At 46.3% G+C, this 1,152,704-nt stretch overlaps 6 protein-coding genes, 6 long non-coding RNA genes, 2 other non-coding genes and 1 pseudogene across 28 annotated transcripts; 4 read left to right on the top strand and 11 right to left on the bottom strand.

Moving 5' to 3' along the window:
* Window positions 1–3,029: 3,029 nt before the first annotated feature.
* ZC3H7A (zinc finger CCCH-type containing 7A) lies at window positions 3,030–51,874 on the bottom strand. 2 transcript variants are annotated; one of them, XM_033236474.1, is made up of 23 exons: window positions 51,718–51,874; window positions 35,880–35,981; window positions 35,027–35,066; window positions 32,765–32,962; window positions 30,019–30,177; window positions 29,718–29,798; window positions 29,586–29,624; window positions 28,234–28,267; window positions 27,487–27,770; window positions 24,051–24,255; window positions 22,291–22,355; window positions 21,583–21,769; window positions 20,648–20,809; window positions 18,093–18,289; window positions 17,657–17,757; window positions 16,192–16,373; window positions 15,370–15,446; window positions 14,608–14,741; window positions 14,104–14,209; window positions 10,835–10,943; window positions 8,665–8,798; window positions 5,114–5,277; window positions 3,030–3,954 (listed from the first exon to the last, which is right to left on the bottom strand). In XM_033236474.1, the coding sequence occupies exons 2-23, from the start codon at window positions 35,945–35,947 to the stop codon at window positions 3,765–3,767; spliced, it is 2,916 nt and encodes a 971-aa protein (XP_033092365.1). In that variant the 5' UTR covers window positions 35,948–35,981; window positions 51,718–51,874; the 3' UTR covers window positions 3,030–3,764. The 2 variants fall into 2 exon arrangements, with proteins under 2 accessions (XP_033092365.1, XP_033092366.1); XM_033236475.1 differs by having other exon boundaries at window positions 35,010–35,066; window positions 51,718–51,855.
* Window positions 51,875–76,872: 24,998 nt separating this feature from the next.
* LOC117097955 lies at window positions 76,873–85,204 on the bottom strand. The gene is made up of 4 exons (XR_004443111.1): window positions 84,701–85,204; window positions 81,220–81,434; window positions 78,351–78,472; window positions 76,873–77,339 (listed from the first exon to the last, which is right to left on the bottom strand). It is a non-coding gene; the product is annotated as an uncharacterized LOC117097955 (long non-coding RNA).
* A 4,908-nt stretch (window positions 85,205–90,112) lies between these two features.
* Window positions 90,113–91,885, bottom strand: LOC117097951. The gene is made up of 2 exons (XR_004443107.1): window positions 91,255–91,885; window positions 90,113–90,942 (listed from the first exon to the last, which is right to left on the bottom strand). It is a non-coding gene; the product is annotated as an uncharacterized LOC117097951 (long non-coding RNA).
* A 1,924-nt stretch (window positions 91,886–93,809) lies between these two features.
* On the bottom strand, window positions 93,810–108,971 carry RSL1D1 (ribosomal L1 domain containing 1). The gene is made up of 9 exons (XM_033236494.1): window positions 108,800–108,971; window positions 107,580–107,719; window positions 104,312–104,450; window positions 103,346–103,494; window positions 103,154–103,255; window positions 98,397–98,490; window positions 98,152–98,277; window positions 96,192–96,479; window positions 93,810–94,627 (listed from the first exon to the last, which is right to left on the bottom strand). Exons 1-9 carry the CDS (start codon window positions 108,902–108,904, stop codon window positions 94,307–94,309), a joined length of 1,464 nt encoding a protein of 487 aa, XP_033092385.1. The 5' UTR covers window positions 108,905–108,971; the 3' UTR covers window positions 93,810–94,306.
* An 18-nt stretch (window positions 108,972–108,989) lies between these two features.
* On the top strand, window positions 108,990–150,573 carry LOC117097952. Its single transcript, XR_004443108.1, has 4 exons — window positions 108,990–109,129; window positions 148,569–148,685; window positions 149,201–149,270; window positions 150,522–150,573. It is a non-coding gene; the product is annotated as an uncharacterized LOC117097952 (long non-coding RNA).
* On the bottom strand, window positions 120,093–169,499 carry GSPT1 (G1 to S phase transition 1). Of its 7 annotated transcripts, none has more exons than XM_033236491.1 (15): window positions 168,885–169,499; window positions 151,063–151,104; window positions 150,916–150,957; window positions 149,636–149,863; window positions 148,017–148,050; window positions 144,385–144,462; window positions 140,915–141,095; window positions 140,130–140,284; window positions 139,821–139,961; window positions 138,499–138,592; window positions 136,087–136,167; window positions 129,567–129,740; window positions 128,248–128,337; window positions 127,922–128,090; window positions 120,093–124,858 (listed from the first exon to the last, which is right to left on the bottom strand). In XM_033236491.1, exons 3-15 carry the CDS (start codon window positions 150,935–150,937, stop codon window positions 124,806–124,808), a joined length of 1,500 nt encoding a protein of 499 aa, XP_033092382.1. In that variant the 5' UTR covers window positions 150,938–150,957; window positions 151,063–151,104; window positions 168,885–169,499; the 3' UTR covers window positions 120,093–124,805. The 7 variants fall into 7 exon arrangements, with proteins under 7 accessions (XP_033092382.1, XP_033092378.1, XP_033092379.1 ...); XM_033236487.1 differs by lacking the exon at window positions 168,885–169,499 and adding an exon at window positions 168,185–168,859; XM_033236488.1 differs by lacking the exon at window positions 168,885–169,499 and adding an exon at window positions 168,185–168,793 and having other exon boundaries at window positions 149,636–149,860.
* On the bottom strand, window positions 156,242–156,754 carry LOC117097948 (annotated as a pseudogene).
* A 39,713-nt stretch (window positions 169,500–209,212) lies between the features above and the next one.
* Window positions 209,213–230,650, bottom strand: LOC117097953. Its single transcript, XR_004443109.1, has 3 exons — window positions 230,522–230,650; window positions 212,285–212,355; window positions 209,213–209,687 (listed from the first exon to the last, which is right to left on the bottom strand). It is a non-coding gene; the product is annotated as an uncharacterized LOC117097953 (long non-coding RNA).
* Window positions 230,533–233,455, top strand: TNFRSF17 (TNF receptor superfamily member 17). Its single transcript, XM_033236496.1, has 3 exons — window positions 230,533–230,872; window positions 231,597–231,743; window positions 232,967–233,455. The coding sequence occupies exons 1-3, from the start codon at window positions 230,746–230,748 to the stop codon at window positions 233,242–233,244; spliced, it is 552 nt and encodes a 183-aa protein (XP_033092387.1). The 5' UTR covers window positions 230,533–230,745; the 3' UTR covers window positions 233,245–233,455.
* A 9,481-nt stretch (window positions 233,456–242,936) lies between these two features.
* Window positions 242,937–860,327, top strand: SNX29 (sorting nexin 29). Of its 5 annotated transcripts, none has more exons than XM_033236483.1 (22): window positions 242,937–243,035; window positions 267,082–267,143; window positions 270,848–270,900; window positions 296,569–296,693; window positions 299,961–300,050; window positions 315,067–315,247; window positions 319,233–319,303; window positions 321,220–321,468; window positions 324,687–325,062; window positions 334,057–334,175; window positions 338,912–338,981; window positions 343,151–343,233; window positions 399,082–399,145; window positions 402,093–402,221; window positions 474,088–474,170; window positions 553,715–553,821; window positions 638,357–638,473; window positions 679,245–679,300; window positions 683,913–683,994; window positions 767,195–767,335; window positions 812,490–812,629; window positions 858,388–860,327. In XM_033236483.1, exons 1-22 carry the CDS (start codon window positions 243,029–243,031, stop codon window positions 858,515–858,517), a joined length of 2,535 nt encoding a protein of 844 aa, XP_033092374.1. In that variant the 5' UTR covers window positions 242,937–243,028; the 3' UTR covers window positions 858,518–860,327. The 5 variants fall into 5 exon arrangements, with proteins under 5 accessions (XP_033092374.1, XP_033092373.1, XP_033092375.1 ...); XM_033236482.1 differs by having other exon boundaries at window positions 338,912–338,987; XM_033236484.1 differs by lacking the exon at window positions 299,961–300,050 and having other exon boundaries at window positions 338,912–338,987; window positions 858,388–858,517.
* On the top strand, window positions 279,064–287,279 carry LOC117097954. The gene is made up of 2 exons (XR_004443110.1): window positions 279,064–279,322; window positions 286,806–287,279. It is a non-coding gene; the product is annotated as an uncharacterized LOC117097954 (long non-coding RNA).
* On the bottom strand, window positions 570,640–570,766 carry LOC117098204. The gene has a single exon (XR_004443251.1). It is a non-coding gene; the product is annotated as a small nucleolar RNA ACA64 (small nucleolar RNA).
* A 66,105-nt stretch (window positions 860,328–926,432) lies between the features above and the next one.
* LOC117097643 lies at window positions 926,433–927,922 on the bottom strand. Its single transcript, XR_004443013.1, has 2 exons — window positions 927,754–927,922; window positions 926,433–927,026 (listed from the first exon to the last, which is right to left on the bottom strand). It is a non-coding gene; the product is annotated as an uncharacterized LOC117097643 (long non-coding RNA).
* Window positions 927,923–936,520: 8,598 nt separating this feature from the next.
* Window positions 936,521–1,073,898, bottom strand: CPPED1 (calcineurin like phosphoesterase domain containing 1). 4 transcript variants are annotated; one of them, XM_033235723.1, is made up of 4 exons: window positions 1,059,390–1,059,513; window positions 1,052,568–1,052,786; window positions 978,771–979,196; window positions 936,521–939,498 (listed from the first exon to the last, which is right to left on the bottom strand). In XM_033235723.1, the coding sequence occupies exons 2-4, from the start codon at window positions 1,052,719–1,052,721 to the stop codon at window positions 939,269–939,271; spliced, it is 810 nt and encodes a 269-aa protein (XP_033091614.1). In that variant the 5' UTR covers window positions 1,052,722–1,052,786; window positions 1,059,390–1,059,513; the 3' UTR covers window positions 936,521–939,268. The 4 variants fall into 4 exon arrangements, with proteins under 4 accessions (XP_033091614.1, XP_033091616.1, XP_033091613.1 ...); XM_033235722.1 differs by lacking the exon at window positions 1,059,390–1,059,513 and adding an exon at window positions 1,073,588–1,073,898 and having other exon boundaries at window positions 937,250–939,498; XM_033235724.1 differs by lacking the exons at window positions 936,521–939,498; window positions 1,059,390–1,059,513 and adding exons at window positions 948,335–948,441; window positions 1,073,588–1,073,898.
* Window positions 1,073,899–1,117,313: 43,415 nt separating this feature from the next.
* Window positions 1,117,314–1,117,439, bottom strand: LOC117098171. Its single transcript, XR_004443226.1, has one exon. It is a non-coding gene; the product is annotated as a small nucleolar RNA SNORA27 (small nucleolar RNA).
* Window positions 1,117,440–1,152,704: the final 35,265 nt, after the last annotated feature.

The raw sequence follows: 1,152,704 nt of genomic DNA, 5'->3' as shown, positions 1-1,152,704 counted from the left end.
TTGCGCCATTGCACTTCAGCCTGGGTGACGAGCGAAACTCCATCTCAAAAAAAAAAAAGTAATGAAGTACTGATACATGCCACAACACAGGTGAGCCTTGGAGAATTATGCTAAAGAAAGAAGCCAGTCGTAAAAGGCCACATATTATATGATTCCATTTATACGAAATGTCTAGGACAAGAGAATCCCTGGAGACAGAAGGCAGGTTAGCTTGAGAGGCAGGACGAGTGTGTAGATTCTGGGAGTGATGGCTAAGGCGTGTGGGTTTTATTTAGGTAATGAAAGTATTCTAAAATTGATTGTGGTGGTTATAGCACAACATTGTGAATATGCTAAACACCACTGAATCATAATTTTACAAATGGTGGTTTGTCAACTGAATTGTATCTCAGTCATTTTTTAAACATTAAAAAAAAAAAGAGATAACATGCCTAAGTTGACACACTAGTTATTACTTTCCTCTACTAATAAAATGGGATTGGAGTTTGCTTGTTCACTTTTTTCCCCCTTTCTTTTTATCCCCCACTGTGCACCACGTTTTTCTCCAAAGCTGCTGCAGTAAACCCCGCACTTCTAGGATGGGGTGTGATCTCACCAGAGTAATTAACATTGACTTCCTAATGCTGAGACCAAGGCTGTGTGGCAGGCAGGGTTCTTAGCTGCAAACCAGAGCATGAAACTGGCTGAGTTAGCAGAAATGTAATTTACCAAAAAGATGGTTCAGAGCTTAGAGAATTGCTGAGAAGGTGGAAAGCTGAAGCACAGAAAATGTAGGGGGAGTTTGGGAAAAAAAATCTCAACACTCATAGGATCGTCAAAGGTTGTTTTTAGCCTAGATTCCAAAGGGTAAAGCAACTAGCTTTTTAGTCATTAAACAGGCTGGGTGCGGTGACTCACACCTGTAATCCTAGCACTTTGGGAGACTGAGGTGGGGGAATCACTTGAGACCAGGAATTCGAGACCTACCTGGTGAAGCCCCCATCTCTACCACAAATACAAAAATTAGCCAGGCGTGGTGGTGTGTGCCTGTAATCCCGGCTACTTGGGAGACTGAGGTGGGAGGGTCACTTGAGCCTGGTAGGTGAAGGTTGCAGTGAGTTGAGATCGTGACACTGCACTCCAGTCTGGGCTACAGAGTGAGACACTGTCTGATCTCAGTAACCTCCACCTCCCAGGTTCAAGTGATTCTCCTGCCTCAGCCTCCCAAATAACTGGGATTACAGGCACCCGTCCCCACACCTGGCGACTTTTTGTATTTTTAGTAGAGAGGGGTTTCACCATGTTGATTGACCAAGGTATTCTTGAACTCCTGACCTCAAGTGATCCTCCCTTCTCGGCCTCCCAAAATGCTGGGATTACAGGTGTGAGCCATTGTGCCTGGCCCAGAGACAACTTTTTATTATCTATTCCCCCTGGAAAAAGAGGACATAAGGGCCGGGTGCGGTGGCTCAAGCCTGTAATCCCAGCACTTTGGGAGGCCGAGACGGGCGGATCACGAGGTCAGGAGATCGAGACCATCCTGGCTAACACGGTGAAACCCCATCTCTACTAAAAATACAAAAAAACTAGCCGGGCGAGGTGGCGGGCGCCTGTAGTCCCAGCTACTCGGGAGGCTGAGGCAGGAGAATGGCGTGAACCCGGGAGGCGGAGCTTGCAGTGAGCTGAGATCCGGCCACAGCACTCCAGCCTGGGCGGCAGAGCGAGACTCCGTCTCAAAAAAAAGAAAAAACAAAAACAAACAAAAAAAAAAAAAAAAAAAAAAAAAAAAGAGGACATAAGGAGTTTGGGAGAAAGTACACGGAAGGAAAAATGTAACAACCATCAGCAGACTTAGGGAAACTCAGCACAATAACACACCATTTCATTCTACAGAAAACATCACCCTAACACATGATTAGTTTTTAGTTAAGATGCAATCCTGAGGCCGGGCGCGATGGCTCAACGTAGTCCCAGCTACTCGGGACGCAGGAGAATGGCCTGAACCTGGGAGGCAGAGCTTGCAGTGAGCCGATATCGCGCCACTGCCGCTCCAGCCTGGGCAACAGAGCAAGACTCCGTCTGAGAAAAAAAAAAAAAAAAAGCACTCCTGGGCCAGGCCCAGTGGCTCATGCCTGTAATCCCAGCACTTTGGGAGGCCGAGCCGGGTAGATCATGAGGTCAGGAGATTGAGACCATCCTAGCTAACGTGGTGAAACCCTGTCTCTACTAAAAATACAAAAAATTAGCTGGGCGTGGTGGCGGGCACCTGTAGTCCCAGTTACTCAGGAGGCTGAGTCAGGAGAATGGCGTGAACCTGGGAGGCAGAGCTTGCACTGAGCTGAGATTCCGCCACTGCACTCCAGCCTGGGCGACAGAGCGAGACTGTCTAAAAAATAAAAAATAGTAATAAAATAAAATTTGAAAAAAGATGCACTCCTGATGCCTCTTGTTCAGTGACTGGCCTCCACTGCCCCCTGACACATGGGGGGAACCAGAGACTCTCCTAGTATTTTTGAAGAGTCACAGATGGCATCCCATGCCACTCTACTTCTCTTAACTCCTTACAGCCATGCCCTCCTCTCCACTGGTCGGCTCACACAGAAAAAAGACCCTTTTCTCTTTCCCCACATCCCACACGTTCAACGTTCCCATGAGGAAGTGACTTGGCTTAGGGGTTTAAAGGCTTGCTACATCACAGCCCAGTACATCCTGTCTGTAAAGTCTCTGAGCGCTATCAAAGGTGTTATGCCAAACAGCCATCTTGGTGGTATTCCACAGCCCAAGTCTTACCAGCTGACCATTTTTCTCCCTGCTTATGTAGCTCATTTGAATGGAACAGGGGAGCCCCAGGAAGAGCTACCTAGACGAACCGATCAGTGAGAGTCCCGGAGACCAAATTCAGAGGAGAGGAGGGCAAAGTCAAAAGCTGCTTTCATGTCCCAATTTGCATTGTCAGTCACTGCCTAAATGAAAATGTTTTTGAAAAAATCAACTTGATTTTTGTACCCAGTTTCAACAATTCTTTGTGGGAAAGGACCACAGGAAAAAAATGAAAGGCATCTGTATATAAAATCTTTATTACAGGCAGTATTGGTCCATACACTAACACAATACCAACAGTACAAGTTTAATCTTTCAAAATCATCATTTAAACAGCAAAAGACCAAGAAATAAAATTTGAGTCAATTAATTATTTTTCAAAATATTCTCAATGCACATTATCCTTAATTCCCTTATTATAGTGAAACATACAAATACAGAAAAATACCCCATTTAACAAATACTAGTGTTAAATGGTTATTTGGCTTAAAATCTGAGTTAAGAAAATCCTTTTTAGCAACCTACATACAGATAAGTAGCAAACTTGATTATATTAAACAAATTCATTCTGCTAAAACATGTAAAGAATTTCATCCATCATGTATTCTGATCCCAGTACAAGTGTTTATTCTCTTACCGTCATGATTCTTATATGAAGGACCAACTCAAAGAGTTGTCCTAGATATAACCTTATCCTCTTCCCCAACACACTTCATCCAAAAGTCTGTTCAACAGATGGCAACCGGGTAGCAGTCACTTCACCATCTGATGCCAATGGTTCCGTGACAGCGTGGCCAGGCCTGTGAAACAGCCCATTTTCCTACCTACTGTGGGTTGCTGCTCAGGAGGAACGATATACGCCAATAGAAGCAGAAAATCTGCAGCTCCTCTGCTATGTGCCTTAGAACACTTTCAATTTTTCTGGTCAATGCTCTGATTAGGTATCATACATAAAAGCCAGCATATTAGTTTAAATCTTTAAACAAAAAACTATATTTTCCAAAGTCATTATCATTTGGGCCAATTAAGTGATCTTTTCGTGCTTTGTTGAGCTTCATCTTTAGGGCATCTCTTCTTTCTTCCCATTCATGAAGTTCGGCGTTTCCGTGTGCAAATTTACAGCTGTTTCCTTCTGGGCAGGTGCCATTCATATACCTATGAGGACAAGTCAGGTGCTCAGTGTCCACAAAGTTGTTTCTAAAAATTGTGTCATGATTCTTGAAACTGTATACTTCACTAGCTTTATGATTTGCATACAACTTTTAGTTAGGAATCTCAAGCCTAGAAAGGTAATTATTTTATAGCCATGACATCTACAATAGAAAAATCAGTACTTTATTTAAATATACTCTATGAAAAGTGCTGACTAACAGGAGAAAAAAGACTATAGTTATTCCTGATGTAGTAGAAAGAAATCAGAGGTGGCATCAAGGAAAAAAATGTCTTCAATAGTTTTAAGGATCACATGGATCTAAATTAGGGAATTAAATATTAACAGTGATTTAATAAAATGAGCAATTCAGAATTACTTAGGTTTTCACTGAAAAACTTTTTTTTTTTTTTTTTTTTGAGACAGAGTCTCACTCTGTTGCCCAGGCTGGAGTGCAGCGGTGCAACCTCAGCTGACTATAACCTCCGCCTCCTGGGTTCAAGTGATTGTCCTGCCTAAGCCTCCTGAGTAGCTGGGAGTACAGGCACCTGCCACCACGCCCAGTTAATATTTGCAGTTTTAGTAGAGACAGGGTTTCACCATGTTGGCCAAGGTGGTCTCAAACTCCTGGCCTCAAGTGACCCAACCACCTCAGCCTCCCAAAGTGCTGGGATTACAGACATGAGCCACCATGCCCGGCTGTGTTGAAAAACTTTCTAAGAAAACGTAAACAAAGGAGTGATACATACTAACATCTTCCTTTGATCTGAGTTCTAGATTTTAAATATAATGTAAAAGCCATCTCAAATCTAATGAACATTTACTGTGAGCAAAGGTTGGGGCAAAGGGTTTGAGAATCACAGCTGTGAACACAAAGGTCATTTGGGCAAATTGGAATGAACATGCTTCTCTATTCAATTATCCTAAGACATTTCAAATTAGTATTGGAAGACTATTGAATCTTTTCATATAATCTAAGAAGAGTGAAAGGAATGGTTTGATGAGCAATGAAACGCTTTGAGTCAAAACCCAAGAATTCTTCAGGGTCTGTCAGAGCACAGCAACATTAGAACTTTAACACCCAGGTATTCCGTGTCGGCTGACATGTCCATGAAAATTTGAGATAAGCAATTCTGACATGGAAAATTGTAGAAACCTACATACCTATCACAAATACTGAAATAGCCTGTTGGGAAGCGGTGCTGCCAGCAGTACTGGTCGTCCTCGGTGTGGAAAACCTTCTCTTTGTGCTTCTCGGAGGAGATGTGGCCCTGCCACTGCTTCTCACTGTTGCAGTTTTTGCCACACATCCAGCAGTGAAAGTCCACCTAATGTGCAGCAAAGACACATGTCCCATCAGTCACCTGATCTAAGATCCAGACTCAATTCCAGGGAGCCCAGGCTGGTGGGAGAGCCAGGCAAGACTTAAAACTCAGGTTAGACGCCGGGCGCAGTGGCTCAAGCCTGTAATCCCAGCACTTTGGGAGCCGAGACGGGTGGATCACGAGGTCAGGAGATCAAGACCATCCTGGCTAACACGGTGAAACCCCGTCTCTACTAAAAAATACAAAAAACTAGCCGGGCGAAGTGGCGGGCGCCTGTAGTCCCAGCTACTCGGGAGGCTGAGGCAGGAGAATGGCGTGAACCCAGGAGGCGGAGCTTGCAGTGAGCTGAGATCCGGCCACTGCACTCCAGCCTGGGTGACAGAGTGAGACTCCGTCCCTTAAAAAAAAAAAAAAAAAACAACAACTCAGGTTAGAAATAGGGACAAGGAAAGGACCGCAGCATGGGGTAGCAAGCCAGCACTCAGGACGCAGAGAAGGGTGACAAATGCTGCCACCTGTCCAGGAAATCTCCGGTAAAGGGGCAATAGGAGCTGGTGTGCAAACAAGGATGTTTGCTGGGAGAACAAGAGGCAGGTGCAAACAAGGATTCAGGGAAGAATTAACACCATGAGGAAAAGCAGAGAGGATGGGAAAGACCAGGACATGCCAACTCCAAAAGGACGAGCAGCAGCTCCATTCAGTGTACGTGAACTGAGCCTCTGCTATGGCATCAGGAATGTAAAGACACTGCCCCTGTGGGAACAGACCTATGCAAAAGGAACTGTGATGGTGGGATTTAAGTGTTACAACAGATGCAAACTGTAAGTGTTGGACAGTATTTCCCAAATGTCCTGGGCAATAATTATCTGCAACACTGGATAAAACCAGATTTGAACTCATTCAGTGTAGGGTATAAATGAAGACTTTTTATTACTTTATTTTTTTAGAGACATGGTCTCGCTGTCATCCAGGCTACAGTAAGGTGGTGTAATCATAGCTCACTGCAGCCTCGAACTCCTGGGCTCAAGTGATCCTCCCACCTCAGCCTCCTGAGTTGCTAGGATTACAGGTGCAAGCCACCACGCCCAGTTCCAAGACTCTTTATTATGAAACACCCCAGGTAAGCCTTATTTATTTATTTGTTTATTTTTGAGACAGAGTCTCACTCTGTCACCTAGGCTGGAGTGGAGTGATGCGATCTTGGCTCACTGCAACCTCCATCTCCCAAGTTTAAGCGATTCTCCTGCCTCAGCCTCCTAAGTAGCTGGGATTACAGGCACCTGCCACCATGCCCAGCTAATTGTTTGCATTCTTAGTGGAGAAGGGGTTTCGCCAAGTTGGCCAGGCTGGTGTCGAACTCCTAATCTTAGGTGATCCACCCACCTCAGTCTCCCAAAGTGCTGGGATTACAGGCATGAACCACCATGCCCGGCCCCAGATAAGCCTCATGATCCAGCAAGTCGAGGTGACCTGCTCTAGAAACACCAAGGAGCAGCCGGGCACAATGGCTCACGCCTATAATCACAGCACTTTGGGAGGCTGAGGCAGGAGAAGTGCTCGAGCACAGGAGTTTGAGACTAGCGTGGGCAACGCGGCAAAATCCCCATCTCTACAAAAAATACAAAAATTAGCCAGGCGTAGCAGTGAGCACCTGTAGTTCTAGCTACTCAGGAGGCTGAGATTGGACGATCACTTGAGCCCAGGAGGCAGTGGCTGCAGTGAGCCATAACTGTGCCACTGTACTCCAGGCTAGATGACAGAGTGAAACCCTGTCTCAAAAAAAAGGAAGAAAAAATACACATATATAATAAACACCAAGGAGCACTTAAGTAAAGGTAGCAAGGAAATCAATGTGACAAAGGTAGACATTCACAGGGCATGTCACAAGCAGAGAGACGCTGTGCAAGGCCAGGCCGCACACAAGCCCTGTAATAGGCAGTGAAACTGGATCCGACTGAATAAATAGAGAGACTGAGGTGCCAAAAAACAATAAGGGCAGTAACACATATGCTTATGTAAACTTTTAAAACCACATCAAGCAGAACTATAGATTATTTAAGAAAAAATGCAGCCGGGCATGGTGGCTCACACCTGTAATCCCAGCACTTTGGGAGGCTGAGGCGGATGGATCACCTGAGGTCAGGAGTTCAAGACCAGCCTGACCAACATGGTGAAACTCCGTCTCTACTAAAAATACAAAAATTAGCCGTGCTTGGTGGCCGGCGCCTGTAGTCCCAGCTACACGGGAGGCTGAGGCAGGAGAATTGCTTGAACCTGGGAGGCGGAGGTTGCAGTGAGCCAAGATCGTGCCACTGCATTCCAGCCTGGGTGACAGCGAGACTCCATCTCAAAAAAAGAAAAAAAAAAAAAAAAAAGAATAAATGTGTCATCCATAGGTAAACATGGCCTGGAAAAATACACACTGGATCGTTCCTCTGGGAAAGGTAACATATGGGGTTCTAACTTTATCTGTAGCATTTTTATTTTACAGTAGTAATTACAACAAATTGTTAACATCAGTTAACTTGTGATGGTGGGCTCAAGATATTTGTTATATTATCCTGTTCACTTTTTTGAAAATTTTAAAGGAAAACCAAAATAGTTAACAGACCACTGGTAACTTAATGTCCCCAAGAACCATAGAGGGAGAGGCCAGACTGCAGGCGGTAAGCGGGGAATGTAAGGTCCAGCGGGGTAGACAGCCCACATCGCTGAGCCACCTGCAGGGGCCTCCCACTAGGGAAGAGTCACAGACTCCTCATACTTCACTAATCTATCAGAAGAACCCCACTCGGAGACATAAATAATCTGCCTAGGGTGCCAGGCAAGTAAGGAGAGAAACCAGGACTTGGACTTACAATTCTCTGGCTCCAAAGTCAGAAGCATTGAAGAAAGGATTTTTTCACATGAGGAGACTTTAGCTAGTGGCAGGAAACCACTAGAGAGAGAAGATGAAGACACAGGACAGAGAAGGGCAGGCAGTGAGTGATGGAGCCGGGTTTTGGAGAAGATGGGAAAGAAAAGAAAGGCCGGGCATGGTGGCTCACACCTGTAATCCCAGCACTTTGGGAGGCTAAGGCAGGCAGATCACCAGGTCAGGAGATCGAGACCATCCTGGTCAACATGGTGAAACCCATCTCTACTAAAAATACAAAAATTAGCTGGGCATGGTGGTATGAGCGTGTAATCCCAGCTACTTGGGAGGCTGAGGCAGTAGAATCGCTTCAACCAGGGAAGCAGAGTTTGCAGTGAGCCAAAATCACACCACTGCATTCCAGCCTGGCGACAGAGCAAGACTCTGTCTCAAAACAAAAAAAAAAAAAAAAAAAAAGGAAAAGAAAGGCTCCATCAATGGCTCGGCAAAGGGGGGAAATGACCCATGGTACTCACTGTAACTTCAGCATAATCTGTTGGCATGTGAATTTGTTTTCCATTTTCCTTGTTTGACTGACTGGCTACATCTTCACTTTTTTCATTTTTTTGACTCTTTAGCCATAGTTCATAAAATTGCTCCATATCTTGTACTAAAGAAAAATGAATTACTTTCAGCAGCAGCAACTAGACACCATTTAAATACACACAACTGTGCGCACGTTTTGTATCAGTCAGCATACATTTCAAAAGAAACTCGAGGCCGGGCGCGGTGGCTCAAGCCTGTAATCCCAGCACTTTGGGAGGCCGAGACGGGTGGATCACGAGGTCAGGAGATCGAGACCATCCTGGCTAACACGGTGAAACCCCGTCTCTACTAAAAATACAAAAACTAGCTGGGCGAGGTGGCGGGCGCCTGTAGTCCCAGCTACTCGGGAGGCTGAGCAGGAGAATGGCGTAAACCCGGGAGGCGGAGCTTGCAGTGAGCTGAGATCCGGCCACTGCACTCCAGTCCGGGAGACAGAGCGAGACTCCGCCTCAAAAAAAAAAAAAGAAACTCGAGGGGGCTGAAGGAGACTATTATATTAGACATGGAGAGATCACCCAGTTCAAGCAGCAGGTAAACTCTCATGCATAAGAACTACTTTCAGGACTCTTAGATGGCAAATATTAGTTCTCAAGATTAATTAACCCCTCCTTGCATTTGCACGACACTTTGGGGATGTTTAAAACTCAGAAACCATTATAAACGGCATTGTCACAAAAGCCTCACCACTGCCTGTCGCCCTGCATTCCACACTCAGTGTCAGAGCTAGAACCACACAAGGCTACTTACGTGGCTTGGGGGACTTGGAGCTGATACACTCCTCACTGCTTACTGAGAAAGATGAGAAACATACTACTACTGGACCAAGATTCTGACCCTGATGGGAGTCCATCAGTCAAGCCACAGTCCCAGAGGGTGGACATGCTGGGCTGTAACTGACAAGACAACCATGACCAAGTCCTGGACAGCGGCTGCCAGATGCTTCCTATGGTAAGAACAGGTGTATTCTGCATTATTGCCAAGTGCTAAAGCTGAGGCTTCTCAACTTCCATGCGGTTGACATTCTGGCTAGAGAATTCTTTGCTGGGGGCATGCCCTGTGTGTTACAGGATGGTGAGCAGCATCCCTGGCCTCTACCCACTAGATGCCTGAGCAACTTCTGCCAGTCATGACAATGAAAATGTCTCCAGACATTGCCACATGTCCCCAAGGAAGGGGAGTGGCAAAATTTGTTCCCAGTTGAGAACCACTGTGCTAAAAATTCTGGTGATGAGGATCTGGTCAAAACTTGGCTTTGTTGTCTGCCTAATGGTTTCTAACAATGTATCATCAGGCAAAGATTAGAGATAAACTAAAAATTCTTCTTCCTTAAGACCAGTGGTGGCAGGGGTCACTGCAAAAGCCTGGTATGCAAGGGCATCTTCAGTGAGGCCAGACTGCAGGGCCTCACTCCCAGCAAGATAGCTAGAGGGAATCCCCTCCACATACCACTGACAATCTATGTGGTTGAAACATGGTAGGCGAAAGTCAAATCTGGTTGCTTCTTATAATCTGGAGACTGCAGTCAGTATACCCTTCATCAGTTTACTTAAGATTAAAGAATAATGACCCTTGTAGTAAAACATTTTATGGTCAAAAGTGAAAGGCTGTCTGCGGCTCCTCTCAAGGGCTCCCACAATAAACTTGGAATTTGACCAAAATAGACATTCTTCCCTTGGACCTCTGATTCTGAGCCTGTTTGATTACTAATGCCTCCCTGAAGAAACCCCCAATTCTAACCTGGTTAATTCAGAGGGCAAACGATTTCCAATATGAGCAGATAATCTGATTGAAACAGTCAAGGGAGTACTGAACTTCCCCAGGCCATTTTTTAGGAATACATCTATTACATGTAAGGATGCAGACCTATATATTTATATCCAAATATGACCTAACCAAACACAGATCAGATGCCAGATCCTACCCCACTGAGGCTGTGCCCACATTTTACAGGCATCGCCACCAACAGAGCTACTGAAGAAACGGGGCAACCGTTTAGAATGCAAACTGCTTTCTGTGTTCACAGGAAGCTGGCATATTTATAGAGAGGAAAGGAAATTTCAGGCAAGCTAGCTCAAGGACACAGCTCAAAGATTAACTTACTCCCATTCTCCTTCATGTAAGTCCAAACTTCTCTTTCCTCAGGACTGTGAGCAAAGGAACAGTTTCCAACATATTGACATTTTTTCCCAGAAGCAATATGGTTGCACAGCTGTATAAAAAAACAGGAATATGATTAAGACAAAGTACACATAGTAAAACTGCCTAATTTTTACATTTTAGCAAAAGAAGCATTATTATCCATGCTAATACTTAGTAATCAAGTTCTAAAGATTAATTTGATTCTATTCAAATTAACTATATGCCCTAAATATATGAGATGATATTAAGGTTTCTATCTCAAAATTTTTCAAAAGAAAATGTCCAAAACAGAGTAAAGCATAGAACATTTTCTTAAAAGAAAATGTCTACAAACTCACTCACTCAGAATATTTAATCTCCACAATGAGCACCCCTGGCCCTCTCAGTCTGACAGCTCCTGTTTCCCCTGCCCAATACTAATGATTCCTCCACATCAAGCACTTGAAAGCAGGAAAGAAACTGCAGGCTACTCCAAAGGGTACTGAACAGTGCCAAAACATTTGAGAAATTTAACTTACTTATAACCAGCACTGGACGCTAACCTTGGCCATAATTCACGACATATGCATTATCAGAAGACAGTTATCACACTAGCCATACCATGGAGTTACAGAGCTTTCAAATAATACCTTTTCAGGTTATTTGTATTTTTATTTAATAAAGTAAATACAGTGATACTGGTAGGAAAATAGAGTGATCATGATGAGCAGAACGCAGACTTCCCTAAGAATAATGAACCAGGAACCAAGAAAACCTACCATCACTGAGAGCGCATTCTTGAATACCATCAACCTACTTGTCAGTATGAGGTATAAATCTTAGTACAACTAATTATTAGCTTATCTTAGTTTGTGCTTCAACAGGAGCTGGCCCTGTATTATTTAGCTTACGTGACATTAAATGCTTAGCATCTGTCACATTTTTCAGAGTTTTGGCTAAAACTTGGTCACCCCCCTTAACACTACACATTTCCTCCCTTGGACCAATGTCAGTGACCCCACCCTTAAAATCTTCTGCATAGGCCGGGCGCGGTGGCTCAAGCCTGTAATCCCAGCACTTTGGGAGGCCGAGATGAGCGGATCACGAGGTCAGGAGATCGAGACCATCCTGGCTAACACGGTGAAACCCCGTCTCTACTAAAAAATACAAAAAACTAGCCGGGCGAGGTGGCGGGCGCCTGTAGTCCCAGCTACTCGGGAGGCTGAGGCAGCAGAATGGCGTGAACCCGGGAGGCGGAGCTTGCAGTGAGCTGAGATCCGGCCACTGCACTCTAGCCCAGGCGACAGAGCGAGACTCCGTCTCAAAAAAAAAAAAAAAAAAAAAATCTTCTGCATAAAGTCAGTACTGGATAAAATAGTCATATACTTTCCCCCATCAAACCCCAGTAAGTACTTAGTTATATTACTAGGGAAACATTTACCATAGTCTTTCAAAGCTCAATGATAAGGAGCAGGAAGAAGAACAGGCAAAGGAGAAGGCTGGGCACCATGCCAGGTGTTTACATAACACCATTGCACATAATTATTCCCAATTACACATGAGCAAACTGAGGCTGAATAACTTGACTGGGGCCCTTCTGGCAGACTTTGAAGCCCGTTGTCTTTAAGCCTCACCACACTATCTACACACATACACACACACAGTATAATTTCTTCTATAAGAAAAAAGGTCCCAGGTCGGGCACGGTGACTCACGCCTGTAATCCCAACACTTTGGGAGGCTGAGGCAGCTGGGTCACTTGAGGTCAGGAGTTCGAGAACAGCCTGGCCAACATGATGAAGCCTCATCTCTGCTAAAAAAAAATACAAAAATTAGCTAAGCGTGGTGGCACACGCCTGTAATCCCAGCTACTTGGGAGGCTGAAGCAGGAGAATGGCTTGAACCCAGGAGGCGGAGGTTGTGGTGAGTGGAGATCGCACCATTGCACTCCAGCCTGGGTGACAGAGCAAGAAAAAATGCAACCGAAAAAAAAAAAAAAAGAAAAAAGGTCCCTTAGCAATACCTAGTATGGCAGGGGGAGAAAAAGAGGAAATAAGCTACTGTAGTGTTGCACAGTACTACACCATGTTCAAGATTAAAGAATAACCAATACTCTAAGCTGCTGCCTCAGGAACCAGGGTTGTTCTCAGTTGTACTCATTTTAACAAAGTACTTGATATACATATTATCTCCATCATCCTTTAAACCACAAGAAATCAGGGTTCCAAATAAACCTCTTTCCCCCTCCTACATAACCCATTGATAAAATCTGAGTCTAAAACCACTCTGGATAAAACACAAACCCACCAACCCCTCAAAAAGACTGGCTGTGTTACTTGTGTAAGTTTTACAAAACTGCAAGGTACTGTAGGTGGTGAAAAATGCATCTACCTCTTCTTCAACTCTTTCTTGCAGTTCAGAGAGAGGCCTCATTTACAAGAGGACTCTACAGTCCATCTGCCCTGCTTCTATGGGCAAAAGGTTCCCTCTGTATTTCCTCCATCCGGGTAGAGAGCTTACTACCTGTGGATGCTCCAAGTGTCCCTGTTTGCTAATGCACATGTGAAGTGCCTCTAGATGCTCTCCAGACCCTCTCTCTCGTGAAGAACAAAGTCTAGGACAACTCAAGTGGTTTGCTCGGACAATCATCTTCAAGATCAGGTAAGGTGCTACAGCGTACCAAGATGAAATACGTGAATGAAATACTATCCTAACTTTAAATTAGTCTAGTATTTTCTAGTTTTTGAAGAACATGTTCCTCTAACATTGAACATTTTCCTTTGGGTTACTTTTAGAAAGTCCTATAAAGTGAGGTGTCTTGTAGCTACGTATCTCTTGCTGCAGTGAAAGAGACAAGGCATGATAAAAACAGCCTCATCAACAGCATTCATAAGACTGAAAACCTTGGGTCTGGTATCAAACCAAAGAAATCACAATTAAATAAGATTTGCTCTCATTCCCTCCCCAAAGTAATTCATCCAAAAAATAAGTTACACTGTCCCCGTAACTCTTCCTCAGATCCACTATTTACTTTTTCCAAGTAACTAATAAAATTCCAATCAATATGAAAACTGCTATGGAACCATACATATACTAAAGAGGAAGGAAAACCAAAGAGGAACCATTTAAATAGCATTATTACTGATGAATACTATTTAAAGGGCTTGAGTTTCAATCTGAATTACTACTATTTTCTAATGATTTGAAATGCCTAATTAAAAAAAAAAGTGGCTTAAAAATTACGTATGTACATCAAACTGTAAAGGCATTTGTTTCTTTGTGGGGAGAGGACGGATGTTCATCCACTTCTTACGTTCAATAGACATCACTCTCATCGCACGCCGGTCTTTGGTCCACCTAAGAAAAATGGAGTTCAGAAAAAAACAAAGACACACAAGCAGAAGACATAACACAAAGGGAGAGGCACAAAGTTTGTACCTGAGGAACCAGAGCATTTTTTTCTCGGTGCTTCTATAAATACCTTATGATTCTATATTTTCACTTCCTATTGTCATTTACAAACATTCCCTATGAACTCTAAACAAAGAATTGATAAAATACAGGAAAAAAACACTACTTTTGAATTCTTATCTACTAGGTCCTAAAAATCTCTTCCCTTGTGTTTGTAATTACCGTAAATTATCTACTTTTCCCTCCTCTCTTCAAAGCCTTAAACTTTTTTCTTATGTGTATGATTTTATACCTATGAAACAGAAAATTACAAAATAGGAATTGTTTCCACACACAATACTTACGAATGCCTTGCTTTTGCACTACAATATTTTCTGTTTTTGTCTGGTTCAATGACTTGACCGTTTCTCAGACACTGGGCGCACACAAACTTTATCTTCATATTAAGAAATCCAGGTATCATTTGATTACCAAGTACCTTAAACAATTAAAAGATTCGTTTTAATTTTTTTTAACAGAAAACCAGTTTTCTCATGACAAAATACTAAATCAACATGCATTTTTTTCACAACAATATACAATTTCCCATTTTTATCTGAGGTGATGACTTGACCATTATATCTGATAACTAAATCTCCAATTCTTCCCCCAAATGTAAGAGAATATCGTAAAAGTAGATTATAAATGCCAAACTTTGATTTATGAAACTCATCTTTAAAATTGATGACTAGAATTGTTGTATTTGGGTCAGGGGTGTTGAGGGGAGAGCAATGGAAAAACGAGAGATGCCAGGTGGAAAGCTAAACTATAATCTACCTCTGCCTTACTCCAAGAATCCATAAAGCCCAGAACTCCAGGTGTTTTGTCAATTAAACTAAATAAGAAAACAGTGTCCTCCACTCTTGGCAGGCATTGTGGGATGCATAATTTTTTTTATGATAATCAACTAAAATGCAAATTGTTTTTTCTCATAAGAATGACTCACCTGAATGAACATTAAGAAAGTAACCGGACTTTAAGTGTTAACTGCATCCACCAACAACCAACATCTATTAGGCAATTCCAGAAAGGACACCAAATGCAGAAAGTACACAAGAGAAAAATACCTGTGCTCCAGGTACATTTGCTTCCAAATTCTGCCAATATCGTTTAGATTCTTGAGCAATAGCATCATGTGAGATACCTGGGGAATGTACAAGCCTTCCTTTAAATTATATCTATAAGAGCAACAGCCCACCAATCTGGGTGCAGTTAGACGTGGAGAACTTTCAGCTTCCAAACTATTCTCATACATCCTAATCCATCAGCAAGGATGAATACCACGTTACTCTTTTTGGAAATGCAATATACACAAATACAGCTCTTTGTGCCTCCTGAGGAATCTTTCCTCCCAACAACTGCATGTATCAACTCGTATCAGTAATTAATGACATGAGAACACACTCAAAATAGGCAACTCTAAAAATCAAAAGTTTAAAGCTCAGGACAAAATCAATAGTGTCGCCACATCTGGTTGATGGAGAAGGGTAGGTCTCCAAATTTCCAAATTCCTTTCATTTTTTTTTTTTTTTTTTTTTGGAGACAGTCTCACTTTATCACCCAGGCTGGGGTGTAGTGGCATGATCTTGGCCTACTGCAACCTCTGCCTCCCAGGTTCAAGCAGTTCTCATGCCTCAGCCTCCCAGGTAGCTGGGATTATAGGCGCCCGCCACCACGCCTGATTAATTTTTGTATTTTTTGTAGAGATGGGGATTTTACAGTACTGGTCAGGCTGGTCTTGAACTCCTGGCCTCAAGTGATCCATCTGCCTCATCCTCCCAAAGTAGTGGGATTACAGTCATGAGCCACCACGCCAGGCCCAAATTACTGTTTTGTTAAACCCTGTCTGCTTTTGAGGAGACATACTTCTCAGTCATACACAAACCTACCTGTTTCATTTTGCATTATCCATACTTTCAGTTCCACAAGACTATGGGCATAAAAGCACTCATCTTCCCTTAAACAGCCATATCGAACCTCATGTCGACATAAATCAAGCTGACACTGACCATGAAAAGAACGTATTTTGGAGTATTTTACTGTTGTCTCTCGCAAAATGTGGACAAGGCACCTAAGATGAAAACAGTGACATTTTAATATTGTTCTGCCACAGATTTTTCAAATATATATATAAGTTCTACACTGACAATACATTTTAAAAAATTTTTTTTTCTTTTCGAGGCAGAGTCTTGCTCTGTCGCCCACGCTGGAGTGCAGTGGCATGGACTACAGGCACCCGCCACCATGCCCGGCTAATTTTTTGTATTTTTAGTAGAGACGGGGTTTCACCGTGTTAGCTAGGATGGTCTCGATCTCCTTACCTTGTGATCGGCCCACCTCGGCCTCCCAAGTGCTGGGATTACAGGCGTAAGCCACCGCACCTGGCCCCACATTTTAAATTTTTATCAGAAAAAAAAAAAAAATCATGGGGGCCGGGCACAGTGGCTCACACCTGTAATCCCAGCACTTTGGGAGGCCAAGGTGGGTGGATCACCTGAGGTCAGGAGTTCGAAACCAGCCTGGCCAACATGTTGAAACCCTGTCCTACTAAAAATACAAAAAATTGGCCAGACATAATGGCTCACTCCTTTAATCCCAGCACTTTGGGAGGCCAAAATGGGTGGATAACTTGAGGTCAGGAGTTCGAGACCAGCCCGGCCGACATGGTAAAACCCTGTCTCTACTAAAAATGCAAAAATTAGCCGGGTGTGGTGGCATGCACCTGTAATCCCAGCTACTGGAGAGGCTGAGGCAGGAGAATCGCTTGAACCCGGGAGGCGGAGGTTGCAGTGACCTGAGATCACGCCACTGCACTCCAGCCTTGGAAACAGAACAAGACTTCATCTCAAAAAAAAAAAATACAAAAACTTAGCCAGGCCTGGTGGTGGGTGTCTATAATCCCAGCTACTTGAGAGGCTGAGGCAAGAGAATCTCTAATCTCTTGAATCTGGGAGGCAGAACTTGCTGTGAGCCAAGATCATGCCACTGCACTTCAGCCTTGGTGACAGAGCAAGACTCTCTCTCAAAAAAAAACAAACAAAAAAACCAAATCACTATATGCAATTGTTGAATTAATTGGGGGGGTGCTTATATTTTAAGCCATAAAATACCTAAATCTATGTCATGAGAAACTATACATCAATAATGCTTTTCTGTTTTACATACTATATTTAGTTAATTATTCACTTCCCAGCCAAATCTACTAAAAGACATTTTAAAATTTCGTCATTGTTCTTCAGAGTAACAACAAATGATGAAAGAGCAATGCCTGGACAGACACTACTACTAGTTTTTATTTAGATCCAGAAAAAGAATCTATTTTGTCATTACAGAAATTAGAAACTATCAACATACTTATTGTCTTCAAACTCATGCTTTGTAACCGGGTGAGAACAAGCAGTAGAATTATCTTTATTTCTTTTACTTATCATTCTAGGCTTATGATCAAAACATTTCTGGAATAGAGAGAGAAAGATTATCAAAAAAAAATACAAAATATAAATTTTGTACCCAGAATATTGTCCTAGTTTCAATGTCATTACAAAAGTAATACTTAATATGAAGGTTTAATATTATTTTTGGTAACAATAGTAGCTATCATTTACTGAATGAATGTTTTATCACATGGCAGGACCAGAGAAATATTTTATTCACACATGAGATATTATTTATCATATAAATAAGTGAATATTTATTCATTTACTGAGTGAATGTTTTATCACATGGCAGGACAATACCACTGGGCTTGCAAATTCAACTTTACAGTGAAAATAAGTTTTGGAGAACGCACCTCACAAAGGAATATAAATTCTCCAAGATGCTCCTGGAGAAGTTTGAACACAGTAAGGTTAATCTTTCCATTGCCGCCAAAGAAAGCCTCACGGCTGAATGCCCCTTTCCGCTCCAGTGTCCACACATCTATCTCCTCTTGGCAATAAGCAAACGTGCAGTGGCCTGAATATCTACATTCCTCCTCAGCAGCAACATCTAGAAAAACAGGGAATGGAAAGACAACGAAAACATGGCAATTGGCCTATACTCCCAGCTACTTGGGAGGCTGAGGTGGGAGGATCCCTTGAGCCCAGGAGTTCAAGGCTGCGGTAAGCAATGATCTTGCCACTGCACTCCAGCCTGGGCAACAGAGCAAGTCCCAATGGCAAAACAAACAAACAAAAAAATGATGTTAATTGTTTCTTTAAAGCCAATGAATATAAGTAACATTTAGGGCATCATTTGAACTTGTATAACAATTCATGGAAAGTCTCAAACAATGATATGCATATTATTATCAGGGAATGGATGATATCAACTCTAAAAAAGAGAAGTACCACAAGCCTTAATTATTTTTATTACAGACTGTGAGAAGAGCCTTGATACTCTCATGGAATACACCTCAGTTAAAAAAAAAAAATCATTTAGGGACATTCTAAGCTCACTCACACAAACTTGTCTGACAATGATGAAAATACCAAGTTCTCTCAAAAGCATCTTAAACACTTTTCAAAGCCTTAGCTCAGTGTTTTCATTCTGTTTAGAGAGAACTTAAGGTTTGAGACAGTCTTCTGTTTAAAACCTGGTCATAGGCCAGGTATAGTGGCTCACACCTGTAATCCCAACATTTTGGGAGGCCGAGGCAGGCAGATCATTTGAGGCCAGGACTTCAAAACGAGCCTAACCAACATGATGAAACCCATCTCTACTAAAAAATACAAAAATTAGTGGGGCTGGGTGGCACACGCCTGTAATTCCAGCTATTCGGTAGCTGAGTCATGAGAAAATTGCTTGAACCTGGGAAGGAGAGGTTGCAGGGAGCCGAGATTGCACCTGTGCACGCCAGCCTGGGAGACAGCGAGACTCTGTCACAAAAAATTAAGAAATAAATAAATAAAATAAAACCTTGGCCAGTACAGTGGCTGACGCCTGTAATCCTAACACTCTGGGAAGCCCAGGTGGGCAGATAACTTGAGGCCAGGAATTTGAAACCAGCCTAGGCAACATAGCGAAACCCTGTCTCTACTAAAAATACAAAAATTAGCCAGGTGTATCGGTGGATGCCTGTAATCCCAGCTTCTCGGGAGGCTCAGGCAGGAGAACTGCTTGAACCCAGAAGGCAAAGGTTGCAGTGAGTCGATATTGCGCCACTGCACTCCAGCCTGGATGACAGAGTGAGACTGTCTCAAAAAAGAAAAAGTTAAAAACAACAGTAAAAAATAATATAAAACATATTAACATCTCAATCCAAGGAACTTGCTATTAGCTCTAAACATTTTTTATAACAGTCAATACCATTATAATAACATAATGGAATAAATTATATATTAATAGATGTTATGGCCGGGCGCGGTGGCTCAAGCCTGTAATCCCAGCACTTTGGGAGGCCGAGACGGGTGGATCACGAGGTCAGCAGATCGAGACCATCCTGGCTAACATGGTGAAACCCCGTCTCTACTAAAAAATACAAAAAACTAGCCGGGCGAGATGGCGGGCGCCTGTAGTCCCAGCTACTTGGGAGGCTGAGGCAGGAGAATGGCGTGAACCGGGAGGCGGAGCTTGCAGTGAGCTGAGATCCGGCCACTGCACTCCAGCCTGGGCGGCAGAGCGAGACTCCGCCTCAAAAAAAAAAAAAAAAAAAAAAAAAATAGATGTTATAATAAATGTAGCAAGCACAGTCCTATACCACATACTGACATTTCAGTCAACTACAGACTGTATATATAATGGTGGTCCCATAAGATTAATACCACGTTTTTTCTGTACCTTTTCTTTTTTTTTTTTTTTTTTTTTTTTTTGAGACGGAGTCTCGCTCTGTCGCCCGGGCTGGAGTGCAGTGGCCGGATCTCAGCTCACTGCAAGCTCCGCCTCCGGGTTTACCGCCATTCTCCTGCCTCAGCCTCCGAGTAGCTGGGACTACAGGCGCCCGCCACCTCGCCCGTCTAGTTTTTTGTATTTTTTAGTAGAGACGGGGTTTCACAGTGTTAGCCAGGATGGTCTCGATCTCCTGACCTCGTGATCCGCCCGTCTCGGCCTCCCAAAGTGCTGGGATTACAGGCTTGAGCCACCGCGCCCGGCCTTTTCTGTACCTTTTCTATGTTTAGATACACAGATACTGTTGCGTTACAGTAGCCTCAGTATTCAGTACAGTAACATGCTGTACAAGTCTGTAGTTTAGGAGCCATTGACTATGTCATGGATAGGCTAGGTGCGTTGTTGGCTACACCGTTGAGGTTTGTGTAAGTAAACCTTACACAAAGACATTTCTCAGAATGTATCCCTGTCATTAAGCTAAGCATGACTGTAGTTCACCACTTATGTAATGTATACTAATTAAGTAATTCCAGTATATACCTTTACATATATAATATGGTCCTTCATAATTTGTTTTTGTTGGTCTTGGACGTATTTTTTTCCATGATTTATCTTCAACATTCTTTATCCTACCGATTAAAATATCTTTCTTACACTTATGATCTATATTAGCATGGTAAGTGAAATCCATTAACTTAGGGCCTGAAAAAGATGTAAAGAGGATTGTTCATACGCACAAAAAATATCATTTCATTTTACAAGTAAATTTACAAGCAGACATAAACAGATGAACATCAATTATTAAATTCCCACAGAAATCCCACTTCCACAACCCTAAAATGTAAGCAGGCTATTAAGGTAGATTTTTGCCTTTTATATTTTATCAGACAACACAATGTTCTATTCAACTCCACTCCTGCCAAAAAAAAATACCCTTACTTAACCTTAGGGAAATAATCTGGAGAGGAATTTTGACGGCTTATAAAAGAACACTGTTAAACTAAGAAAGAAAATGAAGTTGACTCCAGATCAGAATAAACTGTGTTTATGTCACTTGATTTAAGGTAAAGATATGGAACAATCTATCAAAGTATTTAATTTTCATATACACTGTATTATATACTGGTCTTACAATGTTGTTTTCTAGTCCTTGCTCTATTTGAAAATAATCAACTTCTTAAGCATGTACTGAGAACATGAGTTTCATTAAAATTTTAATAAGCTTCCAAAAATAGGTAAATATTCTATTCTACATGATTCTATAAATAAAATCACATCAAGTAAAAGCAGAGATTTATCCTATTACCCTCCAAAGGCACTCAGTCAGTAACTGCTACTTGTTTAGGAAGAATTCAAAATGGGGATTGAAGAACCATGATAACTGACGTTGTCCACATGTATTTACAAATTCCTACCAACTTTCAAGGTTACAAACAAGTAGTTTAATACTCTCTGCGTGTTTGTTTGGTCCTGACCTGATTTTACAAAACAGATCTGGCAAGCTTGTCTCAATTCATGGGTTCCTTCAAGGGGATGCCTTGGAGTCACTGATGAAGATGGTTTGGTAACTACACTTCCAAAAAAGTTTCCGAAGTCATTTCTAGGCTGACTTGAAATTCCCAGGAAATTCTCCGAGGCAAACAAACTACCTGGTCCATTCATCTGCAAGAAAAATAAGAAGAAAAAAAAAAACAGCCAACAAATATTGCATTATCACTGAAGAAAGGAACCGAATGCATCTGAAAAATAAGATAATCTTCATAAACTGAGGTCAGTACTACTCCATCCTTAATGCTCTTCTATCTTAAAAACTGTCTCTTTCTACATTTTTCTCTCTTTTGGTTTCTAGGCACCCCCCACTTTTTTGATCCTCCATATTATAATAAGTTCTACTGCAAAAGTACACACGCTTTACATGCCCTGATCTTATATTTCCTTCATTTGTTTATGCTGTACTAAAGCCCCTTACACTGTCTGCAATACTGATTAATTTGCTATGACAGATCAAGTCTTAAACATAGAGCCATTATTACTAGATGTTCCAGAAGTCTTACTTTAACATAATTTCCTACAGCACACACAAAATTTAAGGGAGACTGTCATGTTCATCCAAATAACTCAGTTACTTAAGTAACTATTTTCAATTCAAGCGATGTATTTACAAAAGAGGAAGTGGCACTTACAAGTAAAAGGGAAGAATTACTGTTGTTAAGCGGTGTTCCCTCTCTAGAAGTTGAGGTGGACAGATCTAAAATAATAAAAAAACTTCAACAGACCTTTTCATTCTGATCATGTAATAAGAACATCAGGGCTTAGTAGCTTACTGGCTATGGCCTCCCACGCTATTCTCCCATCCCAATTTCTAGAAATTTTCTTGCTTAGTGTTGACACCCAAAGAGGGCTCTAGAGTCTTTGCTTTCCTCTAGAAACCAAGGGCATAGTCAAACAAATTTAAATAAAAACTATTTTCAGAGAAATAAGCTAAGGCACGGCCCACGAACTACAACTACTAAAAACACCAAAAAAATTCTTTATATTCAAAAATGGGAACCTTTTGAAAATATGGGGCCGGATGCAATGGCTCACATCTGGCAATCCCAACACTTTAGAAGGCCGAAGTGGGCAGATCACAGGAGGTCAGGAGTTTGAGACCAGCCTGGCCAACATGGTGAAACCCCTTCTCTACTGAAAATACAAAAAAAAATTGCCAGGTGTGATGGCAGGCACCTGTAATCCCAGCTACTCAGGAGGCTGAGGCAGGAGAATCGCTTGAACCCAAGAGGCAGAGGTTGCAGTGAGCCAAGATCTCAGCACTGCACTCCAGCCTGGGCAACAGAGTGAGACTGTCTCAAAAAAAATGAAGCAGGAACTGACCATAACATTAAAAAAAAAAAATCAGTGAAGTTTTCAATTACTTTCTCTTGTTTTTTGGTTTTTTTTTTGAGACAGGGTCGCATTCTGTCACCCATGCTGGAGTGCAGGGGTGTGATCTTGGCTCACTGCAGCCTCAACCTCCTGGGCTCGAGGAATCCTCCCACCTCCACCTCCCGAGTAACTGGGATCACCGGCGCATACCACACCCAGCTAATTCGTATATTTTTTGTAGAGACAGGGTTTCACCATGTTGCCCAGACTGGTCTCAAACTCCTCAGGCTGGTCTCAAACCCCTGAGCTCAAGTGATCCTCCTGCCTCGGCCTCCCAAAGTGCTGGGATTACAGGTGTGAGCCACCGCGTCCGGCCTGCTTTCTTTTTCTTAGTCTAGCACTCAATTATTTTCTCTCTGCCCTTCTGTCTCCCATATATTTTAATTTCTTCCATTGTAAATCTTTAAGTCAATTATGTAAGATTTTTGCCCTTTTAGCCATGTAACAATGCCTTCAAAAAAATATTTTTCTAGTGATTGTTTGAAGTATATATGTTAAACCTAGGATGACAGAAACAGGAGTCAGACCCCAAACTCAGCAATCTCCTGGAAAGTTAAAGAAGCAGCCACGGTTTGCTGAGCTCCACAGATGAAACCTAAAATAGACACATCTAACTGCTATTATTCTAAATACTGATCTTAAATTAGTGTTTCCCTAGATCAGAATTTAATGGCATAGCCTGTCTCTAAGACCCTTTAAGATGTGATACACCTTTATGGGAGAATACACTAATAGTCATTTCACCCCCAAAACAATACACTCCCAGCTTAACAAACTATCCTACAGAAACACCAGTGCCACACACATTTCTCTTCTCATGCCTTTGCTCCTGGGTCTCCAGAATGGCACAGCTAAGTCAAGGTAAATTCAAAACTGAAGGCTTAGTCTTTCTATTTTTAGCTACAATGAAAATAATTCACATGTCTGCTACCTAGAGTCAGTTAAATAATGGCCAAACAAACATTTTCATTTCGAGAAAATTAACTGCAATTGTTTACAATTTACATTTGCTTCTTACCTCGTTTGGATTCACTCATTGAAAATGAATTTAAAGAAGAACAAAAATCTTCTAAGGATGAAGTCAAAGGTGGATAAAATTCTGAGAAGGAGGGTGGAGGAGCATACCTCGCACCAATGGGTAAGGTTCCTAACAGAGATGCCGAAAAGGGCATGCTAGGAGAGACACTGGCAGTCTGAAGGGGTCCTCTGACTAAAGCCGACGGCTGTGGAAGAAAAAAAGATGTGATTAAAATTCATGAAGCTGTCATGGGTTTGGCTGAACTACTTTCAACACCAGCAAATAAAAACATTATTACACTGGGAGATCACGTTTCGGCCAGGCACGGTGGCCTGCAATCCTAACACTTTGGCAGGCCAAGGCAGGCGGATCGCGTGAGCTCAGGAGTTCGAGACCAGCCTGGGCAACACGGTGAAACCCCATCTCTACTGAAATACAAAGTTGGCTGTGCATGGCAGCGTGTGCCTGTAGTCCCAGCTACTTGGGAGGCTGAGGCAGGAGAATTGTTTGAACCCAGGAGGTGGAGCTTGCAGTGAGCCAAGATCGCACAACTGCACTACAGCCTGCACAACAGAGCAAGACTCCATCTCCAAGAAAAACAAAGTTTAAATCAGTATCAAGATTCGTTTAAAACTATTTTAGCTACAGAACTTCTTTTCAAGAACAATTTTTAAAAATAATCAAGGTGGGATGTCTAACTTTTTTTTTTGAGACACAGGCTCACTCTGTCACCCAGGCTGGAGTACAGTGGCACAACCTCAACTCACTGCAACCTCCGCCTTCCCAGTTCAAGTGATTCTCCTGACTGAGCCTCCTGTGAGGCTGGGATTACAGGTGTGTGCCACCACGCCCGGCTAATTTTGGTATTTTTAGTAGAGACGGGGTTTCGCCATGTTGGCCAGGCTGGTCTCGAACTCCTGACCTCAAGTGATTCACCCACCCTAGGACTCCCAAAGTGCTGGGATTACAGGCATGAGCCATTGCACCTGGCCAGATGTCTAACATTTTAATTCAAATGTTACATTCATGTTTCATCTGCAAAACTTCCTATGCTTCCCTACCCTTACCTGACTATAGGGCTCATAAGAATTTGCATCATATGAGGCTAGGCATGATGGCTCACACCTGTAATCCCAGCACTTTGGGAAGCCGAGGTGGGTGGATCACGAGGTCAGGAGTTTAAGACCAACCTGGCCAAGATGGTGAAACCCCATCTCTACTAAAAATACACAAAAAATTAGCCAGGCGTAGTAGCGGGTGCCTGTAATCTCAGCTGCTCGGGACGCTGAGGCAGATAATTGCTTGAACCTGGGAGGTGGAGGTTGCAGTAAGCCAAGATCGCGCCACTGCACTCCAGCCTAAGCGACAGAGTGAGACTCCATCTCAAAAAAAAAAAAAAAAAAAATTGCATCATTCAAGAGGAACTGTGGGATATATGTGGTGCAGCAGGAGGACAGGTGATCCAGAGACGGGAGCTAGAGAAGCCCATGAAGATTGGGACAACCTCTCTGGAAGTGTGAACTTACAACTGGACAAGAACATACAACTCTAACTTCCCCAGGCCCCATCAAAGCTGCAACTCACTGACAGCTTCCACGCACCTTATGTTATGGTATCATATGCTATCTATGTGGTTCTTAAAACAGCTCTCTCAGATACATCCTACTGTGATAACCATCATACAGATGAGGGAAATGATGTACTAATGGTGAAGTAACTTGCCCAGTATCGCAGAGCTGGTAAGAATCAAACCCAGCTCTGTCAGCCTTTTGCACACTGACACCATCTATTTCACCAGCCCTGGAAACCAGCTTGGAATTTCTCCCTCTCATCACTATCATCCTACCACTGCTGCTACTAATTTATTATACTTTATAGAAGGGGTCAGAAAAGTCTCTTTTTTTTTTTTTTTTTTGAGACAGAGTCTTGCTCTGTCACCCACGGTGGAGTGCAGTGGTGCAATCTTGGCTCACTGCAACCTCCGCCTCCCGGGCTCAAGTGATTCTCTTGCCTCAACCACCCAAGTAGCTGGGATTACAGATGTGCACCACCATGCCCAGCTAATTTCTGTAATTTTTGGTAGAGGTAGAGTTTTGCCATGTTGGCCAGGCTGGTCTCAAACTCCTGGTGATCTGCCCACCTCAGCCTCCCAAAGTGCTGTGATTACAGGCGTGCACCACTGCACCCAGCAAAAAAGTCTTTCTATACAGGGATGGATACTAAGTATTTTAGGCTCTGTAGGTCACATGGTCCCTGTTGCAAGGACTCAACTATGCTGTTGCAGTGCAAAAGCAGCCACAGACAGCACATAAAATGAGTAGTCACTGATGTGTTACAGTAAAACTTTACTTATGGACCCTGAAATTAGAATGTCATGTAATTTTATTGATTGACTGAGACAGGGTCTCACTGTGTTGCCCAGGCTAGAGTGCATGGCACAATCAGTGCTCACTGCAGCCTCAACCTCCTGGGCTCAAGTGATCCTCTCCTCTCAGCCTTCCAAGCAGTGGGACCACAGGCACGCACCACCATGCCAGGCTGTTTTTAATTTTTTGTAGAGACGTGGCCTTGCTATGGTTACCCAGGCTAGTTTCAAATAATTTCCACATGCCACAAAATATTATTCTCTTTTTTTGTTCTTCTCTCAACCATTTAAGAATTGTAAAAAATATTCTTAGTTTGCAAGCCACACAAAAACAGGTAATAGGCCAGATTGAGCCTGTGGGCTATAGTTGGCTGAACCCTGCTTTAAAATATGTGGTTGCTAGAGTATTATCTTTAAGAATACGAAGTCCTGAGGCCAGACACGGTGGCTCACACCTGTAATCCCAGCACTTTGGGAGCCTGAGGCAGGTGGATCACGAGGTCAGGATATCAAGACCATTCTGGCTAACATGGTGAAACCCCATCTCTACTAAAAATACAAAAAAATTAGCCGGGCGTGGTGGCGGGTGCCTGTAGTCCCAGCTACTCAGGAAGCTGAGGCAAGAGAATGGTGTGAACCCAGGAGGTGGAGCTTGCAGTGAGGCGAGATCGCACCACTGCACTCCAGCCTGGGCAACAGAGTGAGACTCTGTCTCAAAAAAATAAATAAATAAATAAAAAGAATAAGAAGTCCTTAACCTATATAATTCATTTTTTCTTAAATACTAAGTGCCTATTTTTTATCAGAATGTTTTATTTGCCCTTTCTATAATATGCAATCCCAATATGAATTGGAAAAAAATTGGCTAATTACTAGATAGCATTGTTTCTTTTATTTCAAAATGATCAAATTAACCAGTTCCATTAGACAAGAATAAAAGTAACTTTCAAGGTTAAAACAAATCCCAAATTCAGCCTATATGCAATATTGAAAAAGTCTATTAAGTTATATTACAATTTTAAAAAAGTTAACCCTGTCTTCGGAAGAAACTTGAGTAACACTGAAACTTACCATAACAGTTTCATTAGTTTCAGGTGCAGAATCAAGGAGGTCATCTAGTTCATCTCCAAGGACCATATCTCCATCATCTAGAAAAGCTTCCGGCATAGTGAAGGGCATCTTTCCTCCATTTGCCAGCACTGCAGATGGCAGAGTGCTCTCTTCCACTTGCAGTGGCAGAATAGAAGTTAAGGGCATAACAGGAACTGAGGCCAGCTCACTTCCAACTTCATGAGAAAAACTGGGTGCGGGTAAAGAGACAACAGGAACTGCTTCTTGCCTTGGAGTTAATAAATCTGTAACACAGATGGAAATGTACTCAGTCACTTTCATTGTACTTACATAATAATAGCATTAATCCCCAATAACAGAGATATGAAGATGAAAATATGAAGGCAATTATAAAAATAATAAAACTGACAGTATAATAAAGCAATTCCAAATAGATGCAGTCACTTGTGAAAACTTATCCTTCTTTCACAAAATGCCTGTACCTCTTTTTGGGCACAGCTGTCAGATAGCGGCAAGGCCACCGGGGGTGTCAGTGATTGCTTACTAACATCCAACGCTTATCAGTCACTCACTGGCACACCCAAAGGCATAAAGGGAGTCTTGGAAATCATTCTCACTTTAATATTAATACATTAATATGAATGTAACCACACAGCAATATTACTTGACAACAATACATCACACACAAAGACATCAGGTACAAAGCTAGCACTCTTCAAATTGTTAAGATGATATGTGAAAACACACCTGGCTCAATATCTTCCACAGAATGGTTCAAAGCCTAGAAATTAAACGAAACAATAGGTCATAATATTTTCAGGACTCTAAGGCATAAAACAATTGGTAAAACTCACCCTAAGCCAGGCACAGTGGCTCACGCCTGGAATCCCAGCACCTGGGGAGGCCCACACAGGCAGCTCACGAGGTCAGGAGTTTGAGACCAGCCTGGCCAACATGGTGAAACCCCGTCTCTACTAAAATTACAAAAATTAGCCAGGCGTGGTGGCGGGTGTCTGTAATCCCAACTACTCAGGAGGCTAAGGCAGGAGAACTGCTTGAACCCGGGAGTTAGAGGCTGCAGTGAGCCGAGATAGCGCCACTGCACTCCACCTAGGTGACAGAGCAAGACTCTGTCTCGGAAAAAAAAAAAAGAAAAGAAAAAGAAAAAGAAAAAAACTCACCCAGGTGTCCACAGAAATTCAACTCCCAATTAAGATCCAAGAAATGAATGGAACACACAAACCTGTATACACGTGGTGTTAGGTGAGGTGCTGGTCTAGCAGTGCTGCCACTTATTTCTTGTGGACCAGCATTTCTCAAAGGCTATTCAGCAGAATACCAGGGACTAATTTGGCCACCATTCACTGCCCAACTCACAATAGCCATTAGCATCCTAATAGCCCCATAGAAGACTTACTTTAAAATTAAAAACAAAAGAGAAACAAAAACAAAAACCCACAAAAACCTTTGTTAATTTTATCACAAATGACGCCCAAAACTAGTATTTGGCCCTGAACCACTCTTATCGCACTGAAACCTAACATCTATTAACATCCTATAAAATGCCCCACTGGAGCATTCAGGAAATGCTGGTTACAGCTAAAATATATTACTCGACTTGGAGATGTTCTTTTGTAAAGTGACTGCAAGTGGCCAGAAGAGGTGGCTCACGCCTGTAATCCCAGCATCTTGGGAGGCCAAGGCAGGAGGAATACTTGAGCTCACGAGTTTGAGGCCAGCCTAGGCAACATGGTGAAACCCCATCGCTACAAAAAATACAAAAATTTGCCAGGCATGGTGGTATGTGCCTGTGGTCCCAGCTACTCAGGAGGCTGAGGTGGGAGGATCACTTGAGCCCAAGGAGGTGGATGTTGCAGTGAGCCAAGATCAGGACACTGCACTCCAGCCTAGGCAACAGAGAAAGACTCTGTCTCAAAGAAATAAATAAATAAAGTGACAGGAAGCTATGGCCAATTATGTATTTGAAGAATTAAAAAGGTTCCCAAAATAAACACACGCCAAAAATACTAAAAGCAGAACTGCTCCCATCCTTCCCTTTAAAAAACAAATTATAATTTTGACAGAAAAAATAACTTTACCTTGGTAGCCCCATCCCCAGGAACTGGTTTTAATGAGAGCTGAAATAAAATAAAGACACTAATTTAAAAACAGAACTGACTCCAAGTTATAAAACAAAATGAAAACACCTTATGGAGAGAACTCCAGCTTACCTCAGCTCTGACATATGCTTTTCTTATTTTAAATCCCAATTTCTGAGCTAGTTCTTGAGTTAGTTTTATTACATGCTCATCCTGAAAAAAATAAGTATATATAATTCACAAAGGGTTATATTTCCTAACTGTCAAGAAGAATAGACAAAACAGTGAAGTTTCCCATCAAGACACCTGCTTCATTAGCAATTACACCCAACTGAAGCAGGTTGATGGATGCCTGGAAAATGTAACTCCTTAAATGCCATTTATTATGATGTAAATGGTTATGATGTAAACAAAAAAACTACAAATTTCATACCTGAGGCACTGCTAAGGAGCACTTTGCTACAGCATCGTAAGCCTTTTTATATCTTCCTAAATCACTTAAAGCCTTAGATTTCCGATACAGAGCTTTGCAGTTACTGGCATTAAAACTGAGGACTATATTGCAGTCCTCCAAAACTTTATCATGGAAACCCTGGTGTGTAAGACCAAAGAATAAAGTCAGCAATCAAACAATTCATTTCTTGCACTGAAGACTTCCTGGAATGAAAACAAATTAATACCCCTTCCTATTACCCTCCCTCTAAACTCCAAGTTAGCAGTATTACTTTTCTTTTTTAAATTATTTGATGAAATTTCAAATACACAAAAGTAGAAAGAATATCATGAATACCCATGTACCCACCATTCAGGTCAGACAAATGCTACTATTTGGCCAGAAAGTCCCCAGATCTTCAAGAAATAAAGCTTTCCAGACCTAACTGATGTCCCCAGGTGTCCCTCTTCTATTCTCAACTCTGTAGTGACCATTTTCTGGAGCACATTAAGATGTCAAAGAGAAACGTAACTCCAAACAGCTAACTGATAAGGAATATATTACTAAAAACAAAATAAACAATGAATGCTCTTTAACAAAGAGCTGGGTGACAACATGATATTTGTCCTTTTTTTTTTTTTTTTTTTGAGACGGAGTCTCGCTTTGTCACCCAGGCTGGAGTGCAGTGGCGGGATCTCCGCTCACTGCAAGCTCCGCCTCCCGGGCTCCCACCATTCTCCTGCCTCAGCCTCCCGAGTACCTGGGACTACAGGCACCCACCACCATGCCTGGCTAATTTTTTGTATGTTTAGTAGAGACAGGGTTTCACTGTATTAGCCAGGATGGTCTTTATCTCCTGACCTCGTGATCCACCCACCTCGGCCTCCCAGAGTGCTGGGATTACAGGCGTGAGCCACTGCGCCCGGCTGGATATTTTTCTTAAATTCATGGTTATATTTTACTGAATGTCCACAGTGAAAATTAAAAGCACTTCGGGCTGGGCACAGTGGCTCACGGCTATAGTCTCAGCACTCTGGGAGGCAGAGGTGGGTGGATCACCTGAGGTCAGGAGTTCGACACCGGTCTGGCCAACATGGTGAAACCCCACCTCTACTAAAAATACAAAAATTAGCCAGGCAAGGTGGTGGGCATCTGTAATCCCAGCTACTTGGGAGGCTGAAGCAGGAAAATTACCTGAGCCCAGGAGGTGGAGGATAGAGTAAGCCAAGATTGTGCCACTGTATTCCAGCCTGGGCAACAGAGTGAGACTCCATCTCAAAAATTTTAAAAAGGTGGTTGGGCATGGTGGTTCATGCCTGTAATCCCAACACTTTGGGAGGCTGAGGCGGGCAGATCACCTGAGGTCAGGAGTTCGAGACCAGCCTGACTAACATGGAGAAACCCCGTCTCTACTAAAAATACAAAATTAGCCGGGCGTGGTGGTGCATGCCTGTAATCTCAGCTACTCGGGAGGCTGAGGCAGAAGAATCACTTGAACCCAGGAGGCGGAGGTTACCATGAGCCGAGATTGTGCCATTGCACTACAGCCTGGGCAACAAGAGTGAAACTATGTCTCAAAAAAAAAAAAAAAAGCTTTAAAAGGAAAAAAAAAAAAGGAAAGAAAAAAAAGCACTTCAAAAGCTTTTTAAGCTTAAAAATGTGAAAAGCTAGCGTGAATTCCTTTGAAGACTAATTACTATTTCATGACTAAAAACAAAAAACACTCGTAAGAGTGTTTTTTACAAAGAGTGTTTTAAAAGATCAACTGGATCTTGACTAAGATGTTAACTGTGAACACAGATACCTGAAAGACACACTGACCTGAGAAGACCTGTATCTTCCCAGGATGACTTTTTTATAAGCAGACACACCCTCAAAAGCCATACTCAAATGGGAATCGTCAAGGACCAGTAACTAAGAAACAAATTATCTCTTAAATCCCTAACCTTCTGTCCAAAACTAATTTCTATTTTTTTATTTTACTTTATTTTATTTTTTGAGATGGAGTCTTGCTCTGTCACCCAGGCTAGAGTGCAGTGGTGCAATCTCGGCTCACTGCAACCTCCACCTCATGGGTTCAAGTGATCCTCCTGCCTCAGCCTCCTGAGTAGCTGGGACTACAGGCACGTGTCACTGTGCCCAGCTAATTTTCGTATTTTTAGTAGAGACGGGGTTTCACCATATTGGCCAGGCTGGTCTCGAACTCCTGACCTCATGATCCCCCACCTTGTCCTCCCAAAGTGCTGGGATTACAGGCGTGAGCCACCGCACCCGGCCAATCCAAAGCTAACTTTTAAAAGCCTCAACGTCACTCCAAAAGCAGGTAATACGACTTTCTTAAAAACTTAAGAAACTGACTTTTTATTGGGCCTGGTGCGGTGGCTCATGCCTGTAATCCCACCACTTTGTGAGGCCGAGGCGGGTGGATCACAAGGTCAGGAGTTCAAGACCAGCCTGGCCAAAATGGTGAAACCCTGTCTCTACTAAAAATACAAAAATTAGCTGGGCGTGGTGGCGGGCGCCTATAATCCCAGCTACTCAGGAGGCTGAGGCAGAGAAGTGCTTGAACTCGGGAGGTGGAGGTTGCAGTGAGCCGAGATCACGCCACTGCACTCCAGCCTGGGCGACTGAGCGAGACTCTGGCTCAAAAAAAAAAAAAAAAAGAAATTGACTTTTTATTAATGTACTAAGTCATTGAAAAAACTCTTGTCACTCTAGAAACATCACTTTAAAAATTACAACTCACCATATTAGAATAGCAGGCAATACGATTTATATATAGTTTTTCAATTATTTCTTTGGGGATTAAAATTTCTTCAGATTTTGCATAATCAGCTATATTCAAAGCTTCCGTGTACTGGCTTATCGAGTTGTTCCAATCACGTTCCCGATAAACGTCATTTCCTTCATTAAAAAGATTTCTCACGAGAGCATGCAAATAGACCTAAAAAAGAGAAAGTTACCACTTGAAGCCTTTTATCAAACAAGATACGGTATAAGTAATTTTTAATTTTTAGACCTAAAACTTCCCAGGAAACAATGTGACAGAACAGCAGCACTGCTCTAAGAAATTGTGAGATGCCCGAGTCACCGCTATCTCAGCTAGGTATTGTATCTTGCTTGCTTTTTCAAGGGGAAATTCAATTTCTCACTAGTAAGAAACAGCAAAAGTACCTTATAAATATTTGTTCATATCTCCAATACTGTTCCTACTAGAGAAACGAAGTGGAAGCCCCAGGTCAAAGAGAGTGAATAGCTTAAGGCTTTTGAGCAGTGTTTCCAAACTGCCTTCCAAAAAGGCCATGATGAAAAATGTTTCTAGTGGTTTTCTTTACAAAGCTCCATATTGGTCAGGCTGGTCTCGAACTCCTGACCTCATGATCCACCCACCTGGTTAGTGTGTGTGGGTGTGTACACGTGTGTGGGTGTGTACACGTGTGGGTACACATGCACATGTATGTAAAATCTACCAGTTTCTAGGTGGGAAGTGGTATCATTTTGTGTTTTTATGTTTTTTTTTTTTTCCAATGGTATCCTCTTTGTATCTGCATGTCTTTACCAGTGAAATTGAACTATTCTACATTTTTATGGACCCCTTGTATTTCTTTTTCTGTAAATTGCTCGGGTCATTTACTGATTGGGGGGAGGGGGATGTTAAACTTTTTTCTTATCAAGTAAGTATATATATTCTTTTAGCATGTACAAAAGTTTGTCATTTTCCTTCATTATTTCTATCATGCTTTAGTTTAGTTCTGAGTCTCACTCTGGCACCCAGGCTGGAGTGCAGTGGCACGATCTCAGCTCACTGTAACTTCACTTCCTGGGTTCAAATGATTCTCCTGTCTCAGCCTCCTGAGTAGCTGGGATTACAGGCACCTGCCACCACACTTGGCTAATTTTTCTATCTTTAGTAGAGATGAGGTTTTGCCATGTTGCCCAGGCTAGTCTCAAACTCCTGGCCTCAAGTGATCCGCCCTCTTCAGCCTCCGAAAGTGCTGGGATTACAGGTATGAGCCACCACGCCTGGCCATATTTTCGTATTTTAAAAGCCCTTTTTCAACACAAGATGAGAAAAATATTCAACTTGTTTTGTCTCATTTTATGAATTCCTGTCTAAGCTGATTAAATCATTTAAAAGACTGGACAGATCAACTATTAACAATCAGTGTAACTCATGACATGCCACTTAGCATCTTTAAACCCCAGTTCCACATGTGCAAAATGAAACAACTGTTACAGTTTATTTCTGGCTGTAATACTTTTTTATTCTAAATCTGTTTGTAGAGAGGGAAGGAGTAAGAGAGAAGAAAAGGGGAGGAGGGAGAGAGGCAGCAAGAAAGTGACATTTAGAAGCCTCAAAACCCTCAGAGGATAAAAAACACAGGTGAACCAACAGTAGAGACAAGAGTCTGCAGTCAAAGTCCCAATGAACTGGGCTTTCTCCCTGTTCCTAACTAGTAGATCACTAGTTCTCCCCTCTTGGTATCCAGTCCCCCTTTGCTGCTGTCAGAACATCTCCTAACAGAAAAAGATGTTCCACACACTCTTTCTCAATAAATTCTGTCCCACTTATTTTCAATGACATGAGAAATAATTTTCAAGGGGTCAAAAGATAAATTAATTCAAAACCACACTAATGAGGAAAGAAAATACAGGACAACTGTGCAAGTATGCAAAAAAAAAAAAAAAAAAAAAAAAAATCCTATATAGAAAGGATTGGCAAACTTCTTCTGCAAACGCCCAGATAGTACATGTTTTAGGCTCCATGGGCCATATGGTCTCTGTCAAAACTACCATATGTTGCAAAAACAGCCACAGATAATACATAAACAAATGAGTGTGGCTGTGTTCCAATAAAGCTTTATTTGCAAAAAAAATGAAATAAAATTTAAAAAAGGACAGCAGGCTAGATTGGGCCCACAAGGCCATCATTTACCAACCCCTGCTACAAATTACAGTTCACAAGCCACTTGCAGAGCTTTCAAGCAGACCTTCCCGGAGTCATTACCGCATATTGCTCCTGTGTTCCTGGATATGACAGCGGCGACCTAAGAAGAAGAAACAAATTAACTGTAATTATCAAGCTCCTTATCGGGACTTGTTCAGCCAGAAGTCATCTTAAATCTGTGGTTCCATCAGCGTGCCACTAGTTCAAGGCATATTTTAAAGACTTCCTCCTCCTTTACTACCATTATTCACAGATGACTACAGTTAACGAAAACAAAAAATAAAACAAAAAAAAACCTAAACTATTACTTACTATTTTTTAAGTACAACACTTTACTTTCAAACCTACTTCTATTTTTTAAAACCCTAATTCTTCAAATGCCAAAAAAAAAGGTTAAAAATAGTACAGAACCACTAACAATATTTGATCCAATTTACTGCAGGATAGAGAGAATGTCTCCTTCCCAGGAAGGAACAAAGAGGCCCTTCTGCCTGGACATGTCCATCCAAACCACAGCTGTCTCATCATTGACATGCTTCAAGAAGTCCAATTAAACACTGAGCTTCTGAACAGACACCTCTGATCACAGAAGCCCTCTGTGCCGCCAGATGTTCATTTTCAGTCACTTTCCACTCAGCAGCACTCTTCTTAGAACAAATTCAAATTCCTCAGTCTAACATTTTGGGGGAGACTAACAATTGTAGCCCTAAAAGCCAGCAACAGTAAGACTTGCTTCCGAATGCAACAATGTTCAAATGGACGAGAGAGAAAAATATTGCTAGAATATGGAGTTTCTAACCCAAATTAACTGGACCTATTAAATATGACTAAAGAGTTCTTACCCTCCACAAAACATACATCCACATCAAAGAATTAAGACGCGGCAAGAACACAAGAACTCTGAAGCTCTTACTGTATGAACTGCAGTCCTTCCTTAATGTTCTGCTGCCTTTTTCTTCTCTCCTCGGACACACTGGACATGTTATCCCACACATCCACTTTCTAAATGAGCAATCTGGAAAGAAACAAGGCAAAAAAGCACATAAGGTACCAGGGCCCCTGGACTCCAATCAAAACACCCATAAATCCAGACCTTGTCACACAATCAATCGCCTATGGACACGTCCATTTCTGACTTGACTCCAGGGTCCTGGACAGCAGGGACCCTACGGGAGTCATCTTTGTGGGCCCCCTATGGTCCGGCACACCATAAGCACACCGTTTTCACATTCTTTTTTTGAGACGGAGTCTTACTCCATTGCCCAGGCTGGAGTGTAGTGGCGTGATCTCGGCTCACTGCAACTTCCGCCTCCTGGGTTCAAGCAATTCTCCTGTCTTAGCCTCCTGAGTGGCTGGAACTACAGACGCCTGCCACCACACCTGGCTAATTTTTGTATTTTTAGGAGAGACAGGATTTCACCTTGTTGGTCAAGCTGGTCTCGAACTCCTGACCTCAAGTGATCCACCTACCTCGGCCTCCCAAAGTGTGGGATTATAGGTGTGAACCACGGCGCCTGGCCAGTTTTCACATCCTTTAAGGCTGAATGGCTATACAGACTTCATATACCCCTCCTGAGCAGTCTCCAGGAAAAAGTCATGTCTCCCCTTCCTTTCCTCTTCCCTCCTTTGGCTTCAGGTTTTGTTTTTCCCCTGTCTACACGCACGCATAAGCTGTCCCTAGAACAGTTCCAGCCTTGTTTTGCTTCTGGAAGCTCTCCAGAAATAAAAGGGTTTCACATCCGCTTGCCTCCGAGGGAGTCTGACTTCCTTGTAAGCCAAGTTTAAACCTTATACATATTTTGTCCCACAAACTTCCAAAATGATTATTGTTGATACAACAGATAAAATAATGATATAAATAAAGTTACTTCTATTGGAATGTTCTGGATATTAAAATGTTACCTTCGAGATAACACTTGCAAATGTCAACACATATCATTCTTTTGGGCCCCACCTCCACTAATCAATGTTCACTGAGCAGTTCCCCAAGTTCAAGGAGAGCCACAGAGAAGAGATCTGAGAGAAAACATCATCTCCCGGTGGCCCAAACGAGTTTCTCACCCGTAGCATTCTGGGCTAGCTAAGCACTTGTCTTGTGATTGCAGGATGCTGGCAGTATTTCTGCCTCTACCCACTATGCCTGTAACCCCTCACCCCAACCCCACTCACAACCAAAAATGTCTCCAGATATTGTTGAATGTCAGGGTGGGGAAAGCACAATCGGCCCCAGTTGAGAACCACTGACACCTAAAGTTAAGACAACATCTTACACATAAACCATGTATTCGGACCTAGGTGACAGGAAGGGAAATTCCACTCATGTTTCAAACACATTGCTGAAATTTTTTAGTTTCATTATTGCTTGGCATTTGCAGTTTTATTTTTAAATCTCTCTTTTTTTTTTTTAAGTATAAGGGTGAGATGGGGGTTGGAATGTTCCAAATGCTGGTAACTAGTGCTCATCCCTTTCTTCTTTGAAACACTGTCAGTTCTCAATATTTTTGGCCTATAAAGTTGGTACTTTACTGAAGTGTTTACATGGGAAAGGATATGACATAGAGGACTTGCTTTAAAATACTCCAGCAACAAAAAAAGGCGGGGGGGAGCTGGGTGTGAGGTTGGGAGGAAACAGCAGAACACTGAAAACCATGGGAGAAGTGCAGGGGATTCTTCCGTACTAGTCTCTGGACTTTGTATATGTTTGAAACATTACAAAATAAAAAGTTTAAGAAGTCCATGACGTTAGAGTAAAATGACACTATTTCTGGGATGTGCTTTTAAAACAGTTTAGCCAAAAGGCAGGTAGCTGGGTGGAAATAAAACAAGAATGCCAAAAATACGGATAATGGTTCCAGCTGGATGAGGGGGCATGGAAGCTCATTCCGCCCTTCTATCTACTTGGACATGTCCACCCATGTCCTTACGAGAAGTGTTTTGGTTTTTTTTAATTTATATATTTTTAAAAAATGTATAAATGTTTTTTAAAAATTTATATGTACAAAATAATTTAAGGAAGCACTATTTGTAAATGAAAAAGATTTTTAAAACTAACTCAGGCCACTCATGGTAGCTCACACCTGTAATCCCAGCACTTTGGGAGGCAAACGCAGGAAGATCACTTGAGCCTAGGAGTTCAAGACTAACCTGGGCAACACAGGGAGACCCCATCTCTACAAAAAATTTTAAAAGAGGCCAGGAGCAGTGGCTCACGCCTGTAATCCAGCACTTTGAGAGACCGAGGTGGGTGGATCACCTGAGGTCAGGAGTTCGAGACCAGCCTGACCAATATGGAGAAACCCCATCTCTACTGAAAATACAAAATTAGCCAGGCATGGTGGTGCGTGCCTATAATCCCAGTTATTTGGGAGGCTGAGGCAGGAGAATCATTTGAACCTGGTAGGCGGATGTTGCAGTGAGCCAAGATCGCACCATTGCACTCCACTGGGCAACAAGAGTGACACATCGTCTCAAAACTAAACAAAACAAAACAAAAAAACAAAAAAAAAAGTTGGTGGGGCGTGGTGGTTCATGCCTGTAATCCCAGCACTTTGGGAGACTGAGGCGGGTGGATCACCTGAGGTCAGGAGTTCCAGACCACCCTGATCAACATGCAGAAACCTACTAAAAATACAAAATTAGCCAGGTGTGGTGGTGCATGCCTGTAATCCCAGCTACTCTGGAGGCTGGGCAGGAGAATCGCTTGAACCCGAGAGGTAGAGGTTGCGGTGAGCTGAGATGGTGCCACGGCACTCCAGCCTGGGCAACAAGAGAGAAACTCCGTCTCAAAATAAATAAATAAACAAAAAATATAAAGATTAGCTAGGCATGGTGGCATGCACCTGTAGTCCCAGCTACTCAGGAGGCTGAGGTGGGAGGACTGATGGAGGCTGTGAGGTAGAGGTTGCAGTGAGCTGTAATCATGCCACTGCACTCCAGCCTGGGTGACAGAGTGAGACCCTGTCTCAAAAAAATAAAATAAATAAATAAAAATAAAGTAACCGGGTGTTGTGGTGCATACCTGTAGTCCCAGCTACTCAGAAGATGGAGACAGGAGGATGGCTTGAACCCAGGAGGTCAAGGCTGTAATGAGCTACGATTGGGCCACTGCACTCCTGCCTGGGTGAGAGAGTGAGACCCTGTCTCAAAAGTAGTATTTTTTTAAAAAAACTTACCTAATGTCTATCAAAAACGAAATGCCTGAAGAAATTATAGGAAAAAAAAAAAAAGATGAGTCATGTAAGTGTCCATGATATGACCTGTTTTGTTTTGTTTTGTTGAGACGGAGTCTCACTCTGTCAAGCAGGCTGGAGGGCAATGGCATGATCTCTGCTCACTGCAACCTCCGCTTCCCGGCTTCACGCCATTCTCCTGCCTCAGCCTCCCAAGTAGCAGGGACTACAGGTGCCTGCCACCACGCCCAGCTAATTTTTTGTATTTTTAGTAGAGACGGGTTTCACTGTGTTAGCCAGGATGGTCTTGATCTCCTGACCTCATGATCCGCCCGCCTCGGCCTCCCGAAGTGCTGGCATTACAAGTGTGAGCCACTGCGCCTGGCCATTTTGGTTTTTTTAAGTGGCAGGTAGGTATATATATTGACATATGCTTGTGTAGACATAAAATAGCTCCAGATGAAATCATAGAGACTGTAGCAGTAGTAGAAGACTGAGGGCTGGAACAGGGGTAGGGCGAGGTCTTTTCAATTTATATGTTTAAAACTTTTGTTTTATTTGGAGCCACGTAAATGAATTACCTCTGTACAAAAATTAAACAAATTTTTTAAAGTTTATGTATCCTCTGAGCCCTTCCTTGGAAAGATGACTTAAGGGACCACCGGGCTTTTGTTTGTTTTAGCTAAAACAGGGCAATTTACTTAGAGTTCGAACTGTAGAGCTCAGAGGAACCCAGAGTAGTCTTCAGGGTGGCAGAGCAGTCAGGCCAGAAGGAGGGAACCAAAGAAAAGGATGCCTGAAACCAGGACGATGGCCATACTCTTCAGTGAATGATGTACCTTTCTCTCAGCCTCTGTCTAGCCAAGGTGGGGAACTGGTTTGAGGTTGCCTCAGAAAGTTAATCTGCTGGTTAAGAATGGACTCCTGGGTACTGATATCTGCCAAGTTTATAGCCTCAAAGCTATTTTCCCCAGAAAGTGTTAGAGAACCTCGAACCTCAACCTTATACACAAAAGGCGTGTGGCAAAGAGCTGACACCACAAGTAAGTGATTGAAAGGAAATGGAAAATGGATACAGACGTTTTTAATACACAAAATACACCCCTTTATATGTTTAAAGATCTAGGATCATAGTAACAGGAATACTGAAATATGACAGAGGATTTCATCTTCAGTCGTTTTTTAAGTTTCCCCAAAAACTTTTATTTTGAAAGTTCTCAAACACACAGTAAAGTTAAAAAAAAAAAAAATTACAATACTGTATGCCCAAATGTACAATTAATGTTTTGAGATCACATCTGCCCATCTTTATCCACCTGCTCATCCTTCAGTTTATTCATCAGTCCATCTTACTGTTTTAACAAACTTCAAAGTGACCTGCAGACACCTAAACATCTCAGCACACACTTCATTAACTAGAGATCAGTATTTGTTTACAGTTTTGTTTTTCAAGATAAAACACACAAATCTTAATGTGAATTTTGACAAACTCATGTGACCCAGAGCCCTATCAGGATATAGACCAGCACTTTGGGAGGCCAAGGCAGGAGGATCATTTGAGCTCAGGAGTATGAGACCAGCCTGGGCAAGATGGAGAGACACCATCTCTATAAAAAAAACAAAAAAGAAAATAAGCCAGGTGTGGTGGTATGTGCCTGTAGTCCTAGCTACTCAGGACTTGCTAAGGCAAGAGGACTGATGAAGCCCAGGAGTTGGAGGCTGCAGTGAGCTGCCGACCGCGCCACTACACCTCAACTTGGGCAACAGAAAAAGATCTTGTCTCTTAGAAAAGAAAAGATACAGACCATTAACTGTCACTCTAGGGAAAATTCCCTCATGCGCCTTCGCCAAACTACTACAGTAATTTCTTTTTTCCTCACCATTTATTACTTCTACCTGTAAAATAACCTGCCCCCCACACACACCCCTTTGTGTTTTGGGTTTTTTTTTTTTTTTTTTGAGACAAGCTCTTACTGTCATCCAGGCTGGAGTACAGTGGTGTGATCACAGCTCACTGCAACCTCAAACTTCTGGTCTCAAGCGATCCTCACCCATCAGCCCCTTGAGTAGCTGCGATTACAAGTGTGCCACCATGCTCAGCTAATTTTTTTAATTCCACAGGGATTAAAAGCACAGGGACTAGCCAGTGGGGTGGCTCATGCCTGTAACCCCAGTACTTTAGGAGGCCAAGGCGGGCAGATCACCTGAGGTCAGGAGTTTGAGACTAGGCTGGCCAACATGGTGAAACCCTGTCTCCACTAAAAATACAAAAATTAGCCAGGCGTGGTGGCACATGCCTGTAATCCCAGCTACTCGGAAGGCTGAGGTAGGAGAATCGTTTGAACCCGGCAAGGGGCGGTTGCAGTGAGCTGAAATCATGCCATCGCACTCCAGCCTGGGGGACAAGAACAAGACTTTGTCTCCAAAGAAAAAAAAAAAAAGCACAGGGATTACAGGTGTGAGCCCCCTTGTCCAGCCCCATACTGCTTTTTTTAAATAGAAAAAAAGATGTTTAAAAATATACCATCTTATTTTTGGATCCTGTTAAAATCTAGCCTCAATTTTAAAGAAAGAAAGAACTTTACAAAGTCAAACCAACCGTCTCTTTTCTTACTCAGCCTCAGCAGCACTCCCTCCTCGGGGCCCCTCCCTTCAATTTCCACCTCACAGCCCTGGCTAGGTTTGTCCCTACCTCACAGGCCACTCCGTCTCCTGAAGGCTGAGGCTCCATCTCCACAGACTCTAACCTTGAGAGCCCTGAGGACCCACTCTTGAGATCTCCCGGAGCCATACTCTCCCATACGGGGCCTCCCTCCACCAGATAGATGTCAAATGCCCTCATCGAGGGCCCCATGACAACTCTCACATCCATCCCAAGGCAGACCCTCCCGCCTGTTTGAAAGTTCCACTTGAATTTCTCACAAACAGTCCAAACTGTCCATTTTAACATGACCGTGAAAAGGAATGTCTCCTTCCCACCCAATCACTTAGCCACCCATTTGCCCTCCTGGAGGGCCACCAACCACTGTTACCAGTCTCAGAAAAGTCCTGACAAATATATATATACATATATCTTTTTTTTTTTCTTTTTTTTTTTTTTGAGATGGAGTCTTGCTTTGTCACCCAGGCTGGAGTGTAGTGGCGTGATCTCAGCTCACTACAACCTCCACCTCCTGGGTTCAAGCGATTATCCTGCCTCAGCCTCCTGAGTAACTGGGATTACAGGTGTGCGCCACCACACCCAGCTAATTTTTGTATTTTTAGTAGAGATGGGGTTTCACCATGTTGGTCAAGCAGGTCTCAAACTCCTGACCTCGTGATCTGCCTGCCTTAGCCTCCCAAAGCGCTGGGATTACAGGCGTGAGCCACCGCGCCTGGCCCGACAAAGATATTCTATAGAACGATTCTGTATCTTGATTGTGGGAGTGCTTACATGAATTTACGCATGGGATAAAACTGCATAATACTACACACACGCGCGCGCGCACACACACACACACACACACGAGTGCTGGTTAAACCCCAGTGAGGCCCGTAGTTTCGTTAACAGTATTATATTAATGTCAATTTCCTGGTTGTCTGACAGTGTGCTACAGTTACATGTCACCATTGAAGGAAGCAGGGGTGAAGGGTTCATGGGACTCTATGTACTACTTTTGCAACTTCCTGTGAGTCTATAATTATTTCAAAATAAAAAGTTAAAAGCATTCTGTGTATATGTTGTTTTTTTTTTTGAGACGAACTCCCACTCTGTCACCCAGGCTGGAGGGCAATGACATGCTCTCAACTCACTGCAACCTCTGCTTCCCGGGTTCAAGCAATTCTTCTGCCTCAGCCTCCCAGGTAGCTGGGATTACAGGCGCACACCACCATGCCTGGCTAATTTTTGTTATTTCTGTAGAGACAGGGTTTCACCATGTCAGCCAGGCTGGTCTTGAACTCCTGACCTCAGGTGATAGGCCTGCCTCAGCCTCCCAAAGTGCTGCAATTACAGGCGTGAGCCACCGTTCCCAGCAGTGTATATGTTCTTCTTTATTCAAACTAGAGCTAAAAGCGAGTTCTGTACCCTACTGTCTTCATGGAGTATCTAATCAGTGTGTTTTCAATATGCACTCAGCGTCCCATGATATGGCTGTACCATAATGTTACCAGGCCTCTGGTGATGGACCTTCTGGTTGTTTCCAATCTTTAAAGGTCACCATGTGCACGGGGCATTTCATACATATCTAAGCAACCCTTTAAAGAACTTTTATAGGATAGGCCGGCCTTGGTGGCTCACGCCTGTAATCCCAGCACTTTGGGAGGCCGAGGCAGGCAGATCACTTGAGGTCAGGAGTTCCAGGCCAGCCTGGCCAACATGGTGAAATCCCATCTCTACTAAAAATACAAAAATTAACCAGGTGTGGTGGCACACGCCTGTAATCCCAGCTACTCAAGAGGCTAAGGAAGGAGAATCACTGGAACCTGGGATGTGGAGGCTACAGTAAGCAGAGATCGTGCCACTGCATTCCACCTGAACTTAAGAGCGAGACTCCATCTCAGAAAAAAAAAAAAAAAAAATTTCTAAAGGATAAAGGGCATGTGTATTTATTTTGCCAGCTATTGCCACAATACACTGAGCAACACTCCCACCAACAATGCACAGGATTCCTGGTTCACTGCTTCATTCAGGCATTACCAAATGTGTGAATCCTTGTTAACCAAAAAAGTGAGAAACAGCTTGGCAATGTGATGAGGCTGGTTTGTTTTAATCTCATTATCAAGGCTGAGCATCCTTTCAGATTCAAGAATCATCTGTACTTCCTTGTCTGTTAATTGTTTGCTCATATCCTCTGCTCATTTTTCTTCCAGGCTGAGCTTTACTTATTTATGGAAGCTCTTTATATGTTGAGGAAAATAGTCCTTTCTGATGTTGGTGTTTTTTCCAATTTGATGTCAATCTTTTGACTTTGGTTATTTTTGACAGCAAAAGTTTTTCACTGTTGTTGTTGTTTTCTGAGACAGAGTTTCACTGTTACTGCCCAGGTTGGAGTGCAATGGCACGATCTCGGCTCATTGCAACCTCCACCTCCCAGGTTCAAGCGATTCTTCTGCCTCAGCCTCCCGAGTAGCTGCGATTACAGGCGTGCGCCAAAACGCCCAACTAATGTTGTATGTTTAGTAGAGATGGGGTTTCTCCATGTTGGTCAGGCTGGTCTTGAACTCCTGACCTCAGGTGATCTTCCCACCTCGGCCTCTCAAAGTGTTGGGATTACAGGGGTGAGCCATCGCGCCCAGCCTTTTTTTAAAATTTTTTTTTTTTTAAGTAGCTGAATTTATCAGTATTTCCTTTTATGGCTCCTAGATTCTGACATACTCAGAAATACTTTCCCCACTCTGAGATTATAAAATACTCACTCCTCTCATATTTTCTTCTAGTACATGTTTCATCTTGAAGCATTTTTTAAATCTACCCCACCATTTTACTACAAAGAGTGATGTAGGGGCCAGGCGCGGTGGCTCACGCCTGTAATCCCAACACTTCCGGAGGCCAAGGCAGGTGGATCACCTGAGGTCAAGAGTTCAAGATCAGCCTGGCCAACACAGCGAAACCCCGTCTCTACTAAAAATACAAAAATTAGCTGGGCACGGTGGCAAGCGCCTGTAATCCCAGCTACTCCGGAGGCTGAGGCATGAGAATCCCTTGAACCCAGGAGGTAGAGGGTGCAGTGAGCCAAGATCACGCCATTGCACTCCAGTCTGGGTCACAGAGAGACATTCTGCCGCAAAAATAAATAAATAAAATAAGTAAAAAATAAAAATAAACATCAGCCCAGACTTGGAGCACCTTCTTGTATGTAGTCTCAGCTACTCAGAGGCTGAGGGAGGAAGATCACTTAAGCCCAGGCGTTCAAGGCTCAGCAAGCTATAATCACACCACTGCGCTCCAGCCTGGGTATACTAGAGCAAGACCCTGTCTCTAAAATAAATTTTAAAACACACAAACACACCCTAATTCTTGCACTCTACTTAAGACCCTTCAGCGGTTGCTCGGGACGCTGGATGAAACCTTGCCTCCGTAGGGTGACCTAGCAGACCCCCCTTCCTCAAGCCATGCAGCTCCTCCCTCCCCCAGCTTCACACATGAGGCTCCTGTCACACTGACCTTTTAAGAGCTCCCAGAACAAGTCAGGCACTCCATGCTTCTAAGTCACTGTGTTTGTTGCTCCCTCTGCCCAAAATACACTTCCCAGCTCTCCACAGAGCTGGCTCCTTTTCATCCATGCAAAAGTGGGCTTAAATAACACCGTTAGGGACCTTCCCTTGCCACCCTAAACTGCTGCCTCACCCCAGTCTCACCCTTCTTATTCACTTCAGCAGGTACCTGGTACTTCTTAGCCTTCATTGTAAGAACAACATCTGGGTGCAGCTCAACAAATACTTGAACGAAAGAATGAAGTAAGCGGCCCAGTGTAAAGAGGATGCCTCATACAAAGTTCAGAGACCCGGGAGATAGAAGCTGGTAAAACCGTTCACAAGAAGCAAGCGTGGGCCGGGCGGGACCGGTGGCTCATGCCTGTAATCCCAGCACTCTGGGAGGCCCAGGCGGGCGGATCATGAAGTCAAGAGATCGAGACCATCCTGGCTAACACAGTGAAACCCCGTCTCTACTAAAAATACAAAAAATTAGCCAGGCGTGGTGGCAGGCACCTGTGGTCCCAGCTACTCGGGAGACTGAGGCAGGAGAATGACATGAACCCGGGAGGCGGAGCTTGCAATGAGCCGAGATTGGGCCACTGCACTCCAGCCTGGGCAAGACAGCAAGACTTCGCTTCAAAAAAAAAAAAAAACCAAGTGTGAAGGAGGGTGCCCGGGAGGAAATGACTGCCTGCAAACAGAGCTGGCTATGGTGGGCTCGGCCTCCAACCCTTTGGGGGAACAAACAAGGTGGGAAGTGAATTAATATAGTGGGAACTGGCTGGAGACAGCAATTGAAAAAAACCTGAAACCATAAGCAACTCCTCAAGGTATACAATGACAAGTTTCACTGATCCCCTCTCCTCCTAAATAAAAAAGAATTCCAGGAAAGAAGGCACTTTGTTTTTTGTTTTGTCTTTGAGACAGTGTCTCCCTATGTTGCCCAGGTTGCAGTGCAGTGGCATAATCACAGCTCACTGCAGCCTCGACCTCCAGAGCTCAATCCTCCCAACTCAGCCTCCCAAGTAGCTTGGACTACAAGCACATGCCACTATACCTGAATAATTGTTGTATTTTTTGTAGAGACAGAGTCTCACTGTATTGCCCAGGCTGGTCTCAAACTTCTGGGCTCAAGCAATCCACCCACCTTAGCCTCCCAAAGTATTGGGATTACAGGCGTGACCCATGCCTGGCCCAAGGAGAGACACTTTGAACAGTTCATTTTAAAGCAAGCAACTCAATTAAATAGGAATTTCATTAAATTAACTGAACTCTTACAAACTGGAATATCATCTCTCTGGGATCAGCCGATTTAAAATTTGTTACTCATCTTGAAGTTATGTAAGATCTCAAGGTATCCTGGATCTTCAGAATTCCCTTACTATTTACTCAGTGCCTGGTAGCTTAAACTTATTATCACAAAGTCTAGTACAATGTTGGTAACTAGACAAATATATCCACATCCAGGAGTTTTTGACCTTACATGGTAACTTTAGAAACTAGCTCTCATTAACAGAAGACATCAAGGTAAGGGAAAAGTGACTGCAACATACTGAGACAGAAATAGTAGCTCTTACTGGATGCCAAGCACTGTTCTACATGCTTTATACGTATTAAGTCATTTAATCCTCCTGCTAACCTTAAGTGACAGGTACTATAAAGAAACTGAAATACAGATAAGTGACGCAACTGGCCCAGGATTACAGCTAGGAAGTAGCAGGGCTCGATTTCAAAGGCAGACAGCCTGGCTCCAAGCCTGAGTGCCTATCCACCTGGCTCTTCTGCACATTACGTGCCAATGACGCCTGGAGGGGAGTGAGCACCTGTCTAGGGTGACCCTGGGCTGGGCTCTGAAAGACAAATGGCTCTGATGAACAGGTGGACACTTTAAAGCCATTCAGGAGAAATGAAAGAAACACATGCATGCGTGTACGCACGTGCACACAAAAAGATATGCTCGGCCGGGCGCGGTGGCTCAAGCCTGTAATCCCAGCACTTTGGGAGGCCGAGACGGGCGGATCACGAGGTCAGGATATCAAGGTCATCCTGGCTAACATGGTGAAACCCCGTCTCTACTAAAAAAATACAAAAAATTAGCCGGGCGAGATGGCGGGCGCCTGTAGTCTCAGCTACTCGGGAGGCTGAGGCGAGAGAATGGCGTAAACCCGGGAGGCGGAGCTTGCAGTGAGCTGAGATCCGGCCACTACACTCCAGCCTGGGCGACAGAGCGAGACTCCGTCTCAAAACAAAACAAAACAAAACAAAAAAGATATGCTCAACAGACATCACTTAACGCAACTCAGACAAAGTGACGAAGCAGAGGGCTTTCACAGGAATGCAGCAGGCCAGGAGTCAGGATATCACTCCAGGGAAAATCTTTCAAGGGGATATGCTCCACCCAGAACATAATGTATTTAAACACAAATAATATTAAAACAGCCTTACAAGACGTGCTAACACAGGATCAAAAACTGAATGCAGTGCAGAGGTCACCTAGCACAGCATATGTACTTTTGCCTAAAAAGGTATCACTACATTTCAAGTGAAAAATTACAGGCTGGGTGCAGTGGCTCCTGCCTGTAATCTCAGCACTTTGGGAGGCAGAGGTGGGAGGATCACTTCAGGCCAGGAGTTTGAGACCAGCCTGGGCAACACAGGAGAACCCATCTCTACAAAAAAACTTTTAAAAATTAAATGGGCATGGTGGTGTACACCTGTAGTGCCAGCTACTCGGGAGACTGAGGTAGAAGGATTGCTTGAGGCCAGGAGTTTGAGGTCACAGCAAACTATGACTATGCCACTATACTCCAGCCTGGGTGTCAGAGCAAGATCCTGTCTCAAAAAAAAGGGAGTTGGGGGGAGGAAAAATGATACTTACCAGTCCATATTCAATTCTATCCTCAGACTGAAGCCTCTCTATGTAATATTAATAGCTTTAAAAACAGTAACTACAAAGTAGTTAAAGTATCCTTATTGTCATCCTTGCTTGGCAATAGTATATTAACCGGCTCTTGCAACACTTACAAAAGCACCTGGGGTGCAATGCAAGCCTCAGAAGGCTGCAAACCCAGGTGATAAGACATTAAAGATGTTGAAGCTCCTACTGGATACTTTATGAAACAGTTTCTCCCTTTTACTGAAAAGGAAAACTTCATGAGAGATGGTATGCCAAACAACAGCAGGAAGGTAATGTTACATTTTGGCTGGAAGGTAATGTTACATTTTGGCTGGAGTTCTTCCCCCTGACAGTAACTATTCGCTTTGAAATTGCTGTCAGATTTCAGATTTTGTGAGATACAATGTCTGTCAAGAGGCTCCGCTGGCAAAGAGCCTCCCTCTGCACCCAAGCTCTGCTAAGTGGTGGTTTCCAGGAACTTCTCATCTTATCTATGACCTCTGTATGGAAGAACTCAACAGGAATATTTCATGTAAAATCTTCATGATAAATGATTTGCCTGGGGACACTCATACCACCACGATGTGCCCAAGACCGCCAGCCAAGGAAATCTTCCCAACCAAGTAAGTGCTGACACCTAATCCCAATACACACTCACCTTCTTACCAACTGTGCCAGATTAATGTCCTGCTCCAAATTTGGGCCTTTTCAGAAAACACAAAGCTTCCCACTTTCTATTTGTGAAAAAGTAACCGTGTTGCTTCACATAAACGAAAATCACCTCATTTAATATGTCTTCTGTGTACATGTAAACTAAAGCATGTTATCACTAGCAGTACCTTTTAAACTTCCGGATTAATACTTTAATATTTCCTCCTTAAAAATTATCTAAAATTTCTTCTTGATTTGCCAACACCTCACTTTAATTTTCATAAGGATTCTGGAGAAAAATATTTTCACTAAAAAAAAAAAAAAAAAGCAAAACAAAACACTTCAAGACATTATCTAGAAGACAAAAGTTTGCTCACATCATACTGTCTCTAGAAAGCACTTTCTAAGGTATCTGTGGCAACAGGATACAGACATCTTTTGTTTCTTTCTTCCTTTACTGAAATGCTCAAAACTTTCTAACAGTCACTCTCACCATCCCTAGAATTGAGAATTTCTATAATTGATTCCTTTCCACTTACATTGACAATTTAATCCACCCCAATTGGCAGGTTTTAAAATCAGTCAGAATTAAGAATTGTGGAACAATGTAGCTGACAAATCACCATTCTTATTTGCAAAAACTGACAGAACCTGGGGAATGGGAAAGGAAGAGGGTGTAGGTCTGTGTAAAACCCACAACTAAAATTCACAGTAACATGAAGGCAAGAATTCTCCACTTCATTTGGATGGCAGAAAATCAATGGGCTCTTTGCAGAATAAACACACACACACGCAAAGACACACACACAAATATTGATAATATTCAGCCTCAATAACTCATGATCTCATTATGAGCCAAACCTCATATAACTATTTGTAGCCTCCAGCATACAGCAGATAGGGAACATTTTTCAACAAGGAAAATACTGTCCATTAACCTGAATTATTCTGCAGATTAGGACAAGACCCCATTGTGCAATTCAGTTCAACAGTTTGGCTCAGGATGAGAAGGAAGAGGCAGTGGATTCTTTTGAGAGCCTTAAGGGAAGGAGGCCACACGCCATCAGAGAAGCAGGAAAGATAAGCAGATAGACATGTGTTCTCAGGGCCACCACACTTTCAGATGCCCCAGTTGAGCGCTGTCCAGTCAAAATACTATATAAAATACACAAAATGAGGCATACATGTCATTGTATGTATGTATGTATGTGCAGAGGGAGTCTCGATCTGTTGCCCGGGGAGGAGTGCAATGGTGCAATCTCTGCTCACTGCAACCTCTGTCTCCCGGTTCAAGCGATTCTCCTGCCTGAGCCTCCCCAGTAGATGGGATTACAGGCGACTGCCACCACGCCTGGCTTATTTTTGTATTTTTACTAGAGACGGGTTTCACCATGTTGGCCAGGCTGGTCTCGAATTCCTCACCTCAGGTGCTGCACCCACCTCATCCTCCCAAAGTACTGGGATTACAGACATGAGTCACCCCGCCCGGCCCATACATGTCATTTTAAATATCCAAATAGCCACACTAAAAAAGGGAAAAAGAAAAGCAGTGAGATTAACTTTTGTTTTCTTGTTTTGAGACAGTGTCTCGCTCTATCACCCAGGCTGGAGCGCACTGGCACAATCTCGGCTCACCGAAGCCTCAATCTCCTGGGCTCAAGGGATTCTCCCACCCAAGCCTCCGAGTAGCAGATTCTCCCACCTTAGCCTCCGGAGTAGCTGACTACAGGCGTGCGCCACCACGCCCGGTTAATTTTTTGTATTTTTTGTAGAGACAGGGGCCTCACTAAGTTAACGCAGGCTGGTCTTGAACTCCTTGCAATCAAACGATCCGCCTGCCTCAGCCTCCCAAAGTTTTGGGATGACAAGCATGAGCCACTGCATCCTGCCAAGATTAATTTTAATGATAGATTTTCGTTAATCCAATTTGTCCCAAACATGACCATCTCAACATGCATTTAAGTATAAGAGATTACCAATGACCATCTTTACGTTCTTTCTCATCCTAAGTCTTTAAAATCAGATGTACGTTTCACAGCTGGGACCACAACTCAAACTGGCCCCATTTCGTGGGCTCCATCGTCCCAAGCGGCCGGGGGTCAGTGGCCACCGTACTGGGCATGGCAAGGTCCTTCGTGGTTCAATACCGAACACAGGCAACTCCTTTTCATCCCTAGACAGGTGGGAACAGGAAAATCCCCAACTCCGGGCACATCCACCCAGTCCCCACGCAGGCGCGACCTCGGAGGCCCCGGCCGGGCCTCAGGCAGCCCCACCCCTGCGCTGCCCAGGCCTGACCGGAAGCCCCGCTGATGGGAACTGACAGGTCCCGGTCCCGGTCCTCCCGGGCGGCGCCCCCGCCTCCGCGGACCCCAAGGCCTCTCCCCGCCCGGCCCAGGGCTGCACCCCGCGCGAAAAAATAAAAAAAGAAGAGGGGGTAAAAAAGAGGGATGAGCCCCAATTTAATGCGCCAAGCTCTCCGCCGGCATCCTTCCCGCCCCCAAGCCCAAGACGCTGACTCGGGGTCCCGGCGATCACCAGAGCAGGCAGAAATAACGAAGACAAATGGTTTTTTTTTAGTGAAATCACCAAAACAGACATTTTGCCGAGGAACGGCAGGCAGAAGTGGGTCACGTTATTCTCGGTGGGGGAAGGGGACGGCGCGCCCACCCGTCCCTCCGCGCGCACGGGCCCCGGCCCCGCTCCTCTCAGGGTCCTCTCGGGTCTGCGGGCCCCGGACCCCGCCGCCCCTCCCCCGTCCCGCCCGCCGTCCGTTAACGGCCGCGCGCGAGCACGAGGCGGCGGCGCGCGCGCGGGCGCGCGCTTCCTTCACCCCGGCGGCGCCCCCCTACCCCTACCTGTGGGGACGACGCGCCGGCCGGCGGCGGAAGGCAGGCGGAGGCGGGCGGCAGCAGGCGGGCGGCGGTGGCGGCGGTGGCGGCGAGGCCCGGGTGCGCGCTCGCAGCTCTCCCTCGGTTAGCGGCGGCTGCGGCGGCTTGGCTGCGCCCGCGGCGGCGCCCTCTGGCGGCGGGAGGCCGCACTTGCCGCCCGGGAGACGCCGCCATTGGCTGCGCCGGAGCTACGGGCTGGGGGCGGTGGCGCCACGTCTGACTGGGGGCAGGGACCTGGGCGCGCCGTTCAATCCGGAGCCCCGGCGTCGAAGCGCGGCCCACCGGGGGAGCCAATGGGAAGGCCACGTTGCGCACTGGACGCGCTCGGACTCAAGACGGATTAACCAGCACCTGGGTGTTCTGGGGCCTCGCCCGGGCTGCGGCCTGATCAGAAGCGCGAGGAGGTAGAACAGCGTCCAGCGGGGAGAGGAGCTGGAGTCGGCATCGGGAAGCCGACCCTGGAGCCTGCCTAGCTTGGCGAGTCCTCATCCGGGACGCCGGGCTCTGCGAAGAGGAACGCCGCATCCTCAGAACAACCGTGATTGTCCTCATCCCTACAGATGAGGAACGGAGGCGCGGAGCCCCACGGCAGCCGGGGATCCAAAGACAGCCTCCTTCCAGCTCCATCTGCCGGCTCTTGGAAGGCCTGGATCCCTGTCCTTAGGGCCCAGCGCAAATGCCGCCTCTTCCACATGCGTATTACGGCCAGGTGCCCCGCTACGGCACAGCTTCTTGTAAAACGCTCAGCTCAGCAGTGGGCGAGGCAGGGTCCCTGCCCCATGGGATGGAGGGCGGAAATCTGGGCCGACAAGCGCCCAAATAAGACCATTTTGGACGGTGAAGACCAAAGAAATTCAAGCAGGAGGGTGTGACAGGAGGTTTTGGGAAAGGCTCTGAGGAGGTGACAGCCTTGCAGCCATGGGGAAGTGTGCCCCAGGTAGAGGGGAAATGAAAGCAAAAGCCCTGAAGCTGGAGCTCGGTGTCTGGATAACAGGAAAGGCCTGCATGGCTGATGTGTGCCAGAGGGAAGAAAGATCTGTGACACAGAGGGCCCGCCCTGTGGAATTTGGAGTTTTGTGTGGATGGGGGTCATTGAGTCTGAATTGGGAGTTCCAAGATCTCGTATTTTAGAAAGTTCTCTCCAGCTACTGGGCAGAGATTGGTCTGTAGGAGGGACAAGAGGGGAAGTGGGGACACTAGCTACAGTAGCTCTTCCAGGGGTCTGGGTGAGGTAGATTTACAAACCCGAGTATTAGTTCAGGCTGCCATGACAAAATACCCCAGACCAGGCAGCTTAGACAACAGGAATTTATTTTCTCACAATTTTAGAGGCTACAAGCCTAAAGGCTGGCTTCTGGTGAGGCCTCTCTCCCTGGCTTGCAAACAGCTGCGTTCTCACTGTGTCCTCATGTGACCTTTTCTCTCTGAGCAGGAATCCCTGGTGTGTCTTCCTTTTTCTTACAGGAACAACAGTTTTACTAGATTAGGGCCCCACCCTATGACTTCATTTAACCGCACTGACTGCCTAAAAGGGCCTATTCAAATAGTCATGTTAGGCTAGGCGCGGTGGCTCACGCCTGTAATTGTAGCACTTTGGGAAGCCAAGGCAGATGGATTGCCTGAGCTCAGGAGTTAGAGACCAGCCTGGGCAACACAATGAAACCCCGTCTCTTCTAAAATACAAAAAAATTAGCCAGGCATGGTGGCGTGTACCTGTAATCCCAGCTACTGGGAGGCTGAGCCAGAAGAATCGCTTGAACTTGGGAGTTGGAGGTTGCAGTGAGCTGAGATCGCACCATTGCACTCCAGCCTGGGGAAGAGAGAGATTCTGTCTTAAAAAAAAAAAAAAAAATAGGGACCCTCTGACTTCATTTAACCCTAATGACTGCCTAAAAGTCCCTATTCAAATAGTCATGTTAGTGTTAGAGCTTCAACGTATGGACTGTGGAGTGGGGATGTGGGGAGCGGGGAGCGTTTCAGTCCGTAACACCAGGTAAGTGCTGCAACAAATATTGGAGAGCTGATGGGCTATGGTTTTAGGGAAGCTCCTCTAAGAAAGGGGTAGATTATCCTGGGCGCAGTGGCTCACATCTGTAATCCCAGCACTTTGGGAGGCCGAGGCAGGGAGATCACAAGGTCGGAAGTTCAAGACCAGCCTGGCCAACATGGTGAAACCCTGTCTCTACTAAAAATACAAAAATTAGCCGGGCATGGTGGTAGGTGCCTGTAATCCCAGCTACTGGGGAGGCTGAGGCAGGAGAATCGCTTGAACCTGGGAGGCGGAGGTTGTAGTTAGCCGAGATCACACCACTGTACTCCAGCCTGGGTGACACAGCGAGACTCCATCTCAAAACAGAGTAAGAAAAAGAAAGGGGTGGATTATTCTCGTGACCAGAGGCTGCTCATCATTCAGGCCTCAGCTCCAACAGCCTCTTCTTGGAGAGGCCTTCACTGACAGCCCATCTAAAAGTTGCTCACTAACACAGCCCCCTATCTTCCAAGCAGTCATCATGATCTGAAATGACCTCATCTAGTCCTGTTGCCAGAAGGCTCAGGAGATCTCTGGATACTGATGAGACCCCAGCCCCAGCCAGTTTCCAGGTTCTTGACACCATGGAGAGAAAGAATTCAAGAATGAGTTGAATGACGCAAAGGGCAAGATGGTTTTTTTTGTTTTTTGTTGTTTTTGTTTTTTTGAGACAGGATCTTCGTCACCCAGGCTGGAGTACAGAGGCGCAATCATGGCTCACTGCAGTCTTGATCTCCCAGGCTCAGGTGATCCCCCCACCTCAGCCTCCTGAGTAGCTGGGACTACAGGCATGCACCACCACACTGAATAATTTTTTTTTTTTTTTTTTTTTTTTTTTTGTAGAGAGGGTTTTGCCATGTTGCCCAGGCTGGTCCCAAACTTCTGGGCTCAAGCAGTCTTCCCACCGTGACCTCCCAAAGTGCTGGAATTGCAGATGTAAGACACTGTACCCAGCTGCAAGAAGCTTTATTGTGAAGTGAACATACACGTTTAAGAGAGAAGTGCAGGCATTCCAGTGAGAATGAGTCCTGCACAACGGAGTTTGGCTTTCTAATTTTATGGGTGGTTCTTCTAGTTACAGGATGGAATTATCATTAGGCATTTGGGAAAAGGAGGGGATTTCAGGGACCTCCACCTTAATTACTGCCCCCTTTCTCCCTTATTTGGGTTTGCTGGAAGAAGCATGCACATGTCACCCTGACCAGAGTTTTGGCCGTCTTCTCTCCCTTGGGTTTTCTGTTACCCTGTGGTTTCTTTGCCTAGTTCCTGTTTTAGCTGTTGTTTGGGTTTTTCCATCCTCCTGTGACCACCCAGTGCTGTTCCTGTCTCAGGCATTTGGGTGCATGTTTGTGGTCTGCCTCCGACCCTACAGGAGGGCAGAGACCCTGCTTTTATTTTTTGTTTTTTATTTTTTTGCTTGTTGAGACAGAGTTCTGCTCTTGTTGCCCTGGGTGGAGTGCAATGATGCAATCTTGGCTCACTGCAACCTCCGCCTCCCGGGTTCAAGCGATTCTCCTGCTTCAGCCTCCCAAATAGCTTGGATTACAGGTGTGCGCCACCATGCCTGGCTGATTTTTGTATTTTTAGCATAGAGTTTCTCTGTGTGGTCAGGCTGGTCTTACCTGACCTCAGGTGATCCGCCCGCCTCAGCCTCCCAAAGTATTGGGATTACAGGCATGAGCCACCACGCCTGGCCCAACTGGTTTCTTCTATCCTATATTCTCAGCCTCTCGATAGTAGGTACCACCCCTTAAATACTTCTGGAGCTGGGCGCGGTGGCTCAAGCCTGTAATCCCGCACTTTGGAGGCCGAGACGGGCGGATCACGAGGTCAGGAGATCGAGACCATCCTGGCTAACACGGTGAACCCCCGTCTCTACTAAAAACAACAACAAAAACTAAAAAAACTACTCGGGCGAGGTGGCGGCGCCTGTAGTCCCAGCTACCCGGGAGGCTGAGGCAGGAGAATGGCGTGAACCCGGAGGCGGAGCTTGCAGTGAGCTGAGATCTGGCCACACACTCCAGCCTGGGTGACAGAGCGAGACTCCATCTCAAAAAAAAAAAAAAAAAAACTTCTGGAGTGGGCCCGGTGCGGTGGCTCACTCCTGTAACCCAGCACTTTGGGAAGCCTAAGCAGGCAGATCACAAGGTCAGGAGTTCAAGATCAGCCCGACCAACATGATGAAATCCCATCTCTACTAAAAATACAAAAATTAGTCGGGCGTGCGCACCTGTAATCCTAGCCACTCAGGAGCCTGAGGCAGGAGAATCGCTTGAACCTGGGAGGTGGAGGTTGTAGTTAGCCGAGACCAGGCCATTGCACGCCAGCCTGGGCGACAGAGTGAGACTCTGTCTCAAAAAATAAAATAAAATAAAAATTCTGGAGTGGATGTCTCAAGCAAGCCCGAGGCTAAGATCTGATTAGAAGCTCGAGTAGGCCGGGTGCGGTGGCTCAAGCCTGTAATCCCAGCACTTTGGGAGGCCGAGACGGGCGGATACGAGGTCAGGAGATCGAAACCATCCTGGCTAACATGGTGAAACCCCGTCTCTACTAAAAATACAAAAAAAAAAAAACTAGCTGGGGAGCTGGCGAGGTGGGCGCCTGTAGTCCCAGCTACTCGGAGGCTGAGGCAGGAGAATGGCGTAAACCCGGGAGGCGGAGCTTGCAGTGAGCTGAGATCTGGCCACTGCACTCCAGTCCTGGGACAGAGCGGACTCCGCCTCAAAAAAAAAAAAAAAAAAAAAAAAAGAAGCGCGAGTAGGAGATATCCTAATGCAGTGGTGCATGTAAAGAAAAAAAAAGCCGGCCGGCGCAGTGGCTCATCCTGTAATCCCAGCACTTTGGGAGGCGAGACGGGCAGATCACGAGGTCAGAGATCGAGACCATCCTGGCTAACACGGTGAAACCCCGTCTCTACTAAAAATACAAAAAACTAGCCAGCGAGGTAGCGGGCGCCTGTAGTCCCAGCTACTCGGGAGGCTGAGGCAGGAGAATGGCGTGAACCCGGAGGCAGAGCTTGCAGTGAGCTGAGATCCAGCCACTGCACTCCAGCCTGGGCGACAGAGCGAGACTCCGTCTCAAAAAAAAAAAAAGAAAAGAAAAGAAAAAAGCCTGATGCGGTGGCTCACGCCTGTAATCCCAGCACTTTGGGAGGCCGAGGTGGGCAGATCACTTGAGGCCAGGAGTTCGAGACCTGCCTGGCCAACATGACGGACGCATGTTGTACCAAAAATACAAAAATTAGCCAGGTGTTGTGGCATGTGCGCTCATGCCACTGCACTCCAGCCTGGGCGACAGACTGAGACTCCATCTCAAAAAAAAAAAAAAAAAAAAGCTCTTGTGATTGCATTGGGTCCACCTGGATAACCCAAGATGGTCTCGTCATATCGAGATTGTAATTTAATCAAACAGCAGACTCCCTTTTGCTAGGCAGAAGGTTACTGGTGTTAGCATGTGGACATCTTTGGGGAACCATAAGTCTGCCTATCACAGAGAGCAAAGTAAAGGACATCTGTGTATGGGTGGGCCTTCTTCCTGGGATCCCCATCTCCAGCCCTTGTTGAGCTGATGACACTCCCTATTCCCCCACCCCTGGTAGCACGGGCGCTATTGTGCTAAGGGAAATAGATGGAGTCATTCCTGAGGCTTCCCCTCTAGTGAGAGAAATTTTCAGTTTCTTCATTGGATATTGCACTGACAGGTACACTCTCAAAGGACCTATTATGTGCTCCATGCCTTGTGCAAGGCACCTGAGGGTACAAAGTTGGATAAGACAGGATTCCTGCCCTCAACCAACCTACAGTCAGGTTGAGGAGAAAGGCTCTGTGCATCACTGATTCCAGGGGTGGCCAGGGTAGGCAGAGGACTCTGTGGAGCCACCTAGGAGTGACCTCTTCATTCTCTCCCGAAATGTTTACAGAGCACTTACTCCGTGCCAGATACTATTCTAAATTCATGGGATGTGTCAGTACAGAACAAAGATCACTATCCTCATGAAGTTTACATTCTAGGAGAGAGTGAAACAGACAACAAACAATATAAGTAAATCATAGAGTATGTTAGAGGATGCTAGGTATTATGTTTAAAGAAAAAGTGGGGGTGGGCAGAAGCCGAGCACAGTGGCTCCACCTGTCATCCCAGCACTTTGGGAGACTGAGGCAGAAGTTTGAAACTACTTTGGGTGCCATGAGGAGACGTCTCTACAAACAAAAAAGGCGGGGGGAAGGGGGAGATGTAGAAGCAACAATACTTAAAGACACTGATATAGATGCCAGATTGAGAAGTAGGGTGGTTATCAATGAATGCTATGAAGATACCATAAAGGATATGGTGACAGGCTATTCTGGGCACACTGCTTGTGAGGTAGCCCTGCTCTGCAAGGAGCAGGGTTTTTTTGTTTTGCTTTGCTTTTGGAAAATTTAATTTTGGCCAGGCATGGTGGCTCATACCTATAATCCCAGCACTTTAGGAGGCTGAGGTAGGCAGATCACCTGAGGTCAGGAGTTTGAGACCAGCCTGGCCAACATGGCAAAACCTCATCTCTACTAAAAATACAAAAATTAGCCAGGCATGGTGGCGCACACCTGTAATCCTAGCTACACAGGAGGATGAGGCAGAATCACTTGAACTCGGAAGGTGGAGGTTGCAGTGAGCTGAGGTTGTGCCATTGTACTCCAGCCTGGGCGACAGAGTGAGACTCTATCTCAAATAATAATTTTTTAATTAAGTGAAGGAGATGGTGGGAAAACCAAGTCATACAAAAGGAGTTGCAGAGTCATTCCTGTAGGGGTCCAATAGGAGCCTGCTCAGGGGTCACCGGAACTGGGTAGACTCATGAACACCCTGCCCACTCTAGCTGAGGTAAGAACTGCTTCCCAGCCCTCTCTGTTCTTGCCATGTGGTCTACAAATGCAGCTTTACCAGAAACACCAGGCATATTTCAAGATTAGCTAGAAATTGGGATTTTATTACAACAAATCACCCTATTTTGAAAAGCGAATTAACTAGAGAAAAGAAACACTATATAATACAAATAAGCCATGTCCGTAGGCAGCACTGAGCCCATGGGCCACCCACTTGCAATATCTGTCTTAAAAACCGAGTAAGATATAGATCGATCTGGCTGGGCGCGGTGGCTCACGCCTGTAATCCCAGCACTTTGGGAGGCCGAGACGGGCGGATCACGAGGTCAGGAGATCGAGACTATCCTGGCTAACACGGTGAAACCCCGTCTCCACTAAAAAAATACAAAAAACTAGCCGGGCGAGGTGGCGGGCGCCTGTAGTCCCAGCCGCTTGGGAGGCTGAGGCAGGAGAATGGCGTGAACCCGGGAGGCGGAGCTTGCAGTGAGCCCAGATCATGCCACTGCACTCCAGCATGGGCAACAGAGCAAGACTCTGTCTCAAAAAAAAAAAAAAAGATATAGATAGATCTTAGGACAGCCCTTCTAGATTCATTAATGGGAGTTATGATGTAGTCACCAGATACTGTAGTGAATGCCATAAAAAATACAGATGGGGCTAGGCGGGGTGGCTCACACCTGTAATCCCAGCGCTTTGGAAGGCTGAGGCAGGTGAATCACTTGAGGTCAGAGGTTCGAGACCAGCGTGGGAAACATGGTGAAACGGCATCTCTACCAAAAATACAAAAATTAGCCGGACGTGGTAGTGAGCACCTGTAATACCAACTACTTAGGAGGCTGAGGTGAAAGAATTGTTTGAACCCAGGAGGCAGAGCTTGCAGTGTGCTCACATCTACCCACTGTATTCCAGCCTGGGTGACACAGCAAGACTTTGTCTCAAAAAAATATATATATATATTTTTTATATATATATATTTGTGTATATATAATATATATATTTTTGAGGGGAGGGGGCAAAAAAAATGGAAGACAAAGTTATGACCAGACACCTGGTCTTTTTTTCTTTTTTTCTTCTTTTTTTTTTTTTTTTTGAGACGGAGTCTCGCTTTGTCGCCCAGGCTGGAGTGCAGTGGCCGGATCTCAGCTCACTGCAAGCTCCGCCTCCCGGGTTTACGCCATTCTCCTGCCTCAGCCTCCCGAGTAGCTGGGACTACAGGCGCCTGCCACCTCGCCCGGCTAGTTTTTTGTATTTTTTAGTAGAGACAGTGTTTCACCATGTTAGCCAGGATGGTCTTGATCTCCTGACCTTGTGATCCGCCCGTCTCGGCCTCCCAAAGTGCTGGGATTATAGGCTTGAGCCACCGCGCCCGGCCTTTTTTTTTTTTTTTTTTTTTAAGACAGGGCCTCTCTCTGTTACCCAGGCTGGAGTGCAGTGGCACAACCACAGCTCACTGCAGCCTCAATCTCCTGGGCTCAAGCAATCCTCCCACCTCAGCCTCCCAAGTAGCTGGGACTACAGCCTCGTGCCACAGCCTTTTTAATTAAAAAAAGAAATAAAAAGAAAAGAAAAGAAAAAGAAAGCAAGCAAGGGCTGTTCTTTCCTATGCTTTTGGCTTTTCTGAAGCATATTAGTTTGCAATTTCAGCCTTCTTGCTTGCCTTGAATCCTCCACCCCTCTGCATGTTGTACCCGTTCTCAGCTGTATTAGGAGTCAGTATATAGGATTAGTTCAGGATGCCTTGGTTTTCCTTTCAGCTAGGCACCAAATCAAGTGTCTCAGTAAAATAACCCAACTCCTAGCACTTATCCAAAAAATTGGGAGTTACTTCTCCTTGGCCCATGAGGTCTCTGAATACCAGCTTCTACATCTAAGCAGCAAGAGCAATAGTAGTTCGGCTTTCTGTACAAAGTTATCTGAGATTCTCAGCAGAAGCTGGCGTGCACACATAATAAAAGTATCTGCTTTTTAAAAATATATTCACTGGCCAGGCGTGGTGTCTCACGCCTATAATCCCAGCCATTTAGGAGGCTGAGGTGGGCGGATCACTTGAGGTCAAGTGTTCAAGACCAGTCTGGCCAACATGGTGAAACCCTATCTCTACTAAAAATACAAAAATTAGCTGAGCATGGTGATGGATGTCTGTAGTCCCAGCTACTTGGAGGCTGAGGCAGGAGAATTGCTTGAACCCAGAAGGCGGAGGTTGCAGTGAGCCAAGATTGTGCCACTGCACTCCAGCCTAAGTGACAGAGCAAGACTACATCTCAAAAAAAAAAAAAAGTACATATATATATACACACACAAAACACATATACACACACACACACACACACACACACACAAAGTTCCCCCCGAAGGAAAAAGGTACTTTGTATTGTGATAAATATATTGACTCATTTAAGCTTTCCCAAATAAATACAAGGTGAACTTTAAGATGCTACAAGTTGGGAGCGCAATTGTGGAAGCTTTGGAGTCTGGGAAGCATGGACGCAAGTCCTCCTTACCCATTCTTTCAGAGCCTTGAGTTCATCTTTAAATGTGGATAACGATCCTCCTGGCACAGTGATGATTAAATAACATATATAAACCACCTGGCACAGAGACTGTTCAATAAACAGCAGATCCTTTTTTTTTTTCTTACCTAGAGTTCAGTGGCAAGATCACAGCTCACTGTAACCTCAGCCTCCCGGAGCTCAAGGAGTCCTCCCACCTCAGCCTTCCGAGTAGCTGGGACTACAGGCATGCACACCACCACACCTGCCTAATTTCTGTATTTTTTGGTAGAGACAGGGTTTTACCACGTTGCCCAGGCTGGTCTCGAACTCCTGGGCTTAAGCAATCTGCCTACCTCGGCCTCCTGAAGTGCTGGGATTACAGGTGTGAGCCACCGTGCCCAGCATAGCAGTTATTATACTTTCCATGATGGAGTAATCTTTCCAGCAGTCATCTTTGGGGTGGGAAGGGATACTTGCACATGCACATATCCCATCCCCAGAGATTGTGAAGCATGCTCCCCAGTCCACCCTGGGAGTGACTGCCTTGGAAAAAACTGTTCCTGAGGGGCAGGATGGAGGGTCACAAATCCCTCAAGTGCACTGAGGTGGAAAAATGGTCAAGAGTCTCTGCCTTAAAAATGGAGCTTAGGAGATAAAACCCACCATCTAGGGGCCATTATCACCATGTTACCTACTGAAATGAGCTGACCACAGGACCCACCTCAAATAAGAACAGATAACAAAAATGACCTGTTGGCAAATATTACAGACCTGTACGAGAAAAGAAGTAGCTTCCAATTTCTAGCACTCAAAATATGAAAGAAACATTTAGGAAAACATTTAGAGAAGAAACATTTAATACTCAAAATGTGCTCCATGTTTGCCAAATTGCCCTGGGATACTCTGACCACGTGCATTGAGTATTGTCAGTACTCCTGGAAATCTGTGATAGAATCTTAATGTGTACCATGCAAAGTTTAATATCACATTTCTGTTGAATAATTACGGTGAGGCCAGGTGCAGTGGCTCATGCCTGTAATCCCAACACTTTGGGAGGCTGAGGCGGGCGTATCACCTGAGGTCAATAGTTCGAGACCAGCCTGACCAACATGGTGAAAACCTGTCTCTACTGAAAATACAAATTTAGCCAGGCATGGTGGCACATGCCTGTAATCCCAGCTACTTGGGAGGCTGACACAGGAGAATCACTTGAACCCAGGAGGCAGAGGTCACAGTGAGCCAAGATCACGCCTCTGTACTTCAGCCCGGGCAACAAGAGCAAAACTGTGTCTCAAAAAAAAAAAAAAATTAAATTAAATTAAAAAAAATTAAACATGCTCTTTCAGGATTCCCCAAGATGTGGATTTGGGAAATGAATTATAGAATAGAAAGGAGCAAAAAACACAGATTAAGGGAACCTGATATGCTGGGATACAGGGTCCAGGACCTTTGTCATTCAACATGTAAAAATGTCAGGATGTGCAAGTGAGAAACAACTTAAAACCTTAAAATCAGAAGATCACTCCCCACTGACACCGCAGATTAGAAGATAAGAATCACCTCAAAGGGAGCTGCTGTCGAGCCCCTTTAATTCAAGTAACCAACAATATTATGCAACTGCTTTTTTTCTTTCTTTCTCTCTTTTTTTTTTTGAGGCGGAGTCTTGCTCTGTCGCCCAGGCTGGAGTGCAGCGGCCTGATCTCGGCTCACTACAAGCTCTGCCTCCCAGGTTCACGCCATTCTCCTGCCTCAGCCTCCCGAGTAGCTGGGACTACAGGCACCCACCACCGTGTCCGGCTAATCTTTTGTATTTTTAGTAGAGATGGGGTTTCACTGTGTTAGCCAGGATGGTCTTGATCTCCTGACCTCGTGATCTGCCTTTCTCGGCCTCCCAAAGTGCTGGGATTACAGGAATGAGCCACCGCGCCCGGCCAGCAACTGCTTTCTTTTTTTTAAAACATGTTCAAGGATCATACATTTTACTCAGATTTTTATATCATTCGGCAGGGAGCCAAGGCATATTAGGAAATTCACAGAAACCATAAACATAAAAAAAGCGTAAGTCCTCAGTTCAGTAACCACACAAATATTTCCAAGAACACATCCAAAGCCACTTTCCCTTCTGCAAAGCTGTTATAAAATGTACTTAGCACCAGGCACGGTGGCTCATGCCTGTAATCCCAGCACTTTGGGAGGCTGAGGTGGGTGGATCACGAGGTCAGGAGTTCAAGACCAGCCTGGCCAAGATGGTGAAACCCCGTCTCTACTAAAAATACAAAAATTAGCCAAGTGTGGTATTGTGTGCCTGTAATCCCAGCTACTGAGGAGGCTGAGGCAGGAGAATCGCTTAAACCCGGGAGGTGGAGGTTGCAGTGAGCCGAGATCACGCCACTGCATCCCAGCTTGGGCAACAGAGCAAGACTGTCTCAAAAAAAGATAATAGGCCGGGCGCGGTGGCTCAAGCCTGTAATCCCAGCACTTTGGGAGGCCGAGACGGGTGGATCACGAGGTCAGGAGATCGAGACCATCCTGGCTAACACTGTGAAACCCCGTCTCTACTAAAAAATACAAAAACCTAGCCAGGCGAGATGGCGGGCGCCTGTAGTCCCAGCTACTCGGGAGGCTGAGGCAGGAGAATGGCGTAAACCCAGGAGGCGGAGCTTGCAGTGAGCTGAGATCCGGCCACTGCGCTCCAGCCTGGGCAACAGAGCAAGACTCCGTCTCAAAAAAAAGAAAAAAATAATAATAATAAAATATGCTAATTTATCCACAAAATGTATGACAGTGGTTTGGCACCTTTTTTGCTGGAGGGTGTCAAAATCTAGCAATAAACTTGCTCTAACCAGATTCAAACTAGAATATTATAGATCAAATCTAACCACTAAAATCTTGCCCAAGTCTTAGTGATTCAAATTCCCTTTGGGTGCCAGTTCCCTTTCAGCACTTCATTGGTATTTTCTTTCAAGGATTTATGAGTGTATATGTCAAGAATTTTTTGGCTGGGCGTGGTAGCTCACGCCTGTAATCCCAGCAGTTTGGGAGGCTGAGGCCGGTGGGTCACCTGAGGTCAGGAGTTGGAGACCAGCCCACCCAACATGGTGAAACACTGTCTCTACTAAAAATACAAAAAATTAGCCGAGCATGGTGGCAGGCACCTGTAATCCCAGCTACCAGGGAGGCTGAGGCAGGAGAATCAATCGAACCAAGAAAGCAGAGGTTGCGGTGAGCTGAGATGGTACCACTGTACTCCAGCCTGGGCGACAGAGCAACACTCCGTCTCAAAACAAAGAAAAAATAATTTCTTCGTTGTTTTTTTTTTTTTGAGACGGAGTCTCGCTCTGTCGCCCAGGCTGGAGTGCAGTGGCCGGATCTCAGCTCACTGCAAGCTGCGCCTCCCGGGTTCACGCCATTCTCCTGCCTCAGCCTCCCAAGTAGCTGGGACTACAGGCGCCTGCCACCTCGCCCGGCTAGTTTTTTGTATATTTTAGTAGAGACGGGGTTTCACCGTGTTAGCCAGGATGGTCTCGATCTCCTGACCTCGTGATCCGCCCGTCTCGGCCTCCCAAAGTGCTGGGATTACAGGCTTGAGCCACCGCGCCCGGCCAGAATTTGTTAGTTTTAAGAGACTGTTAAGTAGTGAACCCTAATTTAAAAAGGCTAAGGGGACCGGGTGCGGTGGCTCACGCCTGTAATCCCAGCGTGAGGTCGAGGTGGGCGGATCACAAAGTCAGGAGATCAAGACCATCCTGGCTAACATGGTGAAACTCCATCTCTACTTAAAAAAATACAAAAAATTATCCGGGCGTGGTGGTGGGCGCCTGTAGTCCCAGCTACTCAGGAGGCTGAGGCAGGAGAATGGCGTGAACCTGGGAGGCGGAGCTTGCAGTGAGCAGAGATCACGCCACTGCACTCCAGCCTGGGCAACAGAGTAAGACTCCGTCTCAAAAAAATAAATAAATAAAAAATAAAATAAAAAGGCTAAGGGGAAAAAAGGAAATTTATGAGCTCACAGAACTTAATTGTCCAGGTAAAATTCGTGTCAGTATCATCAGAAACTTAGGCACGCACTCTCCTTCTGTCAGTTCTGCTTTCCATTCTCAGGCAGACCCACCCCTTGGGGCAATGTAACTGCCAGCAGTTCCAGGCTTAGGTGGTATTTTCTCAGCAACTTACACAAAGCCTTGCTCTTACAAACATTTCCATAAAACCTGGACCTGACTCATTGACCAGAACTGTGTCACACTGTCACCAGTGGAGGGTGTCCAGGTTCTTGACGTTTGAACAAAGAATTGGACGAAACGCACAAAGCAATGAAAGAAAAGCACAGATTTATTGAAATGAAAGTAACACTGCACAGAGTAGGGAGCAAGTTAGAGGAAGTGACTCAAGAACGCTGGTTACAGAATTTTCTGAGGTTTAAATACCCTTCAGAGGTTTCCCATTGGTTATTTGGGGTATACCTTATGTAAATGAAGAGGATAAGTGAAGTTACAAAGTTATTTGCTTGGCATACACCCCATGCAAATGAAGAGGATGTTTCCTGCTATAGCTGAAGTGAAGTTACCTCATATCTACTAAAAATACAAAAATTAGGCCGGGCGCGGTGGCTCAAGCCTATAATCCCAGCACTTTGGGAGGCCGAGATGGGCAGATCATGAGGTCAGGAGATCAAGACCATCCTGGCTAACACGGTGAGACCCCGTCTCTACTAAAAAATACAAAAAACTGGCCAGGCGCGGTGGCTCAAGCCTGTAATCCCAGCACTTTGGGAGGCCGAGACGGGCGGATCACAAGGTCAGGAGATCGAGACCATCCTGGCTAACACGGTGAAACCCCGTCTCTACTAAAATATACAAAAAATTAGCCGGGCGTGGTGGCAGGCGCCTGTGGTCCCAGCTACTCGGGAGGCTGAGGCAGGAGAATGGCATGAACCCGGGAGGCAGAGCTTGCAGTGAGCTGAGATCCGGCCACTGTACTCCAGCCTGGGCGACAGAGCGAGACTCTGTCTCAAAAAAAAAAATACAAAAAACTAGCCGGGCGTGGTGGCAGGTGCCTGTAGTCCCAGCTACTCGGGAAGCTGAGGCAGGAGAATGGCGTGAACCCGGGAGGTGGAGCTTGCAGTGAACCCAGATCGCGCCACTGCACTCCAGCCTGGGTGACAGAGCGAGACTCCATCTCAAAAAAAAAAAAAAAAAAAAATTAGCTGATGTGGTAGCGGGCATCTGTAATCCCAGCTACTCAAGAGGCTGAGGCAGGAGAATCGCTTAAACCCAGGAGGCAGAAGTTGCAGTGAGCTGAGATCAGGCCACTGAACTCCATCTAGAAAAAAAAGCAAAAAACAGAAAAAGACAGTTAATTGGGGGTTTTTCCCTTTTATTTCGTTCTAGGAAGTTTGTTTGTTTGTTTATTGAGACAGAGTTTCACTTTGTTGCCCAGGCTATAGTGCAGTGGTAAGCTCTTGGCTCACTGCAGCCTCTGCCTCCCAGATTCAAGCGATTTTCCTGCCTCAGCCTCCCAAGTAGCTGGGATTACAGGTGCTCACCACCACACCAAGCTAATTTTTCTATTTTTAATAGAGATGGAGTTTCACCATGTTGGCCAGGGTGGCCTCGAACTCCTGACCTCAGGTGATCCACCCCCCTCCGCCTCCTAAAGTGCTGGGATTACAGGTGTGACAGCCACCACGCTCAGCCTAGTTGTAGAAAGTTTTTAGGTTCCCTGCCTCCAGACCCCATTCTCCTGCCTCAACATGACCATCCTGAATCAATCATCCAGGCAGGGCAGGTTATACAGTTTTGTTGTAAACAATTATGTTAAGGCTGGGTGTGGTGGCTCACATCTGTAATCCCAGCACTTTGGGAGGCTGGGGTGGGCAGATCACTTGAGGCCAGGAATTCCAGACTAGCCTGGCCAACATGGTGAAACCCCATCTCTACCAAAAATACAAAAATTACCCAGGTGTGGTGGCACGCACCTATAACCTCAGCTACTCAGGAGGCTGAAGTAGGAGAATCGCTTGAACCCAGGACGCAGAGGTTGCACTGAGCTGAGACTGGCCACTGCACTCCAGCCTGGGTAGCAGAGCCAGACTCTGGATCAAAAAAAAAAAAAAAAAAAAGAACAATGCTCCTTGATAGGTGCTGTTCTGCAACACAGAGACTAAGGGGAATTGAAAAATAATCCTCAAAGATTTCCAAGTGTTGGCTACGTGCAGTGGCTCACGCCTGTAATTCCAGCACTTTGGGAGGCCGAGGTGGGCAGATCACCTGAGGTCAGGGGTTCGAGACCAACCTGGCCAACATGGTGAAACCCCGTCTCTACTAAAAATGCAAAAATTAGCCAGGCATGGTGTTTTGCCCCTGTTGTCCCAGCTAGTCAGGAGGCTGAGGTGGGAGAATTGCTTGAACCCAAGAGGCAGAGGCTGCAGTGAGCTGAGATCACACCACTGCATTCAAGCCTGGGTTACAGAGTGAGACCCCATCTCAAAAAAAAAAAAAAAAAAAATTTCTATGTGGCACGAAGGCTTTTGGACAATATGTAAGTCAAAAAGAATGCATGTGACATCTTGTATTTAGTTATGAAAAGCAAGTATTTGTCAAATAACATGTATGTCATGATTAAGATGTCAGGGTAAGGCCAGGAATGGTGGCTCACGCCTGTAATCCCAGCACTTTGGGAGGCCGAGGCGGGCGGAGATCACGAGGTCAGGAGATCAAGACCATCTGCCTAACACAGTGAAACCCCGTCTCTACTCTCTACTAAAAATACAAAAAATAGGCGGGCGTGGTGGCGGGCACCTGTAGTCCCAGCTACTCAGGACACTGAGGCAGGAGAATGGCGTGAACCCGGGAGGCGGAGCTTGCAGTGAGCTGAGATCACGCCACTGCACTCCAGTCTGGGCAACAGAGCAAGACTCCATCTCAAAAAAATAAAGATGTCAGGGTGAAAGACGTGATTAGCTGACGAGAAACTAAAGCAGAAGACAAGTGATTGCTGATAAGATCAGAGAAGAGGCCAGGAAACAATATGCAGAGCCAAGGAACGAAAAATATACAATAAGATGTAATCAGGAGTGTAGGGGGAGCGGGGCGCAGTGGCTCATGTCTGTAATCCCAGCTACACAGGAGGCTGAGGCAAGAATTGCTGAACCCAGGAGGCAGAGGTTGCAGTGAGCTGAGATCGCGCCACTACGCTCCAGCCTGGGCCACAGAGCGAGACTGTCTCAAAAAACAAAAAAGATGTCATCAGCCAGGAAACAAAACTTCCCTCAAAGAAGCTAAAGCTAAGCAAAGTTAAATGTGTTTGCAAACTGGCAGTTACGGTGGTAAATTTTGGATATGCAGTTTTTAAAATCACAGTTTAGAGGGGAAAAAAAGCAGCAGCTCTGAAAAGTATTTGCCTTATGAAGGCATTTAATAAATTCTTTTTTTTTTGAAATGCAGTCTCACTTTATTGCCTAGGCTGAATTGCCAGACCATGGCTCACTGCAACCTCTGCCTCCCGGGTTCAATCAATTCTCCTGCCTCAGCCTCCTGAGTAGCTGGAATTACAGGTGCTGCCACAAGCCTGGCTAATTTTTGCATTTTTAGTAGAGACGGGGTTTCGCCATGTTGGCCAGGCTGGTCTCAAACTCCTGACCTCAGGTCATCCATTCGCCTCAGCCTCCCAAAGTGCTAGGATTACAGGCATCAGCCACCGCACCCAACTGAGCTTTGTTAAGAATCAAATTCTTAACAACAACAAAAAAGTGAAGAATCTGGCCGGTCGTGGCGGCTCACACCTGTAATCCCTGCACTTTGGGAGGCCAAGGCAGATGGATCACCTGAGGTCAGGAGTTCAAGACCAGCCTGGCCATCATGAGAAAATCCCATATCTATTAAAAATATAAAAGCTAGCTGGGTGTGGTGGCCCACACCTGTAATCCCAGCTACTTCGGAGGCTGAGGCAGGAGAATAGCTTGAACCCGCTAGGCAGAGGTTGCAGTGAGCCAAGATCACGCCACTGCACTCCGGCCTGGGTGACAGAATGAGACTCTGCCTCAAAAATATAAAAGAAGAAGAATCTAATTTGGTAGCTTTAGGGTAAGGCCTGTGGTTTTGCACTTCTTACAAACTCTTAGGCCCTGGCAGTGCTGCTGCTCCAGGAACCACACTTTGAGAAGTGGCATTCCTCTCGAGAATGTCTAATTTGCCACCTTTAAACCCTATTCCTGCGGCTGGGCGCAGTGGCTCACGCCTGTAATCCCAGCACTTTGGGAGGCCGAGACTGGCTGGATCACAAGGTCAGGAGATTGAGACCATCCTGGCTAACGCAGTAAAATGACGTCTCTACTAAAAAAAAATACAAAAAAATCAGCCGGGCGAGGTGGCGGGCACCTGTAGTCCCAGCTACTTGAGAGGCTGAGGCAGGAGAATGGCGTGAACCTGGGAGGCGGAGCTTGCAGTGAGCTAAGATTGCACCACTGCACTCCAGCCTGGGCAACAGGGCGAGACTCCATCTCAAAAACAACAACAAAACCCTATTCCTTTTCTTATGGTTTCTGTATTTGCACCTATAAAAGAATAAGATAAACAGGGTGCAGTGGCTCATGCTTGTAATCCCATCTCTTTAGGAGGCCGAGGCGGGTAGACTGCTTGAGGACAGGAGTTCAAGACCAGCCTGACCAACATGGTGAAACTGTCTCTACTGAAAATACAAAAATAGCCGGGTGTGGTGGCGGACACCTGTAATCCCAGCTACTTGGAAGGCTGAGGCAGGAGAATCACTTGAACCCAGGGGGCAGAGGTTGCATCTTGCCACCGCGCTCCAGCATGGGCAACAGAGCAAGACTCTGTCTCAAACAAACAAACAAACAAAAAACGATATTGGGATTTTACAGTGCTTCCAATCAGAAAAACAGCAACAGTTAAATACGGCAGTTTTAAAATAGCCACATCCAGCCAGTCATGGTGCCTCATGCCTGTAATCCCAGCACGTTGGGAAGCCGAGATGGGTGGATCACCTCAAGTCAGGAGTTTGAGACCAGCTTGGCCAACATGATGAAACCCCGTCTCTGCTAAAAATAAAAAAATCAGTCGGGCGTCGTGGCATGTGCCAGTAATTCCAGCTACTGGGGGGCTGAGGCCGGAGGATCACTTGAACCTGGGATAGATGGAGGTTGCAGTGAGCGGAGATCATGCCACTGCACTCCAGCCTGGGCAACACAGTGAGACTGTCTCAAAAAAAAAAAAAAGTCACATCCTTTCTTCATCAAAACAATTCTTTTCTTGGGGGTGGCAGAGGGAGTGGGTGGGTTGTGAGTTTTAGGTTATGATAGACCACTGGTGACACCTTGTGGCTAGTTCTTACCATTACAACCACATTTTGGGTTCCCTTTAAAAGGTAAAATTAGAAAAATCAACATTGGGTATTCTGTTTCATTTACATAATTTCGTGAAACTAAAATGTGTTTAACTTTTCATTTTGAGATGATTATAGATTCACCAGAGGGTCCCAAGAAATGTATAGGGAAGTTCCATAGACTCTTCTCAGCCTCCCCCAGTGTTAACTATCAAATACCAAAACCAAGAAAGTGACATTGCTACAACCTATAGATCTAATGCAGTTTTCACAGTTACACCTGCTCTCCTTTGTGACAAAAGCACTTTGACATATCAAGGAAAACACATCAGGCCAATAAGAATCTCTTTCTTTGGTGGTGAAATAATATTAAATTCAATAACCAACTACAAATTTTACCTTAGTTTTTTTTTTGGTTTTTTTTTTTTTTTTTTTTTTTGAGACGGAGTCTCGCTCTGTCGCCCAGGCTGGAGTGCAGTGGCCGGATCTCAGCTCACTGCAAGCTCCACCTCCTGGGTTCACGCCATTCTCCTGCCTCAGCCTCCCGAGTAGCTGGGACTACAGGCGCCTGCCACATCGCCTGGTTTCACCGTGTTAGCCAGGATGGTCTCGATCTCCTGACCTCGTGATCCACCCGTCTCGGCCTCCCAAAGTGCTGGGATTACAGGCCTGAGCCACCGCGCCTGGCCTTACCTTAGTTTTATGATAAAGTAAAATCTCAGCATTCTACAACTTAGTTTTGTTGAAACATATCTTGTTTTAGGCTGGAGTGGTGCCATCTTGGCTCACTACAGCCTCAACCTCCCAGCTCACAGCTTGAGTGATCCTCCCACCTCAGCATCCCGGGTGGCTGGAACTATAGGCACACAACGCAACATCCAATTTTTTTTTTTTTGAGACAGGGTCTCACTCGACATGTCACCCAGGCTGGAGTCTGGACTACAGTGGCATGATCATGGTTCACTACCGTCTTCGCCTCCCAGGTTCAAGCAGTTCTCTTGCTTCAGCCTCCTAAGTAGCTGGGACTACAGGCACGCCAAACCTAATTTTTTTTTGTATTTTTAGTAGAGACAGGGTTTTGCCATGTTGACCAGACTGGTCTCAAACCCCTGACTTCAGGAGATCCACCGGCCTCGGCCTCCCAAAATGCTGGGATTACAAGCGTGAGCCACCACACCCAGCCCCCAACTAATTTCTTGTACTTCTTTTTTGTAGAGATGGGGTTTTGCCATGTTGGCCAGGCAGGTCTTGAACTCCTGACCTCAAGTGATCCAGCCACCTTGGCCTCCCAAAATGCTGGGATTACTAGTGGGAGAGACCACATGTGGCCTGTAGCTTTTTGTGTGTGTGTGAGACAGAGTTTCACTCTTGTTGCCCAGGATGGAGTACAATAGTGCGATCTTGGCTCCCGGGTTCAAGCAATTCTCCTGCCTCAGCCTCCTGAGTAGCTGGGACTACAGGTGTCTGCCATCAGGCTCAGCCAATTTTTCGTATGTTTAGTAGAAAGAAGGTTTCACCCTATTGGTCAGGCTGGTCTTGAACTCCTGACCTCAGGTCATCCACCTGCCTCAGCCTCCCAAAGTGCTGGGATTACAGGTGTGAGCCACCACGCCCGGCCTACCTTTCTTCTTTTGCTCAGGATTGCTTTGGATATGTGGACTCATATTGGTTCCATATGAATTTCAGGATTTTTTTTCTATCTCTGTGAAAATGTCATTAGTATTTTGATAGGGACTGAAATGAATCTGTAGATCACTTTGGATAGCGTGGTCACTGGGGGAAAAAACACCGATTGTTTTTTCTCTGCTCTAACCACGACAGCAATGAACACAGAAGACTTCTGTGACCAAAGGTGTGGGGATTTCTCCCCACACACCAAGCAATCAATCAGTTCTACATCAGACATCTGCTGGGCGTCCTCCAATTTTTTTTTTTTTTTTTTTTTTTTTTGACATAGTCTCTGTTGCCCAGGCTGGAGTGCAGTGGTGCAATCTTGGCTCACTGCAACTTCCGCCTCCCGGGTTCAAGCGCTTCTCCTACCTCAGCCTCCTAAATAGCTGGGAATACAGGTGCCTGCCACCATGCCTGGGTAATTTTTGTATTTTTAGTAGAGACAGGGTTTCACCATGTTGTCCAGGCTGGTCTTGAACTCCTGACCTCAGGTGATCCACTCTCCTTGGCCTCCCAAAGTTCTGGGATTACAGGCATGCGTGACTGCCCCGGCATTTTTTTTCCTCCTTTTAAACAAGGTCTAGCTCTGTTGCCCAGGCTGGAGTGGAGTAGCACAATCTTAACCTCTGAGGCTCAATCAATCCTTCCACCTCAGCTTTCCAAGTAGCTGGACCACAGGCAAGTGCCATCGTGTCTGGCTTCTTTTTCTGAGACACAGTCTTGCTCTGTCACTTAGGCTGGAGTGCAATGACGCGCTCTAGGCTCACTGCAGCCTCCGCCTCCCAGGTTCAAGCGATTCTCTCGCCTCTGCCTCCCGAGTAGCCGGGAGTACAGGGACACACCGCCATGCTTGGATAATTTCTGTATTTTTAGTAGAGACAGGGTTTCACCATATTGGCCAGGCTGGTCTCAAACTCCTGATCTCAGGTGATCCACCCACCTCGGCCTCCCAAAGTGCTAGATTACAGGTGTGAGCCACTGCACCTGGCCTGTTTTTTGTATTTTTTATAGAGACAGGCTTTTGCCATGTTAACCACGTTAGTCTCCAACTCCTGAACTTAAGCAATCTACCTGCCTTGGCTTCCCAACGTGCTGGGATTACAGGCATGAGGCACCATGCCCAGCCTCAATTCCGACAGTATCTACCTTGATATTGTGTCAGGCCCCACAGACTGAGGGCTCACTCCCACCAAACAGCCCTCTCCCTTCCCACGAGTCACAAATCTGAGCCTCCAGAACTTCTGACTTGTTTCAACCTGGGCTTCCCACAACCCTCTCTTTGGGTTCATGTAATTTGCTAATGCAGCTTACAGAATCCAGGGAAACACATTTACTGGTTTATTATAAAGGATGTTACCAGGCAAGGGATGATGGCTCACGCCTGTAATCCCAGCACTTTGGGAGGCCCAGACGGGCGGATCACGAGGTCAGGAGATCGAGACCATCCTGGCTAACACGGTGAAACCCCGTCTCTACTAAAAAATACAAAAAACTAGCCGGGTGATGTGGCAGGCGCCTGTAGTCCCAGCTACTCAGGAGGCTGAGGCAGGAGAATCCCTTGAACCCAAGAGGCAGAACCTGCAGTAAACTGAGATTTCATCACTGTACTCCAGCCTGGTCTACAGAGTGAGATTCTGTCTCAAAAAAAAAAAAAAAAAAAAGATAAGGATGTTACTGGCTCACACTTTGGGAGGCCAAGGCAACGTGGATCACTTGAGGTCAGGAGTTCAAGACCAGCCTGTCCAACGTGGTGAAAACCCTTCTCTACTAAAAATCAAAAAAGTAGCCGGGCATGGTGGTAGGCACCTGTAATCCCAGCACTTTGGGAGGTTGAGGTGGGCAGATCACTTGAGATCAGGAGTTCGAGACCAACCTGGCTAACATGGAGAAATTCTGTCTCTATTAAAAAATACAAAAATTAGCAAGGCGTAATGACAAAGGAATCCCAGCGACTTGGGAGGTTGAGTCAGGACAATCACTTGAAGATGGGAAGCAGAGGTTGCAGTGAGCCGAGATTGCGCCACTGCACTCCAACCTGGGCAACAGAGACTGTCTCAAAAATAAATAAAAAATAAAAAAGATGTTACCAAGGATACAAATGAAGAGATGCATAGGGTGAGGTGTGGGGAAAGGGGCTCAGAACTTCCCTGCCCTGGCCGGGCGTGCTGGCTCAAGCCTGTAATCCCAGCACTTTGGGAGGCCCAGACGGGCGGATCACGAGGTCAGGAGATCGAGATCATCCTGGCTAACACGGTGAAACCCCGTCTCTACTAAAAAATACAAAAAACTAGCCGGGTGATGTGGCAGGCGCCTGTAGTCCCAGCTACTCGGGAGGCTGAGGCAGGAGAATGGCGTAAACCCGGGAGGCGCAGCTTGCAGTGAGCTGAGATCCGGCCACTGCACTCCAGCCTGGGCGACAAAGCGAGACTCCGTCTCAAAAAAAAAAAAAAAGAGGCCGGGCGCGGTGGCTCAAGCCTGTAATCCCAGCACTTTGGGAGGCCGAGACGGGCGGATCACAAGGTCAGGAGATCGAGACCATCCTGGCTAACACGGTGAAACCCCGTCTCTACTAAAAAAATACAAAAAATTACCCGGGCGAGATGGCGGGCGCCTGTAGTCCCAGCTACTCGGTGGCTGAGGCGAGAGAATGGCGTAAACCCGGGAGGCGGAGCTTGCAGTGAGCTGAGATCCGCCACTGCACTCCAGCCTGGGCGACAGAGCGAGACTCCGTCTCAACAAAAAAAAAAAAAAAAAAAAAAAAGAACTTCCCTGCCCTTCTTGGGTGAGCCATCCTCCAGGAACCTCCCCATGTTCAGCTCTCTGGAAACTCCCTGAACCCTGTCCTCCTAGGCACTGGATAGTTATGAATAACCACACAGAAATGCAAATGGACACAAAGGCCATGATCTAACAGACGAAGTGGAGAAACAGAGCAAGGCCTCCCATTCTTCATGCTCTCTGTGGCCCCTTCTTCCAGGGTACATGGCAGCATCTCCTCTGAAGTGGGGTGTATTTTGACCCACAATCAAAGTAGGTCAGACAACATTCCTTCTTCCAGGGTATGGGTTAAAGCCCATTCTGAAATGGGAGTATCGTCACCTACTGTCAGACAAGGTGTGTCACTGAATTTACTTTTTTTTGGGGGGGGGGGGGGGAGATGGAGTCTCACTCTTGTCGCCAGGCTGGAGTGCACTGGCGTGATCTCAGCTCACTGTAACCTCCTCCTCCTCCTGGGTTCAAGCGATTCTCCTGCCTCAGCCTCCCGAGTAGCTGGGACTACAGGCGCACGCCACCATGCCCAGCTAATTTTTGTGTTTTTAGTAGAAATGGGGTTTCACCATGTTGGCCAGGATGGTCTTGACCTCGTGATCCACCCGCCTCAGCCTCCCAAAGTGCTGGGATTACAGGCATGAGCCACTGTGCCTGGCCACAGAACTTCTTTATAGCCAACTCCAAGAAGAAAGGTGAGAGAAGATTCCTGCCTTGGGGAGAAAAATGGCAGGAGAAAGAAAGGTTGTTTTCCAAGACCTGCTTCAGAAGTCGGCTCACAGCAAGCTCTGCATCCCAGGTTCAAGAATTATTGCACCTCAGCCTCCCGAGTAGCTGAGACTACAGGTGTGTGCCACCACACCTGGCTAGTTTTTGTATTTTCAGTAGAGATGAGGTTTCACCATGTTGCTCAGACTGGTCTTGAATTCTTGACCTCAAGTGATCCACCCATCTCAACCTCCCAAAATGCTGGGATTACAGGTGTGAGCCACCACACCCGGCCAACTTGGATTTTTTTTTTTTTTTTTGGAGACCAAGTCTTACTCTGTCACCCAGCCTGGATTGCAATGGCAAGATCTTGGCTCACTGCAATCCCCACCTCCCGGGTTCAAGTGATTCTGTCTCAGCCTCCCAAGTAGCTGGGATTACAGGCATGCACCACCACACCTGGCTAATTGTTATTTTTTAGTAGAAATGGGGTTTCACTATGTTGGCCAGGCTGGTCTCGAACGCCTGCCCTCAGGTGATCCATCTGCCTCGGCCTCCCAAAGTGCTAGGATTATAGGCGTGAGCCATCGTACCCAGCAATGACTTGGAATTTTTTTGTTGCGTGGGAGGGGAAGACAGTCTCATTTTGTCATCCAAGCTGGAATGCAGTGGTACCATCTTGGCTCACTGCAGCCTCTGCCTCCTGGGCTCAAGCAATTCTTCTGCCTATAGACCACCATGCCCAGGCTAATTTTTTTTTTTTTTTTTTAAGAGACAGGGTTTCACCATGTTGCCCATACTGGTTTCAAACTCCTGGGCTCAAACGATCCACCCACCTTGGCCTCCCACAGTGCTGGGATTACAGGTGAGCAACACCATGCCTGGCCAGATGGCATGAATTTGAGACGCGTCATTATGACCTGAAGGTCCTTCTGCACAGGGAATCTTATGCTTTAGGGAATAAAAACATTATGTAATCAGAAGAGTTTTTTTTGAGACAGAGCCTCACCCTGTTGCCCAGGCTGGAGTACAGTGGCACAATCTCAGCTCACTGCAATCTCCGCCTCCCAGGTTCAAGCAATTCTCTTGCCTCAGCCTCCAGAGCAGCTGGAATTATAGGTGGCTGCCATCGTGCCTGGCTAATTTTTCTATTTAGTAAGATGGGGTTTCACCATGTTGGCCAGGCTAGTCTCGAACTCCTGACCTCATGATCCACCCACCTCGGCCTCCCAAACTGCTGGGATTTCAAGAGTTTTTTAAAAGCCAGATTTTATTTCCATTTAAAAACAATGCTCAGGAGACTTAGCTCCAAAGACGAAGAGGCCAGGGTTCCAGGTACAGCTACAGCGAGGTGCTGGCGATGACTGAGTGAGTCATGGAAGGCGCTGTAGTTCCTTGGAGACTTCCACTTTTTCGTATCACTCCTAGCCTTAGGCTCGTGGTTTTCTGCAAGTTCTCGTCGACTGTAACTGTACACAGGGCTGTCACTCCAGTGAGAACAATGAAAAAAGCACCTATGGCTATCATTGTTAATCCAGTAGAGAAAACCACAGAGTCAGAGGGGTCCTGTAGAACAAGAACGAGTCCCACAATCACAGTCGATAACCCTAAGCAGGTGACAAGCAGACATTCAGAGCAAGACAAGCATCGAAACTCCCGTCTTCCAGATAGACTCCTCCATGGATAAGTTTGGATAGGTTGGTACATGGTGAATTTTTGCTGCACTGGTTAAGGGAAGAAAAAGTCTGTGAAAGCTCAAATATAAAAAGGGTAAATAGAATCCTTTCTTTTTTTTCTGTGAATTGCATCTACTGTGCATTCTTTTTCTGTTTTCCTTTTTTTTTTTTTTAATGGAGTCTCGCTCTGTTGCCAGGCTCCAGTGCAGTGGCGTGATCTTGGCTCACTTCAAGCTCTGCCTCTTGGGTTCAAGTGATTCTCCTGCCTCAGACTCCCTAGTAGCTGGGATTACAGGCGTGTGCCACCACACCCGGCTAATTGTTGTATTTTTAGTAGAGACAGGGTTTCACCATGTTGACCAGAATGGTCTCAATCTCTTGACCTCTTGATCCGCCTGCCTTGGCCTCCCAAAGTGCTGGGATTATAGGCATGACCCACTGTGCCCGGCCCTTTTTTTCTTTTTAAATGAGACAGAGTCTCACTGTGTCGCCCAGGCTGGAGTGCAGTGGTGCCATCTTGGCTCACTGCAACCTCCACCTCCCGGGTTCAAGGGATTCTCCTGCCTCAGCCTCCTGAGTAGCTGGGATTACAGGTGCCCACCGCCGCAGCTGGCTAATTTTTGTATTTGTAGTAGAGACAGGGTTTCAGCATATTGGCCAGGCTAGTCTCAAACTCCTGAATTCAAGTGATATGCCCACCTTGGCCTCCCCAAATGCTGGACGTACAAGCATAAGCCACCACACTGGGCCTACTATGCATTTTCAATCAGAACTCCCTTCACCCTGTCTAATATCCTGAAGGTAATTTAAAGGGCTGGCTTCTAAGAGGTACTCAAATTCCCCTCTGAGGAGGCTCTCAGGACGTCATAGTTCTTCATGGTTTAATATGTATCTTTTGGCTGGGTGCGGTGGCTCACACCTGTAACCCCAAAATTTTTGGATGCCAAGTTGGGAGGGCTGCTTCAGCTCAGAAGTTCAAGACCAGCTTGGGCAACGTAGCTGAGACCCTGCCTCTACTAAAAATTTTAAGAAAATTATCCGGTTCTGGTAGTACATGCCTGTAGTCCCACATACTTGGGAAGCTGAAGCAGGAGAATCACCTAAACCCAGGAGATGGAGGCTACAGTGAGCTATAATTAGGCCACTGTACTCCAGCCTGAGTGACAGGACCAGACCCTGTCTCAAATTTTTAAAAAAAAGGACATAAGAAGATACATCTTTACTATGTGCAAAGAAAACAAAATCTCAACCCCAAAGTCACTATGCCCAGGGGGAAAGTTAAGCTTGGAAACCGAGTCACACAAACAAAACAAAATCTGCCTTTCCTTTTGTTCCTAAACAGATAGCTATAGGATAGAAGGCCAGCCGGGTGCAGTAGCTCATGCCTGTAATCCCAGCACTTTGGGAGGCTGAGGCGGGAGGATCACGAGGTCAGGAGATCGAGACCATCCTGGCTAACAAAGTGAAACCCCGTCTCTACTAAAAATACAAAAAATTAGCCAGGCATGGTGGTGGGCACCTGTAGTCCCAGCGACTTGGGAGGCTGAGGCAGGAGAATGGCGTGAACGTGGGAGGTGGAGCTTGCAGTGAGCCAAGACCATGCCACTGCACTCCAGCCTGGGCGACAGAGCGGGACTCCATCTCAGAAAAAAAAAAAAAAAAAGACTAAAAATGATAGAAGGCCACATGACTCACAAGGGAGACTTTTTTACCTGACAATGTAAACTAGTAGCTTATCTTCATAGGGAGGAGACAAGAGGAGACTATAAATCGCCCCACCCACCCACCCCAAGACCCATGCATATTTGATTTTTATGTTTATCTACAGGTCAAGCACAGATTGCCCGAGTTCGAGAAATACATGATTGTTCTTCCTCTCCTTCCTTTTCACATGCAGCACGTGGATTCAGTGAGCGCTCAAAGCCTCAAAACAATGTGACCCTATCCTTCCCTGTTTTTTCCTTCCACCTTTTCCCTCCTGCCCACTTTTTCCCCTTAAATATTGAAGCCCTCTAAATTCTGTTTGGAAAAAGTGCTGGCTCCAGATCCTCTTGTGGCTTCCGTCTCTCTTTCCTGGGCGTGTCCTCAACGTTGGCCAAAATAAACTTCTACAGGGATTGAGACCTTCTGAAATTTCTGGTTTACATGTGAAATTTCATGAAGCTATCTGAAGACATCCAGAAAGACGACTTCTGAAAATGAATCCTTGCTCTTGGGAGGCCGAGGCAGGTGGATCACTTGAGCCCACGAGTTCAAGACCAGTCTGGGGAATGTGGCAAAACCCTGACTCTACAAAAATAAATAAATAAAATAAAATACAAAAAATGAGCCCCGCATGGTCGCACGTGCCTGTAGTCCCAGATACTCTGGGACCTGAGGCTTCAGTGAGCCTTGACTGTGCCACTGCACTCCAACCTGGGAGATAGCAAGGCCCCATCTCAATTATAAAAAAAGAAGGCTGGGCACAGTGGCTCACGCCTGTAATCCCAGCTCTTTGAGAGGCCAAGGCGAGCGGATCGCGTGAGGTCAGGGGTTCGAGACGAGTCCGGCCAACATGATGAAACCCCATCTCTACTAAAAATACTAAAATTAGCTAGGCATGGTAGTGTGTGCCTGTAATCACAGCTACTTGGGAGGCTGAGGCAGGAGAATCACTTGAACCTGGGAGGCGGAGGTTGCAGTGAGCCAAGATCGCACCATTGCACTCCAGCCTGGGTAACAAGAACAAGACTTCGTCTCAAAAAAAAAGAAGAACATGGCTGGACGCAGTGGCTCATGCCTGTGATCCCAGCACTTTGGAAGGCTGAGGCAGGTGGATCACCTGAGATTGGGAGTTCAAGATCAGCCTGACCAACATTGAGAAACTCCATCTCTACTAAAAATACAACAATTAGCCAGGCGTGCTGGCTGTAATCCCAGCTACCTGGGATGCTGAGGTAGGAGAATTGCTTGAACCCGGGAGGGTGAGCCAAGATTACACCATTGCACTCCAGCCTGGGCAACAAGAGCAAAACTCCATCTCAGAAGAAGAAGAAACTGAAGTACAAGGCCAAGGGTACTTGAAGTAGGCTTAACTTCTTCCTGAAGCACCATTAGTACTTGATGGTAAATTTATGTTTTTATACTTTAGGTACAAGTGATGAAATTCAAGGCCAGGCATAGTGACTCATGCTTGGAACCCCCGCGCTTTGGGAGGCCGAGGCAGGAGAATCACTTGAGGTCAGGAGTTTGAGACCAGCTTAGCCAACATGGTGAAATCCCTTCTCTACCAAAAATACAAAAATTAAGCGAGGTGTGTTGGCTCACGCCCGTCATCTCAGCCCTTTGGGAGGCTGAGGCGGGCAGATCACTTGAGGTCAGGAGTTTGAGACCAGCCTGGCCAACATGGTGAAACTCCATCTCTACTTAAAATATAAAAATTAGCTGGGTGTGGTGGCACACACCTATAATCCCAGCTACTCAGGAGGCTGAGGCAGGAGAATTGCTTGGACCCAGGAAGCAGAGGTTGCAGTGAGTGGAGATCACACTATTGCACTCTAGCCTGGTGACAGAGTGAGACTCTGTCTCAAAAAACAACAACAACAACAAAAACACAAAAATTAGCCAGGTATGGATGGCCCACACCTGTAGTTCCAGCTACTGAGAAGGCTTGAGGCAGGACAGTCTCTTGAACCCGGGAGGCAGAGGTTGCAATGAGCTGAGATTGCACCACTGCACTCCAGCCTGGACAACATGGCAAGACTCTGTCTCAAAAAAAAAAATAATAATAATAATAATCCAGAGGAAGCAAACAAAAACAAGTGACAAGTAATGAAATTCAAGGTCAAAGATTAAGAACATGGACTTGAAGGAGACGGGACAGTCACTCAAAGGAAATGTATTTTTTTTCACCAGCAGGAGGACTCAGTAGGTACAAAGTTTACCAAGGGAGAAGCCTGGGCGGGGACAGTGATTGCCAAAGCTCCCCGCAGCTGTGGTTGCTCTTGCCTTGGGGACAGGAGTTCACTAGAGGTCACTGTTTGTTAGAGAGCATCAATTGTGCATTGCAGAAGTCCATAGCCACCAACCTAACTCAAGTCCTGGTTGGGATTTTCACTGAGAAATAGTTATGTGGCATTTTATCAACACAACAGCATCCCTGCGAAAAAGGTTTGGCTTCTAATTAATTGGATTAATAGCCAGCTTCCAAATCAATTGCTTTTCTTAACACACCAGCAAAAGTCATTTACTGAGTGAAAACCTGAGAACATCTACTATTCAGTGATCTTTCCTGAAGAGATAAGTGGTAAGAGCAACTCTGCCCAACAAAATATGAAGTCTTAGGTTTTTCGAGCAGTAAATGAATACTGAATGAAAGCTAAGCATAAAGATAATGCATTAATGGCTGGGCACGGTGGCTCACGCCTGTAATCCCAGCACTTTGAGAGGCCGAGGTGGGTGGATCACCTGAGGTCAAGAGTTCGAGACCATCCTGGCCAACATAGTAAAACCCCATTTCTACTAAAAATACAAAAAAAGTAGCCGGGCATGTGACGCATGCCTGTAATCCCAGCTACTCGGGAGGCTGAGGCAGGAGAATTGCTTGAACCTGGGAGGCAGAGGTTACAGTGAGCTGAGATCACGCCACTGCATTCCAGCTTGGGCAACAAGAGTAAAACTCCACCTCAAAAAATAAAATAAAATAAAATACTACTACTACATTAATATAAAATCATGGGGACAACTGAAATGGGAAAAAAAATTTGGAGAGGAAAAAATGGTAAACTTGATTTTTTCTTTTTGAGAAGGAGTCTCGGTCTGTCACCAGGATGGGGTGCAGTGCTGTGATCTCAGCACGCTGCAATCTCTACCTCCTGGGTTCAAGTGATTCTCCTGCCTCAACCTCTGGAGTAGCTGGGACTACAGGCATGCGCCACCACATCTGGGTAATTTTTGTATTTTTAGTAGAGACAGGGTTTCACCATGTTGGCCAGGATGATCTCAATCTCTGGATCTTGTGATATGCCCGCCTCCACCTCCCAAAGTGCTGTGATTACAGGCATAAGCCACCGCGCCCAACTGGTTTTTTGTTTTGTTTTTGAGACAGGGTCTTGCTCTGTCCCCCAGGCTGGAGTGCAGTGGCGCAATCTCAGCTCACTGCAACCACTGCCTCCCAGGCTCAAGCGATCCTCCCATCTCGGCCTCCCAAGTAGCTGGGACTACAGTGCCTGCCACTCCTGTCTTATTTTTTTGTATGTTTTTGCAGAGAGGGGGTTTCACCTTGTTGCCCAAGCTGGTGTCAACCTTCTGGGGTCAGGCAATCCTCCTGCCTCGGCCTCCTGAACTGCTGGGATTACAGGTATGAGTCACCACACCTGGTCCAGGTGTTTTCAATTATGTCTTTGCAACTATTATGTATACACTAAACATTTTAGGTGTCAAGTTAAATACTAGGTCGAACAGAGTTCATCACAAAATTTTAGGGTATGTAGGAACACACACACAAAAACACTAATGAAAACAATGACGAATACTAGTGGTTTTGGCCCTTTAGGCTTGAACTCACCTTTAATGGAACCATTTTATTAATTTGCCATTTCATATGATGTTTTAACGCTCAATTGCTGGTAAGTTTTGCAGCTGAATTTTCTGAGCATTTGTGGGTAACTATGCTGTATTCTTTAGTTTACTAACAATTTTGTTTCTGATTCCCTAATGTTTAGCCATCCTTACATTCTTCAGATAAGCTCTCCTAAGCTGTTATTAACCTGTTAAGCAGTACATGGCGTACATTTATCTTAAGACCAGGTGAGGCCGGGCGCGGTGGCTCATGCCTGTAATCCCAGCACTTTGGGAGGCCGAGACGGGCGGATCACGAGGTCAGGAGATGGAGGCTATCCTGGCTAACACGGTGAAACCCCCGTCTCTACTAAAAAAAATACAAAAAAAAAAACTAGCCGGGCGAGGTGGCGGGCGCCTGTAGTCCCAGCTACTCGGGAGGCTGAGGCAGGAGAATGGCGTAAACCCGGGAGGCGGACCTTGCAGTGAGCTGAGATCTGGCCACTGCGCTCCAGCCTGGGCCACAGAGCAAGACTCCGTCTCAAAAAAAAAAAAAAAAAAAAAAAAAAAAAAAAAAAAGTCCAGGTGATAGCAGTTTTTCTGGAGAAGACAACTACTAGGTTTGAGTACTAAAAATGTTACTTTTGCAAAATGAATTGGGAAGCTTTGAATTATAACGGCAACAACTCAAGATTTGTATGCACGATATTATTTTATTTTTGGAGACAGGATCTTGCTCTGTTACCCAGGCTGGAGTGCATTGGCGTGGTCTCGGCTCACTGCAACCTCCACCTCCCATGCTCAAGCAATCCTCCTCCTTCAACCTCCAGAGTGACTGAGACTAAGCCACCTTGCCCAGCTAAATTTTCTATTTTTAGTAGAGACGGGGTGTGACATGTTACCCAGGCTGATCTGAGCTCAAGTGATCCACCTACATCAAGCCTTCCAAAGTGCTAGGACTCCAGGCGTGAGCCAGCGCACCTGGCCCACAGTATTATTAAGTTAAATCTCACTGTCTTTTCTCTTCCAGTTTTTAGGTTTTTGTCTCTTCATCCAGTTTTGGGAACTTATTAGTTCCCATTATCTAGACTTAAGATGTTGATATGAAATGGGCATAATTCCCTTTAATTTTTTTTAGCTTATCTTTCCTGCCTAGGTTATTAAATGGCAAATATTTGTTTTTTTCCCCCTGCTTTGCAGGCATGTATTGATCTGCCACCTTTTTCAACAACCAGTTTAGGGCCAGGCACAGGAGCTTACACCTATAACCCCAGCACTTTGGGAGACTGAGGTGGGAGGATCCCTTGAAGTCAGGAGTTTGAGATTAGCCTGGGCAACATAGTTGAGACCCATCTCTACTAAAAATCTAAAAATTTTTTACAAGCCAAGCACAGTAGCTCACGTCTGTAATGCTAACACTTTGTGAGGCCAAGGCGGGTAGACCACTTGAAGTCAAGAGTTCAAAATCAGGCTGGCCAACATGGTGAAATCCTGTCTCCACTAAAAATACAAAAATTAGCCGAGCGTGATGGCACGCGCCTGTAATCCCAGCTACTCAGGAGGCAGTGAGCTGAGATTGGGCCACTGCACTCCAGCCTGAGCAACAGAGACTCTGTCTCAAAAAAAAAAAAAAAAAAGAAAAGAAAAGAAAAGAAAAAAGAGAAATCCAACAGCCTGACAGAAAAATAGTCAATGGATATGAACAAGAGACTAGATCTCTGAAGAAATATAAACTGTTAACTTAATATAAAAAAGATACGCAGCCCAACAATATTAATATTTAAGACAGCCTTTTAAGTGACTTTCAAACACAGTTAACAAAGAGCAAGCTAAAAGTTTTATAAAAGAAATGATAGCGTCTCTCACCTGGTACGGCAGGCACCTTTTTAGCAAAACAAGGTCAGGAATAGTTTCCCCAAAACAGCCAGACACCCTCCGTCAAGACAAACCGTCTTAGATAAAAAGATGAGCAATGAGCGGCTGTGTTTCTTTTATACGAATTAGGCTCTTGATTGGATAATTGAAATAACACGGATTCTCACAAGCAGAAATCTTCACACATCAGGTTAGATTGTTTTCTTAATTCATCCAATAATGTAATCCCGCAGTTCTATCAACGTTGAAGAAATTCACTTCTCACAAGAAGAGACTGGGGGTAAATCCATATAGCAGTTCGCTTGAACGCCCCCACGTAAAAAATAATAATAATAACAACAACAACGACAAATAAAAGATCTGTTTTACCCTGGTTGGTTTTTAGTTGACCATTTCATTTGGTTCACCTGCTGAGAATTTGGTACCGATGTTACTGGGAGGCAGGACGACTTCTAGCCACTGTATCCTTCATAGCACTGTTTCCCAGCACTAACTGAGCAGAAGAATCACCTGGCCTCTTGGTCAAAACACAGATTCCTAAGTTCCACATGTATACAGTAATTCCAGTTAAGCAGGTCTGCAGTGGGACCGGGAGTGTGCATTTTTCAGAAACACCACCCACCCCGACCAGAGATCTTTAAATATTTTTACCATGCTCTTAATAATAGACATTTCAGAGGGATGAGTTGAAGGAGGGCTGGCATTTGTTCACTACAAAATCATACCATTGCAGCAATCTTGGAAAATATACACCAGAAGGAAACAAACGGAGAAAAATAAGAATAGGAAAAAATACTGTAAAAAAATCAAGATATTAAATATTAACTGAGCTTATGTTTAGGAAGTGGAACTGTGTATTATTATTTACAGGTTTTATTTACAGACTAAAGGGTGCAGAAGGCATTAAAATATTTTGTGATACTAATCCCATTTTGGAGATAAAAAATAAGCACTGGCCAGGCACAGTAGCTCATGTCTATAATCCCAGCACTTCAGCAGGCTGAGGTAGGAGAATTACTAGAAGCCAGGAGTTCAAAGTGGACGACATAATGAGATACTCAATTTTTTTTTTTTTTTTTTTTTTTAGATGGAGTCTCCCTCTGTCGCCCAGGCTGGAGTGCAGTGACACCTTCTCGGCTCACTGCAACCTCCACCTCCTGGGTTCAAGTGATTCTCCTGTCTCAGGCTCCCAAAGTAGCTGGGACTACAAGTGTGCACCACCACACCCAGCTAATTTTTTATTGATTTTTAGTAGACATGAGGTTTCACCATGTTGGCCAGGCTGGTCTCGAACTCCTGACCTTAGGTGATCCACCCACCTTGGCCTCCCAAACTGCTGGAATTATAGGTGTGAGCACCATGCCTGGCCACTGAGATACTCCATCTCATATATATATACTTTTTTTAATTAGCTGGTCATAGTGGTGCCCACTTATAGTCCCAGCTACTCAGGAGGCTGAGGTTGGAGAATCATTTGCGCCTAGGAGGTCAAGGCTGCACTGAGCCATGATCGTGCCACTGCACTCCAGCCTGGGCAAAAAAGTGAGAACCTGTCTTACAGATAAAATCTATAAGTGTTTAAGCGTGGAATTTTTTAAAAATTTATTTTAATTTTATTTAAAAATTGAGGCCAGGTGTGGTGGCTCATGCCTATAATCCCAGCACTTTGGGAGGCTGAGGCAGGTGAATCACGAGGTCAGGAGTTCAAGACCAGACTGGCCAAGATGGTGAAGCCCCATCTCTACTAAAAATACAAAAATTAGCTGGGCGTGGTGTCATGCGCCTATAATCCCAGCTACTCAGGAGGCTGAGGTACGAGAATCACTTGAACCCGAGAGGCAGAGGTTGCAGTGAGCTGAGATCGCGCCATTGCACTCCAGCATGGGTGACAAGAGCAAGACTCCATCTCAAAAAAAAAAAAAGAAAGAAAAAAGAAAATGACCCAGCTGAGTTATATAAACAGGTGACACTAATCTTTATTTATTTTTTCTTTTTTTTTTGAGATGGACTTTTGCTCTTGTCACCCAGGCTGGAGTGCAGTGGCATGATCTCAGCTCACTGCAACCTCCGCCTCCCATGTTCAAGCCATTCTTCTGCCTCAACCTCCCGAGTAGCTGGGACAACAGGCACCCGCCACCACGCCCAGCTAATTTTTGTATTTTTACGGTGTTTCACCATATTGGCCAGACTGGTCTCGAACTCCTGACCTTGTGATCCGCCTGCCTCGGCCTCCCAAAGTGCTGGGATTACAGGTGTGAGCCACCGCACCCAGCCGATACTAATCATTTTAAGTGCTGGACTGCAATGTTATAATCTGGGGTTAAATAGAACCACCTAAATAATTTGCCATTTTTTCTCTCCAGGACCACTATACTGAAATAATCCCCATAATCAAAATTTTATTCATGGTCTTTGATCAGATGCACTAATTTCCTTAGGATCCAAGGATTGGTGAAGGTTTTTCATGGCTCTTAAAGTCCAAATTGGGAATCTTGGTGTTTGAATATCAATACTATCTGTAGGCAAGAAAAACTGACAATTTCAGGGGAAAAAAAATGGAGTGCAGAACTTTCAAATATTTAACTAAATGACAAGCATTCTTTGCTCTTAAACACCCATATGTGGAAAGCAGAGCAAGGGTTGTTTGCCAGGTGTTAGGAATAGGATGACACTTAGCAACTTCTTGGTACCCTCATTTTCATATGTTCAAGGAGACTGTAATACAATGTGATCCTTTCTTTCTTTCTTTTTTTTTTTTTTTTTGAGACGTGGTCTCACTCTGTTGTCCAGGCTGGAGTGCAGTGGCGTGATCTCAGCTCACTGCAACCTCTGCCTTCTGGGTTCAAGGGATTATCCTGCGTCTGCCTCTCTCGACTAGCTGGGATTATGGGTACACACCACTATGCCTGGCTAATTTTTGTATTTTTAGTAGAGATGGGGTTTCACCATATTAGTCAGGCTGATCTCGAACTCCTGACCTCAAGTGATCTGCCCGCCTCGACCTCCCAAAGTGCTGGGAGTACAGGTGTGAGCCACTGTGCCTGGTCGCCCAGTGAGTATTTTAGTTATTTGTAGAGACAAGGGCCTGCTATGTTGTCTAGGCTGTTCTCAAACTTCCGGTCTCAAGCGATCTTCCTGCCTCGATCTTCCGAAGTGTGGGGATTACAGGCGTGAGCCACCATGCCCAGCCCTCTACTAGCTCTTAACGTCTGCTTGAATGGTCCTTGCTCTGCCGGGTACAGTTGGCTACACTTTATTTCATTTCTTTTCTTCTTCTTTTTTTTTTTTTTTGAGACAGAGTCTTGCTGTGTCATCCAGGCTGGAGTTCAGTGGCACGACCTTGGCTCACTGCAACCTCTGCCTCCCCAACTCAAGCGATTCTCTTGCCTCAGTCTCCCGAGTAGCTGGGACTACAGGCGTGTACCACCAGGCCTGGCTAATTCTTGTGTTTTTAGTAGAGATGGGGTTTCGCCATGTTGGCCAGGCTGGTCTTGAACTCCTGACCTCAGGTGAGGTCCCCACCTCTGCCTCCCCAAGTGCTGGGATTACAGGCATCAGCCACCGTGTCCAGACACTTTATTTCATTTCTGTTTCTGAGGTCCATTGCTCTATTCATTAGAAAAGGGGCGGCTTGGAGAGGATTTGCCAACCTTCCCATAATTTCCATCACCATGTCCCCCAAAATGCACAATGTAAGTTTAAAAGTGTAGCAACTGGCCAGGCGTGGTGGCTTACGCCTGTAATCCCAGCACTGTGGGAGGCTGAGGTGGGTGGATTGCCTGATGTCAAGAGTTCTAGACAAGCCTGGCCAACATGGTGAAACCCCGTCTCTACTAAAAATACAAAAATTAGCCGGGCATGGTGCTGTGCACCTGTAATTCCAACTACTCAGGAGGCTGAGGCACAAGAATTGCTTCAACCCAGGAGGCAGAGGTCGCAGTGAGCTGAGATCGCACCATTGTACTCCAGCCTGGGTGACAAGAGCAAGACTCCATCTCAAAAAAAAAAAAAAAAGAAATTAAAAAGAAAAAGAAAAGGACCCAGCAGAGTTACATAAACAGGAGATACTAATCATTTTAAGCGTTGGACTGCAATGTTATAATTATAATCTGGGGTTAAATAGAACCACCTAAATGATTTGCCACTTTTTCTCTCCAGGACCACTATACTGAAATAATCCCCACAACCAAGATTGTATTCATGGTCTTTGATCAGATACACTAATTTCCTCAGGATCCAAGGACTGATGAAGGTTTCTCATGGCTCATAAAGTCCAAATTGGGAATCTTGGTATTTGAATATCAATACTATCTGTAGGCAAGAAAACCGTGACAATATCAGAAAAAAAATGTAGGGAGTGCAGAACTTTCAAATATTTAACTAAATGGCAAGACTTCTTGGCTCTTAAACACCCATATACAGAAAGTAGAGCAATTTCTTGGTACCCTCATTTTAGTATTTCTCAAGTAGACCGAAATACAATGTGATCCTTTCTTTTTTTTTTTTTTTTTTTTTGTCTGTCACCCAGCCTGGAGTGCAGTGGCGCGATCTCAGCTCACTGCAAGCTCCGCCTCCCGGGTTCACGCCATTCTCCTGCCTCAGCCTCCTGAGTAGCTGGGACTACAGGCGCCCGCCACCTCGCCTGGCTAGTTTTTCATATTTTTTAGTAGAGACAGGGTTTCACCGTGTTAGCCAGGATGATTTCGATCTCCTGACCTCGTGATCTGCCCGTCTCGGCCTCCCAAAGTGCTGGGATTACAGGCTTGAGCCACCGCGCCCGGCCTCCTTTTTTTTTTCTTGGAGATGGTGTCTTGCTCTGTTGTCCAGGCTGGAGTGCAGTGGCGTGATCTTGGCTCAATGCAAGCTCCACCTCCCGGGTTCACACCATTCTCCTGCCTCAGCCTCCCGAATAGCTGGGACTACAGGCGCACGCTGCTGCGCCCAGCAAATTTTTTGTAGTTTTAGTAGAGATGGGGTTTCACCATATTAGCCAGGATGGTCTCAGTCTCCTGACCTCATGATTCGCCCGCCTTGGCCTCTCAAAGTGCTGGGATTACAGGCATCAGCCACCGTGCCCAGCCTTTTTTTTGGATGGATCCTCACTCTATCACCCAGGCTGGGGTGTGATCTTGGCTCACTGCAACCTCTGCCTCCTGGGTTCAAGCGATTCTCCTGCCTCAGCCTCTTGAGTAGCTGGGATTACAGATGCCCGCTACCACATCAGCTAATTTTTGTATTTTTAGTAGAGACGAGATTTTGCCATGTTGGCCAGGCTGGTTTCGAACTCCTGACCTCAGGTGATCTGCCCACTTCAGCCTCCCAAAGTGCTGGGATTACAGGCGTGAGCCACGGCGCCCAGCCACAATGTGATGTTTAGCAGTTGGATTGACTTAAATACATTCATGGCATTTAAAATGAAATTTTAATTATTATGATTCCTGAAAAAACAAATGAACTAAAACTCAATTACTTCCTTCAGAACAAAAATGTTACACTAGAATTTCTCCCATCAGATCTCATTTCCTTCATTAAATCTCCCTGGTGAAGAGGATGGATTCCAGAAACCCAGTGCCAACAATGAAATGTCAGCCTCATACTTTGCCCACAAGAGCACACAAGAGCATCATATACCATAGTAGAGATTTATAGGCCTCCTCTTAGCCCCCAGGGAGACTCCTATCAGCTCCTAGCACTATCAGCTGGCTAGGAATGTGTATGCAACACTTCTGAAGCCTTGGAAACCTAGTACAGAACGTACCCATCTTATGATGACTCAACTCTATGATTTTTCAACTTTATGATGGTATAAAAGTGATAATCAGTAGAAACCATACACAATACACACACAACCATTGTTTTTTACTTTTAGTACAGTAGTCATTACATTTGTCAACACTTTATTATAAGATAGGCTTTATGTTAGATGATAATACCAGCATCTTGCTCAGTAAATTGAAGCCAGCTTTTTCAACAGAGAACATTATTAGAATGAAACTAGATGCAAGAACAGGAAGGTAAACACCTGTGTCATATTCAACAAGACTGAACTACGGGGCACGGAATCACATAGTGTTGCAAAATCTTGAACTGGCTAGAGGATAGGATTACAAAAATCACACAGCTATTGCTGGAAAATTATGTCACGCAGAGAACAGACTGGCATGATTATGTATGTGGATTTGTCCTACACAAATCAGATCTTTAAGTGAAACAAGTCTATCTAACCATAGAACCTAGTTTCTATTTTTTTTTTTTTTTTCATTTTTTTGAGACGGAGTCTCGCTCTGTCGCCCAGGCTGGAGTGCAGTGGCCGGATCTCAGCTCACTGCAAGCTCCGCCTCCGGGGTTCACGCCATTCTCCTGCCTCAGCCTCCCGAGTAGCTGGGACTACAGGCGCCCGCCACCTCGCCCGGCTAATTTTTTGTATTTTTAGTAGAGACAGGGTTTCACCGTGGTCTCAATCTCCTGACCTTGTGATCCGCCCGCCTCGGCCTCCCAAAGTGTTGGGATTACAGGCTTGAGCCACCGCGCCCGGCCCATAGAACCTAGTTTCTATGGAAAACAAATCAATTAAGCTAAACTCCCACATTTTAAATGTATATTCATTTATAGAAGCCTGAAAGGACACTGGGGTTACAAATAATTTTGTATTTTAGAGGCTTTCATAATTTAAAAAGTTAACATTACAATTCGTGTTACTAAAATGCAAAAGCAGGTTGGGCATGGCGCCTCATGCCTGTAATCTGAACATTTCGGGAGGCTGAGGCAGGAGGACTTGAGGCCAGGAGTTCAAGGCCAGCCTGGGGAATATAGGGAAAACCCATCTCTATGACATACGTAAAAATTGGCCAGGTATGATGGCATGCCCCTGTAGTCTGAGCTACTTGGGAGGCTGAGGTGGGAGGATGGCCTTGAGCCCAGAAGATTAAGGCTGGAACCGTGATGGCACTAGTGCACTCCAGCCTGGAAACAGTAAGACCATCTCCCCCACTGCCCACACCCAAAAAAGCAAAAGCAGGCTAGAGTCCTCTAACTTGAGGGAGAGCTACAGATCTGTTTTCTTTTTACTCAGTTTTGCTCTGCCACCCAGGCTGGAATGCAGTGGTGTGATCTTGGCTCACTGCAACCTCTACCTCCTGGGTTAAAGTGATTCTCCTGCTTCAGCCTCCCAAGTAGCTGGGATTACAGGGGCCTCCCACCATGCCCGGCTAGTTTTTGTATTTTTAGTAGAGATGGGGTTTCACCATGTTAGCCAGGCTGATTTCAGATCTCCTGGCCTCAAGTGATCTGCCAGCCGTGGCTGGGATGACAGATGTGAGCCACCATGCCCAGAATTTTTTTTTTTTTTTTTTTGACTGGGCCAGGGGAGGGGGCGGCAGGCCAGGGATTGTCTCTGTTGCCCAGGCTGGAGTACAAGATCGTGATCATGGCCCACTGCAGCCTCTACCTCCCAGGTTCAAGCAATCCTCCCACCTCAGCCTCCCAAGTAGCTGGGACCACGGGCATGTGCCAAATACACCCAGCTTATTTTTGCCAGAGATGTGGTTTTGCCATGTTGTCCAGGATGGTCTCAAACTCCTGGGCTCAGGCAATCCACCCAGCCTTCCAAGTGCTGGGATTATGTTAGGAAAAGCTGAGTGTTGGGAGAAGCTGAGGCAGGGCTTGCATGTCTGACACAATGTAAGAGTCTTGGAACATTGCAAGAGTCCGGGATCCAGGGTCTAAAACCCCTTGTGGCCTTTGGAACACCAAGCTCTGTGCTAAAGGGTGGAAGGTTACCCTGATGCACCATAATCTAAGCCCAGGGCATAAAATCCCTCGTGGCTTGGATAGAATCCAGGGTTTGTGGCTCTGGAACGTGTCTAGACTTGCTGGCTCCTTGCTCTCCCAGGATCAATTGTATCTTGAGTTAAAACAACCTGCTCTCCATTATCTCAAGTAGCAGAACAAATGCTAAACCATCACAGCTGTAAATCATGTGCTTAATGCAACGCGCCCTTTCGACCTCCACATTCTCACCACCTGTTTCTTTGTTGGATTACCAATAAATAGCGTGGGCTCCCAGTGCTCAGGGCCTTCGCAGCCTCCACGATGGCGATGGTCCCCGGTCCCACTTCTCTCTCTCAAACTTTTTCTCAATCCTTGGACTCCGCCAGACTTCGTCACCCCCACGACCTGGTGTTGGGTCTGATCACTCCAACAGGGTTACAGATGACATGATCTTTGAAAGCAGTTCAGTCTTTTGCATGCAAGCACATTCCTGCACTGCAGTGAATCTGTAACTTACTACTACAGATGCATACCAATTCACAACCAGTGAAAGGCCAAGTACCTAAAAAGTTTACCGCCTCAGAATATACTTGACAATTGTGGAAACTTCAGCAGTCTACTCTTCCAAGTTTCCTTGGAGTTGTCATACGTAAGCAAGTCCATATGGACTGAGGAATAACGAGGAAGAGGGGAAGGCTTACGGAAGATAAATCACGTTCTTGCCTCCAGGAGGTAGGATTCAATTCAGTGCCTGTATAAATGACTCCATGTTAATTTCCCTTCCCATATGGATGCTAATCCAGTGACTCATAAGCTTAGACCAACAAACTCAGCATGAGAGCCAAGAAACTCATGCTTCTCCTGAATTCCGTAGCTGTATTCTCATACAGCGAGGCCCTCACTGGCCCACTTTGGGGATGACCACAAATGAATGTGATGGGTCACATCATAGACCTCCAGTCAGACCCACGTGATTTGGAAAGCCAACAGTGTCTACTCAGAAGCAAAGCAACGTTATACTTTTTTTTTTTCTGAGACAGAATCTCACACTGTCACCCAAGCTGGAGCACAGTGGGGTGATGGTGGCTCACTGCAGCCTCAACCTCTTGTGCTCCCTTGATCCTTCCACCTCAGCCTGGGAGCACAGGTGCACGCCACCATGCCACACTATTTTTTTTTTTTTTTTAAGAGATGGGGTTTCACCAAGTTGCCCAGGATAGTCCTAAACTCCTGAGCTCAAGCAATCCTCCCACCTTGGCTTCCCGAAGTGCTGAACAACCAAAGAGAAGCACTCTATTTTTCCTCTATTACATTAGCAAACACACAGAAGGACAATTTAAAAATATATTATTATACCCAGGAACATATGTCAGAATTACTTATGGAGGTTTATTATTTTTATTTATTTATTTTTGAGATGGAGTCTCGTTCTGTCATCAGGCTGGAGTGCAGTGGCTCAATCTCGGCTCACTGCAACCTCTGCCTCCCAGGATCAGGCAATTCTCCTGCCTGAGCCTCCCTAGCAGCTGGGATTACAGGCGCTCCCCACCACGCCCAATTAATTTTGGTATTTTTAATAGAGACAGGGTTTCACCATGTTGGCCAGGATGGTCTCAATCTCTTGAACTTATGATCCACCCGCCTCGACCTCCTGAAGTGCTGGGATTACAGGCGTGAGCCACCACGCCTGGACTACTTATGGAGGTTTTAAAAAATCTTGAAGTCCAGGCCTGACGCTTGCAGAAGCTTACAAAGGGGGTCAAGATCTGAGTATTTCTAAAAAGCTCTGGAGGCAGCACTGAAGTTTCCTTCCGGCGAAATCACTGACTAGGTCGACTGGGGTACTTTGGGTTTTTTGGGCCATTTCTTGGGGGTGTGGGAAGCTTTTCTCGCAGATTTGCTAAGAATGGCGAAGAACTTGGCCCCTGGCTTTTTCGGAGTCTGTCTCGCATCTTTTTTCCCCAGTGAAGGATTTGTTTCCTTCACCGCCTCTTCTTTGATCTTTCGCTTCTTCCCTGGGCCTTTCCCTGGGGTCTCTGCAGCTTTTGGGGTCTCAGATGCTGGCAAGGTCTTTCTTTTCTTCCCACGAGGTGTACTGGGATTAGGACTCTTGGTTGGAGACTTCTTTCCTGTGGCATGTTTTTGAATCTAGGGGAAAAAAAAAGAAAGTTTAATACAGAAAAAGCCATGAAACCTGACACTCTAACTCCAGGAGTTACTGTTTTTATTTTTATGTATTATTTTTGAGACAGAGTTTCGCTCTTGCTGCCCATGCTCGAGTGCAATGGCACAATCTCAGCTCACTGCAACCTCCACCGCCCGAGTAGCTGGGATTACAGGCACGTGCCATCACGTCCGGCTCACTTTTTAAATTTTTAGTAGAAACAGGGTTTCACTATGTTGGCCAGGTTGGTCTCGAACGCCTGACCTAAGGTGATCCACCTGCCTTGGCCTCCCAAAGTGCTATGATTACAGGCGTGAGCCACTGTGCCCGGCCAAGTTACTCTTTTTCAGCGCATGGCCAAGGTACTGTTTTTATTAGTTAACCCCCAAAAGGTACACCTCAGTATGACAGAGATAAGCTGTATTTCACTATTAAGAATGAGGGATAGCTGCAGTGGCTCATGTCTGTAATCCCAGCACCATGGGAGGCTGAGGCAGGTGGATCACTTCAGACCAAGAGTTCAAGAGCAGCCTGGTCAACATGGTGAAACCCCATGTCTACAAAAAATACAAAAAGTAGCCGGGCACGGTGGCACATACCTGTGATCCCAGCTACTCAAGAGGTTGAGGCATGAGAATTGCTTGGGCCTGAAAGGTGGAGGCTGCTGTGAGCCGAGATCGTGCCACTGCACTCCAGCCTGGGCAACAAAGTGAGATCTTGTCTCAAAAAAAAAAAAAAAAAAGAATTGTGAAGACCCAGAGGTCTTCCTGGTCCAGTCAGAGGAAAACCACCTTTCCCTACGACTGAGGAGAGGGACTCCTGGAAGCACAGCAGATACACATGGGAGCAAATCCTGAGTCCTCCAACTGTAGCTACACATCCCTGGCACGTGGTGTATTACGGCAGGGGTTCCCAAATTCTCTGTGTAAAAGCCAACTGGTGGCTGGGTGCGGTGGTTCATGCCTGTAATCCCAGCACTTTGGGAGGCTGAGGCGGGCGGATCACTTGAGGCCAGGAGTTTGAGACAAGCCTAGCCAATGTGGCAAAACCCCATCTCTACTAACAACACAAAAATTAGCTGGGCGTGGTGGTGTACGCCTATACTCCCAGCTACTTGGGAGGCTGAGGAAGGAGAATTGCCTGAACCAGGGAGGCAGAGGTTGCAGTGAGCTGAGATCTCACCACTGCACTCCAGCCTGGGTGACAGATTGAGGCTCCATCTTCAAAAAAAACTAAAGCAAAAAAAAAAAAAGCCAACTGGTTGGGGCTAGGTGTGGTGACTCACACTTGTAATCCCAGCACTGTGGCAGGCCGAGGTGGGAAGACTGTTTTGACCCCAGGAGCATAAGACCAGTCTGGGCAATACAGCAAGATTCCATCTCAAAAAAAGAAAAGAAAAGAAAAGAAAAAAAGTACAATAAATCATGATATGATAATCACTTTCCTTGTTCTTTGGGTTCACTCTAGTATTTTTCATCAGCACAGTACCTGCCTGACACAGTAGCCACTGAACCAATCCATTACGAATAGTAAATATTAAAACAATACCTCTACATTTTCATTAGCTGGAGTCGTCTTTCCTATTGGTACCAGCTGTGGAATTTCATCTTCGGATTCATCTGTTGCTTTAACTTGGGCTTTTCCTCTGCCACGTTTTTTCTTCCCGTGCTCTGGGGTCTGTTCCTTCCTCGATTCAGGTTTCTTCACTGTAGTATCACCACTTTCAGGTGCCACATCATCTTTACTAAGAACTGATGCAGACTTCCTAGCCTGCCTCTTCTTTTTCCTCTCCTTTTGTTTTTCAAAATTTCTCTCTCTTCGTTTTCTCCTTGCCTCCTACCAAAAACACCACACAAACATTTTAGCAGGAACAGTTCTGTTGGTTAACAAATGGCATAGATTTACCACTTGCAGTTTTGATTATCCATAAGCCCCTGTATGGACCTTGATCTGTACAGATAACAAACTCCTTAACCAGCACTGGAACCTCAACCGCAGTTTTTGATTCACAGCCAAACATGCATTTTATGCAGTAAATTATATACCGGCATTTCAGAATCTGACTATCTAAAGCACATAGTTAAGAGACTTTTGTGAAACACAGTATGGTTTAGAGAGTGTAAAGAATACTCCTCAGCTGGGCGCGGTGGCTCATGCCTGTAATCACAGCACTCAGGGAGGCTGAGGCAGGAGGATCACTTGAGGTCAGGACTTCGAGATCAGCCTGGCCAACATGGTGAAACCCCATCTCTATTAAAAACACAAAAATTAGCTGGGCATGGTGATGCGTGCCTGTAGTCCCAACTACTCAGGAGGGTGAGGCACAGAGAATCATCTGAACTTGGAAGGCAGGGGTTGTAGTGCGCTGAGATCATGCCACTACACTCCAGCCTGGGCAACAGAGCAAAACTGTCTCAAAAACAAAATTAAAAATTCATTGGACACAATTAACATGGCCAAAGAGAGAAACACTAGATCAGTCTAACAAATAGCAAAAAATTTTCTTTCCTTCCAAAAGCTTCTTTTGCTAGAGTACAAGTAATACTGAAAACCTACAAACCAAGCTCAGGAGGTATCTGTGAGCATAATCTCCCACACCCATGTGCGTGCACATCACGTGAACTGGTGTGTTGAAATCATCCCTAGGCCCAGTCACCATGAATGTAGGTGTACGAGTTTGTACTGTGATCAAACAGCGCCTTTTCTAGGGGTGGCTCTTGCCTGTCACTCTTTTCCCTGAGCTGTCAGGATTAAACTCCAGCCACCTACAACCCTGGATGGGAATAACTGGGTAAATAATTATGTCAATCCCTTTTATTACTGTTTCAAATGTATATATAGCTCACATTTATTTCAATGTTTTAAGCGTTTTGGTCTTTAGACGTATGGTGAAGTTATCAACGACTGGAAATATGTGGTAAGAACTTAACTGAGGCCCCCTCAAAAGCCAGTTAATCCAGGCCAGGCATAGTAGCACGTGCCTGTAATCCCAGCACTTTGGGAGGCCAAGGCAGGCAGGTCGCCTGAGCACAAGAATTCAAGATCAGCCTGAGAAACAGGGAGACCATGTCTGTACAAAAAAAAAAAAAATTTAAAAATTAGCTGGGCGTGGTGGAGCATGCCTGCAGCCCCAGCTACTCGGAAGGCTGACACAGGATTGTCTGAGCCCCGGAGGTCAAGGCTTCAGTAAGCCTTGATTGCATCACTGGGCTCCGGCCTGGGGAACAGAGTGAGACACTGTCTCTCTAAACAAAACCAGCAAGCACTGGATCTAACAAAAGTTAAAAACACTCCCAATTTATCAATAAATACAAGATATTTCTATCTTAACCTGCATTACTGATACTAGTATCAGCTACTTCATGTCAAGTGACAAAAGCACAACCACCAGAAAACCAGAAGCCGACAACTGGAGAGTCAGGCAGGGATGATGCTCTACTTCTCTCTCCTAGGGACTGAGTTTACACCCTTCATTATTCATTCTATAAGTATTTAAAATTCTACTAACTTTTTTCCGCTTATTAAGCATAGATCTTTTGGTGGCTTCATCCCAATTGCTGACAAATGAGGAAAAGATGGGAAGGGCAGCCGATTTATCAGTTTTCACAAACAGGAGTTTCACGCTCTCCCACTTCTGAAACAAAGAAAAGAGTAACATCGTCTACATATAGTTTTCTTTTAAATGAACAATCATCTACATATACTTTGTTTCTTTTAAATGAACAATCAATTGATGCGCCTGCAATACTGTACCTCTGGTAATTTTTCTGAAAGTCCTTTGGTGACAGCAACAATGTTTTCAATGATGTGCTCAATTTGCATTCCAATGTGACCGATACGTATAGCACTGAAATTTAAAAGAGTATTAGACAAGATTTTAAAAAACCTTTTTTCAAAATAAACCAGACAGGTATATGAAAAATATAAATACGTAACTCTCAAGTTTTCTTTCTTTTTTTTCTTTTAAAAAGGTAGAAACATTAAGCCTGGGCAACATGGCAAAATCCTGTCTCTACCACACTAACAAAAATTAACTGGGCATGGTGGTACATGCCTGTAATCCCAGTTACTCAGGATGCTAAGGCAGAAAAATCACCTGAGCGGCCGGGCGCGGTGGCTCAAGCCTGTAATCCCAGCACTTTGGGAGGCCGAGACGGGCGGATCACGAGGTCAGGAGATCAAGACCATCCTGGCTAACACAGTGAAACCCCGTCTCTACTAAAAATACAAAAAACTAGCCGGGCGAGGTGGCGGGCGCCTGTAGTCCCAGCTACGCGGGAGGCTGAGGCAGGAGAATGGCGTGAACCCGGGAGGCGGAGCTTGCAGTGAGCTGAGATCCGGCCACTGCACTCCAGCCCGGGTGACAGAGCAAGACTCCGTCTCAAAAAAAAAAGGAAAATCACCTGAGCCCAGGAGCTCAAGGCTACATTGAGCCCAGATCCGGCAACTACACTCCAGCCTGGGTAACAGAGCAAAACAGTCTGAAAAACAACAACAACAACAAAAACCCATTAAAATCTTTAGGTTCTAAATATATTTTATTTCATTTTTGAGACAGTGTTTTCTTGTTGCCCAGGCTGACGTGCAGTGGCACAATCAACGTACTGTGCTTAACCGGAGTGGCTGGGACTACATGCAGCCCAGTGGATTTTTGTATTTTTTATTTTATTTTATTTTTTTGAGATGGAGTCTCGCTCTGTCGCCCAGGCTGGAGTGCAGTGGCCAGATCTCGGCTCACTGCAAGCTCCGCCTCCGGGGTTCCCGCCATTCTCCTGCCTCAGCCTCCCAAGTACCTGGGACTACAAGCGCCCGCCACCTCGCCCGGCTAGTTTTTTGTATTTTTTAGTAGAGACGGGGTTTCACCGTGTTAGCCAGGATGGTCTCGATCTCCTGACCTCGTGATCCGCCCGTCTCGGCCTCCCAAAGTCCTGGGATTACAGGCTTGAGCCACCGCGCCCGGCCTGGATTTTTGTATTTTTTGTAGAGATGGGTTCTCACTCCTGAGCTCAAGTGATCCACCAGGCTGCTCTTGAACTCCTGGGCTCAAGTGATCCTCCTGCCTTGGCCTCCCAAAGTGCTGGGATTACAGGCATGAGCCACCATGCCTGGCCTAAATGTATTTTAAAGGAAGATTATCATCTTTCATGTACTAGAAATTCCTTCTACCTAAAGTAAAATGTCACATCATGAGGGGGTGATTTTTTTTTTTTGAGATGGAGTCTTGCTCTGTCGCCCAGGCTGAAGTGCAGTGACGTGATCTCGGCCCACTACAACCTTCGCCTCCTGGGTTCAAGCAATCCTCCTGCCTCAGCCTCCCTAGTAGCTGAGATTACAGGCACACATCACCACGCACAGCTAATTTTTTTTCTTTTTTTGAGATGGAGTTTCGCTCTTGTTGCCTAGGCTAGAGTGCAATGGTGTGATCTTGGCTCACCACAACCTCCACCTCCTGAGTTCAAGTGATTCTCCTGCCTTAGCCTCCCGAGTAGCTGGGATTACAGGCATGTGCCACCACGCCCGGCTAATTTTTTGTATTTTTTTTTTTTTTTTTTTTGAGACGGAGTCTCGCTCTGCCACCCAGGCTGGAGTGCAGTGGCCGGATCTCAGCTCACTGCAAGCTCCGCCTCCCGGGTTCCCGCCATTCTCCTGCCTCAGCCTCCCGAGTAGCTGGGGCTACAGGCGCCCGCCACGTCGTCCGGCTAGTTTTTTTTTTTTTTGTATTTTTTAGTAGAGACGGGGTTTCACCGTGTTAGCCAGGATGGTCTCGATCTCCTGACCTCGTGATCCGCCAGTCTCGGCCTCCCAAAGTGCTGGGATTACAGGCTTGAGCCACCGTGCCCGGCCAATATTTTTTTTTTTTTTAAAGTAGAGACGGGGTTTCTCCATGTTGGTCAGGCTGGTCTCAAACTCCTGACCTCAGGTGATCTACCTGCCTTGGCCTCTCAAAGTGTTGGGACTACAGGCTTGAACTACTGCGCACAGCCTAATTTGTATATTTTTAGTAGGGATGGGGTTTCACCGTGTTGGCCAGGCTGGTCTTGAACACCTGACCTCCAGTGATCCACCCACCTCAGTCTCCCAAAGTGCTGGGATTACAGGCGTGAGCCACCATACCCAGCTGAGGGGGTGATTAAAGAGCTGGTAGCACCTGGCTGTGACGCTAAGCAGCATTGGGAGGCAGGGGCAGAGCAGGTTCTACCTTTATCTTAGACAAACCCATGTTGTTGAGTCTGCCTTCAAGCTGTTCTAAGGGGAGCTACCTCCAGGAGCGTCACCTGCTCTCTCTATAGTTCTACTGCTCCACCCAGCTGCCATGTTCAAGAATAAACAGTCGTTGTCCCTGGTGGAACAGTGTCTTTCAGCTACAATCAAGATCACCCCTTCAGGTGAAACAGAGTGCAGGCAGAAGCCCAGTGAGAAGCCTGGAGGGCTCCGCGCTGGGGCCAGAAGGAAGGCTCACTGTCGGCACAGTGTCTGCGGAATGAGGATGAGACAGGCTGTTGCTCCTCTCTCTCTTCAGCCAAAGACTGGGTACTGCCCATTCCCTGTGCTTGTTACCACCTGCCTGGAAGCACACCTGAGCATCCCAGACAGAATGATGGTGAGGGGGTAAGAAGGGAGAGGAACAGAAGTGGAAGAGGAAAATAAATTACTATGCTGGGGAAAGGTAAGAGAGGAAATGAAAGAATGATTTCTTTTTTTCTCAGTTGTCTGCAACTTTCTTTAAGCTGTTGCTTTTGCCTTGGAAGATCCCCAGTGGCAGGAGACTGCTGCTCCTTTACCTGCCTTCCTGGTGCCATCTCCTCCTCCCAGATACTCATGGGGCCCATAAACACGGCCTGACTTCTGGCCAACCAGTTCCATGAGCCACTGCTTTGACATCCGCCTTTAACCAAAGGGACAAGGGTGCAAGCCCCGTGGCTAACTCTTCTCAGCTACTTCATTACACCTGATTTAAGGGCTTCCCAGAGGCACGCAGAAGACAACGCCAGAGACCACCTGTCCTGCCCATCCGCACCCTGCTCTGCTCTACCTGGAGACACTCTGCTGGGGTCAGGCATTCCTGGTGAGCAGAGGCCAGAAATCTGTGTTTTCTGCCGAGTGTGACCACTGGGTATGCATGGAACCTGGGGAATGTCTGGGTGGAAGAGCGGTGGCCTACAGCTCTGTCCTACTGGCAGCTCCACACCGCAGTCAGCAAGGTGGAGGACTTCATAAAATGTATTTTCAATACATTTAAAACCTGCCCTACCCCCAAGCTGGTACACTGCCAAGAATACAAACTTAACCCATTTCTCAGCCTAATAAAAGAGCCTGAGCCACATCCTCTGCTCAGCCAGAGGTCAGAAGCAATCACTGACCTAAAACATCTGTTCCAGTAGATAAGACTAGGTATGGGGGCTCCGCCTAGCTGAGTATCCTGAGTAAGGTTAAACCAATACAACAACACAGACACCAAACAGGCGGATGAACAGGATAAATGCTGAATTCATTTAATAGAAAGTTGAACCAAGAATGAGGTGGATCTTCACTTTAAGGGGTAATATGATGCTTTTAAAGGACAATTTGAGGCCAGGCGTGGTGGCTCACGTCTATAATCTCAACACTTTGGGAGGCCAGGACGGGAGGACCAGTTTTGTCCAGGGGTTTAAGTCCAGATGGGGCAACATAGTGAGACCCTGCCTCTACAAAACATTGAAAAATTAGCCAGGTATGGTGGCTTGTGCCTGTAGTCCCAGCTACTCAAGAGGCTGAGGTGGGAGGATTGCTTGAGCCAAGGAGTTGGAGGTTGCAGTGAACTGTGATTGCACCAGAGTGCAGTAGCACGATAAATAGAGGACAAGCTGAAAGCCCAGAGCTAGTCATGTTCTCCAAGCATTCATCTTACTCTCTTTGCTTTCCTTAGTATCTGGAGCTGCCCTGTTCAACGCAGTGACCATCAGCCACTAGCCACATGTGCCTATTTTAAATTTAAAATTCAGTTCCTGACACAGTAGCCACATTTCAAGTGCTCAATAGCTACATACAAGTAGTGCCTACTGTAGTGCCTACTGTACTAAACATTTTTTTCTTTTTTCATTTAAAGACACTCTTGCTCTGTCATTTAGGCTGGAGGACAGTGACAAGAACATGCCTCACTGCAGTCTTGACCTCGTGGGCTCAAGTGATCTTCCTGCCTCAGCCTCCCGTGTAGCTGGGAGCACATGGATGCAGCACTACACCTGGCTAATGTTCTTGATTTTTCTGTAAGTGGGGAAGGGGGTCTCACTATGTTGCCCAAGCTGGACTTGAACTCCTGGGCTCAAGTGATCCTCCTGCCTCGGCCTCCCAAAGTACTGGGATTACAGGCATAAGCCACTGCACCTGACCTGAGAACTGATCACTTCTGAGGAACAGATTTTAGTTTTAAAAAAGGATCTGGAGCCATTAACAAAATCTTTTCAAAAAGTATATAAAATCATTGTCAAATACAAGATTAAAGGAGGCACACATGAATGCCTTTTACCTACCTGCAAGAACCGCTTTTAGAAATGTTTAAGACCGTTCCACCTACACAGTCATTGATCTCTCTTGATAAATTCTTGGACAGAAGGTTTACAGATACTGGAACTCTATAAAAAACACACGGGCATTCAGAACACAATGCTTACACACCTAGAAACTTCACGCTGCTAAAGTCCCGTCATTACTAAGAAACTTACTTCTTTCTTTGATAGAAATGTCTCCCAATGAGTGAGGGTAAGAGCCGCCTAATTCTGGCATCAGTAATGAAGAAGTCAAAACTGCTCAGAAGGCGGAGCTTGGCTTCATAGGATTTATATTCCTTCTTTAGAGTTTGGAGGGAGATAATCTAGGAAGTATAGAGAAGAATAAAAACAAAAAGTTAGGAATCTAAACAAGAAATACTTAGGCAACAATTTGTATTTGGATTAAAAAATGTCCTAGAGCCATGCCTCTTATACTTTAATGAACACATGAGTGCCTAAAACATGCCAGGCACTATGCTACATGCTGGAGACACTGACACAAATGAGAAAAGGCCCCAGCTAAAGAAACTTAGATACAGGTTGGCAACATATATATATTGTTCTATATATGTCGCTGTATGTGCTCACGCCTGTTAACACCAGCACTTTGGGAGGCCGAGATGGGGGGGATCACCAGAGGTCAGGAGTTCAAGACCAGCCTGGCCAACATATTGAAACCTCGTCTCTACAAAAATATAAAAATTAGCCAGGCATGATGGCGAGTGCCTGTAATTCCAGCTATTCGAGCGGCTGAGGCAGGAGAATAGCTTGAACCCAGGAGGTAGAGGTTGCAGTGAGCCAAGGTCCTGCCATTGCATTCCAGCCTGGGCAACAGAGTGAGACTCCAAACAAACAAACAAAAAAACTTAGATACCTTAGATCCAACGGGTAATAAAGACAAGTACACCAACTACAAAACAGCAAATCAGAGAAAAACAAGATGCTGTGGAAGTACAGAGGAATGACACGAGCCACCTCTTTTATAATTTGCAAGATACAAAAGCTACTGATGTACATGCCACCACAAATTAAATTAAAAAGAGAAAAGCAGAAGAAAAATACTAGGAAATATAGCAATGTATTTGTGACATCATTTTGACTGAATTAAATCCTCCTGAAAATATTAACCAGGCTTCCTACCTGAGAAATGGTTTTAATTCCATGCTTGTTTAAAAGCTTTCTATAAAACTGTTCTGTCTTTTCAGGAGTTGAATTCGGTTCGTCCTTCGTAAATAAACAGATATCTTCTGAATCTGATCGAATGCTATGAGGCAAGGTCCTACAAAATATGTGAAAAGAAACCGAGGAAAGCATTATTACACACATTATGCATGTTTGTATCACATAGAATACACAATAAACTTAGTGTCATTTAAATAACCTTTAGTCATGCTAGTTAAGCAAATATTGCACCAAAAACAACATTTAAAAATACATTTTATGGCCAGTAGTAGTGGCTCAAGCCTGTAATCCCAGCACTTTAGGAGGCCAAGGCGTATGCATCACCTGAGGTCAGGAGTTCGAGACCAGCCGGCCAACATGGTGAAACCAAGTTTCTACTGAAAGTGGAAAAAAATTAGCCAGGGGCGGTGGTGGGCGCCTGTAATCCCAGCAACTTGAGAATATGAGGCAGGAGAATCGCTTGAACCCGGGAGGTGGAGGTTGCAGTGAGCCAAGATGGCACCACTGGACTCCAGCCTCGGTAACAAGAGGCAAATTCCGTCTCAAAAAGCAAAAACCAAAACAAAAAACAAAACTCACTTTCAATGGCAAATAAATCACAGATACACACAGGCCCAAATATCAATTAACACTTGGGATATAGCAAGAATTAAAATATACTCAAAGACATCCAAATTCTTGCATATGTAATTATTATTATATATCTGTTGCAGTATGTGCACACGTACTCTAATGTGCTATAATAACCTAGCTTAATCAGGACAGGCCTGGTTCAGAATTTTACCTTCTCTAAAACTCTTAACTCCATAAACAGAATAACTCTTTCTTCTTTTCTTTTTTTTGAGACAGGGTTTTGCTCAGTCGGCAAGGCCGGAGTGCAGTGGTGTGACCATAGCTCACGACAGCCTCCAGCACAGTTGAGACTCCAGGTGCATACCAGTTGGGTGTAGGCCCAGCTAACTTTTGTATTTTTTGCAGAGACAGGGTTTCGCTGCATAGCCTACACTGGTCTTGAATTTGTGGGCTCACTCAATTCACCTGCCTCACTCTCCCAAATTGCTGAGATTATAGCTCGGCCAACCTTTTTTTTTTTTTTGAGATGGGAGTCTCACTGTTGCCCAGGCTGGAGTCTCTGCAACCTCTGCCTTCTGGGTTCAAATGATTCTTGTGCTTCAGCCTCCCAAGCAGCTGGGATTACAGATGCCCACCATCACGTCTGGCTAATTTTTGTATTTTTAGTAGAGATGGGGTTTCGCCATGTTGGTCAGGCTGATCTCAAACTCCCAGGCCTCAAGTGATCCACCTACCTTACCTCCCGAAGTGCTGGGATTACAGTGATGAGACACTGTGCCCAGCACAACATAACTTTTAAGAAGTGAAACAGGCCGGGCGCGGTGGCTCAAGCCTGTAATCCCAACACTTTGGGAGGCCGAGATGGGCGGATCTCAAGGTCAGGATATCGAGGCCATCCTGGCTAACAAGGTGAAACCCCGTCTCTACTAAAAAATACAAAAAACTAGCTGGGCGAGGTGGCGGGCGCCTGTAGTCCCAGCTACTCGGGAGGCTGAGGCAGGAGAATGGCATGAACCCGGGAGGCGAACCTTGCAGTGAACTGAGATTCGGCCACTGCACCCCAGCTTGGGCGACAGGGTGAGACTCCGTCTCAAAAAGAAAAAAAAAAATTGAAACAGGCCGGGCACGGTGGCTAAAGCTTGCAAGCTCAACACTTTGGGAGACTGAGAGGGAGGACTGCTTGAGCCTGAGTTCGAGATCAGCCTGGAGAACACAGTGAAACCTCATCTCCGTCATCTCTACAAAAAATTTCAAAATTAGCTGGGCATGGTGGCATACACCTATAGTCCCAGCTACTTGGGAGGTTGAGGTGGGAGGATCACTTGAGTCACCTCAGGGAGGTCGACGTTGCAGTGAACACAGATCTCACTACTGCACTCCAGTTAGGCAACAGCACAAAACCCTGTCTCTAAAAAAAAAAAAAAAAAAAAGAGAGAGAGAGATAAAAGAATCGAAACCAAAAACATGGAATAAACCAAGAGGGACTAGCAAACACAATTATGCCACATCTTACAGAAAATAAAATAAGAGGGTTTAACTCATTTCTTATGCTTACAACCTATGTTCTGAAGCATTTTGTATAATCACCATGGATTTTTTCATAGAAAGGATTTCACTGGAGTTTTTAGTAGTCTCTGTACAAAGGAATAAATTGTAGCCCCAAAGAATTTTTGCTTGACATGGAAAGATAACGGTTTCTAATAAAAATTAAAAGAAATAGAAGCTGTTTAACTTATTCCACCTTTATTCTTTCAAACACCAGGTTTTCAATTCAACAGATCTGATTACGTTAGCTGTTCACCAAGCTCTAAGAAAACTGGTGAAATTTTTTTTTTTTTGAGACAGAGTCTTGCTCTGTCATCCAGACTAGAGTGCAGTGGCCAGATCTAAGTTCACTGCAAGCTCTGCTTCCCAGGTTCACGCCATTCTCCTGCCTCAGCCTCCCGGAGTAGCTGGGACTACAGGCGCCCGTCACCATGGCCGGCTAATTTTTGTGTGTCTATGTGTGTGTGTGTGTGTTTTTTTTTTTTTTAGTAGAGACTGGGTTTCACCGTGTTAGCCAGGATGGTCTCGATCTCCTGACCTTATAATCTGCCCGCCTCAGCCTCCCAAAGTGCTAGGATTACAGGCGTGAGCCACTGCGCCTGGCCAAAAACTGGTGAAATTTCTAGAAAATTTTAGCACATCTGAATTCCTACAGTTCTTTTATTTTTATTTTTTTGAGACGAGTCTTGCTCTGTTGCCTAGGCTGGAGTGCAATGGAGAGATGTCCGCTCGCTGTGATCTCCGCCTCCCAGGTTCAAGCAACTCTCCTGCCTCAGCCTCCCCAGTAGCTGAGATTACAGGCACCCACCATCATGTCCAGCTAATTTTTGTATTTTTGGAGAGACGGGGTTTTACCATGTTGGCCAGGCTGGTCTTGAACTCCTGATCTCAGGCGATCCGCCCACCTTGGCCTCCCAAAGTGCTGGGATTAGAGGTGTGAGCCACCACGCCAAACCTCTATGGTTCTTTCAGACATAATTGTTTTACTTCATGTCAGATTTTTATTATAAGTTTGCAAAGTTTCCATTAGAAACTACGATGGAATTGTTCGAGTTACAAAGAATGAACAAGCAGATAAAAACAGCAAAGGTAGAAAATCACAACTTACAATCTGACTCTCAGTTCTTTACTTGGAATTTTCCATAATACCACCATTAAAAATAAATTTTCACTCTCATTCAAAAGCAACCCGTAATTGTTTTTCCTGGACTTGCAATGTGTCAAGAGCGCATCCACTGCCTTTCTAACCTGCAAAGTGAAGATTGACAAATAAGTGAAATGTTCTCACAATAACTTACACAAGTAAGTGAAATGTTCTCAATCTAATTTAGCATTTGTCCCTTCTCACACCTATTTTTCCCTTCCAACTTCAATTACAAGGGGTAACCTCCATAACCGTATCCATGAGGATGTTGCAATTTATATTCAGAAAAATCTAAGAATCCATCAAACACGCCTAAGTATCCACTTCCAGCACTGTCTGCAGGACGCCTCTTCTACTTAAGAGATAGGGCCAGAGGAAAACGTGCCTCTCCTGCCGTCAACGATGAAAGCAGTAATCCCACGAAAAGCGCAAAGCGACATCCATTTAGCATTTACTGAGCACTCTCGTTTTTTTTTTTGAGACAGAGTCTCGCTGTTGTCGCCCGAGCTGGAAGGAAATGGCAGGATCTCGGCTCACTGAAACCCCCGTCTCTCAGGTTCCAGTAATTCTCCTGCCTCAGCCTCCCGAGTAGCTGGGATTACAGGCGCCCGCCACCACCCCCAGCTAGTTTTTGTATTTTTAGTAAAGACGGGGTTTCACCATGTTGGCCAGGCTGGTCTCGAACTCCTGATCTCAGGTGATCTACCCCCTCGGCCTCTCAAAATGCTGGGGTTACAGGCGTGAGCCACCGCGCCCGGTCTACTGAGTACCTTCTCACCACGTGCCAGGCCCCTGGCCAAAGCGCTTTACACGCATTACTTCTCCCGATCCTGGATAGCGGGGAGTGGAAGGACCCATTTTAAATACGGGTAGCAGACCTGCAAAACTAAACGACTCGGTCAACGGCTAACGACAGGGAAGCTAAGCCAGGTCGCCAGGTCGATCTCGTCTAGCTCCACGGTACGCTTGCAACCCAATTCAAGAGCGCCAGGCCGCAGGACCGGGGAAAGCAGGCGCCCACCCAGGTGTTTAAAGGGGGGAGACAGTTGAGGTACACGGCCCGCAAGCGACCGTCCCACAGCCACCGGGAAGTGCGCCGAGCATGCACTCGGGTTCCGGCACCCTGCGCCTCACGAGGTCACCGCCACCCCGCCTCCAAGCCACCCTCCCCAGAAACCACTCACTTGCTCTTTGTCCAGCTGCTTCCGTGCTGTCGGGGTCCCTGGAGTTGAGGCGGAGGTTGCAGTCGCGGCTGAAGAAGACGGCGGCGCGGAGGCCAAGTCCTCCATCTTGGTTTCACCTCGTGAAGACGCGCGTGTGAAACCCCGCGGCTGGCTTCTGCTGCGCACGCGCGAGCGAGCCCCGGACCCGGAAGCAAGGGGGCGGGAACAGTGCCTCTGTGCGTCATTTCCGGGCGAGCGTAGGGTTTCGGACTTACGGGCGGTGAGTGGTGTCAGAGTCCGTTCCTTGAGGAGGCACCTGCTCTTCCGCTCTTCTTCCGCTTTCCATGAGGTGTGACTAGTAGCTTGGGTATCCCCTCAATCTTACACGATAGAAATCAAGAAAGCACCTTGAGGCGGGAGAAGAGTCCCGTCAGGAGGCCCAATGGGGTCCCCCACACTCCACGGTCCCCGCCTCCGGGAAGGCCGCGCGTGGCGTGGGCAGAGAGCGGAATCGTGGCTCTGCTGCCCACCTGCCGTTTGACTTTAGGCGATGCCAACCCCAGGCTGGTGAGGAGTCCATGAAATATAAGGCGCGGGAGCCACCCGGCGCGTCGTTAAGCAGCGTGAGGGACCGAAAGATGAGTCTGAGCCAATCTCTTAGCTTCTGGTCTCGCAGAGAGGCGGGAGGTAAGATCCTATACAAAAAAGCGTGGCTGCCCGTGCGCGTGGCTGGCGCCTGGAATCCTAGCGCTTTGGGAGGCCGAGGCGAGGGATTCCAGGAGTTGGAGAGCAGCCCGTGCAGTATACGAGACCCCATCTCTCCAAAAAATATAAAGATTAGCTGGCGTGGTGGTGCGCGCCAGTAGTACCAGCTACTTGGGAGGTGGAGGATGGAGGATCTTGAGCCCAGGAATTCGAGGCTCAGTGAGTTCTGATCCGCGCCGCTGCACTCCAGCGTAGGCAGTAGAGCGAGACCTTGTCGCTAAACAAAGCAGCAAGTAAGAGCGGAGGCTGGATAACTGACAAATGGAATACCTTAGAACAGGGGAGTCCAATCTTTTGGCTTCCATGGGCCACAGTGGAAGAAGAATTGTCTGGGCCCACATAGAAAATACATTAACACTAATGATAGCTGATAAGCTTAAAAAAATATTTTAAAAATCTCATAATGCTTTAAGAAAGTTTACGAATTTCTGTTGGGCTGTATTCAAAACCTGGCCTCCAGGGCCACACGCGGCCCTTAGGCAGAGCAGGATTGCTTGGTAATGTCTTCCTCCCACTCCACCCACCTCCCCAGAGGTACCCTTACCAGTGTCTCCTGGAACCTTCCAGAGATGTTCTAGGCATGTTTAGGAGATACTTCTCCTTTCTCTTTTTGGATGGGTTTAATTAATTTCTTTTTTCCTTTTTTTTTTTTTTGTAACAGTCTCACTGTCGCCCAGGCTGGAGTGCAGTGATCTCGTCTCACTGCAATCTCCCCATTTTGGATTCAAACAGTTCTCTTGTCTCAGCCTCCCGAGTAGCTGGAACTACAGGCGCGCGCCACCACCACGCCCGGCTACCTTTTTTTTTTTTCCAGACGGAGTTTCACTCTTGTTGCCTAGGCTGGAGTTCAATGGCAGATCTCAGCCCACCGCAACCTCCGCCTCGCGGTTCAAGCTATTCTCCTGCCTCAGCCTCCCCAGTAGCTGAGATTACAGGCGTGCACCATCACGCCGATCACGCCTGGCTAATTTTGTATTTTTAGTAGAGACGGGGTTTGTCCATGTTGGCCAGGCTGGTCTCGAACTCCTGACCTCAGGTGATCCACTCGCCTTGGCCTCCGAAAGTGCTGGGATTGCAGGAGTGAGCCACTGTGCCCAGCCATTTTTTTTTTTTTTTTTTTTTTTTTTTTAAGAAACGGAGACTTGCTCTGTCACTCAGGCTGGAGTGTAGTAGCGTGACTATAGCTTAACTGCAGTTTGGAACTCCTGGGTTCAAGAGATCCTCCAGCTTCAGCTTCCCGAGTAGGTAGGACTAAAGGTTCTGGTCACCATGTCCTGATATCTTTTAAGTTTTTTTGTAGAGGTGAGGACAGGGAGAGGTCTCACCATGTTGCCCAGGCTGGTCTCGAACTCCTGGCTTCAAGGGATCCTCCCACCTCAGCCTTCCAAAGTGCTGGGGTTGCATGCATGAACCACTGAACCTGGCCAAACTTACGTTTTAGAAAAACACATACAGTAGCCTGGTATACCCATTGTTCCGCACTTTGCTTTTTCTTCTTAATGTACCTTGGAGATTGTTCCAAGTCAGTACACAAAGCTCTTCCTCATCTTTTTAAACGGCTCTATGGCGTCCCATCATGCAGCAACACTACAGTTTATTTAGGAACTTATTTAGGCGCCTTCAGGATGGTTTCAGACTTTTTACAACTAGTCATGTAAAGTTTTAAGAGATGGAGGAATGAGAGTAAGAGGCTTTCCCTCAATTGCTTTCAGAAGATGTTCCTTCCATGAAAGGATGTTCTGCTAATCTCTAACAATAGCCTTGTGTTTAATCAACATATAGAAAAAATGTTCTGAAATCATTGGCACCTGCTTCCCTTTGTGTATTCTAGAATCTAGTGTAAGAGTGGTTTCCTTTTAGCACAGTGTAATGAATTGTTACACTGGGCTTTGTGGATCCATGTTTTGTAGTAGTGTTTTGTAGTAGTATTAAGAGTATGGAGACTGTCAGATGTTCTTTCACCTGAACTTAAGTTTGAGAAGCATGTTTGTAGGCCATGGAAACAGTGTGAATGCTGGTGAAAGAGTATGGAAGTGTTTGGAAGCAGTATGTAGCTAGAGCAGGAATGTGCAGAGGGGAGGAATGGGAGATGCAGTTTGGAAAGTAGGTAAAGGAATGCATTCATTATCAACCTGAGGGTTTATACTCACTTTGGAGAAATTGTAAAGATAAAAGGTTTTTGAACTGGCAGTAGAGAAGAAAAGGTAGTGATGATTTATGCGTTAGGTAAGTTAATAATCTGGTTGTGATACTGTGGTTTTAAAGATCTGTCCTATCTACGCATTCTTTGATAACTGTCTTCTCAGCTAATGAGGCTTCGTTTCCCTCTTGAGTGTAGACTGGACTTAGTGGCTTGCTTGTGTCAAACAGAATATGGCAGAAGTGATAATATGTCACTTCTGAGATTAGGTTATAAAAAGACTAGTTTCGGCCGGGCGCGGTGGCTCAAGCCTGTAATCCTAGCACTTTGGGAGGCCGAGACGGGCGGATCACGAGGTCAGGAGATCGAGACCATCCTGACTAACACGGTGAAACCCCGTCTCTACTAAAAACTACAAAAAACTAGCCGGGCGAGGTGGCGGCGCCTGTAGTCCCAGCTACTCGGGAGGCTGAGGCAGGAGAATGGCGTGAACCCGGGAGGCGGAGCTTGCAGTGAGCTGAGATCCGGCCACAGCACTCCAGCCTGGGTGACAGCGCGAGACTCCGTCTCAAAAAAAAAAAAAAAAAAAAAAAAAAAAAAAAAAAGACTAGTTTCATCTTTGATGTTCTTTCTCTCCCTGTTTCCCTCTCTCATTTACTCCCTCCCTCATTACTTGTAAGGCAGCCCTAGAGAAAGGGAAGCCAGCTGCCATGTTGTGAGGACACTTGGGCAGCGACACGAGTGAGCTTGGAAGTGGATCCTCCTTTGGTCCAACCTTGAGATGACTGCAAACTCAAGAGGCCCTGAGCCAGAACCACTCAGCTAGGCTGCTCCCAGATTCCTGACCCATAAAAACTGTGATATCATAAATGTGTGTTCTTTTAAGGCACTAAATTGGGGTAATTTGTTACCATCAGTAGATAACTAGTGCAGATTAGTAGACTTCCTGTCTTCAGACTCATTGACATATTCACCTGTCTTCACTTAAAAGTCGTATCAGGACCTCATCCTCGGCAAGTCCCATCATGAATCATCATCTTCTCAAACCTGCTCCTCTTCTTGTATGTGTGTGTGGTTTTTTTATTTGTTTTTGTTTTGAGATGGAATCTTGCTCTGTCGCTCAGGCTGGAGTGCAGTGGCACAGTCTCAGCTCACTGCAACCTCTCCCTCCCAGGTTCAAGCGATTCTCATGCCTCAACCTCCTGAGTAGCTGAGATTACAGGCATGCGCCATGGTGCCTGGCGAATTTTTGTGTTTTTAGTAGAGATGGGGTTTCTCCATGCTGGCCAGGCTAGTCTCGAGCCCCTGACCTCAAGTGACCCACCCGCCTCGGGCTCCCAAATGCTGGGATTACAAGTGTGAGCCACCGCTCCTGGCCCCTCGTGTGTTTTCTGTGTCCATCATTGGTACCACCAAGCCAAATAGGGGAGTTATTCTTAACTCTTTCCTTCTCATCCCCCAAACATAGTCAATAACAAAGTCTTCTTATTCTTTTTTTTCGAGACGGAATCTTGCGCGGTAGCCCAGGCTGGAGTGCAGTGGCGCAATCTCATCTCACTGCAGCCTCCACCTCCTGGATTCAAGTGATTCTCCTGCCTCAGCCTCCCGAGTAAGTGAGATTACAAGTGTGTGCCACCATGCCCAGCTAAGTTCTGTAGTTTTAGTAATGACGAGATTTCACCATGTTGGCCAGTCTGGTCATGAACTCCTGACCTCAAGTGAATCTCCTGCCTTTGCCTTCCAAAGTGCTGGGATTACAGGCATGAACCACTGCACTGGGCCCTTGTTTATTCTTTTTAAATGTCTCTTGCATGTATCCAGTTCTTTTAGTTCCTGCCACATGGTGGTAGAGGACATTATCATGTATTTGTTTTTTGTTTTTTGCCTAGATTACTTAGATTACACCTCCAGTTTTGCATCTTTTGTTTTTATTTATTTTAGTTCTGGGACAAGGTCTCACTCTGTCACGCAGGCTGGGGTGTAGTGGGGTGATCACAGCTCATTGCAGCCTCAACCTCCTGGACTCAAGTGATCGTCCCACCTCAGACTCTCAAGTAGCTGAAATTACAGGTGTGTGCCACCACGTCTGCCTAATTTTTTAACTTTTTTGTAGAGGTGGGATTCTCCCTATGTTACCCAGGCTGGTCTCGAACTCCTGGACTCAAGTGATCCTCCCACCTAGGCCTCCCAGAGTGTTGGGATTACAGGTGTGAGCCATCACTTCCAGCCCAATTTTGCATCTTACAGTCCATTCTCTACCCTTCAGATGACGTGATCTTATTAAAATTCAAATCTAATCATATCAAACTATGCTGAATCACCTTCATTGGATTATTGTCATTGGAATGAGGTATATTCCTTAATTTGCCTTGTATGTATCACAGTTTGCATCTCTTGTCTGGTGTCCTATGTAGTTTAGTATTTGTCCAAGAAAATAGTGTTCCAGTTTGAAAGGTAAATCATATGGACCGGGCATGGTGACTCATGCCTGTAATCCTAGCACTTTGGGAGGCCAAGGTAGGATTGCTTGAGCTTAGGAATTCAAAGCTGCAGTTAGCTGTGATTGTGCTGCTGTACTCCAGCTTGGGTGACAGAGTGAGACCCTGTCTAAAAAAATAAGTAAGTAAAAATTTTTAAAACGTAAGTCACATGGTCATTCTCAACAGAGTAGGTACTCTTCATCTGGTCCCTTTCTTTTTATCTTCCTAACTTCATACCCTGCCACTCAATCCTTCGATCTTTAAGTCCTAGTTTCAACTCTGCAGTTTCTACTTTTCTTCATACCTTCCAACGTACTATCACTTCTTCCTGGAACACTATCGCCTTGTACCTCCATATCCCATCCCCACATTTATTAACTCATCCTTCTAATTTCTGCTTCAGATTACTTCTGGAGAATTGTAGCTTAGATAATCCTGTCCTCTTACCCCAAGATATTTATGGTTTTCCTACTATAATTGGCTCTCCCCTGTTTGACCATAAGCTCTGAGAGGGTAGGAGAGAGCCAATTAATGGTAGGAAAACTATAAATGGTATCTTCACTATTTATCCTTATTTATTTACTATAAATGACATAAGTAGTATTTCTTTAGAATGAGCAATGCATTAGAATGGCCTGAGACAGGGCTTAAGGAGATGAATATGGGAAACTATTGTGGTTTTTTTTTTTCTTTTTTTTTTTTTTGAGACGGAGTCTCGCTCTGTCACCCAGGCTGGAGTGCAGTGGCCGGATCTCACCTCACTGCAAGCTCCGCCTCCCGGATTTATGACATTCTCCTGACTCGGCCTCCCGAGTAGCTGGGACTACAGGCACCTGCCACCTCGCCCGGCTAGTTTTTTGTATTTTTTTTAGTAGAGACAGGGTTTCACCGTGTTAGCCAGGATGGTCTTGATCTCCTGACCTCGTGATCCGCCCATCTCGGCCTCCCAAAGTGCTGGGATTACAGGCTTGAGCCACCACCGGCCACTATTGTGGTTTTTTAGGTATCAAGATCTGATGGTAGGGTGATAGTGAGGGCAGGGTACCTGCACTGCTTGACCTGAGCTTGGAGATAGAAGGAGAGAAGTTTAGATTAATTCCAAATTCTGAGAGCCTGAAAAACTGGGCAAATGGGTGGTATTAATAGAACTGGGGAAGAAAGGAGGAGCAGCAGATTTAGAGGGAAAACATGAGATTCCTTTTCAATAGAGTCATGTACCACATAGTGATGTTTCTTTCAACAACAGACCCACATACATGGTCACGTAAGATCATAATGGAGCTGAAAAATTCCTGTCGCCTAGTGATGTAATAGCCATAATAATGTCAGAGCATTCCTCACATGTTTGTGGTGATGTTGGTGTAAACAAGCCTACTGTACTGCCCCCAAGTATGGCAAATATAGTTATGTACAGTACAGAATTACTTGATAATAATAAGCAACTATGTTACTGGTTTATGTGTGTACTATACTGTGCCTTTTTTTTTTTATAGATGGGACCTTATTACATTGCCCAGGCTGTTCTTGAACTCCTGAGCTCAAGTGGTCCTCCTGCCTCCTGAAGTGTTGGGCATGAGATTACAGGGATGAGCCACCATGCCCTGCTATACTGTACTTTTTTTTTTTTTTTGAGACGGTCTCACTGTGTCACCCAAGCTGGAGTGCAGTGGCATGATATCAGCTCACTGGAACTTCCACCTCCTGGGTTCAAGCGATTCTCCTGCCTCAGCCTCCCGAGTAGCTGGGATTACAGGCATCCGCCACCGTACCCTGCTAATTTTTGTATTTTTAATAGAGACAAAGTTTCGCCTTGTTGGCCAGGCTGGTCTTGAACTCTTTGCCTCAGGTGATCTGCCTGCCTCGACCTCCCAAAGTGCTAGGATTACTGGCGTGAACCACCACGCCTGGCCTATACTGTACTTTTTATAGTTATTTTAGAGTATATCTCTTCTACTTATTAAAAAAAAAAAAAAGTTAACTGTAGAACAGCCTCAGACAGGTCCTTCAGGAGATATTCCAGAAGAAGGCATTGTTAGTTATCATAGGAGATGACAACTGCATGTGTCAGTGTCCTTGAACACCTTCTAGTGGGACGGGTAAGATGTGGAAGTGGAAGACAGTTGATATTGATGATCCTGACTCTGTGTAGTCATAGACCTAGGTGTGTGTTTGTGTCTTCTTTTTATTTTATTTTAACTTTCTTTCTTTCTTTCTTTCTTTTTTTAAGTAGAGACAAGGTTGCTCTCTGTTGCCCAGGCTGGTCTCAAACTCCTGGGCTCAAGAGATCCTACCACCTCGACCTTCCGAAGTGCTGGGATTACAGGTGTGAGCCACTGTGCCCAGCCTGTTTTTTTATTTTTTTATTTTTCTATTTTTTTTTGAGACAGAGTCTTGCTCTGTGGCTCAGGCTGGAGTGTAATAGCGCGATATTGGCTCACTACAACCTCCACCTTCCAGGTTCAAGCGATTCCCCCGTTTCGGCCTCCTGAGTAGCTGGGACTACAGGAGCATGCCACCACGCCTGGCTAATTTTTTGTACTTTTAGTAGAGACAGGGTTTCACCGTGTTAGCCAGGATGGTCTCAATCTCCTAGCCTTGTGATCCGCCCACCTCCGCCTCCCAAAGCGCTGGGATTACAGGCGTGAGCCACTGTGCCCGGCCTTTCATTTTTAATAAAAACGTTTTAAAAGGGCCAGATACGGTGGCTCATACCTGTAATCCCAGCACTTTGGGAGGCTGAGGTGGGCAGATCACCCAAGGTCAGGAGTTCTGAGACCAACCTGGCCAACATGATGAAACCCTCTCTCTACTAAAATTACAAAACTTAGCCAGGAGTGATGGTGGGTGCCTATAATCCCAGCTACTGAGGAGGCTATGGCAGGAGAATCACTTGAACCCAGGAGGCAGAGGTTGCAGCAAGCCGAGATCGCCCCATCGCACTCCAGCCTGTGTGACAGAGCAAGACTCTGTCTAAAAAACAACAAAAGTTTAAAAACAAAAAAAAGGCCAGGCATGGTGGCTCACGCCTGTAATCCCAGCACTTTGGGAGGCCGAGGTGGGCGGATCATGAGGTCAGGAGATTGAGACCATCCTGGCTAACATGGTGAAACCCTGTCTCTACTAAAAATACAAAAAAAAAAAAAAAAAAAATTAGCTAGGTTTGGTGGCACGCACCTGTAGTCCCAGCTATTTGGGAGGCTAAGGCAGGAGAATCACTTGAACCCGGGAGGTGGAGGTTGCAGTGAACCGAGATCGCACCACTGCACTCCAGCCTGGGCGATAGAACGAGACTCTGTCTCAGTTAAAAAAAAAAAAAAAAAAGGAAAAACAATAAAAAATGTCAAAAATAGAGAAAAGCTTACAGAATAAGTATATAAAGAAAAACATTTTTGAGCAGCTGAACAATGTATGTGTGTTTTAAGCAAAATGTTACTACGAAGGAGTCAAAAACTTCAAAATGTAAAAGTTTATAAAGTATAAAAGTTATAGTAAGCCAAGGTTAATTTATTATTGAAGAAAGAAAAATTTTTTAAAGCCAGGCTCAGTGGTGTGTGCCTGTTGTCTTAACTACTCCGGAGGCTGAAGCAGGAGGATTGCTTGAGCCTGGGAGTTGAAGTTCAGTCTGGACAACATAGTGAGACCCCTGTCTCAGAAAAAAAAAAAAGAAAAATAAATCTAGTCTACCTAAGACTACAGTGTTTGTAAGTCTGCAGTGGTGTACAGTAATATCCTAGGCCTTCTCATTCACTCACTTATTCACCCAGAGCAGCTTCCAGTCTGCAAGCTCCATTCACGATAAGTGCCCTATACAGGTGTGCCATTTTTAATGTTTTATACTGTTTTTTTTTCCTGTATCTTTTAGGTACAGTTGCCTACAGTATTTAGTACAGTAACGTGCTGTACAGGTTTGTAGCCCAGGAGCAATAAGGCTGTATCACATAGCGTTGGTGTGTAGCAAGCTATATCATTTAGGTTGGTGTGAGTACACTGATACTCCCACAACTATAAAGTCACCCAAAGGCGCATTTCTCAGGATGTATCCTCATCATTAAGCAACCCATGACTGTATTTTGAGTTTGAAGTTCCAATGGTACATCTAAATGGATCTGGAATGTGGGAGAGAATATTCCTGAACTAAAAAGAAGGAAATTAGAAGTCATTTTCGTGGAGGTGATGATTAAAGCTTTGTAAATAGGTGAGATTGCAAAAAAAAGTCTAGAGGAAGAATAAAGTTGTAAAGAAACCTTCACTGACAAATGAGGAGGAAACAAAAATAGTTGAAGATGTAAAAGAAAACCAATTTAGGAGGCTGAGGCAGCCAGATTGCTTGAGCTTAGGAGTTCAAGACTGCCCTGGGCAACATAATGAGATCCTGTCTCTACAAAAAATACAAATTTTTTTTTTTTTTTTTTTTTGAGACAGAGTCTGGCTCTGTCGCCCAGGCTGGAGTGCGGTGGCCAGATCTCAGCTCACTGCAAGCTCTGCCTCCCGGGTTCACGCCATTCTCCTGCCTCCGCCTCCCAAGTAGCTGGGACTACAGGCGCCCGCCTCGTCGCCCGGCTAGTTTTTTGTATTCTTTAGTAGAGACGCGGTTTCACCGTATTAGCCAGGATGGTCTCGAACTCCTGACCTTGTGATCCGCCCGTCTCGGCCTCCCAAAGTGCTGGGATTACAGGCTTGAGCCACCGCGCCTGGCCGTTATTTGGTCTTTATTCTAGATTGAGATACACAATCTTTCACTACAGATTTACAGCATCCAAGGTATTGATGGCTATTTTTCGTGTGTTTTTTTTGAGATGGAGTCTTGCTCTTGTTGGCCAGGCTGGAGTGCGTGGTGCGATCTTGGCTCACTGCAACCTTTGCCTCCTGGGTTCAAGCAATTCTCCTGCCTCGGCTTCCCAAGTAGCTGGGATTACAGGCACACGCCTCCACGCCCAGCTAATTTTTGTATTTTTTAGTAGAGATGGGCTTTCACCATGTTTGCCAGGCTGGTCTGGAATTGCAGACCTCTTAAGTGATTCGCCCGCCTCGGCCTCCCAAAGTACTGGGATTACAGGCATGAGCCACTGTGCCTGGCTTGAACCCCTACTTTAATAGCAAGCTTGGTCCCAAGTTTTAAGCTATGACTGGTTTAATGCCAAATACCTAGAGGCTGACTGCCAAAACCTCAAAGTGATTCACCTAAAGATAGTTCAAACAGGAACTTAGTGAGTACACAGGAATGAACTGCTGTCATTCAAGTAGCCACTGTATATATTACCTTTATCATTAATTTCTTCTTGCCCTTGCACATTGAATAAAACGGGCAAGCACTATTTGGTCTCTTGATCTTTATTAAAAATCCTCAATGTAGAGGTTGATAGTTCTGACAATAATTGACGTTTCCCCCCAACTCTGCTATTCACATAAAACCACATACTGTGATCTAGTTATTTATTATTCAGCATCTCTAACTTCCTATAGGGTTATTATTTTTGTTTCCTAAGGTGGTTGTATACATTATACAAAAGACTTGCATACCATATGCAAGCAGATGACGTTTGTGAATCTCTTATGTGACAGAGCTTATTAGATCCATCCAATAAACTTGTTGGTAGATGGTTCCAATAGCTGATAGAAAAATAAAAGGATTGTACAGAAAAGGGCATGGATGGCTTTTGCGTGTTACAACACAGGTAATTACAAACGACAAATCCTTCAAAAGGGAAGATGACAACTTTTATTGTTATTACAAAAGCAAATTTAACTTGTCATTTGAATAATTGCAAGAGCAGACTAAGGGCTTAATCCTCACACAGGCACCAAGTCAGGCACAGTAGGTAGCTACAAATTGTAAGAAAAAAATTTCTTTCCTACCTAGAGTACTCTTCCATGCTTTGGAATTAGGCTAAAAAAAACTCGCAAACCTGATCAGCTCCCTTTAATCCTGTTTTTTTTTTTTTAAAAAAGAGATCTAGGTATTAACCTGCTGTCTATCGAAAACTAGTCACTAAGTCCTGGCCTGAGATACCCACATTTCCTTTAGAACAAACAAAACTAACAGGTGTGCATTTCTGAGAGCCCGATGTGTGAGTCCTTACAATGGAGGCCTTGCAGGAGGCTCAGACCTCAGTTTCACCTAACGCATGTGGAGGAAAATGAATAGTCACCTGAAGAGTGCAAGCGCTCCAGCTCCAGCACACTCTTCCCCAGGCAGCAGGAAAAGGAGGTAGCAAGGACTTGGGCTGACATCTGAAGCACTAAGCTAATGTGCCTGGTAGAGGGGAGTCTCAGGAAGCACAAAATGTCACTCCACCTGTGCTGTCCACAAACCTGAGGTTTCCACATCGTTTTAAAGGGCACAGTGGCAAATGTGACAAGGCAGAAAACAATAACCATTTCAAGGATCACTTAAGGAATCCTGGTGTTTTCTGCCTAATCAGACGTAGTGCCAATCTGCTTTTCCCTTATATTGGAGAACATAAAGGTTTTAATCTCCACTCCCACACCTTCAGGCCCTTGTAATAATCCTTAGTAAACAACTCAGCTAGCATTATTGTTTCAAGGAAGCATAGGATCAGAGGTATGTGAGAAGTGTATTTATTGAAGGGAAGGGAAGACTCAGTAAGTTCTAGGATATTAAAGTCAAGAATATCCTAGAGCCAAAAACCACCAAAAGTTGAACCAACTCTACCTGAACTGAATTCTGACAGTAAACTGGGTCAAATGGAATCCACATTATTACTACTAGAAAATAAAAACACTTCCTATTCCATTTACTATGAAATCTAATCTAACCACAACTGACTGCTATAAATGTAAACCTAGTTAAGTCTTTTGTGCTATGTGATTACACTTAACAAGTTGCTGCCATGGCGAGATCTCTAAAGAAACAAGATCAAGAATGTATAGATGGCATCTGCTAGAATCACTGAAAAAGTTAGCTGGAAGAAATAAAAGCCTATTATTTGGAGACAGGTAATTGTCCCCTAAAACCACTGGTTGTTCTCTCTACCTTACGTATGTCTGTGAGAAGATTAATGGCACAGTTTGTTCTGATAAGGTAGGCCAACAATGAATATAACATTTAAACCATCCTAAAATCAGAGCTATAGTGCTATAACCAGATTTTTCACAAAGGGTTTTAAAGTTGAAAGTTGTCTGATGTTAAGAGCTGTAATAAAACTGCGTATTTTCCCCTTGGCTACCTTAAATCCCTATCCAAAGCAATTAAGCTATCATCCATGAAGTAGCGGTCCATGAGGAAGTCCATGCCAGTAAGGAAAGGTGCTAGAGTGCTGTTATGTATAATAGTCATCAAAGATCACGGAGTAATTACAGTCATTACTAGTGTTCCTGAAGATCGCCAAGGGAGTTTAGCTGATTTTTTTCCAGAGTTCATCTTGGGAAAAGTTTTTCACCATAGGTTCAACTTTTTTCTTGGGTTGCAAAACTGCATCTGGCTGCAAGTCTGACCCAAAATATTCGCAGCACATCAGCTGAGAGGATGCCGGCAACTGCTGAACTACATCACAGTTCAAAGTCCCATATTGTGAGAGCAGTACTTGTAGTTTATGTAACCAGCAAATGTGAGTTACCTCTTGTTACAGTGAACAACCTGCACTGTTAGAGTTTAGGAACTTTTGACATTCAGTTATCACATATTTCAAAGATTTTCAACTCAAAACAAAACAAAAAAAATACATGGGCTTAATTATTCAGTAACACTTTACTATTTGTCACTTAATCTCAAGATAATACACAGTCCAACTCTTTTGGTTTGATTTTACATAGATTTTCACTTACTTTTGCAAATTAAAAACAAGAAATGAGTGCTGTATTTCCCCCTCTCCCACAGTAAGAAACAAGGGTTTAAAATGGCAATTACTTAGATGTTTATTTCAACATTTAAGTTCACTTTATTAATTTAAAAAACTAATTAAATAATCTAGCATGAAAGTTATATAAAGAACATCATTAATGTGAAAAGACGCAAGAAAAAAATTCTAGTAGAGCAACGTTAAAGATAGAGAACAAATGCTTAGGTAATACCCTAAATATGCAGCCAACTACCCTATTTTTGCACTGTCAACCATATAAACACGTTTGCATTTGCAGAAGACAGAATGACAGCACAGGAATTTGTATTGCTCTATAAAGGTCCAACATCTCCACATAATGCCAAGTTCACCTTAGACATTTTACTTCCTTATCCAAATGAATAGCCCATGTAAGCAGGATTTGAAAATGCAACAACTTTAAAAAGATGAGAACAATTTTCAAAGCCCATAGAAGTTGTGTTGCTGGTTAATTTTAGCATTGAAATTTCTTTTGAATAATCTAATCTTGCAAATATGCAAGAATCCAGTGGAATTTCTACAGTTACATTTGTATTTGTATGACCTGTTACTTTTTAGAGGTAGGCCTTTCACAGTTGATACCCAAGTTACTTAAGAGTCTTGGCAACATGCACATAATATTCTAACAGTGCAAATGTTTTAGTAGCAAACATAACTTATTTTTTAAAAATGTGTTCAATTTAGAAAGGGAACTCTTATCTCTGGAAATGATTTCAGTGGCTCTTGAACTTTTAAATATTCATTAAAATTCAAGCAATTGCTAGTATTTGTTTTTATTAACATGGAATTACAAAAAGAACTATTATGTTTTGATTAAAGCTCCTATATTTTCCAGAAAAATAAAAGCCCAGATATTTGCAGACATAATAAAATTTATTTAAATTTCATGCAATTTAATAGCCATAATTATAGTTTTAAGAATCTGTAGAACAATAACTTTGTCCATAAGATGTAGCCTCATTCATGAAATGAATGGGAATTTCACAGTTAAGAAAACACTAGGCCAAGCGCGGCACCTCACGCCTGTAATCCTAGCACTTTTGAGAGGCTGAAGCGAGCGGATCACTTGAGGTCAGGAGTTTGAGAGCAGCCTGGCCCATATGGTGAAACCTCGTCTCTACTAAAACTACAAAAATTAACTGGGCCTGGTGGTGGGCTGCTGTAATCCCAGCTACTCAAGAGGCTGAGGCAGGAAACTGAATCCGGGAGGTGGAGGCTGCAGTGAGCCGAGATCGAGCCACTGCACTCCAGCCTAGGTGACAAAGTAAGCCTCTGTCTCAGAACAAAACACCCAACAGATAAAGTTTTATGTTCTATGACTGGAAATGCAGTCTGTCCAGGCTTTGCTTTTCTGAGGAGCAAAATTACAGGGAAGGGACTTGTCATTAAATATACAATTACAAAGTACCTTATTTAGACAGAAATCACAATCTAAAAGAAGCTCTCTTTGATAAATGGCAACACTCAACATCAAGTGGGCTTCGGAGAAACCTACAAATTGCCTCCATTCCTCATCTATTCTCATGAAAAATTTCCAAGTCATGATAATTATAGCAGAAAGTCATTCAATCTAAAACCACCACAGTTTTTTCATCAAAAACATGGTGAGCAAATTTCAGCTTCACACTTAAGAAAACTCAGTGCATTTCAAATAATTGAGATAAAACTTACACTGTGCTTGATTCTACTTATTGATGATAATTTTAGTCTGTGCAGATTCTGATGATTCGAAATATGTTTGTTTAGTTGCTGGGTTGAGATTTAGCTTTAACCAGCAAGGATCATCCAGCCTTCAAAGTTACTGGTACAAAGAGTAAACTGGGTAACTTGTAGAAGTGGCACTTGCAACTGATACGGTTTTCATACTAGAAGCATGCAGCTCTTATAAATACTAAAAGAGGAATTTTTGCCAGGTCTCAAACATGCTTTATTTGTTGTAAATTCCACTAATTTAACGAGTTAATGGAATTTTCTCTCGGGGCACAATTTCATTACGCTTTACTTACAAAAACTACAGTATGCTGTTCATTTTAAAACAACTTACTGTGTTTAAGAAATCATGTTACAATATAATTGGAAAAAAAATAAATAAATAACTAAAAGACCTAGTAAAGCAGTGTCACATTTGGATAAAGGGATTTAACTGCATGTATGCATTAACAATCAAAAGAAGGGGTCAAACTAATCCTTTCCTTTAATACAAACTTGAACACTGTGAATGCCTCATTTATAGTGGGTGGGGAAAGAGTTTATAAAAGTCCAAGTAATAAAATGTATTCAATTACTTGGGAAAGTTAAAAAGCTAATGCAACAATGTTACATCCAGATAAAAAACATTATTCAAAAGCAATTCAAATACCGAAAAGGATTTCAAATTGAATATTTTATTAACATGGTAGTTGCCTTTGTAACATGTGCACACACACTCGCACACTCAGAATGATCTGCCTGGGGAAAAAATACTAAAGATGCCTAAGGGGAAAATGAAAAATAAAAAAATTCCTGTAGGTTTTCATTATTGTAGGCAATTATGTCCACATCACTTACAAAGCTATTGCCAAATCTGTCCAAGGAAGCAGAGTTTGAAGAGGGGGCTAGGGACGGGAATCTTAGGAAAAATTCAGCAGTGGCATAGCAGAGCTCTCAATATGAGAAAGCTGACATAATGTGGACTTTTGCTGTGAATTTCCTCTTTGCAAAATACGGGGAGAGGTTTATGGGCAGAAAATAAGAGAAGGCGGTGTGAAGTAGGCTTTTGCAGTCAATTTTCCTCACAGTATTGTGCAGGGTCATCAAGAATATGCTTAGTCTTTCTCTGGAACCAGTTTCAGAACTTTTCCAATTGCAATGGTCTTTCCTAGAAATGAAAATTTAAAAAAATCTTTCAGTAGTTAACAGCAAGTCTATATAAGATATTAAAACATTATTTTAAGTCACAAAAATATTTTTTACAATGTAAGTTACTAATTAACTAGCTTTACTGCCAAACCCATGATACTTCTATTTAGGTAGTCTTTTTTTTTTTTTTTTTTTTTTGAGACGGAGTCTCGCTGTGTCACCCAGGCTGGAGTGCAGGGGCGCGATCTCGGCTCACTGCAAGCTCCGCCTCCCGGGTTCCCGCCATTCTCCGCCTCAGCCTCCGAGTAGCTGGGACTACAGGCGCCCGCCACTGCGCCCGGCTAGTTTTTTTTTTTTGTATTTTTAGTAGAGACGGGTTTCACCGTGTTAGCCAGGAGGGTATTTAGGTAGTCTTAATAAGTGGGTCTTATTTGGGGGAGCTGGTAAAGAGATGGTTCCCTGTATCAAAAACCTATCTCCCCTGGCCCCCCACCAAGCACTTCTCCTGCTTCATCCTCCCGAGTAGCTGGGATTACAGGTGCCTGCTACTACACCCAGCTAATTTTTGTATTTTTAGTGGAGACGGGGTTTCACCACATTGGCCTGGGTGGTCTTCAACTCCTGACCTCAGGTGATCCACCGCCTCAGCCTCCCAAAGTGCTGAGATTACAGGCATGAGCCACTGAGTAAAGACAGAGTCTTACTCTGTCCACCCAGGCTGGAGTGCAGTGGCGCGACTTTGGCTGACTGCAACCTCCTCCTTCCAGGTTCAAGCGATTCTCCTGCCTCAGCCTCCCGAGTAGCTGATTATAGGTGCCTGCCACCATGCCCAGCTGATTTTTGTATTTTTAGTAGAGGAAGGGTTTCACTATGTTGGCCAGGCTGGTCTTGAACTCTTGGCCTCAGGTGATCTGCCTGCCTTGGCCTCCCAAAGTGCTGGGATTACAGGCATGAGGCACCACACCGGGCCAAAAACCTCCGGATTAAAAAAAAAGCGGGGGTGGGGGGAATATCTGTATTTGTGGAATATCGACACAATGGAATACTATTCAGCGATAAAAAGGCATAAATAACATGTTACATGGTTGAACTTCAAAATCATACTAAGTAAAATAAACTAGACAAAGGACCACATACTTTATAATTCTATTTATGGAGTGTCTATAAAAGACAAATTGAAAAGTGGTTGCCTAGGGGTGGAGGTGGGAATAAGGGGTGATTATGAACAAGTATAAGATTTCTTTTTAGGTGTTCTCAATGTTCTAACATTAGCATATGGTGATAGTTGTACAATTCTGTAAACATACTAAAATTCATTGAATTATATATTTAAAACAGGTCAATTTCATATTATGAAAATTGTATCTCAATAAAGCTGCTAAAAAAATCCCAAAACCTATCCTCAAGTAACTGAAAAGACACAGCAATCACCACTGACTACAATGCAGTGAACACATCCTTCTGGTAGTACTCCTGTGGACTGAAAGGGATACAAAACCCATTGGGTCTTGTGGAAAACCTAAAAGCCAAGTTATCTTTTTTTTTTGTAACCCAAGTTATCTTTTAGGGAAAAATAATTCTAGGGTTAAGAATGTCTGCTACATTAATTGCTTTTCTTCTGTCTTCCTGATTTTATCAGGTTCTGAGTGGTAAACTATCATTTTGTTATAGTAATAAGATAAACACAATAACCAGTTTTACTATCAACCAGAAGAGTTCTGGGCCTTTAAAGTAAAATAAACATTGTCTTTATACAATTTTGTCCAATGTAAGGTTAAGGAACTGTATTCATCACCAGGGCTTAGCACAGTTCTTGACACTTTGTAGATACAAAGTAGTTTTTGCTAAATGGAATTGGAAGGAACATGTGAAATGACTATTCTGTATTTGAATGGAACTATAAAGTTTTATGTAAAGTCTTCTATAGTCTTAAAATGGTTATCTAAGTTAGGAATATTAACAGCCGGGACGGGCTCAGTGGCTCACGTCTATAATCCCAGCACTTTGGGAGGCCAAGGTGGGCGGATCACGAGGCCAGGAGATCAAGACCATCCAGGCTAACACGGTGAAACCCTGTCTCTACTTAAAATACAAAAAAGTAGCGGGGCGTGGTAGCGGCGCCTGTAGCCACAGCTACTCGGGAGGCGAGGCAGGAGAATGGTGTGAACCTGGGAGGTGGAGCTTGCAGTGAGCCAAGATTGTGCCACTGTACTCCAGCCTGGGTGACAGAGCGAGACTCCATCTCAAAAACAGGAAAGGAAAAAGAGTATTAACAGACCATAAGGAAATGTTTCATAACAATCATTTTGTTTTTATGCCAAAGAAGTTCATGACCCCAAGATGGGAATATTAGTTGTTCTGTGTCACCGAGAGGTAGGCAGAAATGGATGCACACAAAACGTCACAAACATTAGACCTCTGAAAAATTAGGTGTAAAAAAAATCATTCTCTATATCCCTTTTAATCTCTAGACATATTACAAAGGATTACATCATAGAAATGTCTTAGTAGGCCGGGCGCGGTGGCTCAAGCCTGTAATCCCAGCACTTTGGGAGGCCGAGACGGGCGGATCACGAGGTCAGGAGATCGAGACCATCCTGGCTAACATGGTGAAACCCCGTCTCTACTAAAAATACAAAAAACTAGCCGGGCGAGGTGGCGGGCGCCTGTAGTCCCAGCTACTCAGGAGGCTGAGGCAGGAGAATGGCGTGAACCCGGGAGGCGGAGCTTGCAGTGAGCTGAGATCCTGCCACCGCACTCCAGCCTGGGTGACAGAGCAAGACTCCGTCTCAAAAAAAAAAAAGAAATGTCTTAGTAAACAAAATAGCTCTCCAAATCCACTACTCACAAAACATCAAAATTAAGATTCTTTATGTAGAGCATTACTAGATTTGGCATTACTGCTAAAACACGTGGTCAATTCTGTTCAATACATTCAACTCATAAAACATTCATATGAATACAGAATGTGAATCGAAGTTTTCTGTGAACCTGCTGCAATGTGTACTGTACTGAGATGATGAAGATGACCAAAGCTAGGTATCCTGGATATACTACTAGACATCAGTTTAAAAACTCTTACCCTCATCTCTTAAGGTAAAGCGACCCATCTGAGGGAAGTCTTTAAAGGTCTCCAGGCAGATGGTTCCTGCTGTCCTTAAGCGAGCAATGCATACTTGATCTTGTTTCACAAAACGGGGTCGGGTCTTACTTTTTTCTCCTGATTTTTTGTCTACCAAGCAGATTAAGGCCTAACCAAGAAAAAGAGTATGAGAAAATCAGAATAATGCCAAATGAAATAATCTTTAAGAACAGGTATAGAAATAAAAGTGTATCACTGTTGCTGATTAGAAATTATGAAGATAAAATGGTATTAAAACCGAAATAAACCAATTATCTTAAACTCACTGTTATTTCGACTTCCTCAATACAGGTATGAATATGCAGCACCGCATTATAGCCTGGGCAGATGATGGATTTGTGCTCTATAATCACTATCTGTCAAACAAACAAACATACACATTCTTATCTTTATCCTTAGGGTAAAAAAGAATTCAGTGTTCTCAAGTGCCATATAAATCCCAAGAATTAGTGTTACCATCTATCTCAGTAGGACACCAACTTAAAAGTGATTTTTGTGTTAGAGGTGATAGGTTTGTCTTACTAATTTTGTTCACAGGATGGGGTCAGGCTGCTTGACCTCAAAGCATGAATTCCAATATCCTATCTTCTATTAATCTTATTGGTGAGTCCCTGGTCAACTTTCAAAACACAGCAGGCTGGCTGGGCGCAGTGGCTCACGCCTGTAATCTCAGCACTTTGGGAGGCCGAGGCGTGGTGGGCAGGGGGAACACTTGAGGCCAGGAGTTCGAGACCAGCCTGGACAACATGGTGAAACCCCGTCTCTACTAAAAATACAAAACAATCAGCTAGGCCTGGTGGTGGGCGCCTATAATTCCAGCTACTCAGGAGGCTGAGGCAGGACAATCACTTGAATCCCAGAGGTGGAAGTTGCAGTGAGCCGAGATCGTGCCACTGCACCCCAGCCTGGGTGACAGAGCAAAACTCTATCTCCAAACAAAATAAAAGATAGCAGGCCAACTTTCTTCTCTGGGAAGCCTTTCCTCATATTCCCCAAGGAATTAAGCTAATCTTTACCGCTCAGAAGCTACCTAGATGTAAACGTATCCAGCTTTATCCATTTCTCAATATCCAAGGTCCAGTAAAGTAAACAACTTTACATCTGGCATCAAAATCTAACTTGATTAGTTGTCATACCTTAGAACAGAACTTTAAAAAATTCTGTTAAGCACACCAGTCACTTACTCTGTCATTCTCCCAGGGAGGTTAGTTAATAACAGGGAAAGCTGTGTGATCTCTTGTCTGGAAAGCTATGTGCTGTGAATGAGCACATAAACCATGACTTCCACAGTAACTGTGCTCCGGTCAAAGTAAATATAAGATATTCTAAAATGTATCATCAGGAGATCAAACATAAAAAGGACCTTACAAATACTCCTTATCCAGTAAGCACTTGTACCAGCTTGAAGACCTTGTATGAGGTGCCTGTTGTGGTTATGATATATAAGTGGCTTATAATATTTCCATTCCCCTTCTGTACACTAAGATGGGTTAACTGGCATGTCACCAATAATCAGGACAAAAGGCACATTCCAATTTCATTTAGACATTAAAACCCACTATCACAACGACAATAATTTGTTTACCTGGGCATCAAATGTGCGTCCAGAATGACAAAGATTATTAGGATCACAAAGTATAAATCCTGGAAGAATCTCCTCTTCTTCAATTCCTTTCAGTCTGATTTTGAGGTTTTCACCTGGGGCTACAGTATCCGTTTCTACATCATCGGAAAGTATTCCAAGAACTTCCACGTTGTGCTTTAAAATAAAACAAGATTGGAGGTTTTCTGACATAGTCACTGCATTATGGAACATAAAATGATCTGAATGTCTGCTCAATAAAGAGTTGCAAGATTTGACTGTAAACACTTATTGTATCTGTATGACATAAAATCTTAGCCTAGATATGATCGGTGAAAATCATATCCTAGAAGTATAACTGCCAATTAAAGTATTAACTTGTCACCTTTTAAATATCACATTCTAATCATTTCCAAATAGAACACGGTATACACTAGCATTTGCCTTTTTTACTTTTTCAAAATCAAAAACAGTATTTGGATTTCAGTTTCATGGATATAATTTTTATTACTATGGAATTCTATGAAGGATTTAATAAACCTGTCTTCCATTACCTATCAATCTCCAAATATCGGAATTGTGCACTACTTAAAAGTTATTTAACTAAGCTTTAAAAGTCTATCACCTATTTAATGAATACATAATTTCCTTTTAGTGTGATCAAATGCTCTGGAATTAGATAGTGATGATAGCATTGGTTTTTTTTTTTGTTTTTTTTTTGTTTTTTTTTTGAGATGGACTTTTGCTCTTGTTGCCCAGGCTGGAGTGCAGTGGTGTGATCTTGACTCACTGCAACTTCTGCCTCCTGGGTTCAAGCCATTCTCCTGCCTCAGCCTCCCAAGTAGCTGGGATTACAGGCACCCGCCACCACGCCTGGCTAATTTTTTGTATTTTTAGTAGTGACGAGGTTTCACCATGTTGGCCAGGCAGGTCTCAAACTCCTGACCTCAGGTGATCCACCTACCTTTGCCTCCCAAAGTGCGCAGATTACAGGCGTGAGCAACTGTGCCCAGCCTAAACTCTTTTTTTCTAACAAAATAGTCCATAGAGCTGGGTAGTCCACATGCCCTTAGCCCAGCTACTTGGAAGGTTGAGGCATGAGGATTGCCTGAGCCCAGGAGTTTAAGGCTGCAGTGAGCTACGATCCCACCACTGCACTGTAGCCTGAGTGACACAGCGAAACCCTGTCTTAAAAAAAAAAAAAAGTTTTTGGCCGGGTGCGGTGGCTCAAGCCTGTAATCCCAGCACTTTGGGAGGCCGAGACGGGCGGATCACGAGGTCAGGAGATCGAGACCATCCTGGCTAACACGGTGAAACCCCGTCTCTACTAAAAATACAAAAAAACTAGCCGGGCGAGGTGGCAGGCGCCTGTAGTCCCAGCTACTTGGGAGGCTGAGGCAGGAGAATGGCGTAAACCCGGGAGGCGGAGCTTGCAGTGAGCTGAGATCCGGCCACTGCACTCCAGTCCGGGCGACAAAGCGAGACTCCACCTCAAAAAAAAAAAAAAAAAAAAAAAAAAAAAGTTTTTAATGTAAAAATAAAATAGTTATGGAAGCCTCCAGTTCTGATGCCAGTATTGCTCCTCAGTACTTCCAATGCTGGCTGTGGCAGTAAGGTGAAGCAAAAGAACAAGTGATGTGAGAGGAGATACACATGAAATTTACCATCAGTGACATTTACTACATTAACAATGCTATGCATGCAGGCCGGGTGCAGTGGCTCACGCCTCAGCACTTTGGGAGGCTGAGGCAGGTGGATCACATGAAGTCAGGAGTTTGAGACCAGCCTGGCCAACATGGTGAAACCCTGTCTCTACTAAAAATACAAAAGAAAAAAAGCAATTAGCCGGGCATGGTGGCAGGTGCCTGTAATCCCAGCTACTCGGGAGGACTGGGCAGGAGAATCACTTGAACCCAGGACGCAGAGGATGCAGTGAGCCGAGATCGTGTCACTGTACTCCAGCCTGGGCAACAAGAGCGAAACTCCATCTCCAGGGGAAAAAAAGGGGGGGAGAGGGTGCCAGGCGTGGTGGCTCACACCTGTAATCCCAGCCCTTTGGGGGCCGAGGCAGGTGGACCATGATGTCAAGAGTTCAAGGCCAGCCTTGCCAAGATGGTGAAATCCTGTCTCTACTAAAAATACAACAATTAGCTAGGCGCGGTGGCAGGCACCTGTAATCCCAGCTACTTGGGAGGCCGAGGCAGAGAACTGCTTGAACCCTGGAGGTGGAGGTTGCAGTGAGCCGTGATAGCGCCAGTGTACTCCAGCCTGGGACACAGTAGGAGACTCCGTCTCAAAAAAAAAAACAAAAAAAAAAAAAGGAAAGAAAGAAACAAGAGTTTAGAAGTCACTCACCTAAAAAACAATCTGTATTGGCTGGGCGCAGTGGCTCACGCCTGTAATCCCAGCACTTTGGGAGGCCGAGGCAGGTGGATCATGAGGTCATAAGTACAAGACCAGCCTGGCCAACATGGTGAAACCCCATCTCTACTAAAAATACAAAAATGAGCTAGGCATGGTGGCACGTTCCTGTAATCCCAGCTACTCGGGAGGCTGAGGCAGGAGCATTGCTTGAACTGGGACCTGGGAGGTGGAGGTTGCAGTGAGCCGAGACCGCGCCACTACACTCCAGCCTGGGATACAGAGTGAGACTCCGTCTCAAAACAAACAAACAAACAAAAAAACAAAAAAAACACTATCTGTATCTCAGAACAGTTTCATAAAATATTAAAGTAAAAAACCAATTTTTAATTTAACCCATTAATTACTTACTGTGGTAAAATACATGTAACAAAATTTACCATCATAACCATTTTAGGTGTACATTTCAATAGTATTAAATACATTAAAATATTGTAGAACTAATATTCAGAACTCTAAAATCTTGTTATCTTGCAAAACTGAAACTCCCCATTTCCCCAAACCCTGGCAACCACCATCCTACTTTCAGTTGACAAATGTGACTATTCGAGGTACCTCATTTAAGTAGAATCATACGGTATTTGTCTTTTTGTGACTGGTTTATTTCACATAGCATAATGTCCTCAAGGTTCATTCATGTTGTGGCCTATGTCAGAACTTCCTTTTGAAGGCTGTACAATATTCTATTACATACATGTAACAAGCTTGCTTTATCCATTCATCCTTTATGGACACCAGGGCTGCTTCCACCTTCTGGCTAATGTGAATAATGCATCTATGAACATGTTTATACAGATATCTGAGACTCTGCTTTCAACTCTTTTGAGTATATACTCAGAAATGGTATTGCTGGATTATGTGGGAAATCTATGTTTAATTTTTTGAGGAATTGCTATTATTTTTTCACAGCACTTGGCACAATTTTACATAACCAACAGTGCACAAGGGTTCCAAATTCTCCACATCCTTGCCAACACATGTTACTTTGTTTTCCAAAAAAAGTTTTTAACTGAGATGGGATCTTATACATAGTGAGAGACCTGGCCTGGTCTCAAAACTCAAGTGATCCTCCTGCCTCAGCTTCTCCCAAAGTGCAGGGATGACAGGCGTAAGCCACCATGTCCAGCCCTGTGGATGTGATTTCTATTTCCCTAATGGTTAGTGGTGCTAAGCATCTTTTCATGTATGTTTTGGCTGTTTGTACATCTTCTTTGGAAAAATGTCTATTGCAGTCCTTTGCCCATTTTTGAATTGGGTTGTTTAGTTTTTTTGTTGACTTGTAGGAGTTCTTCATATATGCTAGATATTAACCCCATATTTAGATATATGATTGGCAAATGTTTTCTCTCATTCCATAGGTTGCCAACCCCATGAATTTTTTATTGTAAAAGTCTTGCCACTTTTTTATTTATATTTGAGACAGAGTCTCGCACTGTTGCCTGTGCTGGTGTGCAGTGGTGTGATCTTGGCTCGCTGTAACCTCCACCTCCCGGGTTCAAGCGATTCTCCTGTCTCAGCCTCCTGGGTAGCTAGGATTACAGGCACCCGCTGACACACTTGGCTAATTTTTTGTATTTTTAGTAGAGACGGGGTTTCACTATGTTGGCCAAGCTGGTCTCGAACTCCTGACCTCGTGATCCACCCACCTCAGCCTCCCAAAGTGCTGGGATTACATGCGTGGCCCACTGTGCCGGCCGCCTCTATGTCTTTTAAACTATTCTAGCTCTGTTCCACTGAGATTCAGGAGGACTAAACTGAAGTGAGTTTTGTTTTTTTTTTTGAGACGGAGTCTCGCTTTGTCGCCCAGGCTGGAGTGCAGTGGCACCATCTCGGCTCACTGCAAGCTCTGCCTCCTGGGTTCATGCCATTTTCCTGCCTCAGCCTCCGAGTAGCTGGGACTACAGGCACGCACCACCACGCCTGGCTAATTTTTTTGTATTTTTAGTAGAGACGGGGTTTCACCGTGTTAGCCAGGGTGGTCTTGATCTCCTGACCTCGTGATCCGCCCTCCTCGGCCTCCCAAAGTGCTGGGATTACAGGCGTGAGCCACTGCGCCCGGCTGAAGTGAGTTTTTGAGACTTGCTCAACTCTAGGACATTCTATACCTGCCTAGTGATTAGTATCAAGTGACGGCTTCCACAGAGAACAGCCACTTTCTCTATACTAGCTACTAAGGCCCCTCACTTGCAAGTCTGTCTGGGTACTAACTTCACTTATGTTTAGAGAATCATACTTTTTTCTATTCTGGTAAAATATAAATAATAACATTTAACTTTTAAACCATTTAGTTTGCAATTCAGTGCCATCTAGTGTATTTACCATGTTGTACAATCAATACCACTATCTACTTCTAAAACTTCATTGTCCCAAAAAGGAAATCCTATACCCATTAAGCAGTCACTCCCTACTTTCCCTCCTTCAGCCCCTTGCAACCACCAAGCTGCCTTACACCTCCATAGCTTTTTTTTTTTTTTGAGAAAAGGTCTTGCTCTGTTGCCCAGCCTGCAGTGCAGTGGTATGATCAGACATCATAAATCATAGCAGCCTTGACTTCCTGGGCTCAAGCAATCCTCCTGCCTCAACCTCCCAAATAGCTGGGACCACAGGCATGTATCACCACAGGTGGCTAATTTTATTTTTCATAGAGACAGAGTTTCCCTACGTTGCCCAGTGTGATCTCCAATTCCTGGGCTCAAGCTATCTGTCCACCTCAAACTCCCAAAGTGCTAGGTGTTAGCCACCATGCCTGGCTCATCTCCATAATTTTTGTGACAACTCTACAGACAAAATTGAGTAAGGGCTGGTTGTGGTGGCTCATGCCTGTAATCCCAGCACTTTGGGAGGCCCAGGCGGGCAAATCACAAGGTTAGGAGTTCGAGACCAGCCTGGCCAACATGGTGAAACCCTGTCTCTATTAAAACTACAAAAGTTAGCTGGATATGGTGATGCATGCCTATAATCCCAGCTACCCGGGAGGCGGAGGTTGCAGTAAGTAGAGAATGCACCACTGCACTCCAGCCTGGGCGACAGGGCTAGACTCCGTCTCAAAACAACAACAACAACAACTAAGAACTCAACCTGAGAATTATTTTCATTCAGATGTTAGCCTTCAAGTTGCAAAGATAATAGGAAAAAGCAGGCTTTAAAATAGAAACATTTTAGAAGAAACTAGGTATTCTTTTTTTTTTTTTTGAGGCAGAGTCTCGCTCTGTCGCCCGGACTGGAGTGCAGTGGCCGGATCTCAGCTCACTGCAAGCTCCGCCTCCCGGGTTTACGCCATTCTCCTGCCTCAGCCTCCCGAGTAGCTGGGACTACAGGCGCCCGCCGCCTCGCCCGGCTAGTTTTTGTATTTTTAGTAGAGACGGGGTTTCACCGTGTTCGCCAGGATGGTCTCGATCTCCTGACCTCGTGATCCGCCCGTCTCAGCCTCCCAAAGTGCTGGGATTACAGGCTTGAGCCACCGCGCCCGGCGAAACTAGGTATTCTAATCTCCAATGCACAAGGCATCAAAAAGCGAGATAATACAATTTGTAAGGTGCCAATTATGTCTAAATATTACATTTGATAATGGACTCTTTTTCTAATTTACTCTGCCTGGAGTTAGCATGGTAAATAAATTCTCACTGAAATCTAGCAAATCCCCATCTGAAGGTACTGATGACTCAAGTGTGTAGCCCAGCATAAGCAACATCTTTGGAGCTGTTAGAGAAGCCCTGCCTCAGGTTATCTGCAAACATCAGCAATTGAACAGTCAAAAATAACACAAAGGAGGTCAGGTATGGTGGCTCACGCCTGTAATCCTAGCACTTTGGGAGGCCAAGATGGGAGGATTGTTTGAGGCCAGGAGTTAGAGACTAGTCTGGTCAACATAGTGAGACCCCATCTCAATTTTTATTTAAAAAAAAAAAATTAGCCAGGCAGAGTGGCACATGCCTATAGTCCCAGCTACTTGGGAGGCTCAGGTGACAGGATTACTTGAAAGTTTGAGGCTGCAATAAGCTATGACTGCGCCACTGCACTCCTGCCTCAGTGACAGAATAAGACCCTATCTCTTTAAAAAAAAATCATTAAATAGATGGGAAACAGCATAACCGATTCTTACCTTATTTGGCATCATCACAAGCTGCTGGCCTTTACAAATAGATCCTGATTCCAGCTTTCCCAGGACCACAGTGCCCATATCCTGATGAAATGTAAAATAAAATCCAGTTTCCGACTTACTGGTGCTGTATAACAGCTCAATAGCCCAAAGTGAAATTCTATACTGCTTATTCATAAAGGAAAATCATTTGCTTAAGTAGAAGGCTTATCTTAAACTCAGTAACAAATACTCTATAATAATTTGTCATAAGCATTTGTATGATCACATTAATAATGCAGTATGCCTATGATTTAAAAAGAAAATATGGTGCAGGCTGGGTATGGTGGCTCATGCCTATAATCCCAACACTTTGGGAGGCAGAGAGGGGTGGACCACCTGAGGTCAGGAGTTAAGAGACCAGCCTGGCCAATATGGCGAAACCCCATCTCTACTAAAAATACAAAAATTAGCCAGGCATGGTGGAATGCCTGTAATCCCAGCTACTCAGGAGGCTGAAGCAGAAGAATCGCATGAACTTGGGAGGCAGAGGTTGCCATGAGCCAAGACTGAACCACTTGATTCCAGCTTGAGACAGAGCAAGACTCTGTCTCAAAAAACAGGCTGGGCTCGGTGGCTCACAAGGTCAGAAAATCGAGCCCATCCTGGCTAACACGGTGAAACCCCATCTCTACTAAAATACAAAAATTAGCTGGGTGTGATGGTGCATGCCTATAATCCCAGCTACTGGGAAGGCTGAGGCATGAGAATCGCTTGAACCCAGGAGGCAGAGGTTGCAGTGAGCTGAGATCGTGCCACTGCACACCAGCCTGGCGAAAGAGCGAGACCCCATCTAAAAAGAAAAAAAAAGAAAAAAAGGTGCAGAAAACAACAGAGAAATTCATGTTGGAAGATCTGAACTGATTGTACTAATTCAGGTTCTCCTGATCTCTAGGCCTGTTTCATCATATAAAAAATTGGGGCCGGGCGCGGTGGCTCAAGCCTGTCATCCCAGCACTTTGGGAGGCCGAGACGGGCGGATCACGAGGTCAGGAGATCGAGACCATCCTGGCTAACACGGTGAAACCCCGTCTCTACTAAAAATACAAAAACTAGCCGGGCGAGGTGGCGGGCGCCCGTAGTCCCAGCTACTCGGGAGGCTGAGGCAGGAGAATGGCGTAAATCCGGGAGGCGGAGCTTGCAGTGAGCTGAGATCTGGCCACTGCACTCCAGTCCGGGCGACAGAGCGAGACTCCGCCTCAAAAAAAAAAAAAAAAAAAAAAAAAAAATTGGAAAAAACAGTATTTGTTAAAGAAATTTAGAATGGAACTAATTAAAGAATGATGTATTTGAGGAGGGGAAAACACTACATATATTGCTACCGCAAAACTTAAAAAAAATTCAAGTTGGAACTCCAGTTAAAAACAAGGAAGTGTATTTTTTTAAGATGAACATCCAGTGCTGGTGAGGCTGTGGTAAAACGAATACTCATGCTGCCAGTGGTAACAGAAGTTAGCACAGTATTTTTGCGATGCTATTTATCAATATGCATCAACTTTAATGAGAAAATCCTTTGAGCCCAGCCGTTACATCTATGAGTTTATCACTGAGATATGATCCCTGGCTCATCTGGAAACAGCTAAAATAAACTAAACTTGTTGAATAAATTATGGTCTGTCTATACCACTAATATAAAGCCAGTAAGAAAAAGACATCAATGTTATGTTGTTAATAAAGTTTCTGGACCAGGCATGGTGGCTCATGCCTGTAATCCCAGCACTTTGGGAGGCCAAGGCAGGCAGATCACCTGAGCTTAGGAGTTCAAGACCAGCGTGGCCAACATTGTGAAACCCCATCTCTACTAAAAATACAAAAAACAATTAGCCGGATGCAGTGGCACATGTCTGTAGTCCCAGCTACTTAGGAGGCTGAGGCTGGAGAATCTCCTGAACCTGGAAGACAGAGATTGCAGTGAGCTGAGATCACACCGCTGCACTCTAGCCTGGGTGACAGAATGAGACTCCATCTCAAAAAAACAAAAAGAAGGCCAGGTGCAGTAACTCACATCTGTAATCCCCGCACGTTGGGAGGCCAAGGTGAATGGATCACAAGGTCAGGAGATTGAGACTATCCTGGCTAACACGGTGAAACCCTGTCTCTACTAACAATACAAAAAAAATTAGTTAGGCATGGTGGCGGGTACCTGCAGTCCCAGCTACTCAGGAGGCTGAGGCAGGGCAATGGCGTGAACCTGCAAGGCGGAGCTTGCAGTGAGCCCAGATTGCACCACTGCACTCCAGCCTGGAGAATAGAGTGTGAGACTCTTGTCTCAAAAAGAAAAGAAAAGAAAGAAAAAAAGTTTTCATAATTAGAAACAAAATGTACAACAATGATTTCACCTCCCAAGAAACCCAATTTCTTTAACATTTTGGGTACCTTGTACTTATCCACAATTGGCAGCCTGATTGGTCCATCAACTGATCTATTGAAGTTTGGCAAATTATCCAGATATGGAATAAATGGTAATCCACTGAGAACATAACAACAATATCCATTAAAGAAAGTCAACATAAATGTCAAAATGTTAAGTTACATGACTATAACTTTAAACAGGTTATAACAATATTTTCATTCTACTCATGTATTTTTCCCATTCAACCAATTTATTATCCATTTCATCTCATTTATTCCACAGAAAACTAAAAATATTACAAAACTGCTCAGTATAAGGCTTCCTCATAAACTTATTAAAATTTAGAAAAATATTTTATAGCAAATAACCTATATGTAATAAATTGACTATATTACTTAATTTTTGTCGACTTTTCCAGCTATGAAACCAAGATTCCATAAAATAATTTCCCCTTTAAACATACAGTATTGGCTGGGCGCAGTGGCTCATGCCTATAATCCCAGCACTTTGGGAGGCTGAAAAGCAGGTGCATCTCTTGAGCCCAGGAGTCCGAGACCAGCCTGGACAACATGGTGACTCCCCGTCTCTACTAAAAATGCAAAAATCAGCCAGGTGCGGTGGCATGCGCTTATAATCCCTACAACTTGGGAGGCTGAGGTGGGAGGATCTCTTGGGCTGGGAGGTAGAGGCTGCAGTGAGCTGAGATCATGCCACTGCACTCCAGCCTGGGCAACAGAGTGAAAGCCTGTTTCAAAAAAAACCAAACAACAACAACAAAAAAAAACAGAAACACAGAGTCCAAGAATAAACTCATATTTATGGTCATTTGATTTTCAATGAGGGAGCCAATTCAATTCAATGGAAAAAGAATAGTCTTTTCAACAAATTGTGTGTAAACAATTAATATACAAAAACAAAATGAACCTAGACATAGACCTTACATCTTACACAAAAGTTAACTCAAAATAAAATACACACCTAAATGTAAAAAACTTCAAAAATAAAACCTTTTGTGCTTCAAAGGACACCATCGAGAAGTGAAAAAAGGCAACCCATAAAGTGGGAGAAAATACTTGCTATAATCAGATTGCAGCGGATAAGGGACTGGTGGCCAGTATTAAAAAGAACTCTTAGGACTCAGCAACAAAATGACAACCCAGTTTAAAAATGGGCAAAGATCTAAGTATTTTTAAAACCAAGGTTACAGTTAATATTCTCTTAAACTACTTATAAAGATGTATGCTCAATAGCATATGTTAACATGTTACTCAGCGTATGTCTTTATAACTAATTTAACTAGTAACATCCTTTTCCTTTTTAAAAAAAGGAAAAAACAGTTACTTACATGTACCAAGGACAGAAATCCGACTGCTCTTTGAGATTTGCTCCAGTAAGTCCTGAGCAGGGCATAAAGTGAATGTCCTTTTTGGGATTGAAGCCAACTTTTTTCAAAAATGGCACTAGTTTCTCTTTACATTCTTCATATCTACAATTATAATATAACCAAAATAACTCAATTATAATGTAAACCAAGAACTCTAGTTTCCTAAGTAAACAGATTAAGGTTTAGAAAAGCCCTAGAGAAAAAGGCGTACAATAACAAAACCTAAATCCTTAGTCCCACTCACATAAAATACCAGACATCTATGCTCACCTCTCATTGCTCCAATTTACTGTTGGATCATCCATCTTATTAATCAGCACAATTAGGTGTTTTACACCTGCTGTCTTTGCCAACATTGCATGTTCTCTTGTCTGTCCTCCTTTTTCAAACCCAGTTTCAAACTCTCCTTTCCTGGCTGAGATTACCTAATTCCAAGAAAGGAAACCAGTTTACTCCTACACCTTCAGGCATACCCTTATGGCAGTAAAACATCTTTCCTTTCAGTTATATCACAAGTTTTTTTTGCAAGAAAATAGAAGCAAATGAGTTATGACGTACCTGCTTTTGAATGTCACAAATCAAACAATGTCTAAATGCTTCCAATCCCCCACATTCCCAAAATCTAGTATACCTGCATATTTTAAAATTCCAACATTTACTTTCTAGACCTTGTAACTACAAAAAAAAAAAAAAAAAAAAAGTGATCTACTGCCAGTACATTGTGAAAATTGCAAAACGACTGAAGACCATATGAAACAGATGGTTTCCTATTCATCTTTTACCCATGGTGCCTAACGGCGGACTTGGCATTTAATAGAGACTAAGATCTGACATGGTAACAGGTAACAGCAACAGGAGAGAAAAGGTAAAATATATTTTCAGAAGTAAATCAAATTTTGAAGATTTCTTGAAGAGATTAGTATGATGAAAACTGTGACCGTGTACATCATTATATTTCACCGCAACCTGAATTTGAGCTTTTAGAAGATAAATTCAAATTTAAAGACATAAGTGGGGCTACTAACAAATTAGACGCAATGGAAATGTCTTCTTACCAGCACAGCCAGGTCAGCTTGAGAGGCACCACCAATCATATTTGGGACAAAACTCTTGTGGCCAGGGGCATCTAGAATTGTGAAATGCTTCTTTTCGGTTTCAAAATAGGCACGACCCACTTCTACTGTTTTACCCTTGTCTCGTTCTTCCTGATTTGTGTCTAAGGCCCAAGACAAGTACCTGCAATAATTTTTAAAAAAAGAATAATATTCCTAAGAACATCAGAATTTTTAGGATATTCTTCACCATTAAAGATATAATTGACGACATCCAGCTTTATGTCCATCACACAACAACTAAATCATGAACAAGACTGGTGAAATTAAAACTGAGCTGGGCGCGGTGGCTGACACCTGCAATCCTAGCACTTCTGGAGGCCAAGACGGCGGATCACGAGGTCAGGGGTTTGAGACCAGCCTGAGCAACATGGTGACGCCACGTCTCTACTGAAAATACAAAAATTATCCGGGTGTAGAGGCGCCCACCTGTAATCCCACCTACTTAGGAGGCTGAGGCAGAAGAATCGCTTGAACTCAGGAGGCGGAGCTTGCAGTGAGCCAAGATCGTGCCACTGCACTCCAGCCTGGGCAACAGGGAGAGGCTCCATCTCAAATTAAAAGAAAAAAAAGTAAACGAAGAAATTGAAAGAATAGGGCTGGGCGCAGTGGCTCACGCCTGTAATCCCCGCACTTTGGGAGGGTGAGGCTGGCAGATAACCTGAGGTCAGGAGTTTGAGACCAGCCTGCCCAATATGACAAAACCTCATCTCTACTAAAAATACAAAAATTGGACAGAGTAGTGCATACCTATAGTCACAGCTATTTCAGAAGCTGAGGCAGGAGAATCGCTTGAAGCTGGGAAGTAGAGGTTGCAGTGAGCCGAGATTGTGCCACTGCACTTCAGGCTGGGCAACAGAGCGAGACTCTGTCTCAAAAAAAGGGGGAGCTGGGCACAATGGCTCACGCCTATAATCCCAGCACTTTGGGAGGCTGAGGCAGGCGGATCACCTGAGGTCAAGAGATCGAGACCATTCTGGCCAACGTGGTGAGACCCCGTCTCTACTAAAAATACAAAAATTAGCCGGGCATGGTGGCATGTGCCTGTAATCCCAGCTACTCGGGAGGCTGAGGCAGGAGAATCGCTTGAACCCAGGAGGTGGAGACTGCAGTGAGCTGAGATTACACCACTGTACTCCAGCCTGGTGACACAGTGAGACTGTCTCAAAAAAAAAGAAAACTGAAAAAATGTATTATTTTGATTCAAACCCTTGGAGCTTTTATATAAACACAGTCAATTATACAGTCTAGAACATTATTTTATGACAAGCTGACAACATACACATAAAAACAAAGTACAAATGCCAATATCACTGTGTGTTATGTGATAATGAGCTCCTTTATTCATTTTTATACTTACATGGCACAAAATACAACACAAATAATGGGTGTTTTGAGAGTCAAAGGGTTAATACAACTTTTTTGGATGGGCACGGTGACTCACACCTATAATCTCAGCACTCTGAGAGGCAAAGGCAGGTGGATCACGAGGTCAGGAGATCAAGACCATCCTAGCTAACACGGTGAAACCCTGTCTCTAGTAAAAATACAAAAAATTAGCCGGACGTGGTGGCGGGCACCTGTAGTCCGAGCTACTTAGGAGGCTGAGGCAGGAGAATGGTGTGAACCCGGGTGGCAGAGCTTGCAGTGAGCAGAGATGGAGCCACCACACTCCAGCCTGGGCGACAGAGCCCAGGCCATGCCTGGCCCTTTTTTTTTTTTTTGAGACGGAGTCTCACTGTGGCCCAGGCTGGAGTGCAGTGGCACCATCTCGGCTCACTGCATCCTCTGTTTCCCAGGTTTCAGCGATTCTCCTGCCTCAAGCTCCCAAGTAGCTGGGATTACAGGTGCCCACCACCACACCTTTCTAATTTTTGTAGGTTTTTTTTTTTTTTTTTTTGAGATGGAGTTTCGCTCTTGTTGCCCAGGCTGGAGTGCAATGGCCCAATCTCGGTTCACCGCAACCTCCACCTCCCGGGTTCAAGTGATGCTCCTGCCTCAGCTTCCCCAGTAGATGGGATTAGAGGCATGTGCCACCATGCCCCGCTAATTTTGTATTTTTAGTAAAGACAGGGTTTCTCCATGTTGGTCAGGCTGGTCTCGAACTCCTGACCTCAGGTGATCCGCCTGCCTCGGCCTCCCAAAGAGCTGGGATTATAGGCGTGAGCCACTGTGCCCAGCCACTTTTGTAGTTTTAGTAGAGACAAGGTTTCACCATGTTGGCCAGGGTGGTCTCGAACTCCCGACCTCAGATGATCTGCCTGCCTTGCCTCCCAAAGTGCTGAGATTACAGGCATGAGTCACCACACCTGGCCCAATAAAAGTTTTTTTTTTTTTTTTTTTTGACAGGGAGTCTTATTCTGTTGCCCAGGATGGAGTGCAGTGGCACGATCTCGGCTCACTGCAAGCTGCGCCTCCCAGGTTCACACCATTCTCTTGCCTCAGCCTCCTGAGTAGCTAGGACTACAGACGCCTGCCACCTCGCCCAGCTAAATTTTTGTATTTTTAGCAGAGAAGCGGTTTCACCGTGTTAGCCACGATGGTCTCGATCTCCTGACCTCGTGATCCGTCCGCCTCGGTCTCCCAAAGTGCTGGGATGACAGGCATAAACCACTGTCCCAGGCCTAAAACTTTTTAATAAAAAAAAAAATAAATGTCCTCAGATATTTTTGAAAAGTGAAAGCCACTAACGCACCATGTGGGAGCAATGGCTACTTGCTAAAAATTGCTTCAATATTACACTGCCAAGTCAAAATTTATATCAATTCAAACCATCCATAATAGTAAGCATTAATTTAGCTTACCTCATCATCTGTACTTCATAGCATGTCCTCAATTTTTTATAACACTGACTAGCATTTTTCCCGCTTATTATAGAGGAATATAATTTTTTTTTTTTAATGACCACCAAGGTCCCATTGAGATAAGGCTTGCTAACTTTTTAAAAATGAAAGTAGTAAGGTTAGAAAGCAGAAAAAAGTTGACTGTCTCACCATTCAAAGGCAACCACTGTCAATAATTCCACTCCATTTTATTTCCAGCATTTATTTACATAATGGTCCTATCTTAAGCACAGGGATGTGTCCTGCTTCCCCCCAAATGCCACCACAATGCAAGTTCTATTCATGGTTACTATAAATTATGTAAATGTAAGTTTTCAGTGGTTGCAGAATGACCCAATTAAATGGATGGTTTATAATATTTTCAACAAGTCTATCACCAGATGTATGGATTGTTTCCAGATTTCTCTGTGTAAGTTATTAAGTCATTAGGAACTCATCTACTGTGTATTATGAGGAGAGGGGAAATTTCCTTTGTTGTGATACCATTTTGTATTTTAACAGGCTCCAAGAGCACTAAGTGGGCATCGTTCCCTTAAAAGTAATGTATAATGTCATTCAAGTTTACTATACCAAGTCTCTCTGTTTTTCTCTTTAGCTTCTCTTTCATACTTCTCAAGTGTCCTTTTGTCAACCATTCCAGTCAAATACCTGAAAACATTTAAAGAGAAAAAGCAAACCATTATTCACAAATTACTCAGTGGAATTAGGAAAATGTGAAAATCGTCGAGGGGAATTTCAACTCCAGAAAATAGTTATTTTATGTGTGTGTGTCCATCTCAAAAAATATATATAAAAAATATATATTAAAAAAATACATATATATATATATATTTTTTGAGATGGAGTTTCGCTCTTGTCATCCAGCTGGAGTGCAATGGCACAATCTCGGCTCACTGCAACCTCTGTCTCCCAGGTTCAAGTGATTCTCCTGCCTGAGCCTCCCGAGTAGCTGGGATTACAGGCATCCACCACCACGCCCGGCTAATTTTTGTACTTGTAGTAGAGACAGGGTTTCACTACGGTGACCAGGCTGCTCTCAAACTCCTCACCTCAGGTGATCCACCCACCTCGGCCTCCCAAAGTGCTGGGATTACAGGCATGAGTCACTGCGCCTGGCCAGATTTTTTTTTTTTTTTTTTTTTTTGAGACAGGGTCTCGCTGTATCGCCTAGGGTAGAGTGCAGCGGCGTGGTCTCAGCTCACTGCAACCTCCTCCTCCTGGGTCCAAGCGATTCTCCTGCCTCAGTCTCTCAAGCAGCTGGGATTACAGGCATGTACCACCATGCCAGACTAAGTTTTTGTATTTTTAGTAGAGACTGGGTTTCACCATGTTGGTCAGGCTGGTCTCGAACTCCTGACCTCAAGTGATCTGCCCACCTCGGCATCCCAAAGTGCTGGGATTACAGATGTGAGAGCCACCACGCCTGGCTAGAAAATAGTTAAAGGTACCACTGGTGGATGCTAAAATTATGGAAAGTGTAAGTGGAAAAAGGATATTTACAGTCTCAAATTATCAGACAAAGTGGCCTGGTGTGGTAGTTCATGCCTATAATCCCAGCACTTTGGGAGGCCGAAGCAGGCGGATCACAAGGTCAGGAGTACAAGACCAGCCTGACCAACATAGTGAAACCTCCTCTCTACTAAAAATACAAAAAAATTAGCCAGACGTGGTGGTGCATGCCTATAGTCCCAGCCACTTGGGAGACTAAGGTAGGAGAACTGCTTGAACCCTGGAGGCAGAGGTTGCAATGAGCCAAGATCGCACCACTGCACTCCAACCTGGGCGATACAATGAGACTCAGTCCCAAAAAAAAAAACAGAAAAGGGAAAACAATAACCTTATAGTGGACAATCTTGACAGATGACACCTTAATCAAGTAATCATGACTAATTTCACCAGTAATAAAGAAGTTCTGGGCCGGGCGCGGTGGCTCAAGCCTGTAATCCCAGCACTTTGGGAGGCCGAGACGGGCGGATCACGAGGTCAGGAGATCGAGACCATCCTGGCTAATACGGCGAAACCCCGTCTCTACTAAAAAATACAAAAAACTAGCCGGGCGACGAGGCGGGCGCCTGTAGTCCCAGCTACTCGGGAGGCTGAGACAGGAGAATGGCGTGAACCCGGGAGGCGGAGCTTGCAGTGAGCTGAGAGCCGGCCACTGCACTCCAGCCTGGGCGGCAGAGCAAGACTCCGTCTCAAAAAAAAAAAAAAAAAAAAAAAAAGAAGTTCTGATGAATTACTATGGTTATAAGATGTTAACATCAGGACAGGATGAATGACGGGAACTTCCTGTACTGTTTTTGCAATCATTCCGTAAATGTAAAATTATTTCAGAATATAGAAGGTTTTTGTTTGTTTTGTTTTGTTTTTTAAAGTAAATATAAGGTGGGCATGGTGGTGCAGGCGTGTAGTCCCAGCTACTTGAGAAGCTGAGGTAGGAGGATCAGTTGAGCACAGGAGTTTGAAGCTATAGTGTGCTATGATCCCCCCTATAAATAGCCACTACGCTCCAGCCCGGGCAACACAACAAGACCCTGTCTCTTAAAATAAATATAGTTTTATTTTTATTTTTTATAGCAATGAGGGTCTCACTATATTGCCGTGGTTGTTCTTGAAGCCTGGGCTCAAATGATCCTTCCACCTTGGCCTCCCCAAAGTGCTAGGATTACAGGTATGAGCCACCATGCCTAGCCAAGTAAATTTAAAAATAAAATAACAAGTAAATGTAAATGTAGGTACTATAGAAAAGAGAAAAAATTGCAACAATGTTGTCTAGGCAAGTAAGTCTTATTACTTGTCAAAATGAGATAATAATTTTAAAATAGTTCGTTAGTAACGCATACTTCCCTTGACTCAATCCAATTCAAAGCCCTCCTTTCCCTATAGCTTTCATCTGTGTTCTCCACATAGACATCTATAGTGCAGTGCACATAAGCATTTGCATGTAGAAACCCAGTGTGATGCCACCAAAACTTACAGCCCACCAGCAAAAAATATACACTGTCCTGAAACATATTATCACATGGCTGTGACACTTCAACCACAGAGACCTGGTGAAGGATCCCTGTTTAACAGCCTGTCTTAGGGTCTCTGTTGTGGAAATGTTCAGAAGTAACTGGCAAGATTATCAATTACCATTAGCCAGGTGTGGTTAATCACACCTGTATCCCAGAACTTTGGGAGGCAGAGGAGGGCAGAACACTTGACCCCAAGAGGTCAAGACCAGCCTGGGCAATATGGAGAAACACCACCTCTACAAAAAACATAAAAATTAGCCAGGCCTGGGCATGGTCGCATGCACCTGTAATCCCACCTGCTTAGGAGGCTGAAGTGGAAGGACTGCTTGAGCCCAGGAGGTCGAAGCTGCAGTGAGCCAAAATCATGCCACTCACTGCATTCCAGCCTTGGTAACAGAATGAGACCCTATCTCAAAAAAAAAAAAAATTTAACTAGGCAAGATGATGGCAAGCCCTCTAGGTCCTCTGATGACACAGTTTGAAGAAATGGGTCTAATTTACAGGAGCAATTAAAAATTTAGGACTTTTTAGTTATCAAGATTTGTCAATACTAAAATGCATTACTAAAAGCCAGCCACAGTCATTTCATACCTAGGAAATTCCTATCATACGATCAAAAAATTATCTTAGCATTTTAGCTAGTCTACCTGTCTATGAAATCCATATACATTTAAGGAGCTAATGAATGAGGAAAAAACAGTTCTCCCATTCACCAGATTCAAGAGCTGGTTTTCATTATTCCCATGTATGTTATATGCAAAGCAGACTAAGATTTCCCATAATCTAGAGTTTTATGTTCATTTTTTATTTTTAAAAAATGTAAAAAGCTTTCAGAAACACATTTAACAATAGCAATAATCACATTACAAAAACTACTACTTTTTAAAAAAAATTAAAGTAGAGACAGAGTCTCACTGTCTTGCCCAGGCTGGTTTCAAACTCCAGACCTCAAGTCAAGTGATCCTCCCACCTTAGCCTCTCAAAATGCTGGGATTAGAGGTGTGTTCCACCACACCAGTCCAAAAATCACTTCTTAACATCAGTATTACGTCCCAGTAATTTTATTTTTAATTTTTCTTGGGGGGACCCGTTTTATCTCCTTTGTGTGACTGTATGAAGGTTTACAATGCCTAAAATTCATTCAATCAATTTAACTCTGTTATTTAACAAAAGATACAGACTTACATTATTTGTCCTCCAATGGTTGACTTGCCAGCATCTAAAAGTAACATCAACATGCAAACCATAGGTTAAAACCAAAAACCAATGGCTACATATGCAAACAACAGTGCCCTTTAACATACATAATTAAATCTTCCATATGAATTTGTGGCATAAATCCTAGTTCATTACCCTTCTCCTTTTGAAAATGAGGCTCAAGGCTGGGCTCAGTGGCTCACGCCTGTAATTCCAGCACTTTGGGAGGCCGGTGAGGGCAGATCACCTGAGGTCAGGAGTTCAAGACCAGCCTGGCCAACATGGTGAAACCTCATTTCTACTAAAAATACAAAAATTAGCTGGGCATGGTGGCGGCCACCTGTAATCCCAGCTACTTGGGAAGCTGAGGCAGAAGAATCGTGTGAACTTGGGAAACAGAGGTTGCAGTGAGCCGAGATCACACCACTGCACTCCAGCCTGGGCGACAAGAGTGAAACTCCGTCTCAAAAAAAGAAAAAAAAAAAAAAAAAAGAAACACTTAGAAATACTTTACTGATAAAGGAAAGAATTTTTTAACAGATTACTCCGAAGGCACAGCAGCAACTGACTATAAATTCCCCAGGAGGAGTTTCAGAGAGCAAAAGCAGCTGAAGAACTGTGAACTACATTTAGGTGCTTTCACTTACAGCAAGTAAGGTATGTGCTCCTTTACACCTTTTTTTTTTCCTCTGAGACAGAATCTTGCTCCGTTGCCCAGAGTTGGAGTGCAGTGGCGCTATCTCGGTTCACTGCAACCTTCACCTCCTGGGTTCAAGCAATTCTCCTGCCTCAGCCTCCAGAGTAGCTGGGAATACAGGCTCATGTCGCCATACCTGGCTAATTTTTGTATTTTTAGTAGAGACAGGGTTTCACCATGTTGGCCAGGCTGGTCTTGAACTTCTGACCTCATGATCCACCCACCTCGGCCTCCCAAAGTGCTGGGATTACAGGCGCGAGCCACAGTGCTCAGTCGCTCCTTTATACTTTCAAAAGAGTTCCTGCTACTAAAAGAAGGAGTATGGTGTTTCATATTCGGGGGGAAGGCAGAGAGAGCAGAAATGAAAGACACATAATTCTGTATTTTTTTCTCACAATTCTGGGGATAGGTCAGATAATCAGATACTATCCGAATAAATTATATAAATTTGTTCTTGTGTTTTTTGCTAAACCAGCTACCTGGCAAGCATCCATAAGTTCCTCCAAATTATTGATTTCCTGCTTCACACAAAATTAAGATATCTGGTAAGGTCAATCACATTAAAATTAACAAAGTTAACTGAGGTTCATTAAAAAAGGGCACATTTTCTAAGATATTGATATAATCTATGCTGAACCACCATCAATGGTCAATAGACTAATTATATGTTACATACAATATACTGAAGTTTTTCTTCCAGCATCTATGCCATTACAGAATTCTTCATTTGCCTAAACTTCAAGAAAAAAGTATTTGCATTTTTTTGCCAGCCAAAAAAAATCTAGCAAGTTAAAATTCAAGACATTTTCAATTAATTTGCTTCAGTTTCACTAAACATCTCCAAGTAGCTAAAAAGGATGTTCTATGTTTCATGTATCCAGTAACTTTAATTGCTATGACAGCAGCTTACCTACATGCCCAATGAATACTACATTTACATGCTCTTTCTTAGGAGCACCTGGTGGTGCAACCACAGACTTAGGTTTTGGGATCTCCTCTTCCTCCTCCATCATTTCATGGGCACTTTCCTCTGGTGGCCTTCCATCTCCCAAGGAACCAACCCCTGGCTCTGCTTCACTTATTTCTTCTTTGTGCTCCCATGATTCTTCTGGAGACATTTCTGTCTCTCCATTTTCTACTGAAGGAAGACATTTTAACTTAGTATTCTGAAAAAGACTTACAATCTATACTTTAAAATACACAAGCTTTAAAACAACAAATGGAACTTTGCATATGTAGTTCCATTTCCTAATGCCTAGTGACACATAAGCAGGAAAACCTCTTTCGTAACAGAAATGGGTGACAGCTTTCAAGGCAGACTCACTGCTGGTATCAGACCAGAGGGCACTGACTCACAGGCTGAGATTGCTATTTGAGCAAAGCTTCATTTTCATGAGGACAAACAAAATGTAAACAAGAGTCCTAACATTCCCAACAGCCTAGTTATTCCAGTGTTGAGACACCCTGATAGTAAGAAAAAAAGTAAAGTTTAAAATTGTGACACACGAAAAGTATGAAAGGATTTAGGAAATATTTTCTTTTTCCTCTTAAAGTAATAAAACTTTGGCATCAACTTTAATCACCCTGGGAACATGAAACCCTTAAGAATTAAGTTATAAAAAGGAAGAATATTTTTCACCAAAAAAACAGAACATGTGGCCTGGCATGGTGGCTCACACCTGTAATCCCAGCACTTTGGGAGGCCGAGGTGGGCGGGATCACAAGGTCAGGAGTTCGAGACCAGCCTGACCAACATGGTGAAACCCCATCTCTACTAAAAATAAAAAAACTGCCAGGCGTCGTGGCGCGCGCCTGTAATCCCAGCTACTCAGGAAGCTGAGGCAGGAGAATTCATTTGAAGCCGGGAGGTGGAGGTTGCAGTGAGCCAAGATCACACCACTGCACTCCAGCTTGGGCGACAGAGCAAGACTCCATCTCAAAAAAAGAAAACAAAACATGTACAGGTATTTAAATTGACTTTACCATTCCTCCACTCAATTTTATTTGCAATCACTAAGTTTATCAAGACAGTGTTAATGCCTAGTTTGTTCTACTTTCTAAATACTAATAGCAAAGACTCAATGTGTCTTAAATGTAGGCATTACAATAATCGTAACACATTTGCACCTTAAATCTTGAGAGTGAAAGAGTTTCATATTACTGTATTAATATGGTCAGAAATTTTCTTACCAATAGGTTCTGAAAGTTCCATGCTAGCAGCTGAATTTGAACCTAGACAAGAGATTGAAATATATATTTACGAAACAGTATCTAGCTTTATACAGCATAGACAACCTAATGTTTTCGCAAGTAGACTTTCAAAGAGAGCATCATTACCTTCACACAATGACTGTTCCTCTTGAGAGGATTCCACAGGTGCTGTTTAACAGAAATAACTTCTGTTAAAAATTGATACTTATCCATCTATTTCACTTATCTTTTAATATGTAGTAAAAACAGAAGTTCAATAACACGACACAAGCCTCAATCAATAACCCCAGATCAATGGCAGCTAACTCAGGCCTTCAAATTAGAAGTCTCTGCTTAACCTACTTTTCAAAATTCTACTAATTACAGCTAATTTTGAAACATTTTCAGTAGTTTCAATGTATTCATAAAAACATGCTTATTCTTTTGATTTGCTTTATAAACGTTTTCTTCACAGATACTGTCAAACAGCTCAGCACAGATCAGACGTGCTCAACAAATACACATCTACTTCCCATGATTCTTTCTTGGTAACCTAGCCCAAGAAAGCTGTGATTAGCATTCTTTTTTTTTTTTTTTTTTGAGACTGAGTTTCACCCTTGTTGCCCAGGCTAGAGTGCAATGAATGGCATGATCTTGGCTTACCACAGCCTCCACCTCCCTGGTTCAAGCGATTCTCCTACCTCAGTCTCCTGAATAGCTGGGATTACAGGCGCATGCCACCACGCCTGGCTAATTTTGTATTTTTAGTAGAGACGGGGTTTTGCCATGTTGATCAGGCTGGTCTTGAACTACTGACCTCAGGTTATCCGCCCACCTCGGCCTCCCAAAGTGCTGGGATTACAGGTTTGAGCCACCGCGCCCAGCCTGTGATTAGCCCATTTTAATATTCCATACTCATCAAAATCCCTGAATAAATCAGATACCTGTAAGATAAATGACATTTGTATAAAGTCCTGAAATACATATAAGCCATTAAAAACATCTGCAGAAAAGGTGATTCCAGTGATGCCAGTTTTTTCCTACACTAGAACTCTAAGACCAAGCAACAATCCAGTTTCCAGTTGCCACACTGCAAATTTATTTATGACATTACTGGAAGACCAGCCTGGCCAATGTGGCAAAACCCTGTCTCTACTAAAAATACAAAAAAATTAGCCAAGCATGGCGCACACCTGTAATCCCAGCTACTCGGGAGGCCGAGGCAGGAGAATCACTTGATCCCGGGAGATGGAGGTTGCAGTGAGCCAAGATTACGTCACTGTACTCCAGCCTGGGCAACAAGAGTGAAACTCCATCTCAAAAAAAAAAGAAAAATTAATAAAACTGCATGTGTGTGTGTGTGTGTGTGTGTGTGTGTGTGTACTGAGTATCTATTATGGGCCAGACAAGGATAAAAAGTACTCACAAATCCATACTGTGTAGGGCGTGGGTGGTGGTGGTAGCAATTTGCTTTAACTAATTTTTATTGAGCCCTATGTGCCGAATGCTAGCTCATCCCCACCAAAAGCCCTAGGAAACAGATCCGGTAATCACTACCATCTAACATACTGGCACATCAGAATCAACTGCAGGCATTTCCAAGTTATGCAAGTGCCATCTTCCCCTTCCTCAGATAGCCCCTGCTGAAAATCAGTATTCAAGTAAAGTAAGCTCTAGTGGACACAGTTATGATGTACTGTACGTTAAAGCAGGAAAATGACTGGTATGGTGGGCTTCCTCACCACTCTCAAGCGTATCACTAACTGTAACAGCTTTTCAAAACAAAACAGTACTTACACCTGACCACTTAGTTCCTGGCACCAGCTATTAGATTTACAATACAGATGGCTCCTCAACTTACAATGGATTGTAAGTTGCAAATGGGTTGGGTATGGTGGCTCACACCTGTAGTCCCAAACCTCTGGGAGTCCAAGGTGGGAGGATGGCAAGAGTTTGAGACCAGCCTGGGCAACATGGCAAAACCCCATCTGTACCAAAAAAAAAAAAAAAAAAAAAAATCTGTCAGGAGTGGTGGCATGCGCCTACAGTCCCAGCTGCTCGGGCAGCTAAGCCCGGGAGGTCAAGGTTGCAATGAGTAGTGATTGCACCACTGCACTCCAGCCTGGGTGAGACAGTGACACCCTGTCTTTAAAAATAAAACCGATAAGGCCGAGACGGGCGGATCACGAGGTCAGGAGATCGAGACCATCCTGGCTAACACGGTGAAACCCCGTCTCTACTAAAAAATACAAAAAACTAGCTGGGCGAGGTGGCGGGCGCCTGTAGTCCCAGCTGCTCAGGAGGCTGAGGCAGGAGAATGGCATGAACCCGGGGAGGCGGAGCTTGCAGTGAGCTGAGATCCGGCCACTGCACTCCAGTCCGGGCGACAGAGCGAGACACCGCCTCAAAAAAAAAAAAAAAAAAAAAACCGATATATTTCTACCTTGTCTTCATACATCCACAGTAAACCCTTACTTCTTCATTCCTCTCTGGTCTTATTCATGATGCATACAATGTCCAGATTTTACTGGCTACTAATGAGCCTGGGCTTAGACTCTTCCTAGGTTGAACTGTTCATGGCTAGGAAATAGATGATTAGGGTGTAATTTCTCACATCCTGCATGGTTCACAGCTGCTAGTAAAAGAAGTTAGAACCCTCTCAAGGAATGAAATTACAGTTTCAAATTTTCCAACGTTATCTCTATGTTTAGAAACACACCCTTATTAACTATTTAAAAATGGAACAATTTTTGTAAGTGGGAAAGCTTTCAGAGTTTACCACTGAGTGCAACTGCCATGCCCCAAATTAAAAGGAAAAACTAAGTTTGAGACCAGCCTGGGCAACATGGCAAAACCCCATCTCTGCAAAAAAATATATATATATATAAATTAGGCTGGACATGGTGGTTCATGCTTGTAGTCCCAGCTACTCAGGAAGCGGAGGCAAGGGAATTGCTTGAGCCTGGGTAGCAGAGGTCGCAGTGAGGCAAGATTGCACCACTGCACTCTAGCCTGGGTGAAAGAATGAGACCCTGTCTCAAAAAAAAGAGGAAAAATTAGGCTGGGCATGGTGGCTCACACCTGTAATGCCAGCACTTTGGGAGGCCGAGGTGGGCAGATCAACCGATGTCAGGAGTTTGAGACCAGCCTGACCAATATGAGGAAACCCCGACTCTACTAAAAATACAAAAATTTGCCAGGCATGATGTCTCATGCCTGTAATCCCAGCTACTTGGGAGGCTGAGGCAGGAGAATCACTTGAACCCGGAAGGCGGAAGTTGCTGTGAGCTGAGATCGTACCATTGCACTCCAGCCTGGGCAACATGAGCGAAACTCTGTCTTTAAAACAAAAAAAAAAGGCAAAACTAATAGTATAATTTATAATAAAGGAAGATTAATGAATTGGCTGTGATACTTGGTACATTACCACAAATTTTAAAACATGAAGTGAAAAGATTTTACCAGAAGACAGCAGAACACCAGTACTGCCTGTGATACAGATGATAAACTGGATCTTGTTTTTTTTTTTTTAGAGATGGAGTCTCGCTCTGTCGCCCAGGTTGGAGTGCAATATCGTGGTCTCGGCTCACTGCAACCTCCAATTCCCAGGTTCAAGCGATTCTCCAGCTTGAAGTCCCGAGTAGCTGGGACTACAGGCGTGTGCCACCACACCCAGCTAATTTTTGTAGTTTTAGTAGAGATAAGGTTTCACTATGTTGGCCAGGCTGGTCTCAAACTCCTGACCTCATGTGATCTGCCCACCTCAGCCTCCCAAAGTCCTAGGATTACAGTCATGAGCCACCGCACCTGGCCTTAAATTTTTTATAGAGATGGGGTTTCAATAGGTTCCCCAGACTGGTCTCCAACTCCTGAGCTCAAGCAATCCACCCACCTCAGCCTCCCAAAGTGCTAGGATTATAGGTGTGAGCCACCGCGTCCAGCTTCCAAAATACTTGAATAACTCAAAAGAAAACCCATATTCATTGAGCAGTTACTGCCCACACTCTATCCTACCTTCTGGCAGCCACCAGTCAGTCTGTTTTCTGTCTCTGTGGATTTACCTCTTCTGAATATTTCATATCAAGGGAATCATAGAATATGTGGTGTTCGTGTTGTTTCACCATAATCAAATTTTTTTTTTTTTTTTTTGAGGCGGAGTCTCACTCTGACGCCCGGGCTGGAGTGCAGTGGCCGGATCTCAGCTCACTGCAAGCTCCGCCTCCCGGGTTCACGCCATTCTCCTGCCTCAGCCTCCCGAGTAGCTGGGACTACAGGCGCCCGCCACCTCGCCCGGCTAGTTTTTGTATTTTTAGTAGAGACGGGGTTTCACCGTGTTAGGCAGGATGGTCTTGATCTCCTGACCTCGTGATCCGCCCGTCTCGGCCTCCCAAAGTGCTGGGATTACAGGCTTGAGCCACCGCGCCCGGCCCATAATCAAATTTTAACTATCAATTTTAAGATCCAGTTATCAGGCCAGGCATGGTGGCTCATGACTGTAATCCCAGCACTTTGGGAGGCTGAGGCAGGTGGAGCACCTGAGGTCGGGGGTTTGAGACCAGCCTGGCCAACACTGTGAAACTCCGTCTCCACTAAAAATACAAAAATTAGCTGGGGTGGTGACAGGTGCCTATAATCCCAGCTACTCAGGAGGCTGAATCTTGAATCTTGAACCTGGGAGGCGGAGGCTGCAGTGAGCTGAGATTGCACCACTGCACTTCAGCCTGGGCATAACAGTGAGACTCTGTCTCAAAAAAAATAAAAATTAGCTGGGCGTGGTGGCACATATCTGTAGCGCCAGCTACTTGGGATGCTGAGGTGGGAAGATCATTTGAACCCAGGAGGTAGGGGGAGGTTGCAGTGAACCAAGATGGCACCACTGCACTCCAACCTGGACGACGGGATGAGACCCTGTCTCCCCCCCAAAAAAAAGAAAATGCTTTAGAACCAGATAGAAATGCTGGTTGTACAACACGGTGTAAATGTACAAAATGTCACTGAATTGTTCACTTTAAAACGGTTAGTTGGCCGGGCGCGGTGGCTCAAGCCTGTAATCCCAGCACTTTGGGAGGCCGAGACGGGCGGATCACGAGGTCAGGAGATCGAGACCATCCTGGCTAACACGGTGAAACCCCATCTCTACTAAAAAATACAAAAACTAGCCGGGCGAGGTGGCGGGTGCCTGTAGTCCCAGCTACTCCGGAGGCTGAGGCAGGAGAATGGCGTGAACCCAGGAGGCGGAGCTTGCAGTGAGCTGAGATCTGGCCACTGCACTCCAGTCCGGCCGACAGAGCGAGACTCCGCCTCAAAAAAAAAAAAACCGGTTAGTTTTATTTATTTATTTGTTTGTTAATTGTTTATCAAGAGGAACTATTTCTTAGCCCACATATTCATGGGTTCAGGAACACGAATCAGTGACAAACTTCTAAGTAAATCAACCTGAAGAAATTCTTTATATTCCAAGATGACTTTACACTCTGAAAGATACCAGCCTTCCTCATCTCCTCAAAATCTCATCATTTCTGTAGAAATCTGCATATGCCTTCTTTCTTGGTTCAGCCACACCAAACTTATACAAAAGCTGCAACCCCCAGGGATACCATGAATGCTCCAAACATATGAAATTGCAGACGCTTGGCCAGAAGGCCATGCATCTGAGGCTTTGGCAACACTTCGGGAGCCATGGTAGTTATTGTCCTTGATATGTATGCCAACCTCAACACCAACGTCCTTCCTGACTCATTTTATTTTATTTTATTTATTTTGAGACGGAGTCTTGCTCTGTCGCCAGGCTGGAGTGCAGTGGTGCGATCTCGACTCACTGCAACTTTCGCCTCCCGTGTTCAAGTGATACCCCTGCCTCAGCCTCCCGAATAGCTGGGACAATAGGCGCCCGCTACCACACCTGTGTAATTTTTTTATTTTAGTAGAGACAGGGTTTCACCATGTTGGCCAGGATGGTCTCAATCTCCTGACCTTGTGATCTGCCCACCTAGGCCTCCTAAAGTGCTGGGATTACAGGCGTGAGCTACCGCACCCAGACAGTTTTACGTTATGTGGATTTTGCTTCAATTTTTAAAAAGGGTATACAATTATTGTTAAAGCTTTGATCATGGATCAAAGGACTTGAACATGGAGAATCCTACTTGGCCAGCACATCCACACAGCACACGTCAGTCAAGGCCACAGACATCATGGCAGGTAAAAAAAAGCTACGTTTTGATTCAAATAACATGTTTTAAACACAAATGTTTGGCTAATTCTTAAAAAGTGCCTGATGCATGTATTTCATAAATCAGCAATTTAAATTCATACTGCTTTAGACACAAAACTAATCTTTAGGCCGGGTGTAGTGGCTCTTGCCTGTAAAACCAACACTCTGGGAGGCAAGGCAGGAGGATCACTTGAGGCCAGGAGTTTGAGACCAGCCTGGGAAACACAAGGAGACTTCATCCTTACAAAAAATGTAAAAATTAACTGGGTATAGTGGCACAAGCCTATAGTCCCAGGCAGGAGAATCACTTGAACCTGGGAGGTGGAGGCTGCAGTGAGCAGTGATCACACCAGTGCACTCCAGCCTGGGCGACACAGCAAGACCCTGTATCAAACAATAACAACAAAACACAGTCATCCTAAGTAAAACTATAGTTTTGTTAGCTAAATGGGGTGTTAATTAAAGAAAAATACAACTTCAGAGCTGTCACAGAAGTGTCTCACATTGCATAAAAGTGAGAAATATGTGTGACAAAAATATGTCCAAGTTTCTGCAGTGATGGAAATGTTTTACATCTGTGCTATGACATGACAGTCACCAGCGGCATGTGGTTATTAAGCACTGGAAACATGGCTATTACGACTGAGGAACTGAATTTTAAATTTAATTTTAATAAATTTAAATAGCCACATGTGGTTCTCGATTACACTTTGGATACATGGTTCTAGCTCAAGGATTCTCCTTAATTGTAGTACACACTTGCCTACCTAATCCCCCATTTCTATCCCATTCCCTGTCCATCCCCCAGCCTGAAGGGCTAATGATCACTCCTCTCGGACATGATACTTCTTTAAATTAGAGGCACACACGGGGACTGGGTGCAGTGGCTCACACCTGTACCTGTAATCCAGCACTTTGGGAGGCCAAGGCGGGTGGATCACTTCAGGTCAGGAATTTGAGACCAGCCTGGCCAACATGGTGAAACTCCGTCTCTATTAAAAAATGAGCCGGGTCTGGTGGCACACACTTGTAATCCCAGCTACTCAGGAGGCTGTGGTGGGAGAATGGCTTGAACCGGGGAGGCGGAGGTTGCAGTGAGTTGAGATCACTGAGTCACTGCACTCCAGCCTGGGTGACAGAACAAGACTCTGTCTCAAAAATAAATAAATAAATAAATAAATAATAGGTACACATGTATCTTAGCTCTTGTTCCCTAGATTATAGACTTCCAGAATTAACTGTAGGTGGATGGATTTCTGAAACATGGAGACTTTTTCTCTACTTCGGTAATCTCAACAAGTTGGCATGATGTATTGTATAGAATAAATACACAGTCAATTTTTACTGAATTAGTGTGTTTTCCTTTGACTTTCACACTGGTTCCTTCCAATCACATCAGTTCACTTTTTCACTTTTCTTTTTTTTTCTTTTTGAGACAGAGTCTCGCTCTGTCGCCCAGGCTGGAGTGCAGTGGCACAATCTCGGCTCACTGCAACCTCCACCTCCTGGGTTCAAGCATGAGCCACCGCGCCTGGCCTCACTTTCCTTTTCTTACCAGGATCCTTAGCCTCCATCTGTACATTCATTGCATTTCCGTTAGGGTTCAAGAGAGCTGAAAACAATTTTAAATGTGCCAACTTTCTCAGAAGGGGTTAGGGAAGCACTACACTCAGGAGATGTTGGGCCAGGTGTGGTGGTTCTCGCCTATAAGCCCAGCACTTTGGGAGGCCAAGCTAAGAGGACTGCTTGAGGCCAAGAGTTCAAGACCAGCCGGGGCAACACAGTGAGGCTTTGTCGCTACAAAAAAAAAATGTAAAAATTAGCCAAGCGTGGAGGCATATAGTTGTAGTCCCAGCTATTTGGGAGGCTGAGGCAGGAGGATCCCTTAAACCCAGGAGGTTGAGGCCGCAGTGAGCTCTGACTGTGCCACTGAACTCCAGCCTGGGCAACGTGAGACCCTGTCTCAAAAAACAAAATTAAAAAAAGAAAATTTTAAATTAACTATGTGGTTCATATTACATTTCCATTGGATTATACCAGGGTGGTAACGATAAAAAAGCAAGATTCATTTATCTCAGGAAGAAAATTAGGCTGAGATGATAAATCCAGCAGCCAGTAAGTCTTAATGACAGGCAATTATCTGCTAAGATCACATGAGACAATGTTTCTTGAAACTTTTTCACGAAAATCCCTCCAACAGCAAAGAATGACCCCATCTCTGACAAAAATTTGCAAGCTGAGGTATTTTTTTCTCCACAGACAATACTGAAAAATAGTAAAAGCAAACACCAGAAAGAAAAGTCTGTAGAACACATAAAAAATGTGGATGGTATTGCCTTAATTACCTAACACTCTAAAAATAAAAAGGCACAGTGGTACAGACAGTGGTGAACAGAGCTGTTTTAAAGTATTTTACATCAACATTTGCTAAAATGTAAAAAGAAGTAATTTCAAAATATTGCTTTAAATCAGGGCATTGCCTACTTATGACAAATATCATTCTGCTACCACTGAGACAGAACACAGAGAAATGCCACAGTCCAAGCTCACGGGCCCAGTTGCTGGAGAGTCTCGGTCTACTTTAATACAAAATCACAGGGAAAGCACTAGCAGTCACTACTAGAATCAACTTTGAAATGACCTAGATTCTAAGCCTCGCTCCTCTCATGGATGTGACCTAAGTTATTTAGCTTTACTGAGCCCTTATTTCTCATCTGTAAAATGGGTCAACAGTACCTAAACCTCAAGAGAATGTTGTGAAGACTAAATAACTGAGAAGGGGATATTAAGCAGTGGTGGTAACTGCTCAATAAATTTATTACAGCAAGCATTTCAAAGCCCCAAAATAATTTCAAAAACCTTTAAGAATGAAACATTAGGCAAATGCCAAGGCCACTCTCAGAAAACACATGCTGGTTGTAGTAATCAGCTCTAAGCATGCCCTTCCCCACCCCTGTCCCCGCCCCCGCCCACCCCCTCCCCTCCCCGGTTATTAAACAGCATGATGTGGCAGATCGAGCACTAAACTAAACTAGCAGGTGGCAAATCTGCATTCTAGACTCATGGGGTCATTAACTCTGTGAGTGACCTTAGGCATCTACTTAGCATTTCTAAGGCTCCAGTTTCTTTATCTGAAAACTGCTAGGGTCATATCTAGCACTAACATTCTAAGAACCTCTGTATTCAGACACTAAAGGAATACCACATTATCAACTGGTTAGACTTTGCATAGAGTAACTAAAATTCCATTCTGTTTTTCAAACAACCCTGAAAGATAGTCTTACGAGCTACATCCTGACTACTTCAAAAACAATTTGAAGCCAGGCACGGTGGCTCACACATGTAATCCCAGCACTTTGGGAGGCTGAGGCGGGCGGATCACTTGAGGTCAGGAGTTCGAGACTAGCCTGGTCAGCATGGCAAAGCCCTATCTCTACTAAAAATACAAAAATTAGCCAGGCGTGGTGGTGCACATGTGTAATCCCAGCTACTTGGGAGGCTGAGGCAGGAGAATCACTTGAACCAGGCAGGCAGAGGTTGCGGTGAGCCAAGATCGCGCCAGTGCACTCCAGCCTGGGCAACAGAGAGAGATTCATCTCAAAAACAAAAAAAACAAAAAAACAAAACAAAAAAACCATTTAAATAACATTTAAAATACACAAACCAAAACCATTTCAGAGAGCCTCAAAAAAAGTACAAAAATAACAGAAACAGCAGGGTGCGGTGGCTCATGCCTGTAATCGCAGCACTGTGGGAGGCCGAGGTGGGTGGCTCACTTGAGGTCAGTAGTTCAAGACCAGCCTTGCCAACATGGCGAAACCCTGTCTGTACTAAAAATACAAAAATTAGCGGGGCATGGTGGTGTGCACCTGTAATCCCAGCTGCTCGGGAGACTAGGGCAGGAGAATCGCTTGAACCCGGGAGGTGGAGGTTGCCATGAGCCGCTATCACTACACTCCAGCTGGGGCAACAGAGGGAGACTCCGTGTCAGCTGGGGCAACAGAGGGAGACTCCGTGTCAAAAACAAAAAATAACAGAAACATTTTTCTGCTACCAAAATGAACCACCCAAAGGCAATGGACAAGTAGTATGGTAACATACTGGAATTCCACAGAAATATTCAACCAGGAAGTTACCTAGTGACATTCTGCAGAATGAGTTTTTTGTTTTTTTGTTTTTTTCAAGTGAAGTGACATACAATTACCTAATGGGAATGTGGTTTGGAAGCGAGTGTCACCAATGTTAGGTCAGGTGCTCAAGAAAGCCTTAATGTGTTCTTCTCCGTTTGAAAGTAGAATTATGATGGGAAACTGGTTCAACTTGCAGTACTGTAACAACTAGGTTTCCTTAAAACAAAGCCATTTACCAAGGAGCCATATAAATCTACATCCTCAGCTCTACTGAAAACAAGGCAGAAACTTCTTTTTTTTTTTTTTTTGAGACGGAGTCTCGCTCTGTCGCCCACGCTGGAGTGCAGTGGCCGGATCTCAGCTCACTGCAAGCTCCGCCTCCCGGGTTCACGCCATTCTCCCGCCTCAGCCTCCGAGTAGCTGGGACTACAGGCGCCCGCCACCGCGCCCGGCTAGTATTTTGTATTTTTAGTAGAGACGGGGTTTCACCGTGTTAGCCAGGATGGTCTCGATCTCCTGACCTCGTGATCCGCCCGCCTCGGCCTCCCAAAGTGCTGGGATTACAGGCTTGAGCCACCGCGCCCGGCCAAGGCAGAAACTTCCAAGCCTTGAAACAAATCAACAGCTAAATCTGTCAATTTTCTTGATTGTTCCGAGGACCTCAGACCCCTCAACTAGTAGCCAAATTCTTGCCTCCCGAAGATATTTTAAAACTAAGGGTAGAATGATGAAATTCTAAACATGCCCCAATAGATACACTAGCCAGACTCATAGTAACTGAACTCACTGCTGTTTAATGCGAAATAGACAAGTACTGTAAAAAGATAACTAGTGCTCTATCTTCAGCACTCTCGAAAAACTTAAAAATATGAAACTTGGCCAGGCACAGTGGCTCTCACCTGTAATCCCAGCACTTTGAGAGGCTGAGACGGGTGGATCACGTGAGGTCACGAGTTTGAGACCAGCCTGGGTAACGTGGTGAAACCCCACCTCTACTAAAAATACAAAAATTAGCTGGGCGTGGTGGCGAGCGCCTGTAATCTCAGCTACTTGGGAAGCTGAGGCAGAAGAATCACTTGCACCTGGGAGGCGAAGGTTACGGTGAACCGAATTAGGGCCACTGCACTCCAGCCTGTGACAGAGCGAGACTCCATCTCAAAAAACAAAAACAAAATCTTAGCCAGGCGTTGTGGTAGGTGCCTATAGTCCTAACTACTCAAGAGGCTGAGGCAGAAGGATCACTTGAGCCCAGGGATTTGAAGTAACAATGAGCTATGATCATACCACTGTACTCTAGCTTGGGTGGCGAAGTAAGATCTTGTCTCTAAAAAATAATAAGTAAAAAGTTTTTAAAATACACACAACCTTGGTGTTCAGGCTTTGGCTACAACTCTGGCCCAGGAGGCCAGAAAAAAAAATACACACAAGGCATTCAGAAAGAACAGTGAGCAGATAATAAATCTTTAGTTTTATTAGAGTGACAAGACTGCAATGTTTTACACAAGGGATTGCTGTTCTCAGCTTTGAAAACCCTCTCTACACTCTCTGCAGGGCTCACTTACCATGCTGTGACTTCCACTAGAGTACACTGGGCATCTGATCCCTTTATAGATTCCTTCAGGACCACAATTGATTCATCTTGGTGTTATTTCAAGTGCCTAGTACAGCACCTTACATTCAGTGGACTGGTAAATGTGTTAATTAGTTGCCAGTACATATATCTGAGCAAAACCAGAAACACGCATTTCTGGAAAAAAATCCATTCTAATACTGCTAACTCAACCCAGAAGGTTATCAAATCTTTTTCATTCCTTTCTCTTCAACCAGAAAGAAAATACTATCTGAAAACTTTCAGACATTTCTTCCCCAGCAAACCAAAGCAAGCAAATCAAGGCTTCAAGTTTGTCCTCTACATTACCTCCTTAACTTGTCCAAACTGAAATTGCTGTCTTTTCACGCAGTACAACTTCAGAAAAGGTAAAAAATAAAGAACAGAAGAATGCAATAAGATATGTACTAACAGCACTATGTAAAACCTGCTTCAAAGAGGGTTTATTCCAGTCAAAATTTCTAACAGTTTAAACAACTGCTCAACTTGGCACAGCATATCCCTAGATGATGCCTTCGCTTGTTCCCTAAATCCTCACTCTCAAGCCATTCATACATGTAAAACCATGAAACAAGAGGCAAAAAAGTCAGTCATGGCAGGAGAAGTAGAGAAAGACTGTGTAACACTTATTACTGTGATACTCCAGGGATACTGTGGGGCCTCTACCCCCATCTGCTGTCCCACTAAAGCCTAAAAACGCCTTTATATGAACACAGTTCTTGCAGGCACTTCAGTCTCAAAAACAGATTCTCAAATATAGAATTTTAGCTATCATCTACCTCAACAGACAGAATTTAACATAATAATAAAGTGTAAAGGCCTTTCTGGATTAAACAACCATTACTTTGATTTGGGATCCTCTCTACTCTGGTGACCCTGAAGAGGTCACTTCTGAGATGTTCCAGCTTAAAACTGAGAATATTCTAAAAAGCATCTGCCAAGTGGTGATGGTTGCATAACCTTACAAATAAACTAAAAGCCACTGAACTGTACACTTTTCTTTTTGGACAGTGTCTCATTTGGTCACCCAGGCTGAGTGCAGTGATGCCATCCATAGCTCAATGCAACCTCCAACTCCTGGGCTCAAGAGATCCTCCCACCTCAGCCTCCCAAGGAGCTGGGACTACAGGCTTATGCCACCACACCCAGCTTTTTTTTTTTTTTTTTTTTTTTTTTGAGATGGAGTCTCACTGTCACCCAAGCTAGAATGCAGTGGCGTGATCTCAGCTCACTGCAACCTCCGCCTCCCAGGTTCAAGTGAGTCTCCTGCCTCACCCTCCCAAGTAGCTGGGACTATGGGCGTGCATAACCATGCCTGGCTAATTTTTATATTTTTAGTAGAGACAGGTTTTGCCATGTTGGCCAGGCTGGTCTCGAACTCCTGACCTCAGGTGATCCATCCACCTCGGCCTCCCAAAGTGCTGGGATTACAGACATGAGCCACTGCGCCCTGCTGTATTTTATTGTTTGTGGACACAGGGTCTCAGTCTCATTATGTTTTACAGAGACCTCAGGCAACTCTCTCACCTCAGACCCCCAGAGTGTTGGGTTTATAGGTGTGAGCCAATGCGCCCAGCTTGTACAGTTGAAAAGGGTGAATTTTGGCCGGGCGCGGTGGCTCAAGCCTGTAATCCCAGCACTTTGGGAGGCCGAGACAGGCGGATCACGAGGTCAGGAGATCGAGACCATCCTGGCTAACACGGTGAAACCCCGTCTCTACTAAAAATACAAAAAACTAGCCGGGCGAGGTGGCGGCGCCTGTAGTCCCAGCTACTCGGGAGGCTGAGGCAGGAGAATGGCGTGAACCCGGGAGGCGGAGCTTGCAGTGAGCTGAGATCTGGCCACTGCACTCCAGCCTGGGTGACAGAGCGAGACTCCGTCTCAAAAAAAAAAAAAAAAAAAAGGGTGAATTTTACAGTGTGTAAGTTAAATCTCAATCAAAAAAAAAAGCTGGGCACAGTGGCTCACACCTGTAATCCCAGCATTTTCGGAGGCCAAGGTGGGCATATCACCTGAGGTCAGGAGTTCAAGACCAGCCTAGCCAATATGGTGAAATCTCGTCTCTACAAAAACACACACAGAAAAGAAAAATAGGTGGGCATGATGGCAGGTGCCTGTGATCCCAGCTACTTGGGAGGCTGAGGCAGGAGAATCGCTTGAACCTGGGAGGAGGAGGTTGTAGTGAGCCGAGATCGTGCCACTGCACTCCAGCCGGGGCAACAGAGCGAGACTCCGTCTCAAAAAAAAAAAAAAAACAGTCCTCTTCCAATAAATAAGGTATTCAGCAAATACTGAACGCTACAAAACATTATGTTTCTCTTTAAAATTCAAGTTCCACGATACAATCTGCTAAGTTTTGGAGACAATGTCTCCTCTGAGTAAGTACTGAGGGCTGCTGGTTTTATTCCATGCTTATTTCTTAATGGCATTGAGTTTTCAGAGGCATTAAAGGTGGGATGATGCAAAGAACACCACATCATTACTTTAGAAGCTCTGGCTGTTCTAGAAAGTCCAAATAACCCTAAAAATCACTAAAACAGTTTCTTACCTAAGAATAAAAAAAACTAGGTGCAAATTACAACTTAAATACATCCTTTCAGAGAAAATGCTTGTTCTAATACACATTAAACTTCGTCTTCTACATTGTCATTCATTTGGGGACCTCAATTTTTAAGGAGAATCTCCTGGCCAATTTACTTGGCTCTAGAGAACTGCGCTTAAATGAATTACACTTAATTACACTTAAATGGGTTCCACTTAATTATTTCTTAGGAACCTATATTTTTTAGTTTTCAAAGATATCCAAGGTCAACACTGAATCCCAAGGTGTGACTCTCCAGGCTCCTTCAACAGCTTTCCTGACAAGCAGTTTAAAAACGCACCCACCACAAATTTCAGCTCTGGCTTAACTAAAGAACAAAATGTGCTGCTAGCCCTATTGTCCACCTCCTCACTATCAAAAAAACCTTGCAAACTTTTTGGTTCCCCTTTTGTACATTTCAAACCAGGTGTTATTTCCTAATTTTCCCCCTGCTTTTTACAAGCACTGATTGTTATCCGACGCTGGCTTTTTATGGACTGGAACATGCAATCCAACAGTCTCAATACAACTCTGGACCTCAATTTAGAAAATCAGTTCTTTTCCAAATAGACATCCTACATAGGATAATTTTTTAAAAACATTAACTGGCATCTTGGTAGAGGCAGTTGGTAAAGTCAGTAACACCAAAATAGTTTTCTGATTAAAAACAAGAAAGCTGACCATGATGTAGGGATTTTCTTACTGACAGCTACTTCCCTACAGGTTTTCACATCTCCAACTTCGAGCATTGTTAAAGAGAAAAAAATTAGGTGTAACTACAAATTAGCAACTATGAGGAAGAGAGAAAGCCTGCATAAAAAGTAATACCTAGTCACCAACAGGCATCAACAGTGACTATTTTAGACCAAGGATGGTTATCCCCAGATGACTGGCTGGACAGGCTGTAAATGGAATCCTGAGTCTAGTCAGAGTCCTAAGTCTAGTCAGAGTGGTGCTGGTGGCTCCAGAGAAAGGAGGAAGAGCCAAAAAAGAAAATGGCTGGATAAACAAAATCTGCAAAATAAGGTAGGGAATGGGCACTTCTAGGAGCTGAGAAGTGAACTAGGTTAGCAGTCAAAATGGCTTGATATAAGTCACGAATTACAAGCTAAGCTTCCTTATTCAAAAGGAAAACATCGTCTATGGCCATACCACCCTGAACGTGCTCGATCTCCTCAAATCTCCTCAAAAGAAAACATCAACCACCCAAACAAACAAAAGAAATGCCATTGTCAATAAAACCACCAAATCAACCGTGTTGACGTACATACGTCATCAGAGTGTTTCTCCAAACGCTATCCTTTTACCACAAAAGAGCAAACGGTGACAAAAGTTTCCGTAGAAACCAAACTCCTAGAGCACTTTTATAATGTCCACTTATGTAAGAACCACAATACAGAACTTTATTTTTTTATAGGAAAAACATGAATTTATTTCTCATAACACAATACAGAACTTTAAAGAGAGAAATCAACAATATGTTCTCAGTTAAAATGCGCTGGAAGTCATGACCCAGCCCACCAATGTCCTGGCTAAATGATGAAAGGACGTTCAGCCTTTTCCTTCCTTTTTCATTTTCTCTTTAAGGAAGCACTGACAGTTCCTAAAATAAGCACCATTAGGAAGAGAATACTCAAGTTCACTCATTTGACATTCCTACAAAATCAGTACCTGAAAGCATGCTACCTACCACAAAATAAGCACCATTATAAGAAGACTTAAGTTCATTCATTTGATATTCCTACAACGTCAGCACCTGCAAGCAGGCTACCTACCACTTAAGCAACCCCTAAGTACTGGAAGATGTTTAAAAACCAAAGTTAACTCGAAATCACACAATGCATGTCTACTAGCTACAGTCAGAAAGACACGTGACAACTATTAAATTATAACAAATGTTCAAGTGTCTGAAGAAATAGACTGAATTACTGACACACGAACACAGTGAATTATTCCAAGCAACCTGAATAAGGTCAACGATTTTACAGCAATGAAAATTCTCTAAACGTGTCGCTGACAAAGGAGAAAAGTGTAAGCCTCACTTAAAACGACACAAATCAATATAGTCTCCTATCACACATTAAGCGAGGAATCCTAACTTTGCGGCACTTGTAAACTTTAGAAGCCTACACAATGCTAAAGGTAAAACAGATCTTGGTATTGATAGCCAAGTTTCTGCCCGATCACAAGGCTGCAGTGCATCTTGGGATCCCTTCAGGACGGTTCAGGGCCATGGATAATTTAAAACGTAATTACAGTTTCAACAGTAGAAACTGCAGCAGGAGACGCTCTCTCAGCTGGACCTAAGGTGAAAGGAAAACTCGGGCATTTGTCCTCCCTAACTCCTCCGATCTCTAAACGCCCACCCGACTGATTCCTGGTTCCATCTGCGCCTCGTGGGAGTCATCCGCCGCGGCCCCCACTCCGTCCCATACGGTTCACATCTCAAGCGGGTAACTGCGGACTCCAGAGCAGGGCGGGGCGCGGAAGGGCGGCACTCGGGTCCGGGTCTTTGGGCGCACTGCCCGCTGTCCGCTCCCCGCCCGGCCACCGCCGCCGGCCGCCCCTCGCAGGCCGGCTCCCGGGATCGGGGCGCCCCACCTAGGCGGACGGCGCCACGGTCAGCGCCCCACGTGCCGGGCGGGCCCCAGGGCCGCACCCCTACGCCATGTGGGCTCCGGCGCCCTGCCTGGCTTCCTCCCGCGTCCCCGGGGCTGCCCCGCGTCCCGGGCCTTTACCCGCAGGGCCTCCCGCGCCGCTGCCGGCTCCGTGGTTGGTGGCGGCGCCGCCAGCTGGGGGTGGCGGCGCTGCCGGGCCCCGCAGGAAGGACGGCACGAACTCGGCGGCGTGGACGTTGGGCACGAAGGGCTTGGCGTTGACGTTGAGTTGCCGGCTGAAGGCCGCGCTGAGGTTCTCCCGCTGGGCCTCGGCCGCCGCCGCCAGGGAGCCGCCGCCGCCGCCGCCGCCGCCGCCGCCGCCGCACGGGCCTGGCCCGGGGGCTTCCATGTCCGCCTGGTCCCAGCAGTCGGGCGCCGAGTCGCTGCTGCTGCTGCCGCTGCTGCTCCCACCGCCACCGCCGCCGCCGCCGCCGCCGCCACCGCCGCCACTGCCCGGATCCATGATCGGGGGGGCCGTGTGTGTGGTAGACAGAGAGCGGGAAATGGAGGCAGGGGCGCCCGGCCGGGGAGGAGTGGGCCGCGCTGACCAAGGGAAGGCGGCGGGGCAGAAGGGCCGGGAGCTAGCGACAAAGATCCCCGGCGTCGCCGCGGCAGCAGCTCCAGTCCCGACTCCACACTCGCGACGACAACAGAGGCGACGGCGGCGGCTCAACCCTCCTCCTCGTGTCTGCGAGCGGATCTCCTCCCACCTAACCACCTCCGACTGCCTCACCGCCAACCCCACGCCCGGCGCGGATTGACCCCTCGCCACCACCCGTACCTTCGCCTCGGTAGTTCTCTGTTCTGGCTGCCCCCGTTTCCGGCTATTTAGCACGGCGGGAGGCAGAACTACAAGTTCCGGCAGCGCCCGCGCGACCCCGCTGCGGTTTTCCCGGGGGCCGACGGGAGTCGGAGTTCAGGGCCTGGGCGCAACCGGAAGCGGCTCCGGCTCCCGGCAGGCAACGCGAGGAGGCGGAGGTCTTGTGGCCGCTCGGCTGCCCCACCTGTCACCGGGTGGGGGGCAGGGGCAGGCCCTGGTTGGTGCAGCTCTGGGCTGGGCGGAAGACCGAGAGTCTTTTAGCCCATAGGAGGGGTCCACTCTGGCCTGTTGGACACAGGGTGCGGGAAAACGGACAGCATCTGTAACATGGGGAAGAAAAATACACTCAGCTCCCGAAAATTCCTGTACTCTCTTTTCACCACCTTTCCTGCGTTCTCTGCCTCACAGTCTCCCTACCTTGTTCTCTCTCCACCTTCTTTCTCCCTACCCCCAGCCAGATTTTGCCCTACATTTCAAAGCCGGTGCCGATTTCAAAGCTGATTTCATTTTATGTAATCATTTGGTGGAAGAGACAATAAAACTGTGACATGTTCCAGCTTAAAACTGCAGTGTGGCTCATAAATCGCTGGGGCCCAGGCTCTGCCCAGGCAGAAGGGATCGTTAACTGGAAACTTCAATGACTCACTGTTTGTTTGACTAGTCATCTAAAGCCTTAACCCAAATTTTTCCATCCTTTCCTCCTCCCTGCCAAAGGGTTTGCAAATTAAACAGAGGATTGCCATGTTCCCTGGTGTATCCGGCTGTACCTAACTAACAGGGTTATTTGGTGAGTCCAGCTTCCTTATGCACCATTAGGTGAAGTGGTTTCCTCTTGAATGGTCTGATTTGCTCAAGAATTCCCATAGTACTTTTCATTGACTGCATCTTACAATTATAGATTACAATTAGGTAAACCTGGGAAAAGAGCAAAAGCAAAAGAGAAATACTTAGAGTTCGCATTTAGGCTCTTCATGAAGTAGGAAAAATGTTGCTCTGAGTACCTGTTAAGTTTTCCTGTAATTCACCCATGTGGAGCCCAAGACAGAGAAAAATATATTGTTAGTATTTTTCTGAAAGGAGTCTAGACAGGGTGCAACTAATCTGCCTAGAAATTACAGAGTAAAGGAAGTACATACATAGAATAGATGTTTCTGAACAACCTTAGGTTGTTTAAAAAAAAAAAAGCTAACAAAATCTCGATCTAGATCTGTATTTTAATTTTAAACATCTGTATGGTAAAGATAAAGGAGAACTCAGCCTAATGAGATAGGTCACAAACGACGCTGTCAAGTATTTTTCAAAAGAGTCCTAGGCTACAGTAGTTTGAATTTAATTTGAAACTACCAAGCTTTATGGATTGAAAAAACACATACGGCCAGGCGCAGTAGCTTATGCCCATAATCCCAGCACTTTGGGAGGCCGAGGCAGAAGGATCACGTGAGGTGAGGAGTCCGTGACCAGCCTGGCCAACATGGTGAAACCCCCTCTCTACTAAAAATACAAAAGTTAGGCCGGGCGCGGTGGCTCACGCCTGTAATCCTAGCATTTTGGGAGACCGAGGTGGGCAGATCACAAGATCAGGAGATCGAGACCATCCTGGCTAACATGGTGAAACGCTGTCTCTACTAAAAATACAAAAAATTAACTGGGTTTGGTGGCGGGCACCTGTAGTCCCAGCTGCTTGGGAGGCTGAGGCAGGAGAATGGCGTGAACCCGGGAGGCGGAGCTTACAGTGAGCTGAGATCGCGCCACTGCACTCCAGAGTGGGCAACACAGCCAGACTCTGTCTCAAAAAAAAAAAAAGCCGGGCGCGATGGCTCACGCCTGTAATCCCAGCACTTTGGGAGGCCGAGACGGGCGGATCACGAGGTCAGGAGATCGAGACCGTCCTTGCTAACACGGTGAAACCCCGTCTCTACTAAAAATACAAAAAACTAGCCGGGCGAGGTGGCAGGCGCCTGTAGTCCCAGCTACTCGGGAGGCTGAGGCAGGAGAATGGCGGGAACCCGGGAGGCGGAGCTTGCAGTGAGCTGAGATTCGGCCACTGCACTCCAGCCTGGGTGACAGAGCAAGACTCCGTCTCAAAAAAAAAAAAAAAAGTTAGCTGGGCGTGGTGGCACATGCTTATAATCCCAGATACTTGGGAGGCTGAGGTAGGAGAATCGCTTGAACCCAAGAGGCAGAGGTTGCAGTGAGCCGAGATCGCGCCATTGCACTCCAGCCTGGGCAACAAGAGCGAAAGTGTCTCAAACAACAATAACAACAACAACAACAAATACCCCTTGGGCGGATGAGCACTCTGCATGTTTAAAAAAAAAAAAAAAGCCTGGAGATTGGTTTTAAGTTTCTCTTCAAGTTTGTGGTCCATGCTCTCTGAAAACGAGGGGAATTATGGACTTTGGGAACTCAAGGGAAAGGGTGAGAGTGTGGTGAAGAATGAAAGACCACACATTGGGTACAGTGTACACTGCTCTGTGGATGAGTCACCAAAACGCAGACATCACCAGTAAACAACCTATTCACGTAACCAAACACCACCTGTTCACTAAAAACCTCTTTTTTTTTTTTTTTTTGAGGCGGAGTCTCGCTCTGTCGCCCAGGCTGGAGTGCAGTGGCTGGATCTCAGCTCACTGCAAGCTCCGCCTCCCAGGTTTACGCCATTCTCCTGCCTCAGCCTCCCGAGTAGCTGGGACTACAGGCGCCTGCCACCTCGCCCGGCTAGTTTTTTGTATTTTTTAGTAGAGACGGGGTTTCACCGTGTTAGCCAGGATGGTCTTGATCTCCTGACCTCGTGATCCGCCCATCTCGGCCTCCCAAAGTGCTGGGATTACAGGCTTGAGCCACCGCGTCCGGCCACTAAAAACCTCTTGAAATAAAAATAAAATAGGCCGGGCGCGGTGGCTCACGCCTGTAATCCCAGCATTTTGGGAGGCCCAAACAGGAGGATCACTTGAGGTCAGGAGTCCGAGACCAGCCTGGCCAACAGGGTGAAACCCCGTCCCTACTAAAAATACAAAAATTAGCTGGGCATAGTGGCACATGCCTGTAATCCCAGCTGCTCAGGAAGCTGAGGCAGGAAAATCGCCTGAACCTGGGAGGTGGAGGTTGCAGTGAGCCAACATTTTGCCACTACACTCGAGCCTGGGCAACAGATTCTGTCTCAAAAACAAACAAACAAACAAACACGTGATCCACCCGCCTCAGCCTCCCAAAGTGCTGGGATTACCGGTGTGAGCCACCACGCCCCGCCGAGTTTGCCTCTGCTTAATAGGAAGTTTTGGTTATAGCGCATTATTATACCCGAAGACCTAACTGAATCATACTTAACAATGTCCATTTTAAAGTTGGTGTTAAGTGACTGTCAGATTTACAGAGAACTTAACAACTGTTATAAAAATTAGAACTTCATTTATGCGAGACCTGTATTGCTATTGAATAAAAGATGTTCACGTTATATTCACAAGAAAAAATACAAGGTGTTCAAAATGAAATGCCTTCTCTTTCCAGATTTTCACTCCCCATCCACCCACTCCTAAGGAAATGTCAACACAATCAGCTGGCTCAAATAATGAACTACACATCCTTCTCCAAGCATTTTGTCTTTGAATACTGCTCTTCTCTTTGTAGCACCCCTACAGCACTGAATGGTCGCTTTCTCACAGGTTAGTTCTTCACATCTAATTGAATTAGCAGAGTTTCCTTCTGCCTGATTCTTTTTCTAGGGACAAAGGCAGAAACTGCTCAGACTGCTGCTTAGAAAAGCAGTTGATGTCATTAATTTCCTTGTCTCTGAACAGGATAATTATGGTTATTCAGGAAAAAAACCACTCCATTGGTTTTCCAAAGCTTTGACCTGCCAGGCAGAGCTCCAGCAGAAAAGGGAAAAATCCTTCTTGTTAGTTGTGCTAAGACTGAGCAACTTGAGGGCAGGGTCTTACTTTAATCTTCTTTACATTTCCACCGCCTAGTATAATGCCCGGTATATAAAAGGTGCTTGATCAATTTAACTGGATGATACTGTCCTTTCATACTCATTTAAGACTGTTGAGACATAGGGCTAATTTTATTTATTTATTTATTTATTTATAATTTTTCTTGAGACAGAGTCTCGCTCTGTCGCCCAGGCTAGAGTGCAGTGGCGTGATCTCAGCTCACTGCAACCTCTGCCTCCCAGGTTCAAGCGATTCTTCCCCCTCAGCCTCCCGAGTAGCTGGGACTACAGGTGTGCACCACCACACCCAGCTAAGTTTTGTATTTTTAGTAGAGACGGGATTTCACCATGTTCACCAGGATGATCTTGATTTCTTGACCTTGTGATCTGCCCTCCTCGGCCTCCCAAAGTGTTGGATTATAGGCGTGAGACACTGCACCCGGCCTGTATTTTTTTTTTTTTAGTAGAGACAGGGTTTCACCATGTTGGCCAGGCTGTCTCGAACTTCTGACCTCAAGTGATCTGCTTGCCTCAGCCTCCCAAAGTTCTAGGATTACAGACTTGAGCCACTGCACCCAGCTATTGTAATTTAATTTAATTTAAGTTTTTGAAATGGAGTCTTGCTCTGCTGCCCAGGCTGGAGTGCAGTGGGACAGTCTTCACTCACCACAGCCTCTACCTCCCAGGTTCAAGCAATTCTCCTCCCTTAGCCTCCTAAGTAGCTGGGGTTATAGGTGCCCGCCACACACCCCCACACCCCGGGTAATTTTTGTATTTTTAGTAGATATAGGGTATCACCATATTACCCAGGCTGGTCTGAAACTGCTGACCTCAAGAGATCCTCCTGCCTCAGCCTCCCAAAGTGCTGGGATTACAGGCATGAGTCAACGCACCCCATCCCAGGACTAATAATTTAGAAAACTTAGGAAAAATCAGAGTTTTTCCTACTCTCACACACAAGTCACCACTCAACACAGAGTACAGTCCTCTCTGAGTAGAGGAAGGGGATTACTTCCAGGAGCCCTTCAGATAACAAAATCCAATCATACTAAAATCCCACAGTCTACACCGTGTATATGAAAGGTCAGCCCTCCCTACACTTGGGTTCCTGCATCTTGAGAATCCTGTCTTTTTGATCCCTCTTTGATTGAAAAAATAAATCTGTCTGTAAGTGGACCCTCGCAGTTCAGGCTCATGTTTTTCAAGGGCCAGTTGTATTCCACCAGTGTGGGGGAGTTTCTACCCACCACCAACCAGTTCTTCAGCAGACACCAACAGGATAACCAATCATTTCTCTCAATTCTGACATTAACCAGAGTCAGATCAAAAAAAAGGACAGATCACACAGTTTAAGGGATAAGTCCCACAAGACTGCCCCCACTTCCAATGCCAATAACACGTTCCACATTGTGACCTGTGCTTCGGACCAACTGGCTATGAATTGGGGGTTCCCATGACCCCCTCCGTGGGTTCAGGTAATTTGCCAGAATGGCTCATGGAACTCAAGGAAACAGGGTGAACGCAGTGGCTCATGCCTGTAATCCCAGCACTTTAGGAGGCCAAGGCGGATGAATCACCTGAGGTCAAGAGTTTGAGACCAGCCTGGCCAACGGGGTGAAACCCGGTCTCTACTAAAAAAATACAAAACTTAGCCGGATGTGGTGGTGGGTGCCTGTAATCCCAGCTACTCGGGAAGCTGAGGCAGGAGAATCACTTGAACGTGGGAGGCGGAGGTTGTAGTGAGCTGAGAGCTCCACTGCACTCTAGCCTGGGCAACAGAGCAAGACTCCGTCTCAAAAAGAAGAACTCAAGGAAACACTTTACTTACATTTACCTATAAAGGATATTACAAAGGATACAGATGAACAGCCACGTGGAAGAGATGTACAGGATGGGAAAGGGCACAGAGTTCCAATTCTGTCTCCAGGTGTGCCATCCTCCAGGGTCCTCTACGTGTTCAGCAACCCAGAAGCTCTCTGAACCCTGTCCTTCCCGGTATCTGTGGAGGCTTCACTACGTAGCCATGATTGATTGCATCATTGGCCATTGCTGATTAACTCAACCTTTAGCCCCTCTGCCCACCCCAGAGGCTGGGTGTAAGGCTGAAAGTTCCAAGCTTCTAATCATGACTTGGCCTTTCTGGTGACCAGTTGTCTTCTAGGAGCCCATCAAGAGTTACATCATTAGGCAGGGTACAGTGGCTCACATCTATAATCCTAGCACTTGGGGAGGCCGAGGTGGGTAGATCACCTGAGGTCAGGAGTTCGAGACCAGCCTGGCCAACATGATGAAACTCTGTCTCTACTAAAAATACAAAAATTAGACCGAGCACAGTGGCTCACACCTGTAATCTCAGCACTTTGGGAGGCCGAGGCAGGGGGATCACTTGAGGTCAGGAGTTTGAGACCAGCCTGGCCAACATGGTGAAATCCTGTCTCTACTAAAAATACAACAGAATTAGCCAGGCATGGTGATGCACGCCTGTAACCTCAGCTACTCAGGAGGTTGAGGTACGAGAATCACTTGAACCTGGGAGGCGGAGGCTGCAGTAAGTCAAGATCATGGCACTACACTCCAGCCTCGGCGACAGAGAGAGACTCCTTCTCAAAAAAAAAAAAAAAAAAACCCTCTGTGCCAGAAACCAGGGACAAAACCCTTATTTCACAACAGCACTATGACCTTTTGTGGCAGGCTTCTTTCACTTAGCATAATGTTTTCAAGGTTCATCCATGTTGAAGCAGGCATCAGTACTTCATCTCATTTTTTTTTTTTTTTTTGAGGCAGAGTCTCGCTCTGTCGCCCAGACTGCGGTACATTGGTGCGATCTTGGCTCACCATAACCTCTGCTTCCCAGGTTCTGCTTCAGCCTCCTGAGTAGCTGGGACTACAGGCATGCGCCACTATGACCGGCTAATTTTTGTGTTTTTAGTAGAGATGGGGTTCCACTATGTTGGCCAGGCTGGTCTCGAACTCCTGACCTCATGATCCACCGTCCTCGGCCTCCCAAAGTGTTGGGATTACAGGTGTGAGCCACCCCAACCGGCCCCTTCATCCCTTTTAACAGCTGACTAATATTTTATTGTATGGATTTTACCAAAATTTGTTTATCCATTGTTGGGCAAATTGCTTTTGTAACTTAAGTAAGTCAAAAATAAAAGGTTAACAAGTGAGATCACAGTAAAGTGTGTAGTCTAGTTAGTTGTGTTGTCTTAATGTCAATTTCCTGAATTTTCTTTTCTTTTCTTTTTTTTTTTTGAGAGGGAGTCTCGCTCTGTCGCCCAGGCTGGAGTGCAGTGGCCAGATCTCAGCTCACTGCAAGCTCCGCCTCCCGGGTTCCCGCCATTCTCCTGCCTCAGCCTCCCGAGTAGCTGGGACTACAGGCGCCCGCCACCTCGCCCGGCTAGTTTTTTGTATTGTTAATAGAGACGGGGGTTTCACCGTGTTAGCCAGGATGGTCTCGATCTCCTGACCTCGTGATCCGCCCGTCTCGGCCTCCCAAACTGCTGGGATTACAGGCTTGAGCCACCGCGCCCGGCCTTTCCTGAATTTTCATAGTGTACTATAGTTATGGTAGACATTACTGTTGGGAGAAGCTAGATGAAGGGTACTTGGGATCTCGCTACTATTTCGGCAACTTTTCGTGAGTCTGTAACTATTTCAAAGTAAAAAGTTAACCAGGGTGCAACGGCTTGTGCCTGTAGTCCCAGCTGCTCAGGAGGCTGAGGTGGGAGGATCACTTGAGTACAGGAGGCTGAGGCTGAGGCTGCAGCAAGCCCTGTTCATACCATTGTACTCCAGCTTGGACAACAGAGCAAGACCCTGTCTCAAAAAAAAAAAAAAAGATCCCATGTGAAATTATTCAGACTTTCAGACTTCAGCCTGGGTTCCCAAGTCTTTTTTTTTTTTTTTTTTGATGGAGTTTCACTCTTGTTGCCCAGGCTGGCATGCAATGGTGCAATCTTGGCTTACCGCAACCTCCACCTCCCGGGTTCAAGCAATTCTCCTGCCTCAGCCTTCTGAGTAGCTGGGATTACAGGCGTGCACCACCACACCCAGCTAATTTTGTATTTTTAGTAGAGATGGGGTTTCTCCATGTTGGTTAGGTTGGTCTCCAACTCCCAGCCTCAGGTGATCCACCCACCTCGGCCTCCCAAAGTGCTAGGATTACAGGCATGACCCACCATGCCCAGTCCCAAGTCTACCAAAATATTTTTTCTGTCTTCCTTGATTAAAGTTGTTTAAGGCAGGAGTAGAGTTGCAAAAGGGGGAATTTTTCTCAACTTTGAGAATTTAAGGCTGGGTATTGTGGCTCATGCCCGTAATCGCAACACTCTGGGAAACTGAGGCAGGAGGTGTACTTGAGGCCAGGAGTTCAAGACCAGCCTGGGCAATATAGCAAAACCCTGTCCCTACAAAAGGTAAATTAAAAAATAAAAAATATAATTTTATAAATATAGAACAGTATAAAGAATCACACTCACAAACTTATCTGGAATCTCAAGATTGCCTTTTTACTTTTTTTTTGAAACAAGGTCCTGCTCTGTCATGCAGGCTGCAGTGCAGTGGCATGAACTTGGCTCACTGCAACCTCCGCCTCCTGAGCTCAAGCAATCCTCCCACTTCAGCCCCCCGAGTAGCTGGGACTACAGGCACAAGTCACCACACCGGGCTAATTTTTTGGTATTTTTTGTAGAGATGGGATTTTGCCATGTTCACTTATCTCTAACTCCTGGATTCAAGCGATCTGCCCACCCTATAGCCTCCCAAAGTACTGGGATTACAGGCATGAGCCGTTGCGCCCGGCCAATTGCCAATTGCCAATGCCTCAACATCTTGTTTCATGTTTTAATGTGAGAAATAAAACCATTTTTTTCTTTTGAAACAGCATCTCACTCTGTCGCCCAGGCTGGGGTGCAGTAGCACAATCTCAGCTCACTGCAACCTCTACTTCCCGGGTTCAAGTGATTCTCCTGTCTCAGCCTCCTGAGTAGCTGACATTACAGGTGCCCACCACCATGCCCAGCTCATTTTTGTATTTTTAGTAGAGACGGGGTTACACAACGTTGGCCAGGCAGGTCTCGAACTCCTGACCTCAGGTGATCCGCCTGCCTCGGCCTCCCAAAATGCTGGGATTACAGGCGTGACCCACTGCACCTGGTCCAGAAATAAAACAAATTTAATATGCGTGTTTGTTGCCTCCTTGACCACCAGCCTAGTCCAATTCTGCCTCTTCAAAAAAGGCAACCACATGTTGCCTTTTCTCCCCAGAAAGGCTCTTTCTTTTCTCCCCACAAAAAAAAATTACCTTTATTTATTTATTTATTTATTTATTTATTTTTATTTTAATTTTTTTTGTGTGACAGAGTCTCACTCTGTTGCCCAGGCTGGAGTGCAGCGGCACGATCTTGGCTCCTTGCAATCTCCAACTCCCAAGTTCAAGCGATTCTCCTGCCTCAGCCTCCCGAGTAGCTGGGACTACAGGCATCTGCCACCATGCCCAGCTAATTTTTGCATTTTTAGTAGGGGGGGGGGTTTCACCATGTTGGCCAGGCTGGTCTCGAACTCCTGACCTCAAGTGATCCACCCACCTCTGCCTCCCAAAGTGCTGGGATGACAGGCGTGAGCCACCGCACCCAGCCTTTTTTTTTTTTTTGAGACAAATCTTGCCCTGTTGCCTCAGCTGGACTGCAGTACTTGATCACAGCTCACTACAACCCCGACCTCCTGGGCTCAAGTGATCCTCCCACCTCAGGCCCTGGAGTAGCTGGGACCACAGGTTCAAGCCACTTACTTTTTTATTTTTTTTGTAGGGGGTGGGTCTCACTGTGTTGCCCAGGCTGGTCTTAAACACCTGGGCGGAAATGATCCTCCTGCCTCAGCCTCCCAGTGAACCGCCCCAGCCAGCCATACGTTGCCTTTACAGCATGGGCAAGTGGGAACTTATATCCAAGAAGCAGGGAGGGGAGCAGTGAATGGAAACAATTAAGAGGAAACACCGGGGTAAGGGGGATTCTGGCTAAGCCCACATAACAGGATTCTTGCTAAAGGCAGGTCAGGGTGACCAAATATTACCTAGGGGATGGTGGAGGATGAGGAACCTGATCAGATATGGAAGATGATCAGATATCAACGGTGGGGGGTTCTTGCTGAAGTGACTTAGCAGGATTCTTTGCTAAAACTGGATTTGATAAGGAAGTGCACAGATGGGCTTTGCAGAAGATTCAGAAGCCTGACTAAAGTTTGGCCAAACAAAGAATCTTTGTCATGTGTGAGATAAAAAAAAAAAAAAGGTAAGGAAGCCGGGCATGGTGGCTTGCACCTGTAATCCCAGCTACTTGAGAGGCTAAAGCAGGGGGATGGTTTGAGTCCAGGAGTTTGAAACCAGCCTGGGCAACATAGCAAAAGACTGCATCTCTACAAAAATAAATTTAAAAAAAGACAAGGAAAGGCTGGGGGCAGTGGCTCACGCCTGTAATCCTAGTACTTTGGGAGGCTGAGGCGGGTGGATCATGAGGTCAGGAGTTTGAGACCAGACTGGCCAACATGGGGAAACCCTGTCTGTACTAAAGATATAAAAAATTAGCCGGGCATGGTGGCGCGTGCTTATAATGCCAGCTACTCAGGAGGCTGAGACAGGAGAATCACTTGAACCCAGGAGGCGGAGGTTGCAGTGAGCCGAGATTGTGTCATTACAATCCAGCCTGGGTGACAGGGTGAGACTCCGCCTCAAAATAAACAATAAATAAATAAGGAAAGGCTGAATGGATAGTAGATGATGATGATGATGATGATGATGATGATGACGCTATTGTTAAAACGTGGTAATGCCAACTTGATCAAAATGACACTGAGCCCCAGAGCTCTGTTTTAAAGGACAGTCAATTGACCAGTTCATGTGCCAGAACTGGCTTCCTTGTCAGCTCCTGTGGGTTAATTGCCTTTTCAATGAACAACTACACAAACCAGTTGTCCTGGTTTCCCCAGGAATCAGAGACACTTCTGTGAGTCAATCTTTTACGTCACTTTGCAGGCCTCATTTTCTGAGTCCATCCATCTGAAGGAAGAGATCTTAGTCAATAAAATCACGGTGCCTTCTGTCACTAAAACCCAGGAGGCATTAACACTCATTCACACCACCTGGGTTTCCCTGTAAATGGACTTGTTCTCCGCGGGTAGAATGAAGCTACCGGGACCACTCTGAGAGCTGCCAATTTCCTAGGCCAGCATAGTGTGGGTCTCCTCCCTGTACTGGCAGAGCTCGGCCCTTGAAAGGTATCTGAACAGCGGCTGTCCCCAGGTTGAACAGGCTTGTTGATTTACGTTGGAAATAGCTGTCTTGCTGTCATGATTGTCCCAGTACGTCCACTTTGTGCATGTAAAAGACTCATAAGAGCATGGAGGAAGCCTGATCATCAACATGTGACTCAAACTGGAAAAATTCCCTTTGAAAACTGGCACAAGACAGGGATGCCCTCTCTCACCACTCCTATTCAACATAGTGTTGGAAGTTCTGGCTAGGGCAATCAGGCAAGAGAAAGAAATCAAGGGTATCCAGTTAGGAAAAGAAGAAGTCAAATTGTCCCTGTTTGCAGATGACATGATTGTATATTTAGAAAACCCCATTGTCTCAGCCCAAAATCTCCTTAAGCTGATAAGCAACTTCAGCAAAGTCTCAGGATACAAATTAATGTGCAAAAATCACAAGCATTCTTATACACCAGTAACAGACAAGCAGAGAGCCAAATCAGGAATGAACTTCCATTCACAATTGCTTCAAAGAGAATCAATACCTAGGAATCCAGCTTACAAGGGATGTAAAGGACCTCTTCAAGGAGAACTACAAACCACTGCTCAGTGAAATCAAAGAGGACACAAACAAATGGAAGAACATACCATGCTCATGGATAGGAAGAATCAATATCGTGAAAATGGCCATACTGCCCAAGGTGATTTATAGATTCAATGCCATCCCCATCAAGCTACCAATGACTTTCTTCACAGAATTGGAAAAAACTGCTTTAAAGTTCATATGGAACCAAAAAAGAGCCCGCATTGCCAAGACAATCCTAGGTCAAAAGGACAAAGCTGGAGGCGTCACGCTACCTGACTTCAAACTATACTACAAGGCTACAGTAACCAAAACAGCATGGTACTGGTACCACAACAGAGAAATAGACCAGTGGAACAGAACAGAGTCCTCAGAAATAATACCACACATCTACAGCCATCTGATCTTTGACAAACCTGACAAAAACAAGAAATGGGGAAAGGATTCCCTATTTAATAAATGGTGCTGGGAAAATTGGCTAGCCACAAGTAGAAAGCTGAAACTGGATCCTTTCCTTACCCCTTATACGAAAATTAATTCAAGATGGATTAGAGACTTAAATGTTAGACCTAATACCATCAAAACCCTAGAAGAAAATCTAGGTAGTACCATTCAGGACATAGGCATGGGCAAGGACTTCATGTCTAAAACACCAAAAGCAACGGCAGCAAAAGCCAAAATTGACACATGGGATCTCATTAAACTAAAGAGCTTTTGCACAGCAAAAGAAACTACCATCAGAGTGAACAGGCAACCTACAGAATGGGAGAAAATTTTTGCAACCTACTCATCTGACAAGGGCTAATATCCAGAATCTACAAAGAACTCAAACAAATATACAAGAAAAAAACAAACAACCCCATCAAAAAGTGGGGAAAGGATATGAACAGACATTTCTCAAAAGAAGACATCCATACAGCCAACAGACACATGAAAAAATGCTCGTCATCACTCGCCATCAGAGAAATGCAAATCAAAACCACAATGAGATACCATCTCACACCAGTTAGAATGGCAATCATTAAGAAGTCAGGAAACAATAGATGTTGGAGAGGATGTGGAGAAATAGGAACACTTTTACACTGTTGGTGGGATTGTAAACTAGTTCAACCATTATGGAAAACAGTATGGCGATTCCTCAAGGATCTAGAACTAGATGTACCATATGACCCAGCCATCCCACTACTGGGTATATACCAAAGGATTATAAATTACTCTACTACAAAGACACATGCACACGTATGTTTATTGCGGCACTATTCACAATAGCAAAGACTTGGAATCAACCCAAATGTCCATCTGTGACAGACTGGATTAAGAAAATGTGGCACATATACACCATGGAATACTATGCAGCCATCAAAAAGGATGAGTTTGCGTCCTTTGTAGGGACATGGATGCAGCTGGAAACCATCATTCTTAACAAACTATCACAAGAAGAGAAAACCAAACACCGCATGTTCTCACTCATAGGTGGGAAATGAACAATGAGATCACTTGGACTCGGGAAGGGGAACATCACACACTGGGGCCTATCATGGGGAGGGGGGAGGAGGGAGGGATTGCATTGGGGAGTTATACATGATATAAACGTTATGCACATGTACCCTAGAACTTAAAGTATAATAAAAAATAAAAAAAGAAAAAATAAATAAAATAAAAAAAAATAAAAAAGAAAATAAGTAATATAATGTAAAAAACAACAAAAGAAAAAAAAAAAAAAAAACATGTGACTCAGATGAAAAGTTGATTTATTCTGCAGAAACCGGGGTTCATTGTCATTTTCCATTGTCAAGGGAAGAAAACAAAGTTCAGAGAGGTTGAATAACTTGAGATATTGACATATTGCTTGGCATTTTTTTTGTTTTGTTTTGTTTTTGTTCTTTTTTCTTTTTATCTTTTTTTTTTGAGACGGAGTTTCACTCTTGTTGCCCAGCCTGGAGTGCAATGGCACAATCTTGGTTCACTGCAACCTCTGCCTCCTGGACTCAACCGATTCGCCTGCCTCAGCCCCTCAAGTAGCTGGGATTACAGGCATGTGCCACCACACCTGGCTAATTTTATATTTATAGTTTTATTTTATTTGTTTGTTTGTTTTTGAGATGGAGTCTCACTCTGTAGCCCAAGCTGGAGTGCAGTAGCGTGATCTTGGCTCACTGCAACCTCTGCCTCCGGGGCTCAAGTGATTCTCGTGCCTCAGCCTACCGAGTAGCTGGGACTACAGGAGCCTGCCACGATGCCCAGCTAATTTTTTGTATTTTAGTAGAGACAGGGTTTCACCAGGTTGCTGAGGGCAGTCTCGAACTCCTGAGCTCAGAAGATCTGTCTGCCTTGGTCTCCCAAAGTGCTGGGATTACAAACATGAGCCATGACACCACAGCGCTCAGCTTGATTTCATATTTTAGTAGAAACAAGGTTTCACCATATTGATCAGATTGGTCTCGAACTCCTGACCTAAGGTGGTCCACCTGCCTTAGCCTCCCAAAGTGCTGAGATTACAGGCGTGAGTCACTGCGCCCGGCCCCTTGTCATGTTTTACACCTAAGACTTTCCAGGGTCCCTGCACATTGTTACAGACCCCTGATCAGGAAAGGTGCCTTATAGGTGGGGAGAGGAAAACTCCCCTCAACTACAGTCAGTAGTTTCAAGCTGCACAGCTAGCCTATTAAATAATGTATATATTATACAAATATGTAATCACAGCAATTATATGAATAAACACCTATCTTTATAATTAACTTTTAATAATACTTTTTTTTTTTTTAATGAGACAGAGTCTTGCTCTGTTACCCAGGCTGGAGTGCAATGGCACCATCTTGGCTTACTGCAACCTCCGCCTCCTGGGTTCAAGCGATTCTCCTGCCTCAGCCTCCCGAGTAGCTGGGATTACAGGCATGCGCTACCATGCCTGGCTAATTTTGTATTTTTAGTAGAGACGGGAGTTTCACCATGTTGGTCAGGTTTGTCTCGAACTCCCAACCTCAGGTGATCCGCCCACCTCAGCCCCCTAAGGTGCTGGGATTATAGGAGTGAGCCACTGCACCTAGCCTAATTTTTGTATTTTTAGTAGAAACAGGGTTTCAGGCCGGGCACGGTGGCTCAAGCCTGTAATCCCAGCACTTTGGGAGGCCGAGACGGGCGGATCACAAGGTCAGGAGATGGAGACCATCCTGGCTAACATGGTGAAACCCTGTCTCTACTAAAAAATACAAAAAACTAGCCGGGCGAGGTGGCAGGCGCCTGTAGGGAGGCTGAGGCAGGAGAATGGCATAAACCCGGGAGGCAGAGCTTGCAGTGAGCTGAGATCCGGCCACTACACTCCAGCCTGGGCGACAGAGCGAGACTCCGTCTCAGCAAAAAAAAAAAAAAAAAAGAATACCTTCTAAAGTTTTAACGCATAAGTTTTTCTTCTGATCAACTGGATTAAAAATAAACCTCTGATTTCCTGGGAGAGGACCTCGGCTGGCCTCGGATAGCCGGTCCCCTGTGGTCCCCGTCGGCGGGCCGCTCCGCCCCATGTGGGGCTTTCTTTTGCTCCGGGACCAGGTCCTCACGGAGAGCCCTGTGTCCTGGGAAACGGGGTGTGGCCGCCCCCTCGCCTGTCACGCAAGCCATGTTCGTGGGGAACCCGGCTCTAAACCCTTCGTAGACTACCTGCTTCTGGGTCGGAGTTTCGTACCTGGTAGAGCAGCTTTCTCACTGCGATCTATATAAAGTCAGACCTGACACAGGGTTTGTTTTATTTAAAAAAATAAAATGAATGAATGAATAAATAAATAAATAGATAGATAGATAAATATCTGATTTTAAAATCTCACTGATTCAAATCCATATCAACTTTCAAAGAGGATTTGAAGCGTGTTAGAATGAAACTGTAGGGGCAGTAATGTCCAAAATTAAGAAACAAGAGAAAAGTCAGAAACCAACACATAAAAGAGGAGTACGGCGGGCGCGGTGGCTCAAGCCTGTAATCCAGCACTTGGGAGGCCGAGAGGGTGGATCACGAGGTCAGGAGATCGAGACCATCCTGGCTAACACGGTGAAACCCGTCTCTACTAAAAAAAAACAAAAATTAGCCGGGCGAGATGGCGGGCGCCTGTAGTCCAGCTACTCGGGAGGCTGAGGCAGGAGAATGGCGTAAACCGGGAGGCGGAGCTTGCAGTGAGCCGAGATCGCGCCACTGCACTCCAGCCTGGGTGACAGAGCGAGACTCCGTCTCAAAAAAAAAAAAAAAAAAAAAAAAAAAAAAAAAAAAAAAAAAGAGGAGTAGGAGGGGGAAAGGGTTCAAGATTCTTTTTATTTTATTTATTATAATTAATTAATTAATTTATTTATTTATTTGATATGGAGTCTTGCTGTGTTGCCAGGCTGGAGGCAGTGGCCTGATCTCGGCTTTAGGCTCACTGCAACCTCTGCCTCCCCAGCTCAAGCAATTCCCCTGGCTCAGCCTCCCAAGTAGCTGGGGCTACAGGCTTCTGCCACCAGGCCCAGCTAATTTTTTTTTTTTTTTTTTTTTTGAGACGGAGTTTCGCTCTGTCAACCAGGCTGGAGTGCAGTGGCCGGATCTCAGCACTGCAAGCTCCGCCTCCCGGGTTCATGCCATTCTCCTGCCTCAGCCTCCCGAGTAGCTGGGACTACAGGCGCCCGCCACGTCGCCCGGCTAGTTTTTTGTATTTTTAGTAGAGACAGGGTTTCACCATGTTAGCCAGGATGGTCTCAATCTCCTGATCTCGTGATCCGCCCGTCTCGGCCTCCCAAAGTGCTGGGATTACAGGCTTGAGCCACCGCGCCCGGCCTAATTTTTTGTATTTTAGTAGACACGGGGTTTCACCGTGTTGGCCAGGATGGTCTCGATCTCCTGACCTCACGTGATCCGCCTGCCTCGGCCTCCCAAAGTGCTGGGATTACAGACGTGAGCCACCGGGCCTTCTTCTCTTTCTTTTCTTTTCTTTTCTTTTTTTCTCCTAGAATTGAAATTCTCTTTTCTTTTCTTTTTTTAAAGAGACGGGTTCTCACTCTCACTCTGTGGCCCATGCTGAAGTGCAGCGGTGCAACCCTAGCTCACTGTAGCTTCGCACTCCTGGGATCAAGCAATCCTCTCTCCTCAGCCTACTGAGTAGCTGGGATTACAGGTGTGCGCCACCATGCCAGGCCAATTTTTTTTGGTTGTTGTTTCTTTAGAGATGGCAGGGGTCTCACTATGTTGCCCAGGCTGGTCTTGAACTCCTGGCTTCAAGCGATTCTCCTGCCTTGGCCTCTCAAAGTGCTGGGATTACAGGTGTGAGCCACTGCACCTGGCCAAGATCTCTTGATTAAAGACAGCTACAGCAACTGATCATAATATTTAGTTCTAAGTTCCTTAGCACACAGGGAAAAGACAGACATTGGACAATGCACCTCTCTTTGGTAGCAGAGCACACAGCAATTTATTCATTCATTTTACTTCAATTCATTCTGAGTCTACTGAAGGCCAACGAACATTTTCCTGATCCTAAAGCAATTTCCTAGGAATTGATGTTAGCATAATCAACGCAACAGCATTCATGGTGCTGGGGTCCTACATTCACTTCCTGAGTTTTGACTTCCCCAAATGTGACTGGCCCCTTACTGATAGGATTTTTTTTTTTTTTTTTTTTTGAGATAAAGTCTTGCTCTGTTGCCAGACTGGAGTGCAGTGGCGTGATCTCAGCTTACTGCAACGTCTGCCTCCCGGGTTCAAACGATTCTCCTGCTGCAGCCTCCCGAGTAGCTGAGACTACAGAAGCATGCCCCCAAGCCCAGCTAATTTTTGTGTTTTTAGTAGAGACGGAGTTTCACCATGTTGGCCAGGCTGGTCTCAAACTCCTGACCTCGTGATCCACCCTCCTTGGCCTCCCAAAGTGTTGGGATTACAGGCACGAGCCATGGTGCCTGACCCTTGATACTATCTTTATTGAGTACATGACTGGTATTGGAGATCAGGAAAGCAGATTAGACATTCACAGTGTATGTTTCTACAGAAGCCCAATATGCAGTTTTCAAGCCGTATTAAAGACTGTCCCTACCCTCAGTTCATTTCACTATAATTATTCTTGCCTCATGGATCAATTAACAATCATCTATTCTCTTACACCTTCTATAATGGGGTTTGTTTGTTTTCCTGCCTCTAATCATGTATTACGGGATTTGCTTTGAAACTGCCTTTGCAAAGATTAAGAGAGTGAGGGAAGCCTAGCATGGCTGACTCCCTCTTGCTTCTAGTCTCACAGGCTGGGTGTCTTTGCTCATTCCTAGGTGTAGACCAAGCTAACCATGGAGGAAATTTAGCTTATTGTTTAACTTTTTTTTTTTGAGGTGGAGTCTTGCTCTGTCGCCCAGGCTGGAGCGCAGTAGTCGGATCCAGGCTCCCTGAAACCTCCGCCTTATTGCTTAACTTTGAAGGAAGGATGATAATAGCCCCTCCCTAAAATAAACCTCCTCCTTGCTCAGGGACCACCTTTGTAAACTAATGAAAGACCAGGATTTCTGTTGTGGGAAGGGAGCGAATTCTGCTAAAATGTAGGCAAAGTTTCTATAATCCCTTACTGCTCAGGAGTCATATGGCCAGAAGTCACAAGATTTGTGACTTCTCCAATTACTCCTATAGATAACACTGCTATTATAGAACCCACAATTGGTCTTTGAGATATTCTTCAACCTATTGTATCCTGGCAACCAACTCACCCCATCAGACGCATGAATTATAACTCAGTCAGTCCTGTGATCCTCACCAAGGAGCAGATTCAGCACATCGAACCACTTCCCACACCCCTGTGATTTCATCCCCAGTCAATCACCAGCACCCATTTCCTAGCTCACTGCCCACCAAATTACCCATACAATCCCAGTTTCTCCCTTGATCCCAGGAGTTCAGGACCAGCCTGGGCAATATGGCAAAACCCCATCTCTACAAAAAATACAAAAATCAGCTGGGTGTGGTGACGCAGCACCTGTAGTCCCACCTACTCAGGAGGCTGAGGTGGGAGGCTTGCTTGAGCTGGGGATGTGGAAGCTGCAGTGAGCCATGACCATGCCACTGTGCTGCAGCCTGGGTGACAGAGTGAAACCCTGTCTGAAAAAAAAAAAAAAGAAAAGAAAAGAAAATGAAAAAGAAAAAAAGAAAGAACCAAATATAAATGTATCAGCAGGAACAGATCTTACAAATTTAATTTTGGGGGCAGAGGGGAAATTTGTAGAATATGTACAATATGACGCCACTTGTGAAAAACTTTTAAAGACTCAAACTGAAAAAATAATACTCTATGTTGTTATGGGAACATACCAAGCAGGAAAAGTATCTCCTCTGAGTTATCTGGGAGACTGGTTTGAGTAATAGCTCTAGTCCCTTCACTTGGGGAGCCTTGTGTTAATTGACGTCCTTCTTTACTGCAATCTCAATCTCAGTGATTTGGGTTTATCTCTGCAGCTGGCAAGAAGGCCAGGTGAGGTGGCTCACGCCTATAATCCCAGCACCTTGGGAGGTTGAGATGGCAGTACTGTGTGAGTCCAGGAGTTCAAGATCAGCCTGGAAAACATAGCAAGACCCCCATCTCTATTAAAATTTTAAAAGTTAACCAGGTATGGTGGTGTATGCCTGTACCGCTACTCAGGAGGCTGAGGTGGGAGTACTGCTTGAGCCCAGGAAGTGGAGGCTGCAGTGAGTGAGCCATAATTATGCCATGGCACTCTAGCCTGGGCAACAGAGTGAGACCCTGTTAACAACAACAAAAAAAAGTCAGGTTAACATCAAGTGTTGGTAAGGAAGTGAGGAAATAGGGGCATACATGTACCACTGGTAGATGTACGAATTGCTATGACATCTTGGGAAAGCATTTTGCAACCTGTAATATGGACGTGGAGATGTGCCTATCCCACAAGCCAGCAACACAATTTCATTGTCAAGTACATTCCCTTGATTTGAACTTCCAACTTGTGAGTGGCCAAGGGAATGACAGGTGCTGAGAAACGGATCCCCTCAGTGCCCACAGGACCTAAGTAGCTCCAGCCTTTGGGCGTGTGGCCTCTGGCCGTGAGCAGCCTCCTGCTTACAAATACTCTATTCCTGTTCCTCTGTGAGCCGGACATGAAAAGGATCGGGAAATACTGAGCTAGAGAAACTCCCTGGTGAGCACCAAGAGATGGGTTTAAAGCTATTCATTACAGCACTGCTTGAAGTAGCCCAAATTAGAAACACCTAAATGTCTATCAGTAGGAGAAGAAATAACTAAACATGATGGAATACTATTCAGTAATGATCACGAATGAACCAAATCCTGCTGGGTGTGGTGGCTCATGCCTGTAATCCCAGCACTCTGGGAGGCTGAGGCGCTTGGGTTGCTTGAGCCCAGGAGTTCGATACCAGCCTGGGCAACATGGCAAAACCCCATCTCTACAAAAAATACAAAAATCAGCTGGGTGTGGTGACACAGCACCTGCAGTCCCACCTACTCAGGAGGCTGAGGTGGGAGGCTTGCTTGAGCTGGGGATGTGGAGGCTGCACTGAGCCATGACCATGCCACTGCGCTCTAGCCTGGGTGGCAGACTGAAACGCTGTCTCAAAAAAAAAAAAAAAGAAAAAAAAAAAAAAAGAAAATAAAATAAAAAGAAAAGAAAGAAAATGAAAAAGAAAAAAAGAAAGAACCAAATATAAATGTATCAGCAGGAACAGATCTTACAAATTTAATTTTGGGGGCAGAGGGGAAATTTGTAGAATATGTACAATATGACGCCACTTGTGAAAAACTTTTAAAGACTCAAACTGAAAAAAGATACTCTATGTTGTTATGGGAACATACCAAGCAGGAAAAGTATCTCCTCTGAGTTATCTGGGAGACTGGTTTGAGTAATAGCTCTAGTCCCTTCACTTGGGGAGCCTTGTGTTAATTGACGTCCTTCTTTACTGCAATCTCAATCTCAGTGATTTGGGTTTATCTCTGCAGCTGGCAAGAAGGCCAGGTGAGGTGGCTCACGCCTATAATCCCAGCACCTTGGGAGGTTGAGATGGCAGTACTGTGTGAGTCCAGGAGTTCAAGATCAGCCTGGAAAACATAGCAAGACCCCCATCTCTATTAAAATTTTAAAAGTTAACCAGGTATGGTGGTGCATGCCTGTACCGCTACTCAGGAGGCTGAGGTGGGAGTACTGCTTGAGCCCAGGAAGTGGAGGCTGCAGTGAGTGAGCCATAATTATGCCATGGCACTCTAGCCTGGGCAACAGAGTGAGACCCTGTTAACAACAACAAAAAAAAGTCAGGTTAACATCAAGTGTTGGTAAGGAAGTGAGGAAATAGGGGCATACATGTACCACTGGTAGATGTACGAATTGCTATGACATCTTGGAAAGCATTTTGCAACCTGTAATATGGACGTGGAGATGTGCCTATCCCACAAGCCAGCAACACAATTTCATTGTCAAGTACATTCCCTTGATTTGAACTTCCCAACTTGTGAGTGGCCAAGGGAATGACAGGTGCTGAGAAACGGATCCCCTCAGTGCCCACAGGACCTAAGTAGCTCCAGCCTTTGGGCGTGTGGCCTCTGGCCGTGAGCAGCCTCCTGCTTACAAATACTCTATTCCTGTTTCCTCTGTGAGCCGGACATGAAAAGGATCGGGAAATACTGAGCTAGAGAAACTCCCTGGTGAGCACCAAGAGATGGGTTTAAAGCTATTCATTACAGCACTGCTTGAAGTAGCCCAAATTAGAAACACCTAAATGTCTATCAGTAGAGAAGAAATAACTAAACATGATGGAATACTATTCAGTAATGATCACGAATGAACCAAATCCTGCTGGGTGTGGTGGCTCATGCCTGTAATCCCAGCACTCTGGGAGGCTGAGGCGCTTGGGTTGCTTGAGCCCAGGAGTTCGATACCAGCCTGGGCAACATGGCAAAACCCCATCTCTACAAAAAATACAAAAATCAGCTGGGTGTGGTGACACAGCACCTGCAGTCCCACCTACTCAGGAGGCTGAGGTGGGAGGCTTGCTTGAGCTGGGGATGTGGAGGCTGCACTGAGCCATGACCATGCCACTGCGCTCTAGCCTGGGTGGCAGACTGAAACGCTGTCTCAAAAAAAAAAAAAGAAAATAAAATAAAAAGAAAGAAAGAAAGAAAGAAAGAAAGAAAGAAAAGAAAGAAAGAAAGAAAGAAACCAAATCACATGTGTCAGCAGGAACAGAGCTTAAATACTTAATGTTTGGGGCAGAGGGGAAAGTTGTAGAATGTGTACAATATGAGGCCATTTGTGAAATACTTTTTTTTTTTTTTGAGACAGAATCTCACTCTGTCACCCAGGCTAGAATACAGTGGCGTGATCTCGGCTCACTGCAACCTCTGCCTCCTGGGTTCAAGCAGTTCTCCTGCCTCAGCCTCCTGAGTAGCTGGGATTACAGGCACCCGCCACCAAACCCAGCTAATTTTTGTATTTTTAGTAGAGATGGGGTTTCACTACTTTTATCAGGCTGGTCTCGAACTCCTGACCTCGTGATCCGCCTGCCTCAGCCTCCTAAAGTGCTGGGATTACAGGTGTGAGCCACCGCGCCCAGCCTGTGAAAAACTTTTAAAAACTTTTAATGACACACTGAAAAAACAATACTCTATGTTGTTATGGGACATATACAAGCAGGAAAAGTATTACAACAGGCACAGAGAGGCTGCTGGCCAACTTGGAGAAAGTGATTTCTGTAGAAGAGGGAGAAAAAGAAACGGAATAAGGGCATGGTTTTAGCTATACATGTAACATTGTATTTACTTATTTTATCTTTATTTATTTCTTTATTTTTCTTGAGACGGAGTCTCTCACTCTGTTGCCCGGGCTGGAGTGCAGTGGCAGGATCTCCGCTCACCACTGCAACCTCCACCTCCTGGGTTCAATCGATTCCCGTCTTCCTCTCATGCAGAGTAATTTGGCTCCGCGTGAGTTACTCTTTCTCCATTGCAATTTCCCTGTCTGTTGATAAATCTGCTCTGTCTAGGCAGGGGGCAAGGTGAACCCACTGGGCAGTTAAGGTCCCAGAATTTAGTCCACAGGTAAGCGGAGCAGGAGTCACATCAATAGCATCCATTCAGTGGGCTGCTTTTCCGAGTCAGATGCTGTGCCAGGGGTTTTGTTTACACATCTCTTTGCATCCCCCGAAACGACTCTGTGGGGTTGGGATTATCCCCTCAGGAGGTAACTAGGTTCAAGACAGCAAAATAACTGGCTCAGGATCACAGAGCAGCCGCATGACGGAGCTGAAATTCAAACCCAGGCTAGTCTGATTCCAAACCAGGGCCCCTTCCTCCTTAACCACCACAGCTGTGTCACTGAGGTTTCATTCAGTATTCTTTTTTTTTTTTTTTTTTTGAGGTGGGGTCTCACTTTGTCGCCCAGGCTGGAGTGCAATGGGGTGATCTTGGCTCACTGCAACCTCCACTGCCTGGGTTCAAGCAATTCTCATGCCTCAACCTCCCGAGTAGCTGGGATTATAGGCACCCGCCACCACATCCAGCTAATTTTTGTATTTTTAGTAGAGACGGGGTTTCCCTATATTGATCAGGCTGGTTTCAAACTCCTGACCTCAGGTGATCCACCCGCCTCGGCCTCCCAAAGTGCTGGGATTACAGGCATAAGCCATCACACCTGGCCTGTCTTCACATTTTTGCCATTGGCACTTATCATCTGTGCTGTTATTTACTTAATGCTTTTTCTTCAAACTGACACCCTTTTACAAGTGAATAAATGTACTTTATTATTATTATTTTTTTTTTGAGACGGAGTCTCGCTCTGTCGCCCAGGCTGGAGTGCAGTGGCCGGATCTCAGCTCACTGCAAGCTCCGCCTCCTGGGTTTACACCATTCTCCTGCCTCAGCCTCCCGAGTGGCTGGGACTACAGGCGCCTGCTACCTCGCCCGGCTAGTTTTTTGTATTTTTTTTTAGTAGAGACGGGGTTTCACCATGTTAGCCAGGATGGTCTCGATCTCCTGACCTCGCGATCCGCCCGTCTCGGCCTCCCAAACTGCTGGGATTACAGGCTTGAGCCACCGCGCCCGGCCCGTCTCGGCCTCCCAAAGTGCTGGGATTACAGGCTTGAGCCACCGCGCCCGGCCCGAATAAATGTACTTTATTTTTATTTATTTATTTATTTTTTTTTGAGGCGGAGTCTCGCTCTGTCGCCCGGACTGGAGTGCAGTGGCCGGATCTCAGCTCACTGCAAGCTCCGCCTCCTGGGTTTACACCATTCTCCTGCCTCAGCCTCCCGAGTGGCTGGGACTACAGGCGCCTGCTACCTCGCCCGGCTAGTTTTTTGTATTTTTTTTTAGTAGAGACGGGGTTTCACCATGTTAGCCAGGATGGTCTCGATCTCCTGACCTCGCGATCCGCCCGTCTCGGCCTCCCAAAGTGCTGGGATTACAGGCTTGAGCCACCGCGCCCGGCCCGAATAAATGTACTTTATTTTTATTTATTTATTTATTTTTTTTGAGGCGGAGTCTCGCTCTGTCGCCCGGACTGGAGTGCAGTGGCCGGATCTCAGCTCACTGCAAGCTCCGCCTCCCGGGTTTACGCCATTCTCCTGCCTCAGCCTCCCGAGTAGCTGGGACTACAGGCGCCCGCCGCCTAGCCCGGCTAGTTTTTGTATTTTTAGTAGAGACGGGGTTTCACCGTGTTCGCCAGGATGGTCTCGATCTCCTGACCTCGCGATCCGCCCGTCTCGGCCTCCCAAAGTGCTGGGATTACAGGCTTGAGCCACCGCGCCCGGCCATAAATGTACTTTAAAAGGAAACTTTATTTCTACAATAAATGGGAAACAAGTGTCTGTTACAGTGAAAAGAAGGTTATTTTGAAAACATATACAAAAGAAACAAAATATTGTAACATTTGTTCAGATACCATTACTTGCTGAGGCCCTCTCTTTGTTCAAAATGGAGATGAGAAAATCCTGGAGATGTGTTAAAGACGTAATAAGGCTGGGCGCCGTGGCTCATGCCTGTAATCCCAGCACTTTGGGAGGCCGACGCGGGTGGATCACCTGAGGTCAGGAGTTTGAGACTAGCCTGGCCAACGTGGCAAAACTCTGTTTCTACTAAAAATACAAAAATTAGCTGGGCATGGTGGCACACGCCTGTAATCCCAGCTACTTGGAAGGCTGAGGCACGAGAATCGCTTGAACCTGGGAGATGGAGGTTGCAGTGAGCCAAGATCACGCCATGGCACTGCAGCCTGAATAAAAGAGTGAAACTCCGTGTCAAAAAAAAACAAGGAACAAAAAACAAAACAAAACATATACAAAACAAACAAAATACATTTAGGCCAGATACTATTACCTGCTGAAGCCCTCTCTGTTCAAAATGGAGATTAGAAAACCTTGGAGCGGCTGGGCGCAGTGGCTCAAGCCTGTAATCCCAGCACTTTGGGAGGCCGAGACGGGCAGATCCCGAGGTCAGGAGATCAAGACCATCCTGGCTAACATGGTGAAACCCCCATCTCTGCTAAAAAATACAAAAAACTAGCCGGGCGAGGTGGCAGGCGCCTGTAGTCCCAGCTACTCGGGAGGCTGAGGCAGGAGAATGGCGTAAACCTGGGAGGCGGAGCTTGCAGTGAGCTGAGATCTGGCCACTGCACTCCAGTCCGGGCGACAGAGCGAGACTCCGCCTCAAAAAAAAAAAAAAAAAAAGAAATATTATTCAGCCATAAAAAGGAATGATGCTGTTCTACATGCTGCAACACGAATGAACCTGGAAAACAAGGTGCTAAGTGAAATAAGCCAGACACAAAAGGACACATACTGTATGACTCCACTTATATGAGGCACCTAGAATAGGCAAATTCATGGAGTCAGAAAATAGATTAGAGGTTACCGGGGGCTGGAGGAAGAGGGAAATGGGAATTCTTGTTTAATGGATTTGGAGTTTCTGTTTGGGGTGATGAAAAATTTTGGAAATAGTGGTGATGGTTGTACAACACTGTGAATGGGATCAATCCACCAAACTGTACACTTAGAAATGGTTAAAATGGTGCTATATTAGTCTGTTCTCACGCTGCTAGTAAAGACATACCTGAGACTGGGTAATTTATAAAGGAAAGAGGTTTAATGGACTGACAGTTCCACATGGCTGGAGAGGCCTCGCAATCATGGTGGAAGGCAAAGGAGAAGCAAAGGCAGGCAAGAGAACTTATGCGGGGGAACTCCCATTTATAAAACCATCAGATCTCATGACACTTATTCACGACCACAAGAACAGTATGGGAGAAACGGCCCCAGTGATTCAATTATCTTCACCTGGCCCCACCCTTGACACATGGGGGTTATGACAATTCAAGGTGAGATCTTGGGGGGCGGGGACACAGCCAAACCATATCATGTACCTTTTTATTTTATTTTTGAGAAAGAGTTTGGCTCTTGTTGCCCAGGCTAGAGTGCAATGGCCCGATCTCGGCTCACTGCAACCTCCGCCTCCTGGATTCAAGAGATTCTCATGCCTCAGCCTCCCAAGTAGCTGGGATTACAGGGGCCCGCCACTACGCCTGGCTAATTTTTTATATTTTAGTAGAGGCTGGGTTTCATCATATTGGTCAGTCTGGTCTCAAACTCCTGACCTCAAGTGATCCACCCGCCTCGGCCTCCCAAAGTGCTGGGATTACAGGTGTGAGCCCCCTTGCCCAGCTTCTTCTTCTTTTTTTTTCCCACCTCCTGGGTTCAAGCGATTCTCCTGCCTCAGCCTCCCAAATAGCCAAGATTACAGGTGCCCGTCACCATGTCCGGCTAGTTTTTGTACTTTTAGGAGAGACAGGGTTTCACCCTGTTGCCCAGACTGATCTCGAACTCCTGGTCTCAAGTGACCCACCTGCCTTGACCTCCCTAAGTGCTGGGATTACAGGTGTGAGGCACAGAGCCCAGGTCGAGTAGCTAGTACTGTGGGTGAATGTCCTCATACCTAGCTAATTTTTTTTTTTTTTTTTTGAGATGGAATCTCACTCTGTTGCCCAGGCTGGAGTGCAGTGGCACGAACTCGGCTCACTGTAAGCTCCACCCCTCAGGTTCAAGCCATTCTCCCGCCTCAGCCTCCTGAGTAACTGGCACTACAGGCGCCCGCCACCACACCCAGCTAATTTTTTGTATTTTTAGTAGAGACTGGGTTTCACCGTGTAAGCCAGGATGGTCTCTATCTCCTGACCTCGTGATCTGCCCACCTCGGCCTCCCAAAGTGCTGGGATTACAGGTGTGAGCCACCGCACCCGGCCATGCCTAGCAAATTTTAAAATTTTTGTAGAACTGAGGTCTTGATCAGATGGGGGTTGATCTTGAACTCCTGGCCTCAAGCAGTCCTCCAACCTTGGCCTCCCAAAGTATTGGGATTACAGGTGTGAGCCACTGCACTCGGCCATATTTTACATTTTGTAAGTATACGTATTTAACCCCAGTAAAAGGCATAATTGAGGCTGGGCTTGGTGGTTCATGCCTCTGGGAAGTGAAGGTAGCAGTGAGCCAAGATCGCACCATTGCACTCCAGCCTGGGCAACAGAGTGAGACACTGACTCAAAAAAAAAAAAAAAAAGCAGACAGATTGCTTCAGGAAGTTCCATGTGGCGATGCTGCACATCTCTCATCTCTTCTGGGATTTTTCCAAATATGGAAAAAGGAGACCAAGAGAGAAAAATAAAACTGTGGTCAGGCTGGGCGTGGTAGCTCACGCCTGTAATCGCAGCACTTTGGGAGGCCAAGGCAGGTGGATCACGGGGTCAAGAGATTGAGACCATCCTGGCCAACATGGTGAAACCCTGTCTCTACTAAAAATACAAAAATTAGCTAGGCGTGGTGGCACACACCTGTCATCCCAGGTACTCAGGAGGCTGAGGCAGGAGAATCGCTTGAACCCAGGAGGCAGAGGTTGCAGTGAGCCGAGATCGCACCACTGCACTCCAGCCTGACGACAAAGCGAGGATTCATCTCAAAACAAAAACAAAAAACAAAAAGCCATTGTCGCCTAAGACACCAGCAATGAGGCAGGTGGCTCTTCCCTTCCAGCTTCTAAGGCTCAGTGACTCCTCACTGCCCACACACCATTGCACCTGTTGCTTCCCTATGGCGTGTGCTCACACTGCTTCTAACACACAGCACTGAGCAGGGTTTCCGTGTGTCCTTTTTCATGGTGGTGCGCTGACTAACCTGCTTTCTCCCTTGGCTGTAAGTGAGCATCACAGCATCACGTGAGCAGGAATGTCTCCTTTTTTTTGGGTCACCATTGTATCCCTAGCTGTCAACAAATACTGCGTTTCATTAATGAAAAATCAGAAATTCAAAGACAGGTGTCTGGGAGGTGAAAGTGTCACCGGGAAGACTCATGCTCAGTTCCCACTATGTCCCAGATGGCACTTCCTTAAGGATTTATCCCGCTCAGGGCCATTGCCTGCTTTCTGGTTTGCATTAGCTAAGATCAGTTTCTGCTGTTGCAACAAAAACAAAACAAAACAAAAACTTCTGTTATGTCATCTTTCTAAGCCTCAGTTTCCTTGTCTGTAAAATGGGGGTAATGGGCCCATTGCCGTGGCTCCCAGCTGTAATCCCGGAACTTTGGGAGGCTGAGGCAGGGGGATCGCTTGAGCCCAGGAGTTCGAGAGCAGCCCTGGCACAATAGTGAGACCCTGTCTCTACAGGAAAAAAAAAAAAAAGAAGAAGCAGCCAGGTGTGGTGGCCCACATCTGTAGTCCTAGCTACTCAGGAGGCTGAGGCAAGAGGATGGCTTGATCCCCAGAGTCCAAGGCTGTGGTGAGCAGTGCTTGTGCCAGCCTGGGCAACATAGCAAGACTCTGTCTCAATAAAATAGGGGTAGTAATTGTACATATTTTCCATTTATTCACTTTCATGAGGATTACATCAGTAAACTCAGTCAACATTTACCCTTATGATGGCAATGGTCGTGAGGCGGAGGAGGAGGGTAGATGCATATGAGTTTGCTGTGGCTGCTCTAATAAACTTGCATAAACTGAGTGGTTCCAGACAACCCACATTCATTCCCTTACAGCTCTGCAGGTCAGAAGTCCAAAATGGGTTGGCAAGACTGCATTCCTTCTGGAAGCATGGGGCAGAATGTGTTTCCTTGTCCTCTCCAGCTTCTGAAGGTTGCCCAAATTCCTTGGCTCATGGCCCCACATCACTCTGACTTCGGTTCCCATTGTCACATTTACTTCTATGACTCTGAGACTACTTCCCCACTCTTTTCTTTTCTTTTTTTTGAGACAAAGTATCACTCTTGTCCCCCAGGCTGGAGTGCAATGGCTCGATCTCAGCCCACCGCAGCTCCGCCTCCCAGGTTCAAGTGATTCTCTTGCCTCAGCCTCCTGAGTAGCTGGAATTACAGGCACCTGCCACCACGCCCGGCTAATTTTTGTATTTTTAGTAGAGACAGGGTTTCACTATGTTGGCCAGTCTCGAACTCCTGACCTCAGGTGATCTACCTGCTTCTGCCTCCCAAAGTGCTGGGATTGCAGGTGTGAACCACCATGCCCAGCCCTTCCCCACTCTTTTAAGAAGCCATTTGAATGGGCTCATTTCACTGGACACATCTGAATAACCCATGATCTTCTCATCTCAAAATCTCTCTCTTTCTTTTTGAGACAGGGTCTCGCTCTGTCATCCAGGCTGGAATGCAGTGATGCAGTCATAGCTCCCTGCAACCTCCAACTTCTGTGCTCAAGCCATCCGCCTGCCTGTCTCCCAAGCAGCTGGAACTACAGGCACATACCACCATGCCTGGCTAATTTTTAAATTGTTTGTAGATACGGGCTTTCACTATATTGCCCAGGGTGCTCTCAAATTCCTGGCCTCAAGCAATCCTCCTGCCTCAGTCTGTCCAAGTGCTGGGATTATAGGCTTGAGCCATGACACGCGGCCTCAATATCTCTAGCTGAATCTCCAAACTCATCTGCAACATCCCTTTTGCCACATAAGGTTACATATTCACAGGTTCTGGGGATCAGGAAGTGGATATTTTTAGGAGCCATTATTCTGCCTAACATTCCATGTGTCCACAGTTTTGGTTTATAACAATTTATCTGGGAGATAGCCAGAAGAATAAGTTCTATTTCCTGTCTTCAAATGTCATCATTCTGTTGGTAAGACAAAATATTTACACAGTCAACAGAAACACAGGCAGCACGGTCAGGGCTGCTGTGGGAGAGAGAGAGAATAGATTGAGTTGATATAGATGAGGATGAATGTGGGATCCTTTTCTCTCCCCTGGTATCTCCCCTCCACAGACCTACAGCTTACTGCCTTGTAGGCTGGGCCCTGCCCACGGTGAACGCCGCCTCCAGGAACTGTGATGTGGATGTTGTAACCTGGAGGTGTGTAACAGCTTCCCTGCCTCATCGCCACACTGGAAGGAGGGAGCTCTGGGGAAACGTGAGACGGACTCTCCCACCAGATCAGCAGAGGTCTTGGCTTTCTGCTTTTACTGAGGCTCTACTGAGGTAGGAGGTGGGACTCACCTCCAGAGGTGGGGCTCAGACACGGGACTCAGTTGAGGACTAGGCAGCTTTCCATCAGACATGCCCACCAGTGTGCCATGTCAGTTTACCATCGCCATGGCAACACTCCAGGACTTACTGCCCATTTCCTGGCAATGCCCTGAGGACCCAAAAGTTACCACCCCTTGCCTAGAAATTCTGCATAAACGATTACTTAATCGGCATGTTATCAATTAATTAATTAATTATTTGAGATGGAGTCTTGTTCTGTCATCAGGCTGGAGTTCAGTGGCATGAACTCAGCTTGCTGCAACCTCTCTGCCTCCTGGGTTCAAGCGATTCCCCTGCCTCAGCCTCCTGAGTAGCTGGGATTACAGGCGCGCGCCAACACGCCCTCCTAATTTTCTGTATTTTTTAGTAGAGACAGGATTTCACCATGTTGGCCAGGATGGTCTTGATCTACTGATCTCGTGAATCCGCCTGCCTAGGCCTCCCAAAGTGCTGGGATTACAGGCGTGAGCCACTGCGCCCAGCTTTAACCTGCATGTTATGAAAAGTGGGTATATGGCCAGGCGCGGTGGCTCACACCTGTAATCCCAGCACTTTGGGAGACCGAGGTGGGTGGATCACCTGAGGTCAGGAGTTCAAGACCAGCCTGGCCAACATGGTGAAACCCCATCTCTTCTAAAAATACAAAAAATTAGCTGGGCATGGTGGCGCGTGCCTGTAACCCCAGGTACTCAGGAGGCTGAGGCAGGAGAATCGCTTGAACCCGGGAGGTGGAGGTTGCAGTGAGCCGAGATCACACCACTGCACTCCAGCTTGGGCAACAAGAGTGAAACTCTGTCTGAAAAAAAAAAAAAAAAAAGGAAAAAGAAAAAGAAAAAAATGGCTATAGCTGGGCACAGTGGCTCATGCCTGTAATCCCAGCAATTTGGAAGGCTGAGGCAAGCAGATCACCAGCCTGGCCAACCTGATGAAATCCCGTCTCTAACTCCATCTCTACTAAGAATACAAAAATTAGCTGGACATGGTGGTGGATGCCTGTAATCCCAGCTACTCGGGAGGCTGAGGCAGGAGAACTGCCTGAACCCAGGAGGTAGAGGTTACAGTGACCTGAGATCACGCCACTGCACTCCAGGCTGGGAAACAAAAAGTTAACCATATGACCGAGCAATTCCACTCCTAGGTAAATACCCAAGAGCACTAAAAACGCCTGTGCACTCAAAAACTCGTGCACAAATGCCCATAGCAGTATTAATGTCGTTACTGTCATTACTCTGTGTTATAGCCAAAAAGTGCAGACATCCCAAATGTCCCTCAGCTAATGAATAGATAAAGAAAATGTGGTCTACCCATACAATGAAATAGTATTTAGCCATAAAAAGAAATGAAGTGGGCGCGGTGGCTCACACCTGTAATCCTAGCACTTTGGGAGGATTGCTTGAGGTCAGGAGTTCGAGACCAGCCTGGTCAACATGATGAAACCCCGTCTGTACTAAAAAAAGTACAAAAATTAGCTGGGCGTGGTGGCAGGTGCCTGTGTCCCAGCTACTCGGGAGGCTGAGGCAGGAGAATCACTTGAACTCGGGAGGCAGAGGTTGCAGTGAGCTGAGATCATGCCCCTGAACTCCAGCCTGGATGACAGAGCGAGACAGTCTAAAAAAAAAAAAAAAATGGAATGAAGTGCATGCTACAATATACATAGACCCTGAAAACATGCTGAGCAAAAGGAAGACAGACACAAAAGATGACATATTGTATGATTCCATTTATAGGAAATGTACAGAACAGGCAAATCCAGAGACAAAAATGGATTCCTGGTTCCTGGGGGCTGGGAAGTGACTGTAAGGACATGGGGAGTGACTTTTTTTTTTTTTTACACAGACTCTTGCTCTGTTGCCCAGGCTGGAGTGCAGTGGCACAATCTCCGCTCACTGCAAGCTCCGCCTCCTGGGTTCATGCCATTCTCCTGCCCCAGCCTCCTTAGTAGCTGGGACTACAGGTGCCCGCCACCACACCCGGCTAATTTTTTTGTATTTTTTAGTAGAGATGGTGTTTTACCATGTTAGCCAGGATGGTCTTGATCTCGTGACCTCGTGATCCACCTGCCTCGGCCTCCCAAAGTGCTGGGATTACAGGCATGAGCCACCACCCCTGGCCATTTTTTTTTTTTTTTTTTGAGATGGAGTCTTGCTCTTGTTGCCCAGACTAGAGTGCAGTGGCGCGATCTCAGCTCACTGCAACCTCTGCCTCCCAGGTTCAAGCGATTCTCCTGCCTCAGCCTCCTGAGTAGCTGGCACTATAGGCGTGCACCACCATGCCCAGCTAATTTTTCTATTTTTTGTAGATATGGGGTTTCACCAGGTTAGCCAGGCTGGTCTCAAACTCCTGACCTCGTGATCTGCCCACCTCATTCTCCCAAAGTGCTGGGATTACAGGAGTGAGCCACTGCGTTTGGCCTCCTCTCTCCCCCTCCACCTCCCCTCCCCTTCCCTCTCCTCCCCTTCTCTTTCCTCCCCTTCCCTCTCTTTTTTTCTTTCCCTTCTGGCAAGGGCTCACTCTTTCACCCAGACTGCAGTGCAGTGGTGCAACCATAGCTCACTGCAGCCTCCCTCAGACTCCTGGCCTCAACCAATCCTCTTGCCTCAACTTCCCAAGTACCTGGGACTACAGGTATGCATCATCACACCTGGACAATTTTTTTTTTTACTTTTGTAGAGATGCAAGTCTTACTATGTTGCCCAGGCTGGTCTCAAACTCCTGGGCCCTAGTGATCCTCCCACCTCGGACTCTCAAAGTGCTGGGATTACAGGTGTGAGTCACTGCACCTGGCCAATATAGGATTTCTTTGGGGGATGATGAAAATATTCTAAAATTGATTGTGGTGAGATGCTGCAACTCTGGATATACTAAAAACCATGGAATTGTTCACTTTAAAGGGTGAATTGTATAGCATGTGAATCATATCTCAACAAAGCTGTTTTTACAGAAAGGATGAAATATACAAGTAAATTTTGAGGCCGTTATATTTGTCACACAGCTCTCACGCACTAAGTAATCCTAACTGAAACTCACATCATAATGGAAGTCTCACAGAACTCTGCTATTCCCACAGGTCCAGGACAGACCAGTTGGAGGCTGAGGACTCATTCTAGTCATGTCCAGACCCAGAGTCTGTCGCCTGGGGGCTGTGGGCTTGGCAGAGCCTATTTTGATGTGGTGGTATCAAGTCTCTTCTGGATACCTCAATTAGTTGCTTGCAGCCTGTCGTTATTGCTGTTTGTAGTGTGTTTTACTATCTTGTTGAGTGATCTGCAAAGTTCATGCTTTCGCCGAGCAATCTGAACAGTGTGTAATCTGGTTGATTTCCTGTACTTGGTTGCAGTTAGAAACAGTCCTGCCCTCTTCCTACTACAATTTCTCCTGGACTCTAGAAGGCTGGAGGCAAGGGATACGCCTTCCCCTTTCTCCTCCCTGCCTCTTTACTATCCATTCATCTGTTAGACCTTAAACCATGCTTAACACTAACAACGTTCTCTCCAGAGGCCAAATGAAATTTACCACTGATGCAGGGCAGGTGAGCCCCAAAGTGGGGCTTAGCCCATGAGGGTTCTTGGCTTTGCCCAGGAAAGAACTGAAGGGCAAGCTGGAGATAAAATAAAACAGCTTTATTAAAGCAGTGGTGTTACAACTCCTCAGGTGTTACAGCTCTGTGACTGCTCCTGCAGAATTGGGCTACCCTGTAAGCAGAGAGTAGCCACTCGGGCAGTTTTGCAGTCACATTTATACCCACTTTTTTTTTTTTTGACATGGAGTCTCACTCTGCTGCCCAGGCTGGACTACAGTGGCGTGATCTTGGCTCACTGCAACCTCTGCCTCCCAGGTTCACGTGACTCTCCTGCCTCAGTCTCCTGAGTAGCTGGGATTACAGGTGCGTACCACCATATCTGACTAAGTTTTGTATTTTTACTAGAGACGGGGTTTCATCATGTCGGCCAGGCTGGTCTCAAACTCCCAACCTCAGGTGATCCACCTGCCTCAGCCTCCCAAAGTGCTGGGATTACAGGTGTGAGCCACCGCACCCAGCTTGAGCATCTTTTATTTAAAAATTAAAAAAACGCCAGGCACAGCAGCTCATGTGATTTGAAAAAGGCAGTGATTTGTTGGGTGTGGTGGCTCATGTCGGTAATCGTAGCACTTTGGGAGGCTGAGGTGGGTGGATTGCTTGAGGCCAGGATTTGGAGACCAGCCTGGGCAACATAGCAAGACCCTGTCTCTACGAAAAATTTGAAAATTAGCTGAGTGTGGTGCCTGCCGCATGCCTGTAACCCCAGCTTCTTGTGGCGGGGACGGGGTTGAGATGGGAGGATTGCTTGAGCCCAGGAAGTCAAGGCTGCGGTGAGCCATGATGCTGTGATCGGGCCACTGCACTTCAGCCTGGGCAACACAGTGAGACCCTGTCTCAAAAAAAGAAAAAGAGAGAGAAAGGAAGGAAGGAAAAAAGACAGTGATTGTCAAAGGCTTTGGTAAGGGCTCAGTAAATGTCAGCCACAATAGTAATGACATCAACACTTGCTAAGCCTTTTCTGTTTTATTACTGTGCACGTCGGTGACGTCATGCAATGAACTCGGCAACCTTGCAAAACAGGTATCATCATCTCCACTTAAAAGCAAGAAACTGGCCGGGCGCGGTGGCTCAAGCCTGTAATCCCAGCACTTTGGGAGGCCGAGACGGGCGGATCACGAGGTCAGGAGATCGAGACCATCCTGGCTAACACGGTGAAACCCCGTCTCTACTAAAAATACAAAAAAAAACTAGCCGGGCGAGGTGGCGGGCGCCTGTAGTCCCAGCTACTTGGGAGGCTGAGGCAGGAGAATGGCGTAAACCCGGGAGGCGGAGCTTGCAGTGAGCTGAGATCCGGCCACTGCACTCCAGTCCGGGCGACAAAGCGAGACTCCACCTCAAAAAAAAAAAAAAAAAAAAACTGAGGCTTAGCAAGTGAAGTCATGTGACTATAGCTACATAGCTGGTAGGTGGCAAAGCAGATTCCCACCCAGGCTCCTGTGACTCCAGGGTCTCCTCAGATGTTAGCCTCAGTCAAGTTTTTAGCCCAAATCTTCGTCTCCTCTTGCCAGGATTTCTGCTATTCAAATGCAGTCACGGGAATCAGAAAAGAACCCAGATAAATACATCAGCAGCAGCTCATTCAGGCAGAGAAAACATACAGCAGCCCCGAGAATGCAGCTCATCTTGCTTTGGGCTTACTTTTGAGTGAAAGGCTCTTTTAGCCAAGCCCTGGCCAGTCTCCTCATTTAGCCCAGACTCTCAGAGCCTTATGGAACTGGCTGGACAGCAGTGGAAGTAAAGGGCAGCCTTGCTCCCTCTTCTTTAACATCGTTTAGGATTTCTGTGTAGTTCCCCAGAGCGACATTGGGTGTCACCTTTGAGTTACCTGAAGCCATTTTCCCCCAGAGGTTGATGAATGTGTCCTTTTCCCAGTTTCTGGTTGTCTAAGATCTATCTGCTTTGGGGATACAGTATATTCATTGCCAATACTTGTGCCCCTGACTTAACAGGAATATCTCGTTCTCATTTGTCCTGAAAGAAGAGTGTTCTCTGCAACCACATAAGCCTTGAATTTGTTTTTTAATTAATTTTTTTTCCTTTTTTTTTTGAGATGGAGTCTCTCTCTGTCACCCAGGCTGGAGTGCAGTGACATGATCTTGGCTCATTGCAACCTCCACCTCCTGCGTTCAAGCGATTCTCCTGCCTCAACCTACTGAGTAGCTGGGATTACAGGCGCCCGCCACCACCCCTGGCTAATTTTTGTATTTTTAGTAGTAGTGATGGGGTTTCGTCCTGTTGGCCAGGCTTGTCTTGAACTCTTGACCTCAAGTGATCTGCCCACCTCAGCCTCCCAAGGTGCTGAGATTACAGGCGTGAGCCACTGTGCCCGGCCTAATTAATTTTTTTTCTAAGAGATGGGGTATCACTATATTGCCCAGGCTGGTCTCGAACTCTTGGGCTCAAAGCAATCTTCTTGCTGCAGCCTCCAAAAATGCTGAGATTATAGGCCTGAGCCACCATGCCCGCTAAGCCTTGAATTTGAAGATGGCTTCATGCCTGATGACTTTGCAAACGACTTCTCTTCTGTGGAAAGGAGGATGCTAACATAAGGACGAGAGAGAGTTTAGGCAAAGTCCCTACCAACTCAGAGCCCTTTTCTCCCAATGTTCTTTGCACTCTGCCCACACATGGGTTTCCAAGCCTGGCTGTGAGTAACAGGGAACAACTCAGGGGCCAGGACTCTTTCCTACCGCTCCCTCCCTCCTCTCATCCTCCATCCCTTCCTTCTTCCTTCCAGCCCATAAATATTTACCAAGTAGACATTATGTGTCACACACTGGAAACATAACAGAGAACGAAACAAAAGTTCTCTTTCTTTGTAGAATTTACACTGAAACTTCTTATTTCTCTGTATGTTCTCAGCAGCATCTAAGCTGAGAACATACAGAGAAACAAGACATTGGATGGCTTGGCTAACCCTCTTCCTTTCTAGTTTTTCCTATCCATATACTAACATATATACATGATTTTTGCATGTAAAATATGTTTTATTGTTCTTTAAAAGGATTCAGGGTTTGGTTTTAAATCGGACTGCACACCTTTCAAATCAATTTGACATCTCTCTCACTATGTCAAACTGGCTTCAGTTAGCAATACCTCATTAAATCCAAAAGAAAAAAATGCTTTAATTTTAAGGAAGAAAATTCAGTTTTGAGAACATTAACATTAGTCTGTAATTCAAAACAAAGTGAGGGCTAATGTTTCATGGTTCTTTATACATCCTTCTCCTCAACACAGAACCAGGAAAGTGGCAGGCACTGGCACTGATACAGACGGACACTGCACACACACACACCCAGCCCCCAAACAACACAATTCAGAGTATGTCAAAGGGAAAAGGTTTGTTATGGTATTGATCGAAACCCCTGGAGTTGGTCGGGCGTCTCATGCTTGTAATCCCAGCACTTTGGGAGGCCGAGGTGGGCGGATGAGGAGGTCAGAATATCAAGACCATCCTGGCTAATGAGGTCAGGAGGTCAAGACCATCCTGGCTAACAATGTCAGGAGATCAAGACCACCCTGAGTAACAGGGTGAAACCCCATCTCTACTAAAAAATACAAAGAAAAAAATTAGCTGGGGGTGGTGGTGGGCGCCTGTAGTTCCAGGTACTCGGGAGGCTGAGGCAGGAGAATGGCATGAACCCGGGAGGCAGAGTTTGCAGTAAGCCGAGATCAAGCCACTGCACTCTAGCCTGGACGATAGAGCAAGACTCGTCTCAAAAAAAAGAAAAAAAAAAAAAAAGAAAATCGAGAAACCCCTGGAGTCAACAATCTATCTCAGCAGGTATGCCGTTTTGATCTTGAATGTATATGAAAGAATCTATTGTCATGTACATGATATTTACATTTCAAATGGAAATAGGACCCATCTTAACAATATTCGATGACTAACCCCTACACCTGAAACTTAATAGGGTACTATGGCCACCGTTTCTTCCTTCCTTCCTTCCTTCCTTCCTCCTTCCTTCCTTCCTTCCTTTTCTTTCTTTCCTTCTTTCTTTCTCTCTCTCTCTCTCTTTCTTGTCTCTCTCTCTCTCTCTGCCTTCCTTCCTTCTCTTTTTTTTGAGATGGAGTCTCACTCTGTCACCCAGGCTGGAGTACAGCAGTGTAATCTCGGCCTACTGCAACCTGCCCTTCCCGGGTTCAAGTGATTCTCCTGCCTCAGCCTCCCGAGTAGCTGAGACTACAGGCACATGCCACCATGCCTGGCTAACCTTTTGTATTTTTAGTAGGGACGGGTTTCACCGTGTTAGCCAGGACGGTCTCGATCTCCTGACCTCATGATTCACCTGCCTCAGCTTCTCAAAGTGCTAGGATTACAGGCATGAGCCACCGCGCCTGGTGTGAGATGCAAACATTTTTCTTAGTTTATTTTTTGCTTTCATATCATCCTGTTTTATTTACTTATTTATTTCCTTTAATTTTTTTTTTTTTTGAGACGCAGTCGCTTGCTCTGTGGTCTGGGCTGCAATGCAGTGGTGCAATTCTCCTGCCTCAGCCTCCCGAGTAGCTGGGATTACAGGTGCACACTAACATGCCCAGCTAGTTTTGTATTTTTAGTAGAGATGGGGTTTCACCAAGTTGGCCATGCTAGTCTCCAACTCCTGACCTCAAGTGATTTGCCCACCTCGGCCTCCCAAAGTCCTGGGACTACAGGCATGAGCCACCACACCCAGCCTGATATCATCTTTTTTTTTGTAAACAGTGCCTAGCATTCTATTGATCAGGCGTACTATAATTATTATTATTATTATTATTTTTTTGAGACAGAGTCTTGCTCTGTCGCCCAGGCTGGAGTGCAGTAGCTGGATCTCAGCTCGCTGCAAGCTCTGCGTCCTGGGTTTACGCCATGCTCCTGCCTCAGCCTCCTGAGTAGCTGGGACTACAGGGGCCCGCCACCTCGCCCGGCTAGTTTTTTGTATTTTTTAGTAGAGACGGGGTTTCACCGTGTTAGCCAGGATGGTCTCGATCTCCTGACCTCATGATCCACCCGTCTAGGCCTCCCAAAGTGCTGGGATTACAGGCTTGAGCCACCGTGCCCAGCCGTACTATAATTTTTAAGCAGTCTTTTATTAATAGGCATTTTGGTTATTTCCAATTTTTTTGCAATTAAAAACCACCCAGCTCTTTCTAGTAATCTGCTTTGCATCTCTTTCATGAGAAATTCCTAAAAGTGGAATTGCTTTGTTAAAGAATATTAATTTTAGGCCAGGCATGGTGGCTAATGACTGTAATCCCAACACTTTGGAAGACTGAGGTGGGAGGATCACTTGACCAGAAGTTCGAGACCAGCCTGGGCAACATAGCAAGACCCCATCTCTGAAAAAAAAAAAAATTAGCCAGTTGTGGTTACATGCCTATAATCCCAGCTTCTGGGGAGGCTGAGGCAGAAGAATCACTTGAACCCAGGAGTTTAAGGTTACAGTGAGTTATGATTGCACCACTGCACTCCAGCCTGGGTGACAAGGTAAAACTCTGTCCCTAAAAAAAAAAAAAGAAAAAAGAAAAAAAAAGAATATTAACTTTAAAAAGTCTCTTTTAGGTATAATTGAGAAATAAAATTTTTTTTTAAAAAGAAAAAAGACTCGATACATATTGAGTATTGAATATTATATTTAAAATAACTTTTTGCTATTTAAAAACAACAAACTTTTATTGATTAAAAAAAAACCCTCAGATACCCATCACCCATCAAGTCAGGCTGACCTGGTCTACTCTATACACGTAACTACATCTGCCTCTGTTGTATTATTTTGAAGTAATTCATTTCAGCTATAAAGATTTCAGAATTTAGGCTGGGCGCAGTGGCTCACACCTATAATCCCAGCATTGTGGATTGAGGCCAGGAGTCCGAGACCAGCCTGGCCAACATGGTGAAACTCCATCTCTACTAAAAATACAAAAATTAGCCAGCTGTGGCCGCACATGCCTGTAATCCAAGCTACTCTGGAGGCTGAGGCATGAGAATCACTTGAACCTGGGAGGCGGTGTTTGCAGTGAACCAAGATGATACCACTGTACTCTAGCCTAGGTGACCGAGTGAAACTCTGTCTCAAAAAAAAAAAAAGGTTTTGAGATTCAGAAAGACACTATCTTTGGATAAGAAATTTGCCATTCCAGCTGGATGTGGTGGCTCATGCCTGTAATCCCAGCACTTTGGGAGGCTGAGGCAGGTGGATCATGAAGTCAGAAGATCAAGACCATCCTGGCCAACATGGTGAAACCCTGTTTCTACTAAAAATACAAAAAAAAAAAAAAATAGCCAGGTGTGGTGGCACACCCCTGTATTCCCAGCTAGCTACTTGGGAGGCTGGGGCAGGAGAATTGCTTGAACCCAAGAGGCGGAGGTTGCAGCCTGGGTGACAGAGAGAGATTCTGTCTCAAAAAAAAAAAAAAAGAAAGAAAGAAAAAGAAAAAAGAAATTTGCCATTCCTCCCCCCAGTTCTTTCAGATAGTGGCAACGGAAATTTACCCAATTATGCTGCTTGGGAAGGCTTCCACTGGGAGGATGCTTGGCGGGAAACGTTTAATCCCACTCCACATATCCCCTCTGGAACCTGGCTCTCGTTTGAAAACAGGAAAAAACCGATCACCCACTTAGATGACTCAGCCAGCCCCAGGCCTCCTCTGGTCCACTGCAGAGTCCCTGCAGACCCAAATGCTTTGCCTCAGCCATGCTTTTTCACTTATTTTTGATTCATTTCAAAGGCAGGCAGGAAATTGCCACCAGTCATTAATCATGCATGAATCTTTCCTCAGCCCCTCTTCCATGAAGAGGACCCATGTTGATGGGCACCTCCCTCTTGTGTTCTTACCTTGATGGGCTCTGACAGCAGGTGGTAGGTGTCTCTCTCTATTTCACAGCACAGGTCACCAAGACTCAGGGAGGGAAAATGAATTGCTCAAGCCCTGTAAGTGGGAGAACCAAGCCTTGAACCCGGCTCTGTGGGCTCTTAGTGGAAAGCCCACGGGGGGTTCAAGGCCTGGTTCCCACATTGCACTCAAAAATGAACACTCTCTGGGGTCCTGCTCTCAGTAGCCGTCTGGATGAGAAATGATCTCCTGCAGGGTGCTGTGGCTTACACCTGTAATCCTAGTACTTTGGGAGGCTGAGGCGGGCAGATCACCTGAGGTCAGGAGTTTGAGACCAGCCTGGCCAACGTGGTGAGAAACCCTGTCTCTATTAAAAACACAAAAATTAGCCGGACATGGTGGCAGGCACCTGTAGACCCAGCTACTTGGGAGGCTGAGGCAGGAGAATTGCTTGAACCCAGGAGAGGTGGAGGTTGCAGTGAGCTGAGATCGTACCATTGCACTCCAGCCTGGGCAACAGAGTGAGACTCTGTCTGAAGAAAAGAAAAGAGAAGAGAAGAGAAGATTTCCTGCAGAATGCCCAGGAGGGACACTGACTAAGAACCGGATGCTCATGCTGGCATTGTAACCAGGCTTCTCCAGGTCCCCTCCTGAAAACCTCTCTTGCTCTTGGCAGGCTCTCAGTCTCCATGCTCAGCTGGCTTCACCCCAGGGGTACCAGGCACTAGGGGGTGGAGGACAGGTACCCTGCTGGCCAGGCCCCCAGGAGGACTCCACAGCTGGCCCTGCCTCCTCATTTAGGCAGCACCAATTGTTGCCAAGATGGCTATTGTTTTTATTTTTAATTAATTAATTAATTAATTATTATTGCTATTCTTTCGAGATGGAGTCTTGCTCTGTCGCCCAGGCTGGAGTGCAGTGGTTCAAGCGATTCTCCTGCCTCAGCCTCCCGAGTAGCTGGGACAATAGGCGTGTGCCACCGTGCCCGGCTAAGTTTTGTATTTTTAGTGGAGACAGGGTTCCACCGTGTTAGCCAGGATGGTCTCCATGTCCTGACCTCGTGATCCACCTGCCTTGGCCTCCCAAAGGCTGGGACCTCGTGAGCCACCACACTCAGCCAACTTTTGTAGCTTTGTAGAAATGGGGTTTCACTATGTTGGCCAGGCTGGTCTTGACCTCCTGGGCTCATCTGATCCTCCCGCCTTAGCTTCCCAAAGTGCCGGGATTACAGGTGTGAGCCACTGCACCTGGCCCCGTTGCCCTATTCTTGCTGTTGGACCTTGGGCAAGAGCTGTAACTTCTCAGCCTCAGCCTTAGCCTAGTCATCTGTGGAATGGGAGTAATAATAAGAATTGCACCTACAGTTAATAAGAATTAACTGTCTGCAGCTTCTCCTCTGTCTCCATGGCAGTCTCTTCTCACGAAACAGGCAGAATGGGCTTTTTTTTTTTTTTTTTTTTCTAAGATGGAGTCTCAGTCTGTCTCCCAGGCTGGAGTGCAGTGGCGCAATCTCGGCTCACTGAAACCTCCGCCTTCTGGGTTCAAGGGATTCTCCTGCCTCAGCCTCCCGAGTAGCTGGGATTACAGGCGCCCGCCACCACACCCAGCTAATTTTTCTATTTTTAGTAGAGACGGAGTTTCACCGTGTTGACCAGGCTGCTCTCCATCTCCTGACCTCCAGTGATCTGCCCTCCTTGGCCTCCCAAAGTGCTGGGATTACAGGCATGAGCCGCCGTGCCTTGCCTACATTTTTTTGGGTGAATCATTTCTTTCACATCTAGTCCACTGGACCATTTAATCAACTTTAGCTTGTCTTGGGCTCATCACTCTAAATCCTGTCCATTGCTTTCACTGAATTATTATAACGGCTTTTCATCTACCTTTTCTCCTCTTTTTAACACAAATCTGATCTCACTTTTCTACTTTAAACTCTTTAGTTTTTACCTGTTGCCCTACTCTTTTTTTTTTTTTTTTTGAGACGGAGTCTCGCTCTGTCACCCAGGCTGGAGCGCAGTGGCACGGTCATAGGTCACTGCTGTCCAAATTTTTAGGCTCAAGCAATCTGCCTGCCTCGGCCTCCTGAGTGACTGGGACTACAGGTGTGTGCCATCACGCCTGGGTAATTTTTTTTTCTTTCTTTTTTTTATTTTTTTGAGACGGAGTATCGCTCTGTCACCCACGCTGGAGTGCAGTGGCCGGATCTCAGCTCACTGCAAACTCCGCCTCCCGGGTTCCCGCCATTCTCCTGCCTCAGCCTCCGGAGTAGCTGGGACTACAGGCGCCCGCCACTGCGCCCGGCTAGTTTTTTGTATTTTTTAGTAGAGACGGGGTTTCACCGTATTAGCCAGGATGGTCTCGATCTCCTAACCTCGTGATCCGCCCGTCTCGGCCTCCCAAAGTGCTGGGATTACAGGCTTGAGCCACCGCGCCCGGCCACGCCTGGGTAATTTAAAAAATTTTTTTTTAGTAGAGATGAGGTCTCACTACATTGCCCGGCTGGTCTTGAACTCCTGGGCTCATCTGATCCTCCTGCCTCAGCCTCCCAAAGTGACAGGATTACAGGTGTGAACCACTGCGCCTGGCCCCATTGCCCTATTCTTGCTGTTGGACCTTGGGCAAGAGCTGTAAGTTTTCAGCCTCAGCCTTAGCCTACTCATCTGTGGAATGGGAGTAATAATAAGAATTGCACCTACCTTACCGGATTGATGAGAAGATCAGTTCGTTGCAAAACAAGCAGCACAGCACCCAGCATCTCCCAAGAGCCCTGTGAATGCAAGCTTTCATGATTTAGGTCAGCATTTGTTTTGTATTGAAGCTAGACACAAGGCTATACAAAATGAATCCTCTGTGAGGATGGCAATAAGTGTTAGAAAAATCACATGTCCAAAGTGAACTTTTCCAATAACTGTTAAAATAATGAAAAAAGCAGAGTTTGCCTAGCATTTCGGCCTGTTGAAACGTGGAAGAGACATCTATTTTGAAAACTTGAGTTTGCATATCATTAGATTCACAATGAAAACACATTAAGTAAAAGACTTAAAAGTAGGCTCACATTTACATTAAAATCATGTCGTCTGCACCATCGACAGAATCTTAAACATAGAAATAAAGGAATTCATTTTAATCATAGCTCCAAACTGATGCTCTCCATTTCTGAAAACCTCTTAATCAGGAAATTTCAAAAATAATATTTAAAATGCATGGTAACACTTTTCAGAGCAATTGCAAAATTTAATGTGTGCAAATTATTCATATATTCATAATTTTATTATCACATATCAGATTTGGGGAATTGAGTGCAAGGTAAAGGAAATATCTATTAGCTGCTAAAAAAAAAACCCATATGTGAAAAAAATTTGAATTTAAATATTGTAACTGCAATCCTATTGACTCAGAGCTCTCACCAAAGCTCTCACTACTTAATCAGGTTGGCAGCTCTCATCGATTGGAAAGGCTAAATTGGTGGGAACCTTTCTGTTTTGTTTTGTTTTGTTTTGTTTTAAGACAGAGTCTCACACTGTTGCCCAGGCTGGAAGGCAGTGGTGCGATCTTGGCTCACTGCAATCTCCACCTCCCGGGTTCAAGCGATTCTCCTGCCTCAGCCTCCCAAGTAGCTGGGATTACTCGTGCCCTCCATCACACACAGCTAATTTTTTGTATTTCTAGTAGAGAAGTGGTTTCACTGCGTTGGCCAGGCTGGTCTCAAACTCCTGACCTCATGATTCGCCTGCGTCAGGCTCCCAAAGTGGTGGGATTACAGGCTTGAGCCACTGCACCTGGCCCCTTTCTGTTTTAAAGAGCTTTCACAGAGTCAGACTTTCTGTAGAACTGAACCAAACTGTGATGTGGCCAGCTGTTTTTCTGAAACTGCTTTTGTTTGATTTGGTAAATTTTAAAAATAGGTCCAGCAAGGAAGGGAATAAATGACTGAAAACGGAAATACGAACAGGCCTTGACGTTCTAGCCAGCCCAGGAGAGCTCTCAGCAAAGTGAGCATGCTGGTCATTATCATTTACTAAAATTAGAAATTCTCCTAAAAGTTAATAAGAGAAACAGAGAGGCTTTTGGCCAAAGCGCCATAGTCTGGGAGGGTAGAATTGAGGCCTCAGGCAGTGCTGTGGTTTGAATGTGTCCCCCAAAGTTCACGCGTTGGAAACTGAATTCCCGGTACAACAGTGTTGGGAGGTGAGATTTTTAAGAGGTGATTAAGTCATGAAGGCTCTGAGCTCATGAATGGATGAATGCTAGGATCCTTCTAAAAAAATGAGTTCTAGGCCTGGCACGGGGGCTCATGCCTGTAATCCCAGCACTGTGGGAGGCCGAGACAGGCAAATCACTTGAGGTCAGGAGTTTGAGACCAGCCTGGGCAACATGGTAAGATCCTGTCTCTACTAAAAATACAAAAATTAGCCAGGTGCGGTGGCACGTGCCTGTAGTCCCAGCTACTTGGGAGGCTAAGGCACAAGAATTGCTTAAATCTGGGAGGTAGAGGTTGCTGTGAGCTGAGATTGTGCCACTGCACTACAGCCTGGGTAACAAAGCGAGACTCCATCTCAAAAACAAAACAAAACAAACAAAAAATATATGTATACACACAGAAAACCTGTTCCCATAAAGATGTACACGAATGCTCATAGCAGCATTATTCATAATAGCTAGAAAGTGAAAATAACCCAAATACCCATGAACTGATGAATACATGAACAAAATTTGGTATATCCATAGAACAGACTATTATTCGGCCATAGGAAGGACTGAAGTACTGATTCATGCTACAGCATGGATGAACCTTGAAATCATTGTGTGAAGTGAAAGAAGCCGGACACAAAAGACCACCTACTGTATGATACTGTATGATTCCATTTATATGAAATGTCCAGAATAAGCAAATCCACAGAAGAAAGCAGGTTAGTGGTTGTCAGGGGCTGGAGGAGGGGGAATGGAGAGTGACTGCTAGTGGGGACAAGGTTTATGTTGGGGCTAATGGAAATGTTGTGGAATTAGGTAACCATGATTGATGCATGAGTCTATGAATATGCTAAAATTCACCTAATTATGTACTTTATTTATTTCTTTACTATTTTTTATTTTTGAGACAGGGTCTGGCTCTCATTGCCCAGATTTGCTCACTGCTGCCTCAGCCTCCTGGGCTTAAGCGATCCTCCAACTTCAGCCTCCCCTGAGTAGCTGGGACTACAGGTGTGTATCAATGTGCTTGGCTAATTTTTGTATTTTTCTTGGTAGAGACAGGGTTTTGCCATGTTGCCTAGGCTGGTCTCGAACTCCTGGGCTCAAGCGATCTGGCTGCCTCGGACTCCCAAAGTTCTGGGAGGCGTGAACCACCCCACCCAGCCATACACGTTAAGAGAGTGATCTTGCTGGATGTGGTGGCTCATGCCTGTAATCTCAACACTTTGGGAGGCTGAGGCGGGAGGATCCCTTGAGCCCAGGAGTTCAAGACCAGCCTCAGCAACAAAGGGAGACCCCATCTCTACAAAAAAATTGAAATATTAACCAGGTGTGGTGGCGTGCACCATTGCTCCCAGCTACTCAGGAGGTTGAGGTGGGAGTGTTGCTTGAGCCCAGGAGGTAGAGGCGGCACTGAACTATGATTGTGCCACTGCCCTCTAGCCTGGGCAACAGAATGAGACCTGTCTCAAAACCAAAAACAAAACCAAGAGTTATCTTTACGGTATGTGAATGATATCTCAAAGCTGGTATTAAAGTAAAATAAAATGGGCTGGGCATGGTGGCTCATGCCTGTAATCCCAGCACTTTGGGAGGCCTAGGCAAGAGAATCGCTTAAGCCCAGGAGTTCAAGACCAGCCTGGGAAACGTAGTGAGACTCCCGTCTCTGAAAAAAAAAAAAATGTAGCCGAGCATGGTGATGTATACTTGTAGTCTCAGCTACTTGGAAGGCTGAGGAGGGAAGACTGCTTGAGCCCTGGAGGTGGAGGCTGCACTGAGCCATGATCCCACCACTGTACTTTAGGCTGGGTGACAGAGCAAGACCTATCTCAAAAAAAAAAAAAAAAGCCGAGCGTGGTGGTTCATGCCTGTAATCCCAGCACTTTGGGAGGCTGAGGCCAGCAGATCACCTGAGGTCAGGAGTTTGAGACCAGCCTGACCAACACGGACAAACCCCATCCCTACTAAAAATACAAAATTAGCCGGGCGTGGTGGCAGGTTCCTGTAATCCCAGCTACTTGGGAGGCTGAGGCAGGAGAATTACTTGATCCTGGAAGGCGGAGTTTGCGGTGAGTTGAGATCGCGCCGTTGCACTTCAGCCTGGGCAATAAGAGCAAAATTCCATCTCAAAAAAAAAAAAAAAAAAGGAACCTGACCAAGCCTGCATGATCATAAGGGACTTTTCCGGGACCTCAAATCACGGTGATTACTGCCTGTTGGAAAGTTCCCTGTGTTGTGCAGTTGCACTTGTATCTAAATGACAGCCCAAGTCAGGGAAAGAAAGTGTGCATTAGGCCGGGCGTGGTGGCTCACGCAAGCAATCCCAGCACTTTGGGAGGCCTAGGCGGGCAGATCACGAGGTCAGGATTTCGAGACCAGCCTGGCCAATACGGTGAAACCCTGTCTGTACTAAAAATACAAAACTTGGTGGGTGTGGTGGTGGGCGCCTGTGATCTCGGTTACTTGGGAGGCTGAGGTAGGACGGAGTGCAGTGGCACTATCTTGGCTCACTGCAACCTCTGCCTCCCGGGTTCAAGCAATTCTCTGCCTCAGCCTCCTGAGCAGCCGGGATTACAGGCACCTGCCACCATGCCTGGCTAATTTTTTGTGTTTTTAGTAGAGACGGGGTTTCACCATCTTGGTCAGGCTGGTCTTGACTCCTGACTTCGTGATCCACCTGCCTCGGACTCCCAAAGTGCTGGGATTACAGGCATGAGCCACTGCGCCTGGCCTAATTTTTGTATTTTTAGTAGTGATGGGGTTTCACCATATTGGCCAGGCTGGTCTCAAACTCCTGGGCTCAAGTGATCCTTCTATCTGAGCCTCCCCAAGTGCTGGGACTATAGGTGTAAGCCACCGTGCCCAGTCTATTGTAATTATTTTGTTTACTTCTCTGCTTCCAGAGACTTGTACAGTATCTGGCAAATAGATGGCACCTAATAGAAATTTGAAGACTGAATGGATATTCTTTTTCTTTTGAGATGGAGTTTTCCTCTTGCTGCCCAGGCTGGAGTGCAATGGCATGATCTCACTCACTGCAACCTCCACCTCCCGGGTTCAAGTGATTCTCCTACCTCAGCCTCCCAAGTAGCTGGGATTACAGGCGTGTGCCACCACATCCAGCTAATTTTGTATTTTTAGTAGAGACAAAATTTCACCTTGTTGGTCAGGCTGGTCTCTAACTCCTGACCTCAGGTGATCCTCCACCCACCTTGGCTTCCCAAACTGCTGGGATTACAGGTGTGAGCCACTGTGCCTGGCCCTGAATGGATATTCTTATGGAGACTTCTATGTTGTCCCTCTGTACATAGCTCTTGCAAGTCTTCTTCTAGCACAAAGTTCTAAATTCTTTTTTTTTTTTGAGATGGAGTCTCGCTCTGTTGCCTAGGCTGGAGTGCAGTGGCCGGATCTCAGCTCACTGCAAGCTCCGCCTCCCGGGTTCACGCCATTCTCCCGCCTCAGCCTCCTGAGTAGCTGGGACTACAGGCGCCTGCCACCTCGCCTGGCTAGTTTTTTGTATTTTTTAGTAGATATGGGGTTTCACCGTGTTAGCCAGGATGGTCTTATCTCCTGACCTCGTGATCTGCCCGTCTCGGCCTCCCAAAGTGCTGGGATTACAGGCTTGAGCCACCGCGTCCAGCTTTTTTAAAATTTTTTTATTTTTTATTTTTTTTTGAGACGGAGTCTCGCTCTGTCGCCCAGACTGGAGTGCAGTGGCCCGATCTCAGCTCACTGCAAGCTCCGCCTCCTGGGTTTACGCCATTCTCCTGCCTCAGCCTCCCGAGTAGCTGGTACTATAGGCACCAGCCACCTCACCCGGCTAGTTTTTTTTTTTTGTATTTTTTAGTAGAGACGGGGTTTCACCGTATTAGCCAGGATGGTCTTGAACTCCTGACCTCGTGATCCACCCGTCTCGGCATCCCAAAGTGCTGGGATTACAGGCTTGAGCCACCGCGCCCGGCCTTTTTTTTTTTTTTTGAGACAGATTCTTGCTCTATCGCCCAGGGTGGAGTGCAGTGGTACAATCTTGACTCACTACAACCTCTACCTCCTGGGTTCAAGCAATTCTCCTGCCTCAGCCTCCCCAGTAGGCGGGGTTACAGGCGCCTGCCACCACACCAGGCTAACTGTTGTATTTTTAGTAGAGATGGGGTTTTGCCATGTTGGCCAGGCTGGTCTCAAACTCCTGACCTCAGGTGATCCACCTACCTTGCCTTGGCCCCCCAAAGTGCTGGGATTTTAAAGTTCTAAATTCTTATGCTACTGTTGCCTTCTTTCGAGTGCCTCAGAGTGAAACATTGGCAATTATTGCTATGAGTAAATGTGTCTCATGGTAATTGTAAATATTATACCCACATGTTTTGCTTTTGCTTACATTGTTTTGCTTTTCCTGAGACAAGGTCATACTCTGTCATCTAGGCTGGAGTGAAGGGGTGTGATCCCGGCTCACTGCAGCCTTGACCTCCCAGGCTCAAGAAATTCTCCCACCTTTGTCTCCTGAGTAGCTGGGACTCCAGGCATGCGTGACCATGTCTTGCTAATTTTTTATTTTTTGTAGAGACAGGGTCTCGCTATGTTGCCCAGTCTTGTCTCAAACTCCTGGACTCAAACAATCGTGCTGCCTTGGCCTTCCAGTGTTGGGATTACAGGCATAAGCCACCATACCTGGCCAGCATGGCCTTTCTATTTGGTATAAATCATTCCACTTTCTTTCTGTCTAAAGTGCTAGAAAACCAGCTGGGTACAGTGGCTTGCACCTGTAATCCCAGCACTTTGGGAGCCCAAGGTGGGCAGATCACCTGAAGTCAGGAGTTCGAGACCAGCCTAGGCAACATGGCAAAACCTTGTCTCTACGAAAAATACAAAAATTAGTCAGGCATGGTGGTGTGCACCTGCAGTCTCAGGTACCTGGGAGGCCGAGGCAGGAGAATCGCTTGAACCTGGGAGGGGGAGTTTGTAGTGAGCTGAGATCGCACCACTGTACTCCAGCCTGGACAATAGAGAGAGACCCTGTCAAATAAACAAATAAATAAATAAATAAATAGCGCTAGAAAGACAAACCAAACTGATTTAAGCAAAAAAGGAATGTATTGGCTCACATAACTCCAGGCACAGCTTGTTTCTCCCTCTTTACATCTCAGATCCAGCCTTCTGTTTCATGGCTCAATTTTGAGACCAAGTCTGGCCAGTGGGTCATGAAATGGTTGCAGCCACCCTCTCAAATTCAGTAGGAAAGGCAACAAGGGGCTCCTTCTCAAATGTCTCAGCAAAAAGCTTGTTGTGCTTCAGGGACTCTGGTGGAGTTAACAGCTGCACCCATAGACTGGAGGCCAAGGGATGGTAATCGGTTATATTTTAGACTATTATGGGCACCAGCCACTGAAACCAGGCAGGTGATGGGAGAAGGAGGAATGGTGGTTAAAGGCCCCACCAGAATCTCAATGACAGAGAATGCGGCAGGGATGGGTTGTAAACGGGTGCTACTAGAAACAGGGTGCGTGGTTCTCGGGGTAGGGAGAGGGCAGGAGAAAAACAAGCTAGGATGCCTGCTCTAGGGAGTGCTTTGGGCTAATACCCTACAACAGGATATAGACTTACTTAACAAGTCAGGAGATCGAGACCATCCTGGCTAACACAGTGAAACCCCGTCTCTACTAAAAATTAAAAAAAATCAGCCGGGTGTGGTGGCACGTGCCTGTAGTCCCAGCTACTCAGGAGGGCAAGACAGGAGAATGGCATGAACCCAGGAGGTGGAGCTTGCAGTGAGCAGAGATCGTGCCACTGCACTCCAGCTTGGGCGACAGAGCGAGACTTGGTCTCAAAAAAAAAAAAAAACACCAAAAAACAAAACAAAACAAGTCTCTACCAGATGGCTCCCATAGGCAAAACATTTGCTAGGTGATGGAGCAGAGGTTGATACAAACATGAATAACCGTCAATTTCTTTTCTGAAAAGTACCAGCCATCTAATGAAAGGGATGCTCTGTTCTAACTCGGAATATAAGAATGGTAGTGATGGCCGGGTGCGGTGGCTTACGCCTGTAATCCCAGCACTTTGGTTGGCCGAAGTGGGCTGATCACTTGAGGTCAGGAGTTCAAGACCAGTCTGTCCAACATGGCGAAACCTTGTCTTTACTAAAAACACAAAAATTAGCCAGGTGTGGTGGCATGCAACTGTAATCCCAGCTACTCAGGAGGCTGAGACAGGAGAATCGCTTGAACCCAGGAAGCAGAGGTTGCAGTGAGCTGAGATCGCACCACTGCACTCTAGCCTGGACAACAGAGTAAGACTTTGTCTCAAAAAAAAAAAAAAAAAAAAAGGGAAAGAAAAAAATTAGCTGGTGTGGTGGTGTGTGCCCATGGTCCCCTTTGCTCAGGAGGCTGAGGTGGATCACTTGAGTCCAGGAGGTCGAGGCTGCAGTGAGCTATGATCATGCCACTGCACTCCAGCCTGGGTGGCAGAGCAAGACTCTGCCTCAAAAAAAAAAAAAAAAAAAAAAGGAAAAAACAAATTCAACCTATGAATTTTGGGGGGACCCAATTCTGCCCATAGCCCTCATTATTTATATCACTTCCCATCCTCCCTTTCTTCACTTTCCTTTTCTCTCATCATTCCTGCCCTGTTTGCGTCTCCCAGATAAAGCATTAGCGCTTCCATCCTTGCCTAAGGCTCCATTCTCCAGGGAATTTAGGCTAATACAGTGTCATTAGAACACATACACACACACACCACACACACACCCCTCCACCCCTACCCCTGCAGGTTAGCACCAAATCTATGTTCCTTGTCACCACAGAGTTAAGTGAAATAGTTTCTATGCTGTAATTGGACCACAACACTCCCTTTCTCCAAATGCACCAGGGCCTCCCAGTGCACTGGGACTAAAACCCTGACTCCTAATCCTTCAGGGCCCTGCCTGATCGGTGACCTGCTCTCCCCTCTATTCTCACTTCCAACATGCTCCAGCCACACAGGGCCTCTTACAGGTCCTCCAGCTCAACTGAGTCCCTCCTTGCCTCAGGGGTATCACTGTTGCAGTCCCCTTTGCCTAGGGCACTCTTCCCAGCTGGGTCACAGGGCTGCCTTCTCTCTACCTGATGGGTTCCAGACTGAATCTCACCTTCTACATTTGTTTGCTAGGATCCTTGAGTAGAAGCTTCAGAGAGAGCAGGGCCTTGCTGACACAGCCTGTCCTCAGCCTTCCAAAGTGCTGGGGTTACAGGCATGAGCCACTGAGCTTTGCCTATATGTTAAATTAACTTTCTTTGTTTCTTTCTTTCCTTTCTCTTTCTTTCATTCTTTTTCTTTCTTTTCTTTCGTTCTTTCTCTTTCTCTCTCTCCTTTCTCTCCTTTCTTCCTTCCTCCCTTCTTCCCTCCCTCTCTCCTTCCCTCTCTCCTCCCCTCCCTCCCTCCTTCCCTCCCTTCCTCCTTCCTTCCTTCCTTCCTTCCTTCCTTCCTTCCTCCCTCCCTTCTTCCCTCCCTCCCTCCTTCCTTCCTTCCTTCCTTCCCTGTAACAACGGACCACAACTTTGGTGTCAAAAACAAAACAAAACAAAACAAAACAAAACAAAAAACTGGGCACAGTGGCTCATGCCTGTATTCCCAGCATTTTGGGAGGCTGAGGTGGGAGAATTACTTGAGCCCCAGAGTTCAGGATGACCCTGGACAACATAGTGAGACCCCATCTCTTAAAAAAAAAATTAGCCAGTTATGGTGACATGCACCTGTGGTCTCAGCTACTTGGGAGGCTGAGGCAGGGGGATCACTCGATCCCAGGAGTTTGAGTCCAGCCTAGGTAACATAGTGAGCCTTGCCTCTATAAATAAATAAGTAAATACACACCTGTGGTTCCAGCTGCTTAGGGGACTGAGGCAGGAGGATTCCTTGAGCTGCGACTGTGCCATTGCACTCCAGCCTGGGCAACAGAGTGAGACCCCATTTCAAACAAACAAACAAACCTAGAAATTAATTATCTCCCAACTCTGGAAGCCAGAAGTCTGAAATTAAGGTGTCAGTAAGGGCTGGGTGCACTGGCTCACGCCTGTAATCCCAGCACTTTGGGAGGCTGAGGTGGGTGAATCATGAGGTCAGGACATCGAGACCATCCTGGCTAACATGGTGAAACTCCATCTCTACTAAAAATACAAAAAAAATTTAGCCGGGCATGGTGGCGGGCGCCTGTAGTACCAGCTACTCAGGAGGCTGAGGCAGGAGAATGGCGTGAACCCGGGAGGCAGAGCTTGCAGTGAGCCGAGATTGCGCCATTGCACTCCAGCCTGGGCGACAAGGAGAGACTCCGTCCCCCCCAAAAAAAGAAAAAGAAATTAAAGTTCATAGCAGTTTTACTCATAATTTCCAAAACTTGGAAGCAACTAAGATGTTCATTAGTAGGTGAATGGATAACTAAGCTGTGGTACATCTAGATGATGGAATATGACTCAGGGCTAAAAAGAAATAAGCTATCAAAGTGTGAAAAGACATGGAAGAAAGTTAAATGCATATTACTAAATGAAAGCAATCCATCAAAAAAGGTGACATACTGGGCCGGGCGCAGTGGCTCATGCCTGTAATCCCAGCACCTTGGGAGGCTGAGGAGGGCGGATCACGAGCTCAGGAGATTGAGACCATCCTGGCTAACATGGTGAAACCCCGTCTCTACTAAAAAATCAAAAAAAAAAAAAAAAATTAGCTGGGCGTGGTGGCAGACACCTGTAATCCCAGCTACTCGGGAGGCTGAGGCAGGAGAATGGTATGAACCCAGGAGGCGGAGCTTGCAGTGAGCTGAGATCATGCCACTGCACTCAGCCTGGGCAACAGAGAGAGACTCTGCCTCAAAATAAATAAATAAATAAATACAAAGGTGACATACTGTATGATTCCAAAGATATGACATTCTGGAAAAGGCAAAACTATGGAGACAGTAAAAAGATCAGTCATTGCAGGGATTAGGTGGGGAGGGATGAGGAGAAAGGAAGCAGAAGAGTTTCAGGGCAGTAAAACTACTCTGTATGATTCTATGATGATGGACACATGTCACCAAGAGTGAACCCTAATGTAGACTATGGACTTGGATGACAATGATTTGGCAATGTAGGTTTGTTGATTGCAACAAATGTACCGTACTGCTGGGGGATTTTGATCATCAGGGATGCTGTGCTTGTGTACAGACAAGAGGTATACGGGATATCTCTGTACTTTCTTTTAAATTTTACTGTGAATCTAAAACTGCTGTAAAAAAATAATAATAAAGTCAGGCTGAGTGTGGTGGCTCACACCTGTAATCCTAGGACTTTGGGAGGCCTGGACAGGAGGATCTCATGAGCCCAGAAGTTTGAGACCAGTCATGGGCAACATAGTGCGACCTCATCTCTACAAAAAAATTAAAAATTAGGCTGGGCGCGGTGGGTCACCCCTGTAATCCCAGCACTTTAGGAGGCCGAGGTGGGTGGATCACATGAGAGGTCAGGAGTTCAAGACAAGCCCAGCCAACGTGATGAAACCCCGTCTCTACTAAAAATACAAAAAATTAGCTGGGCGTGGTGGTGGGCTCCTATAATCCCAGCTACTCGGGAGGTTGAGGCTGGAGAATCGCTTGAACCAAGGAGGCAGAGGTTGCAGTGAGCCGAGATCGCACCACTGCACTCCAGCCTGAGCAATAAGAGCAAAACTCCGTTCCCAAAAAAAAGGAAAAGAGAAAAATTAAACTTCACCATGAGCCTTCCAGGTGCCAACAGTCAAGGCACCCTGGAAATCAGAGTGAAGCCGCACTGAAAAATTCTAAAAAGCCGACAGCATGTGGCACTTCTGATAGCGTGGAGGGAGAGTAGTTCAGAGGAGCTGATCTTCAAAGGGAATCTTTGTGGAAAACGAGCAGAGAGCCTCGAGAATTGGCCCCATGTCAAATTAGCCTTTTCATGTTGGTAAGCAAATAAGGCTTCTGAGGAATGTGCAAAGATCTAAGTCCGAGGGAGAGGAAGGGGGGAAGAAGGTCTTTGCACTGGACGCTGCCTTTGCAGGACTCGCTGAGGAGGGCTCCTGGGCTCCCTCCTTTTCAGACCCCAGCTCCAAACTGTTTCATCTCCTCCAGCTCCCCTAAGTGCAAGGCTCACCTCCTTCAGGCTGTTTCACGTTGAAGAAGAAACTAACCTGTGTGCATTTTATGGGTACGCCGGAGGGCCAGTATTTCTAACTTGTGGCCTGCTGTTCCTTTGTGTTCTTGTTAGTTTTGTGTTCTTTTCAGGCTTCTTTCATTTTGAACTGCATGCCCTAGAAAGGGTTTGCTCATTCGTATAGAGATATAGTTATCATAAAGAAGTTTTTGCCAGGTGTAGTGGCCATGCCTGTAATCCTAGCACTTTGGGAGGCCAAGGTGGGCAGAATGCCTGAGGTCAGGAGTTCGAGACCAGCCTGGCCAACATGGTGAAACCCTGTCTCTACTAAAAATACAAAAATTAGCCGAGTGTGTTGGCACATGCCTGTAGTTCCAGCTACTCGGGAGGCTGAGGCAGGAGAATTGCTTGAAGCTGGGAGGTGGAGGCTGCAGTGAGCTGAGATTGCGGGACTGCATTTCAGCCTGAGTGACAGAGTGAGACTGTAGCTCAAAAAAAAAAAAGTAAATTTTTAAAAATGAAGTTTTTAGTGCAAGTAAAGAGACAGTATTGTAGAGAAGTTAATGCAACGGCTTTGGACTCTATCAGTCAGGATAGATGAGGTTTTGCTGCAGTAACAAACACCACCCACATCTCAGGGGTTTATTTCTCATTCATGAAACATGTCTGTCTTAGTCTACTTGGGCTACTATAATGAAATACTGGCTGGGCGTGGCAGCTCACATCTGTAATTCCAGCACTTTGAGAGGCTGAGGCAGGAGGATCGCTTGAGCCCAGGATTTTGAGATCAGCCTGGTAGAGGGAGACCCTGTCTCTATCAGGAAAAAAAAAGATGGCTCAAGCCTGTAATCCCAGCACTTTGGGAGGCTGAGGCGGGCAGATCACGAGGTCAGGATATTGAGACCATCCTGGCTAACACAGTGAAACTCTATCTCTACTAAAAATACAAAAACCAGCCGGGCGTGGTGGCAGGCACCTATAGTCCCAGCTACTCGGGAGGCTGAAGCAGGAGAATGGTGTGAACCCGGAAGGCAGAGCTTGCAGTGAGCCGAGATCATGCCACTGCACTCCAGCCGGGCAATAGAACGAGACTCCATCTCACAAAAAAAAAAAAAAAAAAAAAGTCCAGGATGCAGTGGCTCATGTCTGTAATCCCAGCAATTAGCAATTTGGGAGGTGATGGCGGGCAGATCACTTGAGGTCAGGAGTTCAAGAGCAGCCTGGCCAAAGTGATGAAACCCCGTTTCTATTAAAAATACAAAAAGGAGTTGGGCGTGGTGTGCGCCTGTAGTCCCAGCTACTTGGGAAGCTGAGGCAGGAGAAACACTTGAACCTGGGAGGTAGAGGTTGCAGTGAGTCGAGATTGCACCACTGCAGTTTAGGCCTGGGTGATAAAGACTCCGCCTCAAAAAAAAAAAAAAAAAGAAAGAAGAAAGTAAATAAAAACAAAATACCATAGACTGTTGGCTTGAAAAACAGAGATTTCTCACAGTTCTGGAGACTAGGAAGTCCCAAATCAATATGCTGACAAATTTAGTGCTTGGTGAGGGTTCGCTTCCTGTCCTGTAGACAGCCAGCTTCTCGCTGTGTCCTCACATGGACTTGTCTAGTTATGTGCTCATGGAGATCTCTCATCTTTTTTGTTTTTATTTTTATTTTTTTGAGACAGATTCTCACTCTCTCACCCAGGCTAGAGTGCAGCAGTCCAATCACGGCTCACTGCAACCTCCGCCTCCTGGATTCAAGCCATTCTCCTGCCTCAGCCTCCTGAGTAGCCGGGATTACACACACCACTATGCCTGGCTAATTTTTATATTTTTAATAGAGACGGGGTTTCACCATGTTGGTCAGGCTGATCTTGAACTCCTGACCTCGTGATCTGTCCGCCTCCACCTTCCAAAGTGCTGGGATTACAGGCAAGAGCCACTGCACCTGGCCTTTTATTGTGCGTGTCTTTTTTTTTTTTTTTCCAGACATGGAGTCTCGCTCTATTGCCCAGGCTGGAGTGTAGTGGTGTGATCTTGGCTCACTACAACCTCTGCCACCCGGGCTCAAGTGATTCCCCTGCCTCAGCCTCCTGAGTAGCTGGGATTACAGGCATGTGCTATCATACCCAGCTAATTTCTGTATTTTTTTTAGTGGAGACAGGGTTTCACCATGTTGGCCAGGCTGGTCTTGAACTCCTGACCTCAAGTGGTCTGCCTGCCTCAGCCTCCCAAACTGCTGGGATTACAGACCTGAGCCACCATGCCTGGCCCTTAAATCAGTAGACTTTGAACAAAGGACATTGCCCTCCATAATGTGGGTGGGCTTCATCCAATCAGTTGAAGGCCTTAAGAGCAAAGACCAACATTTCCTGAAAAAGAAGGAATTCAGCCTCAAGACTGAAACACAGACATCCTCTCTGAGTTTCCGGCCTGCCTGGTTTGCCCTATGGATTTCAAACTCAGGACTGCAACATCCACTGTTATCTGGATTTTCAGTCTGCTGGCCTGCCCTATGGAGTTTGGACTTGCCAGCTCCTACAATTGCAGGAAGCAATTCCTTAAAGTAAATCTGTCTCTAGCTCTATATCTTCTATTGGTTCTGTTTCTCTGGAGAATTCTACGGATACTTAGACATCCTCCAATTACAGAATCCCCCGCACATCCTGCCAACATCAGTTAAACCATGTTTTTGCAAACTCTCCCCAAATAACCTGACACAAATCCAAAGCCTATGATGAGAACTTTCTAACACTGTCTTTATTGAGTCACTCAGGACTGACTACTTAACTTGTGGGACCTACTACACAATGAAAATGCTGGCTGGGTGCGGTGGCTCACTCCTGTAATTCCAACACTTTGGGAGGCTGTGGCGGGCAGATCACCTGAGCTCTGGAGTTCAAGACCAGCCTGGCCAACATGGTGAAACCTCACCTCTACTAAAAACACAAAATTAAGCTGGGTGTGGTGGTGGGAGCCTGTAATCCCAGCTACTCAGGAAGGCTGAGGTGGGAGACGTGCTTGAACCTGGGAGGTGGAGGTTGCAGTGAGCCCAGATCACACCACTGCAGTCCAGCCTGGATGACACAGCGAGACGCTGTTAAAAACAAACAAACAAACAAAAACATAGGCCAGGCACGGTGGCTCACGCTTATAATCCCAGCACTTTGGGAGGCCAGGTAGGGTGGATGGCTTGAGTCTAGGAGTTTGAGACCAGCCTGGGCAACACAGTGAGATCCCCATCTCTGCAAAAAATAAAGTTCAATAAAAAACCTAGCCAGGCAAGGTGGCATGTGCCTATAGTCCCAGCTACTCAGGGGACTGAAGTGGGATGATGATCACTTGGGCTGGGGAGGTTGAGGCTGCAGTGAGCTTTGATCTCACTAACAGAGTGAGACCCTGTCTCAAAAACAAAGCAAAATAAGAAAGCCTGTAGGTTGAAAATATCAAGGTTAAAGAGGTGGTAACAGTCAGGGTTGGTTTGGGGAGCGGAGCCACCATGGGTGACTGTTATGGGATAAGGGAAGGAATGAGAATTTGCACAATTACTGCAGGATCTGGGGAGGTGAAGATCTGGGAGTGGGACCAGAGGAATCACCAACCAGTGGATCTAGAATCAGGAATGTCTGTTTGCCAAAGTGGGGCTTTGCAGGGGGAGCTCGTGGAGGGGTTTAGGTTGCCCCTGTATGGCTCTTGCCTCTGTGAATGGGCTGCCAAGCATTTGGTGCTGGGGCTCAGGCCATGGCAGAAGAAGCTATTAATTACTTTGAGAGTTTCCAGCACCACTTTGCTTCCTTAGAGCTGTGAGTAACAAGTGAAGCTTGAGGCAGGCGTGAGTACTGGATTCCTCTCTGTTCCTTCCATGTCATGCGAGGGCAAACACAGCACTCTTTTGGTGATGTGATTACATCAGCACCAGTCTCATAAAACATTTTTTAAAAATCCCTGTTTCAAAATCATGCTCCTAGCCAGGCACAGTGGCTCACACATGTAATCCCAGCACTTTGGGAGGCTGAAGTGAGAGAATCGCTTGAGGCCAGGAGTTCAAGACTTGCCTGGGCAACAGAGCAAGATCCGGCCCCCAAAAAAGATTAAAAAGAAAAAAAATTGCTGTGCATGGTGGTGTACTACCGTAGTTCCAGCTACTTGGGAGGCTGAGGCAGAAGGATTGTCTGAGCCTAGGAATTTCAGGCTGCAGTGAGCTGTGATCACACAACTACCCTCCAACCTGGGTGACAGAGGGAGACCCTGTCTCAAAAAAAAAAAAAAAAAATCATATTATTAAAAAAAGTATTCAAACACTACCAAAGATTTTTCAATGAAAAGTGAGTCTTTTTCTTTCTTTTTCTTTTTTTTTGTTTTTTGAGACGGAGTTTCGCTCTGTTGCCCAGGCTGGAGCACAGTGGCCGGATCTCAGCACACTGCAAGCTCCGCCTCCCGGGTTTACGCCATTCTCCTGCCTCAGCCTCCCCAGTAGCTGGGACTACAGGCGCCCGCCACCTCGCCCGGCTAGTTTTTTGTATTTTTTAGTAGAGACGGGGTTTCACCGTGTTAGCCAGGACGGTCTCGATCTCCTGACCTCGTGATCCGCCCATCTCGGCCTCCCAAAGTGCTGGGATTACAGGCTTGAGCCACCGCGCCCGGCCTTAAAATGGTTTTTTTTTTTTTTTTTTTTTTGAGACGGAGTCTGGCTCTGTCGCCCAGGCTGGAGTGCGGTGGCCAGATCTCAGCTCACTGCAAGCTCCGCCTCTCAGGTTCACGCCATTCTCCTGCCTCCGCCTCCCAAGTAGCTGAGACTACAGGCACCCGCCTCGTCGCCCGGCTAGTTTTTTGTATTCTTTAGTAGAGACGGGGTTTCACTGTATTAGCCAGGATGGTCTCGATCTCTGACCTTGTGATCCGCCCGTCTCGGCCTCCCAAAGTGCTGGGATTACAGGCTTGAGCCACCGCGCCGGCCTTAAAATGGTTTTTTATCTGCTCATCTGTATTTGTAAATTTTCAACAATCGAACATAGATTATTGCATTATTATTATAATACCCCAAACCTATCTTCCTTCAGCCTTCTTTCCACCAGCTCTTACCCTAAATGTCTCTTTTTCTGTCAGTGGCATTGTGAGTCTTCCTTAGTGCATCACCTCTGATCTTCCTATAGAGTTTTTTTTTTTTTTTTTTGAGATAGAGTCTTGCTCTGTCACCCAGGCTGGAGCACAGTGGCGTGATGTCAGCTCATTGCAACCTCCGCCTCCTGGGTTCAAGCACGCCTCCTGACTCAGCCACCTGAGTAGCTGGGATTATAGGTGCCTGCCACCATGCGTGGCTAATTTTTGTATTTTTAGTAGAGACGGGGTTTCACCGTGTTAGCCAGGACGGTCTCGATCTCCTGACCTCGTGATCCGCCCATCTCGGCCTCCCAAAGTGCTGGGATTACAGGCTTGAGCCACCGCGCCCGCCTTAAAATGGTTTTTTTTTTTTTTTTTTTTTTTGAGACGGAGTCTGGCTCTGTCGCCCAGGCTGGAGTGCGGTGGCCAGATCTCAGCTCACTGCAAGCTCCGCCTCTCAGGTTCACGCCATTCTCCTGCCTCCGCCTCCCAAGTAGCTGAGACTACAGGCACCCGCCTCGTCGCCCGGCTAGTTTTTTGTATTCTTTAGTAGAGACGGGGTTTCACTGTATTAGCCAGGATGGTCTCGATCTCCTGACCTTGTGATCCGCCCGTCTCGGCCTCCCAAAGTGCTGGGATTACAGGCTTGAGCCACCGGGCCCGGCCTTAAAATGGTTTTTTATCTGCTCATCTGTATTTGTAAATTTTCAACAATCGAACATAGATTATTGCATTATTATTATAATACCCCAAACCTATCTTCCCTTCAGCCTTCTTTCCACCAGCTCTTACCCTAAATGTCTCTTTTTCTGTCAGTGGCATTGTGAGTCTTCCTTAGTGCATCACCTCTGATCTTCCTATAGAGTTTTTTTTTTTTTTTTTTTTGAGATAGAGTCTTGCTCTGTCACCCAGGCTGGAGCACAGTGGCGTGATGTCAGCTCATTGCAACCTCCGCCTCCTGGGTTCAAGCACGCCTCCCTGACTCAGCCACCTGAGTAGCTGGGATTATAGGTGCCTGCCACCATGCGTGGCTAATTTTTGTATTTTTAGTAGAGACGGGGTTTCACCATGTTGGCCAGGCTGTTCTGGAACTCCTGATGTCAAATGATCCACTCACCTCGGCCTCCCAAAGTGGTGGGATTACAAGAGTGAGCCACAGCGCCCAGCCTACACCCGACTAATTTTTAAAATGTTTTTGTAAAGACAGGGTTTCGCCATGTTGCCCAGGCTGGTTTTGAGCTCCTGGGCTCAAGCCATCCTTTTGCCTTCACCTCCCAAAGTCCTGGGATTACAGTTGTGAGCCCCTGCGCCTGGCCTCAATGTTAAGATCTTAAGGGGCACAGCACAGACCTTGTCTTGTCTATCTCCCTGGCGCCTCTCACACAGTACAGCTCATTAACAGATGTTCCAGAAACTGTTACTGAACACGGCTTGATGCCGTGGGCTTGTCTGCATCTTGCAACTGTCACCTGGCTGAGAAATTTCTTCTATAAATAGCAGTTTCTGTTTCAGATGTGATTTGCCCCGATATTTACACCCCGTCTCTTACCCCATCCACGACTCAAACTTAGAAACTTGTATTAGATGTGGTATTCAAATCCTTAGCTGCCGCGAAGAAACAGACGGCCCCGTAAGAATCCACGAAGCAGGCCAAGTTCATAGTTCTCGACATTCTAGCTGCTCTTGCTGCATTTGCTCCGGAATTCTTGTAGAGATATTACTTGTTCTTCCAGGCTGTTCTTTGTGTAGCTCCCTTGTTTTCTTTTTGTGATCATGTTGCAGATGGCTCGGCAGTGCTCCCAAAATGAATATTTTGACAGTTTGTTGCATGACTGCAAACCTTGTCAACTTCGATGTTCTAGTACTCCTCCTCTAACATGTCAGCGTTATTGTAATGCAAGTAAGTAATATTGCTTGAATGATTATTCATTGGTGTGAACTCTTCTGTCTCTGTGGACTGCTTATTCAGAGAATCAACATAATGGGCATGATGGTGAGTTTTCTTGAATCAAAAAGAGAAAGGAAGCAAGGCAATAATTTTAATGTTTACGGAAACAAAGTAATTATTTGGAACTGAACTCGATATGATTCAGCACTATTAGCAACATAGATTTTTTAAAAAAATCAGCTCTTGTAGTTAAGTGATATTTAGAATTTAAAAGTCGATGTTCATTAAGGTGATTGAATGGAAAAAATCCATACTTGATTATTTCGCTATCAAAATAATCCATAATCGATTATTTTAGCAAAATAATCAAGTATGACAGCCGGGTGTGGTGGGATCACACCTGTAATCCCAGCACTTTGGGAGGCTGAGGCGGGTGGATCACCTGAGGACAGGAGTTTGAGACCAGGCTGGCCAACGTGATGAAACCCCGTCTCTACTAAAAATACAAAAATTAGCTGGGCGTGGTGGTGCAGGTCTGTAATCCCAGCTACTCGGGTGGCTGAGGCAGGAGAATCGCTTGAACTCAGGAGGTGGAGATCGCAGTAACCTGAGATCGCGCCACTGCACTCCAGCCTGGGCAACAGAGCAAGACTTCGTCTCAAAATAAATAAATAATAACAATAAAGTATGTGAATATTATGTTATCAGCTCATTATCTGACATTCTTTTCATAAAGGTGTGACCAATTCAGTGAAAGGAATGAATGCGATTCTCTGGACCTGTTTGGGACTGAGCTTGATAATTTCTTTGGCAGTTTTCGTGCTAACGTTTTTGCTAAGGAAGATGAGCTCTGAACCATTAAAGGATGAGTTTAAAAACACAGGTTGGTTTGATGGTGAATCTTTGAAATCTGTTTCCAGGGGATGGCTATTGTGAGTTTCAGTTCCTTTTCTTTTTTGAGCATTGACTATTTCACTTCATTACAGCCCTTTTGAATGTGTTACAGCATAGTCATATTAAATGAGCTCGGTAGAGGTGAGCCATCATCACTCTGATTTTGACACCTTGGCAGATTTTCTACAATGTCAGCCTTCCCCAGGATTCTTCCCTTGTTAATTACTCTATTGAAAGTACTAAGGCTTTCTTGGGAAACATCAGTCTCTTTGTCTGAAGTTAGCACATCGATTAAATGCCACATTATCAGAAACTCCTAGCCAGGTCTGCTACTGTCAGGAAAAGCATATTTGTCAAGACCTAAGGCCATGTTATTATACAAATACGTGTTGTTTGCTTGGGTGAACACTTTACTACTGAAAAATGTTAGAAATGAATAATCACTTGCTCCTGAATTATTCGAGGAACCATCTAAAAAATAATTATCTTTTTTAAGCAATAGAGAACCAGTCCCAGAAAAATGAATGTTCTACTTAAGTCCCTCTTAAGATAAAAATACTTCTGCAGCACCTTTGCTCATGATTGGATTCCCTAGTATGTACAACCACTGCCCTATTTTTGTATGCATTTATGTATATATGTATGTATGTATGTATTTATTTAGAGACGGAGTCTCGCTCTGTGGCCCAGGCTGGAGTGCAGTGGTGTGATCTCAACTCACTACAGCCTCTGCCTCTTGGGTTCAAACAATTCTCCCACCTCAGCCTCCTGAGTAACTGGGACTATAGGCATGTGCCACCACGTCCGACTAATTTTTGTACTTTTTGGTAGAGACAGGGTTTCATCATGTTGGCCAGGATGGTCTCAAGTTCCTGACCACAAGTGATCTGCCCTCCTCGGCTTCCCAAAGTGCTGGGATTACAGATGTGAGCCACCGTGCCCAGCACATACTCTTTCTTTTTTACTGAAAAGATCTGTTTCAAGCTGGGTGTGGTGGCATGGAGCTGTAGTCCCAACTACTCTGGAGGCAAACGTGGGAGGATTGCTTGAGCCCAGGAATTTGAATGTAGCCTGGCAACATAGTAAGACCCCATATCTAAAAAATGAAAAAATCTCTCTCACATTGCTTTGAGTCCCGATGTGTACGGTAAGACTCTCATGACCACACACTCTGTCAAGTTTAGGTTAATGTTTCTGTTTCTGCATAATCAGGATCAGGTCTCCTGGGCATGGCTAACATTGACCTGGAAAAGAGCAGGACTGGTGATGAAATTGTTCTTCCGAGAGGCCTGGAGTACACGGTGGAAGAATGCACCTGTGAAGACTGCATCAAGAACAAACCAAAGGTCGATTCTGACCATTGCTTTCCACTCCCAGCCATGGAGGAAGGCGCAACCATTCTCGTCACCACGAAAACGAATGACTACTACAATAGCCTGCCAGCTGCTTTGAGTGTTACAGAGATAGAGAAATCAATTTCTGCTAGGTAATTAACCATTTCGACTCGTGCAGTGCCACTTTTGTTGGAATAGATGATGTGTCAGATCTCTTTAGGATGACTATATTTTTCAGTTGCTGATATAGCTTTCTGTCTAACCATGGAAACTCTTTATGTTAGATATATTTCTCTAGGTTACTGTTCGGAGCTTCATGGTAGAAACTTCCCTGGTTTCATGATTAAACTCTTTTTTTTTTTCCCGACATCTAAGTTTTTATTAACGTGAGTTTTTAAAAACAAGCATGAATACCAGTGTGGGGGGTGAGGGTGGGAGAGAAAGGTGGGACGGGGCAGAGAATTCTAATCTATTGATAATAAAGCTCCAGTTTTAAGGCTGAGGTGGGCAGATTACCTGAGGTTAGGAATTCGAGACCAGCCTGGCCAACATGGTGAAACCCTGTCTCTATTAAAAATACAAAAATGAGCTGGGCATGGTGGTAGGTGCCTGTAATCCCAGCTACTCGGGAGGCTGAGGCAGGAGAACTGCTTGAACCTGGAAGGTGGAGGTTGCAATGAACTGAGATAGCGCCCCTGCACTTCAGCCTGGGCGACAGAGCGAGACTCTGTCTCAAAACAAAACAAACAAACAAAAAAATCCTCCAGTTTCATCTTCTGCTGGATTTCATAGTGCCCCAAATATATGTGGTCCTTAAAAATTGTATACCACTTATTCAGGAGTCTCGTTCTGAAAGGACTGTTCTTGTTACAGCCCGGACTAGGGCTTCTTAAGGTCCCCAATGGTGTTATCTGTGTAGCATTTAATACAGACCTTCTCCACACTATCCACTCTCCACTGAGGTTGTTGCAAACAACCTCGATCATCCTAGCTGATGCTCATCACCTTGAACATGCTGACATGACAGTCTTCTCACTAGAGTCCTCTAAACGCGTGACTTACTGAAAAAAAAAAAAAAGTACAGCATTCTGTAGATCTCAGTAACAAATTTCTTTCTTTCCTTTCTTTTTTTTTTTTTGAGACAGAGTCCTGCTCTGTTGCCCAGGTTGGAGTGCAGTGGTGTGACCACAGCTCACGACAACCTCCACCTCGCACGTTTAAGCGATTCTCCTGCCTCAGCCTCCCGAGTAGCTGGGATTACAGGCACGTGGCAACATGCCCTGCTGATTTTTGTACTTTTAACAGAGACGGGGTTTCACCATGTTGGTCAGGCTGGTCCTGAACACATAACTTCAGGTGATCCACCTGCCTTGGCCTCCCAAAGTAATGGGATTACCGGCATGAGCCATCGCGCCCAGCCCCAGTAACACGCTTCCATGGCTAGGGCGCTTCTCTCCCATATACATACATACTCATTTCAGGAAAGATCGGATTTTTCTATTTATTTTTAAATTTTATTTATTTATTTTATGAGACAGAGTCTCGCTCTGTCGCTGAGACAGGAGTGCAGCGGTGTGATCTCAGTTCACTGCAACCTCCGCCTGCCGGGTTCAAGCAATTCTCTGCCTCAGCCTCCTGAGTAGCTGGGATTACAGGTGCCCACCACCATGCCTAGCTAATTTTTGTATTTTTAGTAGAGATGGGGTTTCACCATCTTGGTCAGGTTGGTCTTGAACTCCTGATCTCATGATCCACCTGTCTTGGCCTCTCAAATGCTGGGACTACAGGTGTGAGCCACCGTGCCTGGCCTTTTCTCTTTACTGTTAAAGGAAAGCTAACTTATCCTATGGACTTATGCAAACAGGAGAAGCCTAGAATCAACCAGACAAATTCAGTGTGCGGTGCACAGGTAGTTCTTGGCTTTGTGAGCTTCCAGCTTAATGAAAGCATCAGGCATTACTATAATTACACAACTAAATGTGTAATCGCAAACTGTGATAACGGTGCACGAGATACTATTTTCAGCCCAAAACGTGAGTGTGCTATAATAATCATATTTGACCCTTATATAGTCTTATTCATGCGGCTGTAGTTCCAGGTACACAGGAGCCTGAGATGGGAGGGTCACCTGAGCCCCAGAGGTCAAGGCTGCAGTGAGCCAAGGTCATGCCACTGCATTCCAGCCTGGGCATTGGAGTGAGACCCTATCTCAAAAAAAAAAAAAAAAAAAAAAAGAAAACGCTGATTTTCTCTCAAAGTGCTGGGACTATAGGCACGAGCCACCGTGCCTGGCCTTTTCTCTTTATTGTTAAAGGAAAGCTAACTTATCCTGTGGACTTCTGCAAACAGGAGAAGCCTAGAATCAACCAGACAAATTCAGTGTGCAGTGCACAGGTAGTTTTTGGCCTTGTGAGCTTCCAGCTTAATGAAAGCATCAGGCATTACTATAATTATACAACTAAATGTGTACTCTACAGGCTGGGATTACAGGCGCCTGCCACCATGCCAGGCTAATTTTTGTATTTTTAGTATAGATGGGGTTTCACTCTGTTGGCCAGGGTGGTCCTGAACTCTGTTCTAAGTACTTTACCTGCACTAACTCATTTTATTTTATTTTTTTGAGATGGAGTCTCGCTCTGTTGCCCAGGCTGGACTGCGCTGGTGTGATCTCGGCTCACTGCAACCTCCACCTCCTGGGTTCAAGATTCTCCTACCTCAGCCTCCCAAGTAGCTGGGATTACAGGTGCCCGCCACCACACCTGGCCTATACTAACTCATTTGAAGAACACAAAAACTCCTAGGTATGGCCGGGTGTGGTGGCTCATGCCTGTAATCCCAGCACTTTGGGAGGCCGAGACAGGCAGATCACCTGAGGTCAGGAGTTGGAGACCAGCCTGACCAACATGGTGAAAACTTGTCTTGTCCCACATTTCCAGTCTTTATTTATTTTTATTTATTTATTTATTTTTGAGATGAAGTCTCACTCTGTCGCCCAGGCTGGAACGCAGTGGCACTATATGAGCTCACTGCAACCTCTGCTTTCTGGGTTCAAGCAATTCTCCTGTCTCAGCCACCTGAGCAGCTGGGACTACATTCGCATGCCACCATTCCTAGCTAGTTTTTGCATTTTTAGTACAGACGGGGTTTCACCATATTGGTGAGGCTGGTCTTGGACTCCTGACCTCAGGTGATCCACCCACTTTGGCCTCCCAAAGTGCTAGAATTATAGGTGTGGGCCATCGCACCTGGCCTTCTGGTATTTAAAATCAGCATTTTTTTTTTCTCTTTTGAGACAGAGTTTTGCTCTTGTTGCCCAGGCTAGAGTGCAGTGGTGCGATCTTGGCTCACTGCAACCTCCACCTTCCAGTTTCAAATGATTCTCCTGCCTCAGCCTCCCAAGTAGCTGGGATTACAGGCGCCCATCACCATGCGCAGCTAATTTTTGTATTTTTAGTATAGATCGGGTTTCACTCTGTTGGCCAGGGTGGTCTTCAACTTCTGACCTCATGATCCACCTGCCTCGGCCTCCCAAAGTGCTGGGATTACAGGCATGAGCCACCGTGCCTGGCCTAAAGTCAGGGTTTTCTTGTTGGGTTTTTTTTTTTTTGAGATAGGGTCTCACTCCAATGCCCAGGCTGGAGTGCAGTGGCATAATCTTGGCTCACTGCAGCCTCGACGTCTGGGGCTCAGATGATCCTCCTACCTCAGGCTCCTGTGTAGCTGGAACTACAGGCATATACCATCATACTCGGCTAATTTTTTCTATTTTTTTAGTAGAGACGGAGTTTTGCCATGTTGCCAAGGCTGGTCTTGAACCCCTGGGCTCAAGCAATCCTCCCATCTTGGCCTCCCAAAGTGCTGGGATTACACATGAGCCACTATGCCTGGCCTAAAATCAGCATTTTCATCTGCTACATCATTGTGTGCTAGGTCAGTCATGTTAAAGAAAAGGGTTGGCCGGGCGCGGTGGCTCAAGCCTGTAATCCCAGCACTTTGGGAGGCCGAGACGGGTGGATCACGAGGTCAGGAGATCGAGACCATCCTGGCTAACACGGTGAAACCCCGTCTCTACTAAAAAATACAAAAAACTAGCCGGGCGAGGTGGCGGGCGCCTGTAGTCCCAGCTACTTGGGAGGCTGAGGCAGGAGAATGGCATAAACCCGGGAGGAGGAGCTTGCAGTGAGCTGAGATCCGGCCACTGTACTCCAGTCTGGGTGACAGAGCGAGACTCCGTCTCAAAAAAAAAAAAAAAAAAAAAGAAAAGGGTCAAACTCTAAAATATGTGAAGAGATTTATTCTGAACCAAATACGCGTGACCAACGGCCAGGACACAGCCCTGAGGAGATTCTGAGAACACGTGCACTGGGTGGTTGGGCCACAGCTTGGTTTTATATATTTTAGGGAGACAAAAAGCATCAATCAATATGCATAAAATGGGCCGGGCGCGGTGGCTCACGCCTGTAATCCCAGCACTTTGGGAGGCCGAGGCGGGTGGATCACAAGGTCAGGAGATCGAGACCATGGTGAAACCCCGTTTCCACTAAAAATACAAAAAAAAATTAGCCGGGCGCGGTGGCGGGCGCCTGTAGTCCCAGCTACTCAGGAGGCTGAGGCAGGAGAATGGCGTGAACCGGGGAGGCAGAGCTTGCAGTGAGCCGAGATCGCGCCACTGCACTCCAGCCTGGGCGACAGAGCGAGACTCCGCCTCAAAAAAAAAAAAAAATGTATAAAATGTACAATGGTTTGGTCCAGAAAGGCAGGCCAACTAGAAGCAGGTATGGGGGAGTGCGGTGGTGGTGGGGGTAGTTCAAGTCATAGGTAGATTCAAAGATTTTCCTTATTTTTTATTTTTTTAGACAGTGTCTTTCTCTGTTACCCAGACTGGAGTGCAGTGGCGCAATCTTGGCTCACTGCAACCTCTGCTTCCCAGGTTCAAGCAATCCTCCTGCCTCAGCCTCTCACGTAGCTGGGATTACAACTGTGCGGCACCACGCCCAGCTAATTTTTGCACTTTTAGTAGAGATGGGGTTTTGCCATGTTGGCCAGGCTGGTCTCGAACTCCTGACCTCAAGTGATCCACTTGCCTCAGCCTCGCAAAGTGCTGCGATTACAGGCGCGAGCTACCGTGCTCCTGGCCTAGATTCAAAGATTTTCTGATTGGCACCTGGTTGCAAGAGTTAAGTTATTGTTTAAAGATTCAGAATCAGCCAGGCATGGTGGCTCATGCCTGTAATCCTAGCACTTTGGAGGCTGAGGCGGGCGGATCATGAGGCCAGGAGTTCAAGACCAGCATCACCAACACAGTGAAACCCTGTCTCTACTAAAAATACAAAAAATTAGCCAGGCGTGGTGGCAGGCACCTGTAATCCTAACTACTCGGGAGGCTGAGGCAGGAGAACCGCATGAACCCGGGAGACAGAGGTTGCAGTGAGCTGAGATCACGCTATTGCACTCCACAGCCCCACAGTCCAGGTGACAGTGCGACACTGTCTCAAAAACAAAAAAAAGATTCCTGGGTTAAGATAAGGGATTGTAGAGACCATGGTTTTGTCATGCAGATGAAGCCTCCAGGTGTCAGGCTTCAGAAAACAGATTGTAAATGTTTCTTAACAGACTTCAAGAGTCTGTTCTGGGCTGGGCGCCCTGGCTCACACCTGTATTTCCAGCACTTTGGGAGGCCGAGGTGGGCGGATCATCAGGTCAGGAGCTCGAAACCAGCCTGAACAATATGGCGAAGCCCCATCTCTACTGAAAATACAATAATTAGCTGGGGCTTCCTGGCATGTGCCTGTAATCCCAGCTACTTTGGAATCTGAGGCACAAGAATCACTTGAACCCGGGAGATGGAGGTTGCAGTGAGCTGAGATCACACCTCTGCACTCCAGCCTGGGTAACACAGTGAGACTGCATCTTAAAAAAAAAAAGAAAAAAAAAAAAGCTAGGTGTGGTGGCTTACACCTGTAATCCCAGCACTTTGGGAGGCTGAGGTGGGCAGATCACCGGGTTAAGAGCTTGAGCCCATCCTGGCCAACATGGTGAAACCTCATCTCTACTAAAATTAGCTGGGCGCGGTGGCGGGCGACTGTAATCCCAGCTATTCGGGAGGCTGAGGCAGAAGAATCACTTGAACCCAGGAGGTGGAGGATGCAGTGAGCCGAGATCGCACCATTGCATTCCAGCCTGGGCAACAAGAGTGAAACTCAGTCTCAAAGAAAAAAAAAAAGACTCGATTCTATCAGTAATTCTAAAAGGGAGGAGTCTATCATGAGGCATGTCTGGCTCCCATTTCCCATCATGGCCTGAACTAGTTTTTCAGGTTGTCTTTGGAAAGCCCTTGGCCAAGAGGAGGGCTCCATTCAGATGACTGGGGGGCTTAGAATTTTATTTTTGGTTTACAGACATGATTTGCTTAGCTATCCTTCCATAGCTGAGCTTTGGTTCTTTCTACTGTAGGGGCCAAGGGAAAAACTTCCTCTTAGCCCTTTGAAAGTTGCTGAAAAATCAACTCATAAAAGGCAGATTAAGTGGAGAAAAGGTGGACAAGTTTTATTGACCTGTACCCTGGGGGAGAACCATAGAGTGAATATCTCTAGTTCATAAGCTTATAAATTATTTATTTTAGTTTTTGAGACAGAGTTTCGTTGTTGTTGCCCAGGTTGGAGTGCAGTGGTGCTATCTCGGCTCACTGCAACCTCTGCCTCCCAGTTTCAAGCGATTCTCCTGCCTCAGCCTCCCGAGTTAGCTGGGATTACAGGTGCCCACCACCACGCCTGGCTAATTTTTATATTTTTAGCAGAGACGGGGTTTCACCACGTTGGCCTGGCTGGTCTGGAACTCCTGACCTCAGGTGATCCACCTGCCTCCCAAAGTGCTGGGATTACAGGCGTGAGCCACTGCACCCAGCGAAATTATCATGAGGTTACAAAAAGAATGAGGGCTTAGAACCCCAGCAAAACAGGTTATGGGACTGGGGAGAAGAGGAATTCTGTTGAGGGGCAATAAAGGATCACTGGAGATGCAATGGATCCTGGAACGGAGATTATGTTGTAAACAGTTCTCTTTAGAATTTGAATGATTCTGAGCCTGTCTTTACCTTGTGAAAGGATTTGTTCAGGTGTGGTTACATTCTTAGTGTTACAGGGAAGGGGAAAATTGTTATTTTTGGTGGGTCCCAAGTTTTAGGCACATGAAGGAACTTCAACCTGGCTTTGGGAGATTTGCTGTGTACGGGCGAGGCCAGAGAGACTATGGTGCTTCTTCAGTCCAGCATGTTAAAATGCCGTATTTTCGGGTACTGGTTTCTAAGCCCCAATGCCACTTTTTCATTATAGAAAATGCTGCAGACTGGGCTTGGTGACTCATGCCTGCAATCCCAGTACTTTGGGAGGCCGAGGAGGATTGATCACCTGAGGTCAGGAGTTCAAGGCTGGCCAACATGTTGAAACCCCATCTTTACTAAAAACACAAAATACAAAAGTTAGCATGCATGGTGGTGCCACGCCTGTAATCCCAGCTACTTCTGTGGCTGAGGCAGGAGAATCGTTAGAACCCAGGAAGCGGAGGTTGCAGTGAGCCGAGATCGTGTCATTATGGAACAACTGAGACTTATTATGGCTCAATAGAGTAAGTCTCCTTCAGCATTAGAGAAGAAAAGACAGAAAGTAGAGGAGAATATATTACCTACAGAATTGTTTTTTTAAAACATCTCCTTAAATGTATGCTTATGTGTACAGGGTTGTGATGTAAAATACATTTCTTCATTCTGGGTGTGGGCAAAACAAGTTGGGAAAATACTCCTTCAGTCCCTTTTCTCCCATCTGTAAAATGGGACAAAATCCTGAACTTCATAAAAATGTGCCAGGCGCGGTGGTTCACGTCTGTAATCCCAGCACTTTGGGAGGCCGAGGTGGGTGGATCACGAGGTCAGGAGATGGAGACCATTCTGGCTAACATGTTGAAACCCCGTCTCTACTAAAAAAATACAAAAAATTAGCTGGGCAGGGTGGCAGGCGCCTGTAGTTCCAGCTACTTGGGAGGCTGAGGCAGGAGAATCACCTGAAACTGGGAGGCGGAGTTTGCAGTAAGCCGAGATCATGCCACTGTACTCCAGCCAGGGCAACATAGCAAGACTCCTTCTCAAATAAAAAAAAAAAAAAGTGTTGTGAATGTCTAACACACACTTGTGTTCACACTCAATTCATCACCTTTTCCATCTCCACTGTCACCATTGTAGGTAGGCACCATGTCTTGCCTGGACAACTGCAGTAACTCCTTAACCAGCTGCTCTTTCTCCACCCTGCCCCCATTTTAATTCATTCTCATCGCTGGAAGAGCCATATCTTTTTTTCTTTTTTTTGAGAGGGAGTCTCTCTCTGTCACCCAGGCTAGAGTGCGGTGGCAGGATCTCGGCTCATTGCAACCTCTGCCTCCCGGGTTCAAGCAATTCTCCTGTTTCAGCCTCCCCAGTAGCTGGGACTACAGGAATACGCCACCATGCGTAGCTAATTTTTATATTTTTAGTAGAGATGGGATTTCAGTATGTTGGCCAGGCTGGTCTCGAACTTCTGATCTCAGGAGATTCATCCACTTTGGCTTCCCAAAGTGTTGGGATTACAGGCATGAGTCACCGCGTCCGGCCTAGGAGCCATATCTTTTTCTTTTTTGTTTTTCAGTGGGGCGATCTCCACTCACTGCAAGCTCCGCCTCCCGGGTTCACACCATTCTCCTGCCTCAGCCTCCCGAGTAGCTGGGACCACAGGCGCCTGCCACCACGCTCGGCCAATTTTTTGCATTTTCCGTAGAGACGGGGTTTCATCGTGTTAGCCAGGATGGTCTCCATCTCCTGACCTTGTGATCCGCCCGCCTCCGCCTCCCAAAGTGCTGGGATTACAGGCGTGAGACACCACGCCCGGCCGGGGCCATATCTTAAAACCAAATTCAGATCGTGTCACTCCTCTGTTTGAATCCTTTTTTTTTCTTTTTTTTCTAGAGAACGGCGTCTCGCTATGTTGCCCAGGCTGCTCTCGAACTCCTGGCCTCAAGCGATCCGCCCGCCTTGGCCCTCCCAAGTGCTGGGATTACAGATGTGAGCCACAGCGCTCGGTCTCTGCTTGCATTTTTGCAATAGCCTCCCATTCCCCGACCTTCCTAGAGTCACGTAAAAAACCCCAAACTCCTTCCTCTGGCCTGCAAGGCCCTCCCTCTACCTCTTCAATTTCCTCCCTCTCACCACCGTTTTCTCACTTACCCTCTCGAACTCCTGGACTCAGGTGATCCGCCCGCCTCGGCCTCCCAAAGTGTTGGGATTACAGGCGTGAGCCACCGCACCAGGCCTATTTTGTCACTCACCCCCTCGCTCCGGTCAACTCTTCCAGGCAGGGGCCTGGCAATTGCACCTCCTTATGGAACGCTCTCCCTGGGGATCTTCCCAGGCTGGTTTTCTCTCATTACCCAGGTCTGAGCTCAAAAGTCGTCCCCTTAGAGAGGCCCTCCGGGATTGCCCATCTGCCTGTGATCACGCTTTGTCCCGTTACTCTCCTTTTATTTCCTTTCCCGCTCGTACCCCTATCTGGGACGAAGTCGCCCATCACTCGTGGCTTTCTTCTCTGTCGCCCGGACATGAGTGGGAACCTCAGGAGGGCAGGGGAGGCGTCTTGGGGACTTGGGGACAGTGACGCCTCCTCGCGGGGTCTCGGGTCCACCCGGAGTCCCCAGCCCGCGTCGCCTCTGCACTGCTCTTCACACCAGGTCCGGCCACCGGTACCTGCGCCGGTGTTTACGTTCCGGGTCGGCGGGCGGGGCCTTGCCGGCGGTCAGGCTCTGCTTCCGGGGCGGGGCGGCTGGGGCGGGGCTGCTGTCTCCCGGCCTGTCTGGAGCTCGGCGGCCGCAGAGGCGGCAGCGTCGGCGGCGCGGCGCAGGCACCGGCCCGGGGAGCGGCATCATGAGCGGTGAGTGGCGACCCCGCCGCTGTCACCCGCCCCGGCCGCCCCGGCTCCCGCTGCTCCAGCTGCACACTCCGGCCCCTGAGTCCCCGCGCCCCGCTCCCTCGCAGACCCCTGCCCAGTCGCTCGCTTTTCCAGACCCCAGTTCCCCAGGACTCCCGGCTCCTGGCCCCTGCTCACCTGCGGGTCTCTGATCTCCCGTCGCCGGGCACTGCTGGTCTTCTGACTCTTGTCCATCCATAAAAACCAGCTCCTAAACCGCTGTCCCCAGTTGTCCCAGTCCTGCGACCCCCTTGCCTAGTGTCCAGACCCCCAGTTCTGCGACCTCCCAGGTCTCAGTCTCTCCTGACTCCTAGACCCGCTGCGTCCCAGCTCCAGTTCCCGGGCCTCCATCCCCAGCCATCCCCGCTACCCAGGCCCCTGGTCTCCAGTCCCTGCAGTTTCCACACAGGCAGAGTCTTTTTGGACACTTAGTTTGCTGACCCCAGTATCCCCGTGTCCCAGGAGCTCCTGGTCCCCTGAGGAGCTCAATTCTCCAATCCCTTTGTCTTCCCCGTCCCTCTCATCCCTCCCACCCCTGTTCCCAGTGCTTTGCTCTTCCCATCACCAGTTCTTCCCAGTTAGCCACTCAGCTTCCCTCTCGGGTCCTGGCTTTTACATTTCGATGATCCTTGCATATTCCATCCTTTTCCATGTCTTATCCTGGCTCATCATTATCTTTTAAGATCTCTCTTGCCTTGTCCTGCAGCCCTTCCCTTCTTGTCCCGTGCCCAGCCCATCTGGGGACCGTCACTTCGTCCTTGCTCTTCCCAATGCAAACTTCTTCCTCTCACCATCGAGGGGGTGGTATTGGTGGGGATGCTGGAAGTGAGAGGGAGGTGGGTGTGGACAGCTCGTCCTCAATGTTTTCTGAAGTTTAGTCCCTTGACTCTACCCTCCTTTCCTCTGAGGAGTCTTATTGGTGTTTTGGTGCTAAGTCATTCCTGGGTGTTGTATGTGGAGATGGGAGTGACTCAGGGAAGCCTCTCAGCTCTCCCCTGACTGTCTGTCCAGCCACTCTGGCATCTGGATTTATTTAGGAAGCCCCGCCTATCCTCCTAGTGCCTGTTTCCCCCTTACTGTGGAATTGTTTCTGAGGAATCCCTGCATCCAGCCCTCCTGGCCGTTGTCTTCCACGCAGGCATTTCTGGAGGTTGAGCGGGGAGCAAGGCCAAGGGATACCGCTGTCTTCAATTTTTAACTTTTAACGTTATCTCTGTGGATCTTTTTTGTTGTTTGTTTTTTTGTTTAAACAAGTGATGTGCCTTTTGTGTTTGTTATTCAAGGGCAAGATTTGTGAAATGGACAGTCCTAATAATGAGGGGGCTGCTGAGGGGGAGTTTCCTGGGAGATAATCCACCTTTGGTTGCCAAATCAAATGATTTTAAGCCTAAGTATGGTTTCTGATTTGTGAATATTAGTAATATCACAATAAAGACGTTATGAGCTGGCTTCCATCAGGAAGTGAGGTAGGTTGGTGTAAGTGCAGGTCCTGAGGCCAGACTTCCTGGGTTCAAATCTTGGCCCTGCCACATAAAGCTGTGTGATTTAAGAGTAAGTTACTTGACCATTCTGGGAGTCCCAGCAAAATGAGGATATGTAGTAGTACCCGTCTCCTAGACTTGTAATGACTGAATAACATTCATCAGGTAAAGTGACTGGTACTGTGTATATCACGAGGTGCACTGTCAGAATCTCAGAGCTGTCTGCTGTTGTTTCTGTAAGGGCTCATGTGGGATAGGAGTGGTATTGTTTTTGCCTAGTTATGAGAGACATAACTCTCATTTGGGCTGGGACTAGGCACTCTCTGAAAATCTTTTCCTTTTAATATGACCAAGGAGTCTTTGCCACAAGCTCACAGTTCTGGACCCTTTTCATTCTACTTTTAGTGCAAGAGAAAATGAAATTGATAAGCCAATAGAAATTGATCAGTTTATCTTTCAAGGAGAAATAATATGAAAACTCTGGTGGTGAGCTCCTGTAATCCCAGCTACTTTGGAGGCTGAGGCAGGAGAATCGCTTAAACCCGGGTGCCAGAGGTTGCAGTGAACCAAGATCAAGCCACTGTACTCCAGCCTGGGCCATAGAGCAAGACCTTGTCTCAAAAAAAAAAAAAAAAAAGGAAACTCAGCAAATTTTAAAATAAAAAATCATTACGTCTGCTGGACATGATGGCTCACACCTGTAATCTCAGCACTTTGGGAGGCAGATGCAGGCAGGTCACTTGAGGTCAGGAGTTCGAGACCAGCCTGGCCAACATGGTGAAACCTTGTGTCTACTAAAAATACAAAAATTAACAGGGCATAATGGCAGGTGCCTGTAATCCCAGCTACTCGGAAGGCTGAGGGATGAGACTCTCTTGAACCCAGGAGGTGGAGGTTGCAGTGAGCCATGATCATGCCACTGCATTCCAGCCTGCGCAATAGAGTGAGACTCAGTCTCAAAAAAAAAAAAAAAAAATTACATCTAAAGCCAAACAAATTGGAAAAGGAAACCAACAAATGACTTTTTAGGAAAAAGCATTAAGGATGAAAACCTTCGTTTGGAAACATTGTAATTGAGGCAGAAAAAGTGGTCTGTGAAGATGTAAGGGGAAGTCCAGCGGTATATTTTGTTTCTTGAGAATGCAGTTGAAAGTGGGTTTCCCCACTTCTGGGGTTGATAACTGGTACATGATAAAATAAAGTGGCATGGAAATATTTCCTCTTTCTTCTGTCCCTCACTTATAGTATTTTATTTATTTATTTATTTATTTATTTATTTATGTTTTAGAGACGGAGTCACGCTCTGTCACCCAGGCTGGAGTGCAGTGGCACGATCTTAGCTTACTGCAACCTTCGCCTCCTGGTTTCGAGCAATTCTCCTGCCTCAGACTCCCGAGTAGCTGGGACTACAGATATGTACCACCATGCCTGGCTGATTTTTGTATTTTTAGTAGAGATAGAGTTTCGCCATGTTGGCCAGGCTGGGCTCGAACTCCTGGCTTCATGTGATCCACTCTCGAACTCCTGGCTTCCTGTGATCCACCTGCCTCAGACCCGCAAAGTGCTGGGATTACAGGCATGAGCTACCGCGCCCCGGCCTTAACATTTTATAATGTAGTGTATTTTAAAATCTCAGAATCTAAGTAAGGTTTAAACAGTGCACATTGGTTTGTCTTTTAAATCTTTTAGGTCTCTCCTTCACATCCTTTTCATTTTATTTTTATTTTTTAATTTTTTTGGTATTTTCAGAACCATGCAGATATCACCATAGTTAATTTCACAACATTTTAATTACCTCAGAAAGGAACTTTGTACCCACTAGGAGTCATTCATCTTTCCCCCTCCCCTCAGCCCCTGGGAACCACTCATCTGCTTTCTGTCTCTGGATGTGCCCGTTGTGGGTATTTCATATAAATGAAATCATACAATATGTGGCCTCTCATATCTGGCTTTTTTCACTCGGTATAATTTTCCTGAGGTTAAACCATGTTATAGCATATATCTGTACTTCATTTCTTTTTGTGGCCAAATTATATTCCTTTATGTGGATATCATACATTTTGTTTATTCATGCATCAAAAATGGGCATTTGAGTTGTTTCTACTTTTTAGCTGTTTTGAATAATGCTGCTATGAACATTCACACACAAGTTTTTGTGGGGGCAAGTCTCTTCATTTCTCTTGGGCGTGTATGTAAGAGTGGAATTGCAGGGTCATATAGTAACTGTGTTTAACCATTTGAAGAACTGTGTCAGACTGGTTTTCAGAGTGGCTGCACCATTTTAAATTCTCACCCGATGGCCGGGCGCGGTGGCTCAAGCCTGTAATCCCAGCACTTTGGGAGGCCGAGACGGGTGGATCACGAGGTCAGGAGATCGAGACTATCCTGGCTAACACGGTGAAACCCCGTCTCTACTAAAAAATACAAAAAACTAGCCGGGCGTGGTGGCGGGCGCCTGTAGTCCCAGCTACTCGGGAGGCTGAGGCAGGAGAAGGGCGTAAACCCGGGAGGCGGAGCTTGCAGTGAGCTGAAGTGAGCTGAGATCCGGCCACTGCACTCCAGCCTGGGCGGCAGAGCGAGACTCCGTCTCAAAAAAAAAAAAAAAAAAAAAAAAAAATTCTCACCCGCAGCGTATGAGGGTTCTGTTTCTCCACACCTTCCCCAATAGTCTTTTTAATAATAGACAGTCTAGTGGGTGTGAAGTGGTATTTCTTTGTAGTTTTGATTTGCATTTCCTTAGTGACTAGTGATGTTGAGTATCTTATCTTGTGCTTATTGACCAATTGTCTATTCTCCTTGGAGAAATGTCTATTCAGATACTTTGGCCATTTTAACATTAGGCTGTCTTTTTATTGCTCATCTGTAAGAATCCTCTAATTTCTTTTTTTTTTTTTTTGAGACGGAGTGTCGCTCTGTCGCCCAGGCTGGAGTGCAGTGGTGCGATCTCGGCTCACTGCAAGCTCCGCCTCCCGGGTTCACGCCATTCTCCTGCCTCAGCCTCCTGAGTAGCTGGGACTACAGGCGCCCGCCACCACGGCTAATTTTTTGTATTTTTAGTAGAGACGGGGTTTCACCGTGGTCTCGATCTCCTGACCTCGTGATCCACCCACCTCGGCCTCCCAAAGCGCTGGAATTACAGGCGTGAGCCACCGAGAATCCTCTAATTTCTAGATACAAGTCCCGTATCAGGTTTCTTGTTTACAAAATTTTTCTCCCCCTCCATGGTTTGTCTTTTCATTTTCTTTGTCTTTTCTTTCTTTTTTTTTTTTTGATTTGGAGTCTTGCTCTATCACCCAGGCTGGAGTTCTGGAGTGCAGTGCGCAATCTTGGCTCACTGCAACCTCTGCCTCCTGGGTTCAAGTGATTCTCCTGCCTCAGCCTCTGGAGTAGCTGGGTCTGCAGGTGCACTGCCCCACACCCAGCTAATTTTTTTGTAGTTTTAGTAGACATAGGGTTTCGCCATGTTGACTGGGCTGGCCTCGAGTGATCCTCCTACCTTGGCCTCCCAAAGTGCTGGGATTACAGGCATGAGCCACCGCGCCTGGCCAATTTTTGTATTATTAGTATTGATAGGGTTTTACCATGTTGGCTAGCTGGTCTCGAGCTCCTGACCTCAAGTGATCTGCCCACCTCAGTCTCCCAAAGTGCTGGGATTACAAGCCTGAGTCTCTGTGCCTGGGCTCTTTTCACTTTGTTGATGGTGTTTTTTTTTTTTTTTTTTTTTTGAGACGGAGTCTCGCTCTGTCGCCCAGGCTGGAGTGCAGTGGCCGAATCTCAGCTCACTGCAAGCTTCGCCTCCTGGGTTCACGCCATTCTCCTGCCTCAGCCTCCCGAGTAGCTGGGACTACAGGTGCCCGCCACCTCGCCCGGCTAGTTTTTTGTATTTTTTAGTAGAGACGGGGTTTCACCGTGTTAGCCAGGATGGTCTCGATCTCCTGACCTCGTGATCCACCCGTCTCGGCCTCCCAAAGTGCTGGGATTACAGGCTTGAGCCACCGCGCCCGGTCGATGGTGTTTTTTGAAGCAGAGAGTCTTTTTTAAACTACAGGCTGCCCTTTAATCTCTCTCCTTTTTCCCCTTGCAGTTGTTATTGTAGGAAACACAGTTATTTATCCCAGGGATCCTTTGCAGGTCTCTGCTGATTGCATCCTTTTGGTGTGGCATAAAGTGTTTTTCAGTCTCTTGTATGTGCTATAAATTGGTAATTAGAGTCTGCTGTATTTTTGATTTGAAAATGTTTGAGTAGAGTCAGAGGCTAGATGGGTGCAAAGCTGAATACATTAAATACAAATAACCAGGAAGTGGAATGGCCCTAGGTAATATATACACAAGATAAATTGGTATCATGAGGCCAGAAACAACTAAGATGACCATTAATTGGGGAGTAGGTAAACCTAGTGTGCTGTGGTCACCTGATGGAAAGCCTCAGAAATGTTAAAAGGAGTGATACAGATTCATACACTTGACCGTGGCAGTATCTCAATGTTAATGTTCTGTAAGAAAAGCGGGGTGGGTCTGGCGTGATTGCTCATACCTGTAATCTCAGCACTTTGGGAGGCCCAGGTGGGAGGATTGCTTGAGTCCAGAAGTTAGAGACCAATCTGGGTAACATAGCGAGATCTCATCTCAATTTAAAAAACAAAGCAGAATGTAGAATTATACCTAAAATATATACCTTGATCCAAATTAAAACATACGCAAAACAATGTTTATGGATTCTTATATGGATGTAGAACTAAAAAAATTATCAGGAAGGAAGATGCCTGCAGATATGTATGGGTGGTTACTGTAGAATGGTGGCTACAATTTATTTCTTTTTCTTTAGAGAAGCCAGTAGATAGGAATACTTGATTGTCCACCTCTTCAGACTATGTAAGGAATGCTGATTTTCAGATACGTGTTTGCTGTTACTGGGAAAGTAGAACTTGTAGAGCCTGAAAGTCATTATTATACTCAAGTTTTGTCTTTTGTAAGTCTTTATTCTTAAGTTCCTGGATGCTCCTTAACATCAGTGTTTTTTTAAGGAGACACTGAGATTTCCGTTTCAAGGGTGAGGAAAGCCAGGCCCACAGTGATCAAATAATTTGTGTAACAGATGAGCTCGAAGATTCGTCATATATCAGAGTCTTGGGCTTAATGGGTAATTTACTGCTGTTTCTTGCCTGATGTTGATGTATATTTTGGCAGCTTTATATTAAAAAAAATTTTTTTTAAATTAACAAATACTTTTTTGAGACAGATTCTCACTGTGTTGTCCAGGCTGCAGTGCAGTGCCGTGATGTTGGCTTACTGCAACCTCTGCCTCCTGGGCTCCAGTGATTCTTGTGCCTCAGCCTTCTGAGCAGCAGCTGGGATTACGGGTGTGCGCCACCATGCCTGGCTAATTTTTTATATTTTTAGTAGAGATGGGTTTTGCCATGTTGCCCAGGTTGGTCTCAAAATTCTGAGCTCAGGTTATCCACCTGCCTTGGCCTCCCAAAGTGCTAGGATTACAGGCGTGAGCCATGGCACCTGGTCCACTTTTTTTTTTTTTTTTGGTAGAGATGGGGCTTACCACGTTGCCCAGGTTCATCTGGTACTCCCGGCCTTAAGCCACCCTGTCTCAACCTTCCGAAGTGCTGAGATTATAGTTGTAAGCCACTGTGCCCGGCTGCTCTTTCTTAGTTTTCTGGAATGTTGAAGGTCACAGTTTTCTCCTTGGCAGTGACTGGGCCCTCTCTGGCAGTGGCTTGTGCTTAGAATAAGGAATCAGCTGAAATGAATGAATGAATGAATGAAAAAAGAATCTTTGTGGTTTTCATTCAAAGTAGAAAAGTGATGCTATCAACATTCCCCTCCCCCCCCCCAACGTGAAGGCACTGGATTGATCTATGATGGTGGAATGCAAGAAGTACGTGTTCCACCATCAGCAAACAGTTGAGCTCCCCCTGCGATGGACTAGGTCCTAATGATGTTGGTTCTCCTGCTTCCTGGTTGCTTGACTCCAGGTAACTGATTGGAACTCAAATGCTTAGAGCTCTTAAAATATGGAACTAAAATCCAAGATTGTATAGATTTCTCTGAATTGTGGCAATGTGAGCCTAGTTCCAGATAAAGCACCTTCCATCTGCCACTGTCTTGCCTATACATAGGCCATATATTTGCAGTGGGGGTGATATCACCTCCAAGGGGTTGAACACTGGTTCTCAGGAGAGAAAAAAATACTTACTTGGATGTAGAAAGCACAGATAGTCATATAGTACATATGTACATTGTATCTGTGGTGTGACTTTTTCATGGAGAGGATGATTAGCAAAAAAGTGTCTACAAAGTATCCTTGAGGGCAAGAATGAAACAGATTGAGCAGGACACAGTGGCTTACACCTGTAATTCCAGCACTTTGGGAGGCTAAGCTGGGAGGATCACTTGAGCCCAGGAGTTTGAGACCAGCCTGGGCAACATAGCGGGACCCTGTCTGTGTACACACACACACACACACACACACACACACACACACAGTAGCTGGGTGTAGTGGTGCATACCCATGGTCCTAGCCACTCAGGAGGCTGAGGTGGGAGGATCACTTGAGCCTGGGAGGTTGAGGCTACAGTGAGCCGTGAAAGTACCATTGCACTCCAGCCTGGGTGACAGAGCCAGACCCTCAGACCCTGTCTCAAAAAAAAAAAAAAAATTGAGAAATAGTGATACAGGCTGCAGTAATTTTGTTATTATGATACAACTTTGCATCTTGCTTTCTTGCTTTTCACCATTAACATTTTAGGACAAAACTTTACCACATTGCTCCATGGGTTCCCTATTGGTCGCTTTTATGGACTGTACAGTCCGTCATTCATCCACCATTTTGCGTGTAGTACAACTTTTAACTATTGATTTTAGTTGTAGAAACTTAGCCTGTCTTCCTCTCTCCCTCTAGCCTCTCCTCCCTCTCTCCCTCTCTCTTTCTCTTCCTCCCTTTCTTCTTCTCTTTCCTCCCTTTCTTTTTCTTTTGAGACAGGATGTTGCTCTGTTGCCCAGGCTGGAGTGCATTGGTGGTACAATTATAGCTCACAGCAGCCTTGACCTCCTGGGCTCAAGTGATCCTCCCACCTCAGCCTCCTGAGTAGCTAGGACTAAAGGTACAACACCACACCCATCTAACTTTTTAATTTGGTGTAGAGACAGGGTCTCACTATATTGCCCAGGCTGATCTTGAACTCTGGACCTCATGTGATCTTCCTGCTTCAGCCTCCCAAAGTGCCAGGATTATAGGTGTGATCCACTATACCTGGCTTTCCTTCTTTCTTTTTGTTTCAAAGTAATGATGCAGTGACCATTTTGTTTTTCAAGGTAGTTTTCCATTCTTTAGATTATGTCCTTAGGGTGATTTTCCAAAAGTAGCATTGACATCGAAGAGTTTATCACTTTTGATGCCTTTTTTTTTTTGGCACATAATTAAACTCAGTTGAATTGATTTTTCCAAAGCGGTTACACTAGTTTCAAATGCTGCCAGTAAGTATGAGGGCTCTGGTGGAAGCAGAGGTTGGCCAGAAATTCGGGGTTCAACATTCAGCAAACACTGGATGATAATTTGGTGTATCCTCTATCACTTATCAAAAGGTTGTTACCATTGGGGTCTGTTGAAGCAAAAGGAATGAACATACCAGATTTTGTTGGGATCGTGCTGAGTGTGTTAGCCAGGACTCTTTTCAGTGGAATGTGACAGAAGCTCATCAAACCGATTTCAGCAACATGGCAATGTATGGTGTCTTCTAATGGAAAAGTCTAGACATAGGGCTGGCTTTGAGCTTAGCTGGATCCACGTAGTAAAGGACTATCAGGACTATCTTTCTGTCTGGCTGTCAACTCGGCTTTCCTCTCTGTGGGCTTCATCCACAGGCAGCCGCTCCTCCACGGAGGTGAGATAGGCACCAGCAGCTCTTGGACCTCATCCTCCAACCCGGCAACACCCAAGCACAGAGTGGGCTTCTTTCCCAAGTGCTCTAGCCGGAGTCCCGGGGCGGACCCACCAGAGTCGGGCTGGCCATGTGGTCATCCTGCGACCCATCGCTGTGACGTTGGTTAGCCAGGTGTGGACCGTAAGTCTAGTCTGCAGCCTGTGGCTGGGAGTCCATCTGACTAAACTGTCTGGATGGAGAGTGAATTTCAGGGGAAGGACTGCTGTAATTTTGGATGGGTTGGTTAGGAATGTGATGTGGCAAGAGAGGGTTCATGAGGCAGGCGGCTCCTAGGTTTTCTTCCTGAGCAGCTAAAAGGGGTGGGAATCGCCTTATCTTTTGTTTTTTTTGAGTTGGAGTCTCGCTCTGTAACCCAGGCTGGACTGTAATGGCGTGATCTTTGCCCACTGCAACCTCTGTCTTCCACGTTCAAGTGATTCGCCCGCCTCAAGCGCCACCATGCCTGGCTCATTATTGTATTTTTAGTAGAGATGGAGTTTCACCATTTTGGCCAGGCTCGTCTCGAACTCCTGACCTCAGGTGATTCACCGGCCTCGGGCTCCCAGAGTGCTGGGATGACAGGCGTGAGCCACCTCGTCTAACTAGAATTGCCTTTTCCTGAGGTGGGAGAGCCTGTAGGGGAGCAGGTTAGGAGGGGCTGAGCAGTTTGAAGCCTGCAAGGGGAGTGAGGACTCGTTTCCTTGCCCTGACATTTTGGTGTCTGGGAGCCCTTCAGAGACCTGGCACTAGTGTTTCCTCTGCCCACCCAGGCAGTACCGCGCTTCCTCCGAGGAGGGAATCTTGCCCACTCCATCTCATTTTTCTTTGCTTGCATCTGTGTTTCTTGGAATCGCTCTTTCCTCCTACAACTTAAAAAAAAAAAAAAAAGCAAAAACCCAAAATGACATTAAAGACTATTGTGAAAACAAAATATACCTTTAAATATACATTCGTGGCACATTTAATATTTAAATTTGTAGGTATTCCAGTTCTGCCTCTGTTCAGAGCATACACTATATATGTATTTGCATAATTGCATTGTATCTACGTTTGAATGAGCGTTTCTGCTTAGATGATAGCACTTATCCACGTTCCTTCTCTTCAAAATTCTTTGAAAAGGCAGCATAACATTCCACCAAATTGATGTGCCGCAGCTATTTAACCCCTCTCCCATTGCAAAAGACAGTCAGTTCCATTTGTGGTGTTCTCAGTAGGCGTTTCCTGTGAAGGGCCAGATAGTAAATATTTTCTGCTTTGTGGGCCATCTGGTCTCAGCCTCAAGTATTCATCTCTGCTGTCGTAGTATGAAGGCAGCCACATACCATGGGTAAATGAAAGGACGTGGCTATGTTCCAATAAAACTTTATTTAGAGAAAGTCAGCAGCTGGACTTGGCTTGGGGGCTATAGTTGACTGACCCTTATACTAGGACACTACAATAAAAATCTTCGTGCCCTTTGATGCTCAGGAAGTCATTGTGTTATTGTGGAAAAGCTTTGGATGCAGACAAGTTCTGGATTTAACTCCCTATTGAAGAACTTGGGCAGTTTTTTGTTTTCTGTCTTATTTTTTTGAGACAGGGTCTCACTCTGTCACCCAGGCTGCAGTGCAGTGTTACAATCATAGCTCACTGCAGCCTCCACCTCCTGGGCTCACGTGATCCTTCCTCCTCAGCTCCCCAAGAGGCTGGGACTACAGGTGTGTGCCACCATGCCTGGCTAATTTTTTTTTTTTTGAATTTTCATAGAGACGAGGCCTCACTATGTTGCCTAGGCTGGTCTCAAACTCCTGAGCCCAAGCAGCCCTCCTTCCTTGGCGTCCCAAAGTGCTGGAGTTATAAGTGTGAGCCACTGTGCCGGCCCGGGCAGAAATTTGAACTTCTCTGACTCTTACTCTTTTTTTTTTTTTTTTTTTTGAGACGGAGTCTTGCTCTGTCACCCAGGCTGGAGTGCAGCGGCTTGATCACTGCAACCTCTGCCTCCCGGGTTCAAGTAATGCTCCTGCCTCAGCCTCCCCAGTAGCTGGGACTACAGGTGCGTGCCACCATGCCCAACTAATTTTTGTATTATTAGTAGAGACGGAGTTTCACCATGTTGGCCAGGCTGGTCTTGAACTCCTGGCCTTGTGATCCGCTTGCCTCAGCCTCCCAAAGTGCTGGGATTACAGGCGTGAGCCACCACACCTGACTCTGACTCTTACTCTTAATTCCCTTATCAGAAAATGGAAATTAAAGCAAGTAATGAATGTATGGTGCCTTTCTCAGGACCTGGAACATAGAGGACCAGGTGAAATTGTTATTTGTATCTTTTCTTATTTCTCCCATTCCTTTTTAGCTTAATTTCCAAGGTGTCAAAAGGGATTTTGATTTTTTTTATAGCTTTTGATATGCATTGCCACATCACTTTTCAGAACTTACTGCACCCATAAATTGTTACCAGTGGTGTGTACTTGGTTTATCATAGCTTTACTGGCATTGGGGAATTTTACTTTAAATGTTTCTTGGAGGCTGGGTACGGTAGCTCATGCCTGTAATCCCAGCACTTTGGGAGGCCGAGGTGGGTGGATCACCTGAGGTCAGAAGTTTGAGACCAGCCTGAACAACATGGTGAAACCCCATCTCTACTAAAAATACAAAAATTAGGTGGATGTGGTGGTGGGCGCCTGTAATCCCAGCTACGCGGGAGGCTGAGGCAGGAGAATCACTTGAACCCAGGAGGCAGACGTTGCAATGAGCCAATATCACGCCACTGCACTCCAGCCTGGGCAAGAGTGAGACTCCATCTAAAAAAAAAAAAAAAGTTTCTTGGTTAATTTGTAGTTATATAATGGTGCCTTGTGGTAGTTATTAGTAAGCATATAATTTGCATTTCTCCAACCAGGAGGAAAGATATTCTTTCTTTCTTTTTTGACATAGGATCTTGCTCTGTTGCTCAGGCTGGAGTGCAATGATGTGATCAGTGCTCACTGCAGCCTTGACCTATAGGCTCAAGTGATCCTCGAGCCTCAGCCTCCCACATAGCTTGGACTACAGGTGTGTGCCACCACACACAGCTAATTTTTAGAAAAAACTTTGTTCTTTTTTTTGAGACGGAGTCTTGCTTTGTTGCCCAGTGCAGTGGCAGAATCTCAGCTCACTGCAAGCTCCGCCTCCCAGGTTCATGCCATTCTCCTGCCTCAGCATCTCGAGTAGCTGGGAGTACAGGCACCTGCCACCACGCCCAGCTAATTTTTTTTGTATTTTTAGTAGAGACCGGGTTTCACCGTGTTTGCCAGGATGGTCTCGATCTTCTGACCTTGTGATCCGCCCGCCTTGGCCTCCCAAAGTGCTGGGATTACAGGTGTGAGCCACCACGCCTGGCCAGTTAAGGCCAGTAGGGACGGTATTTCACTGTGTTATGCAGGCTGGTCTCAAACTCCTAGGCGCAAGCAATTCTTTTACCTCTACCTCCCAAAATGCCAGGATTACAGGTGTGAGCCACCATGCTTGGCCTCTTGTCTCTTTAAAGTTTTTGCACATTGCCATGTTAGTGTTTTTTTTTTTTTTTTTCCAGAGCAAGAACTGGTGAACTGGGTTGGCCTCCTGTTTTGCAAATAAAGTTTTATTGGAACAAAGCCATATCTATTCATTTACTATTGTCTATGGTTTCTTTCAGGCTACAATGGCAGAACTGAGTAACTGTAACAGAGAGTGTACGGCCTGCAGAGCCTAAAATATAAATATTTACTGTTTTGCTCTTTACAGAAAATGTTTGCCAATCCCTGCTCAAGAGTAATTTTTTTTTTTTTTTTTTTTTGAGATGTAATCTCACTCCGTCGCCCAGGCTGGAGTACAGTGGTGCAATCTTGGCTCACTGCAACCTCCACCCCCTTGGGTTCAAGTGATTCTCCTGCCTCAGCCTCCCAGTAGCTGGGATTACAGGTGAGCACCATCATGCCTGGCTAATTTTTGTATTTTCAGTGGAAACGGGGTTTCACCGTTTTGGCCAGGCTGGTCTTTAACTCCTGACCCCCAGTGATCTGCCTGCCTCGGCCTCCCAAAGTGCTGGGATTACAAGCAGGAGTCATCACGCCCGGCCTGCTCTAGAGTAAACTGATGGTTCCCATTCTTTGCTCATTTATTTTGTCATCGATCTTAGACACCATAAGCCCACATGGATGGCCTGAGCCCATCTGTCTGCATGCAGAGCCTGTCTCTTTCCATTGTGTGGTGGCAGATAGTCTGTCCTTTTGTCCTGGGCCACCTGTGCCACTTCACCCTACAATACTGGGAACCAGCGCCCTGACTTTGGGGAAGAACAATTGTCCATTTCATCTGTGCGTGTGCTAAGGCTAGAGCAGATAAAACCACCACCTCGCTCTGCCCATGACAGGAATGAGGCGGCTGCTGTGTCCTGGCCAGTCCTGGTCCTTTTTATTTAAAGTAGCCACTTGGGGAGCCACAGAAGTGAACTGCACCAGAATCTAGATTCAACAGCTGTTGAGTTCCTTCTGTGATGGAAGAGTTCATGAGACTCCCGTCTATCCTGGAGAGCTCACAATGCATAATCCCTTCCCCAACAGGGATTACACCAGCACTATGGCAGGGCTGCAGGGCCATGGGAGCACTGTGTGGGGAGAGAGCAGTGTGCCCCTTGCGGGACCCTCTGCAGGAAGATTTCTCTGAGAAGGGAACCGTTTGAGTCAGCCGTCGGGAGGTTGTTTTTTCTTTGGTGGCACTTTGATGACGGAGCCCTTTTCTGTGCCAAGATTGAGCCATTCAAGGAGTGAGCCTGGTTTTGTGAAGGTTGGAAGGTACAAGGTTTGGGGTAAAATGTCGGGTCTGTCACCTCTGAGCTGTTCTTTGGGCAAATGATCAATGTCTCCTAGCCTCAGTTCCTTTGTCTGTTTCACTAGGGTGGCCAGCCAGATAGATGTGAGGGTTAAACGTATGTCTCAGTATGGCGGATTGGCGGCAGACCTGGCCCCAAATGTGTTATGTTTGGTTCATGCCGAGTTGGCTGGAACATTGTTCTAACAAGAGTGTAATTAGGGGCCAACTAACTGACACAAAAAATCTGGATTTTCAGCCTCTCTTGAAGAACCAGGAGACGGGGCCATTACTGGTATTGCTGTGAGGTACTGTCTGCCAGTACTGGGTAGCAGCTGTCATCTCGAGAGGGGCATCTGCTCTGCTCTTGTGATCTGTGCCTTGCCAGCCCACCCCACTCATTTCTATGCCCCACCTGACCCCTTGGGCATTTCAGGGGTCCCTCTTGGTCTTGTATGTGCCCCGGGCGTATATTGGGCAGCCCTTTCTGCCCCCCTCCTCTTTTACTTCTGCTTTCTTTCAGTTTCTTTATTTGGAATGGTTGTGGATTTTGGGGGATGGGATGGGAATTAGACAATAGCAACAACATTAAAGTCATCATTGGGCTGGTAGCGCCAGGCATCCTAGATGCCTGCCAGTGTAACTGAGGATGAATTCTGCAGTGACAACAGGTTGATGATGTCCTTGTTCCCTGCAAGACTCTGTATGTGGGGCCTTGGTTAGACGGTGAGGGGAGATGGGAGCATGATTATGATGTGGGCCTGGTCTACAGCCTGCTGGGGAGCTCTCACGTTTAACCATCTAATTGCACGGTGGCTGTAAGGTCTACTAACACAGATACTATAGTTTTAATTTTTAACCTGCCATCCTTCATTATTTCTGCCAGGGCAGTGGGCTGTTAAATCCAGCCCAAGACCTGTTCATTATACATTATCTATGGCTGTTTTTCACCCTGCAGTGGCAGAGTTGGGTAGTGACAGCAACCCTTTGGCGCATAAAGCCTGCAATATTGACTGCGGGACTCTTTCCAGAAAAAGCTTGCTGACCCCCATTCTAGGGTATGCTAAAGGTACAGGTTCAGTGAAAATCAGAAATAAATCACGTGAGGCAGCCCATCACAGATGCACACGCAGGGCTTAGAGAAATGCCGTGTTCATTGCAGTTTTGCAGGGCGCATTGAATGAATCACATAACATCATTGTGTGTATCCTGTAATACTAGTAAGTCATTTATTATGTATTCATCTGCGCTTCCAGATGCTCTAGCCACTGCATAGAAAATTCAGTGTGGGCTGAAGGAAATGAGAGCAAAAGGGCCAGAGCTAGGAACAGCAACTGAGGCAGGGGTGGCTGTCACAGAGGGCCTTTGCTGTGAGACTTGCCATCTCATGAAGGAAGAGCCATGCCAGGTAGGGAGAGATTGGGGTGCAGGAGGGGCCCCTGGAAGCAAGGCATGGTTTTTATTACATTTATTAATGTTATTTTATAAAAGTATAAATATATGTAAGTGTAAATATATGTAAATTAATTTTTTTAAATTTCATTTTATTTTGTTTTGGGATGGAGTCTCACTCTGTTGCAGTGGTGTGATCTCGGCTCACTCTAACCTCCACCTCCCAGGTTCAGGTGATTATCCAGCCTCAGCCTCCTGAGTAGCTGGGCTAACAGGCGCCTGCGACCACGCCTGGGTAATTTTTTGTATTATTATTATTATTATTTTTGAGATGGAGTTTTGCTCTTGTTGCCTAGGCTAGAGTGCAATGGCACAATCTTGGCCCTCTGCAACCTCCGCCTCTTGGATTCAAGTGATTCTCCTGCCTCAGCTTCCCAAGTAGCTGGGATCACAGGTGTCTGTCATCACGCCTGGCTCATTTTTGTATTTTTAGTAGAGATGGGGTTTAACCATGTTGGCCAGGCTGGTCTCGAACTCCTGATCTCAGGTGATCCGCCTGACTAGGCCTCCCAAAATGCTGGGATAACAGGCGTGAGCCACTGCACCTGGCCAATTTTTTTTGTATTTTTAGTAGATACGGGGGTTTCACCATGTTGGCCAGGCTGGTTTCAAACTCTTGGCCCCAAGTCATCCACCTGCCTCTACCTCCCAAAGTGCTGGAATTACAAGCATGAGCCACCTCACCCAGCTGGGAGTAGCTTTTCTGCTGTGTGATTCAATATGGGGACTGGGTTCTCCATGCAGTTGCCTTGTCTAGCCCTTGGGAGAATCCTCCTGTAGTTGTTCGTTAGAATAGGAACATTTTCTCAGCCAACATCTACCAGTTGCAGTCCTTCTCATAAAAATATTGGGCCAAGAGTGGTGGCTTACACCTGTAATCTCAGCACATTGGGAGACTGAGGCAGGAGGATCGTTTGAGGCCAGGAGTTTGAGACCAGCCTGGGCAATGTAGCGAGACCCTCTCTTTACAAAACATACAAAATTAACCCGGTGTGGTGGTGCATGCCTGTAGTCCCAGCTACTTGGGAGGCTGAGGTGGGAGGACTGCTTGAGCCCAGGAGTTGGAGGCCTCAGTGAGCTATGATCATGCCCCTGTACTCCAGCCTGGGTGACAGAACCAGACTCCATTTCGTAATTTTTTTTTTTTTTTTAAATTGAGGTGAAATTCACAAAACAAAGAATTAACTGTTGTTCTAAAGCAAGCAGTTCACTGGTATTTAGTACATTTGCATTGTTGTGCAGTCAGCACTCTGTCTAGTTTCAAAACATTTTCATCACCCAAATAAAACTCCATATCCATTAAGCAGTAGCTCCCCATCCCCCTACCGCCCCAGCCCCTGGCAACCACCTGTCTGCCTTCTGTCTCTATAGATTTCCTGTTCTGGTCCTTCCCAGTTTTGCAAGCGTGGCTAAGGTTCCCAGTTGTTCAGTGAGTCTGCCCTGGCCCCCACCAGCATGTCAGTGTGGTGTGTGGAAGCAGCACTTGCTTGAGAGTTAGGGATAGCAGGGCTCAGCCTCCAATGCAGCACCTGCTTGACCGTGTGCCCTTGGGGCAGAATTCCTTGCACACAGTGGGTACTCAGAGAGCATTGCCCTCTTTTTCTTTTCTCGCTTGTACCTGCTTAATGTGTTACAAGGATCTCAGCAGGGAAATGTCTAGCATGACGTTGCCTCCACTGCGCTACATGGAGAGGCAGCAAAATACCATTATTTAAATATCTGCACGGGCCAGGCATGGTGGCTCACGCCTGTAATCCCAGCACTTTGGAAGGCCCGGGTGGGTGGATCACTTGAGGTCAGGAGTTTGAGACCAGCCTGACCAACATGGCGAAACCCCATCTCTACTAAAAATACAAAAAAAAAAAAGAGCCAGGCGTGGTGGGGGACACCTGTAATCCCAGCTACTCAGGAGGCTGAGGTAGGAGAATTGCTTGAACCTGGGAGATGGAGGCCTCAATGAGAAGAGATGGAGTCACTGTACTCCAGCCTGGGCGAAAAAAGCAAGACTCCATCTCATAAAAAAAAAAATATATATATATATGTGTGTGTGTGTGTGTGTGTATATATGTGTGTGTATATATATGTGTGCATATATGTGTGTATATATATGTCTGTGTATATATGTGTGTGTGAATATATATGTGTGTATATATATATATGTGTGTGTATGTGTGTGTGTGTGTGTATCTGTGTGGCCTTGATTAAGGGGCTTGACCTCTGTGGAATGGGAACCAGTTTACTTGGAGCTCCAGGGTTGCGAAGGTTAAAGAAGGAATATAGCCGGAATGCCTGGTTGCATCCTGCTTGTTTTCCCCTCTCCACATGCCAGGGGTCCTCTTTCACCCTTTCATCTCCCAGGGCAGCAAACACAGAGGCCTAGGTTGAATTGCTTTGCCTGGGCTTTGGAGAGAAGGTAGCTAGTTGAAAGGACTTCTGGGAGCCAGAGGTCTTGATACCTTGGTGTAAGGGTTGCCAACAATGATGATAATGATAGCTAATTTTATTAAATGCTTGGTATATACCAGGCACTATTCTAGGTGCACAATACAATTTCCCTCATTTCATCGTCCGAAGAGGTAGGTTCTCTGGTGAGCCTGAAGCAGGGGAGTTAAGTAACTTGCTCATGATCACATGGCTGGTAGAGTAGGATTCTAACCTGGGCTATCCTGTTCTTAATTTCTGCTCTTTGTCTCCAGGAGGTCACTGTAGCTTGAATGACGACCCCAGGCAGAAGGCTAGAGGTTTGTGGTAAAAATTAATGTAGGACTCAAAGGACTGTAAACATTAAACATTAGATCCTGAGAGTTCTAAACATTGAAGACAAAGGCCGGGTGTGGTGACTCACGCCTGTAATCCCAGCACTTTGGAAGGCCAAGGCAGTCGGATCACCTGAGGTCAGACGTTTGAGACCAGCCTGGCCAACATGGTGAAACCCCGTCTCTACTAAAAATACAAAAATTAGCTGGGCGTGGTAGCAGGCGCCTGTAATCCCAGCTACTTGGGAGGCTGAGGCAGGATAATTGCTTGAATCTGGGAGGCGGAGGTTGCAGTGAGCCGAGATTGTGCCATTGCACTCCAGCCTGGGCGACAGGAGCGAGACTCCACCTACAAACAAACAACAACAACAAGAAAACAGAGACCCAAGTAGGTGATTGACTTTCCCATGCACATGAGGTTTCTGAGTAGAGTTAGGGGGTGTCAGCTGACTGCATTTCTCAGACAGGTTTGTGAACCCCTGGAGGTATTCCCTCGGGTGCCTTTCCATTTTCTGTTTTCATTTTGATGATGATTTCTAAATGAGAAATAAAAAGAAGCCTATTCTTGTTCACCTGGTTGCTGGCTGGGGGCTGCCCCTGGAGCTGAGGAAGCAGGAAGATGGGGTTTGATCGCTCCTATGTGGCGAAGTGTTTGCTGAATTTGGAAGTATTTGCTGAATTTGCAGTGGGCCACTGCTGCAGGTTGTGAAGGAGGTCGAGGGTGAGCAGAGCTTAGCAGCTGGCAGGTCCAGGATCCCATGGACTTGGAAGTGAGTCCCTCCTCGGCCACTTCCCATGGGTCTAGTCCTGTAAAGGTATTTTCCTCTGAGTCGCAGTCCTCTCTACTGAATGGAGCCACTTTTCCTTCTTTGTCAAGGATTTAATAGGTCATTTAATGACTTAGCCTCTGGTTGGGACCCAGTAGGTGGGCACATTCTTCCTGCTTCTCTCTGAGTGGCGGCAACATTTGAAGCTGGCAGATTCTTCTGGGCCCTGGCGGAGGTGCTGTAGTCTCCACTGGATTCAAAGGGAGAAGGTAAAAAGGAGACTGGGAGCATCGAGTGCTCCGCCTGCCTGTCTCTGCAGAGTCTCCATAGACTGTAGAGCTAGGAGAGCATGATCTCATGCAGAAACCAGTGGCCAAACAAGGGAAGTGACTGTCCCTGTCACATGGCTAGCAAGCGGGCCAGGCAGGATGAGAGCTCAGGCCTTGTGACTTCCCGCTCAGTGCGCTCCACTGTTCCTCTCACTTGATAAGTGGTCCTCAGACCACGTGTGCTCCCTGCAGCCTAGTAAACCCCCTTCTCTGTCTCTGTCTCTCTCATTATTTATTTATTTATTTATTTTTGAGACACTCGCACTCTGTTGCCCAGGCTGGAGTGCATTGGCGCAATCTTGGCTCACTGCAACCTCCATCTCCCAGGTTCAGGTGATTCTCCTGCCTCAGCCTTCTGAGTAGCTGGGACTATAGGCACTCGCCACCACGCCTGGCTAATTTTTGTATTTTTTAGTAGAGATGGCATTATTGCCATGTTCCTGAGGCTGGTCTTGAACTCCTGACCTCATGTGATCCGTCCGCCTTGGCCTCCCAAAGTTGCTGGGATTATAGATTTGAGCCATTGCTCCCGGCCGACCCCTTTCTCTTAAGCTCATTCAGGGCTAAGTTGGCCACAGCTTCTCCTTCTGAGGTCAAGATTATCTCACTTGAGAGCTTCTTGCCTGCAGAGAGAGATCACAGCCAGGAAGTGTGAGCCTCTAGGTTGAGACCTGCACAACCTCGGTTAGTTTTTTTTATAAAGAACAGGTTTTTCTTTTCTTCCCCTCATCCCATCATGAAAAGAGGCTTTGCAGAGTAAGGCAGAGGAGGCTGCTGACATCTCATCCAGAAAAAGCAGTAGGGCAAAATACTCTATAAAAAAAAAAAAAAAAAAGACATCGAGGATCATTGTGCATTTCAGGAAGAGTAGGTGCTAAATCTTTGTTATTCAAGTGTGAAGGGAGTCAGCAGTATTAGCTCACCTGGGAGCTTATGAGAAACACAGAGTTGGCCGGGCGCGGTGGCTCATACCTGTCATCCCAGCACTTTGGGAGGCCGAGGTGGGTGGATTACGAGGTCAGGAGTTCAAGACCAGCCTGGCCAACATTGGGAAACCCTGTCTCTACTAAAAATACAAAAATTAGCTTGGCGTGGTGGTGCGTGCCTGTAATCCCAGCTATTCGGGAGGCTGAGGCAGGAGAATTGCTTGAACCTGGGAGGTGGAGGTTGCAGTGAGCCCAGATTGTGCCACTGAACTCTAGCCTGGGCAACGGAGCAAGACTCTGTCTCAGAAAAAAAAAAAAAAAAGAGAAACACAGAATTAGGCCCCATTCGCAATCTCCTGAATCAGAATCTGCCTTTTGGGCTGGGCTCACGCCTATTATCCCAGCTCTTTGGGAGGCAGGAGGATCGCTTGAGCCCAGGAGTTCAAGAGCAGCTTGGGCAACCTTGTGAGACTCCGTCTCTATAAAAAATAAAAATAAATAAATTATCTGTGAGTGATGCCCTATGCCTGTAGTCCCAGCTACTCGGAAGGCTGAGGCAGGAGAGTCGATTGAGCCCAGGAGGTTGAGACTGCAGAGAGCTGTGATTGTGCCACGTACACCAGCCTGGGTGATAAGAGTTCCTGTCTCAGAAAAAACGCCAGCAAACAAATGGCTGCTTTTTAGCAAGATCTCCAGGAGATCTGTGTGGACATCAAAGTTTGAGAAGAACTGCATTACAAAATTATCAGTAGGGAGATGAAAGAGATTTTTGTTTTCTTTGTACATTTTTTCCCGATTTGTTATTCTATTTTTTTCTCTACATAAATTGCTTTTATGATGAGAAAAAAATAGCAAAGGCATTTCCAGTGCAGGGAACCCTGTCAAGTTTCCAGTTGGCATTGCTGAAAGGCAGGTAGAGCTGTCGGGTCTCATACTTGGAAAAAGGAAGAAAGCAAGCCTGACTTTTCTATTCTGGTGTTAGGGAGGGAAGACCAGAATCCAAACCCTGGATTCTGAAACAAAGAGCATTTGATTGATAGAGACAGGTGTCAAGAGGTGTCGGAGGACCTTGGCCAGATGGGTCTATAGCCATCCTGAGCAATGCCTTGAGATGCCTCATGGCTGGTGGGAATGGTGTCCAGGCTATTCTTGATCGAAACCTCTTCCAGAAAAAAACACTAATGGTATTTTTTTGAAGAGTCAGTTGTTTTACTGTGTGTCTGCTGACTGGTTTCATCACTAGGCCTGGAGGTAAGGCGGGGTCCTTGGTATCGTGGTCCTAACACAGGCTTTAGAGGTCTTGAGTCAGGATTACTGTTCCACCAATTAGTATTAAAATTTCAAAAGAGTCTAACCCCATTATCATGGCCCACACGATCCTGTGTGACTGGTCTCTGCCTGCCTGTTTGATCTTTCCTTCCGTTTTTTTTTGCTTTTTGCTCAAACCACAGCAAACTTCCTTCTAGTCCTGGAAGACCAGAGCCAAGCTTGTCCTACCTCCGAGCCTCTCCCCTTGCTGCTTGCTCCGTCTGGAACACTGGCCTGCCCTATCTTTCCATAGCTGCTCCTTCTCTTTATAGAGGGCTCAGCTCACATGTCACCTGTGCAGAGAGGCCCTCAGTGGCTGCCTTGGCTAAAGCAGCCTTCTTGCTTCCTCCCTATCCCATCACTGTCTTTGTTTTTTCTTCCTAGTATGACTCTTAACACTTTTTCATTGATTAGTTTATTTTATACTATTTTTTGTTTTTATTTTTGAGATAGGATCTCACTCTGTCACCCAGGCCAGAGTGTAGTGGCACGATCTCAGCTCACTGCAATCTCTGCCTCCCGGGTTCAAGTGATCCTTCCACCTCTGCCTCACGAACAGCTGAGACCACAGCTGTGTGCCACCATGCCCTGCTAAATTTTTTCTGTTTTTTGGTAGATACAGGGCTTCGTCATGTTGCCCAACCTGGTCTCAAACTCCTGATCTCAAGCAGTCTGCCTGCCTCAACCTCCCAAAGTGTTGGGATTACAGGCGTGAGCCACTGTGCCTGGCCTTCTAGTAGGATTTTTAGCTCCATGAGAAGATGACTCTTTTACACCATTTAACTCCTGTGTCCTCAGCTCTTAAAACATTGCCTCACACACACTAGAAGTTAAATAAATCCTGGGTGGATTAACACACAGTCAATTGACTTCTCCCAGCTTCAGCTTTCCCATCTGTGTTTGGGATCCTGGCTTGTAGGGTGGATGTGAAGATGAAGGGAGATATTGCATGCATAGTGCTCAACTTGGTTCCTGGCATGTAGGATGCGCCCAGCATGTGGTGGTGGTTGTTATCAACCAGCTGGCCCTGGCTTGACCTGGAGGAATCACTGACCATCTCTGAGATAATGGCCTGCTCCTACTTCCCGGTGCAGCCCACGTAGAGTTGCCCAAGACAGAAGCAGCCTGATGGCAATTCAACGCCTGCAGTGTGGAGCATCTGCCCTTATAACCTGTATTCCAGTATCCTTTGAAGTCAGTGTGCTCTGTGACTGCTGCATCATAGTCCATGGCTTTGTATCTTGCTTGGAGTCACTGGGCCTCTTGTGGAGATCAGGCGTGGCCCTGACAGCTGTCCGCCTGGTGTTTTCAAGTGCCCTTTCCCCAGACCTTCTGAAATGGAAGTTCAGTGTATGTCATGTGTGTCAGTTGGGAATGCTTTTGGCTGCAAGTAACAGCCCAGTGTGTCGTGGTGTGGACAAATAGGATTATTTATTTTGTGAGAGTTAGCTTGTTTCTAGTCTTGGCTTACCAACTCAGTGATATCAGGGCTGGTGTCTTTGTGATTCTCTAGGTCTTTCTCTCAGGCTCATGACTTCATGGTGGGAAAATGCTACTCGGGCTCCGCCCAACATGTCTATGATTGAGGCATGAAGGATGGAGGACAGAATGATGCCCTTCATAGCTCTTCTTTCTATCAGAAAGGAATGACTTTCCCAGAACTTTCCCAGTGCACTTCTGCTGTCTTCTCATTGGCCAGACCGCCTAAGTTCAACCTCAGCTGCTGAGAAGAGGAGTAATCAGGTTTTACAGCTTAGATTGCTGAAGGTGGCATGGGAGAAGGATGTTGGAGATGATAGTGAGAACAGCCAGTGAGCAGTTCCCGCTGTACTGGGAAACTTATATTTTATTTCAGGCTGCTGGTTGACAACTGGGGGCAGTTATGATTCCCAGGGGACATTGGCATTACATGGAGACATTTTGGTATAACTCAGGGGTTTGTGTGTGCTAATGCCACGTAGTATGTAGAGGCCAGGGATGCTGCTGAACATCCTACAATGTCAGTAGTGCCAAGGGTTGAGAAACCTTTAGACCATTGTAGACATGTTGTTCAGATTTGGGGAAAATTAGTTTACCTGTTTTCCTTTGATGCAGTAACAGGCAATAGCCAAACTTCATTGTAATGATACAGATTATTGGTACCTAGTCGTGCTATTGATTTTGTTAAAGATCAGTAGTAAAGGACTGGTCTAGTTGGGGACAGCTGTGTCCGAGTGTCAATGAGAACTAATTAAGCCTCATTGCATTTTAGGATCACAGAACAATGACAAAAGACAATTTCTGCTGGAGCGACTGCTGGATGCAGTGAAACAGGTAAGCAGAAAGCACACATTTGCCTTTTTGGTCGAGTAATAGTGTCAGATAATTAATGTAGGCCATTTCTTCCCTATAACATACACAGACTAACTCCCACTTTATACCTGGGAACAGTGAAGCGATCTAATCATTTTCCCCAGGAAATGATAGAGCAGTAAACACGGTCAGAGTTGGGTTGGAGGAAGTCCTGTGTCTTGAATTTTGAAAGCCCTCTAGAGGACCCTCATCCTTCAGTGATGTCCCTTCAAGAAAGGCACTGAGCTGGGTGCGGTGGCTCATGCCTGTAATCCCAGCACTTTGGGAGGTCAAGGTGACCGCATCACTTGAGGTCAGGAGTTCCAAACTAACCTGGCCAACATGGTGAAACGCTGTCTCTACTAAAAATACAAAAATTAGCTGGACGTGGTGGCAGGCACCTGTAATCCCAGCTACTTGGGAGGCTGAGGCAGGAGAATTGCTTGAACCTGGGAGGTCGAGGTTGCAGTGAGCCGAGACTGCCCCACTGCACTCCAGCCTGGGCAACAGAGTGAGACTTTGTCTCAAAAAAAAAAAACAAAAAAAACAGCATTGATGTGGGTTTCAAAGTCTCATTGTCTCTTTTCCAAGCAGTTGTGTTTGAGGGCAGCTCTGAGGGGTGCAGAGGTGGTGGTTTGGAGTTAGGACCCCTGAGCACAAGAAGGCTAGGACAAGGAGGAAGGAGGCCACGCCTGGGGTCCTCTGCTGCTGCCCCCAGCTGTGTGGACACTCCAGATGGCTTTGCTGTGATTGATGTGATGCTGTTTCTGATGCTGTTTCTGATGCTTGACTCTGGCTGGGCTTGGAAACAAGCTTGGATGTGAGACTGGAATCTGCTTGCTGCAAGTACCAGATGCATGCTACTGTTAGCTGTCACTGATCACACCTCCACTGTGTGCCAGGCTCTATGCTAAGCACTTTATATTTAATCCTTCCAACAACACTGTGAGATTATAGTTCCTGCAGTTGGTTTCATTTTACAGCTGAAGAGACTGAAACTCAGAGGGATCCAATAACTTGCTCAAGGCGTCATAGTTAGTAAGTGGCAGAGCTAGGATCCAAATCTGGGAATTCTAGGAGCTCACTTTTTGGAAGGGGCAGTTGACAGTTATAATTATGTGTGTAATTACACTATAGGGAGGTAAGTACTGTAATAGGGGTGTGTGTTAAATTTTTTTTTTTATTTTTTAGAGATAAGGTCTTGCTGTTGCCTAGGCTGGAGCACAGTGGTACCATCATAGTTCATTGTAACCTCAAACTCCTGGGCTCAAGCATTCCTCCCACCTTGGCCTCCTGAGTGGCTGGGACTACAGGTGCATGCCACCACATGTGGCTGGGGTGTATGTTGAGTATTGAAGTGAGCCAGAGAATGCAGTATCTATGTAAGCCTTGAGGCATTGTGTGGTAGGAGGGACATAGGCTTTCTGCTCCGACGTAGCTGGAATTAAAGGCCAGCTTTACTTCTTCAGCTCTGCGTGTACAGGGACAGCTCACGCACCCTCCCTGAGCATCTCTCTGCTTTTCTGTAACTGGGTCACTTAATCTGTGTATGGCTTCTGAGGGAATTGGCTTGTTAAAGTAGGTAAAGGGCCTGGACAGAGCCTGGTCCTCTGTTAACATGGCAACATCTGGAGCCCATGTTATTAGCTTGTTCTTTCTTTGCTGCAGAAATGGAAAATATAATAAGATGAGGAGGCAAGATGAACCACTTTAAAGGTAGCAGTTAGAGAGGAATAAAGTGGACCTTATGCCCAGAGCTTCTGCTGCTTTTTTTTTTTTTTTTTTTTGGATGGAGTCTAGCTCTGTCGCCCGGGCTGGAGTGCAGTGGCGCAATCTCAGCTCACTGCAACTTCTGTCTCCTGGGCTCACGTGATTCTCCTGCCTCAAACTCCTGAGTAGCTGGGACTACAGGTGCGTGCTACCACACCTGGTTAATTTTTGTATTTTTTATTAGAGGTGGGATTTCACCATGTTGGCCAGGCTGATCTTGAACTCCTGATCTCGGGTGATCACCCCACCTTGGCCTCCCTAACTGCTGGGATTACAGACGTGAGCCACTGCGCCTAGCCTGCTGTTGTTATTATTATTATTATTATTGTTACTTTGAGGGTTAAAGTGTTGCATATGACTTTTTTGCATGACTTTCAAAAATAAATTTTATTGATGTTTAATTTATTTATAATAAAATATAGCATTTTAAGTGTACAGTTTCATGTGTTTTGACAAATATATCATTTAAAATTATATATATATATATACACATACATATACACATACACACGCACAGATACACACACACACACACACACACACACAATGTAGTAGTACTGATAATAAGTTTAGGAACCCTGCAAGCCTGCTACCCATAGCAGAGATTCTATACCTTTAAAAGAAAAAGACAGTAGTAGGCCAGGCATGGTGGCTTACGCCTGTAATCCCAGTGCTTTGGGAGGTTGGGGCAGGAGGATATCTTGAGGCCAGGAGTATGAGGGCAGCCTGGGCAGCATAGTGAGAACCCTGTCTCTACAAAAAATAAAAAGTATGAGTTGGACCTGGTGGCACATGCTTGTAATCTCAGCTACTTGGGAGGCTGAGGTGGGAGAATTGCTTGAGCCCAGGTATTCAAGGTTACCATGAGCTATGATGGCACTGCTACCCTTCAGCCTGGTAACAGAGTGAGACCCCATTTTTTTTTTTTTTTTAAGAAAATTAGAATAGTGGATAATGGTGATGGTTGCTCAACATCGTGAATTGAAATTTACACCTAAAGATGGTTAAAATGGCAAAGTTTATGTTATCTATATTTTAATTTTACCAATTCAAAAAGTAGCCTGCAGGGCCGGGTGCTGTGGCTCGTGCCTGTAATCCCAGCACTTTGGGAGGCCAAGGTGGGCGATCACCTCAGGTCAGGATTTCAAGACCAGCCTGACCAACATGGAGAAACCCATCTCTACTAAAAATACAAAATTTAGCCGGGCATAGTGGCACATGCCTGTATCCCAGCTACTTGGGAGTCTGAGGCAGGAGAATCGCTTGAACCCAGGAGGGAGAGGTTGCGGTGAGCTGAGATCGATCCATTACACTACAGCCTGGGCAACAAGAGTGAAACTCCATCTCAAAAAATAAAAAATAAATAAAAAAATAAAAAAAAAAGAAAAGAAGTAGCCTGCTTTCATTTTTACCCACCCTCAGTAAATTGTCATTCCACACAACCAGATGACTCGTATGAGGCTTGATTTGTGCTGCTGTAACGTCATAGCCAGTCACGACAACTCTGGGGCTCGTCCAAAGGGACCCATTCAGCACAGGTTTGTGGAAGTTGTCATTATCTCCCGCGAAGAGCTCTGTGTGGTAGACAGTCAGCTGCAGACAGGCAGGAGTAGCTTCCTGGATAATGCACGGATGGCCGTGTGCTTTTGTTTTTCTGTTAGCAATGTTTTCCCACAAGGCTTGCTTTTGTCCAAGTGGGAGATAAGGGTTTCCTTTAAGTGGCAGCTTCAACGCTGGGGTGTGCACCTTCTTAAGTCTTGTGCTGATACTCAGGGGACAGGGACGTCCTCACTTGACGTGCAGAGCTTCTGGTCCCGTGTCCCCTCCCTGACCCTTAAGCCCTACGTGGGCTGTTGTGTGACGTTTTGAGTGTCACATCCCAGTGGCTGATCTCAGCAGCTTCTTTTTCTGTGCAGTGCCAGATCCGCTTTGGAGGGAGAAAGGAGATCGCCTCGGATTCCGACAGCAGGTAAATATGTCGATCCTAAAACCATTGACCATCGAGCTTGAAAAGGCGGCGGAAGGTGGCCGGCTTCTGTGCTCTGCCTCTGCAGCCGAGAGGTGCAGCGCTGAAATTTCAGTCAACCGTGGACTCTCTGTGCGGTGACTGCTCATCTCCAACACTCCACATTTTCCATAATTCTCTTTCTAGAAATCTATTTGGAGGGAATTAAGATACCTTTCCATATAAAATTATTTTCAGGGTAATTAATAATTATGAGAACTTGGATGCCTAAATACCCAGTAATTGGGAAATGGTTAATAAAATATAGTGCGTTAATGGGGTGGAATGTTATATAGCCCTTAAGAGTAATGTTTATATGGAATTTGTTTTCAACAGAAAAATGCATGGGTAGTGATTTAAAAATTGCATATATAGTAAAAAGGCATATGTTGTAAAAAGAGCAGGATCCGAAATTCTATATATATGGAGTGGTGCTAGCTATGTTAGATAGCCACTCTGGCCAGAACACACTGAAAAGTGGCCTAAGGTAGCAGTAGGGGTAAGAATACTGGGAATATTGCTTTCTGGTATTTTTCACGTTTTTTATTGTGATCATGTGTTCCTTTTATGATAAAAAATGATTCCTAAAAATGGGCCAGTACGGTGGCTCATGCCTATAATCCCAGCATTTTGCGAGGCCGAGTCAGGTGGATCACTTGATGTCAGGAGTTCGAGACCAGGCTGGCCAACATGGTGAAACCCCGTCTCTACTAAAAATACAAAAATTAGCTGGGTGTGGTGGTGCACGCCTGTAGTCCCAGAGACTTGGGAGGCTGAGGCAGGACAATGGCTTGAACTCAGGCTAATTTTGGGGAAAATGAAGGATTTAGGAGGTGGAGGTTGCAGTGAGCTGAGAGCGCGCCACTACACTCCAGCCTGGGTGACAGAGTGACACAGGGTGAGACTGTGTCTCAAAAAATAAAATTTGGCTGGGTGCAGTGGCTCATGCCTGTAATCCCAGCACTTTGGGAGGTCGAGGCAGGGGGATCACGAGGTCAGGAGTTCGAGACCAGCCTGGCCAAGATGGTGCAACCCCTTGAGGCTTGATTTGTGCGGCTAAAAATACCAAAAATTAGCCAGGCTTGGTGGCGGGTGCCTGTAATCCCAGCTACTCGGGAGGCTGAGGCAGGAGAATTGTCTAAACCCAGGAGGCAGAGGTTGCAGTGAGCCGAGATTGTGCCACTGTACTCTAGCCTGGGTGACAAAGCAAGACTCCATCTCAAAAAAAAAAAAAAAAAAAAAATTCCTAAAAATGGCCATTGACATTCATGACCCAGGAAAGGCTGACATCATGGCATAAGCTGATAACATTGGCTGGAAGGAGACCCGTAGGGCTTGACAAAGGTAGGAGACACCCAAGCATCCAGTCCTTGCTGCAAATGCGTTGTGAGCTCAGTCAGAGCTAGTTTGTGCTCTGCAGCCCCTGCAGGGTGGCAGGAGGGACATTCCTGCATGGGAAGGAAAGGGAAGGGAACTTGCTTGCTCAACGTTCATCTCATCCTGGAAACTGTTCATGTCCCCCACCCTCTCACCGTAGCCCACCCTCCCGTGTCCATCGTTCCTTTTTCTGTCCTTTCCTACTATAAACTTTTGACAGCCATGAGCAAAGCATGTAGACCTTCCTGGAATAGAGCCATGTGGATGATTCGAAACTGGCACAGATTTAAAATGATGCACCCTATTATCCGTGCCTTCTCTGCTTATGTTTTCTACATTGCACGTATCACCATCCAACTGACTATATATACATTCGACTTTTTAATTTTGCCTATTATCCTGTCACTATAATGTCAGCTCTGTGCAGGCAGGTATGTTTTGCTGTCTTGTTTACAGATATTTCTCTAGTGCCTAGAAGCATTCAGTAAAGATTTGTTAGCCGGATGAGTTGTGTGTATTACATTGTACTCTAGTCAGGTGTTCAGATATCTGTGCCACCACGAAGCTTGTGAGATTGGAAGGCCGAAAGGGTGTTTCTCCATTTATTTGTTAAAATTTTACTTCTCAGTGTTTTACACAAGCACTATGTGCCTGTCGTACATTAGATTCTCAGTGTATGTGCGTGGCATTAGATCATTAGACTCATTGATCAATTGAGTCCTTCCTGAGGGTCTACTGTGGGGCCTGGCCTTGGCCAGGGATCCAAGGTCCGCTTGCATCAGAATCACCTGGGAGGCTTATTGATTAATGATGCAGTGTCTAAGTCCTGTCCTAGTTGTATTGGAGCAGGATGTGTATATGCGCATGAGTGTGTGTGTGAATGACTGAAGCCGAGGAGCTTGCTGAGAATTTGCATTTCAACAGGATCCCCAGGTGATTCTGCTGGACACCAAAGCTTCCAGTGCAATCACTGTTCCAGGCCTGGGATGCAGAGGTAATTAGGAAAGACTCCTCTTGCCTGGTCGGGTTGGTTTGTCTGTGTTTATGTGTGAGTATGGGTGTGTGTGGTGTGTGTGTGTCTAAGTAGCCATGACTTCTTGACCACTTTTCTTCATTACCGTGCTGTCCGCTTCCTGAGAGAGGCAACCGTGCTCTGAACGTTAGGTTAACGTGTTCTTACACAGGTGGAGTATCCCTCATCCAAAAACCCACAATTCAAAATGCCCCAAAATCCAAAACTTTTGGAATACCAACATGATGCTCAAAGGAAATGCTAATGAAGCCAGTTGGATTTTGGATTTTTGGATTAGGCTCACCTAACTGGTAAGTATATAATGCAAATATTCCACAGTGTGGAAAAACCTGAAATCCGAAACATTTCTGATCCTGAGCATTTTGGATAAAGAATACTGAACCTATATAATAGAATTTGCTACCATAACCTTTGTTACAGAAAATGTTATGTTTTGTAGTAGAATTGAAAAAGTTAATTCCTTCTGTGATAACTGTCGTTTATGGCTAAAAGGAGTATGCTGCTTGCTATTACTAATAATAGGCCAGGCACTGTGGCTCATGTCTGTAATCTCATTGCTTTGGGAGGCTGAGGTAGGAGGATTGCTTGAGGCCAGGAGTTCAAGGCTGTGGTGAGCTATGATCGTGCCATTGCATTCCAGCCTGGGCAATAGACAGAGACCCTGTCTCTAAAAATACTACTAATAATAATAGCCAGGCATGGTGGCTCATGCCTGTAATCTCAGCACTTTGGAAGGCCAAGGCGGGAGGATCACCTGAGGTCAGGAGTTCGAGACCAGCCTGACCAACGTGGAGAAACCCTGTCTCTACTTAAAATACAAAATTAGCCAGGCGTGGTGGCACATGCCTGTAATCCCAGCTAGGCAGGGAGGCTGAGGCAGGAGAAATGCTTCAACCTGGGAGGTGGAGGTTTCGGTGAGCCGCGATTGCTCCAGTCTGGGCAACAAGAGTGATACTCTGTCTCTCAAAAAAAAGTAATAATAATAGTTATAGTTTGTGACTGCCTTTGCTACATTTTATTTATGTTGATTCTCAGTCCTCAGAAGGAGCAGAAGTATTATCCTTTCTTTTTTTCTTTTTTTTTTTTTTTGAGGCAGGGTGTTCCTCTGTTACTCACCCTGGAGTGCAGTAGTGTGATCATGGTTCATAGCAGCCTCAACCTCCCAGGCTCAAGATCTTCCCACCTCAGCCTCCTGAGTAGCTGGGACTACAGATACAAGCCACCATACTTGGCTAATTTTTGTATTTTTTGTAGAGATGGGGGGGGGGGTCTCACTATGTTGCCCAGGCTGGTCTCGAACTCGTGGACTCAAGTGATCCTCCCACCTTGGCCTCCCAAAATGTTGGGATTACAGGTATGAGCCACACTGTGCCTGGGTTATCCCTTTTTCACTGATGAGAAAACTGATTCAGAGAGGCAAAATGCCATAGCCTAGGTTAGACATTTTGGAAGGGCTAGAGTTCCATGATTTGTTCTTTCTCTCTTATGTGCTATTTAGTGACTAAATTGTTTTTGAGGCTGGGTTTAAAAAAAAAATTATTCTCCTCTACCCCAGGGGGATTCCTTCTTAATATCAGAGACCTGGTCTTACCTTGGAAATATGTACCTGGGTAAAGGTGGCACCACCTTCATGTTGGAAAGGCCACATCATTGTCCCTATTCTGTGAGAAAGTTGAATCTCGGCTGGACGTGGTGGCTCACGCCTATAATTCCAGCCTTTTGGGAGGCTGAGGCAGGCGAATCCCTTGAAGTCAGGAGTTCAAGACCAGCCTGGCCAACATGGCAAAACCCCGTCTCTACTAAAAATAAAAAAATTAGCCGGGCATGGTGGTGCCCGCCTGTAATCCCAGCTACTTGGGAGGCTGAGACAGGAGAATCGCTTGAACCCAGAGGGCAGAGGTTGCAGTGAGCCGAGATTGCACCATTGCAATCCAGCCTAGGTGAGAGAGTGAGACTCCGTCTCAAAAAAATAATTAAAAAAAAGAAGAAAGTTGAATCTCAAGAGGGAAAGTCAGCAAACATTTAAAAATAACTTAGGAGGACTGACAAGATAGATGAGTTGCCTCCCTTCCTCACCCCTGGTAGCTGACCCGGCCCTGGAGTTGGGGTCAAATCCACTTACTTCCCTCCAGCTCCTCTGCTGGCCTGCAGTCCCCATCACCAGCATCTCACAGGATGGCTGCTGCAGCTCTGGGCTCTCCCCATTCGTTCTTGTCCTGCTTCTACCACATCAAATGCAGAATGCAGATTCCCTCACCTCATGCTCCCTTGAAACCTCCCAGCTGCCTTCTCTTTGCTCTTGGGAGAAAGACCCACATCCTTAACACAGCCTGGAGGCCTCACATGCTTTCCCCTGCTCTCTGATCCAGCAGTGTATCCTTTTTCTCCTTTTGTTTTTAAAGCTTTTTTTTTTTTTTTTTTTTTTTTTGAGACGGAGTCTCGCTCTGTCGCCGGGGCTGGAGTGCAGTGGCCGGATCTCAGCTCACTGCAAGCTCCGACTCCCGGGTTCACGCCATTCTCCTGCCTCAGCCTCCCGAGTAGCTGGGACTACAGACGCCCGCCACCTCGCCCGGCTAGTTTTTTGTATTTTTTAGTAGAGACGGGGTTTCACAGTGTTCACCAGGATGGTCTCGATCTCCTGACCTCGTGATCCGCCCGTCTCGGCCTCCCAAAGTGCTGGGATTACAGGCTTGAGCCACCGCGCCCGGCCGTTTTTAAAGCTTTTAACTACTTTTTCTTTTTTTTTTTTTTTTTTTGAGACGGAGTCTCGCTCTGTGGTCCAGGCTGGAGGGCAGTGGCCGGATCTCAGCTCACTGCAAGCTCCGACTCCCGGGTTCACGCCATTCTCCTGCCTCAGCCTCCCGAGTAGCTGGGACTACAGACGCCCGCCACCTTGCCCGGCTAGTTTTTTGTATTTTTTAGTAGAGACGGGGTTTCACAGTGTTCACCAGGATGGTCTCGATCTCCTGACCTCGTGATCCGCCCGTCTCGGCCTCCCAAAGTGCTGGGATTACAGGCTTGAGCCACCGCGCCCGGCCTTAACTACTTTTTCTTCTTTTTTTTTTTGAGATGGAGTCTCTCTCTGTCACCCAGACTGGAGTGCAGTGGCGTGATCTCGGCTCACTGCAAGCTCTGCCTCCTGGGTTCACGCCATGCTCCTGCCTCAGCCTCCCGAATAGCTGGGACTGCAGATGCCCACTACCATGCCCAGCTAATTTTTTTGTATTTTTAGTGGAGATGGGGTTTCATCGTGTTAGCCAGGATAATCTTGATCTCCTGACCTCGTGATCCACCCACCTCGGCCTCCCAAAGTGCTGGGATTACAGGCTTGAGCCACCGCGCCCGGCCAAGGTCAGGCTGGTCTTAAACTCCCGACCTCAAGTGATGTACCTGCCTCAGCCTCCCAAAGTGGTGGGATTACAGGCGTGAGCCACCGTGCCCAGGCTACGTTTACCTTTTTTTTTTTTTTTTTACTTTTTTTTTCCACTTTTTTTCATTTACTTTTAAGGCTACTGTTTTTATGTCATATGATGCTAGTTTTCCATTTACAACTGTGATGCATGCAGCTTTCCATTTTTAAAATTTTAAAATAGGCCGGGCACGGTGGCTCAAGCCTGTAATCCCAGCACTTTGGGAGGCCGAGACGGGCGGATCACGAGGTCAGGAGATCGAGACCATCCTGGCTAACACAGTGAAACCCTGTCTCTACTAAAAAAAAAAAAATACAAAAAACTAGCCGGGCGAGGTGGCGGGCGCCTGTAGTCCCAGCTACTCGGGAGGCTGAGGCAGGAGAATGGCGTAAACTCGGGAGGCGGAGCTTGCAGTGAGCTGAGATCCGGCCACTGCGCTCCAGCCTGGGCGACAGAGCGAGACTCCGTCTCAAAAAAAAAAAAAAAAAAAAAAATTTTAAAATAATTTTTAAACCTGTGTATGTAACTGAACAAAGTGAGTCAAATTCAAGACAAATAAGTAAATAATAGCACATATCCTTACATCGAAAAAAGGCTGTCAAGGTGTTGGTGGACGAATCGTGTTTCGAGTAGAGACAGTGCTAGCAGGACAGAGCAGACCGTTGCTGGATTTGGGAGCCTAAATGGTGCACCGTATTGTTTTGCCAAAATACAAAATCCAAGGTGGATGTGTGTGAGCATGTTTCTGTATGTATGTGAAATATATATATGTATATATGTGTATATATATGTTATATATGTGTGTGTGTGTATATATATATGTTTGTGAGAGACGGACAGCGTGAGATGCAGCCGTCTTCACATGGAACATAAAACAGTATTGACATTAGGGGAAATGCAGGCGAGACTTGTTTTTTCCTTCAGATGGAGTCCTGAGAAGCTTCCCCGGGAGGAAGTGGTGGCAGCCACTGACTCTGAAATGCGTGCTTCTCCTCTTTACTTTCTGTTGGCGATGTTTTCTAGCTCTTTTTTTAACCTAGGAACAAAGACTCATTCTTGTGGTTCATTGAAATTATTCCACTTTCTTTCAGTCAGACTGGCCTATGAAGCAGCTTTAAGATATCTTTGGAATATTTTGCCTTCTAGAAATAATGGCCCAGGAGCTTTGTAGGCCCTAGAAGTTACCTCAAAGACTAGACACGTGATTGTTCCGCCAAGGTGTCTTTGTCCCATGTGGAATCAGAGGACGTAATCTGGAAGTTTTCCCTTTAAATTCTGGGAACGATAACGGAGGCAGTGGAATCAGCATGGGCTTTGGAGCTTGGCATTCGAATCCTGGGTTTGCCGGTTCTGAATTGTGTTGCGATTTTGGGCAAGTTTCTTTCTTGCACCTCAGTTTCCGTAACTCTGAAATGGGTAGTATAACGGTATTCACTTCAGAGGGTTGTTATGAGTCAGTTCATGTACAGCCCTTAGAACACTGCCTGGCAGGTAGTAAGTTTCCAGTAATTATTAGCTGTTGTGATTTTCATTATAAGGATATGTAAGGTGTTTTGACACTTGGTAGACATTTACCACACACTCACACACTGGATCTCTTTGCCATATGGGTGGCAGTGAGGTGACTTCAGGTATTCATCTGCATTTAGAAATGGTTAATTTTGGTGGCCGGGCGCGGTGGCTCATGCCTTTAATCCCAGCACTGTGGGAGGCCGAGGCGGGTGGATCACGAGGTCAGGAGATCGAGACCATCCTGGCTAACACGGTGAAACCCCGTCTCTACTAAAAATACAAAAAAAAATTGGCCTGGTGTGGTAGGGGGCGCCGGTAGTCCCAGCTGCTCGGGAGGCTGAGGCAGGAGAATGGCACGAACCCAGGAGGCGGAGCTTGCAGTAAGCCGAGATCACACCACTGCGCTCCAGCCTGGGCGACAGAATGAGACTCCGTCTCAAAAAAAAAAAAAAAAGAAATGGTTAATTTTGGCCAGGTGCAGTGGCCTGCACCTGTAATCTCAGCACTATGGGAGGCCAAGGTGGGAGGATCACTTGAGCCCAAGAGTTTGAGACCAGCCTGGGCAACATGGTGAAACCCCCTGTCTACAGAAAAAAAAAAAAATTAGCTAGCTGGGTGTGGTGGTGCAGGCCTGTGGTCTCAGCTACTCAGGAGGCTGAAGTGGGAGAATCACTTGAGCCTAGGAGGTCGAGGCTGCAGTGAGCCGTCAACCCGCCACTGCACTCTAGCCTGGTTGATGTGAGTGAGACCCTGTCTCAAAAAAAAAAAAAAAAAGAAGAAATTGCTCTTTTTTGTGAACTTTCAGGTGACTGTCAGAAGAAATCATAGGAGAGCATTTCTTCTCTGTTCAAAGCATGCAAAAAAGAATGATTTGTTTTGGTGATTTTTTTTTTTTTTTTTAACCTGCTGAGGAATTAGAATCAGTTTTGGACTTTTCAGGAAGCTAAAAACCAAAACCAGCTGCCCTTTGTTGTTCCTGATGTTATTCTTAATGCAATTGAAAACTGTCACGTGTATCCCCCAGAGGACTTACGAAACGGAATGGTTTTTTCAGGTATTTTTTTCTCTTTTAAATGTCTCTGAATGTTTGTCGTGTGATTTTTATGTTCCCTGCGTCACAAGTTTCTTAGCAGCCTCTAACTAGTTTGAGGTGTTGACTGGATGTTACGATTCTTGTCATCCTGGCCAAAAATCCTGGGGTTCATTAATTGGATTCTCCTCCTCCCTTACCCCAAGTACTTTATTTCCACTTTGAGATTCTGTACTAGGCAGTCCATATTGCATACTCATTTATTTTACTGCTTGATTAAATGAAGTGCTTGGGGTTTTTTGGAAAAAAGATTATTTCTAGCAATGGGGAACCTCTAGGACGTTTAACAGGATTTAGCCCATTTTTATATCTGAATTTTTTTTTTTTCTTTGAGACGGGGTCTCACTCTGTCACGCAGGTGGAGTGCAGTGGTGTGATCTCAGCTCACTGCAACCTCCCCCTCCTGGGTTCCAGCGATTCTTGTGCCTCAGCCTCCGAGTAGCTGGGATTTTAGGGTTGTGTCACCACACCCAGCTAATTTTTGTATTTTTAGTACAGACGGGGTTTAACCATGTTGGCCAGGCTGCTCTCAAACTCCTGATCTCAGGTGATCCACCCTTCTTGGCCTCCCAAAGTGTTGGGATTACAGGTGTGAGTCACTATGCCTGGCCCTGAGCCTATTTTTATATCTGAATTTTAATTAATATTTGTCTTATTTATATTGATAGTTGTTGAAGGCACTGCCTAGGCCATAGTAAACAATATGTTAGCACCATCATCATCATTGTCATGAACCTGACAGTGGAGAGAGGTGGTGAGCATGGGGTGTGAGCTTTGGTGTCAGACATACTTACCTTTATGCCTACTTCAGCCACAAATCACCAGTTACCAGCTGTATAATTTTGGACTGACCTAGCTCCTTTAAGCCTCTCATGCACCATCTGGAAAATCAGATGATAATAATGATACTTCCTAGAGTTATGGTCAGGATTAGCTGTAATAATATTTCCTTGGGACACCCAGTAATAACGTAATAAACTCAATACACTTTTTTTCGAATGACTAGACATACCTGTGTTTTTTGACAGTTACTAGTAACTGAAGGCTGAAAGGATTGCCTCATTAATTCCTTAATTCAACAGGTATTTATTTGTAGAGCACTATGTTGGCATTGGCGATGCAAATTGGATGAGATGGTTGCTGTCTTCAAGAAATTCAAAATTGAATCTGGGAGTTGGACATGTAAATTGTGGACAATTATGGTGACCTGTAATAAATATTAGTTGTCATAGAGGTAACACCAGGGTTGTTAGTGGTCAGATAGGTGGGATAGGAATTTTAGGCAGAGGGAATAGCAGATGTGAAGGTGCAGGGATGTGGGGCACAATGGTGGGGTGCATGGATGAGTGTTGTTTGGTTTGGGAGACAGGTGGAAAGTCAGCAGGGAAGTGTTTGAATGCCATCAGTTAGGGCATTATTTCTTTTTTTATTTTTGAGACAGAGTTTTGCTTTTGTTGACCAGGCTGGAGTACAATGACGCAATCTTGGCTCACTGCAACCTCCACCTCCCAGGTTCAAGCGATTCTCCTGCCTCAGCCTCCGGAGAGGCGCCCGCCACCATGCCTGGCTAATTTTTGTATTTTCTGTAGAGATGCGGTTTCGGCATGTTGGCCAGGCTGGTCTGAAACTCCTGACCTCGTGATCTGCCTGCCTCAGCCTCCCAAAGTGCTGAGATTACAGGTGTGAGCCACCGTGCCTGTCAGGGCATTATTTCTTTTCTTTTTTTTTTTTTTTTTGAGACGGAGTCTCGCTCTGTCGCCCAGGCTGGAGTGCAGTGGCCGGATCTCAGCTCACTGCAAGCTCCGCCTCCCGGGTTTACGCCATTCTCCTGCCTCAGCCTCCCGAGTAGCTGGGACTATAGGCGCCCGCCACCTCGCCCGGCTAGTTTTTTGTATTTTTTAGTAGAGACGGGGTTTCAGCATGTTAGCCAGGATGGTCTCGATCTCCTGACCTCGTGATCCGCCCGTCTCGGCCTCCCAAAGTGCTGGAATTACAGGCTTGAGCCACCGTGCCCGGCCAGGGCATTATTTCTTAAACTTAGGCCATCATGTACCATTTTCACCATTTTTGCCATTTCTGTGTTCCATCTGAGCCAGAGGTTGACTTGAAGTGGAATTCCAAGGCACTGTCTACTGTGGTCTGGGTCTGGTTATATTTTTTCCTGACACATATAAATACTTATCTGTGTTCCCCTAAAATCATGTGATGTACTGTGAACCCGTAGCATGGTATGGTACCAATTGGTAAAAAAGAAAGAAAGAAAATGACGCAGTCAGATTTGCATTTCAGGGAGACAGCTTCTGCCCAGGATGCATGGGTTGGGGTGGGTAGAGGTGGGTGGAGTGAGATGGAGTCTGGGAGAGCCAGGGTTGGAGGGCTGAGTGAAGCGGGGACTGGGGAAGAGAAAGAAGGATTGAGGTTCAGGACTGAGCCTTGATGAGATTCAGTGATTACCCGAATGTGGAGGCTGAGAAATAATTCCATGGTTCTACTATGGAAGCTTTGCTCAAAACGGCAAAGCCAAATAGCCAGCAAACATATATTAGGGGAAAAAAAGACACCGAAATTCACTAGTAGTCAAGGAAATGCAAATTAAAGCAACAGTGAGCTGCCTACTTTTCACCCACCAGACTGAGAAAATCTGAAAACAACAGTCAAGATTATTGTTAGTGGCCAGGCATGGTGGCTCAAACGCCTCCAATCCCAGCACTTTGGGAGGCTGAGGGGGGCAGATTGCTTGAGGCCAGGAGTTCGAGACCAGCCTGGTCAATGTGGTGAAACCCCGTCTCTACTGGAAAAAAAAAAAGAATATGTATATATGTATATTTATATATATTTATATATTTATATGTATTTATATTTATATATATAATTAGCTGTGTGTGTGTATATATATATATTTAGCAAGAGAGAGAAGAAAAGGGTGGTCTCATGCACTGCTGGCCAGAAAGCAGGAATGAAAATAAATATATATTGGTTTTTAAATTTTTTATTTTTATTTATTATTTATGTATTTAATTTTGAGACGGAGTCCCGCTCTGTTGTCTAGCCTGGAGTGCAGTGGCATGATCTTGGCTCACTGCAACCTCTGCCTCCCAGGTTCAAGTGATTTTCCTGTCTCAGCCTCCCGAGTAGCTGGGATTACAGGTACGCGCCGCCATACCCGGCTAATTTTTTTTGTTTTGTATTTTAGTAGAGACAGGGTTTCACCGTGTTGCCCAGGCTGGTTTTGAACTCCTGAGCTCAGGCAGTCTACCTGCTTCGACCTGCCAAAGTGCTAGGATTAGAGGCATGAGCCACCGTGCCTGACCTTTATTTTATTTTTATTTATTAAGAAAATGTTTTTAAAGACGGATCTCATTATATTGCCCAGGCTGGCTTTGAACTCCTGGCCTCAAGTGATCCTCCCTCCTCAAACTCCCAAATAGCTGGGACTCTAGCTGCATGCCACTGTGCCTGAGTTCTTATTTTTTTATTATTTATTATTTATTTATTTATTTATTTATTTTTTGAGACGGAGTCTCGCTCTGTCGCCCGGACTGGAGTGCAGTGGCGCGATCTCGGCTCACTGCAAGCTCCGCCTCCCGGGTTTACGCCATTCTCCTGCCTCAGCCTTCCGAGTAGCTGGGACTACAGGCGCCCGCCATCTCGCCCGGCTAGTTTTTTGTATTTTTTAGTAGAGACAGGGTTTCACCGTGTTAGCCAGGATGGTCTCGATCTCCTGACCTCGTGATCCACCCGTCTCGGCCTCCCACAGTGCTGGGATTACAGGCTTGAGCCACCGCGCCCGGCCTCTTATTTTTTTAAAGCAAGCTTTTGATTTGAATTTTTTGTTCTCTCAGGCTGTGGACTTTGACCAGACTTGGAGATCCCATTGGCAATTGGCTTCATGTAATTTCTCGTTTCTCATTTATTTATGTCTGCATCCAGGGGCTCTTGTTTTTCTCCACTCCCTTTTTCCATTTTGATTTACCGGCTCCTTCAGCAGATTCCTTCTCAGTGCCAGCACCTGTTCCTGATTTTGACATTCCTCATCTGCCAAGAGCATCCAGGCAGCATTTGCATCTAGACTTAGAGTTGGAGATCTGTCTATGCCAGGGAGGACAATTATTGTTTTTATTAGTAACATTTGAAAATTAGCAGAGCCAGGCGTGGTGGCTCATGCTTGCAATCTGAGCACTTTGGAAGGCCGAGGTGTGCAGATCATCTGAGGTTGGGAGTTCGAGACCCACCTGACCGACGTGGAGAAATCCTGTCTCTACTAAAAATACCAAATCAGCTGGGTGGTGGCGCATGCCTGTAATCCTAGCTTTTCGGGAGGCTGAGGCAGAAAAATTGCTTGAACCTGGGAGGCAGAGGTTGTGGTGAGCCGAGATCACACCATTACACTCCAGGCTGGGCAACAAGAATGAAACTCCGTCTAAAAAAAAAAAAAAAAAAAAGAGAAAATCATCAGAAATTATGATTTACCATTTAAAGATAGGTTATTTTTCCATTTTCTGGTTCCTCTGTACAAAGATTAATTTGATTCTTTGTATATACCTTTCTGCTATCCTCAAACCTTCACACTTATGGTACCTTGAAAACTGCTGCCCTGTGAGTTATCACGGTTGCCAAGCATGAATTTTTTTCTTTTTACTTTTTGATCAACTGTTTTATTTTGGGGAGGGGGGAGGGTCCCCTTTTTTCTGTCCTGTATGTTCTCCTTCCCTTTGGGTTGCTTATGTTAATGACCAAGAATTATTTGTTCTATATTTTTCCATGCTCACACAATTATTTACAAATAAAATAGCCATGTATATATACACACATATATAGCCTTTATTGCCATTGTTTTACAAAAATGGAATCATACATAATGCTCTGCATTTTTATTTTTTCTCTTGGTACTCCTGCGTTGAAACCTTTCCAAGTTATAGTTCTTTTGGAGACAGTGTCTTGCTCTGTCACCAGACTGGAGTGCCGTGGCGTGATCTCAGCTCATTGCAACTCCCTGGTTCAAGCGATTCTCCTGCCGCAGCCTCCTGAGTAGCTGGGATTACAGGCACATGCCACCACCATGCCCGGCTAATTTTTGTATTTTAGTAGAGACGGAGTTTCACTATGTTGGCCAGGATGGTCTCCATCTCCTGACCTTGTGATCCGCCTGCCTCAGCCTCCCAAAGTGCTGGGATTACAGGCATGAGCCACCATGCCCGGCCTTTTTGTTTTTGAGACGGAGCCTTGCTCTGTTGCCCAGGCTGGAGTGCAGTGATGCGATCTTGGCTCACTGTAAGCTCCGCCTCCCAGGTTCATGCCATTCTCCTGCCTCAACCTCCCAAGTAGCTGGGACTACAGGCACCCACTACCACACCTGGCTAATTTTTTGTATTTTTAGTAGAGACGGGGTTTCACCATGTTAGCCAGGATGATCTCCTGACCTTGTGATCCGCCTGCCTTGGCCTCCCAAAGTGCTGGGATTACAGGCATGAACCACCGCACCCGGCCTCCAAGTTACAGTTCTAATAATTCTTTTTATTTATTTACTTTTTGGGGACAGAATGTCACTCTGTCACCCAGGCTGAAGTGCAGTGGTGCAATCTTGGCTCACTGCAACCTTCACTTCCCGGGTTCAAGCGATTCTCCTGCCTCAGCCCCCCAAGTAGCTGGGATTACGGGTGCCCGCCAGCACGCCCGGCTAATTTTTGTGTTTTTATTAGAGATGGGATTTCACCATGTTGGCCAGGCTGGTCTCAAATTCCTGACCTCAAGTGATCCGCCCACCTCGGCCTCCCAAAGTGCTGGGATTACAGGCGTGAGCCACTGCCCTCGTCCGGCTAATAATTATTTTTAAAAGGCTACATTGCATTGCATGTTCCAGATGTACAAACAGTTGTCTGTGGAATACTGACTTTGTTTCTGATTTTTACTGTGATGGACAATGAAGCAATAGACATCCTTAAGCATCTTTTTTTTTTTTTTAACTATACTGAGGATTTTTTATTTCTGGTGTAGGTTTCCAGGAGTTGGGTTGCTCAGTCAAAGAGAACAGCCTCTGGCTTTTGAAACGTTTCTACCAGTTGTGCACGAGTCTACCTTTTTCTTTCTTGCCAACAATAATTTCTCTGGCATAAGCGTGTCATTGCTAGGTTGTATGGTATTTGCACAGTTAGTTTTATCTAGAGTGGCTGTACTGTTTTACAGTCCCACCAGTAGTGTGGCAGTGATCCAGTTTCTCTGCATCCTTGCTAGCATTTGGTTTTGTCATGACTTTGTATTTTAGCCATTCTGATAGGTGTGTAGTTGTGTCTCATTGTGGTTTGAATTTGCATTTCCCTAATGGCTAATGATGTTGAACGTCTTTTCCTGCGTGTATTGGCCATCTGCATATCCCCTTTGGTGAGCTGTCTGTTCATTTCTTGCTCATTTGCTAGCTGTTAGGGCTTTTATTTTTATAGGATGATTTCCTAGAAGTGGGATTGCTGGGTCAAAGGGTTATGCACATTAAAAAAAAATTATACTGGCCGAGCACAGTGTCCCATACCTATAATTCTAGCGCTTTAGGAGGCCAAGGCAGGAGGATTGCTTAAGCCCAGGAGTTACAGACCAGCCTGGGCACTATAGTGAGACCCCTGTCTTTACAAAAAAAAAAAAAAAAATGAAAAAAATTAACTGACCCTGGTAGTGCCTCTGATCTCAGCTACTTGGGAGGCTGAGGTGGAAGATCACTTGGACCTGGGAGGTCAAGACTGTAGTGAGCCATGATTGTGCCACTGCACTCCAGTGTGGGTCACAGAATGAGACCCTATCTCAAAAAAAAAAAAAAAAAGAAAATTATACTGCCTGATCTCTCTGCAGAAAGATATAGCAATTCATATTTCTATTCCTATCAACAATAGCTATTTCCCCATACTCTTGCTAGCACTATGATTGCTTTTAAAGTCCTTAGTCCTAACCTGGGCCTCAGTGTTACTATACTTTCTTGGCTATTAGTGAGACTGAGTATCTTTTCTTGTGTTTATTGGCCAACTGTATTTCACCCTTTTGTGGTTGATTTGTTCACCTTCTTTGCTTTTTATTTTTTGAGTTGCTTGTCTTATCCATTTGGAGAAACAGAATTTTTGTGAATATTAATTTTTTCAGTTATATGCTCTGTTAATATTTTCTCATCTGTCACTTTAGTTATTGTTTCACTGTATTTATGATATCTTTTTGCCATGTATACATTTACAAATTCTATGTAATTAATTCTGTGAACCTTAAAATGTTTTGGTTTTTGAGTACTGAATCTTATCCTCAGATTCTTTGGTATTTTTCTCAGTTATTTTTTACTGTAAACGTTTTCAATTTTTACACTTAACATTTTTCTTTGATCTTGACCCACCTGGAATTTCATTCTGTCTGTGGTTTGTGTTAGGAGTTTATCCTTATGAGATAGGAATTTATCCTTATTTTTTTTTTTTTCCAGCTCCATGATCCTTTGTGTTAACGTCATTGGTTAAGCAGCCCGTTCTACCCATCTGACTGAAGTGCTACCGTTATTATAGATTAAATGCTTCCATATGTATTAGGATTTTTTTTGGGGGGGGGACTTTCTTTTTTTTTGAGATGAAGTCTTGCTCTTGTCGCCTGGGCGGGAGTGCAATGGCGCGATCTTGGCTCACTGCAACCCCCGCGTACCGGGTGCTAGTGATTCTCCTGCCTCAGCCTTCCAAGTAGCTGGGATTACAGGCACCTGCCACCACGCCTGGCCTGTACCCCAGAACAAGGGGTGTCAAGTCCTACCTGCAGTTGTTACTGGAATTGTATTAAGTTTATACATTAAATTGGGAAGAACTGACATTTTGAGTTTAATAAGTCTTCCCATTCAGGAAAATGGTGTTTCTATTTATCTATTTGTTTGATCTTTATGCTGTTTAATAAAATTTTATGTTTTTCTTCATATAGGGCTTGCGTATTTCTTTTTAAAAACGATTTATTTTGGCCAGGTGTGGTGGCTCACGCCTGTAATCCCAGCACTTTGGGAGGCTGAGGCAGGTGAATCACGAGGTCAGGAGTTTGAGACCCTGGCTCTACTAAAAATTAAAAAAAAAAAAAAATTATCCGGGTGTGGTGGCGGGCAGCTGTAATCCCAGCTACTCGGGAGGCTGAGGCAGGAGAATTGCTTGAACCTGGGAGGCGCAGGTTGCAGTCAGCTGAGATCGTGCCACTGCACTTTAGCCTGGGTGACAGAGTAAGACTCTGTCGCAAAAAAAAAAAAGAAAAAAGATTTATTGTATTTTTGTTACTATTATGCATCAAGTTCCTCTCCTCTAGTTTTGTCTACTTAAAGAAAGTCAACTTTTAATGTTATAGTGTCTTTTTTTTTTCCTTTGGCAAATTTATATGGCATGTATTATCTTTTACACTTTTTTAATCTTTTTTTTTCCTTTTTGTGGAATGTGGGGTCTGGCTATATTGCCCAGGCATGTCTCAAACTCCTGGGCTCAAGCTATCCTCCTGCCGCTGCCTCCCTAAGAGTTGGGATTACAGGTGTGAGCCACTGAGCCTGGCCTGGGGTATATTATCTTTTATTGCAGTGTTTTAACGTTTATGGGTAGAAATATTTAAATCTTTTTGTAGGTCTTTTTTCATTTGACATTATAATCTAATCTTTTAAAAAATGCTATTTCCAAGTTTTCTATAAGCATCTTAAATAGTTGCATGATTCTTCCTCACGATAACCTTGAAACCATATTTCTTCATTCCTTATCTGTAGTTGAAAGCAACAATATTTCTGGTTCTTGAAGTGTGAATACTTTTTTAAATGCTTATTTTAGAAAATAAGTTAGGTTCGGAAAAGTATGAAAGCAAGAAAACCATGACCAGTAATTCTTTTCGTTTTTTTTTGAGATGGAATCTCGCTCTGTTGCCCAGACTGGAGTGCAGTGGCACGATCTCGGCTTACTCCAAGCTCCGCCTCCTGGGTTCACACCATTCTCCTGCCTCAGCCTCCGTAGTAGCTGGGACCACAGGCGCCTGCCACCATGGCCGGCTAATTTTTTGTGTTTTTAGTAGAGACGGGGTTTCACTGTGTTAGCCAGAATGGTCTTGATCTCTTGACCTCGTGATCTGCCCGCCTCAGCCTCCCAAAGTTGTGGGATTACAGGAGTGAGCCACTGCGCCCGGCAACCATGACTGGTAAATCTTTCACCAAGTGGTTCTTAATTTTTTTACATAATTCCCTTCGGAATTGTTTTATATATATGTAATATATACACACACACACGTGTGTGTATATATATATACACACGTATGTATGCATGCATATATATATTTATTTGAGACAGAGTTTTGCTCTTGTTGCCCAAGCTGGAGTGCAATGGCGCGATCTTGGCTCACTGCAAACCTCTGCCTCCCATGTTCAAGTGATTCTCCTGCCTCAGCCTCCCAAGTAGCTGCGATTACAGGTGGGCGCCACCACACCCAACTTTTTTTTTTTATTTTTAGTAGAAATGAGATTTCACCATTTTAGTCAGGCTGGTCTCAAACTCCTGACCTCAGGTGATCCGCCTGCCTTGGCCTCCCAAAGCACTGGGATAACAGGCGTGAGCTACCGCCCCTGGCCTGTATTGTTTTTTTTTTTTTTTTTTTTGAGACGGAGTCTTGCTCTGTTGCCTAGGCTGGAATGCAGTGGCCGGATCTCAGTTCACTGCAAGCTCCGCCTCCCAGGTTTACGCCATTCTCCTGCCTCAGCCTCCGGGTAGCTGGTACTACAGGCGCCCGCCACCGCGCCCGGCTAGTTTTTTGTATTTTTTTAGTAGAGACGGGGTTTCACCGTGTTAGCCAGGATGGTCTCGATCTCCTGACCTCGTGATCCGCCCGTCTCGGCCTCCCAAAGTGCTGGGATTACAGGCTTGAGCCACCGCGCCCGGCCCTGCCTGTATTGTTTTTTTTAAGCACAACTGAGAACATACTTAACATACAGTTCCCTATCCTGCTTATTTTTCATCTTATGTTATAAAGATATTGACTTATCAGTATAAGCTCTTGGTAAATATTTTTAAGACCTAAATAGGTATTGTTTATGTAACCAGTTCCCCAAGTGTTAAATATTTAGGCAGTTTCTAACTTTTTTTTTGTTTGTTTAAAGACAAGCTCTTGCTCTGTCACCCATGCTAAAGTGCAGTGGTGTGATCCTGGCTCACCGTAGCCTCCGCTTCCTGGGCTCAAGAAACCCTCCTGTCTCAGCTTCCTGAGTAGCTGGGACTACAGGCATGCGCAGCCACACCCAGGGCTAATTTTTTTGTTTTTTGTAGAGACAGGGTTTCAGGCCACTGTGCCTGTAATCTTAACTCTTTAAAAATTTTATTTATTTATTTATTTATTTTTTAGAATAGAGACAAGGTTTTGCTTTGTTGCCCAGGCTGGTTTCAAACTCCTTGCCTCAAGTGATCTGCCCCCCTCGGCCTCCCAGATGGCTGGGAGTGCAGGTGTGAGCCACTGTGCCCCACCTATTCTTAGATTTTTATCTGATTTGTAGATTATAGTCTAGGATTGATTTCTACTACTGAAATTCATGGATTAAGGATGTGAATCTTTTTGAAAAGTTAATTAAACATTAATATAACTCATGGCCCATTTCTTCTTCTTTTTTCTTTTCTTTTTTTAAGACAGAGTATCATTCCGTTGCCCAGGCTGGACTGTAGTGGTGCCATCTCAGTTCACTGCAACCTCTGCCTCCTGGGTTCAAGTGATTCTCCTGTCTCAGCCTCCTGAGTAGCTGGGATTACAAGCGTTTGCCACCATGCCCAGCTAATTTTTGTATTTTTAGTAGAGATGGGGTTTTGCCATGTTGGCCAGGCTGGTCTGGAACTCCTGACCTTAGGTGATCTTCCCATCTTGGCGTCCCAGAGTGCTGAGATTACAGGTGTGAGCCACTGAACCTGGCCTCATGGCCCATTTCAAATGATTGTCATGTAATGGCCTTGTACTTACTGTCTTCATTCTGAGATATGGCTCATACTGTTGACTGAATGATTTTCATTGGTACAGCAGACTCCATTCCAGCTAACATTGGAATTTTACAAATGAGGATAATCCAGTCCATTTTCATGACTGTACTTGGTTTTCTCAAAAAGGCTCCAGTAAAGCTGTAACATAGTAAAAGAATTGCCAGGCGTGGTGGCTCACGCCTGGAATCCCAGCACTTTGGGAGGCTGAGGCAGGCGGCTCACAAATCAGGAGTTCGAGATCAGCCTGGCCAACACAGTGAAACTCAATTTCTACAAAAAAATTAAAAAAAATTAGCTGGGCATGGTGGTGCGCACCTGTAATCCCAGCTACTTGGGAGGCTGGGGCAGGACAATTGCTTGAACTCAGGAGACAGAGGTTGCAGTGAGCCGAGATCGTGCCACTGCACTTCAGCTTGGGCAACAGAGTGATACTCTGACTCAAAAAAAAAAAGTATTGAGTAAATAGGTCCTTCTGTCACAAGGTTAATTGGATGCAGTTTATAAAAATGCAGCATTCATAGCCGATCCTGTTGTTCTAATATTTGCCATGCAGAAGTATAGGATTCTTAGGAATCTTTTACTAGATTAGTGTGGCAGATTAAGCACTCTTGAAATATAGGACAGGCTGTGCTTGGTGTCTCACTTCTGTAATCCTAGCACTTTGGAAGGCCAAGGTGGGCAGCACTTGAGGTCAGGAGTTCCAGATCAGCCTGGCCAACATGGTAAAACCCTATCTCTACTAAAAATACAAAAAAATTGGCCAGGCATGGTGGCGCGTGCCTGTAAGCGTGCCTGTAATCCTAGCTACTCCAGAGGCTGAGGCAGGAGAATCTTGAACCTGGGAGGCGGAGGTTACAGTGAGCCGAGATCATGTCACTGCACTCCAGCCTGGGGAACAGAGCGAGGCTCCATCTCAAAAAAAAAAAAAAAGAGATAGGACAAAGCTCATGAAAACAAATGCTTGCTGAATCTTAACAGAAAACTAGTTGAGCGGGTGCAGTGTCCAGCTATGCTGATCTTGGTGGACAGTTTTAAATGCAGCAGGAGGAAGTTACTTCATTTTCCATTCACAACTCTTTTGCTACTTTGTCAGACTTTTACTGAGCACCTGGGGAGAAAGTTTTTTTTTTTTCTAAACAGCTTTATTGAGGTCTAGTTTATATGCCATTAAAAGTGTAAGTATACAATTCAGTGATTTTTTTTTCTTTCAATTCAATGATTTTTGTGCTTTTTTTTTTTTTTTTCTTTGAGGCAGAGTTTCGCTCTTGTTGCCCAGGCTGGAGTACAGTGGCACCATCTTGGCTCACTGCAACCTCCGCCTCCCGGGTTCAAGCGATTCTCCAGACTCAGCGTCCGGAGTAGCTGGGATTACAGGGGCCTGCCCCACGCCTGGCTAATTTTTGTATTTTTAATAGAGAGGGAGTTTCACCATGTTGGCCAGGCTAGTCTCGAACTCCTGACCTCAGGTGATCCGCCCACCTCAGCCTTTCAAAATGTTGGGATTACAGGTGTGAGTCACCGTGCCCAGCTGATTTTTGTGCTTTTTAATACATTTATAGAGTTGTGCAACCATCATGACAATTCAGTTTTAGAGCATTTCCATTATCCCCCCCAAATTCCCTTGTGCTAGTTAACACTTAATCCCTAATTTCAGCCCCAGCCTTAGAGAACCACTAATTAAATGACTTTCTGTTTCTATATCCAAAGATTCCTTGACTTATGATGGGATAATGTCCTGATAATCCTATCGTAGAGTCAAAAAATCATAAATTGAACCGTGGTTATGTTGAGGACTGTCTGTATTTACCCTTCTTAGATGTTTCATGGAATTTACAATGTGTGGTGTTTTGGATCTGGCTTCCTTCCTCTAGCATAATATTTTCAAGGTTCTTCCATGTTGTAGCATGGATCAGTACCTTATTCCTTTTTTTTTTTTTGAGATCGAGTCTCTCTCTGTTGTTGCCCAAGGTGGAGTGCAGTGGTGTGATCTTGGCTCACACTGCAACCTATGCCCCCTGGGTTCAAGGAATTCTCCTGCTTCAGCCTCCCCAGTAGCTGGAATTACAGGTGCCCACCGTAACGCCCAACTAATTTTTGTGTTTTTGGTAGAGATGAGAGTTCACCATGTTGGCCAGGCTGGTCTTGAACTCCTGACCTCAAGTGGTCCACCTGCCTTGGCCTCCCAAAGTGCTGGGATTATAGATGTGAGCTACTGCGCCCCACCTGACTGGTGCTTTTTAAAAAATTAAAATATTCACTGTTGTTAAGTGACCCACTTATTGAAAATAATATCCCTAGTTCATTAACTTGGAATGGAAGTTTGGTGTGATAAAATGGCAAGGAGGCAGCTGACATCTCCAGTGAAGCCAGAGTGTCTGCAGCAGACAGTATTCTGGGAACCCTCCAGCCTTCTCAACAAAGTGAGACTCTGTCTTAAAAAAAAAAAAAAAAAGGTAGCTGCGCATGGTAGTGCATGCCTGTAGTCTCAGTTACTTGGTCGGCTGAGGTGGGCAGATTGCTTGGGGGAGGTTGAGGCTGCAGTGAGCCATGATCACACTGCCACACTCCAGCCTGGGCAACAACAGAGCAAGACCCTATCTCAAAAAAAAAAAAAAAAAAAAGAAAAAGAAAATAAAGAACTGCACTAAAGCTAGTGCCCCTTTCATTTCTTCGGAATTATCATCTACTGCTTCCCATATAAGATGGGAAGCAGTGGAAAGCCTTAGTGTGACCCTAGTGTATGATATATTTATCAGTTGGTAATTCTAAGATGTGCCCATCAGAAGCTAAAGAGTAGATTCCTGTGCTTAGACAGATGTGTTCTACTTGATTCACTAGTTTTAACTGACCTGGATTCGAATGACAAATTACATGAAATCTCCTGAGATGCATCTCTCACCAAAATGTACATCATGTTCATAATCTTGAGTTCCCTGACTGGAGAGACCGCGTCGGTCACATTCTCTATAGCAACCAGGCATGGTGCTAAGTGCATGGAAGCTCACAGTTAGCAAGAGCAGGCAGCCCTGGAAATCAGACCATTAACAGAGAGTGGCAAGTGCTGCAGTAGAAAGAAACTCAGAATGAGGAAACATTCAGAAAGGCTTCCTGGAGGAGAGAATACGTAAGCTAAGTCTTTTTTTTTTCTTTTGAGACTGAGTTTCGCTCTTATTGCCCAGAGTAGAGTACAACGGCACGATCTTGGCTCACTGCAGCCTCCGCCTCCTAGATTCATGTGATTCTCCTGCCTCAGCCTCCAGAGTAGCTGGGATTATAAGCATGTGCCACCACACCCAGCTCATTTTTTTGTGTGTTTTTTTTTTAGTAGAAATGGAGTTTCACCATGTTGGCCAGGCTGGTCTCGAACTTCTGACCCTAGGTGATCCACCCCCCCCCACCCCCCCTTGGCCTTCCAAAGTGCTGGGATTACAGGTGTGAGCCGTCACGCCCAGCCAAGATCTGTCTTGAATGACCAGTAGATACGTGCTCGGGAGGTGGAAAGGGCATATGGGGAGGGTGTTAACTAGAATGGTCTTTGGCAAGGAAGGCATCATTATGATCTAATTATAGGACTAGCATCCACCTGGGTATTCGCGCAGTGTTAGGTTAGTTGTGACCTGTGTGCCTCTGTGACACAGTACTGATGATGTAACCCAAACCTTGGGGACTGGGTTTGTGCAGTTCACCTGCATTCCATTCCTCTTAGGGCCCTGGTTTTATCTAGAGCTGGCTGGGCAGTTACTGACTTGTGCATTGGAACCAAGCAAACGGATAGCAATTGTTGAGTTGATTGCTGTATTTGCAGAAGATTCTTTTAAAGATAGAGGCTTTGGTTAATTACAGAGAACTCTCAACACAACCCAGAGTTTTTTTGTTTTTGTTTTTGTTTTTTTCTCTCTCTGAGACAGACGCCTGATCTGGGTCAATGTTGTTCTGTGCCATGGTTTTGGTTTCTGTGGTATTTAGAGAGTTTTGGTTGATGTCCCAGCTTTCAGGAAGCCTTAAAATATGTGCCTATGAAGCTGGGTACAGTGGTTCATGCCTGTAACTCCAGCACTTTGGGAGGCCAAGGTGGGCGGATCACCTCAGGTCAGGAGTTGGAGACCAGCGTGGCCAACATGGCGAAATCCCATCTCTACTAAAAATACAAACATTAGCCAGGCGTGGTGGAGGGCACCTGTAATCCCAGCTACATGGGAGGCTGAGGCAGGAGAATCGCTTGGACCTGGGAGGCGGAGGTTGCAGTGAGCTGAGATTGTGCCATTGCACTCCAGCCTGGGCAACAAGAGCAAAACTTCATCTCAAAAAAAAAAAAAAAAAGTGCCTATATGTACAGAGACTAGCATATGCACATCTATAATAATTAAGAGTGATATCTGCCCGGCAAAGAGGCTTGTTTCAATGTGGTGGAGTATTCTGGGATCTTTGGTTCAAGGCTAATCATTCATTTACCTACTACTTACCCACTGGAAAAACATTTGTGGGGCTCACACTGTGTACCAGGTACTGAGCTCAGTGCCAGGGATCCAGCAAAGATAAGATAGAAGGTGAAAACCAAGCAGCGTGGTTGAGGGGCAGTATCAGATTTGTGATGCCTAATAGGCTTCCTTCTGTGGAGGACCAGCTTTGGTCATCTGCCAGTGGTGGCCTACAATGTTGGGATCGATTAGTGATGTCTGTCATGGGCACAGAATACAATGGAAAGGCATGAATGCTGTGGATTTGCTGATGCTGTGTTAGGGTTGTGTGGTGTAGACAGAGTGACGACTGAAGATTCAGTAAGGGAGCTAGAGGGCTTTTATCTTAGAATAAAGGATGTTCATCTTGGTGATATGGGGGATGGAGGAAACTACATTGGATCAGCTTACGAGGATGGGGTTCAGGTACAGATGTTGCTGCTTATTATGCAGTTTTCAGGAGGTCACTTAAATGTCCTTAGCCTCAGCTTCTTCAAGTGTAAAATGGAGATAATAATACTTGCCTCATCTATATCATAGTGTTGATGAGAAGAGTAAAATAATGGGTATGAAAATATTTTACTACCCACAGAGTGATAAACACCTGGAGCATTGTTACCATGGGTGTGGGGATGGGTGGGGCATCTGTCTTTCCAGCCTGCTGCCCTTGTCATATCCAGCTCGTAATTCCAAGGCTGCCTTCATTCAGCCCACAGAATCTAAGCCTGTCCTTGCCCCATCACCACCTGCCATCTCATCCTGTCTTATTTTCTTCTAAGTTCTGATTAACGAAAACGGTCTCGTTAACTTATTTGTGTACCTCCCTTTGCTAGAAACATGCACATGAGTGAGGCAGAAACCTTGCCTGTCTCACTCCCACCGTCATCTCCTCAGAGCCTAGAACAGTGGCGGCATATGGCAGACATTCAGAATTTCTTAACGTTTGTTACATGAGTGAATGGAAAGGGCTCAGAAGTCCACAGACCCAATTGGGCAGAGGCTCAGGAGCCCTGAGAAGACTGCTAAGATCAAGTGCAGTTGCTGTGACCTCATCTCTTTGTTCCTGAATCTCTTATTTCTCTGGTTATTGAGAAACAAATTCGATTAAATGCACAGTAATTGTAACTTAATTGAAAATTCCATCAACTCACGATCTGAGTTCACAATGTAATCTCTTACAACAGAATAAAGAACAAGAATCAGAATTCATATTATTATTATTTTTAGAGCATGTAATCTCATATAACAGAATAAGAATGAGACTCAGAATTCATATATTTTTTTCAGAGCATGTAACAGGCCATGAAATTACACAATGTTTCCAATTTGGCAGCCTGGTGAATTCAGTCTCCAAAAACATAATCTTGTTCCTTAAACTACATGTAATATGAATTAGAGTTAAAACTTGTGAATTGGATGCAATTAACATCCAACCGGTCCCCACACGGAACTGATTGGTTTTTAACTTGTCCCCGCTCTGCACCCCTGCCAGCTGGCACCCGTCCCTGTTCCCATGTTCCTTGTGAATCGTTACTGTGCCAGTCTGATGCATATGGGTAGACTGTGCTGGGCATTCTGAGCTCTGTGAAATGAACATCAACCCAGGAGGTGTGTGGAGTGGCGCAGGTCAGTTACCCAGCCTGCAAATCCAGGTGTCTCCTGTCTGCCTTCACGCTGAGGTTTACACCTGGCAGCTTACTCATTTCCTGGAGATGCTGGGGCTGCCCTAGTTGCTACTCCCTTTTCTGGGGGCACTGATGAGTCATTGGTTCTCTCACAGGGTCACCTGTCTGTGTGCCCAGTTTGAAGCCGTCCTGCAGCATGGCTTGAAGAGGAGTCGAGGATTGGCACTCACGGCAGCAGCGATCAAGCAGGCAGCGGGCTTTGCCAGCAAAACCGAAACAGGTACCGCTCTGCCTGGCCATAGCTTGGGGGAGCTTGTCTTCCTTCTGCTCTTTTTCTTTTTATTTGTTTTTTTAATAGTAGGCAGGCAGTCATCGAGTGGGACTTGGTGGGGTGGTGTGTGCGCACAGAAATCCATGTCTTAATAGTAGTCAAAACGTAATGGTGTTGTCTGGCATCTTAATTTAAATGAAATCATCTTGTGCGCGGAATTCTCAGAGCCACATGGTACAGTCTCCTCTGGGTTTGGGGGCCTGCAGCACACTGGTTTATTTCACCAGTGTGGCGTCCCAGTCGCTGGGAAATTAATAATCTGTTTTAATTTGATGCCTGAGGATAGCATGGCATTTCATAATTAAATGTCTTCAGCACCAGCAACAGAAACCCCAGAGGTTCTGTTATCTTCCAATATAATGTTGGAAAAACATTTCCATGTGAATGACAAGCATAATGCTAAATAATAACTATTAACGCTTAGTACTTTGTACAAGACTTGCACTTTGATGTAAATTAACTCATTCCATTCTTCGAGAGCCCTGTGAGTAGCAGGGACTGTTATTATTGCCACTGTACAGATGAGGAAGCTGTTTACAGTGATCTGCTTTGGAGCTGAACCTGAAAGTGGATCATGTCATGTAACAAATGTCCGGTGGTCCCCTGCTCCCCTGAGCTTTCAGTTCCAGCCCTGGCCGCGGCTGCTGCTGGGAATCCAGGAATCTTTCTTATCACTATGTCGGTGTCATTGCTGAGTAAAATGTGTTGTCTTTTGCTGGTTCCCCTTTCACAGCCAAACGTTGGACCTTGTTGCATTTGGTGGCGGTGTGTGGAAATTCTCTGCTAACAGAATCCTTAGTCTTTTCCTCTCCTTCATGTTGCTGTGTCATCCTTCCTTTTTTTCTCAGCCCTTCTATTTATTTATTTAGTTTTTTAGAGTTGGGGTCTTGCTCTGTTACCCAGGCTGAAGTGCAGTGCTGTGATGATGGCTCACTGAAGCCTGGAACTGCTAGTCTCAAGTGATCCCCTTGCCTGAGCCTCTGAAATAGCTGGGACTGCAGGCTTGCACCACCATGCCCGGCTCGTTTTTAAACTTTTATAGAGACGGAGATCTTGTTCTGTTGGCCAGGCTGGTCTTAAACTCCTGGGCTCAAGTGATCCTCTCACCTCAGCCTGCCAGCTAGATTACAAATGTGAGACACCGTGCCTGGCTCCAACAGTTCTTTTTTTTTTTTTTTTTAAGATTATTTTATTGGTACATAATATTTGTACATTTGTATGGAATACCTGTGATTTTTTTTTGAGACGGAGTCTTGCTCTTGTTGCCCAAGCTGGAGTGCAGTGGCAACATCTTGGCTCACTGCAACCTCTGCCTCCGGGGTTCAAGTGATTCTCCTGCCTCAGCCTCCCGAGTAGGTGGGATTACAGGTGCCCACCACCATGCCTGGCTAATTTTTGTATTTTTAGTAGAGACGGGGTTTCACCATGTTGGCCAGGCTGGTCTCGAACTCCTGACCTTGTGATCTGCTCACCTCAGCCTCCCAAAGTGCTGGGATTATAGGTGTGAGCCACTGTGCCCGGCCTTGGTACTTGTGATATTTTGATACATGCCTAGAATGTGTAATGACTTTCAACAGATCTTTGCTTTTTTTTTTTTTCTTTCTTTGGGCAGTCTCCCGGGGCTAGCATAAGCTCAGGCTCCTAGATCTTTGTTTCTTGTTTATTTCACCAGTTACTCATTTTCAGAAATGAAGCAAAGATCTAGGAGCCTCTCTGAGCCTACTCTAGCCCCGGGAGACTGCCTAAAGAAAGAAAAAAAGAAGCAAAGATCTGTTGAAAGTCATTACACATTCTAGGCATGTATCAGAATATCACAGGTACCCTATAAATATGTGCAAATATTACGTATCAATAAAATAATTTTAATAATTTTTTTTAAAAAAGATCTGTTAGAGCCAGCCACGGAGGCTCACATTTAGAATCGCTTGAACCCGGGAGGTGGAGGTTGCAGTGAGGCCGAGATTGTGCCACTGCACTCCAGCCTGGGTGACAGAGCGAGACTCGTCTCAAAAAAAAAAAAAAAAAAAAAAAAAAGAGGGATTCCTGTCCCTGTTGCATTTTCTGTCATGCTTCTGTGCTCCTTCAAAAGCCAGGGAGGGAGGGATCCAGTCTGAGAAAAGCCAGCATCAAGGACTACTTCAGTCCTCGTAGAAATCACTGCCAATGACTTTGGCCACCTCCTGTATCCTGGATTATGTCTCTGCAGCTTCCTGTCTCCGGGACGACGCCTCCCTGAGTCCCTGTGTGTGAGTGAGTTGGTGTTACAGGCTGGGTGAGGAACTTTGCAGGGATTTAGCTTTTTCCAGGGCCGCCTGCCCTCAGGCTTCCTGGGCCCTCACACTTCTTGTTTATATCTTACCTGCCTTTGGGGGAATGACCTTAGAGGAATTGGTGTGAGTAAGCCGTGACGTTCTTAGTCCACTTCCATCCAACCGAGGGCAGCTGCCGGGCAAGGCAGAGGCAACCTTGGCTTTGAAGTCAGACTGCAAGGGTGAGTCTGAATGGCCTCGGGAAAGTTCTCCTCTGAGCCTTCGTTTTTTTCACCTGTGAAGGCGATAGTCTCGATACTCTCTTGCCTAGCTTGAGGGTTTGTCAGGGGGATTCAGTGAGAACCTTATTTGAAGCAGCTGCTTTAGTTCCTCACACCTAATAAATGTTTAACCACTTACTCTCCTCTCCCACCACCCTTTCAACTTTGAACCTCTTCCTCCATCTCATCCCTGCTTAAGGCACTGACCTTTTGGCCACAAAGAATGGCTGTTTTTGTTGCCACCAGGACTAGAATTCTTACCTTTCTGTTGCTTGGCCCTGGTAATCAAAGAACCAGCAACACATTTGCAAGGCATCTCCAGCATTCTGGTTCTGGCCGCCCCTCTCTGTCTTGGTGTGAGTGCTATACCTGCATGGTGGTGAGATGAATGAAAGGGCAGTTTCTGGCTGTTTTCTGCTGACGAGGATGTGCTGAGCAGCCTCCTGCAAATGAGAAGCAGGGAAAAGACCAAACCAGCTTAGCTCATTAGCTGGGCGTGGTAGTGCCCACTTGTAATCCCAGCTACTTGGGAGGGGCTGAGGCAGGAGAATTGTTTGAGCCCAGGAGGCTGAGGTTGCAGTGAGCCGAGATCATGCAATCTGGGAGAAAGAGCGAGACTCCATCTCTAAAAAAAAAAAAAAAAAAGAAAGAAAGAAAAGAAAAATTTGCCTTCCTTTGTCTTACAGAACAAAGAACAGGAGATTCCACTTTACCCCCTCATCATCACACCATATTCAGTTTTCTGTATATCCCACGACGTAGCATGCTTTGTGAAGGTAGGATACCATGTCTGTTTGCTTTCTCTTGACTCCTAGCATAGTGTCTGCCACTACACAGGTTCTTCAATAAAATTATGTTCAATAAACAAATACCTCTTGGTTGGAAAGAAGGCTTTATTCATTGTGTGCAGTACTGTATTTTGTGGTTCCTGAGGTACCATGTACCAGGATCACTCCAGCGTACTACAGGGAAAGTGATTAATTTTTGAGGAACAAAGCAAAAATTAATTAAAAGTGACTCAGAGCTCTACACAGACTTGGCTTGCTGTCTTTGTAGCCACTGGAAACCCAAGTAGCCAGTACAGAATACAGTATGGAAAAATTAATTATTTTCCATTCCACTTGGGAAAGTAGAAAGAACCACTGCCATTATTGGCGTTTGATGCATGACCTTGGAATTTGATTTTTTTTTTGGAGAAGGAGCCTCACTGTGTTGCCCAGGCTGGAGTGCAGTGGCATGATCTCGGCTCACTGCAACTTCTGCCTCCCGGGTTCGAGTGATTCTCTAGCCTCAGCCTCCTCAGTAGCTGGGATTACAGGTGCCTGCTACCACGCCTGGCTAATTTTTAAATTTTAGTAGAGATGGAGTTTTACCATGTTGGCCAGGTTGGTCTCGGTCTCCTGACCTCGGGTGATCCGTCCGCCTCGGCCTCTCAAAGTGCTGGGATTACAGGCGTGAGCCACTGCACCCGGCTGGAATTTGATGTTCTTTTAATCACTGATATATCATCATCAGGTTATAGGTTGGCAGTCAATTACAAGGTGATTGGTGCCATTCAGAATATACCAGAGACACAGTTACTGTTGCTGAGCTGCCTGTAAAATTTAAGTCTAATCTTCCCTGTCTGTTCAGCAGCCTTGGGCATCGAGGATCCTCTGACTTTGAAACACTGCCTTCCCTTGCTTTCTGCGATGCTTTAGCCTCTTGGCACGCTTTCTTCTTCTTTTCTGATCCTTCTTGGCATATCATTTCTGTACCCTCAAATATTATTCATCCTTGGATTCATTGTTGGCTCTTCTTTCTACGCATACTGTTTGGATTCCTTGGTGAAGTTGCTCTGTATGTACCTGTTATTCTTAGTCATACCCGCGGCCCAGAGTACTTCCTTGAACTCTGTCTCTTGAATGTCTCTAGTTGGTGTACAGCACGGGCTTGTCAGTCTCCAAGACTGAATTCTGATCTTCATCCATATGTGTTCCTGTGTTTCTTGCTTAGTAAATGGCTCTGCCCTTTACCCAGGTCCCCTGGACGGCTCTTGGGCTTCCTCCCAGCCTTCTCCTTCTCCCTGCCCTCTGCCGCCAAACCAGTCCTGCACAGAGCACTGTTTCTGTCTCTCACATGGGTCCCTGAGCCACTTGTGGTTCCTCCATCCTCAGTGAGTGCTCTTCTTTCTCCCCGACTTTTGTTTTTTTTTTTTTTTTTGAGACAGAGTCTCGCTCTGTCGCCCGGGCTGGAGTGCAGTGGCTGGATCTCAGCTCACTGCACGCTCCGCCTCCCGGGTTTACGCCATTCTCCTGCCTCAGCCTCCCGAGTAGCTGGGACTACAGACGCCCGCCACCTCGCCCGGCTAGTTTTTTGTATTTTTTTTTAGTAGAGACAGGGTTTCACCGTGTTAGCCAGGATGGTCTCGATCTCCTGACCTCGTGATCCACCCGACTCGGCCTCCCAAAGTGCTGGGATTACAGGCTTGAGCCACCGTGCCCGGCCCCGACTTGTGTTTTTCTGCCTTCAGTCTTGATCAGCTCTGACCCAATTTGCACATCATGGAATGGTCTTCTTTAATGACCATCCCACTCCCCCACTTACTCCCTGTAACCACGTTGACTTAAAGCTCTTCCGTGGGTCTCTTGTAGAGTTGGGACAAAGTATCCAGTGCTTGATCTGCCTTCTAGGGCTCTGTTCCCTACTGGCTGTGTCTGTTTGTGTCCTACCTCTTATGCCGTGCTGGATGCCAGGGGTGACAGACAGTGGCAGGTAAGACACCACAACTCTTTCATCCAGTTTGCAAATAAATGATGGCCTGAGTCCCACAAGCTCCTCTCTTGCCACGCCCCTGCCTTGGGACTCTTGAGAGCTCTCCGCAGTTCAGCAGCTAAAGCACTAATGCCAGATCCTGTGTGGGGCAGGGCCTTCAGCACCACTGCCTGTGCCTTGCTTGGTGCCTCTCACTAATTTAGATGATTCAATTCTGTATTTTTTTTTTTTTTTTTTTGAGATGGTGTCTCACTCTGTCGCCCAGGCTAGAGTGCAGTGGTGTGATCTCAGCTCATTGCAGCCTCTGCCTTCTGGGTTCAAGTGATTCTCGTGCCTCGGCCTCCTGAGTAGCTGGGACTACAGGTGTGTACCACCATGCCGCCTACTTTTTGTAGTTTTAGTAGAGACGGGATTTCCTTATGTTGGCTAGGCTGGTCTCAAACTCCTGGCCTCATGTGACCTGCCCGCCTCAGCTTCCCAAAGTGTTGGGATTACAGGCGTTAGCCCCTGTGCCTGGCCCAGTCTTGTATTTTGAACAACTCTCCTGGTTTCTACTGTCTTGAAACTCTTCAAGTCTGGCAGTTCTTTCCCTTCCACTACCTTCCGTCCTTCCTCAGCTCTCACCCAAACTCCTACTGGCCAAACTTCTATTCTCTCTTAAAAAAAAAAAATATGGCCAGGTGTGGTGGCTCATGCCTGTAATCATAGCACTTTGGGAGGCCGAGGCAGGTGGATCACGAGGTCAGGAGAGAGATCGAGACCATCCTGGCTAACACAGTGAAATCCCGTCTCAACTAAAAATACAAAAAATTAGCCAGGTGTGGTGGCAGGCACCTGTAGTCCCAGCTACTTGGGAGGCTGAGGCAGGAGAATGGCATGAACCTGGGAGGTGGAGCTTGCAGTGAGCAGAGAGTGTGCCACTGCACTCCAGCCTGGGCAACAGAGCAAGACTCTACCTCAAAAAACAAAAAAAAATTGGTAAAATATACATAATGAAATTTACCATTCAGCCATTTGAAGTGTACGGTTCAGCATAAGTGTACTTAATGCACATTCACATGTCATACAATAATCTTTACCACCATTCATCTCAGAACCTTTCCATTTTTACAAACCAAAACTGTATTCATTAAACACTAACACTCACTCCCTCCAGTCCCCTGCCTCTGGCAGCCAACATTCTACTTTCTGCCTCAGTGCATTCTACTACTTTAGGTTCCTTGTATCAGTGGGATCATGCAATCTTTGTTCTTTTGTGTCTGGCTTTATTTAGCATAACGTCTTCAAGGATCGTCCATGTTGTAATATGTGTCCGAATTTCCTTCTTTTTTTTTTTTTTAAAAAAAAAAAGATGGAGTCTTGCTCTGTCACCCAGGCTGCTGGAGTACAGTAAGTGGCGCTATCTCAGCTCACCACAACCTCCACCTCCTGAGTTCAAGTGATTCTGCTGACTCAGCCTCCCGAGTAGCTGGGACTGCAGGTGCGCGCCACTATGCCTGGCTAATTTTTTTATTTTTAATAGAGACGGAGTTTCACTGTGTTGGCCAGGCTGCTCTCGAACCCCTGACCTCCTGATCTGCCCGCCTCGGCCTCCCAAAGTGCTGGGATTACAGGCGTGAGCAACCTCGCCCGGCCCAGAATTTTCTTCTTTTTAAAGTCTGAGTAATACTTTTGAGGGTATGTAGAACCCATATTTTGTTTATTCCCATGATAGTTGGGTGTCTTCCACTTATGGGCTATAGTGAATGGTACTGCTATGAATATGAAGATGCAAATATTTGTTTTTTCCACTTTTAGTTCTTTTGGGGAATATACCTAGAAGGATAATGCTGGATCATGTTGTAATTCTGTGTTTAATTTTTTTTAGGAACCATCAGAGGGTTTTCTGTAGTGGCTAAACCATGTTGCATTCCCATGAGCAACACACAAGAGGTCCATTTTCTCCACATCCTTGCCAACTCCACAGCCTTGCCAGTGCTGGCTTTTTATTTATTTTTATTTATTTATTTTTTGAGATGGAGTCTCACTTTGTCACCCAGGCTGGAGTGCAGCAGTGTGATCTCGGCTCACTGCAGCCTCCACCTCCCGGGTTCAAGCGATTTTCCTGCCTTGGCTTCCCAAGTAGCTGGGATTACAGGCATGAGCCACCGTGACTTGCTAAGTATTGTATTTTTAGTAGAGGCAGAGTTTCACCATGTTGGCCAGGCTGATCTCAAACTCCTGGCCTCAAATGATCTGCCCGCCTTGACCTCCCAAAGTGCTAGGAGTATAGGCATGAGCCACTGCACCCGGCCACTGCTGGCTTTTTAAATTACAGAAAAGGTATACAGCTTTAACTGTATACATGGAGAGAACCAGAGAGTGATTACCACCCCCTTTATACACACACACACACTATACATATATATGTATAGTAACTTTATTATTTTTTGTAGGGACAGAATCTTACTATTTTGCCCAGGGTGGTCTCAAACTCCTTGTCCTAAGTGATCCTCCCACCTTGGCCTCCCAAAGTGCTGGGATTACAGGCCTGAGCCACCGTGCCTGGCCTCCTTTTTTCTGTTTTCATAATTGCCATCCTAATGGTTGTGAAGTGGTATCTCATGTGGTTTTGTTCTCTTCTCTCTTGAAATTTCAGAATTGTTTTCAAAAAGCCGTTCATGAGCTCCCTACGTGGTTCAGCTGGACTGTGCCCCTCCTGTAGTCCTAAGTTCTTCTTCCATCAAACCTATGTATGGAACTACCCATTTTCTTTCTTGCTTTTTTTTTTTTTTTTTTGAGCTGGAGTCTCGCTCTGTTGCCCGTGCTGGAGTGCAGTGGCACTATCTTGGCTCACTGCAGCCTCTGCCTCCTGGGTTCAAGCGATTCTCCTGCCCCAGTCTCCTGAGTAGCTGTGATTACAGACACACATCAGCACGCCTGGCTAAGTTTTATATTTTTAGTAGAGACAGGGTTTCATCATATTGGCCAGGCTGGTCTTGAACTAGTGACTTCAGGTGATCTGCCTGCATTGGCCTCCCAAAGTGTTACGATTACAGGCTCATCCTTGTAGCTCCAGTGTCTGGAGCTCCAGTATCTGGCTACCTGCATAGTAGAGGCCACCAAAGGACTGCATTCAAAATAACCACTTGAGGACCCTGACTTCAGAACACACTGCTCATTTTCCTGGGAAGCCAAACCTCTACTCTCAGTGGTCTGTATGCATCGTCAGTCAGTGGGAGCAGGTGGTAGTAATATACCCACAACTATAAAATGAGAGAGACCGACTTCCTTGATCTTCAGTGGGGATTTTTGAAAATGGTTGATTGCACTCAAAGCAGAATTTATATTTTGCTTCATTGGGTCACCTTGGGCAACAATTTCATTTCTGTAGAAAATTAATTTTGGATGTGTTTGCTTTTGCTTCTCTAGTTCTTTTAATTGTGATGTTAGGGTGTCAATTTTAGATCTTTCCTGCTTTCTCTTGTAGGCATTTAGTGCTATAAATTTCCCTCTACACACTGCTTTAAATGTGTCCCAGAGATTCTGGTATGTTGTATCTTTGTTCTCACTGGTTTCAAAGAACATCTTTATTTTTGCCTTCATTTCATTATGTACCCGGTAGTCATTCAGGAGCAGGTTGTTCAGTTTCCATGTATTTGAGCAGTTTTGATTGAGTTTCTTAGTCCTGAGTTCTAGTTTGATTGCACTGTGGTCTGAGAGACAGTTTGTTATAATTTCTGTTCTTTTACATTTGCTGAGGAGTGCTTTACTTCCAATTATGTGGTCAATTTTGGAATAAGTGCGATGCAGCAAACTATCGCAAGAACAGAAAACCAAATACCCTATGTTCTCACTCATAGGTGGGAATTGAACAATGAGATCACTTGAATACAGGAAGGGGATCATCACACACTGGGTCCTATTGTGGGGTGGGGGGAGGGGGGAGGGATAGCATTAGGAGATATACCTAATGTAAATGACGAGTTAATGGGTGAAGCACACCAACATGGCACATGTATACATATGTAACAAACCTGCACGTTGTGCACATGTACCCTAGAACTTAAAGTATAATAATTTTAAAAAAAGTTAGAAAAAATGAAAAAAAAAATTAATTTTGGAGGAAGCTGCATGTGCCAGGGGAGCCCTGGGTGTATCCTTTTGATGGTAAGGGGAAGTCCAGTTCCTCACCCGCCCATCCTTGCTTTCAGTTCCCTATTGGTGATTTTCTTTTGTGTTCATGCACGTGCAAATCAGCTGCTTTTGGTGAGGGAAATCTTGGAAGGATGTCTGCTAAAGGTGCAGAGAAAATGCAGAGCTCCGTTCAAGGTGAAAAAAGTGGTTGACAACCGGCAGAAAGAAGCTGGCCTTAGGGAGGAAGTCAGAAGCCAGGGTGCTGTACCCCTTGGGCTCTTTGTTAACTCCTGGCTCACTGTAGCATGGGGATGTCCACAGGGTCCCTTGGGGGTGGGTCCTTGACACCCAGGGTGGCAGGGACCTGGGCCAGTGGCTGTTTACTAAGGGGTATGAATGTGTCCCAGCACGTTAAGATCTAGTGGAGCTGGACTGGTACCTCTTGGCGGAATGTGACCTCTGCCTGTTTCAAAGGTGTTTAATCCTGCTGTCTCATAAATTAAGACTCAGGCCTATAATCCTAGCACTTTGGGAGGCCGAGGTGAGTGGATCACTTGAGGCCTGGATTTCGAGACCAGCCTGGCCAACATGGTGAAACGCTGTCTCCATTAAAAATACAAAAATTAGCTGGGCATGGTGGTGGGCACCTGTAATTCCAGCTACTTGGGAGGCTGAGGCAGGAGAATCGCTTGAACCCAGGAGGCAGAGGTTTCAGTGAGCTGAGACCATGCCCTGGCAGTGCAGCCTGGGCGACAGAGTAAGACTCCACCTCAAAAAAAAAAAAAAAGTAAAAGAAGTTTGGCCTCTGAGTTGTCAGTTTTTAGATCACAGTTATCCAGCCTGAGTTCCATGGGTCCTTTGCTTTGCTCCTTTCAGAATATAAATGACTCTTCAGCTCAAAATGGGGTATGCCCCTAAAAGGAAGTGAGACCCAAGTTGTAGAAGTCCTTCTTAGAAATTTCCCACTTTTGCCGGGCGTGGTGGCTCAAGCCTCTAATCCCAGCACTTTGGGAGGCCAAGACGGGCGGATCACGAGGTCAGGAGATCGAGACCATCCTGGCTAACACGGTGAAACCTGTCTCTACTAAAAATACAAAAAACTAGCCGGGCGAGGTGGCAGGCGCCTGTAGTCCCAACTACTGGGAAGGCTGAGGCAGGAGAATTGCGTGAACCCAGGAGGCGGAGCTTGCAGTGAGCTGAGGTCCGGCCACTGCACTCCAGCCTGGGTGACAGAGCGAGACTCCGTCTCAAAAAAAAAAAAGAAATTTCCCACTTTTTTTTTTTTTTTTTTTTTAAATAAGAGGGTCTTTCTCTGTTGCCAGACTAGAATTCAGTGGTGCAATCATGGCTCTCTGCAGCCTTCAACTTCCTGGCTCAAGCGATCCTCCCACTTCAGCCTCTCAGGTAGCTGGGACTGCACGTGCACGCCACCATGCCTGGTTAATTTATTTCCTACTCTTTAATAAAGGAGGTGCTGTGCTGTAAACTCTCATAGGATACAGGTGTATTATGCTGAGCTCTGGTTCTGGAAGGCAGTCTTGTGGCTAGTTGGAAGATGGCCAAGTGACAGAGCTCAGCCCCTTGTTGGCACTCTGCTCTTCCAATCCGTTTGTGCCTTGCAGTCAGGCTGGTTCAGTTTGGGATGTGACAGATTTGGGAGCACCTGTATTCACTGAGTTCTCAGGCTGGCACATGAGCGAACTTGGTTTACCTTTGTTCCTGGCATGACTGATACCATGTGTGGCTGATTCTGTTAGATTCTGCCCTCAGATTTATCCCTCTGTCTTCTTTGGCTTTGATAGAACCCAGATTTTGCTTAAGGCTGTGGTATGTACTCCTTTGTCTCTGTGAGGGATCCTGAAGGATTAAGCCAGTTTTGAGTTTTGCTCTCTGCTTTCTCTGCTCCCTTGTGTTTTGTCTAGGATCACTTGTTCTTTCCTGATAAAAGGGGCGATAGAGCTGGCTTCATCCCGTTCCCTTTCTTCCTGCTCAATTGTGAATGAGATGCCCAGAGTTGTGACAGTCCTCTGGGACAGCGAGGTCAAAGGGTTGGAGATTCTGGCCTGACATAGCCTTTGTATCACTGGCCTATTTCCAGGCCAACCCAGCTCCATGGAGTTGGATTTTCTTTGTGTATGGGTTTTTTTCATTTTGTTTTGTTTTTAGAGACAGGGCCTTGCTCTGTTAACCAGGCTGGAGTGCAGTGGTGCAATCATAGCTCACTACAGCCTCAAACTCCTGGGCTCCAGCCATCCCCCTGCCTCAGCCTCCTAAGTGGCTGGGACTACGGGTGTGTGCCGCCACACTAGACTCCTTGTAGTTGGGTTTTCTGTTTCGTTTTTGTAGAGATGGGGTCTTACCATGTTGCCCAGGCTGGTCTTGGGTTTTCTGATTTTTTTGTTGAGCAATACTTTGTTTTGGAGCAGTGTTGTCACATTGATGAGACACCCCTCACCCCCCATGGCTGTGGAGCACAGGTGTTGCTCAGTTCCTGGCGTGTTCTCGGTCTTCTATAGATGATTGTCAGATGACTGAAGAACATGTCCTGTCTCACTGCATTATTTCCTGTGGTTGCAAATGATAGAAAATCCTTTAGACTGATTGAAAACATCAGATGAAGGACATTTATGTATTGACTCAAGTAACTAAGAAATCATCTCAGAGTTGAGCTGGATTCGGGGGCCCTGACTTCTCCCAAATCTGCCGTCCCTCCAGCACAGCTTCTCTGTGGTTGGGTGTCTTTCCAGATGGGGTCTCTCTACGTGATGGGGTGGAAAATGGCCCCAGGTAGCTACAGGTTTCCAGGGATGAGAGATCCTACTTCTAGAAGGGGGTCGGCACACTCCCTCCTTACGGGTCGTATTACAGGTTTTGTGAGCCATGCAGTCTCCGTAGCAGTGACTCAGCTCTGCCACTGGAGCAGAAACTCAGCCACAGACCATATGGGAGCAAATGGGTGTGGCTGCGTTCCAGGAACACTGTGCTTACAAAAACAGTTTGGAGGCCAAATTTGACCCCCAGGCCATAGTTTGCTGACCTCAGCTCCTGGAGGAGACAAGGCGTCTTTTCTGGTGGCTCCAGTAAAACCCTGTGGTCCAGGGCTGAGACTAGGGTGAGGTTAGTGAGACACTCACTTTGGCCACAAAATTGAAGGTGGTACCAAAAAACTTATCAATCAAGATAACTAATATTTTTGTGTAATATTTAAAAAAATGAAAGGTGCATATGCTGTGGTTTCGGCCAGTTAATTGCCTGCCCTGGGTTAGCTGTCCACCCCTGCTGTAGGGGGAGGTTAGGGCAGTGCGGAAGGATCCCAGTGGAATGCGTTTCCCATACGAAAGAGGGGTGCTCTTACTAGAAGAAAGGGAAAAGGACCAGGCTTGGTGGCTTACGCCTGTAATCCCAGTGCTTTGGGAGTCCGAAGCTGGAGGATCATTTGATTCCAGGAGTTCAAGATCAGCCTGATAATGTAGTGAGACCCTCGTCTCTACAGAAAAAAACAAACAAAAAAAGCCATGTATAGTGGTGTATACCTGTAGTTCCAGCTACTCGTGAGCCTGAGGTGGGAGGATCGGTTGAGCCCAGGAGTTCAAGACTGCAGTGAGCTATGATCGTGCCACTGTGCTTTAGCCTGGGCGACAGAGCGGGACCTTGTCCCCACCCCGCCCCTCAAAAAAAAAAAAAAAAGAAACTCCAAACAAGGAAATGGAATGCTGTTCGGTGCAAGTGTGGTAGTGATATTAATAGCTGGTTTTCACTGAGCACCAATTATATGCCGGGTATGTTAATCACTATGGCTAACATTTATTCACTGCATTATTGGATACACTTTACATGTATTCCTAGTTCTCATTTTTCCCTCATAGCAATCCATACAGGTAGGTACTGTTCTCCCCACTGGACAGATGAAGAAAGTAGAGGACAAAAAACGTTTCCCAAGGTGACTCAGTGCCTGAACTAGAATTTGGGACAAGGTTTTTGTCTTCCTTGTGGTCTCTAAGGTATGAATTCTTGGCATCGGTGATGGCATCGGTGATAGGTGAGGCTTGATAGAAACTTTCCCAAAAGCCTGGTGCTGTTAGTCATCCTCTGTTAACAGGTGCCCCAGGGCAGCTCTTCTCAACACCCCTTCCTGGCACTTGTTCTTGTTGGCCTTTGGCTTTCAGGTGTTTGCAGAACCAGAAGCCCTTGCCTGCTTTTTGACTTAGCACGTTGTTTCAAAGCAGATCAGCGTATATCCCTAAATTAAATTACAGACACGGCAGGCGCTAATTGGCAGGTGAGCTGCACTTTCAATAGAGCACATTCATTCTGGCCGTGGAAGCAGAACCCTGCTGGGATAATTCTTACCATCCGCAGCATCACCCTGACAAGCTTTAAAAGGATTCTGTAGCAGTAAGCAATTTGCAGAATTAAAAGGTGAAAACACACTTTAAAGTGTTCCTGTCGATTCAAGGTCGGAGGGAGGTGACTGCATTTTTCAAGACAGGCTGCGGGTGAGAGTCACTGGATTGGAAATGTGATGGATGTACAGATGATGGTCTGGGGTATTTGGAAACACGTTGCTGGCCAGCTGGCCGAGGGAGTTGTCACCAGATTCCCCGTCCTGGTTTCTGAGTGGAAGGAAGGCTGTTGTGTACAGTTGTGTGGATTAGACTGCTCTGATGAGCTTGGGAAGTGGATTCGTTTGACATTTAGGGATTGAGACAGAAGATAGTCTTGAGGGACCTGCCCTCTTGCTGGTTTTTGTTATCCCTGGGAAGATTATTCTAAATGATCCCAGTGATTGGCTTGATCCACACATACTTATGCTCACTCATACAGATGTGTACATTTAGATGCTGCGAACACAGAAGAACCCATGCGAATGCCCTCTGCTAGGAAGGGAATTAATTATTAAGCAAATGCTGATTGGTCATCATGGACTGGGCACTGTGCTTTGGTGCTTTCCTTCCCTTTCTAGTTACCCCAGTAACCCTGGGCGATTCTGTACTTTTGTGTTGATTTTATGGGAGAGGATTTTCAGGCTTAGCACGGTTGAGTGACTTGCCGAAGGTCATTTGGTTGAATGGACTTTTTCTCTGTTCGTCCTGCCTGCTAGACTGGAAGTCCCTTAGGGACGAGTTCTTGTTGTCTCTAGCTGGTGACACGTAGCCTACCTCGGTTCACAGCTCACAGGAAGAATGCGGTGGATCCTAGTGAAGTTGAATTGAAACATTAGAGTGAACTTAACTAGCCTGCCATGCAGTTGCTGGAGATGGGTGTACTTGCCTCCTTCCAGAAGGCAGGTTCGAGGCCTTTGTGACGTTTCAGAGGGGTCTGTGAGCCTGTTTAACTCCTAGATTGGAAGCCAGGTCTAACTGCAAAGACTCAGCTTCCCCCACTTGGAATATTAAACAGTTGTGAACGTGACCGTTTCGAGGAAGGCCAAGTCCCCTCATTTTGCAGGGCAACACGATTTGGGTTTGCAGTGAGCTCTGAGGTCCTTTCTGCCATACTGTTTACTAACTGTGTTGCTGGGTGAGTCGCTTCACTTGTCCTGGCTTCAGACCTTGTCTTTCACATGGTGATGGCCTTGGTTGTGATGATGTCAGATGTAAAGTGTTTACTGCAATGGCGGGTGCTTAGTTACTGCTCAGTAAATAGTAGTTGCTGTTGCTGCTGTTATTATTATTGCCAGCCCGAAAAAGTGTTGAGAGCCAATGTTAAGTGAAGAAAATTGATCACAAAATTATGTATACATTAGCATGACAACTATGAAAAAATCTGGGGTTGGGCGTGGTGGCTCCCGACTGTAATCCTAGCATTTTGGGAATCTTAGGCAAGAGGATCACTTGAAGCCAGGAGTTTGATACCAGACTGCACAACATAGCAGAACATCGTCTCTACAAATAAATAAAAATTAAAAAATTAGCTGGGCATGGGGGTGCGTGCCTGTGTCTCAGCTACTCAGGAGGCCGAGAGAGGAGGATCACTTGAGGCCAGGACGTTGAGGCTGCAGTGAGCTCCAGCCTGGGTGACAGAGGGAGAGGCCTTGTCTCAAAAATAAACAAATAATAATTAATTTAAAATGTATATAAAAAAATTTAAAAATCTGTGTACATGTGGATAAAAAGTGGTGGGATGTGAGGAGATACAAGTAGTTGTAGGAATGACTGTCTTATGGGTAAAAATAAACTGTCTTAGGTTTCCCATAAAGCCTTAAATCTGTTCCTATCCTCAGACTGAGTAATTCGACATGTGGAAATCTTTCCTAAGGAACTAGAAATGAGGACAATTATTTATGTATAGGGGTGTTCTTTACTGTACAGAGGGAAAGTTGGCCATGTGCCGTGCCCTTCGTAGTAAGGAAATAGTTATGTTTTACTGGAAAGCCATCAAAAATCATTTTTGAAAGACTTTTAATTGTAATAGGAAAATGTTCATGATCTAGACAAGAAAATAAATGAATCAGGATACAAAATTACACAAATAAATATGTATGCGTATACACTCATACAATATGATGTGGTTTTATTTACTTATTTATTTATTTTTGAGACAGAGTCTCACTCTGTTGCCAGTCTGGAGTGTAGTGGTGTGATCTTGGCTCACTGCAACCTCTCCCTCCTGGGTTCAAGCGATTCTCCTGCCTCAGCCTCCTGAGTAGCTGGGACTACAGGTGTGCGCCACCACGTCCAGCTAATTTTTGTATTTTTAGTAGAGATGGGGTTTCACCATTTTGGCCAGGATGGTCTCGATCTCTTGACCTCGTAATCTGCCTGCCTTGGCCTCCCAAAGTGCTGGGATTCCAGGTGTGAGCCACCGTGCCAGGCTATTGTTTTTGTTTTGTTTTTTTTGAGACAGAGTGTTGCTCTGTCGCCTAGGCTGGAGTACAGTGGTGCGATCTCGGCTCACTGCAACCTCTGCCTCCTGGGTTCAAGTGATTCTCCTGCCTCAGTCTCCCATGTAGTTGGGATTACAGGTGCCTGCCACCATGCCTGGCTCCTTATTATATTTTTGGTAGAGATGGGATTTCATCACGTTGGCCAGGCTGGTCTCAAACCCCTGACCTCAGATGATCTGCTTGCATAGGCCTTCTGGAGTGCTGGGATTACAGGCGTGAGCCACTGTGCCTGGCCTGATGTGTTCTTTTCTTTTGGCTGCTGTAACAAATTAATACACAGTTGGTGACTTTTAAACACTGTAATTTATTCTCCCACGGTTCTGGAGGCCAGAAGTCCCAAATCAGCTTCACTGGGCCAAAGTCAAGGTGACAGCAGGGCTGCTTGCTTCTGGAGGCTCCAGGGCCGAATCTGTTCCTGGCCCTTCCAGAGTCTGCTCGCTGCCCACCTTCCTTGGCTATGGCTGCCCCGTGCTAGTCTTTGCTTCTCTGGTCACATCATGTCCTCCTCTTCTGCGTCAGGTTTGTCTCTGCCTGCCTCTGATGAAGATCTTGTGATTATATCAGCCTCACAGGGATGATGCAAGATAACCTCCCAATTTCCGGATCCTAACACAGTTGCGAAGACTCTTACCGTGTAACACAATATTCAGAGAATTCTGGAGCTTAGGACGTAAATATCTTTGAGGATTATAATTCAGCCTACAGCAAATGTTGATTTTATTATAAAAAAGAAAAGTGCAGTAAAAAAGACTGAGAATTCTTAAAAATGTCATCGTTGGTCTTTCCTGGATGTGAGGTTTTAGAGTCATTCTTATTTTTGATATACTCTTCTATATCTCCCACTTTTTAAAAATTTCATTATTGTTTTGAAGACTGAGTCTTGCTTTGTCACCAGGCTGAAGTGCAGTGGTGCAATCTCACTTCACTGCAACCTCTGCCTCCTGGGTTTAAGTGATTCTCCTGCCTCAGCCGCCCGGTAGGTGGGATTACAGGTGTGCGCCACCACGCCAAGCTAATTTTTGCATTTTTAGTAGAGACGGGGTTTTACCGTGTTGGCCAGGCTGGTCTCGAACTCCTAGCCTCAAACGATCTACCACGTCAGCCTCCCAAGTGCTGGGATTACAAGCATGAGCCACCGTTTCCAGCCTCAATTTTTATTTTAGATTCAAGGGGTACATGTGCAGGTTTGTTACGTGGGAACATTGTGTGATGCCGAGGTTTTTTTTTTTTTTTTTTTTTTTTTTTTTGAGACGGAGTCTTGCTCTGCCACCCAGGCTGGAGTGCAGTGGCTGGATCTCAGCTCACTGCAAGCTCCGCCTCCCGGGTTTATGCCATTCTCCTGCCTCAGCCTCCCGAGTAGCTGGGACTACAGGCGCCCGCCTCGTCGCCCGGCTAGTTTTTTGTATTTTTAAGTAGAGACGGGGTTTCACCGTATTAGCCAGGATGGTCTCGATCTCCTGACCTCGTGATCCGCCCATCTCGGCCTCCCAAAGTGCTGGGATTACAGGCTTGAGCCACCGCGCCCGGCCGATGCCGAGGTTTAGGGCACGATTGAACCCATCTCCCAGGCAGTGAACATAGTACCCGCTAGGTAGTTTTTCAGTCCATGCTTTTCTCCCTCTCTACTCTCTCTAGCAGCCCCCAGTGTCTGTTGTTTACCATCTTTATGTCTGTGTGTACCCAGTGTTTAGCTTCCATTTATAAGTGAGAATATGCAGTATTTCATTTTCTATTTCTGTGTAATTCGCTTAGGATAATGGCCTCCAGTCATCCGTGTTGCTGCATAGGACACAATTTTATTCTTTTTCATGGCTGCGTAGTATTCCGTTGTGTAAATGTACCACATTTTGTTTATCTAGTCCACTAGTGGTGGGTGTCTGGGTTGATTCCATGTCTTTGGTGTTATCCCCCACCTTTTCCATCCTAAGGGGATACTCTGTTACAATCTCCAACATCGCCTAGGGGCTTTGTGTGTTCCTCTCCCAATGCTCAGTACCCCCGTCTGAGTGTCAGGTGCCTGTGCCCTCTCTCCATAGAGCCCGTGTTCTGGTACTACGTGAAGGAGGTCCTCAACAAGCACGAGCTGCAGCGCTTCTACTCCCTGCGCCACATCGCCTCAGATGTGGGCCGGGGCCGCGCCTGGCTGCGCTGTGCCCTCAACGAGCACTCCCTGGAGCGCTACCTGCACATGCTCCTGGCCGACCGCTGCAGGCTCAGGTACGTGGCCGGGATGGGACCTGGGATGGCGTGGAACGTCGGGTGAAGACCTTGGAGTCTGGAGTCAGACCACCTGGATTTTCATCCTAGTTCCCCGATCTGGGGCAAGTGGGCCTCCCTCTGACAGCTCTGGAGTGTTCTGCTGAGCTGTGGGGAAACTTGGGGGAGAATCATTGAGAGACTGCCTGTAAAGGGCTCGGCATGGCACTTGAATGTGGAGAGAGCTGTTGTCTTAGGACATAGCTTGCTCTTCACTTTCTGGATTTTTTTTTTTAAGACAGGGTCTTCCTTTGTTGCCCGAGTTGCAGTGCAGTGGCATGAACACAGGTCATTGCAGCCTGGACTTCCCTGGCTCAAGCAATCCTCCCACCTCAGCCTCCTGAGCAGCTAGGACCATAAGCGTATGCCACCATGCCTGGCTAATTTAAGCATTTTTTTTGTAGTGATGGGGTCTCAGTGTGTTGCCCAGGCTGGTCTTGAACTCCTAGATTCAAGTAATCTTCCCACCTCAGCCTCGCAAAGTGCTGAGGTTACAGGTGTGAGCTACCATGCCAGGCATAGAATTTTAATTTGGGATTCTTGCATTCATTCAATCCCAAACTGAAAAAAACATGGAAATTTTAACTTGGAGAAGGAAGTCATTTTTTTGGTTTTTGTTTGTTTGTTTTTGAGACGGAGTTTCACTCTGTTGCCCAGGCTGGAGTGCATCGATGCTATCTGGGCTCACTGCAACTTCCGTCTCCCCAGTTTGAGCGATTCTCCTGCCTCAGCGCCTCCTGAGTAGCTGGGATTATAGGCATGTGCCACCACACCCAGCTAATTTTTTGTATTTTTAGTAGGTACGGGGTTTAATTATGTTGACCAGGCTGGTCTCAAACTCCTCACCTCAGGTGATCTGCCCACCTAGGCCTCCCAAAATGCTGGGATTACAGGCGTGAGCCACCATGCCTGGGCGTGGCCATTACTTTTGCTCTGAGAATGGTGGACTAGACATGTTGTTTTGTGTCCTTGAGTGATACGGAGTGACATTGATGAATCCTTTTCTGGTTCCTTAAGTAACTTCCCCATCAGCAATGCCCGGATCTTCAACAGTGAAATTTCCCTGAATTCAATCAGTGGGCAGTTTGTGAGCAGTGTGGTGTGTTCCCTTGATTTTATATCTTGACCTGTGTTCCTTAGTTCAGGTCTCCTCTTCTGCTTTATCTACTGCTGTGGTCACCTCTCTACTGGTAATGTCTCAGGTTTTCTGGTATTGTGCACTGGGGCTCTTAAAAATACCCTTAAAGTTCTCTGTTGCCTGTGGCTCTTTGTTCAGTTGTGTGGGTCCAAAATGGGAGGACTTAGGAGCCAGGAGGACTGACACTGACGACACCTGTGTACTGCTCAGGGTCAGAGTCCAGGGGGCTGAGAACGTCTGGACCTCTGGGGCATTAACCAGCTTTAGTTAAGGAAAACACACTCCTGTTTCTTTCTCTCTTTTCTTTTCTTTTCTTTTTTTGTTTTTGAGAAGAAGTCTTGCTTTTTTGCCTAGGCTGGAGTGTAGTGGCGTGATCTCGGCTCACTGTAACCTCTGCCTCTTGGGTTCAAGCAATTCTCCTGCCTCAGCCTCCTGAGTAGCTGGGTCTACAGGCGCACGCCACCATGCCTGGCTAATTTTTTGTATTTTTAGTAGAGACGGGATTTCACCGTGTTAGCCAGGATGATCTCGATCTCCTGACCTTGTGATCCTCCCTCCTCAGCCTCCCAAAGTGCTGGGATTACAGGCGTGAGCTACTGTGTGTGGCCTACTCCTGTTTCTTTTCTTTTCTTTTTTTTTTGAGACGGAGTCTCGCTCTGTCGCCCAGGCTGGAGTGCAGTGGCTGGATCTCAGCTCACGGCAAGCTACGCCTCCCGGGTTCACGCCATTCTCCTGCCTCAGCCTCCTGAGTAGCTGGGACTACAGGCGCCCGCCACCTCGCCCGGCTAGTTTTTTTTTTTTTTTGTATTTTTAGTAGAGACGGGGTTTCACCGTGTTAGCCCGGATGGTCTTGATCTCCTGACCTCGTGATCCGCCCGTCTCGGCCTCCCAAAGTGCTGGGATTACAGGCTTGAGCCACCGCGCCTGGCCTACTCCTGTTTCTTGAAGTGAATTTCTGTGAAGCTCTTTCCAGCGTATCATTTATGGGTAGTTCAGAGTTACATACTCAGTCTTGAAGTTGAAGTGAACAAGAAGAAGAAGTGAGTCCAGCAGGTAAGAATCACAGTTGACCTTAGCTGGATCACCAGCCACTTCCCCAACCCGATGTGGGGAAAACACATTCATTTAAACGCACGAAAACGGGCTCAGATTTTTAAAGGATCATGATTTTAGGAATCAGGTGCAGTCAGAATGTCAGCTTAAGCACGTGGTTTGTACGTCTACTAGCATTTTCTGGGAAAGTATATTGGAAATGCACCTCTTCTCTCTTTCTCCTGCCTCAGCCTGCCCAGTAGGTGGGATTACAGGTGTGTACCACCACGCCCAGCTAATTTTTGCATTTTTAGTAGAGATGGGGTTTTACTGTGTTGGCCAGGCTGGTCTCGAACTCCTAGCCTCAAGTGATCCACCACGTCAGCCTCCCAAGTGCTGGGATTACAGGCGTGAGCCACCGTTCCCAGCCTCAGTTTTTATTTTAGATTCAGGGGGTACATGTGCAGATTTGTAACCTGGGAACATTGTGTCATGCCGAGGTTTAGGGCACGATTGAACCCATCTCCCAGGTAGTGAACATAGTACCCGCTAGGTAGTTTTTCAGTCCGTGCTCTTCTCCCTCTCTACTCTCTCTAGCAGCCCCCAGTGTCTGTTGTTTACCATCTTTATGTCTGTGTGTACCCAGTGTTAGTTTCTGTTAGTTGTATTCAGTCCCTTCAGTGGCTAATTTTTCCAGCTCCTCACTCAACTACAGATTGTGTATCCCTGACTTTGCTTCCGTGAAATTGACTTTTGCCTCAATTAATTTAGAATTCAGTGACCTGGCGGGGAAGTTATGGCATTGGGGATTTTTGGTTGTCATTGCTTGACAGGAAGTCAGAGAGAGCTTGGAAGTTGGACTCGGGAGAACTGCTTTTAAGACAGGCCCTGTAGGCTTCCTTGACGCCCTTATCCCAGTGCCATCTAGATTTGTGGTGCATTGTTAGCCTCCTGGCCTTTTCCAAGGATGATATGGGCTTTCAGGTCTGTAACCTAGGCAGGCATTATATTATTATTATTATTATTATTATTATTATTATTTCGAGGTGGAGTCTCGCTCTTTCGCCCAAGCTGGAGTACAGTGGTGCGATCTCTGCTTACTGAGCCTCCAGGTTCAAGCGATTCTCCTGTTTCAGCCTCTTGAGTAGCTGGGATTACAAGCATCTGCCACCATGCCCAGCTGATTTTTTATATTTTTAATAGAGTTGAGGTTTCACTGTGTTGGCCAGGCTGGTCTCGAACTCTTGACCTCAAGTGATCTTCCCACCCCAGCCTCCCAAATTGCTGGGATTACAGGCATGAGCCACCATGCCTGGCCAAGGCAGGCATTATATTAAATGCCCTGGTTGATGAAGCCATAGAGGCTCTGTAATTTCTGTCTGAAATGGTCTCTTCTTGTATTAGGTAAATCAGGCGAGCCCTGTTGGCTGGCTTGGATTTCCTGTCTGTCTCTTGGGGACATTGCTTGAGTGGAAGTCACCCACCTGACTGGTCCCTCCTACTTTGCTGCTTTATAAATACATTTACGTATAATGTCTATTTTAGTACTCCAAAGCTGGGGGTCTCGGGGGACCAGCGAGGAAGTTGTAGGATGTGTGTGTTCGATCTTCTGTTCATAAGCAGAAGCTTTAAACCAGCAGAGACCTCAGACAAATCATATCCCTCCTGGGGTGACCAGGTGCAGATCTTCCAGGGAGCCATCTAATGAAATTTCTTGGTTAATAGACACAGAGAACCACTGCTAAGAACAATTTCGTCTTCTCTTTGAATCTGCAGCACTTTTTATGAAGACTGGTCTTTTGTGATGGATGAAGAGAGGTCCAGCATGCTTCCAACCATGGCAGCGGGTAAGCCTGGCCCAGACCAGGGCGCCGTGCCTTGTGACACTTGCGAGCAGAGGGGCTGCCTTGGGGCAGATCCACAACGCCATGGAATGTTGTGATTCTTCTCTGTCCCTCAACAACTTAATGAGTCACTTGCTGCTGTCCTTCTTTTACTAGCACTGAATGTTGGTTGTTTTATTTTTATTTTTTTAAAGACAGAGCCTCACTCGGTCACCCAGGCTGGAGTGCAGTGGTGCGATCTCGGCTCAGTGCAACCTCCGCCTCCTGGGTTCAAGTCATTTTCCTGTCTCAACCTCCCGAAAAGCTGGGATTACAGGCGCCTGCCACCACGCCCAGCTAATTTTTGTATTTTAATAGAGATAGGGTTTCACTATGTTGGCCAGGCTGGTCTTGAACTCCTGGGCTCAAGTCATCCACTCGCCTTGGCCTCCCAAAGTGTTGGGATTGCAGGTGTAAGTCACCATGTCCGACCAGAGTGTTGGGTCTATTTATCTAGAATGTGAGACCCTGGCAGAGAAAGCGAAGAGTTGAGGTTTTTAGTTGGGCTTTGGAGATGTAATATACCTTGCGGGGAATTGGAGGTGGGAGACCTACCTTTGAATCCTGGCTTTACTCCTTGCTAACTGGTGACCTGGGGCAGATGCTATAAGCTTTGCTCCCTTTTCTTTCCTCTCTGTGAGATGGGAATCATGCTGTCTCAGCCATCACCTTCATGGGGCTGTGAGAGAATCATGTGAGATCGGGAGCCGCACACGTGACAGTCGTTATGGAGACCCTGGGTTGATGTTACTCGGTGGACTGTTACATTGTTTGCCCTTTGACTCAAAGGGTGAAAGGTGGAATCAGCCGGACTGAAGTGGGCAGCTTGCTTCCTCTTTCCAAGTTCTTTGTTGCCTCATTTTTGTTTTTCCTTGAAAGTTTATACTAAGTCTCATGTATTTGGGGTTATGTTAGTCCTGTCCATTGATGAGTAAAAGGATTTGACCATGATTTCTTTGCAGACCATAAGATGCCAGCGTAAGTTTCTGACCACAGTAATGATGATGATGTTATCAGTGCATATTTGATGGTTTCTGAACTGAGTGTCTTGTGAGTGATTGCCTTTAGTACTTACAATCCTGTGAGAGAGATAATATTGTCCCCATCTTACAGATAAGGTGACTGGAGTACAGGGAGATGATAAGTTGCTGGACCAAGTACTTTTTTTTTTTTTTTTTCTGAGGCGGAGTTTCACTCTTGTTGCCGAGGCTGGAGTGCAGTGGCATGATCTTGGCTCGCCGCAACCTCTGCCTCCTGGGTTCAAGCGATTCTCCTGTGCAGCCTCCCCAGTAGCTGGGATTATAGGCATGTACCACCACACCCGACTAATTTCATATTTTTAATAGAGATGAGGTTTCTCCGTGTTGGTCAGGCTGGTCTTGAACTCCTGACCTCAGGTGATCCACCTGTCTTGGCCTGCCAAAGTGCTGGGATTACAGGGATGAGCCACTGTACCCGGCCTGGACCAAGGTCTTGTAGCCAGTAGGTGGCAGTGCTGGAATTGACCCCCAGGCAGTCTGATCCCAGAACTTGTGCCTTCACCTCCTCCTGGTTGACTTCTTATTTGTATTTATCTTCCTGCCTGTTAGGGAGAGAATGTGGCATGACTCAACTCCCATGATAACGGATGTCTGCTGACCCCAGTTTCATGGGAGGTGTTTTTTTTTTTTTTTTGAGACAGGGTCTTACTCTGTCACCCAGGCTGGAGTGCAGTGGCACGATCTCGGCTCCCTACAACCTCCACGTGGGAGGTATTTTTATACCTATTTAAGATCAGTGTGTCTCCTCTTCTGTACTCTGTTGTCTGCAGGTGTTTTCTCTTGTTGGTGGTATGACTGCCCATCAGCAAGCACTCCAGACTTCTCCCTTTTTTTGGGCAGGTCTGAATTCCATACTCTTTGCGATTAACATCGACAACAAGGATTTGAATGGGCAGAGTAAGTTTGCTCCCACCGTTTCAGACCTCTTAAAGGAGTCAACGCAGAATGTGACCTCCTTGCTGAAGGAGTCCACGCAAGGAGTGAGCAGCCTGTTCAGGGAGATCACAGCCTCCTCTGCCGTCTCCATCCTCATCAAACCTGAACAGGAGACCGACCCCTTGCCTGTCGTGTCCAGGAATGTCAGTGCTGGTGAGTGGGAACGGGTGCTCGAGGCGGAGCAGAGGGAAGCAGAATGTGGCTGATGGGGTGGACATACCTCATCATCTGAAAGTCATTCCAAGGGGAATAGAGTCCAGTACACTTGTTTTCCATTTGTGTTTCTGTTTCTCATTCTCATTCACTCTGAAAGGGCTCTGACGGCCTTATCTAGATGCGAGAATTGCCGAGTGGAAAAATGAGCAGCTCAGCCATAGCAAACGGAAAATGAGGGTGTGAGAGACACCGGGAGCCAGATGACATTGATCTTCATTCATTCATTCCTTTATTTGTTCCTTCATCGTATTCTGTGTGCTAGGCAGTGAGCTGAATAGGAAGGACAGATTGCCAGCAGGTAGCCTGCAGTCTCCTTTGGGATGGGTGTGGGTGGGTAGTTCATGACAAAATACATAATTTATGATCCTTAGGATAAAAGGGATGAAAGCCAAGCATAGGCTGCTATGGGGAACATCTGCTGTTGGGCTTGCCTCTGATTGGGGATGGCATTTAAGTACAGGCCTCAGGAAAGACAGGAGTTGTCAGCTTTGACTCTAGGGAGTCTGGGGGAGGCAGAAGATAGTTGGTTCAGGCTGGGCTTGGTGGCTCATGCCTGTAATCCTAGCACTTTGGGAGGCCAAGGCAGGAGGATCGCTTGAGTTCAAGGGTTCTGGACCAGCCTGGGCAATGTAGTGAGACCCTGTCTCAATTTTTAAACTTTTTTTTGTTTTTTTTTTGAGACAGAGTCTCACTTTATTGCCCAGGTTGGAGTGCAGGGGCATGATCTCAGCTCACTGCAACCTTCACCTCCCAGATTCACGTTAATTCTCCTGCCTCAACCTCCTGAGCAGATGGGGACTACAGGCGTGTGCCAACATGGCTGGCTGGCTTCTTTTTGTATTTTTAGCAGAGATGGGGTTTCCCATGTTGGCCAGGCTGATCTTGAACTCCTAATCTCAGGTGATCTGCCTGCCCTGCCCTCTCAAAATGCTGGGATTACAGGCATGAGCCACTGTGCCCAGCCTGTTTTTTAAAAAATTTAATTAAAAAATTGAATAAAAAAAAGAAAGTTGATTAAGATTAATTTGGTGATAAGTTTTCAATACCCTTTGATTCCTTTGGGACATTAAGATGTTACTACAGCAAAATTGGAAATTTTGTTGTAGTATGTATGGGTATATATGTAGAGACAGGGTCTTGCTATGTTGCCCAGGCTGGTCTTGAACTCCCGGCCTCAAGTGATCCTCCTGCCTTGGCCTCCCAAAGTGCTGGGATTACAGGTATGAGCCACTGCGCCTTGTTGAAATTGGAAATTTTGGGCTTAAGTACTTAGTATCCTCAAATCTCTTAAACAAGGCAGTAACTGGGGCCATCCCTTTGGAATTACTGATGGTGAAAGTGCAGAATCCCATGATGTGTTTGGTATACAGTGGCCTTGTTTGTCTTGCGCTGTGCTTCTCCAGCAGAGACCCTGCATGAACAGTGTAGGAGATAGGGCTGTTGATGGCTTCGTGTAACAAAGACACTGAAATTTCTACACCCACAGGAGTAGCAGTCCCACCCATTTTTGAAACTCTGCTTTTGAGGTAATCTCGAAGTTGTGCTATACCAGTGAGGCCTCACCGCATCACACATTGGTTTAGACGGATTAGGTTTTTGGAACTGGCTCAAAGTGTCTTACATCCAAGTGTGATGATTAAAATGGGGGCACAAAGAGTCTTCTCTGAGTGCTGGTCACTAAGGCAGGCTTGATTTCTTTTTCAGTTAGCGTTTGCTCTATAACAAGTGATTAAAAAATGTAGCGACTTAAAACCACCACAGTTCGTTCCTTTTTTAGTTGGGTTGGCATGGTGGCTCTTCTGTTGGATTCCTTGGGCTCACTCATGGGAGCTGGTGGTTAGACTGGAAGATCCAAGATGGCCCCATCCACATGTCTGGAATCAGTGCTCGGGCGGCTCAGGTTGTGCTCATGGTCTCTCATCCTCCAGTCGGCTGAACTGGCTTCTTTATGTATGGGGTCAGGGCCTCTGTCCGGGAGAGCAAAGGCAAAGCTGTGAGACCTGTTGACACCTAGCTACTAGAACTCACACAGTGTTATTCCTGCCACTTTTTTTTTTTTTTGAGACAGAGGCTTGTTCTGTCACCCAGACTGGAGTGCAATGGTGCAATCTCAGCTCACTGCAACCTCTGCCTGCCATGTTCAAGAAATTCTCCTGTGTCAGCCTCCCAAGTAGCTGGGATTACAGGCATCTGCCACCACACCCAGCTGATTTTTATTTATTTTTTTGTATTTTTAGTAGAGATGGGGTTTCACCATGTTTGCCAGGTTGGTCTTGAACTCCTGACCTCAGGTGATCCAGCCACCTTCACCTCCAAAGTGCTGAGATTACAGGCGTGAGCCACTGCGCCCGGCCCTTTCTGCCACATTCTCTTGGTAAAAGCAGGGCATGGTGGCTCGTGCCTATAATCCCAGCAATTTAGGAGGCTGAGGCCAGAAGTTTTGAGACCAGCCTGGGCAGCACAGCAAGACCTCATCTTAAAAAAAAAAAATAAAATTAGCTAGGTGTTGTGGCATGCACCTGTAGTCCCAGCTACTCAGGAGGCTGAGGCCGGAGGATTGTTTGATCCCAGGAATTGGAGGTTACAGTGAGCTATGATTGCGCCATTGTACTCCAGCCTGGGCAATAGAGCGAGATGCTCCAACTCTTAAAAAAAAAGCAGAGCACTACACCAGCCAGATTCAAGAGAGTTCAGAAATAGGCATCACCTCTGGCTGGAAGGAGCCACAAAGCCCCATTGCAAAGGGGCATTGCACAGAAATGGCAGGAATTGGAGGCTGTTTGACTCTTGACTACACCCCCCAGCTGGTTTTCCTGGTCTCATCTATGGCTATGAGAATATTTTCCAAAGAGAAGCATTGAAGATCATTTTGGTAATGGTAGCATCCTTCGCATCAAAGTGACTGCTTAGAAGGAACAGTTTCAATGTGGGCTCTGTGGTGTGTTTATTTAAATCAGAGGTAGAGGGCTGTATCCATTCTGCTCAATCTTCTGTACGCAGGTTTTCATTGAGGATTTTAAAAAGTCTGAATTAATGTTACAGTGGATTTCTCAGTAGAATAGTATTTTCCATAACCTGGAGGTGAATTGGTTCCATCATCCTTTTGTCTTGCCTACTTTTGCTTATACCATATCTTCTTTTTTTTCTTTTGCCAGATGCCAAATGCAAAAAGGAGCGAAAGAAGAAAAAGAAAGTGACCAACATTATCTCATTTGATGATGAGGAGGATGAGCAGAACTCTGGGGACGTTTTTAAAAAGACATCTGGGGCAGGAGAGAGCTCGGAGGACAACTCCGACCGCTCCTCTGTAAATATCATATCAGCCTTTGAAAGCCCCTTTGGGCCAAATTCCAATGGAAGCCAGAGCAGCAACTCATGGAAAATTGATTCCCTGTCTTTGAATGGGGAGTTTGGGTACCAGAAGCTTGATGTGAAAAGCATCGACGATGAAGATGTGGATGAAAACGAAGATGATGTGTATGGAAACTCATCAGGAAGGAAGCACAGGAGCCACGCAGACTCACCTGAGAAGTAAGTTCCCATCACACTTCTGTGTGTGTGTGTAAGATGGAGTCTCACCGGCCCCCGGGCTGAAGTGCTGTGGCATGATCTCAGCTCACTGCAACCTGCACCTCCCGGGTTCAAGCTATTCTCCCACTTCAGTCTTCCGAGTAGCTGGGATTACAGGCGCCTGTCACCACACCCAGCTAGTTTTTCTGTTTTTAGTAGAGATGGGGTTTCACCACATTGACCAGGCTGGTCTCAAACTCTTGACCTCAAGTGATCCGCCTGCCTTGGCCTCCCAAAGTGCTAGGTTTATAGGCGTAAGCCACCATGCCCAGCCTCCCCTTGTACTTTTAATGAGGGGGTTAAGTTCACCGTTTTCTCTTTCTATGGTATTAGGTGAAATATGACGGCAAGTTTTATATTTGCCCAGGGCATCATTCATTCTTCAGGTGTTGATTTAGGAGTGTTGTTTGGAAGGAGTGTTATTTGCTCTTTCCCTGAGAACTGAAAGAGGGGAAGGGAGTACATTTGAGGGCACTTAATACAAAGTTAATGTCAGAATGTGTGCCTTGAAATTCTTGCTTTATACATACATCTGTCATTTTCACTTCCCAGGGTTCACAGGGTTTCACAGTCTGATGATACTGTGCCTATTCTTATTTTTTATTTTTACTCTGAATTTTCCTTGCATCTGACTTGCCACTAGTGCAGGAAGCTCAGGACGAAGGCAGGGTTAGGAGTATAGTTGTGGTATGGTGACTTCGGTGTTTATCTGCAGGGGTGTGAATAGCAGTAACTTGCCTGTACCTGCTGCCTTAACCGTGGAGTTGGCCGGGCGCAATGGCTCACACCTGTAATCCCAGCACTCTGGGACACCAAGGTGGGTGGATCACCTGAGGTCAGGAGTTCGAGACCAGCCTGACTAACATGGTGAAACCCCTTCTCTACTAAAAAAAATACAGAATTAGCCTGGCATGATGGTGCATGCCTGTAACTCCAGATACTTAGGATGCTGAGGCAGGAGAATTGCTTGAACATGGGAGGCGGGGCCAAGATGACACCACTGCACTCTAGCTTGGGCAACAAGAGAGAAAGTCCTTCTCAAATAAAAAAAACCCAAAAGACCCCAAATAAGCGAGTTACCTCTTAGGCTTTGTGGCGCCCAGTGCCCTCCTAATCATGACTACTGCAAAATCCAGTTCCTTAAAGTGTGAAATGAGGCCAGGTGCAGTGGTTCATGCCTGTAATCCCAGCACTTTGGGAGGCTGAGGTGGGAGTACTGCTTAAGGCCAAGAGTTTGAGAGCAGCCTGGGCAACACAGCAAGACTCCATCTCTACAAACAATAAAAAGTGTAAAATGAATATACAGAAATGTATCTTTCTATCTGACCTACATCTTACAGTATTGTTTAGGCTGCAGTATACCTTTAGCCCTAAGATTTTCATTTTCATGTTGTTTTAATATTAGGGTTTTTTTTTTTTTTTCTGATGAGACTGTGCCTATTATAGTTTTTTATTTTTACTCTAGTCCTCATCCACATGGACACTTGCACTAACAGTGTTACCTTATTGATCGTCTGAGATATGCCAGATGCTGCAAGTGATTTGTACACTGTATTGTAAGACTTCTAGCAACCCTGTGAGGTTCATGGGCATATCACCCCCATTTTACAGACAGAAGAACAGGATTCCATAGACAGGCAAGATTTGTCAAAACCATTGGCAAAGTTGAGATTTGGATTCAGATATGCTGTAATCCAAAGCTTATACTGTCAATTTTTTTTTTTTTTTTTGAGATGGGTCTTGCTCTGTCACACAGGCTGGAGCACAATGGCTCCATCTTGGATCACTGCAACCTCTGCTTCCAGGGTTCAAGTGTTTCTCCTGCCTCAGCCTCCCAAGTAGCTGGGATTACAGGTGCCCGCCACTATGCCCAGCTAATTTTTGTATTTTTAGTAGAGACGGGGTTTCACCATGTTGGCCAGGCTGATATCAAACTCCTGACCTCATGATCTGCTCGGTTCGGTCTCCCAAAGTGCTGGGATTGTAGGTGTGAGCCACTGTGCCTGGCTCTTCTGTCAAATGTTTTTCATATTTCTACATAGTTATGAATACTGATTTGTTGATGTGATGATTAATTTTGTGTGTCAGCTTAACTGGGCTGTGGGGTGCCCAGATTGAACATTACTTCTGCTTCTGGGTGCGTCAGTGAGGATGTTTCTGGGTGAGGGTACTGTCTAAATTGGTGGACTCAGTAAAGGAGACAGCCCTCCCCAGTGTGGATGGACCCCATCCAATCTATTGAGGGCCTGAACAGAACAAGTGAAGGCAGGGAAGGATTCTTTCCTTTCCGCCTGCTAGCTTCAGCTGGGACATGGGTTTTCTGCCCTGGGCCAGGGACTGCTACCATCTGCTCTCCTGGTTCTCAGGCTTCAGGCTTGGACTTCGCCACACCACCAGCTTTCCTGGGTCTTCAGCTTGTGGACTGTGGGTCATGGGACTTCCTGGTCTCTGTGGTTGCGTGGACCAGTTCCTCAATAGAAATCTGTATCTGTATCTGTCTCTCTCTCCATGCACACACCCCTTGGTTTTATTTCTCCGCAGAACCCTGGCTAATGCAGTTGCCATTCAGTCAGCTCAACATGTTATGACTTGTGAAATGTTTCCCCTTTTGTTGGGTATTTAGGTTGATGGTTTCTGTTTTTGCTTTTTGTTATCAGCCTATCTTTTGTTTGCAGCCTATCTCAAATGATTATTTTCACACACAAGATTTTTTCCTACGACTGAACTCTTTGTTAGGGCAGCTTTTCAGCAGCCTTGTTCTTGCTCATAGGATATGAATGTTTTTGTATCTGGCATCCAAGTTGTGTGACCTGCTGTGTTATTCAGGGCTCTCCAGAGAGGCAGAACCAGTGGGGCGGGACTGAGCAGGGGGCATTCCGTATGTGGATGTGTATAGTTCCTTCTCTGTCCTGCTCTGTTTTTGCCTCAGTTTCTATCTCTGTCTCTACCTCTAACTCCGTCTCTGTCTATCTCTGTTTCTGTCTGTGTCTCTGTTTCCTGTCTGTTTGTTTGTTTGTTTTGTTTTGTTTTTGAGATAGATTCTTGCTTTGTTACCCAGGCTGGAGTAGAGTGGCATGGTCTCGGCTCACTGCAACCTCTGCCTGCGGGGTTTAAGTAATTCTTGTGCCTCAGCCTCTCAAGTAGCTGGGATTACAGGTACCCACCACGCTCTGCTAACTTTTGTGTTTTTAGTAGAGATGGGGTTTCGTCCTGTTGTCCAGGCCGGACTCAAACTCCTGACCTTGTGATCCACCTGCCTTGGCCTCCCAGAGTGCTGGGATTACAGGCATGAGCCACCGTGCCCAGTCTTCTCTCGATTTATTTTAAGGAATTGGCTCATGTGATTGTGGGGCTGGGAAGTCCAAAATCCGCAAGGTAGGCATGTGGACTGGAGACCCAGGGAAGAGTTGCAGTTCAGGTCCAGAGGCAATCTGCTGGTAGAATTTCTTCTTCTTCTGGAAGGTCCATCTTTTTCCTATTGAGGCCTTGCACTGCTTGCATGAAGCCCGCCCACATTATGCAGCATAATCTGGTTCACCCAAAATCTACTGATTTAAAATGTTAATCTCATCCAAAAAATACCCTTATAGAAACATCTAGAATAATGTTTGACCAAATGTCTGGGTATTGTGGCCCAGCCAAATTGACACATACAATTAACCCTCGCAAGTGCCTTTATTCTTTTTTTTTTTTAGAACAGTCTTGCTTCATGGCCCCAGCTGTAGTGCAGTGGCGTGATGTTAGTTCACTGCAACCTCCGTCTCCTGGGTTCAAGCGATTCTCCTGCCTCAGCCTCCAGAGTAGGTGGGACTATAGGAGTGCACCACTGCGCCCAGCTAATTTTTGTATTTTTAGTAGAGATGGGGTTTCACCATGTTGGCCAGGCTGATATTGAACTCCTGAGCTCAAGTGATCCACCTGCTTCCGCCTCCCAAAGTGCTGGGATTGCAGGCGTGAGCCTCCGCACCTGGCGACGTGCCTTTACTTTGTAATCTGGGCCTTTGAGGAGATGCTGCTTGCTGATGCCACTGAGTGTAGCCACATGGGTGAGGCTAGTGTGTGAGCCAAGGCAGCCCCCAGCATTGTGATGTGTAAATGCCCAACACAGTGCAGGGTGACCTTCACTTGGCCTGGGCCCTCTGAAGCCAGAGGGCCTCCTGCAGACTCCGGACAGCTCTCCCTGGGATTAAGAGAGATCTTGATTGACCCTTCCACAGAGCAGCCTGGGGAAGACACAGCGGAGTGATGGGATGGCCTGCTGAGTAATGCTTTGATTTTGATTCTAAGCTGGTGTTCACAGGGAAGGTCAAGGGGACTGGTGCACAGCAGATGTGTGAGGGGAATGTGGCCAGACCGGGAGAAGCTCACTGTGGATTGCCAAAGCCTCTGGCAGAGTCTGCTGCCCTGTTGCCTTTAAGATCCTCTGTTGGTCAAAGTTAGGCTTACTCCTCGGTTTACTGGTCATTAAACCACTTCTTTGATGTCTGAAGAAGTCTTGTTTCTTCTGCCTCAGTATTTATCTGAAGTATTAGCTTTGCTTTTTGTATATTTCTTTAAAAGGGATAGTATTTTTATTACAGTCAGGGTTTGTCGTTTTGTTCTTTGTTTTTTTTGTTTTGTTTTGTTTTGTTTTTTTTTGTTTTTTGAGACAGGTCTTGCTCTGTCATCCAGGCTAGAGTGTGGTGGACTGATCACAGCTCATTGCGGCCTTGAACTCCTAGTGTCAAGTGATCTCCCTACCTCAGCCTCCTGAGTAGCTAGGACTATAGGTGCATGCCATCAGGCGCAGCTAATTTTTTATAGAAATGGGGTCTCAAGGCATTGCCCAGGTTGGTCTTGACTTCCTGGCCTCAAGTGATCCTCCCATGTTGGCCTCCCAAAGTGTTGGGATTATAGGCATGGGCCACTGCGCCAGGCCCAGACAGGGCTTTTTAAATCACTTTATTTGTGTTCTCTGACACCGGTAGGGAAGTAGGGGGAAACATAGTTCAGAAAGGACTACAAACATATGTGGCGTCTCGCTATTCTGCATCTCACTAGCAGTTAAGCAAATGCAAAGTGAAACAAGGGCCGCATATTTTACCCATCATATTTGCAGAGACCTTGGGTTGGCACCCTGATGGAAGGGAAAGACCTTGCTGTCAGTGGGTCCTCAGTTCCAGGCACATCCCATGGCATCCACTTAGTGTCTGTGGGATGAATGAGGCTGCAGGGGTGGTGCACAGGGGCTGCCCTCAAAGACAGCTGGAAGCAGTTGATAGCCTTGGGGGAAAGCAGTTTGACACATTGGCATGAACTTAACGATGTTTATTCCACTTGATTTAGCAGTCCCAGTGCGAGAAGCTACCCGGAGAACATACCCTCGATTCAGGGAAAAGTTGCTGCATCTAGATACCAAAGTCCTTATTCAGAGAAGCAGAACACTGGAGTTGACCTAAATGTGCAGCCACAGGGGGACAGTTAACAGCAGAAGATTTTGTAGTTTAAGCCTTGACATCTTGACGTTTGGAATCTCAAACATCTCAAATGATGTTTAAGAGTATCTAGTGTTATGAAGAAGAGCTAATGAGTGTATTATATATATGTATATATATATATTTTTGTTTGGTTTTTTTTTTTTTTTTTGAGATGGATTCTCGCTCTGTCACTCAGGCTGGAGTACAGTGGCACAATCTTGGCTCACTGCAATCCCTGCCTCCTGGGTTCAAGCGATTCTCCTGCCTCAGCCTCCCAAGTAGCTGGGATTACAGGTGCCCACCACCACACCCGGTTAATTTTTCTGTATTTTTAGTAGAGATGGGGTTTCACCATGTTGGCCAGGTTGGTCTCAAACTCCTGACCTCAGGTGATCCACCCACCTTGGCCTCCCAAAGTGTTGGGATTATAGGCGTTAGTCACAGCGCCTGGAGTTTTTTTTTTTTTTTTTTTTTTGAGACAGGTCTTGCTCTGTGGCCCAGGCTGGAGGCAGTGGAATGATCTTGGCTCACTGCAGCCCTTGACCTCCCAGGCTCAAGGGATCCTCCCACCTCAGCCGCTCCAGTAGCTGGGTCTACAGGTGTGCAACACCACGCCTGGCTAATTTTTAAATTTTTTGTAAAGACAGGGCTCGAACTCCTGGGCTCAAGTGATCCTTCTGCCTCGGCCTCCCAGAGTACCGGGATTACAAGTGTGAGCCGCTGGCCTGACCAGCAATCTTTAATGTAACTCATTTTGAGGTGGTGGTCCTTGGGGCTCACTTCTCGGGTTTGGAACCTCATCCTCTTGGGGCCTGGCTTCGCCTTGTACTTGGATATGTTGCGGGAAAGGGTCAAGAATTATCTTAGAAACCAGCAGAACGTCGCACCTGCCCAGAAGCAGTGGAGTGGCCGAGACAGGTCTGGTTGCTTTTGCTGCCTTCTCCTGAAAGGGCGCCCCTGACCACCTCTGGGTGCCTGCCCTGTGGTCACCAGTGGCCAGGTCAGAGCCTCAGGAGGGCACCTCTTGACAGATTCCAGAGTCACAGCCAAGTTCACCTGGTTCTCTGCCCAGGTTGGGCGTGCTGCCAGGACACCGGCGGGAGTGGCTCTTCTTTTGCCCCCATCCTGCTGTCTGAAAGCCTCATTGTGTGACGGGCATGGTTGAATGATCCGTCTTGCAAAATTCTGCTGGATTATTGACTCCTGCGCTTCTCGCTCTGTGCCAGATGTCTGGCCAAAAGCTAGAGAGGGCTGAAAGGAGACTTCTACCTGACAAGCCTCTAAAATAGGAGCTGGCAAACCATGCCTGCAGGCCAAATCCACCCCCAAGCAGTGAACGGCTGTTTCGTTTTTAAAGAGTTGTTAAGAGACACTAACAAAGAAGAGTGTGTCACAAAGCCTGAAATATGTACTCTGTGGTCCATTACAGAAACTATTTGTGGATTTTAGAGTAACTCTAAAATAAACTATATAAGTAATGTCACTTGTGGGCAGGAGACGAGAGACTCAGTGCACTTGAATTTGGAAGACCTGGGCTCCAGTCCCACAGCCTTGATTCTGTTGCTTAGGGCTGATAGCCTTGGACAAGCCACACATTCTTTCTTCTTTTGCTTCCCTTCCCTTTGTTTGCCCCGCCCTCCCCACTTTCCTTCCTTTCTTAAGTAGATATGATTATGGTCTGCTTTGGTCTTCTTTATCTACTGAGATACAAAATGATGTTTAAACCTTATAGTACGGGCTGGGCGCGATGGCTCACGCCTGTAATCCCAGCACTGTGGGAGGCTGAGGTGGGTGGATCACGAGGTCAGGAGATCGAGACCATCCTGGCTAACACGGTGAAACCCCGTCTCTACTAAAAATACAAAAAATTAGGTGGGCCTGGTGGTGGGCGCCTGTAGTCCCAGCTACTCGGGAGGCTGAGGCAGGAGAATGGCGTGAACCCGGGAGGCGGAGCTTGCAGTGAGCTGAGATTGCGCCCCTGCACTCCAGCTTGGGAGACAGGCTTTTTTTTTTTTTTTAAAAAAAAAAAAGCTTACAGTGCAGCTGGCTCTCTGCCTCCATGGACTCTGCATCCGTGGGTTCTGCCTCTATGGTTTCAACCAACTGTGGATCAAAAATATTACCCAAAAAAAACCCTAATAAAAATAATACAGATAAAAATACAGTGTAACAACTATTTACATAGCATTTGGATTTTATTAGGTATCGTAAGCAATCTAGTGATGACGTAAAGTACATATGTGGGGGGATGTGCTTATGCAAATACAACACCATTTACATCGGGGTCTTCAGCCTAGGCGAGGTGGCTTATGCCTGTCATCTGAGCACTTGGGGAGGCTGAGGCCGGAGGATCGCTTCAGGCTAGGATTTTGAGACCAGCCTGGACAACATAGGGAAACCCTGTCTTCACAAAAAAACAAACCAAACAAAAAATTAGTCGGGTATGGTGGCTCACGCCTGTAGTCCAAACTCCTTGGGAGGCTGAGGCAGGAGGCTCTGCCGAATCCCAGGAGCTCAAGGTTGCAGTGAGCTGTGATTGTGCCACTGTCCTCCAGCATGGGCAACAGAGCAAGACCCTGACTCTAAAAACAAACAAAACAAGAGACTGAGCATCCTCAGATTTGCAGGGGGTTTTAATTTGCAAGGGGTTTTTGAAACGGTTGATACAGATGGAGTGCAGATACTGGGTGACGACTCTACTGCAAAAATACCTCCAGGTATTTATTAACATTTCTTGATTGCTCAGAGGCAGGGGCCATTACTCCCAAACAAACCCTACCACACCGCCTGGCGTTACGAAGATGGCACGCATTAGAGTTTTGTACTTTGTGGGTAAGGTGACAATATAACAAATCATATGAGCCTGGTTAATAGTTGAGCCGACCCCCTTTCTTGGAAGGGACCCAGACGTGACTGGTCTGATTCTGTCCTTTTACCCATGAGGGGCTCAGGAGCAGCGAGGCAGAGCAGCACTAGCCCCAGCTCAGGTGACTGCTGTCATTTCGGAACCTGGAGCAGATGGCCTGTGATGCATGTGCTGTCCCCTCCCCCAAGTCTCTGTTCCTTCTTTTGGGAAGGAACAGAGCTTGGGCCAGCTCCCTCCTCAAGCCCTGCTTCTTCCAGGCAGCCTTCCATGACCTTCCTCTTCGATCTGAGCTGCCATTTCCAGCTTCTTGCAGGGTTATTTGATTCATGTTCATGCTCCCCAGCAGACTGTAAGCTCTCTGAGGGCAGGATCAACACTGTTCACTGGCTTTTTTGCTGCCAGTAGGGAACACAGTGCCTGGCATAGAATAGGTGCTCGATAAACACTGGTTGAGAGAACAAATGCAAAAGGTGTGGATCTGGACTCCACGCTCCTCCCAGCCCACACCTCCTTCTGTTCTCAGCCCTGCCGTGGCCTGGTTAGTTCTCAAGAGGGCGATGTGGATGCTTGTTGGTGAATCATGAGGCCTCTGGGCTCTTTGGCTTGTCCTGCAGCTTTGTTCTTTCACCTTAGGCCACTGGATGGGAACACCTGCCTCTCCCAGATGCACAGCTGGGCTCCGCTGAAGGTGCTGCACAATGACTCGGACATCCTCTTCCCTGTCAGCGGTGTGGGCTCCTACAGCCCAGCAGGTGGGTGTCTCCCGATTACTCTTTTCCTCTAATAAGAGCTTTGGCTTCGAGAAGCAGCAGCAATATCTGAGTTCCCTGGAGAGGTAGAAATGGGAGCTGGGAGGCACAGGAGGGGGGTGGGGATGGCACTCAGGGCCAGGTGGGGCTCATTGAGATGCAGACGTGAGCGAGGGCTTGGCTTCTCTACCTGAACCTGGGTATCCTGAGGTGCTCCGTTGGAATGAGTGTTGGACTGAACCGGCTGGCAAGTCACCAGGGCCCTCAGGCCTGTTTTTCTCCCTTACCAGTGGCTCGTTGAACTTGGTTGTTTAAAAACTGACCGCAAATAGTGACCATGATTTACCTCTTTGGAGACGCAAGAAGGTAACTGAACCCCTGTCTGTAAAGGCCCTGCCACCCTGTGCAGAAAAGTGCTTGGGGATCAGGAAGTAGCTTGGTTAAAAGCTGTTTCTGGACCAGGTGCGATGTCTCATGCCTGTAATCCCAACACTTTGTGAAGCCGAGGTGGGTGGATCACCTGAGGTCAGGAGTTTGAGACCAGCCTGGCCAACATGGTGAAGCCCTGTCTCTACTAAAAATACAAAAATTAGCCGGGTGTGGTGGTGTGTGTCTGTAGTCCAAGGTACTCAGGAGGCTGAGGCAGGAGGATCGCCTGAACCCGGGAGGTGGAGGTTGCAGTGAGCCGAGATCATGGCACTGTCCTCCACCCTGGGCGACAGAGTGAGACTCCGTCTCAAAATATATAAATAAATAAATAAAACGTCTCTGGTGTGGGTCAGCGTTTTCCTGCCGTTCCACACGGTTGAGCACGTTCCTATGTGGTTTTTATTGCTTTCTTCAGCGCAGGTCATGGGGAGGATGTGGTTGATCCCAGCTGGACTGTGGGGTGCAGTGTAGTGCAGCTGGCACAGTGTGTGGCTCAGAGAAGTGCCCAGTTGCTGTCCCTGCCCCCAGAGCACTGCTGGGTCAGAGAAGGCTTGACCCAACCCACTTAAGCACCTCCTCATTTTCCTAGGAAGTGAATGTCCCTTGTCTGGGCCCAGATTTAGGAAATTATGACTGGAGCCCACCAATCACTCAGGAAGCTGTTGAAATTCTGAACTGGGGTGTAGACTCTTCCTGTCACTTGGCAGCGAGGAGAAACCTACTCAAACTAGTCAAGCACAGAGGCAGGGTGGGGACAGTCACTGGCAGCAGGACGGGGGCCAGTCAGATGCAGTACCAGCTCTAGAAAGTTGTGTAAGCCTGAGTGCTTTATTGCTCCGAGTGTCAGCATTCCTGGCTGTTAAATGAGGCCGAATGCTTCCTGTCTGTCAGTTACTGTGTCTTCATCTGGAAAATGGCGATGACAGTGACAATGAGAGCCAGAATTTGCAAAGCCGAAGGCGTCCTGCACTGCGATGTGGCTGGACCTGATGAACTCATCTGCTGTTGACCACAGTCCTGTGAGAGTGGGGGTGTGATTATATCAACTCCCTTTGAGATCCACGGTGAAGGTGCCCTGAGTTAATCTGGGGAAGGTGCCAGGCACATGCCAAGGCCCCTGGTGAGAGCTTCATGGACATCTTGTCTGTGGCTCAGGAGCTGGGGCGTTGGCGTGGAGGGGCCTTTCTTGACTTGGTGGGGTGCTGTCATCTTTCTCATGCGGCCTGCCTCCACTTCCTGATGGGGGTCTGCCCATCTCCTCTTTTCCTAGTCCATCTTTTTTTTTTTTTGAGATGGAGTCTCACTCTGTCACCCAGGCTGGAGTGCAGTGGCGTGATCTTGGCTCACTGCAACCTCCATCTTCTGGGTTCAGGCGATTCTCGTCTCAGCTTCCAGAATAGCCGGGATTACAGGCGCCCACCACCATGCCCAGCTAATTTTAAAAAATATTTTTAGTAGAGATTGGGTTTCACCATATTGGCTGGGATGATCTCAAACTCCTGACCTCAGGTGATCCACCCTCCTCAGCCTCCCAAAGTGTTGGGATTACTGGCGTGAGCCACCGTGCCCGGCCTTTTCTAGTCCGTCTTTGCTCTCTGTTCCTTCTCACGCCCTCCTTGGCCCACAGCGTTGCCTCAGTCACATGACCTTCCACACCAACTGGAATTTCTCACTGGGTCTCAGTTGAGGTCCCCTAAAAGTGACAATCTTGTAGGCCTAGCTCATGTCTGCAGGCCAGGCTGCAGAAGTCCTGCATTTGTAGATCATCCTTGGTCCAAATAGCCAAAGGTTAGGGGGTTGGTGACCTTGCCGATGCCTGTTCAGCAGCAGTGTAGATGCAGGTCATCTGAGGAGGGGCAGGGGCTGGGAGGGAGCTAGTGGTCCCAGGGTGTGTCTAGGAACCCTGGGGAGTTTTGAATGTGTGTTCACAGCCTCTGTCTCATGAATCAATTTCCTGCTCTCCCTGTCCCTTTCCCCACGGAGGGGACCTTGTAGTCGGGTTCCTGAATTATTGTGGGACCGTGAGGTGCTTGCAGTAGGTGGTCTGATTGTTTCAGCAGCTCCTTTGCCACTTAGCTGGGCCCTCCTGAACCATCACACATCCGAGTCACCTTTTTTGTGCATGTTGGGCTTTGGTCTTAGAGAACCCAGAGCTCTTCCTCCTCCTCTGGGCAGGTGTCTCCAGGGAAGGTAACGCCCCATCAGCCTCTAGAGTCCTTGCAGATTTCCCGTGGCCCCACACCCGGCAGTCAGCTCGCAGACTCAGCTCCATCTTCTCCCTGCTGATGGGACCCGAGCTCCAGCTGCTGTCGATTGCACTCGGTGGAGATGATGTATGCAGGCGTCAGCCGGCATTTCCTTTCACTGCAGTAACGATACTATCGGGGCTTGCAAGCTGGGACAGCCCGGGGGCTGCGCACAGGGCCAGGACGTGGCGTAGGAAGGAACACTATTCCGGGGCTGTGTCAGGATGTTGGACTCAGATCCAGGGGAATGGGTAGCCTGATTGGAACGCCAGGTTGCATCAAGTCCCTTCTGTCCTGATGCCCCATTTCCATGGGAGGTGTGGGGCTGAGTGGTGCCAAGACTCTGTCTGCCTGCCCAGGTGGCCACTGTCAGCATTTCTCCTGAGACTCCATTCCTTTTGCTCCGTTTCTGCCTCTTGTCCCTTCTAAGGGACATCTTCCTCCCTTAGCGACATTCTGACGTTCCCTCTCATTCTGGAAGCACTTCATCTTTTAATGGAGACTTCCCACATAGAGGACTCCTGACCTTAGCAGACTTTTGTCATCTTTGAACACACTGGTGCCTTTGAGTCACTAGCCTGTTAGTTCCAGAGACTACTTATGGCCCCACTTCTTGTGAATGTCTTTCCTAAATGCGCTTAATGCAGGGAAAAGTGGCCTTTTTAGAAAGCTGCAGATATTGTCAGCAGTTAGACCATGCTGCCCCCTAGTGTCTCACTCAAGGCACTACAAGCAGGAGCAGTTTTGTCTTAACAGCAAGCTGATTCATTATACCCGGTTTCTGACGTTGGTTCTGAATACGGACTTCATGCGTAATTTTCGTTGGCTCAAGGTCGAAAATGTCACAGGCCAGGCACAGTTGCTCACATCTGTATTCCCAGCACTTTGGGAGGCCAAGGTGGAAGGATTGCTCGAGCCCAGGAGTTTGAGACCACCCTAGGCAACATAGTGGGACCCCCATCTCTACAAAAAAATAAAAAATAAATTAGCTGGGCATGGTGCCACACACCTGTAGTCCCAGGTACTTGAGAGGCTGAGGCAGGAGGACCACTTGAGCCTGGGAGGTTGAAGGTGCAGTGAGCAGTGATCACACCACACCACTGCACTCCAGCCTGGGTGACAGAGTGAGACCCTATCTCAAAAAAAACAAAACAACAAAAAAAAAAACAAAAAAAAAAAAAAAAAAAAACACACACACACACACAGGTTAAAGGGAAATATAGGGCTTTTTATTTTTTATTTTTTATTTTTTTAATGGAGTTTCACTTTTGTTGCCCAGGCTGGAGTGCAATGGCGCGATCTTGGCTCACTGCACCCTCTGCCTCCAGGGTTCAAGCAATTCTCCTGCCGCCCAAGTAGCTGGGATTACAGGCATGCACCAACATGCGTGGTTAATTTTTGTATTTTTGGTAGAGATGGGGTTTCACTATGTTGGCCAAGCTGGTCTCGAACTCCTGACCTCAGGTGATCCACCTGCCTCGACCTCCCAAAGTGCTAGGATTACAGAAGTGAGCCACCATGCCCGGCCTAGTATAGGGCTTTCTATTTCTTTCTTTCATTTTTTTTTGAGATGGAGTCTCACTTTGTCACCCAGGCTGGAGTGCAGTGGCACGACCTTGGCTGACTGCAAGCTCTGCCTCCCGGATTCATGCCATTCTCCTGCCTCAGCCTCTGGAGTAGCTGGGACTGCAGGCGCCCACCACCATGCCCAGCTAATTTTTTGTATTTTTAGTAGGGACGGGGTTTCACCATGTTAGCCAGGATGGTCTGGATCTCCTGACCTCATGATCCACTCGCCTTGGCCTCCCAAAGTGCTGGGATTACAGGAGTGAGCCACCGCGCCCAGCCAGGGCTTTCTGTTTCTACAGTGACTGATGCCAAGTCTGAGATGATCTCTGAACAACAGGAAATAGCTTATTAAAATCCAGCACGCAGGCAAGATGGAGAAAAACTTCTTAGTCAAGTGATGTAGCAGATGAGCCAATGTCTGCATTGTGTCTTTGTCTTATGGAAAACATGGAATGAGAAAAGTGACCTCTTTCTGTCATTGCTCTCTCTGCACAGATGCCCCCCTTGGAAGCTTGGAGAACGGCACAGGACCAGAGGACCACGTTCTCCCGGATCCTGGACTTCGGTACAGGTTAATGTTGAGAAACCCAGTTACCTTCGGCATTGAAACGTCCTATTCACAGCTGTGCATTTTATTCTTTTTTAAAGATAGGAGTGCACCTGCTAGGATTAAAGGGCAAGGGCTTACTTCACTTTTATGTTCAGATTTAGGCTTTTTTTTTTTTGTCGCCCAGGCTGGAGTGCAGTGGCTTAGTCTTGGCTCACTGCAACCTCCGCCTCCTGAGTTCAAGCAAATCTCTTGCCTCAGCCTCCTGAGTAGGTGGAGTTACAGGCACACACCACCATGCCCAGCTAATTTTTTTGTATTTTTAGTAGAGATGGGGTTTCACAGTGTTGGCCAGGCTGGTCTCGAACTCCTGACCTCAGGTGATCTGCCCACCTCGGCCTCCCAAAGTGCTGGCCTCCCAAAGTGCTAGGTGTGAGCAGATTTAGTCTTTACATCACAGCAGATGCAGTTGCCAAAGGTCTTAGGTCATTACTCCCTCAGAGAGACTGTATAAGAGATGGTAGATGTCAAATGTCAGCACCTTTTGGGGCATATCTGGGTGCCTCCTCTATTGTTATTTTCTTAATTTAAATATTTGTTGATATTTGATAACAAGATTTGACAATCCTAGTGTTGGATATGTAAGCCATTTAGATATTACATAGCATTTGTGAAGTGCTTTGTATGCTGTCTGGCAGGTAGTAAGCACTATATAGGTTTTCTTTTTCTTTTTTCAAATAAAATATCTCAAGGGGAAATTGAATTGTCCCAAGTTGTTTGATGCTTTTTTCTTTTTTTTTTTTTCTTTTTGAGACAGAGTCTCACTCTGTCGCCCAGGCTGGAGTGCAGTGGCTCGATCTCAGCTCACTGCAAGCTCCGCCTCCTGGGTTCACGCCATTCTCCTGCCTCAGCCTCTGGAGTAGCTGGGACTACAGGCGCCCGCCAACTCGCCTGCCTAATTTTTTGTATTTTTAGTAGAGACGAAGTTTTACTATGTTTGCCAGGATAGTCTTGATCTCCCGACCTTGTGATCCACCCTCCTCGGCCTCCCAAAGTGCTGGGATTACAGGCATGAGCCGCTGCACCTGGCCTGTTTTTTTTTTTTTTTTTGGAGACAGAGTCTCACTCTGTCACCCAGGCTGGAGTGTAGTGGCATGATCTTGGCTCACTGCAACCTCTGCCTCCTGGGTTCAAGCGATTCTCCTGCCTCAGCCTCCCAAGTACCTGGGATTGCACATGTCCACTACCATGCCCGGCTAATTTTTGTATTTTTCAGGAGAGACGGGGTTTCCCCATGTTGACCAGGCTGGTCTCGAACTCCTGGCCTCATGTGATCCACCTGCCTTGGCCTCCCAAAGCGCTGGGTTTCCAGGTGCGAGCCACCGCGCCCAGCCTGGTCATAACATTTTTGTCTAGCCTGGGTGACAGAGCGAGACCCTGGATGCTTGGTGGCCGAACCAGTATGGACACCAAAGTCTTTCTCATGCCGCTGCCATCCTTGCTGCTCTTACGGTTTTCTTCTTCTGTCTGTCCTCATGGTTGTAATTTGGGGTCCTAGGGTTCTATTATATCCTTATTTTCAACCTTAGCTCTAGAGTGGAACTTCCTGACTACTGTAAGCCATGTTAGGCGCCATGGTCTCACCTGGAACAGGCAAGGGTTCTGCTCTCTCAAAATGACACTGCTCGTAGGAAGCTCGTCCCAGTTAGTTCAGCGTCAGAAGGAATTGGTGTTGCCACACCCTTCCAGGGCGTGGTCTATTTTTGCTATTGATGTTAGAAAATGTGGCTAGGCATGGTGGCTCATGCCTGTAATCTCAGCACTTTGGGAGGCCAAGGTTGGAGGATTACTTGAGGCCAGGAGTTCAAGAACACCTGTCTGGGCAAGGTAGTGAGACCCTGTCTCTACAAAACAAACAACAACAAAAATTATCCACATGTGGTGGTGCACACCTGTAGTGTCAGCTACTTAGGAGACTGAGGTGGGAAGATCACTCGAACCCAGGAGTTCAAGCCTTCAGTGATCTGAGATCGCGCCACTGCACTCTAGCCTGTCTTAAAAAAAAAAAACAGTTGGGCCGGGCGCGGTGGCTCAAGCCTGTAATCCCAGCACTTTAGGAGGCCGAGACGGGCGGATCACGAGGTCAGGATTCGAGACCATCCTGGCTAACATGGTGAAACCCGTCTCTACTAAAAATACAAAAAACTAGCCAGGTGAGGTGGCGGGCGCCTGTAGTCCCAGCTGCTCTGGAGGCTGAGGCAGAGAATGGCGTGAACCCGGGAGGCAGAGCCTGCAGTGAGCTGAGATCCGGCCACCGCACTCCAGCCCGGGCGACAGAGCGAGACTCCCTTTCAAAAAAAAAAAAAAAAAAAAAAAAAGTTGGAAATGCAGCAGTAAGTGAAAAAGAAAATCACTCTTAACCCTCACTCCATTATGTTGTTGATGTTTTGGTACTTTTCCTTGTAGTCATGGCGGGGAGGTGTGTGTGTGTATATCTCTGTTAACCGTGTGATGACTGGGCTGTTCTCACCAAAGATACTAAGCTTTATTTTTTTTTTTTTTTTTGAGACGGAGTCTTGCTCTGCCGCCCAGCTGGAGTGCAGTGGCCGGATCTCACTGGCAAGCTGCCTCCCGGGTTCACGCCATTCTCCTGTCTCAGCCTCCGAGTAGCTGGGACTACAGCGCCTTCGTCGCCCGGCTATTTTTTGATTTAGAGAGACGGGGTTTCACCGTATTAGCCGGATGGTCTCGATCTCCTGACCTCGTGATCCGCCCGTCTCGGCCTCCCAAAGTGCTGGGATTACAGGCTTGAGCCACCGCGCCCGGCCTCTAAGCTTTATTTTTCAGGTAAATTATTTGTAAACATACAGTTGATTCTTATTATTCCCAGTAGTTATGTTATATAAAGTTGCCGTGAAGACTGAACCAGTGCTCCTAAGGGAAGTACATGGTTAGGATGATTTGAGCCTCTGGTCACACATTTTGGTTTTGAGATGGACTCTTGCTCTGTTGCTCAGGCTGGAGTTCAGTGGCGAGATCTCAGCTCACTGCAACCTCTGCTTCCTGGGTTCAAGTGATTCTTGTGCCTCAGCCTCCTGAGTAACTGGGATTACAGGCATGTGCCACCACGCCCAGCTAATTTTTGTATTTTTAGTAGAGAAGGGGTTTTGCCATGTTGGCCAGGCTGGTCTTGTACTCCTGACCTCATGTGATCCACCCACCTCGGCCTCCCAAAGTATTGGGATTACATGTGGGAGCCACCGCACCTGGCCTGGTCACAGCCTTTTTATCAACTGATCAATACATAACCTGGTTTATGTCTGTTCCTGTTTAAAGACACCCTGTTTAATGTATACAGTTCATTCATTAACGTTGCATCACAACCAGCAGCACTGTAAGCTATGCCTGAATGAAGCGTCTTTAACTCACAAATTATCTCCATACGGCACATCACAGCGTTCCTGTGCTTAGGAACTGTCGGCATTACCACTTCAGCACTGTGCCTGGGGACATTTTAAACAACGAAATCAAGTGAAAAAAAAAAAGGCTGGGAATGGTGGATCACACCTGTAATCCCAGCACTTTGGGAGGCTGAGGCAGGTGGATCACCTGAGGTCGGGAGTTTGCGACCAGTCTGACCAACATGGCAAAATCCCATTTCTAGTAAAAATACAAGAATTAGCCAGGTGTGGTGGCACAGGCCTGTAATCCCAGCTACTTGGGAGGCTGAGGCACGAGAATCGGTTGAACCCAGGAGGTGGAGGTTACAGTGGGCCAAGATTGCACAAAAGAAAGAAAAGTGAAAAAAAAAAAATGCTGAAAACATGGCAGTAAACAGACAGCAAAGAGGATGCTTGTTTATGGTGTAAGATCTGAGGTCCCAGCTGTTCGACTTCAGCTGAGAACATGCACATTAGGGACCGAAATTATTGGCCTCTGCACATATTCATGAATGACTGTGAAAGCACCTTGAGTATTGACTTTGGGGTTACAAATAAACTTTAGTGCGTAGATGAATTTCCAAATACGGAATCTGCAGATAACGAGGCCTGACTAATTCCCGATGGCTGCTTCTATCCCTTCTGGTGGAGGTACTGGAGTAAACCGACCTCTGCCAGCTTTTGGAGTGGTGAGGGTGTGTACTTTCAATGGTCGCGTGTAACTTCCTCCTGCCTGCTTTTTCCTAGCGTGGAAGCCAGCTCTCCAGGCCACGGAAGTCCTCTGAGCAGCCTGTTACCTTCTGCCTCAGTGCCAGAGTCCATGACAATTAGTAAGTAGTTTCGCAACCACCTCCACCAGCTCTGGGATGACTTCTGGCCTGTGTCTCATGGCAGTGCCTTTGTGCTTATAGTCCTGTGACTGTGGGTTCAAGTCAGGTATGTCCATCCCTGGTTGTAGACTGGAGATGTGGTGTGTGCTTGTGAATTTCCAGAACTGTGGTTAATGCATGGCACTTGGGCGTGTGCGCACAGGCGCGCCTTAGGGGTGGAGCTGCATTGCCGTAGAATTCTGTGGTTCCATGTTTCGGGGTTTGCCTCCTGTAACGCAGTTAGCTACAGAGGACCTATTCTAGTTGGATTTCCTTTGTAACTCTGGAGGACTCATTTTGTAAGTGAAGAACAATGTGTCTCTCTAAGATGATTAAACTTTGCTAATGATCAGGCTTCAACTGTTTCCAGTTTTACTACCTAGAAAAATTTTTAGAGATATAGCAAGGAAGGCTAGGTTTGAATGGCTTCGTGTAACAAAGAATCAACCAACTGTTCTATAAACCGACAGGTGCTCCTGGTATCTCACTCGCGTCTTGAGCCAGCATTTGTCCCATGGCCTCCCTTGGCTGCAGAGGGGGTACTTGTTCCCAATTAAAAAAAAAATTAGCTTTTGTTGCTAAGGAAGGAAGAAGGAGTTTGGGAGGCACCCAGCATTTTCTGATTCAAGGGTGAAGCAGGAAGTGAGCAGACACTGTTATATAAACCAACAGTTGGTTTATTTTTTGTATACGAAGCCATTCAGATCTACTTTTCTTGAAGTTCTCATGGTTAAGGAGATGTATTGGAAATTTCTCTCTACCCAGAGGTAGGCAGGCTGGGGCTGGCATGTGGCTCCACGGCCATCAGAGACTGAGACTCCTCCTGTCTTGCCTCATAGGCCAAAATAGCCAGTTTAGCTCCAGCCATTTCATTCTCATTCCAGGCGGCAAGAAAGAGAAGAGGGCAAAGGGGAGACTTTGTCTGTTTCTACATATAGGATTCAGGGGCCTGAGCTTGGACAGGGAAAAAATTAGCATGTTTTTCATTTAGCTCTGGGTGAAATGTAGTGTTTTCTTCAATTGTGATCATTCTATTTTGATGTAATTGGTTTCCTTTGTGATATGGTATGTTTTATATGTTTTAATGTATTTTCCTGAAAAGGAGCCCATGGTTATTCCTAGACTGCAGAATGGGCTCTTGGTACAAAAACGGTGAAGCCCCCCAACATCACTAGAAGGTGCTCACCGTATACCACTAGTGCCTGGGGCCAGCACTTATCTCATGGCCCCCCGTGGCTGCAGAGGGGGCAGTTGTTCTTGATAAAAAAGAAATTAGTTTTTGTTGCTAAGGAAGGAAGAAAGAGTCTGGGAGGCATCCAGCATTCTTTGACTCAAGGGTGAAGCAGGAAGTGAGCAGACACCGTGAGGCTGCTACGTGGGAACGGCTGGCCGCACTTTTTGTATAATGAGCGTGTGTGGTTTACTGTGGCGCTGCTCAGCCCTGAACTCGGCTGAGCAGGTTTTAATAGATCACTCGTCCCTGTGGGACACGGGGTGGGTGAGTAGGTAGCTGGCTGCTTTTCACTGGTCAATCTTTTGTTTACCACAGTACTGTTACTTACCCTATAGTTTACTTTATTATTCATTTTTATTTATTTATTTTTTTGTAGAGGTGAGGTTTCACCATGTTGTCCAGGCTGGTCTTTGAACTCCTGGGCTCAAGCGATTCACCTGCCTCAGCCTCCCAAAGCGGTGGGATGACAGGTGTGAGCCACCGTGCGTGGCCTACTACCGTTTACTTTTTTTTTTTTGAGACAGAGTCTTGCTCTTGTTGCGTAGGCTGGAGTGCAATGGCACCATCTCAGCTCACTTGCAACCTCCACCCCCTGGGTTCAAGTGATTCTCCTGCATCAGCCTCTCGAGTAGCTGGAATTATAGGCCCACACCTGGCTAATTTTTGTATTTTTAGTAGAGATGGGGTTTCGCCATGTTAGCCTGGCTGGTCTTGAACTCCTAACCTCACGATCTGCCTGCCTTGGCCTCCCAAAGCGCTGGGATTACAGGCGTGAGCCACCATGCCCAGACTATAGTTTACTTTTAATGATGCACTTCAACAAACTTGAATACCTTTATTTTTTGAAAAAGGAAACTTTATCTCACTACTGTAAATGGAGAGTCACTATGAGTTAATCAAAATAGCAGATCGCTGTAAAATGAAGAAAATGGAAGGAAATTATTACTAAGTGTGCCTGGCTTGGTTGCCTGCCCTGGGTTCTGATTGAGACCCACTCTCATTGTTCAAAAGAGAGATGGGTGCTGCTTCTTTATGGCCCTGGTTTATGTCAGGCATCTCAGTCTTGATAGCGCTGGGAAGCTCCGTAACCACCAGAAAGACCAGAAGTGGGGTGCTCAGCAGTGCGGGGAAAGCCCATTTGGGTGCAGCCCCTGTGCCCAGCCTTTTGGAAGTGCTTCTCCAAAAGAGAATTGTGCCGGAAAAGTAGGGGTTGAAACGGAACAGCCACATCCTGCCATCAGGATGTACTTTATGGCCCCACAGACCAAGAAATCACAGCTTCTGTACCCAGTGATGACTGCTGGACTTCAGTTGAGGAAATCAATGAAGTTCTGTAGCTGCGCATGGTGGCAGACGCCTGTAATCCCAGCTACTCAGGAGGCTAAGGCAAGAGAATCGCTTGAACCCCGGGAGGCGGAGGTTGCAGTGAGACGAGAGGGCGCCACTGCACTCCAGCTTGGGTGCTAGAGCGAGACCCTGTCTCAAAAAAAAAAAAAAAAAAAAAAAAAAATCTGAAATAAAAATTTTTGGGAAAAAAAATTTAGGCGTACAAACCTTGATGAAGTTCTGATTGCTGGATTTGGTCACAAAGGTCATGCTGTTGGTGACATCCCTGGGGTCCACGTGAGGGCTGTCATAGTAGCCAGTGTCTCTCCGTTGGTCCTATGCAAAGGCAAGAAGGAAAGACCAAGATAATGCATTTTGGTGGTGAAAACACAGTCGAAATATATTTTTATAAGCCAAAGGAGAAAGATGAGTCGGCAAGTCACATTAGAAAGGTGTTGACGATATCCTGTTACCGAACTGATAGTAATGGAAAGAACTGAAGATGGAAGAAGCAGCCACCCTGTGTGACTTGCTGGGATCTAACGCCCCGTCACCTTCCCAGCACCTGCGATTCTGTGTCTGTGTGGGCAGCACTGTGGGGTAGATGGACAAGACTTTACTCTGGCTGTGAGGCACAGCTACTGTAAAAGAACACTGCCTTTTGATTTATGGGCATTTTTTTTTTTTTTTAAGGACAGCAGCCCCTGAGATCACACCTGTGAGCCTTTGTAGGCACCGTAAGGAGGGCTGCAGGCATCCCTGTGCGCCCGGGCAGGTGTCTGACATTCTGTTTCTGAAGAGTTCCTGCAGCCGGGGCTGAGGTCCCAGCATCTCAGATAAACACGATTTGCTTTGTCAGCTGCTTCTCAGGTCCACATAGAGCATGGTGTCTGGGTCTCCCTCAGCCGCTTTCTGTCTTTGAGGAAGTCACTGGCCTTGCCCGTGCATTTTCACTGGTGACGTACATGCCCTTAAACACTCTCGAGTTAGGCCAATGACAGAGGCATAGATTGTTTTTCTTGTTTTGACTCAGACAATTTTTTTTTCTTTTTTTCTTTTATTTATTTTATTTATTTATTTATTTATTTATTTTTTATTATACTTTAAGTTCTAGGGTACATGTGCATAATGTGCAGGTTTGTTACATATGTATACTTGTGCCATGTTGGTGTGCTGCACCCATCAACTCGTCAGCACCCATCAATTCGTCATTTATATCAGGTATAACTCCCAATGCAATCCCTCCCCCCTCCCCCCTCCCCATGATAGGCCCCAATGTGTGATGTTCCCCTTCCCGAGTCCAAGTGATGTCATTGTTCGGTCCCCACCTATGAGTGAGAACATGCGGTGTTTGGTTTTCTGTTCTTGTGATAGTTTGCTAAGAATGATGGTTTCCAGCTGCATCCATGTCCCTACAAAGGACGCAAATTCATCCTTTTTTTTTTTTTGAGACGGAGTCTCGTTCTGTCGCCCAGGCTGGAATGCAGTGACCGGATCTCAGCTCACTGCAAGCTCCACCTCCTGGGTTCACGCCATTCTCCTGCCTCAGCCTCCCCAGTAGCTGGGACTACAGGCGCCCACCACCTCGCCTGGCTAGTTTTTTGTATTTTTTAGTAGAGACGGGGTTTCACCGTGTTAGCCAGGATGGTCTCGATCTCCTGACCTTGTGATCCACCCGTCTCGGCCTCCCAAAGTGCTGGGATTACAGGCTTGAGCCACCGCGCCCGGCCGTTAAATTCATCCTTTTTTAAGGCTGCATAATATTCCATGGTGTATATGTGCCACATTTTCTTAATCCAGTCTGTCACAGATGGACATTTGGGTTGATTCCAAGTCTTTGCTATTGTGAATAGTGCCGCAATAAACATACGTGTGCATGTGTCTTTATAGCAGCATGATTTATGATCCTTTGGGTATATACCCAGTAGTGGGATGGCTGGATCATATGGTACATCTAGTTCTAGATCCTTGAGGAATGGCCATACTGTTTTCCATAATGGTTGAACTAGTTTACAATCCCACCAACAGTGTAAAAGTGTTCCTATTTCTCCACATCCTCTCCAGCACCTGTTGTTTCCTGACTTTTTAATGATTGCCGTTCTAACTGGTGTGAGATGGTATCTCGTTGTGGTTTTGATTTGCATTTCTCTGATGGCCAGTGATGATGAGCATTTTTTCATGTGTCTGTTGGCTGTATGAATGTCTTATTTTGAGAAATGTCTGTTCATATCCTTTGCCCACTTTTTGATGGGGTTGTTTTTTTCTTGTAAATTTATTTGAGTTCTTTGTAGATTCTGGATATCAGCCCTTTGTCAGATGAGTAGATTGCAAAAATGTTCTCCCATTCTGTAGGTTGCCTGTTCACTCTGATGGTAGTTTCTTTTGCTGTGCAGAAGCTCTTTAGTTTAATTAGATCTCATTTGTCAATTTTGGCTTTTGCTGCTGTTGCTTTTGGTGTTTTAGACATGAAGTCCTTGCCCATGCCTATGTCCTGAATGGTACTACCTAGGTTTTCTTCTAGGGTTTTTATGGTATTAGGTCTAACATTTAAGTCTCTAATCCATCTTGAATTAATTTTCATATAAGGAGTAAGGAAAGGATCCAGTTTCAGCTTTCTACTTATGGCTAGCCAATTTTCCCAGCACCATTGATTAAATAGGGAATCCTTTCCCCATTTCTTGTTTCTCTCAGGTTTGTCAAAGATCAGATGGCTGTAGATGTGTGGTATTATTTCTGAGGACTATGTTCTGTTCTGTTGTTCTATATCTCTGTTTTGGTACCAGTACCATGCTGTTTTGGTTACTGTAGCCTTGTAGTATAGTTTGAAGTCAGGTAGCATGATGCCTCCAGCTTTGTTCTTTTGACTTAGGATTATCTTGGCAATGTGGGCTCTTTTTTGGTTCCATATGAACTTTAAAGCCGTTTTTTCCAATTCTGTGAAGAAAGTCATTGGTAGCTTGATGGGGATGGCATTGAATCTATAAATCACCTTGGGCAGTATGGCCATTTTCACGATATTGATTCTTCCTATCCATGAGCATGGTATGTTCTTCCATTTGTTTGTGTCCTCTTTGATTTCACTGAGCAGTGTTTGTAGTTCTCCTTGAAGAGGTCCTTGACATCCCTTGTTAGTTGGATTCCTAGGTATTTTATTCTCTTTGAAGCAATTGTGAATGGAAGTTCATTCATGATTTGGCTCTCTGTTTGTCTGTTACTGGTGTATAAGAATGCTTGTGATTTTTGCACATTAATTTTGTATCCTGAGACTTTGCTGAAGTTGCTTATCAGCTTAAGGAGATTTTGGGCTGAGACAATGGGGTTTTCTAAATATACAATCATGTCATCTGCAAACAGGGACAATTTGACTTCTTCTTTTCCTAACGGAATACCCTTGATTTCTTTCTCTTGCCTGATTGCCCTAGCCAGAACTTCCACACTATGTTGAATAGGAGTGGTGAGAGAGGGCATCCCTGTCTTGTGCCAGTTTTCAAAGGGAATTTTTCCAGTTTTTGCCCATTCAGTATGATATTGGCTGTGGGTTTGTCATAAATAGCTCTTATTATTTTGAGGTACGTTCCATCAATACTGAATTTGTTGAGCGTTTTTAGCATGAAGGCTGTTGAATTTTGTCAAAAGCCTTTTCTGCATCTATTGAGATAATCATGTGGTTCTTGTCTTTGGTTCTGTTTATATGCTGGATTACGTTTATTGATTTGCGAATGTTGAACCAGCCTTGCATCCCAGGGATGAAGCCCACTTGATCATGGTGGATAAGCTTTTTGATGTGCTGCCGAATCCGGTTTGCCAGTATTTTATTGAGGATTTTTGCATCGATGTTCATCAGGGATATTGGTCTAAAATTTTCTTTTTTTGTTGTGTCTCTGCCAGGCTTTGGTATCAGGATGATGTTGGCCTCATAAAATGAGTTAGGGAGGATTCCCTCTTTTTCAATTGATTGGAATAGTTTCAGAAGGACTGGTACCAGCTCCTCCTTGTACCTCTGGTAGAATTCAGCTGTGAATCCATCTGGTCCTGGACTTTTTTTGGTTGGTAGGCTATTAATTATTGCCTTAATTTCAGATCCTGCTATTGGTCTATTCAGGGATTCAACTTCTTCCTGGTTTAGTCTTGGAAGAGTGTAAGTGTCCAGGAAATTATCCATTTCTTCTAGATTTTCTAGTTGATTTGCGTAGAGGTGTTTATAGTATTCTCTGATGGTAGTTTGTATTTCTGTGGGGTCAGTGGTGATATCCCCTTTATCATTTTTTATGCGTCTATTTGATTCTTCTCTCTTTTCTTCTTTATTAGTCTTGCTAGTGGTCTGTCAATTTTGTTGATTTTTTCAAAAAACCAACTCCTGGATTCATTGATTTTTTGGAGGGTTTTTGTGTCTCTATCTCCTTCAGTTCTGCTCTGATCTTAGTTATTTCTTGCCTTCTGCTAGCTTTTGAATGTGTTTGCTCTTGCTTCTCCAGTTCTTTTAATTGTGATGTTAGAGTGTCAATTTAGATGTTTCCAGCTTTCTCTTGTGGGCATTTAGTGCTATAAATTTCCCTCTACACACTGCTTTAAATGTGTCCCAGAGATTTGGTATGTTGTATCTTTGTTCTCATTGATTTCAAAGAACATCTTTATTTCTGCCTTCATTTCGTTATGTACCCAGTAGTCATTCAGGAGCAGGTTGTTCAGTTTCCATGTAGTTGAGCGGTTTTGATTGAGTTTCTTAGTCCTGATTTCTAGTTTGATTGCACTGTGGTCTGAGAGACAGTTTGTTATAATTTCTGTTCTTTTACATTTGCTAAGCAGTGCTTTACTTCCAATTATGTGGTCAATTTTGGAAAAAGTGCGATGTGGTGATGAGAAGAATGTATATTCTGTTGATTTGGGGTGGAGAGTTCTATAGATGTCTATTAGGTCTGCTTGGTGCAGAGATGAGTTCAATTCTTGGATATCCTTGTTAACTTTCTGTTTCGTTGATCTGTCTAATGTTGACAGTGGAGTGTTGAAGTCTCCCATTATTATTGTATGGGAGTCTAAGTCTCTTTGTAAGTCTCTAAGGACTTGCTTTATGAATCTGGGTGCTCCTGTATTGGGTGCATATGTATTTAGGATAGTTAGCTCTTCCTATTGAATTGATCCCTTTATCATTATGTAATGGCCTTCTTTGTCTCTTTTGATCTTTGATGGTTTAAAGTCTATTTTATCAGAGACTAGGATTGCAACCCCTGCTTTTTTTTGTTCTCCATTTGCTTGGTAGATCTTCCTCCAGCCCTTTATTTTGAGCCTATGTATGTCTCTGCATGTGAGATGGGTCTCCTGAATACAGCAGACTGATGGGTCTTGACTCTTTATCCAGTTTGCCAGTCTGTCTTTTAATTGGACCATTTAGTCCATTAACATTTAAGGTTAATATTGTTATGTGTGAACTTGATCCTGCCATTATGATATTAACTGGTTATTTTGCTCGTTAGTTGATGCAGTTTCTTCCTAGCTTTGATGGTCTTTACATTTTGGCATGTTTTTGCAATGGCTGGTACCGGTTGTTCCTTTCCATGTTTAGGGCTTCCTTCAGGGTCTCTTGTAAGGCAGGCCTGGTGGTGACAAAATCTCTAAGCATTTGCTTATCTGTAAAGGATTTTATTTCTCCTTCACTGATGAAACTTAGTTTGGCTGGATATGAAATTCTGGGTTTAAAATTCTTTTTTTTAAGAATGTTGAATATTGGCCCCCACTCTCTTCTGGCTTGTAGAGTTTCTGCCGAGAGCTCTGCTGTTAGTCTGATGGGCTTCCCTTTGTGGGTAACCCGACCTTTCTCTCTGGCTGCCCTTAAGATTTTTTCCTTCATTTCAACTTTGGTGAATCTGGCAATTATGTGTCTTGGAGTTGCTCTTCTCGAGGAGTATCTTTGTGGCGTTCTCTGTATTTCCTGAATTTGAATGTTGGCCTGCCCTACTAGGTTGGGGAAGTTCTCCTGGATGATATCCTGAAGAGTGTTTTCCAACTTGGTTCCATTTTCCCCCTCACTTCCAGGCACCCCAATCAGACGTAGATTTGGTCTTTTTACATAATCCCATACTTCTTGCAGGCTTTGTTCATTTCTTTTTCTTCTTTTTTCTTTTGGTTTCTCTTCTCGCTTCATTTCATTCATTTGATCCTCAATCACTGATACTCTTTCTTCCAGTTGGTCGAGTCGGTTACTGAAGCTTGTGGATTTGTCATGTATTTCTCGTGTCATGGTTTTCATCTCTGCCATTTCATTTATGACCTTCTCTGCATTAATTATTCTAGCTATCAATTCTTCCACTCTTTTTTCAAGATTTTTAGTTTCTTTGCGCTGGGTACGTAATTCCTCCTTTAGCTCTGAGAAGTTTGATGGACTGAAGCCTTCTTCTCTCATCTCTTCAAAGTCATTCTCTGACCAGCTTTGATCCGTTGCTGGCGATGAGCTGCGCTCCTTTGCAGGGGGAGATGCGCTCTTATTTTTTGAATTTCCAGCTTTTCTGCCCTGCTTCTTCCCCATCTTTGTGGTTTTATCTGCCTCTGGTCTTTGATGATGGTAAAGTACTGATGGGGTTTTGGTACAGGTGTTCTTCCTGTTTGATAGTTTTCCTTCTAATAGTCAGGACCCTCAGCTGTAGGTCTGTTGGAGATTGCTTGAGGTCCACTCCAGACCCTGTTTGCCTGGGTATCAGCAGCAGAGGTTGCAGAAGATAGAACATTGCTGAACAGCGAGTGTACCTGTCTGATTCTTACTTTGGAAGCTTCCTCTCGGGTGTACTCCACCCTGTGAGGTGTGGGGTGTCAGACTGCCCCTAGTGGGGGATGTCTCCCAGTTAGGCCACTCAGGGGTCAGGGACCCGCTTGAGCAGGCAGTCTGTCCGTTCTCAGATCTCAACCTCCATGTTGGGAGATCCACTGCTCTCTTCAAAGCTGTCAGACAGAGTCGTTCGCGTCTGCACAGGCCTCTGCTGCTTCCCCTGTTGTTGTTTAGCTGTGTCCTGTCCCCAGAGGTGGAGTCTACAGAGACAGGCAGGTTTCCTTGAGCTGCTGTGAGCTCCACCCAGTTCGAGCTTCCCAGCGGCTTTGTTTACCTACTTAAGCCTCAGCAATGGCGGGCGCCCCTCCCCCAGCCTTGGGGTTAGATTGCTGCTGCCTTGGGGTTAGATCGCAGACTGCTGTGCTAGCAATGAGGGAGGCTCCGTGGCCGTGGGACCTTCCCGGCCAGGTGTGGGTATAATCTCCTGGTGTGCCCATTTGCTTAAAGCACAGTATTGGGGTGGGAATTACCCAATTTTCCAGGTGTTGTGTGTCTCAGTTCCCCTGGCTAGGAAAAGGGATTCCCTTCCCCCTTGCGCTTCCCAGGTGAGGCGATGCCTCGCCCTGCTTCAGCTCTCGCTGGTCGGGCTGCAGCCGCTGACCAGCACCGATTGTCTGGCACTCCCCAGTGAGATGACCCCAGTACCTCAGTTGAAAATGCAGAAATCACCGGTCTTCTGTGTCGCTGGCGCTGGGAGTTGGAGACTGGAGCTGTTCCTATTTGGCCATCTTGCTCCGCCCCTCCGACAATTTTTTAGAAACTAAATTGTTTTATTATTTGGCATCTTGAGCAAGTTTGGGATATATCCAGAGCTTACACCTTGAATCTCTGAAGAAAAAAATGTCACTATGTCTGCATTTGAGCCTTGATACTTGGTAGAGACGTGGTCTGTGGTTAGGACTGTGTGTGGGTGGCTGGGACAAGGGGCTTCTGTTTTCTGTGGTGCCTGTACCTTTAGGAAGTCTTCAAGGACAGCGCTGTTGTCTACCCTTGATGTCATCCGGCACAGATGAGGGATCAGGAATTCTAGAAATTTTGAGCAAAGAGTGGTTTGAAATTGCGTTCCCCCATGCTGCCATCACCTCCTGTGTCACGTGCGAGAGGAGTAAGAAGAGTGGGTCCATCTGGGTGTCTGGGGTATTTGCTTGGGCTACCATAACAAGGGGCCACAGGTAGGGTGGCTTCAACAACAGGAACTTATTTTCTCAGCTAGGCGTGGTGGCTCATGCCTGTAATCCTAGCACTTTGGGAGACCGAGGTCGGGGGGGTACCACTTGAGGTCAGGAGTTCAAAACCAGCCTGGCCAACATGGTGAAACCCCGTCTCTACTACAAATAGCAAAAATTAGCAGGGCGTGGTGGCGGGTGCCTGTAATCCCACCTACTCGGGAGGTGGAGGCAGGAGGATCACTTGAATCTGGGAGGTAAAGGCTGCAGTGAGCCGAGATTGTGCCACTACACTGAGCCTGGGCGACAGAGCAAGACTCTGTCTCAAACCGCTCCCCCCCAAAAAACAACAACAACAAAAAAAAAACTGAAAAACTTATTTTCTCACAGTTCTGGAGGCTGAAAGACCAAGATCAAGGTGCCAGCAGGGTTGATTTCTGGTAAGGCCTCTCTCCTTGGCTTGCAGACGGCCAGCTTCTCTCTCTTTCCTTATGTGACTTTTCCTCTGCAGGCACTTCCTGGTATCCCTTCTCTTATCTTATAAGGACACTGGTCCTGTGGGATCACAGCCCCACCCTTATGACCTTATTAACTTTAATTACCTCATTAAGGCCTTGTCTCCATATAAACTCCGATTGGGAGTTAGGGCTTCAACGTGTCCATTTGGGAAAGGATGCAATTCAGCCCATAGCATGAGTTGTCCCAGGAGTGAGTGTCGCAAACGCCGTCCCAGTTCAGATGGAGCATCCCATCCCAGCCCGTGAAGCACCTGAGATTCTACTCTGGAGCTGTCACTTGACTCTTGCGAACCCCAGAGGAGCTTGACAAAGAAACTATCAGCTCTGTCCCCCAAAGCAGCGAATGCTTCACTCACATCCCAAGTGGCTTCCCTGGCTTCGTGCAATAATACGTGCAGGTGGCTGCCTCTGTACTGTAATTGAGCTAGAGCTAAGTTATTTAATCCTCAGTGCCTGGGGATAATTGTGAAGTCTTCTATTGAGCCACCTTTCCCTCTCGGGTGCCTCAGAAATTGCAAAGGGTGTTTTGTCCTGAGGCATTCAGAGGGACTGTATTCTCGTGGTTATTTACTACTAAAGAGAAGATGGTGTGTCCAGACCCACATGATTGCTCTCCTTCTGCAAGGCCCTCTGGTACTTAAGAAAATACAAAAGCCTGTTATGAAAAAGTTATTTATTTATTTATTTTTTGAGACGGAGTGTCGCTCTTATCGCCTAGGCTGGAGTGCAATGGCATGATCTCGGGTCACTGAAACCTCTGCCTCCCAGGTTCAAGCTATTCTCCTGCCTCAGCCTCCTGAGTAGCTGGGATTACAGACGCCTGCCACCACACCCAGCTAATTTTTGTACTTTTAGTAGAGGCAGGGTTTCACCATGTTGGCCAGGCTGGTCTCGAACTCCTGACCTCGTGATCTGCTCACTTCGGCTTCCCAAAGTGAAAAAGTTAATTATTTAGCAAAACAGTAAAGACAGTTTGGAGCAAACTAAAACACCCATAATTCTGCCTCAGGGACGCCTTGCATTTCTGCTGGTAGGTTCCCGGTTCTTGTTTTGGGCACACGGAGCTGTACCTGGGGTTGAAGTTGCAGCTGTGCCTGTTGCTCTAGGGAGGCCATGTGCCCTCAGGGCCAGGAGGGCACACTCAGAAGCTCAGCTGCCTGGGCGCAGGTTCCAACTGAGTGGTCCCAACCCTCTCCGTACCCGTGTCCTTATCAAGACAGAGGGACAGGATCAACACCCATCTCATGGGTGGCCATGAAGATGACTGTGATGTGCTTAGAACAGCATCAGGATCAGAGTTAAGAGTCAATAAATAGGCCGGGCACAGTGGCGCACGCCTGTAATCCCAGCACTTTGGGAGGCCGAGGTGGGCCTTGATCACTTGAAGGCAGGAATTTGACACTAGCTAGGCCAACATAGTGAGACTCTGTCTCTATAAAAAAATTAAAGAAAAATTACCTGGATGTGGTGGTGCATACCTGTATTCCCAGCTAGTTGGGAGGTTGAGGCAGGAGGATTGTTTGAGCCCAGGAGGTCAAAGCTACAGTGAGCTGTGATTACACCAGTGCACTCCAGCCTGGGTGACAGGGCTAGACCCTGTCTCGACAAAAAAAACAAGAAAGGAAGAAATCCCCAGGGCAGTGAGTGTCCTCCGTCCCCTCTAGGCTCTTTCCGTTTGTCTGAAGTCACCCACATGGCCAGTGGCTTTCCTTTTCTGTCTCCTCTTCTGTCAGCTTTTACCACCAGTTCCTGACAAACCCTCAAAGCAAACTTCTGGAATGCAATTGGCTTGTTAAGAACACAGCAGGTCCGAGGAGAGTGGCATTTGATTTGCTTTTGGAGACCCCATATTCCTTCTCCACTCTTCTTCCCTTACCTTTTGGACAGTCTCGCTCTGTCGCCCAGGCTGGAATGCCCTGGTGTAATCTCGGCTCACTGCAACCTCTGCCTCCCAGGTTCAAGTGATTCTCCTGCCTCGGCCTCCTGAGTAGCTGGGATGAAAGGCGTGCACCACCACGGCTGGCTAATTTTTATATTTTTAGTAGAGATGGGATTTCACCATGTTGGCCAGGCTGGTCTCAAACTCCTGACTTCAGGTGATCCTCCTGCCTCGGCCTCCCAAAGTGGTGGGGTTACAGGCGTGAGCCACCATGCCCGGCCCCCACCCTACTTCTCTAATAAAATGTGTCTGTTTATTTTTCTAGTTCTGACTAGAATAATAATCTTCTATCAAAATAGAAGCTAGTAAGTCACAGTATATTCTGGCAGAACTGACTGTATGCCACGTTTTATGCTGAAGCATTTTTATTTATGTTTTCTTGTTGAATCCCCAGCAGCCTTCTGAGATGTAGGTTATATTATTCTCTCTCTTTGTATAAGAAAACTGAGGCTTAGGAGGATAAGTACCTGCCCAAGACCACATGGCTAGTAGAAGAGATAGTTACTGAACACCTATTGTGTGCCAGGCATGGTGCCTAGCTATAGTCAGTGGTGAATCTGGCAACAGACCCAGGTGTTCTTACTCCAAAGCCTACACTCTTGCCAGTTCTACATTACCTAAGGGGACACGTTCCACTGTCACCCAGCCAGGCAAGCAGCAGTGGACTAGTCATGTGTGGGCATCCAGGTCTGAGAGCCTCAAGCTTATCATTACTGTTTTTGGAGGCAGGGTCTCTGTTGCCCAGGCTGGAGTGCAGTGGTGCATCCCTGGCTCACTGGGCTCAAGTGATCCTCCTGCCTCGGCTTCCCAAGTAGCTGGGACTGTCGGTGCATGCCACTTGCCCTGCTGTGTTTTAATGCTTGTTTTGTAAAGATGGGAGTCTTGCTATGTTGCCCAGGCTGGTCTTGAACTCCTGGGCTCAAATGATCCTCCCGCCTCAGCCTCTCAAAGTGCTGGGGTTACGACATGAGCTATGCCTAGCCAAACACCAAATTTTAAAATGAAGATAATTTTTCTTTTTACCAGTTTCATTTAACTATTGTCATTTGAAAAAAACCTAATTTGTGGCACCAATGTTTCAACAAAATTTTGGATTAAATAGTCCCATGGGTCCCAATCTAGGGGACCAGGAGGGTACAAATGGAAGATAGGGGTAAGAGAGAAACATTGTGAACCAGAGTAATGGAGGCTGACACAGACGCAGAGCAGAGAGCAGTTGCGTCTTTCTGGAATAGCATGTGTCTCTGCCTTTGGCTGCGATATTTCGGCTCTGCTATTGGCAAGCTTTAATAACAAGCAGGGTAACTATCATAATACTTAAGACTGATAGACAAATGTGGTTCATGGGTGTGGAATGAGAGGCGTTCTTGGTGGTAATGATTACGGGGCCAGGCATAGTGGCTCATGTCTGTAATCTCAGCACTTTGGAAAGCTGACGCTGGAGGATTGCTTGAGCCCAGGAGTTTGAGACCAACGTGGGCAATGTAGCAAGACCCTGTCTCTACAAAAAATAAAAATTGGCTGGGCGCCGGTGGCTCATGCCTGTAATCCCAGCACTTTGGGAGGCTGAGGTGGGTAGATCACCTGAGGTCAAGAGTTTGAGACCAGCCTGGCCAACATGGTGGAACCCATCTCTACTAACAATACAAAAAACAATTAGCCAGGCATGGTGGTGGGTGCCGGTAGTCCCAGCTACTTGGGAGGCTGAGGCAGGAGAATTGCTTGAACCCAGGAGGTGGAGGTTGCAGTGAGCCGAGATCGTGCCACCGCACTCCAGCCTTGCCAACAGAGCGAGACTCTATCTTAAAATAAATAACTAAATAAAGTAAGTAAAAATTAGCTGGTCATGGTGGCACATGTCTGTAGTCTCAGCTACTTGGCAGAATGAGGTAGGAGGATTGCTTGAGCCCAGGAGTTCGAGGCTGCAGTGAGCAGTGATCATGATACTGCACCCCAGCCTGGGCAACAGAGCAAGACCTGCCTCTTAAACAGTCATGATAATGATTAGTACTCATTAGATGATAAAGCAACTGACATGTGAGATGCCTCTCTGAAGTTATCCTGGGCTTTACAGCAACCCAGAAGGTACAGGCATTACTGGTCCATTGTACAGATCGGAAAGTCATTGAGGCAGAGGGCAACTACAGTGCTGAGAGTTACACACACAAACTGCTGAGGCTGCAACTTCCATATCCAGCTGTATCCTCTTTCCTTCTTCTTCCTGGTTGACGTGGCTGGGAAGCAGCAGTGTTTTGTCTTCGATAGGCTAACCTGGCAACCCGATTCCTGCTGGTGGATCTGCCACCGCCTTTGCAATATGCTTTGGGAGGAAGAGCTGTTGGGCAGTGGGCTCTCATGGCCAGACCCCGTGCTGGGGGCCATAGTCCTTTAGGGGGTATGAGCACTGCCCTGTCTCGTTCTGGCTTTGCTTGTGTCTCTAGGCTGCATGACTGGGAAGGATGGGTGCTTTCCACACAGGTCCTGCGATGGGTGTTTGAGGCTGCAGGGCACCAGCTCAGTCTCTGCAGCAGGCCTCACAGTGTCACTGATTGGGCCAGGCAGAAAGCTAGAGAGAGACAGGAGAGGCAGGAGCAGATCTGGTCAGCTGATCCAGCACCCGCAGAAGGCTGCAGCAGGACCAGCTCTGCGGGGTCAGAGCAGGGGCGGGTGTTGGGTGGGTGTTTCCATGTTGCCAGGGGGAGGTGCCACATTGCCAGGTGTCCTTTGTACGCTCTGCAGGGTGCTTTTAGGACATGGGTGCTGACTTGTGCTGTTTGACAGACATAGACTCTGTTCCCACTTGTTCTTATACTTAGAAAGAATTTTAGCTGTCCCTCCCCAGCCCTCATTTATATGGGAAGGCTTGACTCAGGGAGCGTAAGGACATTGTGGTCATGTGGTGTGAAAGTGGCAGAGGAATGGCGTTTTGAGTGTTGACAGGAGTGCTTTTCTTTTTGAAGAAAAAAAGAGAAATGTCTTTCTTTCTATTTTCTTTTCTTCTGTTCTTTCTTTTACTGTTTGCTAGATCCCTTTTTCCATTCAAACACAATTTACGGCACTGTACGCCTGTAATCCCAGCACTTTGGGAGGCTGAGGCAGTAGGATCGCTTGAATCCAGGAGTTCAAGACCAGCCTGGACAACATAGCAAGACCCTTCCTCTACAAATAAAAAAATTTAAAAATTGACCAGGTGTGGTGACCCATGTCTGTAATCCCAGCACTTTGGGAGGCTAAGGCAGGCAGATTACTGTTGAGGTCAGGAGTTCAAGACCAGCTTGGCCAACATAGCAAAACCCCATCTCTGCTAACAGTACAAAAATTTAGCTGAGCATAGTGATGGGCACCTGTGGTCCCAGCTACTGGGGGACTGAGGTAGATAATCGCTTAAACCTGGGAAGCAGAGGCTGCGATGAGCCAAGATCACACCACTGCATTACAGCCTGGAAGGCAGAGTGAGACTTTGTCTCAAAAAAAAAAAATAATAATAATTAATGTGTATGGTGGTGGCACCTGGCATCTGCCTGTAGTCCCAGCTACTCGGGAGGCTGAGGTGGGAAGATTGCTCGAGCCTAGGAGGTTGAGGCTTTAGTGAGTAATGATTATGCCCCTGCACTGCAGCCTGGGTGACAGTGCAAGACGTCTCAAAAAAAAAAAAAAAAAGAAAAAATCCCAAATAGAAAAAATCCTGCAACTATTTCTGCCCAGTGCTCAAAGTATAATATGATCACCACGCTGCTACTCTTGGCATCATATTCATGAACAAGAAGCAAAGGTCCTGCCTTCGGAAGCTGTCAGACCCGTGCGGGAGACAAGCAGCAACGATTAGAAAGGCAAAGCCTGTGCCCTGTTTTAAGACATGTTTCGGGAAAGGGCTCTCTCAGATGACAGCGGGGCTGAGGCCTCAGGATGGGGGCTTGGCCCATTTTGGTGGCAGGTGGTACCGCTGGCATTGTGCTGCCAGAAGTGAGGGGGAGAGTGAGTTGGAGGATGCTGGAGAGGGTGGCCTGTGTAGATTTTATCCCATGTGCACTGGGAAGCCAGTGGAGGACTTGAAGCAGTGGCGATAGGATTTACTCACTTCCTCTTGCAAAGAGCAGGCTCTGAAGCCTGCCTGCCATGCAGAGCACACTCAGCAGTGCGTTGCTTCCGCCCTTCCCTGCTCCTTCCCTTGGCCCTCCTTTGCACGGGCAATGCTGAGGGCTCCCCTGTGCCTCGGGATAGGGAGTCCTGAGTTGACTTAGTGGCCACACTCTCAGGCTGCTGACACAACCTGTCACTGCCCTAAGCACGGTGCCCTAACACCTGTGAATCCTAGAGCTGTGCTGGGTGCAGCAGGACAGATGCGCCCCAGCGGGGAGTTCTGGAGCCGGGGCTCAGAGTCCTGGCTCCCAGCCTCAGCTCCAGGACTTCCTAGAACTAGATTTCTCTTTCTTTTTTTCCTTAAAGACTCTCTGGGTCCTGTGTCCTCATTTGTGAAATTAGGACATTCTCACTGGTGTCCCACGGGAGTTCTGAGGACCAAACACACTAGCTCAGGAAAGCGTTAGACTTGAGTGTGGAGCTGGGCATCCTTTGTGACTGGAGCCTTCCCAGCTACCTGGAAGCTTTTACAGTGGTGAGCGGTGGGGCTCTAGTTCTTCAGGGTTAGGACTTTGCCTGGGAATGCAGAGAACCAGGCTGAGGAGAGTGGGAGGGAATGGGGGTAAATGTCCCATGCCGCCTCACGCGGTTATTGATGGTAGGTAGTGGCTCCAGGGAGGCCAGTTCTTTCTGATGTCACATCTGGAGACCCCCTTGGAGACCAATTTTTAAGCCCATTTGGTAGCTCCCCAAGGGTTCGAGTGCCGGCTCCAAATCTTAGTCCCGAGGTTTAGGGTTTGAGTCCTAGAATGCTGCCTGGTCTTCCATTTTCATCCTGGTTTCTCTCCGGATGGTCTCTGCCAGTCTTCACATATCAAATCCATCCGTAAGTTCATTCCTATTTCTGGGGCAATTCCAGATTTTCCTTCAAAGAGTGCCTGGAAGGCCGGGTATGGAGGCTCATACCTGTAATCCCAGCACTTTGGGAGGCTGAAGCAGGCGGATCAATCACCTGAAGCCAGGAGTTCGAGACCAGCCTGGCCAACATGGTGAAACCCTGTCTCTACTAAAAATACAAAAATTAGCCAGGTGTGGTGGTGCAGGCCTGTAATCCCAGCTACTTGGGGGGCTGAGGCAGGAAAATCTCTTGAACCCAGGAAGCAGAGGTTGCAGTGAGCTGAGATCACGCCATTGCACTCAGCCTGGGCGACAGAGTGAGACTTTGTCTCAGGAAAAAAAAAAAAAAAAAAAAGGCGCCTGGAAAAGAATAATAATACAAATGCCTCCTTATTCATTTTGCATACCACAAACCAGGCTTTACCTTTACTAATGCTTAGCCTTCATAGCATCTGTGTAAAATAGGAGTGCTAGACTTGTTCTGTAGTTGAAGAAACTGAGAGGCTTTGCTGAAGGTCATACTGCTAGTGCGTGGTGGAGGCAGGGTACAATACACACCCCCTCTCTCTCCTTGACGTTCCTGGAGACCCACAAGCTTGTGTAATGCCCCACCTTCAGAGAAAAGCAGCCGGGTCTCTTAGGATGTCCCCTTTGCTATGGACTGAATGTTTGTGTGCCCCTAAAATTCCTAGGTTGGAAGCCTAACCCCCCAGTGTGATGGTGTTAGGAGGTGGGCCTGTGGAAGTTGATTAAGTCATGAAGCTGGAGCCCTCATGAGAGGGATTAGTGCCCTTATAAAAGGGACCCCAGAGGTCAGGTATAGCAGCTCATGCCTGCAATCCCAGCACTTTGGGAGGCTGAGGCAGGAGGATTGCTTGATCCCAGAGCTGAAGACCAGCCTGAGTAGCACAGAGAGACCCTGTCTCTACATGCACACAGAAATTACACTTGGTGGTGCATGCCTGTAGTCCTAGCTACTCGGAAGGTTGAGGTGAGCCCAGGAGGTTGAGGCTGCAGTGAGCCAACATTGTGCCACTGCACTCCAGCCTGGGTAACAGAGCAAGATCCTGTCTCAAAAAAAAAAAAAAAAAAGAAAGAAAGAAAGAAAGAAAGGGACCCCAGAGACTTCGTTTGCCCTTTCTGCCATATGATGATGACACAACAAGAAGGCACCATCAGTGAACCAGGAAGAGGGCCCTCACCAGATCCCAAATCTGTAGGTGCCTTGATCTCGGAATTCAGCGCCAGAACTGTGAGAAATCAGTCCCTTTTGTTCACAGTGCACCGGGTCCGTGGTGTTTGTTATCGCAGCCCCAGTGGGCGGAGGCGCTCCTGCAAGAGGCCCTCCTTCCCTGGCCGTCCATCTGGAAGAGCCCAGCACAGGCAACTTCATCCCATCACCCCACGTGCAGCACTTCCCTGGCTACTGACTTCAGGTTTCAGAGCCCTCTATAACCTCACTCCCCTCTTTAGTTTCTTTCCTGTAGCCTCCACTGGGATACAAGCTCCCTGAGTAGACACACTTGTCTGCTAGTTCATTGCCATTTTCCTGGTGCCCCAAATCCTGCCTGACAAATAGTTGTTCAAGAAACATTTAAAGAAGGAAGGAAGGAAGGAAGGAAGGAAGGAACAAAGGAACTAATATTTATTTTAGTTCTAACAAGCATGGAAAGTTAAAAGAGCATTCTGCAGGAGTGAATTGAAAGCGAGTTCTCTGAGGGTGGGCTCCAGTCTGTTGTAATCACCATTGCGTCTCTATCTGGGGATGCAGTAAAGGCCTGGTAATATCTGAGGGCAGGTTCCAGTCTGTTGTAATCACCATTGCGTCTCTATCTGGTGATGCAGTAAAGGCCTGGTAATATGAGTTGCTCAAGGGAGTGGAGTTTCGTATTTTTTCGTGCTGCGTCAGGTAGGGCAGCTGGCTGTAGTGGAGTGATGCATGACACGCTCTTTGCTTTCAGTGAGTGAGAACACTTGGTTTTAATCCTGGCTCTGAGGGTAGTAGATTGATTGACAGCTCTGTGCCTCAGTTTCCCAAGCTGTGAAGTGGAGGAGGCTTCCCTCAAGGATTCTTTGTGGTGCTGCCCATCTGTTCTGGGAAAGGAGCCAGGATACCCACATTCTTATTTGCAGTGATTAAAGAGCCACGTGGCTGAAGTTTCTAATGACTTGCCTGACCTTGTTAGTTTCTTTGATACCAAAGACAGGTGTCTTCCTTTCCCTGTTGCCTATTGTCTCCTTTATAGATGTGGTGTCAGTTCAGGTGACTGAATGACTTTTGGCCAGGCAAGCAAGTATCAGTAAACACACTGGCTTGGACATTTGGCCCACAACTTTTTATACCCAATGCCAGGTGTTGGCCGATGTGGGAAGCGTGACTGGGCTAGAAAGAGGCAGAATGGTATTTGTGTGAGTGCCCAGACCCCTGTGGACTGTTTTGCGAAGATGCTCTCTCACAGAGTTTGTAGAGGTGAATCAACAACCTTCTTTGTGAAAGGCAAAAGTTGCCTTCAGGTTTTAATTCTGAGTGGCCAGCAGCCCTTACATTGTCAGTGTATATCATCAGAGCCACTAGAATATTAGATATGTAAATCCTTTCTGCACTTTGTACATCCTTTAGTTTCGTATGGCCCTGATGACAGTGATCATGGCCAGTTGAGAGGCATTATGTTGGGGAGGAAAGCACAGGGGTCAGGCGGACCACAGCACTGATGTTCAAGAGCTGTGGGGCTACGCGCAGTGGCTCGTGACTGTAATCCTAGCACTTTGGGAGGATAAGGCAGGAGGATTGCTTGAGGCCAGGAGTTCAAAATCAGCCTGGGCAACATAGTGAGACCCCGCTCTTTACAAAAGAAGAAGAAGAAAAAAAAGCTAGACATGGTGGCATGTGCCTGTAATCCCAGCTACTCGGGAGGTTGAGGCAGGAGGATCTCTTGAACCCAGGATTTATAGGCTACAGTGAGCCTTCATAGCACCGCAGCCTGGGCGACAGAGTGAGACCATGTCTTAAAGAAAAAGATCTATGTGACCCTGGGCCAATGCTTTAATTTCACTGAACTCATTTTCCCAGTCCTTGAAAACGGTGGTAATATTATCTCCTTGATGGATTCCTGGGAGTTACATGAAGTGTCTAGCACAGAGCCTCGGATATGTTGTATCTGGGAACCTCATTGGAGGCTCGTAGATAGTTTTAGCGATTTCAGATGCCTCTTGCAATTGTGTGCAAAAATTGTGCTTGTGTGTTTTTGCACGTATGTGGATTTTCCTGGGGAGAAGTTCCTTTGCTTTCATGACTCTCCTTCAGAGTGTTCCAGGCTTTAGAAAAAAGTAAGAAACATGAAACACTTCAGGTAGTCAGTAGGTGGTAATTGCACATAGTGTTTGGGGCACCACTGGCAATGGTGGTATCATCAATTTTGTTTTTGTTGTTCTGCTTGCTGATGTTAAACCAGCTAGACTGACTGTGTTCTTATGCACATCCCTACGTGTATTAGCAGTGGGAACTTGGGCAAGTTATTTAAGCTAACTGTGCCTCAGCGTTCTCGTCTATAAATGGGGGTATCATAGTACCACTCTGACACAGTTGTGAGGATTAAATGAACTGACAGAAGATACACTATGTAAATTACCACTTGAGCTATCGAAGGGTGTTATACGCTATGTAAATTATACCTTGATAAGAAAAATTGGAAGAAAAAATCCAAGAGAGTACCTGGCATCTTAAAGACTGAATAGCTGGTAGGTGTGATTATTATCAACACCCTCAAAGGGTACATTGCTGACAAATCTTCCTGAAAACAACATCTGGGCCTTATTGTTGAACTGCAAATAGGTTGACCTGATTTTCCATCTTACTGAAACCGTCCCTACAGCAGAGGCCCTGAAGTTGCCTTTACCTGATATCTACCCCTCAATCCTCCCTGTGGTTAAGAGGACATAAACCAGGCTACTGTTTCTGTGAGGCCTGAAGACAGGATGGTGGTTCTCAGCTGGGGGTGATTACAACCCCCAGGGGACATTTAGCCATGTCTGGGACATATTTGGTTGTCACAGCTGGGATGAGGGTCCTTCTGGCATCTGGTAAGTAGACCCCAGGGATGCCACTGAACGTCCTGTAGTGGACAGGACAGCTCCTCCCAACAGAGCATTATCCAGTCCCAAATGGCAGTACTGCTCGCTTGAGAAACCCTGAGACAGAAGGAAGCAGCAGGGCTGTTTTCCAGGAATCGTATTTTGCCTTAGACTTTTAAAATATTTTTAAACCTCTCGCCTCCTGCATGGGTCAAGGAATGAAACTTAGGAAAAAATGAACCTAAAGAAAAGGACAGATCCCAGGGAGCATTTGTTTGCGTGTGTGTGCGCGCGCATGTGTGTGTGTGTGTGTGTGTGTGTGGGAGCTTTTTCATGCCATCACTCCTGCAGTGAAGATGATGATTTAGGAAGGCTGTAGATGCATAAGGATACGCACCTGTGGAACGCACCAGACTATGTGATTCTGACTCCATAGCTGCGGAAGTACCGTCACTGCTGTGGAAGTACCAGCTCACTGGTACTACTTTACTGGACCTTAATGAAAATTCATTCAGTTGATATTTGTTGGTGTTTACAACAGCCTTGTCTCCCTTCACCTCCTTTTTAACAACGAAGTTTCTACTCTTGAGTTAATTTTATTTGAATATATGGTTATTTGGGAGCTGGAGGTTGCAAGAAAGCGTCTCAGGTTTTATTCCTGCCAATTTCAGGAAGAGCCGCGTGGGAGCCACCAGGGGGCGCCCTGGTCTTTTCTCTGCTGCTTTCCTCCCGCAGCTGCGGGTGATGGTTATCTGAATTTTTGATGTCCAGCGCTGTACCTTTTTCAGTGGTGAGGCAGTGGGTGGTGGTGGTCATGAGAGCAATGGTCTTTTCTAGTTGAAAAGCATCAAGCATGCATGCAGCTTTCTGTTCACCATCAGTATAGCACAGTCATGCATTGCCAGTCACTTTGTGGTCCTGTTCTAAAAGGGAATTTGCAGCTAATCAGAAAACATTTCCCCTATGTCATTGCTTTTCATGAGATATAATTGATTAGCTGTGGGTATTCAGCTTTTGAATCCCAATTGTTGCCTTCTCGCCCCTTTTTTGGGGCTGGGGAGTGAAGGTGGTAGAGTGAGGTGGGCCCAGATCGTCCGGTCCAGTTGTTTCCTTTTGATTTGTCATAGCTTTTGATCGTGAGCCAGGGCAGAGAGGGCAAGAAAAACATCCTCACTTGTCGATAGGTTGTGTTGAGTGGGTCCTTTTTTTTTTTTTTTATCTTGGCTATTATTGGAAGAGACTCTCAATACTAGTGAGGCGTTCTGGCTCGTCGCGTAGCAACACAATTCCAAACATTCGGCAGCTCCAGAATTGAAGTTGAGGAGTGCTGTAGTAACATCAGAGAGAGATGCGAGGCCCCGCAGCCAGCCGCTTGCTTGCCTAAGGGCTCGGTGATAAAATTTTAGGATGAGATGGTGGGGCAGTGACCATTAAATTGGCTGCAGTCTGAGCCCCCTGCCCCTTAACCACCCGGAGTGAACCTAGGTGGCATGGTCAACACAGATCCCTCACGCTGGGCGTCTTTCTTTAAAGGGGAAACTTTCCACCGAATTTTGTGTACTAGCCTTTCAGTGATTGTCTTAGTGTCTTAGTAATTGGAAGGTTCCTGATGACATTTAGACATGCCTCACTTCTTTATCATCTGTTTATTCATTCCCCAAACATTTACCAAGCATCTCTCATGTGCTGGGCGCAGTTCTAGGTACTGAGGAGCTAGAGGTGGGGATCCAGCTTGACCATGCACTAGCTCTGTGTCACATGTTAAAATTTCCCCATCATTAAAATGCAGATTCTGAGAGTGCCGGCACCATGGGCTGTTGTGAGGACTAAATGAGTTCATACATAGAGAGTGCTTTGACAGTGTGGCCAGCACTCTGTAGGTGTCAGCTCTTCTCACATGGGCTCTGCCTACAGAGCATTCTAGTGGAGGTAACGACGGTAATAAAATAAAGAACTGATCGATGATTGGATGGGGGCAAAACGGGAGGCAGTGGGGTCATGTGGGAGTGATGTACTCTTTGTTGTCTGTGGTACTGAACGATCCCCACTCGATCCACTTATGGGAATGAGTTCCTGTGAAGCGGGAAATTCCTAATGGAAGTTTTAGGTTATGCAATACAGCTCCCAACTCCTTACCTGGAAAAAGACCAGCGCTGGGTGCTGGTCCCTCATATAGACCCTGGATTCCTCGCTCCCAGGAGGGGAAGGAGGAACCAATGACAGCAGGATGAATGTAGCAAGGATAGGGTGGCTGAGGTGCAGAGGGCCACAGGAGGGAAGGGTTAAGGGCTGGGTGCAGGGGAGGTCAGGAGGTCTTGCAGAGATGGGGATGCTGGGCCAGGAGGGGACCTCCCTGCAGTGTGCAAAGGTGGCTGACGGTGATCTCCTGGGCTGCACCTCTGGTTCTGTACTAAGCACTGCAGGACGTCTGGATGGGCTTGAGAGGCTGTTGTCACCATTATGAAGCCCTTGAGGAAGCAATGGTGATGGTACTGCCAAGTACTGAGTCTGCCCTTGTCACCCATTAACTCATGCATGTCTGCGATCCTGTGAGAGCTTGCGGTGATCTGCATTTCACAGAGGAGATGGGAGTGCTTCGCAGTAGGGGAGCTTAGCCGGCATCACACAGCCAGTGGCTGATGGAGCTGGGCTGCACAGCTAGGCTCTTAGCCTAGGAGGAATGTGTTTTAGCTTCACCTGGAGACCCTGCACAAAGCCACAGGGCATTTTGAGGGGGCTGTATTTCAGGCCGACTTCCCGCATCTGGCTGGTTGTTCCCTGCCTTGCCAAGCTCTCTTGCCTGTGGTTAATGATCCAGGCTGCAGTGAGCTCACAAGGTTTCAGTATCATTTCTGTGCTCTTGGTTTGCGCCACACATTATATGTTTTTTTTTTTTTTTTGTCCTTTTTAGCATTTGATCATTTTGTTTGAGGTCTGCTGCATTCCTGCTGACCTCCCTAACAGCTCAGATTCTTAATTTGTTTACAGACTTTCAGGAAGGGCTGTCCCTGAACTTTAAGCTGGGATCAACTTTTGGTCTGGAGGTTTCTAGCCAGCTGTCTCAGCTGGGCCAGGCAGCAGCTTATGTAACTGTTTGATGCAATTTAGAGCTGATCCAAAATGGGCCTCTTGCTCAGGGGATGAGACGCGGTCAGATTTGTTGGAAATGTCAGCTTTGTTTGAATTGTGCCACTGGCAGAGCTGGGACAGCTCGGTTTGTAAAGTTGAAAGGTGGAGGTGGCGGGGAGGCAGTTGGGTGTGAGTTTATTGGGAAGGAGTAGCCTGACTGGGCTGCTTCATTAAAATTGGGGGAGCTGCACCGCCCTGGAGGAGAGTACCCCAGGCTCTTACGGTCCCACGTGAAGGGCTCACGTCCTGGCCTTGCCCTTTACTTCATTCGTTTCCTTATTTCCAAAAGGAGGTGAATAATACTCGCCGTGTGCAGCGCCTGCACACGCTGGGCCCAGAGGACATGCTCTGTACGTGGCAGGGGTGCTTACATTTTGGTTGCAGCCCAGCAGTTCCAACCCTTCCCTGACCCCTCCTTCAACTGCTTTTCCTCCTCCTCTTCTCCCTCCTGCCCTAGACCTTAAATATTAATGTTAAAAATTCATATTTAAATTTTTGTTTGCATAAGTGTATATTTACATGGAGCAAAACTCAAAAGGTACACATGGGACACCGGAAAGGATTTCTCTTCCACTTGCATGTCAGCCACCTTGCTCCCCACCCAGGACTCTAACCTTTGGAGTTTACCTTCTGGAAGAACATCGCTGCCCAGTTGAATAGGGGGTTGGGCATACTGGAGCTCCCGCTTGAAGTGGTCACCGCGTGCCCTTTGTTTGGATGCTACATTGCATTTCAGCAGCACAAGCTGCTTCCGGGTGTCTGTACACACTCTCGGTTTCATGCGCGCGATTCAGTTTCATGCACTTCCTTCTGCTGGGACACCCTCCCCTCTCCTCCTCTTTTGCCTCGGTCATGCTTATTCATCCTTTAAGACACAGCTTAGGCGTGGCCTCCTCCAGACAGACACACGAAGATCAAGAGGCTAGCTTTGTCATCAGTAAAGCTGGTTGGAAAACAGAGCTTGAGCCTGCGGGCACGTGGGCTTACGTAAACTTCGTCCCTGAGTCTAACAGTCAGAGGTAGAGACTCCCTCGGGGCAGCTCCTGAGCACACCTTGTGGGCGGGTGAACAGGTGGGTGGGTCCTGAGAGAACCCACAGGAGCTGAGCTGAGGAAGAGCTCCTCCTGGCCGGTCCGATTGGGCCCGGTCACTCCCTGCCTCCTGGGAGCAGACAGTAGGGTGCAGAGAGAGGGAGGGTGGAAACTGGGGAGTGGGGACCTACGTCATGCGAAGATGGGAAGTCAGAGAACTGGTGGTTCCCCTCCAGCACAGAGCGCTTCATGAGGAGAGAGACACTTAGGTTTCAGGCTGTTGTTAGATACATGGCTGTGGCTGAGTGACTTTGCTGAGATTCTATTTTCTTTTCTGCAGAATGGGACTATTCCCTGTCTTTCACATGTTTGCTGTGAACATTGGCTAAAATAAAGTAGGTAGAGAGTGGTGTCTGCGTCTGCGAGATGGTCAGTTCAGCACTAAACCACTGCAGTGTCTGCGTCTGTGAGGTGGTCAGTTCAGCACTAAACCCAGGGCCCTTGGTTCCATTTTCTTGTACCGCCCTTCTCCCTGATTCTTCTGGAACCTCCCATCTCCTCTTTCCCTGAAGGAAGGAAGAGGCACGTGTTGTTGAATGGAGTTGCGTTGCTCGTAGGGGAGTTGGGTGTGTGTGAGGAAGGGCCGGTGAGTTGGTGCCGCATGGTTCCTGGGGAGTTAGGTGACAGCTGGCAGCTCAGTATTTAGTGACCTAAACAGGGAGGCTCCAGAGACAGGAGCAGATGCAGCCTGTCTGAGGGCGGCTCTGCCCTCGCCTCTTCGGTCCCCCATGGCATTCTGCTGGCCTGGACTCCCGGTGAGGGTGGCGTCCTGTCTGCCTCCAGAAGGAAGCCCAGTTCTGACCATGCCCTCTACCCTTTTGTATTCAGACTCCCACCAGCATCTGGCAGGACTTGCATCAGCCTGCTGTGCCCTTTTGATTTGGGGAGTGTGGAGCCCTGGACTGAGGGACACAGCAGAATGCCTCTGCATGCCTGTGTCCCTGGGGTGCTAGCCCACCTCCCTCTGTGGTGCAGTGCCCTCATGACTGCCTGGCTCTGAGATGGAGCTGGGCCTGAGGACCCTAAACACAAATCCATCTCTCTGGAGTGGCACTCTCCCCGGTGAGCGCTAGGCATGATGAACCCGGGACGCGTGGTACTTGATCAATGTGCAGGCACCATGCTCAGTACCGGACATGGATTTCCGCCGTCTAGTCCTTGCAGCGACCCCATGCAGCAGCCACTGTTATCACCTCTCTCTCATTGATGAGCAGAATCAAGGCTCAGCGATGTAGGAACTTGTCCAGCACAGGGAGTCTTTGGTGGGAGAGCATGGGACTTCAAAGCCCTCCTCTTAAACCGCGTGCCCAATAGCTTCTGGGTTTTCATCCTCCAGTCATTCATTCACAAAATGTTTGCAAAGGCCTGCTGTGTGCCAGGCGCTGTGCTGGCTCGAGGCAGGGTGTCCACCACGGCACTGTCGACGTGGTTGGATCATCCTTTGCCATCCTCTGAGTTGTAGGAGATTTTGCGGGGTCTCTGGCCTCTACCCACTGGCTGCTGGTAGCAGCACCACCAGCTGTGACAGGCAAGTGTCTGTGAACAGTCCCCAGTGTTATCCGGGGGGCGGGGTGGGTAAAACTGCCCTTGGTTGAAACCCACTGCTCTAGGAATCCATAAGCAGAAGAGACATGTCAGGTGGGGCTCTCTCCTCTACGGTAAAGTAAAGCTGGACAAGAGGAGGAACGGTGCATGCTGGAGGGGCTGGGTCTTCTGACAAGGTGGCTTTTGAGTAGGGGCCTGAATGAAGTGAGGAAGAGATCGTGGGGGTATGGAGGGAAGAGTGTGCTTGGTGGAGGGAATGGCCAGGACAGAGGCCCTGGGTCCAGGGGGTGCTGGGTGTGGCTGTGGTAGGAGGAGATGAGGCAGAGAAGTTGGGGATGGGGCGGGTGGGGTGGCCTCAGCTTTCACACTGAGTGAGTGGGGGTGCTGCTGGGGGCATTATAGCGGAGGATAGTGAGTGATGCAGGGAGGCCTGTGCCTTAGACAAGTCATCGGGGCCCTGGGTGGACTGGGGGACAGCAGGGAGGGCAGGTGGCAGGTGGGGGTCACAATGTAGGCAGCAGATGCTGGCCACCTGGGGGAGGGCTGGGGACTTTCTGATTAGGAGAGTGGCCTTTGGGGTTTCTCCACATTGAAACGATCAGGACAACACCTGCCCATGGTGAAAACACCTGTCCTTGGCCCATCTCTTCTCAATTCCCAGGATGAAGAGTGCCTCTGCAGGCTTGCAGCTGTTACTTCATTGGCGGGACACTTTCTACCACCATTTCTTGAATTGCCATGTTTTAGACATTACCAGTTTCCTGCTGGAATAGGTAGGGGTTGTGGGTGCGCATCCTGAGCATCCTGCTGGGCTGAAGGGAGCAGCCTATTTTGTTCTCTCCTTTCTCAGGGCTCTGCGTTATTTTCTTTTTCATCTGGGTGTCCTGATGTACCTTTGTGGCCCTCCCGCTTTTTTGTTTTTTTGCCTTGCAGAACCTTTAGCATCTCTCTCATTCTGTTCTTCCTCCTCCTGAATGGTTGACCCCCAATTTTATTTATTTATTTTTATTTTTAATTTTTTCGAGATAGAGTCTCACTCTGTTACCCAGGCTGGAGTGCAGTGGTGTGATCTTACCCACTGCAACCTCCGCCTCCTGGGTTCAAGTGATTTTCCTGCCTCAGCCTCCCCGGTAGCTGGGATTACGGGCATGCGCCACCATGCCTGGTTAATTTTTGTATTTTCACTGGAGATGGGGTTTCACCATGTTGGCCGGGCTGATTTTGAACTCCTGACCTCAAGTAATCTGCCTGCCTTGGCCTCCCAGAGTGCTGGGATTACAGGCGTGAATCACTGTGCCCGGCCTGACCCCCGATTTTAATCATTTTATGTTGGCAGCTGTAGTTTTAGTCACAGCTGTCCCTTGCTAATAATGAAAAAGGAAAGTGTCGTCTTTCTTTTTAAAAAAATATACTTTAAGTTCTGGGATACATGTGCAGAATGTGCAGGTTTGTTACATAGGTATACACGTGCCATGGTTTTTTGCTGCACCCATCAACCCGGCATCTGCATTAGGTATTTCTCCTAATGCTATCCCTCCCCTAGCTCCCTACTCCCAGACAGGCCCGGATGTGTGATGTTCCCCTTCCCTCCCCTCCATGTGTTCTCATTGTTCAACTCCCACTTATGAGTGAGAACATGTGGTGTTTGGTTTTCTGTTCTGTGTTAGTTTGCTGAGAATGATGGTCTCCAGCCTCATCCATGTCCCTGCAAAGAACATGAACTCATTCTTTTTTATGGCTGCATAGTATTCCATGGTGTATATGTGCCACATTTTCTTTATCCAGTCTGTCATTGATGGGCATTTGGGTTGGTTCCAAGTCTTTGCTATTGTGAACAGTGCTGCAATAAACATATGTGTGCATGTGTCTTTATAGTAGGATGACTTATAATCCTTTGGGTATATACCCAGTAATGGGATTGCTGGGTCAAATGGTATTTCTGGTTCTAGATCCTTGAGGAATCGCCACACTGTCTTCCACAATGGTTGAACTAATTTACACTCTCACTAACAGTGTAAAAGTGTTCCTATTTCTCCACATCCTCTCCAGCATCTGTTGTTTCCTGACTCTTTAATGTTCGCCAATCTAACTGGCGTGAGATGGTATCTCATTGTGGTTTTGATTTGCATTTCTTTAATGGCCGGTGATGATGAGCTTTTTTTCGTATGTTTGTTGGCTGCATAAATGTCTAGTTTTGAGAAGTGTCCATTTATATCCTTCGCCCACTTCTTGATGGAGTTGTTTGTCAAAAGCTGGAAGCATTCCCTTTGAAAACTGGCACAAGGATGCCCTCTCTCACCACTCCCATTCAACATAGTATTGGAAGTTCTGGCCTGGGCAATCCGGCAAGAGAAAGAAAGAAAGAAAGGGTATTCAAATAGGAAGAGTGGAAGTCAGATTGTCTCTGTTTGCAGATGACATGATTGTATGTTTAGAAAACTCCATTGTCTCAGCCCAAGATCTCCTTAAGCTGATAAACACTTTCAGCGAAGTCTCTGGATACAAAATCAATGTGCAAAAATCACAAGCATTCCTATACACCAATAATAGAGAGCCAAATCATGAGTGAACCTCCCATTCACAATAAAATAGAATACAATACCTAGGAATACAACTTACAGGGGATGTGAAGGACATTTTCTTTTTTTTTTTCTTTTTTTTTTTTTTTTTTTTGAGACGGAGTCTCGCTCTGTTGCCCGGACTGGAGTGCAGTGGCCAGATCTCAGCTCACTGCAAGCTCCGCCTCCCGGGTTCACGCCATTCTCCTGCCTCAGCCTCCCGAGTAGCTGGGATTACAGGCGCCCGCCATCTCGCCCGGCTAGTTTTTGTATTTTTAGTAGAGACGGGGTTTCACCGTGTTAGCCAGGATGGTCTCGATCTCCTGACCTCGTGATCCGCCCGTCTCGGCCTCCCAAAGTGCTGGGATTACAGGCTTGAGCCACCGCGCCCGGCCTGTGAAGGACATTTTCAAGGGGAACTACAAACCACTGCTCAAAGAAATAAGAGAAGACACAAACAAATGGAAAAACATTCCATGCTCATGCATAGGTAGAATCAATACTGTAAAAATGGCCATACTGCCCAAAGTAATTTATAGATTCAATGCTATTCCCATCAAGCTACCATTCACTTTCTTCACAGAATTAGAAAAAACTGCTTTAAATTTCATATGGAACCAAAAAAGAGCCCATATAGCCAAGCTAATCCTAAGCAAAAAAAAAACAAAGCTGGAAGCATCATGTTATCTGACTTCAAACTATACTACAAGGCTATAGTAACCAAAACAGCATGATACTGATACCAGAACAGATACATAGATGAATGGAACAGAACAGAGGCCTCAGAAATAATGCTACACATCTACAACCATCTGATCTTTGACAAACCTGACAAAAATAAGCAATGGGGAAAGGATTCCCTATTGAATAAATGGTGTTGGGAAAACTGGCTAGCCATATGCAGAAAACTGAAACTGGACACCTTCCTTATATCTTATACAAAAATTAACTGAAGATGGATTAAAGACTTACATGTAAGATATAAAACCATAAACATCCTGGAAGAAAACCTAGGTAATACCGTTCAGGACAGAGGCATGGGCAAGGACCTCATGACTAAAACACCAAAAGCAATGGCAACAAAAGCCAAAATTGACAAATAGGGTCTAATTAAACTAAAGAGCTTCTGCACAGCAAAATAAACTATCATCAGAGTGAACAGGTAACCTACAGAATGGGAGAGAATTTTTGCAATCTATCTATCTGACAAAGAGCTAATATCCAGACTCTACAAGGAACTTAACTTTACAAGAGGAAAACAAGGAAAGTGTCTTCTTAATGTTCCCTTGTCTCCATTATCATCCTTCTGTGATGTTATTGTAATCATCAATTTATTCTTCATTCCTAGAGCCCTAATTGTGTGATTAGAACCCTTCTAGAATTCACTGCTAAAAAAGATGAACTACACTTGCAAAAATGACCTATATTCGCTTCCGTTTCCTGGATTTGGAAGCCCTCATTCCAGATGAGGCAGCAGAAAAAATCAGTTTGTCTCGTTGAAATGGTGGCTACCACTTGACCCCATACCATTTGGCAGTTTTGTGCCTTGTTTGAAAATTAAGGCATAGTTTGATGCTTGTGGGTACTGAGCTGCCAGGAGAATCTTCTCAAGGAAAATCAGGCACAGAGATCACCCAGGCTATGGTTCTTTGAGGCCAGTACTTTTAAAAAAACTTCTTGTGGCCAGGTGTGGTGAATCATGCGTGTAATCACAGCACTTTGGGAGGCCAAGGTGGGCAGATCACCTGAGGTCAGGTGATCGAGACCAGCCTGGCCAACATGGTGAAACCCTATCTCTACTAAAAATACACAAATTAGCCAGGCGTGGTGGCGCACACCTGTAATCCCAGCTACACAGGAGGCTGAGGCAGGAGAATTGCTTGAATCCGGGAGGTGAAGATTGCAGTGAGCCGAGATTGCACCACTGCACTCCAGCCTGGGTGACAGAGTGAGATTCCATCTCAAAAACAAACAAACAAACAAACAAACAAAAAACCCCAAAACTAAAAAACTTGTTGCCACTTTTTCTTTGACCTTCAAGTTCTCCAGATCTCCAGGATCATTCCAGGATTAGCTTTGGGTTGGGGCCATTATTTTCATAAAGTGTAGTTGGAAGGTTCCTTAAATAGTGGGTGCATCCATCACTGTGAATACTGGAAACTTGTTATGTTTATCTGTGCAAATCTTTGTTGAAAATAGTTGGCAACCCATGTCTTTATTGTTGTGCATTGTATGCAGAGCTTGCTTTGCTTTCCAGAGATAAGATCCAAAAGACAAATTGTACCGAATAAAGCGAACTGGAATGAATGCCAAAGACTTGCCTTCTAGGGGTGGGTCTGAATGTCTGCTGGGAATGGCAGTGTGATTCAAAGAGTTGACTCCAAATGTGGATCCGCTTGGGTTTTATTAGTGCTTCTTTCTGCTGGGTCCCTGCTCATCCACATAGGAAGGAGATTAAGGCTTAATTTGGAATTCCAGTAAAGTCAGCCTCAGTCTTCAGAGCATGAGGCAACGCCGTGAGCTGTTTCTTCATGTTGAGGGTCACAGTTAACCCAAAATGAGGCCAGACTGTGCTAAGAGTCTAATTTCCTTCCCTCCTTCCTTCCTTGTCTCACTCTGTCACTAGGCTGGAGTGCAATGGTGTGATCTCGGCTCACTGCAACCTCCGCCTCCTGGGTTCAAGCAATTCTTGTGCCTCAGCCACCTGAGTAGCTGGGATTGCAGGCACGTGCCACCACACCCAGCTAGTTTTGCTTTTTTTTTTTTTTTTTTTTTTTTTTTTTAATTTTTTTAGTAGAGATGGGGTTTCACCACGTTGGCCGGTATGGTCTCCACTTCCTGACCTTGTGATCCACCCATTTCGGCCTCCCAAAGTGATGGGGTTACAGGCGTGAGCCACCATGCCCGGCCAGGAATCTAATTTCTAAAGTGCATTTTGGGAAAGAAAAAAGATCCACCCGCAAATCTTCATTAAAGAGTTACCCTTATTAGTCTATATGTGATTTTCTTCTTTTCTAAGTAGCACTGGTGACTCAGGTGATGCATTTTAGCGATGGAAAAACTCAAAACACAGAGACAGTGCTGTCTGTGTTTCTGGGGACTCCTAGCCCGTCTCTCCTCCCGCCGCAGAAGCCTTTAGGCTCAGCAGTGCAGCGTGTGGTACTGCTGCACAGATGAGCCACAGGCCTTGGAGTGGAGAGATTAGGTTGGAAAGAAGAGCTCTGCAAAGCTCTTTTTGTGCAGTTATTAAGTTTGGTGAATGAGTGGAGAAGTTGGGAGCCGGGGACCGCAACCATATTTACCAGTGAGCTCAGCGGTGGGTGTCCTGGCTGGCCCAGCATGGGAGGAGTGATTGCTTACCAGACGAGTCTGTACTAATCCATCTTCATAAGCCTCCGCCGTGGCTCCTCTGGAGGGACAGAGCCAACGTCTCCATCTAAGTAACGCGAGGGAGGAGGGAGAGATGCTGAAGCAAGATTGTCACAGCTTAATGATAGGAAATGCTCTCACCAGGGACTCGAGAAACTTGGCTTCTGTGAGTTTCATCTGCTCACCCCGGCCTGTGTGGGCTGAGGGGTGGACTGAAAGGCTGCCTTCCTAATGCGTCAGTTGCTTTGCCAGGAATTGCATCGGTGGTGTGTCAGGGGGGCTGCGGTCTGGTTTCTGTGACAGAGACCCCGAGCAACACTGGTTTAGATAAGGTAGAATTTTATTTCTTCCCACTTGACCGTTTGAGGCCCAGTCCCCTCTTGGTGGTGCCATTACATTCAGGTGTTGTCCTTGTCCGTGTGTCCATCACATGCACGTTTCTGCCAGAGCGGAGATACGGGCCCCTCCTTTTCTGCTGCTTGCTTTTCGTTTTCAGACAGGGTCTTGGAGTCACCCAGGCTGCAGCACAGTGGAATAATGATAGCTTATGGCAGCATCCACTTCCCAGGCTCAATTGATCCTCCTGCCTCAGCCTCCTGAGTAGCTGGGACTATAGGCATGTGCCACCATGCCTGGCCCATTTTATTTAGGGGCATACCCTCAACTTCCAGTATTGCTTCTGTTTTTTTTTTTTTTTTTTCTGGAGACAGGGTCTCACTCTGTTACCCAGGCTGCAGTGCAGTGGCACGATTATGGCTCCCTGCAGCCTTGTACTCCTGGACTCAAGCAATCTTCCCACCTTAGCCTCCCAAGTAGCTGGGACTACAGGTGCAGGTCTGCATGCCCAGCTAATTTTGAAATTTTTTTGTAGAGATGAAGTCTCACTGTGTTGCCCAGGCTGGTCTTGAACCCCTGGGCTAAAGCAGTCCTCCCTCCTCAGCCTCCCAGAGTGCTGGGATTCCAGGTACGGGCCTCGGCCTCCCAGAATGCTGGGATTCCAGGTGCGAGCCACGGCACATGGCCCCGCATCACTTCCTGTTAACCTCACCTTGGCTGGAATTCGTTAAACGGACACAGCTGCAAGGCTGCACACAAAGGCAAGAGATGTCTTTATTCTGAGTGGTCACCTGGCCAGCCAAGGCCCTTCAGTTACTACAGAAGAAGAAAATGGGTGTGGGGACAGCTGATACCTGCTGCAGGTGGAAGACAGCACTGGCCAATCTGACTGACCACAGCACTGTGGGGTTTTGTTTGGTTTTTAACTTTTTTACTTTGAAAGAATTTAAGGCCAGATGCGGTGGCTCATGTTTGTAATCCCAGCACTGCGGGAGGTTGAGACAGGAGGATCACCTGAGGTCAGGCGTTCAAGACCAGCCTGGCCCACATGGTGAAACCCTGTCTGTACTGAAAAATACAAAAATTAGCCAGGCATGGTGACTGAAGCAGGAAAATCTCTTGAACCTGGGAGATGCAGTGAACTGAGATTGAGCCCCTTCATTCCAGCCTGGGTGACAGAGTGAGACTGTGCCTCAAAAGCCAAAAAAAAAAGGAGTTGCTGGTTAAGTGCATGGAAGAGAATTGAGGTGACGAGTCGGTGGTGGGCACCGTGGATGTGATGGCTGCCCGCCCTGTCCAGGCCTCTGTTTGTTCTGGAGTTTCGTTCTCAGACATCCTCCCCAGGCCCTAAAGCAGGTGTTCTGTTACCCATCCATAGGAATTCTTCATTAGGAATGAAGAAACTGTGTCCCACAGGGATTGATTAACAATCATGTTTTAAGTGATAGAATTAGGTACTGTTGAAGCTGTAAAATTAATTAGGCTGTAAACTTTTTTTTTTTAAGGCCAAAGATTGATTGACGGTAATGGAATGAAACTTGGAAATTTATTAGGAGTTGCTAGAAAAATAAGAAGGGGAAAGGTCCATGTTGAACCATAGAGATTTTCCATTTGACATCAATTGCTATTTGCTGTTCCAAGGAGGATAATTATGCCACCCGAGCTGAGATGCAGATGAGCTAGGCTCTTCTTGGACAATCTTTAGGGTAGGAGAAGCCCTCCCAGTGATAGAGGAAGTTGACTTTCACTAGCCTTCCCTGGCATTCTTTGACAAGCTCTGGTGGAGGTTAGGAAGGGCCAGGACTGAGGTGGGGGAGAATGCCAACTGGCTCTTGAGGCTGGGACCCCAGGCCTGATGCCCTCCTTATGGAAGTTCCATGCCAGGCCAGGGGGAGACTCCATGATGGTGAGCGGCTGCCATGAGAAAAAGACAACTGAGCTGGGCTTGACCATGGGGAACCAAGTCAGCAGGTGGACCAGAAGGTGTCATGGCAGCTAGAGGCTGGTTCTGGCTCCAGACTTGAACCTTTTGAGTCTTGGAGGTGCTGTGTTTTCTCTTTTAGGAGAGGGGTCAGAGGCATCCAAGCTTGCTGGGTGACTACTATATCTGGGCACTGTGCATGCGGGAACCTCCATAGCCTGTAGCTCTCTTAATACCCACAACAGCCCTGTGAGTTGAGTGATCATGTCCCTGTGCCCTGATGCCACCGCTGGCCATCAGGGAGGTCCAGTCCATTATGGAGAGTTATGTTGGTGATGGCCGGAGCAAGGGTTTGAACCTAGGCTGAGCCCTGAAGCCTCTGCTCCATACACACCAAGCTATCCCTGTCTTAGTTCATTTTCTGTTGCGTATAACAGAGTACTTGATGTTAGTAATTAACAAAGAAAAGGAGGCTGGGCACATTGGCTCACGCCTGTAATCCAAGCACTTTGGAAGGCCGAGGTGGGTGGATCCCCTGAGGTCAGGAGTTCGAGACCAGCCTGGACAAGATGATGAAACCCCATCTCTACTAAAAATACAAAAATTAGCTGGGCACTGTGACAGCCGCCTGTAACCCCAGCTACTTGGTAGGCTAAGGCAGGAGAATCACTTGAACCTGGGTAGCAGAGGTTGCAGTGAGCCGAGATTGCAGCGTTGCACTCCAGCCTGGGCAATAGAGTGAGACTCTGTCTCAAAAAAAGAAAAAAAAAGAGGAATTTATTTCTTAGAGTTATGCAGGCTGAGAAGTCTAGAGTTGAGAGTTTGTATCTGGTGAGGGCCTTCTTGCTGATGGGCACTCTCTGCAGAGTCCTGAACTGGCGCAGAGCAGCAGATGGAGAGGGGACTGAGTGTGTGAGCTCAGGTCTCTCTTCCTCTTCTTAAAAGGCCACCACTCCAAAAATGAGCCCACTCCCATGAGACCCCATGCTTCCATTAACTCATTCATCCACGAGTCCATGAATGGTTCAGTACACTCATGACTGCCAAGCCCTCATGACACAGTCACGTCTTAAAAGCCCCACGTCTCAGTACTGCCACTGGGGCTTACATTTCACCATAAGTTTTGGAGGGGACAAGCATTGAAACCTCAGCAGCCCCCTGTAGATGGCCTCACTACAGCACTAGCCCTAATTGTCTACATCTGGGACCCTCATGTATACACCGCAAAGCTGCTGTCATCTGGAGCGAGGAGGGACATGGTGAGCATGGGGATGCCCAGCACTGCAGACTCTGGAAGGTGCCTGCAAGAAGGCTCAAGGGTTAACCTGTTTAGCTTCCATTGCCCTCATCCTTTTTTTTTTTTTTTTTTTTTGACATGGAGTCCCCACTCTGTCATTCAGGCTGGAGTGCAGTGGCGCAATCTTGGCTCACTGCAACCTCCGCCTAAAAGACTCAAGCAGGTAGCTAGGATTACAGGCGTGCATCACCACACACAGCTAATTTTTGTATTTTTAGTGGAGACAGAGTTTCACCATGTTGGCCAGGCTGGTCTTGAACTCCTGACCTCGTGATCCACCCGCCTTGGCCTCCCGGAGTGCTGGGATTACAGGTGTGAGCCACTGTGCCTGGCCCTCATCTTTAAAATGAGTGTGATCTCACTGCCCTGCCCTCTGCACAGGGCAAAGTGAATATGGAGGCTCCGACCCTAAGCTGGACCTGTCCCTGGATGCTGAGCTTGGCGGGAGGTGTTTCAGAACTGCAGCTCACGTGTCTAAAGCTGCAAATGGCTCTCAGATGACTCTCTTGCTGCATTGGGGATACCTTTCCCTGAAGCTCCTGAGGCAGGAGAGAGCTGGAAGCATCCTTTATTTCCTGGGGTGAGGCAGCCCTTCCTCCCGTGTGTCTCATGTCTCCTGCAGCCCAGCATGGCGTTCCCGCCTTAGTCTGATTCAAGACTAATTTTCTAGCTCTGAAGGTGGAACTTGGAACAGACTTTTTCCTTTTCCCCAAATGAGTGAGTTTTGCACAGATGTCTCAGACCATAGACTATGATGAACCCAGAAGCAAGCTTTTAGTCCAGCTTTTAGGGCCACCTTTTGGCCTGCTGAGCCCAGCGATGAGGAAGGGACAGCCTTTTGCTGGGGAAGAGCAGGTGTGAGTGGCTGGGCTATTGACTCCCTTTGGTTTCTGAAGGCTTAGTGGTTGGGCTTGCGGCGAGACAAACGCCCAGGCCTTTGAAAACACCTGGCTCGAGGCTGGTCAGTGTCACTTCACACAAACCCTTGGTATCTAAAGCCAGCCTCTGGTCTACAGCAGTTGTATCAGCCAATTTTCTGTTGACAGTCTGTGGACCTGAGCCCTTTTAAGACAGTGTGGTGGCCTGAGGAAACAAACCTGATTATTAACAAAAAATGGTGTTTTTCTTTTTTAATTTCTTTTTTCTTTTGAGACAGGGTCTTGCCCTGTTGCCCAGGCTGGAGTGCAGTGGTGCAATCATAGCTCACTGTAGCCTCAAAGTCCTGGGCTCAAGCGATCTTCCCGGCTCAGAGTAGCTGAGATCACGGGTGCACACCACCACAACTGGCTAATTTCTTATTTCTTGTAAAGATAGGGTCTGTAGTGAGCTATGTTGCCTCAAACTCGTAGGCTCAAGTGATCCTCCCACCTTGGCTTCCCATAGTACTGGGATTACAGGTGTGGTCCAGAAAGCAGTGTTTTTCTGAGGGGGCCAAGGTCTTAATACAATGGCATGTTCACAAGAACTCCTAGAAAGACAGGGCTACTGAAGTGCTCTGCTGCATGCCCCTGCACCTCAGCAGTGGTTCATTTGGACAGGTGCATGCACACACCTGTACCCTTCCACCCCCCACCAGTCAGCTCACTTCCCTGCCCAGCACTCTGCTGTGGCCTCGTTCTGCACTTTAGAGCAAAATCCATGTTTTTGCTGTGGCATTCAAAGCCTGCCTGATATGACCCCTGCTGCCCTTTGCTTTCCATGCCCCGTGCTTGTCACTTGCCAGCCACACCGGCCTTTGAGCCATTTCTTAGACTTGTCAAGTTCCTTCTTACCTCAGAGACTTGAGGCAGGCTCCTCCTTCCCTCCCCGCCCAGGAGTACACTTCGCAGACTTCCCTTTACATCTCAGCGAGCACAGCCAGATTCCCGGCCCCTTCCCACTGCAAGGAAAGCAGGTGCCTGCTTCCAGCCTCCAAGATGGCAGGCAGCAAGGAGAATGGGCTGGGAATGGCTTTGGGCATAGCCACCCAGCAGAGCTTGTTTAGTTGAGTGTGATGGAGAGGTCACCTAGACTGAATGGTGTGGGTAGCAGCTGGTAGGAGGCCTGAGAGTCATTTCAGACGGTTTAGGAAAGCCTGAGTGAGAGCGAGAGATCTTCAGGAGGCTGCTGGGGTAAAGCAAAATCATGGGAGTAGGGAGAGGTGGGACTTGAGAGTGTGTGGAGGTTGCTCCCCCAGACCCATGTCGCCTGCTTCTCTGAAGATCTGAGATGGGGCGTGTGGTCTAGGAAGTACTCACTGCCTAGCAGTGAAATGCACAGTCCTCATTCTGGAGCAGGGCGTCCACAGACACACCCACCTCATGGTCATTGTTCCCAGGGCTCTGCTGGCAGGGGGTGCACACAGAGGTTGTGCGCAGAGGTTGCAGTGCTTTGCAACAGTCCAAGCTGTGTGACTGCTGAACACTGGGAGCCTATGGAGTTTACTGCTGGGTGAAGCTGGGTCAACTACCCAAGTGTCCCTTCACCTCCCTTCATAGGAGACAGGGTGGGGGTGGAGGAAGGGGAGCTACCAGCTGCCAGTCTGTCCTGAGAGTGCCCAGTCATGAGCCACAGGTGCTTCCTCAAGGCTGGAGCTCTGTTCTGGAAGCAGCAGTCTGCTCCTGCCCCCAACTCCTCTCCCTCTTGAAGTTTGAGTCAGAGCAAAGGCAGTTCTTGGTGAGGAGGCAACTCAGAATTTGTTGGCTACAGGGGACAGGGCAGCCTTCGGGCACCTCCAGTGTCATCTCTGCGTGGCTTCTGAGGTCGAGATCTTGGACTGATTTAGCCCCATCCATGTGTATTCATGAAGGTGCTGCCATCAGGCGATGTACTAGGCGGCACGTGTGAGGGACATGCAGAAGGCATGGGCGGGATCCTGCTCCCGTGTGAGGAAATGCAGAAGGCATGGGCGGGATCCTGCTCCCATGTGAGGAAATGCAGAAGGCATGGGCGGGATCCTGCTCCCGTGTGAGGAAATGCAGAAGGCATGGGCGGGATCCTGCTCCCGTGTGAGGAAATGCAGAAGGCATGGGCGGGATCCTGCTCCCGTGTGAGGAATGCAGAAGGCATGGGCGGGATCCTGCTCCCGTGTGAGGAAATGCAGAGGCATGGGCGGGATCCTGCTCCCGTGTGAGGAAATGCAGAAGGCATGGGCGGGATCCTGCTCCCGTGTGAGGAAATGCAGAAGGCATGGGCGGGATCCTGCTCCCGTGTGAGGAAATGCAGAAGGCATGGGCGGGATCCTGCTCCCGTGTGAGGAAATGCAGAAGGCATGGGCGGGATCCTGCTCCCGTGTGAGGAAATGCAGAAGGCATGGGCGGGATCCTGCTCCCGTGTGAGGAAATGCAGAAGGCATGGGCGGGATCCTGCTCCCGTGTGAGGAAATGCAGAAGGCATGGGCGGGATCCTGCTCCCGTGTGAGGGAAATGCAGAAGGCATGGGCGGGATCCTGCTCCCGTGTGAGGAAATGCAGAAGGCATGGGCGGGATCCTGCTCCCGTGTGAGGAAATGCAGAAGGCATGGGCAGGATCCTGCTCCCGTGTGAGGAAATGCAGAAGGCATGGGCGGGATCCTGCTCCCATGTGAGGAAAGCAGAAGGCATGGGCGGGATCCTGCTCCGTGTGAGGAAATGCAGAAGGCATGGGCGGAATCCTGCTCCCGTGTGAGGAAATGCAGCAGGCATGGGCGGGATCCTGCTCCCTGTGAGGAAATGCAGAAGGCATGGGGGATCTGCTCCCGTGTGAGGGAAATGCAGAAGGCATGGGCAGGATCCTGCTCCCGTGTGAGGAAATGCAGAAGGCATGGGCAGGATCCTGCTCCCGTGTGAGGAAATGCAGAAGGCATGGGCGGAATCCTGCTCCCGTGTGAGGAAATGCAGCAGGCATGGGCGGGATCCTGCTCCCATGTGAGGAAATGCAGAAGGCATGGGCGGAATCCTGCTCCCGTGTGAGGGAAATGCAGAAGGCATGGGCAGGATCCTGCTCCCGTGTGAGGAAATGCAGAAGGCATGGGCGGCATCCTGCTCCCGTGTGAGGAAATGCAGAAGGCATGGGCGGGATCCTGCTCCCGTGTGAGGAAATGCAGAAGGCATGGGCGGGATCCTGCTCCCGTGTGAGGGAAATGCAGCAGGCATGGCGGGATCCTGCTCCCGTGTGAGGAAATGCAGAAGGCATGGGCGGGATCCTGCTCCCGTGTGAGGAAATGCAGAAGGCATGGGCGGGATCCTGCTCCCGTGTGAGGGAAATGCAGCAGGCATGGGCGGGATCCTGCTCCCGTGTGAGGAAATGCAGAAGGCATGGGCGGGATCCTGCTCCCGTGTGAGGGAAATGCAGCAGGCATGGGCGGGATCCTGCTCCCGTGTGAGGAAATGCAGAAGGCGTGGGCGGGATCCTGCTCCCGTGTGAGGGAAATGCAGAAGGCATGGGTGGAGTCCTGCTCCCACGGGACTCGCCGGTTAGCAGGGGAGGCTGTGAAGTGAATGCCAAAGACCACAGCAGCCCCAAGCAGGAGAAGTGGCTTCATCTCGTGAGGTCCAGGTCTCTTCTGGCAGGAGAGCTTGTCTGAGCTGGGTTTTCAGCGTGAGGTACGAGTGAAAGGGCGCTAAATTCTTGAATGTCAAAACCCACTGATTGTTCAGTTTCCGGTTACATTTTTGCTCCAACATCACTGGTCCTGAATAGCCTACTATCCTTAGCTTAGGAGCGCAGGTACCTGCACTGGGTACAGCTGGATGTGTAACTGCCATTCCCTTCCTGCTGGAGGACGGAATGGAGAATATTCCCTGTGTATCCCACATGTTAGAGATCACCTCCGCACTGGACTCATTGGAGCACCCGGATTCCCATGTGTTTGTCCAGTTATGCTCTGAGCGTCTCTTGTTGCTCCGCGTTTCTGGGCCTTGTTTGCCTTGACTCCGAGACTGGGTAGCATCCTCTGCTTCCCTTCCCTGCTCTCCGGGACCGAGGAAGTGGATTGAGCAGTCACTCCTTAGGCAGGCATTAGCACAGCATCTTTCATTTTGCAGATGCCTAATCGCTTTTCCCCACTGAATCACCTCCATAATTTTGGAGGTAGGCAGGAGGTGCCGTCATGCCCATTTCAGAGGTGGGGAAACTGAGCCTCAGAGCAGACAAGCCACACATCCATGGCTTGGTAAAGTCGCCGAGCCGGGGCTGGAACCTGACCCCTCCTGACTACATGGCGCCCATGTTCTGTCTAAGGATGTTCTGGTTATTTCTCAAAGTGTCAGGTGCAGAGTAGGATGGCTCAGAGTTGGTGAGAACCATTCTGGGTGTGAGAGCTGCCTGCACCCTCCCAGTGGCTGTCTGCTTCTAATTAATTGCAGATTATGTGTGAGAGTCTGTTTGAGAATTGCCCATACATATGATACCACAGCCTGAAGGGGAAGGAAGCTGTGCAGCTCCGTGTCCTCATTATTTATGAGTATTTCACATGCAATTAATCTTTCTTGCCGTCAGTTAACCCCACCACTCCACTGTGCATGAGGCCAATGACAACAGATGTTGGCCTCGCAGCCCCAGCGGCCATGGCAGACTCAGAGCTTTAGACAGGTCACGGTCATCTCTCTGCTGGTTGCATTTGGCCGGCGAGCGGCCAGCGGACAGGAGCAGATGACGAGGACAGCTAATGTGCCACATTCTCTTGCAGGAGCCAGAAACTGGTAGGGCTCATCTGCTATCCCTGATGAATCACAGCATCTGAGAGCTGGAAGGATTCTAGAAGATCAGCTTGTGTAACCTCTGCATTTTGTAGATGGAACATCTGAGACCCAAAGTGGGTTTGAAATGCCATGCCAGTTAGAGGCTGGGCCCACAGTCCTTGTCTGTTACTTGCCGTGGCATCACGTGTCTTTGCTTATAATGTCATTTTTTTCTCGTCCTGTGCATCTCCCACCCTGCTGGCCACATTGCTTCCCATGCCAGCTCAATGTAGGTTCCACATAGTAGCATATGAACTGTAACTCATTTGGTTGCAAGGGACAGAAACCAGCTCAAGCCAGCTTAAGTAAAATAAGGGAATAATATCGTTCCCCTAACTCCAGCATCTAGAGGTACAGCTACAAGTAGGCACCTCTGGATCCCAGGGTTGGATGGTTTTCAGGTCTACCCCTGAAGGGCTCTGTTAGGAGGAGAGAGGTCCAGAGAAGCACATGTCTGTGACCTGTGGTCAAGCTGGCTTTGCCCCGAGCCTGTTGAGGCTGTGTCTCTAAAATGACATGAGAGTCTTGAGAATGTTGATTTGTGCAGAACCAACATGGAGCCCTGGCCTCTTCATTCTGAGATTCCATTAGGGTGCCCGGGAGACAGTGAGTATCACTGTGGTTATGGGTTTCAGTGTCAGATGGCCCGTATTTCAGTCCCGGTTCTGTATCGTCATTCCTTTGTTTTATTTTATTTTTGTTTTTCTTCAGACAGTCTTGCTCTGCTGCCCAGGCTGGAGTGCAATGATGTGATCTCAGCTCACTGCAACCTCTGCCTCCAGGGTTCAAGCAATTGTCCTGCCTCAGCCTCCCGAGTAGATGGAATGACAGGCACCCACCAGCATGCCTGGCTAATTTTTTTGTGTTTTTAATAGAGACGGGTTTCACCATGTTGGCCAGGGTGGTCTCGAATGCATCATAATTCCATTGTAATTTAGGGCAAATCACTTCCTATATCTCCGTTTCCTAATCTATAAAATGGGTTTGATTCTAACACCTGCTTCATGGCGTGATTTGGAAGGTTGAATGAGATAATCGACACACAGTTTCACCGTGTGCCTGGCACATGGCTGGTGCCCTGCTAGCAGCTGTTATTAGGAACACTTAACTTCTCTCGGTCTTTCGGCCTGTGAAATGGGGGATGACACCACCAGTTCCATGAAATAAGGAACTCCCTGGTTCCTTTAGTACGGTCAGGCCCAGACCTAGCCTTCAGGGTTGGCAGTGGATGAAAATTTGCCCCTGGCAGAAGCTGAAGTCTGTCCCTCCTCCTCTGTTGCTTTTTCCTCTGGCCCCTCGCTGGTTTCACTGCTGCTGGTATTGTCTTCTTGGTTGGGAATCCCATCCTATCTGTGGTAGGGACTGGATTCTCCTCCACAAGTACCGAAGGAAGAAAGTGGGTTTCTCAGTCTCCCTAGGGTTTATAGACCCATGCCGCTTTGAGAGCCAGGCCAGTAAAACCCCAGGCAGGGATGGACCCTGAGAAATTCAGGGGAGTTTTTGCTGCCTCTATTGCATAGCCCAGGCCTTCCACCTGGATTGTTCCACCTTGATTTGTGTGTGTGGGGGGTGCTGGCTACTAAGTGGAATCGCTCTGTAAAGGCACATAGGGCAGCCTGTTATTCACAAAAACTCATAGGAATATCTTTGCAGAATGTACCTTCTCTTCCTGGAGACCTCTTGTTTTTGTGTTTTGCAGTGAGGAATGGGTAGGTTCCACTATGCACGGATTCACATTTATCTGGAGCCATCTAATTAACACCTGTACTCCACTCGTCACCTGCACCTGGGCCTTTGGCGGGTTTCTGCAGTATGTTTCTCCCTGAGGCCTTTCTTTGTGAAACACGTGTGTACCTCGCTTGCAGCTCTCTGCGCACTGAAGGAGAAGCGAGTGAGCCTCGTGCGATTGATGGATAAGCCCTCCACTGCACCCCGCAAGAGTGTTCTTCTTAGGGGAGCAGCTGTCTTCCTTTCCACCCCCGTCTCACTCTCCCTAACTGTTTTTTCAACTGGATCAGTAAGGTTTTAGTGTTAAACAGTATTTGGAGTCACTGTGGTGAAATAATCCAAATTGACCATGCCGGGGGATGGAGACAAAGATATCTGCCATAGTAATTTCTGAACTCTTCTGTACGTGAGATATAGTGATTTTGAAAAACTCACTCTTCTAGTTGTGGGAAACAGTTTGGTGAATCCTTAAAATGTTAGTAGAATTATCGGATGTCCCTGTGATTCCACTCCTAGGTACACATCCAAAAGAACTGAAAGTAGAGACTCAGTCAGGTACCTATGCACAAGGGTTGATGGTAACATGATCACCATCTCCAAAAGGTGGAAACAGCTCAGTGTAAATGTCCATCATCTGAAGAATGGATAAACAAATTGTGGCATATCCTTACAGTGGAACATGATTCAGCTATAAAAGGAATGAAGGGCCAGGCCCTGTGGCTCATGCCTATAATCCTGACACTTTGGGAGCGCAAGGTGGGGTGGATCACTTGAGGGTCAGGAGTTCCAGAGCAGCATGTCCAAAATGCTGAAACCTCAGCTCTACTTAAAAAATACAAAAATTGGCTGGGCGCGGTGGCTCAAGCCTGTAATCCCAGCACTTTGGGAGGCCGAGACGGGCGGATCACGAGGTCAGGAGATCGAGACCATCCTGGCTAACCCGGTGAAACCCCGTCTCTACTAAAAAAAAATACAAAAACACTAGCCGGGCGAGGTGGCGGCGCCTGTAGTCCCAGCTACTCGGGAGGCTGAGGCAGGAGAATGGCAGGAGCCCGGGAGGCGGAGCTTGCAGTGAGCTGAGATCCAGCCACTGCCCTCCAGCCTGGACCACAGAGCGAGACTCCGTCTCAAAAAAAAAAAAAAAAAAAAAAAATACAAAAATTACCTGGGCATGGTGGTGGACACCTGTAGCCTTAGGTACTTGGGAGGCTGAGGCATGAGAATTGCTTGAACACTGGAGGCGGGGGTTGTAGTGAGCTGAGATTGCGCCGCTGCACTCCAGCCTGGGCGACAGAGCGAGACTCCGTCTCAAAAAAAAAAAAAAAAAAAAAAAAGAAAAGGAATGAGGCACTGATACATGCTTCAACATGGATGAACCGTGAAAATATGCTTAGTCAAAGAAGCCAGACAAAAAGTCTGTATTAAAAAAAGACCATATATGAGATGATTCCGTTTATGTGAAACATCTGGAGTAGGTCAATTCATAGAGACGCAATATGGATCAGTGGTTGCCAGGAAGGGGGATGAAATGGGAAGAAATTGCTTAATGGGTAAGAGGTTTTACTTTGGAGTGATAGAAATGTTCTAGAACTGGATAGTGGTGATGGTTGCACAACATTTTGAAAGTACTAAAGGCCACTGAAATGTTCACTTTCAAATGGTTAATTTTATATGAATCATACCTCAATACATGATTTTTTTTTTTGAGACAGAGTCTCGCTCTGTCGCCCAGGCTGGAGTGCAGTGGCGCGATCTCAGCTCACTGCAAGCTCTACCTCCCGGGTTCACGCCATTCTCCTGCCTCAGCCTCCTGAGTAGCTGGGACTACAGGTGCCAGCCACCTCACCCGGCTAATTTTTTGCATTTTTAGTAGAGACGGGGTTTCACCGTGTTAGCCAGGATGGTCTCGATCTCCTGACCTCGTGGTCCACCCGCCTCGGCATCCCAAAGTGCTGGGATTACAGGTGTGAGCCACAGCGCCCGGCCAATACATGATTTTTAAAAAACCTTCAGCTTGGCTGGGCACGGTGGCTCACAGCTGTAATCCCAGCACTTTGGGAGGCTGAGGCGGGTGGAGCACAAGGCGAGGAGATCGAGACCATCCTGGCTAACACAGTGAAACCCTGTCTCTACTAAAAATACAAAAAAAATTAAGCCGAGTGTGGTGGCATGCTCCTGTAGTCCCAGCTACTCGGGAGGCTGAGGCAGGAGAATCGCTTGAACCCGGAGGTGGAGGTTGCAGTGAGCCGAGATCACGCCACTGCACTCCATCCTGGGTGAGAGAGCGAGACTCTGTCTCAAAAACAAAAACAAAAACCGGCAGCTGTGCCACCACTCCCCACCCGCTTGTCACTAGCCAGGTAAGCCTTTCACTCAGTTCCATTGCTTCTACTGCTGGAAGCAACCTCTACAACTTTGTGCTTTCAATTCTGGTGAGTACTCCTTTAAAGCTAAAGTGCTCATCATGCCTTTTAAAAGAAGACTTTAGATAGTAGACATAGAGACCACCTTTTTTTTTTTTGAGACAGAGTCTTGGTCTGTTACCCAGGCTGAAGTGCAGTGGCACAATCTCGGCTCACTGCAACCTCCGCCTCCTGGGTTCAACTAATACCCCTGCTTCAGCCTCCCGAGGAACTGGTATTACAGGCGCCTGCCACTATGCCTGGCTGATTTTTGTGTTTTTAGTAGAGATGGGATTTCACTGTGTTGGTTAGGCTGGTCTCGAATTCCTGACCTGACGTGGTCCGCCCACCTCAGCCTCCCAAAGTGCTGGTGTTACAGGCATGAGCCACTGTGCCCCGCCTAGAGACTACCTTTTGACACCTTGATATGAAATGAGAACATATATGTGGAAACGCGTAAAATTAAAAGAGACACCCCCTACCCCCACCTGAGTTACTACTTCTAATAAATTCATACCTAAGTGCTGTGTTTTCTAGCCTTCTGTGAGTGGGGCCGGACAGGGCAGGGATGCTCAGACTGTCTTTGGTCTCTGATTTAGTCACTTCGAGGCTGCCGGGGGAGTTCTTCTGAGGTGTCCATTCACTGTCCCCTATCTGCCTCCATTAGATCCCATCTCAGGCCCCTTCCCACTCTACGCTTCTGAAATTCACTGATGTGGGTGGAATGATGCTTTGTAAAAATGGCCGTGCAAATGTGTGCTAATTACCTTGACATTTCCAAGCTGCTTGGTACTCAGAACTCGTACTTTAGGACAGGAGGCTCACAATAGTGACCCATAGCATGATCTCTTGGACTTGTGTGGTAAGAACCTCAGTTTACAGTGTTTAAAAGTCAAATCTGTATAAAAATGTGACTCCTGGCTTCTCTCACCAACTCAGGACTGGTAGCAACCATGTCCCCGCGTAGACAGTGCGTTGGAGGTGGGGACTGCTCCTTAGTTGGGGTCCTCTTGTCCCAGTGTGCCCTGTGAGGAGTTCGCTCCTTGGAGGCCCTCTCTGTATCTGCTTTTGGGATGCCTGCTTTAAGGATTCGTAGTAGAAATCTTTACAAACACTCACTGTGTGTGTGTGTGTGTGTGTGTGTTTGAGAGTGCGCGCATGAACGAGAGAGAGAAAACCAAAAAATTACAAATCTGGAAAAGTTAATAAAGATCTAGAACCTTATCAAGGTTTTGCAAGGTGTTGTTCTTCTGTACCTTGTGACTTTCTTCCATTTTCCATCCCGTTCCCATGAGTGCCTCACATTTGTGTTTTCTGTTTTGAGATTATAATTCTGTAGAAACCATAGTTCTAAAACTGGGCAGGGCCAGAATTTAATCACACTTTTGATTTTCCAAAAGAGGACAGAGAAAGACCGGGAGAACTGCCAGAGGCCACACCCTGGGAACTGTTGTGAGTCCTGAGGCTGTGCGCTGCCTCCCAGGAGCCGGGCTGGGGCTGGCACGGCCTGCTTGGGGGACAGGCTTTCAAGCGAGCTGGACCAGGTATGGGTGCTTGCCTGGCCACTTCCTGGCTGTGTGGCCTGAGGCAAATCACTTCCCTTCTTCCAGCCTCTGTTGCCTCATTCAGACAGCAAGTGTAATCATGCTTGCTTCTCAGAAACCTTGTGAGAATTACATGAGATTGTGTGTTTCAGGTGCCTCTCACATTGCTGGGTGTGCATGACACAGGCAGTGCATGGTAACCACTGGCCATCTGAGTCCTGGGAAGGGATCTTGAGACATTTCTTCCTCTTTCATCTTAACAAACTGAAAAGAATAGAAACTCTGGGTGGGCTAGGGGTAGAGGGAGGCAGGAGAGAGAAACAGAACGAAAAGTTAGAACGGGCCTGAGTGCTTTAAAAGTTATATTTTGGAGCTCGATATAGTTTATCCTTTCTTTTGGAGATAAAAGGAAAGGGAGTGGGTAGGCAGACAAAGATATAAAAAGCAGGATGTTAAGTTTGAAAAACGATGATGTAGGTTAAGTCCATCCCCGTAGAGGAACATTCTTTATTTGTGCATGTGCCCTCATGAGCTCTCTGTTTAAATATAGCTGAGTACGGGCCCCAGGGGAGTGTTTGTAAAGGCTCTTTGAGGTCTTTGGATAAAGATGCTATATAAAGCCAGGGAATTATTGCAGAGATCTATGTATATATGTGAGAGTGTGTGTGCGCACACATGCGTCCACACGTCACCCTGTCTAGTCATCGCAGTCAGCAGTCTCTCCCCTTTTTAATTTTGAAAAGGCAGTTGAAGATCAATTAGTCCCAGGATAATTTCCCCCTGGGGGGCCTTTAGTGGCTGAAGAAGAGACGCCTCTCACCCTCCCTTGGCGTCACTGTTTCAGTGCTTTATATAGCAGCCTCCGAGGTCCGTAATCATTTGTGTGAATGGGCCTGTGCGTCATCTGGCTGTGTGTCTGTGTTTATGTTTGGGTCCCTGGGGACTGGGGGCTGGTCCCAGCTCCACTGTTCTTTTTGAAATTGAGCATTCGTGTGGTCACTGCCGAGAAAGGAGGGGAATGGTTTTGTAGGCTCGTCCTGTTTGAGGTCATGGTAATGATATATGGGACCGTGTCCCCTCCTCCCCGTGCCTGTTGCATTCCCGAGATGCATAATGGAAAAAGCTCAACTGGAGCCTGAATCTCTGTCACTGGAGCAGGAAATTACAGCTGTGAACCTGATGGTTAGTGTTCTCTGCCGAGGCCTTGAACTTATGATTAATGCGGTTGACATTTCTGCCCAGCTAATCCCATGCTCAGTTCCTGGAGCTGACGGTGTCGTTTCAGCAGTGGGCAACTGTCAGTCATTCATTTGTTTATTAATTCACTTACGCATCTTGCCTTTGATCATTCACCAGGTCTCACGTGTGTCCTGTGCTGGGCAATAGAGCCCCAGTACTCAAGGGACCCACAGGTTGGGGGTGGGGCTTTGGTGGGCAGAGATGCAGATGGGTGCCTCTAGCCCAGTGGACAGTGTGCTGTTGTGGAGGTGCATATGAAGTGCAGTGGGAATCACTGAACTCTACGTGGATTGTTTGGCTGTGAGGACACAGAACCCACGAACACAAGGGCACAGAACCCCGTAGGGGTTCCCCAGGGCCTGGGAGCTGAGAGTCATGCGGAAGCCAAGGTGGCCATTCGTGCATGGCTCCTTTATTCCCTGTGGCCACGTGGTCACTGCAGGTCGCCTCTCACTTCTTCCGCCAGCCCTTGGATAGCTGCCTTGGCTATGGTGGTGCAGCAGGAGACTAAGCCAGGAATGAGGAGTTCGTTGAGTCACCCCAGACTGCAGGGCTCCGTAGCAGCATGTTTGACAGTTCGAACACCCGCTGCTTTGCCAGACTCAGCACTTTCTCTGTGGCTGAGTGGGCTTGCCTTGAGGGGCTTTGCTGGCTCCCCCGTTTGGTGGCCCTCTGCCTGTGGCTGCTGCATCTGCATTTGTCTCTGTCCAGACCCCTGTACATGGCAATAGAGGAGCCTTCAACCAACGGTCCTGGGCCCAGTTTAGGATTTCATTTAAGGATGGGTTTATTTATTTACTTATTTTTTATTTTTTGAGATGGAGTCTCGCTCTGTTGCCAGGCTGGAATGCAGAGGCGCAATCTTGGCTCACTGCAACCTCTGCCTCCCTGCAACCTCTACCTCCTGGGTTCAAGCGATTCTCCTGCCTCAGCCTCCTGAGTAGCTGGGACTACAGGCACACACCACCACACCTGACTCATTTTTGTGTTTGTAGTAGAGACAGAGTTTCACCATGTTGGCTGGGATGGCCTGCATCTCCTGACCTGAAGTGATCCGCCCACCTCAGCCTCCCAAAGTGCTGGGATCACAGGCGTGAGCCACTGTGCCCGGCCAGGGTGGGTTTATTAAACTGGTCTTTTGACCACTTGGCTTTTGGCAAGTCACTATTTCAGTGTGTCTCCACACTCACCATTGTGGAGTGACTTGCAACTGTTCGCTCTTGGGCCACATGTGTCTGTTGCCACCTTCTTTTGCGTCTCTTGTCAGGCTGTGGCACATCTGAACTTCTGGAAGACTCTCAATGATGGGCTTGGTTTGAGTCAGTAGCCACCCTTGGTCTCACTGATGGCAAGTGGAGTGGGTGGGATGGGAGGCCTGTGGGAGCTGAGTCTCTGAGCAGGGGCAAGAGTATGACAGGGAAGGCCTGTGGACTCCCACAACTGCTACAGCCAGAGAGTCCCGGCTGCTCAGAAAAGGCACGCCCCAAGCGGAAGCTTGAAGGACAACCTGGAGTCAGGGAGGGGGCCAGGCCTTCCAGACCCTGGGAAACAGCCTGTGCCAAGACACAGAGGCACGAGAGAAGGAGAGTGTGTTCAGTATGGTTGGAGTCTAACCAAGGATATGGGCAGAGGCTGGAGTGGCAGAGAGGACACTGATCTGGAGCTCAGGAGAGGGCCTGAGTAGGGATGTGGGTGTGTGCATGGTGGAAGCAATGATTGAGCTCTTGGCATAGATGCAGCCTTATATCCACACAGCAGGACTGAGACCGGGCTGTAACTTTTTCATTGCCTATCATCTCTGTTATTAAAATTAAAAAAACTTTTTTTTTTTTAGGCGGAGTTTCACTCTGTCACCCATGCTGGAGTGCAGTGGCATAATCGTGGCTCACTGCAATCTCTGTCTCCCAGGTTCAAGCGATTCTCCTGCCTCAGCCTCCCAAGCAGCTGGGATTACAGGTGTGTGCCACCACACCCGGCTAATTTTTGTATTTTTAGTAGATGAGGTTTCACCATGTTGGCCAGGCTGGTCTCGAACTTCTGACCTCAAGTGATCCGCCCGCCTCGGCCCCCAAAGGATTACAGGCGTGAGTCACCGTGCCCAGCCTATTTTTTTTTTTTTTTAATTTTAACTATATGACAAAAATTGTACGTGTTCAGGGCATACAACATGATGATTTGATGTATCTCTGCATTGCATAATGACTACCACAATCAGATGAACATATACACCACCTCCCCGAATGAACATGTTTTTTGTGTTTTAATATGTGTGATGAAGACACTTAAAGTCGGCTCTCTCTTCAGATTTCAAGTAAACAGTACTATAGTATTGTTAGCCAGAGTCCCCATGCTGTCATCAGATCTGCAGAATTTACTCATCTTCTAACAGAAAATTATACGATGTACCCTTTGGCCAACATCACCCATCTCTCCCATACGCCTATATATACACATATACATCATATACATACACATATAAATACACATATACATCATATACATATGCATCACATACATATATACATCAGATACATATACATCATACACACACATATACATATACATCATATACATGCACAGATACATCATATACATACACATATACCTCATATACATACACATCATGTACATACACACATCATATACATATACATCATATACATACACATATACATCATACACACGTATACATATACATACGTCATATACATATACATCATATACATATACATAATATACATATACATCATACACATGCATGTACATCATATACATATACAACATACATCATATACATACACATATACATCATATACATATACATCATATACATATACATATACATATACATACATCTATGCAGTGGAATAATATACAGCCATAAAAAAAGAAGGAGTCCGAAGCAGCAGTGGTTCTCCTGCTGTTCCATTTCTCTCCATCTGCAGTGTCCTGTGTGGGTACAGCCAGTGGCCCCACCTGATTGGCACAGTGTCACAGCTGCTGCAGAGCTGCCTTCGGCCCTGAATGAAGATGGCTGAGAGTGGGGCATGGAGGGAAGAACTTGTGATGTTCTCTTAAGATGGGCTGGCAAATGTTTTCTGGAAAGGGCTGGACAGTGGATATTTCAGGCCGTGTGGGCCCCACGGTCTCTGTCAAAACAACTCATCAAAGCAGACTTAGACAATACCGAAATGGGCGGGTGTGGTTCGGGGAAAGCTTTACTGGCCCCTGCTCTATCCTATGAGGCTGGTGATACCAGCAACATTTTCCAGCTGAAGGAGCTGAGAAGCAAGGATGATACTATTTGCTGGGACCTCGAACTGAAGTGTGAGGGACATGGGATTCAAAGGTAGATCTAATTAGAAAACTGATGTTCAAGGCGGGGCACAGTGGCTCAGGCCTGTAATCCCAGCACTTTGGGAGGCCGAGACAGGCGGATCATGAGGTCAGGAGTTCGAGACCAACCTGGCCAACATGTTGAAACACCATCTCTACTAAAAATAGAAAAATTAGCCAGACGTGGTGGTGGACGCCTGTAATCCCAGCTACTTGGGAGACTGAGGCAGGAAAATCACTTGAACCCTGGAGGCAGAGGTTACAGTGAGCCGAGATCACGCCACTGCACTCCAGCCTGGGCGACAGAGGAGGACTCTGTCTCAAAAAAAGGAAAGAAAACTGATTTTCTTTCCACACTGCCAATTCACTGCCCTGAGGAGGTTAAAGTTCTACAAAAAATGGACCAATTTTCCATGTGTGTTAGATGTACCCTTGATGTGCAGATACTGTAGCAAAATTATTATTTCCTTAACGGAGTTGGTCTTCGGTTTCAGGTGAAGACAGATTGCATACATGTTTGTTCAGATACTTATGTAGTTTTTATTGCTTTGTTTCACATATTTAAACATTATTGTACCAGAAATTAATTTCAGAACATTGCAGGAACAGAGATTTATTGAAGTCTGGTGTCTTGCTTTTCCAGTGGTTCCTTGCCCAGCTGCATTTGTGGACGAATCCATCCTGTCCACAGCATTTTCAACGCTGCTTTTTATCTCAGATCAGTTTCCGATGGTTTAAATTAACATTCCCCTGTGCTCTTGCCTGGTTTTGTGGTTCTGTCTTCTGAAGCCGAGCAAGGAACCAATGTTGAGATGGATGGTCATCTGCCTTTCAGCCATAGGAGAGGGGACCCCCCAGCATGGCCAGGCTCTGCAGAGGCCACAGTGCAGAAGCGCTGCTCTGTTTTCTCTCGAAATGTGAGCTGTGGCAGGTCACAAAGAGGAAGGAAATCACAGTGATAGAGACTAAACAAATCATGGGCTGCACGGCGCAGGGGAGAGGAGAGAAAATTGCATATTCGGGAGCTCCTCTGCTTGTGTGTCACTCGTGCTTGGCGAAGTATAATATTTACCCACTGTATGGAAATCACCCCAACGTTACCAGCTTTACTGCCCCCAAAGAGTCACGGAACAGCCAAAGTGGCAGCGAAAGTGAATGTGCGTTCAGGTTCAAGCCCGCTGAAAGAACATTTTGGGGGGCATGCCAGCTCTCGGTCCCTTTCCTTCTCCACCATTAATCTGAACGTTATGTCATAGCCACGTGAGGAAGGCAGAAGAGTCTCACAGCTTGTCTTTCTGTGATGGCTTTTTAAAAAGATTCCCACTACCAGAGTATACTTTGGCTGCACTTGTGATATCAGTCATTTTGATGCTGGTAAAAACACAGGTGCCACATCCAAGAGGCTGGAGATGCACCATGTATAGGACGGGGAAGGGCAGGGAAGGGTGAGGCCAGGGTGATAGAGTGGATTGGGTTAGCATCCGTCATCCTCTGTTTCTCACGGGTGGATTTTGGGCAGTGATTTGGGCTCTTGCAAGGGGGGCTTGTGGCTGAGATCTCTTTTGTTTTTGTTTTTTTGAGATGGGGTCTCACTCTGTTGACCAGGCTGGTCCTGAACTCCTGGGCTCAAATGATCCTCCTACCTTGGCTTCCCAAAGTTTTGGGACTACAAGCATGAGCCACCATGCCTGGCCTTCATCCCTTAAGGCTACTTGAGGCTGTACTTGCCAGGCAAGCATTGCTCTCTCTGAAACCTCCTGGGAAACAGTTTTTTCCTCCTAGAATTTCCCCCTAGAATATAACATTTTCAGCTACAAAGTCTGAGTAGCAGCATTGGGGACCCCCTTATCCTGTGCCTGCAAGGCCCAGAACCCAGATACTTGCTCTTCCAAATGCCACATTGCTGTCTGGGGTTGATTTCCCATATTGCCCGTGGTGATCTTGTTTCACACTTCAGAAAATTCTACTATCTAGTCTGCTGCTCTAGGGCATAGACCATTTAAAAAATCCTTTATTTCCCAAGGTGAGGCAGACAGGAGCTCAATAAATCCCCTAACTCTTGAAAATGTTTAACCCACTTGTGCTTGTGAGCCATACGGCTACCTTATCTCCATTTTCCTGTCTTCCGCTGTTGCATTTCTGCAAAGACTGTAATGATACTGATTAGTAATACTTGCTAAATGCTATCCTGTGCTGGGCACCATTCCTAAGCATCTCACTTATATATTGTCTTACTGAATTCTTACAACACTTCTAGGAGATAGTAACTGTTAAGATCTCATTTTATAGATAAGGGAGTTGGTGCTCAGAGGGGATCACTAACTTGCCCAAGGTTAATCCACTGTAGAGGCAGGATTTGAACCTGGGACCTGACTCCAGAGCCTGTGCTCTGAAATCCAGGACCCTGATCAACTGCGTCTCTTAGACTGTTATAGGAGTTATTTTTGAAAGGGAAAAGGGAGCTTATCTAGACAAGTCATCCTTAATAGCATGTAATCCAGAGAGGTGAGGGCATGCTGTAATAGGTGAGACCTGCCAATTAATCTTGACTTTGTTTTCTCCCCGTAGGTGAACTGCGCCAGGCCATTGTGGCCATGATGAACAGGAAGGATGAGCTGGAGGAGGAGAACAGGTACTGTGATTTTCAGGCTTGAGGAATAGCCTCTTTCTTTGACGGTATGCCTCTGGGGCAGACAGAATATAACAGATGAGGGACATTTTGCTTTCTTGGCAAAAATCGTGACTGGCAATTTCTTATCATTGGGGATGTGCCACTGTGGTATCTCTCTTGTGCCTGGTGTGTAAGAAAGGAGTGAGAACCTTGTGATAACAGCACCTTCATAGAATAAGCTAAGAATTTGGTAGAACAGTTGTTAATTCTTTTTTAAAAAACAGCCTTTATTGATATTTAATTCACATACACTTTAATTAACTCATCTAAAGTGTATGGCTGAGGCAGGCGGATCACAAGGTCAGGAGTTCAAGACCAGCCTCATCAACATGGTGAAATCCCATCTCTACTAAAAATACAAAAATTAGTGGGGCGTGGTGGCACATGCCTGTAATCCCAGCTACTCAGAAGGCTGAGGCAGGAGAATTGCTTCAACCCGCGAGGCGAAGGTTGCAGTGAGCCAAGATTGTGCCATTGCATTCCAGCCTGAGTGACAGAGCGAGACTCCGTCTCAAAAAAATAAATAAAGAAATAAAGTATATAATTCAATAGTTTTTACTATATTCACAGATAGGAGTTAACATCAACACAGTCAATTTTAGAACGCTTCATCACCCCCGAAAGAAGCCCTATATACCCTTTAGTTATCACCTCCTTAGCCTTGGCAGTCTTTTTTTTTTCTTTTGACAGTTCTGGCTCTGTCACCCAGGCTGGAATGCAGTGGTGTGATCTCTGCTCCCTGCAACCTCTACCTCCCGGGCTCAAGTGATCCTCCAATGTCAGCCTTCTGAGTAGCTAAGACTATAGGTGCATGCCACCATACCTGGCTAATGTTGGTATTTTAGTTTTGACATGTTGCCTAGGCTGGTCTTGAACTTCTGAGCTTTAGTAATCTGCCCACCTTGCCCTCCCAAAGTGCTGAGATTATAGGTGTGAGCCACTGTGCCTGGCCTCTAGGCAGCCTTTAGTCATCATTAATCAAAGACCTGTCTATCTACCATGTTCCAGGCATCTGAACACTTATCTTAGGAAAGTTTGCCCAAATCGGGGATACTTAGGGCAAGATGAAATTCGGAGTCTTTTGACTTGGCCAAAAACCCAGTTGCAAACTCTTGAGAGGACGAGAGGTTTCATTAATCTTTCTTCCCTTTTGGAACCCATGCTAGATACCACCTGACATTGGCTGCTGACTCCCATCTGACTTATCTTGACTGTGGGGTGGTCATAGAAGGCTTACCTGCAGTTACCCCCTGAACTTCAGCAAGCATGATTCAACTGCCTTCCTGGGACGTGGGGAGAGGGGGCGTGTGCGTTCATGTCACCCTCTCTTAACTCACACCTTCTTTTACACACAGTCATGATTCTCCTTTAAACCTCATTTTTGATCCTGCTTGACAAGCTTGACAAGCTTCTCTCTTGTCCTTTCTGGAAACATATAAAAGCAAACAAGCATGATTTCTGAAACAAAAGAGGATGTCTTCAAAAGGAACCTTTAGACCGCGCCGTTTTCCAACTAGAATAAACTTTCAATAGAGGGCTTGTACCATTGCGGGATTCTTTCTCCTTGCTCCAGCTGGGGCTATTATCCTGGAAGAAGCCATAGATTTTGTCTTACCTTGTGAAGAACAATAACCACTGTCTGTTACTTTTTTGTACTTTCCAGAAAGAAAGGAAAAATTATACGATGTTTTTTTTCAGGGAGCCCCAGGCCCCACAAGGGTAATTTCCTCAAAGCTCTCAAGGAACACACGTTTTGAAGATTTCAGTGAATGATCAGAGTGTGGTGGGGGTCAGATGTTTTTGATTATATTCTTTTTTTTTTTTTTTTTTTTTCCTTGAGACAGAGTCTTGTTCTGTTGCCCAGGCTGGAGTGCAGTGGCGTGATCTTGGCTCACTGCAGCCTCTGCCTCCTGCATTCAAGCAAGTCTCCTGCCTCAGCCTCCCGAGTAGCTGGGATTACAGGTGTGTATCACCACACCTGACTGAGTTTTGTATTTTTAGTAGAAATGGGGTTTCATTTTGGCCAGGCTGGTCTCAAACATTCCTGACCTCAAGTGATCCACCCACCTTGGCCTCCCTAAGTGCTGGATTACAGGCGTGAGCCACCCCGCTCTGCCATGTTTTTGCTAATATCCTGATATCACATAGCAAGTGTCCTCTGGATCTCCGAGGCGGTCACTGGTGATGGTTTCTAGAAGACCTGCTGTCCTCTCCTTTATTTAAGACCAGGGATGACAGATACACAAGTGAATCCTGTGCTGGCTGCAAGCCCCCTGTTGGAGGGTTAACAAACTTGGGAATGTAAAATGCTATCTGTGCTATCTCAGATGCTTTAGTGATGTAAGACATTTTATATATATGCTTGTTTCACCTGAAGTTGGCCAGGAAACAGGCTTGCGGTGTGTTTTGTAGGCACAGGTGGAAGGAAATGAGACTAGACATTTCTCAGATACTCTGAGTGTATATTCTATTTTTATGCCTCGGATTATTGTTTTGGCCTCTCCTGGTATCCTTTCCTTGGTTAAATATCTTACCTGGTGTAGCTGTGACAAAATGGTCTCTTTGTAACATGCTACACCTTTGAGTGGGATGTTTGTAAAGGGACTTGGCTGGAATTTGCTCACTTCATTGTTTTCCCTTGATTTAGGCTGTCAGAAGCCTGGTCTGCTTGCAGGCAATCAGGGACATGGAGCCCAGGCCACAGACGACTGTCCCTTAATTCTTACTCTAAGGCTGTCAATTAGAGTTTGCTATCTCCAGTTCACGTGAGATAGACTTGAATAATGATTTATGCAGAGCCTTGTGGAAAATGCATGGCTTAGGACTTGACTTATGTTAGGAACTGTGTCCTGGGTTCAGTGGGGTCTGGGTTGACAGCTTCTGAACAGATGGGACCTTCTCTTCCCAGATCGCTGCGGAACCTCCTCGATGGTGAGATGGAGCACTCAGCCGCGCTCCGGCAAGAGGTGGACACCTTGAAAAGGAAAGTGGCTGAACAAGAGGAGCGGCAGGGCATGAAGGTCCAGGCGCTGGCCAGGTAGGAGAGGGTGAGGGATGGAGAGGTAAGCACATGGTGGCTTCATTAAAACCTGAGCATACTGGGCCGGGCGCAGTGGCTCATGTCTGTAATCCCAGCACTTTGGGAGGCCAGAGTGGGTGGATCATGAGGTCAGGAGATCGAGACCATCCTGGCTAACATGATGAAACGCCATCTCTACTAAAAATACAAAAATTAGCCAGGCATGGTGGCATGTGCCTGTAGTCCCAGCTGCTTGGGAGGCTGAGGCAGGAGAATGGCGTGAACCCGGGAGGCAGAGCTTGCAGTGAGCTGAAATCACGCCACTGCACTCCATTCCAGCCTGGGTGACAGAGCAAGACTCTGTCTCTTTAAAAAAAAAAAAAAAAAGATAGTGACTAAAGCAAAAAATGTGTTTTAATTTATTTCATTGAGTAAATAGTATGTATGCATGTGGTTCAAAATACAAAAGGTGGCCGGGCGCGGTGGCTCAAGCCTGTAATCCCAGCACTTTGGGAGGCCGAGATGGGCGGATCACGAGGTCAGGAGATCTAGACCATCCTGGCTAACCCGGTGAAACCCCGTCTCTACTAAAAAAAAATACAAAAAACTAGCCGGGCGAGATGGCGGGCGCCTGTAGTCTCAGCTACTTGGGAGGCTGAGGCAGGAGAATGGCGTAAATCCGGGAGGCGGAGCTTGCAGTGAGCTGAGATCTGGCCACTGCACTCCAGCCTGGGCAACAAAGCAAGACTCCGTCTCAAAAAAAAAAAAAAATACAAAAGGTAAACCTGTGCAAGTCCCCCTTCTCTTATCCCAGCCACCCAGTTTATTCCTTAGAGGGGGTCATCGTTACTGATTCCAGAGATGTTCCCTGTACACACAAGCAGATACGTGCGCATATACTTTTTTCCTTTTCATTCTCTTCTCCTCCCTTTCTTCCTTAATGTGAAATGGTAGCCTGTCCTGTGCAGCATTCACTTGACGTCTCAGAGATTGCTCTCATTGGTCCGCGTGGGGCTGCCCTCTGCTTGTTAAGAGCTCCTGACATTTCCTTGTCTGACTGCATCGGAATTCATTTAACCAGCCTGCCAACAGCCAGGCGTTGAGATGGTTTCCAGTCTTTTGCTACGACTAATAATGCCACAGTCAGCAACCTTCGCGTTGGTCGTTTTCTTCCCGTATGAGTATATATTTTGGAAATATTCCTGGAAGTAGAATTGCTGGGTCAAAGTGCAGCACATTTGTAAGTTGGACAGGGACCATCAAGTCGCCTGGCACGGGCGTGAGCCGCACGTTCTACAGCAGCATGGAGAGGGTTTGCTGCGGTGCAGCTGTGCTCACAGCCATGGGATCCAACTGTTGGGTCTCTGATAATGCCAGGGCTGGAAATGGTGCTGGCAGAAAACTTTTCTTTCCCATTTCTCTAATTAAGAATATGGTTGGGCCGGGCGCGGTGGCTCAAGCCTGTAATCCCAGCACTTTGGGAGGCCGAGACGGGTGGATCATGAGGTCAGGAGATCGAGACCATTCTGGCTAACACGGTGAAACCCCGTCTCTACTAAAAAATACAAAAAAAAAAACTAGCCGGCGAGATGGCGGGCGCCTGTAGTCTCAGCTACTTGGGAGGCTGAGGCAGGAGAATGGCGTAAATCCGGGAGGCGGAGCTTGCAGTGAGCTGAGATCTGGCCACTGCACTCCAGCCTGGGCAACAAAGCAAGACTCCGTCTCAAAAAAAAAAAAAAAATACAAAAGGTAAACCTGTGCAAGTCCCCCTTCTCTTATCCCAGCCACCCAGTTTATTCCTTAGAGGGGGTCATCGTTACTGATTCCAGAGATGTTCCCTGTACACACAAGCAGATACGTGCGCATATACTTTTTTCCTTTTCATTCTCTTCTCCTCCCTTTCTTCCTTAATGTGAAATGGTAGCCTGTCCTGTGCAGCATTCACTTGACGTCTCAGAGATTGCTCTCATTGGTCCGCGTGGGGCTGCCCTCTGCTTGTTAAGAGCTCCTGACATTTCCTTGTCTGACTGCATCGGAATTCATTTAACCAGCCTGCCAACAGCCAGGCGTTGAGATGGTTTCCAGTCTTTTGCTACGACTAATAATGCCACAGTCAGCAACCTTCGCGTTGGTCGTTTTCTTCCCGTATGAGTATATATTTTGGAAATATTCCTGGAAGTAGAATTGCTGGGTCAAAGTGCAGCACATTTGTAAGTTGGACAGGGACCATCAAGTCGCCTGGCACGGGCGTGAGCCGCACGTTCTACAGCAGCATGGGAGAGGGCTTGCTGCGGTGCAGCTGTGCTCACAGCCATGGGATCCAACTGTTGGGTCTCTGATAATGCCAGGGCTGGAAATGGTGCTGGCAGAAAATTTTTCTTTCCCATTTCTCTAATTAAGAATATGGTTGGGCCGGGCGCGGTGGCTCAAGCCTGTAATCCCAGCACTTTGGGAGGCCGAGACGGGTGGATCATGAGGTCAGGAGATCGAGACCATTCTGGCTAACACGGTGAAACCCCGTCTCTACTAAAAAATACAAAAAAAAAAACTAGCCGGGCGAGGTGGCAGGCGCCTGTAGTCCCAGCTACTCAGGAGGCTGAGGTAGAAGAATAGCGTGAACCTGGGAGGCGGAGCTTACAGTGAGCTGAGATCCAGTCACTGCACTCCAGCCTGGCTGACAGAGCGAGACTCCATCTCAAAAAAAAAAAAAAAAAAAAAAGGGTATGGTTGAGCCTCCTTTTATTTAAAAGCCATTTTATTTCCTTTTCTGTCACTTTGTTTATGTACTATTAAAGAAAGCTGCCAAGTAAACCGCCCCAAATCCCAAATCCCAGCTTACGGTGCATCTTTACTGAATTTGTTCGTATACTAACTTTTTTTTTTTTTTTTTTTGAGACGGAGTCTCGCTCTGTTGCCCAGGCTGGAGTGTAGTGGCCGGATCTCAGCTCACTGCAAGCTCCGCCTCCCGGGTTCACGCCATTCTCCTGCCTCAGCCTCCCGAGCAGCTGGGACTACAGGCGCCCGCCACCTCACCTGGCTAGTTTTTTGTATTTTTTAGTAGAGACAGGGTTTCACCGTGTTAGCCAGGATGGTCTCGATCTCCTGACCTCGTGATCCACCCGTCTCGGCCTCCCAAAGTGCTGGGATTACAGGCTTGAGCCACCGCGCCCGGCCTTTTTTTTTTAACTATACATATAATCTATGCCTGTCGTTGTTTAGTCTGCCTTCTAGCACTGCTTAGGAGTGCAAAAGCAGCTTTTGTTGTTTCCATATAGGCCTCATGTTAACCATTTTTATGTACCTGGATGTGGTATTTGATTGAGTGAAGACGCCATATTAAATTGCCCATTCTGGATTGGAATGATGAATTTAATATGGTCAGTTACACATTCAGGTTGTTTTCAGTTTGTTCTCATTTTAGGTAAGATAAGCAGTTTATTGATTGTTCTGTACATCTACTTTAAAATAAGACCACGAGATAAACACGTCTTGTGGATGTGCAAGGGAGCCCAGAGTTAAGTCAATTTATAGCAGCAGCATTTACCTCTCTGTGCTGTTAGATGCTGCGAATGGCTCTAATGTAATTGTTTTGTACGTCTTATTGAATGTTGGCACTATGATCCTATGTTGAATTTCCGTTCTTTGAGCTTTTCCCCTTTTCTCACATTTTAAAATGATAGCCCGAGAGTATCAAAGACAGTTAAATGACTGTTATAAATAGTGTAAAATGTGCCTAGTTTTCTCACCTGGACCGCCCTTTTGCCTGGCCGTGCTAGAGTTCTGCAGCATAATTGCATTTAATGTTCATAATAAAGTCTGAAGTCTTTAGAGACTGGTTCTTAGTGAGCAAAGAGAGACAGAATTATATGTCCTTTTTTTTTTTTTTTTTTTTTGAGATGGAGTCTTGCTCTGTCGTGCCCAGGCTAGAGTGCAGTGGCATGATCTCAGCTCACTGCAACCTCTGCCTCCTGGGTTGAGGTGACTCTCCAGCCTCAGCCTCCCAAGTAGCTGGGATTCCAGGCATGTGCCACCATGCCCAGCTAATATTTTGCATTTTTAGTAGAGACGGGGTTTCACCATGTTGGCCAGGCTGGTCTTGAGCTCCTGACCTCAGGTGATCCGCCTGCCTCAGCCTCCCAAAGTGCTCGGATTACAGGCGTGAGCCACCATGCCCAGCCTCCGTGTTATTTAATGGCTTGTATTAGCATTTAGTGTAGTCTTGAGTCTTTTCATCATTACTTGCAAATTGTGTGTTTCTAGGTGAGTTGCTCAACTTCTGCATGTGTGTGCTTCCTCATCTCTGGGGTGGAGAGGATGATCTCATCCGGCCGAAGGGGCTGAATGAGGAGGAAAAGAAGTGAGGGTACATATGGCAGTGGACACGAGCAAGGCATCCTAAGTGTATTCCACAGGAAGCGTGTTTTAGTGCATGATAATTGTTGGGAAAATTTTATCCCGTAAATGGGGTAGATAAAACCAATTTCCTAACCAGGCAGTTTTATAATCCCTATTTAAGCAGTGGGTACCTAAGAGTTTAGGGTGTCTGAAAGTTGGCAGTCTGCAGGCAGAAGGAACAGATACCTGTAAAACAGACCAATATTTCAAAAGGAGAAACTAGAAACAGGCAAACCGATCAGCTGGATATGTAAGTTTTGAAAAATTCCATTGCTGACATGTTCCAGATAGAGTTAACCTCTGCCAATGGTCAGAACTTTCTTCTTGCTCCTGGCCAGAGTAAGAACAGTTGTCAGTGTTGGCAGTTGTTACCTGGGGTGGGTGGCCATAGCTGCTGGGGCACAGGAGGGGCAGTGGAGTGTCACAGGCTGGAAGGTGAGGCTCAGTCAGCGGCACCACACTTTCCTCGGGTGCGTGCATGTTCAGGTGCAGGGTTCACAGTGCAGGTGGGTACAGCTAGGGCTTTATGGTACAGGTACTTGCCTTGTACTGACAGGGTCAGACCATGGCTCTCCTGCTTACTAGTTGTGTGACCTTGGGTGAGTTACTTAACTTCTCTGTTTCTGTTTCCTTAGTGTTTTTTTTTTTTTGTTTTTTTGTTTTTTTTTTTTTTTTAAAAGACAGTGTCTCACTCTGTCACCCAGGCTGGACTGCAGTGATGCGATCTCAGTTCACTGCAGCCTCCACCTCCTGAGCTCAAGCAGTTCTCCCATTTTAGTCTCCGAGTAGCTGGGACTGCGGGTAGGCACCACCATATCCAGTTAATTTTTCTCTCTTTTTGTACGGACGGGGTTTTACCATGTTGTCCAGACTGGTTTTAAACTCCTGGGCTCAAGTGATCTACCCGCCTCGGCCTCCCGAAGTGCTGTAATTACAAGTATGAGCCACTGCACTTGGCCTGTTTCCTTAGTTTTAAAATGGTAATAAGAAAACTCTTTACCTCATAGAGTTGTGTTGAATAAATAAAACGAGAGACCATGTATTGCTCAATGTGCTTGATAAATACTCAGTAAAGGTTAACTATTATTATCATTTTTCTTGAATATAATAATTATGTCTCCTTACCTCATCAAAAGGTCTATTTTAACAGCAACGGTGCAGAAAGAATTAGGAGCTAGTCTATCTCCTGCTCAGAAAAGTGAAATATCCGAATGCTAAGTATATGCTTGTGTACATGCATGTTTCACTGGCTCTGAGTTCATGGTTGTAAAATTGAGTGTCGCCAAGCAAATCCTGCATTTGATGATGCATTCCTTTTGCTAAGAATTACTGGCTTTTCTAGAACAAGGTCATGTAACTAGCCTCGTGCTTTTTGGCCCTGGGCAGCTGTGAGTTCCTGAGGCAGAGGCATAATAATCGTTTGCAATTAAGGCTCTGTAAGTCACATTCCTCTAAATAATCGATTGCCTTGTTTCCTTTTGAATTAAGAAACCTCAAGCTATGAGACATGTTAAAAAAAAGACACACATTTATATGAGGAAAAGTGGCTTTGAAGGAAGCAAGTAAATGGGTTCTTGAATTATTGTGAGGGCTCATTTTCTGTTTCTTGTCATTATATTATAGCAGTGTTAGCTCTCGCTGTGTAACAAATTATCCTCAAACTTGGTTACTTAGAACAACAAATATTTATGATCCCCCACAATTTCTGTGAATTAGGACTCTGGGAATGGCTTAGCCAGGGCATCAGGGTCTCTCATGATGTTGCAGTTGAGCTGTTGGCCAGAGATGCTATCATCTGAAGGCTTGACTGGGGATGGGGGTGTCCACTTGCAAGCATCATCCTGTGGCTGTTGGCAGGAGGCTTCAACTTCTTGCCATGTGGGCCTCTCCGTGGGGCTGCTCCCAATACAGTAGCTGACTTCCCAGGGTGAGTAACCCAGGAGCAGGAGAGGGCGCACCCAAGCTGAAAATCACCATGTTTTTAATAACCAAACCTTGGAGGTGACACAGGATTGCTTCTGCTATATTTTGTAGTCACAGTTAGCCTTGGTCCATTGTTGGGGGAAACACACAGTAGTGTGACTAGCAAGAGGCAGCAGGGGTCACTAGAGGCCACCTTGAAGGCTGCCTGCTACACCCATCAGGCGTCTGCTTCCTCCTGGGGCAGATACTACCTGTATTAATATTAGGGTCATCCAGAGAAACAGACCAATAGGATGCATATATATATTTCTAGAAAGGGGTTATTATAAGGTATTGGCTCATATAATTATGGGGGCCAAGAAGTCCCACAAGCTGCCCTCTGCAGGCTAGAGACCCAGAAAAGCTCATGATGTAGTTCAAAGGCCCAAGAGCCAGAGAACCTGTGGTGTAGGTTCCAGTCTGAGTCTGAAGGCCTGAGAGCCAGGAGTGCCGAGGGCGGGGGAAGAGCCATGTCCCAGCTCAAGCAGTCAGGCAGGGAGAGAACTCACCTTCCTTTTCTTCTACTCAGGCCCTCCATGGAATGGGGGGTGCTTGCCCACAGTGGTGAGGACCATCTGTTTCACGCGGTGCACAAACTCACATGCTAGTCTCTTCCAGAAACACCATCGCAGGCACACTGAGAAATTGTGTTGATCTAGCTATCTGGGCATCTGGTGGCCCAGACACATGCATATGCAAAATTAACCATCACACCCCCCAGTTTTCCTTGGTGGATCCTTGCTCCTTCCTTTCTGTCCATGTGGTTTAATGGGGCTACCCCTGCCTCCTGCCCCCACAGGGCTTCAGAGGAGAGCAGCCCACCCAGGCCTGGACAGTCGGGTTGCTCCATGCACTGGCCACCATGAGGGCTTTATAGGAGGGCATGTGGCCAGGATGGTCTGATAAGAGCCAGTTATAGCATCCTTGAGAGGACGGTGCCAGCCAGGAGTGGTTGGCAGCTATCTTTGCTATTTTATGGGGAGATTCTAATCCCATGTGAGAACCACGTGGTGGAGAAATGGAGGGAGAGAGAAATCAGCAGTTCCTGATAGTCTCATTTGACCTCCTGGATCCAGTCTTTCCTGAAGCTGTCTTTCCTCTGAACTCTTCACGTATGTGAGCCAATAAATTGCTTTCATTCCTTGAGCCATTTGTGGTGGTTTTTCTCTGTTATACTCATAAGAGTCCTGCCTGAAGAGGCCTCTTGTTTGGTTATTCGAGATTGGAGCATGGGTGTTTTCCCTGCACCTAAGTAGACATGTGATCTCAACAGTCAACCTGCCAGGTCCGGGAAGGGGCTTCTGGTTGATTGAGAGTCACGAAGGTGGTGGAGAAAGTGTTCCTCGGGGGGAGCCCCTTGGACTGCTTCTCGGAGCACCGCTCCAGACTTCCTTTCGTGTATCTCACTGGGGCCGGCCTTGCGGTTACTCTCCTGTCGTGACTCAGAGGACCGCTGCAGACTTCGCTTCTTGTGTCTCACTGGGGCCAGCCTTGCTCAGTCACTCACCTGTTGTGACTTTTCCCTCCTTCTGTGCAGTGCTGCTGCACTCGCATGAACATGTTGTCAGTTGTATGGCTGGGCCATTCTCTTCATGCTTCTGAGCCTCTCTGGTTCTTTACCTATTTAGAAACTTAAAGGGGGCTGGGGTGGCATGGAGCACTCTCCCTCCTTTCTCCTGTGCAGTGGCGTAAAGCACCCTGTTGATGTGTCATGGTCACTGCTGGCTTTGGAGGGCCGTGTCCGACCCTTACCTAGGGAAACGGCACAGCACAGTGACTCTGGTCCTGGCTCTGCCACTTGGTAACTTCTCAATTCTCAGTTTCCCCACTGACACTAACATGCTTTTGATGGCAGAAACCCACGCCAAATTAGCTTGGGTCACCAGGGGAATTTTTCCTTGCAGTAGCTGGGAAATCCAAGGACAGGTTACTTTCTTCAAGCACTGTGGGACCCAGGCCCCCAGTGGCACCAATGCATTCTCCCTCTATCTTTCCTTGGTCCCGCCCTCTGTGCACTGGTGTCATGCTTAGGTAGGGTCTCTGCACAGAGCAAAGGTGGCCTCTTGTAGCACTGAGCCTCGCCCAGGATCCAAAGGGAAGAGACTCTTTTTCCTAATGTCTGTATATAACACTTTAGGAAAGTTTTTGTTGTTATTGTTGTTGTTGTTTTGAGACAGTCTTGCTCTGTCGCCCAGGCTGTAGTGCAGTGGTGCCATCTCAGCTCACTGCGATCTCCACCTCCAGGGTTCAAGCAATTCTCCTGCCTCAGCCTCCCGAGTAGCTGGGAATACAGGTGCCCGCCACCATACCTGGCTAATTTTTGCATTTTTAGTAGACACGGGGTTTCACCATGTTGGCCAGGCTGGTCTCGAACTCCTGACCTCAAATGATCCACCTGCTTCAGCCTCCCAAAGTGCTGGGATTACAGGCGTGAGCCACTGTGCACCGCCTAGGAAAGATTTTCTAGTGGACATGTTACGGCCAAGAGTGAGCAGAGAGGGCCATGATTGACACTCTTGCCAGGTCCCCAAGGCAAGCAGTGGGCAGCAAGAGCATGTCTCTTGCATTTTCTTCTAGGATTGTCGGGACGATTACAGGAGCTGAGGCTCCTAAGCACTTAGCGCAGCTCTAGGCCCTCAGTAAGCGCTCAGTGAACGTCACCTAATTTCTTCTTCTTGGCTAGCGCCTTGGCTGTAGGTGGCTGGGGATGCTGAGGCGAGGCCAGAGTCTCCTGGACCCTTCCCTTGTCCAAGCCTCCCCTGCAGTGAGTATCTTAGAGCCTTTGGCCCCTGGCCTTCATTTGACCTTCAGCTCTTCCTGCTGTGTTTTTCCAGCCCTGCCTGCCTAGTGTGTGTCCCTCTGTTTATTTGTCCCTGCTGGGCTGCTGAGCAGTGAGAACGTCCGTGACAGTGTTGTGCGTGTGAGATTGAGAACTGTACTGTACAGCCTGGAATGGCCTTGGGAGTCCTGCTCAGATCATGCTGTCCCGCACCCCAGGAGACCTTTATTGGCTTTCTATGAAGGCTTTAAATCTCACACTCCACCCTAAGGCTCAGCCTCTGCTGTCCTTTGCCTTTAAATCATGGGAGAAATATGAAGACTATGTCCTTTGTGGAAAAGGACAGTATATTTCTCCAGTGTCCATCCAAAGGCACTGATTATGTTTTTATCACAAGAGGCAAGTGGTGGGAGTTGCGAAGGTCAGGCATACTGACTTCAATTATGGGGATACTGGCTTGAATTTGAGCCCAGCCTGGGCTAGGGATGGCCTTTGGAATGAAGGGTCTGGCCCTTTTCAGTGCTGTCTCCCCAGTTCAGAACACCTGCTCCGGCGGGAAAAGCCAGTAGGCTTCATCCTGCTGCCAACTCTGGTAGTCACTGCCTGGGATTCTGGCTGAGAGGACTGGAGTCCTGTCAGGACTCAACAGGAAAGAGTGTTGTTATTGATTAGCAGTGTCTGCCATGCACATGGGAAGGGGATGCGGTGGCAAGTCTGGCAAGAATTTGCCATCCATATGCTAGCACTTCTGGAGTCTTGGAAACTGCTTGAGATAAGGTCCCCAGGCCAAGATGGCAGCATTGTACATGAGACTGAAAAAAAAAAAAAAAAAGAATTTGTCACTCTTTTTTTTTTTTTTTTTTTTTTTGAGATGGAGTCTCGCTCTGTCTCCCAGGCTGGAGTGCAGTGGCGCAATCTCGGCTCACTGCAAGCTCTGCTTCCCAGGTTCAAGCAATTTTCCTGCCTCAGCCTCCTGAGTAGCTGGGACTACAGGCATGTGCCACCATGCCCAGCTCAGTTTTGTATTTTTAGTAGAGATAGGGTTTCACCATGTTGTCCAGGCTGGTCTCGAACTCCTGACCTCAAGTAATCTGCCTGCCTCGGCCTCCTAAAAGTGCTGGAATTACAGGCGTGAGCCACCGCGCCCAACCTGTCACTCTTTTATGAAGCCCACATTATTATTTTCTATTTGGTAAAAGAAACATGCTTTGAAGGAATATCTTAAATCCTTGATGTAAAATAAAACCAAACTTTGCTCTCAGGCTTAGTAGAGATAAGAAATAAGACTCAGTTTTTGTTACATGTCTTTCAAAAATTGACAGTTGCTTTGTTGTCTGATTTAGGAAGCCTGTGTTTATGGATGAGAGGAGGGGAAGAGAGAGGTTCTTTCATTAGAAGAAGAGTTGCTGTAGTGGACATGGTGTTATCACTAGGCTGCTGGCAAGAGGCACCAGAGCTGCCTCTTGACTTGCTAGGTATGTAGGTCAGTAAACCTCTTTCTCTGTTCAAGAGAGTTTGAGTGGGGCTTTCTGTTTCTGACTACATGAATACAGAAGGCTTTGTTGGTCAGGCGCGGTGGCTCATGCCTGTAATCCTAACACTTTGGAAGGCCGAGGTAGGTGGATCACTGAAGTTAGGAGTTCGAGGCCAGCCTGGACAACCTGGTGAAAACTTGTCTCTACCAAAAATACAAAAATTAGCTGGGTGTGGTGGTGTGTACGTGTAATCCTAGCTACTCCAGAGGCTGAGGCAGGAGATTAAGAATCACTTGGGCCCAGGAGATGGAGCTGCAGTAAGCTGAGATCGGCCACTGTACTCCAGCCTGAGCGATGGAGTGAGACTCTGAAAAAAAAAAAAGCTGGAAGGCTTTGTGCACTATCTCCTGCCTGATCATGAGTCTGGTCAGGTCCCTCTGAGATATACTTCATGGGAGCCAGTATTCCTGAATAGCATTTTTATAGATAGTTGCAGTCCGGGTTGTCGTCCGTGCACTGCCTGTCTTTCCTTTTAGACTGTGTGATCCATGAGGGCAGTGACCTGCCCTTGCACCTAGCACAGTGCCTGGCATTGCTCAGTCATATTGGCTAAATGAGGGACTGAAGGGACCATGGGGCCAGTGACTGTGTCACTCGGTACGAGTGTCACTGAGAAATGTCAGTTCTTCCAGCACCTTGATGGTTGTCCTCCTGTTGGCATCTTCTCTTGGCACAAAGCAGCCAGTTAGGCTCGGCTTTAGACCTGTGGTTGGTCGTTTGCCCCAAGACAGTATTCTTTAGTCATTTTCTGGGAATTGGGGCTTTCTGGAAGCCTCTCAGCCATTCATTGAAATCTTACCACATAGAGGCCAGTTGCAGTGGCCCATGCCTGTAATCCCAGTCCTTTGTGGGCGCCAAGGTGGGCAGATAGCTTGAGCCCAGGAGACCAGCCTGGGCAACATGATGAGACCCTGTCTCCACAAGAATTACAAAAATTAGCCATGCGTGGTGGTGCACTCCTGTAGTACCAGCTACTCAGGAGACTGAGGTGGGAGAATCACCTGAGCCCAGGAGGTCAAGGCTGCAGTGAGCTGAGATTGTACCACTGTACTCCAGCCTAGGAGATAGAGCCTGGGAGACAGAGAGAGACCCTGTCTCAAAAAAAAAAAAAAAAAAGGAAAAGGAATCTTACCACTTAGAGTCAGTAGTAGGTGACAGAAACCTACCCTAAACTGTCTATGAAAAAGTGCAGTCGATTGGCTCATGAAACTTAAACCTTTAGGAGAAGAGCTAGCTTTCTGCTGGGTTGGATCAAAGCTCTCAGGGGGTACCATGAATATCATGCAGTCCCCATGACTTTCCATGTCTCTCCTCTCTCTTTCCCTCGGTCTTGGCTTCATTCTTAGGTCACTCTTCTCTTGTGGTAACAAGAGGGCACCCAGGGGCCCCAGCCTAAATCCTGTCGGTTTAACACCACCAGTGGGAGGAGAAGACTTCTTTCCAGTAGCTCTGGAGAAGTCATTTCCTGGGCCAGCTGTGTTACTTTTGCTGCCCATGCCTGGGTCCCATTCCCCCTGGAGCTGGGGGTGGCTGGCTTTCCCTCACCTGGACTCCGTGGAGCAGGAACAAGGGGGAGGAGAGCTTGCTCAAAAGGAAAACCAGGATGTTCCTGCCATCAGATTGGGGGTGCATGTGGTGAGGTGCAGCCTGCAGATGTCCCCAACAGTGGGTCACTTCCACAGAGGGCTCATGACACTTGGATTCTGTCGATTTTCCCGAGTGACACTACCGTGCTGTCACTCTTGTGCCAGCCGTCCTGTGCACCCTGTCTTGGTAGGTAAAATCTGGGCTCAGTCATTCTAAGCGGTAGCCCAAAGGTCTCTTTGCTGTGTTCTCTATTGTGCTTTTCCTTGGCTAGATATTTTGCTCTGATATAATCTGACCTTATTAGCAAACCCCTGGTCCAGCTACTTTGGCATATTTAGACTTGATCTTACCAGACTCAATATCTGTTTTAAATAAAAATATTTGGTAATGCCCCCTTCCGAAATGAAATTTATAGCAAATATAACCTACCTACACAAGTAATTTAAAAAATCAGTATAACACTCTACTGTAATATGAAAGAGAAATGAAATAAAAGGAATTTATAATACAACATAGATTTCAGTACATACTGGTCAGGCGCAACTCTGCCAGAAAACATGCTGACGCCAAGTGCTTGCATCTCCTTCTCATGGACGCGTTTTGATTTTAAGAAGGTAAGAAGATCAGAAGTCATTCTTTAGAAGGAGTCCAGAAAAAGAGCAGAGAGTGGGTGAACCATAAAGTAAACCTGGTCTAGTCAGTATATATGAAAGGCATTCCATTCTAGGCCCAGATTATAAGTAAGATTTCTACCTGCATGAATGGCCACAGGACGACTGAAGTATCACAGGAGGGAGGCTGATCTTGGTTGTGTGCTACTGCCTTGGCCTTTCAGGACAGTGAGTATCCTCAGCCCCGTGCTGTAAATGCTGGTAGTGCCAACAGAAAGGGGTCCCGGTCCCGATCCCAAGAGAGGGTTGTTGGATCTTGTGCAAGAAAGGATTCAGGGCAAGCCCTTAAAGTGAAAGCAGGTTTATTAGAGAAAGTAAAGCAGCAAAAGAATGGCTACTGCATAGACAGAGCAGCAGCGTGGGCCGGCAGACTTAGAGTACTTATGGTTATTTCTTGGTTATATGCTAAACAAGAGGCAGATTTGTTCATGAGTTTTCCAGGAAAGGGGCAGGATTTCCTGGAAGCGATGGTTCCTCCCCCTTTTAGACCATGTAGGGTAACTTATGAACATTGCCGTGGCATTTGTAAACTGTCATGGTGCTGGTGGGAGTGTCCTTAGCATGTTTATGCATTCTAATTAGCACACAGTGAGCACTGAGGATGAACAGAGGTCACTTTCATCACCATCTTGGTTTTGCTGGGTTTTGGCCGCCTTTCTTGCAGCATCCTGTTTTATCGTCAGGGTCTTTGTGACCCGTGTCTAATGATACCAGTCCTCCTGACCTCCCATCTCATCTGTGACGAGGAATGCCTCACTTCCTGGGAATGCCGCTCCGTGGGTCTCAGCCTCATTTTAATCAGCTCCTATTCCAGATGGAGCTGTTATGGTTTAAACACCTCCGACAGTAGCACCCATCATCCTTGTGATGACCCAAACTGTCCCCACGGCCCCCAGTGAGACTCTCTGCTTTAGCTCTTTCCCTAGTGCCCTCTTTTTCAAGACCATTTACAAATGTATCGGAATTTTGTGTGCAAGGTCCCTTTTGGTTGCCCCAATCTTTTTGAGTCCTTGTCCAGAGACTGGCTCCAGTCTACACTGAACTCCAGTCTACACCTGCTGCATATGTGACCCACTCTGGCTCTCCCGTCTCTCGCTTTTCCTTGGATGTGAAGCCCGCTTCCCCAAGGTCGCTGGCTCTTTCCCTTGGCTGAGTCTTATGAGCTGAGTGAGTTGTGCCCTTCATCATTGTTAAGCACATGCTTATCAGCAGCTGGCTGGTCTCATGATGTACCCTGGAGCAGCTAGGGAGCCGTGAGTGCATGGGATGGGTGGGGCTGGTGTTCGGGGCCAGGGGTGAGTGCAAGACACACATGTCAGTCAAGAGGGAAGATGGCTGAGGAGGAGCTGTTTTCCTGCAGTTTGATACTACTGATGTAATTCAGTCACAGATGAACGATTGATTTTGTTTGTCTGTTTGTTTGTTTTTGAGACGGAGTTTCGCTCTTGTTGCCCAGGATGGAGTGCAGTGGTGCAATCTCAGATCACGCAACTGGGAGCCTATCCAAGATTTTTTTTTTTCAGAGTCTCGCTGCTGTCACCCAGGCTGGAGTGCAGTGGTGCGCTCACGGCTCACAGCAACCTTCGCCTCCTGGGTTCAAGCGATTCTCCTGTCTCAGCCTCTCAAGTAGCTAGGATTACAGGCGCCCACCACCATACCGGCTAATTTTTTGTATTTGTAGTAGAAACGGGGTTTCAGCATGTTGGCAAGGCTGATCTCAAACTCCTGACCTCAGGTGATCCACCTGCCTCAGCCTCCCAAAGTGCTGGGATTACAGGCGTGAGCCACCGCTCCTGGCCGATACTGTTTATTTGTTGATTCACTCATCAAACATTTACTGTTCTGTGTGGAGCTTAGTCAATCAGAGAGAAACACAGTACAGCTGATTCTGTCCTGTGGGTGCTAGAAATTGAAGGGAAGGATATGCAAGCAAAGATTTTTTTTTTTGAGGCAGATTTTTGCTCGTTGCCCAGGCTGGAGTCCAGTGTCGTGATCTCGGCTCACTGCAACCTCCACCTCGAGGTTCAAGTGATTCTCTTGCCTCAGCCTCCCAAGTACCTGGGATTACAGGCATGCGCCACCACACCCGGCTAACTTCAGTATTTTTAGTAGAGGTGGGGTTTCTCCATGTTGGTTAGGCTGGTCTCGAACTCCCGACCTCAGGTGATCTGTCCATCTCGGCTTCCCAAAATGCTGGGATTACAGGCGTGAGCCACCACACCTGACTGCAAGCAAAGATTTTAACCTTTAGGCTGACAGCTCCAGAAGTTCCATTTTCGTGGGGCCACTCTTAGCAGGAAGTGTCGTATGGGGCAGGTGTGGATTTGAGTCCTGCAGCTCAGGGCTGGGGCAAGGGTGAGACAAGTGAGGCACCTACGCTGCCCAATTTAAGGCAGTGCTCATCCTTAAGGTCATGTAGGGGCTTCCACCACTCCTCGATGTGTGATCTGAGATGGCCGTTTTACCCCTCATGCTCCCTATCTAGAAAACCACAGTGGTAATACACCCTCCCTTAGAAAGATGATGAAGAGGTAATGCATGTCAGGTGCTAAGCACATTGAGTACCCTGTGTGAGTACTGAGTAAAAGACAGGCATGGTGATTACTGTTGGTTTCATGGAAGTAAATTATGCCTCCATTTGAAGTCTGCAAAAAGTCATTTTCTGGAGTTAATCTAGCCTGCCGTTGCTCAGATGTAACTAACTTCCTAATAAAGAATTCTCTGGGTTGAAGAGCTAAATCTGTTGCTTAAACTTTGCTGAACATCATAGTCACCTGGGGAGCTTTTAAAATGGTTATGTCCAGGCTGCCCTCCAGACCAATTAAATCAGAATCTCTGGAGCTGAGGCCTAGACGCTCATGTAATTCCAGTGTGCAGCCAAGGTTGACAACTGGTGGCTTAGAGCAGAGTTTCTCAAACCTTAATGTACCCACCAAGCACCTGGGGCTTGGGTTAGTCTTTAAATTCTCATTGAGCAGGTCTGGAGTGGGGCCTGCTATCATGGAGGTCTAATAAGCTCCCAGGTGATGCTGATGCTGCTGGTTCCTAGACCACACTTTTTAAGTAGCAAGGACTTAGAATGCCAGCAATGATCTGAATGGGTAAGCTCATTGAAAGCCTTAGAAAGACTGATTTTTAGCTCAGAACCAAGCTGGGAGCTAATTTTTTGTTGCTTGGCTGGTTTGAAAAATATAAAGAATACTATGACCCACTGCAACAATTAGCACTACTAACATTTGTCATTTTTGTTTTAGATTTTATTTTTAAGTAAACCATAAACAACATGTAGGTTTGTGCTATGATTTGAAGGTCGTCCCTCTAAACTTATGTTGAAACTTAATTACCAAGCAGCAGTATAAAAAGGTGGTGACCTGAGAGGTGATTAGATCATGAGCGCTCCATGGGGGAGGTGGGATTCGTGCTGTTATAAAAGGGCCAGTTTGGCTCCTTTTTCCCTTTCTGCCTTCTGACACGTGATGACGCAGCAAAGGTCCTCGCTGGATGCCAGCCCCTTGATCTTGGACTTCCCAGCTTCCAGAACTGTGAGAAAAGAAATTTCTGTTCCTTATAAATTACCCAGCCTCAGGTATTCGGTTATAACAGCACAAAACAGACTGAGCTTGCTTTGTGGGTATTTATTTTTTTGAGATAAAGTCTTGGTCTGTCACCCAAGCTGGAGTGCAATGGTGCAGTCTCTGCTCACTGCAAGCTCCGCCTTCCGGGTTCACGCCATTCTCCTGCCTCAGCCTCTGAGTAGCTGGGACTACAGGCGCCCGCCACCTCGCCCGGCTAGTTTTTTGTATTTTTAGTAGAGACGGGGTTTACACCGTGTTAGCCAGGATGGTCTTGATCTCCTGACCTCATGATCCACCCGCCTCGACCTCCCAAAGTGCTGGGATTACAGGCTTGAGCCACCGCGCCCGGCCAGTTTTTCTCGTTTTAGTAAAGACGGAGTTTCACTGTGTTAGCCAGGATGGTCTCGATGTCCTGACCTAGTGATCCGCCCACCTCGGCCTCCCAAAGTGCTGGGATTACAAGCCTGAGCACCCGGCTGCTTTGTGGGTTTTTAAGGATTTGCCTGTGAGCTTGCAATGTGCACCCATTGTTCTGCAACTGGCTTTGCTCACTCAATGTGAAGCTGAATGCTTTCAGATTAAGATGTCCACAAGAGGGATTCTTCCATGGAATTCTGCCATACTTGAGAGTTCTTGAGGGAACTCTATTTTCCTACTTAAAAAAAAAATTACCTTTAAATTGTGAAAGCAGCATAACAACTCAAAATGGGGAAAAGAGTCCCAAATCCCATGACCCCAGCGTGATAATTATGTCCGTTCTTAGTCTACTTAAGTACATTTTTACATAGTTATTCCACTGTTTGTTGTATACATGCAATTTACATTCTGTTTATTTTATTCTGTTTCTACGTAGCTTTCAAACTACGTTTAAATACAAGATTTTTTTTCCCTGCTCATAAATGTAGTATGTACATTTGAATCCTTAAGGTTTTTCCCTTAGGTTAGGGTATTTTCCCCTCCTGCATATAAAAGTAATTTGCAAGTTAGAATTCTTAAATCCGAGAATACCAGAAAAGTTTAAAGAGGAAAGTCACCTGAACACAGTTACCATCAATGAATTTATTATTTATGGGGCATTTTATACCAGCTTATTTTTATGCATATATGTATTTTATATAATTCAGATCATTCTGAATCTATAAATTGAGGGTCTGCTTTGAAAATTTTTTTATTATAATAATACAATAAACAACAGACATTGTCTCTTGTTATTCAAGTACATGGATGTCACTTTTGATAGCTTTGTGGAGTTCTGTGTTTGGATATGTCCTTGTTTCTCACATCATTTTTCTTAACCATTTTTTTCCCTTGTAGGATTAGTATTTCTATGAACATGTATTTTTATAAACCTATTCCACCTTTTAAAAATCATTTCCCTCAGCTAGATTCCAAAAAGTGAAATTCCCATGTTAGAAGGTAAGCATGTTTGTAGAGGCTCTCGATCTTGTATTACTAAAATCCTTTCCAAGAAAGCGGCCTCTCTTTTACTCCAACAGCAGTGTGTGAGAGAGCCTGACCCTGCTGTGATTTTTAACGGCTGTGTAGCATTTCTTAGGGTACTTGGTGGTTTGCATTGCAGCTGCTTCCAGTCTGAGATTATAGATGAAGGCTGCAGTGAATATCTCAGCATCTGTGTGTGTTTCTCTGTCAGTTTCTTTCTTTAATGTGTATTTCCAGAAGTGGGATCTCATGGCAAAATACGCTTTTTTTTTTTTTTGGAGATAGAATCTTGCCCTCTTGCTCAGGCTAGAGTGCAGTGGCGCAATCTCAGCTCACTGAAAGCTCCACCTTCCAGGTTCAAGCTATTCTCCTGCCTCAGCCTCCCGAGTAGCTGGGATTACAGGCACGCACCATCATGCCCAGCAAATTTTTGTATTTTTAATAGAGACGGGGTTTTGCCATGTTGGCTGGGATGGTCTCGAACTCCTGACCTCAAGTGATCCACCCGCCTTGGCCTCCCAAAGTGCTGAGATTACAGGTGTGAGCCACTGCACCCGGCCGAGAGATATGAGTGTTTTCATGGCCCAAGTTCTTGGCTGCAGGCTGAGGCAGGAGGACCTGCACATCAGAACTTGAGTTAGTTCTACCACCATTCATCACTGCTTGGCCCCTGCTTCTGAGGCTGTGGAAGGTGAAGGTATCCTTGGCATGAATGATTTCCCAGCTGTTTTTTCTTTTGGGAGTAATGAGGTGGGACTCCCAAAGGTGGGAGAATGGAAATGCCAAATGCATTAATGTTGAAATTTAAAATAATGGAAGCACCTTCTCAAACATGACCAACAGTGTGAAAGCCATATAAATTTCTTCATGAGCCTTTCAGAATTTTGTAGCCGGTATAGGTTTCCTAGATAGTTTTTTAAAATATGAAAATGGTAGATGCAGCATAATGGGAGAGGAACAGAAGCTTGGTGACATCTCAGAGCAATCACGTACAAGGGAGAAAGCCATGTGCTTGTTTATTTTCTCTAATGCTTCTAGAATCCAATCAAAGACTCAGGTTTTGTTGACGAACTCAACTTTTTAGGGAGCAAGCAGCAAGGTATATTTGCATGAACATCTGCGTTTTGAAGCACGTGCCCGTGTTGAATGGTTGAGCGTCAGAGTCATTAGTGCCTGATGCCAGATGTTCCCTGAAAAATCTGCACCAAACACGGACTTGGGCAGTTTGTCAAGATGTGAAAAACATGCAGCTGTTAAGGGAAAAGGGAGAAGGTTGTGTCTGAAATGTCGCTCCAGCCCATCACTTTCCCCCATCAAAGGACAGAAGCAGGAGGAGATAAAAAAAATTCCCAAAACCCATTAATATGATAGAACTCTTATGAAAAGGTTACGTAATTATTCACTGGGGAGGGAAATGCTTTTCCCATTCATTAATGCTTCATTTCTTGTCTTTTCTAATGAGAAGTAGGTAGAGATGTCTAGAGAGAAAGAAAAATAGCAGGATGGTTTTGAGTGACACCAAAAGAGCCCAGGAAAGGTAACAGTGGGAAGAGAGGCGTGGCCGCTAGGTAAATGCTGGTGTTTGAGTTACTTCTGAGAAATGGTTGGAATGAAACAGCTGGATGTAGCCGATCCAAGGAGCTGGAGTCCGTGACTCAGTTTAACCCCCTTGACTTTCCATCTTTGCCTCCGGAGAGGCAGAATTTGCAGCCTGATGATTCGTAGAAGTAATTTTTGAAATTTTGCCTTTCCGGTACGGTTCACAAGGTGGCAATTTCCATGTCACTGAACATGAAGCCTTGGTCTTAAATATAGCCAGCATGTGAATGCCCTGCAGGCGGTGACAGTGGCAATGTGACATCACTGCCAAGCAACTACTTGTTATTTTGGAGCCTGGGAGGGGAGCAACAGGAAGCTCGGCAGAGGGGAGATATTCTTGGCAGCAGCAGCGATGCGGTTTAAAGAGAGACAACTGTCAAAGCTAGTGACTCTGGAAGTTTGCAAAGTTGATTGGTTCACTGAGCAAACTAGAGTTCACCAAATTCGTGCTGGTGCCAAACATAGCCAAAGCAAAGATGTGTGAGCCTCGTACCTGCTGCTGCTCAGCTCCAGCCACCAAAGAGCCGTCATGAAAACGTTTTATTTTAAGCAGAAAACCTTTCCTTCAAATGCATTCTTACTTGGAAGCTCCCTGAGACCCGAGAGAGCTCCCTGAGGGCTGAGCCACACAGGTTAAAGTGGAGAGGTGGGGTCTTGGAATGCCACCCACCGAGCTACAAAATGCCCTTTGTTATCCATGCTGAAAAGGCCACTTAAAAATGGCAGGGTAGCGTGGAATAGGCTTGCCTTTGAGCACATTCCCTCTTGTTTCTGGTAATGTGAGCTAAGGAGCTGTTAGGGCTGAACTAAATTCACAGATGGTTTCTGCCTCTCTTTCTGTGTCTGGCGAGGCTCTTTCCCAAGTTTGTTAGGGAGTGACGTTAGCTGCATCTTAGCAGATATTCTTGTTTTTCTTGTTTTTCACTCATTTGTCCCTCAGATTTTCTTGTCCAATCTCTCCCTCCCCTGCATGATCAGTCCCCCTTATTTTGCTTAACTTTTTCTTATTTCCGTAGCATTTCTTGTGCTCTAATACATCACTTCTTACATTCATGATTTATCATTGCCCTTTGGTCTTAAGTTTTAAGTCACATGAGGGCAGGAGCCTTTGTCTTGTTTTATTTTATTTTAATTTCTTTGAGGTGGAATCTTGCTCTTGTTGCCCAGGCTGGAGTACAATGGCGCGATCTCGGCTCACCGCAACCTCCACCTGCCAGGTTCAAGTGATTCTCCTGCCTCAACCTCCTGAGTAGCTGGGATTACAGGCATGTAGTGCTACGCCCGGCTACTTTTTTTGTATTTTCAATAGAGACAGGGTTTCTCCATGTTTGTCAGGCTGGTCTTGAACTCCCGACCCCAGGTGATCCGCCCACCTTGGCCTCCCAAAGTGCTGGGATTACAGGTGTGAGCCACCGCATCCGGCCTGCCTTTGTCTCATGAGTTCACCAGTAGATCTATTCCAAGGAGCCTGGACAATGCCTGGCACATAATAGAAGTCAGCGGATGTTTGTTGAATGAACAAATGAGCATTTGTCAATTACTTCTATGTTGTTGTTCTGCTGTGTTTGGCTTATGTTTCCAAGGTGATTTCATTTCATGGTCTAAAGTGGCTGCTGGAGCCCCAGCCATGACATCTGTGTTCTTGGCAGCAGGAAGGGTGAGGCAGGGGAAGGGAAGAAAGTGCGTGCCAACTTCTTGTACAGAGGGTACCACAAGTCCCTCAAACACTTTCTTTTACTTCTCAGTGACCTGAACTTACTCTGCTAGGGATGCTGAGAAATGTGATTTCTGTTTTTTAGTGGAGCACACTGTCACTCTAAATAAAACAGAAGGCAAGTAGTGGTCTGTTTAGTGCCTGGTACATAGTAATCTCTCCTGAGGAAAATTCACTTGTTTTGTTACCTGGGTGATGAGGGAGTATATACTCTGTTCTGTAGTCGTCAGTAGATCAGATTGTCCCTATAGTGATTAACAAATGACCTTGTGATTCACAAAGACCTTGACTCTAATCCCTGCAGTAAGCACTTGCTAGCATTGTGACTTTGCACAAGTTACTGTACTTCTATGAGCCTCTGTGTTTAAAAATCATGAAAACGGGAAAAATAATAGAACCTACCTCATGGGTATTGGTGAGGATTGAATGAATGAGATAATGCAGGTAAAGAAGTGTGGGCTGGTATCTGATACACAGGAAGCTAATAAATGAAGGCAGTTCTATATCATCCTACGATCTTTACCGGCCTCAGTCAAGTATGGTTTCTAGGTGCTCAGGACCCACGGATCGCAGAGACGTCCCTCCAGAAGCTCACAGAGTACACTCCAGTTAGAACAGTTTGTGCCAAGGAGGAGAGGCATGAAGGAAGATGCTGTGCCAGGGAAGCTTCAGGTTGCTCCCTGTGGCTGTATCCTGGAATTGTGGAGTCCAGAGTGCATCTGGGGAATGACTGAGGGTGGGGTTTCCGCAAGGGTGGCCTGGGAGCAGATTCCCAAGGTCCCAGCGAGGAGTTTGGCCTTGGTTCTGTGGATAATGGGCAACTATTGAAGGCCTTTAAGGAGGGGGAGTAATTGATCAGATCTGTTCGAGGGACAGAGCCATAATCCCCTCCTGGGTATTGTAGAGAAGTAGATAGGAGGAGGCCAGTGTCGGAGGGGCTGGAAGTTCTTTGAGCTATTCAGGCAAGAGATAATGATGGTCAGTTCTAAAGCAGGGTGAATGATTCTAGAGAGACTGGGTAGATCAACCATGGTAAGTATGATTCCAGTTGTTTGATTCTTGGATTAGAGTCTTATCTTCCCAGTAGATTTTGCTACTGGGGTTAAGGATGGATAACCAAGATGTGTATTAATTATTTGCCTAGCTCCTCAAGGTACAAGGCCAGAGCTAGCGCAGGCCTTCACCAGCACTGGCGTCTTCACTGAGACTGCGCAGCCTTTGTTAACCTGAGTCACTGAGGAGCAGATCTTTTGAAGAGTGAGTCCGCATCACAGCTTTAACACCGTGAGCTCTGTGGCAGGTACTTGTGCCCAGGAACAGCAGCCCATGAGCTAATTTTTGTCCAGTGATCATATCTTGAGATAGTGTGTGTGAGCTGCGTCCCTTTTAATTGCCATGGTCACAGTGTCGGGAGGCCCCAAGCCCGTGAGGAGGAGGTTGTCTTAGGGTCACCAGCAGGGTCACAGCCTGTGATTTGGGTTCATTTGTGCAGATTGGGGCTAATTTGTTTTGGCTCTTTTATCTGAATGGGAAATTGCTCAGACAGGCAAGAGATACGGTCATTTAACAGAAGCGCTCTGATGGAGGAGGGTGTGAGGCTGGATAGGACTGTGTTTTCCTCCCAAGTTTACGGCTAATGGGAATATGACCTTGGCTTTCAGAGGACCTCACCCAGCAAAGATACCTTTCCCCTGTCTGCTACATGGCCACAGATTCAAAATGTTAATATGTTTGTTTCTGCTTTTTATTTTAAAAATTTTAAATTATGTAATTTTTCAAACATGAACAAAAATAGATGGAATAGTATAACAACCCCTGTGTACCCATCCCCCCAGTCTTCTCAGTAACTCACTTGTTATTACTCTTGCTTTGCTGAGCCTGTTACACTCCCTGCTTTGTTTTTTGCTTAACAACTTAAAGCAAGTTCTAGATATTACATCAGCTATAAATACTTGCTTATATATGAATCTCTTATAGTAAGACAAAAAAAAAAAAAAAACAACCACACACAACACTATTACACAATAAAATTAGCAACAGTCTCTTAGTATCTAATTTCTATGTTCAAAGTTCCTTGATGGTCATTTACAGTGGCTTTGTTTGAGTGGGTTCTGGTTTTACTTTCTAAGTGTTAAGTCAACTCTTGCCATTCTTATGCATACAATGCTCCATTGTACTCAGAAAAAAGAATATCCACCCTCCTTTCCTGGCCTGCATGCTCTGCATGATCTAACGGGGGCCTGTCTGCTTCCTGTTAAGCGTCTTTGCTGTTTCTTCTGCCCGGGACTCTTACTGCACAGGTCTTCAGATCTTTGCAGAAAGGTTTCTTCTCAATATCTCTGAAGAGAGGGTGGTCTTCCACCTCAGTCATTCCACCTCCTCATTATGGTTTTACATTTTCTCACACAACCTACTCTTCTACATGTATTTATGTGTGTGTGTGTGTGTGTGTGTGTGTGTGTGTGTTTTGAGACGGAGCCTCATTCTGACACCTAGGCTGGAGTGCAGCAGTGTGATCTTGGCTCAGTGCAACCTCCGCCTCCTGGGTGCAAGCGATTCTCCTGCCATAGCCTCCTGTGTAACTGGGATTACAGGTGCCCATCACTGTGCCTGGCTACTTTTTGTATTTTTAGTAGAGATGAAGTTTTGCCATGTTGGCCAGGCTAGTCTGAAACTCCTGACCTCAGGTGATCCTGAGGCCGAGGCAGGCAGATCGCTTGATCTCAGGAGTTTGAGACCAGCCTGGGCAATGTGCTGAAACCCCATGTCTACAAAAAATACAAAGACATTTAACTAGGTGTGGTGGTATGCGCCTGTAGTCCCAGCTACTCTGGAGGCTGAGGTGGGAGGATTGCTTGGGCTGGAGAGGTGAAGGTTGCAGTAAGCTGAGATTGTGCCACTGCATTCCAGCCTGGGCAACAAAGCAAGACCCTGTCTTTAAAAAAAATTCACATAATAATACACACGAAAAGATTCACGTCGTAGAATCTTTGGTTTCTGTGATACTTTTCTGTTAAGAGTTGGTACCAAGCCCATGTTGGAGTTATTACCTCCTACATCCAGACCAGGTAACTGGTTTACAGATTGGGAAGATGGGACACCTGCAGATGGTCATTTCAAGGTTTGGCGTCAGATGGGCATGTGGGGACCAGCAGACAGTGTGGTTTCATGGAGACTGCCCTGGGCTTTGCATTGGGGTCTTTGGAAACCCTGCCCTATCTTAGCTCTGTAACCTGGAACATGTTGCTTTCCTTCTCTGAACCCCAGATTCACCCATCAAATGGGGCAAACCACCATCTTGAAACTGGTGAGAGACACAGTGTTTCTGAGGCTTTTTCCATTTTCCTGCAGGAAGAAACTGACCTGTACTTGTAGCAACCAGTCGGGCTGAGAGATGAACGCAGCACGTATACCACAAGTCCCTGGAACAGATGCCACTAATTCATTATTGACAAAATGTGATAGATATCTAAGTTTTTACATTTTCCAGGTGTTTTCTGAACACCCAGAATTCTGTCTGACATAGATCAGCTAAGTTAATCCTTGTGGTGACCAGTGAGCAAGGTCCTTTTGTGTTCTCAGTTCACAAGAGGGTGACAGGCTAAGCAGCTTGCTCAGGACCCCATGCACAGTGGCAGGACTGGAATTCGAATGCAGACTCTGCTAGAAAGTCCCCTGCCATCTACCCTTCATGGTCATTAGGGTGGTTTTTATACTTGGTGATTGTCAGAGTGTCTCTCTAGTCATATCTATTACTATAGCTCTCTTTTGTGCCCCAGTCTTGGCTGGTTTTAGTCAAGGATAATAATCGTTTAAAAAGAGCTGGGCACTGTGGCTCATGCCTATAATCCCAGTGCTTTGGGAGGCCAGAGCAGGAAGATCGCTTGAGCCCAGGAGTTCGTGGTTGCAGTGAGCTGTGATTGTGCCACTGCACTCCAGCTTGGGCAACAGTGCAAGACCCTGTCTGAATGAATGAATGGCACATCCTTTATTTTTAGCTGTAGGGAGGGTCATAACATTTTCCAAAATATCTAATTCAGAGCCTTCCATGTTGGTACCCACTCTGGATCTCTCGGCCAGTTTTCTATACAGTCTGGAGGCCCCTGGGGAGATCCCCCCATATTTTGTGTTTCTCTCATGCTCCCCTTGAATCTTTGTCTCAGGGGAAAAAAAAAAAAAAAAAAAGAAAAAGAGTCTGGCTCTGTCGCCTAGGCTGGAGTGTAATGGCACAACCTCAGCTCACTGTAGCCTCTGCCTGCTGGGTTCAAGCGATTCTCCTGCCTCAGCCTCCCGAATAGCTAGGATTAAAGGCGTGCACCACCACACCTGGCTAATTTTTTGTTTTTTTATAGAGGTGGGGTTTCAGCATGTTGACCAGGCTGGTCTCGAACTCTAGGCCTCAGGTAATCCATCCGTCTCAGCCTCCCAAAGTGCTGGGATTACAGGCGTGAGCCACCATGCACAGCCACTCTCCCTAATCTTTATGGTGAGCTTTTTGAATGCAGCTTTTTCCAGAAAGTTTTATGTAGCAAGGTGGTGTGACAGGAAGACAAATTGTTGAGCTTTCAATTGAAGAAAAACAGAAGGCAATTTGTCTGATGTGTTCCAGTTCTCTTCTACCTTTTCAAGTTTGAATTATGGAGATAGTTTCCTCCCGTTTTGAAGGTTAAACTGCTGGGAGGTATTTTATTGGGGAATGTTCTATTAAAGCATTAAGAACAATTAGATGTAAAGTCCTCTTTTATTTTTATGGAGTTTGACATACAAATAATTAGACGTTTGGGTTTTCCCTCTCTCCTTACCTTCCTTCTCTTTCTTCCTCCCTCCTCCCCCCGCCCCACCTCTTTCTTCCCTTTCTTCCTTAAGGGAATTCTAGAAGGCCTGGAATGAAGTGCATTTTGGGAAGAATTTGGCAGCGGGCTTTCTGTAATTGCCCACAGAAGGAGAAAAAACATATTTACCTACGTTTAGAGGTGAAAACTGCTCCTCCAGGCTTGAGGGCTTTGCTAGGGCAGGCTGTGCCCACTTCTGAGACCCCCACAGTGGGAACTGGCTTCCCTGTCCCCTCTGACACCCCTGAGGTGGAAGCAGGCTGGTTTTTTTTTTTGGAGATTCTGGCAGGCTTTTCTACCTGTCACAGCACTGACTGTGGTTCTTATTACATACATGTGTGTCTGATTAGGGTCTGTTGCTCCTATTAGACTCAGAATCCCATAAGAAAGGGTGTTTTGGCATTTCCCCCATCTCCAACTCTTCATCCTCAGGCCTGAAGTCCATGTCGCACCCACAGCAGGTGACTGGCAGGTGCCTTAGTCCATCTGGGCTACTGTAACAAAACAGTACCAGAAACTAGGTGACTTATAAACAACAAATAGATCTCTCATGGTTGTGGAGGCTGGAAGTCAAAGATCAAGGTGCCAGCAGATGTGGTATCTGGGGAGGGCCTGTTTCCTGGTTCATAGATGGCACCTTCTCCCTGTGTCCTTACTTGGTGGAAGGGGTGAGGGAGCTCTCTGGGGCCTCTTTTATAAGGGCACGAATCCCATTCATAAAGAACTCTACCCTCATAACCATAAGCTCTTTCAAATGCCCCACCTCCTAATATCATCATCCTGTAGATTAGGATTTCAGCATATGAATTTGGCAGTGGGGAGAGGACGCAAACAATGAGACCATGGTAGCAAGTATTTAGGCATGAACAATGTCATGGGAACAAGGCTTGGCTTCTCACTCTGCCTTCCACCCCCCATGCTCTCCTGCCAGTGGCTGCCTCTGCGGGATGCCTGGTTCTGGACTACTTGCTTGTCCTGCCCCTATTGGGTGATGGCCCACCACCTCTTCCCTGTCCCAGGGGACTCTGGCGCTTGTTGCCACTGTGTAGAACAGGAGAAAAAACTCCGTCCCAGGAGGAAACATATTTGGTTAGAAGGTTTGTAACAATGTAATTATGCAGCTGAGTGTGCTCAGATATATTCTTTATATTACATTGGTAGAAAAATATTGTGTTAAGTCGGTGGATTCAGAAGCGCAGGCACAATTTAGCAAGCCACTGGGAGCAGCAGCTCACATGAAGAGCCACAGAATGTTTATCTTCTTGAGAGCACAGGGATGAGTGAGCCAGGGACATGGTGGTTAACAAGTGGAGGAGGGGATTTGGCTTGGTTAAAGGACCCTGGACTCCTCCCGTTGCCTCAGTTACAGGCCCTTTTCTCAGGGCAATGATGTGTTCGTTAGAAGAACCACAGACACACCGACCGTAACTGAGGACTAAAAGAGAAGCCGCTTTTCTGTGCTAGCTGCTTCTCGAGGGCAGACTGTGAAGTTGGAGATGCGTTTGAGTAAGGGGTGGTGGCCTGCCGACATGGAAAATGAAAGGGGTAGATGCAGCTGGGAGTGTGAGAGCAGGGAGGGCCCAGAACCTTCTGCAGTTCATCCTCCTGGAGAGTCTACAGCCAGCATGGGTACGCTAAGTGATCGTGTAGTCCTGGGGCCTGTCCTGTTCCAGTGACACTGCTGCAAGGAAGGGGCCCGTGCTATAGATGGCTGGGCCCGTCCTCAGGAGATCCCTCTCTGCTCAAGATCCTGCAGTGGCTCCCCACTTCCCTTGAAATAAAGCCAAAGCTGGTGAGTGGTATAAAAGGACTTGACATGATGCGGTGTTCCCATCACGTCTCTCTGCTCCTCCGATTCCTCCTTGTGTTCATCTGTTCTGGGCATATTCGTCTCTTTGCTGTTCCTTAATGTGCGTGGCGCACACCCCCCACACCTCCTTGAAGCCTTGGCTATAAGGTTTCTCTCTACCAAGACCCTCTTCCTCCAGATAGCTTCTTGGTTAACTCTCTCGCTTCTTTTTAATCTATTTTATTTTTGAGTTGGAGTCTTGCTCTGTCACCCAGGCTGGAGTGCAGTGGCGTGATCTTGGTTCACTGCAGCCTCCGCCTCTCAGGTTCAAGCGATTCTCCTGCCTCAATCTCCTGAGTAGCTGGGACTATAGGCACGCACCACCATGCCCGGCTAATTTTTGTATTTTTAGTAGAGACGGTGTTTCGCCATATTGGCCAGGATGGTCTTATCCTGACCTCAGGTGATCCGCCCACCTCAACCTCCCAAAGTACTGGGATTATAGGTGTGAGCCTTGTTGGCCCAGCCCTCATGGAGTCTTAAGAAGGGGCCCTGGTTGCCTGGTTTTCCCTCCCTGCATCTTCCTGCCCCCAGAGAGCACCACGAAGCCCAGTGAAGGTGGACATGGGGCAGGGGTTCGCTGGTGCTCTGGTGTGCAGGAAGGTTTCCCTGTTTGTCTTCCAAACTGATTTTGTAAGTGCCGAGAGCGGTGTTTTGTTTCTCTACCCCTATGGCCTCATCTGTAAGGCAGGCCTCTCTAGGTCCTTAGCAAATGGCTGTCCAGCCGACTTGGCCAAATGAATGGATTGATTCTCAGGGCTGCCTATGTATCCAACCTCAGGAGAATGGGAGCGCAGGAGCCCAGGGCGTGGTCCCTCTGAGCACTGAGTTTCCTCATGTTCCCCTCCCCCGGAGCTCTGGTATGTGCAGATGCATGACCAAGGACCAGGGGGCATTTTCATTTCTGTGGGGTGGGCATGCTGGGTGGCTGAGAAGGGAGACCCCTGTTCTAGTCCTAGTTCTCCTGGGAGCAGAGCCTAAGTTAGGGGCTTGGATTCAGGTGCTTCTCTGGGAGCTGATCCTAGGAACCTGCAGTGAGGGAGCTGGAGGGTGAGAAGAGAAGGAACAGCCGTCAGGAAAGGGCATGTCTTGAGATGGCTGCAGGTGGGCGGCCGGAGGGTCTGCTGAGGAGTGCAGAGAACATGTCTCGCAGTCGCCTCTGAAGGATGGGGCGTTCATCCACCAACATCCCCTCCATAGGCTGATGGCTGTCCCCTCAAGGTGCTGACTGTCTCTGCCCTGCTTCCACACTGCCCTGCCAGCAGGGCTGGTCCCCTTCTCTGGTTCTGGAGAAAGTCCTGAGGCAGGACAGGGGAGACCTGATGGTGATGGGGGTGGGAGTGAGTAGGCGATGTGTACACACTGGCTCTCCACAGCATGAGGGCGAGAGGTGAGCCAAGGGCAAGGGACGTGGGGTCATGACGTCTCCTAAAGGAATTGCTCTTGCTGCCCAGGGTGGGAGGTTTCACAGTAACTGTTTCCTGGGTGTCCTGCTCTCCCAGAGTGCTCTGCCATATTATCCTTCGACCCCAGGCCACTGTGTGGCACCGTGTAAAAGGTCTTAAGCCTTTACATGGACATGATTGCATGGAACACTTGAAACGTGGTTATGAAGCAGGCTTGATTTTCTGCATTTTTCAGATGAAAAAGCAGAGACTGGAGGTTTCCTATCTTGGTCAAGTTCATGTGAGCTCGTAAGTGAAGAATCCAGGAACTGATTTCCTGTCCCTGACCCCAAATTCCTTGCTGGGAGGGCTTGAGTGGTGCCCTGTTCCCTACGCTGTGAAGTGGAGACATTGTGCAGGGCCATTCTCTGAAAGCCCTTTGTGCCTCTGGGCCTTTGCATGTGCTTATCCCCATCTGCTCGAGGGCTGGCTTCTGTTCATGCATCAGGAGCCAGCTGCAGTGTGAAGGCGCCATGATTTCCTCCGGTGCTTCATCTGTGTTTTTCCAGTATCTCAGACTTGTATTATAATTCACATTACATCACAGCATCTGGTGTAAGTTCTCAGGTGCTAGGTACAGTAACCAACTCCAGCTGACCGTGCGTGAGTTAAAGTATTGCTGCTGCCGCTTTTTTTTTTTTTTTTAGAGACAGTGTCTTACTCTGTTGACCAGGCTTCATTGCAGTGGTGGCTTCACCGCCCATTGCAACCTCTACCTCCCAGCTAGAGCACTTTAAATTTAAAAAAAAAAATTTTTTTTTTTTTTTTGAGACAGGATCTTGCTCTGTCATGCAGGCTGGAGTGCAGTGGCACAATCTTGGCTTACTGCAGTCTCCGCCTCCAGGGTTCAAGCTATTCTCCTGCCTCAGCTTCCTGAGTAGCTGGGATTATAGACATGCGCCACCATGCCCGGCTAATTTTTTGTATTTTTAGTAGAGACGAGGTTTCACCATGTTGGCCAGGCTGGTCTCGAACTCCTGACCTCAAGTGATGCACCCACCTTGGCCTCCCAAAGTGCTGGGATTACAGACATGAGTCACTGCACCTGGCCGGTTTTAATTGTCACAGATGTGGGCACCCAGTAGTTCTGCTTGAACATTCTCATGTCTTTTGGGGTCCATTTGCCTAATGATGCATAAGTGCCTCATAGGCCAAGCTCACATTAGTTCTTTTTCTTGAACATTGATATGATGCCTCACCCAGGCTGTGGGCCAAGAGGACAGCGTGGCATGATGAAGAGAACATGCAACGTGCACCGGAGACTTGTGGTGGCCTGAGTGGACCCCTGCTCCCTCATTTCCTGCTGTGTGACCTCAGGCAACTTTGAGCCTGTTTCCTTATTTGTAAAATGGGGACATGGGGATTGAGTGAAATGGGGGAGCCCTTAGCTCAGTGCTTGGCCATTTAAATATTGACTTCCGTCCCACTTTCGCTAGTTAGTGCCCAGTAAATTGTTGTTGACTTGATCTCAACTCAGAACGAGGATCTTCTTTGCCTGTGGTGTGGAATCGTTTCTCCAATCATGGGGAATGGTTGGAGAATGAGATTTGTAACACACCTGCCTGTTGGTTTTAGATGAGCCCTTCTGGAATTAATGTGGTGTAGGCTTTGGTAGAAAGCACGTCTTGTGCATAACTGCATTATCTTAGCAATTAGCCAGAATGAAGGTTCCAAGTGCCCCCTGCTGAGGACACCAGTCTAACAAAGGGCTTCCTTGGCTCCTCGCAAGGCTGGCACCCCTGCAGATGTGTGACGATACTCAGCCAAGTTCATCCCTCTGCCTAATCCCCAGTTTCAGGCATGGCCTGTGGAGCATTGTAGGGAGTTGGCTTCATTCTTCACCCTTCCATTCTTTCAGAGACGATGGCTCAGCACACTGTATGTTGGGCTGCTTCTCAAGAACTAATTCCCAGTAACCAGCGATCCCAGGATTGAGCAGATGCAAGACGATTTTGAGAACTCTCACTGTTTTGTTTCTAGGCTTCAACTTTGGATGTCTTGGACCAGGCGTTTCTCCCTAAAGATTTTGCTGAAGTTTCAGCAAAGGATTTTATGAGATTGTAGGTTCCATGGGCCAAATCTGCATAGAGACATGGCCATGTGTTTCACAAGTAGGAGAATAGAAATCCCCTCTGGGGCTGGGCGCGATCACTCACACCTGTAATCCCAACACTTTGGGGAGCCGAAGCAGGAGAATCACTTCAGCCTAGAAGTTTGAGACCAGCCTGGGCAACATAAGGAGACCCTGTCTCTATTAAAAATAAATAAATTTAGAAATAAAAATATAAAAAGAAAAATCCCCCGTAGGACTGGGAGAACGCATACCTCATGGGTAGTGGGTTCAGTGGCCTTGGTGCACATTCAAGAGAGGGATAGGAAGTACAGGGTCCTTTGCTGCTACTCCCTTATCCTGTGCTCTTGCAGACATTACTAATCAATCACTGCACTCTTTATCGCCCCAGAATCTTAGAATCCAGTGTATTCAGGTAGCCACTTCAGTCACTGCACTCCTTATAGCCCCAGAATCTTAGAACCCAGTGCATCTAAGCAACACTTCCAATCACAGGCACCAATTTTCTTTAGTGAAAATCTGTTCTTCACCTCTCTTGTCTCTGGGAACTGTAAGTAAGTCCCTTCCCCAAAGTGCAGGCTAGTCAAATGTCTCAAACAAATGTTTCTAGGGCCAAGTAGTAATGACAAGATTTGCCACAGCAGGGAACAGCACCCTGACTCTGACGTTGCCAGGTGTGGGAATGATGCTGGTGAGGCCTGGGTGGTGGGCTGGGTGCCCATTGTTTGCCCCATTGCTGGGTCTGCTGGACCCCAAGAACTGCCTCCACTCTACTTTCTGACTGTATTCATGTTGCTGAGAGGCGGCGGCGGGCATGGTAGGAATAGATGTTAGGTTTTTAACATCAAGAATCTTCATTTTAGTTTGGATTCAGAATCTTTCAGCCCTCTGAGTCTACCCCCTTGGTTACACAGCAGAAAGGCTTATGTGCTCCGCCAACTAGCCCACCAACTTTAGAAGGTCACAGCCAGAAAAATAGTCCTGCACTAATCATTTAAAAATAACTTGGTGTTATTATATCATTCCTTTCCTATGAAACATCTGGGATAAGCAAATTTCTGGAGACAGCAAGAAGATTAGTGGTTGTCAGGGGCCATGGTTGGGGCGTGGGCGGTTGGGAGTGACTGCTAATGGATATAGGGTTTCTTTTTGGGGTGATGAAAAGGATCTCCTCATAGACTTAATGGTGGTGTTGTACAGTCTTGCAAATATGCTAAAAACCACTGGACATGCACTTTAAAAGGGTGAATTATATCTTAAGGAAGATGAGAAAAAAGTATATGGAGATTGTGCACAAAATAAAGTCAAGTATTAATAACAGCTACTATTAAGCACTTAAGACATAACTTCATGGCAGAAGTGTTAGTGCTGTCCCCCCGCGCCCCCCGCGCCCATTTCTTGATGGCATGATAGCATCAATGTCTGAACCATGGGAGCTTTCTCTTTTGGGATCTTGACTGCTTTCACTTCTGGCCTCGTGCAGGGAGTAGCAACTGTATGTGTGATTTCGAGATATGCAAATCATCCTCTTCTTGCTTTCCTGGTTTTTCTCAGGAATGCTGACATGCTACAGCTGATCAAAACCCACACTCGAGTACATTTTTGACAGAGATACAGTGATGATTTCATCTTTAATTTACACCTCCCCCGATTAGTCCCGCAATGAGTTCCAATGTCTGATACCTCGTCATATTCTGAGATTGGTAATACTATCTTCTTTCATGGCCCTTGAAGCCATGTTGACCACCTTTCTGACCTTTGGATAGACAGGGGATACCAGACGGGCTGCGTTTTCCCCTTGGATTTTCTTTCCAGCCTTTTCCCTTTCCACTGTCCTCTTGGCCCCGGAGGCGCAGCTTGGTGGACTCCATCACGAGGCTCTCCAACCCCTGACTTGTGGTTGACTTTGGCCCATTTGGTCAGTGGGAAGCTCTGCCAGGCAGGACTTGAGGCTGGGGCAGCTACTCTCTCGTCTTCCTCTCTGCTGAAGACTGCACCTTCTTTCAGTGGCATCACTGCCCAATTGATGCTGGACTCCAGTAACCACCATCTGCCTTACCCGTCAGGCCTGAAGGAGTGTAGGGTGGGCATCTGGTATAGTTTGGATGTTTGTTCCCTGCAAATCTTATGTTAAAATGTGATTCCCAATGTTGGAGTTGGGATCTGATGGGAAGTGTTGGGTCATGGGGACAGGTGGGTCCCTCGTGAACGGCTTAGCACCCTCCCCTTGGTGACGAGTGAGTTCTTGCTCTATTAGTTCATGCCAGAGCTGGTTGCTTAAAAAGAGCCTGGCACCTCCAGCCTCCCTTCCCTTGCTTCTTCTCTTGCCATGTGGCACACCGGCTCCCCTTGCCTTCTGCCATGACTGAAAGCTTTCTGAGGCCTCACTAGAAGCAGGTGCTGGCACTGCGCTTCTTACACAGTCTGCAGAACTGTGAACCAAATAAACCTCCCTTCCGTATAAATTATCCAGCCTCAGGTATTCCTGTTGAGCCAAGCAAAATGGACCAATACAGTCTTTCCACAATTGTCAGCCCCCGAATCCCTCACCTCCCCTGTTGGTTTCTTTTCACCTTGCTCCTCTGTAAATGGTCTATTAAACCTCACCATCAACCCCTTTGATGGTGCCATGTACTTCCTGCTGAGCTGTGACTGAAACGCCAGGCTTGTTCCCACTGGATGACTTTGCATGTGATGGCTGCCTTCTTGAACACTCTTCCTTCAGGTCTCAGCATGGTTGGCTCCTTCTTAGGGTGTCCAGCCTCAGCACAGATGTCAGCACCTCCGAGGGGCCTTGTCTGTTTACCCTCTCATCATCCATCCTAGTAACATGAGTCATTTTCTTTATGTCACTTTGACCCTCTGAAATGATCAACACTTGGTTGGCTAACTGGGCTTGCCCAGGGCATCCACACCCTCCTGGGTAGATGAGAAGTTAGTAAATATTTTTTGTTGAGGGGCAGAGGGCAAATACTTGCGGCTTTGCAGGCCATGTGGTCTCTGTCACAGCTACTGAAGTCTGCTGTTGCAGCAAGAAAGCAGGCAGAGACAGTACATAAATGAATGGACATGCCTGTGTTCCACTAAAACTTCATTCACAGAAACAGAGCAGAAATGTGTGGTAGGCACATTATAGTCAATAAAGCTATTTAAGAAGCCACAAAAAATACACAGCAGGCTGGATTTGTCCTGTGGGCCATAGTTGATGACCTTGAGCTAGCCTGAAGGCAGTGGGGTCTTGGGTGTCCTCTTCACTTTGGGTCTGGTGCTTTGAACGGGGCCTGGCTCGTAGGAGGTGTGTAGTAACTGTTTCCTGAATACAAACCTGGGAACGCCTGTTCCATGTAGGTCATGGTGCTGGGCAGTGGCAACAGTAAACTAAGACTTTGTCTTATTTTACCCTGGAGGGCCAGCAAGCATGTGTTTGTCACACAACATAGTTGTTGCTCTTTTTTTTTTTTTAGACTGTCTCACTCTGTTGCCAGAGCTAGAGTGCGGTGGTATGCTTTTGGCTCACTGCAACTTCCGCCTCCAGGGTTTAAGTGATTCTCTTGCCTCAGCCTCCCAAGTAGCTGGGACTACAGGTGTGCACCACCATGCCCATCTAATTTTTGTATTTTTAGTCGAGATGGGGTTTCACCATGTTGGCCAGGCTGGTCTCAAACTCCTGACCTCAGCTGATCTGCCCATCTTGGCCTCCCAAAGTGCTGGGATTACAGGCATGAGCCACCGTGCCTGGCCAGTTGTTGCTTCTGATGGTAGATAGGAATGGCCTTTGGGGAGCTCCCAGGGTGGATTGGCTCACTGTGCTGAGAAAGGCAGGACTGGCAGGGGAGCAACACTGGAGCTACATCTGGAAGGCTGATTAGGGGGTTGGCAGGTGGATGAGGTGGGGTGGCAGGGAGGAAGGCATGGTGTGTTTGATGGACTAGACTCTGCTACCCAGGGTGTTGAGGGTAACTGGAGAGGAGCTCGAGTGGACAGAGGCCAGACCAGAGTCCTGCACACCATGCCTGGCGGTGGGTCATTATCCTTTAGGCGATGGAGCAGCACTGAGGATGCAGCACCAACGAATTCACATGGTTAGAGAGGCATTTCCATTGAGAGCAGTGTGGAGAGGCTGGTGGCAACAGGAGACTAGAAATCCCGTGTAGAAGTTTCCCTCTATAGAAGCTTCTTGCCCAAAATGGGTGTCTTGGTCTAGGGTGGGGTCTTCGGAGGATGTGTATTTGTAAAACCAAACCTTTCGTTCGGCCAGGCCTGGGGACTGTTCCCTGTCTTGGCACATCCTGCAGTCTCTGTTGGAGAGAATGGAGCATAAGCTGATGCAGGCTCTGCTTCTGGCTTGCTGGATGGTGGTACTCTTCCCTGGTGCAGAGGGTGAGCAGGTGTTGGTGAGGAGATGGTGTGTCCAGATTTGGACATTCTTTGGGGTGGGGTGGGGTGGGGAGGACTGAGATGATAACAAGTAATTGAAAAATGAGGTCTCGGCCGGGCGCGGTGGCTCAAGCCTGTAATCCCAGCACTTTGGGAGGCCGAGACGGGCGGATCACGAGGTCAGGAGATCGAGACCATCCTAGCTAATACGGTGAAACTCCATCTCTACTAAAAAAAAATACAAAAAACTAGCCGGGCGAGGTGGCAGGCGCCTGTAGTCCTAGCTGCTCCGGAGGCTGAGGCAGGAGAATGGCGTGAACCCGGGAGGCGGAGCTTGCAGTGAGCTGAGATCTGGCCACTGCACTCCAGCCTGGGTGGCAGAGCGAGACTCTGTCTCAAAAAAAAAAAAAAAAAGAAAAATGAGGTCTCAGGTGGTACAACTTCCAAGAAGATAGTACAAGATGATGATGACAATTTGCAAAGGACCTAGGGAGGGGGATATCTTTTGGTGGGAGGGTTTGCTTTCTTAGATGGGGAAAGCATTCTGGTGGTGCGGTGTGTGTGGCAGGGCACAAAGGAGCCAAGACTGGAAGGATGAGGAGGAGCCAGCTCTCCCAATGTCTGGGGGAAGACAGGAAAGGGCATATGCAAAGGCCCTGGGGTAGGGATGAGTGTGGGGTATGGAAGAAATGTTGAGAACGGCACAGAGCAGAATGTGAGAGGGAATGAGGTACAAAATAAGGCATTCGAGTAGAGTTTGGAAAACAGAATTTCCAGTTGACCAAGATTTCTGGTTAATAGAATATTAGTTACACTGATTTAAGAAAACCCATGCAATAGAGAATTACCACGTAATAAGGATTTATAAGATGTGCTTGGCAATCTTTGATCCTGTAGGTTCGTGGTTTTGAGAAGTTTAGCTGCTGCATTTTTGCCCCTGGCCTAGCATTACAACCTTGACAAGACTGAATACTACTTACAAGTATATACTTTTTTGGTTGATAATATTTCTTGAAACTTCTCACTTTGGAAGGGGCTGGCATTTGGAAGCTGTATGGGCAGCCTGAGCATTTGGCTTAGATTTCGTCATGGGATTTTCTTACTTTGGGCAGCAGAATTCATATGAGTGTGTTTACTCATGCTTTTTTTTTTTTTTTTGAGATGAAGATTTTTGACTCTTGTCGCCCAGGCTGGAGTACAGTGGTGCGATCTCAGCTCACCGCAACCTCTGCCTCCTGGGTTCAAGCAACTTTCCTACCTCAGCCTCCTGAGTAGCTGGGATTACAGGTGCCTACCACCTTGCCCAGCTAATTTTTGTATTTTTAGTAGAGAAGGGGTTTTACCATGTTTATCAGACTGATCTTGAACTCCTGACCTCAGGTGATCTGCCCACCTTGACTTCACAAAGTGCTTGGGTTACAGGTGTGAGCCACTGCGCCCGGCCTTATTCATGCCTTTTCGACTCACTTCTCCTGCGGCTGCTCTTGAATTTGCATTTGCTGTCATGTGAGTGAATCAAGAGTTTGTCATGTTCAGCCTTTGAGTAACAGATAAAGGCCACTTACTAGAACTTTTGGAGATGCATTGGCATCTTATTAAGTGGGAAATACATGATTTCACATGCAAGTGAGTATAAATCGAGTAGGCCCATGTTTTTGCTTTGCAATCTCTGTTGCTCATGTGTTTCCCGCACAATTGTCCTGAATAAGAAAGGAGCTTGAGTGACACGCATTCTGCAAACAGCATTTTCCTTTTGCAGTGTGCTTTCTAGTTGTTATGTGATGCATATACAGCTTGCCAAGTTGTTTAGCAATTTAGTGGCGTAAAAAGATAACTTGCCTGTCATTTTTTGTCTCAGGTCAAGTCACTTATGCCTAAGAAAAGAGAAAGAATAGTATATATAGGCAAAATAGTCAGTCCTTTAGTTTGAGTCTGTACTCAGCTAAACATTTTTTGTAAGTCTACTTTTACAGGTCTGTTTTTTACCATTTAAATATTAAATATAAACTTTGCTTATTTTTATTTTATTTTATTTTTTGAGACAGTCTTGCTCTGTCACCCAAGCTGGCGTGCAGTGGTGTGATCTCGGCCCACTGCAGCCTCTGTCTCCCATGTTCAAGCTGTTCTCCTGTCTCAGCCTCCCAAGTTGCTGGGATTACAGGTCCACACCACCACTATGCCTGGCTAATTTTTGTGTATTTAGTGGAGACAGTGTTTTGCCATGTTGTCCAGGTTTGTCTCAAACTCCTGGGCTCAAGTGATCCAGGATCACTTGGCCTCCCAAAGTGTTGGGATTTCTGGCGTGAGCCACCATACCTGGCCAGCCTTTGATTCCCTTCTGACTGATGAGAATCAGCCAGCTCTGCTGCATACTAACCATGTGACCTCGGATCTACCACCTTGCCTGTCTAGGCCGTGTTTGTCCCTGTCTAATGGGGCTACCTTAGGGGGTTGTCAAGAGAATTGTTTAAAGCACTTATCATGCTGTTTAATGCATGGCAAGCATTTAATCCATGGCACCTATTCATAGTAGTAGTATTAATAGTAGTAGTCATTGCCATTATCATAATAGTAATAGTAGCAGCAGTCTTGGTTAAAAATGTGATTTGGTGGTTTGCCAAAGTAGATACATTAATTCATCGATGAAACAAACATTTATTGAGCATCTCCTGTGTGCCAGACACTGAGCAAAGTACTTGGGATACAGAGATAAGTGGGCAGGGCTCTTGTTGAAGAGCAGCCAGGCAAATGGGAGAGACAAATGAGGGGGCTGTGATGGGCATTTAGAGCAGTGTGTGCTGGGAGCAAATTAAACAGAGGATGGTTTGGGAGCACAGAGGAAGAAGTCTACCCACGCGCTGAGGTCAGGCAAGGCTGAGCCTTGAAACTGGAGGGCCAGCCAGGTTAACATGGTGAGGGAAGGGCTCTCCACTCAGAGTTGCTGGCGAGCATGAAGGCTGGGGGCATAGGCAGCCAAGTCTTGTAGTGTGCAAGGGAGTGTGGGACTCAGTTCACTTGGAGCTGATGATGGTATTGGGTTATTTCCTTACCAGAGCCTTTCCCGACCTACTTCTCAGGTAGCTGGACCAAGAAGGATACAAATTGTTATGTAGACACCACTCTTGGAAAATCCAAAGATTCCGTGTACCCACCCTCCTTTAGAGGCCCTGTATTCATTTGTTTAATGATTGCCACCAGCAGCTTCGGGCATTAGAGTTGGGTGTGTGTGCCTGTTGTAAACCAGGAAGCCATGATATACTTTCATTCGGTGCTTCCAGCGGGTCTCGTGTCCAACTTAATATTGTGAATTTAATAGCTGTTGGTTTGTTTGGACTATTTATGTGCTTATTTTGCAAAGCAAAACGCAAGCCCTACTAGGAAGAAGAAAATGCTCCGTCCTCGCTTTTGGGTTGCTCCATAGAGCTCTCCTTACGTGGACCAGCCAGTGGTTAAGGATGGTGGTAAACCGGGGGCTTTCTGTTCCAGTCTTCCACATGGCCCATTTGCTCAATGCGTGTCTCTTTGCGTCCAAAGGAATTTTGACTTTGTGGGGCACGCTATGACGAAGTCTTAGCTTTGCTGGCTGAACCGAATAAACGGCCTTCTTGGCCATCTCATAGCTGGTGAGGTCATTGTTCCCATTTGGAAACTTTTTTCTTTGCCTCCCTCATGAGAAATCTGGTTCCAGTGACCTGTGACTGCACCAGCTGGTTGTCTGGCCCAGAGCTGGAGTCACCTAGTGGTCCTTGTCTGAGCTCTGCCACAGATGCAGATGAGGTTGCAGAGAGGTGGCTGTGGGGGCCACCTGTCTGGCCCTCCAGACTGTCCAGGTGTCAGATGTCACAGAGCCTCTGTGCGCCCAGGTAGAGCTCTTGCTATTTCTTGTCCTTTCCCTGAGCTCACCTGGTTGCCATTCTTTTTGTCAGGGTTGACTCCTCCACCCACCACCACCACCACCATCATCAGTGTGATCATTGTCATGGCAGCCACCAGTAATTGCCTAGGGTTGGGAGGTGCCATCATTGATTCCATTATCAGCACCATTAAGTAATGACGATTATGATGACAGCAGCTCATATTTATTGAGTGCTTAGTGTGTTTCAGAGATTATTTTAATCCTCCCAGTGAGGTAGGTAGAAGTCCCACTGCCCTCTTACAGATGAGGGTCCAAGGCACAAGGAAGTCATCACTTTTTGAAGGTAACAAGCTGGGGAGTGAATGAGCCAGGATCCAAATTTAGTGTGCTTCTACATCAGGGGTTGGCAAACTATCGCCTGCAGGGCCACCATTTATTTCGTGAATAAAGCATTATCGTAACCCATTTGTTTAGGAATGGTCCTTGGCAGCTTGCATGTGGCAGCAGCAGAGTGAGTAGTTACAAAGGAGACTGCGTGGCTCACAGGCCTGACCCTTTACCAAAAGAGCTCACCTGACACCCTGTTCTGGAACACAAGCTCTCTGCCAGCACACTGCACTGCCTCTCAAGGAAAGACAAAATCACCAGGTTTCCACAGTGTCCCAGGCACTGGGAGACAGTAATGAAGTGGCATATTCTGGTGAGGAGGCAGACAGTAATGATATACTCACTTTAGTACAAACAGAGAATTGCTCTGAAGGAAAAGTGTAGGCTGTCAAGAAAGCAGCAAACACAGGCAGTGAGTGCTTGCATGTCTATGCTGGAGGGCGGGGATCCAGGCAGTTTCGCTGGTGGAAGTGACATTTGAGCAGATGAGGGTGAAGGGAGGAGCCTTTCTGGGGAAGGAGAGGATGTGCAAAAGCCCAGAGGTGAGCAACCACGATCTAGAGGAAAGGATAATTCCCCTTTCCATGTGAGGAAACTGGAACCCTTGTCACAGGTCACATGGCAAGCTGAATGGTTGCTCAGAGAATCGAACCAACTTTGTTCGAATCTAAGCCCCATGTTATTGCTCCTATTCTAGGTTCCTCTGCTCCTAGGTCCCCACCTCCTTACACAGCTCGCCCCAGTTAGCATCCTCTTCCCATGACTGAACAGGCTGAGGGATGCCCTCGTGAGCATGGAATGTGCCTTGGCCATAGCACAGGTGCATTGGTGCGGTTCCTGGAGCCCAGCCTACTGTACATTCCTGGTTTTTCCCTTTGCTTCATCCCTCATCACACAGAAGCACTTCAGCCACATTTCTGGTTACCTTTGCTGCTGGAACCTTTTTAGCAAGGACGTATTGAGTTATTATTAGATCGTTACATAAATTTGTATCAGCACATTCTAGTAGATTGCCCTCTAGAGAGCTCCTTCAGGAGGAGAAAAGCTCTTAGAAGAGTGATTTGAGGGAGTGAGTTCTTTGCATGCTGGTTTCTTCTTGCCCCAGATCATCCGGAGAGAGGGCGGAACGTTGGCCCCGGGGATGTGGGGTGAGGAGGGTGGTGGTCCCCTTCTGAACTGCACGTGTTGGGGAGAGCTTTCACCAGAAAGGGTTTCCTGCCACACCTGAAAGATGGCTTTGGAGGTGATCTCAGGACTTGGCCTCACTGCTGCGGGGTGTGAGGTTTCTTGTGGATGTGACGAAATGTTCTTCGATAACATTGTCAGGATAGCTGCACAGCTCTGTGAATACGCTGAAAACCCCTGAATTGTACGCTTGAACTGGGCGAATTGTTCGGTATGTGAATTGTATCTCACAGTTGTTCTTTTAAAAAGGAGAAGCCTGACAAAGCTTCAGGGAGGCTGTCCGGGAGCCCCAGTTCTAGGGAGGGCGCCCTGAGGCCCAAAGCGCACATGATGCCACCTGATTTGTTCATGGCCCCATGAGGCTGTGACAGTGAAACAAGCCAAAATGCAGCTCTCATGGGTAGGAGCTGATCATGGGCTTCCTTCAGAAATGACCCCACGACGCCATGTGGGTCTTGTCCATGGGCACGGACTTGGCTGGAGGGCGTGGGCTAGGGATGGTCTTTTGCTGCCTACTGCCTTGGTGAAGTGGCTTTGTCTTTGGGCAGGGCAACATGGATGTACTGTGTGAACAGGAGGGGATGGCAGACATTTAAAATGCATTCATGGCCAGGCATGGTGGCTCAGGCCTGTAATCCCAGCACTTTGGGAGGCCAAGGTGGGTGGATCACCTGAGGTCAGGAGTTCGAGACCAGCCTGGCCAACATGGTGAAATGTTGTCTGTACTAAAAATACAAAAAATTAGCCGGGCATGGTGGTGTGCTCCTGTATGTAATCCCAGCTACTTGGGAGGCTGAGGCAGGAGAATCACTTGGGCCCCAGAGGAGGAGGCTGCAGTGAGCAGAGATTGCACCACTGCACTCCAGCCTGGGGACCACCCAGGGTTCAACAACCGCCTCCTGGGTTCAAGTGATTCCCCTGCCTTAACCTCCCAAAGTGCTGGGATTACAGGCGTGAGCCACCGCACCTGGCCGCATTCGTTTATTAAATATTGGTGCTGCGGGAAACGGTAAAGAAGGTCGATAAGAAGCTCAAGTTCTGGATCGGGCATCTCACTCTTCCTACTGACATTTGGGCTGGATAATCCTTTGTGGTGGGGGCTGTCCTGTGCACCTCTGATTTCTAGATGCCAGAAGTGCTCCTCCCTTCCCCGTTATGACAACTAAAAGTGTCTCCAGACGTTGCCCAGTGTCCCCTGGGGGTTGAAATTGGCCCAGTTGAGAAGCCCAGCTCTGGACGGTGGGGGCAGATCCTGTGGCAGAGGAGCCATGGAGAACAGATGGTGTGAGAGCGGCAGTGCGGGTGATGGTGTGTGGGTGACGGGGAGCGGGGTCCTTCGTGAATCGCAGTGACACATGTGTATGTGAGCCGGTGACTGGGGAGGCCGTGTAGCGTTTGTGGCAGTTGAGAGCACTGGATCCAGACCCATGGAGCAAAGCCAGCTCCAGGTCTCCTCTGTTACATGGGGGAGGCCACTTACCCCTGAGGTCATCGGTCAGGGAGGCGTGTGCATGGGTGCACCTGCCTGCTGGTATGCATGTATCAGAACAGAGAGGAAAAGCTCAGGCAGAAGGAGGAGGGTAGATGGGCTGTTCTTGGGGCTGTGGGGGTGGAGAAGAATGCTCTGACATGGGTAGGAGGCTTCGAGGACTTCTCACGGATGGGTTCCGGAGGGAGTAGTGGAGGGTGGCAGCCAGGATTCTGGTTTAAGTGGCTAAGTAGGTGGTGGACACAGTCCCAGAGAAGGGGTTCTGTGGGAGAGGAGGCTGTGTGTGTGTGAGGAGTGTGCGTGTGGATGCATGTGTGAGGAGTGTGTATGTGAGGAGTGTGAAAAGAGTGTGTGAGTGACAGCACGTGTGTGTGTGTGTGGAGTGTGGGAGTGTGGGAGTGAGTGAGGAGTGTGTGTGTGAATGGATGTGTGTGAGGATGTGTGTGTGAGCGTGTGTGTGAGAGAGCACATGTGTGTGTGAGGAGTGTGCGTGTGGATGCATGTGTGAGGAGTGTGTATGTGAGTTAGGAGTGTGTATGTGAGGAGTGTGAGAAGAGTGTGTGAGTGACAGCACGTGTGTGTGTGTGGAGTGTGGGAGTGAGTGAGGAGTGTGTGTGTGAATGGATGTGTGTGAGGGTGTGTGTGAGTGTGTGTGAGAGAGCACGTGTGTGTGTGAGGAGTGAGAGTGTGAGTGTGTGTGTGAGTGTGTGCGTGCGCGCTGTTTGCCGTGCCTCCGAGACCCTGATGCAGTTCCGGAGGCCCTGATGGCTGGAGAGAGAGCCATGGAATTTACTGATGCCCTGGAGCCCAGGAGAAAAATCCCGGCCAGCATGTTTCGGGTGTTAGTGACGCAGCGTGATTTTACACATCTTAGATCACATAGCAGCTTGGAGGAGAGCTTGGAGGGGCCTTTCACTGGGCCAGGTGCTTGTTTGTGGTCCTGATGGACCCTGTGGGACAGCTTCACCCTCCTCCCTGGTTGACACGAGCCCTTTGAGAGCTGAGAAATTCCTATAGAGCTGTATATTCCTGCTGCTAATTGGAGGTTTCGGAAAGCTGCCCACACCATCTTCACGTGCTGACTAAGAGCACCCAATGGAACCCAGCTCTGGGGTCTGCTGTTGCATCCCTAAACCTTTCTGAAAAGGCTTAATTTTTTTTAAGGGAGGGAGAAAACACAGTTATTCCCATCTTGTGATCATCCTGAGTCAGATAGCAGCAAATGTGTGGTTCTGAAGTCATACTAAAGCATGGACTTTTTTAGTAGAAGATTCTCACGTTTTGAGCCTGTGGTGCAGAGGGAGGGGTCTAGGGAGGGCAGGAGGTCGGCTGAGCACCTAGCTCTGGCTGTAGCTATGTTCCAGAGGCTGTGGGTGGGTTTCTGCCTTTACAGTGGAGAGGCTGGTTCAGGGATGTAGCCCTCTTCTGGGGTAGTGCTGCCCTCGCTGGGAGACCTTGGCAAGTGCCAACAGCCACAGGCAGCCCAGATTTCAGGACAGGGAACTGAAGAGTAGATGGATTTCTCCTGACCGAAAGGATAGGGAAGGCCATAGCTTGGGCATTGTACAGCATTTGCGTGCATTCCTGTTTCACTAATGATCGTTAGATGTACTCAGCCTCTCATGTCTCGTGGAGTGGTGGTATGGCCCAATTGTTAGATCTGGTAGAATACCTAGTTTTGATCATCAGTTCTGCTGCTTACTGGCTGTGCACTGTCAGGCAATTCCCTGACCTCTCTGGGCTCCAGTGTCCAGTGAATCCCAAGCCTCACAGGGCATTTGCGAGGATGCAGTGAGAATTCTGAGATTCCCAGCAGACATTCCCGCTGCTGCTTATTAGTGGTGGTGTTCTACGTTACACATGTATTTTTCTAAATTACACCAAAAGCTTTGAGTCTTTATTCTGGAAGTGTTACTCTCTGTTTTAGAAGTGTTTTTAGAGACTTAATGTGAAGTGTTGCCTAAGAATGAAATGCAAATTGGTACCTGGTGGCTGTCATTGTTTGGCTTTGCTTACCAACTGAGAAGTAGGCCACGTATGTTTCTGAAAAGGAAGATGGCAAACTCTTCTTGGGAATTCAAGATGGGAAGAAAAAGAAGGGAGGAGGAGAGGGGCGAGGCTGGAGGGAAAAGGTGGAGACAGGCCAGAGGGTGGCAAGGTGTCAGTGCAGGGCTGGGATCTGTCATTTCACTCTTCTGCTGGGCGGTACCTCCAATACCTCTGTGTTCCGCAGAGCCAGGAAGGGAAGGGGATGCTGAATGGAGGAAGATCTTGGATGGGATCCCAGCTCTACCACCTGGCAGAGGGGTCATCTTGGTCACCATCCTTCACCTCTCTGGATCTCAGTGTTCTCATCTATAAAATGGGTTTATAATATTCTCTTCCTCTCAGCAATGTTGAAGGATTAAATGAAATCAGGCAAGGTGCTTAGAATACTGCCTGGCAGATAGTAAGGGCTCAAAGAATTGTCATTGTCATTAACATGATATTATGATAAATGAATTTGACTTTTATAATCCCTCGAGATAGGAAGGACAGATGATCATGCCATTCTCGATTTAAGGAACATGGGCACTGAGATTCGAAGAAGTAAAGTAATAGGTGTGAAGTGGCACACAGGACAGGGGTCAGTGAGTGCTCTATGTGAAGATGGGAAATACCTTCAGCTTTGTGAGCCATATGGTCTTCGTCGCAGCTGCTCAACCCTGCCACTGTAGTGTGAAAGCAGTGTTGAAGTCAAATGAAATACAGAGATGAATCTACATTTAAAACATTTTATTTGAGAAGCAAGAATTGGAATTCAGGGTGTACACACATATCAGGTGGTCTTTGGTAGGTCCAAAGAACCAAGAGAGGGTTGGAAGTTTTCTAAACAGCAGGAATGTTACACATTGTTCTGCAAGAAAGTTCATTGGCACCGGTAAGTTCTGTGGAGCCGACAACCTCTGATTGGTGAGTGACTGCGGTAGATAAAGCTAGTCTTAGAATTGCAGCCAGTTTCAGTAGCTATCAGATAAAAGTGGGTTCCAGTTCGAATAGCCAGGCTTGCAGAGAGTTACATTCTTGCAGCAATGTTGTGTTCCCTGAGTGCTTTTCCCTACCGGCTGCTTGATTCTGTTTTAGTTGGGTGTGACAAGAATGACCCAGTTTGTGTGATCAGCTTTCACAAGCAGGCACAGATACTATATGTTCTAATGGGATGCCTGTGTTTCAATAAAACTTTATTTACAAAAGCAGGTGATGACTGGATTTGGCCTGTGGACTCTAATTTTTACTCCCTGACATCAGTGCCCAAGTGCTGAGTGAGGTCTTGAATCTGTCTTCTGGCTCCAAATTCTCACTCTCTCCCATTCTGTCACGTAGCTTCCTCTACGTCCCAACCAGGAGAAGCTTATATCTGTCAACTACGAGCCAAACACCTTCTGCTTCTGGAGCCAATGCTAATGTTTGGGAGAAGGGAAGGCTTCATTTTCCAACCTCTGAGATGCCTGCAGAGATGTTTCCTTGCTTATAACTTAATGCAGTTTGATCCCCTTGACTTTTGGATGGGTGCTGCTGCCCCTCTGCTTCTTATTTATTTATTTATTTATTTAGAGACACTGTCTCGCTCTGTTGCCCAGACTGAAGTGCAGTGGTGCGATTTCAGCTCACTCTGCCTCCCGGGTTCAAGTGATTCTCCTGCCTCAGCCTCCTAAGTAACTGGGATTACAAGTATGCCCCACCATGCTGGGCTAATTTGTGTAATTTTAGTAGAGATGGGGTTTCACCATATTGGCCAGGCTGGTCTCAAGCTCTTGACCTTAGGTGGTCCTCCCAACCTTGGCCTCCGAAAGTGTTGGGATTACGGGCGTGAGCCACTGCCCCCGGCCCCCTCTGCTTCTTATTAGTGGTTCTACAGAAGCAAGTCTGAATAACCCAAGGTCATTATTGGGAACTGCAAGTTCCTGTTAACTCCCTCTCCAGAGGGCAGAAAGATGCTTCCCTGGTGCACTAGTGGTACAGAGCAGTGTCTCCTGGGAGGTAGCTAGAGCATCTCCCCCGTGCTTCTGAGCTGCAGGAATTATGATGTGGGAGGTTTGGTGGAGTGAAACTCATCAAGAGAGCAGGTGGTGGGTACACAGTTAGCCTGGTGACCTCTTTGACTGCAGAAACTCAGGGCAAGAAGACAACAGTCCCATCTTGGCAAGATACATCGTTTGCGATTTTCAGCCTCGACCTCTGCCCAAAGGAAAGGGCGAGAGAATCTAGCTTTTGCTGCCTGTGTGAACTCCGGGCAGATGGGAGGTAGGGAGATTTATCACGGGATTTCGGACAACTCTGCAGCAGCATTAGCTCCTTTGTTGACCCAAGCTGGGCTGGAAGAGAAATTAACAGTGACAGACGAACCAACCTCTTGTGGTGTTCACCAGCTTTCAAGGCAGCATTTGAGCCAGCACAAAAGAATTCTCAAAGCTCGTTCAAGGGAATAGGTTTATTTTCCATGTGATAATGCTGTTGGTGCTTTATAAATGATGAACAATAAAAAGATTAGAAGTTTATCAAATGACATGGATGTGGGATGTGTGCTGCGTGGCTTGTTTGAAAGTTGCTAAACTCTCCCCTCCTCTTAGTAATAAACAGCATGTTGAAGGAGATTTTATGTTTGGCGTTTTTGCTCTTTGGATTTTTAGGGGGAAGAAAAATGGTCTTGTAAATGGGAAGTGTTGTTACTATTAAAAAAAAAAAAAAAAATTCTCTTGTCCCCGAGATAGGAGGGTTAGTAAACAGCTTAGTGTCCTCTTCTGAGAAGTCTCACAAGCAATGCTAATTACATTTCATTTACTGCTTAGGTGATTTCTAATTGACTTGGGAATAATTATTTGGGGATTATTCTGTTTTTAGGGTTAATGTTCAGAGATTATCTACATTTTTACTGATCTATTATTAGATTGCATTTTTATAAACTTCCTCTATTTATACATTTGCAGCAGGCAAATTTGGCCCCTGGCCAGAAGTGGGTCACTGTTTGTCATGGAGTGAATTATTTCCTCCTATCCCCCAAATATACATGTTATGCCCTAACTCCCAATGTGATTGTGTTTGGAGATAGGGCTTTTAAGAATTTAATTGAAGTGAAGTGAGGTCATAAGTGAGGGGCAGGCCGGGCATGGTGGCTCACGCCTTTGGGAAACCATGGCAGGTGGATCACTTGAGGTCAGGAGTTTGAGACCAGCCTGGCCAAATAGATGAAACCCCATCTCTACTAAAAATACAAAACAAACAAACAAACAAACAAAATTAGCCAGGCATGGTGGCACATACCTGTAGTCCCAGCTACTTGAGAGGCAGAGGCATGAGAATCTCTTGAACCTGGGAGGCAGAGGTTGCAGTGATCCGAGATGGTAACCCTGCACTGCAGCCTGGGTGACACAGCAAGACTGTATCTCAAAAAAAAAAAAAAAAAAGTATGGGGCTGTAATATGATAGGACCAACACCCTTATAAGAAGAGGGGAGGTCAGGTGTGGTATAATAGCTCACACCTGTAATCGCAGCACTTTGGGAGGCTGAGGCAGGAGGATCACTTGAGGATCTCTTGGAGTTTGAGACTAGCCCAGAAAACACAGGGAGAGCATGTCTCTACAAAAAGTAAAATGATTCACCGAGTGTAGTGGTGTGTACCTGCTATTCAGGAGGCTGAGGTAGGAGGATTGCTTGATCCCAGGAGCTGCAAGCTACAGTAAGCTATGATTGAGCCACTGCACTCCAGCCTGGATGACAAAGCAAGACTCCATCTCAGAAAACAAAAAAACAGGCTGGGCGCGGTGGCTCACATCTGTAATCCCAGCACTTTGGGAGGCTGAGGCGGGCGGATGACGAGGTCAGGAGATCGAGACCATCCTGGCTAACAAGATAAAATCCCGTCTTTACTTGAAATACAAAAATTAGCTGGGCGTGGTGGCAGGCGCCTGTAGTCCCAGCTACTCGGGAGGCTGAAGCAGGAGAATGGAGTGAACCCGGGAAGTGGAGCTTCCAGTGAGCCGAGATTGCGCCACTGCACTCCAGCCTGGGCAACAGAGCAAGACTCCATCTCAAACAAAACAAAACAGAAAACCAAACAAACAAAAAACAGAAACAAAAAAAAAAACCCTTAACAGCCCGACCCCAGGACCTGCAAATTTTCCCCCATACCACATTGTCTCAGTCATAAACCTAGTGAAATGTGTATCCTCAGGTTGTTGAATTTAAATCACTGAGAACAAATGAGAATCAACATTTGATAGTAACACTCAGATGTAGCCAATATCTTTCACAATTCACACTAAAACAACACACGGACACATCCTTTGGTATCATGGGGTATTGGCTCCAGGATCCACCTCGGATACTACAATCCAAGGGTGCTCAAGTCCCTTGTGTGAAGTGGCACAGTATTTGTAAATAGCCTAAACACATCCTCTGGTAGATTTTAAATCATCTCTAGATTACTTATAATACCTATTATAATGCAAATACTATATGAATAATTGGTATACTATTTTGTATTTGTATTGTTTTCTCTTTTGGTGTTGATATTTTGTATGTTCTTCCTGAATATTTTCAACCACAGTTGATTGAATCTACAGATATAAAACCCACAGATACTGAGGACTGACTAGACGTAGTTTCTGGAACATTCACTATTCCCATTTCACATAAATGGAAACTGGGGCACAGAAGGGTTATCAGCTTGTGTAAAGACCGGAGCTGCTAAGCAGCAGAGCCAAGATTTGAACTTGCACCTGTCAAAAGCTGGAAGAAGAGACATCACTAATGTCTATCAGTCTGCCCGGGCTGCCATAACAAAATGCCACAAACCAGGCAGTTGAAACCCCAGAAATGTTTTTCTCACAGTTCTGGGGGCTGCAAGTCTAAGATCGAGGTGTTGGCAGAGTTGGTTTCTCCTGAGGCCTCTCTCCTTGATTTGTAGATGGCTGCCTTTTACCCCCAGTCCTCACACAGTCTTCTCTCTGCCAGTGTGTCCCAATAACTTTTTTTTTTAAGACAGGGTCTTGTTCTGTTGCCCAGGCTGGAGTGCAATGACACCATCATAGCTCACTGTAGCCTCCAGCTTCTGGCCTCAAGCAATCTTCCTGCCTTATGGGTGATTTTTATCTGAGTTTTACTTTTCTGTCGGGTGTGTCTAGCTGCTTTCCTACTCAGCCTCAGTTTACTTAGCTGTAAAGTAGGAGGAGGAGAGTGGAATTGGGCTGGATCATTAACATTCTTGTATGTGATGCCAGTTACATGATTTTTATGGCTCCATTTTAATTATCGAGATGTGACTAGGTCCTCATGACCCCCCTGTGGTGTTCCTCCCTACGTGTGCGTATTTATCTCTGTAGGTCTTAGTGAAAGTTACACCTACCATCTTCACAAGCAGATCTTGTCATATTCTCTCACAGCTGCAGTGCTTGTCTCAATGCCTGGTATATAATAGATGCTTAATTACTGTTAATTTCTTAATAGCTGTATTCAGATGGGATTTACATCTCTTACAATTTACTCACCCACCTATGCAGTTCAGTGGTTTTTTTATATTAACAGGATGCAATTATTTTTTTCCAGTCTTTTAAAATGAGTGAATGAATTCTGTATCTAGTGCTTTGTCTGTAACCGTCTTACCTTCAATCAGTCAGTATTTGCCAAGTGCCTGCTGTGGGCAGGGTGCTGGTCTAAACACTGGGGAGACAGTAGTCTGACAATCAGATGAAATTCCCCCTGGCCTCATGGAGCTTAGGTTCTTGTTGGGAGAATACTATGTGCCTAGAGGTGATAGTTTTTTGGCATCTGTTTTTTGTCTAGCTTTTCTCCAGCTATGGTGCAGAGATGGTTAGCTGGCTAGTGATAACCCATAGTCTACTTGGTCTTAGACTTCGTTGTCCTCACTGTGTTGGGCGTTGTGGGTAAAGGCTCTGTGTCATCTCAGTTTTCATATGATCAGTAGTCACTGGGCATGGGGGAGGGAGCCAGGGCAGGAAATGCCAGACTGGAGGTTACAGATGCTGCAGGCTCAAGGGGACAAGACGTACAGGGACCCTGGCAGGATGAGCATCTCGTGGTTGCAGGGCCCAGGGCAGGGGCTGATGGGTTCCTCTGGGCTCCCTTGCTCAGGTTCCTTCCATTTGCTATGATCTGGGGGTGGCTGTTATGTTGGAAGGGTGCCGGTGCCGGGAGAGGCATGTAAACTGTTAGCAGCCAGAAGAGGTGGGAGGTTTAAGTCATGCTCATTGGAGTGTGATGCTAGAGACGTATTGCTCTCTGTTCCATGGAATGCAACCCTCAGTCAGGACAGCACCCAGATGTCCCCAGATTTCACAAAACCAGCCTGGCTTTCGTCATCTGTTGAGTCAACCCAGGACACAAGGGGCCAGATGTCCCGAATGTTCCATCACGGTCCTGGAAAAAACATGGAACTCCCAACAATTGGGAAACTTGCCTGATAGGCCTTCTGACTTTTTGTTTAGGAGATCAGAGATGAGTCAAAGCAGGACCTTCCAGGGTATGGTCCAGGCCTCTCCATGATCGTGCATGGGCGATGCTCTTAGTGGTGATTGCCTGTCTTCGGCATGCAAAGTATCAGACTGTGTGTAGTTTTCTGACTTGAGCAGTATTTTCTTTTCTCTGTACAGTTGTGCAGGTGTGACTTGGAAGGAGCATATTTGACTAGATGATACATGAGCTTCTCTGGAGTTCCTGCTCTGCTCGTAACAGTGTGTTATTTTTTCTGAGGCTATTATGTCTCTATTGTGCTAGAAAGCAACTGAGTTATTATGGATCATTCCAAGTGTATTATCCCATGTATCCCTGAGATGCTTTGTATATGGGTTAAATATATAAAAGAGTGTAAATAAATAACCCTATAATACTGTGTTTGAATGGGAAATTTTCATGATGAGGTATTTTAAAATTATGTTTGTGTGTCTATGTGTGAGTATATATATATATTCCTGTGTGTAGATATCTATAAAGTTTTAGAATAACACGACTACAACAATATGATTGCTGAGAATAGATGAAACTATTGGCATGTGAGGGCCGGGCACAGTCGCTCACACCTGTAATCCTAGCACTTTGGGAGGTCAGTGGAGGTGGGCCTGGGTTACTGTGGATCTCCTTGCGGTCATCTGCTAGGGGAGAGGAAAAATCTCCTGGCTTTACTGCACTTCTCAATGTGGCCCACCATGCTTTTATAAACCCGGAATATCTGAGACAGGCCTCAGTTAATTTAGAAAGTTTATTTTGCTAAGGTTGAGGGTTCGTGCCCATGACACAGCCTCAGGAGGTTCTGAGGACATGTGCCCGAGGTGGTCAGAGCGCAGTTGGGTTTTATACATTCTAGGGAGACACGAGACATCAATCAACATATGTGAGATGAACAGTGGTTCAATCTGGAAGGCGGCACAGCTCGAAGTGGGGCTTCCAGGTTCCTAGGTGAGAGACAAATAGTTGCATTCTTTTGAGTTTCTGATTAGCCTCTCCAAAGAAGGCAATCAGATATGCGTTCAGCTCAATGAATAGAGGGGTGACTTTGAATAGAATGGGAGGCAGGTTGGCCCTAAGCAGTTCCCAGCTTCACTTTTCCCTTTAGCTTAATGATTTGGGGGCCCCAAGATTTCTTTTCCTTTCACTTTCCTTCCAGGGAGCACCTGTTGGTGATTTGCAGGGGCGGGGGGAGCTGCTGGTGATTTGGGGGACCTGTCGGTGATTGGGGGGATCCTTCTCAGGGCTTTTCATCAGATCTGTCACTTGCCTCTGTGTTCTATGCAAATACCATGTAGGCCTTGTGACTGGGACTTTATCCTTGCCTGCTTGTATTTTGGGGTTTATGGGGCTACCTTGTCACCTAGCTTTGTTATAAATGCTGTCTGTGGGCTTTTGCTTTTTTTTTCTTTTTTTTTGGGAGGCAGAATCTCACTTTGTCGCCCAGGCTGAAGTGCAGTGGCGTGATCTTGGCTGACTGCAACCTGTGCCTCTGGAGTTCAAGCGATTCTCCTGCCTCACCATCCTAAGTAGCTAGGACTACAGGCATGCGCCACCATGCCCGGCTAATTTTTTTGTATTTTTAGTGGAGAAGAGGTTTTGCCATGTTGATCAGACTGGTCTTGAACTCCTGACGTCAGGTGACCTGCCTGCTTTGGCCTCCCAACGTGCTGGGATAACAGGTGTGCGCCACTGTACCCGGCCTAGTTTTTTTATGGGGATTTTGAGAGATTAAAAAATTATGCTGCTGTCACTGTCGTCTTTCCAGAATCCTTTTCTAAACAGTCATTTAAAATAATACTAATAAATCCCTCTTTAATAATAATCCCACCGGACAAAGCACAAAGGAAGGAAGCTGCCAGCAAGGGTGAAACTGAAGGCGAACAGGCAGCTGGTAATAGGCCAATTGATTACAGTGGATTAGAGCTCATTCCGCTTCACAAAAGTAATTACTCTGATGGCTGCTAACGCTTGCTCATTCGGAGCAGAGCTTCCCAGCTAGGATGCTGCAGTTGGCTCTTGGGAGGGCTGAGATAGTGATTCCTTCAGCACTCAGGATAGTGCTGAAGTGGCAGGAGCTCCATACTACCCCCAACCAGTTACCTCTAGCCTGAGTTTCATCTGTTTACCCTCAATAGGACATAGAAATGTCATCGTGAGGCCTGGTGCAGTGGTTCATACCTGTAATCCCAGCACTTCAGGAGGCCGAGGCAGGTGGATCACTTGAGGTCAGGAGTTTGAGACCAGCCTGACCAACATGGTGAAACTCCATCTCTACTAAAAATGCAAAAAAAGTTAGCCAGGTGTAGGCACCTGTAATTCCAGCTACTCAGAAGGCTGAGGCAGGAGACTCGCTTGAATCTGGGAGGCAGAGGTTGCAGTGACCCGAGATCGCACCATTGCACTCCAACCTGGGCGACAGAGCGAGACTCTGTCTCAAAAAAAAAAAAAAAAAAAAAAAAAAAGGACATCATGGGCCTTACATATGGATTTATTTATTCATCAAACGTTTATTTTTTTCTTTCTTTTTTTCTGGTTGGGGGTAGAGACAGGGTCAGCCAGATTGGAGTGCAGTAGATCATAGCTCACTGCAGCCACAGCCTCCTGGGACCAAGCAGTCCTCCTACCTCAGACTCCCAAGTAACTGGGAGTGCAGGCGTGTGCCACCACATTGGGCTAATTTTTAAATATTTTTTTAGAGGCGGAGTCTCCCTATGCTGCTCAGGCTGGTCTTGAACTCCTGGGCTCAAGCGGTCCTCCTGCCTGAGCCTCCCAAAGTGCTGAGATTACAGGTATGAGCCATGGCACCTAGCCAAATACTTCGTTTTTTTTTTTTAATTTCCTTTGTATTTTGAAAAATTTCAAACCTGCTGGAAAGTCCTGGTACTATAAACTTGGATATACCTACCCTCCACCTAGATTAACCAACTTTTTTTGCACATTTCTCACTGTTTTTCTAAGTAAACAAATGAATAAACACAAACATACAGAGATGCATATTGTGTATAGATATGTATGTGTGTATGTAAATATACTTTTTCTAAGTGATGTGAAAGTTGATGCACATCACTCTTTGCAGTGATGCAAATGCAGGAGAACTCTTCGGACTTCTCTCCTAAGAACAAGGACATTCTCCTGCATTACCCCGTAGTAATGTCAGAGGCATTTGAACCAGAGCAACTCCATCTTGAATAGGGGCTGGATAGAATGAGGCTGAAACTACTCGACTGTATTCCCAGATGGTTAGGCATTCTCAGTCCCTGGATGAGATAGGAGGTCGGTCCAAGATACAGGTCGTAAAGACCTTACGGATAGAACAGTTTGCAGTAAAGAAGCCGGCTGAATCCCACCAAAACCATAATGGCGATGAGAGTCACCTGTGGTCATCCTCACTGCTATGTGACAGTCCACCAGTGCCATGACAGTTTACAAATGCCATGACAGCATCGAGAAGTCACCCTGTATGGTCTAAAAGGGGATACGCACCCTGTGTTTAGCAAGTTATCAAGAAATAACCATGACACTGGGCTACCAGCAGCCCTCGGGGCTGCTCTGTCTATGGAGGAGCCATTCTCTTATTCCTCTACTTTCTTAATAAACTTGCTTTCACTTTACGGACTCGCCCTAAGTTCGTTCTTGCGTGAGATCCAAGAACTCCCTCTTGGGGTCTGGATCGGAACTCCTTTTCTGTCACAGTATTATGCTGGAGAAAAAGGACAGTAATTCCACAGTATCTAACATACGGTTCATATTCACGGTTCCCTAATTGTTCCTAAAGTGTCTTTTATAGCCATTTCCTCCCAAATCAGGATCCAAACAAGGTTTGTATGTTAGCTTCAGTTTGGATGTCATCAGACAGTCCTTGAGGCTGAATTGCGTGCCAGGCATTGTGCTGAATGTTGGGCTGTAGAAACTAGGCAGGCCCAGAGTTGTTGGTTTTCAGGTCATGGCTGAGGAACAGCCTTGTTACAAATAAAATCAATAGAGGTTCAGATCTCCTAGAGCCTCCTGCTGGTAGCCTTATTCCCAAGAGTTCCGATTTACCTTGTAAACAAATGGCATCCAGTTCCCTCGGGGTCTTCAAGCTCCCCGTGCCTTGTTAGCTTCCTGGAAACCACAGAATCCTTTCATGCTTGGGCACTGACCTGTAAAAAGCCATCTTAAGAGGCTTCCAGGTACATTGTCTTGGCTCTCTTGAGTTTTGAGCTGGGAGCCTGGAGGCCAGAGAACAGACAGTCCCTAGAAATGCCTTCTGTAGTTCTTCCATAATTCATCCGCAAGGCATGGGCTGGAATGGAACACAGCAGAAACATGTTTTACTCAAGCGTAGACTAGCAGCAGTGACAGACAGCTTGAGGGAGTCTTGTTTTCCTTTTGCTGTATCAACTCTTGCAGGCATTAGCTGTCAAGGGGAAAATCATTATGTTTCCTCAGAAATGTGGTTTATTTGGCTAGATCCTTTGGGACTGGTTTGTGTCAAGGGCAAGTGTGTGTTTGAGGGAGCCAATGGCAGTTTTGCTGTGGTTGCCAAACCGTCAGCTGCCATAGGAAAGGCTGTTTGTATGAACCTGGACTTAGAATCCTGTGGTCACCTAATTTTTATACCTTGCTTTGAAATTCCCAGTCCACAGCTGCCTGTGGAATTTGTAGGACTCCCAGAGTTCATATGCCGTAGGGGGTCTCAAACTGGAATTCCTACAGGCGCCAGGTAGATAACAGAAGTAAATAAATCAGCCCCATGTGAGAGACTAGGGAGTGGGGAGGGATCTTTGGGGGAAGTGGAGAGTACTTGGCTGGTCTAAAGGGGCATCAGGTCCTTAGTACCAGCCCCGGTTGCTCTGAGGGTGCCCAGGCCCCTTTGGTCGAACACTTGGCTTTTTCAAGAGAAACCTAGATCTTTAAGGGAAATGTCCTGATTTTTAATTATTTGTACCAAATTTAAGAACCACCTTCTTTCCCTCTCTCCTGTCTGTCTTCCTCCTGCTCGTCCTGCAAACACGTGTTTCAGCCAGCCAGGCCAGTGGGGTGTGGTTCTCCTGTTGGGTAGGTGGTGATGATCCCCCTCCTTCACCCACCTTTCTCTCTCTCTCTCTCTGCTGCATGGCCTGCATCGTTGTATTCTGTTGTTATGTTTTTATCCTTGCTGCATTCGCAGTCCGTGTTTCTGCCTGTAGTCTCAAGAGGCCGAGATTTGACGAGACTATTGTGACTTGTGCAAGAGCCAAATTGAGTTTTCAGCTTGGTATTCGGATGCAGGACATCTCACTCTCCAGCCGTTATTGGGAACAACAGCTGCACAGCAGTTGCAATTCCCAGAGGCCATGCCTCTGCATTGTAGGAAAGGGACTCCTTTGAGGTCAGATGCAAGTTGCAAGATAACAGCGATTGTACCTCCTTGTTCCCAAATGTCACTTGAAGTGTTTCCTAGGTTCTGTCAGTGCGTCTGCTGGAATTGTCCCGGAGGAGACAGGTGAACTGCACCCCTCAAAACCCCAGTACTTATAAGAGGAATAAAAGTAGGTGGGCCTTGTTATTCCCAGATACAATTTGATATTTAATATGCTCTATTTATATTGACCAAACAAATTTTCTTGGCTTTATAGTACCAGTTATGAGCTATTCAGTTAACCCTTTTAACCGTTACTGCATGGGCCATTATTATAAATCCATATATATATATATGTTTGTTGTTGGGAGCTCCTCATTTCTAGAGGAATTTCTTTTTTAAAAAATCTTTAGTTTGAAGTAATCTGAGATTTGCTCAAGAATTGCAGGAACAAAAAAAGAACTCCCATGTGTGCTCTTCCTGCAGAGTGACTAGTTATTAATATTTTGCTCTGTTTGAGATAGATTTATCTGTATCTATATCTCTGTGTATCCATACGAACTTTTTTCCTGATCCATTTAAGAATTAGTTGCAAACATCATGACCATTTACCCCTAAATACTCAAGTACATAATTTGCTAAGAACAAGGATTTCTTCTTACATGACTGCAGTGTGATGATAAAACGCAAGAGGTATAACACCGGTGGAGTATTATGATGTGATATTTAGTCTGGATTCCTATTTCACCAATGGGGCCAATTCCACCTTTCATGGCTAGTCTCGGACTGAGCTGGGATCTGGTCCAGGATTAGGCATTGTACCGAAGGGTCCTGTCTCTTTAATCTGGAATCCCTCCACAGCCTCGTTATCTTTCATGACCTTGACTTTTCTTGGGGGTCCCTCTTCTGGCCAGTTGTTTGGTAGAACATCCCTCAATTGGGGTCTGTCAGCTGTTTCCTCATGATTAGATTCAGAATATGTGTTTTTGACAGGAACTCAGGGCTTTTAATCCATCTCCTTTTGGCCTAATAAAGAGACACTATAGCAAGTAGACTTCTGGTCTCACAGATGGCAAGACTCAATGCGAAGAGGTCAAAGTCGAGAGCGATGTAGCACTGCGTGGCCGGGGCCCATGGTGGCTCCCAGCTGTGTTTTGTTTGGCACGTGAGATGTTTGAAAAATGAGTCAATCACTGGTTCAAGCCCTGATGGGTCCCAGAGGAATCCAGACTTCCAGCTGCTCTTGAAGAGTTGGAAGATCTGGCCACACAGGGCCATATTCCCGTCTGCCTGGTTTCGAGTCCTGGACAATGGGCACACATTCTCTACTTTGCCATGGCCGCCACCACTCACAAGATGCCCCTGTGTATGTCCCCTGGCATGCTTCAATCTTCTGTTACCTGCCCTGCCCCTCTGTGCCTGGGACTCTGAAAGATCTGTTATAGAGCCGAGCGCGGTGGCTCATGCCTGGAATCCCAGCACTTTGGGAGGCCAAGGTGGGTAGATCGCCTGAGGCCAGGAGTTTCAGCCTGGCCAACGTGGCGAAACTCCGTCTCTACTAAAACTACAGAATTAGCCGGGTATGCATGCCTGTAATCCCAGCTACTTGGGAGGCTGAGACAGGAGAATCGTTTGAACCCAGGAGGCGGAGGTTGCTGTGAGCCGAGAGCGCGCCATTGCACTTCAGCCGGGGTGACAGAGCGAGACTCTGTTAAAAAAAAAAAAAAAAAAAAAATGCGGAATAGGTTCCCAGTTGTGTTCTCGCCATCTGCTGCTCCGTATCCTTCTTGGGGCCTGTCGGGAAACAATTTTCTATTTCATAGTAGTTTCTCTTGCCTATTCTCCCCCTCCAGCCCCCTTTTTTTGAGGGTGTTTATTTGGGTTGCCAGACTTGTGTTTATTTACCTCTCCATGCAGTGGTACTCCTGCATTCACTCCTCCAAAAGGTGAGTGGTCACACTGGCGATACCTTAGGGTATTCCACATTGGCTTCCATGGAAGCCCAGTTCAGTCTGTGAGAGGCTCCCTCACCTTCCCATTATTGTGGGAGATGCCACATCCCGCGAGGGACCTGATGCGGCTGAGGGAAATCGGATAATTATTTTCTGAAGGGGTGAGGTTGAATCCACCATGCCCTAGGAGTTAGCTAGGGATGAGCTGGGGAAGAGGACTCAGTCATTTGATGCCTGACCTGGAAATATGTCCAGGTGATAATTTGAGCATTATTCCAAGTGTTTCCCTAGTCCTCACTCCCTAGGAGAAAATAGGCCTCCTTGATTTGGAATATAAAGACACTAGAGCCCTGGTTTGCAATTTATGAGTAACGATGATGATGACAATGAATTAATAAGCACTAACATGTATTTAATACTTACCATATGCCAGACACTTTACACGTATTTATACACACACATACTTATTTTAATTCTCTGTAGTTTCTGAAGGTAGGTACTTTCATCATCCCATTTTATAAATGCTGAACTGGGGCTCAGAGAGGTTAAGCGACTTGCCCAAGGTCACACAGAGGCAGAGCAAGCATTCCCATCAGGGCTGTCTGACCTCCAAACAAACAGTTTTTCATGGCGCAAAGGGCTGAAGTGAGCTGCCTTCTTTGTGCCAGGGGAGTAACTTATGTAAGTTATGAGTGAGGGACTGACAAGTATGATTCCGGCTATTAAGTTTGGAACCCTGTGATTTTCCCATTGCACTCAGGATATTTTGGGTGTGTGTCATCTGTAATTAATTACCTTCTTGAGTGACGGCTTGTTTGGGCTGTTTCTCTGGCTCTGGATGTGCAATGCAGGGGCCAGTGTGCCATTCTGAGTGGGATTTACCAGGTGGCTAATGAGATGGGGTTTATAAAATAAATAGTGCAATGATGGTAACGGGGGAGAGAGCAGTAAAAATCAGACAAGCTTTTTACAGCTCCATTCTCCACCCCCTCCAGCTGGCAGAGATGAGATGCCACACAGCTTCATCCAGAGAACAGCCAAGGAGGAATGCAGATATCCTGGAATTTGAGTCCCCTGGCAGCCCTTGCCCTGTCTTATTAGAAAAAACTGGAAGGAAAGGGAAAGTTACCCAGACTTCTTGTACGTGGGAGGTACCACTGTTTTCTGAACAGGGTTATGAGCAGTAATTGTTATGATTGTGATACGGCAGGAGGGCATATGGCAGGGAGTGGCTCCCAGGTGCCAGAGTGGCCCAGAAGTGTCTTGGAGGCTTGCCAAAATACAGATTCCAGGCTTCACCCCAAGAGGGTGATTACAGAGAGGGGCCTGGGAATCTGCTTTTTACTTTTTCACCCCTGAATCTGTTAATGTGTTTCACAAGCAAAACATTCTCCTTTGTAATAACAGTATAACAATCAGAATTAGAAAATTAACATCGACACATTTCTGCTGTCTCATCTTTACATTATGCTCAGCTTTAACCAGTAGTCCCAGCAGTGTCTTTTCTTGCAAAATGATTGAGTCCAGAATGACACATTGCATGGAATTTTCATGTCTCTTCGGGTTAGAACAATTGTCTCTTTTCTTGACTTTCATGACCTTGCCATTCTTGAAGACGATAGGCCAGTTTATTGTGCAGAATATCTGTGCCTTTGGTTCGCTTGGTGTTTTCTTCTGATGAGATAGAGTTTATGCATCTGTAGGAATGTTACACAGGCGATGCATCTTTTTAATGCATCCTGGCAGGTGGTGCATGGTTTTCATTTGTGTTTGTTCCATTCCTGATGTTAACTTTGATCCTCTGATTCAAATGACATGTGTTATGCTCCTTCACTGTGGAGATTCCCCTTTGCAATTAATACATATTTTGTAGGGAGATTTTTGAGCTCTAAATATCCTATTATGCATTAAATTTTCCATTAATTAATTTTGGATTCATCAGTTTCTATTTTATTCAGCGTATCATCCATTACTATCACTGTTTTGATGCCTGGATTGTCTCAGAGCATCCAAGTGTCAAAACAGTGATAGTAATGGATTATAAGCTGAGTCCGTGCCATCCATCCCATTTATCAGTGGGAATTCTTATGAGCTGGCTTCTGTGTTCTTTTGAAATGGGCCTGTGAGTTCGCACTGATATCTTCAATCCCAGTCCAACATCCCCATTGATTTCTCACTTTCTGACTTGATGTATTTGTTATTCTCTTCTCAAATAACAAGAAACCTGGCTCCAGTTGTCTGTAATATATTTAATTATTGATCTACCCCCTTGTAAGTTAACTAGCATCTAATCGCTTTGGGCTGAACTGCTTGGGAATGGAAAGGCAGGGTTATGGGGAGATTTGCTTTCTGGAGAAGCTCCTCTGCTCCCTTCATTATAGAGATCGTCCATCCTCTGACCACATCTGGAAGGACCCTGGCCTAGCGCTGGAGGGTAGAGGCTTTGGAGTTACCCCGATGTCAATTCCACTTCCACTCCTGATTGACCTTGGCCGGTCACTAACCACATTGAGCCTCCATTTCCTTATGGACGAGGGCAGTATTTCATGGTACAGAGAGAAATAAGGCACGGCCACTGTCCTCAAGGATCTCATACTCTAGATAGGGGAAGATGAGCACAGGCCAGGGGTATTAAAGTGTAAGACTTGGCCATGCACGGTGGCTCACGCCTGTAATCCCAGCACTGGGGGGCCAAGGTGGGCGGATCACGAGGTCAGGAGATCAAGACCATCCTGGCTAACACGGTGAAACCCCGTCTCAAATTACAAAATAAATAAATAAATAAATAAGTTAGCCGGGCGCGGTGGCGGGCGCCTGTAGTCCCAGCTATTTGGGAAGTTGAGGCAGGAGAATGGCGTGAACCCAGGAGGCAGAGTTTTCAGTGAGCTGAGATCCGGCCACTGCTCTCCAGTCTGGGTGACAGAGCGAGACTCCGTCTCAAAAAATAAATAAATAAATAAAAAATAAAGTATGAAACTTGTTAAGAGAGAAGCTTGTCTAGAATATGCTAGGGGCGGAGGAAGGAGCTGTCACAAGCTCCATGTGGTGGAGGCTGGGTTGGCAGGAAGGACTTCAGAGAGAAGAGGGCCTTGGAGGAGACACTTGCAAAATTTGTAGCTGTTCAGCAGGAACTTGGGGCAGATGGGAAAGTTGCAGATAGAGAATCAAATCAACCTTAGCCAAGACAAACGTGGTAGAAAGAGCTTGGCTGGTATGGGCAACACGGAAGAGCTATGATTGGCCAAATCCCAGAGTGGAGGTGGGGGGCTATATTAGGTGATTGTCTCAGCTACTCTGGGAGCCCTGACAACTGCAAGAGGAGGGGAGGGGGTCGGGTCTAGCTTAGAGAGCCCGGTGTATTGGGTAGCGGGGCAGCAGCCTGGGTAGAACCTGGGAGCCGCCTTTCCAAGATGACGCTGGGGGAAGATACTCTGGAAGGTGTCTTTTGCTTTCCCTCTTGCCCTGATGCCCTCAGTGTCAGAGGTGCTGGGTGACTGGGTTATTCCTAAAGCCCTCTTAGGATTGATTGTTTCACAAAAATGGTGTAGAGCAGTGGTCCCCAACCTTTTTGGCACCAGGGACTGGTTTCATGGAAGACAGTTTTTTCATTGGGGACGGGGTGGTGGAATGGTTTTGGAATACAATGGTTCCACCTCAGATCATCAGACATTAGATTTTCTTTTTTTCTTTTTTTTTTTTTTGAGACGGAGTCTCGCTCTGTCGCCCAGGCTGGAGTGCAGTGGCCGGATCTCAGCTCACTGCAAGCTCCGCCTCCCGGGTTCACGCCATTCTCCTGCCTCAGCCTCCCGAGTAGCTGGGACTATAGGCGCCCGCCACCACGCCCGGCTAGTTTTTTGTATTTTTTAGTAGAGACGGGGTTTCACCGTGTTATCCAGGATGGTCTCGATCTCCTGACCTTGTGATCCACCCGTCTCGGCCTCCCAAAGTGCTGGGATTACAGGCTTGAGCCACCGCGCCCGGCCCAGACATTAGATTTTCATAGGGAGTGTGCAACCTAGATCTTGCATGCCCAGTTCACAGTAGGGTTCGTGCTCCCATGAGAATCTAAGGCTGCCGCTGATCTGACAGGAGGGAGAGCTGAGGTGGTAATGCTTGCTCACTGCTTGCTCACCGCTTGGTCACTGCTCAGTCACCTCCGGCTGTGCGGCCCGGTTCCTGACAGCCACAGTGATGGAGGACCCCTGGTGTAGAGGACTGGTCCAGTTTTCACTCTGGAGTTGCACTGTCTTGAGTGTGAATTCCAGCTCTGCCACTCGTCAGCTTCTCTTGCCAGGAGCATGACTTACCTCCTCTGTAGGTATCTCAGTCTGCAGGCATCTAAAAAGCTTTGCTTACCCCTCTACCCTTCTCTCCTCCCCCACTCAGTGCTGGACAAGTGGGAGCTACTAGCACCATTGTCATGGTGACAATTACTCGAGTGTAGGAGGGCAAACGTGTTCCGTAAAGGGCAGTGCAAGAATGCGCGTTAGGCTCAGGCTAAAGGAGTTCTCATGCCTTAGAAAAGGTGGCAGGGTTGGAGTTGCGGTCAGAAGAGACTAACAGGAATATGTACAGTTAGGGAAAAATGGTTTTTCAACATTGACTATTTTATTTTGCAGTGAACTTGACCTTTGAAGATTTAGGAGTGGCTGCAAGCACCACAAAGCCAGGCAGTTTATGCCTCCCTTCCTGCCTTTTATTGGTGCCTATTTTGGGGTAGTCCTCATGGTCTTGGATAGCCTGGCCACTGGGCCACCTTCTCCTTGTAGTTGGGTGTGGTTATGGTCGATGCCTGCTCAGTACCTGCTGGACAGTAGACATGAGGTCCCCTCGAGGCGTGCTTTTTTGCATCTAGGGAAAGTATAATTCCCATAGGTATATCTTAGTGTGGTGTTTTCATGCCTGAGAATTACCAAATGTACTTAACAGGTTCGTTAGTTTTGTTGTGAGTAATTTTCCTTTGAGTAGTGCTGTCTGGGGTTGCTGGTTGTTTACTCTGACATTGGGGCAGGCATAATTGCTTTGACTTAGAAACATTAATTATTGCAGTCATTGGAAGCTGTTTGAGAGATACTTGCCACCTACTCAATGATTTGCTTTCGTTCCCATGCTTTTAAAGAAATCTGCAGGGTAGCCAGCAGGCCTGTTTGGGGCTGGGAGTGGGAGGGAGTTGGCAAGGCTTTCTGGAATTGGACAGGCGAATATTTCAATACTTGTCTCCATCTCCACGGCTACCACTTCGGTCCTCTCAGTTCTGGCCACTATTGTTTCTTGCCTTGATGACTGTAATGGCCTCCTGTCTTCCGTCTTCTTCTGTTTCCACCCCTGACTCCATTTGCCTTTTCCACATAGCATGTCTGCATTCCCCTGCTTAACACCTTTTTAATTTATTTTTTTGTGAATTGCAGTCTTGTTCTGTTGCCCAGGCTGGAGTGCAATGGTGTGATCATAGCTCACTGCAGCCTGCAACTCCTATACTCAAGTGATCCTCCTGCCTCAGCCTCTGGAGAAGCTGGGACTATAGACACATGCCACCGTGCCCAGCTAATTTTTAAGTTAATTTTATTTGTTTGTTTGTTTATTTATTTATTTATTTATTGAGACAAGGTCTCACTTTCACCCAGGCTGGAGTGCAATGGCACGATCTCGGCTCACTGCAACCTCTGCCTCCCAGGTTCAAGCGATTTTCCTGCCTTAACCTCCCAAGTAGCTGGGATTACAGGCACCTGCCACCATGCCCAGCTAATTTTTGTGTTTTTAGTAGAGGCGGGGTTTCACCATGTTGGCCAGGCTGGTCTCGAGCTCCTGACCTAAGGTGATCCACCTGCCTCGGCCTCCCAAAGTGTTGGGATTACAGGCATAAGCCACTGTGCCCGCCCCACAAAATTTTTTTATAGAGATGTGGTCTTGCTTTATTGCCCAGGCTAGTCTCAAACTCTTAGGCTCAGGTGATCCTCCTGCCTCAGCCGCCCTAAGTACTGCGATTACAGGCATGTGCCACTGCGCCCAAAACATTTAGCAAAATGCTTTTGGAGTTTCATTCAAGTTGTTGCATGTGTCAATAGTGCATTCCTTTTTATTGATGAGTAAGTATTCTGTTACTTACATTCCATTACAGGACTTTGAGACCAGCCTGATCAACATGGCAAAACCCTATCTCTATTGAAAATAAAAAAATTAGCCGGACCTGATGGTGGGTGCTGGTAATCCCAGTTACTTGAGAGGCTGAGACAGGAGAATCACTTGAACCCAGGAGGTGAAGGTTGCAGTGAGCTGAGATTGTGCCACTGCACTCCAGCCTGGGCAACAGGAGTGAAATTCTGTCTTCAAAAAAAAAAAAAAAAAAAGTCTTTCACAAAGCAAATCCAGTTAAACTCTTTTTCTACTCTGGATCATGCTTAGTATTATATCTAAGAACTTTTCCTTGTCTAACTCAGGTTAGGTATGATTTTCTCTGATACTTTCTTCTAAACCTCTTATAGGTTTTTTTTTTTTTTTTGAGACCGAGTCTCGCTGTCACCCGGGCTGGAGTGCAGTGGCTGGATCTCAGCTCACTGCAAGCTCCGCCTCCCGGGTTTACGCCATTCTCCTGCCTCAGCCTCCCGAGTAGCTGGGACTACAGGCGCCCGCCACCTCGCCCGGCTAGCTTTTTGTATTTTTTAGTAGAGACGGGATTTCACCGTGTCAGCCAGGATGGTCTCGAACTCCTGACCTCGTAATCCGCCTGTCTCAGCCTCCCAAAGTGCTGGGATTACAGGCTTGAGCCACCACGCCCGGCCTATAGTTTTAAATTACATTTTTTTGTGGTCCAATTTTAATTAATAATTTGTATAAGGTGTGAGTATTGGTTGAATGTTTTTTTTTTTTTTTTTTTTTTTTTGCGTCTGAATGTCTTTTTATTCCAAAACCATGTGTGGAAAAGACTGTCCTTTCCCCAGAAGCACCTTCCTACCTTCGTCACATTCCTTGACTGTGTGCATATGGGTTTATTCTCTGATTCTTCAGTCTGTCTTATTGGTGCGTGTCTGTCATTTTGCCTATATGACATTGGCTTGAGAGCTGTAGCTTTACAGGAAATTCTAAAATTCGGCAGTGTGAGTCTTCCTGCTTTGTGCTGCTTTTTCAAAAATGATTTTGGCTATTTTAGTTTCTTTGTCTTTCCATATGAATGTTATAATTGGCTAGTCTATATCTATAAAAAATCCTGTTCGGATTTTGATTGGGCTTTCATTAAATTTATAGATCAATATGGGGATAATTGACGTCTTAATTCTTTGGAGTCTTCTAAGCCATGAACCTGGTGTATCCAGGTATTTAGCTCTTCTTTGATTATTTTGTTAGTATTTTGTAGTTTTCAGCACGCAGATCCTGCATACATTTTGTTAGATTTATATGAATGTATTTCATCTTTTGGAGCTGTTATACATGATTGTTTTTAAAAGTAATTTGCCTTCTGATTGTTCATTGGTAGTGTATAGAAATACAGTTAATGTTTACATTTGACCCTGTGTTCTGTGACCTTGAAAAACTCGGTTATTCTATGACCATTTTTATCAGTTCTTGGGATTTCCTTTGCAGACGGTCATGTCACTTGTGAAGAGGGAAAGTTTTAGTCCTTCCTTTCTAACCTGTATGTTTTTTGGATAGGGATGGCCTTATTTCACCAGCTAGCACCTACTGTGCTGAATAGGAGTGCTGAGGGAAGAATTGCTTGACTCATTCTCCGTCTTTGGGGGAAAATATTCAGCCTTTCGTTATTAGCATTATTAGGTGTGATGTTACTGTAGGATTTGTTTTTTTTTTTTTTTTTTTTGAGAAGAAATCTCACTTTGTCTGCTAGGCTGGAGTGCAGTGGTGTGATCTTGGCTCAGTGCAACCTCTGCCTTCCAGGTTCAAGTGATTCTTGTGCCTCAGCTTCCCGAGCAGCTGGGATTACAGGCGTGCACCACCAGGCCCAGCTCATTTTTGTATTTTTAGTATAGACGGGGTTTCACCATGTTGGCCAGGCTAGTCTCAAACTCCTGACCTTTGGTGATCCACCCACCTCGGTCTCCCAAAGTGCTGGGATTACAGGTGTGAGCCACTGCACCTGGCCTGGGGGTGAGTATTTCTAATCTGTTAATACATTTTAAAAAGTGCTCTAGTAAAGTGCATTGTTGAAAAATTAAAGAAAAAATTCCAATTAATTTTATCATCTAGAAATGAGCACTGTTAACATTGTGGTCTATACATTTCCAGCGCAAATATATCCATCTAAATAGATATAAGGGGTTAGAGTAAATATACTCTGTTGCATTCAGTTAATGGTATATCAGTGTGAGTATATATATATAATATTTATCCCTGGGGATAAACGTACCTATTTATCATAGCCTTGACAATCCTATAGCATCCCATTATAGGAGCATGCACCATAACCTTTCCACCCACTCCTTCATTGTCAGACAATTAATTTGCAAGCAGTTTCTTTTATATTCGAAGCATCCTCATGCATATGGTTTTGAGACTTCCCTTTCTTTTCTGAATATAGTTTCTTAGAAGTGGAGTTGCTGGGTCAGAAGGTTACAGTTCTTGAGGCTCTTGATTCATATTTCCTAAAGCTCACCTGTGACCAACTGCTTACATTTATGAGATGCCTAAGGGGGTTGGCAGCAGAAGCTTGAGCTCCATAACTCGAGGAAAGTTCCTTAGCCTCTCTTAGCAAAGCTAGGTGGTCAGGAGGATCCTGTTCACATCTGCACAGTAGTCTCAGCCACCCAAGAGATTCTGCAGACCTGTGCTGACGAGCACACGTTTTGTCATGGAATTTTTCTAGGCCTTACGTTTTCAATGTTGCCCTGTTCACTTAATTCTCTAAACGTATATGATGTAATAGGAGACTTTAAAGGTAAAGGATATGGGTTTAAATCCCATGTTGGAGTGTGTGTTAGACCCTCTGGGCCTCAAATTTCCCATCTGCAAAATGGGCACAGTAAAACCAACCTCATGATGTGTCGCTGGTGATCTAATTAGACACCAAGTATGTGGCAGAGAGGAGAGGAACATAGACATGGAGAGGCTGAAGTGAACTGTGGCTCTGCCTTTGCTGGTTGTCAGTTTTTGGATAGTTCATTTAGCCTCGTTGAGCCTCAGTTTCTTTCCTCCTTTTTTTTTTTTTTGAGACAAGGTCTTACTCTGTCACCCAGGCTGGATCTTTGTTCACTGCAACCTCCACCTCCCATGCTCAAACGATCCTCCTGCCTCAGCCTCCCAAGTAGATGGGACTGCAGGTGCATGCCACCACACCCAGCTAATCTTTGTGTCTTTTGTAGAGATGGGGTTTCACCATGTTGCCCAGGCTGGTATCCTGGGCTCAAGTGATGGGCCTGCCTTGGCCTTCCCAGGTGGGTGGCGTGAGCCACCACTCCTGGTCTTCAGTTTTTTCATGTGTAAAATGAAGGCAGTAAGAAAAATGGCAATAATAATAACCTGTTTTGTAGGGTTACTGTGTAGATAAAATGTGAGCATGTCTTCCACACCTCGAATATTAAGTGCCCTAGTCAGAGGCAGGTGCTCATGTGTTGCAGATTGAAAAGCGTATTTCCCAGCCGGGCGCGGTGGCTCAAGCCTGTAATCCTAGCACTTTGGGAGGCCAAGACGGGCGGATCACGAGGTCAGGACATCAAGACCATCCTGGCTAACCCGGTGAAACCCCGTCTCTACTAAAAAATATAAAAAAACTAGCCGGGCGAGGTGGCGGGCGCCTGTAGTCCCAGCTACTGGGGAGGCTGAGGCAGGAGAATGGCATAAACCCGGGAGGTGGAGCTTGCAGTGAGCCGAGATCTGGCCACTGCACTCCAGCCTGGGCGACAGAGCGAGACTCCGTCTCAAAAAAAAAAAAAAAAAAAGAAAAGAAAAGCATATTTCTCACTACACATGTATGGATGTATGGATCTCTGGGAATGAGGCACAGCTTTTACCTGTAAGGGAGTCTTGGTGCTGTGCTGCTTCTCACTTCATAGCTAGCAAGGAGGGATTTCAAGGAAGGTGCAAACATCTCAGATATCCAACTCTGCCACACTCCACATTGGCAACACTTTTTTTTCTTTTTTTTTTTGAGATGGAGTCTTGCTCTGTCGCGAGGCTGGAGTGCAGTGGCGTGATCTCGGCTCATGGCAGCCTCCGCCTCCCGGGTTCAAGTGATTCTTCTGCCTCAGCCTCCTGAGTAGCTGGGACTACAGGCGCATGCCACCATGCCCAGCTAATTTTTGTATTTTCAGTAGAGACAGGATTTAACCATGTTAACCAGGCTGATCTCAAACTCTTGGCCTCAGATGATCCACCTGCCTCGACCTCCCAGAGTGCTGGGATTACAGATGTGAGCCACTGCACCCAGCCAGGTGTGATTTTTAGATGGAATCTGAACATGGTATTAAAAGATTTCTTCAGACCGGAAGAAAAGCAGCTATCTGAAACATTTTAGTGCTGGCCACAGAGCTGAAGAAGAACAGGGAAGCTGAGGATTGGCCTGACAGCTGGCAGCAAATGAGAGGAGCCCTGACCTCCAAGCACTGATATGACTTCTGTTGGTCATGGGGCCTCTTGGAAAATGTTCTTCCATGAACTATTGTTTAGAAATGTGTATAAATGCCGTTCTTTCCCTGACTTTAAGATATGTGACTTGAATTCACATGTAGAGATTAGGAATAGGCCGGGCTGGGCGGTGAGACTCTGGCTAAAGGAATCCTAGAAAACATGCTCTACATACTGGGTGCGGTGGCTCACACCTGGAATCCCAGCACTTGTGGAGGCTGCGGTGGGCGGATCACTTAAGGTCAGGAGTTTGAGACCAGCCTGGCCAACATGGTGAAATCCCATCCCTACTAAAAATACAAAAATTAGCCAGTCGTGGTGGTTGTGTGCCTGTAGTCCCAGCTACTCGGGAGGCTGAGGCAGGAGAATTGCTTGAACCCAGGAGGCTAAGGTTGCAGTGAGCCGAGTTCATGCCACTACCCTCCAGCCTGGGCGACAGAGTGAGACTCCATCTCAAAAACAAAACAAAACAAAAAACATCCTGTACAGTCCCCATCGGGGAAGATTTTCTCTCCCACAAACATTTTAAGGACTTGTTATTTCGTTTCAAACATTTGAGACTCATGTCACAGATGGAGAAAGTACAGATACCCGTGGAGGCATCCATGGCAGGCGTTATCTGGGACGAGGGGATAACTAAGGGGCTCCCTTGTGCTTTTCTTTCTCCAGAGCTTCGGAGACGAACGTCAAGTTCTCAGGTGATGCCTAAGTCTACGGTAGTGTCTGAGTTTGATCTTGATGTTTTTTTCTGCCACAATACAGCACAGAGAAGCAAAATACAAAGAAAGTGCTGTTGTCGTGGGCTGGGATGTAGTCAGATGCATTGAAAACAGACACTCGGCACCAGCGATGAGCAGTCTCAAGTTTTTCAACTAAGTCAGTGTTTGGCGTATCTATAGCAGTGGGTGCTATTTCCATCCGTAAATAGACTGAGTGAGAGGCTTACTGTGGTGCATTATTAAATGAGACGTCCCAGTCTCAGAAACATTTATACTATCCTGTCATAGAGACTCCGAGTGTATTGGGTTGGTAGTGATTGTCAGAGCATGGAAGAAGGCCTGAAAGGTATATACTAGGTTTTTGCCGTTGGTTGCCATGGGGAAGTGTTGAGTGGAACAGTAAACAGGGGAAAAAAAGCCTTCAAACATTCACACAAAAATTAAAGCATTGTGAAGGATGTTTCATCCCCCTAAAATTGTTTAGGATGTGTGTGTGCACCTAGAGAAATAATAGGATGGATATAAAAATGTTAATGGAGTTTATTTCAAGATGTTGGGGTCTTAGCATGTTTTTGCTTTTCTTCTTCTTTTTTTTTTTTTGAGACGGAGTCTCGCTCTGTTGCCCAGGCTGGAGTGCAGTGGCCGGATCTCAGCTCACTGCAAGCTCCGCCTCCCGGGTTTACGCCATTCTCCTGCCTCAGCCTCCCGAGTAGCTGGGACTACAGGCAGCCGCCACCTCGCCCGGCTAGTTTTTTGTATTTTTTAGTAGAGACGGGGTTTCACCATGTTAGCCAGGATGGTCTCGATCTCCTGACCTCATGATCCGCCCGTCTCGGCCTCCCAAAGTGCTGGGATTACAGGCTTGAGCCACCGCGCCTGGCCTGCTTTTCTTCTTAAATGTATTCTGATTGAGTATTTTGCAATGAGCATTTTTTATTTTTATAATCACAGAAAAAACCCAGTCTTCAGCTCTTTTCATTGCAAGGAAAGAAAAAATGCTCTAGCACATTTAAAGGCTCTTAGGCTCAAGGCCTGAGGTGTAGGGGGTGGGGGCAGAAATAGAAAATGTGCAAGAGGCAGCTCCCTCTGGTAGAGCTGGTCAGACACCAAATCTGAATCTCAAAGGAGATGGTGAAGAGTCCTTGTGGGCCTTGGGGGCAGGGAAACTTGGGTTCAGATCTTACTAGTGAGTTTTCCTGATGACTTTGGTCAGAAACCTTATTTGTCCAGCTCTTCTCCTGTAAAATATGAGATTACTGCAGGCCACTGTGCATTTTTCTGCTGAATGAAGCATCTTTCCGCTGAATGACGGATGGATGAATGAATGAATGGATGCATGCTTGGTTCATAGAGACATATGTAAAGTCTAAATACTCAACAAATGGCAGTTTTTCCCCCTTGGTCCTCACGTTCTGTTGTCAGCCAGTGTACCTGGGGAGTGAGTTCAGCAGGTGGGGTCCTGTCATACCCTGGGTTCTGTGTTCCTTAGTGTCATCTTACATGGGGGTGGATGTGGACTTGGTCCAACTGCTTCTCTTTATGCCTCAGCCTCCTTAGCTGTAAAATGAGGGTTGTGTTAGTGCCTTGGAAGGATTCAAGGAGATTCTATACTTGACATGATGCCTGGCAAATAATAAGTGTTTAATACCTGTCACAGTTGATAAAAATATTAAGAACATTCTCCAGGGTGAATGCACAGTGGTCAGTACATGCTTCTGTAAATGGAGAGCAGACTCGAGTTCCTGACACTGAATAGGCACCTGGTAGATGGGTAGCTTCAAACGGCCTAAGCACAGCCGGTGTCTGTGTTCTGAATTTGTGGACACTGGAACCGATTGGTGCTTATCTGTCTCATGAAAGAACAGTTCTTGAAGGTATTCTGCAAACATACCTATGGTAACACAGCCTTCTCCCATGATGATCTCGAAACCATGAGAATAGATTAACATTTATAAGATGCAAATTGTGCTTTTCTTTGCACAGATTCACCACCCACCCCTGCCCCCTCCTGTGGGTCCACATTGTCACTTTTTAAATATATATATTTTAACATTCTTGTACTTGCAGAGAGAACGAGGTGCTCAAAGTCCAGCTGAAGAAATATGTAGGAGCTGTCCAGATGCTGAAAAGAGAAGGTCAAACAGCTGAAGGTGAGGGGGAGCCCGAGCCCGGGTTGGGAGGGGCCGGGCTTTTTCATTAACACCTGTATGTGGCACGCAGTAGACACTCAACATGTGATGAGTGCACGTGTGGATGGATTAGAATAATGGTGCTGCTAAGGATTCCAGAAAATTAATCAGATGGAAAACTTGATGTATATCCCTGCAACATGCATAACTAATATTGTAAGACTCACTTGCTTGCTAGACTATTAGCTACAGTCTTATTGATATGTGTACTTAGAGAATTTTATGTCCAGAGTCTTGAGATAGTCGCATGGCAGTGAACCTTGTGATATGATGAAGTCACAGCAGGGCACAGGTGCAAGCAACAGAAAGCCAAGATGACAGAGAATCAGAGTGGTGGACTTAGGCTGATCAAGTTCCAATCCCAGCTCTGGTTAAGTTTCCTAATTTTGCTGCACTTCAGTTTTTTCATCTCTTACAATGAGGTTGGTTGATAGCACCTACCTCATGAGGCAATCCATGTAGACATCTTAGCATAATGTCTACCATAGAATAAATGCTGGATAAATTTTAGCTGTTATTATTGTTATTAATCAGAAATTCCAGTAGACAGAAGAACAATCATGAAGATCTCACCAAATGAGGTGGGGCCATGTGCTGCTTCTAAAATCTCCTAAAATATTTCTCAGGGTGGCCTGAAGAAAGGATCTTTAACTCTGGTTGATGTGTCTTGCAGCCCTCAGCCAAAAGACCACAACAAAATTTCCTTAAAGACAAGCTCATAGAGTGTGGACATTTTAATGAATGGTGGGTGTTCCCCACATTCACATGTCTCTCTTTTTTTTTTTTTTTTGAGACAGAGTCTCACTCTGCCACCCAGGATGGAGTGCAGTGGCACAATCTCGGCTCACTGCAACTTCCGTCTCCTGGGTTCGAGTGATTCTCCTGCCTCAGCCTCCCGAGTAGCTGGGATTACAGGCAACTGCCACCATACCCAGCTAATTTTTGTATTTTTAGTAGAGATGGGGTTTCACCATGTTGGCCAGGCTGGTCTTGAACTCCTGACCTCAGGTGATCCACCTGCCTTGGCCTCCCAAAGTGTTGGAATTACAGGCGTGAGCCACCGCTCCCAGTCCACATTTCTTCAGAGTCAACCAAACCTGCACTGAGTTCATGCTCACCCATGACCGCCTGACTGCTTGGAATTATTTTCCCACATACACCAGGACATCACAGCAGTGTCCTGAGAGCATTGTGAGGATTTTCCAAAACAATGAATGCAGAGTTTCTAGTATGGTACCTGGTGTATAATAAATGGTTATTTTTGTGTGTGATGGAGACAGGATTGGAATCTGGCTATGACTTATTTAGTAATTGTGTGAAGATGTGAATGTTTTTGAAGCTTGTATATTTCTTTTGGTTCCCATTTGATCAGGATCAGCTTATTGGTGATACTATTTGATAACATGCCTTGCTTCATTCATATTTGGGTCGGTAACTGTGATCATTCTGGGGGTTATCAGCGCAGAATTAATCATCTTTCTCTGTGGGCTCATGCCCTTCTCATACAAATATTGCTATTATGGCCCTGTATTCATTTCATTATACAGAATTATTTATATGTTGGTCTCCCAAGTTTTTATATCTCATCTGTGTTTCCCCAGCAACTGGCTTTTTTAGTCATTCACTACATTCATTACATGCTTTGAATGAATAGTATTTGTCTAGCCCTTTGCCCTTTCCAAGCAAGTTCATATGTATGCCGATTTGACTCAGTAACCTTGTGATGAGCAGGTATTTTTCCATTATTTTAAAGTTTGTTATTAGGGGCTTAGGAGAGCTTAAGGGGCTGGTGCAGGTGTCTGTGGTGGAAATGAGCTCAGGCATTTTTCTCCAAACCTCTGGTTCTTTGCATTATAAAATTCTTTTAACTTTACTGTGCAGAGGAATTGCCTGGGGAGCCCATTAAATATACCTCTTTCCAGGACCCTGGGAGTTACACCAGTGGACCTAGGATGAGGCTCTCGATGTACACTTCTAGATACGTGACTCTAACGCAAGTGACCTGTGGACAGTACCACCACCTTTTGTGAAATCTACACATTACTTACACAGAACTTGGATTCAATACTACAAGAACATTAAAGTCAGGTTAAAAAGAAGCACCACTGGGCTTGCTTTTGGTTTGAAAACCTCAGCACTACACAATGCATTTCTAAGTCGGAAAATTTTGAGCGTGATTCTCCCCAAATGGGCATATGGAACCTACAGTGTACAGAATGGTTTTTCATAGCAGCTGAAGGTCCATTTCCCCAGGCCGATCCTGAGTGCCCTGAGCCATAGCTGGATATGAGCCATTTCAGGATGTAGTTGTGACAGCTCTTACATGAATTAGAGCGGAGATGGTTACGTACATGTGGCGACTCCACCTAGCAGCAGTCTCTTATTCCTGCATTACTACATTCTTACGGAAAATGCCTCCAGGGTTTAAACAAAACAACTTAAAATGAACTTTTAGAATAGACATTGACAACCTTTAATTTTACAGATATCAAATTTCAGATTCCCACCCTCTTTTTTTTTTTTTTTAAGAGGAGTGATGTAGTCCCTCCTAGAAAATCATTATTTAAGCAGCAAAATAAGGACTGGAATTTGGAATTTGGGTGGCGTCATTATCTATTGGAAAGTTTTTTTTCCCCCCTAATGTGGTCCATAAGTGAGGTTGGATTATTTGCCTCTCAAGTGCTGTTTTTCCTTGGTAATGTCAGATTTGCCAAAAGTTGATACCTTTATTTGCTCTTTTGAGTCTCTCACCTTAGGGCAAATTCTTTGTGCTCTTCCTCCAGCGTTAGAACCTTGGTGCAAGGGCTGCCGTATCTACCAGGAACTCGCCTGTCAGTTCCACTTCATTGTAACTCTTACTGGTCATTTGGTCACTTCTGTTGTTAATGGCATTGGACACCCTTTCTCCTCCCCAGGGAGCCAGTGTTGGGAAATTTCACTTACGAAAGCAGGAGATCTGTCTGAAAACTCATGCTTTCATTTTGGGCTTATTGCTGAAATTTGAAACAAGATGTTTGCAAGTTGGCTTCCTACCTGCAGAGGCCCCTTGGCAGCTCACTGAGAGGTCTGGGGAGAGCAGGTGCATCACTTCAACTTTAGGGTTGTGTGGACAGATTGGCTCGTTAGGAGCAGGCTCACGTTAGCCAAGCACACAGACAATGATGGATACCAGAACACCTGACCCAACACTGGTGAGACACGGAGCTGTTGGGTAGACCAGAAGGCTTGTCCTCTCTCTGGCTGACTTACCTTGGAAGCTGGAGTCTCACCTGTTGGTACTTGGTAAGTCAGAAAGGAAGTAGTCGGGTGGTTCAGGTGTTTAGTGGTGTTGGGCCTGATGGAAAGGTGCCCAGCACTGGGAGCAGGAAAGGTCTCTGGACCTGGTCAAGCTCTCACTTGGAGAGTCAACTTCTGGCCCTTCCCACGACCTTTTTCCTTTAAACATATATACATACATTCATTAATTCATTCATTCCCATACTCGGTGGAAGAGAGCTTTTTCCTTTTCCAGCTCATGGTTTATCAGAGAGCCCTGAGGAGCACCGGTTCTGCCGGATGTCAGTTGGCATTGAGGGAGCGAGGGCGGCTGTTACGTGAGATGCTTATATGTTCTGTTCTTATCCCATAACAGGTGGTCAGCAAATCGTAACTTCGTTTTAACATGTAATTAATCGTGGCTCTTTTCTTTTCCCCTCAAGTTCTCTATAAGAAATAGATGCAGGAATCAGACAAATAGTGATCAAAATACCATTTTCGTGACTGGCGGTCAATCATTACTGGCAGTTGATTGGAGACTCGGGTTTCACCTATAACACTGATTTCCACATCCAGACCCAAGAATCTCCCTTGTGACATGCCAGTGGGTTTTCACAATTACTTCTCAGTCATTAGGGTCCAAAGGGGAGAGTCCATTGGGGCGTTTCACTTTTTATTTTTTATTTTTTGAGACAGAGTCTCACTTTGTCACCCAGGCTGGAGTGCGGTGGCCCGATCTCAGTTCGCTGCAACCTCTGCCTCTCAGGTTCAAGTGATTCTCCTGCCTTAGCCTCTGGAGTAGCTGGGATTACAGGCACATATCACTATGCCTGGCCAATTTTTGTATTTTTAGTAAAGACCAGGTTTTGCCATGTTGGCCAGGCTGGTCTTGCCTTCCTGACCTCAGGTGATCTGCCTGCCTCGGCCTCCTGAAGTGCTGGGATTACAGGTGTGATCCACCATGCCTGGCCTGACCCTGTCTCTTTAAAAAAGAAAAGAAAAAAGAAATAGAGTCACTTGTTACTCATTTTTTTTCCTGCATTTACGGAGAGCCTTGCACTACTAGGTTGCAAAAAAGGAAAAACAACCCATGTTGGCCGTCTGCCATCCTGAACTTGACATAATAAATTTGGGTTGTCTTACACCACTAGGTTTGTGGTAATTTGTTACAGCAGCAATGGGAGACTAATACAGTTGAACGGAGCTATTGATTTAGTCTTTGATGGATATGGGCATCGTCTTCACTTCATCATCATCCTATGGAGATGGTGGTGGGAGGCTGATGTTTTGAAGATTAGGATTTTTTTGGTCATAACTCCCTGGCTGGACAAACTTGGTGCCTCAGAGGAGAGCTCCAGCTTTTCAGCTGTAGCCACACCTGGGTCAGGAAAACCTACCTTTTCCACCCCCTGCCCATGCATTGTCTGCCTTTCTGGCTAAAGGAAGCCCTTGCCTCATTTTTGCACTTGTCTATCTGGGATTGCTGATGCCAGACCTGGTGGCCAGCCCCCTCTAGGTATTGGAGGGGACGTCTCTGAAGTTGTGTGGCATGGCCCCGCTGTCAGGTGGGCCAGTGGTGTCATTCTTCACGTGTGGTCAGTGGTTGCATGTTCAGCTGGGAGGCTGGTCGCTCTGATGTTCCCACAGCAGGGAAATTCTGTGGAGGTCTTTGCTGCAAAACAGAACCATCTTAGGCGGTGGGCTTCTCCTGGACTCTTTCCGGTAGCATTTGTCTGACATGAGAGCTTGCTCTGTGTACTGAAGAAGAGATCCTCCTGCTAGGATTGGCCACACGCGACTCCAGAGAGACACGGGTCTGTCTGTGTCACATGGCTTGCGTGACTTCCCCATCCACGTGTGGGTAGGGAACATCTGTGTCCTCTGCACTTGCTCCAGTTTTCACTTGACAGTATCCTTACTCACTGTGTGATGTGGCTGGCTTCATCCTTGGCACGGCACTTGACCTTACCTGGCTGGCTCTGGCTAGATCTCGGGGCTTTCATACACAATCAGGAAGAATTCTTGCTTTCCTATTGGGCTGGGAGACTGGGGCCGCTGTCATCCGCTTGTCTCCACATGGAGCTTGGGAATGAGGCCATCGCACAGAAAGAGCAGCTGAGCTGAAAGGCAGAGAGAAAGCGAGCTCTGATCCTGTCTTTAGGGTCCCTGAATCCAGCTGTGCCTGCTGAGACAGTCCCACCCTGGACCTTTTGGTAATAGGAACAGTCATTCCGCTAGCCTCCCCTGCTCCTGTTGTCCAGCTTGACTAGTTTTCTATAGCTCATGTGTTCTATGGCAAATTATTACCTCTTTCCCTGATGCAGGCCTCTTCGTCCTTGTAAAAGGCAATTATTTCTGTGGAATTGTCTTTCCAAGTACAGTATCTGCTCCTGCATTGTAAGGCTTTTCCTCCTACCTCCCCTCTTACTGGATACTCCACTGTCATAACTGTTCCTGGCCACCCTAGCGTAGTCCTGTTCTGTAGCAATGGATTTTAAAGCTGCGAACTGTCCTCAGCATCCCCATGTAATTAATCTGCAGTCAACCCAGGGAGAGAGGGAGAAGGAATAGACCATTGCTGGTGGCCTTCAAAATAATCAGCAGCAAGGGCAGGAGACTGAGTGGGAGGAAGATGACCGATGAGGGAGGCTTGGGAGCAATTTAAAAGTTTGTTCTCAGAAACAAAAGAAGTAAAAAATTGGGAAGCCATCAGCCTGTCTGGTGTGTCGTCTTTGCGGCTGTGTGGTGTGCTCAGCGATCCCTGCTCCACACCCATGTGTGCTTTGTGCTCTGGCTGGGGTGTCAGTTTCCCCGGGGTGAGTCCAGTGATCCCCGATTCCACACCCACGTGTGCTTTGTTCTCTAGGGTGTTAGTTTCCCGGGGGTGAGCCCAGCGATCCCTGATTCCACACCCGCGTGTGCTTTGTGCTCTGGCTGGGGTGTCAGTTTCCCTGGCCTTCCAAAGCATGGGACAGGGCAGGTTAGAAGGCTGATTCAGTGAAGATGGATGGTCGTGGGCTAGATGACTCCTAGAGCCCGTAATGTTTCAGGGGAGCTTGCAGGGTAACTTGATTCTTTTTTCTTGAACTACTGCAGGCTTCAGGGCATCTCTACGTGCGTGGCCTGCCGTTTCCACTCCCAGTGTGCACAGAGGCCAAGATGTCTTTGTTTGAGGCAGTCTCCTTTGGTTGCAAGGAATAGCAATCCACCAAAGCTGGCTCTGTGTGTGTGTGTCCCAAGTGGAGTAAACATGGAACCTCGTAAATCCCTTCACTCTGCTGTTTACCGCTCATGGTTTTCCAGTCCTGACTTCTTGATGATGGCCTTCAGTGCTTGTGATTTGGCTAAATTCCAACCTCATCTCACACCATCCTCCCTCTTGCTGTCTCCACCCCAGCCACACTGGCCTTTAGGCCAATCCTTAGACATGCCAGGCTGGTTCCTGCCTTAGGCCCTTTGCATGTGCTGCCCTTATGCAGGGACGCTCTTCCCTGATCTCTGTATGGCTGGTTCCATCTTGCCATGGAGGTCTCCATTCAGATGCTACCTCCTCTTGAGTGCCCTGTCTTACCTTATGCTGCCTCCCTCATTCCATCTCCGTCTTTTCATCATAGCACTTATCCTGCCCTCAAAGTATCTTGGTCGTTGATTTTCTTGCTTATTTTTTCCCAGTGTTCCCCCTTGCACCGTATAGTCCACAAAAGCAGGGATCTTGGCATGTCTTTTCCCCTGCTGTGTTGAAAGTGCCTGCACAGTGCTTGATCTATGATGCGTGCTCTATAAATGTTTATAACATAAATGAATACAAATAAAATAGGAGCTGTTGGCTGCTGTTGGATCTCATGGCCTTTAGTTGATTTCAGATCCGTTGTAGCTGTGGAGAGCCTAGTAGTGGACAAATTCATAGACCTTCCTTCTAGTGCCACCCAAATAATGTGCATCATCCCCGTGAAACTGCATCTTTCAGTTGTGCCTTCAATGGGATTCTCCTGATCACGTGTGGTTTTTGCTTTTAGTGAGCACAGCTAGCATGTGACCTTGACCCTGCCCTAGTTGCATCGTTCAGAGCTCTTGTGATGACAAGAGTCATAAAATCTGATTTAATCTGTCTTAAGCGAATAAAAGAGAAGTCCAGGAGTATCTGCCTTAAGGGATGGTTTGATCCAGGGGCTCAAACAATATCATCAGAAGCTTTTTCTTTCTTTCTTCGGTTTCTCAACTCTGTTACTTTTTTTCATTGTTGAGAGTGATGTGCTGGTAAATGTCTAACAAATAGCTCTCTGAAAAAAAAAAAAACCAAAAAACCCTGGTTTAGAATGTTTGCAGATTTCCATGGTGTTGTAAATCCTCCTTCTATGTCTGATTTCAGACTGCCAACACGATGTCACTGTTTGCAGAGTTGGAAAGAGACGCATACAGTTAGCTCCCATGAGTCAGTACACGGGTGCTCCCATCCCTCACTGTGTGCTGGCTGCCTTCTCAGCCAGGTGTTCTCCTTGGACTGGCAAGAGGTTGCCAGCAGCTGTAGCTTTAGTCTTGGTAGCAGGCCCAGCAGGAGAGGAGCTTCTCTCACTGTCCCGTCTTTCCATCTCTTCACCCCATAGAGCAGTGGTTCCTAGTATTGGCTTTTAATGGAGTCACCTGGGGAATTTAAAAACATCCTGATGCTTGGACCTATCCAGATCCAAAAGTCAGTAGTGGGAATGAGGATTTTTTTTTTTTTTTTTTTAAACTTCCAAAATGATTCCAGTGTGCAGGTTGGAGTGCAGTGTTTGCAACCACTGCCTTGGAGGATATCACTTTCCAATTAATGAAGTTCAGAGTCAGCAAATATGCTATAAATGTGCTGACACTCTCTGATTCTTGGCCAGTGGTTGATATAGTAAATTAGTCAAGGGTGCACTTTTCTTCTTGAATCCGGATTTAGCATCAGAATTTGTCTCTTCAACTAGGCACCATTGAGTTAAGACCAGGGAGGCTCGGCCAAGTGTGGTTGCTCATGCCTGTAATCCCAGCATTTTGGGAGGCCAAGATGGGTAGATAACCTGAGGTCAGGAGTTCAAGACCAGCCTGACCAACATGGTGAAACCCCGTCTCTACTAAAAATACAAAAATTAGCTGGGTGTGGTGGCACGTGCCTGTAATCCTAGTTACTCGGGAGGCTGAAGCAGGAAAATTGCTTGAACCTGGGAGGTGGAGGTTGCAGTGAGCCAACATCACACCTCTTTACTCCAGCCTGGGTGAAAGAGTGAAATTCTGTCTAAAAAATAAAATAAAAAACGAAAACCAGGGAGGCTCGATGGAGGCTGTTCACCACCACTGTGTGAGTTAACCCAGTGCCTTTACTGTGCCCCAATCCCTGCTCCCACAAGAATCCACTGTGGGTCATTGTATTTCATCTCCGTTCCCGACCCTTCCTGTCCCACTGCAGTGTGCCTCCTCTCACTGCTCTTCACGAAGCTGCTTTGCTGTTATGTTTGTCTCATGTGCCCCCATCACAACCACTTTACGACCCCACTCTTGGCTCATCCAGACTCCTCTCCTAGAAACGCCGCTTCCCTTATGCTTGCTCGGGCCAGCTGTTGCATTTATGGTAAGATCCAGCTCTTCTCCTGTCACCTGAAAGAAATCTAATTACTTGGCTCTTTCAATTTCCTAAACCCCCGTGGTGCTTCCTACGAGCAGTAAGCAGAGTCTGGCATTTGCTTTTTGCTACTATGGGTTATTTTGTGGTCACGTCTTGTGTGTGTGCTCTGTCTACTCTGCTAGACCATGTGACCACATAGGGGGCAGGGTCTGGGACTTAGAAACTTGCAGGTTTTTTCTTTTTTTATTAAGCAAGTACACAACAGGTGCTTAATAAGAACTTGTTATCGGGGTCCATCCAAGTGAGTCTCAGGAGTGATTTCAGAGTCACAGAGATGTTGATGTAGATGGAAACAGCATTCCCCGAGAAGGGAAACAAGTTTGAGGAAGCAGCGTTCCATACCACTTAAGAGTGGGCAGATGATTCTCATTCTCCTTTCCTCCAGAAGTGACTGCACCGCTCTGCTCACATGCCCTGAGTGAGGGCCAGTCATACAGTCTCACCTGGGTGCAGAGGGGTCTCAGAAGTGTTCTCTTTGGCTGGGCAGCTGCTTTGCACAAGAACTCTACCCCGTGGAAGTGGGGAACATTGAGTTGTGGTGGCCGGCCGGCCAGCTCTGCTGTCCCTGCTGGAGCACTCCGAGGCATGTGGTCTCCATCTTCTCATTCATTTGTGTGGCTCTTCAGAAAGAGCTTACTTTGGGGTTTGTGCTGTTGGAGTCTCAGAAGGAATACCTGATAGGTTGTGAGGGTCTATGGTAGGAAGGGTGTCCAAGAATGTGCTACCGACATGTCTGTCTGATATGCTGAGTCACTCGGCTGGGTGTAGTGGGTCACGCCTATAACCCCAGCACTTTGGGAGGCTGAATCAGGATGATTGCTTGAGCCCAGGCGTTCAAGACCAGCCTGGGCAAGCGTTTTCAGTGAGCCATGATTGTGCCACTGCACTGTAGTTTGGATGACAGAGCAAGACCCCGTCTCTACAAACAATTAAAACAAAAATGATGTCCGCCATCAGTCTCGGTGGGAATGAGAAGTCTTGCCTGAGAATGGAGTTGATGCAGAGGAAGTGAATCCAGCCAGGCCTGAAGCTCCCTTTCCCTCTGGACTGCTCCACTGCCGCGTTTCCATCATCTTTCTGCTCCCCCGGGCTTGCCTTCTTTTTTCCAGCTGCATCCTTGCTTCAGATTGTAGCCAAAGCGTCCTCACCTGCTGGCCATTCTCTCTCACGTGGTCCTCCCCCTCCTTCCCTCCCTTTCTCCTCCTCTCATCTGTCTCCTCGCCTCCTCTCTCTCTCTTCTCTTGTTTCACTTTGTCCTGGTCTATTTTGTATTTGTTTTATGGGCAGAATCTCAAGTGGCCTTTACCTTTTCGGATACTAAGTTTATAAACAGGGGACCTCATAGTTGCTCTCCTCCCTGCTTGAAGTAACTGCCTTCTGGTCACTGTTTTCACCTGCAGCCCCTGTTCTGAGGAGTAATCGAGAGAATTAGATGTAAAATTCCCAACACATCCTTTGGTGCAGAGTGGGGCTTTGTAAGCTGCTGTTCCCACCACCTCCCTCACTCTTTACACAGAATCCAAAACCCCCGGGGGGTTTGGGAAATGAGGTTGTTTACTTTGTGCCGAGTACAAGGTCAGGGCACCATGTCATTCATTCAGCCAACATTGATTGAATACTCCTTGAGTACCAGGCACAGTTCTGGGAATACTTCAGGCCCAAGGAGACCCCTCGGGTTTAGTGGGAGAGATGGACACTAAACATATAAACAAGCAGGTAATTTCGAATACATATTCTCATTCAGCTCAACCTTTTCCCACAAGGCCTTGTAACCATCTAGAGAAATCCCTGGTTGACAGATAACAGAAGCTCTGTTCATTGGGTACCTGTAATGTGCCGGGTCCCAGGGTAGCTTTCCCTGCAGCTTTTTTCCTTCTAACAGCTCTGTGAGGATGGGGCTGTTGCCTCCGTTTTACAGATGTGAGAAACCAAGGCTCTGAGAGGTGGATGTGCTGAAGCTCACTGTGTTAGTCAGGGTTCTCCAGAAATGTGGACCAATTGTGTGTGTGTGTGTGTGTAGACAGATTGAGACTGATTGATATTTTAAGGAATTGACCCATGTGATGGTGGCATCTGTCCACTCTAGAATCTGCAGGGTGGGCCTCTAGGCTGGAGACCCAGGGAAGAACTGATGTTGCAACTCAAGCCCAAAGGCTGTCTTGGGGCAGAATTCATACTTCCTTATGAAACCTCCGTTTTGTTTGTTTGTTTTTCTGAAAGCCTTCAGCTGATTGGATGAGGCCCACTCTCATTATGGAAGATAATCTGCTTTACTGATTAAGCTGTTAATCTCATTTAAAAAATACTTTTGCAATGACATTTAGTCTGGTGTTGGATGAAATATCTGGGTACCGTGACCTAGCCACATTGACACATGAAGTTAATCTGCTACCTAGAAAGTAGCAGAGCAAAGATTCCTACCCAGATCTGTCTGTTAAATCCATGCTTTCCTCAGCGCTTCTGGAGTTTATTCTCTCAGACGTGTTCTCGGGCTAGGGTGTGCTGCCTCTCCTGGACCTCGGTGGTGGTGTGTGACGAGCTAGCCCAGAGACGCCTGTCTAGGTGGGGCAGCCTCTGTTTGACTGACTAGCATCCACCATGTACTTTGTCCTGAGAAAAAATGCATCCTGTTCACCTTTTCTGCTGGAGACTGAAATCTGATTGTGTACCATGAGTCACATGGGGAGCCGGGTCAGAGTGGGAGGGACTCGGACGTGGACATCAGGGTTGGTGGAAAGCAGAACCATTGACTTCTCAGGAGCAGGGCTGTGTGTAGACTGGACCTGCTCTTGGTCTGCGAAGGCTCCTTGCTCCGTGGTAGAGAGAAGCCATTGCCTGGAGGGGGAGCCTGGGGAAGCATTAATAGAACTGGAGGGGGAAGGCAGGCACAGAACTTCCGGTTGGAGGAACCTGGGTCCAATCCTAGCCCTGTCTTTTACCAACTCTGAGCTCCTGGAATAAGTTGCCATCTCGGAGCTTCAGTATTTCTATTTGAGGAGTAAAGATAACATATATTTTATGTATGTTTGTAGGTCATTTGTATATCTTCTTTTGAAAAAATGTCTGTTCTTACTTGCTTACTTTTTAATGAGATTATTCATTTTTTTCATGACTGATGTGTTTGAGTTCCTTGTAGATTCTGGATATCAACCCCTTGTCGGATGTGTACTTTGCAAATACTTTCTTGAGTGGAGAAAGAAAACATGGTAGTATACACCATACTATACTACTCAGTCATAAAGGGCTGGGCGCTGTGGCTCATGCCGGTAATCCCAGCACTTTGGGAAGCCGAGGCGGGTGGATCACCTGAGGTCAGGAATTTGAGACCAGCCTGGCCAATATAGTGAAACCCCATCTCTACTAAAAATACAAAAAATCAGCTGGGCGTGGTAGCATGCACCTGTAATCCCAGCTACTTGGGAGGGTGAGGCAGGAGAATAGCTTGAATCCAGGAGGTGAAGGCTGCAGTGAGCCAAGATCATGCCACTGCACTCCAGCCTGGGCAACAGAGTGAGACTGTGTCTCAAAAAAAAAAAAAAAAAAAGATTACTTGGCCATAAAGAGTGGAGTACTGTCTTTTGCAGCCACTTGGATGGAACTGGAGGCCATCATCCTAAGTGAAGTAACTCAGGAACAGAAAAATAGCACATCCTCTAACTTACAAGTGGGAGCCAAGCTGTGGGCACACAGGGGCATATAGAGAAACGTAAGGGACATTAGAGACTCTGAGGGGGAGGGGAGGCGAGGGATGAAAAACTGCCTGTTGGGTCCAGTGTACACATTGTTTGAGTGACAGGTGCACTGAGAACCCAGACTTTGCCCCTACACAGTTCACTCAAGTCACCAAAAGCCGTTTATACCCCTGAAGCTAGTGAAATAAAGAAAAAAATTTAAAACAACGTTGACTTTAGAGAATTATTTGCAGTTTAAAAGTGATGACACACGCCAAGTGGCAGGCAGTGGTTGATGTTGTGGGTTGGAAATGCATTTAGGAGAGTGTCCAGGCTGTGGAAGGTCACAGCACGTTAGGAGACACCTGTAAGTTCGTTTCTCCAAGTGGATGAATAATTAACATGAGAATGATAGAGCAAACCTTTTCAAAAGCTTTGCAATCCATGATCCTGACAAAACAGTATTTGTGTCATTAGCTAGTTTCTCGACCTTTAAATAAAACTCTGAACAGGTAGCCCCAGTACCCAGCTATGTGGCCACCCCAAATTGGAAGGTGGGCTGGGAAACGGGGGGCTTGTTTGGCAGATAAGGAAGGAGCGACGACGAATACTAGGTAGGCAGCCGGGAGTCCCTGCTTCTTCTGGTGGCCTTGGAGGATGAGGCTGATGGAGTCAGGGATGGAGGGTGCTAAAGTCCCCTCAAGCCACTCCTTTGTGCCCCACTCCAGGGAAAATGTCATCACATTTTGGGTCACAGCTGCAAGAGGATCCAGTCCCAGGTTCTAGAAGAGTGGCCCTCGTCTCTCTGGCGACCTCCATAAGGGGTAATGTTTTATTTGTTCAACCTGATTTCTTCCTTGGCAGGAGGCTTTCTTCTCCCAAATCACTGCAAACAGAATTGCCTCGAAATATCAAGTATCGATTCATGATTGTTGTTCATTTCATTTTGACTGTTTGGTAGGAAACAAAGACCCAGAAATACAACAGGAGCAGTTGGAGTGCCTCAGCTCCCTCCTCGGAGGCGGAGGCCAGACGTATATTTATTGTTGTCGTCATTAACTTTTTGGGGCTGTCTCAGCATTTTGTTTATGGGTGTACTTGGTCAATCAGCTTTTGTTTTCAGCTCCTCTCCGTCCTGTGAGCTGACAGGTGGCTTGTTTTGTGAAAAGCCAGTTTGATTTTGAAAACTGCTCTAAGTTTCTCCTTGCAGCTTTTGTAAGGAAACTGGCCGTTTTGTTTTGCTCGAGTGGGTCATGATGCCGTGGACCTTGGTTGAGAGTGGCTCGCCTGAAGATTTTCTTTGTTTCGGGCTGAATGGAAGAATCGACAGCCTGTACAGAGAGAGAGCCCCTCTCCTGGTCTGGGCTTAATTCACTGGTTTATGGATTCACTTGCATTCTTTGCATTTCCGTAGAAATAGACTCCCTCCTTGTCCTCTCTGTGGTGTGCCTTCTGTGTACTCTGTGGTCTCCCTGATGCCTGGCACACCACATTCACCTCCAGAAACCCCTGCTCCAGGAAGCCCTGCGTGATTTCCCTGCCATCATTTTTCCTAGTTGGTCCCTCCCAGGTCTATTGCTGCCTATTGTATACTTTAAAATTTTAATCTCTTTATTTCTTTGGTGACAGATTCAAGAGACATTAGCCAGGATATAAGCTCATGAGCGTAGGGACTGACTTGATGTTGATACTGTTGTGCACCTCGCTTCCGAAACAGTGCCTGGTGCCTGTAGACATTTGATGAATGAATGAGTGAGTGAATGCATGAATGAGTTTGCTGAGCGCCTAATAATAATAGCTAACATAGATTAAGCACCACTGCTAGGCCCTGTGCTAACTGCTTCATGGCAACTGTCCTTTGAGGTGGGTACTATTGTCCCCATTTACATGGGAAAACTGAAGCTTAGAAAGGTCAGAGACTGGCTGGGCACGGCGGTTTACACCTGTAATCCCAGCACTTGGAGAGGCTGAGGTAGGAGGAGGTTTGCTTAAGGCCAGGAATTTGAGACGCCATCTCTACAAAAAAAAAAAAAATTCAGAGTGTGTCTAGTGGGGTCAGACTGTCTGGGCTAAAGTCCCCTCCATGCACGCTATGTAAGTATTAGATTGTTATCAAGCGCATTGCCCCAGGTGCACAGCTGGGGAGTGGCAGGACCTGGATCTCTGCTGTCCTGATACAGAAGTGAGTAATACTCGATATCTGCCCACCTGGAGCTCATAGACTCGGGTGACTGGGTAGGCACAGGAACCTGGGCTCCAGAGGGGGGTGCCTGGTCTTTCCAGTTCAAGATTTCTGCCAGGCAGCCAAGCCAGGGGGCGGAACAGGCCGGCAGGTGGACCTTGAGTCCTGTGATGCCCTAGTTAGGTGTACTTAACCAGAGTCACTGGGAGGCATTTGAGGTATGTGCTGTACCCAGAATTCCTCAGCTTGCCAAGCTCCCCCTTACCCTTTCTTTCCGATTCTGTCCTCGTAATCTCACTGGGGGAGCGAATTCCTCCAAAACCACCCCCTTTCCTGCAGGTGGAGCCAATTAAGCCAAGCAAGGCTCTACCTTTAATTACTGTTGCCCTCATTTGCATCTGACTGCCCTCATTATAGTGCTATTAGCAGAGTGCAGGCGTCCTCCTGCTGGCCCATCAGGAGTGGTGCATGCACAGTTGCGGGGCCTTTCTTCAGTGGTCTTTGCTGCCTTCTGAGCAAAATGAAGGATTTGGAGTAGACAGCAAGCAGGCATACACCCTGGGCCAGAGGCAGCCTGCGGAGGTCATCATGGCTTGCCTTAAATTGTTGTTCAACAATAAAGTTGTTGAAAAACAATTTGTGTTTTCTTTCTCCTTATTAAAAACCCCAAATTATAATCATTGTAGAAAATTAAAGACGATAGACACAAGAGAAAAAGGAGAAAATAAAATAGCATTTATAAACCCTGTAGCGCTGTTAATATTTTGGAATATATTTTTCCAGGTAGGTACGGCACTTTGCCACAGTCTTGGGAGAAGCATTCTCTGCCTGAAGGGCTTCATGACCCCTCCCCTGACCCTTTACTTGACCCATGGACTTTTTATGGGCTCAGAAGAAATCTGACGGCACAAAAAGCAATACATCATTGGTAGGGAGTTCGGGAAAAATCCGATGATGGTACGATGTGAGTGTACATAACATCAAGCACCTGTGTCAGCAGCCAGCCACACGTGTGTCCAAGATGACAAGAAGTCGGGTTTGATGGACATGCAAGCTGGCCACCGTCTTGTCTCCTCCTTTATGTCTTCCTACGGAAGGTGAGACAGCATTCATTGTGCAGCCTGTACTGGGAAGCCTTATAGCATGAAGACTTAGACTGTGGGTTTTGACCAGAGAGTTCTAGCTCTGCCCTTTGCTAGCAGTGTGACATTGGCCACATTGCCTGCCCGTGTGCCCTCCCCGCCTCACCCACCCCTACATCTCATTTTGGATCATTTCTAGTGCTGAGTGTTCAAGTTCACTCCTCTTCTCTTCCGCAGTTTGCTCATGACCCTTTCATGAGGCCACAGCTAGCTGTAAGGGATGCTGGGAAACATAGTGTCTTTGTTTTCCACCTAGGTGGCCAAGCACCCGGCAAAAATTACTGATTTTCTTGCTAAAGAAGAAAAGAATGGGTATTAGGGGACACCTGCTGAGTTTCTTTTTTGTTTTGAGACAGGCTCTCACTGCATTGCCCAGGCTGGAGTGCAGTGGTGTAATCATGGCTTAGCTCAGCCTTGACTTCCCAGGCTCAGGTGATTCTCCCTTCTCAGCCTCTGAAGTAGCTGGGCCTATAGCACGCCTGGATAATTTTTTGTATTTTTTTGTAGAGACAAGGTCTCACGATGTTGCCCAGGCTGGTCTTGAACTCCTGGGCTTGAGCAATCCTCCTGCCTTGGCCTCCCAAAGTTCTGGGATAATAGGTGTGAGTCACCATGCCCAGCCCCCAACACCTGCTGTTTCTGCCACAGTTGTTTGTTAGCAGCTACTGTGCTTTTGATGAGCCATCTGGGAGGAGGTTTTGGCTTTGCTAGAGATAAAGTGATGGTGTTGGTTCAGTGGAGACATGTGAAATATGGTCTCTACTCGATACTTTGAAACCTACAGGTGGTAGTATGTCTAACACCTGTAGACAGGTAGTACAGTAGTGTATCTACCACCTGTAGTATGTCTGCCATCCATAGGTGAGGCAGGGACTCATCCCTGTTTGGGTGAAACAGAGGTGATCCTTCTCTTAATGTTTCAGCAATAAGGTGGCCAGCTGCTTTTAGTCCCGCGCTTATTTTCCCTGTAAATCTAGGGTGCTCTTGGAGCATGAAGGATTGGATTTACCATGGGCATATGTGCTATTTATCTGCTATTGATCAGTGCCAAGTGAATTTCATTCAACTGGAATTCAGACCCAGGTCTAAATCTCGGCTTCATGCTCAATTGTCATGTCATTCGGGGATGGCATAAACTCAGCGCCATCCTCCACCTGTAAAATGTGGATGGTAACTGCCCAGCATACTGAACAGTGGATCCAGGCTTGTGAGTGTAAGTTTTAAACTACTCTTACTGTATAATTCGGGTCCTCACTGGGAGAGAATAAATTTTTTCTTGGTTTCCCATGACTTGTTATCACTTTTCCCACCTTTTGGGGACAGTTTTTAGATGGAGAGTTCCAATTATGACAGTTGACATCCAATTAAATATGAATTATGGAAGGCTCTGTTATTTCCAATGATAATAAAAATTGTTGGGATATATTACAGAGAATTGATTTCAGTGAAAGTAGACACCGGAGCTTGTACTTCATACATGGGTTTTTTACATAATTTAATACTTTATTAGAATTTTACAAATGAGGCCGGGCGCAGTGGCTCACACCTGTAATCCCAGCAGTTCAGGAGGCCAAGGCGAGCGGATCACGAGGTCAGGAGATCGAGACCGTCCTGGCTAACACCGTGAAACCCCGTCTCTACTAAAAATACAAAAAATTAGCTGGGGACGGTTGCAGGCGCCTGTAGTCTCAGCCACTTGGGAGGCTGAGGCGGGAGAATGGCCTGAACCCAGGAGGCAGAGCTTACAGTGAGTCGAGATCATGCCGCTGCATTCCAGCCTGGGCGACATAGTGAGACTCCGTCTCAAAACAAAACAAAATAAAATTTTTAAAATGAGAAATGTATGCCCTTTATAACAAGTCTAGCAATGCAGAGGTATGTAAAAAAGTTAATCTCTTCCAATGCTACCCTTTTAGATCACCAGAGGTAATCATACAAATCTGTACTCCACAAACAAATGTATATTTGTTCTATTTCTTTTCCAAAAATGGAATTACAGTCTATATCAGGAGTTGAGAAACCACGGCCCGTGGGTATGCCACCTTTATAACATAAGATTTTATTGGATCATGGCCATATTCATTATTTCTATCTCTGCTTTTGAGCTACAACACAAGAGTTGAATAGTTCTTGCAGAGACCTGTGGTCTGCAAACCCCGAAATATTTACCGTCTGGCCCGTTGAAGAAAAGGGATGCTGATCCCTGGTCAACCTTGTCTTTTTCAGGTAAGAGTGTATCACTGAACAGTCAGGAATTTTCCTCTTGATCAACAGATGTATAACTAAATCATTAATATCTGCATATTAGAGTCCATCATGTGGCTATGCTATAATTTTTCAAATCATTTCCTCATAGGTGGAATTCAGGTTGTTTCCAGGTTTTTGCTACTACAAAGAGGATTGTAGTAAGCTGTGTCCTTATGTCCTGGGGCCTTAAGGCAGGAAAGAGGTACAGAAGTGCTGTTGCTGATTCGAAGTGTGGGTGCAGCGTCCATCATTCGGTTTGAAAACGGCATGTCGTATCGTCAGGTGTCATCTCTGATCTGCATCCTCATTTTTTTTTTTTGATCTAACATATTTTGTAAAAGTAGTTTTCATTCCTTTTTGTCTGTGGCCCACAGTAAGAATACTCTTTTAAGCATACACATATGTGTATATAGTCATTGAGACACAACATTCTGGGAACAATACTTAACCTTTATGACGTGCAGAACGTTCTCATGTGTTATATCCTGTTCTACTCTGTTTTAACAAACATCAGTTGTGACTTACTGATTATTTTCACTGCCTTGCTAATGAGATACAACCTGTAATGTGAAGGCTGTTGTTGTGTAGAAATTGGTAATATTCTGGAATGCCATGGTGTACTTGTTTGATGTTCTCTTCTGTTTGCGAAAGCCATTCTTCCCTTTCTGTCTTCCTTATTGAATGTATAAACACGTTTTCTCTTATTGAAAATTCCTGCGTATTTTAACACATAATGTCTTTCTAATTGCAAAGTGATACCCAGACCAGTTTCCTTTGGAAATGGGGGTTGTCCTTTGGTTTTCATGTTTCACTGAAAAGAGTGGATTGGGGGCTTTTCTACCACCATGCAATATAGACACACCTCTTGGCCAGGCCACCTCATAGGTGATTTGTCTTCTCTTGGGTCTGGCTTAGTCTCTCCTACATTGATCCTGATACCCCTCACTCCACAGCCCCCCAGCACACATGCACGCACACACGCACACACACACACACCACACACACACACACGCGCACACACACACACACACACACCCCTCCACTGCCTGTGCTGGCCTCATCTGTCTCTGTGTCCCTGACTGTTTGGCTTTGTGGGCTTTGGTCCAGACTAGCCTTGGAAACTGATTCTGCTGTTACTGCAGAGTCTCTTGAGGCCTGCAGCCTTATTTTAGTAAGAAGAACCCCCACTCCACCGCCATCCTGCTGTGAGTTGAAGGTAACAAGAATGTGTGTTACTTTACAGAACTAAGAAGCTTGGGGTGCAGGTGTGGCTGGATCCAGGTGCTCAAACAGTTTAGCAGGAAGATGCATCACTTTCTGTGTTGGTTCTGCTTCCAGTGTAGGCTTGTTTCATTTTCAGGCAGGTTTTCTTTGCTGGAGGGAGGGAGGGAGAGCAACATGTTTACAGGCACAGAAGCCCTGGGAGGTTAGGGGCCTGCATAGGACCTATGGTGGCAGGAGGAAGAGGTGAGAGATGAACTAGAGAGACAGGCAGGGATCAAGCAGGCAGACTCTGCGTGACCTGCTATGAGGCTCGGATTTTATCCTCAGGCTAGGGGAAGTTGATGAAAAATCAAAAGAGTGAAGTGACCTGAGCCAGTTTGCATGTTTCTTCCCCTCTCGTGCTGACCTGCCCTGTGTATTGTGTTGTTTCTGTGCACATCAGAAACTGGATTCTGCCTTTAAAGGGATGGTTACTTTTAGGCACCTAAAATATTTTTCTTTTCTTTTTTTTTTTTTTAAATTTCTGACATTGTTTGAATTTAATGATTCATATTACGAATTATTCATGAAAATGATCTTTTAAGCTTCTTATAATAGCTGAAATTATCCATCATTAGATGCTGACAGTTCCTGTGATGGGTGTAATTATAAAAACATATTCTTAGGCTGGCTATATTCTGCAGTGTTAAAATTACGCAAATGAGCAAGGGATAAGAATAGCAGCTGAGTAGGATGGTCAGGTTTTATGGGAGAAGGGGGGGTGGTAGCGCTGCACATTTTCTAAAAATGAATAAATATGTGCTGTACACATTAAGTACGTCTTTATTACAGTCTGCCTTGATGCTCACCCTCTCTTCATTGGCAGGGGAGCAAATTAATTTTAGCGCCCTGAATTGTTTGTAGTTCTTGCCCATATATGAATCGTATGATGAAGTTTTTTTTTTTTTTTTTTTCTTCTTCATTCCACTCAGCATTTTCTGCGAGGCACACGTAGTAATCTCTGGTACTTCTGGAGAATGGCAAACTTGGCGCTGATACGCAGCAGGCTGAGTGGGGAGGGGAGAAATTGGAGGGTAGGGGCAGAAAGCTGGGGGTCACTGTCTAGGTCTTTAAGCCTGGGAAATCAGACCCTCATCTTGTTCCTGTCCAAAGGATGACCACATGGGCCAGATGTGGTGGCTTAGGCCCATAGTCCCAGCACTTAGGGAGGCTGAGGTGTGTGGATTACCTGAGGTCAGGAGTTTGAGACCAGCCTGGTCAGCATGGTGAAACCCAATCTCTACTAAAAATACAAAATTAGCTGGGCATGGTGGCACGCAACTGTAATTGAAGCTATTTGGGAGGCTGAGGCAGGAGAATCACTTGAACCCGAGAGGTGGAGGTTGCAGTGAGCCAAGATGGCGCCACTGCACTCCAGCCTGGGCGGCAGAGCAAGACTGTCTCAAAAATAAATAAACAAAACGAGGATGACCAGATGGGATATTCATGGCTTTTAGTGACCAGCAACTTGGGTTTAACTTTGGTGGCTTTGTGGGGAAGTATTGGGAAGGGAAGGACTGAACGTTCATCACATTTGCTGGAAAATCGTGGCACCCAGAGCCCCGCATGTCTTGGTCCTGTCTGCCTGCTCTCCAGCGTGTCTGTTGAAAAGCCCCGACTGCTTCTTGCCCGCGTGATCCCATGCTTCCTTGGGGGTACGAAGGAACTCCCGAGAGAGGGGTTGGTTATTCCAGGGCACTGTCACTGACCGTGCCATCTCATTTCAACTCACCAGCAGTGACGACCAAGGGAGTTCTCCCTTCTCCCTGCCTTTGAACTGGACCTTTCCACGTTAGGTAGAGAGGATGATAAAGAATAAAGGCTAAAATTTAAGGAGTGCTAACTCCATGCGGGGCACTGTTTTAAGACCTGTACGTTGACTCATTGAATCGTCACATAATCCTACATAGGTAGATGCTATTATGATCTTCATTCTGCAAATGCAGAAACACAGAGAGCTTAAGCCACTTGCTCAAGGTCCCACAGCAAATTAGGAAACAGAAACAAGCCTGGTAAATTTACATTGATTGCTGACAGGGGTGCAGGGGTGAGGGTGGGTTGGGGGGGGTTGTGTACTGGTTGAAATGGTTGATCTGCCCATTGAAACATTCTCAAACAAGCAGGCTTGAAATTGATGTCAGCCCATCCTCTAAGCCTCTCCTTTCCTTGTTACCTCTTCCACAGTGGACATGCATTATTTTCATCAGGGAAAAAGACCACTTGATAAAAGACGCCCACCACCTTGTGTGTTTAAGTCAAAGGGACCTTCAACCGGGGCAGCTTCCCACTGGGCTTCTGGTGCAGTCAGGAAGAAGAGTGGGGCTGGCTATTTCATATCTGGGTGAAGCTTCACGATTTGTAGAGTGCTGTCTTTTTTCTTTGAGACGGAGTCTCACTCTGTCACTCAGGCTGGAGTGTAATGGTGCAATCTTGGCTGCCTGCAACTTCTGCCTCCCGGGTTCAAGTGATTCTTCTGCCTGAGCCTCCTGAGTAGCTGGGGCTACAGGCACCCACCAGCATGCCTGGCTAATTTTGTATTTTTAGTAGAGATGAGGTTTTGCTGTGCTGGCCAGTCTGGTCTCAAACTCCCGACCTCAGGTGATCCGCCTACCTCAGCCTCCCAAAGTGCTAGGATTATAGGCATGAGCCACGACGCCCAGCCTGCAGAGTGCTGTTTTCTTTTGGATCCTTTGACAGCCCTTTGAGGCCACAGGTGTAGATATTATTCTCACTTTAAAAGTGGCTAAGCTGAGGCTCAGCACAGGGCTCTGCACCTGGCAAGTGGCAGAGTGGGAAACTGAGTTAGGTCTTTGGATTCTAAATTTGGGACTCTGGCTCTTGCCTCCTTTTGACACTAGTAATCTGAAGTGCCTTTCCTCAATGTGAGTTGTGGTTATGAGTAGGGTTTCTGGAGTCAGACCATGTAAGGGTGCACCCCAGTGCTACCACTCAGCAGCTCTCTGATGCTGGGCAAGTTACATACCCTCCCTGGACCTCAATTTATTATGTGTAAAATCAAGATTATATTAGTATTAGGCTGAGTATAGTGGCTCACACCTGTAATCCCAGAACTTTGGGAGGCTGAGGCTGGAGGATCACCTGAGGCCAGGAGTTCGAGACAAGCATGGCCAACATGGCAAAACCCTGGCTCTACTAAAAATACAAAAATTAGGCCAGGCACGGTGGCTGACGCCTGTAATCCCAGCACTTTGGGAGGCTGAGGCAGGGTAGATCACCTGAAGTCAGGAGTTTGAGACCAGCCTGGCCAATGTGGTAAAACCCTATCTCTACCAAAAATACAAAAATTAGCTGCGCATGGGGGCGTGTGCACCTGTAGTCCCAGCTACTCGGGAGGCTGAGGCAGAAGAATCGCTTGAACCCGGGAGATGGAGGTTGCAGTGAGCCAGGATGGCGCCATTGCACTCCAGCCTGGGCGACAAGAGAAGAAAAAAATTCAGGTGAGAGCCATGTGTACTTGATTGAATTGAAACCTGTTGACTGTGCTGCTACTTTGCCCTGTGGGTGGGCTCAGCACTTCTGCGTGTGATGGGGCATTGAGACCTAGAAGAGACCTCTTCATCTGTCATCATGGTCGCTGCTGTGTATTGAGTGCTTACTTTTTGCCAGGCTGTTGGCTAGCAGTTCATGGAATCCGTACCACAGTACTTTATGATACGATCTCATTGTTCCCCTGTTTAACATATGAAGAAACGTAGTCTCAGAGGGATTCAGGAGCTCATTGAAGGCCGTATGGATAATGGAGGTGAGAGCTCAGGTGGGTGCCCAGGTCTCCTCACTCCAGAGCCACGGCTTCTACCTCTTGCCCGGGAAAGTGACCTTGCGTGTGGTAGGCTTCCTCCCCTAGCCAGCATGCAGTTGGTATTGGAGAGCTGGGTGAGACTCTTTTTCCTCTTGTTTCTTTCTCAGCGTATCAAGTAGTACTCTACTTGAGTAGTAGGTTATTAGGGCATCTGGCATCAGCCTTCAAGAGTCAAGTAGACATGGCAAATTCTACATCTCCCTTGCTCCCTGCATTCCTCCCTCTCCTTTCTTCTTTCCTTGTTCCTTTTCTCTTCTTCCTCCCTCCTTACTTCTTTCTCTCTCCTTCCCTCTCCTTATTGCTTTCTCTGACACCTGTTTATAGAGGGCCTGCCACGGGCCAGGCCCCAGTGGATGCTGTGATGCAGACCTTAGACATGGTCATTCTGCCTGGGGCTCCCAGCCTGGCGAGGATGGAGCGGTGACCACACCACAGGACACGTTTCCTAACATGGTGCTGAGAACATCCAGGTGCAGCTGGAGCACTGCGTGGAGCTCCTCGTTCTAGATCATGGAAGGGTTCTTGGAGAAAGTGACATTAGATCAGAGGGTTGAAGGTTGAGTTTGAGTTCTTCAGGTCAAAACAGGGAGGTGAGATGGCCAAAGCTCACTGAAGAATTCTAAAGAGCCTACATTTGCAAAAGCAGGGAGTATTGTTGAATTTACCAGTGGATCTTTGTTTAGGCAAAGGGTTTGTTTGTTTGGATAGTAAGCAGGCACAAAACCAGGTAGTCCACCAAAACAAACCTGATGGAGTCCCAGCTCTGTGTCCTTTTGCACGTGTTTACAGTACGTCGAGAATGAGCCCAGGCAAACGTGACAGTTCTAGGAGCAGGATCAGTTCTCATGATCTGTGGATTCAGATCTGTGGCTGTACATAGGGCCAGCTCAGAACCACACCTGGGCATTATCCCCTCAAAGGGTGAAGACTCTTGGCTTCATAGATGTTCTGCTCTGTTCCAGCAAGGGTAGAATACTCGATAACCTTGCAAACCAGCCTGTGGATCTTGACTTCCTCTTACTTCAGTCAAAAATCTTTCTAACAAACTGTTAGAAATAATAACTGTTTGTTATTCTAACAAACAGTGCCTTTGGTATTGATTAATATTGATTAATATCAGTATCAATGATATTATCAATGCCTTTTATATTATCTTTTGATCAGAGATAAAGACAGCTGAAGTCTTAATGTATCTACCTTTAAGAGAGATCTTTTTTACTTGGCTCTGGGTGTATCATAAACTTTGCAGAAGGCATCTGATATGGTTTGGCTGTGTCCCCACCCAAATCTCATCTTGAGTTGTAACTCCCACAATTCCCAAATGTCGTGGGAGGAACCCAGTGGGAGGTAATTGAATCATGGGAGCGCGTCTTTCCCATGCTGTTCTCATGATAGTGAATAAGTGTCATGAGATCTGATGGCTTTAAAATAACGGGAGTTTCCCTGCACAAGCTCTCTTTGATGGCTGCCATCCATGGAAGATATGATTTGCTCCTCCTTCCTCCATGATTGTGAGGCCTCCCCAGCCATGTGGAACTGAAAGTCCATTAAACCTCTTTCTTTTGTAAATTGCCCAGTCTTGGGTATGTCTTTATCAGCATTGTGAAAACGGACTAATGCAGCATCCGGGTCAGCCCAGGTACAAGTTGTAAGGTAGAGGCAGCTTGGAAAGTTAAAGGCCTTTCCCGCATTGCGTGAAGATTTGAGGAGCTGATGTAGGGATTTGACCAGATCTCAGCGAAGCCCAAACAAGTCTTGTTCTTCCTCATGTGTTAAAAAATATATTGACTTTCTAGCATCCAGCCTGCATTGACTTGGCCTCCCTCAATGTAGTTAACTCCACAATAATACGCTAGAGTTAATCAAGAGGCTCTCCTGCCTTTTAACTAACCCCAGTTAGACAGATGAAGCAATTGAGTTCTGTGTTTTACACTGGGAAACTAGCCAGCATCCAGCCCTCATCCTCCAGCATTCTAGCAAGGGGCAAATTCATACAAGGTACTAAAGCCCTCACATACAAATGACTTCTCTGTTGTTCCACTCTTTCCTAACAATTAATCCTAGTGATGATTAGTCTTTTCACACTTACATTATCTGAAGAACAGTCTTGTTCGACATTCTGGAGATCTGAAAAGTGCTGTATGTGTTTAATGTTAATAGGCAACCACTAGAAAGGTGCAGAATAAATTGAATTAATATCGTCTGGGAGTTTGGGATGTCGTAACCAGCAGAGGCCCAAAAATGAAGTAGATGCTGGCAGAAAGCATGAATCACCTCCCTGCAACAGGAGAATGTTCTCATGATTTTTTAATGACCCCCTGAAAATGAATGTGCACTATTAAGGTAAACTGTTTAAAAATTAAGGCTTTTGTAATTCTGTGAGTTTAAAAGGAGGAGAGAGAGGGAAAGAGAATCTGTAGACTGTATGGTTGATAGGAGGCAGCTTGTAGAGCTGAAGGGGTCTGCATGGACCCCCAGGTTCTCTGCTTATTCTAGAAAGACGGCTTGAGTTTCCAGGGAAGCTGAAGGGCATGGACTGAGCCTTAGGGTTTTTTTTTTTTTTTTTTTTGAGACAGAGTCTCGCTCTGTCACCCAGGCGAGAGTACAGTGGTGCGATCTCAGCTCACTGCAACCTCTGCCTCCTGTGTTCAAACAGTTCTCCTGCCTCAGTCTCCTGAGTAGCCAGGATTACATGTGTGTGTCATCATACCCAGCTAATTTTTTTTTTTTTTGTATTTTTAGTAGAGACGGGGTTTCACTGTATTGGCCAGGCTGATCTCAAACTCCTGACCTCAGGTGATCTGCCCACCTTGGCCTCCCAATTTTCTGGGATTACAGTCATGAGCCACCATGGCCCACCGAGCCTTCAGGTTTTGTTGGCATTTATGTAATGCGTCCGCTGGCTACCTGATCCCATCTGCAGGCGGCAGGGTCTGGCTACCATCCTTAATTCAGACCTGATTTGAATCTGTCTTTGAAAGGGAAATTTGGACTTGGCCAATGCTCAGATAAGTTGGGATTATGGGCTGGATCTGTGGTGAAGTGTAGGATGAGGCTGCAAACTCGCTGTTGGGGCTTTTGTACAAGCCAGCATTGCTGTTGTAATGCAGTGCATCTAGGGATCTGGTGGGTTGGGATGCTGCTTTTCTGAGAACATAGCACCAGCTCTTCCTTTCACCCCATCGTACTTCCCTTTTCATTCCACAGAGCTGAATGTTCCGATCATGACCCTGTGGTTAGGATCAGCCCTGTTAAGTGCATTTCTCACCTTTGCATTTTCCTCACTTCTTCTCTTGAACCCCTTCCCCCACCCAAATGATCTGCACCTCAGTGACAACGTGGAGCGGCTCCACGGAAGATGGATGACACACACTTGCGATGTTGCTCATGTTTTACGGTTAACTGCCTGGAGTTCTTCACAGTTCTTTTCATAGCAGTTGAAGGCTGAAAGACACACAGAAATGACCAACTCAGTTCTGTCAACATTTGCTAAGTGTCCTTTTTCTGTGTCAGGCCCTGGGAGCTGGAGCTTATCTTACACAAGTCTATGGGGGGAAAATCAGTTCTCTAGATTCTTGCTATTCAAAATGAGGTCTCTGAGGCTGGGCGCGGTGGCTCACGCCTGTAATCCCAGCACTTTGGCAGGCCGAGGCAGGCAGATCACCTGAGGTCAGGAGTTCAAGACCAGCCTAGCCAACATGGCAAAACCCAGTCTCTACTATAAATACAAAAAGTAGCCAGGTGTGGTGGCTCATGCCTGTAATCCCAGCTACTTGGGAGGCTGAGGCAGGAGAATCGCTTAAACCCAGGTCGGGGAGGTTGCAGTGTGCTCAGATCCAGCCAGTGCACTCCAGCCTGGGCAACAGCGAGACTCCATCTGGGGAAAACAAAAAAAACAAAACAAAAAAAACTCTGGACCAGCAACAGTGGCCTTGTCATCTGGGAGCATGTTAGAGAGGCAGGATTTTGCTGGGCTGGCCCATGCCTGTAATCTCAGCACTTCCAGAGGCTGAGGTAGGAGGATCACTTCGGCCCAGGAGTTCAAGACCAGACTGGGCAACACAGTGAGACCCTTTCAGGAAAAGAAAAAAGAAAAGCACAATGTCAGGCCCCACCCCGGACCTTACAGTCTCAGAGTCTGCACTTTGACAGGGCCCCCAGCTGAGCTGTAGACACATTAGTGTTAGAGGCACTGAAATGTTCTCAGTCTGTAGAGAGAGATGGAGGACAGATACTGACACGATACTGCTATTCTCCCTTCTACACCCATGGCAGGCATCATTAATCAAACAGGATACTTTCCCCCCGTGATCCCTGTCTAAACTTCCGACACTTTCTCAGCACAGTGTTATAGATGGCCACTTCCAGTTGGTCTGAGTAGGCACTGGAGGTCAGGTTCAGCTGCTTTACCTCGCCTCTAGCAGAGTCCATGACAGCAGCAGCATCCTGCTCTCTGTGCCTCTGCTCTGGCCCCTCTTCCCTGTTCTTCACAACTCAGAGTTTTTCTTTTAAAAATACAAATATGCTCAGGATATTTTCCTGCTTAAAACGCTTCAGTGACTTCCCATTGCAATTAAAATGAAACGCAGATGCCTTACCATGATTTACAAGACCCTGCCTGACTTGGCCCTGCCCACCTTTCCAACCCTGTCTGGTGCGCCGCTCCCCATCCTATGCTCTTCTCTGCCTGTATCACCTCATTTCAGTTCCTGGAACATGCCGTGCTTTTCCCACCTCAGGGCTGGGCAGACCTAAGTCAGTGTCTCTTGAGTCTCCCCACTGTCCACGTGGAAAAGCTAGGGGCACAGAGGCTTGATCTGCCTGAGGCCACGTGTCAAGTCAGGAGCCAGAGGGACTTCCTTGCGAAGCTGGAGATGCGTGGCAGGCTGCCTCCCCGCCGTGACCACACGAGGGAGCCTCTACCGAGTCTTCTGACTCCTGCTGCTCTCCCTAAGTGATTGTCTAGAATGCACTTTTCCTCCCCACTCCCAATTGCCTTGCAGGGCTAGCTCACCCTCATTCCTTCGCCCAGACCTTGGATTTGCCACCTCCTCAGAGAGCCATTCCCCGGCCTTTCTGCCAGGACGTACCCTGTCCCCTTCAGCATCCCAGCTATGTTTTCCAGAGCACTTGTCACCATTTGCAGTAGGTCTTGTTTATTCGTGGTTTGACTTGTTTTCAGTTTCTCCACTAGTCAGTAAGCTCCCTGGTGGCAGGATTCCTGTTTGTGTTATTGGCATCCATATCTAAAGCACCTGGCACTAAACATAGTAGGTGTTCAGTAAATATGATTTGGATGTGTGCATGAATGAATGATGGAAGTGGTGAGGACAGTCCTAGGATTTTAGGCCTGGCCTGGATCTAAATGAACATTTAACCAATTTGCATGTCGTGTGTGTGGTGAAGCCAAGAAAAAGAGTGGTTTCATCTCCCTGATGTCAAATGTGCAGTTGGAGCCAGCATGAGTTTTTGTCAATGTAGAGATAGTTTTGTGACTTACCTCCAGTTGTCCACATCAGATGGCCCCAAATAGACCTTCTTCCTACTATTTTTCATCTTTTACAATTCCTTTTGAAGAATGGTGTTTGTTTTTTTTTTTAAACTGTCACGTGATGTTTAAAAAAAAAAATCAAGGAAGGTACTTCATGCATTCTTCAAAGATCTGCCGTCAAAGGGATTTGCCTAACATTTGAAGTAGGGTAGAGGGTTGCTATTCTTGGGGTAGTGCCTTCAGCCAAGTCAAAAGGGATGAACTGAGCTGACGCTGAGGTTACCTCTGCAGTCCGACCTGTACTGGTCAACTGTGCTTGCACCTCCATCACTCAGGTAGCTCAGCTCTGTCTCATACTGGTCTGGTTGGACTTACAAGGTAATTCAGAGGAACTGCTTTCATTCTTTCTAGGACAGGGTTCAGCAAACTTTTTCTATAAAAGTCCGGAGAGTAAATACTTTTGGCTTTGTTGTCTGGATGGGTCTCTGTCACAACTGCTCAGCTCTGCTGTTGTAGCAGCCATAGACATTGTGTAAATGAATGGACTTGGCTGTGTGCCAATAAAACTTTATTTACAAAAACTTCCGTCAGCCCAGATTTAGCCTCAGGGCCATAGTTTGTACACTCCTGTTGTAGGAGTGTTTAAACGAAAACAAAGAAAATGTAAAAGACAGCTTTCATTAGTCGTCCAAGTTTTTCTGGAAACCGTCTTGAAAGACGGCTTCTGAAGCTGGTCCTTGGACTCAGGAGCTTGTTCTTAAACTTGAGAAGCATCATTGTCTCACTTCCTGTTTGGGCAAAGAGTCAAGCCATGATTTATCAGTTGCAATAAATAGCCTGTATTTTTCCAAATAGACAATCACATTCTCTTCATTAGCAACCCATCTGCCGGACCTGCAGTAGTACTGAGGAAAGATGCCTTGGTAAACACAGTAGCAGGATTGCAAAGTCCAAACGAACCCTCTTGCTTTAGTGACAGCTTGTTTGTGGAAACTGGACCATTCTGCAAATGAGTTCATCAATCTTGCCTAAATACTGGAAGGGCCTGTTCAACATTAGGGGAAATGCCAATGTATTTTGAGACAGATCAAACAAAGCTGCAAGTGGACAAATTTTAGCATTTGTTTTTTAACTAATGAGCAGATGGTAGGCCTTGAATGCCCCAGATGCTTATCTTTGAGTTAGGTTGGGGGGAAAATAGGGAAACCAAATCCAAAGTGAATATGTTAATACTGTGCCATCACCTAGAAACTATTTGGGCTGCAAGTTGGAGTTGCAGTTGTGACTCTTAAGAATAAAAATATTTTTCCCTTGTAATAAGCCATATTTATGTATTTATTAACTTACTGAAATGAAGTCTGTCTCTGTCACCCAGGCTAGAGTGCAGTGCCATGATCTTGGCTCACTGCAACTTACACCTCTTGGGTTCAAGCAAGTCTCCTGCCTCAGCCTCCCAAGTAGCTGGGACTGTCTATGGGCATGTACCACCACGCCCGGCTAATTTTCCTATTTTTTATTACAGATGGGATTTCACCATGTTGGCCAGGCTGGTCCTGAACTGCTGACCTCAGGTGATCCACCTCGGCCTCCCAAAGTGCTGGGGTTACAGACTTAAACCAATGTGCCCTGCCGGTAATAAGTCATTTAAAGGTTAAAGTGTCTGATTAGGAAATAGGCACAGGTTGATTAAATAGGATGCAAAGGTCCCTGGATTGGGTTCTAAAACTTAGTCCCTTTCCACCCTACCCATCCCACCCAGCTCACTAGGGAAAATGAGGAAAACAGAACTTTGTTTAAAAGATTTTCCCCCTCTGTAGACACTTTCTTAAAAACATAATTGAACTTGAGCTGTGCATACAATTTTGTTTGTTGCTTTTTTCACCACTTAATCATCTATCACAAAGCCTTTTCTATCATTATGTGGACTGCATTGCTCTAATTTGTAACAACTGTGTGATAGTCCAGCTAGCGGATAGACCTGAGTTTTAGTCAATTTTCAATTGTTGGGCCTTAAAAAACAAAACAAAACACTTTTACCATACTGTAAAATGCTGCAGGGGATGCCTTTTGCATATAGAATTTCCCCGTTTCTAGTTGTTTTGGAACATGTGGTCTCATAAGCAGAATTGCTGAATGAAGTGCTAAAGTTTTTCTGACTTCTGTTTTGGATTTCCATATTGCTCCCCAGGATTGTGGCCATTTGAAAGTGTCACCAGCAAGCAGGACCTCTTGGCCACTCTCACCGGCATTCATAGCTGTTGCTGTTGGAACTCCAGTAGGCAAAAACCTAGCTCGTTTGATCTGTAATTCATGAGTTGCAATGGAGATGGAAGACTTTTTTTCTGTGTTTATGAATTGAATTTCTTTTTGGTGAATTATCAGCTCATTTCCTTGGCCTGTGTGTGTCAAGGGTTTTTCCTCTGGGTTATGTGAGGGTTTGGTATCAATAAAGATACCAGCCCTTTGTTTCAACGGATTCATAAGTTCTCATGTCTGGGAATTGTCATGAATTGTCTTGCCCTTCTGGTTGTGTGCCCCAGTTTAGGTTTTTAGCAGTTGTGAATTAGGCGCTTGGACAGCCCATATTTTGAGGATGAAACCTTCAAGTCTGTTTGAGGATACTTTAAAGGGCTTATGGCCATTAAGGGTAAGATGCATTTGTACACCATGTTAATAGATGTGGTTTAAATGCTTGAGTTGGCTGGGAAGGTGGCTCACACCTATAATCCCAGAACTTTGGGAGGCTGAGGTGGGCAAATCACTTGAGTCTAGGAGTTAGAGACCAGCCTGACCAACATGGTGAAACCCCCGTCTCTAGTAAAAATACAAAAATTAGCTGGGCATGGTGGTGTGTGCCTGTAATCCTTCGGAGACTGAGGCACAAGAATCGCTTAAACCCAGGAGGGTGGAGGTTGCAGTGAGCCGAGATCGCGCCCCTGCACTCTAGGCTGGGCCACAGAGTGAGACTCGGCCACAAACAAATAAATAAATGCTTGAATCGTGGCTTATGTTTCCTTTGGTAAACAAAGGAAGCATTTTGGTTTTTAATCTTTCAGTGGGCTTCACGGTGGAGTAGTGGAAACGTTGGGGAATCTGAATATTCATGAGAGTGTGATTCTCCCCAAAGCCAACAAAGACCCTTTTCCTTTTCTTTTCTTTTTTTTTTTTTTTTGAGACGGAGTCTGGCTCTGTCGCCCAGGCTGGAGTGCAGTGGCCGGATCTCAGCTCACTGCAAGCTCCGCCTCCCGGGTTTACGCCATTCTCTCGCCTCAGCCTCCCGAGTAGCTGGGACTACAGGCGCCCACCATCTCGCCCGGCTAATTTTTTGTATTTTTTTTAGTAGAGACGGGGTTTCACCGGGTTAGCCAGGATGGTCTCGATCTCCTGACCTCGTGATCCGCCTGTCTCGGCCTCCCAAAGTGCTGGGATTACAGGCTTGAGCCACCGCGCCCGGCGTTCCTTTTCTTTTTGAGACAGAGTCTCACTCTGTCACCCAGGATGGCTGCAGCCTAGGGGGTACTGTGGGCAGAAAATGTCCCCTGAAGGGGCTAGAAAGGAGATGACACACAGAAGTCAGAGCAGATTGGTCCTTCAAAGTATGCTGTGGAGACACCTCTGTGCTCACTATCAGCCTCAATGCTGAGTTCACAGCCCACCCATCGTGGGTTTGGAGGGGCAGGGAGGCTGGGTGGGAGAGGTGGTCCACCCTGAACTTGTCCTCCCAAGCCCCAGCCTGGCAAGTTGCAGTCTTGGGAGACTGAAACCCTGACCCTCACATTCACGTTACCACAGTTCTGGATGAGAGATGGAAGAGCAGCTTGGTTTGCTGCAAATGCCTTCTTCGTCTTCATCTTCTTTGTCTTTGTCTTCCTCCTCTTCCTCCTCCTATTCTTCTTCCTCTTCCTCTTCCTCGTCTTCTTCCTCCTCCTCCTCCTCTTCTTCTTCCCACTCCTCCTCCTCTTCTTCTTCCTCCTCCTCCTCCTCCTCTTCTTCCTCTTCCTCTTCCTCCTCTGCTCCCTCCTTCTACTCCTTCCTCCCTCCTGCCTGCAAAAGCATGTAGTCAGGGCCGGGCGCGGTGGCTCAAGCCTGTAATCCCAGCACTTTGGGAGGCCGAGACGGGCGGATCACAAGGTCAGGAGATCGAGACCATCCTGGCTGACACGGTGAAACCCCGTCTCTACTAAAAATACAAAAAGTAGCCGGGCGAGGTGGCAGCGCCTGTACTCCCAGCTACTCGGGAGGCTGAGGCAGGCAAATGGCGTGAACCCGGGAGGTGGAGCTTGCAGTGAGCTGAGATCTGGCCACTGCCCTCCAGCCTGGGTGACAGAGCGAGACTCCGTCTCAAAAAAAAAAAAAAAAAAAAAAAAACATGTAGTCAGTCCGGGTACCCATCAATGGTAGACTGGATAAAGAAAATGTGGTACATATACACTATGGAATACTCTACAGCCATAAAAAGAATGAACTCTTGCCCTTTGCACAATATGAATACAGCTGGAGGCCATTATCCTAAGCAAATTAGTGCCCCAACAGAAAACCAGATATTGCATGTTCTGACTTACAAGTGGGAGCTAAACACTGGGTACTCCTGGACATGAAGATGCTAACACAGACACTGGGGGCTACTAGAGGTGGGGAGGAATGGAGGAGCAAGGGTTGAAAAACTACCAGTTGAGTACTATGCTTGCTACCTGGGTGATGGGATCATTCATACCCCAAACTTCAGCATTATGCAATATACCCGTGTAACAAACCTACACTTGTACCCCCGAATCTAAAATGAAAGGTGAAAAAACCACACAAACAACTTTATTGAGATGTAATTCACATGCCATACAATTCACCTATTTAGTGTATGATTTAACGATTTGTAGTATTTTCATAGAGTTGTGCATTCATGACATTTTAGAACATTTTCACTCCCTCACAAAGAAGCCCTTTTCCATGAGCAGTCATTCTCCACCCCAGGGCCTGGCAAGCACCATTCTGCTTCCTGTCTCTGTGGATGCGCCTGTTCTGGACGCTTCATATCAGTGGAATGTTACAGTGTGTGGAGGTTTGTAATAGCTTTCTTTCACTTAGCATAAGGTTTTCAAGGTTTATCTACATTGTAGCATGTGTCAGGATGGCATTCTCTTTTATGGCTGAAACCGATTTTACTACAAGGATATGCCGCATTTTGTTTACCCTTTCATTAGTGGATGGACATTTGGGTTTCACTTTTTGGCTATTGTATATAATGTTGCGATGAACATTCATGTACACGTTGTGTGGACATGTTTTTCATTTCTCTTGGGTACAACTTAGGAGTGGAATTGCTGGGTCAAAGCGGCTATACCTTCCCGCCAGAAGTGAATGAAGGTTCCAGTTATTTCTACCGTATTCTCTCCAAACATTTGTTACTGTCTGTCTTTTTTTTATTGTACCCATCAGGTGGATGTGAAGTGGTATCTTCAGGTTTGCAAATCAGTGGTTTCGATTTGCATTTCCCTGATGGTTGATGGTGTTGAGTATCTTCTCATGGGCTTACTGTCCATGTGTAGATCTTCAAAAGATGTATTTTCAAATCTTTTCTCCATTACTTAATTTGTTTAGTTGTCTTTTTTATTGTTGAGTTGTGTAAGTTCTTTGTGTATTGTGGATACTAGACCCTTATCAGAGATACGTGATGTACATACATTTTCTACCATTCTGTAAGTTTCTTTTCATTTTCTTGATGGTGTCCTTGAAGCATACATGTTTTTAATTCTGATGAAATTGTATTCATCTATTTTTTCTTTTGTCATGTGTACTTTTGGCATCATATCTAAGTTTGTTTTTAAACCAGTGTTTCTGTTAATTTTATGCTTCAAAATGATTGGATATTAGAGATGAGATGGTGTTGGCTTCAGCCCAGAGGTTTTGGGGCTTGTTGGGTGGAGAGTTGTTCATTCCCTCTCTGGACTCAGCACTGCCCTGTGTGTTTCCCCACCTCGGTCCTGACCCCCACTTCCCAGCCCTGAAATTACTTAGGGCTCTGTCCATCTTTCTACTGGCATCAGATACCTGCTGAATGGGTAGATGATGGGATGATGACTTCCTGTTTGGGTCTCAGCTCCCTACCTTCCGTGGCTCTCATTCTTTCCCTGTGTGCTTCTCTCTCCTCCTATCCCCGCTCCTTCTCTTCTCTGAGTGTGTGTACGTCTACTTCTCTCCCTCATTCCTTCCTTCCTCCTTTCCCATTCTCTGTCTTTGGCTTGGTCTGTTTCTCTTGGAATGTCTCTCTGTCCTGCCCTCATTCTGTCCCTCTGTGTCTCTTTTTTCATTTTTCTTTAACTTTTTCTTCTAAGCTGTTGACCTTTTCAGATGACCTTCCAGTCGGTTGGAAACAGGCTCGCTTGCTCCCTCTTTCTTTCCTTTCTCTCTCTGATTGTCCCCGGTGTTCAGTAAGTTTAGAGAAGAAATGCACGAACTGTCGAGTTCCCCTTCACCAACGTGCTCCAGAGTTGGCAGAAGTCAGAGAGCAGCTGGCACCAGGCATCCCGCAGTGCTTGTGTTTTCAGTTTGCTGTGTGCGAGGCTGTCCCCCGGGCCTGCGGTACTTAATTTGAAATTTGGTTAGGAAGCTGCAACGATCCATTTTCACATTTGGAGGTACATTTTTGGCATGTCAGATGGGAGGAGTGCAGACAGATTTTTTCCTGTGCACTACTGCTTGAGTTTGTCAGGAGTTTTATTATGGAAATCACTATTTCTGCCTTTCCATTTTCCCAAGTTCCTTCCCTATATTGATATATTCTCACCTGCCTAACACTGGGATGTTTTTCAGGGTTCTTGCTTTACGATTCAGTAGCAAGACTCAAAATAACACAGAGGAAAGAAATGAAAAAACCTCTGGGTAAAAAAACACTTGCATCCACATTTCCTTTATTGAAAGGAAACTTCATCAGTGTTTTGAACAGAAAACTTAAACACAATAAAAGGTGGATGAAAACATGGGTTGTAAGTTTTGTGTGTGTGTGTGTGTGTGTATGTGTGTGTTTGGAGTGTAGATTCTAACATGAAAATCACAGTTCTCTTGGCAGTGTATAGAAACCTTAGGAAACTGAACGATAACAGGTAAAGGTTCAGAAATAAATAGCGGCCGGGCGCGGTGGCTCAAGCCTGTAATCCCAGCACTTTGGGAGGCCGAGACGGGCGGATCACGAGGTCAGCAGATCAAGACCATCCTGGTGAACACGGTGAAACCCCGTCTCTACTAAAAAAATACAAAAAAACTAGCTGGGCGCGGTGGTGGGCGCCTGTAGTCCCAGCTACTCGGGAGGCTCAGGCAGGAGAATGGCATAAACCCGGGAGGCGGAGCTTGTAGTGAGCTGAGATCCCGCCACTGCACTCCAGCCCGGGCAATAGAGCGAGACTCCGTCTCAAAAAAAAAAAAAAAAAAGAAAGAAATAGCAATTTAGGGATTATTGGAAAAGTACAATTTTCTGTTTCTGTGGGACTTCTTTCTGCTAGGGTGGGGGACAGAATAAATGTTATTTAAAACTCTCTCTTTCCTTCTTGTTCTCTGTCTCATATATGCTGCTCCTGGTTGCATAGAAAACCCAGCAGTGCTTTACATACTTATTTCCCTATGTAACGATGGGTTTTGATTTTATATCTGTATTCCCACATCAGTCTGACATAAATCTCATTAAATATCCATCCACTGTTGCCCCAGCAGTTAACACGTCATTTGGTTGAACCAAAAGACCAAACTGGAGAAGGGAATGCGGTCACTGTTAGTCTTCAAGTATCTATTTTCAAAGCCTTCATTTAAAGACCCGTGGGGAGACTGAGGAGGGCATGGGGTAGGGGAGAAGTCAGTGGTCTTGACCCTTCTGTTGAGGGTGACCTCTTTACTTTTGTACTTTCATTTCTCGTTGTTCTTCTTCTTGTACTTTATACCACAGCAATGCTGAACTACTTGGGGTTACGCAAGGCTATTATTTACTGCAATGGTTGGTGCCTAGAAGCCCTTTTCCCACTACACTTTCTCTGTTGCATGACTTTCCTCATCCCTGAAGACTTATTTTGAGGTGTCACCAACTCTGGAAAGACTGTCTGGGTCCGGTGAATGCTATTCTTCCTCTTGTCATGCTGGTGGCTGTCACTACCACCATCTGTCCTGCTGCGCTGGAGAACCAGCCACGGGCTACCATTGATTGTAGACTCCCTATGTGCCAGGTACCATGGTGAACACTTCGAGGTGCTGGCATTCCTCTTTTGCATCTCCCATGGTCCTGTGCTGGCATTGGTCTGAGCACTGGTCACATGCTTCGGTGATGAAGCATTTGGCCATCCGTCCTCCCCTAGTGGATTCTGAGTTGCTCGGAGGAAACGCTTCGTACCTTCTTCCAGCCCTGGGAACTGTGCTTGACACATGGTGGGGGTCAGCAAGTCGGTGCTGCATGAATGGATGGAGAAAGCGGGATGGGGAGTAAAGGCACCGGGTAGCACGAGGGCTTTCCTGGAACCTGAGGCTTGGTGCAGGCATGGACCTCCGGCTAGCTGGGTCATTCTTATGGAATCTCTTGAGAAACTGACCCTCAGTCTCGCAGTAACTTCTCAGGAGCGTGTTGGCTGTTTGCAGCAGTTGTACCTGGGGGCGGGCAGATGTAGTGCCCCAGTCTCCAAGTAGGCAGGTGAGAGGTAGGCCAGGAGGGTGAGAAGTCCTGTCCACCCCCCATTCCTCAGCCTGGCCAGCGTGAAACAGAAAAAGGGAGTTTCTGAAGTCCGGTGGTGCTTCCTGTCATGCGCAGCAGGAATCACAAAGTGGATCCACTGGAGGCCTTTGGGGATCTGGGAGTGGGCAGTTCCCTGCTTTATGTGCTTATCTCTAAGCCTCCCAGACTTCACAGTTAAGGCCATTTCACGTTTTTTGTATCTCTCTGACCATCATATTGCTGTTCTGTTGTGACAGCCATGCCCCTGGATAGGATTTAGATGGGGCCTGGCCGGGTGCGCTGGCTCACGCCTGTAATTCCAGCACTTGGGGAGTCCGAGGTGGGTGGATCACCTGAGGTAAGGAGTTGGAGACCAGACTGGGCAACATGGTGAAATCCTCATCTCTACTAAAAGTAGCAGGGTATGGTGGTGGGTGCCTGTAATCCCAACTACTTGGGAGGCTGAGGCAGGAGAATCACTTGAACCCAAGAGATGGAGGTGCAGTGAGCTGAGATCATGCCACTGCACTCCAGCCTGGGCGACAAGAGTGAAAACTCCATGTCTAAATAAATAAATAAATAAATAAATAAAAAGATGGGGCCTGAGGTGGGGTCAGATTTCATGATGCAGGGGCTACAGAAGCAACCACGCTGGCATGCTTTTGTGACATGCATAGCAGCTGAGGAGAAAGTAACTGGGTGTGGGGGTTGAGGTTGGATAAGGGTGAGACCTACAAGCCAGAGAAGGAGATGAACCTCTGTGGAGGGGCAGTGGGCAGACCTTTTAAAAATCATTGTAGTAAAACATAGGAAACATAAGATTTACAATTGTAACAGTTTAAAAAAAATACTCAGAACCTTAGTTATAAAAGGGAGGAAATCAAGGGGTAGGAAGGCCTTGGCCTCTTCATTCCATGACAGCCTTTTGGATGGGTACTTTTTTTTAATTTTTTTTGAGATGGAGTCTCACTCACCCAGGCTGGAGTGCACTCTGGGAGGATCGCTTGATCACCCAGGCATGATCTCGGCTCACTGCAGCCTCCGCCTCCCGAGTTCAAGGGATTCTCCCGCATCACCCTCCTGAGTAGCCGGGATTACAGCCACACGCCACCATGCCTGGCTAATTTTTGTATTTTTGTAGAGATGGGGTTTCACCATGTGGGCCAGGCTGGTCTCAAACTCCTGACCTCAAGTGATCTGTCCACCTTGGCCTGCCAAAATGCTGGGATTACATGCGTGAGCCACCACATCCAGCCTTAAATAGCTGCTTCTGAGAAACCTTGGAGTTCGCAGTCCCGCTAACCACTGCCATCACCATGCTAATAATAGTGCTACTAGTTCTTTGGGTTTGGAATTATGCATGACTGCCTGTAGCAAATATATGGCCCTGGTGGCTTAAATCAACAATGTATCTTTCCTAGAAGGTCACACTTAGGCGGTCCAGAGCTGGTGAGTGTCTCTGCCAAAGTCCTAGTGTCCTTAGCTGTGACTTTTATCCTCAGGTTGGTGTAAGATGCCTGTTGAAGCTCTAGCCAGCGTGTCTGTGTTGTAAGTAGGAAACAGGAGAAAATAGGAAGGCCAAAAGAATTGTTCCCCACCAACTGTCCCTCCTTTAAGGAGCTTTCTTGGGAGTCTCATCTCACAACTTGAGTTTACATTGGCACCACTTTGATGGAAGGGGCTTGTGAAGTGTGGTCTTTTAGCTTGGCACATGGCCTTTCTGAATCAAATGGGGCTTCTGTGATGAGGAGGAGAGGATGGATGCTAGGCAATCTGCCCTGGTTGTAGAGGTAGTGCTGGAGGTAGCTGATGTTCATTGCGTTCATTGTTCGTTGCCAGGAAGTGCATTCCATACATGACCTGAATTAGAGATGGCACGTAGTGACCAGCTGGAGCCCACGTCTCTAGCACCAGTGAGCATTTGGCTGACCAGCAGAGTTTTTCAGTGGTCAGCATCCTTTGCTGGGTCATACGTAGCTCACTGGACCGTGAACTCCTTGAGGACAGGAGTATTTGCTTTTGTCTCCCAAATCACCTGGCTCAGTACCCAGGAAGTGGTCACTAAATGTTGGCTTATTTAAACCAAAGCTACTTCAATTGAAAAATGTAATTAAAAAATATTGTTTGGCAGGGCATGGTGGCTCACTCCTGTAATCACAGCACTTTGGGAGGCCAAAGCTGGAGAATCACTTGAGGCAAGAAGTGAGACCCTGTTTCTACCAAAAAAAAAAAAAAAAAAAAAAATTAGTCTGGTGTGGTGGGGTGCACATGTGGTCCCAGCTACTTGGGAGGCTGAGGCAGGAGGATTGCTTGAACCCAGGAGATCAGGGCTGCAGTGAGCTAGTGTCATGCCACTGCACTCCAGCTGAGCAGTAGACTGACACGCTGTCTCAAAAAAAAAAAAAAAAAAATCCTGATTATAACGAAATATACGTCCATTAGAATTTTTTAAAGTAGCACCAGGACAGAAAAAGAAAAATCACTTGTAATCTCATCACCCAAAAATAGCCACTATTGAAGAGATTCGAAGTACCTCTTCCCAGTCTTTTTTCTTTGTATTTAGAGTGTCTATGTAAAACACATTTAGATCATTCTAGCTATATCATTTTGAATTCTCTCATTTCACTTGGTTTTATATCATGAGCAGTTTTGTGTCTTTAAATATTTTCTCTGAACAGCCTTAATGGCTGCACGATCTCTCTGATAACTTCCCACGGCTAGGCATTTAAGTTGTTTGTTGTTATTACTGCCATGGTGACTATCTTTATACCCACATTTTAGTGTATGATTCTAATTATTTCTCTAGGGTCTGCTCCTGTGAAGAGAATTGCTAGGTCCTTTAAGGGTCTTGGCAAAGACTGTCAACATGCTTCCCAGAAAAACATACACTGACTCCAGCTGTGTACGGGTGTGCCTGACAGGCCTTACCCTTCTTGGTACAGGGTGTTGTCATTTTCGTTGCTAATTTGATTGCAAGTTTTATTTTGGATTTCTACCATGTTTCAATTTTTCCGAGACTATTGACCATTTGTTGTTTTGTTTGCCATCAGTTAGTTTTTTAGTATTGAGTCTATAACGATCTTGATTTTTTTGTCAGTTTTTCTTTTAGATGTTCTTTTGATGCAGCTGTGCTTCTTATAAAATAGCATTTGTTTGTCATTCCTTTCTTTTCCTTTTTTTGTGAGATGGAGTCTTGCTCTGTCACTCAGACTGGAGTGCAGTGGCACAATCTCAGCTTACTGCAGCCTCTGCCTCCCAGGTTTAAGCGATCCTCCCACCTCAGCCTTCCAAGTAGCTGGGATTACAAGCCTTTGCCACCACACCAGGCTAATTTCTGTATTTCTATGGAAATGGTCTTTCACCATGTTGGCCAGGCTAGTCTTGATCTGTTGACCTCAAGTGATCCACCGGCCTTGGCCTGTCAAATTGCTGGGATTACAGGCGTTAGCCACCACGCCTGGCCATCTTTGTCATTCTTGTGGCAAATCTTTTTCTTTTACTTTTTCTGCATAATTATTTTGACCCATAGTGGTTTTTAATTTTTACCTAATCAAATCCGTTGACTTTTTTTGTGTGGAATTTCTTCCATTTGTAGTATGCATGATTATTGGAACAAGTCCCTGCTTGCTTTTCTTGAAAAAATTAACTATTTGTATTTGCTCATTTTCTAGATAAGCTTTAAACCTCGATTCCAGTGGAAAAATAATTAACCAGGATTCCAATTATCATTTTATAAGCTGCCTGGGTTACTTTTAAGAGGAGTAATGAGTATTGAGTAAAATTCTTGTCTGGGATTGGCCTGGTGGTCTCTTAGTATTCACTGTTGTGAGCAAAAAAAGATAATTGGCTTAAAATTGAAGCAAGAAACCCTGAAAATGACTGTTTTACATTAAAAGGGTGTTTATTGATTGATTTAACAGAAGTTTTGTCTTGATCAGACAATGGCACGATCAAGGACTTGGTGTTACCGGGACCTAGTCTGTCTCTGTGTTGGTCTTTTGGTTTGTATTTGTCTCCCTGGTCTATCTTTTTTTTTTTTTTTTTTTTTTTTTTTGAGATGGAGTCTCTCTCTGTTGCCCAGGCTGGACTACAGTGCGATGATCTTGGCTGACTGCAACCTCCACCTCCCAGGTTCAAGTGATTCTCCTGCCTGTCAGCCTCCTGAGTAGCTGGAATTACAGGCACCTGCCACCACACCTGGCTAATTTTTGTATTTTTAGTAGAGACGGGATTTCACCATGTTGGCCAGGCTAGTCTCAAACTCCTGACCTCAAGTAATGTGCCTGCCTTGGCCTCCCAAAGTGTGGGATTATAGGCGTGAGCCACCACACCCAGCCTCTCTGGCCTATCATTATTTCCCCATCTCTTTCTCTCAACACTAGTTTCATCCATGATGGGTCCATCATCAGACAGTTTTATCTCTTCTTACGGCTAGAGGATGATTGTAGCAGTTCCAGAACTTTCTAGTTCATGTTCAGCGTGGAAAGGGGGCTCCTGCCTCTGTGTCAGGAGACTGTGCTCAGGTTCCCGGAGTTGTGCTGACTCCAGCATGCTCATCTAAGAACCCATAGCTGGCCAGGGAGGTTGCCCAGCTCTTGAGTGGCCAGGCCCAAGTCACATGCCACTCGTGAAGCTAGGTTGGAGTCAGGCCTGGGGTACAGTCAGTGGATGTGAGAGCTGGGGAGAATTGGCTTCCCAAGCAAAAAATGGATGCTCTTTCCCAGAAGCTGGGTGTATGGGGTCTGGGTTTCTGATATACAGTAAATGTTAAGAATAATTGCTTGTGAGTGGTGGAGTACAGCCTTGGACCCTACTTGTTTGATTTCTTGGGAGGAGAAGGAAGCTACCAGTGCCCTGATATATATATATATGTGTGTGTGTGTGTGCGTGTGTGTGTGTGCATTAGATTGTCATAGGATAATCTAATTATATATAATATACGTTATATATATTTTATATATATTATATACATTATATATTTTATATATATATTCATTTTGAAGAAGAGGAGTTACATTCAATCCTCATCTTGAATCCTATGAGTCTCGATGTTCATAGTCCACTTGTCTCTTATCTGGAAAGTAGCCATCTCTGTCTGTGAGTGGTCCGAGAAGAATTAGTCGGCTAAGTTTCTCAGAGAAGAGCATTCCTTCCAGGGGTTCAGCTGTGTCTCATTTGGCCGGCTTTTCTTTTCTTTTTGTTTTTGGTTTTTTTGAGGCAGGGTCTCACAGTGTCACCCAGGCTGGAGTGTAATGACGTGATCACAGCTCACTGCAGCCTCAACCTACCAGGCTCAAGCAATCCTCCCACCTCAGCCCCACCCCGAGTAGCTGGTACTACAGGTACCCACCACCATGCCTTTCTAGGTTTTTTTTTTTTTGTATTTTTGGTAGTGACAGGGTTTTGCCACGTTGCCCAGGCTGGACTCAAGCAATCCTTCTGCCTCCGCCTCCCAAAGTGCTGGGATTACAGGTGTGGGCCATCATGCCCAGCAATCCCCCACCCCCCAAACCCTACGGTGTCTCTCAGTTCAGCAGGAGCCTCATCTTTGGAGAAGCCCTTGGCTGTGGAGACTCCTGGGGAGTGGCAGTTCACACGTCCATCTTTCACGTGTCCTGGCCCGTGGGCTGGAAGAATGGAACTGTGGGAGTGGCACACAGCAGGGATATGATTTGTCTTGTCACTCTTTCCGTATGTTTCAGTGCAGCTCTGGCATCTCTTGTGCACACATCGATTCATGCATGTAGTTGACAGCAAATAAGCTAAATGTGCATTTGATGCCATTCTAGGGCGTATGCCAGATACTGGGTTGGGCTTCATGTCCTCCAGGTGACCAAAGTCTGACCCCCTAGCCTGGACAGGTTTCCTGTCTGACCTCTGAACCTGTGTCGCTTTTGTTCTGCCACCCTGCCATTCCTCTCTTACACACCTGATGTCTCCTGCAGTTGGTAAGTATTTGACGCCTCTATGAAGAATTTATTAATATTTAATAAGAGCACATTAGGCTCAGGGACTCAGTAAGGTGTGAGATTGTTAGCTAACTTTTAGTAGATCTTGCTGGTTATTCTTGATCTCTTAGGGCAGCAGTCTCCAACCTTTTGGGCAATAGGGACCAGTTTTGTGGAAGACAATTTTTTTTTTTTTATTATACTTTAAGTTCTAGGGTACATGTGCATAACGTTTATATCATGTATAACTCCCCAATGCAATCCCTCCCTCCTCCCCCCTCCCCCTGATAGGCCCCAGTGTGTGATGTTCCCCTTCCCGAGTCCAAGTGATCTCATTGTTCAGTTCCCACCTATGAGTGAGAACATGCGGTGTTTGGTTTTCTGTTCTTGTGATAGTTTGCTAAGAATGATGGTTTCCAGCTGCATCCATGTCCCTACAAAGGACGCAAACTCATCCTTTTTGATGGCTGCATAGTATTCCATGGTGTATATGTGCCACATTTTCTTAATCCAGTCTGTCACAGATGGACATTTGGGTTGATTCCAAGTCTTTGCTATTGTGAATAGTGCCGCAGTAAACATACGTGTGCATGTGTCTTTGTAGTAGAGTAATTTATAATCCTTTGGGTATATACCCAGTAGTGGGATGGCTGGGTCATATGGTACCTCTAGTTCTAGATCCTTGAGGAATCGCCATACTGTTTTCCATAATGGTTGAACTAGTTTACAATCCCACCAACAGTGTAAAAGTGTTCCTATTTCTCTACATCCTCTCCAACATCTATTGTTTCCTGACTTCTTAATGATTGCCATTCTAACTGGTGTGAGATGGTATCTCATTGTGGTTTTGATTTGCATTTCTCTGACGGCGAGTGATGACGAGCATTTTTTCATGTGTCTGTTGGCTGTATGAATGTCTTCTTTTGAGAAATGTCTGTTCATATCCTTTCCCCACTTTTTGATGGGGTTGTTTGTTTTTTTCTTGTATATTTGTTTGAGTTCTTTGTAGATTCTGGATATTAGCCCTTTGTCAGATGAGTAGGTTGCAAAAATGTTCTCCCATTCTGTAGGTTGCCTGTTCACTCTGATGGTAGTTTCTTTTGCTGTGCAAAAGCTCTTTAGTTTAATGAGATCCCATTTGTCAATTTTGGCTTTTGCTGCCGTTGCTTTTGGTGTTTTAGACATGAAGTCCTTGCCCATGCCTATGTCCTGAATGGTACTACCTAGATTTTCTTCTAGGGTTTTTATGGTATTAGGTCTGACATTTAAGTCTCTAATCCATCTTGAATTAATTTTCGTATAAGGGGTAAGGAAGGATCCAGTTTCAGCTTTCTACTTATGGCTAGCCATGTGGAAGACAATTTTTTAGTGAACCAGTCTGATACCCTATTTTGGCCCAGACATCTCTGGGGCATGTAATTGGGTTGAATAGTTGTATGGTTGGGTATCAAGTCCGTCCATTTAGAAGACATCAGAGACTGGATTGCAGGCCTGGTTCTACCCTCATGGGAGCCTGGTGGGGTCATTCACCCTGTCAGAGGATCAGGTTGCTTCTCTGCTCAGACAGAAGCACCTCCTGGTGCGCCTGCATCAGAGACTCACGTGGATTAAGTAGCATAATAACTGTTACGACTTTGTGTCTTTTTTTTTTTTGAGACGGAGTCTCGCTCTGTCTCCCAGGCTGGAGTGCAGTGGCCGGATCTCAGCTCACTGCAAGCTCCGCCTCCCGGGTTTATGCCATTCTCCTGCCTCAGCCTCCCAAGTAGCTGGGACTACAGGCGCCCGCCACCTCGCCTGGCTAGATTTTTGTATTTTTTTAGTAGAGACGGGGTTTCACCGTGTTAGCCAGGATGGTCTCGATCTGCTGACCTCGTGATCCGCCCGTCTCGGCCTCCCAAAGTGCTGGGCGTAAGTCTTCAGCGTTTCTGGAACCAATGTCAAATGTCATGGAGTCCTTTGTGGCTCCAGTAGAGGTTAGGTTCTCACCAATAAAATTACTCTACTGGTGGTGGGGGTGGCGGTTTCAGGATAAAACTGTTCTACCTCAGATCATCAGGCATTAGATTTTCATAAGGAGCACTCAGCTTAGATCCCATGCGTGCACAGCTCACAATAGGGTTCATGCTCCTCTGAGAGTCTAATGCCACCTGTGATCTGACAGAAGGAGGAGCTCAGGCGGTAATGTTCAGTCACCTGCCACTCATCTCGTGCTGTGCGGCCTGGTTCCTAATAGGCCATTGGGGGTTGGGGACCCCAGACTTAGGGTGCCAAAGTGGAGTCTAGAATTCTGAGAATGGAAGAAAGCACTGCTTTTTTCCTCGATATAATCATGCAGGCCAGGCGTGATGGTTCATGTCTGTAATCGCAGCATTTTGGGAGGCTGAGGTGGGCAGATCACTTGCAGTCAGGAGTTTGAGACCAGACTGGCCAACATGGAAAAACACTGTGTCTACTAAAAATACAAAAATTAGCCAGGCATGGTGGTGCATGCCTGTAATCCCAGCTGCTCCAGAGTCTGTGGCAGGAGAATTGCTTGAACCTGGGAAGTGGAGGTTGCAGTGAGCTGAAATCATGCCACTGCACTCCAGCCTAGGTGACAGAGTGAGACTCCAACTCAAAGGGGAAAAAAAAAAAAAAAAATCCAAATCACCTGTGCAGAATGGAGGGTGTCTTGTGTGCTTCCTGGAAGCAAAACCATCTTTTCAGTACTGAGCAGAGCCCTGGTATCTAAATGAAGGATGGTTTACTATTGTTTGAGAAACACTTCAGCATCTTTAAGCTGGAGGGAGTGGTGTGGATGGTTAACAAGGAAGATCCCTGGTTAATGCTCAAACACAGATGTGCCTTGCTGACAGAGTCACATTTCTCACCATTTGTTACTGTTACTTAATTTGAAATGACAGTTTTGTGTTCTCAAAAGAACAGTCACATTTCTCCTTTCAGATTTGTTATGGCAGTTTATTAGCAGATCAAATTATAATATTTGTTCCATGAAGCCTCAGGTAGGATCCACCTAAGTGGTGGTAGTATCACCTTAAAAATAAGTCTGAAAGGGCATATTTTTCTTACAGTGATAGAAGACATTGATTCTCCCCCCCCCGACAAAAATTACTTCTAAATGGTATATTTAAATTGAACAATGGCAAGATTTTTGTTGTTGGATTCTGTAAGTAGTTGTTGAGAGCGTATGGTCTGAAATTGGTCGTTCTTATGGCGGAATCCTGGCATTGTTCCCTGTTAGCTGTGTGACCCCAGCTGAGTTATTTAACATGCCCGGTCTCAGTATTTTCATCTGTTAAATGGTATGATGAGAAGCTCCCTCACAAGGCTGTTGAGATGTTACGTACATGATACGTATATTTAACATGCAGTGACAGGGTGTGTAAAGCGCTCAGTAAGTGTGACTGCTACTCTCATGACTTCGTTTGGATTCATGTCATCTGCTTGGGTTTCGAATTACAGTGACAACTGCTTACATTTTTTTTTTTGTAATGTAGGAGATGCTGACTTCTTCTAGTTATGTTTATGGGGGAAAAGTCTCTTAAACATCTTTAAAAATAGAGTGATTGTAGTTTAACTTTATTTAGTTATTTATTTTTCCTTTTTGACCAAACAAAAACCCGTGGTTGTGATTTAGCCTCCCTTGCCGCCACTCCTCCTTCCTGGTTTATGAAACTAGTCACAGGCCTTGGTCAATGAATTCTGAAACAAGGATTTTTCCTGCAGGAGTGACATCTGTTTCCTTGGCTGGAAACACACTTGTGTTGGCAGCTCTGGGGCAGGCAGCTTTGTGGATGATGGTGAGGGTAGGGAGAGATGAAGTGCTTGAGACGCAGAGTTTCTGCTGCAGGAACGGGGTTGTTTGGAAGGCACTGGGGCTGGCAGGTTATGTGTTTGGACCTATCAGTCATTTGACTGTGGGATAGTAACTTCCTTAAGCCCCAGAATCATCTTCTGTGAAACAGAGATATTAACAACGCTTAATGAGTAGGTTTTTAAACAGAGTGGATAAGTCAACAAAAGTTAATACCCTGCCTGGTGTGTGGGAAGCACTCCACAAATAGCGGCTGCTGTGTTTCTATCTCTGTTATTACTTTCCACATAAAGCACAGGTGATGACCAAGAGGGTGTCAACCTGTGTCAACTTTGCTATCCTTCCGTTGGAGTCTGTAATTGAGGCTGATGTATATTAACATGGAAATAAGGTCTCAGGAAGCAAGAGAGTGCAGCTGACATGCAGCGCTGCAGGCAGACAGCTCATAATTTTCTCCTCCTTTTTGGGTGGTCACAGCTGGGACTAGTCTCTGAATTAAAAACAGTGCTAATATCCTCAATGTCTGCATGTTAAAAAGAAACATCGGCCAGGCATGGTGGCTCACTCTTGTAATCCCAGCACTTCGGGAGGCCGGGGCAGGCAGATCACTTCAGGTCAGGAGTTTGAGACCAGCCTGGCCAATGTGGTGAAACCCTATCTCTATTAAAAATACAAAAATTAACTGGGTGTAGTGGCACACTCCTGTAATCACAGCTACTCAGGAGGCTAAAGCAGGAAAATCGCTTGGACCTGGGAGGCAGAAGTTGTAGTTAGCCGAGATCGTGTCATTGGGTGACGAGCGAGACTCTGTCGCCAAAAAAAAGGATATCAAAAAAACAAAAAAATCCAGTGCTAACCCTGATCATTCGTGGTTGAGTCCTAGAGGTTAAAGGTCAGTCTTTTTGTGTGACCAGCACGGAAGGGTCAGTTGGTGGTAGTCTTAGAACAATGACCTCAGGCCCATGGCAGTCGCTGGCAATAGTAACAGCTGCAGAGGGTCTTCTCAGGTCTGGATGTTGGGGATGGGTCGGGCATGGCTTCTTGTGGAAGACATGTTGGAACTCAGGTCTGTGGGACAGGAAGGTGTCCCCTTCCCTTGGCAGGTTTGTCTCTTTGCCTTGGATATGGGGAAAGCCAGAGGCATAAGGGGAAACAGGGCGTCACGAGGCTGAGAAGAGACCTGGGTTGCTTGAACTCAGAGAGTGAGAGGAGTAGGGCCTTATAGGTCCCTGGAAGGGTTTGATCTTTATCCTAAGAAAGATAGAAAAGCTTTGAAGAGTCCTACATAGAGGGCTGGCGGTATCAGCCCTGCGTTTTAAATCGATCACCTTCCATATACAATGGGGAGAGAATTCAGGAAGGCAGAGACTGGTGTGGGGTGACCATTGGGCCGTTATAGCAGTCACTAAGGGATGGAGGCTGGCTCTTCAGGTGGAGATGATAGGAATTAAAATAAGTTCAAAGGATGTGGGAGAGGTGTGGGAGATAAAGTGGGCAACACCAGGAATCTATGGTTTGCATTTTTCAACAAAACTGTATTATCAGGCTCTATTCCTCCTCTAGCCTTTCTGCCTTTACTTAATTTTCCTATGGCCTGCACAGTCTATTTCCTCCTGTTTTTCCCTGAAAATCATTCTATGGGTAAAAATAAATACCTTCCGACTTACAGCAGCTCCCCTTCCAGATGAAGTAAATGAGTGAGTGACTGCAATGAGCAGTGACTTGTCATGAGAAAGGAATTGGGGGCCTGTCATGGACACGGGCACAGAGTTTCTTCCTGGAGAGCCATTGGGTCCAAGTTCTGTTTACCAAGCTCTCAGCAGGGCCTGTGTTTCATAGTAGCGTGGCTCCGTGGAGCATTTCAATGTTTAGTTTATTTTCAGCCTCGATTAAGGTTTAAAAAGTTCCATTTCCCAGCGGCCTCCAGACTAGTTTTTAATTTTTTAAAATTTTAAGGTTGGGTTCCTTACATGGCATTCTCAGGAGGTACTGTTGGAAAGTCTTTCAAAAGTAAACCAGCTATGACCACACGTGCTTCTTCGTCCAACCCTGCAGTCATACAAGAATGACAGTAAATCTAACTTTTATCCCAGAGAAAGGAAGATCATGCACAGTGTGGTGTTTACTGCACACTGTGTAGGATTACCATGGAACAAGGGCAGGGCTGACCTCTCTTCCTCTCTTCTGCAGCCCTCCCACCTCCCCAGGCCCGCCGTCATCAGAGGCTGGGATTGTCGCAGCAGCCTCCCTGCTGCCCTCCCTGCTTTCACTCTGGTGGTGCCCCTCTCCCATGAGGTTTCTTTGTAGTCAGGTGGTCCTTTGAAAATAGAAGTTGGCTCATGTCACTGTTGGGCCCTCTGGCCTTTAAGGCTTCCCTTCCTACCCGGAACACAGTCATGCCCTGAGCGTGGCCCTCATTTCCACAGGATCCGGCCCTGGCCTCTTCCTCCTCCCTCAGACATGCCCAGTCCTTGTTCTTCATCTTGTTGCATCTTGGGAGGTCCCTTGTTCTTGCTGCCTCTGTTTCCTGGCATTCTTCCTCCCAGTCTTTACATGACTCTCTTCCTCTCTCCATCCAGGTCTCTGCTTTTTTTTTTTTTTTTTTTTTTCCTTTTGAGACAGTCTCACTCTTATCACCCAGACTAGAGTGCACTGGCGCCATCTCAGCTCACTACAACCTCTGCCTCCTGGGTTCAAGTGATTCTCCTGCCTCAGCCTCCCGAGGGATTGCAGGCGCACATCACTGTGCCTGGCTAGTTTTTGTGTTTTTAGTAGAGATGAGAGTCTCTCCATGTTAGTCAGGCTGGTCTTGAACTCCTGATCTCAAGTGATCCGCCTCCCTCTGACCCCAAAGTGCTGGGATTACAGGTGTGAGCAACCACGCCCAGCCAGGTTTGTGCTTAAGTGTCATTTTTTCAGGAGGTCATTTTATCTAGAATGGCACTTCTGGCACTGCTTTATTTTTCTGTGTAGCTCTTAGCAGCACATGATATAAAAATGCATTCGTCTGTTGGTCTGTCTGACTCCCCCAGTAGAATCTAAACTCCTTAAGAGTAAGGACTTTTCTGTTCTCTGCTGAGTCTTAGTGTCCAGAACGGTGACTAGTGTGGAGCATGATGTGGGAATGTTTGCTGATTGCGTGAGTGTCTGGGAAGTGCCGTGCTGGATCTACATGATTCTGTTTCTCATAGTAAGGAGATGTTTTCTTTAACTACTTTTGCTTAACAAACCATTCCCAAGATTAGTAGCTTAAAACAACCCTGATTTTGGTTACTAACAGTTGGGTGAGTCAGGAGTTCAGGCAGGCTGTATGATTCAGGCAGCTGTGGTGGGGACAGCTCATCTGTGCTCCATGGTGTCTGAGGCCTCAGCTCATGGCTCAAATGATTGGAAGGGCCTGGGCCACTCAATGAAGGCCATGGTGTCTGGGTCCTTGGCTGTGGCTGCTGGCTGAGTCCTGCCATTTTCCTTCACATCACATCCTCGCATGGCTGGCTTGGGCTTATTCATGCCACGGTGGTCTCAGAGTTCTAAGAGGAAGCATCCTGAAAGACAAGCCCACGTGCAAGGCTTATCAAACCTCTGCTAGGCTCACACTTGCAAATACTCCACTGGCCAGAGTAAGTCACATGGCCAGGCCCAGAGTCATTCCAGGAGGGGACTGCTCAAGGGTGTGGATCCCAGGAGGTGGGGTTCAGGCCAGGCCACTGGTCTAAGCACTGGCGGTATCATAGATAGGTGAGAGGACAGATTGTAAAAGCAGCCTGCCGGGTCTGAATCTTCACTTCACCACTCTCCATTGATAGGGCCACAGGGTAATTGCTGAGCTTTTCTGTGCCTCTGTTGTCCTCGTGCAAAATGAGGTGGAGGGTATTTCACAGGGAGCTCATTGAGAATTAGGTACATAATACATGTAAAAGTTCTCAGACTACTTCTTGGTGCATAGGAAACACTGTATATGCTACTGGGTGACCAAAACCCATCTATGTGCTAAGCTGTCCCGGCCCCCATGACTCATGTATTCCTTGACTTACTCTTTCACACCGTTTGTTTTCTTATTTCATATTAAACCCCTGCTGAGTCCCAGCCCTCTGCTAGGTTCTGGGATACAGGAGAATCCCCTCCTGGAGTTTGCAGGAGGTGGGGAGGGCAGATGGACAGGTCAAGGGGCAATGTCAATAAAGCGTGGTCTGTGCCGCGTTGGGGAGCTCCAGTGCCAGGGGAGCCCAGAACAGGAGCCCATCACCGGGGCTGTGGTGGGGACAGGCAGGGAGGGCTTCCTGCAGGAACCTACATAAAACCAGCCTTGAAGGGTTAGGCAGACTTAGGTGGGCAAAGGGTTCCAGGCAGGTGGAGAAGCGGGTGCGAAGGCCCAGAGACAAGCGCGAGCATGGGGGTTGAAAGCCTAGAAATACACAGAAGGTGCCAGAGCTCCTGCCCAGCTCCCATGGGGAGCCAAAGTGTATAGTGGTTCATTTGCAATTTTCAGTCTGTAGAAATGAGTGTCAGAGGAAGAGATACAAGTCAGAGCCCCAGGAGAGAAGCCACGGGGTGGGAGCCGGGCTGAGGGCCATTTGGCCTCATGTTGGAATGCCCTGTCAGGGAGAAGAGGGTTTTAAGGTAGATGTTAGTTGGCCAGAAGCCCAGCTGTGGATCAAGGTGTTGGGAGCTTTCTCTTCAGCACTCCTCTGCCCGTCAGGCTAGCGTCTTACCCACCTACCTCTTACTTGTTCCACTGAGTGCTGGCTTGAAGCACGATGCAGAGCTTGATGCAGTCCTTGGGTTGTGTTTCGGGAGCAGGCTGTTATTTGTTTCCATTCTTTAAGCACTCATTTTTGTACCAGAGGTGAAAAGCAGGCAGATCTGTGCACAGGTGGTTGAAGCACTGGGTTGTAACTGCCCCATGTGTGAGGTCCAGAGAGCAGACCTGTCCTGGGTGGCTCAGGGCACGCTTCCTGAAGGAGGTGGCATCTGAGCTCAGTGCAGAAAGACAAACCGGGGTTTTCTAGAAGAGCCTGTTCCGCATCCAGTGACAGACTGGTGGCTTGGCCTCTTCCCAGAGAGCTCCAGTCGCCTGAAGTTCCCCTGGGCTGGTGCACGGATCCCTGACCCGGGTAGTGCAGTTACTCCTGCAGGCTGTGAGGTATTGGGAAGGATGGCGAAATGGATAGCTGCTGGCTGCTCCTCAGAGCTCCACCATGGCCCCTTCTTCACCTTCAGGACCCTGCCCTCTGGGCTGCAGGCCATGTGGCCAGGCTGCTCAGGACATCACCAAGATCCTGCTTTGTTGGGAGCGTAGGCTCAAGGCAAACTGCCTGGGTTGGAGTCTTGGCTGTGCCACTTGCTGGCTTCCTGTCCTTGAGCAAAGTGCCTGTAAAGTCTGTGCCTCACTTGGCTCATCTGTAAAGTGGACGTGATAATAGCTCCTGCCTCAGAAGAGCTTTTCGCAGGTTTAAATGAGCTAATGTGTGGCAAGGACTTAAAACAGCAGAAAAAACTGCTTAATAAATGTCATCGCCATTATGGTTATTAATATTATTGACCCTCAGTGGACCATTATTGAGGATTTTTAGTGACTTTACCTTTATGATGCACAAGCCAGCAATATAAGAATTCATACAGTGGGCACAGTGGCTCACGCCTGTAATCCCAACACTTTGGGGGACCGAGGTGGGCGGATCGCCTGAGGTCAGGAGCTCGAGATCAGCCTGGCCAACATGGTGAAACCCCGTCTCTACTACAAATACAAAAATTAGCCGGGCGTAGTGGTGTGTGCCTGTAGTCTCAGCTACTCAGGAGGCCGAGGCAGGAGAATCACTTGAACCTGGGAGGCAGAGGTTGCAGTGAGCTGAGATCGTGCCATTGCACACCAGCCTGGGCAACAGAGCAAGACTCTGTCTCAAAAAAAAACCAAAAAACAAAACAAAACAAAAAAACAAACAAACATGAATTCATAACTAATTTTATTTGTTTTAATTTTTTTTCTTTTTTTTTTTTTTGAGACGGAGTCTCTCTCTGTCGCCCAGGCTGGAGTGCAGTGGCCGGATCTCAGCTCACTGCAAGCTCCGCCTCCCGGGTTCACGCCATTCTCCTGCCTCAGCCTCCCGGAGTAGCTGGGCCTACAGGCGCCTGCTACCTCACCCGGCTAGTTTTTGTATTTTTTAGTAGAGACGAGGGTTCACCGTGTTAGCCAGGATGGTCTTGATCTCCTGACCTTGTGATCCGCCCATCTCGGCCTCCGAAAGTGCTGGGATTACAGGCATTTTTTTTTTTCTTTAGAGACGGTGTCTTGCTCTGTCACCCAGGCTGGAGTGTGGTGGCACGATCACGGCTCACTGCAGGCTTGAACTTCTGAACTCAGGCAGTCCTCTTGACTCAGCCTCCCCAGTAGCTAGAACTATAGGTGTATGCCACCATGTCAAGTCATTTTTTAAAAAACGTTGTTAGAGATGAGGTCCCGCTATGTTGCTCAGGCTGGCATTGAACTCCTGGCCTCCAGGAGTCCTCTCACCCTGGCCTCCTGAATAGTGGGTTACGGATATGAGCCACCACGCCTGGGTCCCATAACTAATTTCCTTGCAAGAAAATCGCAGCCTTCTCGCAAGCCCTGTTTACTCCCACAAATCATCTCTTCTGCTCTTACCAGCTTTCCTCAAATCCACAAGGGTTTCTGCAAACAGAATTGAGTGACAAAGGAAACAGTCCACAAGCTACCTCCACCAACTTCAAAGTGACAGATGTAAATGAAACTCTCCCATCTTCCTCCTCTATCCTCCTGTCCAAAAGCATTTGAATCCCCTAGCTGAAAGCTGGAAAGCTGGAGTTGCCAGAGAGGTCTGGTTTGGCCTCCCACCTGACGGCTACCTCTCATCTCCTCTGGATCCTCTGAGCCCCTGCCCCTCTTCTTTAGCAACTGGCTCCTTGACCTCTCAGGAATTCAGTTTTCCTGTCTCTAAGATAGGGGAACACACCTGCTTCCTCGTACTGATGGAATTCAGTGAGGCAGTGTGCCATACTAAGTTCATAGGAAGTGCCTGCTGAAGTCATCATCATCACCCAATAATAATCACATTATTTAGGTTTTGCCTTCGTGAACGTGTGTGCTTTTCCCGGTTCCATCAGTGCCGTTTCTCAGTCCTGCCTGCACCAGGTGACCACCTGTCGCCGCAGCATTGCCTCCTTCTGGTTCTGGCATCCCCGCTGTGGTGATGAGGTGGCTGGTGTCCACACCGCCTCCCTGGCTCACACCCCTAAGAGGCCGCTGCCATTGGAGGGGCTCTGGGCACTTAGCCACGGGGAGCCTCTGGTGGGCCGCCAGCTGCCTCTCCAAATGGCACGGTGCCCACAGCGAGGGAGCAGCTGGCTTTTCCAGCTGTCTAATTGCTCATCAGACCCACTTTAGCACCAGCTTAACAAATTCCACTACTTCATCCCAAGCCATCTTTTTCATGACCTGGACTGGCAGCTGGGATAGGAGTGGGGGAGGGTTCTTGTGTTGGGTTTGAGAAATTTCCAGACCCAGATAGAGAAGCTGTTGGTATTTAGGTCTTTGGGTCATTTTTGTGGGTCTAACAGTTCTAGAGGCATGTTCAAGGGTTTATTCAGGAGCTGTTCCCTAACCCTCCTGCCCCTCAGCAGCATGTGCCAGGCAAGTGCTTGACATGAGAGCAGCAGAGGTGGGAGACAGTCATTTGGGCCATTACCTGTTGGTAACCATGCGTTCGCCTTGATGTAGATCTTTCATTAATTCATAGCTCCTTTCAATGCTGTGTTTATTGAGTGCCTGTCATGGACCATGTCCTGTACTAGGCCCTCGGGTTGAAAGTGAACAAAACAGATACAGATTCCTGCTATGTGGAGTTGGATTCTAGTTAGGGGGAGACAGACGATAAACTAAGGATGTGTAACGTGTCAGAAGCTGATAATTGATATGGAACAAAAGTCAAAATAGGGCAGGTTCAGGGGGCTCAGGAGTGTGGGGAGATCATGACTTTAAATGAGTCGGGATGAACTTTGTTGAGAAGGTGCTGCCTGAGCACAGAGTTGCCGAGGGGTCACTGGCCACGTGAATACAGGCAGGGGGTGGTGGCGGTGTGCCTGGTGCGTCCAAGGAACAGCAAGGAGGCAGCAAGGCAGAGAGGAGGTGGAGAAGCTGCACAGGCTTTAGACAGTGGCATCCCCTGGGGCCTGGTGAGGTTGGTAGGCAGGGAGGCTGGCCACAGGCGGGAATGAGAAGGGGGCCACTGGAGGACTGTGAGCAGAGGAGGGGCTGCCTCTGAGTTAGGATTTTGGAAGTTTGCTCTGTGGAGACTGGAGTCTGGGAGCAGGGGTGGAGGCAGAGAAGAGCTGGTGGGTGGTTATAGGAGCCCAGGCATGAGGCAGTGGTGGCTGGGACCAGGTGGGGAAGTGAGAATGATAAGAAGTGGCCTGTCCCTGGCCTTGTGTGGATGCTGGAGCTGGAAGGATTTCCAGGAACACAGGCTGTGAGGTGTGAGTGACAGCAGTGCCTGTCATGGGCCAGGTCCTGTACTAGACCCTTGGGCTGAAAGTGAACAAAACACATAAAGATTCCTGCTATGTGGAGTTGGATTCTAGTTAGAGGGAGACAGACGATAATTAACATCAAGATCTACATCAAGGCGAACGCATGGTTACCAACAGGTAATGGCCCGAATGACTGTCTCCCACCTCTGCTGCTCTCATGTCAAGCACTTGCCTGGCACATGCTGCTGAGGGGCAGGAGGGTTAGGGAACAGCTCCTGAGTGAACCCTTGAACATGCCTCTAGAACCGCTAGACCCACAAAAATGACCCAAAGACCTAGAAGCCTCCAAGGCATTGTCCCAAGCAGCCAGAAGGATGTGGAGGGATGCTGCTAACCAGGATTGGGATGACTTTGGGGGGCCAAGCAGGAGCCTGGGTACAGGCATGCTGAGTGTGAGCTATCGGAACGTCTGTGGAGAGACAGAAGGAGTTCAGTTAGCATGCTGGGGCCCACAGTACGGAATGGAACACATTGAGGGTACTGAAAGCCCCAAAACTGGATAACATTTCTGAGCGAGTGCGTGTACGTGGGCCAGGACTGAGCTCTGCGGCCCTCTCACGTTAAGATGTGGAAAAAAGGAGATACCAGCAAAAGAGATGGAGAAGGAGGCCAGGCGCAGTGGCTCACACCTGTAATCCAGCCCTTTGGGAGGCCAAGGCAGGCAGATAACTTGGGGTCAGAAGTTTGAGACTAACCTGGCCATCCCCGTCTCCACTAAAAATACAAAAAATGAATCAGGCGTGGTGGCACGTGCCTGTGATCCCAGCTACTCCGGAGGCTGAGGCAGGAGAATTGCTGGAACCCGGGAGGCAAAGGTTGCAGTGAGCTGAGATTGTGCCACTGCACTCCAGCCTGGGTGACAAAGTGAGACTCCATCTCCAAAAAAGAAATAAAAAATAAAGATGGAGAAGGACTGACCAGGGAGGAGACTAAGAGCATGGGGTCCTAGAAGCCATGTGAGAGCGTGCTTGCAGGAGGGGAAAGCCCAGCTGTGTCGTGGCTGCCGATGGGGTAAATGAGGCAAGTGCAGTTGGTTCCCTGAGTCATCTGGTGGCAGCCAGTAGACTGCAGGTGTGAGAGCCTGAGTGCAGAGCATTGCTGAGAGAATAGGAGAGGGGCTGGAGGGGCGAGTGGAGACAGCTCTTTGCAGGAGGCTGGCTGCAGACAGGAGTAAGGAAGTGCAGCAGTAATGGCAGGGACGTGGAGCAGGAATGGTTTCTTTCCGTCAGCTGTGTTGAAGTATCATTGACAAACTGTGTGTCTTTATGGTGTACAATGTGTTGTTTTGATCTATATGTTGTGAAATGATTAAATCAAGTTAATAAACATATTCATCACCTCACATACTTTATTTTTTTTTTTGGTGATGAGACCATTTAGGATATAATCTCTTAGCAATTTTCAAGGAAACAATCCTGTATTTTTTTATTTTTTTGAGACTGAGTCTTGGTGCGATGCCCAGGCTGGAGTGCAATGGTACGATCTCGGTTCACTGCCACCTCTGCTTCCCGTATTCATGTGATTCTCCTGCCTCAGCCTCCCAAGTAGCTGGTATTACAGGCACCCACCACCATGCCTGGCTAATTTTTTTAGGAGAGACAGGGTTTTGCCATATTGACCAGGCTTGTGTGAGCCACTTTGTTTTGCCAGCAATCCAGTATTCTTAACTATAGCCACCACGCTGTCCCCTAGCCCGCCGGCACGCATTCATCCTGCCCAACTAAAGCTTTGTACTTTTTGACAAGCATCCCCCCATCACTCCTCTGCCCCGGCCCCAGCCTCTGGTAATCACCATTCTGCTCTCTGATTCTGTGCTTGACTTTTAATATTCCGTATGAGTGAGAGCATGTGGTATTTTGTCTTTGTGTGCCTGGTTGAGTTCACTTAGCGTAATGTCCTCCAAGTTTATCCATGTTGTCACAAATGACAGGATTTTCTTCTTTTTAAAGGCTGACTAACTTTCCATTGTGTATATATGCCACATTTTGTTTATTCATCTGTTGATGGATACACGTTGATTCTATATCTTGGCTATTGTGAATAGTGCTGCAATAAACATGAGAGCACAGATAAATAACTCTGACATACTCGTTTCATTTCCTTTGGATAAATACGTAGTAGTGGGATTGCTGGCATATCCCACTATGGCAGCTCTATTTTTAGTTTTTTGAGGACCCTCCCTGCTGGTTTCCATAATGGCTGTACTAATTTACATTCCCACCCACAGTGTACAAGGTTTCCCTTTTCCCCATCCTCGCCAACATTTATCTTTCTTCTGTTTTATAACAGCCATCTTAACAGGTGTGAGGTGCTAGCTCATTGTGGTTTTGATTTGCATTTCTCCGATGATTGGTGATGTTGAGCAGCTGGTCATACACCTGCTGGCCGTTTGGATGTCTTTCTTGAGAAATGTCTATTTGCATCCTGTGTCCATTTTTTAATCAGGTTATATTTTCTTGCTATTGAGTTGTTTGAGTTCCTTTTATATTTTGGATATTAACCCCTTGTCAGACCTATTTTGCAAACAGTTTCTTTCATTTGGTAAGTTGTCTCTTCACTCTGTTGATTGTTTCCTGAGTTTTGTTTTTGTTTTTTTTTTGAGATGAACTCTCACTCTCACCCAGCTCTTGGCTCACTGCAACCTCTGCCTCCCTGATTCAGGCGATTCTCCTGCCTCAGCTTCCTGAGTAGCTGGAATTACAGGCGCGTACCATCATGTCCGACTAGTTTTTGTATTTGAGCGGAGACGGGGTTTCACCATGTTAGTCAGGCTGGTCTTGAACTCCTGACCTCAAGTGATCCTGCCTTGGTTCCCCGAAGTGCTGGGATTACAGGTGTGAGTCACTGTGCCCAGCCTCCTGAGCATTTTTTTTGAAGAGGGAGAGTCAGCACTCAGCAGTTGTTTATGAAGTGCCTGCTATGTGCCAGGTACCAGGCTACTGTCTGACTTAAAATGGGGAACAAGACAGAGTTCCTGGGTATGTGGGACTTCCATTTTACTGGGAATCACGGTGGAAGAGGCAGGAATGGCCACTGACAGCTCTGCTTAGTTCCACAACTAGTTGTCTACTGGCCTCTTCCACTTGGACTTACGATAGCTAAAGCAGAACATCTGCTTTTCCCACCAAACCTTCAGTTTCTCCCCAGTCTTCCCCACTGTATTAGTTTTCTTTTGGTGTGGCAACAAATGACTGATAACAAATTATCTTACAGATTTGGAGGTCAGAAGTCTGCCATGGATTTCAATGGGCTGAATGAGGTGTTGGCAGGATTGTATTCGTTTCCATAGACTCTAGGGGAGAATTCCTTTGCTTGCTCACTCCGTTGTTGACAGAATCCAGTTCCGAGCAGTTGAATGACTAAGGTTCCTGCTTCTGGTTGGCTCTCAGCTGGGGGCTGCCCTGAGCTCTGGAGGCCCCCAGAACCCAGAACCAGCAATGGCATGTCGAGTCCTTTTCATTCTTAGAATCCGACTTCCTCTTCTCCTATATCTCCTCGGTAGTTGTCTTCTGCCATCCCTCTCTTTTGTTTTCAACTGGAAAGCATTCTCTGCTTTTAAGGGCTCACGTCATTAGATTGGACTCGCACAGGTAATCCAGTCTACTCTCCTATCTCAAGGTCTGTAACTCTCATTATATCTGCAAAGTCTCTCTGGATATGTGCGGTAACATATTCACAGCATCTTTGTGGCATGGGCATTTTTGGGGGCCATTCTCCCTACCACAAGCATCTCTCTCTCTCTCTCTCTCTCTCTCTCTCTCTCTTTATGAGAGACAGGGTCTTTTTCTGCCACTCAGCCTGGAGTGCAGTGGCACAACTATAGCTCACTGCAGCCTTGAACTCCTGGGATCAAGCGATCCTCCTCCCTCAGCCTCCTGAATAGTTGGGGCTACAGGCACGCGCCACCATGCCCGGCTTATTTACATTTTTTTTTTTTTTTTGGTAGCATCAGAGTCTCTCTGCATTGCCTAGGCTGTTCTCGAACTCCTGATCTCAAGCAGTCCTCCCACCTTAACCTCCCAAAGTGCTAGGATTACAGAAGTGAGCCACCGTGCCCAGCCCCCACTCATAAATACCACCACTGGGTTGCTCAAACCAGAAATCTAGGAGTCATCCTGTATTTTTCTGCAGACTTTATCTCTCATTTACAATCCATAGCAAGTCCTGCCAGTTCCAAAATAAAGCCTGGAGATGAATGGCCATTTATGACTGTCCTCACTGCTATCGCCTGGGTCAGGCCCCCAGAGTCTCTTGCCTGGGATGCTACTGGAGCCCGGAGCTGGTCACCCGCTTTCCATCCTGGCTCCTGTGCAGTCCGCTCTTCACACAGCAGCCAGAGTGATTTAGCAATCAGCAAACAGATCATAGCTCCCGGCTCCCCTGATGAAAGGCCTCCACCGACTTTGCCTCATCCTGAGAATAAGATGTGAAGTTTCCCCCGCAGCCCCCAGCCCTGTGTCATCTGCTGCCACCCGCCATCCCGCTCTGACCTGTCACCTCATCTCTGTGTGTACCTTCTGTCAGTCACAGTGGCCTTTCTGTTCCCGGAAGAAGTCCCGCGTTCCCATGTCATCGCACTTGCCATTCCCTTTGCCAGAACATTCCCCTGTGATGGCTCCACAATGGAGCTTCGAGCCAGTCAGTTCTCTGTGTGGTTGAGGTCTCCCCACAGAGGCCCAGCCTCCATGTCTGCAGCAGCTCTCCTGAGGCACCCTCTCTGGTTTATGTTTTGCATAGAAATTGTTACTCCTGGAAATTCTCCTTACTTATCTGCTCATTTGCTACAAGTCAGATGTAAGTGCTCAGCAGGAACTGCCTCTCATGTTCCACTCCCCACGGATTCCAGGGCCCTGACCCATGGCAGTCGCTCACCATGTATATACTGGGGCAGCAAATGCAGTGGTGGCATCAGAATTCTAGAGCCTTCTTGGAGAGTGAATGGTATTTCGCCGCCTTTCCATCTTAGTAGCTCAGAGGAAACGTGGGACTTGTAAGGGTTTAGGAGGTAGTTCCTGAATCAGACATCTCCTCTGTTGAAGGTGCCCGATGTGGAGAGCGTTGCTACTTTTTATCTAATATGTAATAAGACACCAAGGAGGACTTCCAGCCTCCCTTGGGAAATTTCCCTGAGTCTCTGTCAGAGGAGGACTTCTGTCTTGTCTCATTCTCGCTCACTATGATAGCCTGGTACAAAGAGATCCTCCACAGACGAGTTGTTCCATCCGCGGACAGACAGCTGGATTCAACCCTCTGGCGGGAGTGCCACGCCTCCCTCCCCAGATTCCCCCTCCTGTCTCTCCTGCCCCCCGCTTCCCCAGAGCTTCCTTGCTTTGGGTTCCTAGACGTAATTAAGATTATCTGGGAAGTTGTCTAGGCTGTACATAATCTCTGTGGGCTTTCGAAATAGCCTCTAGTTTGTCATTTATTACATCGTTCCGAATATGTCAAGGTCTTTTCACATGGGGGAAACATGCACTCAGCTTCCAGGTGTACATGGGGATCGTTCAAAATACAGCGTGGTCACAGCTGGGCCACCTGGCTGTTCGTTCTGCCCCATCTTTGAGAGGAGGCAGCATCAGCTCTGCTGGTTTGGTGTGGCCGCTGGCTAAGAGGCTGTCCTCCTCCTCTCTGCCCCCGTCTCCAGCTTGAGCAAGCCATAGTTCTGCTGGGTAAGGGGGATGCTAGAATGTTTCTCTGCCTCCTCCAGCCCACACCCCCCACCTGGCTTCCCGCAGCTTTTACGAGAGCTGTGGCTCAGAGGAGCGAGGAGCGGATTGAAGCCAGCCCAGGGTCGTGTGTGGCTTTATGGATGAGAGCCCTTGAATATGATTGTTTTCCCATTTTCTGATTTTTCGTATGTTTAGGACATTTTCTCATCGCCTAGTGCTGGTCTTCAATTGGTAAGGTACATCGAAATCACCCTGGATAGTTATGAAAATGCAGATTCCTGGCCCTTGTCTCAGATCCACTGAATTCATTTCTAGGAACCGAGACCCACGAATCTGCATTCTGACAAGTTTTCCCCTTCCCTCGCAGCCCTCCCCATGTGACTTTGATGAGGGTGGTTCGGGGTCCCCCTTTGAGCCATGCTGATGAAATGGACCTCTCTGCTCGGGTCACCGCCACATCAAAGGACCCTGCCGACCCCTAATCCCCCGTGTCCTCTGCCTCTGGCCCATGAACGCAGCCGCTCAGGTCTCTGCTCCTGCCGATGTGCAGTGTTCTCCGCTCTTCTCTTCTGTCTGCACAGGAGACAGCTGCCACATTGAGGCTTCTCGAGCACTTCCCTGTGACCTCTTTTTTCTCTCCATTGTGACCTGACCCTGTGGCATTCTTCAGAATTCATACGGGAAGTGAGCTTTCAACGTGATTTCTTTTTCAAACATATCTTTTTTATCCCCTTGCAACATTAGACTTTGCCTTGACCTTGGGTTTCAGGGATGATGAGTCTTCTTCTGTTGGTGCTACAGGCGTCCTTGTTCCAGCCTTGACATTGTTTTCCTTGTAGATTCCTGGAGCAGGGATAGATTCTGGATTACCAACATGAATTGTGAGAGATTTTTGTTGTTTTTTTTTTTAACCTCTCCTGTTAACATCTTCCTTCTCATCCTTCATCTTTTGTGTGCCTGGTGCTCCTTGAGGGCTTTGTATTCCTGGCTTTGGGCTTCCTTCCCATGCAGCTTGAGGCACTGGCCCATGTTGTCTGTTGTTGTCCAGAAGTCTCTCCACAAAGCCCAGCCCCTTGCAGATGATTTGTCTTTGCCTTCTGAGCTTCTCTTTTCTCTCATGTGGGGTGGGGGCATCCATGTCCTCCTGGTCTCTTGGAGCGCATTCCACTTTCTGATGTCTTTCTCCTTCTGCTTGTTCTCTGGGGCTTTCTCAGCCAGGTCCCTGGCTGGAGTGGATGTTTGCTCTGGGCTCAGGTCTGTGCACGCGTCCCCGGCTGGAGTGAGTGTTTGCCGAGCTCGGGTCTGTGCAAGCGTCCCCGGCTGGAGTGAGTGCCGAGCTCGGGTCTGTGCATGCGTCCCCGGCTGGAGTGAGTGCCGAGCTCGGGTCTGTGGACACGCCCCCGGCTGGAGTGAGTGCCGAGCTCGGGTCTGTGCACGCGTCCCCCGCTGGAGTGAGTGTTTGCGGAGCTCGGGTCTGTGCACGCGCCCCCGGCTGGAGTGAGTGTTTGCTGAGCTCGGGTCTGTGGACACGCCCCCGTCTGGAGTGAGTGTTTGCCGAGCTCGGGCCTGTGCATGCGTCCCCGGCTGGAGTGAGTGTTTGCTGAGCTCGGGTCTGTGGACACGCCCCCGTCTGGAGTGAGTGTTTGCCGAGCTCGGGTCTGTGCATGCGTCCCCGCCTGGAGTGAGTGCCGAGCTCGGGTCTGTGCACGCGTCCCCGGCTGGAGTGAGTGTTTGCCGAGCTCGGGTCTGTGCACGCGTCCCCGGCTGGAGTGAGTGTTTGCCGAGCTCGGGTCTGTGCACGCGTCCCCGGCTGGAGTGAGTGTTTGCTGAGCTCGGGTCTGTGCACGCGCCCCCGGCTGGAGTGAGTGTTTGCTGAGCTCGGGTCTGTGCATGCGTCCCCGGCTGGAGTGAGTGTTTGCTGAGCTCGGGTCTGTGCACGCGTCCCCGGCTGGAGTGAGTGTTTGCTGAGCTCAAGTCTGTGCACGTGCCCCCGGCTGGAGTGAGTGTTTGCTGAGCTTGGGTCTATGCATGTGCCCCAGCTCTGCTTTGCTGTTTGTCGTTCATCCTCTGGATCTTGTTTAAAAAGTGAATGTTAGAACTGAAATTGACTCAAAGTCTTCCCCTTGGTTTGATAAATGAGGAGACTGAGGCTCTGGGAAATGAAGTGGCCGTTCAAGGTCACAGAACACTCCCTGGGAATTTGTCAGCTATCAAAATTTAAACTGCATCCCCTGTGACTCAGCAGGTTTGTTTCTAGAAGTCGATCCCAAAGAGATACTTAAGCACATGCACAAAGAGACAGGCACGAGGCTGTAGATGGTGGTGTTATTAGAATTGGGATCAATAAAAGGCTGGTGGAATAGATTGCTGGTTCGATCCTAAAATGCAGCGATGACAAAGAACACGGCTGGTCTGTGTGCACTGGCGAGACGCGAGTGCAGACCTGGCATGGAGTAAGAGGTAGCGACACAGCAAGGTGTGCCATTTGTCTCTGATAGAAAACAAAACCAGTAACAGTACACAAACCTGTGACAGTGGTGAGGAGGCCAGGGCAGTGATGAAGGGTGACCTGCACTTCCTGTGCTCTGGACTCAGGCATTTGAATTGTTTTAATACAAATGGCATTCACAAACCATGCAGTCCATGTGTTCTAAGTGTACAATTCAGTGGTTTTCCATGTATTCAGAGTTGTGGAACCATCACCACTATCCACCTCCAGAACATTTTGATGAGATCCTGTTCCCATTTGCAGTCACTCCCCTCTCCCTGCAGCCCTTGGCAACTGTGAAACTACCTTCTGTTTCTATGTATTATTTTTTGAAGGCAGTAGACTCAGCTCCTTCATGTGCAGAATGGGAAGCCAGATGAACTGGATCAGAGCGTGTGAAGTGCTTGCCATGGTGCTGGGCACTTAGCCTCCGGTTAAATGTTAACTGATGTTGTTATCATTATTGTTATGTCCTCTCTTCTTGGACAGTTGTCCAACTTTATTTATTTATTTTTTTTGAGACAAGATCTCACTCTTGTCACCCAAGCTGGAGTGCAGTGGCATGATCTTGGCTCACTGCAACCTCTGCCTCCTGGGTACAAGCGATTCTTCGACCTCATCCTTCTGAGTAGCTAGGATTACAGCCACCACCATGCCCAGCTAATTTTTATATTTTTAGTAGAGACAAGTTTCTGCCATGTTGGCCAGGCTGGTCTCAAACTGCTGACCTCAGGTGGTCCGCCTGCCTCGGCCTGCAGAAGTGCTGGGATTACAGGTGTGAGCCTCTGAGCCCAGCCCCAACATCTTAAATAGTTGTATGGACCCCATGAGAGAAAATGAGCTTTCTAGAAATCTAACACATTATCATACAACTTGTTGGCCTGGTTGGGATTTATACCCTGTCCCTATTCCTTGATTTGCAGGGGTCTGGTGTATGTACAACAGGGCCATACACATTTAAAAATGGATATATATTTTCCCTGCAGTGAACATATATTACTTATATAATTTGAGAAAATAACTTTTTAAAGAAATAAAGAGAAAACATTATAAAGCCATGTTAAATGTACCTTGTTAGTTGGATGGCATCCCTAGTGAGAGTGACAAATTTTTTCTTTGTTTTTATATATATATATAATGTATGTGTGTGTGTGTGTGTGTGTGTATATGTATTATTTACATATAAATAATGTTTTTTTGCCAAGTTTTTATAGTCAGGCTCAAGTGAGGTATTGGTCAGTAATTCAGTCAGGAAGGAATGAGAGTCCAATCTGTGGATGTTTCATGGCTTCTGAGAAACTAGATGGAGTTTTTGCCCTTTTGAAGCTTCTAATCTAAGTCGACGGTCAAGGTCATGATCTGATGTTCTATGAATGACTCCAGCGCCCTGCACCACCATCGCCATCCATGGAGCATGCTTTCTGGACCAGGCACCCTTCTGGTTGATTCAGCCCTTCCTCCATGTCTCCTCTAATGTTAACCTGCAAGAAAGGTGTGATTATTCTCTTCGTTCTGGGCAGGAGACTGTGTGCCGGGCAGCTGAGCCCCTTGCAGAAAGTGGCTAAGCTGGGATTTGAACCCAGGTCTGTGTGGCTCCAGCCCCTGTGCCTTTTGCAGTGTCGTGTCCTCACTCTATTGACATGCATCGTTTTTTAGCTGCCCCATATCTAACTGCCTGTGGTATGGCATAGAGTCCTAGGATTGAGGCAGTTCTGTGAAATCCTCTGCATGGGCTTTTGAAATTCCAAGACTCTCTTCTTAAGGGCAGGTTGCACAGTCATTTCCCGAGGAAGGCTTTGTTCCATAAACCCAGGCCTTACAAACAAACAGTTTCTGCCTCTGATATGTATAACTCTGCTGCTTTAAGAGTGAATTGCAGAAGTCACATGTGCTTATTGCACCAAATAGAAGTGCTTCACAGGGCTGAGTGCTGTGGCTCACATTTGTAATCCCAGCACTTTGGGAGGTTAAAGCCAGAGGGTTACCTGCGGTCAGGAGTTTGAGACAAGCCTGGCTAACATGGTGAAACCCTGTCTCTACTGCGCATACAGAAATTACCCGGGCATGATGGCAAGTGCCTGTAGTTTCACCTACTTGGGAGGCTGAGGGAGGAGAATCTCTTGAACCTGGGAGGCATAGGTAACAGTGAGCCAAGATCATGCCACTGCACTCCAGCCTGGGTGACAGAGCGAGACCCTGTCTCAAAAAAAAAAAAAAAATGCTTCACAGGTTTAGGATGAAAACACTTATTATCTATTGCCCTCCATACCACAGGGCACAACAGTTAACAACCTGAGTGTGTCCTTTGTGCTCAGACCACCATGTGCATACCTGGATGATACCTTTCCACTCTCACCAAAATAGAACCATACTACATGCATTTCTGTTACTAGTTTAATATTTGAACCCAGATACATTTGCTGTTTGGAATGAGCTGTTTTAAAAACAACATTTGTGGTGAGCCATGCTACCCTGGCCCTTTGCTGACAAGCTGACACTTCCTTTTTTGGGTCTGTAGAGTGCAGTTAGGGCTCAGAGTTCTTTCAAGCAAATACTTCTGCACCACTCGGTTCAGGGCAGGAAATCACCGTGTCTGGCACAGCTGTCCGCATGTTTTATTCCAGCAAAGAAGTGGTTTTCACTGTCAAACTACTTCTCACTTAGGGGGAGAAACACAACTCTGACGTTTCCATCGGAGCCTCTGCTGGGCTCCATCACATGAGCAGGTGGGACTGTGGCTGGGGAAGGGTGTGATGACAGCTTTGAGTTTATGCAACAGCCATTCCCAGCTGTCCCCGTGCATGCGCTATATATTTAGCTAATCTCTTGGAAGAGAGATGCAGCTTTGAAACAGGTGAGCAGATTTCTCAGGAAAGACACATGAGACATGAAACTTAATGGAGAGGTGTTCTAATTTTAAAAAGAGGGCAGGCTCTCACTCTTGCATTTGTTTTTTAAAAAAATTCTCGTATCGGCCGGGCACAGTGGCTCATGCCTATAATCCTAGCACCTTGAAAGACCAAGTTGGGCGATCACTTGTGCCTAGGAGTTTGAGACCAGCGTGGAAAACATGGCGAAACCTCAACTCTACCAAAAAAAAAAAAAAAAAAACAAAAATTAGCTGGGTTTGGTGGCACAGACCTGTAGTCCCAGCTATTTGGGAGGCTGAGGTAGAGGATCACCTGAGCTCAGGGATGTGGAGACGGAAGTAAGCCATGATTGTATCACTGCACTCCAGTCAGGGTGACAGTGAGAGACCCTGTCTCAAAAAAAAAAAAAAAAAAAAAAAAACTCTCATGTCCTTGACACTTGGCGTGAGAATGGAAAGTAATTTCTGTTTTTCTCATGTTTAATTCTTCCAAGAGTTACCGTTATCCCCATTTTACAAATGAGGAAACTGAGGTTCAGAGAAAGGAAGTCATGAGTCCAAGATCTGCTAGTTAGTGACACCTGTAGGGAAAAACAAACTGGGTTTTTCTTTTTTTAAGATAGAGACAGGGTCTCACCATGTTGCCCAGGCTGGTCTTGAGCTACTTGGCTCAAGCGATCCTCCTGCCTCAGCCTCCCAAAGCACTGAGATTGCTGTCGTGAGCCACCGCACCGAGCCCCAAGTTGCTTTTCCTTTTTTACTCACACCACTCTTAACACACCATTTCTACTGCCACGTGTGCGGGGGTTTCTTCCGTATCAGGCAGTTCTCCAACACCAGCCGGGCTCCTTACCGTTCAATTCAGTTCTGACAGAACCCCATAGGGTAAGCTCTTAGTCCCAGAATTGCTCCTACTTCAGATGCCAGTTGCAAGTCCGTGTTATCGCCTGTGCTTCTGACCAACCAGACTCTCTGGAGACCATGCAGCGGCCCCCATCTACCAGTCATCTCGGTAGCATGCAAGACGCCACCTGTCACTTGGGAGATTCCAAGGGACTTCGGAAGCTGTATGCCAGCAAATGTTGCAAAATCAAGTAGATGTATTTCCTATGATGAATTACAGTGTCATTGTGACAGAGCCAAGATTTGAACCCAGGGATGGCTTGTGTCTCTGCCCACACTATTGATCATCTGCAATTCTCCATCTGTTATAGAAAAAGAATATCCCACTCGGATAACATGGTTCTTGGTCTTGGTCTTGTTCTTGAGGGATACAGTCAAGTCAGTACCTTTTTTTTTTTTTGAGATAGAGTCTTGCTCTGTCGCTCATGCTGGAGTGCACTAGTGTGATCTCGGCTCACTACAGCCTCCACCTCCTGGGTTCAAGCGATTCTCCTGCCTCAGCCTCCCGAGTAGCTGGGATTACAGGTGCACATCACCACGCCCGGCTAATTTGTGTATTTTTAGTAGAGATGGGGTTTCAACATGTTGACCAGGCTGGTCTTGAACTCCTGACCTCAAGTTATCTGCCCACCTCAGCCTCCCAAAATGCTGCGATTATAGTGAGCTAAGTCTGTACTTTTTGAATAGTGTTTTCTTGGCTTGGATATCACTGGAGCCCCTTGCTTTTTAGTGGAGAATCCATTACCTGGGAAGTAGGTTTGTATAATATGTTTTTAAAGCATTTGGTTTCAACTTTTTGGAAAGGTTAAGGTTTATAGCTTTCTTAAATCATGAGTGGACAACCAAAAATGTTAGCCTGGGTATGAGAGAGAGAGACAGAGACACTGTGTGTGTGTGTGTGTGTGTGTGTGTGGCACACAGGGGAGTAGGCTCCCTTTGGTGTTTAACACATGGCCTTGGATGTCTGTCCCAAGCGGGGGATTTTGAAATTAGGCAGGCTGGGATTTGCATCACTGGTTTCATCACTGACAGGGTTTTCTAAAAACCCAGCCCTCCATTTTCTCAGCTCTGAAATAGAGATTTCATGCCGTGGTGTTTGAAGGCTCAAGTGGGACTGTTAAATTGTCCAGGCCGTGCTGTGCTCCTGGGGGCCTATAGGCAGTAGCCCCTTAGCACCTTTATTGCTGCCTGTGGATTTGCGTTTGTGCTAGAGCCGGAGACCACGGCAGGGCGCTGGAACCTCCCTCACGCTGCGGGAGCAGCCATGTATGCTGAGCTGTTGACCAGGGGTGTCCGGGAAGAGCAGCACAACTGGAAGGTGCTGTAGCTGGAGACTGCTGGGTAACTGCATTCCTTGCAATGGAATGGCAAGTTATCTTTTGGAGGGAGATCTGAGCTGTTCACTCCCTGGCTTCGACCTCCCAGCCTCTGCACTGCGTATACCCCGTGGAGTGATCCTTAAAAAAGACCAATCATCCCACTTCCTCTGAATCCTCCAGGGGCTGCTTGTTTTGCTCAGAATAAAATACCATAGCCTGCAAACCCTTCCTGTCCCCTCTCTGTTCTCATTTCCTGCCAATGTCTCCCTCCTTCATTATCCTTTAGCCACATGGGGCTTCCTCACTGTTGGTAGAACATGTGGGTGCCCACCCCAGGCCCTTTGCATTTGCAGTTCCCAGGAACGTTCTCTCTAGGGCTGTGTGGGGCTCACTCCCCTGCCTTATCCCAGTCTCTGCTCAGACAGCTCCTCACTAGAGAGGCCTTTCCTCAAACCTTATTTAACTAGCATTCTCCACCATCATTTTCTCATGCTTTAACTTCCTCTAGCCCTTCTCCTGGCCTGGCATATTAAATAGTCACTTCTTGGGTTTCTGAGTCTCCCCACTGGAACGTCAGCTTCTTTTTGGCACTCACCTTTCCCCTCCTTGATATATCCCTCTATCTCTAGTGCCTGGTACCTGGCAGGTAATAAACCTTCAGTAGCTAGTTGTGTAGGAACTAAATGAAAGACTTGCCCAGAGTCATCCCTGCTAAGCGGTAGAGCCAGACTTTGACTCCCAGGATCCGTTTCATTGCAGAGCTTCAGTGTCTTGTTGCCCATGTTTCTCCCTTTGCCACAGTGAGCACTTGAAGATGGTGGATGTTACTGTTAGGAAGACCATTTCCTTTGTTGGAACTCTCTGAGTACCTGGTGTCTTGTAGACATCATTGGCATCTCACTTGGAAGGATCCTTTCTCCTTTGGAACTGTAAAGAGTCCCAAATTTCCCAAGACGCAGAACCTTGCCTGTTGTTATGGGACCTGGGCATACCTCATTGTGTGCATTCGAATGTCCTAGGAAACCATCTCTGAATTTAAAATGATTCTTTATTTTCGCCACCAGCATCTCAGGCTGTTTGCATCTGGGTCATGCTCAGCTTGTTCACATTGAAAGCAAAACAGTTACCTCATCATGCTGTTTGCCAGGCCGCTCTCCATGGTATCAGAAGTTTCACTTAATTTAGACAGAAAACCCTGTGTGTTCTCTGGTGCCTGCTAGCAAGCCCAGCACTGTTTCTACCTATTTTAGACAACTTAACACAGATACCCCCAAACAGATATGGCCAGCTGCGATGAGATGAAAAGTTATGAATGTTCTCTAAGTTTAGATGACCTGCTGATGGTACTGACTAACCCACAGCTTTTTGTGGAGCATGAAAATTAGTTCTGATTGAACATAAATGTCTGTATACTTCTACCAAACCCAATCTCCATGTCTATTTGAATGTAAAGAGAGAAGGCTTCTTGTTTTTGCCAAATCATTATTTTCCCATTTGGAGTGGAACTTTTATAATTATGCCATCAGGGAGACACAGGAGAAAGTTGCTGACTATTCAGAGTACAGGCAAGTAAGTAGAGCATGGATTTTTCCCGTGAATAAGGTAGATGTTAACTAGGTTGATTGGCTCAATGGGAAATCCCAGTTAATAGCATCGCCATCTTCACATTTGGCACGAGATTAAAATGGGCAGACTGAATCCTGCTTGGAGGCTCCAGTGAGATTCTGATGTGAAGGTACTGTGTAATCTGCAGTGCTATGTAAATTGAAGCAGTATCATTATTTTGATTTCTGTGACACCCCGTTATATATGGATATAGTTTTCAAATTTTAATTAGAAAATTGGAAATTAAATGCAGCCTTTCTTTTTGCTTTTTGACCTTTCTATTTGAGCTTTTTAAGCATAATGTAAGTTTCTAATTGAACATGGAAATATCCAGCCATATAGATGAAAGCTTCTGTCTTCTTGGATTCCAGCAGGTGTACTTTTCATGTAGTCCTTGACCAGGGCAAAATATAAAGTTTTGAACACTGTCAAGGTAACTCAGAATATGGGCGGAAATTGTTAATGCATTTCAGATGGCATTGCTAGCCAGTGTCTTGAAGCCTTCTGTTTTTGAAGTCAGTGCGAGCTATCATCGACATGAATAGAGAAGTATGTTTTTCTCTTGGGGTATTAAATTGTCATTCTTTCCATTTTATTTTACATTATTATTATTATTATTTTGAGATGGAGTCTCACTCTGTTGCCCAGGGCAGAGTGCAGTGGTGCAATCATGGGTCACTGCAGTTTCTACCTCCTAGATTCAAGCGATTCTCCTGCTTCAGCCTCTGGAGTAGCTGGGATTACAGACACACCACCACCACGTCCAGCTAAGTTTTGTGTTTTAAGTAGAGATGGGGGTTTCACCATGTTGGCCAGGCTGGTCTCGAACTCCTGACCTCAAGTGATCCACCCACCTTGGCCTCCCAAAGCCCCAGAGATTGCAGATGTGAGCCACCATGTCCAGCCCCATTCTTTCAGTTTTAAAACTCATAGATCACGCTCAGGAAAGATGCAACTTAGAAAAGTTGGAGTTTGATCGGTTGCAAATGTTTGTATTTATTATTTAGATTTGACTTTCAGAATTTGGTCACAATTGATTCTTTACAAATTGATTGGTTTATTGGGGGCATGTGCAAAGAGTAGAATGGTGTTGTCATCTGTTATTTTTGTCTCTCAAATGACTTGACATTACTCAGACTTTAATTGTGCTGCCTTCCTTAATATCCAGATGTTCTTTTACTCCCAAGGCAAATGAACCTTCTCGACTTGAAAATAAATCTGATGTGCTTGAATGAACTTAGCCTCATGGGATGAATTGCCTCTCACGCCTTGACCCCTCATACTCACCTTTGGCAGTTGAGAGGTGGGAGACATCTAACTTGTTCAGTCGATTCCCTCACTTTGTAAATATTAATCCTTATGCTGTTGAGCAACATGGCACATTTACCTCTTAGTGTTTTTTTTTTGTACATGTCATCTACATGGAATGATATCACCATCTCTGTAACTTCACAGTCTAACTCAGTCTAATTTAAAGTGGTCTCTTGGCTGGGCGTGTTGGCTCATGTCTGTAATCCCAGCACTTTGGGAAGGCGAGGCAGGCAGATCACTGTGGTTGGGTGTTCGATATCCGCCTGGCCAACATGGTGAAACCCCATCTCTACTAAAAATACAAAAAATTAGCTGGGTGTAGTGGCACGCTCCTGTAGTCCCAGCTACTCAGGAGACTGAGGCAGGAGAATGACTTGAACCGGAGAGGTGGAGGTTGCAGTGAACCGAGATCGCACCATTGCACTCCAGCCTGGGTGACAGAATGAGAGTCTCTCAAAATAAAAATAAATAAATAAATAAATAAATAAATAAATAAATAAATAAATAAATAAATAAAGTGGTCTCTCAAGAAGTAACTATGGAATGGTTAAAGACTCTACATTAGTTAACTACTGTTGTGTAACAAATTACCCCACAGTTAGATGACTTAAAACAACAAACATTTACTATCTCACAGTTTGTGCGGGATAGACAGCCTGGGTGTGGCTTAGTCACATGCGTGGTTCAGGGTCTCTCCTAAGGCTCTATCAAGGTGTCAGTTGGAGGCTGTGGTTGTCCCAAGGCCCCACTAGAGGAAGGTGCACTGCCCCTTGTGTGGCTCATGGGGGCTGTTGGCTGCGTACATCAGTTCCTTGCTCATAAGAATAAATGAACAAGAAAGGCCACTTCACACAGAAGCAGCAGGCTTCATAACTTCATCTTAGAGGTGAAAGCCCATCACTTCTGCCATAGTCTGTTTATTAGAGGTGAGTCAGTAAGTCCAGCCTATGCTCAAGGGGTAGGGATTATATAAGAATGTGAATACCAAGGGGAAGGGGGTGTTGGAACCATCTTTGTTTTTTTTGTTTTTTTTTTTTTTCTGGAGACAGATCCCACTCTGTTGCCCAGGCTGGAGTGCAGTGGTGTGATCTTGGCTCACTGCAACCTCCGCCTCCTGGGTTCAAGTGATTCTCCTGTCTAAGTCTCTCGAGTAGCTGGGTTTACAGGCGTGTGCCACCATACCCGGCTAATTTTTGCATTTTAGTGGAGACCAGGGTTTCACCCTGTTAGCCAGGCTGATTTCAAACTCCTAACCTCAAGTGATCCGCCTGCCTTAGCCTCCTGAAGTGCTGGGATTCCAGGCGTGAGCCACTGCACACGGCCTGGGGTCCATGTTTGAAGCTGCCTACTGATGAGAAAAGTATGATATAGTTAGGCTTAATTTTGTATTATTTCATATTGGAATTGAAGTTTTTGGCATGCTTGCTAAAACTGAACCAGGGCAGCAAGGAGGTCAGGTAGTTGCTAGGGAAGGTTGCCTGGCTAGTTGCTAAGAGAACTTCTATAAATTCATGACTGTCCAGGGTCTTTCCCCAAGGCTTCAAGGTTAAAAAGCTTATTTCTGCATCTCTACCACCCCGGTGTTGAAGGTTGCTGATTTTTCTTAAATGTAGTCCTAGAGGGGCTGGTGCCTTGGGGACAGGAGGCTGGTGACTTGGGGATAGGAGGCCAGTCGCTTGATTGGACTTGAAGCGGATTGAATGAATCATAATGAGTAGGACCTCCTTGCAGAGGGCAGCAGCCTGGGCCTGGCCAAGATGAGGAGATCATTTGGAGTCAGGGGCAGAGCAGGGCTGTGAGTTTGCCATCTTGGGTATGTATTAGCGCCAGGCTCTGCTGAGCAGCTGCAGCCAGCTTCATAGTGCGGTGCCTGCCAAGGCATCTGTCTCCTGGTTGCCCTGCCGACGGGTTCCTCTGCTCCCTTACCTGACTTTTCTAAGTCCCATGGCTAAGGGCAGGCTCCCCTCAAATTCTGATTACATAGTTTACATATCACTAACATATAATCATAGTTTATACATAATTTTGTTTGTGTCTTTAAATCAAAACTTTGCAGGTACATAGATAAAGTCATTGGTTCTCTTAGCTTTATTACAAAAGACAGGAGGTCTCTGGCTGTCACCGTCTCCCACTTCACACCCTTCAGAAGCCCTTCTTTGAAACTTTTCCACTCATGCTTTGGGTTGTTGCCTCCGTATCTCTGATCAACATGGCTGTTGCCATGTTTTTATTTTTCAATTGTGGGAGTTACTTGTTTCTCATTGTGGAAACTGTCTTTGACTGCTCCACCTCCAGAAAACACACACACAGCTCCCTATCCTCTGGCACAGTCGTATCCTCATTTTGGTTAGATCAGTATTCAGTGATTACATTATTGTAACTGGAAATGCTCTCCACAGCTTTGAGGTACGTGATCGTTTTTCCTGCACGATCTCTTGATTTCTCTGGTGTTAATACTTCATTCAACTGCACGTTCGTCCTCAGTGTGTAAATCCCCCGGTACATTCAGGCACTTCAAGCTGCCTCCCACTTGCACCCAAGGCAGTCTCTCCTGGTGCCTTCTGGCCTACTCGAGCCAGAAGTCTGCTGCTTGTGGGCCCACATTCTCCACTCACTTTTTTTCTTAACAACTTTCTTGAGATATAATGCACATGACATACAACTCACCCTTTGAGAGTACCTAATTTCAGTGGTGTTTTTTTTTGGGTTTTTGTTTGTTTGTGTTTGTTTGTTTGTTTTTGAGACGGAGTTGTCCTCTTGTTGCTCAGGCTGGAGTGCAATGGTGGGATCTCAGCTCACTGCAACCTCTGCCTCCCGGGTTCAAGGAATTCTCATGCCTCAGCCTCCTGAATAGTTGGGGTTACAGGCGCATACCACCATGCCTGGCTAATATTTGTATTTTTAGTAGAGATGGGGTTTCACCATGTTGGCCAGCTGGTCTCGAACGCTTGATCTCAGGTGATCCACCCACCTCGACCTCCCAAAGTGCTGGGATTACAGGTGCGAGCCATCACGCCCTACCCTCAGTGGTTTTTATATTCACAAACTGTGCAACCATCACCACTCTCTAATTCCAGAACATTTTTGTTGTGCCCCTGAGAAATCTCATACCCTATAGCAGTCAGTCTTCATCCCTCCTACCCCCAGACCCTGGCAGCTAAGACCTTCTACGGACATTTTGTGTTTGTGGGATTGGGTAATCTGCGGCTTTTCGGATCTGGCTTCTTTCCCCTGGCTGAATGCTCTCATGGTCTATCCGTATTGCAGCGTGAGTCGGCTCTTCAGTCCTCTCATGTCTGAATAGAAGTCCCCTGCATGCCTAGACCACATCTTGTTGACTTACCAGGTGATAGTCATTTGGGTTGTTTCTGCTTTTTTGTTATAATGAAGAATTCTCTGGCTCACTTGTATGTTGGATCCCCTATATCTTTACAATTCCTAGATTTCTTCTCTTCTTTAGGTGCGAGGTACAGTTTCTGCAAGGACACGTGTCTGAAAATGCCTTTATCCTGCCTCTCACGTGACTTGCCTGGGTATATAATTTAAGGCTTGAAATAATTTTTCTTCAGGTTGTTGAAGATGTTTCTTCATTGTTTTCTAGCTTTCTGTGTTGCTCTTTAGAAATCCTATGCCATTTCTAGTTTTTATCGTTTGTAAAAATTCTTCCACTGCAGAAGTTGGTAGGCTATCTTCTCTGTCTCCTGTGTTCTGAAGTCTGTGAGTGAGGCTTGCTTTTGTCCATTTTGCTGGACGTTCATTGAACTCTTCCATCCTGCCCCTCGTTTCTGTTGACTCTGAATTATATCTTTGATTTCCTCTTCTGTGCGTTATCTTTTTCTCCTTTCTTGATCTCTTCTCATTTGGACTTGTAGTTCTCTGTTCCCTCCCTCTTTTTTTGGGGGGGAGGGGGAATAGGGTCTTGCTCTGTGGCCCAGGATGGAGTGCAGTGACACCATCTCAGTTCACTGCAACCTCTGCCTGCCAGGCTCAAGCGAGCCTCCCACCTCAGCCTCCCAAGTACCTGGGACTACAGGCACGTGGCATCACACCGCACTAATTTTTGTGGTTTTTGCAGAGGTGGGGCTTCGCCATGTTGCCCAGGCTTGTATTCCATTTTGTTATTCGTTGCCTCTATTTTCTGGAAATTTTGCTACCCTTTCCCGTATAGTCCCTGTTCTGTTTCTGCTGTTACAGTTTCACTCTGTAAAAGGGCTTTTGTGTGCTTTGTGTTTTTCTTTTTCTCCTTTTTAAATATCTCCCTATTCTTATTTCATGACTACACTGTCTCCTCCTCTCTCTCTGGAAATATTACCAACAGTTTGCGTTTGAAGTGTTTTCCCTAAATAGTCTCTCTTTCCTGCAAGTTGCTTTTCTCTGTTTATTCCTGTCTCAATCTTTCATCTCAGTCTTTCATAAAGTTCTTAGGTGCTTTTCTCAAATGGGAGGTGATTTGTAGATGTCTACTGAGGTGTTGGAGTGGGATTAGAAGTTGATTCGAAGCTCCATGAACATTGACTTTGGGCCTCTTGGGGTGATCTGGCTGTGCCATTCCACTGGAGAACTACCCCTGGTCTCCAAAGCTTTTTTAGATTCCTGGGAGAATACCTTTCCATTCCCTGCCTTAGAGGCAAATGCTGTCTGCCTGCTATTCTGGGAATGAGTGGGGCTGGGGAGAGGGAAGAAAAATGGGAGAAACTCAGAAGTTTAGTGTGTGTTACTTTTATCTCTCCATTAAAAAAATAGAATACCCCAACCTCAACTCAGTCCACACCTACCGCGTTTTCTCCAGAGAATAAACATGTATATTCTGCTAATCGCTTCTTAAACAGACTTTTAAAACCTTTCTTTTGCTTTCTAGTCCTGTGTTCACCCTCACTTCCAGAGGTGTCTCGTGCTAACAATTCATTAGCCTTTTGTGAATCATTCCATTCTCATCAGGTATTATTTTGGTGGCATGCATGTCTATTTAGGAATGAAATTTTCTCAGGTCTGTCGAGTTACTTATCAGTCGTCTACCTGATTCTCAGCTTCTGTAATTTTGTTGTTTCCTCTCCAATGCTTTTTTTTTGAGCAATGCCTTTATAAACCCCCCCCTTTTTTTTTGCTTTTATGATTTTTTTTTTTTTTTTTTTTTTTTTGAGATGGAGTCTCGCTCTGTCGCCCGGCTGGACTGCAGTGGCCAGATCTCAGCTCACTGCAAGCTCCGCCTCCCAGGTTTATGCCATTCTCCTGCCTCAGCCTCCCAAGGAGCTGGGACTACAGGCGCCAGCTACCTCGCCCGGCTAGCTTTTTGTATTTTTTAGTAGAGACAGGGTTTCACCGTGTTAGCCAGGATAGTCTCGAACTCCTGACCTCGTGATCCGTCCGTCTCGGCCTCCCAAAGTGCTGGGATTACAGGCTTGAGCCACCGCGCCCGGCCTTATGATTATTTTTGACATGTAATAATTGTACATATGTATGGGGTAGTGTGTGATATTATGATACATGTATACTAAGTTTAATGATCAAATCAGGGTACTTACCATATTCATCATTGCCTGATAGGAGACATTTTAATTGCTTTTTTTTTTTGAGACAGAGTCTCGCTCTGTTGCCCAGGCTGGAGTGCAGTGGCACAATCTCGGCTCGCTGCAGTCTCTGTCTCCCTGTTTCAAGTGATTCTCCTGCTTCAGCCCCCCAAGTAGCTAGGAATACAGGAGCGTACCACTGTGCCCAGCTGATTTTTGTAGTTTTAGTAGAGATGGTTTCTCCGTGTTGGCCAGGCTGGTTTCGAACTCCTGACCTCAAGTGATCCACTCGCCTTAGCCTCCCAAAAGTGCTGGCATTACAGGCATGAGCCACCGCACCCAGCCTCAATGGACAGTTTAATGGGATTTTGAGAGGATGTGAGTGTAAATTACTGTGTTCAGGCTCTCATCTTTACAGAGTTCTTCACAGTTTTTCTTTCCATAACTATTTGGGGTTATCTGTTGTGATCGGGTCACTCTGTGCATTTGTGGCCCAGGACTCGGAGCTTCTTTCTGCATGGTCCCTGCTATCACTCATGGTCTTGAGCCTTCTGCAGGCTCTAACAGTGTGGCCCGAGGAGGCTTAGCCGCCTGGCTTAGTTGCTTCCGTTTTGACTCCTGGTTTTGCTCAGCCTTCCTGACTTTCACCTTCTCCCTGAAGGCTACCCCCTGTCAATGGGGGACTAGTCTCAGATCCTTGTTTAGCCTCACTGCCCGCTCCATACAGCTGATAGGGCGTCCAAGGGGTTTCTTGTCCCTGAACACACAGGAAAATGATCCTGCATCGTCGATGCTTGTTTTGAGCTTGAGGCTAATCCGCGTTCTTAAACATGCTGTGGATCTTTTTCTTTGACGTTGGTGTGGGAGGTCTTCCCTGTTCTTGTTTCCTGCTTTTCTTGGAACTATCTGGTTCATTCCCAGTTCTTCTTTATTTGCTCTCCCCTACAGAATGGGCATATACGGGCTTATACGTAATCATGGAAACACTACTCGGAGCCGTCTGTGCCCATGCTTGCTCTGACCTGGGAGCCACTCTCTTTAACGTGTCTTTTGCATTGACGTTCTGTGTTGGTTTTCAAGTTTTTCTAGAGGTTTTCTTGCTGTCATCCTAAGTATGGTTTATAAATGCCAATCCTTGGTTTTACAACATTATTCTGATCCCATTAGTGCTCCACAGCTCGCTGTGGGCAGGCACTACCTCACTGGATCACTTTTTTGTTGTAGAAAAGGAAACTTAGCAAATATAAAAGATGTAAGTGGACTGAATGCAGTGGCTCACACCTGTCATCTCAACACTTTGGGAAGCCGAGGAGGGAGGATCACTTGAGGCCAGGAGTTCAAGACCAGCCTGGTCAATATAGTGAGAACTTGTCTCTACAAAAACTAAAAGAAAAAAAAAAAAAAAAGAATTAGCCTGGTGCAGCAGGGGTATGCCTGCAGTCCCAGTGACTCAGGAGGCTGAGGCAGGAGGATCGTTTGAGCCCAGGAGTTCGAGGCTGTAGTGAGCTGTATGATTGATTGTGCCACTGTACCCCAGCCTGGGTGACAGAGAAAACCCCATCTCAAACGAAACAAAACAAACAAAACCTCCACTCCCCGCCCAAAAAAAAACAAAACAACAAATGTAGGCTCTTATGTCTTGCCAAATCTGTCAAAACGTTGCCTGCTTTCTCCTGAAATGGAAAGTAGTGACAAGATTATTCGTTGACTCCTGTGCTTCTATCTTATGACAGTTCTTGCATTTTAAAATTACAGCTTATCGCTTTTTTTTTTTAAGTGACAAAGTCTAATTCTGTCACCCAGGCTGGATGACATTGGCACAATCATAGCTCATGGCATCCTCAACCTCCTGGGCTCAAGCAATCCTCTCCCCTCAGCCTCCTGAGCAGCTGACACTACAGGCACACACCACCATGCAGGCCTTATCACTCGTTTTATTGTACTAAGGTGAAAATGTCCCATTGGTTAAGTAATTAGTAAGTGTGTGTGTGTGTGTGTGTGTGTGTGTTTCTTGAGAGCATTTTCAATCTGAAGTCATCTGAGAAAGAAGAATTTTTTCTTTTTTTCCTGGGAGAATAATTTTCGATACTGTTGAAATATTTATGACATGTCTCTCTTTCTCTAAAGTTGTGCCAAATCTTTGGAGTGTTGATGGAGAAGTTACAGTAACTGAACAGAAGCCGGGGGAAATTGCTGAAGAACTTGCAAGCTCCTATGAAAGAAAGCTCATCGAGGTAAGGAGTCTGCATCTTTGTTTCTGATGCTGGCTGCTTTGGAGATTTTCCAAGACAAGCGTAGCCTGTTCTAAAGTCATATGAGCAAAACAACCAAGCGACTCTTCAGCCCCACAAAACAAAACAAGACCAAGTCAGTGTGCTTTATAAAGAGAAGTATGAACTGATCCTTTGAAACATCACTTAATTATTGGAAATTTGTGGCACTTACGATAAGGAAATAAGAGAAAAATATATATGTAACATTAAAAAGGAAATAATTGTAACATTTGGAGATGAAAACAGGAGAGAATATCGCATGCACCTTTGTGCTGTTAAAAGTGAAAATATGGATGAGGTGAACTATTTTTCATAAAAAAATTCCTTATCAGAATTAATTGAAGATGAGGCAGACTGGTCAAAGGGAACTCCTTGCCCTCAAAACAAAAAACAGAACAAAAAACAAAAAACAAAAACACTTTGGAATAAAGTTGTACAAGTAACTGAAGAACTGCTTCCTTAGAAGACAGCAAGCCTAGATGGTTTCATGGTGATTTCTAGGAAACTCTTCAAGGTAATACACAAAGAGCCCTTTGCTATTTATATTTCCTGAGAGAGTTTTTATACATCTCTGTCTTGGTTCACGTGTGCATTACCATGATATAAAAAAGTCCTGACAAAGATAGCATAAAAAAGAACACTATCAAATAGAATCATCTGTGTATAAGATGTACAAAAATTCTAGAAAGTCGTTACTCAAATTCAGTCACATATTAAAAGAACAGTGCACGTAAAACATAGGGTTTGTTTAGGATTGCAAGGATGGCTGCATGCTAGATATTCATCCATGTAAATCATCTCATTAGTGGCCCTCAAAGAGGAAAACCAGATATTTATCTTGGTAGGTAATGAAAAATCATTTTAACTTTATTGATACCTGATAAGCAATACTCTTCATATATGAGGAATAAAGGTAATTCTTGGATATGATAAAGAGGTTTTCCAAAAACCATCGATTATTACCATATTCGATGGTGAAGTTGAGAAGCTGTTTTTGATGAGCTGTGTGTACATGTTGTAACGGTCCCTTGGTGGCAGTATTATAAGCCATGTGTGTATGTACATATATACATATGCTAACTATACAAGCATACTTTTGGTTGTTTCTAAATCTTCTACAGTGAGTTTTATTTTGATAATCAGGAAAACACTCACTCATTGCTGTGGAGACATGCCTGAGCTTGGGTGGGTTTCAGAACCCCAGGGCCTTGGAGGGGGTCCCCCTAAGTTCATTGCTGGTTCAGGCTGCCATTCTTACCATCTGTTTTGTCTGGTCTCTAAATTGACTCTAAAGAAGGAAGGTGACTTTAGAAACATCTTGCATTAACTCAAGTGAGCGCAAGGGAAGGCAAGCTGAGGCCTTAACACACAGGCTGGTGGGGATGAGTCAAAAGCCAGGCTGGGGAGGCCTGGGGACAGGGCACTCTTATGTGGTCTCTGCCCACCGCTGTGCCCTTCCTTGGGAGCTCCCTCAGTGGGGCCATGAGACTCAGACTTGGCTGGTGGCAATGCCAGGGTTCTGGGCTGTGAGTCTATGCCTGGAAGGCCCAAGTGGAGAGGGAAACAGGGCCCCAATCTCAGGATTGGGATGACTTGTGTATTTCTTTCCCCTAGTGGACTCCGAGCCCCTGGAAGGCGGGATCGTGTCTTTGCCACCTCTGTACATTCCACAGCCACTTATTGGCAAATGGTAGATGCTGCATAACCCTTGAATTTTTAAATTCTCCCTAGGATGGGGATGTCTGGATTTACTGAATGAAAGAAGGCCTGATGAGCTTAGAGAGGGTGAAAGGTTCTCAGAATGAAAGTGCAGGATGAAAGGTTCTGTTCCTCTGGGGAACAAAGGTGCTAAGGTGAGGACTCCGTCAGACCAGTGCAGCCCAGCAAGGGCGCCTGCTTTGCAGGGTCCACAAAGGCATTGAGTGCTGGGTCCAGGCACTGCTCTCCGTGGAGATTCTCGACCTGTGGGGCTGCTGGGCAGCGTGTAGGGTGGGGTCGGGTGGGGGTGCAAGAAGACAGTGATTGGGTGTTTGAGCCTCTGAGCCAGGTGCCACTAGTTCATTCGTGGGCCGCGTGGTTGGATGATGTATTTCAGTGTTTATCAGATGCCTGCTTTCTGCATGAGCAACAGCAAGAACAGAGGCTGAATACAAGGAAAGCATTGGCAGGCACTGAAAGGAGACTCACAGGTTGGAACAGAGTGGAGGAGGGGAGAAAGGTGGTACTGTGGCTGTGTCCTGGCTGTGTCATCACCTGCTTTGCTTTGACCATGTGAAAGTCTCATCTCCTGCTGTGCTGCCCTCAGCTGGGATGTGTGGAGAGGATCAGGTCATGTGGGCAGTTACTGCAGGGTTCACCTGCCTGGCTGTTCTGGCCAGCTGTGAGAGGATGAGTGTGGAACTACCAAACGGGAGGGCTCAAGGTTCAGGCATGAAGGCGTGAAGACCTAAAGTCAATGCCATAAAGCCCTCTTTAAATGGGCTGGTCTCAATTCACCTTAGGTGACCTTAGGTGACCTTAGGCGATCCATCGCCTTGGCCTCCTAAAGTGCTGGGATTACAGGTGTGAGCCACTGCGCCTGGGATTACAGGTGTGAGCCACTGCGCCTGGGATTACAGGTGTGAGCCACTGCGCCTGGGATTACAGGTGTGAGCCACTGCGCCTGGGATTACAGGTGTGAGCCACTGCGCCTGGGATTACAGGTGTGAGCCACTGCGCCTGGGATTACAGGTGTGAGCCACTGCGCCTGGGATTACAGGTGTGAGCCACTGCGCCTGGGATTACAGGTGTGAGCCACTGCACCTGGCCCACAGTTAAGTCTTAACTAGAGCTCAGAGCATCCTGGTGGAAATTAGATTAGATAGCTAATTAGAAATTAGATTAGATAGCTAATAAGAGCACATGAGTTCGGTAGAGGAGGCACACTTTCCTCTGGCCCTCAGTGTTAGCAGGAAGTATAGCTTGGAGAGCCTGGGGAGGCCATTGAGTAATAGATGGTGCCAACTCAGTTCATGCACACACATTGAGCGCCTTCTCAGTGTCCAGCCCTTAGCTTCCTTTCTCCTCCCTTCGTGACTTTTCCTAGCCTGGGAGTAGCCGTGTTGATGGTTGTAGGAGATGAGCCAAGAAGTTGTGAGGTTGAAACGGAGACATCCCTGAAACGGCATTCACTACCCTAGATGGAGCTTTTGTTTTTTTTTTGTTTTTTTTTTTTTTAAGACAGAGTCTCACTCTGTTGCCAGGCTGGAGTGCAGAGGCGTGATCTTAGCTCGCTGCAACCTCTGCCTCCTGGGTTCAAACGATTCTCCTGCCTCAGCCTCCTGCGTAGCTGGGACTATAGGCATGCGTCACCATGCCCAGCTAATTTTTGTATTTTTAGTAGAGATGGAGGTTTCACCATGTTGGTCAGAATGGTCTCAATCTCTTGACTTTATGATCCACCCACCTCAGCCTCCCAAAGTACTGGGATTACAGACGTGAGCCACTTGCAGAGCGACTTCTTGTGGATGAGGCAGACGTGCCTGTTCTGATCGTCAGGACACAGGATTGAAGTGCAGAGGTGGGGTTATACCCACACACCTTGAGCCGTGTCTTTGACAGCAGCTCTGCCGAGGTTGGCACCTAACCACAGCTTCTTTAGATCATTCCTCGCCGCTTCTTAGAGACTGTTAGTGATGCTCAGAATTTCTGCTGTTAAATTCCCCATCCTTCTTGAAATTCTAAGACATCAGAAGAGAAACAATTGTTCTCACCAGGGTTTTGAAGAGAAAGTATGTTGAACACATCCAAGATAGATCTCTTCTGAGTCTCTTGCTTCTTTACCTCTTTTAAGTACATTTCCTTTGGTGTGGACTCAGCTTCAGAGATGTTCTATTCTTTTTCAGCAGTTGCCTTCACAACAATGTGACATGTTGGCGACATTTGGACTTTGGGCCTGCATCACTTTGTCGCTGCCTTCTGCAGCCTGGTGACTTAGAAAGCACATGTATCGCATGTCAGACTGAGTTCAGATTTGCCACTTACTGCCATATGTTCCTGGACACAGCCCCTAACCTCTCTAAGCCTCAAGTTCTCCATTAGTGAAATGCAGGCAGTCGTACCTGCGAGTGGGTTTGTTTTGGGAATGGCACATAAAGAACCCAGCTGAGTGCCTGCAGTATACAGGAGGTGTCTCTGTGCTTCCTCTTCTCCCCTCTGTCCTGACTTCCTTTGGAGGGCTTCCCTCTCCACCATAGCATGCTGTCTGGGTGGGACAGTACATCCAAGTGCTTTGCCCTGGTTTTGGTTCAGGGCTGGGCACATGACCTGAGCTAGGCCAATGGGGGTTTAACGCTGAAGGTATATAAGAATGCAGCAATGCTTGGGAGGCCATTTATTCAATAGCAATTAACAATAAGCATTTATTCAATAGACTACTAGCAATGAGTCTGGTAAGACTCCAGTGGTTTTCTGTGTTGAACCTGCCAGAATTGCTCTGGTTTCAGTTCCTTTTTCTTTTTTTTTTTTCTCTTGAAACAGAGTCTCATTCTGTCACCTAGGCTGGAGTGCAGTGGCACAATCTCGGCTCACTGTGACCTCTGCCTCCCAGGTTCAAGCAATTCTCCTGCTTCAGCCTCCCAAATAGCTGAGATTACAGATGCGTGCCACCACACCCGGCTAATTTTTTATATTTTTAACAGAGATGGGTTTTCACCATCTTGGCCAGGCTGGTCTCAAACTCCTGACCTCAGGTGATCCACCTGCCTCGGCCTCCCACAGTGATGGGATGGATTATAGGCGTGAGCCACTGTGCCTGGCCCCAGTTACTTTTCTGAGCCCGATTTCCCCACTTTTCTGCCTGTTTATAGTGAATTCTATTTTAGGTTAGAATCTGTTTTTTTTTTTTTCTTTTACAGGACCTTGGGATCAGTTACACTGCCAGTGCTTGCCTCATAAATTGGCACCAATGGGTTCCAACACTTTCCATGTGTCCAGGGGTCATTTTTATATGACAACAGCATGAGCTTTTCAATAAAATACTGGATTTTTGTATAAGGACTTTTGCTTTTGTTGACCAGCGGCGCCCTCACTTACATAAAGCTTTGTATCGGTATGTAATTCAGTTCTCCTTCCGCTCACTGTTTACCAGGGCTTAGCTCCCTCGTGCTGCCTTCAGGCTCTCCCAGGTCTTGCTTGCTGGCACTGTTTTCTAGCTGTTTGCCCCACTTGTGTATCTTCTCCTTCAATATTGCCGGTCCATCCTCTGCAAACAGAACTTTACTTCCTTCCATATGGCAGGGCTCGGCTAGCTGTTGATTGATTTTTAAAATTATAAGACACTTATCATTTACTGTCTGAGTGTAGTTAGTCCCTGAATTTTTCTCATAGGTAAAATAATGGTGTATTAGCAACATTTGTTCTCATTATAATGGCAGTGTTGCTATTAATGGAAAAGTAAGCTTAAACATCAAGCTGGTAAAAAATACACTCATAATCACATGCTGTAGATAACTGTGAATGTGATCATCATTTTAATAAACTGTAAACATTCCAGAAGCAGCCAGCACCTTGGGAGCAGTTACACCACCAGTGTTTGCCTCATAAATTGGCACCAATGGGTTCCAACACTTTTGACTTGTCCAGGAGTCATTTTTATATAAGAGCAGCATGGGCTTTTCAGTAAAATACTGGATTCTGTATCAGGACTTAGGATAAAAAACTCTGAGCTGAGATGTGCATTAAACTGATACTCAAAGTGAAAGGTATGATGTGACTCTTTTTTTTTTTTTTTTTAATGGAGTCTCACTGTTGCCCAGGCTGGAGTACAGTGGTATACGATCTCGGCTCACTGCACCCTCTGCCTCCCTGGTTCAAGCGATTCTCCTGCTTCCCCCTCCGTAGTAGCTGGGATTACAGGCATGTGCTACCATGCTCAGCTAATTTTTGTATTTTTAGTAGAGACAGGGTTTCACCAAATTGACCAGGCTGGTCTCAAACTCCTGACCTCAAGTGATCTGCCCACCTCGGCCTCCCAAAGTGCTGGGATTACAGGTGTGAGCCACCATGCCTGTCCTTTTTTTTTTTTTTTTTTTTTTAAATCACATGAAACTGAGTGGATTGAGACCAGGCTCTTACCTCATATAGTTTGATTACGAAGCAAAACTGAGTGTTTAAGTGCCTCCTATGTATCAGTGAAAAAGGGTAAGAAGTTATAGTTTCTAGCAGGATAGGTGTAATTCCCACTAAAGTGTGAATGACTAACAGGGCTAAACCTCCAAGGAGTTCTTAAAATCTTTTTGTTACGTAAAAGTTGAAACATACACAGATATAAATGAGTGTAATGAGCTTCTATGTACCCATCACCTGGCTGTAGCTGTTAGTAACTCCTGGCCAATCTTGCTTCATCTGTATCTTGTCCCACCCCTCAAACCTCAGCCTCTCATGGTATTTTGAAGAAAATTCCAGATTCCATATTATTACATTCCTGAGTATTTCAGAATCTATCTTTAAAAGATAAGAGCTCTTTTAAAAACCCCACATTACTGCAATACCATAGTCACACTTTAAAAAGCCTGTTAAAGAAGGGTCATGCTAGTCCCAGTGATTCTCAGGTTGGAGTGTCAGGGAGAGGCGCTTCTTTAAGAAGGTCTTTCAGGGGGCCCCTGGCTCACTCTTTCTCATCCCCAGCTTCCCGAACAAGGAACTGGAGCATCTCATTTACGCAAGATGGCTAAGCTCAGAGCTTTTCTGCCTCTTGGATGTGCCCTTTGCTTGGCTGCCTGCCTTGACTTTAGTTAACAACACAGGTCAGCAGCACAGCTGCACAGGCCCTGGGAAAGTGAGGGATTTGAGGATGAGGACGTGTGACCCAGCCTGCAGGCTTCACCAGCGCATGAATTTCCAGCCTCCAGCGTGGTCTCCTTTACAAATGGACTCCTTACGTAACAAAGGTCTCTCCAGGAGGAGGAGGCAGGCTGTATCTCACACAGGTGTCTCTGTTTTTTTAAAAATACGTATATATTTTACTGGTAAAGAACAGGCAAAAGAGCATAAAGAACTTCCATATACTCATCACCCTACTTCAATAGTTATCAACTCTTCGCCAGTGTTGTTTCATCCACTTACCCTCCTGTTTCCCCAGTATCACGTAGGGTTTGGAAAGAAATCCGAAGCACAATGTTGATTTTGCCCCTAAGTGGTTGGGAATATATTAGTAGTAAACTACCAGGGCTCTCTTTTTAAAACAGAAAAAACTCTGTAGGATCATTATCACACCAAAAGTTGGCAGTAATTCTTTGGTATTGTCAAGGATCTGGTGAGTGTTCACATTTGCAGTTTAAACAGATGTTTGAGTCAGGATCCTAGTAAGGTCCCCACCTCACGATTAGTGACGGATCTCTTGAGTCTCTTTTAATCTGTGTGTTCTGTCACCTGTGTCTCCTTGCCTTTCCCTTTCTTCCTTACCTGTCATTTATTAGTTGAAGAACCTGGGTTGTTGATCCTGGAGAATTTCTCCCACCAGTGCTTTTTGAGAGTCTATTATGTGTGTGGTATTCAGTGGCCTGTTGGGTTTTTTGTGACATTTTATGAAAAGCAGCTATAGATATTGATGTTACAGCCTGGGCAATGTAGTGAGACCCTGTACTGACAAAACAATGTTTTTTTAACTAGCTGGGTGCAGCAGCATGCCTGTGGTCCCAGCCACTCGGGAGGTTGAGGCAGGAAGATTGCTTGAGCCCAGAAGGTCAAGGCTGCAGTGAGCTATTGAAGGAGGAGGTGGGACTTGACTCCAGAGGTGGGACTCAGACACTGGACCACACTGACCACTAGCTAAAACAGGGCTGGGTGGAAGCAGCTTTCCATCAGACATGCTTGTGGAATGTCAGTCTATCATCGTCATGGCAACATCCAGGAGTTACCGCTCCTTTCCATGGCAATGACCCAAAAGTTAATACTTCCTCTCTAGAAATTTCTGCATAAACGACCCCTTAATCTACACGTAATTAAAAGTAGGTACAAATGTGACTGCACAACTGCCCCGAGCTGCTGCCTTCTGTCTACGGGTCACCCTGCTCTGCAGGAGCAGTCCCGGAGCTGTCACTCCACTGGAGCTGTGACACCGCTGCTTCGATAAAGCTGTTTTCTACTACCTCCAGCTTGCCCTTGAGTACTTTCCTGGGCACAACCAAGAACCCTTGCAGGCTAAGCCCTTTTTTGGGAGCCCATCAGTCCTGCATCACTATGATGGCGCCACTGTACTCCAGCCTAGGTGACAGAGTGAGACGTCTCCAAAACAAACAGACAAGCAAAAAAAGATAACGTAATAGCAGTTGGGGCAAATTGAGGGGCTATTCTATTTTTAGGCACTGTGTTAATTGCATTATATGGACTGTCTGATTCGTTGTTCTCTGCAGACCTATAGATGAGGAAGCCGAGGGTTGGAAGGGCTAAGTCACCTGCCTGAGGTCACAGGGCTAGCATGGGTAGAAGCAAGATTTGACCCCTTGACTGACCCCAGAGTTGGTACTCTTCCCATCACCCTCTGTGGCCTTCTCTGTACCTGACTAGAAATAGGAATCGGGCCTGCCTTGCCTGCTAGCTCTAACTTTTAGTTCTAAGCAAGCCAGGAAAATGAACTCAGTGATAAACATGCTGGCTATTAGCTTGTCAAGAACTAGGGAACGATGGAAGCGATGAGGAGGGAGAATGGAAACAGATTCTGGCTGGCGACACGGTTTCTGATGTGAGCACTTACTGGGTAAACAGCCATGTGCTGCCTCGGATGGCAGGGCCCCTTCTGATGCCTCTTGTGCCCACTGGGTGTCCCCATCTGCTCCTGTGTGCTGGGGTTATCCGCCTGTGCAGCAGAAGGAAAAGGGTCCGCTGTTGGCACTGTCTTCTTCTCAATGGCTCTTCCTTCTTGCCACCTCTTCCTTGGCCTCTCAGTGACCTGTTTGCGTTTCCCTGGGGTGTGTTCAGGTGCAGGTCACAGTCGTGCCTCTGTGCAGGCATGCTCGCGCCCCCAGCTTTGTAGTGTCTATCTTTGCTGATCTTTTGATTTCTCTCACAGAACCTTGGATACCTCGTTTCCCATTTCATGGCGAGGTCGCCACCCTCTCCGGTGGCAGTGCCGGGCCCTGATCTTTGCTGTGTCTCCACCCCATGTGTTCTGTTTCGCTTCCATTTCTGCTGAAGCTTCATTTCCGGTTGTGCCTCTGATCTGGAAGTCTGGAGTACTTGCGAATGAACAGATGAACTTCCTTAGAGAAACACTTGGAAAATGATCCAATAGTCCTTTTTTGGGCGATAGATAAAAATACTTGTAATTATAGTGGCTGGTTTTCAGCTTTTCAGACCCACACTATTTTGGGCCTGTTTTATATTTGCCTTCCTCTTTGAGGCGGGAAGTGGCTTCAAGAAGCCAGAAGGAGTCCTATGGCCTTGATGGAAGCGAGTAAAAGAGATGTCGTCCTGTCAAGGTTGGGCTCAGAGTTCAGAATACACCTGGGGAAGGGACAGGGCTGTCTTGAATGCTGCATGAGCTCAGCCTGCTGGCAACGTCAAGGGCTCATCACTGGCAGTGTGGAGCTGGAGAAACTGGGGGTGCGGGGAGAGTGAAGATCGCCGAGACAGGGAGGAGGGAGGGACTTGTGGCATTTAATGCATGTAGATGGACAATGACAAACTACTCCGGACCCAGTCTGCTTGTTCCATTTCTTTTTCTGCTTAAAACTTGCCAGTGGCTCACTTTCGCCCTTAGGTTCCTGTAAAAGTAACATGTACACATGTTAAAGTAAGCCTTTTTGCTATGTTCTTGCCTTCCCACTCTGAGCATGTTTTCCTTTCTCAAATGCACGTGTTCTCACTGCAGACCTTTACACAGGCAGATATAAGGTCCCACCTGGAATCCTGTTCTTTTTTCATGAACCTTGTCTGTCCATTTTCCCTGGCTGACTTCCGATCTTTCACATCTCATCCTGGAAGCCTTCTCGAATCACCCTACTGTACTCCTGAAGACTGGGTTCATTTTGCCCCAGGTGTCCTGCACGTCCTTTGTGTCACCTCTCTTAATCCTGCTAGTACGGTGTCGTGAATATGCCCCACTTACCTGTGTTCATTCTTCATGACCTCTGGTACCTGGTTGATGCTTGTATCATTGAATAAATAGTTTTTTTTGGTTGCAGAATAAAAAAGTTTGGCTCAGGCTGTCCGTGACAAAGACTGTGTTATTTATCAAGGTCTGTCTCATTTTTCTTTTTGTAGACACATAGGACAGATGCATTTCCTAGTCTCCTTTATGGGTAGCTTGGGACTATGTGACTCGTTTTGGCCAATGGGTTGAAAGTAGAGGTGATGAGTGTTATCCTAGACTGAGGCATAGGAGAGTGGGAATGAGATTTCTTGGTTCTTGCTCCCCTGCCATGGTGATTCTGGAAGCCGTGTGTTCCATGATGCATAGCTAGAAAATGACACTAGCCTGGATTCCTGAGTCACTGCTTGGAGGAGAGTTGCTCTGTTGTGTTGCCGGATCTACTATAGACTTTGTAAGAGCAAGGATTGACTGGTATCTGCTCAGCTTGTTATTACCACTGAGTCGAGCCTGTCGTGGTAATCTCGAGGAAGGGAATCCATTGGCCCAAGGAAAAGTCTGGCTTTAGCTGTGGCAAATGCTTGATACTTAAGCTGTGTTACCAGGCTCCTGTTTCTCTCTCTTTAGTGTGCTTTCCTCTTCCCTTTCCGGGTTGACATCATTTTTGGTAGGCGTATTATCCATTGTCATGGTGCTGATAAAGACATACCCAAGACTGGGAAGAAAAAGAGGCTTAATGGACTCACAGTTCCACATGGCTGGGGAGACCTCACAATCATGGCAGAAGGCAAGGAGGAGCAAGTCGTGTCTAACATGGATGGTGGCAGGCAAAGAGAGAGAGCTTGTGCAGGGGAACTCCCCCTTATAAAAGCATCAGATCTCGTGAGACTTACTCACTGTCACGAGAACAGCACGGGAAGGACCTGCCCCCATCCTTCCGTTACCTCCCATTGGTCCCTCCCACGACACGTGGGAATTGTGGGAGCTACAATTCAAGGTGAGATTTGGATGGGGACACAGGCAAACCATATCAATAGGTTTTCCTCCTCAGGGTCACACATGACTGTGATCACCCCTGGGCACACAGTTTTTCTTCCAGGTTCACATTCATAGGAAAAAGCAAGAGTCTGTCTCCATTCCTGTCAAAAACCTTACATTTACTCTGTAGAGTCAACTTAGGTTCCATTCTTTCTTTTCAGCTGATCACAGGATCTGGCTGGTGCTAAGACAGGGAAGAGCTCCATTGAGACATGGAGAAGGGAGGTTGGGGAGAGGGATGGATCCCCAGATGAAAACTGGGACTGTTGTTAGGGGAAGCGGATGCCATGGTGGCAGAAAACCAAGGTTCACTTCAGTGCTCAGTGCGTGAATGAATGGATGAGTGAGTGAGAGCCAGGTCAGTGGATATATTGAAGAATCAGCCCTCTCCCTTGTCTTGGGGGGCTCACAGCCTAGTAGCCGAGTTAGCATCATAAAATAATAATTTTTAGCAGCAAGAAATCAGTGAGTCAAAAGAAGAGGGAAATTGGCGCTGTCAGATCTGCTGGTGGAGGGGTTGTGGTTTGGGGTGTATTGGAGAAGATAGCGCAGAAATGTTCGTTTTGAAGCTGGGCTTTGCAGGTAGAATAGAACTTTGCCAGTGAGACAGGGTGGGGAAGGGCAGTCCAGATGGCAGGAACAGCAGGTGCGAAGGTTTGGCCACCTGGGCGTGTCAGGTGGCAACTGACTGATAGACCATAGAGTGAGACAGAGGCAAGACGCCTCCGTAGTTCCTTTTTTAGCACTGTTTGTCATTCCTACTAGAGAGTCTTTTAGGTTTCAGATGCTACAATTAATGTTTCTTTTTCTGAAAGTGGTAGGACTGGAAAGTTCTCCCTTTTCTCTGTCTTGATTCTCCCTACCACAGGTGCATGTGGAGAGCGGCACCTTCCTCCCATGGCCGCTCTTGGCCTTTGGATAGGAATTTCCTCCTAAGTCCCAGCCAGTCATTTCAGACCTGTTCCGGAAGGTAGAGTTTTGTCAGGTCGGTGGTGCAGAGAGGCTTCTGTTTCTTAAAGGTACCCTACTAGTCGATTGTCAGGGGTACTGCCAGAAGACTTTCAGCTTGAATGACTTGGAGCAGTTTGGCTTGGAAGACATCTTGTAAAAAGCGTTGCCTCCAGGTGCCCTGTCATTTTAGAAACATCTCCCCATATGTAATAGGGAGACTTAGGACTTTGCTTCTAATAGTGTGATATTCTTGTTTGTTTTATTTGAAGGATCTAAAATCTTCTGTCCCTTCCTTGTTCTCTTCCCCCGCGAGGCAGATACAAGGCACAGTGGCTCTAGTGTTAGCTAAGCTTGTAAGGATCAGAGGTTTTACTAACCTTGTTTAAGCTCTTCTGTAAGAATTGTTGCTAACGTTCAGCTGAGCAACTTTCTTATGTAGAATACATAGAAATTTTCACTAGAGTAGTTCACTCTTATTAATGAATGAATAATGAATAGACAAATTATTTAAATCCAAATTAATATAATTGACACCATTTAATAAGCACGTACTATGTGTCAAACACTGGGCAGGGGCGTCATATACATCTTTTTATTATTATGCATATATTTTCAAAGAGATGGGGTCTTGCTATGTTGGCCAGGCCGGTCTTGAACTCCTAGCCTCAAATGATCCTCCCACCTTGGCCTCCCAAAGTACTGGGGTTACAGGTGTGAGTCACCATGCCTGGCCCCATTATATGCATCATGTCATTTAATCTTCACGACAGCCCTGCAAGATAGGCGATGGTGGATACTGAGGCTCAGAAAGGTTGAGTAGAATATCCCAAGTTGCATAGTCAGCAAGTGGCAGAGCTGACATTTGGACCCAGTTCTGATAACAGCGGTGACTGCTTTCCTGCTCTTCAGACAGTGTGTTCATTTCTGAAGATTAGTCGGCCCGAGGTAGAGGTTAAGCTCATCGTTTCTGTTTCCTGACACATTTTATGACTGTCTTCTAGTGGAAGACTTTTCTAAAGCCTGAAAGAGACTTGAAATTGGACTTGGAACGACTTTGAGGTTTTGTAGCTTCTCCTGATTCATTACAGTGTGAATTAGCTAAATGAATTATTTAGCTCAGCTAATAGGGTGATTTGATCCAATAGCTTGGTAGAAAGAACATATTGAACGTTTTTATTTAATCTACTTTGGGGGCATATTTGAATGGATTAAAAAATAAAGTACAAAGAATCCTTTTTATCAATTAATTTTGAGCCATTCTGTTCTTTGGGAAAGCTGCAGATATCTTTCTCAGTGATTGTGAAAATCCTTATCAGGCTGGCAAGCTTGCGTTCATTCAGTGCTTACAGAGTGCCAGACATATTCCTAAGCACTTTATTTATCTCATGTGATCCTTATAACCACTCTGTGTGGTGGTATTACTCTCATTCCCACTATACAGAGGAGGAAACTGAAGTGTAGTAAGCTTACTGATGGTCAGGGTCACGTAGGTGTTCAGATTCCAGACCTGAAACTCTCAGCCACTCTCTGGGGAGAACTTTGAATCCAAACACCGGGAGATGACGATCTGTCCCCACTCTTGGTCAGAATGTGAGAATCGAAATCCTGGCTCTAGGCGCATGCCTGGGCCCTGTCACCCGACCTCTGTGAGCCTCAGATGTCTGCATCTGTGGCCTGGCAATCATCATTTCCAATGTATAGCGTTTATAGATCAAGCAGGGAATTGTATGCATGGCCGCCTGTCACCCCTCATCTCTCGGGTGAGGTGCCTGCTGTGGTGGGGAACCCTCTTGTCTCATTTACCTGTTTTGGGGACAGACATTGTCACTCTCAGTGGAACAGCCCTCAACCCTGTCATGCACAGGGTCGCTGGAAATCTCTCGTTCCTCCCTCCTCCGATGGGCTGAGAATGGCCTGCTATGCTTATTCAGGGAGAATGAGTCTTGTTGGTTTCTAAAGACTCACCCTTTCTACTCCCAGGCCTGGGAAGTCTACAGTCACCTGCCTCCTTCCGCTGTCTGCCTGCAGCATTCTGGGCAGCTGTGGGCTCATGCTGCCGCCGCCATCACGGCTGCCGCCGCCATCACGGCGATTCCCTGCTAGCTGGTCCCGCCTCCCTGCCCTTTGTCTATGCTCAGTGGGGAGCACAGTTCGTCTCTGGGTAGGTTCAGGTCATTTCAGTCACAGCCCAGACCTGTCTATGTCCCCAGGCTGGCTCCCTGCCTCCCTACTGGCTGGCTGTCGCTTGGCTGAGGACTAGAGCTGCCCTGGACCTCTCTGGGCCTTTGTGTCCAGGCCTAACGCAGCTGGAGCCCCAGGGAAGAGATGACTGCCCCTTCCTGTATTAGCCTGTTTTCACGCTGCTGATAAAGACATATCCAAGACTGGGTAATTTATTTAAAAAAAAAAAAAAAGCTTAATGGATTCACAGTTTCACATGGCTGGGGAGGCCTCGCAATCATGGGAGAAGGTGAAAGGCACGTCTTACATGGTGTCAGGCGAAGAGAGAATGAGAACCAAGTGAAAGGGGTTTCCCCCTATAAAACCATCAGATCTTGTGAAATTTATTCTCTACCACGAGAACATTATGGGGTAAACTGCCCCAATGAGTCAGTTATCCCCATGGGTTCCTCCCACAACACATGGGAATTACGGGAGTTATAGGTCAAGATGAGATTTGGGTGGGGACACAGCCAAACCATATCACTTTCCATGTCCTTGCTTCTCCACTTCTACTCGTCCCAGGGTTGACTTTCCTAGGATGACAGGTAGTGGGGTCACTGGTTCCCTTTAAGGATACGCACACACCCCACCATGGGGCAGTGAAGCCAGCCTTCCAGGAGAAGTTGCCAGAATCCCTTAACATTCCTTCTCTTCCTACCAACCCAAGAACTTTTGCTTGCCAAGTCGCCCACCGCTTTCTTAGTTTTGTTTTTGAGAAAACACCTCTCACAACTTCCTTCATGGCTAATTTTTTCCCATCAGTATCCTGCTTTTTCTGCAGCTTCCGTTGACGAAGGTACATTTTACCTCTGGAACCGGTGGAGCAGAGAGCTGAATATACCCTGTTTCCTCGGGCTTCCTTGGAGTGACTCACAGGTTCCATTTTCAGTACCGAAAACTCAGCTTTGCCAGGGCAAACTCTCAGCAACTCTTTTACAGTGACAAGCACTTTAGAAAAGTTTCAATTCACTTATTTCTCTGGGTCACACAGGCAACTCTGCCCTGTTTTGAGCAAAGACTGTTTCTTTAGCAAAGGATATTGAAATTGGGTTCTTTTTTTTCCCCACTCCCTTTAAGTAGTTTTTTTTTTTTTAATCCATTTTTAAGGTAGAGAAGGGAGATGAGTCTTATAAAAACTTGAAAACTGTCTTTCGACAAAGACCAACTTCTGTGCACCAGCACTTTCATCTCCAGGTGCCTGAGATTAACGTTTCCAAAAATGAATCTTTTAAACTCAGTTCTTCTCCTCAAAATGAAATATGTTCTATGGTAACAACCCAGTTCCTACTATGTAATATGTAGAAATCATTTTCCCTTTGTCAAGAAAACTAGATTTAAATGCTAAAATATTATCTTTTTGTCTTCTTGAAAAAATTTTCTTCTTTTGGTGGTAAAATGCTTTTAAAATTCATGGAAAATCCTCCCCTTCCTGTGCTCTGGCTCAGGAGGAGAGTAAGATGTCAGATCTCAGTTTCTCTGTAAGTATCATAATGACTGCCTTCCTGGTGTTAGAGGTTTGAACTGCTGTGATGGCGTGTATTTTAAAGCAAAGTGGTGGTCAATTTTGATGAAAAGTGATAAAATCGAGTGGATAAAATTGGCTTTCAGCAATTAGAATGCTCTGCACCTGTAATTTTGTGCCCATGGCCCTTATATATGTGGGGGGAAGAAAGAAATTTCCTACAATTTTTTTTGACACATCAGAATTATAACAATTTGTTTTTGGTATAGCACTTCACATTTCTTGATCATTCCTAGGCCAGCAGACTTTTTTCTATAAAGGGATGAATACTAAAATCTTTCGGTGTTGTGGGCCATGTGATCCCCTGCCATTGAAGCACTGAAACAGCCCAAGACAATTTGTAAACATGGTTGAATGCCAATAAAACTTTACCAAAACAGGCAGGGGGCCAGTGGGTCACATTGTGCCAATCCCTAATGCAGGTACTTCTCCTACTTAATGATGGTGGGGATGCTGACAGGGATGATTATGCCATTAGTATCAGCTGCTGTTTTGAGTGCCTGTTATGGGCCAGACAGTAGATATATTTACTGCTCATAAATACTTTAATGAAGGGTAAACATGGTTAATGAAAGGTAGACATGGCTGTCACCACTTAACAAAGGACAAAAGTGAGGCCCAGCTAGGTCAAGTGACTTGCTCTATGCCAGGGTTCTCAACCCCAACACTATTGACATTTTGGGCCACAGAATCCTTTGTCATGGGGCCATCCTGTGTGTAGTAGGATGTTTCATGGCACGCCTAGCTGCTGCCCACTAGATGCTGGTGGCACCCCCTTCCCCCCAGCTGTGATAATCACAAATGTCTCCAGATGTGGCCACGTCTCTGGGATCAAAATCCCTGCTGGTTGAGAACCACTCCTCTAGGATGTACCACTTTTTTCCCCCCTGCTGTGGAGGGAAGACAGGGTTAGGGGTCGGAGGCTGGAGACAAAGGCAGATCGCACCAGCAGCTGCACTGGGGTGGAGGCCACGGCATCCGCTGGGGCCTGAGTTTCACCGCCACACACGGGGCAGTGTGTGGTGAGCTGAGGCCCTGGAGGCTCTGGGCATTGAATCTCGCCTGCAGCCGTGGCCAAAGCCCAGGGGTGATTTTCAACCAATGCCAGTAGGATGTACCACTTCTCAATGTCAAAATCTGGGCTGGAAAAATGGTCTTTATGACTTTTTTTGTTGTTTATTGGTTTTGTTTTGTTCTACACAGAAATAATGACCGCCCCCAAGCCAAAACTGTTTACCTTGATGTGTGTATTCACTGCTCTCCTCCTCCGCATCCCTGGCTTCCTTCCCTTATCCTGGCCTCTTGTACTTGAAACTTGCTAAGAGAAATCTGAGGTGTCCTCAGCACCCCCTGTTGTGTGATGAAGATCACAGAGTTAAAAAACGATACCTGTGGGTGTTGACGGATGCGTTCATTTGACTGCATTAGTCATTACACAGTGTACACATACCTCATCTCTTTGTACATCTCGAATACATTCAGTTTTTATTTGTCAACTGTACCTCAGTAAGGCTGGGGGAAAATGTGAGCTGTGGAATGTCGTTGACTGGCTTCCAAGTCTGGCTCCACCTGTGTTTCACTGAACAGCTGTGGAAACCTTCCCAACTTTGCTGGACCTTACTTTGCCCCTCCAGAAAGTGGAATAGTAAGAGCACTTATGGGCCAGGTGCAGTGGCTCATGTCTGTAGTCCCAGCGCTTTAGGAGGCCCAGGTGGGCAGATCACTTGAGACCAGGAGTTCAAGACCAACCTGGCCAACATGGCAAAAGCCCGTCTCTACTAAAAATACAAAAAAATAACTTGGTGTGATGGTGCACATGTGTGATCCTGGCTACTTGGGAGGCTGAGGCAGGAGAATTGCTTGAACCCAGGATTTGGAGGTGGCAGTGAGCCGTGATTGTGCCACTGCACTCCAGCCTGGGCTACAGAGCGAGACTCTGTTTCAGAAAGAAAAGAAATAATAATAGTGCTTCTGTCATGGCATAATTGATGTGGAATCATCAATTCAAAGTGAACGCTCAGTGAATAACTGGTAACAGGATGATGACAATGACAATAATGATAACACAGATAAGTTCCTTAGACTTCTCGTCCCCTGGGTGGTTTTCTGCAGGGCTGATGTTTATTACCTTCTTCAAGGTTTCATACTTTGCAGAATCTTGAACAAGCCTGTGCGGATCATACCTTTCCTTGCAATGAACAAGTCTACGATCATGAGAAAGTTACTAACCTCTCTGAGCCTCAGTTTTCTCATCTGTAGAATGAGAATGGTAACAGTTCCTACCTCCTGGTGTTACTGTGAAGAATAAGTTAATATGTGTCTAACATTGAGAAGAATTTCTGGCCCTTAGTAAGGGCAATATATATGCATGTTGTGTGTTTCTAGATTTTCCTGACAATTAGAAGAGATGGCAAATATTCTCTTACTTTCCTCTCTAGAATAGACCAGGCATCCTCTGCTGCCTCCCATGGCTGGGAGGACCCTTGCTGCCTCTCACCAGCCAAGGATGGTTGGGTGAGGATGTCCCCAAGGGCCCAGGGGTGATGATGTGGGTATAGTGACAACAGTCACCGTTGCTTTCACATGTGGCGTGATTCCCATGTGCCTGGTGATATTTCAGGTTGTTAGCTACATTAACCTTATCATAATGCAATGAGGAAGCCAGGGAAAGCAAGGCTTTGATTCTTTTATTTATCCATTTATATAATAATTAGTTGATTCCTTTCTCTCCTCCAGAGAGGACCAATGAGTCTTTAAAAAAAAAAAAAAAAAAATAGGGCCAGGCGTGGTGGCTCATGCCTGTAATCCCAGCACTTAGAGGTCGAGGTGGGTGAACCACTTGAGGTCAGGAGTTCAAGACTAACGTGGCCAATATGGCGAGACCCACTCTCTACTAAAAATACAAAAGTTAGCTAGGTATGGTGGCACATGCCTGTAGTCCCAGCTACAGACGTGAAGGCTGAGGCAGAAGAATCGCTGGAACCTGGGAGGTGGAGCTTGCAGTGAGCCGATATCATGCTACTGCACTTCAGTCTGGGTGACAGAGCGAGAATCTGTTTCAAAAAAAAAAAAGCGTTACAAATTTACGTATTTAAACCTATTTGATGTTTTCCAGTTCATCACAGTAAATTTTTTTGTGATATTCAAGTTGTTCTATCTTCTGCCCATGGACGGTGTTTAGTCTGATTCCTGAATCCTCAGGAGTAGTTTTTGCCATCACGCTGGACATCAAAGCAAGGAAGCCGAGGTGTTCTAGGCCCTTCTTGTACTTCATGCCCCAGGCCTGGAAGCACCTGTTCCTCCAGGGGGCCCTGGCTTCTTGACTGGGAAAGGGTATTTAATTTTTTTTCTTTGAGACGGAGTCTTGCTCTGTCGCCCGGGCTGGAGTGTAGTGACGTGATCTTGGCTCACTGCAAGCTCCGCCTCCCGGGTTCACGCCATTCTCCCGCCTCAGCCTCCCGAGTAGCTGGGACTACAGGCGCCCTCCACCTCGCCCAGCTAATTTTTCGTATTTTTTAGTAGAGACCGGGTTTCACCGTGTTGGCCAGGATGGTCTCGATCTCCTGACCTCGTGATCTGCCCGTCTCGGCCTCCCATAGTGCTGGGATGACGGGCGTGAGCCCCCGCATCCGGCGGGGAAAGGTGTTTATACAGCATCATCTGGTTGGTGGGGCTCGTTGCTGCTGGGTTGATTATTGTTTCTAGGCCTTTTCAGTGTTCAGAGTTCGAAAATCTTTCCCTTTCTTCTTCCCCACCTGCCTCTTCCCTCCCTTTCCCCTACCCTATCCCTTCTTTTTTAGTAGACTATATATTATGATCCATATAGATATTTCTAATTCAAAATTTGAATTACGGATTTTTTTTTTTTTTACTTACCTACCTTGATTTCATATTTGTATCCTTTTTCTTACACTAGAAATCTCTTAATGGCATAAGTAAAATTCCTTTTTTTTTTCTTTAGAGATGGAGTCTTGCTCTGTCACCCAGGCTGGGGTGCAGTGGCGCCATCTTGGCTCACTGAAACCTCCATCTCCCTCGTTGAAGCGATTCTCCTGCCTCAATCTCCTGAGTAGCTGGGACCACAGGTGCATGCTACCACGCCCAGCTAATTTTTTGTATTTTAAGTGGAGGCAGAGCTTCACCATGTTGGCCAGGCTGGTCTTGAACTCCTGACATCAGATGATCTGCCTGCCTTGGCCTCCCAAAGTGCTGAGGTTACACGTGTGAGCCACTGCACCTGGCTGGGATAAATACAATTGCTTACGAGGTTTTGCTAATCTGGTGGCTGAATAATGTAATCTCCATATAGTTTTAATTTGCATTTCTCGAACATGAATGAAAAGAACCCTTTCTTGCCTCCCATCTTCCATCACTTTCTCCAACCAAGGCAGAGTTGATCACATTTTCCTTCATGTCCCCATAATGCCTTGGAGACAGTGCTCTGATATCATCGATCATCAGTGATCAGCTTGGTGGTTTCTCCAAGCTGTATATTTTACTCTGTATATTTTATTCTCTTTTTATCTTCCATTGTTTGGCATTGTGTTTTACCTTAGTGTTTATGAACGACTTAATAGTTTTGACAGTTTTTACTAGATCTGTTAACCTCAATCCCTTTTTAATTCCTGTGTAAGTGCTTTTCCCCAGCAGAGCAGCTAAAAAAAGAATGATGAGAGAGAATAGCAACACAAGAAAAACAAGCTGTTGAGAAAAAACAGATGTATACTTGTAACCCTGACTTCTCTTTGAGTTCCAGACACACGTTGCTCCAGCAGCCTTCATGACATCTCCATGGATTGTCTAAAGCAGGGTTTCCCAAACTCGGTCTTGATGACACGGACTGCGTAGCTCTTTGCTGTGGGAGGCTGTCCCGTGCGTTGCAGGGTGTTTAGTGACATCTCGCCACTAGCCTTACCTACTAGATGCTGGTGACATCTCCCTATCCCATTTGCGATAACCAAAAATGTCTCTCGACATTCCCTACTCTGCCCTTGGAAGCAAAAATATCCCTCCTTTGAGGACCACTGGTTTAAAGGCATCTCACACCGAATGAGGCCAGTGCAGAACCCAGTTCTTTCTCCTGACTTGCCCGTCTGCGGTTTTCTCCATCTTCCTATATGGCACCACCTTCCATTCAGCTAGCTAATCAAGTTAAACAGCCTGAGTCATCCTTGATTTCTCTCTTTCCCTCACTGTCTACATCTAGTCACTCAATGAGTTATATAGTTCCTTCTAAAATATCTCATAAAGCCAGCCATTGTTTTCTATCTGCGTTACTACCGCGAGTCTAACCTGCCATTTTCTCTTGCCGGGAGTACTACCTTTCGACTCCTTCCTGGACTCTGGAAGCTGATTCCAAATCCGCAGACACTCTGGTGTGCACCCACATCTCCTGCGTCACCTGTCACCACACTCCTCATTCTACTCTCCAGCCCCCTCAGCCTGCCTCTAGGAAGGGCCAGGGTCACTCCGCCCTCCAGGCCCATGTGTTTCCCATATTCCCTCTCCCCCAAATCTGCAGATGGTTGGCTTCTTGTCCTCCTGGTCTCCATTCAGTGTCACTGCGTCAGTGAGACCTTCCCTGGCAGTGCAGTCTGACCCGACTGTGCCTTCCATCTGGCTAATCCATCGTATTGCCCAGTTTTATTTTCTTGATTGAAATATCAGGATCCCCAGTCTTCTAGTTTACATCCCTGGTCTTCTAGTTTACATCGTGTTGGCTCTTTATGGTCCATCTCCCCTCTCGAATGTAACTTCCAGGAAGGTAGAGATCAAGCTTACCTTGCTTCCCTTTGAATCCTGACTTGGAGGATGGACTCTACATGAGACAGGCACTAAGAGACTGTGGCATGAACATTCTATTGTTTCTCTGAGGGGACTCCAGTCATGATTTACCTTGCCCTATGGACAGAGAAAGAAAGATTTTAGTCCTTCTCAGAGTCGAAGCTCTTTTACAGGCATCATCCCGACTACACTCGATAGTCACACTATCACTTTCCTCCTTACCTAACATTGCGGCTGCTGGTCGTCATCTCTTGTACCATGTTTAAAGAATATTGATCCTGAAGCTAAATTTGAATTATATACAAAAGAAAGATAATTTACTTAGAATCTGGTTCTGTCTCAATTCACAATGCAGGAAATGAACCAGTGCCTACGGTCCTTTCTTTATCGGAATCTAGAATGTGTGTGTGACCCAGAGATCTAAGACAGAGATGGGAAAATCTCTTTTGTAAAGGGCCAGAGAGTGGACATGTTAGGCTTTGTGGGTGGAGCATACATTGTAACTATTGAACTCCGTCAAAGTGGTATGGAAACAGCTGAATATAAGCAAATGGCCGTGGCCACTTTCCGTCAAACTTTATGAAACTATTTCCAAAAAATAAAAATCAGTTTCTACAGTTACAGTAGGCACACTTGCATGTTTTTTGTGCTGAGGCGGTAATTTTCTGTTTATTGTTATTGATTGTGTTATCTACTGTCTTAGTGTGTTGAGGCTGTTTTAACAAAATACCGTAAACTGAGAAGCTTATAAACAACAGAAATGTATTTCTCGCAGTTCTGAAGGCCAAGGTGAAGGCAGCTGTGGGATCTGGTGAGGGCCCACTTTGGGGTTCATAGAGGGCGCGTTCTTGCCACGTCCGCACATTGTGGACAGACGAGGGGTCTCTCTGGGGCCTTTTTTATAAGGGCACAAATCCCATTCATGAGGGCTCTGCCCTCATGACCTAAGTGCCTCCCAAAGGTCCTGCTCTTCTAATACATTACCTTGGGGGTTAGAATTTCCATGTGCTTTTGAGGGAGCACAAACATTCAGACCGTAGTTTCTCCTGTTCTGTCACTCTGGAAACTTCAGGCTACATAACACCTTTTATAAAAAGCCGTGGAGTGCCTTGGGGCCACATTGTTAGGGTGAATGCATTTTAAAAGAAATCTCACCAGTACATATTTTCTAAAAGCACTTCTAGTTTAAGAGGATCCATCTCAGCTCTTTAGGAACCTGTAGGCTTGTGTTAGTGAGGACAAGCCCAAGCTCATCACCGTTCAAAAGTTTTAAAGATAATTTTCAAGAAACGATGTTTATAAACACCTGCCAAAAGGTCATGTGATCTGTCAACGTGGGACCCTTTTGTTCTTGAAACAAGCTAGATAAAAGGCAGAAACAAATGCAGCCTGAACCATTTTACTGCTCAGAGAATCTTCTTTTGCAGTTTACCATGAAGCTGTCCACCTGTTGCAGGCTGTAGGCTGGCAGCTGACAGAGGTATGGAGTTGGTCCACATGGTTGCTTTTGTTTTTTAAAAAAATTTTAATTAGTTTGACCAGTATTAAAATACAGATGAATTTTAGCCCCACCCTAGTGAAACACTTGCCCACGAGCACCAGGAGAAACACACACAGCCATGTTCACAGCATCGCTCGCAACGACAAAGCATTCCACACAACTTAGATATCCATCGATAGGAGAGTAGATTTTCAAAAAGTGTGTTACAGCATAGAAACCAACACAGCTACGAAAATGGATGAACCTCAGCTGTGCACATCAGTTGGGATGGATCTCATGAAAATTATGTGGCTCGAAGAAAGTGAGTTACAGCCAGACACATTCATAAGAAGATGAGAAGCATGCAGAATGGAACAGGAGGTAGGTGAAGAATTGACACTTATGGGAAGCTATACGGAAAGGCAAGGGCATGGTAACCATAAAAATTAGGGTTGTGATCATGGGAGAGGGCCAACATTGGAGAGAGGTTCTCAAAAGTTCCAGAAGTTCTGTACCTTAAGATGGTACACAGGTAATATGTCTTGTTGGTTCCTCATTTCCTATACGTAGATATGTATTAGTTATTCTCTTGCATGCTTGAAATGTTTTGTAATTTAAAAAATTAGATTTTCTGGAAGCATTGGGCTGATTATTTCCACATAGCAGCGGTTGGCTGGGTTTATCACGGTACTTAGTTGTACTCTCCCTCCTGTTCCCCCGGCTCAGCCTGTCTTGCCCGTTTTCAGTGGCATTTGAGGTTTGAACGTCTTGCCCTGGGATGTTAGGGGATACAGCCTGTTGAAAATCATCATGGTGTTTTCTATTAACACACTGGTAAGGCAGTTGTTGCCTATGCATATCGTCTGTAATAGGAATGATTTCTACGCGAGAGAAATTTTTCCCAGGCGTAAGTAGCAGGAATGATTCCCTTGACCAAGTAGTAGATCTTTTGGATGCTATGAATCCTGTCACTGTTTTTTCTTTTTTTTTTTGGTCTTGACTTCTAAGAAGCTTGGCGGAACTGTGAGCTCATCTTTAGCAAAAGTGAGACCTTGTGGCATGTGGTTTTGGTTTTAATCTTACTTTTGGCTTTTTTGTTGTTGTTTGAGACAGAGTCTCACTCAGTCTCCCAGGCTGGAGTGTAATGGCGAGATCTCGGCTCACTTTAACCTCTGCCTCCCAGGTTCAAGTGATTCTCCTGCCTTAGTCTCCTGAGTAGCTGGGACTATAGGCGCACACCACCATGCCCGGCTAGTTTTTAGCAGAGACGGGGTTTCACCAGTTGGCCAGGGTGGTCTTGAACTCCTGACCTCCAGTGATCCACCTACCTTGGCTTCCGAAAGTGCTGGGATTACAGGCGTGAGCCACCGCACCTGGCCAGCTTCACTTATTTTCTTGCTTCTCCTCCTATTTTATTTCCTCCCTTAAGAATATTACTCCATAATTCACTTGTTTATGTAAGTGGCAATTTTTTTTTTTTTAAAAAGAGAGGATATGAACTATAAACTGTCATTTACCTAGCATGATGGCAGAATATGATTTTGTGAGAACATTCTGGAAAGCTGGGCTTTGTCCAGAACGTTTAATTCACAAAGCTGCCTTGATCATCTATTTCAGCTGTGCGTGTTACTAATTTTCCAAGAATGAGAATATAATTAAAATACACTTAATGCTAAAATGCAACTGAACATAATTTGATCTTCGATAATTTAGAAGGCAGTTAAAGAGCGTGCCGTGCCTCAAGGCCATAATTAGGAACATCAATTATCATAGTGTGACACTATAAAAATCTGGTTATTTCAGCTTTCTGATGATTTGAAATCTGTGGGAACTAGAATTTCAAGTCTGTGCATGCAGTCTGTGTATATATAGGTCTTTTGAGCCCCTCGTATGAGCAGTCCACACATGATTTCATAGCTGATGAGTGTGAGAAAGGAGGGGCCACCTGACAAGTCTTAGCAGAGGTGTGACAAGGTTAGACTCGGGTGTTGCGAAGATCCTCCCAGCCGCGGAGTGGTGTCAGGACTGGAGCAGGGCAAGGCTAGGGCAGTAGTCCCTGCCCAAGGTGACAGGGACCCAAGAGCACAGCACTGAGGGCCTCAAGCCCTAGACATTTGAGCTACCAGTGTCACTGGCAGCTTTGAGCTACCAGTGTCCCTTCACTTTTCTGGGCACACTTGACCATCTTCAGAAGGAGCAGGAGTGTGGAGCCATAGGCCAGAGGAAAAATCAGTGGTCCTGAGCCTATCCTCCTGCCTGATTTAAAATTTTGCTATTTTGTTCTCCACAGATTTGTTTTTTTGGCATTAATTTTGGTATTTCAAAGCATTGCATGGAAATATTATTTATTACGATTACTGAGCTTTTTGCCACCTCCTCAAGTTTTGCACCTGGATACCTGGGCCTTGCCCACCCAGACTCTGAAAACTTCTGAATGGTGCCATTCCTAATTACAATTTTTAATTATAATTCTCTGGGTTTTGAATAATAGGGAAAGACCGTGTTTCCACTTAGAATTTGGTCAAAGCCTTTGTCCATTTCTGTACGTCAAGGTGGAGTACCGACGAGCTGTAACCTGTTCCGATTTAAAACAGACATTTAATTCCTTTTGCTGTTTGTTGAAATAGAAGCTTTGGCTGGAGAATTAGCGTATTACAGAGCCTTTGAAATCTTTGTCCTTTCCTGGCCAGGGCTGAGCATGTACATGCCTTTGAATGCGCGTTTCGCTGCCTTTGTAACTACATTCCCTCCAGCGCAAATGGAAGGCAACTTCCCAGTTTATTGATGATTGCACTGAGTTAGGCCCCTGCTGATGGCAGTGCTCCTGCTGCAGCGGCGTGGCCTTTGGGGATAAGGCACTTTGGAAACTCTTCAGAAAAGTTACTAGGGACCCGAGTGCAAAGGGCAGCCTTGTCAGCCGAGCTATCCTATGTAACTCACTGATGGCCAGCCCCTAGTTTGGGCGGAATCTTTGTCTTTGGAGGAGGTGGGTCGAGGGGCTGCTCTTCAAAGGTTTGCCATAAGAGAGGGGTTTGGTGATCACAGCTTCAGGGCTGCCTGCACCCCTCGCGCAGGGGAAGGGTATGAGGGAAGCAGAGTCACCCTTTGGAGGGACCCGAAGTAGATGCTCAGTATGAGCCTTACAAGGGAGAGGAGTTCCCTGAATCGGGCCCCTCTCCTCTGAACCACCGTTTCCCTCTTCTTAAACAGTTTGTGAACAGGATATTTTATTTTAGCAATGGATTTCAGAATAGTGCTCTGTCAACTGTAATGGCTTTGATATAGAAAGAGTTGCATTGAAATTCTGTGTACTCTTCACAACTCTGGTCTACATTTTCCCCTCGCTTACATGGCATGGTGATGCCAACTGCATATGGTCACGAGGATGACTGGTTTTACATGCAGGTGCCTAGCCGAGGGAGGGTGTGGAATAGATGGTGAGTCAGGTTGTTAAGGCCACAGAAAGAACTGTGTCCTCCAGTATAAAACGAGGAATGCAGTTCCTGTCATTAGATGAGGTGATGTCACTAACATCATGAGGACAGTGCCAGGCATGTGAATTCTCACATTTGTGAATGTTGAATGGGGTGTGGATACCTTCACGCAGGGCTGGTCTGGGTACGTTTTTTCCCCCCACTTTATTCTGTGTCTGGCACAGAGTTGGGAAGCTTAATAGGTGTCACACATTTGCCTGTTGAACGCCTAGGCCAAGAAGAGGGGAGAAGTTGTCAGTGGTAGAATGTAGAGGCCATGCAGAGTCATGAATGGTGTTGGATCTGCTGGAGCCTGGAATGGCTTGGAGAATCTGCTTGAGGCCTGCCTGTCTGCACAGTGGTCAAGGCCCAGATGCCTTCTGCCAGGCTCGGCCTTGGCTGGTAGGCACCAACGTAGCTGTGTTGGTCATTAAAATGGCAAAACACACCTCCATCAGTCAGCAAAGTGCTGCTACCCTGAGATCCTCTCATGTTGACCTTCACTTCCCCACTGACCTTGACCTTCTAAACTCCTGGCCCACCAAGAGATGGGAGAGAAGAGGCGGGCTTCGGCTGCAATCATGGTCTGTTTGAGTTGTGTTTAGGACAAACAACCTTTGGTGTGGACAGAGCATTGTGTTAGCCACTGAGTCCAGCCCTCATTCTGCCTTCATGGTGCTCAAATGGGAGAGATGCACAGACAGGGGCAAGGTAAACTCTAGCCTCCCAGTGCAACAAAAGCCTACAGCCTGCAAGGGCTCACTGCTCAAGGTGATGCACGGTCTCTGCTCTGAGGGCTTTTTCCCAACCAGCAGCAGAGATGGCACCTCGCTGGTGGTGCTGACACCTGGCAGGCAGGCACATACATGCCTACTGCTCATCTGTCCCCACCGGGTGGCATTCCACAGAATCACCTGCTCATGGTGGCTTCTGGGACTCGCAGCCTCTACTGTGTATCATTCGGATTGTTCAGTAATGTGAACGTTTCCCCCATGGGGCTTGGGGTATTTACGGATTTCATCCAGGCTCTGGGTGGCATGTTATCCCTTCTGCAGGGATCAACCTTTTAATAGTGGCCACGTGCTGGATTGTTGCTGTGGCCTGGCACTCCTGGGGCCCTCTACAGATACTGTCATTAATCCTCAAATCACTCATGCCAGGTGGGTGCCATCGTCATTCCTGCTTCATATTTGTCGACTTGTTGTGCAAATAACCTCCTGAGTGCCTGCCGTGTGCTAGTCACAGCTCCAAGGGCCAGGGATCAACAGGAAACAAGACAGAAAATATCCTCGACTTCTAAGGTATAAGGCAGACTTTTGCAACGCCTGTGTAATATTTTCTACTGCTATTTACACATAAATGGTATTTCTAGATGGGTACAAATTAAAGACGAGTCCATCAGTTTCTCAGCTGGAGAGTCCTGACAACATGTAAGGATTTATTTATCTAATGAGCAAAAGAAACAAGAATGCCAGCAAGTTCCAGTGGATGCAAGTGTGATTATGTAAGCTGTCTGTTATGTCGAAAAGCGCTAGAAGACTGTTAAGCCTGTCGCATGTAGGAAGGAGAGAATGAGTCGGGGAAAATGCAGGTCACGATGGGCTGGGGCTAACGGGACAAACATAAATGGTTATGGCAGAGACTGTTCCAAAGGAAGCTTCGCTTTGAGAGAGGCGATGGAAAGGTTGTCTCTCTTTGGGCCATTAGCATCAACAAAAACTGCTCTAAGATTACCCACCACGTGTGTTTGGGAGTTATTTGGGTGTTCTGCAACCCTGCTGTGATTTCTGTCTACAGCAAGAGAGGGGAGAGAAGAGGTGGGCTTCCTCTGCAATCAGGGTCTGTTTGAGTTGCATTCAGGACAAACAACCTTTGGTGTGGACAGAACTGTGTTAGCCACTGAGCCCCATCCCTCATTCTGCCTTTTTGGTGCTCAAGTTGGGGAGATGCACAGATAGGGGCTACCTAAGCTCTAGCCTCCCAGTGCAACAGTAGCCTGAAGCCTGCGAGGGCTCACTGAAGGCAGTGCATGGTCTCTGCTCAGTTATTTATCCCCCTGGAAGCCCTTCTTCCCTGATCCACCCGCAAGTAACCTGTCCCCTTCCATCTGTCGCTCTCTTGGCCCCTCTTTGTCTCGTTTTTCTTGGTAGCACCCAGCAGAGACATTGATTTGTGTCCCGTCTAGCTTCTGCATTAGCTTGTCCACTCCTTGAGGGCAGAGACTGACTCGTTCACCATGGTGTCCCAGAGCCCACTGTGGCACCTGTCACATAGTAGGTCTTTCCTGGGCTTGTGGTGAATGAACGGGTGCTCACAGTGATTCTCAGAGGGAGGCGGGTTCTCACTCGTTACTTGAAGTGAATGTGTTCAACACCGTTCAATTGCTCCCGCCAGTTAGTATCTGGTTGCAGGTATTGAGTGGTTTGGAGGAATTGGAAGGGTTTCCCTTAGACAGGGCAGTGGAGTTGAAGGCACCTGTTTTAGGTGTCATGTGGTGCCTTCGACCATCCCCTACCCTTGGCCTGAAGTCTATGCGTATCCCCTCAACTCTGCAGCTGAAGTCCCAGCTCGGTGCGAGTTTGTATTTAGTCTTGATACTTCTTGAGCTAGATATGCAGCAGAGTTCAATCAGAAGCAGGATCACCAAGATCAACACACATGTGCATGCATGCTTGCACACATGCATGTGCGTGCACACACATATACATGCATGCACACATGCACACACACACGTGCACACACTCGCATTCACATGCATACACTTGTGCACACACACACATGCACACATACACACGTGCACACACAGATACGCATGTGAACACTCATGCACACACATGCACATACACACACGTGCACACACGCATGTGCACACATGCATGCACGTACATACAAACCGCGTAGTTGACATACAATGTTTACCGCTGCACCAGCTAAAGTTCTCTTATGTCAGAGATCATATATGCACTGCATCAGGAGAGACTCACTGAAATGCTACTCTTAATACTTCACCCCGAAAAAGGCAGGTAACAATGAGATAATACTCCACCTTCAGAGGCAAGGTTCTCATTGCCCTCCTAGGGTTTTATCTGAGAGAAAAGGAAATACACGTTCACACAAGGACTTGTGCACAAATGTTCAGAGCAACTTTGTGTTAGCCGACAACTAGAAAAGGCCAAATGGCCATTGGCAGTGAAAAGATACACAAATTGTGTCAAGGAGGAATGAACCATTGGCACACGTAACAGCATGGATAAATCTCAAAATAATTGTGCCAGTGGAAAAAAAAAGACCATAAAGAGCATATGCTGTATAAGTCCATTTATAGAAAACTCTGGAAAATGCAAGCTAATCTATAGGGACAGAAAGCAGATCACTGGCTGTCTGGCGACGAGATGGGAGGGTGGCATTACCAGGAGTCTGAAGGAACCTTTGGGGATGATGGACATGTTCTGTGTCTTGTGATGGGGGTTTCATAAACGTAAACATATGTCAAAACTTGTCACATGGTTTGCTTTAAATATGTGCACTCTGACGTTTGTTGGTTAAATCTCAGTAAAGCTTAAAAAAAAAAAAAAAAAAAGGCAAGGTGGGAACTGCCCAGGGCATCCTAGCACATAGCAGCAGTGCCCTGCAGCAGGAAAGAGTCTCAAAACCCATAAATTCAGGGCAAAATAACTGAAGAAATAGCACAGTGGCCACAGGGGAGGTTTGTTCTTTCCTAAATAACAGCTGTGGAAGAAGGGAAGGAGGTAAGTGATGAGATGGGGCTTCCCTGGGAGGACCATAACCTAGTTATAAATTATAATAAAAAGACAGTGAATAAGGCTTCTGGTAAAAAGAAAGTTACCTGCGAGGGCTGGTCCTTCCTAGTCAACTCTATAAGGCAGAGCTGCATGGCTAAAAAATTAAGTTCTTCACTTGAAACCCTGTTGGGAACTTCAGGGAGTGGTTTTCTGAACCCCCGCCCCCTACCCTAGGTAAAGAAACTTTTCTAACCTTTCAATGTCTCTCCTCCCAGAGCTTGCTGGAATGGGTAGAGGTCTCTCCCACCAGTTTCCATGACAAAGGGAACAGGAATTGAAGCCTTCACTCCAAACACACCTTCTCACCTCCTCACCCCATAACATTATTTGCGCCTGCATCCAGGTGTTATTTTCTCTGGGTAGCCCACAGGGACCTCCCAGGCAGGGCTCACACCCTCCTCCATCCTCCTTTCCTGACTCCTGGCTTCCTCTGCTTGCTGGACTGCACCATGCTGGCCACCTCCCATTTCCTCCAGGAGATGCAGGGTGGTTGAGCTTGCAGCTCCCTCGGCCTGAAATGCTCTTCCCAAGGCCGTTGGCCCCTCTGCCCTTAGGTCTGAGCTTTCCCTCCCTTGGGACAGCATGGCTGGCCATGCCTGAATTCATCTCCAACCCTTCATCCCGCTTATTTCCTTCGAAAAAACACAGTCTGAGTTACTTGTTTCTTTGTATGTTGTCTGTCACCAATTCAAATGTGAGCTGCTGGAGGCGGAGACTTTGGTCATAGAGATGACAAAGTGGACAGAGTCCATCTCTGCTATATCTCTGGCACCTGGAGCAGGATGGCAGCCACACAATTGGGGCTTGTTTTAATGAGAGTGTCAACGTAGTTTATCATTGGGTTAAACGAGATAGAGTTATTTCTCTCTTTGCATGAAAGTGTGAAGTGGAAGGTGTGGGGTGGTTAGGCAGCTGTTTTCCACGAGGAAGCGGGACCCAGGTTTCTTCTGTTTTGTTGCTACACTGGCCTGCGGGAAGGGTGTGTGATCCAGAAGTTGCTCACATCACTCATTTCCGCATCCTGCTGCACAGAGTTTAGCTACTCAGGTGGCTGCTCTGAGCTGCAAGGGAAGCTGGGAAATGCAGTCTTTATCTTGCAGCCCTGTGTCCAGCTACAACTTGGTGGGTTTTATAACTCAAAGGCAAAAAGGATATTGGGGGCTGTTTAGCAGTTGCAGTGCTTGCTCCGTATTTGATGAATGAATGAATGTCCCCATCCCAGCCCCCTGCATGTCCAACTAGCACAGCAGTTTCTGCACAGTTCTTTAGTCAGGGCTTGCTCATCTCTGAATTTCCAGCGCTCAGCCAGAGCCTGGGTATAATAGACGGTTAGCGGAGGTTGAGTTGAAAAGCTGGCCATTGGACTGTAGAGACTTTCCCCTAACTCTGGGCCATTGGTGAGATTGAGGGTCTGTTTTTGAGAAAACCCTGTTCATTTGCAGAAAGAGCTTTTCCTTGTAAATGTAGATGAAAATGAAGTGTCCCATCGGGGCAGGTTTTACCAGGAAATAAGCTCCACGAGCCAAAGCAGAGATGAGGCGTGAGGGCAGGGGAGGCCAGGGGGTCTCGTATTTCTTTGGAGCTTCAGATCTCGTACTTCATCTCCTCCTCCTCAAGAACCTTCTTTGCTGAGTGTCAGATGTTTCTGCTTGGTTTTGGGACAGGAGGAGAGCTTCCACGTGGTCCTTGGAATTTGTCGGCCAAATAACTTCCATGGTAAGGGGAAAACTGATATTCCTGGTATATTATTTACTCTCAGGTAATGGAGATAGAAGGAGTTTTACTAAGTTCACACTCAGACATTCCTGTGAGCATTCTAAGACAACCAGTTAGACCTCATCCTTAGACTGCTTTAAAAGCCCTTTCACAGAAGATGGTGAGGCTTGCTGGAGAGGGGATGGCCTTCCGAGTCAGGGGGATCTGGCTTTTCAGGTCCTGGCATTGTCATAAAGGAGTTTCGGACCCTGGGGACACTTTTCGTTTTTTTGTTTTTGTTTTCAACGGAGTATCACTCTGTCGCCCAGGCTGGAGTGAGTGGGGTGATCTCAGCTCACTACGCTCTCTCCCTCCTGGGGTCAAGTGATTCTCCTGCCTCAGTCTCCTGAGTAGCTGGGACTATAGGTGCCCACCACCATGCCCGGCTAATTTTTGTATTTTTAGTAGAGACAGGATTTTACTATATTGGCCAGGCTAGTCTTGAACTCCTGACCTCAGGTGATCCACCTGCCTTGACCTCCCAAATTGCTGGGATTACAGGCTTGAGCCACTGCACCTGTCCTGGGTTTTTTAAACCTCTGAGAAGCTTGGTTGATGGGTCTGAAGTAAGGATAATTATGCCCATGCCCTAAGTTGCAGAAGGGGTAAAATGGTGGTGCCTAACCACAGGCTGACCCCAGGGCCTCTATACCTGCCCTTCTCTCTTCCGGGAAAGTCCCTGCCACCATGGCTTGATAAGTTCCTGCCAGGTGAGAAGCACCTTTCATGACCTGCCAGTATGAACTGGGGCGGTCTCTGTCAGCCCTCTTTCGGAATTCCATCCATCCCTTGCAGCATCGTCCCAGCTCTGAATTCTGTGGTTCTTCTTGTCAGCGTTTGTTTCACGTGTATTATAGCTGCTGACTCAGCGCCCCACGAGGGGCCCATTCTGCTCATTGTTGCATCCTCCACACCTCACCCAGTGCCGGGTGTGGAGTCTTAATTGCCCCATTGGTATCAGTTGAGTCAGTGATTCTGTATGTGACAGATATCAGTAAATTGGAGCCACTTCAGCTGAATCCTATGACAATGGCTTCCTATAACATAGAGGGTATTTATGATCCTTGCTTTACAGCAGATGAGACTGAGGCTCAAAAACAACCATCTGGCTGTTAAGTGGAGGGCCTAGGATTCAAGTCCAGGTCTTTGGTTTCTAAGCTAATCATTCTTTTGCTTATGTTTATTTTTTATTATAGAGCCAAGGTCTCACTCTGTTGCTCAGCCTGGAGCACAGTGGTGCAATCACAGCTCACTGCAGCCTCCAACTCTTAGGCTCAGGTGATCCTCCCACCTCAGCCTCCTGCGTAGCTGAGAGATCACAGGCACATGCCACCACCATGCTTGGCTATTTTTTTTTTTTTTTTAACCTTTGTACAGCTGGGGTCTTTCTGTGTTGCCCAGGCTGGTCCCAAACTCCTGGTCTCATACGATTCTCCTGCCTTGGCCTCCCGAAGTACTGGTATTACAGGCATGAGCCACTGTACGCAGCTTGTTAATTGTAGAAATACCTGTGGGATGAATGGTCTGCAGATGTAACGTATGCACACAGTTTATACCTGAAAGAAGCAGCACAGAGTGGTGGTTGTGAGTGGACTGTGGAGGCAGACAGCCCGGGTTGGACTCTCGGCTCCGTGACTTCCTAGTCATGTGGCCTCAGCCGAGTTACTTAGTCTTTCTGTGTCTCATTTTTCACATCTGTAACACGAAGGTCTTAATAGTGGTTTGTTGTGAGGACTAAATGAGTTAATGTTTATGAATAGGCTGGAATGGATCCTGATATGCAAGAAACACCACTTAAGTCTTTATCTTAAAAACTTAAAGCTATTTCCTCAGCATCGTCTTTCCTGTGAGCTTTTGCAACTGAGGTTCTTTGATTCTACAACTTGGTGGGTTCTGTAACACAAAATCAAAAAGGATGTCGGGGGATAGTTAGCAGTTGCAGTCTTAAATTGAATTGGTTCTGATTGAAACTGTGGTTAAGCAGAAAGAAACAAGCAGCAGGAAGAATAAAAGCCATCATGTCCTTGCCCTTGATAGATCTCTGTGGCTAAAAGATGACACACACAATGTCATTTTGTCTCCTACCAGGAGGCCTGTGGCACCAAAGTCTTGTCTTCTCAATAATCCTTGAGCGGTTTCTGAATTATTAATGGATGTGGTATTAGCAAACCACAAGTTCCACGCAATTGCTCTGGGGCTGGCATTTGACAGGCAATTCTGTTCCCTAATTTTCTGCGTATATCTTAATTATTACTTCATGGGCTTGTACTTTTTAGTCTGTGGTTTCATTCTCTGGAATCGTGGGAGGCCTAGCTGGCTCCCTTTGTCTCAGGGGAATGATAGAACCACTGGTGACTGTGAAGCACAATAAGAGTAGCCAGGTGCGTTGGAGTGGGCTTCACCATGGGGCTTTGCAGTTGAGAGTGATGCAGAAAATTACTGTTGTTGTGATACGTCAAACGGCAGGGGCCTTGCTCCAGACCAGGGATGAGTATTTTTCTTCCATAAAAGGTGGCCAGAGAGTAAATTCTTTACACCTTGTGGATCTAACGCCTCTGCTTCTAGCACTCAACTTGGCTGTCATTCCAGGAAGGCAGCCAGAGATTGTATGTAAAGAGAACACAGCCATACTCATTTGTTACATGGACGGAATTGTGTTGCCCCCGTCATTACATATTGAATCCCTAACCCCCAGTGTGAATGTCTATGGAGATAGGGCCATTAAGGAGGTAATTAAGATGAAACGTTATTAGGATGGGGCTTGTGTGTGTGCAGAGAGGAGACGATGTAAAGACGCAGCAAAAAAGATGGTCATCTGTAAGCTGTGGAGTGGCCTCAGGAGAAACCAACCCTGCCGGCACCTTGATTTTGGACTTTGCACCTCTACAAGTGTGGGAAGTAGATTTCTGTTGTTTGAACAACCGTCTGTGGTATTTTATTACCACAGCCCTAATAGACTAATACAGTTCCAATAAAACTTATTTACAAAAATGGATAGTGGGCCGGATTTGACTCATGCTAGAGAGTTTGTCATACCCTGCTCTAAAGGACTGTCAATATTGTTAGTAAATCAGGAGGTATCTCTTCTGGGTCAGGGGCTAGAGATGTAATGGGGTGAACTGCATCAGGCCTCTGCTTCTGTGGAAGATCCTTTCTAGTGAGTAAGATAGGCAGTCAACAGGTACACAACTGCATAGCCAGGCTGTTCTCAGATACAGCGAAGTGCTCTGAAGAAGACATGGGGTGATGTGATCGGGTGACTGCTGGTTGGGGAGAGGAGATGTTGCTTGAAGTACAAAGATCTAGGAGGGGAGCATCCCAGGCACAGAGACAGCAAAGGTCAAGGCCAGAAGCAGGAGAGCTTGGCAGATTGGAGGGACTGGGTGTAGCCAGTGGGGCTGGAAGAATTTGGGATAGGTTCCCCAGGGACGGGGCTGACTTGTATCTAAACTTGCATCACATTCAAAAGGCCTCTTCTGGGAGGCCGAGGTGGGTGGATCATGAGGTCAAGAGATCGAGATCATCCTGGCCAACATAGGGAAACCCCGTCTCTACTAAAAATACAAAAATTAGCTGGACGTGGTTGCGGGCACCTGTAATCCCCGCTACTCGGGAGGCTGAGGCAGGAGAATCGGGAGGCGGAGGTTGCAGTGAACCCAGATCTTGCCACTCACTCCAGCCTAGGAGACCGAGTGAAACTCCATTTCAAAATAAAAGCCCTCTTCTTACCCAAATTGGGATCTTGCTTTCTCTCACCTCAGGGGCCTCCCTCCTACTCCTTCTGTGCCCTCTAAAGGTCCTTGTTATGCTCCCTGCGCCTCCTTCCACATCTTAATGTCCAGCTCGCTGTGGGCTTGGTTAGGGCAGGCACACTTCCTTCTCTCCCATCCCTCCTTTCTGCTCCTGACTTCTCAGCATCCCCTTCCCTCCTGGCTCTTTCTGCAGCCCTCCCAGGGATGGAATGAGGAGCTCCAGGTTGATGCCCAGTGATCCTCGAAGTGGGTGGAAAGTAAGATCTTCTGAGGCCTTGTGGGAAGCTATTGGAGGGGGTCGAGTAGAGACAGGTTTTCAAAGTCTCATTCTGGTTATTGGATTCAAAATCGATCATACAGTGGTGGCTAGGACAGGAGCCCATCACGAGGCTAGAAACCTCACATTCAGTGATTCCTTTATTAAGTGAAATGGAATTTGAATTGTTATTTTCCGGTTTTCCTCCTACGTGCCCAGGTGAGAGGAAATTCGGTTACAGACGATGTTTCTCCCGGAAATTTTCTCTTTCCACCTTCCTATTCTGCCCAGGACCTCGGAGAAGGGAGTGGCGGACTGTCTTCACGTTGACAATGCATGGGGCAGCTGCTCCAGTACCCATGCATGGGCCTTTGAAGGCTCTGCTGCTCTGGCCGTCACTCTCTCCGGGGCCACACTTGGGCACAGGGAACTTCGCCGGCCCCAGATGCGTAGGACTCAGTCTGAACAGGTAGCTCCCCTCGTTTCCCTCGGCTTCTCTGTGTCCGTCTGTGTCTTGGCTCTTCCGTGAAGCCCTCACAAATAAGCTGTGCTTACAGTGGGGCTCAATGACTCATCGAGAGATGCTGGGAGTTTGGGCAGCTGGGCCCCATGTCCTAGGGTGACTTGAGAACCTGGTGGCCTTTCCTGTGTCTTTAGAACCACAATGGCTTCCCTTCCCTCAAGGATAGGAACTTGCCGCTTGTAAAGGCGCAAGGAACAAATAACATGGCTTAAACTTCTGTGTCCTGCCATCTAACACTCTCACTTCCTCACCCTGTGAGCAATTCATTGTGCATTTAATTAACACCTGACATCAGCTGCACAGGGACTAAGTGTATCTTATGCACCATCATGTGCCTACTGGCCAGCAGACACAAACTGTGAAATTAGTGTATTAACTGGGTGAGCCTGGATAGGTTCCCTAACCTCTCTAAGTCTCATTCTCTTCATCTGCAAAATGGTGATGCTAATGACACATCTCTGCCTATGCTGGGAGGTTGAAATGAGATAATGCATATAAGGCATTCAGGCCAGGACCCCCCGACTGAGAGCTGAAACGTATCAGCACCTGCCATTTCTACCGGCCTGGGGGAACCACACTTAGTTTGGATGGGAGTGGTAATAACAGCCTTGGATGCGGCAATGGTCTTCATGCCACCATCACACCGCTGACAGAGAACCGACCTTGTGTTCGGCCCCGTGCTGGCTGTTGGTGTTCTTGGCTCTCAGCAGTGCTGTGGCTGAGACATCCTTGGTCCATTTCACATACGAGCCCCAACAGCTGCAAGATAGTGAGCTTCTTCTAGAGAGGGCAGCAGAGCCAGGATTGAAATTCACATTGTCCTCCGAGCTCGCGCACACCTGGGCGCCTGCATGTTCTTGCTAGATTTTGCAGCTGGCAGGCCTTTGTTGAACCATAAGCAGCAGTGGCCTTGATCAGGCTGCTTTTTCTGCCCAGAGGCCCCTTTGGCATCGTGACTCAAGATTTTCTGTGAGTATTTTGCGTCCTTGCTGATGCATCGTTTGCTGGATGGAAACCAGCAGGTAGAGAGTGTTGGCTTTCTGCCTCTGGTCAGAGTTGGGAGCATGACTTGGATACAAACTCCACATGGTGGGAGGCATGACTTGGGAGGGCAGAACCCGGCAGCTTCATTCCCATCCTCTGTTGGTGGAGAAGAGTGAGCAACCAACAGGTAAAACCAGGACAGTAGTAGTCAGGGCTGTTTAAAAGTTTAGGGATCCTGGCTGGATGCGGTGGCTTATGCATATAATCCTGTTCCCAAACCAAACGAAGGGTTGTGCTGCTTATTCTCATGGCCCAATAACGAGATGCAGATGAACTGGGAGAGAAGAAAATTTTTATTTCTGTAAGCTGTTTACTGGGAGAAGGCCTGGAAATCATCCACAGACCAACTCAAAATTACAAACTTTCCCAGAGCTTACATACCTCCTAAGCTATCTGTCCACGTGTCAGTGTGCATTCATCTAAAGACCTAAGTGATTAGCCTCTTCTAGTCTATAACTGAGGTCTGAGTCCTGAAGACCTTCCTCTGGAGCTTCAGTAAATTTACTTAATCTAAATGGGTGCAGGTGCTGCGGTGATTACCCTTATCTTGTCTCCTGCTAAATCATGGAGGTTTGGGGAAGTCCCTTCAGACCCCCAATAAACTTGTTTGTGGAGGCCTGGGGAGTTTTTTCACACCCCCAGTAACACTTGTTTAATCCTTCACTATCTTGCCATGCTTCAAGGCCCAGGAAAGGCCTGAGCACAACTAGGGATGGGCTTTTGTTACATTCCAGCCTTTGTATAAGGGCACTAGCTCTCTCAGCTTTTAATATTTAACTTCACCACTCAGTCAGTGCCCAAACAATTGTTACAGAGGTCTGCTGTGTTAGTGAGATCTGGCCTGCCACGGTCTCAGTACTGTGCGAGGATCATTTGAGGCCAGAAGTTCGAGACCAGCCCAAGCAACATAGACCATCTCTACAAAAGTAAAGAGTTAGTTGGGCATGGTGGTGCATAGCTGTAGTTCCAGCTACTGGGGAGGCTAAGGTGAGAGGATTGCGTGAGCCCAGGATACAGAGGCTATGATGAGCTATGATCGCCCCAGCCTAGGTGACAGAGCCAGACCCTGTCTTAAGAAAAAATTAGGACTCCTATCCCACCTCTTCAGAGACACTCCCATATACAAATACAGTCTTTCCAGCTGCCATTTGTTGAGTGTCTGTTGGCTGTGAGCCAGACTGTTCATCTGTGATGTTATTAAATCATCCCGCAAGGAGTGAGGTAGCAATGAGGAGGGCCCGTTTCACAGACCGGGAAACTGACCTGCCAGGAGAAGAGAAGATTGTCTTGGCCATAGCCCTCTGTAGTGTACTCTGGGCTCTGCATGACCAGAGCAGCTCAGCCCAGATGCACACCACAGCCCTGGGCGGTCAGTATCACTGCAGCTTTGTTAACTATGGAGACATCAAAGCACGAAGCGGGAGGGGTGCACACCCTTTGTCTTAGAAATTTCCTGGAAGGCAAGAACTGCTTGGGCTCAGCCATAATTAGTTCCTTGGTGGCAGGTTTCTTCATCCTCCCACATGGGAAGAAACCAGAGTAGGTTGTGGAAATGCGGGTTCCAGGAGGCCTTGCCTGACAGCTCCTGGCTGGGCGTGGCTGCATCTTGTCACGGGTCTCCCTGCTCCCGGGGAGCTGCCACCTCTCTGCAGTCACCTTCCAGTGGGGCAGACACAGATGGATCCTAAAGAGAGAAATGAGCAAACTAATTACTACTGTACTAAGACATAGTGTGCTTGAGAGAGAGAGTGAAGGGCCCGACCCTGACTTGCCAGGGGGAGGTCTCCCTTTGTGCAGGTGTCCTTCCAGGATGAGAAGGGGCCAGGCAGCTGTAGACTTGGGCAGGAGCGTAGTAGGCAGAGGGCACAGCCTGTGCACCAGCCCTGTGGTCGGAAGGGGCTTGGAAAGAACTGCGGGAGAGTCACCGAGGGCCAGAACCATGCCTGTCTTCCTGCCACAATGCCTGTGTGCCCAGCGTGGGGGCTGGCATGTAGCAGGGATTTATCTGTGTTTGTCCTGAATGAATGTGAAGACAGGAAGCCCTCAGACACCATCTTCAGCCCCAAGCAGTGGGAACCAGAGGTCAGAGGCTGGGAACCATGACACGTTACTGCTGCTTTTTTGTTGACCTCACTGGAAAATACTTAAGATTAACCGTGTGTGTGTGTGTGGATGTGGATGTGGACGTGAGTGATCCCTCACTCATCCCTTCTAGAATGTTCTGAATTGCCCACTGTGTTCCAGGCACTGTGTCATGCACTGGGGAAACTAAGATCACTCCAGCATAGACCAATTTCAGGGAACTCAGTTTAGAAAAATAAGGCTGGTAAGAGAACGGTATCCCCATGCATTGTGACAAAATGACAGTGACTCTCTTCCAAACTCAAGAGTCATGATCTAATCAGAATTGTGTTCCAATTCTTTAGATGAAAAGGCAATTGGGAGTTTAAGCAAATCTGGGACCTGAGGTCACCTTAGGTCCCACATGTGTGTGCTTAAAAGGATGGCAGCAGCATTTAAATGTTGATAAACAAGAACAGAAAAAAGCAGCACGTTGGTGTTTCCTTCCCTGTCCATAGAGCGCATCAGGACCGAGGCGGTAAGGCGTGAGCGAAACCTGTTGAAGAAAATCCTCACCCTCCTCGTCTGGCCTCCTCCAGGAGGTCGTCGCTGCAATCCCTTTCCCTCCGCCGCCTCCCCTAGGTCTCAGCTTCCCCAAGACTTCCAGAGCATCCCTTCTGTCACCTGCCACACTACTGTCTTCCCACCACATCCCGAGCTCACGCGCACCGCGGTTACCACCCCTGCTCAGACCTTGTAGTCCCCCTTAGTCCCCCATGCAGGGACCAAAGCCACCTTGTCTTCTCCAGCGGCCCCACCCTCCCCATCAGAACAAGGACACGCCATTGGAGTTGGTTCACTGTGTCCTGGAGGAAGGACTTCCCAAACCCAGTCCAGCCCAGTTGGAGAAAAACATCTCGGCCTTTCAGAATTTAGCCCCCACACTTCCACCTCTGGAATTGCAGCGATTCCCAGGCCAGGCCTGGGAGTGAGGACAGGTGACGTGTGTCAAGGGCATATGATGTCGTCTGTCACAGCTATTTCTTTCTTCCATGGAACATGGTTGCAGAGCCTGTGAGAGACCCGACGGAGGAGTGCTTTGTTTTTGGAGCTGTGCAGGTGGTTGAGAGATCGGGGATGAGCTCCAGTGAGCAGATGAGCTCCGAGAGGGCACTGAGAGCTGGGCTGAACATGCATGCCGGAGTGAGTGAGTAAGTGGGCCTCCAGCCAGCCTGCGGATACTCAGATCTTATGAAGGCCCCGGGGAGAAGAAACTTGGGCTCAGATGGATGGCAGGTGTAAGAGTCATAGATGTAGTTGTCAGAAGACAAACACATGCTGCCACCCACTCAGAGAGCACAGGTCCTGATAGGACTTCCTTGGTGGGGTGGGGAGGAGAGAGAGCCGGGGATATCACAGCTGTGCCAGGGAAGTGGCTCAGCGTGGATGAACTTTGGGATTTGTGTTACTTAGGGCCCCGATGCTGGCTGACTCAAACATCAAAGCACCTATAGTGGTTCATGTGGTGGTGAAGTCCAGGTAAGGAGGGGCACCAGAGGAGGGTCAGGCGGTCGTCGGGGTCCAGGTGCTGTGTCTGTGTAACACAGTCCTACCTGGTTCCCTTCACTGGAGCAAAAATGGCTCCAACAGTGCCAGGATTCTCCCTACCTGCAGGGTGAGAACAAGTGCTTGTCCCTGCGTCCTCAGCAGGGGACCTAGGGTAGAACCTATAAGGCCAGTCACGATGGTGATGGGACTGGGGAGAATGCCGAGTGGCCTAACCTATATCCTGTGTTCCACGCTGGAGCCGGGCGAGGAGTCAGCTTGCCCAGAACTGCATGGGGTCTCTGGTGGAAATCAGGGGCTATCGTAAGAGAGGGCAGGGAGGGGACCCTGGAGGGGGCCCCTCCAGCATCTCAGTGTTCATGACAGATCCCTTGGGATTGTGTCCCATGTAAAGTACAGAGTCTAGACCTGGGTTTGAGAAACTTCTTTGATAACATATCCAATTGTTAGAAAGAATTGTGGTTCACTGCAATATACATTTGTTTGTTTGTAGTATACATAGATTCTTTACAATATACAAAACAAAAATCAGGAACTTATTAAAGATGATGAATAAAAACTAATCTAAGTTGGAGTTCTAATATTCCTGTGGGTAACTTGGGGATCATCTCAAGCACCCTGCGCTGGAGACAACCATTAGGATGCAGTCGCTGGGGACCACCGTCAGGACTTGGTCACTGGAGACCACCGTCAGGATGCTGTCATGGGGATTATGGTCAGGATGGGGTCCCCGGGGACCACTGTCAGGATGCAGTCACTGGAGTTACTGGGGGACCACCATCAGGGCATGGTTGCTGGGGACCACTGTCAGGATGTGGTCACCTGGAGTCACTGGGGACCACTGTCAGGATGCGGTCACTGGAGTCACTGGGGACCACTGTCAGGATGCGGTCACTGGAGTCACTGGGGACCACTGTCAGGATGCGGGCACTGGAGTCACTGGGGACCGCTGTCAGGATGCGGGCACTGGAGTCACTGGGGACCGCTGTCAGGATGCGGTCACTGGGGACCACTGTCAGGATGCGGGCACTGGGGACCACTGTCAGGATGCGGGCACTGGAGTCACTGGGGACCACTGTCAGGATGCGGGCGCTGGAGTCACTGGGGACCGCTGTCAGGATGCGGGCGCTGGAGTCACTGGGGACCGCTGTCAGGATGCGGGCGCTGGAGTCACTGGGGACCGCTGTCAGGATGCGGGCGCTGGAGTCACTGGGGACCGCTGTCAGGATGCGGGCGCTGGAGTCACTGGGGACCGCTGTCAGGATGCGGGCGCTGGAGTCACTGGGGACCGCTGTCAGGATGCGGGCGCTGGAGTCACTGGGGACCGCTGTCAGGATGCGGGCGCTGGAGTCACTGGGGACCGCTGTCAGGATGCGGGCGCTGGAGTCACTGGGGACCGCTGTCAGGATGCGGGCGCTGGAGTCACTGGGGACCGCTGTCAGGATGCGGGCGCTGGAGTCACTGGGGACCGCTGTCAGGATGCGGGCGCTGGAGTCACTGGGGACCGCTGTCAGGATGCGGGCGCTGGAGTCACTGGGGACCGCTGTCAGGATGCGGGCGCTGGAGTCACTGGGGACCGCTGTCAGGATGCGGTCGCTGGAGTCACTGGGGACCGCTGTCAGGATGCGGTCACTGGGGACCACTGTCAGGATGCGGGCACTGGAGTCACTGGGGACCACTGTCAGGATGCGGGCACTGGAGTCACTGGGGACCACTGTCAGGATGCCGGCACTGGAGTCACTGGGGACCACTGTCAGGATGCGGGCACTGGAGTCACTGGGAACCACTGTCAGGATGCGGGCACTGGAGTCACTGGAGACCACTGTCATCATGTGGTCACTGGGGAGCACTGTCAGGATGTGGTCAATGAAACGAGTCATTCCTGTGCTGTGTGGCATTTTAATGTCGTTAAAGTTGAGTCATTCCGGGAGGCGGAGCAAGATGGCCGAATAGGAACAGCTCCAGTCTCCAACTCCCAGCGCGAGCGACACAGAAGACCGGTGATTTCTGCATTTTCAACTGAGGTACTGGGGTCATCTCTCTAGGGAGTGCCGGACAATCGGTGCTGGTCAGCTGCTGCAGCCTGACCAGCGTGAGCTGAAGCAGGGCGAGGCATCGCCTCACCTGGAAGTGCAAGGGGGAAGGGAATCCCTTTTCCTTGCCAGGGGAACTGAGACACACAACACCTGGAAAATCGGGTAACTCCCACCCCAATACTGCGCTTTAAGGAAACAGGCACACCAGGAGAATATATCCCACACCTGGCCGGGAGGGTCCCACGCCCACGGAGCCTCCCTCACTGCTAACACAGCCGTCTGCGGCGATCTATCCGCAAGGCAGCAGCGAGGCTGGGGGGGGGCGCCCGCCATTGCTGAGGCTTAAGTAGGTAAACAAAGCTGCTGGGAAGCTCGAACTGGGTGGAGCTCACAGCAGCTCAAGGAAGCCTGCCAGTCTCTGTAGACTCTACCTCTGCGGACAGCGCACAGCTGCAGTCCAACAGGGGAAAGAGCCGGGGCCGGTGCAGACGCGAACGACTCTGTCTGACAGCTTTGGGGAGAGCCGTGGATCTCCTAACGCGGAGGTTGAGATCTGAGAACGGACAGACTGCCTGCTCAGGTGGGTCCCTGACCCCTGAGTAGCCTAGATGGGAGACATCCCCCACTAGGGGCAGTCTGACACCCCACACCTCACAGGGTGGAGTCACCCCTGAGAGGAAACTTCCAAAGAAAGAATCAGACAGGTACACTCGCGGTTCAGCAATATTCTATCTTCGGCAACCTCTGCTGCTGATACCCAGGCAAACAGGGTCTGGAGTGGACCTCAAGCAATCTCCAACAGACCAACAGACAGTCCTTCTGACTGTCAGACGGAAAACTATCAAACAGGAAGGACACCTATACCAAAACCCCATCAGTACGTCACCATCATCAAAGACCAGAGACAGATAAAACACAAAGATGGGGAAGAAGCAGGGCAGAAAAGCTGGAAATTCAAAAAATAAGAGCGCATCTCCCCCTGCAAAGGAGCACAGCCCATCGCCAGCAACGGATCAAAGCTGGTCAGAGAATGACTTTGACGAGATGAGAGAAGAAGGCTTCAGTCCATCAAACCTCTCAGAGCTAAAGAAGGAATTATGTACCCAGCGCAAAGAAACTAAAAATCTTGAAAAAAAAGTGGAAGAATTGACAGCTAGACTAATTAATGCAGAGAAGATCATAAACGAAATGACAGAGATGAAAACCATGACAGGAGAAATACGTGACAAATGCACAAGCTTCAGTAACCGACTCTATCAACTGGAAGAAAGAGTATCAGCGATTGAGGATCAAATGAATGAAATGAAGCGAGAAGAGAAACCAAAAGAAAAAAGAAGAAAAAGAAATGAACAAAGCCTGCAAGAAGTATGGGATTATGTAAAAAGACCAAATCTACGTCTGATTGGGGTGCCTGAAAGTGAGGGGGAAAATGGAACCAAGTTGGAAAACACTCTTCAGGATATCATCCAGGAGAACTTCCCCAACCTAGTAGGGCAGGCCAACATTCAAATTCAGGAAATACAGAGAACGCCACAAAGATACTCCTCCAGAAGAGCAACTCCAAGACACATCATTGCCAGATTCACCAAAGTTGAAATGAAGGAAAAAATCTTAAGGGCAGCCAGAGAGAAAGGTCGGGTTACCCACAAAGGGAAGCCCATCAGACTAACAGCAGATCTCTCGGCAGAAACTCTACAAGCCAGAAGAGAGTGGGGGCCAATATTCAACGTTCTTAAAGAAAAGAATTTTAAACCCAGAATTTCATATCCAGCCAAACTAAGCTTCATCAGTGAAGGAGAAATAAAATCCTTTACAGATAAGCAAATGCTTAGAGATTTTGTCACCACCAGGCCTGCCTTACAAGAGACCCTGAAGGAAGCCCTAAACATGGAAAGGAGCAACCGGTACCAGCCATTGCAAAAACATGCCAAAATGTAAAGACCATCGAGGCTAGGAAGAAACTGCATCAACTAACGAGCAAAATAACCAGTTAATATCATAATGACAGGATCAAGTTCACACATAACAATATTAACCTTAAATGTAAATGGACTAAATGGTCCAATTAAAAGACACAGACTGGCAAACTGGATAAAGAGTCAAGACCCATCAGTCTGCTGTATTCAGGAGACCCATCTCACATGCAGAGACATACATAGGCTCAAAATAAAGGGATGGAGGAAGATCTACCAAGCAAATGGAGAACAAAAAAAAGCAGGGGTTGCAATCCTAGTCTCTGATAAAACAGACTTTAAACCATCAAAGATCAAAAGAGACAAAGAAGGCCATTACATAATGGTAAAGGGATCAATTCAACAGGAAGAGCTAACTATCCTAAATATCTATGCACCCAATACAGGAGCACCCAGATTCATAAAGCAAGTCCTTAGAGACCTACAAAGAGACTTAGACTCCCATACAATAATAATGGGAGACTTCAACACTCCACTGTCAACATTAGACAGATCAACGAGACAGAAAGTTAACAAGGATATCCAGGAATTGAACTCATCTCTGCACCAAGCGGACCTAATAGACATCTATAGAACTCTCCACCCCAAATCAACAGAATATACATTCTTCTCAGCACCACATCGCACTTATTCCAAAATTGACCACATAATTGGAAGTAAAGCACTCCTCAGCAAATGTACAAGAACAGAAATTATAACAAACTGTCTCTCAGACCACAGTGCAATCAAACTAGAACTCAGGACTAAGAAACTCAATCAAAACCGCTCAACTACATGGAAACTGAACAACCTGCTCCTGAATGACTACTGGGTACATAACGAAATGAAAGCAGAAATAAAGATGTTCTTTGAAACCAATGAGAACAAAGATACAACATACCAGAATCTCTGGGACACATTTAAAGCAGTGTGTAGAGGGAAATTTATAGCACTAAATGCCCACAAGAGAAAGCAGGAGAGATCTAAAATGGACACTCTAACATCACAATTAAAAGAACTAGAGAGGCAAGAGCAAACACATTCAAAAGCTAGCAGAAGGCAAGAAATAACTAAGATCAGAGCAGAACTGAAGGAGATAGAGACACAAAAAACCCTCCAAAAAATCAATGAATCCAGGAGTTGGTTTTTTGAAAAGATCAACAAAATTGACAGACCGCTAGCAAGACTAATAAAGAAGAAAAGAGAGAGGAATCAAATAGACGCAATAAAAAATGATAAAGGGGATATCACCACCGACCCCACAGAAATACAAACAACCATCAGAGAAGACTATAAATGCCTCTACGCAAATCAACTAGAAAATCTAGAAGAAATGGAAAATTTTCTGGACACTTACACTCTCCCAAGACTAAACCAGGAAGAAGTTGAATCCCTGAATAGACCAATAGCAGGCTCTGAAATTGAGGCAACAATTAATAGCCTACCCACCAAAAAAAGTCCAGGACCAGATGGATTCACAGCTGAATTCTACCAGAGGTACAAGGAGGAGCTGGTACCATTCCTTCTGAAACTATTTCAATCAATAGAAAAAGAGGGAATCCTCCCTAACTCTTTTTCTGAGGCCAACATCATCCTGATACCAAAGCCTGGCAGACACACAACAAAAAAAGAGAATTTTAGACCAATATCCGTGATGAACATCGATGCAAAAATCCTCAATAAAATACTGGCAAACCGGATTCAGCAGCACATCAAAAAGCTTATCCACCATGATCAAGTGGGCGTCATCCCTGGGATGCAAGGCTGGTTCAACATTCGCAAATCAATAAACGTAATCCAGCATATAAACAGAACCAAAGACAAGAACCACATGATTATCTCAATAGATGCAGAAAAGGCTTTTGACAAAATTCAACAGCCCTTTATGCTAAAAACGCTCAATAAATTCAGTATTGATGGAACGTACCTCAAAATAATAAGAGCTATTTATGACAAACCCACAGCTAATATCATACTGAATGGGCAAAAACTGGAAAAATTCCCTTTGAAAACTGGCACAAGACAGGGATGCCCTCTCTCACCACTCCTATTCAACATAGTGTTGGAAGTTCTGGCTAGGGCAATCAGGCAAGAGAAAGAAATCAAGGGTATCCAGTTAGGAAAAGAAGAAGTCAAATTGTCCCTGTTTGCAGATGACATGATTGTATATTTAGAAAACCCCATTGTCTCAGCCCAAAATCTCCTTAAGCTGATAAGCAACTTCAGCAAAGTCTCAGGATACAAAATTAATGTGCAAAAATCACAAGCATTCTTATACACCAGTAACAGACAAGCAGAGAGCCAAATCAGGAATGAACTTCCATTCACAATTGCTTCAAAGAGAATAAAATACCTAGGAATCCAGCTTACAAGGGATGTAAAGGACCTCTTCAAGGAGAACTACAAACCACTGCTCAGTGAAATCAAAGAGGACACAAACAAATGGAAGAACATACCATGCTCATGGATAGGAAGAATCAATATCGTGAAAATGGCCCTACTGCCCAAGGTGATTTATAGATTCAATGCCATCCCCATCAAGCTACCAATGAGTTTCTTCACAGAATTGGAAAAAACGGCTTTAAAGTTCATATGGAACCAAAAAAGACCCGCATTGCCAAGACAATCCTAAGTCAAAAGGACAAAGCTGGAGGCGTCACGCTACCTGACTTCAAACTATACTACAAGGCTACAGTAACCAAAACAGCATGGTACTGGTACCACAACAGAGATATAGACCAATGGAACAGAACAGAGTCCTCAGAAATAATACCACACATCTACAGCCATCTGATCTTTGACAAACCTGAGAAAAACAAGAAATGGGGAAAGGATTCCCTATTTAATAAATGGTGCTGGGAAAATTGGCTAGCCATAAGTAGAAAGCTGAAACTGGATCCTTTCCTTACCCCTTATACGAAAATTAATTCAAGATGGATTAGAGACTTAAATGTTAGACCTAATACCATAAAAACCTAGAAGAAAATCTAGGTAGTACCATTCAGGACATAGGCATGGGCAAGGACTTCATGTCTAAAACACCAAAAGCAACGGCAGCAAAAACCAAAATTGACACATGGGATCTAATTAAACTAAAGAGCTTTTGCACAGCTAAAGAAACTACCATCAGAGTGAACAGGCAACCTACAGAATGGGAGAAAATTTTTGCAACCTACTCATCTGACAAAGGGCTAATATCCAGAATCTACAAAGAACTCAAACAAATATACAAGAAAAAAACAAACAACCCCATCAAAAAGTGGGGAAAGGATATGAACAGACATTTCTCAAAAGAAGACATCCATACCGCCAACAGACACATGAAAAAATGCTCATCATCACTGGCCATCAGAGAACTGCAAATCAAAACCACAATGAGATACCATCTCACACCAGTTAGAATGGCAATCATTAAGAAGTCAGGAAACAACAGGTGTTGGAGAGGATGTGGAGAAATAGGAACACTTTTACACTGTTGGTGGGATTGTAAACTAGTTCAACCATTATGGAAAACAGTATGGCGATTCCTCAAGGATCTAGAACTAGATGTACCATATGACCCAGCCATCCCACTACTGGGTATATACCCAAAGGATTATAAATTACTCTACTACAAAGACACATGCACACGTATGTTTATTGCGGCACTATTCACAATAGCAAAGACTTGGAATCAACCCAAATGTCCATCTGTGACAGACTGGATTAAGAAAATGTGGCACATATACACCATGGAATACTATGCAGCCATCAAAAAGGATGAGTTTGCGTCCTTTGTAGGGACATGGATGCAGCTGGAAACCATCATTCTTAGCAAACTATCACAAGAAGAGAAACCAAACACCTCATGTTCTCACTCATAGGTGGGAACTGAACAATGAGATCACTTGGACTCGGGAAGGGGAACATCACACACTGGGGCCTATCATGGGGAGGGGGGAGGAGGGAGGGATTGCATGGGGGAGTTATACATGATATAAACGTCATGCACATGTACCCTAGAACTTAAAGTATAATAAAAAAAAAAAAAAGTTGAGTCATTCCTTTTCTGCAGTCATGAGCTGTGCTGTCTGCCCACCACTACTGATTGAATATTTTCTTTAAATTTTCTCTCACTTTTTACCTAAAGTAAACTCATTTGTAAAGAGAACCAGCATCATTTGCCATCAATAGAAAAATAACTTCAAAAGTGCCATGGTGAATACAAAACAGTGTTTAGTTTCTAGTCAGCCACTGTTGTCTGCTTAGAGGTTTAAAAAAAAAACAAATGGTGAGCAAAGGTTAGCAGGCAAAGACAGATGAACCCCGACGTGAAAAACTGAGAAGGCATGAGAAAGGGAAGAGCTTTGTCTGGAATTCAGCGTTGTTCACTGTCATATCGAGGCACCGCACAAAACGATCTTGGGTTCCGAGTTCCATGCTTGGGGAGACACTGGTAGGGTGATGAAGAGTATGTGCACTGAAGCCAGGTGGACTGGAGTTTGAGTGCTGTTTTTATCCCTTCCCTGTGCCTCACCTTCTTCATCTGTGATGTGGATCTACCTCCTAGGGATGTTGGGACTAGATGGAGCAGTATTTGCAAATGTCTTCACATATGACATGCAGTTGTTAAGTAGTAACTTTTATTATTACTGGTTTGAGTTGTTGTGTAAACTGTTCCAGACTTTTTAAGGAATATTTTCAGTTTGAAAATATAGAGATTGATTGTGTTTTTTGAGCAAACCGATCCCAGAGAAGAATCTGACATACTTGCTCAGTTTATACATGGGGCTGAGATCCAGCCAGTCTAGAGACCCAGATTGGACCATTACAGTGTACTGGGGTTTGTTTCCTTATGTGATTATAAACTTTCACATGAGACTGGGCCCTGTTCTAGGCATTTCTGGGGGTCATTCCATGTGCTTTGGGGGAGTCCCATGAGTTTACATTGAGGACAGCATCCTTGGAGCCTCAGAAAACTGAGCAGCCCATCACCGCTGGTCTCTTGGTGCTGCAAAGGCAACTCAGATGCCAGCAAGTTCCATGCCGGGGGTATAATGAGGCATGAAGTCCCAGGAGGACAGGGAGGAAGACAGGAGTGTCCAAACAGGATGACCTTTCTGCTCTCCAGCTGATTCTCGCCCTGTGGAAATGCTCTTGGCATTTCAGTGCTGGCATCTGGCTTTTTTTTTTTTTTTTTTCCTTTTTGCAGAGATGGAGTCAGGCCGTGTTGCCCAGGTTGGTCTGAAACTCCTGGTCTCAGGCGATCCTCTGCCTCAGCCTCCCCAAGTATTGAGATTCTAGGCCTGAACCACTGCACCTGTCAATGTTTTCTTTTTAAAAATTATACTGGGTGAGCAAAACCTGTTTGCAACCTCTGGCCTAAGCCCATTTGTGAATTGATCCCCTTCTCCTCCCCTGCTCCCCATGTTGTTGACTTTAAAGCTCTCTTCTCGGCCCCAGCCCATCTCCTAGTCCCTTTGATGATAAACAGTGCCATGGACACAGCTCACAGCTGACAAATGGGCCTCCTGGTCCAACAATCCATCTATCTGGGAGGTTGCTGAAAGCGAAACCTCCCAGGCTACCTAAACATACACTTCTGAAGCCCCTAAACTCCACCAGGTAATGAAAGGTACCCAGGGACCTTAGAACAGTGGCAATAAAAACAACATTTCAACTGGGACACAAGCTCTGGGTGACTTTACTCAGGAGGGTTTTTTCTCCCACTGGCCGTTCATATAATTCTCCACAGTGATAGGTATATTACAGCAATCTTGCAAAACAACAGCCTTGTGAAAGACAGAAAACACATAACTGCCCCTGGTTTTTAACTGACTTGCCTTTGCAAAATTTTGCCCTTCACTAGCAATGTATCCTGTCTGTGCAGTTCTGCAGGCCGCTCCCTAATGGCAAGAAAGAATAGAAATCTGAAATGTCTGCATTTTGACTATAGCCCTTCCAGTTTGCCCTCTCTCAAAGGCATTTTTAAGAATGGGCAGCGTTGTTGAAATGTCACAGACGTTTATTTGCATGGTATCGTAACAGATTTTAATTTGACGAGGAAACTGCCTAAGAGGAAGGATTGAAAAGCCAATGCAAGGTGATTTGGAAGAGGTTTGCTTCGCGAAAATTATTTAAATGCATTCTGGCAGCTCCTATTTGAAGGTTAATTGTGATCCTGACTGTTAGGGAAAACCTAATTAATAATAACGGGAAAAAACTACATTTAAGTAATATTAAGGTTGTGACAAGCATTTTATAAAAGCAAGAACTCATTGCTGAAGTTTAGACTTACTCTTCCAACCTGTGGCCCATTGTTCTCAGGTAGTGAAGCAGATAAAACACATTAATTAAATATTTGGAAGCACTTTGCTGGTTCTTCTTAATTATTATCTTGTGTGAGGTTGACATCTTGGCAATTTCTGAGAACAAAAGAATACACAGAGAAGTAGATTTGTTCTTTATCAGCGGGATTATATTTAAATATAATTTTTGGCCAGGCACAGTGGCTTATGCCTGTGATCCCAATGTTCTGAGGGTCCAAAGCAGGAGAATTGCTTAAGGTCAGGAGTTCAAGACCAGCCTGGACAACATAGCAAGATCCTGTCTCTAAGAAATTCTTTAAACGCTATTAGTTGGGTGTAGGAGCATGTACCCGTAGTTTCAACTATTCAGGAGACTGAGGCAGGAAGATTGCTTGAGCCCAGGAGGTCGAGATTGCAGTGAGCTATAATCACACCAGTGCATTCCAGCCTGGGCAACAGAATGAGACCCTGTCTCTTAAAAAAAAAAAAAAAATCTGTCTCTCTGTCTGTCTGTCTATCTATCTATCTGTCTGTCTGTCTGTCTGTCTATGTATCTGTCTCACTCACTCACTCACTCACTCACTCACTCTGGTGCCCAGGCTGGAGTGCAGTTGTGTGATCTCGGCTCACTGCAAACTCTGCCTCTCAGGTTCAAGTGATTCTCGTGCCTCAGCCTCTGGAGAGGCTGGGACTACGTGCACATGCCACCACGCCCTGCTAATTTTTGTATATTTTTTAGTAGAGACAAGGTTTTGCCATGTTGGCCAGGCTGGTCTTGAAGTCCTGACCTCTCAGGTGATCTGCCCGCCTCGGCCCCTCCAAAGTGCTGGTATTATCAGACATGAGCCCTAGCTAAATACATATGTAATTTTTTTGTCTTTTTTTTTTTTTCTGTCCAGGTGTGAGGGGCAGTCAGGTTGGGAGGAGCCCTGGAAGGGTTGAACCAGGTGGGCATGGCATGGAGGCATGAGTATAGGGCAAGTTGGCAAGCTTTCTATAAAGGGCTGAATCAGAAACATGTCCCGCCTGATGGCCCTGTGGTCTCTGTCGCATCTGTTCAGCTCTGCCAGTGTGTCTCACAAACAGTCATAGAGGATACATAAATGAATGGATGGGGTTTTGTTCCAAGAAAACTTTATGTGCAAAAACGGGCACTGGGGCTGGCTTTGGCCCTGGGCTGTAGTTTGCTGGCCCCTGTGTGGAGTCTGGAATCTGGTGGCCAAGGTTTGAATTTAAGTCACTCCCAAGTCTCTAACCCTGGACAAGTTTTTCTGTGCTGTTGTTTTCTTGGAGGACAGTGGATATTATATTAGCACCGAGCCTCGTGGTGCTGTGGTGCAGGCGGCACTGAGGCTGGGGCAGTGTGGTGGGGCATGGGCCACTGGGACTTGTGGGAGGTGGGGGCAGCCCCATTTGGTTGGAACGTGGTGCTTTTTATTCCTGTGGGCCAAAGTCTGAGACATTTGGGAACGACTGGATTAGGAATGGGGGCAGGGGCTGCAGGTGGAGAGAAACACTGAAGGCTTTAGGGGCGGGGCTGATAATGGTGGGACTGACCGGTGGGGCTGATGGGATGCGGGTTGCTCTGTGAGAATCGGAAGGGTCATCCTATAGGAACCACATGACCCATCTGTGGGTCCCTTTATATCCTATTGGACAACCTCTGTCTTCCCCCTGTAAGTCAATAAAACAGTCCCCCTGACTCAATTTTATATCTTTTGTGTCAGCCGTGTTACTGTCTTGGTATCAGTGAAATCACAGCCCTCACAAAGCTTCCTTTCTAGTGATGGGGTCTTTTTAAGCTTCTGACTGACATCAGCTTTTGTAGCAGGATGGGCGTCCTGTAATTCGAGGAGATTGGATGGTGTATTAATTAGCTAGGGCTGCCCTCACAGAGTACCATGGGTTGGGTGTCATCACAGAAATGTGTCTTCTCACCTTCTGGAGGCTGCAAGGCTGAGATCAAGGTGTCGGTGGGGTTGTTTTCTTCTGAGGCCTCTCTCCTTGGTTTATAGATGGCCGTCTTCCCTCTGTGGTCTTTCTTCTGTGCATGACTCTGTCTTAATCTCCTCTTCTTACAAGGACAGCAGTCATGTTGGATTAGAGCCCACTTTAATGACCTCATCTAACCTTAGTTACCTCCTGAAAGCCTCTGTCTGCAGGAACAGTTACATTCTCAAGTACTGGGGGTTTGGATTTGGATGTGTGAATTACGGGGTAACACAGTTCAGCCTATAACAGATGGAGTTGCTTGGCACATGGAAACAGCGAGAGAGAGAGAGAAAGAGAGAGAGAAAATGAGGCTGTTGATGCTTGGAGGAAGGACAGGCAGGAAGGGTCCTAAATTGGGTCACCTGTTGAGGTCACTCCCATGAGGTGGCCATTTGGGATTATGTCTGAGCATCGTTCTACTGAGTGCCAGGTGGACAGGGCCCTTCCTGCCACTGTCCTGCTCACAGCACCGTCGTGTGGATTTCCGCATAATCTTCTTGTGGAATTGAACCCCACCTGGAGACCGTATTCAGGCACTGTCACCTGGTAGTACGAGCAGTGTCACAAAGTCAGACTGTTGTGGGTTTCTAAAGCCAGCTGAGGTCACCACTTTCCAGAGCCTCGGGCTGCCCATTTGTAAAATGGAGCTGCACGTACCTCTCCCTTATAGTCCTGGGAAGACTGCTCGAGAATCTGCATATGGCACATTTGGCACAGTGCCTCCCGCAGAGTAGACCTCAGTAAATGCTAGTTGTTCTTTTATCCTTGCTGTTGCTTTTGTTATTTTACCACTACTCTTTGTATTACCCTTAACCAGAGATGTTTCTAGCTTGTTGATATCTCTTGGCCTTTCAGCTATAGATTATTTATTATAGCAACTAAATTGAAAAGTCATGCATTTGTGTATCTTAGAAGTAAAGAAAATTCTTCTACAAGCCAAACAGAAAGCCCTTGGCTGCCTCATATCCCCAGTGATAATATTTTTCACAGTGTTAACAACTCTTAGAAGCACAGGCGGTGACCTCCACCCCAAAGCACTTGACTCTTAGCCAGGGAGAGGCCATGAGCAGGAGAACTTCTGGAACCTGAGTGGTTCCTATATGCGCGGATTCCTCGTTCTCTGTCCCCAGAGGCCTTGGTTCTCTGAACTTCTCAGTCACCTCCACTGTCTTACCACATTCAAACCTTTCTTGGAAAAGAATTGTTCATCCTTTCACTTGGATGCCCTCTAAATTTGAACACGTTTCTATCACAGTCTGCTAAATCTTATTTTCATCTATGTATCTCTTCCTGAGAGATACATAGATGACTTTTTTTCCTTATTGCCAGAAATGCTTCTTTAAATGATTTTGGCAAAGATGGAATTGATTGGCTCATGTAACAGACAATTCTGAGAACGCTGGTTGAAGGTATGGCTGGATGTGGGAGCTGAGGCGATGTGATGTCAGGACGCTGTCTGCCTGATTCCCTGGGCTCGGTTTCCTATCTCGGCTTTGTGCTTGGTGGGCTTCTCATCTATGTGACAAAATAACCCCCTGGCCAGGCATGATGGCTCACACCTGTAATCCCAACACTTTGGGAGGCTGAGCCAGGAGGATGGCTTGAGGCCAGGAGTTCACGACCAGCTTAGGCAACATCGGGAGACCCAGTCTACAAAAAATAACAAACAAAATTGAGCTGGGCATGATGGTGTGTGCCTGTGGTCCTAGCTACTCAGAAGGCTGAGGTAGGAGGATGTCTTGAGCCCAGGAGTTCAAGACTGCAGTTAGCTATGATTACACCACTGCACTCCCGCCTGAGCAACATGGCGAGACCTTGTCTCAAAAAAAAAAAAAAAAACCATAAATAATAAAAGTGAAAAAATACCCCAGCAGTCTTGGCTTCCATCTCAGCCCCTTAGCAACTGTAGGCAAAGACCTGGGATGGATGCTGGGTTGCTGCTAGCAGCTGTGTCCGGTTGAACTCTCCACAGGCAGAGTGCTGGCTTACTGCGTTTTGTCATCCCAGCCACTTACATGGTGCGTGGCACATAAACTCCAGGATTGAACAATGTTGTTTGGTGAAGATAATTTGGTTCCTCGCTGGAAACTAGCCCTCCTCTTAATGGTTTTTATGATTGTTTTTTTAGTGGCATAAATGACTGGAGAGTGGTTTGTACCCTGCACAGCCCCAAGCAATGAACAGGAGTGTATATTACTTTCGTGTCTACGTATGCCAGCTACTAAGCATGTTTATCTGCTATGCGTTGGCTCACAGTCCACTGGCAACGAGTCTTCTGCTTTAAATCACGCAGGTGGGATTGAAGTGTTGGCACACATGCCAAGTGGCCCCTCTCTTTTCTGCTTCCATTGAATGACTTGACTTGTATTTTTCAGACCTGTTCTTTGAATAGTACAAAGATCACTCTTCCACTTTGACAAGGGCTCTTTTTTTCTGAAGGGACTAAGATGTGTTAGCAGTTATTTGTACCCTGTCTTGTTCCAGAAAGCATGTGAGTGGCGTATCTTACAGATAGGGGCAGGACCTTGGGCTGTTGCATCCGAGACACTGTCCTGATGGGCACGCTCCTCAATGTCTCTGAACCTCATTTTCTCTGTCTGTGAAATGGGGATAATGAAGACCCATTGCAGAATGTTGTTTTGAGAATTAAATAATTTACAGCTTAAGTATGATCACTTTTGTTGTTGTTGCGGGAGGCTTAGGATCAGTGACTTGAAACAGTTGGCCTGGTGCCTGGGACGGAGATGTGCTCAGGACATGGTGGCCCCCTTGTGGCCTTGAGTAAAAGACTTAATCTCTCTGTGCCTGTTTCCTCACCTCAAGACCAGCCTGACCAACATGGCGAAACCCTGTTTCCACTAAAAATAGAGAAATTGGCCGGGCATGGTGGCGGGTGCCTGTAATCCCAGCTACTCGGGAGGCTGAGGCAGGAGAGTCACTTGAACCCAGGAGGCTGAGGTTGCAGTGAGCTGAGATCACGCCACGGCACTCCAACGTGAAATGGGCTTGATGGTCATAAGTAATGATAGTCAACACTCACGCAAAGCATCTGTGAGCCAGGCTTTCCGTGCGTGAACCGTTTAATCCTCCGGCCAGCTCTGAACGACAGGTGGTCACCATTGTCACCTTTTGGCAGAATATGGAAACTGAGTCCCAGCGGGTTGAAATAGTAGCCTGAGGTGACATCTCCGCAGGCAGCGCAGCCAGGCAGCCGGACCCCAGAGTCCTGGTTCTTAACCAGCACGCGAGTCCTGGCGGCACTGGTGGCAGGTTTCAGGGCTGAGGGTGGCATCCTTGCTCCCAGAAAATCACCTCACACATTTCTAGGCCTGGATTTTATTTGGTCGCTCAGCAGCCCAGTGTGGGTCTGGCTGGTGGAGAAGTTTGGGGGCAGCTTCCCCTTCCGATGGAAAAGCTGATCTTCGCTGTACCTGCCTCTGAAGGCTCCTGACACAGAACATGGTTGGCCACTCCAGGCATGTTAGCCCGCTGGCTTGTAGGCTGCGGGAGGCTTTCTTGGCTGTCATCCACACACTCTGGGAGCAAGTCAGTTTCTCATCTTCTTTGGACCTGTAAAGCCAACTGCAGTTCCTTGCTTCAGAGCCCACATCTGTGTTTGGAAGGGGGCTGTGGCTGCACTCCACAGACTCCTACCTTGCATCCTCTGTTGGTGTGAGCTTGGCAGGCCTGACTGGCCCTCCTCCAGAGAGACCTTTGGCCTCAGCTGCCTGAGCCCAACTTTCCAGGCTGCTGGACTTGGCTGCCCAGTTTCATTCCCAGAAACTCCTACACAGAGATCATGAGATTACAGGGCAGAACCTTCTCTGCATGCTCCAAGTGGGTCCCTTGGTCATGCATTTCTCGGGCCTAGCTTGGTACCAGAAAAGGATACAGAATCCCAGCTACTCGGGAGTAATCAAATTAAATCCTAAAATTTGATTTAATTTTTATTTATTTATACCTGGTCTTGTTCCAAAAAGCATTTGAAGCAGCATAGCTTACATGTAGGTGCTGAGAGCATGAGCTGTTGTATCAGACAGTGTGTCATTGTGGGCATGTTCCTTAATGTCTCTGAGCCTCAGTTTCCCCACCTGTGAAATGGGAACAACAGAATACCTGTTCCAGGATTGTTTTTTTTTGTTTTTGAGATGAAGTCTCACTCTGTTGCCCAGGCTAGAGTGCAATGGCAGTGATCTTGGCTCACTGCAGCCTCTACCTCCTGGGTTCAAGTGAATCTCCTGCCTCAGTCTCCAAAGTAGCTGGGGCTACAGGTGCCTGCCACCACACCTGGCTAACTTTTGTATTTTTAGTAGAGATGTGGTTTCACCATGTTGGCCAGGCTGTTCTTGAACTCCTGACCTCAGGTGATCTGCCCACTTCAGCCTCCCAAAGTGCTGGGATTATAAGCGTGAGCCACTACGCCTGGCCAGAATATTGTTTTAAGAATTAAACAATTTGGCCAAGCACAGTGAATGCCCCAGGAACCTTAGCAGGCAAGTGGTGGCACATGCCTATAGTCCCAGCTACTTGGGAGGCTGTTTTAGGAGGATCACTTGAAACTGGTAGGTGGAGTCTGCAGTGAGTCGAGATCACACAACTGCACTGGAGCCTGGGTGACAGAGCAAAACTCTGTCTCAAAGAAAAAAAAAAAAAAGAAGAATTAAATAATTTACAGTGTGAGCATTACTTACTTTTGCTGTTAATGATGCTGTTACTAACTTTACTATTATCCTCATCCTGGAAGAAAATTGATGGTCAGGGAAAATGAACTTTCACCTGACTCACAGCCAGGTGTGCTTGTGGTGTGTGCACGTGCGTCCTTTTGTGTGTGTGTGCGTGCGCACGGGCATATGCATGCACGTGTGCGTGTCTTCAGCTCACTGCCAAATGGTTGCATCTGGCTTTCCCCTGCATGAAAGTCTATCGTTTTCCATAGATTCTGAGCAAATTAACATTGGCATCTAGCTGGATTGCTCATTTGCTATTCGTGCCTGTTAGGAAAGTCTTGTTAAAGCTGTTTTATTGGTGGCATTTTAAAAATGTGTTACTCTCTGTGTGTGCCTTTTGCCTGTTAAAGTGGTGACTCTATCCTTCCCCATTCTTGTTGTATTGAAGGCCATGATCACAAAGCTTGAGAAAGACCCAGTGCTGGGTGGGATGGTTGTGGGCTCCCCCAAGGTCTTTGGGCGGGTGCTTCTGATGCTCAAGAACCTCGTCCTTAGGCCCACCTTACAGGTCCACCTGCCTCCCAGCCCCTGGCCGCCACCAGGATTGAGCACCTCTGTCTTTCTCTTATCCTCCTGGCCTGATCTCTTGTGCTTCCCCATTCCCACTCTTGGTTCTTGTGGCCTCTGGTCTCCTCGTCAGTCCTCACAGTCCTGTCTGTTCCTCTTTCATTTCGTCTTGGCTGCCGTTGCCCTCCTTCTTCCTCACTCCATGTGCCCTGGTCCTTCAAGCCTCACCTCCAGGCTCCCTCCTCTCCTGGGCCCACTTTGAGACCCTCATGGCCACCCGTGCTCTTGCGCTGAGTGTGTACAGATGCCCTGCTGGTAATATTTCAGAGGGGAGGAGATGGCACAAGGGAGGAAAGAAAGGACGGAATGGAGTATTTAGCACATTGGATATTTAGCGGTGCATTTTTGTTCATTCATGGGATGCTGGATACTATGTTTCGTAGGCAATCACTTAATTTTTTTTTTTTTGGAGACAGAGTCTTGTTCTGTTGCCCAGGCTGGAGTGCAGTGGCATCATCTTGGCTCACTGCAACCTCTGCGTACCAGGTTCAAGCGATTCTTGTGCCTCAGCCTCCCAAGTAGCTGGGACTACAGGTGTGCGCCACCTCGCCCGGCTAATTTTTGTATTTTTAGTAGAGATGGGGTTTCACTACATTGGTCAGGCTGGTCTTGAACTCCTGACCTCACGATCTACTTGCCTCGCCCTCCCAAAGTGTTGGGATTATACACCTGAGCCACCATGCCTGGTGGCAATCAGTTAATTTTTACAACTCTTAGGATGTTGGTAGAGTTTTCCCTGTTTGAAAGAGAAGAAACCTGAAGCTCAGAGATTAAGTAATTTGATCAGTTACATTTGATCAATGATCAGTATGGGTGCGTTGAATTCAGTGTATTCAATAGCGTTTATCAAGCACCTGTGGTGGGCCTGGTGCTGTCCAGGTGCTGGGCTTGTAGCTGTGATCAAGAGGGTGTGATTTCCTCTTCCCCAGGGCTCCCAGTCCAGATTCTCTGATCTTTTCATGGTTCCTGATAAGAATTTCTTCCGCCGGGCGCGGTGGCTCAAGCCTGTAATCCCAGCACTTTGGGAGGCCGAGACGGGCGGATCATGAGGTCAGGAGATCGAGACCACCCTGGCTAACACTGTGAAACCCCGTCTCTACTAAAAAAAAAATACAAAAAATTAGCCGGGCGAGATGGCGGGCGCCTGTAGTCCCAGCTACTCGGGAGGCTGAGGCGAGAGAATGGCGTAAACCCGGGAGGCGGAGCTTGCAGTGAGCTGAGATCCGGCCACTGCACTCCAGCCTGGGCGACAGAGCGAGACTCGGTCTCAAAAAAAAAAAAAAAAAAAAAAAAAAGAATTTCTTCCCAAGCAGGTGAGAAGTCTTATTACTTCAGCCATTATCTATATCTCTCACAGAGCCTATGTCCTGGGGACTGGGCAGGAAGGAGGGTCCTACCCTGTAGGACGGCTGAGGTAGGAAAGGCCATGTTTAGCCAAGTCCATTTCAGCTGTTCTTAGAGACCCGAATGCAGAATGACAGGTGCGGCTGCCAGACGGATGCATCCCGCGTTTCCGTGCCCTGCGTTTATCTTTGCCATCTCACTGCTACGAATGCAACCTCATGGGTATGTTCGTTGTCTCCCTCTGTGGCTGATGGGTCTGTTTGTTAAATATCTGGGATGTTGAATTTCTAGATGGCCTCGTAGGGAAGAGAAAACATGGCTCATCCCTTTCAACTAGACGTAGGGAATCACTTCAAAGGCACTGTCACCTCTGAAGCCATCCACTTTAGGTCTTTGAGGTTTTGAGTGAAAACAAGTGCAGTAAAATGACAAATGTTGATTTAAAAACCTAAGCAGTCTGGAGATCTTTGGGATGGGATGCTTTAAAACAAAGCACACCACCAAGGAGCTTGCTTAGCTTGGGGCAACTTTCACAGCAACTGTTTGTTGGTGGGTCCTTTGATAGAGAAACGTTAGAGACTTCGAGGTCTGGGGCTTCGCTTTTGTGAAGCTCTGTGTTCCTGCGTAGGTGAGTCCCACCTCGGGGAAAAAATCATCGCCGGGTGCATCTGAATGTTCTTTTGTGTTCAGCACTGTGCAAACTGCTTTGCATGAATGATCTCACTTAATCTTGATGCATAAAACAGGGATATAGGGATGCTATTCTGATGACAAAGTATCCTTCCTCCCGAAGATGAAATCATTATGGGACTCTTTAAATCAAAGATAGGAATCTGGCACCCTGGGCCACATATAGCCCATAGATCTGTTTGATTTGGCTAATGCCGTTTTTAGGATTGAATTTATCAAGTTTATTTATTTTATGTGTTTGTTTTTTTGAGACGGAGTCTCGCTCTGTCGCCCAGGCTGGAGTGCAGTGGTGTGATGTGGGCTCACTGCAAGCTCCGCCTCCCGGGTTCATGCGATTCTTCTGCCTCAGCTTCCTAAGTGACTGGGACTACAGGTCCCAGCTAATTTTTTGTATTTTTAGTAGAGACGGGGTTTCACCGTGTTAGCCAGGGTGGTCTCGATCTCCTAACCTCGTGATCCGCCCGCCTCGGCCTCCCAAAGTGTATTGAATTTATTGACAATGCTGAAGCATCAGGCCATTTCCCATAAAGTTCACTATTTCCAATTTCCCTTGAGTAAATGGAAAGCTCCCACAGCGGTGAGTATGTTCATTTGGGGCTCAGTATTGGTGGCCCTGTTTTCAAGAGGGCAGTCCTCACCTTGTCACCCCGTCGCCATCTAGCCTGCTTCTCTCGCTTATTTTACCTGCCTGGTCCCTGTAGGCATTTGTGTCAGCCCCTTCTGGTTTAAGTTATCCATCCCAGAGCCTTTTTTAGAAAAGCAACAGTCTTTCAAACGTGACGTCATACACAAACCTTTGGGCCTGTCATCCATCGAGCCTTCCATCGGCAAATATGCATCAGAAAACAAACCCTGCCAAGATGTATGCGAGGGGAGGTTGACTGTCGCTTCACTACTGTTCCTGTGGGAAATGACATCTCCTGCAGCAGGGGAGAGGTGAGCAGGACACTGAGCAGCACTTCCCAGAGGGTGTCCCAGGACAGAGTGGCTGCCGTCTCCAGGAAGGCGGGTCATCATCTCGCTATTGTCTTAGATATCTGAGTTACAGATCTTTGAGGACCTTGGACTCCAGGACAGGAGGGAGGTAGAGAGAGGAGTCATCCAGACTTGGAAAAGATTCTTTAATTTTACCCGAAGTGAACCTCTTGCTGCTGGGGGTATAAGAATTCATTTCATCAAGCAAAAAGAGCTCAAATCAATGATGTTTAATGATGATTTTGAGGCCAGGTGAAATGGCTCACACCTGTAATCCCAGCACTTTGAGAGGCCAAGATGGAAGGATCTCTTCAGGTCAAGAGTTCAAGACCAGCCTGGGCAACATAGGGAGATTTCCCCCCTGCTTCTCACTACAAAACATTAAGAAAACTAGCTGGGCTTGGTTGCACGTGCCTGTATTCGTAGCTGCTCAGGAGGCTGAGGTGGGAGGATCTCTTGAGCCCAGGCATTTGAGGCTGCGATGAGCTATGATGGTGCTACTGCACTCCAGACTGGGTGACAGAGCGAGACCGTGTCAGGGTTGGGGGTTTGGGGGAAGCTGGTGGTCATGATGAGAGCAGTCAATGCTCTTTGCATTTCCTTATGTGCTAGACAGTGTGTTAAGTGCCTTTCCCAGATTATTTCAGTGAATTTTTCACAATTACTCAGTAAAATGGGTACCGTAGTTCTCCCTCCCATTTACTAATGAAGACGCCAAGGCCCAGCCAGGATCACCACATGCTCAAGCTCATGTGACTTGTTGCTGGCAGGATCAGGATTTGAACCCAGGCAGCTGGACCCCACCTCCACTGCTACCTTCTCCTGCTTCCTGTGGGTCAAAGCACATCCAGGAAGACAGTCTGACTGGGTCTGTGTTTGTGATAACGGCCCGGCACTTGGTGTCTTTATGAAACCCTTACTAAATCAAACAAGAACCCGTTGGTATTTTGGGACATAGAGAAATACAATATTTACATTTTAAATAAATTAGACCCAGAGACAGTGATGATTCTCAGAGCAGCTAACAGGAGGTTGGAATGACTTAATATTGTGGGTCTTCCAGCTTGTAGGAGAAAGTTTTGGTTTTGAGCTTACTGTAACACAGTTAAAGCCAAGGTATTCAGAACAGACTCTGCTCAGCATCCTGTATTGATACAGGAGCCATAAATAATTTTGACGGCAGAACAGTTCTTGGCAAGAATTTAACAACAAATCTTGGAGCAGGTGATATGGAACTCTGTCCCCACTGCCCTGTGTCTGCCACTGTGTTGTTCAGATTGGCCTGGACGTGTTGGCACGTTTCAGTGGATGGTCTGTGTTGTTGTCATGCCCATACCTTGAAATTTTATCCCCTCAGAGAAAAGAAATTGGAGTACTGTGTTTTCTCTTTACTGAGGGTTTGCATTCAGAGTGGTGACATTTGCACTTCATTGTGTATTCTGACAAGTCACCTGTCCTTCCATTTTAGAGATGGAAAATCAAGGTATGAGAGAAGTCTGTTGGCTGGGTACAGTGGCTCATGCTTGTAATCCCAGCCCCTTGGGAGGCCAAAGCAGGAGGATCACTTGAGTCCAGGAGTTGGAGACCAGCCTGGCCAACATGGTGAAACCCCGTCTGTACTAAAAATACCAAAATTACCTGGGTGTGGTGGTGCATGCCTGTAATCCCAGCTACTCAGAAGGCTAGTATGGGAAGATGACTTGAGCCCAGCAAGTTGTGGCTGCAATGAGGTATGATGCCGCCACCGCACTCCAGCTTGGGCAACAAAACAAGACCCTGTCTCAAAAACAAACAAACAAAAATCAGACACCACAAAAGCCTTGGAAGGCGGAGGGACTGGGCATCATTGAGCACCAGAGCTGGTCAGGCCTGGGAGATGTTTTCTCAGTTTGATCTTAACCATCTTGGGCAGCAGGTAGTGGTAAACTCTTTTACAGACAAGAAAGTGAGTTTGCATAAAGCATGTCACCTTCTGAAGGTCACCCAGCTGGCAGGTGATGGGGCTGGGAGGCAAAAGTAGGTTTGTCTTCCCTCCAGAAGTTCCTTTCATGTCACACTGACTCCAGAGTTGCTGGAGGTAGATCTTTTAATTTTTTTTCTTTTCTCAGCTTTATTGAGGTATAAATGGTAACTGGAAATTATGTGGATTTAAGGTACACAATGTGATGGGTGTTTTGTTGTTGTTTTTGTTTGAGGTAGGTCTTGCTCTGTCACCCAGGCTGGAGTGCGGTGGTGTGATCTCAGGTCACTGCAGTGTTGACATCCTGGGCTCAAGTGATCTTCCCACCTCAGCTTCCCCAGTAGCTGGGACTACAGGCACATACCGTCATGCTTGGCTAATTTTTATATTTTCTGTAGAAATGAGGTTTCCCCATGTTATCCAGGCTGGTCCTAAACTCCTGGGTTCAAGCGATCTGCCCACCTCAGCCTGCCAGAGTGCTAGGATTACAGGTATGAACCACTGCGCCTGGTCACAAATCTGACTTTGAATAATACTTGCAAACATATAGCCCATTTGCCCCAGATTTTATTGACGAAGGGAAGGATTATCATTCAGTGACGGTGATGGGGTGGTTGCCCTGGCCGAGTGAGGACAATGACCTCATGGAGAAACCCTGAGATTTTGATTTTGCTGCCACTGTCGCATTTTCCCTCATCGTCTCAAGTCTGGGACAGACCTCTTTAGGACCTGGGTATAAAAGCTCCAGAGAAGCAAAAAGGTTGCAAGTGGAAGTTTCCGCGGCCGAGGAACAGTCGGGTGACACTTCCATGGCACTGTCACGGCCGCTTCACCTTGAAAGTGCTGCAGTCCTTGGGCTGAATCCAGGTTCTCTTCGCAGCGGCTGACGCACCTGAATTTGGAAGTAGTCAGTGCATCCTGGAATTGGTGTTTGACTTATTTTCTTAGCAGAAGTAGATTTCTACCTAATGTGTCATCAGTGTTCTGGGGCTGAGTCATTAGGGAGGTGGGAGGCTGTTCAATTGTTTAGGCCAGACATTGCCTCTGCAGTTTGCCGAAGGCACGGCTTTTGTTTTCTTTGAAAAGGAAAGTGTTGGAGTCCAGTGAACTTTCTTAAGCAGTGTGGAGGTAACTCATGAGCCCTGGGGTTGAGTGAGGAAGGGAAGTACATTCTGTTCAGAACCCTGGGGATGTTCAGAACCCTGGGGGTAAATAAGGAAGCTCCTCGGGGACCGGGCCGGCAGAGGAACTGCCTGCCTTGGCTGCCTCCCCACGGGGAGGTATTCCCAGGAACAAGGAAGCTCATCCCCTCTTAGGTTCTCATCGCGCATCAGGTGTTGTGCACAGGATCCCACAGAGGGTGTCACGGTCTCCTCACAGCGTCAGGAAATCTGTATCATTAAAATTTCCACTTGCAGATGAGAAAACTGAGTCTCAGAAAGGCCGTGTAATTTGTGTGAAGTCACACAGTAGCATTCACGCTGTGTCCCAGAACCCACAGCCCATACCATATCCCCGTGGGCAAATCAGAAATGGCTGGTTTGATAAGGGACATCATCCTTGACCTGTTGCCTTCCTGGATGGCGGGGCCTGGGAGATGAGACTCTGTGGAATCTCTCTCTGCAGCCCCCTACCCCATCCCCACCCCCAGGCCCACCTTCCACGTGGGAGACGCTTGTGGAATATTGATTGAAAGATGTTGAAAGAAACATGTTTAACAACATATGGCCGAAAAGCATAACAGTGTTTCCAGATAGAGGATGCATGATGCTGCCCTGCAGCTTAGAGTTCCCCAGATGAGGAGTGTCACACGGAGGGAGAGGTTGAACTTGTTCTAGCTGTGACTGTCATGGGCTGTCCTAGGACTACACACAGACAACTTTGAATTCAGTGGAAAGAGACATGCGCCATCGTCACTGTTTCATGATGAGTGGTGGCCGGGCATGGTGCTCACACCTGTAATCTCAGCATTTTGAGAGACTGAGGCAGGTGGATCACCTGAGGTTAGGAGTTTGAGACCAGCCTGGCCAACATGGCGAAACCCCGTGTCTACTAAAAATACAAAAAAAAAAAAAAAAAAAAAATTAGCCAGGCTTGGTGGCGCATACCTGTAATCCCAGCTACTTATGTGGCTGAGGCACGAGCATCTCTTGAACGTGGGAGGCAGAGGTTGTGGTAACCTGAGATCATGCCATTGCACTCCAGCCTGGGTGACAGAGTGAGACTCTGTCTCAAAAAAAAAAAAAAGAAAAGAGGGGTAGTGAGTTTCTTTGAGGGGAGGTGTTCAAGCAGAAACTGGGCAGTTACTTGGTGGCTTTGTGAGTCAGGATTCTAATCCAAATGACAGAAAAATCAAACTGGGCTTAATAAAAAATGAAACTTTTTGATTGATGAAAAGAGGACATCCAAGGATTGGTGTAACCTTTGGCAGGGTTGCATCCAGAGGTCAGATGAGTGAATGTGGATGTTCTCTTCCTGCTGTTGCTCTCTGTTTTCTTTTCTGTGGTCTTTACTCTTAGGAAGGCTCCCTCTATATGTGATGGATCCTAGCAGCTGCAGGCTTATGTCCTATGAGCTTAGCAATTCTGGTCATGAAGAGAGAGTTTTTGTCCCAGTAACTCTAACAAGATTCTTGGAACTGACTCTTATCGGCCTGACTTGAGTCTTCTGCCATCCCTGAACCAGTCAGTATGGCCAAAGGATGAAATACAGTGATTGGCAGGGTCAGAGCACGTGCCCACCAGTCAATGGGGGCCTTTGATCAGCTTCCCCAGACCACTGGGAAGAGAGGTGGTTTCTTAAGAAAAAGCAGGATTCCATTAGCTGAAAAAGAGGGGAATTCATCTTGGGCAGAGAGAAAAAGAGAGAGATTCACCATGAGGGCCACTGAAAAAGGGTCTTTTAGCATCCAGTGAGGAATTGGAGAAGATCACCTTTTCGATTTAAATCCAGGATGTAATGATCAGGTTTAGATTCTTAGCCAAAAATTGTTCTGTTTTTCATCTTCGTCTTCATCGTCATCATCATCATCTTCTCCATCATCCTCCTGTTCTTCCCTGGAGAAACTAACTAGAATGGAATCTAGCTGTAGAAATCCTGGTGAATTTCTCAGATGTAGAATCAGACTCTGCAAAGGAAGGAGAATTTCGATTGAAGCCTGACATTTTGTTTGAAGTCCTCTTCTCTGTAATGGGGCATAAAGACAATGTCCCTCAGTCAATGGTCATTCCTAACCTTGGCCTCAAGGATGTAAGCTCACAGGAGGAAGGAGCTTTTATCTGTTTGTTCCCTGTTGTATCCCCAGTGTCTAGACAGTGCTTGGCATGTAATAGTAAAGGTAGGTGGATGGAGGGATGGATGGATGGATGGAGGGATGTGGGAGGCAGAATGGGAACAACATGGTTTTGCATAAAACAGATTTGTGTCTGGAGTTCTGGAAACGTTGGTCTGTGAGTCATCTGGAGCAGAGTGACCACTTGGGGTCAGTGTGAGGTTATTACCAGTAGCTTGCACCTGGTGGCCAGGTAGATAAGAGGCTAGAACTGCCAGAACAGTTGGGAGGGACCAGAAGGGATGATCTCCCCCGTCTGTCTTTCACAACCCTGGCAGCAAACATCTTTAAGAGTCTGATTAGGTCACCCTGAACATGTGGTATCTTGGGCATTGAAGCATCTTTGTGGGTTCTTGAAGGCCTGAGATCCTCCAGTGGAGAGTGTTCCTCGGTGTCCCGCTTTATAGCCGTTTATGTGGAGTCTTTGCCTTCCATCCACTAAAGGGACCCATATCCTTTGTCTGTCACCATTAGCATCTTTCCTGTATTTACTTCACCATCAGGTTATGAGAACTCATTCTACAGTCTCTTCTAGGCCCCTGTTTCCTTACCTGTAGAATGGGCCTAATGCCTTGAAGGGACATGATGATTACAGTGCAGGAATATTGATAAAGGACCCAGAAGAATGTCTGGCCTGTGGAATGCATCCAACCTGTGGTTACTATTATGATTGGAGCCCAAAGTGAGATTTGAATTGTGTTTGGTGCTTTCACAGACAAATTCATTAGAAAGTACTTCCTGGGCCCATATAGTAGACAGAATACAGGCCTTGTGATGGATAGACCTGGGTTCAAATTCTGACTTCACCACTTGTGATTTGTATGACCTTTAACAAATGATTTAATGTGTCTGAGTCCCGTTTCTTCCCGGGAAAAAGGATATCATGATACCTACTTCCTATGGCTGTTGCAAAGCTGCCTTTAACAGATATCTTTGGTCTCTGTGCCTTTCCTCAGACTTTCAGGCCGATTGTGAGAGAGCTGGAAAGCTACAGGGTCGTCAAGTTGACACGTGTCAGAATAGGGTTGGTTCTGCCACAGTAACAAATGATCGTCAATCTCGCTCTTTAACAAAATAAAAACGCATTTCCTGTTCATATATGTCCAGCATAGGTTGCCCAAGGGCAACAGTGGGACCGTTCTGCTCTACATAGTGACTCAGAAATCTAGGTGGACAGAGGCTCCCATCTTGTAGCCACATCATGGCTATCTTGCTTAGTGTGACAGGGGAGGGATGGTGCAGGGTTCCACACCAGCAGTCCTGTGCTGTGACTCAGAAGAAACATGTGTCACTTCCACGTGGAGCTCGTTGGCCCTGAGTCAAAAGCTTGTGCCCTGTTGTGCAGAGGGGGCTGGGAAGCTTGGGGAGCAGGTAGGGTGCATGGTGAACACCAGTATCTCGGCCACAAGGACCCACTTGTTGTCTCCATGACATTCCCGTTGTAGGGATTAGAGAAGCTCTGGGCTAGTGACTCCATAGCTGCCAGGTCATTTCCAGCTCAGTGCTTTGTGCCAGGAAGTAAAGAAATTTAGGCTTGAGACCCCAGCTTCATAGATGCTGCTGAGAACGTGAATTGTTTTACCTCTCCCAGATTCTGGGAGGTAGATGTGGTCTTGTAATGCTGACTGCTGAATAGAAAACAGAAGAAGATCACATTTGATGAGCCACTCTGTTGGGGGTGGCCCAGGCAGGGAAGCATTGTGATACTTTTGCAGTTATCTTCACTGAGTATGTCATGGGGATATGAGTCACTCAGAGAAAAAGTTTTACTGCCTGTTACCCTCTGCAAGGGAAGAAAAGTCACAGATGTCTGCTGCATGCCTGCTGAGGGCAAGAGTGTATGCTTGGTGCAAGATCTCAGTCATATCTTCAATGTCCCTTGGAGAGAAGAGGTTACAGTCTCCATGTTGCTGGTGAAACCACGAGGCTTAGGGGTGTTCAGAACTGTATAGAAACAATGGCTGTCCCTGTTCGTAGGACACAGCCAGTGAAGTGTGGTCCCACATTCAAGCCCTTTACATTCCGTGTTGTTGTTTTGAACTCTTCCATCTCGTCTTTCCATTGTAATGTCCGTGGGGCCTAAGGAAGTAGTAGGGATGTGCCCAGTTCTGTGTGTCAATCCAAGCTGTAAGAATCAGAACCTTGTGTCTTTTACGAAGCTTTAGTTGTGTATTGGCTCAATGCTGTGATGTAAGAAGCTCCTATGGCCACCATTTTTCAGATGTAGAAACTGGGGCCCAGAGAGGTTGAATGACTTACCCAAGGTCACCCAGCAAGTTACTGGCAGACTGGGACAGAATCCTGGCCATCCAGCTCCAAGTTCATCCCCCAGACCACTACCCTACACTGCTCATTCACATTTGAGCACAGTCTTCCCTCTGTCCAGGTGTTGGTGTTCACGAATTACTACTTGGCAGGAATGAATAGCTGCGTACGCCTTCCTGGGAGGAGCGAGCCAGCCGTTACCTGAAGGGGACTCTTGGCAGCTTTACGGGAGTGCTGTTGGGTATGGGAAAGAGACTCTCAAAGGAAAACAACATTTTGATGCTCATAAAATTTAATGTTCTTTCATTTACTTTCTCTTGAAACTTGGACATAATTTATTGAGCCCGTGGTTGAAATATTCAGGAGGTCTCTGTGTGTTACTTCGGAAGGAATATGATTAAAAACACACACCGGCCTCCACTGATTTCTCAAGACATTAGAACACGACAAAGAGCCACATAATTTCAGAATTTACATCTTTATGTGAAAGCCTGTGCTTTCCAGCACCTTGCAAAATAAAGGGAAAAGCAGCACTTCAGGGTGCAGTATTTCCCAGAAAAGTTTCTGAATTGGTGTGCTGCTGTTAGCCTCACGGTACTAAGTAACTTCCTGGGTCCAGCAACCAATTCTTGGGGATAAGAAGAAGCTGCCCCAGGCCCTGTGCCAGGCTGGCTGCTCTGAAGTCACATCTTAACCATGTTTACAATCCTGCTTGACACGATGAAGCCTCACTTTATAGCCGAGGAAATGGGAGCAGATGAATGACGGGGCTTGGGTGTGAACCTGTTCTGCCGGCTGACCTCTGCCTGCCTCCAGCCTCAGCTTAGTATCACAAGCCCCAGGGCAGGTAGCTGCCTCCCCTTCATGTTTCCAGGGACCTCAGTCTTCCTGCTGTGCCACTGGCCACTTTGTCTGAGAACTGTTGGCCACCTAGATCCCCAGGAGATAGGGAGCTCTGTGAGGGCAGGGGCAGGGGCAGGGTCCTTGTCACACTGATGCCCAGAGCTCAGTTCAGTACCTGGTACACAGTTGCTCAATAAATGTTTGTTGAATGAATGAAGAAACATGAATGAATGACTGAATAAGCAAATGAATTGGTGCTTCTAGGCCTGTGCAGGGAGGTGCAGTTGACCTCTGATATGGCTTGGCTGGGTCCCCACCCAAATCTCATCTTGAATTGTAGCTCCCATCATTCCTACATATTGTGGGAGGGGCCCGGTGGGAGATAATTGAACCATGGAGGTGGTTCCCCTCTACTGTTCTTGTGGTAGTGAGTCTCATGAGATCTGATGGTTTTATGAGAGGTTTCCTCTCTCTTGGCTCTCATTCACTCTCTTGTCTGCCACCATATAAGACGTGCCTTTCGCCCTCTGCCAGATTGTGAGGTCTCCCCAGTGGAACTGTGGAGTCCATTAAACCTCTTTTTCTTTATAAATTACCCAGTCTTGGGTATGTCTTTATCAGTAGCATGAGAACCGAACTAATACAACCTCACAAAGGGAGAGGGTTTATAAAATAACCGCAGAGCGGAGAGAGATTGTCCAGCATGGTGGTGTGAGAAAGGACTCTGGTTCCAATCCCATGACCTTTAGTGTTTGCTTTGCCTAGGACTGAACCTCCGTGAGCCTCTGTTTCCTCAATGTGTAGGTGGAACCACTAGCTAGAGTGTAGAAACCACGAGGGCAAGAGTCTCTCTTGTTTGCTGCTGTATCCATAGTGTTTAAAACAGGGCTTGGCAAATGACAGATGCTCAATAGATGTTCGTGGAATGAATGAATGAATGAATTTGAGAATTTTCAGATACTGAAGATAAGTTTCTTGAGGAGCCATGGACGGGTCTCGTATGGATAAGTTAACACGAGGATGGGGCTTATTATTGGGTCTGGCGTCCAATACATGCTCAGTAAATGCTTGCTCTTAATGACAGTGGCCTCACTGTATCCTCCTCTTCCTCTTTGTCCTCCTGGGCTGCCTGCCTGGCAGGCTGGAGAAGGCCTTCTGCACTGGGGAGGAGAGGAGGCCAATGCTGCACTGCCTTCTAACTCCCAGGTCCTGGGAAATCAATAGCCGCCCTCTGTGAGCCAGCCTGTAACCACCGTGCTTTTGAAAGGAGAGGCCAGCAGAGCCCTTTAAAGTAATTCTGGCCTCATTTTCACAGGCCTAGCTGAGCTCCAGGTTTTGTGCTTGTGATGGAACTATAATTACACCCGTTGTGTGGCACTAAGTAAACCACCTCATATGCTATGTTTACAGAAAGAGGCCTCTTCCCCCTTTTCTGTTGACCCTCCCATAATCAATGCAGCGGAAATAAGCCCTACAAGTGTCTGCTGTTGTCAGTGGCTTTGGCACTGATCCCGGGTAACACACGTGGAGTTGGGTAAGATTCTGTGCTCTGTGCTAGAGCTGTGAACTGCCCAGGAAACATTACCATCTGCAGAAGTGCATGCTACACCTTCTTCTGGGGGAGCCTCATGTGATAGGTAGAACATGGGTCTGGACGTTAGCTACTGCAGCCATCTCCATGAGACCATGGGCAAGTGTTCTAGTCCCTGTGGGCCTCAGTTTCCTCCCATATAAAATAGGAACAACACCAGCACCTAGTATGATGTCTAAGGCTTCTGTGTGCAGTTCTGCAGGTTGTACACTGCACAGAAGCTTTATGGCTCTGTGGGGACCCGTGGGAGCTGTATGTAGCTGTGCTCCACTCCCTGAACTGAGGTCTCATGGGGCTGTGGCTGGTCAGGGCACTCCCTTTTATTGCACGAAAGAGCCTTTATGTCACACATGATGTACTTGACATGTAGTAAGTGCTCAGAAAACAGTAACTGTTGTTGCCACTACCACCGGAGGATGATCTATGGAAGAGGTAGATGAATGGATCGAAGGCGTTGGGCAAGGAGATCAACTGAGATTTGAGTGACATTGCGAAGGGTGGATAGAATTTTGGGATGTGTGCATGGTGGGAAGGTGGGGGTGCAGCCGTATTCTCATTCCATCCATATGGGTCCTTCTCTTGAAATGTTTTCACCCCTTTCCTCCCACCTCCTCTCCCACCAGTTGCTTTTATACCATGCCAAGAAAATTAGTGGAAAGCTATTGAAGAATTTTTTTGAAAGTTTGGATTGTAGACAAATGTGAATGTGGACAGAATAGTAGAATGCACCTCTGTGTGCCCAGCACATAGTCAACTTCCGCAGCCACCAACCCAAGCCAGTCAACTTCCGCAGCCACCAACCCAAGCCAGTCAACTTCCGCAGCCACCAACCCAAGCCAGTCCCACTCCCCCACCGCCACTCCCAGTAGTATTTTGAAGCAGATTGCAGACATCATGCAGTCTAGTTTGTAAATGTTATTGAAGGGTTTTAAGCAGTAAAAGGGTGTGATCTTGGGTTTTAGAAAGATCATTTGAGCATCAGCTGGTGGCGGGGGCAGCAGGGAGGCGGTGGTGTTTGTCTAGGTAGGAGGGGGTTCCGAACCTAGGTTTGGCAACAAGGATGGAGGAGCGGGGATAGACCTTGGAGACATGAAGGGTGTAGATTTTACAGGACCAGTGGCACTGGATGCTTCTGCTGGTGCCTCTTTAATGGATAATCGTGGTAATTAACATTTATGGAGTACTTCGTATATGACAAACCCTGAGTTAAGCACTTCTTTTATTATTTAAACCTCACAAAAGCTCTGTGAATTTTGCGTTGTTGTTAATGTAATTTTATGGATGAGAAACTGAGGCCCAGAGAGGTGAAGGTACATTGCCCAGAGTCACATCTAGGAAGTAAGGAATAGTGGGTTTTAATCCCACACAGCCTGGCTCTGGCCCACCCTCTCCCGTACTGCTCTCACAGGACAGGTGTGAATTGGAGAACCCGCTTAAAGACCCTCACAGCTGCATCAGCGCCTCTTGCTTGTTCTTAGAGGAACACACCTTTCAGCAGAGGGCTGGGGTTCAGGGTTTTGTTTTTGCTTTCTTTCCCCTGTCATTGCTCATTTGTGTCAAACAGCCACCAGGAAGGTGACGGCTGCTATTGTAACATGGTCATTTCTGTGGATTCTGCCTTGGCTCTTGGAGGGCTGTTGGTGTGGGGCAGGAGAGCATCAGTGTCTCCAGGCTGGTAGCAGCTGCTGCTGCTCTGTGAAGCCTCCCTCCCTGGCTTGCCTGTGTATTCTCCGAAAGGCCACGTGTCGGGAGAAGTGATGACCAACATTGGGGACTGAGACCCGGCAGCCCCGTGGCTGAGCTATGACAGTTACCTAAACCTCTGCTTCTTAGAGGCGTCCCCTTACTAATTGATCTGTTGTTAGTGATAGGCGTTTTCCCTCTTTAAAGTGTAATCCCATCCTGATGTGTGTAAGCATTACCTCTCGCAATCTCAGTGTTCTGAGTGCGGAGGGGCTTGTTGCAGAGGCAATCAGGGGAGCCTTTGAAATGTGAAGTTATCACAAGGGTTACTTACAAGCCTCTACTTAGTGGCTCTGCAGACAGAGCCTGCACAGCACTGGCTTGGTGGCACTTCAGGATGATCTGCCCCACTGGTCTCAGTTGAATTTATTGCATGGTAGCTTTATGGTGTAGCATTGAGGAGGATGAGTCCCAAGATTCCAGAGCACCTGACTCATCAGGGCAAGCCCAAATAACTTCCTGGGGCCAGCCCTCCACACAGCAGAACCAACGCAAAAGGAGGATAGGAACGAAGAAAGAAACAAGAGAGACTCCAAAGATAGTAGACACAGGACCATGAGCTCTGGAGCCAGACTGACCACCTCCCTCCCTTCCAGACTGCATGACTTGGGACATTCAAGTCACCCTTCTGAGCCTCAGTTTTCCTCATCTGTAAAATGGGAGTAAATCTCCACCTCCCAGGCTTGTAATGTGTGCTAATGTGTAAAACACTTAGAGCGCTGTCAGAGCCATAGCAGGTGCGCATTCTCTTACATCGTGTCCTCATCATAGCAGGTACTGGTGACTGCCTGATCTCTTTCATCCCTTTGTACCTCATGAAAAACATGTACAATAGGTGACAGTATCCTCATTTGACAAATAAAATACCAGGAATTAGAGCTAGGTGCAGTGGGTCATGCCTGTAATCATAGCCCTTTGGGAGGCTGAGGCAGGAGGCTTGCTTGTGTCCAGGAGTTCAAGACCAGTCTGAGAAACATAGCCATATCCTGTCTTTACAAAAGAAAAAAAAATTAGCTGAGCATGGTGGCACATGCCTGTAGTCCCAGCTGCTCGAGAGGCTGAGACAGGAGGATCACTTGAACCCAGGAGGTCGAGGCTGCAGTGAGCCGTGATTGCCCCACTGCACTCCAGCCTGGGCCACAGAATAAGACTCTGTCTCTGGAAAACAAAATTTAAAAAATAAGATACCAGGAATCAAAGACGTGTAATTCTTTTTTTTTCTTGAGACAGAATCTTGCTATGTTGCCAGGCTGGAGTACAGTGGCATGATCTCGGCTCACTCCAACCTCCGCCTCCCAGGTTCAAACGATTCTCCTGCCTTAGCTTCCTGAGTAACTGGAACTACAGGCCTGCGCCACCATGCCCAGCTCATTTTTTTGTATTTTTTAGTACAGACGGTGTTTCACCATGTTGGCCAGGATGGTCTTGATCTCCTGACCTTGTGATCTGCCTGCTTCGGCCTTCCAAAGTGCTGGGATTACAGGTGTGAGCCACCGCGCCCAGCCTAAGATGTGTGATTCTTTACACAAGGTCACCCAGCAGTGAGTAGACAGGACGTGGATTTGACCTGCAGGGGCCTCATTTTTCTCCTTGACATGGAACATCTGGAAGTCATGTCTGCCAGTCGCCTGGATTGTCTTCACATTGGGATTTTCGTTTGAAGCGATTCTCTGTGTTGCCTTCACCTGAAGCAGAAACCATCTTGGAGAAGGCTTACCCTAGTTGCTGGGGAGCTCCTAGACTCTTCTCTGGGAGTCTCCTTTGGCGTTGGATTGGCCGAGGTTCTTATTCTCGGTGCCCCTTCCCTTACTGCTAGGTCCCCCTGAGGGAGATGAGGGAGCAGCCAGAGCCTACATGGTTTTTCCCCTCCGCCTGCTAATGGCAGTCATTCGCTGTGGGGTTGACGGCTCCTTTCCCCGGCTCTGTGTATATGTATGTATGTGCGTGACAGTGTCCCTTACCTTCGAGATGCTCCCAGCCCTCTGTCCGTGGCTCAGCACCCTTCCACGTCCTCTGCTCTTCACTGATACCTTGAGATGCCAGCTCAGCATCACATTGGTGGCATATGCTGAGAGGGAGGAGAGAGGAGTGTGGCCAAGAACACAGGCTTGGGAATTCGAATCCCACTTCTGCTGGTTACTTCCTGTGTGGCCTTGGGCAAGTTTCACACCCTTTCTGTGCCTCAGTTTTCTTAGCTACAAAATTAGGGACAGTAACACCACTCACCTCCCAGGGGAGTTGTAGGGTTCAGGTGAGTACGGCTTGGAGAGGATGTGGAACATTCCTGGTGCGCAGGGAGTGCCCCTGAGTCTGCCCTCCCCCCCCGCCACTGTCACCATCGCCCCTCCAGGAAGACAGCACCCTCATTTTACAGAACACTTCCCCATTGCTCAGCTTGTTTAAAAGTCTTGTGGCCTCCCAGTAGAGGAGCAGAGAGTGCTGAATTAAAAGCAGGAAGCTTGGTGTGTAGTCGTGGCTCTGTTAGGGAATAAAAGAAACTGTATGGCTTTAGACAGGCCACTTGCCCCAGCAAGTCCACATTTCCTCCACTCTCAAATGGGCACCGTGTTTCTCTTCCTGGTTATTTATTTGTGGCCTGAAAGGCCATGTGATGAGAAGAGCATGGGCTTTGGAGCCCTAATAACTGGGATTCAGATCTCACTGTCACTGCCTGGACCCACAGTGCCAAGGTCAAAGAGGTCAATGGCTACTGGAATTGCGTGAGGAGTTCCTGTGACTCTGTGTCTGGTGCTAGATCTGGACACCTATTATTTCTTTTCTTTTTCTTTCTTTTCTTTTTTTTCCGAGATAGAGTTTTGTTCTTCTTGCCCAGGCTGTAGTGCGATGGCGCCATCTCGGCTCACTGCTACCTCTGCCTCCCAGGTTCAAGCGACTCTCCTGCCTCAGCCTCCTGAGTAGCTGGGATTACAGGCATGCGCCATCATGCCTAGCTAATTTTTTGTATTTTTAGTAGAGTTGGAGTTTCTCTATGTTGGTCAGGACACCCATTCTTTCAATTAAAATTTCTAGTTTTCTTAGTTTTCAAGGCTAAATGGACACTATAAGACAATGTACAGGTTGAGCATCCCAAATCCAAAAACTACAAATTCAAAATATTCTGGAATTTGAAATGTTTTGAGCGCTGACATAATGCTCAAAGGAAATGCTCTTTGGAGCATTTTGGATTTCAGATTTTCAGATTTGGGATGCTTAACCTGTAAATATAATGCAAATACTCCAAAATCCAAAAATTTCAAAATCCAAAATACTTCTCGTCCCAAGCGTCTTGGATAAGGGATACTTAACTTGTATACGCAGCTAAAAGAATGACGGTGTTGTTAGCATTGGTTTCATCTCATTTTTCTTTTCAGCTCTCTTGAGTTTTATCCAAACGTGGCTGTAGTTTGGCTTTTTTTCATTTTTTTATCCTTGTTTTTCATAATTATTAATGCAAGAGATTGCTTCAAACACAGCACTTAGAGGTCAATGCTTCTCATACTGTGAGAACCAGTTTTCTTTTTTTTTTTCTTTTTTTTCTTTTTGAGACGGAGTCTCGCTCTGCCGCCCAGGCTGGAGTGCAGTGGCCGGATCTCAGCTCACTGCAAGCTCCGCCTCCTGGGTTTACGCCATTCTCCTGCCTCAGCCTCCCGAGTAGCTGGGACTACAGGCGCCCGCCACCTCGCCCGGCTAGTTTTTTTTTTTTGTGTGTGTTTTTTTAGTAGAGACGGGGTTTCACCGTGTTAGCCAGGATGGTCTCGATCTCCTGACCTCGTGATCCGCCCGCCTCGGCCTCCCAAAGTGCTGGGATTACAGGCTTGAGCCACCGCGCCCAGCCAGAGAACCAGTTTTCTTTTTAAAAAAACTTTCAATTGATTGCAGACTGATATTTTTATAAATTACCAAAAAACAACCTAGAAGAGCCCTGAAGCTGCTGTGTGTCACAGCAATATGAAAGCGCTTGGAACATTTCTAAACGCTTGCTTCCAGTTCCTTTCCTCCTCTGGTCTTGCACTGGTAGAAAACAGGTGGCACACCCACACCAGTTTGTGGGACACCCTGTGCATGTCCCTGTCGTAGACTCACTTGCTGTGTGTGTGTGGCACTTGCCATGTCATTACTGAGGTAGCAACGCTGCATCTGACAGTTACAATTGGCCGTCTGTATCTGCGACTCTGCATCTGTGATTCAACCAGTGGAGGAGTAAAAATACCGGGCGGAGAGAATGGATATGTACTGAACGTGTACAGACTTTTTTCCTTGTCTTTATTCCCTAAACAATATGGTATAACAATTATTTACATAGCACTTACATCATATCAGGTACTGCAAGTAATTTAGAGAAGATCTAGAGTATACAGGAGGAGGGAGGTGTGTAGGTTCTGTTGTAGATACTACACCGTTTTATAGAAGGGACTCGAGTGTCCGTGGATTTTGGTGTCCGTGTGGAGTCCTGGGACCAATCCCCCATGGATAGCGAGGGATGACTGTACCGCCATCCTGCTGTGGGCAGGCAGGGTTCATGCCGTTTTCTTCTGGCTTGTAGCTTTGTTCCCATCAGCGAGAGTTGAGAGGTGGAGAGCTGAGAACTGGAGGAGCTTCTGTGACATCCCTGTTTTACAAATGAGGAACAGGAAAACGGTTTTCTACAAGTAGGGAATGGCCCAACTGCCGTTCAAAGCTGAGTCTGTGAAACGCTCCCTTTGTGTTCGCCAGTGGGTGTCAGTTCTGACTGATCATTACAGTCAATGCGGGCTTCAAAAAGTATTCTTTGAGGTCCTTGCCCTCAGTCTACTGAATCGGCATTTCAGGGGCCAAGACCCAGAAATTTTTCCGAAGCCCTTCCGGTGACCAGTGATCAGCTTGGGTTGGGAGCCATGGGTCCAAACCATGTCACTTTCCTCTACTCTGCGGTACAAACGAATTGTCTTTAACCACCAAAGAGATCAGCTTCCTACCATATCCAAGATAGAGTGCAAAGAGCACAGGTAGTAGGGCCATTAAGGTGTGGGTTCCAGTCCTCACTCTGTCATTTCCTTGCCCTGATACTTGAGGCTTATGAGCCAACCTCTCTGTGCCTCGTTGGTAAGGAAAGCATGCCCGCCCTGCAGGGGGGTTGCAGGAATTATATGAGCTGGTGCACCTAATGCCTAGAAAAGGCCTGACACTTAGTTGGTGTTCCGGAGCGTGTGAATGCAAAGTGGGCGCCGTCTAGGTTCACTTTTTAACTAGACAGGTACAATGCCATCATCACAGAAAGAGGCTTCAGGCCCCTCCCCACAACCAGAGTAAAGAGGGCCAGAAAACGGGTTGTCTTATAAAACTTACAGATTCTAAGGCATTGAAGTGAGTAATCTTGGAGAGTTTTGAGTATGTGACCCAAAGAGCCTCAGTTGCTATTGAAATTTGGGGAGTGTCTTGATCTAATTAATCAAGAAGCATCTAATTTGTTAGCCGGAGGAGGGTGAAGCATGATTTACTTGAATGTGATTAGATGGAGGGAATGTTCTGATATGAAACGAAATGCCAGAGGCGTTTTTGAAAAACTTATAATCCTTTCATGATTTGGCAGGTAATTATGATAATTCCTGGTATTTTCACAGACTTAAAAGTTTTCTCACAGCAACATTATTACTGGAGATCATGTTTCCTGATACTCCAGCTGGAAGGAATTGCTCCATCTCCTAAAGCCCCGAAGGCATCATTTTCCAAAGCCCAACTCAAATGTCACCTTCTTGGTGATGCTTTCCCCCATCTTTTAGGCCAGGGCTACCAAATAGGCATCATCTTGCTGGTCAACACACTGATTGATCAGTTATGACTGCCTAGATATCTTCTTGAGGAACGGGCGCAGTGATTGATTCGTGCTGTCTGCCAAGGGAACAGCGGGCAGGGGAGTAGTCGAATCTTGAGATACTTAACCAGTCCCCTTAGATGGGCATTTAGGTGGATCCTAGCCATTTGGAGCTAAGCTTGTATTTTGAGCTCACTTGCAAGTAGAGAGGCAAGATTTCTGCCCAGCCATGATCTGTCAAATCAAAGGTGAGCGATTTAAAAAATTTGATATACGTTGCCAAGTAGGCAAATTACCTAAACTTCCTGAATCTTCTACCTTCTCTCCAGCCCAAAAGATGAAACCCAGATGGTGACGCAAAGTCTTTGCATCTCATTAACTGATAAGTTGTGCACCTTCCAAGCACACGTTCTGAACCACAACTTCTACTGGCCAGATGGTGTCCTTGGGCCTCTTGGAGAATGAAGGCTTCGTTCCTGGTCCTCTGTCCCGTGCTGGGCTGGGTTTGGGGCTGTGTCAGCCCTGGTCATTGTATCTCCACCTGGCATTTGCTTTTGATTTGTCACTGTCATAGTGTTGTCAAAATGGAATCTCCTCCTCAGCTACCTGCAGATTGATTAATTTTCATGAAATACAACTAAGGGTAGAAGGAAGCACATCAGACTCTCAAACTGGTGATGTCAGGACACAAGTGCCTGGTGGGGATATAGGCATTGGATACGGCTTGGGAGGCTGCCTGGCATGTGCCAAGGCTCATTAGAAAAGTGATTCCTGGGCCAGGCGCGGTGGCTCAAGCCTGTAATCCCAGCACTTTGGGAGGCCGAGACGGGCGGATCACAAGGTCGGGAGATCAAGACTATCCTGGCTAACACGGTGAAACCCCATCTCTACTAAAAAATACAAAAAAGTAGCCGGGTGAGGTGGCGGGCACCTGTAGTCCCAGCTACTCGGGAGGCTGAGGCAGGAGAATGGCGTGAACCCGGGAGGCGGAGCTTGCAGTGAGCTGAGATCCGGTCACTGCACTCCAGGCTGGGTGACAGAGTGAGACTCCGTCTCAAAAAAAAAAAAGTGATTCCTGAATGTTAACTCTTGGAGGGGTGGGCCTTCCCTGACACACTGTCTTCTTTCCGAGTCACTCTATCATAATTTACCAAATGTCAAAGGATGTGAGCTGTGTGACTGTCCTTCCTCCTCCCTAAGATCCTAGCACTGTGCCTGGAAGATGGTTAGCAGCTCTGTGGTGCTCTTGCTTCAGGGCACACTGAGTGCTCCCCACAGCATTTCTAGCTCCTTGGTGTGGCACGTCATGGCCTTTCTCCACCTGGCCCCTGGAGAACTGCTTGTCTGCCACTTCCTCCATGTCTCCTGTCATGATCACCCATGACATAAAAGCAGCTCTCATCTACTGGGAACTTATCCTGCCCTAAATGTGCTGCCAAGCCTGCTAAGTGTGGCATCTCCTGCCATCCTCACAGTGGCCTGGTGAAATGGGTGTGATTTTTTTTCTTTTTTTTTTTTGAGACGGAGTCTCGCTCTGTCGCCCAGGCTGGAGTGCAGTGGCCGGATCTCAGCTTACGGCAAGCTCCGCCTCCCGGGTTCACGCCATTCTCCTGCCTCAGCCTCCCGAGTAGCTGGGACTACAGGCGCCAGCCACCTCGCCCGGCTAGCTTTTTTTGTATTTTTTAGTAGAGACGGGGTTTCACCGTGTTAGCCAGGATGGTCTCGATCTCCTGACCTCGTGATCCGCCCGTCTCGGCCTCCCAAAGTGCTGGGATTACAGGCTTGAGCCACCGCGCCCGGCCGGTGTGATTTTTTAATGCCCATTTCACAGACGCACAGCTACAGGCTTGCACCAGAACACACACACTGTCAGTAACTGATCTAGCCCGGGCCCATCTTGCAGCAAGGCCTGACGCCTACACCACCTCTCTCTGCCTCCTCCCTCCCAGCCTCTGGTGCCAGCATTTGCACCTGTAGTTTCCTCCATTGGTCATACCTTTCTCTTCCTTGTCTGCAGGGTGACCTCCTAGAACTCAGCATGTGTATGGAGCAGAGAAGGCCTGTGGGGGCTGAGTGAGTGAGTGAGACCCCAAGAGGGAGAAAGGGGATTGGAGAGAAAGGCTGGGGCTGCATCTTGAAGGAGTTTGGATTTTACTCTTAGAGCTGTGGAAGCACTGAAAGTATTAAACAGCAGATGACAATGGTAGATCTTACTTTGGGGAGATCATTGTGCCTGCTCGGAGGAGAATGGATTGGAGGGCACCTGTTCTCTCTCTGTCCTATTTTCTGTGGCTGTTGAAAAATAAGGTGTTCAGATGAGAATCCATAAGTGCCCTCAAAGCCTAATAAAAATTTCAAGAGGCAGTGGTTGTGCAGCCTACTTTTATTTTTGTGATAACAGGAACTATTTGTGATCTCACATTCTCCCCTCTTCTGAGGCTCTTTCTGACTCCTGAATTTATTTCTAGTTATACTGGAGTTTGGAAATAGTTATTCGAGGAACAGTAAGCTCAGTATGGTTTACGTAAGATGAAAGCTGTTTATACCAATGGCTGTAGGTAGGGATATGTAATATAAAAACTCAGAGTTTCAGAGCTTAGCTTAGTAACAATGAGCATCGTAGTTTTAATGGTTTCTGGAAATTATTTTTATCAAATTTTGTCTGTTAAATTGCGTCGGAGTTTTCCTTTTCATTCCCCAGTGAAATGAAAGATTTGCCTGATGTGGTCAAGTTCTGATCTTCTGGCTCCAAAAGAGAACCAGGGTTTTGACAGCTTATGGTAAACACCACTTGGAGCTGGGATGTTTCGATGTTTTCTGCATTTATGGAAAATTGCAGTAACACTCTGGTTCCCACTGCAAAACAAAACAGAAACAAAACACAAAACCCCGCTTTGCTTTGGAAATGGCAGTGGCATTTATTTAAGGCTCACGTTTTGTGGGGGCACATTGGCAGGTATTTAGCAGTAATATCAGCAGCTGTGGATTTCCAGCTTGCTGCATGGTGAATGGATTCACAGCCCAGAGGAAGCTCGTGGAGGGTTTATGTGATTTCTGTGTGTGTGGGGCACACAGGCATTATTAGCAATACTGTATTTGTTTGTTAAAGGCCAAAAGACGATCGACTCAAGCTTTTCTTATCCAAAAGGAATAAGGCAACAAAGGAATATTAATTTTACATCTGTACAAAGAAAAAAATCTGCCAGAAAGGTTCAGTGACTTATTCTGCCTTTGTTAATTGCATGGTTCGTGCAATGTCTTTTGTGTCATTTTCACTTGTTATTTCACACTGGTTTGAAAACCTGTGTACCTCAGGGACAGAAGGGGGTACCTTTGGAGGGGAACTCACAGAGCAAGTTAATGGAAGCCTGATATCCTTCATGTTGATTGCACAATGGCTCCCTTGTATTTCAGATGAAGAATTTTAATTCTTTATAAAGGGTCTCAGTGGCTTCTCCCACTGAAGAATGGGAGCTCAAATAAGGAAAAGCAGAAAGAATGAGAAGGAAACATACCCCTTCGGCTATCATTCATATCTTGGTGGATTTTCTCCTGTGACTTACCCTTCATACAACAACAACAAAAAAGGAGGGCTCCCTTTTATTCCTCCTGAGATAAGACACACATTAGTGACCCGTTTTTTCACAAAGCTTTTCCCTGTGTCCCTCCTTTATTCTGACGGTGTCTTCTATAGCTCATATAAAGTACTTATTGCACGTGGCCTGGTATTGTTTTTACACTGCATACAGCGTAGTTAGTGCATAGGCGAGGCCTGGGGGATTGGAGGGGTGATCTCTTGGGAAGGGTAGGGAGCTAAGGGCCTAGGTAAGGATCGGCTTGACCTCGCATTCTGGGGATTTCTCTTAAAACATGCTTGCAAGATTCTTCCTTCAGGGTTCTTGGAGAATGTAGCAGGATTACATCTCACGTTTCTCTAAAATGCTTAAGTAAATTATAGTTGAATAGTCTGTACTTTAACTATAGACCGTCTATAGCCACCTCCAGTTTTATTTATTGGGGATCAGCTGAGAATATAGAATAATTCAATTTGGAAAAATTCAGCAGCTCACAGCAGGCCCAAATGGGTTGCTTGTGGGCAGAGTGGATTGGTAGGACCGCAGCGCATGGCCAGGGCTCCGGCGTCAGTTCCTTGTTAGGTGTTTGACCTTGGGCAAACTCCCTATATTCCTGAGATACCGTCTCTTTTTTTGTAAGGTGGGAATAATAACATGCACCTCAGAGAGCCAGTGTGATGTGATGAAGCTGCAAAGAGCGCTCTGGGAGGATTTAGCCTGACAGGGAGCAAACAGTGACTTCAGGGTAGCTGCACTGCTGTGATTTCATCTGTCACCATTGTTGTCACTGACCTTGATAAAGCTCTGGTTCTGTTTTCTTGATTTTCTGAGCCAAGGACCTGATAAACCAAATGGTCAGTTATTCTCATGCTGTTAGCAAAATTCTTGACAAGTATAAGTCAGCTGTGGAAGAAAGCCTTTGCTAGAACAGCATTCATTTATTAAGAATCAGGCTGGGTCTGGTGGCTCACACCTGTAATCCCAGCACTTTGGGAGGCCGAGGCGGGTGGATCCCTTGAGGTCAGGAGTTCAAGACCAGCCTGGCCAACATAGTGAAACCCCGTCTCTACTAAAAATACAGGGCGTGGTGGTACATGCCTGTAATCCCAGCTCTTGGGAGGCTGAGGCAGGAGAATTGCATGAACCTGGGAGGCAGAGGTTGCAGTGAGCTGAGATCGTGTCACTATACTCCAGCCTGGGTGACAGAGCAAGACCTTATTTAAAAGGAAAAAAAAAAAAAAAAAAAAGAGGAAAAAAAGCCCAAGGTCCAAACATGATCTGATACTGTCTTATTTGGACCATAACTTCACACTGTTGACTCTGAAGCATCAGTGTGAAGCAGGTCAAACCACATTGAGCTTACAGGTGGATTGCATGGTTCACAGGTAAGCAGTGTCATTGACTCCAGCCCCAACAGCCTAAGGATGTTTTGCTGACAGGTGTCAGAAAGGAGAGTCCAGAGAAGGTGGGATCCGTCCCTGGGGAATGTCTGCCTCTAAGCCCCACCTTTCGGTGCTTGTGTTCCAGGTGGCAGAGATGCATGGCGAGCTGATTGAGTTCAACGAGCGCCTGCACAGGGCACTGGTGGCCAAGGAAGCCCTCGTGTCCCAGATGAGGCAGGAGCTCATCGATCTCCGGGGACCGGTGAGTGTTCCCCCAACCCTTTGTGTCCATCCAGCTTCTGCTGCCCACAGCCCAGGAGAAAAGCACAGAGACTAACAGAGCAAGCAACAATGCATCTACCAGCCAGATTTGCCCACATTCACCTCTGCCACATTTGCTATTTATTTTTTATGGGGAGGGGGTAGAATAAGTAAAATGTTACAAGTTCTGTTGAAGCAATATTTCCTGCTTCTCTTTCTACTCATCTGTAGTTAAAATTGGCATATAGTCCCCCGACCCATCTTTCCATACTTTACTGCATGGATAAATCTCCATGAGCAGTAAACAATCTTGGTTTTGTGTTCTTAACTTTTACCTCCATGACATTAATTTTGTATATATCTGTTTGCCACTTTGCTTATTTGCTTTTAATTCAACATTGTGGTTTGAGGAGTAATCCACATACATCAGGTACAGGGCTTTTCAACCACACCACTGCTGATATTTTGGATCATGTAGTTCTTTATTGTGGGGGCTGTTCTGAGCATTATGGGATATTTAGCAGCATCCCTGGGTTCCACCTACTAGAGGCCAGTGGCTTCACTTTGCCAGGTTTTTGACAACCACAGATGTCTCCAGATATCGTCAAATGTCCTTCGGATTTCAGAACGTGGCACAATCACCCCTGGTTGAGATCCACTGATCTAGATCACTTGCTTGCTTGACTCTGTAGTTCTCTGTTGAATGAAATACCGCAATATTTTTGATTCAGTCATGTCTTTGTAAACATTTAGGATGTCTCCACTATTTTGCTATTACAAACCACAACGCCATGAGCATCTAACACTTGTCCTTTTGTGCAGATGTATAATAGCTTCCTCATTTTACAACTTCTTTATTATGTAAAATGCCCACATTTAGGCAGGCTGTGTCATGCACACTTGTATCTCCTTTGTCAGGGTGGACAGGTATCTGTCATGGCCAATTGTGTTTCAGGTTATCTACATCAGTTTCCTCCTTCTATATCATTTCAATCAAATTCTGGGTATTACTTCATGTATAGACATCTTTGTGTTTATCTCTAAAAATACGAAAAAATAAATACAATATCCTTATCACCCCCATTACCAGTAATTCCTTTATGCCATCACAGTCAGTGTTCAAATTTCCAATTGCCTCATACCTTTGAATAGTTTTTTTGATTCAGGGTCTACGTGAGACCCACGCATTGTGATTGGTTAATATGTGTCTATGCTGCTTTTCCTTTAAATTTTAAGAATTAGGGTAAAATATACCTAACATAACTTTTACCATTTTAACTATCATTAAGTGTACAGTTGAGTGGCATTAAGTGTGTTCATACATAGTGAGGCCGTCACTACCACCCCTCTCCGGAACTGTTGCATCTTCCCCGACTGAAACTGTCCCCGTTAAACACTCAGTCCCTGCTCCCCACTCCCCCAGCCCTTAGCGACCATTCTACTTTGTTTCTCTATGAATCCACTACTATCTTAGGTTTCTTTTCTTCAATAGAGTCTTCTCTCATCTCTCTCTACCCCCTTCTCTCTCATAATTTGTTTACTGAAGACACTGGGTTTGCCTTACAGAGGTGTTCACCACCTCAATTTTGCTGATGGTATCTCTGTAGTGGGATTCGATATGCTTCTTCATTTCCTGTATTTCCTTAAATTAGAGGCTTGGATTCAGGTTTAATTTTGCTGATTATATCACTGTTGTTGGGTGGTTTTTTCTGTCAGGAGATGCATAATGTTTGCTATCTTTTTGTGATATTAGCAGCCATCTGTTATCACTTCCTGGGTCCATTACACAAACATTTCTTTAAGGTCAGTACCTAAGTATGAAATTGCGGAGTTTTAGTGTATGCCGTCTTAAACTTTACTGAGATTCACCATTTTATAAAGTAAAAGTACCTATTTATTATCCCTCTGTTTGTGTGCAAAAGTTCCTGCTAATACTTTTACATCCCTGCTGTGATATTTTATATATTTGTGTTTTCATCCACTGCTCCTGGCCCGTAACTCCCACAGCCGTTGTTGTAAGGTTGGAGGCACTTTAGGCCTCAGAAGAAGGCCTCAGAAAACAGAATCTCTCTGACCTTCTCCTGCTCTCTTTTCACCTCTTCCTTTTTCTACCCAAGGCAGGAGTCTGCTCTTCCCCTGCTTTCCGTAAAGAAATTGACCCACATTGTCTGTTTGTAGGTCACAAGACCCCCATTTCAGAAGGGGTCCAGCCCCACGCCCGGGAGGAAAGAGTACTGCACAGAGAAGCCAGGAAGGATCTGGACAGACAGGCCTTGCAGGGTCTCCTCACTCAGTCTGTTAGTCTTAGACCATACCCTTTGTATCCAGTCACGTTGCTAATCTTGATTATCCAGTGATGTCTCCATAAAAGGCCCAGGAAGACGAGATTCAGGGAGCTTCCAGGTAGCTGAACAGGTGAAGGTTCCTGGAGGTTGATACACGGGGAGAGCATGGAAGCTCCACACCCCTTCCCATATCTTGGCCTGTGCATTTCTTCACTGTATCCTTCATAATATCCTTTATCATAAACCAGAAACTGTGTTTCTCTGAGTTCTGTGAGCTGCTCTAGCAAATTAATGGAACCCAAGAAGGGGATGGTGAGATCTGCATTTTATCGCTAGTAAGTCAGAAGCACAGGTTAAACAACCTGGGACTTGTGGTTGGCATCAGAAGTGAGGAGCGGTCTTGTGGCACTGAGCCTCACCCTGTGGGATCTGATGCTACCTCCAGGTACATGTGTCAGAACTGAATCAGAGGACACCCAGCTGGTATCCGCTGCAGAACTGATTGTTTGGTGGTAGGGAGAAACCCCCACGCATTTTGTCCCAAGAAGTCGTCTTCGTTGATGGTTGCGGTGTGACAGCGGAAGGAAGATGGTTTGTGTTTTCCCACTCGTACCTACCAGTGCCTTTTTGCATGAGATGGCTTTAACTTGCGTTTCCCTGACCACAGGTGAGGTTGCCCATCTTTTCATTTCCCTGTTCCCCGTTCTGGGTTCCACATCTGACTTCTCATAGCCTTTGTCCATTTTTCTGCTGCACGGTATTTGACTTTCTTGCTTTCTCACTGTTTTTATATCTCCTTTGCAGTTACATGTATTTTACATATTGCCTCCTAGCCTATGGCTTAATCTTTCACTTTAAATAAAAGTAGAAAATTTAAAACATATGTAAAAGCACAGGGAATTATGTAACAAAAACCCATGTCCGTATCACTCAGCCTCAGTAATAATCAACTCAAGGTCATTCTCGCTTTGTTCATACTCTGCTCGTTACTTCTCAACTCAGATTATTTGGATGTATATCCAACCCATCTTACACTTTGATTCATAAATACCCAATATTTACTGCTAAAATATATTCACAGTACCATTATCATACCTATTTTTGTTTCATTTATTTATTTTTTTGAGACTGAATCGTGCTCTATTGCCTAGGCTGGAGTACAGTGGTGTGACCTCAGCTCAATGCAACCTCCGCCTCCCAGGTTCAAGCAATTCTCATGCCTCAGCCTCCCGAGTAGCTGGGATTACAGGTGCCCACCATCACGCCTGGCTAATTTTTGTATTTTTATTAGAGACGGGGTTTCACCATTTTGGTCAGGCTGGTCTCGAACTCCTGACCTCAAGTGATCTGCCCACCTCGGCCTCCCGAAGTGCTGGGATCACAGGTGTGAGCCACTGCACCTGGCCTCACACCTATTTTTAACAGTAATTTCATGATATTATGAAATACCCAGTCAGTGTTCAATATTCTCCAGTTAGCTCAAAAGAGTTTTCCATGTCTTTGTGTTGATCAGGATCCTGATAAAGTTCATATAGTGCAGTTGGTTGGTGCCCCTCTTCAGGCTCTTTTAATTTGTAGATTCCCTTGCTATCTCTCCTTTTTTTCCCTTATCTTTTTTGTCATTATTGTGGAAGACACTTGGATCCTTGAACTGTAGGTTTTCGCAGGTAGGATTTTGCTAATTGTAATCCTATGGTGATGTTTGTCATGGTCCTCTGTCCCTTACCTTTCCTTTAAATTGGTCATTCACTCTGGAGGCTTGACGAGCTTCAGGTTTGGTTTTTTTGGCCACAATAGTGTCACAGGTGGTGGTGTGTGTTTCCATCAGTAGGCTCATAAACGTTGGTCTAGGAAAGCACTATTTGAGGTGCCAGTTCACACCAGACCCCATTTGTTTCAGTGGGACCAGTGTACAAACGTAATCCCCATCCCCCCACCCCCCACCATATTGAAAGCCTGATAGTGCAGTCCCTGACTGAGTTTGCCTCGCTAATTCCTGACAGCTCCAAGACTTTGTACATGTTTTTGTGGATTTCTTTAATTAGATAGGCAGGAGTTTCCTTAAGGGGAAGCATATTTAGGAAGGACCTGTTATATACTAAGAACCCTTTCAGGGAGGTGATATCATCTCCATTTTGCAGGTTTACTGAGGTTCAGAGAAGGCTCCAGTAATTCTCTGAGTGTGTATGTAATAGAGCCTGGGATTCAGACTCAGGTTTAATTTCAAAGCCCATTTTCTTTCTGCAAGCTATACCAGCTCTAGAGAATTGCAGGAACAGGTATGGGAGAGGGAGCCCCTCGTGTTACCCATTTCCCCCAGCCAAGGTTCCAGCATCCCTGCAGTGGCCCTGCCACCCGTGTTGCACATTAGAGACTTGGGCAACATCTAATCTGCCTCCTCTGAGAAAGGACAATGGGATGTGGGGATGGAGGCCTGTCCCTGACCTGTCTCCCCGTGTGAGTGGGGTAGGTCTTGAAGGTGGGCCAACCTCCCCCTTGTCCCTGCCCAACACCAAGGGTCCCAGCCTACTCCAAGGCTAGCCTTGCAAGAGAGGGGCTCAGTGGGCAGCCAGGAACCAGGCAGTGGTCCCATTTCTTAGGACAGGTTCAGTTTGACCCTGTGAGTGTCAAGTAGTAAATGTAGGTAACTGTTGTCACTGCAGATAAATTTTTGGAGAGCAACATCAGTGTATCATTCTCATTGTGAATAATAAAGATGCCCAATTAACCAGTACGGATGAATAACTACTGATATTAATAGCTAATATTTATTAATTGCTATCAGCCAAAAATTTGGCTTCCCTCTTGAATGTTAGTAATTCATTTAATCCTCACGTGGCCTCATAGTAATTACTATTATGATGCCCATTTTGCAGAAGACAAAGCTGAGACTCAGAAACGGTGTAACTCTTCCAACATCCCACACTGAGAAGTGGCAGTTCTGGGTCTGAGTTAAAAAATTAGATTTTTGTTTTTTTAAATTTATTTTTTTTTTAACTTTTTTCATATTGTACAATAGGATATACTAATAGTAATATTTTTGCTTTTAACAGTTGGAAAGTATCAAAATTTTTAGATTCGTGACAGACCTTGGCATCCCCATGCTAAAAAGTTAAGTAGTAAAAAAGGGTAAAATAAATCTCTTCCTGTCTCTGACCCCCTGATTTTCCTACCCAGAAGCGGTAGCTGTTACCAGTCTTGGGTTTCTGTTTTGGAGATATGAGTGACGCCTCAGCATGCTGTTTTCAGGCGCCTATACATGTTAATAATGAGTAGCCTGCTAAATGCATTCTTCTGTGTCCTACCTTTCCTCATTTAACAGTATGCTTTAGAGATCTTTTAATTTTACTTCACGAGTAGAACTGTCGTTCATTTTAAGAACTGTGTCTTGTTCCCTGGTGAAAACCATAATAGATTTCCCCAGGCCCCTGTTGGATGTTGCATGGTTTCCCGTTTTTGTTTTTACAGTAATGTTGGGCTAGCATCCTGGGTGGAAATCCTCATTGTAGATGAAATCCTCCCTTTAGACTGGAAGGCTGGCTGGCAGTCCACAGGGCTTGGTTAGACTGGGTGAAAACCCAGAGATCTTGCCCTGAAAGACTCTCGGGGCTTTGGAAAGGATGACCACCTTCTCCCAGCCTTTTCCACCTGCTGCAGAAATATCCCTTTTGAGGTCCATAATCCTTTTGGACATCACGATGTAGTTCCAACAATGTGTTGGGCATACAAACGAAGTATTTTCCTCTTTTATGAGTTTAACAACTGAGTTGCGGAAGGATTTTGGTCACTGCATCCCCGCCCCACCAACGTCTCCTCATGCTCCCCCAGGGTGCTGAATCTCCTGCCCTGTGCTGCCTCCCACTCAGGGCCTTCGCTCCTGTGGTTCCCTTGCCTGGAACACTGCTCAGTGCCAGAGCTGCCTATCAGCTCCATGCTTCCTCAGGAACCCTCCCTGATGCCCTGACAAGGTCAGATTTTCCATATCGACTGTGATGCCAACATGTGTCTCTCCCTTCCTGTCTTAATGTAATGTTACATTGATTTATCACTGTTCAGTGTTACCTCTCCTGCGTCCACAAGGGCAAGTTTTTGTTTCTTTCTGCTGCCTTTGGGTTTCAGTGATTCACACGGTAGATGTTCAGTAAATGTGGGTCGACTCATTGAGTGAATGAGTGAATTAATGAATGTCACCAGTAGGCCCCCAGGCCATGCCAGCCCACCTCTCCTCTGTGCTACGCTCCCTCTGCCTAAGTCTGATGCCCTCCAGGACAGAGACAGTCATTTACACAGAGGCAGTTCTCATGGCATCAGATCCTTTCCTCCGGCAGGCTGTGATGGCCAGAAGCGAGGAGCAAATAAAACGGTCATTAAGGGCCTGAAGGCTGTCAGAAGAGCTCGCCATTTGGACTGGGGTCCCCAGGGGATACCCCATTATTGCCTAAGGCTTGCTTTGGTCATCTCCTTTGAGTCAGACAGCCAGGGCAGAAGGAAGAAGGCTGTTTCCAGCTCAGTTTTCCTCCTGGAGTTGTCTTTTGCTTTTTTTTCTGGCTTTTCGCTGTGAGAGGCATCTATTATGGGAATCTCAGCTACTTCTCTCTTCCTTTCCGTGGGGCCTAGATCCCTTACCACACTGCATTCTAATGACTTCCTCCCAGACCCCAGGTATTCGAGTGACTCAGGGTCAGGACTGTCTACTTTAGGTGGAAACCCGAATCTCCTCTTCTGTCTGCTGGGAATAAACATGGTGCTGACCGTAGTGCGAGGTTCTGTGAGATTCTGCCAGTGAAACAGTGCTCTCTGTGCTGGCCCTCATGACCCATTTCCGACTCCGATCCCCCGCGCCTAGCACCATGCCCAGCATGTAGTAGCTGCTCAGTAAATGTTTGCTACATGATGAGTTCATTTTCATAGAGAGAGGCTGAGCACATAGACCAAATGAGAATTCAGAAAACAGAGACGAGCAGGGTTAGTGTCCTTTCAGTGGTATCTTTTTGTGATACAGGTTGAGTAGCTCTTTTCTGAAATGTTTGGGACCACAAGTGTTTCAGATTTCTTTACATTTTTGAATATTTGCATTACACTTGTGGGTTGAGCATCCCTAATCCAAAAAATCTGAAATCTGAGGTGCTCCAAAATCCAAAATTCTTTGGGTGCCAACAGGATGCTCAAAAGAAATGCTCATTGGAACATTTTGGATTTCAGATTTTAGGATTAGGAATGCTTAACTTGTATCACTATATATACTTTACTTTTTTTAGAGACAGGGTCTTGCTCTCTTGCCCAGGCTGGAGTGCAGTGGCACCATCATAGCTCACTGTAACCTCAAACTCCTGGACTCAAGCAGTCCTCCTGCCTCAGTCTCTGGAGTAGCTAGGACTACAGGTGTGTGCCACCAAGCCTGGCTAATTATTTTATTTTATTTTATTTTATATTATATTTTATTTTGTTTTGTTTTATTTTATTTTTGTAGAGGCAGGATCTCACTACATTGTCCAGGCTGGTATTGAACACCTGGCATCAAGCATTCCTCCTGCTTTGGCCTCCCAAACTGCTGGGATTACAGGCGTGAGCCACCAAACTTGGCCTGTGTATCCTTTTAAGCTAAGATGCTTCTTTTTAAGGAAAAGGAGTTTGGGATTAAGGATTGAATTTGTCTCTCTCTTTTTTTTTACTGTGAGTATTTTTAGGACTCTCTTATTATGTTTTTCCCCTTTGGTATAAGATGTGAATGAATGCTGGAGATTTTTACCTTTTAGCAGGATTTGATTACACTCTGGAAGAACAGCTCCTAGTTTGAATAATAAATGGAGACAGGGAAATAGAACCTTGTAAGGCTGCAAGTTGTAGAGGTCAATTAAAGGCACAGCACGGTGAAAGCTAAAGATGAACCCACTCATTAAATGCAATTTGTTCCCCTGGCGGATGCAAACACGAGCTCACTTTATAGAATGGACATTGGATTGCTCTTTTTTTCAGCCTCTTTGGCAAGGCTCTGTTTCTCTGTCCCTAGTCCCGTTTCTGATCACCTCCACTTAAGCAGAAAAGGTGGCCTGGCTTGGTGTGACTTACTGCCAGTGGAACCACTGCTCTGACTCCAAGTGTCCATGCTGTCGGCTCCTTCCCCCGACCCCTGGTCTCTCACTCGTCCCCTCCCTTGTCTGTTTGGTGAGGGAACCACCCTTTGGTAGAGCTTTGCTGTGTGTTTGTTGTGCTTTTTTTTTCCTTGAACCCTCTAGACAGTCCTTATAATTTTCTGATTAGGCCCATTTTTCAGCTGAGCAAATTGAGGTACAGAGAGGTTTTGTGACTCACCCAAAGGCACACAGCTTCTTGGTAGCACCTGAATGTAAACCCAGGACTCTGTTGTTCCATACTACCACACTGCTCACTCTTTTATTTTATGTTTTCCAATTTCAAGCAAAATTTAGTGTCTGTTGTGCTCCAGGCACAGCACTCTGGATGGGTTTAAACATTAAGATGCTTCTGTGGCGAAGCTCTCAAACATGCCCATTCTTGATCTGCAAAGTGAATCTCTCCCTTTCTTATCTCTCCTTCTCACTTCATACATCAGGAGTTACGTGTGTGTCTGTGTTTGTGTGTGTGTTTGTGTGTGTGTGTGTGTGTGTGTTTAGCATACTCATCACATGGTGTTTATGTCAGAAAGGCTCTTGGGAGGCTGGGCATGGTGTCTCACACCTGTAATCCCAGCACTTTGGGCGGCCGAGGCAGGTGGATCACTTGAGGTCAGGAGTTCCAGACTGGCCTAGCCAACATGGTGAAACCCCGTCTCTACTAAAAATACAAAAATTAGCCATGCAGGATGGTGTGTGCCTGTACTCACAGCTACTCGGGAGGCTGAGTCAGGAGAATCACCCTTGAACCCGGACAGTGGAGGTTGCATTGGGCCGAGATCACGCTGCTACACACTCCAGCCTGGGTGACAGAACAAGACTCCATCTCAAAATTAAAAAAAAAAAAGGCTCTTTGGAAAGTTGTAATCTAGAGAAGGCAGAGTTTCCCGAAAGCAGAACACTGATTGAGTAGGGGGTTTGCATAGTTGCTTCATGTATTTTTTAAAAAGGAACTGGGGTTCTGTGATGCAGTAAGCCTGAAAAATGTTAGATTAAAGATAGTTTGATAGTCTTCTACACTGTGGGATTTCCCTGAAGGGTCACACACCAGTCTTCTACACTGTGGGTTTTCCATGACTCTCCAAAAGGGATGGGCTAGGTACAGTAGCATTTCCCAAAATGATTTCCCCAAGGAACACTATTGCAGTCATTATTTCCCAGAATTATTTCCCTGAGGAACATCCTCTCTAAGAAAATGGTCATGGAACTATTTTCCGAAGAGTGCATTTGGGAAAGGTAGGGCCATTGAGTGTCATGTTTTTTATTGATGTACCAGCTAGCAGGGAGCTCATCACAGCCTGCCTTATCTCATGAGCCTGCCCTGGCATGGAGTCTGCAGGGCCTGGAGGAGAGGAGGCGACATAGCGTGGCTGTGGGGTGCAGTGGGCCTGCCTGTGTTTAGTCCCAGGTCCAGCTGGCCTCCTACCCACTCACCAGCCTGGTCAGAGTTTGATCTGAACAGCACTGCCTTTCCCAGGCACCTTGGGTCTCTGCCACCTGGGCTGTCTCTTACCTTCTGCATTTTCTCCCACTCTCTCTGTTTCTCCTCCTGTTTTTGTATCTTTGTTTCTTCTCTTTTTGTTGTTCTTTTGTGTCTGCCTTTCTTTCACTCCCTTTCTCTCCTTTTGTTTCTCTCTCTGCTTCTTTGTCTTTGCCTCTGTCTCTCTCTCTCTCTCTCTCTCCTCTCTCTCCTCTCTCTCTCTCTCTCTCTCTCTCTCTCCTCTCTCTCTCTCCCCCCCCTCCCCCCCATTTCCTCTGTCTCTCCCCCTGCCTGATCTCTCTCTCTCTCTGGTTGCAACTCTCTCCCTCTCCCTTCCCTTCTGCTCTCCCATTGTCTCCAGTTTAATAAACATTTACATTGCTGCATTTTGCCGTGATAATTGCTATTCATTGCAATTGCCTGAAAATCTACAAAGCCTTTCCATCTGCCCTTCATCATCCAAGCCTTGTGTGTTTTGTGAGGGTCCCTGTGGAGTGGGCCGTTGCCTGCCTTCCACCATACGGCTGGCCCCTGATGAGTGTTGCTGGAGCATTTTGTGCTGTGGCACTTGCCACTCTGAAGCACCACTTGGTGTTGCCTTTTCCATTTTCTCCTGTGGACCAGGAGCTTCCCTGAGACAGAGACTGTTGTCTTCTTTTTCCCACCCTCAGAGCCTGGAACACGTAGTCACTCAGGGAGCATATGACATATACATCTGAGTGTGCACCTGGAGTATCTCTGGCAACGCGCTGTTCACTAGCACGTTCCATTGTCCAGAAAGCTGCCTTCCCGTCCTGCTCAACAACACCTCATGTGGGTCCTCGCTGTGAGCCGTCTGCGCTTCCTGGGGCACCTTGTTTCCTCTGAGATGACTGAGCTGATGGGAGAGAACGATGAGTCATTTCATAGCCAGGGATGATAGATGGAAAAACCCCATCCCAAGTTTTGTAATAAGATCCACTTTAAAATATAATGCTCCCTGGGACTTTCTTGGTATCTTTAAAACCTTTGGAGGGAGTGATCTCATTTGAGGGCTGATGCTATTTAAGTATGGAAGCTTAATAAGAAATCTATTTTTCTGCCGGGTGGCGCTTGCGGCATAGCTAATGATCAAGTACCAAATTGTCTGCTGTCCCGCGGCAACGTTAAACTTCGTGTTCCAAATTATAAGAGGCTTTTTAACGCAGCGGTTGGACATCCCTGTTTTAATCGTCTGCCGTCTTGAAGGAGATTATTTTTTAAAGTGCCATTTAAGAGGGACTACTAAAAATATATCTCACATAGAGGCTTAACTCAGAAATATTAGTCTTTGACACAAAATTATTTGGAAAAATGCTTGTGGAACCCACTTTAAACCTCTCAGATCCAGAGAAGAAAAGCCTCTCTTTGGGCCTAGCTGTGTTTTCCTTCCCATGGCCAAATACCCCAAGTGATCACATGCTCCTTGCTGTTCGTGCAGGTACTTCTTGCACCTGGGGGCAGTTGGAAGTATTAAAATCACAGATCTTGCTTTTCTGATGCTCCTGTGATAAACTCTCATCCTTTACCTGGCTTGCTCATCACCATGGGTCGTCAGTTTCCCCGGGGACCCGTGAGGGTCTGGACTCTAGGGTTTGAGGGGATAGAGTCTGGTTGTCCAAGGCATCCAGGTGTGGCACTTGACACTTCCCTGAAGATCAGAGTTTCGTGTCTGTGGGCAAATGCAGTGTATGCAAGCTGAACTTTACAGTCGGTCCTGTGCTGGTTCAAATAGAAAGCATTGTCAAGGTGCAAAATAATCAAGATTTAGAAGCTTGGTACTATGTAACGACTTCGGCTGTGAGTTGAGGGAGGCATTTTCCACACTGGATTACGTTGCCTGTCAGTCACTTGTATTTTGTGTGGCTGCTTTACCCAGTGTGAGGCAGACTACGGAGATGTAGTGGATGTGGCAAATACAGTCTCTGCCTTTGAAAAGGTCAAAGCCCAGATTGTATTTCGTGTGACTTGTGTCTCTCTGGCTTCACTTCATGGTGATTTGGCATGGAGACAGAGGTCCTGCTTTGGAGAGCGCTGAGGTCTTGCCTGCCATGGATCCTGAGGGAATAGAAGCCAGGATTGGAAGGCAGCTTTTCACCCCTCTGTTCCACCTGTCCTCTCTTCTCTTCTCCAGCATGTTTGTGAACGCGTGGTTTGAGTTTGCCCCTCACAACCTCACCTGTAGGAGAACTGATGGGCAGTGACCACCAGGATGTTCCTGGGGCTCACATGCCCCCTGTTCTCATTTTAATTACCCTCCAGTCCTTCTTGAAATGGCCTCTTTGTTCTTTGAATTTCATCTGAACCAGGTGCTCAGATGTGGATTCATCAAAATTCTGAGCTCCTGACCCACATTCGTTATTGGTGCAAGAAGGCCTGCTCTTATTGAATACAAGTAAGCTTCCTCTGATCTCATTCTTTGTCTCTTATGGAAACTGCCCCAGACCCCACTCACCTCTCCCACAGGGAGGAATCTCAAGACCCCGGTTCTTTGCTCCTTCCTGGTATGCATGTTATTAGCATGCATTATGATCAATGGGATTCAAACCCAAGTAATCCCAGTTACTTGGGAGGGTGAGGCAGGAGAACCGCTTGAACCTGGGAGGTGGAGGTTGCAGTGAGTGAAGACTGCGCCATTGTACTTCAGCCTGGGTGACAGCGAAACTCCGTCTTAAAACAAATAAAGGCACATCTCTGCTTCCTTGTCTCCCGGGCCATCATTCACATAGGCCCTTTGGGCCAGGCAGTGAGCAGCACCGAGGGCATCTCCTGGCGTGTTCTAGGAGGCTTCCCCATCTCCCTAAAGTGAATTTATATAATCTCCTAGTAAAAGTCAATGCTGCTTTGCTGTGTGTTTCATGGAGTTTGATTCCCTGGCCAGCTGGTCTGTGGGAACCAGAGCAGATTGTGCCTGGATTCATTGCTTTCTCTTTTCCTGGGCGACCAGCACGTTATGTGATTAGATGGGAATAGATACGTTTTGGTAAAGGAATCCCTAATTTAGTTGCAAAAAGCCAAGCTATTGGCTCCCCTTGACTTGTTCTTCTGGAAATGACCTCTTCTTGAGGGGTGGGCACCATGTTGGTATTACCTACACCCCAGTGTTCCTGGGACGCGGCTTTCTTGCCCATGAGGTCTGCAGAGCTGCAGTCCTGATTTCTGAGGAAGGTGATTTTGTTCATCAGAGTTCAAATGGTGTTCTCCCAGATACTCGAAAACGGAGGGCCTCGTCCACCCCAAAGCAGTGACTGTGGTTTGGAATGCAACTGATGTTGCCAGCCAGACACTGGGGATCACCCAAGGATTTTGATAAAGTTGGAAGAACTTCAAGCTTCTTTAGACTGATCCTTCCTTCCTTCCTTCCTTCCTTCCTTCCTTCCTTCCTCCTCCCTCCCTCCCTCCCTCCCTTCCTTCCTTCCTCCCACCCTCCCTTCTTCTCTCTCTCCCCCCCTTCCCTCCGTCCCTCCCTCCCTTCTTTCCTTCCCTCTTTCCTTCCTTTCCTCTTTCCTAAATAGAAACAGGGTCTTTCTCTGTCACCCAGGCTGGAGTGCATTGGTGCAATTAAAGCTCACTTGAGCCTCAAACTCCTGGGCTCAGCAATCCTTGCACTTCAGCCTCCAGAGAAGCTGGCACTATAGGTGCATACCACCATGCCTGGCTAATTTTGTTGTTTTTAAAATTTTTTTGTAGAGACAGGGTCTTTCTATGTTGCCCATACTGATCTCGAACTTCTGGGCTCAAGCAATCCTGCCTCAGCCACCCAAAGTGCTGGGATTATAGGCATGAGCCACTGCACCCAGCCAGATTTTTGTTTCTGTTCTGGGAAAGTGGCTTCCTTTCGTTTCTCCCGTCCAGGGTGTCATTGCCTATGCCAGCCTGAGTGTGTGGGCCTCCTGTGGGAATCGCCACCCTGTCCTGTTAGAGCAAAGCTCGCAGCCAACTCTTGCCCCCAGTGCTGCAGTGCAACGCAGATATTTTTTAGCTTTGCTTTAAAAATAATATGGCAGATGGTGAAGCAGGACCTGACTTTTGCCTTCACCCTCATGTCTTACCGTCTGCTATTTCTCCACCGAGTCCTGTCCCTCAGCATTTGCTCTTCCTGCTCCTTCTACTTCCGTCGCTCTGCCTTTTCACCATTTGTGTTTTGGAAGACATGCTTTAACATTTTTTCTACATTACATAAATAATATAAAAATACATTTCTGAAAGAATATAAATAATGCAAAACTATATAGAGTACAAAAGACAAGTGTTCCTTCCTAGCGATCCTGCTATGAAGCATTTGGTATATACCCTTCCAGGTATTTTTTATGCATTTGCATATAGGCAGGCATATATACACACACACACATGCATAACACACATCTATTGTTAACACAAAATGGATCATTTATACTGTTCAGATTGTGTGCGACTTTACATTCTTCAATCGTGAATATATGTCGACTTCCTCCTTTTTCACACTCTTCCAAATCTTCCCCATCCTTCAAGGTCTCGTTCATTCTTTGACAAAGCCCCTAGTGGCCCTGTCAATACTGCGTTTTGGTAGGTATGTTTCCAATGTTCTTTAAATTCCTGTAATCCTTTTTCCCTCTGGACCGCTCATTTTATCTAATCTTACGTTGTTCTTTGTTTATTCATTAGTTAATTAGTTCTGTTGAGCTACACCCAGTTAATTTGTCTCCCAAGAAGTTTGTCATCCAGTGGAAGACACAGACGTACTAAACATCCTTGCCGTGGAGGTTGATGAGGGCGTGGCAGATGGCAGGATGTTGACGCACAGTAGTTGAATGAAAGAATGAGCAATGAGTAAGAAGTAGAATTTTGTAGGTATCAAGTATAATGATAGCACAATGGTGGGGTTAATTACCTGCTGGGGTATGTCATGGAAGCTTTCAAAGAGGAGACGTTTAACTTGAGTTTTTAAGGATGAGTTCAAGTTGATCAGGAAGATGGGCCTGTTAGGCAGCGGGAATGGTATGAATTGACATGGTTTGTTCAAAATATTCTCATTGCTAGTTTCATGGATGTATCGTTTGGCTTCTCCATGAGATAATGAAGTTCTTATAAGTGGGAGTGTCATTTACACTCCTACCTGCAGACAGGTATACCGGCACTTATTACGTACCAAATCCTATTCCATGAGCTGTACATGTAGTAGCAAGCAGTGGTGTAGGTTCTTGTGTCTCCATTTTAGAGATGAGGAGACTAAGGCACAGATAAGATAGGTAATATCCCCAAGTCTCCATGTCCCCATGACTAGTATGAGATGGAGCTGATAAGTCTCTTTTTAGAGTCTTCATGTCCTCCCCTTTGTTTCTTTACACTTTGTATTTTTAATTTTTTTAAGAGACAGTCTCGCTCTGTTGCCCAGACTGGAGTGCAGTGGTGCAGTCATAGCTCACTGCAGCCTCCAATTTCTGGGCTCAAGCAGTTCTCCCACCTCAGCCTCCTGAGTAGCTGGGATTACAGGCATGCACCACCACACTTGGCTAACTCTTAAATTTTTGTAGCGATGGGGTTTCACTATATTGCCCAGGCTGGTCTCAAACTCTTAGGCTCGAGTGATCCTCCTGCCTCGGCCTCCCATAGTGCTGGGATTACAAGTGTGAGCTGCTATGCCTGGCCCATATCCTCATCTTGAAGTGGGACTAGGCATGCCCACCAAAGAGAGTTGTATGAGGTTTACATTAAACAGTAAATGCCTCTAAATCATCCAAAGTAGGGAGTAAAATATCAGTTTATATCATAAACTTGGTTAAAATACCATTCTCCTGCTTTATTTTTCTTCACAATACTAACACTACTTGGCATAGAGTTGTTTATTTGCTCTCTTCTTGGTCCATTTTGTGTATGACTGTGTCCCCAGCACCTGATACAGGGTATAAAGCATTTGTTGAATGCGTGAACCTCAGTTCCCACTTCTTACCTTAGCATCCTGACTACAGATGCCCAGAACACACGTGGTGAATTTGACTGAAATGATGCACTCTGTGCCTGCCCCACAAACCACCAAGGGACTGTGGGTTTATTTGTCTCAAGATGGTCAACACTGCTGTTTTCATTTTTTACTTGCTGTCAAATATAAAGAGATATCATATGTTGCCCGCCTCTGATTTTCCTGATGTCTCAATTTAAATGGTTTCCAATTTGGGTATGAAATTATCCATCAGTCACAGAGAGAACGGGTGCCTTCAGCAGTGGCTGTTGGAATAAGCCAGGGCTTCACTGGAGAGGCTATTGGTGGAGGAGCAAGGGCTGGCTAGCAGAGGCTTGTCCCTGCTCCTCTGGGTCCCCTCTGGAAGACCACATCTTTCCCTGGGTGGTGGGCTGTCTCTAGCCCATTCCCCAAGATCCAGTTTGGATGACACTTCATCTGTTTAGTCGTTGGATGCTAATAGTGTCTTCCGTATGCCAGGGACTGACCTAGGCACCAGCGATGCAGAGAGCAGGCCTTGATCACTGTCCCCCGGACTCACACAGTCTGCAGCCTGGTGGAGGAGACACCACGTGAGCTGAGCTACGATGACTGAATCCAGTCCCTCACCAGATGCCGTAACCTACAAATGTCTGTCGCTCAGAATCTATTTTAGTCAGTCACTTCCACAGAGGATTGTCCAAAGAGATGCGCCTGTGCAGCTCTCGGGTCTGTCTGTGGAGTGTGAGGCGTGTAGCCCTGGTGATAGTAGCGTGATGTTAGGTGGCTCAGGGTCAGGTGCTGAACAATATGGGCTCTGCTGGGGAAGGTGTTCCCCTTTTCTTTTCCTTTCGGCCATGCTGGTGTGGTCTCAGGTTGGTGCTAGTCCAGCTTTAACTCTTGTAGACCCTGACAAAGTGAGTGTGGGCCTCTGGTTCAGGGTGCCGTCGGCCCCTGGGAAGTTCCGAGCTCTTAGACGCGGCTGCAGTAGACTCCACTCAGAACGTCCAGACGCCTTGATGCCAAGGCTCAACCCCAGATCGGCTGCAGGAGAATCTCTTTGATGGGACCTGGGCACCCCTCATTGTTTTGCATGATTCTGATGCTCCTGGGATTGAGAACCACTAACACTTAGGATTTAATCACATTTGGCTTTCATCAGATTCAGTTGCCTTCTAGTGATACTGGCTTTCTATTTGCTAGAGTGATACATACTTTCCTTTTTAAGTAAATGTTAAAAGTGAAAAAAGATGAGTGGTGTAATCCAGCTGCTCAGGAGGATCACTTGAGCCTGGGAGCTCGAGACCAGCCTGGGCAACATAGTGAGACCGTGTCTTTAAAAAAAAGAAAAAAATGAGCGGATTGAAAAGGCAACATTATTCAGCAACAGTGCAATTTGGGGCGAGTGTGGCAAGAATCCTGGTGATGCTTTGTGATGCACTGGGGTTTGGGGAACACTCCTCTAGATTTTATCTATGGATTGCAGTTTTAGCCCCCATTATTTTGGCCCCCATAGACTCATTGGGAAGGATTTGGCATTATGCCAATGATTCATTAAGTGCGAGCACCAGAAATAGCTAAATGAAACTCTCTATTTAGCGATTGTGTCTTTCTCCGCATAAGAAATTGTCCCAACACTGAGAAGAAAAACGACATTTGGCAGTGACATTTACCATCTCATAGTTTCTGTGGGCCTGGAGTCCCGGTGCCACTCAGCTGGTTCTCTCTCCAGGGTCTCTCTCATACTGCATCCGCAGTCTCAGCTGGTGACTACAGACACCTCAGGGCTCCGCTAGGGAAGGATCCACGTCCAAGCTAACCCGTGTGGTTGTTGGTGGGATTCGGTTTCTTAAGGGCTCTTGGACTGAGGGCCTCAGTTCCTTTCAGGCTGTTGGCTGGAGGCCACCCTAGGTTTCTTGCCTACCCAGATCTCTTCACCATGGCCAAAGAAAGCAAAAGAGAGAGCCCAACTAAATAGGAGTAAGGATGTTTTGTAGTCTAAGCATTAGAAGTAGCATTCTGGCCGGGAGCGGTGGCTCACGCCTGTAATTCTAGCATTTTGGGAGGCTGAGGTGGAGGGCATTTGAGCTCAGGAGTTGGAGACCAGCCTGGCCAACATGTTGAAACCCTATCTCTACTAAAAACACAACAATTAGCCAGGCGGTAGTTACACACACCTGTGATCCCAGCTACTTGGGAGACCGAGGCAGGAGAATCGCTTGAGCCTGGGAGGCAGAGGTTGCAGTGAGCTGAGATCGCGCCACTCTACTCCAGTTTGGGGGACAGAGTGAGACCCTGTCTCCAAAAAAAAAAAAAGAACAACAACAAAAAAAGTGGCATTTCATGACTTCTACAATATTCTACTATAATCTGTTCATTAGGGCAGAGGGGGAATTCACTGGGGCCAAGCCACACTCGGGATTACCCAGGAGGTGAGGACCAGGAAACAGAGCCACCGGGGTCTGTTTTAGAAGGCTGCACACCACAGGTATATCACTGAAGACAACCCCCACACCACATCCCTGGCATCTTGACTGGCCCCCCGGAGCGAGTTCTCACAGGCTGAATGCCAGGTGAAGCAGAGCAATCACTAGTTATTTTGTGGACAAAGTGAGCCTTATAACCGTTTTTGCACTCCACTTTGGTCACAAATCATCTCAGCCAGAATTACTGCTTCCCTACAATTGATTATGTAGGAATGATTGATTGGTTGTATTGAAAATTTATGGTAGGGGCCAGGCATGGTGGTTCATACCGGTAATCTCAGCACTTTGGGAGACCAAGGCAGGTGGATCATTTGACGTCAGGAGTTCGAGACCAGCCTGGCCAACATGGTGAAACCCCATCTCTACTAAAAATACAAAAATTAGCTGGGCGTGGTGGCCAGCACCTATAATCGCAGCTACTCCAGAGGCTGAGGCAGGGAGAATTGCTTGAACCTGAGAGGTGGAGGTTGCAGTGAGCTGAGATCGTACCCCCGCACTCCAGCCTGGGCAACAAAGCAAGACTCTGTCTCAAAAAAAAAAAAAAAAAAGAAAAAAAGAGAGAAGAAAGAAAGAAAAGAAAGAAAGGAAGGAAGGAAGAAAGAAAGAAATTCTATGCCAGGAGTTTCAGCAGACTGACTCACTCTGGCCTTTTCTTCAACAATGTGCTTTATTTCCCTTCTCTTTACTCTGTTTGCGCCATTCTATCCTACATGGTGTATTTTCTTACATGTCTGTAATTTCATGTCTTGAGGGTTGGTTTGGGGAACTTGATTTCTGTGAATTTTACTCTGTCTTGGCTGTTGGTTTCTGAGGTCCAGAGGTTTTTCTGGATCTGGAGTTTCCTAACCAGGAGAATGCGGGCAAGACTTCCATTGAAAGCCCCAAGTCAGCCGGAGTGAAGATCGGGATCAAGGACCTGGGGAACAATGGCCAGACTTTCTGTGTTCTCCAGGCCTATACAAGCCTTTCTGCTGCGGTAACTACGTGGTTTCAGGCAAGGAGCTTTATGTCTCTGAGCCTCAGTTTTCACATCTGTAAAACAGGGTGTAGTATGTTAGTCAATGTAAGTTGAGTTACACTGCAGTAACAATCCCATAATGTCATGAACAGAAAACACATAGATTTCTGTCTCTTTCACGTCACTTGTCCTTTGTGAAGTTGGCTGGGCCACTCTTCTGTGTTGTCACCATCCTCACCCACAGACCCAGGTTGTGGCAGAGGGGCAGGAGACGTTGGCCAAGCACACTCTGACTCTTAAAGCTTCCACCCAGAAATTACATGCAACATTTCTCTTATTTCAGTGGTAAAGCAAGTTCCACAGACACATCTAACTGCAGGTGGGTGGGGAGGGTCAGTCTTCCAGGCTCCTGGAAAGACAGAGCATAGTTCCTTGTGAGTGGTCCTGATCACTTGATGGGCGGGTTATGAGGCTTCAGGCAGGTAATAGGTGCAGAGCTGTGCGCGCCCAGTACCTAGTAAGCACTCAGCAGATAGTAGTGCTGATGGTAGTTACGGGGGTGATGGGAATGATGCTGATTAGAGAACTAAAGCTTATCTCGGGCCTGCAGTTTACAAAACCTTGGTCTTACTCAGCCACTCATTTAGCCCATGTGTGTTGAATTTTTCAGTGTCCCGAGTTGTCGGTACTGTGCTTTGAACTTGGGATCAAAGAGAAGACTGCCATGGTCTGTGGCCTTGAACAGCCCACAATCGCTCCTTGGCAACAGGGATTGAGGGTTTTCATTTAGGTTTTCCTTTTCAGGCCTTGGCATGGTTAGAAATCTTACAAATGAAAGAAATGCTGGAGCCGGATGAGACCTTTGGGATCATGGTTTTTGTATTAGTTAGGATGATTTCAATGGAAGAAACAGAGAACCCAGTACAAACTGGCCTCTGCAAAGCAAGGAATTCGTTATGTTAGATACTAAAAAAGTCCAGAGGTAGGTGAGTGCCTTAGTGCATTTTTGTGTTGCTACAAAGGAATGCCTGGTGCTGGGTAATTTGTGACGAAAAGGTTTATTTGGCTCACGATTCTGATGACTGCACAGTTCACGATTGGGTACCTGCATCTGGTGAGGGTGTTTCTGCTCGTGGCAGAAGGCAGAGGGGAATTGCTGTGTGCAGAGATCACATCAGGGAGAATGGAAGCAGGAGAGTGGGAAGGTGCCAGGCTCTTTTAAACAACCAGGTCTTGCAGAAACTAATAGAGGCCGGGCGCGGTGGCTCACACCTGTAATCCCAGCACTTGGGGAGGCCTAGGTGGGTGGATTACTTGAGGTCAGGAGTTTGAGACCAGCCTGGCCAACATGGTGAACCTTGTCTCTACTAAAAATACAAAAATTAGCCAGGTGCAGTGGTGTGTGCCTGTAGTCTCAGCTACTCGTGAGGCTAAGGCAGGAGAATCACTCGAAACTGAGAGGTGGAGGTTGCAGTGAGCCGAGAGGGCTTGGGCCCCAGCACCCAAACACCGCTCATGAGGCCCCGCTTCCAACATCGGGGAATGAATTTCAACATGAGGTTTGGAGGGGACAGGCATGCCAACCATAGTAGCAAGTGTCAGCTTCACGGTGACCCAGAGGCCTGGGATATCATGGAAACCTGGTCCATTTTGGCCTGATTCTGTTCTCACTGCTCCCTTTCACTCCCCCAGCACAGTCCTCTCAAGGAAACAGCAGTAGCTGCAGTGTTCTTAGGCTGTTTAGACTTAAGAGAAAGAGCAAGTCTCTGCCCACAGTTGCCAGCAGAAACCCCCAGATTCACTCTGAACCATGTGAGAGTAATTGACCCATCCTGAACCAGTCACTGCGGCCAGAAGGACAAGATATGCTGATTGGCCGAAATCAGTTAGTGCTCACCTTTGGATCACATCTCTTGGAAGGATGGTTTCCCAACAGGAGAGTGGAGGTGGGGCAGCAGAGAGCCATAGTCCCCCTCCTTTTCCTGCCCCTTGTTTTCTTCCTTTTCTTAAAAAATAGATAATGAACTTATTTGTTTTTGAGACAAGGTCTTTGTTTCTCAAGCAGGGGTGCAGTGGTGAGTCACTACAGCCTCACCCTCCTGGGGTAAAATTATTCTCCCACCTCAGACTCCCAAATAGCTGTGACCATGTATGGCTAATTTAAAAAAATTTTTTTGTAGAGATGGGGGCTCCCTATGTTGCCCAGGTTGATCTTTAACTCCTGGGCTCAAGCGATCTACCCGCCTCGGCCTCCTAAAGTGTTGGGATTACAGGCATGAGCCACTACTCTCAGCCATTTTCCTTTCTTTAGGGAAGAAATTGAAGCTCAGAGCAGGGAGAAGACTTGGCTGCTGCCACTCAGCTTGTTAGAAGCAGGGCAGGCTGTGGGTCCAGGACTGTGCCCTTTTGCTGCGTTGACTCTGTTCCAAAAACATCTTCTCAAAGAGTCATCAGTTTCAAAAGGGTATTGGGGAAGCAGTGATAAAGTGAGGTGATTATAAAAGGGATGTTAAATTGCACTATGCCTGGCATTTTCAATTAGTAGAACTTTGTCATTTATTGCTTATCGACAGAAGAGATGAGAAATGAGGCTGATTTCTCTCTGGCAGGGCTGCTGCTTGGGTTTGATCTCTGTGAGGAACAGGTCGGGCTGTAATTGAGGGTTTTGGTGATTGGCTTCCTAAGTCATCGATCCCGGTGAGTGGGGCCTGCCCAGCAGTGATGAGACTGTTGTTTAGCTGATGATGATGGGAGGCACTGGTGTGTGTGTTTGGGGGCATGTGTTAACTTTTACATATGAATATTTCTGGAAGGTACTTTTTTGGAATTACTGCTAGGCTTCAATATTGAATGTCACAGAGCAAGTTGTCCAGGAGGCAGATTCTGCTATATGACCCCTTGGTGTTTGTAGACAGAACTCCTAAGAATTCCCTCTTACTTTCTGCTACCAATACCCTAATCTCTTTACCTTGCAGAATGGAATTATCTGGAAGCTGCACCAGCACACGAGACCACAGGAGGAGTCCTTAGCTGGCCTAAGGGCTGATCAGAATGACCTTGGTCTTGGTTCCAGGGGTTCAGAAATATAAGTGGATCAGGAGGGTACTGGCTTAGAGAATCTGAGGTTGAGGAAGGCCACTTACCTCTCCAAACTGTTCTCATCTACCCCCCACCATCCAACCACCCACCTATCATCCATCCACTCATCCCCCCCAACCCACCCACCCATCCCTTCACTTGTCATTCCTCCACCTGTCATTCCTCCACCTATCCATCCATCCACCCACCCATCATCTACCCAGCATCCACCCACCCACCTACCATTCATCCACCCATCCCCTCATCCATCCACCTATCCACCTACCACCCACCATCCACCTATCCATCCATCCACCCACCCACCATCCATCCACCCATCCACCCACCCACCATTCACCCACCCACCATCCATCCTCCCGCCCACCATCATCCACCCACCCATTATCCATCATCCATCCACCCATCATCCACCCAGCCACCCACCCACCCACCATTCATCCACCCACCCACGCACCATTCATCCACCCACCCATCCACCTATCCACACACTCATCATCCACCCATACACCCACCATTCATCCACCCAGCCATCATTCACCGATCCACCCAGCCACCTACCCACCCATCGTCCACCCACTCACCTATGGTCCACCCACCCATCCACCTATCCACCCAATCATCCACCCGCCCGCCCACCCACCATTCATCCACCCGCCCGCCCACCCACCATTCATCCACCCAGCCATCATTCACCTATCCACCTAGCCACGTACCCACCCATCATCCATCCACCCACTCATCATCCATCCACCCACCCACTCAGCCATCATTCATCCTCCCACCCACCGAGCCATCATTAATCCACCCACCCATCGTCCATCCACCTGTCCACCCAGCCACTCACCCATCCATCATCCACCCACCCACTCATCATCCATCCACACACCCACTCATTGTCCATTCACCCACCCATCATCCATCCACCTGCCCATCATCCATCCACCTATCCATCAGTCCACCCATCATCCACCCACCCACCGACCCATCATCCATCCACCTATCCACCCAGCCACCCATCATCCACCTGCCCACTCATCATCCACCCACCCACCCACCATTCACCCACCCATCATCCACCTATCCACCCAGCCACCTACCCACCCATCAGCCACCCACCCACTCATCATCCATCCATCCATCATCCATCTACCCACCCACTCATCATTCATCCACCCACCCATCATCCATCCACCTATCCACCCACCCACCCATCATTCCTCCACCCACCCATCATCCATCCACCCAGCCACCCACCCACCCATCATCCACCCACCCGCCCATCATCCATCCACTTATCCACCCACCCACCCACCCATCCATCCACCTATCCACCCAGCCACCCACCCACCCATCATCCATCCATACACCCATCATCCATCCACCTATCTACCCACCCACCCATCCACTCACTCATCATCCATCCACTCACCCATCATCCATCCATACACCCATCATCCATCCACCTATCTACCCAGCCACCCACTCACCCATCATCCACCCACCGGTCATCTATCCACCCACCCATCATCCATCCACCCGCCCATTATCCATCCACTCACCCACCCACCCATCATGCATCTTCCCATTCACCCCACCCCCATCATCCATCTACCCACCCCATCCAGACATCCAGCATTTCTAAGAGCTTGTAGAGTAGTGGATACGGCTGTGCAAATGAATTTAGAAAATGATTTGTACCTAAAGTCATCACGTTCATCATAAGGAATATGTCTTCAAGCAGCTTCCAAAACCCAACCATCTGAATAACACTCGGGTTCCCCATCAAGGGAGACAGCAGCCCTACCTGACCCCTGCCTCTCATTCACTCAGGAGGTATTTACTGAGCACCATGAGGCCCTGAGATAGACGACACCAAACTCAGAATGCAGGAAAGTAATATTTTCCTGCTTTCTAACTGAGAAAAGTGAAAGTCAGAGAGGTCAGGTGCTTTCCTAAGATAGCAGAGTCATGGTGTGAGCCTCGCTCTGTCTGACCCCACAGACATGGTCTTGCGAGTTGAGTTACAACCTAGTGTGTGGACTCTGGAGCCCACACTGCCTGCTTCCAGTCCTCACTGTGCCACTTAGAACTCTGTGCCCTTGAGCAAGTTAAGTCAACTCTCTGAGTCTATTTACCCATCAGTAAAATGAGGATGATCATGATATCTACTCCTTAGGAGGATGATGTATAAAAAAATGCTTAACCTGGGGCCTTGTGCTAGGCATGCAGTTACCCGACATTAGCTGCCGGTGTGAGTTTCTTGGGGCTGCTGTAACCAATTACCATAAACGTGCTGGCTTAAAACAACATAAGTTTATTTCTTTGCACTTCTGGAGGCCAGAATCTGCAATCACGGTGCCAGCAGTGGCAGGGCTATGTTCCCCCTGGAGGCTCTGGGGGAAGGTCTTTCCCTGTCTCTTCTAGCCTCGGGTGGCTCCAGGCATCCCTTGGTTTATGGCCGTGTCACACCGATCTCTGCCTCTGTCTTCACCTGGCCTTCTCCTGCTTTTCCCTGGTGCCTCTCTGCATCTGTCTTATAAGGACACCTGCCATGGGATTTAGGGCCCACCTGAATAATCCAGAATGTTCTCACCTCAAGAGTCTGAATCACATCTGCAAAGACCCTTTTTTCCACATTGACAAGTCACATTTATAGGTTCTGAGGCTTAGGATATGGACATATCTTTTTGGAGGGCACCATTCAACCTACCACAGCTGCTATTATTTAACAAATGTGTTTAGAAGATACAAGTAATACATGAATACATTCTCAGTATAAGCCTTTAGACATCAAGTTAAGCATCTCTTTGGCCACCACCGTCCATTTGCATCCCCTGAAGTCACCATTGTGATGAGCTTGGAGCTTATCCTTCCAGACCTTTCTGTTGGGGTGGAAAGATACATGAGATCTTTACATACATGGATCATTGTCCTGTTGCCAAGCACTGGGATAGGTCTTGGGTATTCTGAGATAAGACACAGCATTATAAGGACATCATTTTAAAAAGCATCTTAAACACTTCATTACATACATGACAGTTCGGTGAGCACTGAATTAACACTGTTAATAGCATAGCTGATGAGTAACTGTCTTTTTTTTTTGGTACGGGATCTCGCTGTGTCCCCCACGCTGGAGTGCAGTGGTACGATCTTGGCTCACTGCAACCTCCGCCTCCCAGGTTCAAGCTATTCTCCTGCCTCAACCTCCCAAGTAGTTGGGATTACAGGCGCCCACCACCACACCCGGCTAATTGTATTTTTAGTAGAGACGGGGTTTCACCATGTTGGCCAGGCTGGTCTCAAATTCCTGGCCTAAGGTGATCTACCCGCCTCACCCTCCCAAAGCGTTGGGATTACAGGCATGAACCACCACGCCCCAGCCTGATGAGTAACTTTCTTAGTAACATTTTTAAAAAAAAGATATGCCAACTTTCTTTTTCTTTTCTTTTCTTTTTTTTTTTTTTTGCTATCAAATACCATATCTTATTCATTCTTTCTATTTTTTGTACCCATTAGCCATACCATCCTCCCCCCTCCTCCCTCCACTACCCTTCCCAGCTTCTGGTAACTGCCATTCTACTTTCTGTCTCCATGAGTTCAAATGTTTTCATTTTTAGCTCCCACAAAAAAGTGAGAACATGAGATGTCTGTCTCTCAGTGCCTGTCATATTTCACTTAACATAGTGGCCTCCAGTTCCATCCACGTTGTTGCTAAATGACAGGCTCATTTTTCATTAATGGCTGAATAGTACTCCGTTGTGTATATGTACCACATTTTCTCTACCCATTCATCTGTTGGTGGACATTTAGGTTGCTTCCAAATCTTCGTTGTTGCGAATGGTGCTGCAGTAAACACGGGAGTGTGGATCTCTCTTCAGTATACTGATTTTCTTTCTTCTGGGTATATACCCAGCAGTGAGACTGCTGGATGATATGGTAGCTCTATTTTTAGTTTTTTGAGAAACCTCCAAACTTTCCTCCATAGTGGTTGTACGAATTTATATTGCTATCAACAGTGTACAAGGGTTCCCTTTTCTCCACATCCTTGCCAGCATTTATTATTGCCTGTCTTTTGGATTAAAACCATTTGAACTGGGGTGACACAATATCTCATTGTAGTTTTGGTTTGCATTTCTGTGGTCAGTGATTGGAGCACCTTTTCATATACTTGTTTGCCATTTGTATGTCTTCTTTTGAGAAATGTCTATTCAGATCTTTTGCCTAGTTTTTAACTGGATTATTAGATTTTTTTGCTGTTGAGTTGCTTGAGTTCCTTGTATAGTCTGTTTATTAATTCCTTGCCAGATGTGTAGTTTGTAGATATTTTCTCCCATTCTGTGGGTTGTTTCTTCACGTTGCTCATTGTTTTCTTTGCTGTGCAGAAGCTTTTGAACTTGATGTGATCCCATTTGTCCATTTCTGCTTTGGTTGCCTGTTGGGGTTTACATAACTTTCTTAGAAAGTCTGCATGACCCCCAGACTTCTGGGGCAGTAGGAAGTAAACCCATAATCTCCATGCAATGTAGGCGGTGGTGTAATGGACACATATAAAAAGTGCTGTGGAGGCCAGGCACGGTGACTCACACCCATAATTCCAGCACTTTGGGAGGCCAAGGCAGGTGGATCACCTGAGGTCAGAAGTTCAAGACCAGCCTGACCAACGTGGTGAAACCCCAACTCTACTAAAAATACAAAAGTAGCTGGGCACGGTGGCACATGCCTATAGTACCAGCTACTTGGGAGGCTGAGGCAGGAGAATTGTTTGAACCTGGGAGGCAGAGGTTGCAGTGATCCCGAGATCATGCCACTGAATTCCAGCCTGGGCAACAAGAGCGAAACTCCGTCTCAAAAAAGAAAAAGAAAAAAGTTCTGTGGGGACACAGGGGAGAAGGGATGATCAGTTTTAAAGTCTTTGCTTATTGGGGGACACCTGAGCTTTGTAGGCTTTGAAAGAATAAACCTTGGCAGACACACATCTGGGGACTTGTGGAAGGAAAGAACCCGGAGGGGATGTTGCCTGCAGCAGGAAGTGAATCCTCAGTCAAGTTGTTCCTAGAGGACCTTGATTGTCATCCTTAAAGAGTTGGAGTTTTTCTCATGGGGCGGTGGGATTCACATTGTGTCCCACAGGGCTCTAGGGCTCTGAGAAGAGGCCACCAGGTCAAGGCAGGGAGAAGTGAAGGAAGGCAGAGGCCAGCACTCAGGGCCCTCACCCGGTCTGTGTCCCCACAGTCTCTGTTTTCTGCCAGGTGACATTTGCGGGAGCTAATGAGTGGCTTGAAGGGGCTGTAGTTACCTCCCACCCTCTGTCCATCAGCTGTACCCACAACTTCCCAAATAAACATGCAAACGAAGGAAAAGCCTGTGTGCTCTAGGCCACTTAACTGTATGGACAACTCACAATAATAGGCATAGAGTGACAGAGAGACCTGACAAGATGCCACTTGGCTTCCTTTTTCAAGTAACTCTATAGGTTTTTCCCACATAACGGATACAGAAGGAATTTACTGTTGGGAAACGGGGCAGCAAGATGGACAGCGTTCTCCAGGACCAATGGGATGTGCGGCCTCTTGGGCGCCGGCCTCACCAGCTCCAGAACAAAGGTGGGGATGAGGACTGAGGGACACATCACATCTCCTGATGGCAGAAGATGATGTCTGCGAACCCAGCGTAATGTGCATGGCCTTGTCCCCAGGCAGGGGCAGCCTCAGCTGGCCGGGTGTCCCCGTCACTGCAGAGTTCTGTTCTTGGACTGCCTGCACCGGGAGACTCCAGGGTACCAAAACGTCTTCCTGCCTCACCCTCAGGCTCTCTGAGCCAGTACCTCCTGATCCAGGTCTATTTCTGAACTCCGAGATCCAAGACCAAGGTCATTCTCATCAGCCCTTAAGCCAGCTAAGGAGTCTTCCTGGCTCCTTGTGTGCTGGTGCGGCTTCCAGATAATGATAGCCAAGGTCACACTTGCCGAGCGCCCTGGTGATTCAGGCACTCTTCTTAGTACTTTATGCAAATTATCTCATTGAGTCCTTACTGCAAACTCTGAGGGAGGTGGAATTACCATATTCATTCCACGGAGGAGGAAGCAGAAGGGCGGAGAGGTGGAGCCACTTGCCCTGCTCACAGAGCTAGGAGGAGGCAGTTTGCAGTGTGAACTGGGCGGCTGGTTCTCCCTGCACGCTCTTCACTGCTCTGCCCACCTGCTGTCAGTCCACCGACCACCAGATCACTGTCCCGGAGAGCAAGTGTGACACTGTGGCGAATAGCACAGCGTTCTTGGTAAGATGCCGTTCAAGAGAAGGCGTCTACTTTAAAAAATAAATAAATGAATAAACCTTGAGACTGCAGGGAATGGAAAACCCATAGATGCTTTTTCCATGTGAGATGAGTTCCCAAACAGGTGGCAGTGCCTATGCCTGCTCAGTGTCAGTAAGAAAAGGGTTGAAGGGTGAAAAATGAAACAAAAAAGCCTTCTTTTCCGGAAGACAGGAAAGAGCAAATAAGAGAGAGCCACGCCTAGGCCGGGTGTGGTGGCTCACGCCTGTAATCCCAACACTTTGGCAGGCTGAGGTGAGCAGATCACTTGAAGCCAGGAGTTCGAGACCAGCCTGGCCAACATGGTGAAACCCTGTCTGTACTAAAAATACAAAAGTTAGCTGGGCATGGTGGCATACGCCTGTCATCCCAGCTACTCTGGAGGCCAAGGCAGGAGAATCACTTGAACCCGGGAGGCAGAGGCTGCCGTGAGTCGAGATTGTACCACTCTACTCCAGCCTGGGCGACAGAGCGAGACTCAGTCTCATTAAAAAAAAATAAGAGAGAGAGAGAGAGAGAGCCACACCTAGATTCCCGTTACTGATCCATTGAAACCGAGTTAGCGGTTCCATTCCTGCTGCCTCGGCACTGACTGGGAGGGAAGCGGGACTGCAGCAGTTCTCTTTGTTCCTCATCACACAACCGAATGGCCTAGGAGAGGCCGAGAGAGAAGGCTGCAGCTTGCTCTGGTGCCCCATTCTTCCCAGGGCCGCAGCACCGGTCTCCTTGGAATAGCACTCGAGCCTTGGGAGAGCGATGAGGAGAAATGCTGGCGTCTCAGAAGTGGAGAACAGGTGCCCATCCAAGCTGAGCTGAGGGGACGATGGCTCAGGTCAAAGCTAGCTACACTCCCCTTGCCATTTGTTATCTTTTTAGTGCAGGGATGTGAAAGGGAGGGGCTGGGGTGGGAGGGTGAGAAAGGCCATTTTACTGAGTGTTTATTATTGTGGACCCGGCAGGATGCCAGGCATTTTACAAACAGGACGTTGCAGGCATCGTGGTGGGTGAGTACTGGTCCTATTTTACAGATGAGGAAACTCTGAGGGTCAAGATTTTCTGTTAATAAGTGTTGAGGCCTGAGTCTACTTGACCTTAAGGCATCTGACCTTAAGACCCTGTATCTTCTCCGGGAGACCTTGGTAGCCAAAACTAATCAGTGAAGAGCTTTATGAGAACATTCTTCCCCTACCTCCATGCCTCCATGCCTAAAGGAGCCTCCGGGATGTGGCATTCTTTTTTGTGACTGGTGGAAATTAAACTCTAAGGAAGAACCCTGGAGGAAACATTCCAGAGTTGTTTTGCTTTTATCTGCAAATCAGCAGCAAACACAGAGCCTTTTCATCCACAAATTTCATCATTGTGCTTATAATGTTAAAAATACAGTCCATGCGTGTGGTTAACAGCAAATGACCCAGACATACACGTGCTGGGATTGCCAGAGCATCTTCACTTTCCTTTCGAGGCACCACGTTTTGCAGGTGCAGAGCTTTAGGGCTTCCTTCTTTCAGAGGAGGTGAGCCCGGATCCTTTTTCTGCACCCATGTTTCTTCTGGGGGAGAGAGCAGGTGTTATAGAAGGAGCACAAATTGGAATTCAGCCACAGTTGGCTTTGAATTCTTGCTGTGTCTGTGGGCACATCACTTAGCCTCTCTGAGCCTCTGTAGAATATGGGAAACAGGTTACTCAAAGAATGACATGAGTGGGTGCAAATAAATGTCTGACTCCTTAACATCTTGACATTCTTTCTCTATCCTGAGCCAGGAGCCTTGTTTGATTCTCAAGTCCCTGACATTTTATAAAGCTATGGAGATCAAAGATGTATTCCTCCCTACCTAGACAAATGGATTTCCCTGAAATTACAAATAATTTTTCTACATCTTTCCAGCTATCAGTTAGGAATTGGCAAACATTTTCCGTAAATGCCCAGATAGTAGATGACTCTGTGGGTCACGCTCTCTCTCTCGCCATTACTCCACTTTGCTGATGCAGCCTGAAAGTGGTCATAGATGATGCATAACCGGCTGCTGAGTGTGACTGTGTTCACATAAAACTCCGTTTACAAAAACAGGTTGGATTTGGCCCAGGAGCCATAGTTTGCTGACCCCTGATGTAGAGTTTGGAGAGGTACTGGGTTTAGGTGCCAGAAATGCAAAAATGAATGAGTCCTTGCCCCGGAGGGTTCTCCGTGTAACACATTTGCACGTAGTGCTGGTAAGGGATATTCTTTTTGCAAGAGGACATTTAAGGTAACAGGAAAGGCAGGTACCTTTGTTGTTCTTACAGGCTGGCATCACTAGCAGATCAAGCCAGGTATATCTAAATCTGCTCCTGCCTGCAAGGATGAGCCCCTCAGAGCTGCCGCTTAAACATCCTTGATATCTCTCAGTGCTGTTAAATGCTGCTCGGTGGTCCCAGGCCAGTTTTTACATCCCAGTTTTCCTTGGCATTGTAATGTGTCTTAAGAAATCCTACATCCACTCCCCATGTTACTGTAACAGTAGCGCGAGCCAGTTCAGATTCTCGGTTTTGCACAGCTGCCTTTCTTTGGCATCATCTGGTTGATCTGTGCCTCAGTTTCCCTGGCTGTTCAATAGGAGTTAAGGATGAAATAGTGCATGAGAACTGATATGATTTGGCTGTGTCCCCACCCACATCTCATCTTGAATTGTAGCCCCCATAGTTCCCATGTGTTGTGGGGGGGACCTGGTGGGAGATAATGGAATCACAGGGGTGGTTTCTCCCGTACTGTTCTCGTGGTAGTGATTAAGTCTCATGAGATCTGAGGGTTTTATAAGGAGTTTCCCCTTTCCCTTGGCTCTTGTTCTTCTCCTGCCTGCCACCATGTAAGATGTGACTTGCTCTTTCTTGCCTTCTGCCATGTTGTGAGGCCTCCCCAGCCATGTGGAACTGTGAGTCCATTAAAGTCTTTATTTTATAATTACCTTTATCAGCAGCGTGAGAACAGACTAATACAAGAACATTTGTTCCATGTTTGCTGAACTTAAAAAAAAATCATGTTTGTGTAACCTTTTAAGAGCAACTCATCCTTAGCAACTCAGTAGGGGGCATGGGTCAGTAGGGAGAACACAGGAAGAGCTCTGGCCACTGAGACTTGAAACATCTTCCAGAAACCCTGGGACCTGGGAGGAGAGGCTAAAAACACCACAGATGTCGGGCAAAGCAGGAGAAGCCTGGAGCCCAGGGCCCCAGCCACTGTAAGGCTGCTCATTTACTTTTCAGACTGTTCCCCTCATCTGAAGCAGGAGCAAGTTTGGGTTAGTTGAATACTCTCCACTCATTGCGGTAAGTCTGAGTGTTTCACCAACTGGTTGAAAACTCATAACTTAAGAGTAGTTCTATATTGGTAGCTTCAGCCTGGAGGGATGCTAACAGTTGTTGATTTGTGCTTTTCTTATAGGTGATTCTTAAAAGTCTGTTGATATAAAGGGGATGGCAGAAAGTTGGGATGTTACCCCTTGTGTGCAGTTCGGGTGTGTGTGTGTGTGTGTGTGTGTGTGTGTGTGTATGCACATGCGCGCAGCCTCCTGGCGGTTCACCTGTTGCCTCCCATCTCTGCTCTGCAGCCAGAGTGACTGAAGTGTGAGCTGGACCAGACTCTCTCTTGCTTAAATCCCTCAGAGGTTTCCCCCGTTGGAGCACAGACCAAAGCCATTCTCATCTCCCTCATGCTTCAGGCTCCTCCCAGACGCCTCATCCATCCCTGTCCTCCGCGGACTTTTCACAGCCTTAACTGTCTAATGAATTGTGCTGACTGCTGCGTGGAGGCTGTCTGTCCCGGTAGGTTGTATGCTTTGCGAGCCCCGGGGCTTCCTCTCCCCTGGCACCTGCAGAGAGTCTCACTACTGAGTGGAATGTAGTGCAAATCTGTGGAATAAACATAGGCATAACTAGTGTGCATTTGTGGAATGGAGCAGTCAGCCCCTCACTCCAGGCGAGGGCTGCTCAACACCCAGACCGCCGTGCCCTCAGCAGGGGTTTCCACAGAGCCCAGAATGTTTCTCCGCCAGGTACTGGGCTGGGGCGGATGTTGCAGGATCCTATTGGAGCTTCCCAACAACCCTATCCAGGGAAGCTTCTATTGTCCCCATTTTCCAGGAGGGAGGTAAGGCCCAGATAAGTGGAGTGGTTTATTCTCGGCCACACAGCTGAGTCAGAGCTCAGGCCCGGCAGACCCAAGTCTTGTTCAGTCTTTAAAGTGAAAAACAAACAAACAAAAAAACACTTATTTAGAATGAGGAAGTAAATCGCAACAGATTATCTTTATTTGTTGTTTAGAGATGGGGTCTCACTCTGTCATCCTGGCTGGGGTGCAGTGGCGCAATCACGCCTCACTGCAGCCTCTCCCTCCCGGGATAGGGCAATCCTTCCACTTCAGCCTCATGAGTAGTTGGGACTACAGGAGCATGCCACCACACCCAGCTACTTTTTAAATATTCTGTAGAGATGGGGTCTCCCTGTGTTGCCCAGACTGGCCTTAGTCTCCTGGGCTCAAGCGATCCTCCTGCCTTGGCCTCCTGAGTTACTGGGATTATAAGCATGAGCCACCATGCCCAGCCTTACAAATTATCGTTGTTAAAGAGCTGATACATACCACAAATACCACAGAATCCAGACAAACATCATAGTTTAATTAATCAACCATCAGGCACATTTCTCTGATCCCTTTTCTCCTACATTTTTAAGCTGCATACTCTGATAGCCTGTTTAGAAGACAGTACTGTTACATCATATTCTGTACAGAGAGTAGAAAGATAATTCAGTCGTTCTTCCAGCATGGTGGAACAAAAACTTTCCAGCATTTTGCTTGAAATTTTAAAAGCAATTATATGAAAGAATTTTACAGTGAACACGTGTATACCTACCACTTAGAGTCTGCCATTAACATTTTGCTGTACTTTATCATCGTTTTTTTATCCATCCATCTATGCATGCATCCGTCCAGCCATTCATTCATTCATCTGTCCATTTTATCTTTTTTGGGATGCATTTCATAGTAAATTGCAGATACCGGTACATGTTTCTTCCAAAATACTTCAGTATGCACATAGAACTTTACCATCACCCCAGAATGGCCCTTCATGCCATTTCCTGGTGTTCCCCCCTCCACTCTCCCCGAGGCATTCACTGTTCTGATTTTCTTTCCACCACAGACGTGATAGTTTCTTTCTTTTGATTTAAAATTGCGTGATTGTTATGTTGATTTTTTGAAAGGTTAACAAGTCATGTACGTGGTAAAAATTTATAAGGTCTAAAGTTTTACAGATAGGAATAAATCCTCCTGTGTCCTCTGACACTTGCTTCTCAGTGCCTTCCCTCAAAGGCATCCATGGCTAGCAGGTTCTTACGTGTCTTTATAGAAATGGTTCCTGCATATAGACACGTGTGTCTCCCGACACGCTACTTCTTCATGAGGATAGTAGTTCACCTGACACATTGTTTTGTGTCTAGCTTTTGTAATTCGACTTATATCTTAGAGATCTTCTCCTCCTTAGAGGGGATGCCTGATGTTCTTTTCGTAGCTGCATAGCCTGGCTGTGACTGTGCTGTATTTTATATAACCATTTTGTTCCTTGTTTCCAGGCTTGTATTACCCTAAGTGGTGTTGCAGCAAATGTCTTTGTGTCCTTATCTGTGTGCTTATGTTGTCCATCACTCTTTATGTCTTGGAAAGAAAGTAGATGTCCATTCTTAGTGAATTAGTAAGTTCAATTATTTCCCCATGCCCTTTGCCTCCCACCCCTTCCCTGCTCCAGCCATTCATTCATCCATCTGTCCATTTTTACATCCGCCTGTCTATCCATCCAATGGGAACATTCACTGAGCAGTCAGATGTGCCTGCCTACCACCTTGGACTCTGAGAATATTGTCCTCGACACCCCCATTATCTTTTGGGAAAAACAAATATGTCAAAAACTAATTCACAGAAGTGTGGTAGTCTATATTTGTGTGAGGTTTCAGGGCTGCCCAGAGGATAAAATAAAAACTCTTTAAAGCTCTTATTTGCCAAGTTTTTACTCCTAGCAAAGGAGTAAAACCTTGCTAGGTTTTACTAGCAAGTCCTTGACCTCGGCTGTTTTTAAAAACCACAGAGAACAGAGAACAAAAACAACAAAACAAAAACCACAGAGATATGATACCTCTAGTTGTATGTTTGTAAATCAAATGAAAAAACTAACAGAGTACCCTGAAAGTGCTCCAGAACTGGACTGGCTTTGTCCTGAAGGGCATGGATAGTCCAGTCCGACTTTATGATCATATCATCAGGCCTGAGCCTGTTGCTTGGCTTGACCACCCAAGCTGAGAGACAGAACTGTGCCATTTCCCATTATGTTCCTTATTAAAAGATGAGATGAGAAAGCAAGCTCATTGGTGGAATGGAAAAGTTGTCATTTTTTTGGCAGTAAAAAGGGAGAGCTAATTGCATAAGGGCAGGCTATTTGAAAACAGGGATGAGTGAGAAAGCAACTCTGGAAAACAAATTATGGCTGTCTCTTCATGATTGGAACAAAGATTTGCTGCCTCCATAGCATCTTCCTTGTTGCTTTTCTTTGGAGCAGTGAATCTGAGAACCTGGTAATTAGAAGGAAGAAAATAAGATTCTCTTCTTTGATTTTTTTCTTTTGTCTCCAAACTATCTTGTCCTTCCCATGCAGCAACATTTTGAATTTGCTACAAAGCAGTCTAAAAATCTGTTGGCATTTCAGGGTGGAAACATAGTGTATCTTATGGTTCATTTGTTCATTCATTCATTCATTCAGTGTGTTAATTCGGTGCCTACATGTGCTGGGTTCTTGGCCAGGCTGCAGTGTGTCATGGTGAACAGGTGGGTGTGGTAAGCACATATAGAGCTCTCTGAGCTCACAAGGAGGGTTCCAATCTGCAGATAACCAGCGTGGAGTCATTACAGGCTGAGGAATGTGAAACGTAGAGGGTTGCATTGGAGACACTGTTTAGTTCTGGTGGTCTGGGAAGGTGCCTCCTAGGAATTCATATTTTGGCTGAGTCTCACATGAAAAGAGCGAACCTTACAGAGAGGCTAAGGAAGAGGAGAAGGGAACTGTAGCTTACAATAATACTTGCTTCACAGATTGTTTGAGGATTTACTGTGAGACCGTGAAGTCCTTGGCACGTAGTAATTGTTCAACACATGCTGGCCTCCCCCCTTGCCTTTGTTGATTCTTTTGAACAGGGCAATCAGAGGCTGGTTGTCATGAGGTAGACAAGGAAGAAATCAAGGTTTACGGAAGCCAAGTGACTTCTCAAACCATCAGAGGAAGCCCAGGATTAGAACTCAAAACGTCTGCATTTCCATCTGTTTCTGAGAGCTTATGTTCCTGAGGCTCGGAGTCTGGAGGCTGACCTGTGTACCCAGAGATGGAAAAGGACCTGGGACTTCCTAGGGGCAAAGCCTCCTAAGTCATCCTGCAGTAGCAACAGCAAAATAAAATCAGAAAACCCCCAAGCTTTCAGAAGGCTCAAGGTTTTAGACCCAGTTGTACATCTGTATATGTCTACTTTGGAGCTACTGAGTCCTTTCAGACTTTCTTCATCCATCAGAGGTCCGTTTACCAGCTAAGGCTCTTGAGTATGAATAGGGTTACTTCATTTTCTGGGCATCCCAGAGGCAAGATGTGAAGAACGGAGACTTTGTAGTGGGAGGCCGTATAGCTTAGTAGTTAGAAGTGCAGGCTCTGGAGCCAGACCACCTGCATTTGGACTCCACCTATGCTACTTACTAGCCGAATTACCTTAGGCAAGTTACTTTTATGGAGTATATATCGCTGTATGTGAAACTACCCCAAAACTTAATGGCTTTTAAAAAAAATGGCTATTTTTTAATCTCTCATGATTCTGTGGGCTGACTGAGCTCAGCTGGGTGGTTCTTCTGCATCATGTGGTATCGACCAGGGCTTGACTGAGCTGGACATCCAAGATAGCGCTCTCATTTATCTGGCAGTGGTGCTGGCAGCCTACTGGGACCTCAGATGGGATTATTGATCAGAATACCTCGTGTGGCTTCTCCACCTGGAGAAAGCCTGAGCACCTGAAGTCACTGAGGCTGAGTGAGAGGCTGCTGAGTAGACTTAGAGATTTGATTTGGGGTCCTGACATCTTTATTTCCTCTGTGTTTATTCACAGTGATCTTTCTTGTCCTTGCCCATGAAATCAGGAGCACACCTCTGCCCACCCGCTGTGGAAGAGCTTTGTAGAGTGGGCAGCCTTTGATGATACTGGTGGTGGCGGTGTCATTCTTGCACACCCCTCAGGACTAGAAGTGAGGGCAGCTGCAGTGATAAGGGTTCCCTGTTCATCTTCACTGCCCCCTTACCCAGACCCTTATTGTGCTAATGGGAGGAGGTGTAATTTTTTTTCTATGGCTCTGGCAAATTGGCTGATTTTCTTTTTTTCTCCCTCTTCTGTCTTTCCTTTTTATTTAAAGAAACATTTATTCAGCACATAATGGATACTTTTCATTCTTTTTGGCAGAACCTCTAGTGTCTTCCCAGGTTTGAGGACTTGCCAGTCAAAGTGGCAGGGTGGACCTGTGTCAGAGTTCCATATAGCACTGGGGTCAGAGTTTCATGACTAGGGAGAGAGCTGTTGTCCTGGCCTGTACCTGCTCCCCACCTCCCCCAACAACCCAGGAAATCCCGAGTCAGGGGAGATGATGGAAACTTCTTTGCTGATGCAGCCCAGAAGTGGATTCCCCGTTGGTCTCATCTTCCATTTCACATCCTTGTGTGTACAGCACTGAGGGTGTTTGCTCTGGCATGATTCAGGAATCCTGGCTGCTCTGTTGCTCTAGTAACAGCATCTGCCTTTCCTTGCACCTAAAGACTGCCACGTGAGTGCCCAGACCACAGGCATAGGGTGAGCTGCCTTCTCTGCAGGGTCAGGGAGAGGTGAATGGTGATAGCCATGTTGCTGATGGCTGGTTTGTGCCCCATATCGAGGGTAAACTAAAGAGAAGTCTGCATCCCAGGGATGTGTTCTCCAAGATTCCCCAGACTTCAGGAGGTCACAGGGGATGTTTGTGGCCAGTATCAGTAGAAAGTTGATTTTTCTTACAAAATAATCTCTTCTCCACACTCTTTATTGCCAGAATATAAAGTAAAATCAGCTCTCTAAAGGGCTGCTGTCAAGTCTAGCTAACATCTAGCTCCAGTCTTGAAAGACAGTGAGAAAAGACAAAATTTGATGTTGAGTAAGCTCGGCCTTTAATTATTATCATGCATTTGCTACAGTGCCTGGCCTTGTTATCAAGTTATGTTCCACGGAGGTTAGAAAGTTCCCAAATTCTTTTTCCAAGCAGCCTCCCTGGTACTGATGTAGGCACACAAAATCTCCTGGTTTACTGATCCCAATAATGCCACGTAATTAGAAGAAAAGCCTCTAAGTCAGAAGGATTGAACAACTCCTGCGTACGCATATCCACTACTCAAAATGTTCCCTGAAAATCACCACCCCTGAAGGGAAACTTTTACCTACACAAAAGATACCTTGTTCCAGAATTAGTCATTTTTGAAGAAGCCCTTTGTTTTCTATAATTGTAGATTAATGTCTGTCCATAAAAAATCTGCCTTGTCTTTCACCTTGGTCTTTTTGGTTGCCTTCTGCCTGTGCTCTGTGGGGTAGATACAGCAAGACGCTCTTGTGATTGAGTTTCCTGGGTGCAAACTCTGTTCACTTCCATTTGGGAATGAGGCTGCATTTAAAGGCGATGGCGATTGTGTGTAGCATTGGAGCTTGGTGTCCTGATGGCCTGTGAGTCCCCCTCCAGCCTGCTCACTTGATCCCCATAGTATGTCCAGAAGAGCCTTTCCCAGCCTCAGCGCTGAGGGGGAAACACAGAGAAGAGGAGTGGCCTGCTGGTGTCCTGGCCATTTTTTTTTTTTCCTGAGACGGAGTCTTGCTCTGTCGCCCAGGCTGGAGTGCAGTGGCTGGATCTCAGCTCACTGCAAGCTCCACCTCCCCAGTTTACGCCATTCTCCTGCCTCAGCCTCCCAAGTAACTGGGGCTACAGGCGCCCGCCACCTCGCCCTGCTAGTTTTTTGTATTTTTTTTTAGTAGAGACGGGGTTTCACCGTGTTAGCCAGGATGGTCTCGATCTCCTGACCTCGTGATCTGCCCGTCTCGGCCTCCCAAAGTGCTGGGATTACAGGCTTGAGCCACCGCGCCCGGCGTCCTGGCCATTTCTACTGGGCTCCACATGGATGTAAAAGGGGAGAATGGGTGTTGTCTAGAAGGTGACATGGCCTTAGAACCCTTTCTTTGCCCTTTTCCGTCCCTGATGCATAACTGTTTGGAAGGCACTATCTCTGCCACCTTGCTTTCTGGATTTGAGTGAAACGCATGGAGTGGGATGAGGTGGAAAGGGTATTTGATTACTTAATAATGTGATATGCACTTAAAGTAATATATATCTGCTTATGGTTATGCAGTTAATATGTCTTCATTGTAGAAGGTACAGAAAAGTTCAAAATAGAAAATACAAATTCTCTTAATTTTTTTTTTTGAAACAGGGTCATGCTCCGTCACCCAGGTTAGGGTGCAGTGGTGTGATCATAGGTCACTGCAGCCTTGAACTGCGGGACTCAAGTGATGCTCCCACGTCAGCCTCTGGAGTAGGTGGGACTACAGGCTTGTGCCACCATGCCTGGCTAATGTTTTTTTCCATTATTTTTAGGAGAGACACGATCTTGCTATGTTACCCAGGCTCGTCTTGAACTCCTGGGCTCAAGCGATCTGCCCACCTCAGCCTCCCAAAGTGTTGGAGTTACAGGCATGAGCCACTTCACCCAGCCTCCACTGTTGATTGAAGGAGAGCCTTCTAATGTGTCCTAACCTTCAGTTTCTTCATTTCTTCTTGAAGCCTTCAAGACTACTTCAATCTTACTTTCTTTTTTCACCTTTTAGCTGACTTTTCCTGTTTGCTGAGGATTTATAGCAGAAAAGCTTTGAAGTTGGACAGATCCATTTCCTAAATGTGTGACCTTGGGCAAGTTTTACAGCCTCCCTGAGCCTTGGTTTCCTCATCTGTAAAGTGGGGAGAATAATACCTGTCCTCAAGTTCACTGTGAAGCTTGCTGGGGATTGCGGGTAGTGTGGGAACCCCGAGAGGTGAAAGGTGTGAAGTCAGTGTCCTCTTTTTTCCCTTCACTACCCCTCACCCTTCTCTGTTCCACTTGGTTTCTCTTAGTCTTGATCCTCCTTCTTAAAATTCTAGCCAATTTAATTTCTAGCAGATCAAAAAAAGAAGCTTATTCCCTCGGTATGAGAAAAATATCAACATTTATTGAACGTCTACCACTACTGGGCATTTTGCTGTCTGCTTTACATAGTAATTGCAATCCTTGTGACAGCTGTGAGAATCAGTTTCCTATCTGAGGGGGAGCTGAGGGTGGGTAGCTTACTGGGGGTCACGTGTACCTGTGAATGCCTGCCTGCCCTCACCCCCACCTCCACAGTGTGTGGTAAGGACCCCTAAAGCGGTACTGGTGGTGGGCTCCACCATGCCACACAGTTTAGTTTCTCTTCTCTAGTCATTATCTCATGTGGCCCTTCTGAGTCAGAAGAAGAAGCCGTATTCTGCTGCCTCAAATTGCTCATACATTATGAGGGGAAAGGATGGAGCCGTTGAGGGGGTGACTTTGGCCTTTTGTGTTTACCTACTGGGTGTGTCTGTGTGTGCGATGTTCATCATGGTGACAATGGATGTTTTTTCCATTGCACCTCTGATAACTTGCATCTCAGATCCTAATTAGGCCTTTACCGCTCCAAAATTACATGCTCTTACATGCCTGTGATTATCTCAATAGGATTAACAGTCCCTTGTCCCTAAAGATAATTGAGATCTCTCATGCTGGCATATTTTTATTGCTGCAACATCCTCTCCAACCATCCCTCCACACAGTCTCTTACTGTTTTCCAGTGACTGCTTTTTCACTTCATTCTGAACTGGAAATACTCAGGGATCTCTGAGAGGCAGAATTCTTCTGTGATTATGCAAACCATGGTAACCATTATGCGTTTTCTCTCTCCTCTCCCCCTTCTCCTGATGGTAGGTGCCTGGAGATTTGAGTCAAACGTCCGAAGACCAGAGTTTGTCGGATTTTGAAATGTAAGTCCACAGCCTGTGCTCACAAGGGATCCTTTAGAAACTGGACTCTGTTGTTGGCTTCTGTCCCAGAAGACCACAGAGGGAAACAGAAATTACTGTTCAGACCCACACCAGGTTGATGAGGTTCTTGTAGAGCTAGTAGGAGTTGTTCTCCTACAGCCTCAGTCCGGCCCTCAGATATGTTTTATCTCCCCCTTGGGTATTTAAAAACTTCTTTTTTTTTTCTTGGCTGACATTTAGAAGTTGGAAGCTATCACATAAAAATACAAATTTCCTTTATTTTCTTTAAAAATTACTTGTTTGTCCCTGTGAAGCCACAGTCTGCTGGAGCTGAGTAAAAGCTGTCCCCTTAGCACAGGGCACGTGCTGTCCAGTTGACCACAGTCCCGGCTCTTTGCTGTTGCCTGGAAGTGACCAACTTCACTCATTGTTTTATCTGTGTAGGCCCTTGGGTTATTGGAAACAGCAGTAGTCAGTGCCTTGGTCGGGTTTTTGATTGGATTAGATTCGATTTGGTGCCCCTGCTGAGCACCCCTAGGGAGAGGTTAGTTGGTCATCAGACTATTTTTTTTTTGAGACGTAATCTCTGTTGCCCAGGCTGGAGTGGAGTGGCACGATCTCAGCTCATTGCACCCTCCGCCCACCAGGTTGAAGTGATTCTGCTGCCTCAGCCTTCCAAGTAGCTGGGATTATAGGCACACACCACCACACCTGGCTAATTTTTGTATTTTTTACTAGAGATGGGGTTTCACCCTGTTGACCAGCCTCGTCTCAAACTCCTGATCTCAGGTGATCCACCAACCTCAGCCTCCCAAAGTGTTGGGATTACAGGCAGGAGCCACTGCACTCAGCTGATTTTTGTTCAGGATTTCTTGGGCTTTTGACAAATAGATCCCTTAGGCTGGTAAAGGAAATTGGATAAGCTCTCTCCTCGCTCATTCAGCTCTGGTGAGTTTAAAGTTCAGCACCCCTTGGGAAGAAAAGCCCCTTCTAGAGCAGGCAGGGCTGGGCCTTGGAAAGAGCATTTCTTCAGAACCAGGCTGGCCTGCATTGAAATCTCAGGCATCAGTCCAGCCATTTGACCTCACTGGGCCTCACTTTCCTAATCTGTGAGGTGAAGGTCCTGATGTGAACCTTGCGGGGCTTGTGGTGGCAGTAAGAGTGAGATTATGAAAGCCGTGAGGGCATCACAGGGCTACTTGTGTTGGGGCAACTGCTGAGGTCGGGGGTGGAGGTGGCCGTTAGGTTGATAGGGTGGAGAGGCTGAGGTTGGGTGAGAGGTGACGAATGAAAATCAAAGGTGAATTTGCCTGCCATGGGCTTGTGGGCGGGGGGAGCACAGCATGAAGAGGCTCCTGGAATGCAGTCCAGTGGAGGGCAGCGGTGGGAAGAAACTGGGAAGACAGGAGAGAGCCACAGAGGGGAGTCCCAGACACGAGGCTGGAAGCACTCATTATTAAAGCAAGAATTCACCCAGGTCCTGCTGCAGGCTGGTGTCCGGGCAGGTCCCCGATACAGGGGATCGATTAGCCATGGTCCCTGCCCTCAAGTGGTTCTGCCTGATCCAGGCCACGTTGTCTCTCCCCAGAGATTTGGAACCTCCCCCAACCAGTCTACTCATCTACACTAAAGCCGGAGGGAGCAATGGCACCATTCCCCTCTCATCATGGAGACCGAAATCCTTTGTGGAGCTTGCGAGGAAGGCCCTCACTCATCTCTGGCTTCGTCCCCAGCCTTTGCCACTCCTCTCCCTGCATCAGCCACTCTGGCAGTTCCACTCCTGTAACCCACTTGGTCTTCTCCCTTTAGGGTTATTATTTTACCCGCTTAAACCAGTTGTACACCGCATCGCCTCTGTGCTGGGCACTGTTCTAAGCCACTCAGTCCCTACAACAGCCTTCAGAGATGGGCATCATCTCACAGATGATGAAATGGAGCTGGAATTCAAACCCAGGCAGTGCTGGTGTAGACTCAGCGCTCTTCACAAATGCTTCTTCTCCTGCCTGAAGCACCTTTCTCATCCTCGACCTCCCTTCCCCAACTTGGCTAACTCTAAATATCCCTTAAAGCCTGGCCGAAACATTGCTTCTTCAAAGAAGCCTTCTCTGGTGTCCCAGACCAAAGCAGGCCCTGGAAGTCACTCTCCTTAGATCCAGTATTCCTTGGTGGCACTTACAATAATAGTAAATAATTTATGTGTAACAGCTGTTGGCATATCTATACCTGACAACAAAGCTTCAGAACATATGATGTAAAAAATCAACAGAAATGAAAGGATAAACAGCTCTACAATAAGAGTTGACCTCAGTACCCCACTTTTAGTAATGGATAGGATAACTAGATAGAAGATCAGTAAGGGGAGAGAAGATTTAAACAACGTGAGAAACCAATTAGATATAACAGGCTTATATAGAACATTCCCCAAACAGCAGAATGCACATTCTTCTCAAGTACACATAACTTTCCAGGAAAGGCCATATGTTAGGCCACAAAACCAGTCTTAATAAATTTTTAAAAATTGAAATTATCCAAAGTATCTTCCTTGACCACAAAAGAGTAAAAAAAAAATTAAAAATAAAAAAAAATTTTTTTGAGATGGAGTTTCACTCTATCGCCCAGGCTGGAGTGCAGTTGTGTGATCTCGGCTCGCTGCAACCTCCGCCTCCAGGTTCAAGTGATTCTCCTGCCTCAGCCTCACAAGTAGCTGGGACTACAGGCACATGCCACCATGCCCAGCTAATTTTTGTATTTTTAGTAGAGATAGGGTTTCACCATCTTGACCAGGCTGGTCTCGAACTCCTGACCTCAGACGATCTGCCTGCCTCAGCCTCCCAAAGTGCTGTGATTGCAGGTGTGAGCCCCTGTACCCAGCCCACAACAGAGTAAATTTTATGGAGATTTGTCTGTCTCCCATATTAAAACTGAATGCTCCATGGGGAAAGGGCTATGTCTGCTTCTTTTATTCCTCTATCTCCAGTACCCAGAGTAGCTTCTCAATAAATACTTGTTTAATGAGTGAGTGAAGGAACAAAAGGATGAACAAATGAACGAACACCTAGGAGGGAGATGGTCCCTTAAACAATCAATTCTGATACAGTGTGGTCAATGCACTGAAAGAGAGAACCATCTAACCCAGACTGGGGTATCCTCGCTCTAACCATGGGAGGTTGTCCAGTCCTCACCAATCCAGAAAAGTTATTAAAAACCAGAGTGCTAGTTATATTTCTGCCTTTGTAGCCTACCACAGAAATGAAAGGAGAATGTTCTAGGCACTAGTACAATTTCAGGGACCTTTCCAGGAGGAAAGTGATTAGATACACAAACCAGTTTTGATGGCTCAGAATTGCAATGTACATTGAGCCCTGAGGAAGTGGTCAATGGGGTTTAATTTACCCTTCAAAGGAGGTCAGCTTCTCAGCTCAGAGATTAGAAGAAATGCTGTTTCAGGAGAGACCCATTACCTGAAGGGTTATTTTCATTGTGAAAATGAAATGGTCTTTACTCTAGAGGTTGTGAGAACATTGAGTCATGGAATCTTCCATCATCGGTGTCTCAAATTGTGTTCCAAACCCAGAAGGCTGGCGAGTTTTTATGAGCTGCTCTTTAGAGAGAAGGAGAGCTCAGGAGAAAGCATTTAGCCCTGAAACAACTCTAATTAGAGGCGAAGGCTGGGACCTTACAGCCCTTCCAGAATGCTGCAGTGCCGTTTTGATAATTACTACAATTGATCTTGAAGTTTCAGGGACAGTCAGCTTATTAGCTCTGTGTAATTTGGATCCAGCCAGGTACAAATGTGATAGTGACTTACAAGTTAAGTTTAAAGTCATCACAGAAGACAAAACAATCACAAAACCAAAGTGTCTATTAAACATGCCTCAAATAGCCCATGTGAGGTGAGAAATAAATGATTTTACTATAAGTAAAAGCATGGAACCGTTCATGGCAGGTACTCAGTAAATTATTTTGCATTTGACTTTAAACCTTGGTGTACTGGACCCATATACACGGTGTTTTTGGAAAAGTTGAAAGAGAGGTATTTGTACCCATCAGCCTGGTTTTGTAACTTGTCATTTTCTCTTGTTCCTCCCTCCTCCCATCCTAAACAGCTGTCACCCTTGTTGCCATGAGTGTTGGTCTCCTGAGCTCATTTGTGGAGTCTGATCTTAAAATGGGCTCAGGGTCTGAAGTCAGCTCAGTAAGGAGGCAGCGTGACTGCTGGGTACTCCAGAAACGCTGGGCATTGCTGTGTGTGACCTCCTGTGATCGCGTCCTTGGGGCTTCCAGTTATTATCCTCATTTTCAGATGTGGAGACTGAGGTTCAGATACATTATGGGCCAGATCACTCAGTAAGAACTGAAGGGAGCTCTTTCTCGCTCCAGAGTACAGGTTGTGTGTGTGTGTGTATGTGTGTATATGGAGAGAGAGAGAGACACAGGCTCGGTGATAAGACTTAAACTTGTCCTTTAGCTTGCCATCAGGTGTGATGTTGTCATAAATTGCTTGTGCATAATACCTTGTAGAGGAGAAAATTGTCTCCTTGCCTCTTTTTTATTTGTTATTGGTTTGTAAGTTAAAATGTCCAATGTTGGTCTCTCTCTCTTTTGGTTATAGATCAAACCGGGCGCTGATCAATGTCTGGATCCCGTCCGTGTTTCTCCGGGGCAAGGCAGCAAATGCATTCCACGTGTATCAGGTGAGTGCCTGGTTTTCAGGTGGACATCACAGCCGGGTGGAAGGACGCGCATTTGTCATGCTGTGGTGCTTTGCCTCTTGGCGGTGGGGCACTATGATGAGGAAGCCGTGGCCCTCCATATGCCCACATGGTAACTGCCCGGAGGCCTTATGGAAGAAGTCTGTGGCTTTCAGTTGGGCAGGAGAATACAGTGGGCCTCTTCGTGCCAGTCGGGCTCGTAGTGTGGCTGCTGTGGAATCTCAGCTCGGACTGCAGAAACGGAGATGTGTTGGCTTGTATTGCATCTGAAAAGTCCAGTGGTAGGTCGGGCCTTGGGCGTGGCTGGACCTGCCATCAGGAACCTGCTGCCGTCTCCTGTATCTGCTGCTTGGTGACCCTTTCAGGCCAGCTGTCTGTGGGTTGATAGGATGACCCCAGCAGTGCCGGGTTCTCAGCCCATCTGGATGGGCAGGTCTCACTGGTCTCTTCTGGATCTTGAGCCTCTTCCTACACCTTGAGGTTGGGTGATGGACTCTGTGACTGGCCTGGGTCAGTTCATGTGACCACCACTGGCCCCAGGGTGGACGTTTACCTCACCTGACCACATGTCTGAGAGTGGGGAAAGGGGATTCCCCAAATGAAAGCCAGATAATTCTTTCCAAAAGAAGGGGCAACTGACGCTTGACAAGCAGGACCTGTGGACATCACCTCTGCTTTCTTGGGGTTAGCGATAGCCGCACCCAGGTGGGCACTGAGTGTCTTGGGCAGCGAGATGTGTGTCTGTTGAGGAGGTGATTTTACCCAATCAAGGGGACTCCAGTTCTCCATCTCCTCTCTGATTTTCTGAAGCTTCTTTTAGCCCTGCCCACATCTCGTCTGCATGTCTGTCTTCCTTCTCCTCCTCTCTCTTACCACGAACTCTGATTTCCAGGCTTTTGTGCGCCCTTGTTCTGGGACTGCTTTGTTCTCGGTGCTGAGCCCCAGCTGCTTCCTGCTTCTCCTGTCTGCTTGTGCTAAAATAATTGTCTTTAGCTTCTGTTTTATTCCACATGAGCTCTCTGCAAAGCCTTGGATTTTGTTGCCAGTTTTCTTAATGAGAAATTGACTTATTGAAGAAATTATCTTGGCTATTAAGATATTTTTGGCTCAAGCCTGTAATCCCAGCACTTTGGGAGGCCGAGACGGGCGGATCATGAGGTCAGGAGATCGAGACCATCCTGGCTAACACGGTGAAACCCCGTCTCTACTAAAAATACAAAAAATTAGCCGGGCGAGGTGGCGGGCGCCTGTAGTCCCAGCTACTCGGGAGGCTGAGGCAGGAGAATGGCGTAAACCCGGGAGGCGGAGCTTGCAGTGAGCTGAGATCCGGCCACTGCACTCCAGTCCGGGCGACAGAGCGAGACTCCGCCTCAAAAAAAAAAAAAAAAGATATTTTTTCCCCAAGGAGTGGGGTGTTGAAGAAAGGACACTGAACTTGAAAGCAGAATCCCTGGTTTAAATCCTATGACCTTAGATGAGTCTTAGTTTCTTCAGCTGTGAAATTGAGACAGTAATCTGTCTTGTAAAACTGTTTGGAGATTAGAAATACCTGCGTGCAGTAAACACTCTATTCATTTCTCACCTTCCCAAACGACAGCTGTGCTTGGTCTCGGGTCTAAGCATACATAGTATGCACATCTTACTGGAAATCTTAGGGACAGATGAGCTAGACTTTGACATGAGAAGGTTGTTTTAGTTGACACGTTCAGCTGGGCAACAGTCGTAGGAGAATCTTGAGTGTTCAAGTTGTTCCCAGCTCCGGTTTAAAGAGAGAATTAGATATTATAGATTTTTAAAAATCCTCTTCTCTTTCTTTCTCCTTTTATCCCCCCCGCCAAACCCAACTGCCTTATTTGACCCTTCAAGTTCTGCTTTGTGGTCATCAGAGAACTGGAAGGTGCAGCGTTTAGGATGAAAACAGTGCAGCAGAAGGCTTTATTTTAGAGCAAAATTAAAACATGTTATCACTTGAGAGGTTTCCTTGACCTTTCAGTTTTGACTTTTCCTTCCTCTCACCCCATGAAGCAACTTGGCAATTTTTAGCTCCTGAAAGTCAGCTATGAAATGAGAGGGACCTCAGCAAATATGCCGTTGCCTGGGAGATGGTTTCCGCAATGGCCACCGTGGCAGTGAAGTCACTCTCTCCCCGTCCTTCGCTGTGTGAAGCTCTCATGGGCGCAGCCCTGCTTCCAGCCAGTGCCACGCTCTGCATCACTGGGAGCAACTTCATTCCACGCCTCTGGCCTTCTGTAGCCTTCCCTGGTGCTGGGGGTGTGAAGTGGCATCTCTTGCATGCAATTATTTTTCTCTTTTTAGCAAATGATGCTTCTGATTGGTGCCTGCAGAGCAAAATCAGAGCATCTGTTTGGAAGCATTTTAGAAAGCTTTTATTGCCATGTTTTTACTTTATATAAATGATATTGCATAAAAGGTGACTCATTTAAAAGACTGGTACTGTTGAAGAGTACTTATTTTAGAATTAAAAAAGTATGCTGGCCGGGCATGGTGGCTCATGCCTGTAATCCCAGCACTTTGGGAGGCTGAGGCGGGCAGATCACCTGAGGTCAGGAGTTTGAGACCAGCCTGGCCAACTTAGTGAAACCCCATCTCTAATAAAAATACAAAAATTAGCTGAGCGTGGTGATGGGCACCTGAAATCCCAGCTACTTGGGAGGCTGAGACAGGAGAATCGCTTGAACCCAGGAGGCAGAGGTTGCAGTGAGCTGAGACTACGCCACTGCACTCCAACCTGGGTGACAAGAATGAGACTCTGCCTCAAAAAGATATGAGATAATTTCTAGAGAAACATCTAAAAAAGAATGATAGAGGTAAAAAAAAAAAAAATCAGGATCAGTGAAAATGTAAACTAAGAGTTTAAAAGGAAAAAGCAGAAAGTGTATGTACGTATGATGAGATTCTACATCATTGCGCTCATTGATTTATGAACTTCCCGTGGGCTTCCTGGCAGCCAGTGTGAAAGGGAAATGTGGTTATTTGGATAATTCTCTTGCTAATGATCATAAAATATGTTAATTCTTCTAAAGAAGCTCTAAAAGAAATTTCCACACAAGATTTGAGATTAAACAATAAAAATGGATAGAGGAGACAATCGCCAACTACATTCCCGTGACAGCCACTGTCTAGTTTTGTAAGATTTCCCTTGAAGGAAAACAAGGGCATAACCCCAAAGTGAGCATAAATTCGAATGAAGAGCCAAGACATAGAGCTTTCTCAGTAGAGCTGTGCCCCCCGGTACTGGAGCTACACTCTCCGTACCAGAGCTCCTAGCCGTGTGTGGCTGTTGAGATTTATATTAATTAAAATTATATTTATATTAATTAAAATGGCCACGCCTATAATCCCAGCACTTTGGGAGGTCAAGGCGGGCAGATCACCAGGTCGGGAGTTCAAGACCATCCTGGCCAACATGGTGAAACCCTGTCTCTACTAAAAATACAAAATTTAGCCGGGTGTGGTGGTGGGCACCTATAATCCCAGCTACTTGGGAGGCTGAGGTAGGACAATCGCTTGAACCTGGGAGGCGGAGGTTGCAGTGAGCTGAGATCATGCAACTGCACTCCAGCCTGGGAGAAAGAGCGAGACTGTCTAAAAGAAAAAGAAAAAGAAAGAAAGAAAACGAAAGATTTGACTCGTCAGTTGCACCACATTTCACATGCTGAGCAGCCACACGTGGCTGGTGGCTCCTGTTCTGGACAGCACAGATCTGGAACATTTACCCCGCACACAGAGGTCTGCAGGGCGGCTGCCTTGGAACAAGCCCTCCCAGTGTGTGGGACGGCAAGATGGTGTCTTTGTGCCAAGTCAGGATTTAGAAGGACCACACTGGCCATGAAAGGCCACATGCTGCAGGGAGAAGGGCCCCCCCTTTTCAGCTCTTCACGGCTTCCAGCTCCTTGAAGGAGAAAGTCTCTGTGTCACTTTCTTACCTCTCATGTGCCTCTGATCTTTCTTCTTAGGAAAAACAGCAAGGCTGGGGTCAATGCCTTTGGCAGGCGACAGACTTGAGGTTAATTAGATTTGTTTTCTTTGTATTCATTTTTACATTTGCCTTCTAGTTATGACACAGAATTCTATTTTTCCATTTACCATGGTGATGTACAGTCCCCCTTTAAAATTATTTTAGGTAGAAAGGAAATGAGTCAGCTTAAAGAAAGCTACTAAACAAACAATCATGAAAACAGTCCAAAGTTTAGCATGATGCTCTGTGAATGATTGATATTTGGGTAACACCGACATAAAGGAACAGATAGACTGTGATTAACAAAAACCAGTATAATAACTAGTAGCCACCTCTCACTGGTTGGTATGTTGTGTAATAGCTCATTCAATCCTTGTAGCCACTCTGTGGGATAAGAAACTCTTACCCCATTTTATAGGTGAAGAATCAAAGGTGCAGGGAAGCATCTCCTTTACTGACATATTTTTAGCCCCCAAAGCAGTCTCTGACAAGGTCTCAGTCTGTAGAGATTCTATGTTACTGAATGAGAGTAGAATCAAGGTCTATAAAATTCCTAAAAGCAACTGCACATGATGGCATGTGCCTGTAGTCGTAGCAACTCCAGAGGCTGAGGTAGGAAAATTGCTTGAGCCCAGGAGTTTGAGCCTGCAGTGAGCTGTGATTGCATCTGTGAATATCCCCTGTATTTCAGCCTGCACAACACAGTGAGACCCTGTCTCGCCAAAAGAAATGTAAAAGTTAACCGGGCATGGTGGTGCATACCTATAGTCCCAGCTATGGGGGAGGCTGAGGCAGGAGGATTGCCCGAGCCCAGGATTTTGAGATTGCACTGAGCTATTATAATGCCACTGCCACTCTGGCCTGGGTGACAGAGCAAGACCCTTCCCCCCCCAAAAAAAACAAAACCCCAAAAGCAAAACTAGAAGCAGCTGGGACAATCACCCTTATTCCAAAAGGTGGGGCCCAGCTCGACTAAGATCTCACCTGCATGGACAGCCACCTGCACCCCTGAGATGGTGGGCTAAGGGCAGGCCTGCAGCCAAGCCAGGACTTTTCCACAGGACCTCTCTGGGTCCACTGTGGTGCACATATTACCCAGAAAACCTTCCATATCCAAGAGCCATGCTGAGATGGTTTGCTTTGGAAAGTTGTCAGAGCGGGTGCTGGTTCACAGTGACTTCTCTGGCCGTCCAGTATCTCAGGACATCTCGTTTGAGCAATGTCAGGGTCCCAGAACCTGCCTCGGGGTGGCTGCTTGAAAAGGTCCTCTGGCCGGGCACGGTGACTCATGCCTGTAATCCCAGCACTTTGGGAAGCCAAGGCAGGTGGATCACCTGAGGTCAGGAGTTCAAGACCAGCCTGGCCAACATGGTGAAACCCCGTCTCTAGTAAAAATACAAAAATTAGCCGGACTTGGTGGCACACGTTATAATCCCACCCACTTGAGAGGCTGAGGCAGGAGCATCGCTTGAACCTGGGAGGCGGAGGTTGCAGTGAGCCAAGATCATGCCATTGCACTCCAGCCTGGGCGACAAGAGCAAAACTTCGTCTCAAAGAAAATAAAATGTCCTCCTACATGCCAAAGAAACTAAAGTAATTCCCCTGCTGTGTGCAGTCACAGAGCCCACACTACTTGTATTGTGGAAAAATCTGGAATTATATTTGGCACAGAGGATTCTTAGCAAGAAGTGCTGTGCATTGCCAAGGTTGAATGCAAATTATTGAAAAAGTTTGGTGTTCCTATGTCCTGAGAGAGAGCTGAGGTGTGTTCTGCCACTAAAAATAAGAAGTGGCAGCATTTGACTACTTTTCAGGACAAAGTAATATCTGAAGAGTTCCTGATTTCAAGTTTTTCATCCATGAGTACTTCTTACACATTACGCTCTGCGGATGCGTGGCTGCTGGCAGGCACTATCCAGAGACAAAATGATTAAGGGGTGTCAAATAAAATGGAAAACAAAATTAAACTCAACCCAGTACCTTGTTCTGCTGGGTTTTTCTCTTTCTCTTTCTCTCTCTCTCATGCTGTCTCTCTTAACACACATTTTGGTTTGATTTTTTCTGGCACTTCCATATGATAGAGTTAAATTAGTTGTTAGTTATTTCTCATTTATACCTTTGCAGATGTTTGGTCTTATTCCCCAAATACCCTGACTTCCAAACAGGTTTGAGATTCACTGTCTTAATAGTCCACTCAAGTGTCTCTAAAGGTATGTTAGGTCTTAAAAAAGTTCACCTACTTGTTTTCTTCAACTGTTACAGCCACCAGATTGGTATGAAGTCATATATCAGTGTACTTACCTGGGATCTTAGGTCTTTCCCTTTGAAAAATACCTTCAGTGTGTTTGGAATCAGTCTTCCATGTGGGATAAATTTCAGCCTTTGTGTCTAGCCACTACAAACGCTGGCTGTTGTACAGTATTTCATTTGCACAACAGAACCAATTAGATCTCCTTTGTAAAGAGAGTTGCTTTGTTTCAGCAAAGCTTTTTTTTTTTTTTTTTTTTTTTGGGAGAGGAAGTCTCACTCTGTTGCCCAGGCTGGAGTGCAGTGGCGCTGTCTCGGCTCACTGCAAGCTCCGCCTCCTGGATTCAAGCAGTTCTTCTGCCTCAGCCTCCTGAGTAGCTGGGACTATAGACACCCACCACCATGTCTGGCTAATTTTTTGTATTTTTAGTAGAGACGGGGTTTCACCATGTTAGCCAGAATGGTCTCCATCTCCTGACTTCGTGATCCACCCGCCTCGGCCTACCAAAGTGCTGGAATTACAGGTGTGAGCCACTGCGCCTGGTCGCGTTTTTTTCTTCTAGAATAAGTTCTGTTTCCTAGAGGCCACAGGGTGTTGTCTTGGCCTGAGAAATGATGGTATCCCAGGAAAACTTGTTCAGTATTTAAACTCTTCCCATCCCCCATCCTGCAGAACAAAATCACGTAGCCTGAGTGGTTATTATTACTTTGTTGGAGACAGGGTCTCGCTTTGTCACCCAGGTTGGAGTGCAGTGGCACAGTCATGGCTCACTTCAGCCTTGAACTTCCAGGCTCAAGCAGTCCTCCTGCCTCAGCCTCCTGAGTATCTGGAAGTATAGGCATGTACCACAATGCCCATATTTTTGAAGAGACAGGATCTCACTATGCTACCCAGGCTGTTGTGTAACTCCTGGCCTCAAGTGTTCTTCCCACTTGGGCCTCCCAAAGTGCTGGGATTATAGGTGCAAACCACTGTGCCTGGCCTCTGGGGACTTTTTACAGGTTTAATCCAGCTAAGCATATGTATATATGTAATGCAGGGAAAGTGTATTATTTTTCTATTAATAATAGATCATAGCGTCTTGGTGGGCTGCATGAGCTTCAGGTGGTTTGGAGGATGGTGATGTTTTTGGACTTCAGGCTTTGCGTTTCTCAGCTCTTCCTTTTCATCAGTCTTCTCTTAAGATAGCTTACCCCCTGGGCCCTCGAGTTTTCTTTTACCCACAGCTCTGTCTTTATGCTTGCTTCCTGTGTAGCTATGCAGAGAGGGAAGAATTCATTGAGTAGAGAAAGATGAAATGGTTGGGCCGAGTACAGAAATGGGAACTGCAGCTGCAGTGGTGTGGGCTCTGAGTAGCCTCCGCCTTCGCAGATACCATTCCAAATTGAGGGGAGTCAAGGACCCGTTCTAAGGCTGAAGCATTTCTCTCTTGCTCACACCTGGTCCTTCCTGTCACACCTGTTGTATGCCAGGTAGGTAGGAGAGCCTGCCGTGGACTGAGGCAGCCGTTGTCTGTTTGATTTGTGAGTTTCATCCCAGCCAGTGTGGGCTCCTGTGTTGCAGGTCAAGCCAGACCAGGGAGCACTTGCCCTTGTTCTTGCTGTCTCTCGAGAACTTTCCACCCTGGCATTCTGAGGATCACAGCACATGAACCCCTGGCCGTTCCTGGAATGCTTAGGGCTCCCAGGAAAGCCTGATGTAGGTGAAAACAGAAAGCAAAAGGCAAAATGCTCTCTCCTTCCTGCTGGACATATGTGTCACTGCTGTCCTCTCTCTGCTTTTATCTTTCCAAATAGGAAGAATTTTTAAAATTTCCCTTCCAGTATAAAGCCTTTGTTCATCCCAAAGCTGTTGATCAAGGGTCTGCTATATGCCCAGCGTGTGCCAAACCTGCAGAACCAGTGGGAGCCGAACTTGACATTGAGCTGACCTTCACCAGCCTCACTAGTTTAGCAAGAAAGCAGGCTTGCTAAACTAGTGTGGCGTAAAGGTAGCCTCGCTCTACAGAGAAAGGAACAAGGAGGAGGGACGGGACACCACTCACCTTACAGCATGCATGTGACCATGTGTGATGACATATGAAATGCTTGGCCCATAGCTACTGTGTGAACATTACCTTTGTGATCTAATAACCACTTGACTTGTGATAAACAATTAAACTTGGAAGGAAACGTAGAAAGATCTTCCCCTTGTTGAATCGAATGCCTCTGGGCATGTCCCTGTGTTCAAAAAAACTGTATGGAGCATCTACTTCATCAAGGGCTTTAAAAGGGCTGCAAAGAGCAAGATAGCATTTTCCTAAGGTATCTGGCACCTGGTGGGGAGACAGGACCTCCACGAAAGCAACCCAAGTTCAAGGGTGGCTACATGAGGCTTTGCGGAGGGGTGGGAGAGCCGGCCGTCGGGTAGGCAGCCCCAGCCTCTGCTGCAGGCTGTTTAATGCACATTGCTGCTTAATTCTTTCAGCAACCTATGGGGTAGGCACTGTTTTCATGATCCTCATCTTATAGATGAAGCAGCTGGAACTCTGGGTTGAATAACTCCCTCTGGGTCATGCACAAGATCCCGCCTTGTGCCTCTGTCTGCTCCATGTTGTTCCTCACCCAACCACCAAGGCATGCGCTTCACGAATTTGTCTCAGTGAAATGAACCTGTTTCCATAGCATGTTTCCTGCAGGGAATTCTGCCACTCTCTCATTGACCCGTCGTCACTCATGGTCACAGCTGCCATGGGCAGCTGATATTAGTGATATTCTCATGTGGGAGAGAGCGCTGCAAAGACCACAGTGTGGAATTGGTGGGTCCCTGGGAATGCGAGAAGTCTGTTAAGGTGGAGACCTTTTCGGCCTCATATGCATAAAGTCTTTGCGTATTAGGCTTTGAAGCAAACTTGGAGCTCACCTGTGTGTGTGCACACGTGTCTGTGTGTTTGTGTGTGTGCACACGTTCAGGATTATAATTTTTTACTTGGAAAGCTAAAGACATGGGCTTTGTAAATAGTCTATAGGTAGAGGTGGGCATACCCTCTTGGCAGGTGTACTGTCTGAGTTTTTATAGTTACTTTTTATATGAGAAAATCAAAACAAGTGTTTTGCAGTAGATCAAACCCTCAGTAGCAAAGTGGAGGACTCGGGGCCGCTTTCTGGCCACTCATGTTTCTGCTGTGTCTCAGGGCTACCTGGCTCTCTCTCCCTTTCCTGACTCCTTCTGCGCCCTGAAGTGACCCATCTGGAGAGCTGCCCAGCGTGTTTATCAGGCAGGGGCTGGGGAGGTTGGAGTACGCTGTCACGTTTGCTCGTCATGGAGACTGGCAGCTTTTGTTTTGTTTTGTTTCTGTTCTGTGGCCACAGTTGTCACTGATTATTTGGTTTTTGTTGGGAAGGGAGCGTTGGGCCCGGGCAAGGTTCATCTCATTAGCTAAGTTCTAATGGAGAAGGGGAATGTGAAATAATCATTACAAGTGTGGGGAATGTCTCAAAGGGGGAGATAAAAACAGTGAAGGGCATAGCCAGGTCACTCTTGCTGATGTGGTGGTAGGACCCGCTAACTGCAGCAGAATACCTCAGCAGTAGAACTGTCCTTGGAAATGAAAGTTCTGGGGAAGAGGCAGGTGGCACAGGGTGGGGTGCAGGGTGGATGTGGGAGCAGATAACAGGGTCCTGACTTAGTGAATGGCGAGCAGGGTGCAGTGATCTCTCAGAGGAGGCCTGAGGGTGCAGAGAAGGGAGCCAGGTGAGGTGGGAGACAGCAGGAAGGATGCCGAGGAGAAGGAAGCCGAGGTGTGAACACGGCGTGGCGGCTCTGTGGAAGTAACGGGGCCCTCGAGACAATGGCACCTCGGAAGCAGTACGAGGGTTCACTGGTGCCCTGCTGTGCAGAGGAGGCAGCGTGTTCATCCTCTCTCCCTCTGAGTCGTCTTGGAGGCAGGGGGCACGCTGAGCATACACAGGCACTGGACGGTGCTCACGCCAGGTGCCCTGCCCCACACTTCCTGCATCAGCCTATGGCTTTCAGAGCCGCCTTGCTGAGAGTGGCCTTACTCACTTACCTAAATGGTGGTGTCCATTGTTCTAAATGAGGCGGGATGTAAATTACCATACAGTCATCCCTTGCTGTCTGTGGGGGATTGGTTCCAGGACCCCCCATATATACCCAAATCTGAGGATGCTCAAGTCCCTCATATAAAACGGCGTAGTATTTGCATATAACCTAAGTGCGTCCTCCTGTAGACACTGGATCATCTCTAGATCAGTTATAATACCTAGTACAATGCAAATACCATGTAAATAGTTGTTATATGGTATTGCTTAGGGAATATGACAAGATCAAAAGTCTGTACATGTTCAGTAGAGATGCACTTTTTTGAGTATTTGTAATCTGTGGTCGGTTGAATCTGTGGATGCAGAACCCACTGATATGGAGTGTTGACTGTATTAAAAAGTAAGGGGGTGTTTGAGCCAGGTGTGGTGGCCTGCATGTGTAAACACAGCTCTGAAGCAGACTGAGGTAAGAGAAGTGCTTGAGCCCAGGAGATTGACACTGCAGTGAGCTGTGATCATGCCGCTGCGCACCAGCCTGGGTGACAGCAAGACCTCCACTCTAAAAGTACGAGTAAAAATGTAAGAGTAGTGTTTGGAAATCATCCTCTTTTCACCGAGTCATATTAAGCGTGGCTTAACTGGGACCTTGTCAGCGTGGCCTCTATATCCCATCTTTACCTCCGTTGTTTTGAAAACAAAATCCTGAGGAAGAGGAACTTGCTAAGATGTTGATCTGTGATTCCCCCGGTCGCTTTCCTTTTCCAGGTTCCCTGAGTGTAGCCAGCTGGTCTCTTCTGCTCCCTCACCTGAAGGGAGATTTTTGGTAAAAGTAGAAGTTCTGCAAAGACATTTTCCTGCCTAGCTGTTGTTTTTCAAAAGCTTGGGATGGTTTTGTTTGTTTATTTGTTCGTTCGTATGTATGTATGTATGTATGTATGTATTTAAAGACAGAGTCTCTCTCTGTCTCCCAGGCTGGAGTGGAGTGGCACTCGCCTGGCTTATTGCAACCTGTACCTCTGGGGTTCAAGCGATTCTCCCACCTGAGCCTCCTGAGTAACTGGGATTACATGTGCCCACCACCGTGCCCGGCTAATTTTTGTATTTGTAGTAGAGATGGGGTTTCACCATGTTGGCCAGGCTAGTCTCGAACTCCTGACCTCAAATGATCCACCTGCCTCAGCCTTCCAAAGTGCTGGAATTACAGACGTGAGCCACTGCACCCGGCCTCTTGTCTTTTAAAGAGGCTCCTTTGAGGAGACAGGTAGGGGATAAGGGCTCCATGACAGGCCCCAGAACAAGAGAGACCTCCCAGGGAAGTGAGGCTCCAAGTCTGGGCAAAAATTCCAGCTTGCTTGTGTGCCCTGGGAGCAGAAAACCAGGACCCGCAAGCTGGCAGTGAGTGGACCACTGTCTGCAGGTTGGAGCTCCCTTCTCCAAGGTGTAGGCACCACACAAGCACCACACTGTCCTGAAGGTCAGGGAAGGCACAGGACCCCAGTAATGGCTGAGATGGCCTTGCTGCCCACTAGGCAGGGCTACCTTGGAGTCTCGATCAAGATGCACTGAACAGCTCCTTTTGGCACCGTTGAGTTTTGTACTTACACACAGCATCTCTGATGTGTTTGGATGAGGCGTTGTAATTACACAGCAAGGACAGGTTGTCCGTTTGCCCTCATCTCCTGCCTGAACACAGAGTATAAACTTAAAAAGCTTTCTAAGATGAATTAATCCACCCATGAAGGTCTCCTTGCAGGTGGGTTGGTATTGATGTCTCGGGGTCCTGCACTGTGGCAGGCCCAGCGTCTGCCTCTGTCAGACCTTCCATCCCACCTGATGATCAGGGCTGCCCTAGGATGTTACCTCCCGCATCCAGGGGAGGAAGTGAGGCCTGGTGAGTGGACTTGGTCAGGGCTGACAGGTAGATGGACTCTCCTCCCCAGCAGGTCCCCATGGGGAACAGATGGCACCTGCCCTGAAGTGCCACACCGCACACTCCCTGTGCTCCCCATCCCAGGCTGGGAATGCCCACTCTCTCCTACACCCAAAGTAGTTAGACTTATTTTTAGGGGTGTTGGAAAGGGACGCCTCTTAACCCCATCTCCCCTGGGGAGATCATCTTGTCGGGAGGAAATGGCAGGACTTCTTCCCGGTACAGCTCATCCTGGGAGCGTTGGTGGAACGGGGACCTTCTTCTGAATGTGGCCAGGGCCGTGCTCTCGGACATATGCATCTGCCTGAGTTAAACAGGCTCTGAGGATGGCCGCCTGGCTTGTCCTCTGGTTTGAAAAAGACAGCCGCAGCCCCTTTGCATCAGCCCGTGGGAGGTAAGGAACCCAGAACTGGGCAGGCTGTGCTCTGTTCAGTTTCCGACCCCAGAGACTGCTCATGGGCCCTCCTCCTTCAACGCTGAGTCCCTCTCAGCTTTTCTTAAACTGCCTCTCAAGTTCACTTAGCACAGACGCAAGTAAAGCCTAGGGGCTTGGCTGGGAGCACAGCCCAGTCACTCACTGGCATTGCAGAGTCACAGTTAGACAGGAGGAAGAAGTTCTGGTGATCTGTTGCACAGCAGGGTGACTATGGTTAACAATGACTATGGATAACAATATTTCAAAATAGCTAGAAGAGAGGATTCTGAATGTTCCCACCACAAAGAAAGGAGAAGTATTTGAGGTGATGGATCTGCTCATTACCTTGATGTGATCATTACAAAATGGATACATGTAGCAAAACACCACATCCTGCCCCTGAGTTAGTTTATTTTGCATGGCTGTGAAGGAACACCTGGCGCTGGGTAATTGATAAAGAGAAGAGGTATCTTTGGCTCCCAGTTCTGCAGGCTGTGCAAGAAGCATTGGCTCGGCTTCTGGGGAGGCTTTGGAGGCTTTTAGTCATGACCGAAGGTGTAGGGGGAGCAGGCGTGTCACATGGCAAGAGAAGGAGCAAGAGAGGAGGAGGAGGTGTTACTCTACCCCAACCACCAGCTCTCACATGAACTAACAGAACAAGAACGCACTCATTCCCATGAGCAGGGCACCAAGCCGTTCATGAGGCACCTGCCCCATGCCCCAGACACCTCCCACTAGGCTCACCTCCAGCTTCAGGAGTCACATTGCAACATGATTTGGAGGGGAGAAACATATCAACCCCATAACTGTGTATAATTATTATGTGCCAATTAGAAGTAAAATAAAACTGGGCATTTATGGAGCCCCTGCTGCATGCCAGGCAGTGAGCTCAGTGAGATACGCTTGAGTAAGGGGAAGGGCCTCCCAGGCGCTGCCGGGATGCCAGCCACCTCAGGCACGGTACTTCTTGGGAGCCTGCCATTCCGTGTGAGACAGTCAGGGGCGGTTTGCATTCTATTCCATAATCCCTTCGTATCTTACTGTTTATGAAACTTGCATTTCCCTCAGGCTAGTCTGCAGTGAAAATGCTTTGTGTTTCTTACGTGTAGCCCAGGCTGTGTGTACGTCTTGGCACACTGGGCTTCCTGTGTTCAGCATCTAGAGGGCCCTGATTCCAGAAGTGAGCTTCCATGGATGCTGTCTCTGTCCAGCTGTCTTTCCTTGTTTCCGGCTGTCTAGCTCACCTGGTCTCCCAGCATCTGTCTGTCAGGGCCGGGGGCAATGAGGACATTCCTCTGGCACGTCAGGGAGGGAGCTAGTAGGTCAGAGGGGGTGGGCGGTTCTCCTTTCCTTCCTTCTCTTTGCTCCCTGCTTTGCACACTCTCCATCTCTCCCCTGGTCTTTAACTTTTCTCTTTCTTTTTCCCTCTTTCGTCTTCCTCTTTCCTCCTCCTCCTCATTCTGTTTCCCTCCTCCTCATCGTTCCTTTTCCCTGTCGTTTCCCCCTTCTCTTCCTCCTCTCTCCTGTTCTGTTTCCTCTCTTCTCTGTCCTTCCTCCCACTTCTTTTGTCCTCACCCTCCTTACCCTTTCCCTCCCCCTTTCCTTCTTTCTCTTTGTCCCTCCTAAGTCCTTGATGCGGAGAGGAAATCCATAATTCTCCGCCTCTCCCTGTTTTTCTTGAGCCCTGGGAAGAGAAGCACAGTAGGCCGACAGCGAGCGAACTTCCTCTACCTGCGGTAATTGGATGGCTTCTTGGTATTCCGCACTGTCTGTCTTGGACCGCAGCATTGAGTTTCTGAGCTCCTGGGAAGGGGAAGGGAATAGATAAAGCGGCAGGGCATGTTTTTCTCTGGGAGCCGGAACCACCTGCAAATGCGTGTGGGATTTGTTTTACATTGGAGGATTCCCGCATGTCGGGAAAGTGCTTCCCTGGCGTGACTACCGAGTCACTCCTGATAGTATTCACCCTGAACTTTTAGTGACCAATTATTGTAGTAGTACAGATTTAAATTAAAGTTGATGTTAACTGGCTGGTGATATTTCATACTTAAGACAGCCATAACTCTAAATACCACTTTTCATCAATTGCTGCAAAAGCGTATGCCAGCGTCCTTCCTCCAAATTAACCTGATCAGGAGAGAAAACAGTCTGGAGACACAACACACATCAGATGTAGGACATTTCAGGTTGACAATGAGAATTGTATTTATTTTTTTTGCTAGAAAGCTGTTTTTCTAGTGGAGTGGGTGAGAAGGGGAAAGGGACCTGTTCAGTCTGACTGTGGTCTTAGGGTTTCTGGGCATGGTGTGGTGATCGGCACCAGTTTCAGTCCCTCTGTGTTTCCCGGTTTTCTCTCCCCTCCCCTCCCCTTCACTTCATTTTTTTTTTTTTTTTTTGAGATGGAGTTTCACTCTGTTGCCCAGGATGGAGTGCGGTGGTGCGATCTCGGCTCACTGCAACCTCCACCTCTCGGATTCAAGTGATTCTCCTGCCTCAGCCTCCTGAGTAGCTGGGATTACAGGCACGCACCACCACGCCTGGCTAATTTTTTTATTTTTCGTAGAGATGGGTTTTGCCATGTTGGCCAGGCTGGTCTCGACCTCCTGACCTCAGGTGATCCACCCACCTTGGCCTCCCAAAGTGCTGGGATTACAGGCGTGAGCCACCGCTCCTGTCCATGTTTCCAAGTTTTCTTCACATGCCTGGTGTCAGTTCCTGTCTTGGAGTCTCCTGCACAGTCAGCTCAGAAGTCCCCTTCTCCATGAAGCTTTCTCTCCTTGCCAAGAGCAGTAGTTATAAATCTGCCTAAACCTGTCTGATGCCTCCCTTGCTAGACTCGGTGGAAAGAAGGGGCTACTGGCATCTAGTGGGCAGGGCTGGGATGCTGCTCAACATCCTGCAGTGCACAGGACATCCCTCCACAACAGAGAATCACCTATCCCAAAATTTCTACAGTGCCACCATTGAGAAACCCTGGTCTATAGTAAACAGTGTAAGCATTGTTTAGTTCCAGTGTTTCTCTCTGCCAGTCCTTGTGCTTATTTCTTTGTAGGCAGGTTTATGTGAGGAGCTGCATCTTGGTCCGAGGGCTGGTGGTAGGGATTGAATCTGTGCATGCCCAGATACTTCCGTGACAGCATCCTCTGGATGCAGCCATCTCAGCAGGACCCGGCCTGCCCCTGTAATGTGATTCCTGCCCCAATTTAGGGCAGGGCTCCTCAAATGGAGACAGTGTGGGAGACTAGCTGACCACCTCATTGTTCTCACCAAGACACTCATTCGCCATCGACACCTGCATGCTCTTGGTTTCAGGAGAGGAAACCCAGCTCAGATTGACAGGAAGCAGATGACATTCATTGACTTGCCTGATGGACAAGACCAAGGGCAGAGCTTGAATTTTAGGAGCTCAATGTCATCAGACTCAGCCCCCCATCTTTCTGTCAATTTGCGTTGCTCTGTGTTGGCTGGGTTCACAGCCAGGCTGTGGTGGTGGGGTGGCAGGTGGCAGCTCCAGGCTGACATCGCCTTGGAAATGTCCATGCTGTCCCCAGGGGAAAGGCCCCTGTGTCTTCTGAGGCTGGCAACAGTCCTGGAAGTGACTCTCTTTGACTCTCAATGGTCTAGGCCATATCACGTGTCTGCTGACCCCAGTGCCTGGGTAGGTGTGATACTGGGTGGGTGTCATGTACCTATTTCTAAAGCCATAGGTCAGTGGGAGAAAGATGTTTTCCCTGAAGGAAAATGAGGGTGCTCTGACTAGTAGAAGGGAGGTGGTGTTAAACTGGCCCAAATCAGCACACGTCCACTAAAGCCTGCAGGCTGCCCACAGCTCAGGCTCAGCTTAAGGCCAGTTTGGTGAAATATGTGCATCTCCACACCAGGGTTTTTCAACTGCAGCACAGCTGACGTTTTGGGCCAGGTAACTGTGTTGCAAGGGGTCCCCTGTGCATTATGGGATGTTGAACAGCGTCTTGGCCTCTACCCAGAGCACCCACACCCACTCCCTAGTTGTGACAACCTAAGATGCTTCCAAGCATTGCCAAATGTCCCCTGGGAGGCAAAACTGCCTTCTTGTGAAGTTTCATATTAATACTTACTGATGAACAGACAACTGAAATGAATAAAGAAATGAATGAGTTAATAGCCCATTACTGTCCAATATTTCACAGAATCGAAGACACCATCAACTGTTAGACCCATCCTGATTTCAGAGATGTCAAATGTGAAGATAATGCCTGTCTCAGAATCAGTAAAATCAGGGTGTTTCATCTTCTCCTCCAGAGGCCTGGGAGGTGAGGGTGGGAAGCCAGTGGGTCTGCTGGAGGAATCACACCTCTGCAGCGAGACACACCCTGGTGTTGGGAGGTGGTTGACGTGAATTCTTAAGATGGAGCATGGTGTTGAGTCAACCGAAACCCGACTTCACACCTCTGTGTGCTGTGAAGTTTCTTAACATCTCTGCATGTCAGTTTCTGTCTCCATACAAGGAGATAATCATAGCACTGACCTCACAGACTTGATGTAGGGATTAAACGAGATGATAGAGGTAAAGCCTCTATGAAAGAGGTAAAGTAGGGGCCTTAGTGGGACTGGCCCCTACTGAGTGCTCAGTCAAGGTGATATGAGATGAAGAGGCAGCCTCAGGGAAATGATGGACGCATGAGTCACCAAGCTCATGCTTCAGGGTGAACACTGATAGTCTCACCCACGAGGCCCCATGCCTGCCCTGGGGAAAGTGATGAGCAAGGGAAGGAGGGAGCTGCCAGCACTGCTGAGAGCACCACCTCTTTGTCTCCTCTGCAGTTTGACAGCAAGATGGGAACACAGATGAGACAATGTCTGTTAAGTCCTGTGTACCAGGTACTATGCGGGGTACTTTTTCTGCGATACCTCACTTAATCCTCATGCCAGCCCGAGACATGAGGTGGTCAGTAGCTACATTTTACAGATAAGGAAACTATGGCACAGGAAGGTTAAGTGCCTTTCCTAAGGTCATAGCTGAGAAATAATAGAGCTGGGCTTTGCACCCTGATCCACAATCTTTCAAAACCCAAGGTGCTGAAAACACAGACTGAGAAGCCAAGGCAGCAGCCACTGCTTTATTCTTCATGCTAAGAGCTAGAAGCCAAAAGTGATGGAGGCTACTCCTAAGAGCCAAGGAGGTGGAAATTCAAAGTAGACTGCTCTGCCCTTTAACAAGTCCAGACAAAGATTTAGCCAGGGAGAGAATAAAAACCAAGGTCTCGAAGGAGGTTTGGAGACCAAATGGGGCTTTAGTTCCCCAGGCTCTGCCAGGCCCTTGACCATGAATACTAAAAGCCAGCTGTGTTGTGAACAGTGGAAAGATTCCTAGATCTTTCTTGATTTGATTTTCCTTAACACATATAGAATATTCAAGGAAAACACTGACCTCTTACTCTGTAACTGCAGCTGTAACTAGAATTTTCCTATCACAGTGCTGTTAGATTTAAGGAGGTAAAGAATGGAGAGAACTTGACACAATGTCTAACACATGGGAAGTGCTTAGGAAACATTATAGCTGCTGCCACTGCTGTCATCAACCATGATCACCATTGTCATCATTAGTTCCCCTCCTCTTTTCTCCTCAATCAGAATCACCATCATCACCATCATCATCATCACCATCACCAACCATCCATCACCATCACCAACCATCTATCACCGTCACCAACCATCCATCACCATCATCAACCATCCATCACCATCATCCATCGCCATCACCAACCATCCATCACTGTCACCAACCATCACCATCATCAGCCATCCATCACCATCATCCATCACCATCATCAACCATCCATCACCATCATCAACCATCCATCACCACCATCAACCATCCATCACCATCATCATCATCCATCACCATCATCAACCATCCATCACCATCATTAGCCATCCATCACCATCATCATCATCCATCACCATCATCATCCACCCATCACAATCATCATCCATCACTATCATCAACCATCCATCACCATCATCAACCATCCATCACCATCATCAGCCATCCATCACCATCATCATCAGCCATCCATAGCATCATCACCTATCATCCATATCATCCTCACCTTCATCAAACATTGTCACCATCAGTATTTCACCTTGTCTCTCCTTTCTTAGGGAAACTTATTTAAGAAAGAGGCAGCATTTTTCTCCTTAAAAACATACAGCTAGCAGGCTGTCTAGACCTAGGTTTGCAGCTTCCTCTGCCATTCAGTGGCTGCGTGACCTTGGGAAGGTTATTGCACCTGTTGGGCCTCATGATGATGAAAATACCTCCCCTCATGAGGTGGCGGAGAGGATCAGAGTGGTGATATGAAAGGCGCAGTAAATAGCCATGCTTACTGTTACCACAGCCCTCATGTGTCTGTTTCCCCTGCTCTTTTTAATTCATACAAAATTAGGCGGGGTAGGGGCAGACTTGGTAACACAACTCTGTTACTTCGACAGTCCAGCAAGTAACTTCTTCCAAATCCCCTGCTGCAAAAAGCCATTCATTTCCCTTTCAACTTCTTCTGGCAAGTGAGGTGCTTGAACTTTGCTTCCCTCCACGTCTTCCCCGGGCTCCCTGCCCCAACACCTGCCTCCTGTTGTGTGGGCCAAGTCAGTCTAGTAGCAGAGTTGAAATTCCTCATCCCATCTCCACTGTCCCGTGCTCTCAAGGTCCTAATACCATCCTCAGGGACTTCCTGAGAACCCAACCAGCAAACTACACACTTTTCCACACACCTCTCTCTCCCAGCCCCTGAGAAGAGGCCTCCACAGGGCCGCCAGCTCAGCTGCTTCCTCCAGCCCCCGATAGAGCAGTCTGACAATTTCAGTCTCGTCAAGCCTGGCATGGAGCTGGGATTCACAGTCTCTCGGGATGAGGCTGCCGGTGGTGTACAGAGATAGGCTTTAAAGGTTGGACTGGAAATGCATTTCTGTATCTGAAACAGGTAGGAAAGAAACATCTGAAGCTTAAAGCAGCAACCCCACCCTATCTACTTCCTTATAAGACTCAGGCTTCTCAAAGCCCAGCACAGGAAGAAAGAAACACACACAGAAAAACCCAGCCTCATGGTATCATGCAGCAGTTCAGATGAATACAAGGTGATACCAAGCCTTCATGCTACAGGCACAATGCAAGTTCCGAAGATGGACCCTCGGCTCGCTGAAGTTAGGAGAAGCATTTACTTGCCAATGCACGGGGTTGTTTTTTTTAAACACAGAAATAGCTATTATTCCCATGCCACAGACCCTAGGAAAACATTCATCACGTAAACATAGATCATAAGAGCTGATGACTGAATAGCTGCCTGATGGCTCGCAGACTGTCTCTACCCACTGCCTCCTGTCAACCTCGGGATGAACATCGGGCATGAGCAGCGGCATCACCTCCAGATGAGGAAGCTGCAGCCGGTGTCACTCAGCTCAGAGCCTCCCTCCAGCTCAGGGCTTTGGGGCTCCGTCAAGCCCTACGAGCACAGAGGGACAGGCAGATAACTGTGTCCAAATGTTACCCAAATGGGGTAACAGGTGCCAAGTGCATTTGGGACATGCGTTTTTTTTCCTTCTTCTCCTTGAGATGGAGTCTGGCTCTGTTGCCCAGCCTGGAGTGCAGTGGCGCCATCTCGGCTCTCTGCAACCTCCTTCTCCCAGGTTCAAATGATTCTCCTGCCTCAGCCTCCCAAATAGCTGGGGTTACAGGCTCGCACCTCCAAGCCTGGCTAAGTTTTTGTATTTTTAATAGAGATGGGGTTTTGCTGTGTTGACCGGGCTGGTCTTGAATTCCTGACCTGAAGTGATCCACCCGCCTCGGCTTCCCAAAATGTTGGGATTACAGGCATAAGCCACCATGCCCAGCCTACAAGTTTTTGTAAGAAGAGTACACGTCAGGGCATGTAGCCAAAAGGTGATGTTGTTGAGGTGGACAGGGGGACTGGTGTCACGGATAGTCCTGGTTTCTTACCATAGAGTGTGAGGTGCATGAAGTGAAGTTCTAAGCATATTCTGAGCTGGTTGGCTGGAGGGAATCAGGGCTACTGGCAGCCTTAGCTTTGCACATGTCCATGTTAGAGCCTCAGAGGCATGATCAGAAAGATTTAGTTTTAAGAGGATGACTTTGTACTTTTCAGATTTCAGAAGTCAATTTATCTTCCCAGGTAGCAGTGCAGCGACTTTCTCTTGTCAACCTCCATCACAGGTAAAATGAAGAGCTCTTCCAGAGCAGAGTGTGGGGTCTGTCTAGGGTGTGGTCATTGCCCAAGGCGGGAGCGTTTGACCAGGAGGCGCCATGGTCAGTTTCTGTGCTTTGTCTTGCATAAGAATTTTGATTTTGCTGTTTCTTTTCTCTTCCACTGCATCCTTTATACGGAAATTTGAAGAGATAATTGAATAGGGAGGTTTTATCTCTTGAATATGATGATAACGTGGAGATGATAATATTCTGTCTTAGAGCCCTTCCTTGGGCAACTAGAGCCTTGGTAAGCAGTCTGCTTTGAGAGAGCTGGAGACTGCTGGTACCTGCAAATCATTACTAATAACACCTAAATATGTTTATTAGCTGTAAGAGGCAGAAATAGTTTAAGAGCCTAGGGGCTTAATTAAATGTGAAATATGCAGGGAGAGAAGTAGCTAATAAGGCAAGCAGGAATTGGGCTATTATTTACTTTGATTGTTGAAATAGACTTTGTTGTTCAGAGTGGAGTCCTATCTGGGGGGATAGTGTAACAGTATCTTCTCCGTCTCCCCACTCTCTATCCCTTCCCTCCCTCATTTATCATGGATCAGACACTGTGTTAAGGATTAGATTACAGTAATGAGAGAGGAGACTAGCTTCTTGTCATCATAGAATTACAGTCTATAGTGAGGAGAAAATTCATACTCATCAACCACATCAGTAAATGCAAGATAACCATGACATGCCCGTCCACAGACAAATGGATAAATAAATTGGGGTACATTTACACAGTGGAATGTTGGGCTGCAAGGAGATTAAAGATCTATAACTACAGGCAACAGTATGGCTGGATCTCATAAACAATGTTGACTGAAAGAAGCTGGATACAAAAAGATGCAACCAAAACACACCCAGGTGATTGTATTAATCTAAATGCAAAAGCGGGTGAGACCGATCCGTGCTGCTGGAGGTGCCCGTTGTGGTTGTCCTCTGGGGGTATGGTGCAGCGTGGCTGATGTGGGCCACTCAGATTTTCGGGGCACGGGGTGAAAGTGAGGGGTCACGAGAGAGCAGAACGCTGGATCACCCCGCACATGCTAAGAAACCAGGATGGCAGTGTGGGTGTGGCGGGTTCCATGGAGGTTAAGCAAGTGGAAACTGTGGATGATCGTTAGCTCAACAGATGCCGTAGGATCAGAGTGCCCCTGAGGCCTCTGGTTTCTGGATGATCCCCATGTATTTATCACTTAGTCATGGGAGCACAGATCTTAGAAGGAGGCTCAGGAGCCCTGGCTGCACAAGCGATTCCACTGCACACTGATTCAGTTTGGTGAAGTCCACACCACTCAACAGACCAGAGTCAAAAAAAAAAAAGGAAAACAAAAAGGAGAGGGAATAGAAAATGGAGGCAGGGTGGGAAGTAGAGAAAGAGGCAGATAGAGACAAGGAGAAAAAACGCAACAAGACGGACAGACGTACCTGATTTAAATCCCAGGGCAGCCTGGGCCAGTTCTACTCAGAGAGCGTGTGTCCTGGAGTCTGCACAGATGATTCGGTGGCCAGGGTCTGTTCTTCACCAGCCAGGAAGTCATTTCTGAGTTCCTCTCTGAATTCCTCTCTTATCGTAAGCATCTTGTGCTGAGAGCTACATGTTTTTTTCATGCTGCTTTCTTCTACCCTTGGGTATTGTTGACACAAATAACCATCTCTGTCATAGCCACAAAACTTGGTGTGTTTCCTGGAGGGCTCACCTGGACTCTCTTGCAGGCAGACAGAACCATCAACCAGCCACAGCCTGCCAAGACCTTCAGGGGCAGGCCTTGGGCATTGGCCAGAGACCTTTTAAAATTATTTTATAGGAGTACTAAAGGCTTACTGGGGGGGGGGGGGGAGTAGCTTTTTAGTTATCTTATTTAAAAAAAAATACAGGCCGGGCGCGGTGGTTCAAGCCTGTAATCCCAGCACTTTGGGAGGCCGAGACGGGCGGATCACGAGGTCAGGAGATCGAGACCATCCTGGCTAACACGGTGAAACCCTGTCTCTACTAAAAAAATACAAAGAACTAGCTGGGCGAGGTGGTGGGCGCCTGTAGTCCCAGCTACTCGGAAGGCTGAGGCAGGAGAATGGCGTAAACCCGGGAGGCGGAGCTTGCAGTGAGCTGAGATCTGGCCACTGCACTCCAGCCTGGGCCACAGAGGGAGACTCCGTCTCAAAAAAAAAAAAAAAAAAAATACAGTACTGTTTTAATGCTTTGGTATATCAGGTAGCTTGGGCTAAGTTATACTGTTGTGACAAGCAGTCCGCAAACCTTGGCAGCTTACAACAGTAAGTTTATTATTCGTTTGTTTCCCAGTCATGCCACACATCCATCGTGGGTTAGCTGTGGCTGTGCTCACGCTGTCTCTATGCCCGGATCCAGAAAGAAGCAACAGCCCTTTGCCGGGGCGTGCAGCTCCCCTGACATGGGGATAAGAGACGACGGCAGGCCTTGCTCCGATCCTGAAAGCTTCTGCTCAGAAGTGACACACATCACTCCCTCAAAACACATGGTCAGGCCTGATGATAATAAGCTGGAAAGTATAATCCTCTCTCAGGGAGGAGCCCTGCAGGAGGATGACGGGAACATCTGGCAGGATAGAAATGTAATGTGCCTCCACAAGTAATACTCATTATAGAAAATCCCGGGAAGGATAGATATGTGTTACGTAGCCATTAAAAATGGTGATGTAGATCTAATTTTTAAAATTCTTTTAAAGGTGAATTTTATGGTATGTGAATTGTATCTCAATTTTTTTAATTATTTATTTTTGTGAGACAGAGTCTCACTCTGTTGCCCAGGCTGGAGTGCAGTGGTGCAGTCTCGGCTCACTGTAGACTCCACCTCCCGGGTTCAAGCAATTCTTGTGCCTCAGCTACCTGTGTAGCTGGAATTACAGGTGCGTGCTACCATGCCCAGCTAATTTTTGTGTTTTTAGTAGAGATGGGGTTTTGCCATGTTGGCCAGGCTGGTCTTGAACTTGTGGCCTCAAGTGATCCACCTGCCTCAGCCTCCCAAAGTGCTGGGATTACAGGTGTGAGCCACCGTGCCTGGCTGGTGATATAGATCTAATATGTCAGTTTGGAAAGCTGTTATATGTGCCAGAATGGGGGGAGGGAGAAGCAGGTAACAAAAGAAAATGGATAGTTCAGGCTCATTTTAAAAAATTATAATTAAAATGTATATATTAGCATAGGAAAAGAAATGGAAAGATCTAGGCCAGATGTAGCACACCTTGGGGTCTGCAGAGCCCAGCTGGGAAATGACTCAGGATGAGTTCTCGGTGCCAGCCCTCTGTCACCGTGCAGCATTTCAGACTCTGTGTTCCCTCATCTTCCAGGTTTGTCTGTCGTTGCTGTTGTGTTTTGTGATGAAAATTTGGATTTCAATGTTAAAACTTCTTATTTTTAAATGTTGGGAACCAATCAGATGTTTTCACCTGCGCGAATTACCAGTTTGCCACCTCTGATGGGAGCCAACTGTGACTTTCTCTGGGTAGTGAGATTTTGTGTGTTTTGTTTTTCTTTTTTTTTGTTTGTCTGTATTTTCTCACTTTACCCTGAAGCTGCGTATTTCCTTTTGACAAATAGTAATTGGGGAAGTAATTAAAAAAAAAAAAAAAAACTTTAGGTGTAGAAATTGCTCTTGACTTTGTAATTCTCTATTCGGTTGTTGGTGTTTAATCAAATGATAGTGACCCAAAGCATTGGCCATGCTTGATGGTTAATAAACGGCAGGGACAATGCCTGTGCCAGGACAGGCTGAACCCCAAGAGGAAGTCACAGTGGGGAGAGGGTACAGATCACCCTTGATGTCTTGTTGACCTTGAACATCAGGATTCTCTGTGGTGGCTTCTGTTGACACAGAGCCATGGTGTGTCTTCTTGAAAATGACCCCATGACTGGGAAGATGCCAGCTGACTTGGTGGGAGAAAGGAGAAACCTTCTGAGGGCAAGTTCCCAGAGCAGTTGCTGAATAAGATGAGAGAAATCACTTAAACTCCAATTTAGCAATTACCCGAAGCACAGCTTCCTGCAGCGGCTTCATTTGCCAAATGTGCCTTTTGCCTTTAAAGACACAGGAAATTGCATGAAGCAGAGAAAGAAAATTTGTTGGATATGAACGTGAATGTAAGAGTAGGCCTTAGATTCAATACACGCTGTTGAATATTCAGGGTTTTATTTTATTTTATTTTTTTTCCCCCAACTGTAATTCCCTGCCTCATCACCCATCATGCAAATGTGATTCTTAGGCATTTTCTAATGTTACTCTTTCCCTAAACAAGTAATCAAAACAGGGCTTTAAGCTGCATTTGGACTACAAATAAGTTTAGTATAAAGTGTAATTATTCTCCTTAAAAAAAAATCAACAGAGACAATTTGGACGTTGGAATGGCTTGAGTTATCCTTAATCAGAACTCAGACTGGTGTCCATTCCAAAGATTAAAATAAGGTCAGACCAGTCTTCTCTGGTAATAGCCAGTTTCTTAAAAAAAGAAAGAAAGAAAGAAAACAAAACCTTTAAAAATGCTAAAAGTAGTACATCTTCATTATAGAAAATTCAGAAAATAAAGTTAGAAGGAAAACAAAGGACTCACATAGATACGATGGCGAGTAATATCTCCTTCTAGCTGATCCCAATACATAAATACGATGGCAATTAATATCTCCTTCTAATTAATCCCAGTACATAGATATGATGGCAATTATCATCTCCTTCTAGTTAATCGCAATACATAGATACCATGGCAAGTAATATCTCCTTCTAATTAATCCAATACATAGATACGATGGCAATTATCATCTCCTTCTAGTTAATCCCAACACATAATATATGATTGCAATTAATATTTCCTTCTAGTTAGTCTCACCACACAGATACGATGGCAATTAATATCTTGTAGTTAATCCCAACACATAGATATGATTGCAATTAATATCTCCTCCTAGTTAGTCCTGCCACTTAGATGTGATTGCAAGTAATATCTCCTTCTAGTTAGTAACAACTCACAGATATGACTGCAGTTAATATCTCCTCCTAGTTAGTCCCACCACACAGATAATTGCAATTAATATCTCCTTGTAGTTAATCCCAACACATAGATACGATTGCAGTTAATATCTCCTTCTAGCTTTTCCTCTGTGCTTTTTTTTTTTTTTTTTTTTTTTTTGAGATGGAGTCTTGCTCTGTCGCCCAGGCTGGAGTGCAGTGGTGCAATCTCGGCTCACTGTAAGCTCCGCCTCTCGGGTTCACGCCATTCTTCTGGCGCAGCCTCCCGAGTATAGGCGCCCGCCACCACACCCGGTTAATTTTTTGTATTTTTAGTAGAGATGGGGGTTTCACTGTGTTAGCCAGGATGGTCTTGATCTCCTGACCTCCTGATCTTCCCCCCTCGGCCTCCCAGAGTGCTGGGATTACAGGCGTGAGCCACCGTGCCCGGCCCATTTTTTTCTTTAGTTGGAATCGTGTCACATGTAAACGTCTGTGTTCTGCCTTTTTTTTTTTTTAACTTTAAGGGATAGTGTCTCGTTCTGTCTCCCAGGCTGGAGAGCAATGGCAAGATCGTACCTCACTGAAGCCTCAAACGCTTGGGCTCAAGCTGCCCAAAGCCTTGGGATTACAGATGTGAGCCACTGTACCTGGCCCTGCATCTGCTTTTGAATTTAACATGAGATTTTTCTCATGTTACCCTGCACTTTACACCAGAACCATCTCTTGTGGTGCACAGTGTCCAGTGACACCATCATGCGGTCATATCATTTCTCTGATTGTTCCTTTTGCTCAACATTTAAGTTTTTTTCTAATTTCTCCTTGTCAAACAGTTGTAGGGAGCCACGTTGCTCTTCAGGCTTGTTTTGTATGTTGGATTATTTTCCTGAATAGGTTTGTGGTGAGAGGAGCTGGTAGCAGTGTGCTGTCTTAGAAAGGGCATAGACTTCTGTAGTAGATGGATACAAATTGCAATCTTGACTGTTGTTTTCTTGCTCTCTGACCACAGGCAGCTTTACTGAACTGCTGTGCTTTATTCCGGTGTCCCCAGCTGATACTGGGCTGTTGCCTGTTAGGAACTGGGCCACACAGCAGGAGGTGAGCGGTGGGCCGGCGAGCAGTAGTGCCTGAGCTCCGCCTCTTGTCAGATCAGCAGTGGCATCAGATTCTCATAGAGCGCAAACCCCATTGTGAACTTCGCATACAAGGGATGTAGGTTGCATGCTCCTTATGAGAATCTAATGTCCAATGATCTGAGGGGAAACAGTTTCATCCCCTAACCATCAGTTAACCGCCCCCAGCCCCAGTCCATGGAAAAATAGTGTTCCACGAAACCGGTCCCTGGTGCCAAAATGGTTGGGAACCGCTGCTTTATTTTCTTTGCACATTGGGGCAATGCCACCCAACTTGCAGGGTAGTTGTGAAGTGAAGGATAATAACTGGAGGTTCCCGGCCTTGAGGGGGACTCTTACATCAGTTGCTGTGCTGTCTGCTCCAAGAACAGACCTGAGGGGCGGTGACCTTGGGATCAGGCACACTTGCTTTGGAATCAGTCATTCCTGAGTTTGCATCTCAGCTCTGCCTTCAGAGATCTATAGCCTTGGGCAAGTTAACATTCCTAACGTCAGTTTATTCATTTGTAAAATGAGCATAGTGCATCAAAGCTCATAAAGTAATTAGGATCAGATGAAATTAATAAAATGATATTACTTGTAAAGCACTTATATAGTCCTAGTAATATAGCTCATACTGAATATGTGACAGCCATTATTGTTGTGACTGTTACTTTTGTCATCCTCATTGTTCTTATCTGTGCTGGAAGTGGGCTATAGAGAAGCTGTGGTGGGAGAATAAGAAGAGACACCTTACCTCACTTGTAAGTGGTGATAGTCACAAAAGCTTCCAGGAGGAGGTGATGCTTGATGCAGTCTTTTTTTGTTTTTATTTTTTTTTGGAGATGGAGTCTTGGTCTGTCGCACCTAGGCTGGAGTGCAGTGGTGTGATGTCGGTCAGTGCAGCCTCTGCCTCCTGGGTTCAAATGATTCTCCTGCCTCAGCCTCCCAAGTAGCTGGGATTACAGGCACCTGCCACCCACGCCCGGCTATTTTTGCATTTTCAGTAGAGATGGGGTTTTGCCATTTCGGCCAGGCTGGTTTCGAACTCCTGGCCTCAGGTGATCCACCCGCCCCGGCCTCCCAAAGTGCTGGCATTACAGGCATGAGCCATGGCGCCCAGCCTGAGGCACTCTTAAATGGGAGTTGGGAGTGAGTGGGGTGGGGGTCCTGTGAGCTCCCAGGCCCCAAGATGAGATGTCTGGGCAAAGGGTGAAATGGGGGGTGGGTAGGAGAAATGGCCCCCTGCTGTGAGGGTTGAATCAGTGCAGATCCTGAGAACATCGCTCCAATTAACTGAGCCCCAGGGGTTTGTGAGGAGCAGAGTATTAGATTTATTATATTGTGATGTCTTTTGCTTTTTCATTTAGGGGCTGGAGCTTTTTCTTCTTCTATTTTTTTTTTTTTAACATTGAATTTATTGATCCACAGTGTACGAATGATGCTCTGTTGCTCTGTGATCTAATGAAAAAAGTTAGCTCTGATGGAACACATCAAAAGGTGAAATAAACTCATTCCCTTAAAAAAATAAAAAAAAAAAGTTGACCTTTTGCAAAAAGTGTCAGAAAATGGGTCCATCTGTGTTACGTGAAGTGTGAGTTTTCTCTCTGAGTTGAATGAAGTCAGGAAATGATCATGTAAAAAACTTCTGCTTCAGAGTGTCAAGAATTTAGGGATGTTGCTCTTGGTCACGGCATCTTCTGAACTGTTACCTAAACCCACAGCCGGTGCTCTGAGGTCAGCTCTTGCTCATGACATAGCTTTAGCTCACAAGCTGCTTTCTGAGGTCTTGTTCATTCATTCACTTTTTCCTTCCTTCCTTCCTTCCTTCCTTCCTTCCTTCCTTCCTCCTTCCTTCCTTCTTTCCTTCCTTCGTTCCTTCCCTCCCTCCCTCCATCCCTTCCTCCCTCCTTCCTTCCCTTCTTCCTTCCTTCCTTCCTTCCTTCGTTCCTTTGTTCCTTCCTTCCCTCCTTTCTTCGTTCCTTCCTTCCCTCCTTCCTTCTCTCCTTCCTTCCTTCCTTCCCAACCAGTGAACCCACCAAGAAAGACTTATGGGGCACCTTCCGTGCAGGCTGTCTTCTATGCCCTGGGAATATACTCATGAGGCCAAAGAGATAAGATGGCTGCTCCCAAGGCGTGCAGGCTTAATAAACAGTTCAGCAAATAGCGTTTACTTTTATTCAGCAATGAGTGCTGGGAAGGAAATGAGACCTGGTGATGGTGGAGGGGACCAGGACATAGGGGTAGAGGCTGTTTTACTTTGAGTCACTGGGAAGGCCTTTCTTCCTTGATTGGGGCAGGCATAGTCCTTGGGTTTATTGGCAGCCCAGACTGAGCAGATCAGTCCTCCCCATTTACAGATTTGCCAGTTACCGTTAGTTATGGCTGTTTGTATATCTTGTATTCTAAGACTTGACCCTGGTCCTTCAGAAACCTTTTGGTGTGCTGGAGGAAACCGATGCATTTTTGGGGTCAATGCTGTCACTGTAAATATTTGTGATGAATAAGGGGCACACACCAGGGCTGTAGAAGTCCAGAGTTTGCGCACTTAGCCCAGGCTGGCACGGGGGAGTGCTCAGGAAGACATACCTTCTGGAGAAAAGGTGGCCTGGGCTGGTGGCAGGAGGATCAAGCAGAGAAGGCTGGGCGGGGCACCCTGAGAGAGGGGACGGCAGGAAGCAGAGCCAGGGAACAGCACGCTATGCATAGGAGCAGCGACACTGCACATGTGCCACACGTCACCTCCTGTAGGCCCAGGGCCAGACCTTGCCTTTACTGTGGCGTCCAAGTACAGGGCTGTCTAGGTCCACGCCTTCACTTGCCAGTGACAGGAGCTTGGCTAGTTTATTTGGGAGGAAAAAAAGGTTGAAGAAAGGAGAGGAGCTCACTCTGCTAAAATTCTATGGCAGCTCACAGAATGAAGAGTGGGGGTGAGAGGCTGGGTCTTGCAGCCGAGGAGCAGGGCTCCCCGCTATGCAACTGCCAGGGGCAGAAGGCTTTCTCCCCATGTGTTGACTGTGCATTGGTCTCAGAGAAGGGCTTTGGTGGACCGGACCTGGTGCAAGGATTATTGTGACTAGCCGGGCCTGGGCCATGGCATAGGGGTGAGAGTATGGGTAGAGGTGAGTCCTGTGGCAGAGCCATTAGGAATATGTGGAATGGGGAGCGGGTTCCTGAATGGAAGGAGCCCCAGGGAAACAAAACCAACCCCATGCTTCTGAAAAGTTGTGTGCGTCCCATTCCTTTCCAACCCTGTGGAGGTCCATTCCCGCTACGAGTCATTACATTTGTTTACATCTTGGTTAGCCACAGTTCTGGGCAGCTTTTGTCACCTTGAAAACAGAGAAAAGAAATGTCTTGAGGGGAGATAATGTCGACCTGACGAGCCTTCTTCCTCTGCCTTAACGTCCACTGATTGGAACACCCCCTTTAGAAACTCGGCTCACAGGATCATAGAAACTGTAACAATTGGCCAGGCTGGATGGCTCATGCCTGTAAAGCCAGCAGTTTAGGAGGCTGAGGTGATTGGACCACCTGAGGGCAGGAGTTTGAGACCAGCCTGGCCAATATGGTAAAACCCCATCTCTACTAAAAATACAAAAATTAGCCTGGTGTGGTGGCGTGTGTCTGTAGTCCCAGCTGCTTGGGAGACTGAGGCAGAAGAATTGCTTGAACCCAGGAGGTGGAGGTTGCAGTGAGCCGAGGTCGTGCCACTGCACTCTAGCCTGGGCGACAGAGCAAGACTGCGTCTCAAAAAAAAAAAAAAGAAAAGAAAGAAAAAAAGAAACTTAGCTAGGCGTGGTAGTGCACGCCTGTAATACCAGATACTTGGGAGGCTGAGGTGCAAGAATCGCTTGAACCCCGGGGGACAGATGTTGCAGTGAGCTGAGATTGTGCCACTCCACTCCAGCCTAGGTGACAAAGTGAGACCCTGTCTCAAAACAAAACAAAAATACCCCAAAAACCTACTGATGAGAGGCCCTGTTCAGCTTTCTCTGGACCCATTCCAGTTCATAGCTGTTTTCATTCCTGATGCTGGTGCCGGTGCTCAGGGGTCAGTCTCCTCCGCTCTACCTGCTGGCCAGAATATCTGTCCCCTGCCCCCTGTTTTGAGGTCCTCACATGGGGCATCCTTCTTAAAACCTCCCATGCTTCTTCTCTTGCCCAGCCCTAGATCAAGGCTGATGGGCAAGTTTCCTGGGTGGTGTTTATTTCATGCCATTTGACATGCTGGGGTGGAGAGTCTGGACTGTGAATTGAAACATGCTTCTCCTGCATGACCTCAGGCAGCTTATCTGACCTTTCCGAGTCTCAGTTTCCTTCTCTATGAAACGGGGATCATATTATAACAGGAGCAAATCGGTAAGATAATACTAATTATTGACTAGAGTGTCGACAACATAGTAAGCTCTCAGTGGCTGTTTTTGTTTCTCTGTTTGCCTGAAATAGAAAGTAGCTGATCTGTGAGCTCTAAGATCAGCAACCTGGGCCCTGGGGATAGCCCTGTAGCCTGAGAACTGCAAAGCAGGGTGTTTGGTGGGGTGGAAGGCAGCAGAAGTGGGATCAGGGAGAGGGAGCCGATGTTCATTCATTTTTTTGTGTGTCCTGTCTCAGAGCCAGAGTGATACGCCAGGAAGTGCTAGTCAAGGGGTAATATGTATCTAAACCGCTGTTTTCTAAACTGTGTCCTGAAAGAGCTGTGCCTTGTGTACCCTGCAACGCAAAGTAGGGCCTTCCCATGACTCACACAGACAGTTCCTCCAAGTGCTAGGGACCCTCCAACGCCTCTGCACAACAGCAGGGAGCTTTGTTGACTTCCTGCATCTGACACCAAAGGCCCTGCTGACCTCATCCAGGACAGTACAGGTCAGACAGGCCTTTGCTCCAGTCCCACAAGCACATTGACGTTAACCTGTAAGGAAAGGCTAGAACAGGGCGGATGCCAGGCCTGACGTCTCGCATCGTGCTGGGAAGTCCCTGCATGCTGCCACTCTGTAACGTCTATTACAAAGTGTAAATTCAGCCTTCTGGGGCCCCAGAGAAAAGGGAGCTGGCACTTGGTGTCTTTGGTGTCAGTTCTGTTGATTATGGGATGGGGATAGGGCTGGTCATCTCTTCATGGGGAAGAGGCTGTGCTCTGTGGCCAGGTCATATACCAGGAGCTTGAGCTTGGGCCAGTCTGCCCATCCTCAGGCCCAGGAGAGGGTTGGGGGGATCATATCACTTTGCCCTTTGCAGCTGTTCTTCAGTTGCAGAGAATGTGCGGACCGCGCTGCCCTCTCCCTCTCGTCTGTCTTCCTCTGTCTCCTGTTTCCCTCTATTTCTCCTACCCCAAGAAATCAGTGCAAGCATTGACTGATAGGACCTATCTGATCTTAGCCAGTATTGAAAATACAGGCATTTTGCAGGGACATACTTCTTCTTTACAACTGTTTGTTAAAATTCTGAAGTGTTCTCTAGATCAGAAAAAGATCCCATTTATTAAACTGATGACCAGCGAGGAGACGGTCAGGTCATTTGGTTGAAGGGAGCAGCTCCTTCTTAGGGCACCGTCTTGGAGACTCAGGTCGCAGGAAGGTGGATGCAAGGCTCTGAGAACCTGCCCTGCTTGAGGCTCTGAGAATCTGCCCTGCTTGAGGGGTCCTGGGCATGGCTTTGGCTACTTCCATTTTTTTGAGTCCAGACGTCTCTTGGGACATAGCTGTTTCAGGACACAGTGTAGAAAGCACCAGAGGACGCAGTTTGGAAAACACCAGTTTAGGTATGTATTTCCTCCTTGATGAACACAGTTCTTCCCAGCAGCTGCATCCAGTAGCACAGTCTGGGTCCTCAGCCTTGCAGGTTTCTCTTGCTTTCCTCCTGGAAGGCCTCGGCTGGAATGTTGTCACCCATGATCCTGGGGCTCCTTGTGGCAGAGCCAGCTACTCCATGGTGAGGACACACCTTCTCGGTTCCCTTGGCCTCTGGGCCTTGGGCAGGTTGAAATGATGGGCGTAGTCCGAGCTGGACAGGGCATCCTGAGAGAGGGGACAGCAGGAAGCAGAGCCAGGGAACAGCACGCTATGTGTAGGAACAGCACGCTATTTGTAGGAGCAGCGACGCCACACATGTGCCACACGTCACATCCTGTAGGCCCCGGGTCTGGGCCTTGGGGTTGGGTTTTGGGTCTGCCTTGCTTCTGCGGCAGCTGTTAGGATCAAATGGTGGGGGGTGGGTGTCAGTGGCACTCGGTTGGGGCCCTGCATACCCCAGGAGTTTTATGTTGGTGATGCAGAAGTCGCTGAAGGTTGATTTTCCAAAGGGGATTAAAGCTCTTTTCCTGGCGATGCCCGAGACCCCTGCTGTGCTCTGCTACAGCCCCCGGAGCAGCACCGGCACAGGTGAGGGCCACCCCTCCTCCCTGGGCCCAGGCGTCAGGTGCTGGCTCTCCACAGGAGGCCATGGCTTTAGGACCTCACAGACGTTTCTATACGGAGAGGGGATGGAATGAAGACAGGAACACAGCACCGTTTTTAGTACAAGGAGACGGCAACAGCTTGGCGTCAGTGCGATGCGTGACATTTCCGTGTGTAAGGTGTGCTGCTGCCTGGTGGAGTGGCGCACGAGCACCTGGCTGCTTTCCTCGCTGCCAGATGCCATTTCAGGAAATCGCCTTTGTTGCTCAGGCATTCGTGCCCCTGACTGCTCAGGCGTGGCCTGGCTTGGGATTCAGGAGGGCTGAGGGGCCTCTCTGAGCTCCCCCCGTGCCTGGAAGGACTCTGCAGGGTCCTAGCCCCTGGCCTGCCATGAAAGCCTTCATCTTAAGTCACTTTCTGACTGAGGGACTTTGGCTGTGTCCTTTTGAGACATTCTTGCCCTGTGGGCCAGGCTAGAGTACAGTGGCTCACTGCAGCCTCCACCTCCTGGGTTCAAACGATTCTCCTGACTCAGCCTCCCAAGTAGCTGGGATGACAGGTGCCTGCCATCATGCCCAGCTAATTTTTGTATTTTAGTAGAGATGGAGTGTTGCCATATTGGCTAGGCTGGTCTTGAACTCCTGGCCTCAAGTGTTCTACCTGCCTCGGCCACCCAAAGTGCTGGGATTACAGGCATGAGCCACCACGCCCGGCCTCTTTCCTTGTCTTTGAACTTAAGGGGTCGCTAGGGTATTTCCAATGTCCCGGTCCAGGCCTGACATCTCTGAATATACGAAAGGAAAGTAGCAAACCTGAGATTCTGAAAGACAGTTTGTGTTCCAGCTTAGAAAGAGAGACAGAGAAGGCAACAGCATGTCCATAAAGCATGATAGGGGCTTAAAACTGTTAGTGAAATCCTGTAATTTTTCAGCGTAGCCCAAATGAATGTGGTATGTTTCTTTCTCTTTGCTTCTCCTCCTATTTTTCATTCTTTCTCTCTTGCTTTGCGTTTCTTCCTTTCTTAGTCTGTTTCTTTTCACTCACTCACTCATTCACTCACTCACTCTCTCAGTCACTTTCTTTAACCTGAATCCCGGCAAGGTGTCACCCACTGCGCTCTGTGCCGGGATGCAGTGGATGGGCCCGAGGCCCTGCACACCTCATGCCCTCTCCGTAGGGGAGACACTCAGGTGTTCAGACCGCTGTGAGGCAGTGGGTCAGGGGGTGGTGGGAGAGGAGAGTTGCCTGTGCCAGGCATGGGAGATGGTGGCCTTTGTGGAGGACAGGCGACATCTGAACTGAGTCTCAGGCCATACCTATGAAATAGATCGAGGGACAGAATGGGGCTGGCAGGTAGACAGCGTCTCTGTCTCCCCGAATTGCTGGTTAGCTGGTCTCATTCCTTTCACCTCTTGACCCTGGTTTCTTCCCCACTCATAACTGTCCCCTCCTCCTTCATAGCCCCAGGACCCAAAGCCCCTGGGAGGGGTCAGGAGCATACCAGCACCCAGATTTATCTCCACCATCTTCCCCTTCTTCCTTCAGGCGAAATCTCAACAATGCATGGTGGCTACTAGCACTTAATGTCTTTTTCTGCTGCACCCTCAGTGAAGCAGAGCTGGCCTTCCAAACCACTCTGGGGCATGCCCTTCCCCCCATCGCAGGGCCACTGCCTGGCATGTTCATGCTGGGCTTGCTGCAGCTGCCCACGTTCCAGGGCCCCAGCAGTCCATCTGCACTGCCAGGCCCAGCTCTGCCCGTACGGGCTTCCCACCCCTGTGTGGCGCAGATGCAGAACCTTGGACTTGGGGGCACACGCTCACTCTTGGCTGGGGGCTGCTGGCTTATGGAGAGTTTCCTGTTGACCTTTCTAAGCAGCCTCAGAGATTCACCTCTTGGCCTAGCTTGGGCAGGAGTGGTGAGGTCGGGGAGCAGGAGTAGGGGGGCATCTGGGGGCTGTCTTTATTCTGACCTGCTTGATGCATCAGGTGGGACTTGAAGGCAGCCACCAGTCCTGCGAGGCCAGGCAGGCGGTTCACTGCAGGCGTCCCAGTCCCACCCGGTTTCCAGCCAGGGCATCAGCCCTCCTTGGGAAACTTGCACCTAATTTCAGGGCTCAGCTGGGTTCAGCGCTCTCCCGCTCCCTTTATTTTCTTTCTACTGTCGTCCTTCTCCTTTCCCCCTTACCACCCAGTTCACCTCTCCCCTTCTTCATGAACCCCCTCACTCCAGCCTGGGACCCCTTTACTCTGGCAGACCATGTCTTTTTAGTGATCGTTTGTTCTCAACCTCTGTCCAAGCAGCAAAAGGTAGCAGCCTAGATCTAGGCATTCTTGTAACACAGACCAGCAGTGAGGCTGCGCCTTGCCGGGTGCCAGGTAGAGGCAGTGAGGCTGCCTGGTCTATGGTGGCAAGGACAGCCCAACTCACAGACTTGCAGAACTTCAGCCCAGAGGGAAGAGCTTGTCGTTGAAGAAATGATCACAATCATGAACGAACAGTCAGAAAGCCCAGGGGATATTGAGAACATTAAAATCAGAAGAGGTCACACATGAACTGAGATCTGATGACTGAATTGGAGCTAAACAGGTGTAGGGGTGGAAGGAACGTTCTAGACTCAGGGAAGGTCTGGGCTGAGGGTCTGGGATGGGCAGGAGCCAGGCCTGTTGGAGGAAAACTGGAAGGAACTCTACCTGGCAACAGAGAGGGAAACACAGCAGGGAAGGGGGAGAGTGATATAAGGGGAGGGTAGAGAGGAAGGCACCGGACGGGATCGTCCAGCTGTCATGTAGACCATTGTCTTCCATCATGGTTGCACGTGGCAGCCTGGGCTTCCAAGGCAGGGGTCAGAGCAGGGGAGAAGCAAGGCTTCTCTTCCCCAGCCGCCTCATCAATGAGGCCAGTCTTTCCCAGAGGCCCTCCACCTGTTCTTGCCCTAGTTGCAGGGGCACCTGAGAAAGTGTCATTTGCCAGCCTTGCAATGGGAAGCAGCCTCTGTGGGATGGGAAGAGAGCTGAGAAACAGCTGGTGGGCCAGCAGCTGCATGTCTGCCCTGACCTGGTGACAGTGACACTTAAGAGCCACTGGAAGTCACCAAAGAGGCCAGTGGGGAGTAGCAGGTCCTGATTTGCCGGTGGAGTCTGGGCTTGGCTTCTGATTTAGCCACTGTATTAGTTTGTTTTTACGCTGGTGATAAAGACAAACCAGAGACGGGGCAATTTACAAAAGAAAGAGGTTTAATGTACTCAGTTCCATGTGGCTGGGGAGACCTCACAATCATGGTGGAAGGTGAAAGTCCCATCTCACATGGTGGCAGACAAGAGAAGAATGAGAACCAAGCGGAAGGGGTTTCCCCTGATAAAACCATCAGATCTTGCGATACTTACTCACTACCAGAAGAACAGTACAGGGGAAACTGCCCCCATGACTTAGTTATCTGGGTCCCTCCCACAACATGAGGGAATTATGGGAGCTACAATTCAAGATGAGATTTGGGTGGGGATCACAGCTAAACCATATCTGCTACATACTAGCCATGTGACCTTGGTCCATTTACTTTGCCTCTCTGAGCCTCAGTTTCCCCCCTTTCTGCTGGGGCAGTAGTACACCTTCACCCCTGCAGTGGGGGAAGAGCACTAACATGCTTGATGCAGAGTATACCAAGTTGTATTTTCCTGGCTTTCCCTGAGTATCCGGTGGGTTCAGCTGGCCGGCCGAACCGTACAGCTGGTGTGTGGGTGCAGGGGACGTGGGGATCCAGCCCAGCTCTGCCTCCTGGAATTGCGTGGCCTTGGGCCAGCCTCGCCTCTTAGAGTCTCATGTATAAAATGGGACTTTCACCCACCCCACTGGATTGACTTGAGATGGAAAGAAGCTGTGCTTGCAAAGGGCATAAGTTGTAACACGGGCCAGAGCAGGAGTCAGCACCTGTCACATCCTCCCTCCCCTTGCCTTGAGCTTCACCCTTCTCTCTCTCTCCTGGTCCTTAAAAACAAAAGAAAGAGGTATTCACACACCTTAAAACTCACCTTTTCAAAGTGTATGATTCAGTCACTTTTTAGTATATTCCCAAGATGACGCAACCATCACCACTCTCTAATTCCAGAAGGTTTTCATCACCCTAGAGAAACTCTGTGGCTGTTAGCAGGCACTCTCCATCACCCCCACACCCCTTCCCCTTGTAGCCCTTGGCAGCCAGTGATCTACTTTCTTTTCTTTTCTTTTTTAACTTTTATTTGAAGTTCAGGAGTACAAGTGCAGGTTTGTTACCTAGGTGAACTTGCACCACGGGGGTTCTCTGTAAATGTTATTTCTTCACTCAGGTATTAAGCCTCATACTCGTTAGTTATTCTTCCTGATCCTCTCCCTCCTCCCACCCTCCACCCGCCAGAAAGCCCCCCTCTGTGGTGTTTCCCTCTGTGTCCATGTGTGCTCATCCTTTAGCTCCCACTTGTAAGTGATAACATGCAGTACTTGCTTTTGTGTTTCTGTGTTAGTTTGCTAAGGATAATGACCTCCAGCCCCATCCATGTCCCTGCAAAGGACATGATCTCATTCCGGTTTTGGCTGCATAGTATTCCGTGGTGTAAATGTATCACATTTTCTTTATCCAGTGTTATCATCGATGGGCATTGAGGTGGATTCCATGTCTTTGCTATTGGGAATAGTACTGCAGTGAATATGTGCAAGCACAAGTCTTTGTAATAGAACGATTTATCTTTTTCTTTGCAGATTTTTCTCTAGATCTGCCTTTTGTGACTTAGAATTGTAGAAATCATACAACATGTGGCCTTCTATGCTTGGCTTCTTTCGCTTAGCACAATATCCTCAGGTTTCATCTGTGTGGCAGTGTGCATCACTACTTCATTCCTTTTTTTTTTTTTCTTTTTGAGACAGAGTCTCGCTCTTTCGCCCAGGCTGGACTGCAGTGGCGCTATCTTGGCTCACTGCAAGCTCCACCTCCTGGGTTCACGCCATTCTCCTGCCTCAGCCTCCTGAGTAGCTGGGACTACAGGCACCCGCCACCACACCCGGCTAAATTTTTTTTGTATTTTTAGTAGAGATGGGGTTTCACCGTGTTAGCCAGGATGGTCTCCATCTCCTGACCTCAGGATCCGCCCGCCTCAGCCTCCCAAAGTGCTGGGATTACAGGTGTGAGCCACCGCATCCAGCCTACTTCACTGCTTTTTATGACTGAATAATATTTCATTGTTTGGATAGACCACATTTTTCTTATCCATTCATCTACCGATGGCCATTTGGGTTGTTTCCTGTTTTTGGCTATTGCAAATTGTGTTGCTCTAAACTTTCCTGTACTAGTCTCTGTATGAAAACATTTGTTTTCAGTTCTCTTGGGCATTTACCCAAGAACAGAATTGCCAGGTCACATGTCAGTTTTCTTGATTTATAGCCATCCTTGTGCTTTGAAAGTGTATCTTGTGTTGCGTTTCTCTAACGGCTAATGACGTTGAGCATCTTTTCATGTGCTTATTAGCTATTTGTGTACCTTCTTTGGAGAAATATCTGTTCAATTCCTTTATCTATTTAAAAATCATAGGTTTTTAAAATTTCGAGTTGTAAGAGTTCTTTATAGATTCCACATATAAGTCCCTTATTAGACACAGGATTTGAACATACCTTCTCCCATTTTGTGGTTGTCCTTCCATTTTGATAGTGTCTTTTGAAGCACAGAAGTTTTTAATGTCAATAAAGTCCAATTTATGTGTTTTTTCTTTTGTTGCTTGTGTTCCTGGTATCATGTCTAAGAATCCTTTGCCTACTTGATGTCCATTGGTCTTAGGAACCAAAAACATTGGTGCAACTCCAAATAAAAGTAATAACATGCACACCTCCATTGTTATACTAACCCTGACTTCCCTAATCTTCCCAATTATTATAACCCTTATCAAACCCAGTAAAAACCATTTATACCCTAACTATGTAAAAATGACTATAATATTTACCTTTATTATTAGTCTCCTTTCTATAGCTCTATATATCTTCCTAGACCAAGATACAATTATGTCAAACTGACATTGAATGACTATTCAATCACTAGAACTAGCACTGAGCTTCAAACTAGACTATTTTTCCATAATATTTATTCCAATTGCCCTGCGTTTTCTTCTGAGAGTTTTATAGTTTCAGCTCTTACATTTAGTTCTTTGATCCATTTTGACTTTTTTTTGTTTTTTTTTGAGATGGAGTCTCACTCTGTCACCCAGGCTGGAGTACAGTGGCACAATCTCGGCTCACTGCATCCTCCACCTGCTGGATTCAAGTTACTCTCCTGCCTCAGGCTCCCAAGTAGCTGGAATTAAAGGCACCTGCCATTATGCCTGGCTAATTTTTGTAGAGATGGGGCTTCACCTTGTTGGCCAGGCTGATGTTGAACTCCTGACCTCAGGTGATCTGCCCACCTCAGCCTCCCAAAGTGCTGGGATTACAGGCGTAAGCCACCATGCCTGGCCTTGACTTAATTTTTATATATGGTATGAGGTAAGGATCCAGCTTCATTTTATTGTGGATACCCAGTTGTGCCAGCACAATTTGTTAGAAAAAACTGTTCTTTCCCCACTGAATGATCTTGGCACTCTTGCCAAAAATAAGTTGACCATAGATGAATGGGTTTGTTTCTGGACTCTTGACCCTGTCCCATGCATCTCTATGCTTGTCCTTCTGACAGTGTCATACAGTCTTGATTACTCTGGCTTACTAGGATGTCTTGGAATCAGGAAATGTCTTTCCACTCTCCTAAGCCCATTTCTTCTTTTCTCTCTTCTTCCCTTCATCTTTTCATCTTTTGTGCAGTCTTTAGGGCACGGGATTACAAGTGTTTGTTTTAAAGGGCTCTTAGTAAATGTTTTATGTTTTTGTAGGCCGTGCAGTCTCCATCTCAGACGCAACTCTGTTCTTACAGAGCCAAAGCAACCATAGGCTATATGTAATGCATGGATGTGACTGGTTTTTTTGTTTTTGTTTTTGTTTTGAGATAGGGTCTCAGGTTGTCACCCAGACCTGGGCTGGAGTGCAGTGGCACAATCATGGCTCACTGTAACTGCTACCACCTGGACTCAAGTGATCCTCCCACCTCAGCCTCTCGAGTAGCTGGGACTACAGGCACTTGCCACCACAACTGGCTAATTTTTTCTTTATTATTTGCAGAGACAAAGTCTCTCTGTGTTGCCCAGGCTGGTCTCCAACACCTGGGCTCAAGCCATCCTCTCATCTCGGCCTCCGAAGTGCTGGGATTTTAGGTGTCAGCCACCATGCCTGGCTGTGTTCAAAAAACCTTTTTTTTCTTGTTTGACACTGAACTTTGAATTTCATGTACTTTGCCCATGCTAAAGAATACTACTTTCCTTTTGATTTTTTTCCAGCTATTTAAAAATGTGAAAACCATTCTTAGTCTGTGGGCCATATGAAAACAGCCAGCAGGCCAGGTGGCCAGCCCAGTTTGAGAGGAATGCGTCCTGGAGGGAACAGTGTGTTGGAGGAAGATGGAGCATCTGCCTAAATCCTGCCAGGCCTAGGGCCTGCGTGGGCTTTCTCTGTCATGCTCCTCCCTATGGATGCTGCTCGGTAGATCCTGCTGGGGACATGGCATTGCTGCGCTGAGACATCAGAGCAGGGTCACCTGTGTGCTGCTAGAGGGGGCCACGCTGTTCCTCCCTGACTAGTCTACCAACCCTTGGCCAGGGCAGCAGAGTCTTCCTGCAGATACTCTGATAAATCAAACCACAACGGGTGCCAGCCACAAGTTTTACCTTTGCTTCTGGAAAAACACACAATCCTCACTGCACCCCAGAACATCAGCTCTAAATCTTTCTAGGAAGAGCGTGGCTTTTTTTCCTTTTTCTGAGAGGGTCTTGCTCTGTCGCCCACACTGGAGTGCATTGGTACTGTCTTGGTTCACTACAATCTCTGCCTCCCCTTCAAGCAATTCTCCTGCCTCAGCCTCCCAATTAGCTGGGACTACAGACATGGACCACCACGCCTGGCTAATTTTTGTGTTTTTGGTAGAGACGGGGGTTTCACTATGTTGACCAGGCTGGTCTCGAACTCCCAACCTCAGGTAATCTACCTGTCTCAGCCTCCCAAAGTGCTGGAATTACAGGCGTGAGCCACCGCACCTGGCCAAGCACAACTTTCAAAGCCAGTCCAAACTCTGCCAGATGCTGTCATGTGTGAGTTTGGTCAGGTAAGTTAGTCTGAGCCTCAGTATCTTCACTTGCAAAAAGGGTATGGGATGAGTGAGTACCTTCTTCACTGGGGAATGTGAGTGCATAGCACCTAGCACGTAGTAAGCACTCAGTATAGCACCCTAGCACATAGTAAGCACTCAGTATAGCACCTAGCACGTACTAAGAACTCAGTATAGCACCCTAGCACGTAGTAAGCACTCAGTATAGCACCTAGCATGTAGTAAGCACTCAGTATAGCACCTAGTATGTAGTAAGCACTCAGTATAGCACCTAGCATGTAGTAAGCACTCAGTATAGCACCTAGCATGTAGTAAGCACTCAGTATAGCACCTAGCATGTGGTAAGCTTTCAGTGAAAGCTATTTTCCACTGTGCTGCTGTTTGTTCCCATTGCATCCCTTATGGCACTGGATACTGAGGGAGATGCAGGTTGCTGCGTCTAGCCCGTGGTGGTTCCCTGAGTCTGCAGCCTCAACTGCAGCATAGGAATAAACACAGATACTCAAGTACCGGCCCCAGATCCTGGTACATTGTAGGTGCTGACTTTTCTTCTTTGCCTGAGCTGGATCAGGTGGGTCTGGGGGGAATTCTTGTTCCATACCAGAGTAAGCATTTGTGGCGTGTTTCTGGCACAGGTACCTGAGTCATCTTCCTGGACCTTTTGAATGAGGGAGAGCGTTTTTCTCCATGGCCTCCAAGCCTCACTCCCTAGGCTGCAGGCCCTTCCCTCTGTCTCTTCCTTATAGGCCCCATCCCACCCTACAGGTCATATCCATCACATCTCCAGAACCCCTTCCTCTAGATCAGGGGTCAGCAAGCTATGGCTTGTGGGCCACGTTGTCCCCTTGACAGTTTATTTTATTTTATTTTATTTTTTTGAGACGGAATCTCACCTGTCATCCAGGCTTGGGTGCAGTGGCATGACCTCAACTCACTGCAACCTCTGCCTCCCGAGTTCAAGGGGTTCTCCTGCTTCAGTGTCCCAAGCAGCTGGACTATAGATGTCCGCCACCACTCCCAGCTAATTTTGGTATTTTTAGCAGAGATGGGGTTTCACCATGTTGGCCAGGCTGGTCTCGAACTCCTGTCCTGAAGTGATCTACCATCTCGGCCTCTCAAAGTGCTGGGATTATAGGACTGAGCCACTGCACCCAGCTGACAGTTTTTTTTTTTCCTAATAAAATTTTATTGGAATGCAGCCATGTCCATTTATTTATATAATGTCTGTGGCTTCTTTTATACAACAAAGACACAGGTGAGTCTTTAGGACAGAGCCCGTGTGATTCACAAAGCCTGAAACATTTATCATCGGGCTGGCTACAGAAGACATCTGCTGAGCCCTTATCGAGATGCCCCTGCTTCAGGGCTCCTGTATGCTGAGCCATCCCCCATTCGACGCTGTTCGTGCTGTATACTGAGCAACTCTCCTGTGTGCATCTCCCCAGGAGGCTGGGGCTCCCTGAGGGTAGGGCTCTGTCGTCCCAGATGCCCACTTTGCTCACAACACAGGCACATAGTAGGTGCTCAATACCTATGAGGTGATAGATGACTGGCTGGCTGAATGAATGAAAGAATGAAACAGACATGATATAGTAAATCCAGATAGAGTTCTTCCCAGGTCAACCAAAGCTAAGGTTTTTCACCTGCAAAAAAAAATAGCCTCAGTGTACAGTGGGTTCAGAACTTCTCTTTCTGCAGCCCATCAACTTCCTCTCCAACCTCACAAGTAGGTATCACCAATAAAAATGGCTGACGCTCAACATGGCGCCTCCTGTATGCCAGGCCCTGGATTGAGTGCTTTACAGATATTAAGAAATTCAAGCCTCTGGACAACCCTAGGAAGAAACTACTGCTGCTACCCCCTTTCTACAGATAAGGAAATTGAGCACTGGAGAGGCTAAGCTGCGTACCCAAGGACACTCAGCTGGTAAATGTGTATGTGAGAAGGGAGTGCATTCAAACCCAGGAGGTGGAGTTCCCGAGTCCACGCTTTCCTGCTGCACATCTGCTCCCATGCAGCTCCTGGATGTGCCGTTGAAACAGTAACTTCTCATTCTTTGTTTTTTTTTTTTTTTTTGAGACAAGGCCTTGCTCTGTTACCCAGGCTGGAGTGCAGCAGTGCAATTTCGGCTCACTGCAGCCTCTACTTCTTGGGTTCTTCAGCCTGTGCCTCCTGAGTAGCTGGGACTAGAGGTGTGTACCACCATGCCGGGCTAATTTATGTATTTTTAGTAGAGACAGGGTTTCACCATGTTGGCCAGGCTGGTCTTGAACTCCTGACCTCAAGTGATGCACCCGCCTTGGCCTCCCAAAGTGCTGGGATTACAGGCATGAGCCACCGCACCTGGCCCTATTTGTTTTTCAGACAAGGAAATTCTTTTCACAGTCTCTGCATAGAATCATAAAAGCTCAGCACAGTCAGTAATTGTTCTTTATCATCTGCTGGACTATTTAGTGTAGTAACTGCCTCTTATTGAATGGGTGATTGAGGATTGATCTAGCACTCCAAGAGGGACCCGCCGTGTGCTTAGTGAACAGAGAGGAGGCAAAGGAGCTTATCAAGAACATTGTTAAGAATAAGAGTTAGTATCGATGTTTTGGTTGGAAAGAGTTGGCCCTGTGGAGGGGATTCCTTGTAAAGTTTCATGGCAGTGGAGCTCCTGTTGACTTTCCTCTGTGCCTTATTAGGTATACTCAGCACTTAACATGGATGAGGATTAAATGAGTTAACCTATAGGAAACACTTAGAATCGGTCCTGGTATGTACTAAGCTCTGAGTATGAAGTGGTTGTTGTTAACCTGTTTTGTTAACTGGATCCCAATGAGCTGCCTTACGTTCTTCGTTTTCTAAGAGCAGGATTGAAGTATGTAAAATAGGGGCCCGGTATGGTGACTCACACCTGTATTGGGAGGCCAAGGTGGGCGGAACATTTGAGGTCAGGGGTTCAAGACCAGCCTGACCAACATGGTGAAACCCTGTCTCTACTGTAATATTAAAAAATTAGCAGGTTGTGGTGGTACATACCTGTAGTCCCAGCTACTTGGAGGCTGAGGCAGCAGAATCATTTGAACTCGGTAGGTGGAGGTTTCCGTGAGCCGACATGGTGCCACTGCACTCCAGCCTGGGCAACAGAGGGAGACTCCGTCTCAAAAAAAAAAAAAAAAAAAAAAAAAAAGGAAAATAAATGCTACAGACCAGCACTGCTTCTTAAATAAAAACTGTGATTCTTAAAGCATTCAGGTAATTAAAGAAGCCCCATCGGCTTAGCATGAACTTTGGGCACCTTTCTCCCTTGCCTTTTTCTGCAAATGAACAGAAGTATACATGGCGGATTTTTGTTGTTAGTGGAATTCTAAAAATCAATACTAAAAACTTTGCTGGTGCCCGGCCTAATCCTGGATACCCCCAAAGACTCTCAATCAGTACTTTCTGGATCAATTTTCACCTCTTCGAAACCTCATTTTTAATCTGTAGTGACAAAAGTCCAGAGAAACCACCGGACAGAGCCAAGATTTCATAAATGGGAAGAAGGTGGTGTAGACCAGCAGCCTGCTCTCCTAGGGCTTACAGCAACATCAATATGCACTTACTGTGAGACCTGAATCGTGGAAACCAGTTGGCCAAGGGGACTAATTGGATGCCTTTTGAAAATTCCCTGGCTGGAATTGAGATGCAGGTTAACAGACAAGATTGGCAGCTCATGCATTATTTTTCAAAGCTGTCTCCTGAGATTGTGTTTGTGACTTGGCGAGAGTGCTTCCTTTGCCCACACAAAAGCAGGAACAGCCCCACCACTCAGAAAGCCCTCTGTCCCCTGTACCCTGCCCCTCTCAACACACATCTGAGTGTCTCTGTTTCTGGCACCGTTGTCAGGAAGACACTAGGGAAGGGCTTTTATCCAGTGGGATAAAAACCTCCCCAAATCAGCTGATGGTAGCTGAGATCATTCACATCTAGCTCCAGGAAGGCCTTGGATTGGGTCTCGGGAGTGATGACGATGATGGCGTTCCCGGGATTGTGCTGATTGTGGATGTACGAGGCCTGTGTCTCGCAGTGGCCCCACCAGGGCAACAGCAGGAATGACATTATTATCCCCCCATTTATAGATGAGCATTGAAGCTCAGAGGGTTTAAGCAAGGTGACCAAGGACACGTAGCTTATAAGTGACAAAACCAAGACTCACATCTAGGTCTGTCTCGCTTCAAAGCCTGCGGGTTTCCAGCTGACCACCTTTCCGTCTCCTCCTTGCAACTGCAGTGAACTTCCCTGAATCCCATTCCTCAAATCCTTGTCTTTGGTCAAGGATGGTGGTGACAGTGTCAGACAGCAGCTGAGTATCGGATCACGTTTTTACATGATTCCCATGATATATTTCCATGTCTTCAATTGCTGGTGAACATCTTTTTCATAACGTGCGGGTTACTAAATTGTTCAAGGCAATTGGGAACTCTTTTTTTTTTTTTCCTAAGGCCGTCAAGTCAGTGATCCTGTTTGACTGCAGTTATTTTTTGTGGTGTCACCTCCTGCTTATGTACAGCCCAACATCTGATGACATACTAAAGGTTCTGAGAAGTTGATGGGGAAAGAGATGATTTTTTTTTTTTCCAGAAAATCCTCTTGCCCTCATTGTTGGATGGAAAAGTCCAGCTTTATCTCAAGCCCTCATCTCATGCATTCAGACGTCAGTCCACTCCACCCTGCTAATTATGGGAATGACTGCCCAGTGCTCAGAGACACAGCTGAGACTTTCCCTGAAGTGTCTGGTTCATAGTCATGTCTGTCAGTCTTTCTCCAAGACAACATGCTGTCCTGATCAGGTGCATCAAACCTCCTTGCATCCAGCTCTACCCATTTTCTTCTAATTAAGCATCTCTCTTTGCCTTTTAGACGGTAGTGGTTTGCTTTGGTTTTTGCATTCACTAGGCTGTACCCGTAGGTACCAGGTTGACTTGCAGTGATTGTCTCTCCAAGCTAGGGGAAGAGATGCTGGCTGCAGGGAAGGTTTGCCATCAGGAACAAGACTCAGCTTAGTTTCAACATGCATGTACTGCATAACCTAATTTCTGCTCGGTATGATGCCCAAACCTGGGGATAGAGAGATGAGACATGGATCCTTACCCTCGGGTGGTGATCAGTCTAGTTGGGGTGGATAGGGAAGGCAGGCACAGCAGCAGGGGACAGGGAGGAGTGACAGCGAGAGACCTTGGTCTAGGGCATTGGGGGAACACAGAAGTTAAGTATAATTGAGGAAAGGAGAAGAGACCAGAGAAGGATGTTGCAGGGTGAAGACGCTGGAGGCAAGCCCTCCAGGATGCGTAAGACTTAGCCAGACACAGAAGGCACAGTGCGGACAAGCAGAGGGAACAGGCTTGAGAATAGGCATGTCAGGGACAGGAATCCTGGCATATGTGTGAGCTTGGAGTGAGCTGGTTTAGGTGGATTATGCACTGCGAAGCAGGTAGTGATGTTTGTATTTGGCATCTTAACTCAAAAGTGGCAGAAAACCCAAACCAAACTGGCTTACACAAAAAGGGAATTTGTTACTCCCTGTAAATCAGTAGTCTTGGGGTAACCTGGCTGCAGGCATGAGTTGATAAGGGGCTCGAATGCAGCACCGCCCCCCCCAACTCTGCGTCTCTCTACTCTGTTTTCTTCATTCAGAAGTCACAATCGGCCGGGCGCGGTGGCTCAAGCCTGTAATCCCAGCACTTTGGGAGGCCGAGACGGGTGGATCCTGAGGTCAGGAGATCGAGACCATCCTGGCTAACACGGTGAAACCCCGTCTCTACTAAAAACTACAAAAAACTTGCCGGGCGAGGTGGCGGTGCCTGTAGTCCCAGCTACCCGGGAGGCTGAGGCAGGAGAATGGCGTGAACCCGGGAGGCGGAGCTTGCAGTGAGCTGAGATCTGGCCACAGCACTCCAGCCTGGGTGACAGAGCGAGACTCCGTCTCAAAAAAAAAAAAAAAAAAAAGAAGTCACAATCACTTCAGAAGCTGTTTGTCTGAGGTTACGCAGGTTGCATCCAGGCCTGTCTCACTTCAAACCCTGTGGGTTTCCTGCTGACCGCAACTGCAACTCTAGTAAACTCTGCAACTCTAGTTCTCTGCAACTCTAGTGAACTTCCCTAAATTCCATTGCTGAAATCCCTATCTTTGGTCACAGATGGTGGTGACAGGGGCAGACAACAGCAGTACATTTGACAGTGTTTTTACATGATTTCTGATATGGTTTGGCTGTGTCTCCACCCAAATCTCATCTTTGATTATAGCTCCCATGATTCCCGCGTGTTGTGGGAGGGACCTGGTGGGAGATAATTGAATCATGGGGGGCGGTTTCCCCCATACCGTTGTCATGGTATTGAGTAAGTCTTAGGAGACCTGATGGTTTTATAAGGGAAAACCCCTTTTGCTCGGTTCTCGTTCTCTCTTGCCTGCCACCGTGTAAGACATGCCTTTGCTCTTCCTTTGTCTTCCATCATGATTCTGAGGCCTCCCCAGCCATATGGAACTGTGAGTCCATTAAACCTCTTTTTCTTTATAAATTACCCAGTCTCAGTATGTCTTTATTAGCAGTAAGAGCAGACTAATACAATTCCCATGATACATGGAGACACTTGGTTGTGTGTTGAGAGGGGCAGGGTGCAGGGAAGGGAGGGCTGTCTGAGTGGTGGGGCTGTTCTAGCTTTTGTGGGGGCACATTCTCAGACAGCCTGTCTTCTCATGGGCAGGAGTCAACTGGGAAGCTCCAAATGGGATCAACTTGAATTCAAGTCAGTGAGAAAAGGGTACGGCTCTCTATCCCATTAATTGGAAAAGCTTCACCCAATCATAGGCGATGCCATGCCCATTCCTGAACCACTTGCTGTGGCCAAGGGAATGAGGTGCTCTGATTGGCTGAAGCGTGAGTCATAGGCTCTGTCCAGTGCCCATGGTGTGAAAGAAGGGAAGACAGAGGCTTTCCAGAGAGTGGTCAGACCACAGTTACCAAAGAGGATGCAATCTGAACCAGGTGGCCCAAAGCAGGAGCTAGTCAGGTGGGCTTTGCTTGCTGAGGAGCTTGGGCATTGATCCAGAGAATTTTAAGTGGAGGAGTGACATAGTACAATTGGAGCTTTAGGCTAGTCATTGTGGTGGTACTGGGGAACCTAGGGTCAATCAGGGACCATTTGGAGGTCCTGGCAAGTATAGCTGATGAAGGACCGAGGGCAGGAGTAGAGAAAACCCAGAACACATGAGGAGGTAGAAGTACTTGGACTTGATACACCATCCCCCTGCTTACCTAGTAAGCAAACCGAGATGAACTCCGCCAAGCAATTGAGTCGGGGACCCAGTGCTGGTGAATAACAAGGCTTCTGACCATGGCTCTGCACAGAATATGCACCTCTACAAGCAAGGGAGAAAGTACATCTGCTGCCCCCAAAGTAGCCACTTTTGTCCTTGAACAGAAGAGCTGCAGAGGTTCTTACTGACTTAGTGCTATTTTTATTGATTCAACAATCTGCTACTCGGTGGCCTCCAAACTCCTGAGAGTTATGTGCTCATTACTGCCAACCACATTCCTCTAAAGTACACATTAGGTTCATAAACACAATTTCAGGGCTCTGTGCGAAAGTGGAGATGCTCTGTAATAGAAAATTAGCTTCTTCCCTGCCAGCTCTACCAAGTTTACATTTCATCTCTTTGGATGGCGGTATTCTTGGTAGGGGAGAGAAAGGAGTCCCTGGAGCTGGGAGTATTCGAGGCTGATTGCCCAGTGGGAGCGTCCTCCTGTTGCCTACCGTTTAATGATCCCGTGACTGCCCTGTGTGCGGGATGACCTGTGACCTGCTCTATTTGATTTACCAACAAAAGAGATTCCATGCAGCAGCCTTTTAGCATTAACAGAAATAGGAAAGGCCGCCATGCACTGGTTGCATTCAATAAATGGATGGGGTTGGGCATGATGGCTCACACCTATAATCCCAGCACTTTGGGAGGCTAAGGCGGGTGGATCATGAGGTCAGGAGATCAAGACTCTCCTGGCTAACATGGTGAAACTCCGTCTCTACTAAAATACAAAATATTAGCCGGGCAGGGTGACTCACGCTTATTGTCCCAGCTACTTGGGAAGCTGAGGCAGCAGAATCACTTGAACCTGTAAGGTGGAGGTTGCAGTGAGTCGAGATCACACCACGGCACTCTAGCCTGGGTGACAGAGCAAGACTTCATCTCAAAAATAAGTAAGTAAATAAACAAACAGATGGTTTCCAACCAAACTGGCCTTACTGGGTAGCTCCAATTCTTTCTTTCTTAAAGTAAGGGAGTGATGTCTCTGGCCTGGACAAGCAGCTTGAGCCATATGGTTCTTCTGGATTCAGTTCTAGAAAGGGCCTGTGCCCAGCTGTTTAGCTTTGGGCAAATTATTGAGCCTCACCAAACCTCAGTCCTGTCATCTGTGCGATAGGATCACTGGACCCACCCCAAGGGATTATCATAGGCTTAAGTGAGATAGAACAGCTGCAGGGTGCTCAGTGCAAGTTCTGGCTGAGTGGCCCTGGGCAACTCTGAGATAATGCCCTTTGGTGATTCTCGGCCAGAGGTGGTTTTATTTTATCCCTCAGGGGACATTTGGCAATGCCTGAAAGCATTTTTGATTGTCACAACCGGGGTGGCTGCTACTGGCATCTCATGGGTGGAGGCCAGGGATGCAGTGGAATGTCTCACAATGAGCAGGACAGCTCCCATACAAGAAAGACTTACCTGGCCCCAAGCATCAGTAGTGCTGTGACTGAGAAAACCTCATGTAGAGAAAACTGTGTGGTATCTGGAGCTGACTGTGTTCTCCATAGCAGGTAGCTGTCAAATGGTCGGTACTCTGTGCCAGGGACTGTGCTAAATGCAGAAAGTCAGAGACCAGAGGCAGATGCCCATCGCTGAGTATAGTACGCTTAGAGACCAAAGGTGCTCAGAGGAGAGTTGCCTCATACAGCCTGGAGGCAGGATGCGGTGAGGGGTGAGGGATGGCTTTGTGGATGGGGAGGGCATCTGAGCTGAGTCTGGAAGTTGCCCCCAATCGTTTTCTTTCCTTCTTTGGTGGATGTGAGGGGAGGTCACCAGCCCTGGGGACTGGTGTAGGGAGGAGGTTGCTTGCATCTGTGACTGCCAGACCCCTCCGAGTGTGAGGTCACATGGGCCCGTGGGTGTGAGGAGAGCAGCCGGGTGGTGAAGATGTTGGCAGGCATGGTGCTGTCAGACAGGAACTGTCACCTCTGCTCCGACATGAGATCACAGGTCTGTCCTTTTAAAGTTGGGTTTTAAAATAAAATTGCTCCTTGTTCTGACTGCAGCTGTCATTTCTTTTGTTACTTCTGAGGCTGTTTGTTAGTAAGAGGAATAATTTAGAGCTTGGAGGTGGCCTTCATCTTGGCTAGTTGCTAAGCACCCACTTTCTCAAGGCACGGGGGCCCTAGATGCAAAAAGAATCCCCAGCAGCAAGACCTGGGGCCAACTCGCCTGGTGGCAGCATGTGCCTCCCCTCCCACCCTTCGTTCTCCCAGGCGTAGACACCAGAGTGCCAGTGTGGCATTTCCACAGATGAACCAACTGCCGTAAGCCTCTGAAACAGGAATGTTACATATATGGCTCTCGTGCCACTTGGCTCCATTTGCCTGTCCATGGCAGACATGGCTAATCAATCACAGACTTTCTCAGTGAGCTCAGATGCGTTCTCAGAATCATCCTCAACATGACCACCATCTTTCCCAGGCAGCCAGCACTGTACACTAGAGTAGGCAGGTAGCTCTAGACTTGGCAGTTTGCCATCCTTGCTGGAAATCATTACTGGCGGTATGACCCTAGGCACATCATATAACTCCAATTTATTTCCTCTTATGCAAAATGCAGATGCTAATGCCTACTTTGCAGGGTTGTTGTGAAAACTAAGAGAAATGAAAACATAGAAAGCGGCTGGCATAGAGTCCAGCATGAAGTAAGGGCTTAGTAATTTTTTTTGTAGAAATGGGGTCTCACCGTGTTGCCCAGGCTGGTCTTGAAGTCTGGGTCTCAAGCAGTCCTTGTGCCTCAGCCTCCCAAATTGCTGGGAGTACGGGCATGAGCCACTTCGCTGGCCCTCAGTAATTGTTCCTTGTCTTGCTTTTTGCATAAAATTTACCCTTCAAAGACTGCAGAGGGACTTGTGGTTCATTTAATTCTGCTTGATATTGTCATTTGTATTTTCAGCTATATTTGTTTGAGTCCTCAGTAAGACTGTAGGCATTTAGATTGCAGGGAAGTTATCTTTGGATTTTTTTTTGTCCCCTGGCCTTCCATCAAGATGTGGTAATTGGATGTATAGGAGTGTGGCAGACACTGCTAGTTGCTTACTGAAAATAGCTGTGAGATTTTTTTTCCTTATCTCTTAGTAACAGAGCCCTGGGCATTATTCCCACATAGAAAATAGTAATTTTCTCAGCTTCCCTTGCAGCTACATATGGCCATGTAACTAAGATCTGGCCACTAAGATATAGGTAGATGTATTGGTTGTGGCTTCCCAGAAAGGCTGCTTACATCTCATCTGGGTGGTACATGCCTTGCCTTTCTCCTTCCTGTTGTCTAGAACTGAGAAATGATAGCTGGAACTCCAGCAGCCACCTTGGGCCATGTGGTAACCTAGGGGATGGCAACTCTGCAGCCAAGATAGGAGAGCAGAAAGATGGACGACCTCAGTCCCTGATGACTGAGGGGGCAGCCATCCCAATCCTGGACTGCCTCCCTGCCGACTGCATATCCATCAGAAAATGAGCCCCAAGTGATTAGACCCCTGCTATTTTGGAGCCAAATGCAATTCCTAACTGATGCAAAGAGCTCTTTGATAGAGGCTGAGAGAACTGCTGCCCAGAACTCTATAGAGGTGACATAGCACGTGGCATTTAGGGACTTTGGAGTTCAGCTCATGTAGTCAACACCTAGTTATGAGTTTCCATGGGCCACAGGTGCTGCTGGGGAATGTGACTTGTTGCTCAGTTTAAGAGCAAACAGAAAATAACCCGAAGAGAGAAATGAGGAAGCACAGATCATGCAGGGCCCTGCAAGCCACGTCCAGGAATTGAGACTTGAGCTTGAGTGCAGTGGCGCATCATTGGAGGAAATTACTTATTTATTTATTCATTCATTTTGAGATGGACTGTCACCCTGTCACCCAGGCTGGAGTGCGGTGGTGCAATCTTGACTCACTGCAACCTCTGCCTCCCAGGTTCAGGCACTTCTGCCTTAGCCTCCCGAGTAGCTGGGAGTATAGGCGTGCACCACCATGCCTGGCTAATTCTTTTGTGTTTTTAGTAGAGACAGGGTTTCACCATTTTGGCCAAGCTGGTCTCGAACTCCTGACCTCAAGTGATCCACCTGCCTCGGCCTCCCAAAGTGCTGGGATTACAGGCATCAGCCACCACGCCTGGCCCATTGGAGGACTTTAATTTACACTTGGGAACCATTGCTCTGGCTGTGGTGTGGAAAAGGAGTCGGATGCAAGATTGCTGATTTTGTCCCTCCTGACAAGGGTTTCCTCCTCCTCCTAGAAGACCTGAATCTATCAGCCAGCTCCAAGATGCCCTTCTCCTTGGCAGAACCCCACCGAGTCTGATTTGGGTGGGAAGTCAGACCTTGGTCTACTCCTGGGATTTCTAAAGCCCCCACACCTTGTGGCCCTCTTGGCTGGGACTTCCAGACACTGGGTCTACCCTACCAAGGACTTTTTTTTTTGGAGAACCTCCAGCATTCCTGGTCAGGCACACACCAGGCAAGCCCTGCATACCGGCTTGGCCAGCACCTGCGGTGGCTACAACTGACCTGTAGGTGGCGGTGGCCACCTGCTGCCGCTCCAGCTCCCAGAGCCCTGGCGGAGGAAATCCTTTCTCTCCGCATTAGCCAGTGTTCCTTGTCTCTTCCCTCCCTGAGTTGTGGATCCGGGGACCTACCTGTTTCTTCCTCTGTCTTAGGTGAGACTTTTCTGGCTTTCCAGTTTTCACTGCTCTGAGTGTCGGGCACCTTCATCCAGTAGGCTTTGCAAAGTCTTCATTTGTGTAGGAGACCGGAGGAGGTGTCACAGTGTCACACACAGAGATTTGCATATGCAGATCTTGGTCTTGACTGTCGAAAGCATCCGTCCTTTGCCCACTGCCAGACGCTTATCAGCAAGGATAGATGTGCATTAGAGATAGCGATGTAGGTGGCCCGGTACGGAGGGTAAGCCCTCCCTCCTTCTTCTTTCTTGCCTGCCTTCTTGTTTCCTTCTCTTCCTTCCATTTATCCATCCATCTACCTACCCACCCATCTAGCACCCACTGAGCATCTCTAGGAACTGGGGGCTTCTAGCAGTTTCCATCTTGGTTCTTGCCCTCAAAGAATTCATTGCATAGTAAAGATGGAGACTTGTAAAGGTACAATTGCAAGTAAATGTTCAGGTGATGTTCATTTATTCATCTGTTCATTCATTCATTCATTCATTCATTCATAGTATTGAATATCCATTATTTCCAGGCACTGATCTGGGTACTGGGCATAGTGAATAAGACTGTGGCCATGTACCCCCAAGAATATGTATAATTACTATTTGTCAATTAAAAGAATAAATTTTTAAAATGTGCAGAGCTTACATTCTAGTGGAGAGAGGACAGAGAGCCATCAATAAATAAAGGCTCAATATGTACCATAGATTGAGGTCAGCAGCTGTGGTTGCCTGCCATTTCAAAGGATTCATCTTGTAAACAGTATCAACCTATGGCATCAATGAATACAGCACGATACTGGAAAAAACTAGGCAAGATAATTGCTCATTATGCCAAACACTGTGAAGAAGCAGAGAGAGAATGATGGTAGAGGATAGTTTTGGGGTGGGGTAAGGGTGTATGCTGGGTGGCACGTGTGCACGTGTGTGTGTGCGCATCTGGTGAAAGTGATGTATACCTGGTGGGATAGTGTATGAGTACTTGGTGATGTGTGCACCTGTTAGTGTGTGGATGTATGTGCATCTGCTGGGGGGTGTGCATGTGTGCCTGAAGGGATATGTGTGTGAGTACTTGACAGTGTGTGCATCCGGTAGCGTATGTGTGTATGTGTATCTGGTGGGGTATGTGCATGTGTGCCTGGGAGGAGGTGTGAAATTGCCTCTTTTCGGGAAGAGGATGCATCGGGATTATGAGTTTTTGCAAAGGTGGAAAGGTTCTGAGCTCCTGGCCTTCACAGAGACATATCTGGGTTGATGGGAGCTGTTCAGGAGCACCCTCTGAACGCCCGGGGCATTAGCATCTTGTCTTGTCGATGGCCTCCAGAGAGAACACTGTGCATCTCGGGACCAAAGCAGTGTTTGAATTGCATTGACAGAGTTGATCGTGACACTTGAAGCCTCCTTTGCCATAATTCCACCCTCTTGTAGTGGGCAGTAAGCTGTGATATCAGACCAGACCCCTTTTCCCTTTTCTTCTCCTTACTAAGTAACAATACATTCTGGGAAGGTCAAGTCACGTTGTGTGTTCATGTAGCATTTAAGGAGAGTTCAACCCCTTTCCAGAATTGCTAATAACAGTACAGTAGACACCGGTCATGCATTACACATGCATTACATCACAACCCTCTTAGGTGGGTGCTAATAGTATCCCCGCTCTATAGATGCTAAAACTGAGGCTCAGAAAGGTTAGGTGGGTTGGCCAGAGTCACCCAGCTGGCAGGTGGTGGAGTCAAGGGTTAATTGAGGCAGCAGTTCCCACAGCCTGTGCTTTAACCTCTGTTCTCTGGAATAGGGCCTCCCCACTCTTAGTGATTGGGAGGCATCTGCCTGTGTTTTGCAGAGATATGGCAGGTCTCAAGAATGGCCCACACAATGCCTCAATGCCTTGTCTAGAGCCTGAGCTCTTTCTTTACTGCTTAAGGACAGGGTGGTCTGGAGGAAGAACACAGATTAGGTGCTGGAAAAAACAGAGGTTCAAATCACATCTAAACCACTCACTCTGGGCCTTTGGGTAAGTCCCTGTTCACACCTCATTTACCCACCATAAAAAGACTTGGACCAGGCAAAATGGCACACATTAGCCTCTACCATGGTGCTTTGCAAGCCAGCAAGATGGAAAAGTGTTCATCCCAGCCCCATCTTGTGTGTGAGGAAATTTTAAAACAAAATTGAGCGCTGTCTTACAGGCATTGTTATGAGAGAGAAATGAGTACACTGGGTAAATTAACTGTATTACGATGTTTGTGGTCTGCATGCGGGCGCAGTTTGATTGCGTGGGGAGACAAAAGAGGGTTCCTCGCGATGACTAATATGTCTCTTTAAACATACATTAGAGAGAGGTGCAGAGAGTGCGCCTGTCACATCTAAAATGCTCTATTGTTCTGTTTGTTTTTCATTACTCTGAAATGATTACTGCAAAAATTCCTAAATTGGATGCTTTTCACAGAGGAAGATTAAAGACCATAAGCACAGTCTTGCAGCTGTGCAAAAAAAGCCTGTGCATCTGTAGATGGATGAAGAGCCTCAGCAGCTTCACCTTGGGCTCTGCACTGCACATGGAGAAGCCTCAGGCCCATTGGGAAGTGGGATGTTCCACCTGTGAGCCCAGAGGGACCTTTGTTGGCATTTTGTAGCATATCTGCCCCGAGCTGACCACCATCTGCTTGGCATTATTTAAAGACTCTTAAATGCATTTCGGTGGGGGACAGATCTCCATAACACCGGCACAGGGAGGCAGAGTCTTCTGGAGACACCCAGACAGAAACCTTGCCTGGTTGCAGAGGAGGAAGCAGCATCAAACGCAAGCCCTACGCAGACACTAAGTGGTCTCGCTTCTGGGGCTGCCTGAGAAGTTGCAGCTCTTTGATTAAAGATCAGTACTCATTTGAAGGTTTTGTATTTATTATGGACTTTTTGTTGTTGGTAAGTTACCCCTGGTCCTGTGTGTAGAGGAAGAAAGGAAGTATTTGTCCTCGGTGTTGGCTGCAAGGTTGTCCCAACCAACAATTCCCAGTCACGGCGAAGGATACAGGAGGGAGCTCTGAATTGTGTAGATAAGTTAGAGGGCCAGTTAAACCCAGAAAGGGCAGTGCTGTGGGCACCAAGGAGGAGGTATCCTTTGGAGTGTGTCACAATCCACTCCCCTTCTCCTCCTGTGCACAATGCACACATGCAAAGAGGCAGGCTCCGGCCACAGCTCGTTGGCCCAGAGTGAGCACCCACGCAGGAGAAAACTACCCAGATACTGGCCCAATCAGATTCCTGTTGGTCTCAGATCTTTTCATTACAAGTGGCAAAATCTTACCTTGAACTGGCTAAAACAAAACAATGTTTTGCCTTGTATAAGTAAAATATAAGGACGGCCATTAGCAGGTCACCATGGAAGCGGAAGCGTGGCTCAGCTTCCATGCAGCCAGAGAAGCTCCTGATTTCTGTAAAGCACCGTTAGCCATGCAGGAGGGAGATGATCACATCTGCTTGATCCAGGGTCTCAGCTATTCTCCTTCCTTCTCCCTTTCTCCCTCCCTCCTCCTTGCCCCCTCCTGCTGTCTTCTTCCCCCACCTCCTCCTCCCCGTTTCACTCACCCCTCCTCCCATCATTTCACTCTCTCCTCCTTCCCCTGTTTTACTCCCCACTCCTCCCGCTTTCCACTTCCCCCGCTCCCCCGTCCTCCTCCCCACTATTTCCCCCTTAGGTTCTGCCTCCGTCTGTAGTGTGTTCTCTGGTAGGTTCCTCTCCTGTAGGGCTCACCAGTAGCTATGAGCTTAGATCCTCACAGGCCAAGAAACGCGGCTATGAAAACCCTCAGCTCTCTCCTTGTCATACAGGCTCCTGATCGGCCTGGATGGGGTGGAACACCCTCACGGTGGTACATGCAGGACTTTGATTCTCCCAGCCTTGATCTCGTGCCTACTCTAGGCTTAGAGCTGGAGCGGGACCGACAGGGAGCCCAGAGACAGGCCGGGTGGAGAGTGGGTCCCTAAAGGAGAACTGAAGAAGAGGAAGTGGATGGCAGGCAGTGAAAGATGACCACTGTTCGCACGGAGCCTTCTTCCTGGACCATGTGGGATTATGCCCCAGAGCCTGGGTCAGTCTGCTTGCACGTGGGGCTGGGTTGAGGGAGTGTCGTGTGTAGACCCTGAGCTCAGGAGGTGGAGAAAGCAACCCTGCAGAAAGGAGGCAGGATCCCTTGGGCGTGCAGAGGAGCGGAGCAGTGTGGCCTCGCAGCTAGCCTTGGAGTTGGGTGGCTTTCTGGTCGCTGGTCCTGCCCCTCAGGAGGCCCAGCAGCCTTTCCGGCTCTTGGTTTTTTTGAGATACCCTTGTACCCTTCCAGTAATACCCCATTTCCCCAAAGCCACAGTGAACTGGCTTTTCTTCCTGGTAATCGAAGAGTCTGTGACTTAAGAAGATAGAAAGGCCAGCAACACCATTGGCCTGGCTCACAGAGTTCCTCTCTAGGAGAGAAGTTGCTGGCTCCCGGTGTGGTTGGGAGCATGCAGAACAGAAGCACGGCGAGATGAAGCGTGGCGCAGCTTCCATGCAGCCAGAGAAGCTCCTGATTTCTGTAAAGCACAGTTAGCTGTGGCAGGAGGGAGAGGGCCGTTCATGATCACATCAGAAGGTGCCATGCTAACGGCCGTTCTAGCTGAATCACGGCCTCCCCAGCCCGTTCGTTCACACAAGAGCTGTTTGGCTGAATGAGACTTCATCACCCAACCACATCTTGCAGCCAGATGCAGCTGAACAGGCCTAGTGCGGCTGCAGCTTTCATTTAGGGAGGGAAACTGTAAAACTGTCTTCTGGGCATTGCGATTTCTTTAGTATTTTCAGAGTTGAGGGTATTGCTTGTTCAAATGCCAAGATCATTTTTAAGGCCATTATAGTCTCACTGATTTCTTATTGTCGAGAACATTTTATTTGGAAAGGTCTTAGTGAAACCAAAGTAAGAAACTCCTTCTATATTTTTAGTTTGGACTTCCCTCTTGTTACCTCCTCCTCCCCCGGCCAGCTCCTCTTCATCCTTTAAGACTTTGCTCAGACATCACCTCCTCCAGGAAACTGCATTCCATATCACCTCTCCTTATCTACTGGCCTCCTGTGTGTCCCTCTGCCATAACACTTATTGCACTGGACTGTAACTTTTTGGCTGGCTGCCTGCCTGCCTCACAAATGTGTGAACTTTTTTTTTTTTTTTTTTTTTTTTTTTTTGAGATGGAGTCTAACTCTGTTGCCAAGGCTGGAGTACAGTGGTGTGATCTTAGCTCAATGCAACCTCCGCCTCCCAGATTCGAGCAGTTCTCCAGCCTCAGCCTCCTGAATAGCTGGGACTACAGGCACATGCCACCATGCCCGGCTAATTTTTGTACTTCTAGTAGAGACAGAATTTTGCCATCTTGGCCGGGTCGGTCTCAAACGCCTGACCTCAGGCTTCCAAAGTGCTGAGATTACAGGCGTGAACCACCGCACCCAGCCAAATGTGTGAACTTCTTTAGAACAGGCACATTGCTTTTGCTAGTAATAGCCAAATTTTGTTAAATATTTATGTGTTAAGCAAAGTAGATGATTTTCAGAGTCCTAGAAGGTAGATGCGGTAATTGCCCACATTTTACTTTAAGAAATTGAAGCATGTGTGGAGAGGTTTAGCAAATTACTTAAGGTCATATCACTAATGAGATTATGAAATCAAGATTCTATCCCAGGCAGCCTTAGTCTCATTGTGCCCATAATCATTGCTCTGAACTATTGACTCAGCCCAGCATCTCTCCTTGGAGCCATCACAAGTCTGGTGACTAGTAGGTGCTCAATAAACATTGGCTGAACTTAAAGAGATTGAATACCTGTGAATGTGCAGCTGGGCTGACTTGAAAGGAATTTCCAGAGGTGGTTTTGCTGCTTCTATTACTGTGATGAGCGGTAGAGGCACGTTTGGCCTCCTGCCCACGTGGAATTTTGCAGTCAGAGTAAGTTGTCACCGCAGCCCTTCACTCCTTCTCTCCAAGACAAATGGAAACTTACTCTGTCCTTAAAACTTGTCTCCTCTAGCAGAAGCTTTTTCAAAGGCTCTGGTGCTGAGGCTGCAGGTGAAAAGTACCCTCCCATCCGTCACAGCAATGCTGCTTGGGATTGGAAAACAATTTGAAGCATCACATCTTCCAAGAGGAGTTTTCCTTTAAAATTTTTATGACAGAAAATATTCAGGCTGGCCGGGTGTCGTGGCTCACACCTGTAATCCCAGCACTGGGAGGCTGAGGTGAGCAGATCACTTCAGCTCAGAAGTTCAAGACCAGCGTGGCTAACATGGTGAAACCCCGTCTCTACTAAAAATACAAAATTAGCCGGGCGTGGTGGCACATGCCTGTATTCCCAGCTACTCCGGAGGCTGAGGCAGGAGAATCACTTGAACCTGGGAGGCGGAGGTTGCAGTGAGCCGAGACCGTGCCACTACACTCCAGCCTGGATGACAGAGCGAGACTCTGTCTCAAAAAAAAAAAAAAAAAAAAAATATGTATATATATATATATATATGCGCACACACACATGCTCTCTCTCTCTCTCTTATATGAGAAAATATTCAGGCCATTGTGGAGATCAGTATCTCAAACACCCTGAACACTCTGGGCCTCAGCTGTGGCTTTGCTCTGGGTGCTGGGCTCCATCTTTTGCCGTGGGTCTAGTCCCCAGTGAGCTCTCAGCCCTGGCCCTTCAGCCTGGGCTGGACCCTGCTTCCATGGTCAGCTTCACTTTCCTCCTTCACTCTTGCACATTGCCTCTTTGTTCCTGAACGATAGAGACGTGCCTTTCATTTTCGGAGGTGACCATGCCTTTTCAAGTACCTCTGCAGTTTAGCCTCCATCCGATTGCATTTGGGGAGAAGATGGAGGGTTGGAGGTGCGTTGTCTTCACAGTGTCAACCAGAAGTCCCACTTACTTGAAAAATAAGTAATTTAATTTTTCTGCTATCAAAGTCTGTTCAGTAGAAGAAAAAAATTTTGAAATCTTGAAAAAAGATAAAGAAAAATAAAAATCTATCACCCTTCAGAAATAGCAGCCACTGTTAATGTTTTAATTTGTATCCCAGTCTTATTTCTGGGGATTTAATTATACACATACACACACGTGACTAGAATCATACTTGTCAATATATCATAAGCAGTGTCTCAATTCCATGATTTCAGAATAAACAGGGTTCCAGCTTCTGTTCCTCGCTGCCTCCCCCCATCCCAGGAAGACTTGGAAGGTATTTATATCTATGAAGAGAGAAGCAGAAGCCTGTTCTACCTTCCCAGGGAAACAGAAAGCCCTTTGCAGAATATCAGTGCCGCAAATGGAGCAGCCAGTTTAGCAATGCACATGGCTAAGGGGGGATCATGTGCATGACTCAAATATCCAGACTGCGACATGTGACTGCAGGATGAAGTCATACTTCCTTTTACATCCCCCTGCTATGATCGCTGGAGCCCCCAGCAGCTTGATTGCCGGAAATTAGCTCCCATCGCAGTGGCTCCGGCTATTTCTGAGTTTCCCAGGAGCCGCCTCACGTGGACTCAGGGACTCGACCCTTGTGATTTTCTCTGTGGCCCCTGCTGCTGCTGCACATGCTGAAGACGCCCCTTGTTAGGACGCGAGGCTCCTGGGCACTGCTGCCCACCAGCGGTCATTGTCGCTCTGACTTGGGGTGGGGGCGGAGGCAGTTTCTCTGCATTGGTACTCAAACGCAGATGTGACAGCTGGGCCTCTGCCTTATATCCACACAACACAACTGAGGCCAGGCTAGAACTTTTTCATTGCCTGTCACCTCTGTATTAGTCCATTTTCATGCTGCTGATAAAGACATACCCGAGACTGGGCAATTTACAAAAGAAAGAGCTTTAATTGGACTCAGTTCCACATGGCTGAGGAGGCCTCACAATTATGGCAGAAGGCGAGGATGAGCAAGTCACATCTTACATGGATGGTGGCAGGCAAAGAAAGCTTGTGCAGGGAAACTCCACCTTATAAAGACATCAGATCTCATGAGACTTGTTCACTAACAAGAGAACAGCACGGGAAAGACCTGCCCCCGTGACTCAGTTATCTCCCACCGGGCCCCTCCCACAACTTGTGGGAATTATGGGAGCTATGATTCAAGATGAAATTTGGGTGGGGATGCAGAGCTAAATTGTTTTTAAATTTTTAAATGTTGACAAAAATTGTATGTATTCAAAGCAGACGACATGATGATTTGACGTACATATACATTGTGTAATGACTGCCACAATCAGATTAACATATCCACTACCTCCCCAACAGAGCGTGTGTGTGTGTGTGAGATGATGACACTTAAAGCTGCTTTCTCGTCCGATTTGAAGTAAACAGTACCATAGTATTGTTAGCCAGAATCCCCGTGCAGTCATCAGATCCGCTGAACTTACTCATCTTCTAAAAGAAAGTTATAAGATGTACCCTTTGACCAGCATGACCCGTCTCCCCTATCCATCCCCCCAGCCCGTGGCAAACCCCGTCTGTTCTGTGTTTCTAGGAGTTTATCCATAGAACTTCACTCACACATCCGCCTGTAGGTGAAGTCAGGCAATATTTGTCTTTCTGTGTCTGGCTTATCTGGTTTAATACAATCCCCTCCAGGTTTATCCATGTTGTCACAAATGGCAGAATTCTCTTCTTTTTTTATGGCTGAATATTTTTCCACTGCATATATGTGTGTGTGTACCACATATATTCCATATGTGGTATATTTATGTGTATGTGTATATAGAGATACCACATTTTCTTTATCCATTCATCTGTTGACAGACACCTAGTTTGTTTCCATATCTTGTGAATAATGCTGCAATAAGCATGGGGGTCCAGATAGCTCTTGAAGGTACTGATTTAATTTCATTTTTTTATTTTAAAGTTTCATTTTCTTTTTCTTTTTTTTTATTTTTTATTTTTTTGAGACGGAGTCTCGCTCTGTCACCCAAGCTGGAGTGCACTGGCCAGATCTCAGCTCACTGCAAGCTCCGCCTCCCGGGTTCACACCATTCTCCTGCCTCAGCCTCCCGAGTAGCTGGGACTACAGGCGCCCGCCACCTCGCCCCGCTATTTTTTTTGTTTGTTTGTATTTTTTAGTAGAGACGGGGTTTCACCGTGTTAGCCAGGATGGTCTCGATCTCCTGACCTTGTGATCCACCCGCCTCGGCCTCCCAAAGTGCTGGGATTACAGGCTTGAGCCACCGCGCCCGGCCTTATTTTTCAATTAAGTAATTTGAGACAGGGTCTCAGCTCTCACACCCTGGCTGGAGTGCAGTGATGTGATCACAGCTCACTGCAGCCTCCACCTCCTGGGCTCAAGCAATCCTCCCACCCTAGCCTCCTGAGTAGCTGGGACTTACAGGCATGCACCACCACACCTGGCTAGTTTTTATTTTTATTTTTATTTTATTTTTTTGAGACGGAGTCTCGCTCTGTTGCCCAGGCTGGAGTGCATTGGCCGGATCTCAGGTCACTGCAAGCTCCGCCTCCCGGGTTTATGCCATTCTCCTGCCTCAGCCTCCCGAGTAGCTGGGACTTCAGGCGCCCGCCACCTCGCCCCGCTATTTTTTTTGTTTGTTTGTATTTTTTAGTAGAGACGGGGTTTTACCATGTTAGTCAGGATGGTCTCGATCTCCTGACCTTGTGATCCGCCCGTCTCGGCCTCCCAAAGTGCTGGGATTACAGGCTTGAGCCATCGCACCCGGCCACCTGGCTAATTTTTAAAAATTTTTTGTAGAGGCGTAGTCTCACTGTGTTGCCCAGGTTGGTCTTGAACTCCTGGCCTCAAGGGATCCTCCCGCCTCAGCCTCCCAAAGAGTTGGGATTATAGGCCTTAGCCATCACACCCTGCCTTACTTTCTTTAGATACATATCCAGAAGTAGGATTGCTGGGCTCTGTATGGTAGTGCTATTTTTATTTGCTTGAGGAGCCTTCATACTATTCTCCATGGTTTACATTGCCACCAGTAGTGTACAAGAGCTTCGTTTTCTCCATACCCTCACCAAAACTTGTTTGTCGTCTTTTGGAGAAGGGCCATCTTACAGGTGTGCGGTGACACCTCATTGTGGTTCTGAAGGGCCATCTTACAGGTGTGCGGTGATGCCTCACTGTGGTTCTGAAGGGCCATCTTACAGGTGTGCGGTGATGCCTCACTGTGGTTCTGAAGGGCCATCTTACAGGTGTGCGGTGATGCCTCACTGTGGTTCTGAAGGGCCATCTTACAGGTGTGCGGTGACACCTCATTGTGGTTCTGAAGGGCCATCTTACAGGTGTGCGTGATGCCTCACTGTGGTTCTGAAGGGCCATCTTACAGGTGTGCGGTGATGCCTCACTGTGGTTCTGAAGGGCCATCTTACAGGTGTGCGGTGACACCTCATTGTGGTTCTGAAGGGCCATCTTACAGGTGTGCGGTGATGCCTCACTGTGGTTCTGAAGGGCCATCTTACAGGTGTGCGGTGACACCTCATTGTGGTTCTGAAGGGCCATCTTACAGGTGTGCGGTGACACCTCATTGTGGTTCTGATTTGCGCTTCTCTGGTGAATGGTGATGTGAGCACCGTTTCATCTCTCTGTAGGCTATGTATGTCTTCTTTGGAAAAATATCTATTCAGGTCCTTTGCCCATCTTCAAATCAGATTATTTGGGATTTTGGTATATAGTTTGGATATTAACTCCTTATCAGATATGTGGTTTGCAGATATCTTCTACTTTATAGGTTCTTTTCATTTTGTTGTTTCCTTTGCTGCACAGAAGCTCTTTCGTTTGACGTAGACCAGCTTATTTTGTTTTGCTTACTTTGCCTGTGCTTTGGTCACAGATTCAAAAAAATCGCTGCCAAGACCAGAGTCTAAAAGCTCATTCCCTATATTTTCTTCTAGGAGTTTAACAGATCTTACACTTAAGTCTTTAATCTGTTTCATGATAATTTTGTATATGGTGTGAGACAAGGGTTTAATTTCATTGTTTTGAAGGTAGATGTTCATTTTGCCCAGCACTAGTTGTTGAAGAGACGGTCTTTTCCCCGTTGTGTTTTCTCGGTGGCTGTGTCACAGATTAGTTGACCATATATGTGTGGATTTATTTCTGGGCTTTGTTCTGTTCTGATGGTCCATGTGTGTGTTTTAACGACAGCATCAAATGATTACTGTTGTTTTGTAATATAGTTTGAAATCAGGGACTGTGATACCTCCAGCTTTGTTCTTTCTCAATATTGCTTTAGCTATTCAAGGTCTTTTGTGTTTCCATATGAGTTTTAAGGTTGTTTTCCTATTTATGTGAAATGTCATTGGAATTTTGATAGAGATTACATTATATAGTATGGACATTTTAACAATATTATTTCTTCTAGTCCATAAACTTGGGATATCTCTCCATTTATTTGCAGGTTTTCTTTTTCATTTTATTTCATCAATGTCTGATACTTTTAAGCATATAAATCTTTCACTTCCTTAGTTAAGTTTATTCCTAAGTATTTTGTTTGACAAAATTCAACATCCTTTCATTATAACCCCCCAACAAATGAGGTTAGAAGGATGTACCTCAGCATAAGAAAACCGTATGTGACAAGCCTACAGCTAACATCATACTTAACAGTAAAAAGCTGAAAGCGTTTGCTCTAGGATGACGAACAAGACAACGATGTCTACTGCTGCCGCTTCTGTTCAGTATAGTACTGGAAGCCCCATTCAGAGCAATTAGACAAGAAAAAGAAATAAAAGGCATCCAAATTAGAAAAGCAGAAGTTAAATTATCTGTGTGTGCAGATGATATCATGTCATATAGAAAATCTTAAACAGATCACCAAAGCAAAACAAAACAAACCCACAACTGCCAGAACTAATAAGTAAATTCAGTAAAGTTGTCGGATGCAAAGTCAACATACGGAATCTGGTGTGTTTATATACACTGACAATGAACCATCTGAAAAAACAAATTTAGAAAAATCTCATTTATAATAACATCAGGGTAGAACTTTTAATAAAACTGTATATACAGCAGCGTAGGGATCATGGGAGAGAGATACGGCAGGGGGGACAACTTTTAGTGGCTACTACCAGATGAAGCTGCCTTCAGATGTGGCGTCCCCCTCCCGGAGTCCCGGTCTTCAGAGCACCTTTGGTAAGGGGCCTTCCTGCCTTGCTCGTGTCCACCACTCCCTTGAAAAGGCCAGCTTTCTGTCTCACCATGATTTACCTGGAGCCCCAGCCCAACAGCCATGAACCAAAGCATGGATCGTTTCATGCTGAAGTTGTCTTCTCCTTAGTTTTCTGGCAGGGACTGGTGTTGGCAGCAGTTGGGACTGAAAGAGGCCATAGCAGTTGGCTGCCTGGGCTCTGAGGTCCTCGGTGGGTTCCGAGGGGATTGGCAGGTCCATTAACTTAGCAGGGTGACATAAAGTGGAGACTGTTCCATGAGTCCTCTAACAGAGGCCGTTTGCATCTTCCTTTGTTGGAAATGGTCCAGTCCATGGCGTATCTCCTCATAGACTTTGTTTTAGAGCCAACAGGTGGGAACCTGAACCAGAAATTCAGTGAGTTATGGGAACAAGAGTACCCATCTTTTCCCCTAGCTTTCCTAGGTGTGAAGGAAAAGGCGGTGGCCAGTGATGCCAAGATGTGGGCCATGAAGTCAGGCAGACCTGGGCTTCAGTCCTGGTTTCACTAATAACTAGCTCTGTGCTAGACCAGTGACTCAGACTCAGTAAGGGAGAGTGGCAAATTCCTCTTCATCAGGGCTTATGGCACGTAAAAGTGAATGGGCCAACCATGGTCCATGGCCAGTAGTGCTAAAAATATTTCCTTTTCTCTTAGAGACATACATCTATGTTCTCTCTCCAGTAATCTAAAAATGAGTGAAAGAAAACCCATTTGTATATAAATGGCTATGGCTCACTAGGGCAAAGATCCATGCTCTCATTTTCCTCTTCCAAATCCGTAAGAACTGTAGAGGACAGTCCCATGCTCTGAGCAGCCCCCGGTTCGTGTATTTGACATGTATCTATCAGGCACACGCACAGACACACAGGTGACATCCTGCTTTTGTGGGACTGAGAGGGGCAGAACCTGTCAGACACTCCCTGGCAGTGCTCTCATGGACAGGCAAATACACTGCCTGCATCCACTCTGACCTTTCCGTTCCTTCATTCATTCATTCATTCTGTCCTTACACATTTAGTCCTGGGAATATATACTGAGTGTTTCTTTTGTACTTCCTTTGGATAAAATTGACCAGATTCGTGTCCTCCTGGAGCTGATCCTCTGGTTGAAGGAGAAGGACAACAAACAGGTCTACCTAGCATGCCACATGGTGGTCTGTGCTGGGGTCAGCCGTGATAGTTGAGCCAGAAGCCTCATGGAGTGTGGGGATAGGCATCGAGTCTGTCCAGGAACAGGGCATTCCAGGCAGAGGGAACAGGCTCCGGCTCTGTGGCTCCACCCACTTCATCATCCTCTAACGTCCCGGACCGGGCCCTGGACACCTCCAGCATCCTCTTGGGTCCCTCGTCCTCCCTGTTCCAGCTGCCCCAGCCTCCTTTCACTTGTCTCCTGTTACACGAGCCCCTGCCACATATCCCCTCTGCCCTGCCCTTTGCCCTACAGCTGCTTCCTTTCCAGGACTGTCTACTCTGACTCCTTTGTTTTCTTTTTTTTTTTAGATGGAGTTTTACTCTGTCACCCAGACTGGAGTGCAGTGGTGTGATCTCAGCTCACTGTAACCTCTGCCTCCCAGTTTCAGGCGTTTCTCATGCCTCAGCCTCCTGAGTACCTGGAATTATAGGCGCCCGCCACCATGCCCAGCTAATTTTTGTACTATTAGTAGACACAGAGTTTCACCGTGTTGCCCAGGCTGGTCTCGAACTCCTGACCTTAAGTGATCTGCCCACCTCAGCCTGGGATTACAGGTGTGAGCCACCGTGCCCAACCTCTGACTCAATATTTTGGTTCCAGATCAAACATCAAAGCTCAGCGAACCCAACCCCACTCCCAGGCATGGTGCCGCTGGCAAAACCAGGCCCCCTCCCACAGCCTCATCTCCCTTTGAAAGCCTATATTCCTATGGGTGATTATTGGCATCAGGTCGGCTGAGGTCCCCGAGGACTGAGCCCTGCGAGGTGGGGATCCTGCCTGGTTTTTTTCTCCATCATAGCCCCAGGGCCCAGCCCTGAGCTTGGTATACAGCAGGCTACCTGGTGGTGACTGAGGAGGTTCTGCCTGGGGGACAGTGGGGATTGGGAAAAGAGACCTGGTTTGAGGAGGGTCTTGAAGGAGGAGTACATACCCTCAACCTAGCGTCCAGTTCTCATCATGTCTCAAAACTAATAAAACAGCACAGGCAGTGTCAGGGGGTTGGAAAGCTGGTCTTTGGGCAGTTCCGGCCATGCCACTTTCAGAAGCATTGAGTTAAATGTCCAGAGACAGTAGAGCATGGGCTGAAATGGAGTGAACATAATGTGTGCACCTCAGTTCTCTCCGAGACACAGAGGCTGCTCTTCAGCTATAATTACGGTACCGTGGTGCCAGGTAAAGCAGCGACTGGCTGGGTCCAAACCTTTACGCTACATCCTTCTTTCAAAGGTCTGTGGAATGGTGCTGGCAATTCTTAGTAAATAATGCATTTCCTCTTGTACTAGTCTGTCTCATTTACATAACCCAGTGAACTGAAAAGCCATTTTTCTTGGGCTGAGTTATTCATCTTATTCTCGGCATTTGGCTGCAATAATATCCCTCTATCGGCACGGCCATACAGTAATTCAGGCATTTTGTTCTAGCAGTGAGGACACTTAGAGTTAATAACACATGAAGCCATTTCATTAAAAGGAAAGTTTTGTTAGGATACATTAACACAGGCCTTGAACCAAAACACAAATCATTTCATTCCCTGGCTATTAAGGAAGCAAAATGAATTGGGAACCCAAAACCATTTTTTGAAAAGTCGTTGTTATCCTCATGTCATCTAACTCTATCTGCATTCAACAATCTGCGTAAAGGGGATCGGGGTTTTAGAGAGTTGATAGCACTTGTTTTTCTCTGGGATGGAGAAGATGTGATATGGGCTTTGGGGGCAGCATATTACTGAAGGCCCAGTGCTAGTTCCACTGCTCACTCCCCGGGGGATAGAGAGCGCATTTTTTAGTTGCTCCACATCTGTTTTTGTTGTTGTTGTTGTTGTTGTGTTTTTTTTTTATTATACTTTAAGTTCTAGGGTAAATGTGCATAACGTGCAGGTTTGTTACATATGTATACTTGTGCCATGTTGGTGTGCTGCACCCATCAACTCGTCAGCACCCATCAATTCATTATTTATATCATGTATAACTCCCAATGCAATCCCTCCCCCCTCCACCCTCCCCCCTCCCCATGATAGGCCCCAGTGTGTGATGTTCCCCTTCCCGAGTCCAAGTGATCTCATTGTTCAATTCCCACCTATGAGTGAGAACATGCGGTGTTTGGTTTTCAGTTCTTGTGACAGTTTGCTAAGAATGATGGTTTCCAGCTGCATCCATGTCCCTACAAAGGACGCAAACTCATCCTTTTTTATGGCTGCATAGTATTCCATGGTGTATATGTGCCACATTTTCTTAATCTAGACTGTCACAGATGGACATTTGGGTTGATTCCAAGTCTTTGCTATTGTGAATAGTGCCACAATAAACATACGTGTGCATGTGTCTTTGTAGTAGAATAATTTATAATCCTTTGGGTATATACCCAGTAGTGGGATGGCTGGGTCATATGGTACATCTAGTTCTAGATCCTTGAGGAATTGCCATACTGTTTTCCATAATAGTTAAACTAGTTTCCAATCCCACCAACAGTGTAAAAGTGTTCCTATTTCTCCACATCCTCTCCAGCACCTGTTGTTTCCTGACTTTTTAATGATTGCCGTTCTAACTGGTGTGAGATGGTATCTCATTGTGGTTTTGATTTGCATTTCTCTGATGGCGAGTGATGATGAGCATTTTTTCATGTGTCTGTTGGCTGTATGAATGTCTTCTTTTGAGAAATGTCTGTTCATATCCTTTCCCCACTTTTTGATGGGGTTGTTTGGTTTTTTCTTGTATATTTGTTTGAGTTCTTTGTAGATTCTGGATATTAGCCCTTTGTCAGATGAGTAGATTGCAAAAATGTTCTCCCATTCTGTAGGTTGCCTGTTCACTCTGATGGTAGTTTCTTTAGCTGTGCAGAAGCTCTTTAGTTTAATTAGATCCCATTTGTCAATTTTGGCTTTTGCTGCCGTTGCTTTTGGTGTGTTAGACATGAAGTCCTTGCCCATGCCTATTTCCTGAATGGTAGTATCTAGATTTTCTTCTAGGGTTTTTATGGTATTAGGTCTAACATTTAAGTCTCTAATCCATCTTGAATTAATCTTCATATAAGGAGTAAGGAAAGGATCCAGTTTCAGCTTTCTACTTAAGGCTAGCCAATTTTCCCAGCACCATTTATTAAATAGGGAATCCTTTCCCCATTTCTTGTTTCTCTCAGGTTTGTCAAAGATCAGATGGCTGTAGATGTGTGGTATTATTTCTGAGGACTCTGTTCTGTTCCATTGGTCTATATCTGTTTTGGTACCAGTACCATGCTGTTTTGGTTACTGTAGCCTTGTAGTATAGTTTGAAGTCAGGTAGCGTGACGCCTCCAGCTTTGTCCTTTTGACTTAGGATTGTCTTGGCAATGCGGGCTCTTTTTGGTTCCATATGAACTTTAAAGCCGTTTTTTCCAATTCTGTGAAGAAAGTCATTGGTAGCTTGATGGGGATGGCATTGAATCTATAAATAACCTTGGGCAGTATGGCCATTTTCACGATATTGATTCTTCCTATCCAAGAGCATGGTATGTTCTTCCATTTGTTTGTGTCCTCTTTTATTTCACTGAGCAGTGGTATGTAGTTCTCCTTGAAGAGGTCCTTCACATCCCTTGTAAGTTGGATTCCTAGGTATTTGATTCTCTTTGAAGCAATTGTGAATGGAAGTTCATTCATGATTTGGCTCTCTGTTTGTCTGTTACTGGTGTATAAGAATGCTTGTGATTTTTGCACATTAATTTTGTATCCTGAGACTTTGCTGAAGTTGCTTATCAGCTTAAGGAGATTTTGGGCTGAGACAATGGGGTTTTCTAAATATACAATCATGTCATCTGCAAACAGGGACAATTTGACTTCTTCTTTTCCTAACTGAATACCCTTGATTACTTTCTCTTGCCTGATTGCCCTAGCCAGAACTTCCAACACTATGTTGAATAGGAGTGGTGAGAGAGGGCATCCCTGTCTTGTGCCAGTTTTCAAAGGGAATTTTTCCTTTTTGCCCATTCAGTATGATATTGCTGTGGGTTTGTCATAAATAGTTCTTATTATTTTGAGGTACGTTCCATCAATACCGAATTTATTGAGGGTTTTTAGCATGAAGGGCTGTTGAATTTTGTCAAAAGCCTTTTCTGCATCTATTGAGATAATCATGTGGTTCTTGTCTTTGGTTCTGTTTATATGCTGGATTACGTTTATTGATTTGCGAATGTTGAACCAGCCTTGCATCCCAGGGATGAAGCCCACTTGATCATGGTGGATAAGCTTTTTGATGTGCTGCTGAATCCGGTTTGCCAGTATTTTATTGAGGATTTTTGCATCGATGTTCATCAGGGATATTGGTCTAAAATTCTCTTTTTTGTTGTGTGTCTGCCAGGCTTTGGTATCAGGATGATGTTGGCCTCATAAAAAGAGTTAGGGAGGATTCCTCTTTTTCTATTGATTGGAATAGTTTCAGAAGGAATGGTACCACCTCCTCCTTGTACCTCTGGTAGAATTCAGCTGTGAATCCATCTGGTCCTGGACTTTTTTTGGTGGGTAGGCTATTAATTGTTGCCTCAATTTCAGAGCCTGCTATTGGTCTATTCAGGGATTCAACTTCTTCCAGGTTTAGTCTTGGGAGAGTGTAAGTGTCCAGGAAATTATCCATTTCTTCTAGATTTTCTAGTTGATTTGCGTAGAGGTGTTTATAGTATTCTCTGATGGTAGTTTGTATTTCTGTGGGGTCAGTGGTGATATCCCCTTTATCATTTTTTATTGCGTCTATTTGATTCTTCTCTCTTTTCTTCTTTATTAGTCTTGCTAGTGGTCTGTCAATTTTGTTGATCTTTTCAAAAAACCAACTCCTGGATTCATTGATTTTTGGAGGGTTTTTTGTGTCTCTATCTCCTTCAGTTCTGCTCTGATCTTAGTTATTTCTTGCCTTCTGCTAGCTTTTGAATGTGTTTGCTCTTGCCTCTCTAGTTCTTTTAATTGTGATGTTAGAGTGTCAAGTTTAGATCTTTCCAGCTTTCTCTTGTGGGCATTTAGTGCTATAAATTTCCCTCTACACACTGCTTTAAATGTGTCCCAGAGATTCTGGTATGTTGTACCTTTGTTCTCATTGGTTTCAAAGAACATCTTTATTTCTGCTTTCATTTCGTTATGTACCAGTAGTCATTCAGGAGCAGGTTGTTCAGTTTCCATGTAGTTGAGCGCTTTTGATTGGGTTTCTTAGTCCTGAGTTCTAGTTTGATTGCACTGTGGTCTGAGAGACAGTTTGTTATAATTTCTGTTCTTGTACATTTGCTGAGGAGTGCTTTACTTCCAATTATGCGGTCAATTTTGGAATAAGTGCGATGTGGTGCTGAGAAGAATGTATATTCTGTTGATTTGGGGTGGAGAGTTTTATAGATGTCTATTAGGTCTGCTTGGTGCAGAGATGAGTTCAATTCCTGGATATCCTTGTTAACTTTCTGTCTCGTTCGTCTGTCTAATGTTGACAGTGGAGTGTTGAAGTCTCCCATTATTATTGTATGGGAGTCTAAGTCTCTTTGTAAGTCTCTAAGGACTTGCTTTATGAATCTGCGTGCTCCTGTATTGGGTGCATATGTATTTAGGATAGTTAGCTCTTCCTGTTGAATTGATCCCTTTACCATTATGTAATGCCCTTCTTTCTCTCTTTTGATCCTTGATGGTTTAAAGTCTGTTTTATCAGAGACCAGGATTGCAACCCCTGCTTTTTTTTGTTCTCCATTTGCTTGGTAGATCTTCCTCCGTCCCTTTATTTTGAGCCTGTGTATGTCTCTGCATGTGAGATCGGTCTCCTGAATACAGCAGACTGATGGATCTTGACTCTTTATCCAGTTTGTCAGTCTGTGTCTTTTAATTGGAGCATTTAGTCCATTTACATTTAAGGTTAATATTGTTATGTGTGAAGTTGATCCTGCCTTTATAATATTAACTGGTTATTTTGCTTGTTAGTTGATGCAGTTTCTTCCTAGCCTCAATGGTCTTTACATTTTGGCATGTTTTTGCAATGGCTGGTACCAGTTGTTCCTTTCCATGTTTAGTGCTTCCTTTAGGGTCTCTTGTAAGGCAGGCCTGGTGGTGACAAAATCTCTAAGCATTTGCTTATCTGTAAAGGATTTTATTTCTCCTTCACTTATGAAACTTAGTTTGACTGAATATGAAATTCTGGGTTGAAAATTCTTTTCTTTAATAACGTTGAATATGGCCCCCACTCTCTTCTGGCTTGTAGAGTTTCTGCCGAGAGATCTGCTGTTAGTCTGATGGGCTTCCCTTTGTGGGTAACCCGACCTTTCTCTCTGGCTGTCCTTAAGATTTTTTCCTTCATTTCAACTTTGGTGAATCTGGCAATTATGTGTCTTGGAGTTGCTCTTCTGGAGGAGTATCTTTGTGGCGTTCTCTGTATTTCCTGAATTTGAATGTTGGCCTTCCCTACTAGGTTGGGGAAGTTCTCCTGGATGATATCCTGAAGAGTGTTTTCCAACTTGGTTCCATTTTCCCCCTCACTTTCAGGCACCCCAATCAGAGGTAGATTTGGTCTTTTACGTAATCCCATACTTCTTGCAGGCTTTGTTCATTTCTTTTTCTTCTTTTTTCTTTTGGTTTCTCTTCTCGCTTCATTTCATTCATTTGATCCTCAATCGCTGATACTCTTTCTTCCAGTTGATCGAGTCGGTTACTGAAGCTTGTGCATTTGTCACGTATTTCTCGTGTCATGGTTTTCATCTCTGTCATTTCGTTTATCACCTTCTCTGCATTAATTAGTCTAGCTGTCAATTCTTCCACTCTTTTTTCAAGATTTTTAGTTTCTTTGCGCTGGGTATGTGATTCCTTCTTTAGCTCTGAGAAGTTTGATGGACTGAAGCCTTCTTCTCTCATCTCGTCAAAGTCATTCTCTGACCAGCTTGGATCCGTTGCTGGCGATGGGCTGCGCTCCTTTGCAGGGGGAGATGCGCTCTTATTTTTTGAATTTCCAGCTTTTCTGCCCTGCTTTTTCCCCATCTTTGTGGTTTTTCTGTCTCTGGTCTTTGATGATGGTGACGTACTGATGGGGTTTTGGTATAGGTGTCCTTCCTGTTTGATAGTTTTCCTTCTGACAGTCAGGACCCTCAGCTGTAGGTCTGTTGGAGATTGCTTGAGGTCCACTCCAGACCCTGTTTGCCTGGGTATCAGCAGCAGAGGTTGCGGAAGACAGAATATTGTTGAACAGCGAGTATATCTGTCTGATTCTTACTTTGGAAGCTTCCTCTCAGGGGTGTACTCCACCCTGTGAGGTGTGGGGTGTCAGACTGCCCCTGGTGGGGGATGTCTCCCAGTTAGGCTACTCAGGGGTCAGGGACCCGCTTGAGCAGGCAGTCTGTCCCTTCTCAGATCTCAACCTCCTTGTTGGGAGATCCACTGCTTTCTTCAAAGCTGTCAGACAGAGTCGTTTGCGTCTGCAGAGGTTCTGCTGCTTTTTTGTTGTTGTTTTTTAGCTGTGCCCTGTGTCCAGAGGTGGAGTCTACAGAGACAGGCAGGTTTCCTTGAGCTGCTGTGAGCTCCACCCAGTTCGAGCTTCCCAGCGGCTTTGTTTACCTACTTAAGCCTCAGCAATGGCGGGCGCCCCTCCCCCAGCCTCGCTGCTGCCGTTTCAGTTAGATCACAGACTGCTGTGTTAGCAATGAGGGAGGCTCTGTGGGCGTGGGACCCTCCCGGCCAGGTGTGGGATATGTTCTCCTGGTGTGCCAGTTTGCTTAAAGCGCAGTATTGGGGTGGGAGTTACCCGATTTTCCAGGTGTTGTGTGTCTCAGCTCCCCTGGCTAGCAAAAGGGATTCCCTTCCCCCTTGCGCTTCCCAGGTGAGGCGATGCCTCGCCCTGCTTCAGCTCTCGCTGGTCGGGCTGCAGCCGCTGACCAGCACCGATTGTCCGGCACTCCCTCGTGAGATGACCCCAGTACCTGAGTTGAAAATGCAGAAATCACCGGTCTCCTGTGTCTCTCCCGCTGGGAGTTGGAGACTGGAGCTGTTCCTATTCGGCCATCTTGCTCCGCCCCCCATCCACATCTGTTTTAAGGCATACAAAGTTGCAGGGCTCGCCGGGTGCAGGGTGGCTCACGCCTGTAATCCCAGCACTTTTGGAGGCCAAGGCAGGTAGATCACCTGAGGTCAGGAGTTCAAGACCAGCCTGGCCAACATGGTGAAACCCCATCTCTACTAAAAATACAAAATTAGCCAGGTATGGTGGCTTGTGCCTGTAATCCCAGCTACTTAGGAGGCTGAGGCAGGCTGAGAATCACTTGAACCCGGGAGGCGGAGGTTGCAGTGAGCTGAGATCGCACCATCGCACTCCATCTTGGGCAAGAAGAGCAAAACTCTGTCTCAAAAATAAAATAAAATAAATAAATCGCAGGGCTTTTGTGAACATTGTGCATAACATGTCTGGCACATGGCAGGTGTTGTGAAATGGTACAACTTTTTCCGTATGTCCAAGAAACTTCCGATTAATACTAGTTTTCACTCTTGAATATTACAACATGCAGAAAAAAAGTATTTAGTTTTGAGGTGCAGGACTTTGGATCATGAAGGAGTTACGTGAAGTTTGAAACGGAGAGGGAGGCATTTGGCCTGTGCTGCAGGAAGCCTGACATGTTGGTTCCACATTCGCTGTGTGTCAGTGACTGTTTTATTTCTGAGTTCTCGCCGCCTTCATGTCAGCGGGTTTCTCTGTGGGGTCTGATCCTTGCAGGGGTTTACAATATCCATCAAGTATCTCCTACGAGGTCCTCCTCCTAAAACAGCACTCTCGCCCGGGAACCTGGGGGCTTGTGTGTCAGGGGCTGGATAAATGCCCAGGCGGCCTGCAGCCAACAGAGAGGTGCCCTGAGCTCGTTCTGAGTCAGAAGCCCAGGGAATGCTTCCCGGATTTTGTTTTAGTACTCAGAACCCACTCAGAAAGGTCATTTCCTGAACTCTGCTGTTGCTGTTGAGTTTTCTGGAAGCAGAGGGAATGCTTAGCTGCCCAATCCACAGAGCGTGCTTTATGTTTGTGTTTCCCCGCCTGCCTAGCATTTGACAATTAATTAGGCATGGTAATTACCTGCTTTAATTTCATGATTGCACATCCTATAATTAGCCCTAATTCTGTAATAGGGAAGTTCATGTACACAAAGGCAGCCGATGATGAAGGTGATAAGGGTTACAATATTAACAGCTGCCATTGCTTATTGCCTGCCAGGCATAGGCGAGGCACGATACCTCACAACCACCCAGTGACATTGGCACTGGCCTGTCTAACAGTTGAAGAAGCTGAGTCTCAAGGTGGGATGTCATCCCCAGGGTCACAGCAGCTGAAAAGGGAATTGTGAGGATGTGAACCCAGGCCTCCCTCCCTACACAGCTGTGCCCTTTCATGCTGCCTTTCTGCCTCTTGCAGGAGCACCTGAGATCTGACATGCTTTGGGCTAAAATGCCCATTCCTATGCTTGGCACACCCTCAAACCAGATTGAGGGCTTCAACCACTTAAAGCAAGCTTTTACATCTTCATTCTTTCTCTCTGTCTGCCTGACTCCCTCCCCACTTCTTCTTTTCCACCCCACTGTGGAAGTGCATGTTTGTGCGTGTTTATGTGTGTCTGAGATAAATTTTACCCTGGAATGTTGACTGCTTCGTTGTTAGATGTTTTAGTATGTGTACAAAATGTTGTCCTGAATATAACTGCCCAGTTCTCCTCCTCTCCCAAAGATTTAGCCTCTAGCACTATCTTCATTTATCCAAATGGAGACTCGGCTTGAAGAGGTGTTCAATTAACTTATCCAGGATCCCTTGTCTGGCAAGGGGTGGAGCTGGAATTCAAACCCATTTCTGTCTCAGGCCAGAGTCCAGTGTCTGGGCTCCCTCCTGATGCTGACATATGACGATGTGTCAGGTCCCCCTGGATGCGCACCCACAGAGCTTTGGCACCGCCTCCTGCCCCATCTATGGCCTGGCTTAGACCTCCCCGCCCCACGAGTTAGGGTGAAAGCTCACTCTCCCGAGGACAGTGAAGGCAGGGCTTTGTTGTGTTTTTGCTTTTAAATTCAGGATTAACATAAATATGATCAGTGTATAAATCTTAAGTTTATAGTTCAGTTAATTTCACTTCTGTATAGACATTCATAACCACTGCCCAGATATAGATCCTGGATGTTTCCAGCACCCAGAAGGCTCCTTTGTGCCCTGCACAAGACTCCTTTCTGCTGCCCAAGGTCACAAAGACATTCTGCCATGTTTTCTCCTCCTCGCTTTATGATTTCACTTTTCACACCAAAGTCTATGACCCCAAAAGACACGAGAGCAGAAGCCACACGTGTGAATGTTCATAGTTGCTTTATTCATCAAAGTCGCAACTGGAAACAACCTCCGTGTCCACCCCAGCACAACAGGTAGATACAAACAGGGAAATATTCATGCAGTGGAATACTATGCAGTAGTGCAAAGGAACTTGAGGGCCATACACAGCAACACAGCTGCATCTCACGTCCACAGTACTGAGTGAGAGAAACTAGACCCAGAGGAGCACACACTGATTCCGTTTAGGTCATGTTCAAAAACGGGGGGAAGGCTGGGTGCGGTGGCTCACGCCTATAATCCCAGCACTTTGGTAGGCTGAGGTGGGTGGATCAGCTGAGGCCAGGAGTTCAAGACCAGCCTGGCCAACGTGGTGAAACCCCGTCTCTACAAAAATACAGGCGTGGTGGCAGGCACCTGTAATCCCAGCTACTCAGGAGGCTGAGGCAGGAGAATCACTTCAACCTGGGAGGCGGAGGTTGCAGTGAACCAAGATCACGCCACTGCACTTTTAGCCTGGGCGACAGAGTGACTCTCCATCTCAAAAAAAAGAAGGGAAGGAATCTAGGGGATAGTGCTTAACATTGCAGGAGAGCACTATTGATTAGAACAGGGCACAGGAAAGTCTTATAGGAACACTCTGGTAGACGGTCTTCATCTTCTAAAAAGAAAGCGTTTCCTTGAGACCTTATCTGTGCTCGAGCTTGTTCTGGATGCTGTTCATTGATGGACTGAGGTTTTTGCATTTTCTTCTCCCCTTAACCTCCCTTTACCTCCACTGTTATTACAGACATTGTGAGGGTAATTCTTCTCAGTGGAAAAGAAATCTTCAGATTTGAACTTCCTCCTAAAATGAACAAGAGAGGGTTTGCCCCGATGCCCGATTACAGATATTACCCTCCGATTTAATCTTCTTTTACTGAGTCAAGGAGATCCGACATAAAGTGGTTTTTTATTGCTTGTTTTAAAAGAGAACTTGGTTGTGTCAGAAGAGGTCAACTCTTTTTATCCCTCCGAGGAATTATTATCTTTACGGCTCAAGCGGAAGGAATTGGGGCTGATCAAACTTAATTTGAGGGGGAGAGGCTTCTAAAATAACAAACAAAACAAAAGACTCTTAACAATTTGGGGCCTAAGCCCTTTGAAATCCTTGGTGAAATAAGCCCGTGATACAGTTAAGTATATATAATTCAGGGACAGGTTAATTTGCAGAGCAAGTTTCCTAACTTTGGATGTTTGGAGCATTATCGTTGTGGATCAGCCATTTGGGTAATTTCGGGTAATTTTAATGGCATTAGACTGGGTTCGATTAGATCCAAAGGGAGAGGCACAAATGAGATGAGATTGGACCGTCTGATAGCAAGGAGACCTTTCCGAGAACACGGGGTCTGCAGAGAGGTGCCTGGGCTTCAGGAGAACAAGGCAAGGGCTCCTGGTTCTGGCTACCCACATTGCTGGCACCTTCAGGATTCTAGGTGACTGCAGCAGACTGCTGTTGTCAGAGATGCTTGAACCACAGCAACTCCATCTTGAATAGGGGCTGGGTAAGATAAGGCTGAGACCTACTGGGCTGCATTTTCAGATGGTTAGGCATTCTAAGTCACAGGATGAGATGCGCAGTCGGCACAAAATACAAGTCGTAAAGACCTTGCTGATTAAACAGGTTGCAGTAAAGAAGCTGGCCAAAACCCACCAAAACCAAGATGGCGACGAGAATGACCTCTGGTCATCCTCACTGCTATACTCCCACCAGCGCCATGACAGTTTACAAATGCCATGGCAACAGCAGGAAATTACCCTATATAGTCTAAAAAGAGGAGGCATGAATAATCCATTTCTTGTTTAGCATATAATCAAGAAATAACCATAAAAATGGGCAACCAGCAGCTCTCGGGGCTGCTTCGTCTATGGAGTAGTGGTTCTTTATTCCTTTACTTTCCTAATCAACTTGCTTTCACTTTACAGTCTTGCCCTAAATTATTTCTTGGTTGAGATCCAAGAACCTTCTCTTGGGGTCTAGATCAGAACCCCTGTCCGGTAACACTGTGATAGAAAGTGTTAGAGGCAGAGGGCAGGTAGCCATGGGTTCAAATTCCTTATCTCCGCACCTACCTTGGGCCAGTGATCTGACCTCTCTGAGCCCATTACTTCATCGGAAAGGGAGTGTTCGTACCATCGGCCTTGCAGATTAACATGAGACTAGTCAGTGAGGTGCGTGAAGTGCCTGGGATAGGACTCAATACATAATAGGTGGGCGGATCCTGGGTGCAGATTTAGGCCTGATGAGTTGTAGGTACCTAGGGGATATCACGTCCTGGTCTGGAGTTTGTATCAGAGGTCCAGACTAGAGATACAGATTTTGGAGTCATTGGCCTAAACATGAAACATGCAGGCCTGGGAGTGCGCATGTGTGTTCCGGGAAGAGGCAGGGCGTGGGCAGGAGAGAAGGTGCCCATGTGGAAGGCGGAGAGAGAGCAGTTGGAGAAGAAGGGGGAGACTCAGGCCTACAGGGAGCAAAACCAGTGGGCTTTTACATGCCCTTTATGAAAAATGTAGAGTCAGAATTTATCACTCACAGGAGACAGACTTGTTTTTATTATTACGTTAAAGAGGTTTTAAAGACGCGTATTGACATTTCACTGATGCAAATTACAATGGCCATTCATCATTGGCGGCTTTACCCTGTGGGCTGTTCTTAACTCGGGTAATTTTTTAAATTGCATTGATCGCTCTCACTTCTCTGGTTTCGCTTGTGATGTATTATAGTTGCCGTATATCCTTGGAAGATGCTAGGGCCTGTAAAAGGCTGGTGAAGCAGTGCTCATGTTTTCTCTACTTGGTTACAATAAAGAAGGTGTACGCCCACATGTGCTGGTCCCATCTGGATGTGACCTTTTGTTCACTTGAGCTGACAATTGCAAGTCCAGATCTTGACCTTAGCCTACTAATTCCTAACCCAAGCCCAGTTCCTCCCCGTCTGTAGGGGGGCCTGTGTGGTCCTGGGCATAGCTGCACTGTTTGTATACCTGAATTCTTTCCATATCATTTTGGGTGGGAGATGCTGTTCTCAGCTCCGTTTTGCAGCTGAGGAGATGAATGACGAGAAAGGTTCCATGGCTTGTCTGACGGGTGAGTTTGTGCATTACTTCGGGGTTCTTGAAATTGCCCACTTGTCAATCACTGGAGAAGCTTTGGTTGCTTTGGGGATTCCTGGGCCTCACTCGGGTTGTTAATGTAGCCCTCCCAGTGGCTGGTAAGATTTGGAAAGGACTGTCCCTTTCCACACCAGATCTTGGATATGCTGGTGGAAAAATAACAATAATGACTTCTTGATTGTTTAGATTGGGGGTTATCAAACTCTTTCCGTAAAGGGCCAGAAAAAATACTTTTAGCTTTGCAGGCTGTATGGTCTGTTTCAGCTTCTTAACTCTGCTGTACAGAAGCTCCTTGACTTATGATGGGGTTATGTCCGGATAAGCGCATCGTAAGTTGAAGATATCGCAAGTTGAAAATGCATTTAATACGCTTCATCTAGTGAACAACATAGCTTAGCTGAGTCTACCTTCAACCTGTTCAGAACACTTAGATTCACCTACAGTTAGGCACAATCATCTAACACAAAACCTACTTTATAATAAAGTGTTGAAACTCATGTAAAATATACTGCACATCACTAGCCTAGAAAAAAGGTCAAAATTTGAAGTGTGGTTTCTACTGAATACTTGTTGCTTTTGTACCATTATAAACTTGAAAAATTGCAAGACAATTACCATCCTAAGTGAGGGACTGTCTTTATTGCAAAAGCAGCCAAAACAAATGAATGTGGCTGCATTGGGCCCATGGGCCATAGTTTGCCCACCCCGATCTAGAAAATTAGTATGATGACCAGAGAAGTGATTGAACTTGCCACTCTCCAAGGGATGTTTAGACTTTTATAAGAATATATCGGCCGGGCGCGGTGGCTCAAGCCTGTAATCCCAGCACTTTGGGAGGCCGAGACGGGCGGATCACGAGGTTAGGAGATCGAGACCATCCTGGCTAACACGGTGAAACCCCGTCTCTACTAAAAATACAAAAAAACTAGCCGGGCGAGGTGGCGGGCGCCTGTAGTCCCAGCTACTCGGGAGGCTGAGGCAGGATAATGGCGTAAACCTGGGAGACGGAGCTTGCAGTGAGCTGAGATCCGGCCACTGCACTCCAGTCCGGGCGACAGAGCGAGATTCCGCCTCAAAAAAAAAAAAAAAAAAAAAAAAAAAAGAATATATCATAAGCAGGTATGGGCCATTCAAGATATATAGGGTGACAGCCAGGCGTGGTGGGTCACGCCTATAATCCCAGCATTTTGGGAGGCCAAGGCAGGCAGATCATCTGAGGCCAGGAGTTCAAGACCAGCCTGAGCAACATGGCGAAACCTCGTCTCTACTAAAAATACAAAAAATTAGCCAGGTGTGGTGGTGGGCACCTGTAATCCCAGCTACTCGGGAGGCTGAGGCAGGAGAATCGCTTGAACCTGAACAGATGGCTGCAGGAAAGAATGACTAAATCAGGCAAGTGATGGGAACAACATACTGTATGTTATTTTCCCCAATATCAACAGAGATCCACAGCCCAATTAATAGCAGAGATGCATTTTCATGTTTCTGCCATGTGTGTATTGCAGCACTAACAGCGGAGGTTGCTGAGATCATGCCACTGCACTCCAGCCTGGGCAACGGAGTAAGACTCTGTCTCATTTTAATAAAAGGAAAAGATATGTAGGATAAGAACTGCATTCAGCTGCTCATACAAAGACCCCTCAAACATTACCTTGAACAAATTAGAGATGAATATTTCTCGCTTGTTGAAGAAGCCTTGAGTAACGGACCTGACTGTAGGTTTGGTGATGTGACGTCGACAATAATGGGATGACATTATTGCTCCTTAAGGTCATCAGAGACCCTGGGACTTCTGCAAACTTGATAAGCATTCTGTTTCTCCATCTCACTCCATCGAAAACATCTATCCATTCGTTAATTGAAACTTTGGTTGTGATTTGAGTCTCTAGTCCTTCCTCCTGTTCAGAGAATAATGTGAGGCATTCTATGGTCGCCATACTAGAGTTCGAACACATAATGTCTGTGTTTGGGGTTGATGGGTGGCTTTCACGTAGGAACAGAATTTATCACTTACAATAGAGATGCCTCTTTTCATGGTCATACAGGTTTTAAAGATGTGTATTGACATTCATGGAGTATAAATTACAATAACCCTTTATCCTTGGGGACTTTTCTCTCTGGGCTGTTCTTAACTCGTGTAATTTTAAAAAGTGGATTGATATCTCTCCTGCTTCTCTATTTTTCCTTGTGATGAAGTAGCTACTTGCCCCTGGAAGGTGCTAAGGCCTGCAAAAAGCTGATGAAACAGCCCTCACATTTTGTAGCCCCAGAGTATTCTCTAATGAGTCATAACTTGATTAAAATGAAGACATTCTATGTCCCAGTTATGCTTATCCCATCTGGACACGGCCTTCTGTGTAGTGGGGCAGATCTCAGCTCTGGCCCCCTTCCTTCTTTCTGAAACTGAATTCCACCTCGTCTTTGTGGTGGTCGGAGTCGTCCCAGGCGCCACCGCATTGCTCTCCAAACCACCTTTGGAGCGAGTTGCTGCTCTCAGCTCTGTTTTACAGATGAGGAAACAAGTGGCCAGAAAGGTTGACTAGCCTCTCACCAGCAGGCTGTTAGTACTGCAATACACACATGACAGAAACATGAAAATGCATCTCTGCTATTAATTGGGCTGTGGATCTCTGTTGATATTGGGAAAATAGCATACAGTATGTTGTTCCCATAACTTGCCTGATTTAGTCATTCTTTCCTGTAGCCATCTGTTCAGCCAGCACCAATGAGTCCCTGCTCTATGCCAGGAACTGGGCATCCAGTGGTGTGTAACACAGATGTGACTCCTGCTGCAACTGGTTTTGTTGGGGAAAGCATTGCCGAAATTCTAATCCTTTATAATAAGGGTTTTAAGAGGAATTTACGTTTTCTGTCTCTTTCTTGACAGGTCTACATCCGGATAAAAGACGATGAATGGAACATCTATCGCCGGTATACAGAGTTCAGGAGTTTGCACCACAAGTTACAAAACAAGTACCCTCAAGTGAGGGCCTACAACTTCCCACCCAAAAAGGCCATCGGAAACAAGGTACCGTCCCACGCCGGGAAGCTCACTTGTCACTGCCTACGTTAAAATGGATTATTTATTCTTCTTCTTAGTCCGTTACTTAAAAACACATGCTCCTTAAAGAAAAGTTGGCGGATATAGGGAAAAAATAGACAAAAGAAATAACCACTCATAATTCCACCACCTAAAGACATTGACCATTACATCGTGTGTGTGTGTGTGTGTGTGTGTGTGTGTGTGTGTGGGTGTGTGTGTGTGTTTGTGTATGTCCTCTCATTTATCTAGGGCAAGAAGTTGGAAAACGTTTTCTTTAAAGGGCCAGAGAGTAAATATGTTTGGCTTTGGAGACTGTACTATTTCAGAGGCAAATATTCACCTCTGCGAGGGTCCTGTGTAAGCCCCCATAGACAGTGCAGACACAAATGCGCGTGGCTGTGTGCCAATCGCATTTTATTTTTAAGAATAGATAGCAGCTGGATTTGGCCTGTAGGTTAGTTTGCCAACCCCTGTTCTGGACCGAAAAATGCTTTTCTAGTTTTCATCCATTGTTGTCAACTTGTGACTGTGGAGTCAAACTTTCTCAGAGGAGTTTGTTGTTGTTGTTGTTGTTGTTATATGTTTATTTGCCTCGTGAAGGCTAATGATTTATGGTGACCCAGTTTGCCTCTGTGTATTCATTCCGGTACCCTTGAGGAAGGAGGTGCTCGTCCTCTGCAAGCACTTTGTTTGATTGATTGCAATCAGTCAAATCAAATCGTTGGTTGATTAGTATTATTTACTCAGCAGTTGTTAATTGGGCACCAATTGTGTGTCATTGTGCAAGGGGCTGGGTCCGGCCCTGGAGAAGATAGACCTGTGTCTAGACCTGGCTTGGAGCCCTGTCAAATGGTCAGCTTCAGCCAGGAGGCATCATGATGTCACTCCTCATGTTTGCTTAGGGAAGCAGTTCTCTGTCATGGCTGCACTTTGGATCCCCTGGGGAGCTTTGAAAACCACTGAGGACTACCTGTGGCCCACCTCCGTCCCCATTCTGATTTATCTGAAGTGAGGCCTGGGCATAGAGGGGTTGAATAGTTGTCTAAGTGATTGCACTCTGCGGCCAAACTGGAGAACCTTTGGCTTAGAGTCAAGAAGGAGACAGAGACACTTCATCAATTTTGGTATGTGTTCAATAGCTTGGCAGGGACAGTCCGATTGGGAGGTAGAGCCATGACCTTTCTCAGGACGTGTAAGACATCGGGCATTGTATTGAGCATGATCTCTCTGCCATGGTCGTTCTCAAAGTGTGGCCCCAGCCAGCAGCAGCAGCAGCAGCCCCTGGGAGCTGGTTAGAAATGCACGTCCTTGGGCTCACCCTAGACTTGCTGATTCACAAGCTCTGGGGTTGAGATCCTGCAGTCTGGGTTGAACAAGCCCTCTAGGTGATGCTGTTCATGAGGAAGTATGAGGACTGCCCTTCTATCTTTTGACAAAGCCATGTGGCAGATGCCATATGGGATGAATTCCTAGTTTCTGTCTTCAGGAGGTACCGTGCTAGGATTTCCTTGACCTTTATCACAGAAACACAGAGCAAGAGTTTCCATGACCCACTCCTGGCGCTTGGGAATTTCATAGGGAAATCTATTCCCGATGCTTACGTTTGCATGTGTGTAGATTTCTACGTATAAAACAGATTGAAACCTGATCATGCCAAGGTCTGCTCAATCTGAACGTAAACAGTTACAAAGCAGGTTTATCCCAGGCCCAGAATACATGTGTCCTTCATTTTTCTGTTGAGGAAAAATAGAGCTGAACCGCTACACATGGCAGACGGAAACGCTATACTTGTTCGTAGCAAGGAGTACAAGAATTCTTTTGAAAAGAGGGGAAATTATATACTGATTTAATCTAATGACCCATGGGCTCACACAAATCTCGGGACTCACTCGGAATGCCCTAAAATGTCATAAAACAACATGCTGCTAACCAGGATATTACCAAATTATAAGACATTCTTATGTGCAAGAAACACGATCCTGGAGTGGCCCTTCCGTGACAGCTTCTTCGCAGAACCTGCCTGCGTCTTGTGCTAAGGGAACGCCATTGTAGCACAAGGTGGAAATGAGGGGATTTGGATGAGGAAAAGTCTTAGGTTGTGGCTTTACATTGTCCTGACTTAACATTGTCCAGGGGTGGCTGGGAACTGCAGCTTTAAACAATATGACATATTGTATTATAAAATGAACTTTACCATGGACAAATTGATACAAGAGTTCAGTTCCTAGGGCATAAAGTACTGTATTTAGCTTGAAGTCTTAGTTTCCAAGCACCTATCACCAGTGTTGAGTCAACACTTCCTATGTTAGTTTCCTCTTGCTGCTGTCACAAATCACCACAAATGTAGGGACCTAGAACAAATTTATTGTCTTACAATTCCAGAGGTTAGATGTCCAAAATGAGCGTCACAGAGCTAAAATCAAGACGTCAGCCCGGCCTCTTCCTTCCAGAGCCCCAGGAGAGAGTTCGCTCCTTGCTTTTTCAGCTTCTCATGGCCACCTTCATTTTTGCCTTATGGCCTTCTGTTTTCAAAGACATCACTCAGCCCTCTGCTTCCATCATCACAGTCACATTTTTCTCTGGTTCCGACCCTCTTCCTCTTAGAATTCCCCTTTGATCACATTGGACTCACCCAGATCATCCAAAATAATCCCCCGACCCCACCCTTTATCTCAAAATCCTTCACTTAATCACATCTGCTGAGTCCCTTTGGTCATGAGAGGTTCTGGGGATTTGGGTGTGGATGTCTGTGGGAACCATTATTGCACCCACCACATGTTAGACATTGCTCCATGCTTTCTCTGCAGCCTCAACTCCTTTCCCACCTCCTCCCTTCTCAAGCCCCCCAGTTACACAAAACTTAAGACAAAGCAAATCTCACCAGTCCTGAAAACACTGTATTCGAGTTTAGCGAGATGAGGCTGAGCCCTGAGGAGTGGGAGGGTTTTTCCGGAGTTGCGTCGTGTAGAAAGAGAACATGACGATGTCCTGGGTCTCTCCTGTGCAGGAGCTGGGAACTGTTTTGTTGTTGTTATTGTTGTTGTTTGTTTGGATTTTTGGAGGCAAGGTCTTACTCTGTTCCCAGGCTGGAGTGCAGTGATGCGATCTCGACTCACCGCAACCTCCGCTTCTGGAGCAGGGAACTGGGTCTGCTTCATACTGTCCACCCTCATCCCCAGGCTAGAGAGACGATCTGCCCCTGCTAATCCCGGGGCTGGCTCCTCACAGCGGTGGACCTTTCCCCTGTGAAGCCTCTGTCCACTGAGCAATGTGCTTTTCTCCCCCCAACATAACCCTATTTGCACATAAACAAGCTTGGGAATAAAAGACAGCATCTTAGTGAGCCTGGCCCAATAATGACCAGCTGGTACAAGTGCAGCAGCTGGCTCTGAACCAGATTTATGGTCGTGCTCCCGGTGGTGGGGGTGGATCTGACCGCTTAGGTCATGAGCAGTCTTGGGGCCACAGCTCCATTTCTAGCCTGTGCTGCTTTTAACTTTTAATTAGCTTTCAATAAGCTAGTTGAACTGTGATTATCTTTTATACATATATATATATACCGAATCTTGCTGTGTTGCCCAGGCTGGAGTGCAGTGGCACAATTTCAGTTCACAGCAACCTCTGTCTCCTGGGTTCAAGTGATTCTCCTGCCTCAGCCTCCCGAGTAGCTGGGACTACAGGCGCCCACCACCACACTTGGCTAGTTTTTGTATTTTTAGTAAAGACAGGGTTTTGCCATGTTGGCGAGGCTGGTCTCAAACTCCTGATCTCAAGTGATCCGCCTGCCTGGGCCTCCCAGAGTGCTGGGATTACAGGCGTGAGTAACAGGAGGGGCCATACCTGGCCCGGTGATTGCCGTTTGGTTCCTTCTTTCTTTTTCTCTGCATTTGGCTAAGACATACACACTTCCTTTAAATCCACCTTAGCTGCTGCTCAGGACAGATCTGAGTGATTCTTCCCATTTCCAAAGGAGGATTGAGTCAAGATGCAGAACCTTCGACACCCAACAGAGGCCATTGGTGAATTCATTTCAAGGCCCAGCTTATGCTAGTCCCACTGGGCCTAATAACTCAGGACACCTGCTTTAACATCCCAAGGGCAAAATCTCTGGAGTGTGTTGATTCTAAATTGGCCCAGAAAAACCCGCCACGTCACAATCTTTTCTTTGTTTGGGTTACTTCAGGGATAACTTACTTGTCCACTTGGAATTATGGCTTACCTCTAGAGAAGACATTTTCAGGTTGATAGAATTTCATTTCTTTCCTTCCTTCCTCCCTCCCTCCCTCCTTTTCCTTCCTTCCTTCCTCCCTCCTCCCTCCCTCCCTCCTTTTCCTTCCTTCCTTCCTTCCTTCCTTCCTTCCTTCTCTCTCTGTCTTTCCCCTTCCTTCCTTCCTTCTCTCTCTGTCTTTCCCCTTCCTTCCTTCCTTCCTTCTCTCTGTCTTTCCCTTTCCTTCCTTCCTTCCTTCTCTCTCTCTGTCTTTCCCCTTCCTTCCTTCCTTCCTTCCTTCCTTCCTTCCTTCCTTCCTTCTCTCTCTGTCTTTCCCTTTCCTTCCTTCCTTCCTTCCTTCCTTCCTTCCTTCCTGGGGTCTTGCTCTGTCACCCAGGCTAGAGTTCTGTGATGCAATTGTAGCTCACTGCAGCCTCAAACTCCTGGGTTCAAGTGACCCTCCTTTCTTCAACCTCCCAAGTAGCTGGGACCACAGGCACGCACCACCACGCCTGCCTAATATTTCAACTTTTTGCAGAGACAGGGTTTCACCATGTTGGCCAGGCTGGTCTCAAACTCCTGGGCTCAAGAGATCCTCCCACCTCAGCCACCCAAAGTGCTGGCGTTACAGGCATGAGCCATCGCACCCGTCCAGGGTTGGTTGAATTTTGCATGCCTTGTTACTCTTAAACCTTGAAGCCATTACTCACTGCAGAATCCACAGACCTAGACATTTTTTTTTTAATTACAAGTTTTTTTTGTTTTTGTTTTTGTTTTGACGGAGTCTCGTTCTGTCGCCCAGGTTGGAGTGCAGTGGCATGATCTCGGCTCACTGCAAGCTCCACCTCCCAGATTCATGCCATTCTCCTGCGTCAGCCTCCCGAGTAGCTGGGACCACAGGCGCCCGCCACCATGCCCAGCTACTTTGTTTTTTTTTTTTAGTAGAGACAGGGTTTCACCATGTTAGCCAGGATGGTCTTGATCTCCTGACCTCGTGATCTGCCCTCCTCGGCCTCCCAAAGTGCTAGGATTACAGGTGTGAGCCACCGCACCCAGCCATAGACCTAGACATTATTCAAATAAATAGCAAACATAGTTTAGCCTTTCTCATTTGTCAGATGAGTATCCTTCTAGCCTGAATTTCTGTATATTTCCCGTACAATGCCATCATTGGTGATTGTCTGACAGTTTTATAATTGAAAGTGATCTTAATCCCAATTTGAATCTTTTTTAATTGACAAAATTAGCATGTTGTATAGTATGTGGACTCAGCATTTGTCTTTACCAAAGAATCTGTTGCCTTAATAGGCCATGTGTGTAATTGTATATTCACAGGATACCCAGAGCTCTCCCTGGAGGTATCCATGCCTTCACTTACCATATCAAGTTCAAATCATGTTGAAATAGTTGGCCTGAATATCAGTTCACCATTCGATGAAGTTTATTCTTTCATAGCTGAGTCAAGCCACAATAGATATATATTGAAGTTATTCATTAACTTTTTTTTTTTTTTTTGGAGATGGAGTCTTGCTCTGTCACCCAGGCTAGAGTGCAGTTGCATGATCTCAACTCACTTCAACCTCCGCCTTCCGGGTTCTGCTTCCTGAGTAGCTGGGATTACAGGCACCTGGCGTCATGCCTGGCTAATTTTTATGTGTTTTTGTAGAAACGGCATTTCACCGTGTTGGCCAGGCTGGTCTTGGACTCATGATCTCAGGTGATCCGCCTACCTCGGCCTCCCAAAATGCTGAGATTACAGGTGTGAGCCACCATGCCTGGCCATTAACTTTTTTTTTTTTTTTGAAATGGAGGGTCGCTCTATCACCCAGGCTGGAGTGCAGTGGTGTGATCTCAGCTCACTGCAACCTCTGCCTTCTGGGTTCACGCGATTCTCCTGCCTCAGCCTCCTGAGTAGCTGGGATTACAGGCATGTGCCACCACACCTGGCTAATTTTTGTATTTTAGGTAGAGACGGGGTTTCACCATGTTGGTCAGGCTGGTCTCAAACTCCTGAGCTTGTGATCTGCCGACCTCGGCCTCCCGAAGTGCTGGGGTTACAGGTGTGAGCCACTGCACCTGACCCATTAACTTTAATGTATCACTGGGGTGGGGCTTGGTTGGGCCAAGGTAATAATTCCAAGATCTTGGTGACTTAAGCCAACAAGGGTGTATCTTTGGCTCATGTTCTCTGTCCATCGCGGGTTGGCCCAGGGCTCTGCTCTTCACATTGCTGGGTTCCAGGCTGCTGGAGGCTCCATCTGCATGCGTGTGGCAACAGGAACAAGGAGTAGGGACAAGTCAGGCGGTGGCTTCTAAAGTTGCTGCCCAGAAGTGACACGTGGAAATTCTACTTGTATTTCATTGGCCAGAGCAAGTTCCTTGGCCGTGCCTAATGCCAGGGAGCAAAGGAGTCCACTCCGGATGTTAATGACCAGCTCTAATGACGCAAGCTGGAGTGACATTTCTGCTGAATGACATTATTCAGCGGGACTGAGAGAGTAAGAGCGCAACTTCACCCATCCAAAACTGACATGCCCGTCCCATGGGCTCCACTTTCAAAAGAGTCACAGTTCACCTGCTTCCTGCATCCCTGCTTAAGTCATCCTCTCTTTCTCTCTCTCTCCTTTTTCCTTGAGAGAGGGTCTCTCTCTGTCACCCAGGCTGGAATGTAGTGGTGCGATCATGGCTCACTGCAGCCTCACACTCCCTGGCTCCAGCCATCCTTCCATCTCAGCCTCTCAAAGTGCTGGCATTACAGACATGAACCACTGCCCTGGCTCCTGTTTAGATTATTCTAACTCCAAGCCACTGTCACCGCAGTGTGGACACCTGCAGTGGCTGTGTCTTTTTCTGTTTTGCCTCCCTGTAGCCTATTTTCCACACTGCAGCCAGAGTGAGATTTGTACAACATAAATCTGGTTGTGTCAAGTATAGATTAAGACCCTCTAGTGACAGCCCTGGTACTTACAATGGGGACTCATTATTGTGGCCTCAGGTGTCCCCTGCTAGCTCCCTCACCTCCCTCTCCTTCCTCATCTCATGCCCTGCCCCCGCCCGCTCCACTCAGGCACACTGGTGTCCTAAGACGTCTACACTGTTCTCACCTCAGGGCCTTTGCACCTGTCACACCCTGTACCTGGAATGGCCATTCCCAGATTTCTGCATGGACGCCTCCTCCCATTCACCAGATTTCAGTTCAGATTTGCCCTCCTTGGACACAGGCCTTTCCTGACACTCCTCACTCTGCCACCCTTAGTCACTCTCTGGCCCTTTCCTCTGCTTTAATTTTCTTCGCAGTGTGTATCATCAATGGTAATGACTTCTTTGTGCACTTCAGTATTATCTATCTCTCTGCACCAGCATGGAATCTCATGAACCAGGGCTGGAATCTGTTTCTGTTCACTGCTCTGTCCCCAGCTGCTAGAATAGCACCTGACATACCAAGATACTCGCGGTCTAAATTAATGAACAAACAAACAGAAATTCAGTGGAAGAGTTTCCCTTTTATTTTCTTCTTCGCTTTGCTGGGTGTTGGCACACATTCAAAAAATCTCAATTCCAAAAGCGAGTACATAAACTTTCAAGGTGACTCGGGAGGTTGTTCTCACCCTGCTTTTGGCTGAATATTTTTTGCAGAGTGGGCATGAGGCCAAGCAGGCTTTTGGAGACAGGAAAGGTGGCTCTCTAGTGGTCCGAGGAAGTTGACCGGCAAGCTCCCTCTCCAAACGGGCTTTAGCAGCATGAGGCTTAGGTAAAGGACTCGTTCTTGACAACGTTACTAAAGTCTGCATTATGGCTCAGGGAGCAAATGAGAATGGAGAGACTGTCATTCCTTCTTAGGCTAATAGATTCCGTCTCCGAAAGTTCATTTGGCATTAAGGCAAGGCAAATCACTTTCCCTGGAGCCACAGATAATTCAACTTGTTGGAGAAATTATGCATTAAAATCCTCATTAAAAACACATACACCCATGTGTGGTAGAGGAACCAACTGGTACTCGCTGAGCCGCGGGAAGCCCCTCTGCAGCTTCTTGGGAGGTGGCATTGGAAACGCAGTCCTGGAGACGGCAGGGTAGGCGCAGAGATGGGAGAGAGTGGACCTCATATAGGAACCAGAGGCAAATGTGTACCGAGTGCAGGGCTGTGTGCTGGGTGTAAGGGCAATGAAGGCGAATTAAGGTTTGGTCTCTGTCCTTAAGAAGCTGGCCGTCTTGTAGGGAGGATGACTAGTAAATGAGTCTTCAGAGAGGAGCTATGTGAGCTGCAGGGAACCTGGTGCAAGTTTCAGACAGAGGAGAGAGAAGCAGAGAAGACTCCTGCAGGAGGTGAAATGCTTGAGGGGCCAGAGGGCTCCCAGCCAGAAATCTAGGAGAAGGAACAGGTGGGCCAGCAGAATCAATGCCAGGCATCCTTTCTGTACATCCCAAATCAGTTTCCTGTGGCTTGCAACAACACACATTTATTCTCGTACAGTTCAGGAGGCCAGATGTTCGAAACGAGCGTCACCCGGTTAAAATCAAGGCGTCAGCGAGGCTGCATTTCTTTCTAGAGACTCCAGAGGAGAATCTTATCCTGGCCTTTTCCAGCTTAGAAGCTGCCTGCATTTCTTGGCTCATGGCCCCTTCCTCTGTCTTCCCTGTTGCCTCTCTCCCACCATTCTTCTGTTGTCACATCTTCCCCTGACCATAGCAGGGAAAGGTTCTACACTTTTCAGTAATGTGATTGGACTGGGCCCATCCAGCCTATCCACGGTAATCTCCCTGTGTCAGAGCCCTTAATTTCACCTCCTCTGCAATGGCTCCAGTACAGTAGCGTATTCACAGGTTCTGGGGATTGAGGCATAGGCACTCTGGGAGAGGGTGGGCCTCATCCTGCCTCCTGTACACCTCTTCTTCCTGCTTCCTTGCCCTGGGTAGAGAACTCTTACTGTCAGCCCACTTGACAAATGGGGCAGCAGAGGCACAGGGATGTGAAGTGACCTGCCTGGGCCATCTTACTTGGCAGCGTCAAGGCTGATATCTGGGCCCAGGCAGGTCATCTGCCTTCAGCCTCTGTGAGCACAGCCTATCCCACAGGAAGGTCGGCTGCAGAGGATCCTGGAGGCGGGACAGGCAGAATCAGTCAGCCGTTGCCTATTTGATGGACATTCACATTAACTCCCTAAGTCAACTCCTCAACCTCAGTGCTGTGGAGAGCAGGGGGCAGGTGAGGAGGGGCTCTGATGGCCTCTCTCTCCACCCACACCCACCACTCCACCCTTGCTTAGGGGCCATTCTTAGAGTTGGGAGTGCTGCCCTCAGAGTTCATCCACAGGCTTGGAAGAACTTCCCTGTTAATCCTAAACTTGTGGGGAGACAGTTACTCATTCATGCATTTATGCATTTATTCTTTCAGTGGGACTTTACCAACTCTGTAAGTAAGAGGCTGTAATAGGCACTGAGAGTCAAACAAACAAAGAAAAAGATCCTTAAGGCTGTACTCTGTGTGTACTGATGTGCCTCGGGCACGTTATTTGACCTCTCTGTGCCTGTTTTCCCTTTCATATACCAGGAATACTCATGCCACTCCTAGCATTGTTTTTATGAGGATTGAAAGCAGCTACTTCTGTAAAATGCTCAGAATAGTGTCTGGCACAGGATAAGAGCTGTCTTCAGGTTTGTTAGGTCAGGCTCATTGGGCTGGTAGCAAAGTGGAGCGAGCAGACACACAAGTGCGTTCTTATCCTCAGCAATGCCAGGACCCCGAACCTGTGCAGTGGGTGAGCCTGACATGGACGGTCCCGCCGGAAACCTCAAACCCGGCGTCTCCATGTAAACTAACACCAGCCACCATATGCCGGCTTGCCAGGCACACCGAGAGCTTTGTATTCATTTTCTCATCATGCAGTTCTTATCGGGCTCCATATGAAGTGTTTTATAGATGAGGAAACTGGGGATTAGGGGCAATAAGCATCCTGCCCGAACTCCCATAGCTTGTAAGTGCCAGAGTCAGGAATTGAGGTGAACTCTGCAAATGCAGAGGGCCGCACCATCCGGCCCTCCGTGGAGAAGTAAGTCCCACGTGTCTGTCCCCAAATCTAGAAGCTGGTTATGCAGAAAGTCACCTACTACAGGTTTGGGCCAGAAAGTTCATCATGTGAAGACAATTCAGAAGATGATGTGACTCCCCTACCTGCTCGCAGCAGAGATGCAGGGAGGTCACACCATCCCCTGCAACTGCTAGGGTCCCACAGAGAAATTTGGGAGCGACAAGCAGCTCCGAGTGAATGAAGCCATAAACTCAAGCCTGTGTCTCATTTGACACTCTGCCAACCACCATGTAAATATTCCTAGTACTTAATGTATTAATCGAGAAGAAGAGAGAAATTGGGCTCATTATACATCACACAGTTATGTTTCTCTTTAATACAGTAAAAGCCTCTTAAGATATTTTCCAGGAGAGCAACCACTAACGTCATCTTGCCAGAAAAAGCATCTCGGGGGAGAGACCTTGGTGAGCTTCAGACTCGGAATGTGTCTGTGGAGGCCTATGCATAGGTATATATATGTTTAATTAGTGGGGTTTCTTGGGAGGACTTTTCTATAATATCAAATTAAAATCCAGTAAAAAAAAAATCAAGGTCATTTATAAACAAAAAATCCAGAACCAGCCACTGAAAGCATATTTGCTGTTCTGTTCCCATCTTGCATATTTTCTAGGTATAACACATGAAAAAGCAGAATTCAAGAGACTCCTCTTGGTGGACTCAAGTCATAGAACTTGCTGGTCCCACCCTCCACTGTGGCCTTCATACCTCCACCAGGAAGTTTTCCCTGACTTCAAAAACATGAGCCACCTCTCCCCTGGGTTCATTTCTCATACTCCATCTTATCACAGTTGCCTGATTGACAGTTCTTCCTTCCTGTAGTACCCCCCATCCCTGCACCCATTGCACCATAGAATTAGAGGGCAGAGCCTGGTCTTACTGGAGTCTTCATCTTCTTAGGATCTGTCACAGTGCCGAGTACTGAGTTGAACCCGTTTGTTGAAGAATGAACTGAAGCTGTGTGGAAGTCATTGTGTAGCACCGGCTTTGTTGGGTCATTAATTTCCTTTCTCTCTCGTCCTGTGTCCCTTCACTTCCAGGACACTGTCATTCATGGTCGTTCATAGATGCTCAGTTCCCATATGGTGCCATCTCACCTGCCCGCTGGACATTGACCAGCTGAGATTTGCAGGAGCTTCCATGAATACTCTGCATTAGTTGTTCCTGGTGTCACAGAAGATTTGTTTGACACTTCTGGGGTCTGCTCTTCCCAGTGAACCCACCAGAATTAGCCAGCTTGCCCCACTTCACTCATTTCAGGCTGAGTTTGAGGACCCTATTTCTAGGTAGAACGCACTGGCTTTGTGATTGAGTGAATTATAAGACAGCTGGACTCTGTTGGGCATTAAACGTTGGCCAAAATATTTCTGGGGCTGTATATCATTATTTAATCTGTCCTTCCAGCTCTAAAAGCCTTCTGAAAAGACTTAACCCGTATTCTATTTGCTTTTGTTCCTCACATTTTCAGACAACTGATTAAAATCACACCTTAGAAGTATTTCTTGGCTCTTACCCTTTTGAATAGTTGGAGAATAATTGCTACCTTTCCCTTCAGTATTCTCATTAATATCTGAGAACTTCAAACAGCAGAAAAACACAAAGGAGAAAACAAATTGAGAACTGTGTATTGCAATCTTGGGAGAAAAAAAAAAATTCAGCCTCTCAAATTGCCACCAATTGGTTATTTCCTGAAGCCACCTTTTTGCAATTCACAACCCCAGGCTGGAGGAAGCCTCTCCCTTTCTCTCATCCTTCTCTGCAGTGTCATGGGCCACTTGCATCTTTAGAAACCATGCCATACAGAGGGAAAGAGTTTGGACTGTGGATCCAGATCCTGCCCCCAGCCACACTGGCTGTGTGACCCTGGGCAAATCCTCAAGACTCTGTGACACTCAGCTGTCACATGGTGGTGAGCACACTGACAGCATGGGCTCTGGTGGAGAGTGAACAAGCCCATGCCAGTCAACTGTTTCCCATGGCGCAGTGTGTCCTTAGCCCTCAAATGCCAGCGTAAAAACCAGGTCTACACGGAGAATGCACTCATTTGATTTCCTTTCCTTTGTGATTGGTGATAACTCACACATAGGCATGCTTTTTCTTTCTTTCATTCTCTCTTCTTCCTCCCCTCTTCAATTCTTTGCTTCTTCTTGTGGTGTGTTGTGGGTTTTGGCTTTTTTTTTTTTTTTTTTTTTTTGAGATAGCGTCTTAGTCTGTCACCCAGGCTAGAATGCAGTGGTGCGATCTTGGCTCACCGCAACCTCCACCTCCCGGGTTCAAACAATTCTTGTGCCTCAGCCTCCTGAGTAGCTGGGACTATAGGCATGCACCACCAGGCATGGTTAATTTCTGTATTTTTAGTAGAGATGGGGTTTCGCCACGTTGACCAGGCTGGTCTCAAACTGCTGACCTCAAGTGATCTGCCCACCTTAGCCTCCCACAGTGCTGGGATTACAGGCATGAGCCACCATACCAGGCCTTTTTTGGCTGTTTTTTAAGTTGAGATATAGCATACCTCCAATTTTAAGGTACAGTTTGATGGATTTTCACAAAATGAACACACCTAGGCAAACAGCAATAGAGCAAGAAATAGACCATTATGAGAGCTCCAGAGCCTCCTCTTCTTAAAGGGCCACTGTGCTGCTTTCTGATACTGTAGTGTGCTTTTGCCTGTGTGTACTCCTTTGTATCTGGCTTCTTTCTCTCAGCATCACATCTGTGAGCTTCATCCATGTTGTTGCAAGTAGCAATTGTTGGTTCATTTTCATTGCTTTGTAATATTCCATTGTATGACTACACCACAATTTATTTATCTTTTACTGTCAGTGGATAGTTCAGTGGCTTCTGGTCTGGCTCAGCTACAAATAGTGCTGTGATTAACAGTTCTCACATATGTCTTCTGCTGGCTCTGAGTCCTGATTTCTGTGGGATAAAATCCTTAGGAATGGACTTGCTGGTCACAGGGTATGTTTATACTCCACTGTAGTGGATACTGCCAAACAGTGTCCCAAAGCGGCCATATGGTGATGATTTTTTAAACAAAGGGAAAAATAATACAAAGGATAGGATACCAGGCACCTGTATTCCCACCACACAAACTTAACAGCTGTCCACATTTTATCATATTTGCTTCCAAGCTCCTACAAAATTATTATGGAATGTTTCAGATGTGTCCTGGAATACACAGGAAAATGTAATGAACACACACACGTCACCATCCAGATTAACAAATGTTAACATTTAGAAATTAAACACTGTAAATAGAGCGAAACCCTTGTTGCACCTTTTGTCTCAGAAGGGAACCACTCTGCAGAATCGTTCTGTGTCCTTGTATTATATATGATTATGAGAAGGTTTTCTTTTTACTGTTTCACATCAATGATATTATTCTTTTTTTTTTTTTTTTTTTTTTGAGCCAGAGTCTCACTCTGTCGTCCAGGCTGGAGTGCAGCGGCGCGATCTCAGCTCACTGCAACCTCCGCCTCCCGGGTTCACACCATTCTCCTGCCTCAGCCTCCCGAGTAACTGGGACTACAGATGCCTGCCACTGCGCCTGGCTAATTTTTTGGTATTTTTAGTAGAGACGGGGTTTCACCGTGGTCTCGATCTCCTAACCTCATGATCCACCTGCCTCGGCCTCCCAAAGTGCTGGGATTACAGGTGTAAGCCACTGCGCCCGGCCTAATATTATTCTTTATGTAGCCTTTCATAACTACCGTTCTTCGCCAGTATTACATTTTTTGAGATTTATTCATTTAGGCTCAGGGCATTCTAATTCATTAACTGCTACACTTACTGATAGCCTATGGTATGACTACTCAGTGTTGCATTTACGTACTCTCTCTTTGATGGACATTTAGGTTTGCAATTTTTCCCTATTCAGGCATTGTTGCATTAGCATCCTTGTACACATATCTTGGTACACAGGTTTGAGACTCGGTTTCTCTAGGTTGTGTGCCCATGAATGGGGTTGCTGGCTTGTAAGGTATGCTTGTCATCAGCTTGCCTAGCTCTTGCCAAATTGTTCTCCAAGATGGCAGCACCAGTGGTTCACTTTCAATCATGGGTGAGAATTCCCTTTGTCTCACATTCGCAACAACATTTGGCTTTGTTCAACTTAAAATTTATTTATATTTCGCCAACACAGTGGGTACAAAATAGTATCTCATTTTGTTGTTGTTGTTGTTGTTGTTGTTTTGAGACAGGGTCTCACTCTTGCCCAGGCTGGAGTGCAGTGGCACCATCTCAGCTCACTGCAGCCTCCGCTTCCTGAGTTCAAATGATTCTCCCACCTCAGCCTCCCAAGTAGCTGGGACTATAGGTGCGTGCCACCATGCCCAACTAATTTTTGTATTTGTAGTAGAGTAGTAGAGACGGGGTTTATGTTGGCCAGGCTGGTTGCAGACTCCTGACCTCAGATGATCCACCCACCTCAGCCTCCCGAAGTGCTGGGGTTACAGGCGTGAGCCCCGCGCCTACCACTCATTTTGTTTTTGATTCACATTTTCCCAGTTACTGATAAGGCTGATGAGCTGCTCGTGACTTTTAGCCATTTGGATTTCTCTTCCCTTTCTTGCCTTTGTGTGTCCTTTGGCTATTTTTCTTCTGGGGTATTTTTCTTGTTGGTTTCTAGGATCCCTTTATGTTTTCTGGACGCCATCCTTTGTCTTTACAAAGATAGAACTCCCAGTGCTATGCGTGGCTGAAGTGGGAAGATCCCTTGATTCCTGGAGTTCAAGAACAGCCTGGGCAAGATAGTGAGTTCCTGTCTCAACAACAACGAACTCTTGGTGTCACCTCATTGGAGTAGCAACTCTGTCTCCATTCACCCTAGAACCCACGATCTCTCCGTCCTCCCTGTGCCTTCTGCGTGCCTGGCGCCTATTCCCTTTGCAGCGCCCAAAGCTTTGGTGCACATACTCGTTTAAGTGTCTCCTTCCTCACTGGACTTGTTTTCTGGGGGAGCGGGTCCCCATTAGACTGCTCACTGAGAGACGGGCATGGCTGCTTGCATCAGTGGAGGCTGGATTTGTGGGTATTGGCATGAAGGAACATTGGGCCGCAGATGACATTCTTTCACCTGGATCCAGAGTAAACCCGCTCCAAAGCTCTTCTCTCCAAAATGGGGCCCAGCAAGCTTTAAGTGTCCTGGCAGTACAGGGCCCAGTCTGACTTGCTGAAGAGCCCCTCTTCTCTACCGGCTCACAACCACTTTCAGGTTAACTACCCCCTTGGAACTTTCTCTTCATTTAATTTTTCAGCTCTTTTGCCTTCTGAGGGAAAAGTGAAGTTCCTTTTGGTAATGAGTTTTGAAGCTTTTTTGAGTTAAGTGCCTGATCCTCATAATCCGGTGAAAATGGGAACTGTTTTGTGTCACAAAGGAGCCTTTGATGCTGGCTCTTAGCTCTCCCTGGTGAACTGGGCCACCTTTTTCCTATCAGCAGGAAATAAACAAGCCCTGCTTCACATCAGTGGCACCATCTTAATAAGAATAGTGGCTATTCATTGAGTGCTAACGGCATGCCAGGCAGGGTGCCAAGGACGGCCTGCACATTCTCATTTAATCCCCTCAGCATCCCTGGGGCCGAGGAGTTAGCATCCCTGCCTCACCTCATGTGACCCCTCAAACCTTCAAGCTCTTTCTTGCCTCAGGACCTTTGCACATACAGTTCCTTTAGGATACTCCATCCCTCACCCTTCCTGTGGCCACATCTTCCTCCTCTGGCAGGTCTCAACTGGAATTTCTTTCCTTTTTTTTTTTTTTTGGAGTCTCGCTCTATTGCCCAGGCCTGGAGTGCAGTGGCACAGTCTCAGCTCACTGCACCTTCCACCTCCCAGGTTCAAGCAGTCCTCCTGCCTCAGCCTCCCAAGTAGTTGGGATTACAGACATGCACCACCACATCCAGCTAGTTTATGTATTTTTAGTAGAGATGAGGTTTCACCATGTTGTCCAGGTCTCAAACTCCTGACCTCAAGTGATCCGCCCACCTCGACTTCCCCAAGTGCTGGGATTACAGGTGTGAGCCACTGGACCTGGCCTCATCTGGAATTCTGTGTCCTTGAACAGCCGTTTCCCAGCTACCCAAAATAAGTTAGTTCCCTCCATTACATGCTTTCTTCCTTTGCCCCTTATTTTTTCCTTTTATAATATTAGCACATTTTATGAACATAGTTATTTGCTTAAACATGGTAGTTGTGTTTGTGTGCTGGCCAGGGGAGCCATTGAAGGAGTTTAAGCTGTTAGTGACAAAATCCAGTTTGTATTTTGGAGCTGTCACTGCCCCCTAGAGAACAGCTGGATGGGGTCAGTGTGGCTGGGAGTCTCGTGCGAGGGGAATGTGAGAGGCCAGGATGTCTGCAGCTGTGTTGGGCGTGGTGGCACATGCCTGTAATCCCAGCACTTTGGGAGACCAAGGCAGGTGGATCACCTGAGGTCAGGAGTTCGAGATTGGCCTGGCCAACATGGTGAAACACCAGTCTCTACTAAAAATACAAACATTAGCCAGATGTGGTGGTGGATGCCTATAATCCCAGCTACTCAGGAGGCTGAGGCAGAAGAATCTCATGAACTCGGGAGGGGAAGGTTTTAGTGAGCTGAGATCGCACCACTGCACTCCAGCCTGGGTGACAGGATGAGACTCTGTCAAAAAAAAAAAAAAAAAAAAAAAAAAAGAAATGTCTGCAGGTTTCGGTGAGTGCAGAGCTATTGAGGACTGAGAAAGGAATCAGCAGACATGGAGACCTGGCAGAGATGAGGACTCGCAGAAAGGTCACACGCATCTGTAGGTGACTATACTGTGCAGTGAGAGGGCCCTAAAATTGTGCCTTGGACAAAGTTGCAGCACGGGGTAGTCAGCTGGCAGCCCACAGGTCACATTCCGCCCAAGTCAGGGTTTGTGTTTCATGGTGGTGGTGATGAGAAGTATGATAAACCCATGCCTGCAGCTCAGGGTACACGGCTTCCCCAGTAAGCAAGGCTGGTCTTCCTCTTTATCTCACACTTCCTTGTTGCAATCATTGTCAGGCACTGAATGGAGGCTGGGCCCTTCACTGGAGCACATGGTCCTAGGTCACCAGCCTGTCCTGCTTCTCTCACTTCCTTGGCCCTAATGGCTTTTTTTTTTTTCCTTCGCCTTGTCTTGCTCTGTTTCCCAGGCTAGAGTGCAGTGGTACGATCTCAGCTTGCTGCAACTCTGCCTCCCAGGTTCAAGCCATTCTCCTGCCTCAGCCTCCCAAGTAGCTGGGATTACAGGCACCTGCCACCATGCCTGGCTAATTTTTATATTTTTAGCAGAGATGGGGTTTCACCAAACTCCTGACCTTAAGTGATCCACCCTCCTTGGCCTTCTCACAGCTTTTGAATTTGGTTCCCTGCAGGGTTTGGGGAAGACTTCTCGGAGCGGGTGATTTTTTTTCCTCTGAGCTTTGAATAATTAAGTAGACAAGGGAAGAGCATTCCGGGGAGGGGAAAGCATGAGCAAAGCTGCAGAAGTATGGGGAACAGACAGGTTCAGGCATGCGCTCAATTCTTGATGTCCAGGTGCTCCTGCCCCTCACCAGTGTTGGGAAGGGTTCCGGAGATGAGTGTGCCCTTGGGTGAAGCCCAGGTGGGCAGGTAGCACGGTAATGGGCCTTGGACTTTCTCAGCAGCCTGGACCTGCCCTTCCTGTTATCTCCAGGACCAATGACTTCAGAGGACTGAACAGTAAGGGCTCTGGGGAGGACAGCCGCCTGGCTGCAACCAAGATCCCGAGGCGTCTAAGAGTTCTTGGCAGAAAGGCCCTAAAGTAAAAAAGTAAGTGAAAAGCTCCATTAATTTCTAAATAAACATTCCTTCATTTTTTATTTCACAAACCTTTATTGAGTATCTATGATACACCAAGTCTTGTGACCTCGGAGACAAATAAGACACATTTCCTGCCCTCAGGGAGTTCTCATAGGGCCTCCCAAGTCAGTGCTGTGGGGGAGGTTAAATTAGGATGTGGGAGCACACGGGAGAATATCTCATTGAGGATGCTTTCTACGGCAAGTGGCAACACCAAAGTCAAACTATTTTTAATCTAACAAGATCATGTATTGGCTTGTGTAACGAGAGGCTTAGGAATGACTTCAGGAGTGGCTGGAGTCGGGAGCTCAGCATCATCAGACATCTGTATCTTGACCAGTCTCCTTCTCGTGTATTTGCTGAGTGGAGAAATAAACTGAGTCTTGCCTGTTGTCTCTGCGCCTGTTTTTCTCTCTGCCTGCTTTTTCTCAGTTGGCTTCCTTCTTAGGCAGCCACCTCTCTGATGACAAAGATGATCAGCTGCCTCAGGCTTCCATTGTATCCGCTAGGTGCCTCAGGCAGAAGGAGCAAATTGCTTTCCCAGTAGTTTCCATCTCAGCACTGATGCTCAGTGGCCTAGCTTGAGTGTCCTGCCTGTCCCAGGACGAATCACAGTGACTGATTGGCCGGGTCATTGGTTCAGCCCTGGATGGAGGGGTGGATAATTTCTGTCCACTCTCAGACAAGAAGGTTGATTCCCTAAGGAAAGGCTGTAGCACTGTTACCAGGATAAAAGGACATGGGTAGTGAGCAGGCAAAATATCAAGGGGAGACAGCCTGTGGGGAGAAGGGAAAGAGAGACTGGGGAAGCATCAGAACTGAGGTGCCACCAGAATTGAGTCTTGAGGGATAAGCAGCATTCAGCTGTTGAATGAGATGGATGAATTCCAGGCAGAGGAAACAGCACTTCTGAGAGCCAAGTTTATGGAACAACACAACTTCATCCAGCCCCATGAGGCCCACTGAGAAGTCAGCATGTCCCACTAGCAGCAGGTACATGTGGCACAGCATCTGCACGCTAGCAGGTGAGGCAGAACAGCCAGGCAGGGCCAGTTACCTTGCATGCTTCGCTAAGGAGTTTGGACTTTTGTCCTGAAAACAAAAAAAGTGGCATGGTTTTTAAAACTGGTTTTGCATTTTTAAAAAGTGCTTGCTTGGGAAGCAGTGTAGGGGATGACCGGTAGCAGGAGGCACTGGCCTAGTTAATACAGAGAGGGCTGCGTGCATATCAAGGGGAACACCATTTATTCATCCATTCTGCACATCTTTCATGAGCACCTACTATGTGCCAGCCACTGAAAATACAGTGGGGGAATTAAACAGTTAAGGGCCCTGTTTGCATAGGCTTACAATTTTTGAGTGGGAAGGAGAACAGATAATGCACACATAAACAAGCACATAGGTAGTCTCTAGTCATCTCTGAATAGCACAAAAGAGATTCAACTCTACAGCTGTCTGTAAGTCAGGTCATAGGAGGCTTTATTTTATAAACCAAACAGCATAGAATTTCTTCAATTTGCACATTAAAAAATGTGTTGGCCACTGTTGCCACCTAAAGTAAAATTACTCAGTTCTGCTTGAAAGATGAGGATGTAAGTAGAGAGGTGGGAGGTTTTTCAGAAGCTAGGAGTGAACTGTCATCTAGGTTTGATCTGCTGCTTGATAGCAGAAGGGGCTTTGCATGCTGGGTAATGGAGTTTTGGACAGCTGCAGAAATCTTTTTAGGGGACTGGAAAAATGAGCCACCCAGGCAGACTTGGCATTCTGCTTAAATCTCGTTTCCACTTTTCATGCCTTCCCCTTATGCCCTCCACTCGTTCCCTCCTCCTGCAGCAGGAAATCAAAGCAGAAGGCACAAGTTAGAGTTCTATACAGGCATTCTTCAAACTGGAACAACCAATAAAAAATGGGTTCGCTCTCTGGGGCATTTCCCTCAGCAATACCGTTGGTGACCAGGCAGGTCTGGAGAGCTATCCATCACGTATTTCACGTTGTTTTGGAGACTCTCGCAGATGCCCCCCAGTGCACTGATTTTGGAAGTAATTAAACATCATTGTTTTCCGTTTTGCGGTGGGTTAGGCTTCACTGCTAAGTTCCAGGTGACTGACGGAGGTACCAGTAATGCCAGCACCCAAGCAGGGCAAGACATAGCTGCGTATTTTCCAGATTCACAAGCCAAGTGGTAAAATGACGGCCTCTAGGGGATCCTCCTTTAGTCCGTATTTAGGCCGCATAGCTCTCCACTGGTCAGCACCAAGGACAGGTCCACTGCAGCTGTCATTTGCCTGATGGTTTCCCACTCTGGGTGTGATCTGAATCACTGGAGTTTAAGCATATGCACATGATCAGACCACACCCCAGACCTGGTGAATTAGAATCTCTACAGTGAAGCCCCACAATCTGCATCTATTTACTTCTTTATTTATTTAGAGATGGGATCTCACTGTCACCCAGGCTGGAGTTCGGTGGCACAATCACGGCTCTCTTGCAGCCTTGACCTCCCTGTGCTCAGGCGATTCTCCCAACTCAGCCTCCTGAGTAGCTGGGACCACAGGCGTGAACCGCAATGCCTGGTTAATTTTTTTTTTTTTTCTTTTTTTTTTGGTAGAGACAGGGCTTTGCTATGTTGCCCAGGCTGGTTTCAAACTCCTGGGCTCAAGGGATCTACCTGCCTCGGTCTTGCAAAGTGCTGGGATTACAGGTATGAGCCATTGTGCCCAGCCTGCGTTTATTTTATTTTAATTTTAAATTTTTTAGAGATAGGATCTTGCTCTGTCACCCAGGTTGGACTACAGTGACATGATCATAGCACACTGCAGCCTCAAACTCCTGGGCTTAAGGGATCTTCCTGCCTCAGCCTCCTGAGCAGCTGGGACTACAGCCACGTGCCACTACACCCAGCTAATTTTTTGTTTTTTTAATTTATGCAGAGACAAGACCTGGCTGTGTTGTACAGGCTGGTCTTGAATTCCTGGACTCAATCAAACCTCGTGCCTCAGTCTACCAAAGTGCTAGGATTATAGGCATGAGCCACTGCTCCTGGCCCTGCATTTGTGAAAGGTCCTTAGATAATGCTGGTGGAGCTTGCCTGCAGACCAGTGACTGAGGACCACCCAGGAGGAGGAAATAACTGGCCCCAGGTATACGGTGAGGTACGTAGGTGCTCGGAAAGCCAGGGCTGGGACTTCTGACAGGAGTCCACTTCTCTGTAACCTTCACTGACTCCTTTTGCTGTCAACCTCATGCCATTATGTGGATGAGCAAAGAACACAGTGGTGAACATTTTCATGCATTGGTGCCAGACTTTCCAGCCAAAATGTGGCTTGAGTTGAACCGTATCAAATACGACCTCAAAGAATGATTCTAAAATTTTATCGTGTGTCTATTCTTTCTCAGTATCTTACCACTTAAAATGTGGTCTGTTTACCAGTGACCTCAGACTCATCCAAGAGCTTATTGGATGTGCAGATTTCAGGCCCCATCCCAGACCTGCTGAATGAGAATCTGCACGTTAACAGGCCCCCAGGGGGGTTGTATAAACAAGCAAGTTTGAGAAGCACCGTTCCGTGTCATTGTTGTGGTTGCTATTGGAAGACTGGACTCTTCCAATGAGACCCTTTTCTGTCTCCTTCGTCCCTGCCTCACCTTGGCCCCCTCGGTGAAGGGTAACTGTTGCTCACTGGTCTGCTTGTCAGGCTCTGAGCCACACCTGTTGTGGGCAGAGTGACTGTGTTTTCTGTTGGCCTGTTGGGGTGTGGCTGTATGCTGTGTTGCTCTCTCAGGATGAAACAGGAAGCTCCCAGCTGCAGGCAAGTCTCAAGCCTCTTACTGCTTCCACCTCTTCTTGTGGGCTCTTCATTCAGATTTATTCAAGAATTGTGTTCAGTTATAACCCCAGCACTTTGGGAGGTCAAGACAAGAGGATTGGTAGAGGCTAAGAGTTCAAAACCAGCCTGGGCAACAGAGTGAGACCCCAACCCTACAAAAACATTAAAAATACAAAACTTGCAGCCTTGACCTCCCTGTGCTCAGGTGATTCTCCCAACTCAGCCTCCTGAGTCGCTGGGACCACAGGCATGTACCACCATGCCTGGCTACAGGTGGTGTGCCCCTGTATCTTCAGCTACTTAGAAGGCTGAGGCAGGAGGATTCCTTCAGATTAGGAGTTCAAGGCTTCAGTGAGCTAGGGTCACACCACTGCACTCCAGCCTGGGTGACAGAGTGAAACCCTGTCTCTTTAAAAACAAACAAATTATGTTTAAGACAGTGGTAGGCCAGGCGCAGTGCCTCACACCTGTAATCCCAGCACTTTGGGAGGCTGAGGCGGGTGGATCACCTGAGGTCAGGAGTTCAAGACCAGCCTGGCCAACATGATGAAACCTCATCTCTACTGAAAATACAAAATGTAGGTGAGCATGGTGACACATGCCTATAGTCCCAGCTACTTGGGAGGCTGACATAGGAGAATCGCTTGAACCCGAGAGGTGGAAGTTCCAGTGGGCCGAGACCTACCACTGTACTACTCCAGCCTGGGTGACAGAGCGAGACACTGTCTCAAAAAGAAAAAAAAAAAAAAGGCAGTGGTAAAAGATCTACATGGTTCCTGCCCTCATGGAATTTTCAGCCTAGCAGAGAATTTTACGGGTTTATTTGTTCACTTATTAAACAAATAACCTGATTTAGTCCCAGGGTCAGTTAGGGACCTTGACACTGAGATGTGGAGGCTGTGATCCAGTTAAGCTAAGAAGCAACAGGCAGAATGGGTACCAGGGGACGTGCAGGCCTGCACCAGCCCAACACTAGATACAGAGTCAGAGACCTTCTCTGACTCCTACAGCTTTTCTTGCCACTGCAATAGAAAGGTTCAAGTTCTTGGTGAGAACACAGGACCTGCTTAGTGTCCAGGCTCAGGAGCACCTCTGAGCCGGGCAAGCAACATGGTCTGTCCAGATGTGCGAGGCTTGGAACCGAGGCTGCAACTCAAAATAGGGTCTGATGAGGTCTCCTCTGGGCATTTACCTCCCTTGGGACAGTGGCAGTGAGGGGCGGTGGAGGAGGGCGTGGGTTCTGGGGTCAGAGTACTTGGATTTGAATCTTGACGCCAGTGTAGACCAGCCTGTCACCTTACTGTTCCTCAGTGTGTCTTCAGAGTGGCCTGCTCTGGGGCTCAGCCTGATCTTCTAGCCCATGAATTCTTGTCCTGGGGTCTGAGGATGAAATTCAAGTGATCAGTGGAAAAGATTTACACTTTTATTCTCACTACCCTCTACGTGAAGCATGGACTTTAAATGTGAACTTAGATGACAAATTCTAATAGCAGTAATGGTGACTCCTTCTTTGTCCCCAACAGAAAGCAATCACATGTGTTTTCCTATCACATTGCGGTTGCTGCGGTATTTCCAGCCATCGTTAAAGCTCATGGTTAAGGGTCACTACTTGAGAATTTCAGGAGTGATTAGAGCTGCCAGTAGATCTTGTTACTGAATGCATGTGCAAAGAAGCGCTCACATTGCTGCATCGCAGTTCTGATACCTGTGTTTAAGAGTATGTGCTTTTCCGCCTTTTTCCCCTAATCCTGTGTATCTTGTTTTGTGAACTTAAAAACATCATTCTGACAAGGGGCTAGTGGGCTCTACCACTGCCACAGAGAGGACCCTCCCATCCACCACCCCAACCCCCAGGGTTGCCTCAACTGTACACCCCCCTGCCCCTACCCTGCTGGGTGCTGCCACCCACCAACGCTGCTCTGAGCTGCCTCACTCCTTCCAGTTCCTCCTCCTATTCCTTCCCTGCTAAGTTCCTTTTCTTGAAGCAGGTGCTGGATAAATAATTAATAGGGTGGGAAGAATGTGGAGAGAATAACATAGCTCGTGTTTATTTTTAAGCAGCTGCTCCAGGTGCAGTCTAGGTGGGGGAAGTGGCTCAGGGGAGGCTGCTGCTGAGTGGTGGGAAGACGCTTTGCAGATAAGCCCATGCACTGAGAAGTCAGGGTGTTGGGGGCCAGGATGGGGCTCCAGAATGGGAAGCCCAGGGAAGGAAGGTCTGTGACCGGAACAGTAAGTAGGGGATGCCCAGGAAGTGTCAACATTTCAGTGAGAAGCTGAGGAAAACTCCTCCTAGACTAGCAAAGGCATGAGAGGAATTTGATTTCTGTGATTGAAAAGAGCAGAGATGGTGCAGCTTCAGGTAAAGCTGGCTCTAGGGCTGGAGTGATCTCAGCAGAATGGGGCCTCCTCTTCATTCTTTCCCTCCTTCCTTCTCTCTACCTTTTTTCTGTGTAGGATTCATTGTCAGAGAGGCTTTCTTCAAGCTAGAACCTCTGGAAGGCCCAGACTTATCCTGGCAGTACTCGCTGCAGAAAGAGAGCTTTTCCTTTCTAATAGTCCCAGAAAAGTCCTAGGATTAGATTCCATTTGTTCTGTTTGTCTGAGTCATGTGTCCATTCTTTTTTATTTTAAACAGCTTTATTGAGATATAATTCACATACCATACAATTTAACCATTTAAAATGCACAATTCAGTGGCTGTTGGTATATTCAGAGTTGTGCAACCATCACCCCAAGTTTTAGAGTATTTTTATCACCGCCAGAAGAAACCCTGTACCACTTGGCAGTCACCACATCCTCTCCTGCCAAACCCCAGACCTCAACCCCGAGCAACCACTCATCTGTTTCCTGCATCTGTGGATCTGCCTATTCTGAACATTTCCTATCAATGGAATAGTATAATACGTAGTCTTTCCCGAGTGGCTTCTTAGCATAATATTTTCAAGGTTCAGTCCTGTTGTTGCATATAACAGAACTTCATTCCTTTTTTAAAAGATATAATTCATGTACCAGGTAATTCACCCCTTTAAAGTCTCAAATTCAGTGGTTTTTACTCTATTTCCAGAATTGTGCAGTTATCACTAGGAGCAATTTTAGAATGTTTTCATCACTCAGAAAGAAGCTCTGTATCCATGCACACTCTCCCCATTTCTCCCCAGCCCCAGCCCTAGGCAACCACTCATGTGCTTTCCGTATCTATAGGATTGCCCGTTCTGGAAATGTTATATACATGGAATCATGCACTATGAAGTCTTTTGTGAGTCGCAGAAGGATCGTGTTTCCAAGGTTCATCTGTGTCATAGCGTGTATCGGTGCAGTAACACCCCTTATCCAAGGTTTTACTTTGTGCAGTTTCAGTTACCCACAGTACAGTACAGTAAGATATTTTGAGAGAGAGACCACATTCACATTACTTTTATTGTAGGATATTGTTATAATTCTTCTGTTCGATTGTTGTTGTTCATCTCTTACGGTGCCTTATTTAGAAGTTAAACTTTGTCATAAGTATGTATGTATAGGAGGAAACATAATATATGTATAAGGTTTGGTGCTCTCTGCAGTTTCAGACATCCCCTAGGGGTCTTGGAAGGTATCCTGTGGATGAGTGGGACCCACCGTACTTCATTTCTTTTTCTCGTCAAATATTTCATTGTGTGGCTATGCCATATTGTGCCTATTCGTTCATCAGTTGGTAGACATTGGCGTTGTTTCCATTTTTTGGCTTTTGTGAAGAATCCTAGGCCGGGCACAGTGGCTCATACTCCTGCGACCTTGGAAGGCCAAGGTAGGATGATCACTTCAGCTCAGGAATTTAAGAACAGCCTGGGCAACATAGTGAGACTCTGTCTCTACAAAAAATGAAAAGGAAAAAACACAAACAGACTCCTACTCTGTTTTCGGGTGGACAAATGTTTATCTTCTTTATTTCATTCCATCTAGGAGTGGAATCGCCGGGTCATCTGGTGTCTTAGTCTGTTCAGGCTGCTGTGACAAAATATCACAAACTGGATGGTTTTTAAATAAAAGAAACTCGTTCTTTTGGAGGCTGGGAAGTCCAAGATCAAGGTGCTAGCATTTCGGTGTCTGGTGAGGGCCTGTCTGAAAAAAGACTATTGTTTCCACATTGAATTTTCTTGGCATCCTTGTGGAAAATCGGTTGACTATAAATGTGAGAGTTTCTCACAATTCTACAATTTCAGTTCTTTTCCATTGATCTAAACATCTTTATGCTAGTTCCTTTAAAAAAAAAAAATCCTATTTTGTATATTCGAGGTTTGCAACATGATGCTGTAGGATATATAGAGATAGGAAAATGGTTACTATAGTGAAGCGGATTAGCATAGTAATCATTTCACATGATTCCTTGATGACTGTGGCTTTGTGCAGGTAGTAGCTTTTGGAATTGAAAAGTATGAGTCCTCCAGCTTTGTTCTTTTTCAACATTAGTTTGGCTTCTGTGGATTCCTTAGTTTCCATATGAATTTTTGGATCGGCTTGTTGATTCTGCAAAAAAAAAAAAAAAAAAAAAAGCAACTGGGATTTTGATAAGGAATGATGTTGAATCTGCCAATCAATTTGAGGAGTATTACCATCTTCATAATATTAAGTCTTCCCATCCATGACCATGGAATTTTTTCTGTTTAGGCCTTCTTTAATTTTTTTTGATCATATTTTGTAGTTTTTCAGAGTACAAGTTTCAATTTTTGTTTGTTTGTTTGTTTGAGACAGAGTCTCACTCTGTCACCCAGGCTGGAGTGCAGTGGTATGATCTCGGCTTACTGCAACCTCCGCCTCCCAGGCTCAGGTGATTCTCATGCCTTGGCCTTCTGAGTAGCCGGGACTACACATGTGTGCCACCACACCTGGCTAGTTTTTGTATTTTTAGTAGAGACAGAGTTACACCATGTTGACCAGGCTGGTCTCGAACTCCTAACCTCAGGTGATCCGCCTGCCTCGGCCTCCCAAAGTCTGGGATTACAGGCGTGAGCCACCGGTGCCTGGTCAGTATGTCCATTCTTGAACCAATCACTATGTCCAGGGAGACAGAACACCCTAAAAAAAAAGCTGGACTTGAATCCTGTGTCTGCCCCTGCAACGGGAGGGAGGAGTAGTCTGTCCTCAACTACTTGGTCTGGAAATGAGAAGTGGGAGATGTTTGAAAGGATTATTGTAGTGCTCCTAAGAGGGCCATGAAGGGGATGTGTGCTGGACAGGCAAGAGTTAGAAGAAGAAAAGTTATCTATTATAAATTCTGACCACCAAAGCTTCATTAAAGGCACCTCACGTGATACGGAGGGAATAGAATCAGACTTGAAAAGGCTTTTGGCTATTTGATTGCCCAAAAGGAAAGAAATGAAAGATGAAAGAAATCACTGAGGTTTCCAGCATTTTATCTAGAGGTGATTTCTTAGAATCGTGTTCAGCAAAGTTAGCATATCAAGGGCTTAAGACAAGTCAGGCTTAAGAACGTCAACTATGGTCAGGGAATGGTGGTAAAGAAGACAGCCGAGGAGGTGGGATCTGTCTGCCTGGCCTGGGAAGGTTATACTAACCACACTTTGCTCCCAACCTACCCACCAAATCCAGCTGAAACCTTCTCATCTTTCAAATCTCTTTGCTGAGGCTTGTCCGTAACACAGTGTGTATCTGTTTTCTGATCATCACTCATTTTTGCATTCGTTTGTCTGACAGAGCTCTGAACTGCAGAGCAAAGACCGTGTCTTGTGTGCTTACCTGCTGGTGGGGAAAATGATTGTAAGGAACCTGTAGGTTATTGTGAGAATTAAATGGTCTGACAAAGGTGATGATAGCCAAGGTGAGGTAAGTGCTTCCTTTGTGTTGGGCACTGCAACTATTGTTACCATCCCTCTTTCAGAGGTGATAAGACTGAAATGCTTTCTGAGCTGTAGACCTGGTAAGTGGCAGAGTCAGGATTGAAATACAGAGGGTCTGACTCCTGGCCTGGGTTCTTTCCCATCACATCAAAGCACTTTGCACCGTGCCTGGCATTGAGCAAGCCCTCAGTAGATGCGAGCTGCTATTTATAGTCAGAGAAAGAGAAGCTTGACTCCTGTCTGGCGTTGCTGGTGTTTGTGTGCTAGCCCTGTGGTCCCAGATCTGGACATTCAATGACTAATGCAGAATCGAGTCCTCCCCAGTTCTGTTTTCCCTCCATGTTGGAATTGAGCTAGCTGCTGTAACAGATTGCAGTGCCAGACTCTGTTTCTTGTTGATGTTATTGTGTAGATCCTTGTGGTTGATGAGTGGCTTGTGTGTAGATCCCAGATCTTTCCATATTGAGCCTTCACCATCCCCTGGGGCAAGAGTTAACAACCTTTTTCTGCAAAGGGCCAGATAGTAAGCTAAGAACCTGACTTGGGACATGTCTCGACTGCAGCTGGAATGATTCCTTTTTTGGCCCTGATTTATTTTTTACTTTCCTTCTTATGAAAAAACTCCAGAACCTTTGTCTAGGGTATATAATGCTCTGACGTAGAACATTAAAATAACCCCTTTACTTTCCCTCCCTCCCCTTATCCATTTGGTTTGCATTAAACTCAAAGGCCCTGACAGGAGGCGCTTCTGTGCTCTGCTGTCTCCTTTCTGCAGTTCCCAGCATGGCACCAGGCACATGGTCAAGGCCAAGTCAAGGGCTTTTAATTGAGTGGAGCTTTAGCAAACCTCTCCTGTGTAAACAAAGGGGCAAATGGGACAGCAGAGTAGCTGGGCCTGGAAGCCACGTGCACCTGGGTTCAAATCCCAGCTCTGACGTTAGTTAACATGGCCAAGGGCAAGCTAATTCATCTCTGTGAGTTTCAGTGTTCTTAGCTGTAAACTGGAGGTACCGCTACCTTCTTGGAAAGAGTGTTTTTGAAGATACTGTAGCTGCCGTATTTTGAATGGTGCATGGTAGGCTGTGGTGGGTGGCTGTTCTGTCTGTAGAACGCATTCCCGGCCCTGCTCCGGAGGGCGAGCTGGGCCCCACCCTTCCCAGCATGTCTGGATTGTTTCTGTAGATAGGTGCTCGGCCTTCAGAAGCATGGACCGGTGTCACCGGTGTCACCTCTCAGTAGCACAGCTCGATGAACTGTAGCAGCGGGGCGGTAACAAGCTTGCAGACTGTTTTTGATGGCCTATTGATTTCTTTTTTCTGTTGCTTCTGGATGGCCTGCAGATATATTTTGTTTGATCTGCACCGTGATATTCAGGCATTTGAATTAGCTGCCAGCTGATCTGAGAAGGGAGAGATCTCGCCTAATGATCCACATTTGCAGCTTCCCTTAAAAAGCAGACAGAGCTGGCCCTGCGAGCTCCTACTCTCAAAGGGCTGTGGTCCACCAGAGCGTCCCTCCCGCTTCACCAGCGTTCCTGGCACCCTCTGTTCCTGCAGTTTATACCTTCAGCCTGGCCATTGCTGTATGGGATTGTCTTTGGGGTGTCTGATTCACTCCTGGTTTCTTTTATCTCCATCAGCTCCAGGGAGGGGTACAAATGCCACGCCACCTTCTCTCTCCTGGCTGGCTTTGAAGGGTCCTTGTTCCTCCCTAGCCATGCCCTACCCCGAAGGAGCTTTCTTGGGGACACACAGTGGCCAAGCGGAGTGGAAAGAACATGGCTCTGGAGTCCCTTCACTGTGGGGTCCTGGCCATGATACTAACCTCCTTTGAGCCTCGCCTGTGAAACGTTGTTCGGGTTGGAGACAGTGTCCATAAGTCCCTCCACTCAGTTCCTGGCGTCCAACACACATTGGCTGGTGCTAACGTTTATCTCCATTACGGTCTCTCTGCCCACTGAGCCATTTCAGCCTGTGGCCTCTGCAGTGAAGAATTTATGCTGGTTGTAGAAGCTACAATTAAGGCAGTTAGAGATGGTCCCACCTAATGCCACCACCGCTGCCATGAAAGTCTGAGAATCTCTAACCCAGAGCCTGGGTGACCATCACACTTGGAATTGAGTGTGAAGGGATTCAGCGCGTGGGGAGGGCATCACTCGGTGATTGCAAGGGAAGGGCACCAGGCATGCCATCTGTCAGCCCAGCCAGCCCCTCAGCTGGGCCCACACCACCCAGGCAATTGCTTAGAGGGCTGGGGAGGCACGGGGAGCGGATCCCCAGGAAGACTGAGATAGAGAGTATTTGAGAGCACTGGGAATTCCTGGATGGAATTCCACAGCTCAGTCTTGGCTTCTGGAATGATTGGCCTTGGGAGCTCTTTCAGGGCAGAACATGTCGGAACCCCATATCCTATCTTTGGGTCCCGTGGAGTGGGGGCGGGGGGGCGGGTCCTGGCAGTAAACAGGTATGGACAAGAAAATATCTTTCCTTTTTGTTTTTTCTCTTTGGACCTCAGATACCAAAATGTGAGTGAAACCAAGTGTAGTGGCTTACGCCTGTAATCCCAGCACTTTGGGAGGCCAAGGTGGGAGGACTGCTTGAGCCCAGGAGTTTGAGACAATCTGAGCACCATAGTGAGAGCTTGCCTCTCAAAATCCATGAACCAATGAATTAATAGATCCACCCCTCCATTCTGCCACATGAGTGAATGCTGTTCCCAGCTCCTGGCATGCTGTCCTCACTGGTCACTCTAGAGCCCTGTATTTATCCCCTCTTGTCCCTGTTCTTCCTGCCACAGGCAGCTACTCCAATAGCCTCGGCATGTATCTGTAAATCTGTTTCCTTCCAGAATATGTTGGGTCGTTGCATATATTTTTCATTTGCTTCCATGGCATTGTGCTTCGGTCCTCGTTCTTTGGCTTGGTTCGCCCGGTGCCATATTGCAACTGCAGCCATGTGGCTGTGCATACCTGCACTCGGCCTCTGGGACTGTTGATTCCATTTTTGGAGTGTGCATTGGCAACATCTCCTTTGATGCAGCCCATACGGTCCAGGACGAGAATTCCTCTGGGAGAGATCCTCCAGGTGGAATTACAGGGTTATATATTCTACTGTGTCTCATTTGACCAAATATTGATAGATTGCTCCCAAATATGGTAGTTTTCCTGAGGGGTGTGTGCCTTGTGCTGAAGATGGATACAGGGATGAGGTGGACCCTGGAGAGCCTTGCAGCAGATGGGAGAGAGTCAGGGGTGTCTCAACAGATGAGGCCAAACTGCATAAGGAAGAGGCTGGGCGCGGTGACTCAGGCCTATAAAACCAGCACTTTGGGAGGCTGAAGTGGGTGGATCACTTGAGGTCAGGAGTTTGAGACCAGCCTGACCAACATGGTGAAACCCCGTCTCTACTAAAAAGGCAAAAATTAGGCAGGCATTATGGCGCTGGCCTTTAGTCCCAGCTACTTGGGAGGCTGAGGCAGGAGAATCACTGGAACCCAGGAGGCAGAGGTTGCAGTCAGCCGAGATGGCACCACTGTACTCCAGCCTGGGCGGCAGAGTGAGACTCTGTCAAAAAAAAAAAAAAAAAAAGCAAGCATGAACTAGCCTTTATCCTCCTCTCCTCCCCCATCCTCCAGCTGTCCAGCCTGCAGTCTGCCTTGGCTGCAAAGTCAAAATCAAAGAAAAAATAGGCTTTAGCTGCAACAGAGCCCACAGCTTTCCTGCCATGGGAATCATTTGTTGTGTCCTGCTGAGGGCCCAGCCTGTGCCAAGCACCATGGAGGGTAGAAGAGTCATCGCAGGCGGGCTACTGCCTGTGGGGAGACAGGCTGCCATATCCATCCCTTCTTGAGCAAAAGCACTCCCCGACAGAGTCTCACTCTGTCACCCAGGATGGAATGCAGTGGTGCCATTTTGGCTCACTGCAACCTCTGCCTCCTGGGTTCCAGGCTGGGGTTCTGTGGAGACATAAAGATGAGTTTTCTTCCAACCACAAATATTTCTCACTGGGCCAGGAGGTAAGTTTTTAGAACTCTGGTATTTTGGTTCACCCTATGTGAACTGCAGGACTAGGTCATTTTTTAATTTCTGTTTTTAGCAAAGCCGCAGGTCTCCTGTGGTCATGAATATGGGTCTTAAGAGGCAGGACAGCCTCATACTCCTGAGCTCAGGTGCAGAACTCAGGCAGACGTGGCTCTGAACTCAGCTGGGTCACCTTGGAGAAGCCACTGGGTCTCTTGGAGCCTCAGTTTATTCATTTGCCAAATGAGGATATTACTATTTCCCAAAGCTGTTGCAGGGGTACGCTGAAACAATGGAAGCAAGCACTTCACATCGTGCTTGGCATGTAGGAAGCTGGTGATAATGGGCCTATTATTGTTAAGAGAAGCACGTGTGAAAAGAGTGTAACTGGGCCTTCAGCTCTGTGTGGAGCCCTTGTTCCTTTTCTGAAATAGAGACATGCTTTCCTTTCTGTGTTTGCAGTTAAGTTTTGATTTGGGCACATCCTCATTGTAGATGCAGGACCAGGTTTTATTTTATGTTCTAACGTTTAGCACAGTTTAATGATACCGTGTGAATGCTGTGGTGCAGTCTCCGAGCTCTCTCATGGGTATTCCCCTCTTGAGCTGCCCCAGGATTGGGGCTATGATCTGTCATGCCCGCTCCCCTGCAACTTTAGAGTAAGATCTCGAAAGCGATGGGGCTGAGGTCAAAGCCTCGGGATCTCCCACAGCCTCCTATGGGACTTGAGAACTTGGGAGTTTGTTCTAAGTGGGCCAAGAAACCACTGGACGGCGTTGGGAAGGGCAGAGGAAATGGTCGGGCCGCATAGAAGCGACTCGGTTCACAGTAGCTGTGACCGTTCACTGAGGGGTGTGCGCCTTGTGCTGGGCACTGAAGATGGATACAGTCATGAAGAGGACCCTGGAGGGCCTTGCAGCGGATGAGGAAGAGTCAGGGATGTTTCAACAGATGAGGAGGCAGCAACCAGCTATCTCCCAGGGGATGTAGGGAGGCATTTACGTTGGACCCTAAGATTAAGTTTGCCATGTGAGCATCTCCTTAGTGGTGTGAAAGTGCCCAGGGAGTGGAGCTGTGCCAGGTGAGAGGGTGCAGCTGGAGAGGCAGGTGGGAGCTGGATGGTGAGGGCCCTCGCGTGCTGTGCAGGGAGCTTGAATCTCCCCATCACTGTTTACGTCCATCATGGAAGGCCCAGGGTATGTGTGTGTATATATATATACACAGATGTTTTTTGTTTTTGAGATGGGGTCTCACTCTGTTGCCCAGGCTGGAGTGCAGTGATGTGATCTCAGCTCACTGTAGCCTTGACGTCCCAGGCTCAAGTGATCCTTCCACCTCCCATGGGGTCATTCCGGAGTTTGCCATTGCTTCTTCCCTTGGCTGGCCCCTTCTCATCTGTGGGACTCACAAGCAGTACTCGAGGGAGGTGGGCATCCCATGGACATGAAGGTGGTTGATGGATTCTCTCTACCACGGATGCCTGACGGAGGCTGGAGTACGTGCATGAACCATAGACCGTTCACGACTTCAGGGACAACTAGGTACTATTCACCTCTAATCACAGGGCCTGGCACAGAAAGGTAGTCAAAGAGATGTCTGCTTAGATGGAGAACCGAATCTGATCCCATGGACTCAATCAATGTCCAGAGAGTGAAGGCGCGATGGCCTCTGCAGGGCGAGACCTGTTTCCTCCCCTCCTCCCTCCTTCCCAGTCCGTCACAAAAGCACTTCCTTGGGACATGGTGGCAGCGCAGAGTTGCTGGGGTGAAAGAGTCGATAGGGCCTCACTTCCCTCATCCCCACAGAGGGGCAGTGTCCCTGGCCTCCAAGGCAGTGTCTGCAGAGGCTTATGGGAGGGGAGTCCCATCAAGGATGCCTTTGACATGGATCCCGCCCTGTGCGCCCCTTCCTCAGTTCTCTCCTCTCCTCTCCTCTCTGACCCTGCCCTCCCTCATTCTCCCTTCCTCTGACCTCCTCTCCCCTCCCTCCCATACCTTTCTGCCCTCTCCCTTGCCCTGCCCTACTGTGCCTGCCTTTCCCCTGCCCTGCTTTTTCTCCCCTCCTCTTCCCTCCCCTCCGCAGTGCTCCCTCCCCTTCCCAGTGCTCCCACCCCAGCCCTCCTGCCCTGCCCTTCTCTTCCCTTCTCTCCCTTCCCCTGCCTGCCCTGTCCTGAGCTGCTGTGCTCTCTTCTCCTCAGCCTTCTTCTGCCCTGCCCTGCTCTCCCCTCCCCTTCCCTCCCCCTTACTCACTTCTCTCCCTCCTCCCCTCTCTTCTTCCCTGCCCTGCCTGCCTCTGCTCTCTCCTTCCCTTCCCTGCCCTTGCAAAACGCCTTCAGATAAAGACCTCATCCCTCCCCTCTTCCGTCCATGCCTGGTACATTCCAGGCGGTGATCACCTAGAAAAAGGCCTGGTGAACAAGCTGCAGGACCTGTTCCAGCCTCTCAGCCAGGCCCCTTCCTCGCTGGTTGGCCCAGATGGGAGCCTCAGGACCTTCCTCATGACTATTTGGGGCCAAGTCCCATTGTAAAGATTAGAATAGTTTTCTTTTAGAAATTTGCAATTGTATTATTTTCCCCAGGTTAATCAGGGGAGGCCACTTCGTGAAGCTTTACTAACAGCACCCAGTCAGCAGCTGATAAAAGGAGCTCCGTGATGTTTGGGAAGCCACGGCTATGCGGGTCACCATGCCCGACTATTTGTTTCTCTCAGATGTCTCTGTCGAGAGTCTTTAAAGTGGCAATAACAGGAATTTCTCTCGTCAGCTTCCCAATTAGCAACTGCGCAATGGACTCCCCAGAAACAACTGCTCGGGCCTGGGTGCTGGGAGCCCAGGCGCCCCCCATTATAAAGCAGAGTTCACAGATTGGCATGGATTTGCCGTGAATTGTGGCTCGCTCCCTGCATCCCAGGGTAGCAGAATTGGGTCTGTGATTTAGATGAGCTCCATGCCTCCCAGCTGGCTAATGCTTGAAAAAAGAAAGGCACATTTTCAATGCTCCAGAGATAAAACAGAGTGGTTTTTTAAAATTGAAGCCTCAGAGCTGTTTTCAGTCTCAGGAATAGCTGATTCTCACTCTGGCTTAAAATGCTTGTCACTCCTTGGGTGGAGTCCAGATTCTCTCATGTGGCTTCCCAGGGCTGCCTCAGCTCCCCCTACCCCAGGCCCCTCTGCTTCTGAATCTTGTGGTCCCCCTAAGCTACTGTCTTTGGCATCTTCAGGCTCCCCTGCCCTGGAGTCGCCTTTCTCTCCCACTGTCTTAGAGCAGAGTGGATATAAGAGCACTGGCTCAGGAATCAGGCCTCTTGGGGTCAATTCTTATCTCCACCCACCCACTCAAGAAGTTGTGGACCTGGGCGCCTCTGAGCCTCAGCTTCCTTCTTCTGAAATGGGAACATGAAAAAGCCCCTCTCTTGGCCGGGCACGGTGGCTCACGTCTGTCATTCCAGCACTTTGGGAGGCCAAGACGGGTGGATCACTTGAGGCCAGGAGTTCGAGACCAGCCTGGCCAACATGGTGAAACCCCATCTCTAGTAAAAATAGAAAGATTAGCTGGGGGTGGTGGCATGGGCCTGTAATCCCTCCTACTCAGGAGGTTAAGGCAGGAGAATCACTTGAACTGGGGAGGCGGAGGTTGCAGTGAGCCAAGATTGTGCTACTGCACTCCAGCCTGGGCAACAGAGTAAAACTACAAAAAAAAAAAAAAGAAGAAGAAGAAGAAAAGAAAGCCATCTCTCAGTGGGTTGCTGAGGATAAATGAAACGATGCGTAAGCATAGATGTGCCTAGCCCAGTGCCTGGCAGAGAAAGCACTCCAAAAATGTTGCTAGTAACAGCTCCTCCTGCTGCTGCTACTAATAATGACAATAGTCATTATTATGTCCCACAGTCCTTTGGGAGGGCTCCCTGACCCCCATTCAGATCAGGCACCTCGCACCATTCTCCCCCACGGAAGACCTTGTGTAGCCCTTCATCAGGCGTGTGTCATGGCTTTGTCACACTGTTTTGTAATGATCGCTTTGGATGTCTTTTCCAACTGACTGTAAGTTCCACGAAGGCAGGATCCACAGGTCTCATTGGTCTTTTTATTGGAAGTGTCTGGCTCACAGTAGACCCCCAGAGAATGCGTGCTGAATGAATCAACAAATGAATAGATGTGACTGGATAGCTAAATGAGCAAATGAATTATTGCAACCCATCAGCAAGTCACCCCTGAAATAGATCAGTCAGCTCTGAAATAGAACTCAAACCCATTCGCTTCTCCTTGCCTCCCTGGCTGCCAGCATGTCCTGCCTGGCTGACTGCATCCTTGCTGGCCTCTCTGCCTCCTGCATTGCTTCCTCTGAATCTTCAGGTCTCGCCTCCGAAGCCACCTCCTCCCAGGTGCCTTCCTGTCCTAGCCACTCAAGCCAAGTCCATCTCTGTCCCAGCTCTCTTTATGATGTGTTCACGTATCTGCTTGTTGGCTCTACTGGATCTAAGCTCCGGAGGGCAGGGGCCACATCTGTTTGCCAGTACGTTCCTTCAAGGCACAGTACCTTGGACACACACAGGCATGCAGCAGATAGTCACTGAGTGAGCCATGCAAAAGCCAGCACAGTTAACGCGGGTGCCAGTAACCAGCATGGGCGTAAATCTGTAACTCGATGGCATACCACGAGTTAACTTCTCATTCATGTCACAGTCCACTGCAGATCAGGCGGCCCCTCCTTTCTCCACGTGTGGGCTACACGCTCCCAGAGGAAGGGGAAAGGGAAGCGGGGGAGGAGAGACTCGCAGGGAATTTCCTTTTTTCGGCTAGGCCTGGACATGGCCTGCCCCAACTCCCATTACCTTACATTAACCAGAAGTCAGCCTATGGCTCTCGTCTAATTGCAAGGCATCTTGGGAAGCCCGATCTGTCTTTGTGCCCAGAAAGAAGAAATGTGGTTGGTGAGCCAGTCTCATCAGAATGGGTGCGAGACCAGGCGTGGTGGTTCACACCTGTGATCCCAGCACTCTAGGAGGCTGAGGAGGGAGGATCGCTTAAGCCCAGGAGTTCAAGACCAGCCTGGGCAACATAGTGAGACCCCATCTCTAGGAAGACTTTAAAAATTAGCCAGACATGGTGGTGTGCACCTGTAGCCCCAGCTACTCTGGAGGCTGAGGTAGGAGAATTGCTGGAGCCCTGGAGGTCAGGGCTGCGGTGAGCCATGATTGTACCACTGCACTTCAGTCTTGGCAACAGAGAGATACTCTGTCTCAGGAAAAAAAAAAAAAAAAGTGCAGGATGGAATCTCATAGCCAGGAGAGCTTGTTGCTGGGGTCCTTGGTAGTCTCATCAATATTCTAGAATTCTCTAGCCAGTGACAAGTTACAAGATCCGCTGACTCCAAAGCAGGTGTCTCTTCAGGGAGCTGAGCTGCCTGCTACTCCCCATAGACCAGACCTTTGTATTTTACAAAATACCTTGATATTTCTTGATAAAATGAAAAAAAACACTTTGGAAATGCAGAATCACCTCTGTCTGTCCCATAGCTCACATGAAGTGCGGCTCCCGAGGAAGGGCCTGCTGGGGAGCGGGACACGCATTGCAAAGACGCACTTGTCGGAAACGAGCCAGGAAACAAAATTCGGGGAAATACAGGGGGCGGGGCCTGAGCACTGGTTCCAGGAGCCTCGTCGTCTTGTTCACAGCATTCCATCGTTTTAAAAATAGCTCTTCTTCATTTGATGATATCTTTATCTTCTGGAAGCTCAAAATAAAATTAACCTTTTTTGGAGGGAAGAAAAGTACTCCTATTAAAATCGTCTAGAGTGTTTTTTTTCAAAGCGAGGCCCAACTCCCAGTGCCGTGTATGAATAGCTCTCAGGCATCATTGACGATGGTGTTACGCTAGGAATGCCACAGAGTGACAGGGGGCCACGGGCGGCGAGGACTCATTAGGCAGCCCCCAGAGGAGTCTGGCAGGTTCCGTGCGCTGGGCTTGCCTCCAGTCCTGTGGCTTCTCATCAGAATTTTGGCTGCGGCCCCAGAAGCCCAACCAGAAAACTCACAGATCCCTCATGGCCCTTTAAGAGCTGGACACTCCTCAGGGGGTCATGGCCCCTTCCTGGATGTCCCGTTTCCTCCTGGGAGGTCCATGTGACAGATGGGGCCTCTGAAGGCCTAGTTCCCCGTCTTCACTCACTTGCTCCCTGGTGTTTGGCTCTCTTTGGAACCAGGGAGCTGCCTTCCAGGCCAGTCTGTCTACACCAGCACCAGGGGTCTTTGTTCTCTCTCTCTGGACTTTGGCAACACTCTCCAGGCCATTCTTCCTGTGGCCTGCCTGGCCTTCCCTGATTTTATCCCCAACAGGTGTTTGTTCTTTCAACAAATGTGTATGGAGCCTCTTGGGATCTCCAGGAAGTGTGTTAGGCTCCAGAGATAGAGGGATGAACCAGACAGATAAAGTCCCTGCCTTGGTGGAATTACCATCTAGCAAGGGAGGTGGGGGAGCGAGCAAGAGGCCCACAGTGAAGGAATGAGACTATCCCAGGAAGCACCGAGTGCTTTGAAGAAGGGAGAACGAGGACTGGATCAGAGAGAGCCTGGGCCACCTCCACTGGCATGTCCCGAGAGGTCTCTCAGAGGTGGTGGCACAGGAGCAAAGAGCAAAATGGCAAGGCCTTCTGGGCCAGGGGGACATCCCAGACAGAGATGGGAGACATCAGGAGATTGCGTGCTGGACATGAGAAGAAACTCGGGGCTGCTAACATATTATGGTGTTGGTGAGGGTTTGGGTTGGGGAGAAGGTGACATGAAGAGAGGTTGGCAAGGCATGCTAGGGCCACATGGCAAGGTTCCCATTAGCCATGCTAGGAGTTTAGTCATGTGTCCTGGGAGATGGACGGAGTGCATGGGAGCCATTGAAGAATTCCAATTGCAAAGGGTCGTGATGGAGTTTTGAGAGCTCTCTCTGCCTAAGCTGCCTACACCCTGCTGTCCCCAGGCATTCCCTCTCAGTGTTTATCAGATCGTCGACCTCCTGCTTCCCACCCCCCGCTGGCTTTGTTCCCTGGTCTACGTGGCTCTGCACCATTTTACTGCTGCTGACACTGCAGTCTTACACCTCTGGAGCTGCTAAACCCAGCCACTCGGGCTGCCTCCTGTTCCAGCAAGCCAAGCTCCTTCTGCCTGGGCGTTTCTTCTTTGCATTTGCTGTTCTTTCCACTTGGCATGCCCTTCCCCCACCCCAGGGCACCACCTTGACCACCTGATGGCCACATGTCTTTCCTCCAGGAGCCAGCTAAAGCACCGGCTTCCGAGGCTGCTTCCCTGGAGTGAAACGCTCTCTCCAGCCCTCCTGCAAACATAGACACTCCTCCTTGTGAGCTTTCCTGAGCACCTGTGGCTTCCATCGCAGCACTTGCCCCAGCCTGTCCCCACCCCCTCCTGAACATTTAAACTCCTGAAGGAAAAGGATCCCAGCTAAACATCCGTGGATCATCAGCACCTGTCACAGGCCTGGCGGGCCATGTCGGCGACCAGGTGCTGAGCCTGGGTTATTACCAGTGGGGTAGGTGTACCCCATCGCTATCCTGCAGATGAGAAACTGAGATTCCAAGGGATTTCCACGCATTCCCATCGAGCCGGTAAATGGTACTGCAGGTCTCTGACAGTCCCAGGGAATGTCACTTATGATGTGAAGTAGATGCAGTGTAGCCTCTGGGATGCATTTCTAGGGCCTTGGCTGGTCATACTGCCTGTGCAAGGTGTATAAACCAGGGCTTGCAAATGCACTGGATCACAGAGGCCACCAGGCACGGGACCAGGCTGGGCAGAGTGACAGTGCTATGTGGTCCGCTAATTAGGCACTCCTGGCTTAGCCCCTACCCACTGGCAGGGCTGCTCATTATTTAAGCAGAAATCTCCTGGTTTTAATGTTTCAAGACGTTGCTCAGGCCATACAAAACATACTTGTGGGTCACATTTAGTCTGTGGACCTCCGTGAGCAGCTTGTGGTGAAAATGATGGCACCGTGTCCCCCAAAAGGTCAGAACCCAGGTGATCCCAGGGGTAATCCAGTCTGAAGAGTGTTGCATTCAACCTCTTAAAGAATGGACAGATAAAGAGGTGCACTGTAACTCCTCTTTTAAAATTCCAGAAGCAGCAGGCACATTTGAAAACTCAAACGTTTAAACATGGGGTAGGTCTTAGCACCAAGGAGTCATCATTAATTTTGTTAGAGGTGATTATGCTATTGTGTTTAAATGGGAAAATGTTGTTAATTTTTCGGAAATACACACCAAAGTATTTAGGAGTAAAATGTCATGACTATAATTTACCTTAAAACACCTTAGTGAGAAGATAAAAATGGTGACATAAATACAGAAAAGGGTTAAGACTTTTCAGACAAAGCATTGTGGGGATTCATTAAAATTTGCACTGCTTTTTGCCTTATTTAAATTTTTTCAGCGAGGTGTGATGGCTCACACCTGTAATCCCAGCACTTTGGGAGGCCGAGGCAGGTGGATCACCTGAAGTCAGGAGTTCGAGACCAGCCTGGCTGACATGGCGAAACCTGTCTCTATTAAAAATACAAAAATTAGCCAGGTATGGTGGAGCATACCTGTAGTCCCAGCTACTTGGGAGGCTGAGGCAGGAGAATCTGTTGAACCAGGGACTGCACCATTGCACTCCAGCCTGGGTAACAGAGCGAGACCCTGTCCCCCCGTCCAAAAAAAAAAAAAAAAAATTCACAATAAAAACGTAAGAAAACAAAACACGGTCACAGGCAAGAATATAGCCTTCCATGAATTATTCTGGGATCTTCCACACCTCTCAGGTCACATTCTACCAAGTCCTGTGCTGCAATTCAGGCCAAGGTGTCTGCACCTCTAGGGTCAGAGTGAGACCTGGGTGGAGGATGAGTCAGGCAGCCCCGCCTGCCCTTGCACCCAGGTGTCAGGCTTCCTCCTTTTCACAGGGCAAATGGCTTCTGCTAAAACCAGCCTGAAAGTAGAATTTCAAAGAAGTGAACCTCGCTTTGGGGAAGCCTGGTGTAGAGGAACCCATGGGTTTTTCTTTGGAAGGTTGAAAGTTGTCTTCTGTAGTGGGGGAGGCTGTCCCTGCTGCCTGATGGAAGGCCCTGCTCAGCCTTGACCTGCTGGTCTTGACCCTTTGTGCAAGTGCCTCACCTTTCTGAAATTCAGTGACCAGCCTTGGATGTGCTATAGTGACACAGGGCAGGGAAAGCTCTGAGAACAGAGTGTGAGTGAAGATGTCACAGATGTCAATGGATAAAGAAAATGTGGTTTAAGTATACCGTGGAATACTATCAGCCATAAAAAGGAACGAAATCATGTCTTTTACAGCAACTTGGATGGTGCCAAAGGCCATGATTCTAAGTGAAGTAACTCAGGAATGGAAAACCAAATCCCGTGTATTCTCACTTATAAGTGAAGCTAAGCTATGGGCTTGCAAATACATACAGAGTGATATAACGGACTTTGGGGACTCAGGCGTGGGGGAGGTTGGGACGGGGGTGAGGGATAAATGACCGCATACTGGAGTACAGTGCACACTGCTCAGGTGAAGGGGGCACTAGAGTTTCAGAATTCACCACTAAAGAACTCGTTCAAGGCCGGGTGCAGTAGCTCATGCCTGTAATCCCAGTACTTTGGGAGGCTGAGGTGGGCGGATGACTTGAAGTCAGGAGTTCGAGACCAGTCGTCACCACTAAAAATGCAAAAATTAGCCAGGCATGGCTATGCGTGTGCCTGTAATCCCAGCTACTTGGGAGGCTGAGAGAGGAGGATTGCTTGAACCTGGGAGGCGGAGGATGCAGTGAGCCGAGACTATGCTACTGCCCGCCACTCTGGGCGACAGAGTGAGACACATTCTCAAACAAAAACAAAAACAAAACAAAAAAACTCATTCATGTAACCAGAAATCACCTGTACCCCCAAAACTTATTGAAATAAATCAGATTTTTAAAAAATTCCAGTTGTTGCCATATTGGATGTTCTTAGAGCAGAACCTGGCTTAGGTTTCCAGCGAGCAGCTATTGTGTGGAGTGAGCACTTGGAAGGGACTTGGGATTCCTCCAGGGGCCTCTGAGACCCAGGTGAGAGAGGCAGATTAGACTCATGGATGGAATTCTCTAACCTTCATTTTGGGGGTGGGGCGGTCACTTTCCTTGGGCTCTGTAGCACCACCCCACATACAGCAGGAAGGACCATCTCTGATCGCTCCTCATTGCTTTAGTGTTTTGAGCATTTCCCTTCCAAAAAAAAGAAAAAGCTTCACAAGTTCTTGCAGGGCTGATGAGCTCGTTTCTTGTCTTTCTGCGGTAGAGTCTCTCAAGCTGCCTTGAGGGTTTCTTGTGCAGATGAAAAACTAGGCTTCATGAGCTCCATTGGGCACTAACCTGGCATCTTAACTACTTTCCAAAGAAAAGCATCTCATTGTTTAATGGCGGGTTGAAACTTGCCTTCCGAAGAGCAGAAGCAGCATTCAGACTGGGTGACCAGAGGCTCCAGCTTGGGTTGTAGGACCCTGGGACAACCTTGTCTAAATGTCTTCTCTCATTCGTACATAACCCACCTCCTGCCAGGCTGTGAGATTTTAGCCACCAGCTGGACTGATGGTGACACTGGAGTGGCTCTCAGCCGTGTTTGAGAGCTGCCACCCCTCTGGAGAAAGGTCCCCCACTGAGGCCGCTCATCAGAGGCGGCTTTGGACAAGAAGACTTTGTTGTGACTTTGGAGTGGCCCCGAGGGACCCCTGCTGGCATAGATGCTCCACGGTTCCATCTCCCACCTGGTGCTCGCAAGAGGCTTGCCAGAGAAAATATAAGGATGCCCAGTGAAATTGGAAGTTCAGATAAACCAATAATTTTGTGGTATAAGTGTATCGCAAATACTGCATGGAAAGGTTTCCTTGCATAGAACATACTTTTTGCTGAAAAATTATCCATTGTTTATTTGAAGTTCAGATTTCACTGGGTGCCTTGTATTCTCATTTGCTAAATCTGCCAACCCTGGCTCAGAGGCGCCGCTTAAGAAAGACTCTTCTTGCCATGCTCGGGGCCTTGGTGGGGCTTTCTAGGAACTCTTCTCTTCTTTTTATTCTGATTTTGATTTTTAGAGTCAGTGATATGGTTTGGATTTGTGTTCCTGCCCAAATTTCCTGTCAAATTGTAATCTGCAGTGTTGGAGGTGGGGCCGGGTGAGAGGTGATTGGTTCATGGGGGTGGATTTCCTCCTTGCTGTTCTCATGACAGTGAGTTCCCATGATATCGGGTTGTTTAAAAGTATGTGGCACCTCCCCCTTCCCTCTCTTCCTCCTGCTCCAGCCACGTAAGACGTGCCTGCGTCCCTTTTGCCTTCCACCATGATTGTAAGTTTCTGAGGCCTCCCCCACCGTGTTTCCTGTACAGCCTGCGAAACCATGAGCCAGTTAAACCTCTTTTCTTTATAAATTACCCAGTCTCAGGTAGTTCTTTATAGCAGTGTGAGAATGGACTAATACAGTCAGGGTCTAACTGTCTCCCAGGTTGGAGTGCAGTAGGGTGATCATAGCTCACTGTGCACGCTACCTCTAGGACTTAAGCAGTCCTCCTGCTGCAGCCACCCATGTAGCTGGGACTACAGGTGCACACCACCAAGCCCAGCTACTTTTTTCAATTTTTTGTAGAGATTGAGCCTTGTTATGTTACCCGGGCTGGTCTTAAACTCCTGGGCTCAAGCGATCCTCTTGCCTCAAGCTCCTAAGGTTGCTGGGATTATAGGCGTGAGCCACCACATCTGGCCTGTGGGAGCTCTTCACCGGGGACCAGGGCACGTGATGCTAGGCAGTTTTTCGAGGTGCTGACAGATTGTGACCGAGTCCCTGCCTTGGGCCAGCTCTGTGCCTGCACAGGGAGAGCAGAGACGAGTGCCACATCCGATCTATGGGGCCTCCTGGGTGAGGTACTAAGGTCCGCTGCAGACTGCAGTTTCCTCATCTGTTTCACGTAATCGTCATAGAACATTCCTCCTTGTATTCTGTGAGGTTGGAAAGACTTCGTTCCTCCACTGCCTTCTCTCAGCTCTTTGTTTCTTCACCTTGCTTGGTCTTCAGTCCAGAAGGAGCATGATTGTCTCAGAGAAAGCCTTTCCCGGCCCTGACGCTCACTGCCCAGGGTGCCTTTGTTACAAGCCAGGGGCTATTAGCACAGATGCACAAAGCACGACTGGCTATGGAATGTGTGGGGCCCAGGCCAGCGTGACAGTGTGGAGCCCCGGGTTCCAAATTAATGAGAATGTCAAGGTGGGTAGCAGCTCACCAGTGTGGACCGTCTGCAACAGTGTGGGTTGCACACGAAGCACGCTGGCCCTGCCCACAGACAGCAAGCAGACACGGGTGTGGTGGGGGCTGCAGGAGGAGTGAGGGGGTTCTGGAGCACAGAGTCCCTGATCACTGAGTGGTGGAAACTGCTCAGACCTGGGAACCTGTGCCTGCCTTCTGGGGCCACGCTGCACAGCCCAGCCTGGTATGGACCTATGGGTGGGGCCATGCTACCATGCATCCTAGGTTTTCTGTGTGTGTGTGTGAGATGGAGTTTCGCTCTTGTTGCCCAGGCTGGAGTGCAATGGCGCCATCTTGGCTCACTGCAACCTCTGCCTCCCGGGTTCAAGCGATTCTCCTACCTCGGCCTCCCGAGTAGCTGCGATTGCAGGCATGTGCCATCATACCCGGCTAATTTTGTATTTTTAGTAGAGACGGGGTTTCTCTTTGTTGGTAAGGCTGGTCTCGAACTCCCAACCTCAGGTGATCCACCCGCCTCAGCATCGTGGCCCACGCATCCTAGTTTTTCAAGAGAACACAGAAATTGTTTATTAATAAAGTCTCTTTCTTAATCATTGGCAGTTGATTTGTATTTCAAGAAACTCCTCTGAAGGCAAAATTAAGCCCGTGCTCTGGAGTGACATTTGGTGTGATTGATAATTACCCACTGACCTATGTGGTCGCTGGATTGATTTGTGTCTCCCTCGCTGGCCCGTGAACTCCACGAAGGCCACAGCAGTGCGTTCATTGTTCTACGCCTGACCCCAGCACCACATTCGGCATGTTTTGGTGCCCCATAAATAACGTCCCATTTGAATAGGAACACACCAGATACAGGTCTTAGACCTGCTTTTCCTCCACTTAATAATAATATCATGGGCATCTTTCGTGTTATTCCATATGATGATACACGTAAGGGCTTAGGGACCAGTCACACGAGGCAGTTGCTCAATGTTGGCTGCCGGGAGGGCGCTGATGGGTGATCGCCTGTTCCGTGGGGTCGTTTCTGACCAGGTGAGGAACACATACCTGAGCGAAGATGTTTTGTGTTTCCTCAGGATGCCAAGTTTGTGGAGGAACGAAGAAAGCAGCTCCAGAATTACCTGCGCAGCATCATGAACAAAGTCATCCAGATGGTCCCCGAGTTCGCCGCCAGCCCCAAGAAGGAGACCCTCATCCAGCTGATGCCCTTCTTCGTGTAAGTACCACTCACACGGGCACGCGCCGCCAGCCCTCCCAGCACTTCGTTCTTGGTGGTTTTGGAAGGTCAGGGAGCACAGCAGCTCTCCGTGATGCCCTGATCGCCACGGGACCCAGGGAAACTCCAGGGCCTGTTCCAGGTGCCGCGATGGAGGCTGGGCCTCAGCGCTTTGGAGCTTCTAAAGGGATGGGAAGAGAGCAGGCCTGCAAATGAGCATTGTTGACCTGAGGCTCACAAGTAAACTCGGGGCTCTGTGATTTTATACTTTGACACATTTCAATCAAGGAAAGATTCCTTTTCTACACAGCCCACTGGGTGCTCCAAAACTGAAACAAATTGTGTCAGTGTTTCTCAAGCTTGGGTGATGAACCCAAGGAAAAGTTCTCCCAGACTCCTGCCATATTGACTTAAATTATTTTTATATGAGTATTACTTAAAAATGAACATTAATATTACTTAAATGCCTTCTCTTGAAACATTTAAAAAAAAATTAAAAGAGTTTACATATTATGCACTTAGAAAATGATTATGCTTCAGGTTGGGCATGGTGGCCCACGCCTGTAATCCCAGCACTTTGGGAAGCTGAGGTGGGCAGATCAATGAGGTCGGGAGTTCGAGACCAGCCTGGCCAACATGGTGAAATCCCATGTCTACTAAAAATACAAAAATTACCCGGGCGTGCAAAAATTAGCTGGGCATGGTGGCGGGCACCTGTAGTCCCAGCTACTTGGGAGGCTGAAGCAGGACAATCACTTGAACCCAGGAGGCAGAGGTTGCAGTGAGCTGAGATTGCACCGCTGCACTCCAGCCTGGGCAACAGAGCAAGACTCCATCTCAAAAAAAAAAAAAAGAAAAGAAAATCACTACAGTTCAAAATTGTCAACCCAATGGATGCTACTGTTTTCAAGAAAGCTAATCTTGGCTCGAAATGTCATGCAGTGACTTCTTTTCACCTGCCACATGCCAGGCATGCTGACCTCATCCACCCCTTTGCTCTGGTCCCATTGCCAGGAAACATCAGGCCGTCCTTTTGATGTCACTGCCTTACCACTGATTAGTCCACTGTGTTGTCATAACCTGGGACCTCTGACGTTTACATCCTTGGAATTAGGGGAACCAAGATCATCAAGCCCGACTTGGTTTTTATAGTCTTCAGATGCTACAGAATGTAATTCTATTATTTCTAAAATCTTACCGTAGTAGAAACATGAAACGTTAAAGTCCGTAGAGAAGACCTGTGAGATTGGGACTCATTCGAGAAGCACTGTTCTGGGTCGGTGTGATTTGTATGATTTGCTGGGGTAAAATAAGAGTTTCCTGTCACTGTAGCTCTTTAACAGTTGTTCTGATGGTGATGCTGGGTTCAAAACAGAGGGTGGATTTCTGCTCCTCTCTGTGGGGTGCACCTTTGGGAGCCGGCTTCTGTGGGGTGTGCTCCTGTCTGTGGGGTGTGCCCAGTAGTAGCATCCAGTTAGACATGAGCAGGTGCCCATCTTCCCTGGCTAGGCCCTTTGAAGTTGTCTCCAAGATAATTGCTTAGATTTTCTCATTGTTCCAGGGTTTTTGTGAGAAGACATCATAGTATCGTGCTGCCTTTGATAAGAGGTGCCTTTTTATCCTGAATAGAAGACAGTATCTAGAACTCTTTATTTTCCTTTTCTCCTTTTATTTGTGATGCCAGGGCCTTGATCTCAGTATTTGGAAATGGCCGCGATAGTTCACATGAGGAGGTCTCATTCTCTTAGAGGCATCCCCTTACAGGCAGCCTGGGGTGTGTGGGGGAATTAGCCTCTCGCGGAGTCATCGCACAGCGGCTGAATTCCCCGGTGAAAACTGAGTTAGTAAGTTGTTCCTAAGATGCTCCTGATGTTGACCGTGTGAGCAGGAGACACTGCCCCATCCGCAAGTCAGTGTCCCCCACCCCCCACAGGGCTCCGCAGCCCAGGCATCTCCGGTCCAGTGTTTCCCAAACATTCGTGTGCCGAATTGTAAAAACTGCACGTTAATGCGAGCCTCTCGGCGTGATGTGAATCTCAGCCACGCTGGTTGCCGTCAGTCAGCGCTGAGAGAGAAGCCTCACAGAACACAAGGTTCAATGTATGGACTTTACAGAACAAGAATTTCAGTGGGAGACTGTGGCAAAAGACACACTGTCGATGCTGGAATTTTCACTACATGTTGGTCTAGACCCCAGTTGAAATTAAACAGCTCTTTTAATAAAAGCTCTCCGGCTTTCCTCGCTGTTCCAAATCACACTGCTCCCTTCTTCTTCCTTTTTGAGCAGGATGGGATTACAGGTCGGAATGTACGGATTGTTTCATTTTGGGGTAATGATGGATGAGGCGCGGCCAGGCCTTGCCCGTGCTGACGAATCTCCGCGTGATCCTGTCCTTTCTCCATGTGCTGCCCACAGAAAGCAGCGAGACTGCTGTCTCAGCTGGAAAGCCGAGCCTGAGAGATTTCTGGTTAAAAAAAAAAACAAAACAAAAATCTCCTGGCTAAGGAAATAAACCCCAAAGCATTATTATTCTTATAAATCTTGACAGATTTTCTCCTTGGTTCTTTCAAATGTTGCTTCAGGATCCGGAAAGTCCATTTGAGTTACTGAACGTAACTGGACTGTTCACTAAAGAGAGGGCCTCCCATTTTCTTGTGGCTGCCAGCCTCGCGTTTCACAGCACCCATCTCATCTCGTCTTCTGGAGAGCCAGTGAAATCTATTTCATAGTGATGAGGAAAGTGAGGCTCAAAGGGGTGACCTGGCTGGTCCCAGGGTCCTCACCCAGCACAATGGGATCCTAGGGTGTTTGGCACAATAGCCCATGTTTTTGGGATGTAGGTGGGAAGCCTGCAGCCTGCGGACTGAGCCTGGTTCTCCAACTTATTTTATTTAGCCAGTATAGTGGGGTTTTGTTTTGTTATTTATTTTTCTTAATTCAAGTACTTGCCAACATCAAAAAATTAGCTGTCAGATAAAAACATCCAGATGTCAAGCGTCTTTTTTTTGAGACAAGTTCTCGCTTTGTTGCCCAGACAAGTTCTCGCTTTGTTGCCCAGGCTGGAGTGCGGAGGCACAATCGTGGCTCACTGCAACCTCTACCTCCTGGGTTCAGGCGATTCTCCTGCCTCAGCCTCTGAGTAACTGGGATTACAGGCACGTGCCACCATGCTCAGCTAATTTTTGTATTTTTTTTTTAAGTAGAGATGCAGTTTCGCCATATTGGCTAGGCTGGTCTCGAACTCCTGACCTCAGGTGATCCACCCACCTCGGCCTCCCAAAGTGCTGCAATTACAGGTGTGAGCCACCACGCCCAACCTAGCTTCTCTTGAAAAATCAGAAGAATTGGTCACAGCCCCGTTCCCCCACTCTCCCACACTTAGGTGCCCCGTGTCCACTGAACCCCCAACTCCTGTTGTCTCCCGGGCACTGAGCCAGCCTCCCTTGCCATGCTGTTTGCCTGGTTACGTCATATATTTGGGTGGACCACTTACCGGCATGATGGCTCTGGAGTTTGCAGTCCTGGCTCTTCCCCACTGCTCCCACCGCCCCTCCATTTGAATCTGCGGACACTCCACATTACTCATGATGCTTTTGGTGTGCACACTGTGCCCCTGTGTGTTCGATGAACAGGGCCACTGGTCAGCTTCAGGAATGGTGGTCCCATTCCAGTTTGGGAGCTGAGAAGGTGGGCAGGGAAGATAAAAGCCAGTGGTAGAAATTTTTTTGCTTGTGTTTTTCCTCACAAATGTTACTTAAAACTTTCAGTCCAGTATTAGATGGGACCTGCTTTCACACACACTCTTTCATTTTTTGATTCCATTTTACGTGTCCATATTTCACTGTGTTCCGTAAGAGGCATCATGACTTCTAAGTAATCTGCCATCTGCACAAATCTGAGTTGAAGAATCGGGAGGTTGAGTTTTTCCTCCAAGTCCCTCTGCCTCCCGTTGCCTCCCTTGTTAATGCCAGCTCTGAATTGGAAAGTAGGCCGGTGGGAAGTGGGGCATTTCTTTTCTATTTTGAACTCAATATCAGTATGGCCCAGAGGGGGACCAGAGTCTACTCCCCAACACAAGGAACAGATGAGTGAGTGCCAGCTTCCCAACGCCCACATCTTTTGGAAACCCCGTGCTGTGTTCGTCGTCTGACGTTTGGGGAAAGGGTGCTTACTGAGAGACGTGACACTTTGCAGATGGCGGAGATACCCAGGGAGATGTGAGGTGCCGTTCATTCGTGGAGGGAGGCTCAGAGTCTGAGAATTCGTTCAGCGAAACTGGACCGCACATCGGTGACAGCTTCAGTGATTTGCTGTGCTGTCATTTAGCACATTATTAAAATGGTTCTCTGCAGAGTAATTTAACTTTGGGAAATACATTATGTTCTGCTGTTCCTCCTTGAGGAGAGAGAAAGTTAGGGGGCTGGAAAGCGGCAGAGTAATGTAGGTCAGAGCAGAAATTCCCAACTGGATTTTCAGCAGAAAACCCAGTCTGGGTTTCCCCTGCCCCCGCCCCCATTTGCTGCTGCATTCTCTCTTGGGATTGTGAAATATATCCATATTTTGCTGAAATGTGAGCTGCCTTGTTCTCCCAGTGAGCAGATTACATTTAGCTCAGCGATGCCACGCCCTGACCTGTGCACTGCGGGGGTCACTTGAACCTAAGCTGCTTTGTAAGTCACTGCTAACAGGAAGTAGCAACTTTTGACTTCTGTTGCTTTGTGGACTGACCAGAACCTTCCAGACTCCAAAGTCCCCAGCATTGCCCAGTTGCCAGGAAGGAGTGGCGACGCCATGCAAGAGATCTCAAACCTGCGGGCCTGCTGGTTAGGTGTGTGTTCAATAAAATGTCCACACACGTCACTTTCCTTGGGTGAGCGTGTGCCAGTTCGGCATCGTTCCAACTACTCCCTCTTGCTTTTCCCCTTGGCCTGCTCTGCTGACTTACATCAGCCACCTGGCCCTCTAAGGCAGGTGAGTTGAGATCCCTGATAGCCACATGGAAAGTGTCGTGTCGATTTTGGAGTCGCTGGTAGTCTTTGGCTCTTCCACTAAGGAGGAAAGTGGTCTTTTAGAAGCTTTTAGAAGAGCGTGTCACACATAGTAAGCACCGTATGTGTGTAACTGTTTCTACCAACAGAAAGGGAGTCTCGGGGAAAGAGATTGTGGGGGGCAGATATCTTAGGGAAAGTGATGAACTTCTAGTGTGGAAAAACCCTAAAACACCACAGAAAGATGAGGAAGTAAACAGTACCCACCCCATGTGCACACCTACCCTCGCACTCACTGTCAAGTCTCTTGTGTAATTTTGCGGAAATCATCAATACTTAAGTAAGTCAAATGGAAACTCCACTGTTCTGAAATTTTCCTTTCTATTTTTTTTTTTTTTTCCTGTTCTTTTGAAACAGTTTCACTCTTGTCGCCCAGGCTAGAGTGCAATGGCACAATCTCGGCTCACTGCAATTTCCGCCTTCCGGGTTCAAGCGATTCCCCTGCCTCAGCCTCCTGAGTAGCTAGAATTACAAGCACCCACTACCACGCCCAGCTAATTTTTGTATTTTTAGTAGAGACAGGGTTTCTCCATGTTGGCCAGGCTGGTCTCAAACTTCTGACCTCAGGTGATTCACCCGCCTTGGCCTCCCAAAGTGCTGGGATTACAGGCGTGAACCACCGTGCCCGGCCACCTTTCTTAATTTAATAAAACTGGCTCAGTCCTTCTGAAAGCTAATAGTATCCACTGTAATGGCTGTTTCCTAATTTATTTGACCATTGCTCTACTTGAACAGTTAAGAAGTTTCCAGATTTTTCTCCCTCAGACTATAGTCTGGAACATCTCCATGCATACACATTTTGGCAGGTAGAGCTACAGGCTTGATGTCTAGAAGCCATTCTGGCTTAGAGGGTATGTACATTTTAAATTTTTCCTGACGTCACTAAAGCCCACCCTCTAATACCAATTTGATATGCAGGGTTTGATCTGGATCGAAGGGTAAGCCACTCTTTCCAGGTGTGCAGAACAGCTGCAAGGGGCAGGGAACCCCAAGTCATCCCCTATGGCTGGAGAACAGGGCACTTGGCCCTGTGGTCAGGGCGCACTGGGACCTGGGGTGGAGGTCTTGGTCTCTGGGGGCTGGAGCCCTTGCAGGTGTGTGAGCTCAGGGCTGTGCTTTCCGAAGAGCACGTCAGGACTGGGTATAGTGGATGGATTGGGAGATGGGTTAGGGTGCCCTCATCATGTTGCAGACAGAAGGCGGGGAGGGCCTGACCCAGATGGCCAAGAGGAAAGGGGGATGTGGGTTTGGAAGGCCCTACCAAGAGGGGACATGGGGCCCCACTGTCTCAGGTATGCAGCAGCATCTGCCCCATGGTCCTCATGGCAAGGGGGCAGCAGTGGCATTGGCACCCTCTGGGATGAGGACGGTGAGACTTGAGTAGGTGACTAGGCCTCCCGCTGGAGCAATGGAAGGGGAGCAGCAGAAGATGCCAAATTTTTGAGGCTGAACATCTGGGTGCAGAGAGGTAAAGGGTACAAGGAGAGGAAGCCCACTTAGGAGCAGATGAAACGTAAAGGAAGCATTGGGGTCAGAAACCGGTCTACGTGCGTCCCAAAGGCAAGGCCAGAGCCACGCGAGAGCAGAGTAAACGTCTCCTAGGATGGCCGCCTGTGAGCTGGCTTCAGGTGGCAGTTCCTCCCAGGCATGCCTCAGGAAATGTAAGTCTTCTCCCATCTCACTTCACAAGAAAAACCAGTCAAGAGGTCGGAGAAGGATGTTATAATTGTCCTGCTGAAAATTAAGGTGCAGCAATCACAGTTTGGAGGAATCCACAGCTACAGAGCAGAGGCAGGAGCAGGAGGTGTCAACACACAGAGCTGCAGGTCTGGGTCGCCGTTTGCAGGTACCAGGACAGGAACACATGGGAAAGACATGGTCACGATCTCATTAGTCAGGATTGCCTTGCACTGACGTTACAAGTTTTGGAAGCACAATAAGTCCTTAAATTGGCATTCTGGACACCAGACTCTGTAGCGCCATGAGCCTTGCTAGGAGGTGCCCATGTTGCGTGATTCTCCCAGCAGCACCCAACGGCGTTCACTTGTGTTTCCCAGCGTTTGGATATTCATTCTAGGCTATCGTGTTTTACAAATCCTACTAAACTCAATATTATTAAGCGAACAGTTTTAGATTTCTAGGATAATGAGTAAGTAGTGGGAAGGATGTAATTTGGAGAATTCCTAAGAAGTTGCAGGAATTCTGACTTCACCATCTCAAATCCCAGTTTCAAGAATTTGGAAACACTCTTTGGCATGCGATTTCCCAATATAAAACATAGAATTGGCTGACATATGGGGAATTGCAGAGGTTACAAGGTTGGGGACAGGTGCCCAGGGAACGAGAGGTCAGGAAGAGGTGTTGGCCTCAGATGGAAGCTAGGGACAGGGCAGGAGACTGGAGCCCACGGGGCAGAGGCGGGAGGAGGTGCGAAAGCCGAAGAGAGCCTGGTCAGCATAGCGAGGGGAACCAGTGTCTCCCAGAGAAGCCTGCATGAGAGAGCTGCAGAATCAACATGTAGCCCCAAAGCGTTAAGAATAGCAGGCTGTCCTCTGCTGCCAAGTTGGCTGCAGACCCAGGGAGCAGGTGGCGCAGCGCGGCTGTGGTGGCATCCCTGTGCCCCTCGTCTATGGGGAGAGTGCCACCAACAAGCCATCAAGGGCAGCAAGGGGAAATGGTGGTGCCTTTGCGAGCCACAGCCCACATCACACCTCTGGGAGGGATACGTTCAACTCAGCAGCTCTGCTTAGAAACGTGGCCGCCTTTGCCAGGCAGGACTTCTCTCTGAACAAACTGGATTCTGGAACTGTCAGCCATCTGAGACCACAGAGGACACTTTGCTGCTGTTTTGCCCAAAGGGCAGCTTATTCTCATGTGGAGCACTTTGCAGAATCCGCAGCAGCTGCCTGGAAAGTCAGCCCTGGTCACCGTTTGTGGGCTGGTACCTGTGGCCCAGTGGGTCCTGGGATAGCTTAGATGCTAAGAGGCTGTTTGGGCTCATGGAATCTTTGGCCCCTTTTCTGATGTGTTGATGCGTATTTGCACACCACAGGAGGTGACACGCTGATGTTGCACCCCCCTCCCCATCCCCAGCAATGGGACTCCTGGACAGACCTGTCTCATCAGAGAGCAGCCCGTCAGCCATTGCAGCCTTTTGTCCTCATTTCTTTCTTAGCCTCATTATTATCAACTAGATGTATTATTTGGAGGGAGGAGACACCCCGCTACCTGGACTGACACCCCAAATTGGGGCCTTGGTTCTGTGATCTTCCAGTATCAACGGGCACCCCGAATTTACGTCTGTCGACTGGGATGTCATGGCAAACTCAGGTGCCTGTAGATCTGGGTGGGTCATATAAGTGAATTAAGCCATTAAGTTGTCAGCAGGGAGTGGTGCGGAGTGCAGCTCATAGAGCCCATCTAAAGGGATTAGCCACTCCTCACCTGGCTGATTCCTGTTATATAGGACTGCAGCTAGCTGGATAAAAGTCCTTGACCTTTTTAAGAGGTGGTAGAAATGCACATCTTGATATAAAGTCTGATGTTTAAGTTGGTTGGAAACTCCTTTGTTTGCTTAAAACATCTGTGGGCCTCATGGGGTCCACTGTACCTCACAAGCCTTCCAGGGCAAAAGGGGGCTTCGGTGCATAAATCTGCGTAGCATGTGAAGAGTGCAGGATGAAGGCGGCCGGGGATCCCACTTGACCGCAGGGGATCACGATGACGAGGTGCTGACCAGGACAGTTCCAACACCAGGCCTGGGGCAACGTGGCCCCTGTGGTTCTGACTGAGGTCCTCATAAGAGTTTGGACTCCATGAGAAAAGGATCCATTGGAATAATCTTCAGGCTAGAGATGTCTGCTCAGTGCCCAAGCACCACTGGCACACCTGCCCCCTTCCTCCATGTGGAAGACGTGTTCCCAAAGAGGGCCTCTGTGCCCAGCCAAATGTCCTGCTTTTCGGAGAGGTGTCCTGCGCTTCTCACACCTTCTCTGTGGCAGCTCCTTTTGCTTCTTGTCCTCTCTGTGTAGCCAGCGGCTGCACTTGGTTACCTGTAGAAAGAGCACAGCCAGTGATTATGAAGGGTTTGGTTTTTGTTTTTGGGTTTTTTTTTGTTTTGTTTTGCTTTTAGCAGCTCACCAAGAAAAGTGGGTCTTTGGAGGGCAGTTGTGTCAGTTTAGGGAAATCGGTCACAGGTTATTAGGGTTGAAAAGGAAGTCTGGTATTCTCACCTGTTAAATTCAAAAAGCAAATTATGTTCATGGGTAAAATTCAGCTGAAGGAGTTCCCTGCAGAGGGGCTGTCAGAGGACCTTTGATTCTGCTTTTCTTGGGTTGCCACTCCCCTGTCACTCATTGCCGCCTGCCCTACTAAACCCAAGTGGGTTTCCTTATGCCTCTACCCCTCTGGTTTTTAACTAAGGGCAATTTTGCCTTACTCCCCAGTTCCAGGGACAGCCGGGAATGAATGCAGACATTTTTGGTTGTCCCAATCATGGGGGACAGTGCCACCAGAATCTAGTGGGTAGAGGCAAAGGATGTCCTAAGCATCCTACACCTCACAGGACAACCTCCTTCCTGCACAGAGTTATCTGACCCGAACATCAGTAGTGGCAAGGTTGAGAAACCCAGACCTGGCCTGAGAAGCTCGCTTGTTGGGTCTTGTAAAACTAGCTACAAAGCACTGGGACTCCACAGTCAAGAAAAAGAGAGAGGGAGGAGAAACCAATGTGTATTTAGCACCTGCCAGGATCCAGGTATTAGGCCAGGAGCTTTTCATTTCTTTATTTTTTAAGACAGTCTCACTCTGTCACCCAGGCTGGAGTGCAGTGGTGTGCTCTCAGCTCACTGCAACCTCTGCCTCCCGGGCTCAAGCGACTTTCCTGCTTCAGCCTCCCAAGTAGCTGGGATAACAGGCATGTGCCACCATGCCCAGCTAATTTTTGGGTTTTTTGTTTTTTGTTTTTTTAGTAGAGATGGGGCTTGATTGTGTTGGTCGGGCTGGTCTTGAACTCCTGGCCTCAAGTGGTTTACTCACCTCGGCCTCCCAAAGTGCTGGGATTACAGGCATGAGCCACCATGCACAGCCAGCTTTTCATTTATTAAGTTCACACACCCTTGCTTTGAGGTTGGTGTTACTGTCCCTTTTTTCCGGATGAGGAAACTGAGCCTCACAGAGTGATGTGGCCAAGCCATCGTCTCACAGCTGGGATATGGTGGCGTGGGGAGTGTGAACTGGGTGTGCACGATTGGCAAGCCTCTACCCTTTGTCACTGTCACACCAAAATGAAGCCCTTAAAGAACACTCCTGAATATCTTCAGGGCTGGGGATTTGCAGGTCCTGCGTTTTCACTGTGGGTCCTCTGTGCCCCTAGGAAATGAAGCCAGGCTTGGTCACACTCGTCTTCCACCACTGCGTGTCTCCTCTGGAGGTCCTCAGAGTATAGAGGCCGCAGCCACTGTGTAAGCCCTGCCACTGCTGTGGCGTCTTGGTGCTTAGATTGGCCATGGGAGGCCTATTGGTGCTGTCCAAGGTCCTATCCATCTCCCCTTCTTTGAGGTTAATTACAGAAAGGGCTAGAAAATGGGGCTGGGGAGGGTTAAGGAACTTCTGAGAGCTTTGATCCCAGCTGCGAAAAGGTGTCTTTGATACCTGTTCGACACCTACTTGGAGCCATCCCGTTCCTAACCTGTTTGCCCATAAGCTAAGCCCCTTGTCTTCATTCATGTCACACACCCAGGATGTTTTGCCTGGACCAGAAAGAAGGGTGAACAAAGCTCAGCTTTGGCCCTGGCACTCGTCCGTGAGCGCACAATCTGCTGGCTTAGCAGGCGTCACTCAGAAGATAAAGCAGGTTACGGCTTGCTGAGTAAGAACAGGATTTCGTGTGTTTATTTTTCTTTTTTATACATGAGAACTTGCTGTGACAGAGTTGAGGATGTTTTTCTCACTAGCTTGTTCTGGGAAGGCAGGTTGAGAAATTACTAATGCAGCAGGAAACAAGCCGTACTGTCAGGGTTGGAGATGAGGCTTGTTTATTACTTTCACATTAAAGGTACAAGCAGCATGGCCTTATCAGTGAGAAGGAGGGCGGCAGTTGTGCAGGCTTGGGTTTGACTCGAGGCCATGCCATTTACTGTATCAGTGATCTTGGATTAGAACCTTTAGGGACTTCATGCCTCTATTTTTCCCTCTGTAAAATGGGACTAATTATAGCCCCTACCTCGGAAAGTTGAAGAACTCACACCTAGCACAGAGTGCACACTAACTAGTTTAGCTGTGGCTGCAGCAGGAGTCGCTTTCGTTGCTAGCAGGAGTGTACACAGCTAATTTCTGGGTTCCTTAGATCCAGGGCAGAGCTGATATTAAGAGGTGTCGGGGGCCGGGCGCGGTGGCTCAAGCCCGTAATCCCAGCACTTTGGGAGGCCGAGACGGGTGGATCACGAGGTCAGGAGATCGAGACCATCCTGGCCAACACGGTGAAACCCCGTCTCTACTAAAAAATACAAAAAAATTAGCCGGGCGAGGTGGCGGGCGCCTGTAGTCCCAGCTACTCGGGAGGCTGAGGCAGGAGAATGGCGTGAACCCGGGAGGCGGAGCTTGCAGTGAGCTGAGATCTGGCCACAGCACTCCAGCCTGGGCGGCAGAGCGAGACTCCGTCTCAAAAAAAAAAAAAAAAAAAAAAGAGGTGTCGGGGCTGGGCGCGGTGTGTCATGCCCGTAATCCCAGCACTTTGGGAGGCCAAGGCAGGCAGATCAGATGGCCAGGAGTTTCAGACCAGCCTGGCCAACATGGTAAAACCCCATCTCTACTAAAACTACAAAAATTAGTCGGGCATGGTGGCACACACCTGTAATCCCAGCTACTCAGGAGGCTGATGTAAGAGAATTGCTTGAGCCTGGGAGGTGGAGGTTGCAGTGAGCCAAGATTGCACCATGGCACTCCAGCCTGGGCGACAGAGTGAGACCCCGTCTCAAAAAAAAAAGAGTTGATCAGGGCATGGGGGCCGGGGGAGCACACAGCAAGCGCATTCACTGAGCATATTTAGGAGACGATGTAGATTTATCCATGTATCTCCACCCACGGTCACTCCCTTTCCTCCTAGCTGTTGGTCAAGTCGATCTCGGAGGCTGGGACTCTGGGATCTTGTTAGCATAAAGATGCCATCCCTCTGGCCAGGCCCTAAATTGCTGAGCCCAAAGACCAGACTGCAAGGTGCCGGTACACCCGAAATAATGGACCTTCTTTTCACCTCAGTAAACTGGTTAGTGTGGTAAATGGTCAGATTTCAGTAGAGTGGCTGAGCCAAAGCGCTGTTGGTAATTTCTTACAGGAGTTCATCAGCAGCTTGGTACGTGACAGAAAGAGTAAGACTTTGAGCCAAACAGACCTGGGCTCCAATTCCAGGTCAACTACATAGCAGCCTTGTGAACCTGACCTCTGCCTCAGCATCCGCCTCTATAAAATGGGGATAGTGGCAGAGATCTCACAGGCTCTTTGAGAGGATTTAAAGGAAATATTACCTACTCGGAGTTTCTCAAAGGGAAGCAGTTTTGACTGTGGTTTTACTTCTTTGTTCAAACTCTCACTTCAGTCCCAAAATGATCTGAGTTGGCAGCTTAGACATTATTACAATTGCTTGCCCTACTTCATGTCTTTTATTTTTAAACGTGGGAGCATCTGAAACTTCACTTCGGAAAAAGGGAAGCAGATTAGGTATTTTTGGCACAATGACCTCCATCCTGTGTGGAGTTTGTTTAAACAAACAAACAAAAAAGTAATAAAATATCTCCTATATCAGAGAGGTGTGTCCACCGCATATAAAAAATCGTCTGGCCAGGCGTGGTGGCTCATGCCTGTAATCCCAGCACTTTGGCAGGCCGAGGCAGGTGGGTCACAAGGTCAGGACTGAGACCATCCTGGTTAACACAGTGAAACCCATCTCTACTAAAAATAGAAAAAAAAAAAAATTAGGTGTGGTGGCACGTGCCTGTAGTCCCAACTACTTGGGAGGCTGAGACAGGAGAATCACTGGAACCTGGGAGGCGGAGGTTGCAGTGAGCCGAGATCACGCCACTGCCCTCCAGCCTGGGCAATGCAGCAAAACTCCATTTCAAAAAAAAAAAGAAAAGAAAAAGGAAATTGTCTGCCATTTATAGACCAACATCGTCCTGTCCCGCTGAAGTGTAATTGATCTTGGTGAGAGGTTTCTTCTCAGTAGGTCAAGCAAACTCACAGCTTTCTGCATTTCCCCTTGCACTTTTTAGTTTTATTTATTTATTTTTGAGACGGAGTCTCAGTCTGTCGCCCAGGCTGGAGGGCAGTGGCGCGATCTCGGCTCACTGCAACCGCCACCTCGCAGGTTCAAGCGATCCTCCTGTTTCAGCCTCCCCAGTAGCTGGGATTACAGGCTTGCACCACCACGCCTGGCTAATTTTTGTATTTTTAGTAGAGACAGGGTTTCACCATATTGGCCAGGCTGGTTCCGAACTCCTGACCTCAGGTGATCCTCCTGCCTTGACCTACCAAAGTGCTGGGATTACAGGCATGAGCCACTGCAGCTGGCCTCCCCTTGCACTTTTAAAATGATGTCTGGGAGTGATAACTGAGAATGGTTACTTGGTTTGGTTATCAGTTATCTCCTGCCATGTTGATGCTGTGTAACAAATATCTATGATACTTTAAAGGTGGAATGTAATAATAACATATTGCTTATGCATCAGGTGATGGGCTAGGAGGCTTAGCTGGTCTTGGCTGAGCTGGCTTCTGTGTCTGGGAATCAGTAGGTGGCTGTGGATGCGGGATGGCCTTGACTAGGAAGAATGGAAAAACTGGGCTATGAAACGGAAAGATCCACAGATCTTTCATCCTCCTCCCAGGACCAGCAGGCCAGCCTGGGTACGTACAGCAGGGAGCACAGACAGGGCAAGCCCACCCATACAGGTACCATCCAAGCTCTGAGTATGTCATATTGGCTGATGTCCCATTGCCAAGGAGGGTCACAAGGTAGAAACCAGAGTGAGAGTGGGAGGGCCCTGCAAAGTCTTGTGGCAAAGCGGGGGCACAGAGAAGGGTAGATGATGGAGCCATTTGTGCACTGGCACAGACTAATGACCTGTTCTAGGCAGAAAAAAGGGTGTCTGTGCGTGTGTAGCACTGCTGTGAAATGCTAAGGCAAGTGATATTATAAGGAGGGAGAAGATGGAACACAGACTAGTAATTCGAGCCCAAACCATCCATGAATCCACAATGGGGCCCAGAAAGACATCACTCTGTGTATTCTCGGATAGAGCCAAGTTTAACAGATTGATCAGAGCCCTCCTTGGCTTGACTTTCACCAAAAAAAATTTAAATTAAATTAACATACAGTGCAGTTGACTTTTGTTGTTCTTGTTCAGGTCTGTGAATTTAAAAACATGTATAGATTTGAGTAACCACCATCACCATCAAGATATAGACCAGTTCCATCGCCCCAAAAAGCTGCTTCATGCTTTTCCCTCATTTCCTTTCTAGCCGCACCCTCCCCCAACCCTGAGCCCTTGTCCCTACCCCTCTAGTTCTGTCCTTTCAGGAATGTCATATAAATGGAATCATATGGTAAGCAACCTCTTGAGGCTGGTGTTTTTCACTTAGCATGTCTGAGAATTGTCAAGTTGTTGGGTGAGTCAGCAGTTTGTTTTTACTACTGAGCAGTGTTTGGTTAAATGGATATACCATGGTTTTTTATCTGTTCATAAAGGATACTTGCGTTGTCTCCAGTTGTTGGCAATTTTGAATAGAGCTGATGGAAACATTCAAGTGCAGCTTTTCGTGTGAACAAAAGTTTTCATTTCTCTACTGCGAATACCTAAGAGTGAATGACTGGGTGCTACGCTAAATGTAAAAAACTGTGTATTCCCACAGTGTACGAGAGGCCCAGTTGCTCTACAGCCTGGGCAGCATTTGATACTTTCATGATTCTTTACTGTGGCCGTTCACAAGGATGCAGAATATCTCATCGTGGTCTTAATTTGCATTTCCCTAATGACTAATGATGTTGAGCATCTTTTCACGTGCATATTTTTCTTTCACACATCCTCTTTGGGGAAGTAAGTGTGTGTTCAAGTATTTTGCCTATTCTTAGAAACCAGGCTGTTTGTGGTTTTACAAAGGTTGAGTTTTGGGAGTTCTTTGTGTATGTTGGATACAAGACCTTTGTCGAACACGTGCCTTGTACATAGTTTCTCCTAGTCTTCAGCTTGTCTTTTCAGTTTTCAGTCTTAACAGTGTCTTTTGTATGAGACAACTTTTTAATTTTGATGAAATTCATTTTTTTTTCTGTCCGAGATCATGCTTTTGGTGTCATGTCTACCAACTGTTAGCCGAAACCCAGGTCATAAAGATTTTCTCCTAGGTTTTCCTTTAAAAGTTTTATAGCTTTACATTTAGATCTGTGATTCATTTTGAGTGGACTTTTGTCTAAGGTGCAAGGATTGGGTGAAGGTTAACCTACTTCCCATGGCTAACCGCTCCCCAACGCCCTACTGCCCCCACCCAAGGTCAAGTGGAGGGAGGACAGGACAAGAGAAAGGCATTATGGGTTGGCCCCACCCTCTTGGGACCACCGCTCTTCTGATTAAAGAGGAAAGTTTTCCACTGTGTTAATTTCGTATTGTTGCCATAACAAATTAACACAAACTGCATGGCTGAAAATTGCACAGATTTATTTTCCAGCCGCTGTAGAGGCCGGAAGTCCAAGATCCGTCTTACTGGGCTACGGCGGGGCTGGTGCCTTCTGGAGGCCGTGGGGCAGAATCCCTTTCCCGGCTTCCTGGAAGCTGCCCATACCATGGCCCCTTCCTTGCTTCCCAGCAACTACTCTGGGACGCTGAGATTCCCCGGGGTGCACCTGAAGAGTCCAGGATCATCTCCCCATCTCAAAAGGGTGAATGTAACCACAGCAGCCAGTCCCTCTTGTCATAGAAGCTGACATATGAACAGGCTCCAGGGATGAAGACCTGGGCATCCTTGGGGAACCACTGATCTTACTGCCCCTCTCCGAGAGTGTCAGGTGCTTGAGGACCACTGCAGGCGGAGGCATGAGAGAAGGGCCGAAAGGAAAAAAAAGAAAAACAAGATCCCTTCCACCCTTTCTGAGCATAGGAGTCCCCTTTTCCACTCCTGGAGCCAGAGCTGGAGGGCTTCTTTGAGAGCCCTGTCTGTTCATCCCCTGCCCACTTTTGGGGTCAAGCTGCCTGCAGTTTCGGTTGGAGGATGCTAGAGGGGAAAAATGGTGAACTCACTGCAGGTTTGATGGGACAGCAACAGCTGGTCATCTCCGCAGTCAGCCTGCTGCTGTTCACTTTCCTGAGTCATTGACTAGCTGCCTTGTGCATCTGCTCCAGGTTTGAAAGCTGACTGGGTGGGGGACACAGGGGGAGGTGACCTTACTACATCATACCCAGACCTGGAATCCCTTCCTCAGCATTGAGTATCCGGAAGTTTTATGGAATATTGGTGCATGGAAAGAAGGCCTATGGAAGCATGTATCGTATTGCGTCAGGGAGAGAGTGACAGGAGCAGAGGAATACAGCTAACCGTGGGGATGGTCAGCCCTGATGGAGCACTTCTGAGTGCCAGAATTACCTTCTTTGATCTTCACAGAGTTCCCTGTGAGGGCAGTTACCATATGCAGGCCCACTGTACAGATAAAGAAACCGAGGCTCAGGTAGGGTCATGAACGTCTCAAAGGACCCAGACTTAGTGCGTGATGGAGCCAGGATCTCAGACCCAGACCTCTGTGATCTGACTCCCAGGTCATAACCGTTCCAGCGAGTAGCTGTTCATCAGCCTCCCTTGTCAGGCTGCCTAATCGCTCTCCACTCCGGACCTCGATCCTGAGGTCACACCCTGGGCCACATCTCTATCGGGCTCCACCACATCTTCCTTCAGCCAGCTCCTAACGCAGCCGTGCCGCACCCGTTTACCACTACCCTGGGTGGGGAGTGGGTTCTGGATTCCTGTCACCTCCTGTCTTTCCCCTACTGTGGCAGCCAGTGCCTGGTGCTGACCTGCATTTCCCACCCCCTGGGATGGAAAGGTGCAGAGGACTGGAACCTCGCCTCTTCCCCTCTTCTCCCAGTTTTGTAGCACATGCCTGGAAACCAGTCGATGCTGGATGAATGTTTATCATGATGAAGCAACAGCTATTTTCCACTGATTTTTTGCCTGCGGTACATCCTGGGCCTACACAGGAGGACGGTGGAGGCACTTCAGAGACTTGGCTTGTCTCATGAGTCCAGAAGGGCTCAGGTTTGTGGCACCGCTCTGTTTTCTTTTTTTTAAATTAGTTTGGCAAAGATATTCCTAGTCGCCGGTTAGTCCAAATCCTGCAATATTGTCTCTTCCCAACGGATCCCTAAACTGAGCCACCATTTCCAATTCAGCCCACGCTGCCTGGGCTCCTGCTGGTTGTCAGGCCCTGCGCTAAGCCTCTTCCATGCAGGGTCTCCTGGAATCTGCAACTCTAAGAGGGGTAGGATCTATTGTTAGTCCCGTTTTATAGATGAGGAAATGGAGGCATGGAGAAGTGGAGGTCCTTGCCCAAGATCACACAGCTAGTAAGTTTTAGAGCTGGTGTTAGAGCTTGGGTCTAACTTTTTTTTTTTTTTGAGAAAGTCTCTTGCTCTGTCACCCAGGCTGGAGTACAGTAGCACAATCTCAGCTCACTGCAACCTCCGCCTCCCGGGTTCAAGCAATTTTCCTGCCTCAGCCTCCTGAGTAGCTGGGATTACAGGGGCCCGTCACCATGCCCGGCTAATTTTTGTCTTTTTAGGAGAGCTGGGGTTTCGCCATGTTGGCCAGGCTGATCTCAAACTCCTGACCTCAAATGATCCACCCGCCTCGGCCTCCCAAAGTGCTGGGATTACAGGCTCGAGCCACCGCGCCCAGCGTGGGTCTAACACTTAAACTTCTGTTTGAAGGCAAAGTGTTGGGAGCGCGGACTTTGGGGCCAGGCTGGTGTGGGTCTCAGTCTCTTTTACTGTTCAATCCTGTAAAAGCATCCAGTAAGGTGTGTGGACCCATGAGAGATACTCAGAAATGCTACATGTCTGATTCTGCAGAGATCTCAGAAACATGGTGTGTGTCAGTAGGGACTCTGCTTAGCAAAACTGTAGAGCCCCACTTCAAATTAGCTTAAAGCAGAAAAGGAGGACTTACTACTCATGTAACTGTGAAGTCCAGGGACATGGCTAGCTTCAGGAGTGGCTGGATCCAGAGGCTCCAGTACTGTCACCAGGACCCTGCTGGTTTCACACTCAAGCCTGTTCTGTCTGGTGGAAAGATGGATCCTGGCAGCTGCGTACCTTATGGATGGTTTAGATCCAGGCCCTGAAGGATGCGTGTTCTCACCAGCTCCTATAAAAGTCCTAGGAAAAATCTCATTCATCCTGTTGCTCCTGAGAGCTGCAGCAGAAATTCTAGAGAGATTCTGACTGATGCAGCCTTGGGTCATCAGCGCATCTGGGTCCATGCCTGTGGCCCGGAGAGTGGAGCACCTTGATTAGCCAAATCTGGGGCAGAGGGGCAGGGCGTTCAGCCCACCTAAGCTCATGGACTGAACATGATCGTTCCAGAAGGAGGGGGCACAATTCCCCGAAAGGAGAGAAGGTGGGTGGGCAAACATATGTTCATGCTGCGGGGTCTGGTGTACAGCTGTCAGTAAAGCCACAGCCACCTGTGCTGGCGAGTCGTTGTGTAAGAAGCTTGTGACACCTTTGGCCCAGCCTTCCACGCCCACTGAGCCATGAGATCACGCTTCTGTGGCGCGTCCCAGTTCATCCTCCCCAATGGAGTGGGCAGTGCCCCAGCACTCCGCAGCTGGTGCCATCTGTCTCCAGACGCGCTTCCAGCCTGCATTCGACAAGGCAGTCGTATTGGAAAATATTAACCACGGGAATTAATGAATTTTGGCGTTGCAGTGGGTTTGATTGGGGGAGATTTTCCAAGTTTATTTTCCAAGATGTGTCTGGTGCTCTAGAGATTTCTCCCAGCCCATGAGACAGGGAACCTTCATATTTGGAAGAGAAGCCAGTGATGGAACATCCTGTTGCCACACTACAAGAGCTTGCGTATTCTTTTATCCTGGATTGCGGAAGGTGGAATCCAACACCCTCTTGTTCTAAGCGAGGAGCCCATCAGCTGGGAGAAATGGTCTTAGCCGAGGTCACGCCATGAGTTAAATGCAAAGACCCCGGACTCTAGACCCCGTTGACTCGTCACATTGCAAAGCCACAGGAGTCACATTTGTAGGGGCAAAGGGCTTTCAGCAGATTTGGTTGCGAAAGGCTGTTACAGTAAAGAAGTCTGTAATCCCACCGTCTTCACTGGCATCATTCCTAAGAACACAGTGGATGAGAAGGGGTGGTGTGCACATCAGCCAAGGGCCCAGCACCACGGCAGCCAGTTCCTCACCACACCCACATTGCAACTCAGGACCTTAGACTCTGGGAATGGCCTCCAGGCCACACGGGAAGTTTGCCTCCTGATGCTCAGGTAGGGTCAGGGAAGGTGGACTCCGAAGTCACGAGGCAGCAAAAGTGAGTACTGTTGGAAAGGAGAGGCGATGCTGGGGAGTGGAAGGCGTCGTGGGGCATGTCTGCTCAAACATTAAGTATCTGTCAGCTGTGGAGACTTGGAAGTTTCTTTCTCTACACTGTCTTATTCTGAAGAGGCTGATTTCGTGATTGGGGTTAGGGGGGTCTAGATGGCATTTTTCTGTGGGTAATTGTGTGGCCTAGGAAAATTCTCCGGAACGTTCCACTGAGGGATTCATTGTTCCGCAGGCATTTCTTAATGAGTTGTCATTTCTGACTCCACATCAGGCCTTGCGATCAGCAGATTCATGCCAGGTTCTATTTACTTCTCACGAAGCCTTTGAGAGAGCTGTTACTCGAATTGTCTCCCTCCACCATCCCTTCAATAGGAGGGGAAACTTTGGCCCAGGGAGATGAAGGGACTTGCTCTGGGTCCCCCGGCTGGTAAACTGCAGAGCCAGGATTCTAGAACCCAAGCTCTTGACCACTGCTTCATGCTGACTTACTCAGCAAGAACTCCTTGGGGAAATGCCCACGTGTAGGCCAGGTGGAGGTTGTTAGCTCTGTTTTGTGGATGAGGAAATACAGGGTGCAGAGGGGAGAATATGTTATGCAAAGTCACACAGCTAAGTGACAGACTGGGGACTCAAACCCAGGACTGTTTCACTCCCGTCATGTGAACTCAAGTGTGTTTTGTCTTATCTGCTATTGAACTATCAGGATCTGAAATGGTGCACAGAAAGTACTAATTGGAGGGATGGGTGGATGGAGGGGCAGGGAATTTACCTCCTCTTCATCCCTGCTCTCATCCTCCTTGGGCTGTACTCCCAGCCCAGCCCTGGGAAAACCAAACCAGCCTGATCTTACCTGTGACTGTTTAATCTTAACCCCTTTATTTTCATGTATTTTGAAAGCAATCCTGGCCCTGGCCCTGTGGTCAATGGGCCAGTAATCAATAATTGTTAGATGTTATCATCATCAACCCTTGTTCACTCTATTTCCAGATGAGGAAACTGAGGCTCAGAGAGGTTGAGTAACTTGTCCAAGGTGGCACAGCTAGGAAGCAGCAGACCTGGGCTTCAGTAGCCAGCTCTATGAGGCCATACTCCCCTAGCACAGCCACGAAATGCACTCTGCCAGCACTCAGACCTGGGCTGCGGTAGTCATCTCTGTGAGGCCCCACTTCCCTAGCACAGCTATGAAATACAGACACTGCCAGCCCTCAGAGGAGCAAAAATGATCAGTACAAAAAAGGAAGGGGTGGGGCAGGCAATGACAGGGAGAGGGCCTCTGCTCTCAAGCAGCTCCAAAGAGTACTGTTGAGAAATTGGTTTGCCACATGGCCCTCTTCACATTTGGAAGACCTGCACCCCCCAGAGCAAGGGTGTCATATACTTACAGTGCATACAGATGGCAACAACCCATTGTCACACAACAGGTGCACAGTCCCAGCTGGTTCCTGCCTGTCCCCACCCCAGGAGTCTTCCTTCCAGGACTTGTGGACGGACAGGATGCTGGTGACTCTCCTCCTGCAGCCGTGGTTAAACCGTGTATCCTGTCAGAGTGCGTGACCAGGGCCTCTGCCAGCATAGGATTTACAGAGAAATGTTCGAATAGACAGAGGAACCCATTTCGTCTGGAATCCAGACATACAGAAAGCAAAGGTCTGGCTGTTTCCTTCTGTTCTCCGAGTCTGGTCTATGGCCCTTCCCAGCCTCTAGACTCCAGGTTAAGGAGAGTGGCTGGTGCCAGGTGGGTGGCAGGAGACAAGGTCACCATGAAACCTTCAGATTTTAACCTGAGATGGAGAGGCAGCCTTTAAACAGCACCTTTCACCACTGAGCACACAGGGGCCCTTCGAGTCTCCACCCAGAGCCTACTTGGGGGGCTGCAGCGGGTAGGGCAGGGATGACCCTCAGCTGAGCCTGCCCGGTCCTGCAGATGCCCAGCCTGGTCTCCTGCTGCCTCGCTCAGCCCCCAACAACTCAGCCGGCACAGGGGCCTCCCTGCTGTGACTCTCCAGATCTCTGGGGGAGTGACCACCTCTCCTTGAGAGTCACCGAGAGGAGAGCCTAAGCTGTGGGCGTTGGGGTGGGGGTACCTGGAGCATTCCAGGTGTTAGGGGCTATTAATATTTATGTATTATTCTGACAACTAAGGGCAGGATGTGTGCTTCAGTGGGGACTATAGTTTGAATACCTGGATGCAAAAACAAAACAAAACACACTTGAGTTCACATGATGGGAGTGAAGCAGTCCTGGGTTTGAGTCCCCAGTCTGTCACTTAGCTGTGTGACTTTGGACAATGTATTCGCCCCTGTGCACCCTGTATTTCCTCATCCAGAAAACAGAGCTAATAACCTCCATCTGGTAACGTACTAACGGGGGTGATGCAGGGAATGTAAAGTAACCAGGCGCATAGTAGGTGCTCATTGCTTTAGAGGAAAACTTGACCTCTCTTTTCCATCCTTGGTACAACTGTATCCGTCCATTTTCAAACTGCTGATAAAGACATACCTGAGACTGTGCAATTTACAGAAGAAAGAAAGGTTTAATGGACTCACAGTTCCACATGGCTGGGGAGGCCTCACAATCATGGTGGAAAACAAGGAGGAGCAAGTCACATCTTACATGGATAGCACCAGGCAAAGAGAGAGCTTGTGCTAGGAAACTCTCCCTTATGAAACCATTGCATCTTGTGAGATTTATTCACTGTCACAAGAACAGCACAGGAAAGACCTGCCCCCTGTGATTCAATTATCTCCCGCTGGGTCCCTTCCACGACACGTGGGAATTCAAGATGAGATTTGGGTGGGGACACAGCCAAACCATATCACCAACCCAAGAAGGATAATATGGGTAGAACATAAATGCCAGATTGATTTACTGATAATTATAAACAATTACCAAGAAGAGGGAAAATTTTTCATTTCTGAATCCATCTAGAACTGCTGTGATTAAAGCTGTTATTTTGACTAGAAAACTAAGAAAACATGATGAGAAAATTACAGAGACATTTAAGCAGCTACCTTCCTTGCAAGAACGTTTATTAAAGGAAATTTTAAAAACAAGTGATTAGGATTGCTTTCAAAATACATGAAAATAAAGGGGTTAAGATTAAATAGTCACAGGTAAGATCAGGCTGGTTTGGTTTTCCCAGGGCTGGGCTGGGAGTACAGCCCAAGGAGGATGAGAGCAGGGATGAAGAGGAGGTAAATTGCCTGCCCCTCTATCCACCCATCCCTCCAATTAGTAATTACTGTGTGCACCATTTCAGATCCTGATAGTTCAACAGCAGATCAGACAAAGCATCTGCCCTTATGGGGGACACAGACATTGAATAGCCAAGCAGATGTGTGTATGTCAGGTGGCGATTCCCAGTGAGAAGACAGGAAAGGACATCACAGTCATTGTGGAGGAAAAGAAGCCTGCTGGGGATGTGCCGTTTACGGTCCAGGAAGACCACAAGGATAGTCTGACATGAAGTGGAGACCTGAGGCAGTGAGCCAGGCAGTGGACACAGCAGGTGTAAAGGTCCTGAGGTTGTGAGGACTTGGCCCCCTGGAGAAACAGCAGGGAAGCCAGGGCAGGGCAGCCCGGGCACAGAGGCCTTGCAGCCAAGGGGACTCTGGCTGCCATGTGGAGCCAGCAGAGGGTGATGGAATAGGCAGGGGACCATGTAGTCACCCTGGGGAGAGGGGATGGTGCCTCGGGCAGCCTGGGAGGGGTATTCTCAAAGCAGAGCTACCAGTACGTGCTGCTAGTTTGAATGAGGATATGAAAGAGGAGTGAGGAACTGAAAGAACAGTCCCGAGATGGGGTCAACAGCATCCCCTTACCTCACAAGGCCATGGAGTCACCCTCAGCACCACCAAGCTGTCCCATGGGACAGAGGTAGGATTGCCGCCCTGGGCACCATCTCTTGTAGTGAAACCTGGCCCCTGAGTTCATGTCTGGGATCTGCGTAGCGTGGCACTTATCACCGCCTAAGCGTCTTGCTGTGAAGCTACAGCTGCTCACACTTGCCTGGCCAAGCAGGATGGGCACAAGGATGTGCTGCAGAGTTAGCCTTACTGAGCCCCGAGTTCCAAACTGGGCTTCCGGCAAAATGAGCCACTTCCTTCAGTAGCGTTTCTAGAGCTCCACAGGGGCTGTGCCGGGGGTTCAGGGACACCTCAACCTCGGTCTGCCCTCGCGGTGCTCACAGTCTGTTGGGAGCGGGGAGGAAGCCGTGTGGCCCAGCAGTCTGGAGTGAAGGTGGCATCCCAGACTTTTGCACTGCCCATGCTTATAGGAAGGCAGGCATCACCTCTGGCATGGGCAGGGCCAGGCATGACATAAAAAGGTGTTGCTAAGGGACACTGAGGTCCGTTTATTGGGTCCAGCAGGAGTTCTCTATCCCTATTCATTCTTAATCCTGGCCACATACACTCGCTCCCTTGCTCATCCCACAGGGACTCCCACAGTCACACTGGATCTTGCCATGGTGTTGGGTCACCTTTTCTTCCTCCTGGCTCACAGGGTGTGGACCTGACTGGGAAGGGTGGAGGCTGCTGTCCCTGGAGCGCTGCTCTCCCAGCTTGTTGCCTCCATGGGGATGATAGTGCGGGTTCCGCAGCCACGTGGAAGGGAGTCCCACACTTTCCAAGGTCTCCTTCTTTTTAACCTACCCCTGGCCCCCCAGACTGTGCCACATCCCTGTAGCATCTGTGTGTCTTAGACAGTACTGGGCTTTCAGGATGAGTGGTCATGGTTGTCTTGTCTGAACCAGATGCCTTGAGGGTGAAACTGTCTGGGGCCTTTCCATGATGGTGGCTTCCCTATAAGTCCCACTCTAGGCCGGGGTTCTCTGTCCAAGCCCCACAGAGGAAGAGGCTCCTCAGGAACCTCGTTTGGTGTCAACTAAGCAGGAACTGAAGTTTAAAGCCCAGAGCACCACAGGGCTTTGTGCTGCTGTAGGAGGGGCAGGTCCCAGGCTCCAAGGTGTTTTCTGTGCTGAGTTCATCCCCCATCCCCGACAGCTCTGGGTCTTCCCCCGGCGGGCACAGCCCTGTCTAGCTCTCAGCTCCACAGCTCTACAGCCAGGGCCCTTGGTGTGGACCCTGCACCTACGGGCATTCACTTGGGCTGTAGGTATTTTCCAGCACCTGCTATGGCGTGATGCTTGGGGAACCCTCAAGCAGCAGGACAAGCGAGGTCCCTGCTCTCCCATGTTTTGGGTTCTTTGCAGGCAGCATAAAAAGCTTGTGCAATATCTTAGAAGGTGAGGCCACTCTTGCAGCTGGACAGACATCGTGGTGTTCGGCTTTATGTTACACGGTGTCGTTTCTTGGGGACACAGCAGATAGAAAATCCTGGGATAGAGTTTTGACCTTTGATTTAGCAATTAACATCATGATCGCATTTGCTGTTCCTGGAGTGTCTGCATGGGCCAGGTCCCCTCAAGATGCTTGTGTCTGCTGGCTATGGTGTCTCACGCCTGTAGTCCCAGCACTTTGGGAGGCTGAGGTGGCAGATCACTTGGGGTCAGGAGTTGGAAACCAGCCTGGCCAACACAGCGAAACCCCATCTCTACCAAAAATACAAAAATTAGCCAGGGGTGGTGGTGTGCACCTGTAGTCCCAGCTACTCGGGAGGCTAAGACAGGAGAATCTCTTGAATCTGGGAGGTGGAGGTTGCAGTGAACCGAGATCAAAGCACTGCACCACTGTACTCCAGCCTGGACGACAGGGAGATCTTAACACACACACACACACAAAGATGCCCGTGTCATTTTTCGTCCTCTATCTCCCACAGCCAGTAAGGAATGGAGTGGGCTTCCACCCTAGGACCCCAGCCCGAAGGCCTTTTTCCACTCCAGAGCCCTCACCCTCTACACCGTCTCTGGAAAGAAAGCGTAGCTGCCAAAACCAGCTTGAGGCAGCTGGCATCTTGATGTCGCAGATGCTGCTCAGGGCCCGGAGAGTCGCCATACAGTCTGCTGCAGCATTGACTTTGAGAGCTGTTGGTAATTAACAGGTAATTTCCATTTGCAGCCAAGGCCCATCATGGTTTCTGTCCGCCGTGCCAACAGGCCTTGCTTCCTTGGCCCCGTGTGGCCATATGACTGTGGTGAAACAGCCAAAGATGGTTCAGACTAGAACAGAGGTCAGGACATGACAGCCCACAGGCCAAATCCTACTTTCTGCCTGTTTTTGTAAATAAAGCTTTATTGGAACATGCCCATTCATTCAGACTTCATCTATAGCTTCTTTCTTGCTATAAGGGCAAAGTTGAAGAGTTGTAACTGAGATGGAATGGCTCCCTGTAGCCTAATATGATTACAGTCTCACCCTTTATAGGAAGTTTGCCAACCTCTGGGCTAGAATACGGAGGCCGCTGTACACCTACATGGAGGGAATACCTTCCGTATCACGTGGAAAAAACCTCCACGACATAATCACTAAGAGGAAAAAGCATGGAAAAGTACCACACATAATCCCTTTCTAGTTTTAGAAATAGCAAATATGGGCTGGGCACAGTGGCTCACGCCTGTAATCCCAGCACTTTGGGAGGCCAAGGTGGATGGATCACCTGAGGTCAGGAGTTTGAGACCAGCCTGGCCAATATGGTGAAAACCCATCTCTACTAAAAATACAAAAATTATCCAGGCATGGTGGTGCATGCCTGTAGTCCCAGCTACTCAGGAGGCTGAGGCAGGAGAACTGCTTGAACCCTGGAGGTGGAGGTGGCAGTGAGCTGAGACTACGTCACTGCATTCCAGCCTGGGAGACAGAGTGAGACTCAGTCTCCAGAAAAAAAAAAAAAAAACGCCAATATGAGGATATATACTCACACCTGTGCATACATACATGCTTCTATATGTAATGGATACCTCTAGGAAGATACATTAAAAAATAACCATGGCTTACCGGAGGACCAAGGTGGGGGAGAGTCACTTTTTCATGCATTCACCACCTCATTCTACAGTCCTTTCTGTGTTGCCTATGCAAAAAAGGTGATGAAATAAAATAGTTCAAAAAGTATACTGAGGCTGAAGAGCTAAGGAAGATGGAGCAAAGCATATGTTTTGCCTTATTTACCTTTTTACAGATGATTTTTGAGTGGTATTTTCATGCTAGACTCTGGGAGGAAACGTGTGAGGGGAGGAGCAGCTCAGCATTGCTGGTTTCATGTAAGCGGAAATAAATTTTTAGTTGAATCATAAATGTAGAATGGCTTAGGGCACAGCGGAAAGGTGTTCTCGATCTAAATATTTCTTCTCTGGCCAAGTGGTGGGCTCCTAAGCAAGGTGCCATCCAGGTGAAGGAAGTGGGGAGTTTTCATCTTCATTGATCCTCTCTTTCTTTGGATGAAATCTGGTCTGAAATGATGAAACAGTGGTCCATAGCTGCCGGGAGCATCTCAGAAAACCCTCGGCACCATCGTGCAGACTTCCCTGCAGTGATTCTTCAGGAACAGAGTGTTCTCAGATCTGCCATGTTCTGAGGACAGTCTAAAAATCACTTCTCCAGAAGGTTCAGACACCGTTGAATGTTTAACCAGTTTCTCAACCCACCAGAAAGCCACCTGTAACCTCAGAGATACGTGGAATCATTCTTTTGGGGGCTAGTCTTCCCATTTGCAGAACTTCCCTAATGGTACGATTCCTTTCAAGTTGGGGTCTCAACCACAGCTTGCAAGTTGGATCACCCGGCATGCTTTTAAAAATGGAGGCCAGGCCCTGCCTGGTTAATGCAACATTAATCTTTGGCCCTGAGCATCAGTATTTTTTTCAAGTTCCCCGGGTAATTCTAAGGTGCATCCAAAGTTGCGAAGCCCTGCTTTTAAAAGGCTGGAACACATTCTGGTGTTGGAATCAGATTTGAGTCTGAGGCATCAACCCAGCCAGTATTTTCTCTGAGGTTTGGTTTCCGTTCCTGTGCGGTAGGATAAAAGTGCCACCCTCCTTTCAGGTGGTGAGCCAGCTTCTGGAAGGGAGCAGCTGACAAATAATCACTTCCTGGCTGCTTCATACGCGTAACGGGGGCCCACTGCGGAAGCACATGGGCGTCAAACTTCTGTGTCCCCGTCTCAGTTCTGCTGCTTAGCTGCTGGGGATACAGGACCGGGCAGATGATGTTTCTGAGCCTCCGTCTGCTCATCTGTAAGGTGGAGACTGCTATACTCAACCACACAGAGCTGCTGTGAGGATGCAGTGAGAGCCCTCAGCCAGGCTGTGCCCAACTCAGTGCCATGTGACAGCAGCTCCTGCTGGTTCCCGTCTCTAAAACAGGTGGCAAGTCCCGGCTCGGATGGGAAGGATTTCTGGGGGACTGAATATCTGTCTCAGCCACTGAGCTGTACTATCTCAGTGAGTGCAAACATGGCTGATGCGGAAATGCCTGAGTGAGGCTGCGTTCCAGTACAGCTTAATCTACAAATTCTGCAGAAACGGAAACAAATGGCAGATGAGGCAGAGGAGGGCCATAGAGTCAGACAGCTGCTTCCACACCCCAACTCTGCCTCCTACGGGGCTTCTAAGCCCATGCCAGTTAGCTTCTGTGCCTCAGTTTCCTCTTCTGGAAGAGGCGGTGATAATGGGACCTCCCTCCTGGCTTCTGTGAGGGTTTAATAAGCCAATACCTGTAAGACAGCAAGGACGGTGCCCGGCGCAGAGCAGTGTTGAGGACATGTTCGGTTCTTCCAGCTGAAGAGCTGAAGTGAAATACCTCGGTCCATCTCATCACCAACCATCGGGCCTCAGAAATCTTGCTCAAAAATAGCCTGCCAAATGGGCCTTCATTCTTCGATGATGTCCCCAGCACTGGCACACAGGCCAGCCAGGTTGCTGCCCTCATGGAGTTTACATTCTCATGGGGGTGACTGAAAAAGCAAAAACGAAACACCAAACAGATGGAAGGACTGCAATGGGAGACAAGGCCATGAAGGGCATTTACAAGGGTTGGGGGAAGATTTCGAGTGGGGATCTGATAAGAGACACGATATCTCTGGTGAAGTCATTTCTGAGCTCAGATGTGAATTCGTCTCTGCTCTAGGATTTGAGTCGTCCTGGAGGAGGGAACAGCCAGCAGTGTGAGGCCCTGACCTGCCAGAGAGGAGAGGGCATTGCAGGTGGCAGATGGCAGGGCCTGGGGAGACGTGGACATGGGGGCAGGGGAGAGGCGGGGGCAGGGGAGAGGCAAGGGCGGCAGAGCTGATTGTGTGTGGCCTCATCTGCCGCATCATCAGGAGCATGGATTGTATTGAGTGCAGCAGGCACTGTCTGAGGGCCTGAAGTCAGGAGAGTGGGATTTGGTCAGCTTTAAGAGGCTGTGGACGTTAATTAGAGACAGTAACTGCAAAGCAACACTCACCTCCATGTTGTTCAGGCTTGGCCTGGGGCTTGAAAGCTGGGGAGGCCTTGGGCATCTGGCTCACAGCTCCGGGGTCTTCCTGGGATTTTTGGATCCTGAAGTCAGTATACAGCTGCAGTTATTTCCAGTGGCCACGCTAGCAGATGGGGACTCAGGAATACAGAGGGAGATCGTACAAGATTGCTGCCGCCTAGGGCCACCCGTCCGGCACACAGAGGAAAGGGAAAATGAGTGGTTGCCCAGCCGTGGGAAATGCCCTGACGAGGCAGGCAGAGAAGGAAGCTCATCTGCTCAGAGTTTGCCAGACGTGCTCACAAGTTGAATGTATTATATAAGTAGTTCTGGTTGCCAAAAACCAGATCTGACACACTCTAACCTGCTGAGCATGGTGTAGACCAACTGAGACCAGCCCCAGCTGCTTAGACCAGGCAGGGCAGGTGCACACCTGCCGTCACAGTGCTGGAGGAGGGGCCCAGCAGAGCACTCCAGGGGGCTAAGCAGGAGCTCTGGGCTCTTTCTCAAGGTACTTTGTTCTTTCCCCGCCACCCCCCCGCCCCCAAGATGGAGTCTCACTTTTCTTGCCCAGGCTGGAGTGCAGTGACGCAATCTTGGCTCAATGCAACCTCTGCCTCCTGGGTTCAAGTGATTCTCCTGCCTCAGCCTACCGAGTAGCTGGGATTACAGGCATGCGCCACCATGCCTGGCTAATTTTTTTTTTTTTTTTCCTAGTACAGACAGGGTTTACACCATGTTGACCAGGCTGGTCTCGAACTCCTTTGTGATCCACCCGCCTCGGCTTCCCAAGTGCTGGGATTTGAAATGGAATCTCAACTCTTGCCCAGGCTGGAGTGCAGTGGCATGATCCCAGCTCACTGCAACCTCTGCCTCCCAGGTTCCAGCGATTCTCCTGCCTCAGCCTCCCAAGTAGCTGGGACTACAGGCGTGTGCCACCACATCTGGCTAATTTTTGTATTTTAGTAGAGACAGGGTTTTATCATGTTGCCCAGGCTGGTCTTTAACTTCTGACCTCAAGTGATCCTCTCACCTTGGCCTTCCAAAGCACTGGGATAACAGGTCTGAGCCACCATGCCCAGCCAGGATGCTTTGTTCTTTACTGTTTTTAATTAAATGAGCAATGTGTGAATAAGTTCTGGCTGAAACCATTTCAACGATGAGCGTCTATGGAGCAAAACATGAACATCTCCCTTGGCTGCATCCTCGTCTCTGCCTGTTGGCGCGTCTGTGTAGACATGGGTGCTTGCTTCATGTGAGGCTTCAGTTTTAACTAAAATGGGACCAGATGTCTCTTGTTCTGTAGCTTTTCCCTTACCTGTGTCTTGGCGTTTCTGTGCCGCTGTGCACGGGTGTGCATCATCCTCTTTAACGGCAGCATGTGCTGCTGCTTCTGCACACCTGACATCCCGGGTCCGTGGGTCCTGCACACGGCCATGGAGTGGTTTCCAAGCTTCCTCCTCAGAAAGATGCTGCACTGAACATCCTCACCCATGTCGTTGTGAACTTGCTCAACAATATCTTAAAGCAGACAGCAAGACGTGGAGCTCCCAAGTCAGAGGGGCTCACTCACGCACACACCTGCCTCGGTTTTCCCAGGTTTCACCAGTTTGTGCCTCTGCTAACCACAGGTGCGCCATTTCTCAGCATCCCCGCCCATGCCTGGTAACAGCCATCTTTTAATCGTTTTCAGTTTGCATTTTCCTGATGACTCATAATGGTAAATGTATTCGAACGTGTCCTCTCCCCCTGTAGAATGCAATCGTTCATTCCAGAAATTTGAATTGAGCACCTGTTCTGTAGGTGCCAGGGTGCTCAGGGAAGAGGACAAAGATACATCAGCATGCCATACAGGAGAGGCGGTGCTGGGGAGGGCAGCAAGTACGGTCTCCGGAGAAAGTGATGGAGGTAGTGAGGGGTCAGCCGGTGGGAGCGCCTTTCTGTCTTGCAGGAGGAGGCAGGAGTGTGCCTCAGTCTTGCAAGGGCCTGGTGCCACCGAGGAGCCTTGAGGCTGGTTGGAGTCACAGGAAGGAGGGGAGGAGGTGGAAAGGTGAAAGTGCTGATCAGGGAGGATCTCGTAGAGTATCGGAAGGCTTATTCTCCAAGACAGACTTGGTGCAGGAGTGACACGGTCTGGCGTCAGTGGCGTTACTCAGGTGTGGCATGGAGACGGGATTGTGGGCAGCTGGTGGGTACAGGGAGAAATGAAGAGAGATGAGGGTGCCTGAGCCCAGGGTATGACTTCCCAGAGAGTAGGGGCAGTGTTCGCTCAGTCCCTCTTGTAGGCCCGGTGCTTCTTGGCACGTGGAAGGGTTGCAGCAGGTGTCACTGGACTATACTGAGAAACACGTTGGTCAGCCTTTCTGCCATGAGGCAGTCACTGCCTTTCCCTGCGTGTCTGCTGGACTGCCAGTCCCTCGGGTTGCTATGTGGGAGGCCCTCGTGCCCGCAGGGCATTTCCCTAGCTGCTATCTCCCGGTCTCGACCCTTACGTATTTTTGCATGTGGTATCAGGTCTGTTTACATCACACTGACTTGTAACGCCACCTGCCTGGCTATCAATTTTCAAATGTCTTTTTTTGCTCACTTGTCCTCTGGACTCATGCCATCTCACATTGCACTGAGTGAGGCTTAGAGGGCGCTTTTCTTGTTAACAGTCTTTTAAAAGTAACAATCTTTGCTTTCAATGAGAGAGATGACTATGGGTTATTTTCTCAAGGTGATGGTTGGAGAAATTAAATAGCTTTGCCACAATGACACGTCCCAGATGTTGCTGTGTGTGAAATCCAACCCAGGGCTTTCTGACTGCGAGACTGGTGTCGTGGCATCACACCGCACCTCCCTAAGCTGTCAAGTCTAAGGTGCCGTGGGGCCAGCGGGCAGTGGTCCGCTATAGAGGAGCTAGACCAGGACAGACCACTTTGACTTCACTCATCTGGTTGAGTGCGCCAGATGTAATTCCAGGCACTGGGGATATAGCGGGGGCGATGACACTTCAGACAGATGCTGTGAAGAAACTCCGAGGGATCGATGCAGTAGTGGGTGACTCGAGGGGACTTTGGGGCAAAGGGCAAAAGCTCGAGGAGAAGTTAGGGCATGACAGGTAGTCCCCGCGGTGCTGGAGGAAGTGACGATGGAATGACAGCCAAGGCACAAACATTTGCATTTGATTCTGAACGCAGTGGGAAGCCCTGGAAGGATTTGGTCTGAGGAAGGGTCAAGGCGAGAAGGGAAGGTGTCTGGGTTTAGGAGACATAGCAGACAGAAGTGGAAGCAGTGGACACATGTCTGGAAGCAGAAGCCACAGGCCATTGGGTGTTGGACTTGCTATGGAATGTGAAGAAAAGGAAAAGTTAAAATGCTTCCCAGAGTTCTGGTTTGAGCAGTGGAGTTGGCGGTTACCCTATTTACTAAAGTGTGGAAGTCCTGAGGAGGAACAGAAGTTTAATGGGGAAAAAAACTGAATTTTTTTTTTTAGATAGGGTCTCAATCTGTCACCTCGCCTGGAGTGGAGTGGTGTGATCTCGGCTCACTACAGCCTCTGCCTCCTAGGTAGCTGGACTACAGGCACACGCCACCACATCTGGCTTTTTTGTAGCAATAGGGTCTCACTATGCGGCCCAGGGTGGCCTCAGACTCCTCCGAGCTCAAGATGTCTAGCTGCGTCTACCTCCCAAAGTGCTGAGATTAGAGGCATGAGACACTGCACCTGGCCACAATTTCCATTTTGGCCATGTTCAAGGTAGATACATGGACTCCAGGGCTCCAGAGGGAAGTCAGGGCCGACAGTGAATTTGGGAAGCTTTGCCGTTTGGATCTATGGCGAGCCATCCAAATAGACGAGAGCACATGTGGGGACTGCAGGCAGAAGAGACCCAAGACCCTCCACGATTTAGTGGCAAAGCAGTCCTCAAGAGAGATGGAAGGAACCTCAGAAGAGGGTGGAGATGCTGAATGGTTGAGGACTTGCAACTAGAACAAGCCACTTTTTGTGACAGTTTTGCTCGTCACCCAGGCTGGAATAGAGTGGCGTGATCTTGGCTCACTGCAGCCGCCTCCCGGATTCAAACAATTCTCCTGCCTCAGCCTCCCGAGTAGCTGGGATTACAGGTGCCTGCCACCACGCCCAGCTAATTTTTGTATTTTTTAGTAGAGATGGGGTTTCACCATGTTGGCCAGGCTGGTCTCAAACTCCTGACTTCAAGTGATCCGCCCGCCTCGGCCTCCCAAAGTGCTGGCCTTACAGGTGTGAGCCACTGTGCCCAGCCCGCCAGTTGACTTTGACAACACAGTAGTCATTGGTGACCTTCCTGAGAGCTTTAAAAGTGGAGTAGTGGGGTTGCGATGAGAGGAAGTAGTCAATTGCTACCCACCAGTCTTTTAAGTTCTCCTGGGATGGGGATGGAGAGCTCAATACTGGCCAGAGGGCCTAAGGCTTTGTTGCAGGTGGGGCCACGGGAGAGGGGAGTTGTGGAGTTGCAAAGTCCTGGAAGAAGCTATTGGGGAACAGCCCGATGGAGGGGTGAGCCTTCCCCAGGAGCAGGGCTCTTCCGTCCTTATGACAGGAGTAGCAGAGGGAGGGTGTACACTGATGCCTTCTCAGGGAACAGTGTCAAAAGACAGAATTACAGTAAATGTAAATATAGAGCCAACTGGCTTTTATGATTCACGAATTGAGGCAGCCTCCATTGTCCAAAATAGGATGAGAGCCCCCACTGGTCAATGGTAGAACAGGTTTTGTGAGGTGGGGACAAATGGATTGGTTAACATCAGGTTACTTACCTCAGGTTGCTTTTTTGTTAAGAGTTAAACAGAGGGGATTTCTTTTGTCTCGGGTAGACTGCAATCTCCTGTGTGGGGGTCTTCCTGCTTCCATACCGTTGTAGCTTAATTAGGTGGCATTGGGCTTGAGTGACTCGTTTGGTCCATTGGGGCCTAGCACAGGGTGTACAGTGCAAAATAATCACGTGTTGCCCAGTGATGGGGATACGTTCTGAGAGAGGGGTCGTTAGGTGATTGCAGTGGTGTGTGAACCTAAGAGTGTGCTCATGTACACAAACCTATGCAATGCATGTGTACTGGATACCATGGGCACCTGCAACACACCGGAATTCGTGTATCTACAAAGGGTAAGAGATGAAAAATTATCCACCTGCCTCGGGCCCTACCCATGACTGGAGCCTGTAGGACTGGAAGTGGTTCTGGGTGAGTGGTAGGGGGAGGTGAAAGCTCAGGATGTCACGTGCACTAGGGGAGTTTACAAAGGTGGGACCCCTACGCTATAGTACATGTATAAGATATTTTCCTTTAATAATTAGCCTTTGCTTTTAACTTTTGTACTTTATCAAGTTTTCTTAAAACTCTTGACTTTCATAATACTTATGCAGTGTAAAAAATATTTCTTTATAGCCCTACCAATGAGGTTTTTTTCTTCTCCCTTTAAATTGTTTCAATTTTTTGAGCTGGAATCTTGCTCTGTTACCCAGGCTGGGATGCAGTGGCATGGTCTCGGCTCACTGAAACCTCTTGAGTTCAAGTGATTTTCCTGCCTCAGCCTCCCAAGTAGCTGGGATTCTAGGAACATGCCACCACACCCAATGAGTGAGACAGGGTTTCACTATGTTGGCCAGTCTCACCTCCAACTCTTGAGCTCAAGTGAGCCACCACGCCCGGCCCAAATCTTTTCCATGACTGGCAGTGCAGTAGGCTTGATACCAGCATCACCTCAGACATAGGAGTAGTGTGGTGCATTGTGATGTCAGTGACATTTTTCAGCTCCATCATGATCTTACGGGAACTGGAGGACTCTCAAGTCCGCGGGGCAGGCAGGCTGCGTTTTTCATTCACCGCTGTCTTCCTGTGGGTCTTCTGCTTAAGTTTTTGGCCAGGGTTGGTTGGACTGGGTGCTGTGGTGGAGAGAGAGCACTGCGAGGGAAGTGGCTGGGATTACAACAGAGACATGACGTGCTCTGAGCATCCCATGGAAAGTGGGGACAGGGGCAACTGAGAATTAGAACAGCAGCAGGATTCAGGGAGAATCCTTTTCATCCTTGGAAAGTTAGGCATTTTACCCCAGCTGAACCATCACGCAGCCTCTCTTTAGCCTACCCTAGTAGATGATATATGAGGCCTTCCGAAATGTCAACCCGAGCCAGCTCTGAAACCTGAGGTACCCACTAAAGGTGACCAGGGGCTACCAACAGAGGCCCGCAGCATCACAGCCATTGGTCATGATCAGAGTTTTACCCAGAGCCATCTTTTAGCCTTGAAATGGTGAAAGCTGACGTCTAGAAAGCATTGGTAGACTGCTCTATGAACTTAAGCCATCCTTGAAAGTTAGGCACATTGCATCTTTAGTTTTTAATGGGCACTGTTTACCCCGGGGATGCATGCACCCCACAGTGCCATGCCTCTCAGTACCCCGTCCATGGTAGATCCACACCACTGTCCCTCTGCCCCAGCTGCTCCCACAGTCCAGGCCCCAAGCTCAAAAGAAATCCGTTCTCCATCCCCCCGTCCTACTACTGGTCCTTGTGCCTGGGATCGGAATCCAGCCCCATTCTGTTTCTACGGGGGTGCTGTACCTGCCTCACCACAAGGGTCCCTGTCTCAGACTCGGCTTTGTCCCCAAGACTCCTCAGGCCCCTTGGGTGATCTTCACAAGTTGTACATCTCGTTTATCCACCTGATGGTGCTCCCCAGGGACAGGTCCGCAGTCACCAAGATCCACAACAGGGCCAGAGGCAGCCCATTTGCAGAGAATGTGCCCGAGGTTGGCTTCGGACCCTAAATGTCTTGTCCTGTTTAATCTCATAGGTGGTTGATATTGGCCCCATTTTTCAGATAATAGAGGAATTTAGAGACTTGACACAGATATTGGAGGAGAGAGAGAAAAGACTTCTTTTAAGCAAGTAAATTCACAGGTCATAACTGCAACGTCTTCCTAGAAACTTCGAGGCCTACTGCCCTGTCCTCTGCCCCTTAGCCCAGGGTAAGTAGTACTCGGATCGGGTTTAGATCCCTTTTCTGTCCCATAGGCCAGGGGTTCCCCACCCCTGGACCAGTACCCAGTCCGTAGCCTGTTAGGAACTGGGCTACACAGCAGGTGAGCAGAGCTTCCTCTGTATTTACAGCCACTCCGCATCACTCACATCACTGCCTGAGCTCCGCCTCCTGACATCAGCAGTGGCATTTGATTCTCATAGCAGTGCAAAGCCTACTGTATACTGCACATACGAGGGATCTAGGCTGCGTGCTCTTTATGAGAATGTAATACCTGATCTCTCACCATCTCCCATCGCCCCCAGAAGGGACTGTCTAGTTGTAGGAAAACAAGCTCAGGGCTCCCAGTGATTCTACATTATGGTGAGTTGTGTATTTATTATTTATAGCAATGTAGTAATAAGAAATATAATGTACAAATGTAATGTACTTTGTCTCAAAACCATCCCCACTCCCCGAGCCTGTGGAAAAATTATCTTACACAAAACTGGTCCCTGGTGCCAAAAAGGTTGGGGACTGCTGCCACGTCACCTTGGGCATGGCCCTGAACCCGAATGTAAGCCACATTCTGCTTCTCTAATGTGGGCCTGGGGCAGTAACTGCCCATCTCCCACGGTGAGGACAGCAAGAAATAGATGAAATGGTGACACCCAGCCTCACAGCAGTCACTCCGCGAGACTTACACAGCACCTTCGTCCTTACTATCTTCCAGGCCATTTCCACCATCGTCTCTGGCATATCCAAGGCCAGAATGCTTTGATTTCAAGCAATACCAAATTTCAAAGCAACTTTACTTTCATTTTGGAATACGTACCGTGACAAACACATGTAGAAAAATGACTAGAGAACTGTCTACTACTGTCCTAACAGTAGTTATCCACAAAGGGTGGGTTGACAAGCTTTTTTTTTTTTTCAAGCAATGAGCCTGTATCACTCTTCTTTAAATACTTTTTTAAATGAGGGGATTCTCTAGATTCTTCCTGCTTTCCCTTTTCACCATTTAAGTTGTGCTTGTAGAAGAGCAACTACACAGCCAGAGTTTGCAGAAGAAAAGCCTGAAGCTTAAAATATCAGTGAACCTGGCAGCAACGTCACAGCATTATTGAAAGCACACTCAAAAGATCATGAAAAAATGCTGGGTAGGGGATTTACATTCATCTGGTGACAGGTTGTGCCCTCAGTATTTTGAGTTCTTTAGTTCCCAAAAGCCAGTGTCTGTTCTGCAGGCATCCCTGTCCCCTGCCCCGAGTCTTTTGGGTTCTTCCCTGGGAGTCACATGTACCTCCTGCTTTTCTGGGCATGCCTGTCCTGGCCTCCACCTTCCGGACCATTTCTATGTATGGTTGAAACCTTGCTCAGTGTGGCTTCCAAGGGTCTGTCTGTACCTCTCAAAGCAGCGAGCAACAGCTGCCTTGTCACATACCCACTTCTGCCCTCACCTAACCGTAGCGTCTTGGGGGCTGGGCTTGGATGCATTTGCATCTAGTCATGGACTGTGGGCTCAGACCACACATTCGAGATCAAGACCAGCCTCTGCTCCTCATTAGCCATAGGATTTACCCTCCCTGCTTTATTTTCCACACCCGCAAGATTAGAATGGTAATTACAGCACCCCCTTCATGTGGCCAGCTTAAGGATGGTATGAGAATCTGTTATTCCTTTAGCACAAGATTTGACAAGCTCAAGATGTAATTATTCAGAATAATTAAATCAAGTGCCTTATGGTGTTGGGATCCAAAGAGAACCAGACCCAGCCCTGCCTTCAAGGAACCCTTGATACTGCCAGAGCCATTTCTGGGTCGCTTGTGCCGATGGTGGAAGTCATGGAGACCCATTTCAAACCAAGAGGCAGGAGGTAAAAGCCTTGGTGGATGTCAACATAGTTCACGGTGGAATTGGATTTCATGGGGCACCCATCACGCAGTCCTGAGGCCTAGGTGTTGCTCAGGAACGAAGTCAAAGGCTGTTCAGCCTGGTGTGCTCTGACGCCACCCATCGAGACCCCCAAGGCCACGTGGTACAGAAGGCAGGGCAGCGCCACTCCCTCCCCCACCACAGATCCAGGGCCTAAGTAAGATGCAGGGAGCACATGCTCCATGATTTCCACGTCCCGGAGGCAGAACTAGGTTTTCAAACTAGTACATGCACAGACTTATCAGGGAGCTGGGTCGTGGAGGATGTTGGCCACATCCCTACTGCACACACAGCTTGGTCCTACCTGGGTTGCAGAGACCCAGCCCTCCTCCCTATGAAGGCAGCTCCTAGTAAATGAAATACTGACCAGCTCGCCTAAACCCAGATCACAGGTGAAGCGTCATGAAAAGCTAGTCGCTCCTAGCAGCCGTTTTCACTGTTGAGCAGTTGAGGCTGTCACATTAATTTCAGCCGCATATACTGGTGACAGGGCACCATGCAGTGCACCCCAGAGGCTTATTAAAAAGAACAGCCACTCCTGGGGCCCCTTGGCGGGTGCCCTCAGAGCCCGCCTTCACCCCAACTCTCCCGGTGCTGCTGTAGATGCCAGCAGCGGCGAGAATGGAGATGGAGTTTCTGAAATGAATACGAAGCGTGTGTGTCAGCCCCCCCGCATGGCCTGGCAGGGGGCTCACTACCGCAGCTTACATCCCTCTCCTGGTAGGGGAGGAGGCAGTGCCATGGGGACGCATGGCCTGTTTCCTAAGTGACCGTGGTGTCCCAGGAGTTTTTTCTCCACTTTCTCCAGTTGCCTTCCAGATGAACTCAGAGCCAGGTGCAGCCCAGGGGAACTGACGTCCCCAGAGTTTCCCAGGTTGGTGACAATGGACCGTGCAACCCAGGAGGGCCCAGGCCCTCGTGGATTTGCGGATGAATCCTCTGTGCCATTTCCTTCCCCTGTTTTCTGCCCAGTAGTTAGAACTGCGTTTCTAAGTCTATTCCCTCCCTTTGTAACCCAAAATGGCTCTGGCAATACCAGGTCTGAGGAATAAGATCAAGGTCTGACCTGAACACAGGGTTCGCAGAGGAGTGAACCCTGCCGGAGGTGGCCAAAGCCAAGTTCAGCAGGGAAGGGTGAGGGTATCCAAGTAAGCAGCACCCCCACGAGCCATGCTCCATCCCAGCAACCAACGTGATCCTCGGCTTTGTCTCAAGAACCTGCAAGGCAGATCCTGCGATTTCCCCTTCACGTATTGTTGCATCATTTTTTAAAACAACTCAAGGTACAGTTCACCCATTTGAAGTGCACGCAGCTCGGTAGTTTGACTTTGATCCCCCTTCACAGGCGAGGAATCCGAGTCCCAGGGAGGAGCATCGTGACCGTCCCAAATACCCATGCTGGTGAATGATACGGCCGGCAGTCATCTCAGACTTTGTCCCCAAGGCCCCTGCTTTCTGCCCAGAGACAGGGACAAAGGTCCCTGACCTGAGAGCTTCAGGCTATCAGGGTCTTCCCTAAGGAGCTCTTTCACCCCGGGAAAGTGTAGATTTACAGATACTACCCTCTTGGAGTCAAGTTTGAGATTGAAGCCTACCGTGTACTATTTGTCATTTTTACGGCATAGTTCGGTGAATTTTGATAAATGTATGGAGTCCTGTGGCCGCCACCATCAAGGTACGGAACAGCTCCTTTACCCATTAAATCCCCTAGCGTTCTTCTATAGTCAACCCCTGGCAACCCCAATCTGTTCTCTGTCGCTCCTAGTTTTGCCTTTTCCGGAGCGGCCTATGAATGGACTCAGCTGTGGGGCAGCTCTGGGAATTTGACAATGCGCTTGCGATTTGTCCATGTTGCAAAAACCAGCATAGTAAGCAGCAAACATTCACCCAATACGAGGGGCAGCAAAGGAACGAGGGCTGGTATTTAAGAAAAGCTTCTCAAATTCTTCAATGTGCCTTTAAAACCGGGTTCATGAATATTGTTGCAAAGGCCAGGGTCACCGAAAAATAAAGGTACCGAATGTCATATAGGAGGTGCCCAGAAGACAGTAACAATGGAGCCTGGGAAAGGGCTCGGCCTGTCCTCATCCCAGCTCCAGGTGGGGTGACTCTGGGCTAACGGATGTCACTCCCCACAATCAAGATGCTGGGATTCTGACGCTCACACCGTGAAAGTGGCCTCCTGGTACCCACCCTCCGGGTACCAGAGGAGCGTCGGGATCTGGATCCATGGCTCTGAAAGTCTGCTTTGGAGAAAGTCACCCTAGAGGAGTGGTCACTATCCTGAGCCAGTCCTTTATCACCACATTGATATTTCACCCACAATGGTGAAAATAGATGGTGACTGGATTTTGTTCCTTGTAGTACATCCTTTGTTAGTAAATTTAGCAACCGAAGAGGGTAACAATTGGCTCAAGGAATAGGGCCAGTAAATGGGAGGACTCTGGGAGTCCAAGAGGGGGAGATCATGAGGTCAGGAGACCAAGACCGTCCTGGCAAACACAGTGAAACGCCGTCTCTACTAAAAATACAAAAACTAGCTGGGCGAGGTGGCGGGCGCCTGTAGTCCCAGCTACTCGGGAGGCTGAGGCAGGAGAATGGCGTAAACCGGGAGGTGGAGCTTGCAGTGAGCCGAGATTTCGCCACTGCACTCCAGCCTGGGCAACAGACCAAGACACCATCTCAAAAACAAACAAACAAAAAAAAATGGGGAGACTGCTCCCCAAGTCTGAAAGATGTTGAGACATCTCGCACCACTAGCTGAGGGGTCTGCACCCTCGGGTGGTGGGTTCGTTAGGCCTCCTTGTCTATCACATCTCACAGGGTGTCCTGGCCCCTAGAAACTGAGTCTTTTCTCTTGAACTCCCCAGAGCCAAAAGGAACATGAATGCCAGAGATGGCACTCTCTCATTGTTGACGGAACGGCCACGATTTCCTCACCCTCATTTGCAGAGCTGTCTTGAGACTGGAACCCCCACCCATTTGCTCACTGCCTTTTATTTCTTCAGGCTGTCCGTAAATATCCCTGCTGAATACCCATCTCTCCCCATCTACGTAGCCCTCTGACGCCTCTGCTGTGTCGGGACCACGCGGCAGAACACCTGCAATGTCTAGACATTGATCATCTTCCAGAAAGACGAGGATGGGCTTTTCAGAGAAGGTTCCCTGGGCTCCCTCTAGCCCCCTTCCCCCGGGGCAGGGAGTTGAGGGGTTGCACTGGGAACAGGAGATAGTTTGGGAAGTATGCTGTATTTTGGGAGTTTGTAAAATCTTGTACACGCCTCCTTGGCTGGGTAGGGTGGCTCATGCCCATAATCCCAGCACTTGGAAGACTGAGGTGAGAGGATCGCTTGAACCCAGGAGTTTGAGACCATCCTGGGCCCCATAGGGAGACCCCCATCTCTAGAAGAGAGAGAAAGTCTCTACCCAGTTCCTTTGGTATATTAGATGCTTCTAGCACTAAAAGTTGCTATGAATTTCCTGGCCAGACTTCACTGGTGCCTCTTACTTTCTTATTGCAGGATAGCAGAAGAGCCATATCTATTTCTAATTATTGCCAACCGCATACATATGCATTGAGTGATGTATGATGGGCACTATTATCCTCACTTCACACATCAGAAAGATGCGTCTTGTAGAGATTATGGATCTTTCTCCAAGGTCTATAGTGTCTAACAGAAGAAACGCAAGTTTTCTGACTCTGAATATGGACTTAAGGCCTTTGGCAATCCATTCTGATGGATTGCCGTCAAGACCCCCTTTTTCTTGTTTGCAAAACTAGAACAAACCTAGCCCCAGCATTAACAGAGTCCCTGCTGGCAAGCAGGAACAGAATGTACCCTGTCTATGCATTCGTCTCTTGCTTAGGCCCCAGAGCTGCAAGCCCACTTTGTTAAAAAATGCAGTCATGCCAGACAAGAGACAGTCTGCTTCTTGGTGGCTAGCTTCTATCAGTGAAGCTGGTTAAGAAATGGTGCCGTCATTCCGGAAGTCTCAGTGGTACACGAGGCAGAAGTCGCCACCTAACAAGGGCTATGGGGTATGGGAATTTCACTCTGAGGATGCTGGTGGGAGGAGGCATCTGCAGCAGGGTCTGGAGGGAGCCTTGGTTTTAAAGGGGGGAAAAAAAAATCAATGGGTCTTAGTGAAGGCTGTCATTGTAAATGCAAGGCCTTTCAGCTTCCCTGGAAAGCGTCTGACTACAGCCCATATCTCTACTGTTGGATGCCAGCACTGGAGTGAGCGTGGCACTGGCCTCATCTCTCCCCTGTAGGGGAGGGGCCCAGTGGGGGAATGTGGGGTCTCCTTCCCTTCATCGCTAAGTAGTGGCCCTGTCTCTTCTATCTACATCAGCCCGCTTCCTTCCCCAGTTTACACACTCCTAGTCCCACCTACCCCACACCTTCAGATCCTGCTATTCAGCCAGACAGCATTACCAGTATTAGGCTATTCTCGACCTACAAAGATGGCGGTTGCAAGAGCTTCAGCCTCTTATGCCAGCAGCCACCAGCACTCTCCACTCAAGCCCACCGTGCCCAGCAGTCCGGGTTTTCTGTCCGTCACACAGTCACTGAAGCCCCTGTTCCATGCAGATTTCTGCAGGTGTCATCCTCTCAACTTGTGCGGAATGAAGCGCATCATCCGGCAGCCTCGTCTGCCCACCCTCACCCTGGGTTCTCAGGAGCCATCACAGCAGCCCTGCTGCCAGCCCACCCGGGTCCACCCATCTCACCACCCACCAAGCCTGTGTCCCAGGACATGGCTCTGCTCCACAGGACCAGGAGGACTGAAGCATCTGCATGTCACATGAGCCCACTGTCACACTGTGAACCACAGCAGCCAACACTCACTGGGAGTCCCCAGGCGCCAGGCTCGGACATCAGACAGACACAGCCCTGTGACTGCTCAAGTACACGCCCTGAGCTAACCCTGCGTTCCAGGCAGAGGAAGCAGCTAGGCTGGGTCTGCCCGGGTAGAAGTCCACCCCTCCCCCACAGTCCCACCACTTCACCTGTCCTCATCTTCACACCTAGAGGGCCCTTCGGACAGTGACCCTCACCTCACTCCTGCTCACCCTCCACACCTCTGTCTCTTCCGGGAAGCCCTCTGTGCCCTGCTCCGAACCACCTGGGTTCTCCCTCCTTGGGGCATCCCCCCCACCCTATGCTTCTATCCCAGTGATCTGTCCAGGGTCTGCCCTCCCCATCCTCAGTGGGACTGTGGCTCTCCAAGCCCAAGGCCACTTCTGCAGCCCTTCGTGCCCAGCATGGTGTCTGGTGGCACAGCCCCGTGTGTTTCAGTGTTCAGTGCTGCCTCGTCATTGTCACTGCAGGCACTGGATCCCCATGATGCTTAAAACCACCCTAGCTTTATTCTATCCAAGGCTCAGACAGCAGGCATTTGCCTACAGAAACACAGCTAGGTGGTGGCTTCAGGCAGCCCTCGAATCCCTGCCACAGCACTAGGATGTGCTCTTGGTTGTCGTCCCCAAATGACAGACAAGGAAACCAAGGCTCAGACAGCACCATCCTCAGCAGGACTGAACAGAGGCATCTGCCTCAGAGCCCCAGCCTCTCTCCACCCCTGCGCATGGCAGGTAGTGTTATAAAAGCATCCTCGCCCCACCAACTGGTACCTCTTCTCTCACAACCAGCAAGGCACTGGCCTCTCCCAACCACTCTCAGAGCCCGTTACCTCCAGGGCTCCTCCCCAGGCTCTGGTCATTGCAGGCCAGGTTCATCCTGGCTGTGCTGACCGATGGTGGTGTTGCAGGCTAAGGAGTGGCTGGTCGGACCCTGGATCTGAACAGCGTGACAGGAGGGGACTGTGAGGGCATCGCTTTAAACAGACATTTACATCCAAGCCTGCCTTTATCTTTCTAAGAATCAGTCTCCTTACACCGTGAGCAAAGACCTCCTTTCAGCATCTTCAAACCATCCTCTCAGAAGGCTCCAGGGATAAAGAGGCTTCTGGTAAGGCAGAGTCATCCTTTGAAGTAAGAGGGGCATGTTTGCTTTGGGCCTGCGGCCAGACGACCACCTAAAGGACGAATGGGTGGCACATACCAGGCTGGACGGGCTCAGAGATGATTCAGAGCATCTCCAGCTTTGTTCAAGGTCAAATGTTTTTCATCCATGCACAGAAGGCAAAGCTCAACTTGACTTATAGAAGGCAATCATTAAAAGGGGTCTTTCATTTTGTTAGCTTATCAGGGTGTCAGACTTGAAACGAGAGGTATTTCACTCGCAGTGGCTGTGTCTCTGGAACGGTGCAACGCAAACCAGATCATCGTAAAGAGAATCACTCCTGAGATGCATGAAGTCACATTGGGCTATTTCAGGGAACCCTGCGGGGACCCTCTAGGGGAACGGATTTCTTTACGAACACAAGTCTCCCCTTAACTCATGTGGTGTGTGAAACTGGGCTTGGAGACAGCTGGGGGTGGATGATCCTGATCTGACACTTACTTGCTAGGTGGCCCTCTTCCTCCCTGAGCCACAAATACGGCAGAGCTAGCTGTGGACAGGGTCCTGTCTCCCCTTGTAGGATCCAGAGGGCTCACATCCAGAAAGCTATGACAGCACACAGGTGCTCAGGATGCAAGAGTGAACACTGGTCCTAGTAGGTTTTTGTCTTGTTTTAAAGCATTTTGTCCCAGTGAGATATTTATTGGAGACAATTTTTATGTCTCTTTTCTAACATCTGTAATCTTAGCACTTAGACATCATTCTTATCAACTGCTGCATCCTGTTGATGTTTACTTCCTATTCAAATAGCCTGTGATCGACAGAACATTCCCAGCCCCAGACTTTACGTGTCCCCTTAGCTAACAAACGGGACTTTTCAAGTATGGTTAAGGATTAGCCAGGCACAGTGGCTCACACCTGTAATCCCAGCACTTTGGGAGGTTGAGCATGAGAATCACTTGAGACCAGCGTGAGCAACCGAGCAAGACCCCATCTCTACAAAAAGCTTAAATAATTAGCCAGGCATGGTGGCTAGTGCCTACAGTCCCAGCTGCTCAGGCAGCTGAGGTGGGAGGATCACTTGAGCTCAGGAGATTGAGGCTGCAGCAAACTATGACTGCACCATTGCACTCTAACCTAGGCAACAGAGTTGACACTCTGTCCCAAGAAAACAGTTTTTTAAAAATGCAACTGCAACATGGGACTGCCTGCTGAGCCCCCTCCACCCTCAGCGTACAGCCTCCCGGGCTCTACTCTGTCCCCTCAGAAGTGTGCCCTGGGACCCACACATGCTGTGCTGCTGTGTGTTGCTTCTTGTTGCTTCAGAACCAGGATCGGTGTCCCCCTTCCTGGTGGTGACTTCCGCTGTTCCTGGTGGTTAAACACAATACCGTGCCCAACCACCTTATAAGTAGACCGGGGCCTAGGGCCTGATGATTTCCCAGGATCAGTTCCACAGGAAGTCCCTCTGCTGTGTTTTGCTACACATCCTTTATGACTTTACAGTGTTCTCCAAAGTCACCTTGGACTTGGAAGTGTACCTTTGCTGGAAAATGAAAGAAAACGTGGGGAAGAAATCTATGCCTAGAACATTCTTTCATAACCTTAAAATGCAGCCGGAACACCGGTACCATGAGCTGGCTCAGACTCACAGCCAAGCTTGGTTGGAGCCTCGCAGCGCTTTAAAAAGATAGAAAGTTTACGTGACAATACGGGTTTCTCATTTCTCCAGGGGGCACTTACCAGTCAGAGGCTGCTGCAGTGAGCCGGCCCACAGTCCCCAAGCACATGCCTCCTGCTGCCCATACCTGGCTCCTTTCCCGGCCCGTGGTCATTTGCGTCTGAACCCCCAGACTTAAGTTGATTCTCTCTCTGCTCTTCCAGCGACATCGCCCCACCCGGAGAGCCTGTGAACAAGAACAGCCGGCCCAAAGCGGCTTCCCGTTTCCCCAAACTGTCCCGAGGTCAGCTCCGGGAGACGCGCAACGTGGAGCCCCAGAGCGGCGACCTCTGACCTCGACGGAACCCCAGCCACGGGCCCTATGCGTCGCGCCAGCTGCCTCCACCCCAGCCACTGCCGCTGGCCCCTCACCTCGGCGTGACGACCACGCCCACCCGGTGACCCTCAGAGCACACGATCCACACCAGTTACACGACACCCTGATTAAACTGGTCAGTCTTGGAGCCACATGGTCCCTGACCCCAGAGAGCAAGGCGGTGCCTCGCTGGACAGACTGCAACACGCGGTCCTTCTGCTCCTGGGGTCTGCCCTGGGCTGCAGGAGCTGTTCGTTCACCTCCCAGCAGTTCAGGGCTGGCAGGAGGGTGGGCACCAGGTCAGGCTTGGTGCCCCCTGGGTGAGATGCACAGCTTATCCCCTAACCCAAGAAGGTTCCTGAAGAGCCAACGTCTCCATTCTTTTCCACATGGGGCCTAGAGTGACAGACTCTTTTTGCTGTTTAAAGTTATTGCCTGGCCCAACCTAGGGATGCCTGGGATTGGCAGCGGGGAGGGGATCTGGTTCGTTTTACTGCGTTCTCCACCAACGGTCATTAGACACCCAGTCGTGTCACCTCTCACTTTTCCCGAGGGATATTCCTGTGGCTTTGGCAAGGAGCCATTAGTGGTGTTTGAGTTCAGAGAACTACCCCTATCTTCCCCACGGCTGGCTTCAGGAAGGACCAGTGCCCTCAGGAGCCTAAGGCCACCAAGGCCCTCACCAGGCTTGGAGGGGGAACTTGTACATCTGACCCAGTCATCAGCAGTAACCTGGTAACCCGGCATCATCCAGCTTGTCCAAGGTGGCCTTGGCCTCACCATCATGAGATACTTGGCTCAGGGAACCACTAGCAGAAGGTTCCATGGTTTTCAAACTAGGCTCCATGTCTGTGTACTTGGACCCAGCATGGACACTGAACAGATCATGTTTCTCTCCACTAAAGACATTTTCTATCCCCCGTCTGCCCAGCTAACATTATCCTTGGGAACAGAACTCTGCATCCCTTAAGATGGAGTCCTCTACTTCCTTCCATGCCAGGATGGCTCTCAGAGTACAGGGGGCCTTGGCGGGTGGAGAGGAGGATGGGGACCAGCAACTGGACGGCCCCTGGGGCTCCTCCTCCAGTGAGCTCACACCAGAGCCCCTCGCAGGACGAGGGCTATCCTCACATGCTCAGCACCATTGAGGCAGTTTGCATTTCTGGGGTAAAGTAACTAGGTAGGAGGTCATGAAATACACTATGCAAGAATAAGTTAGTGCATTCCACCTTAAGCTGACGCAGAGACGCAGTGGAACCTGAGGACAGAAGCGGGTGGAAGGTGATAGTTAGACGACAAGCCATGGGCTTGTCCTGGACCTGCTTCAACTCAGTGGCTTAAAATGTGTACTGCCCAGGTGAGCATGGAGCATTTCCTGGCTCGAGGAACTCTCTGGAGAATCACCTGGAAGGTTTTTGCTGTGTGTTCCCCTCGTAGCAAGGAGGAAGATTGTTCATGGCCTTTAAGGCTGAGATCACTCACACACAGCCCCCCAGAGAAACCGAGGCCTATATGACTTCCTAGGGCACCCTGCACCAGGTAAGCCATGCCCTGATGAGAGTCAATGAGCCGGAGTGTGCATGGAAGTAAGGACCTCGCAGTCAGTTTGCGAGTCTGGAGGACCCGAGACATCCCGAAAAGGCAGTCTGGTGTCTGTCCCACTCACCTGCCAACGTTGCTGCGATACACATGGTTTTTTTTTTTTTTTTTTTTTTTGAGACGCAGTCTCGTTCTCTTGCCGAGGCTGGAGTGCAGTGGCCAGATCTCAGCTCACTGCAAGCTCCGGGGTCCACGCCATTCTCCTGCCTCAGCCTCCCGAGAAGCTGGGACTACAAGCGGCCATCACCACGCCTGGCTAATTTTTTTGTATGTTTAGTAGACACGGGGTTTCACCGTGTTCGTCAGGATGGTCTCGATCTCCTGACCTCTTGATCTGCCTCGGCCTCCCAAAGTGCTGGCATTACAGGTGTCAGCCACTGCGCCTGGCCAATACACATGCTTTATTGGAAATTCCAGGGCCACAGTGCACATCGGCCCACGTGGCTGGCAACTCTGAGTAGAGTGCCCTCACAGACTGAAGCAGGGACTGTCTAAAAGCTCAAGCTGCCATCTGGCTCAAGCTGCCGTCATGGTCCCTCACATTGGGTTTATGCCACATCTCTCGTTTTGAAGTATGTGTTTGCTGCCAGCTCAGAGATGGTCTCAGGAAGGCCTCCCTAAGCCAGGGAACTTGCCCTGGAGGTCGTCTCCCTGTTCTCTGCTGCATACAGAAAGGAATCTCCCATTTCCAACATGCCCCTGGGCCCAGGCTTATGACCCGCACCTTTTCTGACACCTACCCCCGAAACCCAGGATGTGAATCAGGTCTTGTCCTCTTCTCCAGATACCACACCAGGAAGCACCTTGGACATTCTGCAATGATGTCAAGAAACAACGCCAAGTCAGTCTCACAGAGCTGACAGATACTAACCCGTGAGAAACAAGCATGCTCTCAGCTGATATTGAATGGGTGGGAGAAACTCTGCCTTCCGCTTTTGATAAAGCTTCATTATTCACAGAAACCCTGCCCTCCTCTCCCAAACGTGGAGAGCATATTCCTGGTAGCCACATGGGGACCATCCCAGCTGCCTGCTCCTGCTCTCTCTCCCATGATCATGCACTGACCCTCGAGTCATCGCCCAGATCCAGACCCTCTCCCCTCATTTCCACTCAGAAATGCTAGTGACTGGCGCATGGCAGCAGCTCCCCGAAGCCTTCCCTTTGGAATCCCGTAGAATGTTCTGTAATGGTTGGGTTCACCTTGCTGCCCAAAACACCCGTCCTCCTGCTCTCTAATGTGGTGGGATGAACTTCAGGCAACAGAGACAACTGGCAGGGTTCCCAGTTCCTGGAGAAACGGGGTGGCAACACCCAGGCCTAGCAGGATTGTGGCTGCAACCTGGTGCCCAAAATCCATGCCCTTTAAATGTGTAGTCACCTGCTTCTCAGCCTGGATTCAATTCCAAGGGTTAGCTCAGCCCATGGCCCATCAGTGGCAAAGATACCCCTGTGGATAGGATCCTTTGCACCTCACGTCTGTCTCCTTCACACAAGATTACTCGGGAGTTTCCAAAGTCAGCATCTCAGAAAGGAAGCCCCCTCGCCCATTCAGAGGAGAACCAGGGGGGCCTGCCTGTCTCTCAAGGGCCTTGGATTTCTGGGACCACCTCTGCTGGGAGGAAGAATTTCACGCCGAATCCTTCTCTCCATGGCCTGCTCTGACTCAAACAGAACATCACCGGATTCCATCTTTTGCATCATGTCATTTCTTCTTCTCCCCCAGATGAAAGAAGACTCAGGAACCGTAGGGCTGGGCAGAGGTGTCTCTCCTTGAAAGACAGACGCTTCCAGGAAGGGAGGTTAAAGGCTGCTAGAAACCTAGCCCAGCCCTGCACTCCTGACCTGAGACAGAACTTTCTTCACCACTCTTCCTGAAATCAGTCTGAAATTCTAGCTTCTTTGTTTCGCACTTAGCAGTATACTCCACTCACGTTGCTGGCAAGCCATTGTAGATTGTGGAGCTGGGGTTCAAAGCCACCCGCATCTCTGTACTGGCAGGCCCTGGTGGAGGAAGACACTTTCACAGAAGTTCTTACAGGCCGTGGTGGCAGCCATCCTCACATCCAGTCACCAGTTGCATCTAGGGACCTGCTGGCTGCAAAAGGGATCATCCAGTGAAGTAAGCGAGGGTGCCATCTTGCAAGATCGAGGAAGAGGAGGAAGGTGGACTGGGTCTATCACAGCCCTTGGCCTTGCTTTATACTTTGGAACTTATTAAGGTGAATTCTTTGATAACCATTTAATTCTTTAGAACCATGGCAGGTAGCATTGTGCTTTAAAACCAGAGGCGACCAGTCATTTACACCAGGCGGATTGATAGCACGGCTGTAACTGATGCAGCAAACAGGCACTGAGACCAGTGATCACAATCCAGGGTTGGAAACGGGAGGGAAGCCCACCAGCCTGCCTCGTTGATGCGCGGCAGCTCTGCCTTCTGGAGGCGGCTTATCCTAACAGCCTGAGCCAGGGCTTTGTGGCCCAGGTGAGCTGTGGCTGCCTCTCTTGGTTCTGCATGGGCCGATTTATCCACCCCGAGGACCAAGTCATGGGGTTCTAGGCCTCGGCCTTCCTGCCCCACCTGCTCAAGCCCCCGTGGGGCTGCGACTCCATCTGGCCCCTCACAGGGAGGCCCAGCTGAGTTCTGTTCCCCTCCCTCTCCGGCCACCCCCAGAATCCATACTTCGTTCCTCCGCCAAGCTCCTATGTGAGCTGCAGTGCCTATGCTGGGGAGGCCCTGCACTCCAGAAGCATCTTCTGACCTTGGCACAGAACTGATGGCAAAGGGCAGGCTGGGTTTTCAGCTCCTGGGACCTGAACAAGACCTCACCTCACTCCTCCTTCCCCCCGCACATCACACTGGCTAGGAGGCCAGTTGGCCTCCAATGGTAACCCCACTGCGGGGGGGTACCCATGATCAGGTCCCAGGGAGCCATCTTAGGGGTAAGAGGGCCGTGTATCTACAGTCTGTGATAGTCTGTGTGTACATAAGGTCTAGAAGTCTTCTGGAAATCCCACAAAGGGCAGCCTCGTGCCTGGGTTTCAACCCCTAAGGCAGTGATTGTCTCGACTCTGTCTTGCGGTTTCGCTCAGAGTCACGGCCGACATGGGGCGTTTCTGGAAGACAGGCATCTGCCATTAGTAAGGCCAATGGTAACATCAAAATATTGTGCATTAATTCATTAAAGCTACTGTTAAATATTTGCTGTTTTCAGATTGGCTTCTGTGATTTTGCACAGTTGTAGCACTGTATATTTTGTCTCATTTCTGTGCCAAAAAAGTTCATTTTTTGTAATACACAATGTTATGTTTCTAAAATCAAGCTTCAGCTCCTGGGTCAGTAGGAATCAGGGTGTAGCATCCAGGGTCTCCTGGCTCTGGGCAGACCAGATCCCGTAGCTTATCTTCCCACAGCTGTTGTAATGCACCTGGATCAGTTGTCTCTGGTATTCCTCACTCTAGCCATGAGCCATTGCCATCTTATGGGCCTGATTTGGGTAACTTAAGTCTGTAATGGAGCACACGCTTGTTTCTAAATCTCAGCAACCAAGTTGCATATCCTTCCTTATAGTTTCTCTAGAGAAGTGAAAAAGAAATCTGGCTTCCTCAAAAGATGGTTGAGCAAGCAGCCCTGCTGGCAGAAGATTCTAGATTCACAGGTGGTTTAAGGCCCAGGGATTTAGTTCTTACTGCTACATACATGTTTTCCCATCCTAACCAGAAAACCACTCACCCAGGCCCCCCGCTTCCCCTCGAATCTGCTCAGCTCTGCCGCTGGTCTCCATGAAAGGGAACCACCACTCATTCATGGTCCGTGTAGGAAAGACAGGATGTCCTTGCAAAAATCGGGACTGAGGACAGAAGCACACACAATGGTGGATCGTACATTTGCACCCAGAGCAAGTAAACGCTCAATAAGTGACCCCAAAGACCATAAATTTCCCGGAGTGAAGGGAATGGGGGTAGAGCTAATTAGTTTTTATTATCCAGGCTTCATCCTAATAATGTCGGCCTCTCTTCATCCCTGGCTTAGCTGTCAGGTAGAACACTTAGTCATCTGACACCGACTTCTTAGAGAAGCGAGGCTTTTGAGTGTAGGAGCGATGGTAACCCCACTGGGGGGTGCCCATGATCGGGTCCCAGTGAGCCGTCTTAGGGGTAAGAGGACTGTATCTAGAGTCTATGATAGTCTGTGTCTACATAAGGTCTAGAAGTCTGCAGAAACGCCCTGAAACCTGTAGTATTATCTTAAGTACCCTCTTATGTTAAGGTTTACATAATAGGATTTTTAAACAAATGTGTTTAATTTTTTAAGATCTCTTGTATTAATATTTTCTTTTGGAATAAGCTGTGGAAATTTTGTTACAGCCTGGTTGAGATAAACCTCTTTACAATGACAAAATAAAAATGGTGACATTTTATAAATTAGATACTTCAGTGGACGGTCTCTGTCTCAATTCTTTTTCAACAACTGGAGATTGAGGTGAACTTTTAATACATGTGTGATCAACTGAATTGAAATGGAACAAAATCTCATTTTGAGTTAATTATATTAGGCAGATCTGGATAAACTGGCAATGTAGAATTAAAATTTCATATAGGAAAAAAAACTCATTACAGGTACCTATGTGTTCGCTCCTATAAGAAACAGACCATTAGGCACCTACTATATACCAGGTGCTGGACATACAGCAGTAAGACAGGTAAGGTGCACTGTGGGAGTCAGTGGACATGAAGCAGGCAGATCAAAGACATTTTGTTAAAGAAGTCAACCATCTGGATAATTTCAGACCACAGTAAATATTGCAGAAGAGTGACAGGGATCAGAGATCCTAGGCACTGCTGACATTGGGGACTGGATGATTCTCTGTTGTGTGGGACTGTCCCATGCATCGTAGGATGCCTCCACCTGCTAGATGCCAGGGACCAGGGATACCCCTTTAGACAGACAGATGTCCAGACATGGCCAGAGGTCCCCTGGGGGGAAGGGGGAGCCAGTGGAGAGTCATACAGCTAAGGCCAAGGGGTCCTTTTGGGTAAAGTGGCTTTTTTTTTTTTTTTTGAGACAGTTTTGCTCTTGTTGCCCAGGCTGGAGTGCAATGGCACGGTCTTGGCTCACCGCAACCTCCACTTCGCGGGTTTCAAGCAGTTCTCCTGCTCCAGCCTCCTGAGTAGCTGGGATTACAGGCATGCACCCCCACACCTGGCTAATTTTTTTTTTGTATTTTTAGTAGAGATGGGGTTTCTCCATGTTGGTCAGGCTTGTCTGGAACTCCTGAGCTCAGGTGGTCCACCCACCTCAGCCTCCCAAAATACTGGGATTACAAGTGTGAGCCCACCGCACCTGCCTGGCTAAAGTGACTTTTAAAGCTGAGATCTAGAGAATAAGAAGAAACTCTATGCTGCCCCCGCACCTCCCAAGTAATTCACACTGGCTCAAATACTCAGACCCTGTAACAAGGTAGTCAAGATTTTTAACCCAGTTATGGTAACTGAGAAAAGAAAGGCTCCTGGGATGAGAATCCAGGTGTAGGGTAAGCTCCCACCAGGGCCGCATGCAGGGCATTGTTACAGGTGGCCCTCAAAGCCCAGCTGGGCCAAGGCTGCTGTGGGCTGTCACTGATGGAGGCGACATGTAACCATTTTTGGGGGGTGGGTGACATGGGTACCATGCCAGGCACTCCACAGCTGTGTTGCCGTGGGCATTAAATCAGGAGGCCGCACGTAGGGGAGTGCAGAGGGATCTCAGGGCATTGTCTTCAGGCTGCTGCTCCTGCCCTGCACCATCCTAAGTGACCCCCCCAATGCCACCACCACCAGCGCTGTCCAGCAGAAATGCCATGTCAGCCATGTATGCCATTTAAAATTTTCAGCCAGGTACAGTGGCTCAGGCCTGTAACCCCAGCACTTTGGGAGGCTGAAACAGGAAGACAGCTTGAGGCCAGGTATTCAAGACCAGCCTGGACAGCATAGCCAAACTCTGTCTCTACAAAGTTTTTTTTTTTTTTTTAAATTAGCTACACATGGTAGTGTGTGCCTGTCTTCCCAGCTACTCAGGAGGCCAGGGCAGGTAGATCACCTGAGCCCAGTAGTTCAAATCTGCAGTGAGCAGTGATCATAGCACTGCATTCTGGCCTGGGTAACAGAGATCCTGTTTCACAAAAACAAATTCTAGTAACCCATTAAAAATACTTTTAAAATGCAGGTCAAAACTATAATAGTATATTTCATTTAACACGCTACATCCAAGACATGGTCATTTCAGCATGCCATCTTTTGAAACATGTTGATGTATTTTGCATTTGGGGTACTAAGTCTACCAAACCGGTGTTATTTTATGCACTGCACAGCTGAGCTTGGATGAGCTGCATCTCAAGTGCTCTGTGTCCTGTATAACTGGTGTCTCCTGGATTGGGCAGCAGAGCTCTGTGGACCATCATCTCCCAAAGCTATGTCAGCCTCACGTCCGACTGTCTAACCAACACTCCATCGGCATCACTTCACAAGCATCTCAAACCAAACTAAGAGGCCTCTCTTTGTTTTCTGCCCTAAAACTGCTCCCACCCGTGACTTTCCCCAGTTGAGGAAGTAGGTGCTCCATCTTAGCAGCTGTAAAGGCCACCAGTCCTTGCCTCTTCCTGTCCCCTAACTCCCATCTAATTGACCAGGTTCTTACTTATTCACTCCCATAAGAAACAGGCATCTAGTGTATACCGGTTGCCAAGCATACAGCAGTGAGCAAGACAGGTAAGGTGCACTATTGCCCTCGGCTCCACCCCTGAAACAGATGTGGATCTGACAGCTTCCAGCACCCTCCACCCCTCACCACCACCATGGTCAGAGCTGCCATTGCCTGTCACGATGTGAGTGCCGCACTGCCCTACCCAGTCACCCCCCCACCCCGTGCCATCACACTGCCATTCAGGCTCCTCTCCATGCAGCACCCACTGTGACCTTTAACACTGGTTTGGGTCAGTCACTTGATTACAACCCTCTGGAGGATGCCTGCCCGGCCCGGCCCTGCTCTGCTTCTGGTGAGCTGACCCATGGCAGACAATGCTTTAAGAAGCATTGTCCGGGGCTGGGCACAGTGGCTCACGCCTGTACTCCCAACACTTTGGGAGGCCAAGGCAGGCAGATCATGAAGTCAGGAGATCGAGACCATCCTGGCTAACATGATGAAACCCCGTCTCTGCTAAAAATAGAAAAAGTCAGCCGGGCATGATAGTGGGCACCTGTAGTCCCAGCTACTCAGGAGGCTGAAGCAGGAGAATGGCATAAACCCGGGAGGCGGAGACGGAGCTTGCAGTGAGCAGAGATTACGCCACTGCACTCCAGCCTGGGCAACAGAGCAAGACTGTCTCAAAACAAAACAAACAAAAAGTATTGGCTGGATGCAGCGGCTCACACCTGCAATCCCAGCACTTTTGGAGGCCAAGGCGGGTTGGATCATTTGAGCTCAGGAGTTAGAGACCAGCCTAGGCAACATAGTAAGACTCCATCTCTTAAAAAAAAAAAAAAGAAAAAAGAAAAAAAAAACCAACAACAAAAAACATGTACGTACACACATACACAAACTAGCCGGGTGTGTTGGCACATGCCTGTGTCCCAGCAACTCAGGAGGCTGAGGGGAAGGATCGCTCGAGCCCACAAGGCAGAGGCTGCCGTAAACCGTGATCATGCCACTGCACTCCAGCCTGAGCAACAAAGCAAGCCCCAGTCTCAAAACAAAACCCTAAGATCTGCTATGAAGAGGCAGCGATGTGGGGGGCTGTCACAGAAACTCGTCCTGAGAGTGGCCTCAAGGCCTGCCCCGATAATAAATGCCCCACATTTGTAGCTGAATATTCTGAGGATTCTTTATGATGTTCATGTGATGAGTAATGAATGCATCACTGTGCATCAAGTTCGACCTCTGTGACCCTTGATGACATGTGCCAACAAGGCCTGGATTCTCCACGTGGACTGTTTTTCCTAAAGTCCCCATACATCTGTGAGATGCCATCTGTGACAGACTGAACAATGGCCCCAAAGACATCCACACCCAAATCCCATGAACCTGTGAATGTATGACCTTACAAGGGGCAGTGGGTTGAACAGTATCCCCCATAACTCATGCCTGCCTAGAACCTGAATGTGGCCTTATTTGGAAACAGGATCTTTGCAAATGTCATCAAAACGAGGTCACACTGCATTCGAGTGGGTACTAGTAATCCAGTGACTGGTGCCCCTGCCGGAAGGGGAAGACAGCAGAGGGAAGACATCGTGTGAAAACAGGCAGGGACTGCGGTGCGGCAGCTACAACCAAAGGAGCGTCCAGGAATGCTGGCAACCACCAGAGGCCAGGAGAGGGGCACGGGGCGCCCAGTCTCAGAGCCCCCAGAAGCAGCCAGCGCTACCGACACCTTGAATTCAGGCCTCTGGCCTCCAGAACTGAAAGAATACGTTTGTTTTGGGCCACCATCTTATGGTCGCTCATGACCAGCAGCTCCAGGAAGCAATCCACGTGGTGCAAGGGCCTTTGCAGATGGGATTAACGGGAGGATCTGGAGATGGGGAGATCATCCCGATCATCCAGGCAGGCCCAGTGGCATCAGAAGGGTTCTTGGAACAGTCAGGAGAGGAGACGTGATGGTGGTAGGAGAGAGACAAGGAACAGCATTAGAGAGACTTGAAGCCGTCACCCTGCTGGCTTGGAAGATGGTGGAAGGGCCTTCAGCCAGGGAATGCAGGCGGCCTCTGGAAGCCAGAAAAGACAGGGAACTAGTGTTCCTTCCAGATGTCACCCTTTAAGTGCCAACCCCAGGGCTAACACAGGCATCCAGCAACTCCTCGAAACTGGCCACCAGTGGTCAGCTGAGGGAGGCAGTGTGGCCAGCATTATGCTAGCCAGGGGTTCCATCTCTCCATGCCAGCCCTACACTGAGCCCTGGGATCTAGAAACAATGAGACAGGCCTGGGGAGGGGCAATTAGGAAATGTGTTTCAAATACCGAGAATAAAGTGCACTGTTGGGTGACACGTGTTGTCTGTGATGATGCTGAGAGCACCTAAAGAATTTACAGTAGCAAAGACAAGGAATCAAGCTAGGTTCCCACCAATGGTCGATCTGATAAAGAAAATGTGCTATAATGGAATACTATGCAGCCATAAAAAATAACAAAATCACTTCCTGGACAGCATCATGAATGCAACTGGAAGCCATTATCCTAAGAGAATTCGTGCAGGAACAGAAAATCAAACACCACATGTTCTCACAAGTGAAAGCTCAACATCAAGTACACATGGACACGAAAGAAACAACAGGCACTGGGGCCTCCTTGGAGCCTGAAAAACTACCCATCAGATACTAGGGCTTATTACCTGGGTGACAAAATAATCCCTACACCATACCCCATGACACCCAATTTTACCCAGGTAACAAAAATGCACCTCTGAACCTAAAAGTTGGATGAAAAAAGAATTCAGTTTGATGTTATCCTAAAGGATTTAGGTTACATTTCCTGCAGCAATAACAGGACATGGCCTCTCATCCTGAAAATCATCCTGATGAATGAGTCAAAAACACTGGCTCTTTCCACACAAGGGAAGAGTGCTCAGTGCTCCCTTAAAAACGAAGGGAGTGCTGACACATGGATAAACCTTGAGGACTCATATGGTTTGGCTGCGTCCCCACCCACATCTCAGGTTGAATTGTAATCCCCAGTGTTGGGGGAGGGACCTGGTGGGAGGTGATTGGATCATGGGGGCAGATTTCCCCTTCGCTGTTCTCGTGATAGCAAGAGAGTTCTCATGAGATCTGGTCATTCAAAAGTGTGTAGCACCTCCCGCTTCACTGTCTCTCCTACTCCACCATGATGAGATGTGCCTGCTTCCCCTTCGACTTCTGCCATGATTGTAAATTTCCCGAGACCTTCCAGCCATACTTCCTGTACAGCCTACTAGAACTGTGGTCAATTAAATCTTTTTATAAATTACCCAGTCTCAGGTAGTTTTTTTTTTTTTTTTTTAAAGACACTCTGTCACCCAGGCTGGAGTGCAGTGCTGCAATCTCAGCTCACTGCAACCTCCACCTTCTGGGTTAAAGCGATTCTCCTGCCTTTGCCTCCCTCCTCAATAGCTAGGATTACAGGCACACACTACCATGCCCGCTGATTTTTGTATTTAGCAGAGACAGCGTTTCACCATGTTGGTCAGACTGCTGTCAAACTGCTGACCTGAGGTGATCCACCCAGCTGGACCTCCCAAAGTGCTGAGATTACAGGCATGAGCCACTGTGCCCGGCCTCAGTCAATTCTTTATAGCAACATGAGAATGGACTAATAGCCAGGATATTATGCCGACTGAAATAAACCAATCAGAAAGAATGGGCGTTTCTGTATGAATGCATTACGGTGTTTCCTAGAAGAGTCAAATTCATAGGGATAGAAGATAAAGTGCCAGTGACCAGGGGTTGGAGGAAGGGAAGATGAGAAGTTCATGTTTAATGGGTGCGGAGTTTCCGTTTGGGAAGATGAAAGACATCTGGAGATGGATGACACTGTCAGCCGCATAATCATGTCAATGTACCGAATACCACAGAACAGCACACTGACAAATAGTTAAGATTAGACAGTTTATGTTCCATGTATTTTACCACAGTAAAATCCTTAGTCATCACCCCGATTTCACAGATGAGATTATTGAAGCCCAGAGAGGCAAGAAGCTTACCCGAGTGCCCGCAGCTTCGACGCACCATTACTGCCAATTCAAACCGAAGCTTTTCCATTCAAAAATCTTAGCCCTGCCCACTGAGTGAAAGGGCAGCTAGGAGGATGATGATGAAATGACACCAGTTGAGATGGCCAACCAAGTTTGCTGAAGATTTTAAGTCAGACAAGGGTAACATTTTGTCACAGGGCTGTTCAGTGGCTTATGGGCAGAGGTTAACTTTTTGATCACACAGAATAGATGGGAGTTACCACCCAAGGCAGGGCTGGGCCACGTGACTTCTGAGCTATGCTGGCAGTCCATGGGGGAGGGGGGTTTCCCTCTGATGACACAGTCAGCGCTTCACAATTTCCCAGGGTCACCCCCTCAAACACGATATTCAGACCAGAAAAATCAGATGGAAGAACAGAACCCCTTGCAAGCCCACGCATGAAAAGGCGCTGACTGGCTGGACGTGGTAGCTCACGCCTGTAATCCCAGCGCTTTGGAAGGCAGGCGGATCACCTGAGGTCAGGAGTTGGAGACCAGCCTGGCCAACATGGTGAAACCCTGGGTCTACTCTAAATACAAAAGTTAGCCGGGCGTGGTATTGAACATTTGTAATCCCAGCTACCTAGGAGGCTGACGCAGGAGAATTGCTTAAACCCAGGAGGCGGAGGTTGCAGTGAGCCAAAAGAATGCCGTTGTACTCCAGCCTGGGCAAGAGTGAGACTGTCTCAAAGAAAGAAAAAAAAAAAAAGTCACCGATTGTCGGAATGAGTGTCAAGGGCATGAGGTGGGGGTCTCCTACCAAACTCCAGGCCCAGCTCTGCCCCACCTGGCTATGGGAGTTGAGCCTTCTCTATCAACCTCTCTGGGCCTCAGTGTCTTCAATCAGGAAAATGACCTTCCTGTTGCTCATTGTTTTAAAAATGAGTAAGATGTGTAGAGTGCTGAGAGCACCGCTCATCCCCCAAGCGAGTGTTTCTGAAGAGTCTCCTCATATCTGCAAACACAGCTGTCGTTCAATTCTTCACACTCTTCCCCTAGCTCATTCTTCCACTTTCTCTGCTCTGACCCTGGTCCTGGTCCATGGCAAGATGCCTGGGGCATGATCCAGGATCCAGAAATGTCTCAGACAGTGAAGGCACCAGGGAGCCTCTGGCCACCTTGTCTTATTTAAAATCCTCAGTCCCATGAGGCAGGGATTCTCCACCCCCATTTTCCCCAACACGGAAACAGATTTGGAGAAGGCAAATTACCTAGAAACCAAAAAAACCTAAAAAGCAGTTCAAAGACTCAGGAACGACATGGAGAATGGCTGGAACACGTACCTGCTCCTCCGAGGCCTCAGTTTGTCAGAATTACTCACCTCATGGGGTTGTCAGGAGGAACAAATGAGGGGATGAAGCATTGAGCATACAGTAAGTGCTCAATAGATGGTCACTCCCATCCCCTTGCTGTGGAGACTCGTTTCAACATGGCAGGCAGAGACCCATAGACTCAGTTCAGGACACCCTATGTTGCTAATGATGGTTACTTTTATTGACTGAGCACCGTGTGCCAGGGTCCTGGGCTAAGCCCTTCATGTATTACCCTTCAAAGCACTCACAGACTTACAGCAATGCTGGCAGGAACCTGAGGCCCAGAGAGGTGGTGAAACGTGCCCAAAGCCACACAGCACTGGAAGGCAGACTTAAGTGCGAGCACTGCGTGTTGCAGGGGGGAAAGGGGGAGGGAGGCGGGGAGGGAGGCGGGGAGGGAGGGGATCTCTGCAGCGTTCAGTGGGTTCCTGTACCCCAGCCTAACCCCTGCCTGCCTGGAACACCTAACATGCTCCCCGAGGTATCATGGGCACAGAGAGATGAGCAACTCAGCCAAGACTTGTCTTTTCTAGGAAGAAAACTGGTTTCTTCTAATTCCATGTTGTTAAGTCACAGACATCCTTACTTCTCCATGAGCCACCTGCCCGCCAAGTCTGTGTGCTCCATTCCCTGCCCTCACTTTCTCCTAAGGAACAGTGTCACTCCGTGTTCTTGCTCTTTATGGAACTAGGAGTTCTGGGAAACAGCAAGCTGAGTCCTGTTTGCACGGGCTCTGGAATTTGATAGTACCCCTGCAGTGACCTGCCAAACTGTCACCCCAGGACATGAGTGTGACCTGCAGCTCAGGGAGGCCACCTTCTGCCTCGGGAACATCTGCATCATTACCGTAGGTAACAGAGGCACTGAGTGTGGTGAAACCCCATCACCAGAGGCTGACAACCCTGGGTCCCTCCACCACCCTCCTCCAACGCCAGCGGGGGTTGCTGTCTGGGTGGCAGCAGCTCTCTGTGCCTTCAGCCCGGGCAGTGTGCTTGCTCAGCTCCTGGTCTCCCCGGAGTGACACTAAAAACCCACCCAGCTCAGTTCCTCAGCGGGCTGCACACTTGAGCATACCCCAGCATCACCCAGAGGGCTGGAGAGGAAGGGGACCACATTGATTTTACTCACCACTGCCGGAACACAATAGACAGATAGTTAAGTGAAAGAATAATTCAGTGAATGAATGAACTAACTAACGATCACTTGCGTTGTTGGCTCTTCTCCCTCTCTCCTGGTGAAAAGGCCTAATTATCCCACCACCATCTACGAGATTTCCCTGAAAGCCTGGCTGTGAAGACACCAACTGGGCCCTAGGCTCTGACCTGCGTCTCAGTAATGGCTGCATGTGCCTCACGTCTGGCCACTGAGCAGCTACTCTCTGGATGGGCGTGACATGTTGGTCTTCCAAGCCTCTGCCATGCGTAGACAACCCAACTCAGGTGAACCAGAACTGGAACCAGGGGATGGGGGTTTATCTGGACCTCAAAAGCCTCTGTGGGATAGGGTGCAGTGGCTCACATCTGTAATTCCAGCACTTCAGGAGGCCAAGGCAGGAGAATGGCTTCAGCCCAGGAGTTCAAGACCAGCCTGGACAACATAGTAAGACTCCATCTCTACAAAATAATTAGTAAGTAAATACATAGCTGGGTGTGGTGGCACATGCCTGTAGTCTTCGCTACTTGTGAGGCTGGGTTAGGAGGATTACCTGAGCCCTGGGAGGTTGAGGCTGCAGTGAACCATCATCATGCCACTGCACTGCAGCATGTATGACAGAGCAAGACCCTATCTCAAAAAAAAAAAAAAAGGAAAGCAAGCTTCCTTGGATCATGAGACCTCAGCTCGCCCTCATCCCTGAAGAGGATCCCACTGCCTCCCTTCAAGGACAAGGGTTCATAGCAGCAGAAATCTAGGACACCCCTGTATCCTGTGTCCTCTGGAGAGGGGCTCTCCCTCAATGTCCCTCCCTGTGGTTAGTTAACGCTGACGAGGAAGAGCAAAAGCAACATCCCACTCCAAGCAAGGCTCGAGATGTTCTGAGGATGAATTGTTATGACAGCCTTTTTTTTTTTTTTTGAGACGGAGTCTCACTCACTCTGTCACCCAGGCTAGAGTGCAGTGTAGCGATCTCGCCTCACAGCAGCCTCCACCTCCTGGGTTCAAGCAATTCTCCTGCCTCAGTCCCCGAGTAGCCATAACAGCTTTTTCATTCTTTGAAAACTGGAAGTGCTTCCGTGTTCTGCATGAAGTGAGTTAGATGAATTTGAGGAGGTTGCTTGAAGATACATGAATGCATGGAAAATAATTTTGATTTCTCTGCAGTGCAACTGCAATGTCTTAATTTGCTTTTTTTTTTTTTTTTGAAACCGAGTCTCACTCTGTCACCCATGCTGGAGTGCAGTGGTGCGATCTCAGCTCACTGCAACCTCCACCTCCCCAGTTCAGGCGATTCTTGTGCTTCAGCCTCCCGATTACAGACACGTGCCATCACACCTAGCTAATTTTTGTGTTTTTAGTAGAGATGGGGTTTAGCCGTGTTGGCCAGTCTGCTCCTGAACTCAGGTTACCCACCCAGCTCGGCCTCCCAAAGTGCTAGGATTACAGGCGTGAGCCACCACGCCCGGCCTAATCTGCGTTTTTTTCTTGGACTGTTGGTACTGTAGCTTGCACTTGTTTCTATCTGAACCATCACAAAAGCTGCTGTACCTGAGTCTCTCCATTTGGAAACCTCTCAAGGTTAAGGGCTCAAGGCTGGGTGTTTGACCCCTTCTCTCTTCCTGTTTACACCCTTTCCCACTATTATCTGCTGCTTTCAACACTGTCCATACACTCATGACTGCTCCCATGTAGGTATCTGGTACACATCTCAGATGTAACATGGCCCAAGCAGAAACTCTGAGGCCTCCCCAACTCTGTCCCTTCAGTCTCTCATGATGGTACAGACAGGCACCTCCACCCCGCATTTCAAGCTCACACCTCAATTATACCCGAATCTTCTGCCTTCACCCACTTCTCACAATACCGGGCACATCAGCGAGTCCCATCTGCTCCACCTTCAATACCTGTCATGTGCTGATGAATGTCCCCGTAAGATCCAGGTCCTCCCAGAACCTCAGAATGTGACCTTATTTGGAAATAGGGTCCTTGCAGACATAGTTAGTTACATTAAGGTCAAGTCATACTAAATTAGAGCGGGTCCTCCATGTCACGCCTGGAGCCCTTCTAAGAAAGGAGAACACATAGATGACCAAGAAAAGGTTCGGTGAAGAGGAGGCAGAGCCTGGAGCCACAAAGCCTTGCACTGAGAAATGCCCAGGAGTGGCAAAAACCACAGGAAGCCAAAGAAGAGCCCTTCAGAGAAAGGAGCGGCACATCAACACTGCGATTCCAGCCTTCTCGCCTCTGCAATTGCTGGGGAACAAACTTCTACAAAGCCACCAAGTTCATGGTCACGCATCACAACAGCCCTAGAAAGAAACCAACCTGGCCTGGCGTGGTGGCTCACCCCTGTAATCCCAGCACTTGGGGAGGCCGAGGCGGGCCGATCACCTGAGGTCAGCGGTTTGAAACCAGCCTGGCCAATATGAAGAAACCCCATCTCTACTAAAAACACAAGAATTAGGCAGGCGGGGTGGTGTACACCAGTAATCTCAGCTACTCAGGAGGCAGAGGTGACAGAATTGCTTGAACCTGGGAGGTAGAGGTTGTAGTGAGCTGAGATTGCAGCACCACACTCCAGCCTGGGTGACACAGTGACACTCTATTGCAAGAAAAAAAAAAAAAGGACACACTCTCCACCCACACCCATCTACATCATTCCATCTGCGCTGCCATGCTGTCCCAGGTCACCATGAGCACCTGTTGGGACACACCAAAAGCCTTCTGCTACTCTCTGGCCTATCCCCCCTACCTTTTCCTCCATAATAAACCAAATATTTTTTACGCACACATACGCCTCCATGATGTAAACACATAAGCTATATATATATATACACAATATGTGTGTGTATGTATTAAGACAGGGTGTCACTCCTGTTGCCCAGGCTGGAGTACAGTGGTGCTGTCAACTTCCAGGCTCAAGCGATCCTCCAATCTCAGCCTCATGAGTAGCTAAGATTGCAGGCACGCACCACCACGCCAGACCAATTTTTTGTATTTTCAGTGGAGTTGGGGTTTTGCCATGTTGCCCAGGCTGGTCTCGAGCTCCTGGGCTCACACAATCCTCTCATCTCTGCCTCTTGAACTGCTGGGATTACAGGCGTAAGCCAACGTGCCCACCCCATAAGCTGTATTTTAAACAGGTGTATATATGTGTATCTCCTATGTGCATACGTAACACATGCTTGTGACTTCCTCGCAAAATACAGCATCGTCCAACCAAGAATGTTCCCTCCCGCCCCTTTCCAGCTAATTCCCACCCCGAACTCAGCAGGCGGCCGCTTTCTGCTTTCTGTCACCATAGAGGAGCTGGCCTATTCCCGGATGTCATGTAAATCACATCTTGTAGTGTGCAAACAGTCCCGTCTGGCTTCTTTTACTCAGCATAATCTTTTTGAGATTCATCCACAGTGCTGTATGTATCAATAATTCATTCTCTTATCACAGAGTTATTCTATTGTAGCCAGCGATATTTGTAAAATAGAATCAGAGGCTGGGCGCAGTGGCTCACGCCTGTAATCTCAGCACTTTGGGAGGCCGAGGCAGGTGGATCACTTGAGGTCATGAGTTCAAAGACCAGCCTGGCCAACATGGTGAAACCCTGTCTCTACCAAAAATACACAAACTAGCCAGGTATTGTGGCACATGCCTGTAGTCCCAGCTACTTGGGAGGCTGGGGCACAATAATTGCTAGAACCTGGGAGACGGTGCGAGATGGAGGTTGCAGTGAGCCAAGATGGTGCCACTGCACTCCAGCCTGAGCAACAGCAGACTCCACGTCAAAGGATAAAATAGAATCAGAGGTCATTCCCCATACTGGAAGTTCATCCACAGCTGCCTGCGGGCTTGAACTGAAACATTAGCCCCTCGCTGCAGCCCACTGGTGTTAGTGGCCCTGATTCCTGCCCACCGCACCTATCTCCTAACTCCCCAGGCCCAGCATGTCCCGGGCTCAAGTTGAGGCTGACCCAAACACTTGTGCCTATGGAATCCTCCTCACCCTGTTCAATTCATAGTCTCAGGGAGGTTTTCCTTGGCCATTCTGTCTGAAACAGCACTGAACACACTGCTGCGTTCCAGAGAGCAAAGTGGGAGTGGGGACTTCGCCTTACTCTCTGGCTGCCCTCTCAGCCCCTAGAGTAACTTCCAGAGCGATTCATCCTCAAATATTTGAGTGAATCATCTGCAGAAAGCTTCAAGCACAGGTTGTGCCTTTTGTGTGATTCCTGAGTGCCATCTGTGGATACCCCTGGTTCTCCTCTTCTAGGCCCTCTGTGAGGTTAGAAGCAGTCGTGCATCTTGGTTTGGCCAATGACATTTGAAAGGAAGTGGTGTGTGTCCATTCCAGGGGTAAGCTCAGAAGGCTGGTGTGGGATCTACCTTCCCTTCCCTCTGCTGTGGGTGACGATCACCAAGCTCATGTGGAGAGACCCTCCACCATCCTTCTCCCAAGGGAGCCACAATGCCCAAAGCCCCCAGTTGGCCTGTATTGAATGGATACCTTCAGCAATGAACAAATTTATTGTGTGAAGACAACGCCCTTTGGGGGTGTTTGTTATTGCAGCATAACCTACTGTATCCTAACTCATAGTTTTTTCACACATAACCTCCACATTCCCCTCCTGCCTCTTTTCTCTGGTGATAGAGTCTCACTCTGTCGCCCAGACCGCAGTGCAGTGATGCAATCTCAGGTCACTACAACCTTCACCTCCTAGGTTCAAGCAATTCTCATGCCTCAGTCTACCGAGTAGTTGGGGCTGTGGGTGTAGGCCACCACACCCAGATAGTTTTCTATGGGTGTGTATTTTAGTAGAGACAACGTTTCACACCATGTTGGCCAGGCTGGTCTCGAACTCCTAGAGCTCAGGCAATCCTCCCACGCCAGCCTCCCAAAGTGCTGGGATTACAGGTATGGGCCACCATGCCCGGCCTGCCTCTCTTAGATGCTCTCTGATCCTATGCTGGCCCGGCCACCGCACCCAGACTGCTTCTTGTAAAGTTAAGGACACCAATGACTAACAGAGTGAAGCCCAGTGGTTGAGTTCTGGTCCTTGTGTTACTCGCCCAGCATCTCACGTGGCCACTCATGCTCTCCTTCTCATGACCCTTTCTTTGCCTGGTTCCAGGACACCACCCTCTCCCAGCTTCCTTTCCCCCTGTAATACTCCTGCCTAGCCTCTCCTGCTGGTTCAGCCTCATCTCCCCAGCCTCCCAGGGCTCAGTACTAGGCCCTTTTCTCTCTGCTTCTTTAGTCACTTCAGCCTCCTATCGGTTTCATTTTTTAGATGGATTCTTGCTCTGTCACCCAGGCTGGAGTACGCTCTCGACTCACTGCAACCTCTGCCTCCTGGCTTCAAATGATTCCCCCATCTCAGCCTCCTGAGAACCTTCGATTACAGGTGCCCACCACCATGCCCAATTTTTTATTTTTAGTAGAGACAGGGTTTCACCATGCTGTCCAGGCTGGTCTAGAACTCCTGAGCTCAAGGCAATGCACCAATCCACCTACCTCGGCCTCCCAAAGTCCTAGGATTACAAGCATGAGCCACCACACCCTGCTTCAGTCTCATGCTTTTAACCAGAGGCCACATACTATTGACCCCCAAATTCACACCTGTAATCCCTGCTGTTCTCCACTGCTACAGACCTGTATTTTCATTGCTTGCTTGACACTGTTGCCTGGCATCTCAACCTCTCAAATTCCCTATTTCCAAAAGGGAGCTCCTGGTCTTGCTCTCAAACGTGTTCCACCTCCAATCTTCCCCTCTCAGAGTCCCTGAGTAACTGCAGTCAGTAGGCCAGAAACTGTAGAGTTGGCTTTCAGTCCTTCCTTTCATGCCTCACACACCCGATTTGTCAGCAATTCCTATCAATATACATCCAGATCCCGCCTGGCATGGTGGCTCATGCCTGTAATCCCAGAGTTTGAGAGTCTGAGACAGGAGGACTGCTTGAGGCCTGCAGTTTGATACCAGCCTGAATATACCAAGACCCCATTCTCTGCAAAAACATTTTAAAAATTACATCAGCCAGGCATGGTGGCCTGCACCTGTGCTCCTAGCTACCCGGGAGGCTGATGCAAGAGGACTGCTTAAGCCCAGGAGGTCAAGGCTGCAATGAGCTATGATTGTGCCACTGTACTCCAGCCTGTGTGACAGAGTGGGACCTTGTCTTCAACATAACAAGGCGGGGTACAGTGGCTCATGCCTGTAATCCGAGCACTTTGGGAGGCTGACGCAAGAGGATCATCTGAGGTCAGGAGTTTAAGATCAGCCCAGCCAACATATAGTGAAACCCCATCTCTACTGAAAAAAAATAAATACAAAAATGAGCTGAGCATGTTGGCACATGCCTGTACTCCCAGCTACTTGGGAAGCTGAGGCAGGACAATCACTTGAACCTGGGAGGCGGAGGTTGTAGTGAGCCAAGATCACACCACTGCACTTCAGCCTGGGTGACATAGCAAGACCCCATCTCTCAAAAAAAATAAATAAAAAATAAATCTTGAGACCCCAAACTCATTCAGCCTAAGGAAAAAGTCAAGCTGGGAACTGGGTCACGCAAACTTGCCTCCCCATTTTGGTTCCTAAACAAGATGGTGACAAGATTAAGAGCTACAAGCCTCTTCCATATTTTACCCATGAAGAAACTGTGAGCTCCAAGATCCTTAAGCCTAAGGTGTTTCTGTTAAAATGTCACCATGGCAATGTAAATTGATAGTTTATCTTTAGAAGTGCAGTCACCCAGAGCCCACCAGGTACAAATGTGGGTCTGATGGTTCTCTGCCCCGTTCTATGTCATCCTACGTAAAAATGTAGACTCCCTGTATTTTTCCTCTGCCCCCTTTATCTGTCTTATGTAAAAAATGCAGATTCACAGAACCAAAGGCACAAGTGACTTTTTCCCTTCCCCACTCTTACATGAGAATTGTGTATTTCACAATATCCCTCTCTAAATTTGGAGCCTTCAAAATCATCTTCAGAGAAAGGCATAGACTTATCTCCTGGGCACACATCCTTATCCCAGCATGACTGAATCCTGTCTCATCGTTTTTCTCGATTGACAGCCTGACTGATGCTCTGGAGTGAGCTGGACCCGATGGGATTCCTGTGATTATGGTATCTTATGTGGAAGCAAAAGGGATTTTGCAGATGTAATTAAGGTTACTAATCAGTTGACTTTGAGCTAATTCAAAAGGAGATAATGTGGGGTGGGGGTGGCCTAATTGCCTGGGCCCTTTAAATCTGGATTAAGAGCTCAGAGACAGAAGTGGCCAGAATCTCCAAGTGTGGGAAGGATTTGAACTCCCATTGCTGGGTTAGCAGATAGAGGCGGCTGTGTGGAAAAGGAACATGAGTAGCCTTAAGGTGCTAATGGCAGCCCCAACTGATGGACAAGGCAACAGGGACCATGATTCTATGGCTACAAGGCACAGAACCCTGTCAGTGACAAGAATGAGTTTGGGTGTAATCGCGGCACTTGGGGACGCCACGGAGAGTGGATCATTTGAGACCAGAAGTTTGAGACCAGCCTGACCAAGATGGTGAAACCCCATCTCTATTAAAAATACAAAAATTAGCCAGGTGTGGTGGTGCACGCCTGTAATCCCAGCTACTCAGGAGGCTGAGGCAGGAGAATCGCTTGAATATGGGAAGTAGAGGTTGCAGTGAGTCAAGATTGCACCACTATACTCCAGCCTGGGCGACAAAGGGAGATTCCTTCTCAAAAAAGCAAAGAAAAAAAAAGAATGAACTTAAAAGTTTGTTCCCCACATCCTGCAGGTGAGAATTCAGTCCGACTTTATTATCCCTTGAAGAGAAAACCTACCCACGCTCTGGTAGACTCTAAGTCTACAGAAGTGAGCTATACATGTAGGCTATTTCAATCTGCTACGTTTGTGGTAATTCTTAATGCAGCAACAGAAAGCTAATACAATGACCTTCAAGCCCCAAGGGCAGGGAAATATATTTGCAATATCCTATCCCACAAACAACTTAGATGCAGGAAATAAACAACTCCTGCAAAGGAATGAGGAGAACAACCTGATAGAAAAGTGAGCAAAAGACCTGAAGAGACACTTCATTAAAAAATAGCTAATGGGCCAGATGTGATGACTCATGCCTTTAATTCTAGCACTTTGGAAGGCCGAGGAAGGTGGATCATTTCACGTCAGGAGTTCAAGACCAGCCTGGCCAACATGGTGAAACCTCTTCTCTACTAAAGTCAAGCATAAAAATCAGCAGAGTGTGGTGGCGGACACCTGTAGTCCCAGCTACTTAGGAGGCTGAGGCAGGACAATCACTTGAGCCTGGGAGGCAGAGGTTGCAGTGGGCTGAGATTGTGCCACTGCACTCCAGCCTGGGCGACAGAGTGAGACTCCATCTCAAAAAAAAAAAAAAAAAAGAGGGGCTAACAAAGATGTGAAAAAGCTTTGAGTCATTAGTCATCAAGAAAATGCAAATTAAAACAGCACTTCATACTTACTAAAATCCTAAAATGAAAAAGGCAGAAAATACTAAGTTTTGGCCTAATGTGATTAAACTAATTCTCATACAGCCCTGGTGGGAGATCAGATAGGTACAAATACTTTGGAAGACTGATCTATCTCCTAAGGTTGAATACATGCCTGTCTTATGATCCAGCAATCCAACTGTTTAACTTCCCAATAGTAGTTCACATGTCCAAGACAAGACATCCACAGGAATATTTAGACGTGCAAAATGCCCATCAATGAGAGACTGGATAAAGAAAATACGGTAAATACACACCATCAATACTATGCGGTCGTAAAAAGGAACGAGATCACGTCCTTTGCAGGGACGTGGATGAAGCTGGGGCATTATCCTCAGCAAACTAACGCAGGAACAGGACACCAAATACCGCATATCCTCACTTATAAGTTAAAGCTGAACGACGAGAACACATGGACACATTGGAGGAACAACTCACACTTTGGGGCCAGTGGTGGGGGTGGGAGAGGAGAGCATCAGAAAGAACAGCCAATGCAGGCTAGGCGCAGTGGCTCACACCTGGAATCCCAGCACCTTGGGAGGCCAAGGTAGGCCGATCACCCGAGATTGGGAGTTTGAGACCAGCCTTTGCAACATGGTGAAACCTTGTCTCTATTAAAAATACATAAATAAGCTGGGCATGGTTACACGTGCCTGTAATCCCAACTACTCGTAAGGCTGAGGCAGGACAACTGAAATTGTTACATGGGTAAACATGTGCCATAGTGGTTTGCTGCACAGATCATCCCATCATCTAGGTATTAAGCCCAGCATCCATTAGCTACTACATTTTTTTTTCTTTTCTGAGACAGAGTCTTGCTCTGTCACCCAGGCTGCAGTGCAGCAGGATGATCTCAGCTCACTGCAACCTCTGCCTCTTGGGTTCAAGCGATTCTTCTGCCTCAGCCTCCTGAGTAACTAGGATGACAGGTGCGCGCCACCATGCCTGGCTAATTTTTATGATTTTAGTAGAGACAGGGTTTCACCATGTTGCCAGAGGTCGTCTCAAACTCCCGACCTCAGGTGGTCTGCTTACCTTGGCCTCCCAAGCTGCTGGAGTTACAGCACGAACCACCATGCCTGGCTCATTTAAAGTGACCTTTGGACATGGTACGTTTCCCCCCCATCCTGCCCACCCCAGCATCCTTGCCTTTGTTTCTCCATGATGGTCAGACCCACCGTACACTTCCCTTATTAATCTGTTCCCATCTCTCATACTCACTAGAATGTGCCCTCTTGCAAGGCCGTGGTTTGTGTTATTCTCTCTGGACTCCTAGCCCCTAGAACAGGTGCCCTAACATTTGTTGGGTGGATGCATGGATCAGTATCAGACTCAACCAGAGAGCAAATGATAATCCAAGGTCTTCGGCCGCTCTCAGCAACTTCGCTCTTCTCTATCAACTGCGCACATTAGCTTGAAAGGTGAGACTGCTGTTGAAGAGGCACCAACAGACAACCATTTGAAAGGCTGGCTTCTCATCAGCCTGTATTTTATGTGTAAATGGTTTGCCTTCAAAGTCGAGCGTGTTGCTCTTCAACAAAGTCAAGTCTGAGCTTTAGGGCAGCTTGCCATCGTGGTCAATAAAACAAGCATGGGATAAAAACGCGGAGGCAAAGACCCCACACATTCAGGAAGCAGAACAGGACGATATTCAGATGGAAAAACCTCCAACAGTTGCAAAGAAGTTTTGTGCCAGATGACGGGATTTGACCAGACAAGTGAGTTAATTTCTAATGTGAAACCTCGACTCCCTGAACTAAAAAGAAAATCAGTACTATGTTAACTTCAGCATGGATGACAGATACCCCCTTTTGAGACAGGGTCCCAACTCTGTCACCCAGGCTGGAGTGCAATGACAGAGTCACGATTCACTGCAGCCTTAATCTCCTTGGCTTAATCCATCCTCCCACCTCAGCCTCCCAAGTACCTGGGACTAATTACAGGCACATGCCACCACACCTGGCTATTCCCCCCTTCTCCCCCCCCCCCCCCCCCCCCCCCCCCCCCCCGGTAGAGATGAAGTCTTAACTCGATTGTGCAGGCTGGTCTCAAACTCCTGGGCTCAAGCCATCCTGCCACCTTGGCCTCCCAAAGTGCTAGAATTACAGGCTGAGCCACCGCCCCCAGCTGTGATTCCAATGCATGAGTTTTAGGGAAAGGGGCTGGTCCAGATGCACAGGAGGATGGCAGCTCCAGAAGGGGCCTGCTGTGATGTAACCTCTTTGGTGCAGTGCTTTCAAATGTTGTCAAACGCCCTTGTCAGCAAAAATTTTGAGCATGAATTCCTAACAGGTTTCTTCAGTTCAGAAATGAAATGTATTCTAACATACTATTTATATTACAACACATACCCCAAAGGAAAATTTTGATATGAGATTTTCAAAAGTAGACTTATTCAGATTTATACATCTACCCAACGACTTGTCTTATGCATCCTCTGGGGCACACGGACTCTATCGCAGCAGCCTCGGCATTAGATGGAGTTTGTAAGATTCTTCTCAACCAGTTCTGTAAGCACAATGGCAGGAAATGAACTCAAGTCCAGCAGCCAAACGTCTCTCCCAAGACAGTCATTATCTTTACAGCAGTCACCAGTCAGATTCCTCATAAGGAGGGGCCTTGGGACTCACGCTGCGAGAATGGGAGAAAAGGCACCTGGGGCCATTTCCATCCTTTCAACTTTGTGTCCTATTTGTTCTACCTCTTTCTAGAGCTTTCCATTGAAGACTGCTGAGTTGGGCTGGGCTGTGCAGCACGGCCAAGGAAGTATGTAACATTCTGCACGCATATCGTGAGAACCTTCCCAGTAGCCAGAGCATTTCTGGAAGCCACCGTAGTAGACATCCCTGAAGTCCCCAATATCCATTCCTTCTTCCTTCTACAAGGCAGAACACCTACTTTTCAATGGGACACGTGATCACCCAGAATATAGACTATGTTCCCAGCCTCTTGGAAGTTAAGAGTGGCCATGGGACTTTTTTTTTTTTTTTGACAGACAGTCTTGCTCCGTCACCCAGGCTGGAGTACAGTAACATGATTGTGGCTCACTGCAACCTGTACCTCCTGGGTTCAAGTGATTCTCCTGCCTCAGCATCCCAAGTATGTGGGATTACAGGCATGCCCCAACCACACCCAGCCAATTTTTTTGTGTTTTTAGTAGAGACAGGGTTTTCACCATGTTGGCCATGCTGATCTCAAACTCCTGACCTCAAATGATCCACCCACATCACCCTCCCAAAGTGCTCGGATTACAGTCATGAGCCACCATGCCCGGCCCATGGGACTAATTTCTGGCCACGTGCCAGTCACAATAGGTCTTCCTTGCCGATCTCCTGTATCCCTCACATCCTCCCAAATCAGTTCACAAAGACTTTTCCAGGCTGTCATGGAAGGAACGCAGGAGAACCCTCGAGTCCCAGAACATCAACATGTAAGCTTCCTGTTTCTCTTAGGAAAGATGAATGACAAATGGAGCCCTTCATTTTTCAGCACATTCCATCAATGTGTGACCATTACCACATGGGGCCCAGAAATAAGACCTAGGGTACGTTAAGTCCTTGTTTGTGTAGACACAACCCAAGCTTGATTTCTAGGTTTCTGGTGAGATCTGCAACAACTCGCCTCTCACTGCCCCAAACGCATGAGAGCTTCAGTTGAATATTACCAGGGACCAAGTTGCTGTTAACGCCTAAGTTGCCTCTGCACAAATGAGAAAGAAAGGTTTCTTCCCCGAGGCAGATGTAGCCCTATACTTAGCTTCACAGGCTTGGTGAGTGGGGCACAGGTCAGGCTTCAACTCCTACTGGCTCCATCAAAGGACATCCTGGAATTGTGTGCGACCTGTTCAACAGCACATGGCAGACTTAAAGAGGTCCAGGATTTCCAACTGAGGTTAATAAAAGCAGTTTTAACTCTTCCATCCACTCCAAAAGCATCACAAGGTCTCACCCCACAAAGCTCAGCCATGGTGAGCAAGCTTCTTACATCTCAAATAAGAATGCTGTTTGGACACTGAAGAATCCACTTTGGCTAAGGGTTGGCTGCTGTGCACTTAACATGAATATTGCTTGAATAGTCAGGCTCTGGAAATTGGGGAACTTCATCCCATTGCAATGGAAATAGTCAAGGGAAGGGAAGGCCTGGAGATGCAGGTTAGCTTTTGTTTTCTTGGGTTCTCAGACTCAGGACTACACAGTTCTGAAAGCCTTTGTCCTCCTCACATAGCAGATCCCACCTTGATCCTGCTCAGCTTCCCTGGTTTCAGTAAGAGTCATTTTTTTGAGCATCTATTACTCACAAGGACAGGTGACTAACACATTTTAGAGCTACCATGTTAGATGGGAACTGACACCCAGAACCAGACCACACAACTAGGAGAAAGGGAGCCAGACACTCAGGGCAGCCAACTCCCAAGCTAGCGTTCCTTGGTGAAAAGTCCACAGATACTAACGTCAACAACACTTACGAGTGTGTTAATGCTTATCACCGCTTCTAAGCCTCAAGATGCTATACCGTTCCTCATACAAAAACACCCCTCAGATGAATCCAAATTAAGACCACAGTGATTTCTCATTTTAGGCATACCAGGCTCCCAAAACTGGAAAAGCCTAATACATGTGGTAGGCAGAAAAACAGCCCCCTGCAGGCGTCCATCTCCTCCTCCCCAGGCTCCTGTCATGGGACGTAGTGATGGCAGCAGCAGCCCATCTGGAGCAGCCACTGCAGGGATGCCAGCTGCAGAAGGGGAGGCATAGGCTGCACAATCCACAGAGCCAGCAAGAGTTACTAATAGGCAGGAGCCCCACCCTCCTGGCATAGCTGCAGCCACCCAGCTGTGGCTCTGGACCCAGGCATCTCTGTGGTCTCAAGGGCCCGGGAAGCCTCCCCTCCCCACCCCTCCCCGCAGGCTCTCAAGTGCCTGCTCCCACTCCCCGGTCTCTCCCCACTTCCGGTGCCCACTCCAATTTCAAAGCGAAGTTGTGGCCAAGCCTGGGCACTTTTGTAACCCACCTGGGTGTACGTGTGCTTGGAGCGGCACTGCAACACCAGCACACACACCACCATCCACCCCCGCCACTACCTTGGGCCCCCCCAGACTCTGGGTGGCAACGTGTGTGGGAAGGAGGTCAGGGGTGGCTGAGGGCAGCTCAACATGGGCCTGCGAGAACCCCCTTGGTGCAAACAGCCTGGGTGCCAAGGACAGCACGTTGATGGCGAGAGGCAGACACATTTCTGGACAGAAAGGGGCAGGTCCCTGGTGAAACCTCACCTTCAAAGCCAGGGAATGGCCTGAAGCCCAGGCTAGCGGTCCCAGGTGGAGGAGGAACTTACAGTGCTTTCACTAGGCCTGCATGTACTTCCTTTCTTCTGAGCCTCTGACAACCCCAGACTCAGCCAGACTAACTGAAGTCGGGACTACCAGCTGCGGGAGGCAGCTACCCACTTCAGGTCTCCTCTCCACTGAGAGCTGGACATTTATCAGAACAACCTGCCTTTGGGAAGCAGCTACCCTCTGCGGGCCTGAGAGCTGTTCTGTCGCTCAGTGAAGCTCTTCACCTGGCTCACCCTCCAGTTGTCCATGTACCTCATTCTTTCAGGAAGCAGGACAAGAACTAGGGACCCGCCCAATGGTGAGCCTGAAAGAGCTTTGTAACAAGCAGGGCTGAAACAGACCCCTCCTGTAACACTAACTTGCCACGTTGCAGGCAACGAGGACAGAAGAGCTGTGGCCCTCCAGGGAGCCCAGACCTACGGGCTCCCCAGGCCAGGGCTGTGATATCCTCTTTGGGGCTCAGCAGTTCCTGGCATCTCCAAGCTTTCAGGTGCCATCCCATGCCCCTCATTCAGACACAAGTACCCAAAGCAGAAGCCACGTGTGGTACATCTGATCCAGTCACACTCTTGCACGGCCAGCAACTGTGCCAGTGCCTGGAGCTGCCTGCCCTGCTATAGCACCCAGCACACCTGGCCGTACACAGTGAAGATACCCTGTACTTGCTCACCCACACACCCGCCGGCGCTCTGTGCGTGGCTCACCCTTGGCAGGTATGCGGATCTGGGCCAGTGGCATGAGCCAAGTGCAGCCTACTGGGCCAGGTGAGCACAATGAGCCCAGCAAGGGCAAGCAATGCTCAGGCAGAAGACACCACTGGCCACAGGGGTTTCCAGCTGGCAAAGCAACACCCTAAAGATCTTGTGACAAGGGCAAGGCGCATCAAGGACACAGATGGGATCAACGTCGCTAACCAGCTGACTGGGACGGGAAGGTTATCTTGGATTAGCTGACTGTGCCCAGTGTCATCACAGGGGTCCTTAAAAGCAGAAAGGAAGGGCAGACGTGGTCACTACCCAGAGATGCTCTGAAGAGGGAAGGGGCCACAAGCCAAAGGAATGCAGGTGGCCTCCAGAAGCCGGACAAAGGAAACAGTCTCCCCTAGAGCTTCCTAAAGGGATGCAGCCAACACCTTGATTTTATCCAGAGACTTGTATCAGACTTCTGAGGGCGACTGATGTGATCCTGTCTAAAGAAGTGAAAATGTATATGCCTTGTTGCCCTCTTCTCTGAAGACTGTATCACTAGCTAAAATACTATTAAGACGCCTATTGCTGCTCTAACAGGTGACCAGAGTGAGTAGCTTAACACCTTCCTTGGTCTGTGGCCTCCTTTCCTTCATCTCCAAAGCCAGATAAAGGTAGTCCCTTGTCACCTCAAATCTGTCCTCCCAGCTTAGTTTCACATCTCAGGTCCTTGTAGCATCTCTCTCTCAACACAGCCAAGACAGGCTCTCTGCTTTTAAGAGCTTATGGGATTAAAGTCAAGGCGGCCAGATCACCTGAGGTCAGGAGCTCAAGACCAGCCTAGTCAACACGGCAAAACCCCATCTTTAGTAAAAATGCAAAAACTAGCCCAGCATGGTGGTGCACACCTATAATCCCAGCTACTCGGGAGGCTGAGGCAGGAGAATCGCTTGAACCTGGGAGGCACAGGTTGCAGTGAGCCAGTATCACACCACTGCACTCCAGCTTTTATGACAGAGCAAGACCCAAAAAGAACTTATGTGATTATATTGGATGGACCTGGATAATTCAGAATAATCTCCCCCATCTCAGATGCCTTAATCACAGCTGCTAACTAAATCCCTTTTATCCTACAAGTTAACACTTACAGGTTCCAAGGATTAGGAGGTCGACACCTTTGAGGGGCTTTGGCAGTACCCAAGGTACAGGGAGAGCTGCTCAGCCCTGGCTGCCTGCAAGTGGAGGGAGGTGCGTGGTGAGCAGTGTCTGGGACCAGGAGCAAGCAGAAGCAGCAGGGCTAGGCTTCCTCAAGGCCACCTTCCATGAAGTTCATGCTGCTACTGTGGGGTTGACTGGAGCATGAAAGCAGACGCAAGCAGCCCCGATGGGAGGCTTCTGCAGCACCCACACAGGTGGTGCTAGAAGCCCAGGCCAGGATTTCCCATGGAGGAGAGGCACCAATGGACAGATTCGAGGGGGTGCCCACAGTGGCTGCCGTCTCGGACTCACGGTAGGGGCAGGATGAAGGAGGTATGTGGGTGGCACATCCCTTCCACCACATCCTCCCATGAGCAACAGGCTCCAAAAACTGGTGACACTCCTTAAAAGTTCCTCCTGTCCCCGGAGGAACATATAGTATGGAACAAGGTCGTCATTGACCATCTGCTGAGAGAGGCCCTGGCGGAGGAAGATGCATGTTAATGAGGAGCGAGATGGAGGGAAATGGAAGAAGATGACCGCCATCTGCTCCAGGGCTTTGGGAGGAAAGGAGCGACTAGGACAGATGTAGACTCGGTGACCCCAATTTGGTTTAAAGTACAAGCGTCGCAAGGTCTGGGCTGCAGAGACCCAGGTGTCCTTAGTGATACCCTTAGCAGGCAGATGCCACTGCCATGGTTTCCAACTGGAAAAGGGCCCTTGGTCTTCTCAACAACATGGTTACCCGTTGCAGTCTGTCAGCACTACGGGTCTGTGGGAGGGGTTCCCCAGGCAGAGGCAGTCACCAGACAATGAGGAGTTGGCCAAAGCAGGCAGTTTGGGTAGGGAGGAGGAACTGAGGCAGGAAGGCTGGCACCAGGACAGATGGATCTGAAGTGGGGTCCCTCACGTCATTCTAGGGGTAAACACATTTTCTAGGCAAAGTTGGGAGTAGAGCTAAAGTGAGAGATCACGTATCCCCCAAATGCTGTTCAAATCAAGAATTTCTAGAACAAAAATAACTCATTCAGTATGGGGTGGAGGGGTAGGTCCTATGATTATTGGACCATTTAATGGACGGGGGAACCGAGGGCCAGACAGATTAAAAGGTTGAAGCTAATTGATACACAAGTCTGGATTAAAGTTCTGGCCTGTGGCTCACATGGCTTTGTTGTTTTGTTTTGTTTTTATTTTTGAGACATGGCCTTGCTGTTACCCAACGCTGCAGTGCAACGGCACAACCATAGCTCACTGCAGCCTCTGCCTCCTGGGCTCAAGCAAGTCCCCCCTCAGCCTCCCAAGTAGTTGGGATTACAGGCACACTCCATCACACCCTGTTCATTTTTGTATTTTTAGTGGAGACAGGGTTTTGCCATGTTGCCCAGGCTGGTTTCGAACTCCTGACCTCAAATGATCCTCTTGCCTCGGCCTCCCAAAGTGCACTGATTATAGGTGTGAGCCACTGTGCCCAGCTACACATACCTTGTTTATCCACAGAAGTGGACAAAAAGCTTCCTGGGAGCAGGACTGTGGGTTAAGGCTCTGAACACCCACGCACATCCCCATCTCCAAATACTCCATGAGCCCATACCAACGAACCCTTGTTAGCCGATTTGATCAACTGAATGCACTTTCCCCAGACCTGATTACACAAACTGAGGCTAGCCCGAAACCTAGCTCTTAGAGGGAAAGAAAAAAAAAACAACACTATAAGCCAGGGGACAGGAAATTATTTCTGTAAAGGGCCAAATAGTAAATATTGTAGGCACAGGCCTTGAGATTCTCATTCCAACTATTCAACTGATGCGTGGACAACGCTGTGTTCCAATTAACATTTACTAAACAGGCGGGCCAAGGTTTGCTGGCCTCTGCACACTATGGTCAATCTACTGAAAGCCAGTCATGGGGATGGGGGTGCATGTTGGATCTGGAAAAAATGAGGTGTTTGTCTTTCTCTGTCCTTTAGAAACTGGGGGAGGAAGGGAGGTATAGTAAAAAAAAAAATGAACAAATTCTATGCTGAAGACTGAATAACAGTATTTACCTTTGATTTAGTTGTTTACTGTGTGTCAGGTATCTTACATTTATTGGCTGTAAGCCTCAGAAAAAACTCAGGAAGAAAGACGTAGCCCCTCTCTCCAGATAAATGAAGTGGCTCAGAGATGTTAAGGAAGTTGCTGAAGATCACACAGCCAGGATTCTAACACAAAAGCCTATTCTTGTTTCGCTGTGATCCACTGGGCCTGATCCAGTCTCGGCCTTGATTCTCCTCTTTGGGTAGTGGTATCATGTTACATTATCCAGTGAGATGGCCTTGCAAAGTCACTGTTGGGTGTTCAAGGCACAATAGACAAAGTCTTCTAAAGGCAGTAGCCTCCACCCAGCACAGTATGGTGACACAAGGTAGCCCAGGCTGTCTGACCACTTCAGCCCAAACAAGAATTTCACACGAGCATGAAAATTAGAGATGTCCTGATGATGTCAGAAGGGTTTGAACCAGAGCAACTCCATCTTGAATAGGAGTTGGGTAAAATGCAGCTGAAACTACTGGGCTGCGTTCCCAGATCGTTAAGACACTTGTAGTCACAGGATGAGGTAGGAGGTCGGTACAAGATACAGCTCTTTGCTGATACAACAGGTTGCAGTCAAGAAGCCAGCTAAAACCCACCAAAACCAAGACAGTGATGAGAGTGACCTCTGGTCGTCCTCATGGATACAATCCCATCCGCGACATGACAGCTTACACACGCCATGGCAACGTCTGGGAGTTGCTCTATATGGTCTAAAGAGGGGAGGCATCAATAGTCCACCCATTGTTTAACATATCAAGAAATAACCATAAAAATGGGCAACTAGCAGCCCTTGGGGCTGCTCTATGGAATAGTCCTTTATTCCTTGACTTTCCTAATCAACTTGCTTTCACTTTATTCCAGACTCACCCTGAATTCTTTATTGTGCGAGATCCAAGAACCCTCTTAGGGCTGGATCAGGAACCCGTTCCCGTAACAACAATAATGTCAGAAGCACCTGGGATTTGGGCAAATCTTGGAGGGTACTTTGAACTTCTAAAAACCCATGAAAAGGGAGATTTTAAAAATTCACCAATTACTACTTAGATTTTAAGGGACCCAGAGACACCAACTAGTTTTGGGGCTCCACACCAAAATGCAGTCAGAATAAACTGATAAGGGAGGCTGCTTTGGTTGAAAGGGAGGTAACAATGTTACAGGCAAGGGGTCGCAATCCAGACCCCAACAGAGAGTTCTTGGATCTCATGAAAAAGAATTCAGGGCGAATCTACAATGCAAAGCACAAGTTTACTAAGGAAGTAGTGAAAGTACTGTTATCCATAGAATATGGTATTCCTGAAAATAAGAGGAGGAATGCATCCACCCTAGGTATAATACTAGTTTATATAGCATAAAAAAGATCGTAAGGGCCTGGGTGCGAGGTGGCTCACACCCGTAATCCCAGCACTTTGTGAGGCTGACGTGGGCGGATCACTTAAGGTCAGGAGTTCGAGACCAGCCTAGCCAACATGGTGAAACACAATCTCTGCTGAAAAATATAAAAATTAGCCAGGGGTGGTGTCACGTGCCTGTGAGCCCAGTTACTCGGGAGGCTAAGGCAGGAGAATTGCTTGAACCCGGGAGGTAGCCAATGCAATGAGCTGCAATTGCACTATTGCACTCCAGCCTGGGCAACAGAGCAAGACTACAAGACCATGTCAAAAAAAAAAAAAAAAAAAAAAAATCATGGGGACAGATATGCTCTGTTGTAAGGATTTGTGATAAAAAAAATTCTTAATCACTGTATTTTGCAAGAATCAGTAATATCTTTAAAGCAAAATTAGGAATGCTTCTGTTCAAGATATCAGGATAACAGGACACTCCCAATTCTGGGTCTCTTTAGTAAATGTCGTAGGATATAATAAATACCTCTTTCAAGTATTTTAGGCTGTAAATTGTTAAGTACAATGAGTTCTGACATCCTCTGCAAAGAACCAAATATCAGTATGTTTGGCTCCCCCATCTTGTCCATTTTAAAGTTTAACTTCTTCATTCTCATCTCCTTGCCCCAGTTTCAGTAAACAACCTTTATCTACTAGTTCTAATCAGTAGTTCACATCTTTTGCCCTGGTCACCTGCTCCGTCCTGAATCATCCTGTCACCTGTTCTGTAACTGGCCTTCCTGCCAAACTACTCCCCCCACTACTCAGACTCATACCACTGGCTCTCTTTAAAATAGCCAATCGGAACTAGCTTAGACTGTCTGGTCCAACCCTACCAATAGACGAATGACACAGCAGTAGGTGCTACCTGTGTAAGGAGTAAGAACCCCATCCCTTGTTCAGGTGTGCTCTCGCTATTGCTCCTCCCACAAGTTGCCCCCTTCTATAGAAGTAAAATTGCCTTGCTGAGAAAATCAAATTTATGTTCAAGTGCTATTTCTTTTGTGGCACCAAAAATTTGTAACAGTGTTATTCATCTGTTCCCTTAACCATAAACATCTAGAGGCCAGGAATAGCTAACAATCCAGAATGCAGCCTGCCAAGTCCCACTCTCATTTTCCCAGTCCTCACTCAGGATGGACTTGCTCTGGTTTGAATGCCTCTGATAACCACAGATCCCAAAAGCTTCTTACCCATTCTCCCCGTCTCCTCAACCCCCAACCCCCACAAAAAAAACAAAAATTTCAGTGGGTCACATGGTGCTTGAGTTTAAAGTCTTTCAGCCTTGAGACTATCATTTCTATGCTAATTTTTTGCAAATTAGATGAAAACTACCGATAAAGCCAGAGAGAGGGGGTAGAATCAGGGATACAGACCTTGGCTATGCTCCCAGGGAGATCAGTAGCAGACCAGCAGATGTTCATCGTTTATTAACCCAACAAACATTTGAATGCCTCTGCCCTTTGAACTCAAGGGCTGAGGAACAGACAGGAATCAAGACAGGATGCTTGTTCATTTTCTTTCCATGCCTTCCACCACCTCTTTGTTAAATATACTGAACTCCAAGTTTCTCTTCAAAGAATCAGTATGTTCAGCTGTCTTATTTGTTGTTCTCCGTTTTAAAGTTTTTTGTGGTTCTCTTCGTCCCCTGGCCTCTAATTTCAGTAAACAACTTTCCCACCAGTTCTAATCAGTAGTTCACATCTGTTCCCCTACTCACCTGCTTTGACCTGAGTCACCCCTGGTCACCTGCTGTCTTGACTCATGCTGAGTCACCTGTTCTTTAACTGTCCTTCCCACCAAGCTACTCATCCCTCGACTCTGACTTGTACCCGTGCTCTCTTTAAGATAGTCAGTCGAAATTAGCTTAGACTGTGTGGTCCAACCCTTGCCAATGGGGGAATGACACAGCAGTAGGTGCTACCCGCATCAGGAATAAAAACCCTTTCCCCTCCCTTTGTTCAGGGGTGCCCTCACCATTGCTCCACCCATGAGTTGTACCCTTCTATGGAAGTAAAAATTGCCTTGCTGAGAAAATTTACTTTCAAGTGCTATTTCTTTTGTGGCACTGAAGATTTATTTGTAACATCTTGGTCCATGAGAAACTTTCTGACAGCCACTGTGTTTGGAATCCCCTCTCCAAAAAGAAAAGCAGCATGGTACTCAGGGCCAAAGCTGCAATCATGCACATCTGCTCTCCTTGGGCACATGGGCTCTTTTTGGACAAGGTTATACATTATCAGTTTGTAACTGGTAATCATGGAGAAAGAATGTTGATTCTGCAGTAACAATGAGTGTTTAACCATGTATACTAAAATCTTTATGTGCGAGTCCCAGTTCTCTCACGAACGTACCTCACATTTCGCAGTCAGCCAAATTGGCTTAGAACTCAGGGTGATAAACTCAATTACCATAATCTAAGTCTTTAACAAAGTGTAAGTTACATTCAAAAAACAAAACAGACGCCTTGGCCAGGCGCAGTGGCTCATGCCTGTAATCCCAAGACTTTGGGAGGCCAAGGTGGGGCAGATCTCTTGAGCCCAGGAGTTCAAGACCAGCCTGGACAACATCACAAGATCCCATCTCTAAAAAGACACAAAAAAACAAAAACCACCTTTATAAACCTGTATGAGTATTACCCAATGGGACATAATCCATGGAGAGGAAGGAAAGGACTGGAAAAGACGTCAAAGGTCTAAATGTGACCTATTTCTGTTCCAAAGGATTTTGTAACAGCAGCAGTGACTAATGGCTATCAAGCCAGAATTTCACTATGGTATGCTAGTTACTGTGATTTATATCGATTATCTTACTAATTATCTCTCCCCCTGGGCACTATTATCCATTTTAAAGATGTAGAAACCGAGGCTCAAGTTGGGCAGAAGGAAATCTCAGACATGTGAAAGGAAAATAAATCTTGAGGCCCCCAAATCTAAGCTGAAGGGAAAAGTCAGGCTTCGAACTGCTTAGGGCCAACCTACCTTCCATTCTATTCAGAATCACCCCTCTGCTTACTGAGATAAATGCACACTCCATTGCCTCCTTTGGAGAGGCTCATCAGAAACCCAAAAGCATGTAACCATTTGTCTCTTATCTACCCAGGACCTGGAAGGCCCCTCCCCCATTGACTCTTCCCACCTTTGCTTCAGGTTGTCTTGCCTTTCTAGACCTGCTACACCTTTCCAGAGTGAACCGATGTTCATCCTGCCTATGTTGATGTCTTGTGTCTCCCTAGCATGTATACAACCCACTTGTGCTCTGACCACCTCGGTCACATGTCATCAGGACCTCCTGAGGCTGTGTCATGGGCATGTGTCCTCAACTTTGGCAAAATAAACTTTCCAGATTAACCGAGACCTGTCTCAGATTTTCAGGGTTTGCAGATGTACACCACGTGCCGAGTCTAAAGCCTTTGCTCTTGACCCCTGGGTGCCCCTGCCTTTCAGACACCTGTATGTGCTTTCTGTAGGCAGATCTAGTGAATAGTTCTCTGGCAAAAATGCATTTAGGAAGCCGCCCAGGTGACTCAATGGTCACCCAATACGGGGACTGGGAATTAAACACAGGTCCTCTGCTTTTTCCTACAAATTATGACATTGAGTAGCTATAGAACATCCTTAGTTCACCTCTTAGTGTATCGTTTTTGAAAGGATACACTCATCTCTTTAAATGCATGACTGTGGTAATCAAATCAGATGATGCATATCAAAGCATGAGTCATCATGTGCACATATAACCCATTATCATAGTTGTAAGAAGTTCTTATCACAGTAAGAGACTAAGAAATCTTGTTTTTGCCTAAATCGAGCCATCCCGCAAAGTAGAAGAAAACCTTGTTATAAAAGATGTGACTGCAATGAAGAGAGGGTCAGGCCAGGCCTGGTGGCTCATGCCTATAATCCTAGAACTTTCGGAGGCCAAGGCAGGAGGATTGCTCCAGTTTGGAGTTTGAGACCATCCTGGTCAACATAGCAAGACCCTGTCTCTACAAAAGTTTAAAAATTACCCAGGAGTGGTGGCATACACCATGGTTTCCAGATACTTCGGAGCATTACTTGAGCCCAGGAGGTCGAGGCTGTGATCATATCACATTACTCCAGCCTAGACGACAGGGTGAGATCCCTTTAAAAAAAAAAAAAAAAAAGGTTGGGGGTAGTGGGGAGATGGGCGTCGAGGAGTAACTCCACACTGGAGATAATGAACAGAAATTACGTTAGAAAATCCATTTGTCCCAAAACGCAGAAGAAAGGGCCAAAGACCACAAAATACCAGAAAGGAGAAGAATCAGGAAGATAATAATGAATACAAAGGACAAGAAAGAGTGAATCATGAAACCAATGCTTTCTGTAGGGAGACCCCCTGAAACCATTGCTATGGAATAAAAGATGAAATGCTCCTGATTATTATAAATACAAAATTGCATGCATGATTATGTCAAGACAATGTCAGGCTGGACTGCCAGAATGAGCCAAGAGCGCGTGATGCGCTTCCCCCTGCAGAGCCTATGAATGGACATGCAGTCAGGGAGGTTTCACATCACCAAGATTCCTATCCCACAAAAGATGTTCATAGCTCTGGGAATGGAATGCGACCCTCGTGCAGAGCCTATAAATGGATGCATGGGGGGCGCCTGTCCATATGGATAAGATAGGGCTATAAATGCCCTCATCTTGCCATGGCTCTTCTAGGCCTCCTTAGGGTTGAGGCACACTGCCTTCTGAGAATTTCTGGTCTAACCAGTTGTCTACCTTTACGTCCTGTTTCTATGAATTGTTTGTGACCAGCCTTTGCTGTAGCTGTTACTGCTGATTAGTATCTTGCTAATCACAGGTTATGGGAAGACTGTTCCTGTTTTAAGGTGGTTAGAAATTACTGAGGCACACACTATTGTCAGTTCTTATCTCTGTACACTGTACTTCTGCATACAGATGTTATGTTAAAGAATTACTTCATCCCCATGTGACCATCTCACCTCATAATCAAATGACCCTAAATCCCTCACTAACCTACCCCTGCCCTCACTAAACTTAATAAACGCCGGCATATCCAGTGCATTGTTGGCACCATGGGACCAGAAGGCAGTGACCCCCTGGACCCAGCCTTCACTATCTTCTGTGTGTCTATTATTTCTCGACCTGCCGATCTGGCGGGAATAAAGAGAGCCCCATTGCATTGCAGGCTGCTGGCCAGATCCCACAATAGCTTTCCCTAGTAATTACAACAGAATTAACAAGGATATAGCTCAAGAAACTTGGAGCTGAAAATATTCATTTTACGGATCAGAAAGGATAAACACAACTGGTAAAAGATCTCTAGCGTAGTAAAGTTCTTATATCACAAGGCTAAAGAATCCTGCATATATCTAGGATAATAAAATGTTAACCATAACAGGCTGCAGTTTAAAAAAAAAATCCAGAATAGAACAAAATTTAAAGGATTAAGCCATGACCTAACAATTTTATGCCAAACCAAACTACTGTTCTCATGTTTAAACAAGACATAAGAGAATGCAATCAAGAAAAAAGTAACCGACAGTGACTCAGCCCTCCATATTAAAATGTAACCTAAAGCTTGAATAGATATACTAATATCACACTGCTCTGAGAATTAACTGTCAGATTAATGGGAACTGTATTAATAGCCTTAAGATGGCCCCATTTTTTTTTTTTTTTTTTTTTTTTAAGAACAAGAGAGACGCATGCTGTCATTGCCTTTTTTGTGGGTATGTGGGATGGTGGGGAGATAGGGTCTCCTGTTACCCAGGCTGGAGTGGAGTAGCACAACCATGGCTCACTGCAGCCTCCACCTCCCCAAACTCGAGGGATCCTCCTACCTTGACCTCCTCCCCAGGCTTGACAGATCCTCCTACCTCAGCCTCCTGAGTAGCTGGGACTACAAGGCTGGTCTCAAACTCCTGGACTCAAGCCATCCTCTCCCACAAAGTGCTGGGATTACGGGCCTGAGCCACTGCACCCCACCCCATTGCTACTTTTCAAAATTGCACTTGAGGTTGTAGCTTATGTAATAATTTTAAGTAGCAGAGCGATACATGAATGAGAAAGACTCAATGATGTCAGTTCTTCCCAAATTTTATGAATTTAAGGCATCACAACCCTAGTGCCATGCCAATTCTTTGTAGAATTTTACCAACTTATTCTGAAATACAGAAGAGCTAAGGCAATTTTGGGAAGGAAAAAAGGAAACTTTGACCACTAGATACCAAAAACATTTCCAAGCTCTACAAAACCAGGGCAGGAATACACAAACCAATGAAAAAACGTAAACCCGGGTAGAGACAGAGGTTTACTAGATGTTAAAGGGGGTATTTCACATGAGCACAGAAAGACTCTTAGATAGTCTTAAGACAACTGCCTGTGCATCCAGAAAGAGTCAGTACATTGGAACACTGTTATCACACACAAAAGTAAACTTTAGCAAATCCTCAAGCTATTTGAATGAAAGTCATGGACTTTGCGCTATTACAGACTTTTACAAAGAAGTTTTTCAAAAACTATAGAATGACTGATTAACTTGACCACAGCAAAGTTTCAAGGTTATGCAAGACAAAAATATGAACAAAGACAATCAACATCCCAGAAGATATTTTTAACTTACAACAAATTGTTATTGACAAGGGTCCCCAAACCCCAGGCCACAGACCAAGAAAGGTTCGTGGCCTGTTAGGAACAGGTGACACAGCAGAAGGTGAGCAGTAGGTGAACAAGCAAAGCTTTATCTGTATTTACAGCTGCTTCCTATCGCTCAAATCACACCACCTGAGCTCTCCCTCCTGTCGGATCAGTGGGAGCATTCGATTCTCACAGGAGGATGAGCCCTATTGTGAACTGCCCATGCGAGGGATCTAGGTTGTGTGTCCTTGTGACAACGTTAACTTAATGACGAACGATCTGTCACTGTCTCCCACCACCTCCAGATAGGGCCGTCTAGTTTCAGGAAAACAAGCTCAGGGCTCCCACTGATTCTACATTATAGTGAGTTGTGTAGTTATTTCATTATCATGTAATAATTACAGAAAAAGTACACAAGAGGCCGGGCGCGGGGGCTCAAGCCGCTAATCCCAGCACTTTGGGAGGCCGAGACGGGTGGATCACGAGGTCAGGAGATCGAGACCATCCTGGCTCACACGGTGAAACCCCATCTCTACTAAAAAAATACAAAAAACTAGCCGGGCGCAGTGGCAGGCGCCTGTAGTCCCAGCTACTCGGGAGGCTGAGGCAGGAGAATGGCATGAACCTGGGAGGCGGAGCTTGCAGTGAGCTGAGATCACGCCAACTGCACGCCAGGCTGGGCGACAGAGCAAGACTCTGTCTCAAAAACACCAAAAAAAAAAAAACACCAAAAAAAAAGTACACAAGAAATTTAAGTGCCTGAATCATCCCCGTACGTGGAAAAACTGTCTTCCACAAAACCGGTCCCTGTTGCCAGAAAGTTCGGGGACTGCTGATCTACAATGTATGTATTTTAGAGAAATAATGTATTTCTTTCCCCCAAGGGCTCCCCATTTCAAAAGAAAATGGGATTCCAACCCAAAAGAAAGGATGTGTAAATGAGCTATTCACAGAAAATGCAAATACCCACTAATCATATGAAAAGGTGTTCCACCTCATTAGCCATCAGGGGGCTGTAAGTTCATGAATTGTTTCTATCAAACCACCAAAAACTTAATCAGGTGTTCTCATACCTCCCTGGTGGTCCAACTGCTATAACCATTTTGGAGAAAATTTTGACAAAGAAATACGTGCGTGCCCCAGGATGGAGCCACCATCAGTATCTCCGCTTGAAAAGCATTTACCTAAACATCAGCAAGATGGCCTGGCCAGGGGGGCCCGAGTTGTGCAGAGTAGCTCAAGAAAGAATTAACAGTGAACAATCCAGATCACCTCCAATTGATGGGATGGTTGCGTAAACTTTTATATATTTGGACCATAATATACCACTCAGAGAAAGACAATTTGTCTGGGTATACTGATACAGCCGAGACACAAGTGGTGAAAAAACCAGGTTGCTGAATGATAGGTACCTGATACAGTCTATATCTAACAGTTGCTGAAGGCATAGATGTTCATGTATAGGAAAGGGCCTGGAAAAGTGCACATGAAACTCATCAAGATCAGCCCCAGAGAAGAGAGGAGACCAGGTCCTGGAATCATGATAGGTGCTCACGTTACAGTGGGTAGCTAGCCAGACACAAGCAAAGAAGCAGCAGCCCCCACCCCACCACCACCAGGAATGCCAGGCCACTGTCGGGTGATGTTCTGGCAGTTGTTAATGGTCTAACGACTGGTCATAGCCAGTGCCAGGGAAAGACAGGCTCACAACAGACAGACATGCCTGAGGCCAAGTGCAGTGGCTCATGCCTGTAATCCCAGCACTTTCGGAGGCCGAGGTGGGTGGATCACAATGTCAGGAGCTGGACATCAGCCTGGCCAACATAGTGAAACCCCATCTCTGCCCAAAATACAAAAATTAGCCACGCATGGTGGTGCACACCTGTAGTCCCAACTACTTGGGAGGCTGAGGCAGGAGACTCACTTGAACCCAGGAGGCGGACGTTGAGGGGTTGAGGGGACTGTTCCACTGCACTCCAGCCTAGGCAACAGAGCAAGACTTCATCTCAAAAAAAAAAAAAAAAAAAAAGCACACTAAACTGGTGATCAACAGCTTCCCAGTAAGATATCAGGAGCTGGGCAAGTGGGCTCAAGCATGCACACAGAGAGGCAAAATAGTGGAGTTTTAAACACTCGATTGGTAAGGGAAAAACACCTCAAGTGGGCTTGTGACAACTTCAGTAAGCACACCCCACTTCAGTACATGCTCCACTCCCAACTGCTGGCAGGCCCTGCACATGTGGACAGTCTACCCCAAGGGAAAAATCGGGAAGGGACCCAAGACCCTAGAAGCATGCCAACATACAAACCCAGGTCAGTTATCAGCCAGTGCCCTCCGTCTCTCAAGTCACCTGCTTGGCCTCCTTCCAAGTGTACTTTACCTCCCTTTCATTCCTGCTCGAAAACTTAATAAACTTTCACTCCTGCTCTAAAACTTGCCTTGGGCTCTCCTTCTGCCATATGACCCCGGGTCAAATTCTTTCTTCTGGCTAGGTGAGGTGTCTCATGCCTGTAGTCCCAGCACTTTGACAGGTGGGTGGATCACTTGAGGCCAGGAGTTTGAGACCAGCCTGGCCAACCTGGTGAAACCGTCTATCTACTAAAAATACAAAAAATTAGCCAGGCATGGTGGCATGCACCTGTAGTCCCAGGTGCTGAGGTAGAAGAATTGCTTAAACTGGGGAGACGGAGGTTGCAGTGAGCTGAGATAACACCACTGTACTTCAGCGTGGGCAGCAGGTGGACTTTTTACTCCGACTCAAAAACAAAAAGGAAAAATCTCCTGCAGATGTTTATGGATTTGCTGCTGGTAACAGAAGACTGTCTTGATTTTTAAGATTGCTCCTAAGACTAAAGGATGAACAAACTGAGTAATTAAAAACCCATTTGAAATGGAAAGCTGTTTTGCCCCCCAAATTTCCCATTAATTGGATACTCACTTTATGCCAAATTCTAAAAGCCCAGATGAAATAATGAGCCAAGTGGTGAAAATGAAAGGATTAAAAAAGGTTCCTGAACATATGAGAAAAAATTTTGTTTAAGCATAAAAACCTTAACTTCTTTACATCAAATGACACAAGCCAACAATCAAAAGGCAGACAAATATCAAACAATACATACATGGGCAATATAAAGATATTCCACAAACCAAGGTAGAAAAGACCGAAAATTCTATAATCGAACAGGTACACAATTTCCAGAATTAAACCAATAGACCCAAGAACGTGTCTGACCTCAGGTGGCAGGAGGAGCAATTAAAACAAATGATAGGCCATTTATTTTTGGCTACCAAACTGGTCCAAATCAAAAATAAAATACTTAATGTTGACAAAGTAGGATGAACCATTCCAAGGAGTACTGTGCAAAGGAAATAGGTACAAACCACATGTGACTTTTAAGATTACCAGAACCCATTGCAAAAAAGAAACAGGTGCAATTTTAATACTGTATCTATTTAACACACTATCAAAAGTACTATTTTCAGTCACTATAAACATTTACAAGCTGTTCACTTTTTTGGAGGGGTACTAATTCTTTGAAATTTGGCATGTGTCTTACGCTGCTACTCTATCTCAATCCAGATGCAAAATTTTTTTTTACTACAAACGGAAGTTTCATAAAATTCTCCATTGAAAGGAACATTCACATAGTCAAGTTGTTTCAAACACATTTAAGCTTCCCAATAAAAATGAGTAATAGCTCTTACAATGTATTCAAGAGTTGTTAAAATTAATTCAAGCCTCAGTTCCTCACTCGCACCAACTTTTTGAGACAGGGTCTCACCCTGTCACGCAGGCTGGAGTGTAGTGGCGGGATCACAGCTCACTGCAGCATCCGCCTCCTAGGCTCAAATGATCCACACCTCTGCCTCTTGGAGTAGCTGGGACCACAGGCATGTACCACCACGCTTGGCTGATTTTTTAATTTTGGTTGAGAGACGGCATTTTGCCATGTTGCCCAGACTGGTCTCCAACTCCTGAGCTCAAGTGATCCCCCCACCTCGGCCTCCCGAAGTGCTGGGGTTACAGGCTTGAGCCACCACACTCCTGCCTTGACCACTCTTCAAACGCATGAAAGCTACCTGTGCCTGGTGGCTGCCATACTGAAGGCTGCAGTTCTAAAAATAAGTGCACCTGCCCAACCCAGGTCCCGGCTATAGGTGGAGGCAGCTCCTTCCCTAGTTTGCCAAGCCCTCACCTCACCATGCTCTCTGATCAACATTCCCCGGGGATTTTCCAGACTCCTCCTGGCCTCATCCACAGGTGCCTTCTAGTCCTTCCCTGTTCTTGCTGGGACTTTTGCCATAAGGCACACAGCCCAGTCCCTAGTGAATTGCCACCTCTTGAGTTCTCGTACTGTATACTGTAAATAATGGGAATAAAAATGATACTAAAATCTACAGACTCCTTTGATCAAGTCGACTGTGTGCTAAATGGTTTGCATCCTTTATCGATCATCCATACCCCTTCCAATTACGCAGGAAACTGAAGCTTAGAGAAGAACATGTTAGAGCCTCAGTATTACTAAACGAAGAGCCATTTGTCCTTGAAAAGGGAGCTAACTGGCCCCAAACCCCATGCTCTCTCCCCTTCCTCACGGTTCTGGCCTAATTATGCCATCTCCCTCCCCCAGTCACCAAGTGACTCCCAGCGCTGCTTGTGGATTGGGGTCAGCAGGACCCTGCCTGGGACACTGCTTCTTCGGACATTAGGCCAAAATGGCACAAAGACAAAGGAAACCCTCACATGGGAACCTACCCTTGTCTATGTAATGAGCTACTATGCTAGGTGCCTTACATAGATGCTCATTTAATTTTACAGCTATTTGTGAAGTCAAAACTGTCATCACCATTTTGCAGATAACAAGTGAGTCACTCAAAGGCCAACAGCTGGGAGGCTGTGGGGCTGGGATTTGGTAGTGGACTGTTCCCTCCCCAGGAGACCGGGGATCACGTGGAAGCCCACCAGGCAGGGTTCACCCCATGCCTGTCTTTTCCTGAGATGATCACAGTACTTGTACTCCAAGGTCTGTGGTCCCACCAGAGTCTAGTCCACAATGTGTCAAGCAACACTTTTGTTTTTGAGATGGGCTGTCACTCTGGCCCAGGCTGGAGTGCAGTGGCAGCATCTTGGCTCATGGCAATCTCCCCCTCCTGGATTCAAGCAATTCTCCTGCCTCAGCCTCCTGAGTAACTAGGCTTACAGGCACCTGCAACCACACCTGGCTAATTTTTTGGTAGAGACAGGGTTTCACCATGTTGGCCAGGCTGGTCTCAAACTCCTGACCTCAGGTGATCCACCCACCTCAGCCTCCCCAAGTGCTGGGATTACAGGCATGAGCCGCCGCGCCCGGCCAAGAGCCCTTTCATTACCGTGCACTTGCCCCATGATGAGCCATTCTGGAGGCCACTGTGTTGGAGGATCACTAGGTCCTCACGCTGCTCTAGCAGTGTATGAAGCATTCGCCTGTATTTCCACACACAAGACTCTTACAAGCCTATGGTCGAGGTGCTATCATTCGCATTTCAAGGAGTAGAACAATAAGCAAGGTTACCATGGCAAGTCTAAAACCACAAAGCAAGTAAACACCAAAGTTGGGGCACTAAACCACACCCTGAAGCTGGAGTTCACTCTGAACGTTTTTTGAGATGGAGTCTCATTCTGTCACCAGGCTGGAGTGCAGTGGTGCTATCTCGGCTCACTGCAACCTCCACCTTCTGGGTTCAAGTGCTTCTCCTTCCTCAGCCTCCGAGTAGCTGGGACTACAGGTGCCTGCCACTACACCTGGCTAATTTTAGTAGACACGGGGTTTACCATATTGGCCAGGCTGGTCTCCAAGTCCTGACCTTGTAATCTGCCCACCTCAGCCTCCCAAAGTGCTGGGATGACAGGTGAGCCACCACGCCCAGCCTATTCCTTCATTCTTACAAACACCATTTATTGGACACCTCCTGTGTGCTAAGGCAAACTGGGATACAAAAATCAGACGTGAACCTGTCAGAAAAAAGAACCTGAGGCCGGGTGCGGTGGCTCAAGCCTGTAATCCCAGCACTTTGGGAGGCCGAGACGGGCGGATCACAAGGTCAAGAGATCGAGACCATCCTGGCTAACACGGTGAAACCCCGTCTCTACTAAAAAAATATAAAAAACTAGCCGGGCGAGGTGGCGGGCGCTTATAGTCCCAGCTACTCAGGAGGCTGAGGTAGGAGAATGGCATAAACCCGGGAGGCGGAGCTTGCAGTGAGCTGAGATGCGGCCACTGCACTCCAGCCTGGGCGACAGAGCAACACTCCGTCTCAAAAAAAAAAAAAAAAAAAAAAAAAAAAAAAAGAACCTGAAAGACTTCTTAAAAAGCAGCCCAAGATGGCTGTAGGTTGGACATAGAGGTAATATGAACTAAGCCTATGAACGAAAACTGAACCCTGGCCAGTGAGGGTGGAGTTAATCAGGTATTTCACTGCCGTGCAGCAGGTGCCCACCAGATGAAGAGCAAAGGGAGGAGACTCAATCCTCCCTCTGTAAACTCTAAGAGGCCTTTGTACTTGTTAACTTTTTACCCTATATACTATGAAAGTAAAATAAATGTTGGCGCCCCCAAATCACTAAGCTAGAGGGAAAAGTCAAGCTGGGAACTGCTTAGGGCCAACCTGCCTCCCATTCTATTCAAAGGCATCCCTCTGCTCACTGAGATAAATGTGTATCTGATTGCCTCTTTTGCAGAGGCTAATCAGAAACTCAAAAGAATGCAGCCAGCAGGCGGCACAGCAGCTCATGCCTGTAATTCCAGAACTTAGGGGAGGACAAGGTGGGTGGCTCAGGTGAGGTCAGAAGTTCAAGACCAGCCTGGCCAACATGGTGAAACCACCCCCTCCACACCCAAAACACAAAATTCAGCTGCGTTTGTTGCCAGGTGCCTGTAATCCCAGCTACTCAGGAAGAGGAAGCAGCAAAATCGCTTCAATTCGGGAGGTGGAGGTTGCACCGAGCTGAGATCACACCACTGCACTCCAGTCTGAGCAACAAAGACTGTCTTAAAAAAAACCCACAAAAGAACGCAACTGTCTGTCTCTCATCTATCTAGGACCTGGAAACTTACTCCCCGCTTTGAGTTGGCCCGCCCTTCCAATCACAATTGTAACAATGTCACCTTTTCTTCATTGCCTAGTCCAGGCTTTTAGGTTTCCACTAAGTCTGTGTTCCTAGGCTATCATCCTCAAACTTGGCTCAGAATAAAGTTCATTTTGGTTGATGCCTGCAGTGCCTGTTATTTTAACCTTTTGGGTTGACAATTCTGACTCCCAGGAGGTAAATCCTCAGTGGGCGGCTGTACCAACATCCATCAGTAAGTACCCACATGCTGCCTCCCTCACGTGCCACTTCCCAGGCCCCTTGTAGTCAGCTGTGATCATGTGCTTAGTCCCAAACGGCAGTGACAGGTGTCTTCTCCAGATTGAAGCACTTGGGGGTTGAGGCATGACTCTCAGCCCCTCCTTGGGGGCCAGACTGAGCTGGTGGCATCACAGAATCAGCCTGGATCCTGAGACACCACATGGAGATCTGTGTACTCAGTGGATTGTTAGAGTCACGAGGCAGCTTGGGTGGGTCAAGCCACTGGAATTTTGCTGTTACTGTAGCATAGCCTAATATATTCTGATTAGACCAGTGAGACATAAGCTTATCATGTACTATGGACAGTTAAAAGCTGTAACTTGTTTTGGAAACAGGCCTCACGTTGTGGCCCAGGCTGGAGTTCAGTGGTGCAATCGTATCTCACTGCAATGTCGACCTACCGGGCTCAAGCCATCCTCCCACCTCAGCCTCCCACATAGCTGGGACCATGGGTGTGCCTCTACCTTGCCTAATTTTTACTTTTTTTGGGGGGGGGGTAGACTGGGGTAGAGACAGGGTCCCACTATGTTGCCCCGGCTGCTCTCACACTCTTGGGCTCAAGTGATTCTCCTGCCTTGGGCTCACCAGGTGCTGAGATTACAGGCATGAACCATCACACCTGGCTGAAAAGCTGTACCTCAAGAGAAAAAAAAGGCATAGTGAGAAATTTTAAGAGACCCAATTTATCTGGTCTTGAGGGGAAGGAGAATATTGGAAAGAGTTAAAATCTGACAGGTAATGATGGCAGGTTAGTATTTGTCAAACACTCTGCCATGTGCCTGGCACTGGCCTAAATGCTTATAAACATCCGAGCAAAGGCCACACTCAGAAAAAAGCCTATAGTATGGTGACTAGCAGATCAGCCAATAAAGGTGTCTCTCCCATTTGCTTTGCGGGGCAAAGATGACAAGGACATCCGAGCAGGGACATTCAAAGTGAACTACAGTGGCACAGTCCCCAAAGCTGGGATGCCTGCTGCCTTTGAGAACCAGCAAGAGGGGTGGGAAGGGGTGGGGGTTGGCTGGCAGATAACTCAGAGGCTCAGCGCCCAAATGTTATACTGAGTGTCTTAGGAAGGTTCTGAGCAGAAAAGGAACATGACTTACCTCTTCAGGGCTCAGGAGGATCTCTGCTGGCTGGCGTGGTGGCTCATGCCTGTAATCCCAGCACTTTGGGAGGCCCAGGCAGGCAGGTCGTTTGAGCTCAGGAGTTCCAGGCTAACCTGGGCAACATGGAGAAACCCCGTCTCTACTAAAAAGCAGAAAAATTAACTGAGCGTGGTGGTGCATGCCTGCAGTCCCAGCTACTCGGTAGGGAGGTCGGGGTGCATAGAGGCGGGAGAATTGCTGGAGCCTGGGAGGTGGGGACTGCGTGAGGACCAGCGGTTTCGGCTAGGGCTGATTGTGTCCCCACTCCCTCTCCCCTCACTCCCCCACTCCATCCCGATGAACAGCAGGGCCCCGTCTCCTCTACTTCCAGCGATGACTTCTGATGCCAGAGCCCACCCCACTCCCAAACGGTCTTTGACATCAAGGCCACACTATTTGTTTTCCTAAAGACTGGCTGGAGGGAGCAACATGGGCCTGCGCCAAGGGAGCGGGAAAAACAGGCGCTGTCAGAGCCGGGACTTAGACTCCTGGGTCTCCCAGGATGAATGATGACCCGGGAAGCGGTGGGGACTCCCCTGATGCAGGAGTCTCTGAAGCTGCCTCCTAGTTAAGTCATTTCCTGCAAAGGGGAGGAACGGAGGGGGCGTCGCTTTGTTTTCTGCACGCTCACCCTGTCTCCAAGAACAGTGCTCAAAATGGGTAATCCCACTTTTTAAAAGGCTTCTTCCAGGCTGGGTGCAGTAGCTCAGGCCTGTAATCCCCGCACTTTGGGAAGTCGAGGCAGGCAGATCACCTGAGATCATGCTGGTCAACATGGCAAAACCCCGTCTCTACTAAAAACATAAGAAGTAGCCAGGCATGGAGGCAGGCACCTGTAACCCCAGCTACTTGGGAGACAGGCAGGAAAACCGCTTGAACCTGGGAGGCGGAGGTTGCAGCCAGCAGATACTGAGATGGCGCCACTAACACTCCAGCTTGGGTGATACAGCGTGCCTCTGTTCTAAAAAATAAAGAGATTCTTCCGGCCCTTACCGCTGAGCTTCTGTCCCTGCTGCGCTCACTGTGACCAGCACCATCCAGCCTCCCCCTGGCCTTCGTCCCCTCAGACTTTCTACCTCCACCTCTTCCTGCCACACCAAGTTTTTCTCAACCCCCTCACTCCTCCTCCCTGAACTTCAGTGGCCAACGGCGTCCCCCACGTGAGTGGCAGCTCAGGAACCTTCGCCAAGGCTAGGTTACTAGGGAAGGGACACAACTCGTCTGAAGTCTGCAGGAGGAGGGACAAAGGACCACTATACCTCTCCGACATCCGGGAACATCCTCTTCGGGCTGTGAGGAATCCAGACAGGTACAGATGGGCCTGAGCCTGGAAGATTGATAAGGGGCTGGTTAATACAATCCACACCTGCCCCAGCCTTGTGCAAGCCCGTGGCAAACTCGGGCCCCAGGGAAGAGCCTGGATCTCTACCACCTGTGTTGGCTTCACCCAGGGTGCTTAAGAAACATTCCCTGGCCCCACCCCAGAGCCAGCGCTGCAGCTGGTGGGGCCTGGAAATCTGCATTTTCACTAGCAACGAATACCATCTCCTCCCACCCTGACACACAGAGGCCTCTTCCTCCTGGATCCAGGTCCTGGTGTGTCTACTTCCAAGCTCTTTATTACCAGGAGATCAGAGAAGTCTCAGCTGTGAGGGGATTTCTTCTTTCTTTGTGTTTTATCGCATTGTCTTAACAAACCAAGGGGGGATCTCAGTTCTCAACCATGAGCCAGACACATTACGTACAGGGGAGCAATGGTTTATTATCGCACATCAGGCCGTTTGAACACAGCGGCTCCCCTCTGTATTCAACTCTTGCATGCCCATTATGGGGAATTTGAAAACTATGGCCAATTATAAAAATAAGAATGATAGGGGCCAGGTGTGGTGGCTCACAACTGTAATCCCAATTTATGAGGCTGACGTGACACGATCACTTAAGACCAGGAGTTTGAGACCGGCCTGGGCAACATAGCAAAACACCATCTCTACAAAAAATAAAATGTAAAAAAATTAGCCAGGTGTGGTGACATGCACCTGTAGTTTCAGCTACTCTGGAGGCTGGGACAGGAGAACGATTTGAGCCCAGGACTTCAAGGCAATAGTGAGCTATTATTGTACCACTGCACTCCAGCCTAACTGGCAGAGAGAAACTCTGTCTCTACAAAAATAAATAATAAAATAAGAATTAGAATCACCCGACATCCTATTAGCCACAGACACCAGCATCCATTAACACGTTGATATTTTTTCATCCAGTTTCTATTTCCTATGCATCTACTTTAGCATAATTAGGAGCTTACCAAATACAGCATTTTTCTCCTTTTTTAAAAAAAGACCTATTAAGGTGTAATTGACTTAAAAAGGATAATTGACATAATTAAACAGCACATATTTCATCTGTATAATAGAATATGTTTTCACACTTGTATACACCCATGACAATCAAGATAATGAATGTGGCTGGATACAGTGGCTCACACCTGTAATCCCAGCACTTTGGGAGACTGAGGCAAGCAGATCACTTGAGCTCAGGAGTTCGAGATCAGCCTGGTCAACATGGTGAAACTCCGTCTCTACTAAAAGTAAACAAATTAGCCAGGTGTGGTGGCAGGTGCCTGTAATCCCAGCTACTCGGGAAGCTGAGGTACAAGAATCGCTTGAACCTGCGAGGCAGAGGTTGCAGTGAGCCAGGATTGCACCAATGCACTCCAGCCTGGAAGACAGAGCGAGAGCAAGACTCCGTCTCAAAAAAAAAAAAAAAAAAATGAACATTTCCAACACTTCCAGGTGTTGGAAAAATGACATTTTTATTTTTGAATAATTCTAAGTTTACAGAAAACTTACAAAGATAGTAGAGACCATTCTCCTTTATCTCTCAGTCGCCCGAATATTAATATCTTACATGCATATGGTACATTTATTAAATAAAACCCAAGAAATTAATATTGGCACATTACTATTAACCAAACTAAGGGCTTTATTTGAATTTCATCAGCTTTTCCACTGATGTCCTTTTTCTGTTCCACCATTCCAATCCAGCATCTCATATTGTATTTAGCCAAATGTGGTTTAATATCTTACCATTACTCACCACATTACTAAGCATTATGTGGTGGAAATCTCTTCAAAAACATTGTTTTAAAGGTTGCTTCACATTTCTTGATATCAACTTACTGTATTGCTTAACTTAGGTTATTTCCAAGTTTTGCTCTTATAAGCACTTTTGCAATGAAATTCTTTATATCTAAATCTCACACCTCATGTTGTTTCCTGGAGATATCCTCCTTAAATAAAGCCAGTAGGTTAAAAGTCTTTTGATACATGCTTGCTTTTAATCTTCTCAAGAATGCAGTAACACTTTGCAAGCATCCTAAGAATACTTTTTTTTCCAGTGGAGAATCATTCATGGAAGCAAAAATTAAAGGATGGAAGTTTAACGAGAAACAGGATATTTACATGATCTCAAAATATCTCCCTGCGTATTACTTGTCGATTACCAAGAAAACAGTACCAACTTTACATTGGAGAAAACTGGCAAGACTGTTAATTGAGGAATCAAAGTTAACAACATCAGAACAAGGCAAACCAACATAATGGGCTTCACCTGGCATATGAAGGCAAACACGAAATCAGCCTGTGATCATCTTGCCAAAGATGCAAAACCTGAATTGAATAACGAGCACACCCTAGGCAAACTGCGTCGAGGGACATGTACCTAATAATCGGCTTGTACTCTTCAAAACCGTCAATGCCATGAAAGGCTGAGGAACATTCTAGGTGAAAGGAGATTAAAGGGACATGACTACTAAATGCAATGGATAATCCTGGATGGAATCCTGAAAAAAAAAAATCTTAAAATTTTGATATAAGATATATTCTTGGGAAAATTGATCTGTAGATTAGATCATAGTACCATGTCAATGCCAAAAAAAATTCTTTTTTCTTCTTTTTTGAGACAGAGTCTCACTCTGTCACCCAAGTTGGGTGTGGTGATTAGAGCAAGATTGATTATTTATTTACTTCTGTATTTATTTTCGAGACAGAGTCTTGCTCTCTCACCCTGGTGGGCTGCAGTACAGTGGCACTATCATGACTCACTGCAGCCTCCAACTTTGAGGCTCAAGTGAGCCTCCCACTTCAGCCTCCTAAGTAGCTGGAACTATAGGCGTACACCACCTTGCCCAGCTAATTTTTTATTTTTTATAGAGACGAGGTTTCTCCATGTTTCTCTGGGCTGGTCTTGAACTCCAAGGCTCAAGGGATTCTCCCACCGCGGCCTTTCAAAGTGCTGGGATTACCGGCGTGCGCTACTATACCCAGCTGATTTTTATAATGTATCTTCTTGTGCTGTTTGAAAATTTTACCATGTGGTTGTATTATCTAATAGGGAGGCTATTCAGGAGGCTGGGGTGGGAGGATTTAAAAAAAATTTTTAAAAAACTATCTACAAATAAAGAAATGCTAATGAAACAGTAGCTTCAGCGGGAAGGCAGTGATTTGGAGCATGTGTGGGTGGAGCACAGGCCCGGCATGGTATTTCTAAGTGATCCTAATGGGTCTTGACACCTTCACCTAATTAAAGTGGGTGAGCACAGAGGTATCTGCCGGTTCTTGGAAGGCACCTGTCACCGGCCCCGCCTCAGGTGGAGGCTACCGTGCTGAGCATGGGGAATACGCAGCCTCTGCCCTGCAGCCTGGGCAGCTGGAGTTTAGACCACACGTTCCCAGGTCAGCTCCCAGTTCACTAGGCTTCTTCCTATGACAGATACAGGGCAGCAGAGTGTTCAGCCTCCAGCTTCTGGGCAGCCCACCTGCCCTTTCTGTGCTGTAAATGCCAGGTTCATGGAGTGGCTATCATGCCTTGAAGCCCACCTGTGTCCAGTTTAATGTGATGGTCATGAGTGTAAGCTCAGAGGGCAGAGGCACCTTGGAGACCTGCTTCAGGCCAGGCGCGGTAGCTCACGCCTGTAATCCCAGCACTTTGGAAGGCTTAGGCAGGCGGATCATCTGAGGTTAGGAGTTCGAGACCAGCCTGGCTAACATGGCGAAACCCCATCTCTACTAAAAAATACAAAAACTAGCTGGGCGTGGTGGCATACGCCTGTAATCCCAGCTACTCAGGAGCTGACGCAGGAGAATTGCTTGAACCTGGGAGGCAGAGGTTGCAGTGAGCCAAGATCATGCCATTGCACTCCAGCGTTAACAATAGACTGAGACAATATATATAATAATAATAAAAACCCTGCTTCAACCACTTACTCTGCAGCCTTGAGAACTCTACCCAGCTTTTCTGAGCCCTTGTTTCCTCGTTGGTAAGATGGAGTTAATAATATCTATCTCTCCAGTGGCTGTAAGAATTAAATGAGGTCATTGTAGGAAGAGTTCATCAAATATCAATTACTTATTTCATTAACAAACCTTTATCAAGCACACTAGTGGGTGTCAAATCCCGTGCTAGGAGCTGGAGATTTAAAAAATTATTTATTTATTATTTATTGAGACAAAGTCTTGCTCTGTTGCCCAGGCTAGAGTGCAATGGCATGATCTGTGCTCACTGCAGCCTCCACCCCACGGGGTTCAAGCAATTCTCGTGACTCAGCCTCCTGAGTAGCTGGGATTACAGGTGTTTCCCACCACGCCCGGCTAATTTTTGTATTTTTTTGTAGAGACAAAATGAAAGAAAATATTGGGTTTCACCATGTTGGCCAGGCTGGTTTTGAACTCCTGACCGCAAGTTATCCTCCTGCCTCAGCCTCCCAAAGTGCTGAGATTACAGGTGTGAGCCACCACACCTGGCCAAAAAATTTTTTTAAAGGGCTGGGCGGGGCGAGGTGGCTTCTGCCTACAATCCTAGCACTTTGGGAGGCCAAGGTGGGGGAATCCCTTGAGCCCAGGAGTTTGAGACCAGCCTGGGCAACATCATGAGACCCTTGTCTCTACAAAAAAAAATTTTTTTTTAATTAGGCAGGTGTGGTGGCACATGCCTGTGGTCCCAGCTACTCAGAAGGCTGAGGGAGGAGGCTCTCTTAAGCCCAGGAGTTTGAGGCCTCAGTAAGATATGGTTGCACCACTGCCCTTCAGCCTAGATGACAGAGCAAGACCTGTCTCTAAAAAAGAAAAACATAATGACATGGTTTTTGCTGTTAAGTAATTCACTGTCTAACAGAAAAAGGGTAATATGTAAAATTAATAGTTTTTAAAAAATGATCCTGGAAAAAACTCTCCCAGATTTATTATCTTATTTAATTTTATTATAATCCTCTGAGGTAGCTATTATTATTCATATTTTATAGATGAGGAAATTAAGGTCCAGAGAAAAGTGGAGCAGTGGACTGGAAGGTAAAGGAAGTTAATTGACTAACAGAGAAGAGAATTCTCTGGGGTTCTCTAGTGACAGTTAACACACTCTTTCAAGGCTACTTTAAGCAATTTTTTTAAATGAAGGAAATTTGACATAGGGATCCAGGGGCCTCATGTAATCGCCTGTCATCACAGTGCAGACAGTGTAGCTAGCCCTCCCTCAGGAAAAATAGGAAGTAGGACAAAGTTAGTATTTTCTGTATCTAAGCCAGTCCTGTCCTCCTTCTCTCATCACTGCCTCCTTTTGTGCATCTGCCTCTTTCTTCATCGTCAATCTGTTTTCAGAGCACAGGGCAGAAAATGACCATCCTTGACTGAGACACATACCATCTCCATGACTCAGATACATACCACCTCCATAGAGGAGACCAGCCCAGATAGCGACAGGACTCCTCCAAGGAAAGACAATCTGATTGGCCCAGGCTGGACCATGTGTCTACTTCTGGACCAATCAGCTATGGCTAGAAAGTCAAGTAGCCTGCTCATTGGTGGAGCAGGTAATTGTCAAACAGGAGGGTCTGGGTGGCTGTGTCCACCCTGGGAACCTATAGAAAAACAATAAATTTCAATAAACGGTGCAAAAGGGGTGTCCAGAAAAAGACTTCCTGAAGAAGACGAAATTGAAGCTTTTCCCCAAACGCTTGTCTTTTCTTCATTAAATCTGTAATTTCCAACACACTTCAGTGATGTAGAATGTCTTATTTAGGTCAACAAATGTTACCTTGAAAAATAAGATGGGAGAGAAAAAATTAAAATAACCCTGGCCACTTCTCGATGCCTTTTCATATAAAAGTACAATTACCCAATATGTCCCTGAGGGAATGGAGCTGATAGTTCTCATGTATGCACTAAAGGGTGTTCCCTAAAAAGATATGTCCACGTCCTAACCTCAGGTACGTGGGAATGGGCTCTTATTTGGAAATAGAGTCTTTGCAGATGCAATAAGTTAAGGATCTCAAGATGGAAGCATCCTGGATTAGCCGAGTGGGTCCTAAATCCAATATCTAGTGTCCTTATAAGAGCAAACAGTGGGAAATTTAAGATACACAGACATAGGGGAGAAAGCCGTGTGAATTCATGTGCAGACAGAGGCAGAGACTGGAGTGATAGTTTATAAGCCGAGGAACGCCAAAGATTGCTTCAACCACCAACAGCTGGGAGAGAGGCATGGAACAGATTCTCCCTCAGAGCCTCTAGAAGAAACGAACTCTTTCAAACCCTTCCCACACCTTGAGTTCACATTTCTGGCCTCCACAACTGTGAGAAAATAAATTTCTATTTCTTTTGTTTATTTGTTTGAGGTGTAATATCCAACATAAGGACTATCATTATAATACTGTATCAGACCAGGCGTGGTGGCTCATGCTTGCGATTCCAGCATTTTGGGAGGCCAAGGCGGGTGGATCACTTGAGGTCAGGAGTTCGAGAGCAGCCTGGCCAACATGGTGAAACCTCATTTCTACTAAAAATAACAATAATAATGATAATTATTATTATTATTATCCAGGTGTGGTGGCAGGTGCCTGTAGTCCCAGATACTCGGGAGGCTGAGGCAGAAGAATCGCTTAAATCCAGCAGGTGGAGGCTGCAGTGAGCCGAGATCATGCCACTGCACTTCAGCCTGGGCAACAGAGTGAGACTTCATCTCAAAAAAGAAAAAAATGGCCGGACGTGGTGGCTCACATCTGTAATCCCAGCACTTTCAGAGGCCCAGGAGGGTGGATCACCTGAGGTCAGGAGTTCAAGACCAGCCTGACCAACATGGTGAAACCTGGTCTCTACTAAAAAAATACAAAACTGGCTGGGCGTGGTGGTGCATGCCTGTAATCCCAGCGACTCGGGAGGCTGAGGCAGGAGAATCGCTTGAACCGGGGAGGTGGAGGTTGCAGTGAACCGAGATGACGCCATTGCACTTCTGCCTGGGCAACAAGAGTGAAACTTCATCTAAAAAAAAAAAAAAAAAATTACCATATGAATATACACCTATTCATCCCATACAACTCCAACTTTACATTCTTTTACCACCATCTCCCCACTTTCCCACCCTTGGCTACCACTGTTTTACTCTGTCTTTCTATGTATTTATCTTTCTAAAATTCCACATACATGTGACATTGCACAGTGTTTTTGTTTCGGTGTCTGGCTCATTTCACTTGGCATAAAGTCCTCCAGGTGCCATTCCACAGATGGTAGGAAGTCCTTTTTAAAGGCTGAATAATATTCCCATTTAAATAATACAATACTCGAGGGAGCTATAGTGCAGCTACATTTTGGACACTGTGTGGGGCTCTGTGAACATTTACCTACGGGGCCTATGCAAACACCACGGAATGTTCAATTTGATGGAAACTGTGTAAGGCACAAATTCTCAAAGTGTGAGCTGGAAAACACTGACCACACTGAATTTTTTTGGTGTCACATGTTGTAGTAATGCATTTGTTGCTCTGACTGCCATGACACAATATCGTAGACTAAGTGGCTTATGCCACAGATTTTTTTTTCTTGCAGTTCTGGAGGCTGGAACTCCAAGATCAAGGTGCTGGCCAATTCAGTTTCTGGCACTTAATCTCTTCCTGGCTTACAGATGGATACTTTCTTGCTATGTCCTCTCCTGGTCTTTCCTTGGTGCACATGCAGAGAAAGAGAGCGAGCAAACACTCTGGTGTCTCTGCTTTTCAAAAATCTTTTTAGACACAGGGTATTGCTCTGTTGCCCAGGCTGGAGCAGCAGATTGGTGCAATCTGTTGCACCAAGATTGTGATATAACCGTAGTTCACTGCAGCCTCAACCTCCTGGGCTCACGTGATCCTCCTGCCTCAGGCTCCAGAGTAGCTAGGACTACAGGTGCATGTCACCATGTCCAGTTAACTAATTTTTTTTTTTTTTTTTTTGCTAGAGATGAGGCCTTGCTATGCTGCCTACGCTGGTCTAGAACTTTTGGCCTCAAATGATCATCCTTCCTCGGCCTCCCAAAGTGCTTGGATTTCAGGTGTGAGGCACCAAGCCCAACCTGGTATCACTTCTTTTTTTTTCTTTGATATGGAGTCCCACTCTATTGCCCAGGCTGGAGTGCAGTGGTATGATCTCAGCTCACTGCTGCCTCTGCCTCCTGGATTCAAGCAATTCTCCTGCCTCAGCCTCCTGAGTAGCTTGGGATTACAAGTGCCTGCTACCATGCCTGGCTAATTTTTGTATTTTTAGTAGAGACAGGGTTTTGCCAGGTCAGCCAGGCTGGTCTCAAACTCCTGACCTATTCATCTGCCCACCTCAGCCTCCCCAAGTGCTTGGATTTCAGGTGTGAGCCACCAAGCCCAACCTGGTGTCTCTTCTTATAAGGACGCAAATCCTGTCAGATCAGGGCCCCACCCTTTTGACCTCAATTAACCTTAATTACTTTCTTAGAGGCTCCATCTCCAAACACAACCACATTGGGGTTAGGGCTTTAATATATGAATTGGGTGGGGGAAACCAACAGTTCATCATAAGTAGTCAGGATGAGTAATGGCAGCTGCAGTAATAAAACATCCCACCATATCAATGGCACACATTACAGTTCCATGCAAGTGTGTGACAGGCAGCCTTCCATACAGTGCTTCAAGGGTTCACGCTCTTTCCATCTGTGGCTCTGACTTCCTCATCTCCACAGGTCCACTCTACTCAGCTGGCAGACAGGGAAAGCGAGTGAAGCATTGTATGGGGTATGTGTATGAGGCAGGCCTGGAAGAGGTGCCTGTCACTTCATCTCCTGTCCCATTTGCTAGAACTCCATCGTGTAGCTGGATTGAACTGCAAGGGAGACTGTCTATCTGGGTATCTGGAATAAGGAAGCGGACTGAGTGAACTGCTAGCCAGTCTTTGCTACCACGGTGGAAAAGAGTTTGTGACGAAATCAACTTAGGAAAAGTTGTTTTTAAAACAGTTAGGCAGGGGCTGGGAGTGGTGGCTTACACTTGTAATCCCAGCCCTTTAGAAGACTGAGACGGGAGGACTGCTTGAGCCCAGGAGTTTGAGACCAGCCCGGGCAACATGGTGAAACCCCATCTCTACAAGAAATATGAAAAACTAGCCAGGCGGGTTGCAGTGCACACCTATAGTCCCAGCTACTTAGGAGGCTGAGGCAGGAGGATCCTTGAACCCAGGATGTTGAGGCTTCAGTGAGCTGTGATCACGTCACTGCACTCTAGCCTGGGCAACAGAGTGAGACCCCATCTCAAAAACAAAAAGAAAAAGACAAAACAAAACAAAACAAAACAAAAAATCCCAGTCAGATGAATTACCTTACTGTGGAACATCTGAGGGCCGTTAGTGAACTATTGTGCAATGTGATTTTCTCATCCCGACTTAGAGACTAACGCTGCTTTGCTCAAAGAGCTTCTTGCGGCAAAAACATCAGTGTAGAGCAATAGGTCCAAAACCAAGTGAAAAGGGATGCACGTGGAGGGGGAAAATGACCGGGTATTGCAATGTGGATTTTGTGGGATGAGCAAATAGAGCTTTGGAAGTCAACATCAACAGAGAAAAGGCAGCCTCACAGTGCAGCCCTGGTGCCCTGCCCTGACTGTGGAAGTCACCATCCTAGCCACCAATGAGCTCATCGAAAGAGGGATGTTGTTCACAGGCACTGAGAGGTCAGATAAGTTCATCGCAGTTGAAGGCATTAAAGCAATTTCCAAACGACTTCAGTACGTCATCTCCTGTGGATCAGCAGCTGTGCTTTTCTTGGCACCATCTTCAGCTTCAAGATGGAGGACACACACTGGCATTGTTGAGAAATTTCTTGAGAGCTCCAGGGAGCCCCTCTGCATCAGCCTGGTCTGATGCACTGGCTGGTTGGAAGTGCAGAAAACCAGCTTGAATGCAGAAAACCTCTATTCTGACCATCTGGGTCCTTCAGAGCTGATGTGGGGTGTACAGTGGAGTCCAGATTATGCGAGCTTAGGCAGGGCTGCCTGAAGTGTGGCGGGAAGGTGGATGCTGGAAACACCCAAAACTTTACTCAAAGCCTGGCTCTGGCTTTGTTTCCTTACCTGTAAACTGGGGACGATAGACCCCGCTCCAAATGCAAATATGAATACAAATAACAACAACGGTGACGATGAACTGAACACTTACTAACATCATCTCTCATCCTTTCAGCAGTGGTTCTCCACCAGGGGTGAATTTGCCCCCCAGTGGACACTGGGCAATGTTTGGAAGCATTTTTGGTTGTTACAGCCAGGGGAGGGGTAGTGCAACTGGCATCCAGTGAATAGAGGCCAGGGATGCTGCTAACATCCTACAGTGCATGGGACAGCCCCCACAGCAAGGAACGATCCAGCCCAAAGTGTTGACGTTGCTGAGGTTGAGAAGTCTGACTTTCAGGGATCCTTCAAGATTGTTTCACCCTTTCCCCATTTTACAGATGGAGCAACTGAGGCTCAGAGACATTATCTAACTTGGAGAAACCTAGACGTGAATCCACCTGATAACCACTGTTTACAATGCCTCTGCGAGCGTGTGTGTTTGTGTGTGTGTGTGTGTGTGTGTGTGTGTGTGCCATCCCCCTTCCTCTCACCATTCCTGTTTAGTGACCTTGAGCAAACTCCTCTTCCTCTCATGGTTGTTCCAATCCATGCTAATCATGAGAGTGTGCAACTCATGGTACTTTAAAATCAATAAGAAAGGCCTAGCTGGATGTGGTGGCTCATGCCTGTAATCCCAGCACTTTGGGAGGCCCAAGTGGGTGGATCACTTGAGGTCAGGAATTCGAGACCAGCCTGGGCAACATGATGAAACTCCATCTCTACTAAAAATACAAAAATTAGCCAGGTGTGGTGGCGCACACCTGTAATCCTAGCTTCTTAGGAAACTGAGGCATGAGAATTACTTGAACCCAGGAGGTAGAGGTTGTAGTGAGCCAAGATTGTGTCACTGCACTCCAGCCTGGCAACAGAGTGAGACTCTCTCTCAAAATAAATAAATAAAAATAAATAAACAAATAAATAAATAAAGTGAGACTTGGTCTCAAAAAAAAAAAAAGTAAACTGGCTTTCCATTTCCATTGACAATTTTAAACATTTCCTTATTAGATAATTTTTTTTGTAAAAGGAGTCAATGTGTGGCCGGGCACAGTGGCTCACGCCTGTCATCCCAGCACTTTGGGAGGCCAAGGCAGGCGGATCATGAAGTTAGGAGATTGAGATCATCCTGGCCAACACAGTGAAACCCTGTCTCTACTAAAAATACAAAAATTGGCTGGGCGTGGTGGTGCACGCCTGTAGTCCCAGCTACTTGGGAGGCTGAGGCAGGAGAATCGCTTGAACCCAGGAGGTGGAGGTTGTAGTGAGCTGAGATCGCATCACTACACTCCATCCTGGCAACAGAGCGAGTCTCAAAATAAATAAATAAATAAAACAAGTCAATGTGGCAAAAAGTGTGAAGATGATATATTAAAAATATAAATTAAAAATGACTGCCATTTGGGAAATATGGTTCTAGAGGTGTCCAGGTGGACTTTCTGCAATGATTGAAGTGTTCTATTCTGTGCTGTCCCATAGCCACATGTGGCTATTGAGTACTGGCAAGGTGGCTAGTGTAACTGAGGCACTGAATTTTAAAATTTTATTTTACTATATAAAGATAATGCAGATCTTGGGTGATAACCATGATTGATAATGCATGCCTGGAATACTGTCTTTAGGAGGACTCAGAGGTCAGCAGTGCTGTGATGAATTATTAGTCTCTGGTGTGGGTATGAGGGGGAACGTGATGGTGAGAGTGCCATTTATTGGCCATCCCTAGACTACGTTTTCTTAGAGGGTTCTTCTAGCTCTAACATTTCAGAATGATATATTCTTCCCTAAACCTTCAGTAGAATTTAGTACCCAATTAATGATCTGTCTAACCCAGGATGTCATGGAATTATTTGTTTCTGGTCTCTGTGTTTTTTAGAAAACCTCACGCCGTCTGCTTATTTCCTGATAAATGTAGAGACTATCGATTAGAAGGCTTCACTTTATTTACCCATATCTACATGCATTTGCCTGAAACTCATTATTTCAGGCTGGTGAGATGTGAGTCACCTTTTCCTTTCCTCAAGAAAGATACTAAAAAGTCACCTCTTTAGAGGCAGGGGATCATTACCAATGGAAAAGGAAGGCCCCCATCTGTTTAATGTGTGGCTAAAAGTGGGGTGCTGGAAATAACCTTTCTCCATGTGAGCACAGAGTTGGGACAGGCTATCAACAGGCTTGGGCTGTCTTGGAGAGAAAGTCACAGATTCTGCCATGGAGAACAGAGGCAAGGCATGGCGTGGAACATTCCCTCCACCCCCTGCCATAGAAGCTGAATGTCAAGCAGGTTGGCAGCTTTCCCCAGCCCTCCCCCAGTGTCCCTGCCAGGCACAGAAGGACGGGTCACCGGGCTGACCCTGGCTGGCATTTCAGACAGCTTTATAATGACACCATCCATTTTTCAACTTGCCAGTGACCTTTTGGTCTTCTCATTTGTGAGCATGCGAGCATGTGTGTATGTGTGTGTGTTAGATGTGTCTTCTTTCATCTTCGCCTGATGCTCTCATCCTCATTTCCTTTTCCCTTCTCCTCTGGTCTTGTTTATCATTTAAACCACAGGTTGTCAGGGCCAAGGTGGTTTCTCTTTCCTTTCGCTTTATCCTATTATGGAATTATCTTGAATGAGCCTTGTCATCTCTCTGACCTCAGTTTCCCATTTGTCAAATCAAAGGCTTTGATTGGATCATAAGGATTGGCAACACTGAATTTTTTTTTTTTTTTTGAGACAGAGTCTCGCTCTGTACCCCAGGCTGGAGTGCAGTGGCGTGATCTTGGCTCACTGCAACCTCCGCCTCCCGGGTTCAACTAATTCTTCTGCCTTAGTCTCCCCAGTAGCTGGGGACTACAGGTGCCCGCCACCATTCCCAGATAATTTTTGTGTTTTTAGTAGAGATGGGGTTTCACCATATTGGCCAGGTTGGTCTCGAACTCCTGACCTTGTGATCTGCCCCCCCCTCAGCCTCCCAAAGTGGTGGGATTACAGGCATGATCCACGGCACCCAGCCGACATAGAACTCTTGACTCTGCCCACCATATTGCTGTCACCTGCTGTCACTGCCTTAGTCCAAGTCCTCATCGCCTATCACCATTGGAACCAAGGTTCTGTCACTCCAGATCTGGTACCCTCACCCTTGGGCTCCCCTCCAATCTGTTCATGAACCTGAGCCAGAGACATCTTTTGGAAATGTCCATTGGATCACGTCACTCCTCTACCCTCCTTGTACCCTCCAAGCCCAGCCTCCCTAGCATGTCCTCTGAGGTGCATCATCAGGTCCAGCATCTGCCCGCCTCTTGTCCCCACTCTATATCCCTCTTCTGCACTCTCTACCCTCCAGCCCTCCTGGCCCTCGGTTCCTCAAGCATGTTAGTCTCCGTCTGATAACAGACATTTTTGTGTAGGTGGTTCCCTATCCTAGAACAGTTGTTCTCTAACATGGTTGTACACTGGAATTGCCTTGGGAGCTTGAAAAAATCCTAATGCCCAGGCTTTCCCCCAGGCCATTAAGATCAGAGTCTTTGGAGGGGCAGTCTGGACAACAGTATTTTTTTTTTTTTTTTGAGACAGACTTTCGCTCTTGTTGCCCAGGCTAGAGTGCAATGGCATGATCTCACTGCAACCCCTGCCTCCCAGGTTCGAGTGATTCTCCTGCCTCAGCCTCCCAAGTAGCTGGGATTACAGGTGTCCACCACCACTCCCGACTAGTTTTTGTATTTTCAGTAGAGATGGGGTGTCACCATCTTGGCCACACTGCTCTTAAACTGTTGACCTCAGGTGATTCACCTACCTCAGCCTCTCAAAGTGCTGGGATTACAGGTGTCAGCCACCATGCTCAGCCAACAGTATTTTTAAAATCTCCCCAGATGACTCCAGTGAGCAATCAAGATTGTGAACCAATGGCCTAGGATGTCCTTTTTCCTTTCTTCATCTCTTATTGACTCGTTCCTTAGAGGCGACATCAAAGTTTCATCTCTGGTTTCCACCTATGTCTAAGCTGGACCCCTTGTGATACGCTCTCACAGGACCATGGGCTGTATTTTGAGAGCGCATAGCTCGGTTTGCAATGACACGTGCATTAGTGTGATGTTTGATTCCTGTCTTTCTCCCCCACTGTGGGACCAGCCTCCAAGATGGCACCCAATGTTCTCCACCTCCTGCTGTTACACCCTGTAAGGTGTGATCCCTTCCCACACTGTACCAGGCTTGGTTTCTGTGACCAATTGCATATGGCAGAGGTGATGGTATGTCACTCTCAAGATTAGATTTTAAAACACGATGACTTCCATCTTGAAGATTCTCTCTCCCCTGGATCACTAACTTTGGGGGAAGCCAACCCCCATGTCATGGGGTCACGAGGACATTCAAGGCAGCCTATGGAGAGACGCGTGGTAAGAAACAAAGACCGCTGGCCAGTAAGGAATTGCAGCCAACCAAGAGCAAGGGGGCTCACCTGAGATCATGGATTCGAGAGCAGCCTGACTAATATGATGAACCCCTGTCTCTACTAAAAATATAAAAATTAGCTGGGTGTGGTGGCACAGGCCTATAATCCCAGCTACTTGGGAGGCTGAGACACGAGAATCATTTGAACCCGGGAGGGAGATGCTGTAGTCAGCTGAGATTGCACCATTTCACTGCAATCTGGGCAACAGAATGAGACTCTGTCTCAAAACTAACTAACTAACTAACTAAATAAATACTAAAACCCCTTCCCCAGCCTCCAGCTCTGGCTTATGGGAGTCAGTTGAAGAGGGAGAATGGACAAGAAATGGGACTTGAGATCAACATTGTGGAATGTTGTAGCATCAGGCCTCTTTTGGTTTGCAAACAACAGAAAACTGACTGAAGCAAAGAAGGAAAGTTATTGGCAGCCAAGCACTGACTAGCTGCAGGTATGGCTAGACCCAGGGGTTCATTTTGGTCCCTTGCTTCTTTCTTCTTAGTCTCTCTTCTCCCTGTTTCTCTGCTCTAGTTTCTTCTATGATGGCAACATTCCTTGGTAAGTTCTCTTCCAGGTGGGATCCCCCACCAGTTCCAAACATGCACCACCCCTTCCAGTGAGCTCCAGTGGAAAGAGATCTTCTCCTAATACATCCAACAAGAGGCCTGGCATTGTATGTCCTTGGTTTGACTGGGCTTCTGTGGCCCTCCGTGGCACTCCTGGCATGTGGCCACAACTGTGGCATCTGATACACCACATGCACTTCTGCTTCCACCATGGCAAAGCCCAGGGTAAGGGCAGTGCCATCTAAACAACAGAAACTAACGATGGAGAGAGGAGGGCCCCCAAAGTACAATCAGAAGGCACAATGGGCCCGGGCATGGTGGCTCATACCTGTAATCTCAGCACTTTGGGAGGCAGGCAGACAGATCACTTGAGGTCAGGAGTTCGAGACCAGCCTGACCAACATGGTAAAACCCTGTCTCTACTAAAATTACAAAAACTAGCTGGGCGTGGTGGTGTGTGCCAGTAATCCCAGCTACTCAGGAGGCTGAGGCAGGAGAATCACTTCAATCTGGGAGGCAGAGGTTGTGGTGAGCTGAGGTTGCACCACTGCACTCCAGCCTGGGTGACAGAGCGAGACTGCGTCCCAAAAAAAACAGAAAAGAAAAAAGAAAAAAAAAAAGCATAATGGGTGCTGCACAGGTGTCCGTCACAGGTGGATGGCTCCCACAGACACTATGTCACCCTGGACGGAGGTTACATTTGGGTGGTCAGAAAGACTATTAATCAAGTCCCAGAGTCTTCTATAAAAGAGGGATGAGTCTTCGCCAGGAAATCGGTGGATGATTTCCATGAGAATGAGCCATCAGATATATCCCTGGCACAGAGTAGCTACCCGATAATTTGCTGAATGAATGTAGAAATGAGTGTAAAGGCTGGGCACAGTGGCTCACACCTGAAATCCCAGCACTTTGGGAGGCTGAGGCGAGAGGATTGCTTGAGCCCAAGAGTTCAAGACTAACCTGGGCAACATAGCTCCCTACCCCATCTCTACAATTTTCTTTTTTTTTTAATTACCCAGGTGTGGTGGTGCACACCTGTAATCACAACTACTTGGGACACTGGGCGGGAGGATCACTTGAGCCCGGAAGTCAAGGCTGTGGTGAGCTACGATCACAGCACAGCACTCCAGCCTGGGCCACAGAACAAGACCCTGTCTCTAAAACGCATAAAGGAAATGAGTGAAAGGCAGTGGAGGTCATGCTGGGGAATTGGGAGGCCCCCAGCTGGTTTATGGGCATCAAGGAAAGTGGCACATGGAGGAGGGAACAGCTTCTACTCGGAGGGAGTCACAGACAAAGGAAAACGAGGAGTGAGAGGGGCTCAGGACGCAGAGGAGAGGCTGGGGATGCAGGGGGATTTGTTTCACAGAAACTAGAGCTCTGGGGGCTTCAGAGGAAAAGTGAGAGAAGGAGAGGCAGAAAGGGGGAAAGGAAGAGTTCTGTGTGTGTGCGCAAGAACACAAGACTGGGCCCGGCATGGTGACGCACACCTGTAATCCCCAGCACTCTGGGAGGCAGAGGCGGGTGAATCACTTGAGTCCAGGAGTTCAAGACCTGCCTGACCAACATGATGAAACCCTGTCTCTACTAAAAATACAAAAAAAAAAGAAAGAAAAATTAGCTGGGTGTGGTGGCACACACCTGTCCTTCCAGCTACTAGGGAGGCTGAGGCATGAGGATCACTTGAGCTTGAGAGGTGGAGGTTGCAGTGAGCTGAGACCGCAGCACTGCACTGCATACAGCCTGGGCGACAGAGTGAGACTCTGTCAAAAAAAAAAAAAAGAATGTAAGACTGGATTGAGGGAGTGAGCTAGAGTCTGCATAGAGAGGAATGATGATATGGGTTGGGGACATGGTGGAATGAGCTGTCCTCAGGGTGCCATATAAAATCCTGGAAGCAAACTGGAGTCTGGTGATTGGTCCTGTGTTTGGATGGAAAAGCAGAGATCACTGGGGTTGAGGAGTGTCTGTGAGAGAGAGAGAAAGAGAACCTGGAGGTCAGCTCCTCTCTCCCTCAATGGCGCATGGCTTTTATCTTACTGATTTTCTGGAACTGAATGATGTGAACCAAGAAGAAAGTGTTGCTGTCAAATTGACATTTTCAGCCGGTAGTTAACTTTGTGAAAAATCTTTACCTCTTAATAACTCAATGGAATCCTGCCACAGGGGAACTCAAATTATTCCCCCACTCCTTTTTGTTTTTAAACAAAACATATTGTAAAATTTATTAGTATCAATGAATATCTGTATCCACACTAATCTTTTAGTTATTGAACTGTTTTCCTTTATGCTAGGTTTGATTTCATGACGATACATGGTACCCAGGGGCATGATGGTTGCATTGGTTGTTTAATCTGAATTTCGGATGCCTGGCAAAATCCATGCCAATACAAACCATTAGCTTTAGAGCGCTGACAGATTCGACTGGCGCCAAGATCAGCAAGGTGTCCAGGATGGAGAGGGGCAGAGATGAGTCCCCAGTTTCTAGTTCCCCAGGATCTGATGTGATCACCTGTGGAAAAAGTCCATCACGTACAGAAAGGGGGTTAAAATTATCAGCCCTGTTGGGGAGATGTTGCTGAACTGTCTACAGAACATCAAAAAGCTTGTTTTCTTAAATGATAATTAGAGCAGCTCCATGGGAGAGCTAGTTCCTAAAGACGCTCCCCGTGAAACTGCTCCATCCACACAAACAAGCCAGACGCGGTGCTGTGACCAGAAGGGCAGAGGCCACCGCTAATTAGACATGACATCAGCATTTATACTCTCCTGACCAATTACATTGGAAGAAGTAAATAAACCTAAGGAAACTTTCCTTTCATCCAAGCTAGGAGCTGCGGACGCGCCGTAGGTAAGTAACATTGGCCCAGAAATCCCTCTGCTGGAGATCTTTCGGGTAATGTGTGACTTTATTGCTAGAGTTCCTTGGAGAGAGAGAGAGAAAAAAAATACTTAACTAAATTGAATAATGAAATAAATAAACTTGGTTCCATTTGTCAGTGGAGACATAATTTGAGGATGAAAATAATTTACTTTCTTTTTTTTTGAGGGGGAGACAGAGTCGCACTCTATTGCCCACTCTGGAGTGCAATGGCGCAATCTCTGCTCACTGCAACCTCTGCCTCCGGGGTTCAAGCAATTCTCCTGCCTCAGCCTCCCGAGTAGCTGGAATTACAGGCGCACACCACCATGCCTGGCTACTTTTTGTATTTTTAGTGGAGATGAGGTTTCACCATGTTGACTAGGCTGGTCTCACACTCCAGACCTCAAGTGATCTGCCCACCTTGACCTCCCAAAGTGCTGGGATTACAGGCGTGAGCCACTGTGCCCGGCTGAAAATAATTTACATTCCAGTGTTTGATTCCAAGAGGAGCAGACCTGATTCTGCGCCTAAGAGAAGAAAGCCTGGGGTCCTATTTGTGAACACACCTTATCCTTTTTGGGTAAGGGAGTACATATGTCATTCCAACTCCCCCTGCCACAGAAGGCTAGAGGCTTGGTAGAGTGGAGAATTCATGGGTGCTGGGACCACAATGCTCGGGTGTGAATCCCAACTCTGATGCTCACAAGCTACGTGACCTTGAGCAAGTTCCTCAATGTCTTAGGTCTCAGTTTTCTCATCTGAAAAATGGGAATAATAAAAATACTTACCTTGGTAGTAGGGTTGTTTTTAGCACTCAGCGAGTTCATACATGGGAAGTAATCACAATAGTCTCAGGCCACGTAGCCGATGTCTCAGTTGTCTGTTCCTTTACAGACAAGAGGGAACATTTATTTTGTTCTTTTGAGGCTGCATTATAAAAAGCTTGCTGCTCTGCTATCAAATGTAGTGTTTTTTTTTTTTTTGAGACAGCCTCACTCTGTTGCCTGGGCTGGAGTGCAGTGGTGCAATCTTGGCTCACTGCAACCTCTGCCTCCTGGGTTCAAGAGATTCTTCTGCCTCAGCCTCCCGAGTATCTGGGATTACAGGCATGTGCCACCACGCTTGACTAATTTTTGTATTTTTAATAGAGATGGGGTTCACCATGTTGGCCAGGTTAGTCTGGAACTCCTGACCTCAGGTAATATCCACCAGCCTCTGCCTCCCAAAGTGCTGAAATTACAGGCATGAGCCACCCCAGCCAGCCCAAATCTAGTTTTAAGAACCCAGTCTGGGAGGCTCAGCACATGAGGAGGGGGACCATGGGCCCCTCGTGGATGCACGGCTGGGCTCTGTGCTGGGGGATGAGGGTTGAGAAACAAACATGTGATGTTTGAAGACGATCAATGCCATGATTATCTATTATGCAAATACTCTGCACAGACACAGTGGACATTGCAGAAGCATTTGGTTATATTCTGCCAAGATTTGTTCACGTATCAGTGCTAAGGTGTCAAGTAGGCTCATGTCAACCTTAAGGGAAAGGTACCATATTGTCCCCATTTTCTAGATGAAGAAACTGAGTCTCAGAAACAGGACACTACCTGCTCAAGGCCACAGAGTCACTGAGTGACTGGGAGAGCTAGCACTGGAACCCAGGTGGGCTAACTCCATCCGTTTAACACTTTTCCTTCCCTTTTCTCCTTCCTTTCCTGCTTCCATTTTCTTTTTCTTTTTTCTTTCTTTTCTTTTCTTTTCTTTTTTTCTTTTCTCTTCCTTTCCTTTCCTTTTTCTTTCTTTTCTCTTTCTTTTTCTTTTTTTCTTTCCTCTTTCTTTTTCTTTCTCTTTCTTTTCTTTCTGTTTTTTTTCCTTCCTTTTTCTTTCTTTCTTTCTTTTTCTTTTTTTTTTTTTTTCAGACAGAGTCTCTGTTGCCCAGACTGGAGTGCAATGGCTTGATCTGGGCTCACTGCAACCTCTGCCTCCTGGTTTCAAGTGATTCTTCTGCCTCAGCCTCCTGAGAAGCTGGGACTACAGGCAAGCACCACCACGCCTGGTTAAGTTTTTTATTTTTAGTAGAGATGGGGCTTCACCTTCTTGGCCAGTCTGGTCTCAAACTCCTGACCTCAAGTGATCCACCTGCCTTGGCCTCCCACAGTGCTGGGATTACAGGTGTGAGCCACCATGCCTGGCCCATTTTTAAATGTATCTATCTTTCTAGCATTTTCTCCATGTTAAGGAGGCCACCGATGGCGAGCCTGGGTTTTGATTTCAGAAACAGTAAAATGTGAAAAAAATGTGCATGTTAGAATTGAGGAGACGCACCCTGCCCTGGAGGTGACGTTCTGTGCCCTGCCTGCTCACTGCAAGAGCAGCTCTTGGAGGCGTGGACCGAAAACTTCTGCAGTGTGCTGCCCATCTGGCAGTGCGGGGGGAGGTGCTCAGGTATGGCTGGGGGAGTCAGGAAGTGGGTGAGACGGGAGCTGGGCCCTAAAAGAAGTTTGGGCAGACTGGTGGGCCATAAGTTGTTCTAAGGAACATCACCAGGAAAGGCTTAAGGAAAGCAGGCCCTGGGGAGGCGGCTCCTCCAAGGTGAGTCCCGAGGCCTTAGCAACTGAAAGTTGTGAGACACTGGGGCACAGGATAGAGGCAGAACCTGAGTTTCTGGTTTAAGGCGCATGGTTAGGGGCTGTCGCTATTTGTCAAGACAGGGAAATACAAGACAGGCACGGTGGCTCACACCTGTAATCCCAGCACTTTGGGAGGCTGAGGTGGGTGGATCGCTTGAGCTCGGGAGTTCAAGACCAGTCTGGGAAACATAGCGAAACCCCATCTCTACTAAAAGATACAAAAATTAACCAGGCATGGTGGCTGGTGCCTGTGGTCCCAGCTACTCAGGGAGGCTGAGGCAGGAGGATCGCTTGAGCCTGGGAGGCGGAGGTTGCAGTAAGCTGAGATCGCACCGCTGAACTCCCCCCTCGGGTACAGAGGGAAATCCTGTCTTGAAAGAAAGAAAAGAAAAAAAGAGAAAGTGCTTTGGAACAGAGATGAATTAAAGTTTAGAAATGGTGTGTGTGAGTTGTTTTGGGGACAACGTCATGCTGTCCAGTCAGCGGAAGTTCATCTTGTCTTAAAATCATTCTATGTGGGAACCGTCATCACATACACAGTAATGACTGTGATTGGTGCTGGTCAGGTTTCCCAGGAACGTCAGGGAGCAGAAAAGGCTGCCCGGGACACAGGAAACATCAGTGTTTAAGTTGTCTCGTAGGAGACAAAGGCTGCTCTCTGTTCACCAGCGCCAGGCACAGGGCGTGGTACCTCTTCGGCAAGTCTTTGGAATGGATGAATAATTGGAGGGAAGGTTCACGGTGTTGGGTTGCTGAGCAGGGAAGCCTTAAATCCAGAAAGCCTCATCTGCTTCACAATGAAACACAGCACAGAGGAAGCAACAAGGAGGCAACACACATTTATCAGGAGGGCCAGGCCCCAGGCCAGGCAATGAGGACACAGTGGCTATGAAGACACTGCTGCTGCCCTCAGGGTATCATGTTGGATCTCATCCCACGACAACATAAGAGAACAGGAAAACTCTGACCTATAGGGTAGATACAATACCGTATCATTTTAATAGCTTTTCACACCAAAATATGTGGTTTAAGGGTGTGATATTGCAGTTTGGTAGCCTTTTTTTTTTTTTTCCTTTTTTTTTCAGAGACAGGGTCTTGCTTTGTTACCCAGGCTGGAGTGCAGTGGTATGATCACAGCTCACTGCAGCCTCGACCTCCTGGGCTCAAGTGATCCTCGCATCTCAGCCTCCCAAGTAGCTGGGACTGCAGATAGGTGTCACCATGCCCACCTAATGCTTTCTATTTGTAGAGATGGGAGGGGTGGTCTCACTATGTTGCCTAGACTTGTCTTGAACTCCTGGACTCAAGCAATCCTCCCATCTCAGAATCCCAAAGTGCTGGGATTACAGGCGTGAGTTACTGCACCACTGAGCCAAAAACCTACCTTGGTAGCTTTTTATTAATTACTTATTATTTTATTTTTTGAGGTGGAGTCTCACTCACTCTGTTGCCCAGGCTGGAGTGCTGTCGTGTGATCTCGGCTCACTGCAACCTCTGCCTCCCGGGTTCAAGTGATTCTCCTGCCTCAGCTTCCCGAGTCGCTGGGACTACAGGCATATGCCACCACGCCTGGCTGATTTTTCTATTTTTGGTAGAGACAGGGTTTCATCATGTTGGCCAGGCTGGTCTCAAACTCCCAAACTCAAGTGATTCGCCTGCCTCGGCCTCCCAAAGTGCTGGGATTACAGGCTTGAGCCACTGTACCTGGCCTCCGTGGTAGCTTTTTAAGAGAGCAAATCCAGAGAGTATTTCAAAAGTATTATGAGATGACATTAGCTGTTTTTGTGGAAGCTTGAAAGGACAGCTTGGAAGACCAAGGACAGACTTTCACATATCATGGTAATAGGCTACATCCTGCATCTACTCTCCTTCAGTGCCTAGAACACATCCATATGGTCTGCCCAGAGGCAGGGATTCTGTGAAAGGCAGATGTCACCCGTTCTATATAGATGGTGGCTCTTTCCTGACATGACCAAGGCTAACTGTGCATAAATCCAAAAAGCCTCACCTGCTTCACAATGAAACACAGCACAGAGTGCCTCTGAGAGAGGAATTAGCAGGAAATGGACATGTGCCTATCAAACAATGGATTGAATACATTATCCCACGTCTCTACCCACTGCCCTAGCTTCATCGCCCTCTCCCTTCCCTCCATTCTGATCTCTAAAAAGAAGGGTTCCGCTGGGCGCGGCGGCTCTCGCCTGTAATCCCAACACTTTGGGAAGCCAAGGCAGGCGGATCACTTGAGGTCAGGAGTTGCCCAGGCTGCAGTTCCTTACATATTTTGGATACAAGCCCTTTATCTGATAAATGTGCTGCAATTTATTCTTCCAGGCTTGCCTCCCATTTTCCAATATCACTGAAAAACAAAATCTTTATAAAGTCCAGTTTAGTAATATTTTGCTTCGTGACTCATGTTTTCTGTGTTTGTTGAGCATACAGAATTTAATTTTTTAAAATTTCACCAAATATGAGATGTTGTTGGCTATCATTTTTCTACATTTTTTTTGTGGCCCATTCTTTCTTTCCTTTCTGGTACTCGTCACCTGTACTTTAAACTTTTGATATAGGGTCCTGAAGCTTTGCTTAATAAAATCCTTTTTGTCTTTGTATTTTAGAATGAATACTTTCTATTGATCTGTCTTCATGTTTCCTGACTCTTTTCTCTTTCCTCCATTCTGCTATTAAGCCCATCCAGTAAGTTTTAAAATTTTAGATATTATATTTTTCAGTTCTGAAATTTTCATTTGATTTTTTTCTATGTTCTAGGAGATATCCTTTCTTTTCATTCATATTAGGTATATTTTCCTTTACTTTATAAAGCTTTGTTATAGTAGCTGCTCTATTCTCCTGGAGTGATAATTCCAACATCTGGGGCATCTTAGGATGGACTGTCTTTTCCTTTGAGAGTAATGTATTTTCTTTTTTCTGTTGTTGCTTTTGTTGTTTTGTTGTATGTCAAGCAATTTTGGGTTGTATCCTGGGCAAGGTGAATATTATATTGTGAAGAACTGGGATTCAGTTATATTCTTCTGAAGAATGTTGAGGCTCTTGTAGGCAATTAACTTGATCAGACTCCAACGGTAAGCTTTCTGTTGCTTCCTCTGGGCAGTGATTCAAATCTTGGTTCAATTCTTCAAGCTTGTGTTGCCCTGCCTGTCTTGCTCATGCATGCTTTGGGGGTAAGCAAGAGATTTGTGTGAAGCCGATATACAAATCAGAGGCTTCCTATCCCTGGCTGTCTCCCTGCTAGGACTCCTCACTCCCCAGTGACCTGGGCTTCTTCCTCTGGTATCTCTGGTCTAATACATAGTGAATTTTAGGCCAGGCCTGGTGGTTCACGCCTGTTAACACTAGCACTTTGGGAAGCCGAGACAGGTGAGTCACTTGAGCCCAGCAGTTTGAGGGCAGCCTGAGCAACATGGCAAAACTCCATCTACCAAAAATACAAAGATTAGCTGGGTGTGGTGGCACATGCCTTTGGTCCCAGCTTCTTGGGAGGCTGAGGCAGGAGGATTGCTTGAACCTAGGAAGTGGAGACTGTCATGTGCTGAGATTGTGCCACTGCACCCCACCCTGGGCAACAGAGCGAGACCCTATGTCGAAACAAAAAAAGTGAATTTTGAGAAGAACTTTATTGACCTCTGGTGTGCTGCTTTGCAATTGTGGTTTGTCCTCAGACCAATGTGGAGAGGAGGGGAGACTCACCAAGGTTTTGAGTTCCTTGCATGTCTTCACTCTAGGAAGTTTGGACTGTAGGGGCTTAAACCACTGAACTCCAGGTGGATTCAATTCCTTTTTTGTTCAGGGTGCACAAGCCTGGAGTTTTCAGATTCCCTATCTTGCAGTGCTGCTAGATTTTCCCAGGAATCTTATTCATTCCCATCATGTCCCTGGGCTGCGCTCCCACAATGCAGTTTTCAGTGTTTCCTGAGTTTCATCCCTGTATTTCAAGACATCTCTTTTATATTCACATAGAACCTTCAGTCTAGAGTCACTCTCCTGTCTGGCTCACCTGCTTTGGTTACTGTACAGTATTTGTTCAGTGAACTAAGCTTAGAATTACAACAAGTGGAGGATATTTTTGTTTTCACCTCCTATTTCTTCACTGAGAGCACTGAACTAAAGATGACAATGCTGCTGCCAGTTATTGGTGAAGCTGCTGACAATACTTCACTTTGAGGACAATCCCACAAGGACTACTACTAGGCTTTGGAATACCACCTCCTTCCCTTTCTTCCTCCCCTATCAATTGGGTGTTCATAGTGATAATCGGTATAGATTACTATGTGATCGCCATAGCTATATAGCTTTACTCACCATCCATTGCCGAGTATTCTTTGAGCAGCAACTCTATGCCCTTAGGCACAGTTCCAGATGCTAGGGATAGAGTGGCAATGGGACAGACATGATCCCTGCTGTCTGGAGCTTGCATTCTGGTGGGTGTGTGTGGTGGCTTACACTTAGAGATAATTAAGCAAGGACATTTCTCAGTGATGCGCTACGAAAACAAAAACAAAAAAACACACACAAAAAACAAAAAAAAACAAGCAAGGGAATGAGAATGCAATGCTGGGACAAGGAGTGTAACCTTAGACAGGGTGGAGCAGTGTATTAGCCCATTTTCACAAGGCTATGAAGAACTGCCTGAGACTGGGTAATTTATAAAGAAAAGAGATTTAATAGACTCACAGTTCTGCATGGCTGGGGAGGCCTCAGGAAACTTACAATCCTGGTGGAAGGGGAAGCAGGCATGTCTTACCCGGCAAGAAGAGAGAAAGAGTGTGAAGGAGGAACTGTCAAACACGAAACCATCAGTTTCGTGAGAACTCACTATCACAAGAATAGCATGGGAGAAACTGCCTCCGTGATCCAGTTACCTCCCACCAGGTCCGTCCCTTGACACAGGGGGATTATGGGGATTACAATTCAAGATGAGATTTGGGTGTGGACACACAGCCAAACCATATCAAGGAGGAAGGCCACTTTCAGGGGTGAGTGTTTGAGTGGATGTCAAAATGATGACAAGAAACGTTTCTAGAAAGACACAGTGGCTCACTCATTCTAAGTGTGCTGTGAAGCCCCTTTAGTGAAGAAATCTACTTCTCAAACATAATTGCCAGAATAATGAAGGGTAACATGATTACTCACATTTAATCGGCTTCATTTACATAGATAAAACCTAAAGGAAAAATCCAATCTGTATTCATGTGCACGCACTGATGTTTAAAAATCCACCGGAGGAAAAAGAAAATTGGTCAGCAAAATCTTTTCTAGATAAATGCTAGAAATCATTATTCCAAGAAAAGAATCCTCCACTTTTACTATATGTGTGTATGTGTGTATACTCACTAAAAAATACATAAGAGCTCCCCCATGGCTTGAGAGTATTTTATGAAGTTATAAAAATCAGTATTACAAGTACTATCTGTTACAAGTGCAATCAAAACTGTTGAGGTTATCTGAATAAAAAATTCCTGATGTCTATTACAGAAAGTTTTTAATAGAACTTGCCTTGGCAATTTACTCTTAAATATTCTTTTTTCCCCAGCTCAATATAATATTGCTACCTAATTTTGTGACTGCACAAAATCGTTTTAGGCACTACTTGAAGAATAAGTATTAAGAGTTCAAGTAAGGATGGGTGCAGTGGCCAACGCCTGTAATCCCAACACTTTGGGAGGCCGAGGTGGAAGGACTGCTTGGGGCCAGGAGTTCAAGACCAGTCTGGGTAACAGAGCAAGACCTCCATCTCTACAAATATAAAAATAAAAAACTACATGTAGTGACACGAGCCTGTAGTCCCAGCTAATTTGGGAGGCTGAGGTGGGAGGGTTGGTTGAACCCAAGAGTTCAAGGCTGCAGCCTGGGTGATAGAGCAAAAGACCCTGTCTCAAACAAAAGAGTTCAAGTAAATGCAAATGATGTTTTGGCAACCTTTTCTCAAAAGACTCTGGATTGGAATACAGACTATAATACTAAACTACTATGTGTATACTGTTTCTACAGTTATATACACTGCAGTGTCATTTACAGGTATATAAGGTCAATGGTCCTTGTCTTATTCAAGTTTAAACTAGTGCTTGCCTTGTAACTCTGCAAGTGATCAGTAGTCTCTTAATACTGAAAATCACAAAATAGGATAAAATGTTCTGTTGCTAGTCCCATAAAGCTTACTAGATTTTTTCCCCCATTCTTCCCAGTCTTAGGAGAAACATGACTGAAGATGTGAGATAAAATTATTTATTGTAATAAGTAAATGATCATCTTCCCAGCCCCATTCCCAAAGTCACTTGAGCCTTTGCAATCCAATTTGAGATCACTTTAAAAAACCTTCCCCCTGTAACATGCCCTTGTGTTTTTGTTTTTTCCTCCAATTAAAGTGATTAATGGGAAAGGGGAGCATTAGATGACATTCCTTGCCTTCAGGCAGCTGGTGGTTCCCTACACCCTGGGGCGGTAACTCCAGACATGGAGCAGCTAGAGCTGCGGACAGTTACTGCTGCAGACAGGGCTGTGTCCCGTCACTCATGATGGTTCAGCTCAGTTTCTAAATCCCCCAGTAAAAATCCTCCCCCTGGAACCATCTGCCCTTTGGACAAGCTTCTGCCCCCTGAACCTGGTGCAATCAGGGTATGGTTTAGGCTTTGCAGAGCTGGGAGGAAATCCCCGGGGCCTCGAGGCAACGCTGTCCAAGGTGCTGATTACCGTACTCAGTGTGTTGCCACTGGCTGAGCTGGTGGAACCTTTCGCCGCTGAGAAACGTTTTCCAAGACAGGACAGTGTTATGGAGCATGGACTCAAGCCTTGGGCCATCTACATCCGTTCCTTCTCCACCAAGATGAGTTGGGAGACCTTGGCCACGTGACCCCCACCTTTCTGAGCCAAAGCACTTAAAACACACAACAAACATTCAAAACCACAGCACTTCGAATCAGGAAGTCCTTTTATCATTTTTCACAGTATAAGGCACTTATTTTTTAACATCGTTCTCTTTTTTTAAAGGCAAAGGAACCGCAAGTGAACACACTAGTCATGACCCATCAGAATGATAGATGCTTATCTACAAAAACATTTCCTGACATCTTTCTGAACCTCTTGCCACTGGGAAATACCACTGTTTACTTACTTAAAAACTGGTGAGAATTTAAAATGATTCTCTCTTCCTTTTTAAAAAATTAAATTTGTATAAATATAAGGCATACAAGTGCAGTTTTGTTACACGGATATATTGCAAAGTGGTGAAGTCCGGGCTTTTCCTGCAACCAACACCAGAAAAGTGTCTATTGTACCCACTGGGTAATTTCTCATCCCTTACCCTCCTCCCACCATTCTGAGTCTCCAATGTCTATTCCACACTCTATGTTCATGGGTACACTTTATTTAGCTCCCATTTATGAGTGAGAACGTGAGGTATTTGACTTTCCACTTCTAAGTTATTTCACTTACGATAACCGCCTCCAGTTCCACCCAGGTTGCTGCAAAGGACATGGTTTCCTTCTTTTTAATGGCTGAATAGTATTCCATTGTGTATACATACCACATGTTCTTTATCCAATCATCTGTTGATGTGATTCCCTTTTCTTTGCATATTCTTGGGGTACTTTTAAATCAGTTAAGTTTTTGGGGAAGGAGATTTGGTAAGTTTCATTTTCATTACTTTCAATTATCTCCATTATCCTTCTGCAAACCCATGGGCCACAATTCAGAGCATTTTGCATGTGTGAGACCACAATGAGAGCTCCTTTTCATTTCCCCCTGGAGAAACCCCCATCCTGGAATCGAAGCCCTCTGTTTATGATCCAAGTGTCACCACATCTCAAGTCTCAATGTGTGTGTGTGTGTGATTTTTTTTTTTGAGAGAGTCTTGCTCTGTCGCCCAGGCTGGAGGGCAGCGGCACGATCTTCGCTCACCGCAACCTCTGCCTCCTGGGTTCCAGTGATCTCCTGCCTCAGCCTTCTGAGTAGGTGGGATTACAGGTGTGCACCAGCATGCCTGGCTAATTTTTGTATTTTCAGTAGAGATGCAGTTTCACCATGTTGGCCAGACTGGTCTCAAACTCCTGACCTCAGGTGATCCGCCCGTCTCAGCCTCCCAAAGTGCTGGGATTAAAGGAGTAAGCCACTGCGCCCAGCCCAATGTGTGGTTGTTATTAGCTATGCCCTTTACCGAACTCCTTTTCTTGACCTCTTACACCTACACCTGTTGTAAAGAAACAAATACAAAACAAGATTGTAGCAAAACACTAAAAGAGCACTTTAGTTTTTAAAAATTTCAATTTTCTTGTGGCACATAACAATGAACTATGGTGTCACCAACCTATCATATAATTAACTTCTCGTCTTTTGTTCCTTATGAATTTACATATTTAATTATCTTTCCATTTAATTTCCCATGGTTTTGCTATGTTGACTAAAACTTTGTAATGAGAAAGTCTTTTAATGGAATAGACTTTGCAGTTCATGTGTAACCAGCTTTGGAAGTCATTTTAGAATTACTGAGTGCCGTTCCGTAATGCTGTGCATTTTTCCTGCCAGGATTTGGAGTTCCTAGGTTACTTGTCCACCAGAACAATGGCTGTAGAAGAGAAAACTGAGCAGTGGTCAGGAGCTGCCAAGAAGATGCAGTGAAACAGGTTACATCAGAACAATGCTGATTGGAAATAACCTACGCGCTTTTGTCAAGGGATTTTGCATCAGTGTATGTAATTCAAGTCAGGGCCAATTCAGAGGATGTGGCTTAAGGTGCTGTTTTGGCCCCACCAGAATTTTTGCTTTGTTTCTTTTGAGAGCTCTGCATACATTCCCACTTTTTCTGTCGAAGTGGGCACAATAAAGAGTCTCATGAGTGGCGGGGCATTCTGATCCCCAGAGACCACCCATCTGCGAGTGGCTACACAGCCAGAATGTGGATGTGAACAAACTCAAAATGTGCTGCCCAGCGGCTGGAGAAGTGGCATTTTAGAGCTTCGGTTTCAGTCTCTTGGAGGAGATTTTCATAAACGGCCAATTTATGTGCAAAGGTGACTTTTCTAGGCACCCAGGAAGGCAAATTTAGGCTCCGAGCTGTATCAACTGTATTCTGTTTCTATCATCAGCAATAACAGAAGTCTCAGAATTTAACAGGAAATGGTGGCTACTTGGCTCCTTGTCAAAATAAGTCTGCATGGCTCTTGCAACAAGGGAGACAGCTGTTCATTCTGCTGGGAAGGAAAGGAGATGAATTTTGTTTTGCCTAGCATTTTGGGAATCATGACCACAATTTAATACAATAGGAGTAGTTTGTTTAAGGTCTTATCAAAGATCATACTTGGATATCAGATTGGAACTGAGGTCAACAGGCAGACTTTGATCATATGCTAACCAGAAAACAATCCAATTCAAAAGTGGAGTTGAGAAACACAGCATTAGGAGAATTTATTCAAACATCCATGCAGACATAGTCTAATATTTAAAAAACTGATTTCCAGGATCTCTCGCTCCATTTTAAAGGAATTGCAGTTCTCTTTTGAGTATAATTCAGGATAGGGCCCCAGCTCTCTGATAAAGGACATAAATTCACAAACCTGCCTGGGCTATTTTTATATTTCAGCAAGGGGTTATGGGCAGCTGCTGTTTCCGGCAAAAAAAAAAAAAAAAAATAGTGCAAGTGAAAAGTGAACGGGAACAGGAAGGACCGTCATTTTTCCTTGATCAAATCCATGAGATCGTCTTCTACTCCTTTCTCACTCAGCTCATCTAGACTATAGTATCGGTGAACAATTTTCTCGGCAGTGACCACCACGACTCGGAGCCCATGGGGGTCTCTGCCAAGCTGGCATCCGATGGCAGATGACACCACCATGTCGAGGTTCTGGTAGGTGCCCCCGGCATTCCTGTGGTAGTGGCCTGAGAACACGACTTTGACACCTGCAGGGAAGGGAAAAAGACGTTAGGGGGCCGAGGACTTCCATCAGGTAACCTGAGGTCTCCAGCATTTTATTCTGTGAACAGTAATATATTAAAGATATTATTATACCATCATGTAGAATTATCATATTAAATGTATAATATTCTGTATATAATCAACAAATAGAAAGTGTATGTGACATACAGAATCCCTGAAAGGATACTTCATATTTGTAATATATTATTAACACTTCCGTCATCACTAGTACAAAGAAGTACTAGGGAAGAAAATGAGAGAAGAAAGATGAAGTGAATGACTTTGAGAAAAGACAGAGACTGAGGAAAACATCCTGAGGCCTAGAAATATCCAGATGATGGAAGTTATGTCTTTTAAAAATAACGTTTATGGCCAGGGATGGTGGCTCATGCCTGTAATTCTAGCACTTTGGGAGGCCAAGATGGGTGGATCACTTGACGTCAGGAGTTCGAGACCAGCCTGGCCAACATGGTGAAACCCTGTCTCTACTAAAAATATTTTTAAAAATGGCCGGGCATGGTGGCTCATGCCTGTAATCACAGCACTTTGGGAGGCCAAGGTGGGTGGATCACAAGGTCAGGAGTTCAAGACCAGCCTGGCCAATATGGTGAAACCTCATATTAAAAAATACAAAAATTAGCTGGGCATGGTGGCAGGTGCCTGTAGTCCCAGCCACCTGGGAGGCTGAGACAGGAGACTCACTTGAACTCGGGAGATAGAGGTTGCAGTGAGCCAAGATCAAGCCACTGCACTCTAGTCTAAGCAACAGAGCGAGACTCTGTCTCAAAAATAAACACATAAACAAATAAATAAATAACACAAAAAAATTAGGAGGTCCTGGTGGCTGGCGTCTGTAATCCCAGCTACTCAGGAGGCTGAGGCAGGAGAATTGCTTGAACCCAGGAGGCAGAGGTTGCAGTGAGCCTAGATCACGCCACCGCACTCCAGCCTGGGCAACAAGAGCAAGACTCCATCTCAAAATAAATAAACAACTAAAAATAATGTTTATGGCATTCTAATTAAGATACCAGAGCATGTTTGGCATTTGATGAACCCCCTCTGCTCCAAACAGCCGTAATGGATGAAGCGTAAAACAGAAAACCCAAGGACACAGGTAGGCTCAAAAACAAAACAAATAGCTCTACAGGCCAGACACAAAACAGAGAGGCAAAGTCATGAGTGCGAGTACAACATCACCAGGAGTTCAGCTCTTAGAAGATCATAGAGACTGAAAGCATTTTCAGGAGAAAATGGGGAAAATAAAGCCTGGCTCCCTGCTGGAAGAAGGGCGGTTGTGGGTGCCTCTGTTTATGGAAGGAGGCTGAAGAACGCTGCTGCCTGGTGCTGGGGAAGTGGTAGGCTGGTAAATGTTTCACGTTATTATTATTTTTAAAGACCTGATGTGTCATGTTTGTCAATTTCCATGGTGTAAATACTTCCATTGTGGTCGTGGCTCATTGCAAGTTGCCAAGGTGATGTCATTGAACCAGCTGTAGAAGAGATGCCCAGTAGTGCCCATTACATGTGTATCAGATCTGTTTCTACCACAGAGATACAAACGCTGCCAACAGCCTCAAGAGCATGGATCACAGCAATATTTAGCAAAAGAATTACAAAGTGATCAGTTTTGAGTATTTATTACCTTTGCTTTTTCATATAATCTATTTAATGCTGAGTTTATATAATTATTAATAGTGGCCACTTAACTACCAGCTCACAACATTCCTTAAAATGTAATGACTGGTCCTAATGAGTTGGTAGGAGCTGTCTCCAGCACACCACTGGGCTAAGGCTTATTGCAACCAGAGAGTCTAGGAAGGAAGGAGAGACACAGGCTCAAGTCTAGGAGCTGAAATGTTTTCCCCGTTATTACCATGGGGCTCTAAACTAGTATTATCAGGCCTGGTCCTGAATGGGTGTGGGGGTGGAGGTAATGAAAACCACTAGAGAGTCAGAAGTTAGCCAAGAGAGAAAGAATGAGGGAAAAACAAAAAACAAAAAAATACCCCTTACTCAAATTGACCCCGCAATTAAAAATTCTGCTGCCCATGAAGAAATCACGTGGTAAAATAGTCTACGAACCCTTCAATTGGGAACATAAATTCACTCCAGATGAAATTAATTATTTAAAATTGACAAATATTTCAAATCAATGTGTTTAAGACATCAAAGGTCCTTAATAAAGGACTAACACCCATAAAAAGATGTTATGAGACAACATAGGCTAATAGGAGGTAATGAACATTTAGAAATAGTGGACACAAAAGAAGCATCCACTAAAATTTAAAATAAAACAACTCTCAATAAATGAGATAGGCCAGGGATGGTGTCTCATGCCTGTAATCCCTATACTTTGAGAGGCTGAGGTGTAAGAATCGCTTGACGCCAGGAGTATGAGACCAGCCTGGGCAATGTAGGAAGACCCCATCTCTATGAAAAATAATAAAATAAATGAGGTCAATTCTAGACATCAAAGAGGAAATTAGTGAACTGAGAGGTAAAACTGAGGAACCAGAACACAATACAGAGACCTAGACACAAGCAATAGGAACATGCTCTTGATTTGAGTTCTGTGAATTTAAAAATTCAAAGGACAGATTAAGATCAGCAGAAGTTTAGATGAGTTGATGGAGGAGAAAGGAGAAAATAATAGTGAGAAGAATGTGAAGAAATAACAGAAATTTTCCAGAAATAAGGAAGACACAGGTCCTCAGATAAAAGTACTACACAGGAAACATGAAAGTTAATACATACTGATGTATGGTTCAATGAAACTGTGGTACAGCAAAGACAAAGAGAAAAACCATAGGAAGACAACTGCAGTAAAAACATTATAAAGAAATAATCATACAGATAGCAGGAATCTTAACAATAACAGAATCAAAGAGTAATGTCTTCTAAATGCTGACAGCAAATAACTATGGACCTCAAATTTTATATCTAGCTAAACTATCATTTAAGTTTGAGGGCAAAAAAAAAAAAAATGTTTGGAATATAAAAACTAAAAGTTTACCATGTCTAAATCTCCACTGAGAGAATTGCTTCAGCAAAAGAAAGGATGAAATATTAAAAAATAATGATGAGTAAACACCAATATTTTGGTAAACTGAATTAACTATTGATTTATTTTTAAATCTTTTTTAAATGTTAAAAGCGAAACTAAAAATAAAAAATGTCAAGATAGGGAATTCGGTGGAAAATTAAAACATATACAAGTTATTGCTATATTTGGAAGGGAGATAAAATACTGAATAATCTGATAACTTTGCAAGAAAAAATGTATAGTTATCTTATTTCTTTACAATGTCTGAGCATAGCAGTCAAACTAAACAGAAATAAACTGAACTTCATCAAAATTACCAACTTTTGTGATCCCAAAACATCATAAAAAATGAAAAGGCAACCCATAGAATGGGAGAAGATATTTGCATATCATGTATTTAATCAGGGTCTAATATGCAGAAAACATAAAGAGCTTTTACAACTCAACCAAAAGACAACCCAATTAACAAGCGGGAATGGATTTAAACAGACATTCCTTCAAAGGAGATATACAAATGGCCGATAATCATGTGAAAAGATGCTCAACATCATTTATCTTTAGGGAAATGCGAATAGAGACAATGAGATAACCACTTCATGTCCACTCGGATGGCTGTGATGAAAGAGATGGAAAGCAACAAGTGTTCATAGGGATTTGGAGAAATTAGAACCTTCATACCGTGCTGGTGGGAATGTAAAATGGTATAGTTCTTTTGGAAAACATTTTGGCAATTCCTCAAATGTTAAACACATATTTACCATAATTGTGCTATTTCACTCCTAAGTATACATCTAAGAGAAAAGAAAACATTTGCCCATGCAAAAAATTGTAGGTGAGTGTTCATAGCAGCATTTTTCACAAAAGCCTAAAATATGGAAGCAACCTAAATGTCCATCAGTTGATGATGGATAAACAAAATTTGGTCTACCCATACAACAGGATGTTATTCAACCATGAAAAGGCATAAAGCATTGATACATGCTGCAATGTAGATGCACCTTAAAAATATTAAGCTAAGTGAGATAAGTCACTTGCAAAAGGCCCCATCTTGTATGCTTCCCTTTATATAAAATGTCCAGAATAGCAAAATCCATAGAGAAAGTAGATCAGTGGTTGCTAGGGGCTGAGGGAAGGATGGAACGGGAGAGTGACTGCTGACAGGTGCAGGGTTTCTCTGTGGAATGGTAAAAATGGTCTGCAATTAGATCATGGTGATGGTTGCACAACCTTGTGAATATATTAAAACAACTAAATTTGATACTTCAAAAGAGCACATTTTATGGTATGTGAATTATAGCTCAATAAAAAATGCAAAAAAAATTACAGGAAGAGGAGGAAGCTAAAATGACCCATATGGTAATAATGGATTAGAGTTGGAGATATCAGTGGTAATTCATGTTTAGCTCAATATCACTGTGGTTTCACATAAAAATATTTATAGATGTGTATATACACAGGCCAGTACACAGACATTCGTTTCCTTGCTCTGTCAGCTGAGAGCCCCTAGAAGCATGTACTAGCAATGAGAGCACCTAGCACTCAGATCTGGCTTCCTAGTAAGGATTCTCTAATAAAAGGAACTATGGCTCCTTGGAGAAACGGCTACTGTAGCATTGAGCAGGAAATACAGATGAGCCTGGAACATCTTGTGTTGTGAGAAAGGAAAGCGGTGATCAGAAACAAAAACCCTGCAACGATGGGGTATGGCAAAGGGACACAGGAATCAAGCGACAGGATTCCCAATGGCCAAAGCTTAACAATCTGAGTAGCGAAATAAACTAGTGTTGAATTATAACCCAAAGTATTAAAAAATCCCTGAGGTGGCCAGGCGCATTGACTCATGCCTGCAATCCCAGCACTTTGGGAGGCCAAGGCGAGAGGATTGCTTGAGGCCAGGAGTTCGACCAGCCTGGGCAACATAGTGAGACCCCGTCTCTACAAAACATCACAAAATTAGCAGGTGTGGTGGCTCATGCCTGTGGCCCTAGCTACGCAGGAGGCTGAGGTGGGAGGATTGCTTGAGCCTGAAAGTTTGAAGCTACAGTGAGCTATGACTGCGCCATTGCATTCCAGTTTGGGTGACAGAGAGACCTTGTCTCTAAAAACAAACAAATAAAAACTTTGCAAGACCATAATAATAAATCACTGAATACATAAATAAATGGTAGGGGGGAAACATCTCCTACACACAGAAGGGTAACAAAAAAATGACACAGACACCCCACCCTCTAGGAAGTACAGCATCTTTCCTCACCCCTTAGGTGTGGGCTGCGCATTGTGACTTCTGTTCCAAGAGTATAAAGAGAAGGTTAAAAAAAAAAAAAAGAATGTATTTACAGTGAAGAAACTGGACAAACACCAAAAGTGGAAAGTCACACGGTTAGTATGTGCTCTTGATATGAATGTGATAAAAATGGCACTTCACCTCTGTGGTCTTCCTCCCCCAAATCCATCAACCCAGTCTAATCCAGAGGGAAACATCAGGCACATTCCCAAGAGAGACGCAGCCTATCAAATACTTGACCAGCATTCCTCAAAACTGTCATCAAAAACAAGGAAAACTGTAAGAAACTGTCACAGCCAAGAGGAACTGAAGCACATACAATGACTAAATGTGAATGATCCATGTGTTTTTATTTTTTAAATTATATATATTTTTTGTGTATTTTTTTGAGATAGAGTCTCACTGTGACGCCCAGGCTGGTGTGCAGTGGCACGATCTTGGCTCGCTGCAACCTCCGCCTCCTGGGTTCAAGTGATTCTCCTGACTCAGCCTCCTGAGTAGCTGGGATTACAGGCGCCTGCCAGCACGCCCGGCTAATTTTTGTATTTTTAGTAGAGATGGGGGTTTCACCATGTTGGCCAGGCTGGTCTTGAACTCTTGACCTCAAGTGATCTGCCTGCCTCAGCCTCCAGAAGTGCTGGGATTACAGGTGTGAGCTATCACGCCTGGCTGTATTTTTAAAAATACACTTTTAACTTTAGAACAATTTATATTTACAGAAAAATCACAAAGATAATATAGAGAATTCTCATATCCCCTTTACCGTTTTCCCCATTCATTAACATACGACATCAGGATAATACATGTGTTACAATTAATGAACCAATATTGACACATTAACATTAATTAAAGCCCATGATTAGATTCCCTTAGTTTTTTCCTAATGTCCTTTTCCTGTTCCAGGATCTAAACGACTTTTACTAGGTCCACGCTGGGGAACAGGAAGGAAACAGAGATTGAGAATGGTGGTAAAGGGTGGTAAAAAGGTGCAAAGGAAAGCAAACGAGGAGACAGGAGAGCAAGGGGAGAGAAAGAGGAAGGCAGGAAGGGAATCTGCTGACAGTCTCTGCTTCTGGTGAGTGGGGTTCTGGGGGAGCTGTAAAGAGAGCTCTTGGGACTATAGGTACCTGTGCTGGCGGGAACTGGAGATTCACCTGTGGGGAGGCGTGGATCAGCTCAGGTGCATAAAGGATCAGCTCAGGTGCAAAAACGAAGGGTATTCAGCCTTCCCTACTTAAGACTGCCGCAGGTGGAGAGAAACAGCTACAGTCACGTGCAGCACATAGACATTTTGGTCAATGATGGATGCCACAGACGAAGGTGGTCCCGTAAGATTATAATGCTATATTTTCACTGTACCTTCTCTATGTCTAGATATACAAATCCCTACCATTGTGTTACGGTTGCCTGCAGTATCCAGTACAGTACCATGCTGCATGCTTTGCAGTCTAGGAGCTACAGGCTATAGCACACAGCCTAGGTGTGCAGTAGACTACACCATCTAGGTTTGCATACGGACACTGTGATGTTTGCAAAACAACAAAATTGCCTAATGGTGCATGAGTGTAATTTCATTTACTTCTTATTAGAATTTGAACAGAAAGAACTCATGTCAAGGGGCAATCCAGCAATACTATCGCACATTTGACTGTACATTCCCTTGGCCCAACAAAATCATTTTGGTAGATGATTATCCTTCAGAAATCCCCAGGGAAAAGCCCAAAGATGTATCTGAGTTGTGCCTGTGGACATTAATATATGGTTCAACGTGTATCGCAGTACTGTTAGTAACGTTTGTTTATGGAAGATCTGTTAAATGACAGCATGTGCATTTTTAAAAAAGAGGTAATTTATATGTACTGGCACCAAAAGGTGCCAAATACCATTAATATGTATAGCACACTGCTGCAAAAACATCATGTGATCCTGCATAAAATAATGTGTACCTTAGGTTTGTGTGCATATAGAGGTATATGTGCCTATGTGTGCATATGTATACCTAAGAGGGCATGTGGGCACAGACATTAAACTGCTTATAGTGGTGGTTCCAGGTGAGGGGGGTGGGGTGGGATTAGTGAGAGGTGCATCATTCTCTCTTATTACAATAGTGTAATGCTTACGATGATCACAAATTAATCTGGTGATCCGAGTTGAAATCCCAGCACTTTCGGAGGCCGAGGCAGGCAGATCAGTTGAGGTCAGGAGTTCGAGAACAGCCTGGCCAAGATGGCAAAACCCCATCTTTACTATAAATACAAAAACTAGCCAGGCGTGGTGGCAGGCGCCTATAATCTTAGCTACTTGGGAGGCTGAGGCAGGAGACTCACTTGAACTTGGGAGGCAGAGGTTTCAGTGAGCTGAGATTGTGCCACTGCACTCCAGCCTGGGTGACAGAGCGAGACTCTGTCTCAAAAGAAAAGAAAAAAGAAAAGAAAGTAAAATAAAAATTAGGGCAACATGAACAGGGCAGGGTGGCATGACAAAATGCAGCCACTGCCACTCCAGAGCACAAACTGTGCGGTTCTCAGGTTGCAGCTGGAACCGCTGGGTTGGGTGCCCGATGGGTCCTTGCCATAAATAGAGAACTGAAAGGCTCCCATCGTACAGACTCAAGGGGCGGTGGAAATGACTGCTTCCTCTGTAGCTTTCCTGGGGTTTCAAAGCCAGTCTGTGGCTCAAATGGGACGGCATGAGATCAGCCCTGCCTGGGGAAACACTGAACGGCTGGACAGTAAGCACTCAGCATTATTATATCTTTGCATGCTAAATTACGTTTATGAGACTTGGCTCTTCATGCCTAACTCATAGTTGCAAACTGTACTATTCTGGAAAGAATGTCTGGCAATTTTGAAAGAAGTTTGCCTTAGCCATAATTAGCTGTAAAAACTCATTTATGTTTAATTTTCACACCATATTGATTGGCATTAACAGAGAGGGGAGCATTTAATGGTGATTGTTCAAGTGCCCAGAGGACCTTTCAGAGCGGATTCCCCAGACCGTGGACAGCTGCACCTCTCTGTAATATACGTGTCCTCTCCATCTGCTCCTCAGGGCTCACCAATTATTGTTAACGTCCTAAGTCACAGAAAATGTGACCAAACGAGGATTCTTAGAGTACAAAGATGCTGCAAGAGGACTAGCAATAAAGATGAGGCCAGGTGCGGTGGCTCCCACTTATAATCTCAGTACTTTCGGAGGCCAAGGTAAGAGGATCACTTGGTAAGAGGCCAAGGTAAGAGGGGCCAGGAGTTTGAGACCAGCCTCGGCACCAAAATAAGACCCTGTCTCTACAAAAAAGTTTATCCAATCAGCCTGGCATGGGGGTACATGCCTGTAGTTCCAGTTACTCGGGAGGCTGAGAAGGGAGGATTGCTTGAGCTCAAGAGTTGGAGGTTGCAGTGGGCTATGGTTGCACCACTGCACTCCAGCTTGGGCAAGAGAGCAAGACCCTGTCTCAAAATAATAATAATAATAATAATAATAATAATGATGATGATGAGAGAAACTACTAGTGAGCAAAGAAGTTGTGTTCAAAACCTTCTCCTTCTGGTAAAAGAGATTTCTCCCCAACTCCAGTGAGGAACTTGGCCTTCTGGGGTCCTGCAAGACAAAAAATCAAGTAATGACCATGTGATGAGTTTACAAAGAGACGGCCAGGCAGGGGATGAAAGTCTGTCTCAGAAGTCGGAAGATGTGACCAACTCTGTCCTCCTGGGTTCTGATGCTGAGTTCAAGGCTCTGGCATGTTCCTGGCTGGCTCAAGAAGTCTGAAATGAGGGATGAGATGCTGAGTTGGAAAATGGGGGAGACATTTCTTGGGTTGGAGCCAGATTCAGAAGAAGCCTGGTGAATTTCCAGACGTGGGGGTGTCTGAGTCTGTTTCTCAGCTCCAGAGAGGCCCGAAGTTCTGAACCTGGAATATTTCTCCTAGTTCCACCTCCAGTAAGGGCAACCACTCCAGGTGGAGTGAAAGGAGGAGGGGCGTGGAAGGGGGTGGCACAGCAGTGGGGCGCTCTGTATCCTTCATCCTGTTTTACTGAATCCTCCCAATGCACCTCTGTCCTAGGGACTCACATCATCTCTATTTTACAGATGAGAAAACTGAGGCCCAGAGAAGTTAAGAGACAAACACAAAGCCACACAGTCAGACAACAGGACATCGAGGATCGGAACTCGGCGTACTCAGACATCAGAGTCCATTCTGCTTTGGCACCTTGGACCCATTACTGACCTCCATGAGTTTGTAATGAATAACAATGACAGCCCATCTCATGGGTGGCAGAGGTCTGGGGGGGAGGATGGGTGTTGGTACCAAGCTCATCATTGCCCCACCCATGAGGATTTCTCCAGGGCAGGGCCAGCTGCTCACTGCTGGAGGGAGACACACAGCACGGCAGTCCAGCTCTGCAACACACAGCCTCTCTCCGAGTTATAATCCTGTCCCTTTCATGCCGACGGGCCACAAGGACCTGTAAGAAGTTTCCCCCATCTCAGCTTTCTATTAGCTTTTGATAGGGAAGCATCGATTCACAACTCGATGGAGGTAAGGAATGTATTAATAAATCTTGGTTTCCCTGACAGGGGATTGATTTTAGTGGTGTTTTCAAGAGTTGGGCAGAATTTCCACTCAGCCTGTGCATCAGTCATCTGTGGCTGACGTGCCTCTATGGTTCCTTAATTGAGTATTACATACAGATTGTTTTTGAATTATGAACTGCTGTAAGGAGATGACAGGCATCTTTTTAAATTACTGCCAGAAGAATTTCCAGCAAAGGCAGCCACTGCATCAACAGAAGATGACTTCTGTGGCATTAGCTTCGTATTTTTTTTTTTTTTCTCCACAGTATCAAGTCATGAAGACGCTACAAAAGCTATTTTTAAGTTATCTTGATTCAAGTTCATTTCAAATCAATCAGAGGATTGGGACACAGTCTCTGTATAATGTAATATTCTAATGTTGTAAACTTGCTTCAAATCAATCAGGAAATCGAGATGCAAGGCAGTACAATTCCGATACTAAACACTGGATTTCTTTAATGCCTTGGTGTTGGGGCTTAGACCTGGAAAGTGTAAACACCCTCCAATTGGACAGCTTTTACTTTTATCCTGCATGAGACTCTATTTGTGAAAATGTGATCCAGCTTTACGCTGCCAGTTATAACAGTGAAAACTGCACTGCAAACCGTCACTCACACTGACTTTATTCCGCCTCAGTGGTAGGGAAAGATGTGACACAAATAAAAAAGAGGGAGAGAAATGGACAATTAAAAAAGGAAAGGTTTGGTGTAAATGTATAGAAAGTAGGTATAAATAATCCCTCCTGCCGGTAAAGAATTTCTTTAGCAGGCTTTGAGATAAGAGATTCTGGCCAGGGATGGCCAGGGGGCAAAGGGGAAGAGACAGATGTTTCTTAAGTGGGTTTGGGAGGTACAGGTTGGGAATATGAAGTCGTGGTTAAGCCCCACCTGACTCATTCAGGAAAAGGTTCTACACTTTGTGCTGTCAATTGGGGAATTCTAGATTCCAGCATACTTACTCACTCTCATCAGAATTTCCCTGGTATATATCTTCTCCAGTGACCCAATGCCTGTGGCCCAGGACTGACAGGGGACACGGTGGAAGGGGATCCGGGTAAGGTGGGAGGTTGTTTCTTCAGTTAGTTTGAGGCAATAAACATTTGTTGAGCTCCCTCTTGGTGCCAGGTATTATGGAGTGTGGTAGGACCAACCACTCCCAGCAATCAAGAACTCGAGGGCTACAGCCAGGCAGTCAGAGAAAGAGCTACTCATAACAAAACCCAGAAATCAACATCGTTCAGCAGCGTTTTATTCACTGGACATCTACGAGCTGCACTTTGCACCCGCATCATCTCACTCAAGCCAAATGAGGACCCTGACAAGGAAGATATCATCCCCTTTTGCAGATGAGGGAATGAGGCACAGAGAGGTTAAGTGACTTGCCTGGATTCACATAGCTAAGATGTATACTTGGACAAGGCCAATTCAGAAGCACAGGCTCTGTTCACCATCTCAGAGGTGCAAAGTGCCAAAGATCACGGTGCCATAGGCCCTGTAAGAAGGCTTCCTGGAGGGGGTGGCTCTGATGTAAACACATCCTTAATTTCTCCTAGTTCTCTGCTCATATCTGACCTGAGGCCTGAGGGGGGATCATATTATGATGGTAATAACAATAATGATGATAATAATATTTACGGAGTGTTCATTATCTGTCTAGACATTGTTCTATGCACTTTACTTGTTTTTAGCTCATTTAATTCCCACAATTTCTCCATGAAGGACGCAAGGTTATTATCCGTGATTTTTTTATCCGATTTAGAGATGTTCAGTAGTTTGCCTAACTCAGCCGGTAAGTGGGACGGCGAGATCTGAACCCAGGAATCTGTCCCCAGAGTCAGCACTAAAACACCTGCCAAGTGGAGGTAAAGACACATCAGGTGAGGGGAATATCACGAGTGAGTGAAGAGAGTCAAGTGTGTCCAGGAAGCAGCAGGCACCAAACGTAAAGGCTCCTGCAGGCTGGCACCTGCTGGGCGTCTGAATTTCCTCTTCAGCATTTTTAATCCCCCTGACATCCAACATCAAGAAACTCCTGCACATTTCCCAGAGGACACGACTGAAGGTCAGCTGGTGGGTGGTACCAGAATTCCAGTTCAGATTCTGGCTTGGCTGGAGGACAGGCGAGGGTGGGGAAAGGCGGGCCAGAGAGCTACATGGGGTTATACACTGGCTGAAATGGAATGACTTACAAAAAGTGCCAAGGTTGGCTGGGCGCAGTGGCTTATGCCTATAATCCCAGCACTTTGGGAGGCTGAGGCGGGCGGATCACTTGAGGTCAGGAGTTTGAGACCAGCCTGACCAACATGGCAAAATCCCATCTCTACTAAAAATATAGAAATGTGGATGTGGATGTGGTGGTGTGTGCCTGTAATCTCAGCTACTTGGAAGGCTGAAGCACAAGAATCACTTGAACCTGGGAGGCGGAGGCTGCAGTGAGCTGAGCTTGTGCCACTGCACTCCAGTTTGGTGACAGAGCAAGACTCTGTCTGAAAAAGAGAAAAAAGAAAGTGCCTCGGTCGTGTATGCGTCTCCCTTCTCATGGTAAGCATCAAAGCATCCCATCAATTCCAGCTTCAGCCGTTCACTGATTCAAACCCTATCATCCCCAAATCCCGTGAACTAGCATGGGATCTTAAAGATATTTTCGTGGAACTTCTTTTGAGGATCACTGCTAACTTAATTGACCTGCGTCAGCAAATGTTTTCCAGAAAGGTCTGGATAATAAATATTTTAGGCTTTGTGGGCCATGCGGTCTCTGTCACGACTACTCAACTCTGCTTTCCTTTGTAGCGTGAAAGCAGCCATAGAAAGTATATAAGCTTGTGGGCACGGCTGTGATCCAATAAAACATTATTTACAAAAACAGGAGGAAGGCCACCCTCACTAATAAAGCATACCATTAAAAATAATACATTTGGGTAAGTTCAGCCAAGAGTTCTTGATTCTTCAAAAATCTGAAAGTTTCTGTGCTTCTCAAAAATAAAAATCAAAAAACAGTAACAAAGGGAACAGTAATTTGTAGTTTCATTTATAAAACCACGAATGCCATTTCAAACAAGGGAGGCAAGTGACTTGTGTTAGTGAACACAAGAAAGGTCAACTATTCTATAAGTAAGAGCATCTGTCCTGATGGTCAGAAAGAGACTTCTATATCTACTTTAAAAGTGTCTACATCCTTCCATCTAAAAAAGTAACTCAGATCTAATTCAACTGTTTTGGCCATTATAGATACCCTGCATTTCCACAGAAATTTTACAATCAGCATGCTGATTTCTACAAATAATAAAACTGCTGTAATTCTGACTGGGATTTTGTTGAATCTATTGATCAACCCAGGGGAAAATGCCATATTAACATTGGCCCTGTAATCCATGAATATGGTCTATCTTTCCATTTACTTAGGTCTTTTAAAATTACTTTCAGCAATGTTTTGTAGAGGCAGAGGTCTTGGATATCCTTTGTTATTCCTAGGTATTTCATGTTTTATGGTGCTATTGTAAATTGAATTATTTTTGCAATTTCACTTAACAACTGCTTGCTGATACTATATAAAAATGCAATTATTTTTGTCTATTAACCTTATATCCTGAGACCGTGCTAAATTAACTTATTCATTCTAGTAATTATTTGGTAGACTCCTGGGATTTTCTAAGTTAAAAAAAAAATCACATCATCTGCAAATAGGTCATTTTACTTCTTATCTTTATGTCTCTTACTTCTTTCTCTTGCTTTTTGCAACAGTTAGGATCTCCAATATAATGTTAAAAAGTAATGGTGAAAATAGTCACTCTTTTTCTTGTTGGCTATAAATTTAGTTTTCATATTCCTATTTTTTAGACTTTTGATATGACTGCCAAATTATTCTTCAGAAAAACATAATCAATTTAAATACCCAACAAGGATTTGAGAGTTTGATCAATGAGAACTCATTCTTTGGTGATCTCACACAAGCCTTGCAAAGATTAAAAGCGAACCTCCTCAAGAGGACCTAAAATAAGTATCTGTTTATCCAGAACTTCCGAGTAACTGCTATCCTCTCCGTTCCTTTTTCATGCTGGATAATCCCTTTCATCTTCCTCAGAACAAAGCATGTTCACAGGACTTACTATGGTTGGATGTGTGTGTCAAGAGTAGGTAAGCATTCCTTTTACTATTCCTTTTCCTGCATCTTTTCTGTAAGCTTGAAAATACTTCCAAATAAAATGTGAAAACAAAAACAAAAACAATGCATACTTGCTAAAATTAAACCCAAATGTTGTAAAACTACAGAATATTAAACAAAAGAAAGTGGGAGGAGGGAAATTTCTTGAAATCCAGGTTCCTATTTTAGGATTTTCCAGATAATTTAAATGTGTATACTACTATACATATGTTAGATATAGATCTAAAGAAACATATATACATATATAAAATCTCACAAAAATGGAATAGGCTACATATAGATTTGCAACTTGCTTTTATATATTCGACAATGGATCTTTTACTTATTCCATTCAGGATATGCTGCCGTACTTCAGAGCTACTCACTAAGGTCCTGAAAACTGTATTTCTGGTGTTGGGGCTCAGAAATGGTACCCCAAAACATGGCATTTTGACATGCTGAACTAAAGCAGCAGCCTCAAGGTCTCTCTGACCTTCCCTCCTCAAGAGCAGTGACAGAATTTCCTTATCTGAAACTCTCTGGAATTTCCTTATCTGACTAAGGAGATTTCTTTCTAAAAGAAATGCAATTATCTTAAGAATCCCTCCCTAGGAATCTCATCAAATAACCGAGAAAGATTAGCCAATGGAGAAGAGAAGAGACTAAAAGTCATCACCATGCCCAGACAGGCTTTTCTTCCATTCTTCTGAGGGTAGCTCCAAGAGATTATGTAGGAGACTTTATCTACATAATAAGACAACCTTTGTTCACAATGCAGTTCTGTCTCTTACCTTCCCATAACTTGCTGGTCCCATTCAGTTTCCTAAAAGAATCGTTTACAAGATAATGTCTGCTTCCTAGGCCCATTCAATTCCCCTAAAAATCATTTATGACTGCTCAAAATTGCCTACATTTCTCCCATTTCCCTCTCCCCTATGAAGAGGGTATATAAGCTTCAACTATTTGCCCCTTGAGTCTCATATTTTGTATGGCTCTCAAGTTCAGCACATTAAAACATCTGTATGCATGTTTTTCCTGATCACCTGTTCATTGTCAGTTCATTTCCACAGTGAACCTTCATAAGGTGGAACAAAAAGCTTTCCCTCTGCCCCCACACTGCTATGTAAAATCTAGGTTGTTGGATGATCATTCTATATCTTAATAATACAAATACTGTAAACTGGGAGGTCAGGAGAGTTCAGAGCCTTTCAGCCCTCTAAGGACTACTCACAGGCATGGGGACACACATAGTTACTATAGCTTCTCAGAGACCATCTGGGATTCAGTGGGCAGAAACAGATCCAGGGAAGAAGCAGTCTTATCTGCAGAGCCCCTCTGACCTGGGTCTTGGCGGAGAAGCCCATCTACTCCTGCTTGCTGTATCATCAGCATGAGAAGAGAGACACTCTTGGGTTACGGAGTGCCCAAGCCAAGCAGCCCTGCCCCTGTGAGACCTGGAGTGGCTTGTGGGGGCAATATCTCCTGCTGGAGCTGAGCCTCTCAAAGATTTCACTGTGATGGGTCCAGGTGCTCCCGGGCTGAACCCTGCTGGAAACCTGGGTTCAAGCCTCATCTCCTCTTATGGGTGTGACATTAACACCTATACACTTGGTCATTTCAGGCATTTGCTCACATGTCTGGTCTATGTGATATGAAGCATCTGGCTTGTCTTAGGATTCTTAGCCTCCTCTTGAGATTCTCTTCGTCTTTCTCTCTTTTTAATGTTTTGCTTGGGTAGGAAGCAATGGCCCAGTTGTTAAAATGACCTTTACCTAAAGCCAGCTCATACTGTAAAACCTGAAGAGATTTCTTTAAGGATTCCTCCCCCACCCCCATTTCCTCCCCTAAAGAAGAGCCATGCGTTATGATTTCAACGTGTCCCCCAAAGTTTAAGTGTTATAAACTTAATCCCCAGTGTAACAGCATTGGGAGGTGGACCTTTAAGAGATGATTAGGTCACGGGGGCTCTGTCATCATGAATGCATTAATGCTGTCATCAGAGAAGTGGCTTCCTAATTTTAAAAAAAAGGATGAATTTGGCCAGGCCCCCTTCCTCCTCACTCTTGTCAGGGATGCCCCAACAAGAAGGCCCTCACCAGACGCAGCCCCTTGACCTTGGACTTCCCCACCTCCAGAACAGCAAGAAATCAATCTCTGTTCTTTATAAATTACCCAGGCTCAGGTATTCTGTTATAGCAGCACAAAATGAATTAAGACACCACGTAAATCATACTTTTCCTATCTCACCTGATTAATGATCCACAAAAATTATACTCTTCCCTTTTCAAAGTTCCTCTTAATTAAAACTAAGAATGTGGGAGATGGGGATGGCACAGAAGTGGCCTAGAAAACACCTAGGGCTGTGCATTTTCAGCTTCATCAGGATGGAAGTAGTTCTGCTGCAAAAGGTTTGAGAGTGGATGGAAGAGGTTCAGTGGTCACAGGCATCACACCAACACCTGGAGGCAGCTGAGAGGGGCCCACATTCCTGTGCATAACGTGACGTTTCCCACTTCCACCCACGACATCTGCATCCCACTTAGAATTACAAAGGGCATGTGGATGTGCTCTCATGCTCCAGGGTAAAGAGCAGTATTGGGAAATAATTCCTCTCCAGGGCCTGGAGGCGTCTGGCTGCCCTCTTGAGTCCCCAGCCTTGAGAGTGTGATCACAGCATAGCATCACTTCCCTACCCTGGACTCGAGGATCAGTTATGCTCCTCAACCCCGAGACTCACTGCCGTTTACTACTCTTTTGAGACAGCGTCTTGCTCTGTCGCCTATGTTGGAGTGCAGTGGCGTGATCTTGGCTCACTGCAACTTGTGTCTCCTGGGTTCAAGCAATTCTCCCTGCCTCAGCCTCCTGAGTAGCTGAGATTATACGTTCCCACCACCACGCCCAGCTAATTTTTGTATCTTTAGTAGAGGTGGGATTTTGCGATGTTGGCCAGGCTGGTCTCAAACTCCTGAACTTAGGTGATCTGCCCACTTTGGCCTCCCAAAAGTGCTAGGATTACAGGCATGAGCCACTGCACCCAGTCCCTTTATTACTTTTCTACAAGGGGGGGCTATGCTCAACTTTTAATTTTTTCCCCTTCCTGATGACTTACAGATTCAAAACCTGTAGAACATGCAAGAGGAGGACTGCATTTTGTTAATACTAATATTTGGTTGTCAGAAAAGCAGTGGCAGCCTGGGGTGGGAGCTAGGGGTTGGGAGCCTCAGGCTTGAACCTCAGTTCTACTGTTGCTGAGCTGTGTAGGTGTGGCATGTGCAGCAACATATGTGAACCCGAGTTTCCTCATCTGGAAGGCAAGATTAGTATCAACCAATCCCAGGGTCACTGGGAAGATAAGCGAGAATCAGAGACACGCCCTGGGTGGCACAGCAGGAAGCTGCATGTCTTGTACTCAGGCAGCACTCAATAATTATACTTTCCTCTCATCCTTCTCTAAGTATCTGATCAGAAGATCTTTTTCTTTTCATTTGCACAAATTACATCTTTCTCACTGTTCATAATTTCCTCTTTATTTTTAAAAGAAGATGGCAGCTTGCGTGTGAAATGGAGCGTGGGGCACACATTAAGGTTTCGATCCAGAATGGACAATTTTCTAGATTTCCATACCCTACCTTAAACACAGCTGTCAGGACAAGAGGCTCATTAAAAATATTGTTTTGACAGACAGAATGTTCATGTATCAAATTGGAAATCCATCCAAAAATACTCGAGGGAGGTAGACAGAGGTGGCGGCCAGCCACGGAAGGAAAATGTTTTGCAGAATTTGTTCAAGATGAAATGTGCTAGGGAGAAAGTGCTCTGCCTCTGACTTGAGCCAGGGAAAGCCAAGAAGGGGGTACTGCAGCCATCAGAACATGAGGACCTTGGGTAAGTCAGACTCCGTTTGAATAACTGGGGAAGAAAAATTCTGATCAGGCAATGATCCCTTAAAGAACACACATTAACTAAATTTGTACACTCTTCCTTACCCCTGGGCTTCGAGGCACTTCCTCCTCCAGTTAACAGCTTATTCTTCCTGCATACATCCCTGGCTTCCACAAGCCCTTTCAATGGTGGCCTTCCCTGGGCTCTGTCCATTCCCCTTCTCTCGTCCCTTTCCCTCTCACTGATGACCACCGCTTTTGCTATAACCTCAACCACCTCCACCTGCCAAAAATTCAGAATCATTTCCCAGCCAACAATCTGTTCCTAGACTTCGTGGACCTCTCTTCTGGACATTCTTGCAAGCTCTGCAAACTCAACCTACTTACTTCTTTTGCCCTAATGCCCACCCCTCCTCGTGTGGGTTTAACTGGAGCACCATGAAGTCATCCAACCCAGGCATGCAGGAGTCACCCCGAGACTCCCTTCCTCCGCCTGGTCCATGCATCCTGTTGACCTGTTTGCCTGAACATGCTTACCCCCATCTCCGCTCCATCCTCAGTGTGATTTTCCTGGTTCTCTGATCTCCTGTATGATATTCAGCTGTCAGTGGCTATGGTGGCTTAAAACAGTAAAGGCTGTATTTGTGCTTAACTATGATTTATCTACCCCATAAAAAGAGGAGGTAAGCAGTCCAGGGAGGGCGCAGCCTCTCCAGGATTTCATTAAGGATCCAGCCTCCTTCCATCTTTCTGTTTTGCTTTCCTCAGTTTGTAGCTTCTATCCTCAAGATCGCAAGATGGCTGCAGGGCTTCCAGGCACTGGGTCCAAGTTCCAAGGTGGAAGAAGAGGTAAGGGCCAACAAAAAGCCTTTCGGGAAGCCCCGCTTGCTAAACACCTGAACTAGGTCATGCAGCCACACACAGCTGCATGGGGTCTGCAGGAAGCGTGTTTCAGCCTGCCAGGCTAGTGCCCCGAAAACCTCCTCAGTCAGGAAGGAAAGCGGAGAAAAAGCATCCGGGTAAACTGAGCAGAGCCATCTTTCTAAAATGCAAAACCCGGACACAGTGGCTCATGCCTGTAATCCCAGCACTTTGGGAGGCTGAGGTTGGAGGATCACCTAAGCCCAGGAGTTTGGGACCAGCTTGGGCAACAAAATGAGACCCCCTCTCTCTACAATTTCTTTTTTTAAAGCAAAACCCACTTGTGCCACTTCATCAAGTAAAATTTGAGGGTTCCCCATCACCTTAAGGTCCTGATCAAACACAATGTCTCCGCCTGAGCCTACTCCAGTCACTGAGCAACTCCAGTGCCAGTGCCGGTACAGGATGAGCTGTTTTGTGGCTCCAGTCTTGCCCATGTTGTGCCCTCTTTCTGCCCAGGTCTGCCTGATGAACTCTTATTCATTCTTCAAGACTCTGTTCATTCCTTTCCTCCAATGGAAAAACATCCCTGGTGAAGCTGGACAGGGCTCCTTCTTCTTCATCCTGTTCCTTGCACGTTCTGTTACTTTTGCCCTGATTTCTGGCTCCCACCTTGGTTTCCCCTACTGGTCTATGAGCTCCTTAAGGGCAGAGGCCACGTGTGTTTAACTGAATACTCATCCCCAGGATGAATAGCAGAGAGCAGCCGCTCTGTGACTGCTGGAGAAATGAATAAATGGAGAGATGGATGGATGGATGGACAGTGAATGAATAAATGAAACTTGTGGCAACTCAGAAGCTATACTTTAGTAGGTATCTGGAGGAGAAACCCAAATCTCCCCTTTGTCAATATTATCAAAGGGAAGGGTGAGTTCCCATATTTTCTGATTTTACAAACGAACTGCCATGTTCCTTACAAAAGGAGACCTTACTCACAAGAGGCTGGAAATCGGAGACAGCGGAACAAGCATTGACTCTGGATCCTGTCTGTTACTTAAATGCCAAAACACAAGCGACTGCACCTCACTGTATACTGTTTCCTCAGTTTTAAAAAGGGGACAATAATGGATCCCTTAGCTGGGCACGATGGCTCACGCCTACAATCCCAGCACTTTGGGAGGCGGAGGTGGGCAGATACCTGAGGTCAGGAGTTTGAGACCAGCCTGGCCAACATGGTGAAACCCCATCTCTACTAAAAATACAAAAATTAGCCAGGTGTGGTGGTGGGCACCTGTAATCCCAGCTACTCGGGAGGCTGAGGCAGGAGAATCGCTTGAACCCAGGAGGCGGAGGTTGCAGTGAGCCGAGATCGTGCCACTGCACTCCAGCCTGTGTGACAGAGCTAGATTCCTTCTCAAAAAAATAAAAAATAAAAATAATAAATAAAATAATAATCATAATAATAATAGTAACAATAATGGCCTCAGGAGGCTGTTGTGAGTTTCAGGCGTAATGCGTTTAAACTCCTGGCACACTCACTATTGTACACCAGGGACTGATGCTTCTTGAGACTGTGTTTGAAATAAAGTGTGGACAAGGGCATTTTTCTTTCTTGCCTTTGGAGACAGTGCTGGTTGCCTCTCAATATCCACACCCTCCCTTTTCCTCCTGATTTTGTTCTGGGCAGTGTCCTGCTCAGGGAGACCACCAACTTCATTCCCCAAACCAGGATGGACGCAGCTGTGACAATTCTCCTCCCACGGCCACTTGGGGTCTAGGCAGGAGCCCAGGTCTGGATACGGAGATTTGGGAGAAGTCACTGGGGCATCTGAGAAAGGTTATGTTTCTTGTAAACAGTCCCCCTTTCCTCCTCTGGGGTTGTCAAGTGTTAATGTGACGTGCAGAAGTGCATCAGCCAGCTGACAGGTCCAGCCTATGGAACGAGTCACGACAGGGAGAAACACAGCAGGTGTGCAGAGAGATCCTGCTCATACATTCAGCCAGGCCAAACGCCTGAGCCACCTGTGGCCCTCTGTCCAAAGAACTTCCTTATTCTCTGAGCTGGGTGATGGGAGTTTCCTGTTCTGTACAGCCCAAAGGAACTGATGCTACTCATACTATCCTGTACTTGTTAGAACAGTCACTCTCCTTTTGAGGTGGCCAGTAATCCATTTGTTTTGAAGACTGCTTGTTTATTAATTGTATATGTTTATTTTTGACATGGGGTCTTGCTATCTTGCCCAGGCTGGTCATGAACTCCTGGGCTCAAGTGATCTTCCTCCCTCAGCTTCCCCAGGAGCTGGGACTACAGGCATGAGCCACCATGTCCAAGAATCAATTTGTGAACAAACACTATGTAAGTTGGCCTTTGGAAACTCCTACAAAATAACAGAGTTCTCCTGTTGTCCGAGAGGCCGCAGAGGGTTTCCTTGTCAGGGTGGGATTCAGTGAGCCTTCACTAGAATACAGTTTTGTCAATAAGCTTCTCGTACCATTTCTACTCCTGTGAAATTGATTTCCCAACCCTCTGGCCTTCAGTAGGACCAAGGCACACACAGGTCCAAAGGTAGTGAGTGCTGTGGCACGTTCCTCATCAGAGAGGGGAGGACGCTGGGACGGGAAAGGTGGCTTAGTAACCCTGTTGCCATGTCTGTGTGACAACTTGGAGGCAATTCGGAAGTGAGAACCAGACGACAGACATGAGAGGCAGAGTATCAGTTACTAAAACACCCAAAATGTTGGCAACTGAAAACAAAGACAATCTCTTCCTCCCTTTGATTTAGATGGTGGCCTTTTACCTGTGGCTGAAGAGATTTAAGTGCGGGAAATGTAAAGTGGTATATTTTTTTTGAAAAGGACGGATGGCTCTGTAACTATGACCCTTAAATACAAGCATCAGTGATAACTGATTCAGTACCTACACCAGGGGTTGGCAAACTAAAGCCCATTGTCCGCTTTCTGATGGGGCCTGTGAGCTAAGAATGCTTCTTACATTTCTATCATAAATGGCTGCATTTAGGACTTTGTAAGTACCTGTATCATATCCTCAATTTTGCCTCTTCTCCCACAAAACCTAAACTATTTAATCAGACCCTTTACAGAACCCATTTGCCAACTCTTGACCTATACTCACTCCACTGCAGGGATCCTTCTTATAATATTCTTTTTTCATGCTTTGAGAAATTTAAAAGATACGGTAAGTACAAAAGAATAATGTAACATTCATAATGCCACCATCCAGAGATAACAAATATTAACATCTTGCAAGATCTGCCTTTACATTTTTTAAAAAAAGAAATGAAATATTACAATGATATCCTAAGTCCCCTTTAACTGCTGCATGCTGTACCAGGGGTCTTAGCTTTACCTTTAAGCAATGTGCACCTTCTTGGGATAGGGCCTGGCCAGGGATCTGGCCATAGTGTCAGTGACCTCAACAAGATTAAGAATGGCTATTCCTAGGCCAGGCACACCTGTAATCCCAGCACTTTGGGAGGCTGAGGTAGGCAGATCACTTGAGGTCAGGAATCTAAGACCAGCCTGGCCAACATGGTGAAACCCCATCTCTACTAAAAATACAAAAACTAGCTAGGCGTGGTGGTGGGCACCTGTAATCCCAGCTACTCGGGAGGCTGAAGTTGCAGTAAGCAAGAAAATGGTTATTCCACAACCCTGACTGGAATACAGGTAAGAGAGGCACCAGGTCACAATGGTCCTGTGTATTGATGGATTAATCACATAAAAAAGCTTTCTTTGGGCTTTGCATACAGTAGGCAATCCCCAAATTTATACTCAATTAATTGAACAGATGCCCCCAAAGCAGACACTTAACGGAGTGATTTTATGAAGACAGTAATAACGTAAAGGTTGTTATAAATTAAAGGAACAGTAACAGAATGAAGGAAGGAGAGAAGCAGCAAGGAGGAATGGAAAGTCACTAACATGAAAGTCACAAGGGCAGCAGGTGCCACGCAACTCACACTATTATTTTTTTTTTTTTTTTTGAGACAGGATCTTACTCTTCTCTCCCAGGCTAGAGTGCAGTGGTGCGATGACGGTTCACAGCAGCCTTGACCACCCGAGGCTCAGGTGATTCTCCTGTCTCAGCCTTCAGGGTAGATGGGACTACAGGTGCAAACCACCACGCTCATACAATCTTAAGAGAAACCACACCCCTATCCAATAGGTAGCAAGCAAAGTACTTGCACATCTTCACATGTGATTTATGGGGAGAGAAATTTAAGTAATAAGAAACAACTCTAAAGTGTCCTGGAATCCTACTCCAGGAGCTTTTTTTTTTTTTTTTTTTGAGATGGAGTCTTGCTCTGTCACCCAGGCTGGGGTGCAGTGGCAGGATCTTGGCTCACTGGAACCTCCACCTCCTCCTGGGTTCAAGTGACTATTCTCTTGCCTCAGCTGCTTCCCAAGTAGCTAGGATTACAGGCACCTGCCACCACTCACAGCTAACTTTTGTATTTTTAGTAGACACAGGGTTTTGCCATGTTGGTCAGGCTGGTATCCAACTCCGGACCTCAGGTGATCTGCCGCCTTGGCCTCTCAAAGTGCTAGGATTACAGGTGTGATTTATCATTCCCATCCCCCACTCTACGTCTTAAGTGTCATTCTCTGGTTTCTTTCCTGACTTTTCTCCAAGGCTCTGAGCTTCTTGAGGGCAGGGCTGATACTTACTCCACCTCATGTGTTCCCCTTGTCTCCAAGGAACACGTGGAAACACGCAGAGAACATGTGCCGTCAATGTTAAAAGATGTAAAGATGAATATAACACTAAGCAAAATACCTGACCCCAATGTCAAAAGCTCCAGTCAGAATGCTACATCTCTTCAGCAAAACACGACACACAGTCACATGTGGCCTCACTAAGACTGATTGCAGGCATTTGTTCCACAAATATGAAAATGCACAAGTATCTTTATGTTAAGATTTGGGTCTGTTTATGCATGAAGAAGTTCAGGATGGTGTTATGCATGACAGAGAACAAGTGGAAACAGCCTCAGTGTCCAACAATGACAAGAGTTTAATGAACGTGGAATGTCTACAGAGTACAATGAGCTGTGGTCTGAGTTTTTAATGACATGAGATAATGCTTTGTATGACATAATCTTATGCTTCCTAAATGCTCATTCATATATGATCAGCTATATGAAAAGAGGGCTTTTTTTTTTTTTTTTTTTTAAAGAGACAGGGTCTCACTGTGTCCTTGAGGCTGGAGTTCAGTGGTGCGATCTTGGCTCACTGCAACCTCGAAATTCTGGGTTCAAGAGATCCTCCCACCTCAGCCTCCCGAGTTACTAGGACTACAGGTGCACAGCACCACGCCTGGCTAATTAAAAAAGTATATTATGAGCCTGGTGCGGGGGCTCACGCCTGTAATCCCAGCACTTTGGGAGGCTGAGGCAGGCGATCACGAGGTCAGGAGATCGAGACGATCCTGGCTAACATGGTGAAACCCCGTCTCTATTAAAAATACAAAAAAATTAGCCGAGCGGGCGTGGTGGCGGGTGCCTGTAGTCCCAGCTACTCAGGGGGCTGAGGCAGGAGAATGGCGCAAACCCAGGGGGCGGAGCTTGCAGTGAGCAGAGATCGCGACACCGCACTCCAGCCTGGGTGACAGAGCGAGACTCCATCTCAAAAAAAAAAAAAGTATATTCTGTAGAGATGGGGTCTTGTTATGTCACCCAGGCTGGTCTCAAACTCCTGGCCTCAACTGATCCTCCCACCTTGGCCTCCCAAATCACTGGGATTAATACAGGTGAGAGCCACCACACCCAGCCAGTATTTCTCATTAACAAGAAACTGTTCATAAATGGATGGCTTATAAACCAAGCCACCACCCCCAATCCCCCAAGCTGTGCAACCAGAGTGCACCTGTATGTGAGACCACAAATGACACTAAAGGTGCGGGATTTCACAAAGCCGAAGAAAACGACACTGGGGAAGTCATTAGCAAATAAGGCTCTCATGGAGCAAACACACCTGCCCATATTAGCTCCTGAAAAGCCAATCATCAGATTACTGATGGATTCAGAAACAGACCCTTAGGAAGACTGATGAAATCTGAAAATAACCCTCAGTGATGCTGCTGCCAATGTCAAATGTAAAGTACAGGATGCTGTCAAAGAATTTTTTCAGACCATTTACTCCAAGGAAACCAAGTCGACACTTGCCTTCTTTTCCGTTCATTGTGAGTTGGTGCGTACCGGCAGTAACAACCATTTCATCGAATACAAGCTGAAATTAACTGATTGGCATAATTTGTCTCCTTTCTCAAGACAATGTCTCAAACCAACCTTTATTTTTATTTTATCGCCGTTTTCTGTAGCTGCGGTCCGCATTTTAAGTGAGCTTTTTTTTGGCAGCCATGATCTTTAGATAATGAGCCCTCCTGGGCTTGAACCCATGAGGGGCTGGCCAGAGTCTGCGGGGGTGGGCACAGATCCCTTCCTGTTTCATGAAAGACACCATCAAGAAGGCCAGGTGCGGTGGCTCACGCGCATAACCACAGCACTTTGGGAGGCCAAGGCAGGCTGACTGCTTGAGCTCAGGTGTTCCAGACCAACCTGGGCAACATGGGGAAACCCAGTCTTTATTGAAAATACGAAAATTAGCTGGGCATGGTGGGGAGCAACCATAGTCCTGGCTACTCGGGAAGCTGAGGCAGGAGAATCACTTGAACCTGGGAGGCTGAGGCAGGAGAATCACTTGAACCTGGGAGGCGGAGGTTGCAGTGAGCTGAGGTCATGCCCCTGCACTCCAGCCTGGGCAACAGCGCGAGACTCCATCTCAAGAAAGAAAGAAAAAAAAAAAAGGTGAGGTGTGGTGGCTCATGCCTGTAATCCCAGCACTTTGGGAAGCTGAGGAAGGTAGATTGCTTGAGCTCAGAAGTTTGCGACCAGCTCGGGCAAAACAGTGAGACCCAGTTTCTACCAAAAAGAAAGAAAAGAAAGAAAAGAAAGAAAGAACGAAACAAGGAAAGAAGGAAGGAAGGAAGGAAGGAAGGAGAGAGAGAGAGAGATAGAGAGAGAGAGAGAGACACCATCAAGAGCATCTTTGTCTGCAGAAGGCACAATTCACATACTCAAGATGAATGGATAAACGTAGAGGCTTACTATGAAAGAAAAATTCCTGCTTGTGGAGGCCAAAGGAGAATTCCGCGCCCTTGTATTCTATGCTGAGTGGGCTCCAGGGACCCTTACTTGGCAGATCCCTTTTGGACATCCCCGTGCTGAGCCTCTGCGGTCGCTGCACAGCTCCTTTCCTGAGGCAGCCCGTGGAGAGGAGCAGGTGAAGAATGGGCAGGAGGGTGAGCAGGTGGGACTCTGCCCCACACAGGTGTCCCAGCTCCTCTCTACTTGCCATCAACACCCATGCCCATGGTGCATTCTGCTCATCAACACGCTCTGGGGCACCCAACAGCAATGCTGTTGAGAACACAGGACCCAGGGTCACTGCCCAGGCCCCAAGCATTAGTGTCACCCACTACTTCGCAGCTGGGCGATGCTGGGGAATCCGATTTGTCTCCCTGAGCAGCAGTTTCCTTGTCTACAAAATCAGAGGAAGAGTCCCTGGGGTGTACTATTTATTAAGTAATCATTATTACTATTTTACAAGTATAGTGTCCTCTGTGTGCGTGTTTCCTTTCTTCCTTCCTTCCTTCCTTCCTTCCTCCCTCCCTCCCTCCCTCCCTTCGAGACGTAGTCTCACTCTGTCACCCAGGCTAGTGGCGTGATCTCAGCTCACTGCAACCTCCGCCTCCTGGGTTCAAGCGACATTCTCCTGCCTCAGCCTCTCGAGTAGCTAGGATTAAAGGCACACACCACAACGCCTGGATAATTTTTAAATTTTTAGTAGCCACGGGGTTTCATTGTGCTGGCCAGGCTAGTCTCGAACTCCTGACCTCAAGTGATCTGCCTGCCTCAGCCTCCCAAAGTGCTAGGATTACAGGCATGAGCCACTGTGCCTGGCCATGTCTATTGCGTTTTAAATGACCAATGGAGTCACACCGACCCTCGAGGAAGGTGGTTTTTAGTACCTGCTGGTGGTGCTTCAGAGAGCCATCTTGGGGACAGGGGACCCTAGTGTGGTGAATAGGGGAGTGACAGAAGAAACACTGCCAGGAAGACTTCCGTTCCCACTCTGGCAACACTCAGCAGTGGGTCAGGGGTACCAATTAAAGGAAAATCAGAAATTGTGTCCCTTACACATCCTTTTCATGTCCAGTCATTTAAAATATTTTTCAATAATAATGATGATAATGATAAGAATAGAAGTTCACCATCACTGAACACCTACCAGGAGCCAGACACTGTCTCAAGATACTGGATTATTTCATCTGATCCCCACAAAACCCTTAGCTATCACTGCACTTGCTTCGTAGCTTTGTGACCTGAATGAATGACTCCGCCTCTAGGACCTGAATTTGTTTGTCGGCGAAACGGAAAAAATACCAGTACCTTGTGGGGTTGTGGTGTAGGTTTGCCACACCATGGGAGCAGCCGCTGACAATAATGTGAATAAAAATAAAAGTGAACATTGACCATGGCTCTCAAGAAGCCTGTTCATCTGAATTTTTTGGAAGAGAAATTGCTCTATTAGGTGCCTTCAGTGGCATAATGGAGGAGTGAGATCAGAGAATATCACAGTCCCCACGGAGACAGAGCACACAGCACAGGGCCCCCACCCTCGGCAGGGCGGTCCCAGAGGAGGCTCAGTGGCTGAAGGAACATCACACCTGCCTGACGTGGCCCCTTCCATCTGGACAATGTTACTGCAGGGAACAGCGCCCTCACCTGGACTCCAACTGCACACAGCATAGTGCTTACAGAACGGAGACGTATGAGAAAAAAGATTTCCTTTCCTCTTACTACGCCTGTGAAATTTAAAATAGACTCAAGAGTTAGAGGGCCTCTGCTCCTTACAACTGACGTGCTCAGTTTCCACACCTGTGCCGAAGACCTGGAGAAAGCACCTTTAAGGTCCTGACACAGGGGCTCACAGGACAGTGTCTGGTACCCAGGGGGCTTCACCTAAATGAGTGGTATTTGCTTTTGGAGAAAGAGTCACTCTGTCACCCAGGCTGGAGTGCAGTGGTGCAATCATGGATCACTGTAGCTTCAACCTTCCAGGCTCAGACGATCCTCCCACCTCAGCCTCCTGTGTAGCTGGGACCACAGGTGTGCACCACAATACCTGGACTCATTTTTTGTGTGGTTTTTTTTTTTTTTTGTAGAGACAGCATTTCACCATGTTGCCTAGGCTCGTCTCGAACTCCTGGGCTCAAGCGACCCGCCCACCGCAGCTTCCTAAAGTGCTGGAATTACAGGGGTGAGTCACCATGCCTGGCCATGCTTTTTTTTTTTTTTTTTTTTTACTTTCAAATCAATCAATTAATATGCAAACATTTTAAAGTAAAATTTAAAAGGCAATGAAATTAAGCATTTTTTAGCTTATTTTATAAAGCAACGTTGTAGATTTATACTTACACTGTGGGAAATAGTTACAGAAAATGTCAACGCAAGTGCAGTAAATAGTAGAATGAGCGTTTCACTGAGCTGGGGATATTGGAATTTTACAAAGAATCTCACTGCTGATTTCAAAATGACACTAATTGCTATTTTTGAAACATGACCTCAAAAGAGAAGATATAATATTTTGACTTCATAAACTTCAAGAGACACTGCTGTTTCCCATGCACTGGGGGCTCCTTTTTGCAATGTTGTGATGGAATTAAAAAATTAAATCATTTGTAGTTGGCCGGCTGTGTTCCCTCATGCCTATAATCCGAGCACTTTAGGAGGGGCTCAGGTGGGCGGGTCACCTGAGGTCAGGAGTTAAGAGACCAGCCTGGCCAACATGGTGAAACCCTATAGCTTCTAAAAATACAAAAATTAGCCAAGTGTGGTGGCGGGTGCCTGTAGTTCCAGCTACTTGGGAGGCTGAGGCAGGAGAATCACTTGAACCCGGGAGGTGGAGTTTGCAGTGACCTGAGATTGCGCCACTGCACTCCAGCCTGGGTGACAGAGTGAGACCCTCTCACAAAAAAACAAAAGAACAGAAAAACCTAAACATTTTTGTTGAAGAGCAATCCACAGCCTCAGAGAAGAAACTTGTTTGTTTTGTTCATCCCTCTGTCCTCAGTGCCTAGCATGAGACCCATGCTATTTGCTGAATGGATAAATGTTGCTTTAACTTCAGGAATCAGCAGCATACATTTACACATGCCAGATTCTCAATTTATAAATATTTACCATTGGGACTTGATTTCAACTTTAATTAGCCCAACTGTTAAGGATACCTCCAAAGTGAGAAATCTAATCTATCACTTCATACCAGATGTAGCTTTGGCAGTTGGTCTTTTATCTAGGTTTATAGAGAATGAGAATCAGACATTAAATGACTAGCATGTGATGTTTTACGGTGAACTGATCAGAACCTAAAAAATAGGCTAAACGTGGGAAAATGAATTCAAGACTAAATCTCAGGAAATAAAACAAAAAGGGAAAACTTCCTCAAACTGATAAGGCCCCACAAACTCTGGATTCTATAGATGCTTAAAAAAAAGTTGGGGGGGGTAGGGCGGGGGCATGAGTGTGAGATGGTTTTTAAAAAATCTTTTTTTTTTTTTTTGAGACGGAGTTTCGCTCTTGTTGCCCAGGCTAGAGTGCAGTGACACGATCCCTGCTCACTGCAACCTCCGCCTCCCAGATTCAAGTGACTCTCCTGCTTCAGCCTCGGGAGTAGCTGTGATTACAGGTGCGTGCCACCACATCCCGCTAATTTTTATATTTTTAGTAGAGATGGGGTTTCACCATGTTGACCAGGCTGGTCTTGAACTGCTGACCTCAGGTGATCCGCCCACCTCGCCCTCCCAAAGGGCTGGTATTATAGGCGTGAGCCACCACGCTCAGCCTAAAAAATTCATTTTAAATGGGAGGGCACTGTAACATGGTTGTCACTGCCCTGTGGACAGGTCTGTTATATTTGGAAAAAAAATATGAAACTAAACATTCAAAGGTGTGTTTACTAACACTTAATTGGTGAGGTATGTTAAATTAAATTGAGGCTCAAGCTGCCTCCTTATATACTTTATTTTTATTTACTTATTTTTTTGAAACAGGGTCTTGCTCGGTTGCCCAGGATGGAGTACAGTGGTGCAATCATAGCTTACTGCAGCCTTGGCTTCCGGGGCTCAACCAATCCTCCCACCTCAGCCTTCTGAGTAGCTGAGACCACCTGTGCATACCATTATGCCTGGTTAGGTTAAAAAAAAAAAATTCTTTTTGGTAAAGATGGAGTCTCACTGTGTTGCCTGGGCTGGTCTTAAACTCTTAGGCTCAAGTGATCCTCCTGCTTCGGTCTCCCAAAGTGCTGGGATTACAGGTGTGAGCCACCATGCCCAGCCTTCTTACACATTTTAATTTCAGCCAAAGGTTTCTCTGTATACATACTGAACTGGATGTGTAAACAGAATAGAACATACTCTTGCCAATCTCTGGTTTTGGCCAATCACAGGCAGTCAACGGTTCAATAAGTCAACTGTGTTCAAATAAGACAAATGCTGAGTTGTAACCAATCTGGCTGTTTTTGTATCTCACTTCCGATTTCCGTAGGTCACTTTCCTCTTTCTGTCCACAAGTCTCTCACCATTTGGCTGTGCTGGGGTCTTTCTGAGCCTCTATTCTGGTTAACGGTCTGCCCGGATTTACGAATCATTCTTTGCTCAACTAAACTGTGAACTTTAATTTGTCTAAAGTTTTTTCTTTTGAAACAGGCGTGTGCTTTGAAAAATAAACAAAGGATCAAATTTTATCACTAAATTCCGTAAGAATTTTTCATCTACTTCAATGATTACCATCCTTTTAAACCAGTACCCCCTTTTGTTAAAATTAAAAGTAGCATGCATTCCTCATCTACCCTGAAAAATCTCAGACTGGCTGTAACTGTCTATCTTCCCGCACATCCCAGGAGCCAAGAGAATTTTGTCCAGTTTACTTCCTATAGCTTGAATTTTGAACACAGTTGATCACTATTTCCCTTTCAAATCTACACAGCTATATCAGCAGGCAGCAGGCATGTCCCCAAACAAGGCCTGCCTGTCCTGGAGATTCTCAAGAACCCCCGCAAGAAGGACGCCAGCACCCCAGGGGTGAGAAGCATGCTGGTCTAGCTAATGGATAAAGCACAGTCGCCTGCTGTGGGTTCCCCAAACGGTTCGGGATCACACAGAACAACAAACACACCCTTACGGAGTGCTCACTATGAGCCAGACATGGTGCTAAGTGACTTGCTTTTTTTTTTTTTTTGAGATGGAGTGTCACTCAGTCACCCAGGCTGGAGTGCAGTGGTGTGATCTTGGCTCACTGCAACCTCTGCCTCCTGGGTTCAAGTGATTCTCGTGCCTCATCCTCCCAAGTAGCTGGGATTACAGGCGCTCACCACCACACCTGGCTAATTTTTTGTATTTTTAGTAGAGATGGGGGTTTCACCATGTTGGCCAGGCTGGTCTCGAATTCCTGACCTCAGGTGATCCACCCGCCTCGGCCTGCCAAAGTGCTGGGATTACAGGTGTGAGCTGCTGCGCCTGGCCTGACTTGTCTTTTTGATTTTATATAGGACTCCCCTTAAGGGATACACCAACTCGACAAGGTTGGGGTGAGTACCCTCATTTTATAAGTGAGAAAACTAAGGCAGAGTAATGTTTAGTGACTTATCTCAAGTAACTTAGGAAGCCAAATCCTGTTTGTTCACCTGCCAGGTTACAGGACCCCCCGCCCACCAGCCCAGACACTAATTCCCCCTGTACAAATCCCCAAGTGTTGCCTTATCTGCACAGTACTCATACTATTATTTACTCAATCATTTTCTTTATTTTTTCTTTTTTTTTTTACTTTTTGAGTCAGAGTCTTGCTCTGTCACCCAGGCTGGAGTGCAGTGGCACAATCTCGGCTCACTGTAACCTCCACTTCCCAGGTTCAAGCCAATGTCCTGCCTTAGCCTCCCAAGTAGCTAGGACTACAGGTGCATGCCACCACTCTTGGTTAATTTTTGTATTTTTAGTAGAGATGGGGTTTCTCCATGTTGGCCAGGCTGGTCTCGAACTCCTGAGCTCAGGTGATCATTCAATCATTTTCTTTAAATTGATAAGATAGTTCTATTTTTTTCTAATACATGTGAAGCTGATCACCCAATTATTAGACATCTTACATGCACCATGGACCCCCTTATCCACACTCCATCCCCAAATCACATCCTGGTCTTCAGGAGAACATGTGCCTCACCCAGGCATGCCCTTCACTGAGAACCTTCAGGAGGCCTGTTCTGGGCAGACCCTTCCGTGAGTCAGGCAGTTGTCACAATGGGGTCGTCAGATACATCCTAGACTTAGACACAGACAGAATGTGGACAAGGTTCTGGGGAGAGCAAGAGTGACACCCCGTTATGGGAACATTTCTCCAAGCCAAGAGTTGGAAAATTATCACCGGCAGGCCTACCACCTGTTTCTGTAAATAAAGTTTTATTGGAACACCGCCATACCCCGTTGTTTATGCACTGTCTGTGGCTGCTCTCTTATTATGAAGGCAGAGTTGAGTAGTTGCTACAGAGACCATAGAGCCACAAAGCCCAAAATGTTTACTAGCTGACCCTTTACAGAAAAGTTCTATTGACCCCTCTAGGTGAAGCATTTCCCATAAAAAAGTCAGCTTGTGGGCTGGGTGTGGTGGCTCATGCCTGTAATCTTAGCACTTTGGGAGGCCAAGGTGAGCGGATCACTTGAGGTCAGGAGTTCAAGACCAGCCTGGCCAATATAGTGAAACTGTCTCTACTAAAAATAACAAAATTAGTCAGACGTGGTGGTGTGCACCTGTAATCCCAGCTACTTAGGAGGCTGAGGCAGGAGAAACCTGGGAGGCGGAAGTTGCAGTGAGTGGAGATGGCGCCACTGCACTCCAGCGTGGGTGACAGAGTGAGACTCTGTCCCCCACCACCACCATAAAAAAGTCAGTTCATGAAAACTAATTCACAGTGATACGGATATTACCTGCTGATAAGTAGACTTGAATCACGCTTAATTCAATTCTATTAACCACTAGTTACTTATTGGGGAGCTACTATATGACACTCTCGGCTAGGGGCTGGCCTTACAGAGGTGAATAAGGCTGGGCTTCTGTTTCCTGGAGGAATCAGGATCTAAACAAGTGTGTGCAATACAACTCAAAGGATGTCAGAGCAGGATTTGATGTTTTATCTTCCTATAAAGTCGATTCTGGGAACCTGACCTTTTTGTTCTTTAAAACTTTGAACTTTTTTTTTTTTTTTTTTTTTTTGAGACGGAGTCTTGCTCTGTTGCCCACACTGGCACGCATTGGCGTAATCTTGGCTCACTGCAACCTCCGCCTCCAGGGTTCAAGCAATTCTTCTGCCTCAGCCTCCCAAGTAGCTGGGACTACAGGTGCCCGCCATCATGCCCGGCTAATTTCTGTATTTTAGTAGAGATGGGGCTTCACCATGTTGCCCAGGCTGGTCTTGAATTCCTGACTTGAAGCGATCCACCCACATTGGCCTCCCAAAGTGCTGGGATTACAGGTGTGAGCTACTGCGCCTGGCCAAAACTTTGAAATCTTAAAACTATAACCATGGGCTAAGATTTATCTTCTCTCTCTCTCATTTTCTAAAAAAGCATAAATACTAGAAATGAAACTCTAATTCTGTGAAATGACTCATTAACTTTTGCAGGGAAGATCAACTTATTGGAATTTTTCATAATTGCCAAATTTGCTCTGGGCTCTCTAATACACAGTTCTAATCTCTCTGCTGAGAATGGAAAAAAAGAAAAGGTATCGAGACATCAAGGGAAACATGGTCAGTTAAAGAGCTAGCTTTTGTTTTTTAAGACTGAGTTTCTAAATTGGAATCCATATTAAATGGATCACATATTAACCCTCTGCTGAAAGAGGCATAAGGGACAGAGACAATGTCCCGGTACAACCAAGATTTCACTATCTACTATCTGTCTTTGCTACTCCAACTAGGTATTAGGCAAATTAAGGGGAAAACCAATTTTTACATCCCTTGGATGTGATGAAATTGATTATCCTCACGCAGGGGAAACGAAGACAGAAAATAACAGGTGGCACTTCACACTGGTATATCTGTCCTGCCCTGATAACTGTTTATTTGTACCGGCTATTGACAGTGTTTTTGTATCATACAAAGAGGGTTTTCTAGTGAGCTTCAAAAGTAGAAATAGGATGCATCTGTTTCTAGGGAAACCTGAGCTTGGAGGCTGGCGGGCTTCGGTTCACACAGCACACCCCTCTGCTCCCGGTGGTCCACTGCACAGTGACATCCCTCCTCCTCATTTACCTCATCCCACTTTTAAAAATTAATGCAACAATGAGAGATGATTGTTGATGCTCATTATTAAATCATTTATTCATCCCACACAATGATTCAGAATTATTCATTAAGCTTGCTGGAAGGAAGCTGAATTTTACCTCCACGGTGGTTTGGGGAGAGATGTGCTCTTTAAAAGGATATTTTATAACAACACAATTATCATAATTAAAAGCTACCCTGATATTCTGATGAGCTTTTGACATATTTTTGAGTCCTGGCATTTCAGCACAAGGAGATAAATGAGACTGAAACAGTAGTAGGGAATAATATTGCCACGGGGGGAGAAAAAACCAAAGGCAATATTAAATACCAGCTGCCATCGTCACCCCCAATTTTATCCCAGCTTTTAAGTTAATGAATTTTACAAAATATCACTTGAACTTCTGGCTTTCCAAAATGAGTTCCAATTACGTTGTTGTGACCTGAGGCCCCAGGAGTGTCCACCTACCTGAGCTTCCAAGCCCAGCAAGTCTCTCTGTCTGCAGCAGAGTGCATCCACATCTGACTCATATCTCTTTCTGATGTTGCCTAAGATTTCTGCTGCGTTTGGAAGGTCATTCAGCAAAGGGCCTGGTTTGGCAGGCCGCGGAAACTGACAGGGAGTTGCGGAAAGGGCCCTCATCTCTCTGGCCTTCTCTGTGAAGCAGGTTTGGGTGAAGACCCTTAGGCCAGTGGCCAAGAAGAGGTGCCTTTGTATACCCGCAGGTGTTGCCTAGAGGAAGCAGTGGGAGGGGGTGCTTGGGAAGAGAGAGACAGACTGATGAGTGACCCCGGAGAGCCAGCCTGAGGACCGGAGCAGAGAGAGGCACAAGTGGCTTCCCTAAGACCGAAGCCACAGAGGCCACGGGTTGGGAACTTGATGGTCTGAACATGCTCCTGTCGCCCAGGCTGGAGTGCAGAGGCGCAATCTCGGCTCATTGCAATCTCCACCTCCCAGGTTCAAGTGATTCTTCTGCCTCAGCCTCCCGAGTAGCTGGGATTACAGGTGGGCACCACCAGGCCTGGCTAATTATTGTATTTTTTAGTAGAGACAGGGTTTCGCCATGTTGGCCAGCCTGGTCTCGAACTCCTGACTTCATGTGATCCGCCTGCCTTGGCCTCCCAAAGTGCTGGGATTACAGGCGTGAGCCACCACACCTGGCCCAAAGACTTTGACTCATTCATTCATTCCACAAATACTGATAAAGCATTTATTATGAGCTAATATCAGAGCCAGGCCTCCCAACTGCATAGCTGAATATAACCCTGTCCCTGCCCTCAGGGAGCTGAGAGTTTAGTGGGGATTCACACAAGTCAACACTTGCAAATCCATTTGACAAGTGCTGGGATAAGAGAAGCTGAAGAACCTGGGGCACAGAGGAGGGGAGAGCCTTATACAGAAGGTGTCAAAGTTGAGTGGGAGGTGGGATGTGGTGTCTCACACCTATAATCCCAGCGCTTTGGGATACCCAGGCGCGAGGGTCACTTGAGGCCAGGAATTTGATACCAGCCTGGGCAACACAGTGAGCCTTCCATCTCTGCAAAAAATAAAAAAATTAGCCAGGCATCGTGGTGCTCTATTGTAGTCTCAGCTACTTGGGGGGCTGAGGTGGAAGGATCACTTGAGCCCAGGAATCCAGAGCTGCAGTAAGCTATGATCACAACATTGCACTCCAGCCTGAGTGACACAGTAAGACCCCATCTCAAGAAAAAAAAGTACTGAGGCCAGGCATGGTGGCTCACACCTGTAATTCCAGCACTTTGGGAAGCTGAGGCAGGCAGATCACTTGAGGTCAGGAGTTCGAGACCATCCTGGCCAACATGGTGAAACCCTATCTCTACTAAAAATGCAAATATGAGCCAGGCGTGTTGGTGAGCGCCTGTAATCCCAGTTACTCGGGAGGCTGAGGCAGGATAATCATTCGAACTCGGGAGGTGGAGGTTGTAGTGACCCGAGATCATGCCACTGCACTATAGCCTGGGTGACAGAGTGAGACTCTGTCTCAAACAACAAAAAATTGCTGAGTGGGCCTAGGCAGGTGAACCAGAAGCGGCTGGAGGGGAAGGCAGATGTGACTGAGAAGGGCCCTGGACACTGCAGTGAGGAACTGGGCCAGACCTGGGGGTGAAGGGAAGCCTCACACTGGGCAGCCAGTTACACGCCCATCTTGCTGTTAGGTGCAGAATGAACTAGAATGGGCAAGAGCAGAGCAGGAAGCACTGTGCAGAGCTGCTGCTGGGACCCAGATTAGACAGTGGACAGGCTACAGAGACAATTGAAGGGACATGAAATGACCAAGAGCCTTCAGCTAGTGAGCTCCTCCGGAGACGGAGCCATTGGATTCCAGCGCCTGATGTCACTGAGAGTGGAATAAGGAAACTAACCCCCCTGCTCTGTCTCACGCCTACCAAGCAGCCTCCTGATTATAATTGGGCTTCCCATGTAGCTCTGCCTACAGGAAGAGAAAGCACTGCTGGGGCAGAGGCCGGGGCTGCAGTCTTGCCCTAAATTAATCAACTGCCATTCTGGTTGTGGCTATCAGTCTCTGGGAGCTGGCATAACTGGAGACACAGACCAGCCCGTGGTTTGCCAACAGCTCTTGTTCCTGAGCTTGAGGGGTTGCAGTTCTGAGTGAGCAGGGGGCTGGGGCATCATGGATACGATGCCACCCTGTAGGGCCCTTGGTGGGTGGTCAACAGGCTTCTCCCAAGGGTGCTCTGTTAGAGCTCACACTTGTAATTTATAACTCTTTTGGGGGCCAAGGCAAGGGGATCATTTGAGGCCAGGAATTCAAGCCCGGCCAGGTGCAACACAGTGAGATCCCATTTCTACAAATAATTTAAAAATTAGCTGGGCACGGTGGCATGTGCCTATAGTCCCAGTTTCTCAGAAGGTAGAGATGGGAAGATTGCTTAAGCCTAGGAGGTCAAGGCTGCAGTGAGCCATGATCACGCCACTGCACTCCCGTCTGGGTGACAGAGCAAGACTCTTTCAATAAATAAATAAATAAATAAATAAATTTAGAGCTGTGGGTCTTCTCGATATCTGGGGGTGCTCCGTCCTACAATGGGAAAACCACAGAACTACATACCACTCAGGAATGTGGCTGACAAACAAAGAACTCAGGGCAGTCATGGGTTTTACTCATCTAACATTAGATCTGGCTGGCTGCGGTGGCTCACACCTGTAATCCCAGCGTTTTGGAAGGCCGAGGTGGGTGGATCACCTGAGGTCAGGAGTTTCAAGACCAGCCTGGCCAACACGGTGAAACTAAACCTGGCCAACCTGCCTCTACTGAAAATACAAAAATTAGCAGGACATGGTGACGGCCGCCTGTAATCCCAGGTACTCAGCAGGCTAAGACAGAAAAATTGCTTTAACCCAGGAGACTGAGGTTGCAGTGAGCCAAGATCGTGCCACTGCACTCCAGCCTGGGTGACAAGAGCAGGACTCCATCTCAAAAAAACCCACTATTGAATATGACAGGAATCACTTCAGTGGCATTAAATGTTCTCTCTGGCTTTATTCTCCGTTACAGAATAGTCTCTATGGTGGTGCTCATGCCATCTTGATGCTTTTTTTCCTTGTCATCAAGACAGTTTTCTGCACCAACTGAAGCATGGCATGAAATTTCAAAGGCCTTAATAGAAGTTTTCTAACTTTATCTCCATGGAACAGCTGGAAAACGTCTCCAATTATATGAGGTTTTTGCAAAATGTCTTGAAAACACGGAAGTGTCGGCTGGGTGTGGTGGCTCACACCTGTAATCCCAGCACTGTAATTCCAGGTGGGACTAAATCCGTTCCTCTCTCCCGATTCTAGAGGAGAACTTAATCTACCTCACCAGAGGAAAACTGATCAGGTCCTGTGGCCTTGAGAAGCCAACATAGGCAAATCACTTGAGGTCAGGAGTTTGGAACCAGCCTGGCCCACATGGTGAAACTCCATTTCTACTAAAAGTACAAAAATTAGCCGGGCGTGGTGGTCAGCATCTGTAATCCCAGCTACTTGGGAGGCTGAGGCATGAGAATCGCTGGAATCTGGGAGGCGGTGGTTGCAGTGAGCCGAGATTTTGCCACTGCACTCCAACCTGGGCAACAGAACAAGACTTTGTCTCAAAAAAAAAAAAAAAGAAAAGAAAAAAAGAAAGAAAAGAAAGTAAGCCCTGGCGAAAGTAAGAATGAGGACAAAGAGAAGAGACACAACCGTTGGCAAAACTGGAATTTGCCAAGTCACTGGTAACCCAGGGAATCCACCTAGAACAGACTGTTTCTCTTGAAAGGCCCATGGCAGGTGCTACCAGAAAAATAAAGGAGGTGGGTGGGCTAGTGCCTTAGAGCGCCGTCAGAAACTGAGATGTGACCTCCAGAAATGGAGCGTCTTCATTCTGTGTGTGCACGCGTGTGTTACATGTATGACTGGCGGGAAAAGATGGGACTAAATCCATTACTCTCTCCTGATTCTGGAAGAGAACTTAATCCACCTTGCCAGAGGAAAACTGATCAGGCCCCAGGAACTGTCCACTAAAGTCACATCCCAGGATTTCCTGGGTCACAGCTGACAAATAAGGGAAGCTTGGCTCTTAAAGATCGTCTGCCCTTGAGCAAGGTGCCTGCTTCCCAGAGAAGTGAAAGCAGATGTCCCTGGCATCTTGCCTTCTTCTAAGGCACATGCAAGCCACATTCACACCCACCTGCACCACCTGGTCTCCTCTCCCCAATAAACCCCTCCTGCCACTTCCAGAACCCCCATCTTCAACTATGAGCAGCTATGGCACACTGAGTACTTAGGCTACAGGCTGTTCTCCATGTCTTGGAGGCCTTTCTCATTTACTCCTCGAAACCATCCTGTAAGAGGGCTACTATTACTATTCCTGTTTTACAGACGAGGAAACTGAGGCGCAGGAGGATTAGGTAGCCAGCCATGCAGTCTGCAAGTCCAAGAGCTGGGATCAGAACTCCCGGCCTAGTCCTGTCTCCCTTTTTGCCACATTGCAGTGGGACGGGAGAAGGATCTGGAAATGCCCTGTCTAGACGTGCCCTTCCTCCCTGAAACCCGTGGCACGGGACATCTACCTGCGTGGATGAACTTGTCTGCCAGCTTCTTCCGAGCGGGCTTGCTGAGGTTGAAGTAGTCGTCGTCGTCCTCGTCAATGCTCTCCAGGAACAGCGGGATGTGCTGGAAGACGACGGCATGCTGGCAGTGCCGCTGCCTCGCGATGCTCAGCTGCTCGTCCAGCCACTGGTCCTGCGCCTGCTTCAGGCTGGGGCACTTGGAGGGGTTCTGGTAGAACTGGGAGTTGAGGACCAGGAACAGGACGCCCCCGACCCAGAAGCTGAAGTAGTCGTCTCCCCAAGTTTGGCAGAACTCCTCGACGGTCTCGGCCGAGGGGGCGTTGCCGATGTCGTGGTTGCCGCTGACGAGGACCAATGGGATTGCCCTGTCCACCGTTCTGAGCACTCGCTTCAGGTCCTCCGTCTGCTCCGTCCGCCACGGCTTCCCTGGAAGAGCGAGGGTCACGTCCTGAGACAGCCAGAGGCTTATTCACTTGAAATGACTAACTTAAGTACTTACTAACATAAAATTAAAAGAGAGAGTAATCTAGAAATCCACTTGACCTGGCACATGGAAACTGCAAAATGCAGTCATGTGCTAAAAGCAAACCAACAAGTCCGATGGGGGCCTCTGCCCATCCTTCCCCACGACACTTTAGAAATTCCATGACTACATGGCCCCCTGCCCCATGTTGCTGAGTGATGGTGTGAAGTCAATTCTGAGATTAAATATTAGTGGACCGAGTGCGGCGGCTCACATCTGTAATCCCAGCACTTTGGGAGAGTGAGGTGGGAGGGATCACTTGAGCCCAGGAGTTCCGAGACAAACCTAGGCACTATAGTGGGACCCTGTCTTCATAAAAAGAAAATCAGGCTGGATGTAGTGGCTCACACCTGTAATCCCAGCACTTTGGGAAGCACAGGTGGGTGGATCACCTGAGGTCAGGAGTTCGAGACCAGCCTGGACAACGTGGTAAACCCCATCTCTACTAAAAATACAAAAATTAGCTGGGTATAGGTGCGGGTGCCTGTAATCCCAGCTACTCGGGAGGCTGAGGCAGGAGAATCGCTTGAACTCGGGAGACAGAGGTTGCAGTGAGCCAAGATCAGCCATTGCACTCCAGCCTGGGCAACAAGAGTGAATCTCTGCCTTAGCTTCCCAAAGGACTGGGATTACAGGCCTGAGCCACCGCGCCCAGCAGAACATGCATTCTCTAACTGTTGAATACCAAGTTCCTCATATTTCCACTCAATCAAACTCATTAATGGTGTGGTTCAAATTTTCTGTGACATTATCCTTTTCTTTTGGCCTGCTGATGTATATTTGTTTCTGAGAGACTTGGTTAAGTTGTCACTGTAACCGTGGATTCATCTGTCTCTTTTTGTAATTCTACCAAGGTTCATGCCATTTACTTTTAGTTACATTGTTAGATGTGTAAGAGTTCAGAATTTCAATATCTCACTGAAATAGTTTTATATTTAACCCTAATGAAATAAATAAATATTAAGATAAGAAACAGGCGATCTATATTAACGATATGAGAAGATCTTTAATATAAAGTAAGTTAATAATATAAGGCACAGAGGAATAAAATCAAACATAAATTTTTAAAAGCCTCACATATATTCATGTATTATGAATAAAATGTCCCCCAAGATTCAAAGAAAACTGTTAACTCTGGTTAAATCCAGGAAACAGAATGAGAGAGGGAGGGAGTCTTACATTTGGTTTAAAACCTTTATATTAGGCTGGTGTAAACATAATTGCAGTTTTTGCCATTGAAAGTAATGGCAAAAAATCACAATTACTTTTGCACCAACCTAAATACTACTTTCTTTCTTTCCTTGCCTCTCTCCCTTCCTTCCCTCCTTTCCCTTCTCCCTTCCTTCTTTCCTTCCTCCCTTTGCCCACGCTTATGTATAATTTTCACTGGAAAAAAAAAAAAGAACTCAAAGGTTTTGGCTCCACGGTTCTAGGACTTAAAGAAGATCGAGGAAGCCAGCCAGGTGGCTGGAATGAATGTTTGGACTCAGAGCCCCAGGGCCAGCCTAGATCAACTCAGACCAGCCATGAGGCCAACGTGGACTGCAGACAAACCCCCAGCACCCCTGGAAGAGAGGACTCTTGGTCCCTGGAGCAGGCAGGACCTGCTTCTACTGAAGGCTGAGCAGACTGGGCTTCGGACCCCAGCTCCTGCTGCAGGGGTCAGCCAGCCTTTCCTGAGCGCATTCCACTGGCCCCCAGAGATGGAAGGTGGCTGCACGGCCTGAAGTCCAGTGGAGGGAGCCTTAGGGAGAAGCAGGTTGTGCCTGCACCAGAAACCAGGAGGCCTCTCTCTCAGAGGTGCTGGGGTTCGTTCACCTGCCGTCTGCATCAAAGGTGCCATTGATTGACATTGCTTCTTTAGCCGGACCCGGACTGCAGGCATCTGTGTTGACTTACATGATCCTCTCTAAGACTCCATTGGTTGGTTCTTTTCCCATGCCAGTTTAGGAATGACAAGTCCTTTGTGGCTTTGAACACAACAAACTCGCTCAGAGACCCTTGTGGTCCAAGGCTGATTCATCACCACTTTCCTCACTGGATTTTCTCAAAGACCTGAAGCGGACCCTCTTACTTCCTCTTCTTTCTGTTCACACTGACTTGGGGATTTGGGGACATTCGATCACTGACAATACTTTCTAGCACTTCCTACAGGCTAGGCACTGTTCTCAGAGCTGTGTGTGCACCGACTCACTTCCTCTGGACACCAGTGGAGGAGTAGGGATTTGAACTTGGTGGTCCAGATCAGGGTGCTGTCTACAGGGTCCTGGTCACAAACTAAGGTCCTTGCTCTTAGGGTGACTTCTCTTGGCTGCCCTGAGACACAGGATGAGGACTTTATAATACACTGGGGTGCAGAGCATCCCCTGTTCTTGATCTTCAAAGGCATTAATCATGGCCCTTCACCTGCTAACTGAGGCAGGTATGGAAAATATCCGAATCCCTAATGACCATAAACAGAAAAGTTAAGAAGGGGCAGTTCAAAAGAAAGGCTTACTTGGGAAGGAAACCTTGTCTGGAAGCAACCAACAAGGAAGAGCTGGGAATTACACACGGTAACGTGATGTGTGTTTCCAAACAAAGAGGGATGCTGCTTTTGGGGAAACCACCAATATCCTCCAATAATCTGTTAAAAAACAAAAACAAAAACAAAAACAAAACCATGCAGCTCATCTTCCCTGAATTTCCTCCAGCAAAGATGAGCCTCTTGGCAGGGTGTAGTGACTGATGCCTATAATCCCAGCACTTTCGGAGGCCGAGGCGGGCAGATCACTTGAGGTCAAGAGTTCAAGATCAACCTGGCCAACATGGTGAAACCCCATCTCTGCTAAAAATAGAAAAATTAGACAGGCGTGGTGGCGTACACCTGTTATCCTAGCTACTTGGGAGGCTGAGGCAGGAGAATCGCTTGAACCCGGGAGGCGGAGGTTTCAGTGAGCAGCTGAGACCGCGCCACTGCACTCCAACAACAGAGTGAGATTCTGTCTCAAAAAATTATTTATTTATCTATTGTTGAAAAATAATAATAAAAAAAGATGAGCCTCCTTCTTGTGTAGCTTTTCCAACACTTTCTATATTTCTTGCACAGAGTCACAAGCGTTGCGGTGGAGTGAGTGTGCCCCGGTGTTGGTCTCTTGCCCCTTACAAGCTGCACGGCCTTGGGTAAGTCCCTTGGTTCCTCTGAGTCTTGGTTTCATCGTGTATGAAATGGGGATGATAATTCCCATCCCTCCGGAATGGCTGTAAGAATTCCTACTAGGATAATGATGCCTAGAGTCTGGTACAAACAAGAATGCAAAGCTGTCAGCTGTCTGCTTTCCACATCCCATCCCCCGAAATGTAATAAATTCTTCCATTTTTATCAGTGACCCACTGTGTGTGCCTAACAACCAGTAAATCGTTTCGGAAGGAATGAAAATCTTCCCCAGGGACAGAAATAGTTTTTAGTTAAGAATTTAGAAATAAAAGAGTAAATCCTAGATTACAAAAAGCCAAGTTGAATGCAAACGTTTGCATGATCTTTAACAAGCTCTCATTTGCATATATCAGAATCTCTGTAGGGTTACGTACAATATTAACAACAACTTAGTATTAACAAAGATCACAGCACAACTTAGCAGAGCTGCCTGAAAAATAGTCCCATGTGGCTGGGCGCAGTGGCTCATGCCTGTAATCCTAAGACTTTGGGAGGCTGAGGTAGGAGGAGGACCATTTGAGGTCAGGAGTTGGAGACCAGCCTGGCTAATGTGGCAAAACCCCATCTCTACTAAAAATACAAAAATTAGCTGGGCGTGGTGGCGTGGGCCTGTAATCCCAGCTACTCAGGAACCTGAGACAGGAGAATTGCTTGAACCCGGGAGGCGGAGGCTGCAGTGAGCCAAGATTGCACCATTGCACTCCAGCCTGGGTGACAAGGGCAAAATTCTGTCTCAAAAAAGTCCCATCGTATATGAGAACCCAGTCTCATTGTATATGAGGCTGGCCAAAGCCAACCTCACCAGCATCATGAACAGAAAAAAATAGAAACCTGCCCAAGGACACAGAGCTTCAATGAGTTTCCTGTCTCATGCAGGGTTCTGTGTTCACAAAAAGAATGTATATAAAGGACAGGAAGAAAGGCAGGGAAACAAGGGGAAAGACTCTGAAAAATGGCAAGAAATGACTCAGAAGAGGGGCAGAGAAGGATTGTTCTGGGGTCTCCAAGGTAGATAAGAGGTATCTGCTAAGTGGGTGCCAAGAGTTCCAGGACCCCAATGTCAGCACACACCTGACCCGCATGGAGAGGAGTCCTGGGTGGGAACGGCGAGAGCAGTGTGGAAAGCTGCAAAGTGTTTAAAACACTTAAAAAAACTCTAATGCAATCGGTCAAAATAAAACTAGGAAGTAAAAAGCATTATAACGATAATTACAAAATTCTTATTTGTATCAGTGGTACTGTGAGAGGTATGACTTATATTTTTCCATATTCTTTAAGGCAGACATTAGTATCTTGGTTGTTTTCCAAATAGCCTTAAAATACATTATCTAATAAAATCTCTTTGTGAATTAGGAAGAGAAATAAACATCCTTAACTGGATAAAGGACATCTGTAAACAAGTATAGCTATGATCATAGGTAATGGTGAAAGACTGACTGCCTTCCCCCAAGATCAGTAACAAGACAGGGAGGTCTGATCTCACACTCTCACTGAAATTCATACTAGAAATCCTAGTCAGTGCAATAGGCAGGCAGGCAAGCATGGAAGGAAGGGAAGGAAGGGAAGGAAGGGAAGGAAGGAAAGGAAGGAAGGAAAGGAAGGAAGGGAGGAAGGAAGGAAGAGAAAGGAAGGGAAGGAAGGAAAGGAAGGAAGGAAAGGAAGGAAGGGAGGAAGGAAGGGAAGAAAGGGAAGGAAGGAAAGGAAAGAAGGCAAGGAAGGGAAGGAAGGCAAGGAAGGCAAGGAAGGCAAGGAAGGCAGGAAGGCAGGAAGGAAAGGAAAGGGAAGGGAAGGGAAGGGAAGGAAGGGAAGGAAGGGAAGGAAGGGAAGGAAGGGAAGGAAGGGAAAGGAGGAAGGGAGGAAGGAAGGAAGGGAAGGAAGGGAGGAAGGGAGGAAGGGAAGGAAAGGAAGGAAGGGAGGAAGGGAAGGAAGGAGAGGAAGGGAAGGAAGGAAGGAAGGGAGGAAGGAAGGAAGAGGAGGAAGGGAGGAAGGGAAGGAAGGAGAGGAAGGGAAGGAAGGAAGGAAGGGGAGGAAGGGAAGGAAGAGGAGGAAGGGAGGAAGGAAGGAGGGAAGAAGGAAGGAAGGGAGGAAGGAAGGGAGGAAGGGGAGGAAGGGAAGGAAGGAAGGAAGGGAGGGAGGAAGGGAAGGAAGGAAGGGAAGGAAAGGAAGGAAGGGGAGGAAGGAAGGGAAGGGGAGGAAGGGAAGGAAGGGGAGGAAGGGGAGGAAGGGAAGGAAAGGGAGGAAGGGAAGGAAGGGAAGAAGGGAAGGAAGGGGAGGAAGGAAGGGAAGGAAGGATGGGAAGGAAGGGAAGAAAAAGAAGGAAGCAAGGGAAGGAAGGATGGGAAAGAAGGAAGGGAAAGAAGGAAGGGAAGGAAGGAAGGGAAGGAAGGGAAGGAAGGAAGGAGAGGAAGAAAGGAAGGGAAGAAAGGAAGGGAAGGAAAGAGGGATAGGAAGGAAGGAAGGGAAGGAAGGGAAGGAAGGGAATGAAGGAAGGAAAGGAAAGAGGAACGGGAAGGAAGGAAGGGAAGGAAGGAAGGGAAGGAAGGAAGGGAAGGAAGGAAGGGAAGGAAGGGAACGAAGGGAAGGAAGGAAAGGAAGGGAAGGAAGGGAACGAAGGAAGGAAGGGAAGGAAGGGAAGGAAGGAAGGAAGGGAAGGAAGGGAAGGAAAGAAGGAAGGGAAGGAAGGGAAGGAAGGAAGGGACGAAAGGGAAGGAAGGAAGGGAAGAAAGGGAAGGAGGGGAAGGAAGGAAGGGAAGGAAGAAAAGGAAGGAAGAGAAGGAAGGGAGGGAAGGAAGGGAAGGAAGGAAGGGAAGAAAGGGAAGGAGGGGAAGGAAGGAAGGGAAGGAAGAAAAGGAAGGAAGGGAGGGAAGGAAGGGAAGGAAGGAAGGGAAGAAAGGGAAGGAGGGGAAGGAAGGAAGGGAAGGAAGAAAAGGAAGGAAGGGAAGGAAGGAAGGGAAGAAAGGAAAGGAAGGAAGAGAAGAAAGGAAGGGAAGGAGGGGAAGGAAGGAAGGGAAGGAAGGAGAGGAAGGGAAGGAAGTAAGGGAAGGAAGGAAGGGAAAGAAGGAAGGGAAGGAAGGGAAGGAAGGGAAGGGAAGGGCATACAGATTAGAAAGAAAGAAATCAAACAGTCTATTCTCATAAGACAAGACTGTCTCCACAAAAAAATCCCAAATACTCTACAGAAAGCAAAATAAAACAAAACAAAACATCAAAGACTCCTAGCACTAATAAAAGAAATTAGCTTGGATGCAAAGTAAATATATAAAAATCAATAGTATTTCTATATCCTAACATAATATAAAAATTAGAGGTTTAACAAAGAAGGATTTAAGAGATATTGGGAGGCAGAATTGACAGGAATCCTCTTGTACTGGTTACAGGAAGGACTCAAAATTAATTCCCAGACATCTGAGCAACTGGGAGGCTGGTCATGTTGTTTACCGTCAGGGAAAAGACTAGGAGAGAAACAGGATACAGGTAGAAATCAAAAGCTCAGTTTGAATATAAAATTCAATGTATTGTTACAGGCAAAAAAAAAAGTGGGGGGAAACAGACAAATTGGACCTCATGAAAATTTAAAACGTTTGTGCATCAAAAGACACTGTCAACAGAGAAAAAAGTACAAACCACAGAATGGGAGAAAATATTCTCAAATTAAACATCTGATAGGGAATTAATATCAGAATATATGGAGAACTCCTAAAACTCAACAACCACTAAAACAACCCAACTCAAAAGTTGGCAAAGGATTCAATAGACATTTCTACAAAGAGGATACATAAATGGCCAATAAGGACATTAAAAAAGTGCCCAACACGACTACTTATTAGAGAAATGCAAATCAAAACCACAATGAGATACCACCCCATACCCATGAGGATAGCTACTATCAAAGAGACAGAAAATAACAGGTATTGGTGAGGATGTGGAGAAACTGGAAACCTTGTGCAGTTGATGGGAATGAAAAATGGTGTAGCCACTGTGTAAAACAATATGGTGACTCCCCCCAAAATTAAACATAGTATTACCAGATAATCCAACAATTCTGTATCTGAGTATGTCTCCAAAATAACTGAAAGCAGGGTCTCAAAGAGATGTTTTCATACCTATGTTCACAGTAGCATTATTCACAATAGCTTAAACATGGAAGCAACCCAAATATCCACTGACAGATGAAGGGATAAGCGAACTGTGGTATATCCATACAATGGAATATTATTCAACCATAATAAAGAAGGGAATTCTGACACATGCTACAACATGGATGAACCTTTAGGATATATGCTAAGTGAAATAAGTCATGCAGAAAAGACAAATACTGTTTGATGTCACTTATATGAGGCACTTACAGTGGTCACATTCATAGAGGCAGAAAGTAGAATTGCCAGGACTTTCAGGAGGGAAGGATGGTAAGTTACTGTTTAATGGGCACAGAGTTTCCATTTTGCAAGATAAAAAGAGCAACGGAGACAGATGGTGATGATGACTGCACAACAAATAGGAATATACTTCATGCCACTGAACGGTACACTTAAAATGGTTAAGGTAGTACATGTAACGTTATGTATAGTCCACCACGTTAAAAGAAAGAGAAGAAACTGCCAAAGTTATCAATATACTCATGGTCCCTCCGGGATGGGCTCCTGAGAGGGCAGCTGGATTTAGGAGTCTGGGTTCAGTGGAGGGTGGGGCTGGGGACACATTCACCATCATTCTAACAGGTGCCCCCACGACAGTGCCCTTGGGGTTGGCTTTTCAAGGGGATCCATAGGTGGGCTCTAGATTCAGAAGACCTGAGGTTGCTTTTTATTAGGAGTATCCTCTGGGGATGCTGCCCTCTAGACCCTAAAATGAAAATCTTATCACCTCCTTTATGGAAATTCTGTGAGGTAAATGAGATCACGTATTTAAAGTGTCCAGTATGTAGTATGTGCATACCTTCCCTTCCCCTCTTTCTAACAGTCCCCTACTCAGGGAAGAGACAGGGGAGGAGGGAGGCGGGTCTCAGGTTTTCTGAGATCTCCCTTGCATTTTTCTCATTCTCAGGGAGCTTGACCCCCAGTGCTGCTGCTGTCTCTGAGAAATGCAAGAAAGAACACATATGTCTGCAGGTTGACATCCTAGCCTAGAGCTCACGTTTGCCTGACAATTCATCTGCTGTGGTGCCTGGATGCCACACCTGTCCTGCAGACAGATGGATACACGGATGAGACAATACTTAGGCCCTTGCACAGAGAGGGAAGCATGCCAAGGACAAGAATTTCCAGAGCCAGCCCTAAGAGGTCCCTGGAAACAGAGTTGGGTGGGGCCCCGTCCCTACCTCAGGTTGGAACGGAATAGTCAAATCAGGGCATCAACTATATGGTTAAGATCATAGTTCAGTAATTAAAACTCTTTTCAGGGGGCAAGTAGAACTCTTTTCAGGGGGAAACTGGAAATATCCATTCGAACTTTAATAACTTCATGATATTGAGCAAACCAGCAGCTCCATTTATCAGCATTTATCCCACAGAGACATACACAAGTGTGCAAAACATAACTATTCCTTGTAACAATAATTGAGAAGGTATAAACATTTAAACTGGCTTAAATGTTCATTAATAAGGAATGGATAATATGTGTAGAGTAATAAACAGGCATCACACAGAATGAAGGAGATCCGAATTTAGTGGCCACAGATACATAGAAAAGGTGCATTGTTAAGGTTTGGGGAGCAAGCGTTGGGCTGGCAGTGGCAGACAGTAAGGGAAAACAGGAAGTTACAAGAGCTAGTAGTATGACACAATTTTGTTAAAAATAAATCAACGAGTTGGTATACTCAGAGATAAAAGTATCTAGAAAAACATGGCAAAACTGTTAATAGTAGCTGTCTGTGGGGAAGTGGAAGGACAGAAAATATTTCAGTTTCCTGCAAAACTTAATTTTTTATGAGCATAAGTTACTTTCACCATAGAAAAATAATCAAGGCATAAAAAAACCACAACTGCACTAAAATTAGATCTTATTAAGTAAACAAGTATACATTTAAATAAAATGGGAACAAATATAAAACAAGGGACAAGGCCAACTGTATAAGTACTGTTCTTTACTCTCAGAAAGAGAGAAAATGGAGAAAAGAGAGTACCAGAAAGGTACTTCTAAACAAATTCCTAAAAAAAAAAAAAATTGCAGTGGGTAAATTCATTTAAAAAAAAATGTAAAAAAAAATTGCACTCAGGATAAATTGTGTTCTTTCTGAATCTGAATAATTACATTTTCAGAAAGAGAGTCTTCTTCTAGAGCAGATGACTTCAAAAGCCAACACCTAGTGAGTATCAGAGACAACATGATGTCTCTGCTACTATTTTGATATCTGAATGAAATACCATCAAACGAGAAAGTTGTCGTCCTGGTCTTGTAAATCTAGTTTCTTTTTATTTTTTTTGAGATGGAGTCTCACTCTGTCACCCAGGCTGGAGTGTAGTGGCGCAATCTTGGCTTGCTGCAATCTCCACCTCCTGGGTTCACGCGATTCTCCTGCCTCAACCTCCTGGGTAGCTGGGATTATAGGCATGTACCACCACGCCAGGCCAATTTTTGTATTTTTAGTAGAGACGGGGTTTCGTCATATTGGCCAGTCTTCAACTCCTGACCTCAGGTGATCTGCCTGCCTCAGCCTCCCAAAGTGCTGGAATTACAGGTCCCATGCCTGGCCATAAATCTTGTTTCTTCAATCTTACTAAAATATGATATGTGTTTCTCAACTATTTTTCTCATTATTGGTCCCCCAAGGAGCCTAAAAATTAAGACTTTTTTCCTAATCTCCCCTCCACAAATAACGGCTTGAGATACAAATACGCAAGCAATATAATTCATCCTCTGAAGGTATGTAATTCAGTGGTTTTTAGAATGTTCACAGAGTTGTGGACTGTCACGAAAATCAATTGTGGGACATTCTCATCACCCCAAAATGAACTTTCACCCATCAGCAGCCCCTCCCCATTGCCCCGCAACTCCCACCACCCTAATTCTAAGCAATCACTAATCTACCTTCCATAGATTTCTCCACTCCAGTCATTTCATAGAAATAGAATCATATAAAATGTAGTCTTTTGTGACTGATCTTTCATTTTGCATGATGTTTTCAAGGTTCATCTATTTTGTAGCCTATAGTAGTGCTTCATTCTTTAATTGCTGAGTACTATTCTACTGTACGAATATATCATCATATTTTCTTTATCCATTCATCTGCTGATGGACATTTGGCTGGCTTCTACTTTCTGGCTGTTATGAATTATGCTGCTATGAAAATCCATGTGCAAGTTTGTGTGTGGATATCTTTCATCTCTCTTGAGTGTGTACCTAGGAGTATACATGGTCTTCCAGGAATTATTTTTCCTCCAAAGTGATCACCTCTCCTGTACTTAACCTTCTTTAGAGCTAACGCTGGCGCCGCTATAAGGTATGTACATACTTAATCATAGAATATTCGGTTTAACAAATTGCTTCTGGACATTTGGTACACATGAGGCATTGCTCAAGGCTAATGATGGACAACGTGATATCCAGGGACGAAGGAGTTCCAGGACAATTCCATGCAGATTCACTACGGCCAAGTCCCTTCACTGGAAGGAAAGAGCACAATTCATTTCTGTTTAGAGATTCTGGGGTGTCAGATCCATGAACAAGTCTTATTTAGAATGACTGCCTTTTTTTACTTTAAGATTCCATTCTACAGTCTGAACTCAGGTATTAGTGGCTATGCCCCTAAATCTTCAGTCCCATTTGGGATTTTAAATACGCAACCTAATGAAAAGTCAGTAAGAGTTTTACAGTTAAACTCCACATAGAGATACTGCTCTTTCAAAGCCAGAGGCAGAATCTAAGCAGTCTTAGTCATGACAGCGCTAGAAGCACAAAAGTTATCTGTCTTCAGTTAGGCATTTATTCAATGCAATCCTGCTACCCGCTGTGTGCTAGGTCAGGGCCAGACCAGCATGAGTGAGAGGTGTCTTTGTTCTCAATGGCCCAAGCTCTAGGGAGGGGCCCAGACATGGGAATAGGCAATGACCTTGTGGTGTTGCATGAGTTATGAAGTTACGTCATGGAAGTACTGGGTGCCATGGAAGCTCAGGGTGGGGGTTCAAGCCAGTGGGAGGTGCCCCAGAGCTTTCCCAGAGGAAGCAACATTCCCACCAAACATCACAGGGATTAGGTGGAACTAGGGCCTGCTGAAGAGGGGGAAAGAAGGCGGGGAAGGGAGCTTTCCTAACCAAAGGGAACAGAAGGGTGAGGGTGGAGAGGTTGAAAAAAAGACCAGGGTGCCTTTTGGAAAGTGGGGCAGTAAAGAGTAAACAAATCAGAGTAACAAAAAAAGTTTGGGTTTCTGAAGCACCAGCTATGTACCAGGCCCCTGGCTAAGTACTCTACACAGATTATCTCACCCGCTTCTATAAGAATCCTATTGGGATCATTTTTTAGTATAACTATATTCTATGCAATATTTGTGTTTAAATACACACAGACACACATACACAACCACATATATATATATAATAATAATAATAATTTTTTTTTTGAGACAGAATCTTGCTCTGTTGCACAGGTAGAAGTAGAGAGGCGTGAATCTTGGCTCACTACAACCTCCAACTCCTGGGTTCAAGTCATTCTCTTGCCTCAGCCCCCCAAGTAGCTGGGATTACAGGAGCCTGCCACCACACCCAGCTAATTTTTGTACTTTTAGTAGAGACGGGGTTTCACCGTGTTGGCCAGGCTGGTCTCGAACTCCTGACCTCAAGTGATCTGCCCACCTCCGCCTCTTAAAGTGCTGCGATTACAGGCATGAGCCACTACGCCCGACTTGTTCCTATATTTTTCTTATCAAATCTACCCTTCCTAAATGCAAGTCCCATCTGGGTTAACACAGCCTGACTCCAGAGCTGGTGTTTTCAGCTAAGAATGGGAAAGACTACGCTGTCTCCTGGTCAGCACCAACAGCAGATACAGCATGAACTCTGTAAGGGGAAGGGAAGGGAGCTGTAGTTAGCTCCATGAATTTCAATGTTGAGATACAAGACTTCAGGTCTAATCCCTCAAGCAGTGAGTCAGCTTGGCCACGTTTTTCTTGATGTGATAACTATCAGACTGGCAACAATAAAAAACTGTAGATTGGCCAGGCGCAGTGGCTCACGTCTATAATCCCAGCACTTTGGCACACCGAGGCGGGTGGATCATTTGAGGTCAGGAGTTTGAGACCAGCTTGGCCAACATGGTGAAACCCTGTCTCTACTAAAAATACAAAAACTAGCCGGGCCTGGGCACAGGTTCCTGTAGTCCCAGCTACTTGAGAGGCTGAGGCTGGAGGATCACTTGAACCCAGGAGGCAGAGGTTGCAACCTGGGTGACAGAGCAAGACTCTGTCTCAAAAAAGAAAAAAAAAAAAAGGGTGTTGATAATACTATTTGTTGGTGAGAGCATGGGGATACAGGGATTCTCTTATATGGCTGGCTGGGATGTAAATGGTTTCTTTTATTCAAATTTGAAAATGCACATTCGGATGGGAGCAGTGGTTCACGTCTGTAACCTCAACACCTTGGGAGGCTGAGGCCGGCAGATCACTTGAGGTCAGGAGTTCAAGACCAGCCTGTTCAACATGGTGGAAACCTGTCTCTACTAAAAATACAAAAAATAGCTGGGCATGGTGGCATGCACCAATAATACCAGCTATTTGGGAGGCTGAGGCAAGAGAATCATTTGAACCCAGGCGGCGGAGGTTGCAGTGAGCTGAGATCCTGCCGCTGCATTCCAGCTTGGGCAACAGAGCAAAATTCTTAAGCAAAAAAGTTCAATGGGCTAATAGTTTCATGTGGCTAGGGCAGCCTCACAATCATGGCAGAAGGTGAAAGGCATGTCTTACATGGCGGCAGGCAAGAGAGCATGAGAACCAAGAGAAAAGGTAAAAATTCCTTATAAAACCATCAGATCTCCTGAGACTTATTCACTACCATAAGAACCGTATGGGGGAAACCGCCCCCATGATTCAATTATGTCTGCCTGGCCCCACCCCCTTGACACATGAGGATTATGCAAATATGCTTAGAAACGTCTCTCGGAAGGATACACAAGAAACTGGTTGTGGTCACCAGGAGCGAAGACGGAAAGATTGACTTACCATGTCCTATATACCTTACCTATATATAGGATTTGATTTTTTTCTCCATACGCACAAATGACCTTAAAAATTAAACACCTATAGGCCAGACGTGGAATCCCAGCACTTTCAGAGGCCAAGGCATGTGGATCACCTGAGGTCAGGAGTTCGAGACCAGCCTGGCCAACATGGTGAAGGCTTGTCTCTACTAAAACTACAAAAATTATCCGGGCGTGATGGCACACTCCTGTAAGTCCCAGCTACTCTGGAGGCTGAGGCAGGAGAATAGCTTGCACCCAGGAGGCAGAGGTTGCAGTGAGCTGAGATTACGCCACTGAACTCCAGCCTGGGCGACAAAAGTGAAACTCTGTCTCAGAAAAAGAAAAAAAAAAAAAATTAAACACCCATATAAATGCATGTACGTTAATTACCATTACACTATGCGCGCGCGCACACACACACACACACCCATGTATGTTTTTATCAAGCCATTATTAAAACTGAACAAAACTGGATGACTTTATATAGTTCTGGACAGGCCTAGACAGGAGAGCACAGATGCCTTCACACAGATCCTGTCTTCCCAAAAGAGATGCACTCTTGGTTTGGTGAGTGTGTGGCACTGGTTTTCTCCCCAGGAAATGGCACCCAGATAAATCAATCAGAGCAGTGTGGGACCAAGCCTTTTTCAGCCTTGGAGAAGGAAGGCTTTGCCCTAAAAATACAAAAGTGTCAGCTTCTCTTCTGTGTTCTTTGTAGCTGTACCTGAAACTAAGCATCTGTTTGTGACTTGACTTCAGTTACTAGCAAGCTTTTCCTAAGGAGGTGTTCAAATCCTGCACACCAAAGGATTTGTGTTTCAGTGAAGGAAACTTCTTGTTTTCTATACTTTTACCTTTGAAATTAACAAAGTATCTTATTATTTTACTTTATTTATTATTTATTTTGAGACCAAGTCTCGCTCTATTGCCCAGATTGGAGTGCAGTGGCGTAATCTTGGCTCACTGCAACCTCTGCCTCCAGGATTCAAGTGATTCTCCTGCCTCAGCCTCCTGAGTGTCTGGGACTATAGGCACGCACTACCATACTTGGCTAATTTTGGTATTTTTAGTGGAGACAGGGTTTCACCATGTTGGCCCGGCTGGTCCTGAACTCCTGACTTCAGGTGATCCACCCTCCTTGGCCTTCCAAAGTGCTGGGATTATAGGCATGAGCCACCGTGCCCAGCCCAAAGGGTTTTATTTTATACAAATTCTGTGCAAAGCTTAGTTTACAACTCAACACAAATAAACAAAATTATATGTTGTTATTAGGATAAAAATCCCATGCCCAATTCATTTATCCCTCAATTAAACTCTTTTGGCATGGAGGACTAAAAGCCAACAATATTTGGAATGTCCCTAGGATAGCTTTGAATGGCATGTTGCCATCGTATTTCAGAAGCCACTGGTAAAGCCCTAGATGGATAGGATGAGCTCTTGGCCACAAAGCTTTTCTTAGGATTTTAATATACTACAATTTATCGTTTACTGGGAACCCAGGTGGAATGACTTCATGTCCAAGAACACAGGTGCCCACATTACCACCATTATTTTTTTCAGCTTAAGGCTCTGTCTTCTGAAGGGAAAATGACCACTATGCTTCACTGAAAGTCCATCTCAATCAGAAAGACAGGCAGATACTACGGAAACTTAGTGCTTACCTGCCAAGCCCGAGACATCACGATGATACACGTTTTGTGTTTCCCTCTGAGGGTAAAAGAAGGAGGAAACTGCTGCAAAGTACCGAGGAATATAACCCAGTTATAAAACAGAACGAGAAAAAAATGGCAAACTCAAGTGTTCACATTCCCATTCAACCAGACCACCCCTCTGCTTGCAGGAACTAGGAGTAGAGAAAAAAATACAAAAAAAAAAAAAAAAAAAAAAAAGCAGGCCGGGGCTGGGCACGATGGCTCATGCCTGTAATCCCAGCACTTTGGGAGGCTGAGGCAGGCAGATCACCTGAGGTCAGGAGTTCCAGACCAGCCTGACCAACATGGTGAAACGTCGTCCCTACTAAAAACACAAAGATTAGCTGGGCGTGGTGGTGGGCACCTGTAGTCCCAGCTACTTGGGAGGCTGAGGTAGGAGAATCCACTTGAACCCGGTAGACAGAGGTTGCAGTAAGCCAAGATCACACCACTGCACTCCAGCCTGGGTGACAGAGCAAGATCCATCTAACAAAAAAAAAAAAAAAAAAAAAAGGCTAAATAACTAAATAACAACCATACCATCCCAGCCAGCAATACGCAGAGATGGCAAGATTCTACTAGCAAATAATTTTTAAAAACCAACCACCTCTGAGACCTTCAAAATATTTTCTCTCCTCTATGGAGGTTGTCTAAATAAGATTCTGTGAATAGACTTCAACTGTGTTATGAATCCACGTACTGTCTTAGTAAGAATGTTTTTTGTTTTTTTTTCCCCCAGGAAGAACAAGCAAACCAATGTTCTCTGAGGCAAACAGACAAGAAAAGATGCTGCTTAGTTAAAGAAAATAAGACCGTGCTAATCCCTATTCCCTGTAGGCACGGCAACTCAAAGGAGAGCTGATGATGATACACTCAGCCACTGCTGAAAGATTTTAAATTAAATAGCAGGACAACCTTAGGAAGCGGAGAAACAGTCAGGTGATGTAACAGGCCACTAATGGAGCCTTTTACTCATTCAGAGCGGCAGAGAGTGGACTTCCCGGTTCAATATAAGTAGCAGCCAAAAGAACAACAAAATCAATATGGCCCTCGAGTAAGTAGACGCCGAGCAGTTACTTGCAAACCAAATGATTTCTCCAGCTGAGGCAGGCTGTGGGGGAGCCAGATGAATGACAGTTTGCAATGAGGAAGAATTTCCTGCTGGAAAGACTGCTGCCATACTTGGTCAAATTCTGTACCAGCTGGGCACGGTGGCACAGGCCTGTAATCTCAACACTTTGGGAGGCCAAGGCAAGCGGATCACCGGAGCCCCAGAGCTCTAGACCAGCCTGGGCAACATGGCGAGACCCTGTCTCTACAAAAATACAAAAATTAGTTAGGCGTGGTGGTGTGCACCTGTAGTCCCAGCTACTCCGGAGGCTGAGGCAGGAGGCTCACCTGAGCCTGGGGAGGTCAAGTCTGCAGTGACCTGTCATTGCACCACTGGACTCCAACCTGGGTGACAGAATGAGGCCCTGTCTCAAGGAAAAAAAAAAAAAAAATCCTTTCCCACCTACATAGTTTCCTCAGCCTGCCCCGGCTTTCAGGGGTTTCTTTCTTCCTGGGATTCCAGCCACTGGCTTTCCCATGGACCCCGAGGCTGAGTGGTGCAGTAAGATGCAGGCTTCAGCATATTTTCATTGCACAGTCAAGATGCTCAGTAGATGTGTGTGGGTTGGTCTAATGCGAAATCAGCTGAGGGCAGAAATTAACAGGAAGACATTGGGATACCCACTTCTCAACTCTCCTCACCCCAGTTTCAGGAGTGGGTTATCAGCGGGGCTCTTTCAGAATCCTTCCTCATCAGTCCAGGATTTCTGATGAGAACAGGGGGGTCGGCAACATTTCCACCCGGCTCCCATCTAACTTCCGCATGTGCGCACACACACTGCACATGCACACGCACGTGCACAATGCACACATATAGTGCACACATACACACGCACACAGGGTGTCATTCCTCTGTCTTCTATAGCCTTTTCCCCTAACAGAGCAGTGGGCGAGCCTTAGGCAATTACAGGTGTGACTTCTGGCTTACTGCAATCTGTGAAGCTGCAATGGGCGCGATATGCCTGTTCTGGATGAACTGTGTCTCTGCCAATTCCTATGTAAAGTCCTGACCCCAGTACCTCATCATATGACTGCATTTGGACACAGGGTCTCCAACAAGGTAATTAAGTGAGTTCCTTAGGGTGAGCCTTAGTTCAGTCTGACTGGAGTCGTTATAAGACGAGGGGATTAATGAGAACACAGCTGCAGAGAGATGAAGGCCACCTGAGGATACACAGAGAAGTCAGCCGTCTGCAAGCCAAGAAGAGAGGCCTCAGGAGGAATCGATCTGCCAACACTTTGATCTCAGGCTTCCAGCTTCCAGAACTGTGAGAAAGCAAATTTCTGCTGTGTCCGTCCCCAAGCCTGTGGTCCTTCCAGCCTTACAGAAAAGGAATTCACTCCCAGGGAGGGAGGACAGTGAGGTGTGGTCGGAACAGCTGTGATTCCCTTACCTGAAGCCTCCTGATGCTCTGGGAGAAGGAATGTTCTCTGGAAAATTCTGCCAGCTGCCATGGGATAGGAGGTGGGTTTGTAGCATGCCTCACTTCTCCCCATTGGTTTCTGCCCATGCCACTGCCTCCACCACGCGGGGAAAGGCTGCCATCCACCCAGCTACCTGACTCAGAGATCTGATCCCTGACCGCTCCCTTCCCGCCGCCCTCATACCCAGCCACCACCATGTCTTGGGGATCACACTTCCCAAACGTCTCTCAAGCCCCTCGTGGTGCATGGTTTCCTTTGCCTAAATCAGGGTATACTTCCCCAAATAACCTGTGATGTATGCGAACCATCCCCCACTCCGGCCGCCAGGCTCCTTCTGGGGCTTCCTCCAGGTCGGGAATGACAAAGTCATAAACATCTCCTGTGTTCACAGTGGTGGTGGCCTCGAGGGCAGACAAGAAGAGGCATTTTCAGTGCTAAGATGCCCCGAACTCACAGACTCTGGGGGTCCCACTGACTTACTACCCAGGCCCTGCCCCAGTGAGCTCACTCTGTGTCCTCTGCTTCAATTCCTCACACACTTTACCCATCCCTCTTGCCTTGCAGAACCGGCAAGACCACGCTGCTTCTCCCCGGGTTACAGCTCACTGCCTGGGAGACAATAACCTCCTGACCAGCCCATCACTTCCTTGACTGGCCCGCACAATCCATTCTCGCACAGCCACCAGCAGCGGCTCTTTCAGCTGTCACCAGCCTGGCCTCTTCCAATCACAAACCGCTCGCAGCTTCCCACACTCATCTCATCTTCAGATCCTTTATCCCACTGACACCTTACATCATCCCTTCCCTGGTGCAGTAGATGGCCTTGTGGTATCTTATGCAAGAGATCCTTTTGGAAAACCTTGCCCATTTCAAGGCTTGAACATTTCCAGACTAATTCTGCAACAGAACCGTGTATTTCTGTTACCAGCTGAAATGTCCGTGTCATTTTGCAAGAGAATGGAAAGTGTTTTGCATTTACTCATTACCAGCTCTGAAATGACACGATTCTTTTTGTTTTGAGATGGGGAGTCTCACTCTGTCACCCAGGCTGGAGTGCAGTGTGCTGCGTTCTCAGCTCACTGCGGCATCTGCCTCCCAGGTTCAAATGATTCTCATTCCTCGGCCTCCTGAGTAGCTGGGATTACAGGCATGCGCCACCGCACCTAATTTTTGTATTTTTAGTAGAGATAGAGTTTTACCATGTTGGCCAGGCTGGTCTCGAACTCCTGACCTCAAGTGATCTGCCTACCTGTAATACCAAAGTGTTGGGATTACAGGCATGAGCCACTGTGCCCGGCCAACATGATTCCTGACAAGTGTTTACTTTGAAGGGACTTATAAGTGGAGATCACTTACAAGATAGGCTTTTATTTTTTTCACACTATTTTGGGTTCACGCAGCATCAATCCCTTTATTCCACCCCAACCATTTACAGATGAGCAAACTGAGGCTTGATGCAGTCATAGTGGTGGGGGGGAGGGAGGAATGAGGACTCAGGGTTCAGCTGCAGGGGGTCCAGCACAGCCACAAAGGGTAAGCCTGGGAACTGATGTGTCAATGGGACTACAGGTAGAGACGGTGGGGAGTGTGGAGACCTCGTGTTCAAATCTCCCTCAGTGACCACTAGCTGTACTCTTGTGCACCACAATCAATGATAACACGCCTTAGATATCTTTAGCAAGTGCTTCCATCTGCCAGGGCACCAAGGCCAAGTGTTTCACATATCTTTCATCTTGACAATAACTCTGTCACTATGACACCACCTCTTACTTAGTTGTCTGCTGTCTTAATTTCTCTAGGTATAAAGCAGCAATAGGTCAGCTACAGGGGCTCATGCCTTTAATCCCAGCACTCTGGGAGGCTGAGGCAGGAGGATGGCTTGAGCCCAGGAGTTCAAGACCAGCCTGGGCAACATAGGGAGATCCCATCTCTACTTTTTTGAGATGAAGTCTCACTCTGTCACCCAAGCTGGAGTGCAATGGCACGATCTCAGCTCATCACAACCTCCGCCTCCTGGGTTCAAGTGATCTTCCTGCCTCAGCCTCCCGAGTAGCTGGGATTACAGGTGCATGTCACCACGCCCCGCTAATTTCTGTATTTTTAGTAGAGATGGGGTTTCACTATGTTGGCCAAGCTGGTCTTGAACTCCTGACCTCATGATCTGCCCGCCTCAGCCTCCCAAAGTGCTGGGATTATAGGTGTGAACCACTGCACCCAGCCTTTTTTTTCTTTTTAATACGAGTCTCACTCCATTGCCCAGGTTGGAGTGCAGTGGAGTGATCTCAGCTCACTGCAATCTCTACCTCCTGGGTTCAAGCGATTTTCCTACCTCAGCCTCCCAAGCAGCTGAGACTACAGGCGCGTACCACTACACCCAGCTAATTTCTGAATTTTTAGTAGAGACGAGGTTTCACTCTGTTGGGCAGGCTGGTCTTGAACTCCTGACCTCAAGTGATCTGCCTCCCTCAGCCTCTCAAAGTGCTAGGATTACAGGCATTAACCAGGTGTGGTGGTGCATGCCTGTGCTCCCAGCTACTCGGGAGGCTGAAGTGGGAGGATCACTTGAACCCAGGATGCTGAGGCTGCAGTGAGCTGTGTTGGCACCACTCTACTCCAGCCTGGGTGACAGAGCAAGACCCTGTCTCAAAATATAATAAATAAATAAATAAAATAAAATAAAAATTAAGCAATGGTGAACTTGTATCCATCTTCAAAGAACAGAGAAAAACAAAAAAAAAAAACAGTGTTATGTGTACAGGGCTAGATGCCTGGGAGAGGGTGGTAAACGGGATGGTCTCCGTGCCTGTGAAGCTCAGAATGTGCACACAAGGCTTACACAAGAGCTGCCAGGGGAAGGATACTGCCAGGGGAAGGACACAGGGCAAGGACCCTCGTTTCTAAGGACCGTCCTCACAGCTCCTGTCAAGGAACTGTTGACTAAGTGATGACGAAGTGCAAATAGCTCTTGCAGGCTTTAGGCCATATACAACTGGAGCCCTGGGTTGGCCACATTCAGTTCAGTACAGTACAACCAAATGTATGTCCAGTACAGAGGAGTTTTAGACACTGTTGGAACGTCTCCAGTTTAATTATCCAGACAGGCATTCTGGCTAGTGGCAATGGGGAAAACAGTAACACTCAATGATCAAATCTACCCAAAGGTTATCAAGGAGGTCCCTAGAACTGTGGGAGAGAGTCTAGATATCAAAGCCTTTTGTTTCTTTGCTTTTTGAGACGCCATCTTGCTCTGCTGCCCAGGCTGGAGTGCAGTGGCATGACCAGGACTCACTGCAGGCTCGACCTCCTGGGCTCAAGCCATCCTCCCACCCCAGCCTCTCAAGTAGCTGGGACCACAGGCGTACACCACCACATCTGACTAACTGTTAAAGTTTTGTAGAGACGGGGTCTGACTATGTTGCTCAGATTGGTCTTGAACGCATGGGCTCAAATGAGCCTCACACTTTGGCTTCCCAAAGTGTAGGGATTACAGGCATGAACCACTGTGCCTGACCCAAAGCCATCTGAATTCAAACATTTTAATCTGATGGAGTAATGTTAACTCCTCAAATAATGACCAGGCTCTACAATTTCTGAATCCATCATAACCCTGCACTAAAGAACATTACAACACGGACTTGTTAACACGCGGTTCGTAAATTATCCCCCCATCGCAGCAGCCAGCAGTAATAAAAAGCAAACACACCAGAATTATAACATATTATTATTCTCCTACAGTCCTCTTCACCTTACAAATGTATGGTATGCAAAAATTTGTTCATAAACTGGCTGCCTGGAATGCAACTATGGTTTGTCATAGAGATCACGTTATAACTGATGGTGAGATTTCCGGCTAACTCCCACAAACTGAATTAATCTACAATGCAGATGAATATACTAATTCAACTTCATTTACAATCACGCTTCCTTCTCTCGCTGCATGGTTTACTTCCCCAGCAAAATATTTGCGATTTCTGTTATTACTGCTGGATTTTGTGTCTTTTTCTGCTTTTCAAAATTGCTCTTATCAGCAAGTACAAAAACCTAACCACTATTTATACCCACAGGTATAATAGCAATGATCATAAGAGAATTCAGTGTAAGAGAGGGGGGAAATGTATTACGTACGGTAATAAGCATATTAAATGCATTTGATTAGAGGGTCCGTAGAGGTATAATTATGTGATTATCTATACTGAGAAATACTATTTGTTACATTAATAGAAATAAAATATACTGAATTCATAGATTTAGGATAACATATCCCTGATACATAAAAAAGCAAAAGAGATAAGAGAAAGGATTACAGGTTGGTTATAATCTTGAGACCCTCCGAGAAAGAGTGGAGGAGCCAATAACAACTTGGGTGTGACCAAGCGAAGTAAAACATTTCCTGAGCTGCTCAGAAAGTCACTCTATAGAATCAATCATGAGTATACTAGTGATCACTCATGGAACTCTTACCACGTGGCAGGCACTGAGCACTTTACTTGCATGATTGCAACTTTCCGAGCCTGTTACTCTACAAGATGCCACATTCTTGGCTGCCCAGGTGGCTGGGGCCTCTCCTTGTGCTGACAGTATTTTAATGAGTAAAATGACATTAAATGAAGTGAGCTGTAACCAGGGAGAAGCAGTGAGGCCTAGCCAGTTCTATGAGGCAAGAGGGTTCTGTGAGGTGAGAAGCAAGGCCCAGGAGATCGAGACCAGCCTGGGCAACATACGGAGACCCTGTCTCTTCGAAAAGTGTGCAAAGAATTGCAGCAGAGGACAAAGGGTGAGCTCGCTGGCGCGGGACCTGGATAGTACGTGAAGTAAGACCTGGACAGAGTCTGTGTGCTTGGGAGCATCTTAGCACTAAGTGTACTTGTTCTTCTCTGCTGGTGAGATCATCATCGCTAGCAACATGGGTGTTTGTGAGTCCTTCTTGCAATTTCTGATCTGCCTGTCACCATCTCTGCGCTGCAGGAAGCCCCAGAGGGAGCCCTGGAGTGGGAGGTGTGGAGAGTCCAGTATATATCATGAGTTCTTTGGGAAAACCTGATCTGACATCCAATTCAGGTCTCTAGAAGTTCAGCTGTGCCTCCCAGCCCTGGCATACCCTAACCAAAATAGTGAAGATGGTTCCAAGGGCCAGGGGAACACCTGGGACCCAGGGATATTATTAATATTACAAGGTTAATTTGGGGACATTACAAGGTTTAAGGTTAAGGTGTTTTGATTTCCCTGGACTTGAAGGACTTGAACAGCTTAAACATCCATATAATTGGGCACAAAGATTTTTGCAAACTCAAGAAAAAAAAATTTTAAAGAAAGCATCCCATAGACCATACATTCAGTTTGGACTGTTTATTAATCATTCTATCTAATAAAGATGTGGAATCAGAATCATGTTGTCATCTTCTTGGCAATGCAGACGCAGAAAACGACGTCTGGAATACTGGTGAGAGGTGGAGGCATTAAAACTTTGTTTTTATAAAGCCACTGAGCAGAAATGACTCAGAGGAAACATGAGGGTATTCTGTTTGGGGAGACTGAGAGAGCTAAAAAGCCATCTTAAAGTCATAATAAAGGTTTCCACTTAAATATAATAGATCGAAAACACATTCAGCTTTGTTCCTTCCACAAATCCCACTGTAAAGGCAGGAAACTCTCACGGACAAACAGGAGAGGAGAGAACAGTCACAGAATTTGGAAACTGCAAAGTACATGGACAGGCAGCAATGGGTTTAGCTGAGTTATTATTGCTTCTTTTGAGATAAGGGTCTCACTCTGTTGCCAAGGCTGGAGTGCAACAGCATGACCACGGCTCACTGCAACCTCAACCTCCTAGGATCAAGTGATCCTCCCAGCTCAGCCTCCTGAGTTGCTGGGACTATAGACACACGCGACCATGCCTGGCTGATTTTTAAATTTTATGTAGAGATGGGGGTCTTGCTATGTTGCCCAGACTGGTTTCACACTCTTGGCTTGAAGCAATACTCCTGCCTTGGCCTCCCGAGTTGCTGGGATTACACGTGTGAGCCACCACGGCCAGCTAAGTTTTTATTTTTTGTAGAGAAAGGGTCTTTCTATGTTGCCCTTGCTAGTCGAGAACCATGAGCCTCAAGCAATCCTCCCACCTTGGCTTCCCAGTGTTCGGATTACAGGTGTGAGCCATTGTGCCAAGCTGCAGCTGACTTAGTTTAAGTTAAATAGTCAGCTGGCAGTGAGAAAAGTCAAGAATCAACTGGCTTTGGAAAACTCTTGAGCAGTATTTGCCAAAGACAAACCCACATCTTCCCGATGACACAGTATTCCACTCCTTGGAATATACCCAAAGAAACGACGATGTCGGTTACTAAAAGATAGCAACCAGAATGCTCTTGGTAGCTTTATTCACAATAGCACCCACGTAGAGATAACCTAGATATCCATCAGTAGTGGGGTGGGTAAACAATTTGTGATCTGTCCATTAGATGGTATACTACATGGCTATAACAAAGAACCAATTACTGCTACATGTAATAACACAGAAGAATCTCAGACATCACACACAGCAAAAGAAATCAGAAGACACAAGAGTCAATACTGCATGATTTCATTTTTATGAATCTCAAGAACAAGCAAAACCAACTAGTCCTGGTGACAGAAAGTTTACTGACAGAGAAGGCACACGAGGGAGCCTTCTGGAGTCTGGCAAATGTTCCACATCTCAACTCAAGTGGTGGGGAAAGGATGGGTTCACATGATCCAGCTCTTCCCTTCAGATTACCTGCATTTTAGTTTCTGAGAAACCTCAATTTTTAGCTATTATTGGGTATAGAAATAAAAAGAGAGCTAAAACAGAAAGATGGCTTGAAACTGCATGAAGCTGGACCACTGTCCTTCTCACCCTGGCAGAAGATGGGACTTTTAGTCTTTATAAAGAGTAAACAAAGGTCCCAGCACTTTGGGAGGCCAAGGTGGGAGGATCACTTGAGCCCAGGAGTTCGAGAACAGCTTGGACAACATATGGAGACCCTGTCTCTTCAAAAAACAATTTTTTTTTTCATTAAAAACAAAGAGTAAACAAAGGAGTTCTGAGAGCCAGCAGACACTGCTGGGGCATGGGTCCCCCAGGGAAAACAAGGAGATAAAGATGAAAGGTTTTACCCTAGATTTCAGGGTGGAGCCTTTTTCTTCCATTTGACTCTTAGAACACCCAGAGTGAAAGAAGCCAGGCAGAGCCCTCCAACAGGAGTGGTCTCTGGGGAATCTGAGAGCCAAAAAGAAAACCAAAAGCCACCGATAATACAGAAATGGGGAGCCTTCATCACGCAATGGTGAAGGCCATGGGCAAGGTGGCCTTCCTCCCCCGCAGGTATCAGCTTTTCTGTGCTGTACTTTTTCATTCTTCTTTTTTTTAATTGCACTTTTAAATGGAAGCAGGCAACCAAGGATCATTAGATATACGAGGAATGTGTCTAATATGAAAACAAGAATAAACCCCAATGGTAAGAAACAGAGGCTATATGGGGAGGAGGAAAAAAAAAACATTAGCAGGCTGGGCGTGGTGACACACGCTTGTAATCCTAGCACTTTGGGAGGCCAAGGCGGGTGGATCACCTGAGGTCGGGAGTTGGAGACCACCCTGGTCAACAGGGCGAAACACGGTCTCCACTAAAAATACAAAAAGTAGCCGGGCATGATGGCAGGCGCCTGTAATCCCAGCTACTCAGGAGGCTGGGGCAGTAGAATCACCCGGTGGGGCAGAGGTTGCAGTGAGCCAAGATCGCACCACTGCACTCCAGCCTGGATGACAAGAGTGAAACTCCATCTCAAAAAAAAAAAAAAAAAAAAAAAAAAAAAAATCATTAGCATTCTCAGAGAGAGAAGATACTGCATTAATCAACCAATTACAGGATGCTATTTTGAAAAGGAATAATGAAAAAAAACCTCTTGAAAATTAAAACTATGGTAGCAAAAATGAAAAGCTCAGTAGAAGGTTTAGAAGATAAAGGTGAGGAATCATCTCAAAAAGTAGAGTGAGTAAGGAAGTGAAAAAAAAAAAAGGAAATAATATTTAAGGACCAGAACAAGAGGTCTAATATTTGTAGACTATGAGTACCAGAGTACAGGGGAGCTCCCCTGCCCACACACAACACACACACAAACACATACACAAACATACACACACACACAGATGGAGAGAGAGAGAGACAGAGAGAGAGAGAGAGACAGGGAGAGAGAGAGACAGGGAGAGAGACACACACACACAGAGAGGATGAAATAATTCAAAACGGCCGGGCGCGGTGGCTCAAGCCTGTAATCCCAGCACTTTGGGAGGCCGAGACGGGCGGATCACGAGGTCAGGAGATCGAGACCATCCTGGCTAACATGGTGAAACCCCGTCTCTACTAAAAAATACAAAAAAAACTAGCCGGGCGACATGGCAGGCGCCTGTAGTCCCAGCTGCTTGGGAGGCTGAGGCAGGAGAATGGCGTAAACCCAGGAGGCGGAGCTTGCAGTGAGCTGAGACCCGGCCACTGCACTCCAGCCTGGGCGGCAGAGCAAGACTCCGTCTCAAAAAAAAAAAAAAAAAAAAAAGAAATAATTCAAAACAACTTCCCAGAACAAAAGGGCATGAGTTTAAACAGACTCACACCAAAGTACATCACAGTATTATTGTAGAACCCTGGATGCAAAGAGAGGATCCTATGTGTTTCTGGTTTCATATAAAGGATCAAGAATCAGAATAAAATTGAACTTCTTAAAATCTATACTGAAAGAACAAAGGCAAGGAGACAAAGCCTTCAAAATTCTGAGAGAAAAATAACTCCTCACCTATCATTCTATACCCAGCCAAACTATCAAACTATCACTTTAATGTGAGGGCGAAATGAAGACATTTTTAGATGCAAATTCTTCTCCAGAAGCTACTGGAGAATGGGACCCATCTAAAAAGGAGGCAAGAGTAGATCCAACATGAGAGAGAAGTGCAGATGGTTCCTAGATTGGAAACAGAAATCCTAAGATCACAGCTGTTAGCAGGCCTACAGAGCAACCAATCAGGAAAGCTCAAGGAGAAATTTCGCCAAAAAGCTGAGATTGGTTATAATTTTAAATTTATTGACAGGAAATTGGTACGCTCAGACTTTTTGAAGAAGTGTTTGAGGTTGAATTAGCACTCTTCAAAAACTTAAAACAATTTTAAAACCATAACAAATAAAGCATGCAGGAAAAATAACCATGCCTACAATGTGGCTCTGTTGTGAATGATGTTTAAAGTAAAATATGTACAGGCAAGATATTACAAATACTAAATGCTGATATAACCCAAATTAGGACTTTGTCTCTTTTTTTTTGAGACAGAGTCTTGCACTGTCACCCAGGCTGGAATGCAGTGGCACAATCTCAGCTCACTGCAACCTCCGCCTCCCAGGTTCAAGAGATTCTCATACCCCAGTTTCCCAAGTAGCTAGGATTACAGGTACCCACCACCACACTCAGCAAATTTTTGTATTTTTAGTAGAGACAGGGTTTCACCATGTTGGCCAGGCTGGTCTCGAACTTGTCACCTCAGGTGATCCGCCCGCCTCGGCCTCCCAAAGTGCTGGGATTACAGGTGTGAGCCACTGCACGTAGCCAACCAAATTAGGATTTAATGACACTGGAAAGACATGGGGATGAAATGTGGGATGGGATGGAGAGAAGGACAGAGCTAAATCCTCATTCTCTAGGACACAAATTCAATACATAACAGTAAGTAGATCCAGAAACAGCAACACAAGCATGTTGTTTAAAACAATGGAAGTGAATATCCACAAAATTAGCTCAACTCACGGGCGTGGCTGCCTCTAGAAGTGAGCAACGGGCCAATGAGGAGTTGTGCACTGCTGTTTTGCATAACTTGCTAGGTACAACTACTTGACTCATTAATCTGCATGCATTTATAATGTGAATGAAGAGGGAAAACAAAATCAAAAAAAAGAATCTAAATCATAACCTCATTTTTGCTTCCTATAAAACAGCAATTCCATAATCTATAGAAAGCATTACACAATTAATTGCTTCTAGATGGCAATAATTACAGGACAATAATTTGTCTCTGTCTCTGTTTTCAAATTACATGCTAATTTATTTTATTTTTTTAACTTTATTTATTTATTTATTTTGAGACTGAGTCTCACTCTGTTACCCAGGCTGGAGTGCAGTGGCACGATCTTGGGTCATTGCCGCCTCTAGGGTTCAAGCGATTCTCCTGCCTCCGCCTCCCAAGTTGCTGTGATTACAAGCATGCGCCACCATGCCCAGTTAATTTTTCTATATTTAGTAGAAATGGGGCTTTGCTATATTGGCCAGCCTGGTCTTGAACTCCTGGCCTCAAGTGATCTGCCCACCTTGGCCTCCCAAAGTGCTGGGATTACAGGTATGAGTCACTGTACCTAGCCATACAATTATTTTTTAACTAGCAAATAATTTTCCTGTTCCCCAAAGGTATTTAAATGTCTGGCCCCAGGATGTGGTTCCACTCCCCTAAGAGTCTACAGGGTTCCCATGGCATCACTCATCAGAGATGGGTCCTCTCATGGTCTCCCAACAGAACACAGGAGACCATGAATCAGGACTTGCACCCCACAAAAATCACAATCCAAGTGCAAGCCTCGAGGCACACAGGGAGGAACCTGGGTCAGGCGGTAAAGGGATCCTGTCTTACCTAGCGCTCCCCAGCTCTCCCGTGCCCATCACCAGACTGCAGAGACCAGGTAAGACAGGGAGGCTCAAGATAGATCCCGGGTTGAAGCCAGGGCAATGGGGTGAACCCCACCAACAGGCAGAGAAGCAGCCGGGAGTACTACCTGGAGGGTAACCAGCAGCAGAGAGCCAGGAAAGGTTTGTGTTGCCACTGTCCCAAGTGCACGGATGTCCAGGCAATGTCGGGTACAACTCCCTTTTATGGACCTGAAAATCTGCTCCCAACATATTCCATGGACCGATGATTATTTTTGCCTTTCTCTTGGGAAAAGAGAATGGCATGAGCAGACTATGACAATAAAGCACTTTGCACCAAGATCCAATGGCCCCTTCCCCAAAAATAACTTTTTTTTTTTTTTAGATGGAGTCCTGCTCTGTTGCCCAGGCTAGAGTGCAGTGGTGCGATCTCGGCTCACTGCAAACTCCACCTATTGGGTTCAACCTATTCTCCCGCCTTAGCCTCCTGAGTAGCTGGGATCACAGGCACGCATCACTGTGCCTGGCTAATTTTTGTATTTTTAGTAAAGACAGGGTTTTGCCATGTTGGCCAGGCTGGTCTCAAGCTCTCGGCCGCATGTGATCTACCTCCCTCGGCCACTCAAAGGGCTGGGATTGTAGGTGTGAGCCACTGCACCTGACCTGGATTTTGGCTTTCATTGTCTGGAAACTTCTGGCTGTTGTGCTGAAATCAATCAAAGTAAATTCTAGCCCACAGAAGTGAATACAAAGAAAAGGGAGGAGGAGAGACTTAGATTTAGTATTCTTCCATTTGCTTAACCATTATTTACAAAATGCTAGGCAATCTAAACACTAAGATTCTAGGCACTAAGAACACAACAAAGTGTTTGCCTTCATGGAGCTTATGTTTGAATGGAGAAAGATGGATGATCAGTGCTGCTAATAGGTAAAGCAGGCACTACGTTAGATGGTGCTAAGTGTTAAGGAGGGAAACCATGCAGGAAGGTGGTGGGGAGGGGAGCTGCAACTCTAAAATCAGAGATCTTCAGATGGGTGCAGTGGCTCACGCCTATAATCCCAGCACCTCGGGAGGCCCAGGTGGGTGGATCACTTGAGGTCAGGAGTTTGAGACCAGCCTGGTTAACACGGTAAAACCCTGTCTCTACTAAAAATACAAAAATTAGCTGGGTGTGGTGGTGCACACCTGCAGTTCCAGCTACTCAGGAAGCTGAGGCAGGAGGATCTCTTGAACCCAGGAGGTGGAGGTTGCAGTGAGCCAAGATTGTGCCATTGCACTCCAGTCTGGGCAACAGAGTGAGACCCTGTCTCCAAAAAAAAAAAAAAAAAAAAAAAAAATCAGAGATCATCTCTATGAAAAGGTAACATCTGAGCAACAACTTGAAGGTGTACAGCAACAAAGATCTGAAGGACAAGCAGGCAGTCCCAATTCATGGGAAGAAGGAGAAGAAGGGAGAGCAGGCAGAGGGAACAGTGTAGGAAGAGGGAACAGAATGTGAAAGGGATACAGAGGAACCAAAAAGCACCCCTTACAGATGGGGCCCAGAGTGACAGGAGATGCAGCAGGCAGGCCCAGATCAGGCAGAGCCCTGTGGCTCCTATGGAGGGACCTGTCTGGATTCTCAGAGCAACTGGCAGCCCCTGGAGGGTTTTAAGCAGGCAACGCCGTGATCAGGGCTGAGCTTTCGAATAAACTCTCTGGCTACAATGCTTTTATTGGCCACAGTATTTTGGAAGACTGAAAAGTTAACACACAGTCTGAGCGGCTTACTCTTGTCCCCCTGAAGAATTCTAGGAACTGTGTGAGACTGCAGTGGTCAGAGGGGCGCTGAGCCATAAGAAGAAAAGGGACGTTGGAGCTGGGCAGCACAAGGGCTCTGAGGTCACCAGAGTGGCTGCCAGATATGGAACAGTGGGAGGGAGCGGCTGGAGGGAACACTTGAGCAATTTTCTCTCTCTCTTCTTGGTCTTCTTGTCATTCATCTTCCCTGCGTCAGGGGACCCCTGCCTGCAAGACTGAGGAATCTGGTCATTTTTTAAAACATAAAAATTGCCAGCATCCTGTTCTACCAAGACAAAGTCATCATGGCAAGACTGATGCCTTCCTGGGGATAAGTGGTTAACACGGTACCCGATGCAGGCAGAGGGCCTATTAATGCAGACGTCGTGGTTCAGATCGTTCTTCCTTCAGAAAATGTTAACAATTCAAGGCACACATCATGTGTCTGGGAGATAATCCGAATGTCCATCATGAGAAGAGCAGCCCAGTAAAGGATTGCTGGGTTCTTAATTAATGAAAGGACATTATGCAGCCGTTCACAACGATGCTTGTAATAACAAAGAGGTTGTTGATAATATATGAAAAATTGCAGCACACAAAACTGCAAATAATGTAGGAACTCAACTATGCAAAAAAAAGTTTTTAAAGATTAGGAAGGAAACGTGCCAAAAATGTTAATAGTTATTGCCTCTAGGTGGTACAGAATTACGAGATTTTTCTCAATCTTCTTCCAAAATTTCTTTTGATTGTGCATCTATTACTTTTATAATCACACACACATGCACACGCGCGCGCGCGCGCGCACACACACACACACACCCATTATTATTAAAAAAACATGTTGCAGAGATGAAATGTCTCCGAATATTTTAGTTCACAAATGGGTAACTGTAAGCTGTGGACATGAATACAGATGATCACTGATTCATTTATTCAGAAGCAAGAATGCTGAGAGTTTTCAGGAGTAAGAAAGTAAAAGCAAAATCTCCTGGCAAAGTGCCTTACCTACTTAAACAGGAAAAAAATTATTCAAATTACATAGAGAGTTTATGGCTATGGACTAACCGCTGGGTAATTTAGTAGTCTACCATATAAGGTCCTGTGCTAAAAATTATAACCCTACTCATAAAATGAATGTCACCTAGTTAGGCCTCAAATATAAAATCACCCCAAATTATATATTCAATATATTTTGTTCAGTTGCAATATTATTAGCCAACTGTTTTGCCAAAACATGTTTAATGTAGCAGCTAAACCCTGGCAGGCTAATGATCATTACCTCCTGGTAGAGAAAAGTCAAACGCAGGAGTTTTCCTACTCTGATCCCAGGATCAGCCGTGCTCACTCAGGGAGGTAACGCCACACGGTGAAGGCTGAGTGGGTTTGGGAGGGAGGCGGCTTTTGCATTGGGTCTTGGGTCTGCCACTTACAGAGCTGTGTAACCTTAAGAAAGGTATTGATTCTTTCTGAGATTGTTTCTAATCACAAAATAAAAATAGTAACACCTAACTGGACAGAACGATCATGAGAAGAAGGAAGTGTGCGTGTAGAATAAGTAGTAGAGAGACTGGCTCGCCCTGGACACTAAATGAATGGAAGAATGAATGGACAGTCAAAACAGGTGAGTTTTTTCTACTTGTCCATTAATACCAAAGCGCTGGCCAGGCACAGTGGCTCACGCCTGTAATCCCAGCACTTTGGGAGGCTGAGGTGTGTGGATCACCTGAGGTCAGGAGTTCAAGACCAGGATGGCCAACATGGTGAAACTCTGTCTCTACTAAAAATATAAAAAATTAGCTGTAATCCCTCAGGAGGGTGAGGCAGGAGAATCACTTGAACCTGGGAGGTGGAGGTTGCAGTGAGCTGAGCTCACACCATTGCACTCCAGACTGGGTAACGAGCAAAACTCCATTTCAAAAAAAAAAAGTGCTTGTTTGGGTAAACACTGGGGCTGCAAGGGTGGGGTAGATTGCTACTAGTAGGCTAACCTCACTCTCATTTCCTCCTTTTTCTCCCCTTTTCACCTCCAGTATAGAGGATGCCAAAGCAACAACACGCTTTGCAGCCTCCTCTCTAGTTAGAGGTGGCCAAACGGCAAGGAGAAATGACCAGAAATTGGCTGGGGGATTCCAGGGAAACATTTGGTTTCTTGATAAAAGGGTTAGGTGTCACTGGTACTGCTTCCCTTCCTGCCTTCTTCTCTTAAACAGTGAAGTGATGCAGCCATTTTGCAACCATGAGGAAAATAGTTAAGACACGGATCATGACACTGTAAAACAAATGAGCCAATGCTCAGAGCTGCCTACCTTATTATTATGTGAGAAGGAAGGAAGGAAGGAAGGAAGGAAGGAAGGAAGGAAGGAGGAAGGAAGGAAGGGAGGGAGGGAAGGTAGGCCCTGCTTTATTTAAGATACTTTTTAGGCTGGATGCAGTGGCTCACGGCTGTAATCCCAGCACTTTGCGAGGCCAAGGTAGGCAGATACCTGAGGTCAGGAGTTCAAGACCAGCCTGGCCAACATGGTGAAACCCCATCTCTACAAAAACACAAAAATTAGCTGGGCATGATGGCAGGTGCCTATAGTCCCAGCTACTCGGGAGGCTGAGGTGGGAGAATCTCTTGAACCTGGGAGGCAGAGGTTGCAGTGAGCAGAGATTGCACCATTGCACTACAGCCTGGGCAACAGAGCAAGACTCTGCCTCAAAAAAAAAAAAAAAAAAAAAAAAAAGATACTTTTTAAAAATCTGTAGCCAAAAGCATTCCTAGTGAATACCAATCATGACTAATTAGGTCTGGTCCTCGCATTCATGGAGTTTACGGTCTACTGGGGATGAGGACAATAGAAGGGCCTCACAGATAAATGTCAAATTAGATATTATTAGTGTTACAAAGAAGGGAGTGCTTGGCCCACTCCTTTATATAGCAGGGGTTTTCAGCCAGTTGCAGGGGCAAGGGCAGCTTCCCTCAGTGGGTGATGAGAATGCTGGGGGAGTAGGAGTGAAGGAGAGAATTCGTAGCAGAGTGAACAGCAGGTGCAAGGCTCTGTGGCAGGAAAGGAGAGCACAGAGTGTGAGGATCTGTTAGAAGGTTAGAAAGCCCCGGGTCTAGGAGGGTGCTGCTGGGCCGCTGCACCGTGCCCCACTACCGCTTTCAGCTCCCAATACTGGGTGGCTTGTTACTGCAGCCAAACATTCTCCTAAGTGATCCACCAGCTTTCCTGGCTGATCACAAGAGAAAAGGGTAAGAGTCCACAACTATTTAACAGGCTTAGCAAGTCATTGAACCCACATCTCTAAGGAGCCAGCATTGCACTAGATAACACTGCCATTTCTGAAACAGGAAAAGTGCCTGACACAGCAATATAATGGGGCCCAATTATGACAAAATATGATAATAACTTCAGGCCAACTAGGATGGTACTTAAAATACGGTGGGCAGGATGGCAGAGAGAGTAAATCATCAGAAAGAAAAGTTATGCCTCATAAATGGCACTAGAGACGCTCAGAATGGTTTCATATCAGACTTTTAAAAACCAACAGAAAAAAATAAATCCTCCTCTGGCTTTTTTTTTTTTTTTTTTTTTTTGTAGAATAAATGAACCGAGACAGACTTGTTTATGGAGAGCTGGGGAGGCTCACATGTGAGTGGAGAGAGATGTCAGACTCATTAGCGGTGATAAAGGGACGCCATTCACTGTGGGTGTGATTTAAGGCAGGAAGCTCAACTCAGAGCAGTTTTTGCAATGGGCCTGATGATTTGCTTTTCCTCAGTGGAGGAAGAAATTAGATGGACACTATTAATCTGTTCACACAGGCCACGAGAGAAAAATCACAGCCGAAGAGCAGGTTGGGTACGTGAATTTCTATGGGACACAAGGCCCTTTACGGACAAATGAGACATCTGTTAGGATTTTATGAGATGGCTCACAGTTACCTGTGCTACACTTTGCACTTTCTAGTATATGATGCTAATCACCACAGTCTGTGTGCATGCCTCTCTCCTCTCAAAGACAACAGTATTTAAAACACTGCAAAACTGACCAGGCACGGTGCCTCGTGCCTATAATCCTAGCACTTTGGGAGGCCAAGGCAGGCGGATCACTTGACGTCAGGAGTTCGAAACCAGCATAGCCTACATGGCAAAACCCTGTCTCCACTAAAAATACCAAAAATTAGCAGGGCATGGTGGCACGTGACTGTAATCCCAACTACTTGGGAGGCTGAGGCAGGAGAATTGCTTGAACCTGGGAAGCGGAGGTTACAGTGAGTCGAGATCACGCCACTGCACTTCAGCCTGGGTGACAGAATGAGGCTCCGTCTCAAAAAATAAAATAAAATAAAAAATAAAAATAAATAAATAAAATACTGCAAAAATAAACATATTCTTAAAAACACGTGAATAGAGAAATATGTGGAAATGACCATGATACTCAGAGAAACAGCATTTTACATAATCACAGACACGTCTTTAAAACACTGCAATCACATAACCAACAATAAGCTATTCCCCAAAGAAACATTTACTCTACGAGTAAAAGCAACTAACTGGTTTGCATAGCATGACATGTTAGAAATCATACAGTGACACACAGACAGGAATGAGGAGCCTGTGAAATAACCGTGGGATTTTAAATTATTGGACAAGATGAGGAAGGTAGAAAATTCCTAACTAAAGATATTAAAGGAATGACAAATGTTCCAAGATGATAAAAAGATAATGATTGCCAACCTGAAATAGATATGGGAAAATTTATTTCACTCATTGCAAAAACATAAAATGTGTCTGCTCAAAAGAGTTACCGCTGAACGCCTGCCACCTTCCCCCAAACCACCATGGCAGTTTCACTGTTCCTTTCCTATGGTGATCAATGACTGTTTATTGGGTGATACAAGATATGTGCCCTGCACTGAAAAATCAGGGATAGTAGATGGATGTTCAGATGAAGACATGAATGTTCAAGGGTAGTTCAGAACATTGCCCAAATAAATCCCAGTCATTTTAATGTCAGTGGGGATACGACAGTTGTTGGGGATCCCAAAGACCACCTCTAGATTCAACTGTTTGTTAGGAGGACTCACAGGACCCCGCAAACAGTCATACTCCTGGCTGTGATTTATCTCAGCAAAAGGACACAAAACGAGATTAGCAAAGGGACTGGAGGCGTGGGACAAATACACAAGGAACGGGGCACCAGTTTCCTCTCCCAGTGTGGTCACACAGGACGTGCTAACTCCTCCAGCGATAAGCAGTGACAACATGTGTGGCATTTTGTCTATGGAAGAAGCTCATGAGTGACCCAGCACCCAGGGCTGTTGTTGAAGCTGGTCACTTAGGCAGCCTCTGTCCAACATGTACCCAAATTCCAGACTCTCAGAAGGAAAGGTGGGTGTTCAACATGCACCACATTGTAGGAAACATCCCAAAATCCAGGTTCTCAGATGCACGCCAAGTGCCAGCCTTGTGAATGGGGCCTTTTGAAGGATAAGTCTTAGGACTTCTCTGCTAGTTAAGTCTTTTCTGTACAGAAAGACTATTCAATAAATGGAAATGGGGCCACTGGAATAACCAAGTGGAAAAAAAATGAAATAAAACTGTGACCCTTATCCCCCATATAAAGACCTAAATATAAAACACCTTTTCAGCTCTTAAAAGAAAATACAGTAGACTATCCTTATGACCTCAGGATAAAGAATGATTTCTTAAACAAGACCCCAAAATGCACTGGTCATAAAGAAAATGGACAAAGTGGACTACGTTAAAACTTAAAAATTCTGCTCACTGAAACAGTGTAATTTTTAAAATGAAAAGACAAATCTAAGAAAAGATAGCAGCAACTGATATAAGTTGATAAGGGATTAACCTGTAAATATATAAAGTACTCTAAGTTACTAAGAAAAAGTCATTTGTTTCAATGGAACAAATAGGGTGAGGTGAACACAGAATGCAAAGAGATGGAAATCCACGTGCTCAGAAAACGTACGAAAGATGCTTGGCCGAGCATGGTTGCTCACACCTGTAATTCCGGCACTTTAGGAGGCCAAGGCAGGTGAATCACTTGAGCGCAGGAGTTTGAGAGCAGTCTGGGCAGCATGGTGAAACTCCATCCCTTCAAAAAATACAAAAATTTGCCAGGCATGGTGGCTCATGCCTGTCGTCTCAGCAACGTGGGAGGCTGAGGTGGGAGGTTCACTTAAGCCTGGGAGGTTGAGGTTGCAGTGAACCACGATCGCACCTTTGCATCCCAGCCTGGGTGACAGAGCAAGACCCTGTCTCAAACAACAAACAAAAACCAAAAAGAAAGAAAGAAACATGCTCAACTTCTCTAAGAATTATAAAAAGGAAATTAATACGACAGTGAGGACTTATTCTTCTTCTAGCCAAGGAAGAGGAACACACACTGGGTTTATCCTCCTGTCTGGAACAATTAAAAAACTGGACAAGAAACACGAAACCACACGACTCGAGACGTGGACTAGCAGGCTATGGTGGCCAGCGACCCGTCAGAGACAGGACATGAGTGAGACAGGTCCTACAGGCATCGGACTGCTGCAGGATTTCCAGGCCATGCTACACAGAGGGGAACACAGGCAGGGTCTGACAGTCTCCCTGAGATGAGAAAATAAGAGCTGGGAGTGCAGGCATCAAGGCATTAAGAGTTTGAAGGGCAGAAGCCAGGCATGGTGGCTCATGCCTGTAATCCCAGCACTTTGGGAGGCCAAGGCAGGTGGACTGCTTGAGCTCACAAGTTCAAAACCAGCCAGGGCAACATGGCAAAAACACCATCTCCACAAAAATTACAAAAATAAGCCAGGCATGGTGGTGCGGGCCTAAAATCCCAGCGACTCGGGAGGCTGAGATGGGAGGATGGCTCGAGCCCAGGAGGTAAAGGTTGCAGTCAGCTGAGATCCCACTACTGAAGTCCAGCCTTGGGCAATAGAGCCAGACCTTGTCTCAAAAATAAAAAAGTAAAAATAACAGCAGATTAGACACTACAAAAGGAAAGATCAGTGAACTTAAAGGCAGTCCAAAAGGAAATATAGAGGGGGAAAAGAGACAAAAACAGTAACAAACACCCTCAGAGTATCAGTGAGCTGTGGGACAACTGCAAGCAGGCTAGTAAGTGTGCAACAGAAGTCCCTCAGAGGTGGGAACAGAAAAAATACGTGAAGAAATGCGGGCTGAAATCTCTTCAAATACGATGCGAGTTATGAATTCACAGATATAAGAAGCTCAACGAACTCTGAATGAAAGAAACACAAAGAAGACCCAGCAATCCCACTGCCGGGCACATATGCAGAGGAATATAAAGCATTCTACCATAAAGTCACATGCATGCGAATGTGCACTACAGCACCGTTCACAATAGAAAAGACATGGAATCAACCTAAATGCCCATCAATGATAGACTGCATAAAGAAAATGTGGTCCATATACACCATGGAACACCATGCAGCTATAAAGAAAAGAACGAGATCATGTCTTTTGCAGGAACACGGATGGAGCTGGAGGGTATTATCTTTAGCAACCCAGGAATAGAAAACCAAATACCGCATGTTCTCACTTACAAGTGGGAGTTAAATGATAAGAACTTATGAGTGCAAAGAAGGAAGCAACAGACACTGGGGTCTACTTGAGGCGGGAGGGTGGCAGGAGGGAGAGAAGCAGAAAAGATAACCATTGGGTACTGAGCTGAATACCTGGGTGATGTAATAATATGTACAACAAATCCGTTAGTGTGGAAGTTAAATATGCAACAATAGCACAAGTAATCTATGTAACAAACCTTCACATGTATCGCTAAACCTAAAATAAAGATGAAAAATAAAAGAAACATAAAATGACACCAAGGCATATTATAATCGAATTGCTTAAAACCAATGATAAAGAGAAAATCTGAAGAGCAGCCAGAGAGAAAAGACACATTATACAGAGGAAAAGGTAAGGATTGTAGCAGTTTCTTCTTGGAAGTAATGCAAGCCAGAAGAAAAAAAAATAGGTACTGAAAAATCAAAACAAAACAAAATTGTTACACTATAATTCTATGTCCCGGCAGGGCGTGGTGGCTCACGCCTGTAATCCCAACACTTTGGGAGGCTGAGGTGGGCGGATCACCTGAGATCAGGAGTTCGAGACCAGCCTGGCCAACATGGAAAAACCTTGTCTCTACTAAAAATACAAAAATTACCTGGGTGCGGTGGCACGTACCTGTAATCCCAGCTACTTGGGAGGCTGAAGCAGGAAAACTGCTTGAGCCTTGGAGGCAGAGGTTACAGCGAGCTGAGAGTGAACCACTGCACTGCAGCCTAGGTGACAGAGCAAGACTCTGTCTCAAAAAAAAAAAAAAAAAAAAAATTCGATGTCCAGTGAAACAAGCTTTCCAAAACAAAGGTAACATAAAAACTTTCACAGACATCCTGAAAAAGTACATCAGCAGCAGCCTGGCGCTGGATACATTAAGAAGGGTTAAAGGAAGGCTGCAAGCAGAAGAAAACCAGTATCAGATGCAGCTCTGGATCTAGACAAAGGCACGAAGCCCACCAGAAATGGCAATTATGTGGGCAAACACAGAATCCTTTTTTTTCTTATAATTTAAATTTCTTTGAAAGGAAATTGTCTTTGTAAAAGAAAAAAAAATCACGACAGCATATGGTAGGGTTTTTAGTATTTATTTGTGGAAGTAAAATATGCGACACCAACAGCACGAAGCATGGGAATGGAGGAACGGGTGTCTATTGTTATCAGGGTCTTACATAATACGCAAAGGGGAGTAATACGCTTTTGCAGGTGGACTGTGAAAAGTTAAAGATGTGCACACTAATGCAATCTTGAAAATGCTACAGCAAAGAGTTATAGCTAATGGGCCAGGCGGAACTCAAGTGGGATTAGGAACAATAATCCAAAAGAAGTCAGGAAAAGAGGAAAAAGGGGAACAGACAACATATAGAAAAATGGGAAAGAGTGTTACAGCTCTTTTGGAATGCAGGCTTTCCAGAGTTTACTCCCAATAAAGAAAAAAAAAAAAAAGAAGAAGAATGGGAAATAAATGGCAACATGGTAGGTTTGAATTCTACCAGTAGAAATATCAGTAAGGCTGGGCACGGTGGCTCATGTCTGTAATCCCAGCATTTTGGGAGACTGAGGTGGGCGGATCACTTGAGCCCAGGAATAGAAGACCAGCGTGGGCAACATGGCAAAACCCCACCTCTATAAAAAATACAAAAATTTGCCAGGCACAATAACTGGCGTCTGTAGTCCCAGCTACTCAGGAGGCTGAGGTAGGAGGATCGATTGAACCTAAGAGGTTGATGCTGCAGTGAGCCGTGATTGCGCCACTGCACTCCAACCTGGACGAAAGAGGGGGACCCTGTTTCAAAAATAAATAAATAAATAAATAATCACATTACATAGAAAAGGAAAAAAATCCCTCTATAGGTACATCATACTGAAAAATCATTCATGGAAAAATACATGACCTGAATAGCCTTATAGCTATTAAATAAATTAAATGTGTAAAAACCTACACACAATGAAAACTCCAGGCCCACGTTGCCTGTCTGGTCTCAAACTCCTGGGCTCAGGCAACCCACCCACCCTAGCCTCCCAAAGTGCTTGAATTATAGGCATGAGCCACCGCGCTTGGCCTTAATGAGGAAACTTTGGGTGTGATGCGTGCACTGATTATTGTGATTGTAGTTTCACAGGTATATACATATGTCAACACTTATTAAATTGCACACTTTAAACATGTGCAGTTCATTGTATGTTAAGTACAACATACAACCCAATAAAGCTGTTTAAAAACTGTTCACTGTGTGCGCATTTTTAAATGTCTGCCAATTCTATCTCCATTAAGCTAAAAGAGGAACACCATGCAGTGCCCATCTCACATCCAAGAGACTGGTCAAAGTTACAAGCCCAACAACTGAAAGTGTCGGTGAGGAAACGGCCAGTGGACACTGGCACACATTTCTGCTAGGCGCATAAATTAACATACCATTTCGTAGACAAAATCTAGCAATATCCTGGAATGCTGAAGTGATTATTCCAGAATCTCTTGCATATGGGCACAGTAACAAAGGAGAAAGCTCACTCATAGTGGCATAATTTGTGGTAGCAAAAGGCTGAAGACAACCTATATGCCCAAACACAGCACAGTGGTTAACTAAATTGTGGTATACTCATATACGGTAATACTCTACAACAATGAAAACAAATGAACAGGAATGATACATATGAATACAGAAGGCTTTCTAACATGCAGGGAAACCAATCTGTAAAAGAAAATCTGTCAGATATGATACCATTTACATACAGTTTAAAAACATGTGAAATAAGCTGATATATTTCTGAGGAATACATACAAATATTAAAAGCATACCTCAGAAATATTGCAGATTCAGTTCCAGACCATGATAATAAAGTATCTCAATAAAGCAACTCACACAAATTCTTTGGTTTCCCAGTGCATATAAAAGTTATATTTACACTATGCTGCAGTCTATTAAGTATGCAAAAGTGGCCAGGCGTGGTGGCTCATGCCTGTAATCCCAGCACTTTGTAAGGCTGAGGTGGATGGATCACAAGGTCAGGAGTTCTAGACCAGCCTAACCAAAATGGTGAAATCCCATCTCTATTAAAAATACAAAAATTAGCCGGTCGTGGTGGTGCGTGCCTGTAATCCCAGCTATTCAGGAGGCTGAGGTAGGAGAATTACTGGAACCCAGGAGGCGGAGGCTGCAGTGAGCAGAGATCTCGCCACTGAACTCCAGCCTGGACGACAGAGCGAGACTCTGTCTCTAAAAAAAAAAAAGTATGCAACAGCATTATGTCTAAAAAAAAAAAAAAACATACCTTAATTAAAAATACTTTATTGCTAAAAAATGCTAGCAATCATCTGAACCTTTAGTGAATCACAATCTTTTTGCTGGCAGAGGGTCTTGCCTTGACGTTCATGACCTCTGACTGATGAGGACGGTAGCTGCTGAAGGGTGGGGTGGCTGGGGCAATTTCTTAAAATAAAGACAACCATGAAGTTGTCCATATCAACCGACTCCTCCTTCCATGAAAGATTTCTCTGTAGTATGTGAAGCTGTTTTGTTTACTAGCATTTCACCTACAGAATGTCCTTCCAAATTGCAGTGAATTCTCTCAAACCCTGCCATTGCATTATCAACTGAGTTTATCGAATACTCTAAATTCTTTGTTGTAATTTCAGCAATGTTCACAGCATCTTCACCACGAGTAGATTCCATTCCAAGACATCACTTTCTTTGTTCATCCATAAGAAGCAACTCCTCATCTGTTCAAGTTTTGATCATGAGATTGCAATTCGGTCACATCTTCAGACTCCACTTTTAATTCCAGTTCTCTTGCTATTTCTACCACATCTGCAGTTCTGTCTTCTACTGAAGTCTTCAACCCTTCGAAGTCATCCACGATGACTGGAATCAACTTCTTCCAAACTCCTGTTAATGTTAATCTTTTGACCTCCTCCCACGAATCACAAATTTTGTGTGTGTGTGTGTGTGTGTGTGTTTTTGAGATGGAGTCTCATTCTGCACCCAGGCTAGAGTGTAGTGGCACAATCTCAGCTCACTGCAACCTCCGCCTCCCACATTCAAGCGATTCTCCTGCCTCAGCCTCCCAAGTAGCTGGAATTACAAGTGCCTGCCACCATGCCTGGCTAATTTTTGTATTTTTAGTAGAGACAGGGGGTTTCACCATGTTGACCAGGCTGGTCTGGAACCCCTGACCCCAAATGATCCGCTCGCCTTGGGCTTCCACAGTGCTGGGATTACATGCATGAGCCACTGCGCCCAGATGAAAAACAAATGTTGTTAATGGCATCTAGAATGGTGAATACTTTCCAGAAGGTTTTCAGTTTCCTTTGCCCAGATCCATCCAAGGAGTCACTATCTATGGCAGCTACAGCTTTATGAAATGTATTTCTTAAACACATTAAACGTTTCTGCTGTGGAGATGGCTTCTTTCCTTAAACCTCATGAACCTTAGACTTTGGCTTAAGGGAATGTTGTGGCTGGTTTGATCTTCCATCCTGACCACTAAAACTTTCTTCATATCAGCAATAAGGCTGTTTCACTTTCTTATCATTTGTGTGTTTACTGGAATCTCTAGCACTTGTTAATTTCCTTTAAGAACTTTTCCTTTGCAAACACAACCCGGCTGTTTGGCACAAGAAGCCCAGTTTTCAGCCTCTCTCAGCTTTCATGTCTTTCTCACTAAGCTTAATCATTTCTAGCTTTCTATTTAAAGCAAAGGATGTATGACCATTCCTTTCACTTGAACGCTTAGAAGCCAGTGTAGGGTTATTAAGTGACCTTATTTCATTATTAGTGTAATTCAGGAAATAGGGAGGCCCAAAAAGAGGGAGAGAGACAGGGAAATGGCCAGTGGAGCAGTCAGAACACACACATTCATCTATTAAATTTGCCACCTTAAATGGACATGGTTTGTGGCACCTCAGAATGACAACACCATCAAAGATCACCGATCACAGATCACCAAAACAGATATAATAATAAAGAAAAAGTTCAAAATATTGCAAGAATTACCAACATGTAAGAATATGCTGTTGAAAAAATGATGCTAACAGAGGTAGGGCGCAATGGCTCACGCCTATAATCCCAGCACTTTGGGAGGCCAAGGTGGGCGGATCACTTGACGTCAGGAGTTCAAGACCAGCCAGGCCAACATGGTGAAATCCTGTCTCTACTAAAAATACAAAAATTAGCCAAGCGTGGTGGCTCATGTCTATACCAGCTACTGGGAAGGTTGAGGCAAAAGAATTCCTTGAACTTGAGAGGTGGAGGTTGCAGCGAGCCAAGATTGTGCCACTGCACTCCAGCCTGGGCAACAGAGCAAGACTGTCTCAAAACAAACAAACAAACAAAACAAACAAAAAACAGAAAAAAATGATGTTGGATGCATCACAAACCTTCAATATGTAAAAAAACACAGTATCTGTAAAGTATACAATCAAGAGAAGTCCAATAAAATAAGGTATGCCTATAATAAAAATATAAAGAGATACAATTTTAAAAAACCCAAAATTCTTAAGGATAATACTTACCTCTGGAGGGAAGCAGAGGAATGTTCTCAGGGAGAGGCAGCTAGCTTCCTATCTAATAACCCTTCTTTTTGTTGGCAGCAAGTGTTCTAGCAGACTGTTCTTAAGGAAATTAACAGAGCTACTCCAGTAAACACACAAATGATAAGAAAGTGAAACAGCCTTATTGCTGATATGAAGAAAGTCTTAGTGATCAGGATGGAAGATCAAACCAGCCACAACATGAAAATATATTACATTTTCTGGTACAACTCTGGTCTCTAGAGTAAAAGTCATTGGATAGACTTCCTTGAAAAGTCCTTCTGCTACTGACATTTCCTCCTTCGTGGAATACAGATGTGATGGCTGCAGCTCCTGCAGCCATTTTGTAAGCATGAAGACAAGGGCCATACCCTAAAGATGAAGGAGCAGACAGCTAGGAAGTCCCGGGTCCTGGGAACCCCTGCCTCCAAATGTCTCATTACTTGAGAGAAAAATAAACTCTTAATATATGCCACTGTTCTTTGCCATTTTCTTGTCACATGCCCTTAATCCCTAACTAAAACTGGCACACAGGAAGCTTAAATAGGACTGATAATGTTTTACTTCTGAAGCTGGCTGGTGGATACATGTGTAAGCATTATACTAATCTTTAGACTATTTTTGGTGTTTTTTATGCTTTTCAATTTTTCTAAGATGCTGAAACATTTAAAACTTAAAAAGAAATTGTAGCCCAATACCTAATCCACAGTAAGATTTTGAGGACTCAGTGATAAAATAAATGAGAAATGTCTATGCTAGGAAGCTCTGAATAGGAAGTAAAAAGCAAGCTTCCTAGAGCCACCAAAGTCATAGAACGCAAACCCAGTTTTGTTTGACTCCCCAGGTCCAAGCATTTCCCACTGTACCCCAAATTACTAAGCACAACTTTGCTTTGAAGGTTAAAGCTTTCTCATAATAAACTAGTTCTGGTTTATAAACTTAAACACAAGGAGAATAGAGCAGAGGTTAAAGTGCTGTTTGAATATAAAAAGGCTCCCGCTTTCTTTAAGAAAGTCTATTTAAAAAAACATCACAGGCTGTAACTGGATTTTGGTGTGAAAAAGCATCTTCTGGCTCTTAAAAAGCCTAATTAGTGTTAGTTTATGACATAAACTGGCACCTGAATCGCTGTTAGGGGTTTAATGAGTTGTCATGCTTGATAAGAAACTCTCACGTTATCTATTACTCTACCACACGAAATAGGGAAGCTTTGTTTAATCTTGACAGCCCTCACTTAATTCTCTCTAACGGCCTTCTGTTCAACCACAGTTGTCTTCAGATTGTTGGGAATAAATCAATCTGCATCAGCTCTGAGTAGATCAAATTTATTACACTCTGAAAATCAGTTACTTCCTGGCAGGTAAACAAATGAATAAAAAGAAAGATAGTACGTAATGGTATGAAAATTTATATATATCGGCCGGGCGCGGTGACTCAAGCCTGTAATCCCAGCACTCTGGGAGGCCGAGACGGGCGGATCACGAGGTCAGGAGATCGAGACCATCCTGGCTAACACGGTGAAACCCCGTCTCTACTAAAAAAATACAAAAAACTAGCCGGGGGAGGTGGCGGGCGCCTGTAGTCCCAGCTACTCGGGAGGCTGAGGCAGGAGAATGGCGTAAACCCGGGAGGCGGAGCTTGCAGTGAGCTGAGATCCGGCCACTGCACTCCAGCCCGGGCGACAGAGCGAGACTCCGTCTCAAAAAAAAAAAAAAAAAAAAAAAGAAAATTTATATATAGTGTATATATTATATTATATATTATGTATATATTTATATATTATATATATTTGTATATTATATAACATATATTTATATTTTATTTTTAATACTATTATATTTATAGTAAATATATTATATAACACATATTTACTATATATAATATAATATATGTATATATTATATATCATATTTACATATGTTTATATATTATATATAACATATATGATATAATATATATTTATAAATTATATGTAACATATATAATATATATTTATACATTACATATAATATATATTTATACATTATATATAATATATATTTATATATATAAAATCTTACAATCTAAAACATATGCCAAAAATGAAGTGCTTTCAAAAACTGCACCAGGATAAAATAAAAACAAAGAAAAACATTTGGATCTAGTAGAAATTATCTATTAAAATTCACCTCTGGCAAGACATTATATAATGTATATATTAATTAGATTATGTATTAATATACTAGCTGTATTATTAATATAATATATAATGTATAAATATGTCACTATATTAATGACATATATCTATTTCTGCCTCTCTAGTCATAAACTCCAAACTCTCTTGCCTTTCAGATTTATAAACTGAAGATGGATAGCAAAATGATGGTTAAGCAAATTCAACGTCTGAACCTTCATAAATTCGGTATAGTGTGAATTTATGATCTAATTTTTTTTACTATCCTATTATTCTATTCATTGTGAAAAATATTTCTTTGAAAAGTTACTGGATTTCTTTACATGCTGCTATGGACTGAATGTTTGTGTCACTGCCAAATTCGAATGCTGAAATCTTAACCCCCAGTGATGCTGTCCTGCAGTGTGATCCTGGCCTCAGGAGATGTCTGTCCCCAGCTGAGCCAATCACCTTTACTCTTTGGGTGAAGTTGAAACTTACAATATTTTGATGTCAACGCACCTCATTCAAGAGCTGAGCTGTGAAATCCTACGAAGGCATGGCAGGGGTAGTCCTGTGCGTGCACCAAAACCAAGAAAGCCAGTCTTTGGCAAAGGAACAAAGAAAAGCAGCAGCAGCAGAGAACAGAAGGCCATGTGGTCCCAGCAATGGTAAAATCACTGATGGCCACCTTTCCTGGTCACTGATGGCCGCCTTTCCTGGTCACTGATCCCCATGCCTAGACCCTCCCCTCTTCCTCCAGGTCTGACTGCTCTTCCTGCCCCTGGATTCTCAATCTTCCCAAGTGTCAACAACCCAGCCATCTCATACATTCATAAATCTCCCCTTCCCCAGAATCCACGTGTCCACTCGCCCTCCTGCCCCTAATGTGAACACACTTCCTGTTTTCCACAGGGAGCCTGTGGTTCTTTCTTTATTTAGTTCTTCTCCCTATGGGAGCCCCCTTCCATTTTTTAATTTTTTTTTTAAATGTCTCCCTTTCATAGAGTGTAGCCTTCTCAGGTTATCCAATCCTGTTTGGTGACTGATCCAGGAAAAGAGGATATGAAGCTGGCCCTCCAGTGTGGCTTGGGGAGAACCTGGGTAAGAATGACAAGCTGGGTAATGAATGGCAGCTCTGGTTGCTTGCAAGGGTGATCCTGGTCATTTCATCGCGAGAAAGTCAGTCTCACAGGGGTCTTGGTAGCCCTCGTTTCCAACTGACAGCCCTCTGAGGCTCTGCATGCAGACTTTTATTTCTTTGTACACTATTGCTTTTTCAGGTGGAAGAAAACAGAGAGACGCTTAGTTTCTAAACTGCATCTCGGTGATGGAGGGGCACACTCGGGTATGGCTGTGGCTTTTGAACCCACCCATTTGAGGCTTTAGAGGTTCTGTTTGATGACAGATGAAATAATATTGATTTTAAAACCGGCTCCATCTCTAGATCATTTCGACAGAGTCTTTTCAAGCCAAACCAAACACCAGATGAAGCCCTCTTAGTTCAAGGCAACTTTATTTCGTCAGCAGCTGCTTGTTAGCCGTGGATCTGTTGTGGTGAACACACACGGGGGGCCTCTCTTTCCCCATGATGAGACAGGCCACCCATGCTAAAAGCAGTCACATTTAATACAGTGAGGGAAGGGGGGCCCAGTTTCTAAACCTGAGATCTACAAATCCGATTAAACAAATTAAAGGGACATATGCACATTATAAGCAGATTCTTCATCTTACAAAAGCATCCACTGTAGGGTCCCTCTAAGGTCCTCCTGCATATTCTATTTTTAAAAATCCAATTTCGCAGAACCTTCTCCACAGCTGACAGGCAGCGGCCAAAAGGGAGAATACCAGCTTTTCTTTGGCCCCACAATGGACCCAAGTGAAAAAAATGTTAAAGTGTAGCATAGGCAGGTACTGTGGCTCACGCCTGTAACCCCAGCACTTAGGGAGGTCAAGGCGGGAAGATCACTTGAAGCCGGGAGTTTGAGACCACCCTGGGCAACATAGTGAGTGAGACCCCTGTCTCTACGAAAAAAAAAAAAAATCTTTTAACTAGGCCGACATGGTGGTGCGTGCTTGTAGTCCCAGCTATTCAGGAGGCTGAGGTGGGAGGATGGCTTGAGCCCAGGAGTTAGAAGCTGCAGTGAGCCGTGACTACAGCACTGCACTCCAGCCTGGGCAACAGAGAGATCCTGTCTCCAAAAAAAGAAAAAAATGTGTAGCAGAAAAAGGTAAGTCAGATTCACTGTAAAACATCTGCTCCCAGGAAGCTGCAGGCAAATGTGACTTATTCAAGACTAAGGTGAACAGTTTCCTCCTGGACATAAAGCGGCAAAAACGAGGCCAAGTGGTCTCTAATGGGTTCCTTCTGGCATTGGAATTGCATCATTTTTATGACAACTATACCAGTGATGCTCATGTATTAATCACAGACATTCTCTCAGGGTAACCTTCTTACAAGCATTGAGTATGCATCCTTTTTTTTTTTGAGACAAGGTCTCACTCTGTTGCTCAGATGGCAGTTCACCGGCACAATCACAGCTCACTGCAGCCTCGACCTCCCAGGCTCAAGCAATCCTCCTACCTCAGCCTCCTGAGTAGCTGGGACTACAGGTGCATGCCACCATGCCTGGCTAATTTTTCTATTTTCTGTAGAGATGGGGTCTCACTATGTGGCTCAGGCTGGTGGATGAACTCCTGGCCTCAAGCAATCCTCCCACCTCAGCCTCTCAACATGCTAGGATTACAGGCATGAACTACCACACCCCGCCTCAATATATACCTTTATGTGTCTCCTTGTTAGGATGTTAGGGCATTTTTGCGATAGACATAAATATTTTCCAGAAGGCTAACACCCGTACAATAAAATTAATTCACTCATCTGCTTCATTATATGAAAACAGCTAGACACATTCAGCAGATTTAGAAGGTATGTTTGGGACAGCATGATGTAAAATCCAGGTTATGTGGCACATATGAAATCTGCATGGCAGGTGCATGGTGGGGGTGCTCTGCAAGACGCCTCAAAGAATTAGAAGTTGGTTCAGCTCTGGACCAGCTGAAATGCATATAATGATACGTCCACAGGACTGGCGATTTGGGAAGGACACGCTGTCCATACTGAGAAGCTGTGGATGTAGTCAGTTATGGTGTCAAATAAGAGTCTCAAACTGAAACTCACAAGGGCAAAATGCTGCAAATTATGGGAGTGATCTGTAACAATGCTGCATCTCACGTGGGTAGTTCCACGCAAACTACTCTGGGGCTGTGGCAGCAGAGATGCATTTAAGAACAGTGAGCCAGGTGCGGTGGCTCACATCACTGGGAGGCTGAGGCGGGAGGATCACTTGAGGTCAGGAGTTCGAGACCAGCCTGGCCAACATGGCAAAACCCCGTCTCTACTAAAAATACAAAAAAATTAGCTGGGTGTGATGGCACAGGCGTGGTGGAGTACACCTGTAATCCCAGCTACTTGGGAGGCTAAGGCACGAGAATCACTTGAACCTAGGAGGCAGAGGTTGCAGTGAGCCGAGATCGTAACACTGCACCCCAGCCTGGGCAACAGAGCAAAACTCTGTCTCAAAAATTAAAAAAATAAAATAAAAACAGTGAGTGATTCCCTTGACACATGCCGGGAAAGGCAGCCAGCAAAATAACAAATCAGACAAAACTAAGCAATTAAGGGCCCCTACGGAACTTTAGGATACCAACGTAACCCTTGAGATCAAAGTTATAGACACCTACAGTGGTCTCCCAAAAGCGTTTTTTTCCCCCTAGACAGTGTTAAATATTCATGTTAAATGATGTCAACAATTTTCCGCATCTTACTTCTAAAATTTTTAGATTCAATTCCCTGAAAAAATGTTTATCTTCACAAACTAGAATCAGGGTAAGTAAGGTAGGACCCTATTATAGCACCTCGAGGGTGACCAACTAAGTTAGCCCAGGACTGAGCAGTTTCCCAGGATGTGGGATTTTCAGGGCTAAAGCCAGAACAGTCCTGGGCAAACCAGGCTGGTTGGTCACCCTAATTTGGAAGAGTATTCCAAAGCATAACTGCAAGCATTACAACAAATTTGAAGGGCCCAATATAATGCAGTTGGCCTACAGGGTTTGCCTACCAGAGCGGCACAGGGGGATCTTACTTACGTGGGGAAAACAAAACCCACAAAATTGAATCTCTCTACTGGGTTCCCTTTGAATGTTTCGTATTTTACAGATAGAGCCTCAGATCCCGGGCATGGATATTCCACATGGATCCTGTCTGTACCTCTTGTATTCACACTGGGGAAACTGCAAAGGGAAGACTGCTAAGTGATGGGCCCGTGCCTGCACAAATTCTTCCTAGCAGGCATACTGGGGGCCTTAGTAGCGGAAGTGTTGTGAGTGAGTAACACTTTGCATCCACAACGGACTTCATGCCTTTCAGATGATCTGCTAGACCAGTCCTAATGGCAACCTTTTAGAAAAGGATGACAAGTCCTTCTAGCATGCTGTCACATGTTGCCAGATTAAAACACTGTGTAATTATTTACAGGAGACGGTGGGGTGTCAGAGCATTTGGTTGGAAAGACCATGTTTCCAAATAAATTTGAGAGATAGCTATAGCTGCTCTAAAACAGAGCAAAATATATGGCAACAAAAGGCAGAAGAAGAACACGTTATTGAGGCAAATCATGCAATTAAGTATCCACGTTTTGTCATAGAGCATTCTGGCTGTCCTTGCCTCTCCAGGCAAGCTTCTGGAATATTCTGAATACGAGCTGGAGAGTCAAAGAGAAAACAAAGCCCATTTCTATCCCCCATACTTTTGCTTCCTGAAGGAAAAGGGACACAGTGCCACGCAGTTGAATACCATGTCAAATGAGGATAAAGGAAAACAGCTATGACATCACTCCATTACTGCCACCCCCAGTGTGCCTCACAGGCCCTGCAATTTATAATCTTGTTTAATCCTCCAAGCAACCCAGGAATACAGATATCATCGCCCCTGCTGTACAGATAAGGAAGCAGAGGCTCACTGGGGTCCAGGAGCATGCCTGTGGTCAAATAGCTCCTAAATCACACTGAGTTTTAAACCCAGTCTCCAAAAAGCCTGTATGTATTGAGTGCCTATGACGTGTCATCAGACAGTGAGGCAGGTACTTGGGATACAATCAGATAAATGGCAGAGAACCTATCCAAGAAGCCTACAAGCTGGAAGCAAATACAAGAAACGCCATTACTCACAGCCATGACAATTACTGAGTGCCTGTTACATGCCTGGCATTGCTCCCATTCATGACATCAGTTCAGCCTCCCACCAGCCCACTGACCAAGGCACTATTTTCCATGATGTCTTAACTTTCTGACTCTAAAACCCAGATTCTTCACCATTAGACCATATGCCTGAGATCAGTGGCAAGAGATGAAAGCCCAGCCAAGGCACTGTGTTAATGAAGTGGACTGATTATACAGTTTACAAGTAGAAGGAATCGCCAAAAACTGGTACTTCCGGAGAAGTGTTCAGGAAGAAGGTAGGAACTGCAGCTGAATCTAATAAGAAGGCACGATGATGATGATGATGATGATGATGATAGCAATGACAACAGCAACGACAAAAATAGAGGCTGGGTGCGGTGGCTCATGTCTGTAATTCTAGCACTCTGGGAGGCAGAGGCGGGAGGATCGCTTGAGCCCAGGAGTTTGAGACCAGTCTGGGCAACAGAGCAAGACCCCATCTCTACAAAAAATTTAAAAATTAGCTGGACATAGTGGCATGTGTCTGCAGGCCCAGCTACTTAGGAGGCTAGGGTGGGAGGATCACTTGAGCCCAAGAAGTAGAGGCTGCAGTGAGGTACGACTGCACCACTGCACTCCAGCCTGGGCAACAGAGGAAGACCCTGTCTCTAAAAAAAAAAGACGAAAAAAAAAAAGCTAGAGAACCAGACTTAAAGCAGAAGCAATCCCGAAATCACATGCAAAACTGCTCCCAGGGAGAAACGCAAGCCCAGGCACACAGCCCCGCTTGACGGCACGTGCTGGACAATAATAATGCTGGGATCCCCACCTCTGCTGCCACTTTCCTCACCAGCATGGATCCTGCCTTCTCCTTTGTGTCACTCACTAAAGGCTCAAAGTCTGGTTCAGGTGAGTCTGAGTACTTGGGCCTGGGATACATGCCTGAGTCCTAACTGCAAAGAAAGAAAGAGGCCATCAGGCCATCTAGCTTCCATCATGCAGGTGGTTTATAATACCAAAAGCCGGTGAATATATTCAGGGGGTGATACGGTTTGTCTCTGTGTTCTCACCTAAAGCTCATCTCAAATTGGAATCCCTGTGTGTCAAGGGAGGGACGTGGTGGGAAGTGACTGGATCATGGGGTCAGGGGGTGGTGCGGTTATCCCATGCTGTTCTCATGACAGTGTGTGAGTTCTCACAAGACCTGATGGTTTAAAAGTGTTGGGCAGTTGCCCTTTGTGCTCTATCTCTCCTGATGCCTTGTGAAAAAGGTGCTTGCTTCTCCTTTGCCTTCTGTCATGACTGTAAGTTTCCTGAGGCTCCCCAGCCATGTGGAACTGTGAGTCAATTAAACCCATCTCAGGTAGTATCTTTATATCAGTGTGAAAACAGACTAACACCGGGGGAAACTCTCCAGAAGTCAGAAGGGAATACCAAAATACTGGGAGGTCAGAAAGGACAAATGGCCACCCACTGAAAGCTCCTTGTTCTGTCTTTTCTAAATGAAGTCATCCTTCCAACGGCAGCTGTGGGTTCCACATCTGTGGATTCAACTGTTGATTGAAAATATTCAGAAAAAAATTCCGTGATGTTTCAAAAAGCAAAACTTGAACTTGCTGTGTGCTGAGTATGATGCTGAATCCATGAGAATAAAGTGATGTGTAGCACTGTATTGGGTATAAGTAATCTAGAGATGATTTAGAGTATACAGGAGGGGGTGCATAGGTTATATGCAAATACCATGCTATTTTATATCAGGGACCTGAGGCCTGGTGGATCTTGGTACCCTTGGGAGGGTGCTGGAACCAATCCCCCATGGATACCAAAGGATGATGATAACTGGTTGCTAAATTTGCCCTTCACATGTAGAAACAATTTTACGTGTCTCAGAAAGAACAAAGAGTTTAAGACGGTGATGCTGAGATTCTGGACAAGATGGACATGGTGATCTCTACTGGAATCTGGGGACTGCTGTACTATGGTCATATGCTACTGCCGGGGGCCTTGCTGTACTGATATGGTCATATGATACTGGGGGCCTGCTGTTGCTGGGGTACATTGTCAGCAAGCCTAAGCACTGAAAACGACAAAACTGTCTCCTGTTCGGAAGTACTTAGAATCTCCTGCATCATATGCCAAGTGTTTAGAGATCCCTAGATAAGGGACTCTGGGGACAGTTTTTAATTTACTGATAAGTAAAGTTTTAAAATGTGACATCTTTGAGTACTGCTGCCCTAGTCTATTAAACAAAGAGAACCAATTCCCAGGCCAGGATCATCCTATTAACCCAAACCTGATAATGCTGATGTGGCCCAGGGCTGGCAGGATGGCCTCGACTGTAACTAGGCATCTCTTGCTTCCATTTGCAGACAGGTGGCTTTGCCCTGGTGGAGACATACAGACTGGTCATTTTGTACGATGTAGATACAGATCCAAAGGGCGTCTTAGGCTGGCTGTCATCAAATTCGAGTGAAGAACACCTGTCTTCTCCTTCAGTACCTGTTTCCCCAGTTTGCATGCAGCCTTAGCCCATCAGAAGGCAGCAGATAAGAGTTCCCCCTCAGATGGCTTTAAGTCAGCAAACGGGTAGAAAAGAGGCCAAGCTGCGTGGTGGCAGGCACCTGTAATCCCAGTTATTTGGGAGGCTGAGGCAGGAGAAGTGCTTGAACCCAGGAGGCGGAAGTTGCAATGAGCCGAGATCATGTCACTGCACTCCAGCCTGGGAGACAGAGCCAGACTCTGTCTCAAAATACAAAAAAAAAAAAAAGAAAAAGAAAAAAAAGAAGAGACCAAGTTCTGAGTTTCTGAGATGGGCTGGAACCACAGGGTCACTACCCATCAGTTGGGCGGTGCTGGGCAAGTTGTTTGACCTGACAGTTTGGTCATCTGCAAAAAGGTATAAAGGGACAACTACTTCATAATAAAACAGCAATATTTGCAGCTCTATACTATGACGAGTAGTATTTACATTAGTAACAAGTTCTTCCCAATTTCTAGTGGCCGCTTAGGTTTACCCAATGATAATGAATCAATCAGGGAAAACGGTGTCCTGTGAACTGGCTAGTTAACCAGAAATAAATGAAAGCTATGGATACCAGCAATGGAACTACACTTACTAAAATTACTTCCTATTTTCCAAAAGTTTGGGCTATTACAATCTTCAGATAAAATATCAGTGATTAAAAATGTGGGCCAGGCACAGTGGCTCATGGTACAATCCCAGCACTTTGGGAGGCCCAGGTAGGCAGATCACTCGAGATCAGAAGTTCAAGACCAGCTTGGCCAACATGGCGAAACCTCACCTCTACTAAAAATACAAAAATTAGCTGGGCATGGTGGTGCGTGCCCGTAATTCCAGCTACTCGGGAGGCTGAGGCATGACTTGAACACAGGAGGTGGAGGTTGCAGTTTGCTGAGATCGCACCACTGTACTCCAGCCTGGGTGACAGAGCGAGACTCTGTCTCAAAAAAAGAAAAAAAGAAAAAAAAGTGAACAACGTCAGCACAATAGGAAAGGTAAATTTATTTTTTTTAAAATGGGAACAATAGGAAAGAAGAGTTACAGTCTTAAACAGATCCTCAGCTAATTGAGAAGACAGCCTGGGGTCTGCCCAAGGACAGGGAACTGGGCCTCTCTCTTCTGCTTAGTTCCCTGGGACTTAAATTTCCACATTAAAAATACTCTCTCATTAATTTTTACTTCTTTGTCGGGGGAAGAGGGTAACACCAAGGAGATGGTGAATTCGATTTCTTGGACCACTAGGGATATTATTTAGTAATGGAGGTAAAAATACGATATTGTACTAGTTATTCCGTATGTTGGGGCAAGAATCTAATTTCCACTTTCCTTAATGTTATCATGTGAATAAAGTGATTCAAATTAATCAACAATCTACTTCTAAGAATGTACCTCATAGTATAATAAAAAGTAGTAGCAGCAGATAGATAAAATGTGGTACATCCATATGGTAGAATATTATTCAACAACAGCTGCAACATGGATGAACCCCGAAAACACCACGGGAGGTGAACGAAGTCAATCCCAAGGGGCCGCATACTGTATATTCCATTTATATGAAATATCCAGAATAGGCAAATCTACACACAGACAGTGGATTAGTGGCTGCCTAGGACTGGAGTGGGAGGTGAAGGGAAATAGGAAATGACAGCTAACAAGGACGGAGTTTCTTTTTGGGTTGATAAAAATGTTCTGTTTTGTTTTGAGACAGGGTTCCACTCTGTCCTCCAGGCTGGAGTGTAGTGGCACAGTATCAGCTAACTGCAACCTCTGCCTCCTGGGCTCAGGCAATCCTCCCACCTCAGCCTCCCCAGTGGCTGCGACTACAGGTACACACCACCACACCCAGCTACTTAGAAAAAATTTTTTTTGTAGAAATGAAGTGTTGCACCAGGTACAGTGGCTCACACTTGTAATCCCAGCACTTTGGGAGGCCAAGGTGGGTAGATCACTTGAGGTTGGGAGTTCAAGACCAGCCTGGCCAGCATGGTAAAACCCCATCTCTACTCTAAAAATACAAAAATTAGCCGGGTGTGGTGGTAGATGCCTGTAATTTCAGCTACTTGGGAGGCTGAGGCAGGAGAATTGCTTGAACCTGGGAGGCGGAGGTTGCAGTGAGCCGAGATGGCGCCATTCCACTCCAGCCTGGGAAACAAGGGCGAGACTCCATCTCAAAAAAAAAAAAAGAAAAAGAAAGAAATGATGTCTCGCTATGTTGCCCAGGCTGGTCTCAAACTCCTGGCGTTCAGGCTGTTCTCCCAAGGCCTGCCTTGGCCTCCCAAAGTGCTGGGATTACAGGCATGAGCCCACCATGGCTCGCCTTGATAAAAATGTTTTAATACTGATTTTGGTGATCATTACACAACTCAGCAAATACACAAAAGACCAATGAATGGAAATGGATGAGTGGCATGGTATGGAATTCAATCTCAATAGAGTCATTATTAAAAATAGAACAGAAGTAATCGTAGTTACTGGGCTGTATTAAACACCAGCCAATATTCTAAGCACTTTTATAGATTATTTCATTTAAGTCTTATGAGAAACCTATGAAGCGAGTACCATTATTATCTGCATTTTACAGATAAGGAAATTCAGCTACAGAGAGATTAGATAACTTGCCCAAAGCTATTTGGCCAGGAAACAAGGGAGCCAGGATCTGAATTTAAGCCATCCGACATCACAGGCCAGTTCTCAACTGCTGCCCATGTACACAAACGTACGGACTCCAGGAGGGGCCCTGCGGTGCTGGCTCTGGCAGGACTTTGGACACAGTGTGAACCTCAAATATTAAATTGGTGCCAAGGTAACTGCAGTTTCTGCCATTACTTGAGCACCAACCTAATGCAAGCTGGCATTTTGTCCACGGAAAAAAGTGAAACACATCTGCATATCCTGCTATGGAAAGACCAGGACAATAACAAGGTATTTAAACATTGTGTCTTTTTTGCTCCTATTCGCATTTTTTTTTTTTTTTTTTTTTACAAAAAGCTACACATGCAAGTGTATCCACACTTGACAAGTTTCCCTAATTTTTCATGAAAAAGTATTAACTGTAGCTTTCTCTGAGAAGTAGGTCAATGGTGGCAGAGACATTAAGGTTTTTTCTGGATACCTTTGGTAGTATTTTATTTTATTTTATTTTTTATTTTATTTATTTTAATTTATTTTATTTTTTGAGATAGGGTCTTGCTCTGTCACCCAGGCCGGAGTGCAGTAGTGCAGTCCCAGCTTACCGCAATCTCCACTTCCCAAGTTCAAGCGATTCTCGTGCCTCAGCCTCCCAAATAGCTGCGATTGCATGCGCATGCCACCACGCCCAACTAATTCTTGTATTTTTTTGTAGAGAGGGATTTCACCATGCTAGCCAGGCTGGTCTCAAATTCCTGAGCTCAAATGATCTACCCACCTTGGCCTCCCAAAGTCCTGAGATTACAGGCGTGAGCTACCACACCTGGCCAAATGTTTGAATTTTTTGTAGAGTTGGGGTTTTGCCATGTTGCCCAGGCTGGTCTCAAACTTCTGACCTCAAGTGATCCTTCTGCCTCAGCCTCCCAAAGTGCTGAGATTACAGGTGTGAGTCACTGCACCTGGCCTGATTTGATTTTTTAATAAACCATGAGCCTGGTCGGGGCCACCCAGTCCTGCTCCAGTTTCAATGAACCCTTCTCTAACTCACCCACCTCCCATCTTATTGGGTATCACAGGCTCAGAGCCACCATTTTGTTTTATTTGTACCTCTTGATGCCTCATGATTCTGCCTGACTAACCTGTAAGTTTCCTGAGGACAGACACCATATTTGTTTCTTGGTAAGCAGGGGCAGACACATAAGGCAGATCCCCTCGGTTCCCATCAGAGAAACAAATGAGTAAATGAATTAAAGTCAAACAACTTGACCTCACCTGCCAGCCTCAAGGTCATGAGCAGTGACTGGTGGAACAGAAGAGTGTCACGCTGTAAACCACGTCTGTCAGACGAACTATGTCCCCGCTAGCACTGGGAACACTGTAACTTAAGAAGTCTGGAGTGGAACTCAAGTAAATGATTCATTCCTTTGATTAAACACATTTACTTTCATCTAGTCCCAGAGAATTTATGGAGCCATAATCCCTTCCATCTCTAATGCTGTTCATTATCTCTCTCTAATTAACGGAGGTATGTAAATTCATTGATCTAAAACTTTGCAGGCATAAACGTTACTCAGGTAGTGATCCAGCCCCACACTGCTAACATATCAAGCTTCATCAAGTTCTACCAGTTTTTAAATTATACATGTTATTAGACAAGATTCATTTAATTTTGCATCCAACAGCTATAGCTGATTATGTTAGCTGCTAGATATTTATAGCAACTCTGTTGAATCTGTACTGTTAGTCTGCTTAGGATACAATTAATAAAAGAGATTTAACTATCTGACACAATAGGTGAATTTAGTATGATATAAAATATGCTTTAATGTGCTTTTGAAAAAAAAAACCATTAAAAAAGGTATATTATCCAAGTGAAATTTCTTCCATTGCTACCTTGCAGATCAATACAAAATTTCTTCACAAGAATATTTATGGATGATGACAGTGGTATTTCACTCAAATAATATATAAAGAAAGAAGGGAATAGTAAGTATTTCCTACAAACCAAATAATACATATTGAATAGACTTCACCATGGCTTTCCAATAAACTACTTAGGAACTGGGGAAAAACCATACAGAATATGAAACATGCAGGTGACTTTCTAAATTCTGGGTTTGCGAAATATATGTCCTCACCCGTTCTGGCATTCAAATGCTCCATTTTCCAACCTCTCATTATTTTTTTTCATTCCACATTCTGATCACTTGACCAATTACCTGATAATTGAACCCCTTTGGGATCATGCTCCTTTTTAGTGCTTCATTTAGTTGCAGAAAATAGGCCCATCAAGGAGGCAAAATGTTCTAACTCCAGGAAATGAGTGTTTAGAGCAAAAACAACAATGAAAGAGAAGATGTAAATATTCCAGTCAGCTAAGCACAAGCTAGAAAGACACTCGCTTTGTCTATGGCACGTTGATTTGCCAGGGGATTGTGCAAACTTCCGCAGAAGACGTTCATTAGTTCCAGAAAACCCCAAGGGGAGGCAGAGGCAGGTGGATCACCTTAGGTCAGGAATTCGAGATCAGCCTGGCTAACATGGTGAAACCCCAACTCTACAAAAAAATACAAAAAAAAAAAAAAAATAGCTGGGCATTGTATTAGTCCATTTTTGTGCTGCTGATAATGACATACCTGAGACTGGGAAGGAAAAGGGGTTTAATTGGACTTACAGCTCCACATGGCTGGGAGGCCTCAGAATCATGGCAGGAGGCAGAAGGCACTTCTTACATGGTGGCGTCAAGAGAAAAATGAGGAAGATGCAAAAGCAGAAAACCCTGATAAAACCATGAGATCTCGTGAGACTTACTCAACTACCACGAGAACAGTATGGGGGAAACCACTCCCATAATTCAATAATCTCCCACTGGGTCCCTCCTACAACACATGGGAATTAAGGAAGTACAATTCAAGTTGAGATTTGGGTGGGGACACACAGCCAAACCATATCAGGCCTGGTGGCAGGCACCAGTAATCCCAGCTACTTGGGAGGCTGAGGTAGGAAAATTGCTTGAACCAGGGAGGCAGAGGTTGCAGTGAGCAGAGATCATGCCACTGCACTCCAGCCTGGGCGCAGAGCAAGACTCTGTCTCAAATAAAAAGAAAAGCAAAAACCGAAAACCCCAAGGAAGCACAAAGGGTGGAAGCAGGCTCTAGTACTCTTCTGCTCAGAGGGCTGGTCTGGTGTCTCCAATCAGACTGCCAGAGCCGATTTGCCTAACAGCCTCTACAATCATGGTCTGCTACAAGGGACAGCATCCACAGGTGGGAGCAGAACACAAGAGCATTCAGATCCCAAATCATTTTGGCTCCACGATTGTTCAGAGGTCTTCATTTTTCTTTTGAGTCACGGAGCCTGTATCCGTCATGTGCTCCAGGGAACCAATAGGACATACACAGATACGTAAGAGAAGGCTTAGTATGGGAATGGGTTCACATGGTCACAGGGGCCAAGAAGTCACACCATCTGCGATGTGTAAGCCGGGGGTTTCACTCAATCTAAATCCAAAGGCCTGAGAATCAGAGAAACTGATGGTGTTAGTACTGGTCTGAATCTAGAGGTCTGAGAACCAGGAGTGCCGATGTCCAAGGGCAGGAGAAGGTAGACGTCTCAGCCCAAACAGGAGGCAAATTCATCCTTTCTCCATCTTTTTGTTCTATTCAAACCCTCAATGCATTGGATGATGCCTGCCCACAATACTGAAGGCAGATCTTCTTCACTCAGTCTACTGATTTAAATACTAATCTCTTTCAGAGACACCCTCATGGACACACCCAGAAATCATGTCTTCCCAGCTAGCTGGGCACCTCTTAGCCCAGCCACGCAGACACGTACACGGAACCATCACCAGGTCCTCGGAGGTTCTGATGAGAGCTATGGACCTTCTCCCCACTGCAGTCCCCACAGCATCCTCACGACCTCAAGCATCTATGCAAATACATTGGACTTTGCAGAGCTGACAGGGCCCAGTGGCTGGATGAAGCCCATCCATGGAGTTCACATCCAGGTGAAGAAACCTACACCTAGAAATTGCCCTACTGGGGTGCAGTGGCTCACGCCTGTAATCCCAGCAGTTGGAAGGCCGAGGCAGGTGGATCATGTGAGGTGAGGAGTTTGAGAACAGCCTGGCCAGCATGGTGAAATTCCATCTCTACTAAAAATACAAAAATTAGCTGATTGTGGGGGTGGGCACCTGTAGTCCCAGTTACTCGGGAGGCTGAGGTGAGAGAATCGCTTGAATCCAGGAGGAAGGTTGCAATGAGCACAGATCACGCCACTGCACTCCAGCCTGGGCGACAAACTGGGACTCATTAGAAAAAAAAAAACAAAAAACTGCCCTATTGGACACTGTACTACTTAGTGCCCCAGAAGGCAAGTTTCATAAAAATTTTCTTTAAAGATGAGATTTTCCAGGAAAAGCTGTATTCCTCTTAGATATGGGTAACATTTTGTTTGACAAACTGTCTCTGGCTGAACCTTCAACTGGATTCTATCAACCACAAGGACTCTTAAGATCTTACTATCTGTTTTGGCCTCTGGTTTTGTCTTCCTATATGAACTTTTATTTTATATCGATATTATTTTATATCGAAATATGTTGGTCCTGATATATTTCTTCTCTGTGTGTTTTTGTTCATTTTAAGCCTTCTCAAATGCATCACTGAACAAATAAACAAATAAGGCAAGGCTCTCTCAGTTTTCAGTTTTTGATCTAAACACTGGAACCCAGATAGCAAGATTATGCTTTTTATTTTTAACCTAACCAAAAGGCAACTGTTAACTAGTCCCTATTATTGAGCTTCTGCTACTTCTTTTCATTGAATAATCAAATATTCACATTTTTCTAGCTACAGTTAAGGCTTTTGGCCTTTAATTAAAGGTAGAGTTTCACTGTTGAGTTTATACTTTGGTCAATTAAAATAGCCATATGTTGGCTATGAAAAGGTAGCTCTGACAAGTCAAAGAATAAGAGTATGTGCGTATGTGCACACAGGTGTGGGCTTTTAATCTGGGGTCATGGCGATCTGGGGTTCATCCTGTGAACCTGGATGGGAAGAAACTAGTTTTTTCATGAACTTCTGATATTTACCATTTCCTTCTATTATGAAGTTAGTAGAAATTACAGAGGTATTAACATCCCCCTTGAATTTTGCACCAACAGAAATCACATGGATTTTTTTCCCCATCACATCACACTTGTTGAAGATTAATTCAGGGTGTGGTTTAAACTCACTGCCATTTTTTTTTTTTTTTTTTTTTTTCAAGACAGAGTTTCACTCTTGTGGCCCAGGCTGGAGTGCAGTGGCGCGATCTCGACTCACTGCAACCTCTGCCTCCCAGGTTCAAGTGATTCCCCTGCCTCAGACTCCCAAGTAGCTGGGATTACAGGCACAAGCCCCCATACCTAGCTAATTTTGTATTTTTAGTAGACACAGGGTTTCACCATGTTGGTCAGGTTGGTCTTGAACTCCTGACCTCAAGTGATCCACCTGCCTCAGCCTCCCAAAGTGCTGGGATTACAGGTATGAGCCACTGTGCCTGGCCTTAAACTCACTGCCATTTTGAAACTATGACAGCTATTAGCTCCATTAGATTGTGTTATATAACTGACCAACACATGAATATTACTATATCCAATAATTTAAAAAATATTTTGATAACCATATTTCACGAATATTCTATTCATATTTCAATAGAATTGGTTTCCTCAAAAATCCTAGGAACTTTATTTTATGTATTTAGAAATATTATTCTGAGATGGGATCCAGGGGTTTCAGCAACTTGATCAAGGAATCCGAGGCACAAAATGGGTTAAGACGCCGAGACTTGGAATAAAGGACTGACAGCAGCCAGTGTGGCTCCTCTGCCGGGTTGCCACATAGAAAATGCTGGCAGGGGTGGAAGGGCGATCACACACCTAATCAGAAACAACTTTTTAAGTAATGTTCCCAGTTCCCTAATTAGTCACATAAGGTAAATTAGTTCCAACCACTTTTAATCAGCCACAGCAGAAGGGTGGCATTGTCACTGATTGCCTGGATGCTTTCACCGGGCTCATAATGGATGTGAAGGAGTGCAGGAGCCACGGGGCTTGGCTGATTGCTCCCGGGTTACTGCTCAGCATTCGGCCCACACACGACCTGCGGAAAATCTGAGCACAGACAGCCCCGGCCCATTCCAGAGGCTGGTGATATCTCAACTAAGGCATCACTTTCTTGCACGCATAGAGCTCCCCTCTGATGTTTCTCTGTGTTAAACCGTAGGGTAAATTGTCTTTAAATCCTGGCATTTCTTGGAGCCTGGAGTAGACACTTAAACATAACAACTCAAGGCTAATGATACAGCTGCGGAAATAAACGTGATTTAACGGAGACGCTTTAAAAACAAAACCAAACAAAACAAACAGATCCTACTTTAATATGAACAAAAGGGTTTCTGTTCAATGGAAAGGTTCTGAGTATCTGTGACACGGTAGGCGATGCAGGAACTTACTGCTTTCGTGACAGGGACGGAGGGTGTCGGTTACAAACAAGAGATAGCACGGAAGAAAAGTGCTGGTCAGTCCCCGTCCCCGAGAGATGTTCCCCAGAGAGCTACTAAGAGAACTGGCCAGTGTACTCTCAGTGCAAATGGCACTGACGCAGATTCCAAACCCAGGCAACCCACTTCAAGCCTAAAGAAATACTTTCCTGACTATACAACAGTATGTATGAGGATGCTCCTAGCAGCGCTGTTCAGATTAACTCCCACCTGGAGTTGCTGCAAGATTAGCCAATTATGAAATGCCCATCCACGGAATGCAATGCAGTTATTAAAAGCCTCACATGTATGCATGCACATTAAGATTTTCTAGACAGATGAAAGGAGAAAAAGTAAATCACACGACAATGTGCACAGTATGCTCACGTTTGTATTTAAGAAAAGCCTGCTGGCCGGGGAGTGGTGGCTCACACATGTAATCCCGGCACTTTGGGAGGCCAAGATGGGCAGATCACCTGAGGTCAGGAGTTTGAGACCAGCCTGGCCAACATGACAAAACTCTGTCTCTACTAAAAATACAAAAATCAGCCAGTGTGGTGGCACACACACCTGTAGTCCCAGCTACTCGGGAGGCTGACGCAGGAGAATCACTTGAACCTGGGAGGCAGAGGTTGTAGCGAGCCGAGATCATGCCACTGTACTCCAGCCTGGGTGACAGAGTGAGACTATATCAAGGAAAGGAAAAGAAAAGGAAGGCAGAAGGAAAGGAAAGGGAGAGCAGAAGGAAAGGGAGGGGAGAAGGAAAGGAAGGGGAGGGGAGGAGGGGGAGGGGAGGGGAGGGAAGGGGAGGGGAAGGGAAGGGAGGAGAAGGGAGGGAAGGGGAGGGGAGGGCAGAGAAGAGGAAAGCGCGAGCATGCTTACATTCATGAACACTTTTGACCATGGTGACCCCGAGGGAAGCACTTAGGGGTCGGTCAAAGTTTATTTTAACTATATATTTTAAATTTACAAGGAGAATGTCTCTATGTATTATTGTAGAATTTAAAATTTTAATAAAGTAACAATAAAAAAATCCTTATCTACCCTCATTTAAATCCTACAAATGACTAGAATGACAACAACAAAAAACACAAAGAATTTCATGTTTCAATATATCTACATGTATCTATATTCCTTATTTCTAAATGAAGCACAGATTTCTGTCTGTTTCATTCACTAACACAGCACAAACATCTAGAACAGTGCCTGGTACAAAGTAGACTCTCAATACAGATTTGTTAAATAAATGAATTGACTATTTTTTCATGTGTTCCAGAAATCTGCACTGGGTGCCTACCATGTGCTGGCTTCTTGCTAAAGATCATGGGAAACACACCGTGAATTATCTGAGCAGCATTCACTGAATACTTTCCATGTGCCTTGCACTGGGTACTAAACGAAAGTACACATCAATACAGACACACAGACACACACACACACCCCCGCTGCCCTTTAGGAACTTGGAACTAAGCTTGGGGGAAGGCGAACTTGCGGAGGTTGGAGCAATGAGATAAAGCCTTTTCCTGGCCAGAGCCTTAATCCTGGCTTTGGTTTTCAAAATCATGCCTCCGAGGCTTTGCTTATCATGGCTTGTCTTGTACCAGAATTATGTTCATGGGTTTGCGTCTGCCCAGCTGGAGGAAAATGAATATCAACCTTCCTGGATTGGGGAACCACAGAAAGACAAAGGGCTTTATTCTTTGCCTGAAGCCCAGCACACCAAAGCATTCTTTGTTCAAAGGTTTTATTTCCCAATTCTATACATTCATTACAGAATTAGAAACCTCCCAGTGGGGGTCAGGCGTGGTGGCTCACGTCTGTAATCCCAGAACTTTGGGGGGCCAAGGCAGGGGGATCACCCGAGGTCAGGAGATCGAGACCAGCCTGGCCAACATGGAGAAACCTCGTCTCTACCAAAAATACAAAAATTAGCTGGGCGTGGTGGTACATGCCTGTAGTCCCAGCTACTCGGGAGGCTGAGGCAGGAGAATTGCTTGAACCCGGGAGATGGAGGTTGCAGTGAGTTGAGATTGCATCACTACACTCCAGCCTGGGCGACAGAACAAGACTCTGTCTCAAAAAACAAACAAACAAAAACAAAAAAACCTCCTAGTGAGGAAGGAGTCTTGATGGTTATTTGGCCACGGCTACTCTTATTGGGACCTTGGTCTAGCCCTTGACATCTAATTTAACGTGAACAGCTACCAAACTAGATGAATTTGAATTAGAAGTTTTCAGGTCTCACTGGGGCGTTTTCCTGATGGAAAAGCCTAAGTCCCTTCATCAGTAATTCTACTTTACCTCCGCATAGCATCTGCCATTCTTAACCACACTCTACTGATTTGCTTCCTCTCCTCTCCAGCCTTTTGCAACCATATCTGCACAAGTCCAGCCCTTCTTTACCTTCAAGTTCAGACTTCTCTACCTAAGTGGATTATTCTGCTTTATCTATAGCAAATATCACTTTTGTGCACACTCCCTCGCCTCCATTTGTTGGAATCATTTCTAAATCCAATTCCATTTTCACACTGAGTCTCTTTGGTCCCAACAGAAATGGTCCCCAAAATTCAAATATGAGATGTCTGAGACCCTTTTAACTTTAGAAAATACAGTTGCTGGGCAATGGATGTGGGAAAGTCAACTTGGGGAACTACATTAAATCAGAAAAGCCTTCTGCTTTTAGTGATGAAAGGCTTCTTCATCTATCAACCCCAAAGTATCAACTTTGCAGATCCATAAGCTCTTATCCCAAAACCCCTAGGCCAGACCTCATTTGAAATTCCATGTTTTTCTAACTTTAGAATGGTAAGACAGGGCATAGAACACAGATTAAATCACACTTCAAGCTGGGACTCGGGCAGTGCCCTGTAATGAAACCCAGTAATATTTTGTTAGCAAAACATATGAATACGCTCACTCAATACTGGGATCGATAAAGACCATAAACAGCCCTTTGTCACTTGGAAGGCAGTTTTGCCACCAACTTAGTTTCAAACTTAAGAAAAAACTCATAGTTTTCAGAGCTTTCTGAACTTTGAGATGGCAGGTAAGGGGTTATGTACAAGTGCAAGACCCAAAAGAAAGAAGCCACTGTAGCTCTCCTAAGCGTCCTGCATAAAGACCCTTTTAAAGCACTATGTGTGGCTGTTTTCCCGAACATCAAAGGGCTATTTTGGAAGCCCTGTAAGAAGAGGTCATCCTGCATTATTCAAAGTGTTGTGTAAAAAGCAAAGCAAAACCTACAAACTTAAAGCATTTCTCTTTAAATGCTGAGCATGTGTAAGTCTAAAGGAATAATGGTTCTCTTGATATACACCATTATCTTCCCCAGTTAAAAGGAATGTTCACAAACCACTTGCATACACACAAGATTACATTTAGCCCATTAAAAAGTGGCAGTGACCCAGCGTGGTGGCTCATGCCTGTTAAGTCCAACACTTTGGGCGGGCGAGGTGAGCAGATCACTTCTGGCCAGGAGTTCAAGACCAGCCTAGCCAACATGGTGAAACCCCATCTCTACTAAAAATACAAAAATTAGCCGGGCGTGGTGAGGCATGAGAATTGCTTGAACCCGGGAGGTGGAGGTTGTAGTGAGCTGAGATCATGACATTGCACCCAGCCTAGGCGACAGAGTGAGGCTCTGCCTCAAAAAATAATAAAAATACATAAATAAATAACAAAATAAAAAGTGTCTGTCTCAGCCACCCAAGTGAACAATCTGTGGTTGTTTGGCATCACCATGATTCCTGACTCTGAATTCACTGAATTTACATGCTATCAGTAAACAATCATTTTGTTACACTTATTCACACCTAAGTACTTAACAGTAAAAAATATGACACACCATTAACATGGTGAGAAAACAATGTGCCCAGGGAAACTAAGCAGCACAGGGCATCATCAGAATACCTGCCTCAGCTGTCCAGTAGCAGCGGCAGCAACAGATGACGGCAGGCTTCCAGTCTCCACCTGCAATGCTGCTAAAAGGCTCCTGTGTACTATATTTTATTTTTTCAGGTGAGAAGAAACATCAGAAGCCATTGAGGGACCAGAAAGTGAGTCCGCCAAGGATGACGAGGCATTCTGCTGGACGGCTTTTTAAAAATGTTCCCTCCAAGCTGGGTGCCATGACTCAACACTTATAATCCCAGCACTTTGGGAGGCCGAGGCGGGGGCACTCACTTGAGGTCAGGAGTTCGAGACCAGCCTGGCCAACAAGACGAAACCCCATCTCTACTAAAATTAAAAAATTAGCCAGGCTAATTTTTTGGGGGGATTACAGGCAGGCGCCTGTAATCCCAGCTACTCAGGAGACTGAGGCAGGAGAATCACTTGAACTTGGGAGGCAGAGGTTGCAGTGAGCCGAGATCATGCCACTGCACTCCAGCCTGGGTGACAGAGTGAGACTCTGTCTCAAAAAAAAAAAAAAAGTTCCCTCCCGAGTCATCTGCCTTATTAACAAGGGCTTTTGTCTTAGAAGTCTCTTTTATTAACTGACACAATTTCTTGATCTGTTATGAATGCGTGCTGCTCTAGTCCTTAAATAGCTCACCACACATTGCTATGGTTTAAATATTTGTGTCCTCCAAAACTCATGCTGAAATGTAATCCCCAGTGTGGCAGTTCTGAGAGGTGGGGCTTTTAAGAGGCGGCTGGATCATGAGGGCCCTGCCCTCATGAATGGATTAATGTTGCAGAACATATGAACACGCTTAATCCATTCATGGATTCATGAACAAATGAGTTAGTGGATTAATGGGCTATCATGAGAGTGGGACAAGATGCTTTTTTTTTTTTGAGACAGGGTCTTGCTCTGTCACCCAGGCTGGAGTGCAGTGGCATGACTGTGGCTCACTGAAGCTTGGCCTCCCAGATTCAAGCAATTCTCTCGCCTCAGCTTCCCAAGTAGCTGGGACTACAGGTATGCACCACCATACCTGGCTAATTTTAAAGATGGGGTTTCACTATGTTGCCCAGGCTAGTCTCAAACTTCTGAGCTCAAGCAATCCACTTGCCTTGGCCTCCCAAAGTGCTGGGATTATAGATGTGAGCCACTGCACCTGGCCTGGTGGCTTTTTAAGAAGAGGAGAGACCCGAGTTAGCACACTCAGTCCCCTCCCCATGTGATGTTCTGTACCACTTTGAGAGTCTGCAGAGAGTCCCCACCAGCAAGAAGGCCCTCAGCTGAGGCAGCCCCTTGACCCTGGACTTCTCAGCCTCCATAACTGAAATAAACAAATTTCCTTTCTTATAAACGACCCAGTTCCAGATACTCCATTATAAGTAACAGAAAACAGACTAAGACACACATCTTCACCATGTCATCTATGGGTACTTTTCCTGCAGCACTGCCATCATCCTCATCATCACTATTACAAGTTGAGTATCTCTTATTCAAAATGCTTGGGACCAAAGGTGTAGAGTTTTCCACTGTGGTGTCATGGCAGTGCTCAAAAAGTTTCACATTTTGAAGCATAGTGGATTTGCAGATTAGGGATGCTCAACCTATCAGTGCTTCTTAACCTCACTGTCCATACGACTCATCTGGGAATCTTGTTAAAATTCTGATTCGGATCCACTAGGTCTGAGTAAGGCAGAGATTCCACATCTCTAACAGCTCCATCTGCTCCTCTGGGCACCACCCTCTGTCTGACCAGCCAGGCTGCAAAACGAAGCGCATGAGGTTTGGAAACAGATGAACAAGAGTTCCCGGTTTACAAGCTGAGTGGCCTTGGGAAAAGCAATTCACTGCTCTGAGCCAGTTTCCCCATCAATTAAAATGGAAATAGCAATGACACCTCCTTTGCAAGACTGTAATGAGTAGATGAGAGATAGTAACACAGTTCCTGGCAGATAACAGACCCTGAATTCCAGTCCCTGCCATCTGCAGTAGGCTGAACAATGTCCCTCCAAAGATGTTCGACATCCTAACTCCTGGAACTTACAAGTATGCTACCTTATATGGCAAAAGGGGAATCTGCAGATGGAATTATGTTAAGCATCCTGAGATGGAAACATTATCCTCGGTTATCTGGATGGACCTAATATAATCACCAGGGTCTTTATAAGAGGAAGGCAGGAGAATCAGAGTAACAGAACATGAGAGGGTGGAGCCGAGGTCAGAGAGGAGAAAAGGTGCAATGCTGCTGCTGGCTTTGAAGATGGAAGAAGAGCACAAGCCAAGAAATGCAGTTGGCCTCTAGAAGCTGAAACCCCTACAAGGAATACACTGCTGAGGTTCTTGTTGGATTCTGACCTCTGGGATGGTAAGATAACTGTTTGATTCCACTAAGTTGGTGGTAATTTGTGATAGTAGGAACAGGAAACTAACATACCATCCTTTGGAATAATACTGATAAGGTTTCGCTGTGGCCCCACTCAAATCTCATCTTGAATTGGAGCTCCCACAATTCCCACACGTTGTGCAAGGGACCTGGTGGGAGGTAACTGAATCAGGGGTGGGTCTTTCTCCTGCTGTTCTCGTGACTGTGAATAAGTCTCACGAGATCTGATGGTTTTGTAAAGGGGAGTTTCCCTGTACAAGTTCTCTTCTCTCTTGTCTGCTGCCATATAAGATGTGCCTTTCAGCCAGGTGTGGTGGCCCACACCTGTCATCACAGCACTTTGGGAGGCCGAGGTAGGTGGTTCACGAGGTCAGGAGATCCAGACCATCCTGGCCAACATGGTGAAATCCCATCTCTACTAAAAATACAAAAATAGCCAGGTGTGTTGGCGGGCACCTGTAGTCCCAGCTACTTGGGAAGCTGAGGCAGGAGAATCGCTTGAACCCAGGAGGCAGAGGTTGCAGTGAGCCAAGATCGCACCACTGCACTCCAGCCTGGGCAACAGAGAGAGACTCGATCTCAAAAAAAAAAAAAAAAAGACGTGCCTTTTGCCTTCTGCCATGATTGTGAGGCCTCCCCAGCCTCCCCAGCCATGTGGAACTGTGAGGCAATTAAATCTTTTTGTTTATAAATTACTCACTCTCAAATAGGTCTTTATCAGCAGCATGAAAACAGACTAATACAGGCTTGCCTCCCTTTACAGAACAGAGGAGTTCCCAGGGCCAAACCATCAACTGAAACTAAGTCACGGAATAGTTGCCCAAGTGCAGGTCAATACATGAAGAACTCTTCAAGGAGACTTTATATCAAGGGAAGAATTCATCCTGTAGTAACTCTTTTTGTGTGGTTATGCCAATTTTTAATAAACAGGATGGACGTGTGTGTTAGTAACAAACTGTTCTAAAGGCTCAAAGGAATCTCTTGCACCCTAAAGGTTTCATCACATTCTGATTTGTCAGCTTCACACGTAATTGCTGTAATCTAACAAGGCTCCTGGGGACAAAACCAGTGGGTGGATGCCTCAGCATCAGTAGGACTGACAAGAGTAACCCTAAATTAAGAGTGAGGGATGAAAATCGATGGGTCTCAATATCTGTACAAATCTTCACTTGCTACTTATAATGTGGCTTACCCCATAGAGGAGCTTTATAATAGAAAAAAAAACCAAGATAACCCAAAAGATGCCTGCAAAACGAAAATGTGCTTCAAAACTAAATGGACTTTGTGTGAAACAAAGAAGCTTGTATCTCTTATGGATTTTCCTATGGGCTTGGCACCAAGAACTCCTCTTCCTGTCATATTTTTATGCTTCTCTCCCAAGACTCTAGTTCCATAGAAAGACCAGGTCTCTTGTCTCCAGTATTACATCCATAGCATCTAGCGCTGTAACTGGCACTTAGTTTGCACACAAGACATTTTTGTGGACGATAAATACTGTAATGGATATTTATAAGAAAAAGCATATTCTAACTTTCACACAAAAAATGAAAGTTCTTTGTCTCTATTTTCTTCTTCTTTTTTTTTTGAGATGAAGTCTTGCTCTGTCGCTTGGGCTGGAATGCAGTGGTGCAATCTTGGCTCACTGGATTCTCTGCCTCCTGGGTTCAAGTGATTCTCCTCCCTCAATCTGCCAAGTAGCTGAGATTACAGGCCCATGCCACCATGCTGAGCTAATTTTTGTATTTTTAGTAGGGACAGGGTTTCACTATGTTGACCAGGCTGGTCTCGAATTCCTGACCTCAAGTGATCTGCCCACCATGGCCTCCCAAAGTGCTGGGATTACAGGTGTGAGCCACCACACCTGGCCTTTCTCCATTGTCAACTTAAATCCACTTGGCCCAAGATATTTTCTTTTCTTTTTTTTTGAGATGGAGTCTCGCTCTGCTGCCCAGGCTGGAGTGCAGTGGTGCAATCTTGCTCATTGCAACCTCCACCTCCTGGGTTCAAGCGATTCTCCTGCCTCAGCCTCCAGAGTAGCTGGGATCACAAGTGTGCACCACCATGTCCAGCTAATTTTTGTATTTTAGTAGAGACGGGGGTTTCACCATGTTGGCCAGGCTGGTCTCGAACTCCTCACCTCAGGTGATCTGCCCACCTTGGTCTCCCAAAGTGCTGGGATTGCAGGTGTCAACCATTGTGCCTGGCCAGGGCCAAGATATTATTTACGGTAGAACTAAAAGTATGCTTTCTGATTTTGTTTGCTATTAATATATGCATTTGATAATGAAGAATGTGCTAAGTAGTCAAAGCAAATAATTACTTTCTAGTGTCTAACCCTGCCTATGAGCTAAATGAGAGGGAAGGCACTTATTGCATATTAAAAAATGGTAACTAGTTTTAAAATGCTCTGTTTAATCTCAAACCACAATATTCAAAACAGTTACAGTCCTTTCACTGGTTCATTTAAAACAGCAGAAACCAGTCCAAGTCTTCAGAACAAATTATAAATTCCGCCTGAGTTGCACTGCATGTAAAATTCACGTTCAAAAGTTTGCCAAGTCACATTTACGAAGTCTTGACCAACTGGCAGTGCTGACCATAAAAACTGTATCTTTTAATTTATAATGTTTAATGTATATTCAGTACATCTTATTTAAAAAGCAACGTAATTGCATGAAAAGCTTTTATTTTAAATCTGATTTTGAAATATGACTGAACACATTAACAGAATTCAAAACAAGTTGGTAAACATCTACGAGAACATGTTATATAATTCCAGTGAGACTTATAACACTCTGTTTTTAAAGAGAAGAAACCACTGAACAGAAAAATTTGAAATCTTCTTTTCTTCTTTTTTATTAGAGACAGGGGCTCTCTCTGTTGTCTGGAGGCTGGAGTGCAGTGGTAGGTTCATGGCTCACTGCAGCCTCAAACTCCTGGACTCAAGTGTTCTTCCCACTTTAGCCTCCTCAGTAGCTGGGACCACAGGCATGCACCACCACGCCTGCCTAATTTTTTTTAGACTGAGTTTCGTGCTCTATCGCCCAGGCTGGAGTGCAGTGGCACGATCTCGGCTCACTGCAACCTCTGCCTCTCGAGTTCGAGCGATTCTCATGCCTTAGCCTCCCGAGTAGCTAGGGTTATAGGCGCCTGCCACCACGCCTGGCTAATTTTTATATTTTTTAGTAGAGACAGGGTTTCACCATGTTGGCCAGACTGATCTTGAAGTACTGACCTCAAGTGATCCACCTGTCTCGGCCTCCCCAAGTGCATAAGCCACCGCACCCAGTCATTCTCACGTTTTCATTATGGGTTTTGTTCTGGGTAAGCGGGCTGCTAGAAAAAAAGAGCCATGATGGGGAGGAATTGATCCACGCAGACCTACTACAGGGTACCTCGGCTTCTAAAGGAGTTAGACATCATCACAGGACTCAGAGCCTTGGTTTACAAGGTACAGCTAGCCCCAGACAGATACCCACAGCCACTGCTGTGTTTTCTGCAATGGTCTAAGGTCGCCTGCCTCCCTGAGGGACAGGGGCACTCTGTTTGCTTATACCTGCTTGCTGGGCTTTATCCTTGCCTAGGAGAAAAGGACATCAGAGTAGGCAAAATAAATAGGAAGAAAGGTCCAGAAGGTGTCTGTCATTATTTCATTTCCAACGTCTCACTTTTTTGCGGGGGGAACTGTCCTGTTCTTTAGGGTACATGGTTGCAGTTCCCCCACACTGGTGGAAGGGGGCCATGTGAGTCAGAGGGGTATGAGCCTAGGACTTTGTTTTTTGTTTTTTTGAGATGGAGTCTTACTCCTTCACCCAGGCTGAAGTGCAGTGGCAAAATCTTGGCTCACTGCAACCTCCGCCTCCTGGGTTCAAGCAATTCTCGTGCCTCAGCCTCCTGAGTAACTGGGACTACATACATGCACCACCACGCCTGGCTAATTTTTGTATTTTTAGTAGAGTTGGGATTTCACCATGATGGCCAGGCTGGTCTCGAACTCCTGAGCTCAAGTGATCCGCCCGCCTCAGCCTCCCAAAGTGCTGGGATTACAGGCATGAGCCACTGCACCCAGCCAGCCTGGGACTTTGGATCACCCAGAATAAGGTACTTTCTTTCTGTTGTGGTTTCTGTCAAAAGGACACAAATGTAGAGCTCCCGGGAGCCACTATCTAGAGAAAGTCTGAACGTAAATAAGGTCAACCCAGAAGAAGGCCAATCAGAGTGATGGAGAGACCAAGTCCTGATAACCAAACCGACCCCCTAGATCCAGCTGTACCTGCAACTCAGGTCTGCTTCTGGACTTTACAGTTCCATTAGGCAACACATACCTTTAAAAAAAAAAAAAAAAAAGGGATTCCTGTTTTAAGCTGGATTTCTGTCACTTGCAGCTAAAAAAGCACCAACAAATAAGGGAGAAATAAAAGTGTAAGAAAAAAGGAAATGAGGAGAGAAGATTGTATTTATGGATACAGTGTCTGGAAGTAGTTCAAGTTTGTCCCTGGAAATGCAGAAAGGTGATGTGTGGGAATCTGTTCCATGTTTCATATTAAGCTCAAATCATCAGAACTGTAGCTGTGCCTAATTACTGTGATTAATCTCGCCAAACTCTCAATATAAAATGAGTGTGCACTTTCTGATGTTCAATGATACTGCAACAATCATGAAGCAAAAGAATGGTCCATGACTGAGCAAAGATGCCTTTGAAGCGACATCTTTTTTTTCCTGCCCAAATGCAGTCATGACTGGCTGAAGGAGGAAAGGTCACAAGCAGCGACCCGAGTCTCACCTGGCATGGCGTGGATGAGGTCGCCGCACAGAACGAAGAATTTGGGCTTGGGGTTCAGCCTGTTGATGGCCTGGACGGCTTGCTCAGTTAGACGGATCTCCTGTTCCCATTCGTCACCGCCATTGTCACAGTCCCCAGTGGACCAGGCCTTCATCAGCCCAAACTGTGGGTCTGCACCCAGGATGAAGTAGAATGGGCCTTTCCATTCGTTTTCCTTTTCTTAAAAAAAAAAAAGAGAGAGAGAGAAAGAAGGAGAAATGTTGTAAAATCTGCCATAAAAGCAACCAGGTTACCATGCAAAGTGGATACACTATTTTTCTTAAATTAAGTAGGTCATTTTAATAAGCTGCTGTTCAAACATACCATTTTCCTGTCATAGTCTAGAGGATTTTGATTTATACTAATTACGCCTGGGACCTGGTGATACCCAAAGGCCAGGACTGTCCACGTGGGCTTCTGCAGCCACACCACCGAGCTGTCTGTTGACAAGCTAGACAGCCAAAAGGAAGCACGGGGCCACAAGAGCGCCCAATTGCACAGGATATTTGTGCTCAATAATCATCTTTAAATTAGAATAAAACACCCCAAACTGAATGCAGCCAGAAGTATTCTATTTAAATTACTAGGTAAAGTGCTTACAAATCTTTTCTGCAAGGCTTCATGGCACCATTTCCACCGTTTCGGGGGATGTGACAGAATTTTCATTATAAAACTTGGCGCTCAGAAGCTCTGGCTATCTGGTGGGAGATGTGGTGCCAGAAATGAGATCTTGAAATGAGTAAGTCAATGTGGGAGAAAAAAAAGAAAAAAGAAAAATCGATGCTAACATTTCAAAGGCAGTAGGATGTGGGCATCTGTGAGGTGTGAGGCTGGGGGTGGGGGCTCTTTATGTTCTTGGAAAGGGATCTAGGCCACCTGAAATCATTCTGCTTGCTCTTCCGATCGGCTCTCCTGGGCCAAAGCTTTATGGGTGTTGGGTTTCTACTCTTATCTGCCAGCACTGCCGCTGGTGCCTGCTTGGGCAGAGCTGGAATGGCCATTAATGGGCACAGAAGTGCTGTGGGTTTCACTTTTTAAAAAATTATTTGGCCACAGAATCTTTTCTATAATCAAAATCGTACATGGCAGACCAATGTTGAAAAAATATGCCAGGCAAAGCCGCTTGCTCTTACAGAAGAGCATCTGGAACTTCTGGTGCCAGAGCCAGATTTGGTGCTGGCCACAGCACAGTCTGAGGACCCCCAAACTACAGGTCCCTCATTTACCCTCTGAGGAAACTGAGGCCAGGAGAGGTGACAGAACTTGCTGAATGGCCCGCTAGCGCTTAGTGGTGGGACAGAGCTGCCACGTCATCTTGAGGCTGTTTTTATTTTGTTTTTCATAATTTAATGGATGGCCAGGTATGGTGGTTCATGCCTGTAATCCCAACACTTTAGGAGGCCAACATGGGCGGGTGACCTGAGGTCAAGGGTCCGAGACCAGCCTGGGGAACATGGTAAAACCCCATCTCTACCAAAAATACAAAAATTAGCCAGGCGTGGTGGTGGGCATGTGTAATCCCAGCCACCTGGGAGGCTGAGGCACAAGAATCACTTGAACCCAGAAGGCGGAGGTTGCAGTGAGCAGAGATTGCGTCACTGCACTCCAGCCTGGGTGACAGAATGAGACTCTATCTCAATAATAATAATTATTATTATTATAATTTAATGGGCAATGCATGTTAACTGAATAAATGGCATTTCCTTTGGAAGTCATGATGATGCTGCAATTTCTAAAAAACTACTTGGAATCAGTTCACGTCCATGTGTTTGATTCATTTGTCTATTGGGTAAGTATCATACCGGGAGCCTTTGCCTTGCCAGGCCTTGTGAGAGGTGCTGGCAGTACGAGGGTGACCAAGACAGATGAGTCCCTGCTGTCCTCGCACTCAGTGCTCGTGGGGGGAGATGAGCAAGTAAACAAGCAGGGAATAGAATCAGAGAGTATTAATGACTATGCAGACTAAGAGTGAGGCAATGGCTAGTTTAGACACACAGGGCCGGGCTCGGTGACTCACACCTAGGATCCCAGCAGTTTGGGAGGCCGAGGTGGGCAGATCACTTGAGGTAATGCATTTGAGACCAGCCTGGCCAACATGGCAAAACCCCATTTCTACTAAAAATATAAAAAATTAGCCAGGCTTGGTAGTGCATCCCTGTAGTCTCAGCTACTTTGAAGGTTGAGGTGAGAGGAATGCTTTAACCCGGGAGGCGGAGATTGCAGTGAGCCGAGATCATACCACTGCATTCCAGCCTAGGTGACAGAGAGAGATTCTGTCTCAAAACTAAATAAAACTAAATAAATAAATAAATAAGACAGGAAAGACCTCTCTGAAGTGGTGACATTTAAGCTGAGATCTAAATGGCAAGGAAGGGCCAGTGATAACCTTTTTAAATTCCATGGCCACTTTTCCACCCATCACACTGAGCTTACTATCGCCTTCGAGTGGATTCTGGTTTCACGCCTCCTTTCCCTTCTTAATTCCTTTTTCAGAGTTAAAGAAAAAAAAAAGTGAACAAACAAAAATACCTCTGCACTTTACAGAACAAATTGTACATGCACATAAACCCACCAGTCCTCAACTTACAGCACAGTGTTCAATCACAAGGGGCCAGAACTCAATCTAAACAAAGACTGCAAGAAACCCTGGTGTGTGTACCTCATGGAGAAAGACAGCAATATGGCACATCCAACAGGGACTGAGGGAGTCAAGTGTCATTCACTGAGCACTGATTGTGATTGAGCACTGATTCACTGTGCCAACTGATTGTGTTGGCAGAAAGACTCTAAGATGCCCCCAAATCCCTGCCTCCTGATATTTACATCCCTGTGCAACACCCTCTGAGTGTGGGCTGCAGCCTGCTTCTAATAAACGGAATACAATGATGGGAGTCCCTTCTGAGAGTGGGCTAAAAGAAGACCATGACTTTCATCTCTTTCTCTTTCTCAGAGCCCTTGCTCTGGAGATTAAAAACTGCCATGCTGTAAATATCCCTATAGAGAGGCCAGTGTGCTGAGGAACAGAGGGAAACCTCTGGCCAACAGCCCATGAGAAATCAATCCTGCCAACAACCATGTGAGTCAGCTTGGAAGAGGACACTCCTCTGCTGAGCTTTTAGATGAGACCACAGCCCCAACAGATACCTTGATTGAAGCCTCATGAGACTCTTTGGCAGATGAACTCAACTAAGCTGTACCCAGATTCCTCACAAAATCCTGTGACATGATACATATTTCAGTCGTGAAGTTTCAGGGTAATTTGTTACATAGTAATAGATCCCTACAAACGAGGCATTAGGGATAAGCGGTCAGGAACTAGACAACGAGATTTCCTGAAGATCTGGATCATTGTGTCATGAAAAAAAAAAACTGAGATTCTGCTTTGTGTCTTAACATATTAATCATTTATTTTACTTTCATAATAACCTTTTTACACCAATGAATGCTTCTACCTGCGTTTCTACTTCTGAGGCTGTTTACAGAGCCATTTAAGCTGGATGAATTAATCAGAACCAGGTAAGGGAGGTGACCACAGGCACCCCATGGTAGCAGTGTAAATCAACCTTCTACAACAGAGTTTATAAACAGCTCCCTACAGCAAATGTTTTAACAAATCGTTTCCTATGACAAACAGAATTTCAAAAAGTCAATAGTCCTTGGAGCTATTATAATAAATCTTTCATTATTACTTGTTTACTTACTAAAAACTTAGAATCTCAATTTTATGATGACAAGGTACAAAATAAATAGATTTGGCCTAAAATAAATGACAGCTCACATATCAGTATTCAATCTACCTTACCTATCTAATGAGGTAATCTGTTTACTCAGGAATCTTCATTTCCCAAAGGAACTGGGTACTCTTAAGGTTCCTGCTACAGAAGCTGGTGGTCTTTGGTCTCATGGTAATTTTTTTTTTTTTATCAAGGCGGAATTAAAGATATTTGGAGCTTACAATGCTTAACTCTAGAAGGAAGAATCTCTTTTAAATGTATACCTCTCCATCCCTTAAAAGGGCACCTTTTTAGATTATGAAAGTGAATTGTGTCTTTTTAAATTTATTTTTAGAGATGGGGTCTGGCTTTGTCACTCAAGCTAGAGTACAGTGGCACAATCATGGCTCCCTGCAGCCTTGATCTCCCATGCTCAAGTGATCCTCCTGCCTCAGCCTCCCAAAATGCTGGGATTACAGGCATGAGCCACCACACCCAGACAAAAGTGAATTCTTTTTTTTTTTTTTTTTTTAAGACAAAGTTTCCCTCTGTCACCCAGGCTGGAGTGCAATGCTGCAATCTCTGCCTCCCAGGCTCAAGCGATTCTCGTGCCTCAGCCTCCCGAGTAGCTGCGATTACAGGCATACACCACCACACCCGACTAATTTTTGTAGTTTTAGTAGAGACGGGGTTTTGCCATGTAGGCCAGGCTAGTCTCAAGCTCCTGGCCTCAAATGATCTGTCCACTTTGGCCTTGGCCTCCCAAAGTGCAGGGATCATAGGGATGAGCCACCACACTCAGATGAAAGTGACTTCTTAACAATACTTGCACTAAAATTATTTCACCAAAGCCTGGAATTACCCCCCCAGGGTACGGTCCCCAGGCACAGTCCCGCTTTTCTGGAAACCCTCTGGAAGCACTCTTTTCGCAGCTTGAGCCATGGAAGTAGGGATAAACTGAGGTCCACTCCTAAAGCATGACAGGATTTGCAAAGTCAGTGTCTATAAAGTATGACAGTATTTGTCATTACTGGGGGGGGGGGAAGACACTCAGGGGTCCAGTTTTTTCCCCCTACCTTTCCTAGCAAAAAAGCTTAAATATGAGACTGCCCAGTCAAAAGGTACAAGCCTGACAATACTAATTAAGAAGCAGAACTGCCTGGCAACGAGGCTGATGAAGAGGGACAAGGTGAGGGTTACCTGACAGCAGAAACCAGCAGGTTGTTCATGGCACAGAAATGGCAGGGCTAGGCCACAGCCTTACTCATCCAGGTGTGACATTGGCGTTGCCTGGGAGCATGTTCAAAACGCAGAATCTCTGGCCCCAGATCCACTGGGTCGGGATGTGCATTTTACTGAACCCCCGGGTGATCTATGTGCACATCCAAATGTGGGAAGCACCAGTCTACAACTAACCAAGGAACTCGAGTGGCCTGTAACTTACATGCGTTGGATGAGAAATAGAAGCACAATGACTATCGTTTCCTTCAACTAAAGTAACACTTCAGAGGGGTTTTGTTCAGGTTGTTAGTGGTGGTATATTTTTTATTTTGTTTTGGTTTGGTTTTGCATACTTCCCTGGTCATTGTTAGTTCTCTGCCTATGTACAGGTCATGCATTTGGCCCTAAATATTTCTCTGTATTATTCATTACTATGTAGTCATCACCGTTTATATAGCCTTGCAAAACTAAGCGTCAAGATTCTCTGAAAAGTAAGAATTTGGGCTGGGCGTGGTGGCTCACACCTGTAATCCCAGCACTTTGGGAGGCCGAGGTGGGTGGATCAGGAGGTCAAGAGATAAGACCATCCTGGCCAACATGGTGAAATCCCGTCTCTACTAAAAATACAAAAATTAGCTGGGCATGGTGGTGTGTGCCTGTAGTCCCAGCTACTCGGGAGGCTGAGGCAGGAGAATCGCTTGAACCGGGGGGCAGAGGTTGCAGTGAGCCAAGATCGTGCCACTGCATTCCAGTCTGGGTGACAAAGAGAGACTCCATCTCAAAAATAAGAAGTTAATCAGGGAATTCATTACTAATTAGTAAGTTCTAATTTATTTTTACATGACTTCATGGAAAAAGCACCCATTAGCAAGTATGAGTATATAGCACACATGCATGTGTACACATGTGCACACACACGCACACATACACACATACGCATACATACACACACGTTTTCCAGTGCACAACAAAGAAGTCTGTATTTTTCTTCCAAAATTGACTTAAAAAAATAACCCAGTCAGGGGTCCTAACTGATGACTATGATTAAGACCAAGGTCAAATTCTGAGACAAACTTAAATATGTATGGAAGGAATAAAAGAAAAAAGTGTTAAGATCTCATTTCTGACCCAGATGGTATCAAACAAGACCATAAACTTTAGAAGCAACTTACACAAAGCTCTGGATAATGCCTATAAGGTATTTAGTGTTAACATATGGTAAAAACATACATTTATTTAATTAAAACACCTATACGTTATGAATAAGAATGTACAGAATGAATTTTTTTCTTTTTTTTTTTTTTTGAGATGGAGTCTCACTCTGTCATTCAGACTGCAGTGCACTGGCGTGGTCTCAGCTCACTGCAACCTCCACCTCCCAGTCCAAGCGATTCTCTCGCCTCAGTCTCCTGAGTAGCTGGGACTATAGGCACCTGCCACCACGCCTGGCTAATTTTTGTATTTTTAGTAGAGATGGGGTTTCACTACGTTGGCCAGGCTGGTTTTGAACTCCTGACCTCGTTGATCCACCCGTCTCAGCCTCCCAAAGTGCTGGGATTACAGGTGTGAGCCACCGCACCCAACCAGTGAATTTAACTTTTTCAACGTTAATTTTTTAACAGATTCATAGAGAAGGTAATTTAGCTCTCTACTGCTGTGTAACAAACTACTACAAATGTATCAGCTTCAAACAACCCACATTTATTATCTCATAGCCTCTGTGGGAGTCTGGCATGGTTTAGCTAGTCCTCTGCAAGGTCTCTCACAAGCTGCAACAGAAGTGCTGGTCAATGTTGAGGTCTCATCTGAAGACTCACATGGGGAAGGATCTATTTCCAAGCTTACTTATATAGTGGTTAGCAGGATTCAGCTCCTTGTAGGTGGTAGGACTGATGGCTTCAGTTCCTCACTGGCTGCTGACTGGAGGCTGCCCTCAGTTCCTTGCCATATGGGCCTCTCCAATATGGCAGCTTGCAACATGGAGACTTGCCTCATCAAACCACACAAGGCAGAGGGTCTGCTAGCAAATGGAAGTTACAATCTTATATACCATCACGATGGAAGTAACTTCCCATCACTTTTGCTGTGCTGTGCTCATTACAATCAAGTCACTAGGGCAGCCCACCTTAAGTGCAGGGGATCACACAGAGCATGAACACCCGGAGGTGAGATCACTGGGCTCAGCTGAGAGTCAGCCATGGATGGTAATATAAATCTAAGCGCTAGCCTCACATACTTAACTTATCTCAGTTAATGTTACATTTGCACCTGACCTTCCAGCACTGTACTCAATAAGGCCATTTATTGTAGCTCATCCTGGTGAGATCAGAAGGCTTAACTCACAGAAGCCCGCCTTTTCCCACCTAAGTACTAGAAACTGTTAGTGCTGGAGGGACTCTCAGAGTTACTTTAACCAGCCTTTCATTAAACCAAGGGAGAGATGCTGAGGTCTGGGTAGTGAGGGGGAAGGGAGATGGGGCTTAGGCATGCTTCAAGTTCAAGGTCACACAATAAAGACCCAGCAACTTCTACCCAAGAGCTATTCAGAACCTCAGTGCTGCTGGGCTGGATGGCCTGGAGTGGAGACAGCCACAAAGAAGACAGAACATGCTCTGGGCTGCCCTCAAGTTATCCACCTCAATACTGACATTTTCTCTCCAAAAAGCTTCCTTCAAATGGAACATCTTGATAAATGGGCTAACTGTACACAAAGACAACAATGGCAAGACCCAGAGCTTTGTCCTGGTCGGCCATGATGTTCAGGGTCCCTGCCAACAGCGCAGGGTTGATTTGAGGCACAGGCTGGGGCCGAGACATCTATCTTCTGTGAGTGCTCAGTGGTGATCTCTTCCAGAGATTACAAACTCGACATCTGTGGATGAGGTCTGGTTATCAGATGTGTGCTGTGGGGCCCAAGCAGCATTTGTAAATTTCTGAATTTGTTGCCAGCCTTTTTAATTCATGAGTTGCATATATATATACCTGGCTTTCTGGATTCTCCTGGAAAATCTGGCCACATCAGACCCAAATGAAGTGTGCTAGTGACTCTCTGGGTCTGTACAGTGGTTGTGCTTTTACATGGGGTTTGTGCTCTCAAATTTGCCACAGTCCCCACCTGGCCCAATTTACCACCTGGCTGCTGTGGCATATGCAATGACAAGCCCTTATCTATAGTAATCTTTCCATTCTGCTTAGAGGTGAGGAAGAGGAGACCCAGCAAAGGAAAATACATGGACTGAGATCTACAAAGGCTGAGGGGCAAACCAGGCCCACCTTTGCATATTCTGCCACAGACATCACTCGCCCACATTTCAGGACAGGTGAAATTACTATAGAGAAGACATATATAAGCCAGGAATGCCTACATCTAGCCAAACAAGCCAGGAAAAAAAATAATAATGATAAGCTAATGAGTTACCATAAATTTTTTTTTAATGGGGTCTCACTGTGTCACCCAGGTTGGAGTGCAGTGGCATGACCTTAATTCACTGCAACTTTCACTTCCCGGGCTCAAGCGATCCTCCCATGTCAGCCTCTCAAGTAGCTGGGACCACAGGTGCCCGCCACCATGCCTGGTTAATTTTGTGTATTTTTGGTAGAGACGGGGTTTTGCCATGTTGCCTAGGCTGCTCTAGAACTCCTGAGCTCGAGTGATCAGCCCACCTCAGCCTCCCAAGGTGCTAGGATTACAGCCATGAGACAGCGCATCCAGCCTGAGTTGCCATAATTTTCTAAATCGAATTGTAAAATTAACTTTGAAATACTTTTAAATGAAAAATTGACCTTAGAAATCAGATTCATCTGTTGTACAGAGAATAACAAGATCTGGCCACTTCCACATTTCAGCTAACTTACAAAACACTGTCACAGAAACCGTATTTCAAAACTGAGGGATAAATATACAGTGAATTTTGGGTAATATCAAACTAAGGACAGAAAGGCCTGTAGGTTTTCTTTAAACATTATCAGGTGCAAAGCAACTGCATTCAGAGAAGAATCTTAAAAACCTGGAAGAATTTTCACACAATGCTTTACCATTAATCTTTCCTATGAGCCTGTTTATGTGCCAATATCCTGTCTGAAAGACAGATAGTCAAATTGCAATTGCTCTTTACCATTGAACTTTTAAAATCACAAACTAAATGTTTTCTTGGATTTGTCTCTGCTAATATATTTCCTCTCCCATTTTTATTATCCCTTTTAGGCATATTTGTCAATGTTAATGAAAGCTGACTTTTTAATATATACCAAGAATTAGAAATTTTATTGATTCTTTCACTATTACCAGTTGATCAATGACTAACTATAATAAATGCGCCCCCAAAAGCAAATGAATCACTGCTTTCATCACCCAACTAGGAAAAGGCCCGGAGGGCAGCCACGTTATTAAGTAATACCTTACATTATAATTTGTGCTCTCATGATGTGCTAAACCTGTTACTTGTATGCAACCTCAAATAACTCAAGGTAGAACACAATGATAAATAGCTTTCTTAACTTGATTTTTGTAACAAAAGTCATATTGGCTGAGTGCAGTGGCTCACGCCTGTAATCCCAGCACTTTGGAAGGCTGAGGGGGTGGATCATGAGGTCAAGAGATCAAGACCATCCTGGCCAACACAGTGAAACTCCATCTGTACTAAAAATATAAAAATTAGCCAGGCATGGTGGCGCACACCTGTACTCACAGCTACTCTGGCGGCTGGGGCAGGAGAATTGCTTGAACCTGGGAGGCAGAGGCAGCAGTGAGCCAAAATTGCGCCACTGCAGTCTAGCCTGGTGACAGAGCAAGACTCTGTCTCAAAAAAAAAAAAAAAAGAGTAGAACATAGTATGTTTGGTTTTCTGGACACGACCAAGCTCCCAGCTTGTCCCATCAGGATCTTAAATTCAACACTTCCACAGGCAAATCCATCACCTTTCTTTCTTTTTTTTAAATTGTACTTTAAATTCTGGGATGCATGTGCAGTACATTCAGGTTTGTTACATAGGCACACATGTGCTATTGTGGTCTGCTGCCCCTATCAACCCGTCCTCTAGGTTTTCAGCCCCGCATGCATTAGGTATTTGTTCTAATGCTCTCCCTCCCCTTGCCCCGAATCCCCCAACAGGCCCCCATGTGTGATGTTCCCCTCCCTTGCCCATGTGTTCTCATTGTTCAACTCCCACTTACGAGAGAGAACATGCTGCGTTTGGTTTTCTGTTCCTACGTTTGCTGAAAGTGATGGCTCCCAGCTTTATCCATGTCCCTGCAAAGGACATGAGCTCATTCTTTTCTATGGCTGCACGTCTTTCTTTAAGACTGGCTCCCTCCCTAGACCTCGCTAATTTTGCCACCATCATCCCTAGTCCCCCAATCTACAGATCTTAAGATCGTGTGTCATCCTGTGCATGTAGCCAGCCAAATTGCATCATTCCACGTCTACAACATCCCTGCAACAGCCCCACCTTCCCGTTCCCACCACCAACTACTCTTGGGCCAGGTTTTCATGATTCCCACCTGGGAGAAGGAGGCTGCCAGGATGGCTCCCTGCAGCTCTCCCTACTCCAGTTCATCTCAGGCAGTTGCTGTCATTATGTCTCTTCCCAATCCCTCAACCAGATCATCAAATTCCTGGCTACAGAGCCACCATCCTGAAAGCTCCAGGGCAGGCCCACGTTTACATTCCCTTTCTAGCATATCAGCAGCTTGTATTATTCAGTCTGGCATGTGGCAGGCATCAGTCAATATTTGGTGAAGAAAAAGATGAAGACATCAATGGATTCCCACTCATTCTAGCACTTGGGCCTAAAAGGGGCCCAAAGTTCTTCCAGCTGTATCTTTGTTTTTTGAGATGTTGTCTTGATCTGTCGTCCAGACTGGAGTGCAGTGGCACGATCTTGGCTCACTGCAACCTCTGCCCCCCAGGTTCAAGCAATTCTCCTGCCTCAGCCTCTCGAGCAACTGAGATTACAGGAGTGTGCCACCATACTCGGCTAATGTTTTTTATTTTTAGTAGAGATGAGTTTCACCATCTTGGCCACACTGGTCTCAAACTCCTGACTTCAAGTGATCCACCTGCCTCAGCCTCCCAAAGTGCTGGAATTACCGGCCTGAACCGCTGCACCTGGCCTCTTCCAGCCGTATCTCACTGGTCCTAATGGACAGTGGCTGTAGTCCCATCAGACCAGGGATGATTTTGACACGTGACAATGTCCACAGACATTTTGGGGTACCACACTGGGAAGTGGGTGGTGCTGCTGGAATCCAGTGGATAAAGGCTAGAGATGCCGCTAAACATTTCATGACACACAGGACAGGAACTCACAGCAAAATCCAGCCCATAAATGTCAACGATGCTGGGGGGTTAAGAAACCCTGCTTAAGACATACCACAGGATTCCCCCCAGATAGACCACTATCTGCTTCTCCAACACACCCCATAATTCCTGATACGGTTTGGCTGTGTCCCCACCCAAATCTCATCTTGAATTGTAGCTCCCATAATTCCCACATGTCATGAGTAGCACCCAGTGGGAGGTAACTGAATCATGGGGGCTGGTCTTTCCCATGCTGTTGTCATGATAGTGAATAAGTCTCACGAGATCTGATGGTTTTATAAAGGGCAGTTCCCCTGCACATGCTCTTTTGCCTGCCACCATGTAAGATGTCCCTTTGTTCTTCCTTTGTCTTCCGCCATGATTGTGAGGCCTCCCCAGCAATGTGAAGTGTGAGTCCATTAAACCTCTTTCCTTTATAAATTACCCAGTCTTGGTTCTGTCTTTATTAGCAGTGAGAACGGATTAATACACTTCCCCTCCTCTTTCCGGGATATGCTCTCCTTTCTACCAACTCTTCCTGCTGAAATCCCTTCTACCCTTCCCTGCCAGCTCAAATGCTCCCTGCCCTGTAGGCAGATGCAGCTTGGCCTCCTTCACTCAAGCAGGTATGTTCTGAGCATGTGCTCTATGACACTGGCTGTCAGTGGCTGGACATTCAACAGTGAGCAATGCTGATGGATCCTGTTCCTTAAAACCTTACACGATAGCAGGGGAGATGCACAACAAACAAGCAAATAACTAAGTCAGTTACACAACTCAATTACACACTTCGCTCTTTACAACTACAGGGTAATCAGGCTGATTGCAAGACAGAATGGCCAGCGGATGGGGCTGTGGAGACGCGCTCCAGGCAGCGGGCACTGCAAGTACCCAGACCCTGAGTGACCAGAAGGCTGGAGCAGGAGGCAGGGGACAGACCATGCTGAAGACTGACTTTGGGCCTCTATCTCCCAAAACTCTTAACCGAGCTCCAGTGGAGCCCAGACTAAGGCTTGAGTGCCCAAGTTCAAATCCCATTTCTATCCTTTACCAGCTACGTGACATGATGCAAGTTCCTGAACCTCTCTGGGCCTCAGTCTCCTTATAGTTGGGAAGAATTAATGACTTAAAACATGTAAAGCATTTGGACTAGACAAAGAGCAAGTGGTCAAAAGTGAGTTACTCATACCATGACTACCACTCATAGTAACCCCTACCCTTACCTTAGCAGAGACAGACTTTTTAAAGACTCACCCATCTCTTGGTTCCCCCAGCACATGGTGGGGCTAGCAAACATCTGATGAGAGACACATATATATTTACATGCTATGGTCTCAACATCTTTTCCTTTGTATACTGTGGCTATTGCTTTGGTTATAAAGCAGCAAAGACGGGTAGGTTCACAGCCGCCTGGAGGCTTTCTGGCTAAAGAGCAAATGGCAACAAAATGCAATTTTTGCAGTTTCTCACAATAGCAACCTGCATAGTGAATCACAATCTAAATGTCTCCAGCAAAACCCTTCAACTGCTCTTGGGACTAATCTTATTTTAGTGGTAAAGGAAAAAAAAAAAACCACCAAAGAGTAGCTAAACAATATTTACCACTTTGAGACTCTTTCTGACTTAACAATCTTAATGTCCCTACTGTGAAGCTGCCAGAATGGTATGCAGCAGATTAAGAGTTCCTTCATTAGTGGCTCTTTAGGGGTTGGGGGACTTTGGGGACAGTTTTAGCACAGGGGTGCAGGGTTTCTTCTTGGATTCAGGAAAATGTTCTAAAACTGATTGTGGTGATGGTTGTACACCTCTGTGAATATACTAAAAGTCACTGAATTGTACACGTTTAGACTGTTAAATCAGAAAGAAGCCCAAAGTAGTAAATATTATTTAATTAACAATTAACATGGTGAACTGTAGGGTATGCTAAGAGTTGTTAAAGAAAAAAAAATTAGTGTCCCTCAGGACCCTATCCCTCCCCCAACCCCCAAAATAATTAATTGTGACAGCAGTATCCTCAGAGTCTCCAAATGACTTGTCCTAAGTACAGGTTGCATATCTCTTATTCAAAATGCTTGGGACCAGAAGAGTTTCAGATTCCAGATTTTTTCAGATTTTGGAACATTTGCATATGCAAATTGGTATAGCATTCCTAATCTGTAAAATCTGAAATTCAAAATGCTTTTGAGCATGACCTTTGATCATCAAGTCAGTGCTCAAAAAGTTTCGGATCTTAGGGCATTTTGCACTAGGGATGCTCAACCTGTAAAAAGGTACCCAACCTCTCTTTTATTGGCCTAAATGCATTCAAAAGGTAGTTTCTGAGACACACAAAAGCTTCTGAGTCATGGCTTGGCTGCCACACTGGCCGTCCTGCCAAAATCTTTATCTGCAACTCTTCAGAGAACTAAGAAAGCAGATGGGCTGGGACTCTGTGGCCAGGCAGCTTTCGGCATCACTGGCTTTGGCCGATGCCATTTGAGATGACAGTTAAAGAGGGGAAAAGACATTTCCAGAACCTCTCTCACTTTTCAAGAGCAGAACTCCACTTGGGGTTTGCCTGTTTTTGGTGGATATTTGCTGCTATTTTTTTTCCCCATTTCCCTCACAAGACAGCAGGCAGCTGCTGTCCCAGGCAGCACTCTGGGGAGAATTGGGAGGAGGCACCTTCCCTGGGCAGAAGTAGCTGTGCAGGCACAAGGCCAGGCTAACAGAAGCCCCAGATGCAAAGAGAAGGTAACCCTTCCTTCGGGCAGATGTGCTGCATGCGAGGGCAGCCACGGGTAGGCAAAACCTCTGCCTCTAGATGCCATGGAGTAGTGTACATGGTGCACAGCCACCTGGCATAGTCATGCAACCTCTTTATTTTTTTTTTTTTTGGAAATGGAGTCTTGCTCTGTGGCCCAGACTGGAGTGCAGTGGCATGATATTGGCTGACTGCAACCTCCGTCTCACAGGCTCATGCAGTTCTCCTGCCTCAGCCTCCAGAGTAGCTGGGATTACAGGTGCCAGCCACCATGCCCAGCTAATTTTTGTATTTTTAGTAAAGATGGGGTTTCACCATGTTGGCCAGGCTGGTCTCAAACTCCTCACCTCAAGTAATCCACTCGCCTCGGCCTCCCAAAGTGCCGGGATTACAGGCGTGAGCCACCGCACCCAGCCAACAACCTGTATTGGTTTGATCAATACCTTGGTCTCAGCTTTGTTTAGTCCGGAGACTCCATGGTGCCTGACAGCAGTGGGTTGGACAGATACACACAGGTGACCCAGATGGAGTGTATTCATTCACACTCATTCATTTACTCAATATTAAATGGTCACTGAGGCCAAGTGTGGTGGCTTAGGTCTGTAATCTCAGCACTTCAAGAGGCCAAGGCAGGCAGTTCACTTGAGGTCAGGAGTTCAAGACCAGCCTGGCCAACATGGTCAAATCCCGTCTCCACCAAAAATACAAAAATTAGCTAGGTGCGGTGGCATGCACCTGTAGTCCCAGCTACTCGGAAGGCTGAGGCGGGAGACTCACTTGAACCCAGAAAGCAGAGGTTGCTGTGAGCTGAGATCATGCCACTGCACTCCAGCCTGGGCGACAGAGCAAGACTCTGCCTTAAAAAAAAAAAAAAAGCCACTGAATGTCCACTACTGCCAGACACCATCCTAGGTCTGGGCTTCTTGCTCCTCAAGAATTTATAGTCTACAGGTGGAAAAAGACAGCAAAGTCACAAGAAGAAAAAAAAAAAAATCGCAAAAAAATCTCAACTTTTAAGACAGTTTAGGAATTCGTTCCTGAACGCATTCAAAGCCATCCTGGGCCACATGTGGCCAGCGGACCATGGGTTGAACAAGCTTGTCCTAACAGTTTGGGAGGCTGAGGTGGGAGGATGGCTTGAGTTCAGGAGTTCAAGACCAGCCTGGGCAACATAGTAAGACCTTGTCTCTAAAATAATATTTAAAAATTAGCCAGGCATGGTGGTACATGCCTGTAGTCTCAGCTACTCAGGAGGCTGAGGTGAAACGATCACTTAAGCACCACAGATTGAGGCTGCAGTGAGCCATGATCACATCACTGTACTCCAGTCTGGGTGACAGACCAAGACCACCTCAAAAGATATAAAATATAATAAATAAATAAATAAATTTTTTAAAATCCGGAAAAACCCCGACATTCAAAAATAAAATTAATTGTGTTTTCTGGAAATGTTATAGTGTGAACTTTTTACACATGTGTCCTGGTCACTCTATCTCTTGATTGATGATTATAACGAAGAGTTGAGAAAGTAATCACAAGCCCAATTTAGTCATAGAAACCCTCAAATAAGACTTTCAAACATATCTCAAATAAGAGATAACTAGTTTGGCCTAAATGTATGGCACAATTGAAAGCATTTATTTCATCATCATCATCATCCTGTTATAATTTTTAAAACCACAATATTTTCAACTCTTGGAGATACCTTCAAGTTCAAACTTGGAGATACCTTTCCAGGTCTACTATTTCTAGAAAAGTTCTTAGGTGAGACCTGCAAGAGACGGAGTGAGTTATTTTTTTTTACTGAGATTCTATTTATTCTCTGCCATGGGAGAAGTTTTTCAGAGAGTATAAGGAGAGATTCAGGATATAGCAAATTCCACCAGCTTCTTAGGAACAGCAGCAGAGGTTTGAAATGTCCGGGAAAATAATCTTTTTAAGAATGCCACCTATTAATCCAGTTCTCTGAAGGGAAAATATCAAACTGGAAAAACAGATTTGGACCTAAAAATAATTAAATATAAGTCACTTAAAAAGCATATTTTATCTTAATATCTCTCCCTTTTAGGATTTCTTCAAAACAGAAGCCATAAACTTCTCAAAAGACAATTACTAGAAGAAAGTAGTCCTAATTAGGATATGTGTCAAGAAAACCTAATTATCAATTTGCCTAATTAAAATGAATATCTGAACATGCCTTAGGAATGTGAGCTTTCTCAGATGAGACGTGTACCATTTTTTTTAAATCAACATCCATCAACAGAGCCTAGCAGATTATGTTAACAGGGAACGGATGACTGAAACCAAGTGTCACACACACCACTACTGGAAGGAGTTGATGGGAATACTGTTAGGTAAATCACCGGCAGGAGGAAATGCGTCTTAAAGCAAAGCGCTCTTTCATTTAATCGGCAGGCTACACTTGGAAAACAAACTGCTCAATGAGCTAATTCTGTAGCACAGGTGATGGTTCAAAGCTGTGAATTTTAGGGACTGTTGCTTGAGTTAATCAAACCCCTTTGACGGTGTATGTTTTGGCAAGAGAAGGGGAAAAGCCAGCTTTTTTTTTTTTTTTTTTTTTTTTTGAGACACAGTCATCACTGTCTCCTAGGCTGGAGTGCAGCCGGCGATCTTGGCTTACTGCAACCTCCACCTCCCAGGTTCAAGCTATTCTCCTGCCTCCTGAGTGGCTGGGATTACGGGTGCATGCCACCACACCTGGCTAATTTTTGCATTTTTAGTAGAGACGGGGTTTCGCCATGTTGGCCAGGCTGGTCTTAAACTCCTGGCCTCAAGCGATCCACCCGCCTCGGTCTCCCAAAGTGCTAGAATTACAAGCACAAGCCACCACTCCCAGCCTCGAAAAGTCAGTTCTTGAACTTTCTCAGTCTGCCCAAGGGGCAACTCTACTGGCTTCCCAAGGAGTCTGGAGAGACCTCTGATGCCTCTAAGGGCACCTCTCCAAGTTGCCAGTGATGCTCATAGAGTCAGGACCCCGGGAAACTGTCAGTGAGTGCAACGGAAGCAGCGATGGTAGGTTACGGTTCAGCGCCTAGTAATGCGAAGCCACAAGCCTGGGGTTCTCAGCAGAACACTCTGAGGCTGAGCCTCTAAAGGCCCTCCATTGAATGACCCATCCTGGGTGTGTCTATGGGACTGCATGGATCACAGAGGAGACCAAGTGCTGGCCCCACTTCTAGATTTACTCGGGGCTAAGAAAAGTTCCAGGTCACTCTCTCCTTCTATCAGCAGGTAGGTGTCTCATAGATTTATCGTCAAGTCTCTCTCCAGCACCCCCATTCTTATCCAGGGGAGATGCCCTCTGATCCTCTGGTCCCAGTGGTGGCCCCCTGGCAGCTGCAATGGCCTAGGAAGCTTCTATACCTCAGCACTCCCATCAACTCCACTGGAAGACACCCCGTGCGCAATAGGTACCTCCAGCTACAGCAAATAAACACATTCAAAGTAAACAATGGGGGCCAGGTGCGGTGGCTCACGCCTGTAAATCCCAGTACTTTGGGAGGCTGAGGCGGGTGGATCACTTGAGGTCAGGAGTTCCAGACCAGCCTGGCCAACATGGCGAAACTCCATCGCTATTAAAAATGCAAAAATTAGCCGGGCGTGGTGGTACATGCCTGTAATCCTAGCTACTCGGGAGGCTGAGGCAGGAGAATTGTTTGAACCTGGGAGGTGGAGGCTGCAGTGAGTAAAGATAGCATCACTGCACTGCAGTCTGGGTGACACAGCGAGACTCCATCTCAAAACAAACAAACAAAAACAAAAAAACACAAAGTAAATCACAGGGAGCCACAGAAATGCAGCTTCCAGACAAATCCTTGAGCTCCAGCTTCCAACTGGATTGCACCCCAAGTTGCTCTAAAGTAGAAATGCTTTTGCTGCCATTGCTGTAACCAGACCATTCTTTTCAAAATAAAAATCTGATCATATGTCCTTGCCTCTTCACACATCCAGCTTGAAACCTCTTGATGCTATTAGGATACAATGAAAATTCTTGGTTACCACCACCCCCTTCTCCAGCCTCATTCCACACCACGCCCCAATCTCATCTTTCTGCTCTAGACTCAGAGATTTCCTTCAGCTCTCATCCTTCCCTTTCCCACCCTGCCCTGTCCTAGGAGTCTCACACTTGCTCTGCCCATGGTCCACAATGGTCTTCCCTGCCTTCATGACCCAGTTAACTCATACTCCTCTTCTAGCAACCAGATGAAGCAACATGTCCTCAGGGAAGCCCTGCCTGAATGACCTCAGAGCCCACCAGTAGCCAAGCATTATATTTTGTGCCCTAGCTTTGTACCTGGATTATTATAAGCCTCTGAGAGCATGTAACTTGAAGCACTCCCCCGCCCCTAACTTCCTATTCTACACAATACTGGAGAGTGCAATAGGAATATAAGAAATATTGTGTTTTTTTTTTTGAGATGGAGTCTCACTCTATTGCCCAAGCTGAAGTACAGTGGCATGTTCTTGGTTCACTGCAACTTCTGATTCCCGGGCTCAGGCAATTCTCCTGCCATAGCCTCCCAAGTCCCAAGTAGCTGAGACTATAGGCATGCGCCATCACACCCAGCTAATTTTGTATTTTTAGTAGAGAGGCGGTTTGGCCAGGCTGGTCTCGAATTCCTGAGCTCAGGTGATCCACCCGCCTCGGCCTCCCAAAGTGCTGGGATTACAGGCGTGAGCCACTGCGGCCGGCCCACAACAAGTATTTCTTGAACTGAAAGAAAAAATATATATACATATACAGCAACAGGGAACTCTCATATACTGCTGGTGGGAGTATAAATTGGTGCTACCACTTTGGAAGGCAGTTTGACCATATCTAGTAATGCTGGGGATGATTATATCCTATAACCCAGAACTTAGCTCGTAGGTATATGCCTCGGAGTAACTCTCCTATGTGTCCAAAAAGAGATTTGTACAGAATGTTCAAAACAGCACTGTTACCAAGGGCAAAAACCAGAAACAACTAAATGGGCATTCTATCAGTCAGGATCCTTACAGGAAATAGCTGGCATTCTCAAATTAGGATAATTTTTAAAAGCGCTTAAAAAGGGATTACTTGGCGTGGGTTGGGTGGACGAAACCTACAAGGGGGTGTCGCAACCCAAGGATAGAAAAGCAGAACCACTGCCACTCCCACGCCTCAAAGGAGGAAATGGTTACTCAAATACAGAACTAGAGAGAATGAAGAGAAAAGCTGTCCTGAGAGAAGGAGCGACCTTGACCTTCAGGGGTGGAGAGGAAGACAGCCAAGCCAGGCAACTTCACAGAGAGTAAACTGCAAGAATAAATACAGCTGCCTTTTGCTTCTCTCCCTCTCTTATTTCTTCTCAGGGCTCCCCACTGGATGAGCCCAAAGGAAAACCAAAAGGCAAGGAGCCCACTGATGTAGTTCATGGAGGGCAATCCCCTGGGGCAACTCCCTGGGGAAGGGAGAAAGGTTTGGAGAGGCAAAGGGAAGATACTCAGCGTATACATCAACAGAATGTATAAAGTATATAATCATCCAATGGAATGTTGCCCAGCAAGAAAAGAGCAAAATCTTCATGTTGGACAAAAAAGACAAGTTGCATTAAAATACAGTCGTCCCAGGCCAGGTGCGGTGGCTCAGGCCTGTAATCCCAGCACTTTGGGAGGCTGAGGAGGGCAGATAACCTGAGGTTGGGAGTTCGAGACCAGCCTGACCAACATGGAGCAACCCCGTCTCTACTAAAAACACAAAATTAGCCGGGAGTTGTGGTGCTTGCCTACAGTCCCAGCTACTCCGGAGGCTGAGGCAGGAGAATCGCTTGAACCTGGGAGGCGGAGGCTGCAGTGAGCCAAGATCACCACTGCACTCCAGCCTGGGCGACAGAGCAAGATTCCGCCATAAATAAATAAATAAATAAGGTTTTAGCATAGAATTACAAGAGAAACCTACTTTACGTAAGGTAGCAGGTAAAGTCTCTATGAGGAAGTGAATGAACTTTAAAATGAGGTGTCACGGCTGAGAGAGCCAGGCTCACCAACCCTGCTAGCAGCAGAAAACAGCAAGCGCCAAGACCCTCAGGGAAAGAACGGCCTTGGCCCTTTCAAATGCAGTTCAAACAAGGGCAACAACAAAACCTGTTTCAGAATTGGGCAAGAGAGAGAATGACAACCCTGAAGGAAGTGGACACAAGCCCGATCATGTAGGGCATTTAGGGTGACTTCCTTGGGGGTATAAAGCTGGTGAGAGCCTGGAAGGCGATCTGGCTCCAGGCAGTAAAAAGCAACAGACGGGAATCAAGGAACCAGTAACAAACCTCCCTCTTGACTTAGCACCTAGCATGCGTTCAACACCGGGTTACAAAAATACTTTTGATCTGTTTACGCTTCCAAAAACTCTATGAAACAGGTATTATCAAACCCCTTTTTACGGCCAAGCAGATAATCTAAATCCAAAATCCAAGCACTTTACCACGACTCTCGACTGCCCTCCCTCTCTACTGCTCTGATGGGGCAATGTTACCACTTCGGAGAACGACTTATAGTAAATAACTGTACTTATGGCGTATAGAACACATAACGGTGAACAACCTTAATAAAACCGATGGCCTCTAACATGCACCGAGCGCTTATCCAGTAACACCCACAAGTATTCCCGTTTTACAGATATGGAAACTGAGGCCAAGAAGCTAATGCAGGGCTTGGAAACCAGGTCTCGCTGCAGAGCCCAAGCTGTCACTAACTATGCTTTGCTGCCTTCCTCTTACTTCCCTTCTTTGGGGGAAGTTAGGTCAAGGCCAGGGAGGCTCCTGGACCAGACCGCTCTCTCGGACTCGCCTCTCAACTGTATCCCTGCAATTCCTAAATTCAGGCTTTGATGCAGCTATGGCGGCCCCCAGACCCGGGTGCAGCCCCGAATGGCGTCCGACTGGCGGAGAGCACACCTGAACAAAAGGTTCCCCCGGCGGACGGTTCCGCAGCCCCAGAGTCCCCTCCCTGGGTGAGGGGCGGGCAGTACCTGCAGGAAACGCGTCCAGGGTCCTGCCCCGGGCTCTGTGGAAAACACCCCCCGCCTCTGCAGCCGACATGGCGAGCGAGTTTCTGGCCTTCAGTGAGAACACTGCGTGGGTGGAAGCCGCGCGACTTCACACAGGTCAACCGCCTGAGCTGTCCCGCTTCGGGCGGCGCCCTTTGCTCTCGGGGCGGGACTGGGGCGGGACGGGGCGGGGCCCGGTCGCTCGGGGCGCTGCTAGTGCTGTCTGGGCGGAGCAGAGGCGCCAGCGGCCCCTCTGGGATCGACCTGCGCGCCTGGCGACTGGACACTGTCTAGGGCAGGCGTGGGCGGGAATAAGGCTTTGGGGTCAGTCCTTCCCTAAAGGCAGAGTTACTAGATTTAACAGTAAAAATGCAGGACTCCCAGTTAAATTGAAATTTCAGATTTTTTTAAAAAAAGAATGACTGACTTAGTATAAATATGTCCCATGCAGCATTTGGGAGCTACTTACGTTAATTTTTTTTTTCATTATCTGAAATTCCAATTGAACTGGGCGTCCTAATTTTTTAAAATTTTTCTCTTTTTGCAGGTTTGAATGAAAGTGCCCTGATTTTTTTTTAATCTGACAACTCTATCATAAAGTCAGAAGGAGTCTCTGGGGTGGCTTACGCCTGTAACCCCAGCTCTTTGGGAGGCCAAGGAGGGAGGATCGCTAGAGTCCAGGTGTTGAAGACCAGCCTGGGCAACACAGCGAGAGACCTTGCCAATACAAAAAAAAAAAAAAAATGAAAAGGTGGATGTCTTGGAGGACTGTCTCAGCTTGAACTTCCCAGTGGCTGCCACCATCTTTCTGTCATTATATTTGCTTGCTATGCACCAGACAGGCCACTAAGCACTTTGCACGCGGCTCACTTCATCCCCACTACAGCCCTAGGAGGTTGTGCTGTTATTAGCTGCATCTGTCGTTTGGGGAAACTGACGCTCAGAGAGATGACGGGACTTGCACAAGGTGACACACATCTGGAGAGGTAGTAAAGCTGCGAGTAACCAAATTAGGATCTCTTCAGCTCAAGAGCCATTCTACTGAACTACTTAGCCAGCATTTGTCAAACGCGTTGAAAATACTAATTCCAGAATGGATCTATTGAATCCAAATCTCTATGAAAATGATCTGTGTTTTGTTATTGTTGTGTTGTGTTTGTTTGTTTGTCTAGAGACAGGGTCTCACTCTGGTTGCCTAGGCTGGAGTGCAGTGGCACAGAGTCTGCAGCCTCGACCTCCTGGGCTCAGGTGATTCTCCCTTCTCAGCCTCCTAAATGTCTGGCACTATTGGCGTGCACCACCATGCCTGGCTAATATTTTGTGTTTTTAGTAGAGACGAGTTTCACTGTGTTGCCCAGGCTGATCTGGAACTCCTGAGCTCAAGCAATCCGCCCACCTGGGCCTCCTAGAGTGCTAGGATTACAGGCATGAGCCACTGTTCCTGGCCTGAAAATGATCTGTTTTTAACAAGCACTGCAGGGGAGCTCTTATGATCTTATAAATTTGGGTTTTCAACACATCCAAAGCACTGTTTGAGTAGCTAATATGGCCACAACTACTGTTCTCTAATCCTTGACAAGAGTCACCCATGAATCATAGTGGTTAAGAGTATAAATGCCTATGAGTCCTGGAGTCAGTTGGCTTGGGTTCATCCCGGTTCTACCCACTTACTGGTTGTATGCTCTTGAAAACTGCATAGTTTCTCTATGCCTCAGTTTCCCTATCTGTGAAATGGAAACAATAGTAGCATCTAGGTCATAGGGTTGCAGAGAGGCTTAAATGAGTTCATGTATCAAAGTGCTTAGAATAATAGTTATAATAACAAATGGTGGGTACTCAATGAATATTAGTCATTGTTATTATCACTATAACCTTATTCCCTGAATATGGCCCAGCCCAGAGGAAGGTCCCATGAAATGTGAAGGAGGCCAGGCACAATGGTTCATGCCTGTAATGCCAGCACTTCGGGAGGCCAAGGCGAGCGGTCTTGAACCCTGATCTCAAGTGATGAACCACCGTGCCCAGCCTGGTCTTGCTAGAGGCATTTGAACCAGAGAGACTCCATCTTGAATAGAGGATGGCACCTGCTATGCTGCATTCCCAAGAGGTTACACATTCTAAGTCAAAGGATGGACCTTAGGAGGTGGGCACAGATACAGTCATAAAGACTTTGCTAGGCTGGGCACGGTGGCTCGTGCCTGTAATCCCAGCACTTTGGGAGGCCAAGGCGGGCGGATCACCTGAGATCAGGAGTTTGAGACCAACCTGGCCAACATGGAGAAACCCCATCTCTACTAAAAATATAAAAATTAGCCAGGTGTGGTTGCAGGTGCCTGTAATCCCAGCTACTTGAGAGGCTGAGGCAGAAGAAGCACTTGAACCCGGGAGGCGGAGGTTGCAGTGAGCCAACATCGCACCACTGCACTCCAGCTTGGGTGACAGAACAAGACTTGATCTCAAAAAAAAAAAAAGACCTTGCTGATAAAACAGGTTACAGTAAACAAGCCAACCAAAAGGAAGATGCCAATGAGAGCAATCTCTGGACATCCTCGCTACTCATTATATATTTGGTATATATATATATATACTAATTATAATGCATTGGCATGTAAGAGACACTCCCACGAGCACCATGACAGTTTACATATGCCATGGCAACATCAGGAAGTTATCCTATATGGTCTAAAAAGGGGAGGAACCCTCAGTTCCAGGAATTCCCCACCCCTTTCTTGGAAAACTCATGAATAATCCACCCTGTGTTTAGCCTACAATCAAGAAATAACCATAAAAATGTGCAACCAGCAACCCTCAGTGCTGCTCTGCCTATAGAGTAGCCATTCTTTTATTCGTTTACTTTCTTAATAAACTTGCTTCCTTGTGCGAGATCCAAGAACCCTCCCTTGGCGTCTGGATAGAGACCCCTTTCTAGTAACAGTCTTATGGCCCCCACCCAGGCACTGACTTGGTGCCAAGACGACAACTTCCCTCTGATTTCATTTCTGACCTAACTAATCAGCACTCCCAACTCATGGGTCCACTAACCACCAAATTATGCCTAAAAAACCTGATCCCCAAATTCACAAGGAGACTGATTTGAGCAATAATAAAATTCTCGTCTCCAGTACAGCCACCTCTGAGGAAATTAAACTTTCTCTATTGCAATTCCCCTGTCTCGATAAATTGGCTCTGCCCAGGCAGCAGACAAGGAGAACTTGTTGGGCAGTTACATCCTCTGCCCTTTATAATTTTGGCTTTATCTTCAATCTCTACAGAGAAGACTTCCTTGCAATCACTTGGAAGCTCCAGGCTCCTCCTTCATGGAAGCAGAATGGCTACAGCCATTCTAGACCACATTCTCATGAGACACCACCTAGTGAGATGAGGAAGGAAGTGTCTTTTGTTTCCTCTGAAGCCTCCAGCAAACATCCCTTTGCATCACTGCAATGCCAGTTTAAAACCAAAGTCAGAAGGATAGATGGCATAGTTCAATTGGCTGCAGTCATGAGGCTCACCCTAAAGAAGTCATGGTATTAATTTCACCCTAGTTACATGCCTAAGAATGGGGGGCACAATTCTCTTAAAATTAAATCTTGATGCCATTGTCCTGAGAAAGGAAGAAGCAATTATTTTTAAGAAAAACCAATAGATAATCCATTACATTCCCCGTGCAGGAGTGAATGTTGAGGTGGGGGTGGGGGAGTCATAAAGGGCAGTGACTACCATCCCCGCTCCCCACCCTTTAAAAAAACTGCCCCTTTTCTTCCCTCTCACTTCTTGTAACAGCTATACTTGTAAAAAGCCCTAATATATGCGGTGGCTCACACCTGTATTCTCAGCACTTTGGGAGGCCAACGCAGGTGGATCACAAGGTCAAGAGATTGAGACCATCCTGGCCAACATGGTGAAACCCTATCTCTACTAAAAATACAAAAATTAGCTGGGAGTGTTGGCATGTGCCTGTAGTCCCAGCTACTTGGGAGGATGAGGCAAGAGAATCACTTGAACCCGATAGGAGGAGGTTGCAGTGAGCCGACGTCATGCCACTGCACTCCAGCCTGGTGACAGAGCAAGACTCCATTTAAAAAAATAAAAAGCCCCTAATCTAAATATGCTGTTATTTAGAGTCCCAGATATATGATTAAGAACATCAGTTTCCGCTCAACTACATGGAAACTGAACAACCTGCTCCTGAATGACTACTAGGTACATAACGAAATGAAGGCAGAAATAAAGATGTTCTTTGAAACCAATGAGAACAAAGATACAACATACCAGACTCTCTGGGACACATTTAAAGCAGTATGTAGAGGGAAATTTATAGCACTAAATGCCCACAAGAGAAAGCTGGAAAGATCTAAAATTGACACTCTAACATCACAATTAAAAGAACTGGAGAAGCAAGAGCAAACACATTCAAAAGCTAGCAGAAGGCAAGAAATAACTAAGATCAGAGCAGAAATGAAGGAGATAGAGACACAAAAAACCCTCCAAAAAATCAATGAATCCAGGAGTTGGTTTTTTGAAAAAATCAACAAAATTGACAGACCACTAGCAAGACTAATAAAGAAGAAAAGAGAGAAGAATCAAATAGACGCAATAAAAAATGATAAAGGGGATATCACCACGGACCCCACAGAAATACAAACTACCATCAGAGAATACTATAAACACCTCTATGCAAATAAACTAGAAAATCTAGAAGAAATGGATAATTTCCTGGATACTTACACTCTTCCAAGACTAAACCAGGAAGAAGTTGGGTCCCTGAATAGACCAATAGCAGGCTCTGAAATTGAGGCAATAATTAATACCCTACCAACCAAAAAAAGTCCAGGACCAGATGGATTCACAGCTGAATTCTACCAGAGGTACAAGGAGGAGCTGGTACCATTCCTTCTGAAACTATTCCAATCAATTGAAAAAGAGGGAATCCTCTCTAACTCATTTTATGAGGCCAACATCATCCTGATACCAAAGCCTGGCAGACACACAACAAAAAAAGAAAATTTTAGACCAATATCCCTGATGAACATCGATGCAAAAATCCTCAATAAAATACTAGCAAACCGGATTCAGCAGCACATCAAAAAGCTTATCCACCATGATCAAGTGGGCTTCATCCCTGGGATGCAAGGCTGGTTCAACATTCGCAAATCAATAAACGTAATCCAGCATATAAACAGAACCAAAGACAAGAACCACATGATTATCTCAATAGATGCAGAAAAGGCTTTTGACAAAATTCAACAGCCCTTCATGCTAAAAACGCTCAATAAATTCGGTATTGATGGAACGTACCTCAAAATAATAAGAACTATTTATGACAAACCCACAGCCAATATCATACTGAATGGGCAAAAACTGGAAAAATTCCCTTTGAAAACTGGCACAAGACAGGGATGCCCTCTCTCACCACTCCTATTCAACATAGTGTTGGAAGTTCTGGCTAGGGCAATCAGGCAAGAGAAAGAAATCAAGGGTATCCAGTTAGGAAAATAAGAAGTCAAATTGTCCCTGTTTGCAGATGACATGATCGTATATTTAGAAAAGCCCATTGTCTCAGCCCAAAATCTCCTTAAGCTGATAAGCAACTTCAGCAAAGTCTCAGGATACAAAATTAATGTGCAAAAATCACAAGCATTCTTATACACCAGTCACAGACAAACAGAGAGCCAAATCATGAATGAACTTCCATTCACAATTGCTTCAAAGAGAATAAAATACCTAGGAATCCAACTTACAATGGATGTCAAGGACCTCTTCAAGGAGAACTACAAACCACTGCTCAGTGAAATAAAAGAGGATGCTAACAAATGGAAGAACATACCATGCTCATGGATAGGAAGAATCAATATCGTGAAAATGGCCATACTGCCCAAGGTGATTTATAGATTCAATGCCATCCCCATCAAGCTACCAATGAGTTTCTTCATGGAATTGGAAAAAACAGCTTTAAAGTTCATATGGAACCAAAAAAGAGCCCGCATTGCCAAGACAATCCTAAGTCAAAAGGACAAAGCTGGAGGCATCACGCTACCTGACTTCAAACTATACTACAAGGCTACAGTAACCAAAACAGCATGGTACTGGTACCAAAACAGAGATATAGACCAATGGAACAGAACAGAGTCCTCAGAAATAATACCACACATCTACAGCCATCTGATCTTTGACAAACCTGAGAGAAACAAGAAATGGGGAAAGGATTCCCTATTTAATAAATGGTGCTGGGAAAATTGGCTAGCCATAAGTAGAAAGCTGAAACTGGATCCTTTCCTTACTCCTTATATGAAAATTAATTCAAGATGGATTAGAGACTTAAATGTTAGACCTAATACCATAAAAACCCTAGAAGAAAACCTAGGTAGTACCATTCAGGACATAGGCATGGGCAAGGACTTCATGTCTAAAACACCAAAAGCAACAGCAGCAAAAGCCAAAATTGACAAATGGGATCTAATTAAATTAAAGAGCTTCTGCACAGCAAAAGAAACTACCATCAGAGTGAACAGGCAATCTACAGAATGGGAGAAAATTTTTGCAATCTACTCATCTGACAAAGGGCTAATATCCAGAATCTACAAAGAACTCAAACAAATTTACAAGAAAAAAACAAACAACCTCATCAAAAAGTGGGCAAAGGATATGAACAGACATTTCTCAAAAGAAGACATTCATACAGCCAACAGACACATGAAAAAATGCTCACATCACTGGCCATCAGAGACATGCAAATCAAAACCACAATGAGATACCATGTCACACCAGTTAGAATGGCAATCATTAAAAAGTCAGGAAACAACAGGTGCTGGAGAGGATGTGGAGAAATAGGAACACTTTTACACTGTTGGTGGGATTGTAAACTAGTTCAACCATTATGGAAAACAGTATGGCAATTCCTCAAGGATCTAGAACTAGATGTACCATATGACCCAGCCATCCCACTAAATCATGCTGCTATAAAGACACACGCACATGTATATTTATTGTGGCACTATTCACAATAGCAAAGACTTGGAATCAACCCAAATGTCCATCTGTGACAGACTGGATTAAGAAAATGTGGCACATATACACCATGGATTATTATGCACCCATAAAAAAGGATGAGTTTGCATCCTTTGTAGGGACATGGATGCAGCTGGAAACCATCATTCTTAGCAAACTATCACAAGAACAGAAAACCAAACACCGCATGTTCTCACTCATAGGTGGGAACTGAACAATGAGATCACTTGGACTCGGGAAGGGGAACATCACACACCGGGGCCTATCATGGGGAGGGGGGAGGGGGGAGGGATTGCATTGGGAGTTATACCTGATACAAATGACGAATTGATGGGTGCTGACGAGTTGATGGGTGCAGCACACCAACATGGCACAAGTATACATATGTAACAAACCTGCACATTATGCACATGTACCCTAGAACTTAAAGTATAATAATAATAAAAAAAAAGAAAGAAAAACCATCCTAGATATTATTGGTGATGTATAAGGGAAACCATGCAAAAACATGTAGGCCAGAGTGTCTTTCAACTAACCAAACCTGTCACAACAAATGCCATTAGTCAACTGTAGGAGGAAACCAAAGACTGTCTATAATTCAGCCTCCTGTATAAAGATGTTGTTAAAATGAGATAACAAGCTTTGGTTAGGTCAACTTGAAAATTCTGCACTGATCAACATTTGTATTTTTCATTGTAAATTGATAAATTGTCATTTGCTGTTTAATGTAGCATCCTCTGTGAGCATGATAAATGGATATCCACTGTGTGGAGCCCATGACCTCTGGGTGTGCTGACCTAAACATATTTGCTGATCCTGAACGGCTGAGAACCAGATCCTGGAACATTGCAAGTTTACCAATGGAGAGACAGAGATGTTGGTGATCTCTGGGTGGTCAGCCTGGGTAACTCAGTCAATTCTCTGCCTCACTGGACAATCTTCAAAATGCAAAAGATACATTCAATTTGATTTGGTATCTTTTCTATAAATAAAAAAATTAAACAATTATTAAACACACATTTCCAGAGAAAACAAAACAAAAAAAAAAGAACATCGGTTTCTGTACTGGGCTGTAGAATAGCCTCACTTCTTGAAGCAGGCAGAACAATTTGTCCTAACACTCAAGGGCTTTAGGCCGCTGAGCTTTTATAGTTCTTCTGTCCACTTTTTATAGATCTTCTGCCTCCTTGCTCCCAGCCTGTGGGCAGTTACTCCTCGCTTTTTGTTGCATCTGTCTCTTGCAAGTCCTGTCTGTCTCCTTCCCTTGTTTCTCATCTGCCCCAGTTTGTGAAGCTGGATGACAAAGCTTGTTAAGACTATGAGCCAGGTTGGTTTATGGATTGGAGCCAGTAGGCTTGGCATAAGAGCCTAAGGCCTCATTTACAGAGAAGCACTTGGGCTTTGCTTTAATGGGTATTGTCATTCCTGGTTAGGCTGTGTGATGGTTAATTTTATGTGTTAACTTGGCTGGGCCACAAGGCTCAGATATTTGGTCAAACATTATTCTGAATGTTGCCATTGTTAATGGTGGAGGGTGTCCAGGTTCTAGGCATCTTGAACAAAGAATCCGACAAAATGCACAAACAAAGCAGGGAAAGAATGAAGCAACAAAAGCAGAGATTTATTGAAAATGAAAGTACACTCCATGGGGTGGGAGTGGGCCTGAGCTTAGGGGCTTAAGAGCCCAGTTACAGAATTTTCTGGGGTTTAAATACCCTTTAGAGGTTTCCACTGGTTACTTTGTGTATGCCCTATGTAAATGAAGAGGCTAAAGGGAAGTTACAAAGTTACTTACTTGGCATACACCCTGTGTAAATGAAGAAGATGAAGTAAAGTTACAGAGTCATTTACTAGGTGTGTGGTGTATGCCCTATGTAAATGAAGAGGATATTTCCTGTTATAGCTGAAGTGTCTCCCTTTGACTTAGTTCTAGGAAGTCCTTAGATTCCCTGCCTCCAGGCCCTCTTCTGCTGCCTCACCCTGGAAATGTTTTTTTGGGGGGTGGTTTTGGGGTTCTTTTTGAGATGGAGTCTTGCTCTGTTGCCCAGGCTGGAGTGCAATGACACGATCTCAGCTCACTGCAACCTCCACCCTCCAGGTTCGAGCGACTCTCCTGCCTCAGCCTCCCAAGTAGCTGGGACTACAGGTGACTGCCACCACGCCTGGCTAATTTTTGTATTTTTAGTAGAGATGGGGTTTCCACATGTTGGCCAGGTTGGTCTCAAATTCCTGACTTCAGGTGATCCACCCACCTCGGCCTCCCAAAATGCTGGGATTACAGGCATTAGCCACCGCACCTGACCTGGGAGCGTTTACATATTACATTACTACATTTACATTTGGACTTGGAGTGCAGCAGATTGCCCTCCATAATGTGGATGGGCTGCATCCAATCAGTTGAAGGTCTGGATGAACAAAACACTGACCTTCTCTAAGCAAGAGAAAATTCACCCAGCAGACCCCTTTGGACATGAACTGCAGCATCAGCTCTTCCTGGTCCCAGCCGTCTGGACCACCCTGCAGATTTTGGACTTGCCAGCCTCTCTCTCTAGCCAGTCTATATGCAGTCATGCGTCACTTAATGGCAGGAATACGTTCTGAGAAACGTGTCATTAGGCGATTTCACAATTGTGTGAACATCATAGAGTGTGCTTACACAAACTTAGATGATCTTGCCTACTACGCACCTAGGTGGGGTGGTACTGCCTATGGCTCCTAGGTTACACACCTATACACCATGCTTCTGTGCTGAATACTGTAGGCAGTTTTAACATAATGATAAGCATTTGTGTATCTAAACACATCAAAACACAGAAAAGGTAAAGTAAAAACACAGTGTTATAATATTATGGGACCACCATCAAATGCAAGTACATGTATTAGGTTGTTGATCAAAATACCATGCAGCATGTGACTGTATATACAGTCTTGGGACCCCAAAATCATTAAGCCAAAGGGAAAAGTCAGGCTGGGAACTGCAACAGGCAAAACTGCCTCCCATTTTATTCCTAAATAAGACAGATACAAAAATAAAAATGTTACATACCTCCCTCACAATTTGTCCACTAGGAAATTCCTTGTGGACAAAGGACAGATATAACTCAGCCATCCCTCTGCTCATATGAGACAAATCCATATCTGATTGCTTCCTCTGCCCTTTCCTCTTTCCTTCCTTTTTTTTTTTTTTTTTTTTTTTTTTTTTTTTGAGATGGAGTCTCCCTCTGTTGCCCTGTTGCCCGGGTTGGAGTGCAATGGTGCAATCTCGGCTCACTGCAACCTCTGCCTCCCAGCTCCCAGGTTCAAGGAATTCTCCTGCCTCAGCCTCCCAAGTAGCTGAGATTACAGGCATGTGCCACCATGCCTGGCTAATTCTGTATTTTTAGTAGAGACGGGGTTTCACCATGTTGGTCAGGCCAGTTTTGAACTCCTGACCTCAAGTGATCCACCCAACTTGGCTTCCCAGAGTGTTGGGATTACAGGCGTGAGCCACCGCGCTGGGCTTTTTCAAGCAATTCTCCTGCCTCAGCCTCCCAAGTGACAAGGGGGCTGGGCATGGTGGTTCACATCTGGGATCCCAGCATTTTGGGAGGCCAAGGGAGAGGATCATGTCAACCCAGGAGTTCGAGACCAGCCTGGGCAACATAGCAAGACTCCATATCTACAAAAAATACAAAAATTAGCTAGGCCTGGTGGCACATGCCTGTAGTCCCAGTTACTCAGGAGGCTGAGGGGAGGGCGTCACCTGAGCCCAGAAAGTCAAGGCTGCAGTGAGTCGTGAAGAGGCTATTGCACTCCAGCCTGGGTGACAGAGTGAGGCTCTGTCTCAAAAAAAAAAAAAAAATGTATGTATCTGAAACAGCAATTTAATTGAGCATTCATATTGTATCTGGCACCCCTAGGCTAGTATCTACCATATTGGACAGCACACATATGGAACATTCCCATCGATGCAGAATTTCTATTGGACAGTGCCGATTCAGAACATTAATGAATAACCTGTAGCCAGTGAATCTTTCCTGTTGCTTCCGTTCTTCTGTCTGATGGCCTATCACTGGCATGTGGAACATAACAGGCAAATACAGTTCTCAGCCTTGGAAGCAGATAATACTAATTATTCCAACTATTTTTCATCCACAAACTTGAATTTAACTTACCCACTTAGGCTTTCTTTTCTATCTCCCCTATATTGCTTAACACCCCCTTGTAAATTACCTTCTGGACGATGGTAGGCGCTTACTGTTAACTTGTTTCTTCTTCATCGTTTTTTTTTTTGTTTTTTTGTTTTGTTTTGTTTTGTTTTGTTTGAGACAGAGTTTCGCACTTGTTGCCCAAGCTGGAGTGCAATGGCACCATCTCATCTCACTACAACCTCCACCTCCCAGGTTCAAGCGATTCTCCTGCGTCAGCGTCCTGAGTAGCTGGGATTACAGACATCCACCACCTCACCTGGCTAATTTTTTTGTATTCTTAGTAGAGATGGGGTCTCGTCACATTGGCCAGGCTGCTCTTAAACTCCTGACCTCAGGTGACCCGCCCGCCTCGGCCTCCCAAAGTGCTGGGATTATAGGCATGAGCCACGGCGCCAGGCCAACTTTCTAATCTTCATGTTTTTTCATCTGAATAATGAACCCAGCCTCCTGAAACATTTGCAGTTATTCATTTTGGGTTGTGAAATGAACTTTTCCCCCTTTTTCAATGAGAATAAGAATATTCCTTAAAGCTCCACTCCACTGAACTCAATTGTGCATTGACAGTACAACTTAAGCTCTTTGCAGAGGTATAAGCTCCCCAAGGCTTATGTATCCATTAGAATACACCAAGTGTCCAGAACAGGACCTGACACATAGGAAGCCCTTAATGAATACAAAGCCCTTAATAAAAAACCCTTAATCAAAGTGGAATTTGCTTCTCGATTAAACTTACTAATGTTGAGAATCCCGAGGGCAGATTTCAAATTCAATTTAGTTTCTCCACGAACCTTGGTACTGGATGAGTTCACAATGAATAACAACAGAATTTTACATACTTCAACCCCCACCTCTTGCCTTGCTGTTTAATTTGTCACATGTTCTTGCAAAGTAACTGCAGTCGGTTTCTGGCCCTCTCAGGATGACATTTTTGTCATTGGGGGCTCAGGACAAAACTGAAACCCACCAGAAAACACTGAAAACACTGTTGACACATGTAACCCTTTCTACATTTTCATTTTGTTTTTCCATCTTCCCTCTGCTGGGCACTGCTTGATTGAAACCAAATCCTGTTTGCTAACATCATAACTATTCTTTGCTTCCTAAGAGAAGGAACACACGTCTGAATCCGTTAGCTCTTACTGGTCTTTATCTTCACAAAGCACTAGCCTAGTTTTTTATTGAGCATTTAATATTGCGGAGAAATAAGATCTGTACCCAGAGGCACTCCAACAGCTGGATTCTGGATTTTCTCTCTTGGGACTCTGAATATATTAGTCTCAGTTAGTGGTTCTCAACCCTGGCTGCACATTAGAACAGCCTGGGGAGCTTTTGAAGCGTGTTTGTTCCAAGACTTCACCCTGGGAATTTCTGATTGGATGAGTTTTTGACGAGACCTCAGCATTGCTCTTTAAATGTCCTAGGTGATCCTAATGTGAAGCTAGGGTGGAGAACTGCTTGTCCACACTCTAAAATAAGCCAACTGGCCTGGCGCAGTGGCTCACCCCTGTAATCCCAGCACTTTGGGAGGCAGAGGCGGGCGGATCACTTGAGGTCAGGAGTTCGAGATTAACCTGGACAACATGCTGAAGCCCTGTCTCTACTAAAAATACAAAAAAAAAAAAAAAAAAATTAGCCAGGCGTGATGGCACACACCTGTAATCCTAGGCATTTGGGAGGCTAAGGCAGGAGAATCGCTTGAACCTGGGAGGTGAAGGTTGCAGTGAGCCGAGATCACGCCACTGCACTCCAGCCTGGGTGAAACATGAGACTCCGTCTCAAAAAATAAAAAGAATAAATATAAAATAAAATAAGCGAACCACCTGAGTCAAGTGAAAGGCAAGTGAACAATACAGCCTATTATTACTGGTGTGAGGAGACAAATGTAATACACTACTGAGTCACCGGGCACTGGGATACATACCTTTTCACACAGAGTCCTATTTAAGCCTCACCAAAGTCTTGAAATTTTACGCATAGGATTGAATGATTGAATAGTGTCTTCACAAAATTCATGTCCATCTAGAACCTGTGAATATGATCTTAATTTGTTATGCCCAGACCGTTTGTTCCCCGAAAAAGACCACCAGAGTCCAGAGTCAAAGCCAAGCGGCAAGGATCTTTAATGCAAGTTCGAACTTGGTCCCTCCATTCCACAACATACAGGAGGGCCCTGAACAATGCGTGCACTTGCCTTTTATAGCCTAATGTAAACAGGACTTGTAAAGTTGCAGAGGAACGAGGGAATTCTCTAGGTTACAGCATTACAATTGGTTAACATTTTAAGTTTATACATTTAGCAGTTTTTTTATTGGTTCCCGCGCTCTCACAAACGGCTGTGTTCTTATCGGGGATTTTCCAGGTGGTGTCCTTCTAAAGTTGAGATATATGGTAGTCTTTGAATTGAAAGATATATGGTAGGGAGACATATGGTGGGATGAGCCTAGGAAGTTGAGGGATATATGGAGGGGAGACATATGGTGGGATATGTTTATACTGGGCTCAGGAAGTTGAGAGATATATGGCAAGCACTAGTAATTAGAACAGAAAAAGAACAAGACAGGGACTTTCACATTGCTTGTCTATACAACATCTGAAATCTATAGATAACATTATCGGTTAGGTCCGGCGTCAACTTTTAACTAGGCTGAAGGCGCCGCCCGGGCTGTCTGCCTGCAGGGTCAACTTCTAACTAGGCTCAAGGCGCCGCCCGGGCTGCCTGCCTGTAGATTTCATTTGGTCTCTTTCAAATTGTAAGTCAGGTCTTTGCAGATGTAATCAAGTTAATACTTATACTGGATTGGAGTGGGCCCTAAATCCAATGACTGATATCTTTTTAAAAAATTTTGGCTTAGTGCAGTGGCTCACGCCTGTAATCCCAGCACTTTGGGAGGCTGAGGTGGGTGGATCACTTGAGGTCAGGAGACCAGCGTGGCCAACATGGTGAAACTCCTTCTCTACTAAAAATACAAAAATTAGCCAGGCGTGGTGGTGTGCGCCTGTAATCTCAGCTACTCGGGAGGCTGACGCAGGAGAATTGCTTGAACCCAGGAGGAATGGGTTGCAGTGAGCTGAGACTGCGCCATTGCACTCCAGCCTGAGCAACTAGACTGAAACTCCATCTTAATAAAATAAAATAAAATAAATTATAGAGTGTTCCTTCTCTTATTTCCTAAGAAAAGGAACACAGGTCTAAATCTGTCAAGTTTTACTGGTTTTTCCAAAGTACTAGCTTGTTTTTCTTAGTTTTTGTCTGTTCGTTTGTTTGAGATGGAGTCTTGCTCTGTCACTCAGGCTGGAGTGCAATGATGTAATCTCAGCCCACTGCAACATATACCTCCTGGGTTCAAGCAGTTCTCCCTGCCTCAGCCTCCTGAGTAGCTTGGATTACAGGCATCCACCACCATGCCTAGCTAATTTTTTTCTGTATTTTTAGTAGAGATGGGGTTTTGCCATGTTGGCCGGGCTGGGCTCAAACTCCTGACCTCAAGTGATCTGCCCAACCTCAGCCTCCCAAAGTGCAGGGATTACAGACATGAGCCACCAGGCTCGGCCTAGCCTGTTTTTTTTTTTTTTTTTTTTTTTTTTTTTAGGATATAATATTCTGGAGAAATAAAGTCTGTAGCTAGAGGTACTCCAACAGCAGGATTCTGGATTTTCTCTTTTGAGACTCTGAATGTATTCATCTCAATTAGTGGTTCTCAACCCTGGCTGCATATTAGAATTTCCTGGGGACCTTTTGAAGCATAGTCATCCTAAGACTTCACCTTGGGAGTTTCTGATTGGATGTCATGTTGCCCAGGCTGGTATCGAACTCCTGGGCTCAAGTGATCCTCCTGCCTAGGTCTCCTAAAGTGCTGGTATTACAGGCATGAGCCACCAAGTCTGGCCTGATGTCCTTTAAGAAGAGAAGAGGACACACAGGGAAAGCAATGTGAAGACACTCACAGAGATTAGAGTGGGTGGTCAGGATGCATCTATAAGACAAGGAATACCAAGGATTGCCAAAAAACACCAGAAGCTAGGGCCCAGCATGGCAGCTCACGCCTGTAATCTCAGCACTTTGGGAGGGTATGGTGGGATAATTGCTTGAGCCCAGGACTTTGAGAGCAGCCTGGGCAACATAATGAGAACCTGTCTCTACAAAAAAATTTTAAAAATTAGCTGAGTGTGGTGATGTGCACTTGTGGTCCTAGCTACTCAGGAGGCTGAGGCGGGAGAATTGCTTGAGCTTAGGAGGCAGAGGTAGCAGTGAGCTGAGATCACACTACTGTACTATAGCCTGGATGACAGAGCAAGACCATTAAAAAAACAAAACAGGCCTGGCGTGGTGGCTCATGCCTTTAATCCAGCACTTTGGGAGGCTGAGGCAGATGGATCACTTCGGGTTGGGAGTACAAGACCAGCCTGACCAACATGGAAAAACCCCATTTCTACTAAAAATGCGAAATTAGCTGGGCATAGTGGTACACGCCTGTAGTCCCAGCTACTCGGGAGGCTGAGGCAGGAGAATCGCTTGAACCCGGGAGGCAGAGGTTGTGATTAGCCAAGATTGCGCCACCGCACTCCAGCCTGGGCAACAAGAGCGACACTCCATCTCAAAAACCAAACAAAACAGCAGAAACTAGGAAGAGGCAAGGCAAGGAAGGATTCTTCCCTGGAGCCTTTAGAGGAAGCATGGCACTGCCAACAGCTTGAACACAGACTCCTGGCCTCCAGATATGAGAGTGACTCTATTTCTGCTGTTTTAAGTCGCCCAGTTTGTGGTACTGTATAATGGCAGCCATAGGAAAAAAAAATACAGGTTATTATTGTTGCCATTTGATGGATGAGAAATCTGAGGCAGTACGAAGGATGCAAAGAAGTTAGACGTGGGTCCCAGCACCAGAATCTTCACCAGGGCTGTGGGAAGGCATCAAACATGGATTGAGAGCTTGGAGGCCACAGACCTGGGTAGCATCTCACCCCCACCACGGGCCACATAACCTTGAACCAATCCCCTGGTCTTTCTCAACCGCAGTGTCTTCATCTTCGAAATGAAATACTTCGTAGAGTTTTGGGAGAAATAAAATAAGAAACTGCAGGAAAAACACGTTGCTTGCATGTCGTTAGCTCTCAGAAATGGTACCTGGGCCAGGCGTGGTGGCTCATGCCTGCAGTCCCAGCACTTTGGGAGGCTGAGGCAGGCAGATCACTTGAGATCAGGAGTTTGAGACCAGCCTGACCAACAGGGTGAAACCCTGTGTCAACAAAAAATACAAAAATTAGCCATGCTTAGTGGTGTGTTCCTGTAATCCCAGTTGCTGCTAGGGAGGCTGATGCAGGAGAATTGCTTGAACCCTGGAGAGGGAGGTTGCAGTGAGCTAAGATCGCGCCACTGCACTCCAACCTGGGCAACAGAGCGAGACTCTGTCTCAAAAAAAAGTACTTGTTATTATTATCAGTATTAAACATTAATTTATACCAATAATTAATCTAATTATTAAATTGATTTATATTAATTGAAATAATTTAATTTATATTAAATGTTAAATATATTATTTCATCGGTATGGAATAGATGAAACTGGCCAGGATACTTTCAACAGGAGGAGGAATCAGAATTCACTTTTGATCTTGTGCTCTGACTTCATCCCCTTAATGTGGCCCAATTGTGATCTTTGGTCAACAAAGTCAACTGGCCGAAAGGGAGGAGGGTCTTGAGCGCCCCCTGGAGGTGAGTATGGGTAACAGACTATGTGAGGAGGGAAGGGAAGAGACTACATCCCTGGGTGGTTAATGAGACCAGATGGTGGAGAACCTTGAACGCTAGTGTGTTAGTCCATTTTCATGCTGCTAATAAAGACATACCCAAGACTGGGTAATTTACAAAGGAAAGCGGTTTAACGGACTCACAGTTCCACATGGCTGGGAAGGCCTCACAATCATGGTGTACGGCAAAGAAAGAACAAAGGGATATCTCACGTGGCGGCGAGCAAGAGAGCGTGTGGGGGGTATCTCCTGTTTATAAAACCATCAGATCTCGTGAGACTTATTCACTACCAGGAGAACAGTATGGGAGAAACTGCCGCTATGTTTCAATTAGCTCCACCTCTTCCTGCCCTTGACACGTGGGGATTGTTCCAGTTCAAGATGAGATTTGGGTGGGGACACAGCCAAACCGTATCAGCTAGGTACAGGAGCTGTTTTAACACAGATAAACCATGGTTCTGGTTGAAAGGAACTGAACCATGAGGAGAGCAACTGAACCCTGAAGTGGCTAAATGTAAGGCTCTGGCAGTCGGAATGAAGACGAAATGAAGGGAGGGACGCAATGAGAAAGAGGGCAAGACAGAAATCAAAGGCTTGGGTTTCCAGCCTGAGAAAATCGAGAAAAAAATGATTCTGCTCTTAGAAATGGGGTTACTGGAAAAGCCAATTTTATGTTTAGAAAGAAACAAAGAAAGAGAAAGAAAGAGTCTGGGCGTGGTGGCTTATGCCTGTAATCCTAGCATTTTGGGAGGCCGAGGCGGGTGGATCACCTTAGGGCAGGAGTTCGAGACCAGTCTGGCCAACATGGAGAAACCCCATCTCTACCAAAAATACAAAAATTAGCTCGGTGTGGTGGTGGACACCTATAATCCCAGCTACTCAGGAGGCTGAGGCAGGAGAATTGCTTGAATCTGAGAGACGGAGGTTGCAATGAGCCAAGGCTACACCACTGCACTCTAGCCTGGGTGACAGAGCAAGACTCTGTCTCAAAAAAAAAAAGAAAAAGAAAAAGAAAAAAGAAAAGAAAGACAAATATTTAGTTTTCTTTTTTTTCTTTTCTTTTTTTGAGACAGGGTCTTGCTCTGTCACCCAGGCTGGAGTCCAGTGGCACAATGTCAGCTCACTGCAGCCTCGAACACCTGGGCTCAAGCAATTCTCCCACCTCAGCCTCCCAAATAGCTGAGACTAAGGTGGGTGCCACCACACCCAGCTAACTATTTTCCATAGAGACGAAGTCTTGTTATGTTGCCCAGGGTGTTCTCAGATTCCTGGGCTCAAGCGATCTTTCTGCCTCAGCCTCCCAAAGTGCTGGGATTATAGGCATGAGCCACTGCATCTGGCCCATGATTTAGTTTTTGAACAAGCAGAATTTGAGGGATTTTGAAGCGAGACAAGCTGAATTCTGGTTATGGCTCTGCCAAATGTAAACAATGAATCCATCATGTAACCCTTCTGAGCCTGAGACACTTAATCTTTAAAAAAAAAAAGGGCACTGACTGGGCATGATAGCTCACGCTGGTAATCCCAGCACATTGGGAGTCTGAGGTGGGTGGATCACTTGAGGTCAGTAGTTTGAGACCAAACTGCCCAACATGGTGAAACCCTGTCTCTACCAAAAATACAAAAATTAGCTGGGTGTGGTGGCGCATACCTGTAGTCCCAGCTATTCGGGAGACTGAGGCATGAGAATTGCTTGAACCTGGGAGATGGAGGTTGCAGTGACCTGAGATTGCACCACTGCACTCCAGCCTGGGTGACAAAGTGAGACTCTGTCTCAAAAAAACAAACAAACAAAAAAATGGAGGGCACTGCGTTAGATCAGCGGGGGCAAATGGGTGGCAGATATGGTTTGTTTATTCTACACAGGGTTTTACATTTTAATTTGCTAGCAACATTTGACAATTGGGAGATGATACACAAGAGCTCAGACTCGTGCCTCCAGAGATTGGCTGAAGTTGACCCCTGTAGACAGGATATGTGGTCCCCTGTTTTTCCACAGCCCCCACCGTGCCCTGTTGTATTCCTGATGGTGAGGTCCAGTATCAGTTGCCATTTGCCACCTACACCCAGCGTGCTTTATATTCAGGTTACCTTCCTGGCCCCCTGAGCCATTCAGTTTGAGATCTCTGGATTAAACACCCCTTAAAGTTCCCTTCAGCTCAGTGTGTCTATATTTCATGTCTATATCCACTGGAAATACAAGTCCAGTGAGAAATCAGAGCTAGTGGTGCAGATTTGGAAATTACATGAGAAGAGGTGATAGTGAGATCCTTTGTATGAGTGCATTTTCACACTGCTATAAAGAACTACCTGAGACTGGGTAATTTTATGAAGAAAAGTGGTTTAATTGACTCACAGTTTTGCAGGCTGTGCAGGAGGAATGGGTGGGAAGGCCTCAGGGAACTTACAGTCATGGCGGAAGGCAAAGGGGAAGCCGGAATGTCTTCCCATGGCAGAGCAGGAGAGAGAGAGAGTGAAGGAGAAGGTGCTACACACTTTTGAACAACCAGATCTCATGAGAACTCACTATCACAAGAACAGTAAGTGAGAAATCTGCCCCCATGATCCAATCACCTCCCACAAGGTCCCTCCTCCAACACTGGAAATCAATTCGACGGGAGATTTGGGTGAGGACACAGAGCCAAACCATATAACCCTTGAGCTACATCATGGGTGTAAGTGTAAAGGAAACAAAAGAAGAACAGAGAACTGAGGACAGAGAATATTCACCTGTGGCTAAGGATGATTAACGTTAAGTACATGAGAAGGATGAAAGGACACAGAAAAGAAGAGTTTAGATAGAATAGTGCGGGGTGATGGAAACGAGAAGTCTCAAAGAGGCTGTATTAGTCCATTTTCATGCTGCTGATAAAGACATACCTGAAACTGGGCAATTTACAAAAGAAAGAGGTTTAATATACTTATAGTTCCACATGGCTGGGGAGGCCTTACAATTATTGTGGAAGGTGAAAGTCATGTCTCACATGGCAGCAGACAAGAGAAGAATGAGAGAGCTTGTGCAGGGAAACTCCCGTTTTTAAAACCATCAGATCTCGTGAAACTTATTCCCTATCATGAGAATAGCATGGGAAAGACCCGCCCCCATGATTCAATCACCTCCCACTGGATTTCTCCCATGAAACATGGGAATTGTGGGAGTTACAATTCAAGATTTGGGTGAGGACACAACCAAACCATATCAGAGGCATAGATATCAAAGAGATTTCAGGGAATCTAGGGCCAATTCAGGAACTATCGCGATGGGTGACAAATTGAGCAACTATGTATGTTCATTTTATCCTTGCAGCAACCCAACAAGGGGTGTTCTAGAAATTTCCCCATTTCCCAAGCAAGGGAACTGAAACTCAGAATGTTTAAATCTTTTGTTCAAAGTTACATAGAATAAGAACTTTCCCATCAATTATTGGAAATCTAGAACTAGCACAACAGGTCATTCATTTTCTTTTTCTTTTTTTTTTTTTTTCTTTTTCTTTTTTGTTTTTTGAGACAGGGTCTCACTCTGTTGCCTAGGCTGGAGTACAGTGGTGCGATCTAGGCTCATTGCAACCTCTGCCTCCTGGGCTCAAATGATCCTCCAGCCTTAGCCTCCTGAGTAGCTGGGACTACAGGCATGCCACCATACCTAGCTAATTTTTGTATTTTTTTTGGAGAGGTGAGGTTTCACCATGTTGCCCAGGCTGGTCTTGAACTCCTGGGCTCAAGCAATCCTCCTACCTTGGCCTCCCAAAGTGCTGGGATTGCAAGCATCAGCCACTGTGTCCAGCCAGTGTTACTTCTTAGATTCCCCTAAATTATACACATATACACATTTCTATAGATGTTAAAAAGTTGGGATATATATATGTACATACACAAATACACACACAAATATATCTATATATATCTCAAATTGTCATCCCAAATTATCAACAACAAAACAGCAGAGCCAAACAGAAAACAAACAATTAAAAAAAAATAAAGCTGAAGACTGTTTTATGAAAGCCCTTGAATGGGACCCTCAGTAGAAATGACTGCAAATCAGCTGTGTTTTTTTTTTTTTTTTGAGATGGAGCCTCACTCTGTCGCCCCGGGCTGGAGTGCTGTGGTGCAATCCTGGCTCACTGCAACCTCTGCCTCCCAGGTTCAAGCGATTCTCGTGCCTCAGCCTCCCAATTAGCTGGGATTACAGGCACTCACCACCATGCCTGGGTAATTTTTGTATTTTTAGTAGAGACAGGGTTTCACTATGTTGACCAGGCTGGTGTCGAACTCCTGACCTCAGGTAATCGACCTGCCTTGGCCTCCCAAAGTGTTGAGATTACAGGCGTGAGCCACTGTGCCCAGCCCTCAGCTGTGTTCCTGAGCAGAGCTGGCCACTGTGCCCAGTGCTGTGCTGTGACAATCCACCATCCAGTTGTGAACATCTCTATCAGAATGTGCACAACAGCCAGAAGCACAACACAGTATGACATTCAGGCATGCCGTTCTTGACACAGATTATTAGAGCAAAAGACATTCAAAAACAAGAGAGCAAGGAGATTTGCTTTCCTGTTTTGTTCCTTACTGCCTTATTAGAAGAAGCTGTTCTTTGGAAACAGTATGTCCTGGGTCAAGTCTGTGTTAAAAATTACATGAAGATAACACTGGCTCAAGGCTTTTAGAGTCCCAAGAACTGCAATCGTAGTGCCCCTTTCTTTGTAATGAAAATAATACCAAAATCAGGATGAGAAAGTCCGATAAAATTCTGATGTTTTTCTACCATTGGCACTTAGATGCTTATATTGTTGAAATATTGTATATCAAATTCTTTCCGATTTTTTTTTTCTCCTTATCCAACCCTTTTTTGCTGGTGGTTTGTTCATGTTTTATTGGCCATCTGAGTGTTCTGACATTACATTAATGCAAATGGTAATGTGTGAAATTTAAGGAACTTCTTTAAACCTCCAGGGAAGTTTTATTGCCTAATAAAATTATGGTCTTTATGAAATACTAAAGCAATAAAGAACAAATGAGTTTCTTTTCTTTCTTTTTTTTTTTTTTTTGACATGGTTTTGCTCTGTCACCCAGGCTGGAGTGCAGTGGCGCAATCACGGCTCACTGCAGCCTCAATCTCCCAGGCCCAAGTGATCCTCTCACCTCAGTCTCCTGAGTAGTTGGGACTACAGGCACACACCACCATGCGGGGCTGAATTTTTTTTTTTTTTTTTTTTTTGACACAAGTTCTTGCTCTGTCACCAAGGCTGGAGTGCAACGGCATGATTACGGCTCACTGCAGCCTTCACCTCCCAGGCTCAAGTATTCCTCCCATCTCAGCCTCCCGAGTAGCTGGGACTATAGGTATGCATCACAATGCCTGGCTAATTTTTTATTTTTTTTGAGACGGGGCACAGGGTTTCACCATGTTACCCAGGCTGGTCTTGAACTACTGGACTTAAGTGATCCACCTCCTGTGACTCAAGTGATCCACTTCCTGTGACTCAAGTGATCCACTGGCCTTGGCTTCCCAAAGTCATCATTTTGCGTGGCCTAAGGATGTTATTTTGTAAGCTGCTTTATTTGCTTAATATGCTGATGCCATATAAACTATATATATGTGTGTATATGTATATGTTGATATACCATATATGTGTGTGTATAAACTATTCCACAGTTTTACAGTTACACCTGGAATCCGAAGTTGTTTCAAATGCTGTTCTTTTAGGTAGAACTCTATGAAATTGCTGTGTTCATTGGTCAAAAATGGCCAAATACCAGCCATTTCATATGGTTCAACCTACTATCTGTGAGGACTGTTGCAATAAACAGCTTAAATATATTGGTGTCCTTTTTTGGAGAATTTCTTTAGGATAAGTTCCTAGAAATGGGATCACTGGGCTAAACAGCACATACATATAAAATGTTGATGGATTTTGTCACTGTGGTTTTTCCCACCAATAGTGTAAGGGGCTCCCCAATTTCCCTCACACTTGGCAAATTAAACTATAAGTTATGGGTAAACCAGTTTACTCTTTTTTTTTTTTTTTTTTAGATGGAGTCTCACTCTGTCACTCAGGCTGGAGTGCAATGGTACGATGTTGGCTCACTGCAACCTCTGCCTCCCAGGTTCAAGCAATTCTCCTGCCTCAGCCTCCCAAGTAGCTGGGATTACAGGCGTGTGCCAACACATGCAGCTAAATTTGTATTTTTAGTAGAGACAGGGTTTCACCATGTTGGCCAGGCTGGTCTTGAACTCCTGGCCTTAGGTGATCCGCCTCCCTTGGCCTCCCAAAGTGCTGGGATTATAGGCGTGAGCCACTGTCCCTGGCCCTAAGCTGGTTTACTCTTATGAAGTATGTATGCACTCCTCTTTCTGTGGATCTTTGTTTCCTGTTGCCTCCCTTCGGGGTGATCTTTCCTCTGGCATGCAGATACACAGCTGCCCCCCCTCAACCTGCATTGCACAAGAATCAGGCAGTAGAAACTGTGAGCCCAAACAGGTATGCCAGACAGGTCTCAATCATTTTAGAAAGTTTATTTTGCCAAGGTGAAGGACATGCCTGTGACACAGCCTTAGAAGGTCCTGATGACATGTGCCCAAGGTGGTTGGGATACAGCTTGCTTCTATACCTTATAGCTAGACATCAATCAATCAATACATATGAGATGTACATTGGTTCGAGCTGGATTAGGCAGGAAAACTCGAGATGGGGGCTTCCAGGTTATAGGTAGATTTAAAGATTTTCTGGGCTGGGCGTGGTGGCTCATGCCTATAATCCCAGCACTTTGGGATGCTGAGGGGGGCTGATCACAAGGTCAGGAGTTTGAGACCAGCCTGGCTAACATGACAAAACCCCGTGTCTACTAAAAATAAAAAAAAATATTAGCCTGGCAAGGTAGCAGGCACCTGTAATCCCAGCTACTCAGGAGGCTGAGGCAGGAGAATTGCTTGAACTCGGGAGGCAGAGGTTGCAGTGAGCTGAGATCGTGCCATTGCACTCCAGACCAGGCGACAGTGTGAGACTCCGTCTCAAAAAAAAAAAAAAAAAAAAAAAGGAAAAGAAAAGAAAAAAAAAGACTTTTTAATGGGGAAATTGGCTAAAAGAGTTATTATCTAAAGATTTGGAATCAACAGAAAGGATTATCTTGGCTATGATAATGGGTTGTGGAGACCAAGGTTTTATCATGCAGATGAAGCCTCCAGGTAGCAGGCTTTGGAGAGAATAGATTGTAAATTTTTTTTTTTTTTTTGAGACAGTCTCACTCTGTCGCCCAGGCTGGAGTGCCAGTGGTGCGATCTTGGCTCACTGCAACCTCTGCCTTCCAGGTTCAAGCAGTTCTCCTGCCTCGGCCTCCCAAGTAGCTGGGACTACAGGCACCCACCACTACGCCCAGCTAATTTTTCTATTTTTAGTAGAGATGGTTTTTCACCATGTTGCCCAGGCTGGTCTTGAACTCCTCCTGGCCTCAAATGATCCGCCTGCCCTGGCCTCCCAAAATGTTGGGATTACAGGCATGAGCCACCATGCCTGGCCTGTAAATGTTTCTTATCAACTTTAAACGTCTGTGTTGATGTTAATGCGGGTTGGCTTTTCCTGAATTTCAAACGCGGGGAGAGCATAAGGAGGCATGTCCGACTCTCCCCCAACCATGGTCTGAACTAGTTAGGTTAACTTTGGAATGTCCTTGGCTAAGAGAAGGGGTCCATTCACATGGTTGTGCGGCCTTAGAATTTTATTTTTGGTTTACAAAGCTGAAACTGTGCCTCCTTTTGTGACAACTGTAACATTGAATTTCCTGATATGTGACTTCTAAAAAAAATTGATTTATATATTTAAAATTCCTGGATATCACATTAATTATTTCCTGAGTTTGATGTGCATCGTGAGTACAGAATATTATCAATAAAACAAAAGTAAATTTAAAATAAGCTTACAAAATGCCAGCTACAATGTTAAACATTTGTTTTATTGAATCTTTACAGCCATGCTGAGAAGTAGGTATTGGCATCCACATTTTACATAGAAAAAACTTGGGCTCAGAGAGGTTAACTCTCTCATCCAAGGTGGCATAGCTACTGTATTAATGATCTATTGCTACTTGATATGGTTTGGCTGTGTCCCCACTCAAATCTCACTTGAATTGTAATAATCTCCACGTGTCAAGAGCAGGGCCAGGTGGAGATAATTGATTCATGGGGGTGGTTTCCCCCATACTGTTCTTGTGGTAGTAAGTTTCACAATATCTGATGGTTTTATAAAGAGGAGTTCCCCTGCACATGCTCTCTCTTGCCTGCTGCCAGGTAAGACATGACTTTGCTCCTCCTTTGCCTTCTGCCATGATTGTGAGGTCTCTCTAGCCATGTTGGAATTGTGAGTCCAACATATCCATTAACCCTCTTTCCTTCATAAATTACCCAGTCTCTGCTATGTCTTTATCAGCAGCATGAGAACAGACTAATACACTACTTAACAAATTGCCACAAACTTAGCAGCCTTAAGTGACAAATATTTATTATTTGACAGTTGCTGGGGGCCAGGAGTTTGGGCAAAGCTTAGCTAAATACTCTGCTTATGGGTTCTCAAGAGGCTGTAACTGAGGTGTCAGTCAGAGCAGGGGTCACCTCTGAAGACTCAGCTGGGGAAAGGTCTGCTTTGCAACCTCACTTACATGGCTGTTGGAAAGATTCAGTTCCTTGAGGATTCTTGCCCCAAGGGCTTCAGTTTCCTGTTGGCTGGAGGCCACCCTCAGTTCCTTGGCACATGGCATTTTCTAACATGGTGGCTCACAACATGGAAACTTGCTTCATCAAAGCACCAAGGGATAGAATCTTCTAGCAAGACAAAACTCACATCTTGTGTAGCTTCATCACAGAAGTAGCACCCAATTACTTTGACCATATTCTGTTGGTTAGAATCAAGCCACCAGGGCAATACACACTTAGAGGAGGGGATTACAGAAGTGCACAAAGACCAGGAGGTGGGAATCACTGGGGCCGTATTGAGTCTACCTGCCACAGCAATTGAAGAGCAAAGCCAGGATGTGAAGCCAGTTCCATCAAAGTCTGAAGCTCCCTGCAGTTAACCATTAAGCTCCACTGCCTTCCACACAAATTAATCTGATCACTTCTCAGAAATATTAATCTGGTTATTCTAATATGGACTCCAGTGTTTATCTCAATGAGTCATCCTTTTAAATCTGTTCTCTCAAGTGAGAGCTGAAAGATCCATGCAAAGTGAATGAATTCACTAGTTTTATGAACTTTCTTAAGAGGTAAATTTAGAAAGGAAGACTAAGGACTTTAAGACTTCCAATGCTAAATCTTGACCCTGGGCTATTAGACCTAACCTTCCCATACGATTTTTAGAACAACTGACCAATGTGCATGAAGAAATATACAAATCGGGTAGATGATTAGATTCAAAGAAGATAAGCAAAGCTTCCGTAGGAGAAAGAATTTAGATTATTCCCTCAACCTTTTTTCCCTCCCCTTTTATATCTTGAATCTGTAACTAAGTTCAGAATTGAAATGAATAGCCTTAACAAATATCTTCAGACTCAGCCATACATCTGTGTGTAATTTGGTTTGTGGGAGAGCAGGAGGACTGGTTCATAGGGCATCTTTGTGGGCAGCAATATATCTTCATTTATTGAAATGTTCCTAGCAACAGAAGTTGTTTGCTTTTTCGCCCCCAAATCCTCAAAGTAGAAACAGGCAAAAAGTGATGACAAGAAATCTAGAAAACTGCAGATGTATTTTCATTTTTTTAAAGTGTAGTTTGTGTTGTAAGTATATTTCATTGCATTTGCCAACATAAAGTCAAAAGCTTCTTTTAAAAAATTTTAATGACAAACATGGGTTCATGTGCAATATTTTTTCCCCAAAGCTAACATATGGGACAGCAGTTAAATGCTGTCCTGTCATACTGCTGAGAGATTGCTTTGGCATTTCAATTGTATTTCCCTGGCATGATGATTTTTCTTTGGCTATTTTCATATTATTCAGCTTTGCATGCATTCAGAACATACCAGCTCAATTCCTTCAGGGAAGTAACAATAACAAGCATAAAATTTATTAAAGATTGTTATTGATCACTTACTGTGTAGTCATTCTAGGCTACACACTTTCCATGCATTATTTCATGCTATTTTCCTAATAATCCTAAAACCCAGGTAATTACCTAATTTTACAGATAAGGAAAATGAAGCTTGTGGCTCAGAGAACTGAAGTAATTTGCCCAAGGCCACACAGCTAGTAATTAGTAGAGCAGGATTTGAGACCATGCTCTTTGGAGTATGTGATACTGCCTTTCCAGTGTTTCAGCATATACAATGAGTGAATGAATGACCACTGAACTCAATAACAGCAGACCTTACTTGTTTTTTTTTTTTTTTTTTTGAGACGGATTCTCACTCTGTCGCCCAGGCTGGAGTGCAGTGGCATGATTTCAGCTCACTGCAACTTCTGCCTCCCAGGTTACAGTGATTCTCCTGCCTCAGTCTCCCAAGTAGCTGGGATTACAGGCATGCACCACCACATCTGGCTAACTTTTTATTATTAGTAGAGATAGGGTTTCACCATGTTGGCCAAGAGGTTGAACTCCTGACCTCAGGTGATCTGCCTGCCCCGGTCTCCCTAAGTGCTGGGATTGCAAGTGTGAGCCACCGCCACACCTGCCCCCTTACTTGTAATTGTATGAATAAATCAGAGTTTGTCCTTTTCTCCCATCCTCCATGGCAAAGAGTGCAGGATAATGAGACCTCAGGCTTCGTGGGTATTTGTGTTGGTGAAGACCGTAGACTGTATGCAGAGTGAGACAGAGCTATATTCCAATTCAGGCTTACAACCTTTAGCTGTATGACCTTGGCCAAGTTATATAACTTTGCTAGGCCACAGTTTGCTCCTACAAAAAGAGCAGGAATAATGAGTTTTCATCAAGGCCATTTGAAAACAATGATCTATTTTAGTGAAATAAATATAAGTGTATCCACTTCTTACAGTTGATGTGAGGATTCTATGACGGTATACACATAAAGAACTTACTTAGCACAGTGCCTGAAGGTATGGATAAATGCTTACTCATTGGTAGTTACCATAATTATAATATCACATGGAGTTATGAAAAGTTGGATTTGAGTTCTGATTCTTTCACTTATTAGCTCTGTGACTAGCAGTAAGATATCTCTCTGAGACTCAGTTTCCATATCTGTAAAATGGGTGTCACAATATCACCCTTGCCATGAGTGATGCTGTGAAAAATTGTATGGAAGTGGTTCTCAAATATCACCCAGAAATATTTGTCTGTGTTTGAAGACATCCTGGCTGTCATATTGAGGGGAGGTGGTGGTGGTGCTACTGGCATCTAGGGTGTAGAGGCCAGGGATGCTGCTGAACATCCTATAATGCACATGGCAGCCCCCTAAAACTAAGCATTATCTGGCCCCAAATACCAATGGTTCCAAGGTGGAGAAATGCTCTGGAATGAGCACTTCATGCAGAGCTAGTGCCTAAGAAATGCTAGCTATAATATTATTATGTTTTGTCATTTTTGAGCTTCCATTTGTTTTTCCTTTTTTATTTTTTTTGAGACAGAGTCTCACTCTGTTGCCCAGGCTGGAGTGCAGTGATGCAATCTCGACTCTCTGAAACCTCCGCCTCCTGGGTTCAGGTGATTCTCCTTCCTCAGTCTCCCAAGTAGCTGGGATTATATGTGCCCACCATCACGGCCAGCTAATTTTTGTATTTTTAGTAGAGATGGGGTTTCGCCATGATGGCCAGGCTGGTTTTGAACTTCTGACCTCAGATGATCCACCCGCCTTGGCCTCCCAAAGTGCTGGGATTACAGGTGTGAGCCACTGTGCCTGGCTGGAGCTTCCATTTTTTCCAACGGAGTTATGCAGAGTCGGATTCGAGTCCTGATTCTTTCACTTAGCTCTGTGACTAGTAGCAAGATACCTCCCTTTATTAGTCAGGGTTCTCTAGGGGGACATAATTAATGGGATATATATATATGAATTTATTAGGTATTAACTCACACGATACAAGGTCCCATAGTAGGGCGTCTGCAGGCTGAGAAGCAAGGCGAGGCAGTCTGATCTCCAAAACTGAAGAACTTGGAGTCCTATGTTTGAGGGCAGGAAGCGTCCAGCACAGGAGAAAGATGTAGGCTGGGAGGCTAGGCCAGTCTCACCTCCTCACGTCTTTCTGCCTGCTTTATATTTGCTGACAGCCGAATAGAGTGTGCCCCCCAGATTAAGGGTGGGTCTGCCTTTCCCAGCCCACTGACTCGAATGTTAATCTCCTTTGGCAACACCCTCACAGATACATCCAGGGTCAATACTTCATATCTTTCAATCCAATTAAGTTGACACTCAATATTAACCATCACACTCCCTGAGACTCAGTTTTCCTATCTATAAAATGGGTATCATAAATATCATCCTTGCTGGCCAGGCACGGTGGCTTATGCTTGTGATCCCAGCACTTTGGGAGGCCAAAGTGGGCAGATTCCATGAGGTCGGGAGTTTGAGACCAGCCTGACCAACATGGAGAAACCCCATCTCTGCTAAAAATACAAAATTGGCTGGGGGTGGTGGTGCATGCCTCTAATCCCAGCTACTCGGGAGGCTGAGGCAGGAGAATCACTTGAACCCGAGAGGCAGAGGTTGCAGTGATTGGAGATCGTGCCTTTGCACTCCATCCTGGGCAATAAGAGTGAAACTGTCTCTAAATAAATAAATAATAAATATCACCCTTGCCATGAGGGATGCTTTGAAAAATTTTATACTATTTCTTTATTTTTATTTTGGTCAGGGGGGCTTATGCAGGGTTGTTACATGGAATATTTTGTGATGCTGAGATTTGGGATACAGATGGTCCCATCACCTGGGTGGTGAGCACAGTACCTGCATTAGTTCATTTTTGCACTGCAATAAAGAACTACCCGAGACTGGGTAATTTATGAAGAAAAGAGGCTTCATTGACTCACAGTTCCGCAGGCTGTATAGGAAGCGTGGTTGCGGAGGCCTCAGGAAACTTACAATCATGGCAGAAGGTAAAGGGGAAGCCGGCACGTCTTCCCATGACAGAGCAGGAGAGAGAGAGAGAGCAAGGAGGAGGTGCCACACACTTTTAAACAATTAGGTCTCCTGAGAACTCACTCACTATCACGAGAACAGCAAGGGTGAAATTCAACCCCATGATTCAGTCACCTCCCACCAGGTACCTCCTCTGATATTTAGTGATTACAATTTGACATGAGATTTGTCAGGGGACACACAGCCAAACTGTATCAGGATCTAATAGGTAGTTTTCCAGCCCACATCTCTTGTCTCCTGCGTCTAGTAGTTCCCAGTGTCTGTCATGCTAGCCATACTGAAATTATATATATGTTTTTGAGATGGAGTCTCACTCTGTTACCCAGGCTGCAGTGTGGTGGCACGATCTTGGCTCACTGAAACCTCTGTCTCCCAGGTTCAACCTATTCTCCTGTCTCACCCTCCCAAGTAACTGAGACTACAGGTGCCTGCCACCATGCCTGACTAAATTTTATATTTTTATTAACGATGGGGTTTCACCATGTTGGCTAGGCTGGTCTCACACTCCTGACCTCAGATGATCCACTCTCCTTGGCCTCCCAAAGTGCTGGGATTACAGGCATGAGCCACCATGCCCGGTCAAAAAAAAAAATCTTTTATTTGAAGTTTTGTAAAGCTCTTACTTTAGAATAGTAGTTGAAAGAAGTCCTTATAAAGGCTAGCTTTTGTTTTGTTTTGTTTTTGTTTGTTTTCCTGTTTTAATAACAGTCCTAGAGAGGAATTGTTTGTGCTGTAATCTCATCCCCATTTCCAGGGGTTTCATAAAACTCAAGCTTTTCTGAGACAGGAAATATCCAATTATTATTTTTTATTATCTGTTTATTTGTTTTGAGATGGAGCCTCTCTCTTGTTACCTAGCTGGAGTGCAATGGCGCAATCTCGGCTCACTGCAACCTCTGCCTCCTGGGTTCAAATGATTCTCCTGCCTCAGCCTCCTGAGTAGCTGGGACTACAGGCATATGCCACCATGCCCAGCTAATTTTTTTGTATTTTTAGTAGAGATGGGGTTTCACCATGTTGGCTAGGCTGGTCTCACACTCCTGACCTCAGATGATCCACTCTCCTTGGCCTCCCAAAGTGCTGGGATTACAGGCATGAGCCACCATGCCCGGTCAAAAAAAAAAATCTTTTATTTGAAGTTTTGTAAAGCTCTTACTTTAGAATAGTAGTTGAAAGAAGTCCTTATAAAGGCTAGCTTTTGTTTTGTTTTGTTTTTGTTTGTTTTCCTGTTTTAAATAACAGTCCTAGAGAGGAATTGTTTGTGCTGTAATCTCATCCCCATTTCCAGGGGTTTCATAAAACTCAAGCTTTTCTGAGACAGGAAATATCCAATTATTATTTTTTATTTATCTGTTTATTTGTTTTGAGATGGAGCCTCTCTCTTGTTACCTAGCTGGAGTGCAATGGCGCAATCTCGGCTCACTGCAACCTCTGCCTCCTGGGTTCAAATGATTCTCCTGCCTCAGCCTCCTGAGTAGCTGGGACTACAGGCATATGCCACCATGCCCAGCTAATTTTTTTGTATTTTTAGTAGAGATGGGGTTTCACCATGTTGGCCAGGCTGGTCTGGATTTCTTAACCTCAGGTGATCTGCCTGCCTTGGCCTTCCGAAGTGCTGGGATTACAGGTGTGAGCCACTGCGCCCGGCTGAAATATCCAGTTACTAATGATTTATTTTCCTGAAAAGTTACAATTATTGACAAATTAGTTTACTCATGTTTTAAGAGTAAAGTTGACATATTAGGCCTTTTTTTTTTGACAGTCTTGCTCTGTTGCCCAGGCTGGAGTGCATTGGTGCGCTCTCGGCTTACTGCAACCTCTGCCTCTCAGGTTCAAATGATTCTCTTGCCTCAGCCTCCTAAGTAGCTAGGATTACAGACATGCACCACCATGCCCAGCTAATTTTTTTTTTTTTCTGTATTTTTAATACAGACAGGGTTTCACCATGTTGGCCAGGCTGGTGTTGAACTCCTGACCTCATGTGATCTGCCTGCCTCCTCCTCCGAAATGCTGGGATTACAGGTATGAGCCACTGCACCCAGCCCAGGCCATCTTTAATGTCAAAAATGAAGGAGATTAGCCTTCTTAATCATTGTGGAAGACTTGCAAAGTCTAAAGAAATATTGAGGAGAAGAAAGAAGAGATAAGGAAAACAGTCAACTGGGCATGGTGGCTTACACCTGTAATCCCAGTACTTTGGGAGGCTGAGGTAGCAGGATCACTTGAGGCCAGTAGTTCAAGACCATTCTGGTCAGCATAGGGAGACCTCCATGTCTAAGAAACTAGTAAAAATTAAAAAAAAAAAAGTTAGCCAAATGTAGTGGTGCGCACATCTACTCCTAGCTACTTGGGAGGCTGAGGGAGGAGGATTGCTTGAGCCCAGAACTTTGAGGCTGCAGTGAGCTAGGATTATGCCACTGCACTCCAGCTTGGGTGACAGAGCAAGATCCTATCTGTTCTACTCTCAGAGAAAATGGTTTTGTCTTCTTTATCTTCTCCCTTCATCTTCCTATGAACCCACCTGCCATCTGCCTGCATCCGTACCACATTTCCCCTCTCCTCTCTCTACTGACAATGTAGGGACAGACTGTGACACCCACAAAAAAGATCCTGTGTTTTGTGCATTGCACCCTACTGTCTCTAATCTGCTTAGTAGACAGTAGTTTTCCCATCTGTACTCCATCTTTCCCTGCAGCACAGAATGGTAGACAGACTTCTGTAATAGCAGAAATGTAACCAACACATTGTCTGGTCTTCCCCTTTGGAGAGGGAACTAAAAAATAAAAAAGATGCAAGGGGCAGCATCTCGTCAGATGTTCTAACCCACTCAGGGTTCCCCTGAAATGATGTGGGCTGCAGCTGTCTTAACCTGCTGGAGAGTTTGCATGTGGGACAGAGCAACTGCTGCCCACATTGCACAGTGCTTGACACAAGCTGATAATTTTATTTTATTTTATTTTATTTTATGAAGCAGTTTCCCTCTTGTTGCCCAGGCTGGAATGCAGTGGCACAATATTGGCTCATTGCAACCTCTGCCTCCCAGGTCCACAATGATTCTCCTGCCTCAGCCTCCTGAGTAGCTGGGATTGTAGGTGCCCACCACCACAGCTGGCTAATTTGTTGTTGTTGTTGTTTTTGTTGTTTTAGTAGAGACGGGGGTTTTGCCATGTTGGCCAGGCTGGTCTTGAACTCCTGACCTCGGGTGATCCACCCACCTTGGCCTCCCAAAGTGCTGGGATTACAAACATGAGCCACTGCACCCGGCCTCAGACGTATATTGACCAATTTTTTGTCACTACTTCCATGTATCGATAGCTAATAATAATTGATATTCAGAATGATGAACCCAAGATCTATAAGGTCCTCAAATACCTTCTAATTTATTAGTAAAATGATAAAGCCCGGTTAACAGGACCTTTTGTTTTGGTTTATATTTGGCAACTGATGATCTTTTCACAGCATGGCACTTAGTTGTACCACCAAGGGTATTGAATTCACCACTTTCATCTCCAATTCCGAAGGGAGTATGGCATGAGTAAAACCATTTCAGAACCAAACAGACCTGAGCTAGAATCTTGGTGCTGGCATTTTTCCACTGTGAAAAATAATTTACATTTTCCCAGTCCCTGGGAATAACAATACCTGTCTTGGAGGAATATTGGGGAAAATGTTATACCCGATCCTGTATAGTAATTACTGTTACTGTTTCTGTCTTGTCCATAAGGTGTGTGCTCACCAATTCTTTTGATTTCATCTGTTCCTTCTTCCCCACCAACACAATGCCTAGTGTATGGTAGGTGTTCAATAAATGTTTACTGATTCATCACTTAGACTATCCTCTGAGTGAGAAGAGGGCTCTCATTTCTCTCCCCTACTCTACTCTCTATATATATGTATATGTACTTGTTTCTGTGGCACACATCACTATGTGGCATGACATATATTTATCTGCTTATTTTCTGCCTCCTCCATGAAATGTAAGCTCCAAGAAGATAAGAAATTGTATTTGCTCAATCCCTATAGCTCTTTTTTTTTTTTTTTCTTCCAGACAGGGTCTTTTTCTGTAGCCCAGGCTGGAGGGCAGTGGCAGGATCTTGGCTCACTGCAAACTCCACCTCCCAGGCTCAAGTGATTCTCATGCCTCAGCCTCCTGAGTAGCTGGGACCACAGATGTGCATCACTATGCCTGGCTAATTTTTACATTTTTAGTAGAGACGGGGTTTCACCATGTTGGCCAGGATGGTCTCGAACTCCTGGCCTCAAGTGATCCACCTGCCTGGTCTCACAAAGTGTTGGGGCTACAGCCCGACCTTTTTTTTTTTTATTTTGAGACAGGGTCTCACTTTGTAGCCCAGGCTGGAGTGCAGTGGTAGGATCACAGCTCACTGCAGCCTCAATCTCCCAGGCTCAAGTGATCCTCCTGCCTCAGCCTCCTGAGTAGCCAGGACCGTAGGTGTGAGCCACCACTCCCGGCTAACTTTTGTACTTTTAGTAGAGACGGGGTTTCCCCATGTTGGCTAGGCTGGTCTTGAACTCCTGACCTCAGGTGATCCACCCTCTTCAGCCTCCCAAAATGCTGGGATTACAGAGATGAGCCACCATGCCCCGCCTCGGCTAACTTTTTAAATTTATTTATTTATTTTTAACGACAGGGTCTTGCTGTGTTGAGACCATCCTAGGCTAGTCTCAAACTCCTGACCTCAAGCGATCTTTCTGCCTTGGTGGTAAGTGCTGGGATTACAGGCATGAGCCACCGCTCTTGGCCTAGTCCCTATACATCTCTAGTGCTCAGTACTGTTTCTCATTATTGTACAGGCTTAATAAATATTATTGAATACATGAAGTGCATGAGTGATGTCAGCAAAAAAATGAACTCTTATTATTTCACACACAAAGTGAAACTCCAAAGACCATAAGCCAAATCACCTTGAAAAATTTGTTGCCTGGAAGATGGTGGGCTTCATATTACTTCCAGCCATAAGGTTTTACAAATTAATTGACTTTTTGACTCACTTAGTGTGGGTTTAAACCATTTATCCAAAAGCTCTATCATATATCCTTTGAATTACTGAAATAGAGGCCCGAAAGCAGAAATAATGAGTTAAAGGCTTAGTTGAGCCATCTCTATTAGCGTTTTGCATTTATTGCCCTTTAGCATCATCTCTGTGGTGTGAGCTTCAGTGCACGCTGGGTTCTTATGGGGACTGATTCCATGAGTTCTCTCCTCATTTCCCTCCCTGCTCATTGGAGAAAACTGCAGAGCTGCCCTTTGGTGACATCACCGCCTTGCAGCACGGGAGCTGCCTGTCAGACCCTCCAAAGGGAGCTACTGCCTTGTCTGAGCCCTGGCATGCCACCGCCCCTGCACCAGCAATGTTTAATAACATGAAGAATACAAAGGCTGGTGAGATGAGTCACTGTTGTGAGTGACCAGCCAAATTGAAATCTTCTTTAATGGAAAGGCCTTGAAATAAAGAAATACAAATGCACTCTAATTTCCAGTTTTAGTGGGAAATGAATTGCATTTCCAGGGAGCATGCTCGTATATGCTTCTTTCCGGTGGATGCTATAAAACATCTCTGAACTTGAATTAGGTTCCAAATTCTTTCTTCACCCAGTGTTCAGCAAATTTTAGCATGTGCGTGCCATCTTCCCTAATTTTTTTGCCCTACCTGTCTGCCTCCCCTGTTATTATTTACTTTCTAGTTTTCTGTGATTCACTCTTGTTACTCAAATACCTTGGCTTAAAAGTGAAAAACAGGCCAGGCGCAGTGGTTCACATCTGTAATCCCAGCATCTTGGATGGCTGAGGTGGGTGAATCACCTAAGGTCAGGAGTTTGAGACCAGCCTGGCCAACATGGTGAAGCCCTGTCTCTACTAAACATACAAAAATTAGCCGGGCGTGATGGTGAGTGCCTGTAATCCCAGCTACTTGGGAGGCTGAGGCAGGAGAATCACTTGAACCTGGAAGACGGAGGTTACAGTGGGCTGAGATCGATCTATTGCACTCCAGCATGGGCGACAAGAGTGAAACTCTGTCTCAATAAGTAAATAAATAAAAAAAAATAAAAAATAAAAAATATGAAAAATTCTCACTGCTCACAATTCTGGTAAACTAGTATCTCCTGCTGTAATAGCAATACCTGTTAGGTAGCTTTTGCTGTCTGTTAAGGACCTTGAGACTGAGATTTGAGATCTCGTTGATCAAAAGGAGAGTGACAAGTGTTAGGTGGTAAAGAAACAGTAAATGCAAACCAAGGCTTTCTCCTTAAAGCAATGAAGTACATTGAAAAGGAAATACTGTAACAAACCTGCACGTTATGCACATGTACCCTAGAACTTAAAGTATAATAAAAAAAAAAAAAAAAAAGAAAAGGGAATACTGCCAGGAGCTTATTTGTAGTGATGGGTTCTGTATCAGAATTATGCTGGTGGTTGTACAGAGGTATGCACAAAATAAAATTGCATAGAACTACACACACACGCGCACACACACACACACACACACACATAAATACATGTAAAAACTGGTGAAATCTGAATGAAGTCTGTAGCCTAGTTAACAACATTGTACCAATGACTATTTCTTGATTTTGATATAGCAGTAAAGTTACATAAGACGTCACCATTTAGCTGGTTGAAGCACGCACAAGACTTTCCGTGTTATTTTTGTGGGAACATCCTATAGGTCTGCATTGTTTAAAAAAAAAAAAAAATTGGCTGGGCGCGCTGCCTCATACCTGTAATCCCAGAACTTTGGGAGGGTGAGGCGGGTGGATCACTTGAGGTCAGGAGTTCAAGACCAGCCCGGCCAACATGGTGAAACACCGTCTCCACTAAAAATACAAAAAATAGCTGGGCATGGTGGCGTGCACCTGTAATCCCAGCTTCTCAGGAGGCTGAGGCAGGATAATCGCTTGAACCCAGGAGGCAGAGGTTGCAGTGAGCCAAGATTGTGCCACTGCACTCCAGCCTGCGCAAGAGAGCAAGACTCCATCTCAAAAAAAAAAAAAAAAAAAATTCACGGTGGGGAGTATTATCCTCTCTGTGTGACCTGCATCTGTGTACCACCTACAATCAACATGTGTCACTTTGGGCAAAAATTAGTGTATCTTTTCCTGCAGATAAAAACCTAAGTATATTCATTTATCTGGCTTTGGGCCCCTAAAGAATAGGACATAGTATCATTAGAGGCAGGAGAGCATTGTGGTTAGGAGCCTAGGCTCAGAATTCCAACAGAAATGGAGGGAATCTCAGATTTACTTTGCCAGCAGAGAGACCTTGAGTAATGGTCTTAACCCTTTCATAGTCTAAGTCTTTTTGATTTGAAAGTGAAGATAAGGTGATTATGGTATGTTTCTCATAGGAGTTTTAGGTAGATTTTATGAAATAATTCAGGTAAGGCACTTTGCATATGACATGGCACTTAATAAATGCTCAATAATTATTTATTTATCTTTATCATCTTCTTTCTCTTATTCTCTCTCTTTTTCCATCATCTTCATCATCATCATCACCAACCAATCAATAATTATCATTGTTATCATAACGGGTTGAATTGTGTCCCTTAAAATGATGTGTTCACGTTCTAACCCCTGGTATCTGTGATTGTGACCATATTTGTGAACAAGGGCTTTGCAGATGTAATCAATCAAAGTAAGATGAAGTCATACATGCTTGCAGTGACCCTACTTCACTGACTGGTGTCTTTATAAAAGAAAGAAGAGGGTGATTTGGAGATACAGACAAGGACAAGATACTCAGGAAAGGAGACATGTAAAGATGAAGGCAGAGGCCAGGCATGGTGGCTCACGCCTGTAATCCCGGCACTTTGGGAGGCCAAGGTGGGTAGATCACACGAGGTCAGGAGTTTGAGAGCAGCCTTTCCATCATGGCAAAACTCTGTCTCTACTAAAAATACAAACATTAGCTGAGCATGGTGGTGCACACCTGTAATCCCAGCTGCTCAGGAGGCTGAGGCATGAGAATCACTTCAACCTGGGAGGCGGAGGATGCAGCTCTAGTGAGCTGAGGTCACACCATTGCACTCCAGCCTGGGTGACAGAGGAAAACTCTTAAAAAAAAAAAAAGGGAGTTATATTGCCACCAACCAAGTAATGCCAAGAATTGTCAGTTGCAGCTAGAAGCTACAAGAGGCAAGAAAGAATTATTTTCTAGAAACTTCAGAGGGAGCATGACCCAACTAACACTTTGATTTTAGACTTCTAGCCTCCAGAATTATGAGAGAACAAATTTCTATTATTTTAAGACAACCAGTCTGTGATATTTCCTTATGGCAATTCTAGGAACCTAATACAGATTTTGGTACTGGGAAGTGGAATGCTGCTTTAAAAAAAATACCTACAAATTGACTGGGCACAGTGGTTCATGCCTGTAATCCCAGCACTTTGGGTGGCGAAGGCGGACAGATCACTTGAGGTCAGCAGTTCAAGACCAGCCTGGCCAACATGGTGAAACCCTGTTCCTACTAAAAATACAAAAATTAGCTCGGTGTGGTGGCATGTGCCTGTAGTCACTGCTACTTGGAACGCTGAGGCATGAGAATTGCATGAACCTGGGAAGCAGAGGCTGTAGTGAGTTGAGACTGCACCATTGCACTCCAGCCTCGTTGACAGAGGGTGACTCTGTCTCAACAACAGCACACACACACACACACACACACACACACACACACAAAAGAAAGAAAGAAAGAAAGAAAGAAAGAAAGAAAGAAAGAAAGAAAGAAAGAAAGAAAAAGAAAAACCTAAAAATGTGGAAGTGGCTTTGAAATTGGCTAGTGGGTAGAGACTGAAAGAATTTTGAGGCATTGACAGAAGAAGGCTAGACTGCCTTGAAAGGATTATTGGTGGAAATATGGACATTAAGGGAGATACACTGATGAGAACTCAAAAGGAAGGGAAGAGGCTGGTAATGAAAACTGCTATGGTTTTAGAGAATACATATATTGTCACAAACAGTCTGTTGTAGAATATGATAATGAAAGGTGCTTCTGTTGAGGCCTCAGAAGTAAATGAGGAAACAAAAAAACCAAAGAAATAAAAGTAAAAATTAAAAAAGGAAATGAGGAAACCAAAAAAATTATTGCACACTGGAGGAAAGGTGATTCTTGTTATAAAGTGTCAGGAAACTTGGCTGAATTGTGTTCTCTTATTTTGTGGGAAGTAGAACTTGGAAGCAGTGAATTTGCCCATTTAGCAGAGGAGATTTCCAAGCAAAGTGTTGAAGGTGTGGTCTGATTTCTCCTAGCATTTATAATAAAATGCAAGAGGAAAGAGTTAAATCGAGGAAAGAACTACTAAGCAAGAAGGAAACAGAACTTGGTGATTTGAAATAATCCCAGTCTATCTATATTTCAAAAGATGCTAAAACAGGCTCTGGAGAGAATTCCCATAGAGAGGCTGGAAAACCATTTGCTAAAGAGGTTGAACTTTTTAAAAAAAACAGAGTCTCTCTCTGTCACCCAAGCTGGAGTACAGTGGTGGGATCTTGACTGAGTGCAACCTCTGCCTCCCAGGTTCAAGCAATTCTCATGCCTCAGCCTCCAGAGTAGCTGGGACTACAGGCATGTGTTGACACACCCAGCCAATTTTTGTATTTCTTAGTAGGGATGGGGTTTCACCACATTGCCCAGACTGGTCTTGAGTTCCTGACCTCAACTGATCCACCCACCTCAGCCTCCCAAAGTGCTGGAATTACAGATGTGAGCCACCATGCCTGGCCCCATCTTTTTGTTTCTGACTGCTGTCTCTTGTTTCTAAAGAGACTGAATATTTGGCTAATGGAAACAATCAGCTATCCCATCAGAAGCCAGGAATAGAGATGAGGTTATCCAGGAAAGGGCTGTGGAGAACCCTCTTACCTGATGGTGTGGACTTTGTGAGTTGCACAGGAGACCCACAAAGTTTTGAGAATATTATATCAGCAGAAGCACTGTATCCCTGAACTGAAAGGGTCAGAGGCAGAATGAAATGAAGCGAAGCTGTCGGACTTCCAAAATGTCACGGGCAGGATATGAACTCATAGAGGTACCGAGCTTCAAACATGTGTTTCCTTCAAGAAAAAGGAAGAATGACTCTGAGGACATCCCTAAGACTGACAGGGCTTCTATAGGCCCAGAAGGCAGAGCATCAGCCCTTTGAGGATTATTTTCGGGCCTTGAGACCTAATTAAATTTGTCTTGCTGAGGTTTTTTATTTTTTTAGACAGAGTCTTGCTCTGTCTCCCAGGCTGGAGTGCAGGGGTGTGATCTCGGCTCACTGCAACCACACTGCCTTCCAGGTTCAAGTGATTCTCCTGCTTCAGCCTCCCAAGTAGCTGGGATTACAGTCGTCCACCACCATATCTGGCTAATTTTTGTACTTTTAGTGGAGATGGGGTTTTGCCATGTTGATCAGGCTGGTCTTGAACTCCTGACCTCAGGTGATCCACCCACCCCAAAGTGCTGGGATTACAGGCATAAACCAGCATGTCTGGCCTTGTCTTGCTGAATTTTGAACTCACTTGGGACAAATGACCCCCTTATTCTTTCCATTTTCTCTCTATGGGAATGGGAATGCCTGTCCTATATCTGTCCCATCATTGCATTTTGGAAGCAGATAACTTGTTTTATACTTTCACATTTCCACAGATGAAGAGAATTTTTGTCTCAGGATTCACCATACCCAGAGTTGCACCCAAGCCTGATTTAGATGATTTTGATGGTAAGATTTGGGACTTCTCGAATTGATTTTTTTGTTCTTGTTGTTTGTTTGTTTTGAGACAGGGACTTGTTCTGTTGCCTAGGCTGGAGTGCAGTGGCACAATCATGGCTCATTCCATTCTCTGCCTCCTGGGTTCAAAATACCCTCCTGCCTCAGCATCCTGGGTAGCTGGGACTTCATGTGTGCACCACCACGCCTGACTAATTTTTGTATTTTTGGTAGAGATGGGGTTTCATCATAATTCCCAGGCTGGTCTTGAACTCCTGGGCTTAAGCGACCCACCTGTCTTGGCCTCCCAAAGTGCTGGGATTTATAGGCATGAACCACCATGTCCAGCCTTTAAGTCTCTATTTCTGTTCTGATTTTTATTATTTCTTTCCTCCTATTAATTTTGAGTTTAACATTTCTGTACATTAATAGTGAACGATCTGAAAAAGAAATCAAGAAACCAATCCCATTTATAATAGCAACAAAATAAAATGCTTAGGAATAAATCTAATCAAAGAGGTGAAATATAAAACATTGATGAAAGAAATTGAAGAAGACACAAATAAATGGAAAGATATCCCATGTGCATGGCTTGGAAGAATTAATATTGTTAAAATGCTCATACTACCCAAAGCAATTTACAATATTCAATGCAATCCCTATCAAAATATCAATGACATTATTCACAGAAATAGAAAAAACAATTCTAAAATCTGTATGGAACCACAGAAGGTCCTGTATAGCTAAAGGAGTCTTGAGCAAAAAGAACAGAGCTGGAGTCATCACACTACCTTCAAAATATATTACAAAGCTATAGTAACCAAAAACAAATGGTAGTGGCATACAAGTAGACACATAGACCAATGGAACAGAATAGAGAACACATAAATAAATCTGCACACTTATAGTCAGCTGATTTTTGACAAATTTGCCAAGAACCTACATTGGGGAAAGGACAGTCTCTTTGGTAAATAATGCTGGGAAAACTGGATCTCCCTACACAGAAGAATGAAACTGGATCCCTATCTATCACCATATACAAAAATAAACTCAAAATGAATTAAAGACTTATATGTAAGACCTGAAATAATAAAATGACAAAACTACTAGAAGAAAACATAGGGAAATGCTTCTTGACATTGGTCTTTGGAAGGATTTTTTTCTTTTTTTGCATAAGACCTGAAAATCACAGGCAACAAAAGCAAAAATAGAAACAAAAATGTGATTATTTAAAGCTAGAAAGCTTCTTCACAGCAAAGGAAACAATGAACAGAGTGAAAAGACAACCTTCAGAATGGGAGAAAATATTTGCAAACTATATATCTGACCAGGGGTTAATATCCAGAATGTATAAGAAACTCAAACAACTTAATAGCATAAAACCCCAAACAATCCAATTAAAATTGAGCAAAAGGCTTGAATAGACATTTCTCAAAGAAGACATATAAATGACCAACAGGTATATGAAAAAATGCTCAACATCACTAATCATCAGGGAAACGCAAATCAGAACTACAATGAGATATCATCTTACCCCAGGTAGAATGGTTACTATCAAAACAACAAAAAACATGTTGGCAAAGATGTGGAGAAAGGGGAACCCTCGCACACAGTTGGTGGGAATGTAAATAAGTACAGCCCTTATGGACAACAGTATGGTGGTTCCTCAAGGAACTAAAAATGGAGCTCCCATATGATCCAGCAATCCCACTACTGGGATTGAAATAAATATGGGAAATGAAATCAATATGTCAAAGTGACATGTGCACTCCCATGTTTACTGCAGCACTATTCACAATAGGCAAGGTATGAAATCAGTCTAAGTGTCTGTTAACAGATGAATAGATAAATAATATGTAGATATATATATGCGCAATGGAGTACTATTCAACCGTTATAAAGGAGGAAATTCTGTCATTTGCAGCAACCTGGATGAACCTGGAGGACATTATGTTAAATGAAATAAGCCAGGCACAGAAAGACAAATACCACATAATCTCCCTCCTATGTGGAGTCTAAAGAAGTTGATCTCACAGAAGTAGAGAGTAGAATAGTGGTTACCAGAGGCTGCAGAGGTTAGTGGAGAGGAGGAGATAGGGAGAGATTGGTCAACAGGTACAAAGTTACAGTTAGATAGGAGGAATAAGTTCTTGTGTTCTACTGCACAATAGGGTGACTATCGTTAACAATATATTTTGTGTTGTTGTTGTTGTTGTTTTTTGAGATGGAGTCTCGCTCTGTTGCCCATGCTGGAGTGCAGTGGCACGATGTTGGCTCACTACAACCTCTGTCTCCGGAGTTCCAGTGATTCTCCTGCCTCAGCCTCCCTGAGCTGGGATTACAGGTGCATACCACCACACGCCGCTAAGTTTTGTTAAAAATACAATACTAAAAAATGTAGAGCTGGGGTTTCACCAGTTGGCCAGGCTGGTCTCGAACTCCTGATGTCAGGTGGTCTGCCCAGCTTGGCCTCCCAAAGTGCTGGGATTACAGGCGTGAGCCACTGCACCTGGTCAACAATATTGTATTATATATTTTGAAATAGCTAGAAGAGAGAATTTTGAATGTACCTACCAGAAAGAAATGATAAATGTATGAGGTGATTGACATGGTAAATACCCTGATTTAATTTTTACACAATGCACATATATATATTGAAATATCACACTATACCCCATAAATATAGATCATTATTAAGTGTGAACTAATAATAAAATAACTAATAATAACTAACAAACAACGAAACAAAAATAATAATAAGCTGCAGACCACAAAGCTTATTAGAGGTAAAGTAAGGTTAATTCTTAAATGCATTAGATTTAGATTTATGATTCCTTTAACTTTGCTATGAAACATTAATCATTCATAGTAAAGTACTTCCTTTAGTTGATTATATATATATTTTTTCTCAGTTAATTCAATATTATTCCACATTTAGAGTTAAAATTTTTCTACCAGGGTTTTTTTTTTCCTACTTCAATTTGTTTCCTCTGACAGGATACAAGACAAACACCCAGTTTGCCTGAGTTTTTGAAGCGTATTTCCTTTGCCCACTTGAATGATCAATAAAGATATAAGTCCAATTGGCAAAGTGAAGAGGGGGTTCTACCAGATTTTAATACACAGTAAAATATATGTAAGTAAACCAGAAGTAACGTTTTCCCCGACAAAACTATTTTGAAAATCATTTTCAATTCATGTGCCGTGAAAAATGTTTAGATTTTCCCCCAATGATGTAATTATAGAATTGAGATACATCTTATATACCTGCATAGCTTATGGGCTAACAAAGATGATAGTAAGCCAGATAAACTGTGTGTTAGTTTTTCATATGTCTCAATGGGGAATCTTTTTTATTTTTTTGAGACAAGGTCTTGTCTCCCAGGCTGGAGTGCAAGTGGTGTGCTCCTGGGTCCCTGCAACCTCCACCTCCCAGGTTCAAGTTATTCTCATGCGTCAGTCTCCTGAGTCGCTGGGACGACAGGTGCCCACTACTATGCCCAGTTAATTTTAGTATTTTTAATAGAGATGGGGATTCACCCTGCTGGCCAAGCTGATCTCAAACTCCTGACCTCAAGTGATCCTCCCGCCTTAGCCTTCCAAAGTGTTGGGATTACAGGGGTGAGCCACTGCGCCCAGCCTCTTTTGTTCTTTTAAATCATCTTGCCCTCAACTTCTTGGTCAATGCTTATATGAAATTTTAGCAAAGCAGTGATTGAAAAGCAGAGAATTTAAAGTCCCAGAGTTGGAGGAGTAGTTCGTCCAGAGGCATCCGTCAAGTGATAGACTTTTTGGGGATGGTAGGAATAGAACAGGTCCGAGGAGTTACTTTTCTGGAAAATCAGGAAGTACTCATTGCTTCTCGTTCTTCAACTGGAGACAGAAGTAACCAAGACAACGTGATTACATATTTGGCAAAGAGCTTCAGACCTCACATCTTGCCTTACTCTCAGAAAGAGAATGAGGATGCTGTTGGACCAGAGGGAAGAAAAGAACCAGTTCATGTGGTTCTTGATGCTGCCACATTTACGTCCCTGAAGAGGAAGGCTGAGGAAACCAAAATTTGTGTGCCAGGCAAGCACTTAAAATACTTCATCTTTTTTTTCTTTTTTTTTTTTTTTTTTAGATGGAGTATCACTCTGTCACCCAGGCTGGAGTGCAGTGGCACGATCTTGGCTCCCTGCAATCTCCACCTCCCTGGTTCAAGCAATTCTCTTGCCTCAGCCTCCTGAGTAGCTGGAATTACAGGTGCCTGCCACCATGTCTGGCTAATTTTTGTGTTTTTAGTAGAGACAGGGTTTCGCCATGTTGGGAAGGCTAGTCTTGAACTCCCGACCTCAGGTGATCCGCCCACCTCAGCCTCTCAAAATGCTGGGATTACAGGCATGAGCCACCACACCCAGCCAATACTTCATCTTTTTAAGTCCTACCAACATATATGAGAAAGATGTCAACGCTGTCTTATAAATAAGGAGCCCAAGGCTCAAAGAGGCTCATTTGTCGTTGCTTTTATTTTGTGAATTAGCATTTATAGAGTACTCTTGCTAGGTGTCAGCACCTGTATAATTTATTTACGTATTTTGTCTCATTCGGTCTTCAAAACTTGTGTGCCATCATCCATACCACAGGTGACAAAAGTATGAATAAGAAATGTTAACACATTTCCATTCTTAGGGTCGGAGGGCAATAGATAAACACTCCTAGAACAAATTGAGGAACAAGAGGCAGTAGTCAGAAACAAAGAGATCAGGCCAGGCACGGTGGCTCACGCCTGTAATTCCAGCACTTGAGACGGGAAGATCACTTGAGGTCAGGAGTTCAAGACCAGCCTGGCCAACATGGCAAAATCTCCTCTCTACTGAAAATACAAAAATTAGTTGGGTGTGGTGGTGCCTGCCTGTAATCCCAGCTACTGAGGTGGCTGAGGAGGGAGAATTGCTTGAACCCAGTAGATGGAGGTTGCAGTGAGCTGAGATCACACCACTGCACTCTAGCCTGGGCAAGAGAATGAGACCCTGTCAAAAAAAAAAAAGGAAAGAAAGGAACAAGGAGAACAAAACACCACGTGGAAGACAGGTGGCCTTGTGAATGAAGATTGCTTTCCAATGTGTCACAGGCTGAAGGTCACACACATAGCTTATAAGCAGAGAAGACGGGATTTGAACTCTGATCCTCATGACTCCAGAGCCCAGGTACTTACCTACCCTACTCTCCTGCTCTTACTCTCTTTTTCAGTGAAATAATGGTATAAGGAAATCTTATAAAAACAAATTCAAATCTTGACTACCCACAGGCACTTCTACTTACTCTCATTTACTGGTTAGCTAAGAGTTAACGATCACTACAATTATTTCAGTCTTGCAAATGAAACATCTATTGACAAATGGTCCTCTGCTTGATTTAGCAAATAAAATCAGGATTTTTTTTTTTTAAATCTTTTTGAGACAGTGTCTCACTCTGTTACCCAGGCTGGAGAGCAGTGGCGTGATCTTGACTCACTGTAACCTCTGCCTCCTGGGTTCAAGCAATTTTCATGTCTAAATCTCCTGAGTATTTGGGATTACAGGCATGTGCCACCATGCCTGGCTGATTTTTGTATTTTTAGTAGAGATGGGGTTTCACCATGTTGGCCAGGCTGGGGTCTCAAACTCCCGCCCTCAAGTGACCTGCCCCCATCGGCCTCCTAAAGTGCTGGGATTACAGGCGTGAGCCATCACGCCCCACTTGGAATCAGGACTCTTAATTGCAAGTGACAGGAGTCCAAATCCAACCAGCTGTAACCAAAGGTTACTTTTATTAGAGAGATTCTTGAAAGTCATGCAAAGGAAGAGAAGGTTGAGTCAAACTGGGAGAAGAGCAGAGCAGAGATGCTGCTGAGCTTCCATTTGAGGGTGATAGGAGGCACGAACTGCCGGAAATCCCAGCCTGGTTTCTGCAGTAGCAGAAGCGAGTATTCGTGTATCAGCTTCCTGTTGCTGCTGTAACAAGTGACTGGAAATTGTCTGGCTTAAAGCCACACAAATCTATTATTTTCTGACACTGGAGGCCAGAAGTCTGACACTGGGCTGAAATCAAATATTGGCCAGGATGTGTTCCCATCTGGAGAGTCTAGGAGAGAATTCATGTCTTTGCCTTTCTCTGTTTCTAGAGACTGCCTAGTTTCCTTGGCTCTTACATCTTTTCTTACGTCTTCAAAGCTAACAGTGAGAGTTGCATCCCTCTCTTACTGTCGCTCTTCCATTTCTCTCATCTCCCTGTGATTCTCATTTTTTGCCTCCCTCTTTTTTTGTTCTTTTTGAGATGGGGTCTCACTCTATCACCCAGGCTGGAGTGCAGTGGTGTGATCTCAGCTCACTGTAACCTCCACCCTCTGAGCTCAAGCCATCCTCCCACCTCAGCCTCCTGAGTAGCTGGGACTACAGCTGCATGCCACCATGCATAGCTGTTTTTTTTTTTTTTTTTTTTGCATTTTTGGTAGAGACAGGGTTTCACCATGTTGCCCAGGCTGGTCTTGAACTCCTGAGCTCAAGCAAACCACCAGCCTCAGCCTCCCTAAGTGCTGGGATTACAGGCGTAAGTCACTGTGCCACGCCACCCTCTTCTATTTTTAAGAACCCTCATGATGGCACTGCCCTAGTACCAACCACAGATGCTGTTTTAAGGTGAGATGATTAGCAACCTTAGTTCCATTGGCAACCTTAATTCCCCTTTGCTATGTGTCATAACATAGTCATGGATTAGGACATGAACATCTTTGGGGGAGGCAATCATTATTCAGTCTCCTATAGGGGCATACACCTAGATTTACCAATCAGCAATTCTGGATGCAATAGGTGAGGGGTAGATTTCCAAAAGGAACTTGCAGTGTTAGAAAGGAGAATGGGTGGCCAGGCGTAGGGGTCACACCTAGAATCCCAGCACTTCGGGAGGCCTAGGCAGGTGGATCACTTTAGGTCAGGAGTTCAAGACCAGCCTGGCCAACATGGTGAAACTCCATCTCTACTAAAAATACAAACATTAGCTGGGCTTGGTGGAGCGCACCTATAGTCCCAGCTACTCGGGAGGCTAAGGCAGAAGTGCCTGAACCTGGGAGGCAGAGGTTGTAGTGAGCTGAGATCCTGCCACTACACTCCAGCCTGGGTGATGAAGTAAAACTGTATCAAAAAAAAAAAAGAAAGGAAGATGGTGATCAGTAATTCTCAGTAATTCCAGAAGATGGAAAGGCTGCTGGGCAGACACAGCCATAGCTGTCCATTATAGATTGAAACAGACATCAAATCTGTCTTTGATGATTTATGTTCTTTCAGCATCTCCAGATCAATCTATGACTACTACCAATTAGTATTAAATAGGCAGAAATACACGTCACTGTGGATTTGTATTGGCTTATAAGACACCCCGAAGTTATTTATTTATTTATTTATTTATTTATTTATTTATTTATTTATTTTGAGACAGGGTCTCACTCTATCCCCCAAACTGGAGTGCAGTGGTCCGACCACTGCAGCCTCTGCCTTCCCGGTTCAAGCGATTCTTGTGCCTCTGCCTCCCGAGTAGCTGGGATTACAGGTGCTCGCTACCACACCCAGCTCATTTCATATTTTTAGTAGAGACGGAGTTTCACTATGTTGGCCAGGTTGGTCTTGAACTCCTGACCTCAGGTGATCCACTCGCCTCAGCTTCCTAAAGTGCTGGAATTATAGGCGTGAGCCACTGTGCCCAGCTATACCCTAAAGTTTAAAAAATTTCCTGCCTATGTTGTTCTCTTGTCTGTCCTTTTCGTATGTGTAGAATTCATAAAAATGGTTATGTGAAGGCCCTAGTGAACTGAAATTTTATTTTGCTACATTAATCAACATCCTTAAAAATAAATGGTATAATAGTAAGACTTTCTCAATTTAAGACATTAAGCTTGTTCTCATCTCTATTAAGGTGACATCCAAACTTGATGAGTTTTCCTGGTTAGATAATACACTTTGTTTAAATTTTGGGGTGCTGTGGAATCCCCCCAACTCAATTCATTCCCAATAGGTACCTATGATTTATATAGTTTGATGTATATATTCTTCTAGATCTTTTTAAATACGCTTATATGTAGGAACAAATTATACACATTTTTTATTTGATTTTTTCTCATATAACAATTTTCTTTAGGACAGGTGCAGTGGCTCATGCCTGTACTCACAGCCCTTGAGAGGCCAAGGTGGAAGGATCACTTGAGCCCAGGAGTTCGAGACCAGCCTGGGCAACAGAGTGAGACCCTCTCTCAAAATACAAACCCACCACCATCCCAGTACTCTTTAGGAAACATTGTAGATCAATGTGTATATTAATAGTTCCACCTCCTTCTTTGAAATAGATCATTGCAAGATCTTCCAAATGTTTTGAGAAAAACCTTAGATCCTGGCTTTTATAGGAAACGTTCTGATATTTTAAATGTTGGCAACAAATTCAAAAATTTACAGTGTGTAGTCTTTACTGCATATGCCTGTGGGCTTGATTCATCAATCCTGTGCACCACTAGTCTGATACCTCGAATGAGTGCGTTTTTCCATTCAGCCCCATATGCCTGGTATTGGGCAGAATCTGCCAAAATCTGGAAGTGAGGAGACAAAGGAGGAAAGAAGCGGTGGTTGAAGCTAATATCGTTCATGGTTATCCTGTTCCATTTTCTTATGCACACAAACGGATTGCACTTTTTAGCTCCCTTATCACCAGGCAGGGCCTTGAGACTAGTTCTGGTGCCAGTGAGCAGAAGGAATGTGTGTTCCACCCAGGCTTGCACACTTAATTGCTGGCGTAAAACCTTCTAGCTCTGCTTCCTCCAGCAATCATAGACGTGCATCCTAAAATCATACAAGCCTCCAGCATCATGGGTCCCTGAGTGACTTTTTTTTTTTGAGATGGAGTCTCACTTTGTCACCCAGGCTAGAGTGCCATGGTATGATCTCAGTTCACTGCAACCTCTGCCTCCTGGGTTCAAGTGATTCTCCTGTCTCAGCTGTTTCCAGTCCTGAGTAGCTGAAACTACAAGTATAAGCCACCACGCCCAGCAAATTTTTGTATTTTTAGTAGAGACGGAGTTTCACCATGTTGGTCAGGCTGCCTCAAACTCCTGACTTCAAATGATCCACCTGCCTCAGCCTCCCAAAGTGCTGGGATTACAGGCATGAGCCACCACGTCTGGCCTTGAGTGACTATATTAAGTAGAGCCCCTCTGATGACTCCCGCTAAATGTTAGTACGAGTGAAAAATAAACCTTCGTGATTTTATGATTCTGAGATTCTGCGGTTTCTAAAATACTTTTATAAAACCATAACTGGATTTATCCTAGCTAATACGGGATATATTAATTTTTGATTGCTGTCTAACAAATTACTGTAAACTTAGCAGCTGAAAGTAATACTCTATTTTCTCACAGTTCTGCAGGTCAGAAGCTGGCATAGTGAGGCTGGGTTCTCTGCTAATGATATGATGAGGCTGAAATCAAGGTGTCTGTTTGGTTGCACCCTAATCTGGAGATTCAACTGGGAAAAGATGCATTTCCAAGCACTCATGAGTAGTTGGCAGAGTCCATTTGCTTTGTAAAGTTGAGGTTGCTGCTGTCTGGCTGCTTGCGGGACAGGGACTTTTTTTTTTTTGAGACAGGATTTTGCTTTGTTGTCCAGGCTGGAGTGCAGTGGCACAAACACAGCTTACTGTAGCCTCAACTTCCCAGATTCAAGCCATCCTTCTGCCTCAGCCCCCTAAGTACCTGGGACTACAGGTGCATGCCACGACCCTAATTTTTAAATTTTTTGTAGAGATGGGGTTTCACCATATTACCCAGGCAGATCTCAAACTCCTGAGCTCAAGCAATCTGCCCACCTTGGCCTCCCAAAGTGCTGGGATTACAGATGTGAGCCACTGTGCGCTGTGTCCAGCCCGTGGACCATTCTTGACTTCTACAGTCTGCTCCTAGGTTCTGGTCATGTGGTTCCTCCATCTTAGCAATTGAGAAGTTTGCACAAATAGAATCTCTCTCATGTTTTGAGTCTCTCTGACTTTTTTTTTTTTTTCCTACAACTATCCAGAGAAAACTGTGCTTTAGAAAGACTCTTGTGATCAGGTTAGTGGCCATCTCTTTATCTCCCTATTTTAAGGTCAACTGTGCTACTTGACATAACTTAATCATGGGGGTAAAACCCATCATGTTCACAGTACTAAGAATTATACAGGCCATGTACACCACAGGAATAGAAAATCTTGGTGGCCATATTAAAATTCTGTCTTAACACGTGGCAAGGAAGTAATGGAGATTAAGTAAGAAAGAAGGACTAGGCCAGGTGCCATGGCTCAAGCCTGTAATCCCAGCACTTTGGGAGGCCGAGGCGGGCAGATCACAAGGTCAAGAAGTGGAGACCATCCTGGCCAACATAGTCAAACTCCATCTCTACTAAAAATACAAAAATAAGCTGGGCATGGTGGCGTGCACCTGCGTTCCCAGGTATTCGGGAGGCTGAAGCAGGAGAATTGCTTGAACCGGGGAGTCAGAGGTTTCAGTGGGCCGAGATAGCACCACTGCACTCCAGTACTCCAGCCTGGTGACAGAGCGAGACTCCATCTGAAGGAAGGAAGGAAGAAAGGAAGGAAGGAAGGAGGAAAGGAGGAAAGGAGGAAAGAAGGAAAGAAGGAAAGAAAGAAAGAAAGAAGGAAGAAAAGAAGGAAAGAAAGAGAGAGAGAGAGAGGGAGGGAGGGAGAGAGGGAGGAAGGAAGGAATGAGAAAGAAAGGAGGGAGGGAAGGACGGAGGGAGGGAGGGAAGGAAGGAAGGAAGGAGAAAGAAAGGAGGGAGGGAGGGACGGAGGGAAGGAAGGAAAGAAGGAAGGAAGAAAGGAAGGAAGGAAGGAAGAAAGGAAGGAAGAAAGGAAGGAAGGAAGGAAGACTACCTGTTGTCCTATTTCTGCGTAGAGAAGAATCTGTGTAACTATCTTTTGTTTAGTGACTTTCATTCACTCCTGAAAACCCTGCCGCTAAGTAAAAACCCATTAAATGAAAAAAAAAAATCCATTTGTTTTAGTGGAAAAAATTATGATGCCATCCCTCTCAAGCCATAAATCCTCACAATGCTCAAAAATAAAAAATACATCAGTTGAGAAATGAAAACACACTTACATAAGTAATAACTAAAAAATAGCAAGTAAAGAAATACAGTTTGTATCTAAGATATAGGAAGGTTTTACCGTCTGTACCAAAAGAGGACAAGAAGACTTAATTGTGGGTGGTAGCTGGTGAAATAGGTATGCAAGGAAATCATGCTGTGAAAGGTGAGGTTTTCTTTTTGTACCACGTTCTTCATTAATTTCCAAGCCATTTGGCAGGTGGTTATCTTGCCCTCAAACTGCACACAAAAAATAACAGTAGAGCTCAGAGAAACACCTTTAGGATGAAGCAAGCCTAGACGTGAGTGTCCTTGTGGAAACAGCACATGCGAAAAACACACTGGAAAGTTATAGAAGACATTACTTCTTCATCCCTTTGTCTTGATGCACATATGTAAGGAAAATATTTTGAGTTCACTCAATTATGGCTCACAATTCAAATTTGTTCCATTTGATGCTTTGACTTGAAACTGTTTTGTCAGGTAAACTGGAGAGTATAACTTGACTTCAAACTATAGTGTCAAACTATCACTTTTTTTTTTTTTTTTTTGAAAAGGAGTCTTACTGTGTCACCCAGGCTGGAGTGCAGTGGTGTGATCTCGGCTCACTTCAACCTTAGCCTCCCGGGTCCAAGTGATTCTCCTGTCTCAGTCTCCCGAGTAGCTGGGATTACAGGCGCCTGCTACCACGCCCAACTAACTTTTGTATTTTTAGTAGAGATGGAGTTTTCCCATCTTGGCCAGGATGGTCTCCAACTCCTGACCTCAAGCGATCTGCCCGCCTCGGCCTCCCAAAGCGCTGGGATTACAGGTGTGAGTCACTGCGCCCAGCACACTTCTTATAACATATTTATTTAATGTGTTTTAGAACAAAAAATGTGCTCTATATACACCATGGAATGAAAAAGGAGATCGTGTGTTTTGTGGGAACATGGATAGAGTTGGAGGCTATCATCCTTAGCAAACTAACACAGGAACAGAAAAACCAAATACTGCATGTTCTCACTTACAAGTAGGAGCTAAATGATGAGAATTCGTGAACACAAAGAAGCGAACAACAGACACTGGGGTCTACTTGAGGGTGGAGGGTGGGAGGTGGGAGAGGAGCAGAAATAGTAACTATTGTGTTCTAGGCTTAATACCTGGGTGATGAAGTAATCTGTACAAAATATCGCGGTGACACGAGTTTACTTACATAACAAACCTTCACAGGTATCCCTGAACCTAAAATGAAAGTTAAAAAAACAAAAAGCAAACAAAAACTGACAAGAAAACAGGACACTCCGTGAACTTCAAAATGTCCTTCAAGAACCTCAGTGATCCTGGCTGGACGCGGTGACTCATGCCTGTAATCCCAGCACTTTGGGAGACCGAGGCAGGAGAATCACCTGAGGTCAGGAGCTCGAGACCAGCCTGGCCAACATGGTGAAACCTTGTCTCCAATAAAATTACAAAACTTAGCCAGGTGTGGTGGCGGGCGTCTGTAATCCCAGCTGCTCGGGAGGCTGAGGTGGGATAGTTGCTTGAACTTGGAATGCGGAGATTGTAGTGAGCCAAGATTGCACCACTGCACTCCAGCCTTGGCAACAGAGTAAGACTATGTCTAATAAAAAAAAAAAAAAGAAAGAAAATAGAAGTATTTTCAGGATTTAAGGCAACCATTGGGTTTGTAGAGCATTCTTTATGGTTTCTGTTGAGTTTCATAGGACATTGAGTTCTGTGCCAATTGCTCATTCATTCATTTGCTTCTTTCTTTCTTTATTAAATATCTATCATGTTTTGGGGATTGTGACAGGCATTAATGATATATAGCCCTGGCAATCAAGAGATTCAAAGTGTTGAAAAAAAGCACATGAGTTATATATTTTTGTATTTTTGAGGTAGGTAAAAATTACATAAAATCCACCAATTTTCAATGTAAAAAAAAAAAAAAAGAATGGTTGTCTAAAAAGTAGCATAACTTCTGAAGAGTCATTATGTCAAAAATTGATTGAACAGCTACAAATGTGATTTTATATTTAGACTTAGCCCTAGGGATACATGGTTTAGGAACCTCTTGAAATATATAGGCCCATCGATAGTTTCTACTTGTTCTCTGCTGTTAAAAAAAAAAATTACTTTTCTTTTCCAAAGTTAAATTGAAAATGAAGGAGCCAAGTATTATAAGAGAAAATATTTGAGAGTAAGTCAAAATGACCCATTGGAAGGTCATCACTAATTGGAAATTTCTGAAAGAACCATGCTTAAGAAACAAACATAGACCTTAAAGTGGATAGTTACTGACTTTTATGAATCTTTTAATTTTTAAAATGAGGAAATTTTAAAGTTAAATATTATTTTAATATTTTAGAGTGATGTTTTCTATATCACAAGAACATTATAATGTAAAAATAATTTTTAAAACTTAGCACAACATAATAATAATGAAGTTGGTACCTTCCTTTGAAACATTTCAGTAGGAACTGTTCATTTATGTTATAGCATTATACCTCCACTTTTGAAATGCCATGTAGGGTACTTTTTTAGGATTCCGAATGAGGTAGAAAGGCTGTAAGCCTCACTCAGCTTTCCTTTTGTTGTTTTTCCAAGATAGTCTTTAAAAATTCCCCAGTATAACTTTTTCTTTGCCTAAAATGGACAAAGAACATTTTTAGTAAAGTCTCTTGAAAGTGCAAGAGGAGGAAATACAGTTTTAATTAAGTACCAGGTAAATATATTACATGTAATATAATGTTCATAAAAGATGTTGTTTTGATTGCATCCTCAATACATTTATAATCTAAAACTACCTACTTGGCTTCAATTCTGCTACATATATATCTGATATATATTTTTTTAATTTTTTTTTTTTGAGATGGAGTCTTGCTCTGTCACCCAGGCTGGAGTACAGTGGTGTGATCTTGGCTCACTGCAGCCTCCGCTTCTCAGGCTCACGCAATTCTTCTGCCTCAGCCTCCTGAGTAGCTGGGATTACAAGGGCATGCTGCCACGCCTGGGTAATTTTTGTATTTTCAGTAGACATGGGGGTTTCACCATGTTGGTCAGGCTGGTCTCGAACTCCTGACACCAAGTGATCTGCCCACCTCGGCCTCCCAGGGGTTTACCGGCGTCAGCCACCACACCTGGCCCAATTCTGATATTTCTTAATGGTGTTATTGGGAGGTAATGCACATGCTATACTTATGGAGAAGTTGGTTAGGGCCTTTGTCTTACCCTGTCTTCCCCACATTCCATCTTAGTTTATCGTTTTGGGCATGCATGTTGAGCGAGGTGAACTCAACATTTGATTTTGGTGAGTACGGAATCTTAGTGTTTACCAAAATACAGAGGTCAGCCCCATTTTTTTCAGGAAGAATTCCATTATGTTTTCTCTTTGAACAAGCTATGTATCTGTGAGTATTATCCTATGCAACCTGATTCCCCCAAGATGTTCTTTAGGTGAAATTATTATTGATACTAGTTTTAGGACTTCTGTCTTCAAAATGATGACAGATTGGAAGGACTGTGTTGTAACAGTATAATAGGATTGGGTTCAGCTGCAAAAGCATCCCAAAACATTGGCTCAAACAATAAAAGTGTTTTCCCCCCCTACACAGATGTAGTGCAGAGGCAGGTATTTCTGGGCTAGTATGGCAGCCTCACAGTTTACAGGGACTCAGGCATTTTCTATACGCGATACATGGCTTTTACCTCATTGTCCAAAATGGCTACCATTGCTCCTGCCAGCAGGAGGAAGAAAGGGAGAAAGAAGACTCCATAGGTACATGGCAACTACATCTTAGAAAGGTTTCCTAGCGGCAGGGTGCGGTAGCTTACGCCTGTAATGCCAGCACTTTGGGAGGCGAGGCGGGCGGATCACAAGGTCATGAGATCGAGACCACGGTGAAACCCCACCTCTACTAAAAATACAAAAAATTAGCTGGGCGCGGTGGCAGGCGCCTGTAGTCCCAGCTACTCAAGAGGCTGAGGCAGGAGAAAGGCGTGAACCCGGGAGGCGGAGATTGCAGTGAGCTGAGATTGCGCCACTGCACTCCAGCCTGGGCGACGAGCGAGACTCCATCTCAAAAAAAAAAAAAAAAAAGACAGATTTCCTAGCAGCCACTATAGACGATCTCTTCTCACACCTGGAATTTCATGACATGGCCATACCTAACTATAGGGAAGGCTGAGCTGTGTCCTTTATTCTGAGGAGTTATATGCCTAGAAAAAAATTTGGAATTTTATTATTATGACAAAAGAGGAGACTGAATCTTGATCTCTGCCATGAATAGAAAGATCACGGTCTTTGAAATCAGACACATCTAGACTCAAATCTAGCATTTATTAAGTTTTTTTGTTTTTTTTTTTTTGAGACAAGAGACTCGCTCTGTTGCCCACACTGGAGGGCAGTGCATGATCTAGGCACAACGCAACCGCTGATTCCCGGGTTCAAGTGATTCTCATGTCTCAGCCTCCCAAGTAGCTGGGATTACAGGGATGTGCCACCACACCCAGCTAACTTTTGCATTTTTAGTAGAGACAGGGTTTCACCATGTCGGACAGGTTGGTCTTGAACTGCTGACCTCGAGTGATCTGCCTGCTTTGGCCTCCTAAATTGCTGGGATGACAAGCGTGAGTCACCGGGCCCAGCCTTAATTTTTTTTTTAACCTTGTGAAAGTCACTCCAGCCCTCCTGCTTTAAAATTTGAAAGCAAGGATGATATCACATAGCTTTTCTGGTAGCTGTGACCTGTCTTCCTAACTTCCATGAAGTATATCTATGAAATAATAAAACCCTAGGCTGGGCATGGTGGCTCACACCTGTAATCCCAGCACTTTGGGAGGCTGAGGTGGGCGGATCACGAGGTCACGAGATTGAGACCACCCTGGCCCGCATGATGAAACCCTGTCACAAATTAGCTGGGTATGGTGGCATGCGCCTGTAGTCCCAGTTATTTGGGAGGCTGAGGCAGGAGAATCACTTGAATCCAGGAGGTGGAGGTTGCAGTGAGCCAAGATGGCACCACTGCACTCCAGCCTGGCGAGAGAGCGAGACTCCATCTCAAAAAGAAAACAAAACAAAGCAGAACACAACAAAAAAATGAAACAAAAAAACCCTCCTGAATCCTGATACATGCATCTTCTACAACACATTTAAATATCTTTGGAAACATCTCTTTAATAAACTGCCTTCAAAGTGGCATACATCTCAGTAAATTAGAATCCAAACAACAGTGTTTGTATAGTAAATGTGGAGTGAAAGACTCTAGACAGTTACAGAATGCCCCCATGTTTGTTGCCCCCAAACAAATGTAATAATTATTGACTGGATTAAAAAAAATTAAAGAAAAAATAACCAGATTATTGCATTCTTTATTTCAAAAAAAAAATTTAAGTAAGTGCAGGGTCTGGGCACTTCCGTCAAGAGACAGGAAGGAATGAGGAAGCAAGATCCCTGCATTCATGGATTTTACAGTCTGTGAAAGGAGACCTGCTTTTTCCCATCTTAAGGGCACACTATCAGGATCATCTGGGAGAATTTAGAAAAAAATTATAAAAAGAAAAATGGGCTGGGTGTGGTGGCTTACACCTGTAATCCCAGCACTTTCGGAGGCTGACGTGGGTGGATCACGAGGTCAGGAGTTTGAGACCAGCCTTGTCAATATGGTGAAACCCCATCTCTACTAAAAATACAAAAAATTAGCTGGTGTGGTGGTGCACACCTGTAGTCTCAGCTACTCGGGAGGCTAAGGCAGGAGAATCGCTGGAATCCAGGATGCGGGGCTTGCAGAGAGCTGAGATTATTCCACTGCACTCTAGCCTGGGCAACAGACCGAGACTCCATCTCAAAAAAAAAAAGAAATGGCACTATATATTCACTATACAAAACTCTGGAAGAATCTTGGCCTGATTGAAAAATCAAATCACATCCACCCTTAATGTTCCTGTGGACACTTGCTACTCTGTTCTACCTGGCAGTATGATTCTCTCTCAAAACATAGCACAATCATAGCATTTCCAGCTTAGTTACTCAGTTGCTGCCAGGTCCATCCATTCATTCATCCATCTGTCATCAAAGGTCTTTTGCAATGATGAGCAAGTTGTGGCTCCTGCCCTCAAGAAGCTCACAGTGTACTGGACAAGATAGGCAAGCCACCTATTCCAATCTCACCATCAGCTCTAATCAGAACAAGTGACCAGCTCGCATGAAGAAGAGATTTATTTTAACGATAAAGAGGAATCTTTCAGGATCCAAGATATAAATTTTACAGGCACTGAACACTGCCGTGAATTGAAGTATCCACTCCCTGTTTTTGTTCCCTTTGTTATCTAATTCATTATTCTCTTTCCTCCAGAGTGGCCTCTTGGTGTTCTAGAAGCCCAACTGAGGCTTACTCACACTTAGTGGTGGCATAATAAATGCTCAATAAAGCCTAGCTATTATTATATATTTAATATAAACTGATAAACACTCATGCTCTTGTATTCGTCTAAGCTGATACATATTCATATACATAGGTGTTTTTTTTTTTTTAACAAATTTCACATCATGTACAGTGGCTTCTGACTCAGTCGCCAATTATCCTTTGCAATGAAACTGAGAGCAACCTTTTGTCAAGGTTGACAAAAGAGCAATCCTTGTTCCAGCCCCATCTGGGTGCCCCTTCTGTCAGATTTTGTAGATCCTCTTTTGTCTTCTGTGGTTCTTGTCCTGCTGGCTGATTACCTCATGGTTTTGGGATCTAGATGCTCAGTCTCTGCCAGACTTTACTGAAGCACCAGCTTTATGAATTGTACCCATAGGAGACTTCCCTTCCCTCCAGCACATGCTACACAGTGTCAGCAACCCCCTCCCACCCTCATGCTTGGGTAAATGTGCTGTATTAGTCTGTAATCATGCTGCTAATAAGGTCATACCTAACACTGGGTAGTTTGTGAAAGAAAGAAGTTAAATTGACTCACATTTCCGCATGGCTGGGGAGGCCTCACAATAATGGTGGAAGATGAAGGAGGAGCAAAGTCATGTCTTACATGGTGGCAGGCAAGACAGCTTGTGCAGGGGAACTCCCATTTATGTAATTATCAGATCTCGTGAGACTTATTCACTACCACAAGAACAGCATGGGAAAGACCCTCCCCCACGATTCAATTACCTCCTACTGGGTACCTCCCATGACACATGGGGATTATGGGAGCTATAATTCAAGATGAGATTTGGGTGGGGACACAGTCAAACCATATCATGTGCTTTGGTATTATGGTCTTCTCTTTGAATTCATGCTTCAATTTGTTCTGTGTGTTTTTTTTTTTTGGCAGGGGCTCTCTCTGTCACCCAGGCTAAAGTGCAATGGTGCAATCACAGCTCACTGCAGCCTGGACCTCCTGGGCTCAGGGCTCAAGTGATCCCCCCACGTCAGCCCAGTGAGTAGCTGGGACTACAGGTGCACACCACCAGCGATTTTTGTATTTTTGTAGAGACAGAATTTTGCCATGTTGCCCAGGTTGGTCTCAAACTCCTGAGCTCAAGTGATCCTCCTGTCTTGGCCTCTCAAAGTACAATCTATGATGTTCATACAATGATGAAATTGCCATCTCCATCATTAAGCAGTGCATGACTGTATATAGATAGATAGATAGATAGATAGATAGAAATAGATAGAATTCCTATTGGTTCTATTTATTTAGAGAACCCCAATTTTTGTAATAAAAATTTCAATTTTGTGACCAGGCACCACGAAATATTTTTGCTTACATCTGTGAGAAAAATGTATAGAAATAAAATTACTTGGCCTAAGGAGATGCACATTTGGCATTTAAATGTATAAAGACAAAGTGCTACAAAAAGGCACATCAACATCTTTTGTTGGCCATTGTCTAATGAATATCTAGATAGAAAAAAAAAATGCCCCATTGAGGAAAGATACAGATTCCTTCATATTTTTAAATGTCTCACATCCCCTTACCGTCCTTTTCCCCCAGCGGCCCAGGGGGTTGTTTAACCATTTAATGACTGCAGGAAAGAGAAAAACATTCCTGTCTAAAGTTTCCCTAAAGTATCCATACTATTGTTTTGAAAGCAGAGATAATGCTTCGAGTACACTGCTTTCTTTTGGTCAGAGATCAGCAAACTATGACCCATGGGCCACATCTAAATATCATTTCTTTCTGTGCTGCCCATGAGCTAGAAATGGTTTTTACATTTTTAAAGTGTTGAAAAAAATAAAAAGTCAAATATCTGTACTACATGAAAACTATTAAATTCGGCCAGGCACAGTGGCTGATGCCTATAATCCCAGCACTTTAAAAGGCTGAGGCAGGCAGATCATGAGGTCAAGAGATTGACACCATCCTGGCCAACATGGTGAAACTCCATCTCTACTAAAAATACAAAAATTAGCTGGGTGTCATGGCATGTGCCTGTAGTCCCAGTTACTCGGGAGGCTGAGGCAGGAGAATTGCTTGAACCTGGGAGGTGGAGGTTGCAGTGAGCCAAGATCACGCCACTGCACTCCACCTGGCAAAAGAGTGAAACTCCATTTCAAAAAAAGAAAAAAAAAAAGAAAACTATATGAAATTCAAATTTCATGTCCATAAGTAAAGTTTTATTGGAACACAGCCACACACAGTTATTTACATATTTTCTGTGGCTACTTGCCCTCAACGATGGTAGAATTGATTTGTTAACAAGAGAGAACACAGATGGTCTGCAAAGCTGAAAATGTATATTGTTAATTTGATTGAGATCTTTGTATATTCACATACAGTTGTAAGAAATAATACAGACAGATTGTACTCTTTGCCCAGTTTCCCCCAATGGTAACATTTTGCAAAACATAAAAAGTCAAATATTTTATATGGATATAAAAGTCAAATATATATTAACACTATAAGCAGGATATTGATGTTGGTATAATCCACTGAGCTTGAAACTGAAAGTATTTACTACTTGGCCTTTTATGAGGAAATATTTTACAACCATTCCTTTTGGTCTTCAGTGCTATTCTTTTTGGTGTGTGTTAGTCTTATTTTTTTCTTCTCTGAATTTTTCTCTATAATTCTGTTTTTTTTTCCCTCAATACTTCTCTACAGATAATACTGCAAATTAGCAATGCCCGCTTTTGTAGTGAATTGCATTTTTCTACTTGCCCAGTTTCAAGGTAAAATATATTTTAAGGGAAACAAGGAATAATGGTTTTTCCTTTAGTCTAAAATTAATTTTGGTCACAATATTAACACAAAGTAAATGAAATTCAGAACTAAGGGAATTAAAAATATATATGTAAAAAACCTAGCTCTTCATCTTTCTAGTCCTACTTTTCCCTAGAAAGACTGATTTACTTTGAGGGTGGAAAATGGAGATACTATTACCCCCTCACAGGTGGCGTCCAACGAAACAAAAAAATCATTAACCCTTTCCAAGCCAGGGCTGGTCGGGGGCTGAATAGCTGCTTAAGTACCTCTGGAATAGGTCACTTCTCAGCCCAAGGGTGTAGGGCTGGACTTGGTCTTTTTAGATGCATTCCCTGGCTGGCTGGTGGTTAGTTTTGTAAGGTAAGAAAGCGGCATTTAGCAACAGAGGAGAGAATGTGAGAGAGAATTCTGGTGGTCCTTTTCCAGGTAGGTTGCTGCTAATGTTCGAATGTTTGTCCTCTCCAAAACTCATGTTGAAATTTAATTACAATTGTAACATATTAGGAGGTGGAACCTTTAACGAGTCTGGCCCCCTGTGCCTCTTGGCCCTTCCACCTTCTGCCATGAGAGCCTCCAGCCTTCCTCCCCTCCGGAGGACAACAGTCTGTGAGGTGCCATCTCGGAAGAACAGAATGGCCTCACCTCGCCAGACATCAAACCTGCCAATGCCATGACTTTAGCCTTCCCAGCTGCCAGAGCTATAAGCGAATACATTTCTTTTCTTTATAAATTCCTAAGTCTTAGATGTTCTGTATTATTCTGCATTATTGAACAACTGTGCTGTTCAGCACAAATGGGACTGTGGCAGCCGCCATCTTGAGTGGACAGTGTAGAGCAGCGGGATGTGACACAGGCCAGTGAGGACAGACTGGACACAAGAGGGCTTTCTGAGAATTAACCTAAATCAAAGATTCAATATGTGTTCCTAGGGCCGGATGCGGTGGATCATGCCTGTAATCCCAGCACTTTGGGAGGCCGAGTCGGGCAGATCACCTGAGGTCAGGAGTTCGAGACCAGCCTGCGCCTTGGCATGGCAAAACTCTGTCTCTACTAAAAATACAAAAATTAGCCAAGCATGGTGATGCACACCTGTAGTCTAAGCTACTTGGAAAGCTGAGGCAGGAGGATCATTTGAACCTGGGAGGCAGAGGCTGCAGTGAGCCGAGATTGTGCCCCTGCACTCCAGCCTGGGCAATAGAGTGAGACTTAGTCTCAAAAAAAAAAAAAAAAAAAAAGTGTTCCCAGAAAAACAGCACCAGGATCTCCAGGGACTCTTGACAACTGTGTTATCAGGCTCCTACCCTAAACCTACTAAGCCCAGAAATTTGTTTTTACAAGCCTTTGGGTCATGATGATGATGCACGTTCAAGTTTAAGAACAGCTGCCCTCAATCCATGCCTAGGGGCCCAGAGTGGAGCCAATTAAAGTCTCAAGAGAAAGCATGTCTCCCAGGACTGCTAAGATTGAAGTTTCCTGTTGCTTGTTGTGTCTCCTGATGATAGCTACTATTTATCTAGTGCAAACTATGTCTCAATACTCTAGTACATGAAAACAATAGTGCTTAGTGCTCGATTACTTAATATATTCCAGACACTGTCCTTAATGCTTTGTTTTACTATCTCATTTAATTTTGAGAACATACTTATCAGTGGGAACTAAGTGATGAGAACACAGGAACACATAGAGGAGAACAGCACACACTGAAGCCTACAAGAGCGGTTGAGGGTGGGAGAAGAGAGAGGAGCAGGAGAAATAACTAATGGGTACGAGGCTTGATACCTGGGTGATGAAATGGTCTGTAAAACAAACCCCTATGACACAAGTTTATCTGTATAACAAACCTACACATGCACCCCGAACTTAAAAATTGAAGATAAGTCTGGGCAAAGTAGCTTACACCTGTAATCCCAGCACTTTGCGAGGCCGAGGTGGGCGGATCATCTGAGGTCAGGTGATCGAGACCAGCCTGGACAATATGGTGAAACCCCCATCTCTACCAAAAAATACAAAAATTAGCCACGTGTGGTGGCTTGTGCCTGTAATCCCAGCTACTCAGAAGGCTGAGGCAGGAGAATCGCTTGAACCCCAGAGGTAGAGGTTACAGTGAGCTGAGATGGCGCCACTGCACTCCAGGCTGGGCAACAGAGCCAGAGTCTGTCTGAAAAATAAATAAATAAATAAACAAATAAATAAATAAAATGAGAGTTAAAAAATATAGTAAATGTAACATAAAATGTGCAAAGTTCTCACCAGTATATCTAACTGGAGTTGGTATTAGTACATACAAATGTAAAATTATGCTTAATAGTAATTTTGAGAACAATCTAATGAGGTAGGTGCTTTCATTAACTCCATAATACAGATGAGAAAACTGAGGTCCAGAGAAGTTATGTCATTGGTGATAAGTTGTAAAGGTAGCAAAGAGAAGATCCCAGCCTAACCCCAAGAGTCCTGGCTTGTGACCCTTATGCTCTGTCACTGGTGTTCTGAGATGCATTAACTCAGTGGTTCGCAGCCTTTCTGACACCAGGGACCAGTTTCTTGGGAGATAATTTTTCCATGGACCGGGGTTAGGGGCAGGGGATGTTTTCGGGATGAAACTGTTCCACAATAGATTCCCATAAGGAGTGTGCAACCTGGGTTCCTCTCATGCGCAGTTCACAAGAGGGTTTACCTTCTATGAGAGTCTAATGCTGCCTCTGATCTGACAGGAGGTGGAGCTCAGCTGGTGATGCTGGCTCGCCCACCGCTCACCTCCCGCTCCTGCTCGCCCACCGCTCACCTCCCGCTTGCCCACTGCTCACCTCCCGCTCGCCCACCGCTCACCTCCCGCTTGCCCACTGTTCACCTCCCGCTTGCCCACCGCTCACCTCCTGCTGTGTGACTCGGTTCCCAGTCCTTGGCCCGGGGTTTGGGGACTCCTGCATCAACTCGTTTAATCCCCTCAACATTACTAGGAAAGTGAAATTCATTAGTGAAATTTTACAGCTGAGGAGAGGGAGGCTCTGAGAGGTCCACTAATTTGCCCCAAATCACACAGCTTGTTAAAAGCTCAGCTGGATCGAGAACCTGAGCCATTATTGCTTGGTCTCTCCTTGTGCTTGTCCTAGTGCCTGGCTTGTCTTCAAACACTGAGTGCCGCCAGCCACCGATTCAGAGATCATCCCCTGATCCTGTTTAGGGGGCAGCCTGACCCCTTCTTTAGGGAGCACAAGGGAAGGGTCCTGCATCCAACCCTAAACTGAGCACTCCCAGAAAGAACATTCCCCAGGAGCCTGCTTGAAGCTTGCTGCAAAATGCGGTGAAGGTGACACCTGAATCAAGTGTGATTCATTTGAACAGAGTTTTAATTAGTAAATAAATTAGTTGGGGGGCAGGGGGAAAGATATCAATTAGAACATGTGGTTAAATAGGCAGAAATATGCAGAGAATATTTGTGCCTGGAGGAAATGCACGTGTTCCATTAGCCCTAATTAAGAAACACAGAATATCCTTTCCAGGCTATAAGAGGCTTGAGCATCAGGAATAGAGAGGTGGTGTAGAAAGTCTGGCTGATTTAGGCTGGGTGCAGTGGCTCATACCTGTCATCCCAGCACTTTGGGAGGCCGAGGTGGGTGGATCACCTGAGGTCAGGAGTTCAAGAACAGCCTGGCCAACATGGTGATACTCCGTCTCTACTAAAAATACAAAAAAGTAGCTGGGCGTGGTAGCAGGCACCTGTAATCCCAGCTACTGGGGGAGGCTGAGGCAGGAGAATTGCTTGAACCTGGGAGGCAGAGGTTGCAGTGTGATGAGATCGCACCATTGGACTCCAGCCCGAGTGACAAGAGTAAAACTCGATCACACACACACACAAAGAAAGTCTGGCTACTTTCAAGCTGGGACAAGCTGGTCACTTCATGGCATCAAGCCTAAAGCTTACTGCCTTTATGAACTCAGACTCCAAATCCTTAATTTCATTTTGCTAAAAATGGAGATAATGATACTGACCATATAGGATTATCAGAAGGATCTGTATGTTTGATGTCTAGAAGGCAGTGATATTGGAGTAGATCCACATTTTTGGTCTTGTTTTCCCCTCAACATAGCCTTGTGACTGGTAGAGCAGGAATTACAAACCCATTTTTTCAGGTGGAAAAATAGTGCAGTGGATCCAGTCACTTGTCTCTTTTCACATCTGTTCAACTTTTTTTCTAGGATATCTCTGTACTACAGAGACTGGAAAGTGAAAATCTGTAACACATTTTCCAGACTCCCTTGCAGCTGGAGCTCCCAGTCTGATTCAGAACCACCAATCACGTGCAGTCAGCAAAGACATGAGTTTAGAATGAAGTTTGATGGGAACATGAGGCATCCAATTTGCTGATAGAGCTCATAGGAGATGAGAAGTGGCTCGACAAACAGCAGGAGGAGGGATTGTTTCCTGCATCTGGGCCGTGGTTAAGGTGGTGCGATTCTGAAGCCAGACATCAGAAGGTGGCTTGCTTTTTTTTTCTTTTTTTCTTTTTGAGACGGAATCTTGCTCTGTCACCAGGCTAGAGCGCAGTGGTGCGATCTCGGCTCACTGCGACCTCCACCTCCTGGGTTCAATCCATTCTCCTGTCTCAGCCTCCTGAGAAGCTTGGAATACAGGTTCACACCACCACATCCGGGTAATTTTCGTATTTTTAGTAGAGATGGGGTTTTACCATATTGGCTAGTATGGTCTCGATCTCTTGACCTTGTGATCTACCCACCTCAGCCTCCCAAAGTGATGGGATTACAGGCATGAGCCACTGCACCTGGCCCAGAAGGTGGCTTTCTGATGGCCCTTCTTCCTCTTTCTCTGACAGGCCAGTTCTGAGATGCTGCTCTGGAAGTCATTCCTAGAGGAGAGCCTAGATCCTGCTCCTCCAGCCCCCATAACAATTTTGTTTGAACTAAATTTTTTTTCAATTTTTTTTTTTTTTGAGGCGGAGTCTCGCTCTGTCGCCCGGACTGGAGTGCAGTGGCCAGATCTCAGCTCACTGCAAGCTCCGCCTCCCGGGTTTACGCCATTCTCCTGCCTCAGCCTCCCGAGTAGCTGGGACTACAGGCGCCCGCCACCTCGCCCGGCTAGTTTTTGTATTTTTAGTAGAGACGGAGTTTCACCGTGTTAGCCAGGATGGTCTCAATCTCCTGACCTCGTGATCCGCCCGTCTCGGCCTCCCAAAGTGCTGGGATTACAGGCTTGAGCCACTGTTTTTTCAATTTTTTTGAGATGGAGTCCCACTCTGTCACCCTGGCTGGAGAGCAATGATGTAAACTCAGCTCACTGCAATCTCTGCCTCCCAGGTTCAAGTGACTCTCCTACCTCACCCTCCCGAGTAACTGGGATTATAGGTGCCCACCACCATGCCCAGCTAATTTTTGTATTTTTAGTAGAGACAGGGGTTTTACCATGTTGGCCAGACTGGTCTCGAATTCCTGACCTTCAGTGATCTGCCCATCTTGGCCTTCCAAAGCTCTGGGATTACAGGTATGAGCCCCCATGCCTGGCCTGAACTAAATTATTTCTATTAAATTCTTTTTTGCCTTATGTAGTGGGAGAGATTTTGCAGCTGAATCCCAGACGATACAATGGGGCACAGGGAAGTTATGCTACTTGTCCTAATAAAAGTTAAGTGTTTGATATTGGTGGCACTTAAAAAATTCCCTACAGATATTAATTTCATTTCCTGTGGATATTCCACTTTATTTTACTTCTTTGAGCCCCTGTTTCCTCATCTGTCAAACAGAAATAATAATATTTATCTTGCAAGAGATGTGAGAATTGAACGAGATCATAGATAATGAATTATTAGAGTCATGTAGATGATCCACAAATGGCACCTATCAATAATAAAAACTGGCTTTAGAAGAAACTCTATCAGTTAGGATGTGATAGTTTTTTTTTGTTTGTTTGTTTTGTTTTTTTGAGACAGAGTTTTGCTCTTGTTGCCCAGGCTGGAGTGCAATGGTGCGATCTCAGGTCACTGCAACCTCCGCCTCCTGGGTTCAAGCTATTCTTCTGCCTCATCCTCCTGAGTAGCTGGGATTACAGGCATGCACCACCATGTCCAGCTAGTATTTTTTTTTTTTTTTTTTTTTTTTTGTGGAGACGGGGTTTCTCCATGTTGGTCTGGCTGATCTCCAACTCCCGACCTCAGGTGACCCGCCCACCTTGGCCTCCCAAAGTGCTGGCTTACAGGCATGAAGAACTGCACCCGGCCCATTTCAGTATCTTAAAACAGAAAAGGTTTATTTCTTGTTCATGCTCATTGATACGTCTAGAGCTGGCAAGGGGCATTCTGCTCCTCTTTACTCAGGCGCCCAGGCTAATGGAGCAGCCACCGTCTCATACTCACACTCATGAAAGAAGACAGCATTGGAAGGAAGGTCTTCAGTGAGCAATACGATGCCTTTGCTTGCAGCAATACTGGGTACGTGCACTCACAGTTCATTCTCCATAAATGGTTACAAGGTCCCACCTGATCACAAAGGAACCAGGAAATGTAATGCTGTCATGGGATAAGCTGGACAAAATATTTGGTGACCACATAGAAAGTGGAAGTGGAGTGACAACAAGACAGGAAGCTCTGCAGTGCTTCCAACATTTCTAAACTTCAGAATTTGTTCCATCTCCTATTAGGAACTGCAAGACTGCAATTCGATGGTTGGAAAGAAATTAAAGGGCATTTTCAGACAGCTGGAAGGAAGTCTGGAAATAGGAATCCTTCCAACACTTTGGTTTCTCTTGCTTTCCTACATCCCATTCCCCTCCCAAATCTGGAGTGCTCCATGTGAACATGAATCAGATCACGTCATCTTCCCACTTAAAATCCTCGAATGATGCTAAAAAGAGAACCCCAGCTTCTCACCATAGCGCTTCATGACTGTATTAGTTATTGATGGCTACACAACAAATATTTTCCAAAATATAGGGACTTAAGAGAACAATAAACCTTTATTATCTCATGCAGTTTCTTTATTCTGTTTTGTTATTCCTTCTTTTTCAGACAGGGTCTTGCTCTGTTGCCCAGGCTGTGGTGCGGTGGTGTGATCATAGCTCACTGCAGCTTTGATCTCCTGGGCTCAAGAGCTCCTTCTGTCTCAGTCTCCCAAGTAGATGAAACTTCAGGCATGTGTCACCACACCTGGCTAGTTTTTAAAAGTTTTTGTAGAGACTTTGTCTTTCTATTTTGCCCAGGCTTGTCTTAAACTCCTAGCCTCAAGTGATCTCCTCCTTCAGCCTCACAAAGTTCTGGGATTATAGATATAAGCCATTGTGCTTGGACTAATGCAGCTTCCCTTGGTCGGGCATTTGGGAGTGACTCAGCTGGGTATCGTGGCTTATAGTCTTTCAGGGGTTGCTGTCATGACACTGGTTGGGATTGCAGTTGTCAGAAGGCTTTGCTGGGCTAAAGGAACCAAGATGCACTCACATGGCTAGAAGATTGATGCTGGCTATTGGCAGGAGGCCTCAGTTCCTTATAACACGGACCTTCCCATAGGACTGCTGAACTGTCCTCATGACACGGTGGTTGGCTTTGTCCAGAGTCAGTTGTCTGAGAAAGAGAGGGCAAGGCAGAAGTTGCAATGTTCTTCTATAACCCAATCTTGGAACCCACACCCTGTCACTTCCCCCAGGTCCTGTTGGTTCCTAGGTCAGCCCTATTTATTATTTACACAAGGGTGTAAATTCCAGGAGGCAGAGATCATGGGGGCATCCAGGAAGCTAGCAGGCAGTGACCTAGCTCTCTGATTTTATCTCCTGTTGGTTCACTAAGCACTCATCACATCGACCTACTGTCTGTTTGAAACATGCTAAGCTGAGCCAAACCCAAGGCCTTTGCTTGCTCTTCCCTCCATGAGAAACAACATGAGATACTTGTTTCTCCAATCTTTGCTTCATCATCACATTCAGGTTTCCGCTCAACTGATGTTTTCTTAGACAGGCTTTCTCTGACTATCCTGTCCAATATTGCTCTTCCCTGCGGTCCCCAGGCCGATTGCTAGCACGTCTTTCTATTTATTTCCTTCACTCTTTGAAATCACTTTACTTATTTATACAGAGACAGGGTCTCACTGTGTTGCCCAGGCTGGAGTGCAGTGGCATGATCTTGGCTCACTGCAGCTCTGACCTCCTGGCCTCAAGCCATTTTCCTGCCTCAGCTTCCTGAGTAGCTGGTACTACAGGTGCCTGCCACCATGCCTGGCTAGTTTTTTCATTTTTTGCAGAGATGGGGGTCTCACTATGCTGCCTAGGCTGGTCCTGAACTCCTGCACACAAGTGATCCTCCTGCCTTGGCCTCCCAAAATGCCTGGATTACAAGCATGAGCCACTACACTCGGCCCTAGTCTGAAATCACTGTCATTACTGATTAGTTTATTAGGTCTCTGTCTCCTCTCTTAAGACTTCAGCTCCCTGAGAGTGGGCTGGGCCCAGTATGCTCATCCCAGCATTTCCAGCACCTGGTATAGCTCCTCGACCATAGCGAGTGAACCATATCTATGTGCCTAGTAAAAGAACAGCCTCCAGCCTCCCAGCTCCCATAGGGAAGGTTCCAGATCCCTCAAATGTTCTCATGCCCTCCTACTATCCTGAACCTGATCTGAAATCTGACTCTGGGTTTGTCCTAAGCTGCCTGCTCCTACGAGATCGTCATTAACAGTGCAACCCATGAGTCTGCAAAGCCCTACAATCTTCCTGGAGAGGAGAGAGGGAGAAAAACCTGGTTGGCAGGCTGAGAGGCTGCCTTGCTGCAGGCTTGGCTGGACCCACAGCCAGAGCTCACCCTCCCAGCCCACAAGGCTTTCTGGTTCAGCTGGTGATTATCTGAATAAGGCACTTTTAACTGCACAGTCTGACAAGGGCTTCTTGGCAGGTGACCATTAATGCTGGCCTAAATGGGAGTCACCTAGAGGGAGGGAAGCCCCGGGGACCACTCTGAAAGCTTTAGCAGAATGTGCGGTTTTCTCAGTCGCTGTGGCTTCCCCAGGCAATTAAGTGGGCAACAGACAAGATTGTTCACATAGCATCTCCAGCCTCTGGTCTCAGAGGCTGCAGGTGACTGAGAGGGGACATTCAAGTGGATCAACCATCTGCCTGCTAAGTTTCCTTTCATCTTTTCTCCATCTTTCCTTCCTCCCTCCCTCTCTCCCTTCCTCTTTCCCCCCTTCCTTTCCTTTGTCCCTCCCTTCTTCCCTTCCCTGTTTAGGGAAGTCGCAAAAGGTTTATGAATTCCCCAACCATCCACTTCTCGTCTCTGGCTATTGGCTTCATCTGCTCCATTCCTTTCTCCTGTATCTTGCCTGCCTCTAACATCTGAAATATTGAGGTGACCTACTTTCACTCTATAAGTAGAGGCACTGGAGCTGTGGGCTAGATGTGTGAGAGAAATGGGCAGAAGCATCCAGCTGGGGAGAACCGTGAGACCCCACTGACTCTGGCTGGAGAGCTGGTGGCTTTTTGCACGTCTAGATTGTCAAAGTCTGGCACCTTGGACAGCATTTGTGCACCTGGAGTTTTTGACGTGGGGCATTTAATCGCAGCTCTTTTAGTATATTTCTATCGGCAGAGTACCACATGGAGTCGAGCATTTGCTGAGTGTTACCGGGCATTGTGCTAGGTAATGTGATCCCATGAGTAATAATTGTGAGCAAGCATTTGGCACATGTCATCTCATTTAATCCTCCCCCAAACCTTGTAAGATGGGGGTGATTTGTGCCCAGTTTTCAGATGAGGGAACCAATGTGTAGAGAGGTTATGCTGCTTAGGAAATTCTAAAACCTTCATGTTGTGTGTGGATTCTCAATTTTTTTTTTTTTTTAAGATGAAGTCTCACTCTTGTCACCCAGGTTGGATTGTAATAGTTCAGTCTCGGCTCATTGCAGCCTCTGCCTCCTGAGTTCAAGCGATTCTCCTGCCTCAGCCTCCCAAGTAGCTGGGATTACAGGTGCCCACCACCACACCCAGCTAATTTTTGTTTTATTATTATTATTATTTTAGTAGAGACGGGGTTTTACCATGTTGGCCGGGCTAGTCTTGATCTCCTGACCTCAGGTGATCTGCCCACCTTGGCCTCCCAAAGTGCTGGGATTATAGGCGTGAGCCGCCGCACCTAGCCTTGATTCCCAAATTTGATTCTTACCACAACTCTGTGACATGAAAATTATCATCCTCATTTCATATGCGAAAGCCCTAAGGCTTGAGGGTGAAGATCACACAGCCATCAAGCAGGGAATCTACTATTCATCAGCAGCCCCTGTGCACGCAATGCTAGGTTGTCATGTGCAAGTGATTTACTATCATTTGCAAAATTTGAAAATTCAGTTGTTAGGAGAATCACTTACTCATTCTACAAGTATTTCCTGTGTGCCAATTAGGTATTAGGATCAACAGTGATGTGATAGATTGCACACATGGACACAGACTTCTCCCTTCTCTTTAACCACACCCCCATGTAAAGTGGCTTTGCAGCTTCTCCCATCAAGAGGTAGAGTGTGTGTCCCCACCTCTTAAGTCTGGACTGGCCTTGTGACACGCTTTGAACATTAGAATGTGACAAAAGTGACAGCATGCCAGTCTAGACCTCTAGCTGTTTGTGCTCTCTCTTGGAACCCTATGAGCTCCATGTGAACAATCCTTATCTGATCAGCCAAGTGCTGAGAGACATATGTCCCAGTCACACATGCTATCTTAGTCAGCATTCAGCCAACTCCTAGAAACGGCTGTGGGGTGGACTGGCAGCCGACCGTAGATGCATGAATGAGCCAAGCCAAGACCAGAAGAACAGCCCAGCTGAGCACAGCCCAACATTGCCAGACCACACGTTCAGGAGCTAAATCAGTGATTTTCAAAATGTATTCCCTAGTCCAGTAGCATCAGCCTCACCAGGGAACCTATCAGAAAGGCACATTTTCAAGCTCACCTCAGCACTACGGAATCATACACACTAGGAGTGGGCTCAGGTGATTGAATGATTGATTGATTGATTGATTTTGAGACAGAGTCTTGCTCTGTTGCCCAGGCTGGAGTGCAGTGGCACAATCTTGGCTCTCTGCAACCTTCACCACCTGAGTTTAACCGATTCTCCCACCTCAGCATCCTGAGTAACTGGGATTACAGGTGCTCACCACCATGCCCAGCTAATCTGTATTTTTAGTAGAGATGGGGTTTCACCATGTTGGTCAGGCTGGTCTCAAACTCCTGACCTCAGGTGATCCGCCTACCTCGGCCTCTCAAAGTGTTGGGATTATAGGCGTGAGCCACTGTGCCCAGCCTGGTTCCACATTTTTGCACTTGAGAATTATGCTGTTGTAAATGTGTGTGTAAGTATCTGTTTCGTATAATGACTCATTTTCTTCTGGGTAGATACCTAGTAGTGGGATTGCTGGATCAAATGGCAGTTCTACTTTTAGTTCTTTAAAGAATCTCCACACTATTTTCCATAAAGGTTGTACTAGTTTAAGTTCTGTGGGTTCTATTTTTATGTCCATTTTACAGATGAGGAAACTAAGGCCTAAAGAAGATAAGATCTTTGCTTGAGGTCACTTAACCAGCCAGGATTTTGACTCAGGTGTCTGGCAGACTCTCAAGTTTATGCTTTTACATGTTGTGGGATCCAAACTCCTAGTGTGATGCAGAAAATGTGTGGTGGATGCCCAGAGTGGCCAGAATGGGAGTGTTACAGTTCCACAAGTCAAAAGAGGTTGTATGGGAGAGAGAGTCCCTCAGTTGACTGAGTGGGCTAGGCAAGATTGGAACAGGTGGAGAGAGAAGAGAAAAATGAATTTCAGATGGAGGAAGCCACTTGAGCAAAGATGAGTGAACCCACATACCTTAGTAAAAGCAAGTCTTTTTATTGGCAGAAGTGAGTGTTCTGGGGTAAGACGGTAGCAGAATTTTAAATTCAGAGCATTACAAACATTCAGCATTGATGAGTTTGTTGGAACATGCAGTGTGGAAAGTTTCCTTGAAATATTAAATTAGTAACCCCAGCAAACGTTTTTTGACTTTTGAGTAGTGTGGTCTCTAAATTGATTTCCCTCCACCATTGGACAATAAATGGTTTGAAGATGTTAGACTTGAAAGGGTAGGGAGCATATTTTGCTGTTGCTTTAGTTGATTCTCTCAACTCAACTTTTTCTTTCAACATTTTTTCCCTAAAGTGTATTGAGAAGGTGAGATACCTCTCTTTCTGCTGTCTTCTTTTTCCATATCACCAATAAAAAGAGGGAACACTTCAGTGAGCGTCTGTTATGTGCTCAGCATCTGCCATGTTCAGCACAAGTTAAGACTCTGCCCCTACTATCAAGAAACCTAGCAGTCTAACTGGACACTAACCCATCTAGCATGCAAGCCAAAGACCATTAACAGTAAGGGAAGAGAAAAGTCAGTGTAGGCTGGAGAAACCAGGAAGATCTTCAGGGGAAACTCAGTCCTGACATGGGAGGAAAACATTTCAGTTTCTTTTCTGCTTCTTCTCCTTCTCCTTCCTCCCTCCTTCCTTCCTCCTTCCTCTTCCTTCCTTCTTCCTCCTTTCCTCCCCCTCCTCCTCCTCCCCCTCTTCCCCCTCCTCCCCCTCTTCGTCCTCCTCCTCCTCCTTCTTCTTCTTCTCCTCCTCCTCCTTCTTTCTTCTTCTTCCTCTCCTCCTCCTTCTCTTTCTTCTTCCTCTTCTCCTCTTTCTCCTTCTTTCTTCCTCTTCTCCTCCTTCTCCTTCTTTCTTCTTCCTCTTCTCCTCCTTGTCCTTCTTTTCTCTTCCTCTTTCTCTTCTTCCTCCTCCTCTCACTCTCTCTTTTTTTTAAACCAGTGAACAGAAACATTTCAGGTTCATATTAATATTCAGTACTTTAGGACCAGCCTTAATACCACCTAGAATATATTCTTATCCAATTTAGGAAAATAAGAGATGATCCTTTGCCTAAAAACTTCTTGGCAGATTTTCAATCTGAAATGGCAAATGTGCTGGGATCAATACTGCTTGGAGTGCCATCTCGAATTTTGAGAATCTGGAGGGTCTCCAGCTTCAGAGGAAATGAGTACTGAAGCAATTGATGATGTCTGCTATGGTATGGGAGGTATGGGAGGAGTGGGGGAGAATATCCTGTGTATATGACTTCTCCCACACTTTTCCCTGCAAATTATTGTGAAAATCTCTGTTTTCATGTATCCAAGTAGCTAAAATCTTTAACTAATTGTACTTCATGCCCTGCTTTTGACCTTACTTTATTTTATTTTATTTATTTTTTTGAGATGGAGTCTTACTCTGTTGCCCAGGCTGGAGTGCAGTGGTACAATCTAGGCTCACTGCAACCTCCGCCTCCCGAGTTCAACTGATCCTTTGCCTCAGCCTCCCGAGTAGCGTGGATGCCCACCACCGTGCCTGGCTAAGCTTTTTATATTTTTAGTAGAGACGAAGTTTCACCATGTTGGTCAGGCTGGTTTTGAACTCCTGACTGCAAGTGATCCACCTGCCTCAGCCTCCCAAAGTGCTGGGATTATAGGTGTGAGCCACTGCACCTGGCTCTTGCTTTTTACTTTTAAGACAGAGGCACACAAAAATAAAATTAAACATATCAAATATATGAAAAGATAATGACCCGGTACATTTCTGTTCAGCTAGTTAAATTGTTACCTAATATCCTATACCTTATTTGGAGTACCACAAGTTGTTTCCTTTGTATCCTGAAAGATAACTGCGAGATACAGAAAATACTAAATGATTAATGATGAACTATATATTTATATGAATACCAAGCTGTATTCTGTTGAAAATATATGTTATCAGTCAATGGTCTATCTGAATTAAGAAGGAAATAGTCATTTGAGGATGTAGTGACTTACCTGAGTGATATTAGAAGGTTCTAAAATGCTTGATTCTAATTCACTTTAGATAGTAACTCTAGGTTTCAGAGGACAGAGATTAGGGGAAGAAGTGGGTCACGTGGAAAGCAACTTTCCTTTCCTTTTCTTTTTTTTTTCGAGATGGAGTCTCACTCTGCCTCCCAGGCTGGAGCGCAGTGGTGAAATCTTGGCTCACTGCAACCTCCACTTCTTGGGTTCAAGCGATTCTCCTGCCTCAGCCTCCTGAGTAGCTGAGATTCCAGGCATGCGCCGCCACATCTAGCTAATTTTTGTGTTTTTAGTAGAGACTGGGTTTTGCTATGTTGGCCAGGCTGGTCTTAAACTGCTGACCTCAGGGGATCCACCTGCCTCGGTCTTGCAAAGCACCAAGATTACAGATGTGAGCCACCACACCTGGCAGAGAACAATTTTTCTTGAGTAGACAACAATAGCAAGAAGAATGGGAGTGGAGATTAGTAGTCTTCTGTAATGCATTACTCTAGGAGATGCTGTTTGTGACACTACCATTTGTAACATAGTGTGTAACACCTCGTGGCACTGTGCTATCAGGCTCTTTCAGTCTAGGCAAGTTCAAATGTCAGTTTCAGTTCAGTTCAACAAATATTTATTCCGTGCTTACCCAACTGTTTTAGTCAAGGTTTTTCAGGGAAATTGAACCAATAGACTTTATATGTGGATTTATTACAAGGAATTGGCTTACGAGATAATGGAGGCTGAGAAGTTCCATGATCAGCTGTCTACAAGCTGGAGAACCAGGAAAGCCAGTGGTGTAGATCCAGTCAGAGTGCATAACACCACTGTTCTAGGTCAAACAGGCAGAGAGCAAAGGTGAATTCTTACTCCAACTTTTTATTTTATTTAGTTCCTCTGTGAATTGGGTCCACTTACATTGGGAAGGGCCATCTGCTTTTCAGTCTAGATACTCCAGTGCTAATCTCATCTGGAAAAACCTTTACAGAGACACCTGGAAATAAGGTTTAACCCAATATCTGGGCACCTTATCATGCAGTCAAGTTGACACACACAATTAAGCATCACACCATGTGTCTGGCCCTGTGTTTAACAATAAAGATGCAGAGATAAATATGAAAGAATCCCCCATCTCAGGGAGGGCAGGGAGACTGAGTTATAATATAGCATCATGGGTACATTAGAACAGGATTTCTTGGAGGAGATAATTTTCGAGTTGATCCTTGAAGGATGGGTGGGAGTTTATGCGGAAAACAACATTTGGGAAGAGGCAGAGAGCACAGTGTGGTAGAAGGCATGGGGTATGAAAAGCCATGGGGCCAGGTGCAGTGGCTCACGCCTGTAATCCCAGTACTTTGGGAGGCCGAGGTGGGCAGGTCACAAGGTCAAGAGATTGAGACCATCCTGGCCAACATAGTGAAACCCCATCTCTACTAAAAATACATAAATTAGCTGGGCATGGTGGCGTGCACCTGTAGTCCCAGCTACTCAGGAGGCTGAGGCAGGAGAATCGCTTTAACCTGAGAGGTAGAGGTTGCAGTGAGCTGAGGTCGCACCACTGTACTCCAGCCTGGCAACAGAGCAAGACTCTGACTCAAAAATAAAAAATAAAAAATAAAAAAAAAAGAAAGAAAAAAGAAAAACCAAGTTGTACAGCGGGGACTCTAAGCCCTTTGGTATTGCCAAAAAAAGGGGAAGTGTAGGGCTGTGTGTGGCTGGCAAGCAAACTGGGGAGCTGACATAATCTCTGATGCTATATTAAGGATTTGGGATTTTATCTTGAAGGCAATGGGGATCCCATGAAGGGGTGCAAACGTGGGTCAGATTTCCTTTTAGCTAAATCACTCTGGTGAGCAATGCAGAGGCAATGCAAGGATATGTGTGAATCAGAGTCTCTTTCCTCCTTTATGCAATGAGATCGGGAAAAATGAAAATAGTTAAGGAGATAGTCTCTAGGACTTTGATCTCAAATAGCACTAAATGCTAAAAACTTGAAGTGAGAATGGAGTTTTAAGTGCATTCTGGAAGTTTTATGACTGTAATAAGGGATTCAGATGAGTTGATTTTATTCAATCTCAGACACAGATGCATAGTTAGATTCTACAAATATTTTTGAATCACAATTTGGTGAGGACCAACCCTAGAGAAACCTGTGCCCATGAGCTCAACATTCATGTCCTAGAGTGTTCATAGGAACATTGCTCAAGATAGCTGTAAAATGGAAACAGCCTAAATGTGCCTCTACTGTAGACCTGATAAATGCATTGTATACTCACAGGGTAAAACACTATACAGCAGTGAGAATAAAGGTGGTAGAGCTACATGAATTTATGAGAGTACAACTAAATACATAATATGGAGCAGAAGAAGCAAAATTAGAAAGAATATATACAGTATAGTTAAATTTATATAGGGTTCAAAAATAGTCAAACTGATACTGTTTTGTTTAGGGGCACATCTATAGGTTGTAAAATTAAAAAGGAAGTCAAGAAAAAGTTATCTCAAAAGCCTGAGGGGAGGTAGAGAGTTATGATGGGGAGACGACCCTGGGGGTCCCTGGGATATTGAGAAAGCTCTGTTCATGACCCAGGTGGCAGGTGCCCGGATATTTGCTTACTATTTAGTAAGTAGTATATTTACACGTTTGCTTTTTTCTTCTGTATTGATATTTCATAATAAAATATTTTTAAATTTAGAGAAAACCTTTGATCATATTAAATGAAAAAAAGTTGTCACAGGGGAAAAGCTTACGGGAGGGAAAATCCACAATATGCCAAGGCATTTTTTTTTTCCTTTGAGACGGAGTCTCACTCTGTCCCCCAGGCTGGAGTGCAGTGGCACAGTCTCGGCTCACTACAACCTCCACCTCCTGGGTTCGAGCGATTCTTCTGTCTCAGTCTTCCAAGTAGCTGGGATTATAGGCATGTACCACCATATCTGGCTAATTTTTGTGTTTTTACAAAATTACAATATGGCTTTGCCATGTTGGCCAGGCTGGTCTCGAACTCCTGACCTCAGATGATCTGCCCTCCTCGGCCTCCCAAAGTGCTGGGATTACAGGTGTGAGCCACCGTGCCCAGTTGCCAAGGCAGTTTAATATGTTTCAATCTTGCTCAAAATTATGTATCACATTTGTTTATCATTAGTGACTTATTTTGCTGCTACATGTTCTTTCTTAAGATTTGTTCAAACACGTGCACGTGCACACACACACCCCTCCACACACACACCAAGCAGAACTGTGGGCTCCCCAAAATGACCCACGTCCAAAGAAGTCTAGACACCCCCTGGGGGCAGCTCTGAATTCCAGGCATGGTGTCTAGGAAACTCTCAAAGATTAGTCCTAAAAGTTTGAGTTTCCAGAGATGATAGATGTCAAGCTACCAAAAAAAAAAAAAAAAATTTATGTTTGTCCACTGTCCTCCCAGGAGGCAGGGCAAGATTACTCCCACCTGATAACTGCTGTTCTAGAAGAGTGCTGTTTACTTGAAGTAAAGTGTAAGCCACATACACAATTTTTAATTTCCTAGTGGCTACACTGAAAAAAGTAAAAAGAAACAGGTGAAATTCACTTTATTCTTATTTATTTATTTATTCGAGATGCAGTCTCACCTTGTTGCCCAGGCTGGAGTGCAGTGGCACGATCTCGGCCCACTGCAACCTCCGCCTCCTGGGTTCAAGCAATCCTCCTGCCAGCCTCAGCCTTTTGAGTAGCTGAGATTACAGGTGCCCACCACCACGCCCAGTTAATTTTTGTATTTTTAGTAGAGATGGGGTTTCACCATGTTGGCGAGGCTGGTCTCAAACTCCTGACCTCAAGTGATCCGCCTGCTTTGGCCTCCCAAAGTGTTGGGATTACAGGAGTGAGCCACCGTGTCCAGCCGAAATTAACTTTAATAACGTATTTTACTTGACTCAGTGGTATCCAACATATTATCTTTTCAATATGTAATCAATCTTAAAACATTGGCATGCTTTGCCATTCTTTTTGCAGTAATAGGCCTTTGAAATCCTGTGTGTTTCTCACACCGACAGCACATTTCAACTTGGACCAGTCATTTCTCAAGTTCTCAGAGGCTCATATGACTCATGGGTACCATCTTGGGCAGTAGAGTTCTAGAACATAAGCTCTGTGAGAATAGGATTTTTTGCCCTTTTTTTCATTGCTGTACTTTTAGTGCCCAGTACAGTGCATAGTACATAGCAGACTCCCTGATACTTTAA

This window comes from Trachypithecus francoisi, unplaced genomic scaffold, assembly GCF_009764315.1.
Source record: "Trachypithecus francoisi isolate TF-2019V2 unplaced genomic scaffold, Tfra_2.0 Lachesis_group15, whole genome shotgun sequence".
NCBI classification, from domain to species: Eukaryota; Metazoa; Chordata; class Mammalia; order Primates; family Cercopithecidae; genus Trachypithecus; species Trachypithecus francoisi.
Note: the sequence above shows the minus strand (reverse complement) of the source record. Positions and strands in the feature narration are given on the sequence as shown.

Coding starts and splice junctions, on each gene's coding strand:
- ZC3H7A (XM_033236474.1), bottom strand. CDS start 35,947: ATGTCCAGTGTGTCCGAGGAGAGAAGAAAAAGGCAGCAGAACATTAAG. Junction 30,178..32,764: donor TTGCCTGCTATTCTAATATG/GTGAGTTGTAAT, acceptor CTTACACACCAG/GGTTTCCATGATAAAGTTTT. Junction 27,771..28,233: donor TGTGGAAGATATTGAGCCAG/GTGTGTTTTCAC, acceptor TCTGTGTTACAG/ATTTATTAACTCCAAGGCAA.
- RSL1D1 (XM_033236494.1), bottom strand. CDS start 108,904: ATGGAGGACTTGGCCTCCGCGCCGCCGTCTTCTTCAGCCGCGACTGCA. Junction 107,720..108,799: donor AGCAGCTGGACAAAGAGCAA/GTGAGTGGTTTC, acceptor TTCACTTTGCAG/GTTAGAAAGGCAGTGGATGC. Junction 96,480..98,151: donor TGCTTAATAAGCGGAAAAAA/GTTAGTAGAATT, acceptor TGTTTTTGGTAG/GAGGCAAGGAGAAAACGAAG.
- GSPT1 (XM_033236487.1), bottom strand. CDS start 168,566: ATGGATCCGGGCAGTGGCGGCGGTGGCGGCGGCGGCGGCGGCGGCGGT. Junction 150,958..151,062: donor GGAACAGTCATTGTGTGAAG/GTAATGATGCTC, acceptor TCTCTTGTCTAG/GTTCAAATTCAGCTGCTAGC. Junction 128,091..128,247: donor TTGAGGAAGTCGAAATAACA/GTGAGTTTAAGA, acceptor TTTCTTGGTTAG/GCCTTAATCTGCTTGGTAGA.
- TNFRSF17 (XM_033236496.1), top strand. CDS start 230,746: ATGTTGCAGATGGCTCGGCAGTGCTCCCAAAATGAATATTTTGACAGT. Junction 230,873..231,596: donor TCAGCGTTATTGTAATGCAA/GTAAGTAATATT, acceptor CTTTTCATAAAG/GTGTGACCAATTCAGTGAAA. Junction 231,744..232,966: donor GGATGAGTTTAAAAACACAG/GTTGGTTTGATG, acceptor CTGCATAATCAG/GATCAGGTCTCCTGGGCATG.
- SNX29 (XM_033236482.1), top strand. Junction 300,051..315,066: donor ACGTAGCATGCTTTGTGAAG/GTAGGATACCAT, acceptor CTCTCTCCATAG/AGCCCGTGTTCTGGTACTAC. Junction 325,063..334,056: donor CACGCAGACTCACCTGAGAA/GTAAGTTCCCAT, acceptor CTTTCACCTTAG/GCCACTGGATGGGAACACCT.
- CPPED1 (XM_033235722.1), bottom strand. CDS start 1,073,657: ATGTCGGCTGCAGAGGCGGGGGGTGTTTTCCACAGAGCCCGGGGCAGG. Junction 1,052,787..1,073,587: donor CCTGGACGCGTTTCCTGCAG/GTACTGCCCGCC, acceptor TTTTTTTTTAAG/AAAAGGAAAACGAATGGAAA. Junction 979,197..1,052,567: donor CCTCATCCACGCCATGCCAG/GTGAGACTCGGG, acceptor TCGCTCTTCCAG/GGAAGCCGTGGCGGACGGAG.